This window comes from Agelaius phoeniceus, chromosome 4, assembly GCF_051311805.1.
Source record: "Agelaius phoeniceus isolate bAgePho1 chromosome 4, bAgePho1.hap1, whole genome shotgun sequence".
Classification (NCBI taxonomy): Eukaryota; Metazoa; Chordata; class Aves; order Passeriformes; family Icteridae; genus Agelaius; species Agelaius phoeniceus.
Genome location: NC_135268.1, coordinates 20,833,470 through 21,831,318, shown reverse-complemented (window position 1 = coordinate 21,831,318; position 997,849 = coordinate 20,833,470). Strand labels below are relative to the sequence as shown.

General features: G+C 39.4%; 6 protein-coding genes and 2 long non-coding RNA genes across 15 annotated transcripts; 4 read left to right on the top strand and 4 right to left on the bottom strand.

Annotated features, from left to right (window-relative positions):
- Window positions 1-36,078: 36,078 nt before the first annotated feature.
- Window positions 36,079-649,694, bottom strand: CCSER1 (coiled-coil serine rich protein 1). 6 transcript variants are annotated; one of them, XM_077177070.1, is made up of 11 exons: window positions 649,454-649,694; window positions 579,848-581,206; window positions 576,777-576,964; window positions 533,896-533,989; window positions 493,561-493,681; window positions 405,838-406,048; window positions 354,268-354,345; window positions 312,230-312,313; window positions 269,265-269,342; window positions 42,495-42,984; window positions 36,079-36,109 (listed from the first exon to the last, which is right to left on the bottom strand). In XM_077177070.1, the coding sequence occupies exons 2-10, from the start codon at window positions 581,160-581,162 to the stop codon at window positions 42,499-42,501; spliced, it is 2,655 nt and encodes an 884-aa protein (XP_077033185.1). In that variant the 5' UTR covers window positions 581,163-581,206; window positions 649,454-649,694; the 3' UTR covers window positions 36,079-36,109; window positions 42,495-42,498. The 6 variants fall into 6 exon arrangements, with proteins under 6 accessions (XP_077033185.1, XP_054489332.2, XP_077033186.1 ...); XM_077177073.1 differs by lacking the exon at window positions 36,079-36,109 and adding an exon at window positions 160,463-160,508 and having other exon boundaries at window positions 42,766-42,984; XM_077177072.1 differs by lacking the exons at window positions 36,079-36,109; window positions 42,495-42,984 and adding exons at window positions 125,724-125,888; window positions 160,463-160,508.
- Window positions 649,695-710,002: 60,308 nt separating this feature from the next.
- On the bottom strand, window positions 710,003-716,244 carry LOC129120961 (multimerin-1-like). Its single transcript, XM_077176577.1, has 3 exons — window positions 716,091-716,244; window positions 711,547-711,693; window positions 710,003-710,433 (listed from the first exon to the last, which is right to left on the bottom strand). Exons 1-3 carry the CDS (start codon window positions 716,242-716,244, stop codon window positions 710,009-710,011), a joined length of 726 nt encoding a protein of 241 aa, XP_077032692.1. The 3' UTR covers window positions 710,003-710,008.
- A 1,167-nt stretch (window positions 716,245-717,411) lies between these two features.
- On the bottom strand, window positions 717,412-760,752 carry LOC129120145 (E3 ubiquitin-protein ligase RNF213-like). The gene is given in 68 exon segments (XM_054632476.2): window positions 717,412-718,376; window positions 718,966-719,144; window positions 719,262-719,351; window positions 719,608-719,805; window positions 720,097-720,174; window positions 720,258-720,459; window positions 720,574-720,754; window positions 721,062-721,145; window positions 721,703-721,835; window positions 722,021-722,272; window positions 722,561-722,655; window positions 723,401-723,575; window positions 723,895-724,054; window positions 724,419-724,513; window positions 724,831-724,865; window positions 725,429-725,510; window positions 726,138-726,380; window positions 726,707-726,811; window positions 727,062-727,190; window positions 727,484-727,674; window positions 728,308-728,518; window positions 728,946-729,060; window positions 729,727-729,829; window positions 729,925-730,091; window positions 730,428-730,607; window positions 730,851-730,951; window positions 731,057-731,177; window positions 731,884-732,065; window positions 732,431-732,643; window positions 732,952-733,106; window positions 733,523-733,662; window positions 733,955-734,131; window positions 734,566-734,701; window positions 735,006-735,153; window positions 735,909-735,982; window positions 736,554-736,676; window positions 737,214-737,332; window positions 737,755-737,850; window positions 738,136-738,272; window positions 738,957-742,556; window positions 743,212-743,364; window positions 743,723-743,916; window positions 744,369-745,509; window positions 745,909-746,070; window positions 746,181-746,321; window positions 746,862-747,079; window positions 747,632-747,797; window positions 748,064-748,665; window positions 748,963-749,121; window positions 749,385-749,558; window positions 750,097-750,277; window positions 750,653-750,775; window positions 752,069-752,167; window positions 752,770-752,922; window positions 753,399-753,552; window positions 753,796-753,857; window positions 754,502-754,703; window positions 755,166-755,354; window positions 755,973-756,220; window positions 756,821-757,101; window positions 757,291-757,484; window positions 757,711-757,869; window positions 758,496-758,673; window positions 759,547-759,777; window positions 759,780-759,868; window positions 759,870-759,924; window positions 759,927-760,125; window positions 760,580-760,752. Coding segments are annotated over 68 exon segments (15,234 nt in total). The 5' UTR covers window positions 760,748-760,752; the 3' UTR covers window positions 717,412-718,222.
- A 795-nt stretch (window positions 760,753-761,547) lies between these two features.
- Window positions 761,548-765,406, top strand: LOC129120960 (uncharacterized). Its single transcript, XM_077176576.1, has 3 exons — window positions 761,548-761,619; window positions 761,854-763,146; window positions 763,303-765,406. The coding sequence occupies exons 1-2, from the start codon at window positions 761,548-761,550 to the stop codon at window positions 762,829-762,831; spliced, it is 1,050 nt and encodes a 349-aa protein (XP_077032691.1). The 3' UTR covers window positions 762,832-763,146; window positions 763,303-765,406.
- Window positions 765,407-777,454: 12,048 nt separating this feature from the next.
- MMRN1 (multimerin 1) lies at window positions 777,455-810,697 on the bottom strand. Its single transcript, XM_054633814.2, has 9 exons — window positions 810,669-810,697; window positions 808,892-808,966; window positions 801,144-801,263; window positions 798,928-799,034; window positions 793,596-793,685; window positions 789,831-790,004; window positions 783,374-785,353; window positions 779,005-779,151; window positions 777,455-777,879 (listed from the first exon to the last, which is right to left on the bottom strand). The coding sequence occupies exons 1-9, from the start codon at window positions 810,695-810,697 to the stop codon at window positions 777,455-777,457; spliced, it is 3,147 nt and encodes a 1,048-aa protein (XP_054489789.2).
- Window positions 810,698-837,800: 27,103 nt separating this feature from the next.
- On the top strand, window positions 837,801-901,031 carry SNCA (synuclein alpha). 2 transcript variants are annotated; one of them, XM_054633147.2, is made up of 6 exons: window positions 837,801-838,000; window positions 839,478-839,623; window positions 845,030-845,071; window positions 852,444-852,589; window positions 899,306-899,395; window positions 900,398-901,031. In XM_054633147.2, exons 2-6 carry the CDS (start codon window positions 839,503-839,505, stop codon window positions 900,428-900,430), a joined length of 432 nt encoding a protein of 143 aa, XP_054489122.1. In that variant the 5' UTR covers window positions 837,801-838,000; window positions 839,478-839,502; the 3' UTR covers window positions 900,431-901,031. The 2 variants fall into 2 exon arrangements, with proteins under 2 accessions (XP_054489122.1, XP_054489123.1); XM_054633148.2 differs by lacking the exon at window positions 837,801-838,000 and adding an exon at window positions 838,105-838,238.
- A 6,128-nt stretch (window positions 901,032-907,159) lies between these two features.
- LOC143693941 (uncharacterized) lies at window positions 907,160-922,222 on the top strand. The gene is made up of 5 exons (XR_013182015.1): window positions 907,160-907,528; window positions 907,985-908,162; window positions 908,648-908,717; window positions 914,677-914,783; window positions 919,713-922,222. It is a non-coding gene; the product is annotated as an uncharacterized LOC143693941 (long non-coding RNA).
- Window positions 922,223-932,781: 10,559 nt separating this feature from the next.
- On the top strand, window positions 932,782-942,447 carry LOC143693940 (uncharacterized). Of its 2 annotated transcripts, none has more exons than XR_013182013.1 (4): window positions 932,782-933,271; window positions 934,940-934,986; window positions 938,377-938,458; window positions 939,736-942,447. It is a non-coding gene; the product is annotated as an uncharacterized LOC143693940 (long non-coding RNA). The 2 variants fall into 2 exon arrangements; XR_013182014.1 differs by having other exon boundaries at window positions 939,438-942,447.
- The last annotated feature ends 55,402 nt before the right edge of the window (window positions 942,448-997,849 follow it).

The window sequence follows — 997,849 nt, the reverse complement described above, 5'->3', positions numbered from 1 at the left end:
CTGAGGATACTTGAGGAGTTTTGGTGCTGAAATGTTCTGCATATTCTCAACACTTGTATCTATCAACACTGTCTGAACAAAGTTACAGTCAAGGACCACACATCTGCACCATTCTTTGTCCCTGTGCTAATTCTCAAATTAGCCAACCCTAGAATCAATGGTCTTTAAAGAGCTCTCCCTACTGGCATGTGCATTCAGTTTCCTTCAGCCCTCTCAACATTGATAGAGGTACTACTTCTTAAAAAGATAGATTAAAAAAAACCAAACCACCAAGTTTTGGTTTAATGTTTATCTTAGAGTGGTACAAAATCCTGGTTTGTCCTTCAGTGGCAGAAAGAGTAATGAGAATGGTAGAATGCATTCCTCTAAAAAGGAGCACCCTGGTGTAAAAGGAAGAATTTTAAGAGCAATAGAAACTGAGAGGGGAGACCAAACCAGAGTTTACCACTAATGTCATTATGCTTGCACCTCCTGGAATTATTCTATCTACATGCAAAATGCAGGTCAGGATAGAAAAATAGAAATTGACATTTGCAGGTTATTTTAAATCTACTGAACACCAATGATGAATGCAGTAACAGCACATGGAGAATATATTGTGTAAACTAGACTTTTTGAGATCCATGCTAAAATATTTTCTTAAAAGAAAAAAGGGAGTTAGATACTATTTCAGAAAATAAAAGGAGTACCCTAATTATTGTGATTAAAAAAATTATGTGGTTCTTGATAGTACTGAATATGGCAAAAGAACATTTGAGAGCATTTGCACTCATGAAAACAAGACAGGGATATTATTTCAAGCTTATTTACATTACAAAATAGAGCAGCACTTTCCTTCCACTAAAGAGGGAAATAGAGAGCCTTAATGTTCTGCTGTTAGTTTATCCAAGTGTACTCCACTTATCCATGCACCAGCCACTCACTTCTGTGTTTGAGCCATTAAGAGTAAGCATCTGCTACATTTCCCAGCCTGAAAGCTGGCCTAATAACTCAAATTAACTCAAGTCATGTGTATTTCCCTCTAGATTCACACATGCAAACCAGGACTACTTCTGGATATCACACTGCAAATAACTTACATGAACTATGAGAAGATGCTGTAATAAGCATTTTCAACAATGGAAACAGAATTAATTTTCTGCTCAGAATTCATTTCATCCATCCAAAAATCTTACTAAAGATTGTTCAAAACTCCAAATTCTACAATTTTTTGCATTTCTTACTCAGGCAACTGTTTTTCCTTAGTTATTCAGGCTGTAAAATCAAACACATCCCTATTGCATTATTTCCTGTGAAATACATGATTTGCCCCCCATTTTCAGCTTTTATGCATATTTGGAGACAGATGGAAAGGAAGGTGATACAGACCTTGCTTTTGAAAAGGGATAATGGCCTAAACATGACCTTAGGCCACAGGTTAGATTCTTTTTCCTCTGCAGTCAGAGATGCTAAACAGGGGACAAAGAAATTTAGATTGTCCTTCTCCCTCCCCTTTGCTTTACCATTGAGGCCCAAACTAGCACATTTCACTACCTGGAGGGCTGAAGGGGAAAAAAACCCCATGGAACACTATAGAAATAGTAGGAAAGAGAATAACACACAACTTGTTAACAATTTAATTCCCTACACCATCTACTGAAAAAAATAGTAGTCCTGCTGCCAAGCTCCCTGGCTCTATTCTAATTCCAACTTGTATTCCTCTGGTGTTAATCATTATTATCTGACCTAAAACCCTAGAACTAACCAATACAGAACTCCCACGGAGAAAGCAAGATTTTAAGAAAAACCCAACAGCAAAAAAGTTCAGCACAGGGAAACAAAAAAAGAAAAAAAAAAAGGGGGATAATTGAGGGTGAGGCTTTTTCAGATAGTGCAGCCATCAAGTATTGGCTACAACAAGAAATAGTGTGGTGCAGGACAACAGCATGCTATAGAAATTGATCATAGATCAAAGAATCATCAATAATGCAGCTATATTACTATTTTCTATATGTAATTCCTTATAGAGCTTTTTAATCAATGCCAAAAGGAGCTTCACAAACTTCTGTGCCCTCTTAACTTCTTCCCCTACAGAGGGGTGACACTGATAGTTAAAATGTTGGTTTTGGCACAATTAACATGACACTGTTGGATCCTTCCCTCAGCCTGAGCCCCAAAGTCTGCTCAATGTTTGTGCTGCACACTGTTCCAAGAGCACTTCCACCTCATGTGGGACATCACTGTTACAGGGTGTCCCAGAATTAGGGGGTGGCTTCTTCCTAACGTGGTGGCCACTGCTGCTACAGATTTAATACAGGCTGGTGCTCCTGCTGCCAGCAACATCTAGCTGCAGGCAGGGTGAGGTGAGATCTAGGCACAACTAGGTGAGATCTAGGTGCAACTCTCTGGTGAGGTCCTCATTTCTGTGTTGCCACTCCACTGGCTCTTCCTTTTGGTTCATGTATAAATTGAATCGATTTGCATAACCCAGGAGCACAAGAGTAGGCGCTGATGCCAAAGTTTCACTCTCATTTTAAAAGCCACTCCCATCCTAGACCTCAAGCCATTTCTTCTACCTCCTCATTTCTTCCTGCTTCTGCCAGAGATTTGGATAATTCTCCCAACCCAAATTCTCTACTTTTAATTCTCTACTTTTACTACCGAACAATAAGCAACCTTGAAGAGATTCTCTTTAAGATAAATTTTCTTCAACTTTTTTTTTTATACTTCCAAGGTAAGTGATGGGCAAATTGTATAAAGTACATCTAGAGATTTACAACACAGATGAATGAATAACTGTTCTAATTCCAGAAGTAATAAAATGGTTCAAGAAAGATGACACTGACTTTATCAAGCCTTCTAAGAGGGGAAAAAAGTTCGGGGGGGAGGGAGGGGGGAACAAAATCAGAGTTGAAGCCACAGGTCTTGATCTAATGCCTGCCAGATCAAAGCAAAATATAGGCAAAAATAGCTACTTGAAAGAGTTTGATACAAGTTCATGGATGCAATCTTCACTGCAGCCATTATCAGCACTTTTTAACCTGCCTTTTTAGATGAAAGCAGCAACACCATGTTTAAACAGAGTTTCATTCTACTGATTATTTACAAATATCTGCCTTATTCACAGTTGCAGAAAAGTATCAATTTGCTTTACATGAAGACATTGTAAACTATGAATATATGAATATTATATATATAATAAATGAATATTATTTATTCACAGTTTTGCAGCTATAGTTGGTGTACGGTGCTGACAGATGCCTTCCAGATTTTGAATATATGCTGTCTACCATGCCAACTGCTAGGTCTGTGACACTTCAAAAGAGATCAGACTTCTCACAACTCCTTCAGCCTCTAGCCCAGTGATCAAATCTTTATTGCAGATTTGGAATGCCTAGATATCTAAATCCAGGATTTTTTTTCTTTTTTGTTTTCCTGTTATGTTCAAAGACTCTGGTCCTTTTAAGTCTCAGGGGAAAATGTATGGGACTTGCTAAAAATCCCCTATATTTCATGCCAAAACCTGACCACATAATTGAATATAGCTGATCTTTTGTGAAGGTCTGAATATCAGGGAAAAGTTCTTGCAGACATCTTGCACAATATCTATTAGTAAAGTACTTCACTTGGAGTAATTTTGTTTTTTGTGGTTTAAAGCTTCACAATAAAATTATGGAGGGAAATTCTGATGTTTAAACTAATTACAAAGTGAACAAGGTGATCAACACTGGCAAAAATCTGTCATTCACCTCTTTAGAAAGTCAGATTTACACTAGGCTAACTGTACCTTTCTTTGGCTTTTCTTTATTGGTTTTCATGCCAGTAAATTCACTGGTACTGCTGTGACTTGAGCAGGAGCAGACTCTGTCTTCTGGATGGGAAGTTGCTTGTTCAACAGGAAAAAAGTCAAATCCCTATCACTGGACACTTGTGATTTCAATTGACTTCTGATTTTTGCACCAGAATATTATTGTTTCCCCCACCCTCACTCACCTACAGAGCACTGTTGCTACCACATGCATATTTTTTATTCAGAGAACACAGGATCAAAATATCGGTATTGAATGGGCACAGACCTCTCTCACTGGTGCTAAGCCTGAAAATTTTTACCAAGATCTTCAAATTGAACAACACTATTGCATTCCAACACTTACTTATTTCCTGGAAAGTAGTACATTACTGCTTACTTTTGAATGTTTCTGTCAATAGTTTTGTTTTGTGAAGCTAGGAGTTCCGCTGCAGCAGCATCACCGTGCTTATCAGCTTCTGTAGAGTCACAAATAACTTGGTCTTTTTTTGCTCTTGAGCACAGATTTTAGGAAGAGACCATTTGGACATGCTGGAGCAAGTGATTCCTGGTAGACAGAAAGAAGCCAACAAAGCCATCCTGCCTGTCACTGCTCTGGCAGGCTTCTGAAAAAAGACAAAAGCTACTAAGGAGATACCAGCCCACTTCCTGTTATCATTTTTTGGTGCTACATAATGGGGAGGCAAATAAGGGAAAAATTGCACCAATCATGCAAAAAGAATTCTCCTGAGTTTTGTCTATTAGTTGTGAATCAAACCTGTACCATAAAACTAAAGCACAGTAATTTTCTTGGCAGGTGTGGCAAGGAATTACATGACTGGCACCTTTCTCCCAAGCACCAGTGGACACCTCTTTAGCACCTCAGAGAAATCCCTGTGGGTAGAGACCTGAGATCAACAACTTCACACCACTCTAGATGGCAAGGACACCCCTGCCAGCTCCTCTTTTGCTGTGGTCAAAGCTCGCTTTGGAAGCTGGGCTGACCTGGGCAGTGACAGCACAGCCAATGGCTCACTAAGCCACAGGGATTGCAGCATCAGGTGTTTGCACATGTGCCACATCAAAACTCCAGCTCAGTATTCTGGAGTAACAGCCATAAAAGAACCTTATTTAGATGATCCTTCTTTTGGATGAGACAGTCTCCTTCTGTCTCTAAGATCAGGAGATAATTGTTTAAAAGGCATGCCATGTTTGAATAGTGCCTAGGAGGACAGCAATGCAGTATTTCAGAGTAATAAATGATATACAGCCCCCACACCCACCTCAGCCAAAGCTGTTTAAGAACATGCAGATAAAAGTGATGAATTTCAGAAAGCTGCATATTATAAATGCTAAATTGTGCTGCAAATATAGTTTCAGCTCACCGTGAGACTAATAAGGTAAAATTTATGTTACTCAATAATATATTTATTAAAATAAGTTCCATGTGAATATCTAGGTGGCTTTTTTATTACACTGCAACATGAGCTGACCAGGGTATTATATACTGACATAAATACTCTAAAATTACTTATATTTCATGTTGCACTGTACAATAACCTATCAATAATAATATGGAATTCAGCTAGAAAATAAAAGGCTTTCAAAAAGAAAAAATCATTTAGCAGGCTTCTACTATCTATTTCTGAGATACCTTTTGTAGACTGGAAAAAAGGTTACTTTCTGCATATACCTTTAGGCAAAATACAGGTATATAACCAATCCCTCACCCCCTTGTTAAACCATTTGAATACAGGGAGGTTTCAAATGCACAAGTGCCATCCAGCTGTTTGACTCACCCAAGGATAAGCAGTATGTTGCCTTTTATACTGTGATTTTTCAAATTCCTGTTTTGCCAGTTAAGAAGGTAAAAGACAAAGTGCAATTCCAAACAAGACTATGGCATGAAATTGGTCACTTGGGACCTCATGTGAGTAGAAAAACATGTGGTTAAGGTATGTGAACTTCTCCTTAAACTGAGGAAAGCTGATTTCAAGACAGATGCTAAACCGAATATTTAACAAATCTACTTTTTCTATTAAAATACTTTGTCCTTCCATTTTCACCTTTGGTGTTAGAGAATTGTTCTTAGCTACTCATATTAACTAGAGCCGTACCATGGTTCAAAATTGATTTCTACTTTGAATTGTTAAGATCATGATCTTTACTGTTCCACCACAATACATCCCCCTAAGGAATCACTGCAATTTGCTTTGGAAATTTCAGATCCCATGATAGTTAATTTGTTCAGATTTTTCATCTGTATTCTAATTAATTTCTCTTGCTAAGAGTATACATCTGCAAACCTGAAACACTTTTTTTTTTTGAGGATAGCTTCATACAGAAAAACATTTCTATCTGCTATGCCAAGTTATCAAATTGCTGGCCATAAAATGTGTGTATGCTATCAGCTGAGTGCAGTATTTTGCATAGGCTATTTTTGTATAATTTTATTGATATAATTTTCTTTTGAGTATATTTTCTTCTCACTCTTTCAGCTTCTATTTAAGATTATTCTGGAAAAGGTGCTGACCATTTAGCACGAAGTCTAGGCTTATTTTACACCCTTCCCTACTTCATTAATCTCTCATGGTTCATGGATACAAACTTTGATGGTATTCCTGAATCAGTGGACAGTTTACTCCTCTGGAGGACATGAGATTTATATATGTATATCTACTTCCTGGACTTGGGGGGGAAAGAAAACCCAAAACAACCCATTCAAATGACAACTCTAACAACTACAAACAGTATGAAGTCAGCTATGAAGTAGCATAGACTTCAATGGTCCACATGATTTTTTTCTGCACGAATGGACAGAGTAACAAGATTTGTTATCCCCTCCAAGTTTTAAGAGTGAGCAAGCACATGTGTAAACATGCATATCCACAACATTATGGTAAGAAGGCAAGCTTTAAATCATATAACCTCAGCTGAAAGAATAAGTGCTAGCTAATAAAAACAACATATATATATATATATATAAATGGGGGTGGAAGAGGGGGGAAAAGAGAAGTAGAACATAAAGGTGATTGACCTGGGATTTCACAAAAGGTAGAATAGGTCAGTTCAGATTTATTGTAGGTCTGCTCCTGGTGTCAGAATGAGTTGAGTTCAGGAATTTGTTCTGTAAGCATAATTTGTTCATTGCACAGACAGCAGGAAGTGAAAGGGAAGCAATCAATCATCTTCCTACAGTATGTCACATCATCTTGATCTGAATTTAACCCACACAACTGGATAAATTCTTACTTGAATCAGAATTCATATACAGAGAGTAAATGAAACATGACAAACTAAACCTAACAGAAAAATGGAAAAAATTACACATGGGAAGGCAAAAAAGCTAACTTTTTGTGATCAGTGACTATAGCTGTGGGGCTGTGACTTAACAAGTTCTAAATGTAGAAGAAAAACAGATAGAGCCTCATTATTCATTCCTGAGTTGCTGATCTCTTGCATTGCTGGTGTCCTGTAGTTCCTACCATTAAAATCCTTACACAGGTTAAACTGTTTGGTCTTTACATCTTTAATATAGCCTGACATTTCTGTGAAGACCACAGGTTGACAACCAGCCGTGGGGATTATTCAGCCTCCCCAACATCTGCTGAGAAAAGAAGCAAAGCAAAAAACCCCAAAATCAAAACAAACAAAACTAACTCACCACAAAACACCAAACGGGCAAAACACTACCAAGGACCACAAACTCCTTTCCAATAGAGTAGGGGGAAAAAAATTTTCTTGAGCAGGAAGGAAAAATCCTGTCCAGAAAATGGGAAAAAACCCAGATCTGATGTCCTTGTTCCTCTATTAGCTGCTAACAGAGGAAGTTACCAGTAAGCAAACAAATCAGAAGACAGAACTGGAGTAACTCATCCTGTGTTTACTTCTGTTCTCCAAACCCAAGCATTTGTGGTTATTTTTGTTAAACTGGGGGTAGGGGGTGGTGTTGGGGAAAACCAATTTACACTCTTAAAACTGCAGCTTCCTTACAGGTCCCCTTGCAACAGCTTCAATGTAAATTACTGGTGCTTTAGAGCCAGTTGCGGATAGTGACCCATTGAAGGCTCTTAGCACAGTCTTAGTCTTCAGTAGAAGGGAAAAGAAAAGCATGGGACAATTACTCAAAAAAAAAAATTCTTATCTCTTACAAAATTTGTTTAATAGATGTATTTACTTTAGATGCTACTTCATATCCAACAAAAAGGTCTAATTTTCTTCTTTTAAGGCATTTCTTGCTCAAATTCTCTTTTAACTGCTGTGCTAACACATTGAGACAAAGTAGCAAGTCAGTCTTCTCCTGAACTCTTCGTGCTTATTACAGGCTATCAGAGCAGAAAAGTATCTGTTCTGTCACATTTCAGGATTGGGATTGATTGACAAATCATCACAGGTTTCTGCAAAATGTCTTTTTAAATTAACTAAGTTAGAAGTAAAATGTTTCATCTTAAGTAAAATTAACACACTTCAGAGAGCACCATTTGACTCTTCTCCTTGCAAATATTCAAAGCCAAGCATATACTTTTATGAGAATGATTGATTAATGAGGGCTTAATTTAAGATGAATCTCATTTTATACAAATCATCGAGAACTATTTTCCAGACAGATATTCTACAAATATATGATGCTAGTCAATTAATGAAATTATATTTGTGTTAGGCTGACAGAATGTCTTGATATATCTCAAGTTCTGCTAGAACAGAGGCTTACATTCCCAAGAAATCTTTGCAATAAAAAGTTATTTTATTTGACTACATTCACTACTTCATGGACTCTAGAGTATTTCCTTAGTAATTAAGTTAGACTAATAAATTTTAAATACCTTAAACCATACATTTTTATCCAGCATTACAACGTCACACTTTAAAAATTCACAAGCTTGCATGCAAAAAACTCATGAGGGTTTGGGGGGAGCTTAGCTAATACCTTATTAGTGAAATTGTCTGGGCTTATGTCTTTAATTCCCTCTCATTTAATTTAGCAGCCAACTTATACTAAGCAAAAGCTTTGATTTGATGATGCATACTTATAATCCAAATGTTTTAAGAAGTCAGTCTTCTGATTTGGTCCAGAAGAAAGTAGAATGTTTTCTCCAGAAGACTACAGACAAATATTTGGGCGGTTTTCTTTAATTTGTGTATAAGTGCATACATGTGCATCTCCATGCACAGTTGGATTGTCACACTGAGTGAGGACCAGATCATAAAGCTGAAATTATTCTTCCTTGGAAACACCTGTAATTGATCTGTCTATAAGCACTAAACTATGTACACATGGACAAAAAACCCTGGTCAGATAAGCTGATACAAGTTAGCCCAAGTCAATAGAACTGCACCAATAAAAAAGAGGTAAATATTTAGATTTTATAGAAGGCACTTCTAAAGATACCTTAAAATGGGTGAATTACACATGAGTGTCTGTTTGAGATAAGAGTGAGTGCTCAGTGTAAAATAATTATTTATTCTTGGTAGAACCTCTCTTATTGACCTTAAAGACCTTTAAAGTGAGATAGCCAGCTCAACACAGAGAACCTAAACAATGAACAAATCTACTAAAAAAAAAAGTGCTAGAGAATTTTTTTTCCACATGCATATATAGATAGACACATAACAGAGAAAAAGGGCACAAGGAATAAAGAGAATCTTAATCGATGCATGAATTCTCTTCTTTACTGCTCATGAGGAAGCAGTCTACAAAGACTATAAAGAAAAAAAAATCAAGGTTCTTAAAACACATATGAAAAGAATTTCATCTCATCAGATAATGAACTTGTTTTCAAGTGACAAAAATTATAATGGGCCCATTAGTAATGCTATTTCCAGGATTAATAATGAAGATGGTGATTGTGAATGCAGTGTATAAGAAATATTTCCATTCTAGATGGAAGAAAATAGTATAAACAATAGGTAAGTGAAAGTTAATAAGAAAAAAAAGGAAATATATATGCTCATTACAAGGAAAGAAATAGAATATTTACTCATAAACTAAAAATTTTAGAACAGAATGTGGTATTATTAGAATTGAAAATGGAAACAACAAAAATCAAATCAGATAAACCATGAAAGATATGACCCTATCTTTTCTTATCTAAATTTGAATATTTTAATGATTCTGCAAGTCATTTATATGCTTTTAGATAAGCCATGACCTTGTGGTTTTCACCTTACAGTATACCAACAACATTATTCCCTATACTCTAAGTTTTGCAATGTATTTTATTGCTGAGCCTCAGGACTTAGACAAAGTTGTTCTGAATGAAGAGATGTATGGAATATAATTTTTAATTCAATAGTGATAAATGTTATCTTGAATGACAGTTGATGTTTCCTGATGAGTTCAAAACTGCACTCACACAATTAATAACCCAATTTTACATATTTATTCTCATTAGTAACTGCTCACCACATGTGGAATTTAGATCTCATTCTCCAGGCATTTGATGGAAAATTTCAATTGAATAAAAGTACTGGAGCTACTTTATTGAAGGTGCTAGGCACTCAATAGTCTTAACAGCATTTGATGCCTTATAATTCAAACAAGTTCCTCACCCAGAACTCACCACTAAAGCATCTTTCAAGTCAAATTTCAATCGCCTTCTCTACTTGCTGTGTTGCTAACTGAACAAACAGTAAAAAACCTTATTTATTTGGATTTATCAAATATTCAAATATTTTCAATATTGGATAAATACAAGTGTTTTCAGAGTTACATTCCAACCAGCAACATGCATCTGCTGTGCTAAAACACCTATTTTAAATTCTCCAGTCTACTAATAAAAACTTGATGTGGCAATCTGCCACAGGAGTTAAAGAAAGAGAAGCAATCAACTATTTGGGAATTATTTTTGCTAGTTTGTGAAACCTGAGAAAACAATAATGCTGATTTTATGCTCAATGTTCAAAAATGGAATTTTTTTTTCAGAGGTAGCACAAGAGAGCAACAACATTCACAGAAGAAAACATTCCCTGAATGGGACTTTGACCTCTCCTTGCAGAAGGGACAAAGGAGCTATCCAAGTGCTTTCTGTACTGGCAACAGTGGGAGGGAAATGCTGTCTAGGAGCAATAAATTGCAAAGCATATTGGGACTATAAGTAAGCAAGGCCAGAGGAGCACAGACTGCAGTATTAGATAAATTCAGTCAGCATTTTGTTAAAAGTGACCTTAGGAAGGAGAGATACAGGTGCTGCTCTCAATGTCTCTAGCAGTAGCGAGGGTACACTGCAACAGACCCAGAAAAGATGTTCAGTCTGGATTTGGTTCTTAGCATCTAAAAAAATTAGAAAATGCCTTATCTTTTGTTCTCATCCTACTTTAAACTGAGCAGCTTGTCCCTGCTGTAGTTAGCCATGGAAGCCAGAAGCTATCTACTCCTGTAGAACCAAAACCTGTTCATCACTTAGGACACAGCCCTGCACAGTTTCATGCTGGAAAACTGAAGTGCATCGTGTGAAGTGCATTTCCTTGCAAGGAATACTTCAGATCATTAGGCCCTTATTCATCAAGCAGGACTCTTTTATTCAAATACTCTCCATTTTGTACTAAGCTCCTGTCTCTTGTCCTCCTAACTGGTAAAATATACAATGGACCAGGTGCAGTGAGACTCAACCCCCTCCTCCCAAAGCACTGTGGATTTTTCATTAACAGGTTTTGCTGTAGTTAAAGTCTACCTGGCTAGTTCATGACATTTGCTAAAATGGACAAGAGCTCAAAGCTCTTATAATAAGAAATTTTAGATTTTTTTACAGGGGCTTGTTAGAACAGTAGGAAACAGCAAATGAATGTTACTGTGTGCACATCCATTTCAGTGAAGGGAGATGCAGCCCAATTTAATCACCTGAGAAAAAGCATAATATTTACTAATTAAAAAGGACTATGTGTATGAAATACACATACACTGATCTAAAATGCAGATTATCTGATGCATGATGACTGCAAGAATTTAGAACTTGTTTGATTCAGACTGAATCTGGCAGCTGGATTTTGCCTGAACACATTCACAGAAGACAACTGGTGGGCTTCCTGCTCTTTCATGAATTACAAACACTACTTTATAAATAAGTGACAGCGAGTAAAGCTAGCTGATGTTCTCTATCCATAAACACCTTCAGCAATGCATTACTCATTGAAATATGCACTGAATTTATTGGAATAACTTCTGTTATAGTTCATTTAAATTGACTTCCTGTTTCTTACACAAATCACATGATACAATAAAGCACTTGTAATGAACACTGTGAGATACCTTATGTGCTGCTTTCTGCACAGAAAAGTAATTGACAGAGTATATCCATCTTAGTACATACTTGAGTGCTATAGTTCAAATAACTGTAATGAAACTGTCTCAAATCAACAACAGGATGTTAAAGCAGAACAATTAAAATTCAATATGAGGCTGCAAGTGTCAGATGCATTGTGGAAAACCACTGTTTATAAGCCTTTTTTTTTTTTTTACAGAATAGGTCTAAGAATCAAGATAGCTTTATCCACAGAAGCATCAAATAAAGTGGCCTTGTGACAGAGTGATTTTAACTTTTATTGCACCTTGGTACCATTCATAGGACACAGCTTCTGAAATATTATGGTGGGTGTCAGAATTTGTTTCCTGTCATTATTTGTTAGTTGGAAGGGTACCATTACTGCACTGCCTTGAAATCTGCATCATTTTCTTCCTGTGCATCTCCACCAGCAATAAAGTGCCAGTAGGCTCCTGGGTAACCCTCAAGGACACACTTGTGCCATCCTTTTAGCCATTAAGGCTTTTTCCAGAACAGAGAGCAGAAATTGAAAAGCCATTGCATCTACAGTGGTTAAAGAGAAATAAAAGCTTCCAAGACTTATAAAAGAGATAAGATCCAAGGCTTATTGAAGAAAAAAAAGTATTGGCTACACTAGTTATAGTAGTTGCCTTAAACTTCCAGGTTCAAAAGTGCAAGTGGGTAATAGATGAAAAGAATTTATTTGTTTAAGGAACCAGAAAGCGTTCTACTCCCAAAAGATAGAAATTCTTTGATTCTTCAATTTCTCACTTCCAAACCACGGGGAAAAGCTGTGTTTTAAATTAATCCAGTCTCGTCCATATAACCTGCAACATGTAGTTGCCTTCTCTTCCCCCAGACCTCACATTCACTTAGCCCTTACTCCTTTTACATGAAACTCGAATATTTCAACTCATGTGATATCACTTTTTGGTGAAGGGCCCATAATCTCATGAGTGGGTGTCAAAAAGTAATGAAATGCCTAATTCAATTTAGTCACCCTGCAGGTCAACATCCTTCCTAAAACAGCCACAAGTTTTTGAAGGATTTGAGTATGATTTAGATGCACAATATGGAGACATGATTTAAATGGCATTTAGCCATTTGCAATTATGTGCACATTTGAGATGAGGTTATTGTGCATTAGTCACATAAAAATTCATTATTACAGAAGTATCTAAAACCACACATCCTAGTGTTCCTCTGTTCTCATCCTTCTTTCACACAAAAACAATGATTGAGTTTATTTCTTTATATTTCCATGTGAACCTGGAAATATAAAGAAATTGGTGAACATTCAGTTATTAATTTGTGAACATATTCTTTTGCTTCCTAGCAAATAATTGATATTTCTAGAAATAATTGAGCACATTTATAATTATTTCAAATTACTCCTAGTTAAGCAAACTGTACTGTTAATTTGAACTGTTTCATACTAGTTGGCAAAACACACAGTAATAAATATTCATTTTCAAATATTTACATTTAAAACATTGTGTGATTGAACTTGATTAACAAGTATCAACTGAGATGTATTTTCTTTTCCTCTTCACTGAGGTCATTTTTTTATGAAGTATTTTTTTAATCAAGTTCAATTATTGCCGTATTTTGGTTTCTTCAGCATGTCTTTTCTATGTAGTGGTACAAATAAATGTAAAGCTATACCAAACAAAAATCATCAGACATGATGAGTTCACATGTCACATCAATACCTGTCCTCTTCATCTCTTAGAAATTCACACCTTTGTGTAACGAATTCTGTCTTGTTAGTAAAGACATGAATCCAACATTAAGAAAGAAAATCACCCCCAAAAGATATATATGCTAAAAAAAACTTAGCATGATCCAAAATTTAAGGTTATTAAAAGAACATACTATTTCTTACTAAAGAAAACCACCAGCAATGTTTCTGCAATGTTTAAACACTCAAAACTAACCTACTGCAAGAACAAGGAATGCTGTAAAGATTACTTAAATACGGAGAATACACTGAATTAGGCAAGATGCACGAAATTAGAATGATCCAGCACCTCCATTATCCTCACAAAATGAGGAATGCTTCGGATGATTAACAAAGAGATTCAGAGTACTCATCTTGAGCAGATTGCTTTATTCTGGACAGAGTCCTGTTAGCCAAGAACAGCACAGGTAAGAAGCCAATATACCCCGAAATCTCAGCATTAAGTGTATGATTGCACATGAACTAATTTAAGATGTGTCTACATGCAGTGCCTCAGATATAAACAGTGAAGCTGACATTTTCATGTTAGGATGCTCACATTGGTGACACACCAATTAACAAATATTCTCAACGCTTTACACACAAAGCATCCCATAGGAAATCAAGTTTCTTGTGTTGTTTCCAGAAATGCAAATTACCGGAAATTATCTTTTCCAGAACAACACAGTGAGATCCATTCAAGGGTTTGTTAATGATGCATTTCATGTTGGAGAATTTTATTACATTTCAGCCACTGAGAAAGTGCATAGTGTGATATCACACCTTTATTCTCCTGCTCTGTAGGAATCAGACCCTCAAACAGCTTGGGAGACTGTAGCTTATGAGCTACACAGCAACTGGAGTGTGAAAGAGTTAAAACCATCACTGTAACCATTGTCACATCTACTGTGGCATAACCAATGTATGAATTACTTCAAATGACAATGCCCCTGTTAAAGGGAAATTTGTAACCTTTTGCTTTCTTTGAAATAAAAGACTTAAAGATATTGACTACTTTTCTGTCACACATGGGCTATGCTAACAAGTGTCAGCCCACTCACTGGATCTGTACTTTTAGTCAATTACACTAATTTTTCCCAAGACCTAAAAGATGAAGTATCACAAAGCCAAGTAGAATAGCCTATGATGCCACCCTGTTCTGAAATTTCCTCTTAACCACTGTCAGGTTCTGCAAAATGTTGTCCCAACTAGAAATTTTGCAAAGTTTTTCTTTTGGCAAATAATTTTCTGATAATAAATTTACAAGAGCTAAAAGAACATGGATAAAATGGATTAGTTAACTTACTGCTCCTTACAGTCTTTCTCAAGATTAATCCACTTCAGGAATTTTAGAATTCAAAATAGTAAATGTATGTATACAGTCAGGAATGCATTTCAGCTGGAACAAGAAAAAAAAAAAGTCTCCTGCGAACTTAACACAGGATTATTTTGACCACCTAAAGTCTCTGCATAACTAATTTTCCTCCTTCTTATTTTGTTTCAGTTCTAATGCATTATTTTGCTTCACTGTCCTCAGGCTAGCTTTCCTACCAAGTTTTTCAAGTGTCCTTTCCCATTTGAAATTCTTCTAAAACTCCACCATTACAAGTGTATTTTTTTTAATTTGATGAATCAATCAATTCCAATCCATTTTGCCAAAGAGTAGTTGTTTGTTTGCCTGTGATGCATCCACTCCCTTCAAGTTTTTCTATTCTGTTAGTACACACTTCCTTGGGCATATTAATCTCATTTTTCTATTCCAGAGGTAAGAAAAAAATTGCAATAAAATTAACAATCCTTCTTTTAGCTAGGGGTCATTGTATTTTTAGAACATACTGTACCTTGACTACATTTGAACTAATTTACAGTGAAATTAAATGATTAGTTGAAAGAAAACATTCTTCACATACTCATTCAGAATGGTGTTAGAATATAGATGATGCTGAAGAAATAATCTGGGGGATGTATTTTAGTTTTGAACTCTGTATTTCGGAGAAGATTGAAGGTAAATATCAGGGAAATCATCCAGAAGGATATTAATGGGTGGAAAAGAAATGTCCTTTTCTGTCTTGAGATGCCTGGAGTTCGTATGTAGTACCAAATGGAGATTAGATTTTATAAGTGTAAAAAATAGCTTTCAGATGTTATTGCCATTGTTAGCTTAAATTTTACACCAATCTGAAAAGTCTGAGGATGTATTGCTTTAAATAACATTTCATAGAAAGGATGATAATTAAAAGTGAATGTAGGGCTGAAGATTTTTAAGTGAAATATAATGAAGGGGAAGAAGCTTAAATGTTACATAAAAAACTTCATATTCTTCACACAAAATTAATAGAAGTCCACAGATAATTTTCAGCTCCAAGAAACGGATTTCTCCCAATATTGTACCATATTCCATTTAGTCATCTGAAAAAGTGCAAACTCTCTACATTATTGTTTTTTCTCACTTATAAAATATTCTAAGGGACTTGGCCTCACCTGGTAATTGTCTTTTAGAGGAGTTTTTTATTTGCTTCTCCCCCCCCCCGCCCTTTCATTTTCTGTATTGTCTTTTTCAGGTTTATCTTCAGATATTTAAGCATTCAAAGGAAAAACAGAGCACCAAATAGAGAAGTAATATAAATTCTGTCTTAGCTTAGTTTGGTCAGAGTGAGAAGGACAGCAAGGGCAGGCAAAGGGTGAGTTACCGAGGAGGAATAAAAACCACGTAGAAGAGAAGGTGGTCAGAAGGTGGCTCACAGAAACAGGGGCACATGTTGTATTTCATGTGGTGAATGACTGGGGGAGAGTGGTTCAGCAAACAGAATCTTTATAGGTGGTGAAGGATGAGTTGAGCCAGCTTTGTTGAGCAGCTCTGCCCAGGAGCAGGGAATGCAGTGTCCCATTGTATTTATAATTTGTGGGTGGATTGAGCAACGGAGACCGTGGTATTGAAACTCATTCACCAAGTGATTGTAACCTGAGGGGAAAAGGAGCAAGAATCCTTAGGGAGAGCACACCAGAAGGGAAGAGATCATTATAAGCAGATAATCAGTTCACAACAAGACTACAGAACTGGTATCAGAGTTGAACATTTTTATATTTTGTTAAGACCTGCAGAGCAACATGCAATAATGCAAACTCTTAAGTTTGGGAAGACACAGTGGAAAAAATTGCAACATCTGCCATTATCTGTTCAAAAAAACAGGAAAACTAACTGGACACATAACCAAAGGGCAACCTTTGTGTTCCTACAGGGCAAGAAAATGAAAACGGCAAAGTAAGAGAACCATACTCCAATATTATTCCTTAAAAAGATAATGTTTCCTTTTAAGGCAAGTTGAACCATGACAATGAACAGAAAGTCATCTCAAATAGTGAGATGCAAGTGCATCTACAGTCAACATGAAAAGAACAGGAGCACATTCTCTCCTTTTGTTTTCCTTTTGAGTCTTGTCTTATAATACACCAACAAATAAACTAAAAGCAGGATGGAGTAAACTGATTGCCCCCTTTTGTATCAATGGTTGATCTCTATCAGGGATAAACCACCACTAAGGGAAGAAAATGCAATGAAAATAACGATGAATAATAGTAAGATGATTAGACTGATTAACGTTGATTCTCCTTCAAGCATAAACCATGTGCTTCTCTCTCTGACACAGGAATTGGAGCTTATATTTCTGATAAATATTGAGGGGGATACAAAGTGGGGTTGAAGAGAGGAAAAAATAACACAAAACAAAAGTTTCTGGACTAAAATCTGAATCCAAAGTTGTTGATTTAAGTTGTCAGATTTCACTCATTTACACCTTCATCAATATGATTCTACCACTCTGTATAATTACTCCAGATTGTCCCTTGGAAGATTTATGGAACCTCTGGTACCTTCACATGTTATTTTTTTGCAATCGGGATGATCTACTATTCGCTCCATTATATTTTTATATATGGCAGAACCTAGATCACCTCTTTGTACAATGCTGAGTTTGGCTCAGTGATCTCAAACATATCTCAGGATAAATCTGAAGATTTGTTCTCTACCTTAAGCCAGCTGGCCTGCTGTTGATAACATCAGGAAACTAACTCAGAATTTCTGTCTCTCTTATAATGGGAACCTGTTGCTTGGTTGCATCCATTAGAAAAATCACCACCTATCACAACCTATTGCATTGCTTTTCTGCACTTCCGAGTGCCTCCAGGGGCTAAAAATTGACTTATCAAATGTCATCATTCCTCTTCATTGGAAAATTGTTTGCCTTTACCTTACAAGAATCCTTCAAATTGTCAGGTTTTTAAACTGATGTTTTCACACTTCCAATGCAGACAATTCTCTTTGTGTTAGACAGTCTCACATACTTGGCTGCTCAAACAATGATTTTCCCCTTCTACCTCCCAAACTGATAAGTCATCCTGAAGTAACAGTTCAATAATGAGTGAAGGAACTCCACTACTGAACTTTCTGTAAATCTAAACATTACCAAACTTACTTGGTACCAATAACCATGTGGGATTATGATGTTCACTATGTAAACATCATTGAAACAATAAATTATGCTGAGTGCCAGAAACATAGTAGATGAACAACTCACACTATGATATAGACTAAAAATATGAGAGTAGAGACATTTCATTAAAAAAATCAGTTGTGGGTTACTTCTCCAATCAAGTTTCTTGCCTCTGCATGGAAGTTTCTGTGTACAAGAAGAAAATAACTCTCCATGGAACATCTGGATGATGGAACATCTGCATTCTCCCTTTGGTCATTTGCTCAAATACACACTGAAAAGACCAGTAAGGGTTATACAGCCAGGGAAGCAGAAACATGCTGGTAAAGCCTTCCAGCTCTGGTTGCCCTTTAACAGCCTTATGAGCCATTTTCACCAGGGTGAGCACCTCCCAATTACTGTGATCAGCGAAAGGAGCCCAAGTGCCTGGCAAAGCAACAGCCACTGCTGAATGTAGGCTCCTTCTTGCACAACAAGGCAGAACCCAAATTCACATTAGTATTACTAGACCATCCACAGAGTCTTTGTGGCAAGAGCTTCCCCTGTGGTTACCAGAAGAATTGTATTGGTGAACATGGCGTTTCAGAGGAAATGTAGTAAGACAAAAATCTTCCTCTCCTTGAGGCAACACAAAATTGTCCAGTTCTCTTTTCCCACAAAACTGTTTGTATTCTGTTTATAGACAACAGGTTTTTTTGTTAGAGGAAAAGCATAAGTTCAATTTCACGTCAGGTGAACATGAAAATTGCATGAACACTACAAAATCTGAGATTACTAAAACCAGTCTTTCTCAAACAGCATTCATACACGGTAGGTATGTATGTCAGTTCTTTCAATGAAATCAAGGTTCACCAAAAACTTCCTGCTTTGGACTCTGCTTGCAACACACACACAAAACCACATCCCTCAAAAACAGACCTTCAGGAGAACAAGTTTGGAAAAAACGTGATGCAGCATTGCTTAAGAAGTAGAACTTAGATATATTTGCATGAATTTTAATTTACATAAACCAAGAAACTGGCCAAGCTCACATTGGATGATCCTCCTTCCTAAATTAGCTCTGCTTGAGTATCTGGCAAGTAATGGGCTCATCACTGTGAATTCAGGTGTGATGACAATATCACAAACTGCTGCTGCTGCTTTTTCCATGTCCTATCACCAGAGTATAAGAAAAAGCCATGGAAGTGGTCCTAATGATGTTCTCACAAAGTATTTTCTGAAACGGCACCAGGTAGATGAGTGAAGTATTCATCTCCTGCCATCAGTAGCAAATGCTTTTGCAAAAATATAATAAAATAAAGGTACTTCAACTACTTATCTTTTTGTTCAAAAGACAAGTTAGACGCTAATAATTTTACTGTTTGTAGACCCTCTGAAAAGAAAAGCTGTTATAGAACATTTGTGGGTAATTTACAGTTATTATTGATTTAACTAATTTACAGGCCTTTTTAATGCAGTGAAGATTATTTTCCCCTCTCTTTCCCCTGAGACTAACATTGGTGGCAAAATACAAAAACTACGACGACCTAAATAACATCATTTCTGTTTGCACAGTAGTGGAAAAACACTGCTGGACCCCCGCTGCTGCTGAGATTTCCTTTCATTGTTTGGCAAGTTAAAGTTGGTAAAAATACTTAAACATTTGGGGTCACAGATTTGTACCCCAACCTCGGCATTCTAATCCTCAAAGTATATTGTGGGTAACTGAATCCATGTCACATGTAATTAGAGTTCCACCCTTGGCTTCTGCACGCAGCACACTTCTCTAAGTGAACAGTAGCTTCTGGCATTGGAAATTGATGTACATTTAACATCTCATTAAAAACAATGCAACATCCTCTACTCATATAAAAACCCACAGGAAGGCGCACTTCAATTATCACCTTGCTTAGGGGCTAACACTGCGCCTGTAGAATCCCTCCTGGCTGTCCCTGAAACATGGCTCTGACCGAAGAAGCCTGTTAAAGATGATCAGTTTTAAAGACGACACAGTTCATCATGTGAAGTGCAGTCTTTGTTCAAGTCAGGGACAGCCTCTTCCAGGGGCTGTCTCCGAGTCCTCGTCCTAGCCAGAGACAAAATCAGTTAAGCCCTGGAGGCATGGAAGCTCATCAGAAAGCAGTTTGCTCTCCAGATCCCTCTGCGGTGCCACAGCACTGTTGGACTACTTCCGATTTCCCAGATGGCAAGATTTATGTTCAGATTGCACGTTGGAATTTGGGTCTTGGGGTAGGGTTTTTTCACAGTTAAAAAAAAAAAAGTAATAACGACCTTCATAGTTGTTCCTTCAACAGTCATGTACTCATTTTAACTGTCCTACTGAAGATAGCGTTACCTCTCTTACATTTAGACTCCTTCCTGATATTAAACTTTCTTAGAAATTAAACCCATTAATTTAATTAAAACATACAAACAAAAAAACAACCCCACAACTGAGGTTTGAGTCCATAATGGAGTAGCTTTTTCCATGATGATCTGAGCACTTTTCAGGAAATACATTATTTACATCTATACCATTAAGACATCCAGGAGTTTCCTGGCATATTTTAAGCTTCCTATGCCTCCATTAACAGCCTTCATCACAGGAGAATCAATGTTTAGTACTTCACACCTATATAACAATTTTTTTTTAGATGGGACTCAATTTATAGACAAGGTCTAAAAGTAACATTGACCTCTTGAAGACTTGCAGTCAGTGATGTATACCAGTAAAAAACCCCACCCCACAAATGCAAACAATGGCCATAAGGGGTGCACAAATTGGTTGCCAAGAGGTACTAAGCTTGTTTTGGAGTTGAATTACTCTAAGTCAGACAACTGTCCTTCCTGGACATGAGATACAGGGATCAATTTAAACTGCATGGCATGGCACTGCTTTTATTCTCCTGATAGGTTTGACCTAAATAACTAAGTTAGTTTAAATTATTATTATACATGTGGCTGCCCTACTCTCTCATTGTAACCTTGACAAATTAGTAGTTTTTCAGACCATCATCTCTGAACTACATGTTTTACAGTTCAGGCTTCTTTGTAATCCATACTAGGTTTTGTGTGTCTTCTAACTGGCACAACCCTCTCCCATATATCACAATGTCATGGTAAAAATATGGCAATTACTTTTACTAAAAACTGTCAAAGACATCAAAATATGCCTTTCCAGTCTCACTATTTGCTTTTCTCCATTTTGCCTGAACTACTCTCTTTTTCACCTGCAGTTAGAAACTAAAGTTTCATCAAAATCAAACCATTTTCAATAAGTCTAAACAAGAGGAAAGACTTACGCCATGTTTCCAGTGAAATAAGACAATTGGTCATGTATAAACAATGAAGTGTCCAGCATTCAGCTGTGTTTCTGCAAATTAGTCCTAGCCTCTGCATGCATTGAGCTTGCTGGGAAATCTGTATACAAGATCTGCTGACTTAGGAATAAGGGTGTTTGTTTGATCTGGCAACAAATATCTAAAAATGAAAAAGTTCCAAATCAGAAGTTGAATTTATCCTCCTAGAATGGCTTAAGAACAATTGTCTGTGAGAAAAACTTAATCCCTAGAATGGTCTTGGAAAATAAATTAACTAAAAAGCAAATTTTTCTTTCATCCTAAAACAAGTCAGTCAGAATTTATAAGCTGGTTTCTCTTGACTTTTTTCTTAGTTTGCAAAATTATTGTGTGTACAGAAAATAAAGGTAAGATATTCTTGCCTCTCTAAGGCAAGAGGTAGCCAGATACAGAAACAATAGACCTTATCTAAGTAATCAGAACGTGTATCAGAATCAAGCAGTTGTACAAAAAAATGCACTCCTAAATACAATCACTACCAGAAGCAACCCTGCAAAACAAAAATAAATAAATAATTTTTTAAAAATAGAGATTGTTCTTACGAGAGCACTTTGACCACGGCATGCTTAATAATGGGTAAAGGCCATAGCACTTATTACTAGGACCACTGTTGAAGCCCTGTAGAAACCTAAAGTCTCCATAGGACCAAATAACTTTTTCCTCCCAAGAAAAGTTAGCACTTAGCTAACCGAATGAGCATGAGTCTTACAACTATTTTTTGGGATTTAAAGTGCCACCAAAAATTTCCAAGCCCTCTATCATGGAAATGTCTTTTTTCCAGGGTTGTCTTACTGACAAAAAGAAACCTTTGATCTTGGATAATTTTTTCTGAAAACATGTAGCTTTTCCTTTTTAAATTTCTAACAGCTAAGAAAAACAGGGCAAAACTGGGTCAGAAATCAAAAACATATTAAATAACAGGTGAAGATTTTCTTAAATACAAGAAATGCAAGCCTGAGGGAGCAGGGAGGCTCTCTTGGGTTCCGGTCAGGGAAAGGTTCAGAGCTGCCCTGCCCGGCTGTGGGCTGGGCAGGGCAGGGGCAGCCATGGGGCCGGGTGAGGTAGGCCCAGGGGCAGCCATGGGGCCGGGTGAGGTAGGCCCAGGGGCAGCCATGGGGCCGGGTGAGGTAGGCCCAGGGGCAGCCATGGGGCCGGGTGAGGTAGGCCCAGGGGCAGCCATGGGGCCGGGTGAGGTAGGCCCAGGGGCAGCCATGGGGCCGGGTGAGGTAGGCCCAGGGGCAGCCATGGGGCCGGGTGAGGTAGGCCCAGGGGCAGCCGTGCGGCCGGGTGAGGTAGGCCCAGGGCCTGGACAGAAGGGAGGGGAAGGCCCCTGCAGGATGGAAGGGTGGAAGAGGAGCACTGAGAGGCATCGGGCAGCCCTCACCCTCAGGAGAGACAGAGAGAGAGCCTGTGCCTGTGCTTGGCCGGCCGAGAAGGAGAAGGGGGGGGGGGTGAGAGAAGGTGCCCGGCTGGGCAGCCCTGGGAGCTCCGGACAGACAGAGCCTCAGATTTTTAACCCTTTTCTTGGATGGTGGAAACCTTACAAATGCTAATCCTCCTGGAGTTGGATGAGAAGAGAGATATAGAGGAGATAAGAGGAAATGGGCCATGAGAGAAATAGAGAAGAACTCAGGTGGAAGAGATGATGGAGTGGCTTTTGCTGGACTCTTTTTGTATAGCCATGGACAGAGCCATGTTCCTTGTGATACAGGGACTGCATTCTAGGGGGAGGCAATGCCTCAGAACCAAGAGGGTTAGGTGTGGGTACCCTTCGGCCCCAGGGGGTGAAAAATATGGGGGGGGACAGATGTCCCAAAGTTGAGACTGTGCCTTTTTGGAGTGGGACGAAGCATCCTTAAAAGTCGACCCTAGAAGCAGCTCTGGTCCATGTTCAGTGGTGAGAGCGCTGGACATGAAAGGAAGAGGTCACCATTGGCACAAGGAGGACTCCTTCTCCTCTTGATGAACTGAGGATTGAGTATTCTGAAGGGTGGTGCCAGACTGAGAGTCGATGATTTGGGGGATGTATTGTATTGGGAATTGGGTGGGGAGGAGGAGGAGATGTATTTGTGAAGTTTTCATTTTCCTTGTGTGTTTCTTTTTTTTCCTTTCCCTTGTAGTTTAGTTAATATTTTTTTTTCCTAAGTGGGAGCCTGCTTTGCTTATTCCTGGTCACATCCCACAGCAGAAACCAGGGAGAAGGTATCCTCATGGGGGCATTGGCATTGTCCCAGTGTCAAACCATGACACTCACACTGCTCAGATCCAGATCGTGATCTGCTGTGATGCATCACTTCAGATGCATTTACAACTTCAAAGACTTTTCTTTTTCCTGCATAATGTAGTTTTTTTCCCTAAAAGGAAAAAAACTGTAAGCCTTCCCTGTAAGGCTGTTACAGTGCCTTATCCCCATACTTGGAGCAGGAATAACTCCATTCCAGATGACCCTTGCATGGAATAGGTAGCCACATAGAACACACACCCTAACTCAAACAGGCAGCTTGGAAAAGGTAACAGGGTCCTGTGCTGTCATGTCACACAGAAAAGGTTACTTTTAACAGTAATACATATAATTTTCAGCCATCTATTACTCTTTGGCCTGTCATGCAGGCTGACATGCTGTCACCATAATCACATATATAGTGGCACAGAGCAGAAAGTATTTTAATGGTATTTATCAGTACCTAGAAAAATGAAGGGAAAAGCATAATAATGCTCCTGACACAGACAGAAAGCATTTGTCAACAATACTGATAGCCTAACAAAGGGTCAAATATACCTTATCTTCTCAAAGCATCCATCCTCTTTCCCCCCTCAAAACCTTGCCTGATACTTTGATGCCTAGTACTTAGCCCTTGTTCCCATCCACTCCTTTTCTCAATTTTCTTCTCTAAAGCTAGAAATTCAGCAGATGTCCTTGCAAATTAAGAAGGAAGCTTATATATTTCTCCTTCCTGATTGGGCTCTCTGCCGGCTATCAGGAAGAAATAACCTTCAAAAGGTGACTGTCAGCCAGATCATTGGCAAGCAACATCCTTGTAATTCCAAACAGCAAAGTGTAAGAGACAAGGGCAAATAAACTCTGTCTCTTTTACCTCCCAATATAGCAACCTGCTTTTATTTTTACACAGTGACCATTACTTCCATTAGGGACACACTTTGAAAAGTTCTCCACCATCAAAGATTAAAACCGACAGGGCAGGATCAAGAATTGCTCCAGCCTAATAGTTGGAAATCACAAGCGAAACTCTCTCATTAGATATTGATCATATTCAACAACAACACTGATAACAGGAGAGATGGTGGCCACCCACAGAGATACAAAAGCAGCCCCTCCAGAGTGGAGCAAGCAGGAGATCCATCTTCTGCTCTCCCTGGAAAGGACGTGGTGGCACAGGCAAAGCTCCCATGAAAGCATGCAGCTGCAGCCAGGGCCAGAGCCTGTCACTGGTGTCAGAGGTCAGCAGAGCCAGCAGCTGTCCTGGAGGGACCAGGGGGACAATCTGCCCAGCCTGGTGGCAGAGCTGAGGGAGGATGCAAAGGCTGAGGACCCTCAGGGACTCTGAGGAGATAGAATATCCCTCCCCCAGTCCATTATCCCGAGGCAAATGCACCATCAGCCAGGGATGCCCTCTCACCACTAGGCAGGAGGGGACCAAGGGGAATGCAAACAGGTTTCTGCTGAGGAGGGGATTTCCAAATACCTCCCAGCTTATCCCTCCCACCCAAGTGCACACAACAGGGCACTTGGGGACCAGGCAAACAATAGGCATGAAGGCTGGAGGAATTGCCAAGGGTGAGTCAGTTCTAGCTCCTAGATCATGACCACCTCACGGAGAGAATGACAAGAGCATTTGTACTCCTGAGTCCCTTCGGAGAGGGACAGAAGGCCCAACAGAATCACCAGACAGCCCACAGCAAAATGGGCTCCAGATGCCTCAACCAGCCATCCCAAGGTCTTGAGGTTGCTCCTGACTGTCCTTACTGGGAGGAGCACAAGTGTTTTCCTCTATTCTGCCAGTTGATGTGAATTATGGGAGTATAAAGAGGGAAAATCATACAGATCAATACCTGTCTCCAAGTCTGGTGTCCTTAAACTCAACTTCACCATTTTCCCCCATCCCATGTTGTAACTTGCTTCACTTAGCTTGCCCAGCCTGTTTTCTGGATAAGCCTAAAAACCTAGCCAAAACCTGGGAAGGAGGCTGATGAGAGAAAGACGAGAAAAGTACCACAGCAACATGCTTGTGCTAGAATTTGTATTTAGTCAAAAATAAGCATAACCACATAGTAATTTTGACTAAAAGCGTGGTTTTAGTCAAAACTGCTTGTTTTGTTTTAGATGCAAACAACTTGTTTACTTATTCAAATCAAGCTTCCTTTTTTTCTCCCTAGTTTAGCAAAACATGGTCATGTTAAAAAAAAAACTTGATTCTTAGCCTTGACTATTAGAAGTTTGACTGGGCGATGGTGCCTCAAAAAACTTATTGTACAGTAAAAACAATACAGTTGCTGGATGTTATACAGGATTTTTCCAAGTCAAATTCTCAGTTACTTAAAACAACGCTCATAGTTCAATTAATAACAGTAGGACCTTCACCCTGTTAGTCCTCAATATAACGCAATAATACAGTGTGAAATTCTTAAATCTGCCATCACACTGAAGAAAGGTCTCTAGACTGCCCAGAAAAAGCAACCATCTTTCCTAAAAGTGCAAGAACAGCATACTAGAAGAGCAATGCACGCAGGCTTAAGACTAGAAAATCCACATCAGTGATAGTAATTGATCAAGGAAACCATACTTTTTTTTAGAAGAGAAATGTGGAGCCCCACAGAAATGTGAAGAGCCCCAGCTATCTTCAGAGATTACAGAAGTGAATGCCAAGTACTTGCTCTGAAGGATGAGACCATTTTTTGCTATGAGCACCAAAAGCAGCACAGTTCCATAGCTCAAGTAAATCCAAGCACAGATGTATCTGCCAGTCCTTCAGGATGCATTTACAGCTGAGCAACCCAGCCCCTGAAAGAATGGCTGTAATTCAAACCCTCAGCAACTTGTCCAGGGATTGCTGAGGTCCACTGCTCATCTGATACATCAGAACTGCCCAGAGACTCTCAGGCTGCCCCACACCATCCCACACCTCTGATAACAGGGATGTTGACTCAATGTGTGACAGGAAGGGGTGTTGATAAAGCATTTCTGTGACAGCAGCTTTACACCATAGGGCACTGTTTTCCAAACTGAAAAAAATACTCTTGGAGCTATTTCTCTACACACATCACATCCCTTTCCCAGATGATGAGGCATTAATAGACTCACCTATGTTGTCTTGCATACTGATTACTTTGACTCTACATTATGAAAATACAAGAGACCTTTTTGAAAGACTTACTTAGCTTAAGGTGGGATTTGGTTTTTTTTGTTAAAAAAATAGTGTGCTTTCCTAAGTTAAAGACTCTGCTTCCTGATTTGCTACATTTATACAATTACATACACAATTTTCTTTACCTACATAGGAGAGAAACAAATGGCTTCTCTCCCTGCCCTTTTCAGGGTGCCATTTTCAAGTATTGCAGATCTTGAATAATCATCAGCACTGTTTTTTACGGTGACAGATGGAAATTGTCATTATTTGTATAAATATTTAAAGGGCCTTAAACAATTTCTATGAATAATTTTCTGCTTTGAAAACACCTTAAATAATTCACTGTCTTAGTTGACTCTAATGACAACAGAAAACAAAATACAGACTTGGCACCCTTCATGATATTCCTTCCAAACAGGAAGATGCTGTGGCTCCTGTTTTCCTACGTGCCAGATTTTAATTGTACATATGTAAACTCGTACCATGATCTATTTACCACCAGCAGGTTTTGCACTGGGGAGCACATCTCCGTTTCTGTGACACAGCACAAAGCAAATTTGATCTTGTATGGGCTAAAGGCTTGGTATCTGTGAAGTTATGACCCATGTACAGGTGGAGTTTGGGAGCTGCACAGAGTCTGCAAGAACCTCTCATTATGTCACAAGACAGGAGGCTAAAACCACCTGGATAACTAAGACTGCCATATGGCAGGTCCAAATAATAGGATGTGACCCAGTGGCCACATGCCTGTGCTGCTGTGGAACAAGCTGCAGCTCTTTCAGAAGGCAGAATTTGACATGACCTGATAGCACAGCACCAAGGGCAGAGCATGCATTCCATATGGGTCAGGGCATATGTTCCCTGTGGGTTCACTACCTGGTTGTTCAGCAACACCTCTACAGCAGCTATTTAAGTTAGACTGGAATGACACATATCTAAAAGAGACCCTTAAAGGAAGGGGGGAGGGCAATTTTTAAACCTGGGATGATTTTCTGTCTCATTTAAAGAACAGTCCTCCAGTTTTATGGAGGCAACCTATTGCAAAGGCTTTAAAACCACATCAATGCAGAGTTGAAATATGAGTGAAGGAAATAAAAGGTTTTTCCTGAAGTAGCCTGTCTAAAACACTGCAAGTTTGATTTCTTAGAAATATAAAAGTATTCCTTACTGGGGCAATTAAGGGCCAGCTTAATTGTGTCCCCATACACAATTTAGCTCCAAATTACAGATAAAGAACATAAGATTCAGCTTGCATTGCTAAGGAAAAAGCCAATTCTTGGTCTCCTATTGGTCAGCCTCCACTGTGCAAGTTCTTGGCTGATTTCGTAAGCTCGCTACTGTAGAAGGCAACCCATGTCCAGCCCTGGCCAGGTTTTCTAAGATGTAGAAAGATGACATTACAAAGACCTTCAGTAGAATAACTTCTGAAAAACAGGCTACAGAAACAGTCCCTCAAGGGATTTCATATGCAAAGTACAAAACAGTTAACACAGTTTTCTCTGAAAACTACCAAGATATGTAACTCCTCCTCAAGTGAAAGACATTTACTGGTTAATCAGACATATCCTTCCCCAAGCCAGAACAGGAAGGCCATTTTAGTACAAACCATCCAAAAGCTGATGGGAGTAGAATCAGAAGTTTTCCAATTTCTGATTTCCTATTGACCACTGGATTAGCTGAAGCATGACATCAGCCCTACTGTGGCTCACAGAATGTGATGTTTGGAATAGATTAATCCCTTAAAAAGACAACAGAAATACATCTGCTGTTGCCAGCAAACACCAGCATGTAAAAAAAGCTGAGACCTGAACACACTAGAGTGTATCACTTCTCCCAGGCTAACACAGACAAGCCAAGCTGTCCCTGCACTGCCATAGCCAACAGCTTCCTGTCAACATTTACTTTACCAGCTCTACCAATACCAATTTACACACTCACACCTAAACGTGAGAATGCAGGACTCAGGGGGGAAAGGATACTTGTTAAGGTGCTTTTATCTTTCAAGCATCAGTGTCCTGAAGGCATTATTTTTTTTACCCACTTGTGAGCTATATACTGCAAATGTCTGTATTTTCTCAAATCTTTAGTGCCTGTCATACACATGAATCACAGAATTTTTTTTCAAGTACCCTTCACAGTAAAGTTTGCTGACAGGAGAGATGATTCCCCAGTTATTAATCAGATAACTACACCAAGATCTCATGCAGCAGATTTAGGGATCTCACTAGCACTCAGTTCCCAGAGTTTTGATATGCCATCCCATTGCTTATCACTGACAAGCCTGGTTGTGTCCCTTTCCCCCTTTCAAGCTAGTTTAAAGAGCCCTGCTAGCACCTGCAGTAAAATCTTTTTTCCCCCTCTGGGAAAAGTGCATCTCATCAGGTGTCAGTAAATCTTCACAAGGGAGTATGCCACAGAAGAGACCTAAGAAAATGTTATACCAATACATATGCCCATTCTCGGAGGACTTTTTCTGTTCTTCCAATCAAAACAGAAATAACAAATCACCCGAATATACCCCCAGGAACTTCCAAAGGAAAAAAAAAAACTGTCAGGAAGTTGCTGGGTCTGAGATTGCCTTTACTGAGTATATACAAATGCTTATTAACATCAGCCTTAAATGTCCACATTCCCGTACAATTAGAAGGTTAATTATATTTGAAAGGGTAAGACAAGAATGTTAAATTTATAAATGAATTTCTAATTAACTTATAATCACTTTTGAAATAAAGTATAACAGTCATTTACTCAAAGCTGTCCACTGTTAATTTATGTCCTAGAATACCACGTCCAGCATCTGATTATTGCTCTGAAGGAGCTCAGGTCTTGATTTTTACATTTATTTTTTCACCTCCTTACCTTGTATAGATCCATGGGCAGAGCTGTTAGGGGCAGTCAGAGTTTGGGTACAAGCAAACAGTCCAAGTGGGGAGTGGGGCAGAAAAAGGGCTGGGATTCCATGAAACAGTGGGGCAATTCCACAAAGCTGTCACTGAAACAAGATACCAGGCTCTTGAGGTGACTACTATATAACTGCTAAGAAATAGAGGAAGGATATAAGCAATTTAAGGAGGTGAAGTTAATATATAAAAACACCTGTATCACTGGCAGAAAGCAGAAGGGCAAATAATCTCTGAGCAGCCAATTCAGCCTTAAAGTCAGTGCCAAGAGTCACCTGGTCACTGAGGCAGCACTGCCTGCCAGAACGACAAGATGAAGTTCTTTATCAAGGCATAACCTGGGAAGGTTTTAAGGTTTTCCAGATTGTTGCAAAGAGATACACCAGCCTTCAGTTCTGAATTTTTTTCCTTTGAGTCTGCCTTTCAGTTCAGGAACCTGAGAGCAATATCAGAGCTGCCAAAGTCCCATTGAACTTAATTTGGACTTGTGAAAATCTTTAAAAAAGACCCCAGTTACTATGCATTATGTGCTGCCTTTTCCATTCTAGCAGCTTTTCCACTGGCTAGGAGTTAAAGACCTTCCTTTCACAGCAAAAGAAGATTTTCATTTTGCTTTCATTAATCCTGTTACAGAGCATCAGCCTTTTGAGAAATGATGTGGGTCAATATCTAGCAGTGCCACCTCCCAGTCCATACAAATTGCTTTATCACAGCAATATATTGCAGTGCTGTGGTTCCAAGACTCAGGCTCTTAATTTAACAGTTAGATTGCTCCCACTACACATTACAGTTTTCTTAAGCCTTTACACATCAGACAAACAGTGACACTGTTCACATGGGGGAATTAATGCTGCATTTTGTGGAAGACTTCTTCTTTAGCTTTATGTAGTGGTGTGTTACCATAGAAACTAATAAAATTTCTTACTTCATATGCACTTCATCTGATGCTTCTCTAGTTCATACATTTTAAGTCTTGGTGCAGCTACGACACTGAGGTGCCTTAGCTCTTCTTTTTGTTAATGAAGTGGAACGCATAGAAAATCCCACAGGTAGGTTCCTCTGTTGGAGGCAACGCTTTCCTGTTTGCCCATAAGAGCTACTTTTCACTCCCTTCCCTCCTACTCCAACATCCCATCACAGTATCTTTTCTTCCCATCTTCTTATCTAGCTTGGTCTGCTTAAAAATCTTAACTTAGAGTCAAACAGACAAGAGAAGAATTGTACCTCTGCAGCAAGAAAGCAAAAAGGCTTCAAGAAAAGAAAACTTACAGTAGGCTCACCTATAAAATTTTACACTAGATTTTATGTGTGTTTTCTGGATGTTTCTCACACTTGGGTCTTAAAGATCAAGAGTCTTGGGCCTTAAGCTATTATAGTCTGAAAAACAAAGGGCCAAAACCAAACGCAGTAACACAAAAAAAATAATTACCCAAGGATTACACATCAAGTTATCACACACACCTATCAGAATTAGGAACACAGGGTCACACAACCTTAATTTGTAATCAGAGCTCTCTCCACTAAGCCATATTAATTAACAGAAAAAAATACCACATTCACTTTAGTAGGCAGCATTCAAATTTCAAAATGAAAATCAATTAATTAGAAGGAGAAATATAACAGGTGAGTAATGATAGACTGGTATAACTAATAGGCCCATAAGCACTAAAAAATAAGGGATTAAACAAAACCCAATATTATTTAATGGGTGCAAAAACACTGGACACCACAGCACAACCACCTCCACTTAAATACTTCAGAACAGTAAACCATAGGAATGCACAGGCTTACCAGAGCACTTCTTCAGCTGGTTGCTTGTAGCATCTTTTGTGCAGACAAGTCTTGAATTTGTGCACTTGAAGTAAAGAGCCTAAAGTAATGCAGTCTGAAACCAAACTAAACAAACAACAAAATATTTATGAAAATAATTCAATACTGCCCACAGACCTTAACATTGTCCTACCCCAAACCACACTGCCACTGCCTTCTCCTGCGTGCTACCTACCCTAAGCACCTGCTACTGATGAGGGCAATAATTGCCTTTCCCCACCCTTACCTTTTCAGGCCTGGTAATTATCTCATCACCTGGTAATGAAATCAAGCACAGGTGGAACTCAGTTCCTAAGGTTCCCAGTGTCTCAAAGGGCTCAGGACAGTTAGGAGTACAGAGAGAAATTTGTATTAAAGGAAATATGAAATGAGGAAAAAAGTGAAAGGAGGATTGTATTAAAATGAATGATGCAATTTGGAGCACTATCTGCATCTGGCCAGTGCTGCAAGCAGGGCTGGAATGCAGCAGCTTAGGGGTAGCTACTGATTCCTCTGACACTGCTGTGCACAGCATCAGGGTGCCTGCAACTGTGCTGCATGGAGATGTAATCATGTTTGCTACTACTCTGACTTGCACTTAGTCACTATGTGCAATATTATTCTGAATGACATTTAATATGCTTAGAAAAAGTATTTCATGTTTGTCATTGAGTGAAATCGAGCTATTCTGATTATTATGTGCTTCCAACACTTGAAAAATCAGAGATCAATTTGCTTTCATTTCATATTAGTATTTTTTCAATCTGAAACTATGTTTAAGGCTTAGCTCATTTTCTAATATGCAGTTTTTCTAAAGCAACAACATTAATATTATTTTCTGAGATATCACAACATAAAATATTATGAATTATAATGCATACAAGCTAATTGAGGAATTACTCTGCCATATGATGAATATTGTTTAATTCTCAGTAATCAGTAGTGTTGGAGGCATTTTTGTGACAGGGAATAAACTCCTGTCCTGTCATTTCATAAAAGAAGAGAATCCTTTACAAGGAAGCAAGAAAACATATATAATATAACTATGAAAACATATTCAGGCACTTTTAAGCCCATCACAACACAAAGACTAAACTGGTCATAATTTTGGACACACTCAAGTTTCATAGAAGTGATGTTATGTGGGAAAGCTTCCTTAAATCCCAAGCACTTTGCATAACCTGTGCTAATTTCAAAGAATCTTCCACTTTCCAACACTTGCATCTAATTTGATATTTCTTTAGCTTCATTTAGTAGAAGGCTGATAATACAGTAATTTAAACTCACTGAAAAATATCAGATTAAAAACTTTTCTACTATTTCAGCTTTATTTTCCCTTGGAAGATTATATATAAAGTCAAATAACCTATTGAGCTTCATATTCCTGCCAGGGACCCAAATGCTGCAAAGAATTCCCATAAACAGCACTGAAATGGGGCAGCTACTACAGAGTGGATAGCAACAGGAAGAAACAGCTTAGAGTGGGACATATATTTTAAACAGTATTACTGACAGAGTAGTAGGCATCTAAGTACTGTGAAATGAGCTGCAGCCATTTCTAGCTGAAGAATTGGAAACTGAGCTGAGGCTTTCAAAGCAGGCACTGAAAATGGTGCACTGATAGTGATGCAAAAAAAATAGCCCCAAACAAACCCAAACCAATAAGCAGAACCCCCCAAACAAATCAACCTCCTGGTCTGAGAATGCAGCCTGTACATTATGTACATGCAGGGAAAAGCTGAAGTGGAACTCAATTATGACACAATGAGCAATCACTTTGGTCTTCATGCTTCTTTTATTTATACACTGCTGTTAGTGATGACAAATACTTTATAGCCGTACAAATGTGAAAGTTTGCTTATTTCTTCTATATTTGACTTAAAGTAATATGAATGATTTTGGCCCTTGAAGGTGAAGACACACAATTTAGATATGCTATGGGGAAAATGAAGCAAATTGGAGGAGTGCTTTATAACATCCTTAGTTGAAACATGAGATGGACAACACAAAAATATGCACATACTGTAAAAGCAAAAGATGTAGTGGGACAAGGCACTGAAGAGAAGAAAAACAAAAGTAAAGCCTAATTTTATTAATGGAAATTACTATATTCACACTAAGGACAAATGAAAAGTGGAGTAGGAATTGAGGAATATTGTGTAAGTGAAATTATTTGGACACTCAGAAAATAGTGTAATAAGGAATTTGCAAAATATCAAGGCACAATGGCTTTTTTTTTCCTGCAAGACAGTAGAATTTTTGTATATAATCTTTAGATTTTATAAAATGTTCTGCACAGGTGTTTGTACTTTATTATTAGCACAGTATCAAATATCTTCAACCTAGAGTTCTCATTAAGCAATTAAAGAACCTCAAGGAAAAATGATACATCTCCTGACTGTGACAGATTGCTAATAGCATTAAGCTGCCATAAAATAATTAGTGTTTATTACAGTGCAATATGTATTTCCCAGCAAAAGTATAAAGAAATGTCAAAGAAATATGAACTATTTCAATGAAAAAACCAAGACAGGCTTATCTTAGAACACAGGATTTTTATTAACAAATAAAATTTCAGCAGCATGAAAAGAAAAAAACCTGTAAGAGCCCTTTATGTTCATTTCAAATATGGAAATATATGAACGTGAACCTCTGCAATAACATTTAAAGTTAAAAGTCTGTAGAAATATTAAAAAATAATTTCTTTCCATAAAACATAGAAGGAAAAATAATGTAAACTAAAACCAAGAACAAATGACCATTAAATAACATCAATAGAATCCCATAGAACTGTTTTACAAACTGCCATAACTCTTCAGAGTAATCCGCAAAAATTATTTACCCAATGATATGATTTAAAAAAACCAACAGAATGCTGCTTGATATTCTTCAGACACAACAGTGCTCTCACCTAAAGGCTACATATCTGTTTTCAGTCAGTGCAAAATGACTGAATTTGAAACACTCTGATTCTTATTGCACAGGAATTACAAAACCTCAAAACAATTTTAAAAAAAGCAGAAAATAAAAAAAAATCAAAGTATGTGTGGTACTAAAGTCAAAGGTTAGGGTTATGCCTTGGCAATTCTTAAATATTACAAAGTATTTGCCTGTTAAATGAGTTTAACCAATCTATGGCTTTATAGAGTAAAACCATTAAATTCACTAATGAACTTGTTTAATTAGAATTTAGATACATTTTACGGCTTTCTTTTCAAACCATACCTTGAGGCAAATACCTTCACTATTGCAAATTCTGCTCCAAGTTGATTTTTAAGTGTGTTATCTCTTAGCAAAAATATTCTCATTTATTTCCTGTTAAATCTATGTTACCATCTAAATCAGCAAAGTGATCCTGGAGTGACTGGAGTGTGTTCAGTGAAAAAGCTTTACCTTATCTCCCACACAACTTTAATGTTCAAAACTCTTCAACAGTGCATTACATATACCTTACATTCAAGTTAATACTTTTCCCCTTTTCTCATCTGTGTTATTCTTTTGAAGTCTCTAATGCAAGTAATCTCTATAGTATTGCCAATTATATTTTAAAAATTAATTTCAATAGTATATAGCAAATAGCCTTGCTATGTACTGTTATTAAAATTAAATGGGTGTTCAGCAGCACAGAATAGAAAATTCAATGTCTTATTAGTTATTAAATTTTTATAGTGGTCAGTAGTTTTAAAATATATCATCCTGGACAGCAGGATACTCACAGACAAGTTCACAATGAGGAAATGATTAGATAAAATTTCCAATTTTGTTACATGTATCAGAACACTTTTGTTTATAGAAAAATGCCAAAAGCCCTTTAATTGCCCTCGGCAGTACTAAAGAACATATTTGCAAAAATAGTCAGAGTTATAATCATTTTTTTAAATTGAAATTTTCATTTTCGCCTAACCAGTTTAAAATTCACATAGGCCAAGCTGTTTGTGGGGATGCTTGAATAAAGGTTTTCTTACAAGATCCCTGTTTCTTTATTGGAAAGGAAAACCAAAACTGTGACCCTGTTAACCAAGTGCAGCTCTTGATGTAGGGTCGGGGTCAAGACTCTCTTCAATGTTTTCTCCTGGCTGCCCAGCATAAGGGCATTACCACAGCTGCATGAAATAAAATTACATAAAACTGCTTCAGATAGTTAGACTGTACAAAGTGCAAGACTTTAGACATAGAATATTTTCATGTATTCCTTTTGTCTGAATTGTTTCTATGTTACAATGCAAATTGCACTGTTCCACTTACACTTATCCTTCAGATAAAGATAATACCCTGGTAATAAAAGGATGTAAATTCACTCAGATGCTGTTTGATCAAATTATGGAAGTACCCTTAACCATACTTTGGAATGTTACGCAACCATTTTATCTCATTTCTTGTTATTCCAATAGATTTACTTCATAAATATATTGCGTCAGTGTTATTTCACATTTGCAGAGCAAATGGCTCTGCACCACCAGCCCTGGAACAGAAAAAGAGCTATTAATCTGTCAGCCTTCACCCTTCCATTAGACTTTTCTGAGCAACAAAACATCTGTTCTCCTCCTACACAGATTTTTTATATCCTGTTGATCCTCTTGCTTAAAACACATCAGATGAATCACTGATTAAGGACTTTGATTGCTTATACTCTCCTTGCGATGTTGATCATCTCTCCACACATTCTGTAGAGCACGTACTAAAACAGTTTATTTTTTTCACACTTAACCATGGAAAACAAATAGATTTTCTTTAAAAAGAAATTAATGATTTGGCAAACAAAGCCTAATGGTATAGCTGGACAAGCATCTTTAGTATGAAGGCTGTTTCTTGTCTTTTCTACTTATGTGGAGTGTTTGAAAAGCAGTTATATTTAGATATAAGTAAAAATACTTTTTATACATCATACCTTTCAAACAATAAACAGGAATAACATTGTTTATGTCAGAAAAAAATATTTGTGTGTTAGCTTTTAAAAGAAGAGGGATTTGATGCTTTATGGGACTGCTTACATGCTTAAATTTAAGTAGAGTATTATGAACCCTGTTGAAATCAAGTTTAGGTTAAAAAAAAAAAAAAGTCCCTGTGTAATGAATATGAAACCATTCTATAAAGTGCATTGACATAAAATTGAAAACTCAAAATAAATTAAAATTCTACTACTACTGTTGATACCCATATGCATTTTAAAATGACACTATTAGGGCCTTTTCAATGTGACAAAAAGCAGGATCAAACCTGGCAATGTATTTATCTATGTAGGTGCATAAGTAAGTCTGACAGTTTTTGAGTAGATGTAAATGAGCTGTGACCTCAACTCACCTAACGCAGCCTACCCAGATGGGAAAGGGACATTTTCTGTGAATGCACTGCTTTCTAATACCCCAGCAGCACAGCAGTTCTTGGGGAAAATGATAAAATATTTTAATGATGAGATATTTTAAATTCTAAAAAAAAATCCAGTGGAGCCTTCTCATAGCAGGAAAAACACTGTGGTGCATCCTGTCCTACAGAGTCATCACAACTCCATACCTAAGGGAAATGTTCCTGAAATCCAGAGAGACAGAAAGGGTCAGGATACAGAATATAAGGAGACAGTATCTGCCCACTAGAAAAATCTTCTCAGTGGAGTATTTTCTGTTCTACAACCTCTACATTGATGTAGAAACAGATCTGATATTTGCCACCTCCATGAGATTCTCACAAATCCTTCATAGTTAAGATCACTCAGAATAGGTTTTCCATCCCCAGGAAACACACAGAGACCTCCAGGTATTTTCTTGCTGCGCTGCTTTCAGAGTAGCAGGATTACTTCTGCAGAAATCCTAAACAGCCCTCCCTGTTGTTTCAAGTACTGGATTGATGGCAAAAAAACCCCAGAACCAGAGATAATGATTTACAGGTAATGAAGGCAACAAAACCAACAAATCCAAAAATATTTCACAGCTGTACAGAATGCAAGTGACAACTGTGGCTAGTGAGAATCACAGATTTATGGGAAACATATGCTGATAAATTTTTTTTCTTTTCCTTTTTTATTTTCTTGTCTTTAGATACAGGGAGATAAAATTTAAGTGTATTTTAAAATAAAAATTAACCACAAAATCTTTCCAAAATACTTAAATAACTAAGTTTCTTTTCTACTGATTTTGCAACAAGTGAAGATCCTTGAAGAAGATAATTAAATCCAGATAGTTCTCCTAGACTGAAAATACATTGCAAATCTCAAGCTCCTCAGGGAGGATATCCAATGCCTTTTATACTGTGAGGAGTTAGGATCATATCTGTTACAGTGGATAAACTCTCACATCCTGGGTAGATCACCAGTGAGCAAGAAAGTCCCAAACAGAGTTTACAAGGTTAAAACCAGCATATGGCATTTTTACCTCAAAAAAAAAAAAAACCAACAAAACAACCCCAACAACCCAGCAAGGTGTGTTCTGCAGCTGCTGAAATTTCCGTATTATTTTAGCAGTGCCTTATATGGGATATTTTAAAGTAAAGTCCACTTAAAGACAGTCATGGTCTGCATGTTTGAGGCTGTTCTCCTGAGGAATCTCTGTCAACTTCTTGCTGGCTGAAGAGCACTAAGATACATCCTGGAAAGGATGCTGTGTGTTACTCCCAGCTGGGAGAAGACCTCCATGGATACTTTCAATGTAATTTCTCACTGTAGTGCCTGCTTTCTCTAGAGCAAGTTTCAAACAGCAAATTCTCCCTCCAAAAAAATTCATTGGAGTGAGAGTGGTAGAGGCCATGGAACATATTTCATTACTGCACCCAGATACAGAAGTTCCGAATATCTTGGCAAACTTATCAACTTTACAAACATCTGTGAGAAGACTCCCCTGTATTTTTTTTCTCCGGGTATTTATTTCAAGATTTTGCATTTTGTTAGCTGTTACTCTAGCTCATTTGTGAACTGTGTAGATATACAAAGGGGTTTGCGGGGTTTTTTTGCTGTTGGATGTGAAGGGGAAAAGGAAGTGCATTCACCATAGATGGTGATCTGATATTTTTGTTAGATTGTTTTCTTGTCTTTTTTTGACACAGGAAAGATTTCCAGATTTAGAGAACTCCTGTGCATAAACTGAGACTAGCTGGATTGAAGGCCACAATCCCAATCATCAGGTGACTTAACTCAGTATAACCTAATCAAAGTCAGTGTCATACCAATCAAACCAGTGGAGATATGGCACAACTCTTAGGGCATGTAAAGTACACTACCAATTTGTAATCATCTTATTTTTATTACTCTGAAAAGTGTACTGTGTATTTAACAGCATAAAGTGAATCAGCACAGACAGAAATCATCACTTCCAAACTGGGTTTTTGGAAAGGGAAAACCACCAATTTTTATTGGTAATGAACCTGTAATGACTAGAATGAACCTGTAGGACAAATATGAACATTTTGGTAAGCTTTCAAATGCTTATCTAAACATCATTTGAGCATCTTAGTCTGGATAAACACCCTTTCACAATTTCCAGGAAAAAGCCACATAAGGAAAGCCCTTCTAACATTTGTATGGAGGTGTGTGGAATAAAAACCAGTAAGAGTCTGGATTGAAGTAAAGGCATCTATTCTGGCTGTTTCATTTTCATAGGGAGGGCTGGCATGCCTGGAAAGGTGGCAGAAATTTCTGTTGCTGGATACTTTCATATGCTACTAAAGAGCCTAAATAGAGGAGAGCTTTGTTTTTCCAGCATGCACAAGCACAAAGCTTGAGCTTCATCTACATGTACAGGTTATGAAAAAAACTCTTTCTACTGCTCTGAAGGCCAAACATAAAAACCAGTATTGGACAAATCAAGAATTTATCACCAGGGCTGCCCCTAGCATGTTATTGTGTCTTATGAACTTGTCCTAGTCAGGGTAAGGCTAGAGAGGATGATAAGCACATTTCAGGTGTGCCTCTTGTAATAATTTACCAATTCAGGTAAATTATTAAAAAAATATTTAGGGCACAGATCTAAGGTTTCTTTTGCCAAGTGACTGCTCTAAAAAAGTGGGACGGACACTGCTTCAAGTGGAAAGAGTTTTTCTTTGGGGATTTCCTCCTCCTTAAAATGCCCTCTATCACACTGAAAGACATGGAACTAATAAGTCATTTTAAGCAGAAACTTTGCAGTTATGCTTTGTTGTACAGAAAGAGAAAAAAAAAAGAAGGGAAGAAAGGTACATCCATGGAAAAAAATAATAAATGCCTTTTCCCCCGGTGTCATGTCTTTGGATATGTACAGCCTTGGAGAAATGTATAAATCATTTTGTACATGGAACTCTTAAAAAACTAGAGATTTTTAGTACAAAGGAATCAATTCACTGCAAGAATGTCCACATGCTGTTGCTTTATGATTTCCTATATACAGGAGAGGACCAAAGAAAGGACCTCTTTTACAGTAACTGCTGTACTGTACATTAACATGTGGCTAATACCCTTCTCTGGGTGAGATTTACACTCAGTATTACAAATAACATAACATTGCTGAAAATACTGATACAAAACAGCTTCAAGATGACGTTTTAAAAATATCCCTCATATTTATTGAACTGTTTTTTTCCAGTTTTTTAAAGTTTCAGCTCTATAAAAGATTCTCCAAGAAAATAGTAGCATTTGAAATGCTATTTTTGAAGTTTATAGATGGATTTTTTTTTTTAATAAAGTGTAATCCAAAAGTCCATTTTCCCAGGAAAAAAACAACTATAGATACAGTACATAACCTAAAACTGAAGAGGGTATTGGTTTGTTTTGTTTTGCCTTTTTTAACGTAGTACAGTACATTTGTATCCTGGAAAAAAATTCCTTGATTACAGTGTCTGTTTAATTTATTTACAGATCTGAAATTTAATTGCATACATGAGCTCTTGAGATGAGCAATACTGAAATGAATTGATAGCAAGAATTAATTGTCCTTTGAATCTACCATGACTTTAAGATATTGCTAAGAAGAAGAAGTGATTCTGAGTAGTGAAATTATCTTATTACTATTTTAAACTTGTTTGGTAGACTTTAAATTATGAGTTTCAATGCAGGACAGGGAGTCTTGAATACCCACAGTTAATTCGGTAAAGCTGTGTTTGCAATTTTTGCACATTCTGTTTTGGCAGTAGCAATGCACACATGAACATGAAGAATTTTGGCAAATGTTTGTCTTGGTTCTTATGTATCCCTCTCTGGATACCCAAAATTATCACTACAGAATATTTAGACAAAACCTGCTCTCTTCAATATCAGATAATGTAATAAATTCTGCTCTAATAAAAATAAAATCCTCAATAAACAGAAGCCTGAAATTTCAGGCTGCTGAAGTTACTTTACACAATATCTGCCAAGATAATGGTCTATTTTTTTTTCTTAGTTAAAGCAAGACTTGTTAATAAAATTTCCTTGTAATGATCCAAATATTAAGTAGTGAAGCAGATATATTTAACACCAGGTAAAATTTTGTCTTTATTTCATACACTCTATGTGACAACTTTTAAAAGTTGCAGATGCTATCTGTTAAGTCACAATGGCTTGTTTCTGTGTGTGAGAATGTGCTGCAACCTTGTCTTTCCTTATTAATCACTGGTTAAAGAGAGAAGTGACCTGTCTCAGATCTGCCTCAATCGTACTTAAATGTGCCAAATTATTTTTTAACTACTCCCTGCACGTGCCATTGTAACTCACACAGATTACCCTGCGCCAGAGAGGTTGTAAACCAAGTGGCATGTTTCACATATTCGACATGTTTGGAGTAACTGACTGAGAGGTTCCCAAGCCTCTGAGAGGGGAAAAGCAGATCTTTTGCAACCAATAGGTCTCCAGGTTCTGTGGCGTGGTCAGATGATTTCATACTCCCAGAGACCAGGCAATAAATTAATCTCACTTGTCTGTAACACGTCAAGACTAACAAACCCAGCGAGCCGGTGTAAACCAACAGGTCCTGAAGTGCAGATGATACAGCCCACAGAAATTATGACTGATGCAGGTTGTTCAGCCTGGGTAATAAGATGATTTCTCTTACTTTAGGCTTTCACACATTTTTGGTTTGGGAAGTGGAATGAAATTACAGGATGAATTACACAGCAGAATGTCACATCGCATCATGAGTGCTACAGTGCCTGTAAAGCACAAAGATCACCACAACTTGACATGCCCTCATAGAACAGAGACACTCAGAGAAATGTAGTTAAATAGAAGTGTGAAGAGGGAAGGGAAGATTGAGGAAACAAGCTGACATCCTCAGTCTGGGACCCAATTTACTGACTCAAATACCTGGCAACTCTCTATGAACCTGTTAGAGGAAAATCAATTACTTCCTCCACTTGTAGCATGAGGCACTCATGAAACACATACAGCAGGAAGTGGTAACACTCTGTAAGTTACCAAATTTCACTGTATTAAAAAAATGTGTAAAAAGAAGGTCCTTAAAGATTTCTGACTCCTTATTTCCTTAATCTCTATGGAATTCAAGAGGGTTTACTAATTACTTATCTATTTATTCCTCACATCTACTTTAACAGTAATATTATTAAACATACAGGTTTTATTTAAGATCATCTTCTAGAACTTCAGGGAATCATAGTGACTTACAGAGGGGTAAAATATATTTAGCCAATATTGGACTAGCAGTGCAGCCAGATGGTCCCATTTATTAACTCATGGTGACTTCTGCACGACAAATCAGCCCAGTTATTTAACAATCTCATTCATCCTTTTGCCTCAGTCCAAGGTGGGAAAATATGGAACCTACAGACAAATTTAAATTTTTATTGTTTTTTTTTTTCACATGAAAGTAGCAGCAGATGAGAACTGAAGACAGAGCTCTAGGTGAGCTTACATCCATCTTTAATCAACTCTCCTTCCATAGCAAGAAAATAAGCACCTTGTTAGCCATCTTGTTGACCTAAAGTCTGTAGCTCTGCCGTGTGTAGATTGTGGTGGAGGAAAACATTCTTCCTGCTGTACATGTGTAAGGAGATGGGTCCCCTGGGGGGCTGTCCCAGTCTCCCTGTGAAGGTGCTGTGCTGCCGAGGCACAGCGCTTTGGTCCTTGGGAGCTCCTGGGAACACGGGGCAGCCGTCGGCCTTGGATGCTGGCTGGGCTGGGCTGGCGGCCGCGACAGCCAAACCGTTCTGGGTGGCCTCTGGGGCCAGGCTCTCGTACGTGCCTCGGCTGTGCTTGATGGCTTCCACGATCTCCTTCTCCTTCAGGAGGCTGCTCAGACACAGATTGGACAGCTGGCAGCTCTTGCTCTCATACGCTGCTGCTGGGCTGCCCGGTGGGTGTCTAAAAGGGTCCTCGGTGGGAGTAAGCGCTGACTTTCTGTCCCTTGTGCTGAGGTTTTGGCTCACCATTCTGATTGGATATGTAGTCTGGGGAAACAAAAGAAGACAAAACAAAAAGTATTAGCAGTGGAACACAGTAGAGAAATGGTGTGGAGTACATAAACCACTCCTCACTACACATGAACAGCACATGGGTCTGGCAGATTAAAATAAAAGATGACTCCAGGTGATGGTAAAACTTCTAAAACTTCATTCACATTTAATAGCACTAGGATTGAAAAATGTTTGCTACAGGAAATGATTTGGCCATTTTCCTTAAAAAATTGTTTAAATCAAAGGAGGATTTCTTTTTCAGAATATAATAAATGGTAAGAAGTTTTCATGAATTGTAAGCAGATTTTCAAAAGCATTTCACATAATGAAACAAAGAGAATTTTGATCACATATTGTTCAACACTTAATACTCTCAAATCCTTACAAAATATAAAGAACATATTTTGTAAATATCTTCGTGCCTCGGTTAAGCTCAGAACATGTTCAATTTTCACCGTCCCTTGAATCCAGGTGTTTTGTTGTGTATTTACAAGTCAAATGCATGCTACAGGAGAGCACAAATTTTATTTCAGTTGCCTGGAAAAAAATACAATGTAAGAAAGATTCCAGCATGTTACCACCAACTTCTGATGTTGTGCAAGCATGCCTGCATGTGATTTTGTTGGAATTATGGTAATTTATCTGTGCATGGCAAATCAGATCACTGCAGACTTTCAGTGTGTACCTGGTGTGATGCTTCGTAGTGTCCCTACCACACCTGACTGGGGAGGAGATGATGGTACCCTTTCCCAGGGAATGGTTAAAGCAACTGCTTAATTTGAAACACATGTCCAATTTGACTCCTTACAGGTTTTCTGCAACAGAACTCTGCAAGGACACAGGAACAGCTTCTTGACATTTACATTGACATATGTGTTCTGATGTTGCAGAACAAAGCTGAGAGAATAAAAAATACTACCAAGCCTTCCAACAATATTTGGCTAAAAATCTTTCATGGTGTTTCCAGGATTCCATAGGAAACTCAGATCTATTGTATCAGAATTAATTGTATCACTTCACATGCATTTCTATTTTAAGCAGCACAGAAGAATGATACTGTCAGTATTCATAGCTTATACCCTTTTTTTACTGCAGGCTAATAGTCATGATTCCATGCAGACCCATATGCAGGTTTGGGTATAAGGACTGCAGTGCATTTTAGGCATCAGAGATGATATTTTAAAAAAATTATTAGGACTGGAACATCTTTTTTTCTATTTTATTCACTGCTGATTGCACACAGATTTATAAATGGGAGTAGAACACTTCTGGAAAACATTACTTCAGTTTTTATATCTGCAGCACATAGGTGTTGAAATGAAATTCCATTTAATTCCTAGGGTATCATTTTTGGGAGCACCTGTCTGTAAATTCAAACACTTTTCATGTATGTATGTATGTATGTATGTATCTATCTATCTATCTATCTATCTATCTATAAATTATTTATTTTCATGCCAGTAAATATAACCTTCCTACTGGGACGAGAGTAAAATTTAATGCCCTGTCAAATATCCAAGTATTTATTGTGAGGGAATGATTCAGGAGTTACAATATGTCACCTAGTATCTTTGAAAACCTAAAGATTGATACAGAACTTTAGAGGAACTTCATGGTGGGACCTCCAGTCTATCCTGAACTTCTGGTTAACCCCAGTTCATCCCTCTGGACATTTATGGTCCTTGATCATCTGTTTAAGGACTTTCATCAATGTAAACTGTATAGCCTTCTCCTCTAAGATTTTCTCACTATATTACATTTACTTTTAGAAAAGGTCTTCATAATGTCTAAACTGTATCTTTCTGGCTTCAAGACCACTCCTCTCTCTCTCATGAAAATGAAGAAAGAATTTCTGTTTGATCTTGAATATCTGTTTATGGTTTCAAAGAATGCTGTCAAGCAACCCTTTAATCCTCTCTGCTCTGGAATAAAAAAATACCACATTGACTTTTTCTCATAGGACTCATCTGCTAGACTCTGAGTCATTCACACTTTTCTTCCCTACAGATCCCCTTCAGTAATTCCACTATTTTTTTCTTGAAGTAGAAGGCTCAGGAGTACAGCACTCAAGGTAACCCCCCACCATTATGAAGCAGAACAAACACTATTAGTGTCCTACAAGGGACTTCTTCATCTGCTTCTTATTAATTACTCCAATAGGAGGCTAGTGATTTCATTTGGCAACAGCATGAAATTGTTCATTCATCTTCATCTAGTTGTCCACGATATTTTTATTATTTTTTAATGCAAAATTATATCTAAATTCAGTTGATTATTGTCACCTATTGCTTTTTAACTTGATGAAAAGCTGTTATGACTATCTAGCACTGTGGTGTTTCTTTCCTCTTCCTTATCAAGGTTATATTTCACTTGAAATATTTTCAATTTAGAAAATAAATGCTTGGTTTGTAGGTCTACATAATATTGGCTTCTGGTTGCTGGCTGATGGGGGAGACAACGTGTGTGTATGTATGAATAAATGTTTAATAATATACATGTGGCTAGGGAAGGTCTTAGCTCTGTGAAACTCTAACTTGCTGAAATTCCCTTCCTATTGAATAATTAAACAAATACCATGTGGTGACAAATTAGGAGCTAATCTACCTACATTAAAGCACCAACAGAAATTCAGAATATGCCATCATAATTTTAAGAAATTGGTTTGGTCTTGTCCCCGGCAATAAGATAATAAGATGGTTAACAAGGAAAGACAGGCTCATTCTATCAGATGCATAGTTACACATTAAATGAGCAGAGACTTTAATGAAACACTGCCAAAACCAAATACTATTGTTGTTATCTATGACAAATTACTGAAGAACAGCTTCCAATCAGGAAAAGAGAGAACAGTTGACAGACAGGAATCAAAATCAGTAAGAAATACTCATCCCAATAACATTATTCTTCCTCCAAAATATTGTCAATAAAAATTCCAGGGCTGATTTGATTTTCACGCAAGTTATTTTTTGGTGCAATTATAAAATTTTTATTAAAAATGCAAGCTACAGTATTGAAATTAATAAAGTTTTCTTTTGATGAATTCAGGTAATTTACTTTGAAAGAATGCAGTGCAACCAAATTTTCTTGCTGGTCCATTTTACAGTTATTTAGGATCCTCATGAACTGGGCAAAATACGAAAAGTGTCCCAAAATGAGACGCACAAAAGTAAAAGCCATATGAAAAAACTCCCAAACCAGACCAACTTTGGGCCATGTCAAACATTTATTTTTAACCTATTTCTCCTTATCTTCCTGTACGTGATTAAGGCAAATTTCCCAGCACTGAACTTTCAGGTACCTACTGCGTTCCCTGAGCATCAGACGTGAGCGAGCAAAGCCGCAATCCCAGCACATCTGTTGGCCAATTCCAAGGCTGAGTCCTTGTGCAAAGCTGAAGGTGGCTTGGTGCCAGTCGTGCTCCAGCCCAGCCTAGAGCAGCTGCAGGGCTGCTGTAAACTGCTGCTTGGCAGAGCTCCAAGGAGCCGATCTGCCAGCTGGTGGCTGCTGAAGCAAAAAATCCATTCATCTTTTTCCCTTTTATTTTTCAGTAGCTCAGCTAGAACCAACAATTTCTCTGCCCCAGAAATCCCCAATGCCACTCTATAGTCTGCCTAACTGTGGACTCAGGAAATGGGCTGCAATTAGGATGCAAATGGGGTTCTGAAATTTCTTTGAAAAGTAGCCCGTTTTAAATATATGCAGCAGAAAGAAAAGGCCTCCTTTGTTGTTTCAAATATGTCTTAACCTTTAAGCAAACATCTGGATTTGAATTTCCTGATGATATTAAACACACTCACAGGAAGTGCATTCCTTCATTCTTGAGGATGAAGGAATTCTACTTCCCAAAATGGAAAAAAAATTATTTTAATAAAATCTGATTGGTTGTACAATTTTAGTCAGTTTATATCATGATCACTCCTGTTTTAAGGTACATAAGTGTAAGAAAGTTCAAAATAATTTAGCTTTGATTATTCCAAACTAGTGCTAAATAAATTAGGATTGAACCAAAATGGGAACTCAATATTCTTAAAATATTCTTTCAATAATTTTTGAGGACTCATTTTTGTGATTGTAAGTGTAATAACTTCTTCTTATATTAAGAAAAAAACCCAAGCCCCTTCAACAACTCAGTGGTAAGTAATGAAAATGTACTACTTTTATAGAAAACTCCAGAATGAGATGTTATAAACAAAACACTGCAGCCATTCATCATTTTCCATTTTCAAAGCCAATGAGTGAAATATGACAAGAGTTAACAACAAGACAACACTGCTGCAGGACATTTCTGACTGTCTGGTGATAAAATACTAATAAAAAATGATGGGAAAAGACATGAATTACAAAAACACCCCAAAAAGGGTGCAGATTTTTAAGATGTTTGTGCCCAGAGGCATTTGGGAGTCTTAGATGCCTATAATGTAATTCTTCCAAGTACAGCAACTTTCTTAAATACATCATTGTGACAACAGACACAGAGAATAAAACCAAACAAAACATGCTCTCATCGGTGTACCTGCTGCACCCTGACAACCAAACAATGCTGTAGCTCAAGAACGCGGTTTTACCACCCCAAAGGATTTTACACTTTCAGAGGTGTTAATGGAAGCACGCTGTAGAGAGCAATTATTCTGACAGGAACCTGAAGACTTTCTGGATTCCCTCATGTCTTCTACTGCTTAATTATTTTGTGTTTGCTGATACACAAGGAAGGTAAAATGTGTTCCCAATGCAATGTTTACTGCCTGGCCCAGCATGGCTCCCTTGGTCCTTGTCAGGTCTCAGCTGGATTGCAGCACCTGCCATAGAACTGTCCCAATTTGCAGCCTAGCCCAGGCTCTTACAATATAAAGCAACATAAAAGAGTACAGACACAAAACAAGGTGCTGTAGCTCTATATTTCTTTTAAGGATGGAAAGGATTAAGCCCTTCATGATGCTTTTGAATTTATACACCTTCAGATGCCTTTTGCAGTTCTGACAGTTTATAAAAGTGCAGATCTAATTTACCAAAACACAGGTTAACTCAGTGCTTTGATATGCCACATCTGTCACTATGTCAGCTTCTTAATTTCTACACCTCCTCACTTTTGTGCTTACCAGCTACCAGCCTAGAGATGATTCAACACAAAATGTAATTTAGCTGCAGCAGGTAATTGTTCTTCATTCAAGTCTCTTAAAAATCACTCACTCCTATTGATTTCAGTAGCGCCTGGACTAAGAGTGCAGCTTTTACAATCCAGACCCGCATCCACTGTACATCTCATGCTGCCTTCTGGCAACACAGGACAAATGAAAGAAATAAAGTCCAGCATGGCAAAATAAGGCATGGACTTTATCAACAAGTTATGGGTAAGAACCAGCTGCTGATCAATTTTTCATCTCTACTGTTGTCCTTTATAAAATGAATGCAGTCAACATAAATCACAAACATTTTTCTTTCTGCCTTTCAAACACTTCCATTTCCTTACTGAAAGCAAAAATTATGAGATACTAAAATGCTGCCTCTTTGCCATAAGGCCATTTAAACTAACAGGCAAATGGAATAAAAGTTAACTACAGTGGTGAGTTAATATCCTAAAAGAATTTTATAGTAGTAAGGATACAATGTGAGAAGTAACAGACTGAGTGCTTAAAAAGATCTTCATCTTCTCACAACATGGAATTATCCTTGACAAATTTTATTTATCTAAGCAATAATGCACAGTTAAGATAACAAGGTGTAAAAGATGTAGTGCTGTTTTATAAAGCAGGAAGAAAACAACCAAGGATTTCCCATTAATTTCTAGTAACAGGAAATCGCTGCTCTGCACTCTTAATACTGCATTGCAAGGGTTAAGTGGAAGATTTTTCTCATCAGTAAGGCTAAGGAGAAGATGCAGCACTTTACAGCTGTTTACTACACCTTCCAAATAAAACAATTAGAACTTTGGAGCTGTTAATCACATTCTTCAAAAATGCTACAAAATTCATTTAGAAGATACTAAGAATACCTTTTTATACACTATGGCTTAAAATTTTAAAAAAATCCTGCAAATACTTATGAAAATGAAAGCTAGTAAATAGTGTGGATCTTTCAATGACAGAACTACCAAACAGCAGGACATTCTATGTGAAATAACAAATCTTATGTTTCTCAGTCTGCATCTAAGATCTTCCCCAAGATCACAAAGTCAAGACGGGAAAAGATAATGAACTTTTCTTTTGTTGTAGATGCAATGGACTTTTAAACACCTTTTAAAAATCTGTTAAATCCCTTATCTCGGAAACATCCTATCTTCAGCAAATACTAGCTCCCTTATCTCCAGCAATTCGCATAACACTTCTGCTCCTACAGAAGCCTTAAGCATCTTTTTTACTGATCTTGTATCCCCTCAGGTTCTTTGGGCAGACACAGCTATTGCAGCCAACAAGAGATGAGAATCTCTTCATGAAGCTCTTTTCATGCACAGGCTCCACCTTTGGTTACCGGCAGCAGAGTCTAGAATAGGATGCCCAAGTCAAACTTGTCCCTGGACCTCCCAGGCTGCATTCCAGGGGACTGGACAGGCCCCATGGTCACCCAGCACATCAGGTCTCACTGACTCCGTGCAACCCAAGAGAAATCAGGGCCACTCATGCCATGCTTTTAGCTACAGTCATATAAAAAGCCACAGGTGTGTACAGTCAAGGTCCTCTGTGGCATAACTGATGCAAAATGAACTGATGGGAAAGGAGAAGTGGGTCCATGGGAACACAAGGGTCACTTCAAAAGACCACAGTTTGTGCAGTGTAGGCAGTGAAGTAAGACAACAAAGATCTTGAGGAAACACTAAGGGAGTTTGCTCAGAAATTACAATCAGGAAAATTGCACAAGTGCTAATTAGCCCTTCTGAAAGTGTGTGCTACTCAGCTGACATTTATTGCTATGCAAGCCAAGCCACTATTCCTGTACAGCATTTGATGGGCCATGTAGATATAATCAGTTGTTTGAGGATCTCTGCCTTGTGCCTTACCTATTTTACTGATAACCAGCTGTCTGAAAGATGTGAAGTCCATTTCTAGCCTCAGGCCTGACATGTGATCACCAAAACCTGATTACTGTACCTGATCAACTGAGTTACAGCTGACTTGTAGGTGGCAAGTACCTTTTACAACTACTAATACATACATGCTTAGTCTTTACTAAGTTTCCAACTATACACTTATGTTTTCTTAATCTAATATCACCTAGCACGATTTCCCAAAGTATTAGCAATTTCATATATAAAATGAAATTCATATGAGGATGTATTCCCTTAAATAATATACCAGGAGACAGAAGCCTTAGAAGTGGTAGTCTCAGGAAGATTTTAATATGCATTGTACAGGGGCTTATTTCCTGTATTTCTCTATATCTGAAAAATACTTCTAGGAAAAGAAAGTAAAACTATAGATACTTTGCTTACAGTTGTTCTGTTTAGGATAAGAATCCTAATACTTTAGCATGTGAGGCTTTTGCTTTAATAGCTTGGGTATATTATAGGGTCTCAAATTGTGTTTCTGTATATTTTTTATATTGTACCTTCTGTGAAGAAAATAATAAAATATATTTTTCTTTGAGTTCAGGACTTTCTTGTCTAGCTTTCAATTAGTGAATGCCACAAATCAGATTTCTAATGAATGTCTGCCTTCTGAAATAAGCACTGCTTGCTTTCTCATAAAAGAACACACAAACCCCAGATGGATTGTACTTAGCCAACACTCATCTTTTTTCATTACATTATTTAACAACAATAAAAATTCTTTATATTAAATTTTCATAAATGAGTTCCATAAATTAGCATCCTTACTGTTGAAAGCCATAAGGGCTGAACTTATAACTAGAGCAGGGGAAATTGCATACAGTGGCAAATGATGATCAGCTGCTGTTGTATTAATCAGTGACACTGCCCCTCAGGTCAATAAACAGTCTGCAAAGGAGAAATCAGCAGACTAATAGAAAGGGCAAATTTTATCCTGATAACAAGGGAAGAAATCCTAATTATGCTTAAATTGCCTTGACTTTTTAGTTTTATGATGAGATTACTGAGACCATGATAATCTTGAAGGGAAAGGGAAAGTACTCTTTTCACTTTAATATCTATATATGAGGGCACCTGTTTTAGGAATGAAATATCACAAAGTAGTCAGATTTTTCTTTTTTATCCCAAGAGTAATTTTCGGTAATTAAGCCTTTCCTTGTGGCTGGACCAAAAAATTATAACATAACCATACATATTGATAACATAACTATAACATTTATTATAGATATAACATAACTATATTTTATTGATCATTACTACAATCAATCCCTAGCCTTTACTTGTTTGGTTTAATGTGTTGAATGTAATAAAGAAATGGACTCCTGTAACAGGACGAAGCATTACTATTCCAGAAAGATACTGACTCCCTGCTGTAGGATCCAGTCAGGAAAAAACCTGTATGAACTTTGCACCATAGGACAATACTCAGTGAGTCAGACTTCATTAATAACAGAGAAATTTACCTTAAAATATTTTCTTCAAAGATCTTACTAACTATGATAATTATAAGTTACTAATTATGATATTATAAATACTCAGAGTGAATCATTCCATGCCTAGTTGTTTTTTTTAAGGCACTGGCAATCTTAGAAACAGCAAAAGAATAAATAGGATTCTCTTGGAATAGGGAATATCTCTACCTTTTTTTTCTTTTTGCTGTTAAACCAATGACCCAAGAATCTTTTGGCCTTGTTGGTATGGAACTGGTACATATAAATTCTGTTCTCTAATCTCCATCTGTCAGCATCAAATATATTTACAGCAAGAAAATCTTGTCAGGAGAGGAAAGGGACTCCCAGACAAGAGGTATAAGTAGTTGTAAAGGAAATGTGACCTCCATAAGGATTCCTCTCAACTGATTTACATGAAAGAGAAGCTGCTTTAACAAAACAGTGTTTGCAGTTGAATGATGTAATCACAGAAGCACAGGATGATTTGGGTTGGAAGGAACCTTAAACATCACCTTGTTCCAACACCCCTGCCATGGCCACAGACATCTTTCAGTAGACCACGTTGCTCAAACCCCTTTCTAACCTGGCCCTCAACATTTCCAGGGATAGGACATCCACAGCTACTCATGGCCATCTGTTCCAGTGCCTCACTAACCTCTGAAAGAATTTCTTCCCATTATCTAGTCTAAATCTCTTCTCTTTTAGTTTAAAACCATTCTCCCTTGCCCTGTCACTATCTGTCTGTGTAAAAAGTCACTCTTCCTCTTTTTTCTAAGCCCCCTTTAAGTACTGGAATGAGCTGTAAGGTGTCCCAAGAGTGCTCCCTTCTCCAGGCTGAACAGTCCCAACTTTCCCAACCTCTCTTCATGGCAGAGGTGCTCAAGCCCTCTGATCATCTTTGTGGCCCTCCCATGGACATGTTCCATGAGGTCCATGTCCTTCCTCTGTTGGGGACCCCAGAGCTGATGGAGCCCTGAAGGTGGGGTCTCACCAGAGCAGAGCAGAGGGGCAGAATCCCCTCCCTCCCCTGCTGCCCATGCTGCTCTGGGTGAGGACATGATCCAGGACACGTTTGGCTTTCTGGGCTGGGAGTGCCCATGGCTGGGTCATGTCCAGCCTCTCACCCACCAGCACCCCCAAGTCCTTCTGGGCAGGGCTGCTCCCAGTCCATGCTCTGCCCAGCCTGTGTTTGTCCTTGGGACTGCCCTGACCCACACCCAGCACCTCGCACTCGGCCTTGTTGAACTTCCTGAGGTTCCTGTGGGCTCCCCTCTCCAGCCTGTCCAGGTCCCTCTGGATGCCATCCTTCCCCTCCAGGGTGGCAGTCACACCACACAGATGGTGTCATCACCAAACCTGCTGAGGGTGCTCCCAATCCCACTGTCCCTGTCCCTGACAGCAATGTTAAACAGGGCCGGTCCCAACACCCACCCCTGAGGTCACTGAGCTCCACCTGGACACTGAGCCACTGAGCACAACTCTTTGAGTGTGACCACCCAGACAGCTCCTTTTCCACCGTGGGGTCCATCCATCACATCCATGTGTCTCCAGTTCAGAGACAAGGATGTCATGTGGGACAGTGTGAGATGCTTTGCACAAGCCCAGGTACATTTTGTCACTTGCTCTTCCCTAAACCAACTGCAATGCTGTCATAGAAGGCCACCAGATTTGTCAGGCACAATTTGCCCTTAGCGAATCCATGCCGGTTGTCACCAATCCATTATGTTGTAAAAATATCCAAAACCTTATCTTCTTAACATTTCTAAATTGTCAATAGTTGGCAGTGATAGAAAATTTCCCTTACTGTGTAATTTCAGACAAACCCAGTTTCACATAGGTAAAATAACCCATCAGATAAGAACATGAAATAACCTCTTTCTGCCTACACTAGTGGCTTACACAAAAGAAGAAAAATATTTCATAGCATTTTTACTATACCTCTCTAATGATCCATTCAGTTCAGCTCTCTTTAACCCAGCTAGTGCAGGACAGCATTCATTATGTGACACACTACTCAGTGTCCAGGAAAATGAACTCTAACAAGGTAAAACAATTTCATGTATTTCATGTATTTTAAGGCCAGAAAATGCCATTATAATCATCTTGTTTGCCCTTCTCTGTAGAGGGAGCCATAGCTTTCTCTTGGCAAAATCAGGTACTCCAGAAGAGGAGGTGGAATTACAGCATAATTTAGAAGACTAGAAGTTATGGAGAATGTATTTTATTTCTTCTTAATTCACTAAACTATTTTTAGAACAATGCTATCCAGGTCCTTACTGGAAATGTTGCTATATTTTGGTGACAAATCCTACATTAGCATTGAACAAGAAAAAGGAGGCATTTTGCTGCTGACAAAACTGCTGCTAGGAGATTGTGTCCCTACAGAGCAGAGGGGACTCGCGTCCAAGACATTTGGGAATATGCAATTCTTGGAGAAAGTGCTGGTTGGATTTGGAGCTAATCCAGTCTGGAGAAAGTTCTGGTCATTTAAGTAGTCAGATGTATGATTTGAAGGCCCTATTCTCTTACACAAATGATTATACAGGATGCATGACCATGAGGAACCCAATACAGCCTTCAAATGAGAAAGAACCCAAAAGTTAAAAAAACCCCAAACCTACAGTACCAAGATCATGTTACTTAAAAAGTAACTTTCCTTTCTATCTTACTTTCCTGGAAATATGAGGGAAATAAAAAAATGGCAGTTATTTCAAAATATTCAGCATAAAAGCTCCTTATTTCCTTCAGCAAAACTCTATTACACAAACTCAGCAAGGGAAAATGAACAAAAGAAAACAAAACCAAACAAAAACATCCACTGAAATTTTATTTTTTACCTTTTCTTCTGGGAGAACCGACATAAAAAATTTGGCTAAAATACTGGAATACTTCTGTTGGTTTCTGCTTCTCTATTCCAATGCCTAGCCTAGGGAAAAAGTTTACAATTTTTTTTTTCTTTATAGCCCATTATGTTAGTTTTTCACTTGGAAAAAAAAAAATCACAGACTATTTGCTCACCACTGTCACCAGGGCTGAACCTCAGAATAGTGCTTTGTCCTAAATAAGACCAGAAGACTTTACAGCCAAATCTAGGAAGGAATACAAACCTTTCCAAGGGGCGAGAGCTTTCAGCAGCTTAAGTGGCACGACCTGCATGGTCTGCGGTCAAACCATTCAAGCAACAAATAGCTCTCAAAGCACTCTCTAGAGGACAGATCTCTGACCTGACTATCAGATTTTCTGCTGCAAACTGAAATCCCTTTGAAGACGAATTCCTCAATTTCGCGGTGTTACTGCTGTTGCAGATATTCTCCGTGTTTTCCCTCACCAGCCAAAACAGCATATTTTTAAATGGCTGCTTACCTATAAAGGATGAGTTCAATGTAATCCACAGTCAATGAATCTGCTTTCTGGTTGAGAGGCACCAACAACATAAACTGGCTGAAAATTTAGCCAATACAGCTAAAGATTGAGTCAATATAGCCAAAACTGTGCTTCAACTCAGGAAAGCTACAAGGTGGATAAGAAAACTGTAGACAGACAGCAAAGCTGTCTAAGGGAAAATCCCAGACACTCCAATTAACTATACAGAGAGAGATAAAAGATGAGAAATGTTTAAAAGTCATGGAAGAGGACAATGTGAGTGCACACACTCAACACACACCTTGAGGACTGATAAAAGATAGTCTCACATTTGACTGACATCCACCAACTCCTAAAAACCTATAAAGCACACACAAACAACTCCCAGAATATTCCAACCCGAAGCAGGCTCTGTAACCACGCAGGTGATTATTATTTGGGAGGGGATATCTTACAAGCTGCTATCTCACCTCTGGATTTCTGCCTCTCAGCCACTGGCAAATTTCTCCCCTCACTTAGGAAACAGGGAATATTCTCTAATTCAGGGCACACACCCACTCTGCTGCCTCCAGACATTCAGCTAGTGCATGTCACCTACATTTTGGTCTCTTCAACACAATCTCTGTTGTGATGTGGAAGATGCTTAAGCACTAGTTTGACAGTTCTTTTCTCTGGTCCCAAAGTAAAATCCTTCCTCAGCTGTGGAAAGAGAGATTGATTAAGCAGGGTGTCCTGGAGTAAAAACAAATATGCTGATGACAATACAACTAGGTGTGCTGAAAAAGCACCCTTGTCTTATTAGGAATCTCAAGGAGAAATTTTGAAAAGTGCAATTCGCAAACGTTTTCCTGTCAACTAGAATATAATGAAACAAGTTTTAGGGCACTGGAGCACATTGGAACCCAACTCAGCCTATTTGTCCTAACATGTGTCTATTTTACAGCTGCCAGGATAGTCCCAAGATTACATTTTCCTCCAACTGGCTGAGAAATTGCATGGAGAGCCACGAGTAAGCTCAGGAAGTTTGGCAAGCAGTAGGACAGGCACCAACTGGTACCTGCCATGTGCAATAAGCAGCTCCCAGGCTCCCTGTCAGAGCAGGCTCAACAGCTCACCTCCATGGGCCAAACAGGTTAACAGCTGACTCCTGGCTCTTCATGGAGAGAGGAATAATCACACACTTCTCAGCAGACAAGCTGCCCTGCTGACATCTGCCTGTATAGTGCTAGGGAAGGAAAGTAAATGTAGAAGCTCTACACCAAGTCTGATTACCCCAAACCTCCAACACAGCCCCGCAACACAGCCCAGCCACCCCCATCAGTTATCCCTTAATGCACTGAACATTGCTGCTTTTTGAACACTCAGGTTCAAGAAGCATCCCTGTTTGATCTTTCTCTTCCTTGCCCTTCTCTTTTTCCATTTCCTCATTTTTCGGGAGGCACAGCTACAAGGAAGAAGAACTTACAGCTTGCAGTTGCTTCTATGCCAAACAAAAATCAATCTGTCCAACAGTCACAGTGACAATATGTCGAGTAATGACAACAGAAAATGTTGAATGTGCCTGAGTGCCAGGCTGCAGTGCAGAGAGCTGCTCCTGCCTTGAGCTCCAAAGAGTTTGAACAACCCTGCCAGAAGAGGAGCAGACTACTACTCATGCTCTTTCTGCAAGCTTGACCAGGGACATGACACTGTGATTCCCCTGCCATGAACTATCTGTTCTTGAAATGTTGGGAAACACACAGACACTTGAATCTTCCCATGAGATGAAGTGGTCTGTGGAGTAAACTGGGTTGCCAAAACACCCTCAGACTGACTCCTTTGCAAAATGGGTTTGAATTGAAATGGGGATCTTAGCTTTTCAAACTGCTTCCCTTTAAATTCAAAAAAGCATATAGAGAAACAAGTAATAAGCAGCTACTGTGGAGAAAGAAAAGCACTTTTACAGTGCTTTTAAAACACTCCTTTTAATACCTGAAGAGCAATGCTGAAGGTGTATATGAATACAAATCTTTAAAGGTGAAGAAAAATACGTCCCATGCCAATGCAAAAATGAAACTGCTTCTAAATAGCAGAAACATAGATTCTTCCTTTGCTTCAGAAATTATTTATTTGAAAAATAATCTGCGTTCAACAAATTTGATTTCAAGATAAGAGCACCATTGCTTTGAAATCATAATGGTGGATTTATCTAAATTTATGCTGTAAGTTCAACAACAAACCCATATGGGAATCTATAACCAAAATGACCAATTGTAAGTTTTCATTAATATTAAAACACATGCTCCTGAAAGCTCTAATAAGGACATATAATAATTTTTTTTTAACTGATAACAGTCACTAAGCTTTATTCTAATAAAATTTAAATGTCACGATATCACCTTAAAATAAGATCAAGCAGACTTGTATGTTAACATGAAGAAAAAAAAAATTATACCTACAGTTCAAACTTCCCTCTCTAGGTTTAGTAGATATTTACACAGAAAAAATACTATTGATTGTTATTTAAGATTCGTCTTAATAAAAATATTTTACTTCCTCCTTGGAGCTTTTAATCTTAGTGTTCAAACAATGTTGCCTAGAACAAACCTCATGAATGTGGAGAAGGAAAAAACTCACATAATATCAAAATGCAGAAAGGAAAAAATCCTTTACCCTAGTGAAAAAAAATGATGAATTTTTTGCCCACAAGAAGTGTAAGAACAGGTCAGGTCACATTGCACAGGTAATATTTTCTATAACGTTGCTAGAAATGCTGAAATGATGTACTGTCTGAATTTGACCAGTGTAGATGTGAAATATTATATTATATGTATATATGTATAGCCAGTGTAGATGTGAAATAAAAAGCACACTAAATGTAGCTAGTCTACAGTGCCATAAACAATACCTATTATATGTTATTTCATTCTCTTGGGAAAGAAATATATAGTAATTTGCTAAGCTATTTTCACTTTATTCTTAACATTTATGGCTATTACTGGTAGAAAGCAACAACAGCTTGACTTTTTAGCATGCAAAATGCTTGATCTGAAAAAGACACATAAAAGAAAAATATATGCAGCTTCCCATTTGTACTGTGTCAGCAAAGTCTTTAACTAGGCATTCTTAGTACAGTATGCTAATCAGAGGTGAATCCTGGTTCTTACAAATTATCAGGGGAAGACAAGGAAATGAAGTATGAGAATGAAATAATTTATAGGGGTGAGGTATTAAAAAAGGCCCTTAATCTCCCTATCTTGCCAAGCTTTGTGTCTGTATTCAGAGAGATGCAGTGCATTCCAAAGCCTGTTTCAGAAATGCCCTGTATTTAGCAGCTGTGTCTCTGTTCAGGCTGTATTTGCTGTGTTTAACTCTGGTCACTATTGCTTGGTTCTCAAACATGATGCTGTAACAGGATATCTACCAAGCAGGGAATCACCTCAAGCAGGGTATAGCATCCACACATCATTATTTAAACTTCTACCCGGGGGACCTTGGGTTCTCCACAGGATATTTCTCTTGGGAACCACACCTTTTAAAATTGAGCAACTAAACCAGGCACTGCTATGCTAGCCAATATGGGGAAGAACCCTCTGTGCACAAAACTCACCCCGCTGTATTAAGCTTTGTACCTTTACTGTTTAACTTTCTGCAGCCATCCCTATTAATTCCCTTGTGCCAGTGTCAAGGTTTGAGTGGCTATGCAGTGAATTAAGTAAGGAAGCTGGTGTGGATGAAAACTACATCTTTCCAACCTCTCTCTATGTGGACAGTTACTTTTCAACCAAACCCATTCACTGATCAGGTGCGTTTTAGTCACACAAGAAAATCGGCCAGAACAATCAGCTGAAAGGAAAGAGGAAGACCAAGATTTTTTTTTATTATTTTTTTTTTTAAATGAGAGGGCAGTGATGTGGAAAGTGAAAGCAGGTTATGCAAGGAAGTTTGGTGGAGATCCATCTCCTCCCCTGCCTGAGCTCTGCTGCCAGATGCAGAGCACTTCTGCTTCTCTTGTGCAGTGATGCACCAGCAGCATTTGCTCCTGAAGGGAAGCAAGACTCCTGTGGACACAGGGCATTACAAAGGATCCCAGCCATCTGCAGTTTTCCCTGTTCACAACTACAACCTTCCTACTCCTAGTCCTATGTCCCTGCCACCTCCATCCAGCCTCCATGGCTATTGGATCTGCCACATTCTTCTCTGAGACTTCTTCCTAGTTCTGGTTTATCCTGGCATGGAAGCAGCTGCAAATACTGGCTGAACTTTCTCCAAATTATTTTATTCTCATACCTCATTTCCTTGTCTTCCCCTGATACTTTGTAAGAATCAGAATTCACCCATTATGAGCATACTCTATTAAGAATGCCTGAACTTTTCTCTATGTGACATCAGTGGGAGTCACCAACTCTGGAATTTCCCAAGGGTACCATCTAACATGATTTTGCTGTTAAGGAACTTATATTCCCTGCTTCAGTAGGAAAAAGCCATAAACATCCAACTATCTTCGTTTCTATTAGGCTGTTAAATTAAAGCCATCATCATGGTAAATGTCATCTCTTCAAGTAAATGATCACAAAACCCAAATGAAAACCTAAAATATATACAGAGTCCTTCATACTTCTTTCTAGGATGCAAATTATTAATAAAAATTGTATTGGAATAAACACATTTACATGGGATTTCCATGGGCTCTGCATCATCCTAAAGCACTGGCTGTCAATTGACTTCCACTGAGATCAGATTTGTTTAAAACCAGACATAATATATTGTTTTGTAGGATGACATTTTAAAAAATCTATCTGCAAAAGTGTAATGCATGTATATTTTCCAGGTTTAAAAAGAAGTTGTAAAGACAAATTTTATTACTAAATTTGGGAGATAAAACGATTCAGTAAATGCTGCTGTGAAAGCTCCTGGTGACAGGAGGATGTAAAACATTGCTGTCCATATTATGGAAGTACCAGTTGAAGGATGATGCCAGGTATAAAGTACTTGAGTGTTTCATCTTTCAGAAGTTCAGCTTAAATAATTCCTTTTCATTTAGACTTCCCTCATTTTAACATGTCCACTCATACAAATACTGTCCTCCACTATATGATCCCTTCACAAGTATTAATACAGTCATTCTGATTACAATCAAGGGAGAAAAGGATGAAATATCAGCTAATAGGCACATGACAAAGAGGATGATTTTCTCATTTTACACAACAATCTTTCAACCCCAAGACTGACTCAGGCATTCTGGACTCCAGTCCAGAAGAACATGGTCCTTACACCTTCACTGCTTGTAAAAGGTACCTGCTTTTACACAGAGCAAACAAAAGGTTCATAGTTTGTTCTTACAGAGGAGATAATGAAATTCTCAATGCACTCTTATCCTGCAACACCCAAAGTCCATCTGTTCTGGTCTGGCAGGCATTTGCTTACTTTAAAATGTGACAGACTCTTTATCAGATTATTATTTATCACCATTACTGCTATTCTCAAACACACTATTCAATATAGGATAAATAAATCAGAATCACTCCTATGCCCTGTTACATATATTGAAAAAGGTATTTCCAAAATTTTTCCAGCTTTGAATTACTGTGATATTTCTATATTAAGAGTGAAGGTAATAGGGTTTTTGCTTATCCACACTGCTCATAACCAAGTGATGTAATGACCCAGACAAAGCCTTTTTCATAATTAACCTTTCTTTTCCTTACAGGTTTCTGGGAGGGGATCCTGAATTTAGACAAATGACTGCAGATGGTGATATAAAACTGTACACAAGACAAATGGCAGCTGTGGCTTTCAGGTGAAACTCTGTTTTGTACAGAGCCCTTGTAAGGTCCCCAGAACATTTTGTTGCTGAAAACAGAACTTTGCTAGGATTTAAGTCCTTTGCGTGCAGTTGTGGCCAGCTGCTTCCAGAGAGCATTGCCCAGTGGACCTGAGCATACACCAACATAACTCTTACTGAAGGTTTGGGGCTTTAAGAAACACACCTAAAAGGCTCTTTTGTTTGGTTGGTTTTTTTCCCCCCCTTCTGATATCTTAGTAACTGCAAATATGAGAGATACTAACTCCCAGAAGTATCAGGTGAGAACTTATTGTCCCTGGCTTTACAGATAACTGAGAAGGAAGATATTGCTTTTCTCCTTTGTTATGTATACAGTGAAATGTGCATGATGAGATTTTAGAGGCAGATATTGCTATCAGAATATGTTTTAAGGATGTATTTTAAGTATATTTTAAAGACCATTAAGGACACAAGTTTTTGAGCTTTTAGAGCGAGGATGCAAAGGGGAAATCCATCTTTACCTCCCACTTCCTCCATTATAAGGGAAGCTCAGACACTGCAATAATTTGCTGCAATACAAGAATTCTTTCCTCTTCATTTTTACGTCAAGTCTCTGAACTCTGCACAAAAGGTAGTGGAAAGGTTTCCTGAGGCCAAGAACAATTGTATAAGGTGCATGTATTCCATGCATATATCCTTCCATCCATTGCACATAGTGTTTTCAAAACAATCCAACAGATTTATTTTAATGCCACAAGTTTAGGCTATGAGTTTTCTAAAAATCTTGCTTGAGGTTCAAATTAAAGCTCTCTGAAGCCAATGTATACAGCCCTCAGTGATATGAGCATATTTGTTGAAAACATCTTTAATCCTATGTCAAACTTCTGGTCTTCTTTATACTCATCTCATTTTTTTAAATTTTTTTGCGGTATTTTTTTATTTCCTCCCCCTGTTTTGTTTTTTTTTTTTTTTTTTAATGATTCATATCAATTTACTGCTACTTTTACTGTCACCTCACTCATTCAGGATTGCTTTCCTGTCTGAAAAGGGTAATTTCTGACCTATGTCCCCAGGATTGCTAACTATATCATATATATTAACTTTAAAAATTATGTAGAAAGAATCTAATTTGTATTCCCAGGTGCACTTCTATGAAATTCTTAAGGGCTTCAGTTCAGCCCTTAAATTATATAACTCAGTTTCTTACCAAGGAATGTAAAAATTAACCCCCTAACTTTAGTGAGCTCCAAATTAGGCCCTTAATAATGGGAATTTACTTCTGAATGTTTTAATGTGCAGGCATAGCACATTAGGACCCTGCTGGAAAGAAAGCTCCCTAATATTATATTAATATATTAGACATTTTAAAAGAAGAGCTCATAATGCTACTCTGATCATGAGTAATATATCTCAAGTAAGACTGAGTGCTTAAATGGAAATAACCAAAACATCATTCCTCCTCTCAAATTACTCCAGTAGTCTGGCCAAAATGTACCATTATCATGCAGCAGAACAGCAAGCTGAATTTCAAAAAAATCTCCACTAAAACTTATTACAGAAAACGAGAAAAACCTCTGAAGATTTGCCCAATAATTGAGGTTTGAGCTTTGTTAAAATTTTGTACTAATCCTTAAAAATGTATGGAGGAAATATATAGGAAATTTTGCAATTTCAGCTAAGTCTGACCTTGTTTGAATAATAGAACATGGTGTTTAGTTTTATGAAAAGTCACAATAAAATGTAATGATGTAATATTTAAATTCAGTCTGAAGACTAGATGCTAGTGAGTATTTCAGCAAAGAGGCTATTCTATGTTATTTTTTCCCTGTTGTTTTGATAAGGAAAAAGGAAAAGGAAGCTAATTATTTTTTAACAGAAAGCTATTTCATTTTTTTTAACTTTATTCCTGAAGCTGCTTCCTCAGAATCAAGCTAATTTAGTCCTCACTGAAACAAATGGCAAAAACTTCATTTTATTTTACTGCTCTTTGGGAGAGAACATCTGTAGGTTGTTGTAATTCTGTGGTCTCTGTTTTTTCCTTCTCCTTCATCATAGGAAAATGACCGTATATAACTCAGAAGAAGATCATCTATTGTACTCTCAATATAAATTTGGGATTGTCAGTTCACTGAAAATTGGCACAGTTCTCTAGTTTTACCACACACAGCAGTCAGTTCACCATGTTTTACATGGAAAAACAGTTTCATAAAGAACACATTCAATCTTTAGGATGCAATGCGGGGGAGCTGGGATATCGTTATGTCTGGATATCTCAGAAGCTAAAACTCTTGTTTGTGCTCTCAAGGAAGGGACACCTACCTACCTACCTCAGAGGTTCTGTTAAAGCTAAAAAGAGCTGCTTGTCCTAGGACTGCAACTGTGCAATGTCTGAATAATGCCAGTCTTAGCCACTGGGAATCTTTGTCACCCACGTTGCCCGGGATGGGGAGTTGTTTGGATTGCTGGTTATGACCAGTTCCCTGTGTCCAAACACTCTCTCTTACAGACAAGAACCCAAATTCACCATTTCTCCTCTTGAAGAAGCAAAATTTATTAGCATTAAAAGTGTCAAATGATTTAATGTAGGAAATTTTACGCTTAAACTGCTCAGACTACAAAATGCTGGTAATAGTAACAAAAAATCAGAAAAAGGAAAAATAATAAATGTGGTAACACTCCTATAACAAAGTACAAAACCATACAACATCTTTTTTTTGAAATATAATTAAAATGTCATTAAACTGCTTTATGAAATACTAATTCAGTTAGCATTATACTATACATTGAATTGCAGGTAATAGTTTAAGATTCGTTTCTGAAACAACCATAGAATATTTTCAGCCCATTTCTTTCTCAGCAAGTGCAGTCTGTTGATAAGGCTATTGTAGAGTAGCACAGTCAACAGTCCTCAAAAGAAAACAACATGGATTCTAATGACAGAGTTTGCATACAATTTTACTCTACTGTTAACAGTAAAGCTGTAAACCTACCATCTTGTAGAAGCCAAAATCAGATCTGGATGCAAACTTGTTTAAAAGTCACAGCTTGGAGCTCATAGAGCTCTGTGAAAAGCAACATTGAAATTTTCACTTTAACATTGTGGTTCAAATTTGCCAGGGGAAAGATTGAAACACAACCTCTTTTCCCCTTTATTTTCAAGGGAACAACAAGACAGATTATAACCTACAGGAATTTGTTTTGCTATTTTCTTAATTTTGCACAGTCAGATAGTAATGAGGAACATTGTAATTCTTATGACTAATCAATATCCTGTAATGATCTTGTTGAGAACAATTCTCAAGAAGAAACAGTTATCTTATGCTGTGTAATAAAATGGTCACTTTACACAATACACACTATTCTCCATCTTCAGTCTTATAATAATGCATTACTAGCAAAACAATAGTAAAGATTACCCTGCATTCTGGAATTTAATTAGGGGACATTTGTCTATGACTCAGCAATCCCCAGGTTTTGTGCTTTTCACCAGGCGACAAATTTTATTCTGGCTAGGAAGGCTCCACCACTGTGAAATGCCAAGGGCTTGTTGAACCCCTGCATGCAGGGCTTGAACTGACTTCATTTTCAGATTAATAATAAAGTGAAACTTCCCTGGGGGGGGGGAAGCAAAGGAGAAGGCAGTGGAGCTCCAACCAACACACCACAGGGGACAGCTGAGCCCCTCAGCCAGAATGGCAGTGCCTGGGGCAGAGTGTGTTTGGTTGGGAAAGGGCAGAAAATCCCAAAAAAGAAAGAGGGTGAGGGGAAAAACCATAAATATGGTCTGTGATACAAACTTCAATAATCTTGAGGGAGGGAAGAGAGAAAGGGCAGAAGGGAAGAATGAGAAAAAGAAGAAAGGGAGGGAAGAAGGCACCTAATGTGTGCATTAGGAATTAAGATTCAACAGAACTTTTTTCCATTTCTATGTTTGTTCATGAAGCCACTGATTAATGTGCTTAGCATAGCTCTGCTGTTTACATGGGGCACAAAAATATGCTGAAAGCTGATCAACTGGGCAGGCTGAGCACTTGGAATGAATAATGAGATATACTTTGGTGTGTCTCTAAATTCTATTTCTTTTACTTGGACACAACAATAACATTCAAAGAAACTGGCTCATATACTCATTGAAATTAAAGAAGTTAGCAAACTATTAGCATGAAATAATTCCTTTAGAGATGTTTTCAAAGTGCATTTCACTGATGTATATTACCTTCAGGTTTATTACCTGAGCCATTCAGTACAACCTGAAGTGTCTTTTAGCACCTCAACAAACTGATATCTTTTAGGATAGCAGCATTTCAAACCTCAAGGTTGCTTTATCAGTGTGAATAACAAAAGAACAAATAAGCTTCTCATAAGCCTTCTATTCCTGACTTGGTGAGGTTTTTCCTCATAGTTATAGAAAAAGGAAGTCTTGCTGCAATGCACGTACTGTGCAGAGGATTTTGTTTTCCAGATTTGTTGCCTTAAAAATGTATTTTTATTATTAATCTGAAAAGCAGTTTCAGTGTTCAGTGGATATGAAAATGATTCATAATGGAGAGGAAAATTCTCTTGGGCTATGAAGTGCTTCAGGGAAGAGATGCAATATACATACAAAAAGTAAATAAATTCCCTCTCACTGTCCTCTTATGTGTTTTGTTTTTTTTTTATAAATATCTACAACACATTCTGTCAATACTAATGTTCAGAACATGTTTCAAACATGTGACATGGGAAAGGGAACACAAGTAAAATTCATTAAAAACTCTCTTTGTTTTTTAGCCTAGACCAGGAAAATCAAGCAATGTCTTTCCCAGTAACAGATAAAGTAATTCTCATGTTTCTCTGGCAGCTTCACATTCCAAGAGGGATTTTCTGATACTCTACAAAAAAAAAACAACTTGCTAAGTAGAGTCACATTACCCATTATTTTCAATTCTGTTTTGAAGACAAAGAAATTACAGGAGCAACACTGCAAATTATCATTGCAGGTTCTAATATTATCATAGTAAATCCCACCACAACATCTAATCATCTAATGCTCATGGAAAATAAAGCAAAAATTAACACAAATGTTATGAAAATAATTCACATTAGTTTGCCACATTTGTGTTTTTGTATTAGTTTTTATATGATTCTATGGTGCTTCATGTTCACTTCAACAGCACATCACCCAGAAGTTTTATAAAATAATGACAGATTCTTACTAGACTAGACAGATTCTTGAGGCACTTTGGCTAACTTAATTCAGTAGAGCAGGACCATATGCAAATACAGATGATTTGTGATGTTATGAGGGTCTGATACCCTAGGCAGTGATGTGACACGACTTGACACTGAAAATCCTATATGTGACTCTCAGGGCTTTCTCAAAGCTTCTAACTCCATGTTTATTATTAGGAAAGTATCCCAGAATTCACTAACATTATAACTTTACATGTGTCCTACATATATGTAGATATGTACTGCACACTGAAAATCAGTACATAACTAAATTTGATGGTTTCTTTATTGCCCTCTCCAGTTCCATTTTATTTCACAGCACTCTTCATGTCTTCTAAGGAAAAGCATTAAGGGATAAACAGTTGATAAGGTGATATAAAATCTCGTGTTTATTGCCTGAATGAGAGCCACAACAGAACCCATGTGCATGGATCTGCCCATGTCTATGGATCTGTCACTTTGGTGTTAAATGCACACAAATACTAAACTACTGGCTACAAAACCCCAGGAGGACAGAAGTGTAATTTAAAATTCCACCAGTACTAATCTTAGCAATTCTCACCATTTAAGAACTGAGCAGAACAAATGTTTTGCCTTATCCTTGTAATGTCATTTGCTGAAAGCAAGGGTCCTGCTTTGTCATGGTATTTGCCCACTATTTTAAATGACCTAAAGTCATAGGAATGAAGTTACCCTGCCAAACTTTAATGAAGGCTATACTACAGAGCAATATTAGTCAATTATAGTTAATATTCAGGCCCCTTCTGCAAGCACAAACAATTCTTGAAGTGATAAGGAGAGTTGAGTGTTTAATTTCTATAATAAATTAAACAGTTCATAAAGGTCTTGGTCATCATATTGAGAAAATCAAACTATGAAATTTTGTAGAGCTGAACAAAAGGAGACAAAAATAATATCAAAGTAATGAAACAGTAACATGCAACAGTTTCTAGAGGAAGAGTTTGTCTAGTTCCTGGTTTTTTAAAAAATACTTCTGGCTTTTTGAATATACAGCTTTGACAATAGCAATCTCCTTATAGAAGTGAGATCTGTCATTTTTGCTGAAAGACTTCTGCTTAGCAAAACTGAATTTTCACCTTCAAGGGCACTGTGAAATATTGCCATAGAGACCACCTATTTTTAGAAAGAACCATCTAATGTGCATCTAGAGCTCGGCACTTGCTTTTTCTTCATCTGCATAATGTAGAGAATACTCCTTTGGAAGTCAGAGGGGAAGTATTGTTGATATTGAACACTGAGAGAAAAAAAAAAATCAAAGTGGGAAGGGAGGAGGTTATAGAAAGTAGAAAAGGGTAGAAGGGAAGAGAGACTTGAGTTTCACTGGGTTTTAATTTTAGTGGTAAACTTTTGTCTTCTCACCAGTCTGGGAAATGTGATTTTTCCTCATGTGCAGAATCCTGATTTGCATAACTGGAGTTCTCCAATTCTAACTGCATAAGGTGCAATCATTCCCTTGAAGGAGCTGAACACCAATACTAGCCCTTGTATGCTTGAATAGCACATCAGTGAAACCTCTGCCATCATTTTCTGCTTTTGTTTACTTGTTTATTTCTGGTTTAGCATGTGATTCCTTGGCTACTGACTTTTCTTGGCTTTTCTGGCACCTGTTCCACTGGAGGTTGGTGGAGGAGAGCCACAAAAGACTTAGCAAGTGTTGATAAGCAAACCTGTAGTGCTTGCAGCCCCTGCAGTACAAAACCAGCACAGCATGATTGACTGAAACAGTAGGGCAGAGCCCCTATCTGCATTGTCCTGGCTGGGTCAGCTCACTGATAGGGGGAATTGCTGTAGCTGAAAATCTCCTCTACACTGATTTGTGCAACTACCCTAGATCTCTTTTAGAAGAAAAGTGATTTTCTACCATCTATGCCATAAAAGTTGAACTTCATACACTTCCCTTTCTCCTTTAAACCAAGAATACCAATAAGGCCAAAAATAAAAAGGGCACATGATAGAAAGGTGAGGAAAAACCTGAGAAGTTTCTTTTCGCATTTTGTTCACCTCACAGAACTATGACTTGTACTAGATGCCAGCTATTCCTTATGATTGGTCTGAAGACTAAAAGCTTTTTAAAGCTTCATGGAATAATGAATCAAATCCAGCTGTTCTATCATAAATGTCTATTCAAGACTAGTCAAACCTTCCCCTTTCAAATTTTAGGTTTTTATCACTTACATATGTGGCATATTAACATATATTTCTTACTGGAGATAAATACATAAAAATATAAGACAGTTTTAGTGACCCATAACAGCACAGATGTGAATTACTGCTAATGTGACTTATTATTCATGGTCCTAAATAAATTCTAAATTACTATATTCAAAGCTGTCTTCACTTATTTTGGTTTTTAACCACCATCATCTGAATGGGCTTTTATGGTTTGACATAATTCACAGATCAATAATTCTTTTATAATACCTATTCTTCCTTATGTAAGAATCCTTTTTATAGGAATTTTGAACTTCTTTCCTGTTTCAATGAGTGTTATTTAATTCAACAAGCCCACATATTCAGTAAGGTTTTATTTTCTGCAAACAGAATAGTAGGCTCCAGCTTGAGATTTTCCTCATTTCTCTCTATACTGTGTTCAAAAAGATCTGATTTTTATCTGTTCTATTTTTCTTTCCTCCTTTCCTGCTCCCTGAACTCCAAGGGAAACTGTACTAAAACCAGAAAAACTATAGTGCATGTTTATAGTAGTAAGTAATCTCACTGGAACAAACAGGTTGTAAACTGGTGGGTTACGAACAGTAAGACTGATTTTATTTCAGATGACATTTCATTTGTCCCAATTAGTAAGCATTTTTGGGTTTTCCCCTTTTCTTTTCAACAGGATTTGGTTTGCTGTGCTGTGCTAGGGACCCCTGTGGAACAGGCAGTGAACTTCACAGCAGGTGCTGGGTACACACAGAGGGAGCACGAGGGACTCTGCCCTGGCATGGCAAACAGCCCTGGTGGGCAAAGCTGGATGCAGCTACACCAGGAGGGAAGCCAGCTCAAAGCAAGCCTCCAACATGCACCAAAGCTCAGAGGGGACACTCAGACACACCAGGCAGAACTGTCACTGCAGGATGAAACTCTTGGGAGCAAGACCTGGGGTTTACCTTAGCTTAGTGCCAGAGGTGTTACATCATCTTGCTTTAAAAACTGTTAGAATGCTGCTTTTTAAATGCCACAAAGGGAGATGGGGCACCTGGAACAGCTTTTCTGGTGTTTCTCAGAATTTTCTCTCCAAGTTTGTAATGCTGAATTGATTCATCCCATTCAATTCTCAATGTGTGTGAGCTACAGTATTTCCTTAGCAAAAATTAAACTGCACATAGACTTTTCTTCACTGTCTATTTCTAGAGAAAAAACCCCAAAGTCTAACATTCAATAATAGTCACAGGGACATTGGGAAGTTTGTTTTTTTTTCCCCTTTGTTTTTCCTTTCTTCCTTTTCCTTTTAAAAAAATATAATCATAGACTTACATAAGAAATTACCCTGGAAAAGACATAATACATCTATAGCAGTGGCAACAACATTTATAAACCAAAACTCTAGCAGAGAAATTAGTATTGCATTACCATGCAGTACCAGCATTGATATATTAGGATACAAAAAAAGCTCATTAATAGGAAATCATGAAATATGTTATTTGGAAATATAGCTGATGACATCTGCATTGCAGAATATGCAGTACAAGAATTCATGCTACCAAAAGAGAAAGCAGCAACTTAACAGGTTGACTAATTATATTTTGATCTATGGATAAATCCACTGATTGAAACTTTTGGAAGGGTGAAACAGAGAAGCATCTATCCTATATAAAATTCTTCAGCTTTTCATCTGAAACACCACATTATCCTCCCACCCCAAAAAAAGCCAAAAACCAAACCCTGAAAACCTGTATTCTGCAAAGGCTGATTGCAACAAGTTGCACAAATGTCAGTGGTTTTTCTGCTCCCTGCTGCTCTGACTCTCAACCATGTGAAAAAGTTCCAATGGCAGAGAGCTGTAAAATCTCAAACACTTGTTGTGAGTGCAAAGATAAAAAAACTCGCAGGGTTTTCTGAAGGGTGACAGCAAGGTACAAATTCAGAACCTGCTGAAAGAGCTGCTCAAGTGATAACACACCATAACAACACAGTAATAATGCTACAGATAAGAAAACCTGAAAGAGCTCTTTTCTATATAACACAAAGCTGCTGAGCAAGAAGCGTTTTGTGCACTAAAAACAATAACCTGTAAGGTCAGTGTGGTGGAGGTTCTTCACATTCAGTAGAATTAGAAATACTCAGTTCATATATTTTGTTTGTGGGTTTAACATTCTAAATTCAAACAATGTCTTGAATACAAGCACACATGTTTTTTATTGGAGAGATTATGAAAATTCTGCATTTTCTGTGGAATGTGACGTTTATTTTTGGAGATTATACCATGAGGTTATTTGGGACTAGACTGAAAAATATGGTGCTGAACTTGGTAAGATGAACACACTTTCAAATTCTAACTTTTATGGGGAAAATGAGATATACCCAGCAGACTGGGCTCTTCCTACAGCATATAATCATTTATCATGAAGGATTTTAATGAAGAATTTGCATTAGTGCACACAGGGTACTTCATGCTTTCCAAATGCACTCTGTTTAGTGGTAAGTTTTCATCAAAATGATCACTTCTGAACTTTTAGCATAATTTCTACCTGCATTCACTGTCTTCTGACTAGATATAGGAGAAAATCCAAGGTAAATCATATACATTCCACTTCATGATGGGTAGTGTACATCAGTAATAAAATCAAAACACAGCAGAGGAAAGAGAAATGGTGAGACTTTGAGAAACCATTAGACCCATGTGCCTAGGAAGGTCCATTGCTCATTCAGTCATACTCAATACTTCTAATCTTTTTTCATGAAAGCTCTCAGTGCACCTCCACACATTGAGTGTCTCCTCCCATATCCTGGTGGAATTAACCAGTGTAGTGAACATGTATTCTTGTTGCTGGGAGTATTCAGCATTTGAACTACCATTTTTTTTAACTGAAAGCTTGTCTGGATAAAGACTTTCTCTCTTACTTCCAAGAATGCCCACAAACTTTGCACTTTAAACATTTTATCTTAAGAAGAAGATGCTGCCACTACTGCTCTCCACCACCAACAGCTCTTTTGCCTTTGGTAACCTACAGGCAATAGTAACTAAATTTTCTTGTCTTTGGAAGTAACTGAAGAGGAAGCCACTACCCTTCTTCTGTAATCTTCTTCTCCAAAACTGTTTGCTTAGGCATATCACACAAGGACTAGCTACTTCTCTCTTTAAATACAAAACCTGAACAACTGATTTCTTTCATGACTGGGATCAATTACAAAGGCAGCAGAAAGCAAAATAGATAGCATATGCTTAGGTATCAGATATAAAACAGATCAAAGCAATTTAACCATTTCATATTTCAAAACAAAGAGCGTTCAACTGTTTGATGCTGCCTCCAGGAGTAATCTCTGGACTAGAGGTACTTTCTGATGAAATCTTTCTTTTCATTTCCCAATCCTTTTAAAAGTCTCACAAGAAATAGTCTCATAAAGCCCCAGTGATTTCAGGATGCTCCATACAAGTTGCACAGAGGAGAATCTATCTGGACCACAATTTTTTGTCAACATTGCTTACACTTTGAAGACAAAAGCATATGAAAATTTCTAATAATTCAAAAATTTTATCAGGCTCCCAAAAGCATATCAGGTTAGGACACTACCTGGCTTTTGACAATGTAGACATTATGAGGAAGAAGTTTATTCATGTATCCTACCTGTTACATCTGAGGGTCTTCAATCAAGGCCCTTCTTAGTAGCCAGTGATGAGCACTATGGATATAGACACATTTGTATTTTGCAGAAAAAACTATGCTCAGTCTTGTCTTACACCTGTTGACAACCATATGCTCAAATGCTAGGACTCACATCCACAGCATTTCTTTCCTTCACTTTAATGGAATAAGGAAGTAGCCTCCAAGAAGAAATAAAGACAGTGATATTCAAGGCAAATTCTGAAGACAAAGGATTCCCCATAAGCAGGTAGAATTTTGTCTCAACTTAGTAATTAATCCTGTAATGAACCCCTTGCAGCAAAGTTCTCTGCGCTAGGATTTCCTTTCAGCTACATGGGACAAATGCAGGACATGTGACCCCACAAAAATACATACTAACCAGAAGAAAGAAGTGAAAAAAAAATTAGAAAGCCACACTTGTTTGACAATTGAAACAGGACTCTCTAGCAATATTTCTTAATTTCATATCTATGGAAGACCCCTTGAACAGCTACCCCACACTTCATTCCCAGCCACCTGTACAGCTGCAATTAAATATGCTACCTTAAAAACTCAAATGAGAAATGTGATGATAGAAGCCATTAATACTCTCCACTAATACTCTCCATACAGACCACCATGCTACATATGAATTAGTTTCACTCACTGAATATATCACTCTAAAAGTTGCTGTAGTCTCTTGATTTGTATTAAATTGTTTTTCCTTTAATACCCTACCTAATACTATTGACAAACAAGTCAGAAACTGACATGGTGATTTGTACTGCATTATATAAATGAAGGTTTCCTCCTTATTTTTCTCTTTTCTGTTTTGGTTTTCTTCTAATGTTCTAAGATGGATGTTCACACAAAAGAATGTGTGTGCACTGCTGTAATATACAGGGAGGCAGACAACCGTGCCAGCAGCTGACAAAGACACAAAGGAGAAGATTCATAACACAAAAAGGCTCTACAAATGGGGATGTCACCTATGATCTGATACATTTCATGGGATGAACACTGACAATGGTATTGTCAAGCTGTTAAAGTTACATCATTTCTTTAAATGTTGTGAACATTTTTGTACTCCTGAGGGTAAGATCATTAACAATTCTCACATAACTCTTTTGTTCCAGTGACAGTCAGCACTTTCTCTCCCCCCAATATTCTATGTTCAGGTGTTTACTTATTGTTATTACTCAACAAACCCCAAAAAGAGTGCCAACTGAAAAAGGAATATAATCTTAGATGTTAAATACTGCAAATAGGGAATTATCCCAGTAGGGTGGCATTGAAACAGCACATTTCAGATGCAAGCATGAGAACAAGCTGACAAACTGCAGGAGTCCTACACATGGGAACACAAATACACTCCTCAAAATGTTATTTTTATATGGCATGCATGTGTGCATGTATATATGTATCTAGACATGAAAGAGACCTTTTTGTGTATGCATTCACAGTAATTAGCTCAGATCCGGAAATAAGCATTCTGTGATGTTACAGCACTTGCTGAGCAAAGTGCTAGACTTCCTCCTGTTTATTTTGATGAAGAAAATTTTGACTTAAAAAATCCTAGAGTTCTACCAGGCAGACTGCACAAGAGACCCTCATACCTACAGGTGCATCTCAGCTTCCTATCCTAGAAACCTTTGGTAAAAATCCTTTCTGTAGGCATTTCCATAAGAACACTCAGCAGCAAGAGCCTTCTGGCAACTGAGATCTGTGACCTCTGAGCACCAAGCAGCTTCAGTGACACTGCCATGACCAGGGCTCTGCCCCACAGCAAGCTCCAGCAGCTACTCACAGGCAGTTTGATGCTAAAGCTGTCTGTGGGGGTTTTTTCTCTTTCCCTTGAAACTTAGCAAGGTTTTTTTCACTTTCACCTCCTCCAAAATTGGATGATGCACATTTGGATAACCACCTTGTAAAAACTTAAAATAGTAGATTATATACATCACAAAACCCAAACTGGAGACAAGATAGTTTAATTTGAATTCATTTTCAAAAGGGTGGCAAAAATGGGAAGACTCAAGTGAGGAAGTGATTTCATATATTGTGTGTGATGAGTGCAAATTAAAAGCAATGGGAACGTAATTAAGAAGATGAGATGCAGAAAGTAAGGGATTGGTCAGGAGAGTGAAAAACTTGTGGGTGTTTTAGATTGGCATTTGTATAGTGGATATATCATGTAGGAAAGTGTGTGAGTGCTGCTAAAGCAGCACTCATGGAGGGTAAGACAAGGAAAACTCACGAAGAAACACTTGGAAACATCATAATGGACTTAAGCCAGGTGAAGGTGATCTTGTATTGCCAATCAGAAAAAAGTGCATGAATGGGAAACAGGAACAAGAGAAAGACAAGACAATCACAGCTTCAAGATACAGAGCTGAGCTTTTACAATCATAACAGTTCATTTTGGGGAAACTTGAAAATCAGATCATTCTCCAGGTATTACCTAGCTAGAATCAAGTACTAGGAATAATGCATTGGTGCAGATAAGCTGTTCAGGGACTGGATGTGATTTTAGATTAAAATCTTTTGTACTGTAAGAAAAGGATTGCATCTGCATTGTGTGCCAGAAGCTGCAACTATGCAGACAGCACAGTTCAACCCATTATCCTTCAAGCTCTTCACACATAGTCTGGAACAGAGAGCTGCTCTGGGAAAATCAGTGTGACAGCAACTTATCAGCAGATAGACTGCATGGTACAGATACTGTGTTCTTCACACAGCAAAAGCTGCATTTTGTTCTTAACATACCCTGGCAACTGTCCACTGTTGTTGGAAAGCTCTGCTTAGAAATCCACCGATAGGTTTTTTCCTGGAATGTCCTGTAAAATGTGTAAACTTGGGGCAAACATCAACAGATGCTGAGCCTCCTGTACAGATAATGCACATGACTACCAGATGTTGCTTATTTTAAAGGGACTCTGTGACTCAGAGGAGACTCCAGCAGAATGCTAGGTAAATGACTTATTAAACAGATTCTAAAATGAAGGAAACGAATGCAGGAAAAAAACCCTCTACAAAACATTTTGAGAGGGGTAACTTCAAATTTGCAGTGCAACTGGGATTAAAGATAAGACTGAGTTAATAAGAGGTTTTTAGTGAAAACTGCATTCTGTGTTAGAGGTTTTACATTTAAATCCTCATCCCAACTCAAAAACTGAGCTCTAAACTTCCAAGTCAAACCTAATTTTGCTCTGCAAACAGGTTGTGTTAAAAGACAGCAGCTGGATTCATGAGTTCAAAGGCAGTATTTTGTTGCAGGGGCATGACTGTTGGGAAATAGGTTTTCAGAAGAAAAGCAGTGGACTGTAACGAAGGCCTAACATGCTGCCTTGGCAGCTTGATTAGCCACGAGATCAAGAGCAATAATCAATTGCTGCCTTGCACTGGTTCCTATTAGTATCCTGTCCAGGTTCCAGCCTCACTCAAAACTAACAGCATGAAAAGTTGCCTGTTACTTTGTCTTTGTAAATATAATTGCACACAACACTGTTTTCCTTTACCTTGTTTCATTATAATGGAGGATTAAAGTTATGAGCTATTTTCAATTCCATGTAGCTTTATGTATGGGCAGAAATGTATCCATCTGGGAATTAAGCAAATGCCTGAAGAGCTGACTGAGTAATCTAGGGGAAAAAAGGGCCAAGAGAGAGAAAGAGAGGCTCTCTTGTTAGCAGTGTTCTCTGGTATCCTCCAACTGATTCTCCTAACTGGTTCTTCCATCCAGCTCAGTCTTGCGTGCAAACAACAGAGGTAAAATGACTAGAAAAACAAGACCAGGAGTACTGTAGCTTGAGATTAGCAATTGGAAGTAAATGTCTCCTGAGCTGGTGGTCAAACAAAGTGCTTCATTTTCAAATCTGATTTATTCTGAAAATTAGGAGGAAGACATCTGTGGAACACTAGAAACAGCCAAAAGTGGCTGGGGGAAAACGAAGACTGACTATTGCCTAGAAAGATGGGAGCCTTTGGTGCAGAGGAAAAATTTCAAGTCAAACCCCTGTCTGCTTGCCACCTTTGCTAACATACCTTTCCTGTTAGAACTTAGCAAAACTAGAGCTGACACAGAACAAGGAAAACACACATTAATGATTTCAAAACACCAGGTCACTGCAGCTTCTGAGTGTCACATAGAAAATGCTGCGCCAGGGACGCGTTGTTGGACAAAGATTACTGCAAACAGGTGAGGGAGAGAAAAAACCAGACAACTTAGCTGGACATTGTGATAGGTGAGATAGCATCTGCTAACCTCATAATGCTGGGGAATCAACAGATTACTGCTGAAGAAAAATAACATGGCATAATAAACCATCTGCTTAATGGGAAGACTAAATGGAGTCTTTCACCATTTGGAACAAAAACATTATGAGCAAGGTGAAAGAGCTGGCAAGCTCCTGGCAGCAAATCTAAACCTGCAAGGTGTGCAAATAAGCTAAATTTATAACAAGATAGAACAAAGCCAATGAATTCCACAGATTTTATGGAGATATCCATATACATAACTGTAACGTTCATATTTACAGTTATCTCAGGCATCTGCTAAATAATTATCTTCTCAAAGGTAATGAACACTGAAAACATGGAAAAGGGATCCATTTTCTTTTAAGAAATAAACAGGTCATTAAGTAACTAAATATAGACACCAGTTTGTCTGAGTGGTTTTAGAAATGATTCTATGATCATCCAATTCTGGAAATAAAAGCAGCATTTGGAAAGCAGAGGGAAAAAACACACCTGCACCCTACTCAACAGAGAAGGCCACAACTCTTATAAAAAGAATCCACCTCCTTAGCTGTGGTAGAAAAGGGGGAAAAAACTGAAAAAAAGCCAAAACCCCCAACACTCTCCCCCCTGCCAAAAAAAGAGAAGGACAACAGCAACAACAAAAGGCCAAAATACTGAGCATGTAGGACAATGTATGCATTATGTTGGGCATAGCAAGGCCAGGGTTTCACAGGCACCCCACACACCCATGTGAAGTATGTTCAGCTCTGTGGTTCAACCTACTGTGGCATTACAGCTTTTTACAAAGAGGAGGGGGACTGGCAGAGCAGGATGGAGTTAAAAGTGTGATACAATTTTATTCCAGTTTTCAATACCTGACATTTAACAGTAAGACAATCAGCTTCAGAGAATATTTCTGAATCTATGAGAAAAAAAGCTTTCTGGTTCCCTTTAATTTATGATTTATTACTGTTTTTTACAACACATTCATTAGATCTGTCCTAAGCCATTTATTTCTTGTGTGCAGAGGGCAGTAAAAGACAGAAAAAAATTTGCAAACTTAGGGGTTTGGGTTTTTTTTGCTGTTGTTTAAATAATAATAAAAAAACTTTCCTTCTACTGATTTTTTTAAAATAAAATATCAAGTAGAATAATCTTATTTGCATGCCATGGTGGCTTTTCTCCCTGACCTTACTGTATTCATTGAATTTGATCTAACTTCATGAACTCAACATTTGCTGACCTTGTTTACTGACATTTTGTTAAGTTCTACTTCTTATAGGGTTTTTACATTAAGTTGGATAATTTGCTGAGAAAGTGGCATGCTTCTTGTAGCTTCTTTTGGTTCCATTCTTCTGAAAACACATTTGTTTAACCAGTTCCTTCCTGACACATGACAAATTATTAAAATTAAACACACATACAAATATTTGTCCACAAGTCCTTAGTACTGCAAATGAGGAACTTTTCAAGTAAAGGCAAATTAAAATGAAGGTTGAATATTGTTGCCACCCCACCTCTAGCTCCTAAAAGTATGGCAGTTATCAACTGCTTATTGCTTTTTACTGATCAACACGGGTTGTTTATTTCAGGTGTCCCATGGCATAAAAACTATGAAGATTTACTGTTTGTTTGATGGATATAATGTGATGCAATTTAGTAATGACTCGTTCTCATCTACAAAAGCACTTAAACAACAGTCTGAAATTGAAGCCTCTAGGAACTGTCATTGGCTTCAGCCAGACTTCTTATGTGCTCAGTATCACAGTGGTATAAAGAACAGATGAACTGCAAACTTTTGGAGATGTTTTCTTTGCAGAAAACACAATAAAAATGTATTTTCTTCCTAAAACTCATATCAAAATTGGAAACTCCTGTTATTGCTTCTAATTGACAGAGAAAAAAAGAAGTCAGAAATGGATAGAGAAAACCTACAGCTTGCCTAGGAGTTATCCCCCTGTGCTAAACCACTGTTATTGCCCTTCAATAGAGTTCAGCTCTTCCTAAATTAAACTTCTGTCAGTGAGAGCTCATAAAGAAGGCAAAATCCTTTGATTCCTCTGTAATACAGGAAATGAAACCTGAAATATCCTGTCTTTCGTATTGCTAATTCTTTAAGTTGTTTGTATAAATTAACTGAATTCCACATCAGAAAAATCAGCTGAAAAACAGGCATGAATCCAAAAGACTAAAACTCTTTGTTAACACTTACTTGTATAATAAACCACTTACTTACCATGGCAGAACAGTGCACCTATGGCTTTTACCATTCCCTGTATATTTACTGGTCTGTATGTACCTTTCATAGGAGCACTTTCCTGTCCTATTCACCAGAGAAGAATATCCTGCAGCAATTTTGGTATCTAATGATTGCAGTAGCTGTACCATTATTATGCCCTTGGTACCACAGCCTCCCTCTGGCATTTTTAAAAGCTGCTGTTGCTAGCAAGCAAAACTCTCTAATGCATTACTGGAAAGGAGCTATGAGAAGTCAAGGTAGAGTTTTTTTAATATTGTTACAAAGTGAAAGAAATCTCAAAGGAAAACAGCAAACTATGAGAATACAAGCCCCATTAATAGCCAAATAATTTTCAGTGCAAAGAAAGTGGAAGTCTGCAAAAACAATAGGGTCTCTTGCTCAAAGAGTTATTTCTAATGGATTTTAATTAAAAACTGTCTGATGTGCTCTCCTTTGAATACAGCTGTGACTTGTTTCAGCTTCAGTGGCACAGCATCCATTTATGGCACAACATTTTAGAGCAGAATAGCTCTAAATGACATAGCAAATTCTATTATTCTAGTGCTCTTGCAGAGAGACACAGGAATTTAGGAGCAAAGCTCCTTCCCTGGTGATCCTTTTACCCTTTCCAAGTCTAGGAGCCCCAGCTCAAGCACATAGCTAAGCAACCTGTTTAAAACAGACAGGGGAACTGAAAACTTTTCTCTGCAATTGAAAACCTTATAATCACACATGAAATCTAGCCATATCATTTTGTTCAGTATCTCCACTACCACCTGGACTACAGCTCAGACATTTATATGTTACAAAGCTCCTGCTAGTCTCTCTTGTCTCCTTGCTAAACAGAACCCTCACCATTATTTAAAGAGGAGCCACATAAATAAATAATAATGAATAAATATTAGAACAGTAGAAGAATATAAAAATTAAGTTCTCAGTGAATGATATTTGGGAAAAGACAGAATGTGTATTTGCAGTGAAATAAAATTATATAATGTATTAATTGCTATAAATATTGGAGCGGAATGGTTTCACTGATGGCAACCATTGTGGCAAATAAAACTGCTTCCAAAACAGCAAATAAAAGGCAAAGATACTACTTGGCACTGCACTGCTTAAGAGTCACTGCAGAGTAACAGAGACAGTACACCATCCTCCTTAGTGCCTCCTTAGTGTATTTTCTCCTTCCTCATGCATTAAAAATGGATTTGTTAGAGTTGCCCATGGCTTCATGAAAATATAGTTTCACTTTTCCCTATCATTTTGTAACAAAGAAGCAAACAAAAAAAGGGACACATTTATTAGTTACTATGCAGAAATATTTAAACTATAAACCTGTCATGATTCAGGTATGTAAATTGACTCCTTCTAATATTCTCCCATTTCCTCCACAATCCATAGCTTTTTTGAGCCTGTCAAATCATCCTTTTGTCCTCTGAAGTACTCTGGAACAACGTCTTCTGATGACAGTGACACTTTTATGATGACAGTAGAGATGATAAACTGATTCCTATAATTTCCTATTCTCCTCCCCCATTTCTATAAAACTGGAGTATAAAAAAAATAATCCTCTACCTGCACTGCATTAAGTGGCTCTTTTAGCCTTCCCTGTGAAGCTGAGCCACCTGCAGATGGAAGAAAAATGATGCTAATGTGAACTGTTGTTTCTTGTCCTCAGAAAAGTACACTCACGTCTACATTACATCAAGGAAAACATTGTGCTGCTAATATTATATTTATGAGCAAGAGATTTGTAGCTGATTCTGCTATTTAACGTGTATATGTTGGTTATCTTGGTTGCCAAGGAAGAGATCCCCTTAATGCCGCAACTTGATTTGAATGGAATGGAACAGAGTGGAACAGGGCACTGGGGAGGAGAGCTCAGCATCTCCTCAGGAAGCTCTGGAGTGCACTGAAGTTTCCCCCAGCTCCCTTCTCTTCAAACTAGACCAGAGGACCAGAGTCCTCAGCCACTGCTCTCAGGGCTCCCAGCCCTTTCATCAGCTCACCTGCCCTCCTCTGGACACATTTAAGTGCCTTTCACACACTTTTTAAACTGTGGGGCCCAGAGCTGCACACAGTGCTTGAGGTGAGGCCACAGCAACACGGAATGCAACAGGGTAAGATCTCCTTGTTTGACCAGCTGGTGTTTGATGCACCCCAGGATGCAGCTGAGCCATACTGACTCTGCTGTCAACCTGAACACCTCCATCCCTTTCTCCAGTCACTCCTCTCCCTCTTTATGCCAGCAGATCTTCCACTAACTAGTCTTTGCTTCAAAATCCTTCTGTGAAAACTGAAAGTTCTTGTATCTTTTTGCAACTGCTTATCTCTGTATCTTTGACAAATATCCTTACAACAGATCAAGAAATATGCAAGCCAACTACAACTGATTTCTGCCTCAAGACTGTTTAGCTTCATATTTGCAAATGTTCCCTTTCTTTCTATTCAGCTTAAGTTTCATTTTGTTCATAGTCAATTAGGTATAGTAGGCTGCCACCTAAGTTGTAAAGTCACGTTAAAATCTGGCAGAAAGAATTAGAGAGCATATCTTACCATGCTTTAAATAATTGGGTAAACATTGTTACTCTTCATTAGGGAAACTCAGACAGAAGGAGAATCCAACCCAAGAGTAGCCTGCAAGTCTCTAGATCATCTAGAAACAGAACAAATTAATCCCAACTCCCCATTGTTTCCAGTCTACTACATAATGCACTTGCTACCTGTACTTCCAAAGCAATTGATTAGTGAGTGCATATGCAGGAGGAGACTTAATCAAATCTTCCCCTGCTCCAATGGGGGAAGGCACCCAAGCTTTGGCTGAGTGAACCTTCCTGCTGCTGGGCACTGCCCTCTGTCTCATCAGAAGACAGTGTTTGACACAGTGTTTCTCATGAGCAGCTCTAGCAGCCTGACTCCATGGTCTTCTCAGGCAGTGTATCCCTGTGCTTGTGAATGAAAACACATCCATTTCTATCAGCTTCTCATCCAGTCCTGGAGCTTAAATAGAAGAAAAAAAAAAAGTCTTCTGTGTCTGCTTATTGCAAGAATCCTAATTGGGATGAGGGAGGAGATCTCTGTTTATACAATGGGATGTCAGTTATGACTTGATGGAAGTTAAGACTCCACATCCTGCCTTCTGTGGAGGCAGATGAAGACCTCCATTAGAAAAGAATACAGTATTTTTCTCTTTGACACCATCAACTCTTGTTTCTGCATCACTATTAACTTCAGCAGAATAAGATAAAGCTAAATATAAGTCAGGATATTAAATCTGCTTCATATTTAATACCTCTCAGAGACACTTTAGCTATCCACCTTAGCAGCTTCTCCATTTCCAAAATGCTGTAAAATTTTATAATGTAATTTTGATCAATTCTGCACTTAGGAAATGACAGCAGATGTTCTACTTCTTTCTTGGTTAGAACAAAACCAGTAAAATAACATGTGCTTCCCCTGTCAAAGGTAAACCATTAGGATGTGTCCATCTGAGTGAGCACTGAATAGTCAGAACTGCAAATAGCTTTCAACACACACTCCAGGCTTTCCAAAAAATGGAGGCAGCATTACATTCCTGTGTCCTGCCATCTCACTTCAGCCTTTTGGAAATTGTCTCACTTTAGATTTCCAACATACAAGTTTCCTTTTTTCTAATAAAGGAATCAATGCTGATAACCTTTTCCCTAAGACTCTTTTCTCTTGAGAGATAATAGAACATATTCTGTTTATCAAAACTTCAGTAAAACCCCCACCTCCTTAAGCTCTACTCCCCTTTTAATACAAAACATGAAAAGGGATGCAAACACACAAGCATGAGTGAAACCCTAAATGACTTTTTACATCTGCTTTTACACATCCATGAAAATGCAAAAATCTTCCCCCTATTTTTGTGTTATGCTTCACTTCTCCTAAATTCCCTTCTTACCTCCTCCTGCATCCACACAATTTTTCAGCAGTTTTTAGTATTCCACATTTCATAATCAATATACATAGAATTTTGCTTACTTAGAATTGTCCTGTTCTTTGAGTGAGCTGAACTACTATTCTAATGACTGGAAGAGCCTCCATTAATTTTTGCAAACTTGATGTTTTTCACCAACTTAACATCCTTCAACCAAGCAAAATGACTCTGAATGAGAATTGTTCTTTTTCCTTTCTTCTCTCTGTCTAATAGATTGAGACATATAAATGACAAGTGGTGTGATGCCTAAAACTGTGCAAAAAAAATTCACAGATGCACTGCCAGACATAATACTTTATAGTAAAAAACCGAAACAAAAGAAAAAAGACCAAAAAAAAGGACAAAAAAGCAACAATCTTACAATTACTTTGTGAAAAGTGACTAGAATCAAAACAGAACTGTTCTGGAAGTATTTGCAGCCTTTTAAAATTTAATTCTTTACAGCATTCATTGACAACATCAGACACTAGATTAATACCTCAAAATTTACCTCTAGACCATCCAACCCATTTGACAGCATTTCAATAAAATAAAAATAAAATCTGCCACAGCACAGAGACTAAGGAGGTATAAGAATATCTAATAACGTTATTTTACCACAACCCATACCCAACTAGTCAAAAATGTTTGAAGAAGGGAAAGCATCCTGAAAAGGGTACATTTGTCATTCCTGTTTAGAGAGCAGAGAAAGAAGCTGAACATAAAAGAGAATCAGATTCCTCATCAAGCTGCTGTTTGCTGTGTGACCTTGCCCACTGAATGCTCCACCAAGTGCACAGTGACTCAACAGGCAGACTTTGTGAAGCTGAAGTACCATGAGTTGAGATGGGAACGGTTGGGGCAACAAAAGGGCATTGAATCTCCTTTTCACACAGGTGCCTTTTCACCAATGATCACAGCAAATGAGTCACTGTTCTGGTAGTCTGAGATGACTGAATTCACTGCCAAGGGAGCAAGGTGCCTTCTCCATGCCCATCTCAAGCCAGTATTACTCAGCACCACTCATTCTTAAGTGCTTCTACTAACTCTTGCAGAAAAGGCTTTATATGGTAGCTCAAATGATAAATAATTATGTTTCCACAGAGAAGGTGAATGCATTAATCTAAATGAAAAAAAAAAGGCCAAGAAGAAGGAAACAACAAAAAAAAGGAAAATTACGAAGTATTGGAAGTAAAAGATTAATTAGTACATTAGTACACAGCCCTCTGTATTATTATATAACAGAGGGCTGTGTACTGGGCATATCTTGTGGATATTCAATTAGCACCTTTCTAAAGCATACAAGACTAGGGAGCAGGTGCTTCAGAACGCCTAGGATAGGTTTTCCTACTACATGTAAATTTGCAGGTCAGAAAGACCAGCAATTAACATTAAAAGTAAATATTTTAACCAAGTAAATATTTCCCTAAAAACAGCAGTTTTACTTTTGAACTGCAAATTTTACTCCTATCTCAAAGTATAATATCTTGAGCTTCCACAAAGACTGGTAAACAAACTGACAAAGGACATCTCCTTAGTGGGAGCCCTGAGACTGATAAGCTCTGCTGAAACCCTGATAGGGAGCAGTCGAAGGACAAAGAAACCTTGATAGGTGTAAGGCAGAGATCCTGATGGGTGCAGGACAAAGAAAGAAAACCTGATGGGTGTAGGACAAAAACCTTGAAGGGTCCAGGACAAAGAAACCATGATAAGGAACTGACCTTTCAGGAAAACACAAAGCAGCAACAGTAATCCTGGGAGCTGATGTCTGACAGGCAGTTACACCAAAAGTGATAAAAGTGAACTGCTAGTACCCAAAAGAAACTCCTCTGCACAAGATCTCCTGGGCAGGCTGGGACCCCTAGCTAGGGACACCTGCCTGACCCTGGGCCAGCTGTGAAGTGAGATTTTTCTGGGACTGATTTGCCCCACTGCTGGGAGCGGTTTGCTGAACATCACAGTGGTAACACCTCACATGATACTTTTATAGGTGCACACAGGTAATGGTTTGTGATAATATACTCATTTCACTAGTTGGAATTCTGTAGTGAGTTTTACTACGTGTATTTGCCTCTCTAGTGGTAATTTTGTAGTGGCCTGGAGGGTGTTTGGGAATATTAGTGTGTTTATATCTTTACTAGTGGTAGTTTTGTAGTAATTTGTAATAATTACTACAGGCCTGGATCCCCATATCTTTGTGCATTGCACAATCCTGGGACCCCCACTCTCGTATTCTTTACACACCTCTGAGTTAGGTAATGCTCAAAAGCTGTGTTACTACAGACATGCAAAACTTTCATCAAAAATTTGGCATCCATTTATCTCTTCATAGGGTCAGCATTTGATGCTTATACCAACTTTTCAATGTTCTCTCCTGAACACATTGTCAGCAGATCTGCATAAGCATTAAACTTCCAAGGCACAAGGGGGATGGGGAGAGGATTTTTTGATCACTGTCAATCCTCTAGCACATATTTCACTGTATCTTTGAAAACCTGTGGCAGCATAGCCCAACAATAAGTTCAATTTAACAATTTGCCTCAAGACAGACTGTGAAAAACCCTGAGGTTAAAAATACACAAGTTGTTAAAGACAAAAGTTGTCAAAATATTATGAAAATTAGCTAAATGAATAAATACAGCTTCTAAAAAGCAGAATTCCTAAATACATATAGACTTTACTGTAAATCCTGAAGAAGTATTTGTGTGAAGATGTTAATAAAATATGCTAGTCTTTTATTACTCAGTATTAAACCATGTCACAATAATTACCATTACTGCTGACTATTTTGAACTGCTTTTATGCTAAGCAGACTGTATTTAAAATAATCCTATCTCTAAGAATTTCCTTCCTCAGAAGTGAAAATAAATGTTGCTTCTGTTTGCATTACTTATTCTCTCAAATCTTTCCATTAGCTTATGGCCTTGTCTCCAGCAAGGAGCTGAGCAGCTTTCCAGGAGCCTCTATATTCCTTCCATCTCCAACACAATGATGGCTCCCTCCTTCAGGCCAGTTCCCTCCCTTTTAAAATACTCTTTATCCATATTACCTTTTAGGCCTGGAGCTCCCTGGTGTATTTTCCCACTCCCTAAATTGTCTCCTTTTTGAGGCTTCCCTCATAGTGTCTGCTTCCTAAGAGGTGGCAGCAGACCCATGGGAGCTTCCCCTTGCTGCAGCACCCCGAGCTTGAGGTTTGTGCTGCTGCTGTTTGTCTGTGTGCTGAACACACCTTTGGGAAGGCTCCTGCCACAAACACCTGCTGAGTGTTCTGGTGCTGTGTTTGACACTGCAGTGCCTCACCTGCTAAACTCAGTCTGGAGTAAGGATTTGCAGGTCGCACCCCAGAGACTGAGGGTTGGATTCAAGGCAGTGATTGAGAGGTGTCGCAGACATCTTTCATGAAAAATCCTTTCTTAGGATTTTTCCTTGTGAGAAGCTGCAGTTTCAGCAACCAAAAGTAAACAATGGTTATCTGCTGCTGTGGAATGCAACAGGTAGACCTGTGATTGGTCTCCTGTGGATGTTTGGATTTACTGACCACTCATGGCAGAGCTGGCTCTTGCTCTGTCTGAGACACAGATCTTTGTTATTCATTCTTTTCTATTCTTAGCTTCGCTAGCTGCTGAAGAAACCTTTTCCTTTCTATTTCTTTTTAGTATAGTCTAATGTAACATATATCATAAAATAATAAATCAAGCCTTCTGATCATGGAGTCAACATTCTCGTCTCTTCTTCATCCTGAAAACCCTTGTGACCACAGTCACAGACAGGTGTTCCAATTTTTCTGTGCGTTTATTATTCTGACGAGTTTGGTACAGGGCATGAATGGAAGACATTATGAAATCAGAGGTAGAGAGCATAGAAAATGTTTATTCCCTGAACCAATCTAAATGCTTCATGTCCCTGAGCAAAAAAAAAAAAAATATTTTCTAACATAGAGATGCTCTCTTAGGCTTGATGCTGCTACCTGAGCAAGGCAGGAAACTTGCCAAAAGATCTCAGAAAATATCTATCACATCAACTTGCTCCACCAAGATGCCAGCCTAGGCTTTTCTCACTGGTATCTCCACCTAATTTCAGGTGGATTCAGGACATGGCTGTCATAATTTCTGTCAGTGGCTAGCAGATTAGCTTTCACTCATTTTCCCTCCAACCTTATTACTCCTCCTTACCAAGCCAGAGCATGCCTTCTGTATTTCAGGGATACAAATCTGATATAAAACCCCAAACCAATCATGCTGTATACATTCAAATCCCAACTAAGAGAAACAAAGCATCTCTAGTACCAGTGAAAAAGAGATATACCAGGAAAAGAAACCAACCTCCCAAAGAAAAAACAAATACTTCTGCATTATTTTATGAAGAACAGAATGTAAATTCAAAATACCCTGCTATCTATCCCAGAATTTCTACTATTAAATCAAACCGCTTGAAATCTGGGAGCTTTCTTCTCCCTTGAAAATAATGTAAGTGGCATTACTGTACATTACTCACCCTGGGAAAGTGACTTCACATCCTATCATAGAGCATGCCACCCCTATGAGACATCACCACCATTTAACTCTGCCTGTTCATTTCCCCAAACATTGAGGGACAAAATTATCTACATGGCAGTGGGAAGTCAGTACATGGGTATGTTCTGGGGTGACTTTATGATGCTTGTATCCCCAGTCATCTGTTCTGTTTATGCTGGGTATTAAGTTTTGCAACTTTAGGGCTGGTTCCAAGAGCAAAGGGGGTGGCAGAAGACGCAGAGAGTTTGTTTTCAGAAGCTGCACTGGCTGCCCCACATCCTGATCCTGGACTGTGCTGTCTGCAGAACGGATGGGGGACAGAGCTCTCTCTTGCTTTTTAGTTAGTTTTTAGCTAGCTGAGGCAGAGAAGTTCCCTGGACTGTGGTTTTTGTTTTTCTTGGAACTGTTTAAACCTGCTCTGGACTGAACACCCAGAAGAGCACCAGAGCTCACACCTTTGGCACACCTGGCTGGGCCTGGGCTGGGGCATTTCCAGCCCTGGAGGGACTGATGAGAGACTGAGTGAGCTGAGCTACAGCCCACCAAGGGGACTTTCTGAGTTTGTCATCTCTTCAGAGAAGCAAGAGGTTTTATTGTTTAATTTTTTTTTTTTTTTTTTTTTTTTTTTTGGTGTGCTGGTGAATGCTTTGCCTGTTAAATAAAGAGGTTTTTTCCACTTTTCTCCAAGGAAATCTTTTCCCGAACCAGTTGGTGAAGGGGCTGCTTGAATCTGCTTTCTAGAGGAACCTCTTCAAAGGTTTTCTCCCAAATTTGCTCTAAACCATCTAAACCAGGGTAATTTCTTGGGGAAGTGCTTACAGGAATAATGACAATTACAGTAACTGACTAGAGATTTTTGTTCTCTGGAAAGGCAAGGGAAAATCCAGTTGGAAGAACTGCCATAATGTTATGTTTCAGGTGCATTAGGAAAGCCTTCCTGTGCATGCAAACAGTATTTCTTTTTCACAAAGATCATAAGAACACATACAGAAACACTTCTGTACCACAAAACGACCTCCAGAGTTGACAATGGTGGCTGGGAGTGTGGGGATGGGTAGAGAAGAAACAATTTATACAGTGCTGATTCAGGAAAAAAAGAATTTGCATCTTGTCTAAAGACACTCCAAGTTGAGGAAAAGACCTCAATCAACTTTTACAAATTGGCCTCTACAGTGGTGCCCAGAAAGGTGAAAAGTTGCTGCAAGATAAGCAGTGCTGCAGCGCATAGAAAGCAAAGATTTTCTACACAGGTACTTACAAGGCTGAGAAAAGCACGTTTGCACCAACACCTGTGTGAAGCCATGGTCTTTTTTTAGCTAAATACAGCTATTTCTGTAGTTGTTTCTGTATTCACGCCAGTTCTCTCAATGCTGTTAACATACCAAAGACTTTTAAAGTTAATGAGTCTTGCTGCTAAAAAACGTAATTTCTCTAATGACTTGCAAGTATTAGTAGTAATTGCCTTTATGTTGATTTGAAGATGTATATCTGACATGGTTTCAAAGGTAAACTTAGAATTAAAATTTTACAAAATTAGAGATAATATGAAAAAGAGGGTTTTTTCTAATCTAAGAGTCAGAAATATTTTATTATGTTTTCAATAAGGGTTTCAAAGGAAAAAGAATTGTCAACAAGCATTAATTAATTTATCTAATTAGCAATCATTTCTTTCTTTATTTTGAAAATAATTGAATGCTTGGTATATTTTGATGTGCAAAGATTGTTCCCAAACCTGGCAATCATAAATACTATTTTTGAATTATTTTTCTGCAATGTTATTGGTCACAAGTAAGCTTTGGCCAGAGATTATAGAAAAAAATTGTTTAAGTTGTACACATGAAAAAATAGCAATTTTTAAAACAATTATATATAATACCTTTTTTTAGTGTTAGGCTTGTTAAATGAGAAAAAAAATCCTATTCATTATCTCCAATCCAATATTTCCACATGGACAATTAGAAAATGAAGCTGTTGATAAAAAAGAATTAATGCTGGAATATCATAATTCTGTTTCTTGCAAGAGAATTGCAAAAATAAAACAAATGCATATTAAATCCAGTTGGAATAGTAATACACTCACATGCAGAAAGCTAGTCTATTTTAATAATGCTGATGTGAAGTGTGTGTAAAATTAACTCTGAGCAGCCAGGTTTTCTTAAAAATGAGCTTTCTTGCAGGCAGCTTTCTCTAAATGAATAATCTATAAAATGTTAAGTAATTTGTAGCATAAAGCAAAACAGAAAAATAACTTCAGATGCTTTACCTGATCTTGTATGGTTTGTGGAACCAATGATACAGTGACCACCCCTAATCAGAGGCACCAGAATGCGATGCTTAACCATTTTTATTCCACACACACACACAAAACTTGTGTTTATTCCTACCAATATTGGTTGAAACATTAAAAAAATATTCATTTCCTCAGTAAAAGCTTCCTTAAGATTTTATTTTACCAAACCAGATGTGAGACATAAACAAATGTTCAATTTTGCCTTTGAGCCGCAAGTAAATTCCCACCGAGTCAGGTTTTTTGGTTATAAAATATGAGGCAGGTAAGTGTTAAGTACAAAGAACAGCTCAGATGAACAATTTCCTTCTGTGGAACGTTAAATTAATTGCAATTCAGCAAATTTATTATACCTATAACAAAGGCAGGGCTATTTAAGCTGACTGGGAAATCTTGTATATGGAACATAATTTCCTTCCGCTATTGCTTTAAAGCTATATAAAATATACATGCCAAATTCATTTATTCTAAATGATGACTTGCTGCAACCTAACAATTCTTCTGACCTGTCATTTAGGCAGTATCCTTCTTTTCTCTCAGTAATCTCTCAAAGGCATGCTATGCAATGGCCCACATGCAATAACACTTCATCTTAAACATATATTGAATTTCAATGTGTTTTACTTCTTTGTTACAAAGAGCATTTTATTTATATATGCAGCACTACTTCCACTCTACAGAGAGAAGAAGATGACATCTACTTCTCATGCTACCACAACACAAAGCTTAGAATTACCCCTCTCTCTCCCAAAAAAGGTTTGTCTTCGACGCACTGTGCTGTAGTGTGACCCACAATTTTAAAACACAACTTTTCTGGCTTTTTCTCTCTAGCCTAGTATCCTCTGGAAAAAAAGGTATGCTGAGGTTGGGCAGATTGATTCAGACTCAGATTAATCTATCCAATGGACAGATTTAATGCTGCTCATGCAAAAAGTGGTTGCGTGCGTCAGTACTGAGTTTATTTTAGTCCATGTTCCCTGCAACAAAATGAAAAAAAACTCCTAGGAGCCTACATACCACTTCCACAGCACTTCCATGGAAGGACAGAATAGGCAAACAATTAGAGAGCTACGTTCCTGCAACTCAGAGAGTAATTGTGATACAAAAAATTAAGGATCATTACGACAAAACCATTCCCGATTTTTTTTCCTATCCCCAAGACTAATGTGTCCCACCAACTGGATGGAAAGTGGACCCATTTTCAATTTTTGTTAAAAAAATGAATAAAGAATATCCATGTGCTGAGCTTTATAAATCAAAACAACTATACTAAAACATTGCACTTAGCTTCCCAGAAAGGAATAGAAATTGCAACTTGAAGAGAGAGGTGAAAATAAGGAGAGAGTAGGGGTGACACTGCATTGCAGATACACCAAACTGGAAACATTATAAACCATTTCTGACTCTAGAAATACATTCAATCACTGTTTCCAAGAGTTACACTCCTTGCAGCTTTGCTGCCACCAAACTAAGGGTAGACCCTGATTTGCTCTCTGATAGTGCTGAACACACACATCATCTTAAGCACTAACAGCAGGGAAATGAGCACAGGTAAATGCAACACAAGTCAAGTAGTGTGTGTGGATGCAGAGGGATAGACAGAATGAAGCAAATGTGTAAACATAATTAATAAAATAAAACATAAAATAAACCCCCAAAACATGGCATGTTTGCTTCTTTAAACCTCCCATCTGGGTTATATGAAAGAAAAGGCTATTATAAAATCACAAGGAAACCTATTTAGACAGAACTGTTCACATTCTGTTTGTACACAAGCATATCCTTGGGTCAGCATGAAACATTTATGAAATACAGCCCTACTAACAATAAGCCCATTCTGAGTCTTGTCAAGCACAAATTTTCCTCATAGGGCTTCACATTATGCCTGCTGGTGCAACCATACTTAGAAGAAGTGTTAATATGCAGCAAATATCAAGTGTCAATTCTACTTAAAATTATGCTTTATAAGTAAATCAATCAAAAGTAATTTCAAACTTGACAGTATATAATTATACTTATTTTTTAATGGAAGCATCAGATGCCACAGCTTTGCTACAGAAGATGCTTGTCTCTGAGCTCCATAAATCTATGTGTTCTATTTGTCTCTTTCATTTCCATTGTCCCTTTGGAGACTACAGCATGTAACTTGCACATAATAGTTGGGCCACAGCTCTGGAGACAGGACTTTACTAAAGCACTACAAATATTTACCCCAGTTCTACTGGTTTGGCTAGGACGGAGTTTTACTTCTTCACAGTTGCTTGTATTGAGCTGAACTTTATATTTGTGACCAAAGCAGTGCTGGCAAGACTCAGAGGGATGTTTTAACTCTTGCTGAGCAGTGCTTGCACAGCATCAGGGCCTTATCTGGCCTTGGAGCTGGGAGGGGACACACCTGGGACAGCTGAAGGTCCAATGAAGTCCCAACACTGAGATGCCTGGAAGGTGTCCTAAATGAGTATCTCAGATGGTAACATCTGAATGGGTAATCACTTCACATTATGTGGGTAGTCTGCTTTCCATTCTATTTTCCATATGAAAACAGGCTGTTGGGCAATGACTTGAGGGTTACACTAGTACAGCACAGAATGCAAGATGATTTGTGTTTCCACTCATTCCACTCATCACCATTAGGCTAGGTCTTCTGAAGAACAGCTGACACTTGAATTCCTACCCCTATTGACTTCCCAATGGAAAACACCAGAGAATTCTCTTTATCATATGATGACAAAAACTGTCTGGAAGATATTCAGTATTATATTCCAGAAAATGAGAATATGGATATATGCTACATTGCTAACAACAAAGAAAAAGAGTCTGATTAATCAAGGAGGACTTGAACTTCCTTAAGAAATGATCAAGAGAGAAATGTGGACAGAAAAGAACTAGTATTGATGGTGGCTGAAAAAGCTTCAGATGGTGAATTAGTCATAGGGGTAGATTGTTGGCCCTGCTCTCAGAAGCAAGAACAACTGGCTTGCAAAATGAAAAAAAGAAAAAAAAGCATTTTAAAAGGTTGAAATGATAGCAGTGTAAAATTTGAATTAACCAGAGACATAGAGACTAGACCACATCTATTTGAAGTAATAAGACCAGTGGGCAGAATAGCTGAAAGTGACTAAATTCAACATCTACATCAAATTTCAAGGGAAAAGAATGAAAATGACAGTTTTAAGGCAGAGAGGAATCTCAGCAACATCAATTTTATTAAAGTAGTAGTTAGGACAGGAAGAAGACATATACGGTCAAGGCTGGGTACAGCTAAAACCATGCGGAAGCAAACAGATTGAGGCAGAAAAGTAAGAATTAGTGAAAAGAGAGGAATTGAGAAAGATTAACTGAACGTACGAGATAATATTGACACTGACTATAGGAGTTAGAATTGCTGCAATGCCACAGCTCTGTGACATTTGCTGGGAAAGGCAGTTTGACAAAAGGACTGAGAAAACACCTTACTGGAATGTATGAATATTTGTGAAGGAGGCTGACTGAAAGACATACAAACAATAATTAAATTAGAATCTCAGCATGGATGAGCAGATATAAAAGCAGCCAGTGAAATAAAAATAGCACAGAAAATAAAGATGGATTGCAAGCAAGTCTTTGAAAATCCAGGATATGAGCAGCATGATGAAGAGACAGTAGGACCATTAAGGGACAAGAGTGACATTGTGGTGACAGATGAAATCAAATTGCAGAGAGGTTGAAGTCTCTGCCAATTTTTTAAACAGTGAAAGCTGAAGGTGATCCCCTGAGAGAGATATCTTTCTGATGGAGAAGTGCCTTACTTACTATTTTGATTACCACAAGGTAAAAGAACACTTGATAATGGGGCATGACTTTAGGCATGGACTAAATATTTAATATCCTGGAATCAATTAGAGAGTTCATTGTGCTGGTAGCCCAGATGTGAAAGCTGCGCTGAAACAATTAGAAGGTCACAGGTCCAGAAATTAATGAGGAAAAGAGGTAAACCTTTGGCAAGTGGATTTGTCATACACACCATCCTGAACGAACTCCAGGAGATATCCAATATGTGCAGATATCCCCAGAGGTAAAAAAGCAACAAGATGAAGAAATGGTTTTGTCTTCAGCTGTGAGGACACATTAATAAGAGAGAAAGATTATATGCAGCGAAGGGCCAGCCAGCCTACATCCATGAAAAGAGGATTGCACCTGTCAGACATGCCTGAGATCCTCCAAGCACACAACTGAACTGGGAAGCACAATTGTGAAGTAATGGATATGATTTGTCTGAAGTGAGAAACTGTCTCACAGTGTAAGTTTCATGCTAGCAGTGAGGTTTGATTGCTTGTGTCAGAGTGCCACAGGAGAAAAGAATTACTGAAATGAATTAAAGCCCACTTACAGACAAAAGAAAAGGTCTTAGGAAGAATTAATTATTAAAAATGGAGGAAGATGAAAGGTGAATTTACCTGTGCCACAAAGCTTAGTCTTGGGCTCAAGTTTTTATTCTTTATGTATGAGTACCCAGGGCCATGAATATTTTCCAAGTACAAGGGAACAGAGGAAATACTTTCAAGATGAAGTATCTTCATCAGCAAGGCACGGTTAAGAGGTGAACTGAAAGTCTCTTCTTAACTATCCTAATATGCAGGTGATAGGTCCCACAAGGAAGTGTGCAGTAAAGTGAAAATTATTACTCTAAGAAAAGAGTGTGGCCATGTGTCCCCCCAGCCCGTTCTGCTTTAGCCACACAAGGCAGTCAGGATGGTCACATCTGCCTTAAGCTGAGGGCTCTAAATCTTCCTCAACAGCTAAAGTTGGTTGACCACGCATCAGCCAAACTACAAATGGTATTGCAATTATAATTCAGTCATCTCACTCCATGAAGAGTGGACAGCTCAGAGGCTGCTGGACTCTCCTGCATGCCAGAGGGCTGCACATGAGGATCTTTCCTGATCTTCCCTGGAGAAGAGACACCTCTCCAGGTTGGTCTTTGAGAGGGGTGTCTGAGAGAATCCTTATTTGTGCCAGGTACTTGGTAAGTGAATTGGGAATAAGTCTGCTGCTATTGAAATCTCAGCTAAGTGAGATGAAGGATTGACTGTGAACATACAATATATCCTTTAGACATAAACCACTGACCAAATGTGGACCCAGACACACCTAAAATCTCCCCAGAAAAGAAGTGAGAATTCAAGGGGCTCTTTTTGAACCCCATGACTCAACAGAAGGGTCTCCCTGGCAATTTTGTGTGACTGTCCTCCATAAAGCTATCAAATCTTGTTAAACCACTGCCACATTTTACTATCAAACCATGTTTAATCACTGTTTTGCATCAATAAACATATTGCTACTTCTCTCTTAAGAGTGAAATGTGTCACTGCATCCATGACAAAGTGACTTGTGGAGAAACAATGAAAGTCCTCCTCAAAAGACAACCAAAAAGGAACCACAAACAAGATTATCTTTTTTCTGCCAATTGTTAACCAGCAAAGGACCACACCCACATACACCTCCAACTTTCACACTCTGATAATTATTCCCAACTGACTCAAGTATTACAGAGTGTGGTCTTTCCTATGGGATTCCTATGCAATGGTCAACTGAAACATTGTGCTGGGTGCAGCTTGCTTTAATATATTCAATATACCTTTAATTGAAATGAGTATCAGTGGTTGCCCAGCCTCTACTTCTGAAGCACAATTTGATCTGCTCCCATCCCACTGATCTGTACCACGGTTACCAAAATGGCAATTAAAGCTGTGTTCATATCTCACAGACACGCACAGCCAAGGGCTACTGAGACTCTCCAGTCTATTTTTTAATCTTGTCCACAAGTTTTAAATCACACTGTAATTCAACTTCATTTCAAGCACAGCAAAAATTTCAGTGTTATAGACAGGAGAAGGAAAAAACTGTATGAAGCAACAAAAGGAAAAAAGCTGCAGAAGGTTCATGATTTTCACTCATCATCCTTTAATGTTCTGTGAAGAGTTTAAAGAAAGACTAACTCTTGCAACTAACACTTGCTGTAGGAAAGTAAGATCAATTTTAAGAACTGCCTAAATCCTCAGATCAAATAGTAAAATAAGTGATGGTGTCCTGACATCTGATAATTAAAATTATCATTCAGATACCTTTACAGCTATCAAAAAAGGGTATTTACTTAAAACACTATATTGATTTTAGCAAAATATAAATGTGAAAAATAATTTTAAAATGTTTTTGTTAAAAACATAAAACCCCATAAAATTTTAACATTTTTGCTTTATATTAAAATATGCAGAAGTTTTATTCTGCAGAAAATTTAATCTTATTCATCAAGTTTGGAATGGAAAGTAAAGTTTTCTGCATTTCATATTCCAGGCATATAGAAAGCACCACTTCTTCCTTGCAAATAATGCAAATGGTTGCATAAATGGGTGCAAAAAATGTAAAAAGTGTAGGAAAAAGGAGTGAGTGCAAATAAATAACAAAGGGTGAACTGAAGCCAGGTATCTGTGAGAAAGGAGGAAAGGGGAAAGGGAAAAATAAAGGACAGGGTAAGATCACTTATATGTGAGGTGAGAGAAAAGCAAGTTAAAAAATGGATATGCTAGTAATGGCAAAAAAATCTTCCTATCTTCATCACTCATTAAAAATCTGAGGTCTAGTTGTTTATCAGAAACTCTGCATCTGCTTTTTGTGATAGTGAGGCAACCACTTTTGTTTCTCTTGATTTATGTTAGCCTAAGCAAGACAAGAATTTTGAATGCCAGGCGATGTAATGAGATTACCTTACTGAAATCTCAGTGCAGAATTGTAAAAATATAACACTGCATTTATGAATAGAAAGTTAAACTATGTTTCTCTGGATTACTGCTCCACCTTTATTTTAAAACCTGTATGTGAAGTTTGACATATTTTTGCTCTCACAAGCCCAGTGAACACAAATGTGCTGATTTTAAATAGATAAATAGGTAGAAGTGACCTGATTTGACACATTTCTGCCTATCCCTCAAGGCAAAAGACACTGCAGAATTTAGATGCAATGCTCACAAAGTGCCTATTTTCTGAAAAAAAAAAAAAATGAAATCCTAGCAGTGCTTTTACATTAAGTAGCTACTTTTGAGCAGGTTTTCTGTTTGAGCTGCATTCCTTTAGAAGGTCAAAAGAAGCTGACCCTCCCTTAAATGTAGCCTACCCCTCGTTTAGCAAATAATAGGCATTCTGCACCTGGACTGTTCAGCTGGGCATTCAATGCCAGGGATTTAACTTTGGCTTCTAAATCACAGTATCCAACCTATTTGAGTCACCACAGATTGTTAAGTATTGATACTGCTGCGCGCTGATGCCAAAATCTTGCTTTCCAAAACCAGGTGAGACTGAAAAAGGGTATTAACTAAATTCTTGTGAATACTCCAGTGTTGGTGAGACCATTGATTTAGCAAAATCTGGTCTTACACTTGTATAAAAATGTCATTTATACCTGTGATCTTTGACTGAATACATTCAAGCTGTCTAGAGTAAAACTATAAATCTACACCTACTATGTTCAGCAGTGAACCTACATCACTGGCTTTTGTGAATCCATTTTAGCACTGAATCAATGGAGGTGCCTTCTCATGTCATCATGCTGGAAAACATTTGAAGTTCAAAGCAACATGAGTGCTAAAATCCTACTGCTGAAAACATGCAGGATGACAAACAAATCAGGAACACTAGTGTCTTCTACTTCATGTGGTATACTTAATTAATTAATAATTAATTATAATAAGCCATTGTATACTATTTCCCTTTCACTTCAGACCATGTTACTTGAAGAATTCAATTTCATCAAGAATATCATCAGCTTGAGAACAAGTAAAGCTACACTGATGGCTGACATTCCTTTTAAGAGAAAACAGCTTGTGTCTATATTGTTCATCACTCCTTGTCGGCACAAGCCTGAAGACAAGCATCATTTTACAGATTATCACCCTGTTAGCACAAGGAAGGAGAAAAGTATAATGTAGCATAGATTATAAAATATAATTAAAGCTTGCACAGAAGAAACATCATTAAAATTATGTCAGCCTGCTATAAAAAAAAGAAAAAAAGCTGATTAATTATAATGGGGCAGAGAGATGAGAAGAAAGTGGCAAGTAACAAACTTATCTCTAGATGCTCTGATTAATTTCCCCCATAAAACTGTCAGTACACCATGGCACATATAAATTCCATAAATACAATTTGGATGACTTTGCAATGATGGTAGACATGAATAATGTGAACACTAAGTATGCGAGGACTGCATGCGAAGATTAAAGCCTAAGGTCACAAGTTATGATCGCAGAGAAAGCACTGAATATGGTATTTGCATAAATGCTAGAATCAATTTTGAGCCACTGGAGAAGAGATGGAAATGACAAAAAACCCCTGCAATAGCTAAAAATACACTTTCTGGCATAAAAGGTGCTTATGCATATATTTTATTATATTATAGTGTGCAATATATTACATATAATCTATTCCTGTATGCAGCTTAAGGCATTTGAACTTACAGCAGAGCACTACAAATGTACACAAGTACATTATGTACAGATGGATCAATGCACAAAGCCAAACTTCCTTTCTTCCAGGAAGTAGAAGATTCAGTATAGTGGAATAATTTGTTTTGCACAAGCTATGAAAAAATGCTGCAAAAATATCAAATAACTGTAATAGGCAAAAGAAATACTAAGGTTTCAGAAAATGCAACATTCTGTAATAACCTAAAGAACTTCTAAAAGGAAATGCTTCAAATATTTATTACCACAGAATCTGTCAAAACCTTGTCACTCACCCTTCACTTTGATTTCATTTTTTCTACCTAGTTAAACTTATGTTAGAAACTCTCAACTTCTCCCATTGTCAATTAGAATTTCAAAACACACAACAAATTTAGCCATACACTGGTGAAAAGAGACATAAACGCCACAGAAAATGCTGAACACCCTATAAAGTATGAATTTGTATGGTTGCCTTTTGTATTTGAGAAACTGCAGTCATGAGGGTCCCTGTCAGAGACAATACTCATCCTTCAACCTTTGAGAAAGGGAAAAAAGTGGTTTAAAGATAAAACCAAATAAAACAACCCTATATATCCCTTTAGGAGAAGGTAACTTTCACACACTTCCTTTTGTTCAGCACGAAGTATTTGTTCAGAGAATGGTGGAGAGTATCAAATATCTCCAGCAGAAGACAAAAAAGATTTGAATCTTTATGTTAAAAAGAATGAATGTCAAGTCCCTTATCTGAGCAAGGGTCAAAACCACAGGGCTACACAACATTCTGAGATAAGACCCAACACTTTTGTTGTTCACATTTCTTTTGAAAAGCTTGAAAATGTACTAAAATAGGGACTATAATACAGGCATTACCTTCCCAAATGTTCACAGCCACCTATATACCTTCTTTTTAATTCCTCCACTACAAAAAAGCCCATAATATGTATGAAATGCAACACAGAAAATAATCAACAGAAAAGCCTGAAAGTAAGTCACCTCTTAATATATGGTATCTCTATGTCTAGGACAGGAGATGGAAATTGGGATTTCAAATTCTTCAGTCAAGACAAAAACTCAATCCAGGTTTTCTCCCAGAGGAGGAAAAAAGAGTTCACATTAGGCCACAAAGGCAACTGAGAAGGCATTGGAACAATTTCTGAAGTAACTGCAAGGACATGCTTTTACAAAATAAAAAGACAGATCCCTACAGAGACATATTGGACAAAACAACAATAACACACACAAAAATATATACAGAAATATGAGATTATAAGTAGACCTTAAGAGTAAGAAAAATGCAGCAAAGCTAAAAAATGCAATCTCTATTTTGTAAAGGAGTGAACAATTTAGTATCTACCTTTCAAGTCCTAAATCACCAATCTCTCCCATACAAACTTCAATCTCAAATTAAAATATTGTTTATCAAACTTGTTTCTACAGCTTAAATGGAACTTGAATTGTGACACACAGCGGACTCTTTGGTTCATTGTTTCTTACTCCCCAAACCTTAAAATGATCTTCTGCTACTTATTTATTTATTTAAAACAATCTGCTATTTATTTATTTTTAATGAGGTCTATGAAAGTGCTAAGGTATGCTCCTTTAAAAGATTTCAGTCACTTAGGTGCAGGGAGGGAATGAAAATTTTCTCCTCTGGGGTAATACTCAAGATAATATAATCACTGCTAACATAATAAAATGCTTTGTATAATACAATCAATAGATAATAATCGGTCCTAGAACAGCCTGCCGTGTAGTTTTATGCTGCATTAACAAAAAAAAAAGGAAAAAAAGAGAGAAAAAAAACCAAAAGCTGAACTCTCTCCTTTTTACCAGGTTTTAAGCAACATATTCCACTTTCCCTGCAGAAGTAGCCCTTCATTGTGTCATATGTACTTTTATAAAGCTCTCATCAAGGCAGCATCCATCCATATTTACATTCTTTTTCAGCAACACCTGCTCTTCTGGAAAAAAATAGAAGCCATCTCTCTATTCTCTCCAGTGCTTCATGAGAGTTAAGTTTCAAGTAGCTTAGTCAGGGACAGAAGAGAAGCTCTTAGTACTTGAAGACTTCTGCAAGCACAGATAAAAACTGGAAATAGCACAGAAACTGAAGTTCAGTTCCAGGGTATCAGTGCAGGGATGTAGGCATGGGAAGTCCTTTCCTTCAACAGAAGGAAATTGCAATACTTCATTTTCTGGCAGTGCCTTTTTTTCTTAAAGCTCTTATGTGGTCTTTATGGCACTAAGATTGGAGTGGCTAACATATGCTGCACAACTGTGCCTGTCAAAGGACAAATTTTGGCTAAGAATAATGTATTTATTCTCATATTAAAAAAAATAAATTAAAATTGTGCTATAGAAACAGCATCCTTTCATGGAGCTGTGAGCTGAGAATAAATGGCTGTCCCATTCAGTGTCTGCAGAAAGAGAGGCTTCACCAAGCAGAAAAGTGAACTTCCCCAGCTTGTACCTGGATTTCTGACATTAGATCAGGGCATGGTAGCAATGCCACACACAGATGTCCCTTCAAAGGACAATGCATCCATCAAGGACTTCTCAGTACCTGCCTGCTTGTCACTTGAGATAAGAGCTTTGGCTGCATCTCATAGACTGCAGTGATGCAGAATTTTGTGTGCACTACTTGAAGACTTCTGCAAGAGCTACTTGAAAAAGTTCAAAGCAAATCAGTGCTGTGTTTGTATACCCCTTTCTAATCACATCATAAAACTGAAATGTTGGAGAAGACCAATTTCATTTAGGGTTTGAGTAACAATTTTGCAGCTAGTGATCACATCTGTGACTTGAGATCACCTTATAGTCTAACATCTAATGAATCATCAACTACTGCTACTATCACCTCTAACTTCCCAAATAATTCTCAAAAATTGAAGGCGTTTTCTGGCAGACTTCTGCCTAACTAAATCACTTTTCCTTAAAGCTCAAATTTCCATGGTGCATTCTGACAGGATTTACTTCCTAATAATGCTATAAACTGAACTTTCCCTTAATTGCTGTGCTTGTCCAGCTTTGTAGCTGGACTATAGTTAAAACACCTGGTTCCAATCAATTCTTGAAAAAGTTTTCTATTTTCCATTACAATCAAAGAGCATATTAAAGACATGGTTTGGCAAACTGGTGTTTTGCTTAATTTCTCTTTGTCACACAGAGAACTGCCCCATTGTCTGTCCCTGTTCCTACTCATGCTATGACCTATCATGGTCATCCTTTTCCAATACTGTGAGTCTGACTCTTCTTCACTAACACTAATTGACCTAAAAAAATAAAAAGCACTAGCTTATTGTTCCTATTATAAATCCTTGGTGAGGAGCACCATATTCTCACAACCCCCCCATATTTCCCTCTTTAAGGTCAAAAAGCACTGCTTACTTCAAATACTTGATTTATCCTTATTATGTGTTTACTACATTATTTAGTATCAAGAACAACAGGAAGCACTAAATGAAATAAAATATCTTAAAGTTGAAATGAGTTTGTCACTTTTTCTGGTGTTTTCTGGAAGACAATAAGAAGATCACCTAAGGGGCTGGTCAGGCTGGGTTTTTGCTGGCTTTCTTACCCAGCAGATGGAATGGCAAATGTGTGACATACGGAGAGAGCTATCTTACATGCCAGTTTGTTAAACAGATTGTCTTCATCATCTGACCACTGTTAGAAAGGCAATTGAAAACCACAGGCTTCTAGTTTCTCCATAATGAATGTTAAAAATGCAAATATGGAGCCATTTCTCACCCTTCAAAATGACTGTCAAAACCACACGTACAGCTAAAAATTCTACGCAAGACAAGGTGAGCCAGTACCAGAAACAATTCCTGAAGTCTTTCCATGTGACTCAGTGAGAATTTAAATCCTTAGAAACTGGTCCTTGGTTCCCTTTTCATGGATATTAAGTGGGAAAAGATTTCAAAAGCCTGTCAGTGCAGACCCACAATAAACACCATCTCCAACTTAAAAATCGACCCCCCCCAAAAAAAAATTCTGAAAAACAAATAGAGGGAGAAAAAGTGCTCTTCATCTCTTGGTCTACACACAGCATCTTGGTGTTGGAAAATCAGGGAGATAACTTCTGTTGTATTGTATGTGCTGATAGTGCTGTGCAACTGCTGCAATTTCAAGTAGGATGTAAGGCAAGGTAAACTAGTGTAAGTTAGTGGTACCAACATTTCTGAGGTAATGGTGTGTATCAGCTCTCACACTTGAGCAAACCAATGTTTTGGGCACAGCAGGGACTCCTTTGCTCCCATCAGGTCATTAAAATCAGTGGGGTTTGATGTGTGCTGTGGGGTTATATAAGGGAGCTTTACTTAATGCTGACACCAATGTTGCAGAGACCTGGGACATCAGCAGCATTGCTGTCCTCTCACCTAGGGGCATGTTAAAGGTTCTGCCTCGAGCCTTTTCCAGCTGGTTTTGAGACTGCCAGAGACATCTGCACCTGTCCTGTGTTTGGGCTTAGGACTTTGTGGGTATCACTAGCCTTTTTCCATGGCACTACGTTCAATAACAGATACACCAAGTTTTCTGTCCTATATTCCTACATAAGGTAATTACGTGTGTGCTGCGGCTGAATGTTTATATTCTTTTTTAAAAAGGACATTTGAAATAGAAATCCTTATCCACATTAGACAACTTAATCTTTAAAGCTTTCTTTTTCCCATTAAGCCAAGCTCAGTTACAGAAGTCCTGCAAGGAGGACAAAATGCACAGGCATACTCAGAAAGGCACTTGGAAATATTATCATGTAAGACATGTAAACCTTCCTGCAACCCTACAGCAATCTCTCTAATGCATATGTTGCTTAGCATGTGAACAGTTGTAATACATTTTAAATCAAGAGAATAACACTCTCTTTCCCTCAGGGAATCTCAAAGGTTACCATTGCCTCAAACACTTGCAAAGAAGCTACATGCAGCCCACAGCCACTCGGTTCAGTGCTGAACATAATGCTGGCTTAGGTGTCACTGAAATGTATTTTACTGAGAAATGCACCATTTCTTTCGAGCATCATTAAGCCATGAACACAAACAATTAGCAGCACTAAAACTGCTAGAATCATGCTGTCATACCATTTACATTAATCCAGCCCAATGCCATGACACAGTTTCAGGCTGTGCCACTGGAAGGCATTAATTAATTTCCCCTTCTATGCATTCACTCTGCTCATGTGCCTCATTATTTGAATTTTTTTTTTATTTCCATACCATTCCTACACCACTTTCTTTAGTACATGATTTACCTGAGCCTATGCCAGCAGAAAAAAAATTAAACAATTAATGTCATTTTGAAACTTGAGCTTTTCACTTCATGAAGACATTTAAGCCCAAGTTATACTATTTACTACTTTTTAAGATCCTTCCTTTCAGCTGTTTTCTGATTCTTCACAATACTTTGATGCAATTAAATCTCATTACTCTGCCTTTAAAGAAGGGGAAGAAAGACAAAATTAAGTGAGTATCTTAAGGCGCTGTCAATGGTAATGGATTAATAAAAATGAAGACAAATGAATATTTTGGAAGCTTTTTTAAAGGAAAACTTAGCCCTATCTTTTTAAAAAAGAAAAGTATTTTCTTTGAGTTTTTCTTAAAAGATTGAAATAAAGTGGTTTCTTCTGAAAACATGAGGTGACACACCATTTTTCATGACACACAATTTTCTGCTGTGTCATGAATATGGAGATGTTTTCTGCCCAGCCATGTTTAGACTTGTAGTTCAACACTCCAGCTGCAGCTTCACATTCACGAAGTTTGAACTAGAGATGCTCCAGTAAAATGCAGAAATTCACCCGACACCCTTTCCTTTTGAATACTGACTGCTGCTGTATTTTCATCTATTTCCATGTTTCAAAACAACCCATAAGATTGAGAGCTCAGCAAATGTGGCATGTGAATGAAAAGACCTGCTCAACCCAAGACTGCCAGGCTTGATGCACACATGATGGGAATCCTTTTGGAAATCACAATGTAGAATCATCATATATCAAATGAAATCAAAGAAAGGCAGACATCCTCCTTTTCATACAAAACAGAAAGAAAAATATTAAAGAAAAAAAAACCAAAACAGCTGAATCTGTAGAACTATGGAGAACTAGGCAATCAAATGCCATTTCTTATTTTGACTCCTTGGGTGGAACAGCTTTTGAATGCTTTTACTATGTGTAAAGCTACTATGGTCCTGTATCAGACTCAAATCAGAAATTCTTAGCGGAGTTACAGCAGACTATTTCTCAGGTTGATTTCTACTGAATTTATTAGGATTATTTTCAAGAAAGATAATATGCACCATAAATAAAGATGCAATTCAAAACATGAAACTTCATGAAGAATTACTCATTCCATTCCATCTTAACTAGTGTACATTCACAAGCTACAGGGGACAGTAGAAATCCCCAGGATTTGCTTGAACAGTCCAAAGCAATTCCAAGACTGGAGAAGAAACCCAGAAGAAGAACTATCAGATAAGTCTAATCTTTGATCCTAAATATAGGGGAATTTTCAAAGTCACTCAGATGTTGAAAAGCTTATCTTTTTTCGCCCATTTTTCCCCCTTCACTTGTATTCTGTTGTCCACGAATTGTAAGAGAAATACTGCTTCCAGGTCACTTAATTGCTTTTGTAAATCCTTTCCAAAGGCTAGATTTTCAAAGAAGCCTGGTGATCAACACATGCTATTCTCAATGAAATGAGCAGCAACTATACCAAACTTCCATGGCATCCTTTAAAAAGCCTGTCAGAAAACTAAAACAGTGAGTGTCAGAAGACACAAAAGATTTTTTCTAGTGCACTTCAGTGACCCATTACAAGGAATTTCCCTCAAGAGTTGATAGCAGTGCAGATCACTATCACATGGAAAAACAAAAGTTGACTCAACAGCTATTTGCAGTTAGAGATCAGGCTAGGCATGAGGGCGGAAATAAATAAATAATTTTGTTTCTTCTAGTACACTAACTTAGTAGAGGTCCCAAGAGGGAATAATAATTATTCTGAATGCATACAATTTTTCTAGAAAGAAATTGGGTCATACTGTTTAACTCAGAGGGCAGACAGTGAAACATGTGACTATCTCCCTCAGATAAGTGGGCTTTAATATCTCCAACACTGACTTCTACAGTATTACCTGTGTTTTTAAGTGAAATGGTTCCATCGTAAGTGATCATCTCTGACAATTAACGCAGCTGCAAACAATCAACTCTTACTGCTTTAAAGCTGTTAACATTGGAGGATTTATCCTAGGATGCTAAGAATACACACTTCTTTCTAACTGGAATTTAATTGTCTTTGGTCTCTTTGAAATTATATTCTGAATGGTATGAAATTATATTCTGAATGGAAATTATATTCTCAATGGTTTAAATTAACTTGAGGAACTAAAAAAAAAAAAAAACAAAGATCACTCAGTTCATTCACTGACACACCCCCACCTCCACCCCAAACTACACATACAAGATTCAGAAGAGCCACCTTTGTCCCAAAACATGGTTAGAATTCCCAGTGATTTCAGTAGGAGCTGATTTAGGTCAATGCTGAAATTTGGAAATCTGACCTCAATTATTCATCATCAGATTCGGTACAAATTGTAACAGCTAAGAAAAAGCAAGAAAAAAATTCTCCACGACTTCTTTTTTTTTTTTTTTTAATCCCATTACAACTGCCAATGAATCTTCCTAATTAATAAACATTCATTTCTTTGAATACTGTATCTTCATCAAAGCTTTCATCAAAACAGCATGCAGAAGATGTTAACCTTTAAAATCTGCCCTTCAGTGCAGCTTAAATTACTCTGTTCATTGTTAACCTAAGGAGCTAAATATCACAAGTGCTTTAATTACTTTAAATTAAAATTGGTAGTTGTGAGAAAACAAGGAAAAAATATTTTCTGATTTTATATGCTGAGGTTCTTTTACATGTACAGTTCAACATATCATGAGAAGTTTCCTTCATTTCAACTTTCTATTGCTGCAGTAGTTGGCCACAGATTTTACCATACTTAGTTAAGTAAAGGCATCAACTGAGCACATCACTGAAAATGCAGCAAATCTGTGAGTACAGAATTTTTTTAACTCGGGAGATTGTTGTTAGACTTGCACAGTTTACACAGGAAAACAGATGCAATAAATTTTGGATTTCTTCAATGACTTATTGCAACAAGCAAGCAGCTTGTGAGTGGGATGGAGAATGTAAGTCTGATAAATTAACAAGAAATCTTTTTCTCAGAGTACAGGAGCCAAGTAGGACTCTGCCATTAGACTATTTATTTGTGCCTTGCTTTATATTAAACAAGTCCTTCTAGAAGGAAAGATACAGAAAAATCTGTGGGAGTGTGCAAATCCCAGCTTGTTACAGGCAGATGCTGTCAGGAAACTGATACACACACCAAGGATCAAATCTGTTCACCTGACTGGTGTGGAGTGAAATCCTCCACATCATGTGATGACAGGTATAAGAACCTGGTCCAGCAGGAGCAGCTATCAGATATCCTGTATCCCAGAGCAGGCAATGAGGACCAAAACTTGAACTCTTGAGTGAGTCTAAACTCAATCCTTCCAACTATCTTTGCATGGAAATTATTTGCAAAGCAGAATATCTGAATGATCACTTGGTCAGGCAAGAGACATCCCTTCCTGTAACTAAGAGAAGCAATAAATTCTGAAAAACTATGAAAAAGAAAAGTAATTGCAATACTTCTAAGTGTTAAAAAATAATATGTACTGCTTATAATATTGCCTTCTTCCTATAGCTGAGAAACTTTCAGATTCTTAAATTTGGAAGAAGAGAATAAAATCAAGGTTTGTTTGCATATGAAAAACAATTGAAAATACATGAAAAGTAATTCTTGCTTTCAACAGTGATCATGCCACAGGCTTCCTGGCTACAAAGCTGCATGTGATCTTGGGATGGCAGAGGATACAACAATACATTTGGAAATTTGTGAATGTGTGCTCACTGCTCCAGGGATGCCAGATCTACCCATGATACCTTGGGTTTTAGCTTTCTATTTTTTTTGGTTTTGATTTTGTGTTGTTTTTGTGTGTGGGTCTGGGTTTCACATAAGGGGATGGTAAGGTGTGGGTTTTCAAATATGGGGATAGTAAGCCCTCTTCATAGAGTAGGTAGACACAACAATTCCTTCTTTAGCCGGGGACACACGGACAGCCAATCTGGATCTCAGGCCCAAGAGTATAAACAACATGAAATGAAGAGAGAAAAAAAAAGAAGGATGGGACTTCATGGGCTGGGCAACTGGACAATTGGCTCCAATATGCTAATGGACCGAAACTTATAAAATGTGATATCTTGACACCAAGCCCTCTTTTGCTTCCATCTTGGAGCCATTCAGGCAGAGCCAAAGCCATGGTTCTGGTACTGCCAGGGTGTGGCCTTTGAAGGCCCTCCCATAAATATCCTTTTATTCCCCTTAACTCTGTCTAGCCTCTGTTCCAGCTGTTTAAGGCAGCAGTTCTGGAACCCCAGATGGGACTGTGAGGCATCTGGAAAACCCCTGGACCTGGCATTCTGCGGGAGGCCCAGCTGAGGTCCAGAGGTATCAGAGCCAAGAACCCTTGGAGCGGAGTCGAGTTTTGCAGTCAGCAGGAGTGAAACTCTGCCAGAAGTTACACCTAAGACATGTATGCAGAGTTTTGGAGAAAAAAACCTCAGAGAAGGTTAAAGGCATGAGCACAAATGGAATTCACACACTCATTGAAGTGAAGCCCTTTTGATGTTGCCACATCCATGTGTTTGCATTTTTCATTGCAGGCACATGTTTCCCACTGACCCACATGCAAGGTGGGCACTGAGGTCAGTAACACGACACAAACTGTGAGAGGCCAGGTGATCATTGTGATAATGTCCTTCTCAAAAAAGATGGTATTATTTGGAAGATCATAATTTGAAACAACCACAACAGACATTGCATTATCCTCCCACTGCTGTCATTAAACAACAAAACATCTAAAAAGATCAATCACACAAAGCCAGTAGCAAAAGCCAGTGTAAAAACCTTGCAAATGTCTTTTTATTACTCTATCAACTGACTTCCTTTTTTTTCCTCTACCTCTGGAGGAATAAAGAATGGCAGTAAATTGACTATTTATAGTTATAAAAATAGTGACTTCCATCTGCTGTAACTTGGAACTGCTGTCCCAACAACTTGCATGCTTGATGAGAATGAACAGCAGAATATAATTAGGTAATGTGAGTGATGTATGGTCATCACTCACTAAATTTTTGCTAAAATGCTCTTTGAAAAAAAGAAAACTAATATGCCAACCTGACAATATGTGCTAGGTATACCCAGAAAATGAGAAGACTTTAAAATTTTTTGGAATATTATCTGGAATATTTTTCCCCTTTGGAGAACTGTTGAGGACTAATATCTCAGCATTGCCATCCACAAATGAGTACATTACTAAGACAAGCAGCAAGCAAGTTTAATAATAGATAATATTTAGACAATGATACTAAGAGTCTGGGGAAAAAGATACAAGATGAGAGTACAGCTGTTCTCATTTCTAGCCTGAAGTATCTGAGCAACAATTAAAACTTTTTAAAAGTGTTTATGTGTACCTCATAGAACCACTTATATTTTTCATGTAATCCTGTTGGGTTTTTTTAAAATCTAAATAACAATTCAATTATCCATTGTAATAGGCAGTAGAGACACTGCTATCAAATGAAGATCTCACTGAAAATAACACCTGTCAAACCAAAGCATTCCATCATTTTCAGAAATATTAAATACACTTTACTCCCAAATGAGTAAACTTTGTGAACATCTAAACTTTGTGAAAAAAAAACCCCAAAACAAACTAAATAAATGAATTTCTCACATTATCTTACCCTGTGTGAGTCTTTCCATTTAGCACATTCCTAAAGACTTGGCCCTTGGGGCATATTGGGAGAAGCTGCACTGTAGTGTTTGAATTATAAATGTTCTTCAGGAAAGATTTTTCCAAACAACTTTCGCCAACAATATTTCTTTTCTTGTGGAAGAGGAGAAACAAAATTATATTTAAATATGCCTTGAGGTCTAGCAAATAATTTAGCAGTCAAGGTCCTCTACTGCTACTCAGAAGAAACAGAACTTCTCACAAATTTGCAGACATTATGGACAGCTCATCTGCAGCCAGAGGTTTTGTTTCTTTAGGAGAATCAAATCCCTTTGCTTCATCACAGAGAAAAATATGACTTTCAATTATAATTTGAGTACTTTGTGTCATATTTTCTCTTCAATTATTGTTACAATTTATTTTTCACAGATAATCAGCCCTCTTGAAAGGGACATTCTCTTCTTCCCCTGAAAAATTCAAACTCTAAGATATTTGTCTCACAAGTTGGTGACTGAGCAAAAGCAGAAATTCTAATTTAAATGCCAACAGATTTTCATTTTCAGAAGAATCCAGATGATTACTCCACTGAACAAAATTCATAGGAAGGAAGCTCTCAAGAAATAAGTTTAAATAATCTCTTCCAGCATAGGAGTACATTTCTTTTTTTATTTAATCATTGCAGGCATTAACTCCTAACAAACACATAATTAAGGCAAGGTTAAGTAGCATAATGATGAACACCACCGAGTTGCTGAGGACAACAAAACCCTCTACTGGGATTTGTTTCAGAGGACTGTGGTTAAGCCTATCATTCACCTTTCTAGAAAAACTAAATGTGGGGTCAAAATGGATCCCTGACTGCAAGGGTACTCAGGTTCCCAAATGTTTCTGCCATGTGAGGAGAAACCTCTGCCTTCTATTCTAAGACAGGCTCTGATTATCTCGACTACACTAAGGAATGAATCACTTTTCATGTTATGGCTATTGAAGAAGTCCTCACTTTTCCAATACAGACAATACACCTATAATGAAGGTTAAAAACCATTGTTTCCCCTGCTGATCCATTAGCACATAATTAGCTTTTTTTTTGGTACATAAAGAATAAGTGAATGAACAAGTTGAAAAGACTGTTGACAATTAAAGCTGAGGTGGGGTGAGTTTGTTTGTATTTTGTCACAATGGCAAAGTTAGAAGCACATGCAGATGATCTACCTACCTGCAACCACCCTGAAGTGCACCCATGCAGACATGAAGCTTCCTAAATGCAGGATTCAGTGGTTCCATTTCCCACCACATTATATCCTTTATTTATGCACATACACGCTGATGTGCTCATGGCCTTTAAAGTCTGCACCCACGGTGCTCTACAACTCACCCTCACAGACAGAGTTGTAATACAACAGTGTTTGCCTGATCCAAGGACTGCAAACTCATTTTAACAATCCATTTCAATTCAGGAGAGATGGGCTTCTCGTATGCATATGAGATTTCATAAAATGATTTGTACAGATATTTTTTCTTTCTTTTATTTTTGATTGTATGTATCTTAGGGAATGCCAGGCATGAAATTGGAGCTGTAAAATAAGCCAGAATTTATTGATACAACTCTGCTCTGGGAGCTCAATAGGTATGCAACAAAGCAAGAAGGGTAAGGGGGCTGAAATATTCATTGAACCTTTAAGCATCAACAAATAACAATGAAGAATGCCTGTTTTGCAACAGTAGGTGTGAAGTGTACACATAAAAGAAAATGGATGTTACAAAACCGGTCCTTTCAGAATTCAACCATTGAATCTTTTTCTTATTAGTAATTTGGAGAGGAAATAAGACTGCCAAGTTATTTGTAGGAGGTACATAGCATAATTTCTTTTAAATTTTACTTAGAATAACATCTTGAATACTGTACCTACTGTATCAGCTTCAAGGGAAAAGAAAAACTGATGAAAACTGACAGAAGGAAAAGCCTTTCTTATCAAGCAATTACAGTGTTGGCATAACCCAGCTGTTATTAGCCTAAACTTAGCATAAGAAATGAAAATGTGTCAACAACATCTAACAAACTACATATAGAACAATATATAACAGATACTATACCACAAGCAAATTATTACTTTTAGGTTCCAGCTTCCATACCTAACTCCACTTCCCCGATAACATTCTCAAACAAATACTTTCAGTCAAAAATTATCTTTGAGCTAAATAATTGTTTTCTTATTTTTTCAGGTATTTAAAGTTTAAAAGAATATATGCATTTTTTTCTCTAAGCTCACATCTGTAGCCAGATCCATTTTATGGCGAGAGCTATTCAGTTAATTGATAAATCTGAAACACTCTGTTGATAAAGTCAGGGGGCTGCAAAACTTTGTAACAATACAAATGGAAAGCTGACATCACACAAAAAAATGCAATATTTTTCAGACTGAATTAACATTGGCCAAAGGTATTTTTGTTGCAGTTTTACCATTTGGCATTTTTGATAGATCCAGTAACATTAACATTTCTCATCCTCAACTAGCTTTTAGTGTTCATGCTTCTGATACTTTGATTTTTTTTTTATTTATTTCATCTGCTACAGGCCTAATTCTAACAGATCACCGGCATATTTTCTAAAGGACCACTTGTAGGGAAAAAAAGAAAATAAATTTGTAAAATCTATTCTATTATTATTTTGTACCTCAGTGAGTTAAAAATCTTATCCTTTTTCTTTTCATTTTGATTGCCATTTGCTTCATCATAAAGAGTTTCCAAGTCTCCTGCCTGCTGCTTATGAAACAGAGAACACAGAAGGAAATAGGCAAAATTGTGGCAACCCAGCATCCTACCTCTGACTGCAGCCAAGAACTAATGCCCAGGGCAGGGTTAAAGACTCTGGGCAATCAGACATTCATAGTTCCCAAATTTGCTCCACCAGTGTTCAGAAGGGAGCACACAGATTTCTACCTTGGCTTTTCTTTGTGATTCTTCAAGGACATCATATATGAATGAGTTAGGAACTGCTGCTCTTAACAAATGCAAGACAGCAAGGCATGGGACTTTTCTTCCCTATGGAACACATCCAGATACCACAAAGATGCTCGAGTACACTGGCCCTGCTTGCTGCTGCTGAGGAAAACCAATGCACCTGCAGCAGAAACAAAAGCGTGTCCCAGGCCCAGCGAATGCAGCTCAGTGCTGGGAGTACAGAACTGGCACAGCTGTCCAGACACACATTGCTATTCACTGCTCCTGCTGTGGCTTTACTAATCCTTCCACAGAGGGTGGGAAACACGTGTTGGTAATCTCTCATAGCTGCAGCAATCACAGCAGAAAGAATAATGGTGACATTGGACATGGCAGTAAGACTATTAAATCACTTCAAAAAATACTTTTCTAAAACCATCACCTGTATTCCAGCATGGCACAGCTTCCCTCATGTGACAAAAATAATTTCCTTAGTGAGTTATGATTTGGAAACATCCACATGTGCTTTACCTATGCCAGGCCCACATACGATCATAAAATAAAATTTAGAGTTTGAAGCTCTCAAAAAGTAAAACTAGATTGTGATGAATTCTCCTCTTATTTCCTAATAATATAACCTTTATGTAAAAGAAATTATCTCTCTTTTCTTGATGTCCACACAAAACAGTGCTTCCAGAAAGTGTAATAATTAAATTGCACTTCCACTTTTAATTATCTGCAGTAACAGTTTATTATTTTGCTGTACTACAAGGAATGAGAGCTATGTATGAAATGAAATGACATGAAAATAAAACAAAGCTTTTCATTTAATTCAACGTTAGGCCTTTGGCACAAGTTCTGTGAACTCCTTGATACCACCCTGGAAACAAAGAGTGGAATGATTCTGTAAATGTGAGTAGTACATCGACACACAAGCAAGAGCAGGGTCCTGTTATTGTAGGACTTGTGTAAGTCATGGCAAGGACCATTATCATCTGAAAAACTTCTGCTTCGGTAGCCAAGATGATAAAGGGTAGAAAACTGTAAAGCAAAGTCCTAAAGCAAATCAGGGCAAAACATTTACAAACAGCTGATTTACCGTTGCATCCACTGGAAACGTGGATGTGCTGCCCTCCTGCTTCTATTCCTCACTAGTAAGCCCAGAGCTACTTTGAAAAGGACCAGCTCTCCCTGGACATTTGCCTGCTGCTCAAGAAGATGGCTCAGGATTGTATGGTCTTAAGAATGTTTATTATATCAACTAAGAGAACTGGAGCAGAAGCTCCCAGGGACCAACTCTGCTTTTGCAGAAGGCTGTGAATGACCTACCAGCACAGCACACAGCTCGTGGTCACCATGTGGACCCTGCTTTGCCTCAGGAACACTTCCATAATAAACTGAGCTGCAACTAAACTGTAAGCAAAGGTCAAAAGTCAAAACCTATCAAGCACAGGTCTGCCTGCTAGGAAGAAGTGGATCCACAATCTGCATCAGATTTGTATTTGTATCTTTTATTTTTACACCTTTTGAGTCAGCAGTTAGATCCCACAAGGAGAATTCGGCCTCACTACTCTTTGCTCCCTATCACAGGGATTTTACAATTCCACCTAGTCCTGGCTTCAGACTGAACTCCTGTACAATATTTACTAACTTCTGGCTAGTGAGTGCATGTTCCCTTTTAGGTCCTTTATCCTGTGTTACTGTTGTTCTATATTTCTCTACGTGTAACTGGAAATCCATCTATCCAGCTTGAAGCCAAGCTTGTCTAAATCACTTCCTACCTTCATTGCTTTCTTCAGCAGTTCCAGCTCAACAGAGGATTTCATCACGTTTCAAGTTCTTTCTCTTAAATCTTTAATCACATACCAAACAAAATGCTACTTAATAGAATCCTGTCAGGAGCACAATCATTTAAAACCCTCCTGTATGAAGCTGCATCCACTCACATACTTTCTGGCTGCTACTCTCTGACATGACCCTCAGTCCTCTGCCACACTTTCTAACTATGGACTGAAGTCATTTAAGGCTGAATCCCATACAATTATTCAGTTAACTTTCCCCACTGTCAACCCAGAGAGAAGAGAAATGTTTTAACATATCTCCACAAAGTTTACTGTATGAAATCCTCCAAAACTTCAGGGGGGAAAGAAAAAAAGGAAAAGAGGAAAAATTGCATGTGGCAAACCATCCACTGCCAGAGATGTCTATCAAAGAGATCACTCTCTAGGCTCCAGATGGCAGGTCTCCTACAGGAAGCAGCTGGTCCTTTGGCAGCATGTCCTCAAAAAGTGCCAATGGCTAAGTCTGTCTGTGGTAATTCAAGGCCACCACAGGAATTTTATGCTGAAATTATTTCAGCTGTACAAGCCAAGCCTTTGCTCTTCAGCAGACAAGAGCCAGCAGCCAGACCTATTGCTCCATCACATACCCCGTCCATCTCCTCTCTGTGAGGGGAGCACATGGGGCTACTGTGTGCTTTGAACCAATTTTAACATAACCACAAAAGTTGGTGAACTTGATTTATTAGTGAAGCCACTGTCTGCAACTTCTTCATGCAGTGATGTGCTACAGCCACCAAACCTATGGAAATCAGGTGTGTAAGAAAATGAACACTAGGTCATCTCTCACACACAGGCAATGATACCCTGATTTTCTTACTTGATGGTTTTATTCAGCCCTTTAGCAGAGGAATTCTTATAATTTAGGTTCAATATTAGTTTTTTTATTACCATTTCTAAACTTAATATATTCCATAGATAAAAAACTAAGCAAAGACTTTGTTTTCAAATTTCTCTTATTTCTCATCGGCATTTTTGGTGCATTATTCCCATCTTATTTCCTCCTTTCTTGCACTGTACCAGTCCTCTAGAATCTCCTTGGTACAGGAGATGGGTAGCTTGCTTTCCATCACACTTTTAAAGCCATAAAATGTGTAGCTCCTCTTTCATTGTTTTTAACAGAACTCTCCTCAGCACTTTAAAGCTGTAAGCTGACACCTAACTTCTGCAAACAGCAACCCAACCCAGTGTGGGTGCAGCAGACTTGTCCTGCCCTAGAGTGCAGTGCATTCACAATTCCCAGCAGTGCTCTTCCTAAACCAACTGCACCAGTCCACAGAGATGCAATTCCCTACAAATTAGAACACCTTCTATCTTAGCTGAGCACAGCAATAGCTTAGGAGCCAGACAATGACACGCAATGTCAAGATTTCCAGTCGGGCTGCAAAGCCCTGCTCACTCCACACATCAGTGGCACCAGCTGTAGCCCAATTAAACTCAACAGTGCACAGGTGTTCCCAGAAATGAGTAACAAAAGCAAACTCCCCTTTAGGGTTCTGAAAAAAAAAAAAATTAGACTTCTTCAGCTTCTTTAGGTGTCCAAAAAACAAATGGATTGGAAATCAGAGAGAGAGAAAATGACATACAGAGGAATAAAAATAATATGAATTACAATTTAATGTAATTCCATATACATTTAGACCAGAAAATACATGTGTTCATATTTTACCTATACAAACCAAGACTCATTAAACATTTTAGGCTCACTTTGTTTTAGCTCTGTGTTAAAGGAGTTAATCTTACCTGGGGAAATAGGATGTATCATCAAAGGACAAAATGCAATATTTCTAAATAATATTCTAAAGCTTCTGTTATCAACATTCAAGAGCTACCTACAGGAAAGATATTTTGGTGTAAAGGTAATTCAACTACATAGCTAAAATTCTGGGTAATATTTCAGTGTGCCTGTGAACAGAATGGAATCAATTCACAAAAAGTAGAAAATAGAAAATGCGATCATCTCATTTTAGAAATATGAAAAAGTTTCTAAATGCAATATTCCAAAGAGCTACTTGAAAGACAAAACAAAGGAAAATTCTATGGAAATGTATAAATGGGAAAAAAAAGCAGCTATATTAAATTCATGTTGGAATAACCTTTTTAAGAAATACACTTCATTTTCATGGTAAGAAATTAATCAAGCTGAAGATTTGGAGAGTTCCATTCACCAGTAAAACATTATTACATTATACCAATAAACTTGCTCCAATAAAATGAGCAAATGTATGTTTATTAATTAAACTACTGGAGAGCCAAGATATTAAAGTAGAGTTGTCAGTGTATAGGATTCATAGATTCACATTCTCTTAATAAAAATAAGAGCACTTATACCAAGTAATTGATCTTATTTTCTTAATAGAAGTTATAAAAGCAGCTGTGGGGCTGTACAGAGAGCACAAACAACAAAAATTTAATAATACTATGAACAACAGCCTTTTCAATTTATGGCAGTATTTACCTCTATTGACAGAGCCAGCCAATATCACAGAATATAACTAGCAGATGGTCAATTGTATTATAAATTTTTCTAATATACTAACTGGCAAGATAGTAGATTTTCAGTTCATAAAAAGATATTAATAACTAACACTGTTAATACTCATGGAACAGATTTTTTTTTTTTTGTAATTTTATAAACAATGGTTCTACAAAAGGAACAGGTCAATAAACAAGAAGTGGGTGTTCAGAAACTCAAGAGGGTTTGGTAGACCGTGAAACAACATTAACTCCTAGCACAGTCATTTCAACTGCAGCATGATAATGTGGAATATTTTTGGTCCTGCTTCGGGTAGATATAATGAAATCATTAAAAAAATGACATTTTTTATAATTTTGCTTATCTGACATGGTACCAGTTAAGAAAGATGAAGGGTGCACAAACACATTGACAAACACATTGGTCTTTACTAATGAACACAGAAGTGGGAAAAGGGAGCTGGCCCAAAAAGAGATTTTGCAAGCCCTCAGAAGTAGTTTGGAAAAATAGTGATTCTGGCTACTAGATCTCATGTATTCAGCCAAACTCTGTGATGTTTTGAATTGGAATTTAAAAATGAAATCAGGCAGGAGAAACAATATATTGTGAACATAAAGATGGCAAACGAATGACTGAGTCTCTGGGACCAGAAGCCAGAATTTCATACTTTTTATATCAATGTGTATGACTGTTTACTGACGCACGCTCACTGCATGAAAACAAAGCACTTCCAAAGAGACAAAAAGAGACAAAGTTCCACAGATCTCCTGACAAATCTATTCACATAAATTCTTTTTATTTACTCTGGAGGAAAATCGGCTCACAGACATGATCGGATCTTTCTTGCTGAGCTCAGATCACACCCCTCCTTTGTAAACAGCTGGTGCAAATCACAATACTTTGCAAAAAAGTTTTTCAAAGCAATAGTAATTTTTTTTTCAAACTGCATGCAAAAATAATTATGCCTCTCTCTCTCATTCTTAATAGGATTGCAGATGATGCTTGATGAAAATCACACTTGGGATTTTTTTTTTCCTCTTGTGGTTGCATGGAGATGGAAACCTGAGTGTGAAAATCTGCCAAGTTTGTCAGCAGGTTTCAGGAGACTTAGTCCATTGTATCACTTATACACTGTGAAGGTCAGTGAGGAAACTGGCCTTTCAAAAAGCTTTTCACACACTTGGCCAGTTCCCTGCCAAGTGCCAAATGGGAACCTTACAAACTCTGGAAAACCAGTGCTGTAAACACCTCACAACTTCTGCCTTTTTCCAGTTTGAAAAAGAGACTTTCATTTTTTTCAGAGTAAAATTTCTGTGGGACTGGCAGAGTAAAATTTCTGCCAGGACTACTGTGCTTTGACAAATGGTCAAAGGCATTGTAACTCAGCCCTGAAGGTGAAAGCCAAAGGAAGGCGACATGATGTCACAATTGTCATATGCAGTAACAGTTTCCTTGTTCATGGCTTGGAAAAAATGGTACACTACTAATGGGACACAATGTTTTCAGAAACCACTTGGAGTTATGAGGAGTGGAACAGCTCTCTTCTAAAAACTTGCTTAATATTGGGGAATAACTGGATGAAAACAATTGAGAAAGGAATTATTTTTTTACATTTGAATTCATTACTTTTGTTATGGGTAGCTTGTAAACCCAACTAGTGTGCTCTCGACAGTGCATGTAGCTGTCATTTTCTGAGAAGAAAATAGAGAGATTTTGTTTTCCCTCTTTGCCAGTTCATCAGATTTTGCAAAGATGGCTGCAATCAAGCCTAGACTTGATAGATACAAGATTACAAAGGCTGGGTGCAGAGGTGCTCTGGCATTTTTGTTAAGAATATTCTTCAGTAACACTAGGGAAAATATACTAGAGAGATTACATTAGGGTGAGAAAATATTTTCCAAACCAGTTCTAGACAAATAAACATTAAAGAAAAGCTACAAGTACCCTCAAGTATGTCACACTTGTTGTCAGGTGAGTATTATACCTGCAATGCACAATTTATCTTAAAAGTAGATTATACGCGGCAGCAACTGTCACATAAACACAGATTTGTTTGTGATTGCTGTGCTGGGATTTTTTTGTCACAATCCCTGAGCTAAGGGTTGAGGGGAAATAAAAAATATGGCTCAAAACAGCTTAGCTATGACCCTCCCAGGAATGAGACTAAAGCGATTACATCACTCTTGCTAAGTTACAACAACTTATCAGTAAGAAAAGAAACAGAAGCAATCCACCAATAAATGTAAATCTCAGGGAACAAGGGAGCCTTAACAGACACTCAGTTCCTTCTAGAGGAAGAATGACAATTTGGTCCTTAATTTCAGCAATAACCCACTATTTTATCCTAGTTTAATTCCACTGGTCTGGAGGGCTTTTCTATAAAGCTTGGAGATGAAACAGAAATAAAATAAAAATATAAAAATCCTTTTGACTGCAAGTACAACCAAGGGAGAACTTAATTTCAAAAAGCCTTAAAAAGGCATTAAAATGTTATCTTTTTTCCCTCCCCTCATTATACAACAGTAGATAATCCTCCGAATTACAAGTCACGTTTTACATATAGTCTTAAATTATGTTGCTAAAATATTGATACAGCCAGACCTGGTTAATTCAAGCCAGTTTTCTTCTCATTAAGATTTAACAGAGGCTGAAGCATTTATGGTATAATGTCATGCACACTTAGGGACAAAGGGAATACAGCAAGTGTGAATTAGGTGAGAATTCAACAGCAAGTGAATTACATTAGAAATAAAGAGAATATTTGATGCGGAGAAAACAAGGTTCTCTTGGGCTGATGGTAAGGGGTGAGGACAAGGCCAGCCACCCTTCTCAGAGAGGTTCCATGTGAGCCCCTTCTCATCTGCCACCATCTCTGTCCAGTGGGTGCCACCCATGTGCATCAGACACCTCCCTGCATGTCACACAAGCCTTGCAACCTCTCAGGTGACCCTGTTTCAACTCCAGCCCCCCATCTCTGCTGTGTGGTGGGCCCTGAGCTGCACAAACAGATGTGGTACATCTAAATGCACTTTTAATCTATTGGGAAATAAAGGAGTAGTTCAAGCAACTGCATTAATAAACACTTTACAAAGTCATCACTTTGCAGAATGGCAGTACATGCACTGTAGCTTTAGATCAATATAAGATACAACTTCATTTAATCCAGAAGAAACACCAACATGTAGTAATTGTGACAACAGTAACAAATGTACACCTGAGAATTGTTGCCAAGATGTGACAAAGATCTTCCAGGCAAATGTAAGTTGCCTGTTCTGTCACAGACTGCAGACCAGTCAACAGCAGCAAAATATCTTTAGAGCAAGAACTTTAATGAGGCAAAAATAACCAAAAACTGTCACAAGCTCAGATCCAGTCCCAAGATACTCAGATGAAGCATGATTGCTGTTGTGGCTGTTATTTCCTATGAGAAAACCATTGCCTAACCTGAAGACTGAGTGGCACAATACAAATTTAGGCAAGGTTTTATTCTTATAGAATCCAAGTACCCAGTGATGAATAAAGTTGTTAATGAGAAATTTTTTTACAAAATAAAGAAACTGGAAAATCCAAATAATTGCAGATTTAAAAAAGCATACTCCAACCACATTCCTACAAATTTACATCTCAACAACCACAACACAATCTATAAATATAAATCAAACATTTAACCCAGTAGATAAGAGAACTTGCTGGTCTACATTGTGGCCATGCACTACTCCCTCAAAGTAATTGCAATAGCATGGGAATATCAAGAAGGGGAAAAGAAACATTTTTACTAATGAACAGTAAAATTATTCTTAAATTCCAGAAGGAAATAGCAAATACTATCCTTACCAATATGCAACTGGAATCTACAGAAATGTTGATTTGGAATTAACTTATTTAATTTATTTAGGAACAAAAAATCAGGTAACTTTTTTTATTATTTCTGAGTTTGAAAAAGACACCTTCTTCAGGGTTCCAGCAACAGGAATAAATGTGCAGTAAATCAACACACATGTTTCAAAAAGAAAATCTGTAATCACACTCAAATTTGCCTGTTATGGCTACTTACAGATGGATGGTAGAGAGCATATTTAAAATTTAGGAGTTTCAGGAGCTTAAGTGAAATGACACAGCTCCAGGAAGAGAGAGGCTTTCTTTCAGCAGAAAGGAAGTCCACTCCCTTTATGCAGTGACAAAACCAGAATTTCCCTAAATGAACAACTACAAAACATCAGACTACACCAACCATCTCACTAATAATTAAAGAACAGATAAATGATTCCTTTTTTTTTACTGCACATCAGAACCAGAGTTCTTAAATTTGTAAAAATCAAAGAATATAACTAATACTGGGCATACAAATTCACACTGCACTTGAAGGCACTTCCAGGCCTTACAGCAGAAGTAAAACACAGCTCTCCAAGCTGTTTCACAAAAGGAGCTTGATATCCTCTCTCCTTCATTTTTAAGTGTGACAGCTCTGCACAGCTCTCCAGAGGTTAAGCGAACTAGAGACTAAAATTCTGCAAACCCTTCTTGAGCAAAAAGCTATGCTGCAGCTACAGCTTAACTGTGATGAGGTAAGGAAAATTTCTTGGTGACACAGGACTTTTCACTTGCGCTCTTACTTCTGACAAACGCAGAGTGTATAAATAGTAAATAAATCACAGTCTCTATTATTTATCATGCAGCAACCTGGAACTTCCTTCTGACGTCTACAGAAAAGTAACTAAAATATTCACAAGTGTCCTAGTTTTCAATATTCACTACAATTGTAGTGAATAACTACAACTGCAGACAAGCTCTGCTGGCTTCACATAGAAGTTTTAGGAAGGCAGGATCAGAGCCAGAGCACTGTTCACAAGGGCACCACTGCCCAGCTGTTTTCTAGTTCCTCTGGTTTCACCAGGTAGCACGACACTGTCATTGGGCTAGCAAAACCAGAAAGCACTATCGATTTTTTCCTACTTCTGCAGAGAGCAGAAAACCACCTAACCTTCCAACCTGCGTGTGAGAGATGGGAAAGAGAATTCTGCTAAACAGCACAGAGACTCTAATACTGAAACATAAATAAATATAGAAGGTTGAAGACAAAGTTAAGGCTACAGATGTGCCTACCAGAACAAAGTTGAACGGTTCAGTAAATGTCTACAAGATACACTAGTGAAATTATATGAAAAAATGATGTTATCACTGTCAAAAGAGATTGCTACTTAGACACAATGAAGTGAAAAATTCAGAGAACATATTCTTCAGATTTATGGGAAAGACTCATTAAAAAGTTGTGAAAAACATGTCAAATTTAATGACAAATTACATTGAAATACCGAAAATACAACGTTTTGGGGTTTTAAGAAAAGAAACTATCACTGGGTTAATACTGAGAACTGCATGTTCCTTTTACAGCTCCTTTGAGTAGTGGCTCAGACTACTGTTTCTTAGGTGGGAGGACAAATCCTACATTCAGTTATTATTATTAGTACTATTACCACTGTTATTATTATTAAATCAAACTTTGTTTTTACAGATTATCCAATGGTAGCAGAAGAGGCAACACCTCATATATCTGAATAAAAGCAATGTCTTCATGCTGGCCTTACGACACTTAAAACCAGGCTATGCCTGAACCCACCTAAGTCCTTCCAGACAAAACTGACCTGTCAAGATTTTTTGAGCCAAAGAGTAAGTTTATACTGGACTGGCACTTCATTTGATATGACTGTGACATTTCTGATTTCTGTACTGAGAGGTCTACACACACTGTTAAAGCTCTTCTATAAAGAAATCCACGGTGTGGGTTCTGCTTGGGCAGGAACATTTAGGTCCAGGCATCATTCACTTTACAAAAGGAACTTTTTCTTGACTGGTCACTGCTGCCCCCAAAACAACCAAGTTGCTAAGCTGTCTTCCATAGACGAGCAACTGCAAATGAGGAATGATTCATCATTCAGCTCCCCCCAAAGGATTTAGTGTGATGAGACATGTAGAGGCACTAATAGACTGTGAAAGAAGTGTGGGCTGAACTAATTGAGTAGTATCGATCCACCAGTGCCAGCCAGATTATCATGAGAGCCTAAAGTCCTCACAATATGGAAGATTTGAGAACAAGGCAGTGAATTGGGAAAAAATTCATCCCTCCAACTAATTCTCAACCGTGCATTTAGCAACCCTGTTACAGTAGTACTTAAGACACACACTGCATAGCCTGATTTATCTTCAGAGCTTCACAAATATTAGCTAATTAATCTCTCACCATTGTAGTTTCACTCCACAGCACATTTTAATTTTTCTTTATAATTGAAGCTAAAGATTTAAACTGGCACAGAACTGTGCACAATTTTGAAGGAAAATGCTCAATGACCTCATCCTACTTAATTTGTCACAGCGAAAAACTTTAAAAAACTGGATAGAAAAAAAAAAGCATATTTATAGAATGAACTACAATAATTTCTCTGATTACTATTTAAAATAAAATGCATGTTGACAGTCATAGCAGTTAGTAATTCTGTTTTACTGGAAGTTTAATGAGGGATTTGTAGTTGAAGTTAGTACTTTTGCATTGCAGCCGGCAGAAGTGCCAAAATGTCAAGTAATGACTGATTACTGTTTAATTACAGACCCATAAACAACTTTTTATGTCTACAGAATTATTCCCCTAGGTCCTCACGGTGTTACCATCAAGACTAATTTTGAATAAGTGCTTAACTTGTGCACATATATTTAAAATAAAGTTTTCTTGTTGGACATCTTGGCATTAGCGCTGTTTAAAATCTGGATGAGATCTTCCCAGGCATCTTTGCAACAAAAAGCTTTGTCTCTTGCTTCTGGAAATAATTTATTAATTTTTTCTTACTCCTAAACCTTACTTGCTATTGAAGCTGAAAATTACATCAAGAGATACGGCAGTTTTGTGAAAACATAAATGTTAGCTCAAGACAAGAAAAAACCCCAATCCGCTGCAACTCAGTACTGAAGGGGTAGAAAATTTAGTGTGTGTGCTCAGTGTGTCACTTCTTACTCAGAGCATTCAGAAACACATCATAATTATTATACATTTACATTATAATTATTTACAAAATTATTTATTCCTCTGAGGGTGAGAAACCCTTCTGAGCTCTTCTGCAATCATACATGACCCCCATTCCTTTTACAATACAGCAAATGGGCAGAGCGAAGTTTGAACTGTGCATAATTAAGACTCTTCCCTCCAGCTAATTTAACAGAGGAAAAAAACAAGTAGAAAGAGCCAAAAGTGAGAGCAGGGCAAGAGTAATGTATCTTTAACTAAAGATAGGGAAAAAGGTAGATGGTTGTTTTTAGTGGATTGATTTTGGAACTACATTATGAAACCTTTGCCTTCAGCTTTAGATTATCTGACTTCATGAAATATCTAAACAACAACACAGACAAGCACAGGTTCATTTGGATCAGAATTCATAGAGGATTAGTGTGCCATCAAACCCTGTGAATCCAAACTGCCCCCAAGAACACAAAAACCAGATTTTAATAATAAAATATTTTATTACTCACACATGTTTAAATAAAATTTTAAGTTAGCAATACGATTGATATGACTTCCAGTGGTATATTAGCATTTTTCTTAAACTGGATCATAAATTTAAGTATAAAATGACATGCTGCAGTGCATCAGTCATTAAGGGCACTTTCACCTGTTTTATACTATTCTGTTTATTACCACATCTGCTATTTCTTTCTTAATGTCTTATTAAACAGCCTATCTCAATAGCTAACTATATCACAGACTTTTTACATCCCCACACTGTGAGGTCAATTAAAGTTTTTGTTAAAATTACACAAGAACAGAGTATATGATTTCCTTGGTGAGTATTTTAAAAGCCAGCCTCAGGTTTGTTTGATTATTTTGTAGTTTATGCAAATAAGCCATTAAGCTCCCAAGGAAAATTTCACATTTCCCCACACATTTTCAACTCATTTTTCCAATCTGAAAGTGTAAACCTAATTTGAGAAGCATACAGCTTCAGCACCACTGCTGTGTATAATGCATTTCCTTCACAGCAAAAGCGATTCTTAACCATTTTTCTAATATATAGCCTACTGTAGTTATTGTGTATTACACTTTTGTTTGTATCTCAGCATATTTTGCTTCACATAAAAATAATATTTTCACTGCTCTTTTAAGAGCTCAGTAGATTTTCTTAAGAACTTGGCTGACTGGACAGCCTAAAAAATGTTGACTATTTGAAACAGCTAGCCATTTCCATTGCATTCTCTACTGCTGACAGTCCTGTAAACCTACAGCTTTTACCACAAAATTGCAGTTCCATGAATTTTTATACCATTATGTTTGCCCCTCTTTTCTGCTTCTTTCCCAAAATTGCATTACAACTCTGATAAGATGAAACAAATCCACAACTGGTCTTGACTACCGAGCCCAGCAAGACAGATTTGCACGGGGTGGTAGCAGTGGCAGCTGCAGTGCTGTCATGACACACTTCCATCTTATTTAGCAAGTTTTCATCTTGGCACCTTGGCTGAACTCTCATTTAGACCTAAATCATGTACCTCCATGGTCCTTCACACAAACTTATTCTAAGTTGGTATAAACATACTAAGGGAATGATTTTTCTTCCCCTCTCAGAAGATGTAAAATCACATTGGTTTTGTGACTGACAATGAAGCTGCTTAAACGAGTTTCCCATCTGTCTGTCCCTTGACTGCTCATTCCTGTCTTTGGGAATGTCAAAAATCTCTCTTTACCTGAGCTGTGCTGCTATAATTTATGGAACAGCTGCTTAGTAAACTAAATCCCTAATTTGCTATTGATTAAAAATAAACTTGAAATTTATTTAAAAGTTAACCCACTCATTCTGTGCTGTTTTTGTGAAATGGAAAACAGATATGAAAAATGATCCAGAAAGCATTGTTTTGGCATGTTTGACAGTGTGACAGCATTTTTTTAGGATAAAAATGAATAAGCTTATGGCTGCCACTTTCTACTATGGCCAGTGATAAATGAGTGACCATATTTTCCCTTTACTTATGGCTTCTCTTGAAAGGTTTCATACAGATAATAACTCATATTTAAAATTTTTCCACATTGGTCAGAGAATGCAGAGGAGCATTACTGCCAACATTTAGATATTCAACTGCAGGCTTTTCAAAGCTAACTTGCACAGCTATTTAAATGCCATACTTCTCCTTTTCCTAGGAGTAGAAATGTGAATTTCTTGGTTTTGTTCATTTGACACTGGAAATAGATAAAAACTACTTGAAAGCATACAATTTTCATATGTGATACTATTATCACAACTTTATATTACATTCTGAGTTTCACTCTGGTATGTGAATGCTTTAATTTACCCTGTCCACAACTTCTGTGCCTCCAACATTTGGAATAAAATATGCACTTGTGAGATTGAGTGCTTTCTTTTTCTCCTCTATTGCCTCACCTACTTCACAACTTCTGCAATTTTTCCATCCTGCTTATAGAGATTTTCCTGACAGTGGCTAATAAATCACTGTCCCTTTAACATACTATGAAGTTTCCATAAAGCTGGAGCTCCCTAAATTAGTATATAAATACTCATATTATCTTTATGCTGCTGACTCAGGACTGCAACATTTGCACCTATTAGGGCACCCCAGTGTATGGCATCCTCCCTGGCAAGGAGGGCCCATCAGATCTCAGAGAGAAAGGCAGAAGCCTCTCACTCTTGGTGCAAAACAGGAGCAGAAGGGGAAGGCAGGCACTTAGGGGGTAATTTTTTAAACAATATTGTTTTCATCCCCTCCTCAGCTGCATGGCCAAAGTAATTTACCTCTAAGGTCCTTCTAAGAGGCCCCCACAGTGGCAGAGGATCACAGAGAGTAGAGTACTCAGTGCTCATCCTAAAGATGTTGTGCCACTGTAAAAGGGGAGATTTATGGGCTCAGAAAGAACACAAGTAGTATGGAGCATAATTGGGGATCTTTGAGGTGAGAGTACTCAGTAGACATTACTCCTAAACTCACATCACAAAGAACAGCAACTGACTAAAACAAGAAACCACGTTTAACAGGAGGCTGCCACCAGAGCTACATGCAAAAAAAGAGAGAACTGGAAGGGGAAAGGGAGCAAAAGTTCAATAACAGGTTGAAATCTTGATTCTACCTAAAATGATCATTAAATTACCTATAACTGATTTAATGACAACTTTCCTTTTGCTCCTTATGCTTTCCTTGCACCCTACACAAGTCAGCTTGATTACAACAACTTCTCCATCATGGTTGCTCTCTGACTTATTCCTGAGTTAACATTTTTCCCCAGTTATGGTTGACTGCATTGTACTGTTACATCTCTCACCCCTTTCTCACCAACTTTCTATTTATTTGAAACAAGTGCTATACCTGTGAGCAGAGATATGTCACAGATACATTATTTCTATAGGGGGTGTTTATGTCTAAGTGGTGAAAATGAGAAGGCTTGGTTAGACAAGATAGCAGAAGCACACGTTTTCCTGGGTGAAGTATCTGAAACAAAAAGAAATAAATTATGCTTAAGAAATTAAACAAAAGAAACAAAAATAAGAGTGAATTTCTATTTCGGAAAGTCCTAAATATAGACAGTTTAAAAGGCTCCTCAGCACTATGAGAAAATTCTGAGTGATGAAAACGGGAGAAGGCAGTACATTTTCCTGGACTTTTATTCATATTGATCCTGCCTAAAGTCCCTCGTGCCCTTCTTCAGGTAAGGTCTGAAATTACAAGCCACAAACACCTGTGGCAATATTTTATCTTAAAATGTAAATTATTACTGCAAGTCAGAATGTCCTGCTGAGAAGCAGGAGACCTGGGGCCTTGGACACAGATATCCTTGCCCGTACTTTAGGCTTCCTGCAGTGCCATGCATGTGGATCCGTTCTCCTCCAGTGAACAAAAATCTCAGTGGCTAATTAGCAGTGTGCATAAATAACTTCTGTGGGAGAGACACATTTTGGAAGTAGTAATTGGCACGCTGTCTAGCTCTGATTTGCAGTTCTATTGCGTGACCGACATACGGCTGGAAAGAAGAAATCATTCATTGCCTCAGCCTACTGTACTATCTACTTAAGTAGCTTAGATGAGTGCAAGTGGAAATAAAGTGATTATTCCAATTATCAAAGGCTCGCAGGAATACATTGAGCCATGAGAAATTTGCCCTCACTTAATAAACTGCTTAAAATTAGCAGTGAAAAACAGCAGGAGTGAAAAGCTGTGTGAAGTTCAGCTGACCTAACTGCAGAAGCACAGGACAGCAGCAGGTACCAAGCAAACTGGGACACACTCATCTTCCCAGTCTGTGCTGAAAAAAATACCAACTAAATCTCCAAAGGACTCTGGCTAGGCTTGAAAACAACAAGAATGACATTAAAATTGAGTTTGAACATCATTAATCTATTTAGATTTACTGAAACATGCTGCCCTTTGCTTTCATCCTCTGGCATTTGTCCATTACAGCTCTGTGCCAAAATTGAATTGTTTCATTAAGGTCTGAAACAAAAGGGACTGATTTTTTGAGTTACAAAAATTAGACTTTTTAAAAGATAATATTTGTTAATAGAGAATATCTGATCACCATGATTCATTGTCTGCACTTAATTCCATCAAGCATTCATATTCCCAGTGCATTTCAAATATACCCACAAGCACATTTTCAGAGAAACTGTAATAGTATTTTCTTTATAAAATGAAATTACAGATAGATTTGATTTCTTGCTTTTCCACAAAATTATAACAGTGTAGAATTTCAGCCGCCTCATGAGTGGAACTACAGAGATTTCCTTTAACTTGAGTCTTTGGGGGCATGGAATTTTTTTCAGCTTTTAATATGTTCTACATAAAACCAAAACAGACTCAGAAGAAAATCCTCCAGCAGATTTTTAATGATCTGGGTGAAAGAATACTTTGAAATCTCTTATTTTCATCTCAGAACAGTACCTGGATATAACCTGAAATATTAATTATTCATTGTCTAATTTATAAGCACAGTATTAATTACATGAAAATTCCAGATTACACTTATTATAAGTCTTAGAAGCTAAATTAAAACTGATAAAATATATAAAGTATTTAAATGCCAATAGCCATAGACACACAATCTCATTGAGGTAGTTCAAGTTGCCAAGATGTGACAAAATAAAAATAAGGCTTTACCAGTGAAAATACACAGAATAGAAAGTTCAGTAGCACAGGCCAAGAGGCCAGATACAAGTAGTACTTCTTGCTTAGCTTAATTTAGTACTGATTACATCTAAAACGTGCTAGTCCAACCTGTGCAATAATTTTAGGGATATTTGTGATTAATAATATAATACAAACAATGTAATCACAGAAGGCTTAGATTACCAGGACTGCAATTTAAATAGCAGTAGCTAAATACATCTTTTCCTTTTTGCTCCTTACTGCAAATTCATGATCCATACACTATAATAACACTTCTGTGTGAATTGCCCTACTTTCTTACCAGCAACATACAATGCAGAAAATAGGCAGAATTATTTGGTAGATTTCACTAGCACTGTTGAGAGCAGTGCAACAAAATGAGGCTTTCCTGTTTATTCCCAGACTGTTCCAGAAGCAAAATACAGACTTTTGTATTTTATTCGGGTCCTGTTCTCCTCCCTTCTTATAAACATTCACTTTAAAAATTATTTTCAATGACTGTAGTTTGCTGAACTTTGATCATCAGACTAAGGTTATGCTAAAAAATGTAAGAAAAAAGCTGCTGGAGTTATATGGTCTTCAAATACCAAAAGAGGTGTTTGAACTTCAGGAGTGATCTTGAGATTGCAAAACATTAGTGAAAGAGGAATATTTAAATTTGCAAACAGATTTAAGTCTTATTTTAAGCATGACAGGTATACTGTGTTCTTCTTTGACCCAAAAGTACTGTTTATAATTTGGAATAGTCCCTATTAATCTGAGTCCAAAAATGCTGCAAAATGACTGAGCCCACCAGTGGGATTAGACTCAGTTATACAACTATTCATCCATCCATTACAGGTATCTCTAATTATCTCAATGTTTCCAGCTATTCCTTCTCTAGGAAGCTCACTGTTGAAACAAATCCATTTTTAATTCTTTTAAGTCAAATTTGTCCTTTTGCATTTAGTGATTCTACAGCAGGTACCATAACAAAGCCATTACCTCATGCGATTACAACAACTGAACCATGACCCTTATCCCTTGGCTGAATTGTGCCAATTAATAGATAATTTTACATCCCACATATTTTGCCTTACTGATAAGTAAGGAAAATCCATTAAAGTAATGTAATTATGCAACGTTGGAAGCAAGGGAGCAAGGATAGCACATTTACATGTGACCTTGCAACAATGCACCTCGCAGTTTGCATGCTACAAAGCTGCAGCTTGCACTGTTTAGAACTGCATCCTATTTATGCCAAAAAACATCCTGAGTACCTCATGCTCGTGAATGAGGTACTGAGATGGATCTTAGCAGCTCTAAGTGCTGCTATCACTCAGATTGTACACTGTTGTACAATAAATCCAGCTATTTCAGAGTATTACTTTAGAAAGAAGTACTTGCCACTTCCCTTTTCCTAGTATTATTACCATTTACCTAATTTATTACCATTTTACAGTCTGAAGTTGAAGGGACAGATGAAACAACTAGTGTCCTAGCAAAAGAGGAACTTACACAGTAAGTTAAATATGTTCAAATGGGGAAATGATTATGCTGTTGAAGTTGTTGCAGAGACACTGGATATCAAAGCTGAAATATAACTAAAAAGCCTAGAAATAGTCACTGTGTAATTTTAAAATTTTTTCCTCATTCCAAAAAAGTTGGTACATTGCAGCTTCAAGAGCCATAATGACTAAATTGATCCAAAATAAATATTAAATTGAAAGGAATGGCATTAGAAATGGTGTATGAGATCTGTCACATCAGATGCAATTGGGTTGCAAAAATTTTTACCAGCTTTGAATTTGGTAATTTGCATTTAGAAAGAACACTTGTTCCTTTTTATTTCTTGTAAGAAGAATGCTTAGAAAGACATGATTCATGTTCCACATGTCTAGGTATAATAAATGTGCATAAGATCATGAACTCACAATAATTACATTAATTTTAATCCCTGAAAAATGGGTTATAAGACATGGTTTTGCACTATTGCTAGAAACAGTTTCTTGCAAAAGCTCTTTAGTGAAATTTTCTTCTGCCAAGTGCAAAAGTAATCAAGCTACAAGCCAGTGATGTTCAGAAACATCATTAAAAGTTATAAAAATTTGCATGTAAATGAGCACCTTTAGGATCTTACTACTTTCTCCAAAAAATCATCTAGCCATGTAGCAACCTGCAAATAACATGTCTCTAAAGGCCACATAAACACTGAAGAATGACAGTTTAGATACAAAACTAGAACAATAAGCTTTAACAAAAGCACTAATTTATCCATCTGTATTTACCATGACAGAAATGAAAACTACAGCTGAGTATCAGGCTTTTAACATAAACCAATCACAATCAGATTAAAACATAACTGAACAACACAGCTCAAGAATTTTACAAAAATGGAACTTCATAGCAATTATTAATCCATTAAAAAGACTACAGGTTCCAGGCCATAACCTTTGGACAACCAAAAATCTCTACAGTACTGCTTTTTAGCCCTTAAGAAAGACAGTACATCTTTGACCCAGAAAATACAACTTTTTTTTTTTTAAAGACATTTATTTTAAAAATCACTTTCCTGCAGCAATGTTATTTCATATCAAATGGGTAAGGAAGAGAGGAAGAAAAGAGGCTAACATAGGAGAAATTTTTTTATCATAACACTGGCTAGGTTTGAGAGCACACAAAGATGTTTTTTGATGTGTGACACCATACCTGGTGATGTGGGAAATGGCCTTCACACGGTGGTAACGATTACACAGACTGTAATCAAGAATGCAATGCGTGACAATGGATGGATGGAAGGTAAAAGAAAGAAAAAAAAGAGAGAAGGAATGAGAATGCTATTCAAATACATATAACAAAAAATGAACAACTAGAAAACTTCATGGACATCCTGAAGTACCCCTTTCAACTCACTTCAGACCTCTAAATAAAACTGATCATCTTGACAGACCTCACCTTGATTTTTGCTTACTTTCTCCTTGTAGCTGCAGTAAAGAAAGACTGATCCTCTCTGAGTGTAACATTTACTTCATTATTAGAGTATTACAGACTGGAAACAAGTCCCACCACGGTCACCAGAGTGCAACTGGGTTTTTGTTGTTGAGTACCTTGACCTCATGTGTTACTTTAGGTTATGAACACATGGAGTGGGGTGTTTAATATCTTTTAAACCAGAGGGGAAAAAACTTGATTAAATTAACACATGAAGAAGCATTTAAAATTTAACTTGATATATTCCCAAAAGTGTTAGATGATTCTAAACAAGGTTATAAAATATACATATAAAAATATATAACAACCACCTCCACTAAAACTTCACCCTGTGCCTGTTTCTTCTGGTTTTTATATATCCACAAGAAGAAGCAAATGGAGGGTTAGAGAAGTACAGAGCACACCAAGCTCTGACTCTCTGGTTCAGCAGGGTACCCAAGGGGATCTAAACAATGTGGTATGATCCACCTGCTTTCAGAAAGCCCAGTCCAGGCATTATTTGACTTCTTGCAAATTCGGTTGCCCATAATTTTTGTAGGTGCTGAAACACCACTTAGGAGGCTCCTGTTGCTTGTTCCTTCAGTGATGTGCTTAGGCTCCCCCTTCCTGAACAAGGCCATCATGGAACAGAAGGGAAGGGATGTGCTGTGCTTTGAGGGAGCGTGGATGGATGGCAGCAAAGGGAGGGCACCTTTTTAACCTCTGTTGGCAACACAGCAAAGCAACATTAAGCAGCAGCAACTGCTCACAACTCCTATTTCAGCCTTTCAAGTGACACAAGACCAGAAAAATAAAACTACAGATAACCTTAGACTCACCTGTCATTTATATCTAGTGTTTTAATTACCTTGTTACACTAAAATCAGAATTACAAATTTTCTCATATGTTGGTCCACTAATAGAATAGATTCTATTGCAAGATGTAATCACTGCTGAAAGCCATTTACAGAAAGAGATACAAAAGAAATTACTACAGGAAAATCTGCTGTTGTTACTTACTGTATTTTTGGGGGTTTTTCTTTCTGCAACAATAAATTGCCAGATTACTGACTGTGGGAGAAGGAAAGAGTTGCAGATTTAACTGCACTGCCCTCTTATGCATAGACAGGGCTCCATATGGAAGGAGCTGAGGGACTGCATTTCTGGATTCACCATTAGAAATAAGAAATACAGCTATAAGGACTGGACTAACATTATGTTGGTTCTTCTTTTTTTTTTTTGCTATTAGGATACAGGTTCATGAGAAATTAAAGATTTTAGTAATACTGGAATTGCTGAAAATTTGAATCTTTTGAATAATCTCCTATTCTGACAGTATCAATTTATTAGAGGAAAATGGTAACTATATTTAATAAGAATTTGCTCACAGTTGTACAAAAAGTGAAAGTTTATTGAATTGGCACTTCTTTTTTACCAGTATTACCTGGATGTCCTCTGCTAATATACATTATTGTAAGTGTACACTAAACACATTGTATATATTATATATTTTGTATGTACACAGATTATGTTCATTTTCTGAAAACTACCTAACCATGACAATTTGGAAATAAATGCAAAACCTAGGACATGAGTCTTCTATGATGACAATCAAAAGAACGACTAATTAATTATAAACAAGTAAACAATTCTATCTACTAAGAACTGAGTTTGCATTCACCTTATGCATTCTTTTTTTTTTTCTTTTCTTGAAAACTTCAAGCACTCAGGTGTTTGGTTTATATATTTGACTAGTGTAATTTGAAAAGCATGACAAATTAACAAAACTGAGAAATCAAATACAACTAAAGGAACCATATAATGATGAAAAATAGCACAATTTTTTTTCTGTTATTCACTTGATTTATCTGAGAAATCATTAATATTATACTTAAATTAATTTAAATTACCTTATAAATCAGCAATAATTAGATTATAGACTGAAATCCCATGTTTCAAAGCAAAATTGCTACATATCATGGAGCCAACTGATGGTTCAAAGTGAAATGTTGGAATCACAGCAGGCTGATTCTTTTATTCTACCATTCTCCTTAGTGCGCCATCACAGCTTTCAATTACCGAGAAAATACATCTAAAAATAAACCACAGAACTAAAACGCAAAAAGTTATGTTCTAAAGTCACATATAAATCAAAGAAGTGAAAGCCATTGTAATAACATATGAAGTTCAAGGCACCAGGATGAAACAGCAGCTCAATCCACTGATGCAGGCAGCAAAGCCACTGTGTTATCCCACCTCTTCCTAATATTTTCATTAAAATTGTGAAACTTTTCAGTAGTTTCAAATAGAGACTTTGCTAAAATTTTGATGGTAGGTCAGCAAAGCCATGGTTAACTGAGAGAAGCTAAACATCTCCTACTACTAATTGGATACCACTAAGATCTGAAGGAAGACTCAAAACAAATGGTGTTTAACCAAGTTACCTGTAACTAAAACTAAAAATTATTGTCAAAAAATCGGCTGAGGATTGTTAACAGAGGTGATCCCACGTCATGAATAAAAATAATCCTGAATGCAAAAGACTACCAGAATCAAGGTTCAAATTCAAACTGCTGAACGCAAGTGGTCCTGCTGAAGCCACCCAAAGCTCTGCCACAGCTCACTCATGTACCTCAGCTACTGGGCTTCATTCCTGGAATTTTACATGCAAATCCACTGTAATTTAAGTACTCATCCCAGGCTTTTGTTCCCCCCTTACATTTTAATGCAATTCAAACAAAAGATTAGACTGGGGTATAATACAGAGAAATGCCCACTGATTCCCCTACTCCTCCATCCTTAGCATGGAGATCCAGCTCATCTCTCCACATGGATATATCAGTACTTTAGAGGGTGTGGGTTTTGTCTGCTGTTGAAATTCACTCAAAGAGATGTTGTGCTGCTTATCACTGAGGGTAGTAGTCCAGAAGAAGACCTGGAAGTCATTTTTTCCTCTTTCCCCACAGACCTATGCAGTCTCAAGACAGCAGTTCTCACTGCTGATATGGGCAGAGTTAGCAGCTCTAAGATTTAAAAGCAAACATTGACATGAAAATGTACAAAATCCTAAGGTGAAAAACCCTCTATAACTAAAATAAAAATAAATAAAATCAACCAACCAACCAAACTAAAAACAAACAAAAACCCCAATACCCAGAGGATCAGGGTAGAGCTCCCCAGCAGCAGGATCAGCTCCAGGTGTAACTGTGGGACATCTCTCCATGCAACTGGCCAACAGGAACTAAAACCAGTATGAGACTGGCTTCTCTGAGGGCTGGTTTTAGGTATTGGCTGTTTGGTTGGTTGGGTGGTTTTTTTTGGTTTTTGTGACATCTTTTCAGCTCATTCAGTGCATCAAGTAGCAATTTCTTTCATTAATTTCTTGTGGGTAAACTATTCACCCAAATGTTAGCTCCCCTTCCCTTGCATAGATTCCCATGGGTTTGCCTGTGGACTTTATTCAAAATCCTTGTTACTAATGTCTCACACTGTGAACTATTCCAGCTGAAAACATAAAATCTGGTTCCCTCAAAAGTTTTGTTGTCTATTTTAGAAAGAAAACTTGTTCTTTTCTGTATTTTTTCATGGGATTCCCTTCATGAATATCATCAGTATTACATTTCTTGATATATCTTTATTTAAAGGGTTCACAATTGTCTTATCTGTGTCTCTTTACTGGAGAAGAAAAATGTTTCTGTCTGGAACCATCCAATAACCACTTGGAAATCTTCCATAAGAATTGTTGCAAAATGAATGTTTATAAATATTTCCTTGATACAAATAGATTTCCTGACACTTTATAATGAAACACCAAGACATAGCCCTAAGTAAACAGCTAACATTTGGTAAAACATTTTGTATTATCTCTCCAGTGGAGCATGCCTAATAAGTCTTTTGGCATGAAAGGGAATAGTTACAATTAATTATTCCTATGATGGTTAACCAGCATGCAAGTACTGCACATTTAATCTTTCATCAACAAATTTTATAGGGCACTGTAAGAGACACTGAGAGAGATTTATAGGAAGACTGGAAAAAAGCTCACTTTAGTAAATTTTCATGGGGATTAACTCCACATGTAGCAACTGGAAGTTAAGGAAGGAATTTGTGAGTTTGGCCTCGATGGAAGTTTTGAATGCTTGAGAGTGACGGGACACAATTTAACAGGGCCAGCTCACAAGCATTTGTATTCAACCTTGAAACTGAGAATGAGACTTTTACATTTAATTCTCAAAGCAAGGGATCAAAGAGTCCAGCACAATAACTCCTCACATAAATCATGCTCCAGTACCTCACTCCGTAAGTAGATATACTGATTTTAATTAATCAATCCATTTATTTCCAGTCATTCTACTGACTAGAAAAAAATCCTCCTTTCCAAACTCACTGACTTCCTACTTTAATTAGCTTTTGTTTCATAGAAGTAGGAGCACTTTGGGCCGTTGAGATTCATGATCTCCTTCAGCTATGCACTGTCTTGTCCTTGGCAAAACACAACAGCAAACCAACTCTCCTACAAAACAAGAGTTGGGTGCCAGGTATTGTCAATAAATGGCAAGAGAAGAATACATATATTGTCCTCTACACACCATTTTGGCCAATGCCTAGATCTCACATGTTCTGCAAGGCCCTGTTGGAAGCCACAGAGTATTCTGACAATGATGTGCTAAAATTGTATCTGAAACTTAGTTTGCTTAACTGCTTTAATCAATGTTACTCTGGGGTTTTTCTGGGCAAAGAACAAACTTTTTTCATTTCCTCTTGAAGCATCAAGGCTGCTACCCAAATTCATTGGTACATGGCTGCAGCTATTCACAAGGATGAATTAGTTTTAAACAGACTTTTATACGGATTTCATTTCATCAGAATTGTCCCCTGCACCCACTTAGCAGGAGTAGATAGTTTTCAATTGAAATATTGTATCACTTCTCACCATATAAAACCTAAACTCGACAGCAGCATAATTGCAAAATGGTATCTAATATTTCATGTTCCACCAACCCAGAGGACAGACATGTAGAATCATAGCTATCACTGGCCAATCCCAAACTGTTACTGTTATAATTTAAAAGAAAAAGAAAAGAAGTAATACCATCAAAAGTAAGACTGACTGAAGAAAAGAAGGCCAAGAAAATTGCCATTATGATTCCATATGGAGCTCAGCATATGCCAAAACCTCTTTACATTGAAAGGGATTCAAATGCCATTTCCTGCAGAAGCTCAGAATTTTAAAGTGTGTCTAGATACTCATCAGTGTTATTTAAAGCAAAATCTTTACAATTTTCAGCAATAAAAACGTGTGGAAAATAATTAAAGATGCAGTTAGGTACCCTCAATATCCTAAGCTAGAGCAGCAGCTATAAACTTGATATACTTTGTGTCTTTTACTAAGCTGCTCAGGTGGGAAAGGGGAAGCTGGAGGACAACAGACCTCTTCCAGCTTCCACACTGCTGTGGACCTACTGCACATCTCCTTATGGGAAGCCTCAAGTTTTTCAATAGACTCCAAAACTTCATCAGAGCTTGTAGACTATCAGTTGACCATGTGTAAATATCTAAAAAGAAATCAACTCTGTGCCATAGAGAAATGGTCTCATGTAATGGAAAAACATTAAAAAATAAAATGGTGGTGGTGAGAATGGGGAGAGCAGAAAAGATATCAAAATATCAAAAACTCCTCAATGATTACAGTGGGTACAGGATACTCAGCACATCAGCCTGAACAAAGGTGTGAACTTCCGAGAGATGACTTGAGTTCAAGCAAGGGACGTTTGCCTTCTTTGTACACTCAATGCCTTGAAGAATTGGTCGTCGAGAGATTTTTGTTTGTTTGCTCTACAGAAAAATCCTAATTGGGAGTGAATGACGAACTGGGGGCATGAGGGATCCCAATGGGTGAATTTTGTACATTTAACTTGTACAATGTGTCTAAGCATGCAGCTTGGAGCAATTATTTCATCAGCTCTAGTACAAGTTTTTTGCCTTTTTTTTTTTCCAGTGCTAATGAGTTGAGTGGATGTAAATAAAAAGATATTGCCTAGAAATAAAATGTGTCTCATGTTTCTCTCTGAGGGTACCAAGCAGACAAAAAAAAAAAAAAAGAAAAAGAAAAAAACCCAATCTTGCTCAGAACATTTAGCTTAATTTATGTAATTCCTTCTGGAAAGCTTTCCTCTTCTCAGACTTATTCATCTTTGCTATAGATTAAAATCCTACTTATGATTTTTAAGTTATGAAAATTTGTCAGGATTTTCTGCTTTTGTATTGGTCATTGATCTTACATTCATCATTTAGAATAAGGATGGTTATGCATAACTTACATAGTTCTATAACTGCATATAAAAAAAAGAAAAATAATATCAGAAAGAAAAGCAAGAGCGGTTTACTGGCAAAAGTGAAAAGATTTCTTTTTGCAGATATCTTCCAGAAGATCATAAAGCAGCATAAGACTAAATACTATTATTCAACTGCAAGATGGGAGTGTCATGCACAAATATTTTAAATAATTCCATAATTGCTATGACATTTCAATTTACATGCACACAGCCCCTGTCCTCCTCTGAGGAAGTCAGAACATGACAATCTGTTAAATCTGCCGAACTGCATGGTCTTATGTACAACAGCATGCCCTGCTATTAGCTCAGATATTTCACTGACCCAGAAGTCATATTGGGCACCTTAATTTTCTTTTTTTTCACAGAGATATATGCACATACACATTCTTCGACTTTATCATGCATGTCTGAGCTTCCAAGAAGGTTATCTGGGTTTGCAAATCTTGTGAAGGCTAACTAGAATTTCACTTATTGAATAATAGGTGGCACATAATTGCAAAAATGCATGTGCAAACACTTTGAAAGATAGTCAAGTTTTTACTTCTAGTTTTTCTACTGAAAATCATCCAAGAATTATGGCAAAGTGTATACTGTGATTTGTACCATCTTGCTAATTCTTCTGTTCAGCCTCATGGCTAGGCAGAAGAGTATTCAACATGAAAGTTTCAGAAATTGGCAATGTCCAAGAGTCTGAACTAAATGCCATTTCCATACTCAATGATGCTGTCAGTTTTATGAGCTGTGGCACACACAGACTATATTGCACACTCAGAGAATGCTCAGCAGTGTTATTTTAAAACCACCACAGATGTACAGCCCCAGCAGGATCTCACATTACAGAAGCCACAGCAACCCTGCCATACAGCTGAGCCCTTTGTCCAAGCAGGCAGAGCATCACCCAGCAAAACCAACTCTCCAAATCCATAACATTCTTCCACCTATTAAAGTTCCTGGTGTATTCCAGCTCCACGTCTACATTTCAATCTGAAACTTGTAAGATCTCACAAGACTGAGACAATTACTGGATATGCTTTTCATTTCCTGAGTGCTCATCCTTAACAAGAGACAAGCACAGAGGAAGACTGCCCCCAGCACAGAAGATGGGTCACTTCACTTGGCATAATGTGACTAATTTGCAGAACAGGTCAGGAGAGCTCTGAAGTTCACCACCTTCAGACTAATTTGCACACGAGCTTCTTTTTTCAAGTGCATCCACATAAATAAAAAAGCCAGCAAAAAAAGAAAGTGAGTGGGAATCCACTCTTTGTATTTCCAATGAGAATTTGATGTAATCGAGTGCCAAGGGTGACAAATGAATAAAAGATGAACTGCTATAATTGAGAGAACATTATGGTAGGATCTTTAGTTAGCATCTTTCACATACATTTTCTTTTTATTTTTAAACTTCTGCCATCTTTAAAACAAGTTTTTTATACATACTCAATTATACATCAAACAATAATCTTTCTATGTCCTGGTGAGAAAAATAAAATTGTGCATCTATACCAAGCAATAATCCATATGAGAAGCATTCTAACTAGTTGAAATGACAATTCTGTTGTGAAAAAGTATCTATTTGATGAGAAGGAATAATTCTTTTTGAGCATTTTGCCATTTTCCAGTTTTTTTAACCCAAGCAGGCTTTCTGTTTGAACTGGCTTTTTACTTGTGGCCAAAAAATATCAACTGTCTTTGCAAGCTTATGAGGTAGTTTTTTTTTTATATTACAGTTTTTTTGGGTTGTTTTTTTTTTTTTGCCTTCCACTGCTAGTTATATCATATAACAGATAGCCCCAGGCATGCCTGCTTACTTTTAAGAACTCATAAGAACAAGAAGTTTTGAATTTCCTATGGAAACAGCAGGACTGGATTGGTATTTTAAGTTTTTGTAGGTAGAAGGATAAAATATGCTTCTCCTCACGTCTCTCTTTCACAAGAGAGTCACAAATATCCCTTATTGCACCTGAGAGCCAGTGCAGGTATGAGCATCACTGACCTTCAAGAGGATCAATGTCTAATGAAAAAAAAACCAAAGAAATTAGCTGTAGTTGGAGCCTCTTTTCTTAAAAAGTGTGTGGATTCCAGGATCAGGATATTCGGTTCTGCAGCCCACAGCCACAAATACCATTTTAACCCTGCTGCAAAGCTCTTCCTCTAAGAAGGCAGCAAATTAGGCTAAGAATAAACTTCAGTGAGAAGCTGTTTTAGAGCCATGTTAGCATGTAATACACACAAAGAAAATTTCACCAGAAGCAAAAGAAAAGTCAAGCAATTACTCTTGCAAATACGAAAAAAAAAAAGATGAATGTTCCACTAAATAACTGATTCATAAAGTTGTGACTAATGAATAAACATCTTTATTTTCCAAGATAAAAGTAATGGGTAATTTTCAAACCCTCAGTGTTCTAAGCTATTAATATTTAATTGTGATTTCAGCCTGTTTTTCTTGCCTAGGATTGAAAGAGAAACATAACAGTGCAAAGCACTAAGGATGTGTGGGCACATTATTCCTAGCACAGAAAAAGTAATAAAAGAAGAAGGATCTGTGAATTGGCTCATGCATTAACCATAGAGAATGCTGGCAGTGCAAGTAAGCAATGCTCAGTACAAAAAATGGGTGAGACCACGAGTCTGACTTGAGACATCACACTACAAGGCTGTGCCACATGCTTTAATCTGTGCTTTTCTGTAGAATGCTAACTACACTGAAAGCAACCTTGGCCAACAAAATATTTCTCTTGTGGTCTTTTGAATGCTGATGATAAAAAGAGAGACTGTCTTCACTGGCCCCACATTTAAAAAGGTGGGATAAGAAGCAGCACAGAGAATTAACTGAATAAAAAGATGGACAATATATCTAAAGCATCATGAATTTCTGTGGGCTGGTTTTGATGCTTTGTTGCTATAACACAGCCTTACATTTCAGAAGGAGGTCAAGCAGCATGGCCCAGCCCAGTGCCTCAGAGTTAACCTGGTAGTACATCCCAGTAAGCTCAGTTTTAAATATACTTGGGGTATAGTTTATTCCTCAGAAAATGAGCCCTGTCTTCCAAGTGTACAGTAAACCAAAAGCAGCAGTAGTTCATGAACCCATCCTTATAGCCTCACTTCTTGCTTTTTTTTAAATGCTATTCTGTCTAGACTCCCCCTGTTTTCATTCAGATCATTAGGAAATAAATACTCTTAGGGCCTGAGAAAATATCTGGACAGGGCCATCATGGGCCAGTCAATAGCTTGGTGGATAAGCTTTCACTCTCCTCCCCAAGACACAGAAACATAGCATATACAAAATATTTGTGAGTAAATTCAGGGCTTCACTATGTCATGACCTATAGAACATCTGAAAAATCTTCTCCTCTGAAGTGGTTATGCTTCATAATACTATAAAGGAGCTGGCAGGATAGAAAGAAATAATCTGGCAGATCAAAGGGACTTAAGGAGTACTTGATCACTGGTATGTCACTGAAATGAAATCAGGTTTCAGCAAATCAAGCTACTCTAAATACCTGCACAGTAAGAGCAATGACTCACCAAGACAACTGGCAGGTAAACTTTGGATGTGTCTCTGCAAGCTGCCCTAAACACTCTGCACTGGTAGTTTCCATTTTAAGCAAACCATTGATCTATTTGATGACCAAACACACTGACATATATTGCTGCTCCTCCTATTTAAAATACTGAAAAGTCAATTGTATAAACAAAATATTATTTATATATAAGGAGGTTTCCATTAAGTCTCAACTGCTTATAAAGGCCAAACTCTATTAGGAAAACAGTGAGGAAGTTCTGGAATCAAAACTAAATGCTATACATACTTGAACAATGTTTAAGTGTCTTAATATTTGAAGTCCAAACTGTAATTTTTAAAGTATCTTCCACTGCTGGTAAGGATAAGGATGGAAATGTTGAAAGCTGAAATAACTATTGGATTTTACAAGTTGTATGAGAAGAAGCCTCCCAAGAGTAAGCTTCTGGAGTTATTGTCTCTTCATTCCTCTGTATTTCACTTACATGATAGGTGCTCAGAACTGTAATTACTAATATCTTTTCTTTCCTCAGGTATATTCAAAATATCATTTTGCTGTGTGGCACCAGAGATAAGAAAAACCAAAAATTCCCACTTCTGCATCTAGAGGGAAATACACCTGTCACAGGTTAGGTTTTTTGCAGACCCATAATGAATCAGCCACACACTGATAATATATGTGGGAACAGCATGACTATGACCAGCCCCCTTCTCTGTCCTGTGGTTACCCTAGCTGGTTCTTCAAAGTGATGGGGAAAAATTAAGAACCCCGTTGAACAGACACATACTTGGCAAACACACTCCATTGTGCGTGGGGGATAATACAGATCTGACAAACTATTCAGCAGTGGGTTCATTCAAGTTCAGTCAATGCAGCACTGAGCGTAGTAGCATCTGCTTTATGCTCTCCCACAGTGCTGCTCCAGACAGGTGTGGAATTGCAGAGTGTTGACACTAAGAGCCATCAGTGATAGGTTTGATTATCTGCAATCCACAGTGCCAGCAGTGACTGACCACGGGCAGGAACTGGCTGGGGTGATCCACCTCCGAGAGGTGCAGTGCGCTGGGAGCTGGTGTGCACGCTGGGCAAGCACAGAAACAAAATGTTCTTCACTATTTTGGGTATTGTGGGTGCAACTTAGATTGCTTCAGTTGATGGCTTTTAGAGAGCTTATAATTATTCACACAAAAACAGGAACAACAACAACAACAAAAAGTGTGATAGAACTACAGGGATCCAAATAAAAAAGGCCACTCACAAAAAAAGCCTCTCCCAAAAAGTAGCCAAGACATGAAGAAATACAGAGATCTTGTGCAAAATGCTTTTGCACTCCTGACTTCTTTGCATAAGAATATATAAGCTGCTTTTAAGGTATTCAATCAAAAAGGTTATCTTTGTGGGCTTGTTTCGTCCTGTATGGAAAGATTATTTATAGTTCAAGATGCAAAACTCATTACAGTAACTGTTTCTATCAGTAAGTTTGATAGTAATTTATTACAGTAATTAATTAATATTTTCAATATCTTATAAGAAATTTATTATACCCATCCTGAAAATAATGGATTTTTTAACAAATCAAAGAAATGCTGTCACTGAAAAATATTGGTTTGTAAATATAACCATTACTTTATCACATTACTTTTTGCATTTATGGTGAAGTTATTATGAGATTTTGAAATTGAATCTTTACCTAAAAAGTTCTCAACTTCCAGGCAAAAGCTAAGCTCCTAGTATTTCTTCAAGGCTTGTATATTCAGCAAAATAAAAATACATATTAGTATTTAGTTCATATTCATATTCAGAATTTGATTAGGGAGCCAGCAGTTTGTTTTTTTTATAGAAAGATACTCTCAGGTACTTCTATGCCTTTACTCTTATTTTAAAAAAATTAATTAATGGATTTATGGAAAGTTGGACCAAAAATTATGAAATTATTCATAGGGATTAATTAATTGCATCACGAATAACAGAAGGCAAAATATCCCAGCTGTGTTCTTACAAAGAACTAAACCATGACATTCAGAAGTGATGTTTATTTGAGTCTCAAACACACCAGGTGTTTCCAGACACATAGCTCCACTTGTGGAGAGAAAAAAAACTAGAAAGACTTACTGTTTGATGACCATGAAGTAAAAGAAATGGTAGTGGTCCTAAAACTCCCAGAAGAAGAAGTGAAGGCAGCAGCACCCCCTGAAACCAGCTTGTGCCAGGAGACACAAGCACAGGCTCCATTTCCATCTCTGAGAGCACTGTGTGGGGAGCAGAACCCAGCCCATGTCCCTCTCCTGGAATCAGGCAGTCCATCAGCTCACTCCATGGCCTTTCCTCTGTCTTAACTGCCTCTCAGGACTGACTTTAGCAAACATTAACTTCTGTTTCCTTGTGCTACCTCTGAGAAACCTCGTACTAACATTCTCCAATCAATGTAAAAATTTAAGAGATGTCTAATTTTTCACAAAAATATTGCAACCTATTTCTTTTGTTTGATAAGGTACTCCAGTTTAAATTAACTTAAAAGACAGATGAGAAGTTTGTTGTTCTTTATAATGCAGTATCTCATCCCCAAATTTTGTATTTTGTTTTGCAGTCAAACATTTTTCATCTCTTAACATTACCACCACCTATAGTAAATTTGCTGGAATATAATGAAAAGCTTCTTCCAAAAGGCCACGACATTCTGAAAGTGAGAGACTACGAAATTATCATTGCTTTATAATGGTACAGGGCTGGACTGACTCCTCTGTGAGTCAGACACAATCCTGCTCATGCACAAAGACAGAGCCTCAAAGTGAGCTCAGTGAACAGAGCTCTGGGCCCTGACTATGCCATTTGCTCCTCCTGTACTCCTCCTCCATGCTCAGGCAGTGTCTGGCACCGTGCATGTACAGGTGCCCCTTACCTTGACTTAACACTTTAATGCTCAGTGGAACAAGTTGTTGAGTGGTATTATTTCTTCACATGAACTGACTCAGCTGCTGGCTCCCTGGTACCTTATCCCTCATCCTCCTCATGTGCTTTGCTTTATTCACTAGATGTGATCAAATGATGAGGCTACAGCCTGTCTGGGAATAACTTTCTCCTCAAATTCTAGTCTCTAAGATGACAAATTTTCATAATGGGGTTACGAAAACCACAAAACAAAGGAAACAATATTAGGGAGTCTTTATAGACACACACAACAGTCTACATATGAAGCTGCAGAACTGCATCCTACAGCACAGCAGGAGCAGGGCACACAGCTATTCATTTGTCTCTCTCTGCTATGGATAGACTAACTGGATTAATACTGAGGGGTAAGGAATATCCTGAACTCTTAAGGCTTAACAACTCAGTAGAGATGCTTAATCCTTCACAGGAATTCCTCTGTGAAAGGAGAGAAGTACAAATCACATTACCCTGATCACCCTAGAACAAAACATCCTTTTCCAATTAAGAGCACATGCTGCATTCACCAACTGAGCACTGATAAAAACTACCACAAAATGGAAATTAAAATCCACATTTAACCCCGAGCTGTAAAAACTAAAATTGGGTGGTGGTGAAAAATATATGAAAATTCAGGTGCCATTTACTTTTTTGCCACTCTGCAGCTCAATCTAACACCTGCAAATTAGGTACTCTTATGCAAATAAGTATGCAAATACACAGTATTAAGTACTCCTGTTCCTGGAAAAGCTACCTTCACCTATAGTGAAACAGGTCACACTTTTTAATAACTGCCTGAATAACACACAGGAATTTACTGTAATAGACTGTTGGTGACTGAACATCACGGATGCCCTTTAATGTCACTTACTATCCTATTGTGGCACCTATACCAAAAGTCACTAAACAGGTACACCTAGCACCAGAAGATGATCAGTATTCAAAGAAATCTTCCCAGAGACACATCTTCTATAATTCAAGCAGTTCATTATCCTGACTTAGCCCACCATCAAAAACAACTTATGTGAGAACCAATGCCTCAGGAATAGTTTCACAATGAAGCTGCCTGTGTGTAAGACAGTATGTGCCTAATTTGTTGACCCTTTTAATCAATTACTGGAGTAAGTTCCCAGATATTCTTATTTACTTTTCTCCTAGAAGAATCTCAATTATATATAGTAACACACATTTGTAAAGTAATTATTTGCTTCTTGTCTCCATAGTGAATGAAACATATTATTTTCTTGTCTCTTTCCTCCTTAGACACCATTTTACTGCACCCTCTTGCTACTTCTTCTGCATCTTCTACTACATCATCTACTGCTAAGTATCAGTGTTCCACTCTCATAAATACATGGATACACATCTAAAAACTCACAGCTGTTGGTTTTGATATGAAATTTGCTTTGTCTGCGGTGCCTTTCGTGGAGTTATAAAACTCTTGTTGAATATGATGCCACCTATGACACAGTACCTTGATTCAAACAGTGAATAAATACTACTTTTCTTCTGAAGTTTCCCTTCAAGGACTAATATTAAATAAAGGTGTAATTTAATGCTCACATTGCTATTTAAAAGGGCAAGCTCCCCTGAGAGATCATCTTTCTGTTTTCCAGCATTAAAATCAATAGTGCCAGCAATCTCCACTGCTCTGCACAGATGAAGAACACAGCAGTTTATCAAGTAAGTTCACTCCAGGATCCAATGATTGGCATTGACTTTGAAGCTTTTGAGCATTTAAGCAATGTTATCTGAATATAACTTAATGACTGTATTATATCTGAACCCACAATTTTCCTGTATTAAAGTTCATATATCACGTATAATGATGTTCCACAAACACCGAGGTTTTCTAAATATAAAACAGAGCTGTTTCTTAGGAGGCAGCTTTAAAAAAACAATAAAATATGCCACTTCAACATTTTTCCCTCCTTTTAGACTATATTCTTCTTGTATTATAGCTCTTACAAGAAAGAATGTAAAAAATATCTTTTAACAAGAAAATTATTCCAGGATCACCTCCTGAGAGATATAACCTCATGTGTGCTTCACTCAAAGGGAATGCTGTGAGAGATTTGGTTATTTGTTACAAATAAATGGAACTGAAACCATTATGGATTTAACACAGCGGTATAGCCTAGACATTTTACTGTTTTTCACAGAACTTGAACCTTGAGGAGTATCTGGTTTAAACTATAAACAAATAAAATGAAATTAAAAACAGCAAACCAGAGCAAATGTAAGAAAATAGATGAATGGTCAAAGTAATACTGTGTTTATGAGGTCTGTTATGTTTGAATAAATGTGCATGTAATCCCTTTCTTGGGTTTTTCATGGAGTAGGGGAAAACCAGTGCATACCTGAAAGTGAGGATAAGACCTGAAAGAGGAAGGTAAGTGGAAGTTGGAAGCTGACTCAGCAGACAAACTATTTCTGATTTTGCTGGATTTGCCTTATGCTCTGATATACAAAATTGACTTAACAAAGGAAGCAAAGTGTCTAGTAGTGGTTCTTTGTTTGGTACAAAAATATGAATACTCAGGTAATTTCCAGCCTGCAACTGTTGGAATTAACCAGGTGACTTGAAGTCAGCCAGCAAATAGTTAATGCTGGTCTCAATGAGCCAGACTACATCTGCACACAGGAATTAACACCCATCCAGACAAGTCCAAATAGAATCAGCTGAGCATAAATAATTGCTTAAGGTTTTGATATTTGCCTGGTGTCTCAATCTCAGAATGCAGTCCTCCAAGCAATGCTCTGTTCTCTAATAATAATAGTGGTAACAAAGGTACTGATAGGATTAAAGAGGTTAAAATTAAAGGTGAATGCATATTTAAAAAATATTTATGTAGTGCAATTTAGAGCGCAATAAAGGAATCCAATATACTTTATATGTAGTATCATTCTGCATTCTTTAATACATTGCTGTGTACAACAGAAAGATTGTCTTGAAATAAGTCACAGCAAGAAGCAGAACTTCCATGAGGCTGTGATGTGTCTGGCTTGAAAGTTATGATGAATTACCAAGAAAACTAAAAACAGAGTCCTCAGGTCAATTATTTAAGCTTCACTGACAAACAGAAATTTTTCTTCCACCAAAGGCTTAAGTCGACTTTGTGGAATTACTTTAATTGGAACACTCAGTTTAAGATTTCATTTTATTCGATGTGACACTACAACTGCTAACACAAAAATTGTATGTGGGCTCTTATCTCAGACAGATCTGCACCAAGGGTACGAAAGATGGTCTTTCATCTTTTTTCTACCTTTTCATCCTGTTGAAAACCTACAGGTTAATGTATGCTAACTGGCATCTGATTATATAGAGTGATTTATGAGGGAATAGGAAACTACCAAGATAACTTCTGATACCAACAGATTTTCCAGAAAAGTCAGAGTCTCGCTTTTACGGCTGACCCAGGGCTGGGCACAACCTAGTAATGTTTATTCAAAGTGTTAAGCCTCAAATATAATTATATCTGTTACATTATTTAAAATGTGCTACTCTTCATACTTCAAAGGAATTATTTACAACCCTACTTTGTGTAGGATTTGGTGAAGCTTTTCAACTAAATCAGAAGGACAAGAACACCCATTTCTCTCCTTCAATTTAGCAATTCACTGATCCGGGCAGAGAACAGTCCTTCCCCTGCGCTGTCATTACATAAAATATGTATTAACAGCAAACCTATACACCAAAATTTAAGTAAAATCATAAGCTATCCCAAATAAGAAGATAACAATGTCCAATCAAACTGCCTATTATGAGCTTCTGGTCTTAAGAAGGTAGGTAACTTCAAACCTGTGAAATATATATTTATAAATGTGAAGACTTTCAAAATTACTCCCACAAATGCAAACAATCAAGGAAAAAATTTAGCTGGCTGACAAAAAGCAAAAATAAACAAACTTCCAAACCTTAAAATGCTGGTAGAACTAGAATAATGAATGTCAATGGACCAAATACTAAAATCATTGACATCAGTGGATCAGTATTCCACTGTCAAGGTAAAGTGACAAAGAACAAGCACTTAAATTTTCTCATTGAGAAATTTACAGTTTATAATTAACTTTGCAATGAACAGACAAAATTCAAAGCAACATTAAAATCTCCAAGGCTACCTGACAAAAGTAAAAAAGGAAAATTTAAGCTAAGTCTGAAGAAAGCTCTTAATGTTTGCTTGAAGCACAAATAAGCATTTAATACTTTAACATCAGGATCTCAAGGTGAAACCAGCATGCAAAATTTCGTAATGTGAATCACCCTAAAGCCTTTGCAAAGTATGTGCTGGAAATAGGATTGTAATGACTCTGTCTGGTTTTACAGATTTGCATTCTTATCACTGATTTCAACCAGGAGTGTAAAACTACATGATGCATTTTGTGTTTTACTTGAGAGCTCTGATTGTGGAGTATTCTGTTTACCTGAGAGGACCTGCATTGTCTTCTTGGCAGTGGCTGATTCCAGGGGAGCCAAAAGGCCATTCTGTAACACAAACTTGTGCTATAGCTGTACTGTCCTCAAGGAAATCATTTAAGGAATCAGCAGAGTCCCTCTGCTGCCACTGATGCTCCTCCACCAAGCATTAATAAAACAGAATAGGAAAAACACAAGGTACCTGTAGAGGGACTCCACATCAACAGTGAGAAGGATTTATGTAAATCATAGTTTACATAATACTCAATTCATATTATTTAGACTAAGGAAGGACAGGACTTCACAAGTCACTGAGTCATGACTCCTTTCACGCCTTCCCAAAAGCTTGTGGATTTTTTGCAGCAGCAGACTTGTCCACCTTAGTCTGGATGGGCTAGAAACCCCTTTGTAGATTCATTTGGCATTTCATTGCAAATCAGCACAGGAAAGTGCAACAATTTCCCTTTGAAGCTGAAACTAGCATTAGACCTCATACCTGCTAGGAGTCACATTTGGATGGTGAGGGTCAGCACATGCAGCTCCCTTAGCGGGATCAGAATGTTAATTGCTACATGCTCCAATTATTTGCTTCCAGCTACTTTAAATACATCATCCATCGAAGATAAATTACACCATTTAAATTACCTTCTGCCTGTTGTTTTTCAAAGGGAAAAAAAAATCCTAATCAGTCTTCAAACAGTTACTAAATAAGCAATATGAAGAATTACTTCATATTTGTCTTGCTTTATTTTCCACGTAATTCAGAAGCAGGGCAGCTGGTTAAACAGTACACCTGAAAACTGTAACAATACAGCACCTCATCCTGTAATTATGTTTTTATGTATTTTAAGGGATTGTTTGTTCCATGTCATTATAAATCCATTAGGAAAAAGCATCTTCCTGCAGTGGGTGCTTTTGTACTTAATGGCTCAGTGTAAAAGTAAATGCTGAATCTGAAGTGAGGCATCCTGCGCTTATGGCCATGAAACACACGTTTGGCACACAGAAGTACTCAGACTCAGTAATTTTCCTTCAAAATAATTTGCAGACAAATTAATACTGCAGGGTATTTTCCACATTATTGTTTTATTCTATATGACTTATTGCACAAATTGCATTTAAATTTTAGCACTGAAGTAAAAGTGAACTGTAAAATGTCCAGATGTGACTCTCGTTGTAGTCTGTGGCTTTATTTGACAGTTCATTTAAAAATATTTGAGGTATTTATAGTACTATAAACATAATATTTAATAAATAATAAAAGATATTGTCTTAGCATCCAAAGTCAGATTCTACTTCACAAAGATGAGTAAAGAAATAATTTTTCAAATCTTGAGACCCATACTAATATTTGAGCTAGACAGCTAAATGAAATTATTGCATCCTCAAAGCTTTAAGTAAAGCAACAGCTCTGTTGCTCCTAATAGAACATTTGGATTTGCAACTTGCTGGCATCTTTCGCAGCTGGATGTGATATTGTCCGAAGTTTTGTAAATATTTTATAAATTAAAAAACTTCTTAATTCCCTCACCATGTAACTCACCTAAATGCCCTGATCCTCTTGCTGTGTGGTTAGTGCTGTGGCAAAAGAACACAAATTCACAAAATGGGGTGGAAACACGTCCAGCCCAGCTCCAAGAACAGAGAAACATTTATTCCTACATAGAAACCATCTCACTTTCTCCTACTGACACCCCTGAAGTCAAGCACGTACAACCACCTCTCTGGCTGAAAGACACACTAGAGGAAAAAAAAATACATCTTGTATGTAGAAGGTGAGAAGTGGGACACACAGCCCTCCAGGTGAGCATCCCACCTCCCATGTCTCAGTGTCCTACTCTCTTAGGATGCCTAGGGTCAAGCCAAGGGATGCCACTGGAAGAAAATAAACATTTGACTACTGTTGTCATCCAGTTATGGCACCTACATCATTAACTTCTGCCACATGAGACAAAAGATAGAAAGGGGGGGTTTAAGCACTGTCTTTTATGCTATGCTAAAGAACAGCCATACTGCCCAACCTACAGTAGCAGTTGCTTTAATTAACACAGCTTAGAGAAGTGACTCTTTGCTTGTTTCAAAAGGTTAGATAAAACTTTCAACTTACAAACAATCACTGTTGCTGAAAGACAAAACTACAGGGGTTTATAGTCTTACCATCTTTTGTATGGTCGAAATAAATGTCATTCTTTCAAATTTCCCAGCCAAGGAACATGAACAGACCAACAGAAATATTTAGCTGAGTCCAGTATATTCTCAGATGCCATTGCCCGAGAAAAGGTTCACATAGTCAATAAAGCTAAAATAATAACTGGACTGCAAGTAAAACTAAGCTACAGTCATGAACTGGAAGGCAAGATCATCATCTATGTGCAAACCACCACACATGCCATAGCTGAGGGCTACCAAACAAGGTGAGGTGACAGGAGATCTCCATGCAAACTAAAAATTAAAGGGAAAAAAAAAATGGCCTGTTTGGCCTCAGCCGCTGTGTTCTTCATGGGAGGACTCCTTAACCCTTTCTAATGAATATTAGAAATAGCTTTTATGACACTGATTATAATTCGTTCAGGTGAGTACGCAAAACTGACAGTATCAGATACAGTGCACATGGCCAAGAGAGCCAAAACCCAAATGAATTCAAACTTCAGAAGCTTTCTCCAAGCCCCAGTGAGAAAAATGACAACACACTCATCACCTCCATCCAAGTTTTATCTACAAAAACAGCGTCTCAGACTGGAAATTCAAACAGAAACTGTAAGCAAGTGAGGATTACAAAACAGTAGCTAGTGACAAGTACAGACCAAGCTGTATCGTCTCTTTTCTCAACCTCCACAGATTTTGATTTCTTTTTGAAAGAAACCACTATGAATAAATAGAATAATAAGGCTTTTCACATCAGGAACTATTTTTGATGTTATAGGAGATAAAATACAGTCAGCAAGAACTGGCTGTGTTGAAAGGACAGCCCAGAAGCAGGCAGAGAACGGACTGTTCTGTATATAAACCCACGACTATTGCAGCCTGATCTAGCCTCAGTCTTCCTGGTATAAATACACAAGGACATGAGTTCATGCTTCTGGACTGTTTCTGTGTCTAGCTAGTGAATCACACCTTTGTACCACTGCCTGTGCTTGTCTCCCAAACACCTCTGTTTGCATGCATGATGGCATTCTGCTTGTTTGGAGTCATGCTTCTGTTCTTTTAAGTGCCTGATGCCTAAATTTCAATGTTTGAGCCTACACGTAACAACTAAATATAAGCAGCCCAGGGGTAAAGATCATAATCTGATGAGTAAAAATCTGATGAGTAAATAGTAAATGCTAGCATGAGGCCAACTTTATACATGTACTCACTATCCTAACAAAAACTGGTCTCTGTTAGCCCTGACAGTTTTTACCTGTAAAAACATGGAATATTGCGTCCTTTTGGTAAAGAGGGGAAAGAGGGAAATTTACACAATACAAGCCATGGAGCATTTCTACTTTCTGGTTTGCTAGTGCAGGTCTAGAATCACTCCCAGAGAGCTGGCAGGAGACTGTGGTAGAAATATGACAGACCCCACAGGAGAAATTGAACAATTCCTTCCACTTGGGAATTACCAATGGGTTTCTTCAGCTATACTGTTAGTACAGAGGATAAGATTTTTCACTGCCAAAACATGTAATTTTAAAATAAGTAATAAACCCCCCATATATCTTTATTATCTATGATAGAGCTCACTTCTACTAGGTTCATTTTTACATCTCTTTTCTTTGGTCTTCTAAAACCCCAAAGACCAGATACACAGGGAAATGTCAACAACATTACTTATCTTTTAAAAAAAGTTCTGAAAGAAGCAAAGTTCATATAATATACTATTTTAACAACCAAATGGAGGCAATTATTAGCATTTTAAAGATAAGGGATCTAAAAACGATTGTTACTTTACAGAAAAGCTTAACAAGGTTTTCTATACTGCTTTTATTGTATTTTCTTATAACAAATGCTTGAAATAGCTTCCAGAAAACATTCAGCAGATATTTATTTCCTGACAATAGATGACTCTAACAAAGCACATAAAAGCCTCTCATTCTTTCCCTGTGTGTTTGAACTTCAGCACTATGACCAAATGACAATAATGAATTGACTTTTCTATAAAAGCAAAGCAGCAGATACTTTGCAGATGTTAGAAATGAATGGATGAAAAGGAAAAAAATCTTCTTATAAAAACAAGTGCACTAGGAATAAATGGAGGTGATATTAAAAAAGCATTACATATAATGCTGCTTAAAACTGTATGATGCCAAATATTCATTTTTAGCAATCCATACCACATTAATTGTATTTATAGTTCCTGTAGATGAACTTGATAAATCCTTGTAGATAATTCAAGCATTAGCAATGTACTAAAAACATTAAAAACAAGTAATTCTAATTAGTGGTCCATGAAGCATATAAAATCCTTGTTGTTTATGGGAAAACAACAGCGTGAATCGTTTGTGTAGCTTCTCTCTAGAAAGGTACAGACTGTCTCTTGTCTGAGGGAGAGAACAGCAAAGAGGGCATTCACATACATGCTTGTATGACACAGAGAAATGGTGAATATTTTTACTCCAACATTTAACTCTTTTCAACCATCATGAAGCAGAATGTCTGTTGGTTTGCTTTTTCCACTACTGATAAAATGCAAAAGAGATTGCAATAATAATACTTGCAAAATCTCAGAAGAGAAATGTGGGACAAAAAGTTATGCCACGTTGATTAAAGGCAGTGGTTTTTAAAATCGATTCAATGGATTCAAATACAATACAGAAAACTGTTAAATGGTTCAACAGCTGTATCAGAAGAATAAAAATGCCATAGTCCATTACTCAGCCTATATGCCTTTAGCAATGCCAAAAAAAGCATGTTCTTTTTATCTCTGGTCACATATGTAACAACCAGCAGTGTGGCAGGAAGTGCAGTTCCACAGAATTTCTCCACTGCATTCAGTGGATGCTAATGGGAATGTCTTGGAAACTTCTGAACACTGACTTGCCTATTAAGCCTTTCAGTAATTTAAAAAACAATCTTTAGCACTCCCAAATTTCATTAATCCTCTGAATACAGAACTGCTGACCAAAACAATGAATACAACAGTTTTACACTTAAGTACATGAGAGAAAAGCACTATTCATTGTAATGATTAACCAAAAAGGAAATGCAGTCTCCATAATTGTAAATGCTGAATGTCACTCAAGGTAACTAAAATACAAGTGTCTAGGCTGTAAGTCATCATAAAACTATTTTGTAACTCCTCACATCTTGGAATATTTTTTTTTTCATGACTGCACATATAAATGAGAAAAACATGGGAAAGCATGTTCCTTAAATTCTGCCTGAGACTGCTTTATTCAAGCCTGCTCCAACATCAATGAGAAGACTGGTATCTGAAGCCATGAAGTCTCTGACAATCAAAGGTCCTGAGAAAGAGTCTTTCAGCCTCAGGTTTCATATTTTCTGAGCAGAAACGTTCACTCTTCTTCACTTTCATTCTATCATATCCTTTCTCTATCAGTTTCTTCCACTGGAAGCCTTATTTTGAATTTCTATGTTTCTATTTCTTCTACCCTACTGTTCTCATAAATGACATAAAGCAAGTAATTTTTCTTCATTTTCCTGATGCTTTTCTTCTATAAACATCTGGTAACTATGTGATCAACAGAATATTTATAAAAAACAAACAGCTAAGCTGGTAGTAGGACAAGTTTTTCACAGCAAAATTTATCAACAGGCAATCTGAAAGTATGTATCACTATTATTATAGCACAATAGATGGTCACTGGAGAAAGAGAAAGATGTTTTTTTGTGTGGAAAAGTCCAGGAACAGCAGTAATATTACAGTGGGCTAATGGGAAGCACTGAATGAGGGAAATTACTCCACTGACAAAGCCTAAGTTAACACGGCTACACTGACAAGTCATTACAATTCAAATATAGCTCTCAAAAAAAAATCACTGTCAGATTTTAGATAACTGACTAATCAGAAATAGGATTACTTTGAGATGCAATTTATTCAGAATAAATGAAACTCTTGAGTTTACTCCTAAAGGAGATCTATCAAAGATTCAATTTCATTACTCAAAATTGAGTTAGGTGAATAAGGGACTCTTCAGTTTGATGCCTGAATTAAAGTGATCAGATCAATCAGAAATATTTTGTTAGGCCTAGAATTAAATATTAATTTAATTGAAGAATTATTTACTGCGTTAACCTTATTTTTAGAATTAAAAAAAGTATCACCATTTGGAAAAGTCAATCTCATTTGGAAAACCTGAAAGCAATCATTAGCCACTTAAAAAAATAAATTACTAGGTTTAGTAGCTTAAGTTTCTTAGATTAACCGCACATGAATTGGAAAACAAAAAATAAACCTGAAAGAAAGCTGCATCTTCAGCAGCTGTGCATTTTTTCCCTTCTTTCCATCAACAGAAGTGCTTCCCAAATTACAGACTCAGAAGCCTTGGCTGGAAGGGGCTTCTTGAAGTTTTCCTTCACTGCCTTCTGTTTGTGACAGACACAAATTCCAGCATTAGAGACATGGAATTGTCAACTCTCTGTTCATGGAACAGCTTAAGGAATTTCTGTGTAAAGTATAGAGCTCTGGTTTTTTAGGAAAGGAGTTATGAATAATTTTAACCACATAATTTTTTCTGAGATGCTAGAGGGAAAGATCGTACAGACTGTCTTCCATTTTGTATTAACCACAGACATAGTCACCACAGAAATTACTGATAAAAATTAAAAAAACCCCAACAACTTAAGAGTGTAAACTACATCTGTTGGAAGCTGCCATTTCTGCTTCTTTTCATGGGAACAAAGAGTTTACAGACCTCCAGAATATTAAAGGGTTTAATACAGAAATTACTTCAAAGTAAGCCTTTACTAATAAAATTTTAGTTATTTTATGGAAGTTTTCAAGAGAAAATTTTCAGAAACATTCAATTACAGGAAGTTGAGGCAGCTCAAGGAGCCCAGAAAAAGCTTTCTTTTGAAAATCTCATAATGGTTTAAAATTTACTTAGCAGGAGCCTCCTTAATTTCAACGGATTACATAATTTTTCATCTCTTAACTTTCAAAATAAGACCAAAACAATGTATCTCATTTTTACATGCTATAAATGGTACTGAAAGCAAGGACAACAAACAGAAAAAAAGCAATTGTTCAAGCTCATGGCTTCCATACTCTCTCTTGACTGAGGTGCAATCAGGTCCAAGAATTCAGAGCAGAATAGGAAGAAGTGATTATGCCTGAATTTAGTGAACCTTGCCCTGATAGACTGTTTCTTCCAAAGATGAAAGATTAAGTTTTTGAAGGGCTGTTGTAGCTAAACCAGACACAGAATCTGATTTTTAATCAAATTATGGCCACAGCCATTTTTCCATGCTCACTGATAAATCAGCCAAGATGGTCAATGCCACAGTAAGACAGCAACAACACATTTGTTTTCTTCTTCCATATTCAGATGAAGTCTGCAAATCAAACTGGCATTCAAGGCACCAATGTACACAGCAGTCCAATAAATACTACTCTCCCTCACCAAGCACAAATCGATAAATAACAAAATTATCCTTCTTTTCAATCATGGAATGAGGAAACAAAGGCAAATAAAATCCACATGTTAAGCTGTCACATAGAAACATTTATTTCTATTTTATATCTAAGTTCGATGGTTTTTATTAGTGGGTTCCAAATTTGCTAAATGAAATCTCCAGTCTCCAATGTTTTAAAATAATCACTTGAAAAAAATTTTCATTGTCCTAATGTTGTTTCCATGGAAACAGGAATGAAAGCAGAAGCTGCTGTCAAAAGAATTAGAATTCTCTCCCACAAATGAAAGACTTAAAAATAATAATAATGTATTAATAAAACAATTGTCAGAATAACATTTTCTCATTTTGCAAAAGCAGAGCATGATCTGACATTCACTGGAATTAATAGGGCTAGAACTTTTGATTATATTACAATAAGCCTAAATCACTAAGAACATATTACTGAGGTAAAAACCTGATCAAAAGATCATTCAGCTAAACAGATAATTTTCAGATGAAGTTTTAAATTGAATTCAGCAGGTGACTGTCAGATGAGGCCTTTTTTGGAAATTAGGAATTATGAGCCAAAAATGTAAACCAATATATACTGAGGATTATTACTATTTACATAATTTATTTCTAATCCTGTTGTTTAATTTTCTTGACAGTGAATGAACACCTGACTGGAAGTTTTTCACAATTAGTCAGATACAGTTCTATGCTCTAGCCAAACAGTAATGGAATATATATCTCAGCTTAATATTCTATAGCATTTTTTCTAGAGTCAGATGTTCAGTCTGGAAAACTCTCATCTGGCCTATGACTGGAAGGTGAGTTTTGCACCCTTCTGTGACGATAAAACTTCCTTATAAAGCTCAAAATACACTGATCTATTTTCCTAAGCTTTTATAAAGCATTGCTTTAACCAAGATGATTTTGATCACCTCTGCAAGACAATGATTGCCAGTATTTTTCCCAAGAGACTCTGTTTTCCCTGGTATGCAGCCTATTCATCATGAATTTCATTAAAATTCTGAAATGAAACATTTCAAATCTTTTCATTCACAACTTATTCATTTATCACAACCACCTTGGATTTTTCTCTTTAACAGAAAACCACTCCATTGAAAAAGGATTCTTTCTCTGCAAAAAACCATGAATCAAAAAAGTAGTTAACTTCTCAGCATTTTCTTTTTTCCTTGTTTTCTCCTTCTGGTTGACCAAAGAAGCTGTCTAGTGCTTTGAAAAATAACTTGACAGTGGACAAGTACAACTGTCTACATTAGGAACTTAACTCTTCTAATTTCAGTTCTACATATTTTCTGCTGTCATTAAAATCACCACAATTTAAAACTCTGATGTATTTGTATTCGTCCTAATCAATTAAACTTTGTGAGAGTGTGACATTAAAATACCATTTATAAGCCAGCCAAGAAGCCCTGAATTTTGATATCAGGTTGGTTTATTTTTAATGCTTTATTGTATGAAATTCCAAACTTAGAAGATTAGTTTAGCTGCACTCAGTTCTGGCATTTTTCTTATCATTAGATGGTATGAAATTCTTTGGCTATTATATGGCTATTGCAAGCACCTGATCCATTTTTTTTCTGTCTGTGAAGTTGATTGTCAGGTACCACATTGCTGTATTGATTTTTGATGCCTTCCTACTCTGTTTCAGGAACATTATAGCAAGGTTCTATTCTATTACAGCAAGGTTCTTTCTATGCTATTTCTTCTCATTGATTTCTTCTAAATAGTGCTGATCAAAACAGGTAAGCATTTTTCATTTCCCAAATTATATGTAAATGATAATATATATTTTTAAAAAGTACTACCACTGTCACATTCGATTAGCAGTTACTTTCAGTCTGAGGACGTTTGAGGTCAAATAAAGAAAAATGTTTGGAATAAGTCTTTACAAAAAGGACCACAGATATGTTTTTATATAAACACTTGGTCATCTGGTGCAAGATTCACTGCGCTTTAACACATGATATAAACCTACAATCCTGACTCTCACATATACTTTTGCAGGACAATGGTGCAGTTTGAAGGAAATCCTGCAACAAACCAAAGTATTTTCAGAATTGTGGTGTTTACTCTACTCCCTGTATTTCAATGGCGTATTTATGCTTGCACTCCATGTGATGAACAAGCAACAGGAGAAAACATGAGAGCTTTCTGCTCCCTAAAGCAATTATACTGCAATTCTTCAAAAAAAATCTGCAGCTACATTTTATTTAGTCATAACTGTATTTTGCAAATCTGTGTTTTGCCTTTAGGTCAGCAGCACTCCCATGACCAAAGCTCTGTCAGACAGCTATTGTTAAACTTTTGAGGACATCTGAATTGACCCTGGACTCCCTTTTCAGTTTATCCTCACTCCTTGCATCTTATTTTGTTGCTAATTACAGATGCTCTCATATTTTTTGTTAGTTTGAATTGTACCTTCCTTTCTTCCCCACTCCTGGCTTTATTGTAAAATAGAAACTAAGTTGCAATCTATTTAAATTCAAAAGACAAGTTTTCATCTTGTGGAAAGGAGACCTGACTCTCATATTGCAATTTATTTGCTATCGGTATACTCAGTGTCTCAGAGTTTATAACCAGAGTGTTAAAATTTCCTATTAGTAGAAATTTATTTTAAAATGGCTTATAAACAGCAACTCAGTCTCAACCACTCATTGCTTTTCCACATTTCACCAGCAGCTCCTCTGGCCTGTGAGCTCCAAAAGCAAATGTCATAACACAGCACTGGCACAGAAGGCACTCAATGTCCACAACAGCTCTGGGTGCCCAGAGGTGACTTCCCAGTGCCTTCCAACACCACCACTGAACCCCCCTGGTCTCTCTGGAGGTGAAACAGCCACAAGTGCCCAGCAGTCTAAAACATCTTGCATGAACTGAGATCAGACTACTCTTGCCTTTTCCACTGCCGTAGAGTTACTGTAGGATCACTGGTCACAGCACCTGGAAGGAAACATCCCTGCTACCTTTCAGTTTCAGTGTAATAGGACACAGCACTTGTTCAGTAGCACTGCTGCTCTGGATTTCCACACATCCTCATTTCCCATTTTGGCACATGAACAGTAACATCCAATACTTTGCAAGGACCAAAAAAGTTACTCCCAATTACTGGAAGACAAGCTCAGGATGTGCAAGCTCTAATTTTAGCTTTCTGTTATAACTTTACCACAACATATTCATAGTTCCATACAATCTTTGCCTACCAGAACACATGAAAGAAGGAAACAGCTGGCTGAAATTATTCACTTAGATATTATGAGTTCCCTTATTTACAGGGTGGTTTTTGTTTCCTTTTGCTTCACAGTTAAGCCATTGACACATTCTATATATGCTGCTTTAAACTTCTCACATCTCACCATTTCAGCAATGTTAGCTTTATTTTATCAAGAAAAAGTGGAAATTCTGACCACTTCTTCCAGCCTACCCATACACATAATTAACCCAACCATTATCCATTCCTCTGTGTATTTCAGAGCTCTGCATCTTCATTTTGTTACACATCTGTCTTTGCCAGATAAAACATGTTCTGTGCTTTCCACACCTTCCCTTATGTTCAAATCCCTCACACTTCATTCTGTGACACTTCATCATTCACCTCAAACAGAGGCTCCATACAAGGAAGGAAGTGGACACGCTGATTTTTTATAACTAAGCATGTTAAAGCATGTTGCTTCAATGTGTTCCCAAAGTCTCCACTGAGGTTGTCAATCATATAAATTAGTAGCAGGACTAATTTAAATGAGAGTAAGCCAGCCAGAAATTCAAATTTCATTTTAGGAGACTGCTAAGTGACATACATATTGGGTGAAAAATAACTTCAACATTGTTTTTTTCTGAAGGACACAGTGATAATATTTATTGTTTCCACCACACCTTAAATAACTGTAATAGGAGCACAATTATATTTCATGAAGAGTGCTACATCTTGGTATTTTTTCCTTCCCTTAGTGTCAGTTGAATAGGAACATCATAGATAATTGCACAAAAGAAAGGACAGTCATATACAGATCATATTTTTGTTACTTTTGCAAGACCCACACTCACAGACAAACGCCTTATGTTTTCCTAGGAATACACAAGAGCAGCACCAGTGAATTCACACAAGCAACATGTTTCAAGACTGCCAACAATGGAGCATCAGTCAAACTGCACTGTACTTATGAATAAGCCTGTAATGTTATACTGCAATGAGTCTGTTTCACATTCAGCGGTGTGATGCAGTGCACAGTAATTATAATAATGCAGTGCATGGCTGTAGCTCATTATATGCATGTGGAAGACACCAACGTCTTTAGGATGAAAATTAACTCAAGGTAGGAGGAGAAAGACAGAAATAAGGAATGTAAGAAAGTCCTCATCTCAAAGTCTGATGGTATTCTAAGGATCTATACATTCAATATGCATACTCACGCAAACACTGTTAATGCAGCAGAGAGATCATCTGGAATTAGAATGCAAGCCTTTCTCTTATTTTTTTTCCATTTTTAAAAATATATAGCACATTTTGTTTGTGGTTTCTTGGGGTTTTGGTGAATGACAGTGGAATTTATTTTAATTTAAAAGAAAGATAATTTATCATCAATAATTCCAATGGATTTTTAAAAAAAATGAATGAAATCCCTTTCTAAAAGTTCCCTTTTCTCCTCAACTCAGCAGATGGACTTGTTCTTCAAATTAATTAGAAGGAAAGTCCTATAAGGAATACAACTTGTCTCAGTAACATCTGCCTTATACCATATTGTTTGATTTTCCATTTCTTTGTTTTCTGAGGTCCAGATTTTTTTCATCTGTTCAATAGAGAAATTAATTTGAAGAATAGGAAAAAGAGATTCTTTAGTTTTAACAGTATTACTCATTAGAATGTTGCACACATGATCTGGTAACATTATTCCCCTCCAGACTTTGAGTCATTATGGCATTTTCTTCCCTGCTTGCAAGTCTACTGTGCACAGCGCAGCCCCATTTCATGATGTGTTGAACGAAACACAACGAAGAAATAAAGATGGGGTCAATAGAAGCTGTTAGCTACAAACACATTACAGGCAATATACAACACCAGTGGTTGAATATTGACCTCAGGGCATTAACTCTAGATCAGCATGCCATGCTACAGCACATGAACACATAGTCATCTTTACAACACAGAGCGGAATTTAAGAGACTCACATAATTGCCTGCGAGAAGGTACAGGAGCACTTCCCAATGCTGTGCCCTGTAAATAAAACACATTTTTTTTTTTTTTTTGGAGCAAAGGATGTCAGATTAACAGCAGCAGCAAATGAAAAAAATGACAGGACATGAAGAAAATGAAGGCAGTGAATAGAAATAGAGACTGTTTAGATAGAGGAGTTTATTATTATTGAAGAACTGCAGTTCCTATTTTCAGATAAACATAAATTATAGTGGAGAATGTTCTATGAGTAATCCACCCATCACTGAACACAATGAACCAAAAAGAGAGAAAAGGGAGAGAAAGAAAGAAGACAGGAAAAAAGTATCAGCATAAGACAGGCATGCTCACACTTGTCAAAAATTAAATTTGATGGAAAGGACAATGTACAGAGTATATATTAATATGAATTCCTTTACAGTAAGAGTCTGACATTGAGCCTTACAAGAAGGCTCAATGACACCAATGTCTTAGCTGATACTGTCACTGCTTGAAGGTACATTTCAAACAGGTAGGAAGGAGAGTGTGCACAGTACTGCTTGGTTCCTGACACTTCCTCCTCATCTTGTCTCTCTTTCACGTCCTCACAGTTTCATGCCAGCTGACAGGAAGCAGCTCTATTAAACTCCTGATCAATACACACAGTATGCTCTTCCAATAGATAGAGTGTTTCATCTTTTGTGCATTATGCCAGCAATTACCACACATCTCTGAAATACCAGATGTGCATGTAAACAAAACAAGAACCAAACACCAAGCAAGTCACACCCATTAAGATCTGTAGGCAAATCTCTTCCCAGTGTGATACTCTATTCCCACAATATCTCTCAGCCCACTCCCTCCCAAACCAACAAATCAATCCCAGAAAAAACAAACTAATAACAGAAAGAAAGGAGATGACTAGGTAAAGAGAAACTATCATATAGAAAATTTGAAAAGCACTGTTAAAACAATGTTGTCTCATTCTGAATCTACATCATGAATCAGAGCTTTGTTTTGAGTTGATGTCCGAGACTGCATCCTCCCTCCCAATGTAAAAGGACCTACTGATCAATTGGACTGGGTAGCCAAGGAGTACTAATGACAGTAATATTTATATTGGAAGTATTGCCTTAAAAATAACTGATCAAACACCTGAAGCTTATGAGTCTTGAGTGAATTTTGGCTTCCATTTTGACTTTCATCATCTTTTTGAAGTCAAGGCTGGGAGCTGATTTACCAGACATTTAGACAGGGATAGGCTATCTCCAATTATCTCAGAGATAATTTTCTCTTTCAGGTCTTGTGTAATTCCATTTTCCTTTGCCTAGGATGAGTGAAGCATATATATGCATATCTAGAGAGCCCTGTAGAAGAGCCACCTTTACATTACTGATTCCCATACCACATTTTAAGGAAAACCAGGATATATAGGATCATTATTCACTTGGATATCATGGCTGTGCCACTGAGACCACAGTTTGCCATGCTGTGGCCTCACGCAGTGCAGGGTAGCTCAGCAGAAACCATTTGTCTCACTACACCCCAAGCTTGTCACTCCAAAACTCTCTCCTGAAACTGCAGTAAGAGGTCACAGTCACAGTAACAAGGAGCCAAGGGGGCAAGCAGGTGTTAACTTGTGCTGGGACAGCAAAAAAACCACTAGCTTCACCCCTTGTTTTCAAGGTTGCCAGGTAGCCAGGAAAAGGCAGCAAGCTGTCCTATTTGTCAGGAAAACATGCAAACAGGCTGTGTGTTCAAAGTCCTTTCCTCCAGGGCAGACAGTGCCCTACAAGTGCACTGTCCCTCAGCCCCACAGTTTTTTTATGGGATTATTTCAGGTACCCATCAAGACCCGGAAGCCTCTGAAAGTGTCAGGTTGCTTTATTTATAACACCTGGCCTATTCAGAAGGCCAATGAGGGCAGTTTCTAGGACTGCCTTGCACATGAACACAGTATGACAAGAAAATACACCTCCTTAGGTCTTGATTCCTGCCTACATCTTATAGCCTTTGTCATAAAATATATTGAGATTTCAGTCTGAAGTGCCTGCTGGCCTGGGAGGGCCAGGGTGACTTAAGGCTTAAGTACTCTATTCAGTCAGATTAATTTATTTAATATTTATCATAGCCAGTGGAAGAAGGGCACAGACTAATTTTTCTATACATTCCTTTGCCATGCAATTCAGTGCTACAGCTTTTGTTCCTCAAAAGGGAAAAGTAAGAGAGGCTTTTATCTTTTCCACCTTCATATAACATATCTGCAGCATCCCCTCATTGTTAATGCAGGAATGTTTGATTCCCCAAGACAGCTCCAAAGTGAATGTGGATTTTATGCTCCAGACAAGCAGATACACAGTTGTTCCGTTTACATTGCTTCAGTCAGTCATTCCTAACTTCTTTCCACTTAGCTTTCAGAAATGCAATCAGAACATTACAAAATGCAGTTCTTTTTGAAAACACTATCAATTTTTAATCTTGTCAAGGTGAGAGTATGACACAGTTTCTGTCAGAAGTCGCAGTTAAGTATTTGCTGAAAACTCCAATGAACTCTGTAAGGGAATAGGGCATTTAGTTCCCACTGCTGTTTTGTTTCTCACATCCTCACGTTGAACAAAAGTTACTGTCAGCTTTTCAAAGTAATGACTGAAAACACCAACCAGTCTAAATATTTATGACTGTAGCTATTCTGGGACAACAGTAGCAAGGAAGTCCAAATGAAAAGGACTCATAATTCCACCTTTTCAACAAAGGAAAACATCCAAGTATGTATTAGTTTGCTGTTCAAAGGAAGTATTATATTTTTCACTAAAAATACTTTACCAATTTTATGTTTCTTACAACTGTCTGAATTCTGAAGTTGTGATTTCACCTGATATTAACTGAATATAGTGACTGAAGTCCTATGGGTTCACCTTGAGCAACTCGAATATCTGTGTATTGCAATATATGAAACAATCAAATCAATACAGCTAAATACCCCCTCTACTGCATAACTACACAAATATTGCTGTTCTTTTTGTCACTTTCCATGAGGAATCTCCACAAAGATGTGTACTGACAATAGACCAATCAATGCCAGAAATAAATAGAAGAGCTTGCTACCCATCAAATGAATGTTTTTCCAACAAATGCCCTCTCTTCCCTTAGAGCACAAACCCACCTACTACATGGTTAAAAGGCAGATTAAAAAAAACCCAAACACATATCCCCTCCAAACAACCCAAAACCTCTAAACCATCCCACCCCCATGTTATGACTTTAAAAGAGGCTAACTCATGATATGCAACATTTTCCCTAGCACATAGTAGTTTGGCATGAACTTTGAATATGAACTTACCCCTTTTTTCTCATCACCGAATGTTTCAGAACACTGCTATGAACTAAAATGAACAGTTTTAGAAGACAGGATATACTGAAGTCTTAGTTATTACCACATAAAAAAAAAGTCAATTGATCTCACAACTGTTAAGAAAGATAATTTCACATCAGTACATGATGGCAAAATACCACTGTAAGATTTCCTAGAGACAGAAAGACTTGCTGCATCACTCCCACATTCTGCTGTAAGAGCAGAATATGTTTCTTTCATAAAGAGAGTAAGTATTAAAGTGGTAAGATGTGCTTCGGTGCGATGGCTTTCAGTTGCATTACACAGCACTTCACCAGAGCATGTATCAATGAAGTGACACACAAAGTACTCTGGTGCTACTCTGAGCTCAGGACTGACAGCTCAGTAAAAGCTGCCTGAAGAAGGATCTACTACTTTTCCAATGCAATATCTCTGAAAAGGTTTCACATATTTAAGTTAATTCAATATAATTACATGAGCGTGTCATCAGATATGGTGCCACCAGATTCTAAGAGATGCAGACTTCTATCCAACTTCAGGTTCTATCTTCAAAGTTCCAATTTTTGTGCAACAAACTTATTCATGAACACCTTCTCGATAGTTGGATTTCACTGTACGCACTCAACCTGCACTCATTTCGGTTTCAAGTTTTTTATCATCTTGTTGGAAAAATCTGCTTTTTGTCACATGGCCTATTTTTTGTGTGAGCTGATTCAATAGGACTATGTCAGTTACAATAGCTTTGACCTGTTTTCTACCTGAAATTCATACACTGCCTTTTAGTCTTAACTCCATTTATAATTTAAAAAAATATCCCACTTAAAAATTTGTTTTAAAGAATTTCCATTTAAAATTTTAAGTGCTGAGACCACTTCTACTTATGTAGAAACCATCCATCCTTTAGGCTCATTTTGACAAGTTGAATACATAGAGGGGGAGAACCTGAGACTTTGGAAAATAAATTATCTGCATAAATAGAAATGAAAAATCAGAGTCAAAGCAGTAGTGTTAAAAAGGAACATCAGCATTTTAAAGCCAAGCTCAACTTTTTAGAAAGATAGGATTAGAAAATGCTAAAAAACCTCAATAACCCCCCCCCATTATTTTTCACAGAGAATTGTTTACAACTTAATCTCTTCTATAGCATTATCCAACTTTAATAATGGCCAACATTCAGTCTTTACATTCTCTCTGATGAAAAACTGCTTATCATTTGTGTCTTTTTCCCTTATTAGATTTCTGATCACAATGTGCTTTACCTTTAACAAAGAAAGAAGAAAAAAATGTTTTGTTCCTGTGGTGGCATAAAATAACGTAAGGCCTTCATACAATTCCAAAATATTTAAATGTACATGCAATTGAAGATGATATAATCACATACATTCATTTTCATTTTTTTGAAAGCTATGCCAGGCACGAACAAAATTACTAAAAGAAAATATCTCCAAGAGCAAATGTGGCTCCATAGACTATAGATATAGTAATATAAATATGTTCCTCCTCAAAACATATTCCAAACTGAACTTATAGCTCACTAAGGAAGATGTATTTCCATCTTAAAGTTATCAGTAAATATTTTACTAGCAGTCTCTTGGCGCACTTTCAACTCTGAATCAACATTTACATGCACTTTTCAGCAATCTGCTTCCACATATAAGTGAAGGATCCTAAAATACACTTTCACACCAGAGTTTGGATTGCAGTCTCATAAAGGCCAAACTACAATACTACCTTAGATCTAGATACAATCAGACAAGAGAGTAACAATCTTTCTGGGTATTTACAGTCCCTTACCTGATAGTGTAGGATAGCTGTTTCAAAAGGACAATCCAAGGAATTTCTGTGTACAGACAGCTTCCTCTCCAACTTGAATGTTTCCTTGTACAACCTCCCAAGAAACAAAAACCTGCTCAAATTGCTTAGGTAGACATTTCTAATAAATTGTGGATCTCTGCATGCCCCAACATCTGCTAAAATACTGTTCATACATTTAAAGAAAACTTTTTGTAAGCATAATACAAAAAGTAAATAGGAAAATATTAATTCATTTGCAGACATCTCATTCACACTACAGACCTTATGTTACATTAATTGCTCATTCAATTGATCTCCTGATTCTTTCTCCTTTTGGGAGATTTGACTTAAGGGGATTTGAATTTTGCTGTCCCAGCCTTCAGTTTTACACAAGTTGTTTTAGAGCCACCCTGCTTTGCTCATTTAAGTCTTTTGTGAACTTGATTTTTCAGGTCTCTTAGGCACAAATGCTTACGATGTCTTTTATTTAAAGCATATCCTCTGTATACACTTCACTAAAAGTGTTCCTATTTTTGGGCTGTGCATTGGAAATTCAGACTGAATTTCCAATGGGCAGCTTCAGTACTTAGTCAACTTCCACCCCTTCTCCCATTCTTCTAAGCCCCTTGCTCCTGCCAAAAGCCACCCTTCTGCTGACAGGCTGATCCAGGCTGATCCCATGTATTTAGGTCCTCTTAAGTGAACCAAGTTTACCACTGATTTTACCACAAGACTTTTTTGTCTTGTACCTGGTTTATCACTATGACATCCAACTCTGCAAAGTGAAGTTCAGCCATTGTTTGCCAAAACCAATAAACAACAAAGTAATTCACTGCATTATATAGCAAGTCAATTTGGTGTCTGTTTTAAGGACAATTAGAGACCTTCAATGCTATGAATTGCCACATACAACAGACAGTGTGTCACAGAAGAATAAAACTCCCCATCATTTAAATTTATTTCATTTCAGAAAAATACTTTTTGCTGATGTGTGTTTAGCACAGGGCTCTAGATGGCTTAAGGAGTCCTGGGTTACCTCAGTGCCTCTCAGTTCACATTCCCTTTCCAGGTGGAGTGGCTGTCATTCCTTATGCGAACAGTCTACCTGGAAGCAACCCCTGTGGGTGGATCTGATATTCTCCAGGGGCAGACACAGTGATTCTGAGACATGGCCACACTGGGCTGGGTTGTTGTGTTTTTTTGAAGACTGCTCTTATTTAGCACTAAGTTGCTCACTGCATCAACCATAGGAAACTTTCTTCAGTAGATTCCAAGGGAGGCAAAAAGACTAATTATTCTGTTTGTGATGTTAATTATTTTCACACCCCATTTTTAGCTATTGTTTTTGCCTACACAACTATCTTCAGAGATATACATATGCATTAGAGGTGCATACAGAACATTCAAAAACCACTTCAAAAATACATATGATATAGATGTATGCATAGCCTACTGATTTCTTGTTACACAACTCACACCATTCTTCCAGTTGAGAGAGACCTTTGCTGGTCACATAGTTCCCCCTCTTGCTCAAAGCCCCTTGTCAACAATGAATTTTGACTTAACCACCCCTAAATAAAAATTTCAATAGAGTAAGGGCAGAGACCATTGGATGATTATATCTAGATCAGAAAATAATGCTGCAGTAAATGTTTGTACAAAGCTTAACTAAATGCCTAGGGATTCATATTCCAATTTTAATTTAATCAGAACATAATGCTGAAGCACACAGTTACAGCTACCTTTTCAGCTCAGTTCATATTTTGCCTAGAGATCATTTACTTTTTAAAAAAACCCTCTGTGGTTTCACAAAAAACAACGTTAATGCTAAAAAGAAATTTATGACAATGAACAACAGTGCTGGTTTTGGCTGGAGTAGAGTTAATTTTCTTCACAGTGGCTGGCATGGGGCTACTTTTTGGATTTGTGCAGAACACAGGTTCAATAATATAGAAATATTTGTGCTACTGCTGAGCAGTGTTAAAAAGACTCAAGGCCTTTTCTGGTTCTTGTACTCCCATGCTGGAAGGGCAATTGGAGTGCACAGGAAGCTGTAAGGAAACCCAGACAGGAAAGGTGACCCAAAGTGACCAAAGAGATATTCCATGTCCTATGAAATCATGGCCAATGTATAAAGAGGGAGGAAGCAGGAGAAAGGGGAGGACATTTGGAGGGATGGTGTTTGTCTTCACAAGCCACCATTACTCATGGTGTGGCCCTGCTCTCCTGGGGATGGCTGAACACCTGCCTGCCCATGGGAGGCACAGAATAATTCCTTGGTTTGCTTTGCTTGCATGTGTGGCTTTTGCTTTATCTGTTAAACTGATACTGTCTGTATCTCAATCCATGAGTTTTCTGTCTTTGCCCTTCTGGCTCTCTCCCTGATCCCAGTAGTGAGGAACTGGGTGAGTGGCTGTGTGGTTTGCTGGCTGGGGTCAAAAAATGATAAAAATGTTTGAACTTTGGACTTTTCTCCCTCTTGCAAGCCTCAAATCAATTCACATGCCTAGAAAGCGCAGATCTGCAATGTCTACTTTGCCACGCTACATAAATCCTTCCACATCCATAAATACTTCCACAGTACTGTACATTGTTTCCTGTAATTGTCACTGTCAGAAATATCCCAGCAAGTCAAACTCATTTTCCTATTTTTAAGAGATGAATATGAAGCTTGTACAAATCACCATAAATGTGCTTACCAGTGCCACTTTTGATGTGATTACATTACAGGTCTGACCAAAAGTCACTGGAAGTTTTTCTCATCCTAAAGTATATTCTTCTTGTGTAAGCTCAAGCACAGTATAGAGCCTTCTCTGAATAAATCACTTGTCCACATGAGGGCAGGTACTCACAATCCACAAAGTAGGAGAATAATTATAAAAGTTTCCATTAAATTAAATTAATTTAAATGTTATTTGTAACAAATGATATATGTAGCTAACATCAATAACTCATTAATATAAATAACATGAGTTATTACACTAATTGAATGGCTCTATTAGGAATGTGGATTATTCTTAAAAAATAATTATCTACAAATAAAAGTAATCATATGATTATACACAAAGAAAGATGACTGACTGGCAAGAAAGAAAATGAATGGTTAATAAAAGTTGAAATATGGCCTCCATGTCAGGGCTCCTGGACCTAACTGGTAAATGCTCACATTACAACAAAGCACTGCTGCAGGGGTGTGGGGATGAGATAGGCAAGGAGGTAGAAAACATTATCATCCTTATCCAGTAGAAAAAAATAAGGAAGATTGGATACAAGTTCTTCTCTTATGCCCAAAGCTGAAGCAAACTGTTATTTGAGAAAGATTTTGTTGCTGAGTGTATGTTAATCTGTATTACCTTCAAACACAAGGCTCCTTTTTTCAGTCTGCTGATTCAGCTTCTTTACAAAATCAAATTAAAATATAAAAAAAACACATCCTACACAAAAAGGGGACATGATTCTAGATACATTTCATTTTGATTTTTCTTTTACAGGCAGTATGACAAGCTCTCAGAATTTAATTTCCAATTGCCTGGTAGTAAACATCTTAATTTCTCAGCTCCCAAAGACAGTTATCTTTTTTGACTATTCTTTTCCCTTAAAAAGAAAATATTTCTTTTTTTTTCCAAATTGTGCAGATGGGAGTATCTTGCCAGTTAAACCTTACAAATAATAATAATTATAAAAATCCCATTAGGAAAATTAAAACCACAAAAATTTTTTATGATTCCTGTGTCTAAACCACAGTCTGATTAATCTGCTCATACTTTGATCCACTTTTTCAACATCTGAACTTTTCAATTGATACAATAAAAAATGATTCTTTGTTGAACAGATGGTCAGTCACAAAAGTTTGCTTTAGATTTAGCTGTGCTAACTGTTTCTTGTCTTTGTTTTCATGTAATTGTATATATATGTGTGAGTTAATTTGACCAATATTCACCTGACTAATACAGTATTTCACCTTTTCTGGCATGTCCAGATGCAGGTCAGGGATAAGGGGAACCCCTCAGGGGCCTACTGGGACCAGTACTGTTGAATATCTTCATTAAAGGTGGGGTTGAGTGCACCCTCAGCAGGTTTGCAGAGCACACCAAGCTGAGTGGGGCGTTTGACACACCTGAAGAAGAGAGGGACCTGGACAAGCTTGAGAAGTGGGCCCATGTGAATCTCACTTTAACAAGACCACGTATCAGGTGCTGCACCTGGGTCAAGTCACTCCCCAGTACCATCCTGGAGGATGAACAGATCAGAGCAGCCCTGCCCAGAAGGACTTGGGGTGCTGGGGGATGAGAGACTGGGCATGACCCAGCAATGCATGCCTACAGCTCAGAAAGCCACAAGTGTCCTGGGCTGCATCCAGAGCAGTGTGGGCAGCAGGGGAGGGAGGGGATTCTGCCCCTCTGCTCTGCTCAGACCCCACCTGCAGGGCTGCATCAGCTCTGGGGTCCCAGCACAGGAAGGACATGGACAGGGATTGGGTCCAGAGGAGGGTCACCAAGACAATCAGAGGGATGGAGCATCTCTCCTATGAGGAAAGGCTGAGAGAGTTGGGTTACTCAGCCTGGAGAAGAGAAGGCTCCAGGGAGACCTTATAGCAACCTTCAAATACCTAAGGAGGGCCTGCAAGAAAGATGGGGACAGATCACAGTAGGGCCTGCTGCAATAGGACAAGGGGTAATGCTTTTAAACTGAAGGAAGGTCACAATGAGGGTTAGGTTAGATACAAAGAAGAAGTTTTTTTACAAGGATGGTGGTAAAACACCGGCACAAGCTGCCCGAAGAAGTTGTGGATATCTCACATGTGGAAACAATCTTGACCAGGTTGGATGGGGCTCTGAGCAACCTTTGGAAACTTCTGATCCTGTTGAAGATGTTCCTGCTCATTGTAGGGGAATTGGACTGGATGGCCTTTAAAGGTCCCTTCCAACCCAAACAATTCTATGATTCTATATAATATAGGGCTACCCATCAGCTTTTTACAGAGGCATTTTAGCACAGTGTTTCAAGAACACCTTATTTGTTTATGGAATTTATTGCAAAAACCCCATAAACCCACAACACAGCTGCAGGGTTACCAACCTGTGTGGTGCTATTAATATTTTCCTGTTCCTATTTGATTTTATACTTCTTTCAGTGTGAGGGCTGGCACACCTTTCAAACACACACTCTCTATTTCATTTGAGTCTGACCCTTCCCCAGCATTTATCTAAAAATAATCAGCCGAACACTATTTTTTCCAACCTCATACAAAAGCATTTTCAAAACAAGTGAATGCCTTGTAACTACATTAAAACATTTTGAACATAACTCAATCCCCTGCCTCTGTTGCTTGTCAGATGCCCTGATATCTCATTAATGCATATTTTCCTAAGAATACCATGCTGTGTGCTTCACACAAAGCATGTGTGGTACAACAAAACATAATTTGGCACAAATAATTTCTTCCTTCCCACACTCTGCAATTGAACTAATATTTTTATGCAGTCCCAAAATGGAAAAGTCTTTTTAGCACTTAATATATTAAAATTCACTACTCTCATTAGATCTGCTGCTAGTATACATGCAATAATAAATTCCAACTTTTTACTGAATGGACAGTAGGATATGAAGAGAAAAAGTGTACCTATTTTACTAAGATTTATCAACGAAACATGAAATAAGAGAAAACTGTAGGTGTGGAAAAAAATGAAGAAACAGAAGAAATGGACAAACCTGGGAGGAGGTGATGGCCAAGGAGTCTGCTTCTCTTATTAGAACCAGTAACAATGCCAAGTCAAGAGCTCAGATACAGCTTATGGATGATGACGTGTGGAAATTACTTCTAATAAATGTAGGTTGAAACATGACTGAAAGTAAGACAGATGATATTTCTACTTGGAACTCCAAACTGCCGTGAACATTTTGGGTTTTGGTTTGGGGATCTTTGCAATTCTCATTTGATTAGAAGTCAGTGCAGCCAGAGACATACTCAAGCTGTGTTGAGACTTCTAACTGAAATTTCATAACTTCCCAAATCACAGGGATAACCACTACAAAACAGAGGAGATTAGATATGGAAAAAAAAGAGCAACTATTGAAAAGGAGGTTATTAAACACTGTAGAATTCAAACCTGAATGACAAGGCAAGAAGTTACAAGGTTTGTTTGTTTTTTTTTTTTTTTTTTAGCCTTGAGGCTACTGTCAAGGAAAGTTCACTAGCTATTTAGTATAGAATATCAGCTATGATGAACAAAACTGTCCTAGAGTGAATGTTATAATAACAAACATGGGTTTTCAAAATGCTTTCCCTCTCCTTTTAGAGAATGTCTACTATGATGAGGAGGAGGTATTACCAAGAACATGAAGAATAAACACAGCCACTCGTCTGGGGGTTCAAAGCATATTTTTTCTGTCTCCCAAATTAACAAACATATAAATTAATAAAAAGAAATCAAAGGAAAAAAACCCTACTCATCCTTTAACTTTCAATATGCTCTATGCCTTAGAATTCAAAAGTTATTTGTGTAAAGTATATTTGTCATCCCATCAAAGAACTTGCCCTTGAGTACTTCTTATCAATATGCATCTTATCAAAACAAGTGATTTACTATTATAAACAAAAAATTTATTAGCACTACAAAAACTATTTAAAAGCTGCCAAGACATAATTAACAGTAACTAATGTTACATTTAGAAATCAAACTCTCATTTACATATTATCCAGTCCTAATGATGCACCTTCAAACAGAGAACCCTTTTGAACAGAATTGCTTATTTTGAAGTTAAAATCTCATGATTAAAATTGCTTATTTCACTGCCCATTAAAAAACATATTTGAGAATGAAAAATTATTGGGAATTTTATGGCACACAGCACTTCAATATTTTGGCAAATGACTCCATCATTAGCTTGCAGGGAAGAGAGGTGCAGCTCTAACTGTACTTTGAATAACTTTAAATATTTGTATACACACATACACAAGACTTCTCATGGCAACCCCTACCACCCAAACAGGAATCTTCTTTTTCTCCAAGAGAATATATAACACCTCCTCACACCTGCTCACTACTTCCTGAGTCAGACACACAGCAGGAAAAATTTTACACTATCCTTGCCTTGACAAGCTCTTCAACTTCTTTTCACTAACTCAAAAAGACTCTGATATAGAAAAGGCAGAGAATGCATGGTGAAGAGGTAACACTTGCCAAGAAACCAGATTTATTAAGTAACCCTTCTCTGCCCTCTACATGGTACCTACAGTCACAGAAGGAAGGGTGGATGGGAAAATAATCTACAGTGTACAGACAGGGCAGGGGCAAACAAGTAGATTTGAAAGCGCTGTTGTCTTTCAAATTCTACTCACCTCCAAGACTTTAAAATCTTCACAAAATCCAGGAGAGGTAGAGAAAAAATTTAAAAAAAGGAAGAAAAAAAAATTTGCATAGCAAGCTGTACCTCTCAAAGTCCAAGAAGGAATTAAGGTAATTAAAGTATGAAAGTCCTCCAGTTTGCAGCATGTCAGTGGAGCTTCATCCTACTGTGAAGCACATGCAAAGACAAACTCAAATAGAAACCAGAACTGCCCAGAAAATAAATGCTACATGGTACATGAAGGTAACTTCAGTGAAAAAAGCCCCAAAGCCCCAGTAAATATTCAATGCAGGAACCAAAGGAAAAAAGCACAAGACAGGTCAAGAAAAGATGAGTTCAAAGGTTTTTGAGATCAGCAAAGACACATATCACCCAGTCAAATATAAGCAAGAAAACCAGAGGAGAAGCAATCTAAAAAGGAGAATCACTTGAGTTTGTTGACCCTGCAGCAACTGATACAGTCAAAATAGACATGAAGAATGGGAACTGAAGAGCTGTAGCTCAGAATGTCAGTAATTTCCTGTTTTCTTGTGCTTTACAAATATGGATGAGGCTGCCAAGGCCTTCCTTCTGCTCCCACAGAGAACCTGGGCTGTGCCCAGGATCAAGAGGTGGAAGGCTAATGCACTGACCTGCACCACTGGCTCACCACTTCCATACAAATCTTCACAGGTCTCATGTGAATAACTGTGTCTAGCTGAGCTAGTGCTAGTTAAAATGTGCCAAAACCAATTAGTGAATAAAGATGCTGCTATAGCAACAGCATCTAATTTTCCAATTAGTAATAATTGCTGAAACACCTGCCATAAAACATAAATACATTTGGATTGGGGGGTCTCTGAAACAAACTTTGCTTTTAAGTTTCTTTTCTTTCTCTTTTTTTAAGTTGACCTTTATCATAATAATGAAAGAGAAGGAAGTGCTCTTTTTACTGTAACATAATACAGATAGATAAAGTATTATTTATTTTTAAGGGAGCCCCAAGAACGTGTCCTAAAGTCTTAAACTAATTATCTATGCTGTGCTTAGATATTCCCAGGCAAGAAAAAAATCCAGATGGCACTCAGTTTACAAAGCAGAGCAGGGCAATGAATGCAATATTGAAATACCACCTGTAGGATGGAAATGCTCTGACTCACAGAGGTAAAGGCAAAGCAGTAGCAGCAGTGCCACAGTACATTCAGTGCTACGGTATGCAGCAGTGCTACAGTAAACAATTGTGGGATCAGGCACTGGAAATGGGACTCACATTTGCTCTGTGTTACATCTCAGAGATTTTTTAGCACTCTTTTGTATCAGCCACCACCCACCCACAGACTGGACTGAAGTCAGAAATCTAATGCTGATTTCCACTCTTAGACAGCACTGCATGAGAGTGCACATGGTCTTCCAGTACTTCAATTTTCTGTAGTTCAAACATTTACCCTCGCTCTCCACCTGTGAAGACACTAAACCCCAGGGCAACTATACAATCAAGTCCTTCCAGGTTCCAGTGAGGTAGAAGCAAGTGTGCCACTTTTTCCTCTGCAGAGAAATGATTGATCATACAACAGCGCAGCAATTCAGACTGTAAAAGACCAGCCACATACTAATTCCCTGCTTGTAAGAGCCTAAAATCACCCATAAGGATTCCCACTTAAGCCTCTTCAGAGACCCTAATCAGAGTGAACATAAGCAGTTAATCAGAAAGGCAAGTTTCCCCACAAATGTAAGAAATTCCCAAATGGCCAAGCCCAGCAGCGCTTTTTGAAACAGCAGCAGCGGTAACTGCAACAAACAGATGTTGTTGTTTCACACAGATAAGTTTTAACAAACACGTAAAGACATGGCTCAAAAACATTATTTCTGTACCACAATGGAATTTTAACCTTTTTTTTTTTTAATTATTACTGGAACAGGAAAGGAGAGCAACAGTCATAAATGACAAATTTACACTTTAAGCAATATACACTGCTCATTGCATTTACATTTTTAAACTGGTTATGCCATCTGTTGGGACCAACAGAAACAATTTGTATTTTTTTTTTCCTGGGGGCTTTTTAGCTTATCAAAATAAGCTCGATTTTTTTGTTCAATAATATGATCTAAGTAACTTTTTACAGAAGTGCCCTCTCAGTTACATGCTACTGTATCATGCTTCAGAGTTTAAAATAATGTGTTAGCTTCAATAGTTTACATAAAATCATGCTGCTTGCCAAGTTATTATTCCTGAGCTCTAAAGGGGCATCTTTGGATAGAGGGACTTATCTAAAAATGACTGTTTCATTAAGCAAGTCACTTTCACATCACCTTTGAAAGATGCTGTCACAACAATACATTTTGAGATAACAGTTTCTGATAAAGGCTCTCCCAGCATGATGAATTATGCTCACACTCTGAATGCCTAGAAATAAGATGTGCTCCTGTTAGGTGTTTAAATGATACTAAGGCCCATAAGGTGCCATGGAAACTATTGGAAATCTTACCATTGAAATGAATGCAAAATTGTGTCAAGATTGAAGAAAAGCCTTAGCTGTTCCATTAATCCCCATAAGGGGCTGTTTTTTTCCCTGATTTATTTCAGCCTCTGCAGAACTGGCTTTTCATCCTGATAGCACCTTCCAGGACTTCTATAAGCCAAAAGAACATGTAGACTAAAGAACAAACCAACCAACCCTCTGAACAGCCAACTAATCAAAACCATCCTATTTGCTATTACACAGCAACAAAATTCATTGTAATTTCAGTTTATGACCAGATTATCATAGAAGGCCTTCCTCCTGTATTTCTAAATCAGGCAGAAAATTCAGTGTGCTTGAAATGAAGGAAGAACTCCTTCAACCCAAATTTTTGGCAGTTTTTAATATATTGTATTTATGAGACTATTTTTGGCTGTAAAAAAACAGAAATGTTTTCTGAACTTTTACACTGGTGCAGGACATAAGGCCACGTGCTTTAAGCATTGGTAATCTCATTGACACTGATAAAATTATTCATGCTTTGAAAATTAAGTGATTAAGTATGTTTTTACATTTTTTTTCCTGAATCGGACCTCTAGGTAAGAGGCTTAGCAAACTGAACACGCTGTGCACAGCTTTTACATTACGGACTCAGCTCTAAAACAGCTCAAGAAGTCAAGCATACTGTTTATCTCTGGTATTTTTTTAACATGTTCTTCTTTCAGGGGGACAAGTATGAATGGTGCTCCCTGAAAATGCCCAGGCTAGCATGAGAAGTGAAGGGGTGAGAAGATAGGCAATTACTTCACAAAAGGACAGATCTACAAATAATTGACAACAGGCTACACTGCGGGGAATGAGCTGAGTTAAGGTTTGTACCGTGAATTAAGATTTAATGAGTCCCCGGGCAAGCTTTATCAAAGAAACTAAAGGGAAAAAAAAAAAAGACTGCTTGATCATGGATTAGCTAAATGAAACTGCTACGTATGTTAAAAATAAAATCTATCCAAGACAAAGTGACCTTGAACATTTAGCCATAGCCCCAGCCATCAGGAGGTAAAGTACTCTCTTATTTCAATGTAATGATGAATTGGCTGCAACAAAAATAAAACTACATTGTAAGAGTATTGCCAAATCAGAGGATCATATTTGTAATATGTGTTTTCTGATAATAAGAGATTGCAAGTATGTTTTTTTTTTTCTTTATGGAAAGGTTTTAAAAAAGGAACAGCTTTTTAAAACAAGTATAATAATCAATTAAATGTACAAAAGTTTTAATAGACTTCCTTTTATTTCTTTATACCCTCACAGAAACAGTAATCTTAAATCAGATGGGCACCATATTACATCCAACACACAAATACAACTACCAAAGATAATTATCTAAATGATGGTAAGAGTTCAGTGCACAAAGGGATTATTTTCCTTTAATAACTACACTGAGGACCTGGTTTTCAGGACAGAGCAAATAGAGTTTATTGATTGATGCAGATTTATCATAGCCATAAAGCAGTCATTTGAACAAAACATTTCAGTTTGTCACACAAGTAATTCCATTTCCTATTTCCAACCAATGATAATTTTAAATATAAGTGATGGTACATTATTTGTGGAGCTGGGAACTAGAGGTCTCAAAATTGCAAATTTGAGAACATTTTTCAACAGTTTTTCTTCTATATTAGACAAAAATTGACACAGAAAATAGCGGGGAACATTCTGTTCCCAACAAACTGAAGTCATCCTTGTAAGACATAATCACAGCCCAGATTTCAAGTGCCATAATTGCTGACTAAGAACACAGCTAGTAAGGAGAAAAAGCATGATCCAATGTCTTCTGAAAAAGCTCATTGCATATTGCATGTTTCACAAAATAACAGCAAAAATGGCAATTTTATTCTGTTTAAGAGACGCAATGTTCTTCTCAATGTAAAAGTGTGGGACAGAAAGTTCTCTTTGGGAAGGCAAGAAATTAAAAACACCTTTGTTTTTTGTTAATAGGATCACAGTCAAAGGCAAGCCCAGAGGCATAAACCTGATGAGAAGCATTAGAGCTTTTCCCCATGACTTGATGGAAGTTGTAGGAGTACCTCACCATGCTCAAGTCCAGATTAGACAGATCAGGCTCAATCCCCTTTTCTATTCCCCAGCAAGAATCATTAAGTTGCAATCATGTCCTAGCAGTGGCAAGAATTTAAGGCTGTAGAAACATTTTCAGAAGCAAAGTATTTAATCATTTTAAGGGAAGGTCCCTCACAAATTATTACGGAAAAGCGGATTTATAAAATGTACAATATAGCAACAAAGGTAAGAATCTTTACTCTTTCTACCCTCAGAGATTAGTTTTTCTATAGAAATGAGACCCTAAGAGATTAGCTTTCTTCTGCATTGAACAAATATAAAATTTTAACATTATTGAAGCTACTTGTTGTATAAACATGGTATTTAATAGGTGGTAATATAACTACTTGCCATAACTAGAGAAGAGCAATGCAGTTTAAACACCAATCTATAAACACCACAAAAAGGTAGCAGTAAAGAAAGCAGATGTCTTCATAATTTAATGTAAAACAGTATCATCAGACTACAACTCTTAAATGCTGTAAATTTTTCCCTCCTTCCCCTGCACTTACTTGAAATAGCTGAAAAAAATGCTCATTTTTATTTGCTATGAGAACCATGGTCAGTAAGTAAAGACTTCGAGATCCCCACAAGATATGGGCTACTAACAATAGTAAACAAAGAGCCCTTCCCTAAAATGACATGATCTCAAAAACAAGAACACATTTACATTTCTCTATTCAGGAGACAAATTATCAAGTGAATAATTCCCCCCCCCCCCTAATTCTACTCATTCAATGCTAGAATTTTTTTTTTAGATGCAGTCTTCAAAAATCACAAAATACTTGTACATCAAATAGAGGCAGTAAATCGTGGCCTTGATCAAAGGAATTTGGCTTTTGGCTTTCTTCTTTTGCTTTCTCCTTTTCATAATGCAGCTGCTAGCAGCTGCCCTTAGTTTCAACAAACTTTTGGGTGCATGGTCCCTATCAATCAGCACAAAGACTCATTAAAGACAAACAAGGTGAAAGAAAATCCAACAACATGAGAAAAATTCTGATCCAATGATGCCAGCAGCAAAACTTCTATTTCTGTGTGATCAGCACCATCGTCTCCAGGCAATTCCCCAGAGAGAGGTAAAGCAGTCTAATGGTTTCAGCTCAAGTCAGGAAATGTGCACAACTGCCAGATTTCAGGTACGACCCCGAGCAAGTCACACAGCTCCTCTCAATCTTCTCATTTGTAGCACACAGATCTGGCAAAATGTACGCTGCCATAAAATAGCTAAGCATGATTATTGATTTTTGCCTTATGAAAGGCAACAGTACAGAACTCAACTGAAGAACACTGTATCCCAGAGCTAGTAAGCAGGAGAATCTGGGAAGAAGGTGATTGTCTACTTTTATAATTATTGATTTTTATAGGGTACATATCACTTTATTACCTTGACACTCTTTAAATATGGAGCTTCTTAAGGAATTAACAAACCAAATGCAAGAAGAAATGGACCTTACCTAAAGGTAAGGTCACACATCTGCCAGTAGCAGACCTGCTTTAAATTACAAAAATGAAAGAAATGCTATTAAGTACACTAAATGTCAGAGACTCCTGAGTGTTTAAACTTAATTGGAGGAAGACTTTGTTTTCGTAACATTCTGAATCTAAGAGAGTTCATAGTTAGTTGAATACCTACAAATAAAAATCATCACAGATTTCTAAATTCTAAAAATGCGAAAAATTCAAAGAGCCTTTTTTTTGTGTACATCCTGTTGGGGAGATCTGTGAAGTACAGCTAAGCACCCTCACATATATATATATATATATATATATAAAACACACAGAAACTACTAACACACAGAAACTACTTCTGGAGTTTCTCCTAAAAATGAATAGTTTGGTTCTTAGCTGTTTGCCACGAGAACTTGAATCCTGCAAGCTTCAATCAGAAGGCCCAGGTGCCCTGTCCATGCAGGAGGAAAAAATGAACTGATCAAGAGATAAATTTTTTCTCCATGGAAACTAAGGTATAAATCCACACAATATTTTCCTTTACAACAGATTTTTTTTTTTTAAGTCTGCTGAATTGTGTTCCTAGCGCCACCCTGTTCCAGCTCCTTCCTGCTCCCTGTACTGCATCATTTAAATCACTGGCAGTAATTGCCACTGCAGCTGAGCCAGAACCTGGCAAGAAGCAGAGGAAAAAGGAAGGGATCATAACCTTTTAGACCAGCTTTTTCAGAAGAGAAATCATGATGCTGCCATGTACTGACAAATATAAAACACTTCTATTGCAAAACATCAGAAAGGTTGCTGCAACTACTATGCTGATTGTAAAAAATATCAGCAACACTGACATGTTATATCTCTCTGTAGCAAGCCAAGGATCAACAGCGTTTGCCATCTCATGGACAAACAGTAAAATACAGACTGTGGGCATATTCATGGCTGGTAGCAACTGGAAGTGGGATTAGAGGCTTCCAGATGAAAATTTGTTCTGTTCAGATGAACAGGATTTGTAGTCTTCCACAACAGCACTGAATATTGATTACAGCTACATGTACTTGGATCTAGCGTTTTCAAATCCCTTGCAAATACAAGAAAAAATCTGTTTTCCTGAACATACTTGCTAGTTTCAAAAGAAGAGGTAAAGTTAATAAGAAATAAGAAAAAAAGAGAGGGACCATTATCTAGATTTCTAGATCAATGATGATTCTAAGCAATTAAAAGAGCACGTTCAATTTAAAGAGCACGTTCACTTGCATACAGCTTAGCAGGAGTAAAAACCTATACCAATGCAAAAACTCATTTCAAATACTCAACACCCCAGCTCATCAAAACTACATTTTCAGAGAAATTAACATGCATGATTAGTGAATATCAGTATAGAGCATGTGCTGCGAGTTCCTCTCCCTCCTGGCGCACCAATGCTTAGTAGCACCTTTTCTCTTTCAGTCTGATATTATTTGTGAGGTACCAATTAACTGGCCCCAGATTCACTACCCTTGTCCTAGGAAGTTCCAGAACCTGACCTGCTCCTCATTTCAGCCAGATTTTACATAGAAAACATATGTTCAATCTCTTGCTTTTCTTTCCAGTATGTGGAAATCAATCCAGACTAGATTCTTTGAAAAAACCCTTGATACACAGGGAATCTCTGCCATTTGTCTTAGAAGGGGTATTAGCATTACCTAGTTGCTAGTGCAATTAACTAGCATGCTACTTAAACTCCTAGATAAAACACAAAGGCTCAACCTGAGTTTTTAAAATGCCATTGTTCAGAAAAGGATTAATTTGGGATAATTGGAAAGGGATTAGATTAACTTCAAATCCGAGGACAGTTGTAGAATAAGAATCTACAACACATTCAACCACTTACCAATAAAGGACACATTTTCTAGGAGACAAAATAGATCCCTTCATTAGTCTCTGCATTACCTTGGCTTCTGCCCTCCAAAACTGTGCAAATGTGTAATTTGGTACAATATTTGAGTAGTATTTTGATTTGTATAAAAACTGGAGTATGAGAATTGAGAGTGAGTGAATGTAAACTGAAAACTGTACTCTACGACATAAATTAACTGGAGTTACTAATTTATTCCTGCTTCTAAAACTTCTTACTGAGTATAGTATTTTTATTTCTCATAATTCATGTTTTGGTTTGTTCACTGTTTAAAAAGTGGAGTCTGGCTGGATACTGCCCCAGGCAGAGTAATTGTACTTACCAAAGATGGAATAAAAATATCCAATTGAGAGTGCAAACTGTCTCTGTCTATAATGCGTGTTAAAAAACTTAAATGAATCTCAGATCAATAAAACTTAAACCAATTCTTAAATCAAAACTCTGCAGGTCTTTCAAACTTACATTTATATTTTGGCGGTTCACTGCACTTGGTTGCACAATTTTCTTTAGCAGGTTTCAGCATTTTGGAGATGGTTAGTGTGACAAATGTTGAGTATTCAAGAGATTGTGCTTTCAGCTCTTGCTCAGATTCAGATATGTGGAAGGCAGCACTTTTTTTTTAAAAAAAGACCCCTAGTAACTAATAAAGAAGCTCACCCCTTCCTGCTGAAATCGCTGCTCTAGAATTATATTTATACCTTTCCTGCAGTATTTTTCATAGAGAACAATGTATCATAATAACTCAGTGATCTTTCCTCCAGTTTAAAAGCAAAACAAAGACAAAATCATAGCAGGACCAGGATCTTGCATTTTAATGATAAAAAACCAAAACAAAACATTAAACAAGCCTACAAACCTAACACTCATGGGGAAACCCATCAAGAAGAAAGGCAAAATAAATCTAGAGACCTCTCGACAAATTGAATAAAACTCCTGCAAGCAAACTAATCTGCAGACTTCTTCTAAGGGAAACAGTATGTAGACAATTTCTCTTTTCCCCCTTATTTTACTCATTTAAGGTCACCTTAATGATGTGGATACATTAACTGAAATAGAAACTCAAGTTCTGAGCACAGCCAAACTATTGGTTATTAATCTTAGTTTCCTTCTCATTTTTCCACTTTCTTTACATGTCCTGAGAACCATCTCATTAAAAGACAAAATGAAGCCAGACTAGATATATGTGCATTAGTTCAGTTTCTGAACTAATATATAATATAATGAACATCAGTTCAGTTTTTTCCTCTGAGAATAGAATCCAACAGGTTAGCTGGATTTTGTGCCAATTGTATTTACATTATTTACATTTTCACTATAGCTGCTGTCAATTCTACAAATCACTTACTACTAAAATACTAAAACATTTACAAGTGATGAAACACACCAATGCAATTACAATGGCCAGTGGAAATGCCCCAAATTCCATATCCATATTATAGTGGGAAAAAAAAGTCTCCTTACCTGACTCTAAGCTCTGGACACATCTCCTAAAGCTGATTCTAGACCAATATTTCTCATAAACTGCCCATCTCTCCTTCCATTCCTCCTCTCCTTCCCCGGGTTTTCTGCAACTTTCATGTCATCAGTATTAATAGTATTAAAGCTGTGTCCTCAAATCTACATCTAAGCTCTTGGTAATGCTGAGAATTCCCCTTTTTTCAGGCTTCACATACCTTACCCAGACTTAATGTTATTCTATTCTATCAGAAGGGCTGAGATGGCAAGCCTCTCCTCACTCCCCAGTGAAAACCTTTTGAGATACTGCTCTTAGAGTCTCTCTGGTGCAAAACCTGTAACTGATCTGATTTTGATTCTAACCTCCAATTTCTTCAATTTTGTTTTTTTTCAACTTCCTTGCTAAACATTTTGGCTTCCCTTCAGTCTCTTCCAGCACATAGCTGCATCTTCCTGCAGCACTAATATCTGCAGGGTTTTTTGCCACTCTATTAGAACTACTGATTATACTTAACTTTCTTTTTCTTTTTCTCTCAACTGAACGTGAAGTAGGAAAAAATACCTTAATAAAAATAAGCATAATCATAACAAATTAATCTGAACAGCATTTTTTTCCAAGTGAATTGCCAGCAAAAGTGGAGAAAAGAGGATCATAGTCACAAGGCATCAGCCTGTACTGGAAGCAGAAATAACTGTCCCCCAATCCCATTTTGCAAAGAAACCCACATTAAGAGCTTTCTCAAGCACTGAAAAATATAACCCCAGGACTGGAGTACATGCTTCCTTTCTGTTTCTAAAACTCTCTGACACACTCTGCAGGTCAAAAGGCGTCATGTCATGGTGTTACAGTCTAAGTGGAACAGAGGAGAGCAGATCAGGACATAGGAAGGGAAAGCAGACTGCAAAGACTCTTTGAGTGGGGAAGAGACATTAGTAATAATTTTAAAAAGTAAAATACAGGTACAGCTGCTACAATTCAAGAGCATGTTCTTCAAAGACCAAACATCCTGCTTGCATGGAATTTACAGAGTTTTAAAAGTTTACCCAAATATGTTATTTTACTGCTAGGTTAGGACACTGACTTTCTTGTCCATGTCGTGTCCCCTTGGAGAAGCACTAGGATGGCAAGTGAGCCATAGGTCAGGCAAAAGGGATCAGGGTAGTATGGACACAGAGGCACTTGGAAGAGTACAAGAATGTTTGCCAGAGGAAAGAGGAGGGGAAAGGACATTTTCCAACTGTGAAGGACAGTGACCACATTGTGGTGGCTCCTGCCAAAATGCTGACACCAGCCACTGCAACCAACGACCCTTGCAGTTTACTGGTCTGCATAAAGATCAATTTCTTTAATCTCAGCAGAGCTTCCTGGTGCTCCTCCACCCCTTTAGCTGGCTGTAGAGCATCAGAATTGAACAGAGATGCTGTAACTGAAATGAGAAAGTCTCTCATTTTGCCAAGCATGCCACTGATGTCTGCTATCCCATGATCGCACTAGGTGGAAAAGGAGGAAACCCAAAGATGTGCAGTACAATGCCACTCACATGATTTAAAGGTTTGCATAACTGCAGAGTGAGCAAAGATGGTGAATCAAACTCTAGCACAGACTGAAGCTTACACTGAACCGAAGAAAACAGTGAATTTAACTAAGTGCACAGGGGGAGGGGAAGTAAACATCATGAAGCAGCCAGAACACTCAAATTTATTTTAAACATTTCTGCGGAATAACTTCTGCATGTAATTTCCAAAGCTAGTTAGCACATTGTAGGTGCTGCTACAGTAAATATGTACTCTCACATGTAGGTGTGAATTTTATGACTACAGGCTATACCTCTGAACCTGCCACTGCTGCTTTCTTGAGAGGAGCTTTCGACCGTGACACCTGGCTCCCTGTCTATAAATGTTCTCTTCCTATAAATGATGTTTGTTCTACATCTCAACAGGAGAGGCTCCCCAGAAACAGGGAACAAAGAAGTAAAAATATTTTCAATTTCTTTAGCAGCAGAGGAAAAAAGTTTCTATTGCTTTACTTTACACTTCTAGGTTCTCCCTGAAACTACTACAAGTAGCAGAGCTGCTTAAAACATAGGAGCCTTTAAATGGGACAATCAAGCTGCACACACGTGAGTGGCACCCACGGATTCACCATTACTGATTCTAATTTCAGAAGTACAAATTTCCAAGTGATATACACAATTTATAAACATTCATTTTGGCAGCACATTTTCTAGATAGGAGAATTGCTTTTTACGTCAAAAAGATCCTGATATCTACTAAACAGTGTGATTTCAGCCAAGGCATCAGGTAAGAAAAGTGGTAAAAAAAAAGGCAGGTACAAGGTACTCTTGTGCTTCAGGATTCCTTGTTAAAACCATTTTCCATAAATATAATTTGTCCAGAAAGGAAACTTTGGCTATGATGTATCATTTACAATTTCAGAGGTAATTTTATTGCAGGAGAATCTTGGATTAAAAAAAAATAATAAAAAGTGATATAATGGAAAGTTTGATTCAAGTCTCAATATTGGAATAGTTACTGCTGCATTATGATCTAGAGATGGATGACTGGATTAAGAACTACAAAAATGCAAAAGGGCCTTACAGGAAGCCAGCCAAACACTGATGCAGAAATAAAAAATACCTAAATCTTGCTGAATTACTTGAAAGGACAGAAAGCTTAACATTATGGAAGCAAGATAAATCTAAATAACAAAGATATATTAAAATAATGTCAAGTTCTTTTGGTTTAATTCTTTCTCCAACACTGACAGTTTTGTGAGGTATTTATAATAAAATCCCTTTAAAAAAAAGTTATTCAATTTGAAACAACAGATCACATTTAAATCTTGTCATAATATTTCTTCTTCCCTCCAAGTCCATCATGTCTATATTTTATGAATATTTACGCAACAAAAATGTCATTCTTTTCTGAAGAAGAGAAGGGAGCTTTGAGCAATTAAAGGGTATAACAACTAAAACAAATACTTCCACAGAAGCTTTTCAGGGTATCTTATTTATTATATATTATGCTGCTAGCCTAATTAGACTAATTTGTTAAGCTGACAATTATTTAAGCTGGGATGAGCTAAACAATTTGGTCATTATATTCTTTAATAAAGGCGCCTTTTTGTTCTGTTCTCTTGCCGACAAATCCGTACAAAAACAAGCAAGCAGCTGGTAGCCAAAAGCTACCTTGTGCTACACAATTGTTTATACCAAACAGCTAGGAAATATAATGCAAACAGCATTTCAAGCATTTACATTCCTACACAAGAGTTACACACAAAGCCCTGATTAATTTTTACAAGAACTATTGTTTCTAACCACAGAGTTTTTTAATCATTAACCTAGGCAGCAATAAAGTTGCCAAGGCAGTACAACCCCAATTTTGGAAGCACTTTCCCGACCTTTAGTCATGCTGTCCTATCCCAAAACTCACAGATGCTGAGGAAATTTCATGCTTACCTGACTAAGATGGGTTGACAAATACCATAGTTCCACCCTTTACTGTCCATAAAGAACTTTGCAAACACTACCGTGTCTTCAAACACACTGATCTCTAGGCATAGAAAAATCACAACTATAATGTTGGTCACAAATTTTTACTTGTACAAAATTTTCAAAGTTGGCAGGGAAAATAAGAACAAAATTAGGGAGCAATGTCTTCTTTTGATTATTTAATAGTCAAGCACGAAGGGGTGTGTAATTTAGCAGTGCCACAGTTACATAAGCATACATTTGAACACACATCCAATTCAAAACCCCCACCCTCTGGGAATCTGTGCCCTAGTTTCCCGGTAGCCTACAGCACATGCCAAATTTGAAATGGAAATATTTCCCTAATCAGCTAAATCTGGGTCAAAATGTCAGCTCGGCTTAGGTCCAAGTCATTGCCACTCATGATCTCTGGAACAGCCATAATGAATATTTGTGCAGCATGAGGGACTCCAGACGCTGACCGTGGGGCACAGCCTCTTAACAACTGCCTCAAAGGGAAAAGTAGACACACACTTTGGTACACTTCCTCAGGAAACTGAGCATCAGGAAAGACACACTGCACTTGTCTCCACTTGCCCTCGTGCCCTCTGCACAATAGCTCCTGTTCTGTAAAAAGACACTTTGCAATCATGACTCCTGGTGGGATGCAGCTAATCCTCACGGAAGCACTTTTGCATTGGAACCACAGCAAAGTGAAGGCACTGATTTTTTAGCCATTCAAATAAGCTACCTTAACTAAGATACACAATGTTTTCAAGTAAAAGACCACTTGCAAGACGAGTCAGACACACAACATTTAACAAGAATTGCTCAACCATACTGAAGAGGAGGATGGTTATGCCATCTAAACTCAGGGGTTACACAGGTGAGTCTCTCATTGGCATATCCAGAGCTCCAAACCATCCATAGTCAGTAGGTATTCGTATTTGCAGACTAAGATAGCAAAGACATTATTAGCTGTTCATGTTCCCTTACAGAGTATTATAAAATAAAAGTAAAAAAAATTACCAAAGAAACCAAGGCTTTCACTCTGCAAACTGCCAAAATAGATGGTGATTTATTAATTACTGAGAAAAACTTTGCCCATGCAACTACTGTCTTCAGCAAGTTATACCAAGCAAGAGTACAAAACTAAAGCCAACTCTTAAAGGTAGCCCACCATCTCACTTTACCAGGTTTAAGTAACCTACACCAGCAGCATGCCTAGGTCTTTGTTGTGACACTTCCCTTCCTTTACATCACTAATGCACAACCTCAACAATGCTTTTAGGTAATTTTTCTACTCTGTGAAAGAGCTACATACATTTGATCTCTGTGCATACAAGCACATCCATGTAAAGACATGTTAGAGAAACTTACTTTTTAATCTGTTCAAAATTGCCCTCCCTTAGTTGCAAACAGTTCTGCTTCTGATGCAATTGGCCCATTAGCCACAAAATGCAGACCTACTATAGTAAAAGTGTATTACGTGATTGTCTTGGACTGCACCATTACATAGTCTGGAAGTAAGACACTTTAACCTATAGAGAGCTATGCCCTTCACCAAAACCTGATGTTTTTGCATGTGACAGATTTTGTGGGAAGTTCTCTTTTGTGGGGGCAGTATCTTTTCTACCTGAGGCAATGCCTAACCTGATGCTGAGAGCAGCAAGCAGCTCTCCTCAGCTACAGAAAGTATTGCTTCAGGGGTTAATCACCGGGGATTGTTTGAACAGAGGGACATCTGGCACACCTCCCCATAGAGACCAAACAAATCATTTCTTATTTTCCTTTACTCTATCAGGGCCTGGGTCTCATCCAGTGCTAATTTGCAATTTTACTGTGCATTCCATCATTTTTACAATACCATGTAGTTAAAATACACAGCTTTACATTTATTCCAGCAGAGCTGTAAACTGACAAAGGAAAGTTTATTTTTCTAAAGAACACTCACCTAGTACTGTTATTGTCTTTAGGAATACATCTGTGCTATTTTTTCAGAGCTACTGAATTGTGCAAAACCAAGAGTGTGAAGAATAAACAGAGCAAAATGTGGTAACACAAAATGTATGTTATTTGAGATAATAGAAAGGGTGAAATGAAAAATGATACTCTTAGAAGTACCAGTTCTATAAAAATTTCAAACCATCAATTTTACATAGCAAAATGAACAAAGCAGCTCTACAAGCAAGGCAATTACTTCTTTCTCTTTGTACTAAATGCAGAAGAAATGGAATTAAACAGAAACATTGTTTTTTCACTGTGAACATAAAAGCTTGAAGTTTCATATATGAAAAGACTTCAAGCCTTTTTTTCTCCCTTTAATTATTTTTTTAATAATGCTACATTTGCTTTTCATCTGAATCCCACCAAAGGGCCACTGTGGTGGAGATAAACAGGTGAAGCTTTGCCTAGGATAAAATCCATTAAATTTCATTTTAAAGATGAAGAGGTAGAAAGAAAATAAAATCCTCAGAGAAGTGTATCACAAGGCATCTGTGTCAAGCAGGGTAGGAAATATGACTGTATCACCCAGCTGTGCTAAGCAGAGTACCATAAACCAATTTGAGATTCTATCTCCTGCTTTCATCTGTTAGCACATGTCCTGTTTTCAGGGAATAACCTAATACAATATAATTTAGAGGTAATAAAGTGTAAAAGTCTTTGAACAGTTAACTTTGAACAGTTAACAGTCTTTGTTAACTATATTCACATATATTCAGGGCCTCTTTTATCATGGAGCAATATTGCTGCTCTACAACTGGACTTAGGAGGTGATGGAGAAGCAGGCTGAGGGCTTTTATTACAGAACTGCTAAGCTGTGGCAATGCTCTCACTCAGCAAAGCAAACTCCCCAGCCTTTCTGACATTTTTGTATTTTTAATCCCAAATCAAACAGGAATCAGCCTGGACACTTGCAACATAAAATACAGTTCACATGAAAACTCTAAACTCATTTTGTCTGCTGGCACCAGAGCCCATTTTACTAGAAGAAGTGATGATGGTGACAAATACCATGATACTGAAAGCTTTATGTCTGGGGAAAAAAAAATTACCACAGACCACCATATTCAGTAATTCTTAATTAATTTTCAGGAGAAAGTGTAACTGGCCTTTGTATCACCACAGTAAGAATATAAAAGTGAGCTGATCCATGGCTAGCCCAATGTTCACCTTAAGGGTGAACTAAACTTTACAGGGGCCCTAAACTTTAGAGTTAGTTATGGAAATGTTACTGAACACAATTCAAGCCATTATTTATTCATACTTTAAGCTGAGGAGACTGAACAGAAGCTATAATAACGTGGTACTAAGATTCCAAAGGGGAAAAGATAAATGACATTTCCGGAGCAACACCATGGCTTCTGTATATTTAATGATACACAGTACAGAATCTGCTAACATTTACCAAGAAAGTGATACATTAAGCAGAAAATTGGTCAAGTTAATAATAGTAAGAGTTTGTAATTTAACCTTTGAAACTTTTACAGAAAGGCATTTTTATACTAATAAATACACACACACATGTATAGCTGAATGGGCCCATACATAATGCTAAGCCATACTAGTACTTGTCAGGGAAGCTAAAATACACATTATCATTTCTGTGTAATTGTCTGCAAGAAGAAACAATTTACAACAGAATATTTACATTTCTGTGGCTTTAAATATACAGCTTATTAAATAACAACATAGGGACGTATGCAGGCAATTTTTTTTTTTGCCTATGCAATTATTTTTATATTATTTCATATTATTTTTATATGTGTACATACTATAGGACTACAAATATATACATATGTAGGACTACAAATATATACATAAATATATAAACAAAGACAATGTGTATTTATATTTTACAGCTCTATTTAAGTGGGCTGGATCTCAGATAATGTAAACTACTTCTCACAAAAGAAATTGCATTTGCAAATTTTGGCACACTTAAACAAGTGACAGTTTATCTTCACATTTTCAACTGTTATTAATATGATTTCTAAAAATGTGTAACCTAACTGAACATCATTATGACCTGGAAGCTCTTGAGCAGAATCATTTCAGTTTCTAGAACCAGTAACATCTTGGTTAATAAGCTTCAGTAATGTGGGGTCACTTAATTTTGAATTGGAGCAGGTTGTGGAAGAAAAAGTCAAGTCTGTGGCACAGAGATGTTTCATTCATCCTGCCTTACAAATGTAAAGATTCAGCCATTTCCGCTACATTTCAAATTATCTTATGCATCAGATACATAAATATTTAAATACTTTACACTATTGAAAGATATAATAACATTTATATTGACTATTAAAATACAAATATAGACTTGGGAGAAATAATGTTAATTAACTGCATTTCTAAGACTGTACAACCTCATCTTGAAAAAAAAAAAATCCATTTCCTGGAGTTTCCTAAGCACCTTCAGAGAATATGAAATTATATGTCTGCATTCCCTCTAATACAACCAGCCTTTGAGCTAAGTCACAGCAGGCGTGACTTCAACCCATTTAACAGCTGATCTTTACAATTTCTACCAGAGATATAAAAGCCCTGGAAAAGACAGAGTTAAAAGGCTTTTCAACTACAAGCAGGATTTTGTCTTCTAAGAAGATGCAGATTTTTATTATCTGGAGAAGAGCCCTACACATAATAGACAGAAACCTTATTCTGGTCACCACGTGCTGGCCATCAAGCTTGGCATTTCATTTGCAGTAAATGTTACATAGACTGGAAAAGACCAGTTCACAACCTCTGGAAGTGGTTTGTGATGTTGCCATAGAGGCTGAGATATACGTACAACTGAACCAATTTGTTTTTTAACAGAACCCATTTATGCTTAAATAACTCAAATTGTGCTACTGGAAACACATTGTTATAGATGTCATAATCAAAGCAAACAGGCACTTAGTCTGAAAGTATATAAAATAATCCCTGATCCGACCCCCTTACATCTTAACAACATCAAGCAGAAGAACTTGAAAATGTAAATATTACTTGACACTGCTTGCTAAAAAACAGAATAATGATAGCACATAAACCCAATATTAATTTACAAAGCAACACTAAGATGAACTTTATATAACCAATGGACCTTATGGTATCACACAGATCATGTAAATAGATTTACTAACAGCTGGAGAGATTATTCTTTTGAAAGAAATGATCACTCAGTGCTTTATAGTTTTGGAAGTGAAGTATTTGCTTTTTTATTTCTGAAAGACAGTGTGTTTCAAATATGCCATTTTTAACATTGAGTTTTAAAAATTTGCTAAAAGCCAAAAAACACGTCATATATAAAATAATGAACTGCTTGCAATGTCTTTTTTGAAACTTTAACTTCAGTACATGGTATAAAAATAGTTTTATAGTGTGATTATTTTCAATGTTCAAATTCTTTGTGAATTTCCCATCTTTCATTAGAACCAGATGATAATGTCACCTCTGTGACCTCTGCTCCTCAGTCATCTTTTTTATGCTTTATCTTTAAGCACCACTGTTAGAGTATCCCAAGTAAGACCATAATAATGATTTACAGGTTCAATAGGATTTTCTGTATTTGTCCTTTAACCTGATCTCTTCTGAAAGAGGGTGGGAGGAATTTATATATTATTCCAGATCTTCTCAGTGTCTCAATTCCAAGTCCCTGTACAGGTAGCAGGAAGACCTAAACTCCAAATTCATGTGATGGGGATAGAAGGCAAAGGGATCTCAATAATATTCAGAATTATCATAGCAAAAGCAAGCAAACAAATGTTATTTCTCCTAACACTCTGAATGACAAGTGTAAACTTAGTGGCAACACAAAATTTTAAATTTGGTAGAGAAAATGAAACAATTAGCTCATGAAATATTACTTGCTTCCTGGCCTTCAAAAATGACACTGTAAATCATCAGAGGGTGTTTGCACTATAAATACACTAACCATGCCAAGATATGACAATGGCATGAGTTGTACGCAGTAGTAGGTTGTGAGAAAAACATAAAATGCATTTATTAATAAACTATTGAAGCTCCTTCTGTGGAAGAAAGGCACTTGCCAAATCTCCTAATACTACACAGGAACAATTTTCTAATTTCTACATGCTGAAAAATGCTTTCTGGAACCACAGAGAAGGTACATCACAAAGGCAGCAGATACATCAACTACATCTGACCAATTCCAGGAGATTCCCAGTGCTGGCATGACATGCAAATAAGTAGCAAAGAATAACGACTAAAAAGGTATCGAACCAGTCTGAAAAACCCTAAAGAAGTTTAATGCTTACTCCAGGACCATACTTTGAAAGGGTAAAATTTCTGGGGAGACCAAACAGTTTCATATCACTCTTAAGAAAACATTTTAAAGCACATTTGCTAAGAGAAATTCAGCATTCTGGATTCTGAGAAAAACCATGTCACCAAAACAACAATAAACAGGCTAACAAACCAGCTGTTCTTTCCAGGAAGGTAATTCTGGCTGAAGCTTATTCTGATATGAGGCGTTCTCTGATATTAAGTCTATCTGCAACCATGAATTGTACTTTTTAATATAAACTAAGAAGACTGATTATGCATTTCTTCCTTCAAGCTTGATATACCTGTAAAACTTTCACATGTCTCTCCACCCAAAACTATAGCTCTGTCTTAGGGTGAACTGCATCTATTTTAACAGAAAATGGGCTTGCCAGGCTGAGCATGTTTAAGTATGCTTGAAATGCTGGCTTTTCCTTTTATTTTCTGCAGCACATCTATGTGGACTGAAATGGGATTTAGATTGCTTAATCAATAACAGGTTATGAAGCACATCACTGGGAATGGAGTCTACTTGAAGGGAAGAGCCCCTCAAAAGCTGCAAGTGCAACAGCATGATCAGCAGCTCACCCTTGTTACCCAAATAATAAATTACTTCAAGGAAGAGGGACATGAGAGCAATCACAGTACCTGGGTCTATGATCAAAATGCTGCATTACTACATATTTACATTTCATGAATGCTGGACTTTTAAATTATTATTAAGGAAAAAAAAAAAACCAAACCACCCAAGAGAAGACCTGCTGAGAAAAATAAAGCTGTATTTCACAAGTTACAGAGCAAGAGACAACAGCAAAAACCTTAGTTTCCAAAACAGAACTCAAACCTTAAAAGAAGAACTATTAATGTATGCAGCCTCCACAGTTTGCCATTTATGGTACATTTTGTTTGCAGATATTATGAACAACAAGGAATGGCTACTAAAGCTAGGAAAATACCTTAATTTTTGAGTCAAAATCCTGAGAGTGTAGAGCAACACCTGAGATCAGCTACTCTGGTATAGTCTACAAAAATATTTCCACATCAGTGAATACCACATTTTATAGGACAAATCTTGAACTAGCTCTTCAGGACACTGCAGCATTAACAACAGTGTAATGGCAGCCACACAAAGTAAATCAACTCTCCTACGGCTTTCAAAAGTGAGATTTTACCGCTTGTGACACCACAAGCCTTCTGAGAAGCAAAGTGTGTGTGTTTGTTTGCATGGCACTGAAAAATTTTGGGTGTCACCGTGATAACGCCAGCAGCAAAGACTTTTGGATTCAATCCAAGTGACAGGTTGAACTATCCTCTGGGAGAGTGGAAATCTAAGTTTAAAAGCTTAACATTTGCTTGGATGGTGACAACGCTAATAGGATGTGAACTTTCCTGCTGAAAGTAGTTTGCAGCTGCTTCAAAAATAAGTATCTCATCTTTGTCTCAGAATTCATCTGTCATTGCTGGATAATACTAAGGGAAACACACACTTGCATTCTATTATCTTTTAATTATATTCGAGTTTGGTTTGTTTGTTTTTTTTTTTTTTCTCCCACTGTCAGAAGGCAACACATCCATGAGGTTTTTGGTCTGTCCTAGAGCAGGACAGTTTGGTGCATCTTTGACAGTGGTACCTCTGACAGCTGCAGTGGGATGCTACTGCTCCACATTTTCTCCCCTTCCTGTCCCTTGCATAGGTAAACAAAGAACAAGGTGGGGAAACAAACTAATTTTAGACAAAGTACATAGGCAGCTTGCAGAATACAGGACTACCAATTACATGTGGAAGAAAGCTGGAGAATTTACATCCTGGCAGCTTTTCCATTAGTGTTACAATTTGCTTCTTCTCCTGTCCCAACCCTGTTTACACCTGGTGAATTCCCAGGTGATTCCATATTTTTAAAGCAATTTCCTGTTTTTGTTTTTTTGCAAATATCTTTCAGTGCTTTCTGTTTATGGTATCTGTCTTACTTACTTACAAAGTCTCCTATCTAACTATTTTACTAATACACAATACTGAACTGTAATGGGACTGCCTAAAGTAATTTCTTCAGGACAAATTACATTAGCACTAGACAGTTTTAAAGGTAACAGAAAATATTACAGCATGTCTTAGTGACATGTAGCACAGTGCTTTGATCTCTAAAAAGGCATTTCAGCACTGTGACTCCTATAACATAAAGCATGTTTATTGAAAGTACTACCAAAAATTGGAAAGGATCAGCTAGTAAATGAGCTTCATTGTTTAAAGTGACAGTTTCTACTCAACTTCATCTCTGAATGTGCATTTGCCTCCTTAACTAGGGCATCCAATAAAGTAATGAAAATATGTATTTTGGGACAGGGCAAACCACAAGGTTTATATATGAAACAAAGACTTAAAATTTCATATAAAAACTCCTAAAAAGAGCTGAAAAATTCCTAAATAATAATTCTACCACTGTTCCTAAATTCTAGCTCTCAGAGGCAGTCACATGGATTTAAAGTTGTCTGTAATATAAACTGATAATTTAAATTACCTCAGCACTGGCTTATTCTCTTAAGTAATTACAGCAAACTGAAGTACCCTTCAGTGTTTCTCAAATAAGAAAACAGTTTCGGTTCATCTTTATACAGAAGTAAATGAGACTAGAATTAGAAGTAATTCCTGAATTTGTGATTAATTTTATGTACATTTTACATATAAATGTCTTGTATCATTCCTCCTCAAAGAACACAGGTCTAAAATACATAAGAAAGGTATCAGGAGATAAGGTTTCTGCCTGCCAGCATTTGAAACCAACAGAAGCAAATTTATGAGCACTGTAGAATATGCAGAATACTTATTACATTTTTGGTTTACATGCACACACTTCAGGATCAATACTTTAGCCTGAAAAACAGTGAAAGATTCTACAGTCAGGACATAAAGAGTATAAAGAGGGCTTCAAAAGGTTTTTTCAGTACAGCGTTACGTATTTATTACATAGAACTCAAAAAAACATCCTTTCTTAGCAGAGCATACTGTTTAGACTGAAGTGTTTTACTTCATCTAAATAATTATTAACATATTGCTCTTCCTTTACTTTTGCCTCATCAAATACTCAATTTTTGTTCATGAATGGCATTGGATTTTCATGTCATCTAACTTAGAATATTTCACAATGCTTTCTTTTTACAATAAGTGAGTAGAAAAGCAAGCTGACTGTCCTCAGCGGAAAGGTGGGAATAGAAAGAAAGAAAGTAACTGAGGTTACCAGCAAAGCTGGCTGCAACCCAAGAATTCTACCAGCTGAACTACTGAATTAATTGTTGGCTTGAATTCTCATTATATACTGCTTCAAAATTATACTGCCCAATTAAACTGGCAATCTAATATTCTAACTACACCTTAGATTTTCTGAATAGTACCCAGCAGTGAATTCCAAGAACTAATTAGATAGTAAATTTGAATCTTTGTTCATTGTTTTAATAACTTTTAATGCAAGACTTTGTTATTTGCTGCTGTCGTAACTCAAAATCCCTTTTAATTCTTCCCCTCCAATTTGAAGAAACATGGTGGGAGGATGTCATATGAGTGATATAATATATCAACATATGAATGATTCACTAATTCTTGGTCAATAATTCAGAATTAGGTTTCCAACTAGTAGTTGTAAGTTTTCAGATTTACTTGGAAAGATGCTCAAATCAGAGATGTGCTCAAGAAGTGCAGGCCTGCAGTTCCTAGCCGCACGACAAGCAGTCTCATACACTTCTGTGAGCCACCACTGGGCCTTTGTCAGAGTGCATTTGCTCTTTGTAGCAGCCCATCAGCACACCTTCCCAACCCCTCCCAGAGCTGCCTGTTAAGTAATGGTTTAGTTCAGCACTTGGGCACAAGTTCGACTCAACGCATTCGTCTGCCAGGGCCAACGCAGTTACAAATGTGTTTCCAAATGCTTGCTGACAACGTGGCAAATGCCTCACGTCTGTTAGCCAGCTTTATCACAGAACACAGAGGTTCTCAACAGCACTGGGAATAAAAGGTAAATGAAAACTGTCAACTCAAAACAACTTTTCCTCATAGAAATTAGACTTTGTATGAACAAATGGATTGGTACTTGTTTTCTTCCACACTTGGTCAACAACTATACTTCTCAGTTCTGAGCTTGGGTGTCAAAGCTCAAAAGATTAGTAGCAGGGAAGAAAGGGAGAGTAGGAACTAAGGAAAGAATACTTGAGGTGTTTTCTCCTCTTGCCTTGCTGCAACAGACCAGTACTTCAAATACACTGCAAGCAATCCTTTGCCTGCTAAGGTACCTACTGTGCAATGCTCCTCATAAAGGATAACATGTGCCAGAATAAAACCTTAGTCCAACACAATTTAACCTAAAATCTAAAGACAATGGTGTTAGAAAATGCAGAGAATAAAGAGAAAACATGTACTGTAGATGTAAGATTGCTGGCCAAGCTGAATTTTTTTTTCCCATCAATGGTTTTACACTCATTCTATGAAGACAGTAAACTTTCATAGTCCTACTAATAATTAAACACCACAGATACAGGAAATAAAGTAACATAACTTGCTCTCTGCTTTGATTAAAGTAACATGAGAATATACTCCACTCCCTAACATAAACATAGAAGCACTAGCATGTATGACACCATTAACCAAATCACTGTTCTGCTCAATCTGTACTGAGCAAACATAATGAAATCTGAAAGAATTTAAATGTGAAGAGATGCTAAACAGTACATGTAAGGGTAAAAGCTTCTGGTTTGCAGTGATTTCTGCATAGTTAAATAGATTCCACTCATGCTGTTTCCCAGGTATGAAAAGCACAGTGCCCAAGATTACACATAAAAACTACTCCTTGTTAAATAATCTCTGTGCTTTTGTACACACTGTTCTTCTAGAGGTCCACATATTTCACTTATAAAGGCAGCTTTTTCTGGGAGCTTGAATCAGGAACTCTATTGTCAATTGATGGTTAGTTGTTGGGGTTTTTCTGAGGGAGGAAAGAAAGAAAGCAGTTTCATTGCCAAGCTAACAATATAAATCCCTCAGCACGCAATGCTTTAATGAAAGCTCATTTCCACTCAAGCTAGTTTGAAACAAACAGCACAGGTACCTCAGCAGCATTGTAAGTCCCATACAGGCTACCCAAGCCCATTCAAGTGCCTGTATACTTAAACAATGCTGTCTAGATAAGCCCTAAAATGTGACATGGTACTGAAATGACCCCTTGCAGTCCCCAGGCAGTGCCTAGTAATTGACAATGCACATTTACCACAGCAGATCCTGTACACTAGCTAGGAATAAAAATCCAAAGATGCCTAGATAAGAAAAAGCAGCTCCCTGCCTCACTTTATATGCTCTGATATCACTGCAGGAAGATGGTGGATGTGACTTTCCCTGGAGCCACCTGCAGCTCTGTCTTCAGCCCTGCTGCTGCCAGGGAGCTACATTTTGATGACCCTGCTCACCTCTGCTTCTCTCTCTGCACTTAGGCCTCTCCCCTAGGCAGCCTGACACGGCCCCAGCCACTGAGGTCAAGGCCAAGGCCGTGTTTGGTTAAATGATGCACTCCCTGGGGCTGCCCCCCGGGGCTGCTGAGCACTCTGCACTCGGAAAATGTGGCAGGATGTGCAACTCTGTGTGTCTGGGTACTTCTGCACCAGCAATGTGCAGGAACATCTGTGACAACAGCAGCTGGTCATGCACCATGAGACAGTTACACTATCACATGTGGAATCTGAGCTTTCCAAGGAATCTCTGCTATGAACTTCTTCCTGCTTTTAATCCATGGCCTAGATGAAACAAGAAACTTTTCCCAGACCACACCATCCCTCCGCTCCTAGGGATGTAAGCACATGAGACACACAGACCTGACATCTGGGGCAAAGGATGTCTCCATCCTTAGATGAGAGACAGAATAGTGAAATGTTAATTTTTCTTTTTTTCAGTCAGGGCTTTGTTCCTTGTACAAAAATTAATCCGCTCGGCCACTAAGTTCTTATTTTCACCAATACTTTGAGAATTTGCTCTTTGACATCCTACTGAATTTATCTAGCACATAAATTCGGTGAATTTATTTTAAATTTACATTCCTCTACTGATAGTCTGAAAGCAGGAGATTATTATTCTATGTGTATCATGTTTATTTCCCTGAGAATATAGAAAGCAAGTATTGAAGTTTATCTGGAATAAATAAACAAGGTAAAAATATGCTTTCTCAATTTTCCTTAAAAAGAGGTATTATCTTAAATTATTCCTGATTTTTTAAGAATATAGCTGAAATCTATCTTACATAAAGATATAACTGTAAAGTTTCACCCCCCAATTAGGATTTTTCTGCAGTTTTGTTTTTGAAACTGTACCAATATATTTATGCATATAACATTTATAACAAATTGGTAATATCTATTCAAAATTAGTGCTGATTGCATCATATTATGGAAATCCCTGTTGAAAATGTAATTAATAACAGATTGGTTCTTTTTCCATACATTTATTTCATTATTTCTGAATATTTAACCATGGTATGATTACATATCTCACCCTTGTATCGGGCGATTTTGATTCCTCTGTGGGTTCCTAACTTACTTATTTTAAGGTATTTACTCATTTCCTTCTGAAAAAAAAAATCATTGAATGGTGACAAAAACAATTATTGGGGAAAGCATGTTTCTCCTTTACAAGAGAACTGGAATTGAAGTATATTGACTTTTTTCCAGCACCAGGACAATTTTGATGGCATGTTTCTATTGTTACACACAAACTACCTTACAAAAAAGCCAGCTATTGCCTTTTATGCTGTCCAAAAAACCCAACAACCCACAGCCAACAAAAATGTTATAACCACAGTCTTCAATTTAAATTAAGAAATAAGAGGACCTCATGATGCAGGTATGGATACCTTGCATTCCATGGCCAAATTGCAAGCCTAGCTGCTCGGTTTGCTTTTCCTTGGAAATTGCTTCCAACAGCACCAAGGCCTGGGCCCTCCACAGGCTGAAAAGCTCCCCTCAGTCTGAACTTGCTCAGTTCTAGTGAAGGACAATGAGCCCTGCAAAGCTTAGGCTTGGTGCTCAGCTCACACTATGAGACAGTGACAAACCTGCCCCTCTGCAAAACTCACACGGTCTCCCAGTGGGGTTGGACTGCCTGATGGCATGAAGTCATCTCTCCGAACTAATTAATGTACTTTGAAGCCAACTGGATTCTGGGGTAAGAGGAAGAAAAGGGGGTGAGGTTGTAAATTCTTACAGACCATACTGAAAATACTTGTTATTTTCCCAATTCTCTTGAGATGGTATCTCTGGTGAAGGATAACCACCAGGAGCAGCAAGGAGAGATAAGGTGTACCACAGAGAGTACCAAGAGTGCTCTAAGAAATAACAGGAAAATATCTAAGAGAAATATTTGCAAGTGTAGCTCATTCTGGCTAGTACAGTTTAGGTCTCTCCAGGAACAGAGACAGAAATTATGGCACAGATGAGGGACAAATTTAGGAGATTGGGAAGACACTGAAATGTGAAACAATCTCCAAAAAAAGAGAAAATTGTGCTGTCTTGGATGCTATCTGTTGCAAACTTGTTGATTTAGAAGCAAGGCTAATCTGGCCAAAATTAGGCTTATACTTTTTAGACTGTGCTGTTCACTGGGCTGAATGGATTGCTTTCCAGGGCATTGGAAGGAAGCAGTGACTACAACTGGGATATACTTGGAAAGCTCAAGCAAATCCCACATCAGAAATCACCTACAAAATACCTGAATAGTTGGCTTCTATCTTGAAAGAGCTGCAGAAACACAATCCTGACACAGACACTCAGGGCTCTAAAGCAAATATTCATTTCACGACTCCCAGCACATTGCACATAGAGACTGAAGAGAATTAGTTCCTTAATCCTGAATTCATATCAGTTACATCTTCAACAGCCCACAATAAAGCTTTCTTAAGCCTTCAGGCAGAATAAGAAAAGAGGAAAAGTTTCTTACCACACAGGACTGTAATAAAAAAAAACCCAACCAAAGAAAAAACCAAAGAAATCCCCACAAAATCCAAACAAACAAACAAACAAACAAAAAACCCAAATAACCCCACAAACAAACAAGCCAATAACAACAAAACAGTTTCAGAATATCAACAGATATCAGCAGAATGTAGATCTAAGCCACTATTCATCATATTTGAGAAGGCATGGCAGTCTCTTTAAGTTCCCACTGACTGGAAAAGGGGAAACACCCCCATTTTCAAAAAGAAAAAAAAGCAAGACCCAGGTACCTATGGGCTGGTCAGTCTCACCTCAGTGCCCGCCAAGATTAGGGAGCAGATCCTCCTAGAAACTTTGGTAAAACATGTGGAAAGTAAGGACGTGATTTTTGACAGTCACTGGGGCTTCACTACAAGAAAATCACACCTGACAAATTTCCTGGCCTTCTCCAATGGAGTTACAGTGGTGGTGGGTGAGAGAAGAGCAGCTGAAATCCTCTGCCTGGAATTGTGTCAAGTTTGGCACTGTTCCACGTGATATATTTGTCTCTAAACTGCAGAGACATGAACCTGATGCATGGACCCCTTGGTGGAAAAGGAGCTGTCTGGGTGGGCCCACTCAAAGAGTTGTGCTCAGTGGCTCAGTGTCCAGGTGGAGCTCAGTGACCTCAGGGGTGGGTGTTGGGACTGGCCCTGTTTAACATCACTGTCAGGGACAGGGACAGTGGGATTGGGAGCAACCTTCAGCCACTGGTCATCTCACACTGTGCAAGATGAAAAATTCTATCTTTTGCAAACATTTGCCTCTAAAATGCAATGCTATGGGAGGCCTCCTCTAGAAAAAATATGCAAGAATAAACAAATTAATGAAACCAGCCCAAAGCCATAGGACCATGTCTGCAATGTGAGTAAAAGGAACAATGCAGTTACAATACTTCCCTCCTATATATCACCTCTCACCTGACATTATTTTCAACACATGCATTATTCAAGCTTCATAACACTCTCAGGCCCCAGAACATTTAAATTTGAGTTTGTTTTTACACTACAAAATGATTTGAGCATTCTACAACTAGTTTCTCAAGAGAATTTCATTGCAACTTTGTTTCCAAAGTTGATTTCTTTTTTTTAATTGCTTACTATCAGTGTCATGAAGATTGCCCTCTCTTAGGTACTGGCGAGATGTGTTCATAAAATTCAGAAGGAAGCAGTTCTACATATTAGAAATAAATATATCTTCAGCTATAGACAAGTCCAAAATTTCAGCAGAAAATTGAAGAATGTGAAATCAACAAACTTATTTCATTATCCTTGTAGATGAAGACAAAGGAAAGAAACTAACTGCATATAATGCATATAAATGAGGAGAGAAATAGTATTTAATAACATAATTAAAATTATTACCCATGCCTAACATCAATGTATTAACCTTTTTGTGGACGATAAATAAAAAAATATTTTGACTTCAAATGAAGCAAAACATTTTTCTGGATTAACCTCCGAAAATGTTTTATCATCTGATGACTGAGTGGGAATAGCCACCACCTCATCTGCCTGTTTCTCTTCGATGTCAGAAAGACTATCCAAATATGAGTTAGGAATTTTCCATCATGGAAAATAATGGAATTTTTTTTATGACTCAAAACCATTGTCTTCTCTGAAGACAGTCATTGTATCAGATGATCACATTCTGTTAACTCAGCAAAAGAGAAAAATAGCTAGATTTTAAATTTCTACGCTACTTTTTAATCTCATTTTCTTAACATGAGGTATATAAATCATTCAACTGAACTTTATAATAGCCTAATTTTGAAAAAAAAAAAGTACCAAAGCCCACAATCCATAAAAATTAATTATTTTATGCAATATAGAGTGTAACAAACACTAAAAACTAACCATTTTATACAGAGCTGGAATATTCTGGATTGAGATGAGTCTCTTAGTAAACAGATAAAGTAAAAATGTACTGATGCAGACATTTAATCCTCTATATTCACCTACAGAGACTAATACATGAGGGTCAAGTCAAATATATTTATTTTACATTTAGTAATTTCAGTCTTTGCCAGTTCCTAGTCTAACTGATACACAAAATTGAGGAAGCATGTAAGTGCATTTGTTGCTATTTTTTAACATTAAATTATAGAATGTACATGAAGGATACACTACTAAAAAGATGCCAATTTGAGTGCAAGATCAGCTTCAAAAGTCCAAGTATTGACTATTTTACAAGTCTTCAAAGACATAGAAATTAATTAAATTATCTTCTGAGGCTTTCATCTGGCAGTTTCCACAGTGAGCTAGAGGAGCTCCCTACTGTGAGACAATTATTGTGTGCAGAATTAAGTTCATATCAATTGGATGGCAACGTTCTTAAAAATGACAACAGCCACAGCACAGAGAAAAGTTACCATTTTTTTGGTGAGAAATTCTACTCCTTCCAGAGAAATCATTGGTGGTTCTAACAATAAACAGGCATTTGCTTTTGACAGCATAACATAGACATGAACAAATGAGGCAAACTGCTGCTCATGTATGTCATTCCCTCATGCTTTCAAGCAGGAGTCTGAACCAGATACAGGGGTTAAGCACTCAACCTCTACCCACAAATGTGGAATATTATCTCTTATATTGGTGCTTCTGAGCAAAACCAGTGCAGCTTGGCAATGGCTATGTTGGTTTGGTTACAGAGAAAGAGATCCAGAGTAACACCACAGGAGTTCAAGGATGATTATAACAATATCACAAGGCCATGTTAAACATAAGGACGATACTCACTTTCATCACAGCGCTACTGGAATCTGATGCTACAAAGAACAAGAGACTCCAAGAAATTTAAGATATTAGCATCATAACCCATGAGTGAACAATTCATTATCCATGGAAAGACACACTATTTTTTATTGCTAAAAAATAGTGGAAGAAGTAAATGAAAAAACATGGTAGCAAGACTTCAGAATTTGTGAAGGGGTTCTAAAGACATTTAGAGCTCTTGAAGGAGAAGGGGTGGTTTACCCTTTACCCTATGAAACAGGCAGAAGGCCAGTGCCAGCCTGCGGTCATCTGCGAGTCTGCGGGATCCAACAGCATAACTGTTGATAACCCCAATTTCTTGCTGGTTGGAAGAATACAATCAAAACATTCAGTATTAGGTAACAGGAGAGGAAGGAGATAAAGGGTGCTGGTTTAGAGCTTAGGTTGAAAGCCTTGACATTTCTAGGAGGCACAGTTTAGTGAATCAGCATACCCGGATGATATGAAGACTCAGAGAAACTTATCCCTCCCAAACCACAAGTATAATTTTTAAATTAGTTTTCTTAAAAAGCTGAAGAACACATTGCTTAAGACTGCAATCCAGCACAGCTCTTAAGATGACATCTAATGCAGCTATACGGAGACGTACATACATGTCTATAATTTTCTAGACCAAAACAATACACTAGGATGAAAACTGAGTCAGTGAAAAGGCCAGAATTGTATGGTTCACTTTTGGTAGTCAGGTTTGCATTTTCTGTATCATAACAAATGCTAAGACAACATTATACTTGCTGAGAAACAAATCGACCAAAAAGCAACAGGCATGTAACAATCCATTGCAAAGGGGAAGTCTGAGCCAAGAGGGAGAAAAACTGGCTGAACAGCTCCACAAGAGACATGAGACTTTAAATCATCCATTTAAAAACAGCTCTGAGTGACACTGTTGGCTAGACTTTCCTTTTTGCCATGCAATGCCTTCTCCTATAATGTTAGTGACACAATCATTGCTGGAAAACTGTCTGGGAAAGTCAGCTAATGACTAATTAAAGGTATTGCTTGTCAAAGATGGCATGATGACAGTCTGACCTACCTCCCCCATTTTTATACTTCCCCCAAACACATTGCTGTTTTTCTGATTTGTGTAATAACCATTATATATCATTTAAGTATAATTATATATGTGAGAGAAAGCAATCTTTCCAAAGCATGCATAAAGCAAGCATGAATATTAAAACAAAAGCAGATGATTGCAAATGACTTGAAAGAGCAAGTGATTAAGCTTAAATGCTTGTAATTTAAAAAGCATAGGCAAAGCACGTTCATCTACACACTTGCAGAGCTCTTCCAAGCAAACACAAGCTCACTAGGTATTTTTAGTGTTATTTATTCTATACAGAGCACTACAGAGGGAAAAAAAACCAAAACAACAATCCAAGAAAATAATCCTTGTTTTCTCCAGTGGCCAAGTTTTGATGGCGTATGTTCATGAGTTCTACATGAATACTACAAAGACCAACAAAAACCAACTTTGAACTGAGTATATGATACACATTCCTTTCAGGTTAAGCTGCTACTTGAATATATTTAAGCAGTGAATTCTGTATGCTGTTGTTATGCAGTAAAATATATTTAAAGCCACACATACCCCTGAGAGTAAGAACAACAGCCTTCTCCTTCCTTCTAGCACAGAAAATGATTTCACACATCACTATGCATATTCAGTTTTGAATAGGGTTTTCTGACAGCATTTTTCTTTTTATTTATGTTTCTTTTTTTCTTTCTTGCAATTTCTCCAGGTGTATTACAGGAATCCAGTTTCCACACCGTACAGCAACACATCAACTGTTTGCTAACTTGCTCTGCCCTAATTACAGAATGCAGCTGGATCATACCTCTCACTTGGTCCCAGCAGAATAATGTGGCAAAAGAGCTGGAAGTCATAGTAATTAGTCACATTCCAACAAGAGCAAAAGATGCATTTGTTTGAAACCATTATTATTATTTTTTTTTCCTTGAGGGAATACAAATTCCCAAACACAAACTGCAACAAAATTCTCTGCATATGGGAGCTAGTTGATTATCTCTGTGGAGACACTGAATATAATATTCACAGCACACTTTTGGAAAGAAACTGAGAGTTGGTGACAAAAAAGGAACAGGAGAGTTTCAGTGGCAGACTGGGGCGTGGATCTGCAGGTGACATTTGCTACTTCACCACCACAGCTTGTCAATTCTCTTTGAAATAAGAAATGATAATTCAGACTGTACCCTGATTATGGTGAGTATTCAATATATAGAGAATTCAGCTTAAATAAATGCATATGTTTGATTGACCATTTAGGACTCTAAGAAAGCATTTTTCTCAGCTTCTTCCCACGAATAAGCTCTGTGAACTCAGACAGCCTTGTCTGTAAGTGCAAAGATTTTGAATCAAAATAAATTGCACTTTAATGATTAAACGGCAGGCTTAGACACATGAAATTCAACAGGTTTGATTCCAAGTGCCTTCATTCAGCTTTTACATCCTCATCACTAGATTAATAATGAGCTGTTTTCTTTACTACTGCTGTAACTCTAGGTGTCTATGCAGAGGAACTGAAGAGCCCTAATTAGCAGATAAAGAAGCCAATCTACCATGACAGAAAGTATTCCTCAGAACTACAAATTATGTACACATTTGAAATTAGCTTGAACAGTTGCACATTTTTTTTCCTTTGAACACTCACTTCATGGCTGATAACTCCAAGTGAAGGTGTAATGGATCTTCTTGCCATGCATTGGCGAGGTTCTTGACCTTGCTTGGCCAAAATGATATTACTGCTCTACCAGAGAAAGATTCACTTTTTTTTTTTTGGAGGTGATGGTGTTCAAGACTCTTGTTGCATATGTGAAATAAAAAGCGGCCCCACTCAGCCTTCACTGGGTGGCTTTTACGTGCTAACTTCTCTCTCTCTCATGCTTGATATTCTTTTACTGAATTCTTGAGAGCATTGCTGACACACAAAGGTGTCAAAGTAAGGTTCAACAAAGTGGTTAAATTGCCAAATACATTGTCACTGATATCAACATGCCCACAGAGATTCCCAATATCATGCACCAAACTTGAACAGCCTTCAGGCTTAAAGAATTGATTTTTCTTTTATTAAATAATCCCTGCTTTTCCTAGTTACTCTTATCTTTCTTAAACATCTGTCAGACTGAGAATATCCATGCACAGTAACACCATTATGGAAGTGTGAGATATTGAAGTATTCTTCCATACAGACTGGCATCAATTATGGTCTGATTTGGGGTCATTGTGAGCATCCTTAACTTACACTGAGTTCACTAGAGTTTTATAATGCTGACTGTGAGTCAAAACAAAAGGGTAGATTCAGATGTCAACAGGCTTCACAGGAATGCCTGTGATCTCAAGCCTTTCTCCACCTGTCCCTGAAATAAAGGAAGAATGACACCTCTGAGATCATGATGCACCTTTAGAAGAGTTTCAGAAAGAGCAGAGCCCAGCTTCAATCACAAACAAAATACCAATCAGTGAACAACACTGTTAGTCAAAACCACTTAACTTGCATAGGAATATCCTAAAGATCTCAACAATATTAAGAACAAAAAAAAGTATTTTCTAACATTTTCCTTCTGGAATTATTGCAACTATACAGTTATTTGTAGTCAATACAGGCTTTTCATTTTTATTTTCTAGTCTTTTTGGTAATGCACAGGATAAAAAGATTATAGGCTGTGCTGATAGTTCAGTTGTATTTATTATTTTGGTTGCTGAATTTTTCCCTAGATAGAACTTTTTTTAAGTGTTTATCACTTGCTAATTTTTTAAAAGAGTCTGGCCTGGTAATTCCTATAACTCAAATGCAACTCTTTAAAAAATGGACTCGTAAAAATTTGAACTTGAAATAAGTTGGCTAAATTTGAGAATGGTGCCAAAGTAGAACACTCTAAGCTAGAGTTCCCAAACTGACACCATTCACTTCACAATTTTAATTCCTCAGAGTTATGAGGTCAGAGAATCTTGTTATCTGTTTCTTGGATACGTCCTTTGTCTCTTATGGAAAGGAATCTAAACTTGGGGAAATAACAAGCCATTGAAAAGCCTTCTTCACAGAGCTTCATGGAAGACATGCTGGCATTTGGCATCTCAATTTTTTTTTCCCTGTGTACAAAAAAACCCCTACCTCCTCAAGTCCCAAATGTGCCTACAGTGCTGCAGGCAGCTGAGCAGAACTTCATTGGCACTTACTCCTCCCACCACATGTCCAGGTTTTTGTCTGCAGTTCCTAATGGGCTTTCAAACCCTTCCTTAACTCCCAATTAACCACTTACTTGGCAGATGCTCAAGCTGTGTGGAAAATGAAAAAGCAATTGTTCTAAAGACAAGAAATTGAGGGGAAAGTCAGAAGAAAGGCCAAAGGACCCAGAGTGAAAGGAGGAAAAAGAGAGAGAGAAGGCATGAAAAAAAGCAGAGGAATATGCATGCTGACACAGTAAATGAGAGCATTACGAAATCAGATGCAGGCTAAAGCTGCAAAGTTTTACAGAACATGAAAAGAAAAGCCTACAACTACTAGACTGCCTGTTCTGGGACAAAACCAAGTTTCCTTAGTCTCAGCAACCACCTGTGGAATTTGTTCAACACAAGCAAATCTCAATCTTGGTGAAAAAAAAAGCTTCATCAGAATTCAATATACTAACACATTCAAACATTGTCAAGAGTGATCAGAACCTGATAACCACACATTTTCCCCCAGAGTGCCTCTTTGATCCAGTGCCCAAGGTAAGTACTGCCCAGTGACTGATCCCACTAGCTGTACGTACCCTTGATGAGTAGAAATTGGAAAATGTTAAATAACAGAGATTAATGAAGTTACTGAACAGTACCAATGAAATCAGATCCTTGCTTCCACCATTAAATTCTAAATGTAGAAAAGCCAACAATCTTCAGATTTTCACAGCTATCCACAAACCTGTTTATTCTATATTTGCAGGGTTATGTGAGGCATTTAGGCTTTGATTTGATGAACTACAGAAAGGCCAGGGTTGCAAATTAACTCATCTGTATTCATGTTCTGAAAATTACAAAAATAAAACCAAAGCTTAGTAAAAAAACAATACAGATTAAAAAAAAATCAAACAATTGTGTATTTTTGACCATTTGAAGTCTTAGCACCCCTTTGTCTCCATTTTCCACACATGAAACAAGCATACAATACTGTTGTGAAAAAGCTACTCTGTTTGGGTGCATTTATTACAGAATAGCACTAAGGGAATCAGTTGAGGCTGCAAGAATTTTCATTCCACTAGTTCTAATCAAATTTCAAGCTGTAATAATCTTTTAGTATAGCTGCTGAAATGCAGTTTCTGAACACATCAGCATATACAACACAATAATGTGCTGTTAACCTTCCCAATCCAGGCACATTAGATATACACACATGTTTTAATAATGTCCCCTCATATGACCACCATTATATATTCCTGGAGTCTGCAGAGAAGAATTTAAGAGACTACCCAAAAACAACATGCCCCTTGCCAAGGTTTTACCACCATAAACCTAAAAATTTTCATTCCTTTTTGCAACAGGTTTCCACATGGATATGTGATATTTCTGACTACCATTTTCTAAACACTGCATGGTTGCTTCTGAGGCCTCAGAATGGAGAGAAAGTGATGGTTTATCTTTTGGCAAACTGAATTTTATACAAACCAACATGCTTTCAGGACTGCTTAGAAGCAGAAAAAGGCTGATGTAATCTGATTAGAAATTTAATGAGATTATGCATGCACAAATGCGTATGATTTCTACTTAACTCAGAAAAAAGAGAAAAATATCCATCTTGCCTAAATCCTATAAAGGAAAAATAATAAAAATTAGTTTTTTCATGTGCTTTTCCTAAAGCTGATAAGGACTGAGATCATTTATCTAGCTGCAACTTCTGCTAAAGTACAAAATGGCAATACAATTAATACCTCCTTTAACTGTCATAAACTGCGTATACAAATTGCCTTCATAGCAGCAGCATCTAGCATTACCTGCATTCCACAAGAGCTGTGTGGAAGGACAAATAACCCAAGAGGTCCAAACTTAGCACTGGATAAATGACAAAATGTCAGAGGTTGCAAGAAAAAAATTCTTGCCCTGCCTTTACAGAGTATCAACTGTGTATGAGCAGGAAATTAATGAACTTTCTCGCTGTACTAATGAAGGGAGATGAAGGTGGAATACACCTGCCCTTTGCTAATCTCTTAGCCAGGGAGCACTGTTTCAAGTAACAGAAAAAGGACAACATGAGAAAGAGCCCCAGAAAATCACTAGTCTTTTTTAGAGCAATAATCAGTGCCAAAATATGATTAAAGAAATCCTAGGGCTGGGGGGGGCAATTAGCCACATTTTTAAGTCACCTTATGGTTTTCGTTAATGATAAAATAGGAAGATAAGAAGTTGAGCTTGATTTTCATTCAAATGCGAGACAAACAAAGGGGTATCCAAACAATCCAAATTCAAGACTTGAAATAAATACCAAAATAAAACTTGGACTTGCTCAACATCCAACTCATTCTGCATCAATGCCATGGCCAAAGCATTTCCTTTATCAACAGTGGTCCTGAACACACATTTTGACTCTGGATTTATTTTTCCTCAAAGTTTCATTTAGTTTGCTTTTTAGATTAAGTTTGACTTCAACCCGATACAGAAATAAGGGTTAGTCATTCATCTGAGATTGCATTAAGATTATTTATAGAGGGTGGATTGTTTGGGTGTTTTATTTAATATGCTTTTGCTCTACTAACAAATAGATAACAGCCCCTTCAGAGGATACAGTTTCAAACCGAAAAATAGAATCTTTGAAAACTAAACTCTGCTTTTATTGCAGATGGGCAAGGGAGGTAAAAAAATACAAGAAACAACAACTAATGAACCGAGAGAGAAACCAGTCACAAAACTGCCAAGTCAGAACATTGTGATCAATCAAGATAAACTTGTGGGGTTTTTTTCTTCTTAGAGGCATATCAAACTGTAAGTTAAAATCAGAGAAATCAAATCACTTTAAAATGGACACTTTAGATACAATTTTTAAAATTAATCTGCAAATTTAGCTGGAGCATCAGGTATACCCTACCTAAGGTGGTGAGGAAGAAAACTGCAATCACACATAGAACATTAATATTCAGACCAGTATGGCGAAAAAATCATTCAACATAGCTATAAAGTTAATTATTATCCAGTTATAAAATTAATGTCACAACCTCAGGCCACTAAAAGATCTGACTGTTTTCAAGTCTGAACTGAGGCAGTAATCCCCTTCTCTGGAACCACTTGCCTTGAAGAGCAAGCAAACTTTGCATGAACAGCAGCATCTTTAAAGGCTGTGGATAGACATTTGCTTTAGCTGACCACAGCTCATCAAAGTTTGTGTTGCCTCTAAGAGAATGTATTTTATGAGTGGAAGAGACAGATGAAGTCTGAAATCTTCCTCACACAATTCCCCAAGGACTGGCAGCTAAGGAGCTTCCTCAATTATGGAAAAGCAAATTATTTCCCACACTACTGCTGCTAGACAGAGCTGTTCAGTACAGCCTAAGACCTGGAATATTCCTGCCTGATACATGAAGATAGTTTGTACTTCTGACAAGAACTCCAGGAAATATCTTCATTTACGCTTTTTTAACTGAAAAAATTCAGCATACTAATTAAATACAAAGAGACTTTTGGATGAGCTAATATTTGTCATTAGACTCAGAAAATTAAAAAATTCTAAAATTTAAAAAAGCACCAACGTGACCACTATAATCACAATCTTGGTGTTTATGGGAAGTACTATAGATCATGGAAGTCTGTGGCTTTATGAAAACTGTTTGCATAATCCCTTTCCTAAATACACAATTAACAATCCCATGCAGCTGCTACCAAAAAACTGATGACAGTTCCACTAACTATGGATATGATGTTATTACCTTTCAAAGTGTCTCTGAGATGGCAGATCACTGAGAATGTCAATACAGTATAATTAGGAATTGATATCCTAAACTGCATAATGACATGATAACTAAAGATGGGCAAAGACAGATGGCCATGAAAAGTACCAGTAGTGCCACAAAATTTTATTGCCTATTCAATATTTTAATCTCCCAGGAATCTGCCAAACTTCTGAAATCACCACAGTACTTTAAACACGGCAGGGATGACATTAGGTAAAGAAGGATACATGCAGATACCTTGCCCTTTTACTACTGCTGTCCTCTTACTTAATATAAAATATGAACATTGCACCTTTCCTTCAGTTTGAAATATTACACTGTTCAAAGCTGTTGAATTTCTATTCCCAAATGATATCATTGTGCATTTACAGTGTAGAAGGTTAGCTATTGAGAACCTGAAAGTTATTTTGCACCAGCTTTATCTCTAAAATTGCTTTTAGTTTGAGTTGATATAGAAAAAAGTAATTATTATAGCAATGGAGAGTCCCAATCCAAAATATATCTTAAGTTTGGTTCCTCTTTGTGGAAGGGCACCAGATGTTCTGCAAATAGTCCAAGTCTTTTATATAGAGAGATCTCTTCAAAGCACAAGTACTTGCCAGCAGTTCTGATTTTTTACTAGTGGGAAGGAATACAAAAAAAATTATTTTCCGCTTCCAGGACCACACCAGGAAGCACACTGAGCACACTGATACTGTCTACTGCCTTTGCTGAATGGGGATGGCTTCCAGGGATAGCTTTGAACTCTTCATCCAAAGACTGTAGTCATTCCTCTGGCTGGGCTCATTTATCATGCAATTACACTGCAAGTTACTGGCAATATTCAAGAAGGTCATTAGGCCAGAATCTACAGGCTGCTCAGGAAACTTTCAGCTTAATCCATCTGATTGTGACAATACAATTTGAAGGGAACAACAAAAAAAAAAAATCTACATTCTGCTAAATCACTGCAGATCATCTGTCTGCTGCTCCTAGTAACAGTACAAGCAAACACTCTCTCTTACAGCCCAACAATTGTCAGGGCAAGTTGTGAGTTTTATGGAAAGCATGCCCACTTAAATGTTTTTTTTTTTAATTATAATGGGCAGGGGAATATAGAATTTTACTGCATTTATCACTGTTTCTGGGAGCCCCAGATAGCCCCAAAAGTTAACACAAGGGAGTAAAAATATAAATTTTTATATATTCAATTTTCTGAAGACTTCTAAAAGCTCTACCAAAAACTGCCCTTTTACTTGACCACAAATCATATAATACTAGTATAAAACAGTGTCCCAAAAACCTGCATTTTGGATTAAAAAACTTCCTTTATTAAAATGAATTATTTTCTGCTTTGTGTTACTTGCTGAGTTTAAAATCTAGTTAAAAGCATAGGTAATTTTCTAACGTCCTGCTTCCCCAGCTCATTCTTCTAATACAAGAGCTAGGAAAACAATTAACTGGTTTTCCCTCTAGATTGTTTCTCTTCTCCTGATGTTCTTGCCTTCTCCTCTCCTTATGAAGTATTTGTCAAACTGTATGTGCTTTGCTAAATGACTTCAGCTCTGAATATCTTCCGAGATTTATCACAAGAGCTGATACTTGAACTTAAAACTTTAATGGCACACTTACAATCTCATAATTCGGAGATAATTTCATTGAGGGTAATTCAGTAACACTAATCAGTTCTAAAAAAAGGGTGGGAAAAGAAAAAAAAAAACCACTAGCAAGTAATGCACGAATGAGACACTCTAACAGAACGCCTTTCATTAATTCAAATTTCTAATTAACTATGGAATGCTTGCAAATCACAGAGAATGAAAATCCACAAATCAGGTAAAAAGAAAAAAGCCACTGAGTTTGCCATGGAGACCACCATTAGGTTGTGTAATCTGACTTAATAAACTCTGTGTACATGTTTCTGAGTGTGTGGGAACCCAAACTCCAAGGACAAATACAACCAAAGCTTTGGATTCTCATTTATCATTTTTCATGTCTGCATTAATTTTCATCTCTGAATTATGCCGGTGTGTTTACAGTAAGTTATGCAGAATGACTTCCAAGTTGAGACAAGCTCAGCAGCATCCCCGCTGGTTTTGCCAGAGGCAGGCTTTGTTCTGGCTCACCTGGCAGAGCTGTACCCATTCCTGCGCCTCAGGAAAACCGTGGCTCTCACCTCCTCTGTGGCAATAGGAATATGGAACACTGCACAGTTTGTGAAGGATACTGTAACCCAAATTACTGAGTGGTCAATCACTCCCTACTAATCATCAAAAAAGGGCTTAGAATACAATTTTCCATTATTACATTGTTTTGTTTTGATAACTGTAGCTTAAATTTTACCCAGTGTTTTCTTCCCCTCTTGCACTGCCTAAAAGCAAAACTACTAACATGTAGTCCTGACTTATTTAAAATTCAAATACAAAAGGTAAAATACTCAGAAACACAAAGTGGCCTAAGGAGAGAATAAAACTGCATTGCCTGAGCACAGAAAACATATCCAAAGCCACTACAAAAGCAACACATCTCATTGCACACAACAAACATACAGCACAGGCTCCTCTTCCTACATCCACCTGGGAATGATAGTGGACAGTAATATTCCTGCTCAACTCTTAGAGAATCCCCTGCACTGATGCATTCTTCTTCCTTCCTTTCTGGAGGGACTTTGGCAAAAGGCACAGCAGCTGGCCTCAGGACCTAAAACTAGAAGCATCTATGTAGTTTTACAGTACCCCTATTAATTTCTGATACCACAGGAACAGGTGGACAGTCTCACCCTGGGATGCTCCTGTTTGCATAATGCCATAGGGATAGTTGTAAATAGTGGTTTTTTTATATAATAACTAATGTTTTATTTAGAGAACTGAAATAATATACTCTTAGGAACTACAAACTCTGTATGTTAAGAAGTGAACAGCTGTATTTTCCCCAAGGGAACAGAAAGTTGATGTGTCCTATAATGAATAAAGCATCCAGCTGTTAAGACTATGGATGATTTAATCCCATCTTAGTTATTTTTTTAAACCTCAAGAGAGAATGTGTGGCAGACTGATTTGCAATGAGGTTAACTTCACAAACCTGTGTGATCCCTTCTCTCTGTAACTCTGCTGGAAGTGCCTCCACACACACACACACCCCAGGGGCTTTGCTGCCTGTGTAACAAGGACCCTGACTCTGATATCACCCAGCTGTACTGCACTGACTCAGATGGCTAAATAAAGACCTTCAAGAATCATACAATGCCCTGGATTGGAAGGCACCTTAAAGACCATCTAGTTCCAGCCTTTCTGCCATGGGCAGGGGCACCTTCCAATAGACCAGCGTGCTCAGAGCTTCATCCAACCTGGCCTTGAACACTTTCAGGGATGGGTCATCCACTACCTCTCTGAGCAAGCTCTTCAGTGCATCACCACCCTCACAGTAAAGAATTTCTTATTAGCACCTAATTGAAACCTATTCTCTTCCAGTTTGAAAACACAGTCCCCTTTGTCCTGTCATGATACAGTCTTGCAAAATGTCCCTCTCCACCTTTCTTGCAGGCTCCCCTCTGGTACTGGAAGGGTATAATTTAGTCAAACCAAAACCTCCTCTTTTCCAGGCTGAACAATCCCAATTCCCTCAGCTTTCATCATAGGAAACATGCTCCATCCCTCTGATAATCTTGGCGACACCCAATCCACCAGGTCCATATCCTTCCTGTGCTGGGATCCCAGAGCTGATGCAGCCCTGTGGGTGGGGTCTCACCAGAGCAGAATCCCCTCCCTCCCCTGCTGCCCACGCTGCTTTGGATGCAGCCCAGGACATGTTTGGCTTTCTGGGCTGTGAGTGCCCATTGCCAGATCACATCCAGCCTCTCATCCCCCAGCACTGAGTCATTCTCAGGACCCAAAATATTTAATCTGGAAAAGCAAGAGGTGAAGGTCCACTTAGTAAATACAGCATAGCTCCAGATTTAGTTTCTTGACATGGACCCTGGCTTTTCTGCCACCCACATTGCACAGGAGCCCCTTGGGAGGCAGCTGCATATGTCACAAGGTGAGTACTCGTTTCTCCTGGGACCTTGTTGAATATGTAAATGAGTATTCATGAGAACAGGTAACTGAATCTGGATCTCCCACATTGTGAGAAACTACTGTAAACAGCCCAAGAAAATCATGTCTCTTTCTACAGCCTTAGCTGTTCCTTTATATATAAATAGTTAGAAAGGAATTTTAAAAAGCTTTATCAGAATATTGCTATAAATTTCAAGTCAGTGCCTCTACTCTCCCCTGCAAGACCAGAGTTCATAACTAGTACTGTCTCTTGGGTTTACTCACCTGTAACAGATTCATTTAGTGTCCAGAGCCCATGGAAAGTTTTCGGGGTGAATAAAGGAGGAAGAAAGAAGGTTGATGTCGGCTATGGTAGAAGAAAATTATCTTGCAGCTGAGACTTTAAAAGCTTTTTATGGATTTGGATGTTCAAATCACTGTTAATTCTCACAGCATCTTAAGGAAAATATTCATGCAAACCCTTTGGAAAAGCATATTCTAATCCTCTATACATGCAGTTTGCACCACTTAATGAAGCTCAGACGAGAAACAGTGCTGAGATGAGCAAGGAAATGGACTAGAAGTTACTTTCTCATTTATCCATATGTTTTCTGTGCAAGCTACTTGCATTTAAGTCTGGACATAAATTTACATTTTCCCTTTTATAGGTTGCAAATTTAAGCACAGGATATATTAAGACATTTTCTGTAGACTATATATTAGCCCTGCAAAAGGACAACATATCTCATAAAGATGAGGAAATCTACAGCATTCAGCAGTATAGTATCACTCAGTTTAATGGTGATGAAAAGGTAAGTCAGATCACAACATAAATGACGGGATTTTAACAAATAACATTTGACAGTAAAATAATGGACTAACAAGAGAATTCCTCTCAGATCCTTAAGACATTATTGGCAATACTTAGTAAAAGGCATTGGTAATATGTGGCTACATCTTTATACTTAGGAGCTCAATGCAAGTGACATGGAAAGCACTATTTAAGGTTACTAAGACCAATACCCTAATAAATCAATGTACTGTTATCTGCTCTTAAAGTAAATGAAATGACATTTTAATCTTTTCTTCTTCATATGTTTCTACTCAGCATGCAGCATTTGATTTGCTGTCCAGCAATTGGCTCTCTAGGAGTATTTATTACCTGTTTAGCTGATAGTAAACTATTGCCTGCTTCTATTTCCCAAGCACACTTCAGCTGTTGTCATTCCCTCCAATAAGCAGGTGGAACCTCTTCAACTGACACAGCCAGCACTCACCTCAAGACCACTTGGTAAAGGATGCTTTGGAACATACCCAGTGCTTTGGAACATACCTGTGACCGTGGTCACAAGGGTTTTCAGGATGAAGAAGAGACGAGAATGTTGACTCCATGATCAGAAGGCTTGATTTATTATTTTATGATATATGTTACATTAAGACTATGCTAAAAAGAAATAGAAAGGAAAAGGTTTCTTCAGAAGCTAGCGAAGCTAAGAATAGAAAAGAATGAATAACAAAGATCTGTGTCTCAGACAGAGCAAGAGCCAGCTCTGCCATGAGTGGTCAGTAAATCTAAACACCCACAGGAGACCAATCACAGGTCTACCTGTTGCATTGCACAGCAGCAGATAACCATTGTTTATTTTGGTTGCTGAAACTGCAGCTTCTCACAAGGAAAAATCCTAAGAAAGGATTTTTCATAAAAGATGTCTGCGACACATACCTCAGGAAACAGCTGCAGGTTAAACTGGAGTACATCAGTGACTGCAATTATTGCTGCAGAGTTCTGAGTTTGAAACACACAGTTCTACAGGGTGAGAGCCAGCCCAAGTGTCAGGGTGGAGTCATGCGCTGTTCAGCTCAGGATGCCTCCAGCAGGCTTTCTCCTGGGGCACATCCAGATGGCAAGCCATAAACCAACCTACCCTACACAGGCCAGTCAGGATCCTCAAAGGAAATCCTCAGACACAGCTCCCTCAGAGCAGGCCATGGGCAACCAAGGCATCTCCTGGAAAGACTTTGGCCAGTGAGTCTTTTGGGTGTCACAATGCCACTCACATTGTGAGCCACACTGTCAGCTACCACGATTACAAATCACAGCTGGTTTATAAAATCAGTAAGGTATGCCTGAATGATGGATATTCCTTGATGATGTTCAGAATTGACAGGAATCCTCAGGATCCTACCAGCTGAGCAACAGAATAATTTGATTTTCTGATTCCTTTCAGCAAATCTACCCAGTCACTATGCAATTTCTTCATGTTACATATCAGAGTAATCACTGTTAATTTCCCATAATTGAGTCCTGTATCTTCTTCAGAGTTGATGTTCCTTTAATGTCTTTTTCCAATCAAACCCAAGAATCAGTCTATGAAATAACTACCAGTCATGAGGATGTTAAGTTTCATATAAAAGGCAATTTTAGAATGGAAATACTCATTTGTGGTATCTTTTGAAACACAGTTTCATGCTGAAAAATCATATCCATACTAGAATAGATTTTTATGTGCTACAAAACACCAACCAAAGGAAGCATTTCTTTTTCTTCTTACCCTTTGTCCTGACCCATTTTTGGCCTTTTTTGTCATAAAGTTGCAGTTACCTGTACAGCTACACATAATCTATTACCAAGATATGTATCACTGACATTTGTACACTTTATCAGTGGCACAAAAAGGATGCTTAGTCTAGGGAGTAGCACCTGCAGGACCCTGCTGTGCCTACACAGGTTTTTAACTAACCTGACCTGAGATACTGACTGAGACACTTTGAACAAAAGTGTAACTTGTAAATATCTATCTCCTGTAAGTAAGCACCTTTCAGCAAAACAATGACAGTCCATATTTCAATCCCATTTTAGCTGTAAAAATGAATCCAGAAATGTCAAAAGCCTGAATACATTTGAATCCATCTCTTTATGACAGCATCAACATTACCACATGTAATTCTCCTATACATGGATTCCATATGTCATTTGAACCACCTTTTGTGAAAGCCACATGACAAACTAGGTCTTACCTAAATATTGAAGTTATTTCATCAAAACAACCTCATCTCACCTCAAGACATTTGGGTAAACTTACCAGAAAAAAAAATTAGACAAGAAGTAAGTGCACAGCTGAACAATAAGGAATGCTATAATGTCAGTTCCTCTGTTCTTCCTGCTCCAAATCTGTCAATCAGAGATGTCTGGTCTGTCACATAAAATGGAACAGAACTCAATTGGTCTCTGTTTACAAGACACAGACTGTGATATTATCCAGTGTCATATTTTAAACTCTATGTAGGAAAAAATATTTGAAAACCTTAGGATTTTTTTAAGGCTTTAAAGCTTTTTCTGACAACATCTAGAAATAAAAAGATAAAGGGAGCACAGAATTTTTCACAGCATATTTTAAGGTGAACAAGAACAATTTTAAACAATCTAAGCTTGGAAAGCACCAAGTTAAAAAAATTAATGATTTGTGTGGCCTTTTGGAGCAGTTAGATTCTGCTAAGGGTAACCTAAGAAAGGTTTGTGTGACACTGCATATTAAAATACGGCATCTTGATGCCACGTATGTGGTAGTGCTCACATAATTTGAAAAGAAGAGTATTTTCTTAATAAAAGAAAAAACCTTAATGTCCAACAATTAAGTAGCTGTTTCACTGTTCCATGTAGACTGTGGTACTTCCATACAATTTCACAAACTGCATTCAGCCCACAGAAAAAAGCACATCTCAGCAAAGTAGAGAGAGCAGTGACAGCAAATGAGACTTGCAAAGAACAGAAGAAAAAAATCATTAATATTGCATTTTTATAAACATAACTATTTAGTGAGGTGCCAAACCCCTTAATTACATGACAAGGCCCCATGGGAAACCTTTAGCAAACCTGAGATGTTAACACAGGCACACCAAATCCCAGTTTGGTACTCTACCATGTGTAACTTCCCTATCTCTTAGTTTATATCTGTGCAGAGCTTGAGAGAAGTAGTTTAAATTAAGAAGAAATGCAAAACCATATACTAAGCTGTTCAGCCTGGACAGAGTATTACATACAGCTTATCCTGCTTTGCTTGAATAGTCCTTTTATTTTGCTTTAAAACACCTGTTTCAAGGAAAGTATATTTCCACTGTAACCAATAAGATCAGGAAGGGGTGTTATTAAATAACTCTAAGCATGGAAAAAAATATAAAATCATACATTGCTCAGCCTGCCTGAGCTGATACTGTTAGCTCCTTGTTTAAATAGGCAGACAGAAAGAACTTCTCATACTTGTTATTCAGTGGGAAAAAGAGAAGAATGCAAACTTGTGCCAGATCTTTTAAAACGCTATGAATTTACATCAGCTCAGAAGTACATGCTTCTGAACACTGAATTTTAAAGTGGGTTAGATTTTTCTTCTATTCCTTAAAATGCTTTTTCTTCACTATAAAAATATGTTACAGAGGAAAAATGAAAATACAACAGACTGACTTTTGTAATCCAGTATGCGTGACAGTTAAATCTTCATGATGAAAGCTGCAAACTGATGTTTGCTTATGTTTCAATGACTTATAGGTCTTGTCTATGAACAACACCAGTTCTGATAATTCTGAGACAGAAAAGTTATCTAGATGAAATGACAGATACTGAGATGTTTCTTGTCTCTTCTCCTATTTAATCTTGAAAATAAAGTACTTTTTATCTTTTTCTAGTGTCACAAAAAAAAAAGTTTGTCTATTATTTACTCTGCAGTTCCTTCTGTAATCAATATCAAAGATGCAGTATGTCAGTCATTTGAAGAGATCCAGCCACTTTGACAATGACAGCGTTTAAAACCTATGTATGTATACAAAATAAACCTGTTTTTTAGCTGGCATATACGTTGTGAACATTTAAAAAGTAAACACTAGTGTGGATAATGGATGATCTAAAAAAAGCACATACTTTGCTCCAAAAACACCTACAGAGCCAAAAAGAAAACTGGGAACTGAAACCAATGAAAGAACTAAGAAATGCACTCAAAAATGCTAATTAAACACTGAATGCAACATGTGACAAGGTTAAAACAAGTTTTGGTTCTAGAGAAACATAATAGCACAACAGTGGATTTTGTTTGTTTGGGTTTATTTTTGACTGGTATATGAAGAATTTTCTACGTGATAAAAATTATTTTCTAGGTAAGACAGAGAATACAGCTCCCAAAGAAAAGCACTGTTGTGTAGCTGAGAGTTTCTGTAGTTTTAGTATTTTAGTTTCACCTATTACAAAAGCAGTTCATAATGAGAAACAAAATGCAGGCATACGTAATAGAAACCTTGCATGTTTTTTAATGGCCTGAATAGTACCAGGCTTCAGCTCACTTTCTTGGGAAAAAGGGGATGGCAGGCAGGAATCCTTTCTGCACAGTGCTTGCATGACAGAAGATGGGAACTGCATTATGCCGGCTGTTTTGCTCGGGAATGAATCAATATTGGCAGAAGGGTCAGACCAATATACTGAGCTGATATTTACTCTCCTATCTGTCACTCTCCTCTCCCCCCTCATGCAGCCAGACCACAGCATAGCCAGTAAATCACAGTGAACATATCTGCGAGGCTGATGTCACCAGACGACAATTCAAAGCCAAAAATTCAGGTGCTAAAGTAGTGCTGCTCACCCTGGAAGGTGCCTTCAGCTGTGTCCCTCTCCCTCCCACTCCCACACCTATCCAGTCTCCATCTGTTTCATTTTCAGATGATCTAATTTCTGAGATCATAAGTTAGGGCAAATAGGCTGACAGGTGATTTTTTTTTTTTCTTAAATTGCCTTTTTGTATTACTATGGTATGGGGGTTACACATTTTGTTGATTTGTTATGTTTCTATTTAGAATATTTTTGTGTATTTATTTCATGGCCTGAGGCCAACAACAGATAAGACTGTAAGCAAACATAACACCCACAAACAAAAATACGCAACCTGCGTTGCAAAAGCTCAGTAACCCTTTCAGAAGCATTTTGGTGTCAGGTAATATTTTACAGCCATTTTATAAAATATGATAGCACCCTGAGGCTGCAGGGTGCCAGAGACAGCAACCCCAGATGCTTGCTTACTTGCAGTGTTGAAAGTTTGTTGTTTTCACAGCTCCTCAGTAAACATGTTCAGCAGATAATCATCTCCCTGCAGAAGCTTGTTGCTGTAGCAACCTGTTGGAAAACCTGGAATGCTGAAGTGACCACAGGTGTCTGAGCACACAAGACACAAAGGTTCATGAATTGCTAAGGTTAGAAATGACCTCTTGGATCACTGAGTCCAACCATTCTCCACTTCCAGGAGAGCCAACGTCACACAGGGATAATTAGTGGATGTATTCATAACACATACATTCATACAGATCAGAAACCAAATCACAGGCTGCAAAGATGCCTAAAACTTCAAACCAAACCAAACCAAAACCAGAAGTGGTGTTTTAACCCAAAAAACGAGTCCCAGCTTTCTACTGCTGTTCTGTTCTTTAAGGTAGCTCCTTTCAGGCAGCAGAACAGACTTTAATCTAGAATTCAGCAGCATAGCTCCTTTCTTGCTCACATTTTTGTTCTGCATTTATTTAATCAATAGATTCATTTTACGTAACAAAACACAATCTGGATTTTTAATCAAGCTGATTTAAGTCCCCAATTTAAATTATAAGCAGATAAACCATCATAACCAGTGAAAATTAGAGGAAGCATAAAAGCTTAATCTGACTAATTTTCTTCCTAAACCAAAAATGTTATCTTTTCTATTTTATCTTGCATTGTACCAGCCTCAACATCTGTACACCAAGGAAATATTTTCACGTCAATATTTTAACAACATTAAAATCTTGCCTAATTATAGCAGCAAAGATCAGTTTTTCCCTGAATTGTATTACCAAAAATGTTTCTCAAACATCACTACCAAATGGCTTGTTCAAAGCTCTACAGAAAGGGCACTGCTCATTGAGAAACAGTGTCAGATCTTTGCTGTCAGAATTATACACAGGGGACACATTCTGCCATCTCATAATGTTTCTAAACCTTTTGAATCACTTCTGTGGTCTCATAAAGATTTCCCATGATACCCTGTAAACAAAAGGTCAGATCTGCATTTACCCAGGTTCCACAGTTATGGGAGATTTATCACTGCATTATCTGAAGATATGGCATGGGCAAGCAAGCTGGAGCACTGTATTTCATCTCAAGCAGACAAGGCCTCCAGCTCTTACTTTGCCTTTTTTTGATGTTCTTTTTTCCCCTCTTAGCAGAACCAAAACCAAAGCGCAACAGAACATTTTGGCTTGTCTTTCAGGTCACCTAAACCACTCAAATAATTAAGAGATAAAATAAGCTATTCAGGTAAAAGAAGCACCAACAAGAAATTTTGATTCTTTTGCTAGGTTTGGCTGATAAGCAGTCTTGAAGTAAACAAGCTATCTGGAGATACATTTTTGGCACAGAAATTATCCTGATTATCAAGCACTGAAGGAACAGTAACAGTTTAAACAGCCTAAGTGAGCCTGGAGAAGCTTTACATAATACAATGCAGTTATTATAAATCAAATAGCAATGAAACAACATTTGCTTCCCATTTGTTTACTTCGGGCATTTGACAGAACTTTCTGTGCAGATTTTTTTTCTCTGCAGTGTCAATTCTCTCTGCTGTCTCCCTAATCAGACAGCACCAGGCACAAGCAGAGGACTGGAAGCTATTTTAAAGTTTTTGCTTCCATCCTTCTCTTTGCTTCCCTTAATTAGCTAGGTTCATGTCCACGTTTTCCCTTTAAGCTAGAAATTGCCTGAGCTCTTAGTGTGAGGTTTTAGCAACAGATGGTACACTTCCCTCTGAGTTAATTCTGAACCAGTATCTCAGGGTTGAGATTGCTAGAAGTGTTATCTTTCAGCAGAGATCCTGATTTTACAATCATTACCCATCCAAAGCCTGCTTAAAAAAAAAAGTTGTCAAGCTCTGCTGTGGCATTATTCTGTGTCAAACAGCTGCTTCAATGCATCTAAGAGAAATATGCCACCAGAATGCTGAGTGAAATAGGGTATTAAATGCAGAGATGTTCACTATTTGCTATTGAGTCAAATACCCTCTCTCTCAAGCTCTCACACAAATGACACTCGCATTTCTGCACGTTCTTGCCAACACAACTGCTTTGCCCTACCTGGCGTGAAGGCAAAAGTAATGAAATAAAACTAGAATAAAGCTGGAGAGAAGGTTAGGACAATTTGATAAATTTAAAAGGGAAACAAGAGATAGTTCTTGGCCAATAAAGATAGGAAATGCAGCGTAAGGAATCCATGGAAGCCTGAGAAGATGAGTGAAACTATGCAAGAACAAGAGCAGCCATGGGAAGGACAGAGAAGACGAAATCATGAGTCAGGAAAATGTCACTAGACCAAACAGTCAAACTGAGATTTGAAAACAGGAAATTCAATAAACTCTAGAAGGATGTTGGGAATTGAGCAGATGGACACAACAAATACATAATTTTATTTTAACATATTTTTACAACAGCTAGAGTATTAACATCATGGGTCATGAATCTATTAAAAATATGGAAATAAAGGGAAAATGAAAGGAAATTAGTTCGGCTCTCGGTACTCTTGATTCCTTGCATGAAGAGGAAAATGAAATTGAAATATTTCCTGAGGCAGAGAAAGATTAAAAGAAAATTAATGGTACTGTATGAGCACAAATAACATTTCATAGGGTATGTCTGTGGTTATCATAGCTGAAGGCTAAATGAAATATTTAGTCTGAGTAAAAGTCTGAACATAGGATATGCAGTTGTTTTTTACTCCTTGTTGCCTAAAATTCCATTGCACCAATGACCAAAGAGCTGAAACTCTTTAGAGTCCTATTTCAGCCACTTTCCAAGACCTCTACATTTAGGTAACAAAAGGTTAGATAACATGTTTGGTTCGAGGGTTTTTTCCCCCCCAAGAGATGCTGAGGATACAGAGATCTCTGATACAGCAGCCTCTGAATTCTCCCAAAGGTAAACTCACTCACCCTTCAGCTGCTGTCTGTTGAGCACAGTGACCTTTATCCTTATTTATGCCCAATACTTTCAAACTAGCATAAAGAACTTATTTCGTAAGGGATCCTTAAATTTGTCTGCAAGTAGGATATTTGTCTATAGTAATTTAAAGACAAAATTCAACCACTAATTCCCATTAATTATATCTGCAGAACAACTGGGAGCTATTAAAATATGGCATAATGAGTAACTTCTGTGCTAAAAACAATTCTTTGGTCTGCTGTACTCCCTTCAACTCAAAATTCACCATGTCATCACTACTCACATCAGGAGGAGTTCTCTTCATCTCCCTTCCTCCCTCCCTTGTTCATAAATTCACTAAGTCATGTCCTATACAGAATTCTGCTAATTTTCTACATGACATATAATTCAGAAGAAATTTCTCCAAAAATACACAGAAGAAAATAAATATATTGTTTTTTGTAAATATATTGTTAGCTTGCTTCTTATCCTTCATAGCCTGACAGTTTTGTAAGAGGAACAAATCTCTGAAGTCATTGACATTTTGTGATATAAACTGTTAAAATAACTATATTGTTCTTGGCATAAAAGTGAACAATCCAACCAGGGTTAAAAATAAAGACTACAAACCAGCATTACAGCTACTGTACAAAACCAGGAGGGATTCAAACATGCTTCTTTTGCTCAGCCACATAAGCTCTTGCACCCTTTCTCTCTTGCTAATATGAAAAGCAGGGAGGGTTTTTTTTTGCCCCTGAAGCATATATAAGCTCCTGGCCCTGGAGGACAGGATTAGGAGCACACCATCTGTCTGACAGCTCATTCCCATGGGAGGCAAGCAGGGCACACAGGTTGGAAGAGAGCTACAAATCATTGTAAGAGGTTCTCCACTCAGGCAAATGGGGACAAGGGTGGCACAGCAGCAGGCATCTGTCCTGCAGGGTAGACATGGCCTCAGAGTACCAAATTATCTGCTGGTGTTCAGCAGGGATGTTCTATCACCAAGTAATTTTGTCCAGAATGAGTTCATTAGTTTTTCTCCAAAGATGTTTACAAGACGAATAGGCTAATGGCTTATTAAATCAGCACTCACAGCTTATACACTTCCTTTTAAACTCATTCTGTACTCCAGCCTGAACATTTTTCATTTAAAATGCAAACTCTTTGGAGAATAAGTAAAAAAATAATAATAAACCAAACCCACCCCCCAAAAAATCAGAAAAAGTGTGACACAAAATACTTAGATGCATCTTTCCCAAATCAAATTCAGCTTTGATCTCCGTGTTTATCCCTCCACTTTATTTCCTAGTTATGTACAAATTGCATGATGATATACTTCAAACACAGAATCACATTTCTGGAGCACCAGACAACACCCCCGTCCCATTCCCCAGAAGCACTTAAGGGCCATCACAGTATGAAATCTTAAAGTGTTTTCAATGCTTTTCTGCATATCTTATCATAGCATTGCTGAAGAAGGCTGTGATCCTCTTCAGCAGATCTCCCTAGAAAGCAGATGTGTGTTGAGGTTTTAAATTGTTACTTATTGTATCATACTAAAGATTTCATGCTGCGAGAAATGCATAATGCACTTGATGTGTGCGCTTGTCCCCTGGCATCTGCTGGCTGAACCAGGATCCCTAGGTGCCTTCTAAATAGCATTTACTTTGAAAACAGCAGCAAGAAATAAAGAAAAATATACCTCTTAACTCATCATTTGGGATTAAACAGATTAAGGAATATTTTGTTTAGCTCTGACTTCCTTTAAAGACATCTGGGTCAATTTCCGTTGCCAGTCTAGAGCTAGCAGATAATCAGGAGGATGAGAACTTTTCACTGAGCAAGATCCTAGACAGGAATTTATCATTCAAGAAACCTTTTAGCTTGAAAGATTTGGCCCCTTCTGTACTGAGGGTTTCAGTTAAGAGTTGGCAGTGTCTGGCCTGCAGTCAATACAACACAACATGCTCTACAGAAGTGAGAAGCTTTCTGGAATTTTGAGCAACTAATATTGCCCAATGAACTATGCATGATGCAGTAAAGAGCAACATGAGGCTTCAAATCTCTTTTTTTCAAAGGCAGCAAACAGGGTGTGCATCAGTAGTGGCCATCATGGATAGTAACAGCCTGTTTCAAAGTAACATTTCTCTCTTGGAGTTGCAGAAATGGAGCAATTCAGGTGCACAGACAAATATCAGCCAAGATTACTATGGTCAGGTAGAAAACATCTCTCAAAGTCAAAGTTAAAACTTCTTATTGGTGGAACTGGATAATACTTGCTCACTTTTAAATAAGGTTTACTTATTTAATAGCAGATAATCATAGTATTCTGGAAACATTAGTGTAGCCTAGCTCATATAGTTTTCCCTTGCATATGGAAAACTACTTAAGAATTAGTCCAGCTTCACACCCCTCTCCACCAAAACCTTAAAAGCAGATTTCCCCACTTTGGACAATGGACTACTTAAGAGCCTGGTTTGGTCATGAAAACCTTTACAGCTTCTTATGGCAGGTCTCTCAAGGCTAGCTATCTCTACTCCCTGTATGCTGAACTTTTATGTCTAAATGCTTTAGAAAAAGTTCTGAATATTTAAACAGAGCAGAAGAAACAAGTGGATGACATGCAGTGCTTAACAACAATTTTGGTCTCAGCAGTATGTGCAACAACCTTATTCACCTTACATTTAGTGCTGCCCCAATCCTAAATGTCTCCAGTCCTGGAAAGAACACCTCAGCCAATTGGTGTTTCCAGAACACAGGAAGAAATAAGTAAGAAAATATATTAGACTATTTCTCAAACATCATGTGCTTTTAATCCAATCTGGACTTAAATTAATGATACTAACAACAGATTATTTCACCCTTCCATAGGCTGACAAAAAATGTGAGATCTGAAGTCTTAATAAGTAGATCAAAGCAAGTGTAAAGAAAAGAAGAATGTCACATCCTGTGCCAAGGAGAACATGGACAATGTCAACAGACTGTTTGTACAGACTGCACTTAAGCTGTACAGGACAGACAAACCCAGCTCTTTGAAATTAATCTCACCTTTCATGTAACAAGGCCTCACTTCTGAAAATGTTTAAGTACTTTGCTCCCAGTAAAATCAGAGATCACAGCAGTGCTCAAAAGGCCTTTGAGGATGTGTGTGGTTGCCAGCAATCTACCAGGGTAAGCCTATAGGCTTTTTGCTGAGGATGTGAAATAGGACAAATATCAGGATGGAATGCACGAAAGGCAGGGTGCTGAATAAATGGCTCTTCCAGCGGAAACTGGAAGGCATTAGCCTGAGCCATAAGAACTAATAACCAAAGCTTAAGTTGCTAGAACATGCATCCAGAATGTGAGAAAAGAGTTTGATTTGCCTATTCAGACTCAGGAGATTCGATTCTCCCAGCATGGTGCTCTAATTAGCAAGCTGTCCCCTACTGTGGAGTGGGAAGCTTTAATCCTTCCCACTGAAGCTATTTGACTTTTCAGAGAACAGGAACACCACAGCTGCACTGTGCAGAGACACAACAGTCCCTGACCCTGCCCCAGTGGCTGCCCAATGCACCTGAAATGCATTAAAGCATAAACCACATCTCTCATTTCCTCTCCCAGGCATGTGCCTCAGTGGCTGTAGTGGCAGAATCACAGAATAGTCTGGGTGGAAAGGGATCTTTTACAGTCATCTCCGCAGCAAGCAGGAAAATCTTCAAGTAGATCAAGTTGCTCAGAGCCCCAACAAACAAAATCTTTAATGTTTGGGGATTAGGGCTTATCACCTCTCTGGGCAACCTGTTCCAGGGTTTCAAAACCTTTATTGTAAAAAAAAATTATCTTCCTTATATCTAATCTGAAAATCCACAAATTCTCTACATCTACTTCAACAGAGGGCCTGGGTGGGAGCATTAGGGACACCTCATAGGCTGATGGGTGGGTCACCTTCTGGAAGGTAAAAGATGGGCAGTCTCAGCTCCTTAAGCAGAAAGGTGCACAGATAGTTGGGTTTCCTGAATCTTTGATATCTTAGAATATGAATGTCTGAACTTTTCAGTTAGGGACTGCATAGCCAAGGATATAAGAATGGTTTGACATCTTTTGATTGAAAATAAAAGGAGACACTTGGGTTCATTACACTGATGCATAAATGCCAATGACCCTCTATGTTTTGTAAGGCAACCTGCATACTACATGTTTACAAAGGCAAAACCAAGGTTCTCATCTTGGAGTCCTTCTGACAGGTATGGATTATGCAGACACACACATGACTTATGATCATGGCCCTAGGGGAACTATAACAAACAAGTATTAATTACTAACATCTCTTAAATAATGAGCAAACATCGTGCATATAGTGATAAAACTTTCAAACATCACCCCTAATATTTTTTGCTCTGCTTTTCCTGTTTTGTGTTATTTTCTTTTTCTATGCCAAGGAAGTGAAACTTGCTTTGTAGCTTGACATCTGAAGAGTCACTTTCAAACTTGAACTCCTTTAATTGTTATTCAACACTGTAGGAACCAACCTGGCTTGCAAAGGAGGCCAGGTGAATCCCCAAGGTTCAGTGCTCTGTTTCATTTCTATACCCGGTCACTAACTGTGAGACCATTTGGCAGCAGCAGTCTTTAAACCTTCAAATAATTAGTTCTTGCAAAGGTAGGAGGAGACTGCAGAAGGAATATGATATGCAAGACTTTAACAAAAAAGAACCAAAACAAACCCTCAAAACTCAACAACCCACACTTCTGCAATGTGCTTGACTTGGAATCACTTGAAGAAAAGTTTTTCAGCTAAGTTTTTACCTTTATATATGCTTATATTCCAATTAAAAGCACCGCAAGTGAAAGAAAAACCTTTCAGAACTTTGATTTGGGGTGAGAACAAAGGAAAAAACCAATTAATCTCAGCAATTAAAATTGGCTGTAAACAAAAAAGAATTGGGTGTGTGTGTAATTTTCTCATTAAATATTCTGTAGAGGTCCACAATAGTATTTTCAAAGATAACTTTGAAGAAATGTTAACATAAAGAGACATATTTTAAAAGCATCTTTAAAAATTTTTACTTGCCTAAAAAATAGAAGAGTGGTAAGATGCTCCCATGTTCAGATCTGCGGTGTGTTTGTTCACTTGTCTGTGGTTTTTGATCAATATTCTCAGTAGTCCTTTATAGGCAAGAAGAAACACAGCTTTTCTGAAATCATAGCTCAGCTGGAAGTGAGATCTCATCCCTGTATCTCAGACTCCAAGTTCTGAAGGAAGTGTCTTTCATGACACCAGCCCTGAATTGAGGATATTTCAATGATAAACACAAAAGTTGGAGGACTGGTGATAACAAGAAGAAACAATCCACCAGCTGATCTTTACATCTTAGAAATAACCAGTGGGACCTGGGAACGGTGGCTGGATTTTATCAGCCACTAAGGGACTGCAGATGAGAAAAAGGGTCTTTAAAAATCACACATTTGCCTACAAATGGTGCCAGAAGCTGGACAATGTTCTTTGGAACTGACTCTTTGCTTGTTTGCCTGCTAGCATTTATTTCAGATGTAAAGCTGGACCCAGCATCCTGGTGATTTGAAAAAACTCTTGCAAGATATTCTTCTCCCATACAACTGACACTCAGCATGTGAACAGGTTCCTTCCACCCTCAATGTCTCCAGTATTTTTTTAAAATATTAATTCAAAATTGCTTTCCTCTATTCTCGACTTCTACTCCTCTATTCAAATCAAGAAAGTACCATGATATCAATCAAGTTACTCAGTTCTTATTTTATTTATTTATGTGGTGTTAATATTTGTCTTTTTAAAATATTCTTAAAATATTTTCTTATGAAATACCAGAGATAGTGAAATAGAACTGTTTTGATGTATCACCAAGCTGGAAACCACTAACTGGGGATTCTCAGAGAGACCAGATGTCCTAATTTTTTTCTTTTATGTGGAAAATAATGAAAAAGGCAAAAGGACAAATAGTCAAAAAAATTCTTTTCCTGCTATTATGATATTGATATGATTACATTACAATCTTTCTCTTATATTTAATACAACAAATTTTAGGTCTTGGAATATAAAACAATGCCCCCTCTAAAAGAAAACTCCAGCACTCCCTCCTTTCATGCGCTCCTTCTGGATCCAGAAGCTTAATGAAATTTCATAATGAGAACTTCCTTTAAATTATACATGCAATAAAAAGCAAACTGGCTCAGGGGAGGGAGGGAAAGAGCACAACACACACAAGAATAATGATGTGGTGATAGAAAAGTTTTTTACTATAAAGTGTTGACTGTTGCATTATCAACTGCTGGCATTCTACCCATGACAAACTCATCCTACTTAAGTACATTTCTTCTATGTCCTTATGCTTCCAATTATGTGTCTCTTGGAAGTGGAGAAAAGGTATTCCAGGAATCAAAAATTTGAATTTTAATTCATGTTTAGGTAAGTTTAGGAATTAAAAGTATTTCGTTCTGATGTTTGGAGCTGGGAAGTAGTGAAAGGCCTGAATCATGAAAATTATATGACTTAACCCTTCCCATTTATTTCACAGCAGCTAATAGCCAACTATACAATTAAACATCCTATGGGTGAGATAATAAAAATTAATGCATGTTATTCAATTACTAACTAATTAGAAGCATTTACTGTGTTTAAGTACCACACTGTGCGATAGCAGAGCAGGGATTTCAATGAATCCACTAACATTTTATTAATCACATGGCAATTATTGTAATAAATTTAAATAAAAGTGGTATTAGGGGACCATAACTCCAATCACAATCCTTTATTAAAATCCTTGTTAAAGTCAGGCAATTATCAACAATCAAGAGGAGATACTCTGCCTATTGTTCATGGTGGAAGCATCGTACGATTCCACAAAAATCACAACACTGGGATAAGGTGAGAGCTTTGCCTGGCTCTCTTCACAAGTTTCTGAGGGGGAGACAGTTGCAGGTGGGGATAGTGCCTGTCAAGTGTCTGGCTCCTGCTCCTCAACAAGGACAGGGAGCTCATCTGAGCAGGGATGAGACTCCTAACAATTTCACGTTGCCATTGGTATCTTGCCAGAGCCACAATACTAATACCCCCCAGCAGAACTCCACAACAGATTTATTTGCTTTGTCCCCCTTTAGATCATCAATGCTAAAGGACAAAACAGGTCCTAGAAGGTCTAGATAAGTAACACTTGATGCCCATGTCAGCAAAAAACCTGCAATAACCAAAAATTAGGCCTTGAAGCAACACTTATTTTGATAGCAAGCCTTCCATATCCATGAGATTTTGCTGCTTTTGGGTGAAAGAAACAACAGATTTGGTCACTGAGCAGTGATTTGATCTTGCTTTAGAGATGGCAGAATAACTATTGTGCCTTTAATCTTCATGAGATTGTGCCACAACTCCACACAAAATCATATTTATGCAGCCATTCCCGTGGTCCTAAAATGAAGCTCTTTGCAAAGACCACTCTTTATCTGCTAACGAGTCTGATGGGACAGGGTCAGATTTTGCCAGGTTGATGGCCCTTGCTTAAATGCAAATACTCAACAGAGTTTGGTTTGGGTGGATTCTGCAACACACAGGAGGGAGCTAAAAATGAAAGAGATAGCCAAAGGGACAGGAGCAGAGCTCAGCAGGTGTGTGCCACGTTCTCCCAGAGATCAGTAATAAGTGAACACAGGGACACTTTGCACATGCAATTTTTATCACGCACCCTGGTCTCATAACCCAGCAATTAACTGAAATTTCCAGGATTTCTGCATCATAAACTATTAGAATATCACACTGTGTACTGAAAAACCTCTCAGCAGTAACAGCTATGGATGGGTTCATAGGTCTTCAACAAAGCTGAAGAAATCACAGCAGCATGGAACTGGTGTAAGCTACAGCGAGTGATGCTCCCTTTTAAAATACAGTAATTCAAGAAAATCTATGAAAAATAAAATATAACTTTACTAGGAATATGCATGCATGATTGCCATTGTACTATAATGATGCATTCAATACCTGCTTATGTTTTAGTATCAATGCTGTGGTAAGCATTTGAAAAAATAAATTACATGGCCTCTCCTGTATAAAGCTTACTTAAAAGTAAGACTGTAGATTCACAGCAAAATTAGAGAACAAAAGAAATTCTCAATTACTTGTTCTAAGGAACAACATTTGACTCAGAAAAAAATACACACCTTACATAGTTAAAATAATGCATTAAGTATATATTTTAAGAAGACAGAGATATTTATCTTAAGTTCATTCTAAGTTTCTTATTTTTAAATTAACTAATCCGTTCACATTTACAAACTTACATGAATTTCTCTGTTGTAAGTGAGCAGATGCAACATACTTTTAATAGAAAAGAGCCAAACAATTTCAACCTGTGGTATATTTCCTCTGTAGTGAAGCAAATTACCTAACCCATAGTTACACAGCAGCTGGGATTTACTTTTCTAAACAGAAATTTTATGCTGGCACCATCAGTTCTGCTTCATTTGTGATAGACCCACAGGTTTTATTTTTCTCCTATGAAAACAATGAAAATGGAACACCTGGCAGCATGTCATTGTCAGAACAATGTATTGCAGTGCATGGCAACCTCCATACCTAGGGATTTCTTGCATAATGACATGGGAACTCTTCAGTTCTAGCCTTCTCCTCTTCCTCTAAGAGGACTGCAACAGTCTATTGCTCATAATTTTATACATGATTGCCCTACTATTAAGCCATTCTGGATTTTCATCCATTGTCAAACACAAGAGAAAAACTGGTCCATTGAAACAGATGCTTGCAACTCTCAAAAAAATTTTGTCTCCTGTACCCCTCAATTTTCGTGTCTACAAAGTTCATAAAAACTGCTTAAAACACATACCTACATACAACTTTTCTTGGATCCAGAAAAGCCCAACCCACCACTTGGGGGTGCAAAAAAGCTCCACATAAGATATCAGGAAGCTAAATTTAGAGCAACTGTGATTCAAACAATGTCCCGTTTTCTATCAGGCCAGGCTCTGGTGACACGTTGTCTCTTACACTGTATACCAAAGCTGGTTGCTGTACCTTACACTGCCCATCAAAGCCACTCCCCTCCAGCCTCCTTGGCTCGGTCCCACATCTCCCCCACAGGTCCCAGCCCATGCCCCTGGTCCTGTACTCTTGTGCCTGGCCTTGGCACTCCTCACCTGAGAAAAACCCCCTTCAGTCCTGAGTAGCAAGTGGACAAACCCAAATTCTCCACCCTGGCTCCATAATGGCCCAGGGAGGAGTGGGGGTGTAGGAGCAAGATCTCCCTGTTAGAGAACTACGCAGTTCCTCACTGTTCTTTCCTTGTCACGTAGCCTCCTGCTGCTATTTGCCTTAACCACATTTCTCCACACTTCCCTTCAACCAATCCTTTCCCAAACCAGCACCATACTGTGCCCTCCCGGCATGGGTTCCGAGACCCTTTCTTGGTGCCTCTTACTGCCCCCTCTGGGCATCCACGTCCTCAACTACCTCTGGGAGAACGTGCAAACCATCTCAACATCCTCCCAAAGGACCCTTCAGGAACAGTCCACAGAGAAGCCACAAGAATATCAAGAGAAAATTAATAACGTGGAGCTTGACATTGAAAACTATTTAGATGATTCTAGAATACTGAAAGACAAATTCCTTCACCAGGCTTTTAGGGACAACTGCAAACACACCCAAAAGGTACCCCTCTCTGATCTTCTGAAAGACAAATGCAATTGAAAAATAACCAACTGATATTCCTTTGTTCAGTACTAGGACAATAGAGTCTGCCATTAATTTAAAGTGTGCAATGAAATCCTGAGCCACAGTAATGGATCCTTCAGCAAATTTTAATTCCTAGTTCTCATTGTTTTGTACATTCTCTCACTGATATTTCCTCCCATGTGCAAAGGGATAATATCTTAAAATATGTTTGGACAGGGCAAAGAACAAAACACAGTACAGAAAATAAAGAATCAGACCTCAAAAATCAGAATTATAATCTAAATTCATTCTTACATTTAGAGGCATCAGCAAGTGAACAAGTCATGTTCACTTCAGCATGACACCATACTAATGTTCCCTCCAAAACTTTTCTTGCTCTGATGGCAATGCAATTAGCATCTAACACAATAAATTTTTCACCCATTTCTGGATTTCAAACTCCTCTCTCCCCTGCCTTTGGCACGTATTACCAAAATGCAATAGATAAAACAGAGGAAATACTGCTTCTAACTCACTGCTGAGTTCTTGATGAAGTACCTGGAACAGTGCTCTCTCTTGAGAACACCTCTGTCAGGCAGCATTCGTTTGACTGATTCTCTGACAAAAAAATCCAGACAATTTAACCTACCTTATTATGCCATGATCTTGCCAGAACTGATTAAAAAAATCCTCAATCAATCCATAAGTGAACTACCTTGCTTTATTTTACTTTATAAACCCTTAAATGAAGTACCTTCCACTCTGGAGATTAAGCTTTCAGGAATACTTGTTTATTCCTGACTCACCATGTACATTTGTAACACACGTCTGCTTTAGGCTCATGACCTTACTGGGGCAAATTTCCCACCAAAAACCCACAGTAAAATACAACACCATCATCAGCTTCATAAGAGAACACATTGCAGCTGTAAACACAAAAAGCAATTGATTGATATGAGGTCTCATGATGGCGCCTCAGCCATGAATTCCTTTGCTGATATCCACTGATTCACAAAATACCTCAAGAATTATTATGAGATCCATTCAATATAGATTTTTTTACCCAAGAACTGAAGACATGGTCAAAGGTATCAATGTAAAGCACTGTATACTCCCAACAAGCGAGTCATTTGGTTGAGAGAAAAAGGGAGATTTCTTAAAATTGACGACTGCATCAAAAAGGAAGTTTAATGAAATTCTCTCACTAACACATGTATCAGTCTTTCTTTAGCAGGTGGCTCTGACTAACTAAGTAACATTTATAAGTTTTTAAACTAACATTTAAAAGCTAAGCTAACGTTTCTCTCATTTGCTTCACGCCGCTGTTATTTTAAAATGGCAGAATTTCTTACGGGACAGTGGTTTGAGAGATGGCATTTTGTTATGTTATAGCAGCATTTTAAATTCAAACAAAGAAGAGAGAGGATAGAAAATATATGAAGAGGGCAGAATTCTACACTAAAAATATCTGTGGTTCATGAATAGATACATGATCTGACAAGAGATTTATCTGCACTTATGAAGACTGCGTAACACTGCTGGGATTACCCTCTTCTGCACAGTTAGGGTCTGGAAAAAAGGATAATAAATCTTTTATTTTTTATTTCAAATTGTTTCTGTCTTATACCACAATCGAATATTAAGCTTGGCTTAAAATAAACTGCATTTTTAATAAGGAAAAAAAAAAAGTTAGAAAAGATTTAGTTATACTATATACATTCATGAAAAGGTTAAATCTATGTGATCAAAAAAATTTCAAGTAAATGTTGAAGCTACTTGAATTATAGTAACATAGCTAAATATTTCTTTTTCATGCTCTTTTTGTAGAGCTCTCAGTATGGATTTTGTTCTCAAAGTAGTAATCTGATTCAGTGCCAACCTCATTAGTAATTTATTACAGATCTACTTTTTCTAAAGAATCCTGATTTCTCGATCAGATTAAATGAAATGTTTGTAACTATGATTAAGCTTTCATTACATGCTTATGAGTGACTATTCTGATTACAAGATGAGAATTAGAGAATGTCACAAGATCCGTGGGCTAAAGATAAGAATTTATTAGAAATGAAGGGCTCTCTTCATCTGTCATTGATCTAGGATAAGTAATTTATGTTATCTCTACCACTATTTAAACATCTGTAATAATGTTTGTATGTATTCACAAATTTCCTTTCATCTAACCCTTAGTTTTGGAAATCCCTTCTATGTTTTCCTTGACATAATTTGGAGATACTTCTAACAACTGATTTCCTTCCCCAGGCCTATAAACTATAAGAACTGACAAAATATCTTTAGAATACTGGAAAAAAATAAACAACTTGTACTTGAATGGAACATGCAAAAAATCAAATAAATGCATGAATTTTTCCAGGTTAAACACTTATTCAACCTTTCCTTGTTTAAGAATAGGACAAGGAAAGGATTCATCAAGTCACTAAAACTAATACTTCAGTGCTTTCCTAGACTGTAGAACCTGGGCTACAAGCCTTCCTTTACTTAGACGTGTCAGCAGTCAACTCAATCCAATGACAGGCCACGGAACCCATCACTTTCCGAAAGCACTATTTAATAAAAACATTAAGTTAATGGGATCACACCAATTGTGTACAGACTTTAGGCTCCAGCCCTCAGATGGGGATAAATAAGATGCCGAAGTGCAGTGTGTTCTGCAAAATGATGTTTATGCAACTGTTTATGCTGCCGTCTTCAAGCAGAACAAGGCTGACAAGCACCAGCCTGTGAAACGCTCCCTTTTAGAGACTGAGGTTTATTTTTATTTCTATGTTGTAATACATCTTGGAGAATAAAAATAATGTTTGCTAAGCTCACGAGTATTCTGTGCCAATTTATTTTGAAACAGGTCCGAAATGAAATTACTGCCTAATTTATCTTCTAAACCATAATTTTCAGCTTCGGGGGACACAGTCCTTTACAAACACACAGAATTTGTGATACAGGGAATTTTTAGATGCACACACATGTGCACATATACACCCACACACACTCTTAAAAGAAACAAGATGGCACTAGGGGACAGACAGACCAAATCTGAACAAGAATGACAGGGTAAAAAAATCTCATCTTGGAAAGTCTAACGTAATTTAAAAAAATTAGAAACCTCCTTCACACTCCTTCAAGTGAAGGACAGTTTTATGGTTCCTCATCCTCTTCTGTCCTTGTCCTTGCCCTGCAGATAGGAACAGAGGCTGTCAGAGGCTGGCACCGCATTGCTGCCTACAACAGAGTCCCACAGATTTATTTGTGACCTCCTGCTCTTCAGTTCTCCCCCTGTTCAGGGTTTTAATTACCTCTCCTCTGCTCAGGATTGGAAAATTCAGTCCTTCTCCATCGTCACTGCTTGTACATTATTTCTCCATGTTTATGGCTCAAACATAAATTTTATAAACATCCTGCCACCCAACAACCACATTAAATTATAACAACACTGCAGTATGTATAGTGAGGGGAAAAAGGAGCACTAGATGGAGTGTTTATCTGATAGCATTTTCTGACCGGGGGGGAAAGAAGCTGCAGAAACCAAATAGAAAGAATAAATAACTCTGTTAATCTCACTCATCAATAAATTTCAAATTAAATTGAGTCATGCAAAAAAAATGTTTTTGTTACTGGTTTTCCTCCTGCAAAACATATTAATCATCTGATCATTCCTTTCATTCCAAGGTCTACTATTCAGGTAATTAAGTCTCCCTGCTTTAAAAAGTACTGCATTTCAATTTTTTCTGTTCCAGAGTAACTGTAAAGAAAACTTGCCCCGAGTTACCATTGCCTGCATCTTGGTCTTCCTATTGTTTAAGCTAATAATTGTTTCTAACACATTAAAATGTGTATTAAAGATGATTAAATGATTGGCAGGGCTACTTTAAATTAATTCCTCCTAGATCAAACTTTTATCTTTCCAAAGTTGATAATTTAAATATCAAATCTTCTGGGATACAATCTCCATTACATTCACCAGAACTGGCGCTTTCTGTGTCCATTTGCTATGCAAATATAAATAATCAGAGAGCTATTACATGCATGAGGAATATGAAAAAAAGAAAAAGGATTTTATACTATTGTATACCAATATGCAGTTTCTGCAGTGCAAATAATATAAATAGATAAATAAATAATATTTATAAGCCTTGCCTGTGCGTGGTACATTTTTTACAAACTATTAGTAGTTGCTAAAAATTTGTAGCTCAAATGCAAATAGAAGAATAAACACTACTTTTTTCCTCCCAACAAAACAAAAAACCTTTCTGTTCATTTCAAATCCTTCTCTAGAGGTTAGCTTGTATTTTATTCTGCTGTTTTCTTTGAAATGTATTCGTGAAATAGGACAAAACACAACGAAATAGAGACCCCTTTCCAAAACCGTGCTGAAGGAATGTTACTTTCATCAGTTCTTATGCTTGATGCATCACTGCCAGCACATTTCACTGTAGGTTAAAAGGACACATGTGAAAATGCAATTATAGGGATTTTTATTATAAAAGAGAGCACTGTTTGGATGTACTGCACCAAAAGCCTGCAGTGCAACCCTGCAGCACTGGATACATAGGAGTTCACAAAGGTGATGTCAAGAATTGCACTAAGTCCTACACCTATGCAGGAGGGTTTAGGATATATTGTGGTGACAAACCCACCCATAGAACAGGTGTGACAAGGAAATTGTGGGAACATCAAGAACAGAGGGAAGGGATGCTGATCTGAGGTTAGGTTCACATGAGCTGAGCTCCAGGTACAAGCCAAACACATGCTTGAACACTTCCTCCAGGAAACTAAACTAAGTATCTTTGACTTTCATCATTATTGCCCAATAAACTATTCTTTTTATTACACATACCTTCCAGCTAATGGTGTGCAAAAACATGGCTTCTCACTTCAAATAGGAGAGTTTAAATCTGTTTAATAGCCTTTAGAACTTTATGATAGGTATTAACTCAGGAAGTAGTTACGACATTTTAGATTCTTACAGAGTCGGATAGAACCAAAGCAAAATAAAAAAAATTTGACCAGTCAGTGTATTTGTTGCTGGTTTTTCTTGGTCTTCTTTTTACAACTAACTTGAGGTTTTTTTAAGGCCAGCTATAGAATCTGAAGCCCTGTAATCCCAGGCTATCATGCTAGCAATGCTTTAGGGTTATGGACTGTGAGGTCAGAAGGACACAGTGGTTTTACTGTGTTTGTTTAAGCAACTACTACCATTTCAATACGTTGAGGAGAATATGTGCAGTATGAAAAGTATATATACTTCAGGAAATGTCCTCACTAGCAAATCCCAAATAATCTACTACTGGCGCAGATATATAAGTATGATACAGTCAAAGCTAGATAGTTTAAAATCAAACTATGTTTTGGGGAGAGAAGTTCACAGTATAAAAGTGGAAGATAAAAACACACAGCGACAGAAAAAAAAATTTAAGAAGTACATCTTTTCTCTTCTTTGGATAGTACATCTTGGTTAACCATAAATAAAGTAAATGGAAGGGATGATGGTTATCTCTTAAGAGCCAAGATAACATTCTAAAGTATTATGGCTCCATTTCTAGCTCTGCTATAAATTTCCATTCCTGCCTGAGGATGGCTAGTTTAGTGCTTCCATTCCAACTCAACAAAACTCCAGAGAGTGTGCACTTCTGCCTAGATTAGGTTTCTACAAAATGAAAACAGGTTATAAATATATTAAATATGTTACTGAATTACAGACTCTGTTTCTCAGAGACCTCTCCTACCTATCTGGGCATTTTAAGGGCATTATGAGTGAGGATACATTAACCCCCTCAACCTATCTAAGAGTTCATACATACATAACTGAATAATCATTTTCTTAGAGAAAAAGCAAGCCTTTGACATATCTGCAAGACAGAGAAAAACTGCAGTTTTAAATTTAGAAAGCTGCAGCTATTAAAAAAAAGAGAAGAAAAAAATATAGACGCGGGATCAACTGTCCTTATTTGTTTGAATTGGATTTCTTTTACTCATAGGAGAAAAAAAGTCCTACAAATTCTGGAAACCTGCTTAGGCTGCACCTGTGCGCAATATTTATGAAAGAAAATAGGCATTTCAGTGAGATTCTCCATTTTCTTGTATTTTCTTGGGTACATACTTGGATTATCAGTATTAAGACAAAAACAGCCTGGAAAATTTTGCACTTCAAATACTCCTAAGGCAATGATCAGGGTCACTGGACCTTAGACTTTGTTGGAAGACTTCTGTCTACAAAACCAGATTTTTGTATTTGTTTTCTGTCCAACTTGATGTTTGCAAAATGTTTAATTTTCACAAGTCACTTAAACCAACGCAAAAATCTCTGGAACCACTCGTGTCCTTGATCTGAGACATTTTATTACATTTAATAAAGCAATGCAATGTGACTGGTAAATCATGTCTGGAAGTTTAACAACAAAATTGAACTAGCTTGGCTTTAATGTATCACTAGATGAATCACAACCAGTGCCAGCTAATAAGTAAAACTGATGGTAACAGAATTTCACCAAGTGTAGATGGAACACAGCCTACTCCCCTAGTGGCTAGGTGAGTGTTAAAGCTTCACCAGACTTCTACTAATAGTCATTAAATGAAGAAGCCCTTAATTAAACCTGCAAATGATGCAATATGTGGGAAGATTGTTAAATGCTAGACAGATGAAAAGAGAAAGTGGGCCTATGTTAATAAGAATTACCAAATTGAGAATAAAAACATGCTACTTAGCACCTCTAAGGGAGATAATCTAAACTTAATTTATATAAAAGGCATTAGCCTTATATTTATATATAAATGCACGATAGCACTAACAACGCATTGAAAGATCTAAGATTGAAAACAGAACCAACAGCTAACCCACTCCTCTCCTAAATGTTAAAAACTGCAAAATCTGCAACAGCAATTCCAAAAACTTAAAAGTAGATTCAAACTCTCTAGCAGACTGTTTATAGCTTGGAATATGTTGACAAGCTTCCCTAGAAAATTTGGTTGTATTTTACAGGCTGCCTGAAGGACAAAAGTTTAGAAAAACATTGGCTGCCCTCCTCTAACAAATTCAGACAGACTGACTTTTGATTATCAGTCCCTGGGGGGATGTTAAGACACATAAGATAGGATGCTACCATAGAAGTTGAGAGACTATACTAAGGTATAGTCAAACACAAACAGTGGAGAGCAATAGTTTGGCCCTCAAATTTCTGTCTTCACCAAAATCTTGTCTGTTATCAGCAGCTAATGAAGCTTTATGAAAGCCCTGCTGCTGCTCACGCTGTGCTACTGATACAACTGCAGTGGCATTTTTTCTGAGGATAAAGTGAACCATTCTGATATATAGACAGGCTCTCTATAAATCTCCATACAATCTACAGATCTAATATAAACAACCATGAATCAAAATTTCTGTCTTTTCACATGGGAAATCAGTGAAGGGTTTGGTTTTGTCCTTTATGGAATACAAGCTACTGGATCTAAGTAACCAAATTATCATAGCACAGAAAATAATTCTAAGTTTTCTGTTTATAGTGGGGTTTTCATTGTACCTTTTTTTGTATGTGTCTTAAAGCAAAGTCAAGATTTCTTTCCTTTTATTTTATATTAATATTGCTGTCTCTTTTATGGCCTAACTCTGATTTTATAGTGTTTTTATACATAAACATTACTATGCTGTGACTCAGGAATAGCATCCAGATCTTCAGCAATCCCCCACAGTGCCTTACATAAAGTTGCATATTTTATCTAATCTTCCTTGCCATTGATGCCCACCCACATGAGACACATTACTCAGATCCAAAGATTATAGCATTGTTATGCTGATGATACCTTGATTTATTTCTCTATTAAACATTAATGATGCAGTATTCTGGCATAAATTCAGAGTGCATTTTCAGATGTACAAACTTGAAGATACCCATGAAATATATCTATTTTTCTGCAAAATAAATTTTATACTGTCATTTTACTGCTACTATTTTAGCCTGTCGCTTTCAAGTAATTAACCAAGAAACTACATTTATGTCTATATTTTCAGCCAGTCCTGGTTACACTGTAAATCAGATGAGAAAAGTAACTTTATAGAAATTAATACTTCTGTAAAGATGATACAGAAATTACTTATGTACCATTTACAGCTGTACAGAAGTTCAAGCTTGTTCTCCTATTGGCATATTTTCTCATATACTTTCAAAACAGAATAAAATTTCTAAAAGACACATACTTGCAATGCTTTTTTTAAAAAAAAAAAAAACAAAACCTGCTTTTTTCATAGGAAAACACTTTTTTTAATAATCCATTTAAAAATGAAATCTCCAACTTGATCAGGCACCCCACAGACAAACATTACTATTTCTCAATCTTCCACTACTGAGGAAAGAGACAGAGGCCACACAGAACAGCCCAAGCTGGTTTTGGATATACCCATGTCAATTTATATCATTCAGCACACACCTCCCACAATTTAAACAAATTGCTGCCCCAGCAAATGGTTTGCTTGCAGCTTGCAGGCTGGCTATCACAAAGCAGCTCATGTTCTCCACTATGGGATCTGTATCCTACTGGAAAAGCAGAGATCCTTGAAAAAGCAATAGAAAACTATAAGGATAAGTGAAGAAAGATAAATAGGAGATTGCTGCCTCCCACAGCACTTTACATTTTATTCATCCCTAACAATTCTGTTGCAGAGGTCAATTCTGGAGTCACTACTTGCTTGAATGAAACTCTTTGATGGATAATATTTCAAGCAAACAGTACACTTCTCACTGAACTGGCTGTTACATTAAGACACATACAACTACAAAATATCTTTTAAATACACAAGTATAAATAGCTTTCTTTGTCATAATAGAGCATATTTTCTCTGGGACCAAATCTTCTACAGTCATCTATGTAATGTCTTCCTGAAAGCACGTGGGCAGTAGGACATAAGTGCAGGCACCAGGGTTTACAATGGGTAAATGTAAATTAGGGTTTACAATTCACTGAGGTAATGGTATTCACAGAGTAGCCAAAGAAGGCACAATCTGAGTTGGCTGTGTTTGGAGAGACCAAACAATTTCTTCTAAGCTTGAAGAGGAATAAAAGAAACCCAAAATAGCACCACAGAATTGCCTGCAAAATAGAACTTGGTTAGAGGTCCTTACAAAGTAACCCAGAGACATGTCTATCTGCAATCAGAAAGTATTTAATTAACATGCCAGTTTATTTTGCTGATATGTTACCAAAAGAAAATAGCACATCCTTACATCCAACCCATCAGAAGAGCAGAATATAAAATTGCAAGTCAATTGACTGATCATCCATAACAAAGGACAGTAGGACTCACTGGCTACAAGAAAATTGTGAATTTTTGAATTGTATTTCACTTTTTCATCTGAAGTGTGATAATTTAGAAGCTCAAGCTCGCTGCAGAATAGAAGGCTATGGCAGCCCACAGGGAAAATGAGACACATCAAGAATGATGGATTTGGGAACATCACAAGGCTCGTGGGACAGGTTGCTGTCCAGCTGGCCCATATTTTGTGATTCATTAATCAAAAGAGCACTGATTACAGTAGAAATTAATCCCATCATGGCACAGTAAAGCAGAACAAGGGTCCATGTCATGCTCCCATACACCTTCAATAAAATAACACCACACACACCACTGGAGAATCCTTCATGTGTGCCTTGACTGTGATTTGTGCTAATTCAAGGGACAGGTGGCACAGATACTAAGAGAGTTTTTGGGGGAAGTGTGCAAAAGTTATTTCTGCACGTGCACTTAGAGGAGACAAATTGCAGGGATTTTTTGTTTGTTTTGTTTAGTTACCTTACCTAGTAATCAAAAGTTTCAAAGTTAGCCATCCAAACCCACATAGGCAATAATCTTCACCAGACTAAGTTCTATTTTTAGAAATCTTCTGTCATTTTTTTGGTAATAAAAGATGAATTATGTCTTAAAAATCAGTATTAATCTCAGCACCAAAGAATGTATTTTCACATTAAAATCCTCCAGATTTATTAAAAGGTATTTTACCTCTGAGGCAGTAAATAACAAACTAGATTGCAAAGTATCTAAATTATAGCCCTGAAAAACAAACAGATAAACAGCAGAAAAGTTACCCATCCAAATTTCTTGGGTTAAAGTATGTGAGTCTCTGGTAAGTATTCCAGTTCAAACAAAGAAAAAAATAGCATAATCTTGATCCATCCATTCCTGGATTGTTGAAAATTTATGATTCACTACAAATCTCACTGCACTACTTTTCAAGTTAGGTAAAGACAGGAAAGGGTTTTAAAATTGCCCATTTTAACTGCTAATAACAAGCTGAATAAATTTTGCATCATGAACAATCATTTCTACTTTGAAATGCTGACAGAAAGCCATCATAGTTGTTACCTCTACTAAACTGGTAGGATTGCAGCGAGGCGAAGAGAAATATTTTATGCAAATAACAACCAAAAAAAGGGTACCTTTTCATAAGAAAGAGTAATTTTGAACATTCAGAGAATTCAAAGCACTTCATTAAATGGCAAATAAGGAAACCAAGGTAGAGAAAGGAAAAATTACCAAGGTGAGATCACACATGACTTCAGTGGAAGAATTAGGTCAGGAAACAGGTTTTCTAACAATTAAATTTGAGACCCTCACTGCTAAATCATGCTGTAGGAAAAAAAAAAACCAAGAAAAAAGAAAAAGCTGCAGGTACAGAAAGGTAAAACAGAAATTCCAGAACAATCCTTAAAACACTGAGCAACATTACAGTTATATATACAATGTAAAATAGCAATGAAGATAAAGCAAAAATTACAATAATATATGATCAACTCATCACTCCTTAGACCTTTCAGAGGTCTAGAAGATATTAAGGCATTTGATCTTCAACAAATACCTGACTGCCTAAAAACACTGTAGTTTTTTCTAATGCTGTGAACTGTTTGAAGTGGTGAATGTGTATAAAGTAAAATTTTCATGTACAGCATGCTTGAGTCACAGCACCTAAAACCCAGGCACGAACTATTTCTGTTTGGACAAACTAATTTACACTTGTGTATCATTTTAAGATGAAGAGATGCTCTCAACTTCTATGGTAGCATCCTAAGAATATCAGAATCCCTCATTTTGATACTTTATCTTTTTTAAATAATACTGTGTATGTTTGTTTGCATTTTTTTTCTTTTCCTGGTGGTGTGTAAACGTTGAGTTTTTTAAGCACCACTTTTCAGTGCCATATATATATATGTTTCCATTTCTCAGAAAGAATCATCATGTCACCATCCCATACCTCAGCAGCTGCCCATACAAGATGACACCAGCAAGAAGCACCTGTGTGTACTTCCACTGACACCCACAGCCCACAGGCAGCCAAGTGCCAGCTTGTCTCACTCTTGCTTTTCCCTCTCACAACTACAAGGTGGTGCATTTTGCCACAACCAACCTGCTGCTGCAGGGGCAGGCTGCACTGAAAGGGAAGTCAATCACATGCCTCCACTCATTTATGCCAACTCCAAAGATCAGGATGCCCATCTTTAGAGATCCATCTGCACCAGCAGGATGAGCTGATGCAGATGGAGCCCTGTGACCATGCCCCCTGACTTGCACAGTGGCTCCATGATGACCAAATCCAACACTACACAGAAAGCTGGAGCCACTCCAGTTAGCACCTTGCTGTTGCAATGCCAGAAGTAGTGCAGAACTACATTATCAGTGACTGCTTCTCTTCCTTCCTCCAGCCTAGAAGAAAAATATTCCTCTTGTCCCAGAAGATCTAGTAACAGTTGACTGAACAGCTGTCAAAAAAATAAAGAAATCAACATTTGGAGCTAATATACTATGTAAACATCTTCTCACTCCTATACTCCAGGGGTTGCAGGATGCTAGATTAAGGATAGAGCACAAAGACACTTCAGCTGGGTTTGGGGAATATATTTAAGGATGGGTGCTTCTGAAAACATTATGATAAATTTGTCTAGATGAAATATTGATGAACAGATATTTATCTCTCACCAGCCTTACATTAATAGCATTGAGTTTTCCTAGCAAACATAAAACTACATTTTTCAGGCTTTCCTTTCAATAGCTTCAGGGTTTCAGCACTATGGTGCATATGGTAACTGAACTACTTTTAATGACCCAATTGAGAACACAGTTAACAAAATTAGTATATTCACTTCCATTTATTCAAAAAAGCAAGTCCATCAACTTACTGCATTATGTGGCAGTTTAAGATTGATTACTCAGGATTTAAAACATTTATGAAGACTGGCAAGAATCTATACCCCAGGCACAAGCCTGAGCATGCCCATACCAATGCTAGCTATTTCTACCCCATTTAAACTTTACACTGATTTACACCTATCCCTGTGAATTCTCAAGCCAGAGCCATGACTGCTCTGATCCCACACTGAAAAACCTGTCAGATCAACGGAGTATCATGTTAACTTTTAGATCAATTCTTTACACCAGTGGGATATCACTCTGCCAGGGCACAAGAATCCAAAGTTTGGACTCCACTTTGAGTCCCGCAGTCCAGCAGCAATTGCATCACAGGTTATTGTCATGGTGGTCCCTTTTCTCCAAGAAAAGGGACCACCCAAACACCTGAAAATCACTGTCCACTAGGAGGAGAAAGGGAAAAGCCATGCCAGGCCCTCTGCTTTCAGGGAAACCTTAAGTGCTACAGCAGCTGGCTGCAGCAATAGTATTGTTGGGTCTCCTGCTGCTGCTTTCTTAAAAGCACTGGCTGGCCTCATACCCCAGGGAGCCTGGGCAGGACCTCAGGCAGTGGCACCAAAACCAGACAGAGAAGTGAATGCCATGCTGGATTGGCTCTCCAGGTTATTTGGGGAAAGACAGTGCAAATTCAGTGGCAAACTGTCAATGACAGTTTTAGCTGTAGTGAATCACATCTTCAAGGAGGTTTTAGTCTTCCCCATAACCACCTACACTTCCCAATTTCATGATGCTGCACTTTAAACTGCCAGACCTGGCTTTAAATAGCTCTCAAACTGAGGCAGCCAGTAGAAAACTGTTCACTTTTTGAAGTGAAGATGTAAATTCATAAGATGAGTGAGCAGCTCAGCATGACTGAAAGGGGCAGCAGGAAGTCAGATGTCCACTCTGCGATGGATCTGAACCCCAGAGTGATCCTTCTCAGGTAACCTGAAATCTCTATCACTGAAGGCTGTTATTGCTAGTAAGTACTTTTTGCTTCTCAGGTTCCTATTAACAAAGAATTATCAACATTTTCCTCTTTCTCACCTAGTTTTAACTGTCCCAACTTCACTAGTGTTTATATACAACATTAAGCTGCAAAAGAACTGATACACAAACAGTTTTTGCAGAAACTCTAAGCTTAGGAGATCCATGTCAGTCTCCAGTATGGTTTTCCTTAAGCTATTCAGATTTCAGCAGATTCTCTGAACAAGAGATGGTTTCTTGACTTTTGCTTATCTCCTTCTAGTTCCTTTGGACTTTCACTAATTAGTAATTTCCAGTCTTGAAATGCAGCCCCAAAACACAGCAGCAATCTCAGGAAACTTTAGCAGCCCCCAGCTGACAAAAAGGATTATTTTGGGTGTCTTGGGGCTAAATTTCTGATGCACTTTTGTGTATATACATACATACAAAACGTAGCACTCCCTCCCTGCAGGTAACTGGTGCTGCCACTGTAATCACTCGGCTCTCTTAAGGCATTTAAAAAGATGAAATGTTTAAACGTGACATTTAAGTAATTATGACAGCATAAGTGAATACCTAAATGAGGACACATGTGGAGACTCAAATTGCCTTAGCAGTGATTACCTGCAGCTCTTGCAAGTCCCTGGCAAACATTATTACATAAATTACTGTTGGATCACAACTTGTGGACAGCTCTTGAAGTTCAATAGCGACATTATTTGAAGAACAACAACACATAAATGATGCAGTTTAAGGTTTAAAAATAATTGTGAAACAGGGACCTATTGAATAACTGTAAATTATCTAAACTGAATCCCAGTGAAGGGAAAGTTGTTCTATTTATATTACAGCGTGTTTTGATTTTGAAGACTTTTGTCCAAAAATCTTTAAACAGACAAATGTAGACAAATTTTAGAGTAACAACTGTCAGAGCTCAAAGATCAGATCTGTACTTGTGAATAAGATCTGTCTCTTTTAAAGGTAAAACTTTGATGAAATTACACACATAAGGTGAGGTAGGCAAATGTACAGAAAACTGCTGAAAGGTCAGTGACACAGCAGTGTCACAACATGTGAATATGAATTAAACTGCTTTTTCTAGACCTGGAGAATTAATAGAAGGTTAAGAGCAAAGAGCTTGATTTCAGAACTTAAAAGAAGGGAAGCAACAGGCTGTGGAAGGGTAAATAGATGCAACTAGCAATGAAAACTTGCATAAAGAGGATTTGGTTCAGGTTTTCTGATGTAAATTAAATCATTTGATTAAAACCTTTGAGAGGACCTTGTCTTCCTACTTTGATCCTAATAATGCTTCATTGTTAAATACATAATCTTTGTCTTTTTCTGGCCCAAAAAAACCCCAAGTAATAAATCACAATTTAAAAAAAAAAAATTTGCATTAACAAGTGTGGTTGTATCTCAGTAGTCAAAGATGGATCAAGCACTTCTAAGAAATCAGACCTTCAAACACCAGTAAGTCTCAGGTAGTAAAAGAGCTTTTGTTGTTCTCAGCTCAATTTATTTTCTGCCCTGTTTGACAAGTCATGAGTCCCCCTTGCAATGGAAGCATGTCAGAAGCTTTCCCTGGAGTCTTGTTTTGAGCAATTAATAAACAAACCAAAAGCATATGCATGTAAAGAGTTCCAACATGCATGAAAAAAACCACAGAACTGTTCCTTAAAACTGACGTCCATTTTTGACTCAGAAGAATGAGTAAGACACACTATAACCTGAAGAAAAAAAAAAGATAATAAAGTTGGCAGTTTTTAAAATATTACCAGGTGTAATTACAAACCCAAAAGGTGAAATTCATGGACTGACTGACAGACAGAAAAATGGTCCAAGGAGAAATGACACTGGATAGTCTAACCAAAGCTATCTCTTGCTTATTTGAATAACCTCTAACTTAGGCTTACTGAGTTATTTCAGGGAGTTTTTATAAATGTAATTTTTCACCAGTCTGTACTGCAGCCTTCCACATATTGAATGCAGGTAATTTCCCCACTACCACACCACTGAATTATGTGACCAGAGGTAAACAACAGGCTACATCTCTGACCTGCATTACATCTCACATTATGAAGCACAGTGTTAAAACTGGCAGCAATGTCAAGACCTGCCCTAGAATCATTTATTTAAATTAGAAACACACACTAGTAGTGTAGAAAATATAATAACTAAAATAATAAAATGTCTGAGATCAAATGTATTTAAAGTCTTTACCAGTAATTTCCAGTTTCTTTATTTATACTGTAGCTGGCATATCCAATAACCAAAACAACAAATATTTCACTAATCAGCATACAATCACCAATTACTGTTAATAGCTATGATTTTATAAGATGGTTGAAGTGTATTTTTACTTATTGATAGTAAATGTTTATAAACAACATTTTTTTGACTCATGGTAGGGAACCACAAAAAGTTTAAATTCTTTGAAAGCAGTGAATAGATTTAAATACAAGATAATGACTGGGTTTCAGCTATGGGTTTTACTTTAGTACTGTGTAAAGGAACCAGCTGCAAAAATAAGATCTGCTAGCATTTATTTTAGCATATCATAGTAGAAAATTAGTACTTTGCTTTAACTACCACATTTTACAAATTACCCATTTCATCACAATGTCCATATTAACTTTTTAATCTGCCTCTGGAAACAGAACCAAAAATTAAGGCCTCTGAGAAATTTTCTTTTCCTTCAGAATTTTAGACTGTCCAGATCTCAAAATCTCGTATTTAAGAATGGACAAAAAGTGTACATATAAAGAAAAATTCTAAGATATTTATTATTACTAAGAAATTTATTATCACAAGAAATTTGTTATATTGCATGCAGACCCAGGCATTTTTAGCATGCTGTGATCAAGCTTATTATTATGTAAGGGTCTACCTTTCCAAGAATAAAATTCATCAATACAGTAAAAGGATAAAAGTTCAGAATTTCCATCCTTTGTAAGAATAGGCAAATTCAATTAAATCTATAGCAGTATAGCCACTATTTTAATTCCATAAAAGATGAAGCTGAATTTAAAATCAGATGTGAAATGTTTATGTTATTCTCCCCTGTTCACAGAGCACTAAGTTGAGTAATTAGAAAAAAACTGTTGGCAAATGTAAATACAATGAAGCAGCCATTAATTAGCAGATGCAAATGTAAGTTCAGAAAATTGCTTATTATCTACAATGTTCAAAATGTTAACTTCTATTTATACAAATGTAAAGATTATATTCTGACTAATTAGGTGTAAATTTTAAGGATATGCATTAATAATAATTTGTCTTTGCAAAAAGGATTAATTAGTGTTTGCAATAAGCATATGCAAGTGAAGATTAACCATGAATCACACTTGCTCAAGTAACAGACTAAGCCAAGTCAGCACCACTTTTCTAAAAAAAAAAATAGTTTTCAACAAGGAGAACTACATACTTCAGTATCAGTTCAGAAACTTCCATAGCAAAAATACACAAAAGGCATGTGACCATGGCCCCACAAAAGGCAGTGCCATGCACGTGGCTTATGATGGACAGAATTCCCTGGCAGAGTGCCCTCATTTTGCACAGACCAGGATCCCAGGGTTCAGTGTGACAGCTGAGAAAAGGTGATAGAATATTCACTTCCCTCTGCCTCAGAAGTGACAGAGCTGAATACCCACACACTGTGTCTGTCCCTCCACGTAAGGCATGGTTTCATCACAAAATGAGGCCTGAGCAGAACCTCCAATAAGGCACAAAACCAAACAAAGCCAGAGCAAGGCAAAAATTTTAAATAATTTTTTAATTTGGAGAGCTAAACAAAGGAAGCAACAAGCAATTTCTGTCCCCCATTTCTTAAAATCTGGAAATAGCTTTTACTTCCATCCTGGCATATGCATTCACAGGAATTGTACAAAAAAAGTCATACTATTCTATTTATGTTCACACAAATAAATGAACAGCATATTCAATTTTAGATCCCATTACAAGAAAAGAAACAAAAAAAGGATTATTCCCATCTCTGACCCCCTTCACAGCAGCCTTTTAAAGGCAAAGAGGCAAAGCAGATTTCTATTCCAGCAATGGTGAACCTTTTTTCAGGCAAATACAGTGAAAAGTCCCTATGTCTAGAACATGAGAGTTACAAGTGTTCATACAAAGTGACACAACAATTAATACTCATCAGTACAAGATGAAGATTTTAGCACATTCATCTTTAGAACCTTTACAAAAGGTTCACTCTGGAAAACCTCAACTGAGAACACAATGATGGACAAAAAGAGTTGCACTAATGAAAAAGTGCTCTATTAAGGAAAAAAAAAAAGGCAACACCAAATCCCATCCTCCAGACTTACAAATAATTATTATTTCCTCTGCAAACCTACCAGCTCCTCATATTTTTATAAAAAGTTGTGCCTGGGTCCCTTACATTACAAAGAGATTTAACATTTCAACAGCTATCTTGATACAAATCCACAATCAACATTAAGACTTTTGGAGGATGCTGACTACAGTTGGTACTTAAAATAGTTTTGTACTTGGGCCAACGTGCAACAAAATGCAGTATATAAAAACATCTCCTTTTAAGTTCCAGGTAAGGATCTGTGTGGTGATCTGACCTAGTTCACTGACAAAGATACTGTTAAAGATGGACGTTTATATTTTGCTAAAAGAAGGCCCTGGATCTTAAATATAATTTAAAGCTATCTTAGAGCCCAGTGGTGTATTACACTGCTAAAACAAATTGTTCTTCTGAAACAAGAAAACTATGGGAAGATGTTGAGTTATCAAAGTTAATTTGTTGCAGCAAGCAACTTTACCCATCTTAAAATAAGTTACTAGAAGAGACCCAAGAAAAAAAGCCCTTTGGATACCTTACTTTATATAGATGAAGAGATACTTTGACACTTTATGCTGTGATTTGGATTTCATTTCCATTTAGGGCTAGAGATGAAATTGTAGTCCTTGTGTAGGCAGTATAATCATGTACAATCATAAATTGGTTTGCCAACTTTGCCTAACCTCAGGCCTCATAAATAATTTAGACAACAAAAACAGAACCGTTTTCAAGCATGGCTATTCATCAACCTGTAAAATCCAGAGTTGCTACTGGCCAATTCCTACCTTAGTAAATTGAAATTAAGAGGGTGTCAACACCAGCACACTGCTTCTTATAATCATGTATCATTTGATCAACTACTGTGGAAAGGTTGCATTGAATTCAAAGCAGTTACAACGAGGAGGCAGCTTTTGTGTATTATGTTATGTCTAGTGCCTGGGTGCCATTTTTTACATGGAAAAACAGCAATTATCTAATTGGTGATTAAACAAAGCAAGCTAGAGACACATTCTGGCACCCTTGTGGCATTTTTCTAACCAATCCATGCATCTAAAGCATGAGAACCTAAACTGCCCTCTGGATTAAACACTCTCTCTCCCAAAAACTGCCTTATCCTCACAGAGCTCAGCAAAAATAATTTTAAAGGAACCTTTTAAAAGAAACCCTACATGTGGGTTTACTTGCTTATTTTAATTCTGACTCAAGTTAAGCAAAATAATAGAAATTAGCAGGCAAGGAAGCAGTAAAAGCTCCTGCACTTCCAGAGGTCACTGCAATTCGATGACAGCTCAGCAGTTATCAAAACCAAGCCTAACTGGTTTCAATAACTGCAGAGCCGTCATAGAATTAGAGCTTTTTCCCTGTAGTGCAAGGACCAAAGCAATGCTGATTTAGACACAGAAACATCTGTAGTAAAGACTATGATGAAAGTGCAGAGTCCATCATGGAGGTCCTCCAGTTGTCAGCTACAGCTGAAACTTGCCCACAGATGTTGACTGTTTTCAGATAATGGCTTTTAAAGACAAAGCAGGTGAAAATGACAGCCAGCAGTAGGAGAAAGCGTCAGAATACTTAAATATCCTCATTATTATTTCTGGAGTGCCTGTGCACCAGCCAAAGTTGACTTGCCTGAGTAATAGTGATGTGCTAATTCAATATGTACTCAGGAAATCCAAACCAGATACAGTATCTCAACACTTACCAAGAGCTTAGAGAATTCCAGGGGAAAAAAAAAAAAAAAAAAAAAAAAAGGATTTTGTGGCAATCTTTGATATAACTTATTTTCTTAACCTGGGCATACAACCTATTTTGCAATAACTGCCAGACATGCTGAGTAAGGCAAAAAAGTGTTAGTAAAAATTATGCAGTAACTTTTCCCAATTGGAAATTTTATTCTACAGTCAAAAATTTTCCCTCTTGGCTTCATTGGTACCTCCACATAAACTTGCATTTCAAGACTTTAAGTTATAGGTTCTGCACTATCAATATGACTCCAAAGAAAATAAAAAAGACATATTTCAAGGAAAGATGCCGAGCAAGAATGAGAACTGCAGATGGGGAAGATGACTGTTCACAAATGAGCACAGGAGTAGCATGGAAACCAAAGTGCTGACAAAGAAAAAGTCTCAAAGGAAAAGGAGAAATACAGGGAGGAACAGAGACTAGGGAATTAGAGAATTGTAATGGGTCAAGGAGGCAAGCTTAAAAGACTAGGAAGTGAAAGCACTGGAAATTTCCAGATAACATTTCAGAGAAAGATAGAAAAAAAAATTAAAAATTGAACTCTCTATGGAATATACTGTAGAGTTTTCATCCCTGATTCCCTCCCCAGTGCCTCCCACACTTGCACCTCCAAAAAGAAAATAATTTCCTGTAGGCAGCAGACCTTTTTCAGAAATAATGCATTTGTTAACCTGTGAGAACTGACCTGGACTTCAGTCTTCAGTCAGGAGAGGTGTAAGAAGGGAAAAAAATGTCTCCCACTGTGGGAGGTTTCCCTGCTATTTATTTGAAATATCAACATCAGCTCTTACACACACACAGAGTGGAACAAATGTATGCAAATAAGGGTTAGAGAATAATTCACATTACTGCTGGCATTATATTTAATGAGTTTTATCAAAAAGAAGAAAAAAAAAAAGCTTACTACATGCAAAAGAAACCCCGAATAACTAAGAAAATGTGCAGAAGACATTTTGAAAGACTTACCCTAAAGCCTCAGGATAGTTCAATATAATGTTCTGGCATCCCAAATTGAACAAGGAAGTTGAGTCACGCTGCTCATGTTTCTTTGTCATTCAATCCAAACACAACTTCCTCTGGCTACAGGTATTGAGCTGTACACTAAATATTTCTGTAGCTTTCTCAGTTTGATGGCTAAGGAAGTCTGAAGCAGCAGCAGGTTTCCCCCGGGCAAGAATGACCTAGACAACAGGAACAGTTCTATAGCTTGGCCTTTAAAAGGGCTCCTATGAAAAGGAGGTGAAATTTTGCCATGCAAAATCTTGAGTGGTATGATTTGCCAGGTGGATTTAATGAGATTTTTATTTGGTCTTGCAATAATCTGCTCAAATTAATACAAGAACAAGATGAATATTTTATGAACACATGGCCCAAAGTCTTTGAGCATGTTTTTTAATTCTTATGTAGAAATACTTGTACTAATCACAGATTAATTAATGTTATCAGAAGTAAAGGAGCATACTAGATTCACTATTTACAACCAAAGGGCAAGAAGAGCGACAGCTGGAACAGTGCAGGATAGAAATGAGAGTCTTCAGAAGAAAAGCTGCCCAATGCTGTAAAGATATTAAATTTGCCTATCTTTACACTATGACATTAAGTAACTCATCCAGACTTTTAAAGAGCTTCAAGAATTGAAGCAATCTTCTGGTTGTGCAACAAGAATTGTGAGATCTTTTTTGAAGTCAAGGCCAGCAATATGGGCAGGGAATATCTCACATTATTTTCCTGTTTGTATCCTCTAATTTGCTGTTCTAGAACCTTCCACAAACATGTGACCAACATGACCAACATGAAGAAATCATTCTGTGTTTAGCCAGAATAGTGGCATGACCTGCTGAAAATCCTGTACATTATGGGTACTAATGTAAAATAAGCCTTTTGGGAGTCTAAAAAGTTTTCTGTAGATCCCAAAAAGAATCTAAAAGCATTTAAATTAATTTGTACATCTGCATGGTCAGCTAAAAATGGTTGTTCTCTATGTAATCCAAACTGGCAGCACACAGTACAACTCCCTTGATATTCCTTTCAGAGTATGTTACAAATAGTTCAAGAAAACCAAATGGCGGATAAACAAATTTTACAGGAATTTCTTTTTCGGTACAAGATAGAATAAACCAATATAATTTTCTAGCCGCTTAAAAAGATAAATAAAATTCTGTCAAGAATTGAAAATGGCATTCTTTTCTTTTCATAGATTTTGAACATAGCTACTAGCATTAAGAACTACAGAAAAGGAATCACTTCCTGGTCCCCGAGAATTATCCTGTATGGGTAATTTTGCTTTAAATGTCTTCTTCTCTTTCCTTCTGCCTAAAAATAAGAAAAAGACTGAGGCAAAACAGCATTTACAAGAAAAAGTGTGACTTTCCGGTTTTTAGTATTGTTGAAGTTTTAGAAGCATGCTTTATGGGTGATAAAAATCATGTTTTATAGAAAAGAAAGGAGAGGATGAGCCAAATGGGACTGTAATGTGGAGAGAGAATAAAAACAATACAGCAAGATAAAAGGAAATGAGCAAAGGAGCAACAGCAGGGGAAAATAATGAGCCAGAACAAAAGCCCCACCACTAACAGGGTTTGCAAATATTTCCAACAGCAAGAGAAATTTGCAGACATGGAAACAGGAGAAAGGAAAACAGGAAAACCTGGTCTTTAGGAATGGAATAAACGAACTAATTTCTTCACTTCCTCCTAAAGTGATGCAGTGCCCAGCTCCTGCAGGGAAATAAAGAGGTCCCTTGGCCTGGAGTACCAATGGAAGTCAATGGAATTATGCACAGCAGTCATCACCAACACCACCAGTCTCAGTGGGTCCAGGTATTTTGGAACACAAGTTATGCAGTTCCATTTGTTCCTGAATTTGTTATGAACGTAAACTCACACCTCTAATCAGCCACTCTATAATACTCATCTCTCACATGTTACCAGATCTCTAACTCCCTGCACAAAGATGCTTCAGGCAGCTCCACAACGAACCCACACAGAGCACAGTGAGCATCACTAAAGCTGGTGTCACCTCACTGAACACATACTGAAGAGCATGAAAAAACACCAGGATTCAGAGAAGTGAAGGTAAAAAGGTGAGGGAAAAGCACTGTGAACCTCCAAATCAGTGAAGAAGGAAGAGAGAGTGTTCCAGGGACTGAAGAAGTTATACACACTGTGGCCTCTGGAGAGAACTGGACTGGAGCAGATGGACATGCCCTGAAGGAACTGTAGCCCATGGACAGCCCACACTGGAGTATCTCCTGAAGCACAGTAAGACACTCAGTCCCAGATCCCAGGTAAAATCAGGAAAGCACAAATGACATAACCTCTTAGCCCTGCCTTGAGTTCACTGAAATGCTCTCATCATTTCCAGAGTTCCATACGTAACATTACCTATGGCTTCAGCTCATTTTATATTTAGATTTGCAATCCAGCAAGCTCCTGACACAGAAAAAAAAAGGGCTCACTTCTGTCCAGGTATCAGAATGTTGAAAAATTCCAGGATTTATTTTGCTATACCTATGTGTGCATGTGTGTGTATGTACATATGTATAGACAGATACATATGAACCAGTATCAGAGGACAGTTCCACAAGCCTTCAAAGAAACTTGTGATGGTGGGAGTATGAGCAGTTGCATGAAAAAGTCTGAAAAGCTAACTGTTCTTCATTAGTCTCACGATTTTTGTTCATGCTAAATTTCTGTTCAATTACTTGAGTGGTTTCTGGGCTATCTGGAAGCTGGCAAAACATACAGGATCTCAAAAGCTGAGTTCATTGAAGCATGACAGAATCACTGAACTGGCCTGTTGCACTGTGATGCCATTTCCTGTTTCACCTATCCCAACCCCTCAGGGTGCCAACCTCTCCTTTCCCCCTTGCCCTCCTGCTGAGAGCTGTCCATCAATCTTAACATTCCAGCAAGGGCGTCGTGAGGTTGGCAGAAGTTCAAAAGATGCCCCTCAGGTCCGGGCTCATTGGCCTGTCCAAGTGTCTGTATCCCTTGAGCCTTCCCCTCCTCACACCTGGTTGGCCCTCACCTGTCCCTTCCCCTCCCCCTGTCCCCGGGCTTAAAAGGAGATGGGACCATGCGGTCGGGATTCTATTGGGAGCTGTTAAAAGATTCAGAGGTCTCTCATCCTGGAATAAAACTCTGGATAAAAAAACTCTACGATAGAATGCTCTCCTTTCTCTCTTCACCGTCACCTGAATCTTTTCCACCAGAGGTAAAATGAGTTCCTACTATGCCTGGATTTGTTCTGAGTGCCCAGCTGCAGCACCCAGCCAGCCAAAGGTATCTCTGAAGTGAAACACCACAGCTGCTGCCTTTGGTCCAGCAGCAAGGGGCAGACGAGGCCAGGCACATCCCACCCGGAAATATTAGGATTAATATTCCATACTGGCCCATTTGCAAATTTTACCTCTAACCAGTGAAACTTTGCTTCTTCCATGTTGTCTTTGTTTCTGTAATATCTGAAATTTGGCAATTTCTCAGGGGTTCTCTTGGCAGAATTTATTCATAACACGACTCCTGTAGTAGATTTGACTCTGCATTAATTTTTTCTCCTGAATCATTTCACAGACTGAAAATGAAATAATAGACATACACACGTACCCAAAGTTATCTTCACAAAGTTATATGCTTTTTTAATACTTGCACATTGGGAAGCTCATGTCTTTGATCTGTGCACTTAAAAGTGTTTTATGTGTTTGAGACATGAAGATCTTACTGTCTCCATCACCTGTTTCATGCAGTTGTGCTTTCCCCATTCTTTGCTTAAAATGTAATATGTCAGTGCAGGTGTTGGCACTTGCCTCCAAATATTTGATAGCATGCATGCACCATTACACATAGTATCAAATACAAAACTACCACTTAATTTCATCATTAAACTTATCATTAACAGCACCACCAAGCTTTTCCTTGGTGTCTTTAGACAAATTAAATTCTCCCTGAAAGTAATGAAGCTGGTTCTGAATATAAAGTTGTAATATGGTATCTAATTCAAGCACTTTCAACTCCAGCATGATTTAATAGGTGCACACACAAAAATATATCTTCACAAGGTTTTTTTTGTAATGCATTTTCTAGCAACCAAACAGAACTTTTTTCCCTTTTATTGCTGGTATCCAGTAGATTCTAGTTTCATTTTAATGCCTTTTTGTACAATACAAAAGAAACAGTACTACTTCCCAAATCTCATTTATAATCCTTTCCCTTCATGCTCCTTCTTGCTGTTTTATCATTAATGTTAATATTCTGTTGACTCTTAAGAAGTAGAAGTTTCCATTACGGAAAATGAATAAATGAATACTAAAAGAGCACTGTTTTGAAATGGAGGCCAAGTACACGGCCTGGATACAGTTCTCACTGCACTTCTATTGAGGAAGAAATAGCAACAGGTAAACAGTAGAAATGGTACTTTCTGTTTCTTTAGTATTATATACTGGCTTTATCCCCCTAAGTTTTACCACTTACCTAAAATTCTAGAGCATACTGAGCAGTTTAAACTAGGGAAGTGACCAAATAGTATCAATATACCTAAAACCACTGATTAAAACTGGGTAAACTCAATTTCAGCAGATAAGCCACTGAGTAGATCTCCTATCTACTCAAAACCAATGAAATGTCCAGCTGTTTCACCATGCACACAGTACCTATGACCACAAAAAGTCTTAATAATCACGCTACAAATTATTTAAAATGCCTTCCATAAACATGATAAGCTACGGGAATTCTTAATTGCCCCAAATGCATGCTGAGTTACAACAGAATAATTCCTATGCCAATATTCAAAATAATCTGTTTTCAGATTGAAATAATTTCAGAAGATTAAAACACACAAAAAAACCCCAAAACCACTACCTGATAAAAATATCTGCCTTCAATTCAAGCAGGATGTAACCTTTCTGCCTCTCTACAGTACCCCAGGTTTTCTGAGACTTGTCTGCCTTTGACTGCTCATGACTGTTAAAATCACTCTTGTTCCTTCTCAGCCTTTCAATATTTATCACAGAATATTTGCTCTAGGTGTAACATTTTTGCACCTTTTGTTACTTTTAAGTCCATTCACTCAGCTTCTACTTTTCCCCTCTCCTGTGCTGTAGAAAACAGCCTTGCACTCGCACATTCAGAAATCCCTGGAGGAAAGCACAGAAAGCAAACTCAGGTTAGCTGGTACCACTTGAAAAGCATCAAATGGAGACAAACACTGTGTGCTGGTTAAAGTAACAAACCTCTGCATCTGTTAAATGCCAATGCTCAGAATGAGGACAAAGTATTTTGTCAATAGTGTTTTAGTGCTCTGTCTCTGTTAACACCGTGTTACCATTGCTTGGAACAAGACACAGCCTTGGATCAAGCTATGACAAGAGCATAATTTGTTTTTGCCTGGCTTACTCAGATATTTACAGAATACTTTATTTTTGACTATTTACAGGATAACTTACTTAAGCTCCAAAGGGCAGTTACCAAATGACCAGGTCACTATCACCCATTTTGCACAAGTTGTTCAGTTTTTGATAGCTGTGTGGTGTAACACCTTTTATAGGGTTTACCTGGCAAGGTTTTGGTGGTGGGAGGAGAGCAGGGGTGGTTTTATCAGCTAGAAGTTTCTATCTTAGAGATACCAGTAGCAAGCACTTACTCTGTGCATGATCTGCCAATAACAAGAAGTCCAACTAATTACAGGCATTGCATAACACCAGAGTCTCCATGGCTATGAAGTTACTCACCATTAAAGGAAAGAAATCTTTGCAGTGTGGTAAAACCATTTGTAAGGGTAACAGAGATGTCACATGCACTTGAAATCAATGGTAAGAGCAAGGTGTACAACATGGTAACAAACATGCAGGACAGACCTCAACTGGATTCCAGAGTGAGGAGAAAGAAATGAATGTTACTATCAGACTCAAACAAGCAGTTGTAATAGTAGATTTACTGCAATGCTCCCACAACTGACCAGGAGCCACTGACCTTTTGTGATCCGAGATCACAAAAGGCTGTGCAAGAGTGAGGAATAAAATACATCAAAGAAAGAGACAGGTACTAGGAATATTATGTATTTTTAATTTTGGATTGTTTGAACGAGATGCGCTGTATCACTCTCTACTGCAATAATAATTAAAAAAAAATCTTTCATCAGACTGTTAAGACTTTAATTAAAGTAGCATTAAGTTCTTGCCTATGCATACCAAGTATTGATTGTGTATCCTTGAAGCCTGAATAGTCAGTCATGTTTTTTTTTCCAGATCATTCCAATGCTAGGTGAGCAAAATAGCAAACTGAGTAATTTTTATTGGTTCATACTACTTTGTAAAGTTATAGAAAATAAAGCAAAAAAAAGGGATTGGAAGTTACGGATTATTTCATAGGAAAGTTAAAAACCCAACTCTTAAAACGCCATCCCAAAAGCCAAAGGCCTGGGTTCAGTATTGCACTGAAATGCTGGCTGCTAGTAACATCTCTGTGATGCAACAGATAGAGAAATAAACTAGCTCTTTGAGTATTTTAAAGCATCCTTTCACAGACTTTGGAGGAACAGGCAAAAAGCTTCTTTATACAGAAAGTGAACCTTATTTCCTTCTCATTGGAATCCTGGAACCATCTTTTTAACTCCACTATTCTTTCATTAACTTAGACAATTTTTCACAACCTCTCCATTATCCATATATATATTTCTTTAAGTGAGTTACAGATCTCTGTGCCAAAAAATCACAATGAAAAATGTTATCTCTATCTTCTTCCAAAGAGCAGTATCTGACAAAGACTGAAAATATTATCATAATAAAGAGAGTGATGAAAGAGAGAAGCAAGGAGAAGGCATTTCTATGCTTATCAATGGTTACAAAAAGGATTTTTGTTCAAGGAAAGAAGGAAGAATCGTAATAGGTGAAATTCAACAAGGAAGGTGAAGTTCAAAAGGATAATATATGCACATGCTTGCTTCTGTTGTTTCTTTAAATTATTCATTAGCTACTTAATTGCTTTTACAAGATAATTCCAACAAATACATTATGAACTATGCAATTATACACACAAAGAAATTCCAGGCAGCCTGACCAAAAGGGCAAGAGAGGACACTTAAGGACGACAGTTAGGATCAAAAAAAGACAATGTTAGACTGAGGAAACAGTAACATGATGTTAATTGGTACAGAATCAGCCATCATAATGCAACATCTCCTGTGAAGAAGGTTCATTCACTTTCAAGACTGGCATGAATATTTGGCTGAATACTTTTATTTTCAGTTCTGCTCCATTTAGGAATAACTGGTAAGATGTTATTTTTGAATGAACGCACTATGTCCTCTGTTTGAAATTAAAGCAACAGGTGCTAATTGTTGCTCCAGTTGAGGAACTGTTCATATTATAGATGATGAAGCTTGACTGAAATGATGCAGTAAAAAGATTCAAGCATTGTTTCTTGTTAGTAAAAAAATATATTAGGAGAAAAGGGTAAAGAATACTGCTGGCACAACCACCTTCTTATCTTACCTGGAAAAGGTGAGTGTAGGGCACATCCTGGTGAATGAAGTCCCTCTTGGATAAGGTTACAGAAAAGCAACTGAGAGCGGCGAATTTCACTGGTTTCTTGCTTAATAAAGCCCTAAACCTGGAATTGCCCTTCCCCACCCATCCCACCCCAACCCTCAGGACAACAACCACCATCCACTCAAGCAGCACAGTCAGATCCAGCAAACACAATGCTCACTTTGCCCCCATTGATTTCTCTCTTAGCAATGTCTCCTAGAATCCACAGAAAAACTGGATAGAAAGTACAGTAAAGCTATGATTCCAATGGATTAAAAAATCAGCCTATGTTTTTAGGATCAGCTCTTCCGCTTCCCGGGATAAAGCTGGGTAAATTCTCGCCTTCTAAAAGCTTACCAAATGCCCCATAGAAATGGTTCTTGAATCCCACATAAGAATCATGTACATCATTATGAACATTTATCAGATAGACCACATACTGAAAGGTCCTGACCCTGTATTCACAGTCAGTGCAATAGTGTTTTTACTGGAAAAGGAAAAAAACAGGTTTTAAAAAATAATGATTTCCTCAGGTTTCCAGATCTTGAAGACATATTTTTTCCATCTCAAGAGACGAGCATGACTGAAGGATTTTCTTACATTTTCTTACTTGCAGTGAATCACCAATGGATGAGTAAGTGCACAAAATGGTAAGAATAATTTTTATTTCAAATAATAACTTTGTCATAGCTTGCTAATAATTTATTCATAGATACACTTAATAATGAAGATACTGCCAAAAAGGGATGTTTGACCATTCATAATACAAATATTATCTTAAGTAGTAGAATTTTGCCAGCAATGTTAACTTGCAGCCCATTTCATATACAGCAGTATTTAATGATATCCGTAAGTGCAGAGTGTCCAGATGTTGCTTTTTAATTTAATAATGATGGAACCAATGAGATGCTGATAGGTTTGTAAACTAAGCCTTCAGAACATGGAGAGTTCCACAGGGCCTTTAAAAACAAACAAAACAAACAAACAAAAAAGAAAGAAAAGAAAAAAGAAATGAAATTAAATGAAATCTTAGTGATGCATGGTTTGATGGCAACACAAAGTAAATGAAGAATTACTGTTTCTGCTGTATGCAGTCATGCAGGCAGCATGTAATAATAAAGCTACTTTCACACTAATGATCAACACAACGATTTAAGTGACAATGCAGAGAAAAACAGGAATATGACTGATCAGCTTGTGCATGACACCGTTCCAGTCAGAAAACCCTTATGTACAACAGATGCTGTGTTTTTACTGGAATAAGGTCACCAGACTGAACTATCCTAACAGAGGAAATCAACATGCAACATGCACACAACATTAAAACATTTCCACATTACAATAAAACTGTGTAAGTAAATCAGTCTGTAATAAAAAGCAGTCACCCTAAGTGTACTAATGTAGCAAAACCCATACACATTGCTTATAATGCAGTGGTTATCCATGCCTCATTTCTCAATTTTTTTTGTTATCTTTTCTTCAAGGTGCAATCAAATTTTTCTCCTTTTTCAGAAAATATACTCAACACCTATCCTAAAATGCTGCTATTTTTTACAATTCTTGCTTGTTACTGGGTGCATTTTACTAAATTCCCAGTTTATTCTTTTGAACAATATCCAAAAGGTTTAGTGTTGCTATTTTCTGCCCTTTCAAATAAGGCACTACTAGTATTCAACAACAGATTCAGCAAAGGATAGCCTGGTGGATAGCTTTTTTATTTCAATCAAATAAACCTATTCAAATATCCTGTTTGTCAGTGTCCAACTGCCTTCTATCCTTAATGTAACAGGTCACAGTGGATGTAGTAAGGACATGCTATTAATTCTAGGGACAGCTGCTCACTTAGCTCCTACTGAGAGTAGTCATGAACTTTACAATAGAAATAATGCAACTAGAACATACTGCAAATACACTGCTGCAAATAAATTTTGCTAAGTCATACTCGTAAGTACAGCACAAAAATTAAATAAATTATACAAAAAACCTAGATGGGTAAATTTGAGTGAAAAAGCAAACTTCTGGAGAAGTCTAAGGAGGAGACGGTGATGAAGCTAAAGCAGAAAAAGCGGGAAAACTTCTGTCTGAACTCAGCGAAACTTCGGAGATGAAAAATTAGGAATATCTAAACAGCTTCCTTTGCTTCTCCCCCTATTCCTCTCACTCACCCCAAGACATCTAAGCAAAATTAGTAAGTTCAGTCAATACTTCAAAGTACCTAGTATTTGATTGTACTTTCAAAGAAAGATAGCAGTAGCATAACTGCAGACACAAAGACAGAAGGTTATGACAGAAAAATACAGAATAAATAGAAAGATTTGAAACTTAGAAGAAAAACACTACATTGTTATTGAAAATTATATTACTGGAAAACAGTGGTTTTTAAAGATCCAGAAACTACTCGTACTATATTATTTTTGGGTCTGTGAGGAAACTCAGTTATAATATCATCATCATCATATTACTACAAATATTTAAACAGCACAGAGCTTATGTGTTCAAGCATCCAGAAGCCCACCTGCATGCCACAAATCAAAACTGAAGATCATTCACATCAATTAAGCATCACTGCAGAAGGCAAATTTCATTGTTCCTTACTCCTGAAGATGGCAAAATTAAATGCAGCATACCCTGCTGATAATCAGCCACAGAATCAAAGTGTCTTTGTCATATGGCACACCTCAGTTTCTGTTCCAGAACCCATTTGCTGCTGAAGTTTCTGTGAAAACCTGTTATCACTTTTCATATAGCACCACAAACACCAAACCCTCAGGACAAGCATTTATCTTCCAGTGAATTTGGCACCAGTAACTTGAACTGGCTTTCCCTGTCACAGCAGGTGCAACAACTCATTCCTGTTCATGACTTGGTGGTTAAATGTAATTCAAACACCAAGTATGGTGAAGTAGGTTTGATGGTGAAGTAATGGAAGTGTAGAAGGCAATCATTAAAACCAAAAGAACTATCATCCTAGCTTGACACCATCAAAGCTTGATAATTTTGCACACATAACACACCCCAAAAAACATAAATTTTGAAATGATATTTTGAAGCGGTATAGAAAAAAATGGAAATTGGACATGAGAAGGAGAGAAAATGTATGCTAAAGGAAGTTGTAGGAAAGGATGTAGCATATCAAGAACAACTTGGTTATCCAGATATTAAGAGGTACACAGACATACAATCAAAGCAAATACTGAAATGGTTAATGGCTGGTTTGATTTCTAAGGACTTTTTTTTAAAAAAAGTAATTTTGTATTAGGGAAAGGTATATTATGCACAAGTTTTTATTATTTCCTTGTATACATGAGACTACAAACTCAGAGACTAAATAAAAATAAGGAGAAGAATAACTTGGGAGTAAAATACAACAGCAGATGGACGTCAGTCCCCAACGGAAAGAGCAGAAGCAGAACTAGGATGGATTTTTCAGTTTAGGTGGCAAAACACAACTCACTTCAGGCCATAACAAATACACAAATACTTAGGGCAGGAGAATATTTGATTAGACTGGAAAGTTCAGGAAGTTCAACTCTATTTCAGTATTCTGTTCCCTGGCTTCCTGAAGGAGAGGGGACAATGCAATGCAGTCCCTTTACAGTATCCATAACCAGTGCTGGCTGGCCGGCTGCTGGGGAGGAGAAGGAGCACAGCAGGAAGGTGCAGTTAGAGCAGCCTCCTCCCTGTCTTCCACTTCTTCCCAATCAAACACAGAGGCTCTGCAGAAGGCAGTGCCCAGGTTTTGAGAGGTTAAGGGAGGCATGCTGTCCAAGGTAATGCACAGCAAGCTACAAAACAAATACCCTAAAATATGTATCAGTATGGATTTTAATATTGCATGATGGTACAGGTGATAAAAGTCAGTGCCTTCTTATCTGTCCCACAGCACTGTTGTAAACACAGTACTGGTGATCACCAAAGAAAGTAATTTTTGTCTGTAGCTGTGCAAACCAAACTGCAGCAGATTGACAGCAGCAGTACACAAGTTTGTTGTCTGAGACATCAGAAGCATCACACAAAATGTAAGGACCACTACACTGGAAAGAATGCTGATTAAATGGGGAATGAGTTTAGGACCAGTCCAAAGCCTGTTTACATCAGCTTCAATCTCAGTATGAAAGGCAAAGAACAAACAGAATAGCAGTTCTCAGATATGAAACCTATAACATCAGCAGAAGGCAAACAGAAAAGGCATCGCAGAAATCATGTCAGCTATTAGGAATTTCTACTTTGTGGAGAATAAAATTAAGTACAAACTCTTTTAATCCAAAGGCTGATAAAGATTGACAAAGTGGTGCTGAGTTGTACTTCCCTTGGTGACAGAAATAAGAATTGTCCTGTAATTGTTTGATTCTGCTTAGAGAGACATTTTAATGAAAGCTAATCAGGAGTGGCTCATGCTGCAGAGTGCTTGTGTGAGGCCTGCACAATACTTTGGACTTCCTATTTTGCTGGCAGCCATTACTAGATGTGTATCCCTTAACATGAACCTGTAATCAGTCCCAGTGCTAGCCGACTGCATCTATCCCTCTTCTGGTCTATTTTAGCTACCTGACCAACATGAAAGAAATTCTTCCTTGATCTCTCAATAAGAGAAAACTCTGCAAGCACAGAAAGGTGAAGGAGGTTAAACTGGCGTTGATTATTGAAGACACATTAATAATTTATTATTTAGCAGCCTCGACATCAATCTGTTGTGCACATGGCTCTCTCTGCAAAACACCCAACATGTTTTAAATGATTCTAAGCAAACATATTGGAAAACAGAATAAATTTAAGGTCTAACATAAGATGAAGATTCCTCTACACGCTGCACTAGAAAGCAACTAGCCTTTATAGAAACCCTGAGAGCCTTCCAATGTCTTCCCCGGTACACATACAATAGTCGTGTTGATATTTTACTTTCAATTTCCTCAAGTAGCAAAGTTGTCATGTTATTCACCTAAGGACAGTGTAGCATTTCTCATCATGGAAGACCCTCTTTTGTCCTTATCAGAAATTACTTTAAACCTAATGTTTTAATTCCATAATTAAGTTTCTCATTAGACTGTTTTAATACAGAAAAGACATTAAGCAGTTTGCTTTCCAGTTCAAACCGTTCTTTATGAGAAACATTATCTTTACTGCTACCAACTTTCTCGTCTACTTGCTTACTAAAACAGTACTCTAAAGCAATTTCTGCTGAAAAATCTCTGAGTGCTGTATGGGGAAAAAAATCCGAGCTCTATCAGAAATATTATCCAAGAATTCAAAGCTATTGCAGGACATTGCATCATCTAAACTTTAGTGATCACCTTGACAGTCAAATTCTCACTGTAATGATGTTATAGCCACTAAATAAAACATTTTAACAACTTCCATTCTGGTAACTGCTCACACACCCGAAACACTCATTCAATACTGTTTATACTTTTTCACAGCAGTCCACAAAAACAAGAACATTTCCTCTTTGTGAAGCACTGCATTTCCTCCCTTCTTCACCCATTTCTTCCTAAATATAGACTCGCCTCCAGCTTTTTTTCATTACTGTACACCCTACGGACAAAAGGATTAATTCCTCATCTAAGTCAAAGTCAGAACTTCCATTTACTTTTAATGACACATCTAAATGAACTCTAAGGCTAAAGCACTGTCTCAACTACTGGAAGATGTCCAGAAGCAAAAAAAAAACCCAACAAAAACCTAAGCAGTACTTTATTTTGGGACTAACCCATCTCAGTTTTTTCAACTGCAAAACAGGTAACTTAAGATTACACAGTGGAACAAAAGAATATATGAGAATATAAACCAAATCATTTATAGAAGCACTGTTTTAAGCATTTCTCATTTATTACACTGTGTAGTGTACATCAATATTTGTACTACATTCATGAAACAATGCTATGCAAATTCCTGGTAGCACTTTTTATCCAACTACTATTAGCCTTTAAATTTGAATTAAGGAAAAATAAAAATGTGAGGATGTCTCTGTTGTTGCTTGTTTTTTTAAATTAAAGCAGCAAATTTCTAGTGATGAAATGAAGTTAAATTTTCTGCTTACCTCTTAAACCAGATCTGAAGTATTCAATGTATACTATTCTCAGAATGTGTAACTAATAGGGTGAAAAATACATCTTGTATTCTCTGATCTGTTTTGTATTTTTCTATTTAATCGAATTTCATATTAGCACAATATTCTTGTAGTTGTACACACATACTGACATCTGAATTAAATGATGTACAGATACTACTTGCAACAGTTACAACTTGTTCTTTAAAATCTCATGCAAAAGCAGAGAATGTAAATGTAATTGCCACTTGGATTCAACAGAAACACAACTGAACTAATCCTTAATAGCTTTCCTTCACAGAAAAGCTGCACAATCTGATAAATAAAAGAGCAAGAAGTTTAAACAGTATTACAAAAAGTGTTAACACTATTTATTTGCACATTCCTCCTCACTGAGTCCCCCTCATTGTGATCATAGCAGGCTTATGTTATTCCTGTAAATTCATTACAATTTCTCTGCTATCAATCCCTTGCAATGGAATTTTCACAAGAACTCTGTACCACATAAATACAAGTGAAGTGTTGTTCCATTGAAAACCATTCAACATTTCCTTTTATTCCTGCACTGCAACAGACTATGGGATAATGTATGAGATAATACATTATTGACACTGTGACAAGGTAGGAATTTTACCAGGGAAGGCTGAAAATTATGTTCCACTAATTGAAGAGAATAAAGGAAAGGATTTATTTAACCTATTGTTGTTGTTATGACATTTAACACTCAAATCTCAGCCAGAAAATTGAACTTGTTTGGGAGAGGAGGTTCTAAACTTATTTTTTACTCCCCACCAAACTCCAAGGGAACACAGACTGGAAAAAGGGAAAAAATATGTAATCTGCTAACAGCATGAATCCCTGCAGCATGAGTACCACATAGTTGATCTGGGAGAAAACAACCAAAAGCAAAAATCACATCTGCTTAAAAAAAACACCAGGCAAACAACATAACCCAAAAATAAACAAAACAGCACCAAAAATGCCCCAAAATTTACATGTTTCCTGTTTCCATTTTCAGTGGAAGAATTTTATTTGACATCTAATGCACAAGAGAGTATCGTGAAGGATAACTGGTCACAAAAGGAGTGGACATCATATTGCAATATAGAAAAATGTTTTTAAATATTTTTGCAAATTCTGGATTTTTCAGCAGTAACATATACACACCTCAGAGTTTCAGTAAATTCCACCAGATGTGACTTCACAGACACAGTAGAATATAAGGCTTCATTGTTTGTTAACCCACAAAAAAGAAGTTAGTGCAGATAAAACTTTTTGTATTAAAGTGTGAAATTTTGATGTTTCTATTCACAGAAGACAAATCTTTAATGCTCCACTGACACAGAACTAAAAGGAAAATTTCAAAGCCTGCTTTAATTCCAGAGGTCTTTCCATAAACTTGAATCAGCATGTTGATCTATACCAACACACAACCATAGCACTACTTTGCAGAAGAGTTTCTTAAAAATTATTGTTAGACTTTGCACAAGTCCCAGAATGGAACTGTGCTAAATGTTCAACAAAGATTATTCCAGAGGCTCATGTGAGAATCTCTTACATGTATTCAGGCAACACCACACGCAGACAGAATATTTCCATTTAGAAGGACTGGGGAAATAATATTTCTACAGTTAAGGATTCTTCATTGACTGCATTCTTGCATGAGGACGCATATTATCAATACACATTCTAGGAGAAATTCTGGCAGATCCTCTTTAGGAAACAGGATTTTAACATCACTTGGCAAAACTGTACTTATTCCATTATCTTTCAATTTTCAAATCTTGTTTAGACAGCATATGACAATTCTAAACATAATAACCTCATTAACTGTCAGTAAGTGTGCAAATAAATACTGAAAAAAATTACAAAGCACTAATACATACCATCCACATTCATTTATGCAAATTCTCAGCTCTTCATAAAGCCTAAAATTAACAGGGCATTGGTGTGCTGGCAGGCAGCTGTAATTATCTTCTCATGTTTCTGAAGGTACTTTAGAATCACCAAATCCATGCATGGACACAACAACAGCAGAGGCAAACCAGCTGACAGAAGTCTGAACACCCACAAACATGATAAAAAGTACTGTTTGATACAGCTACTTACATCATGGCCAACGAGTTCTGTCTGTGTGGATTTATCTGCTTGGGAACTGAGAGCCTTCTGAAAGCACTGAGCCTTTTCCTGTAAAACAAAATAACATTGCACAGGTGAGTCATGGTTTTCCTCACTGGGCTTTGCAGCTCCAAACATCCAGATAAATTCAAAACTCATGCATGGGCAGCTGGTAAGAAATAGATTTATTATGGTGCTATTCACACTGGGAGGTTGATTTCCTTCCTATTGTATGCTTTTATAAATTTATCTATCTTTCTCTTAAACAGAGGGTGGACTCAGATAGTCCAACTGTGTGCTACAGCAGGGCCCACAAGAAGGGTGGCACAGAGGCAGACAGGCACAAAGCACTGAGCAACTGCAGGGACCCCAGCAAATACTAGCACCACTCCAACAGCAAAGAAATAATTTACTTGAAAACATTAAGGAATATGCAAACTTGCAGATGACAAGCCTGAGATGACTTCTGCCTTCCCCGACAGAAACATGTTAGCAAACCCTAAGCATTTCTTGGGTACTGCACTGATTTCTGCTTTTCCCATCCTTGTCCCTCTGTACCTGAATAATTTTTGGAAGTGTGGCATGGCATCTCTGAACAGGCATGAGCAAAGATATCTGACTGCTTTGACACAAAAAAGCCCGGATTCTGATACTTCATTAGAACCTGATCACTAAGCTTGCTGACTCTGATCAAGCCCCTGAGAAGGCTATTTTAGTTTTCACGAGAAGGTACTGGATAAAACAACTCTTAAATATGTGGGGTGAGGCAGGAAAAGGCACACAGGAGGGGAAGGGGAATGCCAAGTTCTTTACTGCATTGATTTATGTTTTCCTGCTTACTGATTCAGTTAAATTTTTCAGTTGTATCTGTAAAAAATGCTTACCTTGAACTCAAATTCCTCAAGATGTACAAAATATAATTGAATGCTACTGACAGGAATGCATTGCAATAAAACAGAATTTGTTTAAATTGAATTTCAAATTAATGGACTCTCAAGTTCTCGTAATATTCGATTCAAGGTAAGGCATGCACATCACTACATTGAGTAAACAGCAGAAAGAAGTCAATCCTTCAGTGATCCTTATCTCCAGTATTTTAACCCTTTAAATAAAGGTTGGGGGAAAACAGAATTCAGACTCATCTCTTCACTTGTACGAAACACTTGAGCCTAAATTTGCTGATGTTAACAACCAAGTTAAAACTGAATTCATAGAAAAGGAAATCCCAGTTCTAACAGAAATGGTTTGTCTTCCTGAGGTTTGAATTTACTAGTCCACTACCCAGCTCACTTTTACATGTTTATAAAAACAGGCATTATGATATATCTACTATCTTATTTTACCACATTTTACTGCTCAGAAGCTCCATGAATTTACAAGTTACAAACACAGATATTGAGTGTTCAAGTAAGATAGCAATTGAAGCAATACCATCATTAAACTGGGTATCTGATCAAATAGAACATTTCTGTTCTTTCTGTATGGATTCACAAATATATATTTTGAAAAAGCAAAGAGAAAAAAAAACCCAGAATAAATCCAAATATTTATTAAGGCAACAAATTAATTTGGAAAGCTAGAAAGGTTGGAATAACAAATATTCTTTCCTTTCCCAGAGCTGCTCTTTTAACTACGTATCTGCAGTGAGATCCATTTTTAACATACCCAAGTTCTGACTCCACATTAACATGGTAATATTTTTTATTTATATTTAGTGAGCTAACTAATGAAATGGGAAAAAGTGAAAATTTCTAGAAGCCCAGGTACTGGAAAAGAAAGTTTGAAACTAAAACTGTCTTCTTTCTTCTCAAGTATAGTAAAATAGAAAATGAAAGATCCTTACAAGCCAGGTAGCACGCTTTAACATTGATTCAGAACAAAGAAGAGAGTTACCTGGACATCTATTCACTCAGCAGCCTTCTACTACCCTCACAGCATTACCCCTAAGGATGATTACTATTATCAGGTAACATTTTAAAGCAATTTTTCAAGTTTTTTCAAGCCCTGAAACTTCCTTGAGACCTTCTTGCCATTTTATAAAAGACAAAAATTTTCTTGTTTTAGAGGCTTCCTAGTGAAACTGAGTAATTATTGACTTTTTCCATATGTGACCCAGTCCTGCTTTCTGCCCTCCCTCTGTGCATCTGAGAGGAGTCAACTCTCCCTTCTCTAAGATATTACATAGTAAAAAGACTGCAAATAGATATTTTTAAGAAAAAGGATAAGGAAAACAAAAAGAAAGGGTAAACAAAACAGGTACCTTTGCCTTTCTAAGGACTAAAAAGGGACCAAGTAATTTATTTAAAAATATTTCTAGGATCATCCGAAGTACTTCTAGGTGACTTTTTCTAAAGTGAGAGCATGAATGAGCATCTCTTCTTACCATTCTGTGTGTTGCCATTGCTTCCTATTAAAATAAACAGCACAAAAGTACATTTGTAGGTGACACGGATAAGAGCATGAAAGACTTTTATTCCCTGGGTCCATCCTAATTAGTGAAAAGGCAGGAAGAGCTGATGGCTGCTTTAACAGCAAGATTGCCAGGAACATTCACTGCACCCCTCTCTCTGAAGTGCCTGTGTGTTTTTTGAGGGGAGTGAGAGAAAAACTACATGGAAGGACATTTTCTCAAACACTGCAGTTGCTTCAATTATTGAGATGACTGATTTTGATATTTCAACAACCACAGTGAAAAGCACTAGACTGTGATCAATAAAGATTGTGTTTCTGTCTATTTCTTCACAGGGGAATAAGTTCACACACAGTTTATATCTCAAACTAGCTCTGGTACTAGAGTGTCATGGTTTGAATACTTACTATTTTATTACTATGTTTGTAACAAGTTACCAGAAGGCACTGAAATAGGAAGACAATACATATCAGCTGATAACTGATGCAAGTAAAAATCTTACAAATAAACCAGAAAAGTGAAATGTAAGATAAAAAAAAGTAAGAAATGTAAGACAAAGAAAACAACTTAAGTCTTCCCCACTGCAAGGCAGATAGGAAAAAAGTAGTCAGTTACTTAGATTTAGGGAGTCAGCAGGAGTTGATATTGATACATCTTGAAACATGACATTGGTTTTCTAAAACATTTCTTCTCTGAACAGGAGAGTATCAAAACAATTTTCACAGTTTTGACTGCAAACATGTCGAAGTTATTTTTTGTGACTGTTTTCTTATTCCATTCCCTACCAGTGACAGCATGGTGACCACTTGTGGTGCTTTGTTTAATTGCAAATTCCAAAGAGAAAATGCTTGACAATTATTTCAAATGGTCACATTAAATCAAGGAGCAAATCTTACTGCTCCAGCTATTTAAAAGGAAAACTCTACTGTCCAGTAGAGCTGTGGCTTTAATCCTCATAGATTATATTTTGTCTAGTAGATAGCATATTAAATATTTTTTTCCTAATGGCTGTTTCACCTTTATTGATACTTAGTTTAAAACATAAAATATCATAAATTAACTCTTTACCTCTGTCTGCTATAGTCTGTACAGATTATTCTAAGACTTTATGAAAATAAAAGTGGTGTTTTAATGTTTTGCCTCAGCATACATCCAGAACAGCCTCCAACAACCACTAACACTGCAGTCAGATTTACAATTTACTTGTGATTATTTCTCTTAACTCAGGCGTTAACCCCACTGAGAATAACAACTTATGTTCACCACAGAACTGGGGAGAAAAAGCTGTTCTTCAGAAGACTTATAAAAATGCAAAGTCTTTTAATTCTGATGTGCTTTGGGATTAAACTTAATCAACAGCAGCAGTTAGGCAGAGAGCAAAGGGATAACAAGTAGGAAAAAACCTGCTTTCCACCATCTATTCTACCTAATTTACAGACTACAACGAGCTACAGAATTGACTTTATGACAGCTATTTCCATAGAAATGGAGTCCCTATTGGTTTGAGTCTCAGTTTGGGAAGAAAACATATGATATCCAGCACAGCTCCAGCGATCAGCTGCGGTACAGCTGAATCACATCCCACTTGAAAACACTTTGTGAAGCCCAGCAAGAAGCCCAGCTGCCTCTTGAGCACAGCATGTGAAAACAGCTACAACTTGGTTCAGCTGTCCACACATAAATGTACTATGAACTGAGGTGCTACATTGCCACAACAAATTTAGAGGCATTACTCTGGAACCACAGTGACAAACAGGTGTGACCATCCCCACGGGGACTATCCCATTGATCAAGAGAAAAATATGAAAACACTTGGTGGGAATGCATCCAAGTATGCACAAATGCAGGTTCCACTGAGGGTTATAGTGCTGTCAAAACATTGTAAACAACAAACAACAAAACTACACAGAATCTCAAAGAACATTCCACTGCTTTCACACAGGAGTCTTACACAAACCAAAATAATTTTTCAGTTTTTACAGTATGAGACTTTTGTAAAACACAAGGCAAATTTCTATGCATATGGTAAATATGCCATCTGCAATGAAAGACAGCACACCTGCTTTGATTTCCATCAGATCAGGATATCCAGATATGAATCAAGAAGGACTAAGACAAGTCTGTCTCCAAGCAGTTTGCAATACTTCAATAATTAGTTACTGCCAAGTCTGAACACATCTGATGGAAAAAAGACAGTTTCTAAAAATGCAATCACTTCATAACAGGTCTTTGAAGATCAACAATATTTATCAAGGTTTAAAATCTCTGACAGAGTTACAAGTCCTACTGTAGACATGCCAGCTAACCTAACAGTACTGCAAAGGTTTACTAGATCCTAACCAGAGAGAATTATTACTATTTTAAGTTTTGAAAGCCTTATAATCCCAAGTATTGCCTTAAACTTTTCATCCCCAAGTTCTGCAATATAAAAATTCTTCTCTTTTGCTGAGTGCTGTATGACCTTACCAGTAAGAGATGACTCCAAACTTTGAGACCCCAGTCTATGTCTATCTACTCAAAAGAGAAAACACACAAAAAGTCAATCTCCTAGCCTACTGAGCTGACCAATGTCAGAGACAGGAAAACAGTTTTTAAAATGGTATGTTCTGACTCATTTATTTGACTGGAAGGTGCTGTGCTGTAAAATTTGCTACTACCACTCGTGTATGTGCTGCAGAATTAAAAATAAATGTTTACAGGTATCCAAGACCATCTCCGAATTTCAAAACAAGGATTTTCCAAATATACCTGAATTCTTAAGTTATTTTTCAATAGCATCCTGGGAAGATGCTTTAAAATACAGCATAAAACAGTGGGAGGTATCTTTATTCCATGTGAAAAAAATCCCTATTTCATTTCTTGGATGAGGAGAATTTCTTGACGATGGATGTACTTTGATTAATTACTTACTATTCTACCTGTTGCATCAATAGAATGCTAAATTATTATTAGAATTTATGATTTATATTTTAAAGCAATACCTGTATATTGCTTATTTCTATGATTCAGTGATTCAGTAAATCTGAAGAGCAAGTTGTCATTTCCTTACTGATTATGGCTCCCACGACTACTTTTAGATATACACCTATGTAAATATATACCTAAAAATAGAGGAACTCTTTTCTACTGATCACACCTCAAAAAAAAAAAAAAAAAACCACAACAAAACACCAAAGAAAAACTCAACAAAAAACAACAACAAATAAAACACACATAAAATTCACATACTCACATATGGCCCAGACATGGCCATGCATGCTTTGAATAATGCAATGCAATAAAAAATTTATATGGTCACACTCTGTGAATAATATGGCCATAACAAGTGATGCCAATCTTAACACCCCAACAACAAAACCAAAAAACCAAGATCTGAGAAAGTTATTGGAAGAAAAGGAAACACAAGCAGCTGTGCAGTCATAACCCTTCAAAAGACTGACGTATCAAGTACCGGAGTTCATGTAGAAATTATCTCCACAAGTAGCCTTGAACCTTTAATAAGTATTGTTGTTAGTTTTACTTTCTGTTGTGGTTGCACCCAGATGTCCAAGAAGGTATTACTAAGTCTTATAGTAGCTCATCTAATAGAGAAGAGTTCCTCTTTCAGCCCATAAATCCTTGGGTTTTCACTGCCACACCAACTGCTAGGACCACCCAAACAAATAAAATCCTATCCCAAAATAGAAAACACTCAACAGACAAGATGAGGAGACAGTATTACCACAGTTTGATAACTCAGAAATGGTGGTACTGGGACACTTAACCTTACACAGCACCAAAACACAAAACAACCACACGTAAGCACTATTGACTTAATCATCCCATAAATAGTTGAAGAAAAATAGTAAGTGATTTATTTGTCAAGGTCATGTGAAGCACATGAAGAGTTATGGAGTGCTGCATAACTATGTAGCCCAAATCTCATGTCCTGGAAAAGCAGACTTGCTCACACCATTAAATTCAACACACTCACTTTAGGCTAGGAATTTCTGCTACCTTCCCAGAGCCCACAGCAGAGGAGTATTCAGTACAACACTGAATTGGAAGATTACTGCAAAGGAGAGCTACACATTAGGGTTCAAAGATTCAACTTGCACGCCACTGATTGGTAGTACTTTTAGCATTTTTATCTAAATGGACATCGCAGATTGGCAGTGGAATTCTCTTCAATTCGTGCTCTCATTTACTTAACTGAACAGTATTAATTAGCCCCTCTTAAGAAATGAAACAAATTACCATTTTTTTTCACACCAGTTTTTGCCCCTTCATGTCTTAAGTATTTGATCATCAAAAATAAGCAAGTATAAATCCATTTAAGGTCTGCTTTTCCTTTATTTACTAGCTGAAAATGGAGATGAGACCAAGTCTCCAATTAAATTGCTTGCAAACTCATGTTCAGGTTTTTCAGAAATAACTGCAACTTAGAAAATCATACTCCTTGAACAAGGAAATAAACATATTTATTTCAAGTATTTGTCTCGTGGGGGTTGCACATTACCTCTCTCAGTCTAGCATGAGCTAACTAAGAACCTGGATAGGAAAATATGGATTAGATAGATTATTCCTGCCCTTCTGCTTTCACTGAAATATACTGCAATAACATCACCTCTAGGTGGTATGCTCATGATTCACCTGGCAGTTATGCATACACACACAAAGGTGACTATCCCTATGTAAATGGACAAAAACCTACTATATTTGGTCAAGAAAGGAAGCACTGTTTATAACTTGGGGGTTTTTTCTTCCTTTACACTTTTTTAGAACAACCACATTTATCACTTTTATGGTGTACATGACTTTAAATGCTGCCAGGTTCTGCATGGGGACACAAACAGAATTTCAGTCTGTCCAAAACATCTGCTTTGAAAGAGTTGGAATTATTTTTTTCTAACTTCTTTCATGTTTTTTTTTTGGTGACTATCCTTATTCATCCAAAGAAAAGCTCTCTGCTTAAAAAAATACAATACAACATAACAGCAGTATCAAAATCCTCTAGCACTTCTAACAGATGCTTCTGCAAAACATCTAATGTAAGGTTTTACCTGGGGAAGCTGTTTCATTAACTTTTGAAATTATCCAAGGCCTTTGTTAACTTTTTGTTACATTTTTCTTCCCTACTTACCACTGAAATGCTAACATCCTTTAGGTCTCTAAGAGGAGATATTTATGAGCATTGCCTACCCAATATTTCAAATATTTCAGTTGAGGTTTCCTTTGCCTCTGTGCACAGAGGGACATTGGTGGAATGTGATTCACATCAGTGCCAGTCACTTGGTGCAGAGATTTAACAACGTGCATTAGATAGAGTGCAAAAATCATTAAATCATCACAGTCCAAATTGCAACTGTTGTTTATTGAAGGCTTCTGGCATTAATTAAACCTCACACAGCTAAGTACTGACAACAATTTTACAGATTGCTGTCCTGAGGAATGAGATTCACAATTGTGGCATTAGGAGCATACAGTACAAAGGCAATGGAAGGGTCATTTGTGAGTTCTCCCAGCAGCAACTGCATGAGGAAGGCAGATTTTGATCATCTGTTGGTCAAATGAATAGAGAAAAATAATCACATAAATCAAATAATTGCTGCCACCATGGAAATCAACAAATCCCTGGACCAATCTCTGTGCTAAATAAGGCTGCAGTTTTTTTCACTGATTTCAACAACACATAATCCCTGCATCATTGTAAATATATCCAGCAATATTGAAAACAACCCACAGCTGCCACTCTGAGCTGTGGTCCCTATGAATTTATGTCAATTACTCAATAAATTTTGGCAGGTGTTTTGGACAGAACCATCAGTTTGGATTTAGCATGGCCAGAACAGACAATTCTTTGACTTGCTTTTGTCCTGCACTGGTGTGCAGCCCATTCAATGCACACATTTAAATGCACGTGCTGGAAGTGATCACACTGCCTGTACCTCTAATTATTTTTTTTACAGTGGTCAGCTCTAACTGGTGCAAGGAACAGAGTGAGTTTCATGAAAATCACTGTCTGGATGGATAAGGAGGGCCTCAAGCTGGCAAGGGGCTTCAGCAGGAGCTTCAACCTGAAAGTCAGCCCACAGGTCACCAGCAGAGAGCTGTGCAGCACCTGCTGCCCAGACAACACTTTGGAGCCCAGAAGGATTGGTAGGGATTATATGGGAAAATGAGGCAAGGAGAATTTTAGGGAAACAGAGAGCATCAATAAAAAAATAAGGAGACATACTCAGGATTTAGCAGTAGAGCTCAGGAAAAAGCTTCAGTCACTACACCAGACACTCACACTGCAAAGACTTTTTCTGGGCAATTAACTGCTTAAGCAAGGACCAAAAGGCACTTTTACCCTTTGTGAACCTTCTCTCAGGGGAAGTCACAGCATGGTTTTTGCAAGTAATTGACACTGGAATGTTATTAAAGTAGATAGCTTTTTACTGTGAGTTTAGGTTCATCATTCATGCCCTCCATTTTTACCCAGTCACCTCAACTGAGACACTGAAAATTAAGTTTGAAGCATATAATATTCAATTCACTAAGACAAAACCCACACACTTCAATATGCATTATCAGGTATTCCAAACAGTATTGCAAGGCCCACAAGTAATTTTCAGCAGCTCTGTACTACTTTGCCTAAGCAGAATAGTTGTGACCAGACAACGACATTTTCTTTCACTTTTACAACACCAAAGCAATCCAGAAGAGAGGAGCATATCAATCTCCCCTTCTTTCAGACATGTCTTTAATTAACTCAGAAACTTCCCCAATGATGGGAGTTTGACTTTGTGAGAGCTGTGAGAATGTTACAAATTCTACAGCAAATCATTTGGATGCCAGGACTCAGTCAAGCATTTTTGCAATAACATTTTTACTTCAACTGGTGAAACTAACAAAATACATAGCAAAGTATTTTCATTATCACCTAAAAATTGGAGCTTTCCAAGCATCTGCAAATGATAATAACAAGTATAATATTGTACAAGGAAAGTAACCATTACATTCAGGTTTTTGCTATGATGGCTATGCAAAAAGGCAACTGTTGCACAAAGAATTGAAATAGGATTCATTTTACTATTTCCAGAAGAATTACAGGATCTTCAGGAAAGAGTACTGAAAAAAGATCTGGCATTTTTTCTTCCTTTTTAAACTACAATTTCTCAATTGTTTAAGGAAATGGTGACTAGACCTTTATTTCCCACTAACATATTTCATAAGCAAAACGCGTTGCTATGGTCCCCAGATTGCTGCTGCAATCAAACCAAAAAGGATGACTTATAATCATGACCATAAAGCAGCTGTCACATAAAACTGTTCAAAGAGGGGAAATCACAACTGAAACTATGATACATTAATAAAAACATGAGAATTACATTATACAAGTCTAAAGACACACCCTGATACTTCCTATAGCATTTTTCAGACAAAAGAGGAATAAATTCTCATTTTGCCTCAGAAAATAAGAAATGAAAAAGAGATAAGGTGAATCTATGGCACTTGAAAAACATTAATAGCCAGTTTATACTGTAACATAAATCCACTCCACAAATAAACCATCTTTATTGTCTCATAATCAGCCTGTTGGTACACTATTGTTGATAACAATTTTTCAGCTAAAATTTTTACAAGTGTTTTTTAATGCTGTCCCCGTGGTGTCTGAGCTCATTTTGTGTACCTATTATGAAAAAAGGATTTGTTTGCAAATGCTGCTTTTAGATTAGCCAGTGTTGCCTAGGAAGATGCCTCATTTCTCAACACATGCAGAAGAGAGATGAATCCTGTCTGTTGGCCAAAGACCAGGGACTCCCTCTGATATCCAAGTGTAAACCAAAAAAGACAGCTTTGAAACAAAATCACTTTCAAGCTAGGCAGGTTAAAAGATGCAACGAATGGCTGCAGTAGAAGATGGAGCTATAAAACCACAAACATGGTCCAGGTTGCATTTCACCAGTGAGCAGCAGAAATCCTTTGGAGGTTAATAAATAAACAGGTAAAAAGCAGTTCAGGAGATCCCTTGAGCTGCAAACTGATGGACTGGGAGAGCACTGAAGAAAATATTGAATTTCTTCAAATGCCAGCTTTTCTGAAAGCAGCTGCTTGTGGCCACCACTGGAGACAGACAGCTGAAGGGCTGGATAAACCCTTGCACTGACCCAGTACAGATTTTCTCATTTTATATTCTAAAGACTAACACAAATCCACTCTTTTTGTAAGACTTAAATATCATACTCCCAAGAACCCAGCTCATATTGTTCCAATGGACAAGAAAATTGGTTTCCTCTGCTTTTCATCCAGTCATTCCTTGTTTCTTAGTAACTAAAAGATACTTTGGGTAGACACAATAACACCGACCCCTGTAATCTAAAAGAAATCCAGACAACCTATTTTAACCCTTAACTCTTTGGGAACCATATGGCAGCTCTCTCTCAATTTTCAAAATTTCAAGCTGAATGGAAGTTATCAAACATGCTAAAGAAACAGGTGTGTTATTAACACAGAAGTGGAAAGATACTCTAAAAGACCCTCAAATGGTGCATCCAAAGGCTAGTGCCAAAACCATTTATCTGTGAGACCTTGGTGATTGTGACCTGTGCCTCTACACCATACTACTGCTATTTGGTTCAGATTTCTGTTTTCCTCAGAAACTTCCTGCACTGTCCTCTCTAAGATATCTGTGGACTTAAGAATTAAATATCACCTACAATCATTAAGTGCAAGCTGTGTAAAAAGCTAAGCCAATTTTTGTTCACTGATAATTTAACAAAGTCAAAAAAAGGTAAAAATCTTGATTTTTCTGTGTTACTTACATAGGTTTAGCAGAACCCAAATTAGACTATGTCGTTCTGGGGTTTTGAGTTGGGTTTTTTTTAATCCAATTATTCAATCCATTTGTTTCCTGATTATCTAGTATTGAAACTCAAACTGGTTCAACAGACCAACAACTCAGAACATCACTGAACTCTCAAAGTTAGATGCATAGGAATAAACTGGTTCAGACTGCTGCCAATTTGATAATCACAGAAGGTTTGACATTTTTGTGTCTTGAGCATTTATGGCACATTATTCCATTCATGGCAACCAAGAGTCTCATTCCTCCAAATACAACTCATTTACAGAAGGCTGTCACACATCTATTTCCAAACTGCATAAAAAATGAAATACAAAAGCAGAAAATAAAACAGAATTACTTGAGCAAACATCATTTATAAAGTACAGATATGGTAGATGTAACTTGTCTTCTGTGGAAAATTAGCTGAGTTTTTCACGAGTTCCACAGAATTTCTCAAGTAGATTGTCTTAAGCTTTCAGGTTCTCTAGCTATTTGTTTTAGAAATGCTGCAGAAAAAAAATAGACTTGTTATTTACAAGCACCACTCTACATCAAGACTGGAAAGCTTGAAAAGTGATGTAGTGTTCAATATTCTTAGGAAGAGATGTTCAGTTTATTCTGTTTACACTGGCTTTTCCAGCATCCCTTACAGAGACAGTATTTGCTTTCCTGTCAGGATATGCATACAAGCAGAAGTAAAGAAAACAATTACATTCTGAAGTGCCCAAATTGCACCCAACCTGTGAAAGATTTAATTGTTTTTGGCAGCCTAAGTCTCCAATTCTACCACAGTCATTACGGTAGACATTATAAACAGGTGAATGTGCCTTTTTTCTGTTCTTCTGAGTGCACTTCATTTCTATCCTAGCCTTAGCTTGTTTTCCTGAGGCACTCCAGAGATCTTCCTTGACAACTGATCCTATATATTTAGCTCAGCCTCATCCATATGCCAAGTTTTACCTGCTGGAATATAATGTTCCATTAGTTGTTTGTTTTGTTTATTTACTAGTCCTGGTGGAGGTCACTACACAGCCTCTCAACTAGAAGGAAACCACATCACGAAGAGACATAGTCAAAGAACTTGCACAAAACACACACATGGAATGGGCAACACAAATAATTTTTTTTTGCCAGTGGATATAGAAACAGTGGGGTTATAAGAGAACTTCAGATGACCATCTTTAGTCCTACAGCTGGTCTCTCATCAGCTCAGGTGGTACTCTTCAGGTTTAGCTTCCTTAGGCTGCTGCAATTTGTGTGATCTTTACACTGTTAAAGAGACCCAAGAGACACATTTTGTTCCACTCATAAAAAACAGGGAAAATGAAAAAAAAACCACAGCTCACCCCCTCCCCGCAATTGCACATGCAGCTTCCTCATAATCAGTGATCAGGATAGTTAAGAACTGGACTCAAAGGCTACAAAACTAAAATTCTGACACAAAATTCTCAGTTCTATTAATCTGAGTTCAATTCCTCTTTTCTCTTTTCATCTGCACTAGATTCGAGATGACCACCTCTTGTACTCAGCTTTCCACTCATGTTATCTCCTTGGAGACCTGCTCCTTCCTTACTTTGTAACTTTTCCTGGTCCTTTCTTTCCTTGCTACGAAATGGCTGACAACCTTTGTTCTTTTCCTGCCCCTGAAACACTTGGCTCTTCCCTTTAGACTTCAGTCTCTGATATGTACAATCCTGAAAGCCAAGGTCTCTCCCCACTGCAATAACTTCAGTTCAGGGGCAGCCACAAGAGTCGGCTTCTCAAGTGCCAGGGTTGCCATCTTTTTTAAAAGTTCTTTCTGAAGAAGTAAAGGTGTTGCAGAGAGGACAAAAAATGGAGCTCACTTCACTGCAGAAGTTATTCCTGAACTGATACTTTCATGGCTTCAGAACATCCTGAGGCATGAAAATACAAACACAGCATCTTGGTTATTCTCCTTAGCTTTTTTCTTTTTTTTTTTCCCCAGCAAGGAGAGCACCTGTTTTCTCTGTCACAGGATAACTTACAAACAGAGCATATTTGTTTTATATTATGTCCTAGATGTGGATCTAGACTAAGAGCCCTTCAGAGGGCAGGGTGATGTCCCTCACTTTCTGCTTCTCCTTCCAACCACTGCCTCGCATGGGATCTTTTTGTTCCTCCATCTGGCTCCAGGGAAGCAACCAGAAGTGGAGCTACAGCCGAGTGTTCAGCTGGAACTCCTAAATGCCACCCTGAGTTCTGGACCTCCCAGTGACACTGTGGCAGAGCAGCACAGCCTCCACCACACTGCCCATGGTGCCAGTCTTCACCCTATCTTCCTACATCTTCCAGAACTCCTCTGCCTTCAGCAAAACAGCCTGCATAGCTCAGATTTTACAGAAAAACCTTCGCTGACTGGAACATTAAATAGGTCAATGTGGAGGGCACAGCCAATGCCGCCTTGTCAATACACACTCCTGCACTACCAAGTTCTCAGAAGAGAAACGAAGACCACCCTTTTCATTAATGTGCTGTCCCCAGAGCTGGCACGTGGGCCATATTGGGCATCATCAGAGACAGGTAAGAATGCTTTTAATGAAATGGAATCTTATAGATCTTGTCCTAGAAGCTAGCTGATGTCGATTCCTCAGCTTATCATGGCAGGAAAAAACAGGCCTATGCTGACCTTACATGGTTCAAAGTGGAAAAAGAATACATTTTCTATAAAATTTCAGTAAATATATGTTTATGCACAGACCCCAAAGTCAGTGAAGGAAAGGAAAGGAGGTGCTCCAGACCTGGAGCAGAGATTGCCCTGCAGCCTGAGGTAAAGCCCATAGTGAAGAAGCTGCACCCCATGGAGGTTCATGGTGAAGAGAGATCCACCTGCAGCCTGAGGAAAACTCCATGATGGAGCAGGTAGATGGGCAAAGGAGTCTCTTACCCTCTCTGAAGCCTGTGCTTGGAGGAGAGACTCCCAGCAGGACCTGTGACCCCATGGGACACTGACCCTGGAACAGTCTGTTCCTGAAAGACTGGACCCTGTGCAAGGGATCCATGCTGGAACACTTGATGAAGGAAGAACTGCAGCTCGTGGGAAGGACCCATGATGAAAAAGTTGGTGAAGGACTGTCCCCTGTGGGAGGAACTGATGCTGGAGCAGGGCAAGAGTGTGAGGAAGCTTCCCCATGATGAGCAAGGAGTCAGAGAGACAGTGTCTGATGAACGGAGCACAACCCCATTCCCTGACCCCTGCAATGCTGTCACAGGGGGCTAGAGCAAATCCAGAGCAAAGCTAAGCCTGGGAAGAAGGGAGAGGGGAGAAAAAGATTTTTTAAAAGATTTGATTGCATTTGTCTTTATCCTGATTTGACTGGGAATAAATTAAACTGACATCCACAAGTCAAGTCTGTTTGTGTCAGTAATGGGTGTGTGACCTCTCCCTGTCTTATCTCAACCCACAGAGCCTTTAATTCCACTTTCTCTCCCCTGTCCAGCTGAAGAGGGGGAGTGATGAGCCAGCTTTGGTGGGCACCTGGTCCTCAGCCATGGTCAGCCCACCACACTTGGACCTGCAGAGAAGTGCCCCCAGACAAGTGGGATGAAATTCTGCATGTACCAGCAGCACAGAAGTGTATGGCTGCACTGGGCCTTTACTGCTGTAGGGCAGAATGATGGAAAATTTCACTACAGTGTCCAAAAGGAATGTTACAGAATATATTTATCTATCTCATAAATACAACAGCATTACAACAGTCTCAACTACTTAAGTTATACCTGGTAGAGCGTAAGTAGCTGCTTTGCACTCTAGAAAAACTCAAAGGTTTTGAATTTAATTTAACACATATTTTTAGCAATTCATACTCAGGCAGAAAAAAAAAAAAGAAACGCTCCAAATCGCATTGTCTTTGATGCTACCCTTCCAGGGAAATCTTTAAATTGGACACAAGGAGAGATCCAAGGTCAAAAGGGAAAGAATATGTGATGTACCATGCATCTCTCTGAGATACCCTTTCCCTCTTCTATTTTCATTCATTTTGCAGTTCAGAAAGGTAGTCACCAGAAATTCAATGTTCTATATCAATGATTCTCACCAAATTGCCTTGCAGTACAGGTCACACAGTTCATATACTCCCCCCTGTTCTGTCTGTTCATGTGTTTCAGCTGACTGCTTTAGACAGGTGGTTTCTTTATCCATCTCTGAATTTCTGTTCCCTCTAGTTACTGAGTGGTAGTCTCAGGTTGCTACTCTGAAAGAACAGTAATTCTGATTTCCCCAAGTGTACTGTGTCATTACAATCTGTCAGGTTAGCATATCCAGCTTATCACTTCATTCCCCATACAAAAAGGAAGCTCCAAAATAATGTATACCCTTTAGACTTCTTTTGCAAAAGTAAACCATGAGCACATCATCATGTTTCAGTCACAAACACAATGACAGAACACTTCAGTGGAACATCAAACTAAATACCTTTGTGGAAAATCTGGAGAAAAACAGGAAGATCCTCCTGCATGCTTGAGCAAACATTATTATTTATACAATTCAGAATGTCACAAAATTAGTAGTCCAGACCCTGTAATCTACCATGAAACTATTTTCTATGTGTGAAGCAATGTGGCAGTAGAAACATATTTCTTAAAATGATTTAGGACCTGTGGGAAATCAAGTGCAATCAGACACTAGTTCAGACAAAATATTCCAGTGAATCAGGTTCCAAAGATGAAATGAAATTATGAAAAAAACCCCCAAAAATAGAGAGCTAAGTTAGGTTATATAGTACGAAGTTGTAAAAAAAATTGTTTTGTATGTCACAGACATAATTTTTAGTATGATGAAGAGCACTGCTTTCTAAATCCTGGGTTGTTTTTTTTTTTCTTTTTATTATGAGTTTTTGCTGGTCTGTTTTAATAGAACACCACCATATAAGCATACTGCCCTATTATTTGTTCCTTAATAATAAAAAAACCTTACAAAACACTAGGTAACATTTAGTATTTCTCAAAAGGGAAAGTTTTCCCAAAACAATAGTTTCAATCAAGTTCAGCCTTCTCAGGTTTTTTTTCTTAACAATTATTTTATCTTGGGAGTTTTGCTGTTTTGTTTTGGGGTTAAGTGTTTAATTTGTTATCAAAAAATTAATCCATGTGAAATACAACTTTTTAATTGATTTCTAAGGCCTCCATCTTCCAGCAGCAATTACAGGCATGAATGGGGAAATGTCCAAGGCTTAGCTCACAAGGAATTACACTTTGTGTTTGGCAGAAAAGAAAAAAACAAAATCTGAACTATGTAGCATACAATGCTACGTATTTATTTCGTATATATATATATGTATAATATTGCATTATTGTTTATTGTGTCTATATATATGTCTATTTATTTTGTGTATATATATATATAATATTGCGTTATTAAATGCAATAAACTCTCATCAGAAGATTAATTTCTCCCTTTTTTTAGGGGCTGGGGTGAGGAGAGGGGAAGCAGGAAGGTGGCCCACGTAACTGGAAATTTTATCACTGCCAGCAGGAATATGAGCAGAAATAAAGCCAGTCTTCTGTAGTTCCCAAGGGAGTACTTTGCAGCCTTCATTTTCCTTCAAGGTTTTGAAATTATGTTTCCATAATTTAGTCACATAAACAATATTATGACTTAGGTACTTCTTAATTTTATCTCACAAGAAGAGCAAGTTTGAATTTTCCACTTATCACTGTAATAGCCAACTTATTAAAAACATGTAGCAGAATTAAGTGATAATAGGTTATCCTTGCTTTCCAATATTTCTTTTAGAACTACCTTTTACATAATTCTGTGGAAGAGAGGTACTTGAACAATTTGGCTTTCTTCTCTGTGAAGTGATTCTATCAAAATGAAATTCATGCAGCTGGTTGATGGACTTGCTTGTGAAACAAAGTCGTAAAGTTTTGGGGTGGGTTTTTTGGGGGGTGGGAGGGGCGTGGATTACTTTTGGTTTGGGGTTTTGATTTGTTACGTTCTTTATTACAATGCAGTTTTGGATTAAGCTGTTAAATCCATAAATAACCCATTCTTCAAATGCTGAAAGCACACAATTATCTGTGTTTGCTTCCATGAGGCTCTCAAATACCAATTGTATTTGAAGACTTACACAATTTTCAAGGAAAGGACCCAGAATTTAATGAGAATTTAAAAATACCACAAGATAAGCACTTAGTCTTCAAAACTTGTCTCTCTGATAAATTCATGCCCTTAAACCAGAAAAGCAGAGAAAAGGGAGTTAAGTATTCTCTTACTATAGCGTCTGACTAAACTAATCTTTACATATTAGCAACATGTTATTTCACCAACTGAATTAAGTTTTGCAAGGCCAGTGAGCAACAATTGTCCCTGTCAACTTGTCAAGTAAAACTAACTTCAATGAAAACCTGAAGCATCAGCCCAAAGGTAAAGGCATTTTAAAAAAACAAACACAAGAAATTAAGTTGCAAAACATGAAGGGTATTTAAAAAAATACTATGAAAACTAGATCCTGGAGTTTGAAGAATGGGTGTTTTGAGCATGAAACTAATTCTAGAGAATGCACCAGTTTTTTCTTTTTATTTATGGTAATATTTATCAGATATTATTTCTTTTCTTTTGTACACTGAAATAGTCAATCAAATAGCTACTTACTCAATGTACCTTGTACTTCTTATGAATATGGTAACTTTCAATTACACTATGATTAAAATTGTTAAAAGAATCAGACTGAAAATGTTTCAGTGAAGTACTGCTTTGGTCTTCAAGTTATGGTAACAAGTCCTGAATTTGCAAAGGGTGAAGCCATTGAAGATTGATATATTATAAATACTGAATTTGCATCATATTTCAGCTTCAGTATCACAGAGTGAATCCAAAAAACACCAATCAAAATTGATACATCATCATCACCATACCTTTGGGTATGAAACAGGACAAAAAACTGTATTTGATCTCACACAAGTGACAAAGTAATTTCATCACCATATTCCTAATACCATGTTATTACCATTATACTATTAATGTGGAAAGTTAAACTTGAAAGCACTTGCAGTTTAAGTAGAGGCTTTACTTTTCAGTCAAAGGGTTTTAGTTTCTCAATAATTGTTTCTGCTATGCATTGTTACACAGTGATAACCATCTAATAATGATTTTAATATTTTCTTAAGTTTCACATAAAATGGCATATCTGGGGAAAAATAAAACCCATACTTACTTTTGAAAGAGCAAAGAAACAGGGATGCAGAAATAAAGTATAGAAGTAGCGACCTAAAAAACTCATTTTAATATAATGGGAAAAAACTTAAAAAAATTACTAAAATAAGTATCTGGGAGGTTAGGGAGCCACGAAATATGGTCATGAAGGAGTCACTGCTTATTAACTGCATACATAAAGGTATTCTACCAAGAACACCAGCTGGTGGCTGCACAGGCCTCACAGCAAGAGGACTGGTAGGGACCTTGCTTTGTAGCAAAGAGGAACTCTATTTCAGTGTGTCAACACAGGTACCACAGGCGCCAGACCACTGACAATTTAGACCAGAAGACCAGATGATGAGAAAGGCACAGTTAAAGTTTGTTTGATTTGGTGAAGGAAGAACATGAAATAACTAGATTTTCTAAACCTCTGAATTTATATAATCTTCCAAGAATACATTTCTTACCAAAAAATACCACTAGGACAAGCCTGACTCAGACAAAGCAAGGCAGTAGTTGGAAAACAATGCAGAGAAGCAAACTGAACCAACAAATTTCTGCCAGCATTTTTTTTCAATCTAAAGCTTCCATAGGGCTTGTTCCTCAAAGCACAAGTCATTATCTTTGGTATAAACCAGTTCAAACTCCGAAAGCACACACAACTTAGAATTATCCACTACTTAGGTGAGTGAAAACTGCTGGATCATGTCTTTCAATGTTGTGCAGTTCTGTACGTCTGGTGCAGTTACAGATAAATTACCAGTTTTATGTATTTTTGGTGTATATTGAAAAGATTCTACAAAGAATTACAGCATTCAGTATTAAACATACTACATTTGGCAATGTGCCCAGGCCACTTGAATTTCCTTTGTGGCAGTTCAATCCAATGTTTCTATTGCACATATATGAATTCTTAACACTACACTTTCACTGAAGAGATAGGGAGCAATGGCAGCAGCTTTGCATTCAAGACCCTTTGAACATAGCACAATGCATTTTCTTGGACAACCAGAAACACAGGCACAGATCAGGTATCTCTAGATGTCTGTTGTCCAACAAAGCAATCTCCTAAATGTGAACGAGGTAGCAGCCATACTGTGTTCTCAAAAAGCAATGAAGTTTAAAGGTATACACAGATTAGAAATCTCGATTATGAAAAACATAAGTATGTAAACATGTGCAAAAGAATCCAAGAGTTTTAACTATCCAGAAGATACTCTAGTTTTAACTGCCTTCTCAAAATCTGAGACAGTAATATTTTGACTTCCTTATTGTACTGCATTATTTTTAAGCAAAACTGATTGAACATACTTTGCTATCAGTCCTACCCTGCCAAATTCCACTCCTCTATGCTAATTTCCACAAAATACATTTAATATATCCAAATAAAGGAATTTGCAAATCACTAAGCATCATGTGCGTTGACCTTCGCTCTTCTTTCGAATTTGCAGTATGGTTCATTTTAGTCAAGCTGTTGAAACATTTGTGCTATAATGCATCAAATTAAGGCAACCAGCTGTGATGTTTAATTTAGGCTAAAAGTTTATGATCTACAACTACACAATACCTTAGGGAATAACTTATATTTCATGTTACTAAGCTAAATGCACTTCAAAACAGTTAAATCTTTACCACGTTTTACACAGAGCACATTGTCATTTGAGCTTTGGGTCTGTAAACAGCACAGGCATTCAGTCAAAGCTGCATATTATAGAGAAAAAATGAACAAACAGTTCTAGCCTTTGCTGAAAACACAGTTTCAAAGCCTTCTGTCTAATGTGTTGTTCGATTATGGCTACATTTTATCCTTTATTATGCTTAATGGAGGTTCTCCATTTGTGAGAAAGACAGAATTAGAAAAAAGTCATTAACTATTTTGTCATAATGCACCATTTTAAGCAGTTATTTTGCCCAAACAAATACAGTACATAGAGCTGAATAACTGTAACAAAAACAATTAAAAAAAACCCCAAAGCCAAACATCTTCTAACTATGAAGCACTCATGAGAGAAAATCCAGTCCAAGAGTGGTTGAATCATTGTATTTTTCTTGACAATGGCAATGTATAAAAGGAGAAAGGAAAAACACTTTCTGAATGATTAAAAACCAATACCTTTTGGAATGTCTTGTGAGATTAATAAAGGAGATAAAAACGATGACATGTATATTTATCACATGCAAAAAGTGTGAAAATCAATGCAATGGAAGTTGAAACTTCAGGCTAACCGTCTAGAAAGGAACTGATTCAGCAATAAAATTGATCTATGGCAAAACCATAATGCATAGTAAACAGCTCACTATTTTGTTCTATGGGTGGTTAGCTGTTCTTTAACAAAGTTTAACCTACAGATGTCGTGGCTTATAAATATAGGAAACATAACACACATGCTGCAGCTAGAAAGGTGTTACAGTCTTGGAAACAGAAAACTTTCCGACAATGTGCCTTCTAGTGTGGAAGCATTTTGTGAATTCATTCTATTTGGGTTAGTGCAGCTTCCCTTATTGGAAACTGGATAATTACTACTAGTTCAGTGAAATCTACTCAAACTCGTCTCAACTAAATAAGGAAAAAAACACCTGTGATTCCTATTACTCCAAGAACAATGACAAATTCATCACCTTTAACACCAAGATATTTACAGTAATTTGAAACACATTTTAATAAAATAGATGTCCATTTTTATTTCTCTAAATGCCTTGTAATCACCACTCTGCTCCCCTGCCATATTACAATTATGCATGATTACAACGGGCAGTTTCATCAAGGGATCATGAAATTGAGAAAGGCTGCTTGAAAGCTGATTATAATACCAACATCCTCGTGACAGAACTATTGCCATCTAGGGAAGGGTGGACTCTGTTACTTTCACTACCCTCTAGAATCAGAAGTCTGCTGCACTAACACTTGAAAAACTGGGGATTTATATTTGAAATATAGTATTATTTCAAAATCTTTCAGATTCAGAAAAAAACCTCCAAATGTCAAAATGAACAAAGCCAAGCTAAGCCTTAGGACGGTTTATAATGTTGTCAACAATTATTTAAAAGATGTTTTAAGTGAAAATTCCTGGCTTGATCCTTATTAACACAACGATAACACAACAACCATTAAAACACTCACATAAAATTTTAGGCAAACCCTGTGTCACCTGTACTATCTCAAACAATGCTATCATTTCCCAAAGAGAACTAAAAAACCATGAACACATGAAGTATTTTCAGAATACAAGATGCTGGAAGTCATAACTCTAATATAGGCAGCCTTTTCAAATTATTAGAGTCTGCCATTCAAACAGCATTAGCTACAACTCAGACAGGAACAAAAAAACCCCAAACTGCAAAATAAAGATGCAAAATAATTATATTTAAACGCGAAATACTTGACAGTCAATTCCTCCTTTGATTGCCTGCCAATACTGAAATCAGAATGTTACATTACTCTAGCAACTGCAAACTAGATCAAGTGTCTGTAAAAGCAGGCTTTAAATTTTGTAACAAAAACACACTAGATCAAGATCTGTGAAAAAAAACCCAAACAAAAAAGGAAACAACAACAGAACAACAGCCCACCCCAAAAAACCTCAAAAAGCCCAAAGCACAAAAAACTAATCCTTCATTTATAACTTTCAAGGTAAAAAAAACCTCCTGATTTAAAGCATTTTGTTATTATGGTTAAGAAACACCAAGAAAATTTTAATAATAAATGATTAATAGCTAACAAAGTGCATTTCAACCTCAATAGCACTTTCCTTAGCAGTCTTGTTAAACACAAAAAAAAGTACTGAAAAAAAAATCTGATTTCTTTCCATAAAAATTAGCTGTGTCAGAGACTTCCTTGAGTCACTAGCATCTTTAAAATCTTTTGGAATCCTTGCAGGGAGGGGAACCTAATGGTGCTTTGCTCAGATGTCTGCTCTTTTTTTTTATCAATACAATTGAGTTACTCCAAATATTACTACTTTATTATTCCAGATAAGAAGTTTGTGTTTAACAAGAAACATATGCCAGAATCCCACTTGATTTAATGCCGGAGTTCACTTTATCTTCTCCTAACATATGCTGATGACCAAAATTGGTGGACCTTGCAGGAATAAGAATCTAAAAATGTTAAACTATCTCACTAATGTAATCAAAACTATACATGCTGCATGTAACTTTGAAGTGTTGCTAACAAATGGTGCACTTGGTTGAATATCACCTGAATTTGCATTTTGTAACAACATTGTAGTGCACAAAATGGTATTTTCTGTCAGAAGACATGTAGACCTGCCAACATTAATAGATGCATGTGTGAAAGACTGGACAATGCAATGGAAGAGATACACCTTCAAGAATATTAACATGAAATATAGTATTATTTGCTATTTTGTCTTGTGGAACAGGAAAAAAGCAGGCAAGGAAATTTTCCAGCAAAAGTTCCTATTCTGCAACTGTTACTGTAATATTTTGCTGAAGCATTATCTATCAAACAATAGTAATGTTCTCTATTCTATTCTGCAGCAGCTTTGCTGACTACAGGTTTCCTACACATTATTTTCTGATAGATAAAAATTTCAGAAGAAAACAATCCTTTTTGTAATTCTTAAAACTTGATGTTTATTTTCCCTAAGGATATGTGTATAACTTCCTTAGAAGTTTTCTTTTTTTGACAAATCAGTGAGAAAAAAGTTGTTCTATTTTGCAAAGACAGCTGTTAAATAACAACAGTTAAGATTTGAGCCCTTTTGGAGGTAAAAGGAGCAGGGGAAAGTGGCTAGTAATGCTTGTGTTTTTCTACTAATCATATATATATATAAAAATCTATCAGCTTTACATGAAACAAAAGGATAGTTCATGAAAATGTACGTTCTGATTATACCAAGAAATATATAGCCAAAGATTTCAGGTTAAACATGTGTGAAAAGTGTTTGATTTTCTCATCATGGACTATACTACATTCAGAACAGAGGTGACATGTCAAAACCTATGCAATCGCTTTCTAAAACACACTAGCGATGTATTCTAAGTGTTATATTTTACACACTTAAATTTCCCCCAGACAATATCAAGAAAACTAGAAATTCCTAGCAGCTCTCATCTAAAACTGGTCGACAAGCTTTTGAAAAAGACATGAACATAGATTTACAGCTTTAGAACTGTATGGCACAGAGTAAATTCCTTTGAGGCAAATTCCCTTTTGTCCTAAAGTTTCAGGACACTACCAAGAGCCAAAGGACTTAAGCAGTTTGTACATTGACTGCAAAGTCTAATGGAATGATGGAAATGCATTTTCTCCCTTCCAAAATAAAAGCTTTGCTTGTCATTAGACTTTTCCTTGCATTGGAGAGATTAATAAATTACTTTATAATTCTGAGGAAGACATACCGTAAAACTACAGTTTTACGGGTATGGAAATGATTTTTAAAGAAAAGCATTGTCTTTCTGTTAAGTTTAATTTCCATGGCTGCACAGCCCTTCCAGACATCGATTCATTCACTTGCAAGCCACTGGAGCTCTGGCTCAGCAAACACACAAACATGAAACAGAGAGGGCACCTGTAGTTCATGAGGACAAGGATGCAAACCTTGCCACACTTTCTCTTCCCATAGCTCAGGGAGAACAAGAAGGCTCTGGAAAGGAGCAGGAATGAGCTCCCTGCTCTGCCAGGGACTGCACAGGAGACCTCCACAAGCTTCTGGGGGGGAGAGAGCAACAGCAGTCCCAAATTCCTCATGAGCAGTATTGGGTTTACACACCCAACAGTGCCATGCTAAAGGATCACAGACACTTCCAAGCCCAATTTAACTGCACAGTCTCATCAGTCTGTGAGAGATCTATCACAGTGAACTCCTGATACTGATGCACAGATTTTATTCTCATCCACAGATCTGAAGGAAGTCTTAAAATTTAATTATTATATGAATACTTATGAGACTTATTAGTACATAATAAGTACCCATTAGTACCCATGGAGCCAGTGTTAGTTTCTTATTTCCACATTAAGGGAAGCAAGGAAATGGAAAGTGACACAAATTAGTCATGTTGAATATTGATGGATTTGGGGTAGGAATATAAAGTAGTATTCAAAAATATTTGCATATGTATGTAAATAAATAAATATTTTCATATAGTGTATTAGATAAAAGGATCCAAAATGAATTAACTAATTAAATTTTTATGCAGCTTATAAAATATTAACACCTCAGCAATATTTATGTAAATGCATTTTGTTAATATTTAATTCCATTATGCTCAAAAAATTGAAAAATTAATTAGTTAGTAAAAATCTATTTTTTTCTTCTTTTTATCTTTCAACTTGGTGATATTCTGTTATTCTATGTTGCTTAATAATGCCTCTCACAGATACAACATACTATGGATGCAGAAAATGTAGATTGTTTTAGAAATTTATTTAGTGGAATTGGAGAAGGAAAAAAACACCATCAATGTTTATAAGACATAAAATAAAACTCAACTGAACTGCTCAAAGACAGAAAATGATTAGCAAAGCTTTATTAGCAAAACAGTAGTGTAATATCTTTCCCAAGACATCTGCTACTGACTGCTATAAGAGATGTGACTTGGTATGAGACAAATAGTTCAGCTGAACCAAAGGATGATGTTTCTCATAATTTTAGAAATATATGAATGTTCTTATAGTCTTATATTTTTATGGCCTTACAGAGAAATCCACAAGCATTACAATGGAACAGGCAATACAGCTCACAATGAAATAGTAGAAAAATTAAAGCCTCACTTTTTGGCCAAGCAGTTAAGAACATGCCTAATTTAAACATCATGAATAATTCAAGTCACTTTAAAAAAACCCTACGTATTTAAATCACACATAATGCTCAAATGCTTTGCTGCAGCAGTAAGAAACCCAGAGGATGGTACAGAATTGCTCATACCCTGCCTAACTTTTCAGCTATAGGCTCTTCTCCAGTTTTATAATAAAGAAGAGTTTCTGCATACATTTAATTCTGTCAGTGTCTTAAGAGTTTGGATACACCTTTACATACTGACATCACCACTAATGCTTTGGAAAACTGGAGCAAATACTATCTCCAATGTTTTAATAAAGCTGGATCATTGAAGACATTAAATGAGAATATGAAAGGCATCATTTTGGTTTATACAGTTGAAATAGTAATTTTAAAGATGTCAGTGTCAGGCTGTTCATCTGGAAGATAGGACCTCATATATAGCCTAATGAAAATGAAGTTTTACTTTCAATATATAATGAACGTATGTTTGTAAGTAGGTGCTTCCACTTCAGAAGAGAAATAAACTAATGCAGCAAAATGTTCCCTTTTGTGTGTTACAAACTATGCATTTTTCTGGCTCCATGAAAATGCATCATTGAATTATAAAATTACTTCCCTTCACATTACAAAATGCAATCAGAGTTATGGAGATGTGAGAAAATTATGTACCCAGAAAATACAGTAAAATGATGTCAGTGTGTTTCTATACTAGCATCTTGGTGGCAAAATACATTTTTCTCTCATCATCTTATACACTGTCCTACATGGCAGTAACTTGGTTATGCTCATGTTGTCCCCTTATTGCAAAGGTTCCCATACTTTCTTGGTGATTTCTCATGGGCAACTCCTTGCAGCACTGACTACTTCTTCACAGCCCAGCCAACAAACCCCATCTCTCTCCTCACCCAGCTAACCCACTCTTTGTAGCACTTGTCTTCTTACTGGACACAGCTGTGCCCTGTTAAGGGCAGGCCTGTTCCTAATCTTGGTGATTGGTACAGCTGCAACTCCTCAGGTGTGAGACTGCCTTCTGCACTAGTCTCTTATTTTCTTACATTATATCCCTCCACATCCTCATAGGACAAAAAGGAGATTTTCAAATACCTCCCTAGAAAAATCAGTTTGATCCTACTAATGATAGCACTTGGTAATTTATTAAACTTCCATCACCAGGGTAAATCTTTGATACAGTAATTGAAAAATACATAGAATACCTTGATGGAGCCTACTTATTGTTCAGAAGAGAGGCTGTAGTTTGGTCCATCTTTCAGACCTACTCTTTAGAGACTTCTGCACGCTCACAGTGCCACAAATAAACTCTGCTAGGAACATTGCATTGCTCACAAGCAATCTCAGCTGGCAAAAGAGCTTTTGAGCAGCGGTGAACAGATCCAAACCAGGACTTGCATGCCATAAAATTGCACTTCATGATTTTAACCAAGAAAACTGTAGGAGCACATCAAATTTTCAAAGCAACAACCACCTCTATATTGCAAAATACATCTGATTGGACTTAAATTGACTGCACCAGCTGAGTAGATCAGCACAATGCAGGAAGACTTAGATTATACTCTAATGCTCTTGCTATTCTTAACTCCATCATCATGGCCCTTCAGCTCAGGGAATTTAACCAAAGTATAGGGACATCCTGGTAATGCTGACTCCTAATGAAATAGTCCATTTAAAGCTTTCAAAACAGCTGCTTCCCACTCAAATAAAAGAAAAAGAAACACATTTGTGACCTCAAAGCAACCATCTTATGCTTCACATATTAAACTAAACACTGAAACGGTGAGAGAGCCAGCTCTGTTTTGTGACAGGTGGCTTAATGGACAATCTCACTTAATGGTAAGACAATTTTCTACCCCACCAACTCATTTTTGGCAGTAATTTAGGACCCCTGAACTTATTTAATATCAATTGATATGAACAGTCTCCAATTTAATGTCAATTCAAAAATCAGACTTCCTGCTTGTGATAGTGGTTAATGTCAGGTACTACATGTCACAGATACCTTTTTCAATCTTTCAGTAAAATACACAGCATCCATTTATGTTTTCATTCAAAGTTGTTTCAGTGAAGGACTATAAAATAATAGCTTCAAAAAACAGGACTGAGTAAAGCACTATGTAGTGATAATGCCTTTATAATCACCCTTATAGCCTGGGAATGAACAGGCAATTACTAATCCTGCATAGCATAAAAAATAATCCTATAACATTTTGGAATTCACTTCAGATTAAGGGGAAAAAAATTGCAATTTCCCTTAACTTATTATAAAAAGAAACAACTTGTAACTACACAAGTATTCTGACAAGAACAAGTGCAAAACTTTGGGAGATTAAAGATCTTAGCCAATGGACATTTTTGAAGATTTTGCTGAATTTTCTAAAGGCTAATAAGACTTCTCATAACGGCACCTCAAAAATATCACAATTATGCCAGTATTAGTAATCCATGTGAGAAATGACTTTGTTCAGAAGCATTTCCCAAAACACAGAGTCTTCCTCTAACTATCTAAAAGGATTTAGAAGAGACACACACAGCATTAAGAACATGGTTGTCCTGTTCACTAATAACATAAAAGTGATTTCACTTTCTCCATAACTTAAGGTTTCTAATGCTTGAAAGAATGGTCAAGGACATGGCATAATCTTTCTGGGGTTTGACCTCTCATTCCAAAGCTGTGGATAATGCACAAAGAGCCGCACTGTCAAAAAACCTCTTTAGGTGCCATGAGATGAAGTCCAAGTTATCCAAGTGGAATAAACCTATTCAAGGTTTTGGGTTTAATGTTTGGGGGATTCTCCATTATTTTTTGTTTAAAATATGGATGCAAACAGTTAAAAACTCATTCTGTAGAGCAACATACTCTACACATATTTTCAAATCAGGAAGTGAGCATTACTTCATGTAAATACGGAAATCAGATGTTGGCTTTGAAATTTTGAAGAAATAATAGGGTTACAAAGGATGTTTTAATCAATATATTTAGGGGAAACATACAGTGAGACACAACATCCACTGAGAGAACAGAAGAGATATCCACAGGAAATGGAGTTTAATGTGAGCAAAGCTCAATAATCACCTAAAAATGTAGCACAGACCTCTTCCCCAGCAAATTTAGTTGTTTTGTAACCACAACCACATGGGAAAAATCTGATCTAATCAAGCATAACAGAAATTGACATCAACTGACATCAACTTACCTTACCAGGTATCTGCTTACCTGGAACTGTAGAACTGCAGAGGTTTTTAGTATGATGAAACAGTCAGAGATAATCAGAGATAATTAAATGAATTCTGGACTGCTTCATTCATAAAATGCAAAATTTTATGCTATCACCTGCATTCAAAAACTCATTCTCTCTTTAGATCTACACTGAAAACATCACATTGGCATGAATGCTACGAGAATGGGAATAGCAGGATTGTTATAAAATGTTTAGGCACTGAAAGGGAAAAATAATGATTTGTCCACTTACAATCTGTGTATCTTTAAAGGACTCAGTCACCAAAAAGCAGAAAAACATGGCATTTATGTGAATTTCAGTCACTTCCTAGAGAAAAAAGGAGACTTCAAAACACTAAGATCAGTTCATGGTGCTTTTTTCAAATACCCAATAACATCTTTAATGCTTACTGGCACACGCATGTGCATACAACCCAGACATGTTACAAAACTCCATTAAAAAAAACCAAACAAATCAACCCAAAAAAGAAGGAAAAGAAAAAACAAGTTTGGTTCGTTATGGATGACTTTCTAAAGGAGGCCCAGAAAAGCATCAATACTGACTATCACTATTTGAAACAAAAACAAGCTCTTCCAAAACGCTAGAACTAAGAACAAAGCCAGCATTATCTTGAATAAAAATTAGGTACTACATAAAAAGTTTCAGAAAAAATTTTTCTAATTCCAGTATCCTCACAACAGGAACAAAAAAAACCTTTTCATTTTCAGAAGTAACTTGCAAAAAATTGTTAATCCCTGGTGGAACTGCACACAGAAAGCCTTAAACTGCTGAATTTTTACTCCTGATGAAGAGAGGACGCCACAGTGGTTTAAATGGAGTTCATCATTATTTTAAACAGTGTTTTTTAAAAATGGGTGCATGGCACTATATGTTCATCCACACTTTAGGAACAAATAAAAAAACCTGTGTTCAATAGACTGTAGGGGGTTCTCAGATGATCATTTGGAACCCCATCCTCTAAAGCCTACAGGGTAATGTACTGTTTTCAACTCCTGCAACACCGTGTTGCTTATCTCTCCTTAAAAGCTACATTCATATCTCTCCAGGTACTTATCACACTACAATCTCTATATGTACAAAAAAATGACCTGGCTATTAAACTATAAAACTGTATACAGCTGGTAATGCTTTAATTGTCTCTGCCTGAAAAGAAAATGTTTGGTTTTGGTTTTTTGTTTTTTTTTTTGACAATGAAATTGTGGTTTCCCAAAGTAATGAAGAGAATAATTTAGTTCTGTTAGGATAAGCTCCCTCTGCATGACCAAGAAAAGTAAGCGATACCAAAGAACACAAACATTCTTTCTTCTGTTCTTGGTCTATCTCCCTCAGGCAGGGTACACTTAAATACATATCTAACTCCACTATTTCATCACCAGGAGAGTCTGCAGCAACAGCAGTGTTTTCTTCTCACAATAACAAAATTCATATCATATGTAACCTTTTGGTAACTTCTTCGTCAAGGCTAACATAATTCTGCTTTGGTAAAATCCTTTTTTTTCCCCCCAGAACAAATGAAATTCTCCTTTAAGCTGATGCTAGTGCCTAAACCCTTCTCAAAGCCATTTCCTACCTATGCTTCATTAAAGCTTAGACATATTTTAATGCATTTCTGATTCCTCTTGTGGCAAAAAAATTACAGGATTCACAGCAGCTGAAGTGAAAAGAACAGTAACAATCACCTCCAACAGCCGACCTTGTGAACAGAGATTTTCTATAGCATTCTAGTGCACAAGTTTTTCAAAACTTCCCTAACAGGGAATCATTGTGGTTGATTTTGAGATTGCACTCTTGAGGCTCTGATTGTGTCCTTCAGCTACTATAAACCAGAAAAGTCTCAGAAAACAAAAATAATTATTAAACTTTCAAAGTTATTCTCTTGTTTCCTTTGTTTTTATCACATGAAGTCTGTGAAAAACTTGCCATTTTGCTTTAAAAATATTAACTTTCAATTTTCTATTGAGATAAGGCTGTGTGGGTGTGCATGTGGGATAGCATATGGTACTGTCAACTCTTTCCTTTCTCCATTTCCATCCTGATGTTAAAAATAACACCTTGTTCTTTTTGGTTATTTAATTAAGGAGGTCACACCATAAATCATGAAGGGAGGCAGTCAACTTTGTTAACACCGGCCTTCCTTGCACTTTTCTATTTCCAATGCAGTGCACAAATCCTCTTTAAATCCAAAGGCACAACCTGATCTAATCAATGCCAAGGTAAGTTGCCAACAATCTTTACATGTGAGGTGCTACATTAATATAGCTGTCCACCAAAAGCATGTTAAGGAAATGAACCATTCTATCATTCTCTTACAAAATGGATATTTACAACTTTCCCCTCTAGGCTTACAATGACAGGACTTGATGTAAATCAGCACGGCCCATCAGCACATCATGTAGCTACATTTACACATGCCCACTAAAGGCCTAGCCCTTATTGACAAATAAATCACCCTGAGCAGAAATTAGAGCTTTCTTTCCTCTTATTTCACATTGAAGTCTTGCAGAAAAAAGTGTAAGTCACAAAAAACATCTTTTTTTTTTTCTTTAATGGCTTAATTGTGCTTATAGTAGACAAGATCTCACTTTGAATTTGTTTTGCTTATTTGGTTATTTTTTTTCAGGACTTTTTGCCTCTGCTAAACAACATATGTGGGTATTAATGCAAACAAAGACAGCTGCCAGAAATGAAGCCTCCACATGAGAGCTTTCATGGCATGATTTAAGGCACTTCCCAACCCTGTGTAAGAAACAGAAAACAGCTACTCTGGGCTGGCAGAGAATGAATGAGAAAAAGGCTGAATTATCACTTCAGTTATTACTCCAGTGGAATAAGAGATTACCTGGTTGTAGCCCTAAGACATGAACAGGATGCCACCAACATATTTGTGCATTTATGTTCAAGGCAGACACAACAGGGAACCAAGCCAACGTATATGTTGATGTATGGCTGACAGCTGGGATCAATAAACACGTTTTTCTGCTTTTAACAGCAAAGAACCATGCATAAGCCTGTCCATGCAAATCTCTCACAATAATTACATATGAAAAACCAAAGCAGATGTTTCACAGATCAAGGAAGGATAGCTACTTTCACTTATTTTAGCATAAAACCAGATGAGCTGTGAAAGATGTCTCCTTGTATGTGATTATTCTCAATAGCATTAATTAATCATAAGTATAAAATTCTACTCCCATGCCTTCTGAAAAATATAATACTATTTATAGTACAATTCAGGAGCTACTTCACCCAATGCCAACTGGGAGACTAGCAACATTACTGGGCTCTGGAATATTCTATATTTTATTTATTCACATAATTCCATACAGGTACAAGGAGTCTAGCACCACAAAACACAAAGAGGGATGCTAATGATTATTAGAGCTCTACTAAAAGAAAAGTGAAAACCCTGATGAAATGCCAAGTAACAGGGTTTTACACTTCTCTAACATTCTTCACCAACAAACATTTCTAATTCTGCAGCCTGATGTAATTACTAAGAAAGCTGATCAAGAACCACTAAGGCATTCACAGAGCTAAACTCCTGTAGCCTGTCAATGTGAGACCACTAAGAGCCCTTTATAGATGCTGTCCCACAGGTTTGATGTATGGTACAGCACAGCTGTGAAGAGATGATCAGCAAACTAAATGAGCAAACTTCTGTCAACATTTTATGTTCACATTTTCAGTGTACACCAGTGTAAGTAGACATAAAAGCCTGAAAAGCATTCCAGAAGTCACCTCACACAAACCCCTCCTCTTGTGTAGTAGCAGCTACCTAGGGAGCAGTTCTCCATGGAGAGGTGAACAGATTCCTCACCCTTCTAAACAAACTTACTTGTCTTGATGAAGTCTGTTAGCCTGGCATGTCCTTTCTATTAATTATATTATACCAAGTCAGAAAATAATTAAACTACAAAGCATTCTGTGCAAAAGAAGGAGATAAAGAAATTAGAACAGGAGCACATAGCCATTAAAAAGATTTTTTTTGAGCAATGCTTGCATGCCTATCTATGCATACTGAATAAAATGGCAAAAATAAAAGCTATGACAACAAATTTTACAAACTATCTTGGTCAAAGCTGTGGAAAAAGAAAGTGAAAAGTCTGTTCTGAAAAGGCGTCTATATGCATTCAATACCTTATTGAGGAAGAAAGAGTAATTATGGAGCAATTGTATCCTGTTCTTACTGAGACAAAGCACAGCAACATCTAGTTGGTGCACCTGGTGCTCATCTGATACACACTTCCATGCAGTACTCAAATTCTGAGCTGTAATCACCCATATCTACTTGTATTCCATCATTTCGTCTATTTTAGCTTTACACTGCCCTTGACAAGAAAAATGTTTTCCCACACACTGTTTTTTCTTTAAAGTCTAATTACTAAAAATATACCTTAGTTCCCTAAAGATATATTCCATTTAGGTGTAGTTTCTCAGGCACTCCTAAGCATTCAGTTTAACAGAAGCAATACTGGGTTCTCAGCTCCATGGAGCACCTCCTACTGAGACACTGATGATTATCCCAAATGACAGTGGCCATGTAGAGATTTTATGTAAATATGGGATATTTCATGGCATACTTTGATTTTATGTAAATATGGGATACTTTGTGGGATACTTTGAGCCAGGATGTAGGACTAGGGCACCCTCTAAGGTCCTTCACTCCTAAATTACCCATCATCTTAAGTTACCTGCTTAGGTTCTACCAAAAAAACCCAAAAAAAACCCCAAAACCAAAAGAAAACAAAACAAAAACCTGTCTGTATCAATAACTCTCTGGCAACACGGTCACTACTAAGCCTTGCTGTTTCTAATATTTCTCATGCCAAATTCTACATATTCCTTATCAGAACAGTCTCCCATGAAGTTAGGGCCTTCATACGTATGGAAGGTTTTAATAACTCCTGAACAATAAATTTTAAAAATTATCAAAATTATTTTTAAAAAGAAAAATAAAGCTGAAATGGAAGTAAGATAAAAATTCTACAGGCCTGTTTCATTACTGATTCTAAGAATTTTTCCAAGTCATAACCTTGTTTTTGTCACACTTTTAGGGTTTTTTCTAGGCTGACAAACTGGCATGCACACAGCCTGAAGCTTCCTGATTCCCTACAGGTTCAGAACAACTGCACTTCCCACTTAATTGTCACCTTACAGTTTAAGTAGTAGTTGTCTCACCCTCACTGTCCCCCTCAATCTGCTTACATGATTACAAAAATCTGGTTTTCTGCAGAATAAAGTATGTGAAAAAAGCTCTCTGCCTGGATACTACTTTAATTTTGCTGGCTAAGCAGAACGGTCCATTTATTTTTAAGTTCAAGTCCAGACAAACAGATACACATTCTTAACTGTGACTTGACAAATAAACACAAAATAGTACTAGAGAAGATGTCTTAAACTACTTGTGGTTCATCAGCTTTTTCTCTACAGCCTCATCACCCCAGTGGTTCTGAACTGGAGGGACAAAAGAAAGCAAGTATCTTTGTCCCTTAAGTACTGAATTCCATTTCAATAAATCAAAGATGATGCACCAAGATGACTTCTAAAAAAATGCAGAAAATGGTTAAAGCTTTCTTCATCACAGTGGCTAAATGAAGATCCTTTGCACAGCAATTTCCACTTATTTGCACAGCAATTTTTCAATCATGCCTCCATTTGCAGTGTTCTTAGAAGGTATATAATCAGGGACAATCCAAAAATCCTGTCCTCTCTCTACCACCCTTCCACTCAGAGCCCATCACCCTGCTCTTGAAAGCAGTATGATCAACACACAGTTCAGCTAAAAAATTAGAACAAGTTGTTCAGCTAAAAAATTAGAACAAGTTGTTCAGCTAAAAAATTAGAACAAGTTGTTCAGCTGCTTTAGACCATCCTTTAATTGCACCACTTTTTATTTTTCCAGCCTATTAACCTGAGCTCCACTGCAAGCAGCCCCACCAGACAGGTGCAAGTTTACACAGTTAATCTTTATTCCTTCTCATCACCATACTACCACAACAACAGCTCCACTTGTTTTTTCTGAAGTCATAATAATACAGCATCCTATTTCTCAACCAGCATAGCTGAGTGCAACCCTCATTTGTAAGCTGAAACACAAATATCACACTTGGAGAAAGTCTGGTTTTATTAATCCCTATGTTAATAATCGGTGAATTCTGATAAATACCAGAGCCTGCAAACTCTATTATTCTTCTGGCAAATCACAAGAGCTCCCTTTGAGAAAAACAATATCATCTGTAAGTCAAATTGGGAAGTGTAAGATAAATGTCTTCCATTATTACCAGAAAACACTAAAATACGTTAAGTACATTTCAAATGTACTGAATTATTCATGAAGAACAGCTCTGGAAAAAAACTCACCAATCAAGCCAAAAAAGATATATTTTCACTTTATATTCTGAAGTCAACAAAGAATATTAAGAAACAGTTCATTGCTTTTATTTTCCTAGCTATACAGACCAATCTAATGAAAAAATAGTCAGAATTGAGTACTGAGTACACAGACAAACCAAATAAATGTACAAGTGAGATTAGGCTGACTTACTATTAACTAGTACCTTATTTTCTCCCTGCAATTTAACTGTAATATGTGGCTAAAAGTCAGTAAGATTGGTTTTTTATTTGATTTTTGATAATGACCATAAACTAATCAAGATACAAAGGAATATAAAATGTTTTTTCATCAAACTATCAGAGGAGACAAAATAGGAAACAAGATTACTTGAGCAATAATTTTTATAAACAGCTTAGAAAGTAGAAGTAGAAATTTGCAAGCTAGCTCTGTGCCAGGACACTACTCAGGCTTTTGTACATACTCTTTTAACACACTTTTGTGTCCATGATATCCCCCATGGGAGTTTTTACTACCACTCAGCATGAATGCACTACAGCTCTTCAGTCATCTGCCTCCTCCCTGCAGGGCAATGAAGGGCATTTGTACAGCCCACTGCCTATCTCACCAAACACCCAGCCTAAGGACAGGGTAACCAGCAGGCAATTCCTGAAAGATTGGCTACAGAACCCATTCCCTTCTTGTTGCGCTGGGATGCTGACAAAATCTCATCAGAACCAGAATTGTTACAGCTGTGAAGCACTACAAAGGCCTAAGCTGGAAAAAAGTCTCCACCCAAAAACCAGAAGTGGGCATTAATAAGTTTCTTGATAAAGAACTGATAAAACATGCACAGGACATTAAAAGATGTGCAGACTGTGTGTGGTTTCTATAGAGAGAGGGGAACAGTATTTCAAAAGATGCAGAAAGATGCAGGAAATCAGAACGGCAGAAGAAAGAATCCAAGGGAAGCATTAAAGACCTGGATGGAAGAAAGAGGCTTGACACTGTGACCAAAACCCACCTCTTCTTGTAAGATTGCTATTCTGATTTAAAAAAAGAAAAAAAAGGGGAAAAAAAAAAGGCATTTATCTAATATCTCTGAAATCAATGGCCACTTGAGCAGTTCTCCAGCCCCAGCATCAGCCCCACCCATCCCAGGCTAATTACAGAGATACGAGAGGGCATGCAGTACAATGATTATCTACTCAAATCCAGAAGATCAGTAGTACTTTATTCTATTTAATTCACTTCTCCAAACCATGGGAAACAGCTATGGCAAAGGGTATTTTTGCTCTCCAAAAACTGGAAGGGGCAACTTTCCCCATTTCAGAGCTACAACCTCATGTAGACAGACTAGGCATGAATCAGAATTTCTCTATGGAAGTTCTACTAAAACACCATATACACACCCCAGCTCTAAACAGAACTTAAAATCACTAAAGAATATGTTTCAAAGAAGGCAGAGCATCTGAGGAAGTGTTTGAGCATCCTTTGAACCATGCAATATTCATGATGCCAAAGTACAGAAGGTATCTTCAGTGAGAAAGTGCTCAGTCTTTGAAACAGAATTTGAAATGGAGTCTTTGTTGAATCTCTTAAATCTTGTGCATTTCAAATAACAAATGGAAATAGAGTAATGGAACAACAAAAATATAAAAAACTTGGAGAGGATCTACAGAGTCAGGCTCTGAGAAGCAATATTACTGAGATGTACGAAATACTTTCATGTAACTAATTTCTTGTTAGTTTACTCTCTTAAGAAAGGACTAAGGACTAACTGATACTGCAGTTCAGCTTTTTGGTGTCTTAAGAACAGTTTCTCAGCCCTAACATAAAAGTATCTGTAATTTTTTTTCATCCTAAAAATTCTCCTGTGTGAAGAACAATGTGTTATTTACAGACAAAATTATTTATGCCTTTAAATTCTGGAATATACTAAAAGTGAATGAAAAAATATTCACTGAGGATGAACATTATATTACACCATTCCTTATAAAACTTCACTAGCATGCAAAGAAAAATTATACCATGGTATTAAAACACAGATGATTCTGCATTGGTGATGGTTGCTATACCAGTGTGTATTTAAAGACTTTTCTGTGAATTATGCTCAGCTATGGCAAAGAAAACTGGACCAGGCACTAAACTAAGATTGAGGGAAGAAAAGAGAAACCAAACAAAACATTATTTTTCCAACAGATCATTAACAAACTGCACAGACAGATATCCCCACAACGTGAAGAGCAAAAATATTTCCCCAATCAGAAAATTAATTATTGGAAGAAACAACACGAACAGTTGATTCATTACACACTGCAGTGCAGAGCTGAGGATAATGCATTTATCAATCTGAAAGTCATCCATATCAGATGATTACAATAAAAATGTGTCACACACATGCCTTTAGCAATATACTGAAAGTGTTACATCATAGAAATTAAACTGCTCATCTTCAGAAGCAGAACAAGCTTCCCAGCACACCTGTATTTGTTTTTAAGCAACATTACTTTTCTCTGTTCTCTTAGAAACAGAGGCAATAGTATTTCATTAGATGATACTGACAGCAGTCATTGCAACACCAGCTCAAACTTGAGTACTTCCTTGAGAATTTATCTAATACCACAAACTTACAATCAAGCAACAATGAATTTCAGTACTTTTTAGCCAACTTTCATCCTACAAAGGAAAACATCTACAAAGCCGAACTGCAACACACAGAGTCTTCCTTCCCTGCACATCCCCAAGATACCATTTCCATTTGTCCTAAAATTCACCTGTTGTCAGCTATCTTTAGATCTTCACTTGAGTAAAAATAAGTTTAAAAAATTAAGTTAAAAAAAGGAAAGGTGACATTGAGACATACATTTTGTCCTTCAGATAGCTCAAAAAGTACAGTTTTCCTAGATTTTGGCCTAAGGCCAGATCAGAATTGCCTGCTTATACTAGAAGGCCCATCAGTAAAACATTGCACATCTCATGAAGGCAGCTGTCTACAAGTGACACTCCTGCCAAAGATAAGCACACACAGTGCATTATTATTGAAGGAGGGCAAGCCTCACCACTGTGTCTCAAGGGAGACTTGGGACAAATTCTTTATTTCAGGTCTGTTCATTTTGCAGTGTTATTTTTATTAAATACTCCAGAGCACAGCCTCAGTGAAACCAGGAATACACTCTGTGCTCATGACATATTTTTTTATCTATGCCAAACACCATGATATGACAATGTTTTGAAGTAGGAACTTAAAACTCGTATGCAGAATCACCTCTACAAGTGCCCAGAAATATTAAAGATCCTATCTGACTGGCAGCTTTTCATCAAGGGACTGGTGGAGACAAGGAGTTGGAGCCTAATCCCCATTGTGGGTTATAGGATATTGCCATTTTCACACTCCATGTCTGTCTGGTGGAACTGATTCAGAGAGTAATTACTGCTCAGATAAGCCTCTTCTGGAATACGTGCAATTAATTCTCCTGCAAAAAAGGGGGAAGATGCCTGACACTTTAATAATGTTTAAGTACACCTAATCTATTTCTTTTCTACTCCTAATTTTTCCTAAATATGGTGAAGAAAGAGGATTTCAAACTACTTACAAATGCTGGTTCTTATGCAAATTATCCAAGGGTCTGTAATACCCTCTCATAAAAACAGCCAACATTAAATAATACCACAAACCAACAGAATGTAAAGCAAATGGGTAATCAGTGTAAAGGGCAATCTAGATTTCTTTTTTCCAAAAAAAAGGACTACTACTCTTTTCAAATGGGAACTAATTTCTTTAAAATTTCAAGAAAAACTGTTTTTAAAATGTAGACAGTAACCTGGACTAATCAAAATGTCTCTTTTTCACAACAATTCAGAAAATTATTTTCCCCATGCATTCATGACATTTTTATCTGAAACTCATCCTTTGCCTGTCAAAACAAGTCATAATGTTAAAACTGTAAAATTCAAGGGATCTGTACTGGCATAACTACATTTTGAAGTGATTTTTATACTTAACCTAAGTGTCTTTCATAGATCATTCATCAGCAGGATTCAAATGCATCTAAGGTTTTCTGTTACCCTTCAAAGCTGAGTAACTAGTACTCCATCCTCACCATACTTCAAAAATTGAGCAACTGGCTAATTGCCCATTATTGAAATCAAGCTACAGAAAACAGGTAAGCTTGCCATCACTCTTGCCCTCCAGGAACACACTGTATTTAGGATACACCAACTAAGCAACAACTACAAAAAAGTCGCTCCTCGCCAAAACCATCACCCACCAACCCCCTTCCCCCAAACCACAGCACAAGTCCCATGCCCTCTCACATCATTTAACCTACGTTTTGGGCAGGGAGGTAGAGCTTATTTATGACTGGAAAATATGAGAAAAAAAAGTTTAAAAAATAAAAATAGAGCAGCTTTGTTTTGTGTAGCCAACTCCAGAGTATAGCCTGAAAGCAGTAACTTGTGCAGCTTGAGGTAAAGCCCACTTAGGTAGCACAGTACCTTGCTATTCCATGAATGTAGGAAGTCTAACATTTGATAAAGAGCTACCTCCATGGCAGAAAAATATTCCCAACAGCTGGGCTATAAGGGGGATTAATTTCCTGACCTAACTTTGCCTCCAGTTCCACTCAAAATCAACTCCAACGGCCTCACTACATTTTTCATTTTGGTGGCACAACACACGACTTAAGTCACACAGGGAATCAAGGTTGAAAGGATAATGGTGTTAACTCTCATTTTTCACCATGAATGTTGCTGTACCAATGACAGCAATAGAATAAATGTTACTGTAAACAGCAGTCAGTTATTTTTGCCAATATAGCATGAAAATATTTTCTGCCTAAAGTCACTCTAAGTGCTCACACTGCAGCAGAAAAAGATCGATTTGGGAAAATATATGAAAAGATACAGTTGCAGGCAGACCTGGGTATGAGACAGCTGAGGTTTCAAACATCCTCATGCCCAAAGAAAACTAAGATGTTTATTTATTTTGGTTGTTTTAGGGGGAAAATAAGAAGAAAAAAGCAGAGCACATTCCCTGCAGAATGGATATGCCTAATTTGATTCCATGGATAATATTTTCACAAATGAGTACAGTTTTGAGAAAAGTGGTGATTTGAACCCAAATTTTCAATTCCTGCTGAGGTTTACCATTTCCAGGTCTTCAGAGCAGGTTTGGGTACCTGACATTTCTGAAGCAAGCATTTTTCAAGAGATAATGGAAGCATGGAGGTACTAATTCCACTTCCCTACCTACTTATCTTTATTTCTCTAATAATCATTAAATAAGAGAACAAACAAAAATCTGCAAGAGACTAACGTTCTTCTTTGTTTATTAGGAGGTAGGTGATGGCTCCTTGTATTTTATCCCTTCTACGTGGGTACTGCAGCTGAGCATCTAAACCCCTATTTTCATTTCTCTAGAATTTAGCCTTTTCCCCCTTAAAAAGCTATGTAACAATTGCCAGTTCTGAAGCTTCATCAGCTCACACTCCACTGACATTTTCCTCAGTTCAGCTCCTTCATAATGCACTCAAATGAGGTAGGAATGCTTTTTTAGAAGTATTTAAAATTTAAGAAAAAAAAATCAGAGGGGAAAACTACTAGAAAAGTCTAGCAAATCTAGAGGAAAGCAAGAAGCAAAAGCTCCCACACAGCCAAAATTACCTTAAGTTCACTTTGGGTTAGTTGAAGAGCTTTGCAGTAAAACCAACTAAGCAAGCGTTTTACATACACATGCAAACATTCAACTTGAATGCTGGAAGTACAGATTTTAATGTACTTCTCAAAAAGCACAAAACTGACTCCTACTCAAATAAATTTTTATGTGCTATTTCTGAATTAGCATCAGGATGCCATGCTTTCAAGACAGTCAAGTTGCATTTAAAAATTTTATCTTTCCATATTCAGAGTGACAAATGGAACATGGGCTGCCCCAAGACACAAGAACAAAAGCTTTCGTTTTCTATTAAGTGCTATGTTTGCAATAAATTGCAACTATGTGAAAATATGTGCAGTTTCATTAGCCACAAATGACTGCTCTTAAACAGTCTTTTCTAAACATTCACTTTCCAAATGTTTACAGTCTCACAAACACCTAAGTAAATGCAGCATTTGCAGAATATTAAAGCATGTTTCACATCAATTTTTGTGAGTTTTATGCAAGCTAGGAAAACATTATCAGAATTTCCTGGCAATCATTACAGATTTAATTAATTTTGAACAGCTCTGAAAGACAGCTTACTTTCCCTCAAGAGCACACTGAAAAAAGTTCCTAAGAGCATCTCTGACAATCAGGAGCCAACTTCATCAAGTGCCATGGGAAGGACCCAGGGCACCTCCAGAAAAAGGGCACTGAATATGCAGTATTGCAGAAGATGCAGTAGAGATTTTAGAAGTACACCTATGACTGTACTTAGACAACTCAAAACGACAACAACAACACAAAAAAACCAAACCAAATAAAAAAAAAAGGCACCCAAAAAAAACCCCAACCAACAACCCACAACCACACCACAAAAACCAAATACTTCTTTTCCTATGGCGTTTCCACTTCCTTTTTTTTTAGGTTTCATAAACTATAATAGCTTCTGTCATGTTCAACTCCCAGCCTGGCTTTAGTCAGTTCAATTAGGAGTAAATCAGATCTATGAAGTCCTTTCCAAGCTTAATTTCAAACAACTAAACATGGTCTCAGGAATCCCACCTGCACTTCTTTACAAGTCTTAAAGCATCAAAACTGAAGTCAATTAATAATGGATTAAATCCATGGTACTTTCAGTCATATAGAAATCCTTATTTCAAGGCCCTGGGAAGTTGTATTTTTTGTCTATTATGACAGTTCCCTGGGGGTCTTTTTGTCAAATGATGTATACACAGATGAATTTTGACAACAGTTAACAGCAAACCAGCTACAGCTCCCTGTATCAATACCGGGTAATTTTACACTGACAGAATTGTCCACCAGTTAAATAGCATATGTTCCGAACTAGACTGATACAAAATTAATGCTCCAGGACTGTGGAGGAGTTTGATACACCCTATGTCCCATTTTGTTATTTAATTTTACATAATAATTACACAATACATCATTTCTTAATGCAGCCAAATACAACACAAAGAATATTGATGATGTGTATTTATTTTGCAGATGTAAATATAGCAAAGAAATCTTTCACTCTTGGGCAGGATTACATTTTTCCCATGCAACTTGAAACTCAAGTTATTTGGCATAAAAGTGTACTCCTGCTTTTAGTGAGTATAAAAAAATGCAGTAATAGCTAGACCTGAATTAATTCTGTTCAAGTTCTGAGCTAGGGATGAGAGACAAAAGACAGAAAGGCACAAAAATCCCCTGAGGTAGATCAGCAAATTAAGATCTAATTAGGGAAACAATCCCTTGTCCCAAAGGGTGATGAAACAAAATCTTAGGTGCCCACACAGCTGCAGCTTTCATGGAAGGAATGTATGTGCTGAATGTCCTCCTGAAGGTGGTGCCCTACAGGATTTCTCTGCAGTGAGAGAGGAGGTGGAAACTCCCTCTAGTTTATTTGAAAATACTGAAGATATCCATGCTTTAACCACATTCCATCCAAACAGGAATCTTTAAATTCTGTTACCACAGCCTTAGCAAAATAATAAAACGCATTTTCACGTGTTTAGTATTTTGTAATTGCTGAATCGTGTATTTTGCTTCAGTCACTGGAATGTATTTTGTCAATCTTTAAAGCAGCAGTAGCCCAGCATTAGTAGCTCATATGCTAAGTAAAGGTTCAGCAAGTGTAAGAATATTTATTACCTTATGCAAAGACATCTATTATGGAGAAAAAAAAAAAAAATTATTTCCTTTTCTACTGAAGAATCTCATAGATGTGAAAAGCATCCCATGGGAGAAATACTGACAATTTATCAGGCATGTGCATGGCCCTTCAAGATTTCTGGCACATGCATACAGTGCTGTGCTTATCTGCCTCTGATCAGACAACTGTCAACACACTGTCTTCAAAGAAACTTTTACAAGCAGTGAACCTAGACAGTAGCCACTTCAGAGGCTGACAAGTCCCTAGAAAAGTACAGTCAATGTTATCAGTGTTTATCTGAATGATTAACATAGCCTTAGGCTAGTAATTCCGTAGCAGGTGTGAAACTGTATTTCTTTATTATCTGGTCTTGGATTGACATTATCAGGGAAATGAACCCAAAAACACCCAGAAAACCCAGGACAGCCCCCGCATTGCTCCTCCTGCTTACCAGCTCCTCACGAAGCCGGGCTATGAGCTCATCTCTCTCCTTCAGCTGCAGCTTCAGCACTGAGCACTCATCTTTTATTCCATCCTAGAAAAACATCAAAAGAGATGTTATAATAGGCTTAACGCTTCTACTTTGCTCATGACAAGAAAACGCTGTTCCACATAGTGTGAGATAATTACATTCAAATAATGAAACTCCATTTCTCTTTGTCATGTGTGGTATTTTCGATACCATTTCCTAAGTTGCTGCATAAAGAAATTAATGTATCCAAAAACATTGCATAGAAATTTGAATAGCTCCCTGCACAGAAGTCCATTTCATTGTTTTCTGAATCTTTCAACTCTTTTTACTGAAGATCCTATCAGGTCATTCCTTTTCATTTGAGAAACAGCTATGAAATGTTGTAATTTTAATCATACAAAACAACATTAGAGAACTATCAATTTAGAGCATTATTGCAAAGCTCTTGATCTTGGAGAGATGAAAAAAGCACAACAGACACGCACAGGAAAAGGAAAGCACACTCCCCATCCATACACCTTTTGTCCCACATCAGTTAAAACAGCTGCAGTTCTGGTATTAGCTGGGGGAGGAAAGAATTTAGTTACCACTTAGTGAAATAACTACTACAGCTGAATCTGACCTGCATGAAAGTAACCCTAATAGCTAAAACTGTACCCAAACACATGTCCAGGAGGCAGGCTGCAAACTGTCCACAGGAAAACTTGTGAGTTCATCATACGAACATAAGTCTCAACATCATATTTGAAGAAGAAATATCAAGCTCTGTGTTGTTCTGATAAACATCTCAGAGGAGAAATTCAAATTAATAGACTGAACTGTTGAAAAGTGAAAACCTAGTAAACGAACCAGCCAACTAGCTGGTTATGCAACTGTAACAGAAGAATTCTATTTTTACATCCTTCTAGTGTGGAAACACTTAATGGAAACATGGGAAGTTTACTAATTTGGAGTACTATTATTGAAAGATAAAACCAAAAAAAACCCAAAAAAAACCCCAGAAAACCACCAGCCATATGACAAGAAAACTTTCAGCAATCTGGTGGTATATTCACAACGCTTATTCTGAAAATAAAAAAAACTGGACCTCTAGTTATCAGCTAATAGCAGTCTAAGAGTGCAGGAATTATTTATATTGTGTTGAGTTCAGAGGTTTGAAAGGTTATAAACTTGCACTTGCCATTGCTAATGTGTTTGTAAATCCAAATCAACACAGAAATACAGGACAAAAAAAGTAGTGTGATCCCATTTTCCTCACATAAAAGATAATAATTATATTATTTAAAAATAATTTTATTGCTCATCATCTGCTCTAACAGAAATGGAAGAAGAAACAAGACACATACACATCAATATTCTAAATATGTTAAATAACTGCAAGAGAAAGTGTTACACCATTTCTGGCCACTTGCACACTACTTCAGTACTAGTACAGATTTTCTGAAAGATCCAAATTTATAAAAAAGCCAGAACTCACACTATCTCCGCTAGGGAAAAACTCATGGAAGTTTTCTTTATTATATGCTATTGAAGCATTTTACTGTCTACTGGCAGATTGATGTTTAGGCACATTAGCTGAAAATAAAATTTTAGTGCATCCCAGAATGCAGCCTGCAGCACTGGATGTGCTATCGGTACACATTTAACATTACTGTTAGCAAAAATATCTGCTTATAAAAAATATGGTTTTAAGTATCAGCAACAATTATTTTATCAAAGCAAGGTCTTTATTTAACAAAATGGTTTTAAAACAATACGGCATTCGCTATGGTACCTCAAAGTTTTGTTACATTGTTCTGAGTTCTTTTTGTCAGCGCAGTTTTACACTGTTGCTACCTTTTGAATTTCTCCTTTTTAACTTAGAATAAAATAGTACAATACACAGTGGAAAAAGAAAAACATCAACGTCCCATAGCCAAGACTATTACAAAAACATCTTCTGGAAAGCATGCACAAACAAATACAGCAATGAGGCGTGTAACGTCGTGCCTCGACCACAGCAGGAAAGGTTTTTGCAGTGAGCTTTGGCAGTAGGTTTTATCTAAGAGGCAAAGCAGAACTCCCTTGGACTCGTGAGAGTTTGAAGAAAGATTCTGCCTCAGAGAGCTTCCTATGACTTAAAACCCACAGTGCATCTCTCCCGGCAAAAAGCAGTCGAGCACCCAGCTGGATCTTCCTTGGCATGCAAGGAATAGACCTCTCCTGCTTGGCACAGTTCTCCAGGCACTTAACTGCCACATTCTATGCAACAAGTGTCTCATAAAATTTAGACCATAACTATCCTTAGAGCTTGGAGAAAAGCATGAAGGCTAAGGTTTTTCCCTTGCATTGCCTCATTTCAGTAAAACACAGATTAACCCTTCCAGCAGGACAAGGTGTTTGGAAATCAACGCCCTCATTATCAACTCTTGCACAGGCCACTGCAGCCTTGTAAAAGAGCACCCTGCAATTTCTGGGATAGTTGAGACTCTCAGGTTTGGACTCTGCAATGATTTTGGCTGAGGTAGAGTTAACTTCCTTCACAGCAGCTCTTATGGCACTACAGGTTGGATTTGTTCTGGAAGCAGTGTTGATAATACAGATTTTATTTTACTTTTGGCAAGCAGCACTTATGCAGCATCGAGGCCTTTTCTGCTTCTTGTACTGCCACTGCAGTGAGGAGAGGGGGGTGGTGGAGCGGTGTGGCCGGTGGAAACACGCCCAGGCTAGAATGACCAGCCCGCCTCCAGCCGAAGGGGCGCTTCCCCAACACGAAGCCGGGTATCGCGCCTAAGGCACTAAACTGCCCTCAGGACGGTGGCCGCTGAAACTCCGAGCCGCAGGATGAAGAGGCGTCTCTCAGTCTCCTAGTATGATCGGGTTTATTGGGTCCCGAGAGACCAAACACTCCCAATGGAACCAGGGGATAAGGGCTGGGAGCAGCGAGCTGAGAGCCCCGAGGTATGGAAAACCTCGGGTTTTAAAGGAGATGGGAGGGGTGAGGGGTAACAAATCAGGAGAGGGAAGGGAAGGATACATTGGGGATTGACACAACAATAAAACCAATCATGTACAACTAAGGGAGGGGCCCTGGTCCCTGAGCCAATCACCCGACACCCTGCCCAGAAGCTTCTGGAAAAGGAGGCAGGGGTGCCGAGTGACAGGCAGGCAACCGGGGGTGGAGAACAAAAAGATACATTTGATAACCATAGAAACTGGGGAGGGGTTTGGGGATTGACAGTTAACTGGGTTTGGGCAGGACCTTTCAACATGAACAGTGGGGGTGAACAGAACAAACGCAAAACGAACCACAACAGGGTGGCAGTTGGGAGGGGACACAGCCAAGACAGCCAACTGATCCAAGGAATATTCCATCAAATATGGCATCATGCTGGGTACACAAAGCAAGGGAAAGAAAGAGGAAGGAGTGATGGTGCTCATCTCCCCAAGTCATCACTACGCACAATAGAACCCTGCTATCTTGGTGCAGCAGAGAGCTGTTTGTGGTTGAATGCAGAGTAGAATTAGGATGTTATAATCTCATTTTGCTGCACAGTATCTGCAGAGGCATCAATCTTTCTTCAAATGCAAGAGCATGAATAAAAGAAAGAAAACACATTGTCAAGCAGTTGACTGCAAAAAGGTTTGGGCAATTTCAGTGTCCCAGACACCTGTCTGAATGTAGCACTAACAGAATAAAAAATGTTGTGGAAAAAACTGTTGCCAAAACACTGAATATAGTCCCTCCAGAAAGTAACTACTGAAAGCTATGACAGGAGAAGAGGCACAGAAAATCCTTTTCTCATGCAAGAACCAAACTATTTCAGTGGAGGACTGCATGAATGGTATTAAAGAAATTGCATGTTACGGAGAGGTGTGCAGGGCAGCAAAAACTGGTGGAATGCTGTGTTCTTCATTAATCTGTGGGTAAACAGCAATGTATATCTGATGGTGTGAATTCAGGAATGGATCATCTCTACTCCTGAGGAGGTCTGAAATGCTCCATTATCTGCTGAGAAACTATAATACAGGGCAAAGCTGCTGTGGAAAGACCAAACAATTTTTTTGAGAAAAGCTTCTCAAAGTAAATGAGAAATAGCAGATACAGTCTGATGGGGATTTATAGTACAAAAAACAACAAAAAAAAAAGCCCAAACCCAAACCTCCCAAAACCCCAATATTGCCTCCTAATGAATTGCCACAGCAACAGATATTAAAGAGGAAATAAGTTGGAAAGGATGGCCTGCTTTTAGGAGAGCATGCACTCATTGTATTCTAAATCTGCACTAAATTTTACTAACCTGGAAAAAAACATTTCCCTCATAATGTAGGGCTTTCTAAATACACTTTGAATACTCTGGGGCTGTGAGAGTCAGCCTCTTAGCTATCTCCACATTCCAGTTGACACCTGACTCGTGTATTCCTGTGTTTAGAAAATAAGCCCAATTATAGTGTGGGCATGATCACATTTGCCAAATATGTCTCCCACTTTTTTCAGCCCTTACAATATTTGTGGAGTGTAAAAGAACAGACTGTCATATAAGTAAAGTTGAGTTCAGAAGCCAATTAAAATCAATAAAATGTCCACAGATATAAAAGTCTGCTAGGTGACATTTACTTTTTCTATTTACTAAAGCAATACCCTTTGCCACTTTGATCCCTTATCTTTCTGCAAAATGAAAGATAAGATTTCTCCAAATCTTTCTGCAATATTTTATCAAGGCTACTAGTCCAGTAAGAACATGAATGCTATGAAATTATTAGTCCAAATAATTCAATCTAAGCTCTAGGCATGTTTTCATAAAATACCTGTACCACTGCAGCTTTGAGGCCATTTTGCAGAGCTTAATAAATTATATATACTACATATTACATTGTCTTTATTATTCTCATTGTTTTTATGAATGCTGTTCATTATTTTACTATGAAAAACAGGACGAGAATTCTGCTCTCAATTGTAGTAAGGATGTCCATGACTCTAGAAATGCTTGATAAAAACTCAGTTAACAACTCATTGTTAAAGAAAACTGTTAGACAGCATAATCTGTAAACAGTACATCTTCAAACTACTTTATTAAATATAGATAATCAAAAAAAGTTTTTCAGACTAAATTCCAAGTGTATTTCATAAAAATGTGAAAGTAGCTGTGTGCAAAAAGGTAGCCATCATTTTCTTCACTTATATCCTGTGATACTTAGAAAAAATCCATGATTTAGGTGCAAGTTCATTATGGATCTCCTGTTATTACTACATACATTTATGGTTAGAATATTCTTCAAATTATCACCTTTTTACTTATTTTCAGTTGCTAGCTATGACAGCAATAGCTACGTCTCAGTGCCAGTATTTTCTTTTTTCAGTTTAATTCTGCTCATTTGGGAAAATGCTAAACATAGTAGCAAATCTGTTTCTGCTCAGATCAGGTCACAAGATGAGAAATTGTGCTGTGTGTGAAGACAGCTGCAGCAGGTTATGCCTAAGTGCCAAAAAGAATAATCATTTCAAATTTGAAAACTTACTTTATGCCTCTTCATAATTTGGAACACAGAGGCATATTGTGCTTACTGTAATCAAAGTGCTATAAACAGAACTAACCAAGTATTCTGGGAGATAAATTTACTGCTTTTCCTCTGATACTAAACAGAATATGTTTCTAAAGAAACACCATAAAATTAGAATATGATAAAACTCATTTGATAAATGTGCTGAATTTCAGATGCTAAATGGATTGTTTACCAACTTAGGGCACTGCAAAAATCAACAATTACTTAGGATATAGTGTCTTAAGAAAATAATGCTGGAACAAACAAAATTAAGAAATTTAAAACTGAGTGTCAGGTCCAGAAAGGTACACAAATGCCACAACAGTTGAAACTTCCTCTCAGTTATGCAGCAGATCTACATAGAAAAATTCATAAATTTCTGGATAACTGTCTGGAACATTCAGAAAAAACACAAGGTTTAATATGGACATTATTAGTATTTTCCTGTGAACAGCATGTAAGTCTAGATAGGGATTGTGGATAACTTCTATGGTTCACTTTATACCACCTGACATCAAAAAAGGAACAAGTAGTTTTGTGGATCTTAGATGAAATTTTCAGACGAGCGCTACTATCTTTCTCCAAACTGAGACACCACTTGTGTTAGCATGTTTTACAAAAGGAAGAGCATCTACCTATTTGAGCTTACACGAGTAGACTGCTGGACATTACAGTGTTTTCAGAAATGAGTTTTCAGTCAGATCACGAGTACTTGCACTGTTTATCATTACTCTTGTTTTAATGAAAGTCTTAAAGACCCTAACATGAGCAGAGAGACCAAGTCTGCATCATTTCTTTCATGTGTCAAAACCAAGTCACTAGTCTGGTCTCTGCTGTAAGTACACCATGGCATCTCACATACTCAGTGTAACTCATCCCCTTCTGTGCCTTCTCTAGCTCTACCTACAGCATCACTTCATATCTCTTGTATCAATCCCTTTCAATCACACCAAGAGAGAAATTATTTGGCTGGCTGCATTTCTTCACATGTGCAAGGCACATGGATTTTGTTCCTGTGGCTCATCTGCTGTTTTGGTGCCTTGCCAGACCAGTTAGTCTTGGCTGGAGTCCCAACACCTCTCCCGAGGAGCATCCCTGCTGGCTGCAGGCAATGGTCACACTAAACTCGCCTGCTTCTCATGTCACACTGCCCCACCACCTGTTGCTGAAGCCCAGAACAAGGGTGAGAGCTAGTCCATGCTCCAGAAATTCCCATTAAAGCATAACACAACAGCTCAGAGCAATCTCCCATGACCATCTAGACCCAGCACATGCAGAGTCTCACTCCAAGTTATCTTTCCATTAGGAAAAACACAAATAAATAAAATCCTTAATCAGCTTTGTAAACCTTGATCATATCAGAAAAAGACATCATTTTATACATCTTCTTTCCACAGAGCTCCAGTATTGAAATGACACTTCTAAAGGAACAACTCCATTTCATTTCTTGATCAGGAAATGAAATGGAATTTGGGGAACACAGGATCTGATCTTCTTATGAGACATAATGGTGATTAATCCTAAAAAAAGACCTATGCAATACTATAATATATTCTAAGTTCAGTTACATGGAACATGTCAATAAATATTTTACTGGGTGAATTAGGGCAGTTACATCCATTTAAATACTGGAATTCAATTGATATTCAACTGTGAAGGTAACACTCAAAGAGACTATATAGGCTATGCTACCTTGATGTCAGACATTTATGAATACAAAGCTAAATTAACAATGTTTTCTTAATAGGGAGCCAAATTCCATTTACTCTGAAATACAGATTAAGCAAATAATTTTGGATTTTCTGTTTAACTCCAGTTGAAATTTTCTCTCTTTCTGAGTGATAATAAAAAGCATTAAGTTTATAAGTATGAAGCTTGACTAATAAACTGCAGAACATGAAAACTGAATGATTGTACCAGGTGAAAACCAAGATATATCTAACCTGCAGAAACCATGAATAGCAGCCAAGAGCATAACAAAAGATATGAATGCATTTTTCCCAATATAATCAATCCACCAATTCTCCCCTTATGGCCAGAATTCACATATACAGTACAGTGTCTCCTTTGGAGATATCCCTAAGTAAATTCTACATTCATGTAGAGAAAACAAGTGAAACAAAACCCCCTAACCTTCCTCTGGTTCTCAACCTCTTGTGGAACAATGCCATTGTTCCTGTTTCCTTAAGACAAGTTAGCTCTATTTCCTATTTATCTCCTCCATGACTTCCATTGTTTCATAAAACCACATGCTTATTTTGTAACTACTGTCATCTCTTTTTGAAGATAGCAAATATCTTCCTCCTGACACAGCACATTCTGCATCTCTGACCAAAGCCTTCCTCCACCCTTGGACTGTGTCCTTCATTTGAACCAGGTAATCAGGATTCTACTAAGAATAAATGCTAAACTGTAAGTACCTTAAAAAAAAAAAAATATATATATATATTTTAGTCAGTACTGAAATAAAGGAGGTCTCTTCAAGGAACTGTGCACCATGTCTGAAAGCTCTTTCCTCATCTGGAAAAATAGGCTTGTTCTTCCCCTTCTTCTCCATTGCGTCTGCTGACATTGAATCTCAACTGTCTTTCATCTTTACATCATTTAGTAAATGATGTAAATCTTTCTGCAACCTTTCAAACTCCATTTTAATTCTGATTGTTCTGGACCTTCTAGAAGTATAATTCTTCCTTTAATAAATGACTACTTATGTCTTTTGTACTGTACTCCTGATCTGCCATTAATCCAAGAGAAGACTCTTCTACTCATCATCATATTTTTAAAAGCCTTTGATGAAGGGCTCTGGTGAAAGGTTTTTGGAAATTGAGTTAACTACACAAAACAGATCATCCTTATTCACAAGCATGACTCTTCTAGCAGACTTCTGAGGTCTGATTAAAATCTGAGGAAGCCTCTTCTGCTCTTCCTCCTTTATTACATTCATTCATGCTCCAAGCAAATCTATTTTCCAGAACATTTTCTGCTAATTTAACCAGTAACAAACTCAAATTAAAAGAACTTTAAAAAAAAAAACCCAACAAACAAAAAGCAGTTGTCCATTTCAATCTGACATTCAGCCACAAAGATCAAAGCAATTGATAACAGGCAAGAGTTAGCAGTTCAACCATTTCCATATCAGTCTCATACTTAGAATGAGTAGCTGCTGCAAGGGATTTCCTATTCTCTGCTATTCCATTACTATTCTCAGATATCTTAAACTGGCATTTCGAGACTCATTCTTTGGATTAGTTCCCCCAATGTTGCAGATGTATCTACTGATGTGGAAACAAACACCAATTTTTTTTATTATACTTTTTGTTTTTCTTCAACAACCTTATTAGCCAAGAGTGCTTCCTTAACCCCCCTTTTTTTCAGCATTGCAAATTCTCTACAAGACCCCACTGCACTTACTCATTTGATGAAAACCTTCTGTAGTCAGGGTGGGGTTTAGTTTGTTTGTAACCATACGTTCAGAAGTTTAATATTGTCCTATTAACTCTCACTATCATCAGGGATAAAATATTCATATCCAATTTTTTTCCCTAATGCTGAATCAGCAAAACCAAAACCTCTTCACACTTTTACAGGTAAACAACCTTATTAATCATGTTAATACAAATAGACTGAGCCACATGAAAGAATATCCATAAAATCTATAACTTTGTGCAAATATAATTTAATTTACAACTGAAATGCAGCCACTTTTTCATTTGTATGTCAGTTTCTTTCCGCCAAGCAGCATGACAAAAAACATTCACGCCAAAAAAGTAAAAATATCTGCCAATCTGCAGCATTTTTGTACAAGTTTCATTACTGCCATACCAGTAAATGTATTTCTTCATATTCAGAAAAAAATGTCCTCAACAAAACAAACAAAACCTCATTTGTCTAAACAGAAGGAGACAAGTCCAAATTGGATCCTGGCTGCTCTGTGAGAAGATCAATAGAAAAGTTTCTTCTAGCTCCAACACAGCACAGGCCACTAAGCTCAAACCTCCCCTGAATCCATTGTAGTTTTCTACTATAAGCTTGTATATGTGACACAATATTTATTATTTTATGCTGAATGCAATGTTTCAGCTTTAAAATATTCTTTGTCCTGCCTCCTGGAATTACAAGAAAATTTCAGACAGGAGGAAAGGGGAATGTTATGAAATAGTGACCTTGCTTTCCTCCCGTTGTCAGGAAAAATGTGACAAAACAACATCTTGTGCACAAAAAGGACAAAACACATATTTTTATTTTACCATTACTGTTTTTAAAGCCAAGTCAAGTTTTTCTTTAGGATCTAAATAAAAATATATAGAAACAATTTTGGATTGATGAGGATGATTCAGGGAAGAAAGCAACGAATAAGCTTTTAGATTTTCCAAGTACATTAGAAATAACAGACATAATCTTATTAAATGCTCTCAAGAGACTAAGAAAGAGATCCAGCCAGCTCTGCTTTAAGTTATAATTATGAAAACAGTATGTCATTCCAGGAAAGTATTTAGGATCAAATATACAAATGCTTGCATGCATGGATATCATGTTCAAAGAACAAATCACTGACAATCTTTGAGTATGCCAGCCTAAATAATCTATTCCAAAAGGTTCCCTAGATCCACCATGGTGACATAGAAAAGAAAGAAACTCTCATATTTAGATAAAATGAAACCCCAGCTGTTCTACTGATTCTTTGTATTTACATCATGAATATGTATTGAAAGAACATGATCCTCCCTATAATTAAAACTTGTAATTTACTACTGCTTAAAGACTGTCACATAGACATTCTATACAATATTACTGACCCTTTAAAGAAAATATCAGTGAATAGCAAAAGGGTGCACAGCTGGTGAGCAAATCAGTAAATCATGTTGATAGTTTAGAATACCTTGCTACACTTCATGTAAAATTTACACATATAAAACGTGAAGATTGTTTCCTGCCTTTATCACACTTGCCAAGCACAGTTGGATTTGTTGCTGCACTTTAAAAAAATCTCTATCTCCTCTTTCACCTACAGCCATTTAGTACAATGAGCTCGGACACACACTCCTTCTCTAGACCCACTGAGGTTTTATCTTCTCATCAGTAGTCAAGACTAGATTCTGAATTACAGTGAATTTACTTCACTGTGGTGAAGTCAACCAGCGTAACTAGACTATATATTCAGCATGACTCCCTCCTCCACTGCATATTCAATTACTCACTGACCTTAAATTGAAACACATTTTTTAGCTGAGAATAAATCTTTGTTCAACTAACGGGTCATTTTTTATGCAGATGTATCAATCTTTTAATACATTCCACTTTGCATACATGCAGAAAATCAAATTTCTGGACTGACATTATGGTCATTACAAAAGACAAGACTTGTTTATCCTTATGATTTTTTTTGAGGAAAAAAGCCAGAACCAAGGCTTTGTCAGGTAACTGAGACAAACACACTTCAGCTATCATAAAATGATTGTCCTATGAGAGCATAACTACAAAGATACTACAAAAATTTAAGTCTCTTCAGACAAAACAATACCAGCTATAAATGCCTACCTTTGTTTGGCCAGTATAGAAAACAGCACAGTCTAAATAATTAGTGCACCACTCACCAGCATAATAAACATGCTAATACGGAACTGCTCTCCCTGGTTCTGAGCTACCATGTAAAGAAATGTGTCAATGCACTAAGCCAAATCAAGCTAAAATTCTGTGTATAAAATAACATAAAAATATGCCTGTGGGATTTGACTAAAGAGCATCGGAGTGCTAGAAGATCCAGGTAACTCCATCAGTTAGCTGCGATTTGCTATTACTAGACTTTATTTGTTACAGATGGGGAAAGTTGTGGGGTTAGAATCAAAGAAAAATGGGTGTTTTTTCTAGATGTATATTTGCATGAATCATCTCTTTCCACTCATACATTTTACCACTTAATTCTCCAACATTTGTCATTATGAAATTGGATATGAAATAACCTTGCAAGCTCTTCTTTGCTCATTTTGAGAGAACAAAGTAAAATGCCAAGAAACTCAGCCAAAAATGAGCTTGATGTTATTTCCTTCAGGCAGTTTCCCCAGAGAGCCAGTTACTAAAAGATTTTTTCTAAGTCATATTTCACATGATATGTGTGTGCCACAGAAGCATTAATTATTCTATCACTTGCAGTGCAATACTAGACCTCGTTAAGGTCCTGCATGATTCTTCCTTCACCACCATTGGATGTACTTAGCTGTTTACCCTTTCCAATTCTGATTATTAGAAAACATATTCTACTTAAAGCATACCTCTGCTTTCTCCTGTTTCTATGCCAAAAATGTGAAAATAGATGTGTTTCAGTATCCATTTTTTTCCTGGGCATGTGTTCTACCCTATACTGCCAGAGAAGCTTAGTCAATAGATGTGGTGAGCAAGACTGGATAGATTAATGAGCTCATTAAAATTCATTAAAGAGTGATGTGGGGATGACTGCCCACTTGAATTAGCTTTATTACTGTAGGAAATTGTTTCATATGCCAAGCTCATCACCAAGCATGCCTGGAAAACATTAGCGTAGTAATCAGACTTAATACGAGAACCTTTCATTACCCTGTAAGGCTAAAGGCACTTATAATGACAAGGAAAATATTAACAAGATGGACATGAGAGTGGCTAGCATAAAATAATTTATTGTGCCTAATAATTCAGTGATAAACTGCACAATGGTGATTTCAAGTTAAAAATTCGGTGGAACAGCTGTGTTTCCATGGCACACCATGTGCTCTTCCTGTAATCATGACATTAACTGACAGTAATAGATTTAGAAGGTTTAATAGGTCAGGTTTGCTCAGATAATAAATCCTAATGCAAATTAACTATGACTCAAATATTTTAATGAAAATCTTAATTGGTAACTGGATTTTCTTCAGGAGTATGTGAGCCGCTTTTCCCAGTCATGCCTCAGATTAGCAAACATATTTCCACACGTTTTCTGATAATTCTAAGTTGCAGACAAGCAACAGGTAAAAAATACTTGTACACAAAGATAAAAATATGCAGATAAAATTGTAGAAGATATGGAAGCAGAGAAATAGAAAATTAGCATAAGACTTCTCTTCAGTCTGCAAAAGCCCCGCTGAAGAAAGGATTATGTTCTACGATCTTTTTCAATGTTTAAAGGCCTAGAACATATTCAGAATCAAGGTTTCTCAACATTCATCAAATGCTTTAAGGTGTAATCTCTGAAACTTCAATAATTTATTCCAATCATGACTACCTTATCATTTTAATTACACTCTCTTTCACTCTAAGCAACAATAAATGTTCCTAAGCCCTACCTTCCTGATTAGTTTTATTTTGCCTAAATTGCTTAGCATTATCAAGTTCTATATCTAATCAAGAGTTTGGCATTTGTTTTAATATGAATGTTAAGGAAATACCTGCAAGTACCCCTGTTTTATTCATGGTCAGAGCATGTAATGAGACTATATATAAATTAATAGTTCATAAGATCAGATATGATCAAATTTTTCAATAGCATATCATAATAAAGTATGGCAAATTATGGGTGAGGATATTTTTAGTGATAAGAATCGTTCCATTTAAAGATGATTTAGGGGTGGTTTTAGAGTGGCATATTGGAAGATTCCCCCCCACCCACCACTGTAAGGTAACTAAACAACGTGCAAAAAAAGTGCTTCCCAGCTCTCAAAAATACCATTACATTTTCATGCCTTGTGTTGTTGAGGCACTCCAAACACCCACTACCTCAAAGCAACTCTTTCTTTTCAAATTTTCACAAGCAAAATACCAGTTACTCATGAATTTTCTAGCGCAAAAGAGCAGGTTATCTTTCTGGCTTCGCATCAGAGCAACTGCCCATTGTTATTTTCCTTCTTGTATGAAAACTGATGTCCCTAGAACCTCATTCCTTAGCAACGTTCCCTGCAGAAAGGGACTCCACCAGCTATTAGTTGAATATGACACTACTGGGTCTGACAGGGCAGCAGCATCTGACTCTCAGATATTTTCAAATTCCTGTTGAAAATATGTTGCATGGAAGCAACACAAATGGAGGCTAATAAAAACAAACAAAGAAAGGCAACACACAGACTTCAGGGTTGACTTCTTTAGAGTTCTGTCCTTATCCTAAAGGCAGCTGCTGCTTCTGCACTGTAGCTCACAGAACTAAATAAATGAGCCTTAGAAAAGCCTTCTGACATAGGTCATGGTTGTCATGGTTGTGATCCTAGAGAAGAGGAAGCTGAACAAAAAGGACAATGAGAAAATCTCAGAATAAAACTGAGGTTTTTATTTTCCATTTCTTGCCACGACCATAACTGAATTATCTTTTGCTTGTCATGGCTCTCAGACCCCTTAATCCTCTTTATCCTGTATTACACCTGCATCAGGCATAATGAAGGACTTTACAGTCTTCCTAAGCCATGCTGGTTTGGAGCCCAGGACTTTACACTCCCAGAAGTTTTCCAGACACTTGAGAGTGGGTAGGGTGAACCTAAACTTGAGAGTATTCACCAAAGGACTCCTGGGTCTACTTTCAGTCATTCAAACAGATGGGGGATTTTTTAGGATCTCATTTTAGGATTGATTAATACTGATTTCCTAACCAGTTAGAAGTTCTGTACTTCTCCCTCTTGTACAGAATCTTTTTGAGGGTCAACAGTATCCCTAGCACCTATACTATGAGTATCTAGTCAACATGTGAACGGGGAAACATTCTATATTTTAATCATACAAAGTAAGGAGAAACATTTACTGCAGTTGAAAGATGCAAAATAGTGAAAACAGAAACAGAACAACCCCAGCCCACCATATAACCCCCTTTCACATCCAGGTGGGAGGAGCTGAGCTAACTTTGGCACAGTCATCTGACAATTGTACATCTTTTACTTTTATAAGGCTACACAACCAAACCATTTGCACAGCTAATACATAAAATTACAACAAACCTGTTTAGATGTTTTGAAAATTAATATGCTGTACACAATAAAGGCATAACAGGAAAATTATCTGATTCTGTGTGAAGAAAATACTTCTTCAAAATACTACCTAACGTTTTCATCAGTATAACCTGTTCATGACAAATTACTTATCCAAATGACATCACTAATCTGTATAAATCTATATTACAACTCAGTCTTTAGGACTCTCACTTCAAAAATGTGAAAGATCTCAGTCATTCACCTTTTTTTTTAAGTACTTACTGTCCTATAGTTCATACTCTATGTACATTTTTTAAAAAGTTTGACCCAAGCATCAGCCCTACCTATAAAAAGAAATAATGAGGTAGAGACAAAACAAAGGGAATTAATTAAAAACTATCAGCAAAACAAGGATAGAATGTTAAAGATCACACGTTTATGTGCTTAAAAAAAATCAGCAGGTTCTGCTGATTAACATGGACCCTGATTTTCTTAGCATATATATGTTTAATAATGGTTATCATTAAGCACACTCCTTCTCACTTAGCTAATTGTGTGTTTTCATGTTTCAAAGTTCTTAGTCTTCTTGCTCAATTCAAATTACACAGAACAATTAGCTTATGTCAGAAAGTCAGAAAGAGAAGAAAATGTTCTTTTCTCCTCAGTTACATTTCTTGATTGGAGATGAAATAAAAATCTGAATGAAAGAAGCTGATGGCCCTCACTCTAGATGGTGGACACAGAGCACTGGTAAGCTCTCAGTGAGAATCTATGTGCCTTTGTCAATGCTTTAAACATCTGTCATTAAAAGATGCACAGTCTGACAGAAAAACAAGCAGAATTTAGAACCAACTATCAGTCCTCAGCTGCTGCTATATTTATACACCATTTGTAGTAACTTTGTCCTAGAAAAGTCAAATGCTATCCCTGGAAATATAAAATGGCTGATTTTGCAGTAAAAGAGCAGAAGTTTTTGGTAAATGCAATAGAAAAAGATCATTAAAGTGTGAAATTTGCTGTGGTAATAATATGCATGGTTTCATCTGACTGCATTCATCCCCACCCCAGAACTCAGATGTGTGAAAATCCTCTGACAAGAGTAACAGAAACGACTTAGAAAATTACTTAGGTGCTCCTGGAGACTGTCCTTCAGCACCTTTCACATCAGCAGACGAGTACTTTAGTTAAGACTATAAACTAGAGACAGGGGTGACTTCCATATCTACTATATATGAGTAAAAATCTGTCCCAGTGAGGTGCTGATCTTTAAAGATGATACTAAGCACTCTCAATCTTATAGGTTAAATGTCCAAAGAAAATAGTAACATTTACTTTGATTGTTGATTGAATGACTCATTTTCACAGGAAGCTTGCAGCCAACTAAAAGGCATCTACAAAGAAATCTCCTTTATGCTATACTGACACAGAGCTTTGTTTCTTCTGTCTGCCATATATAAAACAGGAACTCATGTAAAAGGCTATGAAAACCTTAACACCACACCTGTGACTTAAAACAAAGAAGCCAGTGTGAGGCATGCCCACACCTTGAAGCAAACTGCAAAACATTAGAATACTTACTTCCATTTTAACAGGCTTAAGCAAAACAGAACCAAGCAAAGGTCACAAACACAGCTTGTTGTTGTTAAAAACTTGAGAATTTTCAAGGTTAAACAAGTTTCCCTGTATATTTAACAAATACAGATGTAGTACCCAGACATAACACCACTGAAGCTGCAGCACAGCCTTTCTTCCATGTAAATAGAAGCAGATCATGCCCTGGTGAACACTGCTGCAAGCATTACCACCAACAAAACAATTACTTTTGCACAAAATTCACCCTCTGGCTCTTCACCAAAAGTATCCTGCCACAATATTCATGTAATCAGATTTTCATCCTCTATATATCTCCATAGTTGTATGAAGACAGATGTTGATTTGCCCAACGTATTTTCCCCACCTGTAAAAGCAGGCTTAACACTTAGTACTAGGAAAATTAATGGAGCTATGAAAATTAGAAAGCCTGTGTTATACACCTACAGGAGTGAACAGCAACTTTTTATATCCTGCAGAGAGATGAGTATAGTTTTTAGAAAAATGAAAAACCCAGACTGATTTCACAGAGGTGTCAAACAAAATGAAAAGCCCAAAGGAGAATTTTTTCTTTAAAAGGGAAGCACTGATTTTTTTTTTCTTTTTTTATTTAGTGAAAAGAAACACCTTGGTTTATGTATCATGAAGATCAATCTGGGCAACCCCCATTTTGCTGTCCACAAGACCAATGTGTGTTCTCTTAGGTATCTTACTGCCAGGCTAAATTGTAATTATTTTACTCTCATCCCTAAAATTTTTAACATTGTTGGTAAGTAGTCAAGCCTGTTGACAAAACGTTGAAATTATTTCACTCGGCATGACCTATCAGATGAATTATTTACTGTTTAACCCTACTTTCAGTGTTCCAGTAAACCTCTCAACAATGAAAATCCTGTAGCACAGCTAGTAACCAGCTATTGTATAATCTTTAAGAAGGTTATTAGCCTTTGTAATCCAGTCCATTAAAAGCAAAGTAGTCTATATGCATTAACTATGAATGACATCAAAAGGCATTAAACTAGTCACCAAATGTAAGTAAAATCCTAATCTATTAGAAAAAGAGTTATTTGCTCATCATTTGCTGCTCAGGGGGTTTGCTGACTAAATTCATTCTGGCTTTCTCAGCTAAAATTCAATACACATATATGACACAACTGAACAAGAAAATTTATATAAACAGCTGATTTTAGAGAGAGCAGCCTGTTATGCGCAACAGAAGTTCGTGGATTGGGATGCTGATGTGAGGTGTAGAAACCTGCCCAGTGACAGGTTTGTGAACTGTTGCTAAAGGCTACTTATACATAAAGCTCAATCTCAGTTCAGACACAGTTTCTTATCCAGAAAACCTGTTGGCTGAAACTGGGATGGGAAAGGACTAATCTTATTTTCAAACTGATGCTTTGTCCCCTGCTTATCAGACCCAGAACACCAGAAAGCCTGTTAAGTGCCCAGGCTTGTGTATGAGGTGGCAAAGACAAACCCACCAATCTGTGAGGAGAGGAGCTGTGAAAGAAGGGTAAATGAGTAGTGTAATAAAAGAATGGATTAAATAAGACACGGAGAAAAGAAGATTACATGAAAGAACAAATAAGGAAAATCATCAAAGAAAAAATAAGCTAGAGGAAGTCAGCAAAAATAATGGAAGAAAAGTTGACAGGTTTTGATAACAAAATATTATTAAAATGAAAGATAAACAGAATAAATGCCAAAGAAAACCTGATTTTTTTTCCACTCCAATTTACAGTAATCGACAACAGAACAGATTCAGCAATGTAAATAGTTTCATTTTATATATAAGCAGAAACTAATTTTCTTGTACAAGAATCTAAAATGAATGTTTTATGAAATCTCTGAACTTTTGATGTTCTAGAAAGTAATTTGCTGAAACTTGGTGCAGTATTCATCTTTCATTCTTGCTTTGAAAAGGCATGCAATACTGCAGAAATCATCCAGAAGAAATAATGGCTTAAGGAAGGAAGTCAGGGTTACATGAAAAAATGCCAACAGTTGAAAAATTCTATGTATTCAATATTTTTTAGAGGCAGACCCATTGAAAAATTGCTGTTCCAGCAGAAGAAAAGAGACTCAAATCAATGAAAAGGGAGCAAAAGATAGAGAGAAGAATTTGATGTTACAGACCATAAGAGACAACATTTTAGAGTTAGGAAAAAGCCCACAAAGATCAACTGGACCTTGAGCAGACAGTGCATCTGGACAGGAACATAAGCTAAGGACCATTTCCCATCAAGGAAGCCGCGAATTAGACAGAAAATAAAGAGCCAGAACTAAGGGCATGCCATGAGGAGGACATGAGACCACAACTCTGGATGCTTGGTGAGGCGTGTGGGGCTTGACAGAAGGGCAAATACACCTAATTTTCCAGTCATTTCTCTTTTTTCCTGTTCCCTGGGCAATGCTATTATAATTATACATTATTTTGGCATAATTTTCAGTCTCTAGATTCAGATAAAAGCCAGCTCACACGTGGCTGGCAGAGCACTTGATCTCTGCCTCTTCAATTCAACCTCTTTCTTAAAATAGCCACACATTGGGCTCATTCTCCTCAGACAGAAAGGATGGATCACCAGCTCATGCAGGCTTCACTAGTTAAGATTCCATAAATGTTTTATGGTTTTATATAGTACCTATTCCAGTATCAACAGAATGGCAATCATAATGAAGGTGATTTAGTGGAAGAATGTGTATATGACTGCACAGAATTGACAGAAAATCATACAAATTTACCCTAAGATTCATTTAATAATCAAAATTAAATACCAGATGGTATTGTTTTTGCACTGACAGAAACATTCTCCGTGCTTTATGTCACTATGAAAATTTTTGTGATAGAAAATGAGTTAACATATTGATTACTCCCCCACTTCTCCTTTAAAGCAGGGAAAATTATTATAAAAAGGTATCTGGCTTATTTTTAAACATAGAATGACTGCAGAGCCATCTAACTAATCAGACAATAGTACTGAGATCCAGAGCTCAAGAACCAAGAAAGAAACTATACCTCAATTTATTCCATTTTTCAGTTTTCCACTGCTGAAAACCAGGATAGTCACTGTCTTACTGTCCACCGACAGTTTTGACATTTTTAAAGCATAGTACTAAAAAAAAAAACAAAAAACTAAAAATTTGTACATTACAGAGGTTTTCTAAATGGACCAATAAGTAACTTACACCAGTAATTTGCTGAAGGATAGATGTACAAGGACAAGAGAACTTTGCCAAACTGGTAAATTTATATACAAAGAACAAAACACTCCCACCTGCAACAAAAGGCAACACGTTCCTTGTGTGGTTTGTGGGGTTTCATCGAGGCTGCTGGGGAGGATGGTGGGACTAATCTCATAGCATTTATGGGCTAGAAGAGGTCCCACTGAGGCTGCTGAACTCAAATTGCATCTATCAGAGCTGAGAACCATGACAAGAAAGCTCAGCAAAACCTTGTTGCAGGGACAGGAGAGCCAGTAAAGAGAATGCTGCAGTCAGATGAAGTACAGCACCATTTCAAAGTGAGGAATGCTCTGGGTTACATCCTGCCACAGCCAGACATAAAATATGGCAAATAATTTCTAAAATTTACAAGTTTATGATCAGGCATAAAACTTGGGTCTTTCATTACTTGAGCTACAACTTAAGTACACATAAAAAACACTTTCTAATTCAGCTGCTCAATAAAACATTTTAAATTAAAATTAGATTAAAATATATAATTTCAATATGCAATTACAACTTCCCAAAAGTGCTAATGCTATGCAACCTTAGCTAATAAAGCTGTAATAAACATAGGATCAAACCAGGGAGATGGCAGTGTGCTGTATGTGAACAAATACTAGGGAGTTCATCTCTGTTTGGAGGGGCTCAGTAAAAATCAGAATATATACTTAGTCAAAGTTATCAGAGTCTCATCTGGTAACTAATGAAAAGAAATTGTGCTCATTTAGACTCTTATTCCAAGCACTTTCTGAATATAATTTTTGACTTTGAAAATCATGCAAAATTAATAATAATTTGACAACTATATCTTAAGGTGTGAACTACAATGTTATTTGATAACTGGATAACCCAGTGATCCATTAATTGTGTAACTTTTCACCAAACAAAAAAGCAACATGCATCTTTTTTGAAATACCAGGTTGCAGCTGCATCCCTATCAGAAAGGTTAAAGAGATTTATATCTCAAGTACAGATCAGATGGTCTTGAGACTCATCAAACATTCCTCGTGGGATCACAGGCCCGTGCTTTCTTTCAGCAGACATTGATTACTGAGCACTCACTTGGCAGATGCACAATATCCAAACTGCCTCGTTGCCATGTGATGGCTATTCATCCCCAACATCAACTTTGCTGGAACCATTTCCCTACATCTCTGAGGGCATGACACCACTTCTGCTCTGGTATTTTTCAGCTGTTTGTACAATAGCACTCCCACATAAAGACATTGGCAGTAAAGGCAGCAGATTATTACATTTCATTCTGAATTTGACATGGCCACATAATAAAGGAATGCTAGATAAATCCTGAGGGTTTTTTTAAAGCAAAGAATTGCTATCACAACACCACCTGAAAACAGAACATGGTAATATTATGAATATGCAAAAGATTTTCTGTTGAATTGTTTGAGTGCTGTTGAATTCTACTTTTATGTACTGAGTCCCAACAGTTGGGACCATTGCTTAAGAAAACATTCCTGTTCAGTATGGCTGCTTCCTTTTTGAAAAGAACACTTAATGATTCTTGAATTTTATTTCTCCAGTACTGAAAATAGCAGAGATGTGCATTAATGAACCCAAGCACACATGCAAAGAAATACACATGATATTATCCCTTCTTTGAAGGAAGTTGTTGCAGGTAGTTACGATTTTCAAAACATTTATTAATTCAATGAGTGTCATACAGTCAAGTGCCTTGAAAGACCATGCAGAAATCATATGTTTTAAGCAAGACATCAGAGGTATAGAAAAAATTTTTATGAAAACTGAAATATACTTTTGGAAAACTACTGTGAAACTCAATATATTGACAGAGGCATCAAAGTTATATGGACATGTCCTGCAGCATCTTAAAATTCAGCTGATAAATTTATTAAGTAAAAAGTTGAGAGCATTTAGAGATTGTGCTTTAAACAAGAGGAAAAAATATATATACTACAGTGAATATGGACTTGAAGAAGTTTTCCAAACAGAAGGGAGAGTTTTATGACCTTACTTCTTTAGAAATATATTTAAAGTACTAAAATAAGTAGGTGCCTTGTATACCACTTTGGATGTGTGTATGGGTTTTACAGTGAGCAATTTGAAAATTCTATTTTTGGACAACTTTATTTTTCCACATGCTGTGTAAATGATGCAGCTACTTTTTATACGAAAGACTTACATAAATACCTACCATGACCAGAGTAAGGTTTTCCCTATTTTAATCATCATCAAAGATCACTCAATGAATACTTTTAACTGATATTAGGCACTTTAGTATATTCAAATGAGTCAGTAATGGATTTTACAGTAACTACCAGCAATACTTTGGAAGCCTTTGAGAATGTGTTTGTAGACCAGCCCTCAAAGACAAAGTCATAAGCTACGTAAAATATAAACTATTATCAGTTTAACCCTAAACACCATAGATGGGTGCTCTATTTTTAATGTCCAAACATAAAACTTCTGAACTAAAGTTTTGTGGCATACCCAGCACAAACTGCTCCAAAGAGCAGCATTTCTTTTTTGTACAGATGATATTTACCAGTGGCTCCTAAGGAATCTTTAATTTTAGGTAAAAGCAACTCTGAAGAGACTTGCCTTGAATAAACTACTGGATATTTGAGCACAAAATACTATTCCTTTTCAGGTCTTATGCTATGCATAAAACCTAAAGACCTCACATCACTCGTGCAAATTTCAGCTAAAACCAGACAGTTTTGAGTAACATCATAACTACATCTGAAAGGGCTACATTTAAGAAAGAATGTCTTTGTTGAAATTACACCATTTATGCTTAGGCTTTTTTGCTTTACAGACACTTAGGGATGTATGAGGGAGGAGTAAGAACCCGAGAATGAGAAAAACAACTATTTTGCTTACTTCTGACAACCTTGAAACTTCAGCCACAGCTATGCTGTCCTGATTTATTTTAGCACTGAACTGCACACTTGACTCTAAATATCCAATTAATCTCCTGTCTCTCTGCCCCTTCCTCCCCCAAAGAAACTCCAATGATGGAAAAGTACATTCTCATATTAGACAAAAAAAAAAAAATTGTGATTTTCATTTGATCAGGCAGAACTGGTTTTTTCTTAGACACTGCTGATGCATTCTTTTTTGCACAGGTGAAATTTCACAAATCAAGTACAATGCTTTCACAAGAGCAAGAGAAAAACGTTTCTGCAGAAGCTTACTGTAAAAGTTCCTGGAAAGGGCCACTGAATTAATTAAGCTTTCTAAATACATAAGATAGTTTAAGTAAGATCTTTACCTTCTTAGTATAGAAAAAAAATATTCCAAGCAATTTGAGTGGAACTGGATAAAAAGCTGAGCAGAGATTATTTGGTGTGACAGTTGAAACAGCCACTATACACAGAGCATGCCCATACAATTTCAGAAGGCTTTAAGCATTCACCCATACAGAGTAACACCATACCTACCTCATCAGAAGGCTTCAGGCATCTGCCCATACAGAGTAAGGGGACTTACTCTGTCACCATGTCACTTCAGAAGGCTGCAAGTATCTGTCCCTCTTGTCCTTCAGCCCAGCCTTTTATACCCCTCATGTCCATGCATTGCACCTGTGTGCCCTCTGCTCCCTTTGGTGATGGGTCAGTGCCCCTGGGCACTCCATGGCTCATTGCTGTCAATGCTGCTCACCTGCTGCTCACAGCTGCAGCCCACTGGGGATGAGGCTGGACACAGCCCCACCCCAATCACCACAAACTGTGTGTACCTACAATTTGGCATCACACCCTGTTGGAAAGATTTATAGAAGATGGCTGATGTGAATATAATGGAAAGACAGAATTCTTCTTCCCTTTCTATCACCACATAGAACAGAGAAGACAGTTTAAGCATGCAGTTGATTTATCCAGGAAAAGCTGAAACCCCCACTTCAAATGACCTTTGTCCTTTAACCTTCATTGCTGCAAACAAGGTTGGCAGCTTTTGTTCAGGCAGATTTTGGAAAACCTATCATTTCCCAAAATACCAAGTAGGTGGCATATTCCAAATAATGGAGAAAGTAGTGGCAACTGCAAGACCCACCAATGGGAGTACCTGCAGCTCAGTGAAGTCACAGAAACCTTTCTCAACCCTCTGCTCATGAGTAAATTCTCATGCTAGCACAGATCCCATCTGGAATGAGCCTCTTACACAGACATGGCCTTTTCCACAGAAATGACCAGAGTAAAAGTGCCTCCACCATTGTGAGGGATGCTGTCCTCCAATCCATCCAGCAGTCTCATACTTGCTCCCTTCTCCAAATCTAGTCTTTGGCAGGAGCTCTCAGCTCTGACCAGCCTCTTCCAACCCCTTTAAACAGAGTCTGGACAGATGGGAATTCAGTAGCAGAAAGCCATCAACTTTCCAGTATAACCTTTGTGTAAAAAAACTAACCTTGCTACCATCAGGGCAAGCTGGCATCATGAAACTGCTAAGCCATGCCATTTTCATACAGATTGGTCAACAAGGCAGAGGAGGCATCAAGTCCTTGACTCCTCTTGCTGAAGGCAGGGTATGGCCCATCAGCCATTTGGTGGCTATCCCCAATTTAGCTATCTTCTACTACTCCTGGCCTGTGGATTTCCTACTACTTATGTCTCTGCTGTTCTCAAAAAATGTTCATGCTTTATGAGGTGTATGATCACATGACACCTGTAATCTTTCCATTACGGTGTTAAATGTTTTCTTTTATCTCCGTTCTGTTAATTGCTTTGCTAAAATTTAACTTCAGCTAATTGAAACATTGCTATCATACTCTAATAGCTACAAAAATTTGATGGATATATTTAGGAATAAGAAATTAGTGCTGTAGCAGAATTTGAACATGAGTCTGTCTTCATAAGCAGTGTCTACTGAAATTGTATTCTTGTTTTTCATTCAGAAATTATATCTTCCTTTCCCTTATGAGTGAAAAATAATTTCTGAGCTTGTTTTCCAGCAAATAAGACCAAATCTTATGGCTTTGAGTAGTTGTCTCTTTTAAATTAACTAACTGGAAAAATGAAACAGTAATGTCATAGTTATAATTACATTGCATTTTGACTCCACTACCTGTTCCCAGTCTCTAATCTATCTGTGTGGCAGGAAATGGAGGGATAAAGCCAGTTTTATTATTATTTCTTTATATTATTTCTTTAATGGAATTTTCATTATTATTTGAATTTCAATCACATTATCTGTTAAACATGAAAGAAGTGTTTGGGTCCACTTGTGCTAAGAGGGAAGGGGGAAAAGACTTTAAAAGAGAGAATAATCAGTAATGAAATATTGCCTAGAATTCAATGATAAAGATTCTTATCCTAAACTTTATGACACTATGTACATAATGAAATAGATGATTACTAAGAACTTAATAAACAAACTTTTAAGACCAGCAGCCACTTGCAAAATATATTCAAATCTTATGATTTTTATGACAGCTCTCTTGATCCAAACTTATTTATTAGGGACAATGTGACTTAGAGGGGAACCTGATTTTCATTGAAACTGTCAAATATGATGGTTTTTAATCTCATTGTGTGCATGAGATTGAAAAACACTAGAGCAAGGGGATTTAACATGTTTCCTGTAATGTAAGGTGTCAACCTTTCTGAAGCTCTGTTATGTTCATAATAAAAAAAATAATAAAGACATAGTATTAGAGATAGTTATAATAGGCAAGATATTGCCCACTCCTTTCATGGATACCAGATCTAATCCTACCAGCTCAAGGAAACATCCTCAGATGTGCCAAAAAGCAGTAATTAAATCATAGCATTCATACAAGTCAAACAGTCAGTGTGGACTCTTTAGGTGAATTAATATTCCTACTACCCATCATCTCTCCCAGGTTTTCAGAATGCAGCCTCCAGGATCATGTTCACTGTTCTATTCTTACACACTTTGGCATCTACAACACTTCCAAGAACAAGTATTTTGCACATATACCATGGCTGCCTTCTGAGCACTTAAAAGGTTTAATAAAAATTAGTCTGACTATACCACTAAAAAGAATAAATGCACTCTGGCAGTTCTGCAGATAGAATTTAAATCACCTACATTATTTCCCCCAGGAAGATATGCTGTTTCTGGGCCAGAAGATCCATATCCTCTGATTTTCAATTTTGCACCTTAAACCCAAAGCCCTCTTTCCCTATAAATAAACTACTAATATAGCAGAAAGCTTGCACTAGTTGCAATTTAAACACATTTTTATAATTCACAAATGGAAATTCTCACCCCTTCAACTTCTGCCTTTTGTACACCCAGAAAGAGAAAGAAAATCCCGCATCCTTTTTGGATAATCACAGGTAGATTCAACCCTCTCTTCTCCTGGGGCTCTTGATAAAAGCCTTTGATTGGCATTTGATTTACTTTTTCCTCCCATTTTCTTTTAATGCCTTTTTTATCATGAAACAAAGGAGAAAGAGGATGAGTAGGCTGCTGTTGAGAGCTACACAGATGCAGCTCTGAACAACAGCAGCTGTAATTAAAAAAGAAAAAGCAACCTAGAAATTGACAGCATGTTTACAATAAGTATGTCTGTAAGAAATGTACACCTGTATCTGTGGGTGGGTAGGTATCAGGGTGAAATCAATTCCCCAGGGAGCCTGCTAGTAAACCTTTTATTAAATACACTTTATATGAAACTTTCTTAAAACTCCATGAAATCTAAATGGTCTTAAACTCACACAGCTCAGAAGGTCTGCTAGGATTAAAACAAAAACATATACAAAAACATTTTCAAGAAACTTGTAGAGCAAACTTTTGAGTTTTCTAGGGATAACTGAAGAGAACTGCAGTCACTCCTCAGCTGCCCCTTTGCCATGGGAGTTATCTTGTTCTGCAGGCCTGCCTTCAGCATCTCCCATAACACTCCACTACCTTCTACATTCTATTATTAAATTGAATTTTCTCTGTGACAAGAGCAACGTCTTTGTTGCTGGGTTTAACCCAGCCAGCAAACACACTCAGTCCTTCACCAGCAGGACCAAAGAGAGGATCACAAGGGTAAAAGCTATAAAACTCGTGGGTTGAAAAAACCACCAGTTTAACAAAGAAAGCACAAGCCATACACACAGGCAAAGAAAAACAAGGAATTCATTTAGTGCTTCCAATGCAGGTGTTCAGCCACCTCCAGGACAGCAGGGCCCCATCACAGGTAACACTTATTTAGGAAGACAAACAGCATCACTCCAAATTTTCTCCCTGTTCTCCTTTCCCCCCACTCTACACACTGAGCATGATGTCACACGGTCTGGAATATCCCTTTGGTCAGTTTGGGTCACCTGGCCTGGCTCTGTCTCCTCCCACCCTCCCATGCACCCCTAAATTCCCTGCCAGTACAAAAACCAGAAAAGCCTTAGCTGTGTCTAAGTCCTGCTCAGCAATAACAAAAACATACCTATATTATCAACCCTTTGTTCTGTACAAATCCAAAATACAGCCACTGGGAAGAAAATTAACTCTACCCCAGCCAAAACCAGCACGCAGGCATGAAAAATGGAATTCTCTTTCACTCCTATTGCCTGTAACATGTCTTGGCTAAGTCTTGTGGAGCTTCTCTATGTACCAAACCACCACCATCCAAGAAACTACACCCTCATTCCAGGCACCTTTGATTTTCCATAGGTTATCCTTCCAGTGGCAGCATATTCTAGTTGAAGCTGTATGCTTATATGATCTTGATCAGACCAGATCACAGTCACCCACAGGTTTACTGAAAGCTGTTCCACTCAGATAATTTTGCTCTAGCTTGTCACATAAGGAAAAAAGTTGTCATGGTTTTTGGCCTTGGCTGGTTTTTGGTTTTGTTTTTATTAAACTAATTATAGAACTTAGTGCAAGTAACTTTGATCTTATAGTGCAATTAATAATTAAGCAGAATCAGCAGGTTCTGTGCCAAGAGACCAGGTCTCACTGCCCTTTCCTCAACCTCAGCTCATTTCCCATCTGTATGCAAGCAAGCACAGCAAAACCAAAACAGAGATCTCTCATACAAATGTGATGGCAAAAGAGAAGCAAGGCTGCAATGTGTGACTACTTCTGGAAGCCTATCACTATACCAAGTTTGAAAAGAGATTAAGCCAGAGAAGCACCAGGTAACAAAGTGGAAGATCATGAGATCTGGATTTGTCATTGCTAAGCTTTTTATTAAAGTCACAGATCCATGCTGTACTCTTCCCTGATCACTGTTTTTATTTTAAATTAGAAAAACCTCAAGATTTTTTTTTCTTATTGAAAAAAAAATTAAAAACTTGTTATAGAAGAGAACCAGGGAGGTTCACACCTTCTGGGGAGTTTATGACCTTGAGAAAGCCACCCAAAACTTCGTGTCTGCACAACAGTGTGGCAGCCTATCTGCATGGTACATACGTTGTTGCAGTGCTTTTTAAACACCCTTAAGAATTTCACACATTTAATAAAGATTAACAAGCATACAATTCATTCTGTAGGTCATCTGCTACACAGATGTATTTTCCATCCCTTCTTTGAACAACTTTCTTTTGTTAAAACAAGGTCATTTTGGGTTATCAAATTCTATTCTGTATTACCAAATCTTCTGCGTTGAAATTATAATTGATCTATGATCCTCTCATATTTATGTGTTCACAGCATTTTTCACACAACTCTAAAATTAAACAGAAAAAGCAGCAATATTCCCCCTCTGTGGGAAAACTGCATGGGCCTTTTACAAAACTCTGGATCCTTGTTCAAATACCAAGAATCCAGTGTTAGTCAGACTCAGTGAGATGACACCTGTCATACAAACAACATGATCTGTACAAGTAAATCATTCTGCTAAGGCTCCAACATTGTCATACTCTTAGGTAAGGGACTAGGAGTTCAGATCTCTTAAAAACTATTTTGTAGTCATTTTACTAATTAGACTCTTACAGTGCTTTTAAATAAATTTACAGTTGAAGTTGTAGCTTAAGTTAAGTGTCACCAATTTCTGTGTTTCTTTGAATTACATTTGTTAATATCACCATGATACTTGTAAACACTAATTTTGATGCCAAATGGATTTAACATCAGAAAAGGTTATCACCTTTTGCCAAGAGCATTGAGAGAGTTCTTTTTTGATCAACAGAGTAACAAGGGGCAATCAACCTAATTCACAAGAGGCTCCTAATAACACCACTGGGGACAAAGCTGTGCTGCTGAATTTCCTAATCACAGTAGGAAATACAATCAGCTCACTGTAAAAATCCCAACAAGCCTCCAAATCCTTACTTGTAAAAATTCAATTGCCTAAAGGACTGTGAAAGAGTCAATCTACAAGAAGCTCGTTTGACACAGTAATATTTCCCACAATGCTCATCTTTTCCAAATCTTTTTGCAATGGCACAAGAAGAATCCTCTATTCATATCAGCAGGGTTTCTCATCATGTAACACAGAAGGATTTTTATTTAAAAACAGGATTAACATTAACTGTCACATCACAGACCGTATTTGAACCCTCTCTCTCAGGTAAACCATTTATAGAGGAGAGATTTTTCTGGTGTTAGCTATGTGATATTTTGTGCAGTAGCATTGTTTTGTAAGAGGTGATATCACAGAGACAAAACTGACTCAAGAAGACAAAGTTATGAACATGCTGTTATTTAAGAAAGGAAACAAACCACAACAACGACAAAAAACAGATTATCGTGCAACCAGATGGAAAGAGCTGCTTGATAAACTGTGTTGTCATTGTATTGCAAAAGTCTCATACCTTCTCAGTGATTTCTCATGGGCATCTCCTCACAGCACTGACTCCTTCTTCTTCACAGCACAACTAACAGACTCCAACTCTCTTCAACTAGCTAACTTACTCTTTTGCAGCACTCTTCTTCTTATTGGACACAGCTGTGGCTTATTAAGGGCAGGCTTGTTCTTAATCTTTGGTGATTAGTACAGCTGCAGCTCCTCAGGTGTGAGATTACCTTCTGCACTATTCTCTTACATTCTACCTTTCCACAAAGTGAACTCTTGCAGGGCAAAGAAAGATGGCTTCTGTTGATTGAACTTAACAACTGGCCAGTTCTGTAAACATCTTTGTGGTAAACATTTTGGTTTTGCTGCTAAATACTCTGTTTTGCTCCACAGCATAATGTTGCATGAACCACAGGGTGACAGTCAGTGGGTTTCTTCCATCCTCTTGACAGCCACATACCAAGAAATGAAGGTGTTACTTAATTCATTCAAAGGAACAGAACTTCCTTAATCCAAGTTCCTTCAGCCATTCTTAAGCCTAATTTCATTTTATGAAAACTACATCTCAGCTGGAAAAGAAAAGCACAAAACCCCAAAACTGATAAGCCTGGTAGGGCCGAAAATTACAAAGAGTAGCACAGCACAGTTTATGTAGGGGAAATCTTTTCCAGCAGGGAAATCTGTTCAGATGAACCCTTTGATGAATTTCCCTGGCAGCACTTAGGTATTGAAATGTAGAAAAGTCAGGTTACAAGTATCTCTTCCATGTTATTCTGCCTTTAGACTAATGCAGGGACAAAGGAGAATATTAGTCACGTTGATTAGAATGCTAGTTTCAATTAATGCTTCAGTCACTGGAGTGAACTATAGGTCAGTCCTCTATGTGCACATAGGATGCTTTGGAATGAACCTGAGGAAGAGTCAATCATTCATTAACAGGGAGACAAGTGGCATGGTCCATCTGATATTATCCATCCATCTGTCCAGTCATTCACCCATTTTTAACTGGACATCTCAGAAAGCCTGGAACTGCAGGGCTCAGACTCCCTTCCATTCCTGCTGGGTGAAACAAATAAGGTCCAGACCTCTGGCACACAAGAGCCTCCAGAATCACCAGATACACAGAGCAGGTGTTTCATTTACTTCTGACCTTTTCTTTAAATCAAGTGATTGTTTCTTGACTACTTCTTTCTCTGCCATTAGGCTCACACTGCCATTAAATGCCACCTTTGCTAGCAGTCACCTTTCTTACCTTTTTCGGGACAAACCATCCACAGTCAAGAGGCACAAAGGCACCTGACAATACCATCAGCTGCACTCCAGTTCATGTCCTCACATTTATTTTTTTTTAAACTGCCAATAGAGCCTGAAGGGATGAAGCTGCTGCAATTGGGTAGTCAAATGTAGATGCATCACAGAACAACATTTGATGTCCTTTAAATCACTATCATAAGCCAATTTAAATTAAAACTCTTCCCTGGTGAGGGAAGCACTTGCTTAGATTCAGTTTTGCCTTTTTGGACCCTTCTGGGAATACTCTTTCAAAGTAACTGCATCCACAAAGACTGCTTGCACTGTTGCTTTGAATGATTCATAAAGGTGTGCAGGACTTTCTTATGTACAAGTAATTATTATTTCCATAAGCCACAAAATAAATGTATGAATACCTGAGAAGAGGGACTGAATAATGATGGACACTTACAACTCATCTCCTTGTGCCAGAAGAGCCACTAAATTTTCTTACTCTGCTCTTGATGTTTCCACACTTAAAGCCCTTGGCGTACAGACACCCAATGGGAAAAAAAAAAACATAAAACAGAAAAAAAAAAAAGAAATCCATTTCCTTATGAGATGAGAAGGACTCTTGAGATAGAAAACAAAGAACTATACAAAGGAGTATTTAACACTCTACATTTCCCAACAAATAACATAGTGTGTATTTGTGTGTTTGTATATACAAACTATTTTTCATGTTATCATTCCATTCCTATAAGCAAAAAAAAGTTCATTATACAAGAGAGAACTGAAGCATCACACAATACCCATGACTTCTCTGTTTAATGCTGTAATGAAATGAAAGTTATCTTAAAACATAATAAATATTCCTCAGATGCCACTTAATTTAAAGAGAAGTTATCTTTCCCTACACCAGACTGTGAATGGGGAAATCTGTTTGCAGAGTGGGCTTCACTTCCCAGTGTGGCAGCAAACAAGTTCCAGAATTCTTCTTCTGAGTAGGAATATTAGCTCTTTGACTAAGACACAGGTCAGTGAGGAATTACTAACAACTGGAAATTGAAGCCAGGAAAAGCAGGATCACTTCCCCAGCCTGAGACCAGGGCAGCAGGCAAGATCACCAATACAAAGAGCTCAAGCCTCTTTCTGTGAAAGGAAGATAACACCTCTCCACCCTATAGGAGTGTTACAGGAATTAGTGTTTGCAAAAGCCTCTGCACCTCAGAGTTAATTAATATTTATGATGATCAGTCCTACCAAATTTGCATGCTGAAGACATCTAGTTAACATGTGAGTAGCATTTAGATGACTGTGGTACTGATACATAAAAAAATGACAGCTTCATAACATTTGTTAATTTTTCCCCAATTAATTTCATTTACTCTAAGGACCTCTTTCTGTCTAAGAGGTGCACAATGCTTTATAAAATAGATTAAACCCAATATAATGCTGACTTAATTTATGGATGGATATTTCTGTGGTTTTTTTCCTTGTTATGATAAGGAATTATCATTCTGCTAACAAATTTGCATTCATCCTCACACAACACTAAGGATAATTATGGAAATGAAGAGTACTGGAATCAACCATTCTGTGGTCGTGGAAGGAAAGAGGATAAAGACATTCAGAAGAGGAGACTGAAGCAAAAGGCTTAAAGAATTCATAACTTAAAAGCCCATATATATATATATATATATATATATATATTATTCATTCAAAATGTTTATAAACATGGCAATAAACATGCCCAATTGAAAGGTGATCCTCAGGAATACAGCAAAGCATAAAGCAAAATAATGAGATACAAGAAGCCATAAGTACCATTCTGTCCATTTCTAATTCTGAAAAATACTATCACAGCTAAAGACTTTGCTGCTTAGAGCTGGGGTGACCAAATGACACAGATTATGATCTGCTTGTTTCATACCAGGCTCAAGAGTGTCCTGAAATATTTGGAATTTCCATGGTACAGGGAAACTGTTTCTTGTCCAAGTTTAACTTTGCATTGATATGACAACTCTCACTAAAGTGTTCAGGTTGGACAAAATCCCTCCTCCCAGTGCTGCTCAGTGATCAGAGGTCACTATGGACAAAGCAGCAAACCCAGCACTGCCTGCACAATGATGCCAGCCCCGGCCTATTAAGGTTGCAACTGCAGGAACATTTCTATCCAAAGAGACTGAAGATTTGATCAAAGAAAACTGACCTAGAGGAATCCAAACCATCCCTGAGAAATATTAGGAAGTCAACTTTATAGTCCAAGTTGCCCTCTCACAGAGTATCCCAACTTCATCCTACTTCACATCTGCAGCACCAGAATGAAAGCAATATTTAATATCTTTAAACTTTTTCTTTCATAGTAGTAAAAAACATTTAATTTGTGTTTGTGAATCTCCTACATTCTGTAGCATGGACATGCCAAACTAACTAATTTATTTTAAACTTCACTGTCACCAGTTTTCTTATTTCTCTTTTTCCTTGGTTTCCAGTGCAGCTGTTTTTCCATTACATTATTATCCCCTGCAGATTTCCAGTTAGTCTATGTTTCCTAAGCATTTTAAATTTGATGCAGACATACCAGCCTATGAAAATGGTAAGGCTTTAAGTATTTTAATGAACAGTAAACAGAAAACTTCAGGAAACATCTTTGTTTATTGTTGTTTGTAAAAACTATTTCATCTTCATTCCGAAATTTTCCCTTGGTTCAGCTGTAGATAAACACTCCCCACACATCCAAAACTTTACCTCTTTTTACCAACTTATTGAAAAAATCTAGCAACTTGTTTGAAGAACCAGAAATAAATATTACCCTGTACAGTCATGGGGAGGATGATGTGCTTCTCCCTTTCACTTAAATATGAAACTGTGCAGAAAAACCCAAAATAAGCAACAATCAGTCATGTTTGTTCATTCCTTTCTTGGTTCCTGACAACATCCACAAATGTAATGATTACAACAAAAGGTAATCAGATATGGACCTAAAGAAAACTTTTTTCCACTGCACCCTCCTTAATCTTAATTTAATCTTTCAGAACTCTAATGACAGATGCTAACTCTAATGATATAATTATCACAAAGCTATCAATGTACCACATAGCTGTACAGGTTTGAAATGCTTAGCAAATATTATCCAAATTAAAAATTTGGTATTCCTTCTCATCTATAGCATTCAGCCCTGCTTGAAAATACCAAATTTAAAAAAAAACCTGCTGAATATTTAGTTCATTATTCACTAGGACAAAATGAAGTGATTAAGTCTGTTTATGGGCTTTCCTCCCTCCCATTATCAACTCCTTCAACCACAAAGGTCATGCTCTTTTTCCTTTAGTCCACTTTTATTTTACCAAAAATTTTTAAGCAAATCATGTCCTCATCCATTTATTAAGAAATATTTAAAAAAATTAAATCATCTAAAACTTTGAAGTTTTTCTTGAATTGTCAAAGTTATCTGTGAGATACTCACAGAAGGCATTTTCTTATATGTGCTCCCCATGACAACAATGCAACAAGCCCACAGCCTTAAGACTGAGTTTCCAACATTTTAAAAATAATTACAACTGACACTTTCCATTGTCTCTATCCCCAGTGCCTTTCAGGACTCTTATTAAAATCTCTGCTAAATGAAGAAGTCTGAATAATAGATTTCTTATTCTATACACATGAAGAGACATAACTTTTCTGGACTACTGTTAAGAGCCAGCTCATACAGCCACATTTGAGAAAATTTCAATCAACAATTACCTGTCCTGTTTTTTTTTTTTTTTAATGTGTCAAAAAAGTGGAAGAAACTTCATGGTTCTTAAAAAAACGGTAAGACATTATAAAGTTACTTTAAGCACACAAATATATTTCATTACCAATAATCCAAGTATTGAACTATACCATGAGAAAGGAGAAGGGCAGAGAATGAATTGAATGCACATACTATGGCTTAAAATCAGAGTATACTAAACCTTTCAAAACCAAGAAATTTACCCTAGTACTACCATAATGATGTTGTAATCTTTAAATACAGGGGGAATTTTTTTTTTTTCCCACAAAATTAGCTTTAATGTTATACAACAACGCAGTTGGTTGGAAACAGTAACAGCACTTCAGAAAAACCCTACCTAACAATTCAAGTCACCATTGCATCAGGCCATCAAAGCCTCCCAGACAAGTCACATTCCTCAGTAAAACTAAACAGCTCATTATAAACAAGTGGCTCACAAAGGAGTTACCAATAGACAGAGCATGACCAAGTCACAATCTTAAATGGAAAACAGAGAGACAACAAAAATCAAACTACAGCACAGTAGCTTTCATCGCCTGTCAATAATTGTCTCTGCAAGGAAGCTACCCAGAGGAAAGGCAGGATAGAGCTTTCACAAGTGGCACAAGGTGTCTATGTGTCAGCAATTAGATCTTGCCTTTAATTTCAGTTAATGGCTGTCTAAATTGCTCACAAAAATATCTGCCTCTTTAAACTCTCAGTAAACATTTTCAAAGTCAGTCAGTTATTTTTTGTGTCATACTTTTGAGACATTTAACCTCGATAAGGATTTCAAAATGCCAACCCTCAATTTCTTACTGTAATGGATTATGTTTGAAAACATGTGGCTGGGTCATTAACATTACTCAGTACTGGGAAAGTTGTTTATACATGTTCTAATAGAAGAGTCAAAGATCAGATGTTTTCCATTTAAAATCATTAATTTCACTAAGTCAAAACTTCTTGTCAAAAACACGTCAAGTTTCCACACCTATGATTTTCAGAGGCTTTCTGGATGAAAAAGCAGCAGTCCTTGGCCAGAAATGGAGAGGAACTGCTAGAGTGAGAATATACATCTGAGATGTACAAAACCCATTTTCAAGTTCCCAGTTTGTTTAATTTATCCTGGGAAGAAAACATTCATTGCTGTAACACATGCTGGAAATGAATAATTATTATTAAATAAACTCCTGCATTGCAAACAGTTCTACATTTTCACCATATTGAACATAATTGATGAAAGCACTTGAATTTTACCTCATTTCCAACAACTGCAGAAAGTACTCTTGGATTGGAATGGTCAAAATAGATTCACCTTTAAAATAATTGATGGGGTTAAAATGGTCAACGCAGATGAACATTTTCACTTTTAAAGTAATTGGTGCCTCTGAAATAATCCATGCCATCCATGGCCTGATGGCACATGTCACTATAGTCAGTGGGCACCATGCCATTGACTTAGATGAAATTTTATTCCAAACTCTTTATAATGAGCCTGCTTACTAGAAAAACAACAAAAAACCAAAACAACAACAAAAAACCCAAAACCAAACAAAAACAACAACCCACAAAAAAACCCCAACAAACAAAAAAAAAGTGTCATATTTCACAAATTCCTGATAAGGAAATTTCCCTGTCCAACCATAGAGGAGCCCCTCTGGCAGCCCCTGAGCTGGGACTTGTGACCTTTTGCAGCTACACCCTCCACACTCACACAGTCACACCAGGTTTTCCAGAGCAGTCTCAGACTTCCAATGATCCTTAATATCATTTAATCATGGTGCAGTAATGAAATAAGAAATCACAGCTCAACTGGTGCCTCTGAGGAGCAGCCCCAAACAAAAAATCCAAAAATCCTGGGCTTTTACACCCTTACAGTCTAAGTGAGTGCAGGCAAGTCTGGAATCATCAGCTCCTGAGTGTCCTGTGCCCTGGCAGGATCATGGGCACCTGGGACCTTTGTTCTGCCTCGGGCTCAGGCTCCTGTCCTGCCCCCCAGAGCTGAACCTGCAGCTCCACCCTGAGCTGCCTGCACTCAATGGACTCCTCGACACACCCCCAGATTTCCTTATGCCTATCAGTCCCATGACAAGGGAAATTAAGAGGATTTACTGCCTGTATCAAGATGATTAGACTAGCACTTTAAGTGCTCTTCCTGGGTGTATCAGAATCCTCCCATGGAGTTTCAAGACAATCTTTTTTCATAGTCTTAGTGATAAAATCTTGTCAGCAACCTATAATGTTACAAGTTTTATGACTTTTAAATCTTGGATATAGAGTACTCAGCAGGAAAAGCTTACTTTGTAGGTATGCATCAGAATTCATTGTGTGAGCCTGTGTCTGCCTGAGGGAAGGAACCTGAATGAACCCAATATATACCCTTGCAGTGCTGATTATATAAAATGCTAAGTTTTGCTGGAAACCCTATTAACTGAAAAAAAAAGTAATTATGATCCTTCTGCATGCCTTTGTTGAAGCATCATTTGTGTTTCTGGTTGCTTTTGAAGATTTTAATAAGACGTACAATAATAATTTTCCTATATGTGGCTCATTGAGTAAATAACTGGATTTATAGCATTTAAAGCATCAGTTTTGCCTAAGACAGGAATTTTAATTTTGAAATTTTGAACTAGCGGTGAACCTGTGATGAAAGATTCAATAAAATAAAGGAAAATACACTAAAAAATACATGTACATAAAATTTTGAAAGAAAGGGAACTATGATCAAGAAATAGAGGCAGAAAGAAATCAAACAATACATGTGTAGTTCCCAGTCTCGTTGCTGATCCTTTTAGTAATTTGTAAATATGTTAGTATTTAGTAAATATATCAGTGATACTGGGAAACTACCAATGTACCTACACTGCCCACAGTAAAAAAATGTTTATTTATTCATTAAACAGGTGATGCGGGGTTCTATTCAGACAGACTCACTGGCAGAGCTCTTTTTCTTAGGAAAAATGTGCACAGAGGTTCTGAGAAAAAGAAAAAGACAGTGAATAAATGCACAGAAGCTTCCTGTAACAGGGCCTATAATACCTACTTCACACTCATCCCTTCAGAACAAATTCAGTGCTGTTCAAGATCTCATATCTTATGATGATAAAGACTGTGAAACAAATCAGGTGCATAAATCCTTTTGAGAAATGACAAAATGGAAGGCTTGCACCAAAGGCAGAAAGCTGGTGTGATGATGTGACTTTTAGAAGTCTGTGCTATACCAGCACAGGAGTCATAAAGAAAGCAAATACTGACAAGGGAGAGAACAATTAAGAGTGGGAGGAATCGATTAAACCACTGAAGAATGGTGATAGACTGGTCTAAAACAGGATGGAAACTGAGGCAGCAGAAGAGTAAAGGTGGAGTTGTGTGAGTCATACTTCTACAACCCTACTCCCTTTACTACAAATATCAAAAACATCTCCAAAACAAACAAAAAACCAAAACCACAGAGGCTTCAGATGCTTCTCAGCAGTAGCAGAAATTCAGCTGGAGGGTGGAAAGAGAGGGACAAGAGCTACTGGAGATCATCACTGAACCCTAGCCTGCTCCATCTGCCATGGGGTCACAAGGTTTGTGTGATTATTTCAGAGCCCGTTTTGAACACAAAGCAACACATTAAAATCTTCATTTAAGGAAGTGTCAGCAAATACTTAAAATATTCAAAATAGTGCATTTAAGCTAGAGTGGGTAAATAAGCTGGCTGTGTCAACTGCATAGGAAGCTTTTGGAACTCCAGGCCCAGCTTGCTGTCATCACTGCTGAGTAAGTTAAGAAAGGATCTCTTTCTACACCTAGAAATACAAAGCCCCACTCTGAAAGATGAATTCCCTGGGCTAAACGGCAGTCATTACTGCACCTTTCATATTGATTATTCCAAATATCTGCAGTAAAATTAAACTGTGATTACAGACCAAATGGATAATTTATCTCTTGCTAATTCTAGGCACAAATGTCAGGAGCTGCCAGAGCTCATGCCCATTCATGAACTGTGCTGATTTGCATTTCCAGAGCCTGTAAAGATGCAGGATGAATAGTAAACCTCTAAGTATAGACATAATTTAGTACAGATTATACTTTACTAGACCTACAGCAGTGGTAACGCTACTGAGGACTGTCAGCTTTTGCTACTTGACCTGGCACTTCTGTTTTCTTACTGAAGGAATTCGCATCAAGGGTATTAATTACAGAAATCAGAACACAGTAGGATAATAAATACTGAAGGAAATTCTCAGCTCCCTCAAAGGAGAAAGGAAATAATGGAGGAATTTTTTTCTTTCATTTAATGCCAATTAGTAAAGCATGGTTGAGATTAATCAGAATTGAGACACAATTAAACATCTCTACAATAAATTACTATTATGGTTATTATTTACAACTTGGCTGTGACTAATAACCAGTGAGACTGATGCTCATTACAACAAATAATGTATAATTAGCTAATATTAGATATTTCAAGTACCAAATGGCTGTCATAGATCTCTTCTTAAAAGACTGTCACTATATTTTAGAATAATTTAAAAATAATAAAATACTATTATAATAAAGCACAGGATAATGAGTAGGAGAAAAGAACAGGTTCTAAAAAATGGATGAGACATTGCTTGCTAAGTTGACCTTTTAGAAATACCCACTCCTTCACTTATCTTCTAAATGAAAGGCAGGATTATTTTTAATTCCAGCTAATGAGAGCAGATGTAAGTACTCATAATTAAAAGTCACTCACATTTGAGCCAGCTACAGTTTTGCTATTATAACAGAGAATAACACTTAAGGTTGCATGACAAATACCATTCTATTCCATTATATTACAAATTCTTAGTTTTGGAATATTTCAATTGTGACATAACTTTTTCCGACAAGTCAAAGACCTAATTCTTCAAGAAATATTATAAAGGGACAGAAGAAAAAACTTCTCTTCAAAAGAAGATCCTACCTACTTCAAAGTTTAAGAGCAAAACCACCAACAAAGATGATGTTCATTTCTGAGAGGAGAAATAAACTTTTTCTACAATATAGGAAAAGATCTTCCTTTTCTAAACACATGGAAAACAGCAGAGGATTGAAAGCTGAAAACAACCCTCATTAAAAAGAAATGCCTATGATGGCTTTATCAAAAATGGTTGTAGAAACATTTTATCAGAGTGTCTGCGTACAGGGCTGAACAGGATTTTTTCTAAGATTTTGAAGAGCACAGCTAAGGAAGACTGCTCTGAACATCTGTGTGTTGCTAACTCCACAGGGAGAAGGATCCCAAAGCTGCACAGAAAACTGGCTGTACTGGCTGCTGTGCAAAGTTGCCCCTTTCCTCAAGGAAAACCGAATCTACTATTGACAACACTTATGGAAGAATGGTTGCTGAATGGCATTAACTACATGTTTATCTGCTAATTTTCTCCTGGTTGCTTTTAGGATTCAACAGTTCTGGAGTTGGCTATATTTATTTCTTACCCAACTGTTTTCTACTCCTTTTGCTGGGTATCAGTGATCACTTTTAAAGGTACTGTCTTGATGGAAGTAAAGCACAATGCCTCAGTTAAAGTAACGGTATTTGATGGACTTAGGTGGACTATTTCTTGCTGCACTGGAAAATATCTTGCTCCAAACACTCCTGAGCAGGGTCCTATATGATTTGGATCTTTCTGCTACAAGTCACAGCATGTGCAACACATTGGGAGAACAATAGCTGAGATTGGTGTTTATTATTATAAATAATAGTAGGTTGCAGAGATGCAACCTACAAGTACTTCCAGGGAAATCGGTTTCTAACTTTCATTAGATTAAATTCAAAACCTTAAAATGGTTTTGTACTAGCTTAGGGTCTTCCTATTTTTCCAGCACATAACCTGTGGGACTAAAAATGACAGGCATCTGCTTTCGTGAAGTTGGATATATGAGAATGGTGACAGGATTTGTATTCTTTCCTTATACAGAAATGCAGAGTTTCTTTTGAAGGTAAATGGCTAAAAACCAAGGAAGGACAGTTCTCTTTCTTGGTATCAAACCAGGTATGATTGAGAACCCAGGCTTGGTTTCATTTCACAGTCTAATATAAAAGCTCATTAGCTCAGAGATCTTCAACTGTCCCAAAGAGAGGCGGTTGATGGGGCCCTGCTTCCTTACACCCGTGCTTTCCGAACCACAGAATGGAATTGCCTTTTCAATCTCCTCCTCTGCAGCAAGGGTGTGGGAAAGGTTATTATCATGTTGCCAAGGGAAATGCACCATCCCATCATCAAAAGCCAATATTATTGACTGACAGTATTCAGAGAGGGTTATGGCTTGTAAAACCAGTCATTGACATTACAATCCGAACAACAGTGCTCTCTCTTGGAGTGAGCCAAGGAGAAATAACATAAACTTTTACATTTTATATTATTTTTATTTCTACTAAATGCTGTGAAATTCACTTAACTTTTTCCTGGTCTGACCTCCATTCATTTTACTTGAATTGCAAAGGAAAATGTTTCCTGGTTTGAAAATTGACTGAAAATGAAAGATTAAGTAATGCTCTTTGCCCTATTTTTCAGTTTCTTTTACCATTTCTACTAGACTTTTAATATGAAAAACATCTTTATTGTTTTATTAGAGCAACTATTCCACTTCAATTAAGTAATTTACAACCCATTCTGGGGTATAGGAAAACCATTTCCTTAAAAAATAAAGGCACTACAGTGTACTTGTCAGTGCCCTGATGCAAACAGAGCAATGTTTGATTACCTCAGCATGAAAATTAAGAAGTTAATTAATTAATGAAAGTTAAGAAGTTTTTCTTACCTCTTACACCTTTAGCTGAGCTGAGCAGCCCATTTCTTTCTAAGTGTAATATCTTAGTAGTTTTCCAGGCATGGGGAGACTCGACTACTGAATCTGACTTAGATTGTTGAGCAGACTTAAATGTGCATGCAAAGTGGTGTTCCAAAGAAATAAAGATCTGTATCCTGGTATCTGGGGAGAACATTGCTCCATTTCAGCCAAATCTGACTGAGAGACGGGGTCTTAAAAGCATAAAATCCCAAAAGAGGAATAAGAATCAGTGAATAGCTGACCACTGATACCCCATCTGTACCTCCACTCATGAAACAACTGAGCAAGCACAATACTCAACCCTTCTAATAGCAAGAATCAGCTGGCTGGTTATACAACTGTTGCACAGACACTGAAAATATGGGGGGAAAAATAGGAGTTTCTTTTCTGGGCTTGGCCAGGTCAGAACAACACTTCTTTTCTGTGCTGGAAGAACATGCAGGACACACGTGAACTGGACATCATCAAACTTCATTAATTCCAGTTTCTCTGCTTTTACTTAACATCATCACAAAGTGACTAAAACTCAACCCAGTCAACTGATTGCATGCACAGCAAATTTTAAAAGGGATACTCCTGTGAGTGCAACTTAGTCCATATTATGACACCCAATTGAGTGAATGGTGCTGAAAACTCAAGTTCCTCTTCCTTATATAAGGGAACAACTGGCAAGGTGACCTCTTTGCTAGATGATGCCAGCACTGCCCTGAGTACCTGGGCGGCCTCAGGAGACCTCTTCCAAGAGGATCTGCCTAAGGCTATTCTGTGTCCCAGGGATGGATATCATGGTGTCAAGCTGAAAATGTGACATATGGCAACTCACTCCTCACAGGTTAAACCTCATGAAGTTGTGGACATTGTCCCAACATTTATTATTAACTAAAATGCCAGGCCTGTGGCTTACACTGGACTTATGCCAAAACTGTTCTTTGACAGATCTTTAATGTCTCCTGTATCCTTGGAGAAACTAATCATTGTTTTGTTCAGCGATATACTGGAAATACAAAATAAAGATAAATCTGTTGGTGACACACACTAGTTCATGAATGCACATATCCAAATGGGATGATGGATAAAAACACACTCTTACAAATAACAGTTCACAACTGTAGTCTGCTGGAAAACTATTCAAAACCAACATTGTATTCTACGTATTTCTTGAAAATTGCATGGTATATACACAGAACATCTGCTGACATCACATTAATTTGAAGAAAAGGAAGAAGCAACAATAAGCACTTCACAGTACAGCAGATAACCTGATAAGCCAAGATTAATAGACAATATTTATGATGAAATGAATTAACTGTACCTTGAAAAACAATGGCTCCTCAGGAAGGGGGCTGACAGGGAGGGAGGCTGTGCTGCCAGCTGGGCTCATATCTGTACTCTGAAAGAAAAATACACAGGAGTTTGCATTTCCAATCAACTTCTACGGACAACTTTTTTTTACATTTTGGAGGAGGGGGGATGAAAGAGCTTGAAAACAGCACTGAAAATCCAACAGAAATAGACTGACAACTGCAACCTGTACTTATTTGCTTGTAATTAGTTCAAGTATTTCACTAATGGGTAAGTACTTGCATTTTATTTTGAATTAACTCCCCATTCAAAGACTGAAACACACAAGTATACAAACATGCTGTTCATATTTGTTCATACAGAAAAACTTATTCATCTTCAAACTATGACATAAAATTTTAAATTATTTTTGGGATGGCTCAACAGTATATTTAGAAGGAAATATTAACAGGAAAGCAATATATCACAGGAAAATATTAGGTTCGATGTTTAAAAAACGATCCCATCCACATGAGTCAATATACTTTACAAACAAGCCCTAATACAAGAAAAGAAACAGTGAAGACCTAAGTTATAAATAAAAATAATTCTCTATACTTCAATGGATCTGTCAAGTCAAAATGCTTGAAAGATTGACCTAGAACCCCACCCTCTTCAAATCACATTTCAGTAACCTGTTGGTTAGCATGGTCATTATTTTTACAGATGTGACAGATATTAAAACAAGTGTGTGACTCTTAACAGTATTTAATGGTAATAATAAGAGAAGAACAAAATCTGGAATTTAAAAACATACATAAACAATATCACAATTCTTCTGGAGAAAACTAGAATAATGCTACCTCTTGGGAAAAAAAGTTCCCTAAGTGCTAAAATGAAAAAAAAATCCACCATGACCACTACTAAAACATAAATTAATAATATAAAAAAAAATCATCAAGTTTGCATAGCCTAGTAGTGCATTCCTTTTGACAATGTAGCATTGCAATGCAGAATGATCTCATAAATTCAACTTGTGCACTTGACTAATCTAATACCTGTTTTTGCATCACTATTAATCTACTCTAAGTCCTTTGATAAACCCAAATTCTGCAAGTGAAGCACACTGCTCCAACCAGTAATTTCTAACACTTCATTCATCAGAAGATGTTTATGGAGAGACACTGCATTTTACTCAGCCAACTGGTCAGGGATGAAAAACGACAAAATTTTGGGTACAAAATCCCTGTGGCAAATCCAAAACAGGGCAAATCCAAAACAGAGACTTCAAAGTTAACATCCACTGAGAAAATGTGATTTAAATTAGCTACCTATCAGTTACATCATAGCTGAAAGAAAAGGCAACAGTTGCTTGCTAAATAATAGGGATGCAAGTAAATGAGAAAGAAGGGGGCCATAGTAATTATATCCTAAGAAAGAGACGGGTAATTTATAACCCACAGAACACAGAGATGATGTTGAGGAATAAAGAGAGATTGCAGCATGTCAGAAAGTCAGTATCTCTGCAGAATCCAATGTATTCAGAAACACTACAAATTTTAACACAGACTGCTGCATCTGATCATCAAGAAAACTGGCCAGTAATATTTACAAAATGAAGTGAAACTTAGCTGTTCTACATTAAACACAGAGTGCAGACAAAACTGAATACTTCTGTGGGAATGTTTTGCCTCAAATGCCAGCAGCTCAGCCTAAGACAATTTGCCTTTTAATTTACATAGAATAGAAAAAAAATTTAAGGGGGGGGGGGGGGGGGGAATCGAGCATCTGATTTCCAAACCAAATCAAGTGCCCTAATTTGCAGTTAGAAATATGCAGGAGGACAGGCCCATCTTTAAGCACTGAAACAGCATCCCTAGAAAATCTGCAAAGCATGAGCTGCACATTGTTCAGGGATAGCTGGAATGCAAGGAAGGTTTAACAGCCCTGAGGATGGCGCTGGTGTTGTCACAAAACACCTCAGGGCACATCCAGAGGATGGCCTCAGAAGAATATCTGCTCTTCCACGATGAGTGGACAGGAGCCAGCCCAGGTCTGCTGTCACACTGATGTCACACTGATGTGGCTCCATGGCCTGTTGGGGGTGGGGGGTGTGTCACGAGGGGCACCACGACCACATGGCTTCTGGACTGAAATTAATTTGAGTCTGGCCAGACAGGAGCACTGGCAGGAGAGCCTAAAGCTGTCCACATATACATACTCTCAGTGGCTCCTCCAACACCTTCAGTAATTTTCCTCTCGAAGGAAAGCAGAGTGCTATCTGTGTAAATTAATTAAACCCAGCGGTACTAACACAGTTTATTATAGTGGAGGACTGAGTGAGCACCAAAAGGGCTGTTTCTCAAGCTATTAAAAAACCCAAACCCTTACAAACTAATCACTGCTATGAAAGATGTTGATAGCTTGCCTTCCTGAAGCAACATACTAAGAATTTCAAACAACACCCCACTCCCCACTTAAATTTGCTCTCTGTGGTGTGGTTATCATAATCACACTTGGCGGTCTAAAGCTCCCCATACATATTTAAAAAAAATCACTGGGAGGAATTTACTTACTGGGGACTTTTTATTTAATGTTGTCTAAACCAATTGTGTTCTCATAAAAGCAGCCACTCACTTCAAGACCAGCATAAACTTGATCGGTTTTAGTTATAAATTAACCAGAAGATGCTATACCATGAGGCTATAATTATATGTTTTAAGTCATTGCAAATGCTAAATAAACATAATTTGTATCTTAATTCAAAATATTAGGCAAAATTAGGACATCTGATTTTGAAGTACTTTGCTGTGCAACTATAATTTTAATATGTGTTTTTTATGCACAAAATGCACAGCTGGGTTTTGTTGACTGAGCCTTTTCCATGTGTCACTGGAAACCTCTCAGTTTACCAGAGGGCAGAAAATTTGCACAGCTTTAATCACCTAAACTACATTTTCAAAATATGTGAATACCAAGCAATTCAAGTATTTCTCAGAACAACAGTTTAGAAAAATACCATCTTGCCCATGCCAAGAAAAAAAACCAAAACACTGTGAGCATTTCTCTCAGTGCTTTTAGGCCATTTTTTTTTGTTTGGAACAGGTTGCTAATATCCAGAAAAATGATATTATTAGAATTTTGTCAATAAATTTTCCATGATTGTAAAGATCAACACTAAGTTTTATTCTAATTTCTAGAATCAGTCTAAATATACATCAATCTTATTGTGCAGTTGAAAAGGTACCTTGGAGTCACTGACAGGCCATGCTAATCATTTATCCTTGGAGAGCAATGTTAAAACTGTGATCAGGAAGTATCCTGATAATGAGACAAAGGAAGAAAACAAGTCCAATAGAACAAGCTTTTCCCATTGCTACATCCATTTTGGAGATCCATGGTCAGGATCCCGTTTGAGGACCAATTCTCATTATTTGAGCTAGATGGAAGTGAAAGCACCTGTTTCTAGAGCTGTTTTAAAGTAGTTACAGGCTTGGTTTTGTTTTATTCCACTTGTCTCTACCTTCCTCAAAGCAGAACATTTCACAAACCTACATAACAACATAAACTAACAGCAGATTAGAGAATGTAGTCAGTGGTTCTTCAGCAACACAAAGTGCTGTGCACAGTGTTAAAAACACACTCCTTTGAAAAGGACTCCTTCTTTTGAAGAGTCATCTTCCAGTCTTCAGCAACTCTCCTATAAATGAAAGCAGATTCACTGTATAAATTCAGATTTTTCTTGCTACAAACCCTTGCCTTTAATCTGACGTTCTTTAGGAAGTGGCCTATCTGTCAGCCTTCATTAATTGTGCCATAAAGTAAGGACCATGCACCAACAGAAGCCAATTTAATTTGCTACAACTGCTGTTCAACAGGGGTAAACACTGCAATGGTAGCTGGCAGACACTGACTCCTCAGGAGACCAGTATCACAATTTATTGATCTAAGGAGTTAATACTGACAGAGAAAACCTTCAGTGGATATTAGAGCTAGAGAGCCAATAAATCTTTATAATAACTGAAGAAAAGACAATCTGTGTACTTTATAGCTTTGTCTAAGGGGTAGTGGATGAGTGCTGAAGTGACTTTCAGAGTGATAGTTTTAGTTGTATCATAAGTTATGTCAGAAAATATCATTTTATAATCTAGAAGTTGAGTAGAACTAGGAAATTAAATAAGTGCAGTCAGCAAGCTCAGTAGTGACATTTTGATATACTGAGGGTAATCAAAGACCTGCAAATGGATTTATTAATGGGTCTGCACAGTATTTTTATGAAATATTGTACTTAAATATCATTATCCCATTTTATCCATGGATGTGAAAAAGAAGGGAAAGTGATTTCCTCAAAGCTATAAAGGTAGGTTAAAAACAAAGAGAGAATCATGCAGTTATTCATCCAGGGTGTGCAATGCTCTCCTACACACTTTTGGAATGCTCTGGTTTCTGCAATTTCTGTATTATTTCATGTCATGAAGAGGTTTTGCTCATACATATACTTCCAGCAAATACATTTTCTATAAACAACTGAGGCCAGAAAAAAGAAAATTGGTTTAGATTAAATAAAATAGTGGACACACAATAAAAGCTTTCACCTCCCACCCTCTATCAGGTTTGAGTAACGTCCCCCAACATCTCCCATCACTCTCACTAAGAACAGAGTGAGAGGCTCCTTAAAATGTGTTTTGTACTATCTATGGATACAATTCAGGTGGTTATTTATAAATCCATGTCACATCTCCTTCCTTAGAAAATACAGCTAAATATCTTACTAATTACTAATGCATGCAATTAACAGCTGAGACATTTAAGTGTTATTTTCCAGTATTTGCCTGGAGCTCGCTGCTCCCATAGCTAGGAAGGCTGTGAGGGTCTTGCATCTGACCTGAGTTATTGTAGCTCCCATTGCAGGGGTGAAGCATAAATTACAGCTGCTGCTGTGTCTTGCTACCTCTTTTTATGCTCCCTGAGACGGCTGGGGAAGGTTTCAGTGGTCAATTACCTACTGATTCTCCATCAGCAATTAGGATACAGGCACACAGATTAGTCCTGATTCCTCTCTCAATCTAAGCAAAGCCAATCACCTGGGGAAATTCCACCTCATAAAAGATAAGATACTCATCTGCCACTTAGCAGTATTTGTTCATCCAGAACTGGATTTTTTTTTTTCAGAAGAGTCTGAGTTTTCAGGAAGTCTCTTAAATCTAATACTTCGCATATTTTTCTTCTACCAAAGAGGGGTTAGTATGAAGAATATTTTGTTGACTGTTATTTATTTCCACCTGGAAAAATAGCTAAAAAAAAAGCTCTTTCAACCCTCTAATTAGGCCAAATCATTTCTAGGGCCCATAACCAGCAAGTAACATAAAACATATGTGGTTTGTTGAAGGGCTAGTGTGTTTGAAATAGTTTAGACTCAGACTATATTTTCACACTGTTTTATATTTAATATAAACATAATTTATTCAAATATTTAAATTTACTAAGTTATCTCTCTTCTCTTTACATTAATTGCAAAAGTGTAAGAACACCAAAACACAAAGCACAAATTACTATTATTATCTAGTTTTCAGTTTCTAAAACGGCAATATGAAATTCCTTATCATAAAAATAAGTTGGTAGCTAAGACAAGGACAACACCTTGATAAAGGCTTTGAAATTTGTAAACAAAGTAGAAAGCTGAACTATTGAGAGTGGGAGGTTGCTGGTTTACAATTCAGTGCATACAAAGTGGGGAAAAAAGTCTGTTTTTATAAGCAGGGGAATATCACATTTCTTACAATAGACACTGACATATATGTTATTTATTAACTAATGCATTTCTTTAACACCAAATATATCTTCCTTTCTGCTCTTTATTTTCACCTGGATTTTATCTTGCTCATCCTCCCAGTCTGTCTTTTCTCCCTGCTTTCCTCCATAAAACTTGTAATAAACAGAGACACAAGTTTCCTTGTCAGACACCTTCCTGCTACAGAGAGGTTACATGAAGGGTCCATTAATATGTAGGAGAAAACCATTTTTACCTTCCCAACAGCAAATTCACTGCAAGTTAATCTCTAAAAATCCCCTTCACTTCTATTGCAAGCAGAATCTCATTTCAAAACTAATTTGGACAATGACTTTGGGGTTAACATCTCTTTGAGAGAAGACCCACGGGATCATCAGTGGCTGTCACTCTCCCAGTTGGGACTGCTACCATGACACATGATATTAAATGCAACTCCAGTCACATTTTTATCCTAATGAAAACCAGGGGGTTGCTTTCACAGATGCAAATGCTTTGTTGACAACACAGTGGAGAACCGATTTCCTTAAGCAAAACTCTACTCCTTCTTCAGTTTCTATTGTTTCTTCCATACTTCATTGACTATACTATCCAGCCTTGACATTTTGTTATTGTATATTCCTCCCTAATAATATCATATAAAATCAGCTTTTTCTGCTCTTTCAGCAGGCAATTGAGAGAACCAAGTGCTCTCCAGGGATTTTAATCTGCAGGCTGTCTATTTCAATTGCTTTTCTTTCCTTGCAGGAGATCTTTCAAATGTACACTTTTTTTTTTTTCTCAAACTGCTTTCAGCTTTATAGAAAAAAAGATGGTTGTCTCTCACAGTAGGTTCACTGTGGGGCTTTTTTAACTCTAGTCACAAAGACACTTTCTTTCTCCAAAGCTTGCATCACAGCACTCACAGTAACTACCTGATACTCCACACCACAGCCATAATTTGAATGTCAAAGAAAATGTCTGGTCAGCATCCACTCAAAGAAGAGGCCATCAGCAGAGAACCTCTGGGCTCTCTCAAACTTCTACATCTTCCCTGCACAGAGATCCACTGTTTTCCTGCACTTCCAGATAAAACACTTGGAACAGAACTAATCAATTAATCAAACTGAGAAGGGTCAAATCCGAGAACACAATTGACTCCTCTCCCTCCCTTACACACACAGGCATGTTATGCATCATTACCTAATATAAAATACTGGGACCAAGATAAAAGTTGGAATTTAAAAGGACCAGATATCAATACAAACAATAAATACACCTACCATTACATTAAAGAGGATAAAAGTATAAACAGAATATGTATTTATTTGCTGCTGGATATAGGGAAGCAACTGTCTTGATGGGTTGGGAAAAAATGCTCCAAACTAGGTTGTTCTGCAAGTTCCTCTGAAGTATCAAAAGATTGCCACTGTTGAAGCTAGACATGGATTTAGGTGCCAGTTTCAGCACAACAGTTCCTGTGCTCACAATTCACTATTCTCCATGAAACTCTGAAAGATGCTTGTGATCTCCTTACAGCCAATGTAATGTCTATTTTTAGTCTACAAAAGACACGATTCCTTCAAGACAAAAACCTACTTGTACTTGGTATTAATGAATATCTTTCTTGAAGGCACACATTTTAACATAGACCAAACTCACATCCAAAAGCTACACATGCTTTACTGCCCATAAGTATATAGGGATATATAGGTGGTATCTCCTCCAATATTTTGATCACTTAACTGACTAGTTTCCCTGACTTACAGTGCTTTTATCTAAATGAGGGCAATGTTTCATAATATTGACACCATTTATTTTTTAAATCTGAACACAATGAAACCAACCTGACTTTCATTAATAATTTTCTACTAAATTGTCCAGTTGTTTCCTAAGTTTACTTTACTTTGGAAGCATCATGGAGAACTTTGCCAGAGTTTCACAACTGTGTTTTAATCTGAGGCTATGTTTTATTTTTCTGTGATTCCCAAAAAAGATTCAGATGCCTTCAATTGCTATGCATTTCATTGAGGTTTTAACAAGCTATTTTGCACTTCCTAAATGTTGTGATTGCAATTATTCTCACTTCTTCATCAGTTCTCAGAAGGGTTTTTACAATTTTAGTATGGAACCACTCCTGACAGGGTATTTTAACTTATTTAGATGCAGTAGCTTCATTCTCAAAACTATCTTGAATTACCCAATAACAGCTTAAAGGAAACATTTTAAACATCTGTATCTATCTGCTACTAAATCAAGGAAGACAGGCTGGGTGTTTTCTTCACACTACATGAAAAGAAACAAGTGACATTTTACAATTTGAAATACGTTTTTCATGGCTGCAGCACTTCTGTATAATATGTTGATAGAAGTAAAAGCTAAAAAAATAGTGAGTTTTGCTATGTTATTTGCTTCACAGTGTTTTCAATAGTAATGACTTCTGAAAGTTTTGAAAGTTGAATTTATGTGGCATATATATAAGGCACTGAAATGTAGAAATTCTGATTACCACAGACAGTTTCTAGAATGCTAAGCCCACTTTTTAGCTGAACAAACAGATTCCACTGTGGAGTTGGTCAAGGCAGAACAAAAATTCCTTGCTTTTGTAAAAACGTGTTATGCTGAGTTCTCACCTTCACACAGCAGCTTTCATTCTTAAGGGAAGGATTAAGGGTAAGGCACAACAGGAACTTCAACTCCCACCCTGTCAGCAGGTTCAGTAGAAACTACCCCAGCTGCAGTAAGCTCTCCAAAGTCCTTCCAGCTCCACTTGCTCACCTCTACTTTCCAGATAAACAAGATCTAAACAAGATATCCTAAGATCTAAAGATCTTCCTGTGCTGGGACCCCAAAACTGATGCAGCCCTGCCGGTGGGGTCTCACCAGAGCAGAGGGGCAGAACCCCCTCCCTCCCCTGCTGCCCACACTGTTTTGGATGCAGCCCAGGATATTTCTGGCTTTCTGGGCTGTAAGTGCCCATTGCCAGCTCATGTCCAGCCTCTCATCCCCCAGTATTCCCAAAACTGTCTTCAAGGCTGTCTGCTCTGTCCTACCTCTTAGTTTACTCGCACAGGATCTCCTATTCCCACTTCTCCCACTCCTGCGCCCATCCCCCTGAACCTGAAAGTATTCCCATCTTCTCTACCTTTCTTCCTTCTTTGGCTAACATCCATCCCTTTCAGTCTGCATAGAGGCTAATATGTATATTAAAATACATCTAATATATCTAAAGTAAATACTGCATATATATATATTTATTCAAACTCAGATTCAAAAATACACACATAATTGACTGAAGGAATCCTTCTGCAGCTGCTGTACAATTAATTTGCTACTGAAAAGATACATACAGAGCAAAGCTGGTCAAATAATGAATTTGTGAAAAGGTTGTTGGGTTTTGCTACAGAGAACTTTCATTTTGAGACACTTCTCAGCCTCAAGCTCTGTCAAGTCTGGGGAGGCCAAGCTACACTGTTTAAGAAATTGATACCATTTGCAAAGAAATAGAGGAGTTAAAAGCTGCTGTACTAGTACTTAGGCATTGCATTATTGTTATTTTTAGAGCCCTCAGCTGAGCTTTTTTTTATTTTTATGTTTTAAAATAGAATTATATACTAAATTTGCTGAGATATCTGAATAGCATTTTATAAAGCCATTAGCAATAAAATATTCATTTTTCATTTATATTATGTCCAGGAATACAAATGAGCGTAATTTCTTCCTACCCTTCAACATTAATAGGGAAACCAGGGTGAAAAATTGAACACACCTTTCACATGCATTTAACTACAATAAAATATAAAGAGCCTTTCAAATGAAAAACAATTTTGAAATAATAATACTGTCTGTTTTCTTTGGCGGTATTGTTTCTTTGGCAGGATCTCCACTACAGTATTAATACATTTTACTGTTTTTTTCTAGTTCTGTAATTTCACAAAGAAAGGTTAAGGTGCTGGCTCAGTCACCATGTGATAGATCAGTATTCCTTGCAACAGCTTTGGTAGAACTACAAAAATAAATCAGCAGGAGACAAAGGAAATGAGAAGAGATGTTAACAAACTCCTAGGCTCGTGCTACAGGCGAGGAGTTTATCCCTACTCCCATTATGCCATGGAGCAGTTGGCACTCTGGCTTATCTGATGGCAGCCTCTCTGCACGGCTCCAGCAAGTTTCTTTTATCTGCTCCTTTTCCCCTCGCTTCCACCACTGTGATTTTAGCTCTCAGCAGCTGCCACTGCTTACAGGAGTCTCTGTAGGCTCAGTTATGGTAAAAACAGAAGCTTTCCTTGGCAGAGTTGTTGGATCTTTCCCTGCTCAGCACCACAGAGGTGCTGGCAGGTGCTAACACCTCTTGGCTGCTGCACAGAGGCCCTGTGGTTGTCACTGCTGCCATCCCACTGATAAGCAAAAGCTGGTTCCCCATCTTCTTCCTACAACCCTCAAGAACTCCAAAAGAAACTGACATCCAAAAGCACATAAAACAATCCCCTGAGAGATCACAGGTAGCAGAAATACCCTGGTTTAAATGATGTCCACCAGCAGAGCTGGCCTGAAAAGCCCAGCTCACAATTATTCCTGTTGAACTCTAGCTCTTATCCTACTGCTGCTCTCAACACCTCAGGAGTGGGAAGTTCAACAGAAAAATTTCACCAGTCTGCTTTGTCATGCCTCTTAAAGTTGGGGCAATTTACTATGGCTGCATCAGATATTGCATACAAAGAAGAATCTTGAAAAGGAGGTTGCCCTGATAACTGAAACAAATGGTTTTTGCACTGGAATACAGGAAACGGATAAAACGTAACAAACTTTAAGCACATACAATGGAGATGCAAAAAGATACTTGTGGAACACTTCATTTTCAACAGAGGAAATCAATATTAAGGAAATACTAAAATCAATTCCGTGCCCTTCTATTTTATTGTGACTTTCAGTTAATGGCCACGGACCTTTTTTGCCCTAAGTCCTGCATCAATCAGAGCACATGATGATGGCCTTTAAAAGCTTCTCAGTATTTTTTTTAACATACAGAACTCATATTGCAGCACTAGGATATTGCAAAAGGTCTGGAAGCTGCCCACATGTGATCAGAAAAAAAATCTGCTGCCAGGTTTCAATCATTTCTAGTCTAATGCCTCTATTTCTTTCACTCAGTTCTGATTACTCTTCAGTAGTATAAAGTCTAAATGGTTCCTGTATTCAAGGGCAATGGACAGCTGCCCAGAAGCAGTTTCAATCCTTCTCCTAAGCAGAGACATGGAGTTCAGTACCAGCTTTGGAAACTCTTAAATGAAACAAAATCCCATTAATACACATTTTTAAAAAAGAAGAATTTGCAACTTTTACTAATGGCTCTCAAAAAGGTATTAGCAGTAAACACAAATAACTTTTACATCGCTTTTAATTTGCTTGTTTTCTGCAAATTAGAGTGTGTCACAGCTAAAATGCAGGGGAAAACAATAAAGCCATGTTGTCGCTTTTTGATAGATTCAAGCAAAAATCCAACAGAAAATTCTCATCATTTAAGTATGGTTTTCCTGAAGGAAAGTGAAAATTCTCATAGGATTCTTGCTGAATGCTTTAGAAAGGTTTTAGGCATATACCTGAAGAAAAAATACTATGTTCAAGGAAGCTACTTGCAGGTATGTATTCTTCAGAGGATTTCTACAAAATTGCACAAAATAGACCATATTAACACTATTAATTCCCATCTATTTACTGCAAGTTTCCTAAAACAGAAGTAGCTTGTTTTCACAGTGTCACTAGTGTTTTTAAATGCCACTAGGATCCAAGCTGCAAGGTGTGACAGACACACTGGAAGGACAGGATGCCATCCACAGGGACCTGGACAAGCTGGAGCAGTGGGCCCATGGGACCTGATGTGGTTCAGGAAGGCCATGTGCAAGGTGCTGCATCTGGACTGGGACAACCCCAATGGCAATACAGGGAGATGAAACAATACCAAACAGAAAGGCTGAGAAAAGTGGGTTTGTTCAGCCTAGAGAAGCTCCAGGGGGACCTCACTGCAGCCTTTCAGGACTTGAAGAGGGTCTGTAAGAAAAATGGGGACAGACTTAAGCAGGTGCTGTTGCAACAGGACAAGGGATAGAGGTTTTAAACTAAAAGAGAGTTGATTTGGCTTAGATATCAGGAAGAAGTTGCTTACTGTGCAGGTGGGGAACCACTGGAACAGGTTTCACTGAGAGGTGGTGCCCCATCCCTGGAAACATTTAAGTCCAGGTTGGATGGGGCTCTGAGCAACCTGATCTAGTGGAAGACGTCCCTTGAACTCATTGCAGGAGATTGGACTAGATGGCCTTTAAAATGTTTGTGGTTCTTTTGTTTCTTGAACACAGGAAGAAACAGAATTCCAAATCTTCAAAAAGACAAGCACAGGCCTTCATCAGATTTATGCAGCAGTGAACTACACCCAACAGTCACAAAATTAAGTTACTGATGTTCCTGTTCTGCAAGCCCTTTCAAGCAGATGAAGGGTACTGCCTGCATGGAGTGTCATATATAAATGGGGCCTGAAATAGTGAATAATAAGGTTCAATTTATGGAATCAACAGCAGTGGAAAAATACAAGGAAAAATTATGCAGGGAAAAAATGTAAAAATGCAGAAATGCATGAACATCAAAATAGCATTGATAACTTTATTTTCTATTTTCTATTTCAAGCAGTATGATCACTTATGCAGTCTAATTTGAATTTATTTATAAATAAAGCTGATTAATGCTTTATAGTATAAAATGAATTCAAATTTCAATTCTTATGATAATTTAAATACTTTTCAAGAGAAACATGTTTTTCTTCAGCTGCTTCTCATTTAAATCTGTGCCTCAGGTGCACAAATTTAACCTTTATCTTACACCACTTGTATAAGCAAGGCTAAATTAATCTGTAAGCCAAAGCCAGCCAATTCTTCCAGGACTGAAGAATCTTCTCCCCCACAGACTGTGCAGGCAGGGAGCTACTACTGCAGTCAGTCAGGACATGAACATACACAGAGAATGATTTGTTCTCATTTAACTTCCCACAAGAAAATTCTTCACACAATTGTTAATTTGAAATACTACCAAACTATTTCAAAACTGGAAGAAAGAAACCCACTGCTCTGTAAATGCAAATTGTAACTGTGCACTAAACACCTCCTCTGGATAAAACCCAATTTTTTCCCCCCTCATGGTTTACATTTATAAAGCAAAATAGGGAAACTGGAGATTTGAAAAGGTCAAAGCCTTTTGTACATCATCATCATGCAATTCTCCAGCTAAGGGTACAGCATTCTTAACAATTCAGCCTAAGGTTTGCTGAGTGATTATCAGAATAATTTCTAAAAATAGCATCAATTGCTAGATGCTGTGAGGAAAGAGAAAAGGGTGTGATTGCTGAAAAACAAGCCTGAAAAAAGGAACTTATGTCTTTTGTGCTTAGTTTGACACAATCTTTTCAGCATTTGACTTGCTGAATTTCAGCTGCCTACACAAAGATACACCACTCATTTGATATATTATGTTTAAAGAAAGCATTCCTTATTTTTGCATGTTTTGTGAAATATGGAGTCTCAGGTTTTTTTAATCCTAAACATACTAAAGAATAAAATTCAAAAGCATGCTGAGTGAAAAATAATAAAATACTATGTTGCCATAGAAGTCTAAGAAATTGAGGACAAAAGTCACATCTCTCAGATTTCAAGAGTATATTAAATACTAGCAGTAATTTGCATATGGTACAGTTTTATTTTTCATGCATTAAAAAGTCAAAGAACAAAACAGAAAAACCACACACCTCTCCAAAAAAGACTTGCCCTACAACTCAATCAAGAGCTAAAATGTCTTGTCTATTTTGTGCTTACTCTTGATGAAGAATGGAGGGGAGCAGGCTTCTAATGCTGCATGATTGTCTTGTGAAAACAAATCACTTCTCATATGTGTTTTTGAAGGCCAGCAGACAAGAACAGAGACATTTTGTTTCTGGTTGCTAGGGGATACAGAAGACCATTTTCACACAGTGAATCATCACTGCATTTGAAAAATGGCATTAGCAGGAATTTCACCCATGTGCAGATGTCTCTTTTTCTTTCTCACCTTCTGTGATCCCGCAGTGACCTACAGTCCTGGTGTAGGATGAGGTACTTGGGGGGTTTTAATTTTCACTAATTATCTATCCCCATAGCCTTTACAAAGAATATATTGCCACTAGCACATCCAAAAATTAGAAGCATGATTACATAGGGGCTGAAACACTTCTTTGGAACAAGCTGGGTAATGCACTACCTATTCAATTCTACAATAATGTAAATGTTCAGAGTAACATTTGGTATGACTAAAGTCTCATGTGACACAATTTTCATCTAGTTAAATGATAACAGAAGACTTTACAAACAATGGGACAGCAACATCCAAGAATGTACTCTACTCCAGTAGTTTCAGTCAGCACTCTGATGTGTGGGTTTTGTGCAAATCCACTTGCACACCACATATGGGGACTTCCATAAAAAGCAACATCAGTTGCAGTTAATTTCCATTGAGCAACAGAAACTCGAAGGAGGGAAGGGAAGCCTTCAAAAGATAATTTCTCTGACATGAAAAGAACTATGTCAGACCAAAAATAGACTTTGCTGCTTACTAAAGGATTGTGTCACTAAGACAGCTCCTGAAAAAACACTTCAGTGGTATACCATCAACAAGTTTTGTATCTCATTTTCATTACTAATTCTGTATATTTTATGTATTTTAAGAAAGATAAATAATACATTTCAGGATGCAAAAAATTAATAGAAAAGTCTTAATTCTATCTTTATCAGTTCAGCTGATATCTGGTGATGTGCTCCTGACATGAAGAATCACCCAGAAGAACTGAGAAGAGAGTATTTTATTGGCACATTTTTGTAAGAGGGTGAAAATTCAGGAAGCCAAATACAATGGCATCCTAATGGTGTAATTGATTCCAGAGCACTGCACATAATTAATTCCATAAGTACCTTGCAAGGTAAAGTTAGGATGGATTGATATCAGGGCAATAAACAACATTACATGTGGCTATACAGGGGGTTTATCTCTCAGCCCACTCAGATTTACTTTCAACAAAACAAGAATTGGCTGTAGAAGATTATGAAATCTCCAAGTTAACCTTTTATTTGACAGATTAATGTAGTCAGATGAGATAATTCAGTGAGGTGTGAATGAAGTAGAAAAGGACGCTGATGTGATTGATGGCAGCTGACAATGTGCTGGTGAGAGAGCCAGGGCATTCTGTACTGCTGAAAGCACTCTAGAGTCTGAAGCAGGAGGGACAAACACTCAGTGATGCCAAAAAGGACAGGACTTGAAGAAGAACATCCTGACATATGTGATTGGGAGGTCTGAAATGGGGGGAAATGAGCAAAGGCTTTTAAGTGAAGGAGATGAAGAAGGGACTTAAGGAAAGTCTAAGCACAGGATTCTCCATAAATCTGAAAGAAGCCATAAAGTGGTCCCAGGGTTATCTGCAGTTACTACAGAAGACATTGAAACAGGATTGTGTTGTGACAGAGAAGTCATAAAGAGGCTGGGGAGAATAAGGAGGAGGAAACACTTGCAGTATGCTTTCTATAGAAAGCTAATCAAAATACAGGGTCTGACTGGGGCAAGTGGGGAGACTGGAGAATGAGAACAAGAGAGGATCTTGATATGGCCTAAACATATAGCCTGATGGAAGTTAGAAAGAAAAGGAAGTTTATAGATGAGGGAAGTAGAAGAAGGTATTGCCCAATTTCTTCTTCCTGAAGGGGACAAAGAACACAAAGAAAAAAAGCAACACAGCAACCTCAATACTTGGTTTGCTCCAGAAATGGATTCCTTCAGTTTCACAATGTGCTACAGAAAACAAACAAACATGAGAAACCCATACAGGGAAAGAAAAATCTTGCTATTCCTATCCCAGTCACAGATTTCTTGTACAATTGCATGTGTGTGTTCCAATACAGCTTTTGCGTGTAACCATAGTACTGCTAGATCTGAATATTAAAAAAAAAGGTGGCAAAATAAAATTAAGATTAAGCACTCAAATCAGTCTGAGACACTAGCCAGTACAAAGGATAAAATCATTTCATGTGCTTACAAATTAATACAGAGAAAACCAAACCAAATAATATAACAACAGGCTATATTAATGCAAGCGTTCTTTACATTGATCAACAATATTTTTGACTAAGGGGAAAAAATATGGTTTGTGTCTCTATCTATCCATCCATCCTCAATACATATACTCAAGTACTTATGCTTCACCCCCCAATGATGTTTAAACCAAGCAAAAGGAGTGTTTTTACTTTCCTGCAGAAGCACCCTATAAGACAGATGAAAATAGAGATAAGCTATGATGTCTTGTGAGATGCACTGCAGCACCCAGTGCAATATATAGCACAATACAAATGCAATTAACCAGGTAATTAGACTGATTTCTTTTCCCAGCAGAGCTCACCATTTGGTTTTTACTCTCAGAAAATGCACTGATACTATATGCAAACCATGTAGCTTGTAACACACACGGGTCTGAAAGACAGTATTTTCTCTAACACACAAAAAGAAGTGAAATGTCAATTTAAGATCAAGAAGTCTATCAGAGAAGGAAATGGAAAGCAGAAGCCATGATTGTTATTCATGTATTTAAGAAAATAAACCTAGTAAGAGCACAAAACAAAAACCCACAAGTATCATGTAAAAGAGCTCTTCATTGTCTTGCAATATAACACTAAACTTATATTAGACAAGTTCCCATGTTTCATTTACATGGTTTTATTTTAAAAGCTGATGGGGAAACATGTAAACTAAAGATCTTACAAATGCTGAAAGATTGCAGTTTGTCTTACTGATTTGGCAGGCACACAATTAAACTTACTCACATGTCTGCACTTAATTGTTTCCAAGATTAGGCCTCCGGGTGCACACAAGACAGCTTGTAATGACACCTACAGGCAGCCTGCCAAATGTTTTTCATTTTAAAGAATTCCTCTGACCTTTTCTTCAAAGCTTTCATGCACCCCATTTTCTCTGCAGGTCTTTTATATTTAGTTCAGAAAACAGCCTTGAACTGAAGAGTGACTTTTGTTTCAAGAAATCTTGCTGAGGTATAAACCACTTAAAACTACAATTTTGCTACACTTTTTTCACCTTTCCTGGGAAAATGTTCACAGTCTACCTAAAACACTAGCCCATCAACACAAAACCCAAAAAACTTAGTTCATTGCACTACTGAAATGCTATTGTGTGCCACTGAATCCATAAGGTAATAGCTGTGAGCTGTCAGTGGAAGGAAACTGTCCATTTGCTGTACCATACAAACCAATTTCTACCAGGAAATAAAGAACTTTCCACTTGAATTGAACCATAAAATGAAATCTATCGACATGCACAAAAAAATTCCTGAAAATGAAATTTTAAGACACCATACCTGGATTATATGGTCTGACATGTGATCTTTATCACCCAGAACTATGTAGTAGCACATACCAGATGCAACACCTACTTACAAGGAAAATATTCAGGACAGTCATTCCATCAAGTTCAAGCTGTCAAACTGTCTGCAATTCAGCTGTGCTTCCCGACTGCTGATGTAGCTGACAATCACAGACGCGTGGGCAACTGTTGTGAGAGCAGGCAGGAGATGCAGGAAATTCCTGAGAATTGCACGTGACATGTACAGGACATTGGAAGCAAAATGTGCCCACTGTATCTGCCAGCAAAGTTATCAGTTCTTATCTGGTGGGATATATATTTTCTGATGCACATCTGGGACCTTGGGAGGAAGTTCTCTGAAGATGAAATGCTATTAGCAGATCCTTGTGGGTTGGCATGGCAAGACACCAAAGTTGGTTTCAGTGTGAAAGGCAGCCCAGGAAAAGGCAGCCATGCACTGAAGTTCCCCTGTGGTGCCTTACCACTGGTGAGCCTCAGATCGACAGCAGCAAACAGAGCAGGTTTGTCCTAATGCCTCTGCTCTTTTCCTACAAGGCCACCATTCCACAAATAAACAAGTGTTTGAAATTTGGACACCTTAACTGTCTGATAATGTTCTTCAGTCTCAAAAAGTGGACAAAATAAAGACTCAAGAGATCTCACAAAACACAGATTAATGTGTGAAAACAAAAAACAACTATAAAGCTCTCTTATTACAGTTTAACATTACTCAGCAGTCATTAGCAGGCTTATTTATTCAGCACCATGGATATTCTTCCCTTGCTGTTCTAATACACTAAAGAGATTAACTATGACTCCTTTTCAAGATGAAAGGTGTTGTTACCAAGCCTTGTCTGTTGATCTGAAGCCAGAGAGTGAGACTGCAGGCTCAGTACCTTGGCTGTGTGCTGGCTGGAAAGCAAGCTTCACCTGATACAGTAATTTCTCATCCCAAGTGACCAGCTTTCTGGAAATATCACTGAGAAGAGGGCAAGATGCAGGAGCACTGAAAGGAAGCCTGCACCAGGAAAGTGATGGAGATGGATGGAGGCTGCTACAGACAGACCACACACACTGAGGTGGTTTATGGGCTTGCTTGCATGGGCAGACTTGGCAACGTGCAAGGAGGCATTCTGTGAGCACCAGGTATGCTACAGCCATGGCTTTACTCACTGCAAAGGGACTAGAAATGGTTACTGGTACCAGCACAGTCATGGCAATGGCATTTCATCTGATTAATACTGCACATTGCCTACTCTAACCATCATCCTTGAATCTGTGAAGATTAGGCTAGAATATACACCCTTTATGCATATCTATTTTTAAGTGCAGACATCTGTAAGCTAGTCTATATAACAGATGTGCAGAATACTAATCAACATTTTTTAAGTTGATTTTTTTTAAGTTTATAGTTCACTGCCTTGAAATTACAATTCCACTTACGCAAAAAGCATTCCAGATGAACTGCCCCCCTAGTGGTAACTATAGGGAATGAAAGAAACTGTGAAAGCATTAACAACAGTCTGGAATTAAAAGTAAAGTATGTGTAATGTGTAACCTTTCCTGTATTTTTTTTTTTGCATGCTTCTCAGAAGTTATGGGGATTTCTTCAGAACCAAAAGAGGTCAAGAGGAAAAACATCCAAGTTAGTACAGTAAGCCTTCAAAGCAAGCAGCCTCAAGTGAACCAACACAAATCACAGGTTTCAGAAGAGGTTTTGATGCTCTAATATTTTTGCAAATTGCAGGGAAAAATTAATTGTAAAGAGGGAAAGTTTAGAAGCAAAGAGAGCCCAAAGACCTGCAGGTGTCTCTGCTTTGACCGATTCCTCCAGGATGTCTAGCAGCCCTTCAGATTTGCTAAAATAAGATTTAGGCTCAAGTATCAATCACGTTATTCAAGCACTTTTGGCTAGTGCCTGGGAAACAAAGAAGGTATGCCAAACTGGTTATTATCCTCATCAGCGCAGATCAACTCAAATAAACTGAGTAATTGCTGCTTCTGCTGAAACTGATTGAGCAAACTCCTTCATTCTGCTGCTTAGCTACCCAGTACTTACTGATTCATGTCTGCAAGCCTTTCAGACTCAAAACCAACACCCCTTACCCCACTTGCTCTCCTATGGATAAAGACAGTGACATAGACATATATTTTGATATATCACAGTGATATTTAAACCAAACACCAATGAATTCATTTTGACAAAGGTCAATGATGCAAAGAGCAAAGAAATGGCCCAAAAATCAAAGGCCTCATTGCTGATGCAATACTAATCTTGTACTTGCCAGTGTCTCAAATCAGAGCTTCACCCACACAATCTTTTTTCACCCTTATTGGTTTTAATCACTTGCTCACAGACCACAAAGAAAGAGCTTACGAAGCAAAATGAGAGCAGTGCAAACACTTCATTACAATATAAACACTTGCTTTCCAAAAACAACTTATTTCACAGAGGTTACAGGCTAAATTAAGAAACAGTAAAAGAGAATTAAAGCAAACTCTATAAAGCTGGGTGGAAAAAAAGAGAAATACAGCAGCAGTACATGCTATCTAGGCACTATGATGATAATATACTTTCATATCCTACTATCTCCACATGGCATTAGAGTCTTCTGGAAGATATTGGGATGCTTTGTACTGAATTTTCAAAATTTTAAAGCAATAACTAAAATTATTGTTGGCACTGTCTGAATGGAAAACTAAATCACTGATATCTAACCCTGAATTGTCATGGAGCATAAAGAACCAAAAGGAAGGCACTATAAACCACTATAGCCCCTTCATCTCCTGCTCAACTCACAAAGCAGCTTGCTCAACAAGCAGTTAGGGAATGATATGTTGCATTTTTCTGCACCGCATATGGTGAAGAAATTTTAAAGAGTGACAAATTTTAAGCTCCCAAACTCAAAGACATAACCCTACAAGCAGTAAAGGAGGACCATGCTGATTCTCACCTCAGCAAATCCAGATACTTGTAAAGCTAACATGAAGTGTGCAGCCTTAACTTGAAAAGGGTGATTTTTTAGACTAAGCTCTTTCCAAATTAATATGGCACAATATCACAATCACACCAATTCTGTCAGGCTTTGGCATGACTCTGCATGGCTCCTCCCAGGGCTTGGCAGTCTCTTCTCCAACACCTGTTTCTTGTAAATTGTAAAACTCCTGTTCTCCTCTCTCTGAGGACAGTCAGAGCCCTGTTCCCAGCATTCTGTGTCACGGATGTAGCAGAGCCTTCTCATACTCTGTTCTTATACACAAGCAGTGCTGATTTTTAAAAAATCCCTCTTTGTTTAGACACTAACAGTACTTAACCATTAGAGCAGAACCAATCCTAAGAGCCCAAATAAAGACTTAGACAAACACACTACAATATATAAAAACCATGAACTCTAGTGACTTAACACGACACAAGTGGGTCTGAAAAATGTAAGGACACAAAGAGAAAAAACTAAAAGCAAATAGCTTTCATTATGGAAAGTTCTGATGCCTTATAGGTTCTCTCTCCAGTACTTTCAATTGCTGATATTGGTCTTAAGAATTTATTAATTGTTTTAAATTTCAAGGATGGCCCAAGAAGCACATCAAGTTAGGTTTCAGGTGCCTTTGATGCAAATCAAAAGTACAAATATTTGGGACAGATGCTTTCGCTCAGAGATTTTTAACAGCTATATCTCATTTTAAAACTCCTTTCTCAGTGATGGTAAAGCCATTTATGAGCTTCTCTTGCATCAAAATTTCCCACTCCACACGTGACACTAGTTTATCAGGAATAAATGCAATACAATTCAGCATACATGCACGCACAAGGAGTGCCATATCAAATTCAATAAAACCCCACAGTTGTGAGTACTTAGTCTGATGATTTACACAAGCCATTCCATCCCTGTCTCATGTTTAGGGATAGTCATGATACAAGCTCAGAAAAAACAGTGTAAATGAAGCCCTTAAACACAAAACATTACAATAAATTCCTACTTAAAAGGAGAAAGGTCTAGAGAGAAAGGCAGAATAGAAGAAAGCAAACCAAGTCCCAGAAATTTCCTACCTTGCAGCAAAGTTCCTTATGAAAACACAGGCTTCCAGAAGGAAGCAGTGCATTGATTCTTTTAATTAAACAGCTTGCCTCCCAATTACTTGTAGCTGTTAATACTGTTATTAAGACTTTCTTTTCCTACATCATATATCCCAATTTTTACTATTTTTACTGGGATTATATGGCAAGGTTTTGGTAGAAGTGAAGGACACTTTAAGGGGGTTTTTGTGAGAAGAAGAGCCAATGCCAGCCAGCTCCCAGAAAGACCCACTGCTGCCCACAGCTGAACCCATCAGCAATGGTGGTGGCACCTCTAGGATAACAGATTTAGGAAAGGGTAAAACAGGCTGTGCAGCACCTGGAAAGAGAAGTGAGAATATCGGAGATAAACAGCTCTGCAGACACCAACATCAGTGCAGAAGGAGGGACAGGAGGTGCTCCAGGTTCAGGAGCAGAGATTGCCCTACAGCCTGTGGTGAAGCCCTTGGCAGAGCAGCTGTGCCCCAGCAGCCCATGGAGATTCACATCAGAGCAGACTTGCACCTGGACTCCACGTTGGACTATGTGGAAGTTCCCTGCAGGAAGGTGAAGCCCGTGGAGAGCCCACACTGAGCACTCCACTCTTGCAGGACTGAACCCACACTGGAGCAATTCTTGGAGCACGGCAGCTACCAAGAAGATCCCAGGATAGAGAATTTTGTGAAGGACTGTATCCTTGAGGAGGGACCCCATGCTGGAGAAAGGGAAGAGCATGGGGAGAAAGGAGCAGCAGAGATGAAGCATTATGAACTGATCATGACCCCTATTCCCCATTCCCTGCATCACTCAGGGCTTGTGCGTGGGGGGAAACAGGAAGAGATGAGAGGACTCTGAGCCTGTGAAGAAGGGAAGGGCAGGGGCAAGGTGTTCTTAGTTTTTTGATGATTGTCACTATTCTACTCTGTTACAATTAATTGGCAATGAAATAAAAGGAATTTAAATAATTTTCTCAAGTCAAGCCTATTTAGCCTTCTTCAGTAATTAGTAAGAAAATTGCCCTTATTTGAATCCATGAACTTTTTGAGGCATATTTCTCCCCATCATGTCCATGGAGGGGGACCAAGAGTGGCTTGGTGGACAACTGGCAGTCAGCCAAGGTTAACACAAAAGAATATTGCACCATGCCAAAAAAATCAGCCTTAAGGACCTGCAGAGCCGAAGAAATTCTGATTTTCTGTGAAAAGATTAGAAGAGGCTCTCTTTCTTTGGAAAGCTCTTTGACAAAGCTACAAACGACAGGTGTCTGCTTTCACCATCAGCTACACAGCAGATAGCAACAAAATAATATATGAAAGGAACTATGACCAAAGTGGATGCAATATTGAGCACCATTCCAAGGGAGAGTATCTGGACAGATGGCCAACTGTGCATGAGTGAAATGGACTGACAACTTGATGTTGTAAAGAGAAACACAAAAATAATACAGATAAAATTCCAGAGACTTGAGATACTGTTCCTCATGAAAAATGAAAATTAAAGGCACTATTTAAGAAGCATAATGTGTGAAAGCTAAACATTAAAATCATGACATTTGAACCAAAATGCAAATGTGTACCTTCATAACTCATCAACTGAATGAGAACTCATTTCCAACAGCATACTTCAGTACATCAGTCTTGAAAACTACTTTTAGAACTCAGACCCTTCAAATGCACATTTACAAGACTCCTTTGCCAGAGTCACTGGAGAGGCAACAAGGACTAACTGAACCACAACATCACTGTAGGAGTCCATAATAATAGAATGAAAAGATCAGGCCCTCAAGTAGTTAACTAAAACAGTGTGCAAAATAAAAAAAGGAAGGAAGGCTTTTAAATTGTAACTTCAGAAATTCATTGTTTTAATAATGAGTAAAATAATCCTGCACTTTCCACCTCAGCTTTATTAGCAACTATAGTTATCTCAATTTTAAACTAGTGCAAGCCCAGGTAAGTATTCTAAGACAACTCCATCTTACATAGAATTTATAGAATATATACAACATATACAAACATTAAAAAACACATCATCAAAATGCATGAAAAAACACAGCTGCATGCCATGTAGCTTCCATAAGTGATATACCAACAAATAATGGGACCAAGCTAATATATAATGTGACAGGGCCTTGACTTTGCCTTAAAAGAAAAATGAAAATTCCACTTAATTTTTCTTTTACATAAGCACATTCACAGGACATTTAAAATCCAGCTTCTACACATAAATCTGTTATCCCCATACTTCTGCTACATATTGTACATCTTAGGGTATATAGCTTATGGTATTATTTTTAACTGTTCTGTTCAAGTACAATACACCTGGAACACTTCCCAGTATTTACTGGCTATGGCAATAGAGCCCAAGCCCTAGGCAGGTCAGCTTTCATTCCCTCTGACTTTTAAACTGCCAATACCAATGCCTTATGTCCTGTAAAGAAGATTGTGAAGTGAATGATGTAATTATAATTACGCTACTTTTTTCAAGACATCTAATATGCTCTAACTGTGCAGCAGTATTAATTGTGCAAATGCTCCAAACAATCCTTAACTCAAAGAAAACACCTTCACCTTTCTTCACCAGAAACTTACTTGGAGCAAAGATGCAATTTTCCTGCAGAACAAAAGGGAATTTTCTTTCTGCAAGATAAGGGGTTTTTTTAAGTGGACATCTACACCACTTAGTCATATCACTATTTGGTGAAGAAGAGTGATTTCAACAACCATGATCAATAACATAATCAAAGATTGACAGAAGAGGAGAAAACAATACATTAGAAAATAAAATGCCTCTAGGTTATGGGAACAAAAGAAGGAGGTTGTGAGGACGGAAGGAAGGAAGAAAAGAGTCAAGCTGCTGCCAGTGGCTGTGAGGGACATAAAAAAAACATATAAGAAATTATCTTAAAACTGATCTGCTTTAGAATAGGAGGGGTAATCAACAAAATAGGAACAAATACTTCCATAAAAAGCGCTCCCAGGAATTGTGGACTATAAAGGTTCCCTTGGCAGGACACATCAGCTTAGTAAGAGGAACCGCAAGCTTCAAATCACAGGGTTTAGCACAGGAGGCAGACTACAAAGGGAGGCTTTCTACTTCTTTTCAGTTCTGCTTGATGCCAAGCACTCCTAGAAATTCCACTGGCAGTCTCTACATTTGTAATTAATGCACTGCAAGATGGTTTCCAGACAGCATTCATACAACCTGGCCACAAAAGTAGTGTGTATTTGGGAAACAGAAATTTCTGTGGAGATTCACAGTTGATCATGGAGAAGCTTATGTGGATTACAAACAAGGAGGGAACTGATCCTGAAAATGCCAAGTTGTCCATAGATAAGACAGATTCTCCCTTTTCCTTGCAAGGGAAAGCGAAGAGACACTTCAATAAATTTGCATGCATACATTGCTTTATCTTCTTACTTCAAATTGGATTGAAACCTTTAGTCCTGTAGGCTGCCCATTTTCTAAAACCTATATATCACTATTACATCAAAACAAAGGCTACGACAAGGTTTCTGCTGGTTAATACAGAAAGAGAACATTATGTGATATTTTTCACTTCTTTAGAAACCTGAGATTCAATTTCAGTGGCCATTTTAATGCTTCAGGCCAGAAGAAAAAGCAGTAATTCTCCAAGAATTGATGAAACTGCCAAATGAATGAGCATATCAGCCAGAGGCATCTCTCCTTAGGTGGAAGTTAATGAAGCCAAGATCCTGACTTTGGTATTAGACTACGTTCATAATACATGACCTGCAGTTTGCTAAGTGCCAAGGGAAAAACCGAAAGGCAAGGCAGACCAAAATAACATTTTCTAAGATCTCAGCCTAGGAAACAGAGAACTTCCAACTGCTCATCAAAGAATCTGATTTCTGTGGTATTTCTTGCCTTTTTGTTATTCAACTGACTGAAGAATGCTTGTTAACTTCCAATTCCAATATATTAATGTTTTACTTAAAGCCAGCTGTCTGCTTTCCTCATTAGACTGGCACAGTGATCCAAAATAATTTTTGCAATGCTTTAAATTACTTCAGCATTTTTTATGTAACTCTTCTTGATGTGTTAGTCGTTCCCAAGAACATAATTTTCTTTAAAAAAGCACTGCATTAAATACAGAGATAGTCCTGGGATGCAGTCGGGAAAAAAAGAAAAGACATTTTCTTCCTAGACAAGTGCTGAAACAAAGACCAAAATCACACTCACTGATACTCATATAATGCTTGTTGGTTTTTTTCTCTCTCCAAGACAATTAATCTTAGATACATTTCTGCACAGAGGCACAGTACTGGAAGAAGAAACAGAGAAGCATTTACCTTCTGCCTTCATGAGCTGCTTTGCCCAATCGCCAGAAGTGGGTCTGAATTTACTCATGTGCAAGAAGAACATAATCCCTCCCACCCTGCTGTTGAGAAAAAGGAGGTGCTGCTGCTCCCACTTCCTATGGCTGCTAGCTAAAAATCAGCGAGACTGTTGAGGACACCTCATTTTGTGGTTATGTTCAGCAACATAACCAGAAAAACACGTACGAGAGAGACCCTTGAGTGCAGGGGGATGAAGAGACAGCTCCCAACCTTGAGCCAGACCCTGTATGAGCAAGGACAGCATCCTGGCAACCTCATAATAGACAGCATTTGCTAGACTCCAGTTTAGCACTTCAGCAACGACATTCCCAAGTCGCTCTTAAATGATCGAAGTTTCTTTGAATCAGGATCATTAAGAGATCTGCATAATCACTAAGAGTTAGCTTTATAAAAATAGAAGTGCTTTCAACTATATGAACATATTTGGAAATGGTGAAATTTATATGTAAATATCTGTCAGCACCTAATCAAATAGAGATTTTTGCTTTTCCCCATGACTGGCAAACCGCACCAGCCATTTGGCAGGGCACATGCTTGATTCAAAATATGCTTACATAATCCAAACACAAGTATGCAATAAAAGTTTAGTAATACTCCCACTTGCAAAGTTACCCTCTTAACATGGATAACACACTTGGAGCCAAAATGGTATTTCCACTATACAAGCAATATCACATTGCTCTTCAACATAATTTTTAAGAAAATCAATAATTTTGCATACGCACATATGGACAATGCATGCTAATATACACATTTACACACACTAATGCACATACATGTTTAAACTATGTTTTAAATGCTTCAACGTATATGCCATGTACAAGCCATAAATACATGTTCCTTTATTTTAACACAATTCAGAAACTTTAAACACTTCTTGAAGTTATATCTGGCAACTTTGATTGCACCTGTTTTTTCTTATTGTCAACAGTAATTATGTAATTAAAGTCTTTTGAATGTCATTGCATTCTATCTCAAGAGACAGATTTTGTGCTTTGCATTTAATTTGATGGAAAGAAGTTTAGATGAAAACAATTTATTGGCAGGCCAGTAGATATTCTTTTATATAAAGGAGACTCAGAGGTGACCTTACCACTCTCTACAACTCCCTGAGAGTTGGGGGTTGGTCTCTTTCTCCAGGCAGCAACTGACAGAACAAGAGGACACAGTCTTAAGCTGCACCAAGGAAAATACAGGTCAGATATTAGGAAAAAATTTTTTACAGAAAGGGTGATAAAGTACTGGAATGATCTGCCAGGGAGATGATGGAGTCACCATCCCTGGATGTGTTTAAAAAAAGACCGGATGTGGCACTCAGTGCCATGGTTTAGTTGAGGTGTTAGGGCATGGGTTGGATTCAATGATCTTGAAGGTCTCTTCCAACCAAGTGATTCTGTGATAAGTAACTATCTACTTACATATCTGTATCAAGTTTCTGTGGTACTTTTTGCAGACACATTTTGATCTTACTCTTTTGTTGATCAGTGATCAATAGCCTGGTTCAGATTCAGCCTGAATCTGAACCCTATATTCTTTAAAACTAAAAAGAAAAGAAAGTAACTCTTCTTTCTAGTAAGAATAGGGAACCAAACATGATGTTCCTATCACTCATACACACCACAGCTAAAATTAACTTCATGAAAATGAATTCTCCTGGAGGGCCATGTCAAGGTAATTTCATCTCCATGCCACCACAGGGCACCACGGTAACATGGAGACCTGGTTGTGAGCTGCTGGAAGCTCAGCCTGGCTCATTTGAAAGCCCAGGTTTACAACTGTCAATATTTTGGCAGGAAGAAGGGAGTGAGCACTCCTGGGGCATGGGGTAGTGTACAACACGCCCAAGGTGTTCTCCAGGCTGGACTAACAGAGTGATGCATCAAACTCTGCAGAGAACAAGGCTGCAAAGATCACTTGTAGACACTTCTGGAGAAAGAGAAAGGCCTTCAAATCTGTCTCCTTTTCTGCAGGGGAGTTACTGAACAGTCCATGATGTAAGTAATGGTTAATTGAGAAACAAAAATGAGAAGCATTTCAAGGCTAAAAAAGGGTCACTTTTAGCCTGAATGTTAGCATCATAATTAAGAACACCTTTCATTGCCCTCAAAAATCAACCTTAAGGTAGACAAGACAGGGTTTGGTTTTATTTCTTGTATATACTGCTGTAATGAGTGACCAGCTAGTACAAATTTTTCCTGCTTCTCTGGGGGATTTCACAATGTACGTGTAACTCCCTTCTATTTTCAAGCAAATCAATTTTGCATCAGGTGCTATACTTCATACATTCATATATACTCTTCATATGCTATACTTACAAACTCCTAATAGTAAAATGCAGTCACTGGTGTAACTGCAACGTCACATTTTGACATCTTCACACAGCTCTCTAAATTTAAGAGATGGGCAGATTTGCCTGTATTAACACATTTATCTTAATTTCAAACAATGTTTTTTTCATGAAAGATGCTTCACTACTGACTTTCTGAACATCAAGGGAAAAAGAAAATACCAGGCTCTAGATATATAATGAGACCAATAAGCAGTCCTTTCTCTCTTCCTTGTGTTATATTGATCCTTATAGGTTGAAACTGAAGCAAGATGCTTACAGTGTTGATGTTCACATAAAAAGGTTCTTGGTTTCTAGGCAGGTCTTTCCTGCACAAAATCAGGAGCTGAGGCCCCTGTTTCAGAATAACAGTAAAAATAATTGCTAACATTGCTCCTTCTTTACAAAATAGATTCAATCTATGCAGGCACTTGCATTCCATGGACCTCCAAAATATTTTAAAATATGCTCAGATGCTTCTTTGAACAAAAGCTTTTTTTGAGAATTGCATGGAATATACATGTGGCCATATAGCCGGTAAAGGATATTTAACTGACTTTTTTAGTATTTAGATCATGCCCTATGTAACTCCATGATTTCCAGAGAAGAAATGAGAGAATAAATCAGGGTTTGAGTAGTTATTCCAAGACTAGCTCACTCTATCACTGCTGCTTTGACTTTTAATTCTCTCATCTCAAAAAGACAATGAAATAGATTGTTCTAAGTTAAATTCAGTATGACATTCAGCTCTGCCAGTAATTTAGGAAGCCAACTAAAAGGGTCTTTGAGACTTAAAACCTCCACTACATAGACTGTATTTTCAACTCAAGAGGGTAAATTCATAATTCTGCACAGTATTAAAAAAGAGTAAGTAAGCACAGAGATTTAAAAGATAATGCAAGAGGAGAGGTACCCAGGAAGCTGTGAGGCAGACAGTGTGAGTTTATGGACAGATGCTGAAAATCCCCATCTACATGTTCCATACAGCCAGAAAAAAGTTAGCACCTCCTCCTGGTTAGTAAATATAAACCACCACTGAACTATGTTTGCTCTTTCAGAATCCAAATTTTAGGACTACTACATTGCTGGAGACTCCTAAGTTATAATTAAGGAGGCAACAGAGACTGAAATTTTCTTTAGCATGAAAACTGTACATATTATTTCACAATTAGAAGCTTTTTTTTTATTTGAGAAGCTTTGCTGACATTTTTCTATGTGCAATTTGATACCAACTGTCACTCAAAAAGTAAACCACTTTTGCTCTCTTTTAGTAAACTGAACAAGATGAAAAGTGAAGGTAGAAGGTAAGAGACAGTTTCAGGGCTTCCTGACAAGCATCACTAAAGCCATGATTTCTTAGTTGTCCCATACTGCAAATGATATAGGCAAAAAAAAAAAAAAAAGACACTCAAACCATTATTATGTCACATTGAATTATAGCAAGGGGCACTCTGGCAGGCTGAGCATAAAATGCATCCTTCATTCCAGCAAACAAACCTTATTTAGTGAAGAAAATGTGATATCTTAACATAACACCAAAAATGAATGGAAATTATTCTGATTGTTCAGTATCAAGAATAAAAGATGCCATCACAGAAACACAGCACCTTCTAATTTACAGTAATTTCTACCCATAACATCCAGATGGAGGATGAAAAAGCTTTTCTATACACATACACAGGAAAATACTGTTGCCAAGTGCTTCCAATTTAACTTGATTTATGGGGAAACACTCTATTATCTTCCAGGATCTGCTATCCTGAAACACAAAAAAAAAAAAAACAAACTGTTCAGGATATCTATCTTGGCTACATGGATAGTATGAGCTGTGAGATATAAGAATGGAGAAAAAATAAAAAAAAGGCAAGGAGCAAAACCACTGTGGGGGATTGAACTGATTTAAGGGAAAACCAATCATCTGCATCAGTCCAAGAAGTGTTACTCAGATTGTTAATTCTTCCCAGGTGCCTATCAGGCAATGGGAAAGAGAAGGGAAAAGAGGAAATTAGAAAGGAAGATTGGTTTTGGTCTGTACTAGTTTCTTTGTTAATAAAATAGAATAAAAACCAGGACACAAATTCCTTTACTATTTTAAACAGTATAAAAATTCCCTGCTAAAGAGCAGTTATGGTTCCCATGCTGCCTTTGGAATAGGGGTGGCAGAGCATGCTGTGTGGGCACGTGCACGGATGTACACCCAGCATCCTGTGTAATCAGGGTGTGGATTCCCACTGCCTGACAGCCTGGCTGTGTGACAACCTGGCCTGCCCCTCTGGCTGGGAAGCAGAGCATTCTGGAAAAGAGAACTTTGTCAGGAAATGTCCCACTCTTCAGACTCGTGCCAATAACACATCACACGTCCCACACCCCAGTCTGATGGTTCCTTCCTAAGCTGCAGTAGCTGGAAGAGAGAAGGTCCCCTGGAGCCCCCTGGATGTTACCAGGAGTCAGAACTCCATCCCAGCTCACAGAGAGCAGCTGACAAACCACATGCCTTTGCAGAATGCCAGCTGGTTGGTTTGAAATCACTCATTCACCTTATAAAAAAAAAAAATAGTGGAAGAAAGACCTGAGCTCAGCTATGACAGGCAGAGGATGGGACAGTCCAATTTACTTCTTCAATAGCTTGGATTCTGTTTCCATTTCACAGTTGTAACTTTTGGCCCGGTTTCTGGCCTTCACCCAAGCTAGAGGCACATAAGCTATTTTAGATATTAAATTACTTCACACTACAGGGCAATTAGTGAGGCCAAGAAGCCACCAGAGAGCTGCATGTGATGAATGTAATTGCTTGTAGGAAATCCTTCAGGGTTTTTGACCTTGTTGCTAATTTTTTTTTTCTTCTTTGGGAATACCCTGAAAAGATCACACAGCTGGGACAACACTGTTGCCTCAGAAAGAAATGATGAGGTAATTTACTCATTAAAGAATTAATAACTTCAGAGGCTAGAGAGTTTAGGAACAAGATCATTAAACAGATCTTTGTACCACTATATAGGAAATTTTTAAAAGAAGTCTGTTCAAGTTAAAACCAGACAATGTTCTTTGGATAAATAAATAAATAAATTTCTTTTTAATAAAAGAAGAAACAACAACATTCTGCAGAAACCCAAATCAAAGGTGAGGAAGCACCTGCTGCCTTGCAAGTTACACCACTGAAGACACAACAGAACTGAAGCAACTGCAATGAATTTGTAGGACTTGCCTTCATATTTCTTTCCAAAATTTAAAAGGGAAGTTCCTTAGGCCAATACAGAATAGAAGCCATAGCAAAGGATGTACCAAAACCACTTCTGCTGAGCAGGACACCTCCACCCCCAGCATTCAACCAGCTAAACTGGGCACTGCCAGCAAGGAAGCTGAAGGAGCCTGGAGTTCACAGTAGCACTAAGGTAGCTTTAGAGCCTATTCAAAAAGACACCAGTGGCTTTCATGTTGTGCTTAATGGTGTGGCAGCCACAGCACATTACTCCAAGCCTATTCATAGAAGCTGCAGTCACTCCAGTGCAGATATTTGCTGTGCTTGCTCCTTTTCAGCTGTTGACAGTCCCTTCAGATAGGTTTGTATTTTTTGGGTGTGCAGTGAGGTGCCCTAAGAAGGTTAAGTCCCCACAGAGAGGAAGATTAACTGCCGCTCTGTAGGGAAGTAGTGCTCCTTCTCTTCAATACAGAGAAACTGATAAAAACAAGCATTAGAGAAAAAAAATAAATAAACCAACCAAAAAAAGCATCAAAGTCTATCAGGAAATGTAATAACACTCCTTGGGTAACAACAAGGAATGCTCTGAGCTTCACTGGAGTTTGTCACCACATACAGTGACAAATATGTATTCACATAAATCATTATGCCCACGCTGATGGATAATACTTTACTCCAGCTGCCTATTACACAGAAGGCATTTCAACATCCTTTTTCAGAGCCTCAATAAAAGGAGTATCAAATGGAAGGTTTAATTTTTCATCATCACAGGAAAACTCTGATTCCCGCGGGAGCGCTCTCAGCAAAGGCAGGTGGATTGTGCCATCAGAGAAACGCAGCAGACCTATGCCTTGTAATGAAATCAAACAGCTCGCTAAATCTAATACACACTCTAGCTGAAATTTGAGCTTCCAAAGCAACAGCCCATAACTTCAGAAATTAAACCTAGCAGAAAAGCACTGATGGTGTTCTTAGATGTGCTATTTTAGTGTCGTTCTTGCTTCACATGAAAAGTTTCTTCTGAAAGATAGAGCCAAGCTGTGTGGGCTTGATACTGCTATTAAGTCTTGTAACAGCATTATTTTCCTGCATGCTTAACAATGCTGAAAAATGAAGATTTAGGTTTTCTTGTCTAAAAGGCAAAGAGACTTCCACATAAACTGAATTTAATGGTTTTTGCTTGTGGATTATTTTTTGTTTTGTTTGGGGGTTTTTGTTGGCTTTTTAAATACCTGTTCATAATCTTGATCTTAAAAAGACATACTACAAGAATGAGAGTAGCTTACCTCTTTTTTTTTTCTTATAGGGAAAACAGAAGGCACACTCCCACATTAAGTAGCCCTAGCACAGCATATACATTCAGAACTATCATTACTCCCACTTTATATCTATTATACTCTATAGTATTACAAAAATGTAACAATAGAATGGTTTGGGCTGGAATGGACCTTGAAAGTAATTTTGTCCAATCTCCTGCAATGACCAGGGACTTCTACAACCAGATCAGGTTGCTCAGAGCTCCATCCAACCTAACCTTGAATGTTTTCTGGGATGGGGAATCCACCACTTCTCTGGGCAACCTGTTCCAATGTTTCATCACCTGCATTGCAAAAAAAGTCCTTCTGGTAGGTTGCAGTTCTTTTGAACTGTTTGGTTTCCGATTTGAGATTGTGGGAGCAGGTCGGTTGCCTAAATTCAGGTATCTCTGAGATATCCTAAGGTATTTGAGCCATACAGAGGCCAGCAGATCTGGCACAGACCATGGAGGTGGACCCTTCTAGAGCTGCAGCTAGGAGCTGGATGAGATTACCATTACCATACAGCATATTCAATGGCACTCAACATCTGCAGCAAGGGAACTGAAACGAGCCCTTTCAATATTTAAACATATTTACTTTATCCCCCTGCTAGTGTATGTAACTTTGAAAGAGTGCAGTTTATAGCAAAGTAGAAGTCTGTAAGAATGTCTGTAGGAAGACTGGATTCTTCTCCTTAAAACACCCTGAACATGAAATGAGGTACTTCAGCAAGTTTTGAAGCTCTCATCAAAACTGCTGACCATCAAAAGGAACCCTAAGAATAGTTTATCCAAAAGACTAATATTTACTGAGGTTTATATTAAATTACTTATCTATTACTTGTCTTCACCTATTCCTTTTTTACTTCTTGCTATGTATGAAAGTATGAAAATACAGCATAAAAATCTCATCTGGCTCATGCAAAGCCCATATTATACTCTAGAAGCCACTGAAGGCTCTCTGGATTTCTGGAAGAAATTGAAGGCAGCTGAACCACCATGGTGTTTGTTCAGTTCATATACTTTTGTTTACAGTAAACCATGATAATTCTACCCAAACCTGAGTCCCAGCACGACCACAGACTGAAAAGCAGCATTAGCACAATAAGCATATTTCTCACCAATGAATTCCAAATGCCATTTTAACTCATTCCTGTAAGATGATACTTTTTACTTACAAAAATAACATGAGAAAACTTCAAGGCACACACTACCACCCCTAATGTTGTCCTCCTCAGAACTCAGTGTAGTATGTCTGAATATAAACAAACATTTCCATAGTTCCTAGTACACCTTAACACTGCTTTAAAGAAATGTCTTTCCATTCTTGTATTCCCATTTTCCTCCTGTGCACATATTAGAAAACAGCTTCAGGAAGGATGTTCCTATTCCTTATATTCTGTTACTGATGGATATATGTAATTTTCTGTTTCCCACACCTTACCACTCCTATCCAGTGCCTGTAACACTCTCCTTCCCCTCACACACAGACACACATTTGAATTTTCCTCTCCAGTCTGGCTGATAAAGGGACACTACCATCTATTACACCCAAAACCACACCAAATGCCTTTATATCTTTGGGAGACTCTTCTCAATGAGGGAAGCAGCTGCAACAACAGCCTTTACTATTCTCAAATTTACTGTTAAAAATAGCCAATGAAGATCTAATTTCACATATTTGGGGGTTTTTAGAAAAAAGTTTGTCTCCCATCTCCTACCACAACTTTGATTTAGTATCAAAATTAAATATCCTTTCAATGATCTTTCATGTTGTCTTCCAGAGAGCAGTACACATTAGCTGCTCTCCCTCCTCACTCACTGTACTACTTTATTAATGTGAACTCAAGGTCTCCTACCCCCTTCCATAATTTCTAATTACCTACAGGAAATATGAGGAATGTCCATTAGCATAAAGATTATTTTTGGCATGATAAGACACATTTTAAGGCTATCAATCTTCTTCCAGACTGAAAATTATATATTTTTCCACCTCTGGGTTTTGCCTTAAAGCTTTTAAAAGTAGCATTCCATGCAGAGGTTAGATTCACTGCATTCTCTTTTAATTTTATTCCCAGCTATTTTTATTTCACTACATTCCAATTTTAAATTGAAGCTTGCTATCACTTATAATGACTGACAAATTTTCAAAAGGATAATTTCATCTTTTCTTACATTCAGAAACAGTGTTTAGAGTTTGGTCTGTCATTCTGTGAAACTGGTTTAGATCTGCAATCTGCAAATGTACTTCTAAATACCAAAAAACGTCTCTGAGCATCAGGCAGAAAACAAGGTCACCATTTGACAAGGCTTGTCATTTGAAAATACAAGTAGGACATATGTGGCTCATAAATGCAAGCCTTCCATGTAGGAAGAAATGTCTCGTTAGTTGTCTGCTCAAGCCCATTTATTCTTCAATATTTAAAGGCAAACCCGCATGTGACAAATACGAGAACATTCACAGAGGCACTGAAAAACACACATGCATGTTTATATTACACATTCAAAGGTAAACTGCAAAAACAACAACTCATTTCTTGCTCTACGTGTTTGCAAAATGCCAGTAAATGTTGCTTAATTTGAAAATAAAGGCAGGTTTTTGGTACACAGAAACTGCAGAAGGAAGTCACAATTTGCCAGTGTGTTCTCAGCCTCACAGAACAATTAACTGCCTCCTCCTCCAACCTTACTTCTCCTACTCAGAATTTGCCCTGGTCTAATTGGTGACTGTCCAATGGATTCTCCCTTCCTACCACTGAGGTGTTGAAACTATCCTTCCAAAGAACACAGAGTTTTAGTTGTCCTGAGCTGCAGTTAGTGCAGCAGAGCAGGCACAAGGAAGGAAATGAGATGCCCTCTTGGAAGAACTGTACTAGTTCCCTTATCTTGCCTGATCTTGTCTGAAAGATGAGCAAGGCAGGAAATGAAACATCATTTCTCCTCTGGCTTCCTCTAAGAGCAGCAGTTAGCAGTGGCTCCTTGTGTTGAAAGACTGATGCTATCCCAATCCATGTGCTGTAGCCTTGGGAAAGAGCAAAATCTATTCCATATAAGAGAATGAGAAAGCACCAGATTAAAATCTCCTGGATTTCTATCACATTTTTCAAAATGAAAAACTAAGACTACTAGAAACATTTGCTGTAAGTTTTGAAATGGAAAGATGCAGAATTGTTCTTGCCATTCCATACACTGTTTGTAAAACAACTCCTTCTGCTCCCTGAAGGCATTTAACAGTGGTCACAGCTTAACAGCTAAGCATGTAAAGCTATCTACTTGAAAATGCCTCTTGGAATTTCTACACACAATTTGTTCATCTTCCACACAAACACATTAAAAATAAATAAATAAAATCTATTCCCACCTAGAAACAGTTCCGAGGTAATCTCAGGTGTCCTGAGGAGCCTCTTCTCTGCATGCCATCAATATTAAATCCTTCTTTCCAAAGCTGTGTTTGCCCTTTCTTCCCAGGTCTATTGCTTCTGATTATCTGATTAAGCCACCTTATTTATTAAAAAAACCCAAAAAACCTACCAGCACACAAAGACAAATAGCAACTGCAGATATTTCAGGTGGTACCAAAATTATTGAAGACTGAGCCTAAGGGTATGATTACATGTGAAACTATATATTGATTCAGAAGATATTCACAGGCTTTTATCCTGCTTTTACTGGAACTTAAGATGACCTTATTTCTACTTCCAAAAGCCTGTATATATAAAAAAACATGCCAATGCATGCACTTCAAAATCACTTCAGTTACATTTCTGAGAGCCATCAACACTAAATTTGTATAACAAAAATATGTAAACATTTCAGTAACAGGGCTTGCAAAATCTAAATACCATAAATATTGCACAGGACTTGGCACTATTAGGAATACAAGGATGTATGTGCCCTAAACAGAAAACTGTATGACCTTAGTGATTTATTATTTGTCCTTTAACAAATGAAGGTGAAAACACAACAAAGCCAATGTATAGGATTCCACAGAAAATGCTAAGTTTTTAATAGGTCTTTCAGGTCCTACAAAATTCCATAGTAACTGTACAGTAATCTATTCACTTTCAGAGGATAGGTAAAAAAACCCTTAACAAACACTTATCTTTCCACACCAAACCCTGTAAAATTTATTTAAAAGGAGCTGGAAAGACTTGGATTATCTTCTCACCTGGCACCTATTGAACTGACCTTTTATATAGGTCAGATAGCCACTGAAAGATGGATATTACTAAAAGTGATATGAATGTACAGAGCAAGAGGCCAGTGACACACAGCAGCAGAAATCTGCTATGAATTAATCAACTCCTGGATGGAGTAAGAAACTAGGAAAATACTGGTATCTTGCAACATTCACAGTACAATGAAAATGCTTAAAACACCAGTGACAAATGCAGATCAAGAACAGCATCATCCCTATTCTCCAAAAGTAGGCATGAAGAACCTTTTGTCCAACTCCTATCTGGAATTCGATGGTGCAGTGGAGGTACAAGTGAAACAATCATGAACACACCTTTTCAAACACCTAACTTCTGAAACTGATTTGGCTTTAAAAAATCTTAAGGTTACATTAAAGCATGACAATATTTTTTCTAGTTACAGGTAAAGACTTGTTTTGTAAATGGAATTAGCCTGCACCAACCTATACTGTAACTCTCCTGTGCTGTAATCAATCAAATGACAATAACAACAACAAAGCTTTTTCATTTCCACAGCCAAGGATCTCTTCCCTGCCTAGTCAAAGACAAAGGAACTGCAACAGGCAGACATTAACAATAAAACTGATGACTGCACAATTCCCCATTAGCATGCAGAAGAACAACAGAGTTACAAACCTAGCACTGATCAGGATACACCTGTGCTGCACACAGACAAAGAAGCTTCCTGGTGCCCACAAAGGCCTTGTATGTGAAAATGCTGTCAAGCTGTTGAGATCCCTGGCTCTCAGAAATTTAAACTAGGTCTTCAGGACTTCTTTTTTTTTTTTTTTTCCTTTTCACCCTCTAGGTGAAGCACCTTTTCCTGACATCCAAACTGAACTACCCGTGACACCGCTTCATGCTGTTCCCTTGGGTCTTGAAAGTGAAGAGATGGGTACCTGTCCCTCTGCTTCCCCTCATGAGGAAGCTGTAGACCCTTATGAGATCTTCCCCCCCAAACTCATGTTCTCCAGGCTGAACAAACCAAGTGGTCTCAGCCTCTCCTCACATGGTTCCCCCTAAATGTACCTGTAAAATCATACTGTCATAATTTTCTTTATTCTACTGTAACACAAGTAACTACGTCCACAGTAACAGTCAATGTTACTGAAATATAAGTATTTGCTTAAAAAAATTAGTTTCTACATAGACAGAGTCTGTGTAGGAAAAAGCCACTCTTTCCATAAGATAGTTTAGCAGAAATGGAAGGTTTTGTCCCTAGAAATGCCCAGTGTGTGCAACACCCCAATTATTTCATGTCAGCCTGGATGGCTGATCTAGGCCTTTCTAGATGGTCAGTGCATGAGGAGTGCCTGTGTAGAGTTCTTTTCAATTCCAGCTGCCAGACTGACGTCATGCATTTTGTGAAGGGCAAATTTTTTGCATCATGATGCAACTGAGCTGCTGTGCACTGGAGTCAAGTGGAAACTGGAATTCAGGCACCCTTGGCATAAATTGTGCTAGTGATTATCTGATTACTTCTGCTGCAAGACCAAGACTTAAAGCAGGATCAGCACTTGAAACTGAAAAAATGGCAGATTTCAGATTTGTTGCTTTCAGTCAAAACTGAAATTGTTGAAATCAGTCCACATAAAAATCAGAAAAATACTCAAACTACAGTTCATGCTTGAGTTTACTCTAAAAAAAATAGCTATTTTTAAATTATTGTTATTATTTTAATTTCAGCTATAGTTTGCCAATCATGGCATGAAACTCAACAGTGCTTTGGTACAAGCCCCCTCTTTGCTGGTATCCAGGGTACAAAATATCTTCTCTAACTGCCAGTATTACGAGCTACCACTGCTTTTTGCTGGGCAGAAACCTCTCTAAATAAAGCTTTGCCCTAAGCCCTAATGTAGGAACACAGAAGTCTCACAATCTCACTACCAGCACCCTTCTCAGTCAGAATAAATGCTGTACATTATGCAATTATAAACACTTTTTTTTTACTCTCTCTCTCTTTTCACTTTGTCAGTTTTTTTTTTCCTTCAAAAGCAGCTGAGTGCTTCTCTTACCATAGTGGCAATGAGCAAGAAAGCCCTGAAAAATGTCATGGGCCAAAGCCACAAGGATTTCATCAGACAGTACATGAATCTTTTATGTTACTGCTCCAAAAGCCATCTGGAATAATGGCTACCCCAAACCTCAGTCCTCTTGCTTTCCCTTGTGGTTGGAGCTCATAATCTTGCAACAGCAAACTGTATTAACCCCCCAGCTCCACCAAAAAACAATGGAAAAAAAACCCCAGAACAAACCAACTAAACAAAAAACAAAACAAAACCCAAAACCAAACCAAAACAAACAAAAAACCCCAAAATACACACACAAAAAAAACCCAAAAACAAACAAAAAAAAACCAAAACCAAACACCCACCACCTTAAGAAAGCTAAGAGCTCAGCTGCTTGATCTTGCTTCTGGAGTTGATGTACACACTTGCTGAAGTGTACACACACAAACCACAGAAGAGACAGATGACAAGAAGATCCAGAAACAAGAAATTAAGCATATTTGCCCTTAGAAACAAGGGAGAAAGTGTTAATCTTACTGAAATAGGATTCTTGCAGTACTGGCAAAGTTACTGTCAGGATAAATTACTTGCTTCAGCAAATAGCAAATACAGAAGCAGGCCTGCCAGGGTGCCAGACTAGCTCAAACAACCACCCCCCATCCAGCAAAGCATTTCTACATTTAGTTCCTATCTCACCACTTTTCTCCTGCTCCTATTTTTGAATCTGTGCTTTCCTCCCTCTCCCTTTTGCAGCTATATTCCAGATAATGGCAGGAATTCGTAATTTAACATTAAAACCAAGATGGAATAAATGAAGGGTGTTTTTTTTGGATGCAACTTGAACAGAGGATCCCTTCTGAATGACACACAGGAGCAAAGGTATCACTGCTAGTGTTGCATTTCCCCAAAAGATCTGAACGAAATAGTAGTTTAAAGGTATGTAATTTTTTATTATTCTGATACATTGAAACAGTTCCATAAGAAAAAGTATTTTCAGTTCCCAGCATGTCCAAAAAGGTTAATTCCTATCTGTATTCCCTAAAAACTGGAATGAAGTTCTGCATTGCAGCCATGGCACAGACAAAACTAAATGAAATCTTAAAAACTAAAAAAAAAATCCACACAAGAATAATATGGTCTTGAAGACTCACCATATATCTATTTATACACTAATCCTACTACATGAATAAAAGTAAGCACTGGCTTTCAAATTATCACCATACTACATCTTCTCCCAACTCTGACAGAAACATATTCTCTAAGACACTGTATCAAACTAATAACATCTCTTTTTTTTTTTTAGTAGACTCTGAAAGACCACAGTGCATTTTATTTATCTGTCCACAGTTCTGAAAATCACTTATAACCAGTACCCATTCTCTCACTGTGGAGAACACAGCATTATGTAATGACAATATTATAGGACCAAAGTTCATACAAAACTATTTTTTTTTCTATTATTTAAATACTGTCAAGATATTTAGAAATGCTTCTCTAAGGTCCTCTGCAGCATTCAGATACAAATATATTGGGGAAGGAAACTGAATAATATCAAAATAATCAGAAGAATATTCTGTACTAATTCCAATAATAGTATTCTATTTTATACTAATTCTTACTAATCCTAGCCAATTAAGCTGCACATAATCCAAGTCCTGAAGTGACTAGAATGTGAGAAAATAATTTATCCAAGTAATACTATGTAATTATATTTTTGTAAAATCTGGGATATAAATAGTAAAAAATTATATTTTGAGCCACTGAATCATCCTAATAAGTTGCTCAAGAAGCTGGAAAAAGATGCCATAAAAACAAGATAATCAGAAAAATGCTTAAGTTATGAAAAAAAATCAATTATATGAATAAATATACCAAGAGCCAAATATTGTATTGTATCAGCAAACTACAGCATATGTTAAAATATGGCCCACAAAATGTACTGATGAAGCTTGCATTGTCAAAACATAATGGCATCTTAATAAAGACAGACACAACTTAGAAAGAGCTTCATCACAGCAGTCAAAAGAAATAGAGTAGAAATTCATATTCATTAGGAAAATCAGTTGTGAAGAAACATAGTTGTGAAAAATAGTTGTGAAGAACAATGTGATGACAGGAAGAAGTAGGTTAGGCAAGCTCAGCCTAAGAAACATATTTTAAAAATACTTTCTGGTGGAAATCATAGAACACGTTTTTGGTATGGGTTCACTTTCTAGCAGCAAATTCAATGCAACCATCAGTGTCACTAGCAAGAGACAGTGGCACATTTTAGGTATACCCATGAGAACTGTAGAGTTTTGTATGCATTAGAAAAGCACATGTATCTTCCTAAGTAATTTACTGTAAAAATGTGTAATTACTATACACCTATATACTCACATTTTACCCACAGACACACACACAACTCCAATGAAAAATGGTAGTCAGGCCCACCAGAATGTGAATTATAATGACAACCACGTGCAAACAGAAGCTGTGAGTGTGAATCCATTCTGATGTCATTGTCATACTCATTCAGGGAGTCCAGAGCTCACTAACATCAAGGCAGAGCTCTCCACTGCCTCAATGAACTTTGAAAGAGAGCTTTGCTGAAATAAAAAACTAGACAACAAAACTTATACTAGTTGACTAGTTGCAGTAAAGTCAGTATGATCCAGCAATATTTTTACCATTTTTACCACTTATCTAAAGATCTACCTTGAATGTTCAGTTTGACTACTCCAAAAAGGCTAACCTCTGTTTCAATATAAAAGCAATCTACACAAAAGGAACACAAAGTTCTTCTTTCTGATGGGGCAAATCTGGAAAGATCCTGCTCACGTGGGAGATTTGCTCACTTATTAAGTGATGATTTTAGTTCAATCTTGTAGCTATATAACATTCAGACCCACTAAACTGTCTCTATGTGCACTCTGCCAGTCTTAATTTTGAAAGCAATTGTTGTTCCAAAGCACTGAGGGTAGGAGTACAAGTTTAAGACACCAACTGATCCAATGCGGCATCACAAAGTGTAGAGGTGGAAAACAAAAGGGGTCGGGGACTGGTGAGAAAAATGTTCATTTTCATAGAAAAGGACTGACCCAAATACTGCCTTCTTTCTCTATGCTACTACCAGAAGTTTATTAACAGCAGAGGTCCTACATAGATGAGCAAGGTTGGCATGGCTGTACGCTGGAGATTTAGGAACTTATTTCACCACTGATCTAATTTTATACCATAGTTTAAATGAAAGGTGAAGAATAATCTTTAGAAGATATTTTTGCATGGGGTGGCAAGTAATGGAAACTGCTCCTCTATGTCCACAGTGGCAGTTTGTAGCTGTGACCAGAGATTTGTTTTCTTCTTATAATAAAGCAAAAATAAAAAGTTTAAGAACAAAACCAAACCCTCCCAAAATCCCACCATACTGATTTGCCTGGAAGGGACAGGAAAAACAGTGCCACATAAGAGAAATAAAATTCCTAGGGTACAAGTGATCCTTGGCTAGTCACTCATTCTATTTATCCTGCTTAAAAGAGATGTAAAGATACAGTTTGACAACTTTCTTGGCTGCTTTATGACATGTTGAATTTCTGCTGGGGCAACATCAGTTATCTCTGAACACATACTTGTTCCTATTCTGATTATCTTCTCAGAGATTTGACACAAGAGCTGTTGATTAAAAGAAGAATGTTCCTCTTCAGCTTGCAGATGAGGATATTGCTTTTACCTGACAACTTTCCAGTACTTTTCGTTAAATCCAGGAGGGAAAACAGAGGAGAGTTTTCAATTCAGATTTAAAAAACAATTCCTAGGCATGAGCAACTTGGCATGTTACATCCATGAGCTCTTCATCACATGGATGATTATTGTGTCTGTAAAGGGAACTCACCATGAACACAAACACATAAGGAGAAAGAAAGATGAAGAGAGCAGCATTCTGACAAGGCACAAAGTCCCAGCTGGATTAAATGCACTGTGCTATTTCCTACCCAGCTGAGGCTCTGACCAGAGGCAGAAAACTGCTGTATCTGTAATATTAAGGTACATAAGGGAGTGAAATACAGTCTATTGGACATATGCAGTATTTCTTTAGATACACCAAATGCTCATGAAAAGTACATGTGCCTACCAAGTGGCTCTGGACAATTACATAACCATATGTGTCCCTGATGTGCAATCTCTAAATACTTTTCAAAAAAAAAAAAAAAAAAAAAAAACTTTCTTTTTCTGTCCCTGGCATTCATCACGTAAGCCTTGAACCAAACCACTTAATCTTCATGAATTCAAGTGGAGCCAGACTGCACAAAATCAGCACTATTATTTTCTGTCAAAACCATAAAATCCTAACAGTCCAACTGCCCTGCAGTGAGCAGAGATGACATCTATTAGATCAGGGTGCTCAGTTGTAAGCATGCTGTATCAGCATTTCTCATATATTTCTTTCTCCCACTGGAAAAATGATCAGCACTGTTCTGATAACTCTAATAGAATGCAGGGTGCAGAAAAAACATTAAACAAATCTGCAGTACAGAGCTATACCAGGATTCAGCTATGCTACAAACTGCGAGAATTTCTCCTGTGACTCCTTTCTCCTGTTTCAGAAATTCTGGATGACCAAGGCATTAGAGACAACTTAGAGATCAAATTTAAATTCTGCATAATCATCCTTATGGTCATATATGAACACAAATACTGAAATGGGTTACTACATGGACAGCTGGCACTCCACTGACAGAGTATTAGACCTAAATTTTTATCTGTTACCTTTTACTCTTCTTGAACAGCAATTACAGCAACTGTAATTCTTCTTACAGCAAATTACAGCAACAGTTGCATATTACCAGCTTCATTGCTTTATCTAGAGAACCAGTCATTTTTCAGTGCCAAGAAGACTCTGAAACCTATCAGGAGGAAGAAAAAACCTTAACACATAGGAGGAATATAATGTACAACTTCAGAAGTTGAGAGACTATTTAGATGAGGACAATTCTTCTTGGTTTTAACCTATTGGACTTGAAGGTAATGGCACCAGCCATAAAACTCATATGAAATGCTCTTGGTAAATTCCAAAACTGTTTGATGAGTTGGTATTTTCATAACAACAATAAATTTGCAGGGAAATAAATTAAAACTAAGCTTAGATGCTGTGCACTCATCTTCATCCCTCTCCTACTTTCAATCAGTTTTTCCTCAAAAAAACAAATGGATAACTGGGTAACTTATTGGGAAATTTGTTAGACCTGGCAGCATTACGTATGTTTTTATCAGAAATTCTTCCATCTACCTACTGTCATTTAACTCAAATTACTAATAAGCCCTAATAACTTAGTATAATCAATTCCTTCTATAGACTCTTGCTGACATTCCAGATTTCTTCCACCACTTGCTCATTATTTTGCAATGCACTTTTTGGTATTTGAAGATTTATCCCAAAATGCAACTGGTGTCATCAGCTCCATTGGTGGGATTTACCTGACTGACCTGCAGCAACTGATCAAAACCATGGAAGTACTAAATGAGAAAATGGTTTCAGTTCTGCAACAGCTATAATTTTATGGTGTTCAGCCACAGGTTAATGACAGCCAATTGCACAGAACTGCTGATATAGCAACAATACATATTAATAGGGTTACTATTTTTAATGCCTCTTTCCGAGGTGCTGCTAAGACCTGGCTTGTTGAGGTAGCTGGGGCACAATCTATGCAAATTTGTGCTGACCTGGACCACACTGCCCTACCATATGAAAATGTTTCACTCAGACAAGCACAGAAGAAATAGGAAAACTCATCACTTGCTTTCTGAATACATGGAGTAGATACTTCTATCACCATCACCTCTACATGTGGAAGAGAACTTGTTTCATGGTCAGCCTGGTTTCAGTGAGGTTGTGGCACATAGACACATGTACTCTATAAAGATTAGGCCATTAAGCCAGTGGCAGAACAAAGAGGACAGAAACAGAGAAATTTTCCATTTTCAGTATTAAAAATTAAGGGTATTCATTTCAGACTGATAATGTCAAAGTGTGGCTCAAAAAACATTCTGAATGTAGCCTTCAACAGAGCTTCAACATGAGCATGGGCCATGACAAACATAAATGAGCTGAACCAATTCAGAAGGTCTTTTTATTGAGCCAGGATTAGTGTGACTCCACAGAGGCCCAGAGCTATGCATCCATCCCAGCCTGTAAGCTCACACACTAAAGTTCTCCAAGAGTGCCAGCAAATAAACACACTGTCCAGGAGCACCTGTTATAAAGAACAAAGATCTTGAAGAGAAAAGGAGTCCAGAAAGGCTGGACATTCTTCAGGAAATAAATTTTAATGGCACAGGAACAGCCCCTCCCCATGTGCCAAAAGACAAACTGGCAGGGAAGACAACCAGCATAGCTGAACAGCAAGCTTTGGAACTTCAGAAAAAAAAAAAAAGAATTTAAGAAGAAGAGGCAAGAAAAGGCAGAGTTTGCAAGAAGAGGCAGGAAACTCAGGACAACTACAGAGACTTCATGAGGTTCACAGGGAGAAAATTAGAAGGGACAAAACCCAACTAGAACTTAATTTGGCTACTGCCATAAAAAATAAGAAAAAAAGTTTCTATAAATACATAAACAACAAAAGAAGGGTTTGGGAGACTCTCTATCCTTTACTGGATGCAGGGGGAAACAAAGTGACAAAGGATAAGGAACTTAATGCTGCTTTTGCATCCACCTTTAGTAGGAAGATCAATTGTCCTCAGAGCTGGAAGACAACGGCAGGGAGCAAAGTGAAACCACCATAATCCAAGGGGCAATGGCCAGCAACCTGCTGGTGATACTGGCAGCATTCTCTGCTGCTTCTAGTGAGAATAATTCTACAATGCTCAGAAAAGGTCATTCTTACCATGATGATAAGTGTAAGAATTTTAGTTTTAACTTAGAGTTCCATTAAACTTGTGTAAGAATCTAGTGTTTTTTCTGTTTGGAAATATGCTGTACCTTTCAGTACTTCATCTTTAAAAACAATCACCAGGTGATCTCCTGCTAGACATGCACACATCTATGGGGCTGTTGCCAACTTATTGCAAAAGTTCCATACCTTCTTGGTGATTTCTCATAGGCAACTGCTCCCAGCACTGACTCCTTCTTCTTCATAGCCCAGCCAACAAACTCCATCTCTCTTCACAGCACAGCCAACAAACGCCATCTCTCTCCTCATCCAGCTAACCCAGTCTTTTGTAGCACTCGTCTTCTTACTGGACACAGCTGTGCCCTGTTAAGGGCAGGCCTGTTCCTAATCTTTGGTGATTGGTACAGCTGCAGCTCCTCAGGTGTGAGACTGCCTTCTGCACTATCTTTATTTTCTTACATTCTATCCCTCCACATGGGGCCAGACAGGATCCACCCAAGGGTATTAAGGGAGCTGGTGGAAGAGCTCCCTGAGCCATTTTCAATCATTTACCCCCATCCTGGCTCGCGAGGGAGGTCCCAATTGATTGAAGGTCAGCCAATGTGATGTCCTTCTACAAAAAAGTCTGGAAGGAGGCCCCCAGAATCTACAGGCCTGTCAGCTTGGTGCCAGATCTGCTTAAGAGCCATCACATAGAACGGACATAATTGTTCCTGTACCTTGAAAGTGTGTAACTAAATAACTGACATTGGGTTTGTTCATCATTATTAAATACCTTATGATGGATAATTTTGGAATAAAACATCTTCACTGCCAAAGTGAATATCTGATAATATCCACTTGTTCCAAATATTCTCTACTACTCTGAGATACACTTCTAGAAAAAAAAAACAACACCTGAAGTAGAAGTATGGGGTGTTCTGTGTGTCTTTGCAACCAGCTGGGCATGGGTAAGCCAATGTATATTCCCAAGTGAAAAAGCCTATTTAACATGATAAATTTGAATTCTATTACTAAATCTAGTACACTTTCATCAGTATTTATTTAAATTTATGAGTAGATGCAGTGTCAACATACCATGAAATGAAGGAACTACCAATTTCCAGCATGAATTACTTGATAAAAGGGTCTGCATTAGATGCAGAGTTCTTGAATAAAGCAGCAATGCTACAGTGGTTAATTACAAAGTTACTTAAAGGAAGAAAATCTGCAGTATTTTATAGTGTATTCGACTTGCAATTAGTTCCTAGCATGGCTAACACAGTATTAGCAAATATAATACATTTCATAGAGGACTGAAGGAAATGCTTTAATGTCTCTAAAAAAAATAGTTTAAGGCCAATTCCATATTGACCAGCAATTAGCAAACAGCAATTAGCTTGCTCTCAGTACTTTCCATCAGTGGATTGCAAGTGCAGTATAAAAGGGGCCTCTAATTATGCTTATTTTACTGATGAGGTGAAAGACTCATGGGGAGAAGTAATGCAGTCAGTGATATCTGACAGACTAATTGCAGCCTGAGTGGTATCACTCTGCCCCACTAATCTCAGGCAACACTAATGGCCCTTTCTCAGAGCAATTTTGACATAATTTTCCACATTTCCCTTTTTTTGAGGGGTTTTTTTTCCAAGTGTAATCTAAAGACACTGTATCGGACACATTAACTTTTAATGACAGCCACAGGCAACTGCAATTTCCCTCAGTAAAATAAATGATTAATTAGTAAAACACAGTATGCAATATATGTCCAAAGTGACTTAGTCCTATTGCTAATTGTAGCAATTAGCTAAAACTCCATAGCCTGCATGGTGTTTTGCAGAGCTCCAAAGGAAAAAAAGCATGGGCTGAATAATTTATATTCCAAATTACACAAACATATAGACAAAATATCTTAGTCTTCTAGATAAGCAACCAGTAAGGTCACTTCTGACAGACTCTTAAAAATACCTAAAAGTAGAATTATGCAGCTGATAAACTACATATTTCATAAAGAATACATGGAAAATATGACCTTTCTACAAGCCTAAAGATTTTCTTTTTATTATGGCACCCAGTAAAATTAATCTACAAGCTCAACAACTAAAGTTTGAACAAAACCCCATTATCACTGACGACATGGATTCCTTTCCAATACAACTGTACTTTTCTATTCTGTTTATTTCAGGATAAAGACCTTCTATTGCTAGGCACAAAGCCAAAGCCATACAAGTTTTGCTCATATGTATCTGCCTGAAGTGTTTGACCAAAGATTTTTAAAAAGGCAAAGCCCTTAAATGTCCCCTCCATTAGCCAGACTTCAACACTGCCTAAGCCAGCTATAACTCAAGCCATAAAAAAAGTTAACAGATGGAAATAATTTCATTCTCATCTGCAAGAGTACAGGAAAGCCAACATATTGCTTGGTTAAGAAGCATTATATATTCATTATTGCTGATAGCAATGAGTGAGAAAGAAGCTGTAGTCTAGTTTTCAGAAGCCCATTGGCCAAACACAATCAATCGGTTGCCAGAAATATTTTAAAACACAGCAAGTATAGAACATCAATTGTTCTATACTTTCCCCTTAAAATGGGGGAGAAAAAAAAAGACAGAGAATAACTGAATAAACATTCAGTGAAGAGAGACCTATCTCAAGTCAGAAGGTAAAGAATCAATTTCTTAGGACTGGATAAAGCTCCCAATTTCATCCATCCAACTCCTATTTTCTTGTCTTCTCTTTCAAATGAAAGGAGTTACTACTGACAAAAAGTTCAGTACTTGAAAGACTTTGAGAAAATAAAAAAACCAAAAACCAAACAGTCAAAATAATCATATAAGATCTGGAGAGAAAAGGGAAACCACAAAATCATGGACAGGCTGCAAAACAGCTTGCACTGTCCGCTGTGCTGAAGTGGCTTTTATCCAGCTGCCCGTGCTGAGTAATATGGGTAATTCTCTGGTAGTACTTTTTCATTAAATTATGCATCCCACAGGCCTTGGTTACACAATTTATCAGAGATTTGTCCGTCAGAAATGGAACATCCATGAGAAAAAGCTGCAGACAAGACTGAGAGAGATCTTACGGAGCACTTGCAAAATCACTGAGTTTCTTCACATGCCAGGGCCCCTCAGACTATCCAGCTTAGTTCAGTGAGGTTCCCAAAACCCTGGGTAACAACCTGCCTTTGAGCCCTGCATGGCCCAACCCATAAAGAATTACTAGTACACATTTTCAAGGCTTTCTCACTGAAAGTGAAATGGTAATTAATTCTCTTAATTGAACGATCATTCATTAGCCTTTTTACTAAATAACATTCTCAGTCTTGAAAGTTACTGCCATGTCTTCAATTTCCCTTTTCAAGAAAAGACTAATAACAAGCCTGTATGTCTGCAGCACAGTACAGCATATATTGTGTGCTGTTTTCCCATTCAGATTCTTCAATTACAAGCAACTGCAGCAAAAAAGTATATTTTACTAGCCAGAATTACATTTTGGCAGATCATAATTAAATTATTCCTTAGAAGCAGCGCTCAGTGCTTAAGAAGAAGGATTACATTGAATAACAGGGCTAATATTTTAACTCAATTAGCATGTTATTTTTCAATAAAGAGGTATACACTACCGTAACTCCTTCTTCTGTGGGTAATATCAGCTATGAAACAGAAATAGTGCAACTTTTTTTTTTTGTGGTAACCCATATAATTTTCCCCATGACATTTGTACATTTTTTATATTTTTTAAGTGGATGAAAACATGTGACATATGATTATTTTTATAAATATATAATCTTATTTTACACTCTTGCAAGTATAGAATATTTCAATTCTATAAAAGACTGCCAGAGACTATGCTTTTCTACATCTAAAAATGCCTGAGCATTTCACAGTAAGGAAAGAATTTTTCTTTTATGTCTTTTGTTCTGTACTGTTTTGAGTTTGCTTATAATATTGGCTGGGGCAGAAGTGATTCCTGGTTGAAAAAATTACACCTAGTTGCAATGAAAGTAAAAGATCTTCTCCATGGAAACTGTCTGCTAAGTATGCTCAGATGACTTATTTATCAGATTCTTCAACACAATATTTCAATTTTATGGGATTATATTTTCCTGTAATCTTTCACTAATAATTTAAAAGTGACATAAACATATAAATGTCTGAATATTTGAAGATAATCAAGTTGTGTCATTTAAATATAAATTTCTAACATATTTCAGGGTCATGTCCTTGCTTGTTCAAAGCAGCTACTCAGGTTCTTTCAAGGTAAACTACAGCACATATGGACATCCTAAAGTAGATTTAGGAAAAAGCCATTTTGATTTCATAGGGCAAGACAAAAAGAAAACTACAGAGACACACTGTGCTATAGCCAGTTAGAGAGATGAAAATTATATAGTACAAAGGAACAAACAAGTAAAAGACTGAATGATTAGGATGAAAAAAATAAGATCAATGAGTTACATAAGGAGGTATTAGTAAGTGGGCATGAAATTCCAGTGAGTCACATGAAATACCTTATGTTCCTTTTGTGGACATCACCTGGTAAAGGTTTTAAAGATGAAGTACTGAAAGGTACAGCATATTTCCAAACAGAAAATAACACTAGATTAGTACACAAGTTTGATGGAACTCTTAACTTAAAACTAAAATTCTTACACTTATCATCATGGTAAGAATGACCTTTTCTGAGCATTACAGAAATATTCACACTAAAAGCAACAGAGAAGGCTGCCTATATCACCACCTGAATGTTAGAACTGCTATGTCATATAATTTCATAAGACTTATTTACTTCCAGATAAAATGAAGTTACAAATCCTTTAAATTCACTCTATATACTCACATTCTATAAAAAAATCAACTAATGGGGAATTAATTATTTCAATTCTGGATTCAGTAACTCAGAAGGGGATTACAGATCCATACAGTACAGATCAAGCTCCTAGTGAAACTGGAAAGCCTGGGGCTTGCCAATGAGCAAAAACATGCTGTTCAGGAGGACTAATTGCAAACTGCCATGGATAAACCTTTGACAAATCTTTTCAGATAGGACAACAGTTCAACTAGATACAGATGACCTAGAAGTAAGCAGTAAAACCCCCCAATTTATTTTCAGTCTTTTTTATATGAAGCTTCAACAGGATAAATTCTGTTTTCAAATTCAGGAAAAAAGTTAACAATGATGTAGTCACATCTTGGAATGGTTACCCAGAGATGATATGGAGACCCCATTAAGGCACAAGAAGTTTAAGTGGACAAGGATTTGAGCAACCTCTCCTGAGTTGGCCTTGCTTTGAGTAGAGAAGGTAGACCTCCAGAGAGCCCTCTGCACATAAATTATTCTGTAATTATATGAACTAGATAGATAGAAACAAACAAACAAAAAAACCACCTTCTTGGAGATCAAAACAAAATGCAAACTGCAATTCTCTAACAATGAAGATGAAAGTTCACAGCATATACCAAAGGCTCCACAGCTGGAAAGTATTAAAAAAAAAAACCCAAATAATTTCATTTCTCTAAATTTCTAAAGAAAAACAGAAAAGTTTCAAAGCAGTCCATAGGGAAAGCAGGAGAATATAACAGGACGAGACAAACCAGGACCCTTGAAATTGTTTGGAGTGGCCCAGGGAACGGCCTAAAAAATCTGATTTCAGCCATCATTTACAAACTCAAGCTGGCTGAGTACTAAGTCTAGTACTGGTACTTAAAAGATGTTTTTTGTTTCCTTCGCATTTCTCCTCTAAATTAATTCCATGTGACTTCATAATGGAAAACAACTGTAGCAAGAAAACTGAAAAGCTCTAAAATGCTGAAAGAAAACAATAAAATGTATTTTGACCCAAAGCAGTTGGCCTCCCCTGTGCCCTTTTTAGTAAAAACTCCAAAAAAGCTTTACATTCTGGACACCAAGACAGCAGGATCATTTAAATTCTGCTCAAGTATAAACTTTCTGACCTTCACCATGTTGAGGCATGACTATTTATACTTCAGCATCCATTCCATGTATTCAAGACATATTAAAATACATTAAGTCCATAAACTTTACTGACCCTTTTCTGCTGCTTAGTTCATTAATGCCGAAATATATTAATCTAACAAATAAGTGGGTGATTACCTCTTGAAGAACCCTCTTCATTTTCAGAAGCAATGTCTTGACAGCCGTGCAGTCTTGGAGCATCAGTCTGAAGGGCAGAGACTCAATGCCTCCACCTTCTTCCGGCCCAGGGAAAGGCCACTCCACAGATGGGCTGCCAGCCAGCTGGCTGACACGGGGGTACCTGGCTTCTCCTTGCTCCACCTCCTTCGACAGCTTCAAGGATAGATTCCTTGTGAGAGAAAACACAAAGGTCAACACTAAAATATGAAAAAGAACTAATAATTTGGGGGTGGTACTTCCTCTGAGCTTAAAGACATACATTTGCTTTTCGAGCCCACTACTGTGAATGGCCTTTATAACATACTTGTAGCCATATGGTGCTAGCAATAAAATACACATCTATAAAAGGACCATATTCTACTAGAATTAAAACCATGTTCTAGCTCATGCCCTACAAAAAAAAGTAATTTTCTTAAAACAAAATACCCTATGGGCAAAACTTCTACAGGTCTATTATATTTCAGCTGAGCTTTACAAAAAAATGAATCTGTCATGCACTTTCAGAAGCTAAATCAAATCACAATCTTCCATGTGCTTTACATAGAACTCAGAAAGAAAAGAAAACTGAAAAAAAAATAAAATACTCCCTTCTGGGCTGGCCCAGTGACACAAGATGAACCTGCTATTGTATAAAATGGAATATGGAATTTAATTAATCTGCACTCACTCTTAGGTTTAGTTACAACTAAAGCTATATACGCAGAACATGAAACAAAAGAACCAGTAAGTTTTGGGTGAGAATCCATTAAAGACACAGAAAGATTTTGATGGACTTTAAAGGTAATGAAAGACCATTATTTTCCTGCTTACACACTATCTTCCTTTAATATCAGAACAAGTAATCTAATCATTTTTCCCATGATGAAGAGAGTCATACTAAATTAACTCAGTACAAATTAAGATGCAAGCACATAAGCAGTGAAGAAAATCACAAGTATTATTCATTTAAAATAGTGTTCCAGTTTTCTGTTCCATTTGAATTTTTATGCAACACAATACTGATTCTGCCATAGTTTGGAAGGACAAAGGACATTGTCCCACATAAGAATTTCCTTAGCTTTAGTTTCATAGGATCTACAGACAAAACCAGATTCATGCAATTTCTTAAGACAAACAACTCCCACTATCATACAAAAAACCCTGGAAATTAGGATACTATATCTTTTATGGATGGTTCATTTTTATATTTTGAAAGCTATGTAATACGCAGTTAAAAAAAATGTGTTTGATAAGCAACGTACCACAGAGATCACACACACAGACAGATCCTCATGTTGGCCAATGGAACTAAAATTTCAGGCTCTTCAAGACTCATAAAACAACAAAAATTAGTCTGTTTTAATTTTAAAATTCACTGAAACATCTTTGAGTGGAGTATCTTGCATCCTTTAAAATAAAAAAAATGAGGTGGATGGTAAAGTTGCTTCTGATTGAAGGATATTAAACCACTGCTGTTTTATAGCCTTTAAACCAGACCCAGGTGTAAATCACACAAATCAAAAACAACTTATGAAACTGAAGTATCATAACATAAACCACTTTTAAAGGTTTATAAAAGAAGCCTATTCAAACTATTGGAATCTACACTTGGATAAGATATATGTATCCAGAAAAGCACATTATTTAAATTAAGATGAAACAACAAGGTTCTCTTTCTTCCCCACCCAGCACCTGCAGACTAGAAGATGGATTATTCCTTATAATATTCTGTACATTCACTTCCTAAGTCCCACTGCAGTTTCCTCATATTCCTCTACAGGCATTCTATGTGGGTCCCATCCTAGCCCTGAGAAAGGATCAATTTAACATGTACTGTCTCCCAGGAAGAGTCTTTTACTGCCCATCATCAGAGAGAAGACCCTGGTATCACCAGCTGTGCCCTGCTCTCCTTTTAGGAGAAAACAAATGGTAAGTGCTATTCTTGGAAAACTATCCTCCCTTCTGGAAGAGATACATTGTTTATGTATAAGCTATTAATGTACTGGAAACACAGCAATTCTGAATTTCAAACAAAGACAATATTTTCAGTTACTTCAGTGGGTTTCACATTGCTTCCACACTGCTCAACACACAAACTACCATCTTTTCAAACACAGAATCTTGCACTAAAGTATGAAGAGCACTGTAATAACATATTACCACTCACAGTCTTAAGAGTTTAAAATCTGACTCAACTGTTTCTTGAAAATGGTGACTCAGAGTTTGATGGTACACCGAGACCATTCAGATTAAACAGTCCTTCCTGGTAGTTCAGAGGTACTTGAACTGATCTGTGACAGAAAAACTCTGCACTCTCTGATACAACTCATTCTACTTGCTGCAGAAAAAAACAAGCTCATTTAAGCTTCATTCCAGAAAAGGTATTCCATCAAGTTCACTATTAACAGCATCTAGGGGGTCTGTTACATTATTATTACAGTAAACCACTGCAGTTCATCTCAAAGCAGCAATAGACATTTAGAAAGGGAAAAAAAAACACAAAACAACCCAATTCTTCCTAAATTAGAAGTTTCACTTTATTAGTAAGGCATCTCAGCCTCTGAAGTTAGAGTAGGGCTGGTTCCTTGACTGGTAGTGCAGGAGCTCCTTACAGATGGCCAGACACCTCGACCTTCCTAGCATGCATTTATTTTCATAAAAACATTTCACTGCCAAATATTATCTATGACAAACTTGTTAAGCCCTTGGAAAAAAGCCTCAAAAGGTCTATTTTAATGACCAAAGCAATGTATGTCCTGTAAGTAACTACATTAACTACATAATAATATCAACATTGAGTATTTCAGAAAGGCAATTTGGCCACTTTTAAATACATGGCTATGGCCAGAGCTCCAAAGTCACCTCCCATATGCTCAGGCTAAGTTCCTACTTGAACAAAACTACACCTGAAAATGTTCTGAGCACTGGAAGTCAGTTTCAAAACACTTCTGAAATGGCTCAAACCCACCCCGTTACCACTCTTCCCAGTGATTCCCTGGCATGGTTTGGTTGCCACTACAGGTAAACTGGATGGTTCCATTCCATTCTGGAGGATGTCAGTGGTGCAGATGTGCACTGAAGTACCATCCCATAGTGAGGTCACCTCAAATCCCTGAGCACTGCAATGGACCCATGAATGATAACAGAGAAAAAGACACAACTTTAGTAGAATTACTGCCACCATAAGGTCAGAAAACCCACAGAAACCATGTTACAACTCTGTAAATATTAAATACACTGAAAACTTGTGCAACTCAACAGTACTTCGTACTTTGGTCCTGCTGGCTTGTTTCTTATATATCGACATATCCACTGAGCACCACAAATCTACTCCCTCATTTCTAATTGATACAAAGAATTAGAAGCTACAATATCCAGAGTCAGTAAAATGGTAATGCCATTAAGGCAGATTTCTATTTCAAAAGCAGTCTTTATTGAAATAGTATGCTAGCATTAAAATAATCAATCAGTGGCTTTCAGCATTTAATAGCCTCCATCAATCCAATGTAACCACATGTTAACTGAGTAAGAGACACAGTTGTGCAGATCCTTTGAAAGCTCCTTTTCCCTAGGAAGTTAGAACAAAACTGATTTTCCCTTACTAAAGAATTCTTACAGTGTTTTATAAAAAAAAAAAAAAGGAAAAAAGGGAAAGGAGAGGAAAAAGGAAAGGAAAAAAGAAAAGAAAAATAAAGGGGTCCCAAAGACATGAATTTGCAGCTTGAGCTTGTTTAAGTCATTCTTCCCTTCTTACTGATCCTCAGATCAATGATTTGAAGAGCTTATGGTAATTTGAACTTCACTTACATAAAGATCCCCAGATTATGTAGACTTTAATCTTCTTAGTTTTCATCAGCAGTGCTCAAGATGTTGCTAAATCAGAATTAGCCTAAACTAATACAATTGGTTCCCCTGAGTCTGCATCTCTTGATATCAGCTTAACAGAGGAGAACCCATGTAACACTGTTGGCATCAGGAAGGCTCTGAAAGCCAAGCAAAAGACCCCAGACTCTATCAGAAGAGCTGAACACACTTTCTTTCTTCCCTCAGGGCTTATCTTCTAAAGCAGGGTCTTAGAAAAAGCCTTAAATCTCTCATTGGCAGTGTTTAAGTGTGCAGGTGTGTGTGTAAATATTCATAAATAAAGATACCATGTATATACACACACATGTATTTTTTATAGCTCTGTGTGTATATGTATACCTGTAGTTGTATAAGTCATACATATACTTTTATATAAACACATAAAAATTTGGTCTTGGTAAATTCTCCAAAAAAACAAGTAGCTCTTATTAGTCCTTAGCTTGGCCCATACTTTTACAGTAGAAGAAAGATGGTTTTAGTTTCCTACAGAGGTTATGTCCTGAAATCCTATTTCATATTAATCTAGAAAGCCTTCAATCCATATTTCTCTCATCCAGAATTTTCTTTTTCCTAACAGTAAATAGGCTTTCCTCCTTCAGAGAATTAACTACTTACTATTTTGATAAATATCCCTCAGCTGGACCATGTAAGACATGTAAGAACAATTGCTTCTGCTTTTTAGATGAAAAGTTGCCTACCTCAAATACTTCCAAAATTCAGTTTGAAGCACTCCGTGGCTTTCCTAAAATGAAGTACATTACCTGTGAAAACCTACTTTAATCCCATACTGAATCTTAATTTCTGAGTAATCTCCTACTAAAATCATCTAGTAAAGAGATATGTTCTATCCCAAACAGTTTCTACTGAAATACAGGGACATATTTTGGAAAAAAAACAAAGGCCCCTCATCACATTTAGCAGAATTAAGGCAAAGACTTTAAAAAGCATGTTCCTAAATATTACAATGAGTGTATAAAATAATGTCCTGCTTGGTGCCTGAATGTTCTCAAGATGTAGTCAGGGAGGATTAAAAAAATTGGCAAAATCCTCACTCAGTTCTGAAAACAGAGTCTTTGCAATAGTAAGATAAAAAGCTAACCAGAACTTAAACACTTGGCTAATTACCTGTATTAGCTTTCTTTAGCACCAAAATTTCTACCTCTGTCTCACATAATTTCTCAAAATTGCTTCTGTTCTAACAGAAACTGCTTCAGAAATTGTAGGGATAAGATCTTGGAATCTTGTACATCAGTGTGTCATAAGGTACATGTTGTTTGACATTTTACAGCTTTTAGAGCTGTGGATCCTCTGTTGATGCTATGATTTTTCAAGGTCAGCCTTTCAGAGAAATAATGTCCAGTATCTGTCACTATCAAACTCTCCACCCACACACAAGTGTGCACACAAACTCTAATGACCAGTGCTACTCTAAGTTAAGAGACTGTCAACCTTTTCCATTAAAACTACTTTTCTTTCCAAGGTTTATATCACAGTCATAAAGATATACTTTGGCTAGAACATGGTGATCAACAATACAGATCAAACTTTATTTAAAAAACATTTTAAAATTTTCTAAAAGCCCTCCATCTTCCAGCTGCTGGTAAAGTACTGCTCTTAAGGGCCTGTCAAGCATTTCTTTCCTTTCTCTAAACTCCATTGGAGTTAAGAGCTCTGTTTATATCCCCTGATCAGCACACAACACTTCAAACTTCAGCCCTTTTCTTCCTCCTGGAACCCATTAGGAAAACTTAAATGTAAAAAAATAAAATAAGATAATGTAATGAATAATCAGATAATCTTCAAAAAATAGCTATTTGGAAAAGATCAGCAGGGCTTTTTCACTTTCAAATATTAAGAGTGTAGTAGTAAGTAAAGCAACAAAGACAAACCAGCAAAAGTAAATTAGGCTGGCTTGGCACTGAGACTTTGGTAGCTTCAGTCTTTTTAAATTCCTCCCCACCTCCTGAAAAAAACAAGTCCGTAGGGGCTCATTCTTGAAACCATTTTACAACTACTAATTTACACTATGTCTCTGCTTAGGATATAAAGAAAAAATAAGTTTTGCCTATGCCTGTCCATGGCAGGGGAGTTGGAACTAGATGATCTTTAAGCTCTCTGCCAACCTGTGATTCTTTTGTTTGGACAAAGGATACATCTCCTTGCAGACATTGAAGTGTTTGTAAAGACTACACAATTCTGACTGGATGCTGCTTCAGTACAGACTAAAGCTGAAGACACTTGGTGCTCTCTCCAAATCTCACTCCAAATGCACTCCACACAATGGGATCAACTCATCTGACCTGGGACTAGAACCACAACATTCTGATCTAATCTATTAACAACAGGCATTGAAACATATCCAGAAAACTAGATACTATTGGGAGAAATGGGAAAAAATGAGGGGCAAATCTGTTTTGTCACTGTCACCTTCTAGTTCAGAACAACATTTCTCTTCACCTTTGCTCTAAACACTTCAGTCTTTCCTTTAGAAAATGTGCAGATGCAACATAAAACTTTAAAGTTTTTACTAGGTTAAAAAAAACCCTGTAAAATCACAATGGATACTGGATTTGATGACTGCCTTCCAAGAAGCACAAATGGTACACTCCTTTCATTCAGTTACCAAACTAGGTTTCATTACTTGAAAACAAACTGTCAAATGCTTCCTATTACAGGTAGTATTTTTTGCTATCAAAACTTTATGAAATCCTGATCAAAATTATGTGCATTTTAAATGAAAGAAGAAAAAGGCAAGCAATTTTCTGTGCTCAATAAGAAGGTACTGAACTGTTAGTATAGGCTTTAGTGGGAAGATTGGTATGCTAACAGGTAAGGTTATGTTTGCTTAGTGCTAAGTAGAATTCACAGATATGGGCAAGACAGACAAAGATGGACTTCCAGTGAGACCAGAAAATTAAGTGGAAAATTCATATACTTCATAAAGGAGACAAGCCACTCACTTCAAGACCTGTCTGAATTGGTGTTTAAGTACCTGGGAAGCACCTAATCATACTATTACTGCCTAACCCAAGGTATTATCTTTTGATGAGCTATTAAGCATTAAAAACACTTCTGAGGAGCAAGCAAGCAATTCATTATAGCTTGTGTTGGCCAAGAGGTTCATCTGAGATGCATAACAGATTTAAAAAAGGTACAATTAATATTTACTAAAATACCTTCAGCATTCTGTCCTCTTTCCCTTGATCCCAAACTCTGCCTGTCTTCCCCTCATCAGGTGACTGAGGAAACTCTTCCTGGATTGGATTCACTCACAAAAATGTCTAAGTTTCTGCCAGGGCTTAAAACCAGATACAGACATCTAAAGAATCATCCTACAGCCACATACATTGTTCCATTAGCAAAAATGCCCAGGCCTACAGGATTAGATGGCAGAGACACAGAGAATAAAGAATAAAATGTCGGAGGAGCTGAGCAGTTAAGGGATGCCCTGTACAACAATTAGGTATTTAAAACTGTGTGGGTGTTCAGGAAAGTCCAACTAGTAACTCTAAAATTTAGCATTAACTCTATATTTTCATATAGTGAAATACAAAAACAGTAACAGAACATTATCTCCAAAATACTCACTAACTACACACACAGCTTTCAAGAGTGATGATACCTTTCAATACTCTTCCATGGAATCAACACAATAGGCTTCTATTTTGGTGAAGATATATGATGAAACCAATGTATCCTTCCTCCCTTCCCTCTAGCAGTTTTACAATACAGAGTAGAAAACAGTTGCATCTAAATTCTGAGGATACCATCCACCTATGGTATGTAGCAAACTTTATAAATGTGTCAGGAAGTAACTGCAACTTTAAAACCCACCCTTTTTCATCATCACATACAACAGTGGGAACCTAATGTTAAAATTAAAAGAGCTTTTATGTTAAATTCTCTTTTATCACCAATAACTGAAAGCATGTAATGGTTTCAGGAACATAATTTATAAAGAAATCCAGACCATGTATGTAACTGCATATTCATTCTTGAAGATATCTATCTACAAGCTGGTTTTTTCAAGGTTATATTGTGTTCTTCTTTAAAGTTTTGGAGAACATTAGGGAAGTGTGAGCCACACAAAAGTAACAAAACAACACAAGAATTCCAGCACCAGTGCTAGTTTATTGCTCCAGTGAAAACAGCTGACACTCCATCATCTTGAAATACAAGAGCCTGAGAGCTTCACAAGCACAAAGATTTCTGAGGAACCACTCACCTTCCAAAGGCTCAAAATCTCTCCTCCTCTCCGGAACACTGCACAGCTCCAGACACCAACTTACAAAAACTGCCCCCAGCACAAACAGAGACCAATAACTCAAGAAAAATGCCCAGCTACACACAGGGATAAAAGCCTACATTGTGAGATCCTTATGTTGTTTCCTTGGGAGTGTCCTCTCAAGCAACCAGAGGGCTTAAATTAACACAGAATGGTTTCACTTACAAGGCAGGTGCTTGCAATGTCTGCACTTGGAACCTCATTAGTGAAATTAAAGCCTTGCTTTAATTTAAGCACATGCTCAATTTTTTAAACAAAGGCATTAGAGACCAAACAAAAAGAAAGCAATAAACTAATTAATGTGTAAATTACCCTAATTGTTTTGTTCTCACATGACGTTATCAATCACTAAGTGCCACAGCAGAAACATGTTATTTTATCATCTGGTGAAATTAGCCTGCCTACAGGAGATTTCCTTGACTTTGCCAGTATGGTCCTTCAGTGTTTTTATTTTTGATTGTAAATAACTCATTAAAAATAATCAGAATATTTAATTTCATTTGACTAGAGCACTGCAGTAGTGCTTCCATACTGCTCTTTTACAGAAGAAAACATTTCTTGTACCTTCTCTCCCCCATAATGTGGCCTGCTGTGAAAAAGAAAATCTAATGAATTGTCAAACTGAGGCCAGAGACAAATGAAAAAGACAATGGTTTTTGGTTTGGTTGACAAGCTCAAATATTTAGAGATATTTTCAGTGTGATTCAGAGATCACACTGAAAATATCTCTAAATATTTATTTGTACACCAGCACAGAGGAGGAAATAAGCATGCTAAAACTTCAATACTAGCTCAGCTCTTCATGCTTGCAGTATTTTTGTTCTGATGCAACACTGCTTGACAGATAAGTGCCTACAAACCATGTCCCATCAGAAGCCTCATTCTTTCTGCAATGCCTCCTGTCTCTCTTCACTTTGAGGGCATCAGGTCTACTGCCTTTTAACACTGAGTTTTGAGGCTGTCACATTAAAATTCAATGCTTATTTCAGCTGTTGACTCTCTGGCTGCTACATTCTCTAGTTTGGGGACTCTGAATTACCTGAATATATGGGGTTACTGCAGCAGCTTCTAGTTTACAGAGCCAGTTTGCAGTTTAAGGCTGAGAATAACATGAAGAGCAATATTGTCCAAAACCAAGCAAGTTTAGAAAAGCTGCATCTCACTGAAAACATACAACCCATTATTTGAGTTGGATGTCTGATGTCTTAATCCTTTTACACTGCACATTTTTAAATTTTTAACAGTAAATGACAGTTATATTTAGAATACAATTTCTCTTAATTTAACATTACTGCGATAACTTGTGCCATTAATTTATTAAAGCTTGCAACAAATATGATAATGAAAAAACACACTTGTAAAAGTTGCTGTAAGGAAGTTATTAAAAATTTAGTATGATTATTAATTTATAATAGAATTTGTAGCATTTCTTCTGTGAAAACCTAAATGTACATTACATAATAGCATAATTAATTTTTTTAGTTACTGATTTTGGCAGGAGAGCAGCCCTAATAATTACTGGAGTGTATGTTAAAACTTGCTGCCTGTAGTTCAACTTAGACTGAGATTAAAACTGGACCTGCCAACTCATTTATTTTCAAGGCACCTCACAGTATGACTCCAGCTTTTGGAATAAATTCCATTTTTAAAACTAAAATGCACAAAATGTCAATTTCTGGCCCACACTGTTGCCAGATACAGCATGACATTTTGATCTAAGCTCACCCTATAGATTTTGGATGCAGAAGACAAAGCATTTAAAAGCTACACCTGTGCACATGGAGACACTGAGGTTGCATACTGCTTGACTTATGAGTCTGAACCTTTTGTGGCAAGGCCAGTCTCTGCCTGTGCTTTCAGGGACGAGAGATCCATCAGCCACTTGGATTGGCATGCATACTACTGGCCAGGCTGCTCTGCCCTCAGTCTAACACAGCAAACCTGAGGAACAAGCTAGGATGTGAGAGTATTAAAAGGAAATATGTTGTGAAACTACACATTGGACACAGACAGACAAGAAAAGAAGAGCCACAACTCATGGTCAAGTGGTAAAGAAAGGACGAATAAGAAAGTTGCCGGCCACTACCTGAATATAGCTTTTCCTTTATTTATTTGACTTGAGTCACTTTTTCTTTTGTTGTGGTTGAGGGTTTTTTTTGGTGTGTTTTTTTTTTGTTTTTTGGGGGTTTTTTTTGGTTTTTTGTGGTTTGTTTTTTTTTATTTTGGGGTTGTTGGTTTGGTTTTTTTTGTTTTGTTTTTTTTTTTTTAAGGAAAAAAACACATCAGCTTTGAACACACAACGAAACATTTTGAGGAGAACTGTCAAATCATAGATAGAATTGGGCTATAAGGAATGATTAGAAATCATCTACTCCAATCCCCTTGCAACATGCAGGAATATCTTCAACTAGATGAGGTTGCTCAGAGCCCCAGCCAGCCTGACCTTGAATGTTTCCATTCAAGAGATGGGACATCCACCACCTCTCTAGGCAGCTGTTCCAGTGCCTCACCACCCTTATTCTAAGACACTTCTATCTTACATTATACCTTGTCCTATCACAACAAAAAGTTGTGATCCTGCTAAAAATGTCTGTCCCACCTTTATAACAGGAACTCTTGATGTTACAAAAAATAGATAAATGTTATGGTTTGATACTGGAACAATGCTAGTGCTTTTATGAGAATACTTTCTTTTTGGTTTTTGCTGTGAGATGTGACTAGGAATAAGTAAAGCAGGCTTTTACTTAGAAATAAAAAAAATTATTAACTAAACTACAAGGGAAAGGGGAAAAAAGAAACACTCAAGGAAAATGAAAACTTCACAAATACATTTCTACTTCTTTCTCACTAAATTTTTAATACATCTATCTTTCAGATCACTAACTCTCAGTCTATCACTACTTTTTAGATAATCAATTCTCAGTTAATCAAGGAGTGAGGAGTCTCTCTTGTGCTATAGGCTTCTCTAGGAAACACAGTTGAGACTTCTTGTGTTTCCTGTCACACGTGGCACTGCTTGGAGATCATTTGCTATCATGACATCTTCTTTCTATGCTTAATGCTCTCACTACTGCTCATGGACCAGAGCTGCTTCTAGGGTTTTCTTTTTAAGGGTGCTTTGTTTAGTTCTAAAACACGAGCACAGTGTCTCACTTTCGGGACACTTGTCTCTTCTAAATTTCACTCTTTGGGGCTGAGGGGGTCTTAAGAACAGAGATCTTCTTTTCTACTGAAGATCGAGGGCACTAACTACTTTCTTCACTTGTTGTCTCTGTTCACGCACTCTTTCACATAACATCACTGCACTCTCTTGGCTTTAAGCTATTGCTTCTCTTTAGATGCAGTTTCTGGGTCACAGGAAAAATGGTTCTGTCTACGGCTATACAAGAAAAGTCTAGCTAAAGGCTACTCTATCACCTCTTCTTACTTAAGAGTCTTCCCTACTTCTCTCATGGCTCATTTCTTCTTATCTCTTTCTTTTCATTCAGCTCTAGGAGGATTAGCATTTGTAAGGTTTCTATCATCTAAGAAAAGGGTTAAAAATCTGAGGCTCTCTCTGTCTGGAACTCTCATGGCTGCTTAGCTGGGCACTTTCTCGCTGCACTTTCTTTTCTCTTTCTCGGCCGGCCACTATTAAATTTCAAGGTGGCACAAGCACAGGCTCTCTCTCTGTCTCTCCTGGGGGTGGTGGCTGCCCAATGCCTCTCAGTGCTCCTCCTCCTCCCTTCCATCCTGCAGGGGCCTTCCCCTCCCTTCTGTCCAGGCCCTGGGCCTACCTCACCCGGCCCCATGGCTGCCCCTGGGCCTACCTCACCCGGCCCCATGGCTGCCCCTGGGCCTACCTCACCCGGCCGCATGGCTGCCCCTGGGCCTACCTCACCCGGCCCCATGGCTGCCCCTGGGCCTACCTCACCCGGCCCCATGGCTGCCCCTGCCCCGTCCAGCCCGCAGCCGGGCAGGGGAGCTCTGAACCTTTCCCTGACCGGAACCCAGGGGAGAGCCCTGCTTTAACCCCGTGTGCTCAGAGCCGGATCCAATGTCCCAATGGCCACATTAGGTGCCAATATTAAAATCTGAGCATCCATTGGCCTAACCACAGCATCCCAGAAAACATATTTCCTGTCAAACCACCACATTAAACCAGTAGCATTCACTTAAAAACACAGTTTTTAGGCCCCCAAAATCCAAATGTCATGTCTTTTAGTCTGCATGAAACCAGTTATAAAGATTTTTACCACGTAACCTAAAGTTCTTCTTACTGGTTGTAACAGAAAGTTGATGGAAAGTGTGATCAAATCTTCAGACAGGAAAGAGGGCACTGAAGTCCTATGGAATGCAGAATGTACATTTTTAGTCGCTTCTTTGAGTGGCCAAGAATTACTCATTTTCCTCTGAGGCAATATTGAAGAGTAGGGATATCTGTCCTTGAAATCTGTTATTCCATCTCACTTGGTTGGTCTGCTACGGTACCTACATCCTGTGTACCTGCATCTCCCACACTTAACACCTGGCAGCAACCTCCCAAAACTGCAAAGGAGCTGTTCCCACAAAGCAAGGAGATTCCCTCTTTACACAAATCCCCAACAAGCCTCCAGCTTTCCCCTGAAGGGTTCCATGCAGGCAGCACAATAAACTGACATAATTAAGCACAGTCAAACTACACTGACAACAGGGAGATTGACCATCAGCAGTATGAGGGTTTCAACAGAACTCCAAGCATAATCCATAAGCTTTTCTCCATCCCAACAGGAGTACTGTCCATCTTTTGCTGAAATGCATTTTCAGCTTGGCCAGAGTCATATAGCAAAACACAAAGTTTACTAGCAAAACCTAGCAGCAGAGAATTAAATAAATAAGCTTCCCCTTAGAGACATTTTTATTAGTTCTAGAAGCAGCATTTTGAAATTCCAGTGTCATTTTTCAGACTAAATGAACCCTGATGGGTTGAAGCCGGCATTTCTTCTACACAACATCATTTATCAAGTTTTTTTTTTTCATTTTCAAGAACAAGTGCAATGTTGGAAAAAGACAAAGAAACAGAAATGCCTAGATCAGAGCACAGATTAAGCAAAAATCTCTTCTAAATTACTAAATCCTGTAATATTACTAATTACTTTTAAAAAACAGAAAATGCAGTAAGAAATAATTAACCTAATGCAGATTGTTCTCTCCTGAATAAAGGCTGTCACTAGAATAACTCAGAGATGAGTGAAGCAAGTAATTTAAATGCAGGCAAAAGCCATAAGTTAGATAACTAACACTTTTATCCATGTGCCAGAAAACAGAAATAAAATAGTCCAAGCCTACTGGACCTCTGATTGGCATTTTTAAAACTCAGTGAAAAGTAGGATATCTTTATTCTTCCTCCTCAGGATAAGCTAGTGGAGTTTTTGACATGCAAAACTTGCATGGTACAAGCCATGTTCTCTTGCAATAATGAAGAGGAGAGAAAATGTGGAAACGTAAAGCTGATGCAACAGGAATATTAACTTCATTTTTAAAACAAATGAAGTGAGGATAACCAAAGAAATAATTTCAATTCTCAGCCTTTAACTGAAAGAGTAGACTTTGCCTTTTCCAAACTGTGATCAGCTCACTACCAACAGGGAGGAACCCTGTGGATCCTACAAGGACAATTAACTTACACAAAAGAATAAATGATCATCCCTTCAGAACATGAGCCAGAAAATTCACTTGCATATTTACTGCAGACATTGCAGTATCAATATAACTATTGAGGCAGCCACTGAAACAAATAAAAGTTTTAAGGAAGAAAGTTTTAGATGGTGTATTTTTATTAGCCTCTATCACTCTTTGTTTTCATCCTGCTTGGCTGAGACAACCAGTAATGTTATTTGTGTAGACAACATTTTTCCCCACAGCATCATCTAAAACAACAGGCTGAGCATTCTGTTCTTAATTACTTTATTTTCAATTGTTTGTGTGCTACAAGATTTTTAGAAAAAAAAAAGAAGTCTACCATTTTAATTGGCTTTAAACTCCACTACATCAACACTCAGTGGGAAACTACAGTTGTAAATGGCAAGGAATAACAGAAGTGATAAAAGAGCAATTCCACACCTTCACTGATATGCTTACACCTGTCTCTTTGTATCTATCTTCATCAATGAAAACTGTGGAAGTTTGGAAAATACATACATTCTCTTTATTCAAAAAATTCCAGGAATTTAACCAACTAAACCAAACCACAAGTGTTTTTGTTTATAGCCCATAAGATTATCAATAGAGACAGGTGCAAAATGAGTATTAGAGATGTCTGGTAGCTGGAAGTTCTGTCATTTTCTGAGTATCTGTACATGCTCCCTCTTTTATTCTTGATATTGACAACAAAAACAATGAAAGCCCTGGATAAGTGCACTGCTTATTTCAGACACGTAAGTTAAAAGACATAAACCTATTTGCCACTGAAATACAAATTTCTCTTTCTAAACCACGAAAAATCTCTTCAAGTTTTTAAACAGCACAGTGTCCAGTTTAAAAGAAGAAATTTAGAAGCAGCAATTACAAATAACAGCTGGGGCTACTGCTCTTATATGAGAAATATTTGGAATCTTACTAACATAACATAGGCAAGGATTCTACTTTGTATCACTGCTTAAGTTGGCCCATTTTATCATCACACTAAACTACTCCTTGAATATGAAAAGAAAGTACAGAGCTTCTCATTAGCCCTACTGGCTAGAGAGGCAGCAATTTTAAGGCAGTCCTACATCCAAATGCTGCTAATAACACATAAAATATTTCTTGAGAAGTTTTTAGAGAGGAAGAAAAATAATGTAGAGTGAACATATAAGGAGGTACTGTTGAAGGACATCCTCTTCCCAGCCTGGGGGACACTATTTCACCTATGTTCCTGCAGTCTATCTCTGTGCATGTTCCAGCTAAGAGTGAGATCAAAAGCAATTTCATATTCTGCTGAGGCATTTCAGAACTTATCACACTATCTGTGCAACTTCTGCTGTGGTCTCTCCTGACTTTCTCCACTAAATTTCAAATTTCAACAACTAAGTGGAAAAAAAAGTCCATTTTCAGGTAACCTGCTGTCAGTACTTGAGCGACAAAGCAAAGTTTAAAAAGGGAGCTTTTCAAAAAGTCTTCTACTAAAAACCTGAAGAGTAGGAGCAGCTCTTGCACTGGGATCTGTAGGGCCTATCACTACCAGAACAGGTCAGCTTGGTCAAGTGCTGCTCAGTCATTTACCCTGGTGCTAAAGGCACAAGAGACTTGGCAATGCCAAAGCCAACACTGCAGAACATCACAACCAGAAGTGTATTTTGCCTCCCTCTATTTCATGGTAGTAGAAATCAGGATGAAGTTTTAGATACATACGAGAAGGAGCTCCATGTAGCAGGATGCTGGTCTCTACCTGATGTGACAAAGGCTACTGCTGATGAAGGGGACATTTTAGATGAAAAAACAACTTTCACTTATGAAAGTGAAAGGTGTGAATGTTATCCAAAATATCTCACTGGATTTTCTTGGATTTACTGCATGAGGTAATTAATGCTGTTTCTTGCCTGGTCCAAGATTCCTGGCATAGGTGCACAAACTGCACTTAGGTAGGGGAGAGTGGGAGGAAGCTCTCAGCCACAGAATCAACATATAATCAAAAATACTCCCTTCTTCAAGGACTTGTGTGTGAAAGCAGAGGGTATAAAAGAAAAATTATCACTTCATTTTGTGCTGCTAATCCCCCAAACTATCCTTCCAAACATATTCCAGTAATGCCAGACAGATGGCAAAGAGTGATTTCAGTGGTTCCAGGTGAAGACACCTAGCTAAAAGCCTTATTATTCGTTTCCTTGATTCTACCAAAGACATTCAAGAACAATTTTCCTTGCTACTGTTTTCTAGCATTTCTTTATACTTCCCCCATTGCACATGCTTGCAAGAGATAACTCCTTGCAAATGGGCAAAGAGGTTGCTGCATTGCAACTCATTTGGGCAATACAGTAATAAGAAAATATAAATATTGTTTGAAGATCTAAATGACAATTTTCCCCTGCTCTTTAGGGAGGGCTGCTTGGAAGCAAAGAAGGCCAAAAAAGAGTATTTTTTGCTGCCTGAATGCAAAAAACCGGGAAATCCTACTTCTGTTCTGGATGTTCTTTCCAAACTTTTATTGCTTTGTTTTGAAAAATCTTACCAAGTATCTAAGCCCAAGAGCCACACCAGATTACCAATCCACTACTCATCACTGTTTCCTAGTAGCAGTAATGATTGGAAAGACAAATTAACATCAAACAGGCATTTCATAAGGAAGGGAAGCTAAAATAAAACCTTTACTGAAGCACTAGTAAATGAATAAATACAATATGAACCAGTTTTAGAAGAGAAAAATCAATAACTGAGTATGAAATTTACAGTAAGAGCAATTTGACACAGAGAATGACAGCTCTGAAGAGCAACAGAAAGAAAGTCTAAACATTGGCAGTTATCTGGAGTACCCAGTGATGAGAGGCAAGTCATATAACACTCACTTCTGTGTCTTACTTTATCACTGAGGGCAATCCAAAATCCAGAAAGAGGGAATGACAACCCAGTTTTACAAACCTACCCTAGTCCCACAGTCAAAGTGACTGTCAAAAAGTGTGATGTAAGTGACAGAACAAAGGAGACTAAATATAGGTACTTTAAGCTCCACTTCAGTCCTGCATCACCTGTGATATTATACAGCTCCAAGCAGACTGACTAAGAACTACAAGGTAAGCATACAGCTGCAGGCAAGCCCTGACTGACAGCCAAGAATCATTGTCACCCAGACACAGATGAAAATCTCAGGCATAGATTATGTTTTTCATCAAAACTGACTTAAGCAGGGCCGTATTTGAACCCCAGCTGGCACCCCTCACCAGTGGGATAGGGGAGATAATCAAAGAGCCTAAGTGAAAAAAACCTTGTGGGCTGAGCTAAACACAGTTTAATGAGTAAAGCAAGAACCGTACACACATGCAAAGCAAAACAAAGCAGGGAATTCATTCAGTGCTTCCCATGGGCAAGCAGGTGTTCAGCCATTCCCAGGAGAGCAGGGCTCCATCACATGTAATGGTGACTTGGGAAGCAAAACACCATCAGGTCAAACATCTCCACTTCCTCCTTCTTCCCCCTGGTGTATATGCTGAGCAGATACCTCAGCATGGTCTGGGACATCCCGTTGGTCAGCTGGGGTCACCTGTCCTGGCTATGTCCCCCCTTCCAGCTCCTAGGGCACCCTCACACCCTTCCCAGCACAAATCCATACATAGCCCCAAAGCAGCAACCAAGAAAAAAATAACTTTACCCCAGCCAAAACCAGCCAAGAACTTCTCTAGCAGATCTCAAAATAAAAACCAAAGCATTTCAGTGAGCAACAAATTAATCTGTAAAAACTGTTTAACAAATACAAGGGGAGACTTTAACGGGCATTTTAATACCCTTTCATTAACAACAAAAAAAAAAAAAAAAAAAAAAAAAAAAAAAAAAAAAACGAAAAGAAATCCTGATGAGATCATGAAAGTCAGCACTAATTTATCCAGATTTATTACTTTTATGAAACCATCACTCTCAGATTTATCTGATTTCACTACACGTTCTAGAGAGGTTACAAAACATATTAGCTTTAGTCTAGAAAACAAAATTAAAAACAGACGTAAAATTTGGCACGACTGGTTCCTTCTCTAGTATTCCCTTGCTGTAATTTTTTCAAATTACAGCCATGACATTAATCTTCTAAGTATAGTATTTTTAGCTCATAGCTAGAAATATTTAGTCATTTTTTTAAATTTATTTTATTTAAATACCCTCCTACACAGTAGAAATAAAATGACGGAATACATGTTACACATCATTCTTGCACATGGGGCAAAATGGGCAGAAGTAGCTGCTCAGCTGAGGAGAATTTTTTTTATATAGAAGTTATATGGAGAAAGAAAAGAAGAAATAGATATATAACACAAAATATGCTGAGTAGAAAGGGACTCACAAGGATCATCCAGTGCAATGCCTGGCTTTGCATAAGACCATCCCCAGTAATAATCTCAGAAATTTCAAACATTACCTAATTGCTGCTGCAATTCTAATTGGATGATCAGTAAAATATTTTAATCAGATGAAGAAGGTAAAGGAAGATTCTGTGCCATACAGTGTTCCTTGGCAGACCTGACATTTACACCTATCCATTTACATCCTTGTAGGAAAAGTGCATAAAAGCAATAGATAAATCAAGTCAATCTATACAATCTCATTCAGAATAAAATCCAACTATTTATTTCACTTAATGTGGAAATCATTTCTAACCATTAATGCTTTCATAAAGAGTTCAGTCTCCACTGTCAGAAAAATTTAAAGCCCAGAGGGAACTTGGGAAGCATAAACAGGATTAAGATTTCTTGTTGCTTTTTATATAACGCATTTCATACCCCGGGATGAAAAATCTTCGTGTATGAAAGTTCCCATAAGCCTTTTCCATGCAGATGCTTTTCTTTTATATCTCAAAGCACAAATACAGTATAAATAGCAATGACAGAGTTTCAGCCTTCATGATGTTAGCTTATAAAATAAATATTAAAGATTGCATAAAGGGACACTTCCCATTATAATAATGTACAGCAGACAGAGGGCTTTGGTTCACTCCCTATGGAAAATGTGCCAAATATGCTCTTCTGTATAAAGTACATAGCTGAAAAATTCAAATTGTGGAACCTTTGTTCTCCTGCATTTAAATTGCCTTCTTAGTATTGTGTGCCAGAAGGGCTTGTTATGCCAACAGGAATGCAGTCGAGGGAAAAGGAAACAGCAGGAAGTCAGATGTGAATTTGGTGTTACTCTAAGATGTATAGAATACATTAAAATAAAAAAATCAGTAAGACAAAGAATGAAGTAAGCTACTGCTGCAGCTACCAGATGTGGCAGGTATCTCTGAAACTGAGACAAGTCTGGCAAAGCTGCTGCAATTCTTCCAAAGTGAGGATGATGGGGCAATGGCCAGGCTGACCTGCTGGCAAAACACAAGAACTGGCTTCCTCATAGTGAACTCCTCAGTAACACCCCATGAACAGACATCATTATGTCAACAATTTTCAACAGAACACATTCTGAGACACCTCGGCTCTCCAAAAATCTGCCATGCTGGCTGCACTTAAAACACTGACATAAATCTTTCAATGTAGTTCAGCTCTGTGTCAGTTTTATCAGTCAGGACAAATATTATCTTTGTATGTTTTCTGGATGACATGTGAACCACTTTTAAATACAGAACACCTGAAATAGAAAAATTAAACACTAGATTTTCTTTTATTGCTCAGTTGTTAACAGCAGCTGTTTAATTCTACTCAAATGAACTAATTTTTCACTGTAAAAGCAAGCATGCCAATTAGTACTGCAAACAAACAGTTGGAGCTAACTTTTTTGAGCCTCTTTTTCATTGGAAATGTTAAAAACATGTTTTCAGTACTGAATCAGAAGAAACACACATTGAAAAGTTCAAGGCAACCCATGAATGGAGTCTGCTATGTCCTGTTATCCTCATTGCTCTGGTGATATGGAAACAGCAACTTAAATGTGTGATCTGAGTTTCTGCTCTGGACTAGAGTAAAGCCATTACTGAAAAGCCAAAGTAAGGAACCCCCTTCAGAGCTCGAAATTCTTTGCATAGCTTTTTTTCCTGCTTGTTGCAGAAAGTGAGACTGTGTTTTCTTTCCTTGACAAAACTGTTGGTATATTCTAAATGGAAAGCTCTCTCCTTGATAGTACATTTTTAGTGGTTGTCTGCACTTACAGTCTAAATGCTAGTCAGTGGCATGGGCTATACCTTTATAGCATCTAAACCCTATCAAAAACATAGACACAGATGAACAAGAAGAGTTTAGCTCTAGCAGTGTGAATTTTGCTGCTCTTGGTTTCATGACCTTCAGGAGTGTTGGAAATTAATATATTTTACCCCTTAATCAGGGACAGGCCATTCCACGGCTCATCACTACCAAGCCTGGTTTTATCCCCTTCCCCCTTCAAATCTTGTTTCAGTCTATTTCAGTAAACCCTGTTAACTCTTAGATGAAGATTATTTTGCCCCTTTGAGACAGGGGTACCCTGTTTCTTGCCAGCAGGCCTGGTGTCATGTAGACCAACCCACAAGTAAAGAACCCAAAGTTCTCCTGGTGACAGCAGTCACAAAGCCTGTTAATGGTCAGTGGGGTCTGCCTGCTCCTTCCTACATGACTCACTGCAGCTGGTAGGACAGAGGCTTTACTGCTTGTGCTCCTTCCCTCTTAACCAGTCATCCCAAGGCCCTGGTATTTCTTTTGATTGCCCTTGGACTTCTTGCTGCAATTTCATCACAATGTGTGATGCTACAAGAATAAAAGCAATAAGGATCCATTTCTATCACATATCAGGAAAGGTAATGTTCTGAGACTTGTGGAAAAATAAGAAAGTGAACATTTACTCAAACACAGACAAAATTACATAGTACAACAATAAATCCCAGAGAAAAGAGACAGAAGTTACTTTTTATGACTGCAGGTGTTTGAACTATATTTTGCCTATACAGGAGTTTATGTAAATGGAAGAGCACAGTGCATGTAAACTCTGCTGTCCAAAACCTTTTATTAATGGGTGAGAATGTGAAAAGCTCAATTCAGTGCAGGACAAGATAATGAAAGAAAACCAGAAAGGAAGGCCTAATCTATGAAGTCCATGCCATATTTATAGCAGCTCCCTTCAGGACTATGGTACTAGTTTGTGGTAGGAAAAAAATTATTTTTCCAAAAAAATGTTTTTCTACATGGGTGAATGGGCCTGAAAACGTTCCAATGAGAAGTTTGGATTTGTGTGCTTTTAATAAACAAACAATAACAACAGCTTCAAATTTATTACTTTTTTTTTTTCCTCTGTAAAGTAAATTGTCTTTTTTTCTTCACAGGAAATATTAGACAGGGATTTGAAAGAGAGCATGGCAGAATGTAGCTGAACAATGCCCAATGAGAGGTGGCAAATCAGTTGCATCCTATTTTCCATTCTGAGCCTTCTGAAGAAGAAATTACTAAGATGAATTTGTGCCAGGGAAGAGGTTAATCCTTAGCCTTATCTTCCCAAGTTTAAAATCCATTTCTAGGCTTAGTTCCTTAGTTTTGGATTAATCACATCTGCTTTAAAGTATTTTTGTGGTTTTATTTCTTTTACCTTTGGTTCCTTACTCTTTACTTTTATCAAATCTACATTGTCTACTTTCATCAATGCTCTTTTGATTTCTTCTTTCATTTTGTTTCCTCATCTCCACCTCATAAAACATAGCATTTTCTCTTACATTGCCAAACTTTTGCCAAGAAATCATGCCATCACAGAAATTTGTTAACTTGCTCAGACGTGCTATCAGGTCTCTGAAATTTTCCTAGGCCTGACTGAATCTGTTATACTTGGTGACTTTGCAACATTTAATTTTACCTTGTACTGCTGTTCTTCTCATACCCAAAGTTTTCACCTTTAAAGTCTACAGATACCTTTCAATTCGACCTTGAACCCTCTTCTTTTATTACTGCATTCATTGTAGACTGTATCAAAACCCCTGCTCTGCATCTTAATATGCTTTGGTTGCATACATACGGTTCCTTTGGTTCCTTGCTTCAACTTCCACACATGCTTTGCTACTCCAAAATTTACCAGAAATCTACATTATTTAAATATAACTTCATGACTTAGTATGCCATTTACTACTCTGCCTTTTCTTCCTAGCATACATGTATGAAATTATCAGTGTAGGGGGAAAGAGCCTCCCCTATGCCTGAAAAGGCCCGAAATGTGACAGTGGAATAACTGACCAACACCTTCCTCCTAATTACCTGCAGAGATAACCTGTACCTTGCCTTCTACCAAAATCTCCTTACCAAAGGCTTCTCAGAAGACCTTTGTTTTCCAAGATGACAGCCTTGCAACTCAGCACTGCAGAGCTCTACCACTCAGAAGGAAGCACCTCAAGCAATATCAGAGTACTGCATAGATTATCTGGATGCATTCTGCAAACTGGCAATAAATCAGTCCCATAAACTTCAAATTGTCTGGGGACAACAAGTACCAGCAGGATTTTGCCACAGCACCATAAGAGGCTGAGGGAATGAGGCCATATCATACAGTGTTAGGCAAAACAATTCCGCTGAAACACCTCCTGTCTCAAAATTTCTTGAACAGAGAAGGGGACAGCAGAAACTGTGGCGAAGAAAACCTGCAGCTCCTTGAAGATCCCATTGCTATGCTTCTTTCTGATATGACAGCTTTCATGTTACCAGACCACTGGTCTGCAGTGCAATGAACATCTTGCTGTGCTGGGTTCCACAGTTACTCTGTCAGGTTCCATAATTACTGATGTGGCATGCTGCATTATCTTAATGTTATGTTCTGTGCACTGGTTAAGAGGCACGGCTCAAAATGTGTGCCCAAGAAACTCACTCATTAGGGATTATCAACACAATCTGTTCCCTATCTGTCACCAGTCAAGAGACAGGGCTTTCAGACAGGCAGACAATTAGTTTTGTCTATGTAAAGTGGCTGATCAAAGTCTATGATGTACAAAGCCTAGGATGTAGGCCATGTATTTATTTTCTGTAAAGCATTCACCTCAGCTAAAACGGTTGTGTACCCTTGTGAAGCTGGAGAATGCTTATGAGAGCAAATTAAACATGGTATGAATTGCCATTCATTCAGCACACCTAGGTAAAGTATGAAATTTTACCAAGTTTTAGAAAAGGCTGTTTATTTATTTTAAATACCAGTGATAGCGGGGAGAAGTTGCTTTCTTTTGTTTTCTATGAACAGGAGAAAAAGTAGGTTCAAACATTGATTCTCTCCTTACCAACCTATTTATAGCAAATAGAAAAGGTTTACTAGCCACTGCCACTGAGAATAGTATTCAGCTACAGAAAATTCATTACACTACATCTCACAGGGAAAATCAATTAACCCAGGAAGGGTCTCATCAGTTTTGATGTGAAGTGCCTCACAGTGCAGCTACTGCTTTTCTCTTTTTTTGGCAGATCCCTCTGCTAGTTTCTTAAATGGACCTTTCTACAATAAAAAGAAATTAAACAACAAGAAGCATAAAGCAAGTTGTATCAGCAATTTGTGAGAAAAAAGCACTGGAACGTTACTTGAGAATCAATATTACAAAAGCAGGTTTCAGTTATTCAGCTGCTTATCAGGAAGCAAAGGAATTTGAACTGCATTGCCTGACATTTTTTTGGGCTCATGTCTGTGTCACAACTAAAACCCTTGAAAAAGCCATCTTAGTGCCCACCTAATTTAGAGTGATTTTTTTTCATTGTCTTAGTCAAATAACATGAATTAAACCAAATGGCAGAAGCACAGTTCACTTTTGCTTTAAAAAAATCTTCATGCAAATGATGATATAAAGCCAAATGTTTCACAGTTAGAAATTTAGGGCCGTGTATCATTTTATTGGCACAGTAAAAGGCTACAGCCATATTAACATCTCTGCGTATAAAGTGTCAATTTGCCTTTTAATGTCCATCCTCCTCTATTGAGAGCCATGAAAATCAGTTTTTTGCTGGTTTTGAACAATTGCTAACTTTCTTTGGCTCAAAAACTTTTATATACTTCCTTTCTCACCCACATCTGGGGCCAGCCATAAAACGTAAAGCAGATAAAGAGTGGAGCACTTGAAGGGTTATGGAGGATATTTATTTCCCCATCTCCATGTTCACTTCTGTGCCCTCACACTTCATTTGTTTGCCATTAATAAGGCATGATGAGGGTCAAAAGATGGTTTAGTAAAACTGAACAGCATAACAACAACTGTCTCAAATGTCTGCAGCACAAAGAAGGAAGAGAAGAGCTCATATTGCTTTCAAACTCAGCTCTTGATATCCAGAGCCAATGCTCTCTTCTTTTGTTGTACGGTGAGGAAGGTGAGGACACCATCAGCTCCATGGAGTGTCCTACAGCCCCAAGGTCCACTCCTGGCAGATAAGTACTCACCAGAAGTCAATTTATACTCCTTATCCCTTCATCTGCCAAGAGAGATTTCAGTCAGACCTCTGGTAAAGCCCTGTCTTTCTGCTCCCAAGCCCAATGCTATGGATCAAAGATGTTTCACCTGATGCAAAGGTACAGGATGTACGGCGCAGCTTTTGAACCCAGCACTTCTGGAAAGCCTCCAGAGCTACTGGGGAACATCTCAGCCCCCCACCCCTTCCAACAATAACTGAGCCCCTTGTAGAGCTGACGAGCCACGGGGTAAATGAGACTTGGATAGCAATGATCCTAAGAGGAATGGTATTGGAAGAGACCGATACCACAGGCAGTCATGCGATAATCTATTGTGCAGAAGGCACCGTACTACAATTCCTGTGTGATCAACTAAAAGGTCAGAAAATGTAATGCTAAAATTATACAGTGATTTTCAGTTACTATTAGTAAAATTATTGCTTTAGGAAAGTACCCATGAAACAACCGTTCAAAGAAATGATAAAAAATGATGGCTTTGCAAAGCGGGAATCACTCTGCTCCATCTGCCCTGGGGTGAATTAAAAGAGAACACATTTCACATTCCAAGTTTGAAGTATTAACAGCCTGGAAAGCACCATATGGATTTTGGCATTCCCCAGTTAAAAAAAAAAAAAAAAAAAAAAAAAATCAACTATGAATCATTAAAAAGACAGACTGAGGGGTTTGTTTTTTCCTTATTGTGAAAATGTAGGTCTACCTAACTGGAAATGTTTAAAAATAATACAAGTTGTCACATGCCACAGTGACAAATCTTCCAAAACCCATCAAGTTTTTCTGTTGCCTTTTGTTAAATTTCTGCAAGTACTAGAGTACTTGAACAGAAAAAGGCAATTGCAAAGTAAATTCTGCTTGGTTTTGGTACTTGGTGTGTAAGTAATCTTGTCAATAAAAGACAATTAGATACGTTTGTCCTTAGAATCCACTTAGTTGAGCTTCAAAATACGAAATGCACCAACATGATGCAGATAGAGACTGAATACTAAGAGCTGAAACCCTCAAGAACAGAATCAAAAGTTATAATTATAATTAAAGCAGTGTAATAAAAAAAGAAATGACAATTTACATTTGTGAATTAAATTCTCTTCTCTAAGTAACAAGAAAAATGTAAAACTTGTTGCAGGCAGCAATATTCAAATGGATAATTCTACTTTTTTTCTTTTTACCCCCTAAAAAAAACCCGAAAAGCCTAAAGCTAGTAGCACACACAATTTTTGTTCCTTAAAACATCTCTTAAAGCAGTGAAATACAGTAAACATGATTTGAAGCAATTCCTGAAATATATTGTTAAGGATGCTATTGTATGCTGCAATCAGAGTACAGGATAGAAAAGACACTTTGCTTCATTATCATTGTTTATTATTTATGGCAAAAGAAAATTAAATTTGGAAGAAAACCAGGATCAAGCAGGCTGAACATGGCAAATATACATAACAAAGAATGTAAATAGGAGCAAAATCTTTATTCTACAAGAAATAACAACATTCATGATGAAAATGGTAAACTCTGGTGTCTTTTACATGTTTTTGTTTTGGTGTTCTGCAGCAAATGACACTTCTTCAGACATAAACTGCCTTTTAAAAATAAAACAGAGGAGAATTTTAAATGCAAATTTTTTACATCTCAGCACAAAAACATCCTTCATTAGAGATGGTACTGGCATCAGAAATGATAATTATACCATTGCTTGTTTCTGCAGCTTAAGGAGTTCAGAATTTCTTGGAGCTGTTTAGCACTTCACAGCACTGATATCAGGCTGCCTAACTTTTCATGGAAGGAGATTAAGCACTAGGCACAGTGTCTCATTCTAAGGATTGTCACAGACTATCAGAGAATGGTTTGGGTTGGAAGGGAACCTTAAAGATCATTTAGTTCCAAACCTCAGCCATGGGCAGGGACATCTCCCACTAGACCAGGCTGCTCAGAGCCCCATCCAACCTGGCCTCGAGCACATCCAGGGATGGAACATTCACAGCTTCTCTGGGCAACCTGTGCCAGTGCCTCAGCATCCTCACAGGAAAGACTTTCTTCCTCATATCTAACCTCAACCTACCCTGTGCCAGTTAAAGGAATTCACCCTTGAACCCCTACAAACCCTTGTGAAATGCCTTTCTGGCTGTCCTGTAAGCCCTGTTAGGTACTGAAAGGCTGCTCTCAGGTCTCCCTGTAGCCTTATCTTCTGCCAGCTCACTCAGCCTGTCTGCAGGGGAGGCTCTAATAGGTAATAATATGAAATAATTTACAAATATAAAATTAAAAACATAGACTGACCCATTCATTCCCGTTCACTACAGATTAAATTACTGGCATCCTGATGCCTTTCCAACAGTAGGTGTTCTCTACTGCTAGTTTTCCTTACCCTGAGACAGCACATCTGCCCAGCAAAACAAATACCACAAAAGTTGTTACTCTTCATTTTGCTTCCCAACAATTCTGCTCATCTAGAAGAAGCATGACCAAATATAGCTTTGAAAATGCAAAAGGGTATATGCTGCCTATGATAGCTAACTAGACTGTAAAAAAATGAGCTGAACGTAAGTGAGAGGGGGAAAAAGCTAAAGTCTAGTTTTCTTCTTCTTAGAATGAAATTAAGTAACCTTTTAGAGCTAGCTATTAAAATGGCAATATAACACAAAAATATCTCATTTTGAATTCAAACTTGCAAGGCCCATTTCTAATGTGAACCACCAGTATTACTATTTCTCAAAAAGGGTGAACTTCAAAAATGTAAGCTGATAAATAATTTTTTCATCCTGTTCTTTTTTTTTTTTTTCCCAAAAGAAAGAAAAAAAGACTGGAGATAAGACAGCCACTAGGTCTTGTAAATAACCTGCTCATACTTGCCTAAATTGACTGCTTTGTTCGGAGACATATCTTTTGTTTGGAAGTGACGTAAAGAAAAATTGGATTCTTTTCCTCATAATGGCTGTGGAGTCAACCTTTATCTAGTGATATATATCAAAGAGATTAAGAAATTAAGAAAAATGCTTAAATTAATTTACAATTTGAGGTACTATTATATGTAGCGTGCAATGTGTGGAATTTCAGATAACATTGACATAAAGGTGCAGAAGACAAAGACAGGAAATATTACTTAGTAGGAATAGTCTGACTCTCTTATTTTGTTTTCTTAACTTCTACCTGCATCACTACACCTCTTATCTGATAGTTTTATTCATTTTACACATCTTAAAATCAAAGCATTACACACCTAAATAAAGTAAGGACAGTTCGCCAAAGAATTACAGGCAACAAGCTACTGAAATTATTACCCCATCGAAGCCTTTAATCCATGGATGGTATCATCAACATATGTATTAAAATTACTTCAGGTATATTATGAAAAGTTCCTTTAAGGAGCTAAGATGACATAAAATATGAAAACTAAAGAGACAGCCAAGTTTTAAATGTGGCCACTGTCACAACAAAGACAGAACCAATTCTTTCCACCAACATACAAGTTTGATGACATGAAATCCAGGTTTCACCTACACACTACAGAAAAGAAATTGGACTTGGTCAGACACAATTTTTAAAGGATTACTCTGCTTTCATATGCATGTGACTGAATGCATCCTCAATGACAACATCTCTACCAGCCTCTGAGGTTCAACTGTCCAGGCTGTGGTAATGTTTTCAGCTTTTTTATAAATACAATCTGAAGCACTCTTCCCTTGTGACCTGCCAATTCAAATTGCAGCTCTTCAGATTCTCATTTGTACCAAAAGATTTCCCAAAGTGAATGAAATTTGATGCAAAGAGGGAAATCTTTCTTCAAATACAGATGTTCTTTATATTCTTCCTTCTCAGAAGAGCAGATGCAGAAGCAAAATAGCATAAATTATGATTGACCTCAGCAGGAATAATTTATGCTCCTCAGCCACTTTATGTGCTTGGCCAAGAGGGAGCTGTCTGACTGTATGAATTTTTACACATCTTTAGCTAATTTACAGATCTGGTGTAGAACTCAAGGACATTATAAATATTTGTGGAGATATAAATATATCTTCATCCTCTAAAGAACTTATGGTTCATAAACCAATTAATATATTACAATGATCCACAAATTATCCCCTTCAACAGAAACACTCTTCATTTTATTGAAATAAAAAATATAGGAGAGGGCAGATCAAGGAGTTTTTTCATGGTATGACATGTGCCTCTTTGCAGCAGGAGGAAAGCCACATGACGACCCTTTCTAAGGCATACCAAAGAATTTGTAACCACTACAGTCAAACACTGGAAACCAGAGTGGGGGCATGCATTACTTGTGATCCATTGCAATTATCAGAAAGTTAATATCTACTTGGAGGTCTCCATCTTTTTATAGTACTAGAGCTTACATTTTCAACTTCTTACCTTCCAGAAACTAATTTACTTTTTACAACCACTAACATGTCCTTCTTAACAATTACCATTATGTCCCTTTATAAACAATAGGGGACATCTTGAAAAACAGGGCAGACCTCACATGGCTTAATTAGCTAAACTCCATTAATTTTCATTTGAAGAGGCTGGTCTGCAGTACTAGAAAATTTGGACATTAACTTCAAAACACAGCATGACGATTAACAACCATTCTTGATACAGGTATGCTGCTACAAAAAAATTTGCCCACAGATGGCAAACTGCATTTGCTGCCATCTCCTTGCAGAGAGTCCTATAATCTGCCAATTACAGGAATATTCTCGAAAGGAGCCAAACTCAGCACTAAACGGTAACAAAAAGAATTTAAATGTGCACAGTGAATATATTCCCTAGTTTTAGAGCCTCAGCCTCTCTCCCCTTTATATTTTTAAATTATTTATGCTCTATTTATTTTACTTAAGAGCTTACAAAGAAAAACTGTAATGATAAGAATACAGCAAGTAATACATAACTAAAAAGAAAATAAGCATATTTATTTTCTTTTGCAGGGTTGACAAGTATTATTTGTAATTGTTTCAGGTTAAAGAATTTCAGAAAAAAATACTTTAAGATTCCTCATTAAAAACACTGAAAAAAAATCCCAGAAACAGTTGAAATTTTGTTGAGTCTGCTGCTGGCAATGCTTGTTCAAAATGTGCAAATCAGTATTATTTCCATCAATTTTACCAATTCAGTTTTAGCAGTTTCACAGATGTTTCCTTACTCCTTCACTGGCTGAACTGTGCAGCAGGATCCACCAGTGTTGCAGAAAAAGGAAACAGTTAATTTCAAACAGAATTTTATCAGATGAGACGAGTGGGAAAGTATCATACACACAACACCTCTATCACCATATTAGATTAGTAGGGTAATGGAATGACAACCTACATTCACTCAGTAGTCGTAATATAATTACACAGCACACTCGCACGATCCCACAAAGGGCCACATTACTGAAGCCAAGGTTATTATAAGAAATAGCAGCATGTGGTTGTGGGAATGTAAGGTGAAACAAGTTAATAACTTCCTATTATCTACTGGTAAAGCTGCTACCTCCGTATGTTAAAACAAATGACACAAGAGAAAAGCTAAATTAAACAACCAGTAATTTATGTGAGGTAGAATTGGAGTGCAGATGGTGATCCTAAGTTGCACATATCACAGCAACAATAAAAATCACCTCCTTCTATTGGGAAAACACTCATTTCAATGGCTTTTTTAGTGATAGGCATGCTAAGGTAGAAAGCCCTTAAAAACATTAGGGAAACATTAGGGTAACCACTTTGACACATTAGCAGAAAAAGAAAGCTATGAGCTGCTAAGCCTCTCTATTCCACATCTTGATAATAACAATCTGGGAGAACATTCAGATGTCCTGGACTCAAATCCCTCATCTACCTCAGGGACTTTTGACCTGCATGTTTCTACTCCTCCTTATGATTCAATCACAAAACTACAGGGAGTTTTTCAGAAAGTGTTGAATGCTTCACTGATTTTTCTGACCAATTTAAGCAGAAGAGCTCCAGCAAAACTGATGAAAATACCCTCAGAATACTAACTTAATTCAGGAGCTCTACTCGGATCTAGGGCTTCATGTCGAAGCCCTTCAGAAAGACTGAAATGGTGGCTTCCCAAATACATTCCAGTTTTCAAGACACTCACCTACCAAATAGATATGGATAATGGATAGATTCTGCTAATGGATAAAGCCAAAGTCTGAGATTCTGTTCCAAACTTGTTGCAAAATTTCCTGTCACACCAGTTAGGTCCTTCTTTTCCAGCAGAAAAACAGTGGAGAAATACAATGACAATCAAATCACCGAGAAACTGGTAGAAATACTTCTGTCAAATTGGAAGAGGTTTTATGCGAGAGAGCTGATAAAACCTGAAAGTGCTCCTTCATGTGTTTTCAGTGGCTTTTTGAAAGAATACTGTTAGCATCCTTCTAACATCTGGTTCCACAGGTGAACAAGTCAGGGCAATGTCTATTCTGTGAGTCCCAAAGGAGCTGAAAAAAGGAGCCAGATGTCAAAATTAACTGACTTTGAGCATACCTAGAGGCATAAACTTGGGAACCACAAATTACATAACAATTTTGTGAATACTGGAAGTGTCTGGAAGTTCTTATTTACATTTTTAAAGCTATTCAGTTACCTACATTTCCCTAGTCACTGTTTCAAGTGGATTTCTTCCTATACACTTTTTTCTGACTCTGATATTGCAAAAAACATTATTTAGTTCTATGGGTGATTTTTTAATTCTGTAAAAAAGTCATAGTCCTTGTCTGAATTTCATGGAATTACGCACCCAAATGAACAAGATGTTAAACATTCTTTAAAGCTTGAAAAAGATTATCTGTAGATTTGTAACAGACTTTGCAATATTTTTACTTAATTATTTATCTAATACTGCACAAACACTGACAGGCTTCTCAGTTCAAAGCCTGAAAACACTGCACTGCATGCTGCCTCCATTGTCATGTAGGCCAATTTAGGAGAGTTTCAATCCTTGGGCACTATGTTCAAAAAATCACTTGTCTTAGAAGCGACATGGCATGAATACATCACATATACCTGTTCAACTAACATAAACCTTCCAATGGGATATTACATAAATGCATGATATGAAATAGCTGTGCAGAATCATAGAATCACAGAACATCCAGAGTTGGAAGGAACCAGAAAGGATCATTGAAATCCGAATCCTGGCTGTGCACACACATAGTCCAACCATGTGTGTTGTCCAAAACCTACTTGAACACAGGCAGGCTTGGTGCCACAACCACTTCCCTGGGGGAGCCTGATCCTGTGCCCAGCCACCTTCTGGGTGAACAAGCTTTTCCTGATATCCAGCCTAAACTTCATCTGACACAACTTCAGGCCTTTCCCTCAAGTCCTGTCACTGTTACCACAGAGAAGTCATCAGTGCCTACCTCTCCTCTTCCCCTCCTGAGAAAGCTGTAAGTGCAATGACATCCTTCATCAGTCTCCTCATCTCCAGGCTGAACAGACCAAGTCATCTCAGCCTCTTCTTGTAAGGCTTCCCCTTCAAGAACCTGCACCACCTTCCTATCTCTCCTTTGGATGCTCTCTAATAGCTTGCATTGTGGCACCCAAAACTGTCCCCAGCACTGGAGGTGAGGCCATCCCAGAGCAGAGCAGGACCATCCCCTCCCTTGCCCAGCTGGCCATGCTGTGCCTGATGCCCCCAGGACAGGGTTGCCCCTCCTCTTACCATAAGAAGCCAGATGTGGTGGCTACACAGATAACAGCCACCAAAAGGAGCAGTCTGCAGTTATCCCAGGCACAGAACACAGTCACACACACAAACACCCTGCAAACTCTTTAGGTGATGTGCCCTATCTTTATCTTGTATGCTTGTGCCATGCCAGCACAGCCAGGTCCTAATCTCTGATAAGGAGTCCTCCGTGTGATCTCTTGCAGTACAAAGACAACAAAAATTGTCCTCAGACAGACCAAAAGAATTGTAAATCATGATTTAGAAGTGAGAGCAGCAGCAGATCTTGAATCTTCTTTCCAGGAGCATAGAAAGAGTCAAAAAGTCAAACTTGAAATTCAATAACTTATGTCGTATGGAAAAAATAGGGCTTCCCTTTCATAATATTATATTATATTATAGATAGCAGCACTGAGACAAATGGTCTGTCAGCATATAAAGAACACTGGAAATCAGTGGGAAAAGTCAAGAAAAACCATACACATTTCCATTTAAACAACCATCAAGTATTTTCATTCTCTGTAACATTTAAGAAGATGATATATACAGAATAATTAACTACCTCAGAGAGATCTGGATTAAGAATAAGGCACGTAATCTTTGCCTTCTACTCCCACTAATGGGTGGAACTTTCCATGAGAATAACCAAAGAAATTGAACATTTTTATCTCTGTCTGAAAATTATCACTGATTTAATGACATACACAGAGTCGTTTCCAAAAGCTTTCACTTCACAAAAAGGAAAAAAAAGAGGTTATCTGCTAAATATCAATAGAGTTCTATATCCTTCTCAAGAAAACAGCCCAGATTGCTACTGCATGAGTGGGTTTGTGCTGTGTCTGCTCTAACTTAGCTGCTTTTGTCAAGATTTACACACCTCTTCACGTGAACTTGATGCCTCCTTTATTAACTTGCCCTAATGCCAAGTAACTATGGAACAGTGTCTACAAATTAATCTAGCACTAAGACAACTGTGTTAAAACCCCATCACCTATACTGTGGAAGTTTTCTGTGATGCTGCTGGGAGCATCTGCCAGGAAAGCTGTTTTAGATTTTCCACTCCAAGCTGAATTTTATTTGCCAAGCTTTTTGAACCTTGAAGCTGACATCTACCAAATGAGTTGTCAAGTTCCAAAAGAGATTTTCAAAGACACTCAGAAAATACTGTGCTTGTAAAAGAGTTGTTTCCAGCATTCTGAAAACCCTTAGCAACAACTAATTCATTCCATTGCAAATGTATTCCATTTCACTTTTGATTTAATTGCCAAGTACTTCTCCCTCTCATCTTATTCAGGCTTTTGGTACCTTTAGACACCAAGTTCTTTTTCTCAAAGATGAAACTGTATGTCTTCCCCAGCCACCTGCTAATAACACGGGGGTGTTAAAAATACTTCTACAATATTAACAGTCATAAATAACAAGTGATATCCTGGTTTTATCTTCCACCATTGATTTCTGTGTTTTCCTGGACACATACAAACTAAGAAGTTAATATTATCTTTATTCCCTCTCCACTCTTCTGTTTCTGTATTCTTTGACTCCTGGAAATAGTAACAGAGAAATTAAACCTCTAGTAGCATTTCCTCTTAAACGTGCAGTACAACCCTACACACAATATTAGGACTCAAAAAGGCGGGTTCTTCTTGAACAAGTTAAATTCTAAATGGTTTTAGGGAAATCACTTACTGACCTTCTCTATACAGCAATATTCACTTAAAAATAACAATCAGCTAATTAATACTGTCTAGAGAACCACAAATTGAGCTAATTCCTTTGACAGCTCTATGCAAGGTGAGTAGTAGGATTGAGTCTGATCCACTTTTGCTACAGGGATTTTTCCACTAAAGCACTGTCTCCTTTCAGGGCTCAAACAATTAACTTTATACTGCCAATAGCAGTTACAGAGCAAAGAGGTGCTGCAGAGTGGCCTCAAATACCTAGAATTCTGCTTTATTATCACTCACTTTATGGAAATACCACATAAAAAAAGAAATAAAATGGAAAGGAAAAATACATGGCAAGAATCATAAACTCCATAACTATATTTCATTTTTTCTCCTTTAAAAGTAGCATCACACTGCTGTGATGATTATGGTTTCTTTTTTTCCTGGACTAATGATGCTTTAGTACTCTGTCCTTAAAGCCCACATTGCTGGGATGCAGACAATGGCAGTATCACCACAATTCAAATTTGCATTACACACTGAAATGTCAGCATTATCATTTTATATTCTTCCTTCACTTGCTCCCAGATTTTCAAATGGGAGCCTTTTTAAAGGCACAGTGTACAGTGCAAGTCCTTTCAAAGGAGAATCCCAACAATCCATGTGGTGGCAGGTGCAGACTTGCTGACACCGAGCACTTGGGCTACATTCAGGCCCATGTTCCATAGTCACACTTTTCAACAGCTGACAGGAGTATAGGACCACACAATAAAAATGTTTTACTGGTAAAAATGATTACTAGTTGGGAACAAAACTACTCCATAACACCTTGTGATTGGTGTCTTGACATTTCCCAAATCACTACTCTCCATAAACCCTGAATGATTCACAAAAATCAATGGCTACTGGCAGAGCAGTATTTCACAAAGGTGACAGGCAACAGGCAGTGCAATGTTATCCTTTCTAACCTGTGTGGCAGTACAGATGACATTATTGCTGTATTTTTAGGCATACATGGCTCTTAATACATATAAATGTGGCTGGAACCAGACAAGTAAATAAAGAATGGTGGTTGAATCAATGGGATTAGGGACTCAATGCATACACCACAGAAAAATAACAACAAGGAAAAGAAGGTTGAGGGTAGAGAGAATAAAGACTAAAATATATGGACACATCACTGCTACCTTATGTAGCTTTCCACAGGAAAAATTGACAAAAAATAGGTCTTGTATACACAGGAATATTTGCTTACACATAAAAAAAAAATTGGTTATCTACACTTGTTCAGATAGTAATAGCCCAAGATGAAATATAATATCAATAATTTCTGGTACAAAAAGACTCAGCCCCTGTTGTATGAGATCAGTAAGTACACCATCTTAAACTCTATGTCCACAGTAATAAAAATCAAATGTCTTTGTTGGAAATATAGGCCAGAAGATGTAGAATTAAATGTAGCTTCTTTTTTTTTAAAAAAGGAAATACAGTATATTGAAGAATAGCAGTGAGACATTAAAATAATAACTTCATAAACAATTGAAAAAATTGTAAGAGGAAGGACAGGATAAAGTTAAAAGGCTTATTGACAGGATCAACTCAAAATTGAGTAACCAAGTATAATTCATACAGGCCCTATCTAGGATTCTTCATCCAATTTGTGGTGTTCTACATTGGAGGCAGATGCCTGGTCCCCTTATTGCCTCCAAAAATATGAATCACTGATCATACTGAGGGAAAAAAAATTCCAAATTTTAACGGAAGCATACCAGAACTAAGGATCTAAATAGTTCTTGCTACTTCCCTTATCTCCAGATCACCTGTGAGCACAGTAAATAAGTTCTAGCTAGTAGAAGAATTTTGAAGAATACAGTGATGAAAGACTTGTTTTTAATTAAATCATTAACATATGAGGGACTGAATTTATGCTGTGAATTATGCCTTGGATGTATACAGAAAAGAGAGCTCCTGAGAGCAGTCAAGGATATTCTAAATAGCACCAACACATGAGAGGCAACTCAAACCAGGTCTCCTGAAGTCAGAGTAATTCAGTAATTCATGGAATTCTGGGAAGTAAATACAGAAACAGAGAAGTTGCAGAAGCACTTTTTGTATGACCGTTTCTCCATATTATCTCCTTTGTTTACTTTTTATTTTCAACAAGACTGAAGTTTTCTTCAGAGTTAATCACCTATGAAAAAGTAACCTTGTTGGCTTTTAAAATTCTTAACCTCCAGACATTCCTTCTTTTCAAAAAAGTCTGAAAATTCCACAGCTCTTTCATTGATGTTAACAGAGGATCAAGCCATCAAGCCATTTTGCCATCAGACTCCAAGAGCTGTGCTCTCCATCCTTTCTTTGGGATAGGCAGGAAACAGGATGAAGGGAGGCATGAGTGAAACGGGATGAAAATACTGCATTAGGGCACATGTGCTACACTCAGAGGGTACAAGCACAAAAGTAATTAATAACCGAGGCTGAGCTATTCACAGTATCAAAAAACCACCACTTTGGACTTTCTGTTTTCTCTTGTAGTTTATACAAATGAAGGCCAGAAGTATAGAAAAGTACTTTGCCCGTGAAATGGCGAAAAAGTGTTGGAAAAGGCTGGGAAGGGGAATCCCCCGTGTCAGAACCACTGCAACAAAACTCAATTAACACTTTTATTCTCTATCCTTTTCATTTCAATAAACAGAGGAGCTGATCACTCATGATGTTCAATATTCCCAGAGCAGAGGCTGTAAGAAACCATGGGAAAAGTTTAGAAGCTATTTGGTCTAAGCAATTTTTCTATGTTCTATTAGAAATTAGATGCCTATCCTAAACTTCATTAATGACTGCTTTTAAAACATGAATCATTGCTTCTAAAATATGAAATACACCAGCTACATCTGAAATCAGGATTTTTAATTCCAAGTTTCAGAAATTATGATCCTTGATGCTGTTACTACCTATCTGTGACCTCCACCAACCCTTTCTCCCCCAGCCAGGATACTGCTAATTTTCTTGCCTTCCTCAGGTCCTCTATAGCATATATTTTACCCCACTTTCGGTACAAAGTTTTATGATTGTTGAAATAAACTCCTACCTGTCTCACATACAACTTCTTTACATAAGAAAAAGTGACTTTGATCCACTTTGTCTGGAGTAGCAAATACATTAAACTTGCTACAATATTCTTAGTAGAAGAGTACTTGAATGAAATTCTCATGTTTATTTTAAGGAAGAGGTCAGACATGAGGACCTGCTGATCCCAACTAGCTTGGAGAACCTATGAATTATTTACTATCTTTACTGTATGATCAGAATTCATATTTTTCACAAGTTCTACTCTTGGCCTTGGCTTATTTATGCCAAATACATAAGAATGAAACTCAAGGTATCAGGGATTTATACTGGCAAGCAGTAACAGAATAAAACAAAAATCTGTACACTGGAAGACAAACAGGTCAGATGCCAAGTTTCTAAACAGGAATTAAATTCTGCTGTAATTTCAGATCATAAACCTATAACTTAAAATCTCATCAATATTCATTAATCTTGTGTATACACAGGGAGGGTGTGGGGCGTATGTGAGAAATCTCCAAAGAGGCTTCATTTAGTCAAGATTTTTCTATTTGTGTTTTTCTGAAAAAGCAGAGACAGGATAGCATTAAAAAAATAGAACAGCTTCCTCTTGACCTACAAGATCTAACCAAGACTTTGACTGAAAATTATGTGATTTGACTTATTTATACAATTAAATCCCTGTTATGCTTCATAAAACTAACTTCTTAGTTCTAGAAAAGATGCAGAAATATAAACAGGAAATGTGCCCTCCTATTGATATTTAGTTAGACAAACAGTTTTATGAGAATTAAAATAGTAAGGGAAGTTCATTCTTCTCACAATTTCCTTAGCTGTAAGACATATTTATTAAGATATTTTGATTGAATCTCAGTACTTGCAGTGCTTGCAGCCGCCAGTGACATCTGCAAAAAGCTACAGATCTTTTCAACAGGAAATACTTCATTTCCAGCAGATCTTACTTGCAATTGTGGCAAATTCCCCTCAAGCCAATGACTCACATTCATATTTGGCCTCACTCCAGTGCACTGGGAATTTTACATTCTCATCTGTACTCATGGCCTGTCTTTCACTATTTAGATAAAAGAAAGCAAACTGACAGCACAACAACATAAGTATAGCTTTAATTTCTTGCAGTGCAACTAAAGCCCTGAGGGTTTAGTCCTCAGCAAAGAGAGCTGGAAGCTGCAAATTAATCTGGCTGAAAGTTCCTAATATTACAAGTAGTAGGGGATCATTAAGCTCTCAGCAGTGTAGGTTATAAACAGCCTTTTGTAAACTGTGACAACCAAATATGAACCTAGAAGATGTCATAGGACTGCTGGAGTACAATATTGTGTGTGTGCCTGCCAGGAGTTCCCCTCACAGGTATAGGTCTCAGACACCTACAAATCCATGGCAAGAAGATACAGGTGTGCAGCCCTGCAGTATGGATACACATGTGGCACAGTTCTACTCCAGCATAACCCATTAATCACCATTTTAACAGTGACCAGTAACCTGACCCGAAAAAAACAAGGTCACTATCAAATTTTTGAGAAGAGTAGTACTGTGAGTATCAATACTGGATTCCAAAATACTCAGGAAGTTCAGCATTAGAGGAGAGTAAATGTGAAGGGAAGCTGACGGGTCAGAAAGCAGAAATGGGTAACATCCATACTTCTCGTGATAGCTTTTAAGTGAAAACTAGTTTGTCAAAAGCAACTTTGATGAGGTAATCAGTCTCACTTTATTAATACACAGGAATTATTTCCTCCATCCTTGCATTTATAGAAGAGCTTGTTATATAAGGACTAAAGTACCAATGCCATTATGTACCTAGCTAAAATAGATATGGGGATATAAATTCAACAGTTTCATTGCACCTCACTTGATATAAGAACAATCCACAGAACTATCTCACCTCAAGAGCCACCACATTTGGCAAACAAGAAGAATTACTTTGCAAACTTGTCTTTTTGCAAAGAAAATCAATGCCATTTTAGGATTGTTAGGCTGATTTAGTCCCCCTTTATATTCAAATACTATCTATATTTCTTTATTTACATAATCCATCACAGCATTGACTTTTCCTCATTTCAAACAGCATACTGCCTATATAAATATCCTATCATTCCTGACTATTTCAAGCATGCCTACTATTATTTCATAAAGAGTGGGTGATGTATCATCTCTAGTTTAGGCAAAGCACCATGTTTAATATGGTATGTCAGAATAAGTTCTATTCTGCATGCCATTACTTTCAAATATGTTCCCCATCTCTTTTAATAGTCAGTCATAATGGGTTTTCTTGCTTGTGTCTGACTTTATTAATTTTTACTTTTTTTTTTTCTGTGTGGGTAACTTCAATATTCCAAGAGAATTATGTCCTCCCACCTTTATATTGGTACTGAAGTCATACTCTTTCTCTTGTGCTTTATCATCCAGATAACATCTTTTTGTTCAACATTAACCTGTGAACCACCATGCCCCAAAAAAGCCTCTAAGTAAAATAAAAAGTAAGGCATTATTTTACTTTATCTTGCTGTAGCCTAATGCATCTTACATCTCACAATTCTTATTTCTCTCATAGGATCTAGTTCAGATGAATGAACAGTGAAAAGACCTTGCAACTAATTTAATTGAACTTTCGCCCTTCACATTAACGTAATAAATAATTCACTTATGAAATAAGTTAGTCTATGTCTACCAGTTGACAAAGACAAATACTGCCATTTTTAAGCAAACTGCAAAGTCTCTAAATCTAAATTTAACAATAGCTAACTGAAGACTCAGGGCAAAGGTCAGAGGGAGATACAAAATCACATTTAGCAACTAATCCTCCCCAAGAGATATTACATCTAAATTTTTAGTGAAATATTGTCTCAAGGATGTTGTTTAAATTTCTTCTAGATTTAAACTTCATAGAACATTAATGTGTTTCCTTTTTCCCCTCTCAAATTTACTTCTTAACAAATGTGGACAGTAAGGTGCACGTGTGTAATAACACTGAAGAGTACAAACACTGCATTGAACATATGAATAAATAATTACTTAATTAAGTAATAATTACTGCTACTGCTGGTGGTGTGTCACCTAAAAGACTGCTGTGGCTGATCTCAGCACATGAGGACAAACCCTGCTTCAAGAAATTACAAAGTCTTCTGTAATAATGAATTAACAATAATAACAATTACTGAAGCCTTAGGGGAAAAAAAAGGTTGCTAGGTTCATTTTTTTGCTAGCTTCATTTTTTTTTTCTACCTTTGCTTTCTTTATACCTTAACAAAAGAAAAAACAGATTAGGGGTTTTCTGACAGTAGGCTGTGGCTGGTGGATTAAGCAACAGCAGCTCCTCTGTGAAAATAATTCTCCTAAGACATTTTGGCTGGCTGATTGATGGCCTAACTAGGACTTGGTTCCGGGAACAGGGAGGAAATCCAGAAAACAGATTCATAAAAAGGATAAAAATGCATTTCTGTGGTATCACTAACAGTATAACATCAAGGAAATTCATATGTACCTGGCATTTGTAATTCAGTTTTAAAATCTATTTTAAATATGTACATGAACTCAAGTATATATACATTAAATCAATTTCTTTGAATTCAAGCAAAAAAATTCATTTAAAATTTTTTATAAAGTGTTTAGAAGTCTGTCTCTACTGAATACAGTAAGATTTTGGCATTATTTCTACTGAATTAAAGATTTACTGCTTTATAAATTTCATAATGCTTCCCTCTATTTAAGACTTTAATCATAACTTTCAAGGATTTTCTTTCTCTTTACAAAGAATTCTGTACAATTTGTGCTGGCTTCTATGGGAATGAGTAATAGGAGAGTGGGAAAACCCCTCATCAAGCAGGGGTTTTGTTGTTTCCCACTTTACACATCAATCCACCTTGACCAAATGCACACAACCTATTTTCTTCCTACTGAAAACTCCATTTCTGAATGGCAGAGGTGTTTGGGTGAAGAAAGTAGCATGGCAGGATTTCTGGACTACTGACTAAAATAAATCAGTCAATGTGGATTTCCAACACATTCAGAGCACAGAAAACCCACAGTACTTAAGCAGGACAGACAATGCCTTCCAATGCCAGTCAACAGAATTTAGGGGCAGTCAAGGTGCACTTTTGGAAAGTAAGTTTTGGCAGGTGCAGTCTTTGAGCAGAGCTGTGAAATCTTCCATTTCAAATGCAAAAGTGAAGTAAGAGCAAGTGAAGTCCTAGTATGCAAAACAATGATTCGGTACAACTAGGTTTTTAATTCTGTGAACTAATTTCAACAATTTTCTCCTTATAGCATGAAATTCTGTACGCTTATTTACACCTCTGAACTTTAAGTACTAAGTAGAAATAAAAAAAAACCCAAAACATTCAGTATTTTTCTTCTACAAAGAAAATGCAAAATTTTAAATGCAATCAATGTGTCAAACCAATGTTAAGGTGAAGTCTGTTCATCAGCGGCTCCACTGCTCATAAACCCTACAAGTTCTTAAAAATTACTCTGTCTGAGAAGAATTATATTGGTAGACAAGACACAGCAGTAAAAAAGTGAGAGTGCTGAGTAGTAATGTATTTAAAATATAAAAAAACTAAAAATCAAAAATCTTAAGAAGAAAAAATGTCTCTTGACTATAGCTGATATGTTCTCACAGAATGCTGAATTCATCAAAAGAAGCCTCACACTTTCACTGCTGTAAAGAATGTTACATTCAATATTTTACTTTCTCCAGCAGTTGAAACACCACATGACGTGATTTAGAGTCAGTCACAAACTTAGTACTACCCAAAGCCATTGATTATCAATGAGTCTGGTCTCAGTCCAGAGCTATTAATGGGCTTCAAAAATTAATCCAGTATAGATAATTGGTTTACGTAGAGTTGTTCTCTTTATAGGATAATATAGAATTAAAATGTTAAAGCAGTGGACTTTATTGAGTCTCTAGAAAGAGGAAATGGAGGAAGCTTTTACTTTGTTGAGTCAAGGAGTTATTAACTGACAGGGCAACTTCAGGAGATGACACCTGATCTCAAAAACCCAGGTAGTTGTGTCTCCAGTGAGCCATGCCAGTTCCCCCTTTAGAAACTCAAAATTATCTAGAAATACAAAGTGGGATTCATCCTAGAAGATCTGTCCCAGGTTACTGTGTAATCACTTCCCAAATTCACAAATCAAAGTCCAGTTAATGAAACATGCAAAATTAAAAACTTCCCCACTTTTCTAAGAGCTGTCCACAAGTTCCTCAAATGAAAAAAGATGCAACAAGCAGGGGATCTGCTGCAGCTCCAACAGCACACAGGAACATGCAATGATTGCTTCCACTGCTCCTGCAGGTAGCCACAAATAACTGAGCAGGTTGATGCAAGAAGAGAAGGGGATTGCTCTGGGGCCAGGAGCTCAAGGAAAAACTCCTGCAGCCAGTACAATGCCTAGAAAGGCACAATGGAACCAAGTACAGAGACAGATAAGCCCAGACACATACACATTCCAAGGAGGAGCATGAAATCTAGGCATTCTAAACATACAGAGGAGCCAAAATGTTGGCTCTTTGCTGCAGACTGTAAAGTGACCGCAAGGAAAACATTCTTTGCCTACTCAATTCACCTCCTCAGTCTTCATTAAAAAGAAAAAATTAAAGGGCAAAGAAACTGCTCTCTCTAGTTTTACATGAACGCAGAATGGAGCCTATCAAATGGAAAAAGAATTATAGCTCCAAGCAAATTTTACTGGAAATTCTTTGAAAAAATAGATATAGCTAGTCCTTGTAATTTAAAAAAAATATGCAATTTTCAGTTGGAAGGAAATGATGTTACTAAAATAGCATTTCGTTTTTATAAAGGACAAGAGAAACCATTAAAAGTTTGAAACAGAAGCAAAATATTTTGAGGATATCCAGCTTATACTTAGTTCAACATCTGCCAATAAAGGCTTTAATTCCAAATTGGAAGAAAATAGCTTTAAACTGCCAAGGAACCAAAGCGTAATAATGCAATTGCATTATACTCAGGCCTTCTGAAATGTTTATTCAAATGCTACAAGTTGAAGTATGAAGAACACTGAATGTTGTAGAAATCAATGAGATTTAGGTAACTTGAGTATTTAAACTGGAGCTCTTAAAGGGAAAATAAATTTGAGATTGCTGTACAAATCAGCTCATCATATGGGAGTTACAAAATTGTATTAGTTACAGGAAAACATCTCTTATGAGCTCTCAGTCTAAGTGTATGCAATGAAAGCAAATAAAGGCAAATTTAAACTCAAACTAACTTTTAATGCAGAATAGAAACAGAAAAAGAACTTGCCAGGTTACTGGTTAAAATAAACAGTGCTCACTATTAATAAAATGTTAGCCTCTTCTCATCTGTCTTCACCAGAGTGCTGCTCTGCTTTAAAACTGACAGGCATCAAGTAACAGTGAGTGATGTCATTTTTGTCAGGAAGAATGCAAAATACTAAGATTCTGGATTGAAATAGGGACAAAGATACAAGGAAAAGGGATTTCTCCATCTTCAGAACCTAACAAAGGCTTTGAAAACAGGTGAGTTAGGCCAGTCAGTGCCCTTTTCAGTATCATCTTCATTGAAACTTCTCCAGAGGCCAAATCTGAACACCACACACACAAAGAGAAACAACTTCCATGCTCAACAGACAAATGCATTCACTGATGTGAAGGTCTATGTTGCTGACACAGACTTTAACACTGTGTCATTTGCAATACAAAACGGCAGAGCCTATTTACTCTGTGATTTTCAGACTCTTTCTTCAACCTAATTAGGAAATACCACCCACTAAGAACTTGAAAAGTTTATTTTCACAGATAACTGGATTTTCTGTACCTTTTCTCTAGCTGAAATAGTAAAAAGTTTACTTTTTACTTTTACAATAGTAAAAAGTCAGTCATCAATTCAGCATTAAGTACTGCTGACCAGCATACCTAAGTGTAAACATTTCTATTCTTCAAAGGGGCAGAATGACATGCCTGAGCCCATTACAAGTCTCGTGGGCAGAAATTAAACATTTCACAAACAGAACTATGAATAATGAAAGCTTAGCTTTAAATGGGTGTGAAGCTGCAGAAGAAACCACTGGAAGCTCCTTGTTAGAATTGTGCCAAGCATTGGTGGTTATTTTCCAGAATATGTTGAAATTTACCATCTTTCTGCGTGTTGTTAAAGCCATCTTTGTCAGAAAGTGTAATACCATAGGTACATAAAAATTACTGTAAAAAGTCAGACTTAATTTGTAAAACACCTGATGGTGCCAGCTAGCAGGTCTTTTTCCTGCTTTCTCAGAGTCTGCCCCTGTGGCCCCACTGCTCTGTTCGCTGAAACCACAATTTGCTGTTTTCTCTCTCAAGTGACAGAAGCTGTGCTGTTAAGACAAATGCTTTTAGGGAACATGAAAATCTCTCAAATAAGCAGAGAGATGCAAATGAACACACTCCCCTGCTGAACAAATGCAATGTTCCAAGTTCATCAAGGGTAACCCTGGGGGCAGTGCTTGGCTTCAAAGAAAATGCACAGGAGCAGCTGTGGGGGGAGTCTGTCCAGTTGCCTGTGCTTCAGTCAAAACATGCCAGCATAGCTGGTGAGCCTAAAGCATTTCAGATTTCATCTAAACTACAGTCACAAAATTATGTTATTCTAAACTTAATCAATGCCCTTTAAATTGGAAAAAAAAGAATCCCCAAGGCCATTATTCAAGAAGGAGCTCTGGTTTTATCTTGCTTTACCCACTTGCTCTCCAGTGTTGATTTATCAGGTTTCCTACTAAAAATTCTCTCAAATGAGAAACTAAAGCAACTGAACCGTATTTGCATAAAAACAACTTTACTGGGGTTCATGAAGCTTAACTTGATAGCTCTCCTATGATTGATGCAATTGTTACCAGCAATGGGGAGAGAAAAGAGGAAGAAAAATTTGTGAAAGAACATCATCTATAAACTTGACTGGCACAAATGTTCTTCTCACTTTCTTCTATGTGAAGACTTGCTTTCATCTAAACTATGGAATATTTCAGAGAACTGTATGTGATCTGACAGCTAATCTTAAATTGTGTCAGTATATAAAAAAGGGGAACAAAAAAAAGTCCACAGACACTATATTATCTGTCATACTTTGAGGAAGTTGTATAGGGCTGGAGCAACTCTCCCACAAAGACAGGCTGAGAGAGCCGGAGTTATACAGAGTGGAGAAGAGAAAGGTACAGGAAGATCTAATTGCAGCCTTCCAGTAGTTAAAGGGAGCCTAAAAGAAAGCCAGAGAGGGATTTTCTAGAAGGCCAGGTAGTGACAGGACAAGGGGCAATGGCTTCAAACTCAAAGAGTAGGTTTAGGTTAGATACTAGGAAGAAAATCATCACTGAGACTGATGAACACTGGAGCAGAAAAGCTACAGCTGTCCCACCTCTGAAGTGGTCAAGGCCAGGTTGGATGGGGCCCTGGTCTAGTGGAAGGTGTCCCTGCCCACAGCAGGAGGGTTGGAACTAGATGACCTTCTATAGAAATGTGTCCCCTGTTGACAGAGTGCAAAACTATCCTTTGTCTCCTTAAAAAGAAAAAAAGCCCAAACCTGGAGGACTTCACCTCGAACTTAAGGATAGCCAATTGGACAGAAGCCAAAAAGTCCCACCTAAGGAATTTACTAGAAAAAGAAGAGAGCAAAGAAACTAATGACTTTTCTGAGGTGTTTTACCAGGAGCAAGAATCTCTTGCACCTGGTTCGATTTTTCTCTGTAAAGAGTTTTGTTATTTTGCCTTTTATTAAAACTTTTCTGTTTCCAACACTACCACAGAAGCCATCCTGCTGATTTTATGCCTTCTAAGGTAGCTGAGCTATCTCATGTGTGATATAGATGTCCAAGAGCTTATGAGACCTGGCCCGAGGAGACCATATATCAACTTTTAAGGTCCCTTCCAACCCAAACCATTGTTTTCTAACCCAATACATAATGTAAGCAGTCACTGAAAGGACTGCTTGATTTATTCCGAAGTCTTTCTTGAGATCCATCCTTCCCTATTGGATTGGTATATCTGGTGCAATGGAGAACCATCAGGCCCCTTTTTCATGCTCAGAGTACATTTACAGACAGGAGTATTGGTGCCTCAGGTTTGAGTTTTTATGTTTTCTGTACTGCTTTAGTGTGTAGTTCTGAGCTTCGTATTAGAGGATGGTAAGCTCTCTTGACAGGGTAGGTAGACAAAACAATTCCTTCTCTAGCTGGGGACCAAGGACAAATGATCCAGATTCCACACCCAAGAGCATAAACAATGGTGGACCGAAGAGAGAAAAACAAGAAGGATTTCGGACTTCATAACCTAAAGGTAAAATTGGACAATTAACTCCAATATGCAAATGGACCAGAACTTATAAAAGTGAGAGACCTTGTGACTGGTTGTCCATTTTTATGACCATTTTGGGTTCAGTTCGGGTGTAGCCCTGGCTGGGCTCTTGTACTGTCCCCAGGGTGTATCCATTGAGGCCTTTTAATAAATACCTATTATATTCTTTAGCTCTGTCTAGCCTCTGTTCTAGGCCAGCCTTCACAAGGCATCAGTTCCACTGTCACGTGAAGACATCATCGAGCAGGATGCCACACCAATGCCCCTAAGCACTGTGCCCCATGTCATGCTAGAGTCGCTTCCCCCTGAACCACCTGGGGCATGAATGAACTCATAAACCAAAAATTTCTACTGAATATGTCCTGCCTTCAATTGCACAGGCTTTTGTTTTCAGAATTGAGACAAAACCCCTTCAAAGAGTGTGAAGCACAGTGTCAGACATTGCTCCATTTCAACACTGTAGATGAACAGTTCAAGAGCAAAGGTTAATTGGTTGAGACACAAAGTCTCCTCTGGCTTAGGATAACCGTATATGTATTTTGGTGCCTTTAAAAAGAGAGATCCTAGGTAAAAATCTAACAATTATTCTAACTTCTTGCCCACAATAAAAACAGCAAAAGACTGCATTTTATCAATCAAAATTCCACAAAGTTTCAATACAACTGACTGGACAAACAAACTTTAAATACTTTGAAAATGAATCTTCTGTCTCCAAAAGTATTCAAGTTGGGTAGTAAACAGAATCTCCACACACCTAGAAGCTTGGGTTCTTTGCAACCTTCCATTCAGCCACAAAACACACTCAGCTTAGCATGCACCCTAATCATACATACTCAGAAATTTCTTACTTGAAGAATTACACTCAGCTGGCATCTAGCTGTACACTTCACTGGGTGCAGTGGAACCTAGGAGCTCAAGTATTTGAAGCAGAAACATTTGTTGTGCTTTGTACTTCCAGGAAATTTGGAAAACAGTTCCTCTAGCAAATGTAATATACATTTCATCCTTTTATTTCAGCATCTGATTTTAGTAGTATTTTAGAAAGTTATAGGGATTTTTACATCAACTTTTTGGAAGAGATTATTACATCAAACCATTCTGCAATTGATTTTGCAATCACAACAACTCTTTTGGAGAAAATGCTAATAATATAGAGGATGCAAAGCAGGCTGATACAAAGAACAAGGAGTTTGAACATAATACTTGCATGTAACGTTTATCCAAGGCCAGCCTATGAAGGCTAGGAAGGGATGTAAAAATTAAACACCATTTTCACTAATATCATATAACAAGGAACTTTACTACCATAATCAGTCTTTCTTACCTAGGTTACTTGTTCATCAAAATATTTTCCTGTGGTTACCAGTTTTGAACACTCCTGTTCCAGAGATGTGTTTCAATCAATTCCAGTCCTGCTAGGATCTGTCACCACAAAACATACTAACTTCATGAATTCTGTTGTTCCTAAAAAACCTGACAGACAGCATTATGAAACAGTATTACTCTGTTTTTTTTAGAAAAGCTATGGCACAAAATACAGGGTGGCTTTTGCATCAAGCAAACTCTTCTGAATGTGATTCAGTCTCCACTATAAGGTGCCTCTTTTCCCTGTTGCCATCTTAATAGTTTGTCTGCAGTAGACCTTCAGATGTGCTACACTACCTTCTTTTAAACACTTTCTTTTCAGATTTTTCACAGTGACACATTTAATCTGCAACCAAAGATGGAAATAAATCATAAAAATAGACCAAATGCACTCTGGAGTGGAGACATGAACTATATCCTAACGGGTGACCATTCAGGTTTGCTCTGAGATGCTCAGGTTACATGTAAACAGCAGCCCAGAGGCCATTTGCGGTCAGGCCTGGACCGCTCGCGCTCAGGTTTGATTTCCACAAAAACCACGGCAGGTTCAGGAGGACAGGGATGATGTGTGCACAGCTGCCACCTGCACAAAGAGATGGGACACAGCTGGAGAGCTGCCTTCCCAGGAAGGCACCTTCTTTTAAGCACAACCTTCTTCCCTCCACAAGCTAACCCCACCATTCACCTTTCACTCTCCCTTGGGGGTGGATTCTGACATTTTGAGAAGCCTGGGCTGTCTATTACACTCAAAAAGGTTAGATAACACCTCTCCTCTTGGCAATTGTTGCTAAAAGGCTCTTCATTCCCTCAGGGCTTTATCTGGTTTAGGCTGTCCTCTAGAGGACAAGGGAAGCAGTAACTGTTCATGTATTTTTTCATTATTTCTTCTTTAAGAAACTCAATCTTAACACTACACTCTTCTCAAGCTTCCCTTTCTCTCTATACAAAAGACTGTTTCTGCTTATCCCTCTACTCCCTACCCAAATGATTCTTGGAGATCCTCTTATACTTCAGCCCACTCTAGGATTAGAAGATGAGGGCAATTATTGGCTTCTGTTTTGCATCTATCCTTACACCTTGCTTATACTCAAAAAAATAAAAAAAAAAAAAAGAAGAGTTCCAATAAAAAAAATCTGAAAATTAACATTTTAAAATGCAAAGCACAACATTTCAGTATGCCCAGCAACAGAAGGCTCTAACAAGGTGCCTCAAAATCTGTTTTCTATTATCACTTTATAACCTTGGTAATTGCACAGATTATGAGACTCCATAACTCTAAACAGGAAACAAACAAGCAAACAAAAAACCCAAATATACCAACAAACCTGATCTAAGGTAGTCAAAATTTATTCACATAAATAGTGATCCAATATAACCTGTCAGTATCTAAAAAGCACAATAATTCTTGTCACATCAGTTTATTAGTCTGCCAGTCAGCTTTGTCTTATTTTCCAGTAGCAATGGCAACAACTGGATTTCAAATATATTTATTTTCCTTTGATAGGTCTACATATGCATCTGCACATGGACATAATTGGAAAGAACAAAAAACATCCAATACGGGCAAACAAATAGGTGACATATTTTTGTGAGGAATAATGGGCACTAACTTGTCAGCTAGAGAGAAAGAATCATTTACTCTCATGAAGAGTCAGTCAAATCTCACAGGAAATATCTGGTGCTAGATTGTGATCTTCAGCTTCCTATCATGGGGAATATTCAATGCAGGAAAAGAAACAAAAGCCATGACAAAAGGAGTAAGATCAACTCGATGATATAGCACACATTTTGAATCTGGGGTATGAACTTCATGCAATTAAGACTGTGATTTTAAAAATACTTGACAAAGCCATTCTTTAGGGCTATTCAGATAACTCATTTAACATGTACTCTCTTCACAAGCACTAAACCAGAAAAAAACAAGCTAAATATGTCAAGTAAATTATGCACAGTGATCCAGTCACTTGTGGCAAGATACAAAAGACACTTAAAGGTTGTGACACTGAACAAGGCAACAGATGCTGAGAACCCAGCTCCTTGGAGCAGAAAGCACAACCCTGACTTGGGCACCTAAAGTTACTGTAAAGTAGGTAGAGAAGTTGCCCAAAAGCAGAACAGGCTCCGAGCAGAAACACTTAAACAATCCACAAGAAACACTCACAGAAGACCTTCTTAAATGTTTTCCATTTACGATGACTAAATTGGACTTCAGAGACATCCCAAACTGGAAAATTATAACCTGCCTTGTCCAACACCTGCTCTGTTACAGATTACAACTGTCAGACTGACACTCAGATTTTGTTTATTGTGTTTAGGCATCTAAGCCATGAGAACAAGCTCCAGCCTTACCTACTTTTGTAAGTACTTACTTATATTTAACAAATGAGTGCAAGCTAGAGGGAGGAAGCAAGAAGGGAGCTGCTTTCCTGTCCCCAGGATTACACCAGGTACCAACACAGTGCAGGCACGGACAGGATAAAAACTGCTTCCTGATGGACAAGTGAAGAGTGGTCAGAGCATGTTTTCCTTATTTCCTTGTGCTGCTAATGATTTCTACTGTGTGAGTACATAAAAGCAGATAAAAATTAAGGGCTAACCACTCAATAGATTGTACATGACTGAGTAGCAACTGACTTGTTAACAAGGAATATTCACTGAAGCACTTTGATTGGCCTACTGGTTAAGACGAACATATACACCATATGTAAACATGGTAAGAATCCCAGACAACTCCTAAAACACCACACTCTAAGTTCAAATTGTCAAAAAAAAAAAAGATTAATTTACACACCACTGAAATACTGCTAAGTTGCAAAAATATTCTTGTTCTCTCTCTTACAATAATAACAGAAATACAATATAAAGCAATATATAATATAAAGCAATATATAATATAAAGCAAACACATAAAAATCTTCCTGAATAAACCTGAATAAAACTTCCTAGCTAGTAGTTTTTAAATCCGCAATTACCTGAAACCTTTCCAACCTAAAACACTTTATAAAATATATAAGGCAATACCTAATTTGTTTTCAAGGTTTCAAATTCTAAGTGCCAATACAATTTCATTCTTAAGAAAAAACTAACTGCCAGATAAATACTGGATGTGTTTAAGAGAAATACAGTGTAGTAGTGTTATCTCCAATGTGAAAAACTGAATTATTTATCTACAAAATGTTGTTTGTTTCAAAACCTTGATAAAATACTAAATTTTAAAAAATTCTTAGGCTTTTGGAGAAATTAGTTTAATATATCATCCCAAAGAAGAGATAATCAAGCTACAGCATTTTGGAAAAAAACTGCAAGTGAATCTGTAGTTCTCAAAGAGTAGCAAAAAAATGAAGAGTATGAACTCAAAAATACATGCAACAAGTCCTAGACCTGAAATATTTGGATATATAAATTTTATTTAACATGGGCAGGTTGTGTTGGCAAATTTGCAACAAGTTGAGTAATGCCCCAGCTGGTATCAATGACAGAGCTCTCATTGATTCCAAGCAACTGCTCTCATTCAGAGAAGCAAAATGCTTTCTCAGCCCAGAGGAATATCTTAAATTCTTTCACAAACATTCACAAAAATAGAAAGAAACAAACAGAAAATAAAACCATAACTCCCTTTGCTTTTCTCTGCATAGTTCATGCAGTCATTTCTCCCAAATCTCCTTCCAAGTGAGTTTAATAAGAAAACTCAGCAAAACCAGTAAATCTTTAGTGAAGTTCAAAGAAAGCAAAAATTGCACCATGTTAACACAGCCAAATACAGCAGAAGAACAACTCTGGAACACGGCATATAGAAAAAAATGAACATCCCTTGCCATTCTCCAAAAGGTACTGAAAACCCTACCTAGCTCACAAAAGCATTCAAGAGACACAAAGCTAGATTCTTCCTAGCACCTATAAATCCTGGATTTCATTAACTTAGTTCCTTCCACCATGACTTTTGATCACAGAAATGGAAACCAGAGATTGCAGCCATTAGAGTTTTGGAAAGCAATCATGCCATTATTATCATGGTAATTTATTTATGCTCATCTGAGAATGGGAAAATACTGCCAAATAAAGTAAATCATTCTATTGGGGGGGTGGGGGAGGGGAAGAGGAAGAAAAGCAAATCAACATGCCACAAAAGCCAGCTGAGTCTACAAAGTGATTTATTTCAATTTTCCTCAGCAAGGAATGTCTTCTTTTGACACCTTTATGTTTTCAAACTGATGACTCAAAGACCTTCTCCACCACTAACTGCTGTGAACTGAGACTCAATAATTTAGCACTATTTTGTCACATGGCTCTGACAAGTAATGTTTGATCACTATCCCATCACAGGATGCCATGAGATGAGTTGAGCACACAACAATATGCTAAGAAGTTAAGAAATGACAAACACTTCCCTCTGTCTCAAGTCCAAAGGAACTCCATCATGGTCTTGCACAATGGGTAATCTATTGATATGGAAAACAGAACACAGTTATGGAGTCAGCTCATACTGATAGCAACAGCAGGGGCATTGCCCACAGCACAGGGCTGTGCACCACAGCCTTGTTGGAAGTACAACTCTGCACTGGGATTGAAAACAACTTATATGAAAAAGGTCTGCAGCTTTGATCCAATGGGATGAGCTTGTTCCACCAGTCCTGATAGTTCCGTTTTCTGAGCAATGGCTGCTAAAGCCAAAATGTGAGACTGAACCATTAGAGGAAAAAATACCTAGAAAAGTCCTGAAAAATTTATTCTCAGAAAAGCCATGTAAGTGAGAGGCAGAAAACATATTGTGACAGATATGCAGAATAAGACGAGCTATTATTTAAAAGTAAAGTATTAACATCTTCTGCACTGCCAGTGACAAAGCATTTAGAACTTTGCCACCTTATTACCTAGTTGTAGATCTCTAACTCTCCTCTTAAAACACCACACATTTCAGAAGAAATTCACCTCCATTACTGGTGGACCAAAAAGCACCAAAATTTCGGTGCTTTCTTAATATATTATTTCCAAAATGCTTATTTCCACAGCTGATAAACCCCAGGATATTAAAAAAGCACCTCTATTTTGCTAAGTTAAATTTTGTGCTGTTGTGGCTTTGCAAGATAACAGTCTTTTCAAGACTTACAAGAGGCAATGACCAGCCTTTTCTTTAAATCGTTGTGGCAGATTAGGATTTCTGCTTGAATATTTCTGTTTCATAGTCCACATTCAGTGCCTCTATCTAATTATTCAAACAAGTGATGCAAGATGTACACCTCCACGAATCATTAGTTACATATATACACCCTAACACATAGTGAGCTCAAAATTAATTTAAAAAAAATTGAAAAAAGATATGCCATGTTATGAGTGATGGCAGAATCACAGTAAACCACATTAAACTGGTATTGAAATGGATGAAAACAGTTCAACATGCAGAATTGCCTGATTGGATGCTTATGGTGCTTCTGTAGAGCTAATCCTGCCAAGGAAGAAAATTATTATTCATTTCATCTGAGCAGCTAAGCATAAGGTAATATAATGAGGAAGCTCAGCTAGCAGACTACTTAACTTTTCTTCCTTGAAGCACTGAAACTCCTATTAAATTTCTGTACTGAGACTTAAGGAAAAAACCTAAGCACCTTATGATTAACTGGTGCTTGCTAGGGAAAGCACTGTAAAATCATCAACTGCAACAGCACAGCAGAGGAAGGCTTTAACCAACAGATAAAAGAAACCTGCAATGAGAGCAACCACTTTTTTCAAAATCTACATGCAAAGGCAAAGGTCAAATACAATTTTTTTCTGTAGCCTTAATGCAACAATAACAATTGGTTTTTAGGATTCTGTTGTTTTCTTGTAGGGCACAATAAGGCTGACCTAAGGCCTCAAGCAAATGCTGTCTTCTTCAATGAGCCTTTCTGGGCAGCATCAATCCAGCACTACTTCAGAAGGCACTGCTTGTGGACAAAAGCAGTTGGTGGAGGGTGCAAACTCAGGAAAAAATGGAAAACAGTTTTGTTGACAGAAAAACTAATTCCTAATGAGTCATCTTTGGCTATGATTATTGAATGATTACTTTTTGTTTTTAACTTTCATCAGTTCTTTCCTAGGGATTTAATGCTGGTCAGGACAGCTCCTCCACAAATTAGCGTGATATCATCTCTCTGACTTGTGTGTATTCACACCATCATGAGATTTGAAACTGTATTGTATCAATACTGAAATATTTCCCCCTTAAAGAATTTCCTAGGAATGTGTTTGCTGTAATCCTGGGCTAAATCTGTCCAGCTCTCCAGGATCTCAGAGATTCATCTGGTCCACCCACTTGGACTGGATACCTGCAAAATGAAGCAGTTTTGTTCAATAGTTGGAAAAGTATGGCATGAGCAAAACATTCATTTTGTACACTCACCTTCAAACTGAGAGGAACTAAAGAGAGCTGAGGTGATCCCAAAGCATCACAGCTCCTTCAGCTGAATCTCAAAGCATGTAGCTGATTATTCCTATCCTTCCAAAACCATAGAGTTCTGTCATAAGATGAATTTCTAGTCAAGACTCACATTGGTGTTTTCTGCCTTAGTATTTGGCAGGAACATCAACAAAAAGAAAATACAGCCTCACCACATTTTGGCTTTTGCAGTTGCCATCCTGTCCTTGAAAGCAACGTAATACAGCAGTTTCAGAGTTTTCAAATAATCAGTTTTACCAATGTTTCTCAGTAACATGACACAGAGAGGGGACTCATCCCTCCATCCCAAACACCAGCTAAGCATCTACTGACATGACAAAGAATTTCTCCTCTGGAACAGAAGAAACACAAGAAAGATGGAAAAGAGAGTGAAGTTAGTATCCCTAGTCTGCCTCCACCAGGCAAATCCTCAATGGCTGTGCCAAGCTCCCATTTACTGCAACAGACTAACACAGGCACAGTTTGGCCACTGTGTGCACTTCCAAAAAACAGCCAAAACATTTAAACACCAACTTGACTTGATAAAGGAATTATTATTTCCAAGCAGGACAAGAATCTGCAAATACATTATCTGCTATACAACGGCATCCAGGTTACATTTATCTTGTTCCTTCTGGACTGAGCAGGCAGACTTCCATGCTCCAGGCTCACAAAAAGTACCTGGTGGACTGAAGAAGGTATTTCTACTGTCCTGGAAAATTACATAAATCAAATGCTTAGTGATTGTCATTTTCCAGCTAAATGCTATTATAAATGACTGTTTATATGGACTTAACATTTTTTCCCTACCTGTCAGCTACTGATAAAGATTCACTGCCTAAATCACAGTAATTTCTTTTTAGCTGTCAGAAAGGAGATTTAATATGGTGAAAAAGAAATACATGAAAACAAGTATGATTTACTTTTTAGAGCAGTTATATAATTTTGTGTAGCTGTTTCAAAAGCATTGTGCTCTCATTTTTTAGTTCATGTGCAAACAATGACACCAATGTATTGCAATATATGCATGATAATCTCTTTGCAAACTTTGATACAAATAACTTCATAAAGTTTCTTCTCCCCACTCATACTTAGCACAAAATATTAGTTTGGAAATAATGTCTATTATCAGGGTGTTTTAAGTGTTTTTAAAGTAGAATCACAAAACCAGTCTCTTATAATTTTATTTGAATTATCATTCAAAGCTGAATATCCTTCCTCATCATTTGCAATATCACAGAGATGAACCTAATACTTTTTACTCTGAATACATGAAAACAAAAATTCTGTCAGAGCCACAAGAACTCCTGAATTCACATCTAATATTACAACAGTATTAACTGTAAAGACTAATGTGTGAATGGCAAATTTGAGGGATAAAAATTAGACAGACTACATAAGACTTGAATGTAAGAAATCAAGTCTGTCTCATTCATCTACAGTTCCACTTCTACATTCTCCCATGACAACATGAAGGACAGCAGGAACTGGAAGTGTAGAACCTGGCATTTTTTTCATCTCCCTAAATAATACAATTTTTAAATTTAAAAATATTTTTGAAGTAAAACTCTGGAAAACTAATGATGCTATTTACTGAAAATCATAAACAGGAAGAGGAAACCCTTCAAAGTGTGGTTACTAAACACAAATATACAAAAGATATTGTGTTGACCAAGAGTTTTAAACAGAGGGAATGATATATTTCTACAGGTAAACAATACCTTTGAGCTGTGATCACCCTTGGGCAGCATTGAAATGGCATATGTAATTGCTAAAATCAACACATTTTCTTCAAGAGCTTTGCTGCTTATGTTTTCTATCCAATTTTACAGAGATTAGTTTCACAAAACCAGACTTTTTATATTGCAATATCCCCAGGGGTATGCAGTCATCAGTTTGCATAATGATATTTTAGAAGATAGAAGAATAGCTTTAAGAGTCTTACAAAGAAATAGAGCTCATCCTTTTAAAAATGCACACATAAGAAACAAAAAAATTAATCCAGAATGTATTAATCTTAATTTCCTCTCTTTTCTGAGGGCTGAAAATAGAAATTTTCAACCACAAATGTTACTTTCAATTTTTCAACAAATAAAATGGTCTGCTGTGGAGAATGAAAATATTCTTCTTTCCAAAACACAAGTTTTTGTGTCTGGCTTCATACTTAGAAATTAAAATAGTTCAATACTACTATGGCAGACACAAACACCCTGTGCTGCTCCAGGTGGGAATTATGGTGTGGTTAAAATGACTATTTTATATTAGCTTCTGTTCAAATATCATTTCCCAAATCCCAAACATGATATACGAAACACTGTCACCACTCAGGTTTCACACCTGCATTTGGAAATGACAGACAACTGGTTTTGGCATAACCCTTCACTGTCAGTAGCACATGGTACCTGATGCAGGTTTATAAACCAGCTTTTCTTGCAATGTTTTCCTTCACTTCAGACAAACTCTCCCTTCTCACAGCCCACAGGTGATGTATGGCAGAGGGCAGCCAGGCAGACTCTGGGTTTATGAGGACATTTTCACTACTAACTTCCCAGGTGAACCATTTCAGTCATGAAAGAAGAACATTAAATGAACTGACTGACAGATCCCAACAGGCAGAGCTAAGGGCAACATATGTCTTTGCAACCTTTACTTGCTCAGACTGCTTTTTGCCCTTCCAGCATCCCTCACCTTTACAGGCTAGAGAGTTCTTAGCAAACTCCTTCCTTTGACAAATTTTCTTCCTTCCTGAGATAGGCTCAGTGTTTCTGTTGGCCATATGATGCTGAGAAATATATATATTGACCTGACTTCTGTACAGGTTTTCATCACAAAGGAGTCACCAGTCATCACATTAACCAAGCAGATACCACTGACCATATCTGAAGAGGTAATCTTTTACTGTTGAATTTATTGGTGTTTTTTATTGATGGCACCAATATAAACTTGAGCTAGGCCATGAAAATAAAAATCAAATGTTACGACAGCTCTTCTTTTTCATTGTCCTTGTAAATCCTAGCAGATTTAGTATTTAGGCATTTGTGGTAAATGATTCCCATTGGGCTTCTCTGACTTCACAGACCTGAACAGTAAGTGAACAACAGGGTATGTGCAGATATAAGGCACATTTACCAAAAACTTTCCTGGCACTCTGAGGAACAGTGCTTTCAATTCTGTTCTAGACTCTATAAGCAAAGTCTACTATTTCTAGTTACTTCTACCTAGGAGTTACAACAAATATTTTTCTAAGCAGATTTGAATTTCCCAAGAGAAGAAAGGATGCAAGAAACAGAGTCAAATGTGCACAGATGTCAATAATACTGTTTGTTGCTTTTGTTCTTTTAGTTTTCTGGATATTTACTAGATTCCTGAAAATTACAAGAAAGAAACGTGCCCTGTTACTTTTCCATACTAAAATCAGTGAAGAGTCTCACATCAAACCAGTTGCATTTCAGAACAATACCAGTTTTTCCTCATTTTGCAGTGTTTCCTTTCCCCTACTTCCTTCCTAATGCTAGAAAATATTTTAATATTTCTGAATTTGATGCTGTAGCCATTTCCTGAATTTGATGCTGTAGCCATTTCCTGAATTTTAATATTCCAGGACATGGTCCATATAAAGAACCAGAGTCTATACAGTTTTCTATATCTTCAATTCAATGTTATTTGGGAAAAAGAATCAAAACAACATTTTCACAAAAGCATGCAGGCATCTCATGCCATTAAAGGACTATAGAAATAATAACATTAATCCTTTAAACAACTACATTGGTCAGATTTTCTTTCAGTAGTTCAAGGATAACCTGATGGTTGCAGCAATCTCTTTGAAATGGATGACACTGTTTTTGCATTTCCTGCCCTTCAAACGATCCTGTGTGTAACCATGCCATAATCTGTTGGAAAAGGTCATTTTGAGATATTCTCTTAAGGAACATGAAATTGCCACACTCTTACAGCAGTCTGTGATTGCTAGTGCTATGAGGCTTACCCCTCTCCTAGTTTAAGTACCCAAAAGTCGATTAAAATAAAATATAATCTACCATAATGCCAGATTGGTAAAAGGAAGAAAAGAAGAAAGAGAAAAACAGGTTTAAAATTCTAAACTTTAAAAAGCCAGATAGTCCCCAAGTTCACTGTATCCATCTGTCATTATTCAGGCATAGGTACAGAGGGCTAATTAAATGTTAATGAAATATAAATAATCTGCTGGTTGCAGAGCATTAGCTAAGGAGCAGTAACTGCACAACAGCTGCTGTAGCTCACTGAAAGTGCTCATGTCAGCACCTCAAACAGCATCTAAAATCTGGCTTCTAAACATCTGAATGAAATAATAATGACTTCTTCATATAACTCATTTCAGAAGACCTGTAATTATTTTTGCTTAAGACAGAGGTGAAAGGTCCATGTGATAACAAAAAAGAGCTGAACAGCTTCACAAAGCAATACAATTAAATGGGAGATTTTTCATCTGCTGTTTTGTTAAAATCTTTTTAAGTAAAGCAGAGTGTCTTTAAAAGCAGAGCTGTATTGAGATGCTAATGAAACCAATAAAAGAAACTCATGCCAGAAATGCTGTTAGAGACACAAAGCCTTTGCTCCTCTTCTATATCATGATGGTGCCTTGGACAAAGATAAGATTTAAGCTCACTCCTCATTTAAAGCCTGATTTTTTAAATGCACGAAATTCCTCCTAGCCAGAAAGATGGCCTTCATCTTATTGGGGTCCAGCTGGAGACCATAAGGAAGACAGAAAGGACTGAGCTGGCCAGTGAAATGTCACATGCAGGAAGCTCAGCTGAAGCCTGAGGCAGATCACAGGATATGAAGAGAACAAAGCACACTACACCTTATCCATGGCAGGCAATTTAAATGCTAACCTCAAAAACCTCATGTTTAAAGTGCATCCTTAAAATGGAACTCTCTCTCAGGGCACATTCCCTCAGCTCAGGCTGCAGCCTTACAGCCCCCTCCTGCAAGCCAGAGACTCAGGGCAGGGCAACTCATGGGTTTGGGGGATCTCATATCTCATATCGGCACAGCTCAGATGGTCCAAGACAGGAGCCCGTGCTCCCCACCTTGCCATAAACAAAGAGATGCCATTTACAAGGAGGGGATTCTGAACATCATGTTTGAAGCCTTAAGGTGTCATAACTTAGGGACAACCCTTAAATTCTCAAAAACCACCAGTTCACAGTAAGACAAATTCTTTTCCTCCCAGTGCTGCGTCAACCATTTGACTTCATCCTAAGTAAGATGAAGGCAGTGTTCCCAAGTTAGTGAATTACTTCTCTCCATTTTTAAACCCACCTGTGCAAGAACAGAAGGGTAAAGAACATTTTGTCTTCTGAGACATGAATGACACATATTTATTAAAACCACATTTGGTGTGAGCATTGTGTGACAATTTATAGCTGCCCTCTCCATGTAAAGCAAAGCAATGCAATGGCTGGAACATGCTAGGACAGACTTCTGCTTTCAGTCTTCAGTAATGATGGCCAAGGCACTGCACTTAATTCCACCCCACTGCCTAGACAGACACAGGCTGTGAGATGGAGCTCAGACTCTTCGTGCCAAGGCCAAATTGGCTCTGTCACCAAACTCCTTGAAAACAAGCAGAACCATCATTGCCTGCATGCTTACAAGGCCAGACACCAAATCACATATAAATAACTCCACAAAAACTTCAGCATGCAATATTAATGCAGGCATTCCTATGTGCACACAAACTCACATCAGGATGTGTTACAAAAACACACCTAATGACTAGGAAAGATTATTGACTGATGGTTTCTAAGGACCTTTTAAGCAACCTGTAAATACAACGCTGTTGATTGAAGCTCTTCATATTGATGATGTATCAAGAAAAAGGGTTTGCACTCCATACCAAAACCCATCCACCCCAAAGATAGACAATTTTACTGCAAAGATGTAATATTATCCTGTAAGAGGTACAGCAACAGCATTCTTGTAAATACAAAGCAGCCATACAGAAATTCTCACTGCTAAGGGTCATCAAAGTCCATCTGACACAAGCTGTGACTCTGAAGCTATAAGGGAAATGTTTCACTCCACTATTGAATAATCTGGCATCTCTTCACCCAGAAAGAAATTTGATGCAAACAAGTTGAGAATCGTGATAATCAGTATGCTAGTCATACTCACCACTTTCAAATAACGCACAGGAAAATTGAACAAACTACATTGTTACAAAGGGACAGTGTCAAAATCAGTGGAAAACTTTAGATTCCTTGATGTTCTAAAATCAGGGGACCTCTTATTACAATCTAAACAGAAGTAGTAATTCCATTTACTACAGTCATGGCAGTCATTGGCACACCAATCCCTTTATAGTGGGTGGGCACACGCATAAACACTGGCATTTGTTACACATTCGTCACATTTGTTGCACTTCCATGTTCAGATAAGAAAACTGAACACTGGTTTTGAACCATTAGTCAGGAATTTTCTAGCAACTTGTGGCATTTGGAAAATACAATCCCTTTTCATCTCCTTGACAGAGATTATCACATACAGCACCAGATATCATCATCATATTATTGCATACATCATCAGTGTTTATTACAACAGGCCAGACATTTGTCCAGCATGTGTAAATTCACACGGCCTGGGCTGGTGTTTAAATCGTCATCTCCACCTAGCAAAAGCATCTTTTTTCCAAATGAATCCAGAAACTTCTTACCTAACTAACAGTTCTGTGCAGAACAGCACAGTCTCCTTCGGGCTGAAACCTATGGGGTAAGCAACATCAAAGCAACTCATCCCAGGGATTCTGAATGGGAAGCAAGGAATGTCACATCTAACCAAAACTGCAGGGAGAATGAAGCAATTGCCATAAAACTAACAAAAACTGAATTTGGCCAGGACATGAGGGTACCATGGGATCTTTCATGACTACAAATGGTCAGAATCATGTTTTTATACTTCATTCAAAAACAAGACTGCATGACTTTGAGCCCTTAAGATCTCAGTTTGCAACCAAGTTGTAGAACAACACCTGATGAATCACCAGCATCAATCTCCTTTTTCTTTATGAATGCCTCACCCAAGTATGCATCCAATTAGAATTATTAAAAACCACACAGCATAATATCTTTAGTTATTGTGGCAAAAAGTAGAAGAAAATCTTGCTTATATTGTGCTTTATACTACAACTTATGTAGTCATAAAAAACATTATTAGGTGATACACTGATTCCAGATTTCAAAATACACTATTATGAAAAAGATGAAACACAATGGAAAATTACTGTCATCTTCAAAGTTTTCTTACTTAACTTGAGGAAACACAGAGATTTCAAGCTTTTCTCCTCTTTTTTTTTTTCAACACTTAGATGATATCTTTCATCTTTAGAATATGTCATTATGCTCTTTTAATCTTTTATATTTTCCTTCTTTTTAAGCTCTTGTCCATATCCAGGGAGGCAATTAAGGACTGGTTTTTGTGTGCAACTGCAAATAGGTTTAATGAGCGTCTCACTTACACCACCAAGACGTATTCAAGAATGCATTAGCCTTTGCACTGAGCAATAACTAAGGACCATTAAAAAAATACCAGCACACTTATTTCTGTAGAGAAAATGCAAGAAGAGAGGTAATATCACTGCTTTATTTTCATTCTGTATGAATTCTCAGAAAACCCCAAAAGTTTTCCTAACCTCTCCTATCAAAGGATACAATAAGAAAAGTCATCACAGACATGACAGGCCTGAAGCTTCCATTATTTCCCCAAAGTATGGTGGAAATTTATGTCATTCAGGGAACTGAAAGCCAGAAAGTGACTTTTAGTTTTTTACCTCTCAACCTTCAACCCGACTACTAACTTTGACTCATCTCTATGCAACTAAGTGAATGCAGCATATTGGTGCACTGAAAAATTAGTCATTTGACTAAAATATAAATAATCATGAAAACAGGATCCTCTCCACTGTAATTGTGTGGGAGGTTTTTTCCTCCTCCCTCTCTGAAATATAGTAAGATTCTTTGATGGGCCATCACTGGAGAGTCAATATTGGATGAATATCCAAAATATCACGAAGCCCCAATGCCTGTTCTGAAAGGATGGTATCAGGCAATTTCCCAGAAGGTTCCTAAACCTTAATTTGCTGTCTCATCATTAATAAAGACAAAATACTTTCTGCATGGTCACTCTATACTCCAGAAGAAGGGCTTTCAAATGCAGCACTGGAGTAGACAAGAATCCCCTTTTTGCAGAATTTCAGTATCACATTCATCCTGACAAGACAGCTGAAGGCACATTCAATGATAAACTGGCATTCCAAACTCCATCTATATTTATCACAAAACTTCTGTGCCATACTTGAGAGAGGAATCTGAATGTGAACACCAAATAGTTTAAAGCAATATATACAAATACACCTCAGAATAAATTTAAAAGTGTCAATACTTTCTATGCAACCTCAGTTGGTCTAGTCACTGCTCATTAATTTGTGCAGAAAACCATGTTAGCTTTAAACAGCTCTGTATTAACCAAAGCTTTCCCTTTCTTTGCCCATGTTCATGTTTGCTTGGTTGGGTCTTGCATTCTTCATTGTATTTCATGAGTGCATTTTAGATGTAGGGCAAGAAAAATGTAACTATATTGCTGATATAAAGCCAGTGCCATGAATAAAATGGGGATAGGAAGTAGAATAACCACAGCCAGCAACTCGAACACAAAACTGGTGCTTCACCACACAAAGTGCTGAATAAAACACATAAAACATAGCACCATGTGAAGAGATAGGACACAGGGATTAAAAAACTACACTAGGCAGATTTCACTCCAGATTTGCCCCTCCAGTTGTTGACTGACTGCACATAATTTACAAAAGTTCAAAGTTTATCGGTTCAAGTGAATAATAATGATGAAAGCAGTGCTGAACTGTGGGCCTTCCCCAGCTTTTGAGGTAATTTTTGTTACGCCTTCCTTTTGTCAGGCTCATGTAACTGAAGAGTGTGCTTAAAAAAAACATGACAGAGGTCTTCAATATTCTTTTCTTTTCCAGCATAAAAGACCATCACTTTCTTCCCTACCATTAAGAACTACATGGCAACACAAAGAAGAGAACCATAAGAAAACGGTTTAAATTCCAGCCTACTATGAGATTAATAAACCATGGAGATCTGACATTACTGCAGATGCAGAGCATTAATTCCTTCAGGCAAAGCCTACAAAAACATATTCCATAAAGGTATAGACAAAATACTTCATTTTATGCAGGGTAAAGGGGTGGCATCAATGCTGGACTTCAAAAGTACCTGCTGTCTCCTGAAATGCTACCCCACCTGTACAGTGTCGGTTTTTTTATATTTTAAAATAATTATAACAGAAATGATCATTGAGAAAAACAACCCAGTATGTTCAAGTCAACAGATTTAGGATTTTCAGGGTATAGAGACCACACCCCCAGGCCTGTCTGTGTGGCTACTGTGCCACCACACCCAGCTGTGTCCCCACAACCAGCTACTGCAACTGCTCTCATCCACTTGTCCACAGGAGCCACCCTTCAACATGTGCTATCCATTTAGCTTCCATGCACCATACGGATGGTTGCTGCCTAGGATAATTAATTTCCTAGGCTTCTCTGGGAAACCATCCTGTCACTTGGCAAGGAATGCAGCTCTCCATCTGACTCCTAGCATGACTCAAGATTACAGTGTAGGGAATAGAGTTCATGCTTTCATACGGAATCATTTGAAATATGAAAGCCAGTATGTTGATCCTCAAGCAAAACACCATTGGTGGTGTTTTTTCAAAGTCAGATAAAAATGTATCTGTAAATAAGGATTAAATTGAATTGCCACTACAAATCATAAGTATCAGTGCTTATCAGAAAGAAATATCAACTAAATATCAATGGTAAAAATTCTACATAATCCTTTTAGAAACCAGGATCCTCAGTGCAAACATAACAACAGCTGCTGTAATTGCACAGCATCAGCCTCCTTCAGCCACTCACCAGGGCAGAAGCTCTGCTAAGGTGCTGCTGTCCCAAGGGGGATTCTACCAGAACAAAAGCACAAAAGGTTCTGTGTGTAGGTTTCACTTCTACCCTTCACACTCTAACATACACCATAACACTTTATGCCCAGTGAAATGAAGATGACCTGTACGAGCTGTTTTCCTCATTCCCTTCTGGGAATAAATTAATTTCTCAGAGTCTTAAATTTCAGCAATCTGACCTGGCCAGACGGGAAGGAGCGGAGAGGCAGGGCTGGGACAAGGAAGCTGGGCAAAGGCAGTACTCACTTGTGTAAGTACTCAACTGTGTAAGGTTACTTGGCACCTGAGACTGCCAGGCTTCCAAACCTGGGATTTAAATGTAGAGCTGGTGGGTGGCAGCAGTGGTTTTGGTTACTCTGAATGTGAGTAGGCAAAGGTGTGAGCAAGGAGTTCACACAAACTACACCTGTCATGGGTAATGCGACCTGGTGGCAAAACTCTGGTCAGCCATAAGGGGAAAAACACAGCACTTGCATCTACAGCTGGCTGAATCTTCAAGAAAGAGCACTGTGGACAGGAACTGGGGCCAAAGCAGTCATGAGAAACAGGAAAAAAAACTAGTCAATGGGAAACCAAGCTGATTCCCATCTTCAGTAAGGTTTTACCATCTGGAGGTAAAGATCCAACTATGTATTTGGAATGAGAGGAAATTAGCTTGTAATTAGCCACATTAGAGATGGATATCGAGGGCTCAGTGATATCTTTTATGATAAAGCCTGGGATTTTTCATTCATTTTAGCTTGACTGTAGCAAGTATATCAATTGCACATGGCAATCTGCACTATATTCCATTAAAGTAATATGAAATTGCCTGGCAATTTCTGATTTTTTTATTTACAGAACTTTGCAGTACTATTAAAATACTGAGGCAACATGAGAACACAGCGTAATATGTGATACAAATACAAATTTAAGAGCAATAAAATGTTTCAGTAACAAAATAAAACTTCTTGCCCAAGTACAGATTTGACAGAAAAACCAGTAATGGTTTATTTATCTTGTCTGATGTTAATCTCTGCTGATATTCCCTTAGGTCAAATATATCCATGCAAGCTTACATTTTTATATGAAACTATAATATTGCACAGGAGATGATCTTTTACATTATATTCATAAGGAGGAAAAAAAGAGGCCCATTTCAAACTCTCAATCACTCAAGTGAATTTCAACAGTTTACAAGGCATTGTATATATCCAAACAAAGGCAGAATTTACACTAAGGAGTGTAGGTATCTGTGCATGCCTGACAAAAGGCAGAGGCCATTCTTCACATGATATATCTTCTCATCATACACCCACCACTTCTAGATTCAAGATATACAAACTTGAAGATTTTAATCTTGCATTAGATGTTAGCTGCAACTCAGAAGATTTTCAGTTTTCCAGAGATTCCATCTGCTTACACTGTTCATTGCCACATGGGCTTTTAACATCCCAAATAAACTCTGCCCTGCTCAGAATGAAAACAAAGAATTCTTGATAAAGGAAATTATTTTTCTCTGGAGCTAGTTTGGATTATACAGCTGAGCTTTTTAGATTACCAAAGCCAACATCAAATACACAGAATCTTCATGTAAGCAGGTAAGCAAACTAAAGACACTGCATTGTGAGAACCAACTTCCAGTGGAGGGACATGGGGCACAAAAAGTATCTGAAAGCAGTTCTTTTTTCCAATACACCATTTTTTTATCTATCATACAACATCTAAAAGTCTTGCCCAAAACTAATGAATTTTTTATATTTTGCTACATTTGGCAAATGACTTCTCTGTTTCTGAGATCTTACACAGTACTAACACTAAAATCTTTCAAACATTTTAACATCTTTTCTTGCATGCTGATATAATTCAAGTAAGATTCTTTTTCTGCAATATGTTTATAATAAAATGCTTGCAACAGTGAGAAAATTGAGATTTAAAGCAATATTGTTGGGCTTCAAACAGCATGAGTTTGCTGGAACAAGCAGAAAAAAATATCTTAACCTAATCACTTCGCTTCAGCAAGCACCTCATGAATTCTGGATTAAAAAACAAACACAAACAAACAAACCTCAAACCCCACATTCATTTTTAGCTGGCAATAACAATGAGTATATAGAAAAAAAAAACAAGCCATAGAATCAATGTTCTTGTATTTTTCTTTTTCTATAATTTTCAGAGGAAAAGATGGCAATACATTCCCTCTTTCACCCCTCAGAAAGAGTCCACGTATCATGTTTTTATAAGTGTGCTCACAACCAGTGAGTTTCCAAGAAAATCTCACAACAAAGTCTGATAAATACTAAAAGGAAGAGATCAGGCTTTTAAAACCTTAGAAATATTTGGCATAGCTTTAAATGCTTAATCTGAAAGCTGAGTCAATACAAAGGTATGCTGTCTTTGGCTGACACTTTTTGAACAGGCCTGTTCATTCCTACAATAGTGTTCTGGTAATTTTAGAAATTCATTAGTACCAGAACTACAAGTCAGCACTAATTAAAGTCTTCTATACAATCTATTTCAGGTGTAGATGAAGAGCCAGTGTTAGACCTCTAACAATGTCTCTAGCCCCTGAGATGCAACAGAGTGATGCTATTCTTTTGTTTAACTACATTTGCTCATTCTTGCATTGCAACAAACAGAGATTAGATCTGGTTTGCACTCAGACCACTACATTTAATTAAACATAAATGGTTCATACTCTGACCTCATGCACGGGTAACTCCTATTCAGCTGAGCCACTGATTTTAACTCCCATTGATAAATTTCCTTTAATTTGAAGAACAAAACAATGACCAAAGTTCAACTCCATAGGAGGCAGGAATGAAGGAATAACAACATGCAGTGAACATGAATACTGTTTCAAAAAAGATTCTGATCCAGAGTGACTAAAAGATACTTTAAGATTCTGATGTAATAGATTTTTTTTTTTAATGAATAATGTTCTGTCATAAAAAATGTACCTCTACATTTTCAAGCATTAGTATCTTTTTTGAATAGAAAAGACAAACATCTCCACTATAATAGCAAAATACACATGCAGCTGTTAAACTTTCCACTGCACAGTCCTGTAGCCATACACCAAGATTTTGGTATGACTTCATGCTTCTCTGTTCTCTTTCAAACAGCATCATGGAAAACCAGCTAAGGCACACTGCCATGAACAGCTGTGGTTGCCCAGCACATGTTGCAGTTGAGACAGCCACAATACACAGAGCATCCCCACACAATTTCAGAAGGCTTTAAGCATTCACCCATACAGAATAACACCATACCTCATCAGAAGGCTTCAGGCATCTCCTCATACAGAGCAACACCATATCACTTCAGAAAGGTGCAAGTATCTGCCCTGTCTTGTCCTTCAGCCCAGCCTTTTATACCCCTCATGTCCATGCACTGCACCTGTGTGCCCTCTGCTCCCTTTGGTGATGGGTCAGTGCCCCTGGGCACTCCATGGCTCATTGCTGTCAATGCTGCTCACCTGCTGCTCACAGCTGCAGCCCACTGGGGATGAGGCTGGACACAGCCCCACCCCAATCACCACAAACTGTGTGTACCTACACTGTGGCACCAGCAGTTCCTGCAGGGCTGTCATGGTTTAACCCCAGCTGTCAAGTAAGCAGCACACAGCTGCTCACTGCCCTGCCAGCGGGACAAGAGACAGAACAGCAAGAACTACAAAACTTGTGGGTTCACATAAAGACAGGTGAATGAGTAAAGCAAAAGCTGCACATGCAAGCAAAGCAAAGCAAGGAATTCATTCACTGCTTTCTATGGGAAGGAAGGTGTTCAGCCATCCCCAGGAGAGCAGGGCTCCATCATGTGCAACAGTTGCTTGGGAAGACAAATGGCATCACAATCCAAACATCCCTCGTTGCTCCCCCACGGGGGTATCCCAGGCCATATGGAATCTGCACAGACTGAGCAGATGCCATATGGTCTGGGATACCCCCTTGGTCAGTTGGGGTCACCTGTCCTGGCTGTGTCCTCTCCCAGCTCCTCCTGCATGCCCAGTCCCCTCAGTTCTGAGGAGGAAAGAGAAACAGAAAAGGACTCGATGCCTGATTTTTCTTTTAAAAAATGATCTCATTTTCTGTTTTCAACCTGTATATTAAAAATCCTAATGAGCTGAGACCTATTTTAATGAGTATTGAGATTTGCTCATAGTTAAGATTTATTTTAATGGTTGTTCCTAATGAGTTGGTATTTGTTTTCATGATTGTCGTAGAAGAATTAGTTTTACATAGGAAGTATAAAGAAAATATGTGAAGAGCAGTACACTCTACTGGATATTCTATTTTGTTATTCAAGTGCACTGACTTTCACTAAAATGGGCTTTTACAGAAGTCCCACTTCTGCTAATATCTACTGCAGCATACTAAATTTTCTCCAGACATTCAGTCCTCTCCCTCAGTTGTCTGTTGAGTTTTCTGCTCCCAAGTGATGCTGAAGCAAGCAGACAGATGCTCATCCCAGCCCACCTAATTTCGAACTGGGTCTGGGATGAGGGACAATGCTGCAATAAGGCAGTCATGAACCTTTCTTCTTATGATCCATAGCTGAGAATAACTATGGCCTAAGCCAGTCTGCAGGGACTCAGAATACTGCTGACAGTTTTCAATTTCCAGTTCAAGCAAGCTGTGTAGAAACCTCTCCCTAAATGCTGAGGTAAGATGCTGTAAGACTGCAGGTTAAACCTCCCTCACTGCTGGAAGGTTTCAGTGCAATGCCAATCACCATGAACAACGTTTGGAGCCTGCAGAAGATGACACTTGCCCAGGAAATCTTTTGTGCAAGGTGTAGAGCTGCACAGAAGCTGAATCCACCTGCTTCAAGTGGACTATGAGAATAAGTTCTTTACTTTTTCAGAACATGATCTGGAATCTTAATCCATCAGATGTGTTTAAGATCTAGATTAAGCATCGCCATCTGGAAAAAGTAAGATCTTAAGTACCTAATAACTAATACTTAGTTAGAACTCCATTACCCTGAAAGATATGAGTCTTCCCTAGTGAAATCACTGTGGGTAGCAAATTGAATTTTAAGTATGATTAATGTCAAAAGTGAATTTTAAATGTACATGTAATGAAGGACAGAAAAGGTAAGATACCACCAAATTTCTTTTTAATGGTCAAAATGGTACAAGAGATTTTATCGCTCTACTATGTTCACCTCAAAAGAAAGAAATAGTTTAAATTATTCAAAGCTAAAAGAGTCCACTCTTTACAAGGACACAACCTTCATCTGTTTGAATTACAGCTTTGTCCTTTGTATTTTCCCATAGCTGAAAATTTCTGACTAGTTCTGTTGGAAATAAGAATGCTTTTATCTTTAATTGCTGTGTTTCAGTACTTATTTCCTAAAGTTCTTTAAATATTGCCATGCAAATGTACTTATATTTACATTTCACAGACATATATCATCCCAGCTACTTTGCTGAATGAAAGAACACTGGATAAAACAGCACAAGCTTGCCACAAAGACTTATGCACAGGCTTAAATTTCAATGGACCAGTCATTTGCCTAAATTTGAATAACTATGCAGATCTTCATAGCACTGTAGCTGAATTTTTAACATATATTAACTTCATTATGACATTTTCAGACTTCAGATAAAAGTGCATTTATGGTAAGTTACTTGAGTTCTGCAAAACTCAATACATCAGAACCTATGACTTTCAGTAAGAAGTAATAAAAAAAGAATTTTCAAATCTTCTCCTATACTTCCCTCTTGTCAGTGGGGGGTTTGAGCATCAAATCATGCATATGAATCCAAGTGGCTCTCATGAACTTTCTTGACTTCCAAATGTTCTAATACACAGAGCCACTCTTTCAGAACCAAAAAGAAACAAAAAAAAAAAAACCAAACCCCCCCCAAAAACAAAAAAAAAAACCCAAACAAAAAAAAAAAAAAAAAAAAAAAAAAAAAAAACAAAAACCAAAACAACCACACACAACAAAACAACCTCCACTATTTCCAGAAAGAGACTAAAAAACAATAGCTACTTGATTTCTAAAGGTATTATTCATACATGCTCAAGGCCCCCATTTAACAAGCACACATGCATGCAAGGGTAGGTTCTCTACTAGTTTTTTGCAGAGCAGCAGCACTACTCCTGGCCAGTACAAATTAGTGGGCAAAAACATCCACCATAATGCAGTATCTGGCATTTTATCATCAAATACATAAAACTTTTTATGTCAGGAAATTAAATTCTACATAGCAAATCTCAACTGTTCAACTGCTTTATCACTGTATGTGTATTAATATATCAAAAGGAAGATTGTAATTAGTCTTTTGAAGGCAGTAAAGCAGCTGCCACATTTCTATTTATCCAGCTATTTAACTCATGGTTTAAAGTTCCTACTTTTAAATACCTTAATTCATCACTATCTAGAGTAAGTAGCAAACTCATCACAGGCATGATCTTCTTCAATCAAACTTTGCTAATAAATTTTGGCTGACCAAAGGTTTTCCTTCATTTCTCCTTTGGCACATGGATAAAGCCATTCTGAAACAAAAATTAAAAACCACAGCCTTTGACATGATGTAATGTGCTCACATAGCCACCAATTCGCATCCAAAGGGACAGATCTTTAGAGCAGAATTAGAATTTTTAGAATTTTAGAATTTTTCATAGGTGTGCTGGAATGAACAAGTTTACCCCTGTGCCATCAATGTACAATGGGATTCATAGCCTCAAGAAACCTGAGGAGTAGACAGCAAGACAGCAAACCTGCTTCCTGCTCATCAGCATTCACGGGATACACAGGGCTGAAGTGTATGTTTTCAGCAGCAGTCTGACCACATTATACACAGCATTGTTAGAAAACAATGTCCTAATGTAAGCAAGTACAGATTCAAGATTAGATGCCTCACAAAACACAACAGCTCTATCAAAATGATCAAAGGCTAATTCCTCTTGTAAAAAAGCGTGGTGATTGAACAAAGATTAACATTTGTTCCTCTGTTCACCACCACCAATGAAGAACACCTACATGATGCATCACTCAGTCTAAACAGAGAAATCATCAAGTTCTTTCCTACAGAATCTACCAAGTTACAATAAAGAAAAGAAAAAAAAATCGAAACCATACTTAACAAACCCATTTCCTACACTGATTAACTCTATCAACCAAAAAAGCAATTGCTAAAAGTAATTAATCTGTGATTATTTCCAGGTAGCTAGTTGACAGTATACCACTATTGGACATACTCCAATCACTTTAGGTAGCATTTCATTCAAGGTAAAATGCTCCATGCTTTAGTAAGGCTAACAAGTCAAAAAATTAAGTTATCTGTTGTTTCTGGAATCCAAGGAAGGTTGCTCACCTATTTTACGTTTCTTGTCGTGGCATTGTATTGAACCACTGACACCTACAGGCATAATTGCATATATTTATTCAAGAAATATCTGTGCAGCTTCCTTGTTATGAGATGAAACACCTCTGATGATAAGCAGCAAAGGTGCCTTGGACAGCCTGATTTATTGGCAAGGTACACATGAATCCAATGCAGATGGAACAGGCACCCCATTGCATGTGAAGTATTTCTCCCAATTCACCCCAACAAAACTGCAGCTAAGAAGTAAATAAAATTCTTTCGGCATAACCAGGGCTTCCCTAAGTCTGTATCATTATTCTGGTTTTGCCCTGATATAAAGAAAAAGTAGGCAACAAAACTGACCTTGATGAATCTCATGTATGGTCAATTAAAAAACCCCACAGATGCATTGCCTTTGTATCTTCCCTATAGATTTGAAATTCTTACTGCCTCCAAAAGCGGGTGCTCTGAGGATAATCACAGGGTAGTGTGATGTATTATTAAGTAAGCTGACTTATAATCTCTGCTCTTACATTTGACTATTTACTACTGCATTTACTTCATTGCATATAATAAGGAAGATATATTTGGAAAATATTCTAGAAAATATTCAGGGCCTAGGGAAAATTAGTTTCAAATTAAGGAACACTGCTTACTTCACCTAACTTTAGGCACACTGCAGCATAGAAAAGTAAGTCTATCCCTCAAGAACGTGTGTGAAAATCATAAGTAACTATTTTTAAGACAAGATTTTAAAGAATTAGTTATCTGGTCCAATAAGAATGAATCTGCCAGACTTTCCACAGAATTATGCTTTCTTATAGCACTTTTTTACTCAGTGCTAGCAAAAAAAGGGTACAAAAGTAAGCTTTCTGAATGACTCATTTTGTTCTTTGCTAACTTTGCAAAGGTTATTTAAGAAAATAGGTAAATGTGGCCAATCAGCCCAATGCCACCTGTAAGATTAAGGGATGCAAGGTTGTTCTTACTTCATCAAAAAGAAACTTAACATTTTATGAAATATTGACTGCCCCAAATCCCCAGAGTACCTGTAACACTGCTTATGAAGCCTCAGCAGTGGCTAGCCTTGAGTCAGCTTTCTCCAGCCCAGGTGAGGGAAGCAATCTATAAAAATGTACTCATTACCTCTTCTTGTCTAAAGCCAGCCTGCTTGTCTGTCTTTTATTACTTTTCCTGACATGTTCTGAGGTCATCTTTGGAGCAGCCGTCAACAAGCAAAGAGAAACAGCCCCTGCCTTGTGTCAGTGCTGCTGAAGTTATTGCCTGGCCAGAGGAGCCCATCCCTGCCTGTTCCTCCTGGCCATGGACAGGCTGTGCCTTTTCTCACTGCTCTTTTCCCTGGGTAGCAGAATGACCACCAGCCTAGACAATGGGAAACAGCTCAGGCAAGGATTTCAAACAGGTAATGCTGAGCTCTAAACTCATTTCAGTCCTGGCAACAACTTGTCTGCTGACGGCACGACAGATTTGTCTCAGTCCCCATTAAAAGCAATTTCATCACCTTTTCAATATGGCTTTGAAAAGGCTCAGGACGGAATGGAACAGCACAAGGACATCGTGGCAGCTACACATTTGGAGCCTATGCCCCCTGCAGTGGTGCTCAGTGGGGATTCCACAGGGGACTGACAGAGGTCAGCACAAAACCATCTGTAACACAATTTCTTGGCCTCCTTCTTCATGGAGGCGGATGTCAAGGCCAATGAATATCAGGGAAGTTGAGAAGGCCACTGAGATACCCAGCATTCTCTCACCCTAGCAGTTCTGTATGCACTTGTTCCTGACAACAACTTGAAGTTATTAAATTATCTGAACAAATGAATCTGGGTGAAAGTGAAAATCAGTTATAAAGAAATATGTTTTCCCCAAAATGCAGAATCCAGAAAGGTTGATTTTATAAATGAAATGTGGCTGTGAGATATGAACATGTCCTTCCTTTTTATTGATGACTTGTAAGAAAACAAGGCCTGCATACACAAGCACCGTAAGGGTGCCAAACAAGCAAAAATGGGACTAAATCTAGAGACTTTCCCTATGGAGGGGCTTGACAGCTGGCCTGCAAGCAAAGCTGAGTTAATAGAAGAAATAACAATTGATGATTTTTGAGTGTATCCATAGCAAAGAAGAAGACAAGGCCATCAGCATGGAAACAGGTTAGAAAAGATAACATGAAAATTTTTGTAAAATAGACTACGTGCATAAGTAGATGTGTGTACATGCCTTATTAAATTTCTGTAAAACTTTTGCCAATTATATTGACATTAATTGCTTTGCACCAATGAATATAATAAGTTATTGGGATGTAGTTAATGACTTAAATTCAGGCTTTGTTAAGAGTATGTAAGCTAGAGAACAAACAGAATAAAAAACTTTTTTCTTCTTGGACCCTAATCACGTGTGTCTGTCACATCCAACCTAACAGCAACATTTCCCCTCACCTATGACTGTACACACAGTTACTCCCAGGTCTCTCAATAAGGATACAGGAGAACTTCCTGCAACAATACAGTCTTCTTTTTTTCATACACAGCTGCAAAAAATGCTGGACATCAACCTCATAATAAATATGGCATCCAAATAGAGTTGTGACTTTTAAGTATATCTCCTTAGTGCCCCTAAACATGTTTTTCTCAAAATATATACTCTTGCTTCAGTATTAAAAATAAAAGGGCTGTATGGTACTTAGGATCACAAGGTAGGCACCCACCTCACAAGTAAGCAGCTAAAATTAGATGACAAATTTAGCATAATTTACATAACTGCTGGATTGTAGTTCAATGTCAGCACATTTCCACATCTGAAGTTTGAAAGATACACAGAAATAGCACAGTATTGTTTTAATACATATTTAAATAATAGCTGACAACACACTTCTCAGACAGTTTACTTCTTTTAAAAGGAATCAAAGAACCTTCTCCATGTTAAATTCATTGCCATATCATGAAAATAAATATGCTCATTCACTTGAGCTACTATTATTTTATTCCAAGGGACCACATTCCAGATGATCCCAAGTCTTGTAGACAGTTTCCATGCAGGACTGAGCATTCCTGATGATTCAGCCTTTAAAGTTTCCTCAATAGAGAAAGAAACCCTCATATTTAGATCAAGTATAAAAGATTTAAATTATATTATTTTTAATTATACACACACACACAAGTACTGCATATTTTAACATTTGGTCTACTGCAAAGTTGATGCTGTAATAAGTACCTGACTGATATTCTTTTATTTTTGCAAATATAAAAAATTGCTGAAACAATGAGAATTACTAAAGTAAAAAAAAAAAAAAGGAAAAGCAAAATAAAAAAATATTAACACCTGCCTTAGCAATTATATTAACTACAGCATACATAACATGACTGTGCAATTCCACTACAAAACACTTCAGCTTTAGTGAAATACAGAGGTGATAATTTTCCCCACTTCTTCCTACTCTAACTTGTCTCTTTCATTATTTCCAGGTTATGAGAATAAATAGAAAAGTATGAGAGAAAAAGTGCTAATCTACAGTACAAATGCCTTCACCTAAGCAAATTTATGGGATAGGATTAGATCTCTTATAAACAGACCCAGAAATAAAATAACTCATCCACACTGCCCTTTCTGTCACTAATCCTCTTTGCAAAGCGCTTTCTGCTACACAACTCAAAAAACCACTAACTCCAAAAATTAGTGGCAGAAAAATGGGGGGGAAAGCAGGAAGAGAGAATATAAAACCACCAACAATACAGAGATATTTTAAAGCTTTTGCTTTAAATATTTCTTATTATTTAGCCTTTTCCTTGAAAAGCTTTCATAGCTTCTTTGACTCTGGAGAACATCATTTCTCTTGTATACACACAGTAGCTTGCAATGCTGAAAAACCTTTCTTTAGCTGTTCCCATAGTAACCAAAACCATTCTTTGTATTTAATTGTTGCCTTTTCAAATATTATCTGTTTTTGTAGCTAGAATCAGTGTGTTCTTTTGCCATCTAAATTATGGATTCCCTGAAGTCTATCAAGCATTCATTATAAATTCAGGTTTGCTTTCATTAATTTGTAATTTAAGGCATTTACTACATTTAAGTACGTAATATTGCAATAATAACATAATTCAGGAAGAAGAATGTAGATGTAGCACAAAGCTAGGTGCATCAAACACTGTTTTGAACAGGTGAATTTTAGTAACTTCAAATATGAGGAAAAACAAGCCTTGCTAGAGCTCATATCAGAATTCCCTCTCTAAATTACTCCCTTTTTGAACTATGACTCAGCTTTGTGATTCATTTCTGTTACATATCTGGACTGAATTCCAAGCCCTGTGAACATATTCCTGGTTTTAGGTGACATCTTCAAAAAAAAAGAAGTAACTTCTGAGAGAATAAACCACAGAATAATGATTTGGCTGCTTAAGTTTTCTTAAATAATCTGGTTTCTATAAGCACTGTATTTATTCTCTGGCTTGAATCTACAGCACAGTTAAGAGAACAGCAAGTGGAGAACTTGCAGATAGTATTTGTTATGACTATTACACACCTTACTTGCATAGTTCCATTGCAAGTCCATCTGATATCAAACACTCATTTTACTGTGTATTTATTCTGACAACACCAGCACTTAGAAAGTAATACCTACTTTAGTAAGTAATAGGTAATCTTACTTCTGAACACCTTCCAGACTGTCCTTTCTCACTGATCAATAAATGTTCTTTTTTTATCCCCTCCATAAATTATCCCAGAGTTTACCGTTCCTTGGACAACAAAATGAGGAGGTTTTTATTTACCTATTTTAAAATGCTGAAGCGTACTTTGTCAGAATTGACAACAATTTATCAATATAGCAATGTTTATCTAGACCGTATCTCTGAAAATATTTATGTAGAACATCTAAATTTTTCCAGCCAAAAGTACTAATCACTTCCATTTACACAGGTCCAGGTAAAGGATACAAAAATAAGATTACAACATTAGATTAAGTTTTAAAAGGGATGACCAAGAAAGGGCCCAAAACACAGCCCTATCAATAGGGGGCTCTTGTAGGACAAAACTTGACATCACCTCACCTTTTAGTTCATCTGTTAAAAAGGAATTCTGTTTCTTCTGCTCTGCCTTTAAATTGTGTGCATGTGACCTTTTAGACTGATGCAATCAAAACATCAAGAAATGTGTTCTAAAATAAAACAATGCTTTTCATTCTTGGTTCTCATAATGTATATTCCAGCTTTCTTTGTGGCTCTGACTTGAGGTCTCTGTCCCTTTGCATCTATGGCTGCCAGGAGAGATGAGCCCTGTTAACTTTTTATGTTCTAAAGCACCAATCTGGGCACATATTAAAATTGTACATAAATATGTCAATTTTACAAAAGGACATAATAACTGGAAGTGAGGATGGAATGCTCCTGAAAAATCAGTATTGAAAAGTCTGAATAAAGGGTTGGGGATGAACTAGTAGATGACTACAAAAATTGGAGGAACATTACCGTATTTTTGGATGAATACTCTATAGGCTTTCTGCATAAACAAATGAACAAACAGACAGATAGATAAAGAGTTTTATCAAGAGTACAGTTTGTAAGCATGACTAATTAAAACATGGGGAAGTTTATCTCAATGCTACCTCACTCTTCCCCCTGCCTGTGCTTCCCTTGATTTTTCCCCGTAGCTCACTCCTATCTGTCTCCTACTTGTATTGCTCATCACAGGAACTCTTGGGTTTAGAGGGATGCACTGAACAAATAAAACAGCTGATATGGGAGGAAAAAGGGGTTGGAACCTATCATGTTTTGATGTATTATCTACTTGCTTTTGAAAATGTCACCTCACACTTACGATGAAAGTATTGGCCTCTTTTTCTTTTCCCACTTCTATTTTTTGAAGACATTTTAAAAAGCTGTGCACAAGCTGATGCTGTGGGCTGCTGTGATGAAAGATCTAAATCTGGATTATTACTAATATTAGGTGGATATAGCTGCAATACATGCTGTTACACATTTCATCAATGTAGCAGCAGAAAATATTTTTTTCATGTGCAACAAAAGCCACATACTACTCCCTTACGTAATGATTAGGAGAGGATTAAAATACCAAAACAAAACAATTGAGGTGAAATCCTACCACATCCACAAAAAACTAGTAAATGGACCTGGAAGCAAATTAAATACTTTGATCTTCAGCACAGGAAAAGAAAACAAAAAAATATTCTTTCCTCACAAATATCTTTTTTAGATGGTGGCTACTGCAGCTATTGCTGATAAAAAGCAGCTGGGCCAGTTATGTCCTCAGTATAACAGAGCTTAATCCCGCTCCTGGAGCCCAGGAGGAAAACCTTACACTTGTACTCACTTTGTAACTGTACAAATAGTTTTTGCAGCATTTGGCTCTTTTAAATTCACTAGTATTTGGTACAATATTTTGTCTTCATGGCTTAACACTACTGCAATATAATTGCAAATTTATGTCTTAATCCAACTGCACCAAAGCTGCATATGTCCTAGTGTGATGATGCACAGTCTTTTAACTTTTATTTCCTCTGCTTCTTACCACCCCGTTTCCCATCTTGCTTTTCACTGTTTTTTTAATGCTTTAGGTATTTTATACATCCCATATGGTGGCCAATGCAGCCAGTGTATTGACTGGTAAAAAACAGGAGGGTGTAGAGGAGATAAAGAAAGAACAATAGCACCACTTGTCCTTTTTTAGCTATGGTCTTCCACCTCTGCTATCAGCAAATCCATGCAAGTAAAAATAATGTATTCAATACTCACTGCAAACATAGATTTTGATAGGTTATTAAAATTACTGCTCCCAGGGCTATTCACAGATACATTGAAAATCGTACATGGTAGAGAAAGAAGAATATTGGCTCTATTTCTTTGTTACCTCCAGGAAAAAATAAATAAGAACAAAACAAACTGGAGCTAGAGGTGGGGATAAGGAGACTGTTCTTAAAATTATTACTGTCCTTCCCTAGTAACTCTTTTTCCCTCTGCAAAACAGCTAAAATCTTGCTCTTAAAAATACTAATGTTTAGATTATGCTCACTTCTGGAGTATCCATCTGCATTTAGTTGTGCTAAATAAAAAGCTAACTCCTCCTGATACCGTGTGAAACATAGCATGCAGGTATGGATATTTTTTCACATAATTCCTTCCCTCTAGGATGCAGGTAATCTCTCAACCTTAAGCGCCATGAAGCAGTCTATCTATTTATAAGCAGTATGCTGATTTAACTTACATTTGCTGCAGTGGTGTTCCTATTTGAGTCATGATAATATGACTCAAGAGTAGTGTATTTCCTAACAAAGCTAACCCTAATATAGCCACTGCAGAGGATGATGGGTTTTCAGGAATGTTCTGCAAAACACCTGGTTTAGAAACCCCTCAATAAGCCAGTAATAACACCACAACAATACCACTATTTTTCACCCATTAGATTCAAAAGACTACCTGATAATGCCTTCACTGGAATCCTACAATGAGCTGTGAAACAGCACAGCACAATAGTCCAACAGTTGCACCATGCAATTATAAATGCAAATCTACCTAGTTTTCTGTGACATCCCTCCTTTCCCCACCTTCCGATGACAGTCAGAAATAAGAATGCTGTTCTTTGTTACGCTTCAGAGAAATTATTAAATTACTGTGAAAGTGAAACAAATACATTTCTGCTATGCACTTGAACTGGTTTTTTCTAGTTTTAATCTACGATACATTTGTCTAACCAAATAAAGTACTTCTAGAATACTAGGATTGTAATGCAATCCTAGCATTACATGTATTTCCCTCATATTTTTCATTTTATGATGCTTTAATTGTTCACAAGTAATAACATAGTTGATTAATTTTTATATTTGATGTGGCAATTATGTTTTGAAATCTAATTTGTAAGAATTGAGGCTGTACCTTAATACAAAAACCACAGGCTTCTAAATTAAAAAACAAATGTTCTCCTGATCCTTCCTCCCCAGCACTCCACCCTCATCTCTTCAGCATTTAGATAATGCTACCCCAGACAGATGTTTCTGCTGCACAAAGGTAGAGACCCAAACCTGCCTTAATTTCCTTGCAAGAGGACAAAATACAGCCACTGGTCTCAAAGAGAACTTTGGTTAGAGTTTAGCAACAGCCTATGCTTTTACAGACTAGAAAGAATAATTCTGTTTCTGGAGTGGTTCCTAAGACTGAGCACTTCCACTTAAGTTAGTGAAAGCTTGAGTTAAAGAAATTTAACAAGAATATTTTCCCCAATTTTACAGCAAAATAACTTTTGTATACTTTTGAGATTTTGGATGTACAAGAAAAAGGAATGAAATGGACACAGCTAGCACTTCTCTCACTCTCCCCATTTGAGTGAAGCGGGCTTGCTCCCAAATCTTCAGTTCTCTACCTTGAAAACATCTTCCTTCAGTAAAGCTTCCCAGCAAATTCTCTTTAGGCAACACCAGGCATCAAGGTGAACAACAGGAACTAACACTGCCTTCCCAACTGATGTAGGATGTTACAAGAACTGGTTATTGAAATACAAATTTTAAAAACTCGTGTATGGTCTAACTTGACACTCAGACTGTCTAAAAAATGGCTTTTTTGAAATGGAGCATAAATCCAGTAAGGCCATTATTTTGGGGGCTCTTTTGCTGCCCCAAATTCAAGCGCCTTCATCCCTTTGAATAGGTACCTGATAAATAAAAGCTGTAGATATCCTTTAATACCTGAAAATGAGGGCACAACAATGCATATTCTGAGTATCTGTGTTGGACATGAATTTAGGCTGGATGAAAATGAAGTCTATTTTTTCTTTTAAATCCAAAGTCAATGAGTGAGTCATTTTCTGCATGCCCCACTGCAGTCCTGAGTGGCTTTGCAGTCATCCCAGCAGAGGATGGGCATGCTCTTCAGGGCTTAGGCAGCTGCCATGTAAGATAATGGAAAACTCTGGAATTTTATTAGAATAACAAACGCTGCGAGTGACTAACACTATAACTTACAACAGCAGCTCTTCAGGTGGAGGTGTCCAGAAAAAATAATTGAATTTCAATTGCCTAAGCCTGTCTCAAACATCTCTGCCTGCATTACCTATAGTAACCATCCTCTTCAAGGTTGATTGAACCAGGTAAGATGTTATTTACTTGAACTACATCTCCTTTTAGAATTGTTCCAGATATTAAAGAGTTTTGATATATATAAAAAATAATTTCTATTTCATCACACAGCAAAAATCTCAGCCCAAAATGAAAATTCAAAACTATGTCTTATAGTTCATTGTTCTAATTAAAATGTACTTGGCAAAAATATTTAGCAGTGATTACTCAAGGCCATCAGTTTAGAAGAGTTCTTGGTTGCCAAGTGTGAGACTGTCACTTTGGAATTAAGTTGGTATTTGTGGTCTGACTTGTAATTCTCAGTTATGTAAATAAAGCAGACACTTCCAGACACTACAGTACATATAGGGTAAAACTTGCACTCTGGAACCAAGCCCATCTTAAGCACCTGCCCATATATGCATGTAAGAAAGGTTTATTTTTAAATAAGCTCTATCACCAAATAGTGCAAAATTACTTAACTTGATGTATTTCTTTTGAGGAAATTTGTGGACATGAAGGAAGGACAAGCAAGTAATCTAATTAAAGCTTCCTCTATTTCAGAAACACCCAGTGAAGAATGTGATGATTCAAACAGAGAAAAGAAGGATGCAAGGGAATGCACAGATTTTCATTTAATTTACAAATTAAAAATACTTCTCAGATCTGATAAATAAATTGATCATCTTACTCCAAAGGACATTCTTTTTAGGGTGAGAGCCAATACTAGAATGACATTATGGTATCATAAAGGTATATGATTTAATGTATCTCAATGAAACAAAGGATGTTGCTGTAGGCAAAGCCATTTTCTAAATGTCACTGTGATTTGGTGACAATGTTTTTCTTATGATAACTTCAGATCTAGTTCAGAAACTGTAGTTGTAGATGCAGTTATGTTGTCCAGTGCTTGCTGCTAAAGCAGGAGAAATTTGTATTCCCAATACTGTAACTGCACTGTCCTTTGTTTGTGCAGTTCAGTGTTTCAAATCAGCTTTGGCCACACTCTGTCAATGTACATTACAGTAACTGTATTTTAACTCAAAAAATTTTATTCAAATTTTCACCATCTGGTGCTCAGAAACATCACCAGCAAAGTTGTATTATCCCTACACATTTTTATTTCCTCAATTTTCTTTCATTAATGAAGACTAGCTACACAATGACACAATGCACTCATTTTACTTTGCAGTTTCAATTATCTCAACTAGAAAATGCTGTAGTTTTCTTGATCCTCCACATTTTGATTCAAAATGAGCTCCTTAAGTACCTTGCTTAACATTCCACCCCTATATCTTTTCCTCAAGTTGAGTTCAGTCACATCAGTAATACTTTAAGGGAAATAATTGAAGCATTCACAGTTGATTGTGTATTAGAAACCAAATCTCTTCTCATAGAAAAGAGGAAGCTTTCCAAACAATGACTACACTTGGAAAAGATCACTTGCAAGGGATATAGATAAAAATCTATGTTGCACCCTCCCTCCATAGGACAACTGCCATCATACCTCTCCCTCCTGCATTATTCACCACCACACAGGAGGAAAAGACAGGCAATGAATTACAAAATATTGAAAATACTAAGTACAGTAACTGCAATTAGCTAGTGGCTCTCAAAACCCAGCTTATTCAACATTTGCAACTCATTCTCAAATTAAGCTGTACAGAACTGCTTAATCCCTTGGCTGCAAACAATTGCCTATGATATTTAAATTACATATGTAGATTGTTTTCCCATCAATCTCACCTATAAACTGATGGTTGCAGTTACTGAGAAGGAGCATGAGAACTGATGATACTCCTGTTCTATAACCAGATATAAGGTTTCTTCCATATTCACTTTGCAGTGCAATTATATTTCCTTTGCACAACTGTTACCTATAATTGATGTTACAAAATCATTCACATTTTTGCAGCAGCTGGACACAGGGAAAAAACAGAAACAACATAGTCTGGTTTATTGCTCTGTTTTTCCTCAAAGAAAGAAGAAATAAGTCACCAATTTGAGCAGCCAAGACAAGAGCCAATGTCAGGTAGTAGTTTCAACTAGTTAGCAGACAATAAAAAAAAGCGTAAATATTGTATTTTTACTATTTTCTGAAAAGTTTCCTATATCAAAGGAGACATCAGTACAGCAGAATAATTTCTTTTCCCATTATGTGCAAAAAGCAATAGAGGATGCACAAGGACACCATGACAGACAACACAGAAAATAGAAATTTTCAGTTCCCCTTCAAGTCGCTAAATAGAGCTTAAAGACTAACTAGCAAAATAGATAAAAGAATGCAAAAGGAGACCACTGACAGCATAAACACACTATTCATGTTTACTCAATTTCAAAGTATCTGCTTTAAAGAAATGAATATAAATGCTACCTCTGCTACCTGTTATCACTAAAATGTAGTGCTGGAGAGTATACTGCAATCCAGCTGATGTCTCAGGTTTTTCAGCTGGGCTGGAACCACAGCTTTGAAAGTATGGTCATTCCAGAGCAACACTGGGCATCCCTATTCTCTTCTGCATTCTCTCACCCCAAGAGTGACACATGCTTCCATAGCCCATTGTCCCAGTCATCCAGAAACTGAAACAGTACAACCATCTTTTATCTGCTTTTCCAAACAAGGGTGAAAAGCATTCCTGTTTCACACCACTGAAAGATGCCTTTTTGAAAGGACTGCCAGAGCAGACAAGAATCGTGATGTGGACACCACTGCCTGACAGCCCAGCTGCTTTAGAGACCACACTTCACATCACCACTGAGGGGCTGTAAGGATTTAAATATTGTTTGAGACAGGTAAATGTGATTTTAAGGCCACAGAGGGACTTTGCCATGAGGTAAGCACAGGATGGAGTGGCAGGGTGGCCTGGCTCCAGGCCTGGCACATCCTAGGTAATGCATCCAGACAAGGACCCTTTGGCAAACTGTGGAGGAGCATGTACACATATTGCTGGTATCACCTCAACCCCTTGTTTACACCTTAATTCAGGCAGAGGCATCTCTCAGTAACAGGATGAAAATAGAAGCATCAAAAATTACAGAGGTAATAGAAGATCACTGCTGCTTTGAGGGGAAAGAACATCTTCCCTGGGATTTATCAAAATGCAAAAAAAAAAAAAAAGAAAAAAAAAGAAAAAAAAAAAAGAAGAAAAGGAAATCCACAATAATACATAATCAGCTTGGTTTGAACTTCTTTTGAAAGGAATTAGGCAAGGCTTCAAGAGTTAAAAAAGGTTACCAGTCTTTTGATGCACCAATTATACATCTACAACTTCAAACTATGAGAAAGGAAAAAACCTCCTGAATTTTGGAATATGCTTAGTGCAGCTAATAAATCCAGACTATACATGCATCAAAATCTTCCTAGATTCCAGTCTGTACCAGTACCAAAGTCCTGGGTTAGCATCTGCACTAAACAGTGCAGTACAAAACAGCATTAGGGCTGTAACTCTCCCCCTTAGCAGCCTGTTTCCATCAGCAAGCACCCAGGCAGTCACTGTGATTTCAAGAAGCTTTGTCCTGTGTTTGATCTCACACTTAAGAACCTTGCTCAGGTAAGAACAGTTGCAAGGAACAAGTGAAACAGCTTTGGCACAGACAGAATATTGAAAAGACTCGCTACATAGGCTCATTCAGGCATTTACCAGAAAAAATCCAAGTTGATCTTAAGAGTCTGAAGAACTGTCAAATGATCAGTGACATTTAGAATCATAAAATAAAATCACTGACTTTGTTTGAGTTGGAAGGAACTTTTAAAGGCCACCTTATCCAACCCTTCTGCAATAAGCAGGGACACCTTCAGCTAGAACAGGTTGCTCAGAGACTCATCCAACACACCTTGAATGTTTCCAGGGATGGGGAATCCACAACTTCGCTGGGCAACGTGCTCCAGTGTTTCACCATCCTCATTGTAAAAGCCTCCTTCCTTAGATCCAGTCTGAATTTACCTTCTTTCAGTTTAAAAACATTGAACTCCTCCTATCATTTTTGTAGGCTCTTCATCTGTAAATCTCTCCTAAAACTCAGGAAAATATTTATGGCATGAAAAAGAACTGTCAAATTACTGTGTCTGCTTCATGACATAAAAAGATCTGTAGCTCTAAGAACACTTTAACAGCAAAGAAGATCTTTAAGTAAAAATCAAAATCAGAAATATTGACAGCAGCTGAAGTGCTAATGCAAAAACCACCTTTAAATTAGCCAGCTCAGAGGGTTCCATGTTGCCATCACTATTCTGAACTGCAGCGCAGTCATATCCAAAGAAACACATCAAATGAAGTATACAACTATAAGCTTAACTTTACATCTGATTAAAAAATGGTGTGCCTGAACTTCATACTTTTTTCATGCTCTAGTAGCATATTAATGGTTTTCCATGATTACCTATGAACATCACACAGAGGAAGAACATTGTCTGCTCCAAGCCTCGTGTGTCTGTAGACACTTCTTTTTCCACACTGCCCCTTGTAGGCTGACCTTTCAGCCCTAGAGTCTGCCCAGTGAAGCAGAAGCTAAGTTAATTCAAAGCATAACACAGCTCCCTGGGCCATGCATTCCCTCCCACGCTGCCTTGTAAGAACTTGAAATTGAAGTGAGGATTCCTCATGCCATTGCTCTGTGCCAGCAGCTCATTTATTTATATTAGAATTCAGATAGGAAGGACTAAAATTAGGACTCTGTAAGCAGAATTCACTGTTCAAAATGTTCCAATCATTTTAGCATCTGGGCACCTTTGAGAACAACTGACTGATGTATCACTATGGCAACACAAAGAGGCCTCAGTAACTTGAACTATTAAGACAGCAAGAGGTTTTTAAGGCTTGTATTTCTACAAAGCCATAGCAAAGCTAATGCAACACCCTAGACAAAGTGGAGGGCTGAGAAAACAAAATAAGGAAGAGCTCACATTTCCTGTTTGTCACCCTAACCTCACATTGACCATTGATTTTGCTGTGGAGAGGAAAGACAAAAACCACTAATGCACACTCTTCCTCTTGCCAAATCCATTCCTGGTGAATAACTGAGGTAGGAATTTTGCCCAGTGCACAAGCAACAAGTCAGCAATTACCTGGGTATCACTATGAAATTACTCCCCAATGAAATGGTTTGAGCTTCCAAGAAAAAATACAGGAGGGGGGAAAAAAATTGGTCCTTTACTCCTGCAATCCTGATAAGAACCTATCACAGACACTTAAAATCTCATTAAGATTTGCTACTACCACTTCTGGCACCATTTGCTGCTTACCAAAAAAAAAAATACATTAGGCAAATACATTATTTAAAGCCACTAAACAGTTTCTTTCTAAAACAAAATAACATCATTAATCAAATATTATACAAGTAGCATTAAAAGCTTTTTCTTTTCTTTCCCTGCCCAGTCTTCACAGCTTCTCGTGTCCTGAATGTCTTGGACATAATTTTACCATGCCATACAAGAGAACTATTTTTAGCTATTTGTAACTGTTTAACATTTTATTATCATTAATATGCATTTTATCTGGTTTGGATCACAGGCTTTCTTATGTAGCTTTAGAAAGCATTAGTTATTCTAAACATACTCTGTCCCTGTAGGGCCTGAAGGCAGCATCTCCTCCCTACAGGAACACGATGGCTGGCTACTGCTCAGCCCTCTGCGATACACACAATTTTTAAACATGCAAGTCAAAACTATATAGGTACACAAAGATAAGTATAAAAATCAAAGCATCCAGGTTGTTTTCCACATGAATTGAGTATAATCCACACATGCAGAGCAGCTCACACGTGGAGTCTGCAATCCAGTCAATGGAATTCAACAAACGCCAAGGGCACATTTGCACTGGAGACAGATGACACTTCAACACAGGAATTAGGATCTGTTTTGCTTCTATGCAAAACAGATATGAAGAAAGCTATCTGCATGTAGAAAGCACATGGTGAAGTGCAAGATCAGTATGCTGATATTTCATTCATAATGCTGGGAATTTTCCTGAAGCTGCATGCTTTCACCTCCCTACAATTACTTTGAAGGTTTCTACAAAATTTACCAAATTCCAGTTGCAAACTTTTTCCAGTAAGATGTTTCTGTTTCATTTCAAATATACTTGTCAGAAATGTTGGCTTAAAGACAGTTATGCACTGATACAGTTTCATACAGAAAAGTTCAAACACACTTAATCTGGTTAGGCACAATCTTGTTCCTCATTGAAAGAATTCCAGGTCAGTTTTTTAAACATTAGTATTGGAAGAGTAGCAGAGGTTAGAGCATGTTTCTGAGACCTATGAGTGCTTAGGAAAAGTTATGTCGGTGTTCTTAGAAGACAACACTAATCAGGTTTAAAAAAAAAAAAAACAAAAACCCAAACATACCAAAAAAATCTGGGAGGCAGCTTCATTCAGCACATGCTAAACAGATAGCAGAGTTTCTTACTTTGAATTCATACGAGAATCTCATCACATGAAATGAAAAAGCCAAGCAAACAAGAGTGCAGGTTTCCCTTTTAGTGGAGACAAAAAAAAAAACTTCTATGCTGCTTTGAGCTAACCAGAAAGATTATTCTGGATTTCAGCACAGTATTTTAAAGTCCATTGCCTTTCTAATCTCTTGGTATTCAGAGAACCACACAACAGAAGCACTACAACAATTAGATGCCCACAGCATTTCAAACATAAGGCCCTTGCAGTAATACCCAGACAGTAGGTAACATACTGTGTTAAATTTTAAATACAGGTAGTCTAGATGAAACAGGTTTATCTCCACATGGAAAAAGATAGCACAGCCAGGTACAGATTTAAGTCATGGATCTGTAGCAAGATCACAACCCATCTAATCTACTCTAATCCACCAGTAGTGTTTTGGATGTTTCAGGGATTTTGGGGATGTGGGGGGATGTTTTAATTTTCTTACAGTAATAGGCATGCAAGCCAGGACTCCACAGCCAATTTTAAAGCTAAAATTGTGCATAACAAGAGAAGCAGAAAACTAAACATAAATGAACAAGAATGATGTTATCCATTGTCATATTTTTAATACCCTCCACACTTGAAAAGGCACAGACCTCAAGTTTGTGTTGTGATAAAGCCTTACAATTGTGTTTTCTTGCTTTTCATGAAAACGAAATTATTTTTATTCTCCAAGGACTCAGTCATTAAGAAATAACCATCCTGCCTGGTATTGCAAGGCAAATATTACTGCACACTCTGATTTTCATCTAATGCAAGATACCAAAATACATTGCAATTAAGTGAACAAAATTTCCCTAGAAGAATGCACTACCACACTTTTGAAGATGCCACTTGTGCAAAAGAGGTAAAATGGTCACTGGAAAATACTGAAATAATGCCAATGAGCTGAGCATATACAAATCACATTCTTTATAAAAATCAACTACTTGCAAAAATGAAAGGACTATTTAAACAAAAAGAATCACCTTATCAAACCTGTTTAGAAGTCAGTTTCTCAGCATATAAAGGCCCATTCCCTCTATATATGTCATTACCAAAAGTCTTGGGAAAAAAATGTAGGCTAATGAACAAGAGCAGCAGCTTAGCCTCAGGGCAGTTTCTACTTTTGGAAACACCTATGAAAGCCCAGATGAAAGAGAAAGGAGGGTACATATGCATATCCATGAGAAGGAATCTGGCCTGGTGTTTAAATTGCACTTGTAAAAGATCATGTTATTTGAATAACTCACTGTTTGGACACATCAGGCATTATCATCTGTTCTTTTTTCCTTGTATCCACTGTGGTCTCTAGAGGGGTGAGTACTACAGCAGCACATGACACTATTGACTGGTATGAGTCTTCTCGGCACACTGCAAAGATAAAAAGTATCAGTGTTAAACAGTAAACTCAGTTTGCACTTGAAAGGAAAAGAAAAAAGGAAAAAAAAAGGAAAAAAATCTATTCATACTATGATAAACACAAATGCAAAAAATTAATTGGGTTTCACTGTGATCACATGCAATGAAAATGCCATTATTTTTCATGTTTCCTAATGTGCTTACTTTGCACATTTTTTGCCATTGACTGATCATTCACTGAGTTTTACCTAGCACAAGATCTGCTTTAGCTCATTGGAGTGTCTGAGTCCTAAAAGGACTTCTATTTCATAAATGACATCAGAGTATGATTCACTTCTTAGTTATTTTTCATCACAAACTGAAAATAAGGGTGAAAATAATGAGTGGTTTCCAGGCAAACCTCCCACCTTCAAAAATTTTAGACTGTGTAAAGAAATAGATTGAAGAAAATCTAATTAGTGATTTACTTTTCACTTTTAACTGTTGTGACTCATTTTATTCCAAAAAGGCCAAATCGAAATGGTCTAGAAGTGATGATATCTGATGTATTGACTCATGACTTCTTTTAATAAAAACTGTATCTGTATTACTGTGCTGAATGTTACAACTTAGACAGTATTTAGAGCTAGCACAATGATCACACACTTGAGCTGAGCATTTGGCTCAATTAGAACCAATAAATGAATATCCAAAAGTTTCCAACCTCTGAAGAGACAATTATATCTATTACAATTCACAAATATTATTAAATTCTACATTTCAAGTGTCACTAGTAATGCAGCTTTTAGCAGTGACCACTCACTACTGATTTTGAAGCTATAAATTTCCTTTACAGCCAAGGCATGAAACAAATGAAAGCTGGAATTAAGAGTTGGTTTCATTGAACAAAGGATAACAGCTTCTTATCTTACTTTTGGTACTTTAATGCGTTATATACAAGCAAGAAGAAATGTGGGGGCCTATGTTTAAACAGAAAGACACACAGTATTTTATAACATACAGAACACTTTCCTAAAGAGTGAACACATGCCCACAGAGCCAATAATATAGCCTGTAAAACCAGAATGACTGTGGCAAATCCTGAGCAATTCAAAACCAGAAAGAACACATTTCACAAGTACATGGATTTATGCAAGATTGGTACAGCTGGGAACCTTGAACTGTGACATGGATTTATTATTATTCCATTCTCCACAATCATGTGCCTCCTTACTGCCCACGGACAACACACCTTTGGTATAGCCTATGCTCCCCTTACAAAAGAAGCAAAACTGGAGTAAAACTTCACCCATCTTGACCTGACTAGGTCAAGAACAGCTAACTGTGCCATTTTACCCCGAGGGCACAAATTACCTGCAGCCTGAACTCAGTACACGCCAACAGGACACACAGGTGCTCCACAAACACCCTGAGAAACACTAACAGGAACAGGTCAGGCCAGGGCTGGGTATTCCTACCAAGGTTTTTTTTTTGCTTCCTGTGCAGTTCTGAGCCATTCAGCAAGCAGCACAATTGGCTGGAGCACAGGCAGCTCTGCCAGGAAGGAAACCTCTTGGGGAGTGCTTGTAATTCCATTTAATTTATCTGATGTTGTCCAGCATTGTTTATGTTTGTGTTTTAAATGTTAATGTGCACACTGTGATAAGTGACTAAGCCACCTAAGATGCCCACTATCTTACCTTAGCTTCCTTTTTTCTTTGGAACCAGCATTACTCAATACTTTGTCACCATCATAGACACACATCTCCAAAAGACAGTCATACACAAAGAGAATTTGCTACATTGACTGCAGGCATGCAAGTAGGATTTCTGTTATAGCTTGATGCACAACAGATTAAACTAATGCAAAATACATTGAACTAAAGAGACAGCATAAGAAAACATGGAATTTTTGGTGATTTTACATCCTACTATATTATGTATGACCAGCAGACCATCTACTAGCATGATTCTGCTTGGTAGGCACCAATTTACAAAACAGTATTTTCTCATTACAACCAGCAACTGAGTATGTGTAAAAAAGAACATGAATGTCTCTCTGTCTCTATTTACAGTCAAAGAATTGCCAAAAAATAGGCTCGTCATATTGCACCAGTGATATTCAGTACCTGAATTTTAACCAGAAATGCTGATAAAACAGAGCATAAAGGATGAAGCAAATACACATTTTTCTTCAGAAGACCTGTATTACTACTAGAGTATCAAGTTATTACTTTAGAACTCATAAAAGGTCTGGTGAAAAGCATCACAGGGGCGGGTTTGCTTAGATCAGGCACTGTCCATCAGAGCAGTTACAAAAAAAGATAAAAGAGGGAATCATGAGTAACAAAGAAGACACTGCAAGTTTCCTACTCTTCACAGAAATTTCATGAATGAATAAAACTGTGAAATTGCTTTTGTTTAATAATTAATGCTATACATGAGTTGTATAATCCCCTAATTTACAGCTGAAGACAAACCCTGTGGTCATCCAGCGATTGCAGCTCATGGAATGTATTATCCCCCCATTCTAGACAGCAATATTCTTTGGTCTCACTTTTGAAAATCACTACAATTCCTCCTTTTTATCTCAGCTCTCTGTGCACAGTCCTAAGTCATTATAAGACAGTATAATTAACTAAAATGTCATGAAGTAGTGATGGCACAGCAGCAAGTAATTTTCACCTACTGGAGTGTAAGCTCTTACTATCTGTTCCTAACTTGCATTAAAATAATGAGAACATGCTTGAATGTGGACTCCCAACTTTAACACTGACAGGGATGGACACTTTTACTTAAGACTTTTTGCATTTTACATTTCAAACTCAACTCTTAAGCATAGCTTAATTTCTACAACTTCATTTTTTAATCTACAAGTGGCTTATGTTACCCCAAAAAAGACCATTCATGATGTCTACACACTCCACTCTTTATGAATTGAAATCTGTTCAATCCCCAAAATATCACAAACATCAGAAAAACCATTACTCTAAAGTATCGCTCCTTTTAATCATAAATCCTCTCACATGTCAAACTTGTTCCTTAACATCCGTCAAGAATTTAAAAATTTAGCCTTCCCACATGAATTGGTAAGGAAAGCAGAATTTTCACTCATCTGAGTTAGTGCTTGGCAAAGTCATCCATGTAATCAGCTGTCTCAGCCTACTATATTATTCCTGATGCAGAATGGTGTAAAAAACCGTACAAGTTATCAACAAGGGGAAAACTCAGCCATCTTTGATTACCTGTAGCAGTCTCTTCAAGAAACTAACATTTAGCATCTAAGAATGTTTTATATACTGAGTATCTTCAGGAAAAAAAAAAGCAATTTGCATGCAAGTGAGATGGTATTTTTCAGTCCTTTATTCGCAACTCAACCATTACACGAACAAGCTAATAATTGTAGTGAAACAACACAACCAGAGGAATATCTATGTGTTATCATTATAGAAACATATTTTTCTTAGTGAAACATAAGACACTGCCTACAAATTACAAGTCATGCAAAGGAGTACTCGACAGAAAGGGAAAACAAACAGTCTTAACTTCACAGACTACTATTATAAAAGATCTGTACTACGTTTGAAGCTGCACGGTTTCTCCCCAGATCCTTCGGTGTAATGATGCATGCAGCTTGTTTTCTTCCATCGCCAAGTGTTTTAAAAGTACCCCATATATTTATCACTAGGAGTGCTGGCTTGGATTTACCCTAGCTGGTTTAGGCAGTCCCAGAACATCATTCACTAGTAAACAGATTTTTACATCTGGAGAAGAAAAACATTAGTTTTTTTTGTTTTTTTCTTTGTTGTTTCTTTCAAGAACAATGAGAATGACTAATTAAACATTTTTCTTCTAATTTGAACCAACCAGTGAAAAATTTTTAATTCCCTAAATAGTAGGACAGTAGGAAGCCTTCAACAGCTACTGAACAGAATGTGTTTCTCCAGAGAATCAAAAGATTTTTAAGCTCTAGGGATGTCATTTACATCATCTATTTCAAACACTTAATTGTACACACTTCCCCCCCCACCTTTTTTTTTTTTTTTAATTGAGGAGAAAGAAAATCTGGTTATCACTGCTTGCTATCAAAAAAAGTCTCCCTTGACACAAGATGCAGGATGAAATTAGCAGCAAGTACTACCTGCTTAGAGAAAACAGAAGGGAGATGTTCATATGCAGTGTGCAGTGAAGCATAAGGGAATCATGACACAGGGACACCAAAACAGTGAAGTATTTCTGGATTTCAGAAATCTGGGCACTTATCCTGACAATCTAAAGTATTTACATTTATGCCTATGAAATTTAAAATTATCAGCTCTCATCATTCAAGAGACAGATCCAGTCTGGAAACAGACACTGTTTTATACCAAAAATCCTTCTGCTTTGGTAAAAAACTAGGCAAGCAGCCAGGAGCATGGAAAGCACTAAATGCTTTACCCTGAAAGATCAGTCAGTGGCCATTGTAGGAGATGGTGGACTAGAGCATGAGGGAGCAATATCTGGATGCCAAGTATCCAATCCCACATCCCTTTTACTACCAAAAGCCAGACATTATGTTTTAATAACTCTGGAACACCAACTCTCATGGCAGGCACTGAGAACGTTTGGTACATGGTTTCCTAAATACCTCTCTGCCATGAAAAGGCTCAGGAGATGAGTCACCCTCTGAGGTACTCTGAGCAAAGGACAAGAGCTGCAAAATATGTAACCCCTATACAGGTTCCTCAGACAAAGGGAAATTCAGGACAAAGGACTGTTACACTTAAAGCAGAGCTTTTGCTAAAACAAACAAGCTAACTAAACCCAAACCGCAAACACACCAACCAACCAAAAAGAAAGAGTGGATACACTTTAAATTTATTCAGTATATGAGAACAAGTGAAGAGCTGAGGAAAGAAAAAAAAAAACATCTACAACATGCAACAGAAGTTATTTTGCCAGGAAAGGTGCTGACATTAGAAATAGCATATAAGAGAGGATCTTTAATTCTGGTATGTCCAGGAAGAACTGTGACTAACCACCATGTTAATCCATTCCTGACTGCATAAATATGGCCTCTGATAGTCCTAGGTCACTCAGAGGGCTCAGAAAAAAAACAATATTCTGATTTGTCTCTCCATCAACCCCAAACATACCTGCATTAAACACTTCAGCAAAACCAAGTGTATGAATTCAGTTCTATACCCTCTTTCTCAGCCCCAGAAACACAATAAAGTCTTTTACTACTTTGTTATTAAACCCTAAAGCCCAAGGAGACTTTCAGTCTCTTTAAAAGAACACAAAAGGTCAAGGTACTTTATGTGAAAGCTATTTTTGCCCATCTACTTATATTAGAAAAAGCTCAGTATTAAAAATAATAATAAAAAAGCTTCATTTTCCTGCTGCTTGATCCTAGATTTGATGATGGTCTTTGGAGAAAAAAGGAAACTAAATGAATCTCTATTTTTATTAGTTCAACAGTTTTTCTAGAGCCCCTTGTTCCCTAGAAACAGCTACATTTCACAATATTGGCCAAGTGAATACTTAAGAGAATGAGTGTATATGCTCACAGTCCCCAAAGGGTTTGCTGTAATAATTTTACAATAAAACCACAGGCCTGGTTCTTAAATACAACATAGTCACAATCAGAAATTTTGTAATAACAACAATTACAGGCCCATTATAGGCAAGCGAATTACTTTCTATCAGGTTCTTATGGCTCATGGCTCTTTTACACAAAGGCTGCACACACATATCTGCTTTGTGCTACACACAAACATGAAGGGTACAAAATGCAGCATTAAGCAGGAGTCAGGGAATTCCTCTTACACACCAGCAGTTCTGCAGTGATGATCTGCACCCATGGATTATCTCCTACCTCTGTCCTAAATTTATTTGTTGTCACAAGCCACTGTGGTAACACAGTAAGAACCACAAGTAAAATTTGGGTCAGGCGACTTTTACCCCATGCATAAGAAATTAAACTCTAATTTTTCAATGCTCATGCATGATGGAATGCTGAATGAAAGGGTATGCCCTCATCACCTGAGGACCAGCCCTACAGACATGGTAAGTGATGGAAACACCAACTCCTAAAATAATCAGATAGGTAATGACAAAACTGATGACCCACATCTTGCATATTTTCTGTTAACTCCACTCTATTGAGAGAACCACTGCAGTGTGGTTTCTCCTGAGGCAGAAAGATGCCACAGGGTAGCACCTTAACTCCTGACAGTCTTCTCAAGCAGCCTCCCACAGCTTACAGTGACTGGCAGACTCTTCTACAAAGTGGTTGTGCCTGTATTTACCATTCCCTCAGGGATTTTATGGATTTGTTCAGTTACTTATGCTGTTGCGTGAACTTGTAGTACCCACTATGTCCTGTAGACTTCCAAAGCTGAATATGGCTTATGTGAACAATTATTCCTATCAGTCCACTTTAAACTTGCCACCACTTGTTTCATCTGACTCCCCCAGTTTTAGCCATGGAGAAGACAATGCACAAATTCCCCCTTCACCTTCCACTCTGTATTTTACAGACTTCTTTTGGATATTTAGACATCCATTTCTTTTACAGGCTGCATTATCTGCATATGCTCCTGTTTAAAATCTGTTCCATAGCTCTGGTCACCCTGCTGACCTCTCCACAACCAACCATTCCTTGTTGAAGTTCCTGCAATGATGGATAACTGTAGCAAGGCCAGGAGAAACTGTAACTGCATTTCCAGAAAATTAAGTGGGTTAGTTTTTCAGCTCTAACTGCTGTACACCTAAAACATTCTAAGTACATCTATTTGTGCTTGAGGCTGCTTCTAAGATACTTTCTTATTCACAGTGAACTACTTAAAGCAAATATTGTTCCAAGCAGCCTACACAGGAATTGAAAAATCAGGCTTTAAAAATAAAGGCATATTCTGTATCCAGTAGGTAGATATCACTTCTCAATATCAAAAGCATTGGTTAAGTGTTAATAATAGAACTTTTAAAATGACTACTAACTTCCATTAGCTTTTGGCAGCACTATCAGTCAGGATGATGTCACAGGCCTGTATTTTTAGCCCTCTAGTCTATGACTTGTTTTGTGACACAAGCATGAATAAGAACTGTGTGCATAAATACACAACTGTGTGAGGGAAAGGTTATAATGAAGGACTAATGATGTGAATCCCACCAATCATATCTAATTCTGCCAAATTCCAGGAAGCCTCATAATTAAAGAGTATGACTATCTATTAGAATAAAAAGTGGAGGATTAGTCATTTGATCTAGGATGTGTGGTGCTGATCATCATGTGGGCCAAACAAGTACATCTGTTAATTCCCAAAGAGTCTGTAAAGACAACTGGTTAAATTCATTAAATTAATTTACCACAGAATACAGCTGCAGGGTGGTTCATGGGGGAAACAAGGCTCACCCAGACCTCCCCTTCTGGTAGCCTCTGCCATTCTTGTCAAAGCTGCCTCACTGTGTAGTAAGAACAAAAAACACCTCAGCTCCTGGGTGATGGAAGGAAACAGAACAGCCCAAAACTCCATCTGTCCAGTAAGAATGGAAAAGGTAGTACTGAAAGTGCCAGTTTAGGTGCAAGCATAAAGCCATGTCCTGGTAATAGCCATAAGGTACCAGGAAGTGGGAAACCTTTGTCACTCTTCCTACAGAACATGGGGGAAATCCCAACAGGGATGCCACCAGCTGCAAGAGCTGTCTGCCTCAAAATTCCCTTTTCAGCCAAGAGAAGAATAATAGTTTTAGTTCTGCTTTTGATCACATTTGGGTTTCTATTTATGTTATGTGATGCCTTCAAGAAAAGGAGAGAAAAAGGAGTGACTGTGACACTGGCATCTTAAAAGAAGGAATATAAAAAGGCCTGCAGGGCATTTCTGTAGGCATAATACAATCCCCTGAAGGAATGACTACTCTAACAACAATATCCTCAACTGTCACTCACTGCAAGTAAAACTGTCAAAACTCAATAGCAAGTGTTTTCAGGAGCACAGTCTCCTGGCTTCAACTATTATTCTTAGCCTAGCTGAAATAAAGACTGACAGGCAAGCAAGATTAATTTATTGTGTTCTGTATTGAATGGCTGTAGTCACAAGAAATTTACTTCAGCAATTAATTCACAGACAAACCACCAAAAGTACAGTTTCCCAAGAGAAATTATTAAATAAAATCATAATGTTGGGTTTCCTTGCAGATTCTAAAAGCTCACCAGGAAAATTACACAAGGTACTTTTGTTTTGCAGGAGTATGAGGCTATTTGGCTTTCTGTTATAGCCTGGTAGTCACTAGCAGAAGCACCAGGTACAGCTGCCAGTAGAGCTGTACAACTCTGCAGAATGACAGCTTTTGTCAAGCCCAGTGACAAGCAACTCAGTGATCAGTCCCTGCTACAGCACATTGCTCATGGCCCTTCCAGACTCATTCCTGCCTTCACAGAAGTCACTCACATACTGCATTATTGGAAATTTACACCACACGTTGAAACAAATAGAGGATCTGTAACAAAGATGTCACTCGTTTCTCAGGGAAGATATTTTCCACATTTATTATAAAATGCAAGCCATTTATTTTATACCTTTGCTCTCTTTAAGGTGATACACTCATACAGGAAAGCAAACTCAGCCCAAGCATCTCTGCAGCCATTTAACAATCCTGCAAACCAGCATACACAAGCTAGCAGATGGCTACTGCTGCAGCTGAATGCTCCAGTGTAACCACAAAGCAGGGGAGAAATGAGCAAAGTGGGTAGGTAATCCCAATAATCCTACATACCTATCACCCACAGTCTTACCACTCAGTACCCCCACAGCAAAGGGACAGGCCAGCAGGAGCCCCTATTGACAGACCTCTGAATCAAGAGGGGAAATGGAGAGGCTTTAAGGAAGAGCAGGTTAAATGATGGGATAAGACAGAATACACAACACCTTCCTCCTGTGGGCAGCTATGGCAGGCACCCACTAAACCTGGGTGTGAAGGGAAAGCACTTGGGTGTTCAAAGGGCTGCCAAGTGCAGGCTCTTCACAGGTGTGTTGTGACAGCAAGCAGAAGATGGACTCCAGAAGATAATCAGCCCAGCAACTTCCTAGGCTGTTCCCACAGCTTTTCATGCAGTACCAGGGAAATCATGTTCACAAGTTGCTATGTGACAAGAAAGGTTAGAGGCAGTTGTGAAATGATACAAAGCCTCCCATGCCACAAAGAAAACTGATAAAGAGAACACTATTTGATGTACCTGCAGTTTCAAAAGTCTGCCCATTTGCACAGCTTGCAGATTTTGCTATGCTTTGTACTCACTGCATATGATTTACTACATTTCAAGGCCAAATGAAACTACTGGGATCATCTGATCTGACGTGTGGCACAAGCACATCCTGTGGCTCTTCCAAAAGTTCAATATTATAGTCCTGATGCAAAACTTTGAAGAGTTCAGGTCACTGCTATGCCAGGTTTGTAAGTGATCTGAGGAATTCTTCCAATTCATGGTCAAAATAACAGCATAATTTTTCCAATTGATTTTCAGAAGTACAGACTTCTAGCCATACATCTATGCTGAAGATAAAGCATATGCCAAGTAATATATATGCATCTTTCTGAAAAGCAATAAAACAATTGATCACTATGTTGATGACTGTTCACACTTTCTCTAAAAGTCTCAACTATTCTAAAAAAAACCCAAAATTCAATAGGGCTTGAAGTCCAACCAAGTTTTGAAAGCAGTATATTTTACCTTAAAGACAAATAAATTGAAATATGAATAGATTGTGCTGGGCAAAAATGGTCGAGATCAAAATGACAGGAATGTGAGACAAGCTCAGCCATCTTGAAGAGTCATCACACCAGATGATTAACAAACACTGTTTAAATGGAGCCCAATGCAGGATTACAGCTCCAGAAAGAAATAATGCAGACTATCACTATGCCTCTGAAGTGCAGTTTTGGTTCACAGGAAACCATCAACTCAGTGTGCTGACACTGCAAAAATGTCCAGCATAGGCATAGGAATACATACAAACATGGAATCGGTGACTTTGAAGTCACTGAAGGCAGGCTCAACTCTGTTACCATTCCAACTTCTCAGAAAGATGACTAAAAGACACACTACACTCTATGTGATCCTCTATGGGTGACAATTCCAGACCTCCCTAAATAAACAGAAGTCAAACTGGAGCATTAAAAGCAATTAAATTATTGGGGGAAAAAAACCCAGACACTAAACAAAATTTGTGACTGCCTACAGACATATTTAAATTAGGATTAAAACTAAGACGTGTGTTTGTCAAGTATGTATTTTAAAGTTGCATAGCACAACTTGGCAAAGCATAATCACCTTGCTCTTTGGGAGGCTGGACCTGATGAACTGAGGTCTCCATCTGTTAGTCACAAATATTGGTTGCTCCATGTCACACTTAAAGGGTGTGACACAGATGCTCCAGTTCTATCAACCCTTAAGCCAGTGTTTTTAATTATACAAGCAGTCATGGCAAGAAAAATAGCATTAGCCTATATAGAACCATTTGGAGGCTGTTTTCTTTAAGAAAGTTACCTAAGCCATTTTTCCCTAGCCCTGATTTTCAAATCTGATATTGTTACTTACACTGCAGCCCCACAGAACTCAATGGAGAGAAAGAAGAACCACATAACAAAAAATGAGATATAAAACTACATGGGGTTAATTTCTTCAAAAAATATTTTCCTCTGCATAGGTAATTACATGCAGATGTCTGTTAATACTGGCACCCATATGAAAATGTCTGCAAAACTTGAGAGAGGACCACCACAGAACAACAATTCAACATTCATACAGACTGATGCTGCAAACCGAATAACCAGAACTCAGTTGTGTCCACCCAGGCCTGTATTACATTTCTTCTAACCTCATTAAACACCAAAAATTTACCAAACAAGAGTAATTCAAATTCCTAACATGAATCAAATAAAATTTTAACTTGAAAAGAAATTAAGTTGCTTCTCTTTGTGTTATGGGTCAAGTTCTCCACAGAAGGCAGTCATACAAAACTCTGAAGCAATGCAACAGCTAAAGCCAAGCCATTACAAATTCATCAGCTTCTGTTTGGATTCTACCAGTGATACCAAATGCAAAGCAAAGAATGAACAAACAAGTCGGGTTTCTCTTAGTGACAAACAACAATTTGGAGAGTTGATAATAAGAAAATAAACATTTGCATATTATCCCTCTTTGATTTAAACACCTTTCCTCTGGTTTTGCTCTGAAAAGGAAACAGTGCCATTTAGTGGTCAGGTAGATTTGCTGCACTTTTTACACTGAAGGCAGTAGCTCACACTGACAATATTAGCACAGGAATTGCAAATGCTGAGAGGTGACACAATCACTGATACTGTTGTTTTTACTTGAGGAAATACTGTAAATGTTTTTTTTGAGAAGTACGATGTTTTATTCCAAACATGATTTAGAACCTGCACTAAATATTTTAGCCTTGTCTCCCTCAACAGTAAAGAGCTACATGCTGTTCCTCCTGCTCTCCACCAGGTGATAAACTAGGCTCTAAATGTTATGATTACAGAAGAGGATACTGGGAAATTCTGTAGGAGCTGGCAGGAAAGTTAACTCAAAAATCTGTTCCACAGAAAAAGTCATTATGTTCCAAACCAGCAAAAGATGTATAGAAAAGAGGAGTAAAATCTACATTACTGATTTTCAGTGAATAACACTCCAGCTGAAGATAAAAATTAAATTGCCAGAGCTTTCACCTGGAGCTTTCTCTGGATTCACCAGCCTCAGAATTTCTGAACCCAAGGTGAACTGGTTAAAAAGAAGCAAAAAGATGAAAGCTCATTTCTCAAATAGCACCATTTGTCAAAGCAGATGAAGAGTGTTCATGAATATGGAAGACTGGTTGGGCATCTGTGAATCCAGCAAAATCTGGCCTAATGACTATTTAAATAGTGACAACACATTCACAGCCCCACGTTCCGCTTTCCCTTGAGAAATCTTCCATCTTTACTTCAGATGTCATGCCAGAGGCATCCAAGGAACCAGTCAAGTACAACAGATCCTGCTGAAAGTTAGCCGAATGCAAGTGGACCAGATTTCTGGGGGCACCTAAAAATTAAGACAAATCACTTTTTTTCCTAATCCACACTGATTCTGGAGTGATATTTTTACCTACACCTGCATATCAGAGGATGTGGCCTTTTAAAAATTCAGCTCTATCCATCAGCCTTCACCACTTGCTCTCAAGGGACAAGACTGTCCTTTACTGTATATTTATGCAGCTGGCTCCTAAAGGGTGGCAGACAGAAACAATACATGCACAAAGAAATCCAGGCTCCAGAAAAGCTGTAACCTAGATAGAGAATCAGAACAAATTGGCTCCAAAGTTTCTGAAACGTAGAGCACTCAATGACACCGCTCCATTCTCAGCCAAATGTCAACAGCCAGCCCCTGCATGATGCAATTTAAAACCCTGGCACTCACTGGGAGCAGTCCCAATAACCTCAAGAACACTCCAGACACCAGGGTGCAAAGGTTACCCTTGTCTCTTCAGAGAGAGGGGGACTAATGGGATCTTAAGTATGCAGAGCACTTCTTTGCATTTTGGAGCACATGGCCACCAATTCTGGAACCTCCTTCCCACCAGTTCTCTAAGCCTCTGCATTTAAGAACGCAATTTACTTCACTCTCTACTGAACAATTATGCTCTTAGCTGATTAGAATTTTAAGAGCAGGCCTAAGATTAACACTTGACATTTACTAGAAGCCCTCAAATTTAAAAACGAGAATTATTTGGAAGTCACCCAATATTTGAAATATCATATGTATTAATCAAAATAAAACTTCACTTCTGATAAAATCTTAAATATAAATGTTATGCACTGCCGCTAATCTACAAAAATATTCAAAATATAAAGATCCAAAAGGTGAAGGAAATACACTTAACACATCATCTTCCTTAAAAACACCTCATATAATTGTCCTATATCATTAATCTGTATCCACTAGTGGCATTTGAACTAGCTAGATGTTTTATACACTCCACAGCATAAAAAAGCTGGGAAATCAGCTATCCAAATTATCTTTATTGCATTTGAAAGAGTAATTCCTGTACTCTGATGTGAGAAGTCATGCATAAAATGTGCTAAAGCACCAATTTAGATCTAAAAAGCGGGCAACACATTTTCTCCTCAGCAAAGATTTCTCACTGTATGCTTTCACTTTTCCTTCATTTATGCACTATCTCTTTACTGGCTTTGGTGTCAGAGGTACTGCCTAGTCTAAGAACATAAAGCATAAACCACTGTTTTATGTGCTGGGATTAAACACATGACCAAGGTTTCATTTGACTACATTTCCCTGTCAGCCTCTGAACCAATGTTTCAGCAATGTAGATGGCAATGATTATGTACAGAACTATTACCCACAGATGAAAATGCTAAGAAAGAACGATACACTAAAATTTTACATTGATCCTACTTCTGAATTCTGAGCATCTATTTTGATTTTTACATCTGCTGATGGATTTGTTAAGGATATGTGTTTGCAATACAAAGTAATACATTAAACATTTTGCAACCTGTCAAGGCTGAGACGGCACTAAGACTGTTCAATCTAACTAGCAAATGATTCCCAGACCTGTACTGTCAGTATTAATGATGTCAGAACATAAAATATGAAAGAAAGGAAAGATTACTTTACATAGCCGTGGCTCCTTCTGGTAGAGGAGGAGGCAAAGGTTGCACAGTAAGGTATGGGTTCCCTGCAGCTTCACATAGGATATATGTAGCCCCCTCATCCCACAAGAAAGGTCAAGAATGACAGAAGGACCAGCACTCCTCCTCAATCCCTTGGAATTCAAGTAACAAGTAGCTAAAGACTGAAAACTAAGAGAGGAGTCAGGACAACAGTGGAATCAAGGCTGACCATGGAGATCTCAAAGACACACATTTACTGAGGGATACATGAAAGTTTCCTTCTTACATAACTAAGTTAAACTATAATTAAACAAAACTAGCCAACAAGTGGTGTCTTTTCAGGGTGGTGGAAGTCAGGATTTCTGGCTCTATCAGCCCAAACTAACAGCCCTCAGCATGGTGTCTCAGTTAGCAGCTAAAATCAATAGGACAGGAAGCTTCTACTCCATCTGGGGGTCACACTTATGTTACACTTTCTGTTTTTTAATTGCCACAGCTCTGAAGAACACGGAGGCAGTAGCCTGTATTCCGGTCGAGAGCAAGAGAACGGTTAGCAAACGAGAAGGAGTTAGCAAACCAGAAAGAAACTGTGAGTTGATACAATCTCTGCTCCAGTCTCTTTGTTCAGCAACAGGCTTATGTTAAAATCATCCAGTTATGGCTCTGGGAAAAAAAACAAAACAAAACAAAAAAAAACCACAAAAAAAAACTGCAGTGAAAATGTGTATACAGAGTGTACCAAATGTAAAACCTTCTGTAAAATCTAGGATACAGCTGATGTGCCCAGTAGCTGCTCTCAATGGGAGTTTCCCACACCTCAGTTAAAGACTAACACAAAGATGTGGAGCCTGCTGTGGCACTTCAGCATCCGTGAGGTCCTGCAGATGTCCAGAGACTGTACAGTCAATCACAACACACACATTGAGCTCTGCTATCTCTTCCTGGGTTGTGGAATATCCAACTTGCCATGAATATAAAGAAAATGAAGAAATATTTCTAAATTAATGCATCAAAACAAAACTGAAATTTAGCACAGAGAAAAGTAGTTAGGCAATCTCCAGGTTCTGCCCTGATGACACACTGAAAGCCAGCGAAGTAACAACCATTTGGGGTTATATACTTTCTCACAGGACAATGAAACATCCCAAGTTTGTGGGCCAAGACACTACTACTACTAATAGCAATATGGTCACAAGCATCAGGAGGGCACTCAGAGAGGGACATGACCAGTGACAGGTCCTTAAAAGATGGGAAAACACTGCCATCTTGTTGGAATTTTTGGCTAACATACACTGATACTTACTAAATGTCTTCTAAACAAGTACAAATAAAACTGAAGAAATTATGAACTGATATGAAAGAGAAAGGGTTTCCTTGATAGGCTCTACAGTAAATGTCTAAACTAACCATGACTCAAGAAGCTTCTGCATTAGTACTGCCTTCCAGCCTCCAGCTTCTTGCCTTGAAATTCAACAGAACAGTTTTGATTTGCAGAAAAGGAAAGGCAGAAAAACCTATACACCCTGCCTAATTTTCTAGGCAATAAAAGGCCTGAAAAAAGAATCCTGATTTGTTACTTAAGGGCTTGATTACCAAATAAGTATCACTTTTACGCAGAAACGAAGTATTTTTTTCCTTTTTTTAAGGATAGTGTATTTATGCAGGTTCTCACACAGAGACTCAAGAGCGTTAGTTTGCTCTACATTAAAAAAAAAAAAAAATCCCAGACAAAAACCAAAAAGAAAACAGAAAACCCTCTAGTTTAGGGATTTCAACACTACCAGATACATTTCTGGTGCAGCACTGTATTGCTCCAGACTTATCCCAGCAGAAATCCCAGAAGACAAGAAGTACTGAAAGGGACCATGGGCCCTTTCACACTGCAGTGATGCTCTGGGAGGAAAGAACGTTCTAGGTGCTGGGTTAAAGCCCTGCCCTCTGACAAAGATCTTCATGCTGACCAAGTATCTGATCAGCAAAGTTACTGCTAATGTCAAAAAGCACTTTGGTTCACTAAGAGAAAAAACACAATCACACCCTCAATGTCAGCTGCTTTTCACATCTTTTCAAAGCCTAAATTTCTTATGGACTTCAGATATGGACCATTGCCTTCCTGATACAGGGAGTGCATGTACCATGAAGACCTTACACTGCAAAAATACCCCACAGAGAGGTTTTATGTAAACGAATAAGCAGGGCTGTGACCCTGATATTTAATGGGAATAATGGCTGAGGTACACTTTGTAGAAGGATTTGCTTTTTAAGAATCTCATTAACCTTCATTAATTAGGTATTGGATAGAGAGGGATTACTATTCAAATTCTCAGTACCTTGTGTTGATTTTACAGTGATACAAGTAAACCTGTAGCTGCTCTAGATGAAATATTCTTTTTGGTTTTTGTTTTCATTGGTGTGGCTTGTTAGGCGGACTGCTAAACATGTGAAAACAGTCTCTGTAGATGTAATTACCTTCTTACCAGGTTGCTAATTACTGCTGAAATTACCAGTGTCATATAAGATTTTAAAATAATTATATAAGATGCAGATAAGGATTAAATTTTCTGTCACATAAACAAATAAACACTATCAGAATTATTCTACCAACAAAACACTCTTTGTGTCCAAAGTCACAACTCAGGACCACAAACTGTACCATCAACAGTTTTTGGAATTTACTGGCATCAGATATACAGGAAAAACAATTTTGGTGAAAGGGTTAGACAGGATGTGGAAATGAGAATGCAGAAGGATAAAATACAATTTCTCCACATTCTGCCATGTATTAGAAAATCAAGCTGGACAAATTTTCCCTAATGCTTAAGAACACTATCAGGGTACAGAAAGTTATAAAAGAGATTAATTTGGCATTTTGTGCTGTTATTTTCTTTGTGGTTTTGAGTTTTAAAAAAAGTTTTGAGCATACGCCATATTATAATAGGAATATATTTAGTTTTGCAAGATCTTTTCTACAAAAAGATGAGTTTCCCTTCTCTGTTGCTAAGGTCTCTCAGGTAAAGACAGGAGAATGAATGAGAACAGACATAGTTCTAATCCAGAACAGAAATTCCCAGGATACCATGTTATTCTGGCCCTTTTATAATAATTTCTATATATAGGAACTCCCTGTACTTACAAATCAATTTTTATGAAATGAATTATCACCTCTGTACTGAATTATTTATATCTAACCCCTTATTATCCCAAATGTCGCTAGACAGCCATAGGTAGGGTGGGAAATAAAATAATTAAATTTCTCACCCTATTTCTACCAAAGCTTGCTCCTACAGTACCTTTTCCTTGTGGCCTTAATTCTGGTATTTCAAGCGCTTTATATCCAGTGAATTGCTTCCTCCTTAATTCACATGTTCAATTTAAGCATTTTACATCCACTGAATCATAGCTTTCCTTTAGACCTTAATTTTCCAATCAATGCTCATAGTTGAAACTGTATTTGCAAGAGGATAAAAGTATATTCCTCTGCATAGTAATAAACTGTTTTGAAATACTATTTTAAGCTTAAGGATTTTTAAAAGTATTTAAGTGTACAAGGTATCACAGTCAAACTGGATATGCATTGAGTGAACCTTGAAATAATCTTCACACAAAACTGGAGTACAGATGAAGAAGCTGGACACAACAAAAAATGGCCATCATTCCTAAATCCATCACCAGTACAGCAAAACCCCTGTGAGTAGATACAAGTAATGTACACACATTTCCTGAACTGCAGCCTCACATTTTGGCTATCATGTGCAAAAGTAAAGCTAAGGCACAGCTTTTTAACACAGATGTGCATGTTGCTTTGCTGAGGCTGTACAGCTTTCACTGAACCAAGCTTTAATAGATCCAAAAGTTTTAACAAAGCACAAAATACAACACCTCACTCTTTCTGGATGCTGAACTTCAGTCTGATTTCAACAGTCCATCAGTGCCCATATCTGTAGTCAACAGGGTTGTCTAATCAGTCTCTGGTAGCCTGAGAACAGAAGCAGTTTAAATCATCTTCCTAGAACCAGCAAGAGCTCTGCCTAGCTAGTTAGAGCAGATATGGAGAATAATGTAGTCCCTGTGCAAGACTGATGTCTCTTCACACAGACAGAAAATTGACAGGGGGGGGCTTCTGCTTCTAGTTATCCTCTTAGGCACTGAGAGTTTTTTGGAGTAAATGCTAGTTTGAATTTTAAGTAACAGCCTCTGAAGTCACGATTTATTCCGCAGCTCTGTAAAGGACAGCTAACACCTTAAAATGCTACAGCATTAATTATGTACATAAATCACTACACAAAGGACACACCGCTAATTTTAATCATTAATTGTTTGCTGTTTTCGTTACAAAGACCCAAGGCTTAATTAAGTAGCACAGGAATAGTGTTTCATGTTCTCTGACAGACACTGTCATAGATGAAAGTGTTTGGAGACTTTCTTCCTCCTCCCAATTAGACTGGCGTCCTCCGCACTCATCCTACCAATTCAAGGCACTGTAACAAAGCCTATGAAGACACCTCACAGAGACAGGCATGACAAGCAGCTACCTGCAGCTGACCACACACCCCCAGAGCTCTTCCCTCAATGCCTCTGAGGCTCTATTGAGTACTCACTCAAACAATTGAACACTGTCATAACATCATTTATGCTGCACATAGCGGAGATACATCACTCATTTTCCAGCTACTCTGAAGTTTTCAGAGACTATTAGAGAGTCTTAGATGGTCGAGGCTGCTTTTACAGTTCAAATTTACTGACTTTGGCGACCTGAACACCACAAGAATCAACCCACACTGTGCTGTTCAGGCAGTTTATTAAAAGGTGTCACAACCTATTTTTTGGAGCAAACCTCCTTTGGTAAGAAGGATAAAACTGTGCTGAGACTTATATATGAAAAAGAGCTTCAACAACAGAAGCAGTAGTTACTTTAAAATACAGAAGTGAGGTAACTGTATGTCCACAGCAGTTATGCTCCTCCAGTTTCTAAACTAATATGCTGGCTGGTACAATTTATCATACACAGCAGTATGATAGAGCCTCAAATAAAACTTGAGTATTCTGTCGCAAACAACTTTGTAGAAGCGGTTAAAAGCTACAACTCTCTTGCTCTGGATAATCTGAAAGGAATCTTACTTCATTGTTTGCTAAAATTTAGCTTGTTCACACTCTAGTCATCAATGCAAATCCTTCAGCTGCATCCTAATTCTCTTTTACAACAAAGATTGGACAAAGAAACACGTTAAATAGAAGGAGTTCTTTCTTATTTCAAAATATCATCATTTTATTATTTCATAACAATTGTATTCATTCAGAGCAACTGACACCTAACAGAGGATGCTGAGGTTACGGCAAGGAATCAAAAATTATTTCACTGAATATCCTGAGTTGGAAAGGACTCACAAGGATTCCCAAGTCAAACTCCCGGGCCTGCAAAGGGGAACACAAAGAATCATACCATCTGCCTGAGAGCACTGTCCAAGTGCTTAGTGCTAATGTGGGATCCTGACACCCCTACTTCTTCATCTCAAACCTGGAAGAGCTAGCTTTAATACACTATTTATACTATAATATACTCACTACCTTTAATACACTCTTCCAGGATCTCCTCAGTCATAGCATATTCAGGAGTCCAAGCTGTTCTTCAACCCTCAGATGGAGAAACTGAGACCTGATCTGAGTTCTGTTGTTATTTGTTTTCCATGTAAACATTAAACACTTTGGGAAATACACTTCATTTAATGACACCCAGGCTGAGAAGAACAAGGTACATTTTAAGAGCAACATGAGCACCAAAATCAATCTGCTGAAATTGGTACTATTCAAGCTCACATTTAGGCACCTTGTAAGCATTCATGGATGGTCAAACACAGACAAAGATGAAGTGCAGATCTGAGAGTTCAAAAGCAAATTGAACTGACCAAATGAAATTATTTGCCTTCTCAGAGAGTTGCAGACACAAGAATATTTATATTATTCTGGGGGCTGATGTATGTATTCACTGAAAATATCATCCCAGCATGACTCTGTGTGGGAGAGTCTCACAATGCCCTGCATTTATTCTCAAAATGATTCCAGAGCAACTATATTCCATTTATTGCCATAACCTTTTCTTTTCCCTTCTTTTCCCAACATCAGAATACTTAACATGGCCTCTGGGTTTCTTTTTAGGCTAATGAACCATTGCTAATATAAATCAAAAGCAACGCACAGCTCTGTTGATTGGAAAACCTGTTGATTAGGACCAAGGAGAGAAAAAGAGTTGACTTCTTCCTTTTTATACTCTTTCTTCCACTAATGACTTAAAAGATCAAATGTAATGAACCAATCTAGATATTCAGTTATGTCAGATAGCGAGCAGATTAGAATGAGAATATGCAACTGAACAAGATGGCATTTACCTGGGCATTTCCCTTACCACAATGAAGAAATTATATTGTTTCACAGAAATTATGAACGAAAACAAATGTAATGTGATAATTGCCTGTATTTTTACCTCTGTGTGTATTAAGAGACTGAACTCAATCTCCTTTACAATAAGGTTTAAGCTATCAGTTGATTAGCACATCACTTAGATCTATGAAAGCTAGATAAAAATTTAAAAAATTACAAAACACGGAAAACTCTCAAGGCAACTGGCTGCAGTTTCATAACTTAAATAACAGAAAGCTGATAAGAAACACACTGCAGGAAAAATCCTGTACTGGCAGAAAAAAAAGAAAGAAGAAAAACAAACAAAAACCAACAAAAACAAAGGCGCCAGGTGAGGTAATTAGCTCTTCCCATCTGTAACTTCTGTGCTATCCAGCACTGCTAGGCCATCTGAATGCTGCTGGTGATGTGATTAGCAGTAGAAGAGGTAAAACTGGCATGTAAAATTTGAGCAGTAAAGCTTGAGGGTTGTTTGCCTACTGTTGGCAATGGACAGTTTATACTAGTTGGAGCAATAATGACAAATACTTTTTCAAATACATTGGCTTTCACTGCAGGTATTTGGAAACAACCCAGCAAAATTAAAATTGCTAGACATAGCTGGAGACAGTTTATCTCATATTTAGGAAGTCATCTCAATAGCAGCTGAAGTTAGCAACTTAATTTGCTTTGAATTTAAAAACTAAAATTAATGGCAGCAAAAGAAAACAATTTTCAGCTCAATTTCAGCATAATGAACAGGAGCTGCATACATAAACAACAAAAGTGTTCTGCATTTTAAGATTACATAGTGAACTTGATTCTCCAGCAGTTCTTCAAAAGGAATTCCCATTTCAGTCAATTATAGACTGTTTATTTCATTGCTTTTTGAACCTTCAAACATCACTGCATTTAATTAATTAAACAAACAAGCAACAGTCTGATTAATCAAGTATATAACCAAAAAGTCATTAAAAATCAAGATCAAGTAAACTTTTGCAGCAACTTCAAAACTCATTACAAGATCACATCAATAATGTTTTGTCAGGAAAATAAATAAAAGACAAATAATAGAAGTGATATTCTGTGGATACATAACTGTATGTGACTGCAGCTTTACCACAGAACCTAACAGGCATTTGGTACTTCTCAAATACAATCCAGTTGTATTTGCAAGCAGAAGTAAGCAACTGAAAGAATTAAAAAATGCTCAATGTAACACATGGTATAAGAGGGACACGGAAGGAAAAAAAAAAACAAGAAAAAAACTCCCAAACCAGAAACCTCTCAGAATTCCAGTTCACATCAATGACTGACACTAATTATGACAATGACTTGAAACTCCAGTGCATGAGGAAATATTCATCCTACAAAAATGTTTCACATTAATATAATTAGGCTACATTTATGTATCAATAATTGACATCGCTTACTTCTTCCAGCTAAGTGACTTTAAATTACTTCATACAAAATACAATCAATGTAGGTTACTATGGTGATCAACATAATTCAAGAATAATTGGGTTATATTTTAAACAAACACATTTGGTTCTTCAACCTGAGGTTCAGAAAACATTCAGTTGGCACTCTGAACTTCAGCTTTCCTGACTAAAGTCCATGACACAGCGAGGAAACTAAGACCTCCTCCAAGAGAATAATGCATTAAAATTATCTGCCCACGATGCTGAATTATGTATAAATCCATACCATTCCGCCAGTTATTTGTGTTGAGTAATGATATTTGAAACTTATAAAAACAATTACCAGGCAATTTGCCTGTAAATTGATATGACTGCATTTAACTGATCATTTTTCAGGCATGGTATTCCAGGCAGCAACCTCCCCACCAGAACATTCACTGCATCAGGCAGGCCTGACCAGCATTTAGATGAGGAAGCACTGGAAGAGCAGCAAACACCGGTGTCTTGGGGATGGGTTGTTGCTTCAGCAAGAGCACTAGTTCCATGTCCCAATATCAAACAATATCCATGTCCCAATATCTGTGCCTTTTCACAGCTACAGCATAGAAAGACAGATGCTTGTTCATTAACATAAGCCAGAGTACTGGGTTTTTTTCCAGAACTGAAGTGATTCATATTGCCTCATAAAATCAGTGTTTGTTGGCTGGATAAAAGATGTCAAAATATTTTCACACAAGAATGGATGGTGAATTATGTGTTCTTTCAAAATTTCGCCATCTAATTTTGAAAGAAAGCATTTCTCCACTTCTGCAAATAAAGAGATGTTAGCAATACCATAATCAGCAAGTTTTACACTGGAGGCATCTCAAGTCTCAATACTAATGGATACCACAAAACAGTACAGAGAAGGTCTTATAACCACATTACCCAGAAAGTGACAAAACAATCCCATCTATGATTTGGTATGAAGCACACTGGTAAGAATAGTTTAAAAAAGGCTCAGGTGGTTTGCAGTATTTTTGCCTTGTTGTAGCTTGTTTTCCAAACTGGGTTTTAAACCAAGAATACAATTAGTGAGATAATTCCATTAGTATTGACTGCACTGCAATTCAAATGTTATTTTGAAATAAAACACTTTGAGATTCTTCAGGATGCAGAGCTTCAGTTAAAATATGGATGCATGTACACTTCACATATTGGCAGGATATGTATGATGAGAGCACACCTATAGACCTGCCAAAGACAGAATGACAGCTCAGGGCACTGGAGCCCTTGGACCAGCCCCTTCCTTAGTACTGACTCGTTATCACAGCCTGAGGATGCAGCAGTTGATGCTCCTCATTCCTGATACTCCACATGAGAATTTCCTGCTTGTTTCTATTCACTGTCAGTCAAGACACCAAGCTCCCTGCAGAGCAGTTGGTTTCATCACTGTCAATTTGAAAGCTATTTACTTTCTCTTTTGTTAAGAGTAAACATCATTTGTAAAATTACAGAAGGCGGCGTAGCAAGCAATTCCTCAAACAATCCAGTTGGTATCAGAATCTTATTTGCAAAACACTTACTGCAAGTTATTAAATTGCAGGATACATTATAGCACTTGGAATCACAGTATATAAACACCTATGAAAAAAAGAATGCATCCCAAAAAGATCCTTATGTGAGAGATAAACACGGATGAGCAGAGCATCTTGCAGAGGATTATACAAGACAACCTGTGGCACAGACAGAAGCAGATCTCAAATTTCCTGAAGTGAGACTACACACTTTCCTGTAAACTATATGATTCATTTTTGCTTGCCCACAGTACATCTATAATTCCATTAAAGCTTCTGGAAAGGCCATAAAACCCTAAAAAAAAGCTGTTTAGAATAAAAAATACTACCAGAAGTGGGAAGTTAGCGATGGCTTAATTTAGGTTATTTATAAAGTAAAACTAGTTTTAAAATATATTCATTCTTTGTTAATTTTTACATAGCCTTTAACTGTACACAGTTTATTAAAAAAAAGTCAAAACTAACAAGAAGAATGTAACTCCCCACTGACTCTTTCCTTTTTTCCTTCTAAAAATCCAGAAATCCAATAACGTAAACCACAACATTTTTGTGACAGCCTAATTACTGACTTCTGGACCAGAGGTGCTGCAGAGAATGCACCAATCTGCACAATACAAGTGTTAGATCCCTCTGCTAGAATTCCTCTGAATTATGTGAAAATTACACAAGATCTCACATTCATTACCAGGGAGTTCCCTACTGGGTTCAAATGAGAAGAGGATCATTGCTCAAATATCACTCCCTGCAAAGTCACCGTAGTAAATTCTTTCATCTGACTCAACAGGCACATATTTAAAATGACAGTCCTTGATTTAATTAATCCTCACAAGTAACTTTTACTTTGTTTTAGCATTTAAAACACACTACATCTCTAAGGAAGCTAACAAGTCTACACTAGAAGATATGAGTCTTTGAAACTCAGGTTATCCTTGATCCTCCCCAGTTTCATTAGAGCTGAACCAATGCTAACATCATAAAACACCAAGGAAGACAGTCTGAAAAAATAACATAATCAAGCTGATTTGAATTTTTTAACTGGAGCAAAACTACATCTTTACCAAGTCATTTGCTAGGGTTACTTTCAAAAGCAAAGTTCTGCATCAATTTGGAAACTGAACTCAGGCTCCTAACACATTTATTTCTTTGAAGTAAATATGTTTATAGAATTACAGGGACTACAGAAAACATTTGTTGCTGTTCTCAAAGCCAATATGCATCTAAAATTTATCACTATCTTAGCAATGCATTCTTTTACCAAAAATGCTGAAAAAAAAACCATCTAACCTAAATGACATATTGAATATTACATTCCCTTCCAAACTATTCCCTAAATACTGAGAAAGTGCTACAGGGCACGAAGAGGTCCCTAGATCACAACCACAAAATCTCATTTGCTACATAAACAGAAAGGCCAAAATTGCTTCTTGAAGATGACCGAAATTCACAGTTACACTTCTTGGACTGTCCATGAGAATTCCCTTTTTGTAACATCTGCTGTGTCACCTCCAGAACAGCTGACAGCTTCTTTCCATTGCAAGTAACAAACAGTGGAACTAATAACCAGTAATGACTCAGCAGCATTACATGGCTGCCACCTCAAGAATTAAGGAAAAAAACAAGTAGTTTTAAGAAGTAAGGAGTCCCGTTTCTCTAATATTACCTCACACAAATATGCTTTAATCTTCATCAATTTAAGTACATGGTAATTTTTCAGAATGAGCAACAGTTTAGGAAAAGAGTTTGAAAAATAATTACAGAAAATAGTCCAAAGCTGTACAACGACCACATTATAGTACTTCTTATAGAAAAGACAGTTACAACTTTTTAAGCTAATACATGAAAGCCCAGGGGTGAAAGACTGACAAAAAACCCCAAACAAACAGATAAATGTTTCTAAATCCTATCCTCTGCTCAGATGGCACACTGGCCATCACTTTAAAATACTTAGGTACATTAAATGCAGGAAAAGGTTTTAGCTTATTCTTGCAAGCTATACTAAACAGAATAATCCACATGAATAGCAAGATAGAAGAAGGGGAAAGAAAAATAAAAACAGCCCCACCAAAACTACTGAGATCATGAAATAGCAGACGGCCAAGTTCCACTGCACCAGCACATGAAAAATTACAGCTCACCACATTATTAACAACCTAAAGGACAATGCCTTCAAAGACCAACTCCTTCCTGTAAGCAATCTGCACCTAAACTCCTTTATTTACATCTGTGTATGTATGCATGCACTGTATCAGAAAAAGCAAATATGGACAGCATTATGATTCTTATCAAATCATAACACCTTATACTGCAACTGTCAGTGCTCCATAACTCCATAAGAACACTTGAATCAGTGCACACCACCTCAATAAATTGTTTGATTACTTGGTACCTGAACAGCAGGGTTAGGAGCAGAGGTTAAACCACTTAATGGCAGAGACTACATACTCAGCTAGGAGCTAAGATGCCATTAAAACACAGAAGATTTAGCCTCTGCTTGTTGAGAAAAAACTGCTTCTTCCAAAATTGTGATTTTATCCTACAACACCCAAATGCTTACAAAGTAACCTCTGAGTCTTTCCCTGGTTTTTGACTAATTTTTTCCCAGTGGGAGTATTCAAGAGGCTAGTATTGGAGACCATGTCAAAGATGGAAAAGCTTATAAAAAGACTGGGCACAAAAAAGAGAGAGAGCAATTTTAGTCACCTACTGAGACAGTCTATTGGAAAATACATGCTCAAGATACAAAAATCAGAAATGAAACTGTGAGATTATGGTCTTAGGCTAGGTAAGAAAATCAAATATCTTTATTAAGAATCCCCTATTTCGATTTGTTTTAAATTCATTTAGTTTTTTAGGAATCTACCCATGTGATCAAGGCTGCCAGGAAAGACAAAGTTAGACCCAGACCATTCAACTTGTTAGGCTGACAGTGGAAATTACTTACAACAATAAGCAACACAGCCCCCCAATAATGTCTTCTGATAGATGGAAAATATCAAGGCATCATATTCATGCAAGAGAACAAAATTATTTTAAGATCAGAGATAGCAAAGGACCTAATCTGCTTCCTATATCTTTCTACTTTCTATTAAAGAACCAGTCTCACATAACTTCTAAACAGAGCTGGAGTGGGTTAAAGACATGCTGAGATTTTAAATTAACCTCATCTAAATTAACCTTGAAGAAGTTATTTTTGCTGTAGATTTTCTTTCTCCTCCTCCAAATTGCTTCCAAGGTCTGTTCAGGCTAGTGAGTGTACCAAGTCTTACAAAAAAAAATAAAACTGTTTAATAAAAATTTCCTTTAGGAATAAAGCCTTCTTACTACCTATTTCTACACTCCTTGGATGATTAAGAAATAGTCAGAAATTATGTCCTCATTGTTTTGGGAAAATAGCAGAGTCTGTATGGAGTAAGACTCACTAGGGAGGAGTACTTTCTGAAGGCTTTTTTTCTCAAACAGATATTAACATTTGAATTTAAGGAAGCACACCATGCTTTGATACCAATTCTAATTTTCCCTGCAATATAAATAAAAAAATTCTGTGCTAGCTTCAAATCTCTTTCTTTCATATCCATTCCTAGAAAACACTTGAAATTAAACAGACATGGCATCCCCAAATTTATTTATGGGAAAAATTATCATTATCCACAATATGACCTTTTGTTCCTCTAAACTATGCTGCTGTTGCTAATAAATCAGTCCATACAACTACAAATTTCCTATGGAGTTTACTCCTTTACCCTGTGTTAGCAATACTTTACTCACATATACTTTTAGCCACAGCCAATTTTTGTCTTAATCATGTTTAAGGCAAATGACAGAAACTGAGTAGCTATTAAAAAAAACAGTCTCACAGGGGGCACTGGATGTATCAAGTCCAGGCTCCAAAGCCTGAGGTCACTTATGAATGAGCTTAAATCTCAAGTCTGTGATCCCCCTGACTTCAGTGGAGCTAGCTATGTGCCTTAGGCTAAATATACTCTTAATTTTCCACTGAGATGTTCTCACAGCAAATTCTTGAAGCACCAAAAAATTCCTGTTTCCCAAAGGAAAAACATGGTTTTTCTAGAAATCATTGATACACCAGTAATGTTTTTCCCCCAAAACAGCGAACGTGCATTTATACAAATGGTTGAAGACATAGAATAAATTTGAATCTATAAGGAACTCTAAAAAGATACATCAAAGGGAAAAGTGGTAAATGTAAAACATGCTGAATCATCCCTCATATAGATAGGAAGTTGAATAGAACAGTAAATGTGAGGACCTAAGCCCTGATGAAATATCAGCATTTCAAATATGTTTTTGCAGCAGTAAGTAAAGGGACAATTTATTCCCACACATAATTAGAAAGTATTCTAATCTCCAAGGACTTCTGATGACTCTAAAATGTCTAAACTGTAATTTATAAATACAGCTAGTATTATTAAATAATCATGGTAATTCTATTCTACATCTACAGTCTACTGGGGAGACAGAATTCTTCATTATTATAGATATAAAAATCCATCCAACTTATCTCAGCTGTCTGGACTACTAAGCCTGAAAGCAAGCAAAACTCACTATGTTTTACCTAAAGTTTCAAATACTACTGTTACCTGAATAAACTTAACTGAAAGCAAGCACTAATTAAGGATTGAAAATATACAAAATATAGTGGTTGTCAGCACCCCACTCCTCAATATGAGATTCAGACAAGATTGTACAGTAGAAAAAAGCCCATCAAAATACAATTCTTTAACAGAAAGCAAACAGAATTAGGTCAAGAGAAGGACTAAACATGAAAAAGTAATGGGCTGTGGTTTTTTTTTGCATGACAACTCCAAAATGAGCTGAATTTGCAGAAGTAGTAACTAATTTTATAAAGCTGTAATTGTAACAAATCAAGTGCCATCTAAGGTAACATAGGCTCCTGCATATTTCAGGGAAGTACAAAAAGCTTGGTAGGTAAGAAAGGAAAAGATGTGTTAAATGTGACTGTGGAAGGGGAGGCAAAACAACCTCATTTCTAGTTAAGAAGAAAGTGACACAACCAGAAGTGTCTTTCTTTACCTACAGTTTGTTTGAAAATGTGGGAAATATAAATTCTCCCACTGAAACAAAGTGCAGTGTCTCCTGTCACCTCCTCCGGCCTTGCTGCGCATCCTTCGCGACCCGTCTAGCACGTACCACTGAGCTGATTCAACAGCTCATTATTCCTGTGTTCCAAGGGGAAAGAGCCTCAAGAGTGTTTCCTGCAGAGGAGCTAAGAGAGCAGGCTGTGTGAAAGCAGATGTGCCAGCTAACACAGGTCTCCAGCACTCCTTCCTCTGTGTCTGCCATGGGGATGAGGGGGAGCAGCATGTGCAGGAGGAACACACGTGTTCCACTGAGCCCCTGCTCGTGGCCCCTGCAGCCTAGAAAACACAAACCACCTGGGCTCCTTCCAACCTCTTGATTTGTTTTCAGAAGAGAAGGACAGAATAGTACTTCTGGGAGAGTTTGAAACATTCTTTTAAGCTGCTTGTCATATATCATTCTGAATGAAGTTGAGAGAAACTTCATTCCAAAACATGTTCTTTTTCCCAGAAGCTAAAGGTGAGATTTTTCCATATCAGTTTCCTTCTTGCCGCTATTCATTTCTTTTTCCTTTTCTGCCTACTCCTACTCTTTACTACCTGTTTTGACTCATTGTCAAAGGATCACAGTGTGGGTTTCCACAATAATTCAGTACAAGGTGGTGGCTTTTGCCTGGTCTGCCTCGTCCACCAGCCAAACCCACCCCTTTCAGATGCTCAATGACACAGCTACAGTTTCTTCATGTAAATCCACACAGCTCTGCACAGCCCATCTGTGAATACAAGTCTGCTGTATTTGCAATCTGAAGGGTTTGATTGAATATGCTCAGAACCAAGAGCTATTTGCATTTAATCCAGCACATGCTGACAATAAGATGGTTAAGCAATGTATTTATGTTATTCTAGCTTAAACCTCATAATTTACATCACATCAGTAATGTTATATATAAGGAGCATGAAGAGTATTTTTTCCTGAACCCCGCAATCCTGTAAAAAATCTCCAAATGAGTCAAACAAATTAAAGATTGAGTAGGGAAGAAAACAATTAAATTGAACCTTAGAAATAGAGTTATTTCATGTTTTATTAAAGTAGAAAATGAATTAGAAAGACAGAGACTTATCAAAACTATTTTCTGTGAAATTAACAGCTTTGGGAAGAAGTGCAAAAATAATATTCTAACACAGCTGTGCTTTCATCTTATCTACTTCCTGCTTTTCCATCTCCAAATAAGTATATTTTTATAGTAGATAGCTATTTTTATTAAGAAAAACCTCAGAAAAAAATTGGTCAAGTCAGGAAGTTCTTCAGCAGGTTAATCATGATGCCTGGGCTTTTGAGAGTCAGCAAAATCAATTTATTATAATAAAAAAAGTTTACTACCCACATTTTTTTTCATAACAGTTTCTCAGGCCCTAGGGCCTCTCTGGTTTCCTCAGCCTTTACAAAGACATTGCTCAAGTCCTTTTTTTCCTAAAACATATGTGAACTGTGTTTGCAGGGCTGGAAACACTAAGAAAGCAAGAGAAAATGAGCACATTATCCATCCTGCAACCAAAAGGCAGTACAGTTATTTACCATCAATTTTCTGTTTCATTTATCAGAGTCAGCAGTTACTGCGTTACAAACAAGAATCGCTATCAAAAGCTGGGTGTAAGGAATTAAAGCATTTTAAACACTGAAACAGCTCAGAGGGATGCCTTTGGTCTGTCAGGTGTGCTTCACATTTGTTTACATGCTAGTCCTAAGGTACAGACATTTCTACAAAGGCTATTTTAAGCACATGCACACAGAGCACCGTAGGCTGAGGGATGCTGCATGGGGCCAGTGTCTCCAGTTATCAGCTTTTCACAGCCACCTTTTAGTCTATGGTTCAGCAACTCCTCAAAGAGCAAACTCATACATACTTAGTTCTTTGTCAAAACAAAACAAACCACCAAAAATAAACAAACAAAAAAATTATAGGAATACCCATAGATTCAGTACTGCAGTGTGCAGTAACATTTTGTCCATGATTTGCCATTTGCAGATCTGTGCAGATACATGTTATTCATCCTGCAGCAGAACACTTGTTTGTTGTTTTTAAAATGCATTTGGAATACTTCCCACTGCAAACACACTTCCCTTTAAATCTTAACTGGAAGCAGATTTTATCTCCTAAAGACATCACAACATTACAAAAATAGGGGGGGAAAAGAACTCCTAAACTCTGTAACACTGATGCTACCCTCAGCAGGCACAAGGAATGCATTGTCCTTTGATGAAGCTACTGGAGCAGTGGCAGGCAAACCATCCTTTGACAAACTTTCATTGTCAAGCTGTTCCCTACAGGGAGGGTTGCATGGAAGAATTTTGAGAATTGGAATGTGATAAGGAGATGTTGGACATTATTCACTTTGGGTCAGATGGAATATTCCTAACATAAGCCTAATTACAGAAGGTACAACCTGAAAATTTCTTCAAGGTTACCTTTCAGAGTTTATCTCAAATTGCTCCCTTGGCAAAGAAAGGTGTACAGTGTCCTTCTTAGGGCAGAAAACTAGCTAGGCTATACAAACCAAAAGCACAGCCTTCTTCTAGGAGTCCCTGAGAGAACAAAACATTCTCATGTCTCAGGAAGACCCTGTAGCTCCAACCAACCTGCCAAGCATTTGCTACCTATTGATCCCCCCTCCTAAAGTTGAACCTAGGCTGCAATAAGTCTCAGGGTTTACTGCCTGCACAGCTTTTATTTCTGAATTCCTTCCCCCTCAAGGGAAGTTGGTTAAAACATAAATGAAATTCAACAAAATCTAAACAATATTAAGGATTTGATAGAACACTCACAGGGATGAAGGAAGGAACAACAGACTCTCTCATCACAAGACAGTCAGGTAAAGACATACAAAAATAAAGTCACGCAATATTTTCAAACACTACAGCAGATTTGACCCAATCTTTGAGTAATGAAGGATTTTGGAAAGGTTTTAAAAGCAATTTAGATTTGAGCCCAAGCTTTAGTTGATTAGTATGATAGGCTTTCGCAATATTTTTTCCTCTTGTTTAAATGAAGAAACTTGTGGTTTGCTTTGGCATTTTTTCTGCAGAAGGAAATAAAAAAAATCATAGGACCAGTAACAGTAGCAGATACACCAGCAACAGCAATGGCAGTGTCTGCTCCACTTCCTGGAATGACACATGAAGAGGCACAAACCAGAACATAATTGGCCTCTAAAGACTGAAATAACTCTAGTTATTACTGCAGCTCCATCCCATTGGTATCATGAGTCTCTCTCAGACTTTAATGCCAAACCCCCATGACTACTGGAGTACCACTTATGTACTACAAGTAAATTAATTGACGAGCCCACGATAACGCTGGAAATCGGCATCTGAGAATCCAGCTCAACCCAAGAGACCCACACTCAAGTTTTAACTATCAGAATACTATTTCTTTCTTTACCTAAGAGTGAAGCTACAATGATCCCCAAGACAAGTATTTCCAAAGGTCAAAAGCCATCAGTAACTCACATAAAGTCTCAGTCTGACCTTGAAGTAGGATTACTGTAGAAGTTGTATGGAAGGAGCAATTGTTTTTTTATATAAAAAGACTTATGGCTATTCTGTAAAACAATTGTAAGCTCATAATTGTTTCTCTTACTCCCTAAATCTCTCACAAAAGTAAGAATACAGGCCATACTCCTCCAAAGTTTTCATCACATTTTCCTTTTAGCAAGATATCCAGTCCAGATCTTTGTAAATTTACAAAGCAGGAGAGAAAAGCAGCATTTGGCATCCTACTTAAACTTTGCCATCTAGAAATGTAGATTTGCTTTAAATAGGACACTATGCTTTGATTTTTCATAATGTTTATTATTGCATTTATTTTCTGCCTGCAGATATTATTAAAGATGATGTTTCATCTCAATGTATGTATAAAATCAAAGGAATGAAGAAAGGCAATCCGCCTAATTTAATTACTGTCCTGGTTCTTTCAGTAAATGATGGTTGAGCATACCAATATGAATAAGGATTTGTAACTAAATGTCACACTATAATAATGAAAGAGCAGGAAATTGAGATACAGACTCTGAATCTAATTGTTCTATGATAACCATACAAGTGCATCTCAGTCAGAAGTATTCTCTAATGACCCTGAAGTTCACGACTGTGCTCTTTGCACTTCTTGTCCATTAATAAAAAAAACTCTTGGTATCTAAATTATATGATGCTGTGTGATACTGCTCCACGTAAGTGAGTAGGATTTACAAATACATATTGCTAGTAAATTTGTAACAGTCAGATAGGAATCTAACATACACATTTGAATATATCAGTCCTTCACCACTCTTCACACCAAAACAAAGAGCTAAAAATACCAGTTTGCTCAGGAAACTGAGTATTTTCCTTGATCCACTGAGAACACACAGCACAGGCACATTATCTATATCCCAGACACATTTTAAACATATTCTGAGGAAAGTATAGCTAGAAGCTAGTCTTATATGTTTCCTCCTCATCTAGGTTTGGTTACAACTCAATTTTTAAAGTAAAATACACTGAAAGATTTAAGATAAAGTTAACTTGGTAGCAGTTAACTTAGTAGCAGTTAACTTGCTAGCAGTTAATTTGGTAGCAGTCATAGGTTGCATTTTTTTTTTCTCAATTAAAATAGGATTGCACCACTGATTTACATAAATAAGGGAACAGAAACAGGGCTCTCAATTCAGTATTCCTTTTTCAGAATACGGATCAGGATGCTGGAAGACTAACCTTATATTAGCCTATAATTTCTAACTAGTTCCATTCCAATTGAATACTAATTTCACTATTTCTTCCCTTACTCTCAGCCCTTTACACTTGCAGAGTCCTAAGGCAGGCGTAGCCACAAGTGTACAACAGTGACTTGTGACTAACACAAATATGCTCTTTTTATTTGATAGTGCCACACATCCTTTCACTTGCAAACCCTACAAAAATCCCTTTACTCCATGCTCAGTGCTCTTTCAGAAGCTATACACCCTGGTTAGAAAAGTTTAGAAGATGCCAATTTTATTTCATTCCCTGGAGACCTTAAGTTATTCCATTACTGTGCAGTATTTATTAAACAATGCTTCAGGGGAAAATATGCGGCTTAGTAGAATAGGTCATTCTGAAAATATATAAAAAGCCCTGATATAACTTTTTCTAGATATATGGAAACTAGTGGCATGTGACTTTCCACTCAATACTTCAAATCCATGCTGGAATTCAGACATATGCATGAAATCAGGCTGGTCACAGTTGTGGCTCATGAGGTGGCTCTTCACCACAACAAGTTTGATGGAGGAATTGCAGGCATTTATTCAGCAAGAAGTTTTCTCTTGCAAAACTGAAAACTAACATGAACTTTACCTTTTGATTGGTGTTAGGACATCTGTATAGTGGTATAATTAAAGTAGTGAAGTCACACATCACTTTCTGCTTTTTTCATTATTAGCACTTCTTACTTTTTTATCACCTTATTATCCAAAATTTGTAGTGACAGGGCAAGATTCTAGTTAGCTAAATACTCTTTAAACCTGCTCTTTGGCAGAGACACAGAGTTCTCTATTACTTTACTGTCACAGTCTTTATTGTGTTCAAAACCTTTAAGTATAAACCAAACTGCCATTACACATTCCAAACAGAAACCTAAAGAAATGCTGTTCAAGTTCAAGCCTGATCTGTAACACAGGCAACTCTAAAAGATGGCATTTGGCAATGATGGGGTTTCAGAAGTGCTCAAGGAATTGAGTGTCCAGTTCCAATTAAAAATCAAAATAGGTCATTTGTTTGTAAATGCAGAAACATAATCTGCTGCCAACAACACATTCATGAGCAAAGCAATACATTCAAATTACTGAAGTATTTCTGCTCTAGTTCTAAGCAACTTTTTGATAAAAATGCATAGTTAGGGTCTTTTTTTACTATTATCTATTTAAAAGCAAATTAAAACCTTTGAAAAATTTGCTTTCCTTGCACTGACAAATGCCTGGTCAAAAAAAAAAAAACCACCACCAAAAGACCAAAGGAGTTTCATCACAACTCAGCACTCCTACTGCCTACTAAAAAATTAATAAAAATAATTAATACATTGAATTAATAAGACACAGGAGGAACTCCAAACTCATCACAGAATTTTCACACAGTTTGTTCATCACATTGAAAATACTTCAGCAACTACCTAATTAATATCACTGGGTCATTACACCAACAATTTAGTTTGGCTGGGTACTGATGGCAATTGATCTGCAGATTAGCTGGATTCCAAAGAAATAAAACACAAATTCCAGACTTTTGCTTCCTAAAAAAACAACTACACTGTGCTTTTGCTGGTGAGGCAGCTAATATCTAATGTAGGGATGTTACTACAAGACCATATTCTGATACAATGAATTATTCCAATTTGACATTTACATAACTATTTTTGTGTATCCACCTCAAAATCCTTTCTGCCTTCCCCTCAGTCTACAAAACCCGTGCTGTAATCTGCCATTTCATTCATAAACCTTGAGCAAGAACCAAAGCATGTATTACCACAGAGTTAAGAATACACTTAAAATGCTTCTAAAAGACACAGTCTTAACTTAGGTTTGATCAAAATGTGCTCCATCTCTGAAACTATTTGTTTTTAAGAGCAAGATAATATTTTCATGGATTATAAAGTTTCATATTCATATAAAATTTCATATTTCCACTTTTTTTCCTGCAGAAAATGAGGTAAATAATTTCATTTCTGAAATATGCTGGGTGAAGTAACTATGCTTCACTATACACTGGGTCACAGCTTTTCAGCTGAGGCTAGGGCATTTAATCCAAAACAGCTAAAGCACTGGCCAAAGACAAATCTCTCTTAAAAATTTTAGCAAGCTGCATTATTCAAAACTATTCAGCAAGCATTCCAGCAGCAACATGATGGATGCACAGGCCAGCATGGGTACACAGCTAATCAATATCACACCCATGAACAGTCACTGCATAGTGTGGAGCCTGATGGGCAAGAGACAGGAGCATGTCCTTAATATTCAGCACCAGGAGCAGTCCCTCAGCTTTCAGCCACACCACTCACTGCAAATTCCAGCTACACACACACATCTTCGTAGGGGGATGCAGGGTACCCTGCCACCCATGGCAAATACTTGAGGAATTGCCAAAGCCCCTGGATAGCTGTGCTGTCGTGAATTTTCAGAAAAGGCCACTGTTTACTGCAGTCCTGATTTAATGAAACACCAACCACAAAAAACCACTTAGTTTTCAATAAGCTACAGCACAACACCAGCACAGAACTCATGCACATTAACGAGCATTACTTGAATAAATTCCCCACTGCTTCTATCACTGAATATAAAGGTCTTCCTCATTCATTTGACTAATCAATACTTGGAATCAAATACATCGTGTTTCACGAGGGAAAAGGAAAATGAATGAAGTTAAATTAATGCTGTCACTTTCTATAAACCTGCAATGATTTCCCACTATAGAAACCACTGACTTCATTATTTTACAACCGGAAATCAAAGCTGCAGCATATTTTAAAAGTCTAATTTACTGAGATTAATAAAAAGACACCCTCAAGACTCATCATCTATGTCATATTATGCTTCATTTTAAGCATTCCATCTTAAGAACAGTATGCAAAACTCTAAGCAAATCACATTGATTAATATTTTGAATTTGTATGCAGTAGTTCTCTGCACTCACCAAGTACAATATAAATATTATTTTATTAAATTTCAAAGCAATTGTGTTAGGCGGGATAATAAAATGTCTTTGTCTTACATTCTTCGTCTCAACAATACAGCCTTTAAAACAGAAGCAAAAGTAGTAAATTAAAGTAGTAAACTCACAGGAAGTCGCAAGTGAGGGAATTCCAGACTTCTAAAGCTGTGCTAAGACCAGCAAAGCACAGACATTTATGTCCAAAGTAGAAGCATCTGCCTGAGGTTTGCAGGTGTCTCCTTAGCTTCTGTTGCATGGTTAGAGAAAAAGTTAGGGATATTTTTTAATTTGCTAATTCACTAGTACTCAAAAGGATTTATAGCACCTTTTTGCAGGAACTTCATTTCATGAGGATGCTGCTGGAGGGCAACCAGCTCATTAGGGAAAAGCTGAGGGGACAGAACAAGAGCACAAGTGAAAAATGAGTTTGAGTAATAAATAAAGAAATAAAAACTACCATAAACAACAAAAGAGGTAACAGATCTTTGTCTCTTTCTCCTTTCTATTTCTATATTTTAATTAACACAGCATACCACTTTCTGGAACATCTCCTTTCCTACCAAATAGCTTGTAGCTCCTCTTGAAAGCTCCTTAATAGAGAATTCTCCCAGAAATCTTTCCAATATAATCTTATTTTCTATTCATAAATGGTCACTAAAACAATGCTAGATCAATACAATACAATTATTTTGTAAAATTAGTATTATATTGTAAGCTTCAGTACAAAGTCAGAGACATATCCTCAACCTAACAAATACTGTTCTTCGAACTAGAGCAGCTAAAAGCAGAAAGTGTTGTAAATCATGTCTTAACTAACAAATGTCTAAAAAACTGGAACTCCTAGTGGCATTTAAGAGATTTTCTCAATTTGTCATTAATCAGTTCATCAACAGTGTTTATTAACTGGGGCAGTACCCTTCAGAATTGTTATGTCTAAATTACTCAGCTTGATGTATACAGCCTCCTCACCAAGGCGTAATTTTTGATATTCAAGTTAGAAATGTGATGTTAGCCCTTGTATTCATGTAATTTGTCATTAGAAATTTTCATAGCCTTTTAAAGAATAGTTAATCCTAGTTATTCCTTAGTTATCCCTCTGTAATAAATGAAGAAAGAACTGAATAATTTTCCAATTATACCTCTTCATATTGCAATCTATTTGCTAAAATACTGAACAGAGCTTCTCTTGGAACATGTCTCCCCATAGTAATTCCCAACAGAATTGTTTACCAGAAGCCAAATGGAGCACAGGTGAATGGCAATACAGCTGATGGCTTTAACCAAATAAATGCTGCAATCAGCATCAGTTCACAGAACATGAACAGGATTTTTACTGTACTACAAACAGTCACAGTACTGCTAATACCTTTGACTTCCAGAAGAGCATAATGTTAATGTTTCCATTCAAAAAACAGCATTTTCTGCAATATTTTTATACTCATGAACACCTTTATTTTGATAACAGACTAAGAACAAATGCATTAACCCTCAGCTGACTTCAGTATGACACACGTGTGAATGTCAGGTACACAGATCCCCTGCAAGTATTATATGAGGACCTTGTTAGGAGGGCAAACAAATACTGCAATAAAATGGATTAAGTATGTAAAGCTGACAAAATATAGGGCTGAATCTTCTATAGAAGAGACAGCACACCCATCTAACCTCTAACTAAAGGAGGCTCACAAATCTGTACACCTACAAATGTCCTCACTGAATTTTACTGAAGCAAGCCATAGGTAAACTCTCAAGCTCACAGTTTTAAAGAAGCCTTCACAAAATGCTCAACAAACCTGCAACTGGCAAAAATTACAGAAAATCATCTACTTTTCAGGCCAGGAAGAATTTAACAGTCCTTTGGTTTAATTGAAATTCCATTAGAATAGTATGTTCCACAGTAACAGTACTGGCTCATCCTCCACGTGCAATCTGCAGTCTTCTTGTTTCTGAAGCAGTCAGAATTAAAAATCTTTTAAAAAACATACATTACCTCCCAATTACCTGAAAGAGCTTATATGTGCATGCCCAGAAATATGATCAATTTCAATCTGATTGATTTATGAATGTGTAAAGCTCTGCATTAAATTAACTGTATGTCTTTAACATGATCACTTCTGAATTCTGGTGCCTGTAGAAAAAATTGCACCAAAAACATTTGATAATATTTGATAATGTAATTTAATTGAAAAAGTTTAGAAGAATTCTATTTAGGTATGAATAGAGATGCCTCTTGGGAAAAAAAAAAAAAGGCAAACCCAGAAGTGTAAACAAAGAACAGATTGACTTGGAATTACTGAAAAGAATTTTTGTTGAAATTTCTTAAATCCTGGAAGTTGGCCACAACTTCACAAAGGAATCAGAAAAGGAATTTGTTAAAAGTGTTTAAATGTCATTATCTAGTTCAAGGCTTTTATGCACTTCAGTGGTATTCAAATGCTGTCACTAAAAATCAAGCATATTGCCTCAATATCTTAATACAAATTAAGGTGATGACTTGCAACCACATGAACCATTTTGGGCCAGATCCTCAAGCAAAATAAAGATATCAGCTTTTTTTGGTAGAATTTAGTTAACATACGGTGTCTCTACCCTTCCAAAGCTATCTTACAAGTGATTGACTTTAAAAAAACAGTGACAGCTAGAGAAATCCTAAATTTTTTGCAGCTAGGTTTACCACCAAAAAAATAAAAGCAAAGAGTAAATATTACTAAAATAAACACATTTGTGTTATGTTAAATGTGCATACTGCATTGTGTGTGTCTGTTTTATTGCTCAGGATAGAAATGGTCATTCAGAAGACCATTCTTCAGATGACAATGTAGATCTCTCTTTTAAAAGCATCTCATTTGCTCTGGATAATGAGCCAAGAGCAGGAAGATTATGTGTCATATCACATCTCCATCTTAATTACTTCTCTATCAAGTATGTCCCTCAGTCATTATTATTTTAGCTGCTCCAGAAGCTGCTACAAAATCTTTGTAATCATATACTGGACATAATTTTTATTTCACTGTTAATTCACAAATGCTTTGTGAAAAAAAAGAAGGAAAACAAAGGTCAGGCTAAGTGCAACACATCAGGGAAGTTTATTTATAGAAAATTCTGCCACTTAATTCCTTTCCAACCAGTCCAGGGAATAATTAAGTCTGAACCCCATGATTTCTTATAAAATGCTCAATATTTGCTTCTGAAGCTTTTTGAAACCACATTTCTTTCCTCACCATTCAACTTTCTGTAAACAGTTAACAGCACTTTTCAGAATGGGTTAGAAATGGCCTTTTCTGTGCAGTTCATTTATTGCATCCCAGCTTCCAATCATTTAGAAAACTATGATCATGAACATATTACTGCTACAACCCTCCACACTCCCTACCAAAGCAAACAGAACAGATGTTTCATCCTATAAGCAGATATGCAAACAGGTTTAAAAGCACAGCACAATGGTTAAACAGAATTATCATAGAGATAATTCAGATATCTTCACAGAACAATCAAACACAGAAAATATCAGGACCACAGTTCCAGCAGTTCATCTGTAACCATTGCTAAATTTGCATCTAAGAAGAAACCAGAACTGAAGATGGTCCACACCAGCCAGCACACATCTCAAAAAACCCCCTTCCACATGAGTCTGCAAGAATGTGCACTATGGGCATCTATGTGGGAGAAACTGGGATCAAGGAACAGCAGGTAAAAGAGAAATGAGAATTCCTTGGGCTTAAATTCTTGGCACTGTCAGAACAGAGCATCACAGCAGAGTACAAACCCAGAATTCTACCTGGGATTAAGCACAAGTCCCACACAGGTTTGAAGACTTTCCAAATGCTGCAGAGTTAGCAGGACTTCTATTCACAGACAAGGCCCCTGATGTCCCACATCCCAGCAAAGGCAATTCCTCTTCACAGGTCCAACAACTTACCTTGCATAATCCTATTTATAAAATGGTAGTAAACACAGTATATAGCAATAGTCTATTGCTATTAATCAAGGCAGTGCAACAAGGCTTTAACCAAACAAGTGAGAAACCATCAAGTTACACTCATGTTTCAAGCCAAACCTTCTTTATTTGAAAAATATTATTCTGGCATACAGAAAAAGTGACCACAATTATTCCACCAATGCTCTTTTGTTAAGTGCCTGTGGTAGGCAGCAGTCATTTTAAGTATTTAGAAAAACAGATGGGTCTGCCCTTGCTACTGAAATTCTGTAGCTGTAAAAATCACTTCCATTTCATAACTGACCATATGAAGTCCAAGTCCCGTATAAACAGCATTTTTCTGATTAATTACAAACACATTTAGAAATAACTCTAAAAAATGAATACCACTCTCCTCCTTCCAAGAAAATTACTCCTTTTTATTTCCAAGTAATTGTACTGAACATATTTGCTTTTTATTCCTAGAATAACATTACCTCACTAAAGACAGACAGCATTTATCTGACTTACCAGAACGCTGGTGATGTTGCTCTTCCAGGAACTCCAAGTCAAGCATTAGGTCATCTTCATCCAACTCACAGGAACCCAAGTTATTCAAAACATCCTAGCACAGATTAAAAAAAAAAAAAAGAAAAAAAAGAAAAGAAAAGAAGCATTAAAAACATTTAGAGAGATGTTTTAGCCAAACTGCTTTGCACAAAATGATTTCCAATCACATCTGGAACATGTTTAAGGAGAAGATACAGAAAATTTTTCTGCTAACATTAGACCAGTGAGACTTGGTATGAAACAACTGTCCAACCTGAAAAGTGTTTGTCACCGTTGTCTTTTTAGAGGATCCCAAACATTTAACAGAAAACCCCAGAAGTACAAATAATATCATCTACCTGTTCAGTGATGGTTTTGTGCCTCTGCAAGTTTAATCATAACTTTTTATGAAGAATAAAAATGTTATTTTTAGCACAACATAAAAGTATCAGTGCATGTTTTTTATTAAATTTTGTAATTCTGAGCACTGCCAGCCCTTACTAATATACTTTGAAGAGAGATTTACTGTTTTATTTATCAAAAGGATAAAGAGATGCAAATGTAGCATAAACAGAAAATTCAGGCATGAATTATCAACTTGTCACTTTTTAAGTACTTATGTGGGTGGCAAAGGCTTATATAGACAGAGAAGAAACCTGACTCTTAAGTGTAGCTGCTTAGGTCCCCATTACCATGTGTTTGCCTAGTCTTAACCACAGACAGATAAGGCAGGTTTACAAACAGGGATAATAATTCTCTGTCTTCTTCCCATGTGTATTTTATTTTATGGTCGTTTCTTTTGATGTGGTAATACACTGATTTTCTCCACAGCCACCAACACCTAACCAAAGCTAATACAATGCCTTCTCCAGCTAGCATTTTGTTTGATGATCAACAAGCAATACTGCAAGGCTCAATTTTTCAGCACATCCACAGGCAAGCTAAGGCATTAGATGCTGCATGGGATGGATGCTGGCACCCTGTGCCCTGCACATGCTCCCAACATTAATGTAACATAACAAATCAGAGTGAAAGAGGCCAGGTTATTGTCCCAAAGCATTGAACTGCCTGGGAGATCTCTGCATAGCAATCTGCTGTACAGAAAGTAGAGAAATATCACAGTAGTGTACATTAAACTAGTAAAAGCCCTTCTTGACTTCAGTTCATATTTTTTTAGGTTCCTTCTAATTCTTTAAAGTATTTTCCTACCACAATAGATGTCCCCTTGTATTCCTACTCACCACCTTGCACCTATCTAACCCTTTGGAGAATTCATTTCTTCAAATTCTGTTTTCTACTCTTTCACAAACAACATAGATGCAACACAAGGATTTTTTGTTGCATTCTTTCCCTGACTTACCATCAGGACAAGAAACCTCTTATGAGATACAGAAGTCACTGCTAATGCTGTTACTAGATTTTTGCTCCCTTTTTAAATGTAGATGCTATTATGCACTCAAGCTTAATCAAATGGTATATTAAACTCAGACAAAGTACAACATACTTTGTTTATATATTGTTTTTTCATGTAACAAAAAAAAAAAGTGAAAATATCCAGAAGCACAATCCCTGCAATTTTTAAGCAACAGCTAAAAGTTTTTCATGCCAGTTGAGGGAAAAGGTAAAAAGGCTGGAGTACACAGGTTTGTTCTTTACCTTAAAATTATTGTCTATACTACAGTTGATCAACTGAAGCCACATTGATATTAATGCTGAGCATCCTTTGATAAGCTACACTAGCAAGGAGCAATGAATTCATGTTAATTGACCATCTCCTACATCTTGGGCAGTAATTTATGTGTGATGTGAAATCCTGGGAGATTGCCTGCAAAAACATAGTGACTCACAGCCTTCATCAAGAAACAAATTCCATTTGATTTGGAATTAACAAACACAAACAGAACCACTATTTTCTAATCTGAAGAGCTGAAAAACCGTGTAAGAGGGACCAAAAGAAAAAAAGTTGTATTCACCTCTCCTCCTGGTTAATACTGCTTTTCAGGAAGATCTTCACCACCTGAGTAACGCTTTGAGAGGAGATAAACAGTGCTCCATCTATCCTCTCTGTTCTGCAAGGCTGATGTACATCCTCCTCCACACAGCAAAACCTCTTCTCGTCCACCTGAGCTGAGGGCTCCCAGCTGCCCTCCCAAAGCACCTGTGACCCCTTTGTGACCCCTTGGCCTTTCCTCTCCTACTGCACCAACAACAGCAGGCAAGCTGAAGTGACAAAGCAAAGTGCCCTTGGGTTTATTCTTTCCTAAGTACCTCCTCCAGGCAAAAAGTGTCCCTCTGTTCCCAAGAGTTCACTTGCTCTTTATAAAGGGATAAATCACAGGACTGGGACCAAACAAATTAGAGCAGCTACTATCCATCATGGCAGGAACAAGGGCTTGACAGGGCTGTTCCATCTCCAAGGATGCCAATGTAAGGCAGTTCAGCTGATTCCCTGCTCTGATGGCCCACCTGTCAACAAAGTTCTTCCATGGACACAAACCAAAAATGAACTCGCAAATGCATAAAAGCCCACCCAAGCAGAGAGCATTAGTTAGATTCCCAAGGCTGTTCTAACTAAGTACTATTTTCTGAAAACACATAATTAGAAAAAAGGAGAGCCGAGCTCTCAGAATGACCTGGGTAATGTCACAGCACAGCTCAGCAATACCGCTGTGAGTGCGCACCAACGTCCTCCCACCCTTCTGCCTCCTCGCCAGGATTCATTATTCCTTTGTTGCTATGATAATTAGCAAAAATTGTAATTTCCTTTAAAGTTTAATATCTCTTGACCCTTTGCCCATTCTTCCCCTCACCGCTGCCACAGCAGTCTTTGAGGAATAACACAATTAAATATTAAAAAAAATAAAATCAGAGAGAGATCAAGCCCTAAAGAGCATTCCAAGTGAGTAGTTTCAAAGCTTCTCTACTGCTACATAAAGAAAAAGAAATTAATTCTTCCATCGAAGTCTCAAGGAACCATTCGTGATCTATTTAGGGTGGCATACCTTTTATTTATTTTAGGAGGCAAACCATTTAGTTAAAGCACAACCTTGCAGCAAAAAGGTCCTTATTGACCCTGTAATAGCCCTTTAGAAGCCTTAAGACATACTTCCTACTTCCAGGGCATGCTTGCCTTCTACTACTATTTTGACTTTATAACGGACTCAAAATTAACATGATTCTACTTTTTTCTTCAGTTTATCTGGAAGTTGATCATAACCTGTGAGAAGAGCACGTGAACACACTGAATCAATCATTTGCCCACACGTCTCAGATTTTCTCGGTCAACACAGCCTGCAACCAGTTTAAAAACTAATAAATTCAGTTTGCCAGCCATACTTTCCACCTTTGAGTTGGTGGACTACCACGGTTATTTTAAGAAGTTGCTATTCACACAAGAATTCAGCAGTAATAATTTAAAGGTCACTAACTCAGCCTAAATGGCAGCAGTTCATACAACGGCTCAGGATGTGTTAACCAATAATGGCTGTAAGCAGAACAGGATGCCCATCTAAGGATATTTCAAGGCATCAGTAATTTCTTGTTAACATGTTCATATTGAAAATTCTTTCAGCAACCACAAGAAGTACAAACTGGTATTTTCATCCAACTGGGTATCTTACACAGGACTCACTGAATGCAACAGTGCTCAGCTTAGTCTGAGCCTAGTTACAACTTCATTAACATTCTTAAGTGACATAACCTACAAACAGCTTTAGTATCAAAAGATACCCAATGGTTTGCACAGGTACAGTTCAGAAACAGCTAAAATAGTAATAGAGATGTACCAGGCACACAGTTCCCCCAGCCAGTAAGTTTACTCAGGCTTGTTGAAGAAGATTTCCTCCCTACACCTTAGTACTCTCCCTATCTCCTTTCTCTCTTCCCAGTTTCCCTTCCTAAGAAGGACAAATGAAAAGAAATCTAGTGCATAATATATAAATTTTAGTCCCTTTCCAGAATAGCAAAGAATTGAATTATTTTTATACCTGTTCAGTTCAGAGGACAACACTAAAAATTAGTCTGGAATAAATAACAGCAGCTTTAGCAGTAAATATATATAAAAAGCCTAAGGTAACACGTCTCAAATCTACCACGGAGTTTTAAATAATAAAAAGCAAATAACATCTCTTATGAAGGCTTCTTTACTATGTTTTTTTCCTAATTATTATTCCAAATAACTAACTTAAGTATATAAATACCTAGTCAAATTACTGCTTATGGAATTACAGTACAGTCCTCTAAAAATTGACTACTTTGCTTTTTAAAAATGGTAATAAAACACACACATGAATATGTAAATACACTAGTGTATATTATTTTGTTAAGCAACATAATTCAACTCCACATGGACCAAGCAAAACTGTATTAATTGCACAATACATATAAACCAAGCAGGCTAAATCCATGTAGACTGAATATTTACAACTCATAGAAAAAACTAAGTTTAATAATCAGGTTGTGGTAACAAATCTCGCCATTTGAACCAGCCAGTAATCAGCAGCACCAATAAAAAATTAATTTCTTCATGTTTTCGCACATCTTTACTCTACACTTCTTGCTCTTCTAAACAATTGAAATAATGACATAACAGCAAGGTCCCCAAGGCTGCAGACACAGATTCTCTGTCATTACCAGCATTTTGGAATGTTGTATCTGCTATTTTGTCACTTTATTCTAATTAACATGTACTCCCTGGTCAACGTGATATACAAACAACTTCTGTATACTTCTTAATTTCTTCTGTATACTTCTTATTCAGGCCTGATAAACCTTGTTTTGCTGAGCAAGGGGATGCAGTTCTTTTTTTCTGACCAGTGTTTTGGGTTACCACACATAGGGTGAAACTGGGGTCTTGCATTTTCCAGTTCTTCCAGGTTCTTTTACACAGATTGAGATTTCCATTTCATTGCTGAATTGTGTGACTGCAACAAAATCTTGACTATTTGCTCAGAGATTTGAGAACCTGAGGTCCGGTAAGCAACTTAAGCTACAAGAGTGAAGCATTGGCATGTTTGCAATTATTCAGTTCAAAACCATTTCTCTCAAGCACATCCATGGCTGAAGAAAACATACACTGGTTAACTCTGGTTATAAATACATTGCCATAACCTCACTGTCATGAACATATTGACTACATTTCAATCTTAAATGGATCTTTTGGTCAAGCTTTGCTCTGACACTCTTTTGTCACTACACTTCCTCTAATGCTTGCCTTGCAAAATTCTCACTGCTGCTGCAATTAAATTGAGCAGCTGAGATTTGGTCATGGGCATCCCTCTTGGAAACCTGAGTCTTGTACACACACACACACACAGACCTACATTTTTCCTCAACTGTCTGTAATTCTGCCCCATTGCCTCTTCAGACTGCATCAGCAAAGCCCAAAATCTCAGGGGAATAATTTTAATACTTTTTTCTCCCCCAGAAATAATAGCAAGGGTCTCATTTGCATAAGTGATAATGCAGTGATCACTGGATTTTCAAAGATATTTTTAGAAGTACAAGAACAATATTTTAAACTCACTTTGGGTTCTCTTTTGCTTTCCTTTCCTGTCACACTGGCCTCTAGACACCTTTCTAATTGTCTTCCTCTGTGTAACTGTTCTTAACTATTTTCTAAATACAGATTTTCATATATTACTAGTAGGAGAGGGAAGGACATTTCCAAAATGTAAGGATTTAATGCTCACGCCTCCCCATTGAAATTATGTAGTAAATGTTAATATCTAATATTATAGATTCCTTTTTTCCTTCACTGTATAAATATATGTGGGAGGCCATTTGAGATCAATGCCTTCATAAGAGTACATAGAAAACACACTCTAGGGAGAATAATTTGATTTTTTGTAAAGTCACATGTATGACAATTCACCTGTATCAACTGAGGGTCACTGAATATCTGATGCTGGAGAAGAACAAAATTAAATACTTATTTCAAGACTGAAATGATTTCTAAAGATTGCCAGAGGATAGTACTTCATCAAAATTGTATTCAACAAAGGAACGTGGCATACAATCAGCATAAGAATGAAAACTGAGACATACTCAAGGAAAAAGAAAGACCTTGAGCTATTTAAAGTAATGTTAGCTGCTAGAACTGTACCTGAATAATTCATGGACATAATGAAGTATTTCCCCTTCTGCTCTCTCCCACACACTTCAAAGGGAAAATGAAAGTATATGAAATCCAGCAAACAGAAAAACTTTTAAAAACATAGAATCTCTGCCAACAGCCTGAAAATCTTTGCATCAAGTGTAAAGCTTATGGATTACTTGCATATACCAAGAGCAGCTTTTAAAACAGTTCTTTTCTCCTGAACAGCACCACCCAAAAAACATATTATTCCCTACATGAATAAACTGAAGACTTTAGAAAAGAAAATATAAATGTTGCCATGTTAGCTAATATGTGAAAATCCAATTATTAAATAAAATTAATGTGCCCTTAAGAACCAAAGACAGAAAATTCGCAGTGGAGGGAACAGTCTAACTACAGAGCTCAGATCCATCATGCTATTCTTCAAAATATTTTCTGCGTGCACTCTTTCAGCCGTGTAAGGGAAGAGCAGCACTTTCCACCTGATTGGTGCTTCTGCCCTTTCGATTCTCCCTGTGCATTAAATCAATGTCTGCAATGATGCTCCTCTTGCCTGAGTGATTATAACTAATGGAGTCTCCCAACAGGACTCAGGCTGGCACTCACCCACGCAGGGCTCGTTGTGCCACAGATCCGGCCAGCTCCCCGGAGCCACTCAAGGGAATGCAGCCAAGCCCAAGAGCTGCTGGTGGCAGAAACAGGACCTGCCCATGCTCCTCTTCTGCCACACTGTCAGTCAAAAATAGAGGGGCAATAGCCAGCATTTTGGGAGCACAGGAAAGCCACCAATAGTACAACTGGTAACAAGACAAAAGTATTTTGTAATAACACTGCTAAGCACCGAAATATGAATAACACTCAGTTCCAAAGACTCAAACAGAGAATAGTGACATATTTGCACAAGCCACGTGTAGCAAAACACACAAAAAACCTCAGAAAGATGATAACAAAGGTGATGTGACAGGCAGGAGGGGAGAGACAAGCAATGGAATCAGAACTAATTGTCACTCCAAAAATTAGATGACCTATAGGAGAGGTGGATAAAGACCCCTCCTTTTCCTTTTGGGGTGGAGGCTGACAAGGACAAGCCAAGGACAAGTGCACAAAGATAAGGAAGGATGAAGCAGCACACATTGGATCCAGTTCCCAACAGTTCAGAGAGCACAGCCTGGCCTCCACAGAGCCCATGAGGGCGATGGCAAGGACCATCCCAGCAACACTGACCTTGCTCCTAAACAATCCCATTTTTACTGAGGGCAATGGCAAGGACCATCCCAGCAACACTGACCTTGTTCCTAAACAATCCCATTTTTACTGAGGGCAATGGCAAGGACCATCCCAGCAACACTGACCTTGCTCCTAAACAATCCCATTTTTACTGAGGGCGATGGCAAGGACCATCCCAGCAAGACTGACCTTGCTCCTAAACAATCCCATTTTTACTTCAGCAGCCATCTTTAATTCATACACATATGTGCACACACCCACCTGCAACACAGGCACAGATAAACAGCTCTGAAGAGAGCTGGGAGGCAACAGGTGGCCTCAGCACTTAAGTTGTAGTTTTATACAATTTTAAGCACCTATCATAGCATTATAAATCTAAATGTTCAAGTCAACCCTAGATAAAATCAGCTCTTGACAGACCTGATGAAAGACAGCAGTTACCTAACCCTGAATTTACTATTTTCTAAGACTTTTAAAGTAAAAGTGACACTGAAAATGTGCCAAAATTTCCACACAGCAGAAAGCCTGAGAACCATATCTGTGAAAAAAAGGAAAAAAACTATCAGAGAGGTGCTTTACTTAGTCACCACTCTTCCAAATAATTTTAGAGTGTTGAGATTCACTTTGGTTGTAAACAGAACCAAGACAATGGGATTTTCTGTTTTTAAAAAGGTGTATGAATACATTTTACATACATCAATCTGCAATTTCATTTACAGAATCCTAGGGGGAAAAAAAAACCACTCTTAGGGAAGTATGAAAATACAGTCCAAAAAATTCAATGAAGCTTAAAGGGACCAAACAAAGCTTCCTTTAATAACTTTTTTCCCCTCCTCACTCACACACACATAGGCTTTCCTCCCAGCAGAGGGACACATCTGCAACATGTAGTCTGCATTATGGATTAGTTAATATTTTTACAGCTTTTATAATAGGCAAAGTGTTATGCAAGCATTCTAGTGGACTCATTATCAGAACACAGCTTTGTGTAATTTTTCTACACTCTCGCCAGATTCTTCTGCCAAACACAGACAAAGCTCCTTGAGTGTCTCATTCCTGCATTTATACAGGATGTAATTCAGACCCCTCTGTGAAGCTTATTTGTATATACCTTAGAGATGTGAGTACATCTTAACAGTGTCCAACAGGTTATTCAACACACAAATTGGTTATTTTTTTCCAAAACCACTCAAATTACAAACATAACTTACACCTAAACTTTCTGTCACTTGAAAATTCGTCTGTCCTGAAAGGACCCAAGTCGGTGCTTTAGTCAATATTTAAAGGGTCAAAATTTGTTTAATGACACCAAGGAATCTTTAATTCTATTTTTGCCTTTTCTCAACCAGTGGGGGAAGAAAAAAAATCTTATCATAGAACTAGGGAGAACCTGAGTGCCAAAAAGAGAAATATTTAACATCAGGGGATACAATAGGAAGAACCTAAGTATTTATACTCATGACAAACCCCTACCACTCCTGTGTCCAACTCTTACCTGAAGAATATCACTGTTCTGACAAACTACATCAGAACAACTCACCCATTGCCACAATCCAGCACCAGCCACAGTCATCTGGCAGACACAGCTGAGCTCAAAACTCCTTTCCCCAAACAGGTACATATCAAGTTCAAGAACTGATTGATTTTCCTTGCAAATAAAAGAATGTTCCAGTTTTAGTTATATCAGCTATACGGCTGGAGTCAGCACTTTTGGATGTCAAGTGAGAATAATCTGTTTTATGGCTTGAGCATGATTCTATTTCTAAGAAAAGACCAAGAACTTTCTGCATATCAAAAACTCAAAACTCTTCTAGACATATGATTAAATAAATATTTTTTCCTTCATAATATTATTATAAGTCAATTAAGGCTGAACCTTCCATTTCTAATTTTGAATTCTAGCCTCTAATATTGGTGATAAATCACTGAAAAGTGAGCCTTGCAAATGAAACCACGAGTGACCCTTTGGTATAGTGTCATTAATGCAATCTATAATAGATATGCTATGGCTAATATTATTTGAATTTTTTTCTGTTTCCATGGCAACTTTGGCCTACAGTTGCTCTGGTAAACAGGGGTTTATAGCATTATTTGAGAAATTCTTCTGCTCAAAGGGCATTTTTCCACTACTGAATACTTTTTTCTTTTTTATTGGAAGAAAAACTGTAATGTCAATTATTGGTCCAGAAGAAAGATTTTTTTCTTTTATTATCACAGTTGAGTGGGCAGTGAATTGGGAACTTGAAGCAAGGCAAACCATTACAAGCTTTGACTAACAGCAGCAATACAAAATGCAACATCCCTTCTTGGAGAGGTATCGAAATCACAGGGACAGAAACCACAGCCAGTTGCAGAAAATCCTGCAATGCAGCAATGTGACTGGCTTTTCTACTTCTCCCCTGTACCTTTAAGAAGTATTTGATGCTTAAGACACCTATCTCTTTCAGCATCTACATCTGCATCATCTTCTAGCAAATATTTGGCTATAGACCACAAAATGAAAGAACAGCCTCAATATCTATAAAACAGTGTCCAATTCTTTCCCATGATTTATGCAGGTGCTACACCTGCACAGAAAAGTTTGGCATGCCAGGATTCCCAGCTTAACAAGAGAACGCTCTGCGCGTGTCAGAGTTCACCTGGCTGTTATGTCCAAGGCCAGAGATGACCAAAACTGCGTCAAAGCTGCCACTCACCTTGCCAACCACAACTAGGGAGAACCAACACAATCTGGCTGTGTCACAGCATTCGCCTCCCTCCAAAAAATTATCTGTTGATGAAGTCAGTGTGCTATTAAGAGGGTGATCTCCCTGCCAGAGCAAAGCAGAAAGGCCTGAGAACACAACACTCTTGGAGAGGTACAACACACCCTGAACTAAGGCCAGGGAAGATAAACAGGCCAGCTTAAAGCTCTTGGGCACCTCTGCCTGTTCAGCCTACCCCAAAAACAGCACTATTTCATCACTGCTTCAGAGCCTAAAGCAGAAGCTGAAGATGATTCCCTTTGTAAGGCAATGAACTCAGAGTTCATTTTAAGTACATAACCCTCAGCAATGTTAATTGCCTCACACACTGTTACTTGCTTGCAGGACATCCAATCCTTCAGTAATTTGAGTCAATATAGCAGCTTAAAAAAATCAGACTGATGTCAGACTTATCAGATTGAGAAAATGTAGTTGCTGATGCATCCCAACCAGTGAAGTTCAAATAATAATGTTACATAAAACATATGTTATATATATATATATATATATATATATATATATGACATTTGGACCCCATATGCATGTAAGTATTGTATGGATTGGATCAGTGTCTAGATCAGAACAACATTCTAAAACATTAGGTACAGGATTTACCACAAAGCAAAGCACAAAACTTGTCTTTCACTCTGCTTATAAGTCTTTTGCCCCCAATTCTGTTTCCACTTCTTTCTGTTCACTATGTGGCTTTGTTTTTAACAGTTGCTGTGTTTCTTTGATAATTCCCATTCTTCCTGTAAATTTAACACAAATAATGGGCATATAATATAGAATAGCATAGAAATAGCACATTATTGGCTTAGAAGGACAGTAAGTGAAAAAACTCAGTCACTGAATCAGCAACTTGGCTGTTAAAGGCTCTCTGGTTTGCCATATAAATATCATATAAGAAGTTGTGGAAGTCTTCATCCTGAGGATGTGACAAGCCTTGTATTTGAACAAATGGAGACGGGTGGCTTATTACACTTAGAGTTACACCTCAGTCTAGAAAGGCTCAGCTCTGCTAGGAAGTACTCCAAAGACCTTTTTCACTAATCAACATTTATGCATCTCTAGTCTAGAGAGCAATTTAAACTCTTTGAGGTCATGGTGACACTGTCAGAAACTTTCTCAAATCTTAACCAAAAAAGACTGTCATTATAATGATTTTCACTTGCCATTACTTCCCAGCTGCCTAATTTGCTACAGTAGAAAGCAGTCCCCCACTACTAATTGGAATAAATTTTTAATTTAATAGTCTAATGTGCTCCAGTTTGGGACTTTTTTCCCTTTCATCGAATCAATGCTCTCATTATTTGTTAACAGCTAGGTGCTCAGGGCAAATTGTTAAGAAGCCTAAAAAAAACCTCTCGGTCAACAGTCTAGACTTTAAAAGGATCACAGGGTAAGTTAGCATTTTATTTCAGAATTAAGTAAAACACAGTCTTCTGATTTGAATGGGATAGTGGCATTTATAGGTTCAAATAACAAAGTGTTTCTGTTTCTTTCCCACTCTAAAGCAACACCACAAAAACCCCAAGTTGCTCAGCGCATCAGGTTTTTATCCCATAACATGACTGAGATGAATCCTCATGGGCTAAGCTTCAGTAGGTCCATCACAATAAACTCATTTAGAGAATACCTGCTACAAAATCTTGTTCAGCATGTAACAATTTTCAAGTTTGTAGTAAAAAGAACTTCGAGATATATAGTGAGGACTTTAGGAATAAGCTGAAGTATTAAACAGCAGGTATTTGATGTCTTAAGAGTTGGCAGACTGGCATTATTTTCAAATGTTCACAAGACTGAGCAAGTACTTGTACTATATTTCTTAGTATCTTATTCTGGAGTACTTGCACTATACCTATCACTAATATTAGTGATGTTAAAACTACAAACTACTTATTCTCAACCGGGTTCTAACCTCACCTCAGTCAACAGGTTCCAATATCACTTTTTACAAGGATTAGCAGACATCTTCACATATCCAAAACAGTGACATGTTCCTTCTTGGCCAGTATCCCTATTTTTATGATGCTTTTCTGCATGTAAGCTCCTTCTCTTAGTTGCTGTTGTTTTTAGTGTAAAATGAAAGTACAGAGGTAAAGATGTTGATGAATCAGGCAGCAGAAGCTACATAAAAACCAGATACTACTGAATGTGCTGAGCAAAAAAATATGATCAAACATTAAAGCCCATCCCTTCTGCAGCCTTAATTCTATATGTATAGACTGGATCAAGAAAAAAATCAGGGATTTTTTTTTCTTTGCACTTACTGGAGTCATAAAGAAAACACAATCAATTGTGAAAAAGCCAGCACATGTAAAAATTGTTCTGGAGTTCAGCACTATGCAGTGCTATTATTCCCAGCTCTGCAGTGGAAGAGTACAAGAACTCTTACAATTAACACCTTATTAGCCTACTTTCCTCAAGAACAAGGTTGGTGCCTTCCCATTGTCTAATCACAACATTTTTTGTCCTTTCCCTGGGAAATTTTGAACCTCTTTACCAACATTCACTAAATTGGAAAGTGAGAGTCTCAAAGGCAAAATGCAGAAGCTGAGCTACAGCAGATATTTGTAAGAGTAAAATTCAAGCACTGCATCTGCTACAAGCAAAAGCTAAGTAGAAAACAGAGTTCTAACTGCCTCAACCATAATGGCTTCCTTCAGTGTCAGCATCCTTTGCCTATGCAGAATGACAAAGGTGCCTTTTAATCAGTATCTCTATGCAGTGTTTATGTACTGGGGAAAAAAAAAAAAGGTTTAGGGCAATATTTAAAAAAGAAAATTCACATAGTATCTTTTTTGCCATGATGTCATAATGCATGAAATTTAGCTTTTTCGTTTGGGTACAGTGTCTATTATTAAATCATTCTTTTCTGAAATGTCTTGAGGCAATGTATAGTAAAAAGGAAACCAAGTCTAAACTGTTATGCTTCAATACAGTAGAATTTTATTTTCTCCTCTATACAGTACCTGCATTGCTACTAAGCAACAGCTCTGAACAATTAGATACTCTCACTCTGCTACTCAAAAAGCTGCAAATTTGTTTTTTCAGCCAGATGATGCTTACAGAGGCAGAGTAAAAGAATGCTGAGCTGGCCTGTCCATCACCTCACTCAAAGCATTCCTCCACATCACAAGAGAACTCCTTAGCCTGCCAGCTGCCCAATGCCTTGAGGCAGCTCTTCCCCTTAGGCAACACCACAGAAGTCTCAAGTTGAAGCTTGGCACATGACCTTGCCGAGCTCCAGCATAAGGATTTCACTTGCCAAGCTATTTCACTATTTCATCTGTCAGGATTCTTTACTCCTGAGAGATCCCGTATCTTTCCCAACTCCAAGGACAAAGCACTGCCACTTTCTTAGCACTGCAGGGTTACAGCTCCCTGGCTATGACAGTGGCATCATCAGAAATACAAAGCTCAAAGAGACTTCCTGCCACGGGCCTCACCTGCCAAGAACTCAAAAGAACCCTGCTTGCTCTCTTCCCAAAGCCTCAACACTGTTTTCTACACTGCAGAGTGGCATGCTGCTCCTAAATGCTCTCCAAATATTATCTGACTGTTATTTGTATAAAATAAGGAAAACATAAACCATGCTTTAATCAAAAGCCTTAGCTATCAAGATACACAAGAAATCGAGCAGCCTTTTAACTCGGAAGCCAGGCACATTTTACAGCAGCGTCCATCATTCTGAAGAAGCCTAGTGCCACCACATGGCTGAGTGAAAAAATTAGCTCCTGGATAAAATGCACTGATCTGCAGAAAGCAGACACTTTTCCCAAAAGAATGACTTAGAATTGCAGTTGGCAGTTTGTTTGTGTTGAGAAAATCAGGTAATCAAAAATTAATTTCTAGGCACAACAATCAACAGACAACTTCATGGATCTGTGAAAGAGACAAATGGGTTACTGGCACCACAGAGTAATTGCCTTCAGTTTTTGCATCAGAGCTCTGTACCGTAAATTTAGAGTATAATGGAAAAGTTTACACATTTAAATATTAATGCTCTCCAGAATGTAAGAAGTATAATATAGTTGTTATCAGTAGCAGACTTGATAGCTTGCTGGCATCCTGTTAAAATTAACTCTGGGTGCAGAAGTTCAAAGTGCATTCCCTGTTACACTTGTATTCCAACTAAACACATACATGGCTTTCCTTTTAAACTAAGATCAGGATGATATGGTACTCACTGCCTTTTGCCCTTATTGTATATGAACTTTATATTTCAAAATTTCACTGCAAAGAAAACAAGTTTCTAAGAGGTGAATTGAAGGAAAGTTATATCGAAAGGGTTTTTTCTTTTTTTTTTAAATCCTCGGAAGAAAGTCCCCCTTCAAAAAAACAAAAATAAAGAACTCAGCCTGTGATTGACAATCATCTCTCTCAATCCTTATTTCTTCATGGGAGTTCTTAAACTGAGCATAATCTTGTAATGGAACTCTGGCCTATTCCTGCTGATTTGAAGATAACTACAAAACACAGTGCAATTTCTTCAGTCACAACTTGTCATTTTCTCTCATTGATATAAAAAAAGCCCTAGAACAATAATCTTAGCAACTTTCTGTATCCATATAAATTACATCACAGGTAATGCATTACACCACATAGATATTCCAAATTTCTCTGTTCTATTATCAATAGATATAACAGTTCAGGGTAATGAACACTGTTTTCTGTTTCATGGGATATACAGTACTAGCTGACACTTTCAACCCAAGCACAAAGCAAAGAAAAATTATGGTTTTAGGTTTATTTTTGTACATCCGAAAGTGCCTCTACTCAGGTCAGAGAAAATAACAGCCTCTGACACATGCATTCTTACTGTACTCTCAAGTCAGCAATGGGCAAAAAGAAAAGCTGCTAAAGATTGCATTTCTTTTTGAATACGGGGTGGTAGTGAAATTCCACATCAAGATAAATCTATTCATAGATTGCCTGTGCACTCAGAAAAGAGCTATTAATTTAATCTCTACAGTATAACTAATAATCTTTGCTGCTTTAGCTGATAGTACAGCCCTTAACACAATGCGATACAAATGGAACTAAAAGCAGCCCATCATTAGTGTGGAGAAGGTCAAGGAGAAGACAGATTTAGACTTTTCACAGTAGTGCATGGCCCAGAGGACAAGAGATAAGAGAGACATATATTGAAACGAGGTTCAGACCTGGCACGTGGAGAAACCCATGCCATAGGAACACAGACAGGTACTGAAACACTTCCTTGAGGCTGTATGGTCTCCAGCCATGGAGACTTTCAAGACCCAGCTGGATCAAGCCTGGAATAACTTGGTCTGATCTCATACCTGGCCATGCTGTGAGCAGGAGGTCAGACTAAAGACCTCAAAAGGTCCCTTCTGACCTGAATGACAGTATTAGTATAAAAAACTTCATCAGTGGCCATCACTTGATGTTTATTGTTGTTTCTGGCATTCTAATAGTGATAACGTAATAAAATAAGAGGGTTTTTTCTCAGACAACTCTCACATTACATACATGTAACAGCAGAGGTTCCCCTTTGTAGAAACCCTGAGACTTTTCGGGAATTTAAGGCAAATTAAATGGGATTTCTTACCAAATAAGGTAGTACTTTCAATGATCTCCAAAAATGTGCAATCTTCTGCATTTCAAATTTCATCCTATTCTTTCACTCACCAGACTCTTTATGTTACATTTCCCTTTTAATCATCAGTTACATCTTGTGTTTAGATTTAAGAGAAGTATTTCCTTTTCTACTCACCTGTAAAGTCTGTAAAAGCTTGACTTCTAGTCAGGCAGCTGGTAAATGTTCTTGGTTCCCAGCTCATGGCTGGGGGTGAACCAACAGTAATTATAAATACAAATAACAACTATTTTCCTGAAGACATGGTACAGAAGGAGAGGTTAATTCACACAAGATTCAAATCGGCAACCAAAGCATCTCCTCCATTCTGTGGCTGTTTCATGCACTGAATATTTTTCCATGATTGTGAAAAAGGAGTCTCCTCTTCAGAGTCAGACTCCAAATTTATGAGTTATGACATTACTGTATGACACCACAATTTCTTATTTTAGTACTGCTGAAGAAAAATTTCCCAGTCATTTGCATCTGCTGATAAAATATCAGATGATTATGTTTTATGCTGACAGATAAGGCAGGCATTACTACTACTAAATTTTAAGAAAAAAAGTTAGCAAATAAAAATAGGTTTTTGCAATAAATTTTGATGCTAAATTTCAGTGTCTGAACAGTAAACTCTAATGAGCAGCAAAACTCTCTATGTGAAACCTAAGTAATGTGATGTCTGTCTACATGTACATTCAGAGCTCACATCACAAAAAATTCATAGCATAGCAGGTGCTCTGCAAAGTTATCCAAAGCTGACAGCTCATGGAATCAGCTGGTTAATAAAGACAAAAAAGCAGCCATGAGTTTACATGCAGAGTCACTCAGACTGTCCTTCCATCCCACAGACTTGCAAATTAATTAAACACTATCCCAAGAACATTTTCAACTATTCCTTATCTTATACCCCTTTAAATTAAACAGAAGTTGTTCTCAGAACAAAGGGTTACATTCTACCAGCTTAAAATGCAAAGTGAATCAAATTTCAGGAAGGGTCTTTGGACTGGAACTGCACCTTGACTAACAGGAGTCAGGAACATGACCAGAAAACAGCACTTTTGAATTTATTCACTTAAAAATCAAACGACCTCCCCAACAGTGCAATCTTCAGTGAAAAACACTTCTACCTTTAAAGGAGCAAGTGGGCAGAAATGTGTGACTAACAGCTGGGCATGAGCGCGATTATTTCCACGTGCTTCTTCTGAAGCAAGTCTGTAACATCACTGCCTCTCCTAGATGTTTTACATGGGCCCTTTCCTTACTGTTTTAGGGAAGTCTGTTCCCTGGATTCACATGGGTTCACATGGAATGGGAGTGCTGTTCAGTTAGTTTTGCTTTACAAGCCAAAATGCTCTTCTCACTCTTTGGAATTAGAAAAAAAGCAATAAAAGCCTTAGCAAAATGTATTTTTTTTTGTGAAAGAAGCACTAATGAATGCTTCTAATGAAGTCCCAGAAACTAGAAGGATGTAAATTGAGTGAAATATGAATATCTTAAAACCAACAACATTTCTGAATCCTCCTACCTCCATTTCATTTTAGCTGGACATTCAGCCCTTCTTTCCCCAAGTTCCTGCCAGTCTGACACAATTAAAGGAGAAAACAGAAAAATACTAGGCAAATCTTGAATGAACACAAACCAATTCCATATTATTAGGAATCAAAATTTTTGCCTTTTTTAGCAGTGTCCAAGGTTGTTGTAGAGAGACATAGCTGCCTTCCAATTTCCACAACAAGAATAATTTGACTATATGGAATAATCCACAGAAGTTACAGCTTTGACTCAGCTGATTTTGTTACCATCCAATCCTAGTACCAACATCATCAACACTCCTGACCAAAGCCAAGCTTAGCAAGCATCCATGTTTTGCTCGTCTTTCATTTTTCTTCTCAGGATCCAAGATAATTCAGGATATGGACAACAATTAAAAACTAGGCAGAAACTCTATTTCTGAAATGCCCTACTGAAATCACAGAGTGAAAAAAAAAATGCAGTCTCCACGCCTGTGCTACAGCCAATTCTCCACATGAGTACAGTTCTAGCAAAATGGGCCTACCAGGAATTTTTTACTTGAATAAACTAAAACTTCCAAATACTGTATTACTACTAATTCTGTAGTGTTAGGCTTCAGACCAAGATAAATCCTCCAGTGAAGACACAGAACAAGTATAAAAAGCTATTCTTTCATCAGTGGTCATCACAGATATAAAAATAAGACAAGGACTACCTCGGTGCCCAGCAGATTTTTAGGGGCTGGAAGAACAAATGACCTACATACAGTATTACATCAGCACATCATTAAAGTGAAGTTCTGATCTGAAATTAATCACATTCTTATAAGGTGGCACATTGACTAATAAGAAAAAGTACTTGCTGGAGGCTGCAATTTTTCCTGTTAGAAATGCTTCTGCTCATCCCAATTATTCTCATGAGCACCATAGCACAGTATTTAATCAAGGGTAGAAAGAGAAAGGGAATAGAAAATGAAGTGGTAAATGGGCAAAATGACAGCACATCCTTAGCAGAGCTATCTTCCATCTTAAAATACTGAATATTTTTCTTCTAAACTACAGTGAATACCTTCAGTGAATACCAAGGCATTCTTTTAACTACGTAAAATATAAGTTACATGGTAAATTAATTGCTGCAGGAATTTTGGACAATTCTGTAACAAAGAAAATGGCTTTACACAGTGACTTTTTGTATAGGGACAGGTGGGGGCGTTTAAAACAATACTCTGTTCCCTGAAAGATTTGCTCAATGTTTTTGGGGAAGAGAAATAATGTCTTTTATTTCTGAACACAGGAAATGTTATCTTTTCCCCTCATTAATAAAACTATATAAGACTATTTTCATATACAGTCTCAGTGCCAGATCGCTTCAATTTCATCAAAGTCACTCCACCAAGTGTTTGCTACTGCTGCTTGTCTCAAGGGTCTGCAGTAGCCAACAGGAAGCACTAAAGGCAGAAAAAAATAGTGCAATTTAAGAGGACTGATCCTTGAAATACTTCAAACATTTGAAGACTCAGAACAGAAAACTTTGCACCTGGAAAAGAGAGTGGAATGACATCAGTCTGGTGGACAAAACCGGCAGATACCTTTCCAGCAGCTTGCTGATGCGCTAGCATACCTTGGAAGGTGCAACTGAGGGAATTTCACAAAATGTCACTGTGGGACTGTTCATAGAAATACACTGGTTGCCAAAGTTAAAAAAAAAAAAAACCACTCAGACATTTGTGATGTAGTTTTTCTGAGCAACTATGATGCAAAGAAACACATTCTATGAGTTTCTGGACATTTGAACTCATGACAAATTCATGCAGTTATACACAAATAAATGCGCACATGAGCCAATACAGAACTATTAATGTCACACACAGAATCACACTCCAGAACCTCTCTCAGACACCACACATGTGTCTAGTAACATAATAAACCCAACAGAAAAAATACTTTCAGTTAATGGTGATATAATAGTGCTTTCTATCCACTGCTTATCCAAAATGTTCTTAAAGAGATTGACAGTGACGTAGATTCCACAATACCCTTAGTCACACTCTCTGGTTTTTACCACCCTTACCCTCAGAAACCCGTTCCTAATATACTTCTTCGTCCCTCCTTAATGCAAATTAATTAATATCAAGAGGAACCTCACCAAGAAACAAAGGCATCTACAACCAGATGTGCTAGAGTACACTTAAGTTAAAATTGAGGTATTAAGGGGATGATAAAGATGCACAAGGAAAAAGCCATGGAAAAGTGGCCAGTTATTTGCTTTCTGCTGGGTATTTCTGGGCTGCCACCTATGAATCTATATCATGACTGTAACATGACCTCAAATTTAAGGATAGCCAACTGGACAGAGGCCAAAAAGTCCCACCTAAGCAATTTACTAGAAAAAGAAGAGAACAAAGAAACTAATGACTTTTCTGAGGTGTTTTACCAGGAGCAAGAACCTCTTGCCCTGGCTCGATTTTTCTCTGTAAAGAGCTTTCTTATTTTGCCTTTTATTCAAGCTTTTCTGTTTCCAACACTGCCACAGAAGGCATCCTGCTGATTTTATGCATCTGAGGTGGCTGAGCTATCTCGGGTGTGATATAGATCTCCAAGAGCTCATAAGACCTGGCTCAAGGAGACCATATATCACTTGAGCGAGACTAGAGAAAGCCAAATTTTAACTATTTCCATTTTAAACCCTTTTATCCTATCACTAGTAACTTGCCCATAGCTTTCATTGTCAGAGAGAGTTCTTCCCAAGTTGATAACACACCAAAGCAGCTTATTATTAGTTCTGGAAGAATGCTGCCACTAATGAACATAAATTAATATCTAAAAATTCAGATATATTTCAATACAAAAGGAGACAGTAGTGGGTGTGGGAGGACACACCAGCAGAGGGGTTAATTTCCACTGTTCTCTTGCCCTGATGCAATAAGCACAGAGTTGGGCCTGGCTTTTCAGACTCTTCTCCTGAATATAAACTCAGGACATACAACCTCCAATGGCTCAGACTACCCACCAGCAATGTGTTTTTTTCTGCTGGACCAAGTTTAATATAACTGAAAAATTGTGTTCCAAAAAACACTATTTCATGCTTTGAGCCTGAAGCAGCAATATTTTTGTAGCACTTTATTTACCCGCGACAGGCTATATGGAGCTCAGCACCAGTATCTCTTCATCTATAAAAGTGTGTTTTATTATGGTGCTGGTGAGTGAGAGACCAGCTACCTCCCTGTATAATGTACTCTCAGCACTGCAAATCCAAACCCGAGTTTCTCATCCCCAGTTCTGCAGGCTGTGCTGATCTGTAAGATTAGAGCAGAGCCCCGCCAGGGAAGATTGCTCCCCTGGTGATGCAGAATTTTGTTAACTTGATCAAGGGTTGTATTAAAGCATTAAGTAAACCTTTAAATCACTGCCTGTTGCAGCTCTTGCATGGACACTCACACTCCTAAAATCTATCAGTATGGGCAGCCATATTGATAAAAACAACATATGAACACACAACAGCAAGTAAAACCATATAAAAGTGCACATCTCAGTGAATGCACAGAATTAACATCAGATTATTCCCCATTCCTCCATGGAAAACTTGAAGGTTTTTTTTTTTCCTCTGTTTCAACATTTTATGCACTTCCCTTTTATAAATACAAAGTCAAGAAAACCAACCCATGGCTATCTGTACAGAGCAATGAGAAACTGAAATGCTCCATTCTGCCTATCTGTCCTTATAGTAGATTTAGATACAATTATTTCATGTTCATGGGTAAAATTACCAAAAGAAAAACAAATGAAATACAGTATTTCAAATGGAAAAAGCAAAACTCACCACCTATACATGCCACTGAAGTACTGCTTGCAACAGGATCACTACTGATCACAATTCAAAAGGGGCAACATTTTTATCCAATAGTCTGGAGAAAACCACTCTTCCACTTGGAGCCTATAGAATCAAGTCAGCCTAAATTCAACATTTTTCACACAGGCTACTAAAAAGTTCAAAAGTGAGAGTGGGGGGCTATTTGTTTTTTAGTTATATTAATAAAGCAATACAGTTTTAGCCCTCTACCATGGATAGCTGCTTTCCTACTCCTGCCTGACATTCAGACAAAGTAGCACCCCAAGGTTTCCAGAAAAGCAAAACTCATACTTTAACCAACTGTGACTGAATATTCCCAATGACTCCATGAACATCACAGTTCCTGGTGTCCCAGAGAACTGCACTCAAAACTTATCTTAAGTTTAAAATGCAGTAGGCTTCAGAGCCATCCTCCAAATTGTTTCTCAGGAGGCAGCATTCCAGAAAGGCCCAGTTATTCTTTTCAAAACAGAATATTCATTCTTATGCTGAGGTTTCTTGCATCCAAGTTGTTTTGTAGTCTAAGGTGACCACCATGTGCTTCCATATAGCACTTGCAGAATTAATGGCAAATTTTAGCATAACATTTATACAGAGAAAAAGAAATGCAAAACCTAACAGGAGGTAGTTTTAAAAACCAAAACATCCATGTCCTCACAAAGGGTACCTCTGTCACAAGTGTGAAAGCCTCTAATTGCCAAAAAAATAGATTATTAGTTCATCTTCACAATATTTTGCTGTATTTCCCTGACAGGTCTCTCTTATCAACTGTGTTCTACATACATGTAATTTTCTGCACCAGATAAACAGCTTAGGTTCATTGTAACAGCTCAGCCATGCCTGCAGGCTAAGTGGAGTCAGAGTTTTCATTTTCAACATAAGATTGGATGCGCTTGGCCAGTCAGTGCAGCACAAACCTCATTTTTTCCTCTAGTAATATAAACGCAATAAAGCCAAGGAAGTTAATGGAGGTTTGCACTACAGTAACAACCAGGAGAGCAGGGTTGGCTGGGGAGACAGCTGGTTGCTTTTTAAGAGCAATAGGAAGGACACAAAGAGAGATTTCCTTAATCTGGGAAGAAAATTAAGATTTTCCTTAAGCAAATCATCAAAGTATCTCCTTCTACCAGGAGAACAGTAATTCTCAAAATAAGTTCTCAGAATAAATTTATGTTTTGCTGACATGAAAGGGTGATTTTTGTTTACTGCTTGTAATGCTAACAGGAAAAGAAATTACTTTCCTCTTAACAAATGTCACAAGGCTGAAATGTCAATAGCCCCATAAAACAGATTGATACCTAAAAATTAGCTATGACATTTTTAATGAATGGAAAATTAATTCTGAACAAAATAATAGCAACTTGTTAGTTAAGTCAACATTTTGAAGTGTATTTCCAGCCTCAAAAGCACTAGCAGAACTATAGCAATAATCAACTGGAGAATGTAATATTAAGTAGCTACCTCAGAATTACAAGCATAAATCTTTATCTTTCCTTTGTCATACACATATGCACAGCTGCTTCTGACACTATTTATTACAGCAAAATACAGGGTTTATACAGGCTTTTAGTTCTGCCATACATTCACAGACACTAAACTGAAAAGCACAGATTAGGAAATAACAAAACCCCTCAGTAAAATATCTTTTATCACTTCATGCTTCTAGGGAAGATAACCCCTCATTACATCAGCATTTTCACAGCCAGCAAGATTACTGTGGGGTTTTTTTTCCAGATGGGGAAAAAATAAGGCAGCTCAACTCAGGCTATGCAGTGAGCCTGTGAGAGAGCCTCAGAGTTACCAGCTCCTCAACTTTTTACAGCCTACAGTCCCAGGCACCCCAAATCAAAGTTCTTCTCCAAGAAACAAAAACTCAAAAAAAATCTGTCCAAGTTTTACTATCCCTTTTATATCACTTCACTGTGTTAGCTCAGAAAAACAAGAGATACTCATGCTGCATTCCACCTTATCTACAGAGAGTATTACGAACAGGAAATACTCTCTCTCACAGTAATCAAACCTGTATTACCCAAAGATCTAGATGAAATTATAACAAATATTTTCAAGTTTGTACAACATTTCAAGCATACCATAAGCTTTGTACAGAGATAAAGGTAATGCTGTGACTATAAAGAGTATTCAAGTTAAACAGATCAGACACATGGAGCTCTCCATCAGTCCTGGACATAAAAAAAACTAAAAAGGAAAATAAACATTGATTGATGATATCCATATCATGATGATGATGATGAAGGATGCATGGAGGGCTTCAAGCAAGAGGACTGTGAATAGGAAGAATTCAAGGGCACAGTGATTGCAGGATTTTCCAGAAGAAAATGGGGCAATTTAACAGCCAGGCCATAACTTTCTATCACAATGTTAAGCTTCCTATTTATAACCTATTTATTTGTTTTAAGGAGCCAAATGTCTGCATCTAACAGTGAACTGTGACTGCACAAAATGCCCTGAGTATTACTGGGGGAGCCAGCTATGCACAATAACCATCAATGTACATTTATTTTTCACTACTTGTTGTTATAATGCACTGTTGATCCTTCTTCAACTGTTCTTACAAAGTGATTGTATTATTGCAAGGAATGACAGAAGGAAGAAGCCTCTAATTCCTAAAGGTCCTATTTATGAGTTGTCAACTTGCAAAGGCCTATAACCATTTGTCTTTCTTAGGAATGTAATGAGTGAAATGTAGTGCATCAAGCCTAAAGCAGATTTCACCCTGGAATCAGTAAGCAGGAGAACTGAAGTAGATGATAAAGTGCTATATAATATGCATGCTTTTAGAAATAAATCCCAAAGAGAGCAGCAAACCAAACTACCATAATATATCACTCAACAGAGGTAAGGAGGTAATGAAAGAGTAATATCTGCTATTGAAATCTTAACCTGTTATCTCTTTTTCTGTTATTTTGATATTTGTTTCTACCTCCACCTCTATCTTCAATGTATTGGCTGAATAGAGATAAACATTTGCTTTGCCTTACTAGGATATTTTAATACCTGTTTACAACCCCAGTAATCTCTTTTCTATTCTTGTTGAATGCTTTTTCAACCCTCTGTGAGGGGCCACTGGCACAGCAAGCATTTTTCATCTCAGTTTGTTTTTTTCCCCAGCAGTAGGAGCATTTACTGCAACAAGTAGTTGTCAGTCTTCTTGCAAAAATGAGAAGAGAGAATTCTTATACTACCACAGGCGCTTTTGAGAGCAATGTTACTTTTTGGTTTTTTCTGAACATGTTTTTCTAGAGAGTGGGTTAAGAAAAAAAGGACTTGAAGTACTGTTTTGAAAGCATGTTTTTATTTTCTCAGGCAAAAAGTAGTCTACTTGCTTGGTGATTGACATTTCTATGTTGATGACATTAAAGGCTTATTTACTCACCACAAAATCTAGTGTGCTCCTTCACTAATTTCTCAGGTCTTCAATTCCAGGATCATAAAATAAGAGGCTACAGTATCACTTCAATTCATGTGAGAATTCATAAAAATATAACCTCCTTACAAAGAAGCCTTTGACTAAATTTGTACTATTTTTTCCCAGACTTTAAATGAAAATGCCATACTGACAAAGAGGATTAAATCAAGTCTAAAGTAAGCAATCTAAACTGAAGGTATTTTCAACTTTTTGACATTGCAGTTTATATTTTAATGTCATGAAGAATAATGGTATGATCTTGGTTATATCCAATCATTTACACTGTATCCTTCCTGATGAAAAATTTCAATTGATTTTTCTCAGACGGTCCCCAATATATTTCTTCTAGTCTAATAAAAACCACAATCATAAGACAAAACATCATGTAGTCTGTATACATTAATGCTCTAAGAAATTAAAGAGGGAGGATGTGTTTTTTCCCAAGGTGGTAAGAATCTTATTTCAGATAACACCAAGAACTAAATCTCCTTGACATGCAGTTTGGAGTGTTGTTAAAAAAAAAAGCTAATCAAACCTAAGAAATTCAAAGCAACAGCTGTAGAAGCCAGTCTCAGTTTAATCTTGCAAGCCTGCAACAAAATATTTATCTCTGATTGAGATTGACTGACATGGGTGAGGCCAGGATGAACAGTATGTAAATGTGTAATAACCCCAGACTTTTCAGATTATAATCAAATGCATTTTCAGGTATGAATATGGTTTCCTGACTTCAAAGAATACTGGGTTATGGGAGGAAAGCTGCAGTAAAAAAACTGCTGTAGCTTAGTGATTTGTTTCATGACTTTTAGTATTTGTGCTGAAGGTTAACCCCAATCACATTTCTACCATTTCTGTTAATGATGAATAACACCGTACTGCTGAACACAAGAATATCTGGATGAACTCTACTCCTTGGAAAATTTGTCTTCCATCTCCTCTCCCTGAGTCAATCCCTTTACCAAAAGGCTTCCAAGGGCAGCAAATCCAAAGAAAACCTCAAATGAATTCTTTCCACTGACTCACTGCAACTGTTTGTAATGCCCTCTGCTACCCTCGTAGCCGGGGTTTCCAGATTTGTATTTTTTTAGGGAGAACAGTGAGAAAATCTACACATGGTTTAGAAAGGAGGTTGACATTAGCCATTGTTGTGTTATCTCCTGAAGGAGTCTTTCTCCACTGACTATGAAATCCACCTGGGACAGTAATCATCCAATAAAAGTTAAGTTTTATAAATAGGTCCTACAGATAGCTGCTATACAAGATTACAGGGGAAAAATGCCCAGGGTAGGGAGATGAGATATGCAGTAGAAATAAGGCAGTAGATAAATAATTTATTTATTACACTACAGTTAATACGAAACATTCTCAAGAGCTAGATAGAGTTTCTCTTCCTTTAGCTCCAGGCTCAAATATTTGCTCGGTAAGAAAACAGAGATGTAATCTTGAGTATATAAATGAAAAATGTTGGGTAGTTAGGCAAAATATAATCAACTTTGCTTGCTAATTGCAAGATGGCCCAGAAGGAATAAAGCTGTTCATGCCCATTCCTTGAAACACTCACTCAAGACCAGATTCACCAAGCCTTGAGAAGACAAGTGAAAAGCAGACAGAGAAATATTGAATGTCTGAAGCCCTGCAAGAAGTTCAAAGCATGAGCAGTCCTTCAGCATGGAAGAACCAGTAGGGTTAGTGATATTACAAATCAGAAGGAAAATATGTGGGGCCAACACAGACTTGGAGAGACAGCAAATAGGCTCCCCCTTAACCAGGCTGGCACATTCACACAGGCATTTGTCATCTTAAAAGGGCAGACCCCTCTGGACTCACAAAGAGAGAACTAAGCCAATTTGCCACCAGGGCAAACCAAAGTAAACTCAGATTACTGCAGCTACCAGACAGGAATAGCTCTACTCATTCCCTTCACAAGCCTTTTCTTCTAAGGAAAGGGAAGAAATGGCAACCCAGCATAATAAGAAGCTCACTTGATAATGTCTTGGCCCTCTAAAGAGCTAATCAGAAACAGCACAAGGAAACCAAACAGCCCACAGGTTCTCAACAATATCAGGTGCAGAAAGTTTCATGTTCAGGACCTTCAGCATCAGGAGTTTATCTTGCCATCCTTTTACTCGTCGCTATCATGTAACTTTATTTCTCTGTTCTCTTTTCCTAGCATTTATTCCTGTGGATATCAATATAACCTTTCTATTGTTGATAAATAAAATAAATGCTTTCAAAAGACAGTTCTGCAGCCATCATATCCACAACTGGGAGAGAAGGCAGAAGACTGGCTTTCAGTTATTCATCATGAGTGATGGGCCTGTGATAAGCAGAGAAACTTGCAATCAGTCCGGTTATATCGCGTACCTGTCTGTTGTTCTCTCCTGTCCGCACCTCTTAGGAGAAACAGCCCTGTCAGACAGGACCAGGGAGACAGCAGCAGTCTCTGCAGCTATAACACTAAGATACACAAAGCATCATTAATTACAATGCAATCAAAGTGCAAGTCCCTGAGCTCATCATTCCCACTACGTACAAATGAGATTTTCTGTTACCATGAACTCCTCCTATTAGCTTATGTCACCTCCTGCAGCACCTCATGTGCAGATGTGATAAGAGCACTTTACAGGTTGACAGTTTGAGTTAACAAGAGTAGAGAAAATAACATGACAAGCAGGTGGAAATGACACAAGTATCCCCCCGGTGAGCTTAGGCCCTTAATAGGTCTTGGCAGCTTTCACCTACAAATGTAAACGATGAAAGCTGCCAAATTAAGAAATGCACCATCTTTTATTTCCTTTAAATCCAGATAATAGCTACAAAGAAATAGGAGTTTGCAGTGAATGGCTGCAGTGGGAGATAAGCAACAGCATTACTTTTGTAAAAAGCAGCTATATGAAAAAAGTTTATAAACTACCTATATATTTTTAATTTTTCTCATCTATTTCTACTTTTCCAGACTTTTCAATTTGTGACTGACAGATCGTTTACATTCTGTTTGTGTTGGTTGAAAGCACATAAAAGCAGGGAGATAGGCTGCTGAAAAACTACATTAGCAGAATTGTTGCAAGCATGATTGACTAAAAAACTATGAAAAACAACGTTTACTAGAAGAAACAGTATCTTTTACCAGACCAGTTTTACAGCTAAAAAAACCAGACATATTCCCTAGACACAAACACTTCTTCCAAGATAATTACTTATTACCTAAGGAACTGGCCCTGAAAAGAATTTCTGTGACAAAAGGTTGTTCAGTTTTTTACTCTGTTTCAATTAAACTAATTAGACTAATAAATTATATTATTTGTACTGCTCACATCTTTCTGCACCATGCTATGGCACATCTTTTGACAAAAACAAATATTCCTTCACAGGATATGTGGAATTCAGTTCAAGTGGATGACAGATGAAGAACACCCACCTAAAGGCTGACAGACAAGCAGTTATGATCAGCAGCCCTTCCATAAAATACACATGCGGCCCTCAAACAAAAAAACCATTAAGAACATCAGCAAGAAAATCCAAAGCAAATCATTTCCCATGGCACACTGGAATAACTTCCTATGTCATCCCACTGAGCTACAACAGGACTCCTGCTTCAATGAATACAACTGATAAAACAAAATGTGTGTTACTTTATTTCCTTTATATATATATATATATATATATGTATTGCATATATAGTTGGATCAGCCTCACAATGGAAAATTATAAATTTTGCACTAATTTACAAAGAGCCATTCTCTTCACTGAGAAAAATGCTTTATGAGGGACTGGATAGTCATGTCATTTGCATGAGTTAACATCCAGGTGCAGTCAAATATACCTTGCAGTGAAAAATTTATCTTCCTGGGAGATGCAAAATTAAGATATTCATTGCTACTGTAGCTATCAACTAACTATACACACAGAGTGGGACAGTAATATGATGGTGATTTTTGTATTTCTGTACCAGTTATTTTCACAAATATTTCACTTGTTTTCTTGGAATTAAACAGGCTTGTTTTCTTTTTTTCCTTTTACTTAACCTACTCTCCCTAAAAAAAAATTCATGCAGCCAAGTAAAAATTATAAAACCAATAAAAACACTCAAAATATTTTGCAAAGTAAAATGTTCAAATAAAAAGAAGAAATACCAAGGAGACACAGCTACTATTAATTTAGGAATCAGGCCTGGGTTTTTTTCCACAGTCTGTTTTTCGTGGTTTGGTCCATTGGCTGTTGTTTGGTTTGTTTCCTGGTTGGTTTTTTTTTTTGTTTGTTTGTTTTAAATCTCACAGCTTTGGAATAACCTAGCAAGTGAAGTCACATTTATTCCATCTCTTAGTATTTTTCATATCCTTACTCCAACAGAACTCACTGTCCTTGACCCAGAGGTAACTGGTAGCTGTCACAGACATCTTTCATGAAAAATCCTTTCTTAGGATTTTTCCTTGTGAGAAGCTGCAGTTTCAGCAACCAAAAGTAAACAATGGTTATCTGCTGCTGTGGAATGCAACAGGTAGACCTGTGATTGGTCTCCTGGGGATGTTTGGATTTACTGACCACTCATGGCAGAGCTGGCTCTTGCTCTGAGACACAGATCTTTGTTATTCATTCTTTTCTATTCTTAGCTTCGCTAGCTTCTGAAGAAACCTTTTCCTTTCTATTTCTTTTTAGGATAGTCTTAATGTAACATATATCATAAAATAATAAATCAAGCCTTCTGATCATGGAGTCAACATTCTCGTCTCTTCTTCATCCTGAAAACCCTTGTGACCACGGTCACAGGTAGCCTTTTATGACAAGTGGCATACAAAAGGTCTACCAGAGAATCCAATGGTCCTTTCCAGTTCTAAAAAGTTCTCAAGCTTTTTTTTCCCATTGAAACCTGTGGGCAGATACAAGCCAGGCACTTGTTTGATATCCACACACACACAAGCAAATGCTCTGTTCTCCTTTGGTCTGAGATCCCAACATCTCTTTTACTTCAACACACAGTGCTTGGACACAGCACTGCCACTTTACCACCAGCACTCTACTAAAACACAAGTACAGAAGACAGCAAAATAGCCTGGTTTTGGTCCAGAAATAGTGTCAGCAAAATAATTTCCAACAGTGAGTCTCAGAGGAAAAAAAAAGCTAAAATAGAAGTTTCTCAACAGGCAATATTACATAGTGTTTGAAATTTGATGTATGGCTATTCCCTATAAATACCTATGGAGCAGTAATAGGCTAATTGGCTTTTGTAACTCTACTGGGCAAACCCTGTATGTAGCAACAGAGTATAAAAATGGAACTCGGGTCTTAAATGAAACCCTAATTCATGTTAGGATCTGCTAAACCCTTAAATATGAGAAGAGCTTGCAATAAATCTATGCAAAAATGTTCTCTCTCTGCCTTTGAAATATGCAGAATGAATGAAAATTGAAATTTCTTTTATTTGCCAAACAATTCTAAGCTTAAACAAAGCCCTTGACAGATTCTGCACTGTTTGGTCTATTTTTGGAAAATAGATACTGTTTGCCATCACAAGACAGAGGCAGAAAAACCAATGATAAGTTTGTTCACCACCTATTAAAATATGCAACAACGATCAAAGTAACTGATCATGGAAATGTTTTTATTTACCATTAGGAATATTGGCTTTTCTTTCTTTACAACAACAACCAGGCTCACAAACAATTTAGTTTTGGCAGTTTCATGTACTAGCTCCAAAATGGAGAGTTCCATTAAACAAACTGAAATGCATATTAGAGAGACAACAAAGCATCCTAAAACCTTTTTAACAGACACCCTGCTGCACAGAATTTTAAAAAAAATAAATATTGAAAAACAAGAAATATCTTTGAACTCCTCTGGTTAATAGACCTTACAGGCCTCCTACTGAGCTGCAATAAATATGCCTCAAGAAATCAGTGTATCACTTCATACCATTTAATAATGCCACAATTGCTTTTGTTATGCAGACTGTATAGATGGGTGAATGCTACCCAAGAGCAAAACCATGCATTCACAGTGCTTTTCTTTCTTGTGTGAGTCAGCATAGCATCCCTGATTCGGTCCTATTCTCTTCCACCTGTAGGTCCTTCCAGTAGACAGCTGAGTCCACTTGAAGCATCCAGATAGAATAGTTTGGCATCCACTTTCCCAAGTGAAGTTATTAAAACGAACTACTGTGATTCATGAACCATGGCTGAGTGGTTGACTATTCCTTTCACTTTAGGTTCAAGATTTTTATTCATGTATCTGTATCTCTTTGAAATAAAAACCTCACAAAGACACCAACACGCTGAGATTCAATGTCTCATCTTATCAGTGCCTAATACTGGCAATGAAAAATCTGACATCCACAAACCCCCACTCTAAATCTGTCTGATCTGACAGTTTCATTTGCACAAATAAGCTTTGTTGGTTACTTCTCAATGGAATATTTTATTCTTCATTTTGTGTCTGGGCACAGTAAAGGAAGAAGGACATTTTACTTTCCTATTTTTATTTGTTATTAATATTCTGTTATAAGATCTGGTCATATCACCTTACTAAACTACTGTTTTCAGGAATTCACTATACTTCTGCATCCCTTCTGTTCTCAGAACCTGGAAAGCACTATGAATAGCTTGACAGCTTGTCTATAGAGACAGTTCTCTGTCACTGATGATGATTTGGGTTTGTTTAAAAGATAAACAAATTTTCCCACTGTGATCAGATCCACTGAAAATAATCCACTTTTTTTTTGTAAACTTTAGAACTGGTTCCATATAAAAACAAGTTAACCTATGCATAACTTCATAGACTGAGAACTAACTTACCTTAGAGTTAGGCATTTTACAACATCAAAAACACATCCTTAACATGTGCCTGGGAGCAAACAATATCTGAAGTCCCATCACGACTGTGTCTTATGTTCATTTATTAATTTTTCTTTCTGCATTATCTTTAATGATTGCACACACTTCCTCTAGACTAGGAATGGGGAATACAAAGGATATCCTGAGCTATGAGGACGGTAAATTTTTTGCAAAAGGTACCTTCTCTCAGACACAAGGAAAAAAATTGTCCTGAGTCTGTACTGTGATGATTAGTTTAACAGTGTAGGTGTTAACAAGGCACATTAATTAGGCATCTCAGAAAAACTTTGTGATTTAACTTTAACCAGAGCCAACATGAACAGAAGTTACAGGCATAGATTTTTATTCATAAAAATGCAAAAAATATTCCTTTTTCTTTTTTTTTTTCTACATGATGAGAGAAGGCAAAGTATTTCAAAAGAAAAAGATACAGCTTTGATAACAAGATCAAATTGCTTTCACCATGTCACATATGTCCTTAAAGAATAAAGACAAAAATGACAACATTTTATATTCATTTGCAGGAAAAACTCTGCTGAAATGTGACTAATGAAAATACTTAAACTATTGTGCATACTGCCACACTTTCAGCAGGAAAATTGCATTACTGCCTCTCCCAGCTGAAATGCCTGACAGGTTTGTGCCAACAATGCTTACTTTACAGGCTACTGTATTTTCCTCTGAACAACGTCCCCCATAGGGAATCATCATACAAGATAAAACTAACTCCTGAATTTCAATGTTTCAGGTAACAGAAGGATTACAAATTTCTCTTGACAACCAGTTTTGTAAGCTCTTGACCTTGTTAGTTCCCAGCTTCTCCTTCAATTCCTGCCTAATTTATAAAAATATAGATAGCCTCTCCAATCTTTCCAGCTTCTTTAACTGAACTACTTCCCATCCTCTTAACTTTCAGATCTCCTAGTCAAAACTTGCTCCTGAACTTTTTTCCTTCCCAGTGTTTCATCTCTTCCTTTTCCACAGCACCTGCAGTGAACTCCATCCTATCCTAAATCACAATTTTCATACATTTAACTCTTCCTTTCTTCATCAGCACTTCACAACCCCACCCATTTTCTAAAGGCAACACAGCCCAGTCTCCAGCAAGTCCTGCCCTTTATCCTCCTTGCTTCTCTCTGGATCAGGTTCTCATTTTTCCTACTGCACTTCCTCCACTCCAGTAAGGAGACAGATTTCAAAACCTAGCAAACTTAGAAAGATGAAAGTCTTCCAGGATAACTGTCTGCCAAGTCTACAGATTTATAAAGGCAACTTCATTTAGCTAAGTGTTCCCTCCCACTGTTTACTCCTGTTGCTTCACATATCACAAGTTTCACAATGCTTATTTTGGGATAGTTTCTTCAAAATATATTCCCAACACTTACAATCTAATCATTTTGGTTAGAGTGACTAAGTCAAAACTGATGGGTTTTACTTTTATCAACTAAAAGATGCCAAAAAAAGATGACAAGAGACTTCTGATTTTTGGAGCAGTCAAAACTAACCTAATTTCCTTAGATATACTAAAAAAAAAAGTTATTCAGTGAAGAATCTTGTTGGAGTCATTTTTAGGAGACAAATTCTGATACACTGCTGCCTGTTCCACAGCATCAGACCTAACAGGGTGCATTTGTGGGAGTAACCTAAAACACATATGAATAAAAAACAATTAAGTAAGAAAAACTGAAGCCCTTCTTCCTATCCAAGATAGTTGCCTGAGCAACAGAAACAGACCTCAGTGAACAACTTTCTATTAGCTCTCAATTGATTAAAATCCCCACCTTGTTGCAGATGTTCAAGATCCCAAAGCAGGCTGTTACTAAACATCTTAATTTCTCTCCTTGGGTATCAAACAAGGCATTTGGTGTCGTGCAACTAATTGCTCCACCTATTCCTAACAACTACTTCTCAAGTACCAACGTTCCTCTGATTGCAAATCAGCTCCAAATCATAACAGCTATCCAGACTGTAAATGCAAACATAAACCTTACATTTATACAAGACTAGTACTCTTCAATGTCCAAAAAGCCTCTCATAGAACAAAATCATGGAGTATTTGTTACTTTATCAAGAATTCAAATACAAAACACATATTAAAAGTGTAATACTTTTGGAAAGTTTATGCTGTTTGGGGGGATTGTGTGCAGTTTGTTCACGAAAACATCTACACAGCGAGTTAAAAAAATTTTACAAGATAGATACTAAGTTATTCACCAGGTCTATGTTATTTAATTTTATTTTATTAGTTTTAGTGAATGAATGCTATGAACACAGAAAATTATCTCAGCGGCAACAAAATGTGTCTTAGCATTTCATTCCTTTCCTGAATGATATACTGTTGCCTACTCCTTCATTAAATGGTGAATGAACCTAGATAAACATTCCCAAACCTGATTTCCCGGTACCAAATCACAAAGCACGATCCTGAGCCTTTCATGGCCTAGCATGCAATTGACTTTAAAACAGAAAAATCTCTTGTTCTAAATGGCAAGCTTCAGGGTCCACAGCTAGTTTTCCAGCCCCTGCCAAATCCTTAATCCAGGGTTCATCTAGTATTACCTCCAGCAACACACTGGCAAGACAAGAAGGACTGCAAATATAAATGACCTAACAAGTGACCCAACAGAATTTCCATTTCTCACCCCATTACCTTCTTTTATTAATCAAAGGGGATCAAAGGCCTGGAAGAAGCACCCTACCCTGAATTGCTGTAGCCTGGGGAAAAAAATACTGTATTTATTCTGAGTTTATTCTCACTGAGCAAAAGAATACAAACAGGCAGCTTATAGTAAGGCATTCCAGAACTCGCACTACAGAACCATTTGTGGACACACTGTTTGAGGGACCCACACAGCAGGAAATGATGTGCATAAGAAAGGACAAGGGCAAAATTAGTCACTTCAGGGCAATTTTCTGTTTTTTTTTTCCCATAAAAAATTAATGAGTGCAAACCACCAATGAATCATCTGACCTACAGGATGATAAACCCAAGACACTGATTTCTACTCATTAGTCATAAATTTCAAGTTCAGTGAATTAGCTGTCCATTAACTGCCTCCCTTAGAAAAGTCCTCTAAAAATTTTGGTTTCCTTATTGTATGTATTACTTGCATACGCTAACTCAAGATGACATATACCACAGCTGCAAAAATTCTGCCTGTGCTAAGGGCATCTCCCAAGATTAGAGACATGACTGTAATCTTCTAGGGCATAGCAGACATTCAATTAAAGTAATTTACCTTCTTTTTCTGGGGAAGTACTTTCTTTTACCAATACTGGATAGAAAACTCTTTCCATTTAAGTATTACTCATTGCATGAAGGCCCCTCCTTTATTTAAAAATCAATACAATACAGACATTAGATCAGCCACACTAGCTCAGATAACCCTCTAACCTGTCTCCAGCAATGATAACTTCCATGTTCCCCTGACCTCTGTCCTTCTGCAAGGAAGCAATCCCAGTATGCAAGCGAAGTACATCAGGTGCTTCCACTTCTCCCGATTCTTTCAGAAACTCCTGTTAGAGTCCCAATGGCCTCCCCACCTTCTCACACTTCTACTTCCCACCTGCCATCACTGGATATCACAGGAACTCCCCATAAACCACCTCCCTTCTCTGGCACACCTGCTCCAGGAAGTAGGATGGGGAAATATAAGAGACTGTGTGTACACACAAGGATGATCTCAGTTCCTGTGACTTTACAATTTCTGCCCAACACAGCATATTTGCAGGCAGAATGACTAGGCAGAGCCCACAGGCACAGCAAACAAGTTGGGAGCACAATGGGAGAGTCAAGGGAGCTGTGTTTAGCACTCCCTTTGGCTCCCCATCCTTCAGTACTGGACTCATCTCTTCCCAGTATCAAAGGCCTTTGAGTATCTGACACACAAGGGTGGTCATGGGTGTCATAAAGACAGAGCCAGACTCCTCCTGGTGCTGCCCAGGGAATAGAGAAGTGCAAACTGAAATACAAGAAACCCAAGAAAAGTTTTGTTCTTTTTTTAAACCATAAATCTGGATAAACACCTGGACAGGCTGCCAAGTGAGGCTCTGGAGTCCCTACCCTCAGAAACACCAAATCCAACTACACACATCCCTGGGTGTAGGGATGCCATCCCTGACGCCGATTTGAGCAGAGGTGTTGGACCAGATCATTCCCAAAGGTGCCTTCATGCATCAGCAACTGTTTCTCTCCTAATATTGATTAACATACTGTGAGAGCTGGCAGGGAGCATTCATGAGATTTTTCACAGGATTATTGCATCCTTGGTAAATCCCTGACCTCTCTCACAGGTCCACAGCATGACAGGCACTGAGCAGAAGGTAAGTATCTTCACCACAAATGAGTAACTGCTTTGGTGGTGGCACTACAGGTGGTGACAAAGATTTTAGTAGCCCACATGCACAAACAGACCGAGTGGTTTTACTTCAAGAAGACTGCCTAACAACCTTGCTGCAGCACTTACCTATATTCAGAACATGGAAAATATGGTAATGAACAGTAAAGTAAAATGTAAAAGTCATCATAAAATAGAAAAATAACCAAGCTGATTTTGCTTGACAAATGTATCTATCTATTTAAACAATATTTATGACTAGGATGTATTTTAACATATTACCAGATACTTCTGTGCAGAAGATAATCTTTCCCTTAACATGGAAAAAGAAATCCGTAAAGATAATATCAACTCTAAATGATGAGCAGCTTCAGAACAAGCTACCTCTTACATTAACTGGCAAAAATATTTGGGGATGTAGTAAGACTAGCAGAGAAGTGTATTTTGTTAGAAAAATCCATCAACTGGCTGTAGTTTCTATTTTGAGTCTCAAGAAATAGCTATGTTTTTTCTGAAAAATATTAAAACAGAAAACTAAACACAATGCATTACAGGGGACACCTACCTATAGTTTAAGAAGTTCAGTGTCCTGTAAATTAGTTCAAACAACACTTAGAGTAAGTACTCCTATAAGTCTTCAGAAAAAATATTAGATACCCAATTTGTTCTGGGTTTGGATGGGAGAGAATTAGTTTTTCTTCATATCCACTTGCTTTTATGGTGCTGTGTTGTGGATTTGTGACCAAATTAGCGTTATCAACACAGCAAGATATGATTTAGCTATTGCTGAGCAGGGCTTGCACAGTTGTCAAGGCCTTTTCTACTCCTCACACTGCCCTGCCACTGAAGAGGCTGGGAGTGAGGTATAATTTGGAGGGGGCACAGTTGGTAACTAACCCTAACCCTAACCCCACCTGACCAAAGGGATCCAGCCATATAATTCTGGGCTCAGCAGTTCAAGCTGGGAAGGAAGAAGGAAGGGGCAATGTTTGCACTCATGGCATTTATCCTTTGAAGTAGCCATGAGGTGCAGAGCCCTGCTTCCCAGGGATGGATGGATGGATACCTGTCCACCCCTGGGAATCACTGAATGAACTCCTTTGTGTTTGCAGCTTTTCCCTTCCCTTTTAAACTGCCCTTACCTCAGCCTGCAAGTTTTCTCACTTTTACCCTTCCACTTCTCCTCCTCATGCTGCCAGAGTGAGTAAGCTGGTGGCTGAGAGGTGCAGTTCACCCACTGCAGTTAACCCATAAAACCACAAAAAGAACTAATTCTGTTCTATTTTTGCATCCACCCATTGCCATGATGATTCTGGGATTTAAAATTGCTAATAGCTCTACCTTCTACCTGTATAAATATAACTCAATTCAATTTAAATAATTACTCCAGTGTTAGATTAACAGTTTACCCTTTTCTGGGCTGTGATTATGCCATTAAAGAAGAGCATAGAATATCACAGCATAAGCATTAAGTCACATCTAAATTAATTTCTGTTAGGTACTTGATCTCAAGAATTAATTCAAAGTGTTGAACAACCGCAATCTGATTTTCACAAGCCCTTCATTTGTTAAGAAACACACATTACACTACAGACATTAATTTCCCATGGGGTAGTTACCCAAAAAGCTCCTAGTTGAGTTGACCTAAAAATCACAGCCAAAATGCTTAAATCCCTATCTGCCATTTCCATTTTTTTTTATCCTATTAGTATATGAAAGGCACTTTCTCCACGCTAAATTAGAAATATAACGCTCAAATTACTAAGTACCTATAGTCAGCAGTTTACTTCTATCTGGATGACACTGTTCAACCAAAGTAGCCCCTACAGTTCTTGCTTTAAGTGGTTTCCACAGTTTCTTTTCAGAAAGGAGCAAAATGCCACATTCATTGCAAAAGGGGAAATTTTGTTACTTTAGTATCAATCTAGTGATAAATTAAAGCTGTCAAGTCCACTTCTCATGAAGGGTGAACCGCCGCCTTACAGGGTTTGCTTGAACAGCTCAGTAACTATCCATGTTCCTAAATATTCTCCCTCGAGAAGCCCAGCATAGCAGAGATGAATTTGAATTAAGCAGAAATACCATAATTCAGTGACAGAAAAAGAATAGCACATCTATTTTCATTATGACAAAGCTTTTATGAACACCACAGACACCAGAGATAATGGAGCCTTATAGCAAGTTAAAAGCAGGTTGTAGCTATTCTGAGCACACATAACATTGCTAGTTGTAAAGAAGGTTGTGCAGAAGACAATAAAGAATTGTGTGCATCTTGCTTACCTAGTTCACATTTTTGTAACAGCCTTGGCATATCTGAAAAGGCTGTTTTGTTTGAGGGTTTTTTTCAACCTCAACTGAAGTCCTGAGCATCCCAAATCCTCCCTCTAACATTTAATTCACTGCCTTTCCAGGGCAGGCTGCTAAGGCATTAATAATTAGTGCTAGTCTGTAGAAGAAGAGCATACCCCACAAGGTTTTCTCAGGTCTTTACAGGTTATATTTATGGGTGACAAAAACAGCCACATTCAACTTCACTTTCAAATCCACTCATTGGTCACCCTCTGAAACTCATTCAACTCCAGGATTTTCAATAGCAGCTTCCACCTCATGCATTAGCCACACCTTGCATAAAAATCACAGCTTCCAGAAAGTCAAGGTTAAAGTAACCTCAAGCAAATATGAAAGTTAGTTCAATTCTCTCTAGACTAGCAGCCAACCTAGTCTGATTCATACTCTCTGCTTAATCACACATCAGCAAAATATCATACAACTCAGCATAAGCAAGGGGAACATGAAAAACATCTTAGCTCTTATTCATGTACATTCACTGAAGTCCATGGGGGCACAGCATCCTGCTGTTTTTCTGTCATGATGTAGCAACTGGATTAAAACTGGTGCTTGGTAATAAATCAGGGTGTGCAGGTAACATGAAAAACAAAGTTATCTGTGAGAAGCAATAAGCACACTTTCATGAGCTACAGATTTGGGTATGGCCTGATAAGGTACAATACCAAATACAGGAAGAGATCTGAATACAGTGGTTTGGATAGCAGCTCCATCATTCTAAGTACCATCTCTGAAGTATGCTAGAAGCCTTACTATTAACTACTAAGCCACCCCAAATCACTTGGATAACACAACTGAGGTGGAGTTACACACACACAATATCCAGGATCATAATTTAGACCCCAGTTGCTAATCGGATAATTACCACAGATGTTCTGGCCATAACACAGTTTCATTAGCAACCTCTGCTTTGGCCTTCTGCTCCCTCCAGACACACTAGGAGTCTCAAATATTTCCAGTTAATCTCTCTTTTGCAAGCATATTTCTGTGTCAATCACTTACTTTCATTCTATATTCCCAAAATGTCAGATGGCTCCCTCTATACTAAATTAGAAAATTATTAATTTTTTTAATTTAATGTTTAACTAACATACTCAACTAATTCCATTATCAAATTGAATTCCTGCCCATGAAATACTGCCCCGTATTCTGACAGTGCGTTTTCCATTCATTGTTCCTAATTTATGTTGTAGGTACATTTACATTACTGAGATTCTCAGTATTTGGAGCATCCCCCCACTTAACAAGCATGGGACAAGCGTGAGAACAGGGGGATTTTGGGTCAGCATCAGCAATGGATGGATAAGCAAAAAAAAAGCTCAGTAAAAACCTTAGTTATATAGTACCAGCATGCATCTTGAAAAATTATCTTTAGGCAAGGCAAAAAATTAAACTGAAAATTTAGAAAGGAAATGAAGCAAATTTTGAGGTAACTGCAGTTACCCAAGTGCATGACAGGCAGCATGGGAGAAAACACAAATACAATTATTTAACAGCTTGGCAACAGGGCCACTGTTAAAGCTCAGAGGAAAAAGGCAGGGATGTCCTTAGGCCTCAAAGGTCCTTGGTTTTATACCTAATATATAGGAACCACTGGAAAGATGCAAAGCAAGAAATGGCACAGCCAAAGCAACAATGCAGAAAAATAAGTTGTGCTGCTCTAATTGGGCTGGCACAAGTCGGCAAGGTTGCTTTGCTCCAGGCAAAGGAAGCTGATGATGCAGCACTGAAGGCAAGCACAAAAGTTTTTACCTGCAAAGGTGAAAAGTTGAAGCTGAATTTAAGAAGCAAGAAACAGGCAACATTTAGAGATGATTCAAGTATGAGAAATTGAAAACTGTGCTGAAGAGTGCCCAGAGAAACACAGTCCTGCAGTGTTCACCCACTGAGACAAGAAGTTGAGAAATAAGGGATTTTTAGTTAAGTAGTACAGATGCTGATAGACAGGCATGGGAAAGGGAGCAATTGTAAAGACAAGAACTATTTTGTGTTAAGAACAGCAGAGAGGCAGAAAGGCAGATCTGCAAGGGCCAAATGCAAGCAGTCTTGATCCACTGCACATATGCAGAGTGAAAACACATGTATGCATACAGCACAGTGTGGCTCATGTCTTGAAGTTGGCAGTGTGATCTAGGTGCTCCCACCATTCTCTCAAGTTTTTCTTTGAATTTACAGTAACTGCCATTCATATCATCCCTCATGACTACCCAGTTTTAATGACTTTAATTTGCTAGCATTTAAAAAGCTCTGTAATACATTAAAAATTTAATATTTTATCTCTGTACTGATAAATGTGATATTCAAGATATCACCTTTCCATATTAGCCACCACTATGACAAGTAACAGATAGTTCTGTTGCTCACACACATCTCACTTTCTCCTAGTTCCAAGTTCTGTTACATATGAAGTTTTTGTTTTCCCTGCTGTTCTGTCTCCTAAGCCTCTTCAAGAACTTGCTTAGAGTGATTTGGTAGTGTGATCTTATTTTTTTTAAAGTGGTATATCTAATTCTCATTGTGCCAAATATCCAGGTTGATATTCTTTCCATTGGTCTTGCAGGACTGCATTATTTCAGACCATTTAGTCTTTTGCCTGTACTAATTCACATTTTTCTTTCCTTTTGTCTCTCTTACACATTAGAAAAGAACCACCACCTAGGTAGCAACAGCAGGCAAAGTATAATTTCTACCAACCTTCTGAGGCAAAGTTAACTAGCCTGTATGTTATGTCAAATGATTTAAATTTGCTAACTCATGAGTTCATTGTTAAAGCATTAGAATGACCAGTGTTTATAGAGCAATATCCATCTCTTTAAATTGCATCACTATCAATACTTCTCATTTGGAAAGGGTCTACTATACTGCACAGACTAATAACATGAAACTGCTCAAACACCCATCCTGAATTGCAGTGATCACTGTCCAAAACCATTCCTGGTGAAATGGTGCCCTCTTGTAGCAGGAATCAGCCACTGCAAAAACAGCAGCTTTGTAAACACACAACTGGCAATCCAATCCATCTCAAGCATTTCTTTCACATCATTATTTACAATACTATGAAATAGGCACGCTTGCAGAGTTATTTTGAAAGATTTTTTTCTTCCCTAAATTTCATTTACAAACAGCACTGGTCTTAGCCAGAATATAAATTACTTTCAGCACCTCACAAGTTAGTTAAGCCCACTCATAGGGGAAACAGTGGTCTTGTTAGTAGGTTTGATACATATTCCCAGTATTTAGGACATCAGTCTATCCAAGCTTTTACCCTTCATCTTCGAAACAAGAACTGACAATTATGCAAGAATACTCTGCTGACCAAGATGTTTAGGATCAAGAACAATTTCTCAGATGCTGTTTCTTTTTTACTTCCTATCTCCTGTGAAAAATCTTACACACCCTTCACAGCAAGACTTTCTGACTCCTCTATCCCAGTCTCACAGCAGAAGCAGCTCTCACTGCCTGCCAACAAGAAAAAGAATACAAACAGGGGCAAAGATACAGGTACACAGTTTCTTCAGCTTAAGAAGACATCTGGGTGATGCCAGAAAACTGCATCCACAGGCACAGCTGCTTGCTCAGTGCCTCAGGGCAGAACTGCACAGCAACGCTGCCCTTGCCACAGGGGCCTCTGCTCTCCCCCAGGCATTTGCCATCCCTTAAATGTCTGTGGTCCGTTTTCCTCCAGAACTGAACAAAATGAATACAGGTGGCCGTGTGACTCATGTTGTTCTAGCCACATAAAAAGGAGAAGGCTTTTTAGAATACTTTGTGTAGTAACACCAATTCTTTACCTAGTATTTATTCTTCATTAGCATCACTCATTGGTAGCCATCTGCTACCGTGGTGTTAAACACAAATTGATTGTGACAAGTATTTTGAAGAGGTATTTTTCCTGTTCAAATATGTATTAATATAAACATTCCATTTCTTTTTTTTTTTCTTTTCTGCTTCCAGAAAATTCAGTGTTTTTCTTTTGTCTTCTTGTTTTTTGTGGAGTGGAGAGGGTGCAGAGGGTGTTTTCAGGTTTGGTTTTATTTGATTCACTTCCTAAAACTCACTTTTTACTAAAAAAGCTCTATTTTCTTAAGATAGGAAGATAATATCCATATGTATTGGGAGGAAAGCAAGAATAATTTTATCTTCCCTCATGAGCACGCTCTCTAATCTTGTTTTAGAAGTCCTTGGTCTGTGACTGTAATACCAATAAGCATAAGCAAATCAAGTTAATCTGTGGACAAACTTGCTAATAGCAGTGGGGGGAAAAAACTCATAGATTTCATAAACAAAACACAAAGAAGGGGTCAGATTACCACCTAATCCCACATTTTCCCCACTTCCTGCTGTTCCTGGATTGTCACCTTCCTACTTCCATCATTAATACTGAGCTAAACAGAAGGAAGTGCAATAGCATCAGTGTAGCCTAGTATTTCAATAAACACACATCTGCCTAACAGCTTGGGTCTAGCAACCCAAAAAAGGTTCACAGACCTGAGCCAGGGTTACCCAGTGTTTTAGGGCATCAACTCCATCTGCATAATGCTTTGCATGTCTACGTGAAAAATATCATCACATTCTTTCTGGCTTTGAAAAATTATATGTTATTCACTGATATTTGCATGCAAACTTCTTGCAATAACAGGAAGCTCCAAGCACAAACAAATCACTAACAGATGTCAACAAGAAACTCTTCCCAGAAAGTATGCAAACCTTTTCACAGCACCACACCCTGCAAAAAACTACTTTTAATATCTGAAGCTGAGCCTGGATCACATTTTGGAAGCCTGAGACAGCTCCTGTCCTCTTTATTATTGTTAGTTGTGAAGTCACTGCTTCTCACCACAGCTACACCAACCAGAGAAAAACAAACTTATGGATGTGGGAATAAAACTCACCATGCTGTTCATTTTAGAAGAGGACGAGCTTGCTCTCTGCTTCCTTAGGCTGTTAAGCTCTTCGGCATTTTCATCCTTTGGTTTTATGATCAGCCGGCTGCCCCCAGCGGTGCCTTCTGAAGAGGACCTCAGGCGTTTCTCAACAAATCTGCCCTCCCGGTAGGGACTGAGGCTGTTGGCAACATCAACTACAAAGACAGAAGCAAACAGCAATTATTACAGAGAACTGCTCTCTACAAATGTTTTCTGTGGTGGGATAGAATGTAAGAAAATAAAGGTAGCGCAGAAGGCAGTCTCACACCTGAGGAGCTGCAGCTGTACTAATTACCAAAGATTAGGCCTGCCCTTAACAGGCCACAGCTGTGTCCAGTAAGAAGATGAGTGCTACAAAAGAGTGGGTTAGTTGGGTAAGGAGAGAGCTGGAGTTTGTTGGTTGTGCTGTGAAGAGAGATAGAGTCAGTGCTGTGAAGAGTTGCCCATGAGAAATCACTGGGAAGGTATGAGAACTTTCGCAATAAGATGACAACAATTTTCTTAATCAGAACACTGCTTTGCTTGAAATAATTACGCTGAAATCACATGAGAAATGTTTTGTCGAAAGCAGACCGTGCTTACCTAGATCAAGGTGTCACCTGGGCCCCCAGTTCATTGCTCAGCCCCAATGACAGGCATGCTCAGCACACCACAGCCCAGTCCAGGGCACCTCATAGAGTCCAGAATGACTCTTTGCTCCATCCTTTTCTTTCTCCCTTCATTATAGGATACTTCCAAATTGCTGAAAGTAAAATCTACCAGAGAAACCATCACTTGCCCAGTGGTGCCAAAACCCAACCTGCCTAGGCCCCCAAAGTCAAGTAGGTCCAGCTCCTGAAGGGCCAGGTGACAATTTTGTTACCTCTGCGTATGACAGGGATGCACATTGGTTTCCCTTTCTGTTCAGCATTCCTAGTTTAGCCTTACACCTGCACCTTCCATCAGCCTGCAGTCAGTGGGCAAAATCCCAGCCCAGTTAAAACAATAACATGTCAGAAAAAAGCAAAAAAAATATAGTTTGACATGTTAGTGCAAATTTAGAGGTGGGGACAGATAAACGAGTAGTAGCGTAATAAATGCCACACATACAGAAAATTTTACCTTCCTCTGCATTTTGCAAGAGAAGAGACATTTTCTCTAAAAGTTCTCAAAAAAATCCGTATCACATAAAAATACATAAAGGTATAATAAGAAACATATGGCACATCAAACCTGCTCATACATTAATGTCACATTCACAATGCTATCTATAATGATATCAGCTATGAGACCAGGTACAGAAGAGAAAATATCTATTACCAAAGAAAATGCACAAAAGTATTTTGTATTCACATCTAGATTTAAATACTGTTTTAGAAAACCAAATGTTCAAACCATTCTGTTTGCAACAGGTATAAGTACTTATAACCATATCTTACTGATTGCCATGAAAGCTTTTCCTGTATTTGACTCATTTCATATGGCAGGATTTTGTCTTATTTTCACTGGTTCCTTTGTACACTTGGGAATTGCTAATTTGAAATACATTCTTCACAACACTAGGAAAAAAAAGGTATTTTGAACAGTACTAAAAGAACAGAACAATTAATCAACAACTTTTATGAAGTGCAGTTATTAGCTCTAGTGTTTCTGTGAACATGAATCCAATTTACAAAAACATCTATATCACAATTTCGACTCCCTTTAGCTGCTTTACTGAAATACAGACTAAATATCAAATTGTCAATGAATGAGTTTGAAATGCAGGGGGTATTTCTAAACATCCTTCCAAGCTGCTCACTTAGTGCTCTGCAGTACACTCTTGCAAGACAGATTCTGAAATAAGAGCTATTTACAGATGTGACAATGTGGCAAGGAAGACTAACTGAGTGTTCAGGACCAGTAATATAGAGAAATGAGAATATTTTTTTCCCCAAAGTGACTGAGGTTCTGAGTGAAAGAGGAGCCCTCTGGTGAAAGGTAATTCAGTGGATTAATTTGACTTTCTATTGCCATTTATGTACAAGATATCCAACTAAGCCTTGCAGTGACTAATAATTCAAAAAGCAAGATTGCTTTTGGTTGCTTATAATCCACATGCCTAGATAAACATCTAAGCAAAATGATGGGTGTGAATTTATATGAGTTTATACTTACCATCATTTATTTTCTAATTCAATCACTACAAATGCTGTCTTGTTAACTCTCAAATTTTGGCTGACCACATACAGCCTCAGGATTAAGCAAGAAAGCACCAGTCATAAGCTGGCTCGAGAGAATCAACTGTCAGAGATAAATGTCTTCTGACAGGTGTCCTTCACTCAAGGGCCTGGTGCCTTATTTATCTGTATCTCTATATTGGGATTTCTAGGCACAGTCTTTCCACTTAATCTTGTTAGCATTTCCAAATTACTCTTCATAAACTAAAGACCCAATGTGAAATTTAGATGGTAATTAACTCCCTCAGTTCCATAGATGACAAAATGAGAATTTGGACACTTATTTCAGATGGAAGCAGAAACAGGATATTTCATACTTTGACAAAATATCCACTTTGAGCTACTCTATAACATCAGTTGAATAGAGAAAGCATGACTCTATCAATTTCTAAACTCAGATGAATATAAACTAAACTTTATTATTTCCCATAATCAGACAAGAACGTTTGTTTCTCTGGTCATGTTTCCATCCCAAATTATGCAACCCCATGGCTCAAGTCCAAAAATAGGCGTGTCTCAAGCAATCATAGCTTCAGCCTCTAACACAAGCTGGGAATCAGTACTTGCATTCTTAATTCATTTTTTTATTAAGCAAAGCAGAGACACGAACAGCACTGATGGGTGTTTGCAAACTCTAAAACACAAACTCAAAGAAATCACAGACTTTGCCTTTAATTCCTACAGTTCTGAAGGAGGACACAATTTGTACTTTCTGTACTTCATACTTAACACTTGCAATTCTAAATAACACTCTATGACAAAACAATCATTATAGAAGAAATAAGGCTAGCCCACCCAAAAACCCACCAAACTCAAAAATGAAAAGACCATGAAACATACCTTTAGAATGGTTTGATTCATAACCCTGTTGTATTTTAAAGGACTGAGGTTCAGAACATGGAACAGTGTTAGACTCCACTACAGGAATTGTGTTTCTCATGTGCTTGGATGGAGTGCTTTCATCTCTGCTGCCACTCAAGCCCCGTGCCTTTGGAGAGAGTGTCACTGGTTCTTCACTACGCTCTAACGTCAAGGTTTCTAAATGTGCATTTTCTGAGTTAATTTTTTCTATGTACCTAGCATCATTGATATGCAGTCCATTGGCTTGCAACAGTACTTTTGTTTGATGAGCAACTGAGGTTTTGAATAAGGTACTGGACTCCATACTGCACGAGCTTGCATGACTCACAGGAGATACACCAGCAGAATGGCCAGCACTTTGCACAGTATCTCTCTCCCTCGCAGGAGCAGCAGCAGGATTAAAGAAGACCTGAGAGGTAGAGACATCGTGGTCAAAATCCTCCGCGAGCAGTGCCCCAGGCCCACTGCTGGGCAGGGCATCAGCCTCTGAAACAGAGTCCTCGGTGAGAGCGATGAAGTCCGAGGGGGTCTGGGCAGCCGTGAGGTCAGCCGAGAGCAGCGGGGACTGCAGGGAGCTGCCCATGCACTCCGTCGTCTCAGCCGAGCACGGAGGAGACGACTTGGCCATCACAGGCTCGCTCTCCACGTAGGATTTAACTTCCAGCAAGCACCTGGGCTGCTGGACAGAGGAAACCGACTGACTCTCTGGAACTGGTTTGGAAAATTTGTAGTGCGATGAAAAAGACTTAGTGAGAAGTTTTCGTGTGGACTGTTTGACAGAGTATCGGCTTCGCTCTTCTGCAAAGCCCGAATCGTCACCCTCATTCTTCCCAGAGCTTATGCAATTGATAAAGACATTCTTATTGGCTGAGGGCTCCTTTCCCTTTTCAAAATCGTCTGTCAAAGACCTTGTGATCTTCTTGCTACGTGAGCTGCCAAAGCCAACTGAATGCCTTCCTCTGCTTTTTATGTGCTCGTCTAAGCTGAGTTTGTGAAAAGTGCTAAGAGAGGACTGGGCACCATTTGAGATGTTAACATTCTGACTCTCTGAGTCAGGCTTCTGCTCACTCCCTTTCTTGTTATGGAAGCTAATGGAAGGAGTGCGGAAAATGCTCCGGCGCTTTCCTGTGCTCCCTGAGCTGGAGTTGGTGCTGGATGGGGAGGAGGTGTGGACACCAATGGCATTGGCAGAAGAAGGCGAGGAAGGAAGGGAGTCGTGTCTCCGGCTAACGCTTCTCCTGAATATTGGCAACCGAGATACAAGAGTCGATCGTCTGGATCCCGAGTCCCCCATCAGGGCACGAAGGGTCCGTGATTCTCCACAGCCAATAAAATAACCTGAGATGACAGAAAACAAAGGGATGGGGGAAAGAAGATAAATTATTCAGCCTCAAAGACCACTCAAACAGATTTGTCAGTCAGCCTAAACACATGAGATGTCAACATCAATTTGTTGCATGCACATTACTGAAGACTTCTAGCATTTAAAAGTGATGTTCAATATCCAGCACTGAAAACTGAACAAACATGTCACTTAAAATATTCTACTGGCAAAAGATACAATTTTATACTGTACAACGGTATTTTATACTGTTACAATGGGTAATGGTATAAAATCTAAATGCCAAGAGATATACAAATATATTATCCAAACGTCCTTGTTTTTAAGTTCTTCTTATAAAGTGTAAGCACTCTTAGAAGACAGTTGATTTTTCATGATCTGAGTAGAACAAGTAATTATTTTCTATTTCTAATTACTCCGATTTTTGCATGAAAGAAAAGGATTTTGATTTTTCAATCTTCACAGAACTTCCAGTTGGATTTAAATTAATCTCTGTGCTTCTGTTAAAGGCTGTATAACTTTGCAGTACAGAAAATGATGGCATTGCTGTCCAGTCAAAATATGCAACACAAAAAATTCTTCCTAAAGAACTTTAAGTTCAAGGAATTTACTGTCAAAATATGGGATCATGTTTTTAGATTTGAACTGCCATGTTTCTTTTAAACACTTTTCTGGAGTCCTCTCACAGCCTTTTTGCTTACAATTAGCTAATTTTTCATGGTGTTTGAAATGAGGGAGAAGTGCTTCCATCCACAGGTACTTGGCCTTTTTTTATAAATACTTAAGTAAAACTTATTTTGATCAGCATTCTAGATATACTAGAAGAATATTAATCTTCATGAAATATATACCAGTTCTATCTCTTTTTTGTTCTCTTTATAATAAACTACCACTGTGAAAGACAGGACTATAGAGAGACAGCAATAAAAACATGTAATATATAATCACAGAAACATGAGAGGCTGTAGGAATTATGCCCCTATGTAACTTCCTGAGCTATTAGTATAAACCCCAAGTCAGCTGTCTAGACAATGTTTGTATGCCAAGTGCAAAAACAAAGTAATTCATCTAATGAGCAATTTAATATGTGTTATGTGGCTCAGCAAGTACCTGTGAGCAATGTCTATATTTAGGCAGTGTATACATACACACAAATATACACAAATGGAAACAGAATATTTAAGTATTGATAAAACTACACATATGTTATATAACTGTGAAAGAAAGGGTAACAAGTTCAAAGACTGTTTCTGACTGGAGATTGAACTGCACTTTTCTGCTGTTAACATTTTTTTTAATGCTAGTACAGTTCCACTCTGAACATGCAGTGCCAACCAGCCACCCTATTCACAAGCATCGGGAATCAATAAGCAATTTTGTAGTTCAGGATGAGAAAAACAGCTTGAGAATAGTCACTAATTACAAGAAGTCACTGGTGATCTCTGATGGCAAGCTAAAGCCTGACCTAGACAACACCCAGGTTCTGTGACTGACAACCCCAACGAATTCAGAAAAAAATAGAAAAACTTTACAAGAAAAAGCTTTACATCCACCAGTGAACTGGAGCACAGCCAGCTGTTCCATTTCACTGACAGGTGTGAAAGTTGGCATTTAGCTGGTGTTATCCCAGCTTGTTCACCTGTCCACAACTCTGCCTACCAGAAATGGGCTTTTGAAAGCCACATTAAACTCTTCATCCCTCCCCTTCAACCTTCTCTGGCTTCTTTAACCACTTCAAGACCGTAACTGTGTTGGGATTTCTTTGCTATGGTGAATCTCTACCTGCAGGCTTACTGGTATGTATGGATAAGCACATATACACAAGATTTTTAGAGACTGTGAGGATTCTTTCCTCTATTTTAAGCAGAGATCATAATTGCTGGGAAAAAAAAAAACCACTTTAGAATGCAGTTTTACAATACAGTAGATAAAAAAAGTACTCTTAAAATACCTTAAACTTCTATAGGCATTTTATGGGTGTATAAAACATTTGCTGCCACTGTTCTCTCTCCTGCCCACAGTTTAAATTGTCATTTAACTGGAGAACAAGCCATCCTAGTTTATAACTAGAAAATTTTCCAAGCTGAGAGCAGAAGGAAGCAAAAAACTGAGCAAAATGCTCAGTTTACAGTCTGTAACTTGCACTGGGAATACAAAGACTGTGTCTAAATAATAAGAGATTATTCCTAAGGACTGACCCTGAATAAGCAGAGCCTTGGCCTTCCACGTGGTCATAAATTTTAACAGAATACATTGCCTCTAACAGCAGATAACAAAACAGCATTTTTTCAGTTGATTCCTCCTTTCCTGTCTCTTGAAGTAAGAACACAAATAAACTGTCAGCATTCCTCTGATTGTCTAAGCAGCAGAAATCCTCACCCATAAAATATGAAGTACAATAGACTCTTCTTTCTAGAGAGAGAGTATTTCTTAAAACATACACCATTGTGCAACTATACCTGTATATATACATGCCCATGTGCATATACTGTTTGAATGTTGTGACTGTTCTAGTAATATTTTTAATATTAATGCTTTAATAGAATTACATATAATTTACATACACACACACTTGGCACTGTTAACCTGCCAAAGTTGAGCATTATGTTAAAATGACAACTTTTCTACTTGCAACAGAAGGAAAAATAACAAGTATTTCAAGATAGCAATACTTTCAGATACAACTGAAGTCTGATCTTCCATTATTTTTTTTTGTTTACAGCAGAGGAGTTATAAACTGCCATATATATCCTGTTATGAGTAACATAGGAGGTATTTCCTTTCAGTCTCCACATTTAACACGAGTCTTTTTACTTGCAACTTTACAGTAGTAACCCTTACAGAGTGAAATTCACTCCAGCTACATCTCTGCAAAACCATTACTTTTATTTATCTAAAATCCTTGTCCCTATGGGCATCATTCTGAAAACCTTCAACAGAGGAAAAAGAAAAGAGCAGAAGAAGACACCTTTGTTTAGGCTCCTTGCTTAGGACAAAATATGCTAGCACATAATGAGAATACTCAAGAAAACAGGCACACTATTCTGTATAGAGGTTTGAATCTTGATCAAATACACAGCCATTACTTTGTAATACTTTCAAATTCCAAAGTTCAGTTTCTACTGAAACTGAAGTGTTTACTCAGTGCTGAACAAGACAGACAATTTTTGCTTTTTATGGAATGGATTTTCGATGCATATTCTTGCAGCTGGCATCACAAGACAGATTTTGCTATAATGACAGAAAATGACAAAGCTGCTTTGAAAACAATTGCAGGCAGAGTAATAGTGTTGCAGAGAATAATATTTCAGAATGTTCTCTTCCTCAAGAGCTAAGCTACAGCTCAGAGTTTCTGAGCTCCTGTGCTCAGACCAATGGAAATGAGAAACCAAGTGTGAGCAAAATATTTCCCCTCTTAACAGAAATTTGAAAAGTTAATCAGATGGAAATAGCTTCCTTTCATGCTGGTCTGCACCAATACATTGCAAAACGCAAAGTAATCTCAAAAATATCTTAATGTCACATATTTAATTGCCAGACAAGACCAAGAAGTCAAGTTTTTTATCCTTTGGCCTTATTCTTTCCCCATGGGAGATCTCTGGAGGAACCATCCAGCTAATCTTGTAATATCAGATCTTTATCTTGCCTACAGAAGTTGTCTGACTATAAAAAACACATAGGGTAAAAATTATACAGGCAGCTCTGTATTGTGTTTGTTACTGTATCTTGTCAAAAGAGACAAATTGCTCAACTCACAGACGGTGAATGTAACTGCAGGGAAAAAACACAAATTTTAAGACTGGCAAAATTGTCAAATTATTACACCAATATCTCCAGAGAAATAGACTCCATCAATTCACCAGCTGAAAAATAAAATGCAGTACTTTTTATTTCAGCTTCTGCCCAGCAGCTACTCTCACAAGTGTGCCAGAACTCAGTGCTTTCAATAAACAGCAATTCCTCGTGCTTATGGTTCTGAACCCCAGCAGATGGAGCCATGGATCTACTTTCTCAATAACTGCAAATATGAAAAAGCAACAGTCTGTGCCTTTTACATTTCTTCTTATTGCCTTTGAGGCAAAATTTAGGAATTGAAATTATTTGTGAATTTTACCATTATCATAATTACAAGTACACACCAGAAGACAACATATGTTTATTCAACACTGTAGTGTGTAGGGGAGTGCAAACATTCCCTTCATAAATAAACCAAACCTGCTACTACCTCTCAATATTTTCTACACAAAGATTTCCTAAAGTTCTCCTTAAAGATGCAATTCCTAAAAATATTAAACAACATCTTCCAAACAAGAAACAAAACTGAATTAGCTATCAAAGTTTAAACTGGAAGATGACACGACACATAGCTGAAATGCCTCAAACCTTAAATCAGAGCAGAATATCAGTAAGCATCTGGAAGATTTTTAGGCTTCACTCATAGTTTAAGGATAATGATACATTTTCTTTATTTCTTAGAACTGGGAACTGTTCAATAAAGAAGAACACACAGGACTAGGATGTGCACCTTACACTGTGAAAATCCTGCCTCCGTCCCTCACACGAGCACTACCACGCAGCAGGAGGCAAGGACCACCTCACAGACAAAGTCTCTATAGACCAGCTGGCTCCAACCTCACACAGAAATTAAATTTGCCCCAGGACACTACAAATACCCACAAAACTACATGAAAATAAATGTTTTTAATTGTCGGTGTGTCAGCAGAAGTCCTGATGCAGCTGATACACTTGTAAGGAGCAGTCCCTTAGTCCATGGGGTAACATTATAGCCTGTGGCTCCCACCCAAATTGTTAAACTCCCATCAGTTGGATTCCAGCACTGTGTTGTCCTCAGCATTTAAGTATTACTGCCTTCGATACAGTTCTAATATTATTTGTCTCTCTAGTACATTTGTGACTTGACCTGCACAGCTCCCAGAGGTCACTGTGTGTGATCAAGCCTGTCCAGTAGCACAAAGCAGGAGTCTAAAAAAGCCATTAAAAATTCAGTTTACATTTAAAACAAAAGCAAACAAACACCAGATAAATACTCAGGGCTTTAGCAGTTACCAAGGACAATGTAACCGAATTAATAGGATCTTACTGAAAACACCAGCAAAGCCAAATGCCAGAACAATAGAAGGCATTAGCTAGGAAAGGGGGGGGGGGGGGGGGGGTTGCAAATTCAAAGGCAATATCCAGGAAAGGGGGGGACTGTGATCCTGAAAAAATCTGGGTTTGCAAATTAAATGAGTGAAACTCCTTCTCGTACATAACAGCTCCACTTGCTTTTGTGGATAACACTCTTCTCTTTTCCTTCCTTGTGCATGTAACCCTTGCAGCATGGTACAGAGCTACAGGGTGTTTTCTGTGGAACAGCAGCCACAGTCATCATTCTCACAGTGAAATTTTGGACACTCCTACCAGGTCCACACCTGCTTGGAGGTTCGTTTTTCTGAACAGTTTTTATAAACAACTCAAGAGCACCTAACACAGGGCACCAGACCTTTAAGAGTTATTCATGTCTCCATATGCACACATGTACAACTCCAGTCTTATTCCCCTCTGTATTGAAAAACTAATTGGGCAAAAAAAGCTTTTATACATCTAGGAACAGCTTTTATATATCTGGAAAACAAAACAAAAACACTGAAAAAAAACCAAAACCAAGAACACAGAATCCAAACACTGAGCTACCCTAAGGCAAGATATGAGATTTCTTTCAGTTTCCTACATTCTGCAGCTCAGGCCTACCTTTATTTTCAAATACTCCTGTGCTTTCAGAAAATGAGAGAGGAAACAAGCAGATAAATTTGCAATAAAGAAGTCTGAAGCTACACAAATACATCAAAAGCCCATCTCCCATTTTGACAAGTCTTGTACCAGTTGAAGACAGTGATTTCATATATCCATAACAGCTATTCCCAGTATCATGATTAAATTATAAGTGCAATAATCATTCAAAGACAACAACTGTAGATAAGTTAGCTATATATCCCCTTTTGACTTTAAGTTAGCCAGAAGAAAAATGTAAGACAAGTTACACACAACTCATTCTATCATTTATTATCACTGGGTATGTAAATTTATCCCACTTCTACCATGTGAACTGTGGCTGTAATAAAAGAGAACCAGGGTAACTGATCTTTAGAAACCTAGAGACCACAGTTCTTTCACATTTGAGGCACCCCTTATTTCAAATGTCTCTGTATCACAGCAAAGGTTAGCTCAAAGAACTTCAGTATAATATACAAAATAACAGAAGGGAACCGATATTATTCTTAGTTTTTACATACATGCAGCAGCCAGTTGCTCTTCAGTAAGAGCTGGGATAAGCTACTAGCAAAACACTGATTGTGTGAAGAAGATCAGCTTTCACCCATTCAACAACCAGACATAGGAAAGGTCAGAAATGGGGTAAGAACTATACCACAGTGAAGAAGCAGTCCCATTCATGTTTTGGTGTGTTCTGTTTGCTATTCCAACAGAGAAGAAACCATCCCTCTCTCACCTCTGTCATTCATCTGGATTCTGGAGAAGCGTACATTCCATTTCTCACAGCATCTGGTATTCACAATATTTAACAGTTTAATTAGAAACAGTCACAAGTATAAGTAATAACCTGGAAATGCAAGCATCAAAGAGCATGAGCTTGCTTTGTGATTCAAATGCCATGGCATCAACTTCCCCAATTATCTTCCCCAAATATGCTTGCCTACAATGAATTATTCACTTTTAACAAGTGAAGTGGACTTACACAGATCCCTGAGTACACATGGAAATTATACCACGAAGGGACAAAGAGAGATGGACTAATTTTGAGACAACTTGGGTAGAGACACAGATAGCAGTCTGGGGACTAGGAAGGATTCAACAGGATGCCATCCTTCTTCCCTCATTTTTCTCTCCTCTCATACCAGTTCTTAATGCCCACAATTGTGCTTTTACAGTGCTTAGAGATAGCAGAAAAGCATGTTCAAACAGCATTTTAAGGAAAATAATTATATTTGGAGTTCACACTAAATAATAGTATTTAGTCATAAACACAGGATGTGTTTATATATAGACAACAATTTGACTTTTGGCTGTGCTTTATTTTAACTAAAAGAGAAAAGCAACCTACAGACAATCAAGGGTATTTTTTTTCTTTCATGCATGAAAAATAGGTGTAAGATGCCTACTAGAGCACATTGAAAAACAGCAGATCTAGCATTTGCCTCAGCCCAGGACATAAAGAGAGGAAGAGAATTCTTGCCAGCTATTTGCTCTGGAATTTGAGTGGAACAGATCACTACTGCAGAAGACAGTTGGTATTCTCACGAGGAAAATACCCAGAATAACACAGCCCTAGCTCTGTGCTGTTCAGTGCATAAAATTGTTGGCAGAGTGAAGCAGAGCACCAATATTGGCTACTACTCCCAAAGGCATTCAAAGCAGCTCTATCAGTGCTGCCTCCCCCCATCCACCCCAAAAAAACCAAAAACACAACAACAACCACAAAGCAAAAAACAAACAGCTTCCTGAAAATATTCTGCTGTCTCACAAGACAACAAGACATCATAAGGGACTCTAAAGCATAATCCATTTGATTTGCACAGTTAGTAGTCCAAGTTCAGCTTTAATGTGCTCCTTCTTAAATCTGCTTTTCTTGCTCACTTCAAGCAACCATCTCACAACTGTCTTAGCACTGTGCAGTCCCAGCAGAGCTGCAAGTCTTTGTTCAGTGCTCGCTCTCTATTCCTCTTACCTTCCTGAATCACAGCTCCAATGTCAGCAGCAATTTACTTTTTTATAAAAAAGCTTCCTGTACATTTCCCAGTCTGGCTCCTTTTCAGTCTCAAGTGCCACTGCCTCTGCTGTGTATATGGCAACCACAGTGACAACGAGGGTTGGGATCATTTATTACCTCTGTCACTGGTTCAGTGTGTGACCTTAATGTCACATTAAAAAGGACCAAATCCTCATCTGCTGTAAATTCAACAGGCTCCAGTGAAGGGGATCATGCTGATTTAAACCATTTGGCCTTTCATCCTTATAAGCCTCAATCATCCCATCTGCAATTCTTCATTAACTCTTGTGAAAGCAACACTTGGACGTGCATGATCCAATCACTCCCAGCACACAAACTCGTCATTTCAGCAGATGGAAAGAAAGGTTTTCTGTCTTTTTTTTTTTATCTGCTGACCAAGGACAGAATCCCTTAACGGATTACAATGAAAATTAATAAAACCTTAGCAAATTAATCGTGCATTTCTGAAGAGCCATATACCTGTGTTCCATTCCAGCTTCTCCCTATGTGTCTGCTTAAAGCTATGTTAAAAACAATGCACTGAGACAGACAGATCCATGGTTTATCTCACATCCTCACAGCCAAAAAGGCAGGGTGCTAAAAACTCTTACAAGGGATCCACTGTGTTTACATCCCATTGAAGTCAACAGGACCACTCATGTCTTGAAAGAACTATGTGCTTTTGGGTGAAAGGATTTTAAAAATATGTTATCTGTGGCTATTATTATTCATTAAATAAACTGTGAAAACTTTGCCTAACACTAGGCATTTTAATTTACAGATTGGCCTTTGATCAATACAAAGGTAATTGTAGTATATCACTGTTACAGCTGTTGACTGCATTACCACAAAATAATATAACAGCTCTTTTCCAAATTTCTCTATGTTAACAGAAAAGAACAATTCCTAACTCATGCCTTAAAGGAAATCTGGTGATGCAAAATGAACTGATAACACTCAGACTGAGGATTCAGATTGACTGAAAACTTCCAGGCAAGCTACTCCCAGCTTACTAACTCTAATGAAAGGGAACCACATGATTCCTGTTCCCCGCAGTTTTTAGCACACATAAGATGTGTGCCTCATGGGGAAGAATATTAAATACATTCATAATTACTATCCTCAATACTGTGTAATTTCATTATTTTAATTGCAAACTAACTGCTTGCATTTCTTTATATGCTGATGTACTCCACTGGACACTACTTATAAGAAGAACACATTTTTAGGAATCAAACACACTACATTTAGAACTAAATCATGATACTTACCATGTTCTACCTAGGACTTCCATGAACCTTAGCAAAGACTCAGGCAATACCCTTTTGTTATATTGAAATTATATTATTTCTAGATTAAATTTCTCACACTCACTTCCACCTGTCTTCTTGCTACTAAAAACAATGAAAGAGAAGAACACTCCAGACAACTCAATATATTCATATACTTAAATTCTAATTGCAAGTTGTTAATCAAATATTAAAACACAGTGGCTCACATTCCTTTATCATTCAGTATAGCACACTTGAAGATAAACAAGTGCCATATTAATGCCTGGAACCATGTGTAAAAGTTTACACACACAGAGTAAAGACCTGCATTTTGTTTTGAAAACTGAAGGTTAACAAACTCTAAGCATAAACTGAGCCCACAAAGCAAGCACAGAAAGAAATAAAAGGAACCAGCTTGAAAACTCAGAGCTGCCTAAAGAGAACAAAATCATCATGGAAGTTCCTAAGGATTCCAGAAAAAATGAACTCCTAGTTTAATTTGTTTCTCTGGATTTAAGAACCCAATTATCTGGCACATCACAGCTTGTAGTCACAACTCTATACAAACTTCCATTAATTTTAGTATTCAACCCTAAGTTCAACACAGAAAAGTCTACAAAAAGATGGTATATCACAGTTCCCATTTATCCCAGCTATTATATAAATATCCAGGTATTTAAGTGGAAAAGTAAAGGTCTGTGAAACCATCAGCGGTGTTTCCCCTTAGTGACCTGCTCTGTGACCAAGGGACCCATAAGAACCTATTCCTCTCATCAGAACTACCAGGAATATTTTATACCAGGAATATTTTAACCTAATAAGTATTTTAACTTCACGTTTAGATTTTAGAGTCCTTAGATATAAGAATTTTTTTTACTGTATATTCCCGTATGTCTCTGGTGTGCTTTTGTCACTGTTAACCGCTGTACAGCTTCTAAAAGGCTTTAGTCAGAATCCATCATTATGTCCAAGTTGGTATCTTTTGCTCCCCTTCATCACCAAATATAACTCCCAAAGCTAGTCTGATTTACTGAAACATCAGGGACATTAAGGGACAGCATTTATACAAGAGCAGGTGCTTTATGCCAGTCCTGAAGTCCAATCAAATAATGAACTTCTTAGCAGGGTGCAATCCATTTGTCTTCTGCCTCCTGGCTGGGATGACAGAAAGCACAGATAACTACACCATGCCTACAAGTTTGGTAGGAAAACAAATTGCCATTTCTTTACAACATGTTCCCTCACATCTAAGCAACACAAATCTGTAGTCAACATTTTGCCTTCAACAATGTTGGCATATACAAAGGATCAACAAATATATAGAAACAGAAATTTGGTCAGCAAGGATGCCAATAGGAATGGAGAAATGATGGCAGAAATAACCTCTAATGTCAATTCAGAGTGAGCGATTTGGAGACCTGTCTCACAACAGGAGAGATGCCTATTGGAGATTGACAACTGCTTAGAAACTCAAGGAAGAAATTCAGCTCACCTCTCAACCCAGAGAGAAGATAAATGCCTAGAACAGAGAGTTAAAGGAAAAAAAAAAGCAGAAATGTAAAATTCATTCAAAAAGTTAATAAGAGACAAAAATTGAAAAGAGAAGTTTGGTGATAAAACCACGTCTGAATGAGAAGAGTCCTAAAGTCATCTCAATTTGGTTTTTAATTCCATTGAAAGATACATCACAGGATCTGACTGACTGCACAATGACATCCTCTCAGAGCCCGTCAAAATCAAGTGGAACTTAGAAAAAGCATCTTCTAAACAAGCAGGCTACAAGGTTCAGTTTTTCTTGTGCTAACTCATAGATATTAACTAATTCAGTTCTGCCAAGCACTTAAGCACATGCTTGACTTTGAGAATAATTTCACCCCTATTCAGTAAAACACTTAAAAAGCACACACTTCTTCTAAAACATAAGTGATCCCATTGACTTCAAATGGGATATAAGCACAATGCCAAGTGCTTTGCTGGATCAGTGCACAAAGACATAATTTAGCCCCCTTCACTGGATGAATTGGACATCCTGTGTCTTGCCATTTCATAACAAAAGACCAAAAAAAAGTAAAGCAAGCCTTAAAGGGTCAAATTAAGTATGTAGTAACTGTAACCCAAATTGTCCTGTTCTGAATGCTTTTTACGGTTATTGTGAAAGCTGAAATGAATTCTCAGTACACTTTATACACTAAGAACAAATGAATGTGTTATTTTCTCAAATTTATTCACAAGCCTAATTGCTATGCAGGCACAATTAAGAAGATCTAAGAAATGCAAAACCAAGATACCATATGGTTCTCAGTTCCAAAAATCAGAGACATAAGAGCAGATTTCACACACTTGTGTGTGAACACAAAACTCAGATTAAAAAACAGCTAAGTACAGCAGGTCTCCAGCTTTGAATGTATTAAAGAGGTGTCAAAAAACAACTATGGGTATTTCCCAATTACCTCAATAAGCAAACTGTTTGCACAGTAATTCCTTAAAGGCTAATAATACCAGGTTTTAAAAAATTTATTCACAGGGACATATTAGTTCATTCCTGCATGTATACTTATGAGATACCAACATTTGTATATCCCTGACCTCTGATCCGACAAAAATCTGAGATTTTGCTGATTTAGTTATGTTCTTTAGAGGTAAGCAAGATGAGCTGTTTTCACATATTTCATTTTACACAAGCACATTTTGTCTGTTTTAGTAGCACTGGGTGAGTCTGAACAAAGTTGCAGGGAAGAGATATCAGTAAACAGGAGGGAAAATTCAGGACATTAGACTGTGCCATCTCAGTTACTACATCAACACTCACAACTGTGTCATTAAAAGCTCATAGCTAAAAGTTTTGGACAGCTTTAAGTTTTAGCTCATGGCAGTGTCTAGTCATGACTTATTTCACCACACCTAAGCTCCTCAGTATTAAACAGCAATAGAGCTGCTACATTCCCTAAGTTGCCTACAAATATCAGAGGGAATATTGGGAATGCACCGTACACTCTCACAGTTGTTGCAAAAGCACTAATTCCATACCCATCTTTCTCCATGGCCCTCAATGATCAGGTAACACCACTCACTTCCTGGCAGTAAATAGTATCCCTATTGCAGCTGGTTTTACAAAGACTGGCCCTTCCCATTTTAAAGGCTTGCTCTGACATAGTCAATAATTTTAGCTGCTTCTGCTTAGGTGTATCTCATTCACAATGAAAAGCATCAGTCAGAAAGCTTTACTGCACCTGAAAGTGAAGCCAACAAATGATTCATTACAGTCAATAACTCCATGTCCACATGGACAACACTAACCAGTCATGTCCCTCAAGGTCTTTACTAGGACCAGTGTAACTGAGTATCTTCATCACTAAGACAGACAGTGAAAGCAAGTGCACCCTCCACACGTCTGTGGATTACCAAGAACAGCTCTAAAGTGGAAGTACGTAGGTTTAGAGTGCACATAAAGAAACTTTTTTATGATTAGAGTGGTGAGAACAAGCTGCTCAAAAAATGCTCTATCCCTGGAAGTGTTAAAGACCAAGATGGTTTGGGCTTTGAGCAACATGGTCTAGTGGAAAATATTGCTGTCCATGGCAGTGGGGTTGGAACAAGGTGAAAAGGTCTCTTCCAACCCCAACCATTCTGTGAGTCTGATCAACTGCCAGAGCTGCAATGTTGAAAGGCACCTAAAAGCTGTCAGCTGCACAAAGCCTGCTAAAGTAACTCTCCAAAGCAAGAGACCCAGCATACTAATGACAAATGTAAATTCTAGGTGAACCTCAAAGGTACCTCAGAACTTATTTTGGGATGGGTGGTGCTGGAGAAGTCCCTCAATAAGCAACATGAAAATGAGCCTGCACCATAGTTCAGATTCTGCACACCAGGAGGGAAATGCTGCTCTGTTTAGAACTGCTTAACACAGCTGCTGAACCAGGGCCTCCTACACTGCAGCACAACATGTGAATGTATTCCCAAAACACAGCCTGCTTACACCTGATTACAGAAACATCTACTGATAGCCATACATTCTAATTCTCACATCTGCCTTGCGTTTTTTGCTTGTTACATAACAAAGCTTCCAAACTGGAACCAACAGGTAATTAAGGAACTTGTAAGCCACTGATATTACCAATTTCTGTGAATAAGAACTCTTAATACTGAACTAAATGAGCAACAGTGAATCTGCATATTTGCTCTCCTTGTATTTTCATTAATTTATTTTCCAAAAATAGTATGTGTTCCTTGATTATTCTTCTTCAAGAAAAAAAAAAAGACAGAATTATCTAACCAAAACACTCTGTCACTCGTTAAACACATAAACAGGCAATGTTCTGTGAGAAGATTAAGAATCTTATTTAGAAAACTTATTTAGAGCGTGTCCCGAACCCTGGTAGAGTACACCAGCAGCTTGTAATTCTTGTGAGGATATAAACAGAAGGCATATACAGATAGCCAAAATACAGATAGCATGAATGAGGAGCAAGCACACAGTGTCTAGAAGTAGTACCAGGAGGGTGAGTATATTAATAGTTAAACTAGTAGCTCTTGTTAGACATCAGGCAGTCACTTTGCACTTGTAAATGTCACATTTAAGCAAGCATCCTGCTTGCAAACTCTCTCTGCACACTGTAAAAGCACTGCTAACAAAATGACACAGAGAAATGGAGTTAAAGTCCACAGAGGGGATATAATCAGAAGTGATGTAGGAGAAGTCTATTCCTAGACAGCAAGCTGCCAGACTCAGAGCCATTAAACCAGCCTTCTGCTTTAGCAGGGCAGGATACATTTTGTATGAAAGCTCTAGAACTTTAAAAGTGTTACAAGAAATTGAACTAGTGACAGCACTGCACCATTCACCAGCTTGGATGAGATATTTAACATCATCTGATGCAAAGCAGTCTTAACTAGGCAGTTCCTGCTGAGATCCTTTGAAAAATCACAATTCTGTGCAAAGGGACAAATGGGACTTCTAAAAATCTACTATATCTGACTACAGCTTACAGAGACAATAGCAAAAAGATGCATAAGCTTCTTGAGATAATTTCCCAGAGTGTTACATCCAATATCTTGATGTTCAGTGGTGACAGATGATGACAACAGCAAATCTCCCTCATTTTCTTCTGTCAAGAACATATGTCACAAAGGCAAGTGCCACATGCAGGAGATGTCTATGAAACGAGGCAATAATCTTCCAGCATCTGACAGCGACCAGACAGTGCAACTCAGTAGAGTAAAACATTGAATAGAAATTAAGTCCTTTCTTAAAAAGAAAATGCTGCTACAAGAAACTTCAAGATAGTTTTTCTACTTCAACTGGTGATAAAAATGTCTTGTATTTAAAAAAAAAAAGGAGTTTCTTATTTCAGAAGCCATGTATTATTTTCATTTGATCAATGCTTGTAGGTCCTAAGTCACCTTATTGATTTAATTACACCCACATTTAAGAAAATATGATCAGTACTTCAATAAGCTTCCCATTAAAATATGAAACAAATCTGAGCAAGCAAAGGTGAAGGATGAAATTAAAAGGATAGCATAGAAACTAGGTTTTTTGTGATGGTATAAAGTTTTCTAGTAGGGTTCTAAATTAGTCTTAAAACCAGAGACTATACATTACATAGACCTTGATAAAAGTCAGTAGAAATAGGTTTTCCTTCTCCTCTGCCTTGACTCTAGAGACTCTAGAGGTGTTTTGCCACTTTTTTAGTTAGCCACAGCCTCTTCTTTCCTGCTCACATTAAGTTTTTTACTCATCACTTATAATTCAAATGAGGATTTCTGAGGTCATCCACAAACAAGCAAAAGGCTTAACAAAATTAAGGAAACCTCTCCTCGTGAGCACACTACTTGGTCTTAATTTTCCATTACACATTCACCAAGTACCCCAAGGAAGTGGAGTATCACTATCCTTTGAGTGTTCCCCCTTGCTGACTTTTGCCATTTCCTACCTACTCAGCAAATTATAGTCCCTGAGGAATTCCAAATTGTCCCATCCAACACACTTCTAAAAGGTTTGTCTACGTTGCTTATTTAATGCCCAATTATCAGACCAATTTTGTAAAATTATTGTAGTTGTTTTACACATATGAAATTCTACATTTTTATTAATGCTTTCAAAAGACCATGTATCATATCTGTGACTCTCTTTCTGTCTTCAACCCAGTTGCAAAGTGGATAGAGTTCTTTAATTTCTATTCCATGTAGAAAATTATACTCTGACTGTATTACTTTTCCCTTAATATCATCAATAAAATTAACACCTCTGCTCTAGTCCTAAATTCCCATCAAGAAGGGCAGAGATTGCACTCTCTATTACCTCTTAAGATCATTACTGCTCTAATAATTATGTCAAGGGTTACAGCATTTTTTTACTGTGGGCCAAAGGCCACTCAGTAAAATATTCCAGTGTGTTGCAGTTTTGGAGACATGCACTCGACTGAACACACTGAAGTTCATATGACAACTGCCAAAATTTATTCATGAGCACTCCCTTTTATAGGGGCTTCAAATTTCCCGTGCTTACACACCTGATTGAGGCTGGTTGAGGTGAGGTCTGTTATGGCCAATTTATCTGAGCAGCTTACAGACAGCTGTAGCTGTCACAACAATGCATTCTCTTTCAGTCTCTTTTATAGATCCTATCACAAACAATTTCAGAAGACACAGCCAGCTGAAAAATAGGTGTAGCTTCAGTCAAGTCCAACAGCAGCCTCACAAGTTACTTTCTCTTTATTATGCACATGGCATAAATATAAACACACAATTCCTCATCCTGCTGAAATAGTAAATATATATATTCCCTCAGATTCCCATGGTCAGGCTCAATGTCTCTCTTAGATTTATCTCTGATTTAAAGCAATAGGGCAGGCTTTTCCCACATCCAGACCCCAGCTGATTACTTTTGTGCTCTATCTCACCCTCGACTCAGAACTCTCCGAGTTCTTCACAACAAAATTCAGGCCAAACAGACAGGTAGGACATGCACAAGTCAGGCAGGATGGACAGCTCTCTCCACAGCCACTCTCTCCCCCAGCAGCCTTGGCCTTTCCAGCCATCCCACCTGGGCCACGCTCACATAGGATGTGCCTCCCCAGGACTGGGAGTGGCAATGCCTGGGGACAGGGAGCCAGTCCTCCTGTGCCCAGCTGGCTGTCACCTGGTGGTGCTGGCAGGTGGCCTGCTGGAGCAGCTCAGTGGGGTTTGGCTCATCTCTGCCTTTGCAGGAAAGCCAGGGGACACTCGAGAGTGCCAAGTGACGGGGCTCAGCCAGGTGGGACGGCGCCAGGTGGCTGCGAGCCAGGGCCCGCCACGGCCTTGGGCCAACAACACGCAGGGCAAGGGCTGAGAGCCCATGTGGAGGAACAGCTTGGGCAGGCACCACGGCTCCTCTGCCTCCTTCCCAGCCCTTTGTCCCATCCCAGGAGGCAGAGATGGGTCTCAGCTGCTGCAGAGGAAACCAGGATAGGCTGACAAACAAGGGGAACGAGACAGAGCCTGCCTAAAGTCTTTTCCACATGATCTGCTGCCTGGGTGAGCCCAGCCAGGCTTGAGTTCATCCAAGAGAGGCCAAGCCCAGACACAGAGATCTCAGCCCCTTCAGACCATGCTGCCCCTTGGATTTTCCTCCCTCCTTGTGCCTTCCATGACATGGGTCAGACACCCTCAGGTTCTCCAGGAAGGTGCTGACAGGGTGATTGCTCCTGCAAGAACTATGAGCTATCTGCTGGCTTAAAGAAAACCCTGACTTGATGAAGAGGTACCTAAGGCACCTGTGCCATTACTACCTGCAGGGAGATATTCTCCACAGACAAAAAAACATGTGGGAAGACTAGAAAGAGAAAGAGACATTTTTCTACCTGACACACATTCTCAGCTCCAGCAAGGCTTGGGGTTAGGGGCAGGACATTGCAGGCACTATAAGCATGTCTTTGACCAACTTCTAGCCAATTTAAGTATTACTACAAATCAATGCAGGGATGTGGGAACCCATCTCTGAAGACTTTCCACTATGGATAAGGAAAACTCATCCAACTCCTGCTCAAGACAGAGGATACAGAAGTTATAACCACAGGTTCCCCTATGGTTTTACTTGTGAAACCATGGAGAAGATGTGAGCAAGTGGGATGGAAAACCTACCTCACCCCTAGAGACACAAGTACATGAATTTCAGGGGAAAACAATCAGAAACAGGAGTTCCTTCAGGAAAGCTGCTGCTGCTCCAGTCTGCAGCGGGCAATTCCCCAAGCAGAGAGGTAAAGCTGACTTTACTCCTGATCCCATGGAAAGAAATTCTAACCCATTTCTACAAGATGTAAGTGAAGGATCCTATGCTAAGTATTAGAGGGGTCTTGCCTCTAGCCAAAAGGATATGAGGGACAACTGGATTTACTGAACTGTGTGGATCCAGTGGCTTGGACCATCAGTAACAGAGGAGTACAAGGCTCTAGCAGATACCAGCACAGAGGGCCCTGATGGCATTGAACTATGCAGTGGGCTTGCTGTATAGCTTTGGAGACAAAGGAAACTAAACAGCTGCCCATCTTGCCTGCTCTCTCAAGGACCCTCCTCGCACAGGATTAATGAAGGCTGAAGGACCACAGGTACTGATCTCTACCATAACAGGGCACCAGCAGCAATGTCACATTAATCAAGACTCCATGCTTCTCATCCATAAACTGAGTCACCAAGTGGATCACCCAAGAGTCATCAGTAGGAACTGCTCACCCTTGAACAGCCCCATATGACCAGTGGCAAAGTCTAATGGAGAATGGCGATTAACAGTAGATTATTGTGCCATGACTGAAATCAACCTGCTGCTATACCAGACAAACTTCAACACAGTCAAAGTGTACCAAAACTGGTAACACTAATGTGTTTTTCTCAATCCCTTTGGCAATAGAGCTTGCTTGCACTTGGAGGGGTGCCCAGTATATCCGGAATCCCCCACCCCTACGGGAGAGACACAGCTCTACCATCTGCCATGGACCACTCCAGGCTGCACTGGAACAAGGAAAAGCTCAGGAACACCTGCAGTAAATTGATGACACCATCTTGTAGTGAAAGCAGAAGAAGCTTTTGAGGAACAGAAAAAATACCTCAAATCTTGCTGAAAGCTGCTTTTGCCATTAAACAAAGTACAGTCAAGAGAACTGCACAGGAATAAAATGGTCAGACAGTTTGTTAGATCCCAGTGAGTATGATCAACAAAATCACACCTGCATATCCACCAATTAGTAAGAAACACACACAAGCTTTCTTAGGCATTGTAGCTTTCCAAAAAATACACGTTCCAAATGGTTGTCTGATTGCCAGCTTTCTCTATCAAGTGACCCAGAAAAAGAACAATTTCATACGGGGCTGTGAGCAACAACAAGCCTTCAAACAAATCAAACAGGTGACACAGTTCATGCAGCAGCCCTTAGACCAGCCTAGACAGGACAAGATGTAAAAAACATACACAACAGTCAGGGAGAACCGACCTTCCTGGAGCCTCTGGCAGAAAGCACCAGGGGAGCCTTGAGGTCAGCAGCCAGGGATTTGGAGTCAGGAACACAGAGGATCTGAGGCCTGCCATACTCCAAATGAAGAAATACTGCCAGAAAAAAACTGATCTGAGTTTTGTTAAGTATATTGTGCTAATAAGGAAAGCAAAGTACTTAAGTATATGAAGCAGGTTACTTCAGTTGAAAAGATGGGACACCATTTCCTCAATAAATGACTTTAAAGACAAGGGGTTTCATACCTGCAAGAGAGCTGATAAGCTTCAAATTTGAAGCCAAGGAGCTTCACTTTTTCATCAAATAAAGTGACTCAGACGAAAAGACATGGAAGAAAAAGAGATGTGTTTAAGAGCCACAGCTATCTGACCATCCTGCAAAAATGTAGAGCAAGGCAGAAGTTAACAGATGCCTGTCATAAAATTACAGAATATCCTGAGTTAGAAAGAGTCCACAAGCATCATGGGTCCAACTCCTGGCCTGCACAGGACAACCCCAACAATCACACCAAGTATCTTTAGCAGAGAGGGAAGTTAATGACAGAGCAACTTTCTCACCATCACAACAACTTCATTTTTAACAGAACACACCTTCATGAAATTGCATTCTTTTCTAGTAATGGTCAGAGCTAAAGCTCTGCAGGGATAGGATTTCATGTTTGTATCTAATAGAAAGTAAGCTTAGAGCAGCAGTACATTGTTATATATTTCTTGCATGTTTCACCCCTCGAGGGACATCAGAGAGGTTGGACAAGCGGAAAAAAATCCAACCTTTCAAGAAGTAAAAAAATTATTATTCTATGAATGCAACTGTAGACAACTGTAGGAAAACAGAGGTAACGAAGAACCTTAATTCTGGTCAATCTTATAACTGGACAACTCAAAAATGAGGTCAACATCCCTAGAGGCAGTTTCAGGAAGGTCCAGGGCAAAAAAAGCTAACAGCATTGCATTTCCTTTGGAAAAGGTCTGAAATGGTGTCAGGAACTACAACGAAGTGAGAGTGACTTGGAGTGGCCGCTCCTTCAGCTCAATTAGAAAAAGCCAGTCCAAGTAACGAGGTGTGCTGAATGCTAAACTTAATGACTACCTTCATAGAGAAAATCATATGCAGGCTTCACCACCAGAACTACAGTCCATATCTCAGGAAAGTACAGAATATTAATGCAGCTAACTCACTCTGTTTTGATCACTCATCCAGATCATCAAGAAATATCACTGAACAAAGGAAGGATTTTTTCTTCTATTTTACTCTCAGAAGACCCTTTGAATAATGCAGTGACCCAATAAGGCAAAATAATTCAAGAGGCAACAAATAAATCTATTACAAGTTAATCTGTGTACAAAACCTACCATTTGTCCCCATTTACTGTACTCTTTATAACTTTGTGCATAACACAGAAATGAGTCTTCAGCCTTGACTCATCCTCAATTATCTAAGAGATGGAGATCAAACATCAGCCTGCAAAATTACTACCAAGAAAAAATCTGACAATTATTGATTGTCTTAAGCAGAATTAAAGGGAAAAAAAAAAACAAAAGCAGGTCATGAACTTCTAATGAACTGTAAATAAACTGTAGAACAAGACAGTTTCTTTGTAGGGAACAGATCAAGTTTCACCCTTGACAAAATTGCTAAAAGAGCTTTTACAGCCATAAAACAGTCAATAAAAACGAAGTGTTTTTCCTTCCTTACAGCTTTGCTGCTATTTTCAGGAACTCAAGAACCCAAATCCCCTAAGACTACATGTCTCTCTAGCAAAGGGCAATGCAAGAAGATCATGAGTTTTCCAATGAAGGAAATATTATACACATTTCTACGTATTATACTCATATTGGATATTTTTCCATAGACCTGTAAGGCTGAATTGAAAAAATAAAGTTAATCAATACATTTCTCAGGAGGCTATAAAGTTTAACATACTACCCACAATAAGATCCCCCTTAAAGAACGTGACCAGACAAAAACAATTTTACCTGACACTTTCAAAAACATATCCTCTTATAGCCAGCCCATCCCTTTCCACTTCCCAAAGCAAAGCTGATTTTAATGAACTTTTAATTCAGATTATATTCTTCAGACTACTTTAAGCATGAGCTGATATATCAAAACTTGCAGTGGAAACTTGGCATTTTCCCCTGGCTTAATTATCTTGCACCCTAGTCTGACATAACTTTATACCTACCTTGCATGGCATTAGAAAGCAAGCTCCTTCTACCAGTAGAGAATGCTAGAATGAACATCCAGCCCACAGAATTATCGTTATTAATGAAATATAAAGTATTCAAAAGGGATAAAGGAAAGAGAATGAGGAGACAATGTCATTGAGCACTGCCTTCAAGGTGGCACTTTGTCATTTACCAGATGCCATGCCCTTGGCAGCTCCCCATCGACCCTGCAGCTGTGGCTGTCTCGACAGAAACATCAGTCTTCAAGACACCAGTGATGCCCCCTGCATTTCTGTGCTGCCTGCTGTGATCTTGGGGAAGCTACCTAGTCATCCAAGCATTAAAATGGATAATGCTTTCAGGGTTATTGGAGAGATATAAGGAAATGTCTGTGTAAGAGCTCTAAAACCTTTGAGTGGCAAGACTTTCTGAAACAAATAGGCACAGCAAAGTGGGGACAAACAGCAACAAAAAGAAACTGCCTTAGAAACGTCAAAGATTCATTATTCATTATTTTAGTATTATCCCAAACGTTCAAGTGGGAAAGTTCCATTGCTAAATGTTAGACTGTACATCTGCTGCTTGCAGAGAACATATGGTGCAATTGTAATGGGAACTGTGGTCTAAGGAAATACAGCACTCTATTTGAGAAGCACTTGTACTGTTTATCATCTTTCATTAACCACATACAAGCTGCTCTGCTGTTCATAAAACCACAACATGGGTTAAAGGAGACCTTAAATATGATCTAGTTCTAACACCCCACAGACCAGGACACCTTACTCAGAGCCCCATCCAGCCTGGCCTTGAACACCTCCAGGGATGGGGCATCCTCAGCTGCTCCAGGCCACCTGGCGCAGTGTCTCACAACCTTCACATTGAGCAATTTCCTCCTAATATCTAATCTAAGTCTACTCTCTTTCAGTTTAAAGCCTTTTACCCCTTGTCCTACCCCTACATGCCCTTGTAAAAAGTCCCCCTCTGGCTTTCTTGTAGGTCCCCTGCGGGATATTGGAAGGTGCTATATCATCTCACCAGAGCCTTCTCTTTGCCAGCCTGAACAACCCCAACTCACTCAGCCAGAGTAGAAGAGGTGTTCCAGCCCTCTGATCATCTTTGTCACTCCTCTGGACACGCTGTAACAGGAGAAAGTCCTTCTTGTTTTTGAGGCCACAGAGCTGATGGAGCACCGCAGGTGGGGTCTCACTGGAGCAGAGGGGCAGAATCCTCTCCCTCACCCTGGGGGTCACGCTGTTTGTGATGCAGCCCAGGATACAACCGGACTGCAAGCACACACTGACAAGCCATGTCCAACCTCTCATGCACCAGCACCCCAAAATCTTTCTTTTCAGGGCTGCTCTCAGTCCATTCTCCACTCACTGCATATCAGGATTTGGGCACATGTTTTCATGGCCCTGTTTTGAACTGTTCTATATGATTTATCTATATTTTTTTTTCTTTTAAAAATATCTAGCTAGGACACAAAGTCACTCAATAGATCAAATTATTCAGAAGTAAATAATATCTCTCACCTCAGGCTAAACTCCAGAGAAGGTAAGCATTTTCAGAATTATCTTTGTTTTGATAATTTTTTCTTTAAAGAGTCTCCAGGTGACAGTATCAGACTTAAAATCTGTTTTGCAAGTTTACACCAATCTCTCTAAGTAAAATAGGCCATAGGAAACCTTCAAAGTAATTTCTGTTATATTAACCAATTTGAAATGTATAGGTAAGTGTCAACAATTTCACCTTTACTTGAACTTCTTATTACTCCAGTTCTGGACCACCACCCACTCTTCACCAAGCCAAACACTGTGTGTATTTGACCAGATGAATTGTCTAATTTGACACAAAAGAGAGTGGAAATATTGGACAATATGGATTAGTCCTACCGTCTTTTATCCGCCTTCAGCAGATAAAAGGAACATTCAGCATCTCACTGCTCCTTTTACTAAGACTTCTGTTTTCCTCACATTCTTACAATGAATTGCAAAATAGATGTTTTCCTCTTATTCAGCTTTGACAAATTAGCAGTCTGAATTTGCCGAGCACAGGGATTTGGCATTCCATGCTTTATTGAATGAGGAAGTCTTTAACAGATCAAAGCTCAGATGCTGGTGTGCCTGTTTAAAGTTATTTGCATTCTTACACAAACACTTCTCAGGCACTTTCACACACTCACTCCTGGCTGATTTGGGGATACCATATACAAGGAAATATTTGCAATATTCAGGCCAATGGGTTACATTAACCATTATGGTCTTTATGAATTCTCACTGCAGCTTTAAGAGTCTCCGTTTATAAGGAGGATCTGAAGAAAATTACAAACAAAATGCTGACACACCCATGAAATGGAGAAAACAGCTAATGACTCAGACATTAAACTTTGCTCAGGAAGATGGCTGTTTGAATACAAGGAACAAAATACATAGTAATCGTAAACAGTAAATACAAGGAAAGTGATGTTTAGGCACATAGTAACTAAAAATGGAGGTGGAGCCAAACTATCTAAGTACTACTTAACATATACAGGAAATTGCTGTGGACAGACAATTCAGATTGTACTGAAAATGTAATTATAGTTATTTAATTGAAGAAAGTACTACAGATAGCCCATTACAGCCCAACACAAAACTTTCAGTCCGCAAAAACCAAAGGATTCCTGGGAATATCCACACCAAAGATACTGGCAAAAAAACCCCAGTAGCCTAACTCCAGCCATACTGCAGCTAATTTTAAGCTATTACACACATATGTACTTGCAATACATGAATCTGTTCTTTAATCCAGACCAGTTGAAGTTACATGGAAAGAGCAAATCATCAAATACTAACCCTGCCGCTGACCATCCAGTTCATCCAATCACTAAAGCCGTTGTCGAAGAATAAACTTGATTGAAAGTTGTGAATCCATGTTTTTTTTACTCTCTATTCCCACAATTCCTGCTCTGGCCTTATTCTCTTTAGGATACTAGGTCATGCTGTGTAAAGTTTCCAAGCTGGGGACATCAGCACAAGGCACACACCTGCATGGCTGCCCCTGGTCTGGCCCTGACACCTGTCCATGGTTCCAGCACAACTCTCTCTCATCATGCCCAGGGACCTGCTCCAAAATACCCCAGCTTCAGTCTGTAACTAAAAGACCTCCAAAATCTCCCCAAGTGAATAGCCAAAAAGACAACTATAATCCTCAAGCTCTGGCAAACAGAAACCACAGAAATGACCAAAGAGTACAAACGCAGGTTTCCCTATGCAGTTTCCAAAGAATACCAGGCAACACAGTGAGCTTCTGGAAAAGCAGTAATGCAGAATACACTGTACCAAGGCAAAAGTAATGCCTGGAGACACAAATTCCAGGGCAATGTGGGCTGTGCACAGATGACAGCAGTACAACATACCATTATATTGTGCTTATAACACTCCTCCGGAGCTTATGAAAACACCAAATCTCAGTGTTGTGAACAGGAGTGCTGAAATACATCAGGCAGATCAAGTGAGAGAGCTGGATTTCATAAAATGTCTTCTCTGTCTTTCTACACAACTAAGACCATTTAATAGTTTCAAAAGTTACTGTTGCCAGATATAAGTAAAAGGCAAGATTGAGTGAGAGAAGAAAAGTCTTGTAAGGTTGGCCAGGAACATTTACTTGAGTCATTGCCCCATTAAGGAATGAGTACAGGAGTACAACATTTATGAGGAAGCATTTCCAAAACAAAACTAGAAGAGTAAATGGAAACAATTTTCTGATGCTCTTTTTTGGGCTACATTAATTATTTTGTGTCTTTATTTGAGGGAGACAGAAATACTTGAGAGAAATAAAAACCCAAAGACAAGCTCCTATTCTGATAACCTCACTTTAAACTGCATGGGAAAAGCCAAATGGGAAATATTTCATTAATTTGGTCAATAAACAGTCAATTCAACTTCTGAGAATATATTTCCTCCTTCCTAGTATGAGAAAGGAGGAAACATTTATTGTCCTGACGACTGTCTGAGCATAACAGGCCAGGCGCAGTGATGGCACAAAGATGTGAAGAGCTACAATGCTCCCAGGAGAGGATGGCCACAACTGTGTCACAAGAAGATGACACCTCAGCTGAAATGACATCAACCTGACAAGATTCAGCTTCACCTGTAAACACAGTACACAGCTCACAATCAGAACTGCCCAAGGCACAACAGGTCCCACAATAACAGACTGCACAACTCACACCAAGTTATACAAGGAAGGACAAATTATATCCAATTATATCTTGCTTGCCCATCTATCCACATCGTTTAACATTAATATGGTTTTATATCACTGCCACTTCAAAATCTGGAGAAGCTCTGTTTTGTGGCCAGGCTTTACTGGACTCCATCTGAAACACAGGTGTTCATTATCCATCACCCCAATGGCCTGTCTGCTGATTAGGTCACAAAAGAAGTGGGTTCCTGCAACATCTTTGTTTAATGCTGCTTTTATCAGTAAGCTGCAACTAGAATCCATCACAACCATCAATACAGGACAAACATACAAACAGTAAGAGAACTGCAAGCACTTGTCTGTTAGTGGTTGTAGGGCACAGCATAGCTTTCACTTTGATGTCTCTTTCTGAACTGTTATTTTGGTGGCATCGGTGTCAAAGCACTAGAAATGACTGACTGCTGTCAAATTGTGCAGGCACCCACAGTCCCCAGCACCTAAAAACCAATACTCTTATTTAGGTTAGCAACAAGGAACTCCTTACTGTGCCCCTGTGCCAGACTCCAGGGCAGCCACCACTCTCCCACTGGTTAATATAACAGCATAAATATGGGTGGGAGTCAAAGGCAGCTTGCAGATACTACAGAGGGCTCCTCAAGGACTTGACCTGAAGAAGCAGCCGTCTGTGAGAATGCTCAATTCAGGCCTTGCACCTTTATTAAGAATTTTCCAGTCATTATTCCTCCCAAATGAACGTCAGCAGCAGAGGACACGTGGTAGCATCAAAACCAGAGTGGCCTTTTTGTCACTTAATAACATAAAGAAAAGGAGACTTTGCATTATGAGCCATTAGATCCATGTTTATGAATCCACTTGCAAAAAGCCATGAGTTCCTTTCCACTCCAAGAAAGCCAAAGAAATGCTTACCCTCAAAAAGTAAACAGAATTTTGATTATTTTTTTTACTATTTAAGGATATGTCAATTAAAATCTTATAATTACTGTATAACAAAACTGATTTTTTAAATATTGGTCAAGACTTCTTTATTTTTCCTGACACTACAATACTTGAAAAATAAAAGTGAAGTTAATTTTATATATTTATTTACCCCAAGTGTTACTGAAGAAGAGTATATGTCTCAGTAGCCAAGTGATCAGTATGACCAGCTCAAGAGGCTTCTGAAAAGCCATTATTGTTAAGAGAATTACCTCCTTGAACACACACAAACACTATCGTGACTTATCTCAAATTCCTTTAACACACAAAATTATTCTAAAAAGGTATTTTTTAATACCATATTTAAAGTATGTTTTTAAAAAACCACAGACAAAAAAGTTTGTCTTTAGCAGCAATCGTTTTTTATCTTTTTCCTACTCTGAAAGTCATGTTGTAGATGAGTTTGACTTGTTAAAGCCAAAAAGAGTTTGACAGTTAAAGCCCAATTAAATCAACTTTGAGATGGACAATGACAATAGAGGCTTCATCACTAGCCCAATATGAAATATTTTTAGAAACAAAAAAACAGAAGAGCTAATAATTACATAAAAAAGTACTCATTGTTCATTAATGCATTTTTAAGTGCTAACAAACCTAAGTCAGAAAAATCCATGCTAACTATAATGTATTGTACTGGCAACATGTTCATGAGCCAGAAAAAACTCCCAATATGAGCCATTCCTGGAGACTCAAAATAACCATGGTTCACCTACCTACGGTGTAGCCTAACATTTACTTCTGGCTGGCCATTCACCTAGGAAAGGATTTCTTCCACAGATGAACTGCCAGCACTGGACATTAAATATCAGTTTATGGCCCTTGTTCCCACCAAGTTCAAATTCAGGAACTGTTTTCTGTAGTCTGAAGTAAACAAGTTAAGTGTTCTTCTACTCATGGAGCAGAATGGAAAATACATGGATCTTGATAAATCGGGTCAATGGTGTATCATCTTCCACACTGTGTGGGCAAGTATTGCTAGGAAGACTTGGCCACTATGACCTATGCATAAATGAAACATCAATGCTTCAAACTAAAGTTTGCTGTTATGATATTTTCAGCAAAAAAGAATAATTATCATTCTTAACAATGCTAATACTTCCTCTATTGTCACAAACAACAGTGGCTTTTATCTAGTCTAAGAATGAAATGCCTTTTTTTCTTTTCAAGAAGCAAAAATAACTGCAAATGCATTAAAACATTCTTTCTGTGCAGCTGTAATGATAGGAAGACAGTTTCATACATTAGCTGATGTGCTCATTGAAAAGAGCAGATGCAAGTCCCCCTTGAATAACATTACACCACATTTCCACTCAGAAAGAGATTTTTGTACGCCTGGGTTCAGCAGCTGACACCACAGCTCAAAAAACTGGGTGCTGCCTTATTATTACAGGTTCTATTATAATCACAGTAATTAAAGAACTGACATCATTTTCATTATGAATTCTTACCCAGGGCAAATAATTGAGCTGTAAAATTTGCTTTGGGATGGAATTTTGCATCTATCACAGAATTGGGTTGGAAGAGACCTTCAAGATCGAGTCCAACCCAGCCCTAACACAACTAAACCATGGCACTGAATGGCACAGCCAGTCTTTTTTTAAACACATCCAGGGATGGTGACTCCACCACCTCCCTGGGCAGACCACTCCAGTACTTTATCACTCTTGGCATAAAATCTTTTTGCTAATATCCAGCCTATATTTCCTTTGGTGCAGGTTAAGACTGTGCCCTTTGGTTCTGCCAGTAGAACACCTTTCTCACTTCATGGAAAAAAAAGGGTCTGGGGTTTTTCCACTTTTCTCCAAATACAAACAATTATAATGCATAGAAACATCTAAAAGCATTCTGAAATACAATGCCTACAACAACACAGAAGCCCTTCCAGAGATAATATGTCTTGTTTTGGTTCTGTGGACATAAGATGGACAAGAGGCTGATGAGATATGGAGTCCAGCCAGTGGACTCACTTGTGTCTTAAGGCAGGTAATGTCTCTGTGCCTCACCTTCCCTGGCTCTGGAAGGAGAATAATGGCTGCAATGAACTGCACATGAAACGCACTCACTGAAACCTCAGGAACACGCTGCGTAGCTGACATGTCGTTTTTAACATAATATATGACTGCTGACCCTTGCACATCTGCAGACTTTATGTTCTTCCTTCACAGGGATCCGCACAGATCCTCTGTGTGCGACAAGTCAGGCCACCTACTGATGCCAACTTCGTCAATACGCTTGTCCCATATCATCAGTGAGGACTAATATCAGAGATCCTGACTACACCTGATTGTTGAAGGCTTAATTGCACGAGTCTAGAGAGCTTAACAGACATACAATAGCCCAACTGCTTCTCACTGCCCACTTAACTCTACGCAGAAATTTTTTCTAAGCTGTATAATCAGTCATGAAGAAATGTGAATGAAGCTTTAGCTTACTCTAAGATTTCAAAACTTATTACTGCTGGTACTACCTTTTGCCATCTCCCTCCATATACCTCATCAGAAATCTGTGTTATAAAAACTCACCTTTTTAAACTCCAAAGAAGCTCTCAAAAGCAGAATCTTTCATACATGTAAGGTAAATCAACAACAGAAGAGCTCTTGGAAGTAGTACCATTAGAAGAACTGCCTTACTTTCAAAACTCTGAATAAATGAACTCTACTAGGCATAGATGTATCTCTTTCCTGAGGGTTTTTAAACAGAAGGATTCACATTAAAAGACCTGAAGTCTGATTCTGCAAGTCATGCCATCGATAGAATTTCAAAGCAGTTTGCAAACAGAGATATTGCAGTTATCAGTCTCTTCAACATTGTATTTTCTCTGCTGGACTTGATTCACAGTCATTGAGGATTTTGGTATCACTATCCACAGCATAACACTGACCAGAATAAAGTACTGCTATAGCTGTACAGGGAAAATGAGCTTTAGGCTTTAATCCTCTGACACTACATTCACAATCATTATTACTTCCAATGCTACTTCTCTAAGACGATAATAGTACCCTTAAAAACATTAAAAATCTGCTCCATAAGTATTTAAAGCATGAGCTAAATTACAGCAGAAATCAGAAAAGTGAAATAGCTGAAATTAACACTTCATTGTACCAGAACCACTTATAATGTACACATGTTCTCTCTCTTTAGATATAAAAATACAGTATATGTTTTTAACGGTATTGGTTTTAACTTCATGAAACATTAAAAATTGCCATTGTACCACAACTAGAATTACATTATTCCTTCAAATAAACTCAAATAAGAAAAAAAAGTCCTTTTTTCCTGCAGGTATGTGGCACCCACACAATCTGAAACCACCAACATAATTTCTTGCTGACATCATTAGTGTCTCTCTCTCTACCTGCTTTAATGCTGTTAGCTTACACAGTTTACCAAACACTAGAGTTCATATTATGATCAAACAAGATGACCCAGCAATTGGCAAGCCACAAAGAGCCTCCAAGATAAACTATTACCAAGAAAACACACCTAGAAATAACTGACCTCTGCGAGGTCAGAGGAGTACATTTTATCCAAGTTTTAAAGAATGTTTCAGGAAGAGAGAAATTTAAAATGCAAAAGAAACAAACAAAACACACACCAAAAAAAAAACCAAGGAAAAAACCCCAACAACCCACAACAAACACATTTAAAAAAAACCCCACCACAACCCTCAAAAAAGCCCCAAAACCAACAAAAACACAACACTCAAAGCGCTGCTTTTAGAACTACATTGTAAAATCCTCATCCATTTCAAGACCTCTCAGAATTTTTTCATACCAATACTGTGGTGGTTTGTTGGTGTTCTCCAAGCCACACACCTATCTTACACACAGTGATATTACCGAAGGATAAACAGAGGATAAAAGGTTTTCACTGACAGTCAAACATCAAAAGCCACAAACATGGTAATTTTTAGAATAAAATTTGCTCATTGCTGAAAGTAAGTTAAAAAGAGTACGTGTTCGTGTCTGTGTGGATCTCCAAATAAATTTACTCCTTGTACAGCAAAGTACATGAAAAACTCAATTTTTCAGTACCTTTTCTTCTAAAAACGGGTAAGACTTTGCTGAATCTTATTGAGGGAGCTCAAAGTTCAGACAGCTCATTTAGTCTGCCATAAACCTCAGTACCAAATTACAGCTGCAGTTGGAATGAAGGAATGAGTCAATATGTGCTGCTGTGCCTTTCCCATAAGCAAATAAGGTAAGAGGTTTATCTCTCCAAAATCAATATTGATAAAGAAAATCCATACCAGCAAAGAAAGTTAATACCCTGTTGATTTAACCAGGTGAAAATTTACTACATCTTCATTTCTTGCCAGAAAGAAAATAAACCAATTATTTGCAGAATGAGTTATCTTTAACTGGCATTAGTCAGCTGCTAAATTTTGTACAGTGCTTCACTCTTTCTTAGTAAATATACAGATGTGTAAACTGCACACTTCTATAAATGGTAACTACTCAACTGCCCCAAAGAAGCCAAGTTCGTACAGCAAAATCTTATTCTACCTCAAATAAGAAAAAAGAGCAAAGCCTCTCAAAGTTCTACTTCAAAAACAATGATATAATAATAGTAAAAGTGAAACAGTAATAGTAAATAGTGTCACATGATACTTAAGTTAAAAGTTCTTGTGAGACAAGGAAATAACTTTTGAACTACATGGCCTTATCTCTTAAGCAGACTGTCTGTCATAGGATTTACTACAAAGTTCAGCAGAATAGGAAAGTATATGAAAAAGTAAATTAATTGGAATCTAAACAATAGTCATGGGAAAAAGTTCCTAGAATCAGTTTTAAATTTAAATACAATTTTAAATATATAAGTAAATGAAGAAGCAAGACATGGGAAATTATGCTACTACATTTCTGGTTCACACTCTTCATTTCTTAGAGGTTTTTTACAATGAAAGACAGCATTCCTCAAGCAAGATCCACCAGCATTGTTCTCCTTATGGCCACCCTAAGGGAAACAGGCTAAGAACTCTTCATGCAGGTTTCAGCTCCAGACATTCAAAGGTGCTTCTGGGGGGTGCCAGATAGGTTTGCAGAAATTGAAGAGTAAGCATCAGAAGCAAAGTCATCAGTCACAAGTCAGCAGGCAAAAAACCAGCAGAGTTAGCAAGAAAGGTTGTAGCTAAGAATCCTAGAAGAACCCTGAGGAAAAGAAGACGACTAGGGAAAAGATAAGGGAAAATAAGTTTTGTAGGTTAAAATGAGCTTACAAAGAGGAGAATGAGGAATATCAGAAGAGATAAAGACTTGGACATTTGAGAGACAGGGAAAAAAACCCCTTACTCCTGAGAGAAGTGCAGAGGCAGAATTTTGGTTTCCTCTTTCTATTTTTGGAAGTTCAGCTATCTTCAGTCTGCCTCATTTCAGCTGTCTGTGCACAGACCCCAGGACTTACATGGAGCTTGCACTAATTTAACTGAACACTGCACTTCTACATCTGGGCAGATTAGACCAAAGAAATGAAGCCTGATTCATTTTCTAAATGGCATAGTAATTTGATCAATTTTAGGGACATGAAAGGCATTACTGAAACTGCATTAAAACATTTTTAAAACAGTGTAACCTTGCTCCATAATTCCATATCACCCACCTCCTCCTTGTTCACTTGCCACATATACCCCCATTTCTTCCCCTTCATCCCGCACCCATACCCGCACAGCCCAATCATTTTAATTAGCCATTCATTCCTATGCCCTTTAATTCCATATTCTTAGTGGTCTTCTAGGCACGATTTTTAAACCAACAATTTCACTGCTGTGGAGGTTATAATTCTTAAAAGTAAAATCAGATCAATATTCCATTTTTAAAAACTTGTCCACTGCCTTGCAGGGAAAACAGGAAGCACTGCTCACCTCACAGATTTTCCACCTTCTTCAACACCAATAAAAATTCACGCATGGTCTGCGATGAGCTTCCCACCCCTTCCCTCTTGCTTTTCCCACAGCATCTCCCCTGGTGGGTGCACCATCCTGCAGGTGTATCTGACCAGGTCACTGAAGGAGGCAGGCTGGCAGAGAGGTGCTAGGACAGGGTGAAGGAGCAGCTGGCCCTTGGCTAGGTTACAACTGCCCTCCATGAACAAGGATCCAATCCAGCTGCCAGGGACGGAGAAGATCAAGAAAACAGCTTGCCTCTCTGCATGACTCTGGGCAGAGATGTGAAGCAAGGCCTGCTCTCCTGGCAGCGTCTCACTGACAGGGTGTCATGATCCTGGGACCCTCGGCAGCAAGCTCTTCTGTCAAACCAATTCCATTCTGTACCAAACACTCAGCAGGAGAAAAGAAAGAAAGCTGTCCCACCAAAGTGAGTGATTCCAGAGGCACCCATCTCAAAGAAGTCAAATCAGGACACCTGCAGGAAAAGTATCAACAGTCCTATCTTTTTTCCTGCAAACTGTGGAAACTTAAATCTTTTATTTCTACTCAAATGTGGGCAAGAATCACAATAAAATATAAAAGTTTAAATAAATAAAATATTGGGTTTTCTGTCATAATAAAACAATTTTTCCTGGTTCATTTTAGTCTGCCATATAAAAAAGCAATACTCCTTGACTAGCTATATTTTTTCATCTATTTTATAATTCAGCCTCCAAATTAAACATCAAACAGATTTCAGATCTCAGCCTTTTAGTACTCAGTACAACTTCTACAGCTTTCAAGGACGAAGACATCTAGAAATCAAAGATCAATAATCAGGTGAAAGTCCCACCTGTGTAACAGCCCATTAGACTTTTTATTTTTTACTTATGCATTTTTGAAAGAAAGGCATTCTACAATAAATGAAAAGAGAACAGGCAGACATACAAAGATGCACAAAGCCTAAAGAAGTATAAGCTACATTGCTGCACCAAATGGTAACAGAAACCAGTCCACTTCATTCTTAAAACCTACCAGTCCTCTTATCTAGTCTTTAAAATACAAAATGCTTATTTTACAATACACAAACACTGTCAACATTCATAAAACGACACTCATTACATTCTAAACATGTGTACTAAGTGCAGTCCTATTAAACTGAAAACAGCATTGCTGTGACACAGGCTGGGATAAAGTTCCCTTTTTACTGCAAGAATGTTTTCTAAAAGGCAGCAAAAATCTGAAAATTAAGTGGAAAGGGTCGTATGATGCTTTTGTACACAATGACCCTCTTAAGTCAACAGACTCCAATATGCAGAGTGATAGGTGTTCATCTAACAGAAATGGTGATCTTAAATTTGACACATGCACATAGATCGATAATGATATTAGCAAAACTGTGCTTACTGTACGCACATTAACAAAACAGAAAACAATACTTACTCTTTCCACTTCTCAGTACAAAATATCACTTACTGTACATGATAGCATGAAATTGGTTCTAATGAATAATGGCATTAAAGTAAGATAAATCAACATTAGAGCCTGGCACCAGGAGAGTTTCAATATATATATATATATATGTACAAATGTACCTTCCTAAATAAAGGGGGTGTCGAAATACACCTTTACACTAATCCAGCAGAACTTGCACTGACAACAAATCATTAAATGGACTGACAGATCAGAACTGCTATGTAATTTTTTTAAGTCTTGAAATTCATTATATTCATTATGTTGCAACTGTACTCCCACTACAAGGTTCCTAAGGCAATGATCATGTAAAGACCTGGCTGGGAGACAGGATGGACCTCACATTCATCAGCTACATCATCCTGTCAGGATGAAGTTACACATATTAGCTAACATATAGAATACAATCAGAAATCTACATCAGAAAGACCCCACTTCTGACTAAAGTGTTGTGAGTTTGAGATCTGCTCTCTAGAACCACTCCTAGATTTCTCCCAATTCAGGGATTACTGTATTTCTAAATATGTAAACTGTTTTTAACCTTAAGAGATTTTTTTTTTGCTGAATTTACATAGCAGCTGCAGCTTTCAGTTACAATTAAACTGCATGTAGCAGGAGCATAAATCACCTCCTTCCTAGATATAGTCACAAAAGCTGGAAACTAAGATTTTTTTCATACACCAATGAACAGGAAATAGATATTGTTAAGTGTATCACTTGAATCTATTAGAAAAGGAGTCCCTTTAGTGCTCGCTTTAATGATTAATGTAAGAATCATTCATGTGCTGAAAAAACCATGTTAAGAGTTTTGTCCATCCATTTGTGCAATCTTTCACATGTTTTCCAAAAGCTATTTTTCCTCATTCCTTGTACCAGTCATGCATTCAGGAACATGCTTTCTGAGTTTTAATTTGGAATCTCTAATAAGGTCAAAACAAGAGACTCCAACTATCATTTATCAATTAACATTAATCACAGAAAATCATAATGCAGCTGTGTTTCAGAGAGAAAGCATTTGCATGGATGAAACAAGAGGTAGCAATTTCAATGAAAAAAAAAATTCATAAGCACTACCACCAAGCTTAATGCACATTCTGAGAATTTAATCAGAGTGATCTCAACATGCAGTAAGTCTGAACTACTGAACTGTAATTAGCAAAGCCCTTTTCAAATGTGTACAGACAGAAAAATATACAGAATACATACCAGATTTAAGATGGACAGTGTAGCTGTGCTTTGCAAAGTACTACATTAAATGGAAAAAATACAAGATCTAGCTCAAGGACTTGTTCACCAAGTGTTAAATACATTTTACCAAATTTCACTGAGTTGTGGGAAGAATCCTCAAACTAAGCAATGGGAATCCTACCTGTCAGCAATGCACTGGCTACACAGAACAGTCATGCACTTGGTAATGCCCTAAAACACAAAAGCACCAGTCAGACAAGCCCTTAGCTGTTAAAAAAAGCAAATTCCCATGCAGCCTCACATTCCTCTGCTGTAATCCTTCACACAAGGCCAGCTGAGTGAGGGAGGGGGTGTAAACACCAACATTTACAAGTGCAGCCCAGTCTGAATTACAGAGGGACTCAGAACAACATCTGGGGCAGGAGGTGCAACCTGCATCCTAAGCAATTCAGCTACTTGGCTGTTGCACCAGCACATTTGGCAGCAGTTGGAAATTCCTCCTGGCTGTCACATTGCAGTCTGAACATGCTGCTTTCCATCAACACAGCTCCCCATCCTAAATGTGTGTGCCCCAGCAATATTCAGAAAGTAAAAGGACAGTAATTGCAGATCAAATCTAGCACTACACACTTCATCTTTGTTTTCAGCATTGAAAGAAATGCATTAATAATTTTTCTTTATTTTTCTCCTTTTTAGTTACTTCCTTTCTTAAAGTAAAAACAAAGAACACCATTTATTTTGCTTTTTGTTTGTTTCCAGACCTGTCAAATCACCCCACAAATAGCTGAGGAACACTTCAACCCATCCTCCCATTACAAATAAGCTCTGGCTTCCTCTCAGTCTCACTGCACCATCACCCATTCCTTCAGGGATGGGTGGAGTAAGAGCACAGAATAAACCAAATGAGAGAATTTAATCATTGAAATCTAATCAGACACAGAGTGATTTCTCCACAAGCTTAATTATGATGCTGCTATGATGATGACCAGCCACACAATGAATGCTAAGGCCTGGGACAAAAAAAATTGGCAGGAATATCCTTCTGGTGGCAGCATGGACATCTGAGGAATTTAAGTAATTCTAAACAAGGCTGCAACACATAATAATGTCCAATAGTCAAAAATGAAGTGGCAGTACACTGTCTTCTTATACTGGTGCTCAGTTGAATTTTACAACATGTCTCAAATGGTTTATTCACCCTGATCCTCTAGGGGCTGACTTAAGTAAGGCTTTGTCAAAAGCACTAACCATCAATATTCTTTGCTTCTAATTTGCTACCCTTATAGAAAGCATCCTGCTCCATCTTAACCCACTGACAAAGAAAGGTTTTGTAACAAAATAAGCAATGCTAGTGTGATAATAATAATGTTCAGCATAGTGCACACTACAGCTGAAAAGGTGATCATTACTTCTCCAACTGCAAGCTCAAGAAAAGCTCAATTTTTCTATGTGGCCCCAGAGAATGCCCAAATATATGCAAAACTATACACTAATATATGGATAGATCCCATTCTACCCAGGAAACACCTGTGTACATGTAAGGGAACTCTACCATTTCCGCAGAGTTTGAAACAAATTATTCCTTCCTTCCTTTCAGAATGAGTGGCTAAAATTTGTTCTTCTGTGAGATGAGTAAAGGATAACATTTTAACCTTTACACGTTTCCTAATTTTTGCAGGAAGCTTTCACACTGCTCTCACCATCTCCTTCCTGTAACCACGAGGCTGCACAAAGACCTTTCTTCTCCTTCACATGTGTTCTGCAGCAGAAAGACTCTTGCAAGTTATTCTGTGCTGCTTTGCCAAGAGAACTCCTTAGCACACAGGAAGGCTGCCCTTTCCCCACTAACAGTGTTCCAGGTACAGTAACTGTGCAGCCAGCACCAGCCAAAGCTAGGACGTTCACATCCTCCCTCTTCTCAAGCATCCTAATCTGAGCTGCTGTCAAATCTTATCCTGCATTCTCCTTGCACCCTCAAGAGCACTCTGACTAGTTCCAAGGAGGGGGAAGGGCAAGACTTCACAAATTTTCACATCATTTCCTATTTAGGCCAGTATCTGCTCATGCCATCTCAAGAGAACAGTATGGATCCCCCCCTAAATGCAGTGTTAAGAACAAATGTATGAGGCCTTGTGATAATTATTACACACCTTCTATCTTTTAGGGATGAACACAGGAAAAAATTTCCACCTTCCAAGTCTGATTTTGTGCCTCATTTCTCATCCTTCCTCTAAGGAACTGCCCAGAGCGTTTCCACTCCCAGGATTAGAATGAAAGAAATATATATTGTCTAATGCTAGATATCATCTAATAGAAAAAGTACATTTCTGGAAAGCTTTTAGGGAAATTAATTCCTCTACAGCCTCTAATTTTAAGCTGTCCACAGCATTCATTTTTGTATCTCGCAACAGTAGCTTCCACTAATCAAAACAGATAAAGAAACTGGTTTACTACATAATACCAGTTAGTTTTCCAAAACAATCACTTTTGTGCTTGAGGAAAATCAGTTCTCTAGAGAAAAAGAGGCACCACAAAGACAAGCAATATTTTCTGACATATATTCTAAAATACAACTCCCTCCTCAACCTTCCATTGCACTTTGCTAAGAGATGCATTTGACAAGTTATGGGCTGGCTCTGAGTCTAAAGCATAAATAAAAAGCTATTTTTGAAGGCCATTTGCCAGAGAAAGTAGGGGAAAAACAACCTGCTCTTGTCAGAGCTTCAGCTCCCCTTGGCCAATGCTGGGGATAGTAGGAAGATGGCACAAGATCAGATCTGTGTCAAACAGATTTCTGGAAGCTTTTATCACATTACTGTTAAAAGCAAGGCAAAAATAGGCTCCAGAATTGCAGGTAAATAGCTTGAGGATACATCTTTCTTTTCCTGTTCTATTGCTACTAATAGAAGTAATAACAAGTTTTAATAAAACTTCTCTACAGTTTTACTGAACTTCTAAGGATAATCAGTTAATTTATTGCTTATATTTACACTCACTGGTTTGAATACTTTTTTTCACACTGCTTTCAATGAATTAAAACAACAGAACCAAAAAAAGACCAATTCCAAGTCCTGTGACCATCTCTTAAATGCACTGCACTTTTTTTTTGTCATGTCTTTCTCTTTTTTTTTCAACTCTAAATCTATGCAAGGTGTGCATTAAAAGGTAAGATTCTTGTAACTTTTTCTTTTGCCATGTTCAATCTTACTTACAAGTTCCTTTTTTGAGCTGTAAGAAGACAAATTTATTATACTTGAAGCTATTTCCTCTGAACAGGGAATGCAGGAGGAGACCAGTTGTCAGAAATAAAGCCCATGAATGCCTCTAAAAATATGTAGCAATTAAAATTAATGTTTTAAATAGCAAATGAACAATACTCTACCTCTGAGATTCTTCCTTTGTATAGAAAAGCTGCATCTACTGTGACAGTGCCTTTAATTTCAACATTCACCTTCTTTCTGAGGGGGGTTAATAGCCCCATGACTCAAGTGTCTGTCACAATGGCATTTTTTGTGAACCTGGAAACTGAGAGCCAGTTTAACCCAACCAAAGAATTGCAGGAATTGGAGGATCCTGCTTTCAAACAAACACCTTTCAATTATGTCAAGAAATTTCAGTGACATAAACACATTAGAGTGATGTTTGAGAAGCCTGGTGCTCCCACCAGCTGGCTATAAAATTTGTGTCATTAGCTACATACCATCAACCCCCACACCTCACTGCGCTGTACCAAACAGAACTGACATCCCTTGATGCAAATGCTTCTTGAGGGGGAAAGAATCCTGCAAAGGAAAGGGTTTGGAGTTACAGGGAATGAACAGAACATTTAACACAAGCTGGGCCCTGCAGGAGCAATGTTTTAACAGCTCCCATGCTAGCAGTGCCTCTCCTTTGAAAGGTAGGACCTGAGCTTTCTCTCCCTGCAGTGCTGAAACACAATGCAGCTAAGCAGCAAAGCCTGGAGCTGATTTTTATTGATTCTGCACCGTTTCACCATTGCATCTCTGTGTTCAGACTGCATGTTAAATACAGATTTGATAGAACATGTACATCTCTGTGATTGATTGGGAGCACCAAACTGAAATCTAGAAGGTAACAACGTGACATTCGGATTTCACTCATTTTCTTGAGAAGCTGAGAAAGAAAGCATTGAAGAAAAGGCAACTTAATTTAATAGACACAGCTTTAAACTAAATGAATATGAGAGCAAAAAACTCCAAAATAATTCCAGTAAGGGGATTTAAAATCACTTTCAATTGCATTTAAAGTCTCTCAATCTCAACAGTGGCTACATATGCTCACAGATGTGATCTGATATGCCACTTCAAGCAGGGGACAGATGCCCTCAGGGTACAAACATTCACACTGAGTATAATTCAGGCTTTATCAGAACCTAGCTATTGCTCTGGGAAGGTCTGGTCCTGCACTGCATGGAGAATGTGCTTGTAGAGATTGGACTCATCTCACTGCCTGTCTCTCTGCAGTTCAGAGAGCTTTACACAGCATATTCACACAGAGGAGAAAAGGATTAAAGAACTTCCATAAGAGAGCCAACACTTGTTCAGCAGCTTGTAAAAACGTGTTGAACTCAAGACACAGCATTGGGATATGATCACCCAATTAGATGTAATTAATTCTGCTAATCATCAACTTCATAGGCAAGCAGTATCTCTACCAATGAATAGTCACAGTCAACTCAGCATTCCAAAGTCTTATTGACAGCTAATCTATAAGACAATAAAATATTACGCTTTCTTATAAATTGTGACCATCTTATTAAAAAAAATAAGGCTCACTTGAAAAGAGACACCAGCTTTTCAAAACTGTGATCTTCAAACTAAAAGCAGTAAAAAGCTTGCATCCCTCCTACTTTTTGCTTTTAGAGTTGCCACAGACAGAATCAAGTGAGAAACTTGAGTGATTTTCCAATTCAGTTTACTTGTCATTTCTTAAAAATATTTTTAAAAATTCACATATTAAATATTTCCAAGAAAAATATACCTTTATTGACTGTAATGAGATGCACTTACAACAGTTTGACTTTCACCCTTGAAAACAGAAGTGTATGTGGATGACTAAGCATGACAGATTATAATTAGCCCTGTCGTTCCCTGTTCTGTCTTCAGAGACTGGCATAAAATAGGAAGCAGTCTATATGATTGAATCTTATATGGACTGACTACATTTGCAAATAATGAACAGAAAAGAATATTCCACATGTGGGATAAAATTTTCCACTTAAACATTCTCAAAGTAATGAGTTTTGAAGTCAAAATGTAATTGTTTGCAGAAAATACCTGTTCCCAAGAAAATACTAGTGTCTTAAACCTGAAGACAGAGATGACTGCTAGTCTGCCTTCATTTCTATTACAAAAACTGTTTTTCATTTTCACCTACAGTAATTTAATTTCAAGTAACAGATGAAAATATCCATAAAACATTTTGTCAAAAAAAAAATACAGATTCCATCAAAACATTCAGCAAAAAGACACCACTGCAACCCAAACTTGTACCTTGTTTCATGTTTCCATGTAACAGACTGTGTTATCAAGTCATTTTATACAATCCATGGTTTTGTGACCTTTTAAGAGCTGCTGTTATGACTGTGTGGGGAGCAATGCACAGAAGACACAGGGGCTGGAGCTGAGCCCTGAATGGAGCCAAGCAAAGGCAGCGCTGAGATCACAGGGGCATTGCTGCCTCCCTGAGCACTTGGGGCCAGGTGAGCCCCACTCCCATTGCAGGGCTCTCTCATCAGCTCTGAGCATGCTGCAAGTCACTGCCTTGCTGCACTCGGAGCTCTCAGGCCATTTTCCACTGTCATGCACCTCATTTTGTTATTTCATAGACTGGAAGGATGCAGGGAACACTGCCAAAGCCTGCGCAGTCTGTAATTAATTCAATCTTCTAAGTCAGAAAGTAGCTTTCTTCATTTAAATTCCCTACATTTGAAGACCTGGGCTTCTGACAATGGAACAGCTTTTAAATTCAGTCATTGAGATACTGTATTTTTTATCTCCAGATATATATATATGTATTATTCTCCAAAGGGATGAAGCCTTGCAAGTCCACTGCACTCACTAGCCTAGCATCATATAAATTATTCCAAGACTGTTTTATTTATGTTTCCCTCTACTGTAAACCCAAATATTCCCATGAAAGAGTAATAGTTCATTAAAATATTTTTCTGGTTTATGTCCTTTCTGACAAGCCAGACTTGTCAACTGAATGTAGCACTCTCAGATTTATATGTTTGATTTTATTTTCATTATGGGATTATAAAGCAATATGCATACATATTTCAAACCAACAAGATCACTCTAAACATTTTCTCATTTAACACTGTTCTCTAATGTCAGCCAGTGTCTTTGGCCATTCTGCTGCTCACCATGGCACATTTCTTTTGCATGAAAACACCCTGTTTAATCCAGGGCACTAAGAATATGCTACTGCAAGAGAAAAGAACAACAGATAGTATAAACACTATCAACCTGGGACTAATTTTTAACATTTCTTATTTCATATGAAAATTACTGAAGCAAGAAGTTCCAATAACATCTTTTTTGCATTTAAGTGTTTTTTATTTCAGCTGAGTGAAAAACTTATTTCTCACACCAAAGGAACTGAATCAAGATGCAAATATTCATAAATTGAGCAAATTTATGATCTCACTGCAGCAACCTTTGGGCTCCTTTCCCAGGCCTGGCTAACTGAACACTCCCTCCCTGGTTCCCATGGCCTCCTATCAGGCTGCAAGCCCCTAGGACTAGGAACTTGCTGCTTGTACTTTAAGGAACATAGATGTGAGAGAAATCACCTTATTGCCAGGCATCTGCTAAAAATTATGTCAGAATTTTCTTTTTGAAAACAAACAAACAAACACCACAAATCAAAAAACCCACAAAAAAAAAATGAAACACCAAAACAAGTCCCCCTTGAATTGAAAATTATAGCAAATCAGAAAAATAGTTTATGGTAAGTGGAGATGGGATTCCTTGAGGAAGTGAACTGCTGATCCTGATCCAATGAAGCACTTTGCCAATGATTAACTTCAAGTACACAAAGTGATCCTATGTAGCTCTCACCAAGCTACTAAAGTATCTGCCTAGCTGTCAGCCATGGAGAAAAACTGACTGCTCACAGTTATTCCTGCAATTGTGTGCCAGTCCTGCAGGTCAGAGAAGGAGATCCAAAAGCAGTGCTTCTGTACACTCTAATTGTTACCATTTTCACGTATTAGCAAGACAGATAACTAGACACACAAAGAAGTTTTACTCAAAGTCAGTCAACTAATTACTTTATATAAACCTTCAAGCACATGGATAATACTTTAAAAAGTATCTCTGACTCTAAGCCCTTCTCATTTGCAAAACATTTGCACATGCCCCAGACAGCATTAAGACTATTTTTGCAGAGATATAATCACACATTCATTACAATTGACTAAGTTCTCTTTGTCCCCTATTGTTGTAATAAATATTTCCAAGCATGTACCACAATATTTATTATCCCATCTTGAATGAGATGTTTGAAAGCATCTGGAGTTTGTTACTTTCCAAGACAATAGATAAGACATTTTGAAAGCACCGTTTCATAGTGATTGCACTATTTGCTCATTATCACCAATCTTTTATGGAAAAGTTAGTCTAAAATGTATAGGAATGATACCAAATTTGAGGTGTTTTTCCACTATGGAATGCAAATATTAATGAAGTTGGTTAGAGGAGTTCTACCATACCTGACATGAGAGAGTCTATAATAACTTTAGCTTTCCTGAGTTTCCTCTGTGAAGAACAGTGGGCTCCATAAGGGAACAAATCAAGGAAGTAAACCAATTTAGATGTTCTGAATTGCTTTACAGAGAAGTCTCTCAGTGTCCACTGACTACATAGGAAGAAGAGACTTCTAATATAAGAATCTCAGTTATGTGGCTCAAGTTAGAAGATGTGGATGCTTCCTCCCTTGAAAAATGCACATCCTGAAAATCAAAACACATTCTGAAATACAACTACTTACTGCTTGATTCACAAAGCTGAAGATAACATCCTGAAAACATGAACCCCTGTGTCACATCTCACTTTCCCTGAAGAAAAAACCAACTGGTGTTGCATCCCCACTGATACCAGTGCTAACAGGACCTGTGGCATTTGCAGAGAGCCAGTTCTGCTCTGTAACACTGTAATAACTCACAGGACCAGTTCACTCACTGGCTTGTAAGCCAAGACAGCAGCTGTCACATAAAACCCTGCCTCCTTCTCCAAGCAGGTAACCCAGGGTAAGTTTATCTTATGTACTCTGATCTCTCACCACTACCAGAAATGCCATTCTCACCTGTTCCTCACTTCACACCAACCCAAACACGCAGCAAAGGTGACAAGCAGTGCCCTCTTCTCCACAAACGTTCTGTCTTGAAGTCCCTTGATTTTAGTTGGATAAAGCTAAAACACCAGCAGCAAGCTCACTGCCACTGCTGTCCTGGCTGTGATAACACTGTCATCGAGCACCACAGCCCCAGGGAGGTGCAAGCTCAGAGCCTGTATTTACTGACAGGGGAGATTAGGAAGGGTTATGGAGAAGACATCACCTCCAGGAGATTGTTCAACTAAGGTCAAATTCTTTATTATCTACAATGCTATGCAGAGATTACCTTAAAAATCTTACAAATATGGCCCCCCATATTTTGAGGGTAGCAGAAAATACTCCAAAGTTTTCCTGATGCATATTAGAGGAATAAACCAAGAAAATTAACCTGTTTGGCCATATTAAGCTTAGTTGGCATTAAGCTAACCATCTGTTCTTAATCAACAGGAAAAATTAACACAAGTTCTAAAATGAAAACAAAAAAAAAAAAATACAATTTGCAAAAACGTAATAAATACAGTCCACTGCATAAAAGTTTGGAATTGTTGCCCACACAAAGTATTTCCAGTAAAGTTTTTAAAATTAAACATTGCTACTGCCAAAACATTTAAATTAACAACTTTAGAAATACAAGGAAATACAATTCCTTGGTAGAAAATTGTAAGGTTTCCATTCCAGGGCTGTTTCTGTGCAAGTGACACACAACGAACTTCATGACAATTTTCAAGCAACAATTTCACTTTGATTTTTTTGAGTTTATGTTAAAGAAAAACATAACAGCAGATACTTTAGGAGGAAAAGAAAAGGAAAAGAGTTGGTGTCTTATTTTTATTTCACCTGAAGCACAAGCTAACCAAAATTTTTCAAACCCATGCTCATACTGTAACTTGCATGTTGACTAGCAATTTTGCCAGCTGTACCCATTTAAAGAAGCCAGTTTGTTTCTTCACAAGTGTAATTCCTGCATGCTAAATTCACAAATCATATGAACCACTGCAAGGCAGTCAGTCTTTTCTTCTGGCAATGAACTCTAAACAGCATTACAGGTTTTACTGTTCAAACACTAGGCTGCTCCCAAGTGAGACAACCAGGCAGGCATTTTAACCTCTAGTCAGGTAAGAAGAGATGAAAATCTTCTAGCCCATGTGCTATCAATATAATTTCCAAGGGAAAATCCACATGGGAAGCTTAGTAATCATCCTCACCAAATTCTAAACAAACTGCTGATAGGCTTCTCCTGCACAAGTCTTCATCTAAGACACTGGACTTAGTCTTTTTTATGGAAGAAGATTTGGCATACACAAAGAGAATGCCATCACCTATTGCAATAATTAACAGAACTTCTACTTAGTATTTTTCCAACATAAATATCATAGCTGCAGTAGCAAAAGATGCAAGCTTAGAAGTTGCACCTTCATAAATAGATAAATACACTGTCTTTTGGTCTTTCCAAAGCTACCCTATCCTTTAGGTAACTTCACTATTCCTGGATAAGTCAGTTTCTCCCTTCCTGAGGGGGCAGAAGAAACATGAAATACTTTTCCATTTTTAAAGCAGTTTTTTAAATCATTATTTCTAACTAGTTCTCACTAATTAAAGAGAATAAAAGAGCAAATATTTATAGTATCAGAGGACTGGTGTTTAGCAATGCAGTCACACTCAAAATCAAGCTTTGCTTCTATCTCTTATGCTTCTAATCTAAGCAATCAGATTTAAAAGGTCTCTGGAATTGCAAAGACTTAGGTAAAATCCTTGCTGAAATGCTGATTTCTGTGCATTGTTACTGACATTTCACATTGGCACCAGACAAACTGCATGCTCTTTGGGAGATCAATCACAGCTATGTAAGAAATCATTTACTGTGTCCCATAACGGACCGCTAGACCAATTTCAAAACGTGAGAATTACAGTAACCACCACCAGCATGAAAAAGGAGTTAGATACTCAATTAGATGAGGGGATTGTTTTTTGCTCTGCAGCTTAAGGTTGAAAAGGGGGGAGGGAATCCCTGTCACTGGCAAGCTTAAGACATCTGCACATCCCCAGTTCTTTTTTTTTGTGACTACAAGATCAAAAAAAGGTGGAAGGGGGGGGAAACCTTAAGTCCCTCTGCAATCCTCTAACTAGGCTTCTATAAAATCAAACAAGAAAAACCTATGCATTTGATTTTCACTTATCCATTAAATGTGCACAGCATTAAAGCTTATCTTATTCACACACCAAGCCTCCTTGAAGTATCTGTTGATCAGGACAGTGAGTAATGTAGGTAGGCCTGTACCCCAATGCACCAAATGATTAAGACAGATGTGCTGCAGAGCAACAGCCCACACAGGCCAGAGTATTGTCTTCAATAAAGCATCTCAGCCTAGGCAGGTTCCAATTTTCCAGTTAAATATGCAATGAGGGATAAAGTTCAATTCTAAATGACTTGAAACAGAATATAGCTGTGTTTTTTTGATTATAGTTTTCATCTGGTTTAGTAAAAAGCCCATATTTCCGTTTACTGCAAGGTCAGTAGACAGTAAACAATAATTCAACACTTCCAATATTCATTCATCACCCCATTAAATACGGAAATCTGGAAGAAAAAAGGAAATATAAAGAAGGAAACAGACTTACAGCAAAATGTGAGGGGAAAATAATAGCAATGTACATAAAGAGGGGGGCAGACTATGAGAAGAAATATTTTGCACTACAAGATAGCTATATATTAGGCCAACAGCTCCCCCCAAACCACTAAAAACCTAACTATAATGAAATCTTCTTTATGGTTATAAGAGTATAACACATTTCAGCACATACTCAGCTGCTGGATCAGTGTGTCTTAGCATCAATTAATCTCCAAAGAACTTGGTACCTTCTGCACAACATTCTTTAATAAAGTCCAGATCAACAGAGAACATGATTAAAAATTGCAGCCAGTTCTGAATAAGCAGATACAAAGCAGCAGAAGGGTTTTACTCCAAATCTGACTATCAGGTGCAGGTACCCTGCTTCCTTCTCTCACATCACTAGTTGACTGCAAATTTTATTTTAAAAGGATGATAAATCAACAAACAAGAAACATTTTACTTTTAAGTTCAGTTTTTATTCTATGTTTCCTTGTGTGTACTTTTTCAGCAGTAAGCAAAGAGATTAAAGCTGTTCAGCACTGACTAATTAATAGTCTCAGTATGGCAGTTCTGCCCATTTTTTCCCCAACAGCTTAACAGATGCCCTGTATCAAGGTATCCATTTGTACTGACATGGAGATGAAGAGCTCTTAATCCACTTGTAAATTCTCTAACTTACACAAAGCTGCTTCTATTCCTTTACCCTAAATAACATTTTGGGCACTAGGCAGGCAGAGCACTTTATCTCTCCATGGTGCTGTGCCAACCCTCCTGGTAACATCTCTGCTTTTCCAGCATCTTATTGGAATGGACAATGATGCAACACCCACTGTATAAATTGAGATCACTGAACTTTTAAGTCTACTGTTTCTCTTTTTACAAAGGTGATTTGACTCTTAAGAGAGCAGCTCTTGCACTGCCCTGAAGTGAGCAGAGAAGGGAAGAGAGCCCACAGGTCCCAATGCAATCAGCTTATAGAGCAAAGCATGATAACCTTTATCTTTGCATGCCTAACTGCTAATGCTGTTATGGGTTATTAAATTATCCAGCCCTGTTAGAATCCAACTCCAATATTTAACTCACTGACCTCAAGAAGGCAGTGTGCAATGACATTTCCTGCTAGAAAACATCCCATGATTTAAATTGCAAAAATTGCTTGGGTATGGAGTGTTTATGCTCAATGCTTCCACAAGGAATGTCCCAATACAGATGCAAAACACTTATCTCACCATTAAGCTCTTAGTAACATCCACATGGCTAGAACAAACAGGCTGTTCTTAGCGTTCCTTTTTTTTTCCTATATTCATTTATATTTTAGTATTTAACCATGAATATCAACATCCTTCATAAAGCCAAACATCTCTCAGTTCAATGCTTTCTAGTCTTTCTTCTATTGAGCTAATTGGACAATCAATTTGGACATAAACATAAAATAACCCTACTGTCCTTGGCAGAGTTACTGCAGGCTCATACCAGCCTAAATTTGAGGCAGAATTTACACATTATCAGTCCTCCCACGACCTGAGGTGTTCCAAGCAGCCCCTGGTTGACCACTGATCAAGGACATCATACCTACTTTGATACTGGAAATCATAACATGATTTGTATATCCAATAGTCCAAGCCTGTGTTTTGAGCTATGTGATACTCTATCTACATCCCAGGATGTGTATCTTTAGGCTGCAGAGAAGTTTTAACTTCTGTTGAGCTTCTAGGGCTACAATCCACAAAACTATTCTGACAATTTTCAAAAAATTGCACAAACAAATCATATCTGATATTCAGATAATTTAAAAGCTTAGGATTGCAAATAAGAGATTTCAACAAAGTTTTTTTTTTAATTCCTTCTAGCTAATATGGAAATTCAACCTTCCTAATAAGCAGCAATTCAAACCTCACATGTAAAAACACTTCAGAATTCCTTCTGTAATCACAGGATTTACCATTCTTGAAAGAACCTCAGCTGCCAAAAAAATGAAACAGAAAATCCTATGTTCCAAAGGTAAGTCTTTCAGTCTAAGTAGATAGAAAACAAAGCAGAGCTATTGCTCTGAATTAAGAGAACACTAGAAGTATACACCTATGTGCAACACTGAATTACTTATATTCATAAAAGCATAATTCATTAATTTAGTAATTCAAAGATCAACTTAAGAACTTCACCACTGCTCAGATCAGATAAAACATTCAGATAACACATTAACCAAGTGTGACCAGACACAGTGCAACAAGATACTAGGACAAGAGTAGAATACCTGCCTACTGAGGTGACAAACTGGGTGTTTAATTACACCTACTAAGATCCATCTTTTTTTTTTTAATTATTAGCTGCTTCAGCTTTTTTCCAAAAAAAAAAAAAAAAATCCTAACTATTAGGATATACTATCACAGGAAAAGCAAAAAATGGAGAGGACTTGAAAAGAACTGCAGAGCACCATTAAGCAAAGAGGAGTACTAAAACTAAGATCCAAAAAGCAAAGTTTGCTTTCATCTACAACTCACTTGTGTATGTATATGTTAACTTTCCAGCTGGTTACAACAAGGTCCCTCTAACAAGTATTCATCCATCCTCAAGTGCCCCTTGAAGACACAAATAGACAAATGTTGAAGATAATCTGTGCTAATTATGGTGTTATTATGTATGGAGTCTAGCTGTCTTTTTCAACTGAAAAAAAATTCTCACTGTCATTTAAAGTAATCGATTATTTTGCTGCACATAATGATCAAAATCTGTAATTCCACAGGATTTTCTCACACTTTTAGGTACTTGACAACACAATGATTTATGTCTCCAGCTCTCATTTCTTGAGGGTACAAAGAATTGCAGCTATCCAGCCCATTACCAGTTGTAAAGGCCAGAATTCGGAATGAATCAAAAATTGTGTTCAATTCTACAAAAAAGAATATACTGATGACTGGAGTCTTTAATGCCTTTTTTTTTTTTTGCATATACAATTACCTGAATCTGTAGCAGACCTTTTTCTACAAAAACCTAACAGCAGATTAAAGAAAAAGTCTGACTCATGTGAATATTAATCTTCTGCCCTTAAATGATCTGAATTTCCTTCTTTCTTGATACCTTCTTCCCTTTCCTACTCAATCTTTTTACTCCAAGTGGGATCACTGGAAATTACATCCTTGGACAGGATGGGGCATGATGCACAAAAAAAGGACACTCAAACCTGCAAGAAGCAGTCCAGGCAACTAACACAGAAGGATCAGCAGGAATCCAGGACACACATCATAACCACACCTCTCCAAACACAGGGAAGCACATAATGCCTGTAATTGGCAGCTGGAGGTGAGGAGACTGTAGTAGCAGCAGCAGTCCTGGTTTTGATGTACCAGTGAAGAAAAAGCACTGGAAAGAAGAATTTCAGTGCTCCTCAAGTGCTCAGGAAGAACACAGGTTAATGTGCTTGGTAACAAAACTGGGATTTAAACAGATTGGTGCTGCTTCCCCTGCTGCCAAAATGCAACACAAAGTCGACTGCAGCACATAGGTGTGGTCTAAGACAATAGTTTTGGCTGTTGCTACTCAGTTAACTTACTTGGCCACTCAGTTAACTTACTATTAAGCAATAGATTAATTGCTAATTAATCTATTAAGAAAACTAAATAGCAATTAATTTCTACACAAGTTCTTAAGTGTATGCATTCACCATTTTACTGTCAACCGAATTCAACATGCATGGGTATTGGCTTTTCCTGTTCTCTGACTTATGTGTGGGATGTGAAATATATTGCATCTCCTAACTCCTGTAATCTTACTCTTTTTACTAATTCAAAGCACTTCTGATTACCATACTAAGACAACTCTTATTCATTCACTTTAAGAGAAGCTATTTGCCAGAAGTCCAATATGCTGTTTCTAATTCCAGCTTCTCTGACCTTTAATTTTTTTATATATCGCCAAAACAGGGAAATGCCAACTTCATTAGACTCCTCGAGATCACTATTTGGAAAGCACCACACAAATGCTAATCACTGCTAGTTTGAGGCACACTATGAAAATACTGCAGTACTAATTGTTTTCCAGTGAAAATCTTAGTGTGCCTAAAATTATATATGAGGCAAGACTTGATGGTGCATTCTCAGAGGTGAGATTCATTAAGCAATATGCAGGGTGGACTCCTCCAGATAAGAGCTGTCAAGAGGGAAGGACAATGAAAGGTGGCTGGCACCTTTGACAATCATCTTTACAACTGGAAATAATGAGGCATAGCAAGACACATTGCTCTGCTGGCCTGGCTGTCCCCAACTGCTCCTACCCACATGTCTGCACAGTGCAGCTTTGCCAACCCAGGGAAACAATGCATTAATATTTGTAAAGTGCTTCTGGAAAAGTCAAGCACTGTATAAGCACTAAAAAGTTATTGCTATGGTAAGGAGATGGGAAAGCTTGTAAGTAGCTGAAAAATATATGCACTTTGTTCAAATAAAGCATTCTTCATTCTTATAGCAGAACAGGTATTTGTTCTTAAGTCTTAAGCCACCTTTAAATAAACCACAGAGAAAAGTAAATTTTTAAAAAAACAAACCTCTTTCTAAGATCACTACTGTAGAAATCCTGACAAAACACTTATTTAAACTGAACATAAAATTTTCACCAGGCAGTAATAAATACCTTTATCATAGAAATCATGCATGCATTGCAGCTTATGTAAATATGTACATTTTGAACAGCATATATGCACAAACACAGTGTGAGTTATGTTTGTTCAGAATTTTTTCCTGATAAAAAGAGAAGGGAAGCAATGTTCACAGTCAGCTATCCAACTGACACTGCCTTTTCTCTGAAAGCCTCTGCAGGTGTCCAGCTGAACTGGTTAATTCCAAAGAGCCACAGCTGTCCAGCTTTGATGTGGGAAAAGAAGCATCACTCAAAATCAGCAGTTCTACTGTCATCCCCTAAAGACAATATCAAGCTCCTAGCACACAACCTGTTCATGTACACCCAAAACATCTCTCCTCCCCTGAGGCCAAATTTCCCCATTTCCTCCTCACAGGCCCTTTAATGCTGTTCCTCTCTAGCTCTATCACTCATTGTCCACACTTTTCCATAAGGGCACATTTCCATTTCTCTCACAGGCACCACCGATGTCCTGAGAATTCCTCTTTTGTTATAACCTGAGCTATGGTATTGAAGAAGATGGTCCAAACCACTCCAGGAATTTATCCTAAGCCACAGCTGACTGGCCAGAAGCAAGGACAGTCCTTGGAGTGGGGGAACCTCACCAAAATCCCTCAGTCATCAAAACAATTACAAGCAACCCCTCAAGCAGAAACCAGTGCTCCCACTATGGTCTCTTGCTATGACACAGCATAACAGCAGTTTTAGCTGATGCACAAAGGGCAGCCTTTAAACACACCCTTTACTTACAATATCCTAAATATCTCAGGCTCAGCTTCACCACAGATGCTGTGTATTTTTGTGGTTACACCTTTGTTATTTTATGAGCACAAATTAAGCATTAATAATATTTTAATCAAGAAATAAATGGATGGGGCTTTATACTTCAAGTCATTAAAATATTGAATTTCTCTCTGTGTCATTAGCTGTATATGTCTGCTGAGTCTTTAATTGTATTTTGAAGAACAAGAAATCACAGACATGGAAGCCACATGAGAGAAATGGCCTCAATCCAAAATGAAATTATGTATAATCCTAAACTACATAACTCAGTAGTAGTTTAATAATAGCTTGTCTAATTATACCTTACAACACTTACTCTGCAATATTGTAGCATAAAATCAGCTCTCATATATATATGTACACACACACATATGCATACATATACATATTCACACACAAACATGCAATACCTACAAAAAGAAAGCATTATGTCTTTGCTTATACACAAGAAATCACAAGTGCACAGACTGCCAAAAAACATGCCATGTGTCCTCCATACACTTCCCCCCATGAAATGTTTCCATGACAAGCTCCTGAAATATCCAGCTGCAGCAAAGTTGAGGACAATATACAGTATTCCTCAAGTACCTACATACTTTTTCAGGTTTGTGTCAATGTTCGACTCCAACTCCCAGCACAAAAATTTATTTCCAAGTATGAAGAAATAAAGAAAGAAAAAATATAATATGCTAAGTTCCTAAAAATACAGAAAATCACAGTGGAAATAAATGAGAAACCTGGTTAAATTAGGATGTGTGTATGGGACAGTTCAGATAAAAGGCTGGTAATTTTTTTACCTTTCACACACTTCCCTTTTCTGTGGGTTCCAATTTACAGGTACCATATTTAGATATCCACTAGAGTCCAAGAAAATATCAATATGGTCACATGTTCATAACAGCATCAAGATATGTACTGACTGCATCAAGTTTCTTATAAAACTCCAGGTCAGCACTGAACCTCCTACAGAAACACAGAGTTGATACACTAAGATACAGTAAAGTATAAATATTTCCCTCTTTAATCTCCAGATGATAATGGACTTTACTAAACAGATGCCACCCATCCTTCATTTCAGTTAGCTGAAAGAACCAATTAGATGCACATTTTCATAATGAAAACGTGAATTCAATGTGAAGCTTTGTCTAACAACAGGCTTGTACAGCGAAGCCTAAGCAGAGCTAAGCCATGGTCTCCAAGGGCTTCTCCCAGCACAGAATGCTAATGTGGGCTAGGGACTGACTAACTGCATGCATCCACAGATGTAAAAGGCAAAAATCCAGCAGATAACTGGGAAAGAAGTTGCAGTCATGAGTGGGAGAGAAGAAACAAGTTGCTGGCCAGAAAAAATCATAAACAGTTTCTGTGTTAGAAAGATGCCTGATCTTTTCCATCCAGCACTCTCAGTAAAGCAAGGCTTTTAAGCCAAGAGCACTGCAAGCTGTTAGAAAACCCATCATGCCAGCAGGGGAAGCCACCAGGAGCACTGGCCAGGCATGTGGACCATGCAGAGGACAGCCTGTGGGCTGCACCAGGCACAGGAGACACTTCCATCTGGCCTGTCACCTGCAGGAGATGCAGAGCAGCTGCTCAGGGATCACACACACAGGGCTGAACACCTCCTCTCAAGCACAGGCCAGCACACGACGCAGGTGCCACTTTCACAGTGGCCCGGGGGATGACATTTGCTGCCAAGGATGGAGGAAAGCACTTCTCAGGTCCTGGATCCCTCTTTACCCCAAAAACATGAGCCATCCTACCCCTTAGGCCACATCAAAGTAAGTTCCTCCAAACAAATTTTAAGCCAAATTTAACTCACTCTATTAGGCTTACAGAAAACAGCCTTCTATGAGAATATGAGCTGTATCCATATTTATTTTTATAAGTCCCATGGAAACCAATTAAATTAATTAACCTCTCTCCATCATCTTTTCTATTAAGTCTGTCCTCATGTGTAAGAATATGAAGATGGAAAAGGCTAGATCATTTCCCTATTCTAAGCTGTAAAAAAATAAATTAACGGAGAGGGTAATCAGCATGTACAGTGAAAACTGCTTCCATTTTTAAAATATTTCCAACAGAAAATGCCTGGGCTCTCCTAAAACAATTACTTTTTTAATCCATCACAGAACCTTAAAATAAAATTTACCATGTGATTGTGTGCATCCCAGGAATAGTCCTACTATTCTCAGATTTTAGGGATGGACTAACCAAAATGAGCACTGTTTCTGACCTCCTATATAACAGCCTACACAAATTAGTTCCTTCATATTCAGATTCCAGCTTTTATAGAACCACTTTTTGTACTTCCAACTACTAAACACCATTCTTTTTCCAGAGCCTTCGTCTCACCTGCACTTGCACTTCCATATTAGTATTCATAAAGTTCTTATTTTTCCCCTGTTAAATCAATCAAGCAGACCTTTTTTAACCCCTCAGGGTAAAACATTTTCTGATTTCTGAAGAAGCCTCCCTCATTTTCTTTAAATCCTCCATGAAAGAACATCCTATTTCTCCGTGTAAGACAGCAAACTGACTTGATCCAGCAAGCCTCACTATCGAAATATACAGCACACAAAAAACACCTCCTTGATTTCTGCTGAGTAGTCCCCCATGCAGAGACACACTGTAACCCCATCCCCTGTATGACAAGGGGATTGGTGACCCACTACTGCATTGAGTCAGTCCATGCTATCCCCCTCCTTCTGTGGTTTCACTGTTTTTCTAATGTAGTTTAAGAGTGACCTAAATCTTCGCTTCCTATTCATTCAATGTTTCATTTAGCTTATTAAAATGAACCCCGTACAAGTGAGTTCATCTTTTTATGCAGCACAGATCACTCTGAAATTGAATTATTCTTATAATGTATACACCAACAACCTTTTTGTTCACGTGGAATCTCAAAGTTTAAGAAATAATTTTTGAAAAGAAGTGATGCTAGTCACGACCAGGGTGCTTTTCACACCTCTATCTATTCAAGGGTCAAACTGTGACACACATACTATGTAAGAAAGTAGGGGAGATCAGATGTAAAAGACAAATACCTCTAGAGAGAGGATTTTTTTCTTCCTGGGAATAGAGTTGAGAGTTTAAAATACCATTAGCTATGAAAAATCTCATGTTAATCTGAAGTCATGATACAGAATCTGAAATTAATTCAGCTGCCAAGAAATTGCTGCCATCATTAGCTATGTAGAAAACAAGATCTCTCTCCCTTGTTTAGCCACGTGGGACAGTGGATTATCAAAGTTGAAAAAACAAAAAGATCAGCAGCATTCCCTGCGCTCACAGAATAAGATTGTCAGCTCATGCAGTTTGCATTACCTTGGGCACTGCAGACATCACCAGCTCTCACAGAGACTTCCAGTTCCACATTTCTACAGTTTTAAACACCTTTGAGGGTGTTTTGTGAAGGCAGAACTTGGATCTGGTGCAGCCATTCCTATGATGCAACCAGGCCACACACCCTGCAAAATCTTATCCTCAGGAAGAATCTAAGATACCAATCCCCCCCAAAATATTCTCCTTCTATTTTCATGCCAGAATTTCTGCATACATGAACTCATTGAACTTCACATCAACTTGTCCTGCATTCCCTTTAGAACACACATGCTTTTAACACCTTGGCATGAAGCTTCAAGTTTACACACCCACTGCATGAAGACCATGCTAAATTTAATTTATTTTTTTTAACTGGCTACAGCTACTTTCATTTGCCACAGCCAGCGACAAGCAATAATCAAAAATAATATTTTTTGAGCATAAAAAACATACCAATACCATTTTTCACACCACATCTGATCTAGAGAATGTATACAATGTGGAGGCAAAAAAAAATTGAAAACTTGATCATTATTTCATCGTGTTTTCTAAGAGCACTCTTTCCTCCCATCAAGTTGTGTGAATAACTCCAATTAAGCCCAGATTTTTTCTATGAAAGCCACAACTTTATTACAATGGATTTCCATGATAAAATTAAAATCCTTTAGGTCTCCATGCCTAACTTTGCCCAAGCAGTGACATCAACAATTTAATATCTTGAACTAATACTTCATTTCATTATAGCCTTAGGGGTAGAAATAACAGCATACCTATCATGAACCAAAAAGATTAGAAAGAAAAATCTAAAGATGCAGGAATTGCTGAAATGGTGCTTTAAATACATTTTAAATATTTAAAATATTTTGCTAAATTATTCATTGAATGTTTAAAAATACAGGGATTAGCTCTCCAATTTGGTATCTGTATATTATTTTCTTCATCTCCATAACTTGCCTCATCTGTGCTTTCTAGGGAAGAGTCCTGAAACCCCATTAGCAGCCTGAATTACTTTTGGATTTAGGGAAAGCTTAACCTAGCTTTTCAGTATTGATAGTATTTTCTCAAAAGCCATGGTGGTTGTTGCTAGCTTTAATAACTAGCATAACGGTGTTTGTTACACTCAGGACATGAACAAAATGTGATTTAGATGAATGAAGCACTTCAGCATGAACAACATTGCTGTAAATAGTGCATCCCCTCAGCTCTCCCAAAGACATCAGTCTGTTCCCTCCACACGGTCACAAGTAATTCTATTCCTTTCAACTACACTAACTCATGCACACCAGACAGCAGCCTAGGAGCTGCAGGAAAGATATTTTCCTGCTAGAAGTCCATGCTGTCCCCCTCCTTCTGTGGTTTCAAACCTAGGCAGATCTCCCCACCAGACAGAAACAGCCAAGTGTCAGATGAGGACAAAGGAGGAGCCTGATCCAGAGGACACGCAAAGGATACAGTCATTTACACGGCAGGGATCTGGAGATGCACTCAGCTAACAAGGGGACACAGTGGGAAACCCTTCCACAACAACTAAAATCCCAAGGATTTAAGAAGAAACCTCATCATTCCTCTTGCTAGAACAAACCTACAAGATCTCTTCCTTGTGATAACTCCACTGCAAGCTGTTGTGAAGAGGTACACAATAAAAAGAAGGTCTCAAATCCAAAGCTGCTAGGTTAAACAACTGAAGCACAGAATATGAGGCAGATCTGCATTGTCCTGGTCAAACAGAAGACCCACATGCTGCTCCATTTGAACAGAGTCCAAAAGAGAGACAGAAGGTAAAGACAGCCTAAGAGGCTGCTAGCCTCACACGGGGAGGCTGTCTAGCCTCTCACAATACATCCTTACGGTGAACGGAGGGTAAGCACCAGGACAGATGGCAGAAACTTTTAAAACCTACCAGTAGCCTTTTTTCCTTTTGTAATCAGATGTAGCTGTAGAGATTAGCACAACGTAGTAAGCAGTTTGAGGATTACACTGAAATTCATCTCTGCATGTATCTACTTCTAGGCAAATAAAAAACCACAAAATATATTGTTTCATCTCCAACTAAGTTACAATTTCAGTTTCCATCAAACCTGACCTTTTCAGCAAATGCCACTCCGACAGCAATCCCTGAGGGCATCACAGGGACAAAGTGAGGCATGCAAACACTCTATAGCAGTGTTGAGGAATACAGCTGGTGGAGGCAGCTCGGCTTGCAAGCTGCAGGTCGAGCTCTGGGTGGAAACCCGGACAAGAGGCTGTGAACCATCAACCCTGGGGATAACAAAGAGCTTGAGGATGCGTGACACCAGCAGCTGGATGGAGACTGAGAGGGTGGCAGGAGCTGAAGATTCAGGAAGCAAAAATACCTCCTGAAACAATCTTACCTGTACATATCCCAGTGACTAGTGTCTTCCCCTTAATACCAGGAACACATGCAGAGTATTACTTTGTTCACTTCTATAGACTTCACTAAGAGTATTCTGTGAGAGAGGATTGTAGGACAGGGAATAAAGAGAATCACATTTTGTTCATAATAGCTTCTGACTTGGGAATCCAGAAGACATCGACACAGCATATTCTGGTTAATTTACTTTGATATGTGAAGATTAACTCCAGGGAAATAAAAATAATACATTCAAGGATTCTTTCTACCACCCCTGTAATTTGTTTCTATTGTCACAGCTTCGTTAAATCCCTCTGGTAAACCCATAAGTATTACAAGCTGCTGTATTCAAGATAATAAAGTAGCCCACGAAATAACTTTCCTCAATAACCATCATTCATAATACATAAGTTACACAAAGTCTTTTTAACACACACATACAGTAACCAGAGCTCAACTGATGTACAAGCAGCACTGACTGAAGCACAACCAACAGGAGCAAAGGCCAAACTATCACAGTGCCAAAGGAAGAATCCCAGCTTAAAAAAGGATGGCTCACCCTTGAGTCACTTTGCTGTATCCTGCAGACCAGTTTATCTCAGCTGAAATTGTCATTCCCATAAACAGGTGCATTTTTTGCACACAAGCTCAGCAAACGTTTTTTCCTGGAATGCAGCAACACCTGCCTGACAGAGCAAACCAAGCTCATTTTATATCCAAACATGACTTGAATACTCACAGTACTGCCCTGCCCAAACTGTTTTCCAAAATAGACACATGAGGAGGGGTTTGATGTTGTTACTGTGCCAAACACACAATACCATTATTTTTCAGAGTCACTCTCTTCAACATTTTTTCTCTATGTTCTTCACCACAATTTGTGCTCAGGTATGGTTCAGAAAAGTAATATGCTCTCCAAATCTTAGCATAAAGACTGAAGTACTGAAACATAACATTCCATTAAGTTTCTCTTCACACAAAGACTCCCTTGCTTTATTTCTAAGCTCATTTTCTACTAGAGCAACAAACCACTCAAAACGCTTCAGTAGGAATGCACTCTATTTGAATACAAATATTTGGATTCTGCATTCACGACTAATTGCTAAGTGTTTTGCTACTGCACAGAAAAGCAGATGCCTCTGAAGTTTTCTCCCACTTCCCTATGTGTAACAAACCTTCTCAAGCCAGAGGTACCAGAGCATACATGAACTACTGGTTTCCCACCTTCAGCTGAGCATCTGTAACTGGGATCTATCCCCCAGTTTTTACACTATGGCCAGCCAGCCCAATACACACTTCACTAAGTAGGCACAGTTTCTGTTCTTTCAAGCACTCAGGTTAGTTCAAAGCAAAGCCAATTCAATTGTGCCTTCTTCACAGCAGGGTTTGTTTGGGCTTTCTATTCTTTTCTGACACCGCAGAACAAAAAGAAGTCTGGCCTTCTTTGCTTCGGCAATAGACGTGCTGAGTGTCAGTGTGAACAGACCAATTAAAAAATACAATACCTGATATCTTTCCAGTCAAAAGCCGAATTAAATAAAAGGGTCATGGCTGCAATATGCTTGCTTGAGGACTTAGCTAAGAAAGTAATTAAAAAAAAAAGAGAAGTAAACCTTCAGGTGTTGTAAATGGATACAACAGAAGGGCTTAAACAAATCAATTCTCAACAAGCAGGCGTCAGTCCAACACCCCGAATAAGTGCTCCACCCCACACTGTCAGAAAGGTGATATAAATTAATCCAGGGGAAGGACGGAAGACCATTAAAAAAATAAATAAATAAAAAACACCAAGCCCCAAACAAACAACAATTTAAGAAGGGCACTCAGGTTTTTTTTTCCCCTCATATGCCATTATGAATGCCAGACCGAACAAGGCTTATTTACCTACAGATTTGCATGCTGTGGTTGGTTCATTTCAATGTCTAAGAAGCTGCAAGCAGCTGGAACACATACAAAACTCCTCTTCTACGTGGACTCTTTGATACTGATCATAAAATGCAGCCTTTCTCTCAGCCAGAGAATTTACATGAGTGTCTCTCCTCCTGTTTCTCAAAACTCAGTAAAACTTCAATTAATTTTTAAGACTTCCAATCTCTTGTCAAACATCCCTGAAAGCAGCCAAGAAGTTCAAACACATCTGGTGGAGCTTGTGCAGTAGGATCCTTGGACAGTAGGATAAACAAGTATTGTTTCCATAGAAAATCAGGATAAGTTGTTTTCCCTGTAATGTGCTTTCATTTTTTGTCCAAGCAGCATAATTTACCAAAGGTTTGCAAGCTTCATTTTTAACTACTAGGACAGAAAACCAGTTTCAAGAGGAACAGAGGAGAATGAACAGCATACCAAGGAAAAGGTGCTAGAGGCACTGTAGATCAAAAGCTATTGCATTTTCTGCCTACTCAAGCCTCCTTTCACTGCCATCAGCAGCTACTGCTCAGCCTAATAAATACCAACAGGAGCTACAAGCAATACCTGAATCGATCTCCATTGAAGGAAGCTGTAACAGTAGCTGAGGATCTAGACCCACATGTGTACATCTGACAACAGCTTTAAATTCCTTTCTTATTTATTACCAAAAAAAACAACCTTCTGTAGATTGCATATAGTTACTGTTTTTATTATCTAAATTAGAAAGAAACAGTGGTTCCTAAAAAACCTACTAATAAAGAAACTAGGCAACAAAAGGAGTTGCCTTTTACTTTTTTTTTTCTGAAGGGGGTAGGCATCTTCACTGTCCTTCCAAGCCTTCCCAAAATCCTTCACTGGAAACAGTTGTTTAATTTCTCACAGTTCCTCACCTACAGCTCTCATGCCTCTCTCAAGCTGTTCTGTGTCATGTCAAGTCTTGTTTTATTTTAACTATACAAACTCTTTATGACAAGGATTTAGTCTATATTTAGAAAATGCTGCAGAAGATATAGTGCTGTGTAAGTGGTTTTGGTTTCTCTAGTGTTCAACTTCAGCATTTTGGAAGTCACATGCATTGTCCTATACCAACTGTAAGAATCATGGCTGTGATTAGAGAATTGCTTCTTTTATACATACATTTCCACCCCCTTAACTATTCTCAAAGCATACAGAATCATAACAAAACATTCATAATGCAAGACATCGATAAAATTCAAATGAAAGCATGAGAATATAGACAAAAATCTAAAATTTTCACACCCTTTTCAAACGGTAACTTCTTGTTGCTCACCTTTTTCAATAGACACTATCATCCTAAGGCCCTCTCAAATCAAGGCTACAAATAATGTGTGTATTGCAATATACAGCTTTGAGAAGCATCTTGCCCACAACAAAATAAACTACTTAAAACTGGGATAAGTAGCATTTCTTTTACTTTTGTTATTTTCTGCCTACACCTGCCCCCTACTTGCATATCTGAGAGTGGATTTCTGTTTCAATTTTACTGTTTTTTAAAGCAATAAATGAAAGAACTTGTATTTTTTCTGAACCATTCACTATTCCATATTAAAAACAGCATAGCTTTCAACTGAAACCACCACTGCTGACCTTCTTTCACTGAAAACATTTGTATTTTATATATACACACAAACACACACATGTATGCAGTGTTTTTTAGAAAATTTATCCCCAGAGTGCCTTGGGAATATTATGTTAATAATGACTTGAATAAATTTTTTAGCTAATCCATCCTGTGAGTTGCTTACTAGGATACTGACATCCTAGTCTTCTTCAGCTGCTAACAGTCTGAAATTGAAACTATTACAGGTAAAAATGACGTGTGTCTCTTGCCAAAGAAGATTCAGATGCATAAGTTATTAGGCCTTTAGCTAAGCCACGTAAGGTGGTTATTTGCATGTTCTTAGCTCATGGCAAATACTAAATGAAAAGAGCTAACTAGCAAAACAAACTATTAAAAACAGACACAAGTGCTGCAGAAGCTGCAGGCCTGACAGCGTAGAACAGCCTTGTAGCTTCTGGTTCTGATTTCTGCCTGTTAAAAGTTTAATCTGTAACAAAACCTATCATTAACAGACAATTGTACACTGCTCCCTTATTAAGGGGCCAGGAGCAAGTACTAAAGACTGGTGTGAAATTTGCTGAGATGCTGCCACAGACAGACACCAAAGCCATAATTGACCAAGATCAGGATGCTGGGATGAGGATTTAAAGACAATAAAGATTACCTTGCAGCTCATGTGACTAATCCCTAAATTTCTTCTAACACCCCGTTTTGTGGTTGAGTAAAGGCAGAGAGCTGGGAGAACAGAACTGCTGATTTTCCCTTCATTCCCCACCACCTCTCCTCTGAGACTTTTTCTTCCCTATCTCAGCAAATGTCCCAGACTTTGCTAGCTATAAAATAAAGATTAGCAGGTAAAAAGAAGCCATTTGTGGTGACAGCTCTTATCACCTGACAAATTTCTTCATATTTCTATTATTTCCTCCTCATCTACTCCACATGCCTGTTTTTCACAACTCTCCAGTCAACATTATTTTGAAGCAGCTGTCCTAAATGTCATATTCTTCCTTCTATTTACACATCATTCATCTATTTCTGAAAATTTTAAATTTAGGCAATCATTTTAACTACCCTGGTCTTTTTAATCTCTGCTCCAGCTGGACTTCATAAAAACTCTAAATGCATTGTGTTGTCCCCTTGCATAATCACCATTAGTATAGAACAGGTACCTACAGGTACAAAGAAGTTTATTTTCAGACACTGAACTTATTCACATCCATTGTATTTGCAGTCTTAAATATCCTAAAATTCCTATTCTTTTGAACTTACTTACTGTAAACAAAATTCTTATAATCTAATTTTTAGAAGTACTAGAATTTAATGATGTAACAAAAACCATCAAAACAGTACAAGCTCAATAACTTTTGAAAATCAGTCCTTGAAAAAAATAAACGTACAAAAGCAAACAGACATGCATTAAAATATTATTTAAGGGTATAATTAAGGACTCATTAAAAACAGTAGCAGTTTTGCCACTGGGCTATGGGGCCAACATTTCTCTCTGAGTTCACAGCCACTACATTGAAAAAACAGGTTCAAAACCATAACAAATTAGGATGCTTGAATGTCCTACTCACAGTGTAACCTCTGTAGTAACTAGCTACAAAACACTACGTATTCACATAATTCAAAATTTAAATTCACGTACAACAAAACCATTTTACTTTGCTATTCACAGAGATGCAGAGCCTGCTATCAGCTTCCTTATACTACATCTACTTTTAATAGGGAAACAGCAAAACCGAAAGCGAACAGGGGATTCCTACATGGCTCTTGCAGCCCAGGATCCCTGAGAGTTCATTAACCTCTAACAGAAGAAATCAACTGGAATGCTTCCAAAGGCTGCCTCTGGAGGACATGCAGGCGTGCCTGACCTGCTGGCTGGGTTTTTTTCCAAACAGCCAAGTAGTCATGCAACAAGGAAAGGGTCTGGAACATAAACCCTATGAGGAGAGGCTGAGGGTTCTACAGGCTGGAGAAAATAAGTCTCAAGGGAAGCCTTATCACTCTCCAAAACTACCTGAAATGAGGCTTGTGGCTCAGGAACCCCAAGGCTGTGGGTCAGCCTCTTCCCCCAGGCAACTACCAGCAGGACAAAGGGAGACAGCCTGAAGTTGCACCAAGTTCAGACTGGATATTTAGGAAAAACAACCTCATTGGGAAAAACTTCTTCGCTGGAAGAGTGGTAAAGCATTGGAACAGTCTACCCAGGAAAGTGGTGGAGTCCCAGTCTCTGGGGAAAATGAAACACGGCACTTTGTGATATGGTTTATTGGGCACACTGGTATTTGATAAGAGGTTGGACTCGACCTTGGAGGTAATTTCCAACCTTAATGATCCTATGATTCTATTATACCACAATGTTTGTGCTTCTGCATGCAAATTGAACCTAATGTATGATGCATGATATCAACGTGGACGTGCCATTTCCTGCAGATGCTGGGCAGCCCAACTTAAAACATACTCAGTTTAAGGATCAAGAAATATTAAAAGCCTAACATGTCACTTCAAGCAGAATTGATACCTTACACTCACAGCTGAAGGCATGATCTGCACTCAAGGTATTTGAGAGGTCTCAATGAATGTGAAAGAACGTACATCATCTTGCAGCATCCCTTTAATGGAAATAAATATGGAGAAAGCCACATCATTTTCCTTATTGCCATTTTCTCCTAACTCACCTCCCTTCAGCAAAATCAAGACAAAAAAAAAATGCATATATTATTGCAGAAATTGCTTTCCAAGGCAGTTTATTAATATTTCTGAACACTTCAAATAAAATTAGCTTCTTAGCATTTTCATCCCTCCAATATATACACTGCATTCTTATTTAAAGCTTCTGTGTTAACAATGAAATAAATATTCTGGCACAGAATAAATATGTGTGGTGACCACTAATAAAAAAAAATGAAAGGCAATCTACTTTTGGCAGGACTGCTACTCTATTTCCATTGCCTCTGTGCCACAACATGTTGAGTTGGTCATCAAGAATCTAGCCAGCATATTTTAAAGTCATGAAACCTGACAAAACAGTTACCAAGGCTTCTATTCAAATCAGCAGCAATTCTGCCACTGGCCAAAACTTCTTCAAGAATAGATGGTAAAACCTGGCTCTTGTCCTCTCTCCTCGCCAGTCATTTAGTAAAAAAAAATTAAGAAAAAACACTGTAAATTAATAAATAAATGAGGCAGTGTAGTTCTGAAAAACAGCCCCACAAATTGGCACTGCACTAAGTTAAAGCTAGAAGACACTCTAGAATTTTGAATTAGTACCTAGCCCACAGAACAAAATACAAAGCACAAACTGCTGGCACATTTGGATATTGGCAGAGTAGGCAGAGCCTGCCACCTGAGCACAGCATACCTCTCTGACCATATTTTGGAGGTACTGGGTGACTCCATCTTTCTCTCAGTGTCAGATTTGGTTGGCATGGCACCCAGTGACAGTTTAACATCATTGGCAGGTGACATCTGAACAGATGTCATTGGTTCTTAGGTAAATTACAAGGTTTGGACTATGCCACAAGCAACACACTGATGAGAAACCTGTTGAATACTTCTGTATCCCCACCCAAATTTAAATCCAACAGTACTATACAAAACCAGTACATCACTTAGAGCTGTTATTTTCTTATTAAAATGCTTAAAGAGATCACATAAACATGGCACATGAAACTAGGATCAGTAAAGGAGCCCAAAAACAAGCATGAAATAAGCAAAAAAAGTCACAGTTGGATATGCACTAGAGCCAAACAATATACCTTCAGAAGAAATGATTTGCACTACCAAAATTTATAAAGGAGTGTTTTTAAAAGCTTCCTACCAGTCTGTCACAACTAGTTCTTCACACTGGAAAACAGCTGTGATCCTCAGAAGCATTACTGACTGAGCCAGATCTCAAATTCCTGATATGCTAGAGCATTATAAAAAATTAAGTGGTATTTCCTTAAATAATGTAAAAGCATCATTACATTCTATGAGTGCAGAACTGCTTTCTCTCAAAGTTAACAACAAAAAAAAAAAATCCAGGAAAAGCTCTTTTGCCTAGAATGAAAAAAAAATAAATCGCCTGATAGTAATTAGCCTTTATTGAGAAAATGCTGCATAACTTTACACACAGTCCTGTAACTGGAACTGTAACAAGTTTCCACATCTATGCCAGGTTATCAAACAAACTATATAAATACAATTAATCCATTAAGATAAGACTGTGGGACTTGGGATGCATATTCCAGTTTGACTGTCTTTATCACAAATCAGCTGTGTGACTTCCACACATCACTGCTTCAGTGTCCCTAGTATGAGGAAAAGAACTACAAGTCTATACCTCAATACTCATGTGGGCCTTCATAGCAATAAACAGGGCAAAATCATAGCACCAAGTATAGGCAACACACAATGTTTGGATACAAAACCATCATCATAGATTGGGTAATCCCTCTTAACAGTGTGGTTTTACTTTTTGTGCAGAGTTACAAAACATATGCAACAAGACTACAGTGCACATTTAATAAAAATCTTGCTTCTTTCACATCCAGGACTTGACTATTTTTACTTATTGCCTGCCTGTAGCTTCCTTTCCCTTGCTATAAACCAACTATCCTCTGTCAGACAGTCACATTTCAGGTAAAGGCAGCAGACTTGATAGAAAGCATTATTACTACTACTATTATTATTACTATCATCTCACTGCCATATAACAGCCAAATGATACTACAGCCTTCAGTCATGGAGTGAGTTTGTGTTATCTAACCAACATAGCCCACTCTGCAGTGCAGTGAAAACAAGTCAAGAAGCAGCAAGTAAAAGTAACCACATATTTAACTACCAAACAGCTACAGGGGTTTAATATTGATGCCTGTAAAATATACAGCTGCATCTTCCATACAAGTTACAGGCCCTTGCCAAAGCACAGGAGTATATATGAAATCTTACCAGTACAAATGGCAATGTGCATTTTAGGTACTTTCAAGTTCTGTTATTTTACATGGCATCTCATACAGCCAGTACACTCCATAGCTTAAGTCCAATACAAAAACATATTCACTTGATCAAGGTAACCCAGTTTACTGTCACTGCAGAAAACCGCCAAATAAAGGCAATATTGAGAAAAAAATCTGAAGAAACTACAGTCACTTTTCAGAAAAACCCAGCCCCCATTTGCCATTACTTATGTGTGTATTTCCTTCTGTTTCCCTCCTCCCACCTGATGATGAGCCCCTCCAATTGCAGCAAAACTGTCCTCAAGGGGAAGACCTGAGGCACTGAAACTTACAACCAAGAGTAACTTCTTAGGAAGAAGATAGAAGATGTAGTTCAGCTCCTCACCACAAAAAGCTGATAGCTATTTAATTTAACTAAGTGTTCATAGGCCTTCTTTTCCATTGATATGTTCGCTGACACATCAATGTTACTTCATGTCACACTTTAGTCAATCAACCTCAGAAAAACAACAGTGCAACATTCACTTCTTCCCTTGCCTCAAGGGAAGGTAAATAGGTAAAAGGAGGCCTCCTTTTATTAGGAGGCCTCCAAAATTGCAGTGTAAACAATCCAATTAAACACTATTAAAGTATGATGGTTCTAGAATATGCAGGTAGATTTATGATTTTTAAAAACTATCATTGAGTTGAATTTAACAAAATGCTTTTCTCAATAACTTACTTGTATCTGTGTAATTCCCAACATCATAAAAAATATACAGTGGCCATTATTCTTTCTAGTACTCCAGATGGGCTAATCCAACAAAGCCATGGTCGAACTTTCATGGAAGAGTGGGAATTTTTCCCAATGGAGCAACTTCTCTACCTCTCTCTTTCAGTTTATAAAACACTCAAGCAAAAAAAAAAAAGATCCAAAACACTGCCAAATATTTCTTCAATGTCAACTTCCAAGGCTCATGTGACATTAGGTTTGAATGAAAAAGGAGAAATCCAACCACACGCAGCTTATGCGGCACAAGAGATCGTGCTCTCACGATCACAACCACATGCACAGACCTGAGGATACAAGATGCTTTTTCAGCATCTTCTGTGACTAATAGACTTAAAAAACAAACATTAACTTGTCTAAGTCAGACATGGTACATGCCCTGTGTGCTGTCCCAGCTCATCCTGCTGGTCCAGCTCCCTGTATCTGGTGCCCTACTGAGGCCTGCACCAAGCTCTCCAGAAGGCAGGCCTCACTCAAGCCACCAGCTACTCCAAAATGTCCCAGCAAGGATTACAGCCAGGGTTACAAGACCTCACCCTGCAGGCTGACTTTCCCACTGAACTAAATTCCCTCATCAAACTATGGCAGAAAGCTGCTGCGCTTCAGTTTCCTTCCAAGCCAAACTGGGGAAGTTAATCAAACTACAGGGACCACTGCACTCCAGACTCAAAGAGGTAAAGGAACTTCAGTTGGCAGAAAATACCCCTTGCTTCTATGTCTCACTTTCAGCAGACCCTGGACAGTTGTGTATTATTACCTTCTCCTCAGACAGTGCTGCCTGTTTTTGGGACATTGATCTCTGGGATGCAAGAGATTAATAATGTTGTCATCATGAAGTCTCTAAGAGGACTTTCCAAGACTATTTCTTCCTCTGGGTTATTCCAAGGCTGAGTCAGACCTTCCCATTTACATTTCCAAGAAAACATTCTTGAAGTATTTTTTACTGCTTCTGTAATAATTCCCTTTCTTACAGCAGCCTCAAAAATCACAGCTAAAAAGGAAGCTACTCCAGAGATGATCACTAATGCCAAAAAAATCCCAAAATGTACTACTACTGCTTCCAGCTAAATAAATACAACTGTTACCATCCTTTATACCAACTGCATTTGTAGTATAGGAACACATGCAATGAAAAGTTGTAAAGAGGACAAGAACACTCCTGAATGATTAGGCACAACATCTTTGCTATCTGAGCTTTTTCAGTTCATTAATATTTCACTTTTATATATTCCTCAGCTGCTTTTACAACATGTTCCTTTCTCTCCTTCTTAAGTATGAGCAAGGAGAATTGTTTGAAGTACCTAGCAGACCTTGCCTCACATCCCCACCTCCGTGCCCCCTGAGACTTTAACACTTCAAGTGCAATATATACTAGATAGAAAAACACATCTGGCATAGAAGAGGGATAAGAGAATACTCTCAGTCTCCTTTCTAGTTACGTTCAACTATAAAGGTGTGCAATAAGAAAATAAAGCATACTGCAGTTTGTCTATGCCAAGACACTTACTGCTGTCAATCCCAAAAGAGAAACAGAGACATAAAGCTCAGAGGGAGGGGGGGGGGGAATCCCTTCTCTGTGGAAGAGCAAAATAACCCCCTTCCTTTGCAAGGCAACTTGCAGCAACATCCCTTCCTTGCCAAAAGTCAATCTCTTTAGCTAGGAGGAGCAAAACAAAAACTGTCTAGAGGAAATAAAGGATTTCCATGAACCTCTTCCATAATAAGCACTACCATCACCATCTGCTCCACTTTTTAAGCTTGCCATGCGATTTTGGAAAGCACATGCAGCATCCTCCAGCTCCTGCCTCCAAATCCATGGCAAAGGTCACACGTGACCGCCAGTGGCCGGGCCCTACCCACTCCCACTGGTTCTGAAACCACTTCTTGGCGTTTTCTCTGGTTAATCGCAGATTGCTTAACACACACACACGGAGGGAGAGGGGGGGGGAAACGGAAAGAAGAAACGCCAAAAAATAAACAAAAAAATGATGGGATTTCTTCCCCGTCACCTGCAGCAGCGAGGCCGGAGCGACGGCCAGCGGGGCACCGGCTGCCCGCGCCGTGCCCCCCGCAGGCCGGGACCGACGAGCCCCGCGCTGCCCCCAGGCCACCCCGGCGGCACCGCCGCTGCCCCGGGCCGGGCCAGCCCCGGGGGACACCTGCGGCCGCCCCTCCACAAAGCCGCCGGTGCCGCTGTCCCCGCGCCGCCCTCGCAAATCCCCGGCGCTCCCGGAGCGCGGCTGCCGGGGATCAGCGCGGAGCTGCGGCACCGGCAGCCCCGATCCTCCGCCGCCCCCACCGCCGCAGCCGCGCCGCGGGTCGGCGCAGGGCGCCCGGCGGCCGCCGCCCCGCGGGCGGGGAAGGCGAGGCCAAGGCAGGGGGCCCGCCCGCGCCCCGGGGCGACACCCGCCGGATCACCTCGGCACCTGCCGAGCGGGGCGACCCGGTCCCACCGCCCCGGGGCACCCGCACGCCCGGGACCCTGCGGCGCCCCGCGGCCTGGCCCGGTTCTGCCCGGCGATACCGCCCTCCCGGCAGGGACGCGTTACCTGGCCGGGCTCCTCCAGCGCCCGACGCGCTCGCCGTTCGCCGGCGGGGGCTGGGACCCTCCTGGCAGCGCGGCGCGGCACCGCCCCCGCCCCGCTGGGTCGCTGCTCCGCCGCGTCGCCCCGGCGCGGGGAGAATAATCCGTGCGGAGCGGCGGTGCCCCGGTCTGTCAGTCCGTCCGCCCGCCCGTCATGTTGCGGCCGGTGTGTGTGTGTGTGCGTGTGCGCGGCGGGCGGGGAGGAGGGAGGGCGGCAGGAGAGGAGGGAGGGATGCGGGGGCGGGCCGGGGCGGCGCTTCGCCCGTGTGCCGGTGCGGGGCGCGGGTTCCGCGGAGCGGGGCCTCCTCGGTCTCTGTGTGTGTGTGCAAGGGATGATAGAGAGCGTGTTCTCTGTGCGGGTGCGCTTCCCCGTGTCTGTCCGTATCCGTGTGTCCCCGGGCGGAGCAGCTCCCCCGGCCGAGAGGAGAAAGTCCGAGTTCCCCCCGGGGAGGAACTCAGCTCCCTCCGGTGTGTTTACACTCACCATCTGCTCAGGGATTTATACGTATTTTTCCCTTTCCCGAAGGACGGCGGAGCCCTCTGATTTCACTTCCTCGTCCTCTTTTCCAGAGATGCGTTTTGTCATTATTTCCCGGTTGCTCCGTGGCCAGCCCGGTGCATTGCTGGTCCTAGGGAGGGAATAAGGAAACGACGTTGAAGAAGCAGCTCCACACCAAGGACAGGTCTGGGCTGCACCGGTCTAGGAGCAGCAATGATTTCCCTGGAATATCGGGCGAGGGCAGAGGTCAAATACATGGTGTTTAATCCATTACATCTAAGTTGTTCATTCAATTCAGAGAGATAAGGTAAAGCAGAGAAATAGCCGTGTTCTCTGTGACTAATACTTAAGGAATATGACTGAGTTTTTTGCCAATTTATACAGGATCTCTCCTGTATCACCCACCAAAATGAGCTACCTTGCCTCATTAAGAACAATTGAGTAAAATGAGTGAAGACTCAAAAGTGACAGGCTGCAGCTATGTGGCCTATTCTCTCATACCAAAAAATAACACACGTAAAACTCCTTGCACTGAAGAGACACATAGACTTCAGTCTGAATAAGATTAAAGTCTGTTCATTTTGTAACATCTGTGCTTATGCTGCAACTGCAACCCAAAGAACTTTCAACTATTAGGCTACAGAAAGATACAGATCCAGAATGGAGTCAGAGTTTTGAAGAATTTTGAGTAAAACAGATTTTGACAAAAATACAGGTACAACCTAACAGCAACAATGAGGTTCCACTGAAATTCTGAATAAGAATTCTGTCACAGTGCAGAGGTCAGTGTCATACTTGGCATAAAAGTCACAAGAAACTGAACGCTTATGTCTTTACAAAACTAAACAAGTCTTACAAAACTAAACTAGCAAGTTCACCATACCTAATTATATTTAAATATAACTGTCAATCTGTTTAACATGTTCACAGGATTGTTCAATGAAATGTGATAACCAAATCCATTTCTTTTTCTTCTTGGGCCAGACAATAAACCTAAACCAGATAAAATATTTTACAGGGATAAATAAAATTTTTACAGGCATATGCAGCACATAGCAGCACTGCAAAAAAATGCTATGTGGAGAGAAACATTTTTAGTAACCTGTCATCTGCATTTAAAAGGCAAAAGATCTCATGTGACACAGCCCCAAGAGTGTTCATTATTGGAAGTACCTACCTTGACAATGTGGGAATTTCAAAGGAGAGCATGCAGTAACCAGATGACTTGACTGAGAGGTGGTTCACAGCCCACAAAGTAGTTAAGCAACTGCAAGGGCATGAGTTGTCTCAATGAAGAGGAGGGTATTTGTCACAAGTAAAATTATGGGCCTACTTAGCCACTGTGCTAAGCTGAGTCAGCCTTGACTGTAGAGGCTGAGAAATCTGTGTTTTGCTGAATCAGCCATCTCCTAAGAATCTTGCATGATTTTTGGGCTCCATCTCCCTACCCTCCTTCATCCTTGTATTCAAGCAGAAGATTCACAGAGTTTTAACCACAATGATTAACTCAAGCTCTCTGGTTTCTATCAGTTTTCTTTCCTGCCATTGCCCTGAAAGGGCAAAAAAGCCCCTGTGATTAACTAGAATTTCCAGACACACTTACAAGTGATGCTTCCAGTGAAGCTGTCAAGGCTTTGATTAGTCCAGTGACACAGACAGACAAACAGAGATGGCAGCTAGAGGTTGTATGGAAAAATGCCACCATTTCCAAATTCTAGGGATTAGGAGGGACAAAAAAAGGCCTAAACATGGTCATAAGCTTAAGCATTGAGCAATACCTGTGCTGCAGTATGTTTGCTACCTGAGGCCTCAGCAGATAGCTGTGGGAGTTACTGGAGGAGGAACACTTGTGTTCCTCCACACCTCAGATCTCCCCAGGCACACGTAACCTAATTCTCTTTTCCCTCCAGTTTCCTACTGGTGTGGCCCTGGTGACTTCAGCAGAAGGCCTCTCTTTGAGGCTATCATAGCGTGTTTCACCAAAATCTTCATTAGGTTTTGCTTCCAGAACAAAGCCTTAAAAGGAAATTTCAGATTCAGAAGTGCACATTCACCAGGATCAAGACATTCTCGTTCACTGAGATATGTCATGCAGGTCATGATATGACCTGATATGTCTGATTTCCTTGCTCTCTGTATCCTCTCTGTAGGCATTCATTCCCTGTCGCCTGACCAAGGATTTCACATTATCCTCGTGCTTGATGCTGTCTCCTTCCAAAAATCAGAGGGGTTTATGTTTTTCATGCTTTTATCCCTTTGTGGTTTGGTTTCCACCTGTATGGATCCAGCATAGGCAGGCATGGGGGAAGCTGAGACATGTGAGATCAAATTGGTTTCAAAAGCCATGTCCATCAGGGTTGAGCATGTATCCCTGTGTGACCTTCTTGAAGGTCTCAGCCCTTGACCAAACAAGCATCTCTTTATTCTCTACACAAGTCTCAGGGCACAGAGAATCACTAGTCTGTCTTATTCAATTCACCAGATATGCAGTGGTTGTCTTCCTAACTGCCTGAATTTTGGGTCTGGCCAGAGCTATAAACAGCCCTTGGGGATAAAACAGGTTAATTTCTGGTTTTGTAGGAGCATTTTATGACCCTGAAAGGAGCTAGTTTTGGAAGACTGGTATGCTGGAGGGGCTAAGTATGCCCAGCAGTGACTCATGACCACAGGCTGGGAGAACCTTACCGTGGCACTGGGATACACTGGGACATCTTGGGACATGCAGGGGACGGACGGACTTCACTAAATGTTTTTCTCTTACAGTACTGTTTGAGCCAGGTTGGCTTGGGGTTGTTGTCATACCATAGTGAGCATGGAGTGCTCTGGCCAGGTCCTGCTTCACCTTACCATCAGAGGAGGGGACAAAGACAGCCTCCAGTGCCAAACTGCTTCCACTCTCCTTTCAGGAGACATCTGTTCAGTGAAGCATTGTCACACTGATCAATATCTATTAGTTTTGTATTGCATATGATCATATCCACTTACACCTTTGGAGCAAGGATTAATCGAGTGACCTTCCCCTTGCTGTATAGTTCCCTGTGTAATGCACTGAATAAATACTGAAACCAGACAGTTTGTTAAAAAGCTATGAATTTTATCATGCTAATACTGAAACCTCCATGGAGGTTGAAGTCCACTTTAGTTAATCATAAAAAAATAATCATCTGAAGCAGTTTTTGAGTTAAGGTTCATGCATTCTGTTCCCTACTTTTAAACAGGCTGTAAATTGATTTATACTCTGTCTCTTGGCTCCTTCAGCTCCAAAGGCAAAAATGACACCACCTTCACTACTGAAGCCAGAAAAAAACATTACAACTAGAAATACAGAATTTCTATTCATTCAAAAAGATAAATGCCCCTTACACTTCAAAATTCAGTTTAATAAACTGAACAAAGAAATGTTATTTGACTCCCAGTGGTGAGATAACTGACACGATACTATCCTTGATGAAAAATCTCCTGTTTGGCACTAAAAAAGGATCAATCCCCATACCTGCACTTTTCTCTTTTGGTCTGTTAGAACACCTCATCTATTTTGGCTTCATCATTTCCTTTCAAACAGTTGATGGAGATATTATCATTGCTCATCGGTGGAAATCATGATGCCAATGAATGTCTAACTACCACAGAAGAGCACCAGAAAATTTCTCTCTAACAAACCAGCTTTGTGAATATATTTATCTGGTTAATCTGATTTCAAACACTGTCAATATGTGAGTTGCTTGCTTTGCTGTTATCAGTATAATCAAAAGCATAAAAATCTTGTCAGCTCTGATATTCATCTAAATTAGATTAGTGGTAAAGTTTGTTTACATGCCCATAGAGAAACATGCCATAACTGGAGAATGAAGTTTTGTTTATTTAGTTCAGTGTTTCACTGGCAAAAATGCCTTGCTAAAGAATAAAATGCTTCCAACTTGGAGGCCTATTTCCCCAGTAAAATCTGTGCACACTGGCTTAGAGTCTAATCCTGAAGTAGGCAAGCAAACTTCTGGTTCTCCATTGTAATCCCCAAAGCTCCACATGGATACATTAACCTGAAGGACTCCAAAGGACTTGAGCATTGTATTTTCACAAACAACAGCTAATAAAAGCCTTCAATGGCTGCCTTGTGTGTTTCCATGCCTTTTTATTTGAACAACGGAAGTCTCAATGAGGTTTTACCTCTCATTCTAACCTCTTCCACTTGGAGGATCCCCATGACAAAATATTTTGGTTCTGTAGGCTACCAGGGTTTATTTGTAAATTATCTGTTCATCTTTGTAATCTTACTTAACTTGTGGAAATATTCTGGTTTGTCTGGGGATTTTTTATATAGATTATTTTTTAAACATTTGCATGTTTAGCAAAATTGAAGTTGACAAGCATTCTTTCCAGCCTTGTTATTTATCCATTGTACAAAATAGGAAAAGGAAGGAAATCTGCTGAAAGGGAAAATTGTATTTCTATTTGTAATAGATTGAGTGCTAGCATTGAAAACATAGTCTGAGCATGGTATTCTGTACCAGAAAATAGAGGATTAAAAAAAGAGTAATATGTGCTGCATTTTATGGTATCCGTGACTCCAATACATCATCACAGCAGGAGCTTTCTTCAGTATCGGGGAACCTGGGAGGGCTGAGCAAATTCTGCATTTAAGTCTCATTAATTCGCCTTGCCTTGGGCCAAAATAGCACCTCAAGTTATTCAGTTTGTATGGAATTATTAAAGTTTTCCTCATGTATTAAGTGAGCAGCAACTTCTGTTTGCAGACAAAAGACCAGAGACAAGAACCAAAAAAGAGAGGTAGACATCATCTGAGATTATGCAGAAGAACGTAGACTATCCAGCTATTTACATTAATACACCAAAACACATAAATTGCACACATACATTATGTGGAATAACACCTAAAAGAACAGTTACTGGAAAGGCTTCCAGCACAGATGGGCTTCAGGGCCCTCAGTCTATTGTTGCAGCTGTTATAGACACTCCATACCACAGGATTTTCTCAGTACCATCCACCCATGAAGAGCAAAGCCAGCTCTCCAGCACTACCTTCTGAAATTCTCCTTTTCACTTCTACAGTTGTACTTTTAACTTCTCCCCTGAAATACCCATATTCTTCACGCACCTATCAACTGATGCAGACTTCACAGAAGAGAAAACATTTGTTTATCTAATCCTTCAGATAGTTAAATTAAAAAAATAAATTCTTCTCCTGGTAAGAAGGTCTACAAAGCCTTCAAATATTGGTCAAAGAGTAAGAATTAATACCAAAATCAGAAGAACACGTCATGAATTCTATTCTATTTGACTGGCTTGTATGAGCAACAACCAGCATCTTGGCAACACCCAGAAAAATGTATAAGCTCATTCAGTGACTGATGTTCTTCCACACAGCCTTTCAGCTAGGTGTTCAGGAATGGGGATCTACCTGAAAAACTGACTAGAAATAAATGTACAATAATTTCTGGGTTCTACCATGCAGTGGTCACACCGGCAAGAATTTGGACAGCTGAACTTGGATGGTCACCATTGCTTTTTCAGGGAGGCAAAGGATTTAGTCTTTGCATATAACATCAGCTCCATATGTCCCCAAGCACAGGAAAAAACAGAATTTTTACATCTTTAGTAGTCACACAAACCAACCTGTGGCAGACCTCAAATGGCAATACAACAGTAAAGATATGCCCAAGTTAAAATTAAAACTTTTTAGACTTAACCAAAACTTAGATTTTTTTTTTATCCAGTAGGCAGATTATCTATGAACCATTGCACTATGGTGTGTCTGAATAATCAAAGTGCACATTCCTGTGCCCTGTCTGAGGCTGCAGCTAGAGAATGGACTTACAGGACTAAAAGAACTGAGAGTATTGAATTGGCAGTCCCCTCCTGAACTGGTGTTAGAGAAAAAAAGACAAACAAAAAACAAAACAAAAACAAACAAACAAAAAAACCCAAACAAAAACACTTTCTCAGTCTGTTGTCATCGCCCTTCCCACAGCACCACCCTGACTTGGTATTTGCTGCCACTCGTGATGCAGTCTCAGGCAGGTCTATGTAAATGTGAGATTGCATTTTTACAGAGCAGCATTTGCATGGAAATATCCAACTTGGCACCAAAGTCTAGAAGAGGTTAGTGCCTTGCATTTCACTTCAGGTTTCTATTACAGCAGGGATGGGTTTGCTTCATCAGCCACTGCCCTGGCTGGTGTGATCACAAGGCTCGAGGAGAGAAGGCATCGAGCCACCAGGCCTCACAATGTGCAATCAAACTGAGACACAAAGACATGCTAAGATGCCTCCATTTCCACATTCATGTCTATTATGCCTAGATTCATACTTGGTATTTATGAAAGCAAGGGCATTTTCTTTATTCAGACATCTCATTTTAAAGTCTCTTTCCAAGTCTCTATCAAAGACAAATGCATGTTGTGATTTTGATTTAAGTGCAAGGTCTGCTGCTAGAGGCTGGAAATCTAGTCTGCTTAATGAATTTATTAGGCTTTGTCTTACATCCTAAAGGATATTTATTACTCTATGGCACACTCTATTATTACACAGTATTATTTTTATGAACATCACAAGCACCCATGATGTATAGCTCCACCATAGTCAGTATGAGAAAAAAATCAGCACACTTCCCCAAATATAGAAATGCTGAGTGTTGCCTCATGCACTGAATATTTGAACAGGCTCATACTTTGGCTCAGGTCCCTAAAGCACATATCCCTTCCTAGGAAACATGCATCTGGAAAAGAGAATCTGTGTTAACAGGACAAGTCTGGTGTTCAGCAAGAGGCAGCAGCTCCCTACTGCACTTTTCCCGTGGAAGTTTCTATTCAGTTGGTGATCAGTTTAAATGACCTAAAGGATGACACCAAAAAGGTCTGTTGCCATCTCCCTGGGTAATTTCTTTATTTTTGCTATTTATAGTCACATAAATGTTATAACTGTCATTAAACAGACATTTTCAGTAGTGGGAATTTCAAAAGCTTTAGCAAATGCAGAAGCATAGAGGATGTGGGTAGAAAGGTACCAGAAATTGGTGGAGTTCAGAAGTGCCCAAACATTACCAGATAGATACCCTTCACAAGCAAATAATTAAGAAAAATGGTTTGAAACACAAAACTTATTTCACTAATATATAGTGACAATAATTCACACATTACAACATTTTCTGACTTTCATGTCCCTATTTACTCTTCCCCGAGTACACTTTTCTATTCATCATTACAATCTTCCAACCATATACAGACAATAAACAGGATCCCTCTGAGATACATGTAGAGAATAGTTATGAAATAAACACAGATATTTCTTACTAGCTCTGTTTAGTGTTCAGATTACTTTAACACATCAATACCTAGACCATAGACGTCTTAGTGCCACTGGAGCTGACATTAAATAAAAATGGAAAACGAAAACCTGAGTGTTGCAGCAAGTAAAACGTGCCAGTATATTAAATACGTGTTCATTAAGACACACACACAGAAGTGCAGTGTGTTCTTCCCTCCCAAGGGCAACAGTAAGTTATGCCTCAACAAGCAGCATAGATTTATGTCCCTAAATGCTTCTCTCTTCAATAAACATTTGTATATCTGCCATGAAACCTGAGGAATCATATGCCCTTTAGTTAATTCCAAGATACTGAATTAATCTTTGGGGAAAAAAAAAATTTGATCATTCTATTCATTAAAGGATTATTTTTTAAAAAACCACTATAGAAGGAAAATATTTTTTTTCTATAATGTAGGTATAGGACATTTTTACACAAAACTGTGGTTTCTGTGCTTTGACCAGATCCTATGTTTGAAGTAATATATAGAGGATTCTTTCAAGCAGAAATTGTATACTGGGTCTGTGGTTTAGCCCAGCAGGATTCTGGTCTTCATTGCAAATCTGGGGGAATAAATAAGTCAGAGATTCTGAAGACCATATAGGAGCTAGGGACCTAAATCCTATTAAAATACCAGAAATTGGACACTAACTCCCACAGACTTCCACAAATATTCCATCTGAAATGAACATTCTTTTGAAGACTGCATTTTCTTTTGAGTCTGTATTTCCTCTTGCAAAAGTTGGACCGCTCAAAATACCAAATTATGCCCACAGATTTTACTTAGAAATTGTGATCATCATCTGATTATGTAAGACCACAACACCTGAACCCTTGTAGAAGATACATGGACTTAGTCAAAGAGAAATCTTGCCAGGGAAGCTGATGAGCAAATGTGCAAGTATTTTGCTAATACATACATGAAGAGCACAAACATGTATATGCTGAACTTGATGGCAAAGGTCCTAGTAATTTTAGTAGGAGCAGCACTGGACTCATCATTATATGCATTATCTATCACCACACTATTAAACACATTCCCTATATGTCAGGTGAGTACATTTTTAAAATCCCAAGAATTCATCCATGCCTCTTCAAAAATAAAATGGAATTTAGACCTTAGCTAATAGGATCAGAGCAGGCTTGAAGCTGTATATTTTAAAGCATCTGTAGCATTAATAGCCAGAACATAAAATCCAGATGGGAGGATGATTACATTCTAATAGCTTTTATAAAAAGCTAATTACACATATTTGGGGCCTGATCCAAAAACTGTTAAAAATATGTCAAGGAAAAAAAAAACAGTTGTCTGCAGAAAGCACCTAGAGTTACTGAACTGCCACTCCTTAAAATCTCTCCCACAGTACTAAATGTGGCAATAAAGGTGAAGTATTAAAATTTGTTCTTCTGTAATGATGGCCTTTTAATTTTAAAAAAGGCATAAAAGCTATTAAAATGTCTTTTAGAACTCTACATATTCTAAATCCACAAACACATAGAGCCCATCTCTGTGATTAGAGGCAGAATTTTATCCTATTCCAACGTTCCACAGCAAGCTTTCCCACAAAGACACGCTTTGAGAAGCACTAAACAGAACAAATTATTTACTATTTGCAAATGGAGAGGCGCATCTTTAAAAATTACTTAAACTTGCCTTCAAAACGCGTGCAGAAATTTCTGAATTATCCCTGATAGGATAAGCTGTGTTCAAACAAAACTCACTGTTAGGCTCAACTATCAACACCACTCTGCTTCAGCTCTTAAATAGTGTGAAAAAAGAGGGTGGGAGAAGAAAGGCAGCAGAAGTGCTAATGCAATTGTTTGATGTGTGTCTGTGAGAGGCAGCGAGGAGGAGGCAGGCGTTCTGCTAGGCAGGCTGCTGCCAACGGGAATCACAGGCTTTGTACTTCTCCCTCACCTCCTTCAGTGGAAAATAATTACTGCTGCATATAAAAAAATCACACTGTTGATTTTTATTGGTCTGATGTTGCTATTTCTTACAGAACTGGCCATTTTCCACTCAGTCATTTTCCTACCAATTTCTGTACGCTGCAGCCAGTGAAGAGCTGCTAGGACGTCTGCCCCTGCACCATTCCACATGGCAACGTGCCAGGCAGAGTGACTGACTTCACTTCAAAACATTTTCTGCTTAATTAGTGTGAAAAAGCCCAGCAACCCAATTATCTAAAAGGACCTCACAGGTTCTCTTCACAGCAAGGGAAATAATGCCACTGGATGTGCTCTGGTGTGGAAATACCTAGGTTGTTTCAGCAGAAGAGTGATCAGGTATTTAGCAGTGTATTCCTAGAGCAGCCAGTTTGGCTCTAGAGTGTTGAATTCCATAACTGGCCTGCTAAGAGGATGCTGACTTAGAATTTCAGCCCTTAAATCCTGGGTTCAACCATTTTCTCCCAGCCTGCTGCCTGCACCTTCCCTGTGCAGAAAATAGGTGGCAAAATCTGAAGCAGGTATATCCTCAACACAGCACATCAACAGAAACGTCAGGTTTTTCAGCATCTTTCTTGGCTCTAACATCCTCTATCTACCAAAATCAATTGGAAAATTACCTTTGATTTCAATGTTGGGTTCACTGCAGCCTAATTTTGACTTGGACTTGATCCAGACTCACTTATTTCAGTTCCTCTCATATTAATTTAGCCAAGTATGTGAGTTGGGCTGAGGGCTGAAGCGGTTCTTGCAGCAGACTTCTTTTTATTCTAGTGAAATGCCTGAAAATACTGGTGTTACTTTTTATAGAAACCAGTCAATTGAGTTAGACTTTAAGTGCATGCTTTTTAATGCATACCGAAATATTTTACTCCTGCAAACCAGAGTGGAAAAAAATCCAAGCCAAACCTTTTCCTTTGCAGTAGAAAGTCCATTACATGAATAGAATTTTTTGTATGCACATGTGTAGAAGTTTAGAGTTTTACATAGAATTATTTGGATCAATCTTACCATATTGTGGGGATATGCTGTCACCTACTGCAGCAAACATTTGTTGAAGCTCAGATTCTACTATTTACCTAGCAGGTAAAGAAAAGATTGTGTTCAACACTGTTTGTAAAACATGTTTGTGCCCATAATTGCAGTATTTATAGAACGAAGTGTCTTCATACTGTAGAGTCAGACTTTCTTTCTTGAGGAAAAAAAAAAAACAAACAAACAAAATAAAAACAGGCAGAAAGCCTTCTGGACCTCATGGTGGTCATGCCAAGGGTGAGATTTGCCAGGAAAAAGATTTGCTCCTATCTCTCAGTACTGGGCTGGCTGCTACCATGGTTTGTAAACATGGTTTTGACATTGATATGCAGTTTACAGCATATACAGGGATGTTCTCCAAAGAGCTAGAAAGCTTTTCAAGGTGTAGCAAATACCAAAACATCTATTGGTGCAGTGAAGCCAGAGAAGAACATTCAGATCCCCCTCAACCCAGCTGTGTGACTCAGGTAAGCACACTAACTGGACTATTTTCTTTTCTTCCCTGTGTGCACTTCACAAATAACTCCACATTTATTGACCCAGTCTTTTGCATCTGCAGGGAATTGCACTAGCTTATGGAGCCAACATCCAGTTGTTTCTTTCTCAAGGTAAACTCCTTAAAGACAAAGGAACCAAAGGAGACCTGAGCTCTCCAGAGTGTCTATTAACCTGTTTGTCAGGACAGCCCCTTGAGGAGTAGAACAGAGGGATGCATGTTTTTGTGAAACAGGCAGGACAGGAACATGAACTTGGGTCTCTCACATGCTGCTGCTTTAATCCCAAGCCCTGGAAACAAGGCAATGTTGTTCCATGTCCCTCCACCCAGTTCCCCCCAGGCAGGACTTATTTGGGTCAGAAGTGATCTCAGATACACACCAGGTACAAAATCCTGCTCAAAGCAGGGCCATTCAAAGATGTATCTAACTAATGCCACATTTTGGAATAAAACCCCAGGAAAGGGTCACACTTTGGACCCCAAAGGAATAGGAGTGTGGCACACACATGAACTCCAGTTCTTTCTTTTAATAGTCACTTTCTAGCAGCATGGGTTTTCCTGGTTTGAGAAGATCCCTTTCTCTAACTTTCTTAACCTTTTTTCAAAGGAGCCTGCTTGCCCAACTGAGGCCTGAATGCTGAATGAACACAGTGAGTGTTCAGACACAGGTGGAACTCCTGAGATGGTGGTGCTGGGCACCCTGGCTGCTCTGCAAGCCCTGCAGCACTCTGGAGCATCTGTACCACAACAGACATTTGTCTGTGGACCCTCTAAGATGTCAAATCAGCCCCTGTCAAAGGGGGATTGCCAGATAAAATCATGAGGCAGAGGAGAGCAATGGTTTTAGCATGAGAGCTCTAACATTGCTTTTACCTCTGGCAAACTACTGCAGATAGTACAGGCATCCTACTCAGTTTTTCACAAGGGATTTAGAGAAGCACACAGCTTGCTAATCACCCATGTCAGCTATTGGGGAGGAAAAAGAAACCCACAAAAAAATCCCCCCCTCAAATCTAAACTGATCTTTACAATGGAAAGTATAGACAAACTTGAACTAAGAACTACTCTTCTAGAAACAGGCCCAAACAAAATCCCATTAGCATGTGAATTATTACTTGAATAAAGAAAAGGCAGGAAAGAATATGAGTAAAGTTGATTATGGAAGAAAAAAGACAGTACTGGTACAATAAAGGAAAGTATGACTCAGTGCCAGTCACCCTAATATATGACAGAGCTTGTGATGTGGTAGAGAGCTGTGGGGGACAGGCTGTGAACTAGCCAGCCTCTTCACAAGCTGGCAAAAAGTCTTAGGAAAGTAAGAAAAATGAACAAATGCAAGTATTTGAACATTAGGGTGGTAGGAACACAGATAATTAACTACAATAGGTTAGAACCAAGCAACAGGAAGTTTCTAACTTGGACAAGCCTTTTTTTTCTAGTCATACATCCCAAACACCACCAAAAGGGGCAGTGACCAAGAAAGGCAGTGATTCACCCCTCAGTTATAACTACAGGTAGACACAGCTCAAACTCAAAGCTGAATCAAGCCATGCATCATGGCATAATATTAAACAAGTCAGTTGATCATCTTGTTTCACAACTATTTCACATGGACGCCTGAAAATCTGATATTACTTAAGCCATAAAACCTCAAAAATAAATTCAAGAGAATTTGATGTCTTTGATGATTACAAACTAATTGGTAGAGAAAGTTGGCCTGCTAGATAAAAGAAAGGCTGTTTTCCCAAAAGGCATGGTGGGGGTGTTGACATCTTGGTGGATCTGGGGCTATTGCGATGGTCAGAGTCCATCCATGCCCTGCTTCCACAGAGCCACAGGAATCTGTATCAAGTCTTGTGCCAGAAATAAACAGGCTTTGATCTCCTCAGTGAGCAGCCCGTGTGAACCAGGGCAGAACCAGACATTCAAGTTTGTCCAGCTGCTGGGGAAGTGAGCACCATCCCTTTGACTGGAGCGCCTGCCATCCCCGTGGGAGAGGCCAGGCTGAGAGCACAGGGGGGAGAGGAGAGGAGAGGAGGGAAGGGTCCTGCTCAGCCCGAGGGGCTGGAGGGCTGCTTTGCCCTGGTGGACTCTCAGGGCTTGCCTTCTCCTCTAAGCACCCATCTCATACAGGGTGTCTGAGCACAGTATCTCACTGTCCCCTTCTTCCTTCACCCTGAGCCACAGGTTGAAGGCAGCACCTGAGGCAAGCCACAAAACACAATTTCACAGTGGTCCTCTGCAGTATTTCAAGTGTGTTTGCATCCAAACAAAAGGCAAAAATCCAGCATCTGTGGGTAGGAGCTGTCAAGCAATGCTCTCATACCAGTCAGCCAGCAAGTTACTAACATCCAAACAATTTCTTATCAACAGGAAGAAGAGGCGTGTGTGCAACACGAAGCTCAGCATTCTGTTCACACCATGACAGCAGTGTGTTGGCAAACATTTTACATCTTTTTTCAGTTGTTCCCAGGGCCCTTTGCAGCTGAAGGATAAAGTACTGAAGCAGGATGGCTGAGGAATGCTCCTGCCTCATGTGATGGGCTCTCCATGAGCCCTCCAGCCATGGGGAAGGGACCTGAGACTCAGACAAGTGAAGGACAAGACAAGGAGGCCCTTCAGAAAACCCTGGGAACAGGCCAGAGAAAAAGCTCTCACTCTGGTGGTTTTTTTTGTTACCAAACCTTAAGCAGTTCAAGCTTACCTTTCAAATGAGATAAAACCTGTACATGCCCTTGCATCTTTTCATTCCTTGATAAGTGATATACAACATGCAAATCCCATTTATGAAAAAAAGTTCTAACCATGTCTTTCTTAGGAGAAAAAAATTTCTAACAAATGGTATATCAGCACATCAAACACCTAATAATAGCATTGCATAGCTGAGATATTTCCCTCTTTCTGCTAAGCACAATATAGAGAAAAGTGAAATTATGTCTCATGATACAAACAAAAATATCCTAGGATAAGAAAGCATATATGTATAGTTATTCTTTGTTGCTGTGCATTCAATCAAGTCTATCAGAGTTGACAAGGCCAATTTTGCACCTTCCTATTGTTTTGTCCTATAAGACTGGGATGTCGTTCCACTGGGAAAAATAATTGCCAATGATAAAGAGATGGTTTCTATGACATTTGCAAAGATATTGCTGAAAAATACCCTTAGTATGGATCACTTCACCTCACCAAGTGGGATAACTGACTGAGCTCAATGTGCCTAATATGAAAATGCAATATCTACATTTCCCATAGTTTAAAGGAAGACATACCCCCTGCCAGGCAATATATACACGCACACACTCCTCTCTCTGCCTCAAGTTCACACTGCAAGGTAACCAATGGCTGTTCAATGCTTAAATTTATTCATGAGGAAAAAAAACAAAAGGAAAAACAGTGCTAAGATCAGGATTGACATGTCTGCAATATCAGCATAATTCTTTGACTGGTTGAGAAAAATAACCTTGAAAGTCCAGTAACAGTGAAAGCCCAGTGGTAGCTCCATATCCATAAAGATATGGAGCACTCATGGTTAAAACAATCTGCAGCATATGGTAAATGTCTCAAGGCTAAATAGGCCTTAGAGGCAGAGGGAAAAGGAAGCCCAGTCACATTCCCTGACCTGACTCTCATTTTCCAGCACTGCACATAATGTGTTCCCAAACAAAAGGGACGGTTTTGTAGTGATCTCGATTTTTCTTAATTTCATGAGAAAAATCATTACACATTAGGTCGTGAAGCACACGGTTAGGTAGTTTGTCAGTGGGTATCTGATAATGTGTGACAATTTACACTGATTGTATTCAGAGCTGAATGCTTGCAATGTCATCAAAATCAGTCAGGGAGGTTTTATTTGACATGCAAATTAAGAAGCATGAGGAAATTAAGAAGAAAGATACCACAGATTTTATTTTTTTTTAAGAATGCTCAGAATGGTGTTTCATCTTTTCCTTTTTTTAAATCATCAGCATGATTACATTATACATGGGCTTCCTCAGTCAATACAAGAATAGCTTAAACAACTGAGATTATTCTTCAATACTGTGCCAGTTGGACTGACTCAGCTGGTGCTTAGAAGGAGCAAGAGAGATGACATCGTTCCTACAGTTTTCCCTGACATTTGAAGTTCTCAGAGACAAACCTGCCCTTGGCTTCTACCTGGGAGGTGATGGTTGATTCAGAGTCTGCACAGTTTCTACCCTTACCAACTCCCCTTCAGCCCTGCCCACTGAAACATCCTTTATGCCTGCCTGGAACCAGCAGGAACAACTGCAGAGAAAACAAAGCCCTGCTACCTCCTCCCATTCCTGAGCAAAGTAGGAGCTGCTTTGTATTCTGACTTACAAATACAGAAGCTGTGCTAAATGCCTTGGATTTCGTTTCTATTTTCTTTGCCAATTTTGTTCTGCTTCAGTGTCGGCCTCAACACTTTAGACAATTGCTTCATTAGCAAAGTTCAAGTACCAGCCATATTTTCCTTAGAACTTAACGCCACTCCTTTCCCTGTGACCTTTATTGTTCAGCTAACTTCAAATAATCTTAAATAGTGGCTGCTTCTATCTACTGCTTTGTCCACATTTAAAAAAAAAACCTCGTATATAGCAGTTCATCATGAGCAAGGCTGTACCTTGTGCCAGGACTTCCTTTTTAATTTGCATGTCTGTTACATAGTAAAATGTTGCACACCCATTCATTTTTAAAAAAAGGGGGAGGTGATTCCAGGATACCTCTCAAGTCACTTTGCTGAAAGCTCAAGCCTTAATTTTTTTTCCAGATCACTATTCATCCATATATATTTATTGCCAATATCTGAGGTGTTTAGAAAATTAATGTAAGGTTAGTAATAATTAAAATTAATTGTGGAACCTAATCACAGTGTAATAGAATGAACAATAGTAATAGCTGCATTAAAATACACTGTCAATAGCTGTGAGCACTTAAGGGCTCATAGACAGACTCAGATATTTCTTGTAGCCGTGTATGGATTTACCACATAAGCCAATCACAGGACATGCGAATTCATGGTAATCTATTTTTAAGGTACAGCAATTAATGCCACTAGATAATTAAACAGCACAAAGGGCAATAAAGACAGTGCTTACCTAGGCACCAAAGGGAAAGAAAAAGATCCTAACAACTATCAGTTCAGTTTCAGAGCCATATCAGATTAATTCAGAAGGGAGATTTAAATTGTTATGCCTTATTTATGATTTAGATATAAAACTCACAAAACAAATGAACGCTTATCCTCGGGATTCATTCTAGTCAATATTCTGCTTTCCATAAAGCCCACAGTTTGTCTTGGTTCACAAACTATCCATTGTAAATCAGATGACACTTGACAGAGCATTTTTGTATTTCAGCTTTTTAGCAAAGCAGAGCAGCAATTGCCAATAGAGAGCACACATGAATGAGACCAAGTGTATCCACAGAAACTGCAGTCAACTGCTTCTATTGTTATTTCAAGCACATCAGAAGATGGGCCTGTATCTCACTTAACCCATTTACACTCCATTTTATACTTATAAAAACGAGCCGATGTTCACAGATGGCTGCAGGATTATTTCTGGTTACAAGCAGAAAAAGGGGTCCAGAGGTCTGGACTGGCAGTGGTTTTCATGGACTGGGGGTACTCATACCTCTGTTTACAGCTGGGCAAAGACACTGCCTCATGTTTAAAAATACTTCTGTGACAGGTAACTTTGCATTGATTGAATAAAAGGAGCAGTAAAAAGTAAAAATTCTTCTGGATTTACTCTTTTTGGGTAAGAAATGGCATACAAGAGAATCAGCCAAGGTTTAGATGGCCATGTCACTAACTCAGTCCCACACACTCAGGGGTTGGAAATAACCCACCATACAGACTGAACTAGTTGAAATAATGGTACAAAACCACTTTGAAAGCATTACCAGGAGGTGGAAGATAAGAAATGGAGTCTATTTTGTTTTTTCCTCAGCTCATTTTTGTTATTGAAAACTACTGAGCAGTTTCTTATCTATCCAAAGAAGACAGAGGTCTGGAAGTCCCTGTGCCCACTAACAATCATTAATTCTACATGTGCTTACTCCACCTCCACTATGAGACCCCTGCAAGGCAGTTTGGTAGGGAAAACCAAAGTGAACAACTGTACTGTCAGATGCAGAGGGCTGGATAAAGCACTGACCCACGAGAGCAAGGTCAGGGTGAGCCATCCTGATCTACCTGACTCTGGACTTACCCAAAAGCAGCTTGAGAACATCACAGTGAGCCTAGAAAACATCACATTTTGAGCTGAAGCCTCCTCTTTAGCAATATCAGTCATTCACAGACTTCTCAGAGCAAGCTGACTCCCAGCACTCTCCAAGGAAGTTAAAAAAATAAATAAATTAAAACTGCATCTTGATCACATCAGACTTCCCCAGGGCTCTCCCAGAGACCAAGCTTGGAGACTGTACAACAGCTCTGCCTCAAGCAGGACCCCTGGCATAGCCAGAGGCTGTCCCTCAGATCTCCAGGAGCACGAGGCACCTTGAAAGAGCTGCAGACAGACACTGACAGACAGACTGTCAGCACAAGGGGCTGGGAGGCTGCAAGGGTGCCTCTGCATGGGAGGAGGTTGGACACAGAAGATGCAAGAGCACAGCATTTCTTGCTTCTTCCTGTCATCACTGTACCCACACAGAGGTAATTCTGATTACACCCATTAGCAATGTTTACAGAAGCATAAGTTTTTGTTTGCTTTACAGAAATCATGTTTGTATTAGAGACCAAAGCTGGGAGGATTTGTTTTGGATGGTGCTTTATGAGATGCGTGGGACAGGGAAGAACTGGGTTTGTAAGAAATGCTTGGGTCCAGTGGCAAGCTGCTTCATCAGTGGGAACCTGTGTTGTGCTTGAGATAATTCCCTGCTGCAGGGTACCTTACCAAAAAGGAGGAAGTGCTCCAGGCACCTGCTACACCCCTTCTGCCAAAGTACACTCAGCTTCTTCCCAAGTCTGTTCCAACCTATCATACAGGACTAGGCACTTTTCTCCAGCTCTCACTGGATATGCATTTACATGGCTTGGATTTATTTCACCTGATACATTCAGAAATTAATCTACCAGTCAATAAGAACCATGTCAGCTCTAACTGCAGATGCTATCAGCTAAACATGAGATAAACCAAAAATTTCCTTAATACAGTTCATTCAGTAGCAGATGGTATTCAGTATAGAAAAGAAGCACAAAAATAATCACCCTAAGCCTGGCTGCATTGCTGAATAGAAGTGTGCAGAGAAATTGTGCATTTTGTCTACACAAAAGAAAACTAAATCATTTTCACATGCTGTAGCTCAAGATCCACTCCCCAAACCCTCTGTCTCCTCGAAGCTGTCACAGCACTGGCACAGACTGAAGGACTTGGGGAATTTCAACACTGAATCTCCTCTGCCTGCTCTCAGAGAGGTCAACAGCACATGAAACAGCACAGTGACAATGTGACACACGGCGGTGCTGACACAACACAAAGGAGATTTTGCATCTCATTCCACAGGGACAAACACCAGGTACCTTTAAAATGCCCATCACCCCATCTTAGCCATCAGACGCTCAGTGATGAACAGGATTTCATAACAATAAAAAAAAAAATAAAATAAAACTGCCCAGATAGGGCCCAGGAATAGAAAAATATTTCAACTGGGCAACACAGTTAAATCATCCATTCTGACCTGTAAAACCTAATTCAGAGTTTGTTACAAAGCCTTTAGTCCCCAAGCTCAGGAAAGCCTCCTGTGTTAGCCAAAGCCATCTCACATGATACTTGTTCCTGCTGAATATACAGACCATTGGTTTTTATGAGCTTTTACTGACCACAGTAGATAACTACACCTTTCTGCCAACTATTTTCATTAGAATAGTGAAACAGCATTTAATCCTTCTCCAAGAGTGCAATCTGGTGATTACCTTCACTGATCAAAGGGCAAAATGTTACCACTGATAGATCTAAATTCACTACCTAAGAGGTGTTATTTTAAATGCCTTGCATGAGCTCTATTAGTTTACTAGACTACATTAAAATCTAATCTAGAAATGTCTACATTAAAATTAGCTTTTGCTTGAATAGTAAAACATATATCCAGATCTAAAGATGTCAAGTGAAGGGAAATCCATTTTTTTTTCCTCCAGGCATTTTTGTTCTAATGACTAATTGCTCTTAAAAGTAAATACAAAAATTCCTAATTAGCTTTCTTGATTACACAGACTACTTCGACCTTTATGCTATTCATTTTTCATGCTGTATTTAATAAGTAATAGGCAGGGGGCCAGGGAGGGAAAGAAATGTTTTCTTCAGGAGAAAGGAGATGGAAATGAGAAAACCCCAGAAAAACACAGGTCTATCACCTAATGGAAAAATTTCACAATGTAAAAACCTAGAGACCTCCACTGAGCTCATTAATTGCACCAATTAAGTCCACTTGATAACAAGATCTTATTTTTAATGCTTAATTCTTTCTATGTTGACTCATCAAGTCAAAGGACAAAGTATCTAAGCAGAGTCTAAAGAAAAGCTTTAACCTATTCCATTGATAGCTTCACAGATTGCAGAGAGGGTCTCCCAAGAATCTCTTACATTGACTCCAAGTCCAAATTTTACATTAAGATTGGCAAAAGACTCTTGCTCTTACTATACAGAATATACAAAAGACATTCACAGCCATAATTCAAATCCAGCATTTTCTAACACTTGATTTCCTCTTTTCTTGTGGCTACAGAGAAGAAAATCTTCTCATATACTAGCCTAACAGATCACTATCACAGACAGGTATTTGATACTCAATTTTATGAACTGTTTATCACCTGAAACTGTTTGGTTTTTAGAGCCAGCATCATCTAAATGCCCAGCCACCTGGCAAGAAAATCTCATGTTTGCTGCTTAGGTCCTGCCTAAATTCCCTTCCAGCCTCCAGAAGGACAACTTGGCAGCAGTGGCAAGGTCTGTCCCCAGCTTATATTCCCTGTGCTCTGAGGGAGCTGACAGGGTTTTGACAGGGTTTTTGTCAGCAAGTTTGCTGACATCAGTAACCCCTTGCATTCCTGTGGCAAGCCTTCAATTTTCAGGAACACTGAAGTAATCAGTGCCTTGGTACCTCTCTCATGATATATTGGTTTGGTGGGGGTTTTTTGTTGTTGTTGTTTTGGTTTTTTTGGGTTTTTTTGTTGTTGTTTGTTTATTTCTAATTGTGGATCCACAGGCTTCAAATGAAGACAATAAAACAATGGGTCTTTTTTTAACGCTATCTTTTCTTTCCAATGAAGTTATCATCTCATGAAAATTACCTTAAAATAGAGGCACCAAATAATTACACCTACAGGTATATATTTAATTGTCAAACATTAATCTGTTAGGCTGAAGAAAAAAATTCTGTGGAAAGCAGACTGTAGCACAACAGGTACAAGTGGGTAACATTGTACACAGTAAGTTGGTGAAAATTTTTAGTTGAGGTGGTATTTTCTACAGCAGTTCATAACCTACAGTTTAAACCACTAGGAAAAAAAATCCAGCTTCTCTGCCTGGTAGGGTCTAGTACAACCTTTCCTCTGAGCAACAACAGCACAGCAATACAGTAATTCTGAAATCTGAGGACTCCTTGGCAGAAAATGGGAAGACATGCACTGTCACACTTGATTTGCTGACTTCTTGGACCTCATCCATCCTTGGAAAGGAAAAAAAGGTGGCACCTTCCAGTAAACACTAACACAGAGGAATGAGGGCCTGTTTCCATGTATTCTGTAAGCTCTGGTTTTGCTTTGGCAGTAAGTTATATTCCACCATATCTCTGCAGAAATAATCTTGGAAGAGAGCCATAACTTCCCCAAAAGGCATAATAGAGAACAGTGACCCCTTCATTACTAGAAATGGAATCAGCCAAATAAGAATTTACATCACTATCATAAGATACACATATCTCAGCAGAAAACACCCCTTTATACCCTAGGTGTCATCTATATACTTCAGTCACTTAATTTTAAAGAATAGGAAGTTTCATTACCCAAAACAATATCTTTAAAACAAGCTGGTAGCATTGCACATCTGAAATACAGAAGAGTAAGGAGGAAGTTTTAGAGAGAGCTAGCAAGCATCCTCTCCTTGTCAGTTTTCTGCACAAGCATGTTCAGGAAGCCAGGCACATCCTTCATTTTAGACTTCATCACCCACTGCATACACCCTGGGGAAGGAGAACAAACGAAGCATGGAAGGGAAAAGAAATCCATCAAAGCCCTGAATGCTGGGAGTGCTCTTCTGCTGGAAGGAGTGACAAGTTAGGTAAGGAGGCCCTGGGGCAAAACTCTTGCTGGAATGTTGTGTCTTTTGATGCATACAAATAAATATGAGAATCAACACATATATGCATTCTACATCCCAAACATATTTTATACATGTACACAACTGAACCAAAGAATAGCCAGCTTCTCATCTCTTTGCATGGGTATGAGAACAGTTAAAACACCTGTGATCCAAAACATGAGAATTCCCCACTACTTTGTCTTGGGAATATTTGTTTGTGGCTACATAGACAGAAAGTGTGCATCAACAAATGGCTGCATGGACACAAAGCACTTCTTATTCTAGATCCAGACTTTGAAATCTACTACAGCTATATTAATCCATATTAATAGCATTAACTTCATGGGAAAGGTTTCTAATTGCTTCTGCAGAGAAAGGAGCTTAGACATCTCTTAATGCACAGCTGTTCTCTAAGCTGACTTTCCAATACCTAGATTTATCTCTTGTATTTCAAAAGCAGTTCCTAGAGCCAGGATGTTAAGGGGCAACACTTCTCCCTGGCTCTTTTCTAGTTTGCTTTTGTATTCCTGTTTCAGTCCTCCTAGATAAGAATGCATTTTAATTTTGTGTTTTCCTAATTAGATGTTATGATAACTGGAATATTATGGATCAAGTTGAGAATAAAGCGTGAAATTTCACATCTCGCCAGTCTACCAATTTAACAACTAGTCAGAAAATAAGCATAAGCCTGCATGGCAACTGTGCAAACACTCCAAAATGAAAACAATTCTATACAGATAAAGAAACGCAGAAATAAAGACAATTTCTGAAAGGCTGACTGTTTGCTGTAGTCATTTTACTGCAGTTACAAGCCAGTCCAGGCAAAAGAGGGAAACTCAACATCTCTCCCTCGTTCCCTTACTGCTCAACTAAAGAAGATATTTTCTCTACATGACTGTAGACTTACCCTTGCTGCTTTAGCCTCTGAAAGAAACACAGAGCAGGGAGACAAAGCACTTGGCAGCTTGGAATTGTAGTTTCTGGATGCTGAGAGCAGTCACAGGGCACCTCTTCCCAGCTCTCTCACATCTCCTCCTTAGACCTTACTTGCAGAGAGCACAAACACATGAGTAGAAGTACCTGCTCTCACCACCCAACTCACAGGAGCCACCTGTCCTGCACAGGATATGAGGCAATGAAGAAAAGGAAGATCTCTTTCAGCTGGCATATATTGTTAATTAAAAACTCATGATGTAGCCAAGTGTTGCTGGTAAAGAGTAATCAAAACATTAGAGCCCTTAAAGAAACAATACTAAAACTCAATTTCCATTACAACAACAGAAGACAAATTTAAAAAAAGATCTCATTATAAGTTGAAATCAAACCGATCTCCTGACTTTTTCCAGGCATTTCAAACTGAAAAAGGGGACATATTTCTTCCAAGACTGATTTTGCTGTTTCATTCCACCTGAGATTTGTTACAGGACTTAACAAGCACAGGACAATAAATGCCAGAGCTGTTCTACTTAGCCAGACCTTTCCTCCACAGATTAAATAGAAAAAATAGTACAACTGCAGACAAAGAGAAAGAAGAAAATAACAAGCCCTTTCTTGCCCTCCTTTGGTCAGGCCATAGCACTCCTCAAATGGAAAAATAGAAACACTTCTGTGCCCAAAAGCAAGCCCCAGAGGCTTCTTCTCACCTGAAGCAGGACCCTGATTAAATCTCCCAGCTGAATTGATTCACAGAGGCTTTTCCTTTATTACCAAGTGGAGTTGCCTACTCAGCTGTAACCATTTTTAGCATATCTCAGGTGTGGGTTTTTTCCCCCCTGAAGCTGAATTTAACACAATTTTCTGTCAAATAGAAAGTGAGAAGTTTTTTAGAAAACATGGAAGCTTTCAGACCATTTAAAATAGATGTAACACATTAATTTCATTCACAAAAGATGGTTAACTGAACTGAAAGTGAAAATCTTTATTCTGCATAAAAGAATTGTCCAATACTGGACAACACTTTTATTCTTAATTTTCGTAAGGACTTTTGAACAAGTGCCTTTTTTAAAAGGGTGAAATCTAAGATCAAAATAGGAATAAGTAAAAGGGAAAGGAATCAGATATTACAGCAAGCTGGGAGAGGGTGAGGACTAGAATCTCCTTATACTAATACCTGGGTGCATTGAAAAAATTAATTCATTTTCATTGCACTTTTTGTGAGTTGAGGGGATGATAGTATCTCTGTTATACAGAAAGGAACTGAAACACAGACACCTTCGTCGTGGGGATCTGGTTTGATCAATGATGAACACGGTGTTTCTGAGCACACAGTATTACATAGCACTTGGTATGATTAAAGTCCAGCATTTCCAAACAATTTTTCTAAGAAACAATAAGTACAACACGATCAGTCAGCTCTTTGAAACAGTATGTTCTTAGCATTCTCATTCTAGAGTATGAATTGTGAATTAACAGTTTATAGTAGAGCTTTAAAAAATAACAACAACAATAATAATAATAATTTAATAATCCCCTGGTAGTTTTTGTAACACCTGAGATGATTAGCACTTTAAAAGATAAGTTATTATAAGAACAGACAGAAACTTTGCAGATAGCATTGGCTGTATGAAAATTAAGGCTGAGTAGTCTGTTTTCAGTGTCAGCTACCCTTAATTTCCTGAGACCAGTATCTGATGTTAATGATACAACAGAAGCTAATTAGTGAATAGTCAAGTGTGCTAGAGAAATCCTACCTTTTTTCCCTACTTCTGAAGGTAAAACTCATGGCCATTCCCTGCTAATTGCATTGTATGGATTACTTAAGTGCCAGCGTAAGGTGCATGAAAAAGATAACACCAAATTGGGAGATAAGCAGAAAGGATCTGACCTTCTTAGTCAAGGTCATTGATAGTGTAATTATTCTGATAAGCCAGGCATAATGATCTCCTGTACTATCAAGACACCAGGCTATTCAGTTCAGCAAAGACACGTTGCACTTTCCAGTAGATCCCATACTTATGCTCTTTAAACCTGTCTTAGGCTGAAGCTACCCATTCTAAACTGCTTGAACAGAGGACTGTGTGCCAGGCTAAAACTGCCAAAGGAGAAAAGAAAGGTGTTGGAAAGGTTTGTTGCATGCAAGGCTGCCCTGGGTAACTCTCCTATTAGACAGGCAAAAGCAGCAGGATCCAAGTTCCTTGGTCCTAGACAGGAACTTTCTGCTCTGTAAGGTTGGGGATGTGAGTGGTACAGCAGGGCAGCCTCAGCCCTGGCTGCAGAAGAGCCCAATGTTCGTGTACAGGGTCTGGGGAGCACCACCAAACTCCCCAGGGCTGCAGCATCCCCACAGATGCACCAGCAGCAGGACCAAACTTCAGGTGCTGTGCTATTTCTTGGGAGAGGGCCAGAGCTGATGGGGAGATATCTCACAGGCCACACCAGAAATTTGGGCTAAATCAATTGCTTTTCCTTCTGTGGATTCTCATGTTACTGTCCCACCAGCACTACTGCAAACTTCAGGGAAAAAAAAAAAAAAAAGGAAAAGGAGAAATCATCTACTGACTCCACTGACCTGTGTTTGTAGAATCAGATTAAATGAGCCCATATGGGCTGTACAGCAGGGGGCAAAGTTGGGAGGGAATTGCTCTCACTTTCCCTACAAACTGTGTGTTGAAAGCAAGCTCAGCCCTCATAATAATCACTGAATTTGAAAAACCCTTAATCATTATTCAAAAGGCAATCATTTGTGCATGCATAATTGACAGCACAAAATGCAAGTTTCATTGAACTTCAGTCTGGCTGCACTTAATTCTTTTTCATTGCTTAGGCTCTACAAATAAACTTCAACCTTTCCAGGAAGAACAGTGTTACATCATGCAGGTTCCTGTGAAATCAAGGCAAGGATTTCAGCATGTAGCAAACACACCTGGCCTGTGATGGAGACACTCCAGCAATGCAACACAAAATTGCTTGTATTGAACACATGAACAACCAGCGTGGACAGTTCTGTGTGACTGGCTGGAAATTCTGTACCCACCCCACTGGGACAGCTATTCCCCATGGATCAAAAGCAGCTGGGGAAAGGGCTGGGCAGATCGGGAAGGCAGCACTAGAAAGGCTTCAGAAAGAATCAGCCCTCTGAAGGTGTGCAGAGCCTCCTGCCAGAGCTGGAAGCAGACCTGTGCCTGTCTGGAGAAACAAGGCTACAAAGAAATAATCCTTTAGTATTAAAACTAAATGAAGTTGATTCCAGGGAATCACATCAGTGTTTCGAGTTCCTGAAGTTCTACCACAGCTCAGTTGTCTTTTGGAGTCCTTTTTGTATGTATTCATTTGATGACAGCAATGTCTTTGTGGTCTCAGAGGGAAATACAGTGTTCCCCATTGCAGATATCAAAATTTTGTGGTGGTCTGTGCCTTGTTCTGTGTCTTTGCTGCTCAGTAATATATCACTTGCTCAGTAGCTTCTGGGCTGGGGTGAATGTTTGTACTGCCACACAATCTTCTGATCAGTGCATCATCTCTGCTTTTGTTTGTTTGTTCTCAGATCTAATATAACTGTAAGTAAAGCAGCAGAGATTTAAATAATTAATCATTAAAATAATGAAAATCATCACATTGTAGTGATGTGATTTTTCCCTCTGTGCCTTTGCACGTATTTCATTTTCCTACTGGCAAAGTCTATAGTATAACACAAAACATAAAATTTGAAAAGATGTATAAAATATGCAAATTGATGGACAGGCACATACAATGGAGAATAACAGAGAACATACCTTCCTATTCCAGCATAGCCCCTAAATCATAATTTTCTTCTGTAGCAGATGTTCACATGAAATGGGGTTTTTTTCTTCTTTGTGCAACCACTGAGGCTGGTTTCAGAGCTGAGACTGAGCAGCTCAGAGATAACACTGAGGTGGTATTTCTAATCTTATTTCCAGATCTAGTTCATCATGAGTCCAAGGCAAGAAAAGTCCAACAAGCACTGCGAAACAATGTGATTTGGGAAAATAATCTCATTGACCATTTAATTGTCACTTAACTACAGTCCCAAAGGATGAGATGGAAAGGTTTTTTTCCTCAGGGACATAGCCACTTTAATCCTTGACTACAATCTATCAGCTTTTCTTTTCAAGACTAGGATATTTGTTCTTTGACTCTGCAATACCATGTTCTTTCATCTGACTCCACACAAGCACACCCTTTCTTCTTGATTTCAGGTCAGGGAAGGTGGTAACTACACTCTGCACAATAGAAGTCACTGAATTGCTATGTAAGCTGTTAGGAAAATTAATGTATTCAAGTCTCTGCAAACCTCTTTCTTCCTTAATCCTCATTTCAGGGTTGGCAAATCTTCTTTTCCTTGGTGACTCTACCTCTCCCATGCAATATGTATCTTTAATTACATTTTGCTATACATAATCCAAGCCATCCAGCGTCATGTATGTGACAACACAAAAAATGGTTTCAAAGTTGGGATGGCAGTGAGGCTGAAGGAGGGCTGTCAGGAATACAAAGAAATAGTTTGTTGTTTTCTGCATTTTGAAGGATTCCAGGGTCATAGGTAAAAACAAAAAATCTGAAATGTTTCAGGTTTCACTAATTTCCAATTGTTCCATTGTCTTCATAAAAAAAAAAAAAGCAGGAAAAAGCCCTTCAAGTATAACATTTATTAATTTCTTTAAAATATATTCACTGTCTCTCTAGGTTTATAGGAATCACTTTGATTCTCAGACAGAAAGCTTTCCCTGAAAAAAGAAATGCCTTTTCCTATGTGTTTGTACAGCAAACTTCACAAGGTTCACAGCAGCTGTGAAGTGGAAAAAGAATCAGTTAAAAACTATTGCTTTAACAGGAAAAACACACTCCATAGCCTTTCATGCAGTAGTAAACCCCAGGACTAATTTGAATATATGAGAAAACAAAAGGCTTCTGAGGGCTGCAGTAGTAATCAAAGGAGCTGCCAGGGTTGGATAGGGAATCAAAAGCAAGGACGTGCAGTACACGATGGAGCGCCGCCCATGCAGGCCAAGGATGGTGTTTGAAAGTTGCTTTCACAGCTGCTGAGATGATGACAGACTGCTGTCCCAGGTGAGATGATGTTTCTTGGGTACCACTTGGGAACAAGCAGACAGACACTGGGTTTGCCTTGTCCTTCGGCTCATGCGGTGTTTTCCTCCAGCCGAGGCCACGGTGCCTTGATTTTTTGAGAGTGTATCTTGCTCTGCCTTGCCACAATTATGTAATTACTGTACAGAGTCATAAACATCATCCCCCTTGTAGGCTTTGCAAGCTGGACAGACAAAAAAATCAAGGTATTCCTAATAACTGATAATTTTCTAATCTGTTATCCAAAATGACTTTAAGAGCAGAACCATGTTTCAAGTGCGTTAGCAGTGCCAGGCATTTTTAGATCTCCCTTGGGTCTTATATGGCATTAAAACATTTGATTGGAGATGCCTTAAATATGGTCCTCCTGTTATACTGTCTGTTGCTGTATTTCTGCCCTTGTTAATTAAGCAAGAAATTTCCTTTTTTTGCCCCTGCCTTTAGTAAATTAGACTGCTTGCTTTAATCTGCTCCATATGGTCATTAGTTGAGTTATATTTCATATGCAGGATAAGAAGATGGGATTTACTGTAGGCATCCCACAATTCCAGATGTGGTTGCGTGATCAGGGACTGAAAAAGTCAATTCCCAGCCCTGCCCCCACTCCACTCCTGTGTCAGATATTGCTTCTTAGTAGTCAAGTAAAACACCAGTGCCATCTGAGATGGGGCACAGAAGAATACACACCATAAATGCAAAATTAATAAAAATTCCAGTTTTCTCTGATTAAAAAAAAAAAAAGCCTGTAGGATTATTCTCAGCTATGGAGAAACAAATTTAGTGCAAGTGAACAATAGGCATGGATAGAAGGATTACAGATTCCTCAGTTCCAAACAAATTATCTTCATTAAGCAAGTCTTTCTTCTCTCTTCATCTCTCCTTTTTTCCTGCAATTATTTTACTCAACAATGAATACTGTGCTCAGTCTGCTACACAGTAATGAAAAAGAACATCTGCATGTCTGTTTCCACAGCAGTCAAAGATAAAGGCAAATAATCTTTTTTTATTTCCCTTTTTCTTTTGCAATCATTCATTTCTGATATGAGTGGTGGGTTTTAGACATTTAGCCCAGTGGATGTCAAGAATGCTACACTGATTAAATATTATCTTGTCACATCTGTTCAGAAGCAATACATAACTCTTAAAATACCTAGGCTGTAATAACTCATTAGCCACCTATCTACACTGCCAAGATATGATATCTTAGGTCAGATTAAGACCCATGCTGAGACAGAAAGTCAAGGAACAATGTAGGAGTAGATAATAGGTCTGAGAGGAAACCTTGTATTTGCAAATAAATCTCCCTTAAAAAAAAAATAAAAGGAGAATGAAACAGGAAACAAATTCATGGTGAGAGGATTAAGCAAATAATGATCCTGTTATAAGCAAGGAGAAGCCATGTCATAGTTTTGTAGTACTCTCCAGAAAAATTAAAAGAGAAGGACACATTTCTTATAAGGGACAACAGAGTGTGGGAGCTCTGGGTCAAAATCTTTCATATGGACAGTTTCTCCTTTATATTTTCTCTACTTTTTTCTCTACACAAATTTTCTCTGTATGGTTAAGGTCTACTGACAAGACTATGCAAAACAAAATTATTGTCTGATTCTGATGGACAAAATGTATTGAAGAGCAGACCTAATTATAAAATGTAATTTGCCAGAAATGGGAGCTAGAATTATATTCCCCATGACAACTAATGTGCTAATGAGCTGTCTGCATGTTCCAGGTTACCCTGCAGATCATGGTACTCTGTAAATGATGAATGCAATTATTACAGAAACATCAACTTCATGGTGTTTTCAAGTTTTGGGTGAGGGGCATTCTTTATTTTGTGCATGTTTTGTTGCAGCATCCTTGAACTGGTGGAGGCAAATGTGCAGTTGTTGCAGTGAAGAAAAGTCCAGGTGGCTTTGGTCTGTGTTTCCAGCCATCAGCATGAAAACATTTAGAAGAGACAGAGCATGGTTGGGAGGTTGTTTCCATGTTTCTTATGTCTCCTTCCAGGTGTACAGATTTACAGAGAAAAACTGTGTGACTCCATTTTCTCTACAATCCACATACCCACAGATCAGGTAAATCTGTGTTTGCTAATACTTTCCTGGAAATGGGTTTCTGGAATTAGATGCAGCTACAAATCTATGTAGCATCCTTGCCTCAGTTTAGCCATCCAATCTTTGTATATTTATCATTAACCCCAAGCTCCAAATTTTGTTTTTATCTCATCTGTCAAAGCCTTTGCAATCTTCCCTCAGTTTAGGTTACAACCAACGTGCAGGAAAGTGGATACCTGTGCCTGTCTGGATCTGTATGGAGGGATGGCATGGCCTGGAGCCAAGGACAGCAAGCTGGGGCTTCTTATTTAGTTGTATAGCACATTTTGGATTTTCAGGGTCTTGTCATAGAAAGGTACTAATTAACAGAGAAAAATGCAGCAGAATGCAGAGTAAGTGCTTTGAAATGGGTACATTCAAGAGTTAAAAGAACCAGAATTTACCTATTTGGATTTTAGCCAGTAATTTGACTGAGAGTAACTCTCTGAATAAAGACAACTCTAAGAAATCTTTGCCAGTAATACATATTTAAGTAGCAAAAGCTGATCCAGAGCACAAATCCAGCTGATACAGCTATTGTGGGAGTTTTTTTTCTTAGTTTGCTCTTTTATGATCTGTTCTTCCCCAGCTACTAATTTTAGAGATTGAGAGGTTTTAACATGAGGAGAGCTCCTGGGAAATAAGCAATCAAATGGCTTATGCCATTTCTTTTGGGAATACTTTTGTGTATTTCTTCTAATCCTAGTGTTTTGGTCACATGAATAGAGATTACATGAAAGAATACAAAAAGATGGTAAGCTACAGAATCTCCTCCCTCTTGTGAGCACAGATGGCAGCACCTTGGCTGGAAACCTTTCAGATCTAGGAGATCAGGGGAGGGTAAAGGAGATTTTTTTTGAGTGATGTAGGCTGGGCTCCTTTTCCAGATTTCAGTCTGATGACTCAGGTTAACAGCAAGGAATTAGCAGCACTGAAGGGACCAATCTGCAGGCAAGCTTTGGCAGCTGCAGTTCTGCACCAGGTGTGTTAGGCAGCACCTGTCACTGGTACTCAGTTAAAACATATTGGAAGGCAAAAATTCAAACATGTCCTTACAAGAGAAGTGTGTGAAATTAGAGAGTGCAGGAGCACAGAACCTTGTACCTGTTTGATGGTGTGGTGGCAGAGCTTCAGGAAGAGCACAGTGGTGACTCCACCAGCAGCAAAGCTCACAAAGCCTTCCTGTCATGTTGAAGCTCATGGCAGTTTTGCAGTTTAACTTGAATGAGAAGCAGGTGTTTTGTAGAAGAAGCTTGTGCAGCAGCGTGTAATATGCCACCAAACATGATGTGCCAAAAGTAGTGACAGGATGCTGATGGCAATTTCTTCTTTCCTCCTTCCAGCATAAATCCACCTCTGCTGAAATCTCATCTCTGCAGTGCTTGATTTACAGCATGAACTCATTTTCAGCAGAAATAATGAATTGAGTTCATATTTTGTCACTTGTAGAAACAACTTAGTCCCGAAGCTAAAGTGCTCTGGACCTGTCCAAAGGTAGGCAGGTGGAAGAGTGAGGGAGAACTGCAGAGGAATGTGTCCAGGGCACACCTCATCTTTTCTCCATACTTTCAGAGCCACCAAAGAAAGGGAAAGAACCACCATGCCACAGCTGGGTGTGTAAAAACATACATGTGCCATTACTTCACAGAGAGCTGCAAGGAAGTCCAGAAATGGGAGGGAAAACTAGAACAGAGCAGAAAATAACCAGCAGTGAACAAGACAAGGTGGAGAAAGACAATGAACTATCTAACAAAGCTAAGGGTGATAATAAGTGCCTGTTTAATGAAGCAGGCATAAAAGAAGAACCAGGGAAAAGTCAGATCATTGAAAAATGAGGGGGATCAGTAAATTAACAAGAATTTATAAATGGTGGGGTTAATGACCTGTTGTCTTATATCAGTCACCCAGAAAAGGAAAATGGTGAAGAGGTATGAGAGACTATGCATTAATGAGGACCCAGATAATAGGGAAAAAGAAGTTGACAAGTAATAGAATAATATTGTGGAAACTTTAGGAAGACATTTTAGTTAAGCAATGGGAATAATAAAAGTGGTTTGAAATTTCCATAATTTTTCAAATTTGAGCTACAAAATTTTCAGTAAAGCTAAAAAAATTGCTGCCACGACAGGTCTCAGTTCAAGGGCTGATGCAGATAACAGGGTCCATGAACACTCAGACATTGTTCCTTGCCTGTAGTGGGCTTGTCTTCAGACCTGAAGTGAAGAGGTCATGTGGGGTGCTCAGTCCTGCAATCTGGAAACTCTGGACTTTGTCAAAAAAATCACTTCAATGGGCAGTAAAATTTCAAGTACAGAAGTTGTTCTCTTATCTGCCGTGTGATTCTGAAGTTGCTCATAGTTAAGCACGTGCTTTGCTCAGTCTGGAGTGTATCACTGCAGTTTTTAGGACTGACCCCCTCTGAATTTGGTGTTTCCACCTTCCCAAGCTCTGTAGTTGGAACTTGGTGGTACCCAACATTCAGGAGCTGCTGAGTTTTGCAACAAACATTTCCCAAAAGGGAAGGAATGAACTAGATCCATAAATATGTTGTTACAACAGAAGAATTAAAATGAGTGTTATTTGTTTTGAAGAGGACTTATCCTCCCCTGTGTCCTCAGCAGAAGTAATTAGCTGCTGATCAAGGTAAAACACAGTTAAAGAAGTAGAAAGTGACTGGTAGCTGTTTCTTTTAGTAATGCTCTGCAAAACAGCCGCAGTTCTTGACACACAGCATCAGGGAATTCCAAAACTGCAGTTTCTGTGGGCATAGGTTTATACTGTGTAAAAAAGAAAACATGTTGATGCTGGTTTCAGGGATTTTCACACAAAGGGATTTCTGCATTGAAATTAGAAATGCACAAATCAAAGTGGGAATGACAAGACTGCTTTCTAGCTTGATACTTACATGTGGAATTGATAGACAGATTTGTGATTGCTAATTAGAAAGGGGACAATTCCTTAGCTAGGAAGACATTTCTATTCAAGTTTATTTATTTCCACATTAAAAAAGGATTAAAAAAATGATTAAATTTTTTATGTTCCAGTTAGCAATCGTATTTCCTAGCATCTTAATATTTAAATTTAAAATATTTTTATGCACTGCCTGGAAAATTACTTGTATAGATGCTTCTTCTTTTATAAACTTGATCAAAAAATAAGGCAGCAAGACATTCTGCTGTTGGCAAGAGGCAAATCAAATCATCACCCTCACGGTCCTTTTAATCCAGTTATGTGTTTACAGAGAAGAAAGTGTATGTAGGTACCATGTGTAGCCTTAGGATAAGGCTGCTAGAACTGGAGGGTGGTTTGGTTTTGGGTTTTGGCTTTTCCTAAAGTGTGGATTTTCCTGTAATGCAGGAGGTTGCTTATGAAAACAGATTTCATCCTCCTAGAAGTCTCAACTTGGCCTAATCTTAGCTTTATGCGAAATATGAACTTTCTGGGATCGGACAAGTTGATAAAAATGATATAATTCTTTTTCTTTGAGCCTTTAAAAAATAACCTAATCATTTCATTCTTTGTGTATTAAAAATACTACAAAGCACAAATTCATTTCTTATCAGACTAAGAGAAGTGTATTCATTTAAATCTGTAATATTTCAAATGAATGACTGCTCTTCAAAAATCTGTTCATCTAAGGAGTTATTCGTTCCTTTCCAACATGCCTTTTATTTTTCAAGCAGTCTCCTGATAAAATGATTGTATTGTTTCTCTGTTGAAATACTAACTCATTTCAACTGACCTGTCTTCTTTTTTTGTCAGAAGTGCTGTCAAACACAGTATCAGAAATTACTTTTCTTACTAGAAGGGGGGAAAAAAAGAGCTTTCACTGACATATGCTACCTGATCTGAAAGCAAAGTGTCACTGGAAATTTTTAAAACAAAATTTAGAGAGGATTTATGTGTTAAACTATTCTCAGCACTGCCTGAGCACCAGACAGCCACTTGCTCCCTGTCCCACTGGCGGCATGGGGGAAAGAACTGTAAGAGTAAAAATGAGAGAACTCATGGGTTGACATAAAGACAATTAAACAGGTTAAGCAAAAGCTGTGTGCACAAGCAAAGCAAAACAAGGCATTCAGTCATCACTTCCCATGGGCAGGCAGGAGTTCAGCTGTCCCCTGGAAGGCAGGTCCCCATCACATCCAGTGGTAACTTGGGAAGACAAAAGTCATCACTCCAAACATCCTCCCTCCCCCTCCTTCTTCCCCCAACTTTATATAAATATATTGTATCTGTGGGGACCTCTGTGGCAGGAAGGAATGATGAATCTGACTCCATGTTCTCAGAAGGCTAATTTATTATTTTATGATACTATATTATAGTAAAGAATGCTATACTAAACTATACTAAAGAATATAGAAAGGATACTTATAGAAGGCTAAAAGATGATAATGGAAACTCCTGACTCTTTCCAGACCCCCGACACAGCTTGGCCATAATTGGCCAATGAGTCGAAATAATTCACAGCAGAAACCAATGAAACATCCACCTGTTGGATAAACCATCTCCAAACATATTCCACATGTGAGCACAACACAGGAGAAGCAAATGAGATAAGATTGTTTTCCTTTTTCTTGGAGGTTTCTCAGCTTCCCAGGAGAACAATCCTGGGCAAAGGCATTTTTCAGAAAATATGACTGCAACATCCAGGAATGACACCATATGGGATGGAACATCCCTCGGGTGAGTTGGGGTCAGCTGTCCCGGCCATGTCCCCTCCCAGCTCCTTGTGCACCCCAACCCCTCACTGGTGGAGAAGTACAAGGAGCAGAAAAGGCCTCGACACTGCACAATAACTATAACTACAATAACTACAACAATAACTAAAACATCCCTGAATATGGTACATTGAATGCATCCACTAGAACTTTAATTTATGTTTTGGAAAGTCCCTACATCCAGGCATTGCTTCTGTCCTCATTCTAAAATATTTGAGTGTCCTTCTTTGCAACATATTCAGGATATTCAAACATCAAAATTTCTGTACAGAAAACAAAATTTAAAGCAATATTCCTAATACATAAAAAATACTATGTGCTATATATCTAGTTTTCCATCTTCATCATGATATAAATTCTTATGAAGATCATTTTGGCAATCTTGGTTGGACATCTGACAATTTCAGAAGGAGTCCTAAATGCAACGGAGTAGAGAATACAGAGACATGACCTCTGAGGAGAGACACTAATAAGACAGTGTGTGTAAAATGTTCACTGGAGACTGTATTGATCCTGAAATATCATCTTAATCATAGATGAAAGCATGCCAATACAAGTTAAATACAAAGAATGATTGGGGTTATGTGTGTGCTTATATATATATATTGCATAAATGTATAAATCAAGAGCTCTGGAAATTTTGCATTAGTATGGTAATAATTGCAGAGCAGTGGGACCAAGCATTTCCAAAAGCACCTACCATAAGAATTGCAGAATTGTGATATTATGCTGCTTCCACGTGGTTTTTGTGCCTCTAGGGAAAAAGCAGGGCTGGGATAATAATGCAACAAAAATAAACTAAACCATCAGCAAAATGAAGATAGAGGCCAAGATGAGGACATATGCTCGTGTTTACAAGTCTTGTGTAAGAGTGATAGGGATGAATGTACAGTACAAGGTCTGTCCTGCTGTTGTCTTGCTACAAATCTAAGCCAGACTTGGCAAAAAGATGAAAATATTATTTGGCAAAGGCTTAAAATAATTCAAAATCTGGCTTGGCTTCAAGATGAGTTAAAATGAAACACGGTGGTTTTGAAACCCCCGGGAAAGAAAGATTCTGGGAAGACAATCCTTTTATTTGGAAGTCCTTTTTTTTTTTTTGAAAACCAAAGGCATTTCATTCTGGAAATATGAAGAGATACAATAATAAAGAACTGAAAACTGAAAGAAGTCATGCAGCTATAAGCAATGTCGAAATGTCACCAAGCTTTGCTCTTTTTAGTGTCAATATTGGAGAGCAGGAGGGTAACAGGGGCTTGAGAAAGGGGAGAGAGAACCTCTGCTCTAGACAGGGAACACATCAAGAAGAATAAAAGCATTAGAGGGCTTCTGATTATGCCACCAGATGGGTTCTGCTTTCCTGGAAGGGCAGGGTTGCAGTATCAGAACTATCAGCAGACAAGCCCTGTTTTGTCCTTTCCCCCGGTGCCTCCCCCCTGCTGTGGGTTTAGTGTGCGTGGTGGGCTGCTTTCCCTCGCACGCCCTCATTAACCACATCTGCAGCTCCTGCTTCCATCTCTCACTTACTATACTTGCTGTCACCAATAATATATTCCCTTTGATTCCCTTCCTCACTTTCTTCCTTCCATAGCCCTCCAGAAGACATCAGGAAATTTGCATTTCCCTCTTAAGAGTGCGAGGCTGAGGAGCAGTGAGGATGACTCGTGACACGCTCGACGGGGAGCAGCATCACAGACAGGAGTTATTTGACATTTCTGCAGGCGTGCCCTACATAGCTCCTGTGGCAAAGCCCTGCTTCCCAGCCAGCCAGATTCCTCTTCTGATAACAGCCACTTCAGCTCACATTTTCAAAGCCATCTCCAGCAAAATGGGAAATATCAGTGCCCTTTTCCCACCCCGCAGCAGAGAAATTTGCAATGAAATGGATTTTTTTCTAACATAAGCGTTCAGACAAAAAGTGCTGGGAATGTCAACACGTCTCCATCACACATGTTATTGTATACTTTATGTCAAGAGTAGTTTCAGCCACACCTGCATTATTCTACATGAGAAGCTTGTTAGGTGGAAAGCTACTCTTGGGTCCCTTTTGTGCCCCTTATTTTTTCAAGGGAAAACAGATGGCTTTGTTTCAACAATTAGTTCTAAAATGCTGCATGAGTGATTGTTTTATCTTGGTACATGATATGCTTTGGAAGATTTTCCAGACTTCACTGGTTGTATCCAGAGGTCTCTTTGGTCTGCCAACACACAGCTAAAGCAACCAAAGCATTTAGTCACTCCAGAATTGCAGGTGTGCCTAAAATTAGGCTTGTGCTTCATATTTTTTGTGCCTAAGCTGTTGACAAGGCACAGAGCACCTCTAAAGATTAAAGCCACAAATTCATTGTTTAGTCTCTAACAGCTGTTTCTTTTTAGATTGTTCAGTAAAATACCAGACTTAGCCACTCTGTTTCTGTGGTGTTTGCTGATGAATTTTTAAAATGAAAAGATTACTGGAACAATGTCATTGTAGTTCTCAAACTCACATTAATATAATGGATTTCTTGTTAGCAGAAAGGAGCAGTGAGTCACAGCTGGTCTGACAATGGGGAAAACATGTCTGCTTCATAACAAAGGGATTAAATCTGAGGTGTGACTGTCTTGGCCATTAAAAAGGATATTACTCTAGGTGCCACTCAGATTAAAAATACAACCTTATAAGAAAACTAAAGACAAAACCTGTGGTGAATACAACCTAGACTTACATGCAGCTATCCAGTGTTCTAAAAGTAAAAATCTAGTTTAAACACTGCAGATGAACACACTTGAATTCAGTGCAAGTGTAAAATGGACTTATATCAACACACACAGATCCCTAAAGAACGACAAGAAGAGAACTTCTTTCTGACCACAAACAATTAGCAGCTGGCTGACATCTCACAGCAGGAAGACCAACATCCTTTTTTACATTTCATTCTAATGAGTGGGACTGTGGAAATGGCATTATTATTTCTGTAGGCCCCAGTCCAAAACAGCACTTAATCTTATCAGCAGGAATTTTAACCCCACCATACGGCCAAGGCAAAGAGGTTAGCAGGATTAAAGAGCGATTAGTTGTTTGCAGCCGTGCTCCAAGAAAGTGTCTGTGTGTGCAAAGAGCACTTCACCACTCAGGTCCTGGAGACAACCAGCATGAGGTTTTTTGTTGGCTTCCCCCAGGAAGGGTGAAGGAGTAGGAAAAGCATGTGATGAAAGAGGCAGCTTCCCTGGGATGCTACAGGCTCTTGGGAGCAGCTGGAATAGAAACAGTTTAAACCAGCAATACACAGCAGCTACAGCAATGGCACAATAATCACTTTCTTTTCTTCTCCCTTTGCTTGCCCTGCCAAGGCCAGCTTGGCCACACTGACAGCTTGCAATGCCTTAAGAAGTTGTAGCTCATGCTACCGAGACTTTACATCTTTCTCATTTCTTGGAAGGCTTGCAGCCATGCAAAGAAACTACCAAGAAAAAAATTCAGGCCTTTACACTTTGGATATGGAGAGTATATATTGATATTAAAAAGAAATCTGGTGGGAAACAAATGAGAAATCCAAGTAAAGTCACCCACTACATAAATTCCTAGTTGGTTTTTGGTTTTTTTTGGAAGGCTTAGTTTTTTCCTTCTATATGTCAGTATCTCTCGAAACATAGCATCTACCTGTAGCTTTAGAAAGTCTCTCTGCCTTAATAGCTGTGCTTTCCAAGCTGTGTTACAGGTTTCTTCTTTTCTCTCTTGAAATTGGAATCCTTCATATCCACTGTTGTTTAATTTGCTGCATAGCTACCTTTGCTGAAACAATATTAAAAAGGATGTGTCATTAACTCCTTATGTTTTAAATTTTTTATCCTGATATCCTCTGTTTCTATGTGCATTTTGTAGCAGTAATATTACACTTTTGCAGGACTGCTAAAGACCTTAATTTTGACCTTGGAAAATTCTTAGCCTTTTGTTTTAAAGCTTTTTTTAAAATTTTTATGCAAGAAAGAAAAAAATAGTGCAAATAGAGGGAAAGTCTTAAACAAATCATGTGTCTTGTTACATTAGCCTTTGATACAGCTTGGCTGTACTACTTGTAGGCTTTCATCTGCTTTATGAACATTTATGATTATTTTAGAACAATGCTTTATTGCAACCTCCCAGCTAAGCAGCTTTTCTAGGCTGTGTGAAGGCTTTGAGGCCACCTAGAAAAGTTTAGCCAGGTTATTCCAAAATGCCTTCAGTGGTGATCCAACTTAATTTGTCCCATTGTCTTGAAATAGGCCAAGTTCCTTTAGTCCATCAGGACACGTTGCCTCTGGGAAGAGTGGTGACAAGGAGTGGCAGGACAAATTTCAGTTTAGCTACACCATCACAGAAAGACAAGCTAAGTTACCATCATGAAACCATCAATATTGCCATTCACCAATCCACCCTGAAATGGATTTCTACTGCCATTTTAGTTTCTTTTCTCATCAGGGAATCTATTCTATATGCTATCATATGTAAGTATGGCATACAGTATTTGAAAGAGTTTGTATTGGGTTTTATTTCTCTCAAGCAGATAATAATAGTAAATAACCTGTACAGTTATGTCTAGGTCAAAGCAATATCTCCTAATATAATTACAAGCCCATAAAAGCCTGAGGCACACATGCAGGTCCATAACAGAGCATTCATCACCACAATAACTAATTTAGAACTTCTTGTTGGTTCTGCCTTACAATCCATAGAAATATCTGTCTTTTTATTTTCCCTATTAGATGCCTGTGAAATCCATAGACCTGCTCTGGGCTGGTGCCTTCTGCATTGCTGGGACACAAGTAGAAGGTCACATCTGTGGGATCCTAAGTACTTAGTGTGTATTACTTATGGCTGATGTGACCTTAAGGCAGGCCAGGTTTTAAGCTACACGTACTGAAATATTACTTCTCACAGAACCAATATTACTTAGACCTTAAAGAAGTGGTCTATCAGGCAGGTTAAATCTCCTCACTGATAAGAAAAATCAAATCAGCCAAGTTTGGTGGATGAAGTGTTCACCTTTCCCCCTACCCACCCCCCAGAGATCCAATTCATAATCCTCAACTCTAAAATACAACATGTTATCTTATCTTTTTGCCCAAGACTTGAATGTCACATGCTGTTCTGTGCTCTGCAAAGGCTAAATTGCCATTTTTAAGTCATCACCTTGAGAACAGTTGAAGGTGCACAGAAGCCTTGGCACACCTTCCCATATCCTTGTGGCATTTAACAACAAATGTTCTTGACATAGAAAGAGCTGCAGTCACGTGCTGTGATTGCTTAAAAGACATAATAAGGTGTGCCAGTCATTTGGCATTTCTCAGAACAGCTCAGACCTGCCCAAAGCTATTATTTATTGCTTTCACACCCTATAATCCTCCACCCTTTGCAGAGAGATTATAATTGTTTTTAAAAAGACCTTGTTCAAAACTCCTGTGTTAGAAGCAAGTTCAGCTCAGGTAAAAATTTGATTTAGTCTTCTAAAAGCAGAGTTTGAACTGGAATCAGAATCACAACATGACAAACTATCACCTACCAACCTCTCCAACCAAGACACACTTTACCTTCTCTGATCACAGTACAGACCAAAGGCACCTGCACTTTTCATGCCAAAATTATCAGCCCAGCTTTGATATTTATTGCTGGTGATGTAAAAATATATGAACACCCCCAAGCATTTTTTTCTGTCTCAAACTCAATTCACAACATGGGCTGCAAAGCTGACAAAAAACTAATCTTTTCTTGCCTATGGCAAATTGAGGTCCCGCTGGATTTCTGGCATTTTTTTCCCCTGTTTCAGAGAAGAATTGGGGTCTCTCATACAGATTTTTTGTGTAGAGGTTTTCATCTCTGTCAGAGCTCCTTCACTTGGGTAAACTTCCCTTGAGTCCCAGCTGGAGGAAACTTCATCCCAAGCTGAATTATCTTCCTCATAGGGTCTTTAAATGAACCCTTTTAAGAGCCTGTGTTTTAAAATTTGCATGTACACTCTCCCAAGTGCCTGTCCTTGGAGATTTCCAAAGCCATGAGTTATGCTCAAGACGTAGCAGAGCCTTGTGAAAGGAGATGTCTGGTGTCACCATAGGTGGCCTTTGTGGTCCACGGAGCAAGAGCTTAATCCAAACTACAGATATGAGTTACTGCAGGCTGGACTGAAGTGTCTGTGGTGATTTTGTAAGATTCTTCTGTTCCCCTAAGTATCGGACTGCAAAATACATCACAGGACTAAGAGTATTTTCAGCCTTAGTCTCAAAGTTACTAAATAAAATGTATGCAGTATTACGATTCTTTTTTTTTCCCTACATATTTCAGATGTCACCCCCTTTTTTTCGCTAAGAACGTCCTTTACTGCTAATAGATGCTACAGAAAAAACTCAGTTCTCAGATTCTTAAAAAAATAAATTTTATATTGATCAAAGCACTGCAAATATTCTAAGAAGGGTTCATTTTAAATTATGCAGCACAGAATCAACTTGGAAATTTCAAAGTGCATCATGAGATGCTTTGAAAATGCTTCAATCAACCCTCACATAACTCAAAAAATCCCTCTGTTCTGATTCTGCATAAACAACTGTGCCCTGTCCTTACTGATGCTGTGAGCACTACCAACAAGGTGCTAATGAGGATTTCTGTGTGTGTGTCTGTGTGTGTGAGGGAGTAGGGACATATCTCTTAACAAAGAATTTGACTAATCTGACAAGGTCACTTCTATATAAGCAGCCAAACATCTGTCAGCCTGTAATGACTTCTTCTGATCAATAGTGACATGGCCAGATTTGAAACTGGCAACCTGGAGGCAAAAGGCTTTGTACCCTGTTACTAATCTCCTGAGCTCTCTAGTCCCCTCCGAGGTGCTGCTTTCTAATGAATACATTCAACATTCAAAATGACAAATGGCTTCAATTAAAAAGAGGTCTCGGGGAAAACATTCCCGTTGCTGAATGGAAGACCCCACAGTATTACTCATTTATTCTTTTAGGCCACTGCAGTTAATATGTCAGTTCTATAAATTAAAAGTTTCTGTGTGAATCATGAAGAAAGATGCCTGGGAGCTGCATTGCCTTGAGACACGAGCCTTTCCCCCTGTGCTCGCCAGGAGGTGGGAAGCACAGGCCGGGATCAAGAGAGATGCACCCCTGAGAATGTCACTGGTGTCCACAGAATTGAAGCCTTGCCTCTCTTAGGACTTTGTAGTTGCTAAAGGTTCTGCTTTTAAAATGCAGCAAGGAGGATTGCAGACACTGCAATAGGGAAGAAGCTGGGTGAGCTCAGTTATCATGAGAGGAAGAGCTCGCTGTTTCCCTCATTACTGTGAAGCTGGGGGGATGAAGAAGAAAGGCCAGCTCCTGCAAAACTAACTTTAACAAGAACAATTATTTTTCATGCCATTACCTGCAACACAAGCATGTTCTTTCAGCCTTGGTTGCTGGCAACAGATGGAAGGCTAACACAGGGGTCTGAGTGCACAATCGGCTGCTTTGTGCACCCCACAGACCTTTTGACCACTTTGGCGGTGCGCTTTTCAAAGTTAAGCCTTTAATTCAGATATTCAGAGTCTGATCCCAACATTCCTTCTGAAGCCTGAGGTCAAGTGAAAGCTGTGCAGTTGATAATGTTCCTCACAGACATGCACACCAGGCAGTCCTGAGTCCACCTGAGCTGCAGAGCAGCAAGTTCAGGAGGTGAAGCAGAGAGCCTGTGCTAGAAGAAATCTGTAAAAAACCTAGAAGCATCTAACTGTAGTAGGGCAATAAGAAATGCAGCAAAGTTTATTGGCTCACATAACTCGATTAAGCTTAAGCTTTGCTGCTTAAGCATTCTTGGGGGAGCTGAATGAGGACAGAGGCAGAGACGACACAGCAGCCCTGAAGCTTTTTGGCCTGAGCTCTTCACTGCTGAGTCTTACAGAGGATTTGCATGCACCCTGCAGCCTCCAAATCCCCTGAGCTAGTCAGTCTGCCATCAGCTATCCCAGCATGACTTGGAGCAGCTCCACCAATTTACATCCCGCTCTTGTCTCCCAGCTGGATGCCTCAGGAGTGGCTTCACATGGCCTGTGCTGCCCTGAGCTCTGCTGTGCAAAGAGGTCCTCATCTTGCTCTCTTCTGCAGCTGCCCCTCTGGGATCCCTCTCTCAGGTCAATATTTGAGTCTCTGGTGGTTTTTACCCTGCTGCCTCCACCAGAGGCAAACTGGGCATAAGTGTGACCATGTGAGCTCTTCTAAAATGTCTCACAGCTACTTCTGCTGACATGAAGGCACAAAGCAGGAGGCAGTGGGAAATTGGATCAGGAGTTTTAAAGTGGTTAGAAGCTGCTCCAGAGGATTATATTGTCTGTAAAAAAAGACCCAGAGGCAGGAAGTCACACTACTGCTTTGGAACCTCTTCTGCTCATGACACTGCTATGAAAGATGAACTTTTCCTTCCTGTACCCAAACTGTTAGAAGAGTTTTCTCTGACTTGACTGAAAGGTCATCTAGGTGGTTTGGTCCAGGAATTCCAATCTGTCTTTTTTCAAGTTCAGGGGTTACCAACTCTATTTGTCTCAGCAATTTGAAAAGCCTTCAGATACTATTATCTCCAGTTCAGACCACTGAATGTTTTTGCTAATGAGTTCCAAGAAGAAAAAAATTGTCTCAGGAAATTATTGTCTAAGGAAATACTAAAATGACAAAGATGATTCACCTTGTCAACTGAATAGCTAAAACAGAAAGCCCAACATAGCTGAACTGCTGCAGTTGTGGATCATGTCTATGCTCACTTCTCTAAGACTCCAGAGTGTAAAAGTACCTGGCAGTTCAAATGAGAACCTGATGAACTGAAATCCTCTAGACCTAATCAGGTCTAGACACAAAAGGTTCAGGAAAATTATCATCTACAGGCCTTGTTCATTAGCAGTGATGCCATTGTCAAAGAAATTGTATAAGGAGGGCAGCACAAATGCAAGCTGAATGCCTGCCATGACACAAAATTAGATGCTATCACGGCATATCCTAACCACTTAAGCAGTATTATACAGTTTTCACAAATTTGAAATTACCTACCTTCACTTTCACAATAAAAGCCATTGCTGCCATATCATTAAATTGCAAAAGTGGTTAGCACAAAAAAAACAGTGAACTAATAGTAAAAGACCACTCATCATAGCCCTATCTTAAGTGTGTCTTGCTCTGTGGTTTCAAACTGCAGCAAAGTCAAAGCCACAATCAAGTTTCCCATTAATGATCTCAGATGCAACGTGGCTGGGGAATAGCTGGTTTGGCTTTTGGCTAAATTCTGAACACATTTCTGGGCACACCATTAGTATGATGTGCCTCATACCTACACAAATGTTCTGTCTGTACACACATGGTGATTCTACCCTCTGACATTATCTGAATCCAGGATACACAACCCACTAAACATCACCCTGCAATTACAGGAATTCATTTAAATGAGACTTTCACAGGTCCATTCAGCCATCCAGTGTATTACTCCATTTAAAATCTATTACACAAAGCATAGCAGCAGGCAGATAGAGAACTTGGCCTTAATTTTTTTTGGCTCTGATGTTGAAGATCTCAAACTTGAAATCTATCTTAGCAATATATCTGTGTGATAATTTATTTTAGCTTTGTAACAAATGTGAATTCTCTGGTGTTTCTCTCCTACTGTATGAAATGCTGAGGAGTCTGTTCAGATTTACAGTTCACTGGTCTGTGCTTGAAGTATTTGTCACAATAAGCAGAGAAATGAATGGAAGGGAAAATTGTCTATCAGCACTCTGAGAGGTGAAGTTTTGAAGAATAGCAATCACAAAAGTTATAAAACAGCTCCATTTTGCAAGTGTAGCTCTGAGAACATTTCCCCATCAGCTCCAGTAAATTGCAACATGGCTGGGTGTATCTGTCAGTACATTAATGTCACTATTAAACACCTGAGAGAAATGGGGTGTCTGCAGAAGCAGAGAGTGAGAGAAATGAACACCAGCAGTCAAAGAGCCATCAGTGGTAAATGCCTGTGTTTTCACCAGGAAGCAGCTACACAGAGAAATCTGAACTGCAGTTCAGGGCTGTTGGGAGCATTCAGAGGGCTTTAACCTGAAGAAGCACCAAATGTCACTACAGTTACTTACATAACTGTCCAAACTGCTTTGTAACAAGTCCTTTAAAGGCTTAAGGTAGTTTAAGGATTTACTTGATAGTTACACTGATGTTGCCCTGGCACTTACTTTATTGTTTGCTAATATTTTTATACAATTTTTATAAAGAAGTTTTAAAACTCTAAAAATAGCCTAAATGCAAAAAAAAACAAAAAACAAAAAACCCAAAAAACAAAAAACCCACAAACCAAAAGCAAATAACCAGATAAAACCCCATATGATTTAGAAATATCAAGACAAACTTTTGTGTCAGCTTCAGCATTGTAGCTTTCTACTTCATATAACTGGTATGATTTGAGGCACTGAGAAGAAAAACTCACCTTGCTAGCTGGCTTGCTTACCTTCCTGAATACATTTTTAGTGAGGATCCAAAGGGCTGACACTTTGAAGTGGTATTTTATTCTTAGAGGTGCTGCAGAAATGTTATTATTAGTAGGAGTAATATTAGTATTATCAAAAGAAGCACGGGGGACTCTCCTGACCCCTACATCCCATCAACATCAACCAAGAACTATTTGTAGGATCTTCATCAGGTCCAAATCTGTAACTCAGCTGCACCTTAGCACCGGGGGATGAGGATTATTGGTAGCAACTGCTGATTCAATTGATTGTTATCATGCTTGGGGGTGGCACTGCCTCCTTTTATGTCTGTCAGCACTTAACAGACAATAACAGTTAATTGTAATTGGTAACCATCACTAAACCTGTGCCAAACCCCAATTAGATGTCAGATTCTGGCTGAAATACTAGCAGCATGTATAAACTGCACAAATTTCACTACTCCTTGTTCCCCAAAGCAGCGAGGCTTTCTGCTTTACTGGCAGGATCAGCTGGAGGATCCTTGGTGCTCATGAGGTGTAAGGACCTAGATCTTATCCACACTTTCTCCCTTTCTTTGTGTGCTGTAAGGCTGCTCACACAGGTGGCAACTTTCTAAGTGCTCTCCTTTATCACTGGCTCAGGCTTTCTTGGCTCCTCCAAGCTACAGCAGAAACTTCAAACCAGTTTCCCAAGGATAAATGTCATCATCATGAGTTATCACAACTAGCATCAAGTGTTTTCAACACCCTACAAAAAACCAACTCAGGGATCTGCAGTGCAGGATTTAAAGTGAATCTGCCCTGTGCAATGACTTAAGTGTTGAAATGTCTCAGGATGTTAGCTCAGACAGCCACCACAATGTCATCACCCTGCTGAAAAGCAGGGAAAAGCAGGATAATATTCCACGTCATCCTGCTGAAGGGCAGCAGCCTGTAGGAGGCATGGACAACACCCACTGTCAGCAACCTGTGCTTCAAACACCCTGGAGTTAGAGGAGTACCTCTGCCATCACATAAGTAATGCTTCCCTTCTTTCTTCTGTTTGCTTACAAAATATCTTGGGAAAGACAAAGTGATGCAGCTCAAGTGGGAAATACTGCTGCTGAAGTAAGAGGCACACCAGCTGTTTCAAACAAAGAGCTGGACCAAAAGGAAATTAAAGGTGGCAAGAGAAAAATTTTACAAACTGTTTGGACTTCAAAGTGCACAAACAAGCCACCATAGGGGGAATCAGTAAATGCTGCCTATCCAGATCTGCATTGTAGCTCAAGCGTCAGTATCCCCACAGATTCACAGCTGATTCAGAGGTGACTGGTTTTACTCAGGGTTTCAAAATCTCAGTGGGAAAGCAGTGGTTGTGAGTGGATTCCTCTCCAAAATAACAGCTGAATGATAATGGAATTGAAAGTCCATGAAGGTGGAAGCTGGATCACTGGAGATATCCCTGAATGATCTGCCAGGGTGAGGCGTGCTACAGTCAATGTAAGATGCCAAATGACTCGTTTTCCTAAAAAACAGATATATACAGACAGCAGGGAATGCGGAGGTGCCTCTTGTTTTATTTAATCATACAGCAGCCTCCTATTTCTTGCTGCTCCTGGCGAGGTGTGTGTGGCACCTCACCTGGAGTACTGGTAGCTCCTGTTGGTATGTCTCACACCCTCCAATGCCCAGCTCCTTGTGTCCACTGCCGTCCGCCTGGGCAGACATCAAGCGCTGATTGCCCAATATCAAACCACTCCCCCTCTCTTCAGCCTCATTGACAGTGTAAAAGAGAGAACTCCCCTCCCCAGCCTCCTCATTACAACCCACAGTGTGGTGCCCTTAAATAACACCTTTTTTGTGTAGGTCTAATTGGCCAATATACAGTGGCTGCCATTGGCTCCTCTGAGTGCTTGCACAGTGCACTGGGCGTGCATGAATGCAATTTATCATGTCAAACTCATTTTCTTCTACAGGGCATTGTTCCTGCCTTTCTTCTTCTACTGAGTTATTATTCTGCATGAATTTCCTTTGTAATTAAGTGGCTTGGTTGCCATTCCCAGCTCTGGAAAAATGACAAAGGGAAAACACGAGAAGCTGCAGCCTCAAATTGGTTTGCATTCAGCAGGGTTGCCTGCCATTTGCAGAGACCAGCAGATGTCAGCCTAAATTGAAAAATGGAAAAGAAATAACTGTATCATAATGTTAGTATCTCCCATGCCAGATGGGAGCCTTACAGAACATGGCAGGAGCAGTTAGCCAGCAGTGGTTAAAATTCAGCGTTAGAACAAGTCTGGTTACGCTGCATGCACCAATAGTGTATTTTGATTATAGGACTTAATTGTATCATAGATCAATGATAGTTTAATTTATGAGGATTGATTTTGTTAATTCAAGCAGTTCAAGAGGCACTGTTACAGCTTCAGTTCATTTAACTGTATCTGACTTCAGCTTTGCTCATGCTATCAGAAGATAAATGGCTGTATATAAACTAATACCCTCACCTCCCTATTTGTATATTTATTTCAGCATCTGTCACTAACTGTAAGCTACATTTAAATGTAAAGTGTTAGCTGGGTGGGATACAGCACTGGGCAATGAGTACTTAAGTCCCAGTAACCAAAGTGGCATATGATTGTCTGCACATGCATACTTACTGATTCTTCTGATGGTTTATTGTTGCTGAATTTCATAATAGAAAATTGTTGCGCTCATACTAAATAGCAGGAAAATTGTGAATGCTGTGTCAGAAGAAGCAAAGCATGGGAAAGCCTACTTGAGACATGGTTTATACAGATCACAGCTCACCGGATGTGAAACACAAACCTGACATCCAGTAAAAGTAAACATACTGTTAAGCTTCCAGCAGTCTCACAGGACCCTTTTGGAAGATCCAGATCATAAAGCAAGGGTTTACATGAAAACCTTAACATTTACTCAAAACTGACATTTCCCACCAATCCACTCCACACACTTTTCTATCCCTGATTTTTGGCCAAAAGAACTGGGAGTTAGAAAATCAGGCAAATAAAATCCTAATGAAAAAACCCAGAAGTTAATTATTTTTATGCAAGTGCCATGCATTTTCTAACCCCTGAGAATTCTCACATGAATGTGAAAGCAATTTCCTGAAATGAGTCAAATCACAGGCAGGAACTGGTTTGTCAGCTTTAAATCAGCCAGGGACAAGGAAAAGCATTCATATGTGCACCTTAATTTCACACTGACTTTTGCATCTTCCTCTGTTTTTGGCTTAATCTGATAAAACCAGAGGATACTTACTCAACCCTTGTGCTGTCCATGACAAGCCAAATCCACAGAGGATGCACCTTGCTGCAACCTCTGCACTTTACATTGAGTCTGGGAAGATTTTTGTCGCCACAACCAGGCAATCAATAAACATATGTTTTCACTTGTTTGTTTTAATCCTTAATCCCATGCTTATCCTGTATCACTTGCACTGGAGTGGAGGGAAGGAATAGCATCATAGGATATCTTAAATTGAAAGGAACCCATGCATTGATCTTATAAAAAACAAGAAAAGGAGATGCATATTTCTACAGAGGCCCAATGAATCAAGAAGTCTTGTCACCCTGTGACAAGCATGAGCTGTGCAGAGATACTCAAAAAGCAAATAAATTATCTCTCTGTCAACAAAGTGCCATATCACAGGAGACTGCAACATGGAAAGCTTTTATAATATCTATTCTCATTCTACAGCATTGGTCAAAAATAGGAGAAACAGAATCATATCTATCGCTATTAATTTCGTGTGGTAAAATTAGGGGGAAATTCCTCTTCCCTTTGCTGCACTGTAATATCAGCCCTTCAAGCCAGCTTTGCTTCACCAGTTTAGAATTCAGTGGAACAGAATTCTAATTCTGACAGAACAGCCAACTCAGACCATCTGATGCTTTCTTGAGGTTTTAGGAAAAACAGCAGAAAAGGATTCATTATATAGTTGACAATCATACCATCAATAAAAATACAAATTACAAAATTAAATCAGAGCACAAAGAGAAAATTGCACACAGGAAAAGATAAGGCCAGAAATTGCAGGTGGCAACAACAGTGACAACCAACAAAAGGGATAAAAACCAAAATGAAAAAAATGGTCCAAAACACATTTTGAGTTCATCCCTGTGCCCTGTCTATTCCTTCCATAGCTTTAACAATTAAAGTCAACTTACCCACAGCCAAGTAATTGTTGTTTCAGGGGTCTCAACACTAACACACCAACAGCAGGTGCTTTCCCAGGGCACGGCAGTCACTGGCTCTTTCCCAGGCCAATCTTTTCCAAGCCTTCTGTGCAGGGACTTTCCTGTCCCTTTGGAGCAGGGAGCAGGACATGCTCTAACTAGGTCTTCACATTTCCTTTGCTGGTTTCATGGTTTCTCAGACAGATTTGCATTTTACAGCAGAGGTGGAGACAGATCAGACAACTCTGAGCTCCAAAGGGGATGTAATATCTTCCTTTCAAAACACCAAGAAAAAGTGCTTTTGCTTCCTGCTGAAGAATCAGTCTCCCCCACATCTCCCAAGCAGAGGGAGGTTCTTTCCTTGGGAGTGGCAAATTGGAGGGGACAAAGCAGAGCAAGTGGGCTTATCCTCTTATGAAGTTTTCCCATTTGAGTCAGGACATATTTTCAAAACAACTGTCATGGGCTCCAAGGTGTTTAATCTCTTTTCCAGTTTTACCTCTAAAGAAAGCTCATCCTTTTTCCACTCTGAATCCCCCAAGACTTATTCTGTCTCTCCCACTCCTATTTCATGTAACACAAGGTATAATAATATCTATCAGTGGGGGAAAAACCAAGAGTAGAAATTTGTAATAGATTTCTGCAGAATAGCAAAAACGCAAATTGATCCAGCTTAAAAGAATCAGCAGCATATGAAAACATGCTCTGCTCATCATAAAAATCTTTCTGTTCTTCCCCATATGGCATTTGGTATTAAACCATCAAACTTTGTATAAATGCTTAATTTTGGTCAAGTGTGTGCTGACTAGGTACACTGTGCTGCCTACCTGAAGTGCAGGTTGAGTCACACAGAAAGAAAATCAGTAGTAAGACAAAGATAATTTCTCATTGTCTCTCCTGCTCTTTGTTTTATCTTGCTCACCAGATGGATTCATTCTGCCTTCCTTGAGAAGACCTGAATTTATTCTGAAGCATACCTTGAGTGGAGCTTTAGTCCTCGGGCAATCACAGAGACCCCATGAATGTTATCTAATTAATCACTGCCTACAATCATTTTACCTTTGTATTTTCTTTTGTTCTTAATCCTGCTGTTTTTCTATATGTTTCTCCTCTGTTTCAGTATCTGTCTTGTAAAATACCACTGTTCCTTTATTTCTTGCTGCTTTGCAGTTTTGGATGCTCTTCAGCAGCATGGCAGCCTTCAGCTCACAGTACATGTCTCCTTTCCCTGTGAGGTATTTCCCCTAATGCTGACTTCTCTCACTCCAGGAATACAACCCTTGTCATTGTTATCAGGACTTGTCTCACACCTAGGCTTCTCAGGGTTGCATATTCTCAACAGAGTTCTTCCTTTTCTCCCTCTCACACTTTCATTTTCTGGTGACATTCCCAGGATTGTTGTGCAGCCACTTGTTGGGAAGCAGGAATCAGAAGCCTCTGGGGACTGGACTGTGATATTTCTCTGCTCAGTGCTGTTATGGTTGTGGGCAGGTGGTGCACGTGCACAAACATATTGGACTGGTACAGCATTAAATCCATTCAAAGGGCATAGATCCTGTAGGAGAGAGAAACTGGAAATCTGAAACAGAGCCACATGGCTACAAGCAAAAAATAAGTGAACTCTTTACAGTGTAATTATACTCACCAGAGCACTCAAAAATAATTGCTATCCTCAAGAATCAAGCTGCTTGTTTTAATCTTAATGGGGAAAACTGTTTTAGAGGGTATTGGTACAAAGGAAGGAGAGGTCAAAGCCTCAAAGATGCTTTCCTTTTGTTTTCATTGGGTTTGTCTTTAAGAATTGAATTTTTACCCTTCTGTACATCTGCACAATACAATAATTATCAAATTTGTTGCTGTCAGTACTCATTCCATATGTTGGATAAAAGGATCATGAGAACACATGAGCAATAAAGACAATTTATTTGGAGGATTCTAGGTTAGGAGGAATATCTGGTAATTCATGTAATACTGACAACATACAAGAAAATGAGAGCAAGCTCCCAAAGCAAAATATCATTATTTTCTGAAAGATTATAGCAGTTCAACAGTCTGGATAGCTTTGCGGAGAAATTGGGTTCTCAGCTCCTAGGAGGATATGAGGAAGCTTTGTGACTTCAAACTGTGCCATTTTGATCTGCCAGCTGAAAGGGGAGTTAGTCTCATAATGAAACAGGGCATGAAACAGAGGGGAATTTTAAAAGGGTTGCAACAATTTATGTCAAAGCATTTTTGTATCTACAGACTTCAGCAAATTCTCTTTGAATTCTGAAGCGTTTACCTTCAAGTGTTTTGGGGACTCCAGAAGAACACATCATTTCAAGCTAACTGTTTGAAATGCTGTGACAAATAGTCCCTCTCCAAGAAGAAAGTATTGGACATCAAAGTCATCCCAGGAGGAGGGTAAAGCAGAATCAATCAATATATTTTACATTACCTTTCGCTATCAAAATTCTTTAAGTCATGTATGATGCCAAATAAGGAGCTAGAGCCTCTGCAGTTACCAGAAAGTGTGGTTTTTATTGAAGTTAATTTTTTATGCTGAGAGACACAGCACTCACTCATTTATTCTCAGCTGTGGGTGTTTGTGGCATTTTTTTGTTCCATGTGATACCCTGCTCACAAGTCGGGTGTCCTCAAGCCAGGCAGGAAAGCCTGAAATCTCAGGCTTAGGTGGTTATAGCAATGAATAAAGACCAAGCTGCATGTGTGACACTCCTCCTACCTGATGGAATAGAGCTGCATGAAATTCTCAATTGCAACCCCTGTGCCACAGAAAGAGACACAACAGCCTGAGAAACAGGGAAGGGAAGTTTACTGAGGTGCAGCATTGAAAGGAAGCTGCCTCTAAAAGAGAGTTTAATTTTCTTAAGGCCCACCTGAATCAGTTTTCTGGGAGCAACTGAAGCAGTATGTGCCCAGACCAGACTCAAAAGAGCTTCATTGGAACCAGCCATGATTTTAAAGTTCATAAGAAAAAGCAGATCAGAGATCACACACCACACCTCCTTAAAACCAAACACAGAGGTGTACTGAGGGGGGAGAGCAAGATGCTCTTCCCAAGGCAATTTCTTTAACGCTCCTGGATTATGCAAGTAATCGGATTTGAATGCAAATTCCCAAAGCGAGCACTTGATAGATAAAACACTGAATGATCAGCATAATAATGATGGTGGAAAATATCTTACATGCTGCCTGCTCCAAAGAAATATAAAAACTCAAAACAGCACAGATGTAAAAATTGGGCCCTTGTGAGTCTCCAGTGTGTCTGGAGTCAACTGGCAGGGAATAAAAGCAAGTTAAAAGCATGAAACGGTATGGGATTCACTACAGAAAGATTGAAATGTTGAAGAAGTATTGACCACTTGAGAGGTGAATTGCTGTGATCAATCCTGTCAGGTTTGAGAGACAGACCCAACACTATTAGCACTTGCAGCACACTGTTCTCAGCACACACAAGCACATGGCTGCTGCTGTAATTCTGCAGAGGAGAGCCACCATGCTGAGGGAAGATCAAAAGTCAAACAAAAATTTCTCATTAAAGATGTTAGCTGGAAAGGGATTGTCTTTGCAGGCACTTTGGAAAATAATTCTGTAAAGAAAAGTACTAAACCAGATGGTGATGAAAGACTACTCCAAGAAAGTCCTTTTCCCACCAGACATCATTATTTTAGTCAGTAGTTGTGAAGCAACATCTATCCAATTCACAAAGACACCTTCATAAGTGGTTAGAGACTTCAATTCACCCTGACATCAGCGACCCCCCTCACACTCTCAGTGGCTTTGACACGGTACCAGCGCTCCCTGGTTTGGTGATACTCTCCAGAGATGGCAAACAGGCTTTGCTGCTCTTCAGATGTACTCTGGTTGCAGACTGTGAGGCTCACAAGCACACCTTAGAATGGCATGAGGGCCAAAAGGTCCAAGACACAACAGGAGACTGGCAAAAAAACTTGACTTGAGCAGGAGCCTGGCCCTTAACCTGTTAATGCTGTCAGGCACTTCTTCTTCTCTATTACTTCAACTTCTTATACGCCTCTTTTAAGTGTTAATTTACTTCTGTCAAGCAAGCTCTTTTCTACATCCTTGCAATAGAATACCTGCTGTGCACTTGTTTCTCCATGCAGCTCTACTCCATCAGGTAGGAGGAGTGTCACACACGCAGCTTGGTCTTTATTAATTTCTATAACCACCTAAGCCTGAGATTTAAAAAAATTTGCCACACTAATACTTCCACTAGCACTGTTCTCTGTATGCAGGAGGAATTGCCTCACTTCTGCAGGTTCAACTCTGTTAGCAGAACTAAAGGGCTGCAAAACCAATGCCACATGTTTAGCTTACCTCAATTTATACTGAAAAATTGCCATCTTTTTCTGTATTGTTTATGCCTATCTTGGGACTTTTAAATGCAAAATGTAATCTCATTATTTTCTTAAACATTTTGTAATTACTTGGCTTAAATTCAATGGAATGGTTCTCATTCAGATAAGGACTCAATCTGTTTCCACAGTAAGCTATTGCAAGAGTATTTAGAATTGCAGGCAGCTGACATCCAGGTAATTTGACATGAGATAGACACCTCACTCAATGAGTTTATTTTTATCAGTGCTCATAAGCCAAGGGGAGCTCTGTACATACACATCAAAGCACCAGCTGGGGTTAGGTTGGTTACATACCCATATCCAGTTTTGATCTAATTCTTGGAGGTGGCACAATAAGAGCTGAGGTAGCCCAAGGTGCCCCAGATGCCCTGAGCTTAATCATGTTCTTCCCAGTAAGAAAGCCAGCACACTGTTAGACCCACTCAGCCCCAGTTCTGCTGCTCCTGTCGATGGCTTTCCTGCCAAGTTTCAGAAGCTGCATGAATCTTCATTCTGTATATCCCTTCTGCTTTTAGGTGGACATCAAGACCTTCCTTGTGTTTAAATGCTTCAATGAAATCTCCTTTTACAGGTCTATGTCTTGCCACACGTTCTGTATCTTCATTAAACAGGAAGTTTTTCTGATCAGCACAGAAGAGAACTTTTCATCTCCCTTTGAGTAATATTAAGAAATCTTACAAGTCTATCCTATGCAACAAATTCATATACCAACCCTTGACTACGTGTTTCTGCAATGTTTTTAACTATTCTGTGGTTTTAACTCTCCTCTTTTACCTTTCTATCTTTGAATCTGCTTCTAATCTTGTTTCAAATGAAAAATCAAGGTCTTCCTGCTGGGCAGTGCTGCTGGGTGACCAGCAGTGTACCTTTACCTGAAAGGATCTCCAAGTATTTTTGTAGCAGATGGATTGCTCTTCACTGCTGATACAGGGCCTTAGACATGCACATGTTTTCACAGTCACTGGAAAAATGACCTGAGGTAGTACAACCTGCAGGCAGAGCTGTGAAACTGGCTACCAAATGAGAGGAGAAATTGAAATTACACCTGTAAAAAATGAAAAGCATGGAATGGAGTTTAAAATGGGACACTAGACAGCTTCTCATCCATGTGCATTTTTTTCTCTAACTAAAGTCTGTATCACCTGGTTGAAAAGTAATTTCTCCTCACCAGTTTTTCCTGTTCTTGCCTGAAAAAACAAAAATACACAGGAACAGCAACAATGAAATACTGTGTTTGTGTAGAAATAGATTGAAAGAATGCTCTATCCCTTCTTCCAAACAAGCTTTTTTGGAGTTTTGTGCTGTACTATAACAAAACTAAAATGGTGGTGATTGGGGTGCCCATTGGAATCAGTAAACTGAAAATAACAGAGGAGAGAAAATATGTCCTTATTTTGTGGCTCAGAAGAAATGTGGTGCAAGGATATTGCATCATAACCAATTTCCAAGGTCATGGCAGTCTGGTCATTCACACAAACACCAGGGAAGCAGAAAAAAATGCAGGGTTGGAGACAGGGAAGGCAGAGAAAAGGCAAGGCTGTGGTTCAGTCCCAGCAAATGCACATTGGTGCTGTGAGAGCTGGAAGAACAATCCCTTTCAGCTGGGCATTTTAACTGTAGACAAACACTTGCCCATCTCTTACTTTTAATTTATTTTCCTCTTCATTCTTATTTAGGAACGCAAACACATTGTTATTTATGCATTTTGTTTAACACTTACAAACATGTCTTGTGTTATTTCCCTTATTTGTAGCTTTTCCCCACAATTATTTAAGCATCTGACCTTCCTTTGATGACCATATATACTAGTTAAGTCAAAGTCCAAACCTCTACAAACAAGGTAAGCCCACAGACAAATTGAAGGGTGGTCCTAGATCTGTATCTTTTGCTCTAGAAGCTAGGAGTTCCTCATAGCTGCCATCCTACTTCTGTTTAATTCACACAAATAATTTCACATATAAAGGAATGACCTTTAGCAATGTTTGCCCAAAATGGACTGTAATGCACATTGGCTTCTCCTCCCAGGCAACTGGTGACAGGATGAAAGGACATGGCCTCAAGCTGTGCCATGGAAGGTTCAGGTTGAACATCAGGAGGAATTCCTTAATGGAACATTAGAATAGACTGCCCAGGGAGATGGTGGAGTCACCAGCCCTGGAAGTGTTGAGGAAATGACTGGACATGGCACTCAGTGCCATGGTCTTGTTGACAAGGTCATGATCAAAGATTGGACACAATGAACTCAGAGGTCTTTTCCAACCTAAATGGTTCTGTCATTCACTGCTGACACCATTCCAGTTTCCTTTTATTTTAACTACATTTTATTTTAGCTACATTTTAACTCTTAGTGAATCACTCTCCCTTTTTTTTTTTTTTTTGTAAGCATCATTCCTTTATTTCCCAAATTAAATATTTTATGATAGTGTATTAAGAAGCTGTAATAATGCCAGGTATTGGGGCCAAGGTAAATGCGATCAACTTAGACCCTAAAAATTATTGATGAAAATTATACTTGAAGTCTACTATGTTCTTCTACAGTGTGTCTAAATTCATAGCCTTAAAATTGTCTCTTGCTTGAGTAAGCTGGTAATGGCCCTTTCTTTGAAAGGAAATAATAGTACACAATTTTCTCACGTGTGTTTTTTCCCTTCAGTAAATACCAATAAGTAGCCTAGCAATGGATGGCTGAACCTTTTTTTTCCTTTCCAAGGCAATTTGCAGAGAATTCAGAGACATCAGATAGAGCTGAGGATAATTCTTTATCTAAACAAGTCTGTCATTTTAGGATTTTGTTTTAGTTGCCACTGTTTTTGACGTTGCTATTCACCACACTAAATCTGTGTGGATGTGAGATATACTGATTTCCAGTGGCTCAAAAAACATTTAGAAAGCTTGTAGTATTTACAAAGGACTTCTGGGCACTTCAGATCATTTTTATGGCATTGACCAGCTCCTGCAGATTTGAATGGTAAACTTTCTGGAAGTACTTGCTTAGTGTTTGTGAACAGCCATGGTCTGTTTTGTTTGCAATTTGCTTTTCCTAAGATAAGAATTTTCAGCAGCAGCCAGGGCAATCGGTGTTTTCAGAAACACTTTGGTTTGTTTACATGTACCATGTGAATGCAGAAGACTCTTCTCAGCTCACAGCCACCACAGATTTCTGAGGCTGGGGAAGCAGAGCAAGGAAGTTCATTACAAGGCAGTGTGTTGGTTGTAACATGTCTGTAGCAACTTCAGCTAGGAAGCAGCTTGCTGGTAAAGCTGTCTTACCATGCACTCTTGACTGGAGTCCCATCTGAACAGAGTGTTTTACTTTATGTCTCCCTTGAGAACTCTCCTGCCATTGAGGCCATCATACAAAGGGGGAGAATGGCAGCCTTGCAAAGGGAAAATTACTGCAACAGAATTACCATATATTTTAAAAAACAAAACCGTGATAAATATTTGTACTTCTTATAAAACGGTTAAAACTATGATTCCATCAGGATGCTCTAGTAAGTACAATTCCACAACAATTAAAGAAGGTTTCCTTTTTCTGCTGTTGATAATGCTCTGGCATGGGAACAGGATGATTTGGCTCAGGCTTTCCAGCAGTCAGCTAAGGATAGGAAGAAGTATGGATTAATAAAATTAAAACAGAAAAAATCTCGACGTTGTTAATTCAGTGTGATACATCTCATGGCCTGAAGGGGTTAATGGAAGGCATGGAGCTGCCAGGCAATTGTTTCTGCAGCCAGGTAGCAGCCACCAGTGACAGATGTGCAAAGCCATGGTGCACACTTCTGTACTTTGGCAATGCACAAACTGTTTGTGTGTTGTCTATTTTGTTTTGCACTCTCCTGCTCAGCCGCCCACTTGAGCTGCTGGGTAGAGTCAGTTTTGCAATTGCCTCAATGTACTTCTTATCCCACTGCCAAAGGTACTTCATCACCAGGTATGCACTGATTTTGATGGGATTTAGCTGCAGTGTTGCTCCTAAGAGCTGCTTTTACTCACTGCCTGAATTCATGGTCATAATGGTTTCTTTCCTGCTTGCTGCTAACGTTGATGTTATTATCGCAGAAAAAAAAATAATTTAACAACAACATCCCAGATGTAAGGACAGCCAGCAATAGCCACAGGACAGACCCAGGCAGGCCTGGGTTAGCAGGGGAGCTTGGCACGAGCTGTGCTGGCTCTGCAGCTAGAAATGGCATGTGAGGAAAACCAGCTGCTGGTCTCAGTGTGGATCCCAAGCATTTGAGGGGCTGGGTTCAGCTGAAACTTGCTTGGTACAGGTGAGGAAATGATAACACAAACTCTGGAGTAAATTGGATGGGCTTGTCAGAGCCAGAGCAGGCAAAGTGTTGCCATGGTTATTGAGCCAGCCAAAGAAAGAGAACACTGTTCACTCTGAAGTACAAAGGCTCAAGATGGCTTTGTGGTCCCTCACAAGGGCTGTGGGCAGAGATGAGTGTTCAGATTTGCTGCCTGCTGGCATTAGGGAATGCAAATCCAAACATGAAGATGAAAGCAGAAAGGTGACAAAGTGCCTCAGGAACCACCTATCCTGGGTGATGCCTAAAAAGTTCTCCTGGGATTTCAGGCTGGTTGTTTCCTATTCTGCATAATGAGTAGGCTGACTGTTTAATTGATCCTCACTTATTTTTCAGTGGTTTGCGTTGTGAGTCCAGCCAGCTCAAGTACAGTCACAAGCCCATAAATAAGCTTCAGTGATTGATACAAAACTATCTTCACAGTGCACAATCTGCATTTTAGTTTTTAAAAATAGACAAAGTCAACTCTAATTAGTTTGAAGACATCTGAAGAAAGATTGGAGTGGATAGTTAAACAGTAGAGAAAGGGGAGTATACATTTATTATAATTTTAAAGTGTTCCTTTTCCCCCATGTTTTAAAAAGGAAAATTAGTTTCAATGCTATTTCTATTAGGGAAATTACTCTTCCAATTGTTACTCATACATATGTGGTGTTAATCAGAATTCTTACTTTACCCCAATGAATCTGTTGCTTTGTGAGAGGAGAGAAAAAAAAAGGGGGTGAGAAAAGAGGAAAGAAAACCAGTACAATGACACAGAAATTACTTGACTGCTGGGGGAATACAGTGCCTGTGAAGATGAGGAGCCAGCTTGAAGGATTTAGAGGGAAGGGCTGCAAGGGCAAAGAAAGTCCCATTAAAACAGAGATGCAGACTCTGGTGGGTCATTTTAATTTCATCTTGAGAGTAATTTTCATGCCATTTAGCCATAACCACAGCAGGAATGAAGAGGACTAAGCACATTAAAATGACAGTGTCATACAAGGAGAGAGTGTGGCTTGTGTTCATTATGTTTGATAACATTCAGTGATACAGTAGGCTGAGTTAATGCCATATCAAAGATTTGAGTATTTACAGAAAATTGTGGTATGTAACAGGAGGAAAAGTCTGTAGCACACTCATTCAGTGTCCATGGTACCTTAGGAACCCATTAATTACAGAGAAGAAAGGATTTCTGGTCACAAAAAAACCTCAAAAAAAAAAAAAAAAGTGGGCTGGGATTGAAAACTCTCATGAATTCTTAACTGCTGTCCTTAACCACAAGCCATGATAAGATGCCCCCTGAAGTTGGAGGGAAGCTCTTGAGAGCTGCACATTTCTGCACTTCAGGGAGCCAGCACCCAGAGGCACACACCCATGGACACCCTCCAGCACCTCTGCTTCTGGGGGGGAATGCTCATTTCTCTTTGGAACAACAGAATGTACACTTATGCATCTGAGGGAAGACATTGTGGATTGTTTTCTCCACATATGGCATGGCAGGAATTCAGTAATTTCATGGACATTCACCTTAAGATCTTGTAAGGTACATTAAGTAATACTAAGAAGAGAGTTGATGATGCCCATGTGTTTTCAAGTAAAGTTCCTGATGGTGGGAAACAAAATAATTCAGGGAGCACCAAAACATTCTGTGCTTCAATAGATTGGCACAGATCATAGTTGGATATTTCTAGCTTTTAAGAAAAGGGAGTGAGACAAACACAGAGACACAGAAAAACCTGGTCAGCAGCCTGGGACTTTGCAAAGCATAAGAACAAAAACTTGAGGGTTTGTTTTTGCAAGCAGTCAGGCATCAATTAAAAATGTTTCTTTATTGGATTGGTGCTTGAAAAATCACATGCAGACTGAAGCCAAGTTCATCTTGCCTCAGTAGTTAGTGAATATAATGCAGAAACAAACATTATCATGGATTTATAGAATTCAAACTCAGAAAACACTTTGGTTATATAATTTAATCTTGTGTACTTTATAGGTCAAATGCTAAAATCTGTGTGAAGCCAATATGACAATGTTTGCTTAAAACATGTCACCCAAGCAAAATCCAGCTGAGGTTTAAATATTTCAAGCAGCAGAGAGAATCCACCAAATCCATTATGGTGTTTATCCTATGATTAATTTAAATGCTACAAATACTGTATTTCTAATCTGAGTGTATTCCACTTGGGGTTTTTTGCTGCCAGATTCAAAAAGCCTAGTTTATCATCATACTGGTTACATAAACAAATCATGAATCAATTGAATACTGACATATCAAAGTATGCAGTGAAGAATGGAAGGCAAAATGAAAAAGAAATATAATTTTTTCCAAACAGAATAGATAGACACAATTCTCAATTGATGCAATGAGCTGAGTAGTAATCCAGCCTCTGAGTCATCAAAATCTATCCATCACTTTTGATTTGCAGTCAGGGTGTAAAGCAATGATCAAACTGAGCTTTCTCTTGAGAAGTGATTCTCAGCAATCTCATGTAAGCATGTCCATGCAATGTTACAGCAGAACAGCATCAGATTTGTGCTTCCCAGTCATATTGATATGAGGAAGATGCTTTGTTTTCCCCCATCTCCAACCTGTGGACTCCTTGGGGTTGGGCATGTGGCTACAACCAAAGAACATCTTGGAGGATCAGCCATTACATTGGGAAGCTCAGCGCCCTTAAAGAAGCAAAGAATTCAAATGCAAAGCTAAATTCACCTGCAGGTTGCTTCATCTGACTAACAGCTCACTCTTAGCACTGATTAGGTACGATACAACAAGTAACCACTGAATGTAGTTACAGGTGGGTACTTGGCTGGTATAGAGCCAGTTGCCAGTCTGAGCCAGACTTCCTGACCGTAATTTAACTCTAATAAAGCATTTCCAGTAATGACTCTGTCAAAGGTGTACTTGCTGTTATTCATATTTTCAGCCTGAAAGGTGAGTTTATCTACCCCATCAATGACCAGATAGCCAGAGGCACGTGGGCTGAAGGATTCAATGGTATATTCAAAAACATAGACCCCCAGGTATGGAACATGGAACTTCCCAGTTGCTGGGGCAAACGAGGCGCCGTAGTTGACGTCCAGATTGTTAAATCTGATGGGTCCTGGAGTTGTCATTCCATATGTATGAGAAGCAAAAAAAGCCACCATAGGTGCATATCTGTATGATCCTTTTGAAAAATCTGGAAAGGAATAAAGAAAAATTTGAAGTGATGTTACATTGTAGAAAGGCAACTTGGACCAGCCAAAAGACCAAATGCAGATTTTCTGATGTCACATCATCCTGTGCATGACTGAACTTGAGCAACTGAAACACAGTATTCCTGCATAAACACATCCTACTATATTACATAAGAACTAATTTTCTTCAGAATTAGTGACAGGTGTATCCCCCAGAGAAAAATTTAGCAACAGCAAGGGAACTTGATGTTTGTCTATACTATGTTATCATTAAGGAAGCTTTCTTTCCACCTTACACCCCCTGCTAGTTTCCCCACTCCAGGATCTCTTCCATTGCTCATGTGAGTGAGCTGAAGCCAAGAATTGCAGCAGAAATCTTAGACAAACAGCAAGGAGGTTTAGCATTCATGATGTTAAATGAGGGAATAAAAGTATATGGTTTCTCTTCAAGCTGAGCCTGTACACTATCATTCCCTGCTTCTGGACAAATGATTTCATTCACTATTCATATGCTGTCATGAGTAAAAATTGGCCAAATGGCTGCTGAAAGATGCATAAAATTCACATTTCATGTGGCCTGGGTGTAAATTATTTATTGTATTTATTATACTGAATGAGCATAATTTTCACTTTTTTTTTTTGTTTTGTAATCTTTCAAGGGGCTGCATCCTTTGCTGATGAAAGCCAGAGGCAGGCCTAAAATGATTCCTTGAGGGCACAGTCCCACACCTTCTGGTAGCTATTGGTATTTAGAGAACATTGAAGATAGTATTTCCCAGTGATGCATTTTTACCTCCCCCTTCAAAATCCATAACATCGCATTCAAATGCATCTACTGCACAGCCTCCCACTCTGCACATTTCACCAGGGAGCTTTCCAGCTATTATCACAGGTCCCAAACCAATTTAATCCCATCATCTGGTCATATTAAGAAAAGAGATCATGAGCCACCCGTGGGGATTGATGTCTTGAGCACCAAAACACAGGACTCTGCTGCTTGAGTTGTCACTCATTAAAGCAAAACGTGAGACCTCTGACCAGCAAATGCTCTGTAATTAGGCCCTGGGGCAGAGCCTGCACTGATCCTGGATTGCACTGCTAAATTCTGTACTTGCCAACACTCAGGGAATTGTCCTTCACCAGCTTGACGCTGCAGTTGACTCCTCCAAAGGGGTGGCGACAGGCGCAGACAAAGCTCTGTCTGTCATTGACACAGGTGCCTCCGTTCTGGCACGGGGAGCTGGCACACGCTGAGAGCTGCCCTGGGAAAGAGAGGAGCAAACCCAACAGCCTCAGCTGTAATGTCACAGCAGGGACACTTCCCAAGTAGGCAGTATTTTGGAAAGGCTCTTTGTCAATTCACAATTTCTGCTGAAGTTCTTGCTGAAGGCCAACTTTAGTTCCTGTCCAGCCTCCCTTTCCACCCAAACACAGCCCACCTGCAGCTATCCTCCAAGATATTCAAGATAACCTGTAAATTCTGAGCTCTGCTGGTCTCAGAGGGTCAGGCACATGCAGTAAGGAAGAAGAACCTCCAAAGAAGTTGGATCAGCTGCTCTTTCTGGAATGAGCCATGTTATCCTTGGGTGTACCAGAAGAGATTCTGTACTGCTGCTGTACAGGTGGGACTGTCTTGTCTAGGACATTTTTCACCCAGGCACGTGACAAACAATGCAGGAGAGCCGGGCTCTTGGTGATGCAATGTCCTAAATGCTGTCCCAGCCGTTTCAAGTACTTGTCCATAAGTCCCTAATTCCAAGGTTGTTGTAGAAATTTTGGACTGCAAGCAAGAAAAATGATACCAAACAGGTGGCTTTGCAGAGCACCCTCACTGAGGATGTCCTTGCCTCTGTTGCCACTTAGGGATGAGCTGGCCAAATTCAACTCAGCCAATACAGAGAAATCTGTCAGGCCAGTGCTGCTGAGCTCTGAGACAGCAATTACTGAGTGACAATCAATAATGTGTTGTCATAGCAGTGTTTTGGGGGGAGAAAATTCAGGTCACATGAAAACAATAAATATTGCTATGAACACAAACCACACATTTTTGCTTTCTCCTGGTTTGGTGAAGTAAAAGTCAGATAGTTTAGAAAACAACCCTTGTCTTTGCCAGGAGCTACTAGCAGAACTCTGGAAAGAGAACTCCACACAGTCCTGTTATGGTAAATCTAGGTTGGTAGGTCAGAACTGAACAAGTCTTGCAGACAAGTACCTAGCTATTGCCAGGAAACTGCTGACCTGGATTTCACATCGATATTTCAGTCATTCCAGTGTTATCCTCATTTTCCCAACCAGGTATTTCACAGACTGCTGCAAAAAGGCAAACTGTTTCTGTGAGATATTTTAGTTCAGTGAGCAGAATGCTGAGGCACATTGTACAGTGACACTTGAATTTGCTCTGATATAGCATATGGATTTATAAACACAACAGTCATTCTTTTCACAGAAAATAATGTCTATTCTGTAATGCCTGAAATAAAGCAATTTAGAACTGTCATGACTGGGTCACAGCACAGGCAACTGGACATGAGAAAATAATGGTTTGCTTCTCAGATAATTGTTTGCTACATCCTTCATTCCAGTTATTTTTCACTCACATTTACCAAGCACCCACAACATTTCTCTGATATTTACCAAGCAGTCACATATTTACCAAGTGCCAAAGGAAAGCAGAAAAGGAAGGAAAACAGCTGATTGTGCTGACTGTATCATCCTCCCAAAATACAAAAGCTTCCTGTAAGAACACAGCAGCCTCTCTGCTAATTGGCCTCTCCTTATCATAATTAAGAAGTAAACCTAGGAAACAGGAAAAAGATCACTAAGAGGAAATGATAACAAGATTGAGACTAGCATTTTGGAAGTCTGCTTCCAAAAGTGGGGTGATTCTGCCTGAACTTAACCTTGGAGTTAATTCAAATTCAGACATAATCTACATTAAATTAACCCTCCCCGTGAAAGACTGCTTAACAGCAACTGGGAAGCTCCTCCTTTTTTTTTAGAATAGGAGAAATTGTGTGGGATCTGAGTCAAATTAGGATTTTCAGAGCAAGAGGCAAATTCTGCAGATCTCCACTGTGCCAATAATCTTCATGTAACTATGCTGCAATAGCATCTTCCTGCTGTCATTCCTGGCTGAGGCTGCTCCTCTGCCCAGTATTTTCTCTTTTCTTGCTGAAGAGTGTCCTGAGACACTCTGTCTGAATTATCTCCTTGGGGCAAAGATACCAGAGGGTTCAGATTAGGAACACATCTCCTACTAAAACAAATATTTTATTGTTGATTCACGTTTCACAACTCAGTAGTGCAGATGAGTAAAACAGAGAGACTATAAATTCAAGGCTTAAATTGTCACTATTACTAGCAGAGGATAAAATGTAGTTGCTAATTACACTTGGTATGGTAGTAATGAGAAGAGGCAGTGAATGCTCAGTTTTGCTACTCTTTGGGAAGGCAGGCAGAAGCTCTTGTGGGAAATAGACTGCCAATGCTGTGCAAACAAATCTCAAACAAATAATGAAGCTCCCTCATTATCTACAGGGGTTTTTTTAGAAGCAAAACAAATACGCAGCAATTTAATGGTCTCCTTATGGAAAGGATTGACTCCAGTAGTTTGGCTTGGAAATTCTTCTGACCAGGAGGTAACCTAAAAACATATTCTCAGCATTCAGTTAGCAGTACCTTTTTCTCAGGAAGCCCTAGGAGACTGGAAGAGCCTGGGTATCTACTAAACCACCCTGTTCACACAGGGTCAAACTGGTTGCCAGCCTATAGTTATTAATCATCCCTGTTTTAGCACCCTCAGGCTGATAGAGGGGAAAAAGCAAGGAGGAGAGGGCTGTGCCCTCCAGTTTTCAGTGGGGCAGAAGGTCAGGGCCCATCTGAGCTACTTGGACTCTAGCAACTCTGTTTCTCTGTTAAGCAGAGGTATGTAATAATTCCTGTGTGATGATTTTAGGCACACCAAACTAAAAACAACACAACAGCTTCATCAACCCATTAGTCTAAAGAGGAAATATGCAAATTTGAAGTGTATGTCACCAAGCTGAACTGGAATACCCATCTCATTTGTGCAACTAAAACACAAGATGGAAAACATTTGAATAGGTTAATATTTCACTTGAAATGAAGGCTTGAATGATGAAGTAAGAATGGAAGCTTGCATTTCTGATAGGAGTTAGAAATCTTGTGAAACCAAAATCAGAAATAAGATACAAAGAAAGTGAGAATTAATTGAAATTACCTCTTGAAATTACAGGTGCACCGTTTTAAATGCATAAATATAACACAGCTTGACTTTCATGTTGATGGGAGGGTGGCATAATCTGAATAAAACAAAACCACAACCAATACAAGACATGCAACAAGAGAATACACTCACATTTGGAAAACACAGCAGCCTCTAGATTCCCCAGAGAGCAGCACTAATAGCAACAGGAAAATGGGAACTGAGCTAAACTGCCCTCACACTGCATCACTCATTTCTGCAGGAGAACAGTCCATTGCAAAGTAGGACCAGTCACAGCCCAAACCCAGGACTTATTAACAGTTTCTAGGTGTGCATATATGTATATTAAATAAATATATATTTTAATGTTGTCATCTCCTTGTAGATATCAAAGCTGTCTTAAGATAATCACTTTTTTATGCATCCTGGGTTGCTGTTACAGTCAGTGTCAGCTGAACTGTTGGTGCTTTCACCCCTCACACATGTACTGCAGCCTCTACTTGACAGAGAATTTTTAAGTTTATTCCACAATATGGGAAGTCAGCAAAGTTTTATGACCCTGCATATGCAATGCAAACCCACATTGTTTTCTTCTGATTTCAACTAATTATTTGAGAAAGTATTACTTCAGGGTCAAATCCTGAACACATTAAAGCCAGTTAAACCCCTAATCTGTTAGAGTAGGGTCAAATATTGAACATATTGGAGTCAATGAAAATTGTCATTCACCTCTCTCTAGAATTTTTTGGTTTTTAGTTGAAAAAAGCAATCTAAGATTAAATACATTTTATAATTAGCCAATTATGCCTTAGAGTTTCTTCTAGAAATTTTAGCAGAGGCAGCACAAATCTCTGGTGGTGTCCTAGAACTTGTGAGAAAAAGCTTTCATGGAGAAGGAAAATCCACCCAGGCAGAAGATGGATATTTGCTAATTAGGGTAATGGTCTTGCTTCTTTAACTTACAGAAATATAATGTATGGCTTTGCTAGGCATGAAATTGGTTAAGTACAAAATCTCATTACCAATGGAAAAGTCAGCATCAACATTGCTATGTAGAAACCTCATAGAAAAATAAGGCTTCTCCACATCTGCAAAGAACTTCACTTTCTGCCAGTGAGCATATATCCAATGCTATCAAGCAAGTTATTTCTTAAAATTGAGTATAAACAATAAATGGGAAAGACATGAATTCATCAATATGGAGTGAAAACCAGAGCAGCTGGCACCTTCCCATGTTCCAGGCAGGTAGCACTAGTGATACTTTCCAACAAAGTACATGCTGTGGGAAGGCTCAAAGACATCTCTCATTTTCTCTTCATTTCAATTTTGAACCAAGATTTTGAATTTCCATCCTGTGCAGTTCCAGTAACAGACATAAACCAAAAAGGACTTGAGGAAGAATTGCAATTTTGTATAACAAAAGATTCAAATTACTTTGTGCATTTTTAAGCGTGATTGCCTCCTCTAGTAGCTGTGTCCTCGCTCTAACTGAAAAGATAACCAAGGACTGAAGTCCTTCAATAGGGATGGCTTTCATCAGAAACCAAGCTACTCGTGGGATTATGGCTTTAAAAAGGATCCTTTCCATTGATCACTGAGAAATGCTGTCCCTAGGACGGGAAGAGATGAAGAATTGAAGTGGAAAGGAAGGAAAAAAGCATGGAAAGGGAAAAGGAAATTGCCCATGGCCTTAGGACATGAACAAGAGTAATAGCTCTTACTACCTCTACATCTGCTTGCAATAGGGACCAAGTACTGGTTTAGAAATGTTCTTAAGTTAGGAGCATTTTACAGAAAACATTCGGGTCTGGATCTTCAAGAATATCTGGACAGTATTCTGAGTCTGGTATTAAGAAATCTTAATTTTAACATGAATTAGAATCATCTCAGTATTTTGAGTCACTCATCCACTCTTCATTTTCTGTATTGTGCCAGAAGTTATATTTCCATAAAACATTATCTTGTGCTTGTGATTTTCACTCAAGTATGATTGCAGAAGTCACAACTCAAGAGTTTGTACTTCTGTGAATTCATTCATAACTCATTTCACATGATGGCATTGGAATTTAAGTTCAGAAGCAGATCCCACTCAAAATTTCGTTTTTAAGAATGGCAGCTCCTGCTTAGCTGAGCTGCTCTCCAGGTGGACTGGAGCCAAATTTACTTGATTGGCTGGATTCCTGCTTTTTTCAGGAACACACTGCTGTAACTGCCCTTCTCAATGAAGTCCTGAAGGAGCCAGCAAAAGCCTCATTACAGTCGCGGCCCGGCCCGGCCCGGCCCGGGCGGTACCTCCAGAGCCGCGTAGCTGAGCACAGCTAGGGAGGCGCAGGCACGGCTCCGTGCCCCTCGATGTAGGATAAATCCACACCTCCCACTCTCTGCAGCCCGGAGACCTGCGGGTCCTTCTGCCGCTCCTCGGTGTCCTCCTCCACCACTCTGGCCCTCAGCCGGGCCTGCTCCCTGCGGGACCGCCGCGCTCAGAGCAGGGCCGCTCCCGGGAGCCGCCTGCCCGAGCCCCCGTCCCGCACGGCGCCCCGTTGGCTCCCCGGGGAGCCGCCAGATCCCAACCGGGGCACGGAGGCCCGGCGGCTCCGTGGGTTCCCCCCGCTTTGTGGGGAGGCGGTGCCGGGGGCAGCCCCGGGCGCGGCCGGGCCCGGTTCGATCCCCGCTCCCAAGGGCGCCGCCGGGCGGTCCCCAGGGCCCGTCCCAGCCCGAGCCCCGTTACTGCTCTGTGAAAAACGCCAATCACTCGTTTTCTAAAGTTTTAAAAGTTTAATAGTAATGAAATGGTTATAAAAATTGCAATATAATTAGAGCAATAAGAATTTTGGACAATTTGGATTAGGACAATATGAGAGAACAGAAACAAAGAGTTACGGACGTCCAGGTACCTTTTTCTGGGCAAAATAAGCCCGAAAAAGGACACCCGTTACCAGAGGATTAACCCTTAAAAACAACAGCCTGTTGCATATTCATACACTTCATACATGATGCATAAATTCCATTCAAACACAGGATTCTGTCTGGTCATCGTCAACTTCTTCCTCTTAATCCTAACGTCATAGCTGAGCAAGGTGGGAAGAAGTTAGTTTCTTCTGATAATGGGGCAATAAATCCTCTTTTTCTGAAACATTTAGGTGTCCTGTGGCTGCTATCTGGTGTGAGTACTTCATTCCTTTCTTTAAAAAAATATCCCACATACATAGTTTCTATTTAAGATTATGTTATAACCTAAAACTACATTTGAGAAAATTAATACAGCATAACTTTCTAACATAACACATATAATATTCATCCTAATATTTGCAAAAAGCCAATAATAAAATATGCATTTTTCATATTCATGTTCTTCCAGTGGCTCTGGAGCTGTGGCGATCCAGGGTTCACACTGAGTTGCTGGGTCTATTTCACCCTCCTCCTCCTCCACAGCCACTCTCCTCTTCACATCAGGTGTAAAAACAACAACCCCAAACCCAAAGAACAACCAACAAGGCCCAAACAAATGCCCAGATTCCCAGAAGCCCTGACATGGGTGTTGTGGCATTCCCTGGCAGGGTTCTGTCCTAACTGCCCCTGTGCTCCCTCTTGAAGATAGCAGCTGCTTTCCAGGTACAAGCAGCATGAGACAGAAGAATATCATCTGGGAATGTGTCTTCCACCTCCGCAGCGAATTCAGAGTCTTTGGCATCAAGGTAAGCAGAGAGCGATTCCTTCAGGCTGGAAGACAGAGCAGAATGGCATTAACAGCAGGGATAGAGCAAACCTCAAGTGCCACAATATGAGTGCACTGCAGCACCCAAAATACTCAATACACAACTGAACAGGGGGGTGTGTGTGTGTGTGGGTGTGTGTGTGTGTGTGTAGTGAGAAGGGTTGAACAGCCAGGTGGAGGCACAGAGGCCAGCAAGGGGATGCTGCAGGGCACAGCTGAGCTCTGGGGCTGAGCTGTACCTGTGCAGAGCTGTGTGCCTATCCCTGAAAGCTGGCCTTGAGCACTATGGAGATTTTTTCCAGCCTAAATGAGTTTGTGATTCTGTTATTTTTTTATCCAAGTGCCTGCAGAAGTGCTGGGGTTTGTGCCCTGACAGCAGATCCTGGTGTGTTCCAGCAGTGTCCCCAAGAGAGCCTGTGTGAGATGGAAGTGACACGTGCCAGAAATGGGTGTGGATATTCCTAATGCTGCTGCCTGAGCAGTGTCCCCCAGGACATGCATGTGCCAAGGGAGTGTTCCCACTGTGTGCATGCTCAGAGACAGAGAAGCATCAGTTAGCAACAACTATGGTGCCTTTGGGTGTGTAATTCCTACCTCCACGCGGGATTGAATTCCTCCACAGCTTGGACACGTCTCAACTTCAGGATGATCATTTCATGGAGCTCCTGCAGGAAGGTTTCCAGGCTGGAGTGGACCAGGAAGGTGTGCAGGAGCTTGACAAGCTCTGGGGTGAGCTCTTCTTTGTAATCACGACTGACATCTGCAAAAGGATCCTGAAAATGCAGCAAGGGGAGAAAAAACCCAAAGACACATTTGAACAGCTGCAGGCAGAGCAGAGCAGAGCAGGACAGAGCAGAGGAGGGCACACAGAGGTGCTGGGGGTGCCATACCCTGCCGAGGCGCAGCAGCTGCTCAGATTTGTGGGCACACAGGAGCTGCCACAGGGCTATGCTGTGCCTGAGCTGGCACCGTCTGAGGGCCTGGAAGAGAAGGACATATGTGGATGTGAGGGATGTCCTCGGAGCCCATCCCCAGCCTGCCCTGCCCAGGAGAGCTCAGCACAGAGCTCATCCAGCCCCTTGGCCTGGGTGGAGCCCATCTGCCCTCAATAAGCCAGCTTTTGATACCACAACAGGCAGTGGGAAAGTGAGAGGGCTCTGTCGCACCGGCTGGATTTAGCATAAACCAGGGCAAATTTTACTCCACAAGAATCCGAGCTTTGCCCTCAGGACTCACCTGTAGCACGTGAGGGTTTGTCTGATCCCCCATCTGCAGGACTTGCTCAATGTACTCAGTCAGCGGCATGTCAGCGTTCTCACCAGCCATGGCCAGGAAGTGCAGGGTAATCTCAGTGACGGACAGAGCATCACACACATCACTGTAGGACTGCAGCTCCCCACTGATCATGTTCATCACAGAACTGGGCAGAGTACTCTGAAAACCACAAAGTCACAGTTAATATTGTTTTAGACCCACTCCTTTTTCTGTTCCAATTGCTCAAGTCAAGGGAGACAACAGAGCCCCAGATTTAGGAAACTGAAATGCTGAACTATCTCCTTCTCTTTGTAAATCCTGACTGACAGCACAAGGCCAGATTGCACGTACCCAAGGCATGCTAAGAAATCAGCAAGCGAGCCTTTGGATGGACAAGGCAAGACACAGAAAACCCTTGCAAAAGCAGGGATTTCATGCTTGCTCTGCCTTCCTGCAGTGCAGAAAACTCACCTGCTCCAGCTTGTTCCTGAGCTCACTGAACAGCTGCTCATTGTTTCGGTCATGTCTGTACACCAGGGTGGGGATTCCCTGTCAGGAGAGAAACCCATGGATGTGAGGCCTGGAACGCTGCTCCCAGTGCCCTCCTGGCTGCATGGCCCTGCCCCTCCTACCTCTAGCCTGATGAGTGGCTTTCCCTGCAGGAACTTGCTGATCACTTGCTGCTGGATCCTCTCCAGATCAAAGTCCTGCAAGGTCTCCCCTCCCTTCTCCATGCTGTACTGGCAGTTGGACAGGATCAGAGGGATCAGGTCCCTCTCCACCTCGTAACTGATCAGGTGCAGGTTGGCCACTTCCAAGGGGCTGACCTGGTACCTGCAGGGAGCAAAGGGCCTGTGTTCAGAGGGAGAGGCCTCTGTGGAGCAGGGAAAGCTGCCTGAGAGGGAGCAGGGGATGCAGCAGAGCCCAAGGAGCAGAGTAGCAGCACACCTGTCATCCTCCTTGGTGTCTCTGATGACAGAGTATACGAAGTCGTTGTGCAGCCCGATGAGGTAACTGGCCAGCGCCGTGGAGCACAGCCCCAGCCCCTGCCGCCGCGGCAGCAGCACCTCCAGCCTGCTGTCCAGGCTCAGCTCGGCATCACAGTAGCTTTTAGGCAGCTTGATTTCCCCTGAAATACAGACAGCAGTGTTTGAGGAGGCCCAGAGCCAGCCCAGGCTGAGGAGGTACTGAGCTGAGAAAAGCCACGCACTTGGCATTAGGGACAAGCACAAAAGAGAACAAGTTCAGGTGAGAAAGGAAACAAGTTCAGGTAAGAATACTACAACAGGGAAACAAATCCCTCCCTTGTACCTACATTCTTAAAATTCAATGGCCAAGCCCAATTTTGAGGATATGCCTCAGCATCAGTGATGGGAGGAACCTGAACTCAGAATGAGAAGCAGTGGAGGAGCAGGGCTGGGAAAGAAGCTGCTCACCATTGGTGTCCAGGGAGCATCTCAGCTTATTCCAGACAGACAGAAACACATTCACTCTCCTCTCCAACAGGTCCCTCATCACACCTGAGAAACAACAGAAAGATAAATCCATGAAACACCTTTTCCTGGTGAAACTTTCCAATGCAGGGATCTTCAGAGCACACCACTGAACTCCAGGCAACTGCTCCAACTGCTCAAGAGACTAAATAGACACCAAACACCTTTCTAAAGGCATCAAATGGAGTCATCTGCTCAGTTTGTTACTTCTCCATTATTGTCTGCTTCTGGCCCAGGCCACAAGGATGGATTGGTCCTTGGTCTGATTCTGCATGACCTTTATGTACTTTCCCATAAGTACTTAAAAACATCAGTAATTGCTCTTTAAGCAAGCCCTGCTCTAGGGCTGAGCTTAAAATGCCAAAAGAACCACTGCTGTACTGCACAAAGCTCTCATCCCTCATAAAAAATCTCCTGTACTTAATTCCCTTTAAAGTCATCTGGTAACTTTTCCAACCCTATTCAAGTCTCCAGTTCAGTCAGGCAAGAATTAAAAGGAAAAGGAGAATTTTCCTCTTCACTTTCAACAAGACAATCCAGCATTTTCTGTTTCATTAATTACAACTTTGGCAGAGTCTCCTCACCTGAGTGGGGTTCCCTGAGGAATTCCCTGATGGAGCAGTCTTTGATTTCTGCTGTGTTCTGGAATTGCTTCACCAAATCTTTCTGCAGAGCCAGAATCTCTGGTAGGAATTTCACCAGCCTCAGCTCGCTTTCCTGGATAAAGTGGGTAAAGCTGTGCTTGGACAAACCAGTTGGAAATACCTTTATGGAATTACTTTTAAAATTTTTAAAAGACAACAATATCTGCCATGTTCATTCTCAAGATCATAGCAAGTACTGAGATAATCCATGATTTAGTCCTGGGCAATCCCAGGCTCTCATCCCTGTGCCAGCCCCACCTTCTGCAGGAACTTCCAGAGGAGAGGGACGGTGTCCTTGGCATTCTTCTGCTGCACAATGTGGCTCAGGTTCTCCACTGAAACCTTCCTGCGGCAGCTCCACATCTTGGAATGGTGGATATGGCTGTTCCGTGGCAGCTGGGACAGGAATGCAGCTGGGTCCCCATACACTATTTTCACTATGGGGTTGGAAGAGATTCTCTTATCCTTTTGTATCTGTCGGTTTAACTTCAGAAGTTTTTTATCCAAATCCTGCATTTAAAAAATAATAAGTTATTGGATATTGTGAAATACCTTCAAAAGAGCTAAGCCATTTCTGCTTTTCCAGCTATACAAATTCATCCCAGAACAACTTCAGTCTCAGGCTCCCATTTCCCCAGGTGGAATAAAGATGGCTAATCCTGAACCTGCAGCTGTGCCATGGATGGGCTGGCTTTAGGAACAGCCAGGTGAAAAGTATAGCACAGATATTACAACACATGAGATTTCCAGTGGATTTTGAACTGCTCAGCTACTGACTCTGTATAGCAGATTTCTCACCTTCAATTCAGGAACAATAATTGTGCTTGCAACAATTTCTTCCCATTTGTTTCTCTTGTCCTTGGTGGACAGAAAGTCATCAAACCACACCAGCCCTGCAACAGGAATATTTCACCTCTTATATCTGCAGTATTTCAGTGAAAACAAAGCAAAGATTCACAGGTGCTATAAGTTAACTGAGTATCTTGGTTCAGCTGGAGAATGACACCCAAGCATCACACAGTGATGCTTGGTTTCCAGGAGCTTCACATGAATGATGGAGACATTTACACAATTCCTTCATAACCCCAAAAATATTGAACAGATTGTCCAAGCTCAGACCATGTCCCACGACAGAGTGAAGCTTGGAATACTGACTGGTGCTGTCCCACAGTCCAAATATGGGCTATTTACACATTAATGCCTCTGTGCCACAGTGACTCCAGACCCCACCATGAACCCCACTGTGCCATCCCTCTTCTCCCAAAGAGCTCCTGGGAGTCACTGAGAGGCAGCTCAGAACAGGGATTCACAACAAGGTGCTGTGCTGGGGAGCAGCCCTGCTCAGAAGCTGCAAGCTCTGCCCATCTGTCATGACACTGTTTTTTCAATAATTCATTTTCAGAGTTATCGACTGCACCAAACCTTGCAAACCTCACGTACTTGACTGAAGGAATCAAACAGACAAAAATTCTTCCCTCCCTACAGTAAGAAATAAGCTTCAAACTCTCTATTTTTCTCTTCAGCTCAGCTGCTGATGTTTAGGAGTGAAGGGGTTTATCAGCAAGGTGGCTGCATGGCCACAGCCCTTCAACCACAGCCCCAGGTGTGACAGGGTAGGTGGCTTTTCTTAACACTGGCCTGGCTGCCGCTGGGGGGCCTGCAGGAGACTGCTGAGCACCAGGTGCAGGATGTTGATAGTGTCATCCACACTCTTCCCCAAAATCCCAGTCAGCTGTGCCAAGTCCTCCTGAATGTGCTGCTGCAGGAAGCTCACCACATCATCTACTCTTGGCTTGATCATCCTTCCCAGGGACTAAAGACAACAAAGGCAAGAGTTGAGCACAGCCAAAAACATCCAGGGAAGCACAAAGCACACAGAGCTTTGTCCTGCCAGGCACCCAGACCTGTGGGATTCCTGCCACCTGTGCCCATCAAGGCAGGGCTGGGTGGATGTGCCTGCATGGAAGTGCAGGAATTAACCAAAATCCCTCCTGGGCAAGGAGGGAGGGAATTTGGGTCTTGCATCCTGACAGACTGCCCTGGTCACTTGGCAGTATGATGAAAAGGACCAGCAGCATACAAAGGTTCCCCTATATTTTGTGTGACCACTTGGAAGTATTTCTGGAAGATACCTGAGTGTCTCTGGAGGCTCCCAGCAGCATGGACAGGTGGGTGAGCAAACGGAGCAGCACAAAGACCGTGGGGGACATGTTCCTGTCAGACGTTCCCAGTGTCCCTCTGTGCTCAACATCTCCAAGGATGTGGCCAGTTTGAGTTCTGTCTGGACGAGGGCTGTAGGAAAGTGCATATATGTTTGGTTTTTTTTTTTACCTAGACAAAAACCACACAAGACATCCCTGATACCCAGCAATGCCTTTTTGACCCATAATGTCTTTGAATGCCCCAAAAGCTGCCAATTCAAAGTGCCTTCACTGGAATGAAGGCTTCCAATTCAAAGTGCCTTCACTGGAGTGAAGGCTTTGTGCACAGAAAAGGAAATTTCTTTGGTTTTGCTGCCTGATTACTCTTGCTTGGACATCTCTCCCTTACACCTTCCAGAGAGCAGCATGAAGTGGTTGGTACTTCTGGCCTTTGAGGGCACCACAGGCAAGTCCTACATCATTTAGCCCCGCAAAGGCATTGCAGCAAAGCCCACCTGGAACGATGGAAGCCCTGCACGGCTATGTGGTTTCTGCCTCCAATGAGGACGTGGCATTCGGGACAGAGGCTCCTTTCCATGGGGCGCCCACACTGAGAAAAGCAACAGGGCAACACTGAATTCCAGAGAAACAGCTTCTCCAGCAGAGAAAGGGAATGAAACAAAAATCCAACCTCTAAGTGGTTAATTCAAACCCTGCTACAAACTGAGCCTCTGCCTGATGTTTCCCAATCTATGGTATAAATGCTAGGGATATGCTAAATTTTACGTTACAATGACAAAATGATCAATAATACTGAGTTTAGAAGTGGAACTCTGTGCATCAGAACATTAAAACCAGCAAACAAATAAAACAGTTTGTTGTTGAAAACTTTGTCTGCTTAAATACCCACCAGTCCCAAATTCTTACCTCTCCCACAGTGCAGGGGTGGCCATTGGGACATTCTGTGAAGAGAGAAACAAACAGGACAGTATTCTAAGACAGATTTATACAGCCCTTGTTATTCCCTTTCCTAGGAACCGTCATCCTGGAGCAAGAAATATGTTTCAAGATCTAATCAAAAGCCCTGACTATCCCAAATCCCAAAGGACTGACAGGCCCATGCAGGAAGCCAAGGAATTTTTCAGTGTTGCTTCTCCTTGAGCAACAAGGAATCAAAGCTGGACAGATTCTACTGCTGAGGGCAGGAATGCTCTTACCCCCCATTCCCTGCTGCAGGAAGGTCCAGCTGTGGGAAGCAGAGAAAAAGCTGGCTAGTAAGGTGGCAGAGTTCTCCTCTCACACCCTGTTTGTGTTGCCTTTGTGCCCCTTCATGCTCTGTGGACAGCTGCAGGCTGAAGACTAAACAGCACTAGATGTCCTTTGGTGCATCACCCACACAAACTGTCTACAAATCTGGATTTGCCATGGATAACTCATACTGAGGAGTGGGTTTGTCCTCACATTTGGGACAGTTTCACTCTCCAAATCCAGGGAATTCCTTCCCCAGCCAGCCAGCAGCACTCACCATACCAGTGTAGAGAACGTGTTCCCTCCCAGGTCCTTGCCTGAGCCATGATGTCCTCAGGCATCGTGGGCAGAAAGGAGCGCTGAGGAGGGAAAGGGGAAAGCAGTCACAAATGGATCTGGGAATCAGCTCTGTCCTGTAGCAGTCACTCACTGGTTCTCTGTTCACACTGGGTTACAAGAAACATCTGAGAGCAGAGGTCAAGCAGGTGACGCAGATGCAGATTTTCAAATTCACCTTTGAAAATCCACTCTTAGAACTGTCAGTATTGTTAAGACTTGCATGTGCACTCTCCAGACATCCTGCAATGCACTGCTGATGCACCCTGGTGCATACCAGCATGTTCCCTTACACCTTGGGTAGCCAGGAATAGCAGAGCAGCAGCTCTCTCCCCTTGACTGAGGAGACAGAGCTATGAGTAGGCAGGTCTGCACAGTGGGAGCTGCCAGCTGCTCTCAGCCTTGCTCACCCAAATACCAGCACAGGTATTTGCTTCATCCTGCTCAGGATGGAGAGGTGCCTTGGAAAGATACCAGGCCAGGGCTTGGTGTTGTGCTACTTAACCCCAACAGCACTGAAATAATTCCCCCGTGTTTCTCAGCTCAAGCAGTGAGTTGGATCGTTGCTGTTGAGAAAGAGGATCCAGCAGACACAGGCAAGAACCAAGGATGAGCTGAAGTGCTCACCAAGGTGAGCTCTGTGCCCTCACCTGCATGATGCGTGGCTCGAAGGCCAGGTTCCTGAGGGGCTGCAGGACACGGCTGTGCCCGCAGAGCAGCACAGCAGCCATGTGCACAGCCATCTCCACCACGGCTCCCTGCTGGCTGCGGCCCCGTGGCTCCACGGCCAGCCCAGGCAGGGTGTTCTTCACCAGGGCAACTGCAAGGAGCTCCAGCTCAGAGGAATTCAGCACTCGGGAGTGGTGGATGAATTTAGTCATCATCTCTGTTTGCTGAAAGCACAGATTGGAAAGAGCTAAAGCCATCAGGATACTGCCCCACCCAAACAAAGAGCACTGGCAGCTGCTTCCCACACTGGGTTACCCTGCTCCCAAAAATCTCCACAGCCTGCTCAGCTCTGGGCCATCACCCTGGCTAGGGCACAGGAACCAAGGCTCCTCCATCACTGATTCAGATCCCCTTCCTCCTTACCCACCTGTGGCCGAGGTGCGCCTGTGCCTGAGCAGGGCTGCAGAGCTCATCTTCGACCTGCAGCAGCACACGGGTAAGTCTGATTTAAAGCAGGTTTACCACAAGCTGCCAAAGGGGGGTGTCCTACCTGCCGCTTGGGATGAAGGTCTGGATTCCCATACAGAGCAGTGACCTCTCGGAAGATGGCCAGGAGCAGGTGGGCAGATTCCAGAGCTGGGGGGCTGTTGGAGGCCTGGGAAGAACCAAGCATGTGGCTGGGAACAGGCCAGAGCTGCCCCAGATACAGTGATGGGATGTGCAGGTGGGAAAGTAAACAAAACGTGCTTGAGCACAAGCCCCAGTGACCTCCCAGCAGAGGCCCCCAGGTGCTGGGAACAGACACTGCCCAGAGGGACACAGCAGAGCTGGGGCCATGCAAACCCAGCAGGGGACTGGAGGGAGGACTGGGCCCAGCAGGGGTCTGAGGGAGCACTGGGCTGTACCTGCTGGGCCTCAAGCAGCCTCTGGGCCGTGCCCTCCATCATGGCTTGTCCCACAGCATCGCGCAGGGCCTGGTACTGCTCCCCATACACCAGGTACCGGTCAATGTGGTTGGACTGGCTATGCTGGACCTGCCAAGGGAACAACCATGCACAGCACTGGAGACAACCACCCAGCTGGAGGTGGCAGAATCTCCTCTTCCTCCCAAGCACTGGGGCATTTCAGGCTCCCCAGAGCAGCAGCAGCAGGCATGGTGCTGCCAGGGGAGACTCCATTCACCCGAGAGCCAGGAAAAGCCATCTCCCAACCACTGCCACTCTGGCCTGACCCCAAGAGACACACAACAGTAGGAACACCCCAAAGAAGCACAAAGTGAAGGCAAAGAGGAGACCAGAACCATCACCAGGAGACGCCTCTTGTCTACCTGCTGCAGAATTTCTGCTGGGAACACCCAGCTGAACCGTGGCTCTGTGACCAACTTCTGAGCAAATTCCATCCCGTGCTGGCTGGAAATCCTCCTGACCAGGTACACACGGTGCCAGTCGTTCTTGGCGAGGCTGCAGAACTTCTCCACCTTCTTCAGGTAATGCTGCTTCTCCTTCATCTGCTTTGGCTCTGGAGGGCAAAAAAGAGGTTAAAACAAAGAGGCAAAAGTACATCCCATCCTGTAAAACTTTTCTGTCTGCCCAGCTGTAGCACCAAGTCCCTTTATTAGTACTGTGTTATTACACAGAAGAACTTCAGAACTCTCCCTTCCTCGGGTGTTGGCTGGAGCATATCCTCAGCCATATTTCAGACAATGATTCCTTTCTTTGACATGGAAGGTATAAACTCATCAATAGAAACTCTCAATCCCTTCTAGCTGCACGGAGCTCTCATTCATACAAAACAAGAACCCTTACAGCAGTCCTGAGTCTCAAGCAGCATTGATGCTTTAAAGTTCAATTTAGTGGGCTCTAAGTAAATCTCCTTGTTAGCATCAAGAGGATAAAATAAATCCCCTTCCACAGGTGTTAACTGCCACGTAACTACACTGGGGTCACCAGCACAGCCTTTCTACCAGTTACAGAGCACTTCTAAGACACGGTACAGGGGACAGACACTGACTGACACCGCCAAGGGAAAAGGGAGTTGCTGCTCTCCTCCCTGGCCATGCACCAAAACAGGTCCTAGCAGAGCACAGGGCACTGCCTGTGTCCAGCCCACCTGCCCTGCATGCAGCATTTCCAGCAGAGCAACCAGACTTACCCGTGTGCTGCTGCAGGTCGAAGATGAGCTCTGCAGCCCTGCTCAGGCACAGGCGCACCTCGGCCACAGCCTGCAGGTATTCCACAGAGACTTGCTGGGGAGCCTCGCTGCTGCTGGCTGGCAAGTAGTTCTCTGGAAAGGCTCTGTCCTCAGGCAGACTGTTTCCATGCCCACATCCCAGGCTGTCCTCTAACTTCTCACACATGGAATCCTAGAGAGAGGCCAGAACACTGGTGAGTGGCAGAGCTACCTCACTCAGCCACCCCTGTGTCCCCAGGGCACCCAGCCTGCCATGAGCACAGTAAATCATCCCCGAGCCTCCAAACCATCCCTGACCCTCCAAGCCCAGCCTGCCACGAGCACAGCAAACCATCCCTGACCCTCCAAACCATCCCTGCAGCCTTCCAAACTACTGCCATTGCCCCCTCATCCTAAATCTCTGCTATGTCACCAAACACCATTTTTAGGATGTGCCCCAGCTGTCCGACACTCCCAAAGCTTGGAGCTGAGGTAGAGTCAGGAGCAGGCTGTGAATAACACACATTCCATGTTCCAGGATGCCAAACTCAACCTGTCTTGTCTCTTAGCAAGAACGTGAATGGTGATTTTAACTACAAAGTCACTTGCCCAGCTCTTACCTCCAAGCAGTTGACAAAAAGCAAGTAGAGCTCCTTTTTATCTTTTTCCTCTAGGAGCTCGTTGTGCTCCACCTGGGATAGGTAACGCTGCACATCATCTTTCACTTCATTGAAGCTACAGGGGAGAGAGAGAGACCCCCTGACACAGCTGCCATGCTGACAGGACTGCCCCTGCTCTAAATCACAGCAGAGCTCCCAGAGCTGGCTGTGTGACAGGTGGGGTCACTCTGGATCCAGCTGCAAGATGGAGAAGCCTTTGGGATTTTTTGTGATTTTTTGTAGGTGACATTTGGGAATGAGCCAGGCTTTGATCACCACCAGTGCTCAATGAGCACTTCCAAGGAAAAAGGCATATGGTTCAGGAGGTGATCATACCTGAGAAGGGGCTTTTGTGCCCTGCCTGCAAAGGGAGGCTGGGAGGGCTGTGAGAATGGGGAGGTCTGTGGAGCAGACATTAGATCAGTTTAAATCCTGATTAAATCTCTGTGAATGAGGAGTTTTGCCTTGCTGACCTCAATCAGAGCAACTACTTAGCCACCTTGCAGAACCCAGGCATCCACCCTCAGCACAGGGTTAGTCAGGGACAACCAGGTAAACCTTGCACAGGCTGCTCACACTGCACCACAAGCCCCGTGCAAGCCAGCCAAGCTGCAAGACTAATACAAAGGAATTCAGAGTCAATGAAACTCAGAGAGAGGTGAGGAGAACAATGGGATGGGTTTGATGAGGAACAGAGCTGAACCTGGCCCTGGCCTAACCTCCCTCCGCTGAATGTGCTCACCTGTACTTCAGGAGCAGCTTCAGCATTACAGAGCGGATGATGGGAGTTTCATCCACCTCATCATTAAAAGGGGACAGGAATTTTGTGTAGACAGCAGGGTGATCTGTGGAGACAAGGGAAGGACAGGTTTGGCAGTTGAGAGAAGGTGGTGACAGATCCAGCTCTATAAGACTGAATGTCAGGGTGAAGGGAGCTCACTTGGGTCTTTCAAGACGTTTTTTCTCTCAACAAACAGCAGATCCAGGAGGCTCCAGATCACCTCTGGCTCAGGGGGCTTGTTGTCCTTGAAGCACATGGTGGTGACCACGTCAATGAAGAAATTATTGCATCTCTGCCGGAACAGGGCCTTCTTTTCTACGGCAGCTCTGGAAGGGGCAAAAGCAAACACAGAACCTCTTAAACCACAGAAGAATCGAGCACACACAAGTAAAAGTCACCCAAGGGAGATACTTTTCAACCTTCCCAATGAGATGATCCTTGAGGTCCCTTCCAACCCAAACCATTCTGTGATTTGCATGTTTTTACAGAGGCCAAGGCAGCTTTCCCCTTTTTTCAAACAACAGAACAGACAGGACCTGTTCAGTTCCAGAGGGATGACGCAGAGTTCACCCTCTGCTTGTGCTGACCACATCAGAGTTGAGAATTTCCTCACAAAGCCTCCCCACCCAACACTCCCACCTTGGAGAGGGCAGCTGGAGTACCTGAGCTCCTCAGACACAGTCAACTCCACATCCTCCACAGCAGCCCTGCAGCAGGGACAGTGCATCTGTGCTGGCACCAGCCACTGTCTGATGCACTTGCGGCAGAACACATGGTTACAGGGCAGGCAGATGGGGTCCTTCGGCTCTCCCAGGCAGATGGGACACAGCTCCAGACCATGCCTGGAATCCAGAAACAGCAATGAGTACAGCTGCTTCTGTGCTGCCTCCCCAAAAGCCTTGAACAAGACGTTTAGTTGCAGCTAGACCAAGAGCTGGCACACTGCCCAGCTCAGGGTGCAGAACCAAGCAGGGTCATTGCTCTTCCCTTGGCTTTCACTCCTCCCCATGCAGCACTGCCACAAGTGTGCTGGCAACACAGGCAATGTCCCTGCTGGCCCCTGCAGCCTGCCCCAGTGTCAGTACCTGTAGAGCCTGCTGCTGACTTCGTCCTTGCATTTGTGCAGCACTCTCAGCACCGCAACAAAGGTCGGATGAGACTTCATGTCTGAATCGTGCTGGAAACACTGCAGAAGGAAAGGACAAGGTGCAGTGACTCAGCTGCAACACCCGAGATGAGAATTCCCATGGTCAGCTCAAGAGGGAAGAGGTGAAATGGCAGCTTTGCTCACCTCAGCAAGAAGCGAAGTATATTTTCTCACTAAATCCTTGAATTCTGGCTTGATGGTGTGGATGCCCAACAGGACGTGTTCCACGAAGAGTGCCATGGCAAACACACGGCTCCAGCAGGCCCTGGGGGGGACAGCAGGCTGGCACCACAGCAGGAATGGCAACCAGGGCAGCCAGGGGCTCACTGCTGCTCCTGCTCCACTCCGCAGCACTGCCGCACTTCTCACTTGCTTTGCCCTTTGGCTTTCCAGAAGGGTTTTTGTCAAGGACAGAACATTCAAGCACCTCACCCAGGGGGCTCAAGGGCCTGGCCTGGAGGCAGCAAAGCAGCAGGACCAGCAGCACTGGACATACTTTCTCACACCTCTAACTTCAATCTCAAAAAATTTTTAAAATACCAATCACAATTAGATGCACTTTCTTCACTTCAAATAAACTAAACAAGGTCTGTGAGAAACTGGGGTAGTGCTCTGGGCTTTCTTCCAAAACACAAGAGGCAGTGAAATTCTCCATCTCTTGAGTCCTTATGCACAGAGGATGAAGTGGGGAGACACTGCTGGTTAACAGGAAGCTGAGGAGAGTTTTAAATAACCCCTGAACCCAGATAGAATGCACCAGATGATATTGCCAAACTTAAAGAGAGAATCTGCAAGGAGATGAGGGAACAAAAATGTGGTTCTTGCTGCTTGGTATGTATTTGAGCCCAGCAGGAACCTGGAAAGATTTGCAAAGCCTGAGAAAAGCAGCACCAGAACAGCTTCAGCCTGCTCCAATGCCCCAGAGAACCTCCAGGCAAAGAGTAGGGCTGTGAGCAGAGCTTGGTACCCACCTGAGCTTCCTCAGCAGCTGATGGCAGTGGCTGCCCCTACACTGGGCACCCTCCTCTTTGCACAGGAACTCAATGGGCATATGGAGGTTCTTCACTTTCTGCAGCCAGAGCTCAGGGGAGGCTGTCTGCACCAGCTTCTCCAGATCCTCAGCACACACCATGGCAGCCAGCACATCCAGAACCTGCACACACACAGGGACAGGGGTAACAACAGCTGCATTTCAGAAGTATTTATGGACCTAGGGATCTCAGTCTGGTTTGCTACACCACATGTTCTACTGAATAAAGTCCTACTTGATTACTTTAAGCTCTGCAATTCTCATGTTTGTGGCTTGGCTCGTTAGCATGTCCAATAACTAATGCAAAAGCAGGGCAAACTATTTTAAAACCTGCTTGTAGCAATAAGAACACAGCAGATCATTCCCAATTCTGAGGCACCCCAGCCTGTGCTTCCCCCTCTGCTGTGGCTGAAATCCAAAGGAGACTGAAGAGCAGTGCTCCCTGCTGAAGACAGAGCTCCCTGCCAGGGCTGAGGGAGTGACTCTACCATCTCAGAGCATGGAGTTCTGCATTCTTTCTGGGTCAAGAGGTAGCCAGTCACACAGGGGTACACAGCCAGGATCCTGGAGAAGTTCTGCAGGCGGCTCTTGAACTGGTTGTGTGCCAGGTGGGCCCAGGGCAGGGAGGGCACCAGCTCCTTTGTCCAGGGGGACTCCGCCATCCACTCCTTAACACAAGACAGGAACGCCACACACAGACACTGCAGGGGTGGGACACAGAAAACCAAAGGTGAGAAAGTACTGTTATAATTCATTTTGTACTGGAAAGCCTGGCAAAAATATCTGAGAGATGAGAATCACTTTCCTACAAAGATAGCCTTAAATATGTCAATTTATACAGGTGCTGCCTTTCTGAGTGACCCCAGTGTCCAGGAGTCTGCTCTGGGGTTCCCTTGCTGTTGGGCAACTGTCTCAGAGGGACATTTTCCCCAAGGCAGGGCTGATTCAGAAGGACACATTCAGAGGCATCACACTCTTCTCCCCATCCAAAGGGTTTCCAGCCCCTGACCTGCAGCTGCTCCGGGGAGGACACACCGATGGTCAAGACAGTAAAGTCTCTGATGTAGCACTCGAAGAGCAACTGCCTTTCTTCCCCGGTCAGAGCAGAGATGAATTTTCCCAGAGCAGTTTTCTGGAAGTATTCCACAAACTTCTCAGCATGGCCTGGAAAGTGAGGATGCAGAGAAAAGCTGGATGTTAGGAGGAAGCTGGCTTTGACACAGCATCTATCCTAGAGGCACTAACACCTCAATAATCACTGATGCATCCAGCACTGATGCATCCAGGGCACTGAGGAGGGACTCAGGCCAGGCATTGTCAGTCCAGCACCATGTTGTATTTCTGGAATCTCACCTTGTCATTAACTCTTTTGCTGCTCCACAGCACTTTGAATGCAAGGGCACAGAACAGGTGAGAAAGATGAATGGTGAGAAGCACAAAGAAAAGCTGCCTGCAGAGAACTCTGCTGGCTCACAGGAGCACAGAGAGACTGAAGGTGACTCCAGTGACTGGAGGGGCACAGCAGTGACAAACCAGAGCTCAAAGGGGAGTGGATGGAGATGCTGAAGCCAGACTCTCACCTTCAGTGTTTTGGATGTACTGAGTCTCCAACCACATCTCTTCCAGGTACTCCTTTATCCTCCAGCTGAAGGGCATCTCATTCCCAGCATCAGCAGATACCATCATGTTGTTCTGCACCACGATTATCTCTCGCTGAGGGCTGGGGGGTTAAAAGGTACAGGGTTAAGGCACAGGGCTTTTGTCTGGGAAGCACAGTGCAGACAACAGAGGCAGAGGCTGCAGAAAGAAACTGAGCCCTAGGAGGGAGGGGAGAGAGAAGGGGAGGGAACTGCAGGACTCTGAGAAGAACAGGCTGAACTGTGACCAGTGCCTGGCTGCCCTTGTTGAGCAGCCATCAAACATCCCTCTACCTCGGGGGGTTAGAGCCAGGGCTGGGCTACTCCCAGTGCTGCCAACCCAGCCCAGCTCTCCTGCTGCTCCCCTGGGCTCACCTGTTCTTCCCCACACTCAGGAATTTGGTGTCATTGAAGATGAACATCCACAGGTTTGTCACCCAGTTTGCTCCTGCCCTGGCCATCAGCTCCAGATTGCCATTCCTGTCTATGACAGCAATCAAGAGAGCCAGGAAGGGAGTGACCACCTTCTGCACTCGCTTCCACAGGGCGTGCCTTTGGGGAGAGAGAGATGGAGAAACCCAGAGGGAATGTGAGCAACGACATCAGCAAAACAGGAGGTGCCTGCCCTGAGTAACTAATTCTGTCACATGTCAGTATTCTGACATGTGATAGAATCCTAATGCTGCTTTTATGGGAAAGAATACTACCAACAAAAAAACCCTGCACTTCTCTCACTCCTGGCTTACCTGTAATCTCACTGTTCCACTCAAGCACTTGTGCATCCCTGTCCCAGTACAGCCCCGTCAGCCCTAACTCACCCTTCCCCAGGAGAGGCTAAAATTGCCTTCAGAGAGTTTCTAGCACAGACTGGAGACTGACACTGCAAATGTTGAGATTACACAAAGCTGCTGTCTCTGCTGCACAGGTGCTACTTGCAGACCCTTCCTGGGAGGCTGCAGGTGACAAGGCAGTGCTGCTGTCCTCACCTGAAGGTACCTGCCTCCTGCAGAGCACTGAGGTTGCAAGCCTCCCGAAACACCCAGTTTTTGAGGTGAAGGGAATTTTCTTCTTGCCTCTTCAACAGGCTGGAGAGACGAGCCTTGGTTGTCTTCAGGAAAGAGGCTACAAAACAACAGGGAGCTTATGTTTTCTCTTCTATTAGCTTTGACCCAAATATCCTACCAAGAACAGCATTTGACAGTTGTTCCAATAATTGTCCAAGTGGGGAAAAAGCCAGCCAGCATGGTGAGAGAAAAAGCCACCACTTAAACAGCAGAAAAGCCCTACACCCACCAACACACTGCAGCATGGACACACATTCTTGGGAAAGCCCCCTCTCCTGCACCACAGCAAAGACCTCTGCATCCCCAGTGAGCTGACTGTTTTGGTGGTCCCCAGATGTCCAGGGACTCCCTGCAGCACACACCTTTCAGCTCATTCTCCCTGGAAAAAAGGCCAAGCAGAATCTCAATTCTCCTCCTGCTCCGGCTTGGGTCCTCGTTCTGGTCCCGCAGCATGCCCACAGCACTCTGCACACAGGTCCTCAGCAGCACCGTGGTGTTCAGGATCTCACCCTGCCCAGGAAAACAAGGTCATTCCCCTGGAGTGACCCTCCTGTCCCCAGCACACTGCCTTGGAAGGTTCCCAGGGCTCCCTCAAAGGGCCTGCTGCCTGGCATCCCTGTTCCCAGCTTCCCTCAGCTCAGGCTGCAATTCTCAGCTCTTTTGCTGTCAAGAACATGATGCAGCCTCTGTGGCCCTTTCAAACTAGCCTGTGAGACAGCACTTGTGCTGAGTTGAGATCCCTGTAGGGGAAAGATTCAGCAGTTTGAGGAAGGAAATGGAAATAATCAATGTGACCAGGGAAAATCTGCCCTTCCTGGGAAATGCTCCATGTCCCTGGTGCTGGGCATGTCCAGCTGAGGCTGCCAGGGGCACACGAGGCAGTGTGAATATGGCTGCAGCACAGCCAAGTCCTAAGCCAGCTCCAGCTCCACCTCAGAGCACACAGCTGGAGTGAGGCTCAGGACCACAGCTCCCCCCTCCTGGGCAAGAAAGGCAACAGAAGCTCTTACAGCTGACTTTTAAAAATCAGAATGAAATTACTAAGGAATTACAGAGTCCTTAGAATGGTTTATTTCTTTAGTGATGCTGATTTTGACTGGGTAGTGGGGAGGAGGAACTTGTAGCTGATCAGTAACATTCATGATGCAAATACTGCTGATTGGTTTCGGGTGAAGGGGAACACAAAAGGTGGGTTGCACCCATGGGTGACAGAGCAGAGAGCCACAGTGACAGCTGAGAGGCAAACAAACGTATTCTGAACTGACCTCATGGTGCTCTGCTCCTGGCACTGTTTCTCCAACCTTCTGCTGTGCTTCTCCATTGGCAGGCAGAGCTGCAGCTAAGGTGCAGAATTTTTGTTAGAAAGCAGCAGTGCACCCTCCATCAGTCAGATGAGAGTTTATTTTAGTAACTGCATCCCAGAGCAGCAGAACATCTGTCAGAGACCCATTACCACCTGCATGAGTAGCTGAGATTCACCTCAAACATAGCCACAGCTGCTCAGGCTGTCAGGCTTCATGCAGCAGGAGCTGGAAGAAATCTGACACTGGGCTAATGCCTTAAGCTCTCTCTGACTCCTGTCAGGCAGTGTGGTGAAAGGAAGGAGAGCAAGGGCAAAGAAAGATCCTTGTCAGTCTCTGCCATGCAGCTTTTGCTACCTCCTGTACTAGGAAAGAGCACTCAGGCTGCTGAGCAGTGCAAATGCCACATTTCTGTCAAAAAGAAAACTAACTTGCTTGATGACCTAAAGTTGTAGTAATGAATTAAATACAAGTTGGTAGCCAGGTGGTGACCCGCACAAAAATCAGGTGCTGAGCAGGGAAAGTCATCAGATACATTGTGCCAGGCATCAGTTCTTGTAGTGGCAAATCTGGGGCCACAGCTCCCCCTTTCCCCAGCACACAGCTCACCTCTGGTTGCACCTGGATCCTGAGAGAACACCTGGCTGATGGTGAGGTTCTGCAGGGCTATCAAGTTAGAGTTCATGTCCTTGGATCTGCGGAGGTCATCGATGTGCACTGACTGCCACAGCCCTACAGGCACAGAACAAGGAATCACTCCCAGCCTGCAGCTTGTTCTTCCAGAAGAGCTCCCCCAGAATTACCTGCCAGCCCCTGGGGTTACCTTCAGGGATCACCAACTCTCACCTCTTGCTGTAGGAGGGGAAAGCACGATGCCCTCAGAACCTGCTGCTGCACACATCCCTGCCTAACAGTTCCAAGGTTGAGGCTCTCAGAAGCCCCCAGACCCAGAGGAACTTTGCTGGACACATCAGCACCTGCTCCAGAGCCTCTGGAGGACAATACACCCACAGAGTTACCCTTGTGGCTGTGTGCTGCTCTCCAGCTGACTGGAGAGGGGACCTGTCTGTCAGCAGGCAAGGCAAGGTGCTCCCAGCCAGGACTGCCAGGTACTGATCCCCTGGGCAGTCCTGTGGGAGAGGGAAGCAGCTCTGACAACCCACAGGACACACCGAGTCCAGGTTTTCAGCATTTAAAGGAAGAATGAGCAAGAGAAAAGATTGCCTGAAGGCAGCTGAAGAGTGAGGAGGGACAGATGGGCACACTCACCTCCTTGGAATCCCATGTAGGATGTTCCTCCTTCCAGCCGGGAAAGCTTCATGATAAAGTAAACAAAGACAGAGACCTCCCCCAGGTCCACCTTGTTGATCTCATTGACAACAGCGTACCTGCAGCAAAGAGGAAATGCTGTTGGCAGAGCAAAGGCACACAGAGGCCCATGGCCACAGGTCTCTGCTTAGAGAGGACACATGTCCTCTCCCAAAACAGACACAGATGACTCCCACTCCCTTCCTCCCAGCTGCCACCTCCAGCTGTGCCCTGAATTATCCCATGATCCTCAGCCCTTCAGGACTTCTGCAGCCAGTGGCCAGAATTCACACTACAAAGGGGATTATCTGCTCATTTCACCCAGTTTTGCTTATTCTGACTTGGGATATAGATTATTTGAAATACAATCCGTGCATTTAGATTAATTCTGCTACAGAATAAATTCTGCAAATTCCTGAGAGTGAGATCCCCAAGCAGCACCAATAACCAAACACAGAGAGCAGTGGCCAGTTAGAACTGAACCATTCCACACCCCACTCACTTGGCTGAGGTGATGAGCTGGGCATCCTTAGAGCCATCCTCAAAGTCTGTCTGAATAATGAGGACTTTATTTTCTGAAGTGGAATCCAAGAAATTCCTGAAGAGTAAAAACAGATTTAACAAAAGTCACTAAGTATAAAGATCAAACATTAGAGACCACAGAACCAGCCACTCCACATTAGCTTTGGCTGCTGCAGGAGGAGAGAGAAAAACATGAAATCCCATCTCATGTGATGGAGCTGACAAGGTTTGTCCCTTATCAGCAGATATCTGGGCAGCACAGCCTCCCTTTTCCATATGTGCTACTCCGAATGCTCTGCCCATGCACCTTCCACACAGCTGACAGCCCATTCCAAGCAGGAAAACACCGGCCCAGACTCACCGGATGCACTTCAGGAAGGAGTACTCAGTGTCAAACTGCTGCAGGAACAGGATCTGGGGCCTCTGGGCCTTGCCCTGCACCTCCCTCTCCAGGCAGGCAGCATCGGCACTGGTGAGCAGCCATGAGAAGGTGGTGACCTGGGGAAAGAGGGGCAGCAATGCAGCACAGACCCACCTGTGCTCTCAGGGCTGCCAGCCTGCTGCATAGCTGCACTGCACTGCCACCCAGCCTGCTGCAGAGCTGCACTGCACTGCCACCCAGCCTGCTGCAGAGCTGCACTGCGCTGCCCCAGCCTGCTGCAGAGCTGCACTGCGCTGCCCCAGCCTGCTGCAGAGCTGCACTGCGCTGCCCCAGCCTGCTGCAGAGCTGCACTGCGCTGCCACCCAGCCTGCTGCAGAGCTGCACTGCGCTGCCCCAGCCTGCTGCAGAGCTGCACTGCGCTGCCACCCAGCCTGCTGCAGAGCTGCACTGCGCTGCCACCCAGCCTGCTGCAGAGCTGCACTGCGCTGCCACCCAGCCTGCTGCAGAGCTGCACTGCGCTGCCACCCAGCCTGCTGCAGAGCTGCACTGCCCCCCAGCCTGCTGCAGAGCTGCACTGCGCTGCCCCAGCCTGCTGCAGGGCTGCACTGCCCCCCAGCCTGCTGCAGGGCTGCACTGCCCCCCAGCCTGCTGCAGGGCTGCACTGCACCCCCGAATCAACGTTTATGTCCCAGCACCCAGCTCTGCACACCCAGCACTGTGGTGCATGCAGGCGGTGCCATGCTGCAGCCCTGGCACGGAGCTGAGCAGGGTCAGGAGGGCTGGCTGCACCCCAGCCTCACCTCGGTGAAGGTGGTTTGGGGCCCAGCCCCTGCACCCACGTGGGCTCTGAGGAAGTCAGCGAAGGAGGTGTGCTGCTGCTGCCTGAAGTAGATGTGGTCCGGGGAGGGCGCCATGAACACCCTCACGGAGTTGCAGAGGCGGATGATGGCATCGGGGGTGGCACAGTTGAGCAGGGCCAGCCGCGCCTGCTCGGTGACGCGGGGCAGGAGCTCGGCGGGGTCGCAGGCCGGGCCCAGGCGCTGTGTGCCCTGCAGCACCAGCGAGGCACAGGTGTCGGCATGGTAGCCCACGAACACGTCTGCAGGGCTGTACTGCTGCTGGCTCATGAAGTAGTCCTCTGTGTTGACCGCTGTGAACTCCTGCACCCACCGCTCCAGCTGCTGCACGGCCTCCCTCTGGCCCTTGTCCAGCATGGTGCTGATATCCAGGTAGTGCTTCTCCAGCCGGTTGATCAGCGGGATGGGGAAGTGCTTGTACACCACCTCCTTCTCCTCAATGACGATCAGGCGGAACTCGGGGTGCACCCGGCACTTCACCCGGTGTGTGCCCAGCCCCAGATCCACGTACTTCTGCCCAGCCAGGTACACGTAGTACTGGTTGAGGGCATCATAAAGGCTTTCGTAGAGATTCTGCAAGTTGAGGAGCACAACCATGTGGCCAGTTTCCATGCAGACCTTCACTCGGTTGATGTTCCTGCATATCTGGGTGTATTCTTGGTCCTTAGGAAAACTGGAGCCAAAGATGATTTCTGGCTGCTGTCGGGCAGTGAAAAAAGTCTGCTGGAGGATCTGCAGTGCCACATAGTTCTCAGTCAACACAAGCAGGTATCTGCAGTCCCCATCCTCAGCACTGCTGTAAATGTTCTGTCGGATCAGCTCTATCCTACTGATATCATCAGCACGTATCTCCTCTTTTTCTGGCAACTTGGAAGTGAATATTTCCAAGGCATTGACATCATCTTTGCCACCGAAGTTACGAAGAACCACTGTGGCAATGTCCTGAGGTGTGGGATTCCTACTGGAGCTCTTAGCTAAGGCAAAAAACATCTTTATGAGGCTGTAGTAGTCACGCAGGCCAAAGAACTCCCTGTCTTGGGCCTTGCAAATGTTTTCATATGCATCTGCAAAGTGATCGAAATACTGCTCAACCTTCTGCAGAGCCCCTCGTGCCGAGCAGCAAATGCCCTTTGCGCTCTTGATGAGCTCCTCTCTGCTGGGGTCCCCACGAGACACAAAGATGCCTCGATTCATCTTAGCAGGGTCCAAAGCCCAGTTGGAAATCCCAATGAAGCCAACCTTTTTGTGAGGATCAGGGACATCATCGATGCAGCCATCCTCCAAAAGTGGATGCAAAGTCTTCAAGGGCATTTTGGGAGAGTCTTCTGCCAGCCCAATCTCATCCAAAACCACCACTGATACATACTCCTCCAAGTTTTTCCCTTCCTGGAATCGAGCACAGTGCTTGAAAGTGCCTATGATTCCCTCTGGAGTGGAGAGGGGGCTACACTGAAAAGACACAAGATGGATCTGCTTCAGGTGCTTGAACAGATCAGAATGAGCTGCTTGACCCTGCATAGCATCAGCCACAATGGTTTTTGCCAGGGATTTGGAGCTCCCAGGCTTCCCAACAAGAAAAAGAGGGATTTTCAGCTCAATACAGATGACCATCATGAAGACATTTTCCTTCAAGGCCAAGTTCCTTGCTATGGTACCATGGAGTGGCACCCCACTCAGGAATAAGTCCTGAATCAGGGAGATTTCTTCCAAAATCTTTTTCTGGGTATTGTAAGGCTTTGGGAGGACCTGGCTGATGGCAGTCCTGTACGGCTCTTTCCTTTCCAGGGACGCGTGGTAGCAGACCCCAACCGCCAGCACCAAGGACCAGATGACCTCATTTCTGTCACCATTGCTCTTGGGAGCTTTCCTGTCAGCCAGGTACTTACTCAGCTCCGTCAGCAACATGGAGCTGTGCCTGTAAAACCACTTGAACACCTCCATGCAGCGCTCCACGTCCCGCAGGCTGACGAAGCTGCACTCATTGTCCGTCTGCCTCATGTACTCCTGGGAGGCAAAGAGCACCTCTGTGACCGTCCTCACCTCATGCTTGGCCATGGGCAGCTTCTCTGCCACGTGCAGCTGCTCTGCCACGTGCTGCACGATCTGCTGGATGTACATCTTCTCCATGCGGCTGTTGAGCTGCCCAAAGTCCCAAACCAGCAGGACCATGCTGGGCGGGAGCGCGTGCACCCGGTACACGAGCTGCCTCAGCGGGATGGATCCCAGCTTCTCCCGGGTGTCGTTGGCCTTCACCCGGTAGCCCAGCCCAGCCAGCTCCAGGCGTTGGATCATCCTGTCCGTGTGCTTCCGGTAGGGATTGCAGGCTGCGATGATCCGCAGGCCAGAGCCAGAGGCCAAAGGCTCCCCCTGCACTGTGCGGTCACACAGAATCTCCTTGATGCTGCTCACAGCATCTGTTGTGTTGGCTTCATCAAAAAAGAGGATGGTGTCCAACCCATGCTGCTCCTTGTTGGATTTAGCCAGTTCTTCTGCTTTTCTGATCGTGGTGTAGATCATCTCTGCAGTGGTACCTCCATGAACCTTCACAAGCTTCAAGTTCTCCACCTCTACAGAATTTCTGCGTAACTGGCACAGGAACTTCACCAGCCTGGTTTTCCCACAGCCTGTTTCTCCCATGATGACCACCGGGATGTTGCAGCGGAATCGCATCTCAATGGCCAAGATTTTCAGCACGTTGTCTGTGGTGAGCTCGTACGTCTTGTCGGGGTCAAACACCTTGGGGAGCCCCAGCACCATGCAGAGCCTCTCAAGCTTCTCCTTGCGGGACAGCTGATCAAAGGGCACGTTGAAGGGAACCCCCTGCAGTAACAAGCCCTGGTACAGCCGGGCAGTCATGATGTCCTTCTTGATGACATTCCCATTCAGAGGATCAATGGCATCTATGTGATTTCTGGTGTGCTGGAAGTGGAAACCAATGAATGTCATGGACGTACGATCTGCATTGAAAAACAGATAGGGATGAGGCTCTGACTCCCACTTCTTCCTGATGTGGAAAGGAAGCAGATCTTCCTCTGCGACGTTCTCCAGGTGGGAGGATTGTCTTCCTGAACTCTGGTCGGAAATGCTCAGGGAGGGCGTAGCAAAATCCCGCGCCATTAAAATCATGAAGCCAACCACAAAGTTCTTGAAACCATTCAAAGTGTCCCCGACAAAGCCAGGGTCACAAAAGACAGAAGCCTCGCAGTCTCTCAGCTGAATGTTGAGGAACCAGGTGAAGTTGCGGAGCTCTGCCCAGGAGGGATCCAAGACACCGCAGTGCTGGAAGAGGAGCTGCAGACATTCCGCAGGGCTGCCTTCCACTGAGAGTGCCTTGTACTGGAACCTGTCCAGGCTACGGCCTTGGTCAAACCTCTTCAGGTACTGAAAGGGTCTCTGGAAAGCCTCACTGCAAAATTCCTCCATGTCCATTCCCACATCCCCAGAATGCTTCTCAAGTGTCTCCATGTCTTGCACTTCTTTGGGAGACTTGCACATTATTTTAGGGAACACATCCAAGAAGTGATACTTCTGGCCCACTGACATCTGGACAAGAGAAAAAGAAAAGGTCATCACAGAACTGTAGCCTCAATCTTCATCAGCCTAGTTAATCTATTCGTAACGATCTCCTTGCCTAAAACCACAGACCTGGGGAACAGAAGCCAGCCTTTTCCCCATGCATCCCTTCTTCCACTTAAAGTGCACCAAGGAATCCTATTTCTGCCTACATTTTCCTTCCAGGAACATGAGCCTGGCATCACATCCACCCCCTTCTCAGGGCTACTTCAAAGAAAACAAACCCCAAGAAACTGCTGGTATTTATTCCTGTCACTTCTACATTCTGCTCTTACAGCTGCATATAAATATTCCCCTACTTTCAAACATGCAAATTAACATGAGGGAAGATTAGATTTTGCATTTTTATGAATCCTATAAATGTTACAGTGGGGCTTGGACTAACAGGCCTTCAGAAATCACCAACCCAAGGAAACCAGACAGGCCTAATTTGCTGTCCGCTCTAAATGTCACTTTGTACAACACCAGGGACACTAGTTTGTTATGGAATATAGCACACTCCCAATGAAACAGGAACTCCTGTGCTGTGTTTACAGTTACAGTCTCTACAACTCACCACAGCTATGTACAAACATGTGCAAAGTGACTGAGAAATTCCCAGAAAAGGAGCATTTCTGATACGTACAGGTCTGGCTGCTGTCTCTGGCTCTGGGGACACCTCCAGGATTTCAATGATGTACAGATGACACTTCTGCCGTAGCCACATATTGCCGTTATTATCTCTCAGGTACTGCAAAACCAACAGCTTGAAGAGAAACTCTGGAATTCCACGCTGCACCTATCACAAGGAGAGATACCAAGGCATTTCCTCTTTATCTACCCACCACAACTTCACAGAATCACAGAACAGTTGAGGGTGGGAAGGCTCTCTGCTTAAAGCAGGCCCAGCTAGAACAGGCTGCTCAGGGCCACATTCAGTCACACTTTTAATGTCTCCAAGGTGGAGACTCCACAGCTTCTCTGGACAACTGTTCCAGAGTTCAATCACCTTGATGGTATTTGCATTACTTAGACAATAATGAGAGAAGACTTGCTAGGGAAATGGCTGGCTGAGAAATAAGAGCTTTACAGAAAGCTCCTGCAAGGGTCCACACAGGACTTGTGGGACAAGGCAGCTGTGGGAGGGATGTACTTACTGAGGAGGTGATATCAAAATGGAATATCATGGGCTTTGTCTGGTGTTCTCTCTCCAGAAAAGGCAGGAGAGATTTTAGCACTTTATCTTCATCCACTTCTGGTTCCATCAGTCTGATGGTTTTCAGAAGTTCTGTGCAGTTAGGCTGATATTTTTGCAGTCTCTCATGCAGCCTCTTCACATACAGAGATTTCCCTGTTATTTAAAACACCACAAGAATCAAAGCCATCAATATCAGATAGATCACATTAAGAGACAATAGAAAGAAATAAAATGTTTAAGTACCCCATGCCCTAAAATCTCTGAAGCTTCCTAAAAGGCATTCTAGAACAAAGTCTAAGTCTGGTTTGAGCAGCCGGAGCCTGGAATTCAACACATTGCTCTTGCTATCCATAAGGTTAGTTTTCCTTCCACTGCCTGAAAGAAGCTTTACTCTTTATTAGGACTTGAATTTATTCTATTTTGTGCTTGTTTCTAAAGTCAAACCAGGGGACAAGGTGACTTTGAGCTTTCACCTCCCTGCACTGACCAGTCTGAATTGCTCTTTTTGACCAAGATACTTCAATCTTGGACACAAAACCTGGCAAGGTGAGCCCCACCCTGGTTTTGAGCTCTCAGCAGAACCCACTCTGCACATGCCATCTTACCCATGCCAGCTCTTTTGGAGGACACAATCCCAACGCACATGTGCTCCTTGAACACGGCTGCAGCCGAGCAGGAGGGCTGGGCCACTCGGAAGTGGCGCTGCAGGTACTGCCGGATATCTTCCTGTGACCTCTGGGGAATCATGTGCACCTTGTAGTGGCTGAAGGCAGAGGGCAGGTAGCTGTTCTCCCGCTCGCAGTTGCACAGGATGACGAGCCTGTAGGAGCTGTTGTAGCACTGCAGGTGCTGGAACAGCTCCTCTGCCCTGCAGCTGACGTCGTAGCTCAGCTCATCTGCATAGAGCATGGTGTAAATCTTGTCCCCACCCTGGCAGGGAATGAGGCACCTGCGCAGGAACAGCCCCACCTGCTCTGCGCTGGTCTGGGGCGTGCACAGCAGCACCTCGTCAAAGGTGGGAAGGGGCTGCTTGGGGCTGTTCATGTAAATGGCCAGGGCTGAGCTGAGCACCTCGGAGCGAGGGCAGGTGATGAGGTTGGGCTGGCCCACACAGAGCAGGTCCCGAGGGAAGTCTCTGGTGACACGTTCCCTGCCACTGCTGGCCAGGTTCCTCAGCCACACGCCCAGTGTGTCAATGTCCAGGCAGTTGGGGAGGAAGGAGCCCATGTTGCTCATGTAGCACTCCCAGATGTGCTTCAGCCGGGTGTTCAGGTCCCTCTCCCCATCCATCAGCACCTGGAAGTCAGAAGCAGCCTTCCCTGAACTGGGAGGGCCCTGGTTCCTGAGGGTTGTGAGGACATCCTGCTCAGTGCAGTGTGGGTTGAGGAAGGAGAGCATCATGAGGGCAGCCTGGCTGGGTCTGCCCCGGCCCAGCTCCGAGCACAGGAACACCAGCTGCTCCGCACTGTAGTAGTTCAGGTAGAAATGCTCACATCGCTTGGCATTCATGAAGCTTTTCCAGCTCTCCAGGAAACTTTCCATGGTCTTGCAGAGGGCTGGGAGCACAGCTGCCATATCCCCTTGCCCTTTCAGATCTGGGATGGGACCCAGGGAGAAGTTCATAAGAACACAGTATTCTCTGCGGGGGGAACAATACACCTGGGCGTGCCAGGAGCGGAAAAGCATGTTCCCAGCTGAGTAAAGGTCTATAAAGGCCTGGGCAAGACTCTGGACATTGGAAAAGACCTGTGCAAAGACAGAGGAGAATGAAACATGCAAATCGGCTTGTTTCTGCCATGAAAACCCTGGAAAGACATTCAATGAATGTCCCAAAGTGTGTCAGGCCTTGTACAGCAACCAGCGACTCTCTGTGATTTTTTTAACAACAGCATCCCCAGGAAACCAGTAAGGAACTCCCAGCTTGCTACAAAATTATAGTGATGCTGCCAGCCAGGACAATGCCCAGTGCAGCCAGAGGATAAGGCCACCAGTTCACTCTTCTGTCTGCAGCTTAGTTCCACCTTAGCAAGGAACCACAGGCAGGAACACCCCCAGCAACTCCACTGTCAACCACAGCCTTAAAAATCTTAGGGGAAAAACCAGCCCTGGCCCAACACCAGTTACCCCCTGGGTTTGGAATCTGACCTCAGAGAACCTCTCCACCTCCAGGCCTTGCTCTCCCTTGGCAGACATTAGCATCAGTTTGTTCTGCAGCTCGCAGAGCTCTGCCAGCGAGTACTTCTGGGAGGCCTCAGTGCCCTTCGAGGCCGCCGCGAGGGTGAAGTGCAGGACACTGTCCAAGGAGACCTGCCAAGAGCAGGAGCTGTCAGCGTTGCTGGGGCTGCGGCTCTGCCCGAGGCCAGGGCAGCAGCCCCCAGGCAGGAGGGGCAGCGGGAGCTGAGCGATCTCAGCCTCACCTTCTGGCCATCAGCCGGTGCCTTAAGCTCATAGACCCCTCTGCTGTTGATGGCAGCTGCCAGGGACAGCGAGGACAGCTCCACAGAGCCGTGGGTCTCCTTCACGGTCTTCAGCCATTCCAGGTGCTGAGCCGAGGCGCACTGTGGGGAGAGGAGACACAGCACTGCCCCGACTGCTCTGAAATCTGATCCCTGCTTACACCCGCCCAGGACAAACAGCTTGGGCTGGCACAAGAGTTTTGTGATGGGGAAGGAAGAAAGGAATGAGTACTGGCTTCAGCCTGCTCTTTCTGCACTGTCCTTCCTTACCCACTCCATGGGAGACTGAACAGAGCCCACAGAGCTCCAACACCTCTTGCTACTGAGGCAGGCCCTGCTGCAAAAGGATAAGAGCTCCCCAGCACCTGCCTTCCCTCTTTCACACCATCAAACTTGCATGAGCTAAGCCACACATCACAGTGGAAAGCCTCACAGCACTCTGGAGAAATCTGTGCTACACCAGCTACAGCTGCTGCAGTGAATTTTTGTGCCACGGGAACATCAGCTGTTTTTCCTCCAGTAACAAGAGCTGCAGTGATGTCCCCACACAGGTGCCATTTGCCCAGTGCAGCCCAACTTCCAGCCACTCCTGGAAGGCAGAAAGGCAGGAGGATGCAGAGGCCCTGCCCCAGCAGAACTCACCAGTTTGTCAGGGAGGTTCTTATCACTGTCCAGGGCTCGCCACAGCTTCTCCAAGCAGCTCATGAAGTCCTCGAAGCCCGAGTCCTGGTGGAGCTCGTAGAGCAGGGAGGAGTAGCCGTGCACAGTGCCATGGAAACAGGCCACACGGTCTACATCCATGTCGTTCTCCCCCGCTGAGATAGAGGCCAGGTCAACAAACACCTTCACCTCATTCATGTCTGAAAGGAGGCAACACAGGAGTGAGCAACATGTGAGGCAGCTTGGACACCAGCCCTCATCACCACCCTCTAGAGGAAATGCAGAAAGAATGCCTTGAACAGCAGCTCCTGTGTAAATGCCTATCAGCTTTCCTAGGCCATCCATCCATCCATGGACCCCCACAGACCCCCAGATCCCCAGCCAGGATGGGAGCAGTGCCTGGGGGTGTGTGCAGCTGAGGGCGTCTGCGCAGGTCAGACATCTCAGCTGGCAGACACACAGCTCCATCCCCTGAAACAAGAGGTCTGAACTGAGCAGCAGCAGCTGCTGAAGCCCTCCAGACCCAGCCCAGCTCCCAGCTGGGTGGTCCCTGTGTGCAGCACCAGCGCATGGGCATGTTTAAAGCATCCTCATAGCACGTTCTACACCAAAGCCCATCAGAGACGTAACTCTCAACACCAGAAGCTACAAAGGCACAAAGCAGATGGGTCAGGGATTCAGTGTTCCTTCTGCCTCCACACAAACTGCCATCCCTTCTAGTACTCTCTAATTCCTGGGTGAGCAGCACACACCTTTGAGTGCTTCTCTGACCCAGCAGACAAACTCCTTCTGCCGGGCGAGCTCCTTCAGACAGCTACAGCGAGGCTGAGTGATCCCCTGCAGCAGCTGCTTGGCTTGCACTAGCTCAGGGCTGATGGAATCCAGCTTCTGATTCTGGAAGGGTTCAAGCTTTTGTGTCTGGAAAGCAAGTGGTGCAAACACACACTGAGTCTGGAATTGGGAAATGTCACTGGTTCTGCAGCAGGGAAAAGAAAGCCCTCTGCAAAGCCACACCCCAACAGAGCAGTATCATCATCTCTCTTTAAGGAATGACTACACAAAAGCACTTGGAACATCTGAATTTCACCTCATATAAGCATTTTGGGACAAGGAATGACTCTTTACAGACTGGGATAGACTTGTGGGAAGGCTGACACTAAAGAGCTGAAGTCACAGATACTTACTATATGCAACAACTTTTCCAGGATTCTGAAGTCACCAGAGAGGCCCAAACACTCTTTCACACGGTCAATGATCCTGATAGCTTCACGGATTGAATCTATTTCATAGTACTGCTGGATCTGCTGGACTCGCTGGTCAACCCAGCCTCTGTCCTCTGCAGGCTGAAGCTCACAGATGGTGTTCAGCTCTGCTCTGAGTTGGTCAGGATAACCCATGAATTCCTGGAAAATTCTATCAACTGCAAAAAGCGGGAGACTTCCTGATCTGAGCCCATCATACAGCTCTGCATAGCTGTTAAAGCAAGGGCGGATCATGCTGTTCAAAATATCATTAAGGTCCAGCTTAGGAACAATCTCCTCCTTGTCCTCCTCCTCCTCCGAAGAGTCACGCTCATACTTCTTTCCTACTTTCTCTACTGCTTCCTCCCAGAACTTCTGGAAGATCAGGCTGTCCTTAAAAGAGTGCATTTTGCAGACAAACTTTTTCATCTTTGGGCTCAGGTCGTAGAAGGTCTCCAGGGGCCTCTTTCCCACCTTCACAACTTTTTCCAGACTTTTTGAGTGAAGATCTATTGAGTGTTGATATTCCACCTTACCTAAAACCACTGCAAACCAGAGACAGGCCAGAGGGAGATCAGATGGTGCAACCTGGCTCCAGCTCACTTCATCCCATCCCCCAAGCCACAAAATGCTACCAGGCAGGTGGACCCCTCTAAGTGTCATTTGATGCACAAGCACTCATTTGACCACCCCCGCCACCGGTGCTCTGGGTTTACTTCCCCCACCCCTCCTCACCCTCATTTTGGGGCTTAAAATCAAACCTGTTCCCAAAGCCAAGAGATTTTCAAGGAAAATGCTGTTTTCAGGACTTGACACTTTCAGACTGCTCCCCAGAACTCTACCTCTAACAGGCTTCTGAATCCCCCGGCACATTCTCACGAAGGTTCCTATTGCTTCTTTCTCACTTGTGAGCTGTGTGACTTCTTCATGCCTCAATGCCAGCTCTTTTTTCAGGCTTTTCTGGGACTGCTCCTTTTTCTCACTTGGACATTGCTGGTGCTCTGAAAGAAAACTCACCTGTAGTCACAAAGCAGACATGTCCCAAGCCCTGCATCCCAACTCGGGTTGGGAACTGCAGAATCACAAACCCTGCAGTGACAACACAAACTGGAGCTGGGAGATCCCTGCCCAGGCCAAGGAACAGCACTTCAAACTGCTGCAGCCCCTCCTGAGCATCCCCAACCCCTGCAGCGCCTCCTGAGCAGACCAGCATCACTACAGTGATGCCCTAAGCCAACCATGCCCCTTAGAACCCATCTCTTACTTGTCTCCCAAATGCAGAAGAACTGTTCCTTGTGCTTGAAAATCTCCTTCAGGTGTTTCACAAGGATGCAGCCACTGTAGATACCACTGGTGATGCTCGTAAGCGCAGAGTCTGCTATGGCAATGACCTTCTTTGCTTTATCTGTGAGCTTGTCCAGATGGTTTCTGTTTGTCCCTGTTCCAGACACAAAGCATGTCATGTTTCCCAAAAAACAGGCAGAGTCAGGAACTTTCCCATGCCATGGCACAGAGTCCTTCCATTTCCTACTGAATCCCTACCCAAGAGCCTGTGGACTCACACCACCCTCCAACCCCTCATGTCTTTCTGAACAAAACCAGGATCCCAGGACAGCAATGTGGAAACTTTCCATGAAGAGCCCAGACCCAAACCCTGTGGGGCAAACAAAAGCCATTTGGACCCGTTCTCTTGGGCAACTCTTTGGCATTTTTGTGTGCCAATAACTTGTGAGAACTTCTCAGGGAAAGAAGTTATGGTCCACAAATCCCGAGGAAGCTGTAGTGGATTAGCACAAGAGGAATAGTGGCTCCTTCTTCCTTGGCCTTCCCTCTCCAAACCCAAGCTGAATAGTTCAAGCTTTGAGATAGGGACTAAAATAAGAGCAGGACAATTTCTCTCTGCTGCTCTGTGCAGTGGCAGCAGCAAGGCAGAGAAAAGCTTCTCAGGGCCTCCTAAAACCCAACTACAGACCTACCATAAAAGCTGAAGATATGTTTGATGTCAGGCCACGTGAGCAGGTGGTGCAGAATCGTATCAAAATCCCCCTCAGACTGCTCAGCCCTGACTGGCCACGACTTCACCATGACAGCAGACACGAGCTGGCTGAACTTGCCCATGTTATAGGCAGAGATCCGCTCCAGAAGATTGTTCTGCATCTGCCAGGGCACACAGAGAGGACAGGGGCAGGTCAGACTCTGGGGTCCCACTGTGTCCGTGTCTCAGAACTGGCACTGATGCCAAGGAGTCACCTCCAGTGCTGAGGAATATTCCAAAACAGCCCTTTGACACAAATGACACCACAGCTCATGGTGGAAATGCATTACAAATATTCCTCACAGACCTCATTTCCTGATTTCTTCTTGATATTTTTTGTTGTTGGTTTAACAAACAATCTGCAGCAGCTCAAGCAACGTCCACTTCCCCTTCCACCACAAGGCACATCCCTGTGCAACAGAATTGCTGTGAAACCCCACTTACCTTCCTCCTCCCTTCCCTACCTTTCCTTTCCCCTACCAGGGCACACACAGTACCTGGCAAGCCGCAGATACAGCCTCTATGGCACAGCTCTGGAAGCACTGGCTGATGGAAGAGTCCATCCTTGTGATGTAGTAGTGCTGAGAACAGTACACCAAGATTTGGTTCACTGGAGGCTCCTGAAGGGCAAAAGGGAGATTTCTCACCAACTCAAAGTGTTTCTCCTGGCAGCATGAAGCAGTGATGCTATCAAGACAATAAAAAGAACTTGAGCATCAGCCCATTTCTGAAGGCCTGGGAGAGAGATCAAATAAATAAATGCTTGGAAAATATTTTAAGGATTTCCATCTAAGGTGTGTGATTACTTAATATCCACCTCTCCAAGCCAAACTCACAGCAGAAAATATTTGTTTCCTGACTTCACCATGAAAATCAATGGCTTAAGGAAATGTGTAATTGCTGTAGAAAGGAGATGAGGAGATATACAGCGTCAGTTTGGAAAGGACTAACCCATGTGGGTGTGCATTTGGGAGCCTGAGCAGCACCATTTCTGCACAAGGAATGAAAAGAGAGGCACCAACTTGGCTTCTCTGAGCCCCTGGGTGTTTACTTAGCACTTGCTGGTTCTTAAAACCACAGAGGTGACAATTGTTCGGAATGTGGATTTCCTCTGAAGCACCAGGACCTGCAGCCAGGCCACTGACCAAGATTACAGCGTGAGACATTGTCATGGCCAATTGCTGAGCCTCCAGAACCTGGTTCATAACAGCAATGGCAATCGTTATGGCCAAAGCCACCATGTTTGCACGTGCTCCTGCTCCAAGCACAGCACAAGTGTGGCAGTACCAGCTGTGAGTTTCCCTGGGTCTGGATTCAAGGCACTTGAGACGGTAGCTCATGTTCAGACTTATGTGTTTATTACTTCTTATCAGTAAAACAGTCTCATTACTGTGAGTTGGGCAGCTTTTCATTAGAAGGCACAAAATGGCTACCAATCTCTTGTTACAAGGCCTTTTAAGACTCAACTATCCAATGAAGAACTGACACCTAGATTATTTCCCTTTTAACCCAATAACTGATCCCACAGAGCCCGCAATGTGGACTTTTCTGCCCAATTGCAAAACGCCACTCAAACCCACAAAGAAGAAGGAAGAAGAAGCAGGAAGAAGAAACCCAGGATGGCACCCTGTGCCCTCCATCTTGCTTCCATCCACAACATACTAAAAATCCCAAAACCTCAATTTCTCACCAAGTGATACACTTACACTACTCTCTATAATATATTTCACACTTTCGTGGATTCTAGTTTATCTTGAAACTTTCTCCATGGATGAGGATCCAAGTCAGTGCTCCCCTGGGGGTCAGGGCACCCCAGGGCAGAGAGAGAAATATTCCTGGTGCTCTGGGTTTCCACACACAAGTCACTCCATCTGCTCTGGGCACCAGCCAAGGCTGCCTGGAGTCTCCCCTACCTGCTGGATTCTGTTCTTCAGATCTGCAAGTAAAGCATTCCTCCATTTCTGGGCGAACTTCTTATCTGGAAAGCTGATTTTCACAAACTTATCCCAGACCTGCAGGGGACAAGCAAACCAACCCAAACTACTGAATGGTGAGATTTAATAGGAAAATTAAAAGAAAGGAAAATGAAAGAAAGGAAATTAAAGGAACAATGTAGAAGAGATGCCCCACATGCCTCAGACAGTCTGCAGCCCTTTCAGATGTTTCCAATCTGAGGAAAAGGAACACTCCCAGAGCTGCAAAAGGCATCTTTTAAGCCCAAAGATTGTGTAAATGTCTCAGCTGCTGAAGGAGACATTTAGATGAGCCACTTCCAACCTGCTGCTGGAAACTGTCCCAGAGAGGGCCAGAGGGCCCAGAGGGAGCAGCAGCTCAGACTGGCAGGGCTGCTCTGAGCTTTGCCTGCTGGAAGGCCTGAGGACAACCAGTGGGACACACTGAGAGCAAGACAACTCCAAGGGGCAGCTCCTCATCCAGCAATGCCTTTCAGAATGGCCAATGAAGAGCAGAACAGAGGTGAGCTTCAAACACTGCCCATCCCCACCCCATTCCTTACCCATCCACAGCTACAGAGCCCAGCAAAGAGCCAGACTCAAGACCCTGGCTAAGCTACAGTAAAATCCCTTTTTACTGACATTATCAGAAGATGACAAACCTCAAGTTCAGAGGAGAAAGAGAAGATCACATGGTCTGAGTGCTTCTTCAGTAACTTGTGATCCAAAACCTTTCTGAACCAGGCACGAGCTTCCTTCAGAGCTCCACTAAGCAACTCTTCCATTGGAACTTCCTCCACAGCATCCCCTGGAACCTGACCCACACGGAGGGAAAGACAACAAATAAACACAGCTCAAGCAGGACAGCAATAGACAACTGATTTAAATCAGTATTTCTAAAGAGAAGACCAAAAGCATCCAGAATATACAAGAGCCCAGCAACAGACCCAGCACTGCTTGAATAAAGAGCAGAGAGGCTGGGAAAGTGCAGTGCTTACAGGCAGGTTGTGCTTAAGCTTGTTCCAGGAAGTAGACAACAAATGTTTAAGGGGAAACAAAACCAGACTTAAAACAAAGTTTATCACAGCAAACCTGAGCATCTGACCTTATTTTCAATAAGAACCAAACTCATCAGGTGACTCCACACCTGTCTGAAAGTCTCACAGTCTTGCTTAGAGTGTGAAGTTCTTCAAACAGAGACTGGACCTGACCTCAACCCAGTGTGTTATGCCACACTTGTAATATTTCTGGGTACCTTGCTTGCATCAAGCCAAGAGTTCTTGGTACTCACTGCTGGGGGCTGAAGCTGGGCAACCTTGGTAATCAGGGTGGCAGCAGTGGCAGGGATCAGGAACAACATCACAGTCCTGACAGCCTTGCAGAGCCTCTCATGCAGCCTGAGGCAGCGGGACATGCAGCACCGCCAAGAAGGAGCCCCCAGAGCTCTGCAGGGCAGCAATGCAGAGGGAGAGTTAATTTTCTGCTCCAAGGAAAAATAAAAAATTAAAACAAAAGTAAAAACCCCACCAAATTCAACACAGTGTGGCAGCTACCTCCCTCAGATGGATTTAAAAGATGGGATGGAACTCCAGGATTCTTTTCTCCACAGAGATTTCAAGGTACACAAGCAGGACCCCAGCCCTGGTGCAGAGGCAGACATTGCTCTCACAGAGGTGCACTGCACTTACCTGGCTGGGGGCTTATCCAAGGCACACAGCACTGTCTCTAGAATCCTCATTAGCACCTGAGACTGGAAAGACAAAAATATGATACTGTGGAACAAATTTTACAGACTGATTTCTGATTAGCTGAGGAGGAGGGAACTCACTATTCTTTCACATCTTCTCCAACATTTTCATAAATACACTGTAAAATAGCAGAACTTATTTACTGGATCTAAGAGCCAATACCTGGACGGCTTTTATATGCACAAACCCAACCTGTACTTCTTACAATTTCTTTTATTAGTTGCAAGGTCCTACTCCTGCTGTCCTTACACCAATACAAAAGTTTTCACAACAGCAGGAAAATCTCCCAAACCAGCAGCCCCTTGCCCTATCCTCCTGTGCAAAAAAAAGTTTCAGGTACACGTCTCTGAGGAGGTCAGGATTAAAACATCTGCCATCACTAACCAAGAGCAAATCCAGCCACGAACACCCTCCTCTCATCAATGCCAACACCACTTTTTGCTGCAGATAAACCCCTAACTCTCCCCCTGAGGAGTCTCTGACTTCAGAGGAACTATTTTTGCTCTTAGCTAGGTTTGAAGCTCTTTGTGCTGTGACCTGCTGCCAGCCTCAGTTCCCTCAGGGATGGTCAGTTCTGCCAAAAGACACCCAGGAGCCCAGTTTGAGCCTTCATCCCAGAGCTGGGTAAAGCTGCCAGATGACAAACCTGAGAGCTATTGCACGAGAGCTCAACATTGTCCAATCTGTACAAAACACCTTGAAGAATAAGTAACGGGTCACTGGTGAAGTCTTCTATGAAGTCAGCCAGGCTCTCCAGGGGCACCACACAGAGCCAGGACTTGACCAGAGTCCCATCAAATTGCATCAAGTATCTCTTTTCTCTCATTCGTGCCAGCATTCGGGTTGCTCTGGAGGGGAGACAAAACAAAATCTTCAGGATTCCAGGGAACAAAATGCTGTGAGCTTGTGCAGCCCACAGAGGAGTCTCCTCCATTCCTGTGCTTTTGTCCCTGCAGCTGAGATCAGTGGGAGTCCCCAGGGCCCAGGGGTGGCACGGCAGAAGCAAACCACGGAGCACAAGCACTTGGGGAAAATAAACTCCAGGTCTTGCTCAGACTCTACACAACTGGAGCAGCTTTGGCTCCCACCAGCTCCCTGGCTGGCAGAACTGGGGGGGTTGTGTTTGAGGGGTCACACAGTGCCAAACTGGGCTACACTCAGTGACATGTGAGCCACCAGTGTGGCTGTGCCCAAATACCCCAAACATCCTCCCTTAACATGCTAGATTTCATACTCTTTAAAAATAGGGGAGATGAAAAACAAAGAGATTTGAGGGCACTGGGAGGAACTGGGAGCTCTGGAAAACTCACACATCTTGCTTCATCCTGGTTTCAGCAAATGGAAGCCCTTGCAACCCTGCCCAGGCATCCTCCTCCACTGGCTCATGCTCCTGCTGCAGGGGAGCAGAAAAGGAATGCAGAAGGGGAAGGACCCACACCCACTGGTCTACGTCAAGTTCAATGCACCTCTGGCAAAGGTTTTTCAGCTCAACCGTCAAGCTAAATAAAAAAAGAAAACAAAACAAAGACACTGAGTGAAAGAACAGCTTTTTCCTGGCCTTGAGAATGCCCTAGTGGAGTGGGAGGCCATATTTCAATCTCCCTACGCACCTTCAATTAACCTCTGGTCATTATTTTAGCTCCATCTACTCTTCGTTGCAGAGTGTACCTCTCCAGGTTTAAGGCCCAGAGCTGCAATGTTACGGAATCTCTCTGTACAGATCCTGCTGCTGGAGCACTGGGAAGACCCAATCCTTTACCTACAGTCTCCCCATGAGCCCTCCCAGCCCTGTGACACCCACCCAGAGAAGGACTCCAGAGAGAAATGCAATGGCTGCAGCTGTGTGAGTGAAGAACTCCAAATCCAGTTCCAGGTAGTCAGATTACAACCTGGGGAACAGGCACTCCAGGGGAAACCAACCAAAAAGTGTGGAATGATGCACTACAACCTTGCCTGGATGTTAGCCCTGCTTCAAGCAGGAGGCTGGAACTGAGACCTCCAAAGATATCTCCAAATGTAACTTTTTCTCTGGTTCTCTAGCAGTAGAGAGCTGGATTCTGGTTGTTTTATCAAAGCAACACCAGCCTGGTCAGTTAGAAGGTACATGGAACACTTACCTGGAAACTCCTGCAAAAGCCCATTTGATGCGATCAATCTTATGCTGTATAACTTGTGGTGACAGCTGATCCAAGCACAGGAGGCTGCACAGGTCAGCCAGGTCACTTTTACCTTCTGGGAGTGAACAGTGCTCATATAACAGAAGAATGGTGAACCCTGCATCCAGTTTTCTTTGCATGACTCTGCCCTCTGGAGCAAGGAAAGGGAGAGCTATTGTCTTCAAATATTTTAGCAGCAAATCATTCACCTGGGATAAAGAAGAGAAGAAACAAACCAAGTACAGCATTAGTCTTTCTCTTCTGAAGCCAATGTCTTCTGCCAGTTCCAGTGAGGCCACAGGACAGGAAGGAGCAGCCCTGAAAACCAAAAAAGACAATGTGGCATTTCTGTCACATTTCCTAATTATGTCAAACAAGAAATTTTGGATTCCAGAAACCCTACTGGCATCACTGCTTAGAACAGGATCAGGAGCTTCTCCCAAAAAGCAGGCAGCTTTGAAACAAGAGATGAGTGCAGAGAAGTTGTTAGTGACAGAACAACTGGCAGCAAAACTTAATGGCAAGGTTTAGGAAATCAATATCCAGACACAAAACCCACTCAGGTATGAAGTCACCACGTCACAGCCCTGCTGCTGACCCCCATGGGGTCTCAGAACCACACCGAGGTGCACAGGCTGACTGAAAGCCCTCAAAGCAGTCAGTGACAGCCACCCCAGAGAAGGATCCCCATTGCTTCTGGACCTGAACTTTGACTGGAAAAGCAAAATTAACCCAGTGAGGTCAGCAGGAAAATAAAAGTTTGTGTTCAGTAACAGAATGCTTTCTGTCTCTGCAAGAGAAGGGATTACCTGCTCTGTGCTGAAGTTTAACTCTTTCCATGGCATTGGCCTACCATCAAACACCCGCTGGCCTACTGCAACGTAATAGAACTGCCTCATCTGACAGAAGAAATTGCTCAGATTGTCAGGATTCCAGGTTTCAAGAATGCTGAAGATACTTTCTAGCATAATATTGGCAGCAATTTTCTTCCCTTCCACTATTTCCTTGTTTTTATCCAAACTCAATTTCTGCCGGATGTTTTTGACTGTGGAAGGCTTTGCACACACGATGTCATCATACTGGTGCCACACTGGAACAGCAACACAAGAACACAGGAAAACAACCATTGCAATCAGGTGCCTTCTCCCTTCCAACTGCCACAGCAATATCCCCAGCAGCCCACTGAGCTGCCAGCTTCAGACAGGGCTGCCTGCAGGAATGCTGGGCCATAGGAAAGCAGGGATCACCCCAAGGTGCAGGTCCAGCCAACAGAGCTCACCTCCATTTTTGAGGAATCTACTGTTTATCAATAAGCAGCGATTCACGGGATTATTGGATACTGTGTTCTTGTAAATGAACTCATACTCCCCTTTCCCACAGGTCACCCAGTACTTGTAAGGAATGTAATCATTCAGGATTTCTCTGCTGAGAGTTACATCACCTTCAATGAGGTATCCATGTTCTTCCAGAGGCCTTGGAAACACAAACACAGCAAAGGCAGGCAAAGGACACATTAGCTGATCTCCAGACCTCCTTTTCCAGGCATTGCTCCATTTTTAATAGGAATGGTGACGCTTTAGAACAGTTTTCTCCACTGTGAAGCCCCTTGCTGCAACCCCCAGCTGTGGGCACAGAGCCACCCCTTGCACAGCGGCTGAGGCCCCACAGAGACCCCGTTCCCAGAGCAGGGAACACTCACCGGATGCACTTCAGCTCGCAGATGTTGTCCTCCCAATCAGCATAGGAAGGAATGCCCTGGGCCCTGATGAACACTTTATCGGTACTGGGGTTGAGCTTGAAGTCTTTGGATAATATTGCATGGAAATACACTGTAATACCCTCATTGCGGCTCACAGAACTGCAGGAAAGAATTGGAAGGGGAATAGAAAGGATTCTGTTGGGGTTTTTTAATTGCACAAGTCACTGTAGACCTCAAATCAGACTCGATTTGAGACGAGTTGAGTGGCTGCAAGATCCATAAACTCTGGCAGCAGTTCACTCAGGCTGATGTTTGAGCAAGCCTACCGCAAAGCCCAGTGCAAAAAGGAAAAATGGGCTCGTAAAGGCAGCAGGAGATGCTCTGGCCTAGCAGAGTCACCTGGAATGGCCACACTTTCCACCCCTTCCAGCTCATACACATTAAGCAAAACATCAAAACAGCTCTTCACACTATTCACCTGAAGCATTGTGTGTGTGAAGCACGTGGTGCTCATTAGAGCAAGAAATAAGAGAATAACCTCTTTTTTATCCATCAGATGCTCAAGCAGGTTCAACACAACACCCAGGACATCACCTGTGCTGCATCTCCCATTCAACACCCCTCTGTCGTGCACAACCACCTCACCTCAGTTTCAAGACAACTCCATTTCCACATGTCCAAGGCACATACTGACCCAATCCCAGCACCTCAGTCGGGAGTCCTGATTCCTCCTCAGAGCAACTCCTGTTAGTGAAGAATGCTGGGAGCACCAGGGCTGTTCTCACCTTTCTTTAACCTTTTCCACAGGTTTCTGCTTCTTTTGTTCCTTTTTGTTCTTGGAGCTGTCTGCAGCAGCCACAGCACCCTGCTTTCTGGCAGCCTCCGCTCCTTGGCTCTGACTTGTCTTTTCACTCATATTGGGCATTTTCTCACATGGGGTCTGATTTTTCTCTTCTGATTTTTCTCATTCTGCAACAGGGAGACAAACAATGCCCAATGAAACAGGAGACCCTGGAAGCACAGCATCTCCTCCTGGTGTGTCGGCACTTGAGAGATGGGACTCCTGGTGCAAGCAAGAAGCCATTTATTGTTTCTACAACTCCATTTATAAACTCTTACAGCCTTAGGTAAAATTTTTCACTGCTAAGAAATAACCACGTTTCTTAGCTACACTGCTTAACCAGTCTTGCATGACTTCCTTTAAACAAAGCCAATTTCCTTTTTGTTTCCTCCCTTACATTTCTGTTCGACGTTCCCAGGGCCACCAGAGTCAAGATGTTCACATCACCCATCAGCTGTGCAGTACTTTCTGCTCTACTGCCCATCTGCCCCCCAACACTGGTGCACCACCAGCTTCATCCTCCTGGAAGCACTGATCCCTCGCTGAGGGAAGCCACTGGTAAGGAAAACAGCCCATGAGGAGCCCAACCCAAGCACACTGCCACACAGCTCAGTGAGCCCCAGTCCCAGAGGATGGGGCATAAAGAAAGCGAAAGAGAAACCACAGCAACTTCCAGCTTACCAGGCCTGTGTATGAACAGAGCACAGGCACCTGCAAAACACAAAATCCCCTTATTCAAGGGGATCCCAGAGCTCTCCAGAGAGCATGGCTGGCTGGAGAAGAGACACCTGCCACTCCTGGGGGCATCTGGGCCACCCCTCAGTGAGAGCTAGAACTGACACCCAGAAGAACAGAACTCAAATTAGAGCATAATCCTCCTCAATTCACCCCTGTATGCCTGGGCTGGTGCTCCTCAGCATCACTGACAGCACGAGCAGGTCACACTGACAAAGGAAGCTTTGCCCACTGGAATACTCACCAGAGCTCACTCACACTCACTTTAACAGTGGAACTGGTCCCTTTCTGCTTGAGCTCCTTCCCAGCCTGCGGGCTCTGAGCCCCAGGGGAGGTCTTGGTCTCAGGCTTGTTTTGGGGGGCTCCCTTGGCAGGAGGCAGCCCAGAGGGATTCGCTGCCTGCCCTGCTGACAGCAGCTCCTTGCTGCTGCCCCAGGCCCGGGAACTCGCTGTGGCTGCTGGCAGCTGGCCAGGGGCACCACTGCCCCTTCCACATTACCCCTGGCTGCTCCATCCCCCACCTTGTCCCCTGGGGCTGCGGCACTGTGAGCTGGGGCGGCCCCCCTGGCTGTGCTGCTCTGTGGGGCTCAGCCTTTCTGCTTCCGGGCTGCCAGCTTCCCTCCCCAGGGGTGCAAATGCCTGTTGCCTTCAGGTGCATCTCCACTGGCATCAGTGCATCCATCAGCACCTGCCTTTGCTCCCTCACCAATGAGGGGTTGGATTTCCTGAGGAACAACACATGTGTCAGGCAACTCTGTGGTTTGAGGAGGCAGAGAGTTCAGGGCAAGAGGTTCCCTGGAGATGGACATATGTTTCTTTGCTTTACTCTTGTTCTCTTTCTATTAAAAAAAGAAAAAGACCACAATGTCTGTTTATTCATGGCCAAAGGGAAACTCTTTGTCACCTCCTCGGTTGCAGCAAGTGCCGACATCTTCCTGCCACACAGGGCTAACAGAGAATGATCAGGAAGAGAAGGTACAAGACCAGCCAGTGAAACGCAAATAACTCTTGAGAACTGTGTAGGTTTAATACTCAAGACCTGCTCAGCAGGAGCAGAGAGCAGTGCAGCAGTGTCTAAGCTGACTCATGTAATTTGTGGTTTCCCCCTCCCGGCACCGCAGCTCCACACGCACAACACAGCCTCAGCAAACACAGCGAGCTTCTCCTGGAGGAAGCCAGGCAGCAGCTCCCTGACATGGCCAAAGGGATGTGGGGGATGCAGCTTGGTCTCCTCACTTCTAGCAAGAGAGCAACAAGGCACAGCTGCTCCCCAGCACCCAGCAGGGTCCTCACCTTCTTCTGCAGAGGAACCACCTGAGCAGAGGGCTCTGTGTTGTCCCCTGGAGCTGTGACATACTCCAGCACTGAGGATCCCTCTTCCTCCTCCCATGTCTCAGCAGAGCTGGGAGATTCACCTGCAGTGTCAGGTGTGCTGTTGGGCAGAGCACCTGCTCGGTCCATCAGTGACTTACCCTTTGTCTCCTTTATTTCAGTGGTGGAAGAAGGCCCAGCAGCACCTTCTCCCTTCACCTCTTCCTCTGCATCAGGGACTGCAGGGAGCTGCACCTCTCTTCTCCCTGCAAAGCAGGGAAATTAATCGTTAAACTGGAAACTCACCCCCCAGAGGGGTCGCAGGATGGTTTGGGTTGGAAGGGACTTTAAAGCTCATCTCATTCCACCCCTGCCACAAGCAGGACACCTTGCACGGGACCAGGTCACTCCAAGTCCCTGGATGGGGGAGAGCATCAGAAAAAAAGGCAAGACTTGTGGGTTGAGATAAACACAGTTGAATAGGGCAGAAAAGGAAAATTACAGTAACCATCCAGGAATATCCAAAGCCAGTGATGCACAGGGTGCTTGCTCACCACTCTCTCAGCAATGCCCAGCCAGCCCCTGAGCAGTGGCCCTCACCCCTCGGCCAAATCACCCCAGTGTTTCCTTCAGCACCATCCCCCTCGGGGCACTGGGGCAGCTCTCCTGGCTCTGCCCCCTTCCAGCTCCTCGCTGCCCGGGCAGCCTGGGAGCCTGAGAAATCCTTGGCTCATTGGAAGCACTGCTCAGCAGCAGCTCAACCATCCGGCTGTGATCAACAGCAGCCTCATCCTGAGCTCAAACACAGCTCTGAGCCCGCTCCTGGGAAGAGCATTGCCTCTGCCCCAGGCAGAGCCAGGACATGAGCCCCGCTCGCTGCCCGGCTCGGCCCCGCCCAGGGCGGTGCTACCCCGTGGACGGGGCCCATATGCAAATGAGACCGCTATGTGATGGGCGGAGCCTGCATGCAAATGAGACAGCAGTGTGATGGGCGGGGGCTGTATGCAAATGAATTGTTAACTGTTGGGCGGGGCCTGTATGCAAATGAGACCGCTATCTGATGGGCGGAGCCTGTATGCAAATGAGACCGCTATCTCATGGGCGGGGCTAGCGCGACTCTCCGGGGGGGGCACAGGCAGGACCGGAATGGACACGGGGGGGGGGGGGGGGGGCGAGGGTACACGGGGGGTACACGGGGGGTACACGGGGGGTACCGGGGGGGAACCGAGGGGGACACGGGGGGATACACGGGATAGGGGCGTCCCGAGTGGACGGGGAGGAGATGGCAGTCCCCGGGGACGCACCGGAGGGCTCCGGGCGGGTCGGGCATCAGGGTGCGCCAGGGAAATCGAAGCACACGGAGGCGCTTCGGGGGCACCGCGAGGGTGCAGCGGGGCCCGGAGCCCGCAGCGCCGCCTGCCCCGGAGCCGCGGCTGCCCCCGCCCCGCGCCGCCCGCCCCGCAGCCCCCCAAGCCCCGTGCCGCCACTCGCCGCCCCGGCAGCGCGACTCACCGAGTGACCACTGGAGTGAGCGGGCACGGTACGGGCACCACCACCCGCAGCGCCCGCTCGTCCTGCCGCTCCAACGACTCCCGCCCGCACAAGTTTCCTTTCTCCGCCGAGGCGCCAACTTTCGTTTTCACAGGCTCGGTCCCCACCCAGACCACCCCGGCCAAGCCCGGCCCCGGCCGCCCCACCGCTCCCGGGCGGCTCTCGACGGGTCCCGCCCCGTCTGGACCCCCCATTCCGGCCGGGGTGCCCTCCGGTACCCCCCGAGCATCCCCCCACCCTTCAGCCGGGTGCAGGAGTCCCCGGCCGGCGCAGGGGCGCAGGCAGGACCCGGCAGCAGCAGTGAGGGCAGGTGCGCTGGAGGAGAGCACTTTGTGCTGGTCCCGACAACCAAAAGCGGATTCCGCAGTCAAAAGTGGGGGCACGGCTGCTGCCCCATCCCGGATCCGACCAGGACCGAGCCGAAGACGGGCACCCAGCAGCCCTGCCCTAAACAAGCATCCCATTTTACCCCCGTGCCCCTCTTTTCCCCCTCGCGGCATACCCACAGCTCAGCGCACTCCAGGGCAGGACCCAGAGTCCTGGCAGGTGTGTGGCTCCCGGACACCTGTTCCGGCCTTCCAGCGCCTGCGGCAGCAGGAGCTGCGCAGAACGTGCCCTCGGGCTGCGCTCGGCTCAGCCGCACTGCCCCAGCTTGCTTTCGGTTTCTTTCCCCAGCACACTGAGCAACACCCAAAAGACAACTCCCCTTCCCACACAAAAGTAAAAAGCTTTCCCTCTGGAAGGGAGAGATCCCACTGACTTCATTAGCAGTTTCTGATTTATTGCACCCTCGATGTCCCGAGGGCAGTTCAGGGTAACTGAATTCCCGACCCTGCCCAGCCCCACCAGGTGCTGTCCCCATCGCACAGCCTGGTGCCACCGTGCCTGTCCCCCTGGCAGGGCCCAGGCCAGGGCCTGCACCCCAGGGTGACAGCCCAGCCCTGACCCAGGGCAGCGTTTGGCACAACACTCCACAGACAAGATAAGGATAAAAAAAGGTAAGGATAACTAAGGATAAAAACCAGTAAGGAGTTATTATTTATTATTTATTATTATTTAAGTTATTATTTATTATTTATGTTATAAATAATAAATGATAAAGCCAACTCAATAATCAATTTTTGATTTTTATTTTTTTTTAATTTTGCGACCAGGATTCAGTCTCAGATAGCCACAATCAAAGGGACAGCGTTGAGCCCGGGATCGGCGCTGGGTGACCACAGATCTGAACTCTACCACTTTGGATCCCCTCTGTGCACAAATGCTGTCTCTGCAGGGCTAGTTTTATACGGGTTTTTTCACCTGGGGCATGCTGGGCTGGGCAAAACCTTTTCTGGGAAATGATGAATGCTGATTGTCGAGTTACAGGAACCTGGTATTGGGATGCACATTTTTGACGACTCTTACTAATCGAGTATGCATCTGTTGGGTGTCTCTGGACTGTCCCGGGAAAGGGCTCATCTCTGCACAGAGCCACATCTTTTTGTTTGCTAATTAGGTTTTTTTCTCTTCCCGGCTGCGGCTTGTGATTTTAAATCTTTAAGAATTTTTTGTACAAGCACAGCTTATTTAATTTATATTTTACACAGGAACGAATTATTCCATAACATATATCACAAGTACAATCCCAGATGTTTTCCCTCTCCTCAGCTGGAGGCTGAGCCCATGTGTCTGCTTGGAGGGCAGCACAGCAGCCCTGAAACAGCTTTGAGAGCTCACCAAGTATCACCACTGGAGCATCCCAGAACATGAAAAAGGTCCAGAATTAAAAGAGTCGTTTAAAAAATGTCAGCAGCTCCCTGTAGGAAGGATGGCTTTGCACTGGTCACTGTGACAAGGAACAGTTTTGTCCCACAGCCTGTGTGGGGTTGGGCTGGCTCTGTTCTGTGCATCTCGGTGTGGGACATGGGGACAGTCATCCCCATGCCCAGGGTGGGGCAGGTGGCTCCCACGGAGGGTGCTGGTGTCACTGGGCTGGCACAGGACGTTCAGCCCAAACTGGTCTCGCTGGATGAGCCCGGTGCTCTTGGCAGTGCTCACGAAGGGCTCTGCCCTGCTGCCTCTCAGCTCTGCTGACCTGCACTGCTCTGGGACAGGGGAGGGGGAAGCAGAGTCAAAGCAAGGCTCATGTCCTGGCTCTGCCTGGGACAGAGGCAATGCTCTTCCCAGGAGCGGGCTCAGAGCTGTGTTTGAGCTCAGGATGAGGCTGCTGTTGATCACAGCCAGATGGTTGAGCTGCTGCTGAGCAGTGCTTCCAATAAGCCAAGGACTTCTCAGGTTCCCAGGCTGCCTGGGCAGCGAGGAGCTGGGAGGGGGCAGAGCCAGGAGAGCTGCCCCAGTGCCCAGAGGGATGTTGCAGAGCACAGGGCATGGTGCTGAAGGAAACACTGGGGTGATTTGGCCGAGGGGTGAGGGCCACTGCTCAGGGGCTGGCTGGGCATTGCTGAGAGAATGGTGAGCAAGCACCCTGTGCATCACTGGCTTTGGATATTCCTGGATGGTTATGTCTCAGTTTGGAAAGACAGGTGCCTGCTAAGGAAGGCAGGAGCCTCCCCTGAAATGGAGAATGCGAACCACCCCACCCCCCCACCCCCTTCCAAATTGCTATAAATTTTAAATTAAGGGGCTCTCAGGCAAAAAATATGGGAGCAGGCAAAAAATATGGGAGCAGGAAATGAAAGTTCTTTAATAGGGAAGAAAATAAAAGGCTAAAATAAACAATGCAGTGCACTAGAACAACACTGACAGAGTCAGAACCCAACCCGACACCCTGTTGGTCAGGGTGTTGGCAGCAGTCCAATTGGAATTGTGGCTGCAGTCCTCCTGGAGTGTCAGGTGTGGTTCTGCTGGAGCAGGGATCCTGTAAAAAAAGGGTGTAGTCTTCCTCTGAAGATCCAATGGAAGAAGAGGCAGCTGCTGTTCCTCTGGGAAATCCAGTGAAGAAGCTGTGCTAGTATTCTACAATCTCCAGATTATATCTGGAGGAGCAATGCTTGGCTCCTCCCTTTGGGCAGAGCATCTCACAATGGGATGCCACAGTTCTTATCAGTCATAAGCAGATGTGGAGTAAAAATATGGGTGATTGGTGTTAGAAGTATTAACAGCATTGTGGGGCAAAAGCCAATAGGCTGAAAAACATTTATAAGGTATTGTAACCAGGAAATAGGGTGGCTTCTGACAGAATGGCATTGAGTTTTACATCTCTTATGTCTCACCCTTCATCAGGACTGATAATGGAATAAAATCTTTTAAAACACCTCTCTGTTGCCCCGTCTCTGAAAAGCTGGGAAAACCAGCTAAGGCAAGGGGAGAGGCTCACTTTTATTGGTGGCCCGGCAAGGAGAACCCCAGAAACCAGCACCCCAGCCACGATTCCATACTCTGTCACACAGAGGGGCACAAGGTCCAGCCCTGCAAGAGAGAGAAGCCAGGCTCAGCTGTGGCTGGTCCTGGTGGCACAGGGCATTTAGTGACAGTGCCAGCTCTGCGGGCACAGCCAGGCTGCACCTGGGTCTTGAGGAATCCATTCTGTGCAGGTCGCTGGGGCAGCTTTGGTGGAGCTGCAGGTGGAGCTCTGGGTAGGAGCCCTTGGAAGGGCCTGTTACAAAAGACCCAGGCATCAGTGGGCAGCCACATGATGGGACACTAAAGAGAGAGTGATGGGACACTTAGAGACCGTGATGGGACACTTAGAGGCAGTGATGGAATGCTCAGAGACCTTGATGGGACACTCAGAGACCACCCCCAGACTTAAGCATGTCTGTGAGGGGATAAAAAGATAAAAGCTCATAGGCTCCTTTGTTCTGGATCCCTTCTCAGAAATACCCAACTTGGGCTGTTATTCTGTTATTTAGTTACGGCACCATGATTAAGTTATTTCAAGCATCTGGATGTCTGAGAATCTGCTATGGGAAACCTGGGGTAGAGCCGGTGAGGAGACCTGGTCTGTGTGACTGGGGCAGGGGGAGCCGTGAAGGGGCCTCTGTCCCAGCTCAGGGGGGCGAGTGTGACCGCCGGAGTGGCTCCTGGATGGCTGGACTGGGGGGACTTCCTGTTGCCCACTGATGCCCTCACTCTTAACCTGCCAGAGCATCCAGAAGATGCCAGTGTCGAACATGGGCACCACGGCTGGCACCACTTTGGGGATGTAATTGAAGAGAGAGGTGAGGTACACCAGGGACAGCAGGACCAGGCACCTGTGGGAGAGGGACCCTGACCATGGGCCCCCCAACACCCAGAGGTCCCCGACACCCAGAGGTCCCTGATGCCCAGGGATCCCCAGCACGGGCAGCAGCCCAGGGGCAGGGCAGGGGCAGGGTCAGGGCTGGGCTGTACCTGTGACGAGCCCTCCTGTGGGGGTGCAGACCCCAAACCCACATGACGGGGAGGCTGGGGGCTGCTCCTGCCAGCTGCCCAAAGACCCCACCCAGGAGAACCACCCGCCCTGTCAGGGAGGAACACGAGCAAGCCCTGGCTTCCAGGACTGCACAGCAGGAAGGGAGGTGGCCCTCCACAGAAGGGAAGGCAGCCACTTGGACACACGCATAGCCCAGCCATCAAGGTGGGCTGCTGAGGACCAGGACACGAGCTCAGGGACCCGCTGGGGACAGCACAGCCTTCCACTCAGGATGTTGCAGAGATCTCTCACCACACAGCCCCAGCAAGTGCCCTGCTCTCCCTCCTGCTACCCACGGGCCAAAGCTGCCCGTGATAGGGTATGAGGAGACGAAGGAGCCCAGGACATTGTTGACACCTGAAGAGACAAAGGAGAGAGGCTGGGGAGGCATTGCTGTGTTTGTGTTCCCATGTGCTCCCTTTGTGACCTTTTCCCACCTTCTGGCTGGGAGCTGGAGGCAATGCCTGGGGACTGGAAACAATGCTCAGGGCTGCAGACAATGCCCACCCACTGCAAGAGTGACTCACCCTGCTCCGGAAATTCCTGTGCTGTGTTAGGAAAATTAATCTACAAACACTAGAGGTTTATGTCTAAAAAGGAGACAGAGTCCTTTTGCTTTATTTGAATAAAGGGAGACGCCATGAGGTGCTCCCCTGGGATCTCTCAAATTTTTGAAGGACACAGCCTCTCTTTTTATTCTAATTTCCCGTCCGCATTTCCCTTCTCTTTCCCCATTGGCTGAGGTACTTGAGAGGTCCAGACTTCCTGATATGCCTGATACCAAAGACTTCCCTCTAATGTATAACCCTCCCTTTTAATTTTTAATTCCTATGGAATTTAGGGGTTTTTCTTCCCCGTTGTTTCTTTCATCTTTCAATGTCTAATTACATTTATCAGCAAACCTAAAGTTTATTTGTAAAAGCAAATATCTTTTTCCATTCATCAATCAGTGGAATCCTTCCCATTGTTTTTTATATCTCACAGAGCTAGTTTTATCTACCAGGAGACCCACAGCTTGTTTGTAAAGATAAATCTGCTATTCCTCTCAGCTGTGAGAGCATTTGAGGTAAGGGAGGGAAAGTTCAGTGGAGGCAGGACTGCCCAGATGAGGATATCAGGCAGCTCAGGGGCTGTGGGACACGTGACAGTGCTGAGAGCCCCACCCCTGCCCTCCTGAGAAAGCAGTTCTTACCCAGAGCCAGCAGTTCCTGGCCAGGGTCAATCCTGTAACCTTTCTGCGAGGCTGAAAGGAGATGTTGGCGTGGCCTGAGGCTCCCACAGGCACCTGCCACGCACACGGAGAGAACCAGCAGTGTGGGCCCTCTCCCGGCACCCCTTGGGCAGAGGAGCACCCTGAGACAACACTCACATCCTGAGCAAATTTCAGCTGGGCACCCACAGGACCCCTCCTGCCAGCCCATGCTATGAGCTGGAGCCCAGTCCCCCCCAGTGCCCCAAAAGGAACAGCACCTTCCTCAGCACCCCGAGTCCTTGCAGAGACCCCCTGAGAGCACAGGCCAGGGCCCTGACACAGCCCTGCCAAAAGCCTTGGAGATGGCAATGGTCTCCAGCAGCCCCATGAGCAGCACCACAGCCAGCCCGACCCCCATGTCCTGGGAGGGAAGGATCCAGTCAGGGGGGCTGGGACCCAGCACAGGCAGGAGGGAGCAGAGCAGCCCCTGGGGAGCTGCCAGCGCCCACCTGCACCATGCTCTGGAAGGGGATGGTGCCAGTGGGCGCTGCCAGGGAGAAGCGTGGTGGCCGCAAGGCCAGCAGGCCCTGGGGGAGGCTGCCGCCAGTGACTTGGCTCCTGCCAGCCTAGGCTTTCCCAGTTTCAGGCTCTGTCTTCCCTGACCCAAAGAGATGAGCCCCCAAAAGGGGACCGAGCAGGGGACAGCTGACATACCTGTGGCAGAGATCCACACAATCAGGTAGCTGATCCTGACAGCCAGTGGTTCTGTGGGGGCAGCTTGGGGCAGGTGGCCCTTCATGGCCTAGAGCCCTGTCAGAGGCTCTGATTTGGGTTAACCACAAAGGAAGTGTGGCAGCCAGCTGAGCCTCAGGTCCCTGCGAGGCCAGCGAGGGGCTGCAAACCACCCTCAACTTCCAAATTTGCAAACCCACCATGCCAGAGAATCGCCCAGTGCCTCCTACAAGTGACCAGATCCCATGTCCTGGTTTTACTGGTGTCCTGGATGCCCCCAGCTGGTCACCAGAAGAGGGTGTGTTCAGCTTGGTCTGCTCCAAGCAGGGCGCTCAGGGACCTAGCAGAACCACTGGCAGAGGGTCCTGGGACCCCTTTGGGGCTCCTTCCCCCCAGCACATGGCCCAGCCCAGCACTAAATATCCCAGCTGCACAGGGACACCATCCCCGGGGACCTTTCTGCCGCTCTCTGGGGCTGAGTTTCCTCCCACAAGGTGCCTGTCCCTGCTCTCACCCTTTTCCACCCCTCCAGACCTGACACTGACAATTCTGGACTTATAGTAGAGGTGGCCTTTGAGTCATAGAGAAATGCATGTGTATTGTACTTGAAGTAGTGTATGTAAAAGCTGGTTCTGTAAGTAAAAGAAAAGGGGAAAATATAGTAGAGGTGGCCTTTGAGTCATGGAAAAATGCATGTATTGTACCTGAATATCTGTATAGAGGCTTTTCCCGGGGAGGTCCTGGTTGTCCTTGATGGGCTGCAGCTGCGATATCCTTAACTGGGCTGCAGCTGTGACCAATGAAGATAACTGGGATAAAAGGGGGCGGGTTAGCCAGGTGGGGAGGGCCTTGGAGGAGCCCTGAACTAAGAAAGAATAACATGCAGATGAAAGAGTCTGTGCTGAGATGATCTACAGCCATGGGAACGCACCAAGGAGGTATGGACTTTAGAGCTCTGATAACAACAGTATGGGACTCCAGAAATAGAACAACAACAATTTGGTGATCCCGATGTGATAGTTGGTAGAAAATAAGACAGCCAAGAGCTGTGGTGATAGTGGGTAGAAGATAAGAGAGCCAAGAGCTGTGACAGCTCAGAGCTGTGGATAGTTGGTAGAAGATAAGAGAGCCAAGAGCTGTGACAGCCCAGAGCTGTGGATAGTTGGTAGAAGATAAGAGAGCCAAGAGCTGTGACAGCCCAGAGCTGTGGATAGTTGGTAGAAGATAAGAGAGCCAAGAGCTGCGAAAGAACATAGCCTTTGGGTCAAGGAGCTGTGAAAGAGTATGGCCTTGAGCAAGGAGCTATGTGTGTTGTACGTGGCCTTTGAGTCATGGGGAAATATGGGTATTGTACGTGGCCTTTGAGTCATGGGAAATGTATGTATTGTACTTGAATATCTGTACAACTGTTAACAAGTAAAAGAAAAGGGGAAAACATAGTAGAGGTGGCCTTTAAGTCATGGAAAAATGCATGTATTGTAACTGAATATCTGTATAGAGGCTTTGCCCTGGGAGGTCCGGGTTGTCCTTGATGGGCTGCAGCTGTGATGTCCTTAACTGGGCTGCAGCTGTGACCAATGACAATAAAAGGGGGTGGGTTAGCCAGTCAGGGAGAGCCTTGAAGGAGCCCTGAACTGAGAGAGAACAACATGCAGAAGAAGGAGTCTGTGCTGTGAAGATCTGCAGCCATAAGAACGCACCAAGGGGGTATGGACTTTAGAAATCCGATAACAACAGCAGTATGGGACTCTAGAGAACTAGAACAACAACATGGACTGGTTCTCCATCCCCTACCCTGCTTACAGCATCTTTGGCACCAGGTGGGTGCAGCTCACTGGAAAGTCTCTCCTGCCAGCTCTGGAGTTGGAGCAGCTGTGGGCCACTGCCTTCAGCAGCCAGAGCCACCACGAAGTGACCATGTGCTACCCCATGCAAGCCGTCCAGCACTGACAATTCCAACTACAAGATGTCCCTAGGACTTCTACGTCTTGCTCACCTTCCAGAACCTGCTGAACCACACCAGGGTGGCGCAGCTGACGAGACCCTGCAGCAGCACTACCGCTGGGAGCTCTTTGACTGCAGCCATGACCCCATGAGGCTCTGCCCTTTGCTGCCAACACCACCTGGCCCCAGAGCACTGAGGGATTTCCCTTTATTGAGCTGCCCCTCAATAAAGCCTCTGGAGGATAAGGCTCCATTTTCACCTGGAGCTGAGCACACCCCTGCAGCAGCCCCCAGCTTGGAGGCAGCAGGACAGACCAAGGGCTGGAGGCACAGATGGTCCCGGCCTGCAGGCATCCCCCAAGCACACCTGCAGGGGAGAGGTGGAGCTCAGAGCATCCCCCAGGCTCCTCCTGGCTTCCTCAGAGCCCTGGGCAGGGCTGGAACCCACTCCTGTACCTGGCACATAGTGGGGTTGCTCCAGGTTGCTGTTGGGGCAGCCATCCCAGGAGCCCTCCACAACGTTGGATGGCTCATTCATGTTCTGGGAGGGAAGGAAAGGACAGGATGGCCTTGCTGCTGCACCAGGGCCCAGCAGAGGTGCAAGGCAGGAGCCAGGACCAGCAGCTACAACAGGGCCACTCGCAAGCCACATGCCATCGAAGGGCACTTGTTTGTGGAAGTCCTTCACTGTGTTGGGCCACCACTCATGAGTGTCTGGGTTGGCGAAGTTTGGGAAGACTGTGGGTCCTGGCCAGACCTGCAGGAGGAAGAGCATTGTGGGAGCCCCCAGCCCCATACACCACCCCACCTTCCACCATGGCCTCCCAAAGGTTTCTCTCCCACTCTTGGGGTCCTTCTGTCACAGCCCCACTTGAGCCCTGTCCGTGGGCACTGGGGCTGCTCCCCACACGCACCTTCCTGATCAGGGGCTGCCCTGTGGCGTTTCGGATGAGCAGCCCTTGCTTCAGGCCCTTGTTGTAGGGCTTGTAGGTGCTGGGGGGCCCCGAGGTGCTGGTCCCAGCATAATGGAAGGGCACAAAGCCAGGACTTTAGCAGCAACAGCAGGGAACAGCCAGCTCTGCCTTCATCACCACCCTGGGGCAGCTGGACCTGTGCCAGCCTGCCTGTGCAACTCACCACAATCATGAAGTACCTCAGCCCATGGCTGTGGAAGTCTTGCACCATCTCCAGGTAGTACTTGAAGCTTTTCTTGTTGAAGGTGAAATCCCTCTTGTCATCTGCATAATCCAGGTTGTTCCACTTCCATCCTGTGGATGGAGGCACCATGGCTTGGACAGGAGCAGGGACCCCACGTGCTGCTGTGGGACCCTCATCCCACAGGGCTCCCCACAGCCCCCAGGAGCAGCCTGGACCTCCCGGGGGAAACGGGCTGCTGTCATGTTGGCCACCACCTGCTGGGCGATGTCAGTGGAGGAGTAGCCCCAGTGGCACAGGTGGAAGCCCAGGCCCAGTACAGGGGCACGAAGAGGAGCCCTGGAGGGCGGAGGGTAGGTGCTGGCAGGGATGGCCCAGCCTTGTGCCACCCCAGAGCCCTGCTGTGCCACGTGGCTCACAGCATCCTGGCTGTGGCTCAGTCATACCAACCACATCCAGGTACTGCCACACCACACTCTTGGGGTCAGGGCCCAGGATGGTGTACAAGTCCAGGATTCCCAACGTTGTGTGCCAGGTCAGGGTCAGGCTGGCCTGCAGGAGCATGTCTGGGGAAGCACAAGTGCCAGGGGAGGAAGCTGAGAATGGGGACAGGGCCAGGCCCATGCCTGGCACCCCCACGGGACTCACCCATTGTGTTGCTGTTCAGCAGAAGGACACTGTGGGCTGAGCCATTGTCCTCCATCACCAGGTAGAAAGGGTGGGAGCTGTAGAGATTGATGTGGGGCTGGAGTAGAGCTCGGTGTGGTGCCCGTGAGGCTCTGCTGGAGACCCCCACACTCACCCGACCGCCCCCCATCTCTGGTCAGGAGCACAGGCTTCAGGTGCAAACCCAGGGCTGTGCTCCCAAACTCTGTCAAGTCAGCCGAGCCCTGCCCTGAGCCAGAGCCCTGCAAGCAGCTGCCAGGCAGCACAGAGCTCTGGGGGGACAAAGCTGGGCCTGGGGACAAGGGTCCCATGGGTTTGTCCAGGGTTATGGCTGAAGCCCAGAGCTGAACCAGCTGACACATCTCCCCAGCCCCAGGAGAGGCCGCAGGGCTACCTCCAGGAGCACAGCTGAATCTCTCTCCTTTTTCCTCAGCCCCACTCTGTACTGTGGGTGCCATGTCCCAATTCCAGAGGATGACCCTGGTCCATGCTGTGTCAAGGAACAGCGGTGTCAGGTGCTCCCCCAGTCCCAAAATTAAATGGGAGGGCAGGGAGGTGGAGATATGCAGGAACTGGTCTGTGAAGAAAAGGGGTGAGACGATAGTGGAGAGAAAGGGAGACTCGGCCAACAGCTGGGAGGGAGGTACTGAGCTGGGGCCACTGGTGCTGGGCAGGGATATAGATGTTCATCACCACGGCAAATAAAAACAAGTTTTGGCTGAGTTCTGGGATTCCTGGTTCCCTGCCCAGCCACTGAACTGCAGAGTGAATCAAAGTAAACCCAGACAGCCACCCCTACTGTCCCTGGGCGGGCTGTGAGGCACGGGGCTGCTGCAGAGAATTCAGAGACATCAGATAGAGCTGAGGATAATTCTTTATCTAAACAAGTCTGTCATTTTAGGATTTTGTTTTAGTTGTTCTTGACTTTGCTATTCACCATGCTAAATCTGTGTGGATGTGAGATATACTGATTTCCAGTGGCTCAAAAAACACTTAGAAAGCTTGTATTTACAAAGGACTTCTGGGCACTTCAGATCATTTTTATGGCATTGACCAGCTCCTGCAGATTTGAATGGTAAACTTTCTGGAAGTACTTGCTTAGTGTTTGTGAACAGCCATGGTCTGTTTTGTTTGCAATTTGCTTTTCCTAAGATAAGAATTTTCAGCAGCAGCCAGGGCAATCGGTGTTTTCAGAAACACTTTGGTTTGTTTACATGTACCATGTGAATGCAGAAGACTCTTCTCAGCTCACAGCCACCACAGATTTCTGAGGCTGGGGAAGCAGAGCAAGGAAGTTCATTACAAGGCAGTGTGTTGGTTGTAACGTGTCTGTAGCAACTTCAGCTAGGAAGCAGCTTGCTGGTAAAGCTGTCTCACCATGCACTCTTGACTGGAGGCCCATCTGAACAGTGTGTTTTACTTTATCTCTCCCTTGAGAACTCTCCTGCCATTGAGGCCATCATACAAAGGGGGAGAATGGCAGCCTTGCAAAGGGAAAATTACTGCAATGGAACTTCCATCTATTTTAAAAAACAAAACCATGATAAATATTTGTACTTCTTATAAAACGGTTAAAACTATGATTCCATCAGGATGCTCTAGTAAGTACAATTCCACAACAATTAAAGAAGGTTTCCTTTTTCTGCTGTTGATAATGCTCTGGCATGGGAACAGGATGATTTGGCTCAGGCTTTCCAGCAGTCAGCTAAGGATAGGAAGAAGTATGGATTAATAAAATTAAAACAGAAAAAATCTAGATGTTGTTAATTCAATGTGATACATTTCATGGCCTGAAGGGGTTAATGGAAGGCATGGAGCTGCCAGGCAATTGTTTCTGCAGCCAGGTAGCAGCCACCAGTGACAGATGTGCAAAGCCATGGTGCACACTTCTGTACTTTGGCAATGCCCAAACTGTTTGTGTGTTGTCTATTTTGTTTTGCACTCTCCTGCTCAGCCGCCCACTTGAGCTGCTGGGTAGAGTCAGTTTTGCAATTGCCTTAATGTACTTCTTATCCCACTGCCAAAGGTACTTCATCACCAGGTATGCACTGATTTTGATGGGATTTAGCTGCAGTGTTGCTCCTAAGAGCTGCTTTTCCTCACTGCCTGAATTCATGGTCATAATGGTTTCTTTCCTGCTTGCTGCTAACGTTGATGTTATTATCGCAGAGAAAAAAAATAATTCAACAACAACATCCCAGATGTAAGGACAGCCAGCAATAGCCACAGGACAGACCCAGGCAGGCCTGGGTTAGCAGGGGAGCTTGGCATGAGCTGTGCTGGCTCTGCAGCTAGAAATGGCATGTGAGGAAAACCAGCTGCTGGTCTCAGTGTGGATCCCAAGCATTTGAGGGGCTGGGTTCAGCTGTAACTCACTTGGTATAGGTGAGGAAATGATAACACAAACTCTGGAGTAAATTGGATGGGCTTGTCAGAGCCAGAGCAGGCAAAGTGTTGCCATGGTTATTGAGCCAGCCAAAGAAAGAGAACACTGTTCACTCTGAAGTACAAAGGCTCAAGATGGCTTTGTGGTCCCTCACAAGGGCTGTGGGCAGAGATGAGCGTTCAGATTTGCTGCCTGCTGGCATTAGGGAATGCAAATCCAAACATGAAGATGAAAGCAGAGGGGTGACAAACTGCCTCGGGAACCACCTATCCTGGGTGATGCCTAAAAAGTTCTCCTGGGATTTCAGGCTGGTTGTTTCCTATTCTGCATAATGAGTAGGCTGACTGTTTAATTGATCCTCACTTATTTTTCAGTGGTTTGCGTTGTGAGTCCAGCCAGCTCAAGTACAGTCACAAGCCCATAAATAAGCTTCAGTGATTGATACAAAACTACCTTCACAGTGCACAATCTGCATTTTAGTTTTTAAAAATAGACAAAGTCAACTCTAATTAGTTTGAAGACATCTGAAGAAAGATTGGAGTGGATAGTTAAACAGTATAGAAAGGGGAGTATACATTTATTATAATTTTCAAGTGTTCCTTTTCCCCCATGTTTTAAAAAGGAAAATGAGAATTAGTTTCAATGCTATTTCTATTAGGGAAATTAGTCTTCTAAGTGTTACTCATACATATGTGATGTTAATCAGAATTCTTACTCTACCCCAATGAATCTGTTGCTTTGTGAGAGGAGGAAAAAAAAAGGGGTGAGAAAAGAGGAAAGAAAACCAGTACAATGACACAGAAATTACTTGAATGCTGGGGAAATACAGTGCCTGTGAAGATGAGGAGCCAGCTTGAAGGATTTAGAGGGAAGGGCTGCAAGGGCAAAGAAAGTCCCATTAAAACAGAGATGCAGACTCTGGTGGGTCATTTTAATTTCATCTTGAGAGTAATTTTCATGCCATTTAGCCATAACCACAGCAGGAATGAAGAGGACTAAGCACATTAAAATGACAGTGTCATACAAGGAGAGAGTGTGGCTTGTGTTCATTATGTTTGATAACATTCAGTGATACAGTAGGCTGAGTTAATGCCATATCAAAGATTTGAGTATTTACAGAAAATTGTGGCATGCAACAGGAGGAAAAGTCTGTAGCACACTCATTCAGTGTCCATGGTACCTTAGGAACCCATTAATTACAGAGAAGAAAGGATTTCTGGTCACAGAAAAACCTCAAAAAAAAAAAAAGTGGGCTGGGATTGAAAACTCTCCTGAATTCTTAACTGCTGTCCTTAACCACAAGCCATGATAAGATGCCCCCTGAAGTTGGAGGGAAGCTCTTGAGAGCTGCACCTTTCTGCAGTTCAGGGAGCCAGCACCCAGAGGCACACACCCATGGACACCCTCCAGCACCTCTGCTTCTGGGGGGGAATGCTCATTTCTCTTTGGAACAACAGAATGTACACTTATGCATCTGAGGGAAGACATTGTGGATTGTTTTCTCCACATATGGCATGGCAGGAATTCAGTAATTTCATGGACATTCACCTTAAGATCTTGTAAGGTACATTAAGTAATACTAAGAAGAGAGTTGACGATGCCCATGTGTTTTCAAGTAAAGTTCCTGATGGTGGGAAACAAAATAATTCAGGGAGCACCAAAAGATTCTGTGCTTCAATAGACTGGCATAGATCATAGTTGGATTTTTCCAGCTTTTAAGAAAAGGGAGTGAGACAAACAAAGAGACACAGAAAAACCTGGTCAAGTACCATTAACAAAGGCAATAACCAGAAACAAACCTGGCCAGTCACACCAGGTCACAGGATATCAAGAAACTGCAGCAGCCTGGGACTTTGCAAAGAATAAGAATAAAAATCTGAGGGTTTGTTTTTACAAGCAGTCAGGCATCAATTAAAAATATTTCTTTTGAAAAAGCACATGCAGACTGAAGTCAAGCTCATCTTGCCTCAGTAGTTAGTGAATATAATGCAGAAACAAACAATATCAGATTTATAGAATTCAAACTCAGAAAATACTTTGGGTATATAATTTAATCTTGTGTACTTTATAGGTCAAATGCTAAAATCTGTGTGAAGCCAATATGACAATGTTTGCTTAAAACATATCACCCAAGCAAAATCCAGCTGAGGATTAAATATTTCAAGCAGCAGAGAGAATCCACCAAATCCATTATGGTGTTTATCCTATGACTAATTTAAATGCTACAAATACTGTATTTCTAATCTGAGTGTATTGCACTTGGGGTTTTTTGCTGCCAGATTCAAAAAACCTAGTTTATCATCATACTGGTTACATAAACAAATCATGAATCAATTGAATACTGCCATATCAAAGTATGCAGTGAATAATGGAAGGCAAAATGAAAAAGAAATATAATTTTTTCCAAACAGAATAGATAGACACAATTATCAATTGATGCAATGAGCTAAGTAGTAATCCAGCCTCTGAGTCATCAAAATCTATCCATCACTTTTGATTTGCAGTCAGGGTGTAAAGCAATGATCAAACTGAGCTTTCTCTTGAGAAGTGATTCTCAGCAATCTCATGTAAGCATGTCCATGCAATGTTACAGCAGAACAGCATCAGATTTGTGCTTCCCAGTCATATTGATATGAGGAAGATGCTTTGTTTTCCCCCATCTCCAACCTGTGGACTCCTTGGGGTTGGGCATGTGGCTACAACCAAAGAACATCTCGGAGGATCAGCCATTACATTGGGAAGCTCAGCGCCCTTAAAGAAGCAAAGAATTCAAATGCAAAGCTAAATTCACCTGCAGGTTGCTCCATCTGACTAACAGCTCACTCTTAGCACTGATTAGGTACGATACAACAAGTAACCACTGAATGTAGTTACAGGTGGGTACTTGGCTGGTATAGAGCCAGTTGCCAGTCTGAGCCAGACTTCCTGACCGTAATTTAACTCTAATAAAGCATTTCCAGTAATGACTCTGTCAAAGGTGTACTTGCTGTTATTCATATTTTCAGCCTGAAAGGTGAGTTTGTCTACCCCATCAATGACCAGATAGCCAGAGGCACGTGGGCTGAAGGATTCAATGGTCCATTCAAAAACATAGACCCCCAGGTATGGAACATGGAACTTCCCAGTTGCTGGGGCAAACGAGGCGCCGTAGTTGACGTCCAGATTGTTAAATCTGATGGGTCCTGGAGTTGTCATTCCATATGTATGAGAAGCAAAAAAAGCCACCATAGGTGCATATCTGTATGATCCTTTTGAAAAATCTGGAAAGGAATAGAGAAAAATTTGAAGTGATGTTACATTGTAGAAAGGCAACTTGGACCAGCCAGAAGACCAAATGCAGATTTTCTGATGTCACATCATCCTGTGCATGACTGAACTTGAGCAACTGAAACACAGTATTCCTGCATAAACACATCCTACTATATTACATAAGAAGTAATTTTCTTCAGAATTAGTGACAGGTGTATCCCCCAGAGAAAAATTTAGCAACATCAAGGGAACTTGATGTTTGTCTATACTATGTTATCATTAAGGGAGCTTTCTTTCCACCTTACACCCCCTGCTAGTTTCCCCACTCCAGGATCTCTTCCATTGCTCATGTGAGTGAGCTGAAGCCAAGAATTGCAGCAGAAATCTTAGACAAACAGCAAGGAGGTTTAGCATTCATGATGTTAAATGAGGGAATAAAAGTATATGGTTTCTCTTCAAGCTGAGCCTGTACACTATCATTCCCTGCTTCTGTACAAATGATTTCATTCACTATTCATATGCTGTCATGAGTAAAAATCGGCCAAACGGCTGCTGAAAGATGCACAAAATTCACATTTCATGTGGCCTGGGTGTAAATTATTTATTGTATTTATTATACTGAATGAGCATAATTTTCACTTTTTTTTTTCGTTTTGTAATCTTTCAAGGGGCTGCATCCTTTGCTGATGAAAGCCAGAGGCAGGCCTAAAATGACTCCTTGAGGACACAGTCCCACACCTTCTGGTAGCTATTGGTATTTAGAGAACATTCATGGCTGCATTGAAGATAGTATTTCCCACTGATGTATTTTTACCTCCCCCTTCAAAATCCATAACATGGCATTCAAATGCATCTACTGCACAGCCTCCCACTCTGCACATTTCACCAGGGAGCTTTCCAGCTATTATCACAGGTCCCAAACCAATTTAATCCCATCATCTGGTCATATTAGGAAAAGAGATCACAAGTCACCCATGGGGATTGATGTCTTGAGCACCAAAACACAGGACTCTGCTGCTTGAGTTGTCACTCGTTAAAGCAAAACGTGAGACCTCTGACCAGCAAATGCTCTGTAATTAGGCCCTGGGGCAGAGCCTGCACTGATCCTGGATTGCACTGCTAAATCCTGTACTTGCCAACACTCAGGGAATTGTCCTTCACCAGCTTGACGCTGCAGTTGACTCCTCCAAAGGGGTGGCGACAGGCGCAGACAAAGCTCTGTCTGTCATTGACACAGGTGCCTCCGTTCTGGCACGGGGAGCTGGCACACGCTGAGAGCTGCCCTGGGAAAGAGAGGAGCAAACCCAACAGCCTCAGCTGTAATGTCACAGCAGGGACACTTCCCAAGTAGGCAGTATTTTGGAAAGGCTCTTTGTCAATTCACAATTTCTGCTGAAGTTCTTGCTGAAGGCCAACTTTAGTTCCTGGCCAGCCTCCCTTTCCACCCAAACACAGCCCACCTGCAGCTATCCTCCAAGATATTCAAGATAACCTGTAAATTCTGAGCTCTGCTGGTCTCAGAGGGTCAGGCACATGCAGTAAGGAAGAAGAACCTCCAAAGAAGTTAGATCAGCTGCTCTTTCTGGAATGAGCCATGTTATCCTTGGGTGTACCAGAAGAGATTCTGTACTGCTGCTGTACAGGTGGGACTGTCTTGTCTAGGACATTTTTCACCCAGGCACATGACAAACAATGCAGGAGAGCCGGGCTCTTGGTGATGCAATGTCCTAAATGCTGTCCCAGCCATTTCAAGTACTTGTCCATAAGTCCCTAATTCCAAGGTTGTTGTAGAAGTTTTGGACTGCAAGCAAGAAAAAGGATACCAAACAGGTGGCTTTGCAGAGCACCCTCACTGAGGATGTCCTTGCCTCTGTTGCCACTTAGGGATGAGCTGGCCAAATTCAACTCAGCCAATACAGAGAAATCTGTCAGGCCAGTGCTGCTGAGCTCTGAGACAGCAATTACTGAGTGACAATCAATAATGTGTTGTCATAGCAGTGTTTTGGGGGGAGAAAATTCAGGTCACATGAAAACAATAAATATTGCTATGAAAACAATAAATATTGCTATGAACACAAACCACACATTTTTGCTTTCTCCTGGTTTGGTGAAGTAAAAGTCAGATAGTTTAGAAAACAACCCTTGTCTTTGCCAGGAGCTACCAGCAGAACTCTGGAAAGAGAACTCTACACAGTCCTGTTATGGTAAATCTAGGTTGGTAGGTCAGAACTGAACAAGTCTTGCATACAAGTACCTAGCTATTGCCAGGAAACTGCTGACCTGGATTTCACATCGATATTTCAGTCATTCCAGTGTTATCCTCATTTTCCCAACCAGGTATTTCACAGACTGCTGCAAAAAGGCAAACTGTTTCTGTGAGATATTTTAGTTCAGTGAGCAGAATGCTGAGGCACATTGTACAGTGACACTTGAATTTGCTCTGATATAGCATATGGATTTATAAACACAACAGTCATTCTTTTCACAGAAAATAATGTCTATTCTGTAATGCCTGAAATAAAGCAATTTAGAACTGTCATGACTGGGTCACAGCACAGGCAACTGGACATGAGAAAATAATGGTTTGCTTCTCAGATAATTGTTTGCTACATCCTTCATTCCAGTTTTTTTTCACTCACATTTACCAAGCACCCACAACATTTCTCTGATATTTACCAAGCAGTCACATATTAACCAAGTGTCAAAGGAAAGCAGAAAAGGAAGGAAAACAGCTGATTGTGCATTCTGCATTATACTCCCAAAATACAAAAGCTTCCTGTAAGAACACAGCAGTCTCTCTGCTAATTGGCCTCTACTTATCATAATCAAGAAGTAAACCCAAGAAACAGGATAGAGATCACTAAGAGGAAATGATAATGATATTGAGTGGCATTTTGGAAGTCTGCTGTGGGGTGATTCTGCCTGAACTTAACCTTGGAGTTAATTCAAATTCAGACATAGCTTTATCTACATTAAATTAACCCTCCCTGTGAAACACAGCAACTGGGAAGCTCCTCCATTTGCTAGAATAGGAGAAGTTGTGTGGGGCTTGACTCAAATTAGGAGAGCAAGAGGCAAATTCTGCAGATCTCCACTGTGCCAATAATCTTCATGTAACTATGCTGCAATAGCATCTTCCTGCTGTCATTCCTGGCTGAGGCTGCTCCTCTGCCCAGGATTTTCTCTTTTCTTGCTGAAGAGTGTCCTGAGACACTCTGTCTGAATTATCTCCTTGGGGCAAAGATACCAGAGGGTTCAGATTAGGAACACATCTCCTACTAAAACAAATATTTTATTGTTGATTCACGTTTCACAATTCAGTAGTGCAGATGAGTAAAAGAGAGAGACTATAAATTCAAGGCTTAAATTGTCACTGTTACTAGCAGAGGATAAAATGTAGTTGCTAATTACACTTGGTATGGTAGTAATGAGAAGAGGCAGTGAATGCTCAGTTTTGCTACTCTTTGGGAAGGCAGGCAGAAGCTCTTGTGGGAAATAGACTGCCAATGCTGTGCAAACAAATCTCAAACAAATAATGAAGCTCCCTCAGTACCTACAGGGTTTTTTTTAGAAGCAAAACAAATACTCAGCAATTTAATGGTCTCCTTATGGAAAGGATTGACTCCAGTAGTTCTAGGTGGTGTCCTAGAACTTGCGAGAAAAAGCTTTCATGGAGAAGGAAAATCCACCCAGGAAGAAGATGGATATTTGCTAATTAGGGTAATGGTCTTGCTTCTTTAACTTACAGAAATATAATGTATGGCTTTACTAGGCATGAAATTGGTTAAATACAAAATCTCATTACCAATGGAAAAGTCAGCATCAACATTGCTATGTAGAAACCTCATAGAAAAATAAGGCTTCTCCACATCTGTAAAGAACTTCACTTTCTGCCAGCGAGCATATATCCAATGCTATCAAGCAAGTTATTTGTTAAAATTGAGTATAAAGAAGAAATGGGAAAGACATGAATTCATCAATATGGAGTGAAAACCAGAGCAGCTGGCACCTTCCCATGTTCCAGGCAGGTAGCACTAGTGATACTTTCCAACAAAGCACATGCTGTGGGAAGGCTCAAAGACATCTCTCATTTTCTCTTCATTTCAATTTTGAACAAAGATTTTGAATTTCCATCCTGTGCAGTTCCAGTAACAGACATCAACCAAAAAGGACTTGAGAAAGAATTGCCATTTTGTATAACAAAAGATTCAAATTACTTTGTGCATTTTTAAGCGTGATTGCCTCCTCTAGTAGCTGTGTCCTCACTCTAACTGAAAAGATAACCAAGGACTGAAGTCCTTCAATAGAGATGGCTTTCATCAGAAACTAAGCTACTCATGGGATTATGGCTTTAAAAAGGATCCTTTCCATTGATCACTGAGAAATGCTGTCCCTAGGACGGGAAGAGATGAAGAATTGAAGTGGAAAGGAAGGAAAAAAGCATGGAAAGGGAAAAGGAAATTGCCCATGGCCTTAGGACATGAACAAGAGTAATAGCTCTTACTACCTCTACATCTGCTTGCAATAGGGACCAAGTACTGGTTTAGAAATGTTCTTAAGTTAGGAGCATTTTACAGAAAACATTCAGGTCTGGATCTTCAAGAATATCTGGACAGTATTCTGAGTCTGGTATTAAGAAATCTTAATTTTAACGTGAATTAGAATCATCTCAGTATTTTGAGTCACTCATCCACTCTTCATTTTCTGTATTGTGCCAGAAGTTATATTTCCATAAAACATTATCTTGTGCTTGTGATTTTCACTCAAGTATGATTGCAGAAGTCACAACTCGAGAGTTTGTACTTCTGTGAATTCATTCATAACTCATTTCACATGATGGCATTGGAATTTAAGTTCAGAAGCAGATCCCACTCAAAATTTTGTTTTTAAGAATGGCAGCTCCTGCTTAGCTGAGCTGCTCTCCAGGTGGACTGGAGCCAAATTTACTTGATTGGCTGGATTCCTGCTTTTTCAGAAACACACTGCTGTAACTGCCCTTCTCAATGAAGTCCTGAAGGAGCCAGCAAAAGCCTCATTACAGTCATTTTTGTTCACTTGCTTCAGGTTTTTGATACCTATCATCCCTGCTGACACTGCAAAGTACAGATGCAACTCCATATTTATCTCCCAGCTCGCATACATTTTTTTCTACTGAAATTGTTAACTGAGATGCAGGCATAAAATTCTGGTTCTTTAGGTTTTGTCTAAACTGTCAGTAACTTTTCAAAGGTCAGGTTCTCAGCCAAGTGTATGTGCATGTGTCTATATCTTAAACTGATTAGATGGGAACCTATTAAGGAAAGTTAAATTGAGTGCAAAATCTCCTAAGCAAAATAAATTATATTGTAAGCAAGAAACTAATCCCAGGATCCTCTGAAACACTCTTTACAGCTGTCTTTAGACTTTTTATTTACGCTCAGGCAATTTCTGCCCCTCTGTTCATTATAATGGTTACATAATCTTTATAAAACATACCTGGATTTTTAGTAGAGTAAAATGCATTACCTGGATCTATTGCATTATCCGTGTTTCTCTGGCTTCGGCTTGCCAGGCTCATGGTGGCATTTCCTGCCACTTTTTTTGTTGGGGAGGGCTTCTTTATAACAGGTTTTGGCTGCTTCTGAAGTTTGGTGATGTTGTTCATTGCATTTACCATGAATATGTCAACATGCTGGGTTAAATTTGTCAAAATAGCTCCTGCTTTTACTTCAAGCACAGATTCAACGAGCTCCTTGAGGCCTCTCTGCAGCAGGGGGATATCTGGCTGAGCCAATTTAATTAGCACAGGTAGGCTTGCATTCACTTTCTGGATGCTGTTGTTGGTGTCCTGGCACAGCCCCCAGGCCTCATGAGCAGTCTTGTTCACGAGTGGAATGATGTTTGAGAAACGGATGGACTTGGCTTCCAGGGCCTTGATCCTGGAACTCAGTGCCTGGAGCTGAAGGGAGACCACCTGTTCTTTCTCTGTTGAGGCAGCTTTGGTTTTTTTTAGTGAGACACAGTTGTTTGCCAAAAACTTGGAAATTTTTGACTCCACATTCAGAAGGCGAACCTCGTGGTCCTTTGAACCCTCCACAGAGTCAAACAGTTTTTCTTCCAGGTGGCTGATATCTTGTTGCTGCTTTTCCACTTTTGATGAGGTATCATTTAAAATATGGAAAACTCTGCTGAAATTGTGGAGGATGCTTTTGTCAGACTCCTTGTTGGGAAGATCAGAAAGAGATAGCGCTACCTGTGAAGTAATTTTGTATCTCTTGTTATAAAGCAGTGACTGGAGAGATTCATTCAACTGTTGGAACTGGGGAATAAAGGCCAGTAGGCTGTCCAGTTCCTCAGCTCTGCCACAGCAAACTTCAGTCTCATTTCTTAGAGCATGTAGCATGTCTTTCAGTACATAATTATCTTGAATAGAATCTATAGCACTATTTACTACTATCATGGTCTTGTTTAATCCGTCCTCTATTTCTATGGAGCATTCATGAACACGACTCTCAAACAGTTCCTGATAAGCCTGAGATTCATTTTTAAGTCCTTCCTGAGTTTTAGAAAGTTCCTTCATTGCAGAATTCATTCTGTTAATGACAACAGTGAGGTTTTCAAATTTCTCTTTCAATTCTTTAGTTTGGATTTGTTGCTCATACTCTGAAGTTAGACTGAAAGGTACTCCTTGTTCAATCAAGGGTTGCAGGATCTCCATATCATAGCACAAGTCATTAATTTGCTCATTCATTCTGTCCATCTTATTGCCCAATGGAAGGAACACATCAGAGAGACTCTTGTTTAGAACAATCACACTCTCTTGGACTGCTGCCAGCTGTGCTTGGAAATCTGTCCTGCTCTCTGACAACATGTCATCACAGACCCCCAGAACAGAGTCCCTCTGAATTTCCAGTGCAACACTGAGATTGCTGATCTTGCTATCTTGCACTCTTAAGTCATCATAGATCTCCAGCACCATCATGCCTTGTCTCTTTACTTTCTCATGCAGTGTGATCATGTACTCTGTAACATTGTACTCTGTGACTTGATCTGCTGGGGGGAGGTTTTGTCTTGAAGACCGTTCAGCTGATAACAGTTGTTCATGAGCATCTCTCATTTCAGAGAGGGTCTTATTTAAAGATTGATAATAAATTACACTTCTTGACTGTTGGTGCTCCAAGTTCACTTCCAAGGACTTCTGCTTTTCTTGTAAAGCTTTCACAGGCTTCTCACAAGTGAGGGCCATTTCCTCTCTCATCTGCACCATATGACTTTTCAGCTCCAGAATGTCAAGCTCTGTTGGCCCACTATCTTTCTCCTGAGCAAATTTATTTTGGGTCTCATTCAGGTGCTTGAATAGTTCTTTTGTATTTTCAAGGTCACCTGACATGCTAGACATAGTCTTGAAAATCTGAGCCATGCTCTCTTGCATTTCACCTTGAAATACTTGAAAGTGTTCTCTGATTGTGTCTTTGATTAAGTCATTGATACTTCTGGATTTGAGACCTTTGGGGGAAAGGAGAAATACGGAAACAATCAAATCAACTATGTTACTAACATTGAAGTTTTCCCCACAATGTGAGGAAACACAGCGCTGCACAGAGGTGAAACACACATCCCTGCCCCAGTTTACCCACATATAGAGTAAAATGTACAGCTGAAGAATGTAGAGCATGCTTACAGTTTATATACAGCTACAGTGTTTGAGGATCCACCCCTGTTTCTACTGAAATCAGTGGGACTTTTGCTAGTATTTTGAAAGGACAAACTCAAACTCTACATGTAGTACCAGCTTTAACCTCTTACCTAAGATGTTTCTGAGCATTGGAAGGGGGAGATCTGTGTGCTTTTGTGGCTTGCTCATAAAAAATGATGTGTCCTTTCTCCACTAGGGAACTAAGTTAAAAAAAAAAAGAAAAATCTGCTTCACAAGATTATGGTCAAGAAATGAAAGCAGAGATTATTACCTTCCTACTGTATTGTACGTGCTAGGTGATGATGCAACACACTATTGTGAGAAAGAAGCAAAATTTTGAAAATAACCTTATTGAATAGCTAAAGTTAGTGACATGACAACTGCTGAAAGATGCAGGCATTTTAAAGGTAGAAACTTTAAGTCTTGCATACAACTCCTTAAAGAGCTCTTAGGAATTCTGATCCTGAAAAGCACCAGGCAGAAGTGCATGTGGGAATTCTGCCCCAGCGAAAAACATGAAAATATATGTTTCCCATTTAGCCTTAGAGAGGTCAAGACAGCTATAAAAGAGTTCTGCATAACATATTTCAATCAATTAGAGCAGTAGTTCTGCTCTGGTATGAGAATAGAAGGAATTTTATTAATTTATTCTTCAAAGGTAGCTCGTCTGTCCAACTGAAACATTGAAGCATTCTTTGCTCAATTTTCATAAGCCCTATGAACATTTGCAGCCAGACTGTGATATAATGATTAAACTCTTCAACCTCTATAATGCCTCAATGACCACAAGTTCTCTGATTAAAACTGTACTGATAAAGGCAGAAATTATCTGTTCCCCTCTTCCATTTTAATCTCAATTATTTCTACAGCCTGGAATTTATTTCTTCATCTTTAAAACACTGAGGCAGGTCTTCAAAACTTACTTGAAGGCACATTCTCAGCAAGTGCAGTAAAGCATCAGGTAATCAGATCCAAGTTTACTGGCCCAGGAAAGAGCCCCATCACAAATCTAGCATGAAGTTTCCTAAGAATTAAACTCCATTATTGTCAACTGAGGTCCCAAATGTCCCAGCAATTTTATATAAAGTATAATAAACAGCAGTGATAATACTGAGATTACCTTTATTATCTTCCTTTTAACAACCTAAAGAGTAAGTCAATGACTAGACAGATGTACATGTCTGTACATGAACATGCACATGTATGTGCACACTGAAGTACCTCAGAATAAAGGTGTACTGGCAGCTGAGAGGAAAAACCAAGATATGAACTAATGTAGAAAAAACATTCCAAGAGATCATTTGGTCAGGTTACTTACTGATGCTGAAAAGTGTTCTGTGCTCTAAGAGACACAATGAGCTGTGGAGAAAAATTTGATGGCTCTGGAAAGAACCAAGGTTACTCTAAACCTTCTGTGAGGAATCAACTATATTTGTTCATCTCAGCAACAAATCTTGATAACAGACTATTCATCTGTGAGAGACATTCCAGAGGGTCTATACCAACCTTTTCTTTCTGTAACAGACACGAAGGTGCCAGCCTTACTCTCCAAGTGGAATTGCTGGAATAGCAAGTCCAGCTCCATGCAGTTGGATAGTGAGTGTAGTATGGAGCTCAGCACTGGTTTTCAGGTGTTCCCCTGACCAGGGGGGTGTGGAGCCTGCTAAACCAGACAGCTTCGGGTTTCTCTCTACCCTGCTTTCTAGCTAGGACAACTGGGTAGCTTGTAAACAAAGTGCAGCAGGAGCTGTGGGAGCCCACACAAAGACCTGACCCAAACTTGGTGACAATTGGGTATATTGTTAAGCTTGAGCTGCAAACACATGTGTGCACTCATGGATGTAACTCAATTTCTCTGTTGCTCATTTTGAAATAGAAAGGTCCAAGCTACCTGTGAACGTTAAAGATCTCTTGCACTTTTTATGAGATTATAAATTTTAATTTTAGTTTCCTGGCTGAAAACCAAAGGGTGTAATTACTCTGTGTCAACATATATTCTCTTTGCAGTTTCAATTATTTGAAGAATAATGTGCAAAATAAATTTATGTACACAGGAGACTGAATTGAGGTTATATATGCAGCTGCAAATGACATTTCTGACTTGGAAGTGATTAACACTCCATTACTGAGTTCATTTTGAAAGGAATGTACATTTTTATAATGAAGAGGAGAGGTGTATATTAAATATGGAATTAGAGGAAGAAGAAAATAATAGCAGGAAGCAGAGTTTTTTAAATTAAAAAGAGCACAAAGTTATTTTCCCTAAGTAACAAATGGGAACAGCTTCCTGAATCCTGAAAGCAATTTTTAAAATGCACAACAGGTTTCATTAACTAAACAGAGGAGCATATCAGTTACTCCAGTGAGTGTTGCCCTCTATAAGCACATGACATGTTTGTGTCATTGAAGTCATAGATGAAACCAAGAATTAAAGACTTTTTAAACTGTATTGAATTGTTTGACCTCGCTCCTAACAAACCCTGATACAAAGCTGGGCAGAATATTAGAACTTCTGTGATAAGAAAAAAAGGTGATGTATGGATGTGAGAAAAGGACCTAGCACCAGAGGAAGAAAATGGAAAAGTAGGTGAAGAAGTAAAATGCCTGACTAGCATAAAGCAACTACAGCCTTTACTGTGCTTTAAAAGCGGGTTGCTTCAGGATGGCAATGGTACTGGGAAAGTTGTGGTTTGCTTCAGGTGAGCTTCTAAGAGTAATTTTTAGCAAGGTGGAATGTTCAGTGCTGTTTATGCATTTGAGTACAACTGACTGATATTTCCTGGACAGAAACTGCAGTTGCCATTTGTCATTGCATATAGAAGCCATCATACACATCATACACTAACCTTTTCTTTCTCCCCTCCTTTGCTCATTTCTGCTCTTTACCTATGTAGAAGCCAAGAATAACCTGTGTTGGAATGCTCATAATTAGAGCCAAGGAATGTAGTTGATAGCATCTTTTTAATTGGTGCTCTATCTCCTTGATTAGGAGATAGATTGAGAAGATAAATCAAAAAGAAGGATATCAGCTGGAGATTTTTTCTGAGCAGGTATAATATAAAACGTTACAGGTAAAAACAATAAAGGCTTGAAGGGCATTTTCAAAGAAGGAGGGTTTTGGACAGCAGATTTTAATTAAGACTTAGACCCTGAAATAGAGATAGGGATTGCAGAAGCAGAAACACAGGATGCTGAAAAACACCTCTTAGACTAGCATGAAAATGACAGCTAGAACGAGTGAAATAGAAAAAAAAAAATAGGAGGAAGCAGAAGGGAAATGGGAAATATTCAAAGACAGATTAAACGTGCACCCAAAGGTCAAGAATGCCATCTAGCAATATGTGGAGAGGTGAAAGCAGGTCACCGCTCAAGAGATGGAATGAACTTGCATAGAAGAGAGCCATCTAGCACATGGCAGGAGCAGCTCAGGAGACAGAGGACTGAAAATACAAGAAATGGCACCCAACTTGATAAATCAGAGGGAGATACAAAACCCCTTATTGTTTTGTTCAGTTTAATCTCAGTGTAAGGAACTCCAGAACCTCTGTTCTATTTTTAAATAGTAGAAAAATCTCTGTATTCTTAAGTGCAAAATATGGTTTGGGGAATATTCCTGCAAAATTAGAAAAATATTGCACATTGAGGAAATGAAAGTTTCAGTCTGAATCTGCTTGTTAAACAGCACTTTGAGCTGGGTAACACCCAGATCTTGCAATAGGATTCACAACAAATGGATGCATGATTCTTCTGGGGAGGATCTGATCTCTAGTTGTGTCTTTCTCATTTACTGAACATGAGTACAGATGTTTATCACAGATAGCCTAATACAACCAGGGACAAATTATTCAGCAGAATGTTTGCTGTATTATAAACACAACCACCACAGAATTCCTTATAGTTTGCCCTGTGTGTGTGAATTATGTATTAAAGAATATTAGTTAGACTTGGTAGCAAAACAAATACTACATCCTTTAGCAGCTGCCAGATAAACAGAAACAGACATAGGAATATTTGCAGATGCTCTAAGCAAATGAAAATGCCTTGATAGTAGCTTAAGCTACCATATAGATGATGAAGCATCCAAGAATGTAAATTTTTTGTCACTATGAAAGACACCATAGATAATGTTGCAATAAGCAAATTCCTCTCTTATGAAATGAAATTTTAAAAAGGAGTTCTCCCAACAAGTTTTGAGTAATAGAATAGAACAGTCTATGAAGATTTTTAGCTTTTTTTTTCCTGGCACTTCTAACAGGGTGAGTGATTACATTAATTTATTTTTCTTACCTTTTAGAAAAGACTGGAAGTCTCTGCCCTTATCTTCATTGATTTTGCCTTCCAGAGAAGAAAGCATCTTGCTCACATCATTCATCGCAGCAGCAATGCTGTCAACCTTCTTCTGTAGAAAAGTCAGTTTCATCTCCTGACTGCTAATCTTCTCATTCATTTTTTGATAAAGTGCTTGGTCAGGAAACAAAATGAGAAAAAATCCCCAAAACAAGTATTGTTAAACATCATTTAGTGAGTAAATAAAAGAAGGTATAATTGACTGAGAGATATTAGCTAAATGTGGGGTGAAAATTTTCTGAATTTTTAGTTTTGAGTAAATCATCTTTATTTTTGTCATGTACCATGTATTAGTGAGATTCAGCAGCACAGCAGTTACTAATTACTGAAGCATATGTATCCATTATAAAGTATTTATGATTCTACAAGAGTATTCTGAATGGTTACCTTATTTTAATCAACATAATGCCATTCTTCCTCTACCTAGCACCCTACAGGGTATTCCGTTAACTCTCATTTAGTGAATCTCCTCTAACACAATCACAAAAGCATTCATTTTTACTTACCATTTATAACACAACTTCATGAATTTGCAAGGCTTCTGTCTGAAGGAATACATTATCTTTCCATTGTAAGGGTCAAAATAAAGACTTGTTCAACACAGCAGCGAGGCAGAAAATCAGCTAATAGATAAATTACTTTGGAATAATGATTCCAAAATTATCATTAAAAATAGAAGCTTAACCTACAAAGTCAAGTTTATTTTAAAACCTGCCCAAATTGCTCCTGATGCTTGTAGCCTCCTCAGGAATAAAAAGGCCTAGATGGATGCTTTTAAGATAGGTAATGGTGAAGGATGCCTTGATGTCGAAAATTAGGACTCCACATGACTTCAGCCAGCCATCTGAGTGTGACAGGTGACAGGTATCAAACTTAGTCAGGGATTTTCAGAAGATGCTGATAAAATTAGATGCTTGAATTCCTAAAAGCAAAGCTAGAAAATCTCCTTCAAGAATTCAGCCTAAATGCCTATGTTTGGCATATATTATCCCAAATGATCTGGACTATACTATGACTTAATAAACTGCTATGGATGAGATTCTTTAGCATTGCATACAAATATTTATTAGTGTAAGTTTACAGTATTCCTATTGATCCTTTGTCACTTTTCATTACAGCACCAGTGTCTATTCTATGGCAGCAAACAGTTCTAATCAGAAATCCTGTCTAAGTACAGGGGTTCAAAGGCTCCAAAAACCCCAAGCAAGTTATATGCAAAAGGGCATATTCTTCTGATGACTTGTATTCTTTAAAATTCTGGTATGCAAAGATAGGTAGAGATGCAGATGAAGCAGGCCAACACTCATGAGAATGCTCTCCTGTAGAGTCACGGTTCTTGTAAAGGCCATCACAGTAAGAGCCTGGAGAGTAAGACTCTTTCAGGTTAGGATGCCAGGATCTCCAACTGTGTTCTCTACCCAAGGTAGCTACTTAGATAAGTACTAAATTGTTTCAACTCGACCACCTTGTTGGCCACTCGACTCCGGCCATTCTTCTGACTGGCCCTGCAAAGACAGGCCATTGATAGACCTCTGTCTTCATAATACAGCTTTCTGAGAGAAAAACAGGTCTGGGCACTTCTGCTTCTGGTTGAATTGTTACTATGAGAAAGGGATCTGAATTCATCAGCAGCTCACACACAGACACCCAAACTGATAACTAACCTGCAGGGTGTAATGGTTTTTTTTTGCTTGGTTTCTACCAGTTCCCACTGAGGGAGGAAGAGAAGTTACATGAACCTCAAAGTGGCATGGCTGCAAAGTGGGAGCTGGAAGCAGAATTTGGCTTGTAGAGCCATAGCAGGTGCTGATGGAATGACAGACCACAGCAGTCAGGCCTGGCCCCAGGCCATGTTTGCAGGGTTGACAGCCACAACAGGTATCTCTCTCTTTCTAGACTGCCCCGATTTGATTTAAAAATAACTGAACAGCAATTAACATGGAGGTTAGAGATTCCAGTTTCAGATTTATTTCTCAGAGCATAATTCCTACTAACAGAAGTGACATGTTTCAGTGCTCTGTTGATCAAGCTCACTTTTTCATAATAGGCCTTGTCTGTTTTACTAAACATGCCCCTCCCTCCAGCCCTGAGAGACTTGGTTGCTCACACAGTATCACCAAAGCACAACAGCCCAACTCCCTTTCAAAAATACCACTCTAAATCTCCATGCCAGATTCAATCATTCCTTCTCTTTTTTCTCCTGTCTATTAAGATCTAAAATAAAGCAAATACATGCATGTAAGCACATGCATGTGTAAAATCTCCATAAAACTCTGTGGCAATCTTAATTATGACACTCTGTTCTCTCAGCATGCATTTCAGCCCACAAGAAGGTATTTAAAACTGCAAAACACAGACCTGATAATATAACCTGCCTTATTTATTTGCTTCAGGAGAATGTTTCTGGATATAGGCCAATAGGTGAGTGACAACAACACCACAGCATGGAACAGACAACAGTTATACAAAAAGCCAGTGTAGACAAAAATAACAGAAGCATTAATAGATTCAAAAGAAAAGGAAGGTAGTAAGAAAGTTCAAGGAATATACTTCCATAAAACATTCCTTCACATCTTGGCCATTTTTTGGGTCCTCACCATGAAAAGTAGAAAAGGGCCACCAATTGAGACCAGGTGCATGTGGCCCAAGTCACGTGCTGCCTCCAAAAACCGAGAACCTTGCAGGACCTCTCCAAGACCAAAGCTGCCATCAGCTAGGACTCAGGCTGCCCTTGGAGCCCCAAACTCCACCTCTGACCTGACCCTGAGACACTGGGGGAATGGGGCTTTATCCCTGTGAAAAATGGCCACCATTCATGTTGCAGCAGGTGTAGGCAACAGTAGGGTGCCTCCTCCTAAAATGGTAAACATCACAGGATATCTCCCAAACAAAGCTTCCAGCAATTAGCAACCAAAATGTGGAGAAGCTTTTCACAAAGCAGTCATCTAACACAGGTTCTCAATATAGATCACTATTTGAATGAATCTTTTTTGTTACTGACCAGCTTTTTCTGTACATACTTGCAAGACAACACTGACATTATATTCCAAAAACATAATATCCAGATTACATAAAGTAAACACAACAATGAGGAAGTGCACGAGGCAATAAGAAATACTCTCAAACCTCTCTGGTATAAATGTTTAAACTCTTGCTTTGTTTCTTAGTTATTTGATCATCCTAGACATAGTAGCTTAAAAGATGCCTGAGCTGCCCTTGTTAAGGTTTGAAACATCTTTGCACTGATTTTGAATAAAGAACCAATATTTGTAAGAACATACATAGCAATAATCACGTATTCAGCTAGTCAATAACTTAATTACATTTTCTTGTGTGTGCAGTGCTGGTCTGTACTACTTCTGTATTTGGGCTGGGGTTTTTTTGCTTTACTTTTCTTTTGTTTTTCTCCTGTTAATTAATTAATTGTATTCAATAACATAATAGTTTAAATATTTCTATACCAAATACTTACTTGGTTTTAATTTAGGCACAAAACCCTCTGTTATTTCTAACCTGCTGGTGCATTTAAATTCAGTATCTTCTGCCCATCTTTATCAGAAGAGCAAACCACTGCACCATGACTGATAGAAACTGACATTGCATTCAGGTCCCTTCAGTAGGCAGAGATTTTCCTCAAATTGTTTTTGCAGTGATCTCAGTGACTGAATAGAGGTGAGAGCAATTTTAACAACTGACCTGGCCCACTGGGGTCCTGCAGAGCTCCTGGCATCCTCTCACCAACAGTTCTGCTGCTTTCAGCTTGGTTGCTGTGTATAACTGATTGCTGTTCTTGAGCTAGAGAAGGAAGAAAAAGGAAAGCAAGGATGTAAGTGAACCACAGAGCATGATAATTGGGATTGCACAACAATTTTTTTTCTTTCTTTATTCTGTACCAGCTGTACCAAAGCCTGATCATCTGCAGTGACTCTTACCTGCTTCATGAAGTGTGGGACCACATTGCTCAAGATGGTGACAGTCTTTATAAAAGACTTCTCAAGAATGGCAGGGGCTGGTGTTAATATTAAAATGTCAAAATTTGCTGTATAATGAACAGACTTTTTAAATGCTACAGGCAAAAAATTCTAGAGGAATATTTTAGAACAATATAAAACAGCAGTATAAAGACGATACTGAGACTGTCAGCTGTAAAGTTAATTAGGGATTTTTAATGGTTACAAAATTAACCAGGTTTGTTGAAACTGATTTTTGGTTTCGGTTTTTTTAATTTGTTTCTGTTTTGGTATTTTTTTTTTACAGATTACACAGATCTTCAACCATGGCAATCTTACTACTAAAGACAATGGTGATACTATGTTTTTGCAGCACCTAAAAAATAAGAACAATTTCAAAAGATAATCAAGTTCTAAGTTCCAAAAAATGTCATCTGACATTTATGACTGGTATACATATATAAAAAAACTTCACAAAGGTGGCAATTTTGTCAGTATTTTCTCTGCTTTCTCTCAGATGAGATTATCTGTTTTATTTTACATTTCAGCCCAAAAGATCCAAAAGTAATTTCAAATAGCTGGACTAACATTCTTAATTCCATGTCATAGCTGTGGAAACTGAGGTCCAGAAAGTTAAGTGCCTTCACTCACAAAAAGTAATGAACTGGTCAGATAGCTGGGAACAGAACTGAGATTTCCATATTCCTAACATACATTCTCTAGCCATCAGGCTTAATGATGTTGTTTTATTTTACTATTTTGAAAAACAAAATATGCACAAATTAGGTAATAAATTTACTAATGTAAATTTATACCAATTTTTACATACTTGCTCAGTTTGTGGAACATTTTGAAGTCAATGTTCCAGGAAGAGCATATCTAAGGAATGCCACTTATGTGGCACTAATGTGATTTCCAGTCTTTAGTACAGTACAAGCAGAATAACTTGGGTATGGTGACATTATTTTGCACTTCAAATATTAAAATCTAGTTTAGCCATAATGCGAGTTTCCAGGGAAATGGATTAAAATGTGGAATCAAGAAATTCCATGTTTCACATAACATTTGAAGATAAATAGACTGCAATTAGGACAATATAAGGTGTTTAAATTGTAAATTGAGGGTGCTGAAAAATTAGGCTACGAACTCAGATGAAATCATCATATGGATCAATGGTTTGATAGAATCTTTTCAAATTGCCTGATGAGAAATACAAAATCCTCAAATGGTTATAATTTTAACAGCTTCTCTTATCTTTCTGTGGCATGGTTTTTGACAGAAGCTAAATTCTTGCAGTCAACCCAACTCATTATACAGGATTTATTAGGTGGTGTTGTGGTGATACAATCTATGACAAGGGAGTCAGTTACTTGCCTGTGATAAAGACCAGCTGATCAATGTCCTTTTATTCACTGGTCTTTCCATTGCTCTAAATGCATTCACTGACACATTGGTGCCACAGATGCCACATTTTTTTAGTATATATACTACCTACCTTATCTTTCATTCTCCCTAATAAATGAATTGCCCCACACTCTAGAATACCCAAACCGTCACAGTTTTATTCACTCTTAAAGTTCCAAGGACACATATTTCTCCCTGTGTGCTTGTTTTACTAATGCTTTAAAATTGTTCATGTAACATAACATAATGTTCAGGTAACATAATGGCAGTGAGACCAAGCACACAGCATCTCTGTCAGAGCAAACCAGCCATGGAGCAAACCCCAAGTACACTGCAGCGCCTCTGACAGCAGCAAGGGCTGGATCCAGTGATGCACACACACACCAACCTCACCCCCAGACAGTCACACATTGTGTGCTTATCACATTTCACCACGGTACAGGAAAGGTACTTGGCAAGCAGCATTAGAAATTCAGGCTTTTCATTTGTGAAACAAATTCAGAGGAGTCGCTGGCAATATAGCTTCTCCTACATCATTCTTCCAGCAGGGCTCAGGCCTTTTCCAAAGCAATCATTCCAAGACATCATATGGTGATTACATTTATGTGCCCCTTATTCCCACAGCTGAGATTCCCACTGTAGATGCTGGATAACAGCAGGTGTGATGGGAGCACCAGACCAAAAACCTAATACACATACTCTTTAGGGTAGAAATAGCTATCAAACAACTCACATTTGAGACCTTTTAAAAATTAGATATGCCATGCTCAGTTTAAATAAAAAAAAAAAAAAAGAAATTCAAATGAGACAGCTAGACCCACCTTAGAGGGACCATTTGCAATAACAAAACACCACAAACAAAACCAAAAAAGCAGCAATACAAAATCCTGAGCAATGAGCAATCCTGAGAAATGAGAAATTTCCTGTTTTTCTGATACAACAATTCCAGTTGTATCAGAAAAACAGGAAATGCAAACAGAAATTTAACATTAGGTGTCTATCATCCAATATATTGTCCTAGATGTATAATTTATAGTCCCATGTATTTTTAAACATAGCACTCAAAACCATTTCAGGGAATATTAAAAAAAAAAAAAAGAGATAGCATCTTTTTGACTCAATATATCTTTGATGAAGCACGAATGGCTGAAGGGGTTTCCCAGAGAGCGGGTTAGGTAGGTTCCTCCCGTTTCCCTGTGTTTCAAGGCGAATTGCCACCTTTTGTGCATGTTGCTCACCGCACGCAGAGGATGGGACATAGCACAGCCATCTGCTGGAGAAATGGCATCACTGCCACTCCAGGGAATTTCGTGCTGACAGCGGCTATGACAGAGCCGGCTGCTGGCTCTAAACCATATAATTGATTGTTCTGAATGCACATGGAGGAACCAGGATTTCATTACTACACACACAAAGTTAAAATAAAGCTGTCTTTAGTAAAAGCAACGTGTCATGAAGTCAACTCCGAGTTTAGGTGTCCTTTTGTTTTAGTGGTTTTGCTCCCAGTCAAGCATATGATATTCCCAGGTCAAAATAATGATGCTTTAACTGTGGAATCATCCATATTTACTTGTCTTGTTAGACTTACAAAAATGATGTCTACATTTTTTCATTCTTGTAAATTTTCTTTAAAAATTGCATTGTCTTAGCCAATTTGGTCATGTGTTGCCACAAGGGAGGTAAGTTGATCAAGTGATCTGAACACATCACTTCCATCTTTCTCACTACTGCACTACCTTGAGAAGCATCTGTAGCCAAGCAGTTACAAGGGGGCTACCAAATAAGACTTTCAGATGTCTGGTAATAGCTATCAGGTGGTGGTAAGTGGTTTCTGCCACCTAGACTATCACACTGAAATAGTTACACATGACTTCACTCTGTCTGAGAGAGAAGTTGAACCAGAAGGCATTTTAAATCAGCATTTGCTATGAGCAACCCACATCCCACTAACAGCGCCTTTTCCAGGATCTAAAGGATTGTCAGAACAGCCCATTTCCCCTGGCACAGAAACCCTTCAGTAACAATTCTGTTGTTGAACAACAGAGAGGCCAAGGGGGAGGCTCAGTAACTCGAGAGAGCCCCACTCAGCACTTTCAGTGCCTCTCTCCTGCTGCTGTGGAGCACAGGAAGGAAGACAAGGCTCTGGGGCTCCCAGCTGTTCAAGTTCATTAGCCCACGTCCCTCCGTGGGAATTGAATAATACAGACAGGCTTGTGCTGGTGGTCTGCTCCTCATGGGAGGCAGGATTCCAGAAGCAAGGAAGAAAAGCTTCTCTGACATAACACCTTTCATCCCAATCTCTTTAAGCATTTCTACAAGCATTAATTAATTAAATATCCCAGTGCCCCTGTGAGATAAGTGTCATCTCAATTTTCTAGATGGGTAAACTTGGTTATGCAGATTATAAGTGGCTTCCCCAAGTTATTCAGTAAGCCAGAAGAGGTTTGAAAATAGAACCCAGGAGATGTAACACCCTCTCCTGTAACAATTCACAGCACTTCCCTTTATCCTTATTTTTTACACAGATGCCACTACAAATTGAACTATACAGATTTTCTTCCTAGTCAATGTTTGCTTGTTATTTTGATGCCATTTCAATTTTGTCAACTGTGATGTTGCCCTTCAATGCTACCCTTTACATTTTTTTAATCTATTTTTGCTAATGTTTGCTCTTTTCTGAAAAGAAATATTTAAAACACTTGATCCATGCTCACTGGACAGCCTTGCTGATTGACTGTGCTCTGTTATATCTGTTAATGTCTGACTCCACACTGCTGTGCAGAGGAGAATTTTATGCCTGCCAAGGTTCTGGCTCTTTGGCACTGAAATTTCCCTCCTGGATGTGAACAATAGTGATTTTTCTTCATTCCTCTACATTAATTTTTAATCACAGCCCTTTACTTTACCGCTGCTGATTGAATTCCCTATCATATCTAATAGCCTTTCTTGCAATATTCATTAATTTAAAACCTGTATGCTGATGCCATAGCTAATTTTTCAAGGACTGCTTGCTTAAGGCCAGCAGCAAAGAAAGAGCTTTTATACAGATGTAAAATTACAATATGATGCCACATGTTTGATCACCAGGGCAGAGGTAAAAGGCTATTCTGTCAAAAAGGGCACAATTATGCAGGGATCATGTGTAATACCTAGAAAAATTCAGTCACTGTTGAAATGAACAGCAGAAGAACTACAAAATTCAGAGAAGTTAAAAAAAATTGTATCATTATTTTATCACAAACAAAATATACTCTTGGAGCCTGAAACCAAAAGGCAAAAGAATAACACTGTTGTAGAGGAATATTACAGCAAGTATTCAATAGAGGATCTGGATTTAATTCCCCCAGCACTGCAAATCTCAATAACTAAAAGGTCAAAAGTAGAGACACACTGAATGCAAACTCCATATTTTAGCAAAATGAAATATGGCTGGAGATGTTATGAGCTTTATTTAGAGTGGAAGAGGGGAAAAGACATTCTGCTTAGATGCTCTGGAAATTCACATGCAGGGAAGAATCAACATCCCAAAGCTGTTTTTTTTTTTTTTACTGTGCATTTTTTCTGGTTTTGGATTTAACTGAAAGCACTGCATTTGTTTCAACAGAGCCATTTGCTCACAGATCAAACTTGCATTGTTTTCTTTTGCTGAAGTGAAGAGTTCAGACCCTTACAGCTCTACTCACCTTTGGGTTGGCAGTTTTGCCCACTGTACCCAGGACAGCACTTCCACTCCAGCGATGTCACTATTTTATGTTTGATTCTGTAAGCCTGGTGTGTTGTTGTCTGGGACCTGTGAAATGAGAAAAATTTAAATCTGTTTTAGGTTACCAAAGAGGAGCTGTAAGATACCTGCATAGTTTCATCACATTATCTCACTTGTCATATCCTTTTATTACTGCTTGAACTTCAAAGTGAATTCTAACCAGGGTTTGGTGTTTCATTACCAATCACAGCTTTAATACTGCAACCTCCAGATTATCTGCATGAATTTTAAAGAAACCTGATATCTCTTTAGATTTCTTCCCAGAATATCTTACTCAGGATTCAAAGACTGCAATCTTTTATGGAAGACATTGCAATTAATATTTACTAAACTGAAAAAAGGGAGGCAAAAATATGATTTTCATGTACCATTTTTCTTTGAAATTAGTGGAAAAATGCATTCACAATAAATTTACACCACATCAGCACACATTTAGTGCACACTGGAAACCTTCCCTTCTGATTATTTTTAACAAGATTATACAAACATTAATCCAATAAAGTGTGAAAAAAATCCACTCTATTTCAGGGAAAGGAGGGTCTTTTCTATGTAATCGTGAGGCCTCAGTTATTACTTTTACAGCATGGAACTGCAGAGGAAGCAGCAATTTTATTTCTGTGCTCCAACAGATTCTGCATGTCCCAGCTACCCCATCACTTCTCCTAGGTTTCTTAACTTCACAGAGAAGTCAGTTTAGAATGAACATATTGCTGTAGGGCATACAGAATAAACTACAGCAACTCTCCGTACCGTTTTAAGATGTTAAATACAAAGTTCAAATAAAAATAATGTCACATGCTGTTACTAGTTATAAGCACTAACACAAAGAACACCTAAAATCTCAGATAATATGATGATAAAACAGTTACTGAATTGTTTTGTACACACAATCCCTGTATAAATCATTCCAGAAAAAGAGACAAGTCTGTCAGACCTTAATAAGGTCCAAAAAATATCCTCCCAATGCATTAAAAAATGCCCTCGTATTTTAAGTCTAGGTTAATGTTGTCATCCTTTCCCAAGGGATGTAACATTACATATATTAAAACTCTCATTGCAGCTGGCAGAAGCTTTGCATGTGTCCCCAGCCAGCTTTGGCTCTAAGAAATGGCTTTTTCAGCAGCAAGAACTCAATAAAGATTAAGGTGAACTGAATTCAAGAGAGTTCCTGGTTACTTTGCTGTATGGATGGTCTTATGATAAAAACCCCTTATTCTGCATTAGCATAATCCATTCCTAAAACCACTCATAAAAATGAGGTGTCCATGAAAGGAGTTAATCAGGTATAGCAATTCAAAAATAATCCACATTAAAAAAATCCATGTAAATGAGTCTCAGAAATCTATGTAGTAGAGCCTTATTTATAGGAGCAGCACAAGGACCTAAAGTAAATGAAATATGAAAAAAACCTAAACCAATATAACAAAATTGGCAACACTTCAACCAGAGGGTCCACTCCACAGTTTTGCCAAGCAGTCAACTGCATTTCAGAGTCACCAAATGATGAGGAAGCTCTATTCCCAGTTTCAACTCAAAGCTTTAAGTGTGTTCTGCCATACCATCTAGAGGACAATTCTCAGAACAGTCAAACTGACTTTTAAGAGCCTTTTAAAATTTGTCAAGAGAAAAATACATTAAAACTTCCATTTTGCCATTTTCCAAATTTGTGCATGAAAATCCAATTTAACTTATGACTGAAAGCTAACATTTAGAGAATACAAAGAGGCACCCAAACCACAAAGGAAAACCTGAATGTTCAACAGAGATATTGTTTACAAGTTCCTTCCAGGCCAATTACTTGTTTAGGTTCACTGCCTGACCAAAACTGTGCCAGAAATAAGCATTAAGCAGAGAGATAATAAAAATATTTATGCCTCTCAGGGGAAGCTTTTTGCTTCAACAGAGAACAAGCTTGGAAAACTGTACAGAAAGGATTTTCTTCCCTGCATGTGCTTTGAAGCTTTGTACTTGTGCACCTCTCTTTGACTCGAAGACTTTGAACTGACTGGAGGGTGCCAGAGTGAGGGCATGCTCCTTCTTGTTTCCCTTTTAATTTTTCAAGTTATAATCACATTTATGGTGTATTTGGTTGTAATTAAAATGCTGCAGATAGTCTTTCTTCCCAGTTCTCCATACCTCTGAGCACAGGATCCAATTTGCCAAGTGCAAGGCTTTGCTCTGCCTGATGAGAAGGTTTCTAGGTTATCCACCACAACTGTAGGTATGAGTCTGGTATGGACATAAGCACACCAGTTTCTGAAACAGAGAAGGTAAAATGATTAAAAGTACAAATAAAATTTTCCACCACACCATATGTGATACTTAATTGTGAAAGTTAAACCCATAATTTACGAATAGGAGTAAATTACAAAAATTAGGTTTGTTTCCCTCAAACTGCCTGTGTTGTCTTGGGCAATTACTTAGTCTTTGTGCTTCAGCAAATAAAACAAATAATCATTTCTCCATCTCTACATACATTCATATTACAAGTCTGTATTTTAATTTGCAAACATCTGTGGAGCCTCCAAGAACAAAGAAGCTCTCCTAGACAACAGTAATAACAGGTCTTAAAATACACCTAATTTTCCAACTACAGAACTGTTTATCCAGAATTCAAAAGATTTTTCAGTGAGGTTTTTAATCATCCACAGCTTTCACTTTATGGACAGCCTTTCTAATATTTCTCCCTTGGTCCAGCAATACAGGTAGACTTTGTTTTCCAGTGCACTGTGAGGTCAAAGCCACACATAACAAACACATGCCATGGCTTCACACTTCCTTGTGCCTCTAGATGCCCATCCAGAGAAGGCAGTCACATACAAAATGATCAAACTCTCTATCACTGCAGCACGGGGGGCCAGAGCTGGTGAGCGCAAGAGATGATTAGCTGTTTCCTTTTGAAAAGGTTTCTAAGGAAGTTGCAAGCAAATACAAACTGTTAAATCAGATTTTGAAACTTGGCCACAGTAGAGAATAGAATTAAATCAAAATTATAATGTGAATAATGTCTCAGGACAGATTTGTACAGGGAAATTATGCCAGACACATATTGGTATTCCTTGAATCAGAAGCAGGTAGATAAATGTTTGATTTTCAGAGGCTTTTGGGAAGGTCACTCACAAAAAGATATGGCAGGGGCGGGGGGGAAGCAATCTATTACATAGTAAGAAACCAGATCCTGTTATAAATAAATAAGGCATTAAATCAGAGAGATGATAGACTAGTTTGCTTTTTCAAGAAGCAGTTTATCAACACAATCCCACATTACTCTGTAATAGGCACTATATTAATTAACTAGGAGGGAACTAAGTAAATAGGGGGATGGCAGGGTTATACAGAATTTTAGAAAATCATTTTGTGCAGTAAAAAAAGCTCAACTTAAAGAACTACACAAGTCTCATGATACTGAGTTTCCAATTAAGTAGGTGTCAGAAAAGCGTCTTGTAATGGAGAATCAGTTACGAATACAGGCTTATAGAGATAGTATCACTACATACAGTAGCTTTCATCAGAGGAAAAAATAATCTTGGAGTCCTTGCTAATGGCTCTCTCAATAGGCCAATTTACTGGTTTGCCTTAACTAAGCTAAGTAATCAAATACTTGAAATTATTAGGGAAGGACTCAAGAACAAACAATAATCACCACTGTTTCAGTACATCAACTCTCTGTTGCTGTGTATGAGTTTATAGCCAGTTTGAACAGATAATTCAGGTTTGGTCATACACCCTAAAGAGAGGTGGAAAAAAGACAAATGAAGGGCAGGAGGGATAAAGTCATGACATTCATTATTCAGTTAGTCTTGTTATGATAAATGGGCATCAAAACAAAACGGGCTTAAAATTAAAGAAGACAAAAATGAAGGGCCAGGCAGCATTTTCATAGTCATAGACTGTGCTGAATTTGGAAGCCAAAAGGGGTTTTAAAAAGCAGTACAACTATTTAATGAAAAAAAACCATACCCATAGGGTATTATTGGTTCAGTTTTTTAATAATCATTAAGTTGCAACTTTAATCTTTGTCTCAGGAAGTCTCCCAGCTACAGACTGGAAAGCATCCTGAAGAAAGTATTATTGTTTTTCTCCTGGTAGAACAAGGGCCCATTTGGCCTAGTGCTGACTTCTTCCTTTCATTTTTAACTCATTGCAGCCTATCTCAGGATCACGTTATTCCCTTGTCCATGCTGAAACATATTTAATTTTTGACTTGGCAAGTAAGTGACTAGACATTATTTCAGTTGTAGGACTGGTGGAGCTGCAAGAACTTTCAAACAATATTTGCATATGAGAACTTAAAGTTCATCTTTCTGTGTTGTGTTTTGCTAACACAACATTTTGTAAATGCTAACATTTTCTTCCAGTTGTAGTAGTTCTTTTCATGTTTCATGAATACATATATTTACTCCAGATATCATACCTTGCTATGGGCTCCTTAGAGTGGAAATCAAAATACAATTAAGACCAGATTAGTTCCATTTACTTAAGTGGCATTAGCACAGATTTACAGTGTTTCAAACATGAAAAACAGCACAAAACACAAAACAGTATCAGCATCTATCCTTAAGTGATTGCTTTTGTCTACTGAGATCCTACCAGTGTACGCACATTAAGCTCAGTAGTGCTGTACTTGGAAAATGATTCCTGAGAAAAAAACAGGATAAGCCAGAAAGATGCTAAAACTAACAGATTTAATCTCACAATATCTCTACTGCCAATATTGCAGCACTCCCTTTCACAACACACATTGTTTATTTGAAGAATAATGTGCCTCATATAAAATGGGCCTTTACTGAGTGCCTTTGATCTGATTTTGCTCACTCACTCTCTACTTGCTTGAGAATTTTCATTAAAATAGTATTTCCTCTTAATTAGGTATAAAAAGGCTGTGCTCTTTTTGATGTTTCCTTTAGGCTCTCACTCCTTTAGTTACTGCCTTTTATCTGTGTGCATTAATTAAAGACTCCATAAATATTTACTAAAAGTCAAATGTAGTTATCAAGCATGAGCATAAAGATTAGGTATTCTGCTCAGTTTCTCTGGGGAAGTCAGAAGCAGCTATAGTTGAGAGACATAGAACTGGCAAAAACAAGAAGAAATTTTAGTCTTTCAAGTTTTGCAAAGGAATAATGAAGTTTACTTACCCACCCCTCTGAGTGGGGCATGTGGGTCCTTCACAGTCTCCTGTATCACAGAGACTAGCAGTAGGAATGAAGTAATAATGATATTTGAGTTAAAAAGCAGCAGCACAGGGGACCTGGTGCCCTTGGAAGCACTGCCAGGAAAACAGTGAGCATCAGGGAGAACAAGAGTGGGGCTTCTTCCTAAGGGAAGGGTCAACCACACCAGCCAGGCACTGACTTCACCAGCAGCAGAGCTACCACGGCACCAGGAACCTGCAGGCAGCAGTGGGGTGGCAGGAACAGGTCAAGGAGCAGCCCAGCAGGCCCCAGGTAAGGAACCAGGTCCAGGAGACTGCTAGAGACAAGCACCCTCACAAGGAAAATAACACACCCTCAAGGCTGGGCTTAAGTGGAGTCCTGGCACAGGGGCATGGGTGGAAGCTACAGGTGAGGTTGCTTAGGACCATCAAGGCTTGTTATCCTGCTCAGTGCAGGCACAAGATCTTTCCTTTCACAGCTCTAGTGAGGGTTCTGCAAATTCATATCCAAGATTAAAAACTGTATTTTTCCCTCTGATGTACAGCACAGAGATTAAAAAAAAAAAAAAGAAGAGAAAAAAACCTCCCAACATATGAATGGGATACTAAATATTTCTTAATAAATGCAGAAAGTGATTCTGGGCCAGACTGACACTGATTTATTCAGGAGGAGCTCTGACTAAGCATGGGGATTTGCTTATGATTTAAACTAAGTATAGAGAATGTAAATATCTAAATTCCTAAATAAATCTTAGCAATTAACTGATGGCACACAAAGTCTGCTCAGAAAACCTCTGAAGCAATAATGCCCTCTCTAGCTGTTATGCAGTACCACATGTGAATTCCTGTTCCACATTAGATCTCTACAAAGTGAGGAGCTAAAGCCTTGGGCAGCTAGATACTAAGCATCCCACCTCTGCAAATAAAGAAGCCAAATATAGGGGTCAGATTTTAAAATCTGGGCTACAGTGAGGCAGGGGTGAGGTTAGGGACTTGGGCCTGTGACTCCCTAGGCTGCACTTTAACCTTGCATGCAGATCTGACAGCTCACCAGAGAAAGGAATGAAACAGAAGATGTTCAGCAATATTGTCATTGACAGCCTGTTCTGCAGTGCACGTTTGGGGTATACATCATAGTAACTGAGAGTTGTTTTACACCTGAGCAAATGAGGTCAATGAAAAGATAAAAGAATGAAAACAGGCATTAAAAAAATTGCAAAAGACAAGAAAGCACTGGAATATGTTTTTCAGTTAAATAAACAAACAACCCTACCGCCCCCCCACACCTTTAAAAATTCACACTGTTATTATTATTATTATTATTATTATTATTATTATTGGTGTCTAGCTTTGAGGAACAGCTATTGGGATTTGCCCATTTGGAGATGCCTTCCAAAGGAAAATATGTTCCAAATGTTAAGGCTATTCTTGTTTTTTAAGGACAGTCTGAATGAACTCAGCCTCTGGTCCCTACCAAAAATGTAACTGACTTGAGCAGATTGTTTCCATTTAAAATATTTAACTCATTCTTAATGTACATGAGTGCAATGTATGAAGCTGTGGTTCTCACACGGCCCAGCAATCTTTGATCAGGCTAAATTGGAGGAAATATTCACAGCAAAAGAGCCCCTGGTGTGACTCATAATTAAGTTTACGCTACCAATGAAATAAGCTCATTAGGAGACGTTAAGAATGTAAATATAATTTTGAAATCAAATTGTCTGAAAAAATGTAGATTTGGAAATAGAAGATGAAGCGTGGCGGAAGAACTATGACAGGCTGTGTTAATGCAAAGGCAGAACAGAAGACAACTGATTTGCATAACAGGACTTTAAACCTGAAAATCCTCTTTACCCTCCCTGGAATAATTTATTCCAGATCATCAACACAGGCTTCTAACATGCAGATTTTGTTGAGAGCTGGAGGAGCCTAGCGTCTCTTTTGCATTGAGCCTGATTTCAATCAGGAAAGCTGTATTTAAAAACAAAACAAAACCCTCACAACATACAACAAGAAAGAGCAGTACAAGTCCCCAGCTGGCAAAAAGCCCAAATGACAGATTTCATCCTCCTCTCGCATGTCTTGGCCAGGAACATGCACTGGTGGCGACGTGTGGGAGAGTCCTCAGGCCTTTGAAGCAGCCCCCTTGATGTGGTATTTGCTGCGGTATTTCCAGCTTAAATCAAACTATTCCTGGCCCAGTTCTGCTCTCGGTGTGGTTTGGCTGTACCCAAATGTGACAGCCCACCCTCAGGGCTGAGGAAGCACCCACATCGAGCAGCATGGAGGCTGTCAGCCCTCAGGGCTGAGGAAGCACCCATACCGAGCAGCAGGGCACGGTATGAGGAGCAGCATGGAAGCTGTCAGCCCTCAGGGCTGAGGAAGCACCCATACCGAGCAGCAGGGCACGGTATGAGGAGCAGCATGGAAGCTGTCAGCCCTCAGGGCTGAGGAAGCACCCATACCGAGCAGCAGGGCACGGTATGAGGAGCAGCATGGAGGCTGTGAGCCCTCAGGGCTGAGGAAGCACCCATACCGAGCAGCAGGGCACGGTATGAGGAGCAGCATGGAAGCTGTCAGCCCTCAGGGCTGAGGAAGCACCCATACCGAGCAGCAGGGCACGGTATGAGGAGCAGCATGGAGGCTGTGAGCCCTCAGGGCTGAGGAAGCACCCATACCGAGCAGCAGGGCACGGTATGAGGAGCAGCATGGAGGCTGTGAGCCCTCAGGGCTGAGGAAGCACCCATACCGAGCAGCAGGGCACGGTATGAGGAGCAGCATGGAAGCTGTCAGCCCTCAGGGCTGAGGAAGCACCCATACCGAGCAGCAGGGCACGGTATGAGGAGCAGCATGGAGGCTGTGAGCCCTCAGGGCTGAGGAAGCACCCATACCGAGCAGCAGGGCACGGTATGAGGAACAGCATGGAAGCTGCCAGCCCGTCTGCTCGGCACCCTCGGCAGCCAGAGCCCTCTGGGCCTTGGGGCCGTTCCCAATTCCAAGTCCTGAGCAGGGAATTGGCCCCGGAGCCTGCCCAGGCGGCTGGAACAAATCTCCCACAATGGGCAGGGACCCATCCGTGGCACCCAGACGCTGCCTTTAAGGCTGTCTGTGGCTTTTGGGATCCCCGCCTCCTGGTTCGGGGGACACTCGGGAGCTCTTAAACCCGTCCCTGCACTGTTTAACCCGCTCCTAAGCCGCGATCAGCCGGGCTCAGGCCGGCAGTGCCGGGCATGGCGGGCAGGTGGCGGCCGCAGCCCGCCGAGGTGACGGCGCTGGGGCACCCGATGCCTCTTGGAAGCGAAGTACATTTACACCAATTTTTTTAGGGTCCCTGCAGTCCCCCGTCCACAGCACATTTCTGTTGTAAAATGTTCCCTGGGTCCGTTGCCGAGAAAAAAATCAAACTTCACAAAAATTGCCGGCAACGCCTGTACGTGATTGCTTCCGCCTGCTTGTAAGCACAGATCCTTGTAAGTGGTCCTAAAGCCACCCCAGTGCTAGTCAGGCCACAAAGGGTATAGAATCAGTCATGCCCCCTTCATATCGTACCTGAAAATGACTGATTTTTGTCTGTGAGTAAATTAGATTACCTGTCTTTTAATAGAAATGCTATTCAATCAGCCCAGCTGAACATCACTGACTCATGAAAATGAGATTACTGTGTTGCTGACGGAATACAAAAGGGCTCAGAGCTGGAGCTGTTGTCAAAGTTCATGCCCAGCTTGGTGGTTGTACCTCATTCTTGTATGCAGCTTATTTCTATTTCACAGAATAGTTAATGAAATACTCACCTTGATTCTACAACACTTTTAATTTGAAATTGTCCTTTACATCTGAGCAAAGGCGATGGACAAAGATGCCACAAGCATCTAGAGCCGGGAGATGCTGGCTTTTCAATATGCTTTAAGCAACCTGCCAAGTTTGGACGAGGAGAGATAATGTTGACTGACACAGTGTAAACACTCAGATTGTAAGGATAGCAAGCACCCTCTCAAGGTTCTTTTTTGCTATTGCATGGGAGACTGGCTTTGGCAATTTCCTGTGAATTCCACTAGGTGACCACAGAGACTTCTCACTGTGATATGGTAAATTCTAAATCTTTAAGTGAACGTCGGTCATATTTCAAAAATATAAGTTCTATTTTATAATTTCTCATAAGAGAAATTATAAGCTTGAACAAAAACCAGCTAATTCTTTAGGTTCAGTGCACAGCTTCCTTTGCTCTGAAATGTATGAATCTCAACTGCAATAAAAATTCAGTACTCACTGGGGACTGACCATAAACAAATCAAACTGGAAAATGTGTTTTACAAGCTGGCTGGAATGGAAGAAACTAAAAGGTGCATGTGACATGTAATATAAAATAGTAAGTGATAGTGAAATGTATTATAGGATATGTTTTTATCCCTGAGAAACAGCTGACTTGTTGACACTGACTGGAGCATTAGGTGTCAAAGATTGGTTTAATGTTTTTTTTTCAGGACTCAGTGTCCTGACATTTTGTCCTGTCTATTACAAAACACAAATTCTGCTCTCATCATTCATTTCCTTTTTTTGTATTACAGTACTGGAGCCTTGGACTGCGAACAGCCTCTTTGTTTCATCTGAATTTTTATTTACTGTTTGTCCTCCCTTGTGCTGCAAAAATTAATTCACAATTTCCATTTATCTAGCACTTCACTAATCTGTTTAAGCATTTAAAAGGTTCTCTTGTTGCAAATCAGATCACCTCTTTGATACATGATTTTTCACTTCATGTTCAGAGCCCTTTAACACAATCAAACCATTCCAGATAGAATTTAGACTTTCGAGAAGATACCCATTAATCTCAAATCTTTGAGAATTAAACAGCAAAACACATCCAAAAATGCAGACAAACTGCTCTTTAAAGAGGTCTGGATTCCTTTTTACTTCTGGAATATAAATTTATTTTCCATCTTCTAATTGACCCAGAGTACAAAAATTCATTAAAGTAGTTCTGGTCTTGTCTACTGTCAGTGCTTTCCAGGTAACCTTCAGTGTTATTGGTGTTCACTGCTTTTTTAGTGCTTTTGTGATCTACAGAAAAGGAAATTGCAGTATGGCAGTCATGGCTTCTCCACTTTGAGAAATGCTGACAATAAAAAAAAAAAAACCTTTGTAAGTGACAAAATGAAAATATAAAAAGTAAGATCCATTAAAGTTTCAGGAGTGAATTTGTCCTTGTTTATAGGGTTGTTTTGGGCAGCTTCTCTTTTCTTGTTTCCCTTCATTAAATGATTAAAAGCCTTGCCAGTTTCTTTGCATCTGATTTGCCACTTAATCATATAGATACATATCTTTATGCTGTCACTGTCTGATCTTATGGGGCTCTTGAATAGAAAGGATCTGAGCCAAAGTCCATGAAATTCAAGGTGATTTTTTTTCCACAGGCTTTTCCTCATGACCAATGGTGTTGCTTACTGGGAATGTGATACAGAATAGATGCTCTGTATCAGATTTGGCAGAAAAATTGACATTTGCAACACTTGCATTCTCTATCTGGCAACACAGATAATGCCTTTGGAAAACACATGGGGACACACCTTGCTACAGTCCTCTTCTTGCCAAGTCTATTCTAGAATTAGTATCAGTTCTCTAAAATGTTAATTATATTCAGATTTGTAAGAATGCCTATTTTCTCTGCGTACCTGAGCAGATGTTTCTGTTGTATCCTAAATGAAATGCCACAAAGAGTTGACTATTTGCAGTGGCTAGTAGATAAATCCTAACACTGTGTCCAGTGTGGTACAGTAATTCTAATCCATTCACAGGGGTGAAAGGACATTCCAGGGATGGAAAACAGTCTCTTCCTAATCCTTGCTGTTCCCATGGCAGATGAAACAAAGAACAAGAGCAAGATAAGCATGAGCATTAATACAATAGTTAGTGTAATGAGACAAATAGAAACCTTCCTTACCATCCTGAAAAAAAGTCAGAAATCATCTGTATAGTGGTGCCTTTTCTGATCACAGAAAAACTAAACAACGAGACTCTGAGCAGGCTAAGTATTTGTGAATATCCCAAAACCAACTTTGGCTAAGAAGTGATTTTTTTCCCCAGTGCTATGTTTCCTGTCCTGCTGCCAATAGTCTGTCCTGACTCTACTAGCCATTATTGCCTTGGGACTGCTATGGCAGTAACACTGAGCTTAGTTAGCATGGGTAGGAAAATTGGATTGTGGGCTTACAGCTGAGCACCAGAAATACATTCAAGGTCCTGCTGGAGGAAAATGACTTATTGCAAAGATCTTCTGCATAGCTGTAGTACAACATTCTGAGGACAAAGACTGTCAAACACACCCTGACACAGCCACCAAGGCAACCTCAGGCCTGGGTAAGAGCTTCTTCCTTCCAGGTCATAGTGAATATACTCAGCGAGGCAGAAACCTAAGCCATGTGTGATTGTATTTTTTGTAAATGCACAGTGATGCAAAATCTTAGGAGATCGATTCAAGAATTGTTCTCTCTGCTCCATTAAAAAGAGACATGATGAAAAGAGACTGTGAACCTTGCATTAACTAGGCAGTTAAATCAGGTTTCTACATGCCTCATGTATCTGAACTGTCTGCTGAACTTAACCATTCATTTTAATTTGCCAGTACACTAGATTTCTACCAAGCTGATACAGGCAAAAGCAATTTCCAGGGAGAAATGCACACATCTGGTCATGAGAATGAAATATTTCAGCACTCCTATCACATGTGACAGCTAAGCAAATCTGTCCCTGGTGCTGACTCTATTAAACCCTTCAGTGCTTAGTAATAAAATACTGTCACCTCAGCAAGACCCAAGATAATGGTAAGGAAAGTCTGTAAAGACCCTCAGTGGCTTCAAGAGAACTGGAAAAAGTGCAACATACACATAATAAGAGGAAAGAGTAACATAGAGCTACTCAGCAATGTGGGGATACTGTGCTTAATTTACAACCTGAATTAAGGTCTCATGTATTCAGGAGATGCCTTGGATGGTAATTAATAAAATCAGGTTCAGAATGAAAAGATGAGTGTGCTGGTCTCAGGACTCCACCTGAGACTTACTCCATTGCACCACTGTTGTTTAAGCTGCTTTACACAATGAAATACTGCAATTGTCTCTCTCCACAGGCTGAAAAACACGTATCTCAAATGAACTCAATTGAAAAGAATGCATCATAAATTTTCTTCTTTCACACCAAATTGATACTCAGATTTACATCACTTAATTTCAGAGAAATTCTCTCACTCTAGGTTTCCATTATTTCTTTATTCATTGATATGGATTGCATAAAGCTTTGAAGATAGGTAGAAATAAAAAAAATAAGAAAAAAATGTATATTGGTAAAGACATTAAGTTTCACATTTCAGAGGGTAAGTCAAATTCATTACTAGGAGTGAAGAAATGAATTTTCCTTCAGCTCAGGCCATTCCAGATGCGCTTCCTATGAAGTTTTCTTATCCTCATGAAAGCTTGGGTGCAGACCCTGCCTGAAGGGGGGATACCTCATCACAGAAAACACTCTTCTGAAATGCTTTAAGAGCAGACAACAACAAATTGTGTTCTCCCATACCTATTCTAAGGTTAATTATAAAATTGTTCCAATGTGAAGGAACAGGATTTAATTACATTTCTGTGCCAGTGAAGAATAAGGAAGAGATTCATTTTCTAAGAGAAAAAGATATGCCCAATATTTAGCTCTTGTAATACCACATCAGGATGTGCTAGAGAGAGGTTCAAAGCCTAACCTAGTTCTAGAGTGCATGTGATAAGATATGGGTGAATAATACTGTCCTCTCATAACCTAGGGTTGTGACAGAAAGGGAATTATCTTTGTAATTAAGCTGTTAAGGCACACAACCTCCTTCAGAAAGGGGTATTTGGCTAATTAAGTTTCTACAATGGACACATATTGTACCTTCTGGACAATCTGACAGCCTTGCAGACTCTCTAACAAAGTGTATGTATTGGTATTTTTTAAATGTTTAAAAATAAATGCTCATTCTTGTCTTCCTTCTTGTTTTCCTTCCTTGTCTCTCACAGACTTCTCTCTATTGTTCCATTTAGAAATATGGAGCCTCCCAACATCAGCATCTCTGCACATATGTTAGCACAATGGGTTGCCATAAATGATTACAGAGTCATGGAGCTCCTACAAGGTCGCTCAAAAATTCAGGTTGGAGTGCAGACTATAACCAAGGAGGTGCTTTAATTCAAAGTAAGTTCAAAAAGCAAATTGTTCTTCCAAATTTCCTCAGAGATAGTACACTTTACAGCTGTGGAATCTGCTATTGAGTCATGCTCTGCTCAGGCTTGAAATGAGTAAAACCTTGAAGAAAACTCTGTCTTATTGGAATTCTTGCAGTATCTTTTTTGCTTTATTTGTTTTATATTTGTTTGGTTTTTTTAAGAAAATATATAGGACAAATTATTTGGGGTGTAGTGAATGACACCTGCACTTAAAAAAATAAAAATTTTTGTCTTATGCATATTTTCTCAGCAGTAGCTTTTCAGGTGTTTCACAGTGATTAGTAACAGTCAACACCCTAGACTAGGCATTTTCTCATGTTCTTGCTGAAAAAGAAAAATGAGTCACAAGCAAGTTTATTATTTATCCAGGTCTAATCCATAAGGAAAGGAAGGTGGAACAGTGAAGTGACTTAAATCACAGTCCAGGTCATGGCAAAAGTGGAAGGGAAGTTCAAAACACCACATCTTATTGTAAAAAAACTCATATACAGTGGGAAGACAAGCCTTGTAGCAAAAGAATCTTATTGTGAAAAGGACTGAGCCACACCTAAAACTGTAGATATTTGCTAGAGAGGGACAGGCTTTGTAGCTCAGCAGTTTGAGCATGAAAATGGGGCGTCAGCATTCAATTTTATGCTGGGGTTTCATGCTGCTACACAATGCTGTAAATGTGATATGCCATCCTGGTTTTATTGCTAACTGGATCAGTGGACTCCAATTTGCATGTTGCACAGCAGGCTGCTCCTTGACTACTCATGAAATTAGACACTGGCAAATACAAGATTTGCTTCTTTTGCCTCTCTGCAGCTGCAATCATGCATCATTATGATAAATAAAATACGTGACCATCTTCACCAGAGACTAATTTTTTGCTACTTGTATTTATATCTCAAGTAAAAGGTAGAAATCTTCTGATTCACAGAGTTTGCTGCAGATTAATTTAATTGGAATACTGTTCTTGAAGAAAGTTGTGAAAGCTAAAGACCAAGGTTAGCATGTATTAGGATTTATTTCAGTGGAGTGTAGCTATCAGCACTCATGTGAAAAGAGACTCCATTTAATTCAGGTGAACTCAGACACTCTGCCAAACTGTGGTGAGGTGGTGTAACAGATGCCTTTCAGAACTTAAGGAGTATGCTAGGAAAGCTGTCTGGGAAACACAACTCCTTTACTGGACTCTGTCTTCCAAGCAAAGGACTCCTTTTCTTTGAGTCCTTATGCATTCTTTTCCTTACATACCATCCACAACATGCTCAGGTGAATGGGAATCTTTTCTTTCACTTGAGAGAACATTAACTCCCAGCCACACACAGCAAGAAAAATGCAGGAGTGATGATTTTGGATGCTACCACATGGGAAAGTAGTATCAAAAGAAGAAATCTATATTTGGAAAGCCCACTCTCCATAAATACTATGGAAAACAACCATTCCTTTGCATCTTTCATTTTCTACCAGTATCTGATTATATATCAGCAATTAAGGGAAACTTGCAATATCTGCAAAGTCAGTGTTAATATCCCCATTGAGAACTGAAGACATTGGGGAACAAAGAAAAGAATTGAGAGCTCCAGAACTATAAAACTAGACAGTACAATTTGATATACTCTATTATGCACAGCTATTGTGTATTAAGTTATAGAGCTCTGAATGCACATTCATCTACACCATCACTTTTCATAAGTTTTTTATCACAGAATAGGATGTTTCAAATTGTAAGACATTGATGCATTTTGTACATTTAATTGCTTGTATTTTCAATTTAGTGGAGAAGTTTACAAACACAATATTTTTAATAGATTCAAAATGAAATAGTGCATTTGCAATTTCTTTTATCCACAAGAAAAGAAAGAAGAAAAAAATCAACAGTAGTTTACTGTGCATAAAACAGGAGGCCATTTATTGTAGTCCTTTCCTACCCATATATGATAATGACTTCCCTGTTGATTTTGAAATAACCACCCTAAGGAGTAAAACATTGCAGCATTTACTCTGTTAGAAATGTTACAATGGCTTTACCTCAGTAAATGCTTCCAGTTTGGTCCCTTGCTTGTTTTAGATGGTCTTTTTTAAGGTCAAAAAATAATTTTACTGAAATTGCTAGGACTTTTGCCAATTATGTCACTGGAAACAGGAAAATAAGCAGTACATTAGGACAAGAAAAAAATACTTAGCTTACTTTCCCCTGGTAGTTTCAAATCCGGATGCTTTGGAGTTGGCATCCTGCTGGCTCCTGGTGATACCAGTGCTGCGAGAGGACTGCTTGACAGATCTGTTCCCTGTAGCTGTATCCAGGCTTGCAGTGAGCCCTTGAAGCAGAGGGATCTCTCCAGCAGTGCTTTGTAGGGCCCCTTTGCTGCGAGATGTGCTTGCCATCTTGTCTCTGCCAGAGTCACCATCACTGTGTCCATTTGACTGACTTGCAGGGGCAGACGTTGTAGGACTGGAAGTTTTCTTCACTGCTGTCATTTCCAGTGTCTCGCCTGCAGATGCAAAAGGAGGTCCCTGTGAGGCTCTTGCTTTGGCAGCTTGAATTTCAGACTGGGGTGACCCCCTAATTGTGGTCAGAGATGGAGTCGAGTCTGAGTGACTTGTCTGGGTTTCATCGCCTTGTTCTGTGGTCCAGAGCTTTCCTAGAGTGCTGAATCCAGTACTGCCCCTCTCTAAGTGCAACAGGAGCAGCAAGAAAATGATATCTTTCATTCTGATGGTTTGTAAATGCTACAAGTTATCTCACATTTATTTCCTAAACAAGAAATCCTGTAGCTTCTCTCTCCTTCTGGGCTGCTGCTCAGATAGTGAGCCTAGCCAGAGGATGCCCTGACAGGCTTTATTTCTGTAGAAAGGAAACAGGTTTTGGTGTTTCAAAACTGACTGAGGAAGCCTGGTTTCCTGTTTCTGTGGATCCCTCTGCAACCTGTGACCCTTTGGAGAGCAGGACCCTGGCAGACTATGTGGGAGGAAAAAAAGAAGTCTGCAGAAGGCACAGGATAAAGATTAATGGTGTGATAGAAATGTGGAAAAATATGTACTGTGAAGTAATCCTGAGGGATAAAAACTGAAATTGTTAGTTATTTTTCCTTTCACATGTACATGTAGGGACAAGTGACTTATCACATGTGCCCTTTGGATGGTTCAAACTTATGACCTTGTTATTGCAAAAAGAGTTGACAAAACTGGTGTGCTACAAAAAGCTGAACATTTGCCATGTCTTCTCTTTTTTTCTCTGAACATTTACACACACTGCAGCTAACAGTGCAGAGATAATGAAGAAGTTCACACTCTTCCCACCAGTAATGTCCGTGCCTGGAGATATTCAAAACTTGACTCAAAACTCAAAGACAAGACCCTGAGCAATATGATCTCAGTCCTGCTTAGAGTTGGGTTCTGGACCAGATGACCTTTGGATGTCCTTTCCAGTCTATATCACTCTATGAAATTATGCTTAGTAGCTGCAAGCTTGAACACTGCAGCCAGGAAAGAGGAGATGAAAGCTTTCCTCCTCTTCTGCCATTCTTCAGCTCTCTGAGAGTAAGGCTGCTTAGTTTCTTGCTGAAAGAAAAGAAAGAGAAAAGGTAATTGCTGTAGAAATTGCATAGAGAAATACAACATGAAATTTTAAAGTGGGTACAAAGCAGCAACAGAATAGACCTGTCAGGAACCATATAGATCTGAAAGGCCATTGCACATCAGTTCAAAAAGCCTCTGGCCACTGACACAAGTGCTGTACTAAGTTCTGTGGACAAGGCATCCCTGAAAGGAAGCTCACACACCTGCAAACAGAACAGAATCTTCTGGGCATGCTGCATGTCATTTGAGGATCACCTTTTCTCAAAAAATCAGATGCAAAATCCCCCTTCCATGGAAATCTGATGACTAACAGGGACACAGTGGAAAAGCTGGTAAATTCCTTGCATATTTTTTCAGAAAATACTTTCAAAAACCCCCAACCCCAAACCAATAAACTCAAGAGCAAAACACCAGATGTGGGGGATAAACCACCAGCTCTTTTTTCAGTCAAATAAATCTCTGTGATGGTTTTACCTGTTTAGAAGGTTTGGATAACAGTGTCTTGCTTTCAGTTTCCATGTGAAAAAGTTTAGGTGTGCTAAAGGGTTGGGATTTCCCTCTTTTATGGCATATTTTTCTGTTTTATTGTCTTGGAAAGCACGGGCTTCTACTGTGTAAGTAAACCAGATGCAATTTTATGATACAACATACTAGAAAAGATAAGCAGTTGTGCTTTCTTTTGGAGACTATTTCCCCTCTCTTTTTTCTTACTCATAGTGAAATGACCTTTGAATGTAGGACACAGAAGACAATCTAATGAGCAATTTAATTTAAAGACTAACACAATCAATTTCATGTGAGAGCTTATCTTTTTAAGCTTTATATTTGAGATTTTGAATTAGTACAATTACATGAATTAGCATGTAGCATCCCATATTTTTTAGAAATCCCAAGACAAAATGAATGGTAAATAAGTGATGACTGTATTTGCAACTTAAATGCAAGCTGACTTTAATAAAAAAAATATAGCAGCTATATACTGCATTTATTATGCAATAAGAGTGCCTAATAGCAAAAAAAGCTTGGATTCTGCTTTGTGTCACTTCATTGCAAGTGTTAATTCTGCCTCTAAATTCAGAGAAATGACTGCAGATTTTCACTGGTGCAGAAAAAAGTAATGCAGAAGAGTCTGGCTCTTGGTGATTGGTAGATTTCACTACAGCAGCATTTATTTCCCTGTCTGAATACTCCAAAATGAACATCTATTGGTTATGTTCATTAGCACATGCCTGGGCTTTAAATGAAAAGATAAAATTGTTTGAAGGCTGCTTTTATTTAGCAAAACAATCTTGGCACTGTAAGAAACTCATGATATCCCTTTTCAGATTGTTGTATGCTGGATCTGAATCCCAAACTCATTATAAGTCTTATTTCAGCATTAATTCACATCCAAGTGCTACTTGTCTTGATATAAACTGAACCCAGGAAAAGATCAGCACTTGGATGCATTTGTTGAAACTCAGGACTAGATTCAAAATTATCCTGAAAGCTCCCACTCAACATGCTGCCCACTCCTGTAAGCATAAATCCATAGGTGCCACATTTTTTGTATTCATTGTGTATTCATGGTACTGAAATCGCTGCATATTGGGCTGGCCTCATGGCTTTTCTTGGAAATTTTAAAAATTGAGCTTGGACCAGAAGCTGAATCTCAATATTCCAATCCATATTAAGTGTCCATATCAGAGTCTACACTCATCCGTGCTGCTGAACACATATTCTTTCACTCCATGAGTTTTAACTCTACAGGTATTGGCACATTCAGCAGGAGTTGTTGAGAGCCTCTCATCTCCTGTGAGAGCACAAGATGGTAAAGGAGGCAGTTTTCTGGGAGGTGGAAATGGATTGGGAAGATGCAAACACACTCCTGGGGTTGTCACATTTAAGTCACCAGGCTACATTATATAAAAGAGCAGTACCCTTCTGCTAACAGAAGAGTTATCCCTGTTCTGTACTGTAGAAGAACACAGTTTATTTTCAGGGTCACAGCTGTGGTTCTTCAGACAAGGTGAGTTACTTTTGGTTGAGTGAGCTGACCAAGAGTGTGATTTTAGAAACACTTTTATATTTTATGTCTGCTAATGGCACACACTCAACACTGTGACTTCAGACAAATCCCTGAACATCCCATTGCATTACCTGAGCCATCTTCAGGAACTTTCAACTCTCCCCAAGCACTGTGAGGAGAGCATCAGGTTTGCTCTTCCCTGAGTTACCAGACTGCATAGCCACCTTGGCAGAGTTACTGTTGATCCTCCAGATTATTTAACAACTTCAATAAGATCACCATGGCTACACAGCCACAGTCTGTCATCCTCATTCTTCAGGCTTCACCAATAGAAAACCTATTCCCAGTCTTAGGCAGAGTAGTCTGAATCCATAGGGATTTGTTACCCCAGAGCTATTCAGACCAAGGACTGGACAGCCACATCATCTCTCTCCTCTGCCTCTGCTGGCAGCTACAACATCTGTAAAACATTGCTCATTCAGTGGGCTCTCTGCTCAGCACCTGGGGTCACAAGTGATGTGGTAAAAAATGAGAGTGTCTATGCCAGTGTTGTGGTTTAACCCCAGCCAGCAATCAAGCCCCACGCAGATTACTCAATCCTTCACCAGTAGGATCAGGAAGAAAATCAGAAAGGCAAGAGGTTGAAAACTCATGTGTTGAGATACAGACAGTTCACTAGGAAGTGGAAAAGCCACACAAGTAAGCAAAGCAGAACAAGGAATTGATTCAGTGCTTCCCATGGGCGGGCAGGTGTTCAGGCACCTCCAGAGAGCAGGGCCCTGTCACATGTAATGGTTACTTGGGAAGACAGACACCATCACTCCAAACATCCCCTCCCCTTCCTCCTTCTTCCCCACCCTTAATGCACTGAGCATAATGCCATATGGTGTGGAATAGCCCTTGGCCACAACTGTCCCAGCTGTGGCCCCTCCCAACCTTCCACACACCCCAAAATTTCCTGCCAGTGTGGCAGCACAAAAAGCAGAAAAGGTCTTAGCTCTGTGCAAGCCCTGCTCAGCAATAACAAAAACATCTCAATATATCAGCCCTGTGTTCAGCACAATTCCAAAACACAGCCACACACCAGCCACTGGGAACAATTTTAAGTCTACCCCAGCCAAAAACAGTGAGAAAGATGTTGTTGAATAGCTCTTTATTCCACTAGTGTGCTTACTGCTGGGAGAATTTTGCTTTCCCTTGCTCCAGATCAAACACACTTGTATTTGACATAAATTCTCACATTTCCTGCAGTGCCTCTTGGTACCAGCTGAATGGTCCAGTGAAAAAATCACTTCATATACAGATGCACAGGGCAGCACTTAAGACTGGAAAATAGGTATCTCAGGATAAGGAAGAAGAAATCACTTCTGCAGACAGTCTGCAATGATTCAGAAAATTCTTATCAGGTTATGAAGAGTTATGAAGAGCTCTAAATACCTCTATATCAAAAGAAAAACTATCTTTTTCTTGTGATAATGTTTCCTCTGTAAGGTCCAAAAGTATACTGAAGACTCCTGAGCAATACCCATACTTATTGTTTGGCTTGGTTTTAGGTTTTTTTTTTTTTTATTTAAGAGCTCATATCCAATGTGTATGACTGTTTAGCATGAATTAAAAGCATATATTACAAAATACATAATCAGACTTCAGGTGGCCACATTTTACAAATTAAAGCCACTGTATATTTAGCATTTCAATATGTCTATCCAGGAAGTTCAAATTTTACATCTAAAATAAGATTCAATGAATCAGTGAGATTTCTTTCGGTTTGTTCTGATTACATAATACAGACCACTGTGTCCCTCTCAAAAAAATAATTGCTTTGAATCCCAGTTTCCTTAGAACAGTAGTAACAGGAGAAATCATTACTTTATGTACAAAGGACATAGCAGCAGAAGGATTTTCCAGTAAAAGGTCAGGATGAGAAGTTTGCATGGTTACAGCATGAGTGTTTCTAAAGGCTCAGCTGTGATTGGGATCCAGCTAAGGCAGAGAGTCCTATTCCATCCCCAGCATCACTCTTGATCAAACTAAGCACACAAAATACTCTACTGTATCAGATTATACCTTTACTGAAGGATCATGTACTAGCTGTGTTTTTAAAGTGTATTCCAATATATTCTTTTCCTTTGCCTGTGGGCATGTTTTCAGCCTTCAGAGACATTTCTGTATTCTTTTACTTGGGGTCAGTGGCAGCTGATGAAGGAGATTGCTGTCTGCTTTGCTCTAACTTCAGCCTATCCCTATGGCAAAGCTGATATCAGATAAATGGCAACTGGAAATCATCTGGTTGCTTTAAAAAAAACCCCTCTGTGAGCTGTTCCTAGTACTTCCCTTCTGACCTTGATAAGCAAATAAACCAAAGAACACTAGGTTTTCCCTAGAACAAAAGAGATAACTTATTGGTTCAGAGATCTCACTTTGGCCTTTTTTTTCACAGCATTGCCTCCCAAGTGTGATGAAGCCACTGGTCTTTGATGACCATTGCAGCTTCTTTTACCACCCTCAAGGTGATGCTAGAAAACAGTTTAGCTGAGGTAATGCTTACACTATTCTGGAGACCAAACCATTCCCATGAGCCAGGAAATCAGCAAGAGACCTAGGGAAACAGCAGTTACCTTCAGAGGCTTTAAATTCAGCAGTAAGAAAAGCTTGGCTTTATCTTCAAGAAAATGTGGCAAGTCGGGGACTAAGTAATGATGCCTGAAGGACCGAAATTTCCTGGAAGCACTTTTCATCTGCCTGATAGTGTGGATTTCCCACCCATGTCTGCTACTGACAAAGCTTCTTAGCAACACCCTGTGAAAAACAAACCTATGCTACTGACAAGCTCCCATGCCAGCTCATTCCCTAGTGTATCCATCAATAACATTCTGTGGAAACTAGAAGGAAGCCAAGACTGTGACAAAAGACCAGAGGAGCAAAAGTTTCCTCTGCTGGAAGCACACATCCATGTCTGTGCTGGGCTGCCCTCCAGCAGCTGAAGGTAACTCCACATGGTGATCAACCCTCCTGAATAGCAGTGCTGTAAGGGACTGGAAAAGCAGCATTTCCCTGAACTCTGGGAGCAGCCAAACCCCTTGGCATTCCTTAAGGGCAGGTGCTGGGAATTCTTCTGGAGTGTATACCGTAATTGTTTTGTAGAGTCTAGAGCTAAGAGACTGCATTGAGTGTATTTATCTCTCTCCTTTGATAAAAATAGTTGCTTCATTTTATTCCCGTCAGTAGGGATGAGAAGGAAAACTGGGATGCTTTCACTACACCTTTGGAAGCAAAAAGAATGGAATAAAGAAGGGAAAGAGAGGTGACTGAAGAGGAACAGGGCATCAGAAGAAAGAATACTGGTAAGAGGCAAAAACCAGAGAGATGATGATTACAAAAGTAGTGACAGCCCTGGAAAGGGAACACCGTGCTAAAATTTGAGTTTGTTACATCAATTAAGCTTTCTTAGACCCTGGAAGTGCTTTTAATGTCAAGTTTTTCCTGGTATGTGTGAAACAGAAATCTTCCAAAAGTAGAATACCAGAATTAGGCCTGAACTGCTTTGGACAAGGAGATGTCCAAGGAAGTCCCTTTCCTTTCTTATACTATGCCTCTGCAAGGACGTAAAGAAACAGGCAAAAGTATGAATGAAACATGCATCAAGGCTGTTGCTGGCCTCACAAAAAATGAAGTGAGTGTCCAGAGGGAGGTGAGATCCTTTTTCACGCTTTCCCCTTAATTCCTTATATTTCCTGAATATAGTAAAGGAAACCTAGGACATTTCAAAAGTAGCAGCCAGAAATGACCCATCATCACCCAGCTAATAAAACTGGAGAGTCTGTCAAGCTGCACGAGGAGCAGCCTACTTTTAGCCAGTTTGCTATAACTGCTTTCTGCAGAAATCAGACTGGAGTGATAGTTGATATTCCTCCCATCACTTTGTTTCTTAAAACTGCTGTTTCCATGGCAAATATACAGACTTGGATTTCTACAATCACACTCTTTTACCACTTTTCTTGTAGGTATGCATTTCATGGGAAAATATGTCTTCTCCCTGCAAGCAGCTCAGTCTGGAGTGAGAGTCATAGATCCTTAAAAGGACAGTGAGAACCCATTTGCTTCTTACTAAGGAGGATGAACGTTGGGTAAGTTATGCTAAGGACATAGCATAACTTTATGGCTTTATGGATCCAATCAAGATAAAAAGCTGCATGTGATTTCCTAAGACTACAGGAGTTCTGCTCATGATATTTTGTTTTTCTGCATTTTGCTCTTCTGAGACATCTCTGGGTCAATTTCATTTTAGTCATTTTATACACAGAATTCCTTTTCCCATTTTTCCAGCAGTGAGGTCCCAGCATTGCAACTGGTAGCACACAGCCATTAAGTTCTTCCATTACTCATGAGCTATGGCCTGCTGCCAAACTCTGCCTGGGACATTTGGAAAGGCTTAGTGGGATAGAAACCTAAAAGGGAAGGTGATAATACAGCTGTAGACATTTCAGTATACATAAATTTAGGTTTATACATAATTCTGTCTCCTAATTTCTGCTGCTGTTCTTGAAATTTATCCATGTTTGGTTGGATACATGACTAGAGCTCGTTGCTGTTCATAGGGTGAGTGTATGAAATGCACAGGAATAAAAATGTCAGTCTCCAGCTTTTGTAGTGACCATGGTGTTCTAATTCAGTAGGATAAGAAATTTGGTTTTCTGGGTGTTTCCCAGCTGGCATCTCAGTGGTTTGGAGTGTACTCTGTCAGGATATGGTAGTGTCTTATTTCCCTCAGATTTGTAAGTTAAGTCACAGAATGGAACCAGTTCATGTCAAGTATCTCTCCAATGACTGGAGAAGTCTGGGGGCAGACAGTTTTGTCCCAGATTTTCAAATGGGTTTACATATGAATAGGTTTGGTAGAAGAGCTAAAGATGTGGAATATCTATACAAGAGATTAACCTGATTTGCAATGATTGGCTGGAGCCAATTTCCAACACTGATTTAACCTGCTCAGTTTCTCTTACAGAATTGCTTTATCATGTTGTTCTCCTTTTCACCCTATTTTAAGAGATACTTGGAGATTTATGGTCCTTAAGACCTCATTTGAAGGTAAGGCAAATTATCTCCAGATTGATCGGTGTTGACGTGTTTTAATTTTCCAGTCAGAAAATTTGATATAAGCATGGGAGAAGTCAAGGATTTGTCAGAAAAGGGATTCCAAACCAGCTCAAATTTACTCTTCAATGTAGCCTTTAACACAAGCATTTCAAAATTATCCTTTTCACCCAGACTCAATACCTCACATTCAGCTACTGTGTAGATTGCTACTCTATGAAGCTATATTTTGTTTTCCCTGAAAACTTGATCATAGGCAAAACAAATGTACATCAAAGGCTTCTCAAAATCTTCTGGCTGTGCAACAGAAGAATGTTGCTCCAATCTCTAGGAGTAAGCCCTCTGCTATTTACGAAGCAGCTTTTTCTATCATACAGAAAATAAATTTGAGAGAGTTTTCTCTGGCTCAATGATTAATTCTATTCCTAGAAAATTAGTTAGCAGCCTTGACATGCCCTGGGAGAAAAACAAAGGGAAGGCAACATGAACCTCTGTGTGTAATCTTCTATTTGAGCAAATGTAGATTATTTGTAGTGACTAATTTTTCCCTTGGAACAAAAAAGTGAGGGAGGGTTGAGAAATGTGTGATGCAATTGTTGCCACAGCTGGGAGTTTAGAGTTGGACTGGTGCCTGAAGTGGCTTCATTTAGAAAATAAAGAGTTTTGAGAGCAAGTACTAAATCTAAATATACTCATGTGTGCTCATGTCTAGCAGCCATGACACAGTAAGTGCCAAATGAGAGCTTGGGTTGGAAAGGTGTTTGAGGGATTTCTTACCTGTACCAGTAAGAGGAAACCTGGAGGTTAAGACAGTGTCAGAGGGGGCCAGAGCAGCCAGTAAAGCCACCAGCAAATTATTCCAATTGGAAGAGCTGGAAAACCTTGTACCAAGTGTATAAGCATGATTTCTTCCTTCCCAACCTGCCTTCTTTGGCAGAAGCTTTAAAGCACAGGGAAAGGATTGTATCAGCAAACCCATGACTTAGCACTGGTCAATTGTTAGAAAGAAGATACAAATAGATTTCTTTTTTTTTTTTAAGGAAAGCAGCCTATATATGTTATATACTAATTCTTTGCTCTCTTCCCACTAGAACTGGTTATAGCCAGTTCTAGTGGGAAGAGAGCAAAGAATTAGTATATAACACATGCTAAGCTCACAAATGAAAGTGTAACATGGTATCACAGACCAAAGGAAAAAAAGCAGAGCATATATGCTCTTACCAAATGTAATATTGATCTCAACCACGGGTCCTGGTTTGAGAAGGGGGAATCAATATCCCATTCCTCCCAGGGAGGAGATGCTGACTGTGCTGTAACTCCCTGCCCATGGCCTGAAGGTATCAGCCTATCATACCCAGAGAGGCAGTGCAAGGGTGAGCACAATAACAGAGAAAAGGGATAGGTTTTAGGAAGTCTGTGTAAATGTCATTTTTAACTGTATTTCATTTGGACTGTGTAAGTATCATTGTAACTGCAACAAAAATAATTATTTCAGTCCATGGCTTAGAGTTTCATTAAACTAAAAATAAGTTGTTGGTTTTGCATATAAGCAGTGTTCCCCATTTTTTCTCATGGATTTGGAGTATAATGGTGGAGGATTCAGACAATGTAATCTTTGATATGGATGCATCAAACATAGAGCAGAATCTGTACTGTGAATAGCAGACTGGAGGTAGCAGAGGAAAACCCATCAGTGTGTGTTGCAGTCCAGGACAAGCCTTGCCAGTAACCTGGGCCACTGACCAGGGATGTTTCCAATAACTGGAGGGGGAGTTTCACTGGATTAATTTTTGTAAAAAGGCTCACTGTCAATGACAGGCAATTCTGGTGAAAAGACAAAGAAAATGTAATAGAATGGGGCAGGCCAGGCTGTGCCTGGCTTCCTGTGAAGCTCCATGGTTCCATAAAAAGGATTGTATGGTTTGCTAGGAAATACAGACTTCACAAAATTATGAGGCCCAGTAAAATGAAATTATTGGTGGCTTATTCCTTGCTTTTCAAACTGCTTGAACTGAGCAACACATTTTCCTGTCATGTGGTGGGCTGAGTGCTTATGTTTGCATGCAAGATATGCTTACCCTCTGCAGTAATAAAATTTTCTCTAGAGCCCAAATTTCCATTTCTACATGTTTCCAGTTGTTTTGCCACTGCCAGCTACATTTACTGAGTTTCAAACAGCCCTAACTGATAAATTTGTGAGTCAGAGGGGTGGAAAATATAGCTTTAGCTTGGGATGGTGGCAGTTACTGTGCAAGAAAATATGTATATTTAGTGTAGCAGCCTAAAGCTTTCCTAAAGCCACTAAGCAAGGCATTGCAGGGTACATAGAAGAATATGGGAACACCTGACTGAAGATGCCTAATGATGTTGACATGTTAACACAGTTGTTGACATGTTAACACATGTTGCCACAGTGGCAAGCATGTAATAAATCTATTTAACAGACAGAATCTGTGTATGCTCCCTTTAGTGTGCATCAGCATTCAGCCTCACTCTTGTCTAGATCAAGTGTGGGGTGGCAGAGAACCATGGGTCCCCCATCCTGAGTGCTGGATCTCCTTCTTAGGGCCACCAGAAAAGTGGTGGAGAGGCTGTGAAGTGACTAGGGACCCTCTTTTCTGGGTTGACTGGTTATATTTCCATGGGTTTTCCCCCCATTTTGCATCGTGACTTTATGTTGGTAAAAGAGCAATGAACATTCTGTTTACTCAAAGAGAAGAAGTAGGGGCAATCTCAAAAGGTCAAGTTGCTCTGTATTCCTGGTATGTTCCCAAGGGAATTTTGAACTCGCCCTCTGCAGAATAGCTATGAGGTTTTGTACAATCAGAAAAGTCAACCCCCTGTATTACACCCACTCCCAAGAGGAAGAAAGATGTAAAAAAAAAAAAAAAAAAAAAAAAAAAAAAAAAATTTAAAAAAGAGAGAAAGTAAGATGAAGTTGTGGGGGATTTCATTTCTAAGAGGGCCCAGTAAGCCAACCTGGCCCAACCCATGGGAGCATCTGCTGCCTCCTTGGGACCTGAGTCAAGGATGACACCAAGAAACTTCCTAGCCTAGTGCAACCCTCAGAGTACTCCAATACTCATCTCCTACGCAGGGGACAATGAAATGGCAACATGCAGGCCAAGTGCCATCCAAACAGGACTTCAGAGCCTTGGGACATTTGGTAAGGAACAAGCAGCACAAGTTATATTCTCTTCCAGATTTCCAGTGGAAGGCAGCAACACTGGAAGAAACAGATGGGCTGAGTCTGTTAATACCTGGCTAAATGGGTGGTCAATATTTTGGGGATTTTGACAGTGGAATGGCCTGCATAGCACCAGGCATGCTGGCATCAGATGGGAGTCACCTTTCCCAGCAAGAGAGGACAGTCTTTGCTCAGGAACCAGCAGGAATTGGCAGAGCTTCAAACTGTGTCTGCTAGGGGAGTGACGGATGTGGCACACAACAACATCAGGGCTGTTCCTGGGGTGATATGCAAAGGTTAGAGGGACTGGGTACCAGAGAGGCCCCTCTGCCAGGGACTCTGCAATGTGAGAGCCACACTGGAGCACACTTCCAGCCTTACAGAGATGAGTCAGGCATTCCTGAGGTAAAGAACCAACAGGGAAACAAAAAATGCCATCAGGTAAACACCAGGGAAATACCTCAAAGGAATTAAGGGGTATCTCTCTAAGAAGGTGGCAAAGCCAGCAGCCCAGCTGAGGCATCCTTACACCAAAGCATGAAGCACAGGCAACAAACAGCAGGAGTTTGTTGTATTCAGCAATACAGGAGGAGGTTAATGACATTTGCTTTTGTAATTTGTGTTTTTCTTGCAAGATGCTCAGAAACATTTAAAGAGTTCAACTCAATAAGCAGAAAAGGGTCAGGTATATACCTGAACTATACAATCTTAAGGCACACTTCCTGCCATAAATGCAACTTCCATACAAATTCATGGAAATGACATTGAAGACAAAAATCTCAATCTACTCCTTTATAGGTGTAGAGAAGAAATTGTCAAAAAAAGAAAAAAAAACATCATAGAAAATGTTTTGGGTTATGGTTGGGTTGGTTTTACCCTCCCCATTTAAACCTTGAAACACATTTCAAATGGATTGTAAGTCTATTATTTTTTTACTTGATAGAGTGTGTTTGAACTTGTACTTCAAAAAAGGTCAAGTCCTTTCTTTGATTGAAACCTTAACAAGTTTGAAGCACAACTTTTAAAAGTAATATCATTGCAAGACATTTTTGTGTGATGACTTTGGGGAACTGATTTGCCAGAAAAGGATTACTAGCACAGAATATGTGCACATGATACTGAAGGAAAATCTAACATCCATGAAACAAGTTACATCCTCAAAGTGCATTTATGATAGACTTTAAGGAAAACTTAGTATTACCACAATTTAAAAATCCTAGTAATTTATAGAAAATATATAAAGTATGATAAAGTATGATCAGTAATGTCAGGACTCTTGTCTATAAATTGAGCATTAAACATGTGTGAAGTCTGGCTTGCTGCTGTGCATACTTCAAATTTAAGAACATGCTGATATACACCATTAAATTGAGGAGTCTGAACTACCAGTGTTCCCATACAGAGAAATTATTTCATATAGGCAGATCACCATAAAAAAATTATTGGAACATAAAAATTTTTAAGCCTTAAGGATGTATCCTATTGAAGTATACTGTGGACTTCGGTGAGACTTTTACATGTATAATCATTGAGAATCTTGTTGCTTTAACTGAATTTTGAAGAGTTGAATTTTTAAAAAATATTTAAAAATCTGCAGTCCTCCACTGAAACTAGCACCATGTTAATGTAGAATGTGGCAGAATCTTTTCTTAGGAGGAAATTGAGTACTTCTTATTAGTTCTGCTTTGGTGTTCAATAGCTTAAACAAGAAGTTATCCTTTTTGATTGGGGTAAATTTAAAAAGACAAACCCACACAATTTGGCAGGAGAGTTGCTTGCTATCTGACAATTCCAATTACTGTGGGAAAACCAGGACACAGGAATATACAAATTCTGTGTAATATTTGATTTCCAGCATAATTTTTCAGTGAATATTCAGAGTGGAAATGTAAGTAGAAGAAGGAGGCACTTCAGATGAAGATGTAACTTGAGAGGCACATATACTGGTTGTTAAGGTAACAGAAGAAGGAACCAGCAGAAATTTTCATCAAAGACTAATTCTCACTGAGCTCAACACATCCTGGCTGCCTAGAGAGTTCTGTATCTAAAAACTGGAAAGAATATAGCAAAAGGTCAAATATAGAGATGTGTACATCCTTTGGAGGAAACACTTGATGAATCTGCTGGAGTTACTGAACCTCTTCTTCAACCACAACATAATGACATGCTCTTCATGCTCCCCTGTGTGAGTCTAAAAGAGAGAGAGAGAGAGAGAAAGTTGTAACTCACAAAGTATAACAGGATAGGGGAGCTAGTGACACAGCAGAGCATCTCAGAGAAACAGATGCAGAGAGTTGAGCTTCTAATGTTGATGGCTGCTTGCGTGTTTGGAAGAAAGTCTGGAAGATAGCAAACCACACTGAAAGCCTATTCAACCAAAAGTAAGTGTACTGGTTTGTCTGGGATAAAGCTGAATTTCTTCACAGTAGCTTGTATAAGGATAGGTTTTGGATTTGTGCTGGAAACAGGGCTGATTACAGAGGGCTGATGTTTTAGTTATTGCTGAGCAGCTCTTACACAGCAGCAAGGCCTTTTCTGCCCCTCACACACCCCAAAGAGGCTGGGGCTGCATGAAGACTTGGGAGGGGACACACTGGGACAGCTGAACACAAGAGACCCAAAGGGTACTCCATACCATATGGTGCCATGTCCTGCAATAAAATCTTGGGAAAGAAGAAGGAAGGGGGTACATTCCTAATTATGGCATTTCACCTTCCAAGTACCTATAACATGTGATGGCTACTCTGCTTTCCTTGAAAATGGCTGCAGACCTGCTTTTAGATGGGAGCTAGCAAATGAATTCCTTAGTGTGTTTTGCTTGTTTGTGCAGCTTTTCCTTTACCTATTAAAGTGTCTTTATTCCAACCCACACATTTTTGTACTTTTACCCTTCTGATTCTTCCCCCATCCCACGGTGGGGGAGTGAGTGAGCGAGCGAGTGAGTGGCTGCACAGTGATAAGCTGATCACCAAGCTTAAACCACAGAACAAAGCAAAGCTTGGCAAGACTAAACATGCAGGAAGCATGCAAGCTGAAGTATTGATCTACTCTATAAATGAGAGTCACTAAGATTTTTATAGAAGCTGCAGCAACACAGAAAAGCTAGCTAAGCCTGCAAAGGCAGCACACCCTTGGCTAGAGAGGGCTCTTTTGTTTCTATGCATTACTTCAACTGGGAGCTGTATATCACACTGAGCTTCTCAGTAGAGCTGAGTTATGCTATTACAGCCTCCCAGAACAATCTCACTTTCCTCCAGCAGACTGAGGTCTTCCTACATGTGCCTATGCAGACATGTTATTGAGAGAAACACATTTGATCCTTACCATATCCTCAGCTAGAAGGAATAGGCCTGTCTTTGTGGACATACACAGATAGGGGTTTATTGCAAGAAATATCTTTCTCTCTCCTTACAATTGCAAAGGAATACTGCAACAGGATCCTGCTGATCTATTGATTAACACTATTCTGCTGTTTCTACAATGAATACTAAATGCATTCCTCCCTTCTTTCAAGCAGCTCTGGTTCTTACAGTTTTCTCCCTCTGTCATATGTAGGCTGTCTGTCTGAAATCTGTAATCACAACAGCAGATGAAAAAAGTCTCAAACAGACTGTGTCACTAGCACTTGGGTCAATGCTCAATACTAAAATGTCATTTGCTTTCTACATGCTTGGACCATCACCATCTTCAGTGTGGTATTTCAGTTCAATATCAGATATTATCAATATAGTATCTCCAGATTTACAAGGGTGCACGACACAGCTGTGTCTCTGCAACAAAGCTCTGTCTGAACAGGGTGTGACATTTAAATGAACAAATGTTTGCATTACTAACTATGAATGTGCTGCTCAGGGTCGTTTAAGAGGGTGTGAGTGCTTTCTTGGTTGATGAGAAATGGCCTAAGAAGACTGGATCAGGAAGACTTCCTAGAAGGCAGAAAGAGACTGTAACTTCTTTGGTGGAGTGGTAAGGGAGGGAAGGTCCTATGGCAGGGCTACACAGCACCACCTGCAGCCAAAGCCTACAGCTCACAGAGCTTGTGGAATGGCACTGAAGAGCAGAGAGCAGCTCCCTGGCCTCAGGTGGGGCTGAAGGACTTTTCCAGGAACAAAGGAAAACATGCAGGGCTTGCTTGCTGCAAGATGATGAGCTGGTCTGGAAGCAAAAGCTGCTGCCAGAACGTGGCAATGTGGGACAAAGTCAGGTAGAAATATTTTTATTTTCAGTTGGGCTAATTAGTTGGTCTGATCTAATCTGATTTCACTAGAAAATTTGGTTTATTTTATAAATACCTAGCTGTTAGAATGTTTTGATCTTTTGAGACAGAGACAAGATAGATCCACCTCTTGTGGCTTTGGCTGACTCAGCATCTATATACAAAGTTAGTTCTGTGGTGTCTGTGAGGAATCAGTCTTCCACAGAGCTGGTCTAAATGGTAGCCCAAATCAGACAGGTAAAGTCAAATGGAGATCACTGAAGTAAGAAATGGGAGAGGGTTGTTTTCAGTGACTACACACTAGATATTTCAAAACTGCAAAGCTGTAACACAGAGATGAAAAGATACTGGATGAGAGCAACACAGCTGACTTATGAAAAATGTTAGAGACTGAAAAGGCTTTTTTCAGGCTGAGATGGTTTAATGAAGTGTCAAGGTCTCATTTTCTCATTCATGCTGCTAGTACTTTGCAGCACAGATGACCCCTGCAGAGTAAATGCTATATTACTCACAACAGACAGAAGTAGCAGTGACTGAAACACAACCTTTTAAAATCACTAAATGAATATATAATACACAACATTTCTTTAAGGTGTTCAGCACAACCACTTTAAGTGAAGAACATTCAAGTTCATTTAGGAAATTGAATGTTCATTTCAAATGCATGTAATGAAACATATTTCAAGTTGAAACTCAACTTTGCTGATGATTGACAATGCCTTTCTTCACCAGAGCATTCTGATTAGTCATAGAATAATGAAATTTGCATTTGAGTCATGGATTGCAAGAGGAAATTCTGATTTATGCCCATTTCAAGTAGCTCTGAAAGAGTTTAATTTTTGGAGGAAACTACATAAGCACCTGGTAACATGGTTATGAGGATGCCAGCAGAAAATATTATTGATGAGTATGTACCACTAGTACAAAGAATTTACTGCTACAGAAATGTCAAATTCTCATTTCACAGGGCAGTTAGTACCTAAAAAGGCAGTGATCTGTGATTATGGGTTACTGTGAATGGTTCACCTGTTTCATTCTCACTACTTCTGGAATTCTTCATCTGTGCTTTATTCCCCTATTGGTGTCTTGTCATGAAACCAAGATAATAAGCCCCTTTGAGCCAAAAGAAATTATGTGATCATGGCTATAAAAGATCAAGCCCAGTGGGGTATTCATCAGAAGGTATGAGTGAAGTGAATGCCAAAATATATTGATAGGGGAAAAGAATTTAACTTAAATGTTTTGAATACTTCCTGTAGATTGGTACCATGAGAAGAAGGTAAATTTCTGAGACACTGATTCTGCACAAATTCTACATCTGTATTTCAAAACACAAAAGGAAATCTTCACAGATGAAAAGTCATTCTCCAGAAATCTCTTCTTAGCTCACTGACAACCTGCAATTTCTTTCTGGACAAACCCCTCATTGAGATACCTACACAAATTTCACTTGGGTCTGACTGTGGCCTTTAATTTTGACCACTGTCACCCTGTTGGCTGCTTAGTCTTCCCTTTGTCCCTTACCTAACTGCCTTGTCTCTTACTGAAGTGATGTTTTGAGTCTTTTTCTCCTGCCTCTTGGGCATCACTGCAAATGTGAATGCTTCAAACTGCCTGTGAATTGAAACAAATTGGAGAGCATAACAGAAATTAAATGTTTCTAGGGTAGAGTTTTTTTCCCAAGATCTGAGCTTGAGGCTGTAACTGAAATGGTAATTTAAATTAAATTTGCAAGTACATTTATTTTGTGCATGACTACAAGGAAAAGTAATTTTTTCCCTATTGTCTACATTGCCCAAGCCTGAGCATACATCCCCTTGTGAAGAAATCTGAAATGGCTCCCCACAGTTATGCCATGCCCTGCTCACTGTTCCATATAGATAAATGTTAATAGCCCAGAGTGTTGCCTTAAAATTAAGAATTTTAGATCAAGAAAAGTTCCTCTATGGTTTGTGGTAATGCAAACATCAACAAGAAGGTTGCCTGTGGGTTGGAGATTGCACTGGAATAGGATTCCAATAAGTGATTCCATATAATAAATAAAGGAGCCAAAGAAACCAGAACAGATAATACTGTGCTTATAGTGGTATTTCCTTTGCTATTTTTGGTTCCCCTGAGTCAATCTCTGGTTTAATGTCAGCATGAATGGGAACTGAATTGGACCAGTGGCTGGTGAAACAAAAAAAGTGCTGGCAGCTGATAATGGTGTTATGAGTTTATGATGATTGGAGTGGCACCAGCAAAAATATCCAAGGGACAACTTGGCTGGGAAGCTAGAACATAGGAATCAGAGAAATGAGAAGAGAATCATGTGTTGCCAGATAAGACTTTAGGTTTTCCCTGTGGGTTAATACCTGAATGAAAACTACCACTTTTCCTTTATGTGATGTCTTCTTTCCTTTAGGAATTACAGAAAGAAGACAGTTTGATAGAATGAAATATGCTCTTGTTTGGGTTTTTCACCTGTTCAAACAGTTTTCTGGTAACTAACTGTAGTATCTAATTAAAGCTGCACCTTCCTGGTGCACCCCTTGAGAAATGCTGCCATCCAGGTAATTAATGTGCTGTGCCTGCACTGGCTCAGATGCCTATGTTTGCAGCAGGCTACTTTAGAACATGCTGCCTTATCTTTGACCTTGGAGACATCTGGTGCTGGCTTCTCAGTCAAACAGAACTTGGGACAGGACAGGCATCAGACCTGACTCTGGCTTGGTGATTTCCACTTTTTTAGCATTAGCATTTTCAGTTATATGAGGTGCTGATAGCACCACATGTGAGGAAGATGACTGTTTCTTTCAGGTAAAATCAATTTATTGGTGCTATGCAACTTGGCCTGCTCAGTCTGAAGAAAAGGAGACTGACGTGAAACCTCATTGCAGTCTACAACTTTCTTATGATGAGAAGAGCAGGGGTAAAACACTGATCTCTTGTCTGTGGTGACCCGTGATAGGACTGAGGGAATGGCCTGAAGCTCTAACAGGGAGATTTAGGCTGGATATTAGGAAAAAGGATCTTCACCCAGAGAGAGGTTTGGCACTGGAACAGGCTCCCCAGGGAAGTGGTCACTGCACCAAGTTTGACAGAGTTCAGGAAGCCTTTAGACAATGTTCTCAGGCACATGGTGGGACTCTTGGGGATGTTCCTGTGCAGGGCTAAGAGAAGGACTCAGTGACATCCCTTCCAACTCAGCATATTCAGTAACTCTGTAGGAAACATCTTAAAGAATAATCAACACTGATTTTGCCAGGCACCCTTAGATCAGCCTCGTCTGACCTACTGGCTGTCTCTGAGTAGGAACATGCTGCCAGATGGCTTCCTTGGCACCTAAGATATTGCTTTTCAGAGTAAAGCTTTGCTAAAGGTTCCAGGTGCAACAGACAGAGTTTCTGTGCCCTTTAGGGCTGAATTGCTTGCCCAGAGAGGTTAATTAATTTAATTAATTAATGAAATGTTACCATTGTTTATGAAAGCTGTGATGGCTCTGTAACTTCACCATTGACTGCAAGTGAAGGAGAGGTAAAGGTCTGGCAAGTTCTGCCTGTAACAGAGGTGGTATAAAGCTGTGAGACCCTTCTGTCTGGTGTCAAGATTAGTATAGCTGAGCTGAAATCCACCAGATGAGAAACATACATCAATCTTCCTGTACATCTGTCACAGTCATATTTTCTGGAAAAATCCCTTTGCCTAGGATTCTTCTCCTGGGAAGCTGAGAAATCTCAGAGAAAAAGGAAAAAAATATTATCTCATTGCTTCTCTGTTTTGCTCATATGGAATGTGTTTGGAGCTTGTTTGTCCAACTGGTGATTGTTTCATTGGTTTCATGTGAATTGTTTTGACTTATTGGCCAATCACGGCCAAGCTCTGTCGGGGTTCTGGAAAGAGTCACAAGTTTTCATTATTATCTTTTTAGCCTTCTGTAAGTATCCTTTCTCTATTCTTTAGTATAATTTAGTATAGCATTCTTTAATATAATATGGTATCTTAATATAATAAATTAGCCTTCTGAGAACGTGGAGTCAGATTCATCATTCCTTCCTTCGTATGGGAACCCTTCAAATACAACATACATCTGTGTGTGTAGGTGGGTACCCACCTCCAAGTACTCCAATACAATAAATAGATGTCATATATGTCTGTATAAATTAAAGCTTTTTGATCAGTTCTATCTGTATCTCTTGGCAATGGCTGCATGGCAGTGGACATCCAATAGCCCAGCCCATATTAAGCACCCAGAACTATATCTATCAAAGCAGTCCACAAACAGAAACTTTGCAATGGGACTGCTGCATAATAATGAATACTAATTTTAAATTAATAAACCAAATGCTTCTGCTGGGAAATCAACTCTGATATGAGTTGCATCTTGATTGTATGAAGGTTTTAGTACATGTGCTTACCTTTCAGTTGGGTAAACATCATGGGAACACCAGGCATGCTCTGCAGTGTTTAATTACAACACTTATGAGCATGATAAGAAAAAGAAAATGGTTTGCTAAATCTCAGGCTTGCCTATAAGCAAAGGTCTTCTTCACCTTTTTTTTTTTTTTAATTGAGCACATTTTTGAGCTCTCAGAAAGGAGCTATGCACACAGGTAGTTACAGCATGGTCTGTAAAGACAGCAATGGTTCACAGAGGGAGCTGGGTGGGAATAGAAATGCAAACACTGTGATGCAAGAATCTAGGAAACTGATCTGAACTCCCAGTTGCCTCTAAAGCAATCGACATAGTAAACTGTTCTGTAAGAAATCCAAACACTGCACTATATGTGCATAAAGTGTTCATAGTTTCTCACATGTATTTATTCAATTAATGCCATTTTTAGATTAGCTGCCATCAGTAGAAGGGCCTTGAATTGGAGTAATCAATGTGAATTGTGAACACAGTGCCCTAAGCCATCTTCCCTTCATACTGCAGCTTTCAGGTGTTCAAAGGAACCTTTCCTCTGAGGAGCATCACCTATCGGTTCTGTGGTAACACAGGGAGCCTGTGTGAGGCAGTAATCCAAAACCAGAAAATGCAGATCAATTTTACTCTGCAGCCTTTTTCAATTGTCCATAATTGTCCTTTTCATAGTGATAAAGTAGATGTACTTGATCACTAGCAACTAAACCAATAAGTTAGCCTGTAAGGCAAGATAAAGTAAAGAAGATTTTAGTACTACTTAATTGATTTTTGCTCTAGATGCTCATGTGAAGTAAACAGTGTCATTAAATAAAGATTTGTTTTAAATGTGATCAGTGGGCAATCTCTTTGCCACTATCCTTTCTTCAGACAGAAAAGGCTTCAGGGGAGAACTTACTGTGATACTAATAGTACTGAAGAGACAACCTAAAAAAAGCCCCAGCCAGCTGTTGTAGACAATGTGGTTTAAATAGCAATTGCCTTGGAGATACAATGCCCATTCTCTACCATATTTAATTCTGGTTTCCACCTAAGTCCCATTCATTTTCAGAATGAAGAATTTCTTGTGTCAACATTTGTACTCTGTTTTTTCTTACTCTGCCTCTTATCCAATGATTTAGAATTTAACAGCTGCCTAGTTTGAATACTACAGCTGAAATTTTAAGCTTTACTTCTGCTGTGGCAACTGATCCCTCTTGCTTTTACCCCTCTTGCTTTTACCTCTCTATTTCTAGCTGCATGATTTTGCTAAAGGACAAGCTGTTACTTTGTTTAACAGCAGAACATAATGCCTGCCTTTGATAAACATAAGGCAAAAAAAGAATGCTTACAAAACCTAGGAGTTGCAAATATCTGAGCTCTTCTTCGTAAAGTTTTCAGAAACAGAGCCATAAATGTACAAGGTTGTTTATCATACTGGATTATCTATTTCTCCTAACATAATTAAATACAATAAGTATATCCATATTTATATCAGCATAATAAAAAGCAACATTTCAAAGTCACTTGCGTGCTGGAAAAACAAAAGCCTTCTTTAAATATGGAAGATAATACTTACATAAGGAGTGCAAGATTCACTTGAATTCTAATTTGGGGTCTAAGTTTACTGCTCAGTAGAGAATGACTGACAAGGGTTTTCAATGAGCCAATTTACATACTAAGACACATAAATTGGGCCAGTTAACATGTGCAAAGAATATGATTTTATTTACTGTCTGGAACTGTACCTGTTGTCCTGTCCCCAAAATAGGAAGAAAATAGGAATACCACAACTAGCTGTTGCACTGCTAACTACAGATGTGCTGCACAGGATGAATGAGGTGAGGTACCTTATGTAATTTAATTTCTGGCCTTTTTTTTAAGGTTTTATTGGGGGCAGAATTATGAGAAAATGATTTGTATTACCAGTTGGAACATTCTTACACAAAGAAATAAAATCTGTTGCCTAATGCTTGGTTGATTAAAAATACTAGTAGAATGAAGCAAAAGAAAGTTTACCAAACAATACAGAAATATTACTTACAGAGAAACCTGACAAGAATAAAACCCTGCACTACATGTTCAGCATGAAAACAAAACCAGGGATGCATCAGCTATCTGCAAGGGATGATGGATGCAAGATGCTCCTTGCAGCTCATAACCTTGTATCTCATCTATGCCATGTTCTGTTTCTCCTTTTGGAGTGCAATAAAACCCAAGCTGTTTCTGTAAGTCTTGCAGGATTTGAATTGATGTACTGAAGCTGAAGGTCCATCTGTTCTAGTGCCTTGTCTCCTACTGGTCTTGGCTTTTCATGCCTAAATTCTGTGACCAAAATAGAGAAGTTTGGTAGGTTTCCCTTTCTGGGGAGAAAGTGACTTCTCTGCCTGAGTTTAAGATTCGGGTGGCAGCGGCCATGGATTGTGTGGTGGAGGATGCCAGCCGCGGTGTAAGGGTTGGGCAAGTCTGCTCTTCATTTGGGATGAAAATTCTCGTGTGTGTGCAATAAAGACTCGAATTACACTTACAAGAGCACCACCTCCCGTGTTTAAAATGAGCTGGGATCATGAATCTTGTGAGAACGGTGACATTGAGCTGCAGTCATTCAGGGCTGAAGATTGGGAAGTAGATGAAAAAGAATTAGAAGCTGGGGGAGATTCTCTAAGGCTTTGGTGAAGTGACTCAGGGCTGTGTCACATCAACAGCCTCCTAACACTTCTAAGACGAGGCGCTCCATCCTTTGGAGGGAGTGGTGACTGTGCGGAGTCCCAGCGGGACCAAGTCGCCTAGCACGCCTTCTACCCTCGCTTCTCCCTTGGTCTGCGCCCAGCAAACAGGTGCTCCGAGTTAATCACGCCTCCCACCTCACCGCCACGGAGGACGTGATAGGGTGGGCATAGCAGGGGGCTGCACACTCAACCGGGAGCCGGAGCGGCCGCTCCTCCCTCCCGCGGCGCATCCTCCCGCCCCCCGCCTGCGGGGCTGCCGCCGGGGTGGTGCCAGCAGAGCCGGCCGGCTCCGCGCCTCGGGATGTGCTGAGCAGGGGCCGCTCCGCGCCTCGGCCGCCGCCCGCAGCCCGCCCGCAGCCCGCCCGCCCCGCCCGCTCGGAACGGGTCGCTCGCCGGTGGCGGAGGAGCCGGCGGTGAGTGCGGGCAGGGCGGGGCCGCTCGGGGAGGGCTGTGTGTGTATATGTGTGTCTGCACGGAATTACAGGTGTGTATCACTGATACCGAAGCCAGCTGGATAGAGGTATCCTGTTGAACGTTCCCGTGCGGGCAGGGGGAGGGAGGAGAAGCCGGGCGCCGTGTCCGCCGTGTGCCGACGGCGTGTCCGCGGGAGCCCGGCGGTGCCCATATGGTCGCGCCGCTCTGCTTTCCTCGGTAGGTGCCTCGCCGTGCGCATGTATTCATATGTTTGTGTATGTATAGCTACATATGCGCCTGCATATCCATGGGCGCGACGCCCTGCTCGCTCCGCGCTCCCTCTGCAGGTGTTATTGGGGTGTGTTATTCGATCCAGGTACCCCCGCACCTGGTCGCGGCGCTGCCCCGGGGACGGCCCCTGGGAGCCCGCGGTGGAGGAGCCCGAGGGTGCCGCGGGCCGGTGCCGCCTCGCCCGGCGCTGTGTGTGTGTGTGTGTGTGTGAGGCTCGCAGCCCTCCGCCATCCCCCGGGCGGCAGGTACCGTGGGCAGCAGGCTGGCTGGAGCGCGAACGCTGCCTTCCTTCGCACGCTCGTCACGAGTTAGCGAAGAGCTGCGACAGCCCAGATGCCTTCCTAGACATCCATTCCTCCTACTCAGCCTCTGGCAAAGGAGAGAAGATAACAGGCAGCACTTCTGTCTGTGTGGGTGGAGGAAGAGAAAGGACTACTGATAATGGATTTGTTGAAGGAATGTTGATTCTGGGTTTTAATTACTATTTCAGTGGTTTCAGTGTAGCCCTGGGTTGTATTGCTGCCTGAGGACTCTCCTAGTAGCTTTAGTGCAGTGCTTTTTAAATCCTGTGTTCTTGCTTTTGCTGTTCAGTAAAATATTTTCTCAGTTGTGGTGCATGCAAGGAACCCATTCAGGAAAACCCGGTTTCCAAAATAATGATGTGGACTGTGTGTAAAATGCTGGACTAATGGAAATGCAGCATTTTTTATTTCCTCCAGTCCTGAGTTTTAATGGCATTTTTTTTCAAGTGAACATGTGTCATTTATGAGAGGTTTTGGTTTTCAGTTTGGTCTGTTTGTTTGTTTGTTTTTTTAAATCGCTGCTGTTTATTTAAGTTGGCTTTTTTCTCTGAGAGGTGGAGTATCATCAAATCACAGGACTAAATCTTGCATTCAGCATATGAACAGAACTGTCCTTTGGGAGAAATGATGCCCTGATAGGCAAGGAAGGCACTTCTATCAGTGGAACCATCTTTCAATCAGAACTGCATTCTTGGTAACCTCTCCAAAGGATTCTGTGGAAATAGGATATCTGTTTCATATAGCTATACTACTTGGGAGTATAAATAATATAATTTTAAAGTAATTGTGATCCCATTCAGTTAGACTATTTTTCCCCTTTCTGGGATAAAAAACTGAGAAAACCTTACTAAAAGTGTGTACTGTTTGGTTTTTTTTTCTCTAGAGCTGTGTGAAGAAAGACTTCAGCCATGGATGTGTTCATGAAAGGGCTTTCCAAGGCCAAGGAGGGAGTCGTAGCAGCAGCAGAAAAGACCAAGCAGGGTGTGGCAGAGGCAGCAGGAAAGACGAAAGAGGGAGTCCTCTATGTGGGTAGGTGGGCAGCAGAGAGCACTCTGCTGATTGGTGCACCCCAACATTCACAGCTGGATCCTCATCAGGCCCATTCTTCTGCAGAAAAAAATATGTAATTGCTCATAGGAGACCATTGCAAAAGAAACAAGAGGAAATTTGTGCCTTCCTGAGGTCTGGTTCTTCTAAGCCAAGTGCCTTACAGCACAGGTCATTGGGTGGCACTCCGTGCAAGAAGTTTGCCAGATCAAGGCTGAAGGGGTGGTTGGTACAGCAAAAATAAATGTGAAAAAAATGTAAACGCTGGAGGTGAAGGTAGTTTCACAATGTTCTGCAGAGCATCTGGGACTTGAACAGGATTTCAGGAGAAGACACTTGAGAGATTAGCTCAGAAGTTGAGTAGGAGACATGCAGACTGCTTGGTATGTTGATGGTAACATTTTATATGGCCAAGTGTCATCTGAAATTAATTTCACGTTCTGTAATTACTATTGCAAATTCATGGCAAATATTTGCCACCACTTTTCAAGGAAGAGCCTCTACAGTTAATGAGGTAGGGCAGGTAGACCCCAAGGTAGCCAAGCAGTTGTTAGTGTCTTATTCTAGGTCAAACAAGTCTTGCACAGAGCCTGGGATAAAATTATTTTCAAATCCCTGAGTGGTACTTTCATGCAGGATAGTCATCTTCATTTAGCAAGTGTTGGGCTTTAGAAGCGTGTCTTGCAAATGCTGTCATGAAAAATTCACAGCAAAACAATCTGCCAAGACTATGAGTAAGTGGTTATTTATAAAAAAATTATTATGGATCTGTTTCTCTTATTCATCAAATAAAGCTGGTCTATAAAAGAATGGAAGGGGAAAAGATATCCTTTTCTGTAGGTATTTTCTGTTCTGTTGATTTTGTAGCAGGTCAGTTCTGTAATGGGCACTGTGTGTACTGAGGGGGATGTGCTCACATAACAGAGAGAAGTTAAACAGAGCTGAAAACCAGAGGCTTTTCTTTTCAATGGGAGTGCTGAGGTCTCTGGTATTCCAGTGCCTTTTTTGGATTCCCTCTTGCAGCCTAGTGCCAGTCTGTAAGAAATTATTTCTGCTCCAGATAGTGTGGACTACTCATTTGGAATATACTTCCCTCCCTTTTAAGCCATAGCAAAGCTCAGTGCTCTTGCCAACAGGGATGGCAGTCATTTTGAACACTAATTGTAGGCTGAATCTATTTTAAAATGAGCATCTGCTCATTTTCAAAACAGCAAAATAGATGTTCTTCCACTGTATATTGTGCTAGATGTTGGAATTATTTTCCAGAGGTAGGACTTTCTTTTATTCTGTTTTCTTGTAGCCCTGGCCATGCTTCTGGGGTCATTGAGTTCTTTGTATTAGAAACCTGCATTGTGTGCTAAATTAATCTTTGTTTCTGACCTGCTCTCCAGACCATAATAACATTTGAACCTAGTTCTGTTCCCAAAGGCAACAGATTTCCTGTTGTCTTCAGAGATGCTTTTGCTGAGGTTGAGCTTTGGAGGGCAGGCTTGCTATTTTTTGCAAGAATTTTAAGAAATGACTGGGGACTGCAGAGCCCTGAGCCGTGGTAGGGACCTGTGCATGTGACTGTAGTAATGGTGGAGGATCCTTCTCCCACCAGCTGCCTCCTTTTCAGGAGGCAAGGGTTATGTGCACAGTTTGTGCAGGCAAAAGAGCCTTTGGTTGGAAGCTGTCTCCAGAAGCTCTGGCAGCTCGTGCCCAGCTGTGTGCTTGCCCATACAGGCAGGATGTTTCAACAAGTTCAAATAGGGAAAGGAGGAGCTGGGTGTTTCTCTCTCTACTTCCCAAGCAGAGGTGGTTCTTCCCTTTCTAGCAGAGGCCAGTGTCATCATCTTTTGTTCTGCAGGCTGATGATGACTGCAGTGCCAAAGGTGGTGAAGCCCCTTTATGAGCAGAGGAGAGGAGCAGCACAATTCATTAGAGCTCATGGAGACTTCTCACTCCCTTTTTCTATAGTTGGGTTTTCAGATTCGAGATTCACAGCCAGATTATACTGTGAAAGCTGCCTGACATCTTGCAAAAAAGAACCTAACAACACTGGGCTGAGTGGGACCTGTTAATCATTTTCAGTTTCATAACACTCAGCCTCCAATTGCTGGTAGAGAATTAAGAAGATGCAGAGTCTTTGGTCCAGATCCCCTAGGTGATGTGGCTTCCCACTGAAATCAGTACAATTCAAGTAAATATGGAAAACATATGGACCTTCCTGTCCAAGCTGCTCTTAACTGTTGTGTGGAAGACTATAACCTAATTCTACCTGCTAAGAGTTCTATTAGCAACAGCTGCTGTTTGGGATGAAATATGGTTATTGTAATTCTTTTGTCCTTGTTTTGGTTTTAGCATTTTTTGACACAAAGAAAATTTCTCTTAGCAAAAGGAGAAACTTGGAGCAGTGTATTGGAGGATTAATTGAGGTTAGTTGTTTTTTTTCCCCTGTCCATGCTGAAGTAGAGACTTCCCTCAGTCCACTGTCTGGCCTCCTTCTAAGTATCCAAGATCCTTTCTATACAGTCTACAATATTTTTTTAGGCTTTCAAGTATTGGGGGTTTCTTCCCCTTAAATTTCTCTGCTAATGGGCTTCACCATTGGCTGACTGAAATTGGTGGTTCTCTCTTAACTCATTGAAGCACTGCATAAGGACCTTTCTCAGTGACAAAAAAATGTCCTGGTCATTGTTTAGAAACAAGGACTAAGGCTCAGCAATCCTGTGTGTGCTGTAGATATAAAACTGCATCTTTCTGTAGCTTTCAAGAGCTTTTAGTGTGAAGCAGAGAGGAAGTGAGTGGCAGTACTTAATCCCCACTTGCTTGGAAACCAGGAACTGAGTAAGAAGGATGTGGTCACACACTCCTGGTAATGCAGTGTTCATGAAGTCTGCTGAGCTTCTGTGTGCTTCCAGGGAGCTGGAGTTCCTACTCAGTTGACTCTTGAGTGCATGTTGCATGTTCAAGAATGGAAGTTTCCAGTCTGGTTGTTTTTGTTGTGTCATAAGCTTTCAGAACAAGCTGTCAGTTTATTAGCAGCAGTGTGGCTGACTGTTGTTTACTACTCCCTGTGCTGGCACATGGCCTTAGAGTAGAGCAGAGCAGTCATGACCTATTTGGCAAAGCCATCCAAATTCCTCCACTCTCTTTTCATAATGGTTCTTATTTTCCTTTGGTGGTAGAAAAGCCAGCAGAGTAATTGAGGAACTCAGTGTTGGTCTGGTACAATAATGGCTTCAGGACTTGGAAGCAAGTGTTTTCCTTAAACATATATTGCCCCTTCCTCTAATTTGGGTTTATATCTCCCAGTCTGTAACCAGCTCTGACTAAGCCAAGTCAGTAGTCTGTTGGTCTCTCAAATAGTCCAGAAATTAGTGTATTTGCAAACTGCTGATAAATTCCTTCATTCTGGCACAGTGACAGCCATGATAATAAATCATGAAGAGACCCTATGGTATTTTTTATAATTGGAACAAGCCCAAAATTGCGTTTGGTTTTCTCCCTCCCCTCACACAGATGTCTACTACAGCTAGGAAAAATAGCATTACCATGTACTACTATTGCTTCTTGATCTAGGTTAGAGTCCTGTTCCTTGGTCTTTGTTATCCCTACTCTGATTCCTCTGTTCCTTGTTATGCAGGGTGCAGTGAGCAAGACTTGTTGGTATTTTGGGAATGCCAGGATGAAAGGCAGATAGTTTATCCTGGAAACAGTGTGGACAACCAGCTTTCCTTCATGGCTAGCCAGAAGTCATCCTACTGAGCTCAAGTGTTGTTATTTATAGGCCTGTTCTGGCAGATCCTAATAAGCATCCTCTAGATGCTGTTGTAGCTGCCATGGCAGGAACAGGTTCTTGCATGCAAGTGTGCAGCAGTGGGGCAAGTGCTCTTGAGCTCTAACATATGCTGTAGGCTCTGGAACACCAACCAGCTGGTTGGTTGCCAATTAATGGATCTGACTATACATACCCCTGTTCCATATGGGTCTGTGAGCTGAGCTTTTTTAAAGAAAAATCTGTCTTGCACTAAAGAGACCAGCATTTCTGTGTGAGTTGTGGTTATAGCAGTGTTGTCTGGGCAAGTGAGAAGTAAGAATCTACTTGGAATAGGTGCCTCTGGAGAAGTGTGCGTTGCACAGGTCCCCAGGGAATTCTGTCACACCATCCATCCCTTTCTGGCCTTAGGGAACTGGCTACTTGCTAATTCACAGGTTGCCATGTCATTAATGGCTTGGCTTGCAAACAGTCTGTTCAAAAACATGAACAAGCTGTTGGCCAGGTCTAACAATGCCTTTAAAAGCATGTGCTTAATATTAAGTATTCCAATAGACACACTGTAAGCCTGCAGTGGTGTTTTGTTGCTAGAAGTCAGTAGAACCGTCATCTGCTTGAATTCCAGGATGTGCTTTGCTGCTTCAGGTCTCATGGCGGTACAAAATTGAGAACCAAATTCCTTAAACAGGATGTTAGGCACAAACACTTTGTATACAATGAAACTCTTGAACTCTTGTTCAATGGTAAATATTTTTCAGTGAGAGAAAGCCAATTTTTTTTAATGATAAATTTGGAATAAAGACGGAAAAAGGCTTCCCAGCTGTTTAACATCATCATTAGCTAAAGGGACATTTCATTTTACTTGCTGCAGTTTTTTTTTCCCTTGTCTTTATCATGGATTATTATTCTACTCTTGCCCATGGGTAAGAGAGCCTTTTCAATCTTGTAATCAATCTAATAGTGCCAGAACTACATGGCTAAACTTGCATAAATTTGCACTAGTAGCAAGTGACACATATTGATGAATGAGCTTATATTGTGTTTCTGTGTTTAATTGTATTACTGCAAAGAATTTTGGACAAAAAGTTGCTTTTTTCCCTAATATTTTTCTGCTCATGCATTTTCTTCTGTTATAAGTATAAAGTCAGAAGTATAAATTATAATGTCTCAAATACTAAATGACAGCAAAAAAATTGCATTACAAATAAGGTCATTTCTGTGTTGGTAAGAAAAATAAAATGTCATCCTATCTCTGGCAGACTAGGTAAGATGATTAACTAGGAGCCATAAACTCTGTTAATTGCACATTGTTAAGCATTATAGTCCACAGATGGATACTAATCCCTGAAATGTAGCCAAATTATGGAACCTGACAAGGGCAAGTAGAGGGCTGGTAGGGAAAAAGACATCCAGTTATGTTTTAGCAGCAGTATGTGCTAATTAGTTGAAAGAACAGTTGTTCTTTACTGATGGCTTTGCCTCTTCACTTAGACTGAATTTCTTAATACTTTGGAAGATATTGTGTGCAATGGTATGCAGCCTGCATGTTAATCCCTCTTTATCATCTATCTAGTCTTTACCAGTACTTAAGAATATACATTTTCAACCAAGTATTTTTCTTTGTTTAGGCTCCAGGACCAAGGAAGGAGTTGTTCATGGTGTTACAACAGGTAAGATAATTACCTCTTGATTTCAGCTTCTTTGCCTTGTGAGATTAACCAGCCATTTAGCTGTTAAAAATGGAGGGTTTTTGAGAGCACTATAATTTATGAAAGATGGAAAAGCATAGGAAAATTAAGAGATCTGGTTGGGTGGAAACACTGAATGAAATGGCTTATAGGAAAGAAACAAATTTTAGAGTTTTGATTTGAATTTGTCACAGTTATGAGTGTTTTGATTTTTTTTTTTTTAAACTCACTAATCTCTCAGTAGCAAGAGCACTTTCAAACTTGGAATTTAATGCCAGGCATGTATCTTCACAATAGCATTTCTATGCCAAGAAAGAGTAAATTTGCATTTTAAATTGATTTGCAGGGATCATTTTAGGTATGAACTGAAACCAGTAACCAATAATTTCTTTTAAGGGCAAAATGAATGGACATCTTTGATATCTACAGAGTGCAGAAAAGCCTTAGTTGACCATAGGGCACTGAATAAAATGTATAATTTTGTGCTGTAGAATGTGGGAGTTCTGAAGATGTGAAGAGAATGCATGGTCAATAAATTTGTTTTTCCCCTAAAAAATTCAGAAACAAATAAGATAGTAGAAAAGTATTTCTTTTTCCTCAGTGTACAGCCAGTCTCTCATTCAGCTCACGTGTCAGTGTATCATTGTGCTCACAAGGCAAAGGATAAACAGTGGTAAGTAAACAAATGTCAGTACTTAGTACACAACCCACATAAATAGTTGAAAAAGTATTTCTAGTAACAAAACAGAACAGAATATTGAAGATAGTCCTTCAGAGCTTAGGCTGAGCATGTGTGCTGTTGTTAGGAGATTTGAAATCTCAGCTCATTAGACCTCAATTAAGAGAAAATATTCAGAGGGACCATTGCTATGACCAGTAGAGGATTGCAGTAGAATGAGATTTGGGACACCTACATCCAATATCATCACAGATGTGGGAGCAGCAGCTACACAGCACTAGGAAGCAAGTTAATAGAGGGGATGTTCACCAAGCTGCGATGTGGTAGAATCTAAGTCAAGGGCATTTGCACATGTATGAAACATGCTGAAACACTGGGATTCTAGTGGGCTACCTCAGTGGGGGACTTCTCTTTCTCATCCTGAAAGAAACTGCTGATCTCAAATGCTGTGCCTCTCTTTATGTGATGGCAATATATTTAATTAGGCAGGAAATTTTCAGTGGGTGAATAGAATTTTTAATAGGTTTTAAAATACCTTAAATTTTCTTCTGGAAGGTACAAAACAGACTGTGCAGCCAAACATAAGGGGACCACACCTGTTATGTGCTGTGCCTGTGAATAGAAAACTTGGAGAAGTTACTGTTGATTTTAGGTAAAACAGTAGCTGCTCCTCACACACTTTAGGAAACAGGTGACACAAAGTGGAACACCCAAAACTTGGGAATAATGGGTTCTGTGCTTTCCATCTTCTGTCCTTTCAAGCTGTTTGAGATGTTTGGCTGTTGCATGAAAATGGAAAATGAACAGGGAGTGAACAGGCTGAGCTATGGCAGTGAGAAGAGAAGACTTCAGGCAAAATCTAGAGGCCACAGCTTCCAAAATGAAACAGTATGGACTTGCCAGTGTAAGAACAGAGGAAGTGCTTGGAAACATTTTAAGAGCAAAAAAATAATAACAAGCCTATTAATAGTTCTTCTGGCAAGAAGAGAAGGTAGATAAAAACAGACTTGGGTTCACTGTAGTGGTTCTGTGAGGTGTAACATTAAGACAGAGATGTTAGAGAGGTTGATGTAGAAATCAAATCCATTTAAATCAATGCTGTTAAAGTTGATGTGGCAAAAATGCCTTTTAAGTTGTTTGTAAAGACCTACTTGTCTCTTTTCATATGACTGGGAGTTCACAAGCTGTGCTGGTCTTATGATATTAACTCCCTAGAGCATCATGTGAAACCTGAGGTGAAATAAACACTTTGTTATGTAAATAAAAATGATTTGAGAGGTTGGAGACAGGTACAAACTAGAATCACAGATCAAAATGAGTGTTCACAGTTTTGCAGTTTCTTTGCTTAATGCCCGAGTTCCAAACTCTTGATAGCTTTTCTGTCTTTGAATAAATTGTGATTTTGGCCCCTATGCTGGTGAAATGACTGTGACATGACACACCTTGAAGAGCTAAAAAACCTGATTGCATTCTTCTGTCAGTTTATTTCCAAACCCAGAATTACTAGTCTGAGGTGTTTCTTGCTCTAAATGGGACCTGATTGTACCAGATTTATTGACATCAAAATACTGTGAAATGAGGATTCCAGGCTGTGAGTCACTGGAATGTGATAAGTGTGTTATTTGTCAGGTCATCCTTTCTCTGAATTTCTGATAAAAGCAGCTTTGCTTATTGGTTTTATGGGGTGTGTGCCCTGTGTTTAGACTTGACTTCCTAATTGAAAGGTCTCCTGGCCTTTGATTGTAAATGCATAATTCACCCATCTTACCTATCTCCCAGAAATGAACAGTATCAAAAATGAAATATTTACGGTCCATCTCCAGATATTCTAAATAAAGCACTATCTGTAAATAAGCCAGGGCAAAAAAGCTCTTAGTCCTTCAATCATGTGAGTGAAGACACAATATTGAAAGTAGTAAACCATAGTCAGGTGTTTGGCTTAATTCTTTATTTATTCAGGATCATTCTTGTTCTTCTTAACATTCTTAATCATTGGTATTCCTGCTCTTTAACTCCATCGGGTATCTTACAGAAAATTGCATAAATTAAAGAACCACCATATTTATGGCATCTTTGTAAATGAGTTCTTCAAGTACTTAAGACAAATTTACTGTTTGAAATACCTACTATAATTTACTTATACTTACTCAAAAGTATATTTGGTACAATAAACTTACTTACAAGGGTAAGTTCATCAATTCAGAGAAATTCTGTGTTTTGAATCTACTTTTATTGTTCGAGGTTGAAAGTAACTAGTTATTATTTTGAATTGCTCCGGAGCTTTTACATTGATACTGTATGCTACCATGTTGTCTGTAATGAGAAGTGCAAAGACAACTTCAATGCTAATACTTTTTGCACAGTGCTATAGTCACTGTTAAAAATTAAACTCACCCTTGGTGTGGTCATTGTACACTCTCCCAGGGTCATTTAATGGAATGGACAGTCTCTGCATAGATAAAAGAAGTAATCAGGCCATAGCACAGCAAAGCTCTGCAGAAGCTGATTTCCTCTGGGTCTCAACACTGTGGTGCAAAGCTAATATCAATTTTACAAAGACTTAATGGCTTAAGATCATTAAGCAACCTGGTATTCAGATAAATTTACTAAGTTGGAATCAACCCCCTGCATTCTGAACTGATTTGTTTGTGCACACTTAGTGCTTTCCCCATTACTACTTAGTGTAAGCAATAAAATAAATGAAACTGGACACTTACTTTGGTTTTTCTTCTCCTGTTGTGGGGTTTTCAGAGCTCTAGGGTCACCAGGCTGGATCTCATTATCAGAGTCACTCTGATAATGATGTTGATGTTTAGTTATTCCTTAGGGACAGGAAAGATTTTCTCCTTACTATGATTGCTTTTGCCAAACTGTGCTATTTAGATAGTTTGCTCAAATTATCTTCATGGCTCTGATTTTGGAAGCAGTGTATGAGAGATCTTCCATGGTAACTCCTGTGTCAGCTTTCTTATGCTGTGTCTGTGTGCTGCTTTTGGCTGGGATGGAGGTCATTTTCCTCACAGTACCTGGTATGGGGCTGGTTGGGATTTGTGCTGGAACCAGTGTTGCTAACATAGGGATGTTGTAGTTATTGCTGGGCAGGGCTAACACATCACAGCATTTCCTGCTTCTCACCTCACCCCACCAGTGAGAAAGCTGGGGGTTCACAAGGAACTGGGGGAAGACACAGCCAGGACAGCTGACTCCAGTTGACCAGAAGGATATTCCACACCATGTGGCATCATACTGAGCAGTAAAACTGTGGGGAAGGTTGGTGGGGGTCATCTGCTTGGGGGCTGGCTGGGTATCAGTGGGTAGGTGGTGAGCAATTGTTTGAATTTGCATCACCTGTAGGATTTATACCTTTTTTTCTTTGTTTTCCTTTTTATTATAATTTTTTATTACTATTATTATTTTATTTCAATTGAACCATAGTTACCCCTTGAGTTTTCTTACTTTTACCCTTCCAATTCTTTTCTTCCCCATCCTGCTGGAGGAAGAAGGGACTGAGCAGCTGTGTGGTGCTTAGTTGCCAGCTGGGGTTAAACCATGGCTGTCTGAAATAGAAGCAGTCTTAAGTACACTGCTTTTGTTACTGCTTTTATCAGTATCTTACTGTTGTGCCAGTAACAGTGTTAGTGGCCTGATTCTTTCCTTTTTCATTTGAGTTTGTGTGTTCTCTGCCTTTCCTAGGATAATGTGTTGCTGGGCGGAGGAAATGTACTTGAGACTGTGCCTTCCCAAAATCCTGTAGCAGGGGGAGCAGCAGCCACTGGTGGCTGGTTGGTGGTTGTACCTGCCATGACAACATAGTGTAAGAAATGTGGGAGTAATAATGGGATTGAGAATCAGGTGGTTGATACTGCAGCATCCACAGGGCACTCTGTTCCACTCTGTCTCTTCATATTTTGAGGTGAAGGTGCTTCAAGAGCTTGAGATAATGAAACTAATTGTGCCTGTGATGATCAGCACAGTACAACCATGCTTTACCATTTTATCAGAAAGGATGAGTCTGGTCAAGGCCAACTGAGCCCTTGTCAGCATCAAGCCTACTGAGTTTGTACTTTACATGTTCTGCCATTCAGCGTTTTTGGGAAAGGGAAGTTTTCAAAATAATGTGTGGCACTTGCATACAAAAGAATTTAACTGAATGAAAGGATCCTGAATTATAAACTCAAACCCAATGGTTTGGGTTGGAAAAGACCCTAAAGATGATCTGATTCTAACCTCCTTACATGGGCAGAAATGCCTTCTGCTAGACCAGGTTGCTCATGACCCCCTGGCCTTGAGCACTTCCAGGGATAGGACATCCACAGCTTCTCTGGACAACTTGTTCATTGCCTCCCCACCCTCACAGTAAAGAATTTCTTCTGTATCTAAACCTATCCTCATTTAGTTTGAAGTTATCTACTCCTGCCCTGTCCCAACATGATCACAGGATCTTCTCTTCCTCTCTACCTTTCTTGTAGGGTTTTAGGTGCTGGAAGGCCACAATTAAGATCTCACCAGCTCTGTCTTCATAGGAGGGGTGCTCCATCACTCTGATCAGCTTGGTGGTGTCCCCTGGACTCTCTCCAACAGGTCCATATCCTTCCTGTGCTGGGACCCCAGAGCTGATGCAGCCCTGCAGGTGGGGTCTCAGCAGAGCAGAGGGCCAGAATCCCCTCCCTTGACTTGCTGGTTGTGCTGCTTTGGATGCACCCCAGCATCTTTCCCAGAAAGAAATAAATAAAAAGCAGTACTGAAATGTACCCAGAACATATTTCCTCTTATTTTTGTTTTAATTTAAGTATTTATTGGAAAATTGGATTTTGAATCTACTTTTATGAGATGCTACTCTATTTTTTAGAATTATTTTTGCATCACCTGTGGGATTTATATGGAACAGCATGAATAAGTTTGTTTCGTAACATTACCTAGTTTCTTTCTGAAAGACTCCAAGCACAAGCAGGTCTCACTAGGCTTTGCAACATGTAGCATGTAATGAGGGGACACATCTGAAGATATATGTTTGCAAGAACCTACTGGAAAGCTTCTTATATAAAATTTCATGCATAAAATTCAAAGCTTTTTGTGGTCTGAAGCTGTTAATAATCAAATGGGGCGTCTTAACAGATGTCTTTTTGCACTTGCTAGCATTAAGTCAAAACTTCCCTGAGGGCAACATTTGCTTTTCAGCAAAACCCATTTTTGATTCTCTTTTTCCCCCCCTAAAAAAAGCATGGCAATAGCGTAGTGGATGTATACAAGGAAATTTCTCATGAACTTTTGGGTTATTAGCATATGTAGTGAGGGAGCTATTTGAAACAGACTTTTTCTGTTTCTAATTTCAGACAATGTGTAGTCTGTTGTTCTACTCTATAATGAAAGCTCCTGGTCATAAGAGATAATACTTAATTAGTTACTAACTTTTCCCTTTAAGTTAGCTAGAATGAGCATTAAATTATCTGCCTCAATTTTCAGTCAGCAGATATTTATAATTTGGGTCTTTAATAAAAATTTTGTATTAGTCATGTTGAGGCTTCTAGCTTTTTCCTAATTTTTGCTTTTTATTATCAATCATAGTAATGCATGCTGCCTGCCCTGTGATGTGGACAACTGATGCCCTTTATGTAAGGAGTTAAAGAAATGTAATTTATCCACAGAAAGTCTAATGTTTGCACGTGCTTCCCAAAAAAACCTCAGAAATGGTGGCCTAACTTTGAACCAGAATCCATCCTGTGCTTGTAAAGGATGCAGATAAAGTATGAATACATTTTATGGATCAGATGGAATTTAGCCTGAAGGAAAGAGTAGGATTAGTTAGAATGGCAAAGATATGATAGGTGTTTTTGAAAAACATTGCCTTGTTTAGAGGAGTACATGTGTGTTTTGCTAAAAATCTGGGTGTGTAACTTGAAGGCATGAAGTCATTCCATCCCTTTTCTTAGAGCAGTTTCACTGTAGTTCAAGCTGCTGTCAGAAAGAGCCCTTGGGGATGAATGAGCAGAAGAAAAACCCCAGTGATATTCTGAAAGGTAGAATGGCAACTGCTGATGTATATGTAGGCTAAATGAGTTGTTGTTTCCCTGGGGCTTGGAAGTTAGCTATTAATCCAGTTTCCTTTGACATTCAGGCTTTTTATAAATTAGTATATTATGTATCAGCATTGGGACAAAAATCTCTAGTGGGTCAGATAAAAGGTTCTGTTTGAAATGGTCTGGTTGAGCATTGATAGATCTGTTTTTTGATGAAATAGATCTTAGAAAATAAAAAAGGAATAATCAACATTTTTTGAGTTTAAGGCAAAAAATCATGTCTTGCATGCCTTGTATCGTGCAGTTTGGTGGACTAATTGGAATGCATTTCCAAACTAGGATATATTATATAGTGAGATGGACATAATAAGACCTAAATAATGTCTTTTCTTCCCTAAAGTGCAGTTAAACATGAATGAAAGTGTCAGATATCTTTCACATGAAAGAAATTGAGCCCCAGCTAAGGCTTATTTTTACCTCTGCTGCTCCAGCATTACCAGATGGACAGTTTAATTTCTTAAGATCCACTTGGGGTACAGAAAATGTAACTTATGGCCTTATGGCTTTTCATGATGTTGGGCTGTCAGTGATAAATTCTCTGAAAAACTTAAAGCTCCCAGAGGCATCATGTGTTTTTCCATCTTCTGCTTCTCCTCAGTGGCGGAGAAGACCAAAGAGCAGGTGTCCAATGTTGGGGGAGCTGTGGTGACGGGAGTGACGGCGGTGGCGCAAAAGACGGTGGAAGGAGCAGGGAACATCGCTGCAGCCACTGGCTTGGTGAAGAAGGACCAGTTGGCCAAACAGGTTGGTTTATTTACAGTCTTTTCCAGGTGAAGAAGTGAGCAGTGAGGGGCTCATGAACTGAGAAGGCAGATGGAGTGTTTTCTGTCTCTCAGTTGTATGAATGCAGGATTAATTGTGTTGTGCCAAACCAACAGCTAAGATGCCTGCTGTTTATAGCTTGTATTTTGAGTGAGTTGCAGGATCTGGGAACTTGAGTGGGATTAGGCATGGAACTTAACAAATCTCAAGTGTTTTAGTGAATTTGGATCATGGTTTAAAGTGTGATCTAGTGGTGATGCTGAACTCAGGAGCCTCTAGTGGAGACCAGCTGCTGTAGGATAGCTGTTTAGTTTCATAGAAATATAACTGTTTTTCCCAGTAATTTGGGATTGAAAAGCAATCTGCTAGTGCTGAAAGGTCAAACAGCAAATCTCAGGTTTAACAGCACAAGTTTTATCCTCTCTAGTTGTAGAGAGGAGGGTTTGTGTACCAATCCACTGACTGGTTAGACACATTGCATCTAAAGTCAAGATCTATTTGGAGAGTCACTGTCTTCCATTACTACAGTGACATTATCTCAAAAGTGCCTCTAAATAGCCTCAATTATGCAGATTAACTTTGCTCTGGGTCATCCTATAAAACACTGTAGGTATTTTTAATCATGCGCTGTAGTTAATATTCTTCCACTAGCACTAGGTGAAAAGTGACCCCAGCTGGCAGGAACAATGCTTTCCAAAATGTGTGGAGTGGTTTTTTTAAGTGACAGAAATAACTCAGAAGAGATAAATGCTGCCTTCTGTGCTGTTTTTTGTATGAACATTTGAGAGTTAGACAAAAATAGGATTAGGAAGAGTATTTAATATTTACACAAAAATGTGGCTGTCATGGAATTGAGTATGAAGTTCTATTGTGTATCTTATTTGCAGTTAGTGTCCAGAAGAGCTGTAAAGATAAATCCTTAAAAACTGGAGCTTTTTTATCCTTGTTGAAATGTAGTCCTCTCTGTCTGACAAATCTTATTGGTGCTTTACTATGGGGAGCAGAAAGGGCTATTACGTTGTGGTAGGCATCCATTGCACTGTGGTGGATTGTCTGGGAAACATCTCACAAGCAGTTTTATTCTCTTTCAAATCAATAATCCTGGGGGATTTTTTTTTAGCCCTCTTTTTTTCAGCTATAAGTAACATGGTGCTTTTGATGTGGTCATGGATCTTTGTAAAAGCTGTGTGGGAAGATTTGCAAAATGGAGAATCTAATGACCTGCCAGGGGATACATGGATATGGCATGGTCACAGTAGTCTCTGCTTTTCATTTCTGCTGAAGCTCCTGCATAGTTTTATGCTGAGAATATTCTTTTCTGTTCGCAACTCTTGAAATTCAGTGTAATAAGGATCATCACTGCTGTAATGCACAATTACCCCCTCTAGTATTGACCATAACTAATGCCTTTTTATCTCTCTCTATAGGGAGAGATCCCTGTAATTATCAAGTATAAAGCAAATGTCTGCTGACTTTCATTTAAATCTCTTCTCTGTATTGTAAAGCTTAAATGTAAGTCGTGATGGCTGTAACAGAATAAAATCACATCTGTGAAAAGAAAGAACATTCATAATGTACACGCATGTTATTTCTATTAATAGCAACATTATTCTGAATTGGAGTTTTGTTCTGTAGATATGTAAAATCATTCATTTGAGGCTTGATACTGATATTTTTAGACTGAGATTCTCAGTCATCTATGCAGTATGGCCATGTTGCTGACGAGTACCTGTGACTCCTCCTGGACTGCCTTGCACCTCTGTCTTTTACTGGTTCTGCAAGGGATGAGTGGCCATTTAGAAGATGTTGATACCAACACTGAGTAACATGTCGTTATTTTAAAACCTGGTGTGTTTGCATTCCTTTGCAGTTGGAGGCACATGAGATAGATTTTGCTTGGATTTTCCAGGTAAACTGACAGTTTGGTAGGGCAGGAGTGGGCACTCGGAGTAGCAGTGGGACCTTGAAGGAAGCAGGGTGAGTCTTTCTGAGATAACAGAAGGTGCCAACCAGGCATTAAAAGTATCAATGTAACTTTGTGTCCTTTATCTCTCTCTCTAAGGTTATGTGTGTTAGGGCTGCTTGCCTGTGGGAAAGCCTGTAGTCTTGTGTGGTGATTGGCTTTTTTCTTGTGCTGTGATGGAAGTTCGGTTTTGACTTTCAACTAATTAAAACCACTTTTCTTTTAAAACCTGTGGATACAATGATACTTATGCAGAGGAAATAAGTAGCAAATTCTTGGTAAAACTCTTTCTTAAGAAGTTTCTCCAAGCTGGCTTAGTGCAGCCGTAAAAGCCGGTGTGCTTTGGAGCATGAAGCACAAGCTGAAGCGGCCAAGTGAGGCCAGGCTGGAGGGCTGCTGTGACACCCCCCTGCCACCCACCTGCCCTGCAGCTGGTGTGAGCAGGCAGTGTGGAGTGACAGCTGAGACAGTGACAGACAGGGATGACTGGAGAGTGCCCATCTCAGGCTGCCTGGGGGATTTCTGCTTTGGCAGAAGCTCACTGCTGAACACAGCCAGGGTAGTGGTGGTTCGTAGGCTCAAATTAATTATAAAAGGGCTAATGTACTGCGAGCAGTATTTTACTGACTCATAAAACATTTATTGTGTGCCTGTGTGTGTTTCATTCCTGTGTTCTGTGTGTCTTGGAAGTGAGTTTTTAAGAAAGTAAAAACTACTAGTAGTTGCATTTAATGCAGAGATGAACACGCCTGTTCTATTTGCAAGTCAGCCTGAATCTAGGGATAGAAATGGGAGGGGAGGGTGTACCAGCAGCTGAGTGTCTAGTGTATAATATTTTGAAAACAAAATATGGATTACAAAGTTTGTTTTCAGATAGTTAATTAACCAATTGAAGTTCTTAACCTCACTGAATCCATGTCATTTGGTTCCCTGGCATCTCAAGAATAAACAGTTGCCAATTTCTATGCTTTCCATGCTGAGTAATTTTATTTTTACTGTTCTGGCACCATAATTCCCAGTCAAGCTGAAATGTCAAGGTTCTTTGAGTACCCTGTGGTGCTATAGTCATATGGATTTATGTGCTGTAAGTTCTGCTAAAGTAGATAGAAGAACAGGTCTTGTCCCTAAGAATTTCATGTTCTGCATGGATCATGTTTGGTATCTCTGTGTGCTAAATCCTTTTTTTTTAATAGTATCTCTTGATTTAATTTGCAATAAATAGCTCTGAAAACACAAAGTTACAGTAGCAGATAACAAGTAGGTAGGCAATATGCTTCCTGAGGAGATAATACAACTCATTGGTTTAATTATGGAGCTTTCAGTGAAAAAGCCTGTGTCGAGACTGACAATTTAGGCATTAGGTGTTTTCTTCTATAGAAAATGGGAATTAAGCAGGAGCCCTTGCTAATTGCATTTAATGTGAAAATTAAGAGTAAAAGCAATGGCAAGTTAGCTGTATCTCCCCTTCCCACCCCCTGCCTTTCCTGGCACTCCTTAGAATTCAAGCAGTGTCATAGCATAAACATTCAGTGCAGTGGAACACACAGGTTTAGAGAATTTCTTGTCTTACTTCTTTTCTTTTCTAGAACAGCTAATCTTGGAACCACCAGAATTTTCCACAGATAATATCCTTTGTTCAGAGCCAGGGTGAATGAATCCACTTTGAGGAATACCCATAATCAAATAGAAAAATTTGTAGAAGCCTTTTTGATCCTTCTTACAGGGAAGCTCCATGAGACATGGTGCATTGCTGAGACTAAAGACATGATGAAACACCTTTTAATTTTGGTGAGAGCAACTCAGTTTTGATTAAGACACCAAACATCATAGTGTACTTCAGTCATCTGTTACTTGTTCATTTGGGAAACCTTATTAGTAGAAAGAATGCCACCCCTGTCCGTGTCTCTGAGAATTTGCCTTTCAGTGGCAGAAGGAAGGATACTTTTCTGCTTTATTAAAGATCAGTTTCTTGAATATAAGCAATATCACTTCTTTCAAAGATATCTGATTTGTCTTGTTGCAAACTGAGATTCCTGTGTGTTCCCAAAGAAATTTTGATTGCCATCTGTAGTTTAAAAAACCAAAAAAAGCTGAATATAAAATCCTGAGATTTTGCACTTTACACTTTGATTTTAAAAACAGAGATCAGTTTAAAACCCTTCTGTGTAGCAGTCTTAGGCAGAATTAACTTAGGGATGATATTTGACTTCTACTTAAGTTATCTTGGATATCAGTTTCCAAAGTTTGAATACCAACATTAAACTCCCCAACACTGCTTTAGTGCTCTCCTTGTTACCTGCATACGATAAAAATGTCTAGCTTGGTAATTGAAAAGCTTCAATAGGCATTTTCTTGTTTTGTCCCTTTTTATCTTTTTGAGATCTATTTGGCATATTTTCTTTGCTACAGTGCCATAATACTGACATGCCACATGGAAAATTCCTGAACTTTTAAAAATTAATTTTAATGTAGTTTTTTGTTGTAAATAAAATTCTAGAAGTAGGTCTAATCATTGCAGAATTTGGGTGTAGGTGGAACTGTGTATTTTGATTGGCTGTATAGATCTCCTGGTTCTCTGACCACCTTAATGTTCAGTATAGTGTACAGGATGCTTGGCTTATTGAAGGAGCACCATTCCCCATCTTTCCAGTCTATAGGTTAGTCAAGTAATTTTGAAAAGCTTGGCTAAAAACACAAAGGAAAAGTTGTGGAGCAGAGATGTCCCATTTCCTTTTCCAGAAAGGGAATTAGAGAGTTTTTCACCTTTGCGTTCCATTTTTTGCTATTTGCTACATGTGTCCCAAAAGGCAAACAGACCCCAATGAACAGCAGGATGGTAAGTGCAAGTTGCATGAGACTGAAACTGTTCTTCTTTAATTGGAGCAAGCACATCTCCCAGAGTGTTTAGTATGAGCAAAGCATCAAGCCTTGATTTAAGTGAGGAAACTTCAGTATGATTTTGATGTGCCAGAGGCAGAAATAGCCTCCACCCAATCAACTTCTGGAGTTAAATATTTTCTGTAGGGACTCTAGAGCTGGCAGGCTTTATGGGTACAGCATCTAATTGCCCTCCTCAGCTACTTCTTACCCTGCATGGCTCTAATAAAAGTCATGGTAGAGAGCAGATAAGTTTGATTGCATATTTTAAATAATCTAGTTCCCTAGCAGGCCTACCAGGCAGATGTAGATCTGACCCTTTATGCCTGAAGCAAGCTGTGCCACTTTCTCTTGTGCTGTGTAGAGAAATGGACTTTCTGGTTGTTCAGGGTGGGCCTCACCTTTGTTCTGGTGTGACACTCCTGCCTGCTGTGTGGGAGCATTGACAGCAATGGTTTGGAAGCATAAAATGATTTGGGTTGGAAGGGGCTTTTAAGGTCATCTAGGTCCAACCCCCCCTGCCACAAGCAGGGACACCTTCCTCTATTGAGGTGCCTCAATGCCCCATCAACCTGGCCCTGCAAGCTTGCATAGGGTGGTTTCTGGTGGGATAACTAGCACACAGTCAGTCTTCCTCAAGGAAACCAAAGTGGTTTAGATGATTGTTAGGAGAAGACCTGCTCAGGTAGTCACAGCTGAACATCAGTCAGACAGCACTTGCTCTCAAATTTCTATTTGAATCATCATGTGCAGAGCATATAGTCTGGGGTAGGTTTTCTTTTTTCCCCTTATCATTTTATTCTTGATCTCTGTGTGATGTATGAGTGGCTGCTGCAAAACAAAGAGGATATTTAGCAGCTGTTAGCAGTGTCTCCTTTTTTAATGTCTGGAGATTGATTGAGAGTGGAAGAATGAGGGATAGATTTCCCATTAGGGGATCCACACTGCTGAGGAGCTGATTCATGGAGGACCCTCTTAAGAGAAAGCCTTTGTTAGCTGCTTCTTTAAGTTCTTGGAGGAAGTGGAACTGTCAGTGAGCTGACATAACTCTTTGGTTGTAGCAGAGCTGGACTGATTTATTTTGGCAGAGCTTTTCTTACTGCTCTCAGAATTAATGATGGTGTGTTGTACTAAAATATCTATAAGAAATTCATTCTATAAAGCTAATGCATATTCTAGAAACAGCAAACTCTGATTTGTTAGGAGTCCTAAGGCACCCATAGGCAGGTGATATTAAAGTTTCAAATCTGCTTTATGTACACAGTCCAATCTCCTCCTCATGACAAGCGCATGTATTTTTTTGATGGCAAAGCTCATGACTCATCTGGGTTGTACAGAGGTATGAATGTCAGTAGACCTGTGAAATTGTGTTGCAATCCAGTATGAATTGTGACTGTTGGAATGCAAGTGGCTTTGATTTAGTGGTTTGAATTTATTTTGGAAGCACATTACAGCCACAGTTGAGGCCACTCAATGCAGTTTCATTAATGCAGTTCTGTTTTCTCTTGGTGTTTCCACATGGGCAAGCCTCCATATGTGGCTTAGTATATGTTGATACTGCCTAATGGCACAGTAAAGAACAGTGTGGAGTGTGTGAAGCAGATTCCAATATTTACAGGAAATTTTATTTGATGAAATGTGCTAATGATGCCCACATAAAATATGCTGATTAATAGGAGTGGTACAGAAGTCACAAAGCCAGCAAGGACATAGAATGTTTTTCTTCCACCTTTCTTTTGCTTTATAAGATTTTTCTTACCTGTCATTTCCTCCTTGGCAAGTATGTGCACATTTTGGTAGCACTTCTGGATGTGAGTAGATTAATTTTATGTGACTTTTAACACCTCTGTTTGAAATATTTAAAATTAGGCTGGGCAATATAGAAATGAATTCTGAACAGAAAATAACAGTACTTGGGGCAGAAAAAGCAGAAGGTGGAAGATGGGTGACTGTAGATAGAAGTGCTAGAGTTTTTGTGTTTGTTGAAGAGGGTGTTGAAGTGCTGGTAGAACTTTGAATATCAACTTATGCTTGACCTCCCTGGTTGGCAGAGAAAATAGTTTTCTGTGGGGCATGTTGCCAGTGTTTTTCTCAGAGGGCAAGGCAGTATTTGAAGGAAAGCCATGTTCTCTCTGTCAGAGCATTTCCATATCTGTGACTTAAGCAGAACTTGAGGAAAGAAAACTCGTAAGGTGTTATCAAAATATCCTGGAGGTTATTGCTCTTCATTAATTCAGGAGCAAATGTCAGTGTAATATAAAGGTCTTGGAGTTTTCCTGGTTTCCTAATGGCTTCCTTGCTGTGAGAACATTTTAGTGCAGGCTGATATTCAGGGTCTACCTGCTGCCTTCACTGCTTCTGACTGTAATTCCTAATTATCTGTGGAAGGATTGAGTTAAGGAGCTTTTGGGTGGCATCATATTGGTCTTTGTTTTTTAGCAATTGCTTAACCTCAGGTTTATCTTTGACTGTGGAGAAATTAAGTACTCCCATCTTAATCTGAATATGCCTATCTCCTTTGGTCTCCAAGAAGAATTGTTTGTCAGCTGATAGAAGGGTAAACACATTCTCCACTAGGAGTTGTTCATGTCTAATGAGATAATATTTGTAAAGTCTTCAAATAGAACACCATTTTTAATTTCTTTTTCTTCAGCTTATGAGAGAGAAGAAAAAGACATTCCCCATCCTTTACCAGGAGTCTGCCTTTTGCATTTATTATAAGGGTTTGCTTGTCTGCAGTCTGCTCTGTTTCCTGCCTCTTCTTTACTCTGGTCTCCCTTCCACCTCCCATGGCCTTGATGTCCTGTTTCCATGTAACTTACCTATGGCCATTGCATTGTGGAATTCTCTCAGGCTAACTATGGAACCAGTTCCATTTCGTAGTGTCCCAGTTTTTCCTAAGTATCCATCTATGGGATTTCATGCAGTACTCACAGATTTTTTTTTCCTGTTCTAAATAGTTGCCAATCCTATGCTAAATACTCAGGAAGGTGCTACTTGGTGAGAGGAATACTTCTAAGTTCATTTGGGGATGATATACGTTCATGCCAACTCTTCCTGTTCTTGCCCACTTTGTGTGAAAGATTCAGCAATTTCAGATGGGACATAGTTTGTCAAGTGGCAACTTAGGGTAAGGGTTTTACAAGCTTAAAGCTGTCTCCTTAGCATCTGCTGCCATGTTTCAGTGCTCCTTTCCTCTGCTGGCCAAGGAGCAGTGGGTAAGTCTTGGAAGGTAAGAAGCTTAAATGTGATTCATTCTGTGCCTTTCTGGAAGTCATTGTCCCCAGAGGATTTGTGATGGTAGCTGGTTGCTGATGTTGTAAAAACCAAGGACTACAGCTGGCAGGTTTTTTTTAGCTAGCAGTGAAAGTTTATGGTGCTGAAATGACATTTTGGCAAAGCACTGCAATGTATGTTTATGTCTGCCAGTCTGTTCAGCAAAGCACTGCAGCGAGATGTTTAATAGGCATGAGTAGCAAATTGGGGTCTTGGATTGATGTGATGATGAGGGTTGTATAAACTTCAAGAACTGAAATGTGGAGCAAATACCTCTCTGTGGAGATAGAGATCAATCTGTATTTTCAGAATGTCAATCCAATGTCATCTCCCTCCTGAAGAAATGCTGTAGGTTAAGAGGGAGAGGGAGGATAAAAGTAAGGTGGGATGCTTTATTGGGACTACCTAATTACTGGCAGTGCTGCTGTTACTATCAAAGAAAGGAAGCTTATATCACTGATGATGATTAGCAAATATTAATGTAATACGATATGCACCCTTATCATGACTATTTTAACCACTGACAGAACTTCTTAAATAATCTGTGGAGTTATTGACAAAAGCTTGGACAGAGCTTGCAGGTGTCTGGGACTTTTTTGAAGCTGCTAGGACACAATGAAAGAGAAGATCCATCTTTCCTACAGTAAACTGTCATTAAACTCTGGCTCTTACCTGCTTTCAACTGTGTTAATTTGTTTGCTAGAGTAAGTTAAGTGGCCTGGATAAGGATGATTGGTAATAATTTTTCATTTTTTAAGTACTTCTCTCAGAGTATTTCAAAAGCTTCCATGATATATCTGGACACTGGGATTTGTTACTGTACAAAGCTACATCGAATGTCTCAGAAATGCATATGAACTTTTAGATTGGAAACATTTTTTTTTTTGCCAGTGGCTTATCTAATGCAGAGTATTCCCTATGAGGAAACTGGAGGTGTGAGCTGCTAAAGTTGTCCTTCAAAAAAACATGCTTTTTGCAAGACTGAAGCAGGCAGAAAGCCTGATTCTGAAGTGTATTGGACATATTGATTGCCCTCCAAACTTTTGGTGTTAGCTTTCAGAGCTATTTCCTTTTGCTTTATTAGCACATGCCCTGGAGGTTTGCCAGACTTGGGTCAGAAAAGTCAAAATCAAGCTCAAAATGAGGAGATGCAGCCAGTATAGAACTACTTTGCTTGGTGGGTTAGCTATGAACAGAAAGAGAGGAACTGTCTCGAATTGCCTTTCCTTCAGAAGACATAAAGCAAGATTTGTGCCTTTGAAGCAGCCTAATTCCTCTGTCCCACCTCCCACTCCCTCCTGTGTAGAAGGGCCATCACCTAGAGGAGCTGATAGCCTGCCAGTATTATGTCAGCCATGCATATTTCTTCTCAGGGGCTGTGGGATGAAGCAAAGGCTCTTGGCTTCTTTGGCTGACCTCTGCTGTACCTTTTAATTGTGTCATGTAGGTCTTTCTTCCTGTGCTCCTATATGTAAGGAAGATATGTGGATTTTTTTTTTTTTCCCTTACTAATTCCCTGTGATGGTTTTAAGGCCCAAAGGCTTCACTGTGGTCTGAATGAACATGCATTGCCCTGGAATGGTGTGAAAAATTCGGTTAAGGTGTCAGGTTATGTGTCAGTCACAAGAAATCTCTACTTATCCATAGAGACAGTATTTCTAACAGGGAATTCAAGATGAAGAAGGCAAGAAGCAGTAGTTGAAACGAGCTATCTCATCTGAAGAAAATTGTTTTTATGTCTTGTAATGCAAAATGTGCTAGGGGAAGGAAATGACCAGGGCAATTGAGCTGGGTTACAGTGCACTTTTAAGACTTGCAGGTTCACTTGATTTTTGTGTGAGCCTTGAGGAAGGAGCTTGGAAGGTGTAAAACCTGTTAGCATCTCTGGTGTTGAGAGCTCACTGTGAGCTTCTGATTACTTCTAATTTGAAGTGTTTTTAATTACTAAGCTAATAATCTGTAATAAGTTAATACTTTAAAGGTATTGAAACGTGTGGTTTAATTACAAGCATGTATGCAATTGCTGGCCAGTTTGGTAGAATTTATATCCATAATGCAGTTTAAAGATGACAATGTGTGCATGAAACACTTATACTTTGCCTAATGAATATACTTATGTCAATTAAAAATGATATTACTCTGGTGGCATCAAACACTTCAGTACATTACTTAACAACCAGCATATCTTAGCCCTGTAAGGACTGTACTCAGAGATGCTTGTTTAACCTCTGTCTGACTTAGCTAATGCTTTCTATGGTTGATCTGAACAAATGATTCTGTTCAAATTCTTAATAGCATCAGTTTTAATGGCTGGGTCATTTTTAATTTTGTGCATGCACCGGATGATCTTAAAAATCCCTCAAGACAGAACTGATTGAGTTCAGACATACTGTATGCAAATTGTTTTGTAGAGAAAGGTCAGAGATCAAATAGAGCTGGAGGCTGAATTAATTTCCCTCTCTGGAGAAAATGATTCTAACAGATCAGGAGTCAAGTCACTGGCTTGGCACAGATCTGCAGATGGAAGAAAGATTTCCTCCCCTCTCCTCATCCCTACTATGGTCCTGGAGTTTTTTCTGAAGTGTGTTTGCTGTATTTGATGATGCTGGACCAATGCATTGAGCAGCTACACTCTCTTCCTTGTCCACAGCACGGAGACAGGCTTAATGAGCATATATTGGCATAGCAAAAGTTTAAAAGGTGAAGGCAGGTGGGGTTAGTGATGGCTGTTGTGATAGAATGCAGAATAGAATGTTGCCAGACCCACAGGTGGAAGATGGAAGCTTTTATTGGAGCCTTATGTCAGTTGTTACCTTTTGTTAGTGTGGAATTTATAAAACAGCTTCTTGAAATGAGGCTACATTCTTTTTAATCACCATTCTTCTCAATAGATTCCTTGTGTTTACTTTTTAGAAAAACCCTAAGTAATAGTTATTCCAGGAGCTTTGGAGGAGGGCATGTGTTCACATACAGCTGACCTAGTGTCTGAGCCAGAGTGGTGAGCTTGCTTTTTCACAGTCATCAGCATAATGTTTCCTCTGGGGTCTATTTATGGAAGGGGTGGTGTACTCATCATTCACAGGAAAGGTAACAGATTTAGCAGTGCCTCTTTCCACCTCCTACACACCATCTATGAGATGGAGTTTTTAAGACTTAGCTGTCTCTGTAGATTTTTCCCTGAGCTACATTTCGGATGTACGCTTTATAATGCGGCTGGTTGGACTGCTGTAAATGCCAGCTGTGGTCCAAACTGAGAAACAGGGGAGGCTGGGAGAAGCAATGAAATCACTTTGGAAAGCAAAGCTTACACCTTGCTTTGAAGTCTATTTGTAAACATCATGTTGACAGTTAAGATGAGTAGTAGTGGATTTGTTTTTTCTTATTTTCCCAGCCTCTGTGTTCCTCAGCTCAGCTCTATGGCTCTAGACTCTGTGTGGTACATGATAGGAAGGGAAGCCTTTGCAGGCCTCCTGAAGGAGAATGAGACTTGGGAATTCCTCCTAGTATGCAAGCTACATGAAGAGGATGTGAAGACCTCTTGTTTGTACTCAAAATAAAATGGATGACCATAGCTGGTCAAGGTGTCAGATTAATGCGTTCCACAAAGACTTAAGGACATTGAGTTGCTTCAAGTTTTCTGTTTATCTTGGATTTAAAGTTGGCTTAAGAAAACAGCAACTGATTTGATGGGGACAGATGGCAAATCCAACCTTTCTCTGTATCCCCTAGTTAGCAAAAGTCTATTTGTGGAATCAAAGCCAATGGTGAGGATGAGCTGGGTTCAGGAAGAATGGAAAGACTGGGTAGGGGATATCTGATGATTAGCAAATGAGTGGGAGGAGAAAAGAGTGGCCATATATGAGAGAAGGTAGTTCTTGATTGCCCTTGCATTCAAGCACCATGAGGCAACCTCTGATCCCGTTTCATTGGGATATGGGATGCTGGCACAGAACTCGCTCTCCAGAAATCTTTCTGCCTCTGGGAACACAGAAGAAGAGCTCAAACTGTGATATGGGATGTGCAATGGATTCCACCTTTTTCTTTTACCCAGATTTTGCCAGCAAAATAGTGGCTTGGAAGTCAAGCTGCCCTGGAACTTCAATATTTCAGCCTGATGTTTTGCCTTTTTGGTGAAGATTGAATAAACGTGAATCTCTTGGGAAGAATAAGTTGCATTTTAGATTTTTTTTTTAATAAGTGCTCTCCATCTGTCCTAATTTGGATCCCTTTGATAATTGCCAGAAAACTTATTTGTAGCAGAGCTTTGTAAGGGCTGACTGCTTTTGAATATCTATCCTAGCATCTAAAATTGGAGTAGTTTGGGAAAGCAGGTTGTTTGAGTCGTCGTTTTACAGGGACATAGGTTCAGCTAAGATTTTAAATTATCTGAAAGGGTCTGTACAGGGTCCATCATGTCATGTCCTTCCCTTCAATGCCTGAGTTGTGTGCAAATAATCATCCACCCAAGTGTTCCTAGATTGAATGCTGACATCTCACTAGCTCACCTAAATAATACCCCTTGCCCCAAGAGGAAGGAAACTTATCAGATTCTGAGAATCTTGAATTTGGATGAGTTTGTATGCATGAAAGAAGGATAAAATGAATTCTCAAAGATTATTAAGTTTAAGAAAAATCTACAGCCATGTGCTTTGTGTTTGTTGACTATCCACATTAAAAATAAAATCAGAATACCTTCTAAATTTTCCAGTGAGTTAAAATCTGTCCAGTGAGTTCTGTAATCTGTTAAAATCTGGGCCGTAGGTCCGTCTGTCCTACAAGCACTCTTGTGACCTGTAGAGGAGCCCTATCCTTTTGGTTTCTGTTGGGTGCACAGTGTTTGGCCAGCTATTTCATCAGTCCAGTACAACATCATATTGCTCTACCAGAGAACCATGGGATGACTTGTGTTGGAAGGGACCTTAAAGATTGTCTGCTTCCAACCCCCCAGCCATTATCCTCCCTGTTCTTTTGCCCTGATCTCTGCAGCATTGTTACTATGGAAGTAACAATGACTGCTGTGTATTGATAGACACCAGGGTAGCAGGGGGAGTGACTCTCCATCATTGACAGTGATACTGGCACTCAAGCCAAGTGCCAACTGTTTCAACTAAGCATCAAGAATTTGATCAGAATGTTTGTTTTGTGCACTTTTTGCTCTGATCTCCCAGGTAGACTGGTAGGAGATCAGAACTGGATGGGTGCTTTTCCTGCTTTTCTTACAAATCATCAAGGGGCAAGTCAAGGCTTTTTATTGCCCTAATGCTCAGCTTCATTTTTGTAAATCTATCAAAGGCTACTTTGCTTGTCCATGGGTGAACAGGTACAAGACTTATCCTCAGTGGCTATGCAGGTGAAATTGAGTATGTAGCTTGGATAGATACATCTTTAGTAAAATATAGCAGTGATCCAAGAGAACTAAGACCTCAAGTTGACTTTTAGAGTTTTCTTTACATTTAGTTGAGTGTATCTGGCATTCAAGGAGGGAAACAAGCCTGTCATAGCATTTACCAAACATTTTTCAGAAGGAAGAAAACTTGACATCATTTGTATTTTTTTGTTTTGACATGAACTGTCGACTAGTTGCAAAAAAACCATTTCAATGTAGCTGTTAAAATCATGACTGTGTTTCAAGCTACTGTATGGAGCATATTTACAAAGAGCTTTTGTGTTGCAGTATCTCACCTGATATGTCCCTTATTGTAAGACCATCACATAATTGCTGATTGTGGTATCTGAGCTGCATTGGATTTTTTGTGATTTTTAAAATCTTTTCTGGAGGAGAGGCAGGAATTTGCCTGGCTTGTCCCCAGACATGTGGATTGTCTTTCAGAACACCCAGCTAGCTGTTGGTCGCCCTTTATTAGAACACACTGTGCTTTCACGAAGCATCATTCTGCGTGTGGCCAGCATTTGAGACTGATTTGAGAAGTGGGGGCAAAGAAATGCAGAAATACAAGTTCTGTTTGCCAAAGAGGAGCTGTCTTCCTCACAGTGAGGCATTGCATGAAGTTCCTACCCTCATTTGTTTTGGATGAGTAGCTAACAGAAGCTTTGAAGGACCCAAGCTATGCAAGTGTCTTGGTTTGAAAAGACAGGTGTCTGCTAAGGAAGGCAGGAGCCTCCCCTGAACTAGAAAATGTAAACCCCTTCCTTCTGAATTGCTATAATTTTGAAATTAGGGGGGCTCTCAGGCAAAGATATGGGAGCAGGAATAACAGTTCTTTATTAGGGAAGAAAATAAAAATAAAATAAACAATGCAGTAGTACAAAACAACTCTTACAGAGTCAGAATACAGCCTGACACCCTGTGGGTCAGGGTGTTGGTAGCAGTCCAAATGGAATTGTGGCTGCAGTCCTCCTGGAGTAGCAGTTGCAGTTCTGCTGAAGCAGGCATCCTGGAGAAGGGTGTAGGCTTCTTCTGAAGATCCAGTGGTGGTGTAGATGGGCCTGGTCTTTCTCTGGGAATCCAGTGGAAAAGACAGCTGCTCTGGGAATCCAGTGCAAAATGCTGTGCTGGGTCCCAAAAGCTCAGATTATATCCAATTAGGAATGCTGGCTCCTCCCTCTGGGCAGAGCATCTCACAATGGGATGGGGCAGTGACACTCAATGACCCATTGACAGCAGATGTCTCCCTGGAAGGAGGATTGGTTGTGGAAGAGATCAAGAAAACTGCCCAATTAACAGAAAATAACTGCCCCACCTCTAACAGGTGACAAATAGGATACACATTGCCTTGCAATCTAGGACACCAAGGAGTGGGGGAGATGGACCCAGAAGCTCCTGTTTTGGCTGATGACTTGATCTGTCTCTCTCAAGAAGCACAGACTGCTTCAGTTCCAAATCAAACAACAGGAGTGCCACACTTGCCTGTGCTGTGGACTGGCACTGGAAATACTTGGGGTGTTCTTGAGAATCATTCACTGTAAAAACATGCTTATGCTTGAGTGCATGATTCTTGTGATTGCCTTTGTTCAGGACTGCTAAGCAGGCTGAACCAAGTGTTTTAGTATGTTCATGTTAAAACTAAAAGTGCATCAAGGGTAAGACTCTGCTATTCTTCAGCTACCCAACTGTGCTTTGGTGAGTGGGTAGGCAGAACTGCAGCCACTGGGGCTGCTCAAGAAAGCAGGAAGGCTTGACAGGTCATTGCAGGAAAAACAAGCAGAAGTGAATGGACACATTGATAACATGAAATAATCTAAAGTACACGCATATGTATAGAACTGGTGAGGTAGAACTCTAACATATTTTAACAATGCTAGTGCATAATTTTGTAGTTGTTCTGGTTAACAATAGGCTTTCTCAGTCAGGTGTCTAAGTCTACTAGCTAAAAAGAGTTCATAGTTTCATTAAGTCAAGTCAGCTCTTGGGATGTTGCCATATCTGCGCTTTTTTGAACTCCATATTTGAACAGTTTTGAGTTGTTTCTGCTTGTCTTTTACTACTGCAGTGCGTGCTGCAGTGTTCATTTTTTTGTTAATAATCTCAACCATTGTCTGGTAAAGCTGTATATGAGAGAAAAAAATATAGTAATTCTCCTTGACAAAATAAAAACCCAAAACCCTGAGAGTTTTGCCCCAGGCATTGTTGAGTAATGATTAAATAATTCTCTAGAGGGTGGAGACAAATGGGATGTGTAGTGTTTCTGGCTTTAAATGTGACATGGAAATGTTTTGTTCTTCATTGTGGCTTGTATTGTTCTTCCATAGCTCTGGAGTGTTGTCTTCTCCATTGTTGGAGTCAGAGTTAGTCATCTGGGCAGCTGTTCTTCCAGAGGCATCAAGCAGTGGGTGGGTAATATCCAAATAGTACAGAGCAGCAAATAACATCACAGTCTTACCATGCAAAATGGTGTTGGGGTCTGTTAAACTCATCCCTTGTTCTCCTTTGATCTGTCTGGCTGCATGGAGATGGGCCATTATGGGCCTGTCAGCTGTCAGTTCTGTCTTGTACTCTTGATCAACCTGGTGTGCCTTCTAGATTGGCAAGGTTGGAAAGCAGCTGGAATTGACTAAGAACAAGAGGGTGAGGCTGGTACAGTGACAGCTGGTGGTAGTTAAGTTTTCTTACTTCCTCTGACAGTAAGTTTTTATTTCACTGCTTGTTCAGCCACCTCAGTGTGGACTGTCACTCTTTGACAGCAAGTAAGGATGATGTTGTCAGTCAAACCTACTCAACAGAAAACTTGTTCCATTTACTTGGTGTTTGATTTCTATTTTGCCCTCTATTCAAATTTGTTCTGATCTTGGAGTACTTCTTTATGCCATATAAATAGTTTTGTTTTTCAAGACTGTGTAGACTGAACATCTGAGAATCTGAGATAATTTGGTGCACGGCCATATTTTTTTACTGAATACTTTATTCTGTTTCTTTGTCATCAGTAGTAACATAATTGGGATATTAGTAAAAAGTACAAATGCCAGGCAGCAGGATATTCTTGTCAGGGAAGCTGCTTCTTTAGCTGTGAATATATGAAATAATGATCAGTCAAGCATTGCACAGAAGTGCTTTGCAATTAAAAAAAAATAACACAGATGTTAGCTATGCTCTTGGACAGATCATCCAGACTGTCATCTGTTTGTTTTTCTGAAGTACTATTGTATCTATATGCATTCAGTCTACTGTGATGGCATATACTGCCTTGTAACTCCTTTTTCCTTCTGAAAAATCACTGTATTAATTCTGAGGTAAGTAGTAATAATTTGGAACTCTCCTATCTTTTTTTTTTTTGTGCTTTCCTTTCCACCTTTTCCAAGCCAAGCAGTTTGGTTCTTCATTGCCTTAGACTCTGAAATACAGTAACTAGTTATTAGAGTCACCTTCATAGGGCCAGAGAAGCAGACAATTACTGTGAGGTGGTGGGAGGTTTTGATTTGAAATGAGATCGTGATCACAAGGCTGGTGGCCTTTGAGTTTGCAGTTGCTTTATGAAGCCAGAATGGAACAATAGCCTATCTTCTAGTCCTTGTCCATGTCCATCACTGGAAAAAAAAGGTGTTTAGGTGGAAAGGGAACAGAGGGAGTTTTGTGGTTCCTATGGAGTTTGGATCATTTGTTTTTTTTAGGGTTTTTTTCAGTCTTATTACTGGTAATCAAGGATGGTGACATGTTTAAAACAGGGGGGGCATTTCAGAGGAGTAGACGTGCAGCTCTTAAAATATCTGTGAGATGTGTAAAACTTTGCCCCAAAGTAATTACACTTGTAATTTCAGGGAAAGAATTTTGTCTAGCTTGTTTTTGCCATGCCTTCTAGCGCATGTACTAATACTTTCCTCCTTGTGATTTAAGTCTCATCTTAGTAGTTGGGCTGTATTTCAAGTGCTTCCTACCAGAACACACATGCAGTAGCATGAGATGTGAGAGCAGTACCATTCTGTGCATGTTTCTTCTCAACAAACTCCTTCTTCTGTGTCACATTATTTAGACAGTATTGGCTCAAGTGCCACACAATAATGTCTATTTCTGTTGGAGAAAAGAGATGGGAAACTGAAGTGTTCAGTGCCAGTTAGTATTTATAGATACAGTTAAAAAGTATGTATTCAGACCACCTGAGCAGGCATCAGTCCAGACATGATAGACATAGGTGCTGCAGTAATAACTGTATTTGCATGGTCCCACTCCATTTTGGAAGGTGGTGAGCCCATGGGTCCTAGTCAGTCTCTCAGCATCAGCTATATTACCTTATATAACAAGGAGTCCAATCCCTGTGGAGAGTAAATCACTTCACCTCCTGCATGGTGTGGGGAGAAGATGCCTTGTGCCTTGGTGGATCACACTGAAGAGGAGCACAGATGTTGGCCTGAAGCTGCTGTGATACTTTTCTTTCTGCACTTGTAAGCATGGACCAGACCCACAGAACCCACGTTTCTGAGTCACGGGGGTTGCTCTCTAAGCAGCCACGGTGCTTTCCTCACAAGCAGTCTGAACTGCAGGTAGAACACAGTGTTTTTTAGTCATCTGGGGGTGAAGACCTATGTAGTGATTGTCTGAAGTCCCACTGTATCCAAAAGAGTGTAGTTTGGATGGATGGAGTGCAATACACCTCTCAAGGGTTTGCAACTGTGCATGCTCTGTTGCATTGGGATTTACTTGTATTTTATCCAGGAAAAAAAATGTGACAGGAATGTAGCTCACTAGAACAGGATCCTGAAATGTCCAAACTGACGAAAATCATTAGTCCTTACACGCTGAAAAGCATGGGGGTTGTTTCAGAGAACTTAAAAGCAAATGTCACTTTTCATCTTCAGAACAGATGCTTCTACTCTGTTGGAAATGCAAGGCAGGAAGCTTGGATTTCTCTTGCTGTTTGAGAAGTAGAAGGATATGAGCTACATTAATTAGTCCTATTAGTAGTGTTGATGTCAGAGGTATGAACCTGAATTGGTCAAATCTCTGCCAAACACGGACATGTAAGCACAGGTTCACCATCACAGTATTGATTTAGGCACCTACAGATATATTTAAATGGTTTATTGGAATATCCTCTGGGGCTTCACCTGCAAACTATTTACTGGCTAATACACACCAGCATTCCTAAAGCCTTTTAGAAACTGTGCTTTCTACAGTTTCTGAACACTGAAAGAAATTTTAATGCCATATGTCTAGTCAGGCACAGCTCAACCCGGATGAATTGCTTGTCCTCTTAAATTTAAACTAATTAAATTTTTAGTTGGGTGATGACTGTCTTCCTTTTTCTTAAGATAAAGTTTCTTATAGTAGCAGGAAAACAAGGTTTGGTAGTACCTCTTTGAACAACATTTTTATTTAAAAGCTTCTAAGACAAGGCAAGGGGGAGTTGCACAGAGCGGCAAGAAATTAAAATGTGATGCTGGGTTGAGTTGTTCAGACTCAAAGTTGGCATCTTTTGGTATTGCTGCTTGAGTGTTCAGAATTGGGCCAGATTTGCAGTGTAAATTTTTGTTCATTGTGCTTCTTGAAATTGCAAACATCGCTGACATGTTTGAAGTTTCTCATGGTGTTATTTTGCTGATCTTTGGAAGGAAAAAAATGGGCATTAGATGTCTTAGTTCTTTTGTTTATAAATGCATCAGATATAAGAACCTAAGACAAACTACAAACATTGGTGTGGCATGCAAATCTCAAAGATGCAGGGCATGGTCTCACTCTTCCCTTGCCAGGAGGGATTTTCAATTAAGGGGTTTGCTAACCAGAGAGGTCAGAACCATTGTTTGAAAAGTGCTGTGTTCCCCTGTGGTACCGCTCAACTTGTCAAGCAGTTATTTGAATCCATGTAACCTTCTGCAGCCAGTGTCCCACTTGAAGATTTTTATTGTGGCACTGGTGGCTGTATTTGATGTCCTTTAGTTTTCATCTGTGAGGACAGCTGATCTATCATTCCTTATCTCTGTGCTGTTCAGCAGGCAAAGGTCAAGTTGATGATCAAAGAAATAGCAAATCTGGGCTCTCTGAGATGCTCTTCACCCTGATATCTTTTGATGTTAACTGAGTTTCTGTTTGCACTTCTTGAAAAATATGTGCCTTGCAATAAAATGGGAAAGGGGAAATCCTACTTTTTTCTTGTCTTAGACTGAATGATTCTAGGAAACTGGGGGGAAACAGATCATCTTCCAGTCTTGGTAGCCATCTTTTTCCTGTAATGTTTTCTAATACTTATTTCAAAACTTTGTTATGCAGAGATTTTAGCTGTTGTGTCCATAAATGATGTGTGAACAGATTTCAATTTCCATTAATTTGCCCATTATTCAAAATTATTTGGCTGTTTCAGCCTATCAGTTGCTATGTCTGCTGTTTGCAGTTTGTTATTTGAAGTGTACATTTGGTCACTGATTGCACTGAATGTTCTTGCTCTTGGATAGAAAGTCTTCCAAGCTCACAAAGCCTTTTTTGAAGGAACTGTGCAAATACATAACTGTGCATATTTGCAGTGGCTTCTCATATGTATGATAATAGAATGTAAATAAAAGGAAAGATGAATGCTGTTGAAATGGTTACAAGAATTGTGTTTGCATGAGTGTTCTGAAATATTCCATAATGGCTTGGTGTGACTGGAGCTACTCGTGGATACTTTTAAAATAGGCATTGTAAAGACAGTGCTTTCAAGTTGTGGGTATTGTGAGCTTTAGCTGGTTGCTGGTTTTTAGCAAGACTTCCTGAGATATTTAATTTTGCTCAACTTTAAGCTCTTGTTCTTAGTTTTCTGACCTAACAGCTGGAAGTGGAGATGTGGCATCTCTGAGTTGTCATCTGAGTACCTTTGGGATTTTACACATGTATGTAACAGTTACAACAGTTACACTTGGCTCACATTTTCAAGATTTCCTGCTACAAATAGTTGTGGGTTTTTTTTGTTTTTTTTTTAAGTGAGACTTTAAGTTTATGAACTAATTATTTCTGGGATAAATTCTGTGAGTTTAATGTTTGAGATTGAGTTTTTAGACTTTTGTGTCCCCGTTCTGCTGCCAGAAATCAGAATTTCTTCCACTTCATTACCACTTCTAAATCTGTGACTAGTATGCTGTCTTTTCTATCACAGATCTTTTAAGGAAGGTATTTTTAAAAAATCCTTTTAGTAACTGATAAGACACCTTCCTTCAAACTGAAACACTGTCATTTCTTGTTGTTCTTTCTTTACAGCTTAAATTCAAGAGGCCTTTCAAATCTGTTTGAATTCATTTTTAAATTAAGATTTTTAAGGTACAACACCAGCTGCCTGGGTAAAATCTAACTAGATTAATTTAACTGTGCACCCTTAATTGACTAATCTTATGATTCTGTGCAAAAGAAGCAATCTTCTTGGGCAAGAATTGTTCTGGTGTTTTATTGCCTGTGATTGTTTCCATCCAGGAGCAGGATTTTCAGCTGTGTGTAGTTGTTGGCCCTTGCAGTCAGTGCAAGAGTTACTGATTTTCTCTGGGAGAGCAACTTCAGTGCCTCAGGTGCAGTTCTCAAATCCCCATCCAGACTGTTGCCGCCTTCTTCATCAAGTGCTAGTGGTTGTCACTTGTCATTCATCAGTGTTCATTTTGGCCCACCTAAACATCTGGTCAAGTATTTGATAGGATATTTGGTCAGAGGATAACCAGACTTTTAAGAAGTCTTAAGGTATTTGACTTCTAGGGACTTGGGATTTTTTTCCTTTTTATGTGTAGGCTTGTACTGGTTATTTTACTCCTTCCAAAGCAACTACAGAGAAGGTTTCCTTCAAATGTGATGCTCTTACTCTAAGGCTGTGAAAGAGAAGCAATGTTTGCCTGAGAAAGTGGAATAACATACACATTTTAGCTTTTTAATGATGCAGTTCTCTCCCATCAGCCTCTGCTTTCTGTGCAATGGGGGCCTGCTACTGGCAGTGGAGAAGCAATTCAGTGAAGACTTATTTGCAGATAACTGCAATTTCAACTATTTCCCTGTAAAAGGAGCTTAAATTGCTGGTTGTCCTGTTAAAAAGTACCAACTAATTACTTTGTTTCCCTCTCAACAGCAATAAAACAGATATCATTTTAGCATTAAAGATTAGGTCACTGTCCAAGGCAATTGAGTGACCCATAATTAGGATTCTAACTTCAGGGTGTCTAATCTGAGATTACTTATCCTGAAAAAGGTATTCCTAAAGTGCTGAAGAGTGTTACTAATTCTGAACCGCTCTTAAATTAGCACAGCTTTGGCCAAAATGTCCAGCAACAAAAATTCCTGCAGTTGGTGATTAAAACCCCACACTCCACCCAAACGCGTGCCATAAATAAGTGACATACTCCTACCATGACAAAATTAATTGAGGAGAAAAAAGACTCATGGTGAAACTCGTAAATGTCATCTTTGTTAGCATGGGGCATGTAGGAGCCTTTTCTAAAAAGGAGGATTCAGTGCTCTGTGAATAGATGAGTACAGTATGTTAAGGCTGGAGAATCACATAGTAAATCTCAGTGTCTTGCATTATGCAATGTGATGTTGGGAATGCTGTTTCTCACTGCTTCATTTGTAAGACATGCTGTTCTGCCAGCTACAATGCAGCACTGAAATTAGTGCTCCTCTAGGGAAAAGGAAATGAAATAAGGTCATTGGTTGCATTTGTTTGGGCCTTTGAGAAAGATGGGATTTTGTTGTGTTCAAAACAAATGTGGTACAGAGTTGTCGGGGACTCCGGGGACTCCAAGTGCATAATAGTGCAAGTACAAATGAGGACAAGTCAGAAGGAAACCTTATTTACTGTGGCCCTAGTGAGAGAGCACTGAGATGGCATCTTCCCCTCTATGGTGTTACCCAAGCTCACAAGGAGGGAGTTGGAAACCATCATGGTTTTTAGTCAAAAGGAATGTTCTTTTAGCTAACAAGCTTAGCCAGACCCTTCAGCTCTCAAAAAACTAATGGTTTCGCCACCACAGAGTGACTGAGAGAAAGCAAGGAACATGTAAAATTGACATCTTTCTAAAGGCTGTAGCTGTAGCCACCAGGGCAAAAGGAATGATTGTGGTTTTGGAAGTTGAGGAGGTGGGCTTTTCACTATGTTGGCTTAATAATTTCCCTTATAATTGCTTAGAGTTCATCGTCTTTTATGCTTCAATTAATTTATTCCCCGTTAAAATACCATTTGATACATAGTTCTGCAAGTTTTATTAGGATTCTTGGTCATTTTTTTGAATGACCTGAGAAACTCTAAAGGAGTCTGACTCAAAAAAAATCAAGACAAAATGAAGATTTAGAATGGAGGTAGCAGGGAAATAAAAAATGGCAATGTGTCAAAAATCTCTTCAGTGAACGTCCTAGTGATGAGTTATAACTCCTGCTCAAAACTGGTGAGGAAATCACTGCACCACTAAAACCTGGGACTGCATGTTCAGCCAGCATAACCCTACTGTGAAGAATTTGAGCTCAGTATCAGCTGCCTGGTGAAGCCTGCCCCTAGAGCTTTTCATTTGTGGTGTGGTCATCAAATATACCAAGGAGGAACATGCAGCTCACAGGTGATGTGCTTAGCTACACCTTGAGAACCCAACTCCAGATCCTGCAGGAACAGAAAATAAAGCAGTTATTTCAGCAGAAGACACGGATGTTGCATGCTCTCCCACCTTAATTTTTCATTTTCTACTAAGGACAATGAACAGAAGTGCCAGGGATTACAGAAGGAATGACAGGTAGTGTCGTTCCTGCAAGCATTTAGTGGGCTATTTTTCTCTGGTTAAATGCATGGGAGCTGAATGGATATCAGAGTTCATAAATTACACTAAGTAATGAGGGGATGTGGCCAAAACAGAGATAGACAACTTGTAGCTAAGGTAATGATGGGAGCTGCATAACTGGGAAAACAATCTGCATTTTCCAAAGAACATTATGTGAAAATTAAAAAAAAAAAAAAAAAGAGTTCAACAGGCCAAAAAAAAAAAAAAAAAACCAACAAAAAAAACCCCCACAAACCCAAAAAAAGGCAACAGCATATAAAGTGATCAGCAAAGATCTGGCAGGATATCCAATGCATAGAATGTGGCTAAAAAACAATTTAAGGCTTCCTTTTTCTTCAGGAGCAATAGGAGTTCTGGCCAAAAAAAAAATTTTAAAAAAGAGGAATATTCATCCTGAACTGTATTATTTGGGTGGTACACAAAATTTCATGTGGCTCCCATTGAAAATCTGTTTAAATGAGGAAAACTTTGTTCTGTACGTAGTATTTATGTCCCTTGTCCCAGCTAAGGACTAGGAGGGAGCTGAAGCACAAGCCAGGAGGATTTTGTTCAGAGACTATAAGGTGTTCAAAGGACCAGGACAGTTTTTTATATGGTGACTGGGGAAGATAGAATATGTGAAGGCTTTGTCACAGCATCTTTAGATGAGCTGGAGTGTAGTTATGAAGCTGGTGAATTTTGGACATGTGATCATTAACAATTAGATGTTCTGTCCTGGGAAACAAACAGAGACACTGGCAGTAATGCAGGAAAACTTGCTTGATGGCAGACAGGCACGTAGACAAGAGAAGCTGCACAAAAATGTGGGAGGTGACATTTGCAGCTGGTGACCCCACAGCAAACTCTGTGCATCCTCACAGATGTCAAGAAAAAATCAGAAATTAATATGTTGTGTCGTACTGCAAAAAACCAAGTAATTTCCCTGGCTTGTTGTTCTGGGGGAAATGGGGACAGTGATACTCAGTTAAGGATTAGTGTAGGAAGCAGGGAAGAAAATTCAAGGTTGGTTGAATGAAGTGAAGCTTTTTCCAGGTTCTTTCAGTGCCAGTTGTAAATGAAATGGCTGATACTGAGCCCAAGCTGCCTCTGTAACAAAAAGGATCACTGAAACAACTTCTGTGAAAGTAAGATAACTTAAAGGCACGTTGCTAGGCAAAATTAATTTTTAACTCCAGAGCTTAAAATGCCTTGGATGTACTTTGAGCTGCTTTGAAATTTAGATCCATGGACGGAGGCTGCTGGAGAAGTAGGAGGAGCAGTTCTGGTCTATCATAAACTGGCTGCAGCTTTGCATTTAATCACTTTCAATCTAATAAGTCTGTTTGCCTACCTGCAGGGCTGGTAAGATATTTCTGCCTTATCTGTGTTAAATATGAGCTTGGCGTGCCATTGTAAGCAAGGGGGAGACTTCTGCAGAGGTGAGCATCAGCACAGTGTTTAGCAAAGCATTCAGAAAGCTGAAATTAATGGAAATGGTTGACTGAGGTGTATAGACTTCTTTGATCTCACTTTAACTCCATGACAGAGCTTGATCACCACTCCTCTCAGAAATCATTCCCATGCAAGATAGGTTAGGCCTGGATATTTTGTGCTGAGTGATTTATTGGCCAGAAGGTGATGAAGTGAAGATGGAGCCCCCCATTAACTGGGGCTCATAGGTAGCATAATGGTAAGCTTAGAAAAAAATATAAAATTGAAGCATTACATGGAAGCAGTGGGAAGAGAGAATGTAAGAAGGTGTCTGAAGCTGTTGTACTAGCTTTGGGGTTTTGTTTTTATTTATTTCTTCATGGGTTTTGAGTAGTTGAGAGATCCCTTTCCTCACTTCATTCACATGTTTGCCATCAGAATCTCCAGAGAAAAAGAGTGATCAAACCAAGAACTAATAGTTTCATCAAAAAAGCTGTGAGACTTTTCCTTTCATTATACCATGGTTGTTGGATGAGTAATGATGCCTTTTGCCATTGCAATCCTTTTTTCATATTGATTTAACCCAGTAAGATCTTAAGAGAATAAATACTTCCTGTGCTATTGAAGTGTTTTGTTTACATGTGTTCTTTTCTTTGATTTTATGCCAAATTATTAGATGCCAAATAGCATTGTTTTCTATATTTAAGTACATAAGTGTTTTAAAGAAGGAAAAAGGTATAAATCTGTGGACTTGTGCATGTCAGGATAAATTTCTTCTAAAAAAATATTATTCTGCAATTGATAGAAGAAGCTACTTTTTCTTTGTACAGGTGTTGCTAGGCAATGGCTATGTAGGATCCCTAATTATTCCCACTTTGCAGGCAACAGGACACTTGGCTTGACTTTCCCAGTCAGGAAGAGCTACTACAAAGAGAGAGACCCATATTTCTCTGCCTCTGGCAGGGACTCATTCTTGGTTTTCTCTCTGTTATTTTGTCGCAACTTGGTGGTGATTTGTGCACTCTGCTTACATGGTTACTGTTAAAACCACTTCCTCTGCTCCTCCTCACTGTCTACCACATATCCTCTCCCTCCTAGGACCAAGGCTGTGATTTCCCCCTGGTTCACCCCAGGGTAATTGAAGGATTGGAGGATTGGGGATGTGGAGAAAGATGCTGCCGCTGCCTTTTCTTCAGCTACTGTATGCTTCCTGAAATTGTGATACTTTCAGTGTCACTGCTGTTTCCTGCCAGCTTTCACCTGCACTAACATTCAGGTTTAGAATTCTGGTAATGCTAGAGTAACTTGTGTTAAGGATGACAGCATCATATTTTGCTTTTTATTACCACTTCTAAGCATCCAAAACTGTTAAGCCTATGCCACGAATGACAACTCAATCCAAAACTGACTAAGTTTTTGGCAGTTATGGCACTGACTTTGGATCTGAGCCTTTTGCTTAATACCAAGTATGTTAGCTTTATATGGTTTTGATCAGGTAAAATACAGACTTGAAATGTGACCATATGAGATGGTTGTTTTCTTGTTGGAAAGCTGTTGCTGTTTGGAAGCTGACTAATTAGTTCAAAGATGCCTTTTAGACATGTATTGGTGACTGCTGTTAATGGCATTTGTTGAATGCTGCCCAGGTGGTCATTTGATTTGATTTGCAGTAGATTAAAAAGATGGATTCTTGCATGTGTGGATGTCTGTCTGCTTCCCCCTAGCAGCTCTACTGGCAGTAGTGGCCAGAGATCAGCCAAGCAGATCATCTTGTGATCTCTCCTCTCTTGTCATTCTTAAAACTAATGCCTAAAAACTGATCATAATTTAAATGATGGGTTTAGATGATCTTCACTGACAGGTACACAATTAAAAATCCAGCCTGGTTTTCTGGAAGGACTAACTGAACGGGATATTCTTTGAGAAATTGGTTTCTAAAATCTATCTTGTTTTCAATATTCAACCAACCTCTGATAATTCATCCAAAATAATTCCCTACAGGCAATTTACAATTTCTTGTCTCTACTGGCATAGCTACTTACAGTGGGTGAATTATAATGATATACCTGTCCAGTGCTTAAGCAGTTTTGCTTTACTGTGCAGTTAAATTATATTGCTAAATATAATATACCCTGTAAGAGTTCAAATTTTCTATTTCCATTATATTTTACATATTTTGCCTGTGCTTTCTTAATCTAGGGTAATATAATAAGGAACTCCTGGGTTTGGTGGTGTAGGTTTTGTTTGACACCTCAAATAATTTTTTTCATTTTAGTGCTTCTGTTCTACTCATTTCTGTATTTCCTACTATGAAGAAACATGTCTTGGTCCACATGCTTCTTAGGAAACCTCTCTGCACAAAAAGCTGTGTAGTAGAAATGCCAACCAAAAAAAAGTTGTAACTTTGAAAATAGACTGAGCCTTGCTGCTTGTGCAGCAGGAAGGCACAAAACTCATTAAGTATTTAATGAGATCAGTGGTTTTAAATGTGGGGGAGAAATGGCTTTGCTTTATTGAGGCTGGAAGGAGAGAGGGAGGTGACTTTGTAAGAAATATTCAAATGTTCTGAGATCCTGGTTTTCCCCTCTCTCTTGGCAGGGGGAAGCCTGTAACAGTAAGAAAATTACTAACTTTGCTGTTTCACGTTGGAAAATATAGATAAGAAAAGAAATGAAACTTTGAGAAATGCATTGCACAAATCACAGTGCCAGAAAAACCAGGACTCAATTGTGTAAAAGACCAAGGTTGTGCTTGGGTTCACTCTTGTGCAGGTGTATGAACTCAAGTGGGTATGTGCAGGAAGTTCTGAGCAGGATTTGGATGCCAAGGTGCTGTGGCTGAAGTTCAGGTGGTGGCTGTTCTCCGTTTAACCTTCCTCATGGAAGCCCCAGTGCTTGGGCTGCGTGAGGTTTGTGGGGATGAAGGCAGCATCATCTTCAAATCTGCTTCTGCCAGCTACCTTGGCTTCTGCTTATTTCTTCCTTAACAGACATGGCATTAAAATGGCTCCTAACCTGAGGGCATGTGCTCTGTTTTCTGGCTGTGCTGGATGCTGTTGGTGGTACAGGTCTCTCATGAGTCAGCCGTGAGTCACAGAGGCTCCTGCAAAGATGCAGGCTGTAACATGCATGCAGAGAACAGATCACTTGCACATCGTGCAGCCCCTGCTCTCCAGCTCTAACAGGAGGAGCAGGAGGTGGAGGTTAAAGACTTTGGATCTTATTAAATGCCAAGGATGAGGCTGAGGTTTTGGTTGGCACCTGTGCTAGAGATGGAGTGGGGAGACAGAGCAGGGCATAATGGATGTGTTTCCCAGCTGCTGGCTACATACAGAGGGACCCAAATAATTTAGGTCCCAGCTCAGCTGTGGTGAGTTGTTGAAAAACACCTGTGAGCAGCATTTCCTGGGCTGCCCTCCTCCACCTGCCACCAAGTTCTGCTGGTGCCTCTCCAGTGCCTGCAGCGCTTGTCATGAGCTGCACCCTGGTCTCAGCAGGCAGGGGCAGTGACGTTCTTCGTGTTTCAGAATAGCAAAAGCTTTCTTCACTTTCTATAAAAATAAAAGCTGTGTGAAGCAGCTGAGTAAGATGTAATCCTGATAGTGTAAAGTTGGCAGGAGAGGCAGAGGCTGCACTTGTTGTCCTGGATGCTCCCATGAGGAGATAATGAGGTTGTAATCAATATGGGACTTGGTGTTTGACTATTGCCTGGCTTCTAAAGGCAGAGAGTTCAGTTGATTTCTCTGTCATGAGCTAAGCCTGTGTAAAAATGTGGCTTGCAACAGGATTTTTTGGCTATTCTGTGGTCATAGTTAAAAGCAGGTTTTTGAGAGTTTCAGTGTGCTACCCTGGGTCTTGAGTGTGGTTATCCCTTTGGTACCTCTGTGGAAGCTGAGCTAATCTGAAAGATAGCTCCTGGAGTATACTTAATATCATTACAAATTTTAGCTGTTAAATTCTATCTAAATAGCTCTAACTTCTCTGAGCTGCTGATTTACACCAGTTTTCTCAGGCATCACCCTTTTTTTAGTTTCTTTTAAGTAAACTGCTATTGTATAATTTTGATTATGAGAGCTGAGAGCATAAGAAAAACACCCAATATCATGAGGAGGGTGACTAATGTTGGCAACACTGGTGATGCTGATAGACATTAGAAGATAAAAGAGAGCAGATGGTGTTTCATGATTTTTTGAGTCCTTTGCTTGTCTTTGCATCTCTGATGCAGTCTTTTGAAGAACATTACCTGAATTTAAACCTTTTCCTTCTCTCACCAAAAAAAAAAAAGTGAGAATAATCATCATGCTTTCAAAGCAGAGATGCTGTTATGGTCACATCTGGTACCTAGAGTGCCTCTGCATGTGTGCAAACATTTGTACTTGGGAAGCAGTGCTTTGTGTCAGCAGTGAGCATTTTATTCTTGACTTTTCTCTCCAAGGCTTCCCAAAGAAACAGAAATCACAAGTAAACATAGCATGCCCTTGACTTCAAACCCATGGCAATCCTCTGGGATTGTTTTGCTTTGTAGCAGTGCAAAGCATATCACACTTCCAAGTGACCCTCAAGAAGCAGCCTGGGAAATGGAGAGGTTATCCAGGGAAGGGACTAGGAGCTGGTTCCTGCTGTGCACTTTGTAAAGAGCAAGCATCAGAGGACCTTTTTTTTTTTTTTTTTGCAAACTTTGAAATAGGCTCTTTCTTAGCAGTTATGAGGCATTGGGAGACAAGTAGCTACACAGTCTAATAATTGATGGGAAAGGACAGAAATGTTGTCAGAGAAGTGCTGGTGCATCTATACCATTCCCAGTCTGGCAAATGCAGAGTTAAATCTGTCACTGACTGTACAAAAAGCTTGAACAGATTCTGTGTGTATCATGGGAGGATGTGATAGATGTCTGAAGAAAGATTATATTTAGAAGGTAGACAGAGATTGGTAGAGCTCTCTGAGGAACTTCATCCCAAATGTCAACAAAGCTTTTATAGTAAAAGGAAAAAAAATTGAGAAAGTTTTTCAGAATATGCTATACTGGTGCAGGAGCTGCATTGCAAGAGTTGGTGTGGGTACAGACATATCAATAAAGGCAGATTGGTTTCATGCTCCCAGTATGTGCCACTAACACAGCAAAACTCTCCAGTGCAAACTTAGTCTGGAATTTCTGCAGAGTGAGTTCTCTCAGCATTTTGGCAAGCTTGTATTCGGTGCAGGTAGCTCAGGCTGTGGCTGTGGAGTTACAGGTTCAGCTCTGGGGGGCAGGAGACTGAGCCCCAGGTAAGAGGCCATGAAGTGCAGAACAGAGGGCCCAGGGACCCATGGTCCAGCCAGGGGATTGATTGGACACTCAGGGACACAGCAGGAGCTGATCATTGCAGACTCTCCTGCCCTTACACTGTGAGAGTATAAAAGCCTGGGGGCTACTTTGTTCTGAATCCCTCCTCAGAGGCACCAGCTTGAGCTGTAATTTTGTTATTTTGCCACGATTAAGGTACTTAAAAGGTGAGGACATCCGAAACTGTGCTGTGGGAATCCTGGGGTCCAGCTGGTGAGGGAAACTTTTGTGTGTGAGTGTGGGGGGTGTAGCTATGGAGGGGCCTCAGTTCCCGCTCAGGTGATGTGAGAGTGTTGGACAAGGAAGTGTCCTTAACAAGCTCAGCAGCTGAAATGAATTACTTTAAGTTCCTGTGTAGAAAGACAACTTTTAACTGCTGTTGATTAAATATGGGCTTTTGAACAGTGTCAGATTGCTCTAACTAAAACAATGTATTATGGAGGGAAAGAAAAAGTCGCTTTATTTGAACTGGAAAGCTCCTTCGGTATTTTCATGAGTACTCCTGCTGTGCTGGGAGACTTGAACAGCCACTGGATGGTTTACTGAAATTTCAGGTGTTTGAGTCAATTAAAATAGAGAATCAATGCGATGAAGCCACAGCATTGATGTTGCCCAAGCTGGAGTGCTGAGTGAGGTTTGGTCACTGGTGCATTTTAGCAATTTTCAGCTGTTGGGCCAGCATTCTGGAATTGCACTGACAGCCATCCAGCAGTGAGCAGGGCTTGGAGCAAGGCAGGTAGTCCTCTGGGGATGGAGAGGAGAGAAGCTTCATCACTTCCAGAAGCCTGGCCCCTTGAGCCAGGAAATTTTCTTGTGTAACAGGAGACCATTCCTTACACAGGTCAGTGCTGACTGGGCTTGGACTGCTCTTACCCAAGGTGAAAAGCACAGTGAGATTGATGGTTTACTGGATGGTTTACTGAGATTTCTGAGATTTACTGAGATGGTGAGGTCCTCACTGAGGGGCCATTCACCAGAGGAGCTGGTGACTTGAGGGGCAGCAACAGGTGGCTGCTGGGTTTGCAGTTAGTAATCCCACAGTGCAAAACCAAAAAAGATAAAATTTAAAGCAGAAGGAGAAACAAAATGTATTTCAGGCAGAAAAGCAATGCTGCCTGCGACATGAGCTCAGCTGATCTGGGAGTGTTGTCAGCTGTGGGCTGCCCCTTGCTGCCATAAGCTCAGGTCTCAGTGTGTTGTCTTACAGCAAAATGTATTGCTCATATGTAGCAGGTCTAAAAGTAGGTTTTTTCCTGTGCCAAAAAAAGTATTTATTTTAAGCAGGCAAGGGAAGAAGGAATGAACACTTCCTTTAGGGTAGCTGCAGACACTTGTCCCAAGGAAGGAAATTGAGTAGTGTTTTTAAGATGCAAATGCTGGGGAGTTATCCACATCCAGTCTTAGTGGTGTTACAGGCTTTTGTAGGCTCAATCTGGCAGTCCCAGTCAGGGCAGAAGCTGTCCCCTTCCTTTGTGGAGAGAGAGCTATACATGAAGATGTGTACTTTTGGCTCGAATGAAGCACAGCTCTTGAACTGAAGTTGGTCAACACCAGCTACCTGGGAATTGGTGCTCCAGTAATACAAATAGTCTTGGTAGATAAGTCTTGGTAGATAAGATCTATCTGTCAGGATAGATAAGTGATCAATCATGGGGTCTAAAGTCAGTCCAACTGCTTTGGTATACAGCTGCCAAATTCATGGCTCTAGATGGATACCCCATATGTGGTATCTAGTGTGTATTTCAAGAAAGTGGTGTGTCAAGGAGTGGTCCAGCCCTGATGCACTGCTTCCCTACCTGTCGAGTTTCTGGTGCATATCTACTGTGCCTGGGCTCTAACCTCTGTATTGAATGGTGCAGCCGTCGGATGGTGGGGCAAGTTAGAAGGCAGAGTTGTTCCTTTAGTCTCTGTGGTGAAGCCTCTCACATTGTCTGCAAGATTGACAGGTGCTCTGACATTTCATAAGAGAAGAAATTGATGGGCTAACGGGTGGGTGGACATAAATTTACATCAGTTATAGGCTGTTCGTTTTTGCTAACAGTGCACTTTGCCCTGCTGTTTATTTGTGGAAAGCCCATTTTAAGCTAGAGTAGGAAGCCATATTACTTTTTAGTTAGCATTAAAAAAGGTCATCTGTAAAATGGAATAAAATGAAGTTATTACAGAAATAATGAAGAAACAGTAATTGAAATCCAAAGAGGTGTAAAGAAGTTCCTGTGAGTGTAATCTAGTGGTGGCTGGGATACAAGAGAAAGTGCCCACACACCATGAAAAGTCAGTGCTTCCTCATCCCAACCTGCAGCTCTTATCAGTGGCTTTCTCCTTCTCATAACATGTATAGAGCCTTTTTCAGAATATATTGAGAGAATTTTTTTCTCTTCCCCTGAAGGATAAATCAATTTGCAGTACAATGCATTCATTTTTTACTCTAGGTTTTTCATACTATTGGACAAGCTAGTCAGTTTTTTTCTACAGGAAGGGTGGACTGGGCTGTGGTACAGGGCCAGTTCTCTGTCTGAGCCTATCACTGGGAATGCACCAGCAGTGACCAGCTGGCCACTCATGTAATTTAAGAATCACATTTCAAAACCAGTTATTTTGACTCATAAAAAATATCCAGGAATTACCCAACACTGGGTTGGAAAAGGCAGATCCTGACTGTCAGGTGTTTTCTGTGAAGTTACAGAGTCCTTGCTGAGCAGTGGGGCCTGACCCATAAACTCCTTGCCCGTGTTGGTAATGCTGAAGGCTGAATTAGCAGGGACTCTGAGCAGACTGCAGGAGCCAGCACACTTGAGGTGATTAATGAGAAGCCTGAGCTGGTGCTTTACACTGAAGATGAGTCATTAATATAACAGGCATGCTAACAGGCACGGGAGGGAGAGGCTTTGTGTGGGAGGCCCCAGGAGCCTTCTCTCCCCAGGCTGGGAGCAGGGTTGAGCCAGCACAACAGGGCTGCTTACAGCTCAGGGCTCCCTGGTGCTTCATTCCTGTTCCTAGGTTAGAGACACATCTCCTCATGGAGTGTGGTGGGTATTAGGCTGAAAACAATCACGTGTGCTTCAGTGGCATTAAGGGGTTCAAGTGCAGTAGGGGTATTGCTGCCCTCATATCAAAGCCCTACACCTCTGAAGAGGGTGGTGGCAGTGCTGCCTTCAACAAGCTGAGCATGTCCCCAGCCAGTATTTGCAAGGCAAAGGACAGAGTAATTAAAATTTATTTTTTAAGTCCCCAAGATGTACATGTGCTCGGTGCATGCAGGTTATGTAGCTTGTGGGGCTCACAGCCCTGTCTTCTGTTTATATTACTTCTGTCTTCTTTTTTCATTAGTTTAGAAGGCAGATCAACTTTTAATTGAAGGGATTTTTTTTCCTCTGAGGAAAATGCTGATACATTGTGTTCACATAAAGGAAGCAGTATTAGATTTGAAACCAGTTAAACCATCACAGAAGGAAAAAAAATCCTTTCTTCCTGGCTGCTAAATATTTAACAGGCCACTGAATGATCAAAGGTCCCTTTAGGATTTTAAAATGACAAGATAGGAACGAGTTTAAATTCCCCAACATTTGCATTTGTGACAGCAAGAATGTGAGAAGCAATGTCAAATGCTTGAAGTCCTCCCACTTGCACAGTGATCACTGAGTCATTTTACTGATTCAGAATGCTTTATCCCTTCTATAAATGTTGAACCAAACCCAGCTGGGAAATGGGAGCATCACCCACACAACACAAAGCACTGGAGCATTTTTCCCCTGCACAGGGTAATCAGCAGCAGTAAAAAAAAAAGCCTCAAGTGCTGAAGGGATTCTGCAGTGAATAGTCACTGGGGGAATGTTGTCTCCTAAGTTTGCTTTGACTTAACTCTTGGTTTCCATGGGGTTGTTGGAACTGGTGTTAGGAGCACGTTTAGTTTGGATGCTGTCTCTTTATATCTGAACCTTAATGCTCTGATTGCAATGAGGGTACAGTAGAAATGCTCACTTGTCACTGATTTAATCTGGGAGATAACAGGTGGATACATGCTGAGTCTGTCTCACTGGATGAAAGTGGTTTGCATCCCATTTCCAAGATATCCTACTTTACCATATTAAGTAGTTAGTTTTTTTGGCACTTGAAACACTTTGGATTTCTGAAGGTGATTCTTGATTTGCTACATTGTTCTGTTAGTATTAAACCTGTGTGAAAGATTTGCCTTCTGTGGAGCTAACCACTTGCTTAAGTGTATGCTTGAAAATCTTTTGCTGAATCAAATGAATTAATTTAAGTGTTTAAAAATAATTCAAGTTGAAGTAGATCAGCTTTTAAGCTTTCAGTAGCAATGTTATTTTAAGCTTCTCTTGTCAGATTGCTGACATATTTGTTATGGTTTAAGTCCAGCTGGCAAATAAGTACCATGCAGCCACATAGTATGGTTTACATTTGTTGTTTTGTTGCAAAGAATGTGTTGAACTTTTTTTCTGCAATAATCTACTCAGAAAAATGCTTCTGAATGCTTGAGGCACTAGTTCTTCTTCTGTGTCTTAGGGTGACATTCTGTAAACAGCTTTTTGAGGGTGCTAGAGAGCATCCTAGCAGAAATGACTTGAGGTGAATGGAGCCCACTAAGCATCCACACTTCACATATTTATGTCTGCCCCAGGTATGGGAAAGAGATTAATAACATTAGAGTAGTCAGCTGTTGCTTTTTCCAATGCCACTGCCTTTCTTGAATAATTCCAGGCAGATGAGCAACTAAACCATAGAACAAGGACCAGTTGGTTTGTTGTCTCCTTGTATCAGAAATGACACACACGTATAAGATAAATCACTGCTTATTTCACTGCTGTGTTTCCTCATTGAATCTGCTTGTTGAAGAATGCTTGTTATGGAACAGTAAGCACATCATTTGGCTTTATGCTAAACAACTACAAAAATTATCATACTTTAATGAGAGCCATTGCAATATCCCTATTGAGGGAATGCACAAATACTTATCAGATAACTGAAACAGAATTTTTTGGAGCTTGTTATTAAAAGGTGATGATACAGCAAAGTGCTGAATTTCATTTAGTTTGTTCATGTCAAAGTACATTTACTCGTAGCCTTGTATTCCACAGAAGTATTTTCCAGTATGGGTCATTTCTATAATGACATTTGTGCATAAACTCACCAGCTGAGTGCCCAACTGGTACTGCTGAAGTGTTTAGAAACACTTGGGCATCGAGCTGTGGCAGTCTTTCAAGTCACTTGTGTTCAGATCTGCATGGGTGATTCTCAAGATCTGGCTCTGGTTCCTATCCAAATGTTCATCAGGCAGCACATGTAGAGAAACAATCTCTGTGGCTGCTAGCAGATAGGTCTTTGTGTTGTTTTCAAACTACAGGGAGTCATATGATAAGTACACATCTTCTTCTGAAGCATGGACTCATCTTGACAGTCTTTCTGTTTCATCCTCAGCTCTGAAAATACAAAAGAGCAGCATTTAGGTTCTCATTATGATGCAGGAAATGTTGTATTGCTTCAGGCAGTGTATTGTTGTTCAGGAACTGCAAACGTGGCTTGTAGAAGAAAGAGCTGTACCAACTGTAATCAATTTGTTACATGTGTTCTCTCACTCCTCCTGTGTTTTAACTGAGCATTCTTGTCTCTCATAGAATAAGCTTTGTTGGTAATCAATCTCATTGATGTGACATACATGAAATTATTCTTCTTCAGCTTCATCTGAACTTCCATAAATCACATGTAGCTGACTGTTATGCCATGAAATTGAAGAAAATGGTTTAGTTTTTCCTATTTATCCCCAAAGTAGATGGTGTAATGAGTGCAATTACTTAGCAGTATTTCACTCAAAACTTCCTGGCAGAATTGTGGTTTTACCTGCTATTCTGGATGTTGTGAACAGAATAAATTCTTTTATCTCAACTACTGTTTTTATGTGCTACCTCTAGCAAAAATTATCCATACTTCTTTGTGTGTATGCACAATTTTTACTCTGGTATGCTTAAATATAAACAGGGTGAGGGCTGGAGTATGATGAGAATTCTTTCTCTCAAATTGGAAGAGTTGATGTGAAAAGTGATATTTCCCTTTTTTTCCTAGTGGCTGTGGGACTGACTGCAGCAGCACTGACTACTTCCTGTGAATTCTAGCAGTTTGTGGTGATAACTTCACTGTGACTTAAATGCATTCCAGGGGCAGCCCCTGCTTAGCTGGTAAAGTTTGAGGAGCTACTGTGATTAAAAATAAGAAAGGACCAGAGGCAAAGTGTCATTTTAACAGTTCTAATAACTAACACTTAATGCTTTGATCCTTTAAAAGCAGCTCTCCATTTTAATGTCAAATGGTTTAACGGAGTTTATTAATAGAAGGCTCCTTCTGGTAAAAACAGTGCAGCAACAGTTCCCCTTTGAAGTTTCATCTATGGCTGAGATCATCACCAGTTCACACTGGTTCAGGTAGTTTTTGGACTTTTGGCACCACTGGGGCTTCCCCTTCTTTTACTTCTCAGTAACATGGTGAGCAGCATCTCTGCTCCACTTGACTCTGTTCCAAACAGCAAGTGGTCACAGCCCAGCTCTAGCAAGATGTAACTTGTCTGCAGTTCTCATAAATGAGCACCACAGGTACAGGGTAGCGGATGCTCCACAGGTTTTTCCAGAAAAAGCTGGGTTAGCCCAGAGAAGACTGAAATTAATCAGTGTAATGTTTTTTCTAGTATCAAACCTTTGTTACTTTAAGGCTTTTAAGTGGCTTTTCCCAGACATCTGTTGGGAGTGATTTGGGGAAAGCTGAACCTGCCTAAAACAGAGGCACAGCTTGGGTGATTCCTCAAAGGCCATCCAAACTTACAGTCTTTATGACTTCTTATTTGTGAAGTAGTAGTGAAGATTTTTCTGGTGTCCATCCCTTTTGGAATAGCATCAGGTGTCTGAAAAGGGGGTCATAAACCCAGGCTGCCCTCAGACTTACAGGAATAGGTATGGAAATGGCTCAGTGAAGGGGAAAGCTATACCAGGCTTATACTGACAGAGATGGAACAGAATTTTTCCTGGGAAACTGTTGCTTTGAAGTCCACTCTCATGCAGTTTAGAGGATGGCAGGCTTCAGTCTGCTGCTTTCTTGCATCTAAGCCAGAAGGGAAAAGCAAAGATAACAGCAGTGCAGGGGAGGAGGGAAAGACAGCACAAATATTCAAGTGTTGTATATGCATACTACACCATACTAAGTAGAATTTATTAAGAAATTCTTTCCACTTAATTAAAAGGAGTTATTTCTTCTTCTATGGGAGGAGAATAAGCTGAAGAGATGTTCGTGATGTTTGTGTTTTGTGCCACTGAACCTTTTCCAATTGAAATGAAAGCTCAGTTGTGTACTTGCTTCTAGATGAAGAGTGTTGCTTCAGGAGTATAAATTTTAAAATGAAGGCTGTCTCTTGAGTCTTTTGTAGTGTTTGATCTGCTGCTGAATAGATCACAATTGCAAGAAATACTCCTGAAACCTTTGTAGTTCAAATAATTGTTGCAAGTGGTCTTTTTTTCAGAGCAAGTGCTGGTTCACTCTGTAGAAGAAATATATTTTAAAATTCCCCAGCTGGGTTAAGTGCTATAATAGGTTGGAATTGAAGGAATGATTTAGAGAGATGCTCACTGATAATAGCTGAAGGGTGACCACTTCATTCATAACATGTCCTGTCAATCAATTCCAGCCTTTGAAGGTGGCATCCTGCCACTGGATCACCTGTGTGCTCAGTGTGCTGGAGAGTACAAGCAAATGAGTCAGTGCTGATTGCAGGAGCTTGTCTGCTCATACTCTAGGAAAAAGCAAAAGGGAGCAAAACCTGCCCTTTTCCCAGCACCTGAAGAGAGAATCTTCCCCTTTCTTTAAGAATTTCCTTGGAGGTGAAGGCGAGTGAGCTTTGTGCCTACAGCCACAGGAGCTAGGTAGGGTGCAGAGCTGGAAGGTGTGCTCTCTCTGGGGCCATGTGAGAGGGAACTCATGCTGTTCTTAATGCCAGAGGGTGGCTGGGCCTGCTGTTCTGTGTAAAGGACTTTTTCTAAGAGGAGGAGAAATAGCTATGGTTTAGAGGTTGCTGTTTTACATGATACAGCATTGAATCAACTGTTTGTTGTAACAGTTGGAGATTTCTTTAAGAGGAAATAAATTTTTCTCCTTTAATTTTTTTCTTAGAGAATATATATTCATGGAATCTATACAGTAACTTCTGGAGTTTATCTGTACTAAAAATGTACTTAACATTGAAATGTGATTATGAGGTTCAAACTGTTTTACATAAAGTATGGTAAAATAACATTGCAGTTCTGGCTGAGACCACACTATCTAAAATTACCTTTACTGACCTAGTAGATCCAACTCTGACCAATATTGCTCATTTCAATGCTGACTTCCCAGCTGATGTGTACCATTTTTCTAGTTAATGTGATCTGTTCAAGGTCATGTATTATGCTCTAGTTTTTTTTAATGAATGTAATGTTTAGATATTGTCTTTGGAGGCCATTTTTGGTAATGGGTTCACACAGAATGGAGAACCCTCCATTACAGAAAGAGACAGATGGGTGTAGCTAATCCCATGGATCTCCTGACAGACATAGTGTCTGACAGATTCCTTAATTTTCCTCTCTGTTCTAGGATGTGATCATTCCTGCTGTTCTCCTTTGGCATGTCCCAACATCCCCAGCCAAGTGCACTGTGTAGATTGAATTCTGTGCTCGGGAAAAGGCCCCCTAGGCTTGGATAGGCCTTTTTAATACATGAGAGAATGACTTCCTTTTTTTTTTTTTGCACTAAGGTGACATTTTTGGCTTATGTTACTCTTTGATTTATAATTCTTTTTTGTGCACTGTTTGCCCATCATCTTTGATTTGGTGAGTGCCTAAGTGGCAGTTATTTACATGTTTTCCTTTTGAGGTGCGTGTTATTTATTTCAGTCACTTACTCAGTTATGTAGTAAAAGCAATAGAAATAAACTCAGGCTGTTTATTGTTCCTTCATACTGCATAAGATGGAGCAAACAGTTCAGTGCAGTCCTTGGCCCTTCTTCCAAATCCTTACTGGAATTAGCGGTACTATTTGACTGAAGATTTCTGTGGAACTGCAGTCTAAAATTTCAGGTTTGAGAATGTAAATAACAAAGTTCATAGTGGATATTTGTTGCATATAGTGACAGGTGTTGTTTGAGCAGATCTATTATTCCAAATTATTGTTATTACCTTGTTCAGGAGAATGGGAGGAGAGGCAGATCTGGGCCACATCTCTGATGTGATGTCTAGTAAGCATCACCCCCACTATACTGCAATTAGAAATAGCTTCAGTCTTTCCAAATTATGTGCTCTAGCTTTTTCTTTCCCTACCCATGGGGTTTTCAATGTCACCATGGATTTGGGAAGCAGGAGAGGATGAAGCTGAAAGAGCTGTGTGTCCTGGCTGCATCCACATGTGCTGCTGATGTCACATTGACTCAGCCCTTAGGCAGCCTCTTACTTTGTCACCTGGAATTGATGCACGTCTGTTGCTGTAGAACTCATATCAACTTCTGGTCTTGTCCATGCAATGAGCAGGTTCTCCATGTGATCCTCATTTATCAGCAAATAGCCACATTCCAGGAGTTCTAATTAGGAATCTGAGTTTCAGCAAATTTAATTTCTCACAGAAATGTTCCTCTTGTTCTCTGAAGGCATCTCATCTGTACAAGTAATAGTGGGGAATTTTAAAGGAAGGAAAGGAAAAAAAAATACACCATCTATTGTGTATTACACAATACGTTGTGTATTCACAGTACACAATGTATTGTGAAATTTATTTTTCAAGGCATTTACAACAGTTTGTAGATTGTTATAGACAGAAATTATTTCCAGCTATTTGTAGACAACAAGGTGGACCTGTGGTTGCAGGTTTCCATAGACACTTTATTCCTTTTTCTGTAAGCCTCAGTTGTTTTCCTTCTCACTTTTGTCATTGCCAACTGAAAGGCATAAAAATGCAAATCAGAATGCAGCCTGTAGAACTTGCAGGCACTATTTTAGCCTTCATTGGATTTGTGCTAATGCTGATATTTATTTGTTTAATTAAATGTCTCTTCTTCATTTCAACTCTCCATTTGAGGAGAAGGAGGGAGACAGTCTCATTTTATTGGTATTCTAAATGAATTGTGCACTGGAACAGCTAATTTCTTTCCCACATAATGCTTTCTCATAATTTCCTTTACTTAGGTGTTCAGCTTAGGGATAATTAAAACAGTTTGGTCTATTTCTAGATAGTGCACAGATACATCTCTGTACCTCTGGAGTGAAACAACTGGACTGATGATGATGCTTTGTCATTTACAGCTGAGTCTTGGAGGCACTGACTATTGCAATGAGGAAGCTGGAGCTTTGAAGCATCCTAACCTGACCTGGCAATTCAGTTGTCACTGTATAACTCAGTTCCATAAATATAATGTCTTAGGACTAGGAAAGTAAATGAATTGAGGCCATTTTAGCATAGCTTTGCTTTGCCTCTTGTTGGATTCTTTGTTTGAGGGTCTTTCTCCCCTCCAGATAAGCTGGGCTTTATGGTCAAAAGTTCTGTAAAAAATGAGTTACCAAATGGGGAAGGCAGTTATTTTTTTCACTTCAGTACAGTATCCAGGTGGACTATATTTTGGAGAAAAAGGAATGCAAACTATTTTCTTTTCAAAAGGGAATTTTAAGCCCATAAGCACAGCAAATTGTTACTCAACTTGCAGCAGGAGGCAAATTTTCACAGGAACAATAATAGCTGCACTGCGAGTATAAGAAAGGAATCCCAAAATTTTACTTTAAGCTCTGCCATGTAAAGACTGAAGGCTCCTGACAGAAGCTCTCACGAAGTGGATGATACAAAAATGAAATGGGCTTAGTCAGGCTGCAGGGAATGGAGTTAGCAGCTGTAAGGGCTTGAGGCAGCCCTGCCGAGTCACAGGTTTGGGATGCGGTAACAGGCACGGGACCAACAGCTTTAGGGATAAACAATTTTATCCCTAAATAAATAAAGACAGATTACTAGTGCCATTATCCTGACTGTAACAACAACAAATTCAATAATTCACTAATGCTGGGCTTCATTTAACATCTGGGCCCACAAAGATGTACGTGCCCATAGCTGGCAGGCAGGCATTACTCTATTAGTATGTGATAATTTTTCAAGGTAATGATGCTTTTAGATGTGTATTTTCTTATTTTGAGCTCCCTCAGGTAGCAGCTGGAGTGTGTGTATAACAAATTGGACTATGTTAAAATTGCTTTGCATGGAACATTTTGTTGGGGTCTCAAAGGACTTTCCAGAAGATTATCTTGTAAACCAGCTTTTCCCCTATTCTAGTTCATTGCTTTCTCAATAAGGCCTTTTGTCTTGGTTCATAGGTTTTTTGATTCACAGTTTTAATTTGATTAATTTACACAGATTTAATTTAATCAAATTTAATTGGTTCACAGTTTTACATTATAAAACACTCAATAACAGACTGGCAAGTGATGTAGTGACCAGTGCTCATTGAGTTTTAATAATCTATTTTTCTGGAATATGACTTCTCAGGTTACATTAATCTTTTAGTTGTTTGAAGCAAGCCTCACTGTATTTGTCATCAGTAGGGCTTTCAATTAGAGAAAAGGTCCTCTCACAATATCTGCATGGGAAATTCCATAGAGGTCCCAAGAACAGACAGAAAATCAGCAACCACAAAACAGCATGAATGTGAGTTTGGGGGGAGGGAGTTTGTCAATGAGCATAAACACCTGGTAGGGGTGGAGGTAAAGGAGATTGAACCAGATTCTTCTGTGGTGAAATGGCAGGAAGCAGTGGGCACTAAATGAAAAGCAGGAAACTCCAATGTAGAAAAAAGGTTTTTCACTGTGTATTTAGTTCAACACTGGAAGAGGTTATCCAGTGAGGTTGTGGAGTCTGTCTGTGGGAATGGTTAAAACCTGATCAGGAGTGGCCCTGATCAACCTGCTCTAGGTGGGCAATTTCTGGAGGTCTCTTCTGGCCCCTGTGGTTCCTGGTTGCAGAGTGATTGCCTCTTGCCTGTATAAATGTTCTAAGAGCAGAGAGTTTGGTAGCCTGGATTATTTATCTCAGAATGTGGAATCACTCCAGAAGGAATTAGTCTCCAGCAATCATGGGAATTATGCATGACTGTAAGATTTCATCAGTGTTCGTAATGGAGAGAAAAAACCTATTACTAACCAGGGAGATGGCAAAGTGTGGTGTTTAGATCAGCCACTAAATTACAGTTATAACTCTTCCTTTTGAAGTTGCTCTTGTCTCTGACTTGGGGTAAATTACCTTTTTTCTGATGGCAATGATGTGGCATTACAACACCAGCAGCTCACCAAGAGGACAGAATGCACACTCCTGAAGGTGACCCTTTCACTACGTGGTGCTGACATAGGAGCACTACAGGAGTCAGCCACTTGGTCTGTTTTTCATGGCTGGGGATCTTAAACAGTTTCTTCCCTTCCACCAAGAGTGTTGTGAGGTGGGAAAGAGAGTGAAGGGAAAGAATGGGTTGCAATTTTCACAAAAAACACTGAAATAAGAAAAAACCTATTTGGTGGCATTTACATCATAAAAGGAGTAGTTCTGAAGTTTTGACAAATATTCTGTATTTTAACAGGCCCAGGTCTTCAGGAGGAGTTTTTTGTTAGTTTGATTACTGTTTTATTGCAAAAGTTGGTCATTTCACATGGTTGTGCACAGAGCTTAGCAGGATTCATTCCCACAGTAAAAGAGGAGGAATCAGTGTTTTGGAGCCATAGCAGCAGTTCTGCTTCATGCTCCTGTATGCCACTTATATTCATTCATACCTGTTCTGAGTCAGAGCTGGTGCCTAGGGCCATGCAAAAGTGTCACTTCACCATGATGGGACACCATCTCCTCTTTGTTTATAAAAGGACACAGGTTGCTTGATTAAATGAGAGAACCTCATGGAAGAGAGGGGATGCACCATGTGATGTAGCCACATATTCCTGGGAAAAGTGTGCTTGGGCTTGCCAGGTGGCCTGGCAGCACATGGGCTTTGTGCAGCTCTCACATGCCTTTAGCAAGGCAGGCAGAAGTGCTGATAGCACCAAGTGGCACCCCTATTAATGCCTGAGAATGGCAGCGTGGTCTGCTCTGCTGGGGATAGCACAAAAGCTTTTTTCCTGTAACGTGGGGTTGGAGGGCATGAGACTTGGTGGAGTCAAAATATAACCAGAGTGACCATGCTTCAAACTGATATATGGGTGGGTATTCATTTCTCCTTAAGGGAATCCTTAGGGGAAGAGCAGAAACACTCACCTCACCATTCTTCTAACACCTTGTTGACTGGGTGAGTTGGAATTTCCCCTTTTAAAAGTGTTTTTCCAGCAAGAGTTCATGCTCCCCAGTCAAAAACTGACTTCTCTGAGAAGCTTTAGTTGAGCTTTTCAGATGATCTAATATAAAAAAATCTTTCCCTCTGGAAATGCCCTTCAGTGTGGTTGAGAGAGGTTGCAGCTTCTAGAGAAAAATGTGTCTTTCATACTAAGACAAGAATTGGTCTTTTGGGTGGTTTTCCTCTTCCATAACTGAATTAGGATATGACATTAGTGATCATGACAATGTAAAATTGCATTTCTTTCTTTTAAAGGAGGTAAAATATGATTTAAGGTGGCTCTGTTACTGGGGGTGGTGGTTTACTTTTGTGATACCCTTCCTTACTTTGGGGGGCTGTACACCAGAAGCAGAGCATGCCACCATTTAAAGTGAGGTGGTCACCTTTGCTATGCATTTTTATGCAGCAGATGACCTTGAGTAATGTCATCCTCATCTGAACTGCAGTGACAGCAACATGAGAGGTGGTGTTTGTGGTGCTGTTTGCAGCTGGGCAAAGGCAATAAACCTTTCCCAAGCAAGGACCTCCCTTGGAGGTTTGTTATGGCTTATGATTTACTTCCTTTGAAAAATGTGGTTGATGTTGTGTTTTTCTACTGCTGCTGATTGTTTTATTTGAAGCTGTAGAGAAACCTATGTCCTGAACTTGCTGAAGGGACTTGGGAAGATGATAATTTCAGTCTTTTAGGCCTTGTGTCTCAGTATAATCCTGATGGACAGGCCAGATCCATTGCAGAGGTTCCTAACAAAAAACCAGCATAGAGACTTTGAAGCTCTTATTTGAAATTCAGCTGGGAAGTGTTTTTCCTTGTCATTAATAATGGTCCTGGCAGTTTCACTTGCCATCTGTTTTCCTGCTACAGATAACATGAAGCTGTGTATGTGCTTTCTTGTGCACCCTCAAGCCTGATTTTGGGCACAGTTTTACTTGATGAGCTGATTGTTAGCTGAAGCTGTTCCTTAAGGGCTGGGGGAAGCAGAAATTAAATTATATTTTGGATTAAGCAGGAGAGCATGCAGCAGGAGCTTTATGTCTTTAGAGCTGGTCTGTTAGGGCAAAGGCACAGTAACCTCTGTAAAATTTGCATCGCACACTTTATTTGGCTATTTCAGTCAAAGCTAGTAGGGATTGATGCTACTTTTCATAAAAGCAAACAGGGAGAAATGCTATTAAAAATGTGTTTAGAAACTAAGGTAAGTAAATACTGAAATCAAGTCATCTGGGAGCTCAAGGGTTTTAATAAGATGAGGCAGAAATGTAATTGGGTCTAGTTTTTCTCATCATTTCAAGCCTGAAAAATTACCTTTCATGTTGAATACCCCAAATTTTTGGCAGTTCTGGAAAACCAACCTGGTGCCTATTAAATACCTAAATAAAGGTACTTGCAAGTACTTCATTGGAGTCCTTTGGCTTTTTGGAATTTGTCCATGTTGTCTATGCCATAGAGCAGCTCAGGGTGTTGACTCAGAGCAGGCGCATGCATGGAGGGAGCTTGGCAGAACAGTAAGACTCCACACAGACTGTGCTGCTTATCTCCAAAGGAAAAAGCATAGAGGAGTAATGGCACCCAATATCTCTTCGTGCTGCACCTTTTAAAGTCTGCAGTAAGAGCTGGAGAGCAGAATCTGTATTATGGATATAAATTCTGTACATCGTAAACTTGGATGATAGGATGAAAAATGTGTACCTACATATGTATCCAAAAGGTGACAGATCCAAGGAAGAACAGGAATCTGGCAGATGAAGTCACAGTCTGTGCTTGGGGTGGTGCAGAAAGTGAGGAACAGAGTGTTATGACTAGGGTCACCTGGTTAAACCACAGAGGGAGCCATATGTGGGAGCACAGTAAAGAATGTGGGAAGGTAAAGAGGGTTTAGTGCCACCTTTTGTGCATTTTATATTCTATTTTCTGTTAAGCTTTCAGAGGTGAATTTCAGGTTTAGCTTCTCTTATCCTCATTTTGTCTGTATCCTAAATTTAATTTAGCACCACTATCTTACTTGTAGATTTTGAAGAATTATCTCATTAGTCTGGTTTATGATTTACTTAATTTTGTATTTCTGTCTGCTTTACCAGCCTGCAGGTGGGGTTTTTTAAATTAATTCCTTCCTGAGTAATTGGTTTTAGTGCGTGTCTGTCTAGGTCAACACCTGTTATAAGTCAGCATGGTCACAATAAATCCATTGAGACACTCTGCCTGTTTTCATATCAGTTTTCTTACAGTTCAGGATGAATGCCAGCAGCTTCTGCTCTGGCAGAGCTCGTGTTTCTCTGTGAACTTCTGGAGTAACAACTACAAAGAGGAGTGGCCCAATTGAAATGTTGGGGATTTTTTCCTTTGTGTTTGTTTTATATGGTACAGAGCATCTGTAGTTCTAGGAGAATAATAAACTTGCTTTAATAATCTTATTCAGCATGTTATTCCTCACACCACTGCCATCTTGTAAACTCCAAAGGTCTCTTACTAAAATAGCTGTATAAAATAGAAGTGCTCCTGTAATAAAGAAAAAAATGCAAGGAGCTGGGTAAGAGTATTGTACCATATATCATATACCAGTAGTGCATAGAGCAACATGCTGGTTGACATAAGAGAGCATGTAAAGGTATGACCCATTAAAGGAAAAAGCATTTTCCAGTACAGTTAGATTCTAAAACAAGAAAAAAAGCAGCATGTTTCCCCCTTTTTGCAATATGAAAAGACTAAAACTTTAAAATTAATAATGGTTTATGAGAGGGTGGATGTGTCTATAACATTAAAAAAATAAATAATTGAATTACTGTTTCATTTGTGTGTCTTGATATTGGCCTGTTTTTACAGGCACTTTTGCGTAGCTGCCACTGTGTTCCCCAAAGCAGTTAAACATGAATTAATGTGGTAACTTAATGTGATACTTAAACCATTTGTGCAGGACTTTGTTTCCCAGACTGGTTTCTTAAGGCACAAAAACACCTTGTTTTGGTTTGCTTCATGACTCAACCAAAGCCTTTCTGGGATTAAAATATTGTCCCAAGATATTCTGCAAGCTGGTGGTGGTACTGTTCTTTTATTCAGATTGACTCCTTGGCCTGTCCATGGCAAGGGAAAAATGAGGTTTCAGCTATTCAAAAAGATGACAGTTGTCATTCCTATGGGATACCCCTGTGAAACATGGGGAAGATCTGTCTGCAATTCATGTCCCCTCACTCTCCATGACCCCTGGTAATATCCCAAAAACTGAAGGGCAAGCCAAGAAGTCAGCCACTGATGGGGAGAAAAGTCACACTTTGGTGGGAGTGCTGAGGCGAGCAGTCACTCATGTTTCTTTCCCTATTTTAAATGTAGAATGAAGAAGGCTTCCTGCAGGAGGGAATAGTGAACAATACAGGTGCTCCTGTGGATCCTGAGAATGAGGCTTACGAAATGCCTCCAGAGGTAAATCTGCTGTGGTGTTTGCTGGCAATGCACATAAGAGAAGGCCACAGGAGGAGGCTGCATGCTCAAGTCACATAAGCCTGGCCCAGGCTGGTGCTGGGAGCTGCAAGGGCACAGCAGAAACATGGTCTCTCTGGCCAAGATCTGCCAGAGGTATAGTGCTGGGAGTCAGAAAATTATTTGCTTTTTTGATAAGTAAGGAAATTAAATGGGAATTTATTTTCTGTGTTTCAAAAAACAAAAATGTTTCCTGGGTTTTGAGGAATCTTTTTTTGTATGTTTAATAGGGAATGCAAGACAAGCCACAGATTGTTTGAATAGCTTGGCCATCTTCATAGATGATTTGAGTAGCCTGGCCACTCACCACTGCATCATGCTTTGTGAAGCATGATCCTAAGTTAATGCAATTATGGGAGTAAATTATTTTGTTGGTTTTTATGAAGCTTTCTGCAATGTCTGGCATTATGCACTGTTAGTTGGACCAGCAGTTTTATGGTAGCACAGATAATAAGACTGAAAATGAGAGGTATAAAAAATTTAGGCCATGATCCAATAAAAGACTTAAAAGCTTGAGGGTAACATCTTGAATATCACTGAAATTATGGATGCTGCTCATGTGGCCATAGTTAAACATGCCTTTAAATGATTTACTGACTCAGATGAGGATCTGCAGCACTTGGTGTGCTGTTCAGCCCAGAGGCAGTATTCCAGTGAATACTCTTCCTCTCCCAGTGAATTGTCATGGGTGGCCTCAGGAGTTCCTGGCAGCATCAGCTGAATGATGTGTTAATCACTGTACAAGTCTAATTCTCCTCTAAGTACCATGACTTGTAAGGTACAGAATCTGGGAAATGTGACAAAATCCAAATACATTTCATAGCCTGGTCACGTGAGAATCCATAATATTTGGGCATTGAATCAATCAGGAGTAGTACGAATAGAGAAAATAGGATGTCTTTATCTAAAATACCAGCAGTGCTGATTTCTGCTCTCCCTCAATAGGAAGAGTATCAAGACTATGAGCCTGAAGCATGAGAGTCCTTTCCTTCCTTTCTATCACCTGAAATCTAACACCTCCTCAAGACGTCCCATCCTGTACAAGTGCTGAGTTCCAATGTGCCCGGTCGTTCAATTTTTTTACAGTTTTTACGGTGTATTTTGAAGTCTTCCATCAGCAATGATTGGAGTATCTGTGACTGCATCCACCTTGTTTCAGCATTTCCCTCCTGCTGAAATGAAAGCCGGTTGGCAGGATCATTGTTGTGCTGTGGATATTGTGGCTTCAAGTTTAAAAGTTAAAAAAGAAAATATTAAGTAAAAACACCTAAGTGTCTACTGCTTATTTCTAATTCTGTACATGTTTTGTTGATAGGCTGTCAGTAATTTGATATTGTTTCTGATACAGTTTTTATTTGTTTCCTATGACTATTCTTTCTGTGCAGAGATGACTTATTGTGAGAGCTTTATATATATGTGTATGTATTATACATATAAAAAAAAGTAATTGAGCATGAACTATGCACCTATAAATATTAGCTGTTGAAATTTTATTGTTTTGTGATGTGTTTTATTAACTTGTGTCTGTAAATAATGGTGTTCAACTGAAGCAAATAAAACGTAACCCATTAAAAATGAATTTCTAAATTAGTGATGATTTCTAACGCCACCTTTCCCTTCCAAAAGCCCCTGTTGAAGCATTCAAGCTGTGTTGCTTCTTTTGAAGAAACTGGAGAAGCAAAATCAGAAAATGTAAGCCCAGTCTGTTCAAAAACCACGAAGAATGAGAAAAGCAGGGCTGCTACTGCAGCTGGGTGCAGCTTTGCTGACAGATTTGTTTGTAGGCTAATAAACTTGCTGTTGTAAGGGCAACCTGAAAGTGAATGAAGCCATTAATAATGGGCTGCAGCAGGTTAACAGGAAATCATGAGGCCCTTTGAGGAATTACTGTTCCAAGGTTGTTAAAGTGCTGGGATATACAGTCATGGCTTAGTTGCAATGAATTTGTCTTGTATAAAGTCTCATTTTGCTGAAGTAGTACAGTCTACTGTCTATTTTTAGACATGTGCTGCCTGGATATTTTTCCATACAGTATAAAGATTTAAATGTGAGATGGTTTTACTTCTATTGTGTTTTATTATTTGTTATTTTGGATCAAGTGTTAGCTCTAACCTGAAGTGGTTTTGTGTTTGAGGTTCTCTAGTCTTGAGCAGGATTTTGAACTTGACTTGCAGCTACCCTTTTCAATGTTCTGGGTAACAGGTTAATGTCATTGTCTGGTTCTGAAAGTGGGGAAACTTAGGCACAACCACATAATGCATGTTACTGGTATGCTCAAAAAGAGACACAGACCCTAGGAGGATGAACTTTCCAACTTGTTGGTGAACTGAGCTCCTTTCTGGCTTTCTGCAGCCTTTCTGGTACTATCATGCTCAACATGAAATAGATCTTTGCAACTGTGTGCCCATTCCATCTGTGGACAGTGGGAGCTGATGATGTAGCACTGTGAGCCAAAGTCACATGAACATGCTGGTTCCATGGTGCTTAGAATACCAGTGCTTCAGTTTCCTGTGTCATCCCCCAGTTTCAACCCAGTATTTCTCAGGATTTTGATTTATTTCAGAAGAATTGCTATCAAGCTCTCTTTTTTTTCTTTTTTTTTTTTTTTTTGGTCAAAGCAATGAAAAATCCCCTTGATCATTTCAGACAACTTTCAGGTATTTTCATCAATAGTTTAATTGCTTAACAAAATTTAAAGTTCTGTGCTTTTTTGCAGAAATCTTTCATGGTAATGTGTAGCAGCCCACCAACAGTTTGAAGTCTCTTTCACAGGTGATGTGTCAAGAGATTTTCTTGACCTGGACATGTTTACTGTGAAAAATGAATGCCTCAGTTACAAATCTATTGCATTCCTGGAAAATTATATCAGGATGGGGTACAAGGTAAGATACTGCTTTTATTTATAGCTTAATTTTGTTTAAGGCTCTTTCTGTTCTAGGAGGACTTGGAAAGAAAAGCTCAGTGTTATAGTGAGATTCCCCCCCCAGTATGGCAGCAGGCAATCATCCTCCAAAAGCAACAACTGAGCTGAGTCTTGTGCCTGGTACTTCAGAAAATAGCACTGGAAAGAGCAGTCTAAGTAGAACATGTATTTCTGTTATTCATCTTCACTTTCACAGCCCAGGTCTTGATTTCCCTATTGCTTCTTTACCAGGGAATCAATTTAAACTGGTTGCTCACATGCTGCAAGTAAGTAGTGCACTTCTTAAATAAGCTGTGGGGAGAGTTATATCATAAAGAACAGTAATGAGTTTGTTTCTGAGACTGGTCTCTTGTCTGAACATGTCAGAGTTAATTAGTTTCTTTCATTGGTAATATCAGCAAAATCATTCAGAGTTTTTAGGTCATTTAAAATGTACCAAAGGTGATCAGTTTGGTTCTTGTGTGCCTCTTGCAAACATGCCCTCAGATGGCCCCAAAAGTCCATGGGACCCTGGTTACTATGGCAGCACAGTGTGATGCACTGCTCTGGTAACAAGCTGCATTTTAATGGGATTCCTTTAAGGGCTGCCTGACCATCCTTTCCAGGTAAACCAAGTGTCATTGTGTCTTATTTTTTGCAGTGAGATGGATTTTGGCATGCAGGTTGCAAATGTCAGAACTGTGTTGGGTGCTAAAGCTGAACCAAGTAGATACTGTTGAATTCAGGTTTTTAAAAGTCTCTACTCTGTGTATTAAAAAATGCTTCTGCTGGTGTGCTAAAAAAATTTTGAACCATGTCTGACAGAGAGGAATATAACTTGGAGCTCTTTTTTTCTAAGAGCTTGGATTTTAACTCAAAGCAAAAGCAATCTTCTATTGTCTAATTAAGAGTTAATAATGAGCCTCACCATATCCAGCTCCTCCAGGGGAAAAACACATGTTGCTTTTTTGTTCTATTTTGGCAACTTTAATTGGTCTTGTAATGGTTCCTAATTAAACACATTGTAGTAATGTTTTTATTACTGTAAATCATAGTGTTAATACTTGTGTTACATGACTTTTATATAATGAATTTCAAGTGTTTCCTCTCCCCACTAAAGACTTTCCTTCGTTCCCTCAAGACAGTTGTAGGCAAATTAAGGTAAATTGCAATGTCATAAACTCAAAGAAAAGCAACATGCCTGTATCTCTACAGGAAGCACAGATTTTATTCATCCTGGTTTTCATAGCATGGACAGTCTAGGCCCTGGGATGCTCATGTGGAAGGGTCAGACATGGAGAGTGGGTCAAACAGCTGCAGCAAACTCGAAGTTGAGACCACTGCCTCCAAAAACTGGGAGACTGGAAGATCCACAGCTGTCCATTTAAAGGCTGAACTAATTCCAGGAGCACAATGAAAGACAGGTACAGAATGTCTGCCTACACCTATTCATATAATCTTAATATACAAAATAGGACTACTTAATTGCCCCTAAGATTTGATCCAAAGTTTACTGTGATCTGTGAAAATACTCCTACTGCCTTCACATAGGTGTGTTAGGACAGCTGTAGCTCCAGTATACATTTCATCTTCTTGTACAAATTGTGTGGCAGCCTGCACTGACATGGTGAGTTTCCAATTCATTTCTTCTGTGTGCTTTTTTTTGTGAAAAAATACCTGCTGAAACCCTTGATTCTGGAGTTTCCTGAGGCACTGGCTATGCAGTACTTTTCTTTTTGTCAGGGAGACATGTGATAGAGGTGATGCTCCCTGATCCTTAACTTGCTGAAAGTAAAGGAAGTTCTTTGCAAAGTATCTATGAATAGCAAAAGTAACAGAAAAGCAAAGAAAAATATCTTGATAATCCCACAGCTAAGTCCTTACCCAGCATTCTCAGCATAGCTGTGGTTTTATCTGCTGGCAAAATATACCTCAAGTGCTGGGTTTGAATGGGATGGTTGCCCTTAAGTATTGCAACCTTAGGGTTAATTACTCTTTAAGGTAACTGATGTTTATTCACACATTAATCCAAACTAACTCTTTGTGTTCTGCTCTGAAATAGCTTAGCAGGTAAGTGGGAGAAAACAGGTGGTTCCTTGTTAGTGATTTTGGTTTCCAGTGGCTTTAACTATATTATCTGGTAACTTTTTGGCCCCTAGCTTAAGGCTTTCAATATTACTAGAAAAGACACTATTAATGAACTTCACAGAGTATGGTCATTCTGCTTGGGTGTATGAAGTTCTGAAATAATAGCATGAGTTTTCACACAAGCGGGTCTGCCTGTGAATTGCAATGACCAAATGCAAATGACATCTTAGCCTTTAGTGCCTCCATGAAGCACTTTTAATGGAAATATCATCTGTTTAAATGCAGACATAAACAGCTTTTCTCCAGCCCACCTGACATTTAAGGTGTAACTCAGAAGGTTCCTCTGATATAAAAAAGACTGGCAGATGGAGAAACAGCAGGTGGAACCTCAGATGAGACAGCCAGGAGGTAACAAACAGAATAGGAAACTAGGTCAGATGAGATTTCTCCCATGATGAAATAAATGCTTTCACAAATGCTTCTTCCTCCACTGGATGCATTAAAGTGGGGTTTCATCATTTCCCACTAATATTCACAGCTCTGCATAGGGCAGAGTCTACCAGCAACTGATACATCTGTAGGGTATATTTCTGCAGAAAAGGTGAATGTCTGAGATTACAAGTGTGGGGTTTTCAGCTGCAGCATGGGAGAGCTCTTCACAGGAAGCCAAAGCACCCATGTACTTCTCATTAAACATGAGATTTAACTAGAACAATGTTTTATGAAAATGCAACTGGTGGGATACCTCAACTTTTCCTTTATGTTCGCCACTGTCCCATTGGTTTCTTTATCTCCATTAATCTGCTAAATTTTCAGCAGGTCAGATCTTACCCTGTACCCATTGCTGAGTGTCCATTTCATTGCAAAATTTTACTCCAGCCATTGTGTCTAGTACATTGTGAGGAGGCTGTAAGCATGTCTGGAGAACTGGGTTTTTGGTCTTTGATCCTCCCTCTGAAAAAAGGACAGTTTGTCTCCTCCTTGCTGTGCTCCATCCCTGCTGCAGCCAAAGGCAAGGCAGAGGCAGTGCCCAGAGGCGCTGAGCTGGGGAGGCACAGGGGCTGTTCAGGGACAGCTGAGGAGGCTGGAAAAGAAAACCAGGCACGAGAGCCTTGCTGAGAATTGGCTGGCATTCATCCTGCCTCCCTCCCCCAGGCACTGCTTCTGGTGTCAGAGGCTAATGATAGAAAATATCCATGGCTTTATAAAGCTTCCAGGGACTGGCACCTCCAGGAGCCAGGTAAATTCAGAACAGGGATGCTTCACTCTCCATGAGCCAGAATTCCTGTGCTCTTTGAGGAGACCTGGCTTTTTATGCTGAATTTCCTTTTCTATTTTTTCTGAAATCCTCTGTACCAGAAAAACAAAAGCAGTTGACTGAGGAGTGTACTAGATTAATAAAAGAAACCCCAAAGTCTGAAATCTGATTTTATCAGTCTCCTGAACAGAAGAGGAAACTGCACAATGCCCTTAGGGTCTGTATCTCTGTTCGCCCAGGCGTTTTATTTATGCGAATTTCACTTGTAAAATTCCATGAATCACTGCAAAAATAACAAAGGTGGTCATCTCATGTTAGCAGTTGTTAAGATAGCATTCTGCTGAAATGGCTGCATTACCTAAAACCTAAAATGGCTACATTATCCCAAAACCAGAAAAATCTCAAAAGGAGAAGCCTTAGCAAGAAGATATAACAGTGCTGTTGTGTAATAGAGGGAAACATGTTAATGGTGAGAATATAAAGAACAGTGATTTACAAGCTGTACATAATAAGGCCAAAAAGCAAAGAAATCTGTGATCTCAGTCCACTAAGTAAGTGTCAACTTTCCTTGGCAGAGGAAGGTGGTGGCATCTCTGACAAAACCCTTGAAACAAAATTCCTCCTATTTCTTCAACTCTCTCATTCCAAAATTCAGTTCCTTTCTGGCCCAGATTTGCAGCAAGAGAGTGATATATATTTTATTTGAATAACATGGTGTTCTGAGGTGTGAAATAAATGGACTTTTGAAAGGCTTCAATTTTCATTCTCAGTTTTATGAAAGCTCAAAAATTCAAATATGGTGATCATTCCAGTCTGTTAGAGTCTGTGCAAGGGCAGTTGCTGTGCACTGGAGTGACAGCTCTCCTGTACTCTGCATTTCACAGGCAGATAAGTCTTTTCTTGCTGCAATTCTTGTTCAGTATGTGTAGGCACTATCGTTAGATCCTGTAAGTTTATTTTAGTAATTGCCTTCAAGTATTGTAAGTGTATTCAAGTATATGTAAGTGTATTTTAGTAATTGTCTTCAAGAGTGGGGGATTATCCCAAATTCAAGGAATCCATTTTTAAGGCATTTAATATAAATACTAGGTAACGTGCTTGAAAGCTGCCAAATTCAAGCCTCAGAACCAGCAGCCCAAGCCTGCATTAGCAGAGAAGGTAGCACATAACTGTGTAAGTGGCTTATTTTACCTACAGCACAGCATTAGTGACAGCATTTGTTCCTTTACAGTGAAAGACACTGTGTAATAAAGATGCACTGCTGTTACTACTCCTCTGGACTAGGTGTTCTGGATGATACAGCTCCATCAGCTGAGATCCATGTTTTTTCTCCCCCACACTGTGCTAAGTGCTCTTTCTGAAGCAGTTGTCATAGTGCCAGTTCCACTTAACTGAGCGTGATAATAAAAGCACCCTACCCAGAAACCCTGGCATTCCCTAGTGACAACGCTGGATTTTTTGGCAAACCTTCTGCTCCTAAGAACAGCATGGCTTTTCTGAACCCAAGTGCCAGTGGGACATTGGCTCCTGTGTGGCTGCCAACAAGCTCTTCCTATCAAGGGTAGACCATCATGCAAACAATCATGTTAAATCAGGGTAGTCTGTCTCTCTCTCATAAGGAGATATGCTATGCTCCTTAAATAAAGGGAATTATCCTGAGCTTGACTATACAGCTCAATAGCTGAGTGTTAGCAGAGCAGCTTGATGGCAAGGCAGCTCCTGGGAGGATGGTAGCTGACTAATGCAAGTCAGTCTAGAAATGAGAGCACAAGTGCTCACTCCCTCTGGATCTGAAAAGCAAGAACTGGTGAAGAGAGGAGAGCTTTTGGTGAGATAATGCATTTAATGTGTTGATAAATTGCCCATCTTTTTTCTCTCTTTAATTGCTTTTTCTTGTCTTACACATCACAAGGTTGCTGGAGGGAAAGGTCATTGACTCTTCCAGGACTGTTCATTCCTTTATTTGATAGGACTTTAAATATTACTGAAACTTAAGTGAAGTAAAAGGATAATAGTGTTAAATTGGAGGTCAGGAGAACAGAGTCAAGTGTGTTGCCTCTGGAGACCCTTTTGAAATCTCCAGGAAAGTGGTATGAGTGGTATTGGAGCAGAGTTCAGCTCTCAGTCCCTGTGGGCTACTTCAACCCTTTGTAAATTATTGCCTAAGTTCCTGCCAGGCTTCTCATTAGGCAAAGCACAGGTGCTGTCATGAAAAAAAAGTTTTAGTTCACCCGACGTCAAAGAATTTTGCATTGTTTAAAATTCTGTATTTGTGTGTTCCCAGCTCCATCTCCTGCTTAGTGCCAGAACCAGCTCCACCTCCACCTGGCTGACAGGCATGTAAATTCCTGAGAAGATGCTGCCTTTTAAGTGGGATTTACTTTATTTCAGAAACTGAAAAGGGAAGGAAAGGAAGAAGAGTGTGTGACTGTGATGTTGCAAAAAGCAGATGCTTTCTGGAGGTAAGTGGGAAATATTGCTTTGCTGTTTCTTTAGTACCTGCAGAAGCAGTGCAGCCATACAGGGCTGTGCCTTCAGCTTTTTGTGTCTGTGATGAGCATGAAGGGTTACAATTAGAAAATTAAATCAGTGGGCAAGTACAGATCCCACAACACTGGGGCAACATGGGCATCCTTTGATGATGTAAGATACAGAAGCAGACTTTAATTCAAATTCTGCTACTTGCTTATGATGATGTGGAAGGGAAATCACCTCAACTGAACCTATGACCCGAACTTTAAACCATAAATAGCTGTTCTTGCAAAGTGCTTGCAGATCTGAGAGGTGTTATTACTGTAGTTCTGAAGCTACCCTGACTTCATTTAATAATGTGGACAAAATAGAGCAGTAGAAGATAAGGAATGGGAAATTTATTTGTAGCTAGTTGCCAGTTTGATGTTTCTTTTTCTCTGTCTTCTCCTGTCATGCTTTTTATGTCTTTTATCAGGGCTAACTGGCTCTCATGACTTGAAGAAACATGGGACAAGATCAAGACAACTGAATTGGAAAGTGTAAAAGTGAGTTTGCAGGTTTCCCTGTTGACATGCAGGTATTGCTGTTAAAATGACCAAGCCATACTATTTATAGATGGCTGATGTTTTTTAAAAGGGAACATGACCAAAATTATTTATTTTTGGTCTCACTTATCATTCTGTGGTGGAAAAGAGCAGCAGCAGGTCTTTTCTTCCAACTTCTTAATTTAACTTGAAAGCAAGGAATGGGCTCAGTTAGATGTGACATGCAAACAATTCACTATTGTTTTCATTAAATAAACTGGAACATGAATATTCCCATGGATATAATTGATTTGCACAGCATCAGTTTACAGCCAAGGTGCCTAAAGATAATTGTTTTTCCATCCTCCCTGACTTGGAATCATGCCACAGCCACGTGCTGATCCCAAGTTTGGGGTTTGTACCCCAGTGACACCTGGGCTGGAGGAGAGCTGTGACTTGCCCTCATCAGCTCTGAGCTTGTTGATTGGGCCAGCAAAACTCCAGTCTGAGCTCTGGTGCTGTGTGCCTGAGTGTCAGGAGTTGGAGTGCATCCTTCCTAGATTTTTCTTCAGGGTTTGGGAAGAATTTCACTCACACATTATTTCCAGAACACTCTTGCCAAAGAATAGTGTATTTTCTCCCTTAACTTTTATCCTTGTCTTCCTGCTGATCTTACAGTGTTCAGTTACAAAGCCCAAGATGTGTTGACTGTCAGGTCAAAACCTTGCACATCCCCGATTCCCAGTGGAATCTCTTTGGAGACATAATGTACAGAAAGTGCAGGGTTAGTACAATGGATAAGTGCTGATTTTTTTTAAAAGGAAATCTGTTCTATTTTTGTTGGTCTTTTCCATTTATATTATTTCAAAACCAGGTGGTTATGAGCATATTTATTTTTCTGGGCACATTACTAGACCTTAAGTAGGAGTCTTGGCCATCTGAAGGGAAATAGAGTAACACAGATAGAGGATGGAAACCAGCACTTCAGTGGCTTCCCATAGCAAATTTTTCTGTGTCATTGATTTTAGTTACATGTCACAATGTAGTGAGATTGGGTTTGAAGAGCCAAGAGGGAACCTTGGAATAAATGGTCCAGGTGAGAACCAGGTGTTAACATGCCCAGAGGAGCAAAATCCATTTTCAGCTATAGAGACAATTAAAAGTCAGCCAGACCTCAGAGGCCAGATTTAATTAATCTGCTCATTGAAATCAAAGTTGTTTATTTTCACACTTGTCAATACGATTTCCTTTTCCAGAAGGGGAGTCACCTTGCTGTTACTTTTGGATCCCACTTTGCTCAGTACTTTGCTACTCAAAAATCCTAAAATAAGGCATTTCCTCCTCCTGTTTCACATTTCTGCTTTTGGGCTTCAGATTTCTGCCTCTCTCTTTGCTGATACTTATCAGATTTACCCTTAAAAGTAACTTTCTACAGTTTTTGTGGGTATTCAAGGCTTCACCTATCACTTGAGAAAAGCTTTTTCAGCTGTGCTGGAGCACAGAAGGACCTATCACTTTCCTGTTGGCTTTCATCCAGTTTGACACAGTGATATATTTCTAGCACCATTTTTAATGATACTGGTTGCAGGAAGATCAGTGTTTGTGGCTGTCATGTACAGTTTATCAGCCAGCTTGCTGGTGTCATTTCTGTGGGTTTTATGAGATTATAAATACTCTGGGCAGGTTGGCAGCTTGTTTCACCTCTCAGTAGTTTCAGAAATCCCAGGGGCTTCAGTTATTATTTCTTGCTGGTGTTAGGAGAGTATCCTCAGGCCCTAGACACAATTGGGCCAAGGGGCTCTAAATGCCAGGCTGGAGAAACAAACCTGACAAAGAATGTAAATGCCTTTTCTGCCATTTACAAAGCTGAAAGGGAGGTGAGTTTTTGTGGCTTTTTAGAACATCTGGCATATTCCCAGATGCCACACAAATAAACAACAACATTGCAAAGAAAGGCTGTGAAATACTTTTGTTTTAAATGGCAGCAGTCCCCTATTTGCCACCAATCGCATACGCTTGAGGGTGAGGGAGATTTTTTTTTCAGAATCAATTGGAAAAAATCCCTGGTTTGTAGACTGACCTGCTGGGGATTGCATTCTGACCCTCCAATGCAATGTTCTGGCATTTGCTGGTGAAAGGGTGGGGAAACTGAGGAGTAGTGTTTGCAGCTAAACATCAGATATTGAGATAAGCCAGCACTCAGCATGCTCCTCACTTTGTTAGTGATCTTCCTCCCTTTACCTCCCTCCTCCCAGCGAATTCTGGTGATTTGTAGATTTATCACTGCTGTTGTTTTAGATTAATGACCCCCCAAATGTTGAGTGGGATATCAAACCTTGCTGTGGGATATCTCAAAAACCATCATCACCTTTCGGGGCCATGTCTGAAGGACCTAAAAGAACCACCAAAACCCTCTCATCTGATTTGTAGCACCAACACAGCCTGGGGTTTTTTTTTAGCCTGTTTTTTTTCTTTCCTTAAACACCACGTGCCATTTAGGCTGTCAGACAGAGGAGCATTCAGTCTGTTTAGAGCTGAGACCTTTGAACAATTGATTCACCAGATAATAGCTCTACCATTTTCTCCTTCCTTTGGCACACGTGCAGATGCAGCCTGAAGTGTCTTGGGCAGCTGAAGCAGCCTGGGGAGTTTCCAGGTCAAGCCTTTAGGTTAGGGGCTGGAGGGCATACAGAAATACAAATCTAATGGTTATAGATAGATACAAACTTTTTTTCTGAGCATTTCTCCAGGAAGTCAGGGTTACTGTGCTAACACCAAAAATGCTTCACCTCTCTATTTGAATAGAAGCTTTGTCTAAACACTTTTAAAAATCTGTCCTCACAGGTGTTTAGCTTTAGAGATGTTAGGACAGAGTCAGTGCTATGGACACAATTAGGAAGATTTTCTTGGTTTTTCTTTTTATTTGGGAGTAGGTTCTTGTCTTTTCAGCCTGCCCAGTGCTTTTGGGCAGTCACACCACAGAAACTGCTCTTGATTTCTAAATTACTATTGATTAGAAGTCATCTTTTTGTCACTTGCAGTAAGTAACACAGAGGGAAACATCTACTAGAAGGGAAGAAAAGAGGTATGTTCTGTTTAAACTGTTCTAAAACCAATCATTTAACTTTGTACCAGATAAATCTCATTTCATATTAGTGAATTTGTATTTCTTGCATCAATTCTGACTTCAGGAAGTCTCTTCCCTTAACAGTTGGACTACCTCAACAGTTAATTTACAGGAGACTGAAGATATGTGCTTTGAGGTAGGGAATGCTCTTGATATGCAATTTTTAATTGAGTTTTTAATTTATTCTTTCAGCAAGTTAAAAACCCTGTGGCAAGCCCCCAAGGAGGGTGTGGGAGTGAAGGCAGTTCTTTCTCCTTCAGTCTCTGAAAACTGTAGAGAAATGCCCAGCAAGGAATGTCTTCCAGTCTGTCCTTTTCACACCAGAAGCCTCCTTATTTCATGTCTGCTTGTGCACTAACAGTTTTTCTTCTTACCCACACTGGAGCTCAAGGCAATTTTGGGTGTTTGGGCAAAGTCCAGCATTCACTGATATTTCACAGTATTCTGCTGGGGCTTCTAGGGAATGGCTTTCAGGTTTTGCAGCAACCATGCCAAGGCTAGAGCAGAGGAGACATGCAGAGAGGATGGTAGTGAAGCTGAGCAAGCGTGACATAAGTGCTGAAGGGAAGGGCTATTGTCAGGAAAGGGAGAACAGGGAGACAGCAATACTCTGCCTTCTTCTCTGCCCTTAGGTGTGCTCTGTTTGCTTGAAAATCTGGATCTTCCCTCTCAGAACAACTGTGGCCACTACCATGTTTAGAAACAGCAAACTAAGTGGCTGCTTGATGGCAGCAACACTGACAAACTGAGGCAGGACTCAAGCTGATGGCTCAGTGTAAAATAGCCTACTCTAATGATGGCCTGCTGTTTGTTTTGAATCCACCTGGTGCTGCACGTTGTTTATTTGTTTAATATTGCTTTATTCATGCATTCCACTACCACCCTTATCCATCCTTTGCCAAAATTATATTGCTAATGATAAACTGCATGTGGCACTCCTGCAGTGGGGTGCTCAGTGCTGGGTTATTTCATGCAGTGCTGTAGCAAAACAGCATGTGAGAAAATTCAAACCTGGAAAAGCAATAATTTGTTACAGTGGAAATGAGCACAGAATGACTCACACTGCTGACAGATTCTGACATGCAACCAATTTATTAGAGGTTTGCTTTTCTGCAGGACTTTGCTTCCTCTCTCTGTTCCAGATGTGCTCTTTGTAAAGGCTGCACAGACAAATATTTGATGCCCAGACAAATATTTCCTATCTTTAAACTTTCTGTCTCTTATCTACAAAGACTTTTGAAAAATGATTCTGTACCTGAAAATCGTTAAATGTGTGAAAATGTAGCAGGATTTTTCTTATGATGCTTTGATATTGTTAACAGAGGATGAATATTAATGCCAAGTATTTTGGGACTATAAAATACATCCTGGAAGGGGTAACTATCTGATCTGTGAAAGGCTATTTGTGTTAGCCAAGTTTTTCCCAGAGAGCTGTGTCATCATCACCTTTATTGGACTTTAGGACATTTGCTCAGTACCATGATATGAAAACTTAGGTTAAGGCAGCACTTTAAGGTGCATCTTTGCTCCCAGATTCATACCATATCAATCATGCTATACTAGATCAACCATGCTTTACCTCTTAATGGTGGGCAGTCTTCCTAAAGAGTAGGGTATTGAAACCTGCTAATAGTTCCCCTGGGACTGAAGGCTCAGATTTGCTGTGTGGGGGACCCTGCACTGGCACAGGTTGCCCAGGGAGGTTGTGGAGTCTCCATCCCTGGAGACATTCAAGAACTACCTGGATGCAATCCTATGCACTTGGCTCCAGGGGACACTGCTTGAGCAGGTAGGTTGGACCAGCAATGCTCCCTTCCAGCCTTTACCATTCTGAAATTCTGTGCTTAGATGTTCTTGATTCTCTCCCTGTCCACAGAATAGTCCTTCTGTCTTGATACAGAGCTGAGCAAAGGAGAAAAAGGCAGGAGTCCTCTCATAGAAACTGCTGCCTTCTCCATAGATAAATGATAGGTATCTTGCATGATTAGTCAGGCTTCTAAATCCAAAGTACAGCTATATTTTGCACTGTGGGCTGGAGGGGGGCTGAAGAATGAGACTGAACTTCATTAGTAATCCTTATGTGCAAACAGTTTATGAATCTCAGCAGGAGTTGCTAAGAAAACAGTATGAAATAATTCTGACAGTGACAAGGGCTGCATAACATTCTGACACTTCCTCAGCCCTGCAATATTCCTTAAAGAGAAGGAAAATCAGTCCAGGAAAATGGTAAATGCTCAGTTCTGTGCATACAGATGTAGACAGAATATTGAGAAACTTAAGCAAATCCTTCCAGAAGAGAAGAGAATGGGTTCTGCTTGAATTTAGTGTTCATCTGCTAGCTTTAGTGGTTTGCCTGGAGGAGGCAGACTTGTTGTCTCCTCTGGTGCCATCAGAAAAACTGAGATGACTCAAACAGATAAACTGTTTTATAGGTGCCCTTAGCAGAGGGGAAGAGCTTTTGTTGCGTTTTGCATCAGCTCTATGTTGTTTTGAACATGTGTCTTAACCTGATCTGCATTGCTGAATTCATGAAAAGTGCTTCTTTAAGTCTGAAGAATATGAACATTCTTTTTTGTGATTGTTTGTTGAACTTGGGGTTTTGTTTGTTTGTGTGGTTGGTGGTGGTTGTTATTTAATATTCTTTGCTAGGAGTTTGGTGAAAAATGTGAAGAGAACTTCATAACATGTCTGCCAGCCTGCTCTCATTAGCACCCAAAAGCTTAAGTTTTTGCTTGATGTGTTGCAGTCTACTATTGCAAATAAGAAAGAGGATTAGATACTTCTCAGCTGTGCACCAGAATTATAGTCAGTCTTGTTTCTCAGAGGCTAAATGCAGTGTGTTTCCTTCCCCAGGTGAGAGAACACTGTAGCAAAGGTGCTGTGGGCAGGTGGCACCTCCAGGGATTTGCTCATCAGTTTTATCATGGAGAGAGCGAGGAAAGGGGCAGAGATGAATCCTGGTAGGGATCCTACAGAAAGTATGTTTGGAGCATTTCATTTCCATGGTGCAAACTGGTACCGAGAGAGCACAGCAGAGAAGGTCAAGGGCGTGACAGTCTCTGAGAGTGTTTTCAGCAGAGACTTGACTGAAGGGCTTTGGTGGCTGGAAGGTGGGAGGGAAGGCAGCTCACACATCTGCTCTACAATATGTGCTCACTGAGCTCAGGGAAGAAGGGGAGGTGAAGAAGCAGCAGCAGGGCTGGGCCCTGGCATGAAGTTGTAGGCAACGTGGAGACAGAGCTGAAACTTTTGGTTTTAAAGCTCCACGGGCTTACATGGAGCTGTTAATGGACTGGGGCTTGAGTTTGCTTTTTTAAAAAAGACTCTTGTTCCATGAAAACTGTCTTGTTGCCAGCCTGACCTTATTGTCTGGAGAGGGAATTAAGGCAAGGCTTGCTCTGGCAGTCACAGCTGGTGGTTCAGACAGGGCTTGCAGGAAAGGAAGCTCTTGGCTTAAGCTGCTTCATCTGCAAAGGCTTTGCTTCCCACCAGAGACCTTGGGTGCACTGTATTTTAAATTTAACTGCATTATTAACAATAGCAGAGTGTAAAAGAAGAGGAAGCAATATTTACACCCTGGCATGCATGGTTATACATACTCTGAAATGGGCCTTTGGCACACAGGCACCTCCTTAAAGCTCTGGCAGACTTCCATGCACAGGGGGAAGGGTTTTTAGATGAGCCTTGAAATGGGATCTTTGCTGTCCCTACAGCAGTAGCTGTATGTGCAGTCTGGGCTTTCAGCTGCCTTTCTGTCTTGCTCCAGGAGGTGGGAAGGGTGCTGGGTGAGGTTGCCTGCATGTCTCCTACTGGAAGGGTTTCTGGAGAGATGGCCAGAGAGATGCCTACAAGACCAGGGAGTGGATTCTATGTGCCAGAATTTTGGCTATGGTGTGGTGTTATTCCTGAAACGTGTTTTTTAACTGCAGTTAAAAAACACATGAGGACTAGAGTTTGGAGAATGTTCCTAATGGTCAGGAAGAAAGGTGTAACTGTTGGTAGTTATTTTCATTTTAGCCCTCAAAACAGCTTGATAAAACTGCACCATATGCAGTTTTCTGACTGGAGGGTAATAAGTATTGGAGCTTGGGTGATGGGAGAGCTGGAGCAGTGCAGGTTGACCAGAACACTTCTGCAGGTCAATATTTCCCTTTTATGCACTTGTAGGAAAGGATTAATGCAAGTGAAATTAACTGCTACATCTGCTGTCTTAGCTGAACAGAGAGACAAGGCAAATGTTTCCACAGAAACAAGCATAGCATCTTACTTGGAGGTGGGCAGCACAGGCAGAGAGAAGCTGGCAGTGATCCTGCCTCTGCTGGGTGTCCTTCCACTGGAGGCCAGTGGCACCAGAATGTTTCTAGCATGACAGGAGCTGAGGTAATTAAAAAAAACAACAACAACAAAAAAAACCCCAATCAACCAAACAAAAAAGATTTGTCATTTATTTCTGGTGCCAAGAGAACTTTCTTCCCCCATACATGTATATTCAGATGTAGTTCCTTTATTTTTCCTGTAGGGAAGCTATTATATGGGCATCATGATGGTAAAGAGTTTTAGTTTTGGTTTTAATTATCTTTGTTTTCTCATTGCCTCCATAAAACTCTTTATTTCTTCCCCAGCTTTTTATGTCTCCCTTATAAAGACAGATGCAGTTTATGGGTGCACTGTTGCTCTCCTCCCCCTTTATAAATTTTTATCACTATTTGCAGTTTCAGTGAGCAAGTTTGTTTCTGCCTAGAGCAGGTGCAGCAGGCTGGAGAGTTGCAATAAAAAATTTTCTTTTGAATGCTTCATAATTGAAAATTTGCTGGTAGAGCACTTGGTGTCTCAGGTCCAAACTGGGTTCCAGTTCAGTGCAAGAACTCAGTTCTGGTTGTTGCCTTGTCAATACAATACAGATTTCTTAGTATTGTATCCAATCCCCAACAATGCCTGGCCTGAAATTCAGTTTAGAAAAGATGGAAACAAATGTCTTCTGCCCTTTCTGCTCACATTTACAGCCCTTTCACAAGCTACCAGACAGTGTATTACATTTCCAACCTGTGTGGCTTCCTGAAAATATTTGAAAAAAAATGATGTGATTAGAGCAGCTATTGGAACATTGCCTATAAAGCATAAATGGTAAATCAGCTTTGCAGACAAAGCCTCTGTGGAGTAGAGCCTGCTGTTCAAAGCACTGGCATGGTGCTCCTGCTTGCCCCTTTAGCTGATGTGATGTTCTGTCTTGGTTGCTGGTATTTTTTCTTTCTGGATCTGTTGTTTCCTAGTGTTGTTTTTTCATGAGAGAGAACTTAATCAGCTGAAATAGGGGGAGCAGTAGCATCAGTCATCATTCTTTTCCTTTTTTTTTCTATTTAAAAAACATATATTTCACTGTTGGCTTTTTTCTTCTTTTTTCTTTTTCTAATTAAGATCCAGTCATTTATCATCCAGTTTATTCATGATGCTCAGCTTTAGTTTTTTTGGAAGTGCTTGAGTTTTTCTGTGAACTAAAGAATGATGTCTTGTTCTGTGCTCAATAATCAACACCCATGGGTACTTCCTTTTTTGGTCCTGGGTGAAGAATATTCCTTATGACCCTTGAACACTTAGACAATTCAGAGCAGTGAAATGAGAAGCAGACCTTCCTGCCACTCTGCTAATACAGTGAAACATTTTTCAAAGGAAATGACAGCATTTATATACCCACAGGCTTTGCACTGCAATTTGTTTATTTTACTCCAGGTAAGTCTTCAATCTTCTTTTTGTGCTTCAGACACAACTCCAAAGTGAAGTGATGGAGTCTGCCTCTAAGGGAACTTGCATCAAGGCAAAGAACTGATTTTATTGATGGTGCTGTCTTTAAATGAAAAATGACAAGTTGCTTTTAATAATCCATTTTTTTCACCTACCTGTTGTTTGAAAGTTTTCTGTCCATAAAGTCTGTGTCTCTTGTGCTATATAATGCTTTATTCTACTGAAAATTTTCCATAAGCTCTGGTGTTTAAATGATTATTAATATATTTCTGTGCACTGTCTGTGGGCAAAGAAAAGTACAAATTGTTACTGGGATGTGAATAGAAATGTAAGGCATTTAATAGGCATCTGTTTTTAAAACCAAACTGCTCACATGGGGGCTTGCACAGCTCATGGCTGTGTGCAGCAGTATTCTACCCAGGGCAAGGTGGGGAGTTGCTGTATAGATACTGTTCATGTGTGTATTTTCCTGCTCCCTCCCCTTTAAATCTCTGTCTGACCAGCCTGCCCCTCTGCTCTGCATGTGCTTTGTGTCATCTGGGGCTGACCAGGGCAATCCTGAAAGAGCAGAGCTTTGGAATCCACTGCTCTGAGTGGGGCTACCCGTGCCCAACATGTGTGCTCCAAGCTGGGGGGATGTCTTCCCTGCTTCCTTATGCTGGAGTGGGAATCCAGCTCAGAAATGCCTTCAAGCAGTGATATATCAGTATTTCAAAAGGCACTGTACTGCCCAGGATTTAGATAACAGAGTTATGTCCTTGTCCCTAGGTATTGGATTTTTCCACCACAAAGATGACAGAATGATATTGTCAGCCACAGTTTTGAGGGAGAATCAGTACAAGAACATGGGAGCACAAAAAAATAAATGCTGTCAAAATCACCAGAATGTTTTGTGTGTGAAAAATTAATCACCTCTGCTGAGAAATAACTCCCAGTACATGTGAGGAAATTTCCAGAAGCTGTGAGAATAGAATAGCACAAACACCAAGCAGCAGAGCTCTCTTAGGTGTGAGCACAGCAGAACCTCAGGGAAGGCGATCCTGTGAGAAATTGTGGATGCAGGTATCTGTCAACAGGTGAAAGCAAACCTTTCAGGAGATGGACTGCTTTATGGGGAAAGGAAAGCAAAAGAATTCTGTCCCCTCTTGCTCACTGCTTTCCTTGAACAAGCACTGTCATTTCCTAGGCCTCCTCATTGCCCTTCTAGTAACTTTTTCCAGAAATTGTTTATATTGCTCCTTCTTTTATTGATAGAGACACTATGACTACTCTCAGTTAGCAACTCAAGTGCCTCCATGAGCTGGAATCAGACAGAGTTTGGAAAGACTCAGCACCTGGGGAAAGGTGCTGCCCTCCCTTAGGGGTAAGAGAAATGCAGACTCAGGCACAGGGATACATGCTCTGATTTGAAGTTACCAGATGGAAATGTGGTGATAAAAGGAAGTCCAGAGAAGATCTTTCTCTTCTAGATGTATCCCTGCATTGGCTGGTGTACAAATTTCAGTGAAGAATAGCACTTTACTTATCTTCTGGCACTTGAATTGTTTATCTTGATGTATTGTAGTAGAGCTTTCCTTTTCAAAACCAGAAAAGGTGCAGCATTGTTTCTTACAAGACAGAAAGCTTGTGTTTTTAAAAGATTTTAGATTAATAACTGTGTTTATCTGCCTTCTGTTTGTTTGCTACATTTTTCTTCTTCCCATCCTTTTTGTAACTATGATATTGGAAATGTCATTATTGGAGGTAAAGATCAGTGCAAATACTAATGCACCTCTGTTTCCTGGAGCATGACTAGGTAAGGCTTTCTTCCTTCCATTTTTAAAGAAATTCTATTTATTTTAGTGATTAATTTTAGGCTCGTTTCCTTTCTCCCATTCCCAGTTATTGGCTGCTATTCAGGAGGGTGTATTTGCCATATTCTTATATTTCCAGAGCAACATGGTCAGCTTGTGTTTTAATTCTTAGTGCTAATATGGTTATTAATTGTTGGGTGGCAGTGTCCAAAGGTTTCAGCCTAATCAAGCTTCAAAATTCTCTTGTGCTAGATGCTATTTAGTCACAAATACACATTTCATGGCCCAAATGCTTTCTAATTGCTCCTTTGGATGAGTGATACCTACATTTGCTTACTGCTTTTGTTTATTTTACAGAGATCTTTTGAAGAGCCAGGTGCTACACTATTACCAGAAATCAAGTAATGGCAGGTGTTTACTTTTCACAGTATTTGAAGGTGAAATCTGCATTATTACATCCTGCTGCCTTGTAACACTTGGAAAAGGAAGGAATGCCTTGTACCAGTCTGTGTGTGCAGTAAAGGGAAACATTCAAGAAGTTGAACCATCACCTGGTTTCATTTATTGAAGCTCAACAGATTTTATGTGATATATTAAATGTCAAGTGTAAACAAAGCTGCAGAGCTTTTCTTCAAGGTTTTGTCTCTCCTGGGGATCTGGATGCTCAGTGTGTCTCTGAGGAAAGGGAGGTGTTGCAGAGCTTGGGGCTGCCTCCCTTGGAGGTGCTGCTCACCTGCCTGCTGCACAGCATTCCTGCTCTCTGCCTACACTGCCACTGGCACTCTGGGTTATTGCTGCCTGGTTAAGGCTTCTCATACTCCAGACTGAGAAAAACACATTCATGCAACATTTATGGAAAGGCCTCAAACCCCCTTGATATTTCATTTCTGGTATAGGGCTGGATTTGGCATTGGGCTGGTATGGGTGAACCTCATTCATTCCAGTGGAGGGGGAAAATCTGGCATCAGTACATCAATCTTCTGGTCTGCCATCTGCTTAGAAGTCCAGGTGTTATGAGACCTAAGTGACTGGTATGTGTACCACTGCTTGCTGTCCTTAACTTGTCACATATGGGGCTCTCACTGAATCATACAGGATCATATAGAAGGGGTGAGGTGTTCTCAGAGAGCTCAGGGTTCAGCTCTCTCCAGGAGGACATGGCAGGAAAAGGGCATGGGGACAGCTCTGTGCCTCCCCTCAGGGACTGTCACCAACACAGGGGAGGTGCTTAAGGCACCTTCAGACATTATCCCAGACAAACCTGCTGGCTTCACTGCCCAATGCAGGCTGGAGCTCGGTGTTTGGGAGGCATTTTGTGGCACCCTATTCACAAAACAGCAGCCTTCTTCTGCTGTCAACAGAATGTGTTCTGTGTGCCTCAAGTAGGTGAAAACTTGGGTCTTTGAAACAGAAGAGTATAGATATTAAACAAGAATTTGCAAATATTCTTGCTTTCCAAGGTAAAGATTTTGCTGGCCTTTTATCTTTTGGTGGTTTTTTCAGTAAAATAAGGTGGCAAGATTATTTTTTTTCTGTTCTCCAGCTTGTATATAGAGTTCATACCAGAACTCCCACTGGTATGCATGGCATGACAGGAAGAATTGTTGCATTAGCAAAGAACTGCTGACCAAAAATTGAGTTTGTGTAATCAAAACCCTGCTAGGTGTTCCAGAGAGAGCAGCTTTCATAATCTTTTCCTGTGCTGTAGGCAAATCTTCACAGTGAAGTTTGTCTGTGGAAGAAGCCACTACTGCCTTCAGCCCCTCAGGTAGGGGCCCTGAAATAGCAAAATGTGTTCATGCCTGATCCCTCTGCTTGTCCTTTATGTTCATCAGGGTAGCCTCTGGAGCACTGCCAGCACACCCTTCCTAGTGCAGGACCCCAAGGAGAAGGCATGTTAGGAGGGTGAGTAAGAGAGGGATGGGGAAGTGTTTTATGAGTAAGAGAGGGATGGGGAAGTGTCATCTCTCTGCTGGTCCCTTGGTGGTCCTAATTGGTTGTCACAGGTTAGAACAAGCCTGGATTGCTCTGGCTTATTGCCAGGGCCAGGACTGGAGCCAGTGGCTGAGAGCTGACCTTGAAGATTCCCACTGTACTTGTGCCAAGATGCTGTTTAGTCAGGATCAGAGCTAGCTCCTTCCACTGGAAAACAACACAGGGAAAGCTTGCCAAGGAGGGATTAGCCAGGGGGTTGGAGGTGCGGAAATAAAAATCAGTGCGGTGCAGGTTAAGTGCATTTAATCCATGAACCCCCTCTCAGCATTCATCATTACCATCTGTGAAACGTGCTGCTGGTGCTGCCAGAGTTGATCCTTGTCCAGCTGGCTATTGCTGCTTATGCACATGATCCCAGACCCTCCCAGAAGCCAGGATTCTTAATGCCATGAATCACACAGCCTCAGCTGGCTCCAGCGCTGGGCTTTGTTTCAGGGACCTTTCCCAGAAAGGGAACTGTCTGCAGTTCCTCTTTTCTTGCTCACCTTGAGAAATGCCCAGGGTTCAGACTGTCATGCTTGCCCTTTTCCCCATGTGATGTTTGATTTGTTACCTGGTTTGCTGTTTTAATTGGCCTCTGCAGCAGATCCACGTGAAAGCTGCAGGGATATTTGAATGCTTGTTTCCACTTGTCAGTAAATTTGCATCTCTTGCATCTGTGCTGTTTAATTTCTGGGGATAAGGGATGCTGCCTTTTGTTGTGTGTTTATGAAGCACTGGAGCAGTACATAATAAGGTGTTCTGGCCCTTGAAGTCTGCTGCAGGACCTGTTTTTCTATCATACCATGACAGACACTTCAGGGTGGGATTTCTGAATATTGTGGCAGAGTCCTCCTTGAGTTGTTGCTCCAGGATGGATGTAGTCATTTTGTGTGTTTAAATACAGTGCTTTGCACTGAAACCTGTTAAAATGAAAATTTCATCCCTCTCAGATTGTCTCTGTCATTTTCTATGACTGCTTGTCTGTCTTAATGTTTATATTCTACTCATCTTTGTCATCTGAAAATCTGATCATCCAGGTTTTGAAAAATACTTCTGGATCACTAATGAAAACTATTGAGCTGTATCAGATCTAATTTACTTCAATGAAAAAAAACCTCTAGAAACAATGTGATTTCAATTATGCTTGTTCAATAAATTTGTGTCTGCCAGTCTGTCAATTCATCAAATCCATTTATTTGAGCCAGTTTTATCAGAACACACTGCCAAGATTAACTGAGCCCATCAGCAAGGTCTGTGTATACTCTACTACACTACATTACATACCTGTAGTTTTCTCCATTAACCCAACCATAGATCCCTAAGGATGTTTTCCATAAAACTGTGTTGATGGCATTAATTACATCCTTCACTGGCTATCAGTTGAGTCTTGTATTCATTTTGCAATGATTTTGCTTGGGACTGATGTTAACTGAATTGCCCTAGGTCATCTTCCTTTTTCTTTTTGAGATTTTGGATGGGAAAATTCACTAAATTTGCATGCCAGAATTAATATGTAAAATATTTTTTCCAATTTCTGTCCTGTGTGGTATCTCCAGGTTTAAGTTTTTATGCTACTCAGACGAATGTTAAAAACATCAGATGATTTCTTGCTTCTCCTGAAAGTGGATCTAAATGAGCACTGTTGCTTGATAGTCAAACAATAGATGTATGTTTATTTGTTTAAAACTGCATCTGCTGGAAAAAGTTCACTGCATTCTCTTTAGAAGCCAAAAGGAAATTAAACTCTTTGTCAGCTAGGCACTTGATTCTGTCCTTTTTTTAGTATACCCATGTTGTTTTCTTCAGTGGTTCTTCAAGAGAAGTTGCCAGGAATAAAATAATAGCAGGAGAAAAAAAAATCAGGGACACTGTAGGGTCAGCAATTGCTGCCTTAATTTGCAGGGGGAAAGGAAAAGTATTCTGTTTGTTTTAAATTAAGGATATTTTTGCAGATAAAAATATATGCATTTCAGAAGTTTTCAGTCTTCTAGTTACCAGAAAGATTACTATTTTATTATTAGATTTAAGAACATTTAACATTAATGTATACATGGCTTTACATTGCCTGTTGATTCTGCTGTCACTGGAAGTCTCAGGCTCTGATGACATTGGATTGTTCCTGACTGTAGATTGTTGGAGACTGAGCAGGGGTTTCAAACTTTCTTCCCTCATCTCTTCTCTCTTTTTTCCTTTTGTTTTTGTTGGGTTTTTTTTCATAAAAAGTGAAAAGTATTGGTACTTACACCATTTAATTTGTTCTACTCCAGGTCTTCAGCTTTGATTTGCTGTAATTGCATTTGAGAATTGAAGTCTCTTGTTCTTGTATTAATACAATTTTTCACTTTAGTTTTTCTATTCCTAACAAGCAGACACATGCAGAAAATAAACTGGATCATAGTACTAAAATTATACTCTGAAATTTTCAGAACATGGATGCTATAATTTGCAAAAAAATTGAAGTCTTTATTTCCTAACAGTAACTATAACTTGAAAACTGTTTCTGGCATCATTGGCATGCAAATGTACCAACTAGCAAAATTAAAGAGGTGCCTAATGGATAGAGCTTGACTGATTTTTATACTCTTCAGGTTTCTTGGACAATTCCCAAATGATGAGAAGGTTTGTCAGAATATGCTGGAGGTGTGTGTTTAAGTTCTGGAATTTAGTCCTCCTTTGTTTCTTTTATTCCCGTAGTCTAAATGATTCCATGTTGGGGTATATGCTGTACAATGAGAATCCTCTTACTCTGAGCCAAAACTCCTCAGAGTCCATTCCAACATTTGCAAAGACTTTAGGGTCATGTTCTGTTTTCCTCTGAATGGTTTTAAAGGTTAGTAAGAGTCTTGGATAGGACATAGGAATTTAGTTCCTCTGCAGATCAGGAAAACATTGAGTTTTCAGTGTATCTGCTGCATGTGAGAGCCTTACTGAGTTTTCTTGCCCCCTCCACAACCCTCCTTTGTGTTCTTCAAATACTCAGTTTGCAATAAATTGAAAAAGGTTGATAGGTCTTTGGGCCAAGAGCACTCCAAAACTTCTTGTGTCCAACATATCTCAGAATTCAAGAGGGGTGTCTTTGCTCCCTTTGCAATCCAGATCCATCTTCTGGTGTTTTACAGTTCTGAAGTGAATGATCCAATTTAATATGGATCTGAGAAAGAGGGTGAGGCTGCTTAATGCCTGATAATTAAAAAAAAAAAAAAATCCATGAGGTAGAGTGACAACAAAAAAAGAAAATAATAATTAAAAAAAAATCCAAACAACCAAACCATTTCCTTGGCTTGCACTTTATCTCACTGCTACCAGCTCTTTTTATACTCAGATTAGGCAGGCAGCATGTTGACACAGCCCAGACTGCATGTTCTTACATGAAAAAGCAGCATTTTTAATTAAACTCACTTGCTGCTTTTTTCATAGTGACAAGCCTGCTGCAGTTTATGGTGTTATTCATTCTATTGAAAACTGAATTTCTTATCTTTTTTTCCAACCAAGAGCTTTCATTCTCAAACTCATCATTTTCTTTGTCTGCACTATTTGCCTTCCTTCAGAAGAACAGTGTAATATTAACATTCCTTAATTTTCCCTAGGAATTATGAGTCTGGTGATGTTTTCACTTCACCCATTTGCAGTGAGCTCAGTGTTCTGTTCTCCATTTTCTCCTTTCCATCTTCAGCCTAAGGTATGCACATTATCTAGTGAATTTAACCTATTAAGTTACATCAAAGTATTACAAATTGCAAATGTGTTAACTAAGATTAATATAATTATATTACAGCCAAATGTTCAATTAAACTATTAATAGGAATAATGAAATGGGAGAAAAACTACCCCACCCTAAAGCCCCTTTTGTATCCCACAACGTTGGTAAGTAAACATTTAGCAAGCAAGCTGAAACATAGGCAGAATATTTATGTCCTTCTGTTTATTCCAGCCTTTTAGCTCCTGCTTAGGGATTAACAATGAAAGCAATGTCTTCTTGGCTTCATTTTCTTTAAATTATATTAACTCATTCTTGGAAACATTTTGATACGAGAGTGATGTTACCAGTCCCTCTCTGGCATTTGTAATGAAGTAAACAAACCCGAAGACCACTCTCAGTTGTGCAAGGGCTTTTGAGAAAAACATTTTGTAGGCTGTCTGACAGCCAGGATAACTTGAACTGCCAAGTTTAATTTTTCTTAGAGAATCTGGAGCAAATACATTGCAAAGTTGTTCATTTGATGTAAGTGTGCTTCTGGGCTTAAAAGTAAATCCAACCCCAAAACAGTGTTGATGAATTATAGTCCCCAGACATGTCAACAGGGAGGCAAGGCTGAGCAAATATGCATTTGCAACTTCTCTCCTTACCTCCAATTTTTATAATTTAACAAATGTTTACTAGAGTTTTAATGATCTAATAAATAATGCCAAAGATGCCTATGGAGCTAATTTTCTAAAGCAACTGGAGATGAATATTTCATTTAGTCCTTTCTTGTACCACTACTCAAAATAACATCTCCAAATTGCCTCCAAATATGGAGGGAATCATCACCAAAGGCACTGGGTGATGTTCCTGCCAGAATCAAGATCTTTCTTGGGGTTCCAGGCACCTCCTGGCTTCAAAGGTGTTACATCACAGCAGCTTTCACTGGCTCCAGTGTCTCTGAGCAATTACTGGTGCTGTTCACCACAGACCTTCTCTAGTCACCTGTAATTGTGTTTGTCTGGGGGCACTGTGCTGCTAAAACATTCTCTAGAGAACAGACTGAGGTCAGGCACTCAGGTGCTCATCAGGGAGGCTGGTTTGTGAGTACAAGGAGTGGGAGCCTCTTCTCTTGCTGGCAGCAGGAAGAGTGTGCTACCCTCTCTTAGGCTGTGAGAGTTCCCATCTGGAAAGGAGAGGTTGAGCACCACACTGTGTGTTGGGCCAGTCTCAGCCATTTCATGAGAAAGGTGATTTCCAAGTCCCACTCTCCCCACCTGTTCAGTCAGAGTAAATGTTGAGACTTCCAGGTCTGGGTTTCCAGGGATTCTTTCTCACACTTTCAGTTTCCAGTTAAAGAGGAGATGGGGCAGTGCTGTCCAGTAGATGCAGAAGAAGAGCTGTCATTGGTTTTGTTTTTAAGTTAGTTTTGTGGTTTCAGAGGCAGCCCAGTCTTGACCTCTGCTTAGGCTCAGTGCATAATTGCATTGTCTCTGCTGTCTACACTGACTGACACAATCCTAGAAATTGTTTAAGTGGCTGCAATCCAACTTCCTGAGACCTCTGGAGTATTTCCTGATGAAATACTGTTCTACACCCTGAACTGACAAAAGCTAGCCTTTGCTTAAGAACACTGCTGATACCTTATATCTTAAATACCTCTGGAAAACACTGGCCATACCCCTGGCAGCAGGGTTTTTTCCAGTTCTTTTGAGGCACTGGTGCTGGCATCTTGGCACTGGCCAAATTCTACCTGCTGGTGAGAGTAGTTTTGAAGAACTGCTGGAGAGTGCCCAAGAGGACAGCAAATGAAAATCACACTGCCTCTGTGTTTCCTCTCTGAAACAAGTCTACATTGCCAATCTTTGATTAAGTATTTCTACCCTACTGCTGCTGTTTCGAGGATGACTTTTAGCTCACCAAGCTGCCCAGAGAGAAAAAAAAAAAAGGTAGGTGGCCAGGGATGGTGGGAGAGGGAACAACTCAGCTCCAGATGCCTGGTTTACCTCATTTTCAGAACTTGTGATTTAAACAACAAAATTACATTTATCTTAGCTGTAACTCAGATAGAGGGGATGCCCACCAGCGGGTTTGCAGCTGCTGCTTGGGAAACACAGGAAGGGACACAATTGCCCAGTCACCTTTGTGCCCATGGTGCCAGTTTTCACTGAGGTACAACTGAGCAGGAAGCTGAAATTCTTCAGGGCTAGAGCTGCATTCAGCAAAAGCAAGAAAAGCAGCAGCATGCCTGTTGGTGATCCCTGTAGACATTTACCAAACCAGCCTCTTCTGAAGGGAAAACCCATTGATTAAATTCATTCTCTTCCTCTTCCTTTGCTTTGCTAAACATTGCTGCAGGCAATGGTTTTTAAATTAATACATTATTTGAGTGAAGGCAGTGATGGATCAGAGCTGGAGCTCTTTCTACTCCCACTTCAGATATTGTTTTAAAGATTCTTGCATTGATTGATTTTGGCAAAATTGTGTATGGTTCTCTCTTGTGCAGATGTTAAGGCTGCAGTTAGTTCATGAGGTTTTGGAACTAAAGCAAGCTGCAGTACAGCTATACCCAGTATCCTTGTTATTGCTTTATCCACCAGCAGAAAAGCAATGGGAACTGTCCTCAAATAAAGTTTTATTCTAGAGAACAGTACCACATGGAGATCACTGAACAGCCAGGAGCCACTGTTTATAAGACATTATTTGATTCTTTTAATTTAATTTCTTCTATTTCAAGCAGAAATCGGTGAACCAGAAATCAAAGAAAACTTCATTTCAGAAACACCCGACCACAGTAGGTTTGAAGCAAAATCTTTTACTCAGCAGCTGCTCCAGAGCTGAGTAATTTCACTCAGAGCTGCTCCATAATATTCCTGTTGCTGGCCATGAGCTCTGTGAAGCAGGAAGGGATCCCTGGTGTGTTTGTCCCATGGGCATCCCTGCTGTACAAATTGCTTCAGGGCAGCCCAGAACTTCCAGCTCCTCCATCTCAGCTCTCTCAGGGGAACACTGGCATTTTTAGGAGCTCTCTTTCAGGATGTTATTACTCTAGAGGCAGGAGCAGAGTGTGGTCAGGTTCTGAACCTTGAATTCATTAACTAGGTACCCAGGGACCCAGAAGAGTGTCCAAGAAATCAAAATCTCAGAGTTACTGGACTAAAGTGAAATGTCAGACTTACATTCTTCATTGCTTGTTGTAAGGTTTCTGCAGACAGCATTTTAAATTATTTAGCTTGAAACAGAATTTGGATGCCATAAATGGGGAATGTTTACACAGTCTTAGACATATCAAGCACAACTTTTTATTTGCAGAGAGATTTATAAAACAAACCAATTACCTCCAAACATGACACAGCAGTATTGACTCTGAATCCTTCCAACTCATGCCTGGCAGGCTTGACTTTCATTTAAAGGGTAGTTCTGAAGAATGGTTTAATTTGGGTTTTCCTTCCTGTAGTTAGGCTGCAGGTATCTGACAAAAAATATTTGTGAGGTAAATGTTACTACTCTCAGTCCCTGTATTGTCACTGCAAATTATTCATCTTTGGGTATTGTGAGAGTGGTAAAAAAACACTGGAAATTGTGAACATTTTCTTACAATAGCATTGTACATCTAATTCCTTTTCTCCTGGTGACATTCTCAGATGTGTAAAGTGACTGGATCTTTTCCATGCCATTCTGTACAGCTTAGAGAAATCTTTCCAACAACTCAGTAATGAGTTACAATAAGCACAATACACTGATCAGACTAATAGTTGGCTTAGACTATAACTTACAGGCTTTCTTACTTTAATTGAGATGCATGCAATATGGAGTGTAACAGCCCCACAATTAAACAGATTCTTTCTTAGAAATTGCCCAGCAAGGATGAGTGATCCCCATTCACATTTTCTGTTGAAAATTAAAAATATATGAGAACTGTGGTCTTAGTTTCTTTTTTCTTTTACTTTTTTACACAGGTGAGGAATATGTCTGTAAGCCTCAGGATACATCCATGTGTCTATGAACTTAGAATTTTTGTGTGTGTTAAAAATTTGGATATAGAGCCAAGTAGAATTTACACTACACAGTAAGACTCAGAGTTATAACACTACTGATCTCTGTTGATGTCAAGAAAAGTCCTGCAAGTGCCATAGGACTGAACTCTGACTAATTTGGGACCCATCCATAGAGTTTTGGAAGTTTCAAGGGAAAATCATTGTCTTAAGGATAAGAATTCTGCTGACTCCATGATGTAAAACTGTTGCATATTCTCATTCTTCAGATGATGATGATTGAATATATAATTTTATTTTTCAGACTAGAATGTTCATAAGACAGCTAGCAAGCCTGCTTCAGATTGATTTGACCTGCAAGAACATTTTTCACCTATTTTTTATTTCATGGCTCAGGACATATTTGTTCACTTCATCTTTTGGTAATTTTCATTTTGATTCTAGGTACAAATGAAGAAACAACCTTGCAGTAGAAAATCTGATAAGCCTGATCTAATCTAAGGACTTGACACCTAGTCCTGACTTCTCTGTATGGTCTCACCTGTGTATGATTTCCCAGCTGAGCTGGGCTTATGCCTCTAAGCTATCAATGCAGAGCAGACATTGCCAAGGAACTAATTATTAATCTACATGGATTAGGGTGTCCCCTCCTTTTCTGTTCTTTATATACAGTCCCACATTTCAGTATTGTGTCCTTCTGTGATGTTGAGCACACAGGATCCAGTTTTATCTTTGCAACAGTTACCTGGCTGATGATTTCCCATTGTTCTGAAAAGGCTAAATATTTTCTGCTCTCTCCTGAGACACTTTTACTTATTATCTTTTCAAGCTGCTTCTTTGAGCTGAAATCCCTCCAGAGAGTTCTTAGAAGGTCAGGTCTGGTTGGTTTTTAAAAATGCAGTATTCAGCTTATTCCCAATAGTTGTTTAAGATTTTTTTCCCCTTCCCCTCAGGCCTGCTCTAGCCATTTCTGTTACATTTCAGTTGTGGGAATGCTGAAAATCTGGGGTTGTTTATCAGGTTGCACCAAGAGTGGGTTGTGATATGGGCATCCATCAGATGCAGATGAGGATCACAGAATAAGCTCTCTTCACCTCTTCTGGGATTTCCAGGCCCTGGAGGTATCTCCCTAGTGGTCTACACAGGTGATCTAGAGACAAATGGCCTTTAGCTGCTTGTGTACCAAGCCAGCCCCTTGGATATCACAATATCACCTGGCCAATGTGTAGCTGGGTCTTGGTTTTAAGCCCAGTTGTCTTTACAAGAGTGACAGCTTCTTCAATGGCAGGATAAAAAAAAAAAAAAAAGAAGAAGAAGAAAGAAAACAACAACAAAACCAACCACTGACAGGTTTGAGCTTTTAGGGGTGACTCTTGTTTTTGTTTAGGCACATGAAACTCATTTCTTTAAGGTAAAGTAAACCCGGGAATTTTCATCATCTGCAATAGTATATTTGGCAAGCAAATTTCTACTTCTAAGTTAAAAACTAAATTATTTACAGACCTACACCAGTGGGCACAACTTGAGGAGGTAAAATGTTGCAGTGGTCTGTGTTTTCATGCTCCATGATGGCATTTACAGTGCCCAGGAGCTGGATGTACCTGCTGGTGTCCCAGATGGACATGGACAGACTTCAGGAGGAGTTCATGCATACTCCTGGATTAGTTACTTTGATGTTGACCTAGAGAAGGGTTTGGGCTTGCTTTTAAGTGGAGCTGTTAGTAGGTTTGTTTTTAAAAATAAAGCAGATAATGGGCTTGTTTCTCTCCTCCCCCTCCTCTTCAGTCCAATCTAAGCTCTCAGCATTTAATGAGCATCTGCTCGTTCTTCTTTGAACTCTAGAATTTCAAGGTAGTACAAGTTTGCCATCATGGCAAGTTCTGGGTTTAATGAATACTACTGACACAGACTGAGGCATCATGAAGGGAAACCCAGACAGACACTGAAAATATAAATTCTGTCATGTTAATATTCTTTCTCCTAGTGTTGTCCTTTTCTTTCCCCACCTGCACCTCAAACTCCCACTCCATAGAGGCTTCCTTTGTGCATCATTAGTCACAGCTCCTTCCTGCCAAAATAAACCTACCTACGTTTTAATTGTTGTCATATCTGAGTGCCCTGAAATTCTCTCTGACTTTCTTTGTTTGAGCAGTTCATTCCTTCTCATTTCTGTCCTCCTTGCTGGCAGAAGGTGTTTATTACAGGGTGTGAGAGGCCAGGAGAGGTCAGTGAAAGTTGAAGATGCCCTTTCAATCAACTGTTTATTAATGGTACGTAACATTTTTGCAGAGCTGTGCTCAATATGAAATCTTTTCAGGACAGCTTTAGAAATTGTGCATCTCTTGTGAATTTTTCTTTGTAGAGCAAAGCTGAAATAACTGACAAAAATATTTCATCTTGTAACTCCGAAATTTCACCCATCATGTGACTTTGAAGGCAACTTATGGTTATTAAAGTACTGCAGAGCCATGCTGCCTTAGAGAATACAAGGAAAAAATGCCCATATTTAACTTAGAAAGTACTTTCTTTTAAATATTATGAAAATTTATTCTCAATTCCCTCCTAAGAAAAAGCTCCGAGTGTTCCAACTGAATTGCAAATAGTTGTTGGGCTGTAAGAGCTGGAAAGGATTGGCACAAGTAAAAACACAGCTACAGAAGTCTTAGTGGTAGACTATAGAAAATTAATTGTGTCCTCAGTTGTAGATAGATGTGGAATCTGCATTAACATTTTTTAATTCATACATCTTTTTCTCCAAGGCCTTATTGCTCAAAGGTCATCCAAACTTAAGGAATATGATCTGAGGTTATTAAACCTTCCAGAACACAGACAGAAAGTCTCCTTCTGGGGGAGAAATATCTAATAATATCTAAGCAGCTCATCTGAGAGTGCTGGAGACCTCTGGTTGTTGCAAGTCGCTGCCAGATGACTGAATGGAACAGTCATCCCAAGGAATTCTCAGGCATGAATATTCTTGCTGCCACATCTCAGCTGGCCCAAAGGATGACATAGAGTCGTAGAATAAGCTGAGTTGGAAGAGATCCACAAGGATCATCAAGTCCAACTCCTGGCCCTGCACAGGAGTATCCCAAGAATCACACCCTGTGCCTGGGAGTCCAAATGCTTCATGAACTCTGTCAGGCTGGTCCTGTGACCACTTCCCTGGAAATCCTGTTCCAGTGCCCAGTTCTTCACCTCAGAGTGAAGAACTTTTTCCCAATATCCAGCCAAAAGCTCTCCTGACACAGCTTCAGGCCATTCCCTGGGGTCCTGTCACTGGTGGCCAGAGAGAAGAGATCAGTGCCTGCCCCTCCTCAGGAGGAAGCTGTACATACTTAATGCAAATATTCAGACAGGGTGTGTGCAGGAACAATTGCTGTATATGAGTAACGATTTTGTCTGGTTATATTTTAGAGATGGGAAAACAAAGTGAGCGACAAATGTCAGGAATAAATCTTGTGCCTTTCAGAGCAGGCTCTGCCAGCTCTCACAGGGGTGAGTGGAGATTCACCTAGTGAGCAGTGGGCAGAGGGAGAGCTAAGTAAGGAACTACCCGACCTTGTTCCATCATTAAAGGTGTTCGGGGAGGGCGCTGCCGGCCCCAGGGATGCTCTCCGGGCCGGGAGCATCTCCCGGGGGATGCTGCCGGCAGCGCTGGGTTTCGCTGCCGTGCATCGCCACCTGCTGCCTGGCGGGGAGAGGAGCCCTTGGAGCCCTGTTTGCCGCCTCTGGAGGATGCCAGGGCATCTTTCCCTCCGCTGTGCCCCCTCTGCCAGCCCGGCAGCCGGGAAATGCCGCTAAAATGCCCGGATAACTCTCCAAGGGGCGTTACAGGTATTAGCTGTGGCCAAGGGGGGTGATGGTTTTGGGCTCAAAACTGGTGCTGTGGTTGCTGTCCTGTCCTCCCAGTTTAACCTCTTCCCCCTGTCAGCTTTGAAGGTGGTCTTCCTCACATTCATTCTGTGTCACCAAATCTAGTTTTTCCCTTATAATGTAGGGGAAAAGGGGAGCTGGTGATGTGAGAAATAATACATGTTTAAGCACTTGGTGAAGCATTGCTTAATGTTGGAACAAATGCCTTATTTTCACCTTCTTTTCCTTTGTATAAAAAGGCATAAATGATGTAAGAAATTAAGTGAAATCAAGAAAAATTATGTCATTGTGCTCATTCATCACAGATGCTGGCCCACTCTGCCAGCAGAGAAAGACAGAGCCCAAGTGAATTGAGACGATCTGACTGCAAGGTGCTCAGTCTGACAGGGGTAGGTGGCTCATTCTGACTACCAAAAATACTCAGGATATTTTTTCTTTGTTCAGAAAAAGACAAACAAGCAAACAATAAAAAAACAGACCAGTGCTTTAGCATATTAAAATAAAGAATTCATTTAAGCTTTCCTTCATGATGTCTAAAGGAATCACTAGAACCAGCAAACACTCCTGAGATTGCGGATAAATAGAAAAGACACCTTAGACCTTAAATACAGTAGCTGAATGGTTATTTTTGCCAAAAGCATCTAATCTTTGAGAATGAAGGAAAAACTCTTTTTAGGGTAAAGTTACTTCCTGTTTGAAGACCAACTGTGGGTATAAAATATATTTATACATTGATAATTGCTTTTATCTACATAAAGAGCATTATGAAAGCTTGTGGTGTTGATTGCACTTCAATTTGAGCACACTAATTAGAAAATCAGCATGATAAGTCTCATTAAAAAGTAGCAACATGTTTTTAAAATATTGTAATTTTTTAATTTTTATATTAATATTTACTGCATTAAGTAAGCAATAATTTTAAAAAATTGGTCTGAGCCCCAGAAAGCTTCACGTATGGTAAAGTTAGCTATGGCTACAGATGTTTAGCTGGAAAGATTTCCTGGAGGTGCAACATTATCAAATCTTCTCTCTTTTAACCTGGCTGAAGGTCCTGTAAACACCTGCCAGTACAACACTGAGTGCCCACTGCAGAACAAGCTTAGAATAATGGTCAATAATGTTTCATACACCCTTTGGGAAATCAGAACAAAGGAAACCCATTTGGACTAGTTGTATAAGCACAAGGCTACAACAAAAGACAGTTGTATTGTGCAGAGCTAAACAAAAGAAAGATACTCTTGCAAGAGATTAATTCTAGACTCAAATGAACTAAGAAACCATCACCTGTAAAGAATTTTATTGCTTGAAAGAGAGGTGCATCCATTCATTGCCTAGAGGCACAAACAAGGAATGTTGGTGGTCAAAAGTCTGGTTATATACATGAAAATAATCAGAGAGGGAGCAGTGAGGAAAGAGCCATGGCTTTTCAAGTAATCTGCATAGTACTGTAATTTGTGCATGTACTTCTTAGTTCTGTAAGTCCCGTGTGGAGGGATAGAATGTAAGAAAATAAAGATAGTGCAGAAGGCAGTCTCACACCTGAGGAGTTGCAGCTGTACCAATCACCAAAGATTAGGAACAGGCCTGCCCTTAACAGGGCACAGCTGTGTCCAGTAAGAAGCTGAGCGCTACAAAAGAGTGGGTTGGCTGGGTGAGGAGAGGGTTGGAGAACTGGAGTGTGTTGCTTGTGCTGGGAAGGCAGTTGGAATTTGTTGGTTGCTTTGAGCAGAAGGAGTCAGTGCTGTGAGGAGCTGCACATGAGAAATCACTGAGAAGGTGTGGGAGCTCTGCAATAAGATGACAACAGTCCTGCATTATTTCAATGGCAGTTAATGAACTCAATATATAAAAGTAACAAAAAAACCAGATTATTTTTCATTCAATAAATTGCAAGTCTTAAAGTAATCAGAGCATTAAATTTCAAAGATTAATAACTACAAAACAACCTCTACTGAATTAAAAGAGCTTTAAGTGTTTGCAACTATACTCTCCTCTGTTTCTGCTTACAATTCTGGTTTCTATAACTAACTGGAGACTACTTTTTTACCTTCATACAGAATAAGACAAGAGAAATGGCTTCTGTGAGATACCTTCATGATTAAAGGTGAGTGGGATGAACCCTGTCCATGATGAAGAGTGAATCTGCTAAATGAATGGATGATCACACACTCAGGGAGGCTCCAGGGAGCTGGTGAAGGTCACCAGCACATCATAGCTTGTCTTGCATTAGGGCACTTTTCTCAAGATCTGTCTCCAAACATTACAGAGGTTTAGTAGTTGAGGAAAAAAATTATTTACAACCAAAAATTTAAAAACCAAAACAAAATACAAAATGAAATCCCAAAATTATTTTAAAAAATCAAAACAAAAACCTCCAAAAACTCCTGCATGTAGTTTATTCAGCAAGTTAGATTATTTAAACAGCTGAACACTAGACTCAACAAAACAATATTGCCTCTCCTTATTTCACCTTAATTTTGTAAGGATGCAAGTAGCTGCAGTTGAATTCATTAGGCACATTGTTCTGTTGGGTACAATCTTGTATTTGAATTGAGACAGAATGCAATTCAGGTCCCTAAATGTAAGCATCATCCAGTCTGAAGCACCTGTTGGGGTCCCCCTGTAAGCAGTGTCCTTTCCACTCCTTGGTTTCACTGGCACCGGAGCAGTGACTGCAGCACCCATGCACACAGACATCCCATCCCCTCCAGGAGGAGATCAAGTCATTGCACACAGAAGGGCACTTTCTGCTCTTAACAGCACCCACAGGCTGTCATTTTCAGGTGGTTTTGGCTGCTCAATTGCCCAGTCATCATGAGCCTAACAAAGTGGCTTGTGTTCCCTGGGCAGAGCCAGATGTGCTCTCCTGCACCACTTGCTGTTCTCTATTTTGCTTTCTCAGTTGTTTTCATTTCACAGCTTTACTTCAGGTGTAATTGGGTTTTGCTCTCTTACTGCTGGAACACCAAGGAATGGAAAAGACAGAGCAAAACCAGAACGAAATAGCTGTTCAGCAATGAGATTGCAAAGTTCCTTTTATTTCTTTTTTTTCCCCTGTTTTCTCCTAAAAGGGGCTCCTACCAGGTAAAGTTTCAAGAACAGGAACACCAACCTGCATTAAAAGCAATTAGGACTACTCTGTGAAAATACACACATGTTAGAAAATCTCATTTTAATGTGCAGAGAAACTGTCATTTGAGCTGTTCACACACCCGTGACTCTGGCTGTTTTGCTGTTGGCACATCACTTACTCATGGTAGTTTTCTTCTGGAAAAACCAAAGGTACAAAGCCCAAAGGTCCAGTATTGCATGGCTGTGTCATGGAACAGGGCCTGCAACCCTCACCTGCAGAAACAGCATTGCTGACACAACACAGCTGGTGGATTATTTGGCTTTTGAAAGGCTGTGCAGATTACTACTGCACAGGAAGGCTGTAGTTTCTGTGGCCTCAAACCTGCCTCATCTTTGGGCTAGCACAAATCTTTGTGCAGTCAGGTGACAGGTGAGACTCTGGGAGCTGCAAAATAGCCTTGCCCAAACCAAATGAAAAGATTTCTTTTTAAGTCTTCCCAGTACTGCAGAATATTCACAGAAAAGCTTGTGTTAGCACAAGGAAGCAGTGTGGAAACAAACAACTGGGGAGAGGGGCAGGATTGCCTCTTCTGGTGGCTGTGCTTGCTTCAGTAGGCTGCATGTGTCATCTGAAGTACAGCCAAGGGCTACTCATCTGAAAATGGTTTTGAGTCACTGCACAGCCCAGCTTTGATTCTCCCTCCTTTGGAAAACATGACTCTGGCTGTCAGTGCTGTTAAGGAATCTAAAATTTGCAATGTTTCCTCTGTCTAGATCCTTACTTTGGGGGGTAACCTTGAGTAAAACAATCAGACTGGTTTACTCAAGGTTTTACTCATGGTTTTACAAAACCATCATTGTTGGTTGTGTTAAAGTCTTTGTCAGCTTAGCACACAGAGAAACAGGATTCTTGGGAGGTTTGGCTTTGCCTGCCAGTGCCATTGAATTGGGAGCAGGTTTGTACACACCAAGATTTGCTTGACAGCTGCTTCTTAAGGCCATGAAATCTGGACTCGTTTCTCTTGCTGTAATGTTTAGGACAGATGGGTTAGATGGACATTTCCTCATTGAAGAGAAGGAGCTGACACATAGACATTGATCTGCTCTGATGTCAAGGACTTTGTGAAATATTTGGAGGAAAGCTGTGACATTAACTATGTCATTAACACAGAGATACTGTAAATATGAATGGGTTGATGTCTATCCACCACAAAAAAAGGTATTTCACATGTACTGGTGGGATAAAAGCTTATATCTTCCTTTAGATAAGCAGGTAATTTTTCTTGCTAGACTATAGAAGTACATGTTTACAGACAGCTCTTTAAAGTGTCCCTTTTAAAGGGTGCTCACCACCTCATCTGTCCAACCTGAGAGATTACCAGTATGGAAGGAAAACCATAGTGCTAGGAAGGTTTTACTGTATGACATTGTGACCAGAGCAAAGGTTTCTGCTGATGATAATCCCTGTTATCTTGTAATAAGTATCAGCAATGAGCCAAGAAAAAATGGCTGGCATTAACTGGAGCCAGTCTAACCTGGTGGTCAGCAATATTCAGCAGATCACTGCAGGAAGATTGCCAGGGGTGTGGAGGGTGTGAAACAGCTGCCTGACACACAGCAAACTGCAATGGCAGCACCTGGGACAGGCACTGCAGTATGAGCACTGACAAGGTCCCAGACAGGCTGTAGACATTTGTAATGAATTAGTCTGGGATGAAGAGATAAAGAAGACCTTGTAAAATCACTTCAGAAGTCAGAGTAAACCATTCAAAGGGAAGCAGTACCTGCAAGGAGTGGCATCTTGGCAGGGAAAAAAAAAAATCAAGGTTGTTCTAACTTTGCAGCAAAGATTTTCTTGTTTCAAGAAAGGCAGCAACATACTTTGTGTGTGAAGCATGTCAGAAAGGCTTTGACAAAAAGTCTTAAAGGAAAAGGCTGTTTACCTTGAGCCAGTGAATAGGGACAGGACTTAGGAGGTCAGCATTTATTAGCTCCATTTGTGAAGGGTAAAGTATAATCAAAAGTGACAGAGTTACACAATTTATCATCACCCACCTATTAATAACAGTGGCAACTCCTGTGAAAGTTGGTGGGCATCGTGGCAAATGGAAAATAAAGCACACACAAATACAGTGAGAAAACAGGCAGAAGTAAGTGTACCAACATAAAACTAAACTTGAGCTGTATCCTCAGCTACCAACTAACCAAGACTGATATTTAATATTCTAGTCCAATAGTGATGATTTCCCTGTTACCTTGAGAGTTTATGGTTTAATTGTCTGAATATATAAAAGCATGCAAATCTAAGGATAAGGCAGGATTTGGCCTCAGGGCATCTCCCCAAACATATGTTCTCAGTAAAAAGCAAAAATTCAAACTAAGTTTATGTTTCAGAGCCTGATTTGACACTTGATTCTTCCAGCACATTCCAGCCATCAACCAAAATATATGACCTTCAGTTGTCTTCAAAACAACCTGTCCAGGAGCTTTACAGATTTCCAAAGGTAATAGAACTTTAATGAAAAATTACATACATATTCAGCTGCTGCTAAAGTGGTTGATGCTGAAGAGAGAAAATCACTATCTTTCTTCTGAGGGAGGGTTTATTTTCATAGATGGGGACTCTCCAAGAGCTTTCTACTTCACACACAGGTGTGACATGTAAAAAGCCAGAAAAGTACTGGGCTGGTGGACGTGGAACAAAAAAGAAACATCCATCAGATGAGTTCAGGCATAGCTCTGAGCCCATACCTGCTTCATGCTGGGTCAGTCACCATTAAGTACCACACCAGCTGCCTCATGCATGTTCAGTCAAGCCCCTACTTGATAGTTTTTGGGTGTTCTTGCCTTAGTTTGAAATTCATTGAAAATATGTTGCAAACGTTGCATTTTAGTGTAATTCATGCATTTTATTTTTTGAAAAGCAGACCTAGGGAGAACAAAGTGCTGCTACACTGGAGAGTTACCAGCAGTTCCACCTTGTGACTGAGGTGGCTGGTGCATGTGGCCAGTTCAAGGCTGCACAGAGTGTGGAGGATTTTATTTGTCTTTTCTGTTTGAGCACATGAATTTTCATGTAGAATCATAGGAAATTTCAGCACAGGAAAAGGAACTGGGCAGCTGGTAATGTGAGCTAATAGATCTGGAGAGGACCTCCAGTCATTTGGTGTTACAACTCTCCTTTTACTATAGCAGTAATAAACACTGTTTTAATACCACTCTGGTGAATTATCCTCATGTTCCTGTTGGAAGACTATTCTGGAAGCTCAGACTCAGCACTGAACCCTCAAAACATCCAAGTGAAATTAATTTATAACTGGTTGGTGCCTGATTTGTTGCCAGTACAGTCCAGTAGTTTAAACAGCATTCTCCATTTTGTAGCAGCTACCATTCTGCAATTTTCCTGAGGAGAAATCCTAGCCTCTTCTAGGTTTCATTTTGCTAGCTAGATAAGCTATGCTCTTTCAATTTTTTTGCTCATAGGCTGCTTGCAGGCATGTAAAACTTCAAACAAAAATACACTGAGAAAGAAAATTTCTATGCAGTGAGAGAGGAATGGAAGAGAAGTAAGAACAGAAGAGAAAAGGAAACAAAAATGTCTGAACAGAGCAGTATGATGCAATGTGCAGCTGATACATTTGGCTAAACCTTCTAACCTGATTTCTTTGTGACTTGTTGAAAAAAAATAAAGGAAAAAGAAGAAATTTGTTGACATATAAATCATTTTTCATAAAATTGGTAGGTGAGAATTGTGAAGAACTGTTTCTTTTCATCTTTGAAGGAGTGATCTGCTTCTTCTGTGCCATTTTGAGAAAAGCGAATTCCCGAGTACTTGCTCAGAAGACTGCAGTGAAACAAAAAGATATGGGCATAAGTAGAAATAGTTGCTGTTTCTTTGCAGAAAACTATTGTCCTCTGCTTCACCATCATTCCTGTACTCACCTGCCAGCCAGATGTGCTGATGACAAAATTGTGATAGCAGACCCTGCTAGAGCTGATGGTGTCTTTTCTGATGTGATACCGGATTCATTTTTCATCCACAGAAAACCAGAAGTGCTTTCTTGATTGCTTTCCATTGTTCAGAAGCAGGAAACAAAATAGCAAGCTGATTTAGTACCAGTGCTTGTTGCCCTCTCCATGTTTGTGCCATGGCCAGACTACTCAGGTCCCTCGAGGTTTTTTTTGAAGCTGTAATTTGGTGTAAGTGCATGAACTTGTGCATTTGGGCTGCCAGGTCTGACAATGACAAGTGGCAAAACTCTGCATGGCTCAAATTAAGAGCAGACAGTCTGGGGTATGGACTCAGACCCTCCTTGGTTTTCTGCATATTGTGCTTCCAAAATTATTAGTATGGTCCTGTACTCAAGCTGTGCCCTCTTGTCATGCATTGTACTTGGATCAACAGGAACAAGTTACCTGGGGTTTTTTTTCATTGCTTGAAAACCAGAAGAGAACACAGGAAAACTTATGTAGTTTCTTTTTTTTTTTTTTTTAATATGTTTTGGTTAAGCAATAAAGGTTATAGAGGTCCTTCTAACCTTAAAATAAAAGTCTGAGAAAAAAATACATTAAAAAGAAATAAGAGGAGTCTTTAAATCCTTTTTGAACAGACATGAGAACTACCTGAAATGCTTGCACAAATGCAAAATAAAAAATAAGTCCATATTTGGAAGTAAATAGATCCATTTCACTCAGAGACTTCTGTGTAAATTTCTGTTTTTTACAAAGAAGTTAACTACCTCTTAAGCAAATTACATTTCCAGGCAGAAGGTGTGTCACAAATGTAAAACTAACCAAGTGAAATTTGCATTTTGAACAGGTAACATAGAAGAAAAATTGCATTTCAATGGCTTATTCAACCTTTGTCAGATCTTTTGTAGCTCTTTTGACAGCATCAATGTAATACCATTATTTTCTGTAAATGTGCTATTTTCCTCTGCAGTTATTACAAAGAGTTCACAAGAGAACAACAAAATTATCTGAATATGCCTTTTGCAGGCAGTGTTTTATTCTACCATGAAGCTGCTCAAGATGGAAAAGTGTGAATTTTGCTCACAATGCATATTGAGCTTCTGTGATTTACCAGTAACTGCTCTTGTTTGACCTATACATAAATGCATGTCAAGGAGAGCAAAGAAAGCCATTCCAACCTTTCTGCTTTGAGGAACAATACAAAATCCTTGACCATCCCTGTATGGGGAGAGGATGCCTAACCTGAACTCTTGGTTGAAGGAAATTGGTCATTTGGAGAAAACCAGGCTGATGTCACACTAATCTGGCATTTACCTTTTATTTCAATTGCCTTTGTCTGCTTATTCTCTTTACAGAAATTATAAATGTATGATCTTTATAAAATTTAATAATAATAATAATATTCTGATTGCTATTTATTTTAGCAAAAAAGGATAATAAAGCTTGCACTAGGGGGATATTAAAAAGGATATTAGGAGATTATAGAATAATGATAAAGTAAAAGTTGCTGCTGCTGAGGCAGATATTAGCCATGCAAAGGAAATTGGAAGAGTCTCATAGAGGAAAAAAAAAGAAAGGGGACAGTATAAAGAGATAGATTAAATTTAGCACAGTTGGCATCAGTTTTCAATGAAGATTGCAGCAGAGGCTTCTCTGACCTAAGAGTTGAGCATAAATAGTTGAGCATTGAACTGGGTCAAAAGGATTCTACAGGTTAAAAAAGAGGGAAATAGATATTCTCCATCCCAGAGCTCTGGCTCAAGGTGTCAAAGTTTTAATTTTTTATTTTAAATGAACACTGAATCAAAATGCCATACATACCATGAGCATCAAAAAGCAAATCAATGGCCTTTTTTAAGGGGAAACATTAAAAAACAAATTGCATAAACATTGCATCCTGTCATCTGACCTCAGAATGCACAGAATTGTGAAACATGACAGAGAAAAATAAAAGCCTTGAGCAGTGGCATATGGCAGATTGAAGCAAGATACATGGTTTTTTTTAAGAGATGAGAAAGTGGAACAGCTTTCATCTAACTTACACTTAGAGCATGTGGTATTTGCAGGGGTCCCCAGGACATGGTGAGAAATGAGTGAATCTGACTCCATGTACTTAGAAGGCTAATTTATTATTTTATGATATTATATAAGAGAGTACTATACTAAAACTATACTAAAGAATAGAGAAAGGATACATCAGAAAGATACAAAGAATGATAATTAAAAACTTGTGACTGACCCCTCAGAGTCTGACACAGCTGATGGTGATTGGTCATTAAGTAAAAACAATTCACATGGAACCAATCAAACATTCACCTGTTGGTAAATATCCAGACCACATTCCAAAGCAGCAAAACAGGGAAAAGCAAATGAGGCATTATTGTTTTTCCTCTGAGGCTTCTCATCTTCCCAGGAGAAGAAATCCTGGCCAAGGGACTTTTCAGAAAATATGACAGTGATGAGAGCACAGTATTTGATTTCTACCACCAGAAAAAAAAATTACTATTTAAACTGAGGGAGACAAGATTTAAAAAAAAAAAAAAAAAACAAAACAAAAAAAAAAAAACCACAAAAAACAAAAAAAAACCAAAACAAAAAAAACCCACACAAAAACAACAACAACAAAGGCAGATAAACTGCTCAAAGGACACAGGGCAGTGGGCAGTCAGGAGACAGCCTGGCTGGGGAGGTAAAAAGGACAAAAGGAGCAGGTTTGGGGATGATGTGTGTGGGCCTTTATGATTGTGCCAATGAGCTGCTATCCATAAGCTAACAATTATTGCTAAGCATTGGTGCTGCATGACCTGGACTGTGTTTGTAGATTCCAGGTGCTCAGCACCCAGAGATGCTCCCATAGCAGGTGGCATGTGTGGCTTCTGTGGTGGCAGTGCCACGACTGGCCACAGGCAGGGAAGCCACACAGCTCAGTGGGACGTGCTGGTTGATTCCAGAGCAATCTCTTAAGCTCAGAGCTACTTCCAGAGCTCCATGGAGAAGCTGAGGAATGTGAACAGCCTCTATCTTGAGATGGGTGAGACACAGGTGACTCTGAAAGAAAACAGGCCAGCACTGTCACCAGAATGTGGAGTTAGACAAGATTGCAGGGTCCACACTCAGCATTTGAAGAAGCCTTTGTCTGTGCTGCTCAGTTATAGCATCTTTGTGTGACTGGTGTCCCTTAGCAAAATGAGACAAGCATCTCCCCAGATGTTGTCCCTTTTCCACACATTACAGCAGAGCATGAGATTTTCACTAATCACTTCACTTGGCTGAACAAGATGTTTCCAGTGAATGGCAAATAGACAGAACATAACAAAGAAAGGATTTTGTAAAGCTGTTAGCACTGAGCTTGAATTTTAAGAAATGTAAAACTAGGAAAGGTGGACTATTAATTCCATCTAAATGACTGGCCTGATTTCTGTTCTAAAAATCTATTTTAACTCCTTGTAATCACAATATTGCATTGATTAGCTCACTGAAATTTAATCTTATTAGTGGTTCAAAAGGTTGCATTTAATCTAGCTGATTGTGCTAGTGCATCTCTGAGTAGTTAGTTCTCTATTGCTGTGGCTCCTAATGAACTGACTGCATTAAAATTCACCAAATAAAAGTTACTACCTGGCTTATTATTTGTTCTAGTGTTCTGCACACACTAGTTTGTCCTTTAGTTGAAGTCTTATGTAAACTTTCTCTTGCTAAAAAGCCAACAAACTCCTTTCAGTATGTGCTTTCTGTATGTCTGCATGTATTTGCAGTCTTCATGATTAACAACAAAGAAGCAAACAGGTTTTCTTCCCATGGATACCAGTGTAGTTTGTTTCTGCACTCACTCTGTTGATGGAGAGTGCCTGACTTAGTGGCTTCACAGATCTATTTGCAGGAAGAAATTGCAGCTGTAAGACAGGCTTTGCAGTGATTTCACTTTCTTTCAATGCTTATTTCTTATATTAATCCCTATTAAGACAAGTAATTGTTTACAGAGAGCAGCTTTAATAGCAGTGCTAAGTTTTTTCACTCTGCCTTTGCTGGTGTATTGAAAGCCACTCAACTGTGAAAGATTTCATTTCCATCTGGAGACTTGTGCCCAGAGAAAAGGAAGGTCACCCCTTGCAAATGGACAACAAAAGCACTTCAGGCAGCAATTGCTGGTTTGCTACAAGTGTTAAAAGCCAGGACAATAGTGCTGTGGCTGGTTAGGAAAAAGAAAATGTGGAACAAAAGAACAATTTTAGCCTGGTTATAAGGAGGTTGCAGGAGAAGCCACTGTAAATACACCTGGACTGAATTGAGCCATGCTGTCTTCAAAGAAATAAGCTGTATCTGGGAAGAATAAAAAAAAGCAGTGTAAGCATTTGGTACAGCCTTTTGAAAGTGCATTATCTGAACAGTGAGATCTTTTTGCCATCCCTCTCAGTGCCTAACACCACAGAAAGCTGGGAGAGTGCAATGTATCCATCTTCCTGCTGCCCTCCTCACTACTGGTCTAATGTGCTTTCCTGGAAAGGATGCACTTGCCCCTGCCCTGTCCAGATGACGCTCAGCCTTGCAGGTCTCTGTGAGGGGGAAGAGTGTTGCGAATCTAGAGCTGTGCAGTGATTCTTGCACACATTTTCCAGATGTTTATTGCCTGTGTGTTTAAGGCTGCATTTGCTGTGGCAGTTCCTGAAGCTGTTCTAGGTACATCTGAGGGGATGAAGAGTTAACCATTTAAATGGCAGTTTGCAGTTCATGAAAATGGGCAAAGGAGAAGGACCTGGGGGAATGGGCTGGTTTTCAACCTCAATGTCCACCTCCACCTACCAGTGTGAGATGGCCTAAACTGCTCAGTGCTTCCTCACATATCAGGGGAATCTTGATTATGAAACACTGCCTGAGTGATGCTCAGTGCATCCTCTGCTCACTTGCTAAGATGAGGCATCTGTTAGCAGCACCAGAACTGCCCAAAATGCTGTGAGTCAACATACACCTATGTTGGGCACCACCAGGATGTGCCCCTATGCACAGTGGTTGTGTGGTGTTAATGTGCATTTCCAGTGCTCAGACTTTTTTTCCATCCATCTATCAAATTGAGCATGACCAAGAAGGCAAAACTCATTACAGCTGTTGTTAAGGTGGTATAAACCTAGAAATGGAACTAAAGGATGTAAAATTGCTTGAATTTACTGCTTGTAATTATTTTGTAGTTAAACAGATGCCTCACACTAAAGGGTGAATAACAATTTCATAATATCTGTGTGAGCCACCTCAGGCAAATTTTGTTTCCAGCTTATGGTGGTGGGAATAAGCAGCCAAGCCCTGCTTCCATCTCTGGGCCACCCTGTATAGATACTCAGTGAAAACACATTGAAAATGCTATCTCCTTTCCCCTGAGTGAGGAGGCTGTTAGATCAAGTGCAGTATTATGATATAAGCCACAAGCTGCCTCTGAGGTCACAGTTTCTTGACAACCTTACTGAACCAGAGGTTCTCTGTGCCTTAGGAGCAGCTTCAGATAGAAGCAGCCAGCCCAGAGGCTGGAAGAAGGAGCTTCTGCTGTGCTATCTACAGAGAAACAACAAGTGGACACAAGAATAACAGTAATAATCTCATTGAACCACAAATCACAGAGTGGCTGAGGCTTGCAGGGACACATGGAGGTCATCTGATCCAATCCTTCCTGCTAAGCAGGCTGCCTGGGATCACATCCAGATGGCTTTTGAGAATCTCCAATGATGGAGACTCCACAACCCCTCTGGGAAAACTGCCCATGCTCAGTTACTGTCATACTAAAAAAGCTTCTGTGCACTGGGTCAGAGACTTAACTGGAGCCATCCTTGCAGCTGATTTAGTCTGCAGTCTATTCTGCTCTGTACTGAGTCCTATCAAGACCCTGAATCTGCCATTCTCTTCTTGGGGTGTTATGGACAGCCCCAGGCTGACAAGACAGATGGATGTTTTCAGAGCGGAAGAAAATTTTATGGGGTTTTTTCCCCTCTTCCTACATGTTTTTGAAAAAAAGTCCCTAAAAATCATGACCCAGAGTCTGGGTGGCACAGTGTGGCAGCAGCTCTCTGGCCCCAGAGAGAAGCACAACTTTCCCAGGCATTGTCCTGGGCAAGGCTGTGAGAAGGTCAGAGGAAAGAATGATAACCAATTCTTATCTTAACTTGCTGCACCTGTTGTTGTGAACATGTGGAAAGTGTTTTGGAGATTTGTTTACCAAAGGCTGGTTTCTTAATTGGCCAGTGGTGATAATGTTTGGACTGGAGGACCAGTTGGGTCCCCCTGTATGGTGACTGTCTGTGAGGGTGATGGGTTTCTTAGTGAATAGAGAGATTGATCAGCCTCCTGTGAATCATGGAGTCAGTGCTAGTGATTACCTGGCCAGGGGCTGTGACAACAGCACAGTGTGATGCCAAGTGGGGACACCAGCATACCCAACATTCTGCTTCTGCTGACTCCCAGTGGGGCCACAGCAATTAAAAAAGGACAACTTTTCATGACAGTGCTTTAGCTCCTGTGTCCTCTTCCCAAGCTCTGTGGGAGAGGGGGGCATTCATGGCACTGTCAGGTACATCAAACCCTCTGAGTGCTGGCACAGCAGCCAGGGAGCTGAGGCGTGCTCCATAAGTGCCTCCTGTCCCTGTGCCTTCCCACTGCTCCTCCTGACACACAGCTTCCTAAAGGAGCAGGGCAAGGTCTGCTCACAGCAAGCCACAGCTATGAGCACGTCTCTCCACCCTGATTAAATGCCTGCTTTTCATTCATGGCTCCTTCCTCCCTGATAAACATCAGAAACAGCCTAATTATGTTTTTCTCTCTGCCCAACTTGTGTTCATTAATCTTATCTACATGCATCTCCACATTATACCATAGAGACTTGGAGTCAGATTTTTTCAAAGGCTTTTAAGCACCTCATACATAGTGATTTCTATCAACCATGACATGGGCAATTTCTATAAATTCTCATTTTCACCAATCAATGTAAAGAAAGCAAGCAGCCTAGAAAAATATAACACAAATCATCTGAGGAGAAGTGAGGTAGAGAATGCAAAGTCTGATTGTCGGGGGTCTTTCAGATTTCCAAATTAAGTTTCATGCTAAACAGAAAAATGACCTTGAAACCAAATCAATTTAAACACTCTGTATTCCTTTATACCATAGGAAATTGCTAAATAAAACACCTAAAATTAAGCTCTTATGAAAAGTGGCATGTTGCATTATTGTGAAAATTCTTTCACTCTCAGGCAGTGTTTTGCCAAATCAGTACAATTTTGCAAAGTTCAGTTTTGAGAAAAACACATTTTCAAGGGAAATTAAGATCCTGATCCCAGCACAGCTAGCCTCCCCTGAACTGTTTTTTTTATCAGTTGAGCATGCCCATTAATTCTTTTCTGGGTTTCTAATGAAAACATGACTTAAGTCCTCCCTCTGGGATTATGTGAAAATTTCATCTCCAGTTCTGTATTTTGTTATACTCACTGTGCAAATAGGGACATATGGGCCCTTCCTTTCCTTCTATGAAATCTTCATCTGTAGAAAAACCCTGAATAAAGTTGATGGGAGATGTTTATTTAGTGGAGCAGCCACCAGGCTAAAGGTGCACATGAATTCCATATGTCAGTAATATCCTAGAAAGCAGAAGAGAACTGTGTGCTGTCATATACAGAGACCTTTTAACAGGGCCTGTTGCTATAGGACAAATTTGGCTTTAAATGGTTTTAATCTAAAAGAGGATTGATTCAGACTAAGATATAAGGAAGATGTAAGATACAAGGCAAAAGTTTTTTACAATGAGGGTGGTGAAACACTGGAACAGGTTGCCCAGAGAGGTGGTAAATGCCAGTCCCTGGAAACGGTCAAGGTCAGGCTGGACAAGTCTCTGAGCAACCTGATCTAACAGGAGGATTCAACAAGGTGACCTTAAAAAGTCCCCTGCAACCCAAACCATTCTGATCCCACGTGCTCCAGAGATATGTGGCTGAGAGAGAAACTATAGATCTCCTCTCAAGCATGGCTGTCAAGATGATGAATGTGCTCAGTTACAGAAACGAGGAGGATCACGTGGACAAGCTGCTGCAATGTTCTTTTGCCTGCCTGGAGAGGCTTTCCTGCACTGTTGTTCGTTTATATTTGATGTTCTATTGGAAATCTGCTCCAGGAAGGGAATTTAATGTTACCAAAGGATATTATATTTGGTAGCATGGGGAAAATCCTGAAAATGCTGCTGCCAAACATGAAAAGACATAAATAAATAATTATTATTTGTGAAATGAGACCTTTGTGAACAGGGAAAAGCTAAGAGTATATAATATCACTAGGGCACTGAATATGGCAGAGATTATCAGAGTTACCATTAATATTGTGCCCCTTGTCCTTTTAATAAATCTGATTGTCTTCACCTACTTAGAACAATTTTCGATTATTTGCTATGTTTTGAGACATCTGCATGAATGTTAGCAGACTTCTGTGTTGAAAATGACTTTCAGAGCCAAAATGGCTGATAAGCTACTAATTATCAGTTACTAGAGCTGAGGCTGTTTTCAACTCTGTTGTTTTGTGGGGGATTTTGTTTGTGTTTTTTTTTGTTTGTTTGTTTGGGTTTCTATCAGGGAAGTAGATGTTTGGGGTTTTTTACAATTTTACCTTTGTTTCAAAGTTTTTATGTCACATAATCCAGAAAAAAAAAAGCAAATCAGAAACAGAAAACCAGGCACAGAGTTTATAGCTATGTGCATTCTTCAGTGTTGAGGTAAAATATGTATGTAATACTGAGTCTCAATTTGATAATAATTACATAAAATTACATAAATTGGGAACTATAACAGCAATTTCCTGAAAATTTGACACAGTGATGGGCACAAGACAGGCTTTCTCCTGAAAACTTACATTTGAAAAAATCTACATTCCTGCACATGCTGCTGTTATAAACTATGTGCAAAGTTAATTAATTTCTATTAATTGACAGTGTGGTATGTTTCATCCACCACAGAATTACCAGTGCAGAACACTGGGTTGGTAGTAGCCCAAATAAGCAGATACTTTACACAGAGAGAGCTTTCTACAGCCCTTAAATTACTTTCCTGAGACAGTGTCTTGAGGACACACTCTTGAGGCAACAATTTCTCCTAATGCAATCCTAGCTTACAGATTTTCTCTCCTTTAGGTCCCTACAGAGTATATTTCTTTGTGCTTGAGTAATCCAAGGAGAAAACCAGCCTTTGTCAGGAAGCCAATAGACAATTCAATTTAAAGGCTCCCCAAGCAATACTGTGACCCTGACTTCTGCTTCATCTCAGAGCCATCTGCCCAAGCCTCTGTGTCTGGCAAGCTGTCAGCAGTGTCCAGGCTCTCCATGAAATTCTAGGCTGTGCTGATGTGGTGCCACTGGGGAGAGGAACTTGCATGACCCATGACTGGTTTTGTTCACTGGCAGAAGCTGTGAGCTCACACCTCAGTGCTGAGGCTTTAAAAGCTAAATTACCTGTTCAAGTAATATAATTAAATTTCCTCATGCTGTGAGTCAGGAAGCAGGAAATAATTTATATGCACACAAAACTCAGAAGATCCTCACTATGTTCAAAATATTGCCACAACATGATGCCAGTAAGTTGGAAAGACTCTGCATTATATTTAGATTTAGCATTAAATCCAGATTCTGTGCTAGATGTGGCAGAGATGATGGACTTTGGACGGGATTTTATCTCATGGTGTAACTCAATGTCCCAGATCAGGGGAAGACACTGGGAGGATACCAGCATGATACAGCTGAAGTCCCAGGGAAGTTTGCTACCAAGGCAAAGAATTTCCTGACTGGAAAATGAAGTGCCTCAAGTCCCAGTTTTTTGCCTTACACAGTGACCTCAGTGCCTGAACTGTGGTAAGCTGAATACTGTCAGCTAAAACTCTCCCATTTTAGGCCTTTACAGAGGACCCCACTAATGGTGTTGTGGCAGAGGTATAAATTCAGCAGTGGAAAAGCTGCTCTAAGATTTGAGCAAGGCCTAATGTAACCTTGAACATTGCTGGCATAATCAGTGATTAAAATGCCATATGTTTGGATGAGTGCAGTGTCCTGTGTCAAAAAAGCATGTTCTTAAACTGCTCTTCAGGTGAGCCCTGCATCTTCAAAGGAGCCTCCTGGTGTACCCACAGCACCAGAAAAGCACTGGTGCAGGTTCTCTGCTTGTTTTTTCTACCTCTGTCGGGGTCAAGATTGCAGGCACTTGAGATGATAGTTCATGTTCAGACTCAGGTGTTTATTGCTTCTTATTAGTGTTACAGCCTCACCACTGTGAGTTCTGCAGTCTCTCATTAGCAAGCACAAAATAGCTATCTCTTGTTACAAGGTCTTTTAAGGCTAAATTATCCAATGAAGAACTGATACCTAGATTATTTTCCCTTTTAACCCAATAACTGCTCCCAAAGATCTCGCAATGCGGACTTTTCTGCCCAATTACAAAATACCACCCAAACCCCTGAAGAAGAAGGTAAAGAAGAGCAACCTGCCTCCTCCCTAAAACCTCCATCTTGCTTCATATTTATTACTATATTCTAAAACCCCAAACTCTAAATTTTCCACCCTGTCATATTGCACACTTCTAACCAACTACACACCTGTAATCCCAGTGTTATTAATCAATTTTGGAGGTCTTCTCCACAGTCTCAGGTCAAATGCAGTGTTCTCTTACGGGTCTGTGACTTTCAGCACAGAAAGGTTAAAATTCTCAGCATCCAGAGTTCCAACACACTGGGAAAAAAAAAAAACAAACAAAAAAAAAAAAACCAAAACAAAACAAAAAAAACCACAAAAAAAAAACAACCTTAAAGAAAGTAGAGTTATGTCAATTTTGATCTGAAACCCATGAAAACCCCTAGAGTCTACGAAGGACTCAATGTTTGTTACTTGTTCCTTTGGGGGGTTGCAGCATTTTTCATAACCTACCTTGGACCAGCAAAGGTGGGCAGATTGCCACAATTGCATACAAATTTTTAATTGTCCCTCCAGTGGGCAGCTGCAGAGTTACACAAGTAGGGCTGGGAGCAGGATTTAGCTCCAGTAGCTTTCCAGGGAGCAGGGAGAAAGGAGTGGGGGAACAGACAAATGGCAGTAAACAAAGCCTCTGGAGGAAGCTGATGTGTGTGCATTGCCACTGCCATTGGCTCAGGAACTCAAGCTGTGAAACAGTGACAGAATACAAATCCAGAGATGGCAACCAGACACACATTATTTTGCTTTATAATAAAAGATGCCACTCGCTCTGTAGGTGCATCTCAATGAGAAGTAGGAATGAAAATCTGTCTTAAAAAGGCTTGTGACAATGGACAGAAGAGTTGGATATTTTATACCAATCTATCTTTCTTGCTGATGTCTGTAAATACTGGTTCTTAGTTCTTTGAATTCCTATTTATTCTGTTCTGGCATTATTATCTCTCCATCATTGCCAACAAATGTGGAGTTAGCCATCTGGAAAAAAAATAGCACATTCTAAATGATGTTTCTCTCTCTACTGTCATGTGAATATTAACCCAGATAAATTAATTTAAGCTATTCCTGGGTCCATTATCAATCCACTGGAGAATGACAGTAAATTACTCTCTAGCTTTTTTGAAAACATTTTGAGATCTATGTAGAGAGAGCATCAAATACTAATTCACCCTTCTGAAGGATAATACCAGTCTTTACAGCACCTGTTCTCACACTTTTATCTGTGAGTTAGAACTGCAGCTTGCCACAGCTTTTCTCAATGATCTACAGGGAGAGGTGTTTGGGGGGAAATGCTTTTTAGTCATTATGAAATGGGTCATATTTTTCCTGACAGCTCTTCAGAACTGGTATGAATTTCTTTCACTTCCTGCCAAATTTATTTTACTGCTGACCAGACATAGATATTAATTGCAGTTTGCCAGCATGTTTTTGCTCAGATGAAGCATAGGATTCAATCAGATTCCACAGGTACAACTCTGAAAAGTAGTATTTCATGATTTAGCTGATATTTCTGGGAGAGAAAATGGAAAAGGTTGTGTCTCATTCAGTTTTAGAAACAGGAACTCTGCACAGCTTTAAAACTAAGGGAATAATGCTGTAGTTATCAGATATAAACATGCCACAAACCTGCTGACTCAGAAAAGCCCATTTTGAGACACTTAGTTTAGATGAGTATTTAGGATGTCTCTTATTTGAGTTGTGTAGATTTTGGGGGGGTTTTGCAGGTGCTTCAGAGAGGTTATTTTTCAGTGACATCATGTTTAGTGTGATGTGTCTAAATTTCCTTATGAACTATCAGCCAACTTTTCAAAATTGAAAGTGATGTTTTCCTACAATGAAGAGATTTCTTTCCCTATTTATTTTCCTTTTGTTCCTTTTTTGGAATATATCTTTTCCATACATACTTTTACTTTAGATATACATATGGAGATTGTATGTATAATAGAGGGAGATTATATATATTTTTAATAACAGATAGCATACATTCCCCCAGTGTAATGCTACAGTGACTTGGGAATTGTACAAAGTGGCCTATGGTTCTAATTTTAGCAAAACCATAAGAACTGAAAAGAAAGTACAAATTGTAAACCTAAGGCATTACATTCCCTTTCCCTTACATCTCATGGGTTTTTCTGCATTTTAAAGGGCCTCCAGGGCCCTGCACAGTAAATTTTACATAGGTTTTGACATGAACTCTCCTGTAAGGATTCACGAATATTCTAGCAGCTCTCTCATTAGAGATCAAAGCAAGGGAAGATGCTGTGAGAGTTTTTCTGTGAGCCCTACCTGCCCTGTCTTCATAGATCTTGTCAAAGAGCATTCATCATTTAAGTTAGTATAGAAATGGATAAAACTACTATTTTTCAGCTCTACCAGAAATCAACATTATCTTTCGAAATGTTTGATCCATATCCCATGACTTTTTTATTTTATGGGAAGAAGGGAAAAAGGACTTTTTCTTCCAAAACCTTGTGTCTAACTTACACCTTAAATCATAATCATCCTCTTTCCTAACTGAGCTCTACTCTTCTAAGTGCAGAAGATCAGTTAGGCTATTCATTTATGCAACACTCAGTCTTTTGGTGGATGTATCCACAAGACAAACTATTCTCTGGCCTTAGTTTTGCAGCAGTATGATGACAGCAACATTTAGTGCCTTCCTCCTGTCAGGGGAAACTGCCAGTAAATAAAGAAATCAAAACCCCTTCCTGAAGTCAAAGTGAAACTCCTAGTGAATCAGTAGAGAATGCTTAGTGAACAAAAAACAGTCATGGCCATATATAGCATAAAAATGCAGAATTAAAAAACAAACCATGAATTAGGTTATTCCCTATAACTAAATTATCAAGTCCTGGGTCCTCTCATAAATCAAGGATTAATATAAAAAGACCATGAGACGTCCTCTACATCCCAAGTCTGTGGTATTTTCAGAGACCCCCGTCGAAGGGAGGAATGATGAATCTGACTCCATGTTTTTAGAAGGCTAATTTATTATTTTATTATCTATATTATATTAAAGAATAGTAAACTAAACTCTACTAAAGAATAGAGAAAGGATACAGACACAAGGCTAAAAGATATTAAAAAAAACTTCATGACTCCTTCCAGAGTCCCGACCCAGCCTGATTGTGATTGGTCATTAAGTCAAAAAGAATTCACATGAAACCAATGAAACAATTACCTCTTGGTAAACAATGTCCAAAACATTCCAAAGCAGCAAAACACAGGAGAAGCAAATCAGGCAATTATTGCTTTCATTTTTCTCTGAGGACCTGAAAACTGCTGAGTGCTGGCTGCTTTGCATCAAAGCACAAGTGCAGTTAGGTTTAAGCATATATTTAGATGTTTGGCAGGATCAAGGGCAGAGTTATCAGCATTTTGTTGTACAAAGGATAACAAAGTACCCAGTCCAGCAAAGGAACATTGAGAATTCAAGTTTGGGGCATCCACTCAAGAGCAGTGAAAGGAATCAGATTTTAATCATATGATCCCACAACACACAAAGATGCAGAGGGTTGATCTGTGGATACAAAGCAGCCCAAGGTGTTTTCACAGAGACCAGCAAGGGGTTTTTCTGAAAGCTAATGGCAAAGAAAACATTCTTGAGTTTTGTATCTCTTTCTGCAGTGTTGCAAGTGTTCATGACAGAGCACAGTACCAAAGTCTCAGCTGTCTTAGATGAAATAGGACATTTTTACTGACATTTTTAATAGCCACAGGTTTTCCAAGTGGGTGAGTACTCAGTGGGACTACCAGAAAGAGAAGCACAAGCTTAATTAAATTTAAATAAATTAAAATCTTTTAAATAAATTAAAAATTTTAAGTCACCTAAGAGAATTTTAAAAACCCCACCCTATTCTCTTCCTCCTTTTCTCTTTCTCTTGCTTTCAAACCCACCTCATCCTAATAATAAATAATTCTAATGTGGGCACATAAGAATAGCTGTCATGCACAATTTCAGGATTTTAAATCTTCCTTTCATGGATTTTTCACAGGAGCTGAGATGGGAATAGATAATAAACTCTCTGACTATAGAAATTTTCTGGCAACGCATTGCAAGGTCTATAAATTCTTGTTGAACTGTAGGGATCAAAAGTAATCCAGGAATACAAAAGAGCTACTTACCTTATACTCCTGGAATTCATTTGCTTGCTGGCTAGGAACCAAGGCTGTCATTTCAGGACACTGGAAGGATGAAATATACAGCAAAAATAATTAATTCTGAGGCTTGAGACCTGAAGGGAATTGTATAGTATATATACACATATTTCACATTTAGATTTACATTCATTTCTTCACCATGCTAATACATACAAATTTATAACTGACTTCCAAGGCTGTAAGTAAAAAAAAAGGACAATCTAATAAATTATTTTAATGCATATCTATCTGGTCTTTATGTGTCAACCTAAATAAGAATAATAATCATGTGATATAATAATAATAATAGCACTGAACTTAAAGGCAATCTCTGAGAAACATTATCATTCCACAGGCTTATAAGAATATGCTACTTATGACAAGTAAGTGTAATAAGTTAAATGTAAATGGAAAAATTTCTACTGTAATATTTAGGAACAGCACACCATCAGAAATAAAATAAATTAAAATCATCTATCCTTCTGTCCAGGGCAAGAGTAAAGGAAACAGAAGATTATATGAGATGTCTACAATATTTGAAGTGGCATGCTGTATCCACACTAGTAGTGGAAGGAACCCCTGCACAGTAATGATAATAAAATCAGGAAGTATCTTTTTCATTTTCTCAGAACCTGTTAAAATACTAACCAGGACAAGCCAAAGGTAAAAAATCTGCCTGAAGCAAACATTTTCTTTGAAGTGTGAAAAAACAGCAGCAAATTTTCCATGTTCCTGGTTACAGAAAGAGAATCAGCACAAAATACCAGGAGAGGTGAGAACCTTTATCCCACACAGACAGCTTCCTGAAATATTGGCACAACACAACTTGGCTGCACATTGGTGCTTTTCCTGCAGGTTGACAGCCTTGTTCTTTCCAGATCCTGCACAGATGCTGTTGTTGCCCTCACACACAGCTGCCAAGAGAAATGACTCCCCTGACAGAGTGTGTGTGCTGAGTGCTGTGGAGTTCAGTGGCAGAACTCCAGTGGTCGAGATTTTACTGGAGAAGTTGATACTGAGCTGTGAATAACCACTGCCCAACCTGAGAAACAGAAAGTGTGGAGATACTGACATTCTGGCAAACATCCCACTGGCTTTCCCAGATAACAGATGTTTAAATGGGTGCTACTGTCACTTCCCTAGACAGCTAGGGTCTTTCTCCTTCCAGGATATCTGAGCCGATATGTCCTAACATACTTAAATATTTAATACTAATATAGAAATGCTAGCATACTGGTTTATGTCTCTAATATATCTACACAATTAAAACAGTCTTTTATGCCATTTGATAAGGTAACATTCTCTGGAATTTCTTCCATCATTCTTAAAAGAGGCTTCAAAGACGTTTTTTAATGTACCAAAATTTATATTACTAAAACATATCCTTAGAGATGGTTCAATGCATAAATTCTTGCACTTAATGCAAAAAGAAAAAAAAAATCATGATTTTGCATTTTATTTTTTCCTTTACCAACATCTTTATAATTGTGGGTAAAATGGATAATTTTGCTTGCAATGGGAATGCATCAGGGTGATTTCGGTTTTTTTTTTGTTTTTTTTTTGTTTTCACACCATGGTTTCTCATCAGAGAGTTAAAACAGTAAAACAACAGGCAAAACCTAGTTTTTCTGAGTGAGAGGGGAATCTCATTTGGCATCTCATCTGACCTTCACACCTAAAATATGTAAGTGATTCACATTCTTTAATACATTTATCCTGACAAAGAACCTTTGTGATAGGACACAATCTCTCTGTTTTATGGAACTGTGCTACAGCAAAGTTAAAATACTGCTCACATATAACAGACTGCTGTGGATTTCCTCATTATATCATCCTAATCACTTGGTGGACTGGATATACTCATCCAAATTAAAGCATTTGAACTTCCTTCTGCAAAGAATTACTCTGGCATCTCTGAAAGACAAAATTCCATGGACAATCATATGCCCAAGAAACAAATTTCTTTTTTACATTTGGCTGAACTTTCACTGCTCTGCTACATTTGTGCAAAGCAACACTTTGGCTTTGCAGACCAAGGATGCTCTGCCTTTCTCTCACAAATGGCAATATCATAGGAGAGGGGGAAATCTGCCTTTATAACCTCAGCATTTTGTTCTTCCTGTGAGAACTGTGATGATCACCAGAACCAGATCAAGCAACAGTGTTAGAAAAGAGGATAGCATCTAATCCAGCATCAGAGGACAAACATTTTCCCATGAACTCTAGCTGTGTACATCCCCCTGCAAAGTCACCAGAACAGATTCTGTTACAAGCAGATTTTCTATTTTACAGTGACACCTGCAGTGTTAAGAGGAAAGTGCCGCTAGCAAGAGCAGTGCTGTTCAGCTGTTTCACATTAAATCACATGCTGATTAGCTTTGAGGGCAGGCTGTGATCCAGCACCACACGATGTCAGGCTTGGAGGACATTTTGCAAAAAGCACAGGTCCACCACAAGGTCATTTATATGTTTGATTAAGAGTGTGGGCTGATTATTTTGTGTTACTAAGGAAGCCACAATTTTTTGTCTTCACTCTCTGGAATAGGGGGAAATCACATCTCCCTTTGAAGATTCCAAGCCTTCCTGAAGGATTTCAGCTTTCAGATATTTAATTAGAATCATAGAATGGATAAGGTTGTAGGGGACCAGTGGGGATCACCTAGTCCAACCTTCCTGCTCAAGCAGGGTCCCTTAGAGCACGTTACTGAGGATTGTGTCCAGACAGCTTTTTGTCCTTTTCCCCAGGCAAAAGGAATTTGCCACCTCCCAGGGCACCTTGTTCCATTGCTCAGTCACCCTTGCAGTGAGTTCTTCCCCATGTTCAAGTGGAATGTCCTGTGTTCCATTTTCTGCCCATTGCCTCTTGTGCTATTGCTTGGCATGACCCAGCAGAGCCTGGCTTTGTCCTCTTGGCAGCCTCCCTTCAGACACTTATTGACAAGTTTTGGTTAAGATCCCCTCCCTATCCTCATAAGAGAGATGCTCTACTCCCTAATCATCCTTGTTGCCTTCCACAGGGACTCCAGGAGCCCCACATCTCTCTTGTCCTGAGGAGGCCAGAACTGCACACAGACTCCAGGTGAACCTCACTAGAGCAGAGTAGAGGGGCAGGATCATCTCCATCGACCTGCTGTCCATGCTCTTCCTAATGCACCCCAGGATAGCATTGCACACCAGGGCACTGCTGCCTCATGGACAGCTTGTTGTCCACCAGGACCCTCAGACAATTGAAACAGAGAGATAAAAATCAAAAAATCCTCTTAGAAAACAATGCATCAAAACAGATGTTTGTTTTAGGCCAGTACATGCAATTTAAATTGTGCAGTTGTCCAAATTTCTTTCAAGAGACAGTCTAGTTCTTTAATTTTCATGTTGTTGCTGTGAGAATTCCTTCCTATGATTTTCTTCTATAAGACAAGTCACAAAGCAGTAAAAATTATTTCATATCATCCAAAGGAGGTTGGGGGTAAGCTGACAGATAGGGATCTGGGAAGCTTGGTCATGCTTCCTGGCTTTACTGACAAACCTTTCCACTGTGTTGAATAATGACTTTTCCACCCCTGCTTGCCTGTCCTGAAAGCCCTTAAGGTCAGTGATGCCTTGCATGTTTGTACAACACTCAGCATTCTGCAGCCCTTACCCCCATCTGTGTTGTGTGAGTCTCTACCATGTTCATTGCTTACCTGCAAGACCTTTCTGAATACTCCTGCAAGGTCCTAAAGGGCCTGGTTTAATAGCACTTTTAAAGCTTTTTCCTGGGTTTCCTACATAAAAATGTAGCAATTTTTGGCCAGACTTTGATCAGCTTTCAAAGCTGGACTCTAAGTAGGGCAGCATCTCTGTGTCCCTCAATTAGGTCTGTCTGATGATTCAACCCATACCATTTCTGTGTGACTCAAAGCATGAACTCTTACATCCCTTAACCTTTTTATATTCACCAATTAGCCCAGAAATCCTTCCTACCTTGTAGTCCTACTGCATTAACTTCCATAGACTATCCCCAACAGGGACCCTTGACACATTTTTTCATTTACTATTCTATTTTAGATTATTATTATTATCATTATTATTATGACTTCCTTTATAATTCTACACATTTACCCAGTTACTCAGCCACATTTTAATTTCTTGTTTTGCAACATAATCTTCTTTCACAGAACACAGGGTAATTTTGATAAATATATCATGAATCAAAATGTATATATGTACTTTCCTTGTCTACTTGATTTGACTTTCAAGACAGTGGTGCCATTTCTTACCAGGCACTGACTGAACCTGTTTTTCTAGTCTATTCTAGTGAATAAGCACAACTGGGTTTGGCATGGGGAAGGCAGGAATAGCTACACCCAGAGGAGCTATATCATCTTTTTCAGGTCAGAATTCAGCTGAATGTGTATGTATAAATCATCTGCCCTTTGGTTCTGAAATTATAGTGGTTGGAGTACTTGCTTAATCTAATCCTTTAGAATTTAAAATGTGCTCTTCTGTTTTCTACAGGTCTCAGATACTACAGGATTAGACTAGAATGTGCAACCCTTGCTGCTTCAGCAGTGTTTCACTTATTCCCTGAAATAATTATTTCTGTTCTCCTGAGGAGGCTGAGGTGGGGACCCAGGCAGGTTGTGAGGACAAGGGACAAGGGGAAAAGCAAACCATTCATTCTGAGCACATTGGAGAAATCCCAGAAGGAAAGAAAATACAGTGAAAGCTCATTTCTCTCCTTCATGCTGTATGCCCTATTGCTCAGGACATGGATAAAAAGGCAGAAGGAAGTAACTAAGAGCTACTGAGCAAGTTAATGGGAGTCAGAAACAGATCTTGGCCCAGCATCTGGAGCACATGGGCAAGGTGGGGATGTCAGCACCTCAAGTGCAAGCCGTGACCTCACCCCCTGGATAATCAGGAGAAAGCACATTGATTCTGGATGTGAAAAATTATCTTCTTTTTTAAAGTATGACATAGAAGAGCTCTCTAGATTTGCTGTGAAAGCAAAGTAAAGCTTAGAAAGCAGAGTAAAGTTTACAAAGGGGCCTCCCACACACATGCTAATTTAAAAGCATTTAAAAATATTATGCTAATGGATTACTTCTTGTAACAATAGGCTTTTTTGTTTCCACTCTTTTTTTTGTGTTTGGTTGGATTTGGGGTTTTGTAGCTAGACTGCAAACAGTGTGGGATGATGGTTCTGACAACAAACACCCTACTCTGACAGTCACTTGGTAACAGTCACCTCCTGCCAGAAAGAGTGACCCTTTTGTTGGAGCCATACAGCACTGCCCCCCAGACTGGTGGGACAAAATCAAGAGCAGAGGGCATCAAAACTGCAGACAAGTCAAAAAGGAAGTGGGCTGTAGAATTTTCATCTGGTCATTTTGAACTCGTGAACCTGGGGAATTCCTTTATTTTTCTTACAGCAAATTGGACAGACATTTTTTCTATTAATTTATGGCTCATGTCTTTGATGGTCAGAATCACATAAGGAATTAGGATGCCTAAAAGAATTGTGCATGGCTGAGAGCACAGGGTTATTCTGGTAATGCAAAGGAATCAGCCCATCAGCTTTGGAGGGCTCCCAGTCAGGGGAGACAAATGTGATCCAGGACAGGCACATGGGGCAGGAAAGAGCTGAGGATGGCCAGTTCAGGGGGTGAATAAAACCTCAGGTGTTGTTGAGCAGGAAAGGAATTAAGGCAATATTTTGCATCAACTTAACACTTTTAAAGGCTAAATAACTATTTTCAGTCAATAGCAACATTCACCAATGTCAGAAGCCAGGACATCTCTCTGACTGTCCTGGATGGCTCGAGCCGCTGCCAGGGGGCTCAGAGACCTTGGCAGAGAGCCCAAGACCCCTGTGCCTTTGATTTTGACCTATGGAGCAAATTACCACCTTTATATGAAGAATTACAAGTCAAGAGAGTTTAAGTAGAATGATAGTTAGTTTGTCACGGGGTGAAAAGTAAATTTTTGGGGTTTTAGAATGGAGGCTCGGGGTCCCAAGATGGAGGAGTTTGAGTAAGCCCTGTCTTTCTTCTTTCTTTTTCCTAGCCTCCATCTTCTGGGTGATGCTGGCACTTTTGGATTGGTTTAAGGTAGGAACACACTGTCTAACATAGCTGATAGTATTGGGAAATAATTGTAAATAAAGTACACATAGTTTTTAGTATAAAAGACAACCCCACCTCTGAGGGCAGTCAGTGTGCCCCTGACTGACCTGCTGAACAGACCTCAGCAGGCCAGAGAAAGAATGTTATAGATAAGAAATAATAAACAACCTTGAAAACTACAGCCGAGGAATCCTGACTCCTTCTTTGACTACTGGGCAGGGAAAAGAGATTTGTTCATATCTCAGGGTCACTCTGACCAGCAGAGATCCTGAGACACCAACTATTTACCCTGTGCCTCTATTTGTAGGCCACAGCTTGTTTCATGTTAATTAGCATTAGTGTGCTCTGGATTTACTTCACTCCAAAAGGCATGAAGCCCATCTCTGCCTGTAGTCACTGGTAGCTGGATATCACAGCAGTTTCCTTTGTGATGCTGTACATGAACAAAGAAAGAAAAAAAAAGGGGGTGAAGCCCTTGTTTCATCTAGCAGCAGGTGGCTCTGTCAGCAGTGGGCTGGAATTTGGGTAGAGATGTGCCCTTGTTTCTGTAAACCACACTTGGATGTAAACTGAACCCGTAAAGAAAACACATTCAGACAGTTAAAGGAACACATTTGAAAGGCGTTTAGCACAACTCACACAAATCCCCTCTGTGCCTTGGTGCTGTGCTGGGGCAGGAACACCAGACAGAGGAGCTGCCAGGAGTGGGTTTGGCCCAGGCCCAGGCCTCAGCGCTTGCTCCTCCTGGCAGCCCTGCGCAGCTCTAGCAGCCAGCACGGGGCAGCCACGAGCTCTTTGGAGAGGCACGGGAAAATGCCTTTCCAATTCCTCTAGATGGCACAGCACCTTGACAAATCTGGGAGTGAACACGCTTGGCAGCAGTCAGCGAGAGCCATACAGCCTCCTCTCCGTTCCTGAGAATGGCTTTTCCTGCTGAACTGGGGTTATTTGCTCTAATTGCACTGTTAGGATGGAGCCCCTTCTTAAGGCAAGGTAGGTTTTTGTGCCCAAAGTCTTGCCTTCCCCATCAGCCTCCCAGGCACGAGGGCTTTCTGCTGCCAGCTCTGGGGACTCAGGCAGGGATATAACACCCCACTGGAGGTCATGCCTTGTGTAACATCTGGAAAAGATGAAGACAAAAGATTTGGGTGGTGTCTCATCCTTACTCCGCAGCTATGTTCAGAATTCAGCAAAAAGCTGCTGTTCAATCAAACACCTTGCCCTCTAATACAGGCAATTTTTTTCATGAGAAAACAGATTTCATGAAGCCACTAAGTGGCATTGCTGTCCTGTAAGAGTAGACCTGAGAGAGGGACAAGGAATTGTTCCTGTAGAGCTGCAAGCCAGGTTGCTCCTTGTGGTACTGGAGCAAAGCAGTCAGACCAAGCACATCCAGCTTCCAAGAACATGAATAACATGACCTCTCCAATGCCAAATTCTCTTGCACTGGTGAGCTTATCTGCTGAGTCCCTACTCTTTTTCTGTAGCTTCTGCCTCATATTTAAGGGTGGATCATGAATTGCTTCAATTCTCACCCTTCTCATGAGGACAGAAGAGCTGTGGGGTTCTATAACATCTGGGCTGAGGACTGATGCCAATGCCAAAATTTCTTGGCTTTATAAGTAACCGTGCCTGGCACCTCTGCTGTTCAACATTGGTGAGCATGCAACTACGTTTATCTCCCAAAAAACTTCTAGGGACTGGTCCTAATTAAACAGTTAACCATTATATATTTGCCCCCAGCAAACTCCTCTGCCAGGCTCTCTGCCTTCCCAAATATTTTGTTTACAGTTAAAACCTCAGTAATCTGGGGGAAGGATCTTTCCATACAGCAAATGGACTAAATTATACCCACACTGATACAGAGCACGGGAGATTTACAGAAGGCTGATCAAACTGAGATATGTACCAAAGGGGAAAGTACATTTCCCTTGACCACACAATGCTCATCAAAAGATAATGAATATGCAAACGACTTTTGACATGCACAGAAAGTTGTGGGCCCCAGTTGCACTGGTTGTACTCTAGCAGTCTTTTCCTCCCAAAGTCACCTTGGCCACTTTTCTGGTCTGGGAATGTATATAAATACAAATGAGCAAAGTGTTCTGCACCAAGGCCACTGCTGCTCTTTAACATGCAAAATGTTATAGATCATTTCTGGAACGTCCCGCTTGAAGCACATGGGGGAGCTTAACTCAGAGTATTTTTAGATGTAATATTTCTCAAGGTGCAATAGATCTGGAATCAAAACCCAGCAGAGGTTGTTAATTTGTGATTGAGTTGGCTTCCTTGTGAGTGGCAGCTTGTTAAGGTACAGAGACTCTTGATGTGTGACCTGAAGTGTGAACAAAGATCATCATGCTGATTGTTCTAGTTTACTCTCTTTGCTTATTTTGCACTAGATATGCTGCAATACAAGCACAGAGAAGAAAAAGAAATTCAAGATAGGCAGGAGAAGAGTGACTAACAAAAGTCTCTCTACTTTGAGTGGTTGCAGTGTTTAAAGACTCCCAAATTTTACTGCACAAAGGCAGACTCTCTCTGAGTCAAAATCATATTACCATTTGTACTTACAGATTGTAAGCTAAAACAGAGTAATGCATTTTCCTGTATGGCCTGCTGCTGTCTGGCTTTAGAGAGCCCCATCTGCTATAGCTCTTCTCCTTACACCACATAATGATGGTGTATTAGTAATCAGAAAACAGCTATGAGCTGTCATTCCAGGCACCACCTGTTTTCGATCATGTATAAGGAGATTTTGTATAAAATTAATAATTTAAATGCTCATCTTCTTGTGCACTGCAGTCACCAACATCCTTTCTCTTTGACCTTCTTTCTCAAGGTAGCTAAAATAATGGAAGATCTTCCAGTACTTAAAGGGGTCTTGAAAAGAGGGGGCAGATTGTGTTAAAACAAGGCAGAATAGTCTTAAACTAGAAGAGAAGAGATTTAGATTAGATGTTAGGAAGAAATTCATTACTGTGAGGGTGTTGAGGCACTGGCACCAGAGTGCCCAGAGAAGTTGTGGAGGCCCCATCAATGGAAGTGTTCAAGGCCAGGTTGGATGGGGCTTTGAGTCTAGCCTAGTCTAGTGGAACATATCCCTGGAAATCCTGTGATTCCATGATCTCTGCATCAGGACTTCCAGCAGAACTGCATCAGCCCTCGTAGCAGAAGAGAGATTTTTGAGGAAAAGCATATGTGTTTGCAAAGTCTCACCATGTCATCCTGCTGTTGTGCGTCAGCCTGCTCTGTGTGCACTATCCCTAGTAATTCTGGGAAGTGAGGAACAGTGTGACTTCACTTGCAGGATTCATTTTGCATCCCTAATTGCCCAGGTTGCATGTACAAAGTTGGTCCTTTGGCTTTGGAGAGCTCAGCTCATCGCCTCTCTGGATTACTGAGGGAACTCAGGGGTTTAAAAACAACACTGCACCAGAAAGCTCTGCACCTGTTATTGCTGTAAGGAGCAGCTCACATCACCCAGGCAGGGCAGCAAACACTGTATCAGCCCATGTCAGGCTCTGCTGGGTGAACAGATGGCTTTCAAGCCTCATTTGCCCCTACTTGCTTGTCTTCCACCACGCACAGCTCAGGGCCATCGTACAGCTGGGACTCGCTGGTTTTGTTCAGAGAGGAGCTAAGCACAGAGACACAGCACTGTGTCTCCCCTCTGCCCCCACCTGAAGGCATCAGGAGAGCTCTGTACGTCCCAGGGTTAAGTCATTCATGCCATTTACCTGGCAGGGATAAGTCACTAACATATGTAGGAACAGCAGTGTAAAGGAAAACAAGATGGACAGGTATGTGCTGCTTTGGCGTAACTTTGGCATAACTTAGAGAAAGTGGTGCTAAACTGCTGAAAATATTACTCACTAGCAAAGCAGTTGTGATGGGGCATGTCTATTTTGTATATTGTCTCATTCTTGCCTTGTCTTTAGCAGTACCTTAATAAAATGGATGAATAATTAAAACTGTGTGCCAATACACATTTCTAGTTTCAATCCTATGCTAATCCTAGCAGTACAGTCTACTGTACCTGAGAGGAAAGGGGCAAAAAACCCCAACCCTGGCTAGGAGCTAAATAAGTGTCTCCTCTGAAAGGTAATTAAAAGCTATGGAGCTTTTATCACAAAATTTCCATGGAGCCTTTATCACAAAATCAATAGAAGTCAGTTCAGATTTGCCTTGTTCTTCTCTACTTTGTGTTGCTTTCACTGTTTATAGAAATGTTTGTGAGTTTGGCTGTTGGACTCTCATTGAAAAACTGAGGCTAAGAGGGTTGTACCAACTGAGTGCACGAAATCAAATAAGTTTGCTTTGTTCAGAGAGGTTTTGACAAATCTTCCTTTCAGGATTTCACCCTATCTTCACTTTCCTGAGCTTTCTATGGAAAACTGCCATTTTAATCTTCCTTGTGCCATCACAGAAATCATATCAGAATTCTGACTTTCTATTGATTCTAAAATCAATAACACAACATGAGACTTTCTTTTTTCTTTTAAGACTGATGTGGCAGCAGGTGTCCAAAACCACAAGAAGATTTAGGAATAAAACCATGTCAAAGTGGAAGATGGAGTTGTTTCTATAGCTGTTCACACAGCCTAGGCTCCCTGTAGGATCATCTGGAAAGGCTTTAGAAACCTGAAGTGGCATGGTCAGCATGACTTGTAGCTCTCTTTTCATATATCTGCTAAGAAAATAGCAGACTCTGTCTTAGCTTGCACTGAGTCCACAGGGAACTCAGAAATTGCCTGACTTCCCACACCTTTCCAGATCAGCTAATAATCTGGATCTTCTTTCTCTCTGCCATTTTCTTGGCTCTTCTAATTCTCATTCACCCTGACCTTCAGAACTGTAAAAAGAAGGTATTTGAAGGTGGAGTATGTTCCTTTATCTGTTGGCTGCATCCCAAGAGAGCAGAGCTGCCTGGGAACACAGGCTTTATGGGGTGCCAGGGTGTTAAATATTTATTCTATAGTGTGCAACCTACACACCATAAAGGCCTTCTTTCCTTCCTGTCCCCCTTTCCACCTGTTTTTTTATCCCTAATAAACTTACTTAGCTACAAACAGGAAAACCAGAACTTAAAGCAAGCTCTGCTGCTCTTACTGTTGGTGGCAGGGAGCAAACTGTTGTCAATAACAAAGCAGAAGGATATCATGGGGACTTTTTTCCTCACATGCAGTGTACAGTGCCCTGGATTTTTTCCCTATGGATTCTGTATCGGTTTTTCCCCTTACTGTTTGTAACAAAATGGGGAAATGAGATTAAAAATTCAATACTGAATGCAAACAGGCCATTTAGGTTATCCTTTGTTCAGTAGTGCTCCGTGTTTACTTTGCCGATATAACCTTTCCAGACATTAGCCCCTTCTGGGGTGATAAATAAATACTATCTTTAAAATAGAAGCCTTACATCACTGCACACGTAATAGGTCTGAAAGCATGGACACTTTCTAATCACCATAAATAACTAATGGCCATTTATAGGTATTGAGCTGCCTGTCAAGTTGGGAGCTTTCATGCACACAAAAAGATGAAGAGTGAGATGATGAGTGAGAACAGGGTGACCCAAACCCCACCTGTAAAAGCACCATCTCCATGGACTCTGAGGAAATGGAAGTTCTCTAGAGGAACTGTCAGGTGGGTTTTTTTTTTTTTTGAAGTTCAGATACTTCTTGATCTTTTTTCTGCAATATAAATAAATAAATTAGTTCATTAACAAATCACTATTGTTCCAGAAAAAAATACAGAAAGAAATACACCTATTTCTGGATATATTGATAGGTTTTGGAAGAAAAAAGCAGCAGCTAATCCAAACTGGGCATGAACAAGGATTTCTGGGTCAGGGTCCAAGCTGCCACCATACTTGGGAATGGAAGCTGGGACTGAGACTCACTAGGGCAAATAAGTGGTCTCCTTTTACCACTTACCTTCAATCCCAGCAGTTTTCATCCCAGCACTGGCAGTTGGGAATATCATTTTGAGAAATAGAAAATATCAACAAATTAATCCCTGTCCCTTCCAAAGGCAATAAAAAGATATATTTAAATAATTTACTGTCGCCAAGTTCTCACAGTGCAAAAATGAATTGAGGTTACTATTTCACTTTCCTCTCTGTAAATTATGGAGGATTTTTTTATAAGTTCATCTGCAACCATGCAATTGTGCAAGATCTGAAGGTATTTCTATACTCTTGGATGATTATTTAGCTCCTAATATTACACAAATATTATGTTTTTTTCAGCATTAGAGGCACAATGCTGGAACAGTCACAACCCTCTGTTTTGTGCTGCAAATATCTTCAGCTAAGCAGGTGGCTTCTGAAGGCGCTGAGTGTATAGGTAATTTTTCTCAATTTGCTGGTCAAACTGGGATATGACTACAGAGATGGAAGAATATTAGCAAGAAATGTAGCCTAACAAAAAAAGGCTGAGCATAGTAATCCACAGATGAGACTGAGAGAGAAAAGTTTTCCTTTATTTATGTTTATCTGCTATGATAGGGTGGCTACTCCTTATACATTGACATGTATGAAGTAATGAAATTAATTTTCATGTCATGGAAAGGATGTCTTATTTTCTTTTCTACTGAAATTACTCCCTGCTTTTTTCTGTCATACTCATCTGTGTTCTGTTTCAAGCCAAGCTCTAAGAAAACAATGCTCCTTTGGAAGAGACGGGTTCTTTATTCTTCCAATTTAGGGTGTTCTGCAGAAAGAGATTTTGGATTTTCAGCGTGTAGGTTTTGGCAAATCTATTAATTCAGCACATCTGTGGTGGATACCTGGGCCAGAATCAGCTCTGCTGTGTAGACCTGAATCTGTCTTGATATGAATTTTGCACTTTGATTTGTTCTACTCGTGGTTTTGGATCCTCTGGCCTTAAACACCAGGCATGAGATGAAGGTGGTAAAGGACAACACACTATTGTAGTTGGTATTTTTATAGCAATAGCTAAGTGAATTATAAAAGCAATGTGAAATTAGATGGAACAGAAGTCTATTGACTCCCTTTCAAGATTTTCCAAGGACAACTTTAAATGCACCCTTTAGTTACTGCTTGTGTACAGGGGCCCATGTGGGTGCCTAGGGGAGTCCACTTAAGGCAGAAATTCATTTTGTTAGACAGTTTTGTCAGGCTATGTGACTATTTTATTTTAAACAAGTTGGGCTGGAATGAATTAAGCCTAATTTTGAAGAAACTATCAATTGTAAATGAGATTTTTAAATGCCAGAGCCACATGTAAACTCTCAACCCAATGAGTGTAAGTTCATTTAGCTGGTTGCTATTTGAAGAGCTACAGAATAAACGATCATGCAAATATAGCCTAGGAATCAGTCTGAGGAAATAATTTCCTACAGCAAGTAGTAGGTATAGTCAAAGAAGGTATAATATTTTCTTTTCTCTTTTCATCATTGTTTGAACATTGAAATACTAACAATCTCAGTAGATAATGGAAGCAATTTTAACAAAAAAAATTTGCAAAGGTCTTCTTACCATCAAAATTCGCAATTTCATAACCAAATTTTATTAAGATGCTGTATTTAAAATTTTTAAATAATCTTAGAAAGCATCAAAAGGTTCCCATTTCCATGAATGAAGATAACTGCTCAAAAACATGGAAAATGTGCCGTTTCCATTCAAAATTGTTTTGAAGATTTAAGGAGCAGGAAATCACATCAGTACAGGGAGGAGGGAAATTGCAGCCCATTCCACGCAGTTACAATTCTGAATGCCAAAATGCTTCGATTGGGAACTAAAAATATTCTCAGGTTAGAAACTCATTTCAATTTCCTCTCCTAATGCTCTTCTTGACAGAGTAAGTGCATGAAATTGTGACAGATTGGGCCCTTTAGCAGGTGTCTGAAATGTCTGGGAGAGAGCTCTGTCTGGTTCCACCCACTGTAACAGCACTGGGAATCCCTGAGGCAGCTTTTACAGGTTTGCTTTAGGCTTTTCTTTAGGCTCTCTAAACAAATACAGGGGGCTGCCATTGCAGGAGAAGATGAAGGCAATGACAAACACAGAGTGCCAGTGTTGGTCAGAAGCTGAGGTGATCTTGAAGCCCTTGCATGGTTTGGCAGCAGTAACCAAGCAAGGGGCTGAATGGACACCTGGTGGAGACAGTAAGGACTTGGAACAACTGCAGGTGTGCAGCACAGAGGGGAGGGGGGACAAGAGCTTGGGCAGGCAGGGACAGCCTGAGATAATCGGCCTGGAAGGGAAAGCAAAGGTCCCCGTGCTGGAGAGGAACAAGAAGGAGCTGGGTCCCTCCTGGTGCCTGTGTATCTAAAGGTTACAAATATTCCACCCAAGCAGCAGCAGCAGCAGTGACTCAAACCAGAGCTGCATTCCCTTGAGTGAGGATGGCAAAGAGGGGATGAAAGGGTGGAGGTGTTTACATTGCTGTTGAGCCAAGGAGGCTGTCCAAATGTGCAGGCTGTCCCTCTAGTGCATGGTCAGCAGGTCCTGGTAGTTCTCCAGTTTGGGTGGATGAAAACTCAGGGGTGAGGATCCACATGTTGTCATTCTTTCAGCTTTGTGGGACAGGAAATGGAACAGAGAGGGAGCTGTGCAACCCAGCTAATTTGGGATGATGTGTGCAGCTGGCTTGGAGCACAGCTGTTGCTTTGAAGCTCCAAAGTTATTTCTTGGTGGTGAAGGTAGAGGGAGAAACCTTTGCCAAGACAGCACTGGCAGATGTGTGGGTCCCTCATTATTCTAACAGTAACAGACTGATTTCAGATACTCCAAGTTCTATTGCCTGGTGCCAATAGAGCAGCAAAGTCAAATTCTTTCCTCCCAATACACATTGAGATTTCCTTGCTTCCCGGTTGTGCAAAGAGAATGACTGATTTTGCTAACTGTTGTGGTCCTGTCTTCTGCAGTTGGTGTTTCTCTGTCATCCTTGAGACTGCCAGCATTTGCCCAACTTGCAGGACAGAACTCACTCACAAAGAATGTGATCCCATGAGTACTTCTATTTCTCAGCACAGACTCAGGTGGATTTGGGGGGTTAGGTGATATAAAGACTTCTTCCTTCATGTATATAGTTCTTGTTGTATATGGTTCTATTTTTCCTGAATTTAATTATGAATAAAGTACTAATTAATTTAAATACAATTAAGTCTCTCTGCTCAACTGTGTTAGACTGTTAGTCGACAGACTTCTTTTAACAGGTGAAAATCACAGTCTTGGTTTGATCAGTCAGAAGCTTACCATAGTTATTGATTTGGGGGAAAAAATGCTAAAGGCACAATATTTGCCACTCTTGTGCCCATTGTGTGTTGTAGAGGGAAAAAGAAACAGGCTCTGCTTGGGGCACAAGGCCTTCTGTTTCTCCAGATGGGTTCAGGTGGGTGTTTAGGTGAAAATATCATGCTTTTGGTGCTCTGAAGATCGAAAGAGCAGTAGGCTGTGCACACATCCAAGAAAACTGTTTTCTTTGAGAACAACATGCTGGTATGTAGACAGCTTGTTTATGGTCCAAGCTGCTCCTTGTTGTGCCCATGGTTATAATGTCCCTTTGATGACTGCCAGCTGATGACAGGAGCACTGACAGCTTCTCTGAAGCTCATCCTCTTCTCCAAAGCCTGTAAGCTTAAGGGCAATCTGAAGAACACGGCAGTGTTCAGCATTTAGCCTGCAAAATGGAAGACACTCTAAGTAGCGAGATAAAGACACTGGGGATGACACCACCACCATGGTCAGCACTATCATCTTCATCACCACCACCATTTACCTTCCCCACTGCAGTGTAGCTGCATCTTTAATGGGGCAGATGTTACCTGTTCCTTGTCCAGAAAGTGAATTCACGTTGAAGTCCATGCAATGTTGCCCTGAACAAGACCAAGGTAGTATGTTTATTAGATCCTCACCAAAACAGTATTCAAATTAATGGGCACCCTTTAGTTGAATTTCAGGGCACACAGTTGGGTGGTACATGCAGTGTGAGAAGCATCCTCAGTTATTACAACTTAAAATCACTGCAGGTAGCTAAAGTCAATTTCACTGTGCCAGCTTGTGCCAATAAATTCTCTTCTCTGTGTGGAAATACAGGAATAAAATGCCTTGCACATAGAGAGCCTGTAAGGCCACACAGCAAAATAATTGGAACTGTGGGAAGACTGTAAATAATTTCAGCAACTATTCACTGGGAAATAGAAAATAATATCTCCAGCTCATTATTTTCAAGCAGTTGCATGCTGGCCTATGGAAAGATGAGGTATTTTTCTTAGAAGTCCTACACTAATACTGTTACACCCACCATATGCACTGCAAGTATTAGAGTACGTATTTGAGAGAGTTGTTTAAAACTGGAGAACTGAAGGTTTTTCTATATACTCTAAGATATTTCTCATTTCATCTGGAGCTAACATACTTTCAAAATTCAGATATTGATAACTAAATAACTGTTTCACCATCCTATCATTCTTACTGGGGAAAAGTCGAGTCACCTTGCATGGAAACTGTATCTGCTGTGTAATAATGTTCAGAGGAAAACCCAGCTAAGGGTTTCACTCAAGGCAGTGTCTATTTTGGGTATTCATGGAGGCTAAGAATAGCCTAACACACCCACTCCACACAACCAGAGGCTACATCCTTATGAGACTCTTGCCCAGGTAAAACACCTATTGAAGTTGTGGCACTTGTTTAAAAATAGTTGTAGGAATTTCTGGGAATCTTCAGGGCTTTCTAGGACCAGCTCAAAACTCATCACAGTGACTATGAGGGATATGTGCACAGTGATGAATAAGGACTTTGGGATCACAGAACCTGATCTGGGACAGCTGTGGGTGTTCCCTGTCTGTCAGGGAAAGGGATGCTCTCTGCTTTTGCTAGCACTGCTGGCACTGAGTGTATGGAAAGAGCTACATCTTCAAACATGGCCAAATTAATAATCCACTTAGTGTGACATGTTTCTGAATGCCAGTGGAATGATAAAAGTGCACAAACACAGTGGTCTAACACCTGCCTTACAGCTCTTTGCATTAGCAAACCTGAGTAACTTGGGGTCAGAGCAGATTCCAGCAGGGAGAGCCACAAGAGCAGCAATGACTTCCTCTCTTGTCCATGCAGACTATGCAGGCACAGCTTGGTCCTGATCCCAGTTGCTGGCACGCTGGTCTAAATACACCTCATAAGGATTTCTTTGGCTTCCCGACTGTCACACGTGAGTGGCATCCCACAGGGAGGAGCTGGCAAAGGAAACTGAGGCAGATGGCTTCTCAGACCCTTCCTCATCCAAAGGGCTTCATGTCCTTGTGCTTCTCTGGAAATCTGTCTGCATCTCCATTCCCCAGCAGGGAATAAAGAGGAGAATGTTATCTACAATTTATTCTGCCATGGCTGTGTGCCATGACCACTAAAATCTAACAGCAAAGCTCTTCCCTTTATCCCCCACAAAAGGGAAATATGTGCTGAGGCCTCCATCACATTGTGTCTTATTTCCAGCTCACACCTTCCCACTCATTTTCCTCCAGCCTTTCCACTGCTTTTCCAGCTTTGCAGAAACACTTCAAAACCTGTCTCATCTCCATACAGCGAGTGCACAGCAATGCCAGGACTGGCCAGGGTTAGCAGCAGGAAATTTCAAATCCTGCACCAGATGGCTGAGAGAGTCTAGCAGCTCCTAGCAGTGGGGGAGGCAGAGGAGTGACAGCCTGGCATGGCTGTAAGGAAACATTTCTTTGCTCCCCAGCACACCTGTCTCAGCATTTGCAGAGCTGCTAAGCCATACGGTGCACTGTAAGGAGAAACAAGCTGTGGGGAGGGAAGCAGGGAGCACCCCTTCAGATGATGGGCTGCCTTCCTGCAGACAATTTTTATTTCTTTTCATCCCATTGCCTTCCTTGCCTTAATTCTTGAAGCAAGGGCTTGATGAAAGAGCCTTGCTGGTTACTGAAATGGGTTTTTTTGGTTGCTCTTTTTATTTTATTTTTGGCTGCTTTGAGGTTGGGGCATGTCTCTGGGTGTTAGGAAAGGAGCTTGCCAAGGACAATGATTTTTTACCTTCTATTAGAACAGCTGCCAAAAAGGGGTATCTGATTCTACACTCTTTTTGTTCAGCCTTCAAAGCCTTTAAAGTACTCCAACTCCTGCCTGTATTGATGAGACAAACTGTGGTTTGATACCTTGCTTGAAAGTGACCTCAATTACATGAAAGCAGACCACAGTATCCCCACATCACAAAGCCACTGTGAAACATCAACCATTTGTGTCACCAGGCTGCAGAAATGTAGGAAAGGTGGCTGCACACTGCAGAATGTAAAGATAACTGAACTAGATGAGGTCTTTTCTAGCAATATCTGAGCTGTAGAAGCTCTGTGCTTCTGGCTACATGATACTAGGCAGGGTGTGGGACTTGGCACTGACCGGACTGAGCTGCTTCGTGCTGCTTCTTCAGGGCAACCTGGATATTTCCCTCCCCTCTGCACTGCAAAGGAGGGGAGGGAAATACCACTTTGGAGGCGGCTCCTAAATCCAAATATTTAAAGATCAGACAAAGAAAAGGGGGAAGGAGGTAGAATTTACCCACTTCTGCAGCTGATCTGGCTGCAGTCGGGTGAGGTTGTGCCTCTGTAGCCTGTGCAGAGCTGGAAAAAGAAAGTCACACTCCCAAGTCCTGGCTGGTCACTTGACCAGAAAGACAAAGAACATTGGGAATGCCAAAGCTTCACAAGGCTGCTGGCAAAGACTGTGCAACAAAGAAATGGTCTCCTAGTAGATTCATAAGCAAATACTGCCATAAAATGAAAGTTATTCTTTCCCGCAGCAGAGCCTGTCAATCTGACAATGCATGTAACCAGATTTCATTATGCTTCCAAACTGGCACTTAGAGCAATTTGCATGTGGTTTTTTTTATTGGTTGCACAACCCTAATGTGGACTGAGCACAGATGCAGCAGCATTTCAAATAAACAGGCTCTCTGCCCCAAGACAAATTCACCACAGTGACTGAGCCCTACATAATTCAACTGATATGTGAGGGGAGCTGGAGGCGTGTTCAGCTCAAGGTGTGCAGTGCTGTGCCAATAACACCAGCAGCTCCAAGCCAAAAAGGTAAACAAAATGATGAAACCCTTTGGGATGAGCATTAATCAAAACCTCAGGGAACCCAGGGCAGGTTCAGAGGAGGATCCATGCTCTGTATGTTAGACCCCTTCTGCCAGCCTTGGCGCTGCTCCCACATTGCCATATTGTGACATTAGGGATCATCTGCCAAGCAGCAGATCTCATATAGGCACAGCCAGGAAGAGCACTCTTCCCTCCCCAAAAGGTCACACAATTCATTGTTTTCCTTTAAAGCTTGCCACTGCATTCCTGTCTCCAACATGTAAGTGCCTTTTGTGTTGAGCCTCACCAGCCCAGGATTGATTTTTCACCATTGTGGCCACTCTGCTACCAGGATTTCTCAGCCTGCAAAATGCAAGTGTGCTGAGACACCTGTTCCACAGGGAATGCCTTCAGTCCTGACTGTGTACAGCAAGCAGAATGAGGAGTATTTTCATACTGCTGGCATGAAAATAAAATGTACTTCTCCCAGTGGAGTGGCCAGGGAAAAACAGAGGCCTGCAGCTCCCCAGAAGATGTAGTGGGGAGCCCCCAAACCTCCCCATCCGCTGTCCCACAGTCTCACTGGGATCAAAAATTCTGTTCTGCTTTCTTTCTGTTCTCTAAATGTGGTGCTCAAAAGCCCCATGAAATTTTTGGACAGGGAGTGGTTTCCCTACATATCTAACCAGAAAAACAGTATTTGTCTGCCTTAAAATCCCTTTCTTTTCTTCACCTTTCAGTGTTTTTTTCCAGACAACCAGAGAATTTAAACAGTGTCATTTGATAGAGGGGATTGAATCAGACCACCTTGCAAACACAGAACAGCTGGAGCAAACAGCACACATTTAAACTGTAAACTGGGTTAGGTTTACATTTGCATTTATAGCTGAAAACTCAACAGTAATCCCTAAGCCATTCATGCACAGAAGAAAAGAAATGCCATTAAACACATTATTTTCTGGGGAACACTTACTGACACTTGTTTTAAAAGCAGTCTTTAAAAATGGAAACACCATAAAATTGTAAAACAGAGGATAAGGGTAGGTAAAACTTATTTGACATTGAAAGTGTAATTATTGTTATTTTTCTCTAGGTATTTATTACATGTTTAAAATAATTTGTTTGCTTCCCTTTAAGTAATTGTGAAAACAAACCAGCAAAATTGGTGCTACTATTGCAGTCACAAATGCAAACAAATAAAAAGAACTCCTCTCAGTTAACTAAAAGAAGTTTGTGGTTAATTGCTTTTTTCCTAAAGAATTTGGACCTAAGAATGATAGTGTTGGTAGAAGGAAGGAAATCATTTAGTAGATGACAGCTGATTAAATTATTATAATCCTTATGGCAGCAAAAGGAGGTCATGCTGTAATAAGTATACTCAAAATAATCTGAGAAGAAAAAACACAGCCCTGACTGAGCTTGTTCCTGCTTGCATTAGAAGCTGTGGTTGTGGTACACCAAGGTGAACTCAGGCCTTCTGTAAATGGTCCAGTCCTGTCCTGTTTAGAAAACACAGGTTGAGGCATAGGATCCTCCAAACCTGCCTGGGCATTGTGGTGAGCTGATCTGTGAGCAAAGACACCTCCAGCATGAGCAGGGCAGTGACAGGGCATCTTCTTGTTCTCATCAAGGCCCTGAGAGCATCCACAACAGACTCTGGGGTTCTCAGGTCAGTTCTGAGGAGAAGGAACCACTGCCATTTTATTCCATTGATAATTTTTATTCCCATCTCCAGCCTGCCACTCTCAGTCTGCTGTCCTGGGCTCCTCTCTCTAATTGGGATCACATCAAGTTATGAACTCAAGCCCAGCTCCTGAAGTGTGAAGAACTGATTATTGGGCTCAGTTTGTATTGTGCCACTGATGGAAACCAAATCTCTTTTGCACTGAGAGCTAACAGAATGAAAATGTGCTTCCTTTCCCTGCATGTTCTCTTTAAAATGCCTTGCTCTCTTTTTGAGTGGAATGGTTATATTTACTGGAACAAGCAAAGGGTAAGGACAAACATTTTCAGATTAAAAAAGAAGTGTATCAAGTCTTCAGTGGCATTTCTTAATGAGAGTGAGGTTGGTGCAGCTTAAGAGCTAAGGGGAAGAGACAGCAGAAGAGCAGTGAGGGTGCACTGTAGTATTTACAAACTGCTATGTTTGTGTAGATAATCTCAAGCTCTGCAGGCACCTACGATTCCGTTCCATTCTGCACTTTGAGATGCACAGGGTTATTCTGCAACACATCCAAGATGGTAATAGAAGGACTGAGCCAGAGTCGGGGATTTTCAGTGCCAGAAACACTAAGAACAAAATGGCCTTAAATTCTTCTGCTTGGACCTAGTCATGCTCATGGTGGAAGCTGTTATTTCACTTTTTGGCCCTCTGCCTACAAAAAATAAACATGCAATTAATGTTAAAAGGAAAACGAGATCAAACTACGATCTTTTTCCCTGTGGACATTTAGGATTGAAAGGTTTTCCTTCTTCTGCTTTAACAGACTGGTGCAAAGCCAAAAAATAACAGGCCATTGATGTGGAGCAAAAGGTAAAGTCTTATTCTTGACAAAGTAAAAAAGTTGAAAACAAAGTAATATGTCCTTTTTTGTATTCCTTATTATGCCTAGAGATGGGAGGATAACAATAGGGTGTTCATTCATAAAGACTGGAGCCCCTTTTGCAGATTTTATATGTGATTATGTAGCATCCATTGCCCTATTTTCATCTTCAACATCATGCTTTAATGTATTGCTTGGCAGTGCCAGGGTTATGGACTTCTTGCAGGTGAATACTAGCAAGTGTTACATATTTCAGCAGTGATTTATTTTCCCTTTAAATTATGAAAAAGGAACATTGACCGCTATCTTATGGGAAAAAAAGGAAAAAGCTAGATTAGATTAAATCTAATATGACTGGAAACATTCCACAGTTTCCTTTAGAACTCACAATCTGACAAATCCTCGTTGTTTCTATTTCATTTGCTCACAGTGATGTAGGATATCACAAAACATTTCCATGTTCTGTGGGCTAAAGGAATTGAAACACAATAGAGACAACGCATGAAATCACCCATTTCATTCCCTTCCCCAGTGCCCCTGGACCCACCAGCTGTAATTTCATCTGGTCAAGATGTGGATGCCTGGCTCTGCCACAGCTGCAGCAGAGGAGGGCGGAGGGGCAGCCAGGGCTGCAAACATCCTGTGGTGCAGGATGTGGGTGCCAGGGGTGCAGGGGCTGGATGTCCAAACTTCCCCAGCCAGCTGGTCACAGAGCTCCTGGTGGCTGCAGAAGCTGTGCCCTGGCTGTGCCTGAGCCTGCCTCCTCTTCATCTGCAGCACAGTGAAGCTGGCCTAAAGAGTGCCCCTGGCCTGGAGCTGTGCTACAGCTCAGTGTCACTGGCACAGGGTGAGCTGAGAGAGGCGTGGCTGTGCTAAGAAAGACCATAAAGGGTCACAACAACCATCCAGGTACCTCATGGTTTGCATAATGAGCTTTTCTGAGATTCTCTTCACCTGTGTGTTGTATCTAGAAAAACCCATCATGGACCAACAGCCTGCTTAAGGTGTAGTTTTACTCATTTGGCTAAACAGTTGTGTCTGGTGATAAGATTGTACAGATTTAAACTAGTTTGGCTGCAATTAATTAAGTCTAATTTTGAAGGAACTATCAATTGTAAACCAGATTTAAAATATCACAACCACATGTAAACTCTCAATCCGGTTTAAGTTCATTTAGCTCCTATTCATAAAACTGTGGCATCAAGGATTGTAGAATCACAGCCTATTTGTGGGAAAATTTAAAAAACAAACCAACAAACAGAATTATTTAGGCCTTTTTCTCAAATTTGCCTTGTAAGGTAAAAGGCAAATTGCCAATCAAGAGGCCAGCCCTGAAATCAGCCAGCCAAGCCCCCAGCGTTGATATGGTGCTAACTGCATAGGTAAAACATATAGAGGCATTTTGTTTTCCAAGTCAAAGTTCACATACTCTTCACTAAAGATATCCTACGGCAAGTAATAGAGGTAGTCAAAGAAGGCATATTATTATCTTTTCTCTTTTCATCATTGTTTGAACATTGAAATATTGGCGATCTCTGTAAGCAATTGATGAGGTTTTAGCAAAAAAGCCTTTTGCAAAGGTCTCCTTACCATTAAAATTCACAATTTCATAACCAAATTTTATTAAGATTCTGTATTTAAAATTTTTAAATAATCTTAAAAAGCATCAAAAGGTTCCCATTTCCATGAATGAAGATAACTGCTCAAAAACATGGAAAATGTGCCGTTTCCATTAAAAATTGTTTTGAAGATTTAAGGAGCAGGAAATCACATCAGTAGAGGGAGGAGGGAAATTGCAGCCCATTCCAAGCAGTTACAATTCTGAATGCCAAAATGCTTCGATTGGAACTAAAAATATTCTCAGGTTAGAAACTCATTTCAATTTCCTCTCCTAATGCTCTTCTTGACAGAGTAAGTGCATGAAATTGTGACAGATTGGGCCCTTTAGCAGGTGTCTGAAATGTCTGGGAGAGAGCTTTGTCTGGTTCTACCCACTGTAACAGCACTGGGAATCCCTGAGGCAGCTTTTACAGGTTTGCTTTAGGCTTTTCTTTAGGCTCTCTAAACAAATACAGGGGGGCTGCCATTGCAGGAGAAGATGAAGGCAATGACAAACACAGAGTGCCAGTGTTGGCCAGAAGCTGAGGTGATCTTGAAGCCCTTGCATGGTTTGGCAGCAGTAACCAAGCAAGGGGCTGAATGGACACCTGGTGGAGACAGCAAGGACTTGGAACAACTGCAGGTGTGCAGCACAGAGGGGAGGGGGGACAAGAGCTTGGGCAGGCAGGGACAGCCTGAGATAATGGGCCTGGAAGGGAAAGCAAAGGTCCCAGTGCTGGAGAGGAACAAGAAGGAGCTGGGTCATTCCTGGTGCCTGTGTATCTAAAGGTTACAAATATTCCACTCAAGCAGCAGCAGCAGCAGTGACTCAAACCAGAGCTGCATTCCCTTGGGTGAGGATGGCAAAGAGGGGATGAAAGGGTGGAGGTGTTTACATTGCTGTTGAGCCAAGGAGGCTGTCCAAATGTGCAGGCTGTCCCTCTGCTGCCTGCTGTGACTCCTCTTCCACGTCTCCATGGGACAGATCCATCTGCCTCCTCTGCCAGTGGGAGAGTCTGGCTGCTGAAAATGATGTTTCTCAAGGCTTACCTAAAGGAATTTATCTGCAGGTACTAAAATGTCATCGGGCTGCAAAATGTTCTGTGCTTCTACCACAAATTATATTGCTCAAGTAATTATAGGTCAGGATATTGTGCTATGTTTTTGCTGGTGGTTTTGAAGACTACTACAATCCAAAACTCATAAAGTGCCATATTTTTTTGCACTTCATACAAGTGAAACCTTGTAAACCGAAAGGACATATATTTTATCCTGTTATGAATAAAACCAGAATGTACTAAATAATGTTACTGATTGTTAAATCAAAGCCAGTGTCCCCTTTGCAAAATGACAGCTCAGTTTATACAAATGAAATATGATGAAGGCAACAAATCTCGAGTAACATGTAGGAACTAAGCAAGACAAAGAGGTGTGTTGTTTGCACTAAAAGCTTAATGAAATTGCCATTTCCTTCCTCTGCACAGCATGCAGACGTAGCACTGAGCAATTAACTTGATATCTTTGGATTACTCCCAAACTATATTTGACTTCGTTACACACCCACAGCGGAATGAATGCTTCTGCTTCCACTGACACCAGCAGCATGCAGCCAGATCCTACCCTCCCCATGTGGATCACAGACAGGTCTTGCTAGGATCTTGTATTGGTAGTGTATTCTGAAGTTGTAGTTGTTCTCCTTCTCACAAGTTACCTGCTTTATTGCTTAGCCCATGCACAGTTCTCTCTTGGCTGGAAAGGCATGGACCAGCTTTACTAGGAAATGAACCTTTCAGATGAGATGACACCTTATACTTCTCTGGCTGTGGCCTCTATGTGGGGTTTATGTACCATATCAACCCTGGAACACGTGTAGGATTCTGGGAGACAGAGAATAAAGTTCTTCTGGAGTAATACCTTACTATACAAAATGAAGGAAACTCCATTTGCACATTCTGAGGTACAATACCCATTGTCCCAAGATCAGCAGACGGTTCAGCCATCACTGACACCTGATTTGAATGAGGCCAGATAAGAGTCTGAGGTTCTGGTGGCCTGCATGCCAACAAGTGATAGAACCACAGGGCTCAGAGTCCATCTCGATCGTGACCTCTGTGGTCAGCGAAGTGTGAGCTGACCCAGCATGACAGAGCTCCAGCTGAGGAGCAGAGCAACTACTGAGTGGCAAGGGAAGTGAACAAATGCCAAGTCACATTTTCATCTGACAGTGGCACAGCTGGGTCTCTTGCACCATACAGCAATCTGATTTGGGGGTCATTTGATTAAAGGAAAGACGTCTGTGTTTCTGGCTGATTTTTTTTACTGGCTTTGTTTTGTCCCAAATAGTCATTAAAAGCCCATGGCTTTGTTGCATGTGCAACAGAGAGAACTCCTGAAGATTCCCAAAACAAGAAAAGTCATTTGTGTCCAAGGAATGTCCATTTCAAATAAGAGATAAAATTCTAAAAGTAGGAAAAATTAAAGCCTGGTTAGAGATAATTGCTGTCAAAAAAGCAGCCTAGAATGTTACCCTGTGAGGAAAGCTGAGAATGTGATTCAAACAATTTTCAGAACCCTTGGTCTCACAATACAGTTTAAAGTGCTTGCTTTGCTGAGAACTTCCATTTTCATTTTCATAGAAAAAGACACTTCAATAAAGACGTGAGTCTGTTTCCCCTATGCTTAATTCAGAGGAAAAACTAATTATATTTGGACTGTCACCTGAGCAAGAAATGCTCAGAATTAAATAAAGGTGATAGGCCCAAGAAGAGATACAAAATACTTGTTGGTGTACCAGATATATTTTCAGGTCATTTAGTGTTGGTGTGTTTGCAGTCAGATTTCCATTTCCTTTGTAAGAGGAAAAGTGAAGAGAGGAATGCTATGGACAGTGAGAATACCTACCAGGATGTATGGTTACCAGATATAATGATCTGGAACATTTCACATTTGTTTGAGAGCTTAAAACACTACTTTAATGAGCATGAAGACTGAAATCTTTAGTTCTCAGAAAATATAGGAATTGGTATTATCTGTGCAATTAGGTCCTTGTGTAAATCTCTTGTGTTAAATCCTTAGCATCAACAAGAAAGCCTGCAACTAACCCAGAACCTTTGACTCGTTTTCTAATGCTTTCAGCCCAGAACAAAACCCTGTCTTTGTGAATCAGAGGAGCTAACTCAGGATACCCTGGTTTCACATACAGGCAACAGGAAGAGTTTGGTGTCTGTCATACAGTTCAGAGCACCTGCATGAATTGTCTCACATCACCTGCTGAGTGGGAAATCAGCCTGGCATGAGTACAAGGTAGCTCAGGGTCCCACAAGCAAGAGCTGCTTGACAGGCAGTGCTGGAAATGGCTTGCCTTACATTTGTATACAAAGTATCCATGCACATATGCATGTATTTCAGTCAGTACTATACATTAACATACATAAAAATGGCCTCCTCTTATACACCGTGTCCCTTTTTTCTTTAAACCTATGAAAACCTTTTCTTTAAACCTTTTTCTTTAAACCTCTGGGCCAGGGGTTGTATCATACGCTTGCCATCCAGGTGTTATTGGAATGCAGATGAGAATAACTCAGAGTTGTGCTGACAGATGCTGTTGATTCTTGAAATCTTGCCATGATGCCCAAACCAAGTTTTTAGTTCCTTTCATCAAAAATACCTCTTTCCATTCTGAGAGCAAGGCAAGGCTAATCATTATCATTATCCTGTAATGGAGTGATAAAACCCAGTGACACACACAAAGCAGCTGTCACAGCTCCTCTCAGCCAGCCCATCAGCCCTGTCTATTTTTTTATGACAGTTTTAATGACAGTGATGTGCTGATGTCAGGGACAGGAAGGGCTGTAGGAGGGGCAGAGCGTCACTTATGTTGTCCTGTTGCCCAAGGCGACTGAGTGTGCCCAGACCTTTGAAAATATATTATTTTCATGGCCCTTGTCTTGCTTAATTATCACTTCAGCAAGATAATTTCATTTCTTCCTCCCCCCCATCCATGCTTATTCTTTATAAAGATCTCACTTGAAGTAGAAAAGGTCAACTATGAAAAAAGTCCTAGCAGAAACCAATGCTAAATAAAGGTTAGATTATTTGGTTTGTTCTCCTGTGTAAACAGCAATTGTGTTTTCTTCTTTGTGATTTATTAATGAGGGAATTGACAGAAATGTCTATATTTATATTCTGTGAAAAATTTCATTAGAAAGGGTTCTTGAGACTTCTTCTTTGCTTGAATAAGCCTGCTGCTTGGCAGAAGGACTGTCCCATGGTGGTAGAATGTCTCTGCTTATGAAGCTTTATACAGCTTTCAGCCATGGGAATATGTATATCCAAAAAGGTACATGGTGCAGAGTCAAGTAGAACACCTCCTAAAGTCAATAACTCAAGGGTTAATCCAGCCAAAGTGGTCTGCAAATTTTAGTGATATAAGTTCTGCACTTGTTGGAAGAGGACATTAAAAATTGCTTTATCTCTGTTCTTTGCCATCTGACGAATGCAAATTTTTACAATGGACCATATCCTCCATTTGATTCCTGCAGGAGCAATTGCAGCTCTTCCAGACCTAAACTGGGTTGTAAAGATTATCCACTTGAGGGGTTAGAAGGTAAAAATAGAAAGGAACTTTACTTCATGTTCTGAAAACGTAGAGACAGGCCTGGGAAAAAAATAAAGCTAAAATGTAGGTGCTGAACCATTTAGGGCTCCTGTTAGTTGTTTTTTTACCTATTACACCTCCATCTTCCAGTCAGTCAGCATGTGAAGTTGTAATACTTAAGAGTCCCTTGCCTCCCACTATGTGTGTTAAATGGTATGATACTTACTCCAGCTGTCATGTCACCTTCCTTTTGGTCTACTGAACTGAGCAGTCTGGAGCTCAGATGGTCTGTCACCACTCCAAATGTCTGCAAAAAAAAGCCTCTTGGATAAAGGTGCTAGAAAATAAAGCAAACAAGAAGCATGGGGGGTTGAAGGAAAACTTGCAGAAACAGAGTTAGGGCTAAAGGCAGGCTTAAGGTACAGGGGGGGAGGAGTAAGTGTCATTTCAGCTTCAGCAGGCTGAATGTTGTTGATGAGTAGCAGAGAGCCAGACAGTTTTCACAACAGGCTTTTGCCTTTTCCTATTTGTATGCAGCACATCACACGTTCAAGCTGGTGGAGAAAGTGACCTTACACAAGGGAAAGCGAGAGTGAGCCCAACTGCTGTGCTGCTCCAAGGCAGCCAATCCACAGCCGATGCCTTGTTGCTAAATTAAGCAACAGGCCAGGGTCTGAAGCAGACATGGACTCAGGGCTTCATAAATCAAATTTCCCTGCAGCAACAGAAGCTTACAGGGAAAAAGCAAACAGTGCTCTTGCAAACTCATTCATGCATTTCCAGACTGGGCTGCCTTTTTTTTTTTTTTTTCCCCTTTTTGGCCATTTCTGAATAGTTCACAGCTATTAGTAAATAAATGTTGCAACAGATTTTTACTACATGATAATAGACCACTTATACTATTACTGAAATATTTACTGAAACAAAATAGTATTATGTGTGCAAAGCCCAAATCTCGTCCGCAGGAAAACTGAAACAGAAGCAGTTTAAATATTGGATCATAATTATCCTTAATTGCAAAAGCTTTGAACTAAAAAAGAATTGAACCCTTCTACTTGCTGGGCTTGATTTAGCACTTCATTAGTCAGATTTTGCACCAGTTACAGAGCTGCTTTGGAATTCAGCTGGAGTAGCACAGCAGTGAATAATAGGCATGCTTTCCAGATGTACTGCTTGTGGAATTGGAGATTTTAGGGCTTCTAAGGTTAACGTCTACAGGGCTGCCAGCCAGGCATCACCTGAAGTTCCTCTCAAGGGAAGAATGGGAAAGCTTTTACTTTTGTGGGTAAAATTTGAATGGTATGTTCAGCTTACCAAGCTGTCCTGCAGGGATGCCTGACCCACTTGAAGTTCTCAGCTGGAAAAGCTTTGGTGAATTCTGTACAGACACTTGCCTTCCAGTGGCAGTCCAATGAAAAGTAGGCAGGGCCCTGGATCCATCTGCCTGATTTCAGCAGGAAACTCTCTCACTTTTCCTGTTCAGCTGTTCTGTGTTATATTATGGCATTACTTATGCTGCTACAGAGAATGAGGTTTCATTGGTAAAGCCTTGTGCAAATATTGAACGAGGAAGGTTGTACACCAAATGAGTTTACAGTACCTATCCCAAGTTATTCACTGGTATGGGACCACTCAGCCTGCCCAGGACAAACTGTGTTTCTATGTCCACAGTTCCCTGCTTCATCAGTGACCACTGTGTGGTGAGATCCATTAAAGCATTTTTTAAATCTTTCAAACCTTGAAAAAGCCACACTTCCTTTTGAATTAAACCTTGGGCTATGATGGTTTATTTTAAAAAGGGTAGGTTTTTATTTATAGAAACTGAAAGGCCCACTTCTTGTTTCTGAAGCAGAATTAAGAAACAATTGCTTTTCATACCAGCATTGTAAAGAGAAGTGGTAGAGGAGTGCTGGGACCTTACCCACAGCTTCAGTACAGTTCCACAACAACTTAGGCCAAAATTGTGATCTGGAGGTTTCACTTCTCTTCCTACCTTTCCCTTGAGGTTCCCTGTACACTTGTGGTGAAATGGTTTGGAGAGCTGGTATAGATAAAATTAATGATTTGCAGAATGATACTTTTTGCTTTCATTAGCCCTCTATCTCACCATTGGGGAAAGGAAGTGTTTATGCTGGTCTGAGGAGAGGCAGGAGGGTGCAGCTGTGAGGAGGAGGCAGGCAGGGCACTGAAAACTGCCCTGAAACTACATTCCCCCACATCCTTCTGGCAGTCCTTGAGCAAGCACTGTCTGTGGCCCCTCTGTGTCCTCCACAACGAGGTGATTTGGCATGGACTTGGAGCACATCCTACCTGCCAGCCAGGCAGGCACAGGAGTTTCTCAGCAGAGTGCTGGCTAGCCCTGGTAAAGTGATGAAATGCATGAAGGCACAATGCTCTGGTCTAGCAGCTTACATCATCCCCCTGGACCCTCCAGGAGCCTGAACGTTGATCAACATTAGTTCTCCAGAAAAAAAACTTTGTCCAGCTGTATTGTATGAGGCCTCTGGGCTGCATGAGGATCAGAAAATCCATATAAGGGAAGAAAACTATCTCAGGTGGGTGCATTTTTGCCCCTGTTGAATCCCCCTCTGCGCCTTTATTTTATGTGTCCAGAATGGCTGTCCTTGCTCCTGTATCATGCAACCAGGGAAAAGTCCTGGAGGAGAAAGAGCTAAGTCTGAATTCAGTGGCTATAGATAGCAAGCACATTGTTATCCTCTGTGGAAAGACAATTAAAATGACTCAGTAAACAGCACATGCAGCACAAGAGAAAAATCCACACACTGCTGACTTATACAGAAAAGCAACATGTTGGTTACTGTACAAACACACCACATCTCTTCTGTGTGAGAGACTTGAAATTAACTCATTTGTGTCCATTCCCTACACAATTTTCTTCAACTTTTGAGGAACTAAAGCTGGCTTATCAGTGCTCAGCACATGGGAGAGGCTATGCTGTATTTTCCAGAAGATTAAACATTTGAAAGATATAGGGGCTTTAACAGTGTTGTGAGACATTTCCAATGGTTGAGGTTTTTTCAGAGGTTGGGGTGCTGATGTTTTTTATGGGTGACTCAGTTCTGCTCTTCCTGGAAGATTACAGAATTCCCAGTGAGTTTCAGAAAAGGAGATGACTTTGCCTTATCTCTCCCCAGCATGGGGTGCATCTTGCACCTCCTTTTCCCTTGGATACTCTCCCTTTACACAATGCTAGCCTGTGCCAAGCTGTTAAAAAAAACTTCCAGAAGAATTTGAACAACAATTTTGGCCAGTGTTGAGAGCCTTTTCATCTAAGATGAGTCCTGATAAACACTGTGGTGCCACTTAATGGAGGCCATGCAGTAGCATGGGGCAAACAGGCAGGCACAGAGTGTGCAAATTCTCCTGTGACCTGCTGCCAGAAGGGCTTACATCTGTGACAAGGAGGGGACTGTCCCTGGAGGTGGCATGGTTAATCCCTGCAGTGCTGAAATACAGCTGAACACAGGAGGGAATATTGCTTTCATTTCTCTAGCCTCTTCTCATCAATCTTGGTAAATAAATAGGTTTTTCTCTTCAGTTCACCTTTAACTTACAAAAATGAGACTAAAAAGAATCTGTTTCTGACTGTGCTGACTCCCTTCTTAGCCATGCCACTGAGATCAGAGGAGCATTGCCAACCATTAAGTTAGAGTGAGAGCACAATGGGATCCAGCTTTGATTACAGTTTTTAATAAAATTCTAAACTCTTTGATGGATTCTTTAATGCTTTTGGGATATTATTTTTTCTTCTATTCCCCACCTCTATTCAAGAGAGTAATTCAGTGCATTGGTGATATCCAATTTATTCTTCTAGATGTGAGTAATATCCTCTGTTAGCAGTATAAATTGTACCCGTTGCCCTTGGCAGAATTCTCAACAATTCTCCTGCTGCCTATTAAAGTGGTTTCTTAAATAGACACACTTCATTAATATACACTTTTTAGAAGACCAATTGAATTCTTCCAATATATCCCTCAGCAGCCATTGAATTATTTAGCTGCTGGTGGATGTGTGCAAGCTCATGGGCAGTGATGCTGAAGAGCCACCAGTGGCTAAGGGAAAGTACAGGATGTGCTCTGCTTATGTGTTGGTTGAGATGCTTCTGAAGGCCACACTCCTGAGAAAACAGGCAACATGGGAAGTTCTTGACAGCATCACCTTGTTGTGACAGTGATGCTTCTTTGTTTGGGTCAAAAGACTTGCCAAAATCATCTGATGAGAATACACTGGGACAGCAAAAGGCAAACAAACCTAAGCCAAGAAAGGAAGGAACAGCAGTGGGTTCTATGCTCAAAACCTGGCATGGCATCACAGGGAGAAGGAAATCATCTGCAAAAGGTGTATATTACACTGTGACCTTTGATAGAAACCTCGGCAACCCCAAACTTGCTTGGAAATATTCTGCAGTGATGATAAATTCAGTGTTCACTTCACACACAGGTAAATGGCATAACTGAAAGTAAATGCAGAGAATTGGTACAGGAGGAGAAAAGGGAACCAGTAGAGGGAACTGGTAACAAAAACTCCAGAACTCAAGACAGGCACAAATTTCAAAGATAAGCAAGATAATCACTATTCCTACATTAAAACTAGCAGAGACAAATGGATGTCTGAGTGTGATAGGAATGAATTAAGAAGTTCATGGCATAGGTTTATCACTAGCAGAAAAGAGACATTTTAACATCTGCACAAGGGCTCTTAGCATGATCCCACAAATGTTTTCAAGGAATTCAAAAACAGACTTGCAACTCTTTCTGGTGCAAGTAAAGCAGGAATTCACTTCTCTGGTTTGGTTTTTTTTTTCCACTTCCTCCTGTGCCTATTTCCTTGCTACAGCTTACTGTATGTAGCATGAAGTCAACACAGAGAAAAGTTTCCTTGAGTGCGTGAGGCTCCAAGGATTTTTATTAAAATCACAAGAAAGATGGCTTTAAGCATCACATCCTTTGCTCTCTCAGGCCTGAGGACGGCAATCCCTGCCAGGAAGGATGGATCACAGGAAGAAGCAGCTTTCAGTCACTCAGCAAGGATTTCCAGGGTTCATTTAGAAAATCTCCCAGCAGCCTGCTATTTATTCTAGCGCAAAGGATTCAGCTCAGTAAAAAAAAAGAGATGAGCTCAGTCAGGTGAACAGAATCTGAAGTGAGTTTTCTTCATGTGTGACTAGCTAATACTGCTTTTCAGCTAAGATAAATAAAATTTTAACCTTTTTTTCCCCTTTTTAACATAAAGTATGAATTCTTTATAGGTATATGTGCAATAGACATCTGTTGAAGTGTACAGGAAGATAATCCTATGGCCATCAGTATCAATGGCAAATTCATTTGCTTTAGTGGAAATGATAAAAAGAAGACTTAGCAATACTGAGTGTCTTCATTAATTACTGAAGTTTCTGGGGTTTTTTTGTCTGTGCTGAAGTTTGATGCTGTTCTGAGCTCTGAAGGAGTTACATGGGGGCAGAATTTCTTCCAAAGGACCTGCCAAGGATGAGGCTTTATAAGCTGTGTTATCAACATGGCTATACACTATCTGGAACAAGCTGCTGCCTTCCTGCCTACTAGGATAAGCCACTTAAAACCAGTCACAACCAAATTTCCTATGCTGAAGAGAGCCCTCAGGCTGCTATACCAATGAGCAAAGCGACCCTTTCCAGCAGAGCAGAAACGTGAAGTAATCACACCCCTTTAAAAAACTGGGGACATCACTGAAAAAAAACCAAATCTCTGTGGTCACTTCTGAAAGAGGATGTTGGTTTCCCCTGGAAGCAGAGTACTTCTGCATATATATTCAGGTTAAAAGGAATTAGAGCAATATTACAGAAGTACTCCAGCAGAGGGTCCAGCTGTAACATTAAGAGCATCAAATAACATTCACCATATACAAATCAATTACACTGAAGATATTAGCAAAGAATTCACTGCCTTAAGATATTTTGATTTGAATAGTAAGCCATAATCTAGTAAATTTTAATGGGCATGAGCCTCTCATACACCACAAAGTTCTGTAGAGTATATTTGTATGGTAGCTTGTATGGTAGTTATATCAAAGTCAAGTGAAAAATAGCAGAGTCTTATCCATCCTTTGCAATCTGGCAGCTAATGTACTATAGATTCATGGAGATTACTTTAGTTTGACTTACATCTCCCAGACACATAAGGTTGTCTCACAGCTAAGTTTTCCTACATGAGTCCCTTAACTATAGGAACGTTTCCCAGAGAGCAATACAGTAAATCTTTTAGCTGGGGAATGGATAGGTGATAAGAATGTCAAGTCATATTTATGCTTTTCTTCTCCTGGAAAAAGGAAAAGTGATTTATACTCAACAAAGAGCTGATCTAAAAGAGCCCCCTATAAATTTAAAATGTTTGTTATTCCATTGACATAGAAACATGCTCTTTTGTTGGAAGTAAGAAACATGCCCTCTCTGAGTATTATGAAAAAGTAAAACACAGAGTTAATTAATTTACAATTGTTTTTGATAACTGAGGAATTTTTCTGACTGGACTTCCATGTGTGTTTTCAGAACCCAGCCTGGCTTGTGCCACCACCTTGTTCCCCTGCTCTTTACAGCTCTCAATGCCCAGCAAAAGCAGTTTCATGATTGTTTTGTGGGAGCCACCCACTTCATTTCTCAGGGGTTTTGCATCAGCCAGGGGGTTCCTGTGTCTGGCAGTGCCATTCTGTGAGTCCCAGGATGCCCACTTAACCCTGAGCTTTTAGCTTAGGCTCATTGTGAGAGCTTTATGGTGATGAGGATTGCTCTGCCTTACCACAACTCTCAGACAAGCTCCAAGGCTTTCCCTTTTGCTAAAGGCAGATCCTTACCTGCTATAAATTGCCAGAGATTCATTGATTTCAGTTTACTGATAATGATTGCTTCTTACAGTATTGCCAGCTGGCCTCACTTTGATCAAGATGCTGGCTCAGAGCACTCTGGCAAGAAAAGCAGGTACAATTTGCTCATTTGAATCCAATGTGGTTATATCTAAGGGAATGAGCATTAAAAAAAGTTGAGAGCTCCAGTTCCTTTGAAGATACAGCATGAGGATGTAGGCGTGGAAAACCTTATCCTGCATTATGTCTTTCTGTGTGTGTATTTGTGCATATAACCACAGAAAGCATTGGTCATAGTGGCTGAGAATTTTGCAGTTTTTCATCCATTATATAGAAGCAAGAGATGAAAGAGGATTTTTATTTGTTTTTCATTCTCACTGCTTTGGCATCCTGTTCAGTGACCACATCCAGGATCTCATGTCAGCCAATTCTGATGATGAGCAGGAAAGCAGGACTAGTCCCAGGCCCCTGATTTTGCAGTCATACCATCAGGATGCCACCACAGGAGGGAGAAAATGGCAACTGACTCAAAACCATTTATCACAAATAGGAAAAAGATGGGAGGGTGACAGGTGCCATCACATAAAGGCTGAGGTCATTCCCAATGGGAGCATGGAGGAATGTGATCTGGTGGAGACTCATAAGGGTGAGAGTGTCTTTGTGGTGCCAGTGGTGTCAGAGGAGAAGATTTTGTGGCTGTTCTAAAGGTAGGAGACTGTAGGAATCAGCAGCTGGATTGGGGAAAAGCACTGGGCTTCCAGAGCGTTTTGTCAGCCAGGAAACAGTGCTGTGCCACTTGACAAAGGAACACCCTGTCAATATGTATCCCACAACACCAAGCAGCTGCTTCACCAGAGCACAGCAGGACAGATTTTGTCATGCTTGTTCTGTTTTATCTGCAAATGGGTGATTTCCAAAGTCCCAGAGCATCAGGCTGCCAATAGAGCAAACAAATCTGAAAAGGATTATATCAATAAAAAACCCAAAGAATTCCACTTTTGTAATATTTTGCTTTTAACATTTCTATTTCCTGGGAGACAGTAGTTTATTTATTTCTTGGGAGCATCTTAGGATTCACAGGTAAGGAGATCAGTCAACCTTGCTCAGGAAGAATGAGGGGGGAAAAAGCTGCTTTGGTGTGATGGACACATGTGAGATCCTTGGCCTGAGCTGCCTGGCTTCTGTCATATGTACCCTGTGGGAAGGAATCTCAAAGCTCAGGAGAATCTGTCAAACTCTATTATCCATTAAAAAGGTGCCATTTTTAATATGCTACAGGTTTCAAGCAGTTGCTACTCCTAAATATCAAATCTGTGAACTGTTGACTGACGACATGGCTACTACTGATTTTCTTGTCTCTTCCTGTCTCACACAATACTAGCTCAGAAAAAGCAAACCTAGACCAAGTCTTCCCTGTCAGCTCTGGTGATCACAGTACTCACCACTGCAAGCTTGGAAAAGAAGGAAAAAAACTCTACAAACCTGGCAGCCCTGTTTTACAGAAAGCTGCCTCCTTTGCTCCAAATAGCCCCCAGTTCTGTTATTCTTCAGCAATGCTATTCTTGAGCAACTGGAAAGTAGAGAGAACCAAGGCCCTGAGGGTTTGACTAGCACCATGAAGGAGATCTGGGGTTATGCTCAAATGGATATAAAATCATGTTAGAATCCAGTGCTCCAACCACTGAACCATTTCTGTCTTTCTCATATTTGTAAAAAAAAAAAAAAAAATTCATTCCCAAAGTACTTGAGGCAGCCTTGGTCAATACCCAAAAGCACAGTGAGTCCTGCAGCTCCAACACTCACATTTCTGTGCCAATTGGGAATGTTCTGGTGACCAGTCTGTGAACTGTACTGAAGCCCATGAATGCATCTTTAACAAATCTATTCTAAAATATCCAGCCTCTCAGATGGTCATCTAGGTAATTTGTTTCTACTTCACAGTTTTTGGGGTGGGGGTTTGCTCTTAGGGTGGTGGAGGTTCAGTGCTGTTGATGGTGTCAGCAAGTGCCTTTTAATTTCTCTGGCAAAGCACAGAGCATTGATCTTAACACTCTTTAGCTACAGAGGGTAGCACTTTATATTCAGCTCAGAAGAAGGGCAAATAACAATAGTAAGGGATTAAATGAAAGACAGAGACAGGCTTGTGTATTCAGTGTATTCTCTAAAATATCATATCTTTCTGGAGTCTGGGGAGTTTTCACACTATTATGCCTCTACAATGCTTCCTGAAACCAATATAATAAAATTTACACATTCTGGGGATGGTTTTTGTCCAGTATATAACAAGAATTGACATTTTTTTGCCTTACTGCTACACCATGGACCAAACCCATGAAGTCATTTGGTCAGCTATAGTGTCTAACTTTATTTCATGAAGCCAATAGTAAAATACTTTTCTTTCTTGTGCCAGTACCTGAAATATGCCTGAAACACTCAACAGAACAGCTACAAAAATAGACTCTCCCCTGCTATCAAGTAGAGAGATGTTGTGATTCTTACTCCATCTGGTAAGCTGCACTGTAAAGTGCATTTATATTCATGGCCAGGTGAGAAGATTAATATCAGTTGAGAAAAACCTTGATACTGTCTTCAGAAGAACAGGTTAGAACATCTCCACTAGCAGAAGGCACCTCATTCTACAAGTTCTAGAGGGAGACGACAGAGGGAGTGACTCAGTGTTGGGTTAATGCTTGGCCTTGATGATTTTAAATGCCTTTTTTAACCTAAATGAGTTATGATTCTAAAAAGATAAGTCTTAGTGGTTTTTAAGTTAATCACCTTGTAGAGACAAGCTAAACTCACACACCATTACTTTCTGAGTTTAGAATGCTGCTAATTAATCAAAGTTTCTGTCATAAAGCAATGTGACATTAGATGCAGATGGAAAATCTACCTTCTTTTTCCATGCTGAGCTCTATTCAAATATCTTATCAGTAGGCAAGATAATAGAAAATTATTAGAATTAGTTTCAGCTATTTCTCTCTGGCCTTTTCCCTGCTTAACAGGAGTCTGAAGATTTTTTAGCTCAAAGAAAAGGTCAAGTTCTTCTGAAATTATATTAAGGGATGTTGACTTTAAAGGGAAAGTAAAACATTTGTTCATCTGCCATCTGTGACTTATTCCATGATTTTTGCCTTGTCCACTGAGATCAGAAGTCACCTAGAAACTTGAGTGTCTGTTGTGTTGAGCTCAGAGACAATTTTTCGACATTTTCTTAGCACTGACAGAAAAATGTCTTCTTGCTCTGCAGCTGTGAGACAGGAATCTTCCCAATCTCCCTGTGGATCACTGAACCTTGACTAGCTCATGAGCAGGAGGGAGGTTTCAAACTCCAGCGGGAAAAACATCTTTAAATAATAATAATCAGAAAAAACACATGACTATAATCATGCTTCTACCTCTAATGCAATTCAGCAGAAGACAAAATGGATGTGTTTTGCTAGAACTGGAGTGGGAAACAGTGATGGTCTGTGCTGCAGAAAGCCTCTCTCCAAATGCTTTCCTTGGGTTCAGAGGTCATAAAAATGCTGAAATCTTACAGGATGGGCCCTGCATATACCCCAGTGGATCATTCAGTCCTGGCTGGAATGATTCATGTTCTTGGTGCTGGGAACAGCGTTTGGATGATCCCTGCAGCAAGGAAGGGCTGCAAAGGGAGCAGAACCAAGGCAGAGCGGAAAATCAGCCGAGCAGAAAGGGCCACAAGGACAAAGAGGGAGGGAGAGGCTCTCAGGCAGACCTTGTCCATTCAAGTGGCACTAAACCAGAGCAACCCCTGTGGTGAAGCCTGGTCCAGAGGAGCACACGTAGAAAGTGCAACGTGTCCATTTGGGCACATTTGTGTCCATTTCTATGGGGCTGGCTGAGTCTGCCCTGTGTGACCAGGGGAGCTGTTTACAACATGCATGAAAGTTCAAACAGAAAGTAATCCAGACAAACAGAAGACAGGGCCTGACCTACTTTAAACAGAGGAACTGTAAAATCAGTTGGTTTGATCAAGTGGAGATAATTGCTTCTATGGTAAAAAAAAGTAGGGGGGAAAAAAAGACAAAACAGTTTTTTGAAAAAGATCAAGCTCTGCTTCTAGCTTCTTAGCTACAGCTAAGCTTTTTCAGCCAAAGATACAATTCCTTTGTATTCAGATAAGTAGAGCAGTTATTAACTGTTTGTGATACCAATAATGTTATTAGAATCGTGGCTGGGCATGAGATGCAATAGATGCCTGAAAATGCAATAATCTGTAAATGTTTGACTTCTTATTTTAGATTTTAAAAAATAATAGATAGATGACTACTAGATACATAAGATGATAGGTACAACGTGAAGAATGGCCAAAAGAAAGTAAAGCAGACATTTTTGCACAGAACACAGGAATAATGTATGCACAGGCAAATTTAAAGAGAATAAGCAGGAATGTTGTTTCACAAACCACAGTTGCATCACAGACAGTTAAGACCATGTAATCAGTGGGATTCTGTGAAAAATAGTGAATATATCCAGGAAACAGAAACACCTGATGTTTTATTTTGTCAGCTGCCTGGAATTAACATAAGGCTCTCTGTTTCAATGCAGCACTGACATATTTAGAGATCATATGAACAAGAGATTTCAATCCAGAATTTATTTTTTGGATGTATGATTCTACACTGACCAATATATTTATTCTATAAATTTATTCTTGGGGTTTTGACATTCTTTATATTTAAAAAAGAGCCTCTGCTCTCTTTAGTCCTTTTTATCTCTACTCTCTACTGTTTATGGTACTTATCCTCCACACTTGCACATATCCATCATTTATCTACTCACCTTGCAGCACCTATCACATCTGCTTCTCATCTCAACTGTTGTATGAATCAGCACAAAAATCCATGTTGTAGGTGGCAAGTGTGAGCCATAAACATCTTTTGTAGTGGTCCAGGGAATGGTTCTTTTGGTAGCATGAGGAGCAGTTTCTGTCTCGTGCAATGAAATGCAAAGGTATGAAAATAGCTGTGATAGCCCTGTTAAAGGATGTTCCCCTCTGGAATAACACTTTGCACATCCAGGGAAGTAGGAAGAACTAACCTGCTAACAGAACAAACAGTTTCTTAAACTCAGTGAAAATGTACAACTGCAAGAGGGATTCCATATCACAGAACTGTATTGGGAGAGTATTTCATTTACATTTTCCTTCAGCACTCACAATCACTCCTTAAAAGGATGCCCGACTGATTTTCTTTTCTCCTGAAATTCTAAAAACGTCAAAGGCTTTTGATATATACATAATTTAGGTAGACATGGAGCACTGAGTCCAGAGAACCCATGTGTCTGGTACTGCATTAGCTTAATTTATTGTTCCCAGCAGGCAGCAGTTGTCTGAGCAGATAGATTTTCCAGTCGTATTGTTTGACATCATTACAGCTGAATATGCACCAGAATACCATGTGGTGTCTACGTAATAAATCAGCTCATTATGTCTATAATCATTATGATTATGTGTTGTTCCAGGTCTTGGGATTGTTGACATAAAGGGAGGTAAACAGTATGAATTACTGACTCATCAAATCGTTTGTTTTAATTTGTTAAGAAGGGAGAAGGTTATGTTTGTGTGTGTGTGGCCTGCTTCACATGTGGGAACACAGTAATGAATACACAAAATGTGTTAAATGGGAATAGCAGAATGTGAAATGAATCATACCCAGTTGTCCTCCTCAGAGACTGAGGGTGAGAAGTGTCACAGCACATTGGCCAGAAGTTCCCATCAAACCAAAGGAATCACAGAATCACAGCCTGCTGCAGGTTGGGAGGGATCTCTGGAGGCCATCTGGTCCAACACCCCCATTCAAGCAGGGCCACCTAGATCAAACTGCCTGGGACCACATCCAAATGGCTCTGGAACACCTCCAAGGATGGAGACTCCACAGCTTCTCTGGGCAAGTGTGTCAGTCCTTGGTCGCCCTCTCAGCCTTTCAGATGGGCAGCCCCAGCATGTACCAATGCCTGGGGTGACTCCTCCCTGCACTTCCTTTGCTGAAATGCCTCAGGTTTCTGTCAGCCCATATCTCCAGCCCCCCTGAGGTGTCTCTGGACAGCAGCACAACCCTCTGCTGTGTCAGCCACCCTACCAGATCTGTGCCACCAGCAAAGCTGCTGAGGGTGCACCAACATCCAGATCACAAATGAGAATGTTTAATATATTATTATTTAATATTATTTAATACTGTTGATATATTAACCCAGTCTTCACCCCTGAGATATATCACTAGTGACTGGCCTACAATTACACTTCTTGCCACTCATCACCACCCTCTGGACTCATCTGTTCAGCCACTATTCAATCCAGCTCGCTGTCCATCCAGCTCATACTTCATGTTCACCATGAGAATCTTAGAGGAGTCAGTGCCGAAATCCTTCCTGAAGTGTGGGTGGACAACAATCACTGTTCTCATCTACAAAGCCATTCATTCATAGGAGTTTACCAAGTTGGCCAAGCACATCTTCCCCTTGGTGAAACCATGTTGACTGCTCTGGACAACTGTCTGATCCTTCATGTGCCTGGAAACAGTTTCCAAGTTTAACTGCTCCATCACTTTCCAAAGTGTGGCTTACTGGCCTGGGTCCTTCTTCCTGACCTTCTTGTGCATGTCCAGTTTGCTCTAAATATTGTCTAACCTGATCCTTGTCCACCAGTGCTATGTCTTCTCTGATACAGAGATTCCCCTGGTTTCAGTGACCTGGAATTTCTGAAGGTCAGTCCTGCTAGTAAAGACTAAAGTGAAGAGGGGATGGGATTCTTGCAGCCTTTCCCACGTCCTGTGTAAAGAGGTCTCCCATCTCATTCAGCAATGAATGCATCTTCTTTTTCTTACCTATGTACACATAGAAGCCCCTCTTGCTGTCTTTGACATTCCTAGACAGATTAAATTCCAGTTGGGCTTTATCTTTCCTAACTTCACCCCTGGATGCTCTGATGATGTACCTCTATTCCTCTCAGGTTACCTGTCCTTGCTTTATCTCCTTGTATGCTTCCTTTTGGTCTCTGAGACTGTCTGGGAGCTCACTGTTCACTCATGCAGAAATTTTGCCTGGCTTCCTCCTCATTGGGAAAGTTTGCTCCTGAGCTTGGAGGAAGTGATGCTTGAATATTAACCAGCTTTCTTGGACCACTCTTTCCTCTAGGGCTTTATTCCATGGGACTCTACCCTTTGGAAAGGCCAAATCTGTGCTGTCCCTCCTGCATATGCTGGGGTGGTTGAAGTTCCCCATGAGGACCTTCACAGCTCAGACAGAAGCAAAAGCTGTCAAGAGGTGCATGGCAAGATGCAAAACCATTTTTACAATGCTGTAGAAATTCACATAGAAATACACATTTTTCACTGAAATTTGACATAAGTGCCAGAGATACAGCAGTAAGCTCATGAATGCATAGGGTTTTAGGACCACTGTAAAAAGCATCCCCAATATTGTGTTCCCTCACAGTGGCATACTATTTGTTCAATGCACTTTTCTTTATATCCCTTTTATTATTATTTTTAATAAAGACCAAAAGGTTTAAAGGAAATATTCTTAAATATGACCAACAGAACCCATTATTTCTAGCCATAACCCTGTACTATCAGTCCCAGTCTAATGATCCAGGACAGTTATTATGTGGCCAAACAGTGCATCCATTTGTGAGGTGCCTGGTACAGCCCATTAGGTGTGTGAGAGGTGGAGAGAGAGGGAGATGCTGTGTAATACCTGGAACGAGTATTTACTCTGCCCTGCTGGTCAGACAGAAAGTGCATGATCACAGAACACATGCACCACATCACCCTGTGTGTGCTAGGGTTTTCTTTCTTGATGCATTTGTCTCTAATGATACAGCTGTCAACTGCAGCTAACACACCAGAGGACCTGCACCTGTTTTGGCTCAGCTCCTGGTCCCAAATAAACATATTCATCCAGCCATTCAACTTGTTCTTCACACTAATGGAAAGTAAAGTTATAAGTGTCTTCATGAAAGCCTAAATGTTAAATGACTGTATTCACAAATTTGCTCTTCATTGCCCTTTTCAGCTCTACCTTGAACTGAAGTTTTGCTGGGGAAAAGTTATGTTTCTATTTACATTTTGAAGGATTCTTAACTCCTTTTCCTAAAGAAGACATGAAAGATGTTGCATTAAAAAAAGAGGCTTCCACACAACTTAAATGTGTTATTAATGTCATCAAAACTCATCAAAATATGTTAAGAAATATGGTAGAAGCAATGCAATAGCACAGGCCTAATCCCCACCAATGTAAATTTGCCTAGTACTACTGAAGTCAATGAAGCCACACTAGTTGAGGCCAAATGCACATCTTCTCAATGTGTTATACCACTACTCACTTTGATAAATTGTCATATATAATTTTTTTTTTCAGCTATGGTAAGGAATTTCTTTTAGCCAGACAGTGATAAAGTTTGAAGATGAGATTATTTTAAAATATACTACAAGAGTCAAGGGCACTGCAGAAGTGTGGCTGTCATTCTGATGGCTAATTGGACTGTGTCAGCTCCTAAAAACCCCGGCTCCTGTTGCCTTGAGCTCTGGTCTA

Excerpts from the sequence above, each read along its gene's own strand:
- CCSER1 (XM_077177070.1), bottom strand. The coding sequence starts at position 581,162 with ATGGGGGACTCGGGATCCAGACGATCGACTCTTGTATCTCGGTTGCCA. Across the intron at positions 406,049-493,560 it reads ATGCCTGATGTGTCCAAACA|GAATCTATCCTTGAAGCTGT; the intron begins GTGAGTTATTCA and ends TTCTCTCACAAG. Across the intron at positions 269,343-312,229 it reads CCCGGCTTCGTGAGGAGCTG|GAAAAGGCTCAGTGCTTTCA; the intron begins GTAAGCAGGAGG and ends TTTGTTTTACAG.
- LOC129120961 (XM_077176577.1), bottom strand. The coding sequence starts at position 716,244 with ATGGAAAGGATCCTTTTTAAAGCCATAATCCCACGAGTAGCTTGGTTT. Across the intron at positions 711,694-716,090 it reads CACGCTTAAAAATGCACAAA|GGCAGCTCTCAGCGTGTGCC; the intron begins GTAATTTGAATC and ends TCTCTTTCCCAG. Across the intron at positions 710,434-711,546 it reads GGACAATTCCCTGAGTGTTG|ATTTTTCAAAAGGATCATAC; the intron begins GCAAGTACAGAA and ends ATTCCTTTCCAG.
- LOC129120960 (XM_077176576.1), top strand. The coding sequence starts at position 761,548 with ATGGGCGGAGCCTGCATGCAAATGAGACAGCAGTGTGATGGGCGGGGG. Across the intron at positions 761,620-761,853 it reads ATGCAAATGAATTGTTAACT|GGGCGTCCCGAGTGGACGGG; the intron begins GTTGGGCGGGGC and ends TACACGGGATAG.
- MMRN1 (XM_054633814.2), bottom strand. The coding sequence starts at position 810,697 with ATGCAAGGTTCACAGTCTCTTTTCATCAT. Across the intron at positions 808,967-810,668 it reads TCACAGTCTCTTTTCATCAT|TCTAAATTCTATCTGGAATG; the intron begins GTCTCTTTTTAA and ends TCTTCTCGAAAG. Across the intron at positions 777,880-779,004 it reads GGACAATTCCCTGAGTGTTG|ATTTTTCAAAAGGATCATAC; the intron begins GCAAGTACAGGA and ends ATTCCTTTCCAG.
- SNCA (XM_054633147.2), top strand. The coding sequence starts at position 839,503 with ATGGATGTGTTCATGAAAGGGCTTTCCAAGGCCAAGGAGGGAGTCGTA. Across the intron at positions 839,624-845,029 it reads AGAGGGAGTCCTCTATGTGG|GCTCCAGGACCAAGGAAGGA; the intron begins GTAGGTGGGCAG and ends TTCTTTGTTTAG. Across the intron at positions 852,590-899,305 it reads AGGACCAGTTGGCCAAACAG|AATGAAGAAGGCTTCCTGCA; the intron begins GTTGGTTTATTT and ends TTTTAAATGTAG.